This window comes from Aquila chrysaetos, chromosome 1 (genome assembly GCF_900496995.4).
Source record: "Aquila chrysaetos chrysaetos chromosome 1, bAquChr1.4, whole genome shotgun sequence".
Classification (NCBI taxonomy): domain Eukaryota; kingdom Metazoa; phylum Chordata; class Aves; order Accipitriformes; family Accipitridae; genus Aquila; species Aquila chrysaetos.
The window spans coordinates 31872974-32991877 of NC_044004.1; the positions used below are offsets into that span (position 1 = coordinate 31872974).

General features: G+C 37.1%; 2 protein-coding genes and 1 long non-coding RNA gene across 8 annotated transcripts; all 3 read right to left on the bottom strand.

Moving 5' to 3' along the window:
* Window positions 1-206: 206 nt before the first annotated feature.
* Window positions 207-215013, bottom strand: DLC1 (DLC1 Rho GTPase activating protein). Of its 3 annotated transcripts, XM_030017058.1 has the most exons (17): window positions 213846-215013; window positions 172996-173145; window positions 170237-170377; window positions 133302-133335; window positions 26659-26730; window positions 23656-23737; window positions 16317-16380; window positions 12008-13434; window positions 10658-10834; window positions 8580-8739; window positions 8139-8337; window positions 5584-5797; window positions 5065-5179; window positions 3946-4167; window positions 3022-3239; window positions 2672-2845; window positions 207-2152 (listed from the first exon to the last, which is right to left on the bottom strand). In XM_030017058.1, exons 1-17 carry the CDS (start codon window positions 214899-214901, stop codon window positions 2032-2034), a joined length of 4626 nt encoding a protein of 1541 aa, XP_029872918.1. In that variant the 5' UTR covers window positions 214902-215013; the 3' UTR covers window positions 207-2031. The 3 variants fall into 3 exon arrangements, with proteins under 3 accessions (XP_029872918.1, XP_029872927.1, XP_029872938.1); XM_030017067.2 differs by lacking the exons at window positions 133302-133335; window positions 170237-170377; window positions 172996-173145; window positions 213846-215013 and adding an exon at window positions 101684-101964; XM_030017078.1 differs by lacking the exons at window positions 133302-133335; window positions 170237-170377; window positions 172996-173145; window positions 213846-215013 and adding an exon at window positions 39692-39804.
* Window positions 215014-424601: 209588 nt separating this feature from the next.
* Window positions 424602-427475, bottom strand: LOC115345312. The gene is made up of 2 exons (XR_003924793.1): window positions 427006-427475; window positions 424602-426748 (listed from the first exon to the last, which is right to left on the bottom strand). It is a non-coding gene; the product is annotated as an uncharacterized LOC115345312 (long non-coding RNA).
* A 400-nt stretch (window positions 427476-427875) lies between these two features.
* SGCZ (sarcoglycan zeta) lies at window positions 427876-958759 on the bottom strand. 4 transcript variants are annotated; one of them, XM_030023778.1, is made up of 8 exons: window positions 957876-958759; window positions 659247-659441; window positions 555807-555908; window positions 501732-501819; window positions 477919-478041; window positions 452265-452337; window positions 439629-439752; window positions 427876-428635 (listed from the first exon to the last, which is right to left on the bottom strand). In XM_030023778.1, the coding sequence occupies exons 1-8, from the start codon at window positions 957912-957914 to the stop codon at window positions 428432-428434; spliced, it is 948 nt and encodes a 315-aa protein (XP_029879638.1). In that variant the 5' UTR covers window positions 957915-958759; the 3' UTR covers window positions 427876-428431. The 4 variants fall into 4 exon arrangements, with proteins under 4 accessions (XP_029879638.1, XP_029879629.1, XP_029879648.1 ...); XM_030023769.1 differs by having other exon boundaries at window positions 427961-428370; XM_030023788.1 differs by lacking the exon at window positions 957876-958759 and adding an exon at window positions 901604-901643 and having other exon boundaries at window positions 427961-428370.
* Between the last annotated feature and the right edge of the window lie 160145 nt (window positions 958760-1118904).

Below are 1118904 nucleotides of genomic sequence, written 5' to 3' on the forward strand. Positions count from 1 at the left end.
GTCCAGCTGTCTGCCATCATGAAGGCTTGTCTTCCAAAAATTTTGAAATTGCTTTGGTACTTGCCTTTAACAATGCTAAAAATACTGGCCTGGGAGAGGGCAAGGGAGGCTAGTATGTAAAGAAACAGTGGTAAGAAAAATGCTGCCTCCTCTGGGCATGAAAGTGGAAGGAAGGATGCAGAATAAAATAAAAACCATTATGCTTCTCCAATTTTAAACATTTAATAGTGCACTTATTGAGTATATTCTGTACAGACATCTATAGCAAGTTAAACATTTTCCTTTCTCTCACGTAGATCATAGTCATGTAAAGCACATTTACAATAGAAAACATACTTGAGGTACAAAAACCCAAAAAGAATATCTGAGGTATAAATACAGGTATATTTTAAATAATCTTTATCATGCTTTATCTATGTTTGACAGTACACTGTGGGCAAGTATACATGTTTACAATAGAATGGTATGTACAACATACAATTTTACAAATTCAAAAGTGTTTGATGTAGAAGAATATACAAGGTTTTCCTACTCATGAGGAACATTGTTACTGGAAGTACTACATTATTTGCCATAATAAAAAAATCTTCATCAAAATGCTTAAAATAATACTGACAATGGTAACAAAGTCTCAGTCAAAATTCCGTCTTGCAACTCATTCATACCCTCGCCACAAAATACATTTATCACTTAATACTGCACCTCGAAAGCAAACCTTTACCTTTACAGTAAAACCTACAGAAAGACACCTTTCCAGAGGACCTCATGACTTCCTACAGTTCATACAAGTTGATTCTCAAGGAGGGGGGAATATCCCAAAGGGTTTAAACCCCAACACAAAACCCCACCCTCCTCTCTGCCCCCAAATATAACCCTCCAAATTGCTCACATCCAGGTTCTGGTCGTGTTAACATGCAGCTTTTCGGAAAATGGGCAAAGGAGGGAGAGAAAGGGAGAGAGCTCGTGCGACTCTTCCTACCCATGTCACCCCACCTGCTGCTGCAGGAGTCCTGCCACCTCCCGGCACCGCAACTCCAGTGTTGACTTTTTCCTCTTGAGCCGTTAGAATACAGTAAAATATATAAAAGCTCATTAAAACACTTATAGTTAACGCAGGTAGGAGTAAAAGCAACGAACATTTTTTGGCAAATTAACAACTGACATTACTGGCTCTTTTCACTGTTGCACAGACATTTCATTTCTAAGCTGCTATGTTGCTCGGAAGTATATTTACTTAAAATTGCTATAGAACTGCTAATCACTCCTAAAAGATCATCTGGACAAGGAGTGGGCAGTAATCAGAGCAAGCCTCTTGTAACATCTGCTTAGGATTTTTAACAAGGTTAGGGCTGAGGAAAATGCAGAACTGGCACATGGGAGGGATGGCTACTCCTGGTCCACAGGGGAGTCCTATTCTAGGTTGAACTGTATCCAGCATACTAAAATCCATTCTGGTTGCCTACCAGTGTACCAGACACATGTCAAGTTCGACTTCTGCTATCCTTTCAACCATCAACACACTCATTCACACTTTAATCTCTGTGCAAACCTTTCTCTGCTTATCTCAGTGAGAACACATTGAAGAGTACCAACTATTCCAGTGGATACACCAGTCCCTCAACGCACTACAAATAAAATGACATGGGTATGTACATAAAGCTAAATATTTCACATGGGAATGATGAGCCTTCACCATATTTCATAATATATTTTGCATTTAAAGAATTTTGCTTCTCAGAAGCAATTCAAACCATCTAATAGTACAATACTTTTTTTTTTCTTTGCACAGTCCTCCTATGTATTCCAGTCAAGGCCTACACTATAGACCTTACACAGACAGGAAGCAGCTTTAAAGTGTATGGTATGGCCACAGTCCTATAGTAATGCTCACAGTCAAGTTCTCATGCTGTCATCCCTTCATGACGTGACTTGCAGATGGTGCAATAGTCCGGTCTGCAGCGGACAAGCCTCAGTTTTGTGTAATGTCTACGTTGCTGAGGTGTGGAGCGCATGGCTGTTCCTCTTCAGTAGTCACCTGGATTTTACTTCCTTGCTCTCAAGACTCTGATGACTGAAAGAGTCTCGTATCTTAACGACTTCAGATGCACACAAGTGTCCAAAAGACTTGGTGTACCAGTCTGGCATGTGGCCCCTGATGCGTGGAGAGAAAGTAATGATGAAGCAGGTTCCAGTAACTTTGCATGCATTTTCTTAGACAGAATCAAATACATATCTAGGTGGTTACATGCCCGACTAGGAAATCTTATTACTGCTTATTGCTCAGCTCAGCCTTACTAATGTACAGACTTGCTCAAAACCACGTTTGCTGCAGTGAGGAAAAGTTATGAGTTTTGTGAGAACTTGGTCCTCTTTACTAACTTAATTTTAATATTACATGCCCTTGCATCCAAATACATCTGTCAGAGGAAGGCATGGGTTTATATACCAATAGCTGTGGTGGAGCACATCCTGGAGGCTTCTAATGCAACAAACCACACCTGCTGTTAGATGCGCACTGAAGCCAATTTTCTGTGACATCTCAGAGACCTGTGCTTATGCCTTTCAGAAGTACCTACTACTGGCCAAACTAAAGCCTGTTGAACTGTCTACATTTTGCGGAAACTATACAAGAAAAGTTACCACCACAAAAGGACAGAGTGGAAATTCATACCTTAAATCAATTCTGCACATGTAGGTAAGTTTAGATTTTCCTGACCCGCAGGGCTCAATCAGATACCTAGACAGGAGCACATTGACTCTAACACCTGCCACTGGAGCACGGTCATGGTCCACTGAAGTTGCAAGAAGCACACAAGCTCCTTTGGGGAAGTTTGTCCTCCATGTTCTAAGAAAAAAGAAGAAAAAAAGTCTTATCTTCGACAAACAGTAATTCAAACATCTAATAAGACTTCAAATTATGCACAAATAGATATTTACCTAAATAACTTATATTATACAGAAATTGTAGGCAAGGTTGCCGTATGTGTGGGATATAAACATCATCACATATAAAAGTATTACCTTAAGACTACGAAGTCCCTGGCTGGGTGAGGTGCCATGCTGTTCTGGACATACTGGTATATATCTGTCTGGCTATCCAAAGGTTCGATTACTTTTGAATCTATAAGATCTTCATCCCAAAGATGCTGCTCTTTAAGTAAACGATTTAAAACGTCCTCTGGCATAGCTGGGATTTCAATGGTAGTTTTCCATAACCGGAGAGGGGGACCTTCACATACCTGGGAAAAATCAGTACAGAGTCCTCAGTTTTACTCTTCCTTACACTTTCTTTTCCTTTCTATTTTAGTGTTGGCTACATACAGCAAATTAAATACACACGCATGTATGCATATATTGTACTAAGCTTGTCATAAGCTCAGACTAAGGTTCTTTTCCTAACAAACAGCCAAAGGCATCTGCACGCTGACTTCCAAATTATTTTTAAGTTACAGTTATCTTCTCCAGTATGGGCCACTACTAGATCGTGATGCTACAGAAAGATAACCTAGTTTTTCAAGTTTAATTTTCAAATATCTTAAGCCTCATTGAAAAAGTGCTCCCTGTGCTAGCTCTGAGCTGTGCAAGACTGCAGCTGAGAAACTTCTTTCCTATTGCCTGCATAGTGACAGTGCTTGGAGGCTTCACTCAACCTGTCAAAGCTTTGCACACGTGAGTGAAGGTGTGTAAATGCAACACAGCAAACATTCCTGGGCTGGATAAACAGAAGAACACAAATCGGTGCATGTTAGCTGACTACTGCTGAAAGACATGTTGTTTCTAGACATTGTGCAACTATGTCAAAAGATCAAGGGTTTTTTTCTTAAATCTATCTGCAAAGTAAAGGTGTGCACTGAACCTTCTGTAATATCCTATGTCAAAAGCCTGCGTATATGGGAGAAGATGAGCTAAAAGCCAGAGCTGTGGCGTGAGTGACAGAGCGCATACCTTCTTGTACGCCAGCTCTGCTTGCTCTGAGGTGGAGCAGCTGACCCAGCCTTTAAACTTCTCCTTCATCTCTTTGAGCAAGTCATCCACGCAGTCCTGGAGGTAGCAGTGGTAGTCGGAGGGCTCGGCTGTGCTGCTGCCGCCCCGGAGCTCCTCCAGGCTGAGGGGACGCAGGTCCTGCTCCGTGTATGAGTTCCGGCCCCTGCTCATTTCTTCAGGTATCTGAGGGACGACAAGGGTGAAATTATCCTCTTGCAGCTCTCTCCCCAAATCACAGAGTTAGTCTAGCAGCTTGATAGCCACAGAAAGATGGGTACACTAGTTTTGTAAGTGGTGGGACGTGGAGGTATCAGGTTGAGCACTCAATGTGAAGAAATGCCAAAATTAAGTCTGTGACTTTGATTTAACTCAAAGTGTCTTTATTTATTTTTTTCTGTGGAGTATCCCTCTTTTCTACACAACTCTGATCCATTCCCACAGCACAGTTCATCCTGCAGACTGAAGGAAGGAGGGATCAGTTGTCAGCCGCAAGAAAAGAGACAGGCATGTCTTCAGTTGAGGGCTCTGAAAAGATTCAATGACAGTGAGGAAAACCAGGACTCAAGGCTTGTCTGGTTCTCCATCCCGGGCCCTAGAGAGAGCATGCTTTAGTTCCTACAGATCGTTCAACCTACGGTTTGACAGTGTCATGTTCCAGGATGCTTTTGTGGCCTAGTCTTGCTAACTCTTGGGAATTTAAGTATAACACAAGCACTGAAATTCCTGGAAAGAGCTTCTTGCTTTGTAATTACAGCTGAAGTTCACAGACCCTCATGGCTGCACAATAAAAGCTTGAAAACATATTTCAAATGCAGCTTGGATGTAACAAAAATGTCCCAAACCCCACAACTGCCTCATGACTTTTGAGTGCCAGTGCCAACAAAACAACTCTCTTTTCTTCTACCACGACTTCTAATTCATGTATGCACCCAGATCAGGATGCAAAGTTTTTTAAAAAGCTATTTATCATGTATTAAACTTCATTAAAACAAAGAGACTTTCCTAGCTTTCCATTATACGGCAGATCTAAGCCATGTTGGCCAATATTCCACCCATCAGTTTTGCAAATAGGTGTTTTACCTGAAAGAGCTTCTTGCATTCAGCAATCATATGAGCTAGCCCTTGGGTTGCAGCCAGATTTTCATTTAGGTCTTTCTGGTCAGGTTTTCCCAGGCTTGGTTTTCGTTGCATCACCCTTCACAGGGGAAAAGAGCACACACACACACACAAATCCAGTTATTTAATGCAGAAGCAGAGAGATGCTTGGTAAGAAAACAGTAGGATTCCCAAATCTGCTGGTGATTTAGAGCAGTGCTGCCCAGGACCAAATCTTGGCATAGTGTTACCGCCTTCTCTCGCTACTCTCTCCAAACTTTTTCTTTGGAATCCCTGATGTTTCTTCCTTCTTATGAACTTGCTCATATCTTAACAAATCTCTAACAAAAGGTAGGATCCCATAACCGTTCTACACCCGGTGCCCTCTGAGATGTCCGAGGTGATCACAACTAGTAGGGTCAATGCTAGACCATGCCTGTTGCGCATTGCCACTAGCTGCGGTGCGGGACCAGCAGCAATGAGCCCTGCTCCCCAGAGACATACCTTGGGGAAGAATTCTCTCTTTTGAGAGTGTTTAAGTGGAAGAGGGAAGGTGCTAAGCAGACGGCCAGGTTGGTTGGTGTCATCTGGTTTTCCTTCACTGCAGCTGTGACATCACTCAGGAAATAGAGAAGAATCTGGAGGACCTCCCTGTTCTCATCAGGTAAAAGCATAATGGCAGCCTTGATAGCCTGGAGACGCTGATCCTTTGGCACATCTGCATAATATTAGTAATTCTCTCATCAGCCCATTGATTTTCCACACACACAGCATGAATACATCCCAAAGCAAACTCCAGCTTCAAATATTTGAATTGATTTCCTTCAGGATGCATACCATTCGTAGGAAACATGAAGGAATTTTTTTTTTAACCCACTAGTTTAACTACCCTCAGCTATTTCCTGCCTCACAAGAAATGCAAGCAAGAAGAAGTTGTGCCTAGGCCAGAGTTAATTTTAGATTTAATTTCAACAGCTACATGCTCCCGCAGATGCACTAAAATGACAGAAGCCTGGAGTCAGGCACTGAACAAGCAAACACAGTCCAGCCAATTTAGAAATTCTTTGGCTTTCAAAGAAATTCAAAACATGAATGCATTTTAGAATAGGTGAATTAATTAAATAAATTGGCTAGCAAACCTTTTCAACAATGATGTCATAAAATATCCAGAAAGTGCTTTACCAAACACAGAGGGTTGCTTTATTGAGCAGATCATTCAAAGTCATGCAGTGGAAAAAGAAAGTCAATGCTGTGAAGCCCCATACCATTAAACAGCTCCTTGGTTACTAACAACAAACAGCCATTGGAAAAATTTGACGTGTGTCTCTATATAAGGCCCTCTCCTCCAAAATTGAAGGGAAGAAAAAATGAAATAACCCAGACCAGATCTGCTTCTCATAAAGGGATTTCCAATAAGCCATCTCTGAAGACAACATCATAGTCTGAGTCCTGGAGCATTTATATCATCATTAGCACCACACCGCCCTCACTGCATGTCTCATAATACACATGGTGCTAACCAGATATTTAATTGGTATTTGCTCTGGGCTTCAGCAACTCTGTAAGGCTAGCAGGTGAGTTTAGAAAGCAATTTTAAATAAAAATCCACTGTTTTCCACACGCTCCCCTCAATCAGCTCAAAGCACATTTAAGCCACGTGCGGACAATTCCAGTGCGCAGCCTGGTGCACGACACCAAAGCAAAGGGAAATATTGTCCTTTGCAGGCAAGCAAAAATTACAGCTGCTTTAAGGCTCTTTGCTTAACACAGAGATAATACTTCCCGACCACCTCTGGGGATTCCTCAGACCTACCGCCTGCAAAAGGAAAGGAACAGATACTTCTGCAATGCTCTGTCAAACTTCTTCTGGCACTAAACCCACAAAGAGTTGCTGTTTAATATCCACAGAAGTGGAGAGTCTGATTAATTTTCTCCATAAACCTTCTTGGGAATCCAAACACACAAAAAACCCGTGTGCACTGAAATAACGGTATGTATGTTTTTATTTTAAGCCATCACCTCCACCTACGGAGCTCTGAAGGAAGTTCCTGTAACCTTTTTGTAACCAACATAAGGAAGGTATAAAATACAGCAAGAGCTCAAAGAAGGTGTTTTTGCAGTAAGTTCTGTTGTAGCTGTGCTGCCATGGGAAGAATACACGGGGAGAGAGCTGGGGTGGTGTTAGGGAGAGAAACCACAGGATCAGCAAGGTGCCCATAGTACATCAATCAATCAGTCTGGACCGCCATGAATATTTCAAAAGGCTTTGGAGTTCTGGTCACCAAATATTAATTCATCTTTGGCCATTTTATAAAGTGAGAGTATTCCCAATGAAACAACGTTGAAGAAAACTTCTGAAAGACAAGGTGCTGTTTGGAAGGATCCAGCACACAATTACTATCTATACAGAACTCAATTTATCTAGTTCACAAAAAAGAACGTCTCCCTTGCTGGAGTTGAACCTACCATCTCAGAAAGATTAACTATTTCTTTTCACATGCATTGATAAACTCCATTTTTGATGTGGTTTATTTTTAGCACTTTCTGTTTATGGTACATATCAGTAAAGTAGCTACACATCAGTAACAGAAAAGCTTTCAACTTAAAGGTTGTTTTCAAAAGTTGTGGTGAAGGATAGAAGAATATGAATTACAAGAAAATAGAAATTTTTTGGCAGCCTTGCTCTTACAAAAAAATCCCAGTAATTTAGTGGATTTCAATCCCCTCAAAAGCCCCAAACTCTCTTCATGTAGTGTTTGCACAGCTCCTCTACCTAGCCACATCAGATGTGGCTTATTTTCAAACCATAATATGAAGTATGCTCAAAGAAGAGAGGAAACTTTATAGCAAGTGATGGAGGATTTAAATGTGTTCCCAAACTACAGAGAAAGGTGAAATGAAAAGAACTTGTACTATAAATCATTAAACAACTGCTGCTGGAGAAAGGCAAAGACCAACATATGCAACACACATAGTGCCCAGAGGAGCGGTGTTAGAAAGTTCCACCCTTGCTACACAAATGACCATTTGCCATCTGCCATAGAAATCTCACTACTTACATTGGTATATCTGTAAGAAGGTCTCGGAGAGTTTGTTGGTCATGAGAGGCTCAGGGAGATCACGGAAGAATTGCTTTAACATGTCTGCTACATCGTAAGCAGACTGGCCTTCATAGTTGACGCTGTCTGTTGAATTCTCATTCATCTGACGCAAAGCCTGAATTCTTGATTTGACTCCAGATTTCCTAAACAGTCCAACCTAAATATATATGGAAAGGTAAATACATTTACAATGAGTCCAGCAAATCTGAAATGTAAGTATGCTCTTTAGCTTCTTACTTATGGGTTCTAATTTCACGGAAAGCTTTCCTTGCATTAATTATCTATTTTGTCCTGTTTTGAGTCTACTTTTTTCAGGCTGATTCAGGAACAATAACAATTAATGGAAGGCTGGGCTTTGGGTGCTGCATGCGTGTGGGATGAGACTACAGCAAAACCCACCTGATCCAGGCAGTGGTTGCGGAGGTACCGCATGGCTTGCTGAATGCTCTGTGGAAGAGGCTGCCCTGTGCGCTGGACATTGACTTGCAGCGGTACTCCAAACACATTTCGGTCTTTATAATCCGGCACCTTTATCCTTTTCATAAATTTTGGTACTGCCCTATTTAAGCAAAGGGAATGACAAAATCAAATTAAACCTCTGTCGACCATTTATCTTCTGTATTTCCAGTAATTCAGAAAGTCAGTGAAAATAAGTGAAACACTTTAGTAATATGAAAAGCAGTGACAGTATAAATCAGCTAATCCACTCAGGCCTGGGAAGGGGGAGAGGACAGAAAACAGAGTTTCTCTAAGAGAAAGGCTTGACATTCGGGGCAGTATGCTGCCTGTAAGTGTTGATGTGGTGCTACTCCATCAATATTAGTAGGACAAAAGCTACAGGGTAAAACTGCAGGGGCCAGACTGAATTGCAAAACAGTCAAAATAAATCCTGCGGTCAGTGACCCCTTGTAACACTGCTTCTTTAGGTTTCGGGAAAGATGGGCATTTGAACAATGAGCTTTTGTATGTCAACTACTTGTTCTGCAAAGTCCTCAAACTGGGTCCACCACCCACCAGTGTGCATAACAGCAGGAAACTGATGTAATACATTTGAGTTTGTCAGCTAAAAACTTCAGCTCTATAAACAACCCCTTTGAGGGACCCCCCTCCTTGTCAGCCAGTGACTGTTGTTACCCCCACCTCCCACTCCAGTTTCAATGAGAGGCCTTTCCATCTGCTTATGACTCCAAGGAAAAAGTTACTAAATACAAAAGAATGATTTACTCCCAGGTCCCCAAGAGTATTGGTTTCATAAAGGGAAAAAAAAAAAAAAAAGCCATTAAAATGTGAAAATATTGAGGTCATTTTCCTAAACAGGGAGAAAAGCTAATGTCCAGTGCAACAACTAATAGGACACAGCAGCACTGGAAAACAGGGAGACCTATTTAACATTTCAATATACAGTACGGCTATACAAACAGTGCATTAGATTTACAGCTGACTAATCTGTTACATAGTAAAACAGAACCAATTTGTATTGCCGTACATATTATTGATATATGTATGAATAATACTTGCTTTGTCAAAAAACATGCCAATGGAATGTGAAAAAACACATTGCGATCTCCACCGAGAATCTGAAGCATGCAGGGATAACTGGTCAATACTTATTTCTGTCTTTCAGAACAAACAACTTCTGTATTTAGAAAGGCTGACATAATAACAGCCTTTGAACAGGAGGTACTTTGATGCTGAAGCTAAATACTCTCTATGACTCCTGGGGAAGGGAGGAGGCTGGCCTGTGGTAGGGAGAAGAAAAATTTTATTGCGTCTTTTGCATCCTGAAGGTTACACAGGCTGTACTGCACATACAATAATAAAAGAGCTTTCTATTTCATTCTTCCAACAAAAAACATTCAACTGGGTTACAAACACCTGGCCACAGCAGAAATTGCTGCCTACAAAAAACTCCGTGGTTCTCCCAATCTTTCTTCCCTTCCGCCACCTTTTGTGCAAGCTAATTGGATTTATAGTGCTTTAAAGAGAGGAGACAGATTTTGGCTAACGAGACCCTAGAACTAAAGGAAATTTACATTATTTAATTACATACTTATATAGAGAAACTAATGCAAATATTTAAGAATAACTGAAGAAAAGCAAGCCTATTAAGATCTACTGAGGTTTGTGCCACTCCTCACTAACTGCCTCAATAAACGACTAGTCCTTCTTTTGCTGTGGATAGCGGACATCTTCCTGCTCAGAAAGCTGGCCTGTACTTCATTGCTTTTGTTCCCTCACATGCCCCCTGTAAACATACTTCTCAAGCCTAATAAGATTACGCTTACGTAAAGGGTTAGTGATTTTAGCCCCATCTTAGGCAACCACAAATCACTGTCAGCACAGGCTGGAGGAAGAAGTGCAAATATGGAAAAAGAGGGACGGAGGGATTCATTGCATCTTTCCAAAAGATGCTTAGGACGAGCGCAACTGTCATGCTCGTATAGTCGGCCTGTCTACACGTGGCACTGTGCCCTTACCAGCTGAAACCATGCTTGTTGGAAGGCGTGTACTTCTCCAGGAGAGCAGTCAGCTTCAGGAGAGAGTACTTCTGCAGCAGGTTCATCTGCGCCACGGACTGGCAGTTGATCTGCAGCGACGCCGAGCTGAGGCTGGGCCGGTGGGAGCTCTGAAAGCTGTGCCACCTCAGCCTGTGCCTGCGGAGAAGATGGGGGACAGAGCAAGGACCGGTCACTGAAATGTCTCTGCAAGACACGTGCAGGAATTACTGCAAACGTACTGCTGAGCTCCCTGCCCTTGGCAGCCGCTGTCTTCTGAGATTTCATAGGCATCAGCCGGCAGCGTCTCCGCCTCAGCTGGTGCAATGCAGCACCTGCACGTGCTTCAGACGGGAACGGGCTCTCCGAGCTGACCCACAGCTCAGTGTTAATTACATAGTCTGGCCCTATCAGATATCCTCCGAGGGCTCCAACACCCTTTTTGAGAAAAAGCCCTTGCAGTATTAAGGCAGTGGGAATCAAAAAACTCCATTAAGAAAAAACGCCCCAAATTTTTAATCCACATCAAATGGGAACTACGCACTTCTAAAAGTCCCATTAAGTTTAAATGAGCAGCTGTAGGCGACTAAATGACAGCAGAAAGCAGGCCCTCAATGATTTGCACCAGTTTTAAAGGAAAACTGGAAACAAAGCTAGAAAGAATTCAGCTCCTTGCTCTACTCACAATACAAAATATGGTCATCCATCCATCCCGTGGTAAAACTCCCAGCAGAAACTGGGAGGCCACTGGAACTCCCCCAGTCCTCCGCTGTGCTACAGCGATCAAGGGAAAGTAAACAAACCTCATTTTCCCTGCAGATTTAATGCCCTAGCATGCTATTAAGAAGCAGCCTGCTACTGAAAAGTGCAATTTTTTGAAACAGTCTAAAAGTCAAGGCTTTTACTACACACTGACACAAACCAGACCATACTTACACCGGCTCTCCTAGCCAACTTAAAAAGTGAATAATCCTACTTGAGGTCCCTCTCCCTCCCACACACCATTTCAGTTTGAAGAATTATCATTCCCCAAAACTGCCTTCACATTGCTCCTAATGCTGACTTGCTGAGCAGGCTGTTTTTCAATGACCACTCAGGCTGAACATACAAACACACAGCTACAAAGTGTGGGAATCACTTGTCTAAAAGTCTTGCGCAAATACTTCCCTTGCCTATAATTGTTTTGGGAAGCAATGGGAACAGCACGCGTGTGCCTGAATGGCCACAACTTCTCTTGCACCTTAACTGAGTGTGGTGCAGCTACTATAGAGCCACTCAGGCTTGACGGGACCTCCCTGGGGCCACCCCAAGTCCCAGCGCTCCCAACCTCACCTGCTGGACCGTGTCAGCGATGCGCCCACCCCAGAGTCCCTCCTGTCCTGCATCCCCACGGGCTCTTCCGTTTCATTCAGTGAATTCCCCGTACTGTCAAGGTCACTCGGTGTTGTTCGATCATTATCTACGTCGAGGTGGATCTGCTTTGGAGAGGAAGGACACGGGGAGATGGAGTCGAGTGCCGAGTCAGAGTCCCCTTCGTCCGAGAACTTCTCTGACCACTGGTTTACTATCCTCTGCATCCCTTTGACGTGGTATAGGATGTCATCTAGTTCTGGGAATATGTCTTCATTTTCGAGGTCGGCCAGGTCGCTCGTACTGGAATACAGGATTGAGCCTGGCACGTTGTCGTAAATACTCAGGCGGCTGCTGACCGAGCTGGAGGAGTTGCGCCTTTTCCCCATGCCCAGCTCTTTGGAGCTGTCACCACTGTTTTCCCTCCGGAGGGTGAGATGGCCATGTCCGTGGAAACTCCCTGTCCTCCAGTTCACAGAGGCGCTGCTTTCTGTTGGGGAAAAGTTGCCGTTGGAGAGTGCTTTGGGAAAAGTGCCGGGCTTATGATCTTCAGGGATAAAAAACACGGTGTCTTCTGCAAAGCTCCCCCGGTTCTTGAAGTTCTGCTCCATCACGTCGCTGAACGTTGACTGGTTGAAGGGGTCGAAGCCTTCCAGGTACATGCCCACCCTTTTATTGTACGCGCTGAGGCTGCGTGTTCGCGTGACAGGACTGGGTGTGCTGACGGCACTGCTCGTCTCAGACTGACTACTGCTGCTGCTGGTCTGGGTGGAATTGGAGACACTCCTCTTTCGTACCATGGGGAGGCTGATGTGATTGCCGTTGAGGGCAGAAATCTCCACGCAGTTAAGTTGTTTCAGTTTATCTTCATCCATGCCCTCCTGCAGGATGGGCCCACTAATAATAAGGCCAAGCTTTGAAGGAGCTTTGCTCTTGCCATGGTGAGAGCTCTTGATTTTCAGGCTCTCCATTCTCTTGAGCAGGCTCTTTGTTTTGGACTTGGCGTTCTTCTCATTGGCTTTCGTGTTGAAGCTGAAGCTATTCAGCTCCCTGGGCGAGGGCAGGCTGCTGAATGAGTCATCATTTGCTACGAAATTGTTTGATGAACAAACGCTCACAACCGAGTTTGTCCTAGTGGTAGATGCTTCGCTCTGCAGGGTTGGTTGGTGGCTGCTGGTGCTGCTGATGCTCAGAATAGAAGCCACCTCCTGGCGTTCGCTGAGGTCTGTTAGCACACTCTCATGGCTTGCTGCGTTAGTAAGGTGAGGAGCTTCCGGGGAGGGGGTATTCAAGTCTGGTTTTGGAGGAAACACATCAAACTCTTCAAGCCTTGACCACCTCTTGCTGTCCCTCTGAAAAGTCCATTTGCCACTTATTGCACAAGGTTCATCTTCATCTGAATCTTCGCTCTGCAAAGAGGAAGAACCCTGAAAGTACTGCTTGCAAACTGCCCAAACGGCAAAGGTGGTTGCATTTAAATACAATGCCCACTAAACTGCTTTAAGCATGACCTTGTTCTCACTGAATTTAAAGTGAAAACAGTCTTTTACTTCAGGGAGAGGAAGATTAGGCCATAAAGCCCATCACAGGAAAAGATAACATGGGACAGGCAATATATTTTAACAGTTTTTAAATACAAAAGAGATATGCTCCATAAAAAGAAACAAACAATGCAATCTGTTTTAAATTGCTCTTTTCTAAAAACCCTAGTATCCACAGACTTAATTAATTGGTCACAGTGGACAGCCCTCAGATCAATGGAAATTCCTGGCATGCATAAAATTTTAAACTGGAGTCAGTCAGGGGTTGGGGTCCCTCTGGACTCTCTCCAAAGTTACACTCTGTTGATAGTGGCTGCGTGTTTATACTCCTCTTTGCAATTACGAGATGTTTCTCATACGTTCTGAATTGTAGCAGCTTAATTCCTTACCCATTCGGGAAGTCTGAAGGGTCTCCTCACTGTGACTAATGAGATAGCAAAAGAAGCTCTTGCACAGCAAGAGTGCGATGCCTCCAGGCTCTTACCTGGTCCACTCTTCCTCCCACAGGCTAGCAGCTAACATGTTAAGAATGTCCTGTGAAGTTTCTACTTCAGTCTCCCTTCAGGCAAACTTTAACACTCAGAGATAGCGAGCAGCAAGAGCTCACTGACAGTATAGCACGTAAGTAAATTGTAAATAACATCTCCACTGATGATATTTGATGTATGAGTAATGCCAGGGGGCACAATTGCGCGTACATCACTTACGCCTACAATCTTTTCATCTAAATACTGAAAGGGAATGATCCTGGGACTGACATATTTGGTCGTCCAAATATCTGGAAAATTTCATGTTGGAAGAATAAAACCAATGAAGATATTTTAATATGACACCATGAAACCACAAAATAACCTTTGGTGTTCAGAGCAGGAAACACGAATTGCCACCCAGCTCCACGAGTTTCACTTCATTTATTTAGATTGCTTTAATTTAAAAACAAACACACATGCATGACCCAAACTGTAACTATTTGTGTGCCAGGAACACAAACATGTATTCTCTGAAAAACAAGTAAATTATTCATATTTCAGAAATTTTATTTATGCATACTTTAGTTCCTGACCCTCTCCTAGTTTTCTGGTGTGTTTTTTTTTTATAGCACATTTCACCAGCTCAGGAAAATAAGTCAAACACCATATTTATTTTTTATAACCAAATACACGAGACAGAGCAAGCGTCATTTTCTTTGTTTCCCAACTACTACAAACTACTTCTGTCCATGACTCAGACGAAGACCTATTTAATGTTTTCAGGAGGAAAAGAGTCACTTGAAACTGCCAATGGATAATAATAATGGTTTGGTGGTGAATGTGGTTTGACTGGAAAAAAGAAGGAGCAGTAAAGTGATCTTAATTTGCAAAGAGGTCAATGCAAACATAAGGAAACATATGTTTCTGTCAGCACAATTTTTCCCTGGTGTTAAAAAGCTTTAAAGGCTAAGTATTGATTTTAATAAAGTTAACAACAAAAGGGAATAGGATCTAAGTCCATCTGCCAGAACGTGGGTGGTGAATGAAAATAAGGAAGGACTGAAACAAAAGGTAATGTCCAGACTCCGGAAGATCTGGGGTTTGGACCTGAAGTCGGGTCTGGCCTGACCTCTAACAGCAATACTGATCATTCCAGTGTTAACAGGGTTCAGGAACAAGGAGGAAAAATCTTCTGGCAGTCATAAATGGCAATCCAGCTGTCTACCCCTACTTTTAAAGAGTTCCTACATATGCTGCCTCAGAGTGTTATCTTCTGGAGCTTGGATGCTGTTTCCAACATACCACAAACAGATAGGGAAAGAGGGGATTAATTCCTGGTAAACAACCTCAGAGCATTTGTATGCATTCTTGTTAAGGGTAGGGCAGCATTGTACTGCCTTAGCTCAGTCATCTTTATCTACAGTTGTCATATCCCAGGGGACAGTATCAACTGCTGATCCCTCCTAGGACACACACATAGTTTTAAGACAGCTATTGAGTGGCACCTTACTAGCAAACTCCAGCAACTCAGCTTTCTGCCAGTACTACCTTACTGAAATTACAGTAGGTGCTCTCTTATTTCTCACCACGCTCCACAGGGATCCTGAAAATTCAGGAAACACTTCTAAGTCCCGCTGCAAACTTTCTGCTGAACTTGCAGAAACATGAAAACTTTCTAAAAAGGTAGCTGACGTATTCTGTAAATATATTGCTTTAATTTTGAGCTATGTAATTAAAAAACAAGGGAACAATGTACCCAATCCTACAAAGGATCGGCTCATTCCTCTGCAGGCTAAGCACAGTCTAGCTGATCCTGTCTACATCACAATAAAATAAATACAATTCTAACGTGATGGCAAAGAACCAAAACTGTGAAGATGACGCCAAAGACGATGTTCTAACATTCAGGTCAGCTCATCGTGGCTGGTCAGGATCTCCTCCATCAAGCCTACTCTTTACAATCCTGCCTGAGTGCAGGTAATATATGCTACAACATGGACAACCTCACTGACAGGCAGAGAAGGCCAGTGCCTGATTTCAGACTGGGAGCAGCAGCTCGGGGAAGAGTTTGGTAGACGAATAACCTTTACTCGCGGCCAAGCCCTGCAGTTTTCACTCAGTGAGAACACAGAATGAAATGTAAGCAGAACTTTGACTGTGTGTCCTTGCCAGGTTCTACTCAGGTGTTATCCTAAACTGCAGCTAAGCAATCTGCTAGGTGGGTTTTTTTCAGTTTTATTAATGTACAATGCTGTAACAGAAGATGTTAAAGGAACTTACCCTTTTCCTGTGGGGACTAATTTCTAGCTTCATCACTGCACATTTGTTTAAAGTATTTAAGCGCCTGCAAAGCAAAGGAAACCATATTAAGAGAACACTCCAGTGTTTTGACACAGGCTACTCCAGTTCAAAAGCTTTTGCAAAGGCTGTCCCCAACCTGCTTTGCATACAAATAGCAACAAGCAGAGTTTCAATTAGAGCCCTAATTATACTTAACCATTAACCCATTACATTTGGCTGTATTCTAACTTCAGAGGGAGGGATGGAGGATGGATGACTATTTGTCACAATTACCTGAATCAAAGTAAAAAGAAGTGAAGGGAAACCTAGACTAAGTTGAGGAGTGCATTATATCCAATGAATTGTAATAATTACATTTGTTTAAATAGCAAACCTGAAACAATCAATCTTGACAGAGAGAAAATAACGGGAGAAAATACCGGAAAAGGCTTCTTATTTGACACTGTGTACATATGCCTGTGTGAAAAAAGCATGCTGCTTTACAATTGTACTTTATAAGCTAAAACCTCCCAGAGGAAAACTTATTTTCCACTTATTAGGTGTCTGTTTTGTTTGTGAACAATGATTATTTTCAATACAGTCCTGGGACAAGACAACTCACCAGTTAAAAAAAACCAAACCAAAATACAGACCTGATTTTTCCTTCCTAAACTGAAAGTTTCTTTTGTACATAAAAATGTTGTCCTGAAGGACTAAGATTTAAACAAAAATAAAATGCTGCAGCACCAGCAGTTAACCAACCTCCCTGTGAAATGTGATAGCAGGCTGGATGCATATCTTGAAGTACTGTATGAATGTATATAAGCATCCCTCTATTCCCTGGTGAGCTAATGATCCGGTAGGTATCCCTAAACCAAAAAAAAATTACCTGTCTTCCCCAGAAGCTCAGTGTGCAGGGCTGAGCACAAAGAGCTTAAACTAGAGCAAAATTTGGCACTGTTAAACACACAGCTCCACGGCAGTTTAGGTATGGCTGAGTGCAGGCTGCTGTGATCTCCTGCCCTTCTCCCAGCCCTTGCCTCCCCAGAAACTGCTCCAGGGACATGGCTCAGCTAAAATCTACACTGGTAAAGCGTGGTTAAAGAAATGCTGGTGCTATGGCAAGGCAAAGGGCAGGAACAGGCTGGGCATGATGCAGAAGGCAGCAGAAAAGCTGAAGCAGCAGCTTCATGGAAGCGATGGTTTGGTCCCTTGTGTTAATACTTGCACGCGTGAGGCTATATTGTGGGTTGGATGAGGAAACTAAACGAGCTGAAAACTAATCTTTCAATACTTTGTTGGGTTGAATTTCTCCCAAGTCAGTTCCCCGAGCTGCGTGAAGGGCAGTGTGTGCAGGGGGAGGCAGAGGAGCAGAGCTGCCCCCTTCCTTCAGCCGGACCGCAGCCCAAATTCAACAGAAGCAAAACTGAGCTTTAAAAAGCCTAATTCATTCTGAAGGAAGTTGTATAATTTTCACATAATTCGTTTGAGCAAAGTGTAAAGAACAGCCTGTATCAGCAGTTTTGAAAAACAAAAACAAAAAAAAAAAAAAAAAAAAGAAATGCTGCCTTGTCCTGTTGCTTCAGATGAGTCTTTTCAGATTCATGAAACTTGTAACTTGAATCTAGAAAATGTGTGCACAGGAAGAATTACTAGTTTCCTCTCTTTTCCCTCGCCTTTTATGCACAGGATTGGTTGCAGATGGTATTTACACAGGGCTTGATCCTGAGGCCATCAAAGAAAATGGAAAAGCTCCTACCGGTGCTTTTGCTGCAGTCGTGAAGTAAAAAAAAAGGCAGTTTGATCTATAATTAGACCCAGCCACAACACAGCAGAAAAGAAGAGAAACAGGAAGAATTGCCATGGGTCAAATAGTAGGGCAGTGGCAGGTTAGGAAAGTTATCCAGATCTCTCTATTTTCATCTTTGCTCTGACTTTAAAAGGCAGAAGGCTCGGTCCTGTCAGCTGCAGCTGGTGGGTACATGCACAAGTCCAGTGAATTTCAGAGGGATTGTATTTATGGCGTGGGCGAAGGGTGAATGTCCCATCTACACGCTACACAACAAAACTGTTTTTTTGGTTTTTGAGAGGCCACACAGCAGCAGAAAGCTGCCTCCCTCTCTCTGCTATAAAAAACATTTCTCCTCTCAAACTCCTGGACCTCAAGACCAGGGAATACTAAGCTGGCTTCAGTTCTATATTGTGTAATAATTTACAAATTTCACAGTGTTGCAACCTTTGACTTAAGCAGAGAGAAGTTATCACCGAATCCCTGTATCAGGCTTTATCTAGCTCCAGCCTGTCTGCCCGCTAATAAAGACGATCTCTGATTTCACAAAGATTACATCCCCAGACTTTTCTCCTACTCAAATTAAAACCCTGAAATAGGTGGAAAAGGGTAGAGCAAAGACCTCTGTTTCCACAGAGAGTGTTTAAGAAAAAAAGATCTCCCGGCGCACGCCTCACAAAAATGAGTATGAAGGCAAGATAAGGTAACCCCCAATGAGCAAGGTTAAATACAATAGCAGCGAGGCAAATAAAGGCTCTGTTACACGTTTGACATGATTTCATCACAAAACCAGTTTCCCTTTTAAAACCTAAATGCTCTGCAGCAATTGCCTCAGGTCTGCAACTTTCATTATATACATCACACATCCTGCTTTAACTTCTGCTCAAGTTCAGCAGTGCCCAGTTCCTTGAGCTATAGGACACTGAAAACACAGTACAATATGCACAACTGCCTTCCAAACACATTATTGAGTCTGCAAAGCTAAGCTTACAAAGTTTAGGCTTTGCCAGGATGAGAGTTACCTATACAACTGTCATTAACCTTTACGTACGTTTTGCAACACTTTTTAAGCATATAAGCACACATTCATTTTCTACAGATCTTCTCATCAAATCGATGCTTGTTAATGAAATGCAATTTTCTCTTCTGGCTCTGGACCTTCTCCTTTGGTAATTCCATTCCCAGGTATAATTCAACTTATCGTTTCCCTGCTGACAGTCAGCAGGTCTCCCTCATTCTTTAGCTCTGTCTTATTCTGCCCAAACCTGTCTCGGCGACACCTTCGCGAGGACAAGATGGGAGATGGAGGGACGGGGCAGGACTGCTGCAGACAGCAGTTACAGCCGCTTTCACTGTCTGGCTATGTCAGTTGCAATTTCTACAATGCCTCTTACCCCAGCCGCTTTCTGGATGACTGTCTGGATGACAAGATAATATTCTTTCCCATCATGTAGATAAATCCCTTTGAGTCAGCCCTCTCTCTATACGTCTTCACATCCAGATGGTACCTTACTCCTGTGGAGCGTTCTAACTCCAAGACGTCACTTTTCCTCACCCTCCATGTACTCCTACCCAGGCTCTCACCCTCCTTCACCCTGCCTCTGCAAAACCCTTCTTCCCGAGGGTGACCAATGCAACAGGACCTGTCTCTCAGTCCTGGAAGCCTGGACCTGCGGCACCCAAAACATGAGGCACTGGAGCTTCGCTCAGAAATGAGCAAACGATGCATTTTTCCTAGTCCTCTCCTCAGAAATGGCCAAACTAGTTTAGCCTGAAGTTGTTAAAAGACAGCCAGCCTGAACAAGACATTCACTATCAAAAATTGCAGTGTGAACAGCTAACTTCAGCTAATTTATAAGTTAAAATATGGGCTTATAATGTGAAGTCTTTGTTATAGATACCAGTCAGTTCTACTTTGGCTATAACCCCGGGTAATACATTCTGCTCTCATCAGGAGAAATCTCTCAACAGGAGAAATTCTCACCCCATGCACCCAAGAAAAGTGGAAGCAATGCAGAATATTAGATTTATGCATTTTAAATGACAATTTTCAATCTGATGTAACTGTATGATCTAGCTTTAAAGTTTAAAATATTTTCTTGATGGATTTAAATTCTTAATTCCTTCTTATAGGGCAAATTCCAACCCCATTATACCTGTTACTAATTGATGATACAAGGGCTTTCTTGTCTCACTGCAGCGGACAGCCTCTACGCTGGCTCCTGGGGTTCATCTGCACATTCTAACCTGCAAAGGAGGCCAGCTCTCAACAAACCAAATGATATGAGCAGTGAATGCTGCTCATGCGAATCCATTACAATCAATTTCTTGGATGAGAAGTCCTGACGGCAAAAGATTTAAGAAATCTCTTCCGTATATAGTGTGGCAGTTTTCTAGCTATGCATAAGGAGATTAAATAGGATTTCCATCATGACTTGCTATGTATTTTGTACTTAGCAACAACCTTTAGGATAAGCATGTTTCAGTACTTAGTTTCGTCAGCGCATAGTGCAGCCAGTTATCCTCTGGAGATAAATTCCCAGTCGTTAATCTACATAAAGTCTTATGAAACCAAGGCCAGCAGCGCTTTGGACAGTCACTACATCCTAGCAAATTAGAGTCATTGTTTTTACATTTTTAACCCTACATTTCATGATAAGATCACTAAATGACATTTCTTAACCACCTATCTTCTACTGTTACCAAGTGCCATATGCTATCTCTGTAATTCAAGTCTCAACCCATTTTGCACTTAAAATTTTTCCAGAAAAACCTTAATGGGGTGGCTATTGATACCTTTTCCATTTAGAAAGGAATTTGGCAAAACATTTACTAATAAGCTGTTTTTAAAGTTACATTAGTTTTCCTGCTTACATTAATAAGATTATTAAACAATAATTTACAAAACTGTTCAGATGTCAACTATCATTTAAAGTGCTTCAAACTTAAAAAAATCCCTGTCACTGTGATTTCGACAGTCTTTTTTAAAACAATTTCTTCATATGTAGTAATTAGAACAAGTTAATTAGAACTGCTGGCAGAACAGTGGTTGTTAATACAGAAAAGCAGATTCTCAGCACAGACAACTTACTATTTTGTTACCATTCACTGCATACAGTGTTCATTTAGCTCTGTGCTGAAAATGCAAATAACTCCAAAACTATTCTGATTTTCAGTCAAGAAATAGTGATAGACTTATGGTTGTGAAACAGCTCTAAGTCTTTAACTGAGTAAACCCCTTTACTGTTTACACACTGACCATGGCATGAGTCAAAATAAACCCAGGCTTCAGGCAGAAAGGCAGCATTCCAAATGATGGGCCTCCTCCATGTTTTTTAATGAGGTTTACAAAATTAAACAAGGAGGTGTGAAAAAAAATTCTAAAGGTGGAAATGTTGTGACAATGTACTGCTTTTGTCTAACGCAAATGGTAAAGGGACAAACTCAGGCATCTGAGATGATTAACTGATTTACTTCAGTTTTATTTTGAGGTGGGATCTGAACGCTTCTGGAGGAACTTTAGCTTCAGTTTTAAAGTTATCTTCATAAAAGATAACTCCGACATCTAAGCCACAGGCTTCAGAATGATATAGTTCAGCCTTTAAAATCTTGTCTCAAGCTACAGTAAGACTGGTGGATTCTTACGCATATTACACAGAAAACAATTTGAAGATGCAAGTGAAGAGGTTATTTTACCATCAGCAGACTTATTAAAGACTTCCTAGTTTCACAAAATATTTATATACCCATATCATTTTGGTTTGCTCACCTTTATTAGAAGACTTACAATATAGGCTTCCATTCTTAGGCTACAGATCTTTTTACTGTCCTCTATGTTCAGAAAGTGCTAACTGTTTTTATCGATCACACTAGCAGCAAATCTCAAAGAGATATGGACAGCAAATTCTTACTTTCACCAGTCAGAAACAATCTGCTACCTTTTTTTCCCCATATAAATAAATAATCCCAAGTTTAAAGTATTCTTGCAGGCAAGCACTAGGTCCAAAATATGCTGGCTTGACTGTATTTTGTTTTCCTGGCAAGGGAAGACCACGCTTCTGGGAACCAGCATTTATTCACATTGCTGTACTTTCTGTTCAATGACTTCACAAGTTCCAGAGCACACAAATAAGCAGACCAATGTATTACATTTTAATATCAATGGAATAGGTGCTCTACACTTGAGTAGGGCACATCTTGAGTGTGAATATAACATTAATGAGATTTTCCCCTCCTAATAACTGGATAACAAATCTGTTTTCTTAGTTTGAAAATCTTGTAAATATTTCTGAAGAACTTTAAATTCCCATCCCGCTCTTTCCCTTCCAAGTACGGCAGTGATGGCATGAGAACACTATAAACTCAAAGCCTTTCTTAAAAGGGTTTTGTAATTCATTAGAATTACTGACATTTAGAGTTGCAGACCATGCATGCAGTATCCAAAAGCATTCATTTTGCAGACAATTTGGAAAGCTGCCATATTGAAGGACAGCAGCAGAAAACTGCACTTATTTCTAAATAATAGGAGATATGAAAAGTTAAGGCATTTTTTTGCCATTTAAGATTGTGGACTCACACTAGAGGAGGCAACTGATGGATGGGTAAGTGTCAGATGGGGCCACTGCAATTGCTTTTATGATAAACTCGGTAATGCTGAGGCTGTAGTTCTGTGAAAACGTGCTGTCACACACCGGCAAGTCTTGCTCTCTCTTTTACTCTACCCATCCCTTCTCCTGCCCCTGCAGCTGGCTGTGGGGTCCTGCCCCATCCTTTGCACCTACTCTGAACTTCATTATGCCTTTTCACAGGCTGATTTAATTTACTAACCCAGCAAAGGGACTATCACCTCTTTTTGCAGGGTGAGTTGAACTGGTTTGCGGAAGGAGCCCATAAACAACAAAGACAAGTAATGGGAGCACATGGCTGAGGGCAGGCCAATCTTTGCAGTGGTGATAAACTCTTAGATTCACTCACATTATCCATTTCAGCCATACCTGCACTCACTTTGGTGATCATGGTGCACACAGGGTGATGCACTGAGGTCAGCATGAGAGTTTGTATACATAGCTTTTTGTTTTGTTCGTATACATAGCTGCTAACCAACATAAGAAAGGAGAGTAACAGAGTGCAGCAGCACCACTTTGCTAATACTGCTCCCAAAAAACAATTCCTGTATGGGAACTGATGCTACAGTTGTACGTGCAGATGGCTTTAGCCAGCACAGTTCTGCTTTCACATGTGTAACTAATTTGGGAATTAGTAATGAAAGCAAATTAAGAATAATAAAAAATATGCCTATGAAATACCTGTCACAAAGACTCGGGCCACTTTCCTCCCAACTTTGTTTTAAATAAGATCCCCAACCATTACTCAGACCAATATATCATGCTAAGAAAAACTGCATACTGATAGTGGACAATAAAAAGATCTCAAGCAGATGGTTATTTAATGGTACATAATTCAGTTGAGGTTATGCTTTTCCCAGGTTATACTTTCTATTACACAGGAAGGGTTTTGTTTCAAAATGCTGTGTGATTTTTTTTCACCTACCTGCATAAGGCCTCAATAGCGTCTCTGTCCAGAAAGTCATGCTCTCGCTTGACTAGAGCGATGTCAATTGGAAAAAGGAGATCTGCAGGAATAGAGACAGATGGAATCAAAATAACTCTTATTCCCAGTGGTGACTTACTTCAGAACAACCTGCTGCCTCCAGCTGAGCTCTCCAAGATGCCAGTGATTGGCACGTCTCAGGTAAACACATGCTATCACCTCAAATGCCAGAGATGCTTCCTTTTCATGTACAAGTTTTTGACGTGCAGCTTTGATAACTGAAAGTTCATATGCAAAATGGAGGAAAAATGAGCAAAGCAGAGATGAAACAACAGGAGAGGGAGAGAGGCAAACGTGAACTCCCTACCAGACATCAGAAGCATAAACTGACTCAAGCTAGCTTTGTTTAAAATAAATATACAATTTCCATTGAAGTACTAATATCTCACATTAAAGAAAAAAGGTCAGTAAACCCCAAATCTCTGGAAAAGAATGAAAACCCAGATCTCCTTGGCTGTTAATCAAGCTGCTTAAAAGTTTGACACTGTTACAACATTAATGAGATATGGACTGAAATGAAAGCAAGCCAAGCTGTGCGCAGCCCATACTGCCTCCTTTCCTTAGGAGATTATTTAGGTAAACAACTGGGAGAGCGAGGGGGAGGAAACAATGTTGGCAAAGAGCTGAAAATTTACTACAGCTCTGAAGCAGCAACCATATATATATTATTTACTGTCCTCCACAGATTCCTGACTGTCATACAGGTCCTGATCCGGCATTCCTTGCACAGCCAAAACTCCCACCAAAGCCACTGGGTGTTCAGGGCACACAGCAATACAGGGGCAAACTACAAATATACTGCTGCAGTTGCATACATTGCCTGGTCCAAGTGATTGTCTATAAAGTATTTTAATTTCCAGAGACTAGGAAAGAATGATCTGAAATGATGAAAAGAGTAGGACTGGTGTTAATTTGTGGAAAGGTAGTTAATATTCTGGGTTTTCTATACCAAAAGTTAATATCTCAAATGAACTATTTGTCTTGATTTTGCCCCAGGAATAAGCAAATTATTATGTATTCTGCAAAACACAAGAAATTCTCTTTTCTACAGAAAACTGCAGTTTTAGCAAAGCAACTGACAAAGGCTCACTGATTAATCTCCTTTTTAAATGTGTACTGTGTGGGGCTGCTCCATATAGGTGACTTCTCAGAACTCTTGTAATATACCCAATTGATTCATAGGTCTCCCCTTCAGTGTTTTAAGTCCAAGGTGCAAGTAAAGAGGGTGAGCACATTCAACCGGTATTTTTCACCAGTGCTGATCTAAATTTTTGCACTGAGAAAGTTAGTAACTTAGAATGCCCACAAGAAAACATATGGGAGAACTTAAGTGAGAGAGGTGACTTGGAAGAAGGTGATAGACTGCACGAGTCCAATTTTTTTTTTATGCTTAATTTACGCTGCTGCTGTTTTTGTTGTTGTTGCTGCTGCCAGGGGGGCTTGCAAAGGACAATGGTATATTGTTTTCATATAAGGACAGCTGTCTTTTCAATGGGTATGGCTGGCCTTGTTCTCACCTCTTGCTCTCACCTTTGCAGTCCTTTTGATGTTAGGCAGGACATGGTCCTATGTTAGAAACTTTATATAAATTTAGAGTCTCTAGGTAGGGCAATGATAACTACAGGTGGGACATGTTTTCTGAATGCAAGTAATTTATGAGGGGATTTACAGATCAGCATAACATGAAAGCCACAAGCCCACAAATTCAGCCGAGAGTCTCGTCCCCAGTTTTAACAAAGACTGGAAGTACAGTCCCAGCTCTGCATCCCAAGAAAATCCTGGCACCTCCATTAGCACAAAAAAAAAAAAAAAAAAAAAAAAAAAAAAGGAAGAGAAATAATAAAAGGAAATTTAATTTCTGAACAGGCAAAGAAAAGTTTTGCCAAGTGCTGCTTTTGAAAGTGCTATTATCTTCTCATATTGCCAATGCAGCTGCAAATCAAAGCTCAACGAGATCGTTTTTCAAGAAGGTCAGCTCAGCATTTGCTGTAATTTCCAACAGTTATTCACTGTAAATAATGGACTTTCTATGCTCATTCTTACAAGCAGCAGCTGGAGTTTGTTTTATAAAAAAGAAGAGGCAGATAAGAGTGCATAATAATTTCACTACAATGCAAGTAATTTTAAGTGGTGGTGGTGGTGAAATTCTGAACAATAATATACATATATAAAAAGGATGTCACACTTTAAAACAAACTTCTGTAGGTTACTGGGCATCAGAGTGTAAGAACTATATGCCAAAACTGGAAGGTCCTAGTAGGTCAGGGAGGCAATGAAGACAACAGTTTTAACTGAACAAAACCTTTGTAAAAGCAGACTGGCAAAGTGATTCCATCCCACAGAAGGACAAGTGAGCGCAGGAGGCAGCAGTCTCTTCGAGGAACTGCTGCACACCCACACAACAATGGCTTGTATGTTCTTTTTTCCCTTCATAGTAAGCCTGCGTCTAACAACAACCCAGACTGTTCTGACAGGACTTGGGAATCATGAGGTGTAGAGATAACATCTACGCACACACAGAATTTCCTACCTCTGCTCCATTAGGAGAGCTGGCCGGTGGAGCTGGACACAGCTTCTGTGTTTCTCTAAGGCTAGGCTTGTAGCAGTGGATGACTACAGTCATGAAAACATAGTTCATTTGTGTTTTAACTACAGGGAATGTACTATGGTGCTAACATAACATTTGTGCTGTGAGGACATTTGGAAGATTCAGACTAAAACAGATACCTGGAACAAATTTAAAACTCCATGAGTGCTTCAGAGTCTCATTGGGTTGGGTACATCTATGTGTGCGGTGGGTAGCAGAGAGCAGCCCAGTGCCTGATAGTAATTTTATGTACTGGCACTTCAGTTGTGCCCCTGAACCTCATTTATTGGTGAATATTACACCTTACTGTCCAAAAATCGCCAGGGGATGATTGACTTGCAAGCTCAGGTGCCTACCTTCATAAAGCTGCGCGTATTGCGGGAACCCGGCAGCCCGCAGCCAGTCACAAGCTTCCTTAGCCTCGATTTCTGGAAGAGGACAGAAACAAGACACCGTCCGATTAGGGATCTGCAAAGCAAAAAGCTCCTCTCCACCACTTCTACTGTTCCCGTTACAAAATAAGCATGAAGGTATTCAGCAACTTTGAACTGAGACACAGGTTTGCTTCTCCCAGTTTGCTTTTCTTCTCATGATCCAACAGATCTTAGATTCTGGAAAGTCACTAGCGTTCACCCATGATTTATCAACAGCTCATCATTTTAATAGTTAGAGAAACAGGCACAGATGAAAACCGCAGGTGTTATGGATTATTCCATACAGGTTTTGTTAACACTATACAGGTTTTGTTAACACTAGAGAAACCAGCAGCACAATCAACATGAGCAGCATTTGTTCAACAATCTTATGATACTCTTGGCACAAAGGAGCTCGTAATACTGTGCACTTTAACATCTTGTAGATAGTACTGACAGACCCAAGCCCAAGAACAACCAACGCACTGTATTGCAGCTCTCAAGTGCGTTATTTACTACCCAACAAGAACCTAGTTTCACTGGAGGTCTTCAAGGCATTTATGAGTTACTTGGTATATTACAGGAAATTCAGCTAACCTTCCCTCACACTGCCCAAACCAGCATGCCGCAAAATGAAATTATTCACATACATATATACATGACACCAAAAGAAACACTCTGAACATGGGTTATATTAGTCTATGAATAAATTATACATAAATTCATTTGTTACCTAATACAAGCAGAAATAAAGAATATGTTATCTTAGCTCAAACTAGGAAAATATAAAAGGTATTTAGGGTATTCTCCAAGTGTTCAGGAAACAGATTGGGTTAATTCTGTTCTAAAAATTCAAGAAAGTGCTACTGGGAATTTAGCTCCCTGCTTAGAACTGCTCAAACAGACAGGGAGCAGTCAGAAACTCTTAAAGTTCATCTGGCTTTGATTATATTCATTGTTCTTGATGGACCAGAAAAGAAAAGCTTCATTATGTACAACTCAGTAAACAATCTTGCCACCTACTTGGAGAGGATACTATAGCTACCTGCTGCAGTAATGTTGCACAAAGGGTTTTGCTCAGAATTGCTCAGAATACAAGTTACTGCATATAGGGCAGTGAAGAGCCAAACATAACATAAGTAAAATATCTCAAGATTTTGGCAAGTTATGAAATATTCCCAGTGCAATATAGGTACACAATTAAAATCGGATGAAACGGCAAGCACCTTTTAGCATCTCCAAAATGACAGCAATCCCCCTCTAATTTTCCAAATTGCTCCAACAGGGTTAAAATATTTGTACTTTGCCAGATTACTTTGCTAAGATACATACCCATACCAAAGGGTTAAGGTGAGCCAAAGCACAACATTCCAGATAAATAAACAGCTAAAAATCCACTCTCGCTGAAGCCAGGACAAGCAGGCATTTGTGTAACTTGTGTTTGCTTCACCTTTGGGTTATGGGACCACATGAGAACAAGCACGTACAGACATATTCACTTAGCTACTCATTTAGAAAAAGCATTCTTCAATTCCAATCACAAGCGATTGTAAAGTTTTGCTTAAAGTAGTATTTTAATTTCAGTATCCTAAGGAAATACATGGGAAAGTTAATAAAGAAGGAAAACAAAGAATCTAAAATATATTTAAAACTTGTACTGCTAAAGTAAGAACAAACAACAGGATATTACTATCGCAGAAGCAATGAAAATTAAATTAAAGTAAAAAAACCTGCAATTAATTTTTCAGTGTACTTAAAATAAAATGCACTATCTTATAGGTCACATCCTGCAGAAGTGTCTGGATTGAATGAGAATTTTACTTGATTCAAAACTGAAAAAAAAAAGATTCCTTGATAACCAGTATTTACCTAAAAATGCAGGTAGATGCTTGTAGTGCAATTGAAAAAAGTGTCAGATTCCTTACTACTACAGTGGCTCTTAAACGTGTTTAAATATTTGTTCACAGGTCCTTTACTGAGCACCTCAGGTGTATGACCTGTAAAATATTTCTAGAGCTAGAAAATTATGAATATACATTTATCAGACTTTTGAAAAGGTTCTCTATAGAAGCTTTGTGTATCTTTTCTGCAAATATATATGCAAGTTATGTGGAAGTCATATTTTATGGGCACCCAGGTGTCAGGTGCCATTGGGATTTTCAGAGCATATTTGCTTTCAAAATAATACCTTTGAGAATCCCCCAAGAAGTCTACCTAGTCAACGAAACACCTGAGTTATTCCTGGTTGGCCACAAGAATTGCAGAGAACAATAAAACACCAGTGCACCTGTTCATCAATTAGGCTAGGCAAACGCCTAGGGCTGGGTACAGGAACAGCACCAAGGGTTTAAAAGCAATATTTGCCCCATTTCCATCTCAAACATTTTGGGAAAGCCAGGGCTCTAGCCTCTGGCTCCTGTTACAAGTCCTTGGAAGGGCGAGGGGCTTGCAGACCTGTCTTGAAGAAGGGGCCAGGGAGTCCCCAGTGGCCAGGGCTCTCTCCGTGTCACCTCCATCCACTCAAAGTGTGTGTCAGAGAGGGACGTGGCAGGGGTATGGGCGACAAAGCAGAGGCAGGACCTAAAAAAGCAGCTCCTTTTGTTCAACTCCAGTTGGCCAAACCCAGGATTGCTCCTAGACTGTACCGATGCGCTGTGACCAGATGAATGGAAAGGTCATTTCCAACCCAGCTTCCCCCATCTCAACCCTGCTGGTTACTGAGGAGCCAGAGTATGAACAAAACTGTGTATGTATGTGAAATTCAGGCAGATCAAAATAGCTGGAGGGAGAATCCAGCCCAGGGTGTGCTGAATAGGCTTCACAGAAAGCTGAGTACACAGAACAGGCTTCCTCACGTAAGAGATACAAACTTAAACAGCTGAAAGCTTGTATAGGTAAAAAGTTCATTACCACAACTTAACTGGAATCTGCCTTTGAGAATAAAATACTTTAGTTAAACCTGAGGTTCTGGCCAAATCATTTAAACTACGCTAGAGGAGAAAGCTCATTCCCACACTTTCCAAATACCAGCTTTTCATCCAACTCAGCAGCATCAGCTCTGAGACTGTTGGTTTGCCAGCTGCCACAGTTTCATATCCAGGTGGACACTGGAATATATGCAAGTCCTTGTCATCTGGATCAATGGCAACCAGCATAATGAGGGATAAAGAGAGAACACCACAGCTTCCAAAATCAGATTTTTCCACTACTTCTAAAAAGTTTTAGAAGGGACAGTGCACTCAGAAGCCTTCGTTCAGTCTCCGAGGGGACCTAGGTTACAGATCATCACCTGAGCTACGAACTCACTGCCAAGCACAGCACCTGCTTGGTTGGGGCCAGCTGAGAGCCACAGGGAGGAAGGAGAGGGAGCTCGCAGAGGAGCTCTATGCTGCTTTCCAACCCATTTTAGGGAAGCCCCACTTCAGCCCCAAGTAATCTGCCATGATATGCAAAGCAATTTCCCACTGTGAGCATCCTTCTGATTGAAGACCTGGCAGCTGAGCTGGTACAAGTTGCTGTGGGCAAGAGACCGGTCTCACTCCCTCCTCCCCGGGGCTCCATCCCTGTGGTGCCATTTCCTTTCTGAATCAAACATCCTTGCCAGTTAAAACCTTTACAATAAACTACAATTCAGTATACATTCCAGGCAAGAAATGTATGTGCAGCTTTTCAAATGTGCGTCCTGTGCCCTCCCCCAGCAGCAGGAGGTTCTTGTACGAAAGAACTGCTGGCAAGAAAGAAATTGCGCTATTATTTCTAAATGTCCTGATACACAAGAAAATCTCTTAGAAAGTAAACCAAAACAAAAAAAATCCGTCTCCCCCTCCCCCCCCCAAAAAAACCCAACCCACCAAAAAGGAGTACAATGAAGTCTTTATTCTTGGTGTCGTGTAAGCAAACAGCAGGCAAATGTGTTAAAGAGGAAACAGGAAATTTTTATTGGAAACAGCTTTATTTGTTAGTCCGTTTCACAAAGCAGGCCTCCATGCTCAAATCAAGGGTACGAGTTCCTTTTGTGTATGGTTGGGAACCATTAGTCCTTATTTACCCACTTCCTGGGGGGTTAGGAGGACCCAATTCCTCCCCAAACTGGTAAGTGAAAATGGAAACGTCTAGCTTCCTTTTTGTTTAACTTTGGTTAATCTTGGTTCATGGCCCTGCAAGTTTAAAACTTTATAGCAAAAATACCTCAATTCACACCTTGTTTAATACCGCAGTTGCAGAAGGCAGAACTCTAACATGTCTATAGTCTTTTGTTGGATGATACCTTCCTTCCTATAGAAAATAAAACCCACACAGTGTGATGCTGCAATAATGTCCTTTCAGAAAAAAATTATCATAGCAGTCTAGCTAGGAGCAGCAAGATAATTTGCTTTTATTCTTCCTTTCTCTTTGCTTCCATGAAATAACACGCAAGTTAAGCACCAGCTCTTTCAGGGTCTTCAGGACAAGGTGCAAAGCAGATGTATCTTTCTACAGTCATGCATTGACTCCATTTTCACCTAAGTGCTAAACATCATATGAACAGTTCTTCCAAGCAGATGGTTTCCTCTTGCCTCAACTCAGACACCTTTATAGCCATATTAGCACCTCAATACATCAGTTCAACTCATTTCACCTTTTGGCTCTGTTAAGAGATCAGATTGTAAAATCTGTGGCGAGACTGGTCAAAGCAATGCTACTAAAATAAAATTTCAGCAATAAATGGGCTTCATTGCTGAAGGTTCACTCCAATACCATACCAAAGCCTGGTTTGGTTTTGGTCTTAATTTTGACCAGGTCATCCCAGTTGAAATTCACTATTTGACTTTTTCAGAAAAGAAGAAAAATTGTCAAAATTGAATACAAAATCATCTTCCTGAATTAGCTTGCAGGAAAGCCTCTCCCATGCAATGCAGAGAATGTGATTTCTCACCATGAACACTAGAGATGAACCTGCTTGCTCCTTAGTCTAATGCATAAAACTCTATAAACTACTTGCACGTTTTCTAAGGCACAGACAGAGCACAAAGAGGATTCTTTCCCATGCAAGACTGACGCTCCAGTTTAATGGCTGCAAAGGGGCTTGCATGCTCAGAAGCGCATCCTCTTTTTCTGTCTGTATCAGAAATTACCTGTCCTGACATATTGTGTCCCTCTGAAATTTCTGGTGCTTTGCAAAGTTTGTGTTGAACTCCAAAACACTGTCCTGAGCTATTAAGAAGCTTGAAATCATTCAGGATAATATTTTTTAAGACCAGCTGTGCTATATATGAGAAATATTCTTCTCTGAATAGAATTCCACTGCCCAAATACAAGCAATCATTTTTCCAAGTGCTTGAATTACATCCCTGACATGTGAATTGTGATCCCAACACTAGACTTGATCACACTATCCAACCACTCAGTCCACAGATGCATGAACATGCATGTGAAATCTGAGGTAAACTGGGAAAAAAATTGCACTGCAGCTGTCTATGAATGAGCAGGCCAGGCACTGAAAATGATAAATCAGTTCTGTGTAACGTCATATGCCTGCAGCCCTTTAAAGTTGGGACAGTATGACTTCGTAAGAGTTAGCCTGCTATGTGTCCATGGCCTCAGATGGTTTTCCCTTTCAAGATACGTGACTGTAGCTTGAAAATAATTAAATTCCTTTTCATAAATCTGTTTTTTCTCAAACCTATATAGTTAAATAGTCCTTAGGGAGTATCATTACCTTAGTGCTCCACACCTTTCAAGAAAGCAGCACGTAGCAAGGACTAAAGAAAGCAAAAATGTAATTAATGAAGAACAGCATTTTATAAGGATAATGCCCTCAAACACTGAAACTTGGTAAGTTTGTCAATAAACACTCAACCACTAAAAGCTAGAGAATTCTGAAAATCCCATTAAAAGCTCTTGCCAAATTTCTAACACATTTGGAATCTCTTCTTATTCTAAGAGAACTATCTAATCTTATAGAACTGTCCTAAAATATTAGTCTGACACATTCAGCCCATGAAGGATTTATTTCTGGAAGAACCAGTGAGTCCAAGAGAATAAGAAATATGACTTTTGAACTGATAATGAGCTGGCAGGTTTTGAAGTGAAAGCTAACAAACCTTCCTGAGAGGGTCCCTTTTCTCCCTTCACCTTTAAAGTGCAACTTATATTTTGCAATAGCAGCTGCCTTTTTTTGATGTGCTCCTGTATTTCACTGTACTTCAATTTACCTTCCACAGTCAAATGATATATGCTGTGATCTCCACTTAACGCTGCTGATATGGATGTACACATAATCTTTAAGAAAATACTTCTTACCAAAAACATTCTGGGGGGAAAAAAACGCAAGTTCTTGAAAGAAATCATATATGACATCAAATATATATACTGCTTTCTAATTACAAAAACCCTCGAAAGAGGTGATGGTGGGGAATGGTACTCAAATATTTTTCAACTATATGATGATGACTGAAGAAACACTCTCACGTTCCTGCTGGCTTTGGGTTAAACATGGGACTGGCTCTTTCAAGTTACGGAGCCTTGCAGCAAGACAGTAACTATGCTGCTGATGTTATGTATAAACCACAGGACACTGGGAGAAGAAACAGAGTATGTTTGGAATTTGTGTGGGAACAGATGAAGAAGAAGTAAGGAAACAGATGTTTAAGATCATATATTGATATTTTCTCTGAAAAAAATCAGGAAGCTTGAACACCGTTTTTTTGTCAGCAGAGCTTTTGGAAAGAGCAAATGGCTTACTTCCACTGATGGGGTTTTAAGTTTGTTTATTCCCTTAATGATGAAAGCTAAATAAATTAAAAAAAAAAAAAAAAAAAAAAAAAAAAAAGTGACTGGTTTCCAAAATATCTGCATAGGTGTATGTTGGCTGTATGCAATTTCCCTCCCTACCAACTGTAACAGGTTACACAATATAGTAGTTTTAATTGCTTGCCAATACTCTTGGCTAGCACAGGAAACAAAATACCGCTTTTGTGAACTAAAACCTAATTAACTTGAATCTCCTTTTCATAGTCTTCAGCATATCGAAATCACTTGAAAAGTCTTTCAGCTCAAAACTTAACAAGAGAAACAGCATTTGTTGAAAATATTTAAAATGTTTAGGGATTGAGCCAACAGTGGCCAAAATCAATGGGAGCCTCCACCAATTTCAGCAGAATTAAGCCCTTCCCAACATGGATCCATAGGTCTCTCAAGTCCAAGAGCACTCTTTTTCAGGAATAAAGGGGGTCAGTTTTAACAGTTCTCCTCGTTATTTTTACCCCAAAAATATTGTAAATGGGACTTCTGCTTTCTCTAAGTCCAGTTGTGCTGCAAGCCCCATCCCAAGCATGGCGAGCAGCCCAGGTTTTCATCAGAGCCCAAGGAAAGACAGTGCCTGATGGCAAGAGGGCAGAGGGGGGGCACAACCACCACCCCCAGGACATGTCCTGGCTAGCGAGACGTCCTCCCCTCTGTCAAGAGGACTTGGAGCAACTGTTATGCTCTGAAAAGCATCAAATCAGCACCATTTCAGGATTTAATACAGGGCTACTGGAATAAAAGATATTCCTCATGTCTCTGTCGAGCACCTTCCCTGTACACTCTGTAACAGATCGCAATTACTGCTTATTTTCACACTATTAAATATGCTTCTAACTGCCCAAGGTTAGCTGCATTACTTCCTAATTTGTTGAAGACTTTGGGAAAGCATGTTCTAGGACACAAAGGAACCACCACAACTCCTGGTTTACACTGTAAATCAGGGTCATAATTTATTCCTAAATAGTTTTTTTGCATTTTGAGCATATACAGGAGGATTAAGAAAGAAATTTAAAGAAGAACGCAATCTAAAGTTAAAAACTAACTTTGTTTAAACAGAAAACTAAAGCCTCACGTGGCAGTTTTCCTGCCAAAGAATGATTCTTTTTAAAGATTAAAGATGCTCTTCTCCCATTCATTTTTAAGAAGGTTCATAGATGAAGAGGAACAAGATGTCAAGTGACTTAAAAAAACCTTAAGAAATAATTGGGCACGTGGGTTATTTATCTGGCCTGATTAACACAGGGTGGTCTTGGAGGAGGATTATTTGGGGCAGAGAAAGCAGTTAGTCAAATCCTCTGAAGGAGGTCATGTTGACAGATTCCAGAGTGAGAAATGAATCCTCCTCCAAAGACTGGGAAACAGAAGATGACTTTAACCTTCTCTTCCCTCAGAAACGACTTGGTTAGAATGACCTTTGAGAACATACTGAAGGGCAAACGTTAACCATTGCTAGTCCCAAGTCCAGCATTAATATTCTCCCATTGCACCCTGTCTGCAAGCTAATAAACTTGCACACTGTATGCAAAGCTCAAATTGAAGGCTCATTGAGCTCCAGAGGGAGGCAAAAGTGAGTAGGTCCTGCATGACAGATACTTCCTCTAAAAATGCCCAAAGTCTGGGTTACCCGTTCAGATCTAGGAAATAATAATGGTATAAGAGCTGATCTGAGCTGTCTCAGTGGTTCATATGAAGAAAGTAGATTTTATACAGTCAGTTACTTATTCTAGCTTGTTACGCCTCAACCTCAAAACCATCCACACACATAGGAAGAACTGCATGCAAGAAAGATTACCTTTGCATCATAACCATTTAGTGCTTACCTCACTGATGACGCAGTCCCCAGACTGCACCCTGTGTGGATGATACAACACTAGATACAAAATACCAGTGGCAGTGAAACAGCCCAGCATAAAGCTGGTAGCATCCCAGCTGAATGCCTCTTTCTCTAAGTCGGAATTAAAGACGCAAACCTGGGTTTTCCCAAAGGAAATATTACTATGAAGTTCCGATTTCCAGATATTACAGATAGTTAAAGTATTCTGTCTGTGCACTGCATGCTTGAAAATGCTTTTCTCAGTACTTGATCTAATGGTCACACCTTGAGTGAATGGTCTAGACACAGCAAAGCCAAGGCAGCACTGCAAAGCCGGTGCAGCACTGCAAAGGAAACCAGAGAGACTACGTATGGAAAGAAGACGGGAAGTTAAAACAGATCGTGAAGCTTTACACTAGAAAGTTTCTTGTATCTTATAACGCACAGGAAATCTGGTCTGAGACGCATATGGAGAACAGAGGGAAAGGTGTTCAGCAAACCATCCAGTTCTGTGGGTCCACAGGGTCACAGAAAGAACATCCCCAAAATGCAAGAATGCGGGGGGGTATATTTTTCTTAATCCTGAATCTTCAGTAAATGACAAGAATAGGTCTGGGAAGGTCAAACTGTGTCCACCGCTGGCTTCAGCAAATGTCTTTCATGCCTCTCCTCAGGAAGCGTTCTTTGCACAGACTGAGATGAGCATTTGAATAGAGAGATTTAGACAAATATAAAATAAATATGTTTAAAACCAAGTCTAAGGAATTCTCCACCATTTAAAAAAAAGTCCCCACCAGCAATAAGAGAGCCATCATATTGTGTCTTCATTAGAAGGGAGACCAGGTAATATTTTTTCCTGACCCAGTCTGATCTAGCACAGTCCTTCCCAAGGGAAATGAATACTAGACAATAATTGAAAGAATATTAATCCTAACAAATAACAATGCTTATCATGCTCTTCTAAAGACACCAAAGTACTTCAGAAAGGTATGCAGCACTACCTGTAACTTTCAGGTAATGAAAGTCAGTGAATTAAAGCTAGCCGGTTAGGTCATTCCTGACTTTATTTTACTTCTACCAGTTATGGTCAATGGTACACTGTACTAACAGACCTACTGATTTCAAAGGTATGCTGTGCGGGATAGGGTCGCACTCAGTGTCAGCAAGTATGGCAGAGTAAGTGTCCAGTGAAAAGAACCAGAAAGCTCCAATCACAGCCCAGTCCTCTGACCCTTTCATGAGACTTGCTCATCACTGCTGGACTTTGTTTCTTTCTTAAAACAGAAGGGGGAAAAATAGAAGAAAAAATAAAGAAGACAAAAGAAAAAAACTTGGAAAAAACCTTTGGAAATCAAAAAATACACAAGGCAATCTTGATACCCCGCACCAGCCAGAATAGCATAGGTACAAGGAAGAAATATGCCTGGAATTGCTGAGATTACCAAAATTACTGGATAGCTACACTCACTACATCATTGGAGACGATACAGTGTTTTGTAATTCATTCGCCCTGAAACACCAAGGATCAGGCTGTAAGCAGAACAATATGACACCCAATGAAGATATATAAATTATATAGGGGCATCATCTCTTTACTTAGTGGCAATCAAACCAGCAAGTTTTCTGTGAACTTCAGATCATTTGATTGCTGTATTTCTATAATATGCACAAGAAGGAAGGGGAAACATCTGAAGTTATTTTTATTTCCCCAAGTCTTCTGGCTATACTGTATGAATGCTAGGGTGGGTCTGGCATTGTCTGAAATGTGTCAGGGTCCTTTTGCATAGCCTCATTTCCTTCTTCCTGTTGCTAGGAAGGATAGTTAAGCATGAAAAGCGCTTGTTTACAGTACAGGACCATCCTGTTAAGCACATGAGTTCTCTTCCCCCATCTCCTTTTAACCAGCCAAGGGTGCAGTTGTGTTTATGCTGAAGCCAATAGCACAACTCCAATCAGAGGGGAATTGGAAGAGAAGTCTGAATCTCTCAAGAAGCCCAAACATAACATACTGTGGTATTCTGACCAGAAAAAAACTTTATCGTGCAAACTGGAACTCTAAATATTTGCAGAACTCATAAATTCACATGCCTCAAACAAACCATTGCCTAGAATGTAACGAATTAGAAGAACCAGAGAAGTAAAACCAAGTCACCTCTCATCTCCTTCTTCTAGGAATCCTAATATAAACATTCGAGATTAGTGCATAAGGACAACTGCAGTACCTTTTCCCTGCTCCCACCAGAGGCAAAATACACAGGGTACTTGCGAGTTTCCATGACTAGCATCAGTCTTTCTCTCTGGCCCAGCAAGGGCAGCTGCAGAACTGGCTGGGAAGACCCTGACTCAAGAATTAAAAATCTTAGACTGAATCTGTACAACTGAGATTTAAAACCCAAATAAAAACGTGACAAGACGTATTCTTGCTTTTAACTAGCATTTAGAAATGAAATTTAACAATAGCTCCATGGTGTTTAAAACAATGTATCTGCACTTCCTTTTGATAAAAAAAAAATCAATTAACAAACCGAAGTTATTTTAAAAGAAGATAAAGAGGTCAGGAAGTCCTAGAGATTACAAATGGTAGCTCCAACTCCTTTGATTTCTATGAACTTGTAGATGAAAGGAATCTTCTCAAAACAATATCTACATCTTCTTTTGCATATACTATATTCCATAGTCAAAGAATCTCAGCCCTGATCAGGATCCCACAGGCAAACTGAAGTAGTAACCCAAAACCATTTGCTAGAGGGAGATCCATCCCACTTCCTGACTACCTCAGCCTTTCCCTTTTGTGTTGCTTCTGCTGGAGACGCAGATCAGGTTGCCTACAGGACATCAGTAAGGATACCTGGAAGACAAGATAGCAGGCTACAGCTGGGCAATCACCAGACGTGCCTAATACCAACCCCGTGTGCCGACAGCCAGCAATAGCCTGGCTGCCAGATGGATGCTGAATCAGTCTGGCACTGAGCTGTTGATAGATTCATACTCAGAGGCTCGTATGAAATCTGCTTGCCTATAATCTTCCCTAAGTTCACTACAAACAGCCTTAAAACACAACCTGACTCAGAGCATTGTTACTGACTTTCTGCTGGGAATTTCTTGATCAGGGCAGGGCAATTCAAACAGATCACACTTAACTCCTGTAAAAAAATAAAAGCATCTATAACTGATGACTAAGATAAAATTACATTCCCCAGTCTTTCAATTCACATGTGTTAAGTACTATGACACATCAGGCAGAACCTTCTGACCTAGTTAAATACATTGTTTAAATGTAGCTATTTCTTCAATACTCTAATTTTCCCAAAGAGAACAAGGGAATGAAAAAAAAAAAAAAAAAAGACTGTTGTACCAACAGTAAGTGCCCTTGACTGGCACTAGAGCTCATTAGGCTAATGGCAACACATCGCTCAACAACTTCACAGTTACGGTGGAAGTAAGTGACTGGTGGTTGTTTGCAGAAAACGGGAGGGCGATGTGGAAGGTAAAACTGCCCGGCTGGGCAACAGCATCGGTTTTCTGTCTGCCTCGAGAAGGGGGCGGCGGGGGGGTGATCGCGACTGGCAGGAGGTGCTGCTCCTCCGCGGGGATCAAAGCCTCCGGGGGTGACATCAGGGCTGGCCACCGCCGCACGGGGGGAGCCACCCGGCTCCCGGAGGCCACCGGGCTAATTACGAAGAACTTCAAAAGAAACTCGACGGTTCCCGTCTCCCAAGGACTCCCGGGAAAAAAAAAAAAAAAAAAAAAAAAAAAAAAAAAAAAGGGAAGGGAAGAAAAAAAAAAAAAGGAAAACCCACCAAAAAAGAGCGAGAAGAGATGGGCCACCGTGTGCCCTCCACAGAGAGAGGCCGCATCCTGCCCGCTGCTCCGCGCCCGCAGCACCTCAGCAGCTCCGCGCCTTCGGCCCTAGGGACCTTAACCCTTTCGGCCCGCGCTTCCCGACCAGAGCCGCAACGGACCGCCGCTTCCCAGCCACAAAAGTCATTCCGGGCTCCCGCGGCCCTCCCGCCTCACCTGGGGCTGCTCCCGCCCCGACGGGCGCTTATCACCCCCGCAAACACGGACGGGCCGGCGGGCCCCAGACCCGCGGCTGGGGACGCACCGCACCGCACCGCAGGACGGGACGGGACGGGACGGGACGGGACGGGACGGGACGCGACGGGGCAGCGCAGCCGCCGCCGCCGCCCCCGCGGGAAGCCCGCCCGCGCTCCTGCCTTTCAGGGCGCTGCGGGATGTAACAGGAGAGGGACCTCCGTCCCCCCGTCCCCCTCCCCAAACCCCACCGCGCTGCCCCCGAAGCACCTCCCCGCCAACGCCGGCCGCGATGCGCGGAGCCTGCGCCCAACGGGTAGGGCGGGCGAGCCCCGAGCTTACGTGTGAGGATCATGGTCTGCCGCCGTGCCTCCGCGGGGCTGCCTGCCGGGCCGCCTCCCTGCCTGCCTGCCTGCGCGGCGGCGGCTCGCAACTGACACCCGGCGCGGAGGAGCGGCGCGGCCGCCCGGCCCCTTCAGGCGCCCCCGCCCCCAGGGCCCGCCCCGCCGCCCGGCCCGCTCCGCTCCGCTCCGTCCCGCTCCGCGCCCCCGCGCCGCGCAGGGAAGGATACTTGCGCGCAGGCAGGCGCAGCCCGCGGAAGCGCTTACCTGGTCATGACCCATAAAGACAAGCAGAAAGCGATCCTTCCCCCCTCCCCCTCCCCCCGCCCCGTTGCACGCCTGGGGGCTCAAGGGGAACTTCGCAACCCAAAGGTAACGCGGTCAAAGACGATCTAATGGTGTCTGTCCCCTTTGCTCCTTTGTGATTTGTAATGGCTGTCAGCTATTGCCGTGGCCTTTTAGGCAATAGGGATGTTTATAAAAAGCAGTCAGCACAGCTCTAAATACTTTTACCAGGAAACGTGCAGAAGAGCGCTCATAGAGAAGGCAGCGTGGCTCCTTGGTTTTATAAATTGGCAAGGGTTGGGAAGGCCTGAGCAGCCCTAGGGACAGGGGATGCTGAGCCTTCAGCCCAAAACAAGCCATGCAGGGTGGCCAAGGGATGCTGGTGCCTCCCTCCCTGGGCAGCGTGTCAAAGAGTGCTGCGAAACGTTGAAAATGCCAGCACACCATCAAAATCTCCGTCTGGACCTGGATGGAAACCAACAAGTGTTTTCCCTGTGGGGACCACAGCACGGCCATAGGCACGGCTTGCAGATAGCAAAGCAAAGCCTGGCTTCATAGCTCTGGACCTGGGAGTCACTCCCTACACCATTTATTCCCCTGTATATTTTGCAGAGATTGTTTGAATGCTTGTTTCTTGGTCGACGCTCACATTCAGGGCTTTAAAATGGCACAAAATAGCTACTTTTGAGCAGCTGCCAAACTATCAGCATGCAAAAGAGTACTGTGAAATTTTGAAAATATCTGGGTCCCATCAAAGATTATGATTGGTTCATTTTCTTCCAAGCCAACATCGTATGTTATACCACTGGTGTTATTCTAAGATTCGGTTGTCGTTTCTGCACTGTGATCTGTCAGATATAGAGTATATATAGTGTGGTGCCTGAGCAGGCAATTTGCTGAAGAATAAACATCTCCCCCTTCTTTAGGCTGCAAACTGTGGCCAGTTGGCTATTATAGTGTTGTTTCTGGAAACCCCTACACAGCTCCAGGTCATTAATTTACTTTAATAGCCCAGAAGAGGATGGAACTGCACTATATCTTCAAGCTTGACTTTACATATGTTACCCACTTAATCAATTACCTCTTCATATCTAAACTCGCTCCAGCTCTTTTTGGCACAGCCACATCTACCTGCATTTTTGAATGCTTCTTGTAAGGCAACAGGACATATGTTTACAAGGTAGGTCAGGCCCGTAAAATGTGAATTCTCATCTCTAACACAAGGAAGACAGACACACACTATGCCCCAGCTGTTGAACAGACAAGGTAATCCCAGTCTAATTGGCTTTCTGTCTGTATTGTCTATAGTTTTATGCAGTTGGTAGACTCGGAAATGACAGAATAGTCACGTCGAGATGGAAAATGCTGGTTGCGCGTTGTGTGTGATTTTCAGAGTCTGAAAAAGAGAGAAATTGTTTCTCCAAGAAGCGTCCTCAAAATGAAGGGAAAAAAAAGAAAAAAAAAATTTTATCCAGTACATGTAGGAAAGCATGCTGCTACTAAGGTGTTTCCATCACAACAATAATGCTGGAACCAGAAGACCACCGTGGGTCAAGTTAATACTCTCGGTAAATGGCAGGGTTTATTCTTGTAAACACGGACTGCCTACGCTGCTTCCTGGACCAAGCCTGCATCTCTGTATAGGAAGCTTTTGTATAGGACCCACAGGAAGCTTTTGAAGAAGGAGAGAATGGACTTTTACTCTGTAGAAAAAAAAAGGGGGGAAGGGTTTGGAGGACTCAGCAGTGTGAAAGGGAACTGCAAAAAGCTGAGCATGAGAGGAGAAGATGTGCGTGGCAGTGAAGTAAAATCCAAAGCAAGAGGGTTGTGTGACAGATGCAAAACAAGAATTTGAAGTCAGAGAGTTTTGTTTGAGGATTCTGAAAGGGGTGAGTGACGAGATCGGTGAATACCTAACAAATGTGGCCCAGACACAGAAGATGGGAAGCTCTCGGTAGTGAATCCAAGGGTTGTCATTCTCACCTCTACCACTTTGTCAAACAGCAAATGAATGATGATGCTGATGATAAAACACTATGTTTGTGCTTTAGTTCAGCTCTCCTGTTCTGCTTGCAAAGCTAATCAGCTCCCACAGTAAGGGAGGAATCTTCATCCTCATTCAGTCTTTGTGTATTCCCTCAGCAATGTCAGAACCAGTGACTTTTGTGATGGAGCAGTCTGTCTGTTGGGATCATCGCTAAATAGATGCTGGAGGATTATCACTGACCTGGATTAGATTCTTGCTGGTAATCTGAAAGAGAAAGGCTTTGATTCCAGTTTGTTATCAACCCTTGAAGACATGCAGTCTCTCTGGCTTGCATTTTAACTTGGAATTCTATAGGGCTGCTTAAGCAGGCGTATTTTTGGAGCTGAGAAGCAAGGCACCAGTCTCTCATTTGCTGTAAAACGTGCTCAGAGGAGCATTCCACCTGAGGCATGGGTGTTCAGCAGGCTACAACCACCCTAATCACTCATCTGGCTTTAAAGAGCATTGTGAAATCAGTAGAGCTTTGGCCTTTAATATTTTTATTTCTTTATCTCTCTGGCTATTCAAAGAGCAGGCAGCTGCCTGACAGAGACACAGGATTTTAGAAGTAGCCTGCCTAAGAGGATTGTTTCAGTGGAGTACTGTTATCCTTAATGCAATCAATGAGCTTTTGCTGGATGGTAAAGTCATTGTAAAGGATTGCCCGACAGGCACAATTATTCACTTTAAAAGGTGAATTCTCCTTCTGTTGTAACTGCATAAGGGAGTGATTCGCAGGACGGCATCTAATAATAAGGACTTGATTGTCCTCTGTTTTCCCTCCCAGGCCCAAATGCCTTAATGGTTAACTGTACCCCTGTCATCCCTTTTCTTCTAAATAGTGCAGTACACAGAGAAGTCCCAATTCGTAATTAGTCAACTGACCTGCTGGTACAAACACAGGATTGTCAGACACATGATTGCAATTCTAAACGCTAGTATTAATATCCTCTTAGCAACAGCATGATAGATTATAGAGCAGTTTCAGCCTGAGTTTCCAGGCCTCTGGCTCTAGGCTTGGATTCCTTGTGGACTGGGGTATTTGTGTGTAGTATTTCCACAGTCCAAAGGACCTTCATGTTCCAACCATTGTCAGTGAAATAATTAAGTTTGCATTTTCTAGCACTTGACTTTACTGAAAAGTAATTATTTAAAGGAGTCTGTAATTGTTCAGGCCTCTTGACAAAGAGTGTTTGCATTATCACTTCTCAGAGATAAGCAGTATTAAGAGCGCCTTGCTTTCAGAGAAGGAAAGGTATTGTTTCACTGACTAGAGAATCACAAAATGAAAGAAAGCATCTTTCCAAAGTACTTTTTAACAAAATACATAGTAAAGTCATTATATTGCATTAACATAGGTGCTGCTCTACTGCTTGTAATTGATGGGCTCTCTGCTCTAGAAATCTTCCTATTGAAATAAAGTTAGAAATATTACCAGCTCATCATGTATAGGAGTCTCTTGCTTGTATTTGATCCCAGGCAACATTTTTTTTTCCTGTTTTGTTTGTTTGTTTGTTTTTTAACAGTAAACAATAAAGAAAATTAACCTTGCCTTATTCTTTGTGGTGCATGTAAGTGACTATTTTAAAAGAAGGGATCAGTGAGCTCTATGTTTTTGTCTGCTTTTGAATGTCCTCAAACATCATAAGTTCAACAGTTCAGGCTGAAAATGAAATTACCAGATCCACACTGTACTTAAGAAAGGCTCTATTATATGGATGCACAAAAGGATGAGAAATAAAAATTGATTGTATAGTTTGACAAAGATATAATTTGGTAAAATATAAATACAAATAAACTGAAATAGGAGGAGGAGAGAAAATAAGTATTTTCATTCCATTTTAAACACAGAGGGTAAGCTCCTTAGCTTACATGGAATACCATTGGTCTATAGAAATAGGTGGAGGTGTAGGGCATCTTTTCCATATTGTGTTTAAGATGCTGTCACTGGTGGTGACTTACTTTTTGAAGGCTGCAGAATTTTCTGCTGTTAATGGGTCTGCCTTCCCTTCAATTAAAAGCTATATTTTTACATTTAAAAAAGTGATTCACGTTCAGAAAAACAACCAACTGAATTTAACTTTCAAGAAAGTAGGGAAAGCAGATTTGGGTAAACTAAACGTTATTAAGAAGAAGTGCTGTAGGAGGGTAGTTAGAATTTCTAACCTGTGATGAAGGCTCAGAGATGGTCCAGAGTAAATATATAGCTTGTGGCACATAGAAGAAGTCCTTCTTCCTTATACTTAAAAAATTCAGAATAGCTGTTCTTTTACTGGTAAAGGCAGCATGCATAATCGATCACTGCTTCACCATAAGGAATCTGAACCTGAAATTATCAGGACTAAAACCTCCACATGTATGTGGTGGAAGTGGTTGTGTCAGCGAGACCTAATGGATGTGCGGGTCACAGGGGACCGACTCTAACACACTCCATTAGAGGAAGCCGTAACAAAGGTTTGGCTCTGCCAAGGCACCATCCCTAGGTTTAGCTGTGGTGACTGCCTTGATGGCTGTGTGGTAGCAGAGCCCCATGGCACCAGGAGTCATCCCTGGCCCCCCTCTTCTCTTTGTGCGTCATTTGAACAGCAGCGGCCATGCCCGGATTCGCATCCTTGCTTCTTTTCCTCTGTGCTTACAAGTCACGGTGTGCAATGAAGTGGGAGAGGAAGACAGTACAAAGGATGCTTTTACTCAAAATATATATTACAGAATGATCAAAAGATGAGCAACCTGATGATGGTGCAGAATGGAGGCAGGATATATATCTCAGCTTTGTGTTGCTTGGGAAAGAAGAGGGTTTTTTCGGACCAACACTCTTGTTTTCACTCTCTATTCTTGTGACAGCAGCTATATCAATACTAAATCAACCAGCTCATCCCTCTTCATATTTAAGCAAATAGATTTTACCTTCCACCTTTAAAACCACCAGTTTCCAGGGCATTCCAATGGTAAGATGCAGGGGTTTTTAAACCTCATTCTGTGTTCACGCATGACCTCCAGTCTGATGAAGAAAAAAGGTCAGCTTTCACAGAGAGACAACAGTAACCTTCATTAAAACAAGATGTAAGATGCAAGTTGCCCACTAAAGTAGATGAAAACTGAAAGACTGGTGCCTTAAACATGTCAAAATAATGGTTAAAAATTGGTTTATGAAGCAGCTGTGTTGTTTTAATACATATGAGATGCTAGGCTTTTCAGCATGATACCCTGGGACAGACCATGTCAGCCATGCAGTGCTCAGCTGGGGTTAAAAGGAGTAGAAGGGAAGGAAAGAAAGGTGGTTGTTTTTTCTTTTTTTTTTATTATAGTAAGTAAAAAAATTATGAACAATGAAAAATTTCCTTTAAAGAACAAAGTTTTTCTTACTTCCATCTTCCATCTTGTGTGGTCCAAGTCTTTTTAGTTAAATGAACACTATATTCATTAAACTTATTTCCTCTGGAGGAAATAGGTACATGCATCCACCTGGACCAGTTGACCCATTATGTGAAAGACTGCTGCTGTTTTAGCCTTGGGGAATCTCCAGGACTCAGGAAATCATTTTAAACCCATGACTCAATAAAGCACGATAACTATGGCAACTGGAACACATACACTGTGATGGCTAATTTCACCTCAGCATTCATCAGGGGAGGTACTAGCTTGATACTATAGCATGGAGAGTAGCTATTGTTAATGTAATGTGAAGCTACGGAGACAGGGAAGAAGGAAACCACATGTTAATAAACCCAGTGAACAAAGTCAGGCCTGGTATAAGTCAGGATAGATTCATAATCCTGCTTGGTTCTGTTCTTGACAGCACACTAGACTGAGACTCAAAATCCCTATCTGCAGTCTTGTCCTGTTTTAGCTTACTGGGCAGCCTTGGTCTATCCATTCCCTTTCTCATACTTCATTTTTCCCTAGACAAAATAGGGAGAATGATACGTGCCTCTTTTGCAAAGCCCTTGAGATGTACTGTGGGAAGTGCTGTATGAGATTATTATGCTGATACTGGGTCTAATAAAAATTCTCTTGCAGATTGCCAGTTTGCTTCTTTCATTGTCCATGCCCATGCTCTTGCTTATTGTAACTGAAAAACAGCTCGCAGCAGCAATTACCTTGTGTTTTACTGGGAGATGCGTACATGCAGACAGTTACTTAAGGGCACCTTAAGTAACTTGCTGGAGTGTCAACACCCATAATGATGTCTGAGGAAAGACGAGAGAAGTGGAGGGGGAAGCTAGCTGTCTTGCCAGCAAGAACAAACTGAGTTGGAGAAGATTTATTAGGTGTATATTACCCAGATAAATGTGATCCTGACTTGAATGAGAGCCAGCAATAGCAAGGGGAGAGGGTCAGGCAGAAAGAAGTGGCTGTTTGCCCTTCGTCAACAGATTTGAGACCTGACGGGGATTAGGAGGAGTAACAGAATTGTTGGAGTGTTCATTCGTCACTCTAAAATTTAGGATTATGAATTCTAAATGGATGGCCAGTTTAGCTGAAAAATGCTTCCTCCTCCTCCATGCTACATTTCTCTCTTTATGCCAGCACATTACAGAGAGTACTATATGATATTATTTGTGAACATGATACAATACATAGAAGTGACTGACAGGTTAATAGGAGCTTGCATGTTTTAAAAACAAAGACACATATTCTGTTACATGACCACAAGAAAAAGAAACATGGAAAGCGGTTAGTTTGCTTTCATATTTCAACACTGTCACATTATGAAGGGCTACCTTTTTTACTCTGCTTGTTTCTGAGGTTCTACTTTTGCCTTTATATCATTTTACAAAGAGAAATGGTAAATGAGTTTGTTCTTGAGAGAGCAAATCTCTTATATCTAACCTTAGCTCAGAGCAGGTTTTAAATATCTAAATTCTGAATGTAAAAAAAAAAAAAAAAAAGATTCTTTTACTATTCCTTATTACTGGGAATATATGAAAGAGCATTATTTTTACTAAAGCAAAAAAAAAAAAATCAGGGTCCTTTCATATTCTGAAATGCCTTTTTCTTCATCAGACTTCAAAATGCAAAGACAGGTAGCAGTGATTGGAGAGTGCTTTTACCTAAATCTCTTTGTCCAGTACACCTGACAAACTCAGTTTACCTGGCTGTTATATTATTTACAACCGTTCTGTCACTAAAGCAACAGAGCAAACCCTTCACTCGCTTTCTATTATTTAAATAAAAAATGCAATGAAGCGGATTCTCTACTGTTGTAGATGGTCATTTTTGAAGTCTGTAGTTGCACCGTAATATGCAAGAGCTAAGGAGCTACCCGTGTAACCCGTGTAATGCAACTTTAGCTTCCAGATAACAGACTTATTCTATAGCAAATGATGCACGTTTTTGTACAACACCTTTAGTATAGCAGCAAATGCACCCTGAAGAACCTCTTTCTTCCTCCGTCACCACCAAGTGTCCAGCTGCCCTGGTAATGTGATGTGCCCTGTGGGGATCTGACAAATTGCGTACATGGAACAGATATAGCTCTGATGTTTTTAAAATCTGTTTGCCATTGGATTGTTTGGGTCTTTGTTTCTGATGGTTTTACTAGAAGATTCATTAACATATGTGATGGGTGGTACAAAACAATAAGCCTTAAATAGATATGGTACCTAGCTATTTCTTCATGGACCCCAGTTAAATGTATGAACAACATTATTTATAGGATGTGGTGCCAAGAAGGGTATGGAACGTTTCTGGTCTTGTACTTCTAAAATGAGAAGGATCTGTTTTGAGAAAAGTAACACAGGAGAAAAAAGTCTGATTCAGCTAACCTGCTTTTTGTTTGATCACAACTTCAGACAGTTCAAGGCAGCCAGGGACATACCTGTGCTAGGATCAATGGGGCAAGTGATTAACACTGATAGGATGTCCTGCACCTTTCATGCTCAAACCAGAACTTTCTCTCCTTTGAAACAAGAGCCTTTACATCACTCAGTAGATTTACATTTCTCATGAGCAGCATTAGGGTACAGAAATAGTCTCAATTTTCTTTGCTGAGGAATCTTTATTTTTTCCAGATACAGAAGGTCTATTAAACCTCAAGATTAACAGTGCTCTTGGCATCTGATTTTTAGTCAGGAAGTATAAACAATGACTTGAAAGGTGTATATGCAGAACTTTCCATCTGATTTACCAGTAGCTCTTTAGAATCTGTCATGCATGTCATATTGACCTTACAAACTTAATTACCTATTCTCTAAGAAACCACATGCTTGCCTCTCAGCTCCTTAATGTAAATCAGTGACAGCCCTAAGAAAAAGCACTAACAAAAAAACATCCTGAAACATCCTGAAAACTTTGATTCTAACAGGTCAGAACACGGAATTTCTCAGCTGATTAAGTGAATTAATTCTTTGGAAAATATTTGGACGTAAAAGCCACATCCCACTTGGCCTAGGGTGCAAGAATCCCACATGTCAAAAAATTATGAGCCAGATACCCCAAAATCATAGACTGTCTTGAAAGTAATAAGTTTTAAACGTACATTTTAGAAACTTTCTGTTTTTATATCAAAGACAAGAATTTTATGTGATTGCCAATATGTAAAAACTGAATTAAACCCCAAAACTGGTGTTCACCTCTATGTTAGACAGGTATCTGAAGAGTCGGTAGCTTATCTCCTTTGCTATTTCTGTTGCATTTCAGAAAGTTAGCTGACTTCATCATGAGATTTGGGCCACATGGGAAACTTCCTGGCTAGCGTACAGAATGAGAACAGGGACAATTCATCCTTAGCTTTGCTTCTGAGATAGTGAGCTATTGCCCACCAAGGCAAGCTTTTAGCCAACCTAGGATTCTTGGGTGCTCCATCTGTTTCTAAAGGGCAGAACAGCTTCCTGCGTTACCTTCTGATAACACCCCTAAGCCATGTAAAGAGCTCTGTGCCTGGAATTAGAGTTTCTCATCTTCACATCTGTAGCACCTATGCTGGGTATTTCTTTCACATGCTGCCAGTTTCTTCACCTCTTTTCTTCCATTTCCTTTCCGTCTATTTCTCTCTTCCTCTTCTTTTCGCTCTTCGTAGCTAGCCACTACCAATAGCGACTGTGAGGGGTAGAAGTGCCCTCCTTAGTTCTTTTCCTCATCTCCTCTTCCTTTGGTCAATGCAAGTGAAGAGCAGGTGGAACATTAGATCCAGAGCTATTGAACAGTGTTCCCCAACAAGGGAAAAGGGAAAAGCATACAAATCAAAAGAAAAATATATCTAGTTTCTAGGAGAAACTAGGAATCTGAAACTCAAAAGAAAAATATAGAAAGACAGAGACAAGATCACTGCTAGTCTGAGTGAACTGTGACCGAGCAAACAGTATCTGCAATTGTACAGCTAATGCAAATCTAGCAATTAATTTAATGCTTCCGTGGAGCCAGGTGATACCCAGTGCTCAGAACCCTTGGATATGAACAAACATAGTAAATGAGACAAGAGAGAGAATGGTCTACAAGTATCCTGCTGAATTTCTGCTAGAATTGCTTTATATAGCAATTAGTTATGTTAGGGCACAAATCATCAGAGCACACAGAGTATAATGTAAAAAAAATCTGAGAGCTACCTACCATTTTATAGCTACTCTATAGTGTAGTGCAGAGCATAATGGAAAGATCAGATAGTTACAATGGGTTGGTCTGCTTGTCTTGGAAATAATATTTGTCATCTTGCATGATGTCCCTGCTAGATTAGAAAGGGCTTTGTTTATTTCAGGGTAAAAAGGAATTTAAACCGCGTTCCTACAAATTCATGTATGCAACTCTATTTGGTTTGAAGGGTATGTTGAAATTTGAGTGCATAAATGCTTGCAGGATCATGGCCTTAGTTTTTAGGTGATGGATTTTCAGGCTCTTTCACAAACCATTTTTGTGATCTCAACCACACTTCATTTGAAACTCTTATACTCATTCCATTAAGAATAGCTTCTCAAGAATGAAAAGCTGATGCTTTATCCTCTGGCCACTTGTACCTACTATTTCTGATCTGGCTGATTATGCCAGAAATCAAAGTACAGATTCTCAGAACAGCAAGGCTTTTCATAATGGTCTCTCTGCATGAAAAGTCCATGTGTCAGCTAAGAAAATGAATTTCTAATAATACTTGGCACTGAATGAGTGGCTTGTCTCAAAGGAGTGCACGAAGCACTGTTTATCTGATCTTTGTAACACTGAAATAGGTTTCACCTATTTGAATGATCTTTGTCTTAGCCATCTTTGTATCAAGAAGCTTATACTGGATATGATATCCTCAAAATCAACACAGGTTTTTTTTTTTAATAAGGAAATAAAAACACACTAGGGGATATTTGCATTGGTGTGCTCAATAGTGTTTCTCCGTTGGACAGGAATAAAATTTTCTGTGCCTGTTTAAAATTCTGGAGAACTTTATGCTACTTTTTTAAGCCAGGCAAATATTATGCAACTTTCTCTATGCATGAGTTTAATATATCTTTTAAAGATGTTACCTGTGAGTGTGATGTCCTTTTCATTCTATACTTACTTACTCAGTATCATTTTCAGAACATACTACTATGCAAACTCTATGCGATGCCACAAACTTGTGAACGTGGCTCTGCAATTTGCAGTGTTAGCAAATAAAGGCTCTTAGTCAGATTTCTTTGCAGTAGTTCGACATAGACTGCATATGCATATACTGTAAAGAAACAAATATACTCTCTAAGACTGATTTAGAAATGAATACCTCTATTTTGCTTTAGATTTGAAATAGTAATCTGAAAAAATAAATGTATGCATTAAAAGGCTAATTAGTTATTCTTGGTTCTTATAAGAGCAGTTTTAAAAGAGAAGCATTCCTTCATAGGCTAAAGATGAATCAAAGTTCTCCGATTCCTGTAAAAATGTGTGTCTCTACAGTCATAGTTTGTTCTGGATCAATTCCAGTGCATTGTGACAATGGGAGCTAGAAAGGAAAACTCAAGAGGGTATTTTTAATCACTTTTACCTCTATTAACAATGTGATGCTATTTCCATTGTTCCTGTTATAAAAATAAGTAGCTGACATGTTCCACAGAATTGATTATTGTGTTTTAGTCAACGGATCAGCCATCAAGACATTGCAGCCTATCAGGAAAGGGAGTGGAAAGAGGCAGACAGAGAAACCTCAAAGGAAAGGACAAGACACTGTGTCTTTTGTCCTTTGTTCCAAGATGGAAATAAACTGTCTCCACTTTTGATAAGCTCTTCTTTTGATCTTTGTTTGCAATAATTAGGGTTAGACACTAAGTTATTTTATGAACCCTTTTAGGTTTAGCCCCCTCTAAGTTAATATGAATATGAGTTATTTGTCCTTTGCAAACAACCACCTTAATTAACTTTTTATGATTTACTTTTGTTTGTGGAGATTTCGCCTAATACACAAGTGAACTAGATATTGATAGATTTGGGGAAGATGAAAAGTATTTTTTCTGCAGATTTAATTTCACTTCATATTTTACAAATATGTGAGAACATAAAAATACATTAAAAGATATAAAGATCTATTTTCTGTCTGTCTCTGTTGTATAAATATATAGAGAATTATATATCTATCATTTTTTTGGGGGGGGGGCAATTTAGGAATACTTATCACATTGTGCTCCCATATACTTTAGATGGTTTGCAAAATCTGCCCCCTGCATAACGCTATAGATTAGTGCCCTCAGTTATGAGTATAGGTAAATATGATATCAGATACCTTTGGCTGCAGAGAGAAGCAGAGTTGTTGCTCTAATTCATGCTGAAAGACAAATTGGATCCAGTCACCAAAGGAAGTCCTGGGAAATAAGAATTTGGGGTTCAGCTGGGCTATGTTAGAAGAATAATTGGAGCGTTACCTGCTTCTGGTGCAAATGTAACAAGAAATTCAGGTGTTAGTTCAAGAACAAATTTTTATTCCAAATTTTTATTCTCTTAGAATCAGTATCTAGCCTTTCACCCAGGTTCTTTTTTAGTGTCCTGAAGATCATGATCAAGCTGTGGGATTGCAATGAGAACTATATGATGCAAAGCTATAACATGCCTCCTACTGTCAAGGACAAAAATAAAAATTATGTATGCTTTGCTGAGACATATCATTGTAATAATATACAGTTTCATGTCTGCAGATTTTAAAAATGTAATAATTTTTAGTAGCTTCCTGAAGCATGTAGAGGTATAGTCATTTACTGGAAAATACAGAATGCTCCTTAAAAGATCTAAATTGCTGAATCTTTGTATCTCCAGTGGAATATAGTCTACCCTTATCAGCTGAATAAGTGATACAGTCTAAACAAAGGGTAATAATGTTCAACTGGAATTCCAGGAAAGGAAGCTTAATGCGAACTTCCTGATTTAATCTTACAAAAATAGAAAGGTTGATAGGATAAATTAATCACTCAGAAGAGCAGATTTTGCTTCAGTTAATTAAAACAGACCATAAAAATGTCAAAGTACCCCTTTGTAACATTTAACTGCAAAACTCACATACAAAACTACTTAGAGTATCATTTTCATGCGTGAGACTGAGAAGAATCTCTTCAGAGAAACAACTCCATTTCCTGAAAGTTTCTTCTTATTTTCCAGCCTGGAAATCATGGTGACAGCTACATGGACATTTCTTATATAATTTCCTGTATCTTCTGCTTTTGGTGGGCCAGGAAAAGTCTTCTCAGAAGTAAATTTGGAACTTCTGCTTCTGGAAGATATCAGCAAGTCAGAGATGCATGGAAATTAAAGAAAACCAAAACAAGTGAACTATTTTGAGCCCTAAGAAAAGGTTTTGGTAGGTTCAGTTTGAGTTCACTTTGACTTCCTGACAATGGTAGTCACTGAAGTGTGGAATAAACTCACAAAGAAAGTGGAAGGAACACTTTTTTGGACAAGATACCTGGTAAGTCGGTAGGAGATGAGCAAGAGAGATGGTCCTTCACTGCTGGGAGAATGGAAATGACAATGTCGTAGGCCTTCTCCGTCTAACTTCTGCAGATCTGTCCCCCGTCAGCACTTTTAAATATCGCCAATGTGAAAAGTGTCTAAAATGCAAGTCAGGCTAGTGCCAAGTTGTGATTACAACTTTCTTCTTTTCCCCTACCAAAACAGCAGGAAAAAGTGTAAAAAATGTGTGTGTACTACCATGACCCTCATAGCAACAACAAGCAGGATACCCATGGGACTGCCAGAGGCTATCCATAACAGAGGACCATGCTATGCATTTCCTGAGGTCTTGCATATGCTCCACCCATGATCAATCCTTGCCTTGGGTGGAAGGTGTTTATTTCACACTTGGGCATGAACATCTCATCTCCTTAGAAATAGCTTTTTTTGCAGCAGTGCAATAATTTTCAGTTTCTAAACTCTTCCAGGATGGAGCTCTGTTTAACGGCAAGCTGGTGGATGGGAGTCTTTCTGTTCTCTTAGGCAGAACCTTGGCACGGTTGTTGGCATTTTTTTCCCTGATCAGGGTTTGATCCCAGGTTTTTGGTTGGTTGGTTTGTTTGTTTGTTACCAGTTTTTATTGCCTTCCAATTTGTTACTTTCTTTTATTTTGCTTGTGGTGTTGCAGGTTTTTCAGCTCTTCCTTACTAGCATATGAAGTTGCTCAGAATGGGAGATCAGAGAGAGACTTCATGCGATAGGGCTGCTGTGTGCTTCTATGACTGAGATGAGTGCTGCCAGAAGAAAACAAGAAGAGGCAGACCTCTTGATACATCACATCTGTGCATGTGAAAGATCTTCTGAAACACGCTAAGGGTGGATATGGATGACTGATCGCATCTGCAGTTGGAAGAGGAGCAGCTCCAAGCTGCTAACACTGACCTCTATTTTATTCATTCCTGATTGCTTGGGCAATTCAAGGACAGGATTAACCAAGTCTATTATAACCACTTTGATTTTTTTTGATGCCAAGAAGTGAAGAATAATGTGAGGAATCCCTTCTACAGATAAAAACCCATGAGAAGAGGAGGAAGGAAGAGGTGAAGGAGTGGCACAAAGGAATGTTAAACCACGTGGACCTCCTTCCCTTGCTTGGAGACTGATTCTGTAGTGAAAGTTAGAGATTATCTTCCACTAGAGATTTAAAAAGGGGTAATCCTGAATAATGCTGGAAATCAGGTCAGTGTTTTGTGAAGGTGGAAAATAGATATAAAATAAAAAAGTTCATACTGATCAGAAAACAATGCAATCTCCTCACTCCCTGTTGTGCTTGAGATATCTGGGTGTTTCAGACAGCTGTGAGTGATGAGGCACCCATCTGTGATGAGCTAAGGATGGGATGTGAGCCTTGGAGTCAAAATGGAATTGCCTACTTTTGACCAAAATGTACTTTATGGGCGGGTGTGCTTTGACTGCCAACTCTCTGTTTTGTTTTGGCACTAGAAATAACAGTCTTGGATACCTCCCTTTGGAGGGTTAGCTGCAATTACAGATATGTTTCAGAAGATTCTTCCATTTCATAGAAAAAATTGATGAAAATTAGAAGGAACATGCTCATCATTTGCCAGACTTGCAAGATATATTTTTCCTACATATTTAGTGGTTTGGGTAATTATTTTCTTAATGAGGAGACTTGTCAAAACACATTATGGTGACTGATTTCACATCACCACTGTTTTCCCTAGCAGTTTCCGATTACTGATTATATGATCCAGGAAAACATTCATTTTTAATTACTGCCAGTAATTTCTTAGAGATCATTAAGAGCCAAACTGCTATAGCCTACCTAAGTATTTCCTAGGGAAAAGAAAACCAAAAACCAAATAGCTTTTTTTGGTTTATAGTTATAGTTTAAGTTCAGAAAATGGAGCAGTTGTCTGTTTGACTGTACGTTAGGAACTTAAAGGCAAAAGATGATGAAAAAGGCCATGTCTGTCCGTGCTATTACTGGACTAGGGAACCTACAATACTGTATGAAGAAACACACTTGTTTGCATTACTGTGATACTTTCAGCTGAAGTTCGCAAAGCATGCTGCAAACAATGCATTTAGTCTCAAAGTAATTTTAATGCATAAGCTCTCATTTTATACTTAGAGAGACTGAAGCACATGAAAGGCTATGGGCATTTTCCACAGCTACATTCTGAACTGGCTGAGAAAATTGTGAACAAACCCTGCAAGTCTTTTCCCCTTTCCTGGGCTTTACCCTTAGGCACCACTCACAGCATCCCATAACCCCCCAGGACCCAGCTGGCTTGTGCCTCACTTTTGCACCATTGTAGCAAGAGGAAAAAGCTCAACTAGTCCCAGCACAAGACCCAAAATTGCTGAAGTTTCTGTCCTCTGTGTGCATCTGACTACTTCAACCACACTTCCAGGGCTACCAGGGCCTAGAAAAGGGAGCATCTGCTTTATCTCAGAGAGGAGAGCTCACCTCGGTGGCTGCACATTGCTCCTAACGTAAGTCAGTGTCTTGAGGGTGTCATTAAATATAATGGTTGTATCTAGGATGCCATGAAAGAAATTAAGTTCTGTGTTTTAGAGGAGGAGGAGAAAATACAGATTGCATTTGAGGTATGGGCTTGTATTTGGTGTATGGTATGTATTCAGGTATGCATCCCATGTAGGTTACTTTTCCCTTATCACTAACATTCATAGTCCACTTGGCTAGGAATAACCTTTGTGATTATGTTATGTTATTTGAAATCCTTGATGCAAGACATAATCTTGCCAGTGTAGCTATACCATTCTGTACCATTTTACCGAAGTAATTTTAAGTATTCAAGGATATGTATTTCTCGGTCATTTTAATACAACAGTTATCTGCAGCTTGCATTCTCTGCTAACAGATGTTTTGTTACTAGTGTTGAACATTATGCAATAAGACAGTGAGTCCCCAGAACTGCCTGTCAGGAACACAAAGTACTCTAAGATAGATCACTTTCATATTTTCTGGCATTCAGTGATGGGTAAATCTCCAAATGGTTTGTAGGTCCATTTAGATTAAACTAAATATCCAGAGCTTAGATTCCTAGAGCTCAGTTTTCTCAGACTACAAAACCAGACTGGTTATCTAGTGGGGGTAATGGTACCTATATGCGTACTCTGGTGTGAAGGACTTGTTTGGAAATATAATAAGGATTGTCTGAGACATACAGAGTTCAAATTTACCTTGATCATAATATTTCTCAGGAAAGCAGTTGAACAGAAAAGACTTCATTTGAGGCCTGGCTGACGAAGTCTTTAAAGTGTGAGAAACCTTCCTGTTATATACTAATCACCCATGTCAACTGTGAAGAGCACAGGCTGCAAAAGTAGGTTTTTTAGTTACAACTTCAGTGGTATCAAATATTAGGAAAATGGGAATTGTTCCATTTTGCAAGAGTGGGACAGTAAAACAATTTCATGTGTTTTGACTGATTTTATCTCCTTTGCACACACAATATAGTACATTTTATTGAATGATTAAGCATAGATAAATCCGTTCTTCAGCACAGGTGTATAAATGTATAATTGGTGTTTTGACACTCACAAAAAGAATTACCTTACTGAGGCAATTACATTTGAAATGCTGTGTAGCAGATTTTTTTTCTTCTAATGGAAAATAATTACACATAATTAAATTACAATTTCCTCATGATTTTGCAATGGTAACATTTTAAAGCCTGTGTCATTTGCTTTTTGCAGCTGTTATTTTGTTCAAGGAGTCAGTGTATGACTTGACTTTTCTGTAAGATTTCCAAGCAGAACCACTTTTACTTCCTTTCATGTTACAGTATTTGATAGGGCCAATCTCATGTGAATAAACGAGTGAAGAAATCGCATATATTTTAGTGAAAATGCCAATAATTAATTTTTCTCAGACCTGAACTTGTGCTCAAAAGCATCAAGTGCTGTGGGGTAACAAATGAAACTAGCCGTTTAATGCAGTACCAAAATATAAATACAGCAATCAGAGCTAATACTGCAGAAACTCTGTAGGGTGCAAGAAAGGGTAAAGAAATGATGGAAACAACAGAGGGCATTTTAGATGACAGTTTAAAGGACATGAGGAAGCACGCTGAAAGCATTTCCTGTAGCATGAGCAGAGGAAAGGGCTTTCTATTAATCACACTTGCATTGCCTGTAGAGACTCTGTATGAGGGTCATCCATGACAGCAGTCACGCACATTGTGTGCACAACACTTTCTTGGGACAGACACCTGCACTGAGCACACGTAGGAGACACGCAGAAGAAAAGGCCAGTGGGGAGGTTACAAGGGTTGTGTGTTTTCTGCATCATTGCTATGTGTCCTGTAAACACCAATGAAACAAACCATAGAGGAAGTTCAGACAAACCAGAACTTTTTTGCTAAGCCTTTCACCCTTTACCTTCAAATTAAGTAGAGGACAACAAGCTCTGCCTCCTTCGTCTCCGTGATCTACCATGGACTTCAGATCCTGGCTTTTAATTTGCTCCAAACCCAAGTGCCCTCCCCTCCAGGCGCTGCCTTCCAGCCATGTTTGCTGTCTCTATCGAGTCTTCTTGCAGCCCAATTGCTGGAAAAAGCTTCTCTATTTCTGGCCTTCTCCTTTGTCAGAGGGAAAGCAGCTTAATCATACTCTGCTTTGTTTTCCAAACAGATTTTGTTGACAGCCTGCAATTCCCCTAGAGCCCTTGCAGGAGCCTGTAACATTGCACGGGGTCCTGTGACCCACGCAACTGGCTGAGAGCTCTGGGTACTACTTCAGCCAGAAGACTTGCGTAGAAAGGAGGGAGAGAGATTGCACGGCAGACTGATTTACTGATCCTGGACCTTGGATTTGTACCTCCAGCCTTCACTCTCCACCCTCCCGAAACTTGGATTGTAGGAGGAATGCCTTTCTCCCTTACTGTGTATGTGCTCAGGGTTATATTTGAAGCTGTACAACTTCCATGAAGTCATTTCATGGCACCTAGCGAAATACTTTTAAAAATGTTGCCTCCTGTGTAAGGAGAGAACAAAATTAAGGACTCTGTTGGGACTGGTGCACAGCCAGGTTTGTGTGGCAGCTCATGCATGAAAATCGATGCAAGTATGTCTGTTCTCCAACTGGATGTAGCAGCATAAATGCATACATATGCAATGTAGCATACATAAATGAGTGGGAAAAGGCAGAGTGAATAAAATACATGCAGTTATTATTCTGCTGTTCAGGGCAACATGCTGGGTTCAACGCCTGAACTGTCTATTCCACTCAAGGCCCAAATATGATTAACATTAAAAGGGAGATTTTTTTAAGTGCAGGGAAAGGTCATCAAACCCTTGTCACAGGCCAAGAGATGGCCACAACTTAGAAACTGCATGGTAACAGGTCAGGGAAAGAGAAGAAATCTCCTGTAGCCATTTTTGTCGCTGAATCACAGTGATGTGGACTTCTGAGGGCTACAGCAAAATGCACGTGGGCTTACTAATAATTGTAATTTATCCTAACAAAGTCCAGAAGTAGGGGATTTAGTTATAGTACCTATTATGTCCCACTGGCTTGGGAGAGGATCTAGCTCATATTGTTTTACTCACGTCAGAAAGAAAGAACCGAATATACTTGCTAATAGAAAAGCTTGACCTTAATACTATTCTGTAGCTTATGCTCCATTTTACTATTTTTGTAAGAGCAAACAGAAATGTTTAGCAGGAACAGACAAACAAACAAACAAATTATTTCTCTGGAATAAAGATCCCATAAAAGCAAACAAGGAAACTGTTTTAATGAAAACCTGAGATGGGAAATGCTTCAGCACGTATCCTTTTTCCACAGCTCTGTTCTCTTATCTTATGAAACAGACAGGTGCTGGAAAAAGTGAACTGAAAATGACTTACTGGAGACTTGTGCCAGCCCATTCCTTGCTGATATATCAGTAAGTGCTCTAGAGGAAGCAGAGCCTGATTCTCCTAGTTTTACATCCAAATTATTCCAGAAAAGCCAAGAAGCCACTCCTTTTATACATTGGCAAAAATAAGTAGGCCATGAGTATTTTCTCTGACGAGCTTTAGCCATGAACGCATATAATTTAGAGAAGCTGAAAACAGTATATTTGCAAACACATATGCAAGTTGTCAATATACCCTCTGGAAAATCTGCTGCAGCTGGCTGATAGTCTTACAATATTATTAAATGTGGGGTTATTATTTCACCATGTTTAGGTCACTTTTGGATACAACATACAGGAGAGGGAAGTATTGGCCATATTATATTAAGCAATGAGCTTTCCATATGTTGGAAATAGCGTCATGAAAAGAAACTGCCCAGAGAAAGAAAACTTGGTATTTATGAGAGGGAGTACTCAGTACATCACCGATGATCCCATCCAGCAGAGATTCTCAGACTCTGCCTGTTACCATGCTGTCTGATTTCAAAAAAGGAGAGGGATGTTATTTCTCTTAAAGAAATAAAAAATAAAAATAGTTAAGCCATCCATCAACTAAAACCAAGACAAGTGTTTGGTTCTCACTGTTGAAATGGGATATTATTATTCCCATGGTGATTAATAAGCCTAGCTGGAGGAGTCTGGCCCTTCGGGAGGTCAATAGAGGAATGCTTATGATTAATGTTTTGGTCCATGGTCTATCTCTATGCTAAGTTAATAAAGCTACATTGTCTTTTACTATCCCTTATTAACACAACATTAAATTTCTACTAGCATTGATGTTGCAGACTGCCCTTGGCTCTGTGAAGTAAAATAATACTTTGTGGAAAAGATTTTACTGTACAAATAAGCAGATTTGACATCCCAGTTTGTTCCCAGGTCTCAGATGTCAGCATTGCCTGTAATTAGCTGTGAGTGGGAATGTGGGTTGCCATGCAGTAACCACACCAAGCATCTTCCTTCACATCTTGATTTCCCATTTCAAATATCCCCGTCGAGTTTAGAAAATGAGTTGTGGAAGCAAAAAAGAGCAAAGGAGAGGAGACTCAGAACCAGCATTTAAGGTGAACCTGAAGTAGAATCAGCCTGTTAAATAAATACATCTTTTTTTCATTTATTTAGCTTCACAAATAATACAAAATGTTGTAGGAAAGCATTGCTTAAATGAATAGATGCCTTGAATAAAATAATCACAGGTATTCAGCAGTTAAAAATATATTTCAAAAGACAGTTTCCACTATGAAATTCAAACCTCTCAAAATGAATGACTGGAGATTACAATGACATATTTCCAGATACTTTTATTTTTTATAATCAAGATTAAGGGTCTGTGAAAGGTGAGTGCTTGCAAGCTCTGCAGGAAGTCCTGTTTTCTCACCTGACAGGTGTGGTATGGCTGCCTAAGCCTTCCCAGAAAACCCAATCCTAATCAGTCGCTATCATGAGGCTGCTAGAACAGCTTCTCCTATTTAAAGCAAATTTAGTTTTCAGGCTGCCATCATTCACCTGACTTCACAGAGGTGCTCCATATTTGCACTGAAACCATAGAGCTGACCCAGCCTCCCTTGAGCATTTTGATACTAGCAACAAAAATACCAGCTACTGCTATCAGTGAACGTGAGAGATCTGTCAATTAAGTTCCCAGTTTTATTCTGCCACTTGTCAACAGACTACACAAATAAATGCATTTGTTGCCTACAGAGAAAAGTAAACAACATTGTGACATGGGGTTTCATTACCTCCTGACTGTGTTTTGCAAATGAGCAGAAAGATATTCCATGAACTTCAACTAATCCAGAAAGCGGCTCACTGGTTTCTACTGTACTTCTCTGGGCAACTGGACATGCTCATTGAACTCTTGAGGTTTTAACTGAGGTCACACTGGATATCCCAAACACTAGCACTCCTGTTAGATGCAGCTGTTACTTCCTAAAATAATTAAGGCAGCAACACTAATAGCCATTGCATTTAATCATGTGGGAGCTGTAGGAAAAGAGTTTTCCGTAAAGGCGTCTTCTTTTCCTTGCTCACTGTTCACTTTGAGGTATCTCTGCAAGGCCTATGGGTTCTTCCAAACTTTCTGTGAGAGATTGAAAGAAAGGGGGAAGGGGACAGGAGGCAGACATATTCTCTGAACTCACTCTCATGTGTACCAATCTGCTTCTCAGATTTCTAAAAAGGTATATATTTATTAAACAGAAATAAATTGTAAAGTAAAATCCTTAATCTCTCATCCTTGATACGGCGAGTTCTTTTAGAATATACTCCTATAAATGTCCTACAATACACATCATTTGCGGAAAAAAAAGGTAACCAGGAAGCTACGGCAAGATGACAGATACCATGATGTTTACGATACACTGCCTAAATGAGGCCGTGTTAAATACTAAAGCAAGCATTGACTAAAGCCTCCAATAAAAATTGCAGCAATGTTCAAAATGTGTTGGAAAAGACATGTGTTTTCCAAAACCAGTTAGGAGTTGCAGGCCAAGCGTCCAGCAACTTTCTCAGGAAAAATGGCCATCCGAGGGACTGCTGCTTTTGCAATCACAATAAACCTCCCAACACACAAGCTGCGTTAGCAGTGGAGCGACTAAAGTCGGGATGGGAATGTACGGCTGAGAATCATCCCCTAGCCTTCGGACAGAGCATTGCTAATCTCTCCGGAATATCATGTTAAAGCAATACTTTGCATTTCCATGCAGATTGCTCTGTCTGACAGGGGTGGTTAGTCCCAAAGTGGCGATGGAGCTGGGTTAGCCCTGTGTTATGGGGTTGGAGCGAGGCCAGAGTTTCTCCTCATGCTTCTCAGAGAATGAGTCAACACACCTGCTCTAAAAATCTGGATGCAGTCAGCAGCCAACGATGTCATCTTTGGCACAGTTGCCAGAACTCCATCTGAATTATGTTCTTTAAGTCGGGTTTTAACGCTTTTAATACAAGACACTATTGGAATTTTTCATGACCTAAAGTTTTTCTTTTCCCAAAAGATGTGCAATAAGAAAGTAAAACCACTGCTTGCTTTAGCTAAAACTTTAATCTTTCTTGTGAAAACTATAATAAATGTTACTTTTAAAATACAAATAAACTCTTCAGTGTTTTTGGCAAGAAACAGTCTTTCAATTTTTTTTTAATTAGCAGCATTTTCTCATCAATAGTAGGACCGCATTCTGCAAACATGTATTCCTATAAGTAATTCAATAAAGTTAAGGAAGTAACTCATGTGGCTTGCAGCGCTAGGCCCATGCTTTTTTTTGCATGATTTCTTAATATACACAAAGCAGAAAGAGAATTTTAACTGAGGAATTTGTTTTAACTCCACAGCAAAGAAGAATCGAAATGTCCACCAAATCATGTTGGTTTTCTGACCTTAAAATAAAATGGCTTCCAATCTCTACAGAAGGATACTGGTGCAGAGTATGGTGCAGTAACACCAGCAAAGTTAGCATACAGGTAATGTAAACCCCACTGAGAACATTTTTGTTGGGGTGTGTAGGAATGGGCAATGTTATGTATGTCCAAACAAGCACAGCCCATTCCACAGCTCAGATCTAGCTATTACCAGCAGATAGTTTCATTTGCAGAGTGGTTTGAAAATGCTGAGTTCCCTGTTCCTCCACAGCCAACCATGAACAGAAGCAGCCACTAAACTTTTCTTTGTTTATTGGCACACGGTTGCCAAGTGTTTCCAACTTTCTCCTCGTGCACTAAGAGGGGTTGCCAAATAAACTCTGCCCAATGCCTGAAGGAAACTGTTCAAGTAACCTCTGTATCTTCCCACTGTTGTATCCTCCCACTTAATTGGTCACACTGGGAACTAGACCAATATGCTGATGGAGCTCTCCATGTTTCAAAGCCAACAGAGAGTTTGGAGCTCTTCATGAATGTTACCTATTATCTAATGTTGCAAAACAGAATTAATTAAAAAACAGAGCAAATTGATATCACAAGTGCAGAAAGAAATCCCCTACTTATCCAAAATAATACAATGCTGCTCCTTTACAAATAAAAGTCTAACTTTGCTTTAGATTTCTAGACAAACAAACCACAGCTTCTACAGAGTTTCCTCAGATGCAGTATTGGCCATGTTATTTCCTAAGAAAAATTTCAACCAAAGTGGTAAAGACATCTAATTCTCTAGGACTACTATCCATCTGATGTGTTAGCATACAAAAAGCAGAAAATTGCACTGTGAAAGACCTGAAGTGTATTATTAGTTAGGCTTGAGTTCGATATACTGGGAGGAATATCGAGTCCCTGGGACTCTAGGGATGATTCTAGCTAGAATAGTATTTAAATATATAACATGTCAGCATAAATGGCTGTCTCCAGATATGTTGAAATTTTAGTTGCTATAGTAGCTGTAACTCATGCAGGCTGTCTTTGGCAAGCTTTAATCTGGCGAGCTCAGGCATTATGATCTAGGTAGTAATTCAGCACCTAAGGAGAGTTGAAAAGTCTTTGAAGAGAAGTGCTGTTCAGAGGGAGGCCAAAGATATTTTGCTTCCTTACTTGGTGGACACAGCATAAGGGAAAGGGAAAGTGAGGAAGAGAGAAAAATCTAGATAGGAGACTGAAAAAAGGTAGAAATTGGAGGGGGGGGGGGGGGGGGGGGGAGAGAGAGAGCAGTGTACAGAGCACCAGGAGGCTTGGCTTTTATTTCCATCTCACCCTTGGAATAATGCATGACTCTGAAAGAGTAACATTGTCACATTATTCCTCTTTTCCATTGTCTTGACCACTGTTAACTCTTTGGAACAGGAACCATTTCTTAATGTTTGTAAATAACCTGCCAAAATGGGCTATCATTTTCATTGGGGGCCACAACAAGGAGTAGGAGGCTAACGTAGAGAGAGGAGGTATGTCTGAGAGTATGAGTCAAACATTGTCTTCTTAAATACAGAAAATAATAAATATACAAAATTAATGTAAGCTGTGGGCTTAATATCCTACCAGTTAAAACAAAGTTGTAACCCTTCTAATGATTGTGTCAAGATTTTGTCATCGTGTCTTGCTTAAAACCTTGTTTTCCTAACAGTAAAAATTCTCCAAGACCTTGCCCTGTCATTGGTTCATTACTATGCAGGAAACCCACATTAGTCCTTGCAGAGTAGTTCACATACTGCCAAGAAGCCTTTCATCCAAGTGCTGACCCTAAATCTAAGGCTATCTCTGAATGAATGTATGTTGTATAAACAAACAGGCAACTCAAAGTTATCATGTGAACCTCAGAGTGGAAAATCTTCATCAATGCTGCACCCAAACTGGCCAAGGAAGAGGTCCAGGATTCCTTATTCAGCTCAGAATGCTTATTTAGCCAAATTCCTGCTTTAGCCCTTCTAACCCTCTAGGGAGAGACCTGTGAAGAAATTGTATGCACGTACACTACAATACAGAAAGAGAGAAGGAAGGGATAGCATGTAAAGCAGGACCAGCTTCAGCAACTTAATTTTCAAAGGGCTGTTTTCTTTTCTTGTTTAATCAATCCTATCTGGCCAAACTTGACACCAATGCTGAGGCACCTCCATATCGGCACAAGGAAGACTTGTCCTTGCTTTAACAAATGCAACTGGACTACCTTAATTGTTAGTTAATGGCAATAGGCATTTTCAGAGAACTATGTATTTCATGTCTGCTGCCACATCCGCATGACATCTGCTGCTTCCTCTCCTCTTCCATTTACCTCAGTTCTCTCCCAGATCTCCTCAAAACCATCTAGCCAACAGACAGCACCTATTCTGGTACCTTCTGAGCCTTCTGTGTGCTGACTGGCCAGACACTAAGCCAACAGGACAGGTTACTGCTCTGCTCATGCAACAGTGTTTTCATTTGTGGGTACTAGTCTGAGTCTCCTCCATCTAAAAACTGTTCTTCACAAGGCTCAAGAGCCTCCTCTAGTATCTCAGAAATATCTGCCCCCAAATCAAATTCGGTTACAGTTGGAGGAATGGATACAGATGGGCAGATGAAGGGCCAGTGTTTTTTCATAAGCCACATTTCTTCACAAAATTGTGTTGAAAAAGTATACTCTTAATATTTCCATTGGCAACCACAGCCTGCTGTCCAAATGACAGGTTGATTAGATCCTAATGCTGCTGTTGCTGCTATGACATACTGGAGAATTCATACTCATTTCTGTATTTGGCCAGACTAACTAGTTTCATTTGAGTATATTTTGTATAAGTAGCATGTAGAAAAAGCTTGAAAACATTTCATGATTGCTATTATTGGTTGAAAGCAATGTATTTAGTATTAAAATCCATGTAATTGAGACAAAACCTTTAAAAATTTCATCTCAGACTTTTAAGCCACATAGTAAACTAATAAATAAATTGAACATAAATCCCAACCACCTGTCTTTTCTTTATTTAATACAGATTAGCAGCTGGTTTGGGCTTTTGTCAAGACTGTGGGAATGAGTTAACATGTTTAAGACAAGCATTTCCACGGCTGACTTGCAGTGCAAGTTGTCTTCCATAATTCAACAGCCACATCAACAAAACGAACACTAGCAAAACAGCATTAGAAAATGCATTCCTCTCAAACTGCTGGAGCAGAGAGTCCTCAGGTCAAGGGTCCTAGGAGAAATGTGGGCCAACTTAACAGCACTTCCAAGTGAATCATTTCACAGGCCACCTGCGTGTTCATCAGTGAAGAGAAAATCAAGTTTTTCTGTGAGAAAGCAAGCCTCACATACAATTGTTTTCTTGTTTCACAATTAATTGTATCATCATGTATGAACAGGATTTAAATCAGAAAGAAAAAAATGTTAAATAAAATAAACTGAGTGGGGTTGTTTAGCAATTTCAGCTTTTCCTCCACACCTTCAAAATTCAGTCATCTACTCAGGTATCAAACCCTCCCTTTCCTCAATTGTTTTTCAATCAGTCATTTTAATACTTGCTGTTTTGGCTAAGATACGACATGACTTTTGCGTCTAGGAGTAGCATGGAGATGTCATGCATTATGCACTGTCATCAGCAGCTCATGCTAGCTGGGAGATTGCTATAATGAGTGAGGGTTATAGGAGATTACAGATGATTAGAAACAGGAAAATGTACTCTTAAAATTGGGGCAAACTGGAGCGCAGAAAAGTTGACTCTGCTGCCAAGAGGCTTATGGAAATGTCAGTGGGGCTGTGAAAAAGAACTGAAATAGCCAAAAACATTCAATGTGTCATTAATTAGCGGTGTCTTTATTGCATACAAAGATGAATAGAGACTGATGCCAAATTTCTGTTTTATTTTGCTTTCAAAAGATTTTGCTTCTTTTAAAGAAAAAAGAAATGTTTTCCTCCCTTTCTCAGTCTGCTTTTTCCTTTTTAGTTCTGGGTCTTTTAGATTTCACTAATAGTTGAGTATACTACATAGGAGCTGAGCTTTTGCTAGAAGAATGCTCACAACAAAGAATCAGTAAGCTGTATATATTTCTCATGTAAAGAAGCAGTCTTACAGTCCTTACTAACTTGTGGCCCAATGCTGAAACCCTTACTCCTTCATCCAGTTGCACAATGCCTGCATACTAACTCCAGTTTACTCTTTACCAAGGTAACTGCCCTCTTCACTCCTGAGGGCTTCACTCTTCCAGTCCTTACTGGACTTGGTAGCAAATCTACACTGGGTATCATGAACAGCAAGGCTGGGACTGAGGAGAGTTTTACATGGTTAAGACTGCCGGATTGGCTGCTGACCTCTTTTCCCAGTATCTGTACCCCAATATTCAATGTCAGAAGCTCACAGGGCTAGTCAATAAATCAGCAAGAGAAGCAGATGGACAGTGTATCTAAGATTCAGACTTTAAGCAGCACATGATTCCAGGACATCCAAATTCTGCAGCCTTGACTCATTTTGTGCGCTTCCCCTCTGTTTTTTTAATGCATGATTGTCATGAAAAAATTCCCACAGAAACTAACATGATGCAGAGCTCATTGCTGAATGAGTGGTCTATTAATTAGACATCTTTAGAAAAAAGGCTGTTCTGTGCTCAATAGATTAAACTGAGCCCTTGAGATATTTGAAGTTTGTTCTGTCACTATCAGATAAACACAACAGAACATGCCGACCTGCAGAGGTTCATGACTAAACTGTTTGCAAGGTTAAAAAGAAAGGGAGAGGAAAAGCCTTGTTAATCTTCTCCATTCCTAATTTTAATAAAAAGCAAATATTTTTGTAAAAACATTTCAAAGGCTTCCACTTTCAGCTATGTGGCAGGTCGAGATTAGGGAAAACCCAAGCACCTCCTAAGGTTAAACATACTATTTGTCTCTGTCTTTCAAACTACATCTGAGTATATTTTGCAGATAAGTTTAGATAGGGTAAAGCTCAAACTCTTTTCCTTTGACTTTTTACCTAGAAATATACAGCCAGAGATGCAGTAAGTTCAGAGCAATATTTTCCTCTCATTACCGATATTCTACTTAGTTCTTAGAACTAATAAAAAATTTTATTACATGAAGGGTACAATGATTTGAAGCTCCTATTCCATTATGGATAGAATACTTTACAAGTAAAATAAAATTTCTGGCAAATGGCATTTTAGACAATTGGACACCTTTAAAAGTGCTATTAGATAGATAACGCTTTGTTTACCACAACCAATCATTCAGATTATTAACTCATTTATTAGTCTCATGGAAGAATGGGATAGTTTAATTGACTTCTGGTAGATAATTTGCCTAGTGTACTTGTATTCTGAAGTAGGCAAACTACTATGATGATTTGCATTATATTATGGAAAGTCATTTTTTTTAGCTTTGATTTGGAACATGAAATCGGGGTAGGGGCAAAGACCATTTCTACAGAGACTGAAGAAAACCATTTTCACTTCACCGAGTCTTGTGCTTGGTTGGTCCCCCTAATGTGGTGTGGTGGCAATGAAATTAAATTTCATTTTCATTAATAGCATTACAGTTATCTATTGGGCAGGAAAAATCTATAACACCACATAGCTAAAGTAGTATTTACAACTTTTACAGAGTGATCTCTTCCAGCCAACATGGGAAAAACTCCCCACAACTCCTCTCGCAGGCCTGATTCTTAACATATTCAGAGTCATTTTATATTTTAAAACCTCAGCCTGGGAATAGACAGTGTAAACATTTCTATCTGTCGTGAGTAGTAGGCACAGGTCTCAGCTGCTGTGAACTGGCAAAGTGCCAGCATTGTGAACGAAAACGCATTTATTTTATGATGATTGACTTTCTGAGCCAGGAAATCTCTTTGATTTCCTTCACTGGCAAGAGAGACTGAAGTACAGGTGAGGGTGGACAGCTTAGGTGGGCAAACAGACAAATTTTCCTTACAGCAATACCGAGAGATTTGCTGGGGGCAGAGGAGCCCAGCAAGGGCTTCTTCCATGCAGAGTCCCGGGGCGGATGCCCAGCTGCCTCCTCTTGCTGTGGGCCCCTGAGAGCCACCCAGCCAGGGATACTCCTGGCGTGGTTAACCCTAAAACCACATCAAAGTGGGGTTTACACCGCAAAAAGGAAAACAACACAAGCTACAAAGACAGTGTTTCCCTGTGGTGGGAAGGGTAGAAATCTCTCATCCAGCCTCCCAGCTAGAGGAAGCCCAGCAGCAGCAGCAGCAGCAGCAGCAGCAGCAGCCCTCCCTTCTTTCTGCAAGGCACAGCTTGCTCGTGGACCTCAGGAGATAATCTGGCCGTATAACCTAGGAATGCGGGTAGCAGATGTCAGGGAGCCCAGTGCCCTACAAATGGCTCACACATGGTGTTCACTTCCATGCCCCGGTGCCGTATTGTGGCTGTCTCGCCACTGCATTGTCTCAGCAAATTAGATGGGTAGGGGTTTAAAAGAAGAAACAAAGAAGGAAATTTGGCACTCTACAGGTGCAAACCCTACAGCAAGGGCAAGATTTGAGGGGATTACTACAGAAACAGTGTCAGTTAGTTCAGGCAGGGTATACGCTGCCATAGAGACCATTTTCTGCAAGCCTTCTTGACTGGTCCTGCAATAAATCCATAGTTTGAGAAAGTGAGTCCTTCCCTTGAACATTTATCCAGTGAAATGTTCCTACTGACAGTATCTCAGCCTGGAGTTTCTTTGTGAAGAAAGCATTTGATTGCTACTAGCTTCTAAGACAGTTATGTCTTACTTCCAACCTTTGCGCAAATCTTCTATTTTCTTCCTTACTGTACCTCCAGCCTTCTGGGAAAGGGTATCTTTCTTTTTGCTTTGTGGTCATAGATGGAAATGCCAGATAGGTTCAGAACAGCAGTTAATCCCCACTGTAGAAGGAAGCAAACTCCATGGTCTTTTTTTAGGAAAGCTGAATTTAGGAATAGGTCTTTTCTGAAGCAGCTGGTAAAATGTTGTGTTTAGTTACCTACAGATACTGTATGTGGTTCTCAACTCATAGGATGTAGTTCTATCCCGCCACGGTGTGGTTAGGAAAGATGCCTATTTCTCTCATCCAAAAGTTTAAAATTAAAGGCCATTTGTCACCAACATGACAGCTGTGTTTCTTTCTGAATGGAAAATAAAAGTTGAGTCTGCATTTTTTAAAACTTCATATAAATCTATATGAACTCCTGGCAGGGAAAATAATCCTGTGTGTAAGTCAGCATTCCACAGCAGGGTTTTAACAAAGATCACATGTTGCATATTGGAAAGCCAAAGCACAGAAACATTGCAGTTAAAAACAAAACCCTTGCATATCTGAATAACACAGCCTAAAAACTTTTAATCTGAACAGCTGTCCTGTGCATGATAGGCAATAAAGGACAAGTTCACGCAAACAAAGCATAAAAAAGAAAACCTGCTACATGAATATGCTTAACTAAATAGAATTTCATCCATTTTTTTGCACAGCATATATTGTTCTTTGATCACAGTAAACAGATTCTTCTGCAACTTTTCCTTTCTTGCTTTCTTAAGGTCTGACTGTAGGAAGAATTTAATACGGTGCACTCTTAATGCTCAACTTCAGAATTAATTAGTTAAAGAAAACAGGAAATAAAAAGCAAAATTATCTATTGTAATTGGGCTATATAGAATTTTAGCCTAATCATTATTTGATTCAGATTCACAGAATACACTTTCCAGAGCGTATAATTATGTGATAAGCTCCTGTATCACATGAGTAAGAAATTATATCTTTGATTTGTGAACTAAGGAAATTTTTTGGGGGCTACTGTGGTGCACAGAAAGAACAGTAGTTAAAAACGCATTTATTTTGTTTTTCTTATCAGTTGTGAAACTTATTGAGAGCTTTGGTATTTGAATTTCTGTATTTGTTGACAGGAGAGGAAAAGCAGGAGCAGCGGCTATGCATGTTTGTTCAAAATGCCCTCCAAATAGTCTTTTACCCTATTTTGGTGGGCTTTGGCAGTAATTCAATTTACCAATCCATACCCTTCAGCCAGTTAGTGCCTGTTCTAGCAGTAGGTAGATGTTGTAATGTACATGCCGAACTGTTAGGATGGGATTTGACAGCATGGATATTAAGAAAGAGCAAATTCACAGCTATGATTTAAATATAATTAATTCCATACTCCAGTTTTTCATTATCGCACATTTGCCCAAGCTGAAAACAGTAAAAATATTTATTCTCTGCCCTCCTCAGGATAAGAGATACGAGTCTGTTCGTACACTGGATGGTCTGGCAAAACTAGTGACCCACATACTAGGATCTGGCACATTTATCCCTTGCAGCAGCAAATTTCAAGTTAGTCAAAAGCTCTTGGCTTCAATTTCACTGCTTTTAGGAGATCATTTATAGTTTGTGAGTTTGCTGGTGCAATGCTGTATGAAAGTATAAGATTACAAAGCCTAATTTAAAAAAAATGCAGTTATGTAAGGAGATGGTTAAATTCTGAAAGCTTTACTCATTGCTTAGCCTCGATTAATTAAGAGAGAGTTCTGACTGAATAAAATCTGTGTAAGGATTTTGGGATTTAGGTTCTGAGTGTTTTCCCCCAGATTTCTCTGAATATCTTTTATTCATGTTTGGATACTTAGTGAACATCTGTGTTTGGAGGTTTGTTTTGGTCAAAAGAAGAGGATTTTTTTAAAGCGCAGTTAAATGCAAGCAGTTTAGAGATAAATAACATTCTTGCTCAGTTAAAATACTCTTCTATTGCTTCTGTACGTGACTTGGCCCGGGGCTGATTATTATTATCCCTGCATCACAGAAGTGTGTACCAGATATTTTATGGTTGCTTAGAACTGGCAAAAAAGGCAAAGGGTGGGGAAGGAAAGACAAAACCAGCTTTTGGTGACTTGGCCCTTGAGGGTTTGTCTGGAGAATGAAGGAGACTTGGAAGTCCTTTGAAGGGATCCACACACTATGTTCATATGGATAAACCCTATGCTGATTAATATAATTTAGTAGAGTTAGAGCCACTCTTAAGCCAAGAATAAAAGTAGTGCCACTCAAAGGAACAGAGGCTTTTTAAGGAGCTAAGTTTGGGGTGAGACTTGCTTTAAACAGATTGGGAGAAGGGGAATAAATGAGTGAGTAGATGATCAATCTCTGCTTAGAGCTAGATATTAGATTTGCCTGTTTTCAAGCTACAAATCAAACCTAGAGGTTGCTACCTGTCCGATATGCATTTTCAAAGGAAAAATAATCAGTCTTAACATAAAATAGGAAAGTCATGTCAGTCCCACATGGAATTTTACTGGTTAGTGAATGGTACCAATATTAGCATGCCAGGATGACAACCATACTATAGCACACTGTTCCAGGCATTGGGAAAAAAAAAAAAAAAAAAGGCAAATAATCAGTCAGAGGCCAGAGGAAGTACATGGTCTTTACATATAGTCCCAAATAGCCAAATAAAATCAGTGGCTGTAGCTGCTGCAGATTCCCTGTAAACCCAAGTCGTAGGCCCTCTGATCTTACTGATTTGAGAAAAAGAATAGCTAGCTGTATTTTAGTCCTCCACATCTTAGGAGAGATATTTAATCAATTTTGTACTGAGGTGCATAATGGGAATGCAACCCAGCAGTCCTCGTCCGCACCCATCTCCACCACTAAAATGAAGATGGCCTGATTGTGTCTGTTTACTTGCACATTCTCTCTCTAGCACCTGAAGGGGCTAGGACCCATAGCTTTCAGGCTCAACACCAGTGAGCTTGGGTATTCCCACTGGAGACTGCATAACTCATGTGAAGGTGAAACTTGCACAAAACACGTAAGAGTTTGTTGGCTCCGAAATATTGTCACCCATCTGTGCTCTACTGAGTGGGTTAGGAGTTCAACAAAGTGCAGCTGAGGAGCAGTGCAGAGATATGAGCAATGCTGTCCTGAGCCGCTATATCCACGTGGTACAGTGCAAGAAGCTGTACGTGTGTCTTATTATCTCGGATTAATAACATAACTGCTGGGCTACTGACTGAAAGACTGAAAGCTACCCTCTCTTTTGTTTCATTCTTGTGATTGATGTGTAAAATGAAGCTTTTACTAGCATGGTTAGAAATGTCTACAGCAGAAACAGTTTCCTGATTCAAAGTGAAGAAAGTCTTTCTGGTTTGGCATAAATCAGACATTTCTCCCCAAATTGTTATGTTGTTTCGTTCAAAATGCATCCTCCTGCTGCTTTCCTTTGATGGTTAAAAATCATACCAGTCTGCAAGGTTGTGGGAAACCCTGAAAAACGTGGTGTGGGATGATTTTAGGCCAGGCATGAGAAGAGCAGTGTGGGGAGAAAGGCTTCACGAAGGTGTATGCCACTGTTTAGGAAGACTTAGCAGTTAGTTGGGGGTAGAATAAAATACTGCAATGGATACAGGATGAATTCCACCTCAGTGTCACTCCCCTACTTGGAAGAAATTAATTTGAGAAAATTTTGATTATCATATCTTTTCTACCGCTCCGAGTCAGAGCTGCATTTCTAGCCAGAGCATGCAGCTGACATTCCCATCTGAAATCAATTTATACTCCTAAATATTAGCTAGTAACCAGTGAGCAAAACCAAATGCTGACATTTTATTTTAGCTAATCTTTTCAGGTAGTTCAGAACTCAGTGTTGCAGCACAGATTAAAACAGGATATTTGTTTAATTAAACTTCTCCTATTAAAAAAAAAGATCTTAAACATCTGTTATTCACTTCTCTTCGAAATACATGGAAATAGATAGGCAACAGCTGAAGTTAGAGTTTGCTAATAAAAGACTTGGTTCTGTTTCTATCCAACTAAGTAAGTCTTAAAGAATAAAGGGATGCTGCAAACTAAATACAACCGGTCCCCTTTCTCCTGAAATCTGCAGTGCAACTCTGTTTTAGCCAAAAATATCTTGATACAGTATCTGTCCATAGGGCAACAGGGTTATGAATACCTGTTCAAAAGGCATACAAGCCCAGAGATTGTCATTAATGAGTCTTTTATACTTCAGCCTCTGGAATAAATCCTGTTTTTTAGATTCATTCTTTTCTTCACTGAGCTTTAAAGTGGGATATATTCACTTTGAGTGAGATCCTAAGTCATTCTCTTTATAGTCATTTTCTTATTTCATGCCTGACTATCACTTCCTAGCCACACAGCTGAAGTAATTTCTTCACAGAGAACAGATCTGGGGACAAATTCTATCCCAACTTCAAAGTATTCAGCTATGGTTTTGAAGGCTACAAACCTGGCCAGAATTTCCCCCCGCCTCTCCCCAAACTTGGAGCTTGGCTACATTTGCCTAAGATCTCTTCAGAGCAGGGAAACAAAGCAGTCATTCATGTCCCAGAAAGCCTTTTGTCTGGGTCCCAGGAAAAGACAGACAGACCATACAGACAAATGATGGAGGCACGATTTGGACTTCCATGACAGCAGTAAACTGGTCAAAGTTTAGCAAGAAAACAGAAGCCTGCAGAAGGGAAATGGTTTGCACCAGTCTTAACAGTAATTAGGGGAAGCCCCGTCCTATTCCCTTCATGATGGTACAGATGATCTCTCCCAGTTCTTCTGTGCCCACCTACAACATCCAGGGAGTCAGCAGTTATACAGAAGTTGCACTTGGCCACCAAAACTCAAACCAGTGTTGTCAAGAGGGGAACACAAACACAGGAGGTTGTCTTTGGGCCTTTTTTTCCCTGGCATGGAAGATGGCTCACAGCTTTCTCCAGACAGGACTTACTACCGCTTCCAGTGAACCGATCGTTTATTAGCTGAATCCGTCCCACAGAAAATGCCTGTGGCACATACAGCTGCAGGAGCAGAGAAGAATAAATTGTTTCAGAGGGAGCCTCTGTGGTCTCGGTGGAGGGGCTGATAAACAAATCCTGTTCCATTCAGCAGCTTGGTGTGCAGACATACTTTGTGCATGCCTCGGGCTATGGGATGCATTGTTAATAATCACTTCAAAGTACTCTATGGGCATTTAAAGTTGCTCTCTGTTTGCAGCCATTCCTTTGGTCTTTTGGACACTTTTGAAGTCTTGGCCAGTAGTATGCCAGTACTGCCAGCCATACAAACTGCACTATTGTTGCGTGGTGCTGCCACCGTGTCTCAAATACTCCAGGCCTCCTGTCTTGGCATATCAAGTGTGCTTGTGTGTGCTTGTTTATTAAAATTGAAGAGCCTTGTACTATTTGGTGCACATTGGAAAAACTTTGGCAATATTTTCTCTAATGTAAGCACAGCATCCTTGTGTGTAGCACACAACAGATTAACAGCCACTTTTGGGCGGTGGGGATCTCAATGATGAGTATCTTATTTTGTATCTACTTACATCATGTTTTTTGCCTGGCAAATTATCTTAAAAATGGCTTATGAGGAGTCTCAAAGGGAAAGGAATTATTTGATTTGTTTATTTGATTAAGAACATTTTAAACTGTAGATCTTATAAAAAAAACCTAGGCTCATATGACAGGGCTCATAGCTGCCTGACAGCAGGTCACATATATTGCATTATATTGCAAAATCCATTGTGACGATCTTTGCAACAGAACTACCAACATCTACTTTGAATGTTTTAACTGCAAGGCAGGGTAACTGCAGATCGCCTTGTAGCACAGATTTTATCCTGTGTAATGGATGTGCTAAGTAATGCATATATATGGACAACATGAGGAATGAAGAGGATGACATGGGGTACAGGAGATCCTGATCCTTCATTGTACAAATGCTGCTGCAGGTCTCTTGGTAGTGGTGAGGTCAGGGATGGGAGGGGATACTTCATCTGCACTTCTGACCATATGTTGTAACATCTCAGCAGTGCTCACATCCTGGACTTTTTTTCACCTGTGTAAAGGCGGATGTGGTTTCATGGTCATTTAAAGCTGATATAAATGAGAGCTGGGACCAAAATGTTGCCTTCTTCCTCTGCTTTCCATCCCCACCTATGCACTCCCATTCCTGCCTTTGTTCTGCCACAAAAGTTCACAAGGCCACACAATGGCTTGGATCAGGAATCACCGTGGATGAAAACTAACCTGACAGCAAACAAACAAAAATCAACCCCTCTCCAAAAGCCCTCACTGATTTTCAGCTAACTCAGTTTCCTGCTCCAGCTCGGCACCTGACAACACGAACACTTAGAGCAGCACAAAGGTGGGATGGGAAGGATGCAGCACTTGTTTTACCACTGTTACTAACTAATCTTCCAAGTCAATTGACTCTAAAGAAGCACAGCATGTCAAGTCTAGGGTAAGTTATAGGCCATTTCTTCACTTTCCTGCTCCTCTGGCTAACACTAGCCAAGAAACCATGTGAATTTGCAACACTGACAGTAAAACCACCCTGGACTATATTTATGATTTCAAATCTTCTTTAACCACTTCAGCATATATGTTAGCTGGCAAGGTGGTCTACATATCCTTCCACGACTGGATTTTAGGCTGTTTCAGAAATACATCTTTCCTCATTCCATCATTACACTTTCCTTGATGGACACAGAGGTGTAAGATCCTCCTTCCTGTCCTGTCCTTCCCCAAGCTGAGAACAGCTAGCATCTCTTCTCTTTCTATTGCAAAAACTGTCCCCACATCTTCTGCAATTAGGCATTAGGATATATTAGGATGCAATTAATGAGATTATGTCATTCTGCTCCCTTTTTGCTTCCTTAAACATTCTTGAGTAATATTTTTAATTCATTTGTGTATGTTTCTGACTCCCTAGTTTCTTTTACACCCTCCCATAGAAGTCATCATTAAACTGCATCACTGTTATCTCAAACCTGTAATCTTGTAATCTACTATGTTTGTCAAAAGAGCCATACTCAAATATAGCACAGAATAAAACATCTTAGATGTTATAAGGATGCCCACCATTATGGCATTTATAGCAACTACTGTAGGTCTAATAAAATAAATGTCTGCTGGTAAGGTGAAAGCCAGTGTTATGTAATACATAAACATATGCCTCTTCGTTTTAGGTCAACATCTTGCAAGATTAAGTATTCTGATTTCATACCAGCTGCTTCCACTGGTATCTACTCTCACCTGCAGATGGGGCCAGGAAGGATCTTGGCTGCATTTCAGCCAGATGGCGACTTTTCTTTGCAAAAACATATGTTCACCGGTGTGCCATGTTCAGCTGCCAGTTCTGGCCTCATCATAACAGTTCGTTCAGCGGAAATAACAATTTCTAATCTGTAGGAAGGTATACAGATACCCTGACCAGCTTTTAGAAAGAGAAGACTGAGGAAACATTAGGCAAGACTGGTCATTCTGACTAGTGGTCTGAAACAGTTGGTATTTATTAAAGGAAATGTATTAAAGGAAAAGTCAGAATCTGGTTATGTTAAACAAAACAAAAGGAGCAGAAATAATAAATAGGTAGGGTAAAACGCTCCGTGAGAGACTGATTCTGCTGGATTACATTTGAGCACACATTTGACAACCTGATGGAATATTTTAGTAAATTTGGGGGTGAAATATTCTCATTCTTCCTAGAATTATGAGATACAATTCAACTGACAATAATAGCATGATGGTAGAATATAAAAGGAGATATTAAGAAAAGAGTTCTTTTCTTGAGACCAGAAATTATGCAACACTGAGGAAAATATTTAAGCAAGACAGCTATAGTTTTGATATGAAAAGTTCTTGAAAATGAAAGTGGGAAGAGTAGGTAGGCCTGAGAACAGGCATTTGGTAACTCAGAGGTGTTACCGGGACTAAAGAAATATTAGACTGAAATTTGTGACCTCCTATTCCTTCTGTTTGTATTAAAATAATTAAACTGAGTCAATGTACAGATGTACAGTTATGCCTTAGTAATTTTTAGGTACCTCCAAAATCAGAAACAATGTCTCTCATTACTATCACAAAGAATTTTTTGAGGTTTCATATTTTTCACCTTTTTCTCCCCATAATGTTGGTACAGGAATGACATCTTGCATTCTTTAAACAGTGCATTAATCTATGAGCAATTCAATATGAACATTGCATGCACGTATGAATGTCTGATTAACCTTTTATTGATTGTATTATTAAATTTCTTTCTAAAATGCAGAAAGCCTTAACAAAAAAAGAAAAAAAAAAAAGACAGCACTATCTGCTAGTACTTCACAAGCTGGTCAATGGGGCTGGGACGTGTGAGAAGGCAGCTGCTGACTGACATGCAAGTGACTGCAAGGAAGGTGTGCCGGGGAGTGTCAGCAAGACCAGAGGGAAACTGAGTGATGAAATGCAGAAACACAAGCAAAGGTGATAGCTGATTGCTATGTAAGCCCAACAGAGAGCTTTATATTGGAGTGAAAATGCCACAGAAAAAAGTGCAGAGTGTCTTTTGTTTTTTTCTGTACCGCTCATGCAGCATACTAACAGTAGAAGATATTTCAAAACAGGTTCAATGTTCAGCAGCCTGACTTTGGGGGACATAAAGAAGGTCCCTTAAAACAAATATGCCTGGAAAGCCATTTATTTTTAGTATAAGTGTTTGTGAAATAGAAAATTCCCTGTTTCGTAAATGCTTTGACGATGCAGCGAGGGTCAGATGTGATCAAAATACAAGTGTGTTGGGAAGGGGACCCGCTTCATGCAGTTACATCCAAGGAGTGTACTGTCACTTCTTTTGGATTAAATTAACCTTAACCTAAGCTACGGAAAACAATATAATGACAGCTAAACACATGACCAGTATATGCTATGGTCAGGCTCAGCTTGTGTTCAGAGAAATGTATGAAAAATGCTGGAAAATAATCAGATTTTCTAAACACTAATTTCAGGAAAATCATACACTAACCACCTTGTGTATCTACAATAGGACAATGCAGTTGTCTGTGAGAGAAAAAAAAAGAATTACTAGTCAGGGATTATAAAGGGACCCACCAGACTATGGAGTCAGACCTTTTGTAAAATGCAGACCAAAATCTTGCCCAATAATTTTTATATCAGGTCTAGCTTCCACTAACTTGTTTAGACAGAAGTTATGCACTCTTCTTAAAACAGGCGGTCCATGGCTGTAGAAAGCTTGGTCACATTAGTCACCAGGTATTCTGCGGACCCAAGATGAAAATCTGTATTGCAACCAAAAGGAGTTCTTCAGACTCGTCTTTTCTTGAATTTGTTTGTTTAACAACTGGGAAATCCATGATACAGGTTTAAACTTGGTTCTTACTCTCCTAATCAAAACTGAAGAATATTATACAGCCTGAATGCTTGACTCTTAGCTGAAATATTAAGAAGACAATGGAATAGGCTAAGTTTGCTTTGGTGCTGTCCTTTATCACAGCTTCACCCTCACTGTCCTCTGAATCATGTTCTCATTTGGATCTTGAATTTATGTTTTATATTTTCTCTAATATTCTTATATGTGAGAGAAGAATAAGAAGTCCAGATTATAAATTCAACATACTTGCTTTTGAATAAAGGAATATTCTCCTTCATCTTTCAGATAATATTTTATACTTATCCTTTCGTACTTATCTTTAACATACAACTTTTCAGGAAGAGTATCAAATGTAATTTCTCTTTCCCTACCTTTTGCATGCCGTACCCTATCAGTTTCAAGATATGTCTAAGCTGTTTCGTTTGTATCATTTACTTTTCATTTCAGATGTAAGCATCAGCTGGGACTATACACAGTTCTGTGAGAAATTCTTGTTCAGTTTCAGCCAAAGCTGCATAGGTGTGCAGACTTAGGACATAGCTTTGCCACTAGCTTAAGATTGTGGGTCAGTGGAAAGATGCTCAATGATTTTAGTAAGCCTTTGAACTAGACCTTACATGATATGAAATTAAAGCTGGGATGTCATTGCAAAACTGTTGGTGAAGGGCTTCTGAAGATATTGCAAGTTTTACCACTAAAAAACCACAACCAGTTGAAGACATAATAAGAAATACATTTTTGTTGAAATCAAGAACCTCCACTGAGGAAGTATTAAAACATTTACATTCAGTGATTCGTTAAACATAATAAAAGAAAAGGTACTAAATTAAAGTTTAGCTTATATGACTCAGAACTCCAGTTCCAAACACCTACATAACCTGATACCTTGAGCATCCATTCTGTTCTTTTAGAGCTGTTTGAAAGTGTTTACTAAGTCATTATATAAAAATCTGGTTTTATTCTTTACATAAGAATCTAAAGTATTGAAAATGATGTAATACACTTGATAGTTTCAGTATCAAATGACGAATGTTTACTAAACATTTGATCCTCATTATGCAGACTTTGCAAATCTTTTAACATTTCTAATAATTTCAGACTATTTCAGACTACATCTGTTCTTTATTATATAGTCATAGTCTGTTCTTTATTACATAGTAAAACAGACAGAAAATGGAAAGATGTCTGGAGAAATCAGTCCTACTAAGAAGATGCCCTTCATGCAGTATGGTCAAGATGCAATTTTTGATTGTCTCTGTGTTACCTTAAATTTCCATGATCTGATTAGGTACTTTTTTTGGAGAGGCTTCAACCTGTGAGAGCTATGAATTATTTGACACATGAAAACTACTTTAAGTTACAAACATCTTGGGGATTGTGAAGTCAGACCATCCAAAGAGACCAAAGAAAAAAATTACTCTCCAGAAATTAAGTCCACTAAAACATAATTCTTACATAAATATATTTTTATAGAGGAGAGATTAAAAAGCTAGAAGAGTTTTTGAGTTAGAAGACATGAGGCTAACTAAATAAATCAGTCTGTTTTGCTCCCTATGGTTTGGCTTTTGTGCTTAGATCTCCTCCTTGTGTTCAGAAAAAACTGTCCATGAATCAGTCATTACAATCCCAAGTGTATGAAATATTTTTTCTTGTTGAGGAATGTGACATTCTTTGCAAAGTAGGAACAAATGGTGCAGATTCATCTGCTTAATAAGGACTGGCAATCTGAAGAGTGTCTGAGAATGCCTCGAATGCCAGTGCATTTTAGAAATATATTTTTGGTGCAATCTGAGGTGTTCTCGCCCTGTGTTTTCCTGTGCAATATTGGTAGTGAGATGGCAACATGACGTGGCCTAGGTTAATGCTATACTTGGAATTTTTTTGGTTTGTTTTCCGCATTCCCTTGCTTCCTTCCTCCGTGAAGCTATTTCCTTCCAAACAGTGTTTAAATCGGTATAGACTAGCCAGAGCATAGTCTGGGCTGGTTATCAGCAGGCCTCACAACTGGAACGAGTGTCTCTAGATTTCCTTATCCACCTCCCCAGCAGTTACTGTCATCAAAGCAACTGGATGGGACACAGATGAATAGCTGCTCTTAGAATAGAAATCTGCAGCAAGGTCAATGGTGTTCAAAACAATCTGACCAACAGCAGGAAATTCCCTCCAAGATTGCTAAATCTTGTTTACAAGAGATGTCTTTCTGCAGGATATACCCTACCCAACACTGTGCTGGGAACGCCACGTGACATAGCACATTTTCATGGGTAGTCTCAGAAAGCAGATAGGATGAAGTCCTGGCAAAATTCCTACTTCCTTCAGTGCAACAGGGTTTCAAATGAAATGTTTCATTAGAGAAAGGGCAGAAATTTTTGGCGTCATACATCAGCGTTGTCAGGCAGTATCTAGGCTGGCACATGTGAAGAAGTAGAAGATGGCATATGGAGATTCCCTTGCTGAGAATGGATAGTAGCTAAATCACACTGATAGACAAAAAATAAATCCTGAACTAAACTATCTTGGAATAATATTTCACAGAGAAGGCTGAGAGAGGATTGGGAGAGTGGAGCAGCCACATCCCACTACCAAATACTCTGTCAGGAATGCCAACACAGTGGCTGATCACTCATGTTTTGGTAGGAAAAAAAACCCAAACACTTTTTCTCAAGATATGAGACAAACAAACTTGGTGAATACTTCTGTCAAAGACCTTCAAGAAATAGTTATGTTTCAGAAAGTCATTATTTGGTCATGCCTATTTTACAAATAAATACAGAGGTGCACACCAACAAATGATTTGTCAGTTATACATATCCACTCTGTCATAGATACTGGCAATAATTTTCTCTAACTGAGAAAAGTAACTGTGGTTAAAGAGACACTTTAAAAATTCTGGCTGTTCACATCCATTCAATGCAAGTATTAAGATTCTGGGCATCATTGTGGCAGAGTGGAGAGTAAGTGCCTTTAATATCTGAAAGTGTATTAAATGAAATATAATTGAATCCTCCTTTTCCATAACCACCACTTGGCTTATGTCTCCACAAGAACCTGTAGGAGCTGATCTTAAATGATAGATACTCAGAGGTTCACCAGATCAAGGGGAGAGAGGACCACAGGTAATACACTAGAAAATTGACACTATTTCATGATGCCTTCTCAAAACATTGACAGAATCACCAAACTTCTAAGTACATGACTTGGGATCCCCCTCAGATTCTGTTCTTGTTTTTCAATTCTTTTAAGATCATAAGAAAAAAAGGAAATCTCCAAGACAAGTGTCCAAGCTGTGGCCTAAATACCACTACTGGAACACAAGCTACTTTATAGCAAGACCCCAATGCTACCCCAAACAGCTGCAAACCTCTTTTTGCACATGCGGCTCAGCAGTGTGGGTCTAGGAACTTTACCAAAGCCAGCTCAATGGCATTGGCCTTCGGGAAGTCTTACTCTACCATGAACATGGAGACCTCTTTTTATTTGGAATAGCAAGAGACGTAAGGTAATATTTAGAGATTACAGACTGCATCTAACGGAGGTGTCATGAGTTGCCAAAGGTCAGCCAGACTTCACGTTTTCTTTCTCATGTATGATTATGTTGCTATCCAAGAGAGACTGCTAATCTATCATGGGGATTAGTAGCCTAAGTTGGGTGGAAACAAATGACATTAAAAGCCTCATGAAAATAATATCTTGCTATTTGTCAGTCTGCTCTAAGGACAAAATATCCATTAGCACCATCATTTAGGTTTAAATAAGAATGATCAGTTCTGAAAAGAAAAAGCCGATTACAGAAATATTATGGATTTAAAGTAATACTCACGATATAGCTGAAAAGAAATGACTCATTTTATTGGGTGATACAGATTGTTAAATGTGTGCTTTCAAGACATAGATGACTAGTTTACTGCCTCTTATAGGTTCATGTTCTGGCTTAATTCTGCTGACAAATTTAAATGCACTGTTTGTGAGCAGCCTTATATGTGTAGGGTATGCTGAAATTTATTTGTAGGATAAGCTTTGTGCTTGTAAGACACTAACCTAAATTCTATATTCAAATTCACACAGCCCAGACCCTTCTGGAGTCATTAAGAGACAAGCATGTAAAATGACGTGCAGTTAGAATCACTACTTGCGTAATTTAAGTTTACATGCTTGTTACCTTCAATACTTGGTTCCTATTATGAAGAATAACTCCTGCAAGAGCTACAGTTTTCCATTAGGATGGTCTTTGGCTTTCACTTCCATCTTTGGGAGGAAAATTCAGCTTTATATATACACATTCTCTCTGCTATCTAAAGTTAGAATTAATCAAACAACTGTATAGTTTTCTCTTTTAAACAGATAACAAGTGAACATGTGAACAAAGGAAAGCTAAATAAACAAAGAAATAAAAATTTTTCATGCATCCATTTTCCTTGAACATTTTTATAAATGTTTATGCTATTTCTACTTTGTACTTAGAGCATACGATATGTAACATTTGCTACTGGTCAAAAGCCCCGGTTAACTTGTCTTGTTGACTTTGTAAGTGAATTGGATGACCTAACCTTCATAAATAAGAATGAATAAGGATATCACTCAAACAAGGATAGGGTGGAGAGCACTTCAGGGAGTGATATGGACAAGAGGAAACAAGGAGACCTATTTAAAGTCACTGCTTGTCCTCTTTAGCTGAAGAAATATGTTAGGTTACAAATAGAAACACTGGAATTAAAATTATCTGTTTTCCTTCCTGAGTAGAGAGAAGGGTTTCTTGACATGTTTTACATGAGAGATTTATTTTTCTCAAACTGTTCAGATTTCTCCTCCATTCTCACAAGTAAATAGGAGTCTTTTTTTGCAAGTACTGCAATCACTCAGAAATAAATACACTGCAAAGCTTGATCATGAAGTCCTGGAGTGGACTTCACTCAGGGATTTGCAATATTTCATCATCCTGTAAGTACTGTTCCACCTTATCTGCCAAAGCAGGAGGAAGGAGTCAACTGGACACAAATGGATGTTGGGTCATACCACCAACAGGCACTGAGCACTGTCTTTATTCACACACGTGAAGTACTATGCAAAAATACATGGCATTTTTCATTTTATTTGATCAACTTCCTCAGTTCTGCATGCCAGATGGAAAGAGAGGGAACAATTTAAAGGACTCCTGTTATTGTCCTCTCAGACAACATTTTGCTAAGTACATTACGGGATTAGCCTTTCTCTCATTTTTTTGTCACTGTTCATCACAATCAGATTAGTGTCTTACAGTTTTGATGGGCTGCTCAGCCACATGTATATGTCCAATTTCAGCACTACGACATTCGTCCACAAAGTAGCTTCTAGTACATTTTCTAATTACCAATCTACTACCACGTGACAGTCTGTGCTTATGAAATATGAGTCATATCCCATAAGAATGACCTACTGCAAATTCTTTTGTGGAAAAATATACAGAAAAGAGTAAGAATGGTGTTAGGTAGGCAATGTTTTAATTTGATCGTGTAAAGTTTTTCCTATTTGATAAAAAGTAGAGATTACTGTTAAAGGACATTGTTTTGAAAACATCTTGTTATTTAAATTGGTTCTCTCAGATTCCAAAAAAAGGAAATCAGTGAGATTTTTACCAAGTAATATTTAGCTCTTCAAATTTGGTCCCAGCTAAATAAGATCTTAGGAAATGAGGATTTTATTTAGGTTTTCTTGTACTACACAAAGGTTATAGGATTTCTGTCTCTTTTTCAAAAGTGAGAGCACACCTTATGTTAGAGTGGCAGATCCAGTCCTGGGCTTGTTTGCAGCTGGATATAGTTGCAAAAAATGCCAGCTTTTGGTGTTATTTTGAAGGAAAGTTAACTCCAGCACAGTGCTGTCTTAATCTTTTTATTTGCATCTAGTATAGCCAGATGAGAGCATCCCATCTCTCAACACCCTAGTTAAACTTAGGCACAGCTTATATCAATCAGACCAATAACTCCATGTTAAAATGCTTAAATATTTTTAGAAAAAGATGGGTTGAAAACTGAAGTCAGCATATATTAGAGAAACAGTGATAGCAAAAAGCTTTGTTGTCAACCAGCAAGCTTAACCACACATTTGATATAACGAAAACAGATGTGCAGACACTGCTGAAGGAAGTGGGGCACCTTTGATCTGCTGGCTTCTGCTGCTCGCTCACAAAGGACAGTTGCTTCCATTAATGGGGCTTTTCTAGTTTGTTAGGTTCACTGATTTCATGTGCCCAGAGCAGGAGGAAAATTGCACTACTCTCTAAGAAACCACTTTGATATCTTGTAAATACAGAGCTATAAAGCACTCATGTCACTTATGGCCATAAGTGGGATATCTTTGTAAACAGTTGCTTGATGATATTTAAAGAGTGTGAATGGTGAGAAGGACAGAGGTAATGAACTGTTAGATGAGCTGATATTTGCTTATCTGTAAGGAATGAACTCAGGTGAGAGAAGAAAGAAATCATTCTTCAGAATGAGTCAGAATTCTTCAGAATCATTTTTACAGAAAACTAAACTTAAGTCTACCAAAGCAAATGTAATTTCTGGCACACTGAGAAATACTTAAACAAATCAGAACAGATGGCTGAATAAACTAATGTTGACTTACTTGCACAAATCTAGGGGGTCTTATTTACTCCTATTACACTTATCAGTATAGTATATTGCATGTAGTTAGCTCACCTAGTTACACGATTTAATGAGACCTATACTGACCACACACAGTGTCTCACATTCGTGACAGTCCTGACGTACATACAAAATGCTTTTTGAAGGCAGAGTGCCTAAAACCTGCTAATTTTAAAGTTCAGAATTTTAAAGAGCCTTGCAGAGCTTTAAAGGTCATTCTCCCAGGAGCGCTATTTACTGTAGCAGCTGCTAAGAATCTGTGAACAGTCATGCCAAAGACAGGTAAAATAAGATTCATCCACATTATTGTTTGCCTACTTTACTAGCTGTTACTGAAATAACTGGATTATTTAGATTCTTGGTTTTATTGCTGTTTCACAAGATTTTACAGAAAGTAATGTTAAATGGTGAGCTCCTTTTGTTCTCCTCCAGGGAATGTCAATGCTGCATCATTTTTGTTCAAGTGTCTTGTGTTCTTGAGCATGCCATTTTGAGCTTCTCTCTTTAATTTCTCTTTTTACCCTTAATTTACAAACCTCTCTGCTTAATAGGTATGTCTCAGCACAGTTTATTCTTTTCTTTTTTTACCTATAGTGACATTTCAATTTACTACAATTTATTTAACACTACAGTAATATTTAAAACATGCCTCCAGTTCAAATTAAGCTACAACTGGCAAAGGGGTTATATAACTCAGAAACCAGATCCTGATTCTCCTGGAAGTTTATTGTGTTGGCACATAATGGAATTACATTTTGACTATAAAACTTGATTTTGAGCCCTGCTCTATTTTTTTTAATGCAAAACTATTTCCCACCTTTAATTTCTCACACCCAGTGAAGTGTGGGTGTACTCATTTGCATCTGAGAAATTCAGTGGTAAACCCATCTGCTCACGCTGAGGTCGTGGGGAAAAACCAGAAACTCCACCTTCACACTCGCCTGCTTGTAGGCCAAGAGATCAGAGTTTCATTTGCCTGGCCCCACAGGGAGAGTAAGGTAAGGCTGAAGCATACTCGCTGCCAGCTGAGCGCATCCGTGACTGGCTGCAGGGGTTCAGCAGTTATATCCTCTTCTTAAAAGAAGCAACTCTGCCCAAAATGCTGTGGTTAGCAGCATGCCTCCAGCCATGCCACTGCTATAGTACAGCGCTCATCCTCACCTTGGGCAAAGAGAAGGATGTTTTCTAAAGCTGCATAGAGTTTCATTGCTATTTGTACCATCACATTGAATTTAAAGGCACTTCAAAGGAGCAGAGTATTACCAAGGCACTGTTAAAAGGGCTCAAGTGTGAGTGAGAATAACGTTTGAAGCCTTCTACTATCATGCACTCAAATACGTACATTACATCAAAGATGTTTCGGAATTAATTTGTGTAACTGCCAGGAACTAAAGGACGGAGTTATAAATAAGAATTAAGAAAATTTCCTCTACCCTCATCTGAGAGAGCGAGCTCTCTGGAGCAGAGGCTGTACTCATACCCTGCACACCTCCACTGGGAGCTGATTGAGCCAGGGGAATTTTTATGGGATGACGTTACTGCATATGCATGTTGCAGGGAAAGCATTAAGAAAGGAGATCCTGCTGTCCTACGTGAACAGCATGGCGTTTGCAAGTAACACTTTTCTGGAAAGGGCAGTCTTATGTTAGCTTTTGAAGGTCAAAACTGCTGGATGTGCAGATTTTTTCTTCTTTGCCTTTTCTTGGACAGCTGCATTTCAAAGTTGGAATTGTTATTTCTGGGTACACATGTAGAGTACTGGAACGGCAGCAGGAGTACACATGGGGCTTCACACATGAAAGGACTTTCTGTGTCAATTCTGAACAAGAGACAAGGAAAACTTGCTTGTGTATTGTGGGCCTTGTCTAGTGTTATTATCACTTTGCTAATGAATATTTGGTGCAACTCCATTAAAATTAATGATGCTCTCTTTGATGAGAAATCCAGTTCAGCCACAGTATGGTGTATAGCATGCTCCAGACTGAGTCTGTGAGAAAAGGAAAAAATATTTTGGACTAGGACTTCTCTGCAATATCCAATATGATATATTGGAACACTTGGTGTTCCCAATCTCAGATAAGCTGTGAATTACACTAATAATTCCTTAATGCTGAAGAAAATTCAAATATGATTGAAATTGGTGTCTTGCTAATGACAACTCTGTTTTAAGCTTATTTCCTGCTTACCCCATTCACCAGTTCCAAGCATTAATTATCCTGTATCCATAAAATAAGTACTTCTATAAAATGTTTCAGGCTTTAGGTAGAACAGATTCATCTAGTAAATAAATTTAACATTGAAGTGGCAGGGGGGGGGGGAAGTGTGAATCTTTTCTGGTTATAAGTTAGTTCCAGTATACTGCTTTATTTGTATTGGTTAGAAGGAGTGTTTTCAGGATGACAGAAACAAATTCCTCTGAGGTTGTAGTTTTTCGGAAAGGTTGCAAATGCTTTATGAGAAATTTGTTGAAAAGTTTTAAGCAAATGGGAGAGTATGCCTCAGTAAGGCAGATGAGATTCAGTCTCAGTATAGGAATTTTATTTTTATTTCCATTTCCTCTCTTTCTAAGAGTTATCAGTCTTCTTTTGTTCTGTCTTTCTTCAAAAAGCTGTGCTGGGGCACCTTTCTGCTAAGAGCACCATGTTTTTGCCACACCCCAGGAGGAGTCAGATGGCTTTTTATGTATGATAAGAGATGGATGATGGCAATTAACAACCTGAAATTTGCAAATCCAGTTTTATGGGATTTCCTGTAAGACTGATGATGACCCTTCTCGCTTTCTGCTTCAAGAGCAAGTGCACCCGAGTGCCTGTTCTTGACCTTGCCTTTAATTTAGTTATATGTCAATATTCACACAAATAGGAAGAAGAGACAGAGAACAAATCCATGTGGAGACTTTAGTTCTGTTACTTCATGTACAGGAGAAGGTGTTCCCATTCCCCAGCTCTCATGGTGATTTAGAAGCATAGAAAGAATTGAAACAACAGCTAAAAAGCCCCCACTTGCTGGGTATAAAATGGAGTCTGTTTTTTGAGAACTGGTATAAATTAGTTTTGGTCCCATGAAACTATTCCTGTTTTTTTATATTTTCCTCCTATATTTCTGAATAATATTTTATTTTATTTCTCATGCTTTCTAGTAAGCGTCAATGGTAAAACAGGCAGATGGGCAAATAACAACAAAATAAGAGAAGCGTAAGATGAACAGAACAGTAGATTTAGTAATACTTTAAATTTGACACTGTTTTCATACTAGAAGTAATTACGTGTATTTTTAAGCACTAAGAAACTGTTTCATCAAAATATGCTTGTAGTAATCTGTGGGGGTTTTTTTGTTATGCCTATTGTGGTACTGGAGTTGCCATTTTAACTGTACTGGCTTTAAAATACAGTCTTATAGAAATAAAATACATAAAAATCGTAGTTTCTAACATTTTTATTTAGCTAATTTGTTTAACTACTCTTATTTTTTTAAGATAAATGTTCCTGCTGGTCTAATTTTGATCTCTTTCTTGCAACACATTATAGAGTATAAAAGATTTCTCCCATTCAGAATAAAAAGTCACTTTTGCTCATTGCTATGAACTCTGTCTTCAAGCAAAACTTCATCTACAGCACTGTGACTCTATGGAGAGATGTATTAGTTAGGGAGTGCTCAGCACCTGTTCCAGGCATTGCGTGAACACATGGTTGTTGTCTATCCTTGTGTTGAACAATTTTGTCCCTAATATTGTGAACTGGGCCTTGGCAGAAAACTGAAATAATGGGAATGAAATGGTATGATGCACTGAAGACAAAGGAAGAGCTGGAGAGAATGATCTTAAATAAAGGGGGCAGAGAAGAGTTAAATCCCTGTGGAGATTTCCCCAGGTGGTGGATACTGAAACCTCATGTTTGAAATTACATCTTGCTGTGGTAGCTCCAAAGAAATGGAACCAGATGTGCTCATCATTACCCATCAGGCCACCATGGCAAGCTAATTTTGCCAAATAGCCCAAATATACACAAAGCTGTAATGACCTTTAATTCCTAACAGCTTCAGTGGATCTTATTAAAAGCAGTGGTGGGCTCAGGGATCAGAAACTACTGGTTTCAACTTTCAAATGGGCTGTCTGAGGACGCTAACCCCAGTGACATTACAATATAAGATGTCTTATGAGCAAAAGAAGTATTATAAATACTACTAATTAAAGTACGGAAGAAGAATATGGACTTGTGAAAGAAGTAAAACAAGTTTCTTGGCAATCATTTTTGCTTTTTGCAGTCTGAGAAAAAAATTAAAGACAGGAGATTGTTGTTATTTCTGTTCTTAAACACATAATTCTGATGGGATGATAGAACAATATAGGAATTCAGATAGTGGGATAGTGGGAAAAGAATTAGGTTTTATGGTCGCCCATAAATGCTTCAATGGCAGTTAAGTGCAAGGGTACAAGTTACAAGCTTTTCTATGTAGGCTTGCTGAATTATTTCTACTTCTCATAGTAGTTGGAAAGATTGAGAAATGTGGACTATCTTTTTATTGATCTTTGAAATCTCATCAAAATACCTATCTTCAAATTGTTCATATTCTTCTGTTGGACTACATTCTTAGTGAAGTTATTGTTGCTTTCACATCAGCAAAATTTCTTGCCCCTAGTAAGACATAAGCTGTTTAAATTCTCTGCAATGAAAAAAGTATTTCCATTTGAGATCATCTAACTTTATTGCTTCACCTCCAATAGCCTATTACAAGATACTTACAAAACTTCTCAAGCTAAGTTCAAGTTAGCAATATCTACTATTCAATCAACAAACTGGGATGTTTCATTTCTAATCTAATCTCTCATTTTTTTCATTTTCACTGAGTGTCCATTCTTTCAACTGTTCTGCATATCTGTCCAGTTGAAGAAAAAAATCTCCGGAGGATTATACAATAGATATACACTGGTCAGCTTCAGTAAGGTTAGAAAACCCATGGAACATAACTGTGCATATACTTCACTGCACTTCTACATTTCTAACAGGTACAGAAGGAGGTTTCTTTTGAAATGATACAAAGCAAACATATGTAATATTTTACTATGACAGGTTGCAGGCCAAACCCTTAAAGCCTATAGATGACAACATGTGCCCATATGAAATGGAACAGATTTTATCAAGTACTTTCAAAGAAGAGACGCAAATTGAAAAGTGGCTTCAAGTTCTCTTAAAAGCTGCCATGGCTGGGAAATAAGCCAAGGAGTCTGTGTTTCTATAATACTTGTGCTAATGCCAGTGATAAATATTTGTGCAGTCATTTTCCCTCCTGCTTGAAGTATCTGAGTGCTTTCTTGAGGGTCCTAACAGACCAGATAATTTTATCTTCCAACGAACAAAAGATTCAAAATCAAATTATAGAAGCTATTAATAGAGCATGAAAATTCAGAAAATAGCTATCTGAACTCTTTAAATTAAGATAAAATACATAGCTTTCTGAAATAATGTGCAAGTTACTGTATGAGATTTTATGGCCTTCATAATGTAGAAGGTTAGAGCTGTTGATCATAATAGTCTTTTTGGCCTTAGAAAAAGAACCGTGGCTATTCCATATGATCTGAGAAGCAAAAAGATGAAGTCACAATCCACCAACAAAGAGCTCTCAGAGGACTCTGGACTGACCCCAAAATTAGATCTAAAGGTAAGGAAGAATCATTAGTAGAGAACCTTAAAAATTCTGACTATAGGATATTTTTGCTTGAGAGTGCTTCTTATCTCATTCACTTCACCCTATTACAGAAATCCAAAAGGCCAATCAACGTAGCGAGTCATACATATATCTATGTATGTATGCACTGTATGTACTAATATATACTAGACTGAAAAAATCACATGGAAACATTATCTTCCTTTTTTTCATTGATATAACTGTGAAAAAACCTCTAATTCTGGCTACAAGATTATGTCAGGATTTTATCAACAGTGTAAGTCTCATTAGGTTCTTAGGTTTCTAAAATATGTGGTGTGCAGAAGAATATGGTCAGCACTTTTGTATTAAAGAGATGGAATTGTGAATATGTCCATTCAGCAAATACTTACAGCAGAAAACCAAACAAATTCATCAACATAAATGTCTGATCACAATCCAGTTTCTCCTGGTTCTGCACAACGAGAGATTTTTAGGCACCACCTTCTCATGTTAGGAGCAAGATTAGAGTTTTTCTTCTTCAGATCCATTACATGAATCTCTGTCACTTCATCATCAGTTAAAAGCACTTGGAGACAAAATCAGTGTTCTGCTTGACATGCAACTGTCCTCAAAATTTCTATCCAAGGTTTCTTTGCCCTTTGAAACCTACCAAACTTTCGTTTTAATCTCAACTCTCTTTCTTCCAGCAAGATCACTCAAAAAAAAATTATTTTTTTTTTTTCTCCCCCAAATTACTGATTACTACTTAACAGCCTAATTGAGAGTAAAGCAAACCTCTCTTTACCAGGCTGCTCAGGAAAGTTGTTTTCATTTGCATTGAAAAACTTTCTGCTTTCTCATGACTTTGGTACATGGTTGTGTATGGCAGCGCCTCCCTGGAGTTCATTTCTGTGTAGGGTTCAACAAAACCCAGAAATATTTGCTGAACTACTGATCAGCAGAAACATCATGGCAGATGAATCTCCCATGCTTGAAGCTTTAATATGCCACCTTTAAAGTAAAGTGTTCAAGATGAACAGAAGTAGGCATGGTGAGAGCTAGTATATCAAGGCAAACACAACACACCAGGAAGCTATGTACCTGTCTGAGGGCAAAATAAAGATAGATGTTTGACAAGTGACAGATATGGAGAGAAAACAAAATATTGAGGCCGGGCGTCTTTTACACCAGCCTTCTGGGAACACTTCACAGCTGTGTCTCTGTCCCCTCAACTCTGAATACTGACTGCAAAGATGTGCAAATGACATTGCAAAGCACAAGTGCAGATAAGAAGACATGTTATACAAAAATCATGGCTGGAAGAAAACCGCTTACTGCCTAGCTTTTCAAAGTGAAACTTTCTTTTATCTATTTCAACAATTCAGCTGCCTTGAAGAATATCAGATTAATAAATCAAGTAAAAGCAAACAAGAACATCTCGTACATTTAATGTTATATGAAGTATACACCAGACAACACAAATTTCCATTTTCCTCAGTCTTACAGACCAGAGCCAGTTTAATGCCTTGAGATTTTCTGCCATGACTGGCAGCAACAGGCAAAGGCACGTGCCAAACCCTTCTTGTCTGTGGCTCACCCGGGCAGGCCAGTTGTTACTTCAGGTCATGTGGCAGATACTTTGCTACTGTAGGACGGCTGCCAAAATAGAGCTTCATCACCAAGTGGCGAGAGTAACATGACAGAAACTCTGAAAGGATGCTGCAAAATTTGAATGTGAGCTTTGCAGAATACTGATAGAGGCTAAAAGCCTTTTGGAGCATCAACAGAGAGAAAGAGACAATTAATCTAAAGCTGAACAGTCTTGTGTTGGTTCTGTCTTATGTCTCTGCCAAATGAAGTTGTATTGGTACACAACAGAGACCTGAAAAAGCAAAAGCACAAGAGAAAAGCAGAATGCAGATTTTCCTTTGTCCCTATGCCTTTTCAGTAATTGGCTATTGGGCAAGTTCCCTCAGAGAAATGTGCAAAACTCTTACCCCTATTTGCCAGAAACTGCAAAACGCAAATGACTCTAATGTATATTAAACTATAATGCAAAAGCTACAGTCATGGATGGGGTCTATTCTATTATCACATAAGAGAACATGAGAAATTAAAGATGCAACTAAAGTCAAATCATATGAAAGACGGGGAGTGAAGAAGTAGGATGAAGTCACACAATCATACCTTGCAACCTCTATGTACATCTGGTCACAACTTTTCAATATTACATTGAAAATTCCTTCTCAGATCATACTACCCACTTATACTACACTCATACTTTTTTCTGCTGTCCAAGTAACTGGCTCACTGCTATCCATTTCTTATTTTGTTCATTCTTTTTTGTATGTTTGACTTACCCCTTGGAAGTAGAATCTGCCTAAACATTCCTCTCCTATTATTTTTATTAGCTGCCTCTGTATAAGATTAACAGGGATATGTGCACATTGAGCACCCTCAGACAACCACATCCATAACTCCAAAAATAAACTATACTGCTAATTGACCTTCTCACAGTCTGGAAATACTGATACCAACAAGCAACCGCTAGTGCTGGAAATACTGATACCAATGAGCAACATCTAGTGCAGTGAGGTACTTCCTGAGCTGGGAGAATTTGGCCCATTTTTTCTCTCCCCTATTCCTCCACAGAGCCCCAGCCCCCCTTGTGCCCCTGCAAGCTGGTAAACATGGCGCTGCAGGAGGAAGCTCAGTGGACTGATAAATTCTCTGCCTGTGCTGGTCTGACCGACTGCTGCATTTTTTTGGGGTATGTAATAAATATATTCATATAGCTTCTGAATTTATCTCCTCCCACTGAGCACTGACAGTGATTGTTTTACAGGTTATAATCTCTTCAAAACAGGACTTTCTTGATCTCAGTTTCTTACACAGTGCTAAGGATGCTGCAACGTTAAGTGAATAATAGTATCAATCAACCAATGTGCTCTGATGTTTCTCTCTCTTTCACCCCCCTCCCCAAATTTAACTGCACAGCTACGTAAAATGTAAAATGCAAGTTTAGTCAGTTTTCAAAAACCCATTTCAGCCTCTTAATGGGATGTGCATTGCAAGGGAAGCTGTTCTGCCAGCACTAATTCTACTTTCAGTGGGAAAAAGCTGAAGGAACTAGCCTTTGGAAATGGTTGAAATTCTTGTAAGCAGAATTCTATCACATAAAATTAGCAAACATATAAAACATTTATTGCCACAGAGATACTATACAGCTGCTTGGATCTGTATTTTTTTTTTTCATACTCTGTTTATTGCCAACATCTTCCTTAAAAAAAGTATTCAGCTGGTTCCTAACGTGTAGCCTACAATATAACTGGGCTCCCTCCTGTGTCTGCTGCAATAGTGGCATTCCCTAAGAGTAATAAATATTTTCTATATGGCAATCAGGTTTAGGCATGATTGTAAATGCAAAGTTCAGGAGGCTGCCATTAATATTATCTTACATCCTTATTTCCTGTTGTCTTCGTAACTTAGCATGTTTACTCTTAAATTATAACATAATTAGCAAATCATATAGCTCATTTTTACTGAAAATAGCAGCTCATCGAAATGTTTCCTATCATCTGGGGCTGACCTTCCCACAGGCTGCATATCCTGGAACAGCACATTGTAATAGGAGAAATCAGTTGTTTTGGATCTAGGCCAAACACTAATTTCATTTCTCTGGCTGCCCCCCTCTTTTCCAGATCTTCTCCCCTCTCTCCCTAGTAAGACTCATGTGAGTTGGAGTTAAGAAGTTGCAGTTGGTAAACAAAACAAAGACAAAACTGCTAAGAAGTTAATGAAAACATCAGTAAGTCATAGCATCTGGATCTCATCATCCACTTCTGACGTAAGGAAGATGTCCAGATGTTAGCAGAACTGTAGCAGTTGAAATATTTTGTGAGCAAGGCTCCTTCCAAACAATCAGATGCAAAGCAGTTTAGCACCTTCAGCAGTTTTTAGGAATGTTTCAAATATATAATGGTCTTTCAGATGTGCGAAATGTCTGCTTGGTGCCGAAATAATATGCAGTCTGGGGAGCCAGGTCTGGGAATCGGGACCCCCTGCTTTTGGGAAGTGCATACAAATGTTCAAAGAGAAGGAGAAGATGAGGCCTCCTGGTTGTCTGTCAGAAGGGGAGACTTCTAGCAGAGACACGATGCTGCTTATCTTGTGGTATCCAGCGTTTAAGACTGGAGTTTAACAATATCCACAATGATGAATTATGAAGCTGGGCCCGGAGAGAGCAGACCATAATTTTCATCTTTCTCACTCATTTTTAATCCCTGTCTGACAACGTGTACCACATACAAGCCTTGCATGCTGAAAAGTATAAATGATGAGGCTGGTTTCCTAACAGGTGGTTGCCAGGTGTATTGTTCTTTTCCTTCCTCTCATGTCCAAACTGCCTGTTGGAATGGTGATGTTTTTCATGTTTGGGTCCTCATTCTCCAATTGTGGAGTGACACAACTGCTCAGTTCTTCTCAGACATGTTTTGCAGACTGCTCTGGGTGTGCTCCCTCCCTCCTTGGCCCATGCTTCTAAAGAATTATTTTGGAGTCCCCAAGAAAGCAGCAAAGTTATTTCTAAAAATTCCTAATTTCTGAAGCGTCCTGGGACTGAATCTCTCTTATGCACATCCCCAAAATCCCAGGCACAGGACAGGACATGGGGTTGCTGGCTGACTGCTGCAGTCCTAGAATTGGCTACGATGACTGTGGAAAAAGAGAATGCTGAAAAAAAGGGTGTATTTCCATAATCCCCTCCAGCTGTTGTAACTTGAATGCATGAGGATTTTGTAGCAACCACTTTTATAATATGCTGAGGGTACTGTGTACTTCTTATTGTAAACTTGGACAAAATTGTGCCATTGTTGTAGCCTGATTACAGAAATGATGGTGGAGCTCCATGAAATAAATGTTTTAAATTTCACTAATGAAGGAAAATGTGAAAGTCATAAATAAAACTTCCCAATTGTCCAGTCCCCCAACAGTGTAATTTAGCTCTGCCGTATGAGAATATCCATTACAAATGCTCAGGGTGACAGGGTATGCGCACTTTCTTTTCCCTGTGAGTGCTCCAACCTCTATTGGTATCAGACTTCAAATCAGAAGCACGAGGGTGTTGGAAACAAGACATTGCAGCAGCTGAAAATAAACAACACCAGAATCATGCTACAGGCAGCTACGATCTTTCTGGCACTTCTCTACATTGTCATATGGAAAGTGAGAAATTAAAAAAAGAACATGGAATAAGAACCTAACGATGCATTTAATTCCAAATGCCATTTTGAATGAGGATTTTGATTGAAGGATTTTGCCTTAAATGAATTCCAGTCATTCCATGATAAAAACACCAGTGCTAAAAAAGGCATATAATACTCTATATATCTCATTCAAAATTTAGGGTGGCAATATTTTCAAAAAATAGACAGGCATATGATGTGTATGAAATGTATTATTTCTCATTGCATTTGATGTCTGAAAGATGCAAAAAATTATAAATCACATGAATGAAACTGATATTTTCTCCAAAAATTGCTTACACCACAGGCTTGTTTAGTAATTACATGGATAACAAAAAGCTCTTGAGCACTCTCAAAGAGAGAAAACTTTAACATAATAAAGATATTTAACTATTCAACCAAAATAAATTATTAATGTTTGCACTGGCTGTGCTATACCTGCTTTATTATACAAATAGCTTCTTTTGTTGCCAGGCAATTGTTGTTTACTGTTCTGTTTCTTTTCCATAAATTACAGTCTATTTACAAGTATGTATCAAATCAATACCTGATCATTCTCTACCTCATGGCACGTGGCTATTTTTAATATTTTTATAATAGCCTGAGTAAAGCACCAAACCTATAGGAGGTTGTCTCCAGATCGGGGGTCAGTAATTTCCTAAAAATGCTGATATAGCCAAACAGTGATATATCTGAAGCTATATATCAGGTGATCTCAGGTTCTGCAACATATCCATTTTCTAAAACCTTATTTCACCTACACACACTGTAAATCTTTCTCCAAGCTCAGCACAAAGCAAACACTTAAAGCAGTAATATCTCATCTGCACGAGTATAAATTTTAGGGACAGGTAAAATGTAATGCAAAACACTTTACTTTAACCTGGGGCTTTAAAAATTTCCCAAGGATGAAAATTCCTTTCTTTACTTCCTTTTCTTCCTATAGATAGCTATATATATGCCTGGAAGTATAAGCAATAGCTAGGGATTGTTAAGAATGAGTAAGTCCTATACTCACAGATTTTGCAGTTCAAAAAAAGGCATGTTTTAAGGCATCAGAGTTAAGGAGAAAGTATAAGAGAAAACAGTAATTATAAACCCAATGGAAATATAGGGATGCTGATAATGGAGAATACATTAGCCATGCGCAAAAGCAAATAGTGTGTCACAGATGCTCCCAGTGATCCTAGACAAGTCATGCAAAGATCAATATGGCCAGTAGTAAGAAAAACTTAAATAATGATATAATTCTGGCTAATCGTCATAAATTAAAAAATAAAAGGTCTACTCAAAGGGGTCTGCAAAGAAACTCTTCATAAGTAGAATTAAAATTGACCCAGCCTTTATTAAAAACAAGAAAAGTAGATAAAAGCTGACTGATAGTCTTCTGAAAGGAATCTAAATGGAAAAGAATTGTTTGATGGAATTATTTTTTCTGCAGTTCCAGAGTTCTTTCTGTGGCTACATCTTTAGCAATAACTTACAAGGACATATATAATCTTTCTAGACGATTCAAACACTAGCAAAGTAGGCATAATGAGAAGTGGTCTGTAACAGATCTTTGCAAATGAGTCATTTTTCATTTCTTTGACAGTTAACAGAAAACAAAACCAAGAAAAACAAGGGTGGCAAAAGCCCACTTTATTTTTCGCAGGCCAAAAGGTACAAAATGAATTTAATTCTGGGGTAAATGAAATATTGTGAAGTTTTAGTGAACTTTAATTAAGAAAAATATGACATAATTAAAAACGCTAAATGGTAGGTAGGTAAATAAATAATATAATTTCAAATAGAAAAGTTGAAGGTTTATTTTTAAAATACCAAATAAGTAATGTTTTCCCCCAGACTTTCAATGACTAAGCCACTGCGGCAAAACCAGCAGTAATTTACCAAACCCAGACTACCTACACATTCTTTTTTTGGTTTATAATGCCAGATATTTCAGTAGACAATTCAGCTTTTTCATCATAAAAAAAAATATTTTAAAAGAGAGGCATATGAGTAGTCAGTTGTACTCAGTGTCTGACCATGTTTTCTAAAAATGCTGGGGAAAACTAAAAAGCCAGTATCTTTTAGTCATGTCGTATGGCGCACATAATGGGTCTTAGTACAATGCAGACAAATGCTACGTTGTGTCATCTACGGTCTATCATGCAGATAATTCAGCCAACAGTGGAGGCACTAGGAGAAATCTGTCTACAATATTTTGAGGATATGTACATTTCAGAGCTGAGAATGATGCTTGCATGCTCTGGGGAAGCTCACTCTGTGCTGCTACCCTTCTTGTGCATAAAATCCTGGTCTCTATTGAGAGGTCTGTCCACTGAAGAAGCCAGAATATGCTTCCCTTCCCAGCTGAGGATGTGGCCTGACATCAGTAAGGGGAATAAACTGGGAATTCCCAAGGAAATGTTTCTATTTCTCGTGAATGTAGTAACAGGAAAAGTTACTAATTTCACATTGCCAATTTAGGGAATCTGGCAACTTGGGTCTCATTCTGTCCCCTTATTCTTTGCTGTTCATTCCATTGCCCTAAAATGTATCCCATCTCTACTGGGCATTTTTGATGTCCCAGCAATTGAAAATGCTTCCATTGTGTTTAGTGATTTATTTAGTGATTCATTTTCCACATTTTAAGATCACCATGACTATAAAAATGTGTCTAGATTTTCTTTGTCTGCATAAACTAAGAAAGAGGAGAAAAGACACCGGGTGGAAAACCATGAGCTGTGCTGCCATCAAAAGTAGTCTGACCATCACGTGACTATGCCAAGCTGCAATTCACTGCTCCTCAGGACAGGTGTTTTATAAATATATACCATTTTTATACAATAGTAATAATATACCATAACATGGTATAATAATATACTATATTTATACAAGTGTGCTTGGCCCCAGCTGGCTGAACCACAGGCCACTCTGCCACGTGATGAGACAGCACACGGAGTAACTCGGCCCTGGTATTAGGGTTCAAAAGCAATGTGAGGATGCTGCTCTGCGGTACTCTGTTGTGACCAGGGTAGGATGGCACACAGAGGTGATCTGAGAGGACAGTCCATATTCATTTGCATCCCTTTATTGCACCCGCTCAAAATCAAAGCATCTTTAGCTACAGTCTTTTAGTTTCATGCAATTTTAATAGCATATTAAATTCTTTTGATACTTCTTGTCTGAGACTAATGCTACCTTTCTTTTGTGTCATTAAGACTACATGATCTAATGGAAAAGACATTTTCCACAATATTTTCCCTACCTAGGAGGTAGATAGTACTGCCTGTTCAATGATTATATCAGCTTGTACTGCATGATTTGCTATTTCTGTGTGCAGGCTAGCAGTTTTTTTTAAAGGCAAAATATTTTTTGGATTACTTTTTCTTGAATATGCCACAAAGAATACATATTTCACATTTTCTTCTTTCTTTTGCAAATATTGTGTGCTGTTTCAAAGGTGTGTCCTGATAACACAAATTGCTGATCTAAGTGGATTTCTTATTTCAGTGTCATGACCCTTCTTTACCATTTTTAGGTAGTCAGCAGTTTAAACTGCTGATATTCCGGAGAACAAACAGAACAGCAACACGACTTGTTGCTGGTTTGTTTCTCTTCCTGAATGTCTGTTATTCATGAAGTGTTTTCAGGAATACACCCTGACGTCTACTCCAGTTACATACTGCACTGCTTATTGTGGGTTTAGCCTGATGATTTTCTGACTTTCTGACTGACAGCAGCCCAAATATACTAGCGGACTGACAAGCCTACATCACCAGCACAGCCTGGAAAATGGAACTGTCACTGCTTTTAAGGGTCCTCTAACGTCTAAGCCCTGTATTGATAAAAACTGTGACGGCTCATAACCACCTGCCAAGTGGAATAAAAACATGCCGACCCTTATCAGAGCAGCTAAAGAGACTAAAGGGTTCACGTTCACTCCTCGTTTCTAGGAATGTGACAGAGTCTCAAGAAATATAATTAGCAGTTGTCTATCCCTCAAGTATTTGACAATCATATGCAAGGTTAAATATATACGTTTATCAAGGCCTTTTTGTATCCTGATAAAACCTGCATATTTTCATATGTAGGTCACATACACAAGGTACAAATTACATGTCATTATATGCTTTCCTATGTGAACTGATGAGAGGAAAACGATTTTATAGAAGGCAGTTGGTAGTAGTTGTCTTATGTGGACACAGGCCAGAGGTACTTGGGAGTCTGTTGATGCAAATGCCATTCTGAACTTAACTATAAATTAAACAGCTTACTTCAAAGCACTCACATAAACATCTCTAGCAGGTGGATTGGAAACGAATGCCAGGGTAAACAAGAGTCCAGCTGACCAGGCAACATGCAGATTAAACAAAGGCTGACTTGGCCCCACCAGCTTCCCTTTTATAGATTTGTGTAACGTCCATGCCTTTTTACTCAGAATTTCTTTCCCTTTGGTGCTCCTTCCAGTGGAGTTTCAGCAATGTCCCAAACATCAGGACCTGCGTTGTGACTGCTGCTCCATGTCCTGCAGTCTTTAAGCTACCAAAGAAGTCCAGTTTTCTAACATACCTTTGAGAGGTGAAATGGACTATCTGCCCAGTTCAGTTTACCATGGAAGAGAGGTTAATGTCCAGCACTTTCACAACACTGCCATGTTTGTGACTAACTCCCGAGTGCTGAAGTAAATGTAATGTCCCCATTACCTGCGACCATGAGGCTTTACTGTAAACCAGTGGTAAAGCTGAGGTCCTCTGCCCAGGAAACTCACTGTCCTTTGGCATCTATGGAACAGGCACAGAATTTATCCAGCCACTAACACAGTGGACAGAACAAAGTTTTTATGAGTTGCTCTAATTTAAAGCAGGTTTTTGCCCCGTCTTTCTTTATAGGCCGTGGTCACTCACTGCCTGATTACCTGATGTAATCAGTTTTGGAATTGGCACGCCATCACAAATGTCTGTTACGCACTTAGATGCTCTTATTTCTCTAAAACATAAGTGCAGGAGAATGATGTAAAAGTTCAGTTTACATTAGTGAGCCATACGGTCTACCTCTTGGTCATCTCATCCTCGATCTTATCATTATTCACAATTCTGCTCCTGCCCCCCTCCCCCACATAAACCATCCCCACTGTAAGTATACAAACAAACCAAAGTGATCCCTCTGGCATGTCACACCCATTGTGCATTTCTGCTGCCTTTTCTGAAACCTCTAAATGCTGCAATAATAAAAGTAACAACCCCAGTAGGGAGAATGAGAAGCATTCAATCTAACAGACAGACAATAACAGAAGAAGAAAATAAAGTGAGTTAAATTATCTTCTCCTCCAGCCCTCTATTATGGTTTGCCTCAAGTTTTCGAGTATTTGCAAGTCAAAATAAAAATGTGAACTGTAACCATATAGTTGGCTGGTAATTTATATCTCAGAAGCCTAGCTCTGGCATACCTGACACTCACTTGGAGCTCACAGCACTGAAATCCTTGCCAGAGGAAATACCAGTAATCGCTCAGTGCACAGCCCAGATATTCCAACTGACACACTCCTTGGCTGCAAAACACTCCGTAACGCAAGTCACTGAAGCACATCACAGCAGTAAAGCACAGGGTCTGACCTAACAGCAAAATAAAATGCTTCAGCACACTTCAGTCTGAGGAGTTTGCACCATAACATCAGACCAAAATTCACTGCTCCTTTTATTTTAACTGATGTTTATCTCATCTAGTTAGAGGAGCACATACAGTCCCACCATAGGCATAGCACTGAAGTAACATGACACAGAAACAAAAGGCTGGAGAAATACTTAGAGGCGACATTATGCAAATGATACCACTAATTATCATTATTGATTATGGTCCCTTATGAATCTTAAAATATGCTTATGTAATGTTGTTCTCACCTGCCAGTCGTCTGTCTCTCGTGTTTTTCCAGATAACATCCAAGGCTCTGGCAGTGGAGTCCCTGATATGATCACTAAATGATCTTCTCAGAGGGGCTTTCACTGCGTGATGCATAATGCAGATCGATCACACATCCAGAGTCAAATGCTGTAGCTTGGCCCCAGGAAAAAGGGCATTCTTTGCCCGGGGATCTGTCTGAATTTCTCTTCACCAGGCAGGCAGGTTGTTACTTTATATAATTTGTCATCAGCCTTGTGGAGCTTTTCCTTGAAGAGTCAGGCATTGCAGTTCTCACTGCGGATGCAGAAAGCTCAGACTGCAGCCAGCCTACTGGAAAGCTGCCAAAATCTTACATCTGGAACAGTTTACAAATGAGCTAACGATACAGTCATTTAGATTTGGGGCTTTATTTGTGGATATCTATAGGATTCTAGCTTCCTGTTTAATCAAATAACTTACCAGGCACATACTTGCATGCTCATTTATTAGGATAATATTTCCCTGCTTAACTGATATTTCAGGTAATCTTTCATGTTTTGACATGAAAAAGGTAAGAAATAGAAAAGAGATAAAGTCATTTTCAGTTCTGCAGTTCGCATATTTTATTTCGTTACCATATTTTTCTTGCATATCACCCTATCTGTGGCACAGAATAGGGCCTGATTCTGAGTTCCCTGTATGTAGTACTTCATGCCAGTGCAGTAATGAAGGGATGGAAATACAAAAATGAGAGGAAAAGGGGAAATTCAAAAATAGGAGAGGGAACTAGGCCTCCAGATCTTTGCTGAGTGGAAAGATAAGCTCCCATATGTAAAAAGTTTATGCAATGTAACTGAGATTAATAGTCACAGTAAATGAAGCCATTTGACCTTGCTTATTTTGACCTTTTTAATTGATTACTGTGTCCTGTGGCTTCCCTGAGGGAGGAATAAAGAGTAGCTGAGACTCTCTTTCTCTTCCTAATATTATGCATGGTAATGTGTAAGGAGGTGAGAGATCCCAGCCTAAAAACTTAATCCCCTTTGTTATCAGGGACAGCAAGAACTGTTGAATAAAGTTGTCTTCATGTTAATTCAAGGTGGAGTCCTTAATTTTTACAGCAACTACAGCTGTTAAAGTCAGATACCATTATGTTCTTGAGAGGTATTATGTTACCATTAAAATTGATTGATTAACTTCTCACAAAGTTGGCACACATATCAAATTACAGAATTGCAAGTTTCAGCCTGTGGATTTGCACTCCTTCTGAATTCCTTCCTAAGAACAAAACAGTTTTTCTTTTCATTCTATACTAGATAACTTATTTTGCACTTCCTTATTTGTTGTAACTTTTTTCCTAGTGCCTTCTCGGTTCCCTTCATTTTCACTAGTCCTCATTTCCTTTAAGACAAATCATGATCTCATTCCAACAATTAAAAGAAATTTACTGGATTTGCAGTAGTGTAACTGAGGGAAGAATTGGCTCACCATCTATTTAATGCAGACCATAATTTCTTCCCATCTAGGCCTTTGTCTTTTATCTTTATAGAGCATCTGCAAACACTAATGTCCTGTGTACATCTTTGAACAAACAAGCAGCAGCAAGGGATCTCTATAGTTTGCAGTTGCTTTCCTCGTTACATTCCTCCTACTTTTTGAGGCCGGATGGAGAAAGAAGCAGCCAGCTCTCTAGAGAAATTCAATATAATTACACACTCTTGAAGTGCTTTCTTTTTTTATTATTATTATTATTACTATTCTGGCAAAACTTCCTTGTAGAGCAAGTGGCAATGCTTACATAGGCAAATGCTGACACGATGACCAGAGTGTAATCTATCTATCTACCTACTTTGAAACATGTACACCCTGTTCAGGTGACATCTGCTGTTGTTTCTATTAGTGATCAACTCAGAAGAGCACTAGTTCATTTTTAAATGAGGATGCAGTAAGCAGTATCTAAATCTGGAGCTGAATGTGTATACCTCTGTATTTCAGCTGAGTACCACTGTCAGAGGAGAACAGAAGGCAACAAAGGAGAAGGCAGTCTTAGCAGATTTTTACTTACCAGTGGCTATGTCTATGTTACCAACAACGTGGCCCAGAAAAAGTAGATTTATACAGCAAAATAAATGGTACCAAGGTTCTGACAAATCTCGAGGTGGGTTTACTTTGAACTAGGTCTACCTGGGTCTCATGAACTGAACGAATCCTCACCAGGGGCTGGAGGTCACTGGCGCACTACCAGGGTGCATCTTCTGGCCTAGTTTCATCTGAAAGCCATCCAGTTCACATGTTCCAAGACTGCTTGGAGATATGAACTAAAAGGCGGTGTTGGGAGATCCTTTTCAAAAACATATGGCTTGCCCAGGCTAAATTGTTGATAAAAACACACCCACCATTATTCATTTTAGCAGCTAAACCAACTTTTTAAAATTTAAAAATAAAAAGAGCAATATATGTATTGGTGATCAGAGTTTCATTCTTTGAGAGTTATTGTGAGTTCTGTTACACATGTAGGCTTGTTACAGCTCAAAATATTTAAAAGAGTCAGTGCAACCTGTTCAATGAAATGGGCTGGAAAATGTCAGAATGACCCAACAAAGGGCAAAGAAGGAGTAAAGATAAACTGTTACAAAGCAGAGGAAGATGGCTAAGGGAATCTGCTTGTCTGATGTTACAACACATAAATGGATAATCTAAGTAAGACTGTGTAAAGAATTTAATTAAACGTCAGAAAATTCTTAACGGACCATGGACAGGAAAACAATTAAGTATAGGTAGGCTAGAAATATGGATAGGAAAAGCGTAGACTGAGATATCTGATGGGGAAGACAGTTAAAAGCAAATATATACAATCAAAGAAGGAAATTTGAGATGCATGACATTCACTATGGTCATAAAATGAGATAAGAGTTTGCCATGCAACATGAAAGTATAAAATGATTTTAAAATCATGTTTAAAGGAGGCGTCAGAGCACAGCTGTGCTTCAGTCTCTATTCTTCCGTGATTTAAATAACACCCCTTGTGGAACAATGCACTCAGTTTTGGTCTGGACCACTCAATACCCAAAAGATGCTGAAAAGGCATGACAAAACCCAGTGTGCTGGGATACTGGCAGCTGGTGGCAGCAGGGCCACGGTGGCAGCCGTCTTAGTTCTGTGCTGGGAAACACCCATGCGTTCAGGGCAAAGCTGCCGAGCTGCCGCGGCTGCTGTGCCATTATCTGATACTCACGTTGAGACCCCCACGCCGCATGTCAGGCAAGCTCCTCCCGCGTTCCCAGGCACGGCTCTGTGTTTGGAGAAATGTTACTGCCTAAACGCTACCTGCTCACGTAGAGATATTTTCCCTTTCAGCTCAGACATATTCCCTCTCCCTTTGCAGGTGTAGCTGTTTACAAGCAGACATCTTATCTACCCGAACCACATGCCTGCAGTTACCTCTGGATTATTTGTATGGAAAAGCTTTCTCAATTTTTCTGGTAAACTCATGCTCACAGTCTGAACTGTGAGAGGATGCCACTGGTTCCAAGTACACATGTACAGACCTCAGCTGGTGAATCTCTGATGTCGGTCAACATGAATGTATTAGATTAATTTATGGGGAAAGGTGTTAAACCAAACAGTTAAACTGGAGCAGTGGGAATGACATTAAAGGAAAAAAGTTTTAATGGTGAGATTTATGGACTGGCAAAGAAAATGTTTTCAAAGAAAATGGCAAAATGTTTTGCTGCTCTATTTGAAAATGTACTGGAAAATCTCCTGAAAACAAATATCTTCCTTTAGCTGGGAAATGGCCTACGCACCCTTTCATATGTTACATCTACGATTCAATTAGCTGTATACAGGTACTACAGCAAAATGCATGCAAAAATAAGCTATGTCCTAACCCCCCAACCAGCATCTTGGTAAATTTTATGATGCAGCTCTTTCTCTTGGCTTCACTGTGTCTGGAAACTTAAGGAAGACCGTGAGCAGGCACAGGTTTTGTATTTGAATAATACTCATGGTGATCAGTCATAGTGCAGTCAATACTCCAGCTATCTTCTAGAATTATTTTACTTTATTCAGTATTTTCTGTTCGATGGCTGAGATGAGAAAAACTTAAATAAATTCTTATGCTCAAAAGGTAAACTGGATGGGTCAACAAAGATGTGTGCTAGACTAAAAATAATATGACGGGAATCTAAAGGAGAGGGGTCTGTTGCTGACAAGAGGGGAATGCAGCAGCCAGTGTTTGGGGAGAAAGGTGACAGTACACCCTCAGGAAAGAGGCGGCTGTGCACACGTGCAGGGCAGCACGCACGCCCAGGGAAGAGTCTTTGTGGAATTCCAGAGGCAAATATTTATAGGGGCCAGATCCCTACCTGCCCGCCCGCCAGCCCCGCCGGCTTGGAGCCGGGCTGAGCCCTGCCCTCCCAGCGCTTCCACCAGCCAAGACTGGCCCCACCACCCCTGCTCCCAGGACAGCGTCTTTCCTGTTACCCAGGCCTAGCCTGCCTCTGGGCTGCAGCCACCGACTTCTCCCACTTTTCTCTTCAGAAATATTTTTAGAAATGTCTTGTTAATATAAGCAAAGCTGTGCCTCTCCAATCTTCCTCTCAAGGATGGATCTACTTGTGAAGTGCTGCTCATTGTTCTTAAACACATTGTTCTTAAACCAGCTGAGGGCAGAAGGCAGAGGCTAATTTCTTATAACCTTACCACTCCTCAGCAGTTCAAGCTGAAGGATCTAAGCTTGCCAAACATATCTGTTTTCTGTCCTTTAGCGGTTCTGTCCATACCTCGGTCTGCAAAGATAACTTTAAAGATCATTTTTCCTCTTTAAGGCAAAGAGCAGACAGAATGTATCAGGTACTAGGATGGATGGGAATGATGATCTCATTTTTAGTTCTGGCAACATCCAGCTCCTAGGAAGTAAACAGTTATGCAAGCCTCACTCTCTTCAGGCTTGCTCAAAATGAATCAACTTCCCTTCCGAGTGTTTACAAATGTGCAAATTCTTATGTTTATCTCTGGTTCATCTATGTGATTCTGGCCCCTTGAGTCTGGAAGGATGTATGCATCCAAAATATGCATAGCCAGTCAGAGACACATAATTTTTTAAACGTGCTGCCAGTTTGAGCTTTGCTGTGACTTCTGTATGGGCTGCGACAAATGGTATGGCAAATTCCGACCATCTTCACTGGGTGGTCTGTGCAGATTGCCCAGTCTGATGCATGCAACCATCTTTCCCCTTGTAACAGAAACAGAAAGGTAATGCCATAGCTCTCCAAAAGTATCACAGAACAAAAGAATGATTCGGAATCAAAATCTTAGGTCTAATTAAAAATGCCTGCTGGGCACATAGCATGTGTCATTGTTTCATCTCTCAGCAGATGTCTCCAAATGCTATCTAGGAGACCAGAATGGGAAAGGAGCCCTTTGAATTTTGACTTTGACATGTGTTGCTTTCCAAAAGAAAATCTGGTACTGCAACATCTGCAGTATCTGAGAAATCTGATACATATCAGATCTTTAGACAAGAAGCAGCCACCAATCAGAGCAGACTGTAAAGATTTAGAGAAATTCCTATGGAAAGACAGGAAAATAAAATGTACTTTGTTGAAACAGAAAAGTTTCAATAGAAGCTTGACAAATCTCAACAAAATGCTTGATACGACAGAGTCACATCTTTATTCAATTTGATTTGGTTTGGTTTTAAAAAAAAAGTCTCTGTTCTTCAATCAGATAAGGTAAAAATATTCAGAAGTTTCATTTAGCGCATAGGTTGTCCTTTTGTAAGGGTGCAAACAGCTGGGCAATTTGTCTGTCCTATGGACCATTTTCCAGTGCTTAGCTTTCCCCAAGCCTCTTTAGGGAGCAGCCCTGGGAGCAGGCTGCAGGTGGAAGGACTTGAACTTACATTGGCAGCCACACTCTGTCATCATCATTTCCTCCTTCCCATCATGAAAGGAAGAGGGATGGGTATGTAACACTGTGGTATTTCTGAAGAGACACTTCAATGAAAAAATCCTTCCATGACAAATTTTACTTTTTTGTTCCAAATCAAGAATAAAAATCTCAGAAGGACATTATTTTTCTCATTTCTTGCACTAGGAGTGAAAATCGGCACATTATAGAAGCCCAGACCTCCAGACTTGGAAGGCAGGCAGGGTAGGGGTTATAATGAGGAAGACCATTCTCTCTTCCCATGTTTTGGCCTCCTGCTTACATGGTACTGAGGGAGAACGTTAGGATTCTTTCTTGTGTCAAGTGTCACTGCATGATATAGATAAAGTAAAAATGAAGATTAGTCATTGATGGAAAAAAGTGTAGCACAGGCTGGGAGTCTTCCCAGCCCATAGACTGGATTTGTCTGCTGATCTGTGTATGATGCCCTCTCCTCTTCAGCCTCTCCATTTCTTTTAGCCCTTTCCAAACTCCCTTACAAGTTATTCCTTGCTGTTGTTTTTCTCTGCTACCTTCTAAAGACTGCTCCATCATGCTTTGTACAGTTTCCTCCTCACCCCTGTCCCAACTACGTCCTTCTCCATCATCTGACCTCTGGTTCCTATGGCTGGCTGCTCTTCTCCGTGTTTCTCCTTTCACTCTTCCTGGCTGGGGTGGGCAAGGGCTTGAGAATATTTTGTGCCAGTGGGAGTATTGTTGCACTGGTCAAAATAGACCGGAGCTGCTCTGCATCCTGATCTCAGCAGGAGTAGTGCAGTAAGATAGGAACAAAAGTTTGCCTGCTGTCGCTGCCCTGTCTGCTTCCCCATGGTAGCAGAGGTGTGGGGAAGCCCCAAGAATAATCTTCCCCTCTCGCGGTGACAGTCATTGCCTCTGTGCACACTGCTTTTGTAAGCTGTGCAGGCTTTACACCCTTATGCCATGGCCCAGACCTGTATTTTTGAACAAGCGTGTTTAAGCAGTTGGAAAGAAAATGCACAAAATACACCTTCCCTAGCAGCAGTCCAATGCAGACCACCACTGTTGTTGCTTTTGTGGACTTTTCAATGTCTAAACATCGATGACTTCTTCTGGTGAAACACTGAGAAGATCTTGTCAAAATATCTACCTTAATTGCCTTTTATTGTCTGATAAATACATGCTGATGGGTTTATGTAAACTGAGTAGAGTGGCCTTCTATTATACATTTATGAGTTTCAGATTAAACATGATCCCAAATAAACACTAACAATATTTAGCAAACTTCATGGTGTGATTATGGCCCTGCTTTGCAAATAGCCCCATAGCTTAAGTGGAGTTCTGTGCACTTCAAAGTGTAAGCTTATATGGCTGTTTCTGAACTGTTGTCTCACGATCACTGTGTGCTCCAAAAATAACAAATAAACCAAAACAGGAAAGCAGAAAACATTTCTAATCACAGCTGTAAATACAAAATAGTAAGAAGTAACTAAATAACATGAAAGATATACTTCCAGTTTCAGTTGCACATTGTTCCATATTAACCTGTTTTTTAATGTAACTGGTTATAAACTATCCTTACATTATTAGAAAATCCAGCCTTGCCCCTGCTGCCAACTGTTTTCTGAAATACTGCATGTTAATGAGAAAAAAATGGGACATTAGTGAACAGTGGTGCTATAGTTTAAAATTCAAATGAGAAAGGAAGTGTTAAAGCTTCATTCTGTTTAGCCATATGTGAGGCACCTGCTTAGAGAAGTTTATGGAACTATTAATCTATAGGGGTGTCCAGACACTCCCAAATACCTAACTTGAGCTGTAGAACTTTCTCAGTTATATCTCTTTCATACAGAATAGTTGATGGCAATAGGCTATGAACTGAGATTCGTTTTCAGCATTAGCCATCTGTTATGCTTTAGCATAGCAAAATAGTATTAAACAGCATTGTTTCTTCTTCCTTCATTCACAGTGACCTGACATGCAAATGGCCCATACTGAGATATGTCAGTTGAGTAATACGTTACAGCTTGAGTGGTTCCATCAGTGGGATGAGGGCAGGATGAATAAAATTTCATAGAATGAGATACATGGCCTAAGGTACTTCTTTCTTTCCAGTGGAAAAGCAAATGTGGATGCATTCGAAATTGCAATAATAGCAAATTGCAGATCCCACCAACAGAAAAGGACCCAAGCAGCCCAACACTTCCCAAACAAACAACTCCCTATTGTTACTCCCTATTCAAATTCTGTCTCTATAATCTCCCTTCATAATTAGCAATTTTCCTTCCTTGTCTTCTGTTTTTTCTCTCTCCCAATCTCTCTTTCCCTCTCTCCTGTTTATGTTTACCTGGTCATACTGAGACGGTGAGTTCCTTGGATTAGAGGTCTTCCTCTTTAGACATCCCTTGGACTAAATGGCACAATATTAATAAGTTCTTAAAGCAACAAAGTCTTTGAGCTTGTCTGCAATGACCAACACGAAAGTTGATTGTGAATAAAACCAATTTCCTTGTAAAACATGTTTCAATGAGTTTAAAATAATCTAGTGGTGGCTGGCTGGTGTCTGTGTACAGAGCAAGTGAGCAGAATGGGAGTGTGGGGAGTGTTATGTGAGCCGGACTCATCTAAGTCAGAGGGTGAGCAGGGAGATAATTCAGAGCACAGACCGAGATCATTCTGAACAGAGAGATCAAAGAGCAGCAAGAAATTTTAAACCAAAGAAAAAGTCCCAGTGCTTGCAGGGCAAGATGGAAAAAGCTCATTCCTAAGAAGATTTAGTGAGCTCATGTAAGTCATCTTCATTAGTACTGCACTGTATAATGTGTGTTTTATTAAGTGATGTAAAGAGGCTGAGCTGTCCTCCTCCCTTCTCATCCCTGCTGCTGCCATTGCAGCACTGTGAAACACAATCTCTACAGGTTGGTTTGTCATGGTGAAGACAAGCAGGATGTAACCCCCCTGAATTGCTGGTTTGTGGCCTCAGTGGCAGAGAAAACAGCAGAAAAACTGTAATTTTTGTAGGAAGATATGACATAGGAAGTAGGAGCCAAACTGAATCTAAACTTTTGGATAGGTGTTAGAACGGATCCTCGGTAGCTTTCAAGATTTCACTAATTAAAGCACTGTTTGTGAATGGTAACTTTTCCTTGCTGCATTTTTGTGCAAATGTTTATTTGCATAGTTAGACTGGGGATTTATTTTTAACACTGCCTAACTTCCTCAGGCTCTGCGTTTCAGTTTCTCTATCTGCCATGCTTTAACCATTTGTCCTGGAGTTGTCTGTGACATAACTTTTTTGAGGTGCTTTATTTATGTGTTCATTTTAAATCCAGTTCTTTGGGGAAAATGAATGAAAGGATATGATATTTTCCTGATGTTGAAAAATTCTAGCAAGTTTTCCTTAAATACTTGATAATGATTTGGTACAGGAATTTGCTCTTTTGTAGACATATTCCTTTTTTCATCTTTCTGAAAGTCCATTTGTTGTAGCCATTGGCAAGCCTCTGAGAAACTATTTCACAGCAGTTCTGCAGCGGTGGATGTTAGAGACCTGCAGCTCAGAAGGTATTTTCTCACCTGGGATACGTACAACCCGGGAAGGCTTTGCAAACACAGCTCTGGGCTGCTGTCAGCCCTGCAACAGGTTGCATGAATGAGAGAACCTGTCTCACCTGGGATTTTACTGACTCCATTGCTTCATCTCACAAAAGGCTGGAAGATGGTCAGTCCCTCCTCAAATGTAATACAGAACAAGAAAATTGTGCTGGGGTTGGGAGGGAGATTGGTATACACAGCTTTGTGAAACAGAGGCAGGAACAGAGGGAGAGATGCAAGGGGAGGAGAGAGCAAGTGTATCTGCCACCTACTGTAGTTTAAATTGCATGCCTCCATTTGGCAATTAAAATTCAGCTGTTACATATCTAGTGAGAACTTTCCTTATGTCCTGCTCTGATGAAATAGAATAAACGTTGGAATTGAATAAACATAATTTTAAACAATTGTCTTCTTTGCACTGAGCAGAATTTTTTTCAGGGTATTGGCTACAATTATATTATTATTATTATTTTTTTAAATAAAAAAGAAAAAACGTGATACTCCATTAAGCGTTGCATGCTATTTTGTAGGATGTCTTTCTTCTGGGGTTCGTTATTTTGACTGAAGTCTTGCAGTAACTCCTGATTACAAGCTCTAATGCCTAATCTTTAAGAGATAAAGAATCTAATGTTTCACTTCACCTTTTGTAAGCTTAATGCATCACAGACACAAGTTAAAGCTTTATGGGGAGTGTCAAATATAATTATCCTGAAGATTAAAGCAGTCATCATATCAGCTGAAAGATACATTCTGTTATCCATAGAAAAGCCTTTGTGAATAATGAATGCACACAGCATACCTTAAACACAAAGGAAATCTAAAACTCCAGCTAAAGTTATTATTAGATGCTAATGTTTCATATTTACTCCATGAAGTTAGCAACACTATTAAATGAGGTTTTAATGAGACACCCTGGTTTGCTCTTCTAGGAATTGGATTTCTTCATATCTTTACTTAATTTACTTCACAGCTAATCAGCCAAAATTGCTTCTGCATGCATTCTGCTGTTCCTGCTGGCATCTGATTTCAGACATGGCCTATCTGCCCTTTGGAGCATTGCTACAGTGCGTGGAAAAGCTTCACTTAGAGTCAAGGTTACTACACTGGTATTGAGGCCTGGCCGGGGAAGAATAGCAAGCTTGGACTAGGTGGTTTTGGGCCCAGGAGGCTGATAGGATACAGCAGTACTTAGCCTAACTTTTAGGTCCTGAGACTAGCTATTGGCTGGCAAGTTCCCCTCAATTATTTTAGGAGGGCATTTCATTATTACATGTTTAGCTAACTGTGCACTTCACAGACTCAAAAGCAAGGTGAAAATGTGAACCTTGTGTTGTGTTTGTAGGGCTGACACCCTGACCTGTGTTTTGCTGTAGCTCTGTATCTGACCTAACATTGTTTTACTCTCAAGTCAAGTAAGTATTTTGAAAAGTAAGAGATAGATGGTGGTATTCCCATATGAACAGGGTCTGAAATTAAGATTATCTGCTCTGGTCTTCTTCAGTCTGAAAATACTGTGGTCATTTGTTGTTAAAACAATATCTAGATGACGAGGTGGGTTACAAGGAGAACCTAAAATTCTATTTATTTTCTGTGAACTTAAAGTTTTCAGAGACATCATTACAATACTGAATTTATACTGTTCTTAAAGAAAATAGGAAATATGACACTTGCACTCAGGTTCAATGCAGGATGTTAATGGCTCTGGAATAATCAAAATTAGGCCTTGAAAAAATGTGAATATCTAGAATAGCAGCAGCAACACATACATGGAAAAACTACTTACAAATCTTTATGTACACTAGAAGCGAGTAAGTACAAGCGTTTCTTTAAGTATTTCATAAAAGAAGGGGTGAAGGAAACAATTAAAGAGCTGGTGAAATAATGGAGAAATTGTTTCACATTTATGAGTAGGTGATGTAGAAATTCCTAGGAAAAATATGGCAATTAGAAGAAGGGAATAAAACACTCCCCAAAGAAGTTGAGGAAGCAAATAAACAAGACAACAAAGCTCACATTGGAGATCAATAGGTTAAAGTAATATTTTAAAGGTATATTTATTAAAAATCAAGTATTGCAGTAATGGTGAAAGGATATATCTCTCAAATGGTTGACTGAGAAGTGTGGTAAAATGTATGGCATTTCTTCTTTACTATTCCTCATGTTTTAATCATAATATTAACTATTTTGCTTACCTATATATAACAGAAAAAAACAACTATTATTTACATTCTCAGTATTTCCATAAAGAACAACCAGATATACTCTATTTGGCACAAATGAATCCCTTCTCGAATGCAGCATGTAGTTTTAGCCTCTCCAGTACCATGAAGATGTCAACAAGTTTTGAAGGAATTCAGATAACAGCAACATAAATGATTAAGGGGCTGGAGAGTTTGATTTATGAGGAAAGATTAAAACATGTTCTGCTTAGCCATATGACAGCTAATAATGCAAGAGGAGAGTAATGATAACAGCCTACAAGTATTTAAAGCGTGAGCACACCAAGAAGAGAGTGGAAGTGTTTAAGGTGGTATGAGGTTTCAAAACACTGACCTGACATTGAAGAGAGTGTTGTGTTTGTGTATGTTTTTCCTCCAAACTAGGACTAATTAATCTGTGGAGCTTATATAAAGACAAAATAAAATATGTGAGTACAAAATCAAGGAAAAAACCCTGTGCAAATGTAAAACAGAAAGATGCATATATCAGCTATGGCGCAAGTCCTCAATATAGTATATTTTTAAACATAGGAGTTAGCAAGATCAAAATTGAAATAGCAAGATTTAATAGGACAAATGAGCACAATGTAATACTAGAGGAAGCATATATCAGTGTCTTAGTTCATACCCTCTTTAGAAAGAATTGACCCTGAAAGTAGGCTTGCTTTGCCTAGAAAGTTTTGCAACCCCTTGATAACCTGCTACCCCTTCCCTGTGAAAAAGGACCTGCTATTCAGACAATATTTGTCCTATTAAAACTTCAGCCTTATAACTGAAAGGTTAACTGAAACAGCAGACACCCATTGGATGCTTTTTCATGGGCTAAATCATCTCAGCCCTGTTTGCTCATATTGGCAGCTTTCTAAAGACACTACTATAGAATGAGTCTTTAGGTGACATTTGAAGGAAAACCAGGAGATTTTTTTTCATGTCAGTGACGCTCTTTAACACTTTATGCATAAGGAAACAAATTAAAGAGAAACATTAAAGTTCTTTAGAAAAGTATATGAAAGGATGGCATTTTTACAAGGATGTTGGTTAGTTTTTCTTCAATCCAAACATAATACCCTTTAGTCAAGTGCTAGAAAAGGTTCCATATGTGGGCCAAAATAAAATACTTCTTTATGTTCAATGAAAACTTCCTCCATAAGTTAAGGAGAAAATGGTGTACTCTCTTACCATAAGCAAGTATACTCTCCTACTCTTGGGGTGCTCTTCTTAAAAGACTGATTCTAGACTGCTTGTTTGAAATTTGGAGTTGACAGTGGAATGAGCAGCTATCAGTGTACTGATAACAAATTTGAGCTTGGCTAACTGCTCATAAAAGTCAAAAATAAAACAGAAATATATTTCAAAAGATCAAAACTTAAATGTATATTGTATATGAAAATACATAAGAAAAAACAAAGGGGCAATTAAAAAACAGGTTTTAATATAAGTCCTTCAATATTAAACAAGCTTTGAAAGGCTCTGTCCCTACAAAGTCATGACAGCTCCGAGTTGTAATTAATAGGATTAGATTCAGTTACTCATTAACCTGATTTCAACCTGAATAACCTAGTTATCTGATGTTGAAAACCTCCTCCCCTACATAAGAACTGTGAGATTTCAGCATCTGGACAATCAAAGTACTAAACAATACATTCTGGCAGGTAGGATTAAGAATGATGTAGCATTTAAAATAAGCTTTCAAAAAAGCTCTCAGATATGTCTTTGGCAGATATTGAAAATTAATTTAGATCAAAGATACATTAGTTAGATCCTGGATTTTGGGTTTGCAAGATTAAAGATCTTTTATTAGTCTTCATCTAGGGGAATCATGCCCTTTTTAAAGCTTACCATGCCTTGGAGGTGAGAAGACTGCAGAAAAAGTGTTTTCACTCTGATTTCAGATTAAGACCTTTATATGCAACTTACACATCTATGCACATGCCCTTGCTACAAAGTACTACTAATCACCAACCAAAACATGGTCTGTATGTAGTTCTCATACCTACCTATGAAGCATTAAACATATATCTCACCAAAACCCCCTGTATATTTTGATCCTCAGTAGTTATATTTTTTCTCTCTAAGAGGCAATACAGAGTAAATGTAAATATAACCCAAATGAAATAATTCCTATTTTACCAAGGAAGTCTAGGTTATATCCATTTTTTTTGAATATTGTCATTTCTTAAAGTTCTTCCACAAATGCCCTGCTCACTTGTCACATCTAACTTCATGCTTGTTGCAAAATTTCATATTCAGATGTTTCTGCACCATTTTATGGAATAAGGGACTTTTTCTCCTTGTGACTTTCACATTGTTGTGCATGGTGTGTAAAGACAAGAATGAATGTGTGGAACACAGAGAAGGTCATGCAAACTTTTGCAGTTACTATGTTTAGTTTATCATGAAAGGAGCGCTCTCAGAAAAATAATGGGAGACCAGCTGCTGACTCCTAATATCTACCAAGCAAGGAAGCTCAAAAAAGGCTAGATAAGTGTGAGGCTGAAGCTTGAAACAAAGAACTGAACTGTGCATTAGCAGCAAGCACATGCTGACCTTAGGTCTATTCTGCTTCTCCTTGCCTGAGAACCAACGTGCTGGATTCCTGTTGGGCAAAAAATGCTGACTTGTTCTGAAACGGTGTCTAGTGTTACTGTAAACACACACCGCTTTTACAGTTCCCAGCAGAGCGCTCTTTCACAGAGGTTACATGATCTTTATACTCCTGGCAGGAAATAAAAGATGTTAATGGTGGGGACCTCTGTTAGGAACAGTAGCCCTTAGCAAGAAGAGGAAGGACTAGAGCATGACAATATATCAACAAGCTATGTAAAGACATGGTTTGCATTGTGAAAGTGTGACATAATTTTGGAAATGCTAAAGGATCCACAGAAAATTCAGTTCAGCAGGAACAGATTAAGGGACTAATGCAATAGACACTGTACAGGTGGGAGAGTCCCAAAAGGCAGTAGAACTGAGGCAAGTCACGTGTCTTGTACCAGGGGAGTCCAGATGAGGATGGCTATGCAGCTCATATATGTACCTCATGACCACGCCAGCAGAACAAACACAAGGGTAGAATGGGGGATGTTTAGTCTGCAAACAGACAGTCTGTAACAGTCTCAAATCTCTGAAGGGACTCCATAGTTGCTGTTAAATACCAGACTGTTGTAGTAGCTTCTGAATGGCTGTGTGGCTGCTTTAAGTCCTAATTCTAGGTCATTTAGAATTGCATCTTCTTAGTATTTAAGTACACTTTCTATGCCAAATTCCCTATGACTGTCTACATCTTGTGTAGCCTCTTTAAGGCATTTATTTCCTAAGACACTAGCAGCAGAAGGCTGCCACAGGAAATAGCTCATTTCTTTCTTCATAGCCTTTTTGTCTGTGTCCCTCATTCTGTTCTCTCATTCAGTACTGGGGCAACTGTTTGCACGGCTTGCTGAAAGCCAGCTCACTAAAACAACATAGGTTAAAAAATAGATAGACTTAATGTGAATCATTTCTGTGATCCCATTTACAGCAAATGCTTGAATTCCTGAACTTAGAAGGCAGTGAAATACAGTTGGGGCAGCAACGCTGTGACTCACCTTCGACACAAAGCTCTTTCAGGCAATTACAACTTTCAATCTATCTGTGCAAAGGTGAATCACAAGCTGGCCCACAGAATACATGAAGAAGGATATATATTTTGCAAGAATAGCAGATTCATGCATAATGAAAACCAGGAATTATTGCCTGAACCGTAAGCCAGGCTATAAATCCTGTTTAAAAATTGACAGCATGCATTTGAACACAAATCCACATCGAGATCCACATCTAAACAATTACTACAACTTCTAGGGATTCACATCCCTCTCTCAACATTTCAGGTAGGTAGATTTCATACAGGTGGCTGAGCATACTACAGCTGACTGCTGTCATGCCAAGAGATGAAAAATGAAGTATAGACACAGTAAGAATGTGGTGAAAGTATTCAATTCCCATTGAAGGTCTGCTTTGTTTTGCAGTTGGGTAGCTCTTCCTTATGAAATATGAGATAATTAATCATGCTCACCTGGTTACATGTTGAATGAACAATTTAAAAGAACACTGAAACAATGCCTTAAAAGCATACAAGAAAGGAAAATGGGACACAATCATACTAAGGCATACGCTTTACAAGAAACAGTATACTGTATTGGCTGCTATATATGCTAACAGGGGAATGTGCACATGGCTTGTGAGTCCTTGTAGGCACTACTGAATAAGGAAGTTTCATTCCAGGCTCTGGTTCAGACTCTAACTTTGCTTTTTGGTAAGCTCTTGTGGTGTAGATAGTTTGTGACAAATAGCACTGGGAGAACTAGATTTCCTTCCTATTCATGAGGAAAAGGCTTGAAGGAATGGAAACTTATCAAAGAGGAACAAGGAAGGAAATTAATTGTTGAATAGGCATCAAGAAAGCTTTAGCAGTAGATGGTAGAGATTAACTTAGTTTGACAGTTTGTCATGGACTAAGTCATCCCTTTTTGTTGTTTGCAATAGTGAACAGGAAAATGCTCTGGAAAATGGGCTGGAAAGACCCCCTTATTCAAGTGACATAACATGACCTACAGTAAGATCCTAAGCTATCCAAGAAGACCAGACTTAAGCCAGAAGTATATACCGGAAACGTGAGGAAACTGGTGCAGGAAAAAGAATGCTGGATTTGTTATTTTTCTATTATTTGCTGTGTAATTAAGCAAAAAAGTACATTATTAAAACTCCCCCACATACTATGCAAAACAGGTTGGCTTACTTGAAAACTTTAGGTGCTTTAGAAGAATTAAGCTGCCTTTTAGAATGAAGACATGAGTTCATGGCCAGGGGTCTGGCAAGGTAGTTGGGGTCAGCTCTGGTCCTGGAGGCTTGAAGCTATACAGGTCTTCCTTGGGAAAGCCCAGTTAACACACTCAGGAGATGTGGGCAGGGCAGTGAAGGCAGAAGGGCTTGAAGTGAAGCACAGAGTTGAAAGGCATAGTGGAATGCAGCTCAGTCCTCATAAATGCTGTTGGAATTGGGAATGGAGTCCCTATTTTTAATGAAACTCATATGGGTATTAAATCCAGAAAGCTCCAAAATTTCCAGTATAAATTAGAAGGGTGCATAGGAAACTTAACTGAGTCTCATTAAAAATGAATTGGTGACCAATAAGGTTTGGCACATTGCTTCATGAGTTTATACTGCTCTCAACATGAAGCACTGCAGTCTAACCTACAGAGTAGTGTGTGTCCTCTCAGGGTTAGTGTGAAGCCATTTACTGACTTTGGTCTGCAAGTTAGGCACTGTGTTTCTCTCAAGAGATACAGAGCAGGCAATGAAGAAAAGAAAAAAAAAAAAATTGTATTGCACCTTCAAAATCAGTTAACTATAATCAGATATTACAGATATAATGATAGTTTAATCATAATGGTACATCTATTTTCTAACATCACTGGAGAGCAGAATTATGCCTCTTTGGTTTTCTTACCTTAATCTATTTGGATGCTCTTTAAGAATAACCCTTAATTTAAATTTTGGCAGCTTGTAAATTTTGGTTTGGTGATAACTGCTCCTCTGACATGCATTTTATCCCTCAGTTACAGATATGTAGAGTCAGTTGACACATGTTCTCTACTTTATTGTAGGGATTGTTTTTGTGTCTGGGAATATGAATTAGCTTTTTCTTGCTCAACGAACTTCATCTTTCAATTGAAGAAATATGAAGGCCATTAACACTTCATGAATTAAACTATGGTGCACCTAAATATCTACTATGATTTACAACTGTTGTTTGCTTAAATAATTAAAAAGATTCAGTAGTAGACACCAATATTTAACAAAACAGGTTGTTCAGCACAACGACCAGAACATGTCTTGCTACAGGCTGTGAAGAAAGCGGATATCCTAATTCTATGATAAAAGTGGACCCCCAAATTTGTGCTATTTACAGCATAAACCAGAGTTGCTCAGAATACAGCACACTTCTTGTTTCTTTAAGGACTGTTTTATGAATGGCTAAGTGTCTAATTGCTGCAGGCTCAGGAAAGTATTATGCCTTTGAGCTCACTTGACTGAAATCAATGAAAGCTGCTGGTTCTTATCAGCGAGATCTGCTGTTCAAAGGTCCATTAGGAATAAAAGCAAATCCTGACTCCTGCTGTGTGAGGACATTGGTAAGGCAGTGCCTGCTCTGTGCCGATAGGGCTGGGATGTTAAACAGGGCTGTTTTTTTCCCAAATTAATGTGGAGCCCTGCCCCCGGGCTTCTTTATTCTCTGCCACACAGATGTGAGGTTTTCTCTGATTTCATCAATTTGTAGTTAGGTTGCTGATAGAGTGAGGACTCGTGCAGATAATAATTTGGTGCTCAGGCTACAATTATGGCTACAGTGACTTCCACTTCCCCCTACTAATAACTCAGCATGCTATCCAAAATATGTTTGGTACTGATACATGAGCAGCAAGTGCTAAGCGTGGCTCGGCATAACTCTGCCCATTCCATAGGCTTGTCCCAGAGGAGGGGGAGCACTGAAGGAGCAACCTCTGGTGCAAAGAGCTGCTGTACAGGGAACGTAAACTGGGACGGCCACTGTTGCTTGCCAGGGCACCGTCTGCCACACATCTTCTCTACAGTTACCCGAGGGATTGCCTGCAAGTTAAGGAAGCATAAAGGCAGCTGAAAGTCATTTGCGTGCCACTTTCCAGGTATGCATAACAGAGCAGCAGGACAGCTACTTTTCTGGCTCACTGTTTTTTCCTTTTTACTCTCCTGAACTAATTATGGTTGCATGATACCTAAACAATTAAAAGACAAAAGTGCAGAATCACCAGGTCTATTTATCTGTAACCAAAAGAATTAATTTCCAGAATCTCTTTTTCAGTAAAACTTCAAATATAAAACCTTGAAGATAATTTGTCAGAAGAAGTGAACGTGGAGAGAAGAGTTACGTGAAAGCAATGGTTTAAATCCTTATGCTAGAATCTCACTGGAACATATTTTCTATGCATTACAAGAGGTATTGCCCTTCCCAAACCTTATCTGGGAAGCAAGAGACTAGAGGTCTTTCCACTGAGAAAGTCATTTGCTCATAAATTCATATTTGAATCCTCTAAGCAAGGACTAAAGCTGGAGAAGTCAGTGGTAGACAAAAGATGTCAGAATGAATTCATCTGACTGATCTTTTTGATCAAGACCATGCAAGAAGAGTAAGGGTGAATCTCCTACCACTGCTGGTTTCAAGCGGTCCCTGGTCCATGCTATCTCCCAAGGTGTTCATGGGTCTTGTCTAGAAAAGTGCCAGATGGCATGGGCCAAAACTACAGCAGGAAGCATGATAATAAATAAACAAGTGGGATAACTCTATGCCAGTACTTGAGCACCTGTCCCATTTAGTTTACTTGTTCAGATGATGCTATGTGACTGAGTTCTTCAAACAGGTGCCCTTTTATCCTTGGTGACTGACTGCTGGATGTGTGCACACCAAGGTTGTTATTTAGCCTATACCTTCCTCTGACAGTACAAATGAAACAAACCTATGTGGCTCAGTCCAGAGCTCTTTTAAGAGTGGAAATTCTGAGTTTGGGGAAGTACTTTAGTTGTGGTACTTTGTTTTTGTCATCATTGCATTTCTAAATCTATCTTCTGGATTTCTAAATAGAGAGGGAAAGAGCACTTGCAAGAAATTGTATAGCACTATATAGGAAACAACTATAAGGGAATATAGGAGCCAACTCTCTTCTCGTTGTCTGCTCTGTATTAGTTTGGCCAATACAATTCAGATTTTAAGCAGTGCTGCGACTGCATGGTACCTGGCAGACAGGGAGTTTTGGTGCTGGAGTTTGTCTCACCTAGTAGTGTTGTGCTTGCTGCTACTTGCTAAACACAGCTGGAAGTCTACAATAACAACACATTTACTTGCCTGTTGTCTTTGACAATTACAGTTCTCCATCTCACTTCAGTCTATTAAAATGACTGTCCATACTGCTGAATATTACAAACACACTTTGTCTTTTTTTTTTTTACGCTGCTTTATTTTGAAGGGTTTATTTTGCTTGGTTTAAGGAAAACAGGTAAGGAAGCTTAAATAACAGGTCTCAGGAAATGAAATGATCACTACATCTTTAGTTGAACTGGAATGCACTTAAGAAAATAAGAGAGAGGTTTAAGTTAGAGTCATGGGAACCGGTGAACAAAGCACCAAAAAGCATGAAACCCCAACACAGATGTAGCAAAGATTTTCCAGATGTGGAATTCTTTCTATGGATCAGTAGAGTTAGCTTAACTTAAGCTGTAATGATTATTCTAGGGGAAAAAAAAAAAAAAAGTATGGCTCATTTCTTATCTCTCAGTCTTTTAATATAACTAAATGCAATTTACTTTGCTGAAGATTTTTATCTAGGTTTGCTTTATGAAACGATGTCTGTTTCTTATTCCTCTTAGTTTGTCTAATGTGGCGTACATTGCCTCTCCGGAAATGCCTTTGAAATGTACTGCAAAAGTCAATATATGTAGCAACTGCTTAGATTGGAACCTTTCTTGGTTAGTTTTTCAACGTCCAGTTCCTCATTAAAAACAAAATAATGCCCAGTTTTGGTTACAACTGTAACATATCTCTATATATCTATATATCTCCACAGTTTCTAGTATGGTCTTTGGTTATATTTGTGTTTCTATATTCTTATGAGTTATGCTCATACTTTTTTTTCTTTGCTCTATATTCAGCTGAAGATTTGCCTTGACTTACTGTATTCTGATTATTGATTGACTTCTACAAATTCTAAGATCCCTCTAGCTACTGCTAGAAAGTTTCCTAACACATGGAGGACTTTTGCTGTTGCTGTATAACTTATACAGTATTCTTAATTTGATGATGGGTAGTTGGTACTCTTTCCTGGAGGAAATACATGCCTCTTACAAAACGTAAGAAACACTCATGTAATAAAAATATATTCAGTGTGCATATTAGGGCTGAATATTCAATACATTTTTACTACAAAATACCATTTCTGACACATTAAAAACTACTTCAATATTTGGATGGTGACTTATCCACTGGAAATATTGCAATACTACTTCAACATCCTGGGCAAGCTTTGAATTGGTACATAGAAGGTTATGATTTGGGTAAATCTGACGAAAATCAGTAGTAAGACTGTCATTTATTTCATTGAGGAAACAGTTATGCTAATCAATTTCTCTGTTGTTAGTATGTCTAGACTTTTTCTAAACCTGTATAAAACTTTAGCATCTGCCCTATACTGAGGCAAGGAGCCCCATAGTTCAGTTCTAGATTGCATGGAGAAGTGCCTCCCCCTGTTTGTTTTGAATCTGCCACCTTTATTTGATGTCCTGTCATTCTTTTACAGGAACAGAGAAGCAATTGCACATAAACGTCAAATGGTTATCAACACAGAGTAATCAAATATGGACAACTACTGTACTGGGAGACAAAAAAAGAGATGAGGTGCAAAAACTTTTACTGTTGGAAGGAATGGCAGGTATTAAAATCCCTGACTGAAGAAGCCAGTAATGCTTCCAAGCTAGCAGTGAATCCTACTCTAACTTGTGTGCCAGAAACACTGTCTTCCACTTGACCCATTGTTATTGTCTGATCCTGCAATAGCTAATTGAATGGCTGCTAAAAGGCATTTTTCCTACAAATAATACTCTGGATCCATGCTTAGAAACAGAGCCACACTCAAGTTGTAAGGGTGATCTGTATAAAAAGTACAAGTCTGAGATCTTCCTCTAAAAGGGTGAAAAAAATTTTAGGAAAACTAGACATTATCCCATGAGTCTCTTCCAACTTTCCAAACATTTTCCTGCCACAAATGCCCTGATAATGATGAAATGATACCTGATAAAATTGATTAACCTGATAATACACTAAAATTTTGCAGGAGAGGTTATATCAGTTATGAATGTGAAATAGAGCCCTGCTGAAGACACACTTGTGCTGACACAAAAAATGCTATTCCACTCAAAGTGTTAGCATAAGCTATACCATGAAAATAAGTCCTTGGCACTCTCTGAACATTCTGGAGTTTCATCCTTGCTTTGAGAGCCTCCCATGGTAACTACTAGAGCAAAATCTTTCTAGTAGAGGCATAGGCTTTGTTCTGTAAACAGTGCTCTATGTAAGTCAATTGATAGATAACAAATTCAATAAACTTGGTTTTCAGTTCTTTCTTTATTTGTAATACTTATGAATTAAGCAACAATTTCGTGCAGCTATCTGATTCTTTCCTAAAATGTCATGAAGGGGAGATTCACTAATAGCCAAAATCAACACAAAGGTAGATTGAAGATGGCAATAAAACAATTGCATGAGGCAACTGACTGACTTTGTGTATAAGAATCATACACTGGTGCGTTTTAAAGACCAATGGAATCTACCATATGCTAGAGAATCAGGGTTTGATTTGATTGCCACTTCCTGATAGGTGCAAAAGCAATGTAATTTTACAAGAGTATTTGCAGAGGAGATTTGAGACAAGGGCTAAACTTGATGACTAGATACCACAAGATATTTCAAAATCTTCAAGATAATGAAAAACACCTTTTGTCAGATATGGTTAGTATCTTTGAGTTTATAGACAATAAAAGATCTAATTGCTCAGGCTGGACATATGACAAGCAGATACAGCAATTCTCTCAAGCATCACTTGCTATACCAGAAGACATTCAGAGCGCAAGTCAACAACTCTAACAAGGAAAAAAAACCAGTCTGAGCAACCTGTGACACTGCAGTTACATACAGCCCTATCACTCTGCTGCCAGGGATAGTTCTACATCAGGAAGACACTTTGCCTCCAGGTGTGCCTAATTCAAAATGTGTTTTTGGGTGTCTCTCACCTGAGTTTTCAGCGTGTCCTTAGAGGAATGTAAATAAGCATGACTTCTCATCAAACATCAAAGACCTCTCTCTTTTCCCTAAGGATTTGTGAAAAGGAGCTTTTTATTCTAAAAAGACAGGAGTTTAAAGTGTGAGTGTAAGTACCTAAAATATATAAACAGCAAAACTCTGTGCTGGCTTTGTGGAGTAAAGCCCATGTCCCAGGTAATCTGGGACTGAACCCATTTCTTACCCTTCTGTTTTAACAGATGCAAGAAGAGAAATGTTATCTCGCCACACTTTCTTAAGTGCTCTAAGCTCTTCATATGAAAGGTGATTTAAAATTGTTCAGCTCTTAGGTTTATCTTCAGCAACTCTTAAACAACTTAGCAGTATGAGTCCTATTTTCAAATATGAACTTACAGATGTTTTGAATGTTGTCTAGGAACCCAAAGAAGTAAAGAAGAGCTTATTGAATTTTTCAGAAATGACTAGGTACCTTCATAATTCTGGGTCATGTGCAGATTTTACTGCCCAAACGTAACCTTTACTGGGAATTGGTGTACAATAAGCAGGTATCACAACAGAGAGATTGTTTTTCATCTTCAGGTACCTAAATAACTGTGAACATGTAGCCAAAAGTTATTTTTAAAGTTTGGCTCTGGGCACTTCAGCTTTTCAGAAGCTGACTCTATTTCTGGACACTGAAAAAGAAAGCTCATCACCTGATTTCCAAATCAACAGTCACATCACTACTTTGGAAACCATGGCCTAATGATTACATGTCAGTATCAATTAGGACCAAGTGAACTTGTTTATATTTCATCTGAACCAACACAAGTCTTTACCATGAACTCAGTGTGAACAAAATTAGGCTAGAAATAACTTGATTAATTGGTTATCACCATTCTCTGTTATTCTTGTTATAGCCAAAAAAGGAAAGGAAGAACAACTTGTTCATGTTTGCTTTGATTTAAAAGCTATTCTGGGTCAGAGACTACTTCTTTTAGAATGTTTCTGGTGTCCAATACAATAAGAGACCACAGTTTGGGCTGGGTAATATAAATGCTACCTAACCACTGTGTAACTGATAACTAGCTTTATACTGAAAAGCAACTTGATTAAGATTAAATATATGATACTAGCCAGAATATACTGAGTACCAGTTTACAGTCTGTATGGTGGTGTTCTAAAATGTGAGCACATTATAATTAGTTATAATGTAATACTAAACTGAATTTACTGAAAGTAACAAATTCATAAGCCTTCTGCTGCATATTCTGCTTTGACAATAAAGAGCTCAATCATGAAACATTGTTTCCCACAATATTTTTGTTTGCAAGTTGGGATTTTACAGTCTGGAAGGGTGGATAAATAAATGATAAAAAACTGGCTGGAGAGCAGCTCTGTGGAAAAGGCCCTGGGGTCTTGGCAGACAGCGAGCTGCACATGAGCCAGCAGCGTGCCCTGGCAGCAAAGAGAGCTGGCAGCATCCTGGGATGTATCAATAAAAGCATGGCCTGTAGAAGGAGGGAAGGGATTATCCCCCTCTATTCAGTGGTTGTTAGACCACATCTGCAATACTGAGTCTAGTTTCAGGATTCTCCCAATAGAAGACAGACATAGATAAAAGGGAACAAGTCCAGGGGAGGGCCACCAAGCTGGTCAGGGTCTGGATCACCTGGCCTGTAAGTTGAGGCTGCGGGACTTGTTCAGACTGAAGAGATGGCTTTTGGGGTCCTACCAGCAGCTCCCCAGGACCTCATGGGGGGGCAACAAGAAGATGGAGCTGGGCTCTTCACATTGTGCATGTGAGGATGACAAGAGACAACAGGCATAAACTGAAACCAGAAACGATCAGACTGGATATAAGGAAAACTGTCTCCTCCATGGAGACTGTACAGCAGTGGAGCAGGTAGCCTACAGAGATTGCACAGGCTCTGTCCTTGGAGGTTTTCAAGACTGGACTGGATGAAACCCTGAGCAACCTTGTCTGACCTCAGGGCTGGTCCTGCTTGAGCAGGAGGTTGGAAGAAGGATCTCCAAAAGTCCCTTTCAAGAGAGTTATCTTGAGTTATCCTTTGTTTAACTGTGTTTCACTAATAGGTGATGAAGTCTGTTATGAGAGACATTCTTAGAACTTATCAATCTGTGATGAAACTTATAATATTAGTGTCAAAATATGTTTAAAAGACTTCAGTGCTAATGCTTGGTTTTTTTCTAATCACATAGTTCCTGGGATAAAATAACTTGCCTTAACAAAGAAAGTATATATTGCCTTAAAAACACATTAGATTGGACAGAAAAGGGACAGCTGAAAGGTTTAGCATGATGGCCGGCAGCTGGCACTATATACATCTTTATTCCTATCAGGGAAATATCTTGATTAGAATAAGGTAATTCTATAACAGAAATTAAAAGAAGACAGCAAACCAGCAAAGAAATCAAAATTCAATTGCTCATCACAGGAATATAAGGCACCGAGGCACTGCTTGTTTTCTCTAAAGTGAATACCGACATTTGAATATTTGTTGAGGAAAAATTTAAAGTTGTTTCCACAATTAACACAAACATGAAAGAATCTAGAAAAATATCATAGCTACAAAAGCATTAAAGTGCGTGACATGGACCAATGCAATGTAAAAATAATGACCTATCCTTGCTATTGGCCTAAAATAATTCAGTTAAGCTTTTCTAAGTATTTTAAAGATCAAAATAGATGAGACTGTATTAAAGAAATGAAAGAAATTAAATGCCTTTGAAGATAACAGCAGCATATTTTGATTTAAGAAACTCTTCCAAAGAAGTATAAAAGGAAGTCCATACTGATGGCCCATACTAATGCAGGTGGAATAAGAAAACAAGCTGGCTAAATATTTAAGAATTCGATGCACAAGAGGTTCTGTTAGTTCTCAGATACTTCAGATGTACTTTATTATTATGCAATGATTTAATGGAATTTGTTCTAGCCTTCCAGAAAACACCTGTTTTCCTGTTCAGGCATGGGACCTAACGTTTGTGTCCTTCTTCAATGGTGTACAGCCTTCTTGACTGCTGGCTCCCCCTCAGAGCACATTCATGCTACCTGGCCCTACCCTTCACTTTTTAAGACTCACGAAAATAACATACAACAGACAATCATGAAGAGTTTTAGGGGCCATCCTGCTTCCAGTGCATTTAGCAAGGTTTTAAGTGGACTTTCAGAGAAAAGCTGCAGTCCCAGGACCTACTGTTTTGTCCAAAACCTAAAGAAAATGGCCATGGCACCTTAAGATTAATGAGACTTTGGCTTTGCACAGTGCTACGTGCATTTTAAAGTTTATGTGTTTATATCCACATGCATACAGTGAATATGGTGTGACTTTTAAAAATGAAGTAATTTATTCAGAAGAACAACTACGGTAGTGTGTGGTTAATAAGCCACTAGAAATCGAATACCAAAAATCATGACATCAGCTATCTTACTGCATTTAGAAAAAATAAAAAGAACCCAATGACTAAACACCATCAGGAATCTTAGCATGAAATGTCAGCTTTCGGTATCTATTGGCATCACAAACCGTTTTTCTAGTAATGAAATAAATGACAGTGGAATAAAAATATATCTATAAGCATCTGTTAGTGTTTGGCAGACATCCATGCATATTCTGGCAGAGTTTCTGTAACTGTTTTTTAGTATGACAGACTGAAGTGTGAGTGCTCACCTGACATTTTTATTTAGAAAGCAAACACTCAGCTAAAACAAATTTTATAACTGTTGCAACATCAACAGTAAAAGAAAGATTACCTAGCTAGGAACTGGTTCTTTACACTACAGTCTCACAAAACCACTAATAAGACTGTTCTACTAAATCCAGATACAATACTTACAAAAAGGAACAATTAATAATTCATTTTGCCCAGTTTATTCTAGAATGCTGTCTAGAGATATTGTAAAGCAGCCAGAAAACTAGTAACTGTGTCAATTAACTTGTATTTCCCTCCAGTTTATGTGGAAACTGATATCCTGTAGCCAGTCAGATTAAAGATTTTGAACCTAGAGCAAACATTAAAAAACGTCATGTATGGATGAACCTTTAATGACTCCATGAAAAGAAAGCATCCAGTGGATACCACTCATAGAAAGAATTGATTTCTCTGGATCTAGAACATGTTTGTAAAGTCTAGTGAAGATTTTCTTTTTTCCTTTTTGATTAGAGCTGTGGTTAAATGAAATGAAATTAAAAGAGCTCTACCTAGTGCACCAAGCAGTTGGTCTTTTATGTGCCTTGTTTAATGACAGTGAACCTGTCACTACTGGATTTTCAAGGTCCTCCTGCTGCGAGTTCTCACAGACGGGCCTGACCCCCCTTGTCATCACTCCATCACCTCCTGTTCTGCAGCTCATCTCACCATGGGGCTGAGCACCAAGTGTCCTCCGCTGCCTGACACCAACAATTAGAGTCTGTGAGAGGAAATACCCTGCCGTCAAGGTCCCTTTAATCGTCTGTGTATTTGTCTTCCTTGTGAATCAAAGGCAACCAGGGTAATTAACACCAAAGGACATTGAGCCTGTACTTTATTAAATAGTATCTTTACCAGAAATCTAGAGGAGATGCAGAAAAAATGAGACTTGTTCACTGCTAGGCCCATACTGTAATACTAACACTGGGGAGATTTCAAACACTTTACATTGGCCAGAGATCCAGTAAGGCTCCTGTCTTTGACTGTGCTTAATACTTTATCCTCTTGTTTGCTTGCTGATCACCAAAACAGAGATGAGAAATGGGCTATCAAATCTGTTCTACTCCATGTCAAAGACTGACACTTTTATTTGTGCTGAAGTAGACCTCTCTAAGGAGAGTACTGATATTTATCCAAAGAGGTTGTGCACTTTTCCCATAGCATATCTTTAAAGCAAGAGGGAATATTTTGGTAGAATCATGAAAGCTCTCAAAAGCATGTTCACTTGCTATTCTGCTAGGGAATTTTTACTGCTACAGATGAGTAGTGCCACTTGCTTTTTTATTTCAAGTCATGTGTTCTGTGCTTTGTAATTGATCCAAGTTTGTACTTAAAAACTAAATGTAGTACTCAATGGCTTAAAAACTGCTTATTTTATTTTTAGAGCAGCAACTCTTCTAAATGTGTGTTCAACCAAAATACCACAGGGCAGTTTTATGCACAGGAAAAATTTATTTATTATAATGCTGGAAATTATGGACCAATGGTGTTAATATTTATTTAATATTTATTTAGGGCTAGACTAAACTTTCAGCTCTGTTTATGTGATAGCACATAGTTTCATCACCTCAAGAGAAATAAGCTGTGCTAGTCCCTGACCAGATGTGGATATTCACTCTACCTCTCCCACTGGCTCTGTTGTAGCAATGTTTCTAAGTCACAGAGTTCAATATTACCTACAAATATTTGAGGATAAATTGGGAAATCATGAAGTAAGTCCACAAAGAGATTTAGGCAATACTTGAATACAATTACATTTCACCTTTGTTTTGGGAACACTGCTCCAGAAACTGATGTTAGCCCTGAATTAGGAAACTTACTGTGGATTCATTGTACTGAATATTGGTGTCTCTGTTAGAAGCCATCCTGAATCTACAGTTAGTGGAGAGTCAACCAATACCATTCATGAAGTCTCGTATGTGATTCACATCAGTAAACCAAATGCTGACATATAGCCAGGTAAACCAAAGGTTCATATGCTGATTATTTTTTAGACTATAAATGAAGCCAACACCAGTAAGTCCGAGACAGACACCTTCATTATTGAGAGGTGAGATGAACCCTCCATCCCTCAAATTTCTTCATAGCTCACGGACAGAATTTGAGAATAAAAGTCACAACAGCCAGCAAGGTAAGTAAAGGCATGGGACTACATAAATTACTCAAAAGAAAGATGGATGCATCTGAAAAAACAGTCTTTTGAAGCTGGTTGCTGGCCTGCATTCCTGATTCAGGTGCCAATAGTCCCAGCCCTGAGTCATCTCTTGGCTTGAGCCATCATTTTCCCTGACTGTGCATGTTGCTTGATCTTAACTTCTACCTTAAAAAAGCCCTTCTGAAAAATTTTTTTTTTCACCATTGCAAGAAATGTCAACAATATTGAGACTTCTTAAAAATGCATTTCTCAGAAATAGCTGATGCCACAGTACATCATTTGCAAAGCCCCAATTCACACAACTTTAAGCAATAGTGTACACAGTTAGGCATGACTGATGTTCTGCTCAATACACTGATCATTTATAGATTTTTGCCAAAGGGACTCTGCAATTGCAGGTTTTACTGCACTTTCCACTGTAAAAAAAAAAAAAAAAAAAAATTAACCGGTTATGCAACTCCTGAGTTATTAATTGACAAAAGCAGCAATGTTTTCAGATTATATATGGCTTTGCTCTAAACCTAAAAATAGTGTGTGGTGTTTTTTTTTTTTTTTTTTTTGAAGTACTCCATCTGAAAGTTTGTATTTGATGTAGTCAAAATTTACTGCATGTTGGAAAATATATAAAATTGAGAAAATATTTCATTTCAAGGAGTAACAACTGCTATAAACATAATCAGTAATGTGTGAACTTCTAAGCTGCTTAAGCAGCTTGGTCCATTTAAGGATCTAAATGTTTCGTTGCCTATAGGAAAAGCATTTGAAAGTATCAAAGTATCTGGAATCTACAGAATAGGAAGTCTTATAAAAACAGGTTTTTATTTATGTATGTAGAATTTCTGAACCAGAAACTTTGAAATAACAGCCTTTTTACTTTCTTGTATTTCTCACTCCAGTCCCAGATGAAACGAACTAGTATTAAGTAGGAGAGGGAACTACAAAAAATTATTCAGATTCTCAAAATGAGAAAAGATGTTTGACTAGACATTTTGAGTTCCTTTTTTAATCTAATTTTAATTTTAATACAATGCTATCCATTCTTTTTACCTACTGTGTTATTAACATTGTCAGTAGTAAAATAAAAAAGTCCTTTTTGTATTTTGTAACATATTTTAGTCTGTAAGAATATAAACTAGAAAGAGTTAGATTGTTGGTATTTCCTAATAAATATCAAAATTAGTATTTGTTTCGTTCTCTTACAGCAGACATGTAAATATCTTATAGGGTTTTTTTTGATGGCTTTCACACCTCGCTTATGGCTTTGTCATTCACGAGTCTTATGCAATGTCATTTATCTGGTGAAGTGTAAGCAGCAATGATCAAACAAAGGTTAGTTAAGTTGCAAAACATGAGACCTGGATGTCTGAATCAAGATCCAATTGCATTTGAAAGAAATGGCACTAACTACCCCTAGAACTAAGTGACTTCAGTCAATAGGCCTGATTTAAATAATCATCTCCCGAATGCATGCTTAATATTTCCAAAAAACCTCATAACCTCATGAGCTCCTGAGCTGTAAAGAGTTAAACAAAAGCCAAAACTGATTAAACAGCAACCACATTTCCATTCACAGTGTAGCTTGTGCTCATGTACATGATAATGTCAGCAAACTGACTCCACATGGCATGAAGTTCTACCTAATATTTGTAATATTAAATATAATGCTGTCCACAAAAAAACCCCCCAAAACAGTGAAGTCTGGGCAGGAAGAAGGAAAAGAGAGAGAGATTCATATGCATATGTATGGGTTATAAAATGTATGTCAAAAATAAATGTATTTCATACCATCATCAACACTGACATGATAAGTAGTTTTGACGCTGAAGAAGTAAGGTTAGAGCTTTGGGTTTTATTTCTGATTTTACAAGCCATTAGCTATAGCAAACACTTGTTGCAGCACTATTCCTCTAGCATAAAACTGGGGTCATTACATCGCTATGCCCTGAAGATTTTTAATGACTTTCAGAGAGCTTTTAATCTTGTATGGTACATAATTGCTAAAGATGTACAAAACCCTATAACATTGCATAGCTGCTTGACAAAGTATTTGAAATCAGCTGTAAATAGTAGGGCCAGTTGTAATCAGTTTACATGTTTTGACATAATTTAAAGGATGTGGCCAAATACAGACTGCCTCAGAAAAAGAAATACCAAATAATACCACCTGCAAAGTCTATAAAGAAAATGCTTATTAAATATGAGTCACAGTTTGGGAATTATTTACGAATGTCAACAGCTAAAATAGCAACATCCTGACTGCATATGACAACATATGGACAAGACAGCTCCATAGCTTTTACAGTACTGATTAGCACTGGGGTTTTTCTCTCAAAAACTTTTTTTTAACCTATTCCTTTCCCTTAATAGGCAAAAGGAAAGAAGTAATCTGAACCAAGATAATGCAAGAAAATGTCACCAACAAAAATCAGACATAAATCAGAATGCCAGGTGGCATTTGAATATTTTGAGGTATTTTTCAAACTATATTTGAAGTACAGTAGCAAACTATTAAGTACAATAAATGATGAAGAAACCAACAGAGATTCTAGAGATCTATAATGCTGAGTGGAGCGTTCCCTAGTATTTGTCACAATACACCCATTTGACAGTGTCTAGCAGACAATCACTAATAGATTTCACATACCAACACCAAAGCGTATATAGTGTTCAGAGAACGTATATAACAGAAAAAAATAGAAAAACAGTCTTTCAATATTCTGAAAGTACTTAGCCAAAATAAAAATTATTATCTCCAGTGAAATACTCCAGATAACCGAAATTTCCTGCCATACTTAGACAGACAGTAAAGTTCACACCAAGTCAGGAAAGTCCACTGACTTGGACAAACCCATTGGCATTTGTTGATCGAGACATCAAATAAATCAAAATAGATTTTAACACCAAGTAACAAGTTAGTATCTAGAAGAAGACTGACATACAGGGGGCAGCTGCAATTCAACCCATTACTTTGTAGGATAGTTTCAAGCATCTTTATTAGTAACACACAGAAAGCTGGACTGCTTTTCAGAAAGAGAAGATATCCTTTTCAGGTAACAAAGAATAACCTTTACACAGACATTTGTCAGGTCTGTAATCCTACACATTCGAAACCCCACAGCTGAAGCCCGTCTTTTATCACTTAGTTAAGTAACACTGTATTCCACAAAACAAATACAAGGAAATGAGAAAACAAGTAGATATTTACTCACCAGCCTTCTCCTTCTCTGAAATAACAGGCATAGCCTGAAAGAAAAAAATAAATGATACCACTATTAAAAAAAAAGACTATTAGGGAAACATTATAAAATCTTAACGTAGATTTTATGAGTGTCCAGAAGGTCTAGAAAGAACTGAGGCGTCAGTGTGTTAAGCACTCTGGAGAGAAACATAAAGTTCCTGTTTGAGTATCTTATAATCTATTATGAAACTAATTACTGTTAAAAAAAAAAAAAAAAAAAAAAAGAGGACTAGGAAAGAAGGGAGGAGATGGAGTTAATAAGATATTCCAATAATTGCACTTTGAAATAATCATCCTAGAATAACTGCCCACAAAATTTCACTGGGAAATTGCTAAATAATTCTGAAGAAGTGAAGACAAAAACTGTGTGGCTGAAGATGAGACTAAAATGCCAAATCTTTCTTCTACAGAACTCAAGTAGGGTTCTGCCATTGACTCCATATAGTTAGGACTCGGGCTCACAAATATGTTGTTCTATAACATACCAATTTCTTACTTTTTATACAATTTTTCAGAGACAAGTAATAGAATTGTTTTCATATTGGCTGCAATTGTTTTTGGAGTTGGAAAATTGTTTTTTGGGTTTTTTTTGGTTTTTTTACAATGGATGTAAAAATCTTTCATATTATGCTTTTCTTTCAGACTAATGCAGATGAACTTTGAGTGTATTTTTCCTAAAATAAGTAGGTTCTAGATTGGATGAATAGTAAAATGGAATTTACATGGCATACATATAAGCAGAATTAAAGAATGTGCAGATACAATAAAGGTAAGAAAGGCTGGATGAGAAATCAGATTGCGTATGCAATGTATGCAGAGTTGCCATGTGAGTTAAGGTATCAATTTTACATCCCTTTCAGTCATGTTAGTCTAGCTTTGTTCAGCGCATTTTCCTGCTGCAGATTTCACAGAAAGAGGAGAGTGATGGACGGAAATCACAAAACAACCAGTTTCAGACTTTCTATAGAGTTCCTGAAATAGGCTTTGAAAATTTCATTTCAGGATTTGATTTGTCCTGCTATATAAAATAGTATTTTATAGCATTTCCTGGACGATATTTTGTATAAAATTTCAAATAGAACATGTCTTAGACAATATATATTAATAAATACCTTACAGATTGGTAATACCCATAAGAATACTTTTGTGATTCTTTCTGTTTCACCTGTACTCTGACTAGTTAAATATCTGTTGCTTGAGTTTGACATTCAAAAATGTCGTACCATCAGACTAACATTAAAACAACAGCAGCCCCTTGCTTGAAAAGCATTTCCCTTGCTTTTTACAAGCACATATTTGTTCAGAAGAAGCACCATTTTGCTCCAGTAATGCAACAAAGGCATTAACTTCTATAGTCTGAAGAAAGTTAACATGCCAACGAAACAATAAAATCACAAAATGAATCAAAGTATCAGTTGCAAAGAAAGAAAAAGTGTATCTCATATATATTTAAAAAAAAATATTGATGGAATTTTGAAAACCAGTATATAATTTTCTTCTCTTTCCCAGACCTAAGTGGTTACACTGGCTAAGAAAAATAAGAAAATAAGAACCCCCCCAGCCAGATTCACTATTATCATTTGAGAGAGATGGAACTTTGTAAAGAGAGAACGTTGTAAAGAGAAGGTGAGAAACAAACAAACAAACAAACAGGAAAAGAAAACCAAACAGAAGAAGAAAAAGGAATGAGGGAACATTAGTGTAAATTGAAAGGAAGGGTCAGGACAAAAGAAGGAAAGATGGGGACAGGTTATTATTACATTTTAATGTTGAGTTTTGTTAGCCATAAAAACCCCAAAGAAGGTATGATGGGTTCCTTTAAGAAAAGCTTAGAAGGCAAGATTGAGATGAGTGGAGTTGTGGCAACAAACAGTGTTAGCAATGAAACCATAAGCTGTGTCATGGAAAAGAGATAACGTTTTGATGGGGACAGCCTTTGTAAGGTCTAAAATGCAAGGCCAAGATGAACAGCAGTGATTCAGTGAATGGGGAGGGAAGGAGTTACAGGACTCAATGGGGATATGACAGAGTGACAAGCAGGGAAGATAATTTTTCTCATGGCTTTATGACAGATTTAAATGGATTTTAATCATGTTGTCAATAACTGCAATGCAAGTCACTGGTAGTGCCTTTGGCCTGAATGAATGCTTCTGAATCAGCTCCCGTCATCATTCACATCAGCGTGCGGATTTTTTTTCATATTAGCATATCAAATTTTAAAACATTGTTAATCTTGCTATTTGTCACTTCAAGTTATTTCCTGGAAATACACAATATTTCTAACTGATGATCACTAAAATATGTAGATTTACAACCAAACATAAACTTTAGTAAATTTGTTAGATGGTAGTCTTAAAGGTTGTTAGAGTTGTTTAGTGGGTTTAGCCCAGGTAAAAAACTGTAGCTGGAAATACATAGAACCATAATGCCTCAGGGCAGATGTGCAAGTCACAAAATTAGTACTTCTCTTAAGTAGGATGAAGGACTATAAGTTCCAGAAAATTTAAAGGTAGAATGAGGTTCGGAGATAAAAGTACTTCCTACGTTCCTGTAGTAATCTTGCAGCAATTCATTAAGACTGATGCTAGAGAGACCAATGTGGATTACACAAACTACCAAAAGTAAGAATTTTAAAATCAAGTCAGATGCATGGGAAAAAAAAAATAATACTAGAGCACTGAGATAAAGAAATACATTCAAAATGATAGCATCACAGAGTTTTCCTAGAATAATTAGAAGGAACTCATATGGTGGTGACTACCTGTCGCCACCATTTTTCACTACTCCAGGTCCCCCATAGTGCATTATGTAAATATAGAGACTTCTGTTTATTGCCTTACTTTTCTTGATATCAGACTTAGCCCACTTTTTTCAGCAAAACATCATTCCATTTCCTTCATGTGCTTTTAAAATTAGAACAACTAATTTTCCCTAATCTGGTCTTATTGATTAAATGCACAAGAAAAAAGTATAGCATTTTCCAAGAACCAAATATTTTCTTAAATTCATGTGAATCCAAGTAAAAAATGAAAAAAGAAATTATCTCTAAATGCCCCCTTATAGTAGCATTGAATTAATTAAAATAAAATCTTTTCTTTAGAACAGAATAGGAAGCATATATTTCCAAAGAATATCAATATTCTTCTCACTGTAAAAACTATAAATAACATGAATGCTTGATTCAGAACATGGTACTGTAGCATACTTATAAATTCTGAATCCATTGTAACAGTTATGAAAGAGGTTTTCCTTAAAATAATGTATATAAACAAGTAAGTCTTACTCATTAATTCTTACATTTTAAAGAGAACTCATACATGGTTTTAGTCAAAGGTTTAGATTTGCTTAGTTTACAGAAAAATTAAAAATCTTACTATTTCATTAAAATATATAGTAAAGTCCCTGATTAAAAAAACCCAAGCCAAACAAAAAAACACTCCCCAAAACTACCCTCTTTAGCCACAAAGTACAAAGACATCTTGGACAGTACTTTGAAATATGTCCGTTTCCTAAGCAGAGTGTAATTTTGCTGAATCAAGATGTAAAATGAGCTAAAAATTTTGTCAGAATGTTCTATTGCTGCTTAAAAGCTGAGAAAAAAAATCCTAAATGAACATAGTATTTCTTGAAAATTTACAATAAAGTAAACCACGAGCAAATCTTGTTCAACAAGATCTCAGACGGTCCTACTATTGGTTTAGTTTTTCATTAATACAGCTACCCATACTGCTTACATGCTGCCTAGTGGGAAAACATGATTGTTACTTATGAGAAATGCTCTCATCTCCAGTACAGTTTTGAATTCACTGGAGACCTTCTTCCAACAAGTTCCATATGTTCCAAATGAATTGCATTCCCAGGAAGTGATTTAACATTTCTGGCAATGGAGCAATTAAACTGGATTTTCCTGCTTGGCCAGATGGGTTCACTGTAACTTCACATTATTTCTCACTCTCCTCACAGAACTGAAGAACTGGACTAACAATTTCCACATGATCAGGTCACATGTGTTTTTAAAAAAAGCAGGCACACGCCCTCCTTACACCCTCTTCACAGATTTCACAAACACTCCCCAAAGTCAGGCTCCTCTATATTTTTAATGATATGCACTTTTAGCAGCACCAAGAAATAAAAGAGGGGAAGAAAAAAAAAAAAAAAAAAAAGGGAAAATCCCTATCAGACCGTTGCTGAAATATACTCAGGATTTACTTTTAAATTAGAGAATGTGATTTTTAACCTATACAAATCTTACTTGAAATGTCATATTGAAAATTTTTGTATGTATCCTTACTGTGTTGCAACTGATTCCCTGTAAATATATTATACCTGCAAATATGACTGTAAAGTGCATGTAAAATGCTATACTGGACATTTTTCTTTAAAGTTGCAAAGAAGACAGAGTGCATTTGGGAGCAGCGATGAGGGTACGCTGAGCTGCAAGACTGCCATTGTAAAAAGCTGAAGCACATCCAGTCTGACCTGAACGTTGGCTCTCCCTTAACTGTAGGGCGAAGCTATATTTTTTTTTTAATACTGATTCCAAACCTGCAGACAAAACCATTGTGAATAAAATTAAACTAGCTATCTTTTTGTTTCCTTGCACTCACATAACACGAACAGCTCTATCATGACTGACTTGTCTGCAAAGGGCCACACTAGACGGCAAAGGTTTGTAACTACAGTAACTGGCAAGTTACTGTAGAGGAGCATGTAACATACAATTTCTGAAATAAGGATCTAATGACATCTATTTATTTTTGTAGTATCTCATAAACCAGTTGGAGTGAGTCTATATTTCAATTTTGCAAACAAGATACAGCGTCTTTATTTTAAAGCCATTAAATGCACATTTTTTCCCCAGAATAATGGTTCTGCTTTTTTTTTTTGGATTACAGAAGATAAAGTGCATTTGGCATTATGTGAATCACATTTTCAATACTGCCGTCCAAGCATGATAGATATTCTACAAAGCTCTTCCATCATAGAAGGCTGTCAGCTATTCGGTCTTTTTTCAGATATGCATTTGAATAGACATGCTGGGAAATTTCCTTGCTAATGATCTGATACATCTTGATTTGCAAGCATTTCTCTACAATTTTGCCTGTGGAGATAATATCTTCTACTGTCCAGGGTGAAGGGAAAACTCCAGGGTAAACGTTAGCATACTGGGATTTGACTGGAAAGGGAAAATCCAGCCTTCATAGTAATTGTGACCAGGTGACTCACAATTGCTGAGCTCAGGCTGTTCTAAATCCCCTACCTTATTTTTGGAAGTGCTTTTATGGTAATCACCTCTTATTCCTGCAATTAAAATCATGGCCTAAATTCTCACCTTTGTGGATGCTTTTTTGATGCAAAACAGGGTTAGTAAGAATTGTGTTTTTCACTGAAATGATTTGCTTCAGGACCAAATCCATCTTTCTGTTCTAAAAAATGGAAGCTTTATATTGCATTAGGAGCAGAAGAGACCAACCTCCAAAGCTTGCAAACATAAAAATGAATGTTATATTTAGTTTTTAATTAGGGTCATTGATTTTAAGACCAGAAACCACTATGTAGATCGAAATATATCTCTGTTGTCTTCTTTCTACTTAAACCATCAAAACACACAAAAATCTAAAATCCTCTAAAGAAGAGCTATCTACTGAACTTCTGACAAGAAAGAAAGGAGGTAATATCAACACAATATACAATTACCAAGGAAGGACTAATGAATCGAATGACAGAGAACTCTCTATTCCAGTAAATAAGAGCAATCTTGTACCTGAAAACTGAGGTCCACAACGCTCAGACAGAAACCAAATTTTAAGCATTACATAATTTCTCATCAAACAGTGCATGTTCTGTATCATTGGGAGTCTTTAAATAGACATTTTATTTTATTTAGAAGGTACGCTCCAGTTTTCTTAATTTGGATAAGTAGTAGTTAAAATTAACTGGGTTATTTTACAGAAGAAAAAAATCCACAATCATTCAGATGGTTTGAAATTAGGGAAATATTGCAGTCCATAACGAGAAATTTCCTCAGTTATATCCCCATTACAACAAAATATTGAATAAATATCTCTACCAGAAATTTTTGTTCTTTGAAACCAAAGCCTTTCCTGTTAATGAATCAGATTAAGAGAGTAAACATTTAGAAAACCCTTTTGGAAATACTATAAAATTTAAAGTAAAGTAATCTTTTGGTATTAACATTGATCTGAAATCATAACAATAACGTAGAAGAAAAACCAAGAATCATTAGTTTATAATTCAGAATTATTTACAAAACATTAATTTATTAAACCTGTCAGGTTTTAAACTAAGCTTTCAGTTCTCCACAATTTTTACAATTTTGATTTTTTTTTTTTTTTCACCTGGATAAGGAAAGAGAAAAATCAAAACCATCAACTTTCACGACAGACCAGCTTTAGAAGGGGAATTTAGCAAGGTCTTTCTTCTTTGAGGTCTTTCATTTCACTGAAGATTGCAATTACTAAAAGTAGAGCAGAAGGCAATTAAAATCCCCACAACAATAAAGCTGCATCAATTAACTCAATTTTAAAAAGAAATTAATGTCACATTCAGAGGTCTCCGCTAAGTTTACGACAACACTATGAATTTAGTTCTAGTGGAAGTACAAAGCTGTATGCTTGCCTGCATATGTTCTCCTCCAGCCAGTTGTATGCCTCTCCCCAACTACTTTGTTTTCTGACTAGATATTTCTGTTTGCTTGAGCCTCTTTATGCCACTGAGGTCATGCACAGAGACCCCTTCTAGTTAGTGCTGGATGGCTGGCAGTTCTCCTTCCACGAGGCACTTGCCAAGAGCCTGCACTTGGGGTGGTCTAGTAACTTCCTGCGTCTTCGTCATTCAGCTGGCAGAGTGTGACTCTTGCTGGATTGGAAACGCAAAACAAAGATGCAGGATAATTGTCTTGTGCTCTATTTGGTGTTATTATAGACTTTCCATAGATCAGGGTAAGTTCCCAATGCTCTGAAATCTGTCAGGACCACATACAGCTGGTTTATACGATAGATAAGACAACAGCCTGTCTGCAGCTTGTCCAGACCATTAAGTAGAATTTTGCCATAATATAGAATTAACTCCCTTCTATTTAGGGATGCTGAAGTCTTCAGAGCAGCAGCTGCAAGTTCCTGAATATCCTGAGAGTTACCATCATGCATTTTGTGAAACATAATTTTTTTTTTTTTTTAAATTAACAATTGTTAGACCTCAGTTTATTTGCATATCAGGGCTTAACTTGGAATAAAAACAAATGCATAAAATAAACTTATTTTTGATACTTCCTAGGAGTTCACCAGATAAGGAACTCTATTTTCACTTGAGCTGCTTTTGAATTACTAGGGTGGTCATACAGTACTTGTAAGGGTGGTCATACAGTACTTGTAAGGGGGGTCAGTTAAATTTTAGTTCAATGTTAAGGAACATTTGTATAGATTTTGGTAATAACAAAACCTGTGCTTCCTCCAGTTCCACCAAACATATGTTTTCTTTAGGGAAGAGATACATAACTTGAGTGTTAACACCAAAGCTGAGATGTGACACACTACCTCTAGAACTGGAGCAGCCCCAAGAGTGGTCATGCTTTTCATCAATCACCAGAGGTTCTATTAGGGTTCATTTACACATAGAGAGCTTTTTCCCAAGCTCAGAAGTCATTTGTTTAGCTAATGTTTATCTTATAAAACCTTTTACAATAACAAACGCATCAATAAACCCTGAAACATTGGCAAAGCTGAACTACTTGAGAACCAGAGGGCACCCAGCTCTATAAGGCTGCAGTAAAAGATAATTAAAGTCTCATGTTTCCCATTTGTTTCAACATCATGTAATGTCTACAAACGTGATTTTGCCTTAAAACCCTTACATCTGGGGAATGCTTCTACATGGCTGACAGGAATCCCAGGTGATTTCAGTCTTTTATCATCTCCTTATATATAATACTTACAACCTTAGAATAAATCCATGTTTCATGTAAATAAAAAATTATTTCAATTATGTGATAATAGAAAGTAAAATTTTTTACATGATGACTCTAAGTTACCAAATACCTTTGAGCACCTACTCACAGCATAAAAGGGGAAATTAAAACCAACAAAATCATACCATTCCTGTCTTTCCTTAGCTACCTCAAGGAAAACAAAGGAGCCTTTTACCCTTCATCCCAAGAAAAGCAAGCCACTCTTACCAATTTTGAAGGGTGCAGACAAGAAAATCAGGAAGGTCATCTCATTGTTGGAAGTGCCAGAGTTGGTCATAATGTAGAAGCTGTGTGTTTATGAGCTAACTGAGAAAAGGTTAGCAATACAAATGACTGGATATGTAAATGAGCAATCTGATTGTAATAATGTTTCTGTGAGGTCAGTCCAAATCCAATGGTTGATTGCCATCTACACTTTTGAATTCCACTAATGTTAGTCTCCTGGATTCAGATCTCACCGAGGTTAGCAGCAATAAAAGAATATTTGAGTTTCTTGAATATTATATATGAAGGATTGGTATTTATGCTGGTCAAGGAAGACCTCACTGTGTTCAGCTTTACGTTCTGAAAAAGATTATCAGGTGTAGAGCATTGTATCAACTTATTGACACCTACTGGGAGGGCAGCAACTATTGACACCTACTAACACTCTGATCCTGTGTGAGTTTGCTCTTTTGAATCTCTGCAGCTAACCCCGGCTGGCTACTCTTCCCATTGTTAGCTGCAGCAGGCTGCTACAAGTGTTTAGAGTTCTCTTGCTAGATAAAAAAGCAAAACCCAAGAAACTAGTTTTTAAAACATGGTATGTATGTTTTGGCACAAATCTTTATGCTCACAGTCTCATGTGAATTCAGTCACTGTGATATTACATTTGTTGGAACAGGTGGGAAAGGATCAAAAGCAGATCCTCAGGGAGGCTCTTGATCTTGGGCTTTATTCCAGGCATAAAAGAATAAATTACTACAAAAGCTATATCTCTTCTATGATGATGAAACCTTTACTTTTTGCAGAACATTGTAGTTCTTTACTCAGGAAGCTGAAGAGTCACATAATAGTGGTGCTAATCATGAGATGATGGAGAGAGGAGGGGTATAGCATGCCAGACAGAAACAGTGACAGGTTTCGGAGAGTCAGTGGGGTGTTTTTTTGTGGAAAAGAGTGCATCTAACTTTGGAAGGTAGCAGGAGTGAGCATAAGAGAGTAAGTGCCAAATTAATACATTTCAGTAGGTTATCACCAAGTCTGCTAGATGTGATAATTATCATGTTTCTTCTTGGTTTACTAAAACATAGAGCAATACAGATTAACATAAACCACCCTATTTACTTTTATGAGGAGAAGACAAATGGCAGGGAGTAGAAGCACGCAAAAAGACAGTGGCTTTGCCTTGGGTAGCAGGAGGAGGTAGGGAATAAACACTAAAATATGCTATCTGGATCTCATTTGCTTAATTGACCATATTCTTGGAATCTGTTTGTTCCTGCTCCAACATACATGTGTAGCGAGTGTGAGCTTAAAAATCACCAAACACCATTACTGTGACCTCACTAAGTCAGTATTTCTCTAGGTCATCCAAGAGAAAGAGAGCTGAAATGAAATGAGTTCTGAGCGCTCTCTGCATATGTAGTGTGCTAACCTTTAAGCACTTGTCAAGGTTGTGGGTGACAGATAGATGCAGTAAAACAAAAAGATATCTTTTGGGTGAAAAAGTAAGAAAACTTGCTTTTTAGTTCATTCAAGAACTTCTGTTTCTTTCAAGATAATTGATTTAAAAAAAAAGTTGGAAAGATATTGCTTATATGAAAACAACTCCCTTTTTTTCCAGAAGACAGAAAAAAGAAATGAAAATATGTAACAAGTAAAGATGAGTTTCTTTATCACTGGGAAATGAAACAGGAGTTTGACTCCTAAAAGGGCCTAAGGAAATGACGCAAAGTAGTTTTTTTAATCCAAATACAACAATGAAAGTTCTAAAAAATACCCCAAGCCCTTGAAAAACCTCTCCGGAAAACAAAACATTAATCTGCACAGCTGTTTTATGCTAAAATGCTTGTAACTAAATCCCCCTTTTCTGTTTGAGAAAAAAACCCCCAACTATAACCATTTCTACTTTAATATCTAAACTCTGGTCAAACTGAGTATCAAATTTCCTTTGCTCATATAACCAAAAGATTGGTTCCTCTGGTACAGTTAATAAACCAGAGAAATACACATTTCATCTGCCATATACTTTCCTCAGCTGGAAGTATTACCAGTAAGAGCGCTACTCCAGGTCTGTGATATGACTATTTCCTATTACATTTCTTTAGGGTCTTGCAACACCTTGCTTAACTCAGTAATGCCTGAGCTAACATTTCATAGTATGTACTCACATGGACAGACACCGGCACAGACAACACACATGCTACACATCTTCCATCTCTGTGCAGTAATCCCATTTTATTCCCAGGTACTATCTGTCAAGATAGGATCTTTGATGTCATAAAAATCCAGAAACCAATAGAAGTACTCTTACATCTGTGAAGTTTTGCTCATGCTGCCGACATATTTCAAAAGCCTGGGAGGAAGGAGGGGTGTTTTGCAATTGACTGCAGGGGATTCTGCGTTCCATTCACCACCTTAAGGTTCAGTCATATATGCTGCAGGTTAAAGTTAGGATGAGCTCACTGCATGGTTAAGATGACAGGCTAGCTATTACTTTCCTTAGAATAAGACCACTGGGGATAGTCATGGTCTGGTATTAGAACAAGAATACTAGTTGGACAATCTTTGTGCTAGTTACAAATATTACAAACACCTAATTTTTGTTGTCTTTAAAATGTAAATAATAATGCTTTACCATTAAATGGTATGTTTGGAGGCTTTCAAGCACCTAGAAAAAAATTCTACAATGATTTCTGATTGTTCTGTGATAAAGTTTTCTATGCATTATGTATAAAAGTGTAGTATGTTACAAGATCAACACATAACAAATCGATCAATCTTAACTTTTGAACATATACACACTTTTTTCTTAAAATTGCTAAGGTTTTTAACTGTAAATCATCTAGCATGCTATGTATTTCTGTAGCTTGGATTCTGATATCAAAATATATTCCAGTAAGAAGTTCTGTATTTTAGCCCACTTGTTTCTAAGATTTTGATTGTTAGAATCAGTGGGTGTTAAAATAGACACAGCTCCTTACATCATAAAAATGACACTGCATTTTTAATCTTAATTAACAGGTATAATAATTTTCTATTCAAACAATGGCTAAGCATAGCTGGTGAAGGATATGCTCTGTCTGAAAAACCTTTTTTTAATATACTCCTTTTATGGGACCCTTAAAAGTCAGAGATATTCAATATTGCCATTCATTTATCTAACATAAGTTCAAAACATTATTATTTTCTATAGATGATATATTTCTAGTTCATGGAAAAAAAAAATTGTTACTGATACAGAGCACAATTCTGCTAAAGTCAGTAGGAACTTTGCCAATTACTCCAGTAAGCAAAGGCTCAGGTTGATGCTGCCTGACTCATAATCTTCCTGTCTATGCTGTGTCCATTTCCTTTTTAAAAGGTGCAGTTCTGTGTGTGCATATATGGATATGCATAAAAGATAATAAAATCTACTATTAAAAGCCAGGCTTTATATAAAATTTTTTTACTAATTGCTACATTTGCTATGAAGACAGCCCTTTTAAGCTCCTTCCTTTTCCAGAAGTTCTAAAATTGGTCTTCTTTCAGGATCACTTTATTTATTTATTTTGTTCTGAATTTTATTTTTGGTTTCTGCAGGCTCTAAGCAAAGAAGTGTCTCATCAATGTCTGTGTTCCCACGCTATTCCCATGAAAATCTCACTCAGGCTTGCAGACAGATGCACTGCAGATCCTTGGAGTAGTAAGTGGGTCCAATTCTGTGAAGTGCTGGTCATTTTCTGTATTTCCCCAGGATCATGCCCTAATAGTACAGTTTCTTTCTGAATTGTTCCAACTTTCCCAAACTTTGTGTGGCATATTACAAAAATGTAGTTCACAGTTTCTAAGCTTTCAAAACTTTCCAGAGGGAAACAGCACACAAGAGTCCAAGTACACTCTTGGCTTTCATACCAATACCAGTCCCCTGAGGAGAGTTTGAATTATTCCATATTTTAGTTAAAAGGGACTGTTACAAGTATGAAACATGTTCTGCAGAAACACTTTTGACTGACATCTTATGTTCACACTCAACTCTCCTAGAACCAATATTTCACAAGCATTTAAAAATATTCCTGACCATTAATGATAGTGCAAAGAACTGTAGAAAGCCACAAATTCCATTTCACCATATGAAAAGAGTAGGTGTTTTTTTGAAAGCAGACAGTCTGCAGACTGGCAGAGCAGATTTCTGACAAAATAGCTGTATTTCACATGAAAAAGATTTTGTGAAAAGAATTACACGAGTAGGATAAATATAAAATTTTAATTCCACCCACATTAGTCCTTAGTTTTGTATGTAAATTTAAAATACATAGTTGCCACAGGAAGGGTAGATGGCTTTCTTAAAAAAACAATTTCTTTCTTGTGTCTTGGCAGCAAAGTAAGAAGAAATATGGCTTAGTGAAAATAAAACACCCAACCAACAAGCAAAACAACAACACTGTACCAATACTTCTACCAGTGCCTGTTTTTCATTGGAAAGAATAGAAGAATGCAGTACCCTTGACCACCCATGTACTTGAGACCTTCCAAACTCAATGTTTGCATGCTGAACTTGACAAGGAAGGAATACTCTGTGTGTGAAGCAAGTTGCAAAACCTTGCTATGTCTCTCGAGACAGAAGTATAGGATGGAAGTATAGGATAGAAGATAAGATTCAATTCAAACTTGAAATCCAAGCAGGAAAAAGATGTTGGCTTAAAGCATACCTTTACAGATGCTGCAGATATATGACAGATTGTCATGAAGTACTTTCCACAGACATCAAGAAAACAAATAATAGCAGCAGAAGGAGATGGTGTTGCCATAAATAGTAATAACAAATTTTCATTGGTTTCCAAGTGGTCTGAGCAAACTCAATCTATGTTTGTGAGAATATGACAGCATTTACAAGTGCACATACTTTCAAAGCTACATTTGAACAGGGCTAAATAATCCAAACTCTCGGCTTAATAAACTCTACACAAAATACCATATATTTCGGCACTCGCTCTCCTGATTGGTATGTGTCTTATGAAACCTGAATATTCCTAACTGACTCACACTAACCCAGTGCAGTCCTGAAATACTGGCACTAGAAGCATCCATTTATCTAGTTCTAGAGAAAATTAGAACTTGTTTGTGTATATGTAGGAAAAAGCTTGGCATACAAACAAATATGCTGCAGCAAGTTTCCTGATTTTTTTTTCTCTTATGCTAAAAATTCCACAAATAAGTTATTAGGAAGGTGAGGCTAAGGAAAATATGTCACAAGAGATTGCTTTAGTACTTCATTACTATAAAGTGCACTTACAGATAGCTTCTATCTTCTAGAACTCTGTTCTCTGATATGAAGCTATACAAAAGTTGCTGCAGCTACAGATTTCTGGCTGCTGTTGAAAATCTCAGTGTTCTGATAGAAGTTAAATTCTGTTAAGACCATCACTAATTACAAAGTACTGAAAATTGTTACTCGCTGTTATTCCTATTTCTTTCGCAAGTTGTTTATCATACTTAAGTATTCTAGAAGTTCAAGAATTTCAATAATGTAGTTATCTTTTCTCCAAGGTTTTCTTTTTTTGGTCTTGTTCTTTTTTTTTTAATTAGACAGCTCAAAATTTCCACCTGAGTATTTTCAGCTTTTATGAACCTGGATCCAATATCACAGAAATTCCATGTAACAAAGTAGAACAGAACAGCTAGTCTGATCTCTGTGTCTTGTAGGCAATTATCTATCATCCAGTTCAAATAAGTAATGTTCAGGAGACTAAAATGTTCAGGATAGATTCAGGCTGTAGGTCATAAGTGTTTGGCAGTAAATTAATTTAGTAGATTAATTTAAATAAACCAGATAGAAAAAAAAATTGTTTAGGTGTAGCATTGCTACATATCAAGGTGCAGTGATTAGATTACTGGTCGGCCCGGACCAAGGAAGAGACAGATAACACACATGGTGTGAGCTTCAACTCCGTCTTTTATTGTGCAGTTAATTCCTTTTATACTAACAACGGTAGGTGGGATTACTGATACGTCACAGGGAGGTGACGACTAGCCTTCTACCTTTCCGTGACATCGCAAGATCTTCCGAACGCCGTACCCTACATTTAGGACATTATGATGACGGGAAAAAAAAATCAGTATTTCTGCCAGTTTTGTCTGGAGAGTCCTCTTAAAGATTGCTTTAGTACTGAGACTATAAGCTAAACAGGAGAGAAGAGAGTCTCCATAACATCACTGGTCGTCTCTGCTCTGTATACTATCTCCATTTGTGATGAATCCTTCAGAGAAAAGTATACGAGCCAGGGATAATCATTCTGTTCTGATGCCTAGAGGTGATGAAATCAAGAGTGAGGTTCTATTTTAGTTCTTATTTTGCTGAAAAACTAAAGCAAGAAAGTTGCAGGCATACTGATTCAGGAGCAAGAAAGTTGCAGGCACACTGATTCAGGAAAAATCTCGATCTTCCGATAATCTAGGAAAGAAATGATTGTGCACGGGAACTATTGGAACAAGAGAGACCTCTGCAACCATGTCACACCTTTCCAAAGACAAGCAGGAAGGATGGATCCCCTTGTTACCTAGGTATTAACCTGATTTATTTTAAAGACTTAAAATGATTCCCTTCTGCGACCTTTTCTAGTAAGCCATGTAACAATTAACTATCTTGCTATGAAAGTGAATGTTATTGCAAGGTTGAACTTTAACTGCGTTCTGTGGCAAATGAATCTTCTTACGCTTTTGCTGGCAAGACTTAAAAGCTGTCCACTCTTAGATATCTTTTCTACATTCCTAAATACAGTTATCAAACCACTCTTTATCCTTTGGGCTGATTCCTAAGTGCTTACCAGGAATGGAAGATAGGATATGCTATAAAAGTATTCACTTCTCCTGAAGTGATAAAATTAACCCCAATTCCATGTGTGAGTACTTATTTAATTTGAATTACCTGTGGATAAATGAACTTTTCCAGGAGTAATCACTGAGCATGATCCCATGTAAAACCCTGAACACTATTACAGCTCTACCACAGGAATTTTGGTAATTAAACTTAAGAGAAATCAATGGGAAGCCTTCCTCAACTTTGGCAAGCACTGAACTGGGTCCTAGATCACTAAATATCTTTTTCCCTGATCTTTTCTGACTGCAAATGCTAAGGCAATTGATGTTTCTTTGGTCAATTCAAACTCACCTCACCTTCACTAGATGCTTTACTCATCCAGTCAGTTTTACAAACTGCTACTGAAATAAAGTTTGAGAGACTTGGTAGCTGGAAATCAACTGAATGTACCCCTTCAAATAAGGGTCATGTCATGCCTGTGTCACGTTGTATGTCATGGGGGGAGGAGGTGAACTGTTGAGCTGCCTCATGCTCAGAAAACCTTCTGTCACCTAACTCACAAATCCAACGATAAGACAAAGCCCATGTCCTGCTGCCAGCTATAGAAAGGAGTCAGAAAACAATTATCATCCACTCGTCCCCCAGTAACAAGAGTAGATTAGAAGGGGATAAGACTTTTGATGTATCCTGTAGTGTTTAGTTAGAGGAGCTATGTTAAAAAGAATCTTCAACCTCTGTTTAAAATGCCTTCTAACATGATGCAGCTTATGATAACCAATTTATTTCTTATTTGACTCAGTATGGCAATGCTTGAAAATAATTTTCTTGAAGTAATTTAAGACCTTATTACATGGAATTGTTTTGTATGTGTTATACAGACTTTGTGGTGAACAACTTACCTATTACCTGTAAATGAAATTACCAAAATCTTTTAAAATTACTTTAGTCCAAAATAAAATAGGCAGTAGAGTGGGAATACTAGAATGAAATACTCTGCTAGTCTCTCTCATTTAGATTAATTCATCCTGTAGGTGAAGAACACAGCTCTTTAACACAGTGGGATTGGTACAGTTTTAATTAACAGCTGATTGGGCCAAGACTTGGAAGAGTCACAGGCGGAACTGGTATAATTTTCCTCATGTACTGCCTTTTAATGGAAGGACAACTGCACTATTTGGGAAAACACTTGCTCAGCTGAGTGAGAGTCAGTTCCAGGGTATCCAGAATCTGACAGTCAGAGCAGATCAGTTCGATGCAGTCGTGGAAATAGAAATGCTTGCTAAACACCAGAGCTCCCACTGCTGAACTTTATAGCTGACCTGCACTGATGCTTGCAACAGTGGGAACTTCCTACATGCACATACACAGCCCATGAGACAAATACATAGTAACAGCGTAATTACTAGTTTGAGGAGCTAAGCTACTAGAACTTCAGTGAAAACAATAAGGAGAGATTTAATAGCTCATATGGCTTCTGTGGGAACGTCAGATAACCACACAGAACTCAACAGGAAATAGGAAAGAATTTCCCATGAGTTTTATGGAATAAGTTGCATATTCCACATGGATTCACACAGGATGGTGATTTACTGGTTGGAAGAACTGAGTCCCTTTCTCGTTTTGGAAGGTGATACTGATGGTGTTTTTTGGTTAGAATTGGCTAATAATACTGTCAGACCACAAGACAGCAGGGAATGCAATAACATGCCAGTTTTTTTCCAGTAAATCTTAAAGATTATCTGCTAGTAGATGACAATGATGTGTGGTTTTTGAAGAAGATAAAAATATAATTTAATCACACAGATTAATGATAAAAAGCCACTCTTTAATAGCTAGGAGAGAGAGAATCTTTAAAAAGAAAAAATCAAACTAGAAAAAAATATGTGCAGGCTTTTTTTTTTTTTAAATTCTTCAGTCCATTTTGTATCAATAAAAATAGTCTTGTATTTAAACATCCTACTTAATTCTTAATTTACACTTTCCTATCATACTTATGTATTGCATGTGTTCCTACAATTTCCATATTTCAAAATACAAATTATTTTTTATTTATTGTCTGAAACTTTTCATCTTCATTTGTCGAGATAGTCAACACCCCCCAATTTCAGATGGCAATTATCAGTCATCATCTCCATATTTTACCTAACACAGTCCAAATTAGTATCTTCATTGCTATTCTTTCATTCCCTGCTTCTGATCTTTACTCTGACAGATTTTTACCCCACTGATTTTTTTCTTTCTCCCGTATGCCTTCTTTCCTGGATGACAAACATGCTCACAGATGCCTTGTCTGCTGGCTTATTCATGTCTTTCTCTATAGGTATAGAATGAATTTTCAATCCCAGTTTACCAACTACAGTCAATCATTCAGATTCCTTTGAACTATTATTTTCCCAAAGACTTATAAGCATCAAATGCTGTCCCTAGCCCATTTTTATTTGAAGATAAGATAATGAGAAAATGTTTTAAAAAATGTTTTACTCACTAATAATTCTACAATTTTTTTGTCTGTCTCCTAACGTGAACTGTCTTACCTTGGTCTTTAGACTGAAAACTTCTTGAAATAGGACTGTTACTGAAATGAAACAGCATACTTGCAGCAATTTAAAAAATAATGGTGATATTGGTAGCCTGCTTGTATTTTTGCTTTCATTCTCATCAAGATCAGACATGCTTACACTTCACAAACCTATTTTTAAGTGGTGACAACATTATTTGTATTGCTGAAGCACTCAAAAGCCACAGACTTGGACCACAACCTCATTGTGCAAGATCCTGTACGAACAGGGCAGAAGAATTACCCATACACCAGAAGGAATGCAACCAGTATAAAGCAAGGATCCTCATGCAGACTGATGTGGGAGTACAAGGAAAATGATCATTTGTGTCATATAAATAATGTTTTAAGTAGCCTGGGAACACTGGGATCTTGACTGATATCGAACTTTTTCAGATACCCCAGCAAAAGAGTACACTACAGAAAGCACTTGGGACAGCCAATGAGATAGCTTTGCTGATGTATGTGAGAAGGGTCCTTATGAGGAAAAGCCTGAAGGAATTCAGTCTCCCGTATTCCAGCTTTACCTGCAATTGTGAATGTTACCCTATGAGTATTTTTCTGAAGCATCTAGGATCTCATAATCCTAAACATATACAGAATTTAGAATATTTTTGATCTAGAATATTTTCTCTTTAAAAAATGCAGTAGTGCTTACAGATTCTTTCCAAAGGTATGTTCATTTCCTTTTTTGATATTGCTAAAAGTCATAGCAATGACCAGAGTATTTTCTTCATTAACTGTTTCATCTTTTCATTTGTAGTGAAACATGAACTGTTTCCTCTCAAAGAGGATCATCCAGTTCTGAAGATTCCCAAACACTCAGCCCCTGCGGCACACACTGCTCCAGAGACCAATATGCCCTTATGCCTCCTCTCTCTTTTGCCCCTTTCATATACAAGAGGATTACGAGAAACACTGACAATTCTAGAGCTTTTGAAGACAGTGGAAGAATTTTCAAAACATTTTTATGTATGTTATGTGCTGGATGGACTATACTCAAATGCCTCTAGCTTGTAGGAATTAGATATTTTCTAAAGTTCTATCATTGTCATAAAGATTATTTTTGTAAAAATTTGTGAGCTGCCCAAATGTATGATAGAGCCCATATAAACATGCATTAAAGGTTTTATTATATCATGAATGGCATCATTGTTAAATTAGTTGATATTCCTTAGTAGCTACTACTCTGTACATCATAGACTGCAAGACTGAAGTATGTTTTTGTCAGTGCATGCTTACACGCTGAATTTGTTGCAAGATTAGTGTCTGAAATGCCATTTAATTCCCTACAATCTTTCACACTATTACTTTACAGCAGTCTACCATACTCATTGCAACCTGGTCATTAAAGGTAGTATGAATAGTCAAAGGAGACTTGACAGGAAAAGGGCATTTCTCAACAATGTTATCACTGTGACTTAACAAAAAATGATTTAAAACTTAAACTGTGTTAGTACGTGCTTACACTAATATCAGTCAATGACAAAACACAGTACTGAAAGCGTAAAAGGTATGCTAACTGGAAGGAATCTTTTGCCTGTGCTGTGATTAACTCCACTACACCATTTGCAAGAGATTAAGGAAGTTTAGAATTAGAAAACACATGCGTTACACAGGGATGGTAGTCCAAAAGAGCATGCTGACAGGCAGACACTCATGAAATGCTGCCTTGGAATTCATGTATCCCAGCTTTCACTCTGCCCTACCGGTAGCCTGGACAGCAGCAGCGGGAGATCTGATCGGACTCACGTTCTGCAGGGCCCTGCAGCAGAACCGCTGATGACCCCGAGTGATTAAGGGTCAACAAACTTCAGCCTGAAGCAACCGTTCTATGAACTTTGGCACATTCTGAGTTGGCTCCTGCTGGTTTGTTGCCTTTGGCCCTTATCTTGCAGTTTAGCAAGGATTGTGAAATTCTGAATAAAGTTACAAGACAGATCAGTTCTGTCTCAGTGACTCAAGGTCTCCCTCTTCAAATGTTCTCGGTCTTCAAAATTCCTTTGGCAAATAAACTCATCTATCAGCTAAACATTTTCCAATAGGTGTGTCAAAGGACCCACCAAAAAAAAAAAAAAAAAGAAAAAAAGAAAATATTTGTATAAGCATCATGTAGGGCAGGGAAACATTATCAGAGATTCTCTGTGGTAGCACTTTGTTTGGAAAAACTACCTGCATTCTATGTGTGCGCAAACTTCGGCCCGTAATTGAGAAAACTCTGCTTTGAGTCTAGTACTGTGTGTCATTTTCAGATGGATGAAGGGAAGAACTACTTCAGTGAAGTGCAAATATCTTTCGAACATGAAAAGAAAAAGAAGGAGTACCCACTTTCAAAAGTACTTATAAGTTTAACCTCATTGACTGCCAAATATCCAAGTTTCCTACAAAAGAGGACTTCTAATATAAAGTCAATTAGACTTCTGAAAATTTTGCTATGAATTTTGCTTTCAAGGCAGAACTTAGACCTTTGGCAGAAATTATAAGTTCTTCCTCCCTACAAGGACAAGGAGGAGAACATATAACTGCCTGGACTACTTTTTTCTTGGCCATGTTTTTTCTGCCATTGAGGTGGCCTCAGTGCCATATATGGAATGCTTAATGAAATAAAGATCTTCAGTGACAGGTAATCATAGGTAGATACATAAATATAAAAGGGTGCAAAAGTCATAAAATAAAATATTCAGCTTGTCTACATTTCTTGGAAAGAGGCAACTCACTTCAAATGAGAAAAGCTATCTATATTCAAATATTTAATGAGACCTGTGACATCTTTCAGCATATTTTGAGATGTAAACTTAATCAGATTCAACTAAATACTCCTAGTGCTTCTCCCCTGATCTTTACCTGCAAGAAGGTAGTTCCTACATATAGTGTGTATTTTAACATCCATCCTCCCTTCCTTCTCTCCCTACCCTTCTTCTGAGTAATCAGGACCAAGTAATAAAACAACCACAGGAAGAATTTTGTTCTTCTGCCTTCCTGCTTCCTTAGCTGGGGTAATTCCTAGAGAATTTCTCATTCTAGCAAGCTGCTTTGGAAGAGGACTCAGGTTAAGGTTTTCAGTGTCTACATTCAGATTACTGAATACATACACAAGACATTACCAAGACATTTTCAAATGTAACTCAGAAGCATAAAACTTAGTGAAAACTGTTCAGCTACAGAGGTGGCACAAGTAGATACAGCAATAGAGTTTCCCTTCCTGGAAATCATCTTAGTCCTGGAGGTCACATAAGATGTAATTCACAGACTTTGGTGGCAGGTAGGTCCTTTGTATTTGTTCAGCTCAGCAGCTGTCTGCTTCTGTCTTTAAACATCTAAATAGTTTTTTAAAAAATCTGTCCTAGTAATTTTCAGAAATTATTAATTAGTGGCTCAATTAAGAAAACAATTTTGGAAAATTACACATCCTCCTGAAGTGCAGAATGGCTTCTAGGTACCCAGATTCTCTGAATTTTTTAAAATAAAACTTAAATCTCTCTCTTTTCTTAATATAGAAACAATGTGCTTTGATTTTCCTCTCTTACAATTTCTGTATTTCCAAGAGATTATCCACAGGATGTTCTAAACAATGTGAGAAACCCATTACAGATTTTTTTCCTCTCCTAAGAATACAGAGTTCTCAAAACACTCTGAAATCCCTAAGCATGTCGAAACATCACTCAACGTTGGCAACAGCAAAACTGGATCTTTCTTGAATTGCTTTTGTATTGGCAAAGCTGCAACAGAAGAATTAGAAAAATTGCATGTGACTGTGTAGCAAAGCTCCACAATGAGCTAACATAATTCAGTTTTAACGGTTTGGAAGCTGGATGTAAAATTGGCTGTATTACTCTCTGTCACGTTTTTGCTATCTGCCTTATGCCTATCACCCCACTAATTCTCCAATGAATTGCTGAACTTTTTGTTCATTCAACATACAACCATGTGAGTTTATTGTGGAAATAAACTCATTGCTCCTGTTCAGCTGAAAGGTCTATATTTAATTTCATTTTTTCTAGATAAACCTGCCGATTACAGCAAATGCTGAATTTTAAATATTTTTATCTTAAAGTTCCTTCAGGCTTTCAAGGAGATGTATCTTGGCCAATCATTTCAGGTACTTTGACACTCATCACATTTTAAAGAAACAGTATATTTAATTCCACATTTATCTTACCTCACATTTACTCATCAATACTCATAAGCTGTGTTGAACACTCTTAAGGCTATACTAATGCAATATAAAATATACTGGACTGAGAGTTACAGCTTTGTAAAGAGAGTGCTAGCATTCTGCAGGATCATGGACTATTGAGAGATTAATTCCATCATCTATTCCTCTCCCTTCCCTGAAATGAAACCCTACTTTGTTTTCACATTGCATTCTGCAGTCTCAATGGCCTATAACTCCTCACTGGCTGCCTCTCGTGTAGGGCTTTTGTTCACCTAAGAAACTACTATGGAAGAATAAACTTCCCAGTCTAGTGCCATTCACATACAGACAATGTTGTCTCCTCAGAGTGGGAAACCAAAACTTCAAAATGACTTTGGAAGATCAAAGGATCTCCCCACTTTCCATCTCGAGCAGTACCCTGTTTGCGTTTCTGTATTCTGCATGGCGATACATTAACTATTAATCTCTATGTAATGTGTGCAGTGTTATTTAATATAAAATAAACATATTTCACTGTTTATTGGGTTGTAGAATACAGGGAATACCTCAAGTACCATTGTAGGTTGTTTGGATTTTACTTCTCTTTTAAAATAGGGGTAGTACAAAATACAATAAAGATGGTTTAGTAAGAGAAGGTAAATAGAAAAAAATTTCAAAGCGCAAGCTATATTTAGGGAATAAAAACAGACAAACTAAAAACTTTGCTAATCTCTATTTTAGAACACAGAAAGGTTCAAAGTATGGTAGTTAATCTGAAGAAAATAAAACGTGGCAACACACTGGAATGTACAGTTTCTATTTATAGAAATCCCAACAAACTAGAAGTCCATGCCATTCAATTAACAATTTACAACACCTTCATTGTATAGTGCAGTGCAGAAAGTGGAAGGCTGTTTCATTTCTGTATTTCCAGACGCGTGTCATTTCCAACCCCATATTTAATAGTGTGTAACTGCCTGAAGGGGAGAGATCAGAATGTGTGGCATGTCTCACTGAGAGGAATTTTGTGCATTAAAAAACCCCAAACCAAGCTCTTTCAACTATTATACAGAGAGCTAACCAGATCCCTTGCTCCCACCCTGGCTTTGAAGACCAAAAAAAAAAAAAAAAAAAAAAAGAAAGAAGAGAAAAGGAAGAAAGAAGAGAAAGAAAGCACAAAGTGAGACATAGCAGAAAGTGAGAGACAGAGAGGGTGAGACAGGGAGAAAGAGAGTGCAGGAGCAAGAGAATTCCTTATGAGAGAGATGTATGTAAAGCACAAGAAGAAATGGTTTTCCATGATGTCACTCACAGCATGTCTGTGTCTGGAAAAGTGCTTGAAAAGGCAGACATGGATTTCTTCCATTCCAGTAATGCAAACTATTCATGCCACGTTTTCAAACCATGTTCCAGGAGTAAAGGCTACCATGTACAAGGCATGAAAGAAGACAATCTAGATATTTATTCACTACCAACAAGATGATTTGACCAAGCTGATAATTTAAGTCTTGTCATTTCCTCTTTACCCTTTAGAATTCATTTTTCCCAATTTTTTCCTACTTTGCAACCTGTTCCCCTCTCCTGCCCCTTCTTGCTTTTTTCTTCTTTCATCTCTCACCCCCTTCAAGAAGCTGATGCAAGCTTCTTTTCTTCCTTCTTCATGTGCATGCCTCTACTTTCCTGTGCTCTCCATCTACTGGTAGAGAGATTAAACTGTTGTCGCTGCTTTTCTAACTCAAATTCTGTGTCTTCGTCCCACTGTTCTGCGCTCCCTTATTTGTCTTGGACTCAAGCCTGAAATTTTTTCTTAGATAAAACACAGGAAATTCTCACCAAAAGCCATATCTACATATTACATTGTTTCTTTCCCCTTTAATACAGCTTTTCTTTCTTGAGGTTTTGCATATTCCCTCTTCAGCTAAATGTACATTATTTCAGACATCACAAATCCCAGAAAAATCACTTAGCTGATAGGACACTTAAAATAACCACAGCTGCAAAAGTGGAAACATGGATTCATGGGGGCTGAATTCAGTACTAATAAGACTGACAGCATAAAAAATTATTAGTGATGTACTTGTCCCCCAAAGGCACTGGTCTTCAGGCCATGGCCTGGAAAACTTCTAATACCTATGTTTGCTATAAATGTTGGTATTTCTTCTACCTTATTCAAGTCACAGGTAGACATGTTATCCGGCTGCATATAAGAAGAGAAGTAATTCAAATGCTTATATGAGTAGACAAAGCTGTGGCTGCACAACCATGCCAGTGATCTTGCTGGGACTGATCTGGTGAAAGACAGCCATGGACCATGGGGAGGACAAAGTGTACTTTGGAGCAGGGTGGGTACAGTTTAGTGTTAATAACTGTCCTGACTTTAATGCAAGATGCAAATCCAGAATAAAAATACAGGAAGGTTGAAAAGTCAAACAAAACAGAAGAAAAAAAGGAGAAAACTAAAAAAAAAAAAATAGGAGAAAGAGAAAAAAGAAAGAAGAAACAAAAAAGATGACAAAAAACAGGAAAAAAGAAAAAAAGAAGAAGAAACAGAAAAAAGATCACTTTAAGGACTCGGGAGCATAGCTAAGCTAAAGTAAAGCATCATTTCAAAATCATTCTGTTCTTTCCTATTTTTATATATACAATTCTGCCAAAAGGCATTCAAATTTCATAACGTCTCAACATGGGCCAAAGTCCCATCAAGCACCAAACTTTTGGATATGAATATTAGGAGATGAGTTACAAACAGTTTTACAGCAACACTACTTTATAATAAATAGAACAATTCCAATCTTGTCAGGACAATATTTTTAATATCAGTTTAAATGGTCACTAATAGTTATTATCACTTTGGATATTAGCACAGTGGATGCTCAGAGCAGTAGGTTTCTTGGTAGTTTTTAAGCAGCTCAAATGTGATTGTTATACTTGCAATCATAGTGCATCTCGCCTGCTCTGCGTGACAGTACTAGCATGGGAAAGCTGGCTGATTTGAATCCCCTCCTTGTATGAATGTCATGCAAAAGAAGAGAAAGAAAACAGTACTGCCTGGGACAGAACTGCACCTCTAAACCAGCATTACCTTAGAAATGAACTCCTGCAATGACACTGTTTTCTCCATCTTCAAACCACTCTGAGCTTTCCCTTCTCTTGAATTGCTGAGGGATAAGGTAAGGGTCTTATGGCTCTCAGTCACAAAATGATTTTCAATCTGTGCTATTTAGTTTGACTGTTGCTCTCCCAGTGATCTAATTCCTAGCAAGATGTAATAAGCACTGATAGAGTCTGATAGAGAAACAAAGGATTTCTTCATAGAGCTATCCAAAACAAAAACTGAAGTTGCCCTTGGCAAATGACAAGTTAGCCAACAATTCAGCATCCAACAACAGTTCATCCTAGCTGAAAGTCTTGTGCAACATTGTTGGACTGAATAAAGTTGCAGCCTTTTGTCACCTATTGGTCTACTGGCAAAAAGTTCAAGTTTTTTCACAGCTTTAAAGCCCCTTAGCCCCACTTCCCAGAAAATCTGCAATCTAGCTTTCTGCAGCCAGTCTCCAAGCAGCCCTCTCCCTTTCCACTCCATACTGTCCAGCAAGGGGACCTACTGATCTTTTCTGGAACCCTCTTGCCTTTGTTCTGGAGATTTTGAGATATCTTGTTATTACTGAACAGGATGGAAACAGTCACAAATCTATGAATATTTCTATTTCCATGGTGTTTATTAAAGGCTTTTATGCAGAATATATTCTGCTCATTTCAACACAGCAAAATGTTCTTCAACACTATTTTAAGAACTTAGATCATTAAAAATCCTTATGCTAGTCTTCTGCATGTGGTGAAATTTATCCCCCACCATGTCTTCCAATTATTTCCTTTCAAGGAGACAAAATTCTAAAAATGGTGAGATATACAGCTCTAATAACTGATGCAATATATCTCACTAGAATTTTAACAGGAGATTTCAGATTCCTTCTTTTCAACAGAGTTTCCTAGTAATGTTTGGCATTTATTAGTTGCTCTGAAATGCTCTATCAGGCATGAAACAGAGAAGGCATGTGTAAGTAGGATGAGTTATATTGAGATAAAGCTCTATGCAAAAGAAATAGATTCCATGTAAGAGAATAGCCCATGTAAGGGCTCCATGTCCAGCTGTCTGTGGTTCAGAGCATGCCTATGGTTGTATCGGATCCATCTATTTTCCTCTCCCCAAGACCTGCAGTAGATTAGAGGATGTGTATAAAAATATGGCAATCCCAATGGCAGCTATAGGGCATGCATGTACTGCAAACAACAGGCCCAGCAGAAGAGGTTGGCAAACTGTGGCTTTTGAGTCAAATCAACTCCTGCATTAGGATTTCATCATATGGCTGACAGTAAGACTGTAATGATAATGAGCAGAACCTTCTATCTGCTGATTTGATGAGTTATAAACTTTTGCCCCCCAAAATGTCTAAACACTTTTAGAGACCAATTTACTTTTACCTTCCAAAATATCAGTAAGTTCCACAGATTTAACCTTCAAAAAAACTCATCCTTTGTTTTTAAGAAGTAGTGACTACTTCCTACCTACCTCACCTATACCAATCACCATCTCCTTCAGTGATCAATTTTGGAAGTGTTGGCTCATACCCAAACTAATGCAGCTCCATTCAGATGTATACATCTCTGCATTACAGCAATTTAAACAACAATAATAAAAAATTGTATTAATAAAACTGCTTAGTTCTTAGAGGATTTTGTTTTTCTTCAGGGAAAATAAATTCTTTATGCCACTGACATTACGAATGAATTTACATCTTTTTCAGCAATTTTCCACTCACAGGCTTCTAACTGACAGTGATTTAAAATTTTTGTCCATCTTTGCTCATGCATGCAACGACAATTATGAGCTGGATTATGGGATTCAAGTTCTTCAATGCAGAGATGCACTATATGGATTACATGCTGACAGAGAAAATTTACAAAGTTTTTTTAGAAAAAACACAATCATGTAAATGTCATGTAAGATTTTCTTGGCAGGTGCTGAAAAAGTTAAAATGTCATACTGACATACAGTTAAACATATTTAAGTAACTTCAAGAAAAAAAGGGGAAACTTGGTAAGGATTCAACTCAGTCAATATGGAAGAGCACAGAAGAGAGACTTGCACTAAACTTATCAGGCAAAAAAAAGGGAACGTTTCACATATTGTCTGACATTCAGAACATATTGGCATGGAAAGCAAACCCCAGCAAACTCAAAAATTCAGACTCAACCAGCTTCTTATCAGACTTAAGTTAAAAAAGACATTGATATTCTGTCACTCTATCAAACCTACCATTTCTGAATGGCTAGAGAAACTGAGCCTTCTCCTCCTGATTTCATATGGGAGAAAGATTTACTTATGAAGAACAAAATTTTTAGATAAGCCTTAACTTTTTTTTTTTTTTAAGTGTAAATACACTGAAGTTTACATAAAGTGTGATTTTGCTTGCTTCCTTCACAGGTTTATATCTAATAAAGGCTGAATCCCTGTCCTCAACACTGCCAATCTGCAAAATCAGCCTATGGCTGATAAAAGAATATTCAACTTAGTGTCGACGCAAGCCCATCTAAAATTTACTATTTGCTATGTTCTGAAAGTTCTTTAGGCTCTTTATCTTAAACTAAGGGAATGTCAATGTTCACCCACTGTTTCCATCACTGTAATATTTAAACTAACCCTTTAACCTAGTGGTTACAAATAGCTTTTAGAAGTAGTAATTTATTTATAATTTTCACCTGGAAGGTGCTAGCAAATGAGACAGTATATGCATATCCACAAACCCCTGGAGGAAGGAAGACAAGGCACCTGGCACTAAGTGTGTCAACACGAGAGGCCTCTATTTGATTGAAAGGGGTGCAAATAACTAAACAGATTATTTTATCCATGGATAGTAGATAAACCAACTTTTTTTTCACTTGCAAATTGATGTCTGCATATTTCTTTCCTTTTACAATATAAACAATGCTTTGGGAGCAACATGCTAGTCAATAGGTGACTTATAAATATTCACTTACACTTTTTTTTCCGGTCAAAGCATCTGGTTATCAAAGTCACAATGTGTCATTTCTAAATATAAACTGAAAAATAGACTAACAACTAATTAAAACTGATTTATTTATACACAGCAATCTTTTTGTTAGATATTATAGAGTCATTCCCCCAAAACCCAAGTCAGTAAACTGTCACGTGAATCTTCATTAATACCAGTTTTCAAATAGCAAGGACAGAACTATGTTATTCGGAATAAGGACCTATGGTAACAAATGCTTTTTGCAATACTTAAGGCATAATATTTATTTAATTTTGCATCAAAAGGTACATTTTGTGTTAAAAATAGTGGTAAATTTACCTAAAAGTAATACTCAAGCTTCACAATTTTTCCTAAAAGTTTTTGCTAATATCTAGCTTGTTCCTAGAACAAGCCTTAGCTGTTCCCTAGAAAATCCTGAGATGCATAGCAGTAAATCAGGGGGAAAATCATGAACTTGGTGAAGTGGGGTTCTTTGGCTATCATAATCATTAGTTTTGAAAAAGTACTGAAATCCAAAGAACTGTTCTGAATAATTATTTATTACTTTTTTCCCCAGAACTTCTCTATTCATAAGCTAAATAGAAAATATCTTTTTTTCTTCCGGTTTCACAGTAATTTAGAGTATCAGCCTGAACTCTTGTATTTCACATTCCAGGTCTTATGATATACCTGTATTCCAGACACCTTCTTCACTGAAATTCAGCCTATCACCATTTTTATGCAGAAGCCTGACACATTTTTTAGACCACGGTACTTGGTAGGACTTAAGTTACAATATTATCTTACTGGTACATTGTGGCAGTTAAATACCTGACACATAGAACTGACTCTCTTGACTTTTGTAAGATGGGGCACTAGCAATTCGTCTAGGCATCACACTTTTGTTTGTAACTGGAGGATGTATGACTCTCATTTATATGATGAGCCTGAATGCAAACTCAGGCTGCCATGTGGTGAGTTTCTCAAAACCATTACTTATTAAGCAATGGAGCATGAGTCAACTCTTTCAACATAGTCATAGTAGGCATGAGGGTAGCTTCCTGATGCTTGGGAAAAGTCACTTATGATTTTTCTATATGTACTTTTTTAAGATACCAGGCACACGCATTGGGAGGAGTATTCTGTGTCCTTGTGGTAATTAATTCTGATCATTATACCTTTTAGCTGTCACACAAGGCCTTAATTCTGCAAAAAACATATCCACCTACTCATGCATGTGACACTTCTGACATGCACAGTCTTGTTGATTTAAACAGATTTACTCCTGTGAGAAAATGCATTTAACTGATTGTAGAATGAGGTTTAAAGAAACAAACTAAACTGAAGCTGAAATTTTAAATTGTATGACTTCATATGATTCATATGATTGACATTCATATGATTTGTTCTTAGAGAACCTGGAACGCTCTGTTTCTCTGCATCTGCTTGTGATCATTTAACAACATAGATCATTTCTTGCTATTAAGCCTTGAGTATTTAAATTTAAGCTACATAGAAGGATATTGGTCCTCAGAGCAACACAATAAAATTCCTCCAGTCATAGATTTAAGTCTCCGTTTCTCAAACGTAGATATGGCAGTACTTATAAATGCAATGCTGGTGTGCAAGACATAACAGATATGATTCCAAGTATCAGTAAGTCTGACCTGCAGTGAAGAAATAGTAGTGCGAAGCATGGGTTGCTCCTCCCTTCTGAGGGGTTTGGGAACCGCCTTGCCCAGGCCCAAATGCAAACAGGATGTCAGAGAGTCCGGACTGCAATTTTTAGATTCCCTACCACAGTGACATTCCTGTAAGTGGCCAGAAATGATAATTCCCTCAGCTTTTTTTGCTCATGAGGAAAAGATGCAAGATGTGTTCACAGGTCTGAGATGATCTTGAAGAATTTTGACCTCTTAGCCTGTTAGATTATAGGCAGACGTAACCATAATACATTAGACTGTAACACATTTAAGCACAATACCTTTAAATATAAATACACCCTTGCTCTCACACTTTTCTACTGAACTACTCGAGTATTGTCAACTTCAGGTATGATTATTAGCTTATTGTGAATTTTTCTTACAGAGAAGTAGTAGTTTCCTATTCTCAAACACAGGAGGCTTGAATAAAATGAGAAAAATGAAAACCACTCTGGATTTTGCAAAACAGAAACTATCTTCCAGAGAGACTGTGCAATGTTCAGTATTTTTTTCTCCCAGTTGGGTCCACTTGAAGCAATAAGCAACATGCCAAGAGGAACCATAGCACTCCAGTATAACAGACTTAATTGTCTCGAACCCATATGTCTCCTATGGTGGTACACATGCAGTTGTGATGTTATGTTGTATCAGTAATTACATAGCTGGCTGAAAATGGGATATAATTTTTATGAGTACCAGCACTTAATGTACAAATAAATTATTGCATGTGTGAATACAAAATGAGGAATTCCTAATGTGAAACTTACAGTTCAAGGGATTAATCTAAAAATTTTCCAAACATCTTAAATCCATTAAGAGCTGAACTTTTCCTCTGCTATTGTAAAATCAATTCTTTTTAGGACTAAGTGGAAATTTTTTAACATTTCTGAAAGTATCCCCATCCACTATTATTTCCATTAAAACTTCATTCCCACAAAAAAATGTCAACCTTTAGTCTATCTTATAAATATTTAGAATACATCTGTACAGGATGAAAAGCTTTTTCCGTTGGTTTTTTTTTTTTTTTTTTTTTTTAAAGACAAAAGTATGTATGTTCAATTAGAAATGTTCTAATTGGCATGACTGCCTGACGTGGTGTAAGTGCCTGATGTCCCCTGCCCAGTGCCCTTCATTTACAAGAGCGAGGCAGCAGATGGCAGCATGCAGTGAAAAAATGTACTGAACATTAGAAACAGTACAATTAGCAAAGTTACTGCTGAAGAAGTCATAAACTTTTGCTTCTGCTTATAAAAACTGGTTTTTGTACCTAACCGGACTGATACAGTGTTGAAGACAGTGTCAGCAACTCTACAGAAAGGAGGAAAACATGAGAAAAAAACCTGTATATAAGCATAGCTGCTATAAATGAGTTGAAAGAAAAGACAGAAATGTAAATGTACAACTTGACATATTGGAAAGACTCAGAAGTCTCCACGCTTAGCACTTCACAAGCTGGGTATTTATTTAGATTCCCAATATTGTGTTGGGATCGAACTTGGACACAAAAGTGGACAGCCTAATACATGTATTTCCTGGGTCACACTGCAGCTATATAAAATGGCAAACCTTTTACTGCACTGTTAATTTCTATACACTTTGGTCACTCAGGAATCAATACTGAGGGACGGAAAAAGAGAGAGAGAAACTGTCTCTGACCACAGCAGCACTGTCAAAGATGTCATAATTGGATTCAATGGTTTTGGTTCACGTTCTACGAGTAGCTTACTCTTGTTGTAAAAAAAGTGCTCACCTGTAAGATTTATGGTGCTTAAAAGACTTCATAGAACAAAAAGCACCTCTGCCATTTACACTTTTTTGCTTCTTTCATTCAAGAAAAAATAAAATACATTTGTGGTTAACATAGGCAGTTATACTCAAAACAGAGTACAGATTCATTTGGGTAGCAAGCCAGAGTCAAAGAAAAATGTTCAGAGGTTCATGTAAGAAACACAGCATAATTCTGCTGTTATATACTACATGATTGGCAAATGTAGCTTCATGGTAATTTATGTGTTGAAAAAAACCTTTTTTGTAGGGTGAAATAACAGGCTGTTAGAATTCAAATGAAAATGTGATTGTGTTAAAATTTACTTTCATAATTAATTGTCTCACCCTGTCTTCTAAAAACTGTCTTTAAAAAACTTTTTTTTTAAACACAGATATGAAAGGCAGTACTAACTTAAAGACATCATCAGATCCTGAGAAGTCTTTTCTCATCTATTTGTAAAAATTCTCAAGTTTTAAAGAAACAATATTTTATTAATGTTGCATAATAAGAGTCTTTTTCCCTAATGCTTAACAGAATAACTTCCAGTTTTGCCTGAATGAGTAAAATAAGAATTCAAGAAACACCATAATATCAGCAAAATTTAGAAAAGTGGTATGAGGACTTTAATAAATAAATAAGTAAATATAAAATACAGGTATGATTCAGCAACCAAATCTATTACCTTTCAGGTGGCATGACCCACTGTGAAAAATTTGTCTGCACAAATTCATTGACATATTCTGTGTGTGTTTGAACACCTCATAATCCACTGAATTTACTATAAAACATAATGCAGTGGGAAATGCAAACATTTCAAACAGTTGCTGATAATTCTTCTTTACGAGTATTTAATTCTGAAATCAAGGTTTACTTGTACTTACCATAAATTTTAGCTTCTTTCATAAGTTAAAAAACAGTGTGGTAAAGTAGCAAGAAACTTGAACTCTATTTCTTAATCTACAAACTATAAATTATTCTTCACAAAATGATTTGGCTTTCTCTAAATAGCTGAATATTTAAAATATAATAGGAATCAAAAGCATATGTAAAAGGCTAAATTATTTTAATAGATACAAATGAACAGTTTGAAAACTGTCATCTAAATAATACAGCCTTTTGTCCCAATGCAGTAACAAGATTTGTGGAAGTGGACTCCTGAGCTCATCCGGGGCTTCACTGAAGTCAGTAGCTGCACCTGAATCCCATTCCAGTGCGCAGCCTGACTAGGTCATTTTGTACTTGCAGGCATAACTGGTGCCTAAAATCACTTTGAGAAATGAATACATTTTAAATAAGTCCTTATAGCTAACCTGAAAAACAATCTTCTCCTAGATACCAGCTATTCTGGTGATAACAGATTTCTGATTACCTTTGCACAGTGTGATTAGGGCTAAGTTGGATACTGTTGAAGCAAAAGGAAAAGGACTGCCAAGAAAAGCAGTAGAAAATAATCACAGCTGGTTTTTTTCACCTGAACAGAAAATAGATGGGCTTTGCAGAGCAGATGTTCAAGGACAAAAATTTGGCCACAACCTTTAGGCCTTAGCTGCTATTGTCCTTTAGCCAATTTTTTTATATTTAGGGGAAAAAAAAAAAAAAAAAAGACAATGATGATTGATTCAAGCTTCCCTTAACTAGCTAGCTAACTGGGCACTGGAGAAGGCTATTGTAACTTACCTTTTGTTATTAAAATCCATTTTAAATTCTGTAGCCACATATTGTTTTTATAAAAATCAAGGCAAATTTAGAAATAAATAATTTCTGGTCTTTATTGTTGAACAATGTTATAAGTGTCCAGATGTGTGGCATTAGTTTGTAGAAGGTAATAACATGTAGGATATTTACATTCCTTGCTCTCCAAATCCAGACCAGACACTCCCATTTTCCAATGTTTCTCATGACCATTGGGGCAAAAGCCTGTTGATTTCATGGTTTTTAAGCTGATTTCAACTCTCATGTGATTAATGCTTGCCAAGTGTATATCCTCAAGTGTTAATATTCAAAAATCATTGTCTATTTTGGAGACTGACTGGTGAATAAAAACCCAGAACGTAGAGATGTGCTAATTATAGAAGCATGAACATTCTTTATTCTGTAAACATAAGTAACATAAAGATGCCAAAAACATTTCTTACTGTCCAATCCTAAATTATGTGGGAAATGTACTTGTTCAATCATGTGAATCCTTATTGCACAAGGATTATCCATTTGTGCACCTTGCCAAACATGGATATTTTGAATTAGTTGTTAGACTGTGGACCAAACATTCTATTGATCATATTATGCTATTTTACCCTGACTGTGAAATATAATGGTGGCACCCTAAATTTAGGCTGGATGTTATTCAACTGTGAACTTCTCATAAGCCCAAAATACCATTTACATCTGCATATCAATGGCTTTCATGCTGCACCCTGCAAGATAATTGAAAAAACCTTTCTATAGAAATACCTTTCTATAGTGCTCTGGGGAGAATCCTGGTCTTCCTTGTCATGCCTCTATTCAGTAAGGAGTACTCTGTGTGTGCGTGCACGCATGTGTATGATTATATATATGTGTACTGTACACAGGCATTCATACTGACAAGAATGGATTTGACTACCCATAAGTGAATTTTTATGAAATGTTAAATAACTTGTGTATGTAAATACAGCCCCCTCCAATTTTCTTTAAAAGAATATCTACTATTAATTTGCAAAGAAAATTATAATTGATACTGAATTTTAAATACAATTCTGAATATCTCTGCTACTGGAAACCTTGTTTAACATTTCATAAAATCTACCCATGAAAATTTAAAATGTCCTGCTTTTCCATAAACCAATGAATGAATCATTTCCCCTAGGATTATCAAACCAAATTCTGCTTATGGGTATTCCGGCACATTGTGACATTGTTAGAAATTTTTTGTTTTAAATCCATATAAAGCTGAATTAACATGAATGGACATAGTTTGTCCATACACAAATTTCCAATCTGTAAGATAAGAACTTGTGTAGTTAATATCTTTTACAAGTTCTTTATCAGGGACTAGATTTGAACCCATATCTCCCTGCCTTATTATTGCCACCCCTTCAGTTTGCACATGATGCTGTGTTTTAATTGTACAGTCTGATTTTGATGCAGTCAACAGTTTGCTACAGTTTGTTTAAAAATATCACATATCATTCCATAATGTAACTAATTGCAGTTGTACTCCTGTTTACATATTATTAATAAACACAACAAAATAAGTTGTCCTTGGAGACTAAGCATCTGCAATCCTTGAAGATCTGCAGTTGCAAACACCAAAAAGGAAGTAAAATCTTTGAAACAGTCCATTACCATTAAAATGTAGCTTGCTGAGTTTCCAGTACAGAATAAATTTACTGCTACACCAGCTAGTCTGACAAAAAAAAAGAAACTATGAGAACAGTCTCCCTTACGGATCGAACACCACACTTGGCATATTTTCACAGGAGATCTCTACATGGAAATCTTCTGTACAGAGGCATCCCTGATGTCTGTTCTGGGCATGCCATTCAATATACCATTTTTAAAAATTCATCCTGAGTAGAGCCCAGAGCTAAACACAACAAGAAGAATATGGGAACTTCTTTTCTACTAGTATGGGATTGCAGTCAAGCACCTAGCAGCAGACTATTTAGCCATGCAGACCAGATGAACAACAGGGGTAGAGATACAGAAAGGTAAGAATGCAGGGTTATTTTCTCCTAGTGTGTTCCAAGAAAACCAATGCTTTCAAATAAAGTTTGACTGCAGGTAGGGAGGCAGCTGAAGTTTTGAACAGTTAAAACCACAGCACACGTTAGCACTCGGTTTGTGGATCAGAAGGGTACCCAGTCAAAACAATCTGAAAGCCCAACGCCAAAAGGAATAAAAAAAATATCCGAGAGGATTTTGTTTTTCCCAAATTGAAGGAGATCTACACTCAACCAAAAATGATCCACATTTTTGTACTTATCAAACCTACTATGATAAAAATGAAAATATGGTCTTTGTCTGAACATACTTACAAAAAAGGCCCATCTGCAAATCCCACTATAGACTGCGGTGAGTTGCAGCCTGCAAAACTTTAGGAAAGAGAGTTGAGTTTGGAGAAAATTTGTCTTCACTTACAAAAAAATTTAAAAAAACAGGACTCTGTATTGTACCCCTACAACCCACACATCAGCAGAGATTTTTTGGATATTCACAGTTACTCTACAAAGTAAAAAAAAAAAGGTCTCTGCAAAATCATATACATTAAAAATTATATAATAAAGCAATATTCACAGATATGTTCAGAGTGATATATCCATCACAGCAAAAGTCAAATAAATACTTATTAAAGGTGAATTAACACATAATATCTAACTCCAAAGGAAGTGACCCACACTTCTACAAAGCCAGGTGTTAAGAGTTCCCCAAATATTAGTAGAGAAACCTAAATTTAAGGGGGTTGTTTAATACCTTAGAGAGTGTCTGTGCTCTTCTCAGGATCTTGCAAAATGGGATATCACCTTCTAGCATAACATATGTACTTATATGAGAATTTGTGTTGCATTGTACGCAATGACAGAGTGCAGAGCTCTCTATTTGCTATAGCTATGCACTGATGATGAATTACAAGTGAATTTATTTTTGTACAAGTGAACAATCTTAAATGTAAATGTTTATTAGAACTTTTGTTACTGCCTCAATCGAAGGCATTAGTTAACTTACCATTATTGCAGTGCAGTAAATGACAGTTGGCATCTATTTTACTTTTTGTAAACATATATATTTATGCTAACCACACTTTATATTTTAATATTTTATCCCAGATTTTCTGCTGGTCTGGTTACCAGCAGCAATTAAATTTGTGAACAGATGGAGCAGGAGTTATGCTAAGACTTTTCAGCCTAGGCAAAGTTTACAAGAGTCTAGATTTCTGTGCTTCTTGAGGGAGTGGAAATAGCAAGTGCAAGAGGGAACAGAAAGTATGTCAGGAGTTCCTAGGACATCCAAGCTTTTCTGCGCATGCTGATGGCTGAAGCTTTATGAAGAAGGATTCTTCAGTAGATGGACAATGGCAAAAGGAAGGACCATGCTCCTGATAGCTATATGCATCTACGAATGGATACAGAAGGAGGCTCCTTGCCATATCTAAACTCTCAGACCTGTCCTGCCTCACCACCGAGCGTGCACTGGCACCTGCAGAAAAGGGTCTGTCTGCTCAGTGGCTTCCCTGCCATCCTCAGCGTGTGAAACCACTTGCCAAATTCGGCCTTAGAATGACATTCTCCCTTCAGTAGGGTAATACCTCTGCTTGCAGTAGACAACAGTTTAGCCTCTCAAGAGGACTAGGTGACTGGGTTTGGGCATCATAAATCAGGCTACATGATTCAACTTTTTCACTGGTTGCACCCTCCATGAGATTTAGGAAATATTCTAAGTGATACCACTTCAGGAAACCTTATCTTCCTAAGTAATATGGAATAACTCCTTTAATTTATTTTTTCACATAAAAACTAAGCTTATTATAATCATCAGCTGATAATAGTGTTTCTAAATGTGAAACTTCTAGGATTGTTTGCCACTCAAATGGCACCTTGAGACAACCTGTGCTATTAGTCCTTTTTTCAGCGTCACACACATACTGTTTGTACAATCCATGTAATGAATAGTATAAAATATCTTTATTTCCCTTCCGATCTGATATCATGAATGAAGTTAAGAAAATATAATCTTTGTACTCACCCCAGCCTTTGGTTTAGCTCCAGAGCTGGCTACTGAACAGGGAGATGCTGGGTCAGGAGCATGGATGTTAGGAGACAAGTTTGTTTGTGAGTGACTTACTGAAGCAACATCCACTCCACTTTCAGAACCAGATTCAATATCCTGTAAAAAAATGTTGCAAGTCTCCTTAGTAAATGTGAATATGAAATAAAAATCTAGTTCTTCTAAATAATGGTAGTATTAAATAGGCTCAAATATACATGCTTAATTCTCTGTGTAAGAGTAATTCCCCTTATTCTTTTCCATTACCTACATATTCACTTGCTGCCCTTTTCAATGTGGTGGTTTGCATTAGCTGCTGTTCTGAAATTATAAATCACCACTAACATCAAAGCCGTAATTCCCCTATATGTTAGAATGCAAGGTAAGAAAAATCAGTTTGGGGCTGCAGAAGTCTGACATTTCTCTCTGATGTTCAGTATTTCCTGTGTGCTCCCACCTTCTGTCTCTGGCAGCATCGCAAGCTCAGTGAACATCTGTAAGCCATTACACAGCTGAAATGACATCACTATCCAGCAGTTTATACAATTCAGAGGTACAGCTCCCTAGCTTTTTGGAATCAGCAGGCACTTATCAGCCAAATGCTATTTCTGGTTAAAATGCCCTTACTTTTAATGACACTGATTACATTCCTTTTTTGAGAATAAAAAGAAGAAGAAATATAGTATATTTTATTGTTGAGGAAGTAAAAATATAGTGCATGCTTGATTTACTGCATAGAGCGAGGGCAGGGATTATACTGCTTGCAGATAAATTGTGACACATGTCTGGCAAAGAGCTGGCTATGTGTAGAACCAGCCATATACTGTCAGGATTATTAGCCAAGGTGCAGCCTGTGTGAATACAGCTACACAGTACACAGAAGAAAGCCTGAACTATTAACCCCAGTCAGCTCTGTACAGGCAAAGCCTCAGTTTCCTAATACCAAGTTTCTAGAGTAGGTGAAATATGGGGCAGAGACATCTCTGGTTCTGCTCCTGAACTGGAAAGAAATGGCAACCCTTTGATTCATTAATTCCTGCTAAGTCTCTCGTCTCCAAACTGAAGCTGCCAATTAGGTGCCTCTACACCAACTACGCAAGCGTGCTGTTCTCTGAAAACGGTTAGAAATTAGAGACAAAGCTGCACTGTAGGTAGGACCATGCATTTGACTCAGATATTTCCTGCCAGTGAGTCCTCTGCAATGTGAAGCATTGGGAAATGCAGCAGAGCCGTGCAAATGCTTTGTAGAAGTCAGCTTGGGTACAGTTGTTCTTAGAAGGGTCTGCTTCGCAGAGCCATGCTGCCACAGTGCAGAACCATGCTCCACACCCTATTACCCATGGTTTTGCATTACGTTCAAATGCTTTGTTACTATAAAATCAATACAAGACTGAACACAATGCATAAATGTCCTGAAAACCACATCTTTTGATTCTCTGATTCATAATACTTAAAGGCTCAAACATTCCTAGAAAATTAGTGTATATAAATAGCATATATACCACCTTTGATGCAAGCTGTCTGTCTTTCTAGATGGCTGCTTTGCAGCATGGAAACAGGTACCACCTCTGATTATCATGCAGACTTACTTATACAGACTGCCTCAACTCCCTTTATTGCTGTAAGAAATTAGGTAAAATGCTGGCACAGTTTGGTGAGATATAAAGAACAGATGTTAACATTGTATTTCACCTTTCCTGTGGCATCAGTGCTCAAGGAGATACTGCCAGAACATTGATATCCAGGGAGAAAATATTTAACTATTAAAAGGGTAATTATGTTATGTCCTTTAAAAATTATATGTTATATAATCTTCAGCTGACCAAACCCACTGAAATTTAAATACAGCTTTTCTCACCTACAGACCACTCACTTGACTATAGAGCAATAATGAAGTCTGGCTTTAATAGGAAAACCCCCTCATTATTTAAAAGAAAATACCACTAACAAAAACAAATGACCTGAATGTTAGTCTAGAGATCTTGGGGCAGTATTTCTCAGGTTTCTTAAATTGAAAACCAGCTGGAGCACATGTGGGTGAAATTAGTAGGAAGCCTGCATGAGAACACCTTGGGTCAGCCATTTCATGTTCTTCATAGTTACATGTGTAAACATTTTTCGGAAAAAAAGAACGCATCAATCATGTTTGCAAGCTGTCCAGTCTCCCTTTGGACTACTCTCAGCAAGGAATTCTTGCATTTAAATTAATAAAATAATTAAAGAAATTTAAATAAATAGAGTCCACAGTTCTGCCCAGAATCTTATTTTGAATGACAGAGGATTTCCTAAGTGTGTTTCTGCCAAATATTTCATGGACCCTCCTGCTAGCAGAAAACCAAGACCTGTAGCTCAGACTTACTTTCAGTTCTATTTAATGTCAAATGACACATACACATATGCTTTGAGGCTGGTGTGATCCTGACTCTGTGCTGACTCTGCATTTATAGTAAGTGATAATTAGAGTGGCAGACATTTTCTAAATCTTGTTGATCTCCCTCTCTTTCATCTGGGAGCTCTGAAGCTCTCATTTATGAAATGATGCCAAAAGGAAATAATGGAAGACAATATCACTCCTTCAAAACGTACATACAAACAACAATACAAGACAAATTCTTTACAAAAAGAGCTTTAGTTCAGAAACCAAGGAGCTGATAAATGTGAGGACTGAAAGAAAAAAAAGGTGAAGTAAAACCAGATTCTACTTAGATTAAAAAGAAAGATTAAGCAAACTGGCTTACAGGTATATGTCTCCGTTTGTATGTTGGGGTGCTGGATGGGGAAGAGCCTGCACTGAGAGCATTTTCAATGTCCTGGTCAAGCTGGTCCAGTTTCATAATTAACAGCACCATTGAATCCAGTCGTGATCGATCCCGATCTTCTGTTATTTCCTAAGGAACAGAACATACAGTTGCTAAATCTGAAATGGCATTACTTGGAAAGAATAAGCTTAAATTAAGAAAGCTCTGTTTCTTAATTTGGCATGAAAGTACATTGAATAATAAGCAGAAAATTCTCTTTTTTTGGAAAAACACTGTTTTGTGTAATCAATTCCCTGAGCATTGACTTACTGCTGGGAAAACATTTTATATTAATATTTAATATACATCCATTATAGCAATTAAATTTTAAAAAAAGCACAATTGTTTGGTCCAAATGCATCATTACCATTTTCTTGATACACATACTCCTTAAAGAGCTACTAAGTCTAAAAACTCCTCCAAATATTCACCCCAGGTTAATTAATTTGATTGTGCAAATACAAATTATGAAGGGTAATGTATGATTGAAATGGGAGAGAAGAAAGTTCACAGAACCCATTTTCCAGCTGAGGATAACCACAACTACTTTTCCTTGTGGAACTCATCAGCGTAACTACGTTTTGTCAATTCTTGGCAGACATTTCTGTCTTGGTTTGAAATTCTTAATATATATGAGATATGTTAACATTATAGTAAACACAGCATTGTAGATCCTCTGACTGGAAAGAGAGAAGAATGAGGGATATTCACATCACAGTCTTAAACACCTAATTTATGCAGCTTATTTCCCTATTCTCCATTTGTAGCAAATGGAGACAGAGAAGTTCCTCAAAAGAGCAACTTGAAGCAAGGTCTTCAGTTAGATGGACTAAATAATGCTCTCGGGAAGTTCCTCCCTCTCTTTCCCCTTTATATAGAGAGTTAACACAAATGTTAGCCAACTAGCCTGCCTCAAAATTCAGGAATATGAAAACCTCCACTGGCTCCTGTATGGATTTTCACAATAGGAAGTTAGAAAATAGGAAGTTCCATTAACTCACTTAAAATAATATTTTTATAAATCCTTCCCCAAAAAGAGAAACAAAGATGATATAATTACTTCATTGTGTCCAAGAAGTAGGTAATATAAATACCCAAATCAACCTTTTTGATAATCATTAAACTGTTTTTCAGGCTATGCAGCAACTTCTCTAGTTAGGATTTGTTGCCGTTTTTTTTGTAGACTGCTTCAAAGATGTTGCAAAACATGAATGAAATGACTCCTGCTAGAATTAAAGGAACTGTATAGATAAAACACTCATATAAAACATGGGCTACATGGTCTTTATATGAAGACAGAGGTGATGAAGGTTAGTTAACTAAATGTTAGAAAAGCAGAAATACAAATCTGTCATTCCATAGCAGAGCTATGAACAATGTTCATAGCAAAGGCCAAATCCAGGAAAACTGTGTATTTCATTTTTTTATCACAACATGATATTTTGGATTGGGTTGCTGAAAAAGCTGATGAATTTGCAGGACCTCCTGATGAACCTGAACTGAGTTTAGAATGATCCTGAGAGCGTGTTACCTCAAAACAAAGTAGCAATCAGTGAAATGGGTTAAGTTTCACTTTCTTTCAGACTGAAAACATGATGTGCCGAATGATTCATTGAAACTCCATGCATCTTCTTTTTAACTGATGTTAAATTGATGTCTGAAGTTTGCAGATGTCAGAACAGTTATTTCATCTAATCTGCATGGGTGCAGAAGGCCCCACTGAGCAAATGAGGATCTGCTAACAAAGGAGACATGACCTCCTTTGTGGCATGGGGCTACGTTTTCCATGGTGGGTGAGATTGTAGCCAGTTTACCCATGCAGAGAAGGCCAGTGCTGCTACCAAAACTAGCCTCCTACCCAGTCCTCTAACTGTGTATTTATTTCTATTAGTTTTGCTTGAAAATATACCACTGGAAAAGCTAATCAACCTAAAATTTACAGTTGACTTAAAACCCAAAAGTTAATTGCCACAGCACAACAAAATGAGTGGTGGTGATGAGGGTGTGTAAGTGTTTGTTTTGTGGTTTTTTTTCAGACTAGAGAGGTAACAGGCATTTTATATGAAGACAAAAAAATCTGGAATTTTCCCCAAGCAAATTGTTTGACTTAGCCTGCCAAAAAAGTATAAGCTTACTCTGCATGTAGCAGATTGAGAAAGCTGGAGAAGAATCTGCTGAAACGAAGAGGTGGCAAAATATTGCTCAAAGTGATATTCAGGCTTGACACAAGGGGCTGGCTTTGCAGGCAAACACTGCTTTCAGAAGGCAATAATATTATTTGTATGGAATTTAGCTATTCTGTTCAGAAGTCCTAGCAATGGTTTGTGGCTCTGACTGCTGTTGACATCAAACTTGTCAGGAGAAGTTTTAACATTTTAACTATAGTTTCTATTTTTACAATTTACTGAATAACACAATAATCACCTTCTGTTTGGCCAGGGCACTATTAAATTGTATACATGAAAACCTAAGCATTATACCAAAAATTTAACACATACAAATAAAAAAGGCTAATCTTGAATTGGAAATTCAATACAACACACTAAATAAATATTATTATAAGATTAATTTATGTTTAGATAGTTTTAGCCTTGATATTATCTAATAAATTTCCAAGGGCTTTATAGCTGATTTGTCTTTTTTGTATCTCCCTTGTGTGTATATACTGAGATTTTATTACCGAAGTGTGATATGATCTAAAGCCAGCAAGATACTAGCAATTCATTTGTTTTCTTTTGAAAACACAGTATTTCCTTTGCATCCAATCTTTCACGTTTTTCCCCACTGATAGCTAGTTACCTTCCAAATTATAATGCTAAAATATAAATTACATTTATAGAATTATACAGAAATCCTACCTTTACCATTATGAAGTCAAAACTCAGTCATTAGAAGGTACCTGGTCAAAGACTGCCCTTACAACCTTAATTTCTGCCTTCAGGCATTTGCATTGGGCAATTCAGGAATGTATCACAAACATATACAGTAGGTCAAACTTGAGATGTTATTTGTCTGGAGATTTTATTTTTAACATGTCTCCACACAAAAAGGAAATACTTTAGGTCATGAACTGGAAAAAACAATATTTCTTTTCATTTGTACCCTCACTGGTGTGATAAAGGAGCTAGTTAAAGTTTAATGTATTCATATGTTTAGAACAGAAAGCATTGTAACTGTTTCCAGAATGAAGGATGCTTGAATTACTCTTAAATTAAGTATTAAACCCCCAAAGTTAAGGTCATATTAAAAGAAATCCAAACGTTTTTGCAAGGAAAACCGTTCACAAGCTTTGTTGCTATCATCAGCAAACAATGTTAATAAAATGAAAACATTTTTGAGAACATGGTTGCGGATGAGATTCAGCCACTTTTTTAGACACTTTTATAATTTTTGAGCTTATATTGTTATTGAAAAGAATAACATTATTTTTTTCCTGTGTACTCTTACGTCTTCAAGTGTTTGTTTGTCTTTTTACTACCAAGCTGCTTTGTGCTTGCATTTACAAACTGAGGTTGTTTATTAACATAATGTCCCTATAGCATTCTGCATGAAGAACACCTGGCAATTTCTGAATATAATGTTCTTTGTGTGCAATGTTATATTTTTTATTTTGAATGTTTGATGGATAAACAACAAACATTGTACAAAGGCAGCATTAATCAGAGTATTTCTAAAAAGTAGACCCCCCCCCCCTTTTTTTTTAAGGTTGCAACACTTTTTTATCCATCTTATCAGTATGTTATAATAATCTTAACCTACTCAAACAAAAGAAATCAGTTAAGGAGTACAACACTAGTTAAGTTTGGTTTTAATACCCTATTTTGTCTTATCAGGGCATGGCAAAACAATTGAACAAAACAAACATCCCTTCACTTCTCTTCAACCCTGTATTTCTCTAAGTGTATTTTTCCCCTTCTCCTGTAGCCACTGTTTTACATCACACACACACTTTTCTTTCTACTGTAGCCCCTTTTCCCACATACCTCTTTCAGCTGAGTAGAGCTGAAGCAAAGGATACCTTCTGAAAAGAAGTATGTACTGTTAAGAGTAAAACCTATTTTAATTTTCACAGCAAAAATTTTGTGCAGAGTAGTTAGTACATAAAACTAACTTTGTGCTCTCTCTTAATACCCTCAGGGGGATTGAATCACTCCCACTTTCGCTGTAAGTGTTCCCTTTCAAAGCATCTGCTGGTTTCCAGACCAGAGCAGACCCCCACTAGTGCCAGTGGACTCCCCTGTGGTTAAGGAGGGGAGAGGATGTCCTGCTCTGAGCAGCCCCCTGTTAGGGCCATCAGGGCACCACCAGTCTCCCTCCTCCCTGGCACTCCTGGGTCAAGATGCTCATGATTTCTTTGAAAAGGAGACCTCGGTTTTTAGAGGCAAGCCCATTGCACAACTGACAAGGCGAGCTCGATTACCCACAAAAGAAAGGGATCTTTTATGGAAAAAGTTGGCTGAGTTTTGTCTGGTATTCTTGATCTGCAGCCAGCTGGACTGGCTTAAAATCTTGTATTAATGCTATGCATTGCAGATGGCATTAAATTACTCATTCGTGTCTTTCCTTGCTAAAAAGTATCCTTTCTGAAAAATAGAAAGTTATTAAATCACTGATTTTATACTGTGAAGGTTTTCATCTGAACTGAAAACAAAGAATAATGCAAAATATGCTATTTTGGAATTAATCTGTTGATTTTTACTAGCAGGTGTATAAATCAGATGTGTAATTTTCATCCTTCTACATTGCAGTGTACAGTTCACAAGCTTCGAAAAATACCTAAGAATTTTATCTTTCTCTAAATTTTACACTCTACAGTACCGTATTAGAGTCCTATTCTTCATTATATTGGAGGGATTGCAGGCATAGAACATAAAAACAAAATGAAAAAGTTAAGCACTCCATTCCTTTTTGACATAAGACACAAGGCCAGATTTAGGGAAATATAACTGAATATATGACAGACACAAAAGTTTTCACATATTTGGCCCATTAGTATACTTCATAACTTGCGATTTGTTCTGCCTTAAGACATGAGACACTCCTGGAAACACAAAGGTGAGGATAATTATAAGCCAGCAATGCAACCTCATGGCAAAAAAAGACTGACAGTATCTGGGCTGCACTAGGAAGAACATTGCCAAAAGGACAAGATGGGGATCCTTCCCCTCTATTCAGCCCTGGTGAGACACATCTGGGTTCAGTTCTGGCCTTGCCACTACAAGAGAGACATGGACATATTGGAGCAAGTCCAGTGAAGATGATTAAGGATTTGGAGCATCTTTCATATGAGGAGAGGCTGAGAAAGCCTGGAGAAGAGAAGGCTCAGGAGGGATCTATCTGATGAGTAAGAAGATAGAGCCAGGCACTTCTTAGTGGTGCCCAGAGACAGTACAAGAGGCAATGGGAACAAACTAAGGTACAAGAAATTCCATTTAGACCCAAGGAAAAAAAAACTTTATTGTGAGGGTGACTGAGCAAAGGAATAGGTTGCCCAGAGATGGAGTCTCCATCACGGAGATATTAAAAGTCTGACTGGACACGGTCCTGGACAATCTGCTCGGACTCTGCTTGGAGCAGATAATCTCAAGAAGTGTCTTCCAACCTCAACCATTCTGTGATTCTGTGATAGTTTTTAACACTTCTTGCAGTACACTTTTTAAAGAGGACACAAATGATATTATAGTGAGAACCAGTGTGGCATTTAGGACACTTTGCTTAAACTATTCTCGCCACCTGTGATCTCCTTGCCTCAATTTCCTCACCCTTTGTCAGTCTTAAGGTTTGAAAGAGACAAAGAATAGGTACATGGACAGAACAAAATAAGGCTTATCATAGGTTAATTGGTTGGATAGGACTTCAGAGGTCTCTAGACGATACTTCTCCTCAAGTCGGGCCAGCTGTGCGATCAAACCAAGCTGTTCAGGGCTTGGTTCAGTCGGCTTATAGAAACACCCAAGGACAGAGAATGCACACCCTCTCTGGGCAGCCTGCTCTCATCCTTGACTGTCCTCATGGAAAAAAAAGCTTTTCTCAGAAGAGATCATCTAATGGATTTCAAACTTGGAAATAAGGAATTGTTTACAAATGGTAAGTAAACCCAATACTTTCAGTTTTACACCGCACTGAAGATGCTGCAAAGAGGATGGGGTAAGAGGAATGATTATAAAACCTAGTTTGTCCTCCAGTTTACCAATGAAAACACAGAAACCAGGTAATGGCTACTACCTTTATGAAGTCAATTAGTGACATTCTACCCCACAATACCTGAAGGTACTGCAATAGTAGTACTGAGCAGCCTTCTGAAATTAATAGGACTCTTCCCCTGATTGCAATGGTCTTTGAATCAGGCCTAAGACAGACATGAGAATTAAAACCCACAACCCACTACACACTAACTTCTCCCAGGTGAGAAATAGAGGTTCTTGTCTTAAATGGTTATCATGCCACCCTAGTAAATGAAGCATTTTAAGAATACAGGTTGCACTGTCAACTCAATCTTTTTAGATAAGGTATCTGTTCATTAATATGACTGTGATGTCAATAAATGAAAAACCAGTCTATTAAAAAAACCACAACACAATCCTATTGCTAATAATACCTTAATCAATTTGCCTATTATTTGTGTGCGTTGAGGGGAGAGTCTCCACTGAATGTTTCAAGTCCAGTTAACAGGTTGCAGAATATTTCCTATATTTGCTTTTCTTTGAAAGCAAAATGTTGTGCAAAGCTAAGAGGCATTATGGAAGAAATGTGTTGTTATACAAAAATTATAACAAATCCTCATACGAGGGGAGCAGGTTTAGCCAGTTACTTAACCTTGTAAATCTTGCCATGAGGTCTTTGCTTGAAGACATTCAAGTTTTCATTCATCTGTGTTTTTTTGGTAAAATATATAAATATTTAACTGCTTCTGCCTTTTACTTTAGTTTTATATTACTCTTTTGAGTCCTGTGGGGTTATTTATATTTCTATGTATTTACAAGTCACATAAACACACACACATGCACACATGCACTCTGATTTGTGCAGCAAAGAGGCTCTGTACATTGATGATAGGTTTAAATTTGGCATTTTCTAAATGCAGAAGTAAATATTACAAGTTTATCTGGAGAGACTAATTAAAAAAATAGATTGGGTTGGCTTATTACCAAGAGTTGCCTGAGAATTTTTATATATTGAATGACAAAACGTAGGAACATTTTTTAATAGCCTGCAACTCACTGAAATCAGCCCAGTTCTTACAGCTTCTGAAAAACTGGTCATTTATTTAGATATCTAGCTAGAGACAGAAGAATCTGCATTTATCATTCTGTTTTTGGTAACCTTGCTCAAGTTAGCAGTTTACATGAGAGATTCACTAGGCTTTTCTGCCAAACACAAACAGTTTCCAATCCCTCTTATGTCTGGAGGAGGCCATTAGAAGAGAGAGAGAATTGAGGAAATCTGAGAGAGGGTACATTCAGCAAAGAGTATTTTCTTCCTCTGTCCCCTGGAGCATGACCAGATTATGGACACCTCTGCAAAAAGGCAACAAAGAAAATATGGAACTTCAGAGCTGATGGTGGAAAGAATGAGGTGGGGATTCAATGTGGAGAGAAGAGCTCAAGTTCTTGTGTGGAAAGCTATATGACATAGACAGGTATATACCAACCATACTGAATCTCAGGGAGTCTGTCCTAGTTTCAGCTGGGATAGAGTTAACTGTCTTCCTAGTAGCTGGTACGGTGCTATGTTTTGAGTTCAGTATGTGAAGAATGTTGATAACACTGATGTTTTCAGTTGTTGCTAGTAGTGTTTAGACTAATGTCAAGGATTTTTCAGCTTCTCATGCCCAGCCAGCGAGAAAGCTGGAGGGGCACAAGAAGTTGGCACAGGACACAGCCAGGGCACCTGACCCAAACTGGCCAACAGAGTATTCCATACCATGGGACGTCCCATCTAGTATAGGAACTGGGAAGTGGGGGCGGGGAATCGCCGCTGGGGGACTAGCTGGGTGCCGGTCGGCGGGTGGTGAGCAATTGCACTGCGCATCGTTTGTACATTCCAATCCTTTCATTATTGCTGTTGTCATTTTATTAGTGTTATCATTATCATTATTAGTTTCTTCTTTTCTGTTCTATTAAACCATTCTTATCTCAACCCGTGGGTTTTGCTTCTTTTTCCCGATTTTCTCCCCCATCCCACTGGGTGGGGGGGAGTGAGTGAGCAGCTGCGTGGTGCTTAGTTGCTGGCTGGGGTTAAACCACGACAGAGTCCAAGCAACCTCATGTCTGAAGGGACACCCAGGATCAAGGCACAAAAAGTGTGAAACCAGATGCATAAAACCTACTTTAAATGAGTCAGCAGTTAATCTCCTCTGCCGTAGAATGGACCTACATCTTTTGTGCAGTGAGGAAAGTATCACAGCATCACATGAGAATCAAAACCCATAAACCACTCTCCAACTTCTTCCAGGTGAGAAATAGAAATGACTATCTGAGGTGGTTAAAATGCTAACCTATTAAATGAAAAGTTAAATTAAGAACACAGATTGAAAGAGGTGAGGCAATGTGATGCGATGTGAGGTGCTCTACGTGTGATATGACAAGACCTGGTTACAGTCCTATTGTCAAGATGGGCAAAATGGAAGACATAATTTGGGGTTGTGTTTTTTTTTTTTTCCTTTGTTGTGCTGTTCAGCAGCACTAAAGTGCAGCACTGCAGATCAGATAATAAGGCTTGTAGAAAAATAAAGGAACAAATAAGTACCACTAGGGTGAAACTGGTATTAAAAAGCTAAGGCAATGGCTAGCAGAGTGGGAAATATTAGTGTTAATCCAAATAGGACACTTTTGTGGTACAGAAAACAACAAAAATACAAAAGCAGAGTTATTTTCTGCAAATGTAGAAGAGCAAACTTCACAGAAGTTTGGCAATATACAAAACTTTCCTGCACTGATAGTGTTCTGTCCCTGCATAGACCACCCTTCCATGCAAAGCTATTTGGAAATCTCTTTTAAATATTTTGGTGTTACTTCTGGTTCATTTCATCAGAAAAAAATGCACTAACTGGAGATTTTTAAAGTCATGCAAGTGACCTGAGAGAATTGTTTAAAGATTTTCTTAGGCTTACTGTTGTGGCAGATGTAGCAATGGATGATGAAGGCCATTGCAAACTTCCAGAAGTTATAGCAGTGTCATGCTTTTCTTGTACAGATGTTTCGTGACAAATAGAGGGAAGCTGAGAATTTAAACTCTTCTCTAAAACGACTGAATTTGTTTAGAAACAGTGAACTTCAAAATAGCACTACTTCTTTCAGAGGCAGAATGTTCTCTGCAACAAAAACACTGGAACAGATTCTCAGAACACTACTTATGTTTGCGTGTGACTTGCATGACACAATTGATTTAGTTGTTAGTATATAGAGAAAAACATTTGTAAAACTGAATAACCTTTTTACTGCAGGGTTTAATGAACGTAACCCCCGCCCCAAATCATTGTAACAGTGATAGTATTTATAGCACCTGCCTCTCTAAGAACAAGACCTTGAATAAGGAGACCAGTGTCTCTTCCTACGATTAAGGACAATGTTCAGAAAAAGTTGTGGTCAAACATTATTTGAAAGTCCCAAAGCTCAGAGATCTACTTGCTTGCCTCCCAGTTTTACCCACCACACTGCTGCAAGACTGGTGCTTTACTGTAAATCCAAGTATTCTGCATAGCTTCTCTACGTTTACTATCTGTCCACTGATTGTTAGCTATATAAATGCACTTGATTTTGCCTCTAGCAATGAGCTGAGCTTTTAGGCTATACCTCTCCATGGATTGTGTAGACTGCTCATTTCTTTCTTGCAAAGATTCCTTTTAATACCAAGACAAACTCTAATGGATGTTCACTACTGTATAGTAAATCCACTACTAAACCTTACAGTAGTCAATGATTTAAAATATACTTTTGCTGTATATGATATTAATAACAGTTTAGCATTTCAAGATTCAAGTGTGATCAGAACTCAATTGTTTAGTAACTTTGTACTTTGTTTTGTATTTAGTTGTACTCAAAACTTAGTTCTAAAAAAGAGATATCTAAATCATGATCTGACACAGGTCATGGTTTCATGGTTACTTTAATTTTCCCCAAATTCACAGTTCTACTACAAATTGCTGTTCCCTCACTTAGTCTCCCAGGTCACCCCCCAGCTCCCCTTGTGCCAGCACTAGTTTCCAGTAGTGAGCCAGTGGGGGATCCAGCTGAACATGGTCCCTGGGAAAGGGGTAGTGCTGAGCAGGGTCAGTTCTCTGTGCAGCCATGCAAAAGTCAGTGCTGGCCAAGGAAAGCCTAACAAAGGCAGGACAAAAACCTGTACCGATTTTTCTTTTCTTTTTTTTTTTTTTTTTTTTTTTTTTTTTTTTTTGCAAGAGCCTGGATTTATGCAACTTAGTTGGTGAGGGTCTGAAAGAGAGGCATACTGTCAAAAAAGAGCAGTCAGCTGCTGTCCCCTGCCCCTCAATTCACCCATGTATCCTTCTTTAGCATTGCCAATCTATGCAGCTAATGAAATGCCAGAGATATTTTTTTTTATGTTACAATTTTGTAGGAGAACATGATAGCATGAGAAAATCCATTGCTAATTTTTTATATTCAGTGAAAGGAGTTTAAATACCTTGTTTTCTTGGAAAAGAGCTCATTCTTTCCCATGTGAAAATTGGATTGTCCCAGTGACAATTACTTTCTTATTAAATTACTTCTGCACAGTAAAATTTAAACTAAGGGTAGTTTTGTATCACAATCCACAGCACATTGATATTTATGAGAACTGTTATTGGTGACTGAGGAGATGGTGGTAAAAATCTTAATCTTGAATGAGGATAAAATTTGTATGTGTGAATAAGACTGAACCAAGCTTAGAGTTCAGGTTTGGGTTAAGATCTAACACCCTTGAATTTTCAGAACTTGTCTCAGCAAAAGTGTTTCAACAAAAGGGTTACAAAATTAGACGTTAATATCAGACTTCTTAGCTTAACTATTTGGAAGCCTAGTCACAGGCAAATTAAGCCCCCCAGTCTGGGATTGGGGTCAAATATGTGGGGAGTGGAAATATTGATCAAGGGAACAGTTATTCTTTTTCAGCCACATGAAGAAAGATTCTAGGTGGTTTGAAAAGTCTTCATAGAGGATGCTCTCTCTTTCACTCTGAATTCTTAGCAAGCAGTAATAAATGGCAATCAGAGGTTTTGAGAAATTACAGGATCAAAGGAAGCTAGATCACCCTTTATATGGCACACACCATATATTATAACTAAGATATTTCCTGGATTAAATAGCCAAGATGCTGCAGTTATGTCATCTCTAAAACTCTGCACCAATTACAAGATGACTTCTGCAGAGCTGATAATGGCCCAAATTGGGTAAAAACTACCAAAAAAACCTTGTTTACCTCAGACTCCCCTTAATACCAGCTGTCTTCTGTATATTGTTGTCTGAAATTCATCAAAGCTAAGTGTCTGACCATGTGGTAAGTGGTTGACTGGAATTTTGTAAAAGTCTGTGGTTCAGACAAGGAATTCCACTTTTCTTTATAATATATTCAGCTATTTCATGTATGCCTTTGAAATATGTTTATGTGCACTGGAATTATTCTAGCTATTAAATGTTACTTAATGGGATTGATCTGTGTACAGTGCACAGCATTGAGGGCTTGCTCAGACACACTGGCCTGTAAATTAGCCTTTAGGGTTGACTATCCATTCACATCAAAGGACATAACCCATGTAACACAACCAAAAGACAAAGTTACAGTGAACGCCTCATTTTTCTGCAACTACCTTTTTGAGTCCTTGAATTCATTCTCCCCCAAAAAGTTTGCTGCTTAGATTTTTCTGTCATTCACTTTACATACTCATTTTCCTTTAGCATTTCTATCCTAAATCCTTAGCAGGCCCAAAGTTGCACCGCATAGCTGTTAGTAATTTTCCATAAACATTTAAATGAATACAATTTGTATACTTGTTTTTAAGCATTCACTGCTTTTTCAACAGTAAGTTCAGCTTCTCAAGCCTAGTGACTATTTTCATCTGAAACCATCAACACTAACTGCTTTAAATATTACACAATATTAAATATCACACGTTTATATGCATTAGTAATGAGCTAACAATAGAAAGTCAAAGAATTGTAAAAAATACAACTGGAAGAAGTCTCAAAATCTGTCTCCCTCTCAATGACAGGGCTGTCATACTTGATGGATGGTTCTCCAGCTTCTTTGACAAACCTCCAAAACTGCCCCAAGCAAAGAAGGTTTTATTCCAGTGCTACTTTCTTTAGCACTAAACCCCTAATTCTAATGTGGAATCACAATCTTTCTCTAGCTTGAACTCATTGCTTGTTATCTTTGCCAATTTTTAGTCTGCATGGCAGACTTTTCTTGTCCTTGGAGATGGTATTATGTTCCCCCTGGTCTCTTGTTCAAGCTCATTCCTTCTCCACACTTCAACGACAGGGATTCGTTTCCTCCATCTCCAGTCATTCTCACATCTATTCGAGTCTCTCCTGAACTCTCCTCCTGAAAAGCAACTTGCAAAACCCTCACCATCAGGTGGAACTAATACAAAAAGTGCATCTCTAGGAATGGAAAAGCACAGTATGTTCAAGTACCTAAAGGGGGCCTACGAGAAATCGAGAGGGACTTTTTACAAGGGCATGTAGTAATAGGACAAGGAGTAATGGTTTTAAACTGGAAGAGGGTAGGATCAGATTAGATGTAAGGAAGAAATTCTTCACTGTGAGGGAGGTGAGGCACTGGAACAGTTTGCCCAGAGAAGTTGTGGATGTCCCATCCCTGGAAGTGTTCAAGGCCAGGTTGGATAGGGCTTTGAGTGGCCTGGTCTAGTGGAAGGTGTCCCTTCCCATGGCAGAGGGATTGGAACTAGGTGATCTTTAAAGTTCCTCCCAACCCAAACCATTCTATGATTCTATGACATTTTTCTGTTGTGACAGCAAATAAACGTCAGTTGAAGCCACTTCACCTCCCAGCATGTGCAAGGTGAAAACCGCTGGCAGCTGACTGCGACCAGCAGGCAGTAAGCAACTATCAGTTAGCAAGGTAACAACAAGCAGGTGAGATGAATGCTTGTCAGGAACAGTTCATGTACAGCTAATCTTTTCTTGCAGGTTGTGGGACTGTCAGGCAGCGATCACTCCACAGCCCTCTCCTGCACTAATGCTCCCTGCCTTCCATGGGTGCAGGTGGGCAGGAGCCCACACCTCATGCTGCAAGGCCTCAGCCCCCAGAACAGATGAGGATGGAGCCAGCACTTTCTCAAAGGTGCATGGGGGTAAGAAGAGAGGCAAATAAGTTGAAACAAGAAAGGATCAGGCAATTTTTTTTTCCCCCATGACAGTCCAGCAGTGGGGCAGGTCACCCAGAGAAGTTCTACAGGCTCCATCCTTGGAGGTTTTCAAGACCCAACTGCATAAAGCCCTGAGCAACCTGGTCTGACCTTAGATCTGGCCCTGTGTGCTGGTTTTGGCTGGGATAGAGTTAATTCTTTTCATAGTAGCTAGTGTGGGGCTATGTTTTGGATTTGTGCTGGAAACGGTGTTGATAATGCCAAGATGTTTTCATTCCTGCTGAGCAGCGCTTACACAGAGCCAAGGCCTTTTGGGCTTCTCCCACCACCCCACCAGCGAGCAGGCTGGGGGAGGCACAAGAAGTTGGGAGGGGACACAGCTGGGACAACTGACCCCAGCTGACCAAAGGGGTGTTCCAGACCATATGACATCATGCTCAGCGTACAAACCTGGGGGAATGTTATGGGTTTGTGTGGCGCATTTTTTTTTTTTTTTTTTGGTAGCGGGGGAGGGACCGCAGGGGTGGCTCCTGTGAGAAGCTGCTAGAAGCTTCCCCGGCTCCAAGCCGGACCCGCCTCTGGCCAAGGCCGAGCCCGTCAGCGACGGTTGTGACGCCTCTGGGAGAACAGATTTAAGAAGGGGAACCTGCAGTGGGGAGGAGATTGGAATGTGAGAGGAACCCCTCTGCAGACACCGAGGTCAGTGAGGAAGGAGGGGGAGGAGGTGCGCTGGAGGAGGGGATGTCCCTGCAGCCCGTGGTGAGATGGCAGGCTGTCCCCCCCCAGCCCATGGAGGGGAGCGGGGGAGTGGAGGCCCCCCAAGATGGCCGTGACTCCATGGGAAAGCCCACGCTGGAGCAGTCTGTGACTGAAGATTGGCCGGTGGAAAGGACCCACGCTGGAGCAGTTCATGAAGGACTGTCTCCCGTGGGAGGGACCCCACGGTGGAGCAGGGGACAAGTGAGGAGTCCTCCTCCCCCTGAGGAGGAAGGAGCGGCAGAGACGAGGTGTGGGGAGCTGACCCCAACCCCCATCCGCTGTTCCGTTCCTCCGCCGGGGGGAAGAGGGAGAGAGAACCGGGAGTGGAGCTGAGCCAGGAAGGAGGGAGGGGTGGGGGGAAGGTGTTCTAAGGTTTGGGTTTACTTCCTAATATCTTTGTTTTGATTTGATTGGTAGTAAATTAAATTGATTTTTTTCTTCCCCAGGTCGAGCCTGTCTTTTGCCCGTGACCATAACTGGTGAGTGATCTGTCTCAGTCCTTATCTCGACCCATGAGCCTGCCTTCATATTTTCTCCTCATCCCACCATGGCCGGGGGGGTGGGAGGAGTGAGCGAGTGGCTGTGTGGTGCTTTGTTACTGGCTGGGCTTAAACCATGACAGGGAAGAAGATGGAAGAGGGGGACATTCAGAGTGATGGCACTTGTATTCCCATGTAGCCGTTGTGCATGATGGAGCCCTGCTTTCCTGGAGATGGCTGAACACCTGCCTGCTGATGGGAAGTAGTGAACAAATTCCTTGTTTTGCTTTGCTTGTGTGCGTGGCTTTTGCTTTACCAGTTAAACTGTCTTTATCTCAGACCACGAGTTTTCTCACTCTTAGTCTTCTGATTCTCTCCCCCTTCCCACTGGGTGGGAGTGAGCAGGGGCTGGGTGGTGCTTAGTTGCCGGCTGGGGTTAAACCACAACACCCTGCTTCAGTAGACACCTCCTGAGGTCCCTTCCAACCAATTACTAAGGCTGTCCTTAATTTTTCCATTGCTGGTTGGAAAATACCAGTAATTTTTGTAGATAATAGTTAAAGTCAGATTGGGTAGAAATATTACTGAATGCAGCTATGCATTTTGCTTGGTAATTTACCTCTTTACTGTATTCCACTTAGTGTTTGTACTGCTGTTGGATAGGTAGTGGTGCTTTTGTATACAGCCTTACACATACAGGGTATGCTTGCCAGTCATACCCTGGAGCCATGCCCACCAGCAAACGAATTACACTACATTATATGATAACTAATCCTCTACTGGGAAATAGCTTCAAAACTGAAGAGTACTCTATATTCTTTTTCAAAGCACCCATAATTTATTGCAAGTAAGAGAAAATTCAGCACCAGTAGCATTCCCTGGGGATATCACTATATTATTTTCTTTCACATAATTTCATAACTCAGCCATGATGAATATTGTGTGACCTATACCAGGACTATCTGAGGATTTTCACTTCCTCTATCAGCAACAGCAAAAATATATTATTCCAAATTGAATGCACAGGTATTAGATGGAAAACCAGATTTAGATTTTATTCTTCCTGACTGCTTATTTTTCTACTTCCAGATTTTCTTTTACAATGAAAGAATTGTAAAAGTCTCAGACACTGAAGCAATAAGCTGCTCAAAACCCCCTAAGTCTTTCTTACTATAAAGTCTGAAAACATCTCATGTGAATATACCAAGGTCATGAAAAAATATTAAAGGAAACAAAACACATTAGAAATATTGATGTGACAGATTATTGTGTATCATACCTGAATTCTTAACACATCTAGATAAAGAACACAGGCGATGTTTACACTGTCAGTCAAGACAGTAATAAGGAGTAAATAAGCAGTAAATGACAGCCCGAGCTGAAACCTGAGCCCTTACCACCAGAGAGAAGCTAACTATGAATGTGCTAGCTAGACTTGAGTCCAGCTGAGACTGGACTGTGGCCACAGCATTTTCCTTTTTCTTTTTGTTTCTGAGAGTTTCAGCTAGGCTGCAGCAGGTAACGGCATTAGCGCTCAGCTCTGATGGTCAGGATCGGGAGGAAGGAGAAGCGTTGCGCTCTGCTCTGGTCCCAGCTGGGAGGTGAGCTCCTGCCTCCCAGCTCAGCCTGCAGCATGTCTATGTGCCTGCACATCTCCCCTCCACAGCTGCTGCCTCCCAGGAACAGAAGGGGAGGAGTGCCTGTCTCTCAGAAACGACATGCTGCTCAAATTGAGCTCAGTCAGTCAGTCTGTGTCAGTGCATCTGTCCACAAAGAACCCTGTAGCCTACAGTTAGGAGCTTGGCAATTTGAATGGGAGGTAGGGTTGGTTACAAGTCCTAGTTTTGACTTATACCCAACATGTCTATGTTCTAAATATGACCACAGTGATGCAGGAGATACATACACATATAAATATAATTTATATATGTATAAAAGAGGGAAAAATGGATACAAAAGTTAATGTTACTTCCAAGTGTGGCTTTACCAAATAGGAGGTTTGAGTTCAAGAGCTATCTCAAAGTGGAGATAGAATAAAAAAGACAAAAATGTCAAGGGCAGGATTGAATCAGATATTTTAACTAATGTTCAACAAACTTGTATTCCATTCCAAACTCTTTCCCAAAACAGTTATTGGGGTGAATACAATTTCATTCTTGCAAAACAATTTGAAAATATTTTAATGATTTAATTTTAATATGGTTTTAATTATTTTCAATTTTTTTTCCCCACCTGAATTTGTATTCCTTGCTGGAAGTCAATATTTCAGTAACTAGAGAATTCCAGTAATTATGGCCAGAAATATTAAAAAAATCTCAGAACATGCTGCAAAAAAAAAAAAATTGAAAATAAATATAACATTTGGAAATGTACTAAATTTGTAGTAAGATTTTCTTTTGAAAAGACTAATTTTGAATGAAAATGTAAAAATAAACTCTGGCCATAGAATGAGAATTGAAAAAAACACAGGAAAAGAAAACTCATTATGAGTAAGAAAACAGAAAGATATGAAAGGAAGGAATAAGAAACTTGAAGTTGCTCCAGCATGAACAAAACAACAGTACTGTCAGTCAGCACCTTGCTATGATCTTGGCACTGCACTTCTGGTGGATTTTAGCTGGACAAACAGGCAACTATAAACACTGAAGCAGGATGTTACTAACAATGAACAAGCTGCATGTAAAAAAGCAGATGGAATAAAACTCATGCATGCCAGGAAGATAGGATGCAAAGGGCCTTGGAGAATGTAGCATTCAGGACAGAAGAAAAATTAAAAAAAAAAAAAAAAAAAAAAAAAAAAAATCAGTATTTTGGGTTTGCTGTTATCCTTCACAAGTAGCCTGAAGATTCATGTGATCAGTGAACTGTAAAAAAAAGTTCAGATATGAACAGCTAATAGTGAGGGATATTGTAAAAATATTGAACATTACCATTTTGAGAAGGTATTAAATTTATTCATCTGGATTTAATTGTATCTGTTTGTGAAACTCAGCATGGTGTGATTGCCATTTCTTAATGGCATGAAAGCCATATCAACAGTTCAGGTTCAAAATAAATAAATAAATTACATAAATTATTCAAGCATTTTCAGAAATGATAGCTTATCAATTGCCTAATTCATCCTGCTTCAAGGCCAGTGGAAAAACCTTAACCAACCGCTATTGAAATGGGCCTACCTGACATAAACCACTTCTGTTAATTCTATTGGCCTTGGATGACTAAATGGATAATTAATGATCCACATGATCTTGCTGAAGGGCCAATTGGGCTAGGAGTAATGTAGACTTCAAGAAGCTCTAGGATTAAGAGGCAATGATCACAAATCATGGCTCTCTATTCAACCTTCCTACCCTCAAGTGAATTCCATTACAGTGTTCTCCTTTTTAAGGAAGAGATCACAGATGTAAGGACTGAGAATTGCACAATAAAGTTTCCTTTCAGTTCCTCAGCTTGAAATATTAAAGCAAGTTTCTGCAAAAGAAACGTTTCTCATGAAGCACATCATTATCTCTCAAAATTTGGAGAGCACAGTTTTCAAGAGTGCTGGAGGAAAAACTTGTTTCCAAGTCTTTTTTGACTTTTTCTCCCTGACTCATTGAGTTATATGGTGTGTTAGTCTGTTTTGTGTCATAGAAAATATGAGTCCGACATTTGTGGTTTATTGTTTGAGCTAAGAGAAAAAATCAGTAGCAAAATCAGATGCGGTGACCAATGAGCATATATTGACAAAGCAAGGGAATCAGAGAGCAGCTGTGGGGCACGTTAAGTCTGGCTTTGCATCCTTGATCCAAAAAAGAGCATAATCAGGCTCAAGGAAACAACAATGACTATTAAAGCTGCAAAAACTTCAATAATGAAGTTGTATCAAGCACCTGGTTATAACCACTAAGCCACAGCAAGAACGAAGTCAATGTCTGCTATGACACATCGGTGGCTGCAGATGGAACACAGTTTGTGAAATAATCAGAAACGATTACCTAAACTAGATAAATCCATCTTTTTCAATGTCGTCACCCTACTTTGAGGCAGAATTTCTGTGAAAGAAGAAAACAAAACTAACCCAACCCAAACGTCCCAAGATTTCCAGGTCAGAGAGGGGTAATTTAGTCTCTGGATAATAGGAAACACTTGAATTTCGCTTGAACAGTCCTCAGAGGCTAGCTTATCAAGTTGTGCAAGTAGGATAATGTGTAATCCATGCTCAATACTATTGGGTGAAGGCTAGTAGGACAACCTGGAGAAAGTATCTGATTAATGTCTCAGGCTAATAAACAGTGTCTTCCTGTTCAATTGCACATTAATTCAAGGATGCAGAGGAGGTTTAAAGAAGTTATAATGAAACAGTAGAGGCAAACTAAAACAATGAGATGAATAAGTCACATTCAGATCATAATTTAGGCAACGACAATAGTTGTCTAATAACACTGAGCCTAAGATCAAAGGTGGCCTTGCAGGCTCAAGATCCAAGGAGAAAGAAACATTTGGGATGTTCTGAGAAGAGCTGCCAGTCTGTGAAGGCAATTGCAGACTCAGGGAAACATGGAGACTGTGAGCAGGACAGGCTGGTCAGCACTGTGCACAGATGAGTCAACTGGACTTTTCAGGGGTATAAACATGGGCATTGTGGGCACAGGAGGAAAATTCTTGCCAGGTCCAATGTGCAAGATAGACCTACTGAATGAGTCATCGCTCTCGTGGTCTGAAAGCTAGTGTCTGATTTAAGCCTCACCTGAGTAAAGGCTGAGTGGAATATCAGTGAGTAAAGCAATAGGAAGGAGTATGGTACAGTTAGGCCAGTGACTGGGATATTTAGTGAGAGACTCATAGACTGCTGCAGTATCACTTAAGTTTCAAATAATGCAAAAGATACTGTAATCTAGGACTACAAAAAGATGGGACAGTTTATAGTAGATGCTAGAACTGATGCAATTAACAGATGTAAAAATATTTTCTCTGCTGTTAATAAGCATCATGGGAAGGCCCCTGCCAGGTCTCTGAAATCCAAATATAAGCTCCAAGAATTCATAATGTTATACTTTTGGATCAGTTAGAGCACACTAGTGGGCCTATGTGGTGTTACAATTAAATAACAATGATGGTGCTATAGAAATTCAATGCATTTAGAGACTGGTGCTAAGTGAAAGTGGTGAAACTACTGTAATTCTTGGGTTTCCCAATAATATTAGGGATTGTGCCTCCTGGACCCTTAATTATTTAAGTCAAGAGTATGACACTCGAATTGACCTTATAAGATTAAAGTGTAAGAAATTGCAGAACATAAGAATGATCAATTTTTTCCTGTAACTCTGAAGTTAGATTTGAAAGCCCAGAAATTAACTTGACCTGATTTTCACAAATCCTCAGGTTCTGTTTGAACTGCATTTTCAGTAGCTCCACCCTTCAAGTTAACAGAATAAAATAATTTACTTGCCATTTCTTCACAATTGCTGTTACTGAAATCAATGAGACTAGTCTCTGAATATGACTTAGTGAATGAAATTCAGATTGGTGGAATCTAGCTATTAACAATGGGGACAATGTCAGGATCAGATATATATAACAACTATTTGTAGAACTGAAAAAAAAAGGAAAATGTTAAGATTCAGTGAATGTTGGTAGACTGAATTACCAATGAATAATGAAGAATTACCATTGGGTAGGAAGCAGACAGTATGCATTATTGTTTCCCATCCACCTATCTGCATATTCCAGCTTAGCTGGATTGCAGTAAAGTACATTTTAAATGTTAAATCTTTTAAGCAAAATGTTATGCTCATATAAATCCATAAATCTCAAATCATGGATAACCTTTTGCACTTATGTTTGTATGGAAATGTCATCATTCTAAGTTTTTCAGTCTCTTAAGATGTACAAGCACATGCCATTTTAATTATTAAGCTTTTGGTTAAAGCAAAATAAAAATGAAGTTTGCACACTTCTATTTCAGCTGGGCTGGCTTCTTTTCCAGGTGACTCATTCCCCTTTGCAACCATGCAATAGGCAGCCTATGGTATGTCTGCTTACATATACAGAAAAGAAGTTTAATGAATCATGAAGCCATGCTGCAGTAACAATAGCATGTCCTCAAGCAAAAGGTATAAAACCACCACAGAATGGAATAGAAACACTTGTTTCAAAAATCTGCCCTAAATGGAAGCATTTATATATTTTTTTTTACCTTATTTTCCATTGTCATAAAATAAGGTTTTGTTGATAACAAGCTGAAATGCCACTCTTCATTTTAGACCTGATCCTTTGCTTTTCAGGATTAGAATCTGACTGGCTTTACTATGATTCACACTTGAGAAATGTGACTCTTAGAAGACTTTCCCAGTGCAACACAGTGACTTTTGGTAATGGGATATTTCTTGAACAGATCTTTTTTTTCAAACACATATGTATGTATAACCCATACCCCATATTTAAAAGTCTTGCCTTGCTTTCATGCAAATACAGTTTGAGCAGTATGACCTGTTAGTTGGAAATGCAACTACAAAATTGCTAAAGCCTAGCTTATTTACCCTTGCAAATGCATGTTGAGTAAACAAACTAAGCAAAAATAGCACCGTACGTTTTGGAGTATATAATCTTTGGGAAAAGAATGCCTATTGGTTGTATCTTTGAAAGTTGTATAAGACAGTAGGGCAATACTGTTTCTATACCTATTATTTCTAGGTGCGTCCATAAGATAAAGAGTGGCCATCATCTCCAGTTAACGAGTGAATGTGGTGAGGCATTAAAAGAATGCATACATTCTTGATTGAAACTTTACTAACTTCTTTAAAAATAATAGTTCCTCTTCTGTATGATGAAACAGTAACATTAGTCTGTCTTAAAACTTTCCGTATATTCCTATAATAACCATACAGCTGTATGGTTATTTACCCTTCATAAAGATAGAAATAACAAGATGTTTAGCTACACTTTTAAAAAAAAACTTTTAGATGTAAAGTTTCCTGATATTAAAAGAAATAAACACTGTCACCACATCTTGTGACAAAACGTAAAACATCTTTAAAGGTCGGCATAGCTTTTGCATGAAATATGTCTGCAAAGAAAAAAAATTGCTTGAGAAGGGAGAATGAGACTTTTGGAATAGTTAACTACAGAGCAGCTGGCACAGATTAGCCTATGTCCTCATACAATCAAAATGTTTCTATTAGAGAACTTGAGATAACTAGCTTGAGAGCATTTAAGTGTACTCCAGTATTTTTTTTCCCCAATTTAACCAAGCATTATCTCATGAGATATGACTGCATTATCCCAGTAGAATTGAAGAATTACCAACCCTACACTATTATATATATATGTGTATATAATATCAGGTTATTGGGCTTGATTTTTGTCTGTGGTGTATGCCAACTTTTATTGGTTTAACACAAGACACACCATGACAAAATCAGCTCAGGGGAAGAAAGAAACACCGCATGAACACTCTGGCTACCGATTCACATGTGAGGCCAAAAGGGTGAAACTACAGTCTCAGAAATGCATAGCAGAAATACACAGAAATACACGCCTGGGGAAAGAACCTGACTCAGTCTATAGCCAGCGCCAAGGCAAGCTGTAGTGAATTTATAGTCACAACGAGCTGGCCTCCCCAGGGACGAACAGCACCAAGAACACATCAGACTTCAAGTGCATTCAAGGCACCTTACAGCGAGTGGTGCTGGACCAGTGATTGCTCAATTTGAAGAATAGGACATTTGGAATCTAAAAGTATTTCTTACAGTATAGAAACTTAATATTAAAATAATTGTTACTATTATCAAACATGTCCTTCTATGTGTGAAAGATAAATGCATAATCGTTCTAGAATTTCCAATAAAATATTTATAAACTGCAGTTCCATCGTTATTTGAGTTAAATCCTGCTTCCTGTGACTCATATCAATGTGACACATAAATGCCAATACGTCTGTTTCACTAAGTCAGTGTGTTTATTAACATGAGCACAATACCATTTGGCTCCTCTTCATTTAAAAAATGAGACAATAGAGCTTATTATCAGGCCCAGGTAACTAGAAGACCACAGGTAAAACCTGAGGCCCTTTGAAGTAACTGAGAGTTTGCTAGCAACAAAATTAGGATTTCACCAAACTGATTTGCATCCTTCTGCTATGTGTATCATCCAGGGCAACCATGCCCAGGAGAAGCCTTTTCATTCTGAGAGTTTATTTTTCTCTTGTCCAGGGCTCAGCTACTCAGCACATGTTTATGCTTGGGAAGATAAATATCTCTAAATATGCAATTAAGTTCAATAGTCATATTGATACTTATATACCTTCAGAAAAGGCTGAGCTTTTATGTTACTCCCGAACAGAAGAGAGACAAAGAGAAAGCTGAAAGGAACACTTGCTTACAGTGAAGAGTGACAGAAAAGGGCATTGAGAAAAGTGTCACATAGTTCCCTCAAACTACTGTATGGAGACCTCAGAGACAGAAAGCACATGCAAATGAGCAAGGGCACATCTACAAGTTATTTCACGTGGGACTGTTTAATTTAATCTAAATCTGATTTTAAAACATGGATGCTGCAAAAATGAGAGACATGTCCTCACTGGGAACAAACTCTGAGTTTTAATACGGAATGGAAGGGAGTGTAACAAGCAGGAGCAATATTGCAGCTCTGAAAGAACTGCCACCTATGTGTCTCAGGCAATTGCATAGATCCTATTAATACAACATTTCAGTGCATCTGTAATACAGTTAACCTCACATTACATGTGACAAGGGAAAATGATATTAACTCCATTTTAAGGATGTGAAAATGATAGGCAGGATAAGCGTTTTTCCCAAGGCTAAAGCAGGACTTGACCTAAGCAACAGTGCTGGCCACTGGGCTAAGTTCCCCTCTGTTTTTTAACCCTACTTCTCTGATCCATCCCTGGAGTGGTAACATTTGGAAATGTATTTAACGCTCTGATTAGTGGGGTAATGACTGTTTGCTATGATTGTGTCTGTTAGGGGATGTTTCATTACTGGTTCTCATGTTTCAGGCCCAGTTCTGACAGCGTAATCAAACTGGAAAAAATGTAAATCAGTTTTCTTGATATTTATTGAATGCATGTACTGTCTTGCTACATTTAACAAAAAGTTGTTTTTTGTTTTGTTTTTTTTTTTTTTTTAATGTTCTCCCACTGCTCCCTACATCTCTAGAGATTTCTAAAGCAGCTCTGTGTGGCTTTGTGTTTATCAGATTTTTTTCTCCTTTTCCTCTCCAAGACAGGAAGCTGAGGGTTTTGACCTCATCTGGATCTTTCCCAGTGTCAGGAGGTGGTCTGTTCAAAAAGATTCCATGACACTGATCTCTTCCTGATTTATCAGATAGCTAGGTCAATAAATAAGGTCTCTACTGTTTTTTCCACAGCTGTAAAATAACCAATGGACTCCTCTGAGAGCTAATTATCAAATCTTTTGAGTTTTTCTTTCAAGGAACAAGCGTTATCTTTCCGGTTAGTAAATTCCACTGCAGTGTAATTTAACAAAGACTGCCTAATTGTAGGAGCTCTGGCTCACATGAAGCAGTTCATTTAAGTAAAATGTTAACACTGGAGACCTGTTCCTTCTTTATAATTTTTTCTCTGTCCTTCTATCGGTATATTTTCTCAGAGTCACGAAGCCCTTTTACTGTTTATAAAAAGATTATAGAGCAATTGTCATGTCCAATGAATCCACCAAGTGACAAAGAGTATGACTTATGTGGATATGGTTAGTGAGGGCACAGCAGTAAGTGATAAGTGGGCACTGTTCCAGATTTGTCATTCTTCTGTCTGTATCCTCCTCGCCTTTTTGCTGCTATTGCCTCCCCATGCAAGTGGCCATATCCTGTCCTAGGTGAGGTGGTTCATTTGACATTAGGTACAACCCAATGGAAATATCTCCATCACTAGTTAGAAAGCATCTTTTCTGACACTCAGTGAAACCAAGGAAATGTGGAAAGCTCCAGCGACTGCCAAGACAACTCTCTTTAAACATCCGGCAGAAGTAGAAGTAATCTGAGCACTCCTAAAAGTTCATATGTCCCAATCTGAACTGATCTACTCCTGTTTTATTCCATAGGAAACCTTTAATTGAAAAGCATAATTAAATGGTTATTTATTAACAGATTTCATTGATAGCTCAAAATTTCTGGCTACCGAAGGTCAGTCAATAGGCTTAAGCTCGCAAAAATTTCCAGAACACAGCCAAACTCTTTTTCTTCTGTCTGTCTTTCTCTTAGTTTCTGTGCATTATATTATTTCAACTGGGATATTCCTTTTATAAGTTACATATTTAAGATGATTCTACTGGCTATTGAAAATATGCATAATAATAAAATGCTTATTTTGTCTGCATGTTATACCCGCAAGATTTAATGAAGTATTAGAATTCAAGGAACTCCCAATTCCTAACACCAGCTCTGCCTTTGAGAATAAATAAGATGACTTCTGTGTGTTTTGATTTATTCATGCTTGCACTGATGTTATGGTCAGTAATTCCTCTCCCAATCTGCTAAGTTTTGGTTAGATTCTCTAAACAACAACTCAAAAAGGTAGGGTGTTTACTGGAGATTATAGAATAAATATTCTATACTGTTTTTAACAAAAAGCTTCTACAATGATTATTTCCAGAAATTCTCATACTGTCTTTTAAAACACAAATAATACACAGATGGAGGTAATTTCTACAGGACAGACTGAACGAGAACAAATGAATGCTTATCTTATTTCCCTACAGAACATGAGAAGTGATATAATGACAAAGCAACTGTTCCACACACTGCCAAAAATGTTCAAAACCACTGCCACATAATACATATGCATACAACATGGGGACTCCCAGAGAAAGGTAGAAGATTTTATGCTTTGGTCATGGTAGAGAAGACAAATCTCACTATTTGTCATGGAGTAATGGGAACCACTCAGGCAGGGAATGACCAACAATGTAATCAAGTAGATGCCATAGATTCCTCTTGACACAGAGCCTCCTCATACATTTCTGGGTTAAGTCAAAATCCACATTTGCTGCACCTGCTGGAATTGTGGCCTGGGTGTAAATCTCAGTCGGTGTTAAATAAGAGAGAGCATCCAAATTAGGTAGATGGCTGAAATCCAAAATACCCACTATAAACTATACTAACTATTATACAATCCTATGCATAACAGAGTTTTTCCCCTGTCTGTACAGAATTACATTTCAAATTGAATCCAAGCACTGTATACCACTGAATCAAATGTTAGGCTTCACCATAAACAAAGAAAGAATCTTAAAATAAACTGCAGACAAACATTTCCTTTGCATTTTTTATTAAACAGCCCCCCCGCCCCCCGCCAACTGCCTTGGGACGACCAGGAGAGCGCAATGATTTCTAGCTGCTGAATTTCTCTTTTGTCTTGAAAAATCTGGAGTAATACTAGGGGTAAAACCATCCCTATTTTCAGCTCCCTTAACACTTGGTATTTAATAATCCCACAAGCTATTTTTGGTGAAAAATGTGTTCCAAGAGGGAACAAATCAGCTATTTCTGTTTTAGTCTACTCATACGCTTTCTATTCCCCCTGTACAGACAAACCTTACCTTTGAGGCTTACAATTCTGTCCTTACCAAAGGCTGAAGCTAATACTAATGGCGATGGTGGGGGATATTATTTGCTTTACTATAGGGTCCTACTATCAAGGGCCTACAGAAGAGATCCAGAGTTCCCTTCTACTACAGGCAGTAATTAAGAAAAGCAAAAGAAAGCTAATTGTGTCAGAGACAAAAAATCCCTAGTATACAAGGCATAGCTTCTCTCTATTTCTATTTCAAACACACATTAAGAGCAGTTTAGTGCTTATACTGCGTAATATTTGTTATTTCCTCACTCATCACTTATTCAGACTGAGTTTGATTATGCTTGCATTACATTCCCTGTCTAGATCCCCAGTGGTATATAGTTTTGTTTTCAAAAAAGTCTTACGTTGGCATAGGACGCTGACTTGTAAAACACTGGGAAATGCACATCAGGAGGAGCATTCATGGAGAGCTGAACAGCTGGCCAACAGAATGAACGCATTACCACAAGACTACTGGGAATTAGTGAGAGAACTAGAAAGCACAAGTACAGGGAGAAAAATATTCTTCACTAGTTTTACATTGGATCTGATATATTTCAGACAGCTGAAACAAAAACTGTAAAAATCTCAAGAGACTGCCTCGTCTGTTTAGGGGCTAAATTTTAACCTTGTTAGAATCCCGTATTCTTCTACCAGGGAACATTTATCAAATTCACCTAAAAGGAAATTGTAATGTACTGATCCCTTTTAAAAATCTGTCTTCAGAAGATTTGTTGGTAGTTAATATTATCTAGTCAAAATAATTATGTATCTTGCAACGAGTTTGGTCAGGGTAGAGGACAGGTCAGACATCTTCACATTGCAAGTGATGGGAGCATACAATACTGTGACTGCATCTGATAACTAGTCTTTCAATTCATACCTCTTGCACCGTGCAGATATGAATCTGCTGCCTTCTGAGATATTCTCTGTCTTCCCAACCTGTGAAAAATGTTCCCTGGGTTATTTACAATCCTAAAATACAGTTTTTCTTTGTGAAGGACTGCATTAGCATCTATCAAATCAGCCATGCAGCTATCAAATCAGGCAATCCACAATGAATCTCACTAGTTCATATCACTCACAAAGTCACTTATTATGCTTCATATCACAATCAGCAAACTCACTTCAAAAGCATGCTCCTGGCCCAAACTAAAACACTACAGCACATATGTGCCTTAACCCAGTAGCACAAAACTAACTAAAAACTTCTGCTTCTCTGGGAACTGCAACTCACATTTTAAAATTTTGGTTGTTGAATAACATGCAGTTGCACGCTGGGATTACAAATTCTAATATCCTCATTTTGGGACTGTAGATGATTTAGCAGCAACAAGAAAGAATATAGAATGCCTTAAAATTTACACCTGTTCATTTTCACAATTATATGATTTTGCTTAAACATAAAATAGCTTACCTTACCATATGCAGTCAAATAGAAAGGTTATACAAAAGTCCCAAAATAGACAGAATGTAGTTTAAAATACAGATCAAAATTGCCAGATTAAAGGGTTCAGTAATACTTGTAGTTAAAACAATGTCACATCCTATATAATTTTACTAGTTCAAAGACTCAGAATTACGAAAGCATAAGCATCTGTGATAGGCGTGTATAGGATAAGCCCCTTCAGCCAAACAAAATGAACACTGATGCAGGTAAAAATAGATAAGGCAGAAAAAAAATGCAATTATAGTAAGAGTGGCAGATAGGTTTTTTTATTCTTTGAGTAAATCAGACTGCTAGATTTCAAAGAGAAAGCTTTTGACACCTGCCTTTTACACCAAGCTTGTTACTAGCACAAATATTCTTTTGGTAGATGTGATCAAAAGACATCTAAGCATCGAATAAGAATCAGCCTCCATGGTTCTTGAGCATCCTTGGTGTGCATAAAAGCAAAAGTAAGATGTATCCACAGAATGTATGAAAGACACTCCCCCAGCCCCCCCCCCCCCCCCCCGGAACTGCAAACAAAAGTTAAGTTTGTGTACCCTGACATTTGTTCCTGAACTGCTTTCTCTTTTGCTGTCTCCCAGGAACTGCTTGTGTTGGTTTCTGCCCTGTGTATTCATACAAATACTCAGAAGTGATATTCAGAGTTACAGACAGATTGCTTTGTATTTTAAAGGACCAGCTACTTCAAAATTCAGTGGGGTGGTTTGTTGGGTTTTTTTTAATCTTTTTTTCTTCCCTCTGCAATCCATCTGTACTCAAAGAAAAACAAATTAATTTCTCAAGTGACTATTTTTGATTAAAGTCAGTACTGTAACAGTAATTAAAACAAGCATATATTTTCAGCTAGTAGGCCTGTGAACTCCTCCTTTCCCTCCCCCAAGTGACATGCTTTAGCAATGGTAAGGTGACATCATTAGAGGTCAAACCCAGAACTTCAGAGTTTGACAAATGGGCTATAATCGAGCTACCCCCCCTTTGGAGAACACAAAAGTTTCGTAAGTTTTTACAACAGCACTCTCTTAAAACAGAGGTTGGTGGAAAGCATAGGGATGGAAAATCTGTTGCTATTTCAGTTGTGTATCTGGTAAGATGGAAAATTTTTCAAGTCTACACAGATGGTAAATAAATTTCTGCTACATGAGACAGTTCCTGGAATAAAGAAATTTTCTCAAATAACAAGTGCCAAATTTTTTTTCAGCAAGACTTATTTTTAACTTTCCCAGGGACTTGTTGAGAGAGCTGGAGAAGTGTCCTTTCACCTTAAGAATCCTGGTTTAACTCCAGAAATAGCCTCTAATGTCGTTCTCAGCATAGACAAGTTTTCTTTACACTTTAAAAGACATTTCAAAGTGAAGATCAAAGCTCCACAATTATACTTTGCTGCTGGTAAACACTCCCTCGGAATACAGTGGCTAGAAAATAAGAAATTTCTATTTAAACCCTAAGACAATCAGCAGTGACTAACAGTGCTGACATTTAAACTGTCATTATTATGCTTCATGAGGCAATGCTGTTGACACAAAAGAGCTTGTCCTCCATGAACTAAGTGTAATGAAAGGACAGAGAGGGAGCCCAGAATCAGGGACCAAGTCACTGCAGACTATATCTGCTAAGGAAGCTCTGAAAAAGACACAGAATAGTTAGGTTTTGTCAGTCTCATAAATGGATTTGAGTAGATATTTTAGACATGAATGCTGAGCAAGGGGACTGCAAACTATTATCACTACTGCAAAACTAGTTCTTGAGGGTGTTTGGGATGTCTCTCCCCCTCATACTGAAGTGGAGTCAGAGTTATGGAAGTTGCTCACCCTTTTCTCCAACAACTTCATATTCCCTTCCTAGTTCACGTGACTGCATGGCTCTGCTTGGTTGCTGCCTTGAGCCCAAAATCAAACCCTGTGAAATGATGATGCTTGCAAAGAGAAAAATACACAGTAGTCTCATGTCACTGAGTGAGCTTTCTCTTATATAAGCATAAACTCCAAAAGGCTAAAAAGTTTAGTACTGCCACACTTAGCTTAGTACATGAAATAAGGAAAAAAAAAAATCAAAACATTTCTGAAAAGGCAGGAGTGAGTGGGAAGAATTAGTGATCTTAACACGCTGAGTAGGAGAGTATGGGTAGGATGAAGAAGAATTTTTTTTGCCTGTCAGAGAATGTAGATGACCTAGAAAAAAAATTAACTGACATTCTAATCTAAGGCTTCTGTTACTATTCCCAAGAGAGCAAAATTCAGGAACATATGTATTTCTTCTGAATCTGATTAAAGCTGATTTCCCCACAGTCATAACTATTCATAGGCTTCAGTCTGCAAAAATACAATTAATTTAAAACTTACATTGCAAAAGAACCTACAGTAAGAATTACAATATGACTTCTAAAAGCTTAATAAAATGTTTGTGAAATGTGCTAAATTACAAGTGCTGCAGAATGTTTACCCACAGAATATTAATCAAGGTACAGGCATGGAAGAACTTCTCAAATTATCTTTGACTCTGTTACTAGCAGTATTGAGGAAGGCCTGGAAACAGACAAACTGATCAACTGGAAGTTGTTTTTGTGAGTTGAGAAAGCTTTGTGCAATTAAGAGCTGAATGATCACTTTACATGGAAAATCAATTATTTTTCAGCTACTTATTTTCCAGTCTTATCCCACCTATAAGATGGTCTCTCTCTATCCCTGTCTTTTTTGTCCCATTTCTTCTCTTGTTCACTCTCTGGCTATTTTACTTCCTATATAAGTGTAAAGCCTAAACAGGACAGTGTTCATCTGCCACATCATCTTGTCATCATCTATCAAGCAGTAGAAATTATTTGTAAACAGGTGAGTTTACCATGCTGGAATAAATTCAGCAGATGTAGTGGTTGTGATGTACACATACATTCACTACTAACTTTGTGTGAGATAAATACAGTTTGGCATTTATCAGAAGAAAAGCGTAGTGTTTCAGAGAATCTGGATGTAGGAAAGTAGTTTAGTTTACATTCCCAAATTTTTGCTTGTGGCCATGCTTTTTCATTTTCAATGCAGTAAAGATGTCAGCTTTTAATATATTTTGAAGCTAAAATTACATGCAGCACAAGCCACGAGCTTTAACACCGCTGAATTTTTTCATGTATTTCATGCCTTCATATCAAACAGCCACGAATCACATAGCAATGATTATTAGTGCATGCAAACCATCTTTTTTTCAGAAGGTTGTGGATACCACCCAAGAGATTAAAACATAGAGTACAAGAACAGAATCAGCTCCTTAATGATTTTTTTTTTTTGAATGGGTATATTAGATGATATATTTTATGTTAAAGCAAAACTGTCCAAATGAATAAGACACTCAGGATATCCAAATAGAAACCTTTGTTTAATTGAATCTGGTGTGTGCAAAAATGTTTGGGAAGGAGGCATCTTACAGGAAAGGATAAATAAGCTTCCATTTAACATAAATATTTTACATATTGCATTTGCTATTCTATCTCTTATGTACTGTGACACTGCAAAAACAATGTGAAACTTAGGATATGAAAGTTATTGGTGTAATGTGGCACATTATTGAAGGACATCCTCATGTTACGGTGAGCCAATTTTTCATTAACGCAGTGTGCATAAGCCAAGTTCCTTATGTTCTGCTGTTGTAAAAGCATTAGACATCAGCTGTGACAGTTATGAAGAAGAGCAAGGATCTGGTTTACATTTACCATACATTTAACCCAGTGCACACAGACACTCATGCATACATATAGAGAGAAGCTGTATTCCTGCCTGGATTTTTTTCATAGGAGGAGGAATATCCCTCTAAATTTGAGTTCATAACCATTTTAGGCCATATCCTCTGGAGCTTGGAATAGTTTTTGGCAGCAGGAACAGTATTGTTTCATTTTGTAAAGCCATATTCAATACACCCTATCTGCGGCATAGACCCCCTTGTCTTTACAAACCTCCCATGTTGCCACTGAGAGAACAATAAAAGGACATAAGCATGAGCAACACATTTTTAGGTGTATCAATTGCATGTACTACCATGATGGGAAGCAAGAAAAAAAAACCCAAACCAAAACACCACAAACAAAAAAACCTCCATGGAAAACACTTTGCAGATGGATCCCACCTTGCTGCAGTTCAGCCCATGGGCTGGTCCTCATTGCTTATTTGCCTTTAACTACTGCGTGGGAATTGGTCAGATACGTGTGGACTTACCCACCACCATACTACTATGGCCAAATACTCCTTGATAGCAGTGGCAAAGACCTCACTGCTGTAAAGCCTCAGCCCCCAGAGCTGGCCAGGGTGGGCTGCTCTTCTATGCCTCTTCCTCAGACACAGCACCACTAACAGAAAAGCTTTTGCTTTTCACACAGGTCATGGCTGCAGTAGAGGTTTGTGCTGAAAAAGCTGCTCTGCCATAGCTATGGCTTCAAAGGCTCTTTAATATAGGCAGGGGTGCTCTAATAACTGACTTTCCAGGTTACTGCTGTATTTACTGTTTTTTGATGGAAGCTGTAGCTCTGTGTGCCTCTCGGATCTCTCCATTTTCACTTGATTGTTAATTCAAAGTGAACTTTATGCTCGTGAAGGCGCCAGATGAACAGTTGTAGGAAGCAAAGTTATTTTTAAAAATTTCTCTTTAACCAGTGCAAAAGTGTATTGTGGATGGTGATGTCATGTAATCCAGAAGGTTTTGCTCAAGTGTTTTAATTCCACTTCCCATTTCTTAAACTGTTAAATTTGGTTTTTGTGTACTATGCCCATTCATTGCTTCCAAGACAGCTTCCCTCAAAAACGTGGTGTTAATTACAAATCTGGTGTCATTTTAGGAAGTGATCATTGGTCCATTTAATGTGACCTACAACCAAGATTTTATAGACTACAAAGAACAAATAGTTGGCCCTTACCAGTCAGAACTTTTTAAAGATTCATTTTAAGAACAAACAAACAAAATGTTTTAAAAGTTTTCTTCCAGCCAATTATTGCAAACCTGGACAAAATTAGAAATTTCTGAGTATAAACTGTATGAAACTAAAGCTCTCTATGTTGGTTCCTGGAAGCGTGTAATATCACTTTGGTGAAGCGATAGTGCGTGACTATGAACCATGTATAAATACAAATACTTTCATGACCATTTTAGGTAGCTCAGCTCCAACTAATGCATAGCTTGATGTGCAACAGTCTCTTGTTGCAGTCTAGACAACGCTGGCAGCCTTTAAAATTTATTGCTGAACACTGTCACAAAAATGTGTCAAAGTAAAATTTGCATAAAGGTTATACTGTAATGGCCTGGCAATCATCCCATCCTGTTCTGAGCTTGTTTTAAATACTTTTCAGATTGTTTGAAATACATCATACTTCAGTCCAAACACAAAGGAAGTCTGTGGGAAAGCATTCTTTAGCTTCCCAGATGGAGATAATATTTATGATACATATTTTTGAAAGCAACAGAGAAAATTCTTGGTCATGTAACCACAATAATAGGAGTGCTTTATGACCCCAACTTTCTACTAATTGCCATAGATAATACGCATAATTTAAAAAACTTAGATCCAAATGTTTTAGTCCATTTATATTTTTGAACCACATCTTCATTATTAAATGGTAAATTTAGGAAGCAAGTTTTCAATGCAGAAAAGAGAAACAAATATTCATGACAGCCAAGAAAGTTTCAGTTTTTTTTTTTAAAAGAAATTATACTATTTGTTTTGCTTTACTTGCAGCTCTTGCCAGATTCTTCCCAATGCCTTCAAAATTATGACCATTTAATAGCAATGTGCAAATGCAGCAGATTCTTTGTGGTGAAGCAACTGTGGATCTCAGTAATAGTTGCCCACTGTACTAATACTACAGACTGTAGCTCTGAGATGTTGGTAGCAACTAACCTTTCAAAAAGCTGTTGTGGCTTAAGACCTCTCATCAATTTTTGATGGTGTTCGTATTCACATTATGAGTTTGGAAAAACAGATCCGTGGTCTTTCCTAAAACCTTTAGAAAGTCTGAAAAAACTTTGAAAAACCTGTAGAAAGCCTGAAAATGACAAGAAATGTAGAAATGGAACAAAAACAAATCCAAATTCCATACATGATAAAATAGAGTTCTGTTGTTTGAATGATCATCTTTAAAAAGAGATTATCAGATTTCCAATATTTGCATTTGTCATTGTCCTTCACAAAACTAAGAAAAACTATTCCCTAGATGCCAAGATTATATTATTAATTTCTGTATATGAAATAAAAGCTGTTCTGGCATAAGAGCAGGTCTGAATTGTACAGGAAATATAGTTAAAGAACCATATGATTTGAAAGTAATTTTGCTGTGATAGTGCTTCTACAGTAACTAGCTTCTGTAGTCTCTAAAGTTACAAATTATTATAACACCCAAGTTGAGCAAGGCACTTAAACATACTCTAAGAACACAGTAGTTCCACTGACATCCATTAATGCTTTTTTAATGTCTGGATTTAAGAAGTGAAGCCTTGGTCTCCTACAACCATCCAAACAACATTCATTGTTGTCCACATTTTCAGAATTTCTGATGATCATTATAATCTGAGAATGCAGATTTTTTCCTGTTTTTTTGATTGCTCCACTAGAATATTCACAAGACTATTATCTTTAAAAAATACTCAATGGGCAAACAAACTGTGGAAAATGAATGCATTTATACATCATATTTTGCAAAAGTGCAATGAAAGATAATTGACTTTGAAAACCACCAACTTTTAGAGCTGTCGTCTTCCTCTGGTTGACACACATTTGCAGACTGAATCTCAGAAAAAGGTAAATTCAATTCCCTATGACAAAAACAGGATACAGCAAAATGCACAATTCCATTTTTAATTAAGATTTCCTGTACATTCCTTCCTCTTGTTTTTATTCGTACTTTTATCTTCTATGCTTGTCTTTCCCATGCTGACCTGAGTTGTTACAATGCAGTCCTAACAAGTGTGCATCACTAACAAGCCTACATATGCCTACATATTACTACTTATGCAGTAATAGTTTAGACTGGATCCCTACTAAACCAGCTTCTATAAAAAAAACCAAACCAAAACACCCTGTAAGAGTCTTAAAAGCTAAATTAAAAATTGCTATGAAAAAAGAATTAATCATGAAATTATCCCCATTCAACAAAGACAGAATTGAGGTAAAGGGAGATTAAAACTTCAGAAAGACATACTTGTAACAGGTCTGGAAACTTGGTCACTGGTATTTTAACAACAATAAACTAAGAAAAAGATCTAAAATGTTGGATACTATTGTTCACAACAAGCTCACATTACTTTTTAAATAAGAATCTAATGCTGACAATTGAGTGCTCAGTTGAAAAGGGTTATGCAAAGTGAATATTAGAGATGGCAGGGAAAAAAATTGTGAGGAAACCATTTCAGTAAAATAGGTAGCTCTTATGATTTTTTTGGAAGCTTTCCCACTACTTCTCCCAGGTACCTTAGTGGGAGGACTAAGCCAGCAGGCAAGGCTCCATACGCTTCCTGTGGAGTCAATTTACAGGGTGATATGAGCAGAAGCTCCTGGAAGAACCTAACTTTCTAACTTGCCATAAAAAGCATAGTTTTAGCCTTGTAAAAGAGAATTTATTGCAGATTGTAATGGAAGTGAGTCAGCCTTCACATCTCATGGGCAAGCATAATATTCAGGTAGCAAATACGGATGGAAAGGCCTGAATTCAACGAAGCAATTTTTTTGTTTTCTTACATTAGTATAATTATAATTGATGAAATAATGAAACAAACTTTATTGCAACAGTACAGAAAATGCAAAACCATGCTTTAAAAACTCACAGCTTTTGTGGGGAGGAAAGGCCCTGCCTACAAAGACCTGTGTCACCCCAGGTGACAACCTTCTGCCTAGGTTTCTTTTTACATTTACTGCCATCGTTCTGCTAATCTTTTTCTTAAATCAATTTGCATCTCATTGACACTGGCTGCTGCTGTCATGCTGACATTAGCTGTGTTCTTAAGTATCCTTTGCAAACCACACAGCATTTAATCTAGAAATCTGGATTAAAATAGCAGCAATAATAGAGAGCATTAGGAAATAGCCCTGACTGTTATACTCTTTAGTCTTGTAGGAATGACTTTGAGATAACATCAACTGTTTGAAACTGGAAAGCTTCTAAGCAGGCCACCATGATGAATTGCAAGTAGTAAATATTAAAAGAAAAAGTCTCATAAAAGAGAGAAGAGGAATTTGTACACCGAAATGTTTACTTCATTCCTTTTTCAGTGACACATAAGCAAAATGTTTTAATGAGACTGAAATGCAGTCTGACATTACCTGTGAAGGCAAACTGATGCAAATTCATCACATATACTCCAATTAGCTTGATACCCCAATTAGCCCTTCCCGAAGCAGTATTCTAAGCTATACCTTTTCTTGGAAGGAATACAGGTGACCTAACAAACTTCAAGTCACCGGGCACAATACATCAATTGCGTTTCCTGAAACCAATCATTATGTATCGATATCTTATTTCATTGCACTGTGTGCAGTGAATTTGCCAGTACTTTATAATCTCTAATCTTACAGAATTTATTAATAATTTTAATCAAAATTCTCCATAACAAACCAGAAGTTTCACGTTAGAAAAGAACCCCAAAAGTTTCAGAATTAATACTTCATTTAGATAAGCAACTGGAACTTCAAATGCTGATCCAAAGTTCATCTGAACTATTTTGAACTTGATTTCTGATTCCAAGAGAATTAATTTTTGGAAGATTTACTCAAAACTCTTTCTATGGACTTCTCAGAAAATTACTGTGACAATAGCCTCTCTCCAGTGACTGAGCAGTTCTAGAACCTGTTTCTTCCACAGGTTAATGAAAACAACAACAATATTAAGCATTGCAAAGGAACATTGCTTTAAGATGCCTGAGAAAAAGGCTGCTTGCAGACTAGCAAATTTTTGTTTTCTTATATCGTTACAATCTGGAATATAAAACATAAAAGATGGAAAACTATTTCATTACTCCAATGAATGATAGGTTTTCAGTAAACTGTGTTTAACTGCAAGTATAAAGGCATGCAAATTTATATACCTTATCCAAACTAAGAAAACAACTGAACAGGTAACTAACAATTTTGACATGTAATTGTTCATTTGTGTATGTTAATTCAATTCTTTTTCTTCTGACATTCAGATATTAAACTACATGGTATCAAAGCAGCCCAAATATATGTGAGGAATGTTTCCTGCATTCCTGGATCAAATCAGAATATACTTCTTATATGTTTGTGTATATTCAGTGAAAAATCTGTTTATCTTTTCACAGATTTTCTTTCCCCTCAATCTTCTGGTACCATCTTGCTAAGCTAGTTTGAAGATTGAATTTTGTTTTTAAATATTAACTACAACTTCCTGAGCTTTATTAAAAAACATATTAATAGTAATTCTATCTTTTTGCACGCAGAATGCTTTTCAATACTCCATCTCCTCCTTTCCTTAAATGCAGGGATATTACAAACCCCCATGAATTGAGCCCAATGCTACTTGCTGTTGTATATGGTGTTTTTGCTGTTTCTTTTTTTCCCCACAGTCATGAGTCACTTTGCATTTTATTAAAAATAATAGGTGATATAACATTATCCTACAGGAGAGAGAAATGAACAATCGCAGTTGGTTCTCTAGCTGTTTTCTTCCCGTTTATAGGGAACAATCTCTAGCCATAAAATCTAAGGTTGGAGTGAGAACAATGAAAATTTCTTTTGTAAGTGGAGTTCATTGCCCTTTCATTTTTGTTTTAAATTTCCTGGATTTTTACTCAAACTATTGGGAGTTAAACTCCACAATGATCATTTTCTACTCCTTTACTGATTCATCATGTAAAAGAGCTGTCTTAGCCTTGTTTTAAAAATTGCATTTACAAAATACTGATTAATATACATTGTGACACCACAGCTGTGATTGTGTTTGGGAAGTGAGTGGTGAGAAGTTATTGTGAAACTATATGCCTCAACCCACCTTTTTATGCTGATGTCGAATGAAGTAGTTTTTTCATGTTGAAAAAGAATTTAAATTAATGTGTTAGAGTTCCAGTGCATTTGTGCACCTATGTAATATCCCTCAGCAAGGATTTTTCTGGCTATCCCTAAGCTTGATGAGACGAGCAGCTTGGAGAAAGCATAAAACAGGGCACATGCAAAAATTGGCAAGATCCTTTACAAGATAATGGCTGTTTTTCCCCATTTTAAAATCAGTGTATAATAATTAAATATTCTCCTTTTGTTGGTATTCTCTTAATAATCGATACTCTTCTGGTTTTGTATGATACTGTTCTCCAAAAGCTCTATTGCATTACACATGTGAACATACATGCGAGCTGTTGGGATGTCCCAAGCATTACAGCTTGGTCATTAGTTCCAAAGATTATTCCAATCTTTGGAAATTCAGAATGTACAGTTCTCAAGTGAAGTGACTATTTTAAAATCCAGAATTTATTTAACCCAGGAAACCATACAGGAGGGTCTAGTTGGCGTAGCCACATATAGTTAATCTATGTATGCTTCTGCTACTCTGAAACATTAATAACCATCAATTTCATGTTGTGGATAAACTGAATTGATTTTCAGTCAACACAAAACCAGGAAAGCTTGATTACTGGGGGTTCTTTCAATTAGACCTAACATCATTAGCTTCTCACAATTAAATTTAGGCGCTTCCTATTTCCGAGCCTTAGGAAGTCTTCCTGGGAAAGCAATGGAAAAGAGGCTGCTGTGTATCAACCATCTGAACCCGAGTGACTCGAGAGAACAAAGAATGCTGTAACAGCTGGACCTGTTTGCAAAAAGCATCTTCAGTGTCAGTACATCCATCATGACTAAAGCAATTTGCCGAAATGGAGCTAGTGCTGGTCCAAGATGCTAAACTTTAAGCCCTTAAGCCCTCAAACCTGCATTCATCTGCAGAGCAAGAATCACAGATCCACAGTCTCACCTCAGCTTCGGTTTGAAGACAGTAGATCTAAAGATAAGAGGGGAGGTCATGCTCTATTGCCACAATTAAAAGCAGTTTAAAATATGTTAATGAGGAACAGGTTTTCAGAAGAATTTAGTACCAGCAAGAGCAGAATGATGTCTACTCAAAGGTACTAAGATCTTAGATGTCATGGAAGTATCTGAAGTTCACCACTTTTCTGTGATCCCCCAAGGTGCCACCTCAAGGTTTGGGTGCCCAAATGCCTTTAGCAATTCATCTCTGTGTGCCTTTTCCCATATTCTGACCTTTATGAGCACATATTTATGTGCAACTATAATTGACACTGAGCATTAATCAGACAGTGGTGTGTTTTAGGCCTTAACTGCACTGTTTGAACTGCTGACCTTGAGAGAAAAAGTTTTATATACCATTCCCAATCCCTTAAGTCTTCCTGTCACTGCAAAGCAAATACTTGGCTTTTATGGATGGATTCAGTTTCAAGTCTGTTGTTTTTCTAATATTTTGTTAAAATCACAAAAGTGGCTTTCAGGGCAAGTTTGTAAACATAGGCACATTTTTCATTACAGATTATTACCAACACAGACGGGCTTTTGTAAAATAGTGCATGATTAGATATGTGATAAAATCCTGCACGCAGGAACACTGTTTGTAGAAGTAGCCTGCGAACTTAGAGATAAATAATACCACAAGCAACAACAGATCATATCTTTTTGCTTTTGCCAAATATTTTACAGTTTTTGGTAAAGACTTCTTTAAGCAAAGTGGTACAAGGCCACTCCTTCAGATTTACAGACTCCATCCCCTTTTACAATTCTCAAACCTTCACAGTTGCTGCAGACATGCAACTCTCAACCTTCTTTGAAGCAACTCCTTGTTTTGCTCCTTTCTATGTTCACATCCTTTCTTAGTTTTTCTCACCATTAGCCTCACTGGAATTTTTATATTATGGCTTTCTAAATATTTAATGGCACAAACACAAATCACAAATATATTCTCAAATATAAGCCTCGTGGGCGTGCATTTAAAAGACGAGTATGTGACCTCAAAACAAGATACAACGAGATACATGGAAACTAGCGGGATCGAAGCTATTAAAAAATATAACATGGTACATCTTGCTAACAATATGAAAAAATATACATCAAAATTAGCAACTATGCTTAGAAAAAAGGAAATGAGATGCTAAAATAGAGGAGCTGAGAATATGGTTACAGTAGCTAATTAGTTCTCAAATATGATGTTAATTCAGCTTTTTTTTAATTTTTTTTTTTTTTTAAACTTGAACTGTTTTCTACAGATGGGTAAGTTTAGCATTTCTAGTACTGCTAGTCAGGTTTCTACTTCTTAATTGTAACTCAGAGCCATACTTACTGCAAGATCAGTTGAACAGTTACCACATTAACTGTGATTGCATGAACTACCAAAGGAAGACTGGCTTTGAGGGCTTCTGAAACCTTTCGCAAATGTTACTTACAGCTTCTAACCATATCCATTGAGTGTTAATATTACCAAAGGGTCTATACAAGGAAGAAGTGGCCAGCAGCTCAGGGTGCTGTGTTGGCAGTGCCACAGTCAGCACATCTCCTTCCATTAAAGCCACTGGGAGTTTTATTGCCATGGAATCTGTCCATTAAAATTTTGTGATGATACTCTTCCTTACTCTGTGTAGACAGTGAAATTTCTCTAGTTGCTTTGAAATTACAAAAAATTGTCCCAAACTCAGCAATACTTCTTTTTGCAAGAACATATGCTCATGGGGCTGAGCTGAAAACCGAAGAACTACTGAAAAATGTTTCCACTCGTTTTTTCCCTTTTAAAGTTTTGTTGCACTTTTTGCCTTTTCTCTTTTTTCAGTAAGGCTTCCAAACCCCTGGACACAATCTGTTTCCTAAGAGAAACAGATAATGATACCTGATAGCAACAGAAAAACAAAAATAAAACGAAACCCATAGAAGATACTTATTCATTTAGCCTTGAACAACATATATAAAATAATATATATATAAAGTAAATATGAGATAACTTCCAAATTCACTGCTCAGCCATTTTCAGACCTTAAAAAGAGCTCCTGAAACTCAGTTGCTATCTACACACATTTTTTTCGAAACCATTTGAAGAAAAAATCTGACAAACTAATGAAACAAAGCTGAAAAACACATTTTATCCTCCAATCAATCAGTCACGGAACCACTTTCATAAGAAATTGGGGGAAAACATTAGAAAAAATCTCTGTAGTTTATGAGCATCCTACCTTTCTTTTGCGCAGTTTCACTTGACTGTCTGAATATTCTTGTGTGGTCAAATGATTCCCTACATGTAAACACGGAATGTCTTCTGTTGAACTGACATTTGAAAGGCATTTGTTTTCAGGGGCCACTTGAGGTTCTGTGAAACCACTTTCATCCAGACCATTTTCCACTGCCGGGATGTGAGAACAGGGAGAAGATTGCATAAGGCAGTCGCTGGATTCCACTGCTGAGCATAGCTGTCTATCACTGCTGGTGCATGATTCAGAAGAAATCCCACTCTCTACCACATTACACTCAGACTTTCCAAGCCCGTCTTTAAAAGCATCAGATTTCCGGCGCTGTTGTGCAATTACAGCAGTATGAAGCAGCTGCTTCCCAGGCATAATAATTTCTTTCACATTTGGAGAATTAGAATGATTTTCTTTCTCTACATCTACTACTTCATTTAAGCCTTCATAATTACAAAGCTCCAGGTTTTGGCCAATGCTGCCACAAACATTGTCTTCTTCCATCTCCTCTTTAGGAACTGTGTCACAGCCAGGTTCCTTACTTGTATTTCCAATTACTCCAGATGCTTCAGCTGCCTTGTTACCCTCTGTTATTGGTACCATCTGTGTTAAGGAGCCTGCTCCATTTAAACTCTTTTCGTCACCTTTTGGTTCCCCCCCTACAGCAGTGATGTGGTAATTAACACTATCCAGGTTGAGTGCTGAATAGTCATCATTGTCATCAGACACATGGACTAGAGTTTCTGTGCTGGCCTCCAGAAAATGCTCCTCATCCTCATGGTTGTCGTTTTCATCCACGTCCTTTGAAACATTTCCCAGCTGCTTTGCAGGGAAGCCAATCAGCTCTCCACTATAACAGCACTCTGGAAACGAAGCACATTTTTCTTTCCGGTCCACGCTCAAAACCTCATCTTTTTCCATACTTGTCTGCAAGTTATCAGCTACAAGTCCGTGACGACATGCTGTATTATACTCCACAGACTCCAAAGCCAATCCCATCCACTGGGTCACATGCTCTTCCCAGCTTTTCTTTCTGATTGCTAGAGACATGTCATAACAGTTCAGCAGCAGGCTGCAACGTACCTTCCACGGAGGACCAGAGGAGATGTCATGGCTGCTGTGCGCTGCTCCAGAGGGAGAGAGGGTTTCATCATTTTAACATCTGCAAGAAATAAAAAAAGACTGGGTTATTGGATCAACTCCAAATAAAAAAACAGAAAGGGAAGGAAGAGTTTAAACAAAAGTGTAAAAGCAAGATAAGACTGCGGGACCAGAAGGACGGGAATTTAGAAGACTGTTTTGGTTAAAGTTTTAATGCTTTTCATACAAAACTTGACAGCACTCATAATTCACTGTAACTTTTTTTCTGATTACTCTCCAATGTCAAGTAAACAAAAATGGTATAAACGGGCGCATGGACAGGCAAGTAGCTCCAAAGCCAAAATTTGACAATAAGTCTCTTTTCACTATGTCTGTCATAAGATATTAATTTCCATGGGTATAAATGGCATTATGTCTTATGGTTGTTTTGCACACAAAGTTATTTTGTATTTCTTCCCCATCCAGAGATACCCATGGAGTGCAGAATTCTGGCTGTTTCCCGAAGAGGTAGAGCAGAACTTGAGGGTTATTCTGAATTTACCAAAGTTATAAACCACTTATCTTATGAGTAGCTTTGGCCCATTTGGGCGCTCCCATTTTTATTGCTATTGTTTCACTCTCTTCAGCACAAGTTGTAATTACAAGTGTTACATGAAACTGCAGGGAAAATCAGCTGTTGTGTAGTAATAAAAAATACAACACTAGGAAAACTAATTTAAGATTTTGGCATAGTCCTTACCTCAAATGCACTATAAATCCTGTCATCCCCCCCCCCCCGCCCCCTTGGTGAATATACTTGGGATCTACTAATGTAAGGAAAGGATGAAACCCTTACTTAGGATGGGACTCTCCAGAAGGATAGCTTGTGAGCCAGAGTGGTCAGCCGTAACTCTGCCGCTCACCTGGACTGTTGGACTCTGCCAGAGCCCACTGTCCCCACTCAATTATCTAGGTGGGTGCTTTTCACTGACTGCTGTATTGGGCCTTCTGGATGATGGCATTTGAGATACCTTAATCTTGTGACAGTGCACGTACAAATTAGCACAACAAAAATACCTCATATTAAGTTGTGCATTAAAAAAAAAAATTAACATGTTCTTCATCAAATAACAAAAGAAAACTTCTGGCCCGTAAAACATTAGAAGTTCAAGGAGCAGACGCTTCTACTTGTCACTCCCTACATAAGAGCTGTCAGCACTTAGCATGGATCTGCTTATTGATTTCAGCAATAAAGAAGATTAAGTACTGAGTTTGTTCTGGGTCATTTCAGTCCACTAAGGCAAATTCTGATTGCCCACCAGGCCACAAAGCTGCCTTGACAAATCACATGCCTCAAGGTATAAAAGTATTCATCTTGAAAGAAATGCAGAATTATTATGCCTGTGCAACTGAACCTCTGTAAATTATATCTTGACAAACTGACTTTCAGGATAGAGTTGTACACGCTCCTCGATCTTTAACCTTCTTTGAGGATGGCAAGCTTCATTTCACATTCACATTTTCCACCTCTGTGGAGACTGTGCTTAAAAAGAAAATATATTCATAGGGTAAGAGAATTCCATGCACAAGTCATTAGCGCGTGGGAGGCTGAGGAAAACGGAAAATAACACACAGAGCCAGGCCAAAAACAATTATCTGCTTTCAGAGGCAAAATTTTGTAGTAAGAAGTTAATACAACTTTAAGATTCATTTTCCTTTCCTGGTCAAATATGAGAGAAGGCCTAAATATTAAAATGTAAAGTCAAATTATTGTATAAATTTGCAGTGCATTTGCATTCTTATTCTGACTTCATTTCATATTTATATTCTACTATTTCTAAGTGTGCGTGGTCCAAAATCACCACAGGGTGCAAATCAATAATGATAATACTTTTAACTTCTGCTGCACCTTTCCCTGACGGAACCTAAAGCTCTTCAGAAGCATTTAAATTAGTTTTACAACACCACTGTGTTTTGTTTTGACCTCTGAAAAGGGGCAGGTTTACCAAAACGGGCTCAATGATTTCTACCGCCCTCCATTAGCACTGCTTGGAGTTGCACCTGGGTGCAACTTCCCTCTTTCTTCCCCTACCACAACAGTAGCTCCATCTACTTTACAGAAAATTAAACACAGTTGCTACAGCCATATAGGAGAATTTCTGAAAAAAATCAAGGAAAGACACCGGTAACATTAAGTGTAAAAAGCTTAAAAATGCAACTTCCTAATGACATACATGCATCCATCTACCTAAGATTTAGGCTGCTCTTAATGTGCAGAAGGCAGGCATTCAATGAGTTAACGGGTGTGTGTTAATCTTGCTGCTGCTGAATGGAGTTACACGTGTGCAGAAAGGGGAGAACAGATCCCTTACTGTTTTTCATTTTTTGGATGTGGAGAGTTATATTTCATGGGGGATGAAAAACAAATAAATTTTACTTTAGGAACCCTTCTGTTTTACTTGTGCTATCACTAGTTTTGGCTGCCTCACAGACTGCAGAAAAAATGATTAAACAGGAGAATATCAAATACTTTGCTTGAAATGCAAGACAAATAAATATACGACAAGGGCACTTTCATTGTTCTCTAAAATATGAGCTTATGTTAGCACTGAGTATGAAAAATTTACCTTACATACGCCCCCTCTGCAGGCAGCTTCAGCTACCAATCCCTGAAATCCCCTCATTCCCCTGGCACGAGGAGGAGCCCACAGTTTGGTAGAAGCTTCCTTTTCTTCCACTCCCCCTCCACTCCTCAAAGTCTGCATTATCTGCCACAATTCAGCTTAGAAATTCTTTTCCTGCTATAATTGCTTGACAGTTATGGGCTGACAAGGAACTTTTTTTCTCTCTTCTACCTCTGTATTCAGGATAAATTATTTCCTTTGCACTCACATGGAGGTGCATAAGCTGTGCTTTGAAGGATTCACCACTCCAAACCTCTGAGATTCGTAACTGTACTCCTTTCTCTGCCAGAAAATAAAGTGCACTACCACTTTGCAGAAAGCGTTCATGCCCGGATCACTGCTTTTCTGCTGTGGCTGCTCACTTTTTTCTTGACGTGCAGCATCTTTTGTCCTCCAAGAAATGCCCCACTCAAGTCCACTTGTACTCTTCACCAAGGGAAGAAGTATCCCCCTTTCTCCCCTTCCATCATTACCACCCCACAACTAGAAACCTTTATATCTGATTTTTCCAGATTTTTAAGACAGGCAGATGAACTCTTAGCAGTCTGTTGAAATGTTTTGTAGAGTGAAAAGACCTTTTTTTCTGATCAAAGCATCTGTCAGTATGATACAGTCCACTCAGCTACTCCCATAATTCAGATTCATATTTTGCTTTTACTTTTCAATAGCACTAAATTTAGTACTGCTTAGTAATATTAACTTTCTGACAAATAAAGGTTTGAAACAAAATACAAATGATAAAGACTTCTCCTGGACAAAATTTCTTGATCCTGGGTGTGAGTTAAGGCATATAGGCAATATTGACCCAGTAGGCAATTCTTGACCAAAGGAAATGGAAGTCAGCAGTGGGTGATCACGCTGCAGCAGAATCCTCTTCAAGCACCCTCTGTGATGCTTCACAGTGTTTACAAAACAAGATGCCATTTTAGATGGATTTTGTAATAGCTTACTCCCTGCCTCCTTTCCCAGAGTGGAAGAAAGGGGTAAGGAGAGAAACTGTAAAATAGAATGGAAATGAAAAATAGGGCAAGCTTTTATGCTTGTTTATTTGTGGAAGTTTTGTATCAAGTCTCATGGAACAGTTAATTTGCAATTGATAAAGTGCAGAGAGATGTGATGTATAAGATGAACTGGTAGGCTCTCCTATGATTTGATTGTCTAACATTTTCCTTCAAGGAGGATTCCTGTGATTTTTTTCTGAGAAGCTCAAATTAAACTGTTTCCAGCAGGCTTTCAAAATTCAGAGAAGCGTCCTTTCTTTATCTCAGGAAATTCCGTTCAGGTTTGGCTGTGCAACGCATTTTTCAAGATGCCTTTTACCTTCTCTCGCTTCCCTCAGGAAACGTGATGGCCTACAAGAAGTATCTTTAAACAAAACAGCCCTGATACCTACAACTACACCCACAAAAGCTGCGCAAGCTGGAGCAGGAGTTGGAGCTAGAGGGAGAACGGAAAGGGGAGGAAGGGGACTTACTCCAATATCTGTATCTGTGACTACCCAGGCCTGTCAGAGACCCAGGTCCCTTTCTGGGGTGCAGGATGGGACAAGAAAACCTGCCAGTTACAGGAGCGGGGAGGCAGAGGCACACAACCAGGGCTCTCTGCTCCTCCATCTCCTCCCCCCTCAGCCTTCTAGGACGTAGGAGTGGAGTCCAGTCTGGTTTTCTCAGAGTTGAAGAAAGGGGTAAGGCAAGAAACGCAGAGCCATTCAGCAGTAGCAGCCACCACACGAGATGGGGCAGTGAACCCCACACCATTAGGATGGAAGGGCTATGGCAAAAGCAGGCATAAATAAGACAGCGCCATACAGGAGGACACCTCAGTTGCATCCCCAGCTGGCCAAGCTGACTGTGAGGACAGTCACTGACCCAGGTGTGACATCCCTGCTGCCCCCACCAGAGCCACCATACTGACAATTCATTGCACCGTGCAAGACCTCCACATTGCAATAAATAAAAAAGCCCTGGGAGAAAGTCACAAAGAAAATGGGAGAATTTACTAAGAGTAAGTGCCAGAAGAGTTTCAGAGAGGGCAGCCCAGGCAGTACAGCCCCTACGATCCTGCCAGTGGAATTCAGTTTTTGCTAATGCTTTACATGAGATGCAAAACTTTTCTGTGAAAAAATAAGGCAAAGCGTTAGCTTACGAACTTACACAGAGATGAAAGACTGTGTCATTACATTTTTTACATAGCAGGCGTATGTAAGCAACTGAGATCAAGCAGAAGTATTTATTTTGTTATCATTATTTTATCTTTGTTGGTCTGTGACCCCAGTCGGCAAACTTTGTTTAAGGAAGTCTGAGTGAATAGGGTCTGTTTCCTATAAACTCATCTCACATCTTCCTGGTCTGGCTTACATTCAGCTCTTTCACTCCATACCAAGCTCTGAGACAGAATGTTGTTTACAAATAATTTGAGATAAAACATAAGCCTCTAGGTCTTCACTCAGCTAGTTATTTTAAATTATCTCCTGTTTTAGAATTTACCATCCTTCCTTCTCTTATTTCCCGGACATATACAGCCCTTTGGATTCTACTGAAATGGAGATTCACCTTGTCTGCAGTTTCTATATAAACAGCCTTTGTAATGCATAGATATAGACCATGCTAAACCCTGATGTCCTAGAATAGAAATATAAGAATTATTTGTTGCAGGGTATTAATCTAGTGAATACCAGATGCATTTTCCCTTATTTCTTTTATATATATAAGATAATCATATAGGATCAAATATTAAAACCTGTTTAACTAATAACTCTTTTGAAAATATTTACAACTTCATTCTAAAAATCAGAAAAGGCATAGTACTTTTAAGACAAGTATGTCTTCAGAATGAAATAATAAAACAGTTGAAATCTTTCATAAAATTTTTAATGGTAAGGTTTGCATGTGTATGCATGTGATGCACTTATATGTTACAGATGTGAACACAGGCCAGTAATATAGCTGTTGCTGATTTTTGTACAGATCTCTTACTATTTGTTTTCTGCCATAAATTAGTGGACAGAAGTAGAGTCCTTGTGTAGCAGTGAAAGGTGGTAAGTAATTAATACTTGACTGAAATCCATAGCCTAAGTCCCATTGGCTCCAACAGAAGAGTTGGGGCTTCTGTGACAGTATGCAATGCATACTTGATAATCTAATTTTTCAAGAAAAGCTAAGGAAGTCCTGCCTACACTAAGACAAACAGGTATATTAAAACTGACTCAGGTACATTGTATATGTGTTTCTGCTTTAAAAATTGTTTTTAAAGGGCTCAAATCAATGTAATCTGTGTAACTATAGAGACGGTATAGTTTACTAGACACTGCTCACCTAAAATTTTTCTCTTCTGCCTCATTCTGCAGGCCTTTCAAGACAAAAAGTATTAAAAGTGAAGTGAATGACAAAAAATAAAAATCCTAACCCCTCTCTTCCCTTACACTTTGTTAATGGATTTTTATTCTGAGAAAGTAATACTAGCAGCAATGTTGGATACATAACATTTAGGATCATGGCTTGTCTCTTAATAGAAGTTGCTGTCACCTGTGAGATAAAAATTTTGCTAACAGTTCTACTCAGCTATAACTATCCAAATGGAAAGTATTCAGAGACTTAATACTCGGGTCATACAAAGCCAGACACATAGGGAGAGTTTCTGAATGTATTTATAATACAGTCTTAGGTGGATAAGAACTGAATGATACATTATGTTATTTAGGATTACTAAAAGCCATAGGCTAAGTTTTTGGTGACACTAATACAACAAGTGCCAATCCCAAGAGTTTTCTAAAAGAAGGTGAATGAATAACAGCTATGGACAAAATATCACCTTTTTATTTTACAGAAAATTACATTTTTTTAATTGAAATATTTCTATTCAACATGAGAGTGTGACATGCTACCATATGAACCATAATAAAAAGTGCTTTCTGGAATTATTCTTCGTCCTCATTTTCTGGTAAAATACTTTAAAATAATAGGTAACATTAAAAAAACCTTATGAAACACACTCAAACACTAGTATTGGAATAATATTGCATTGTGCCTTCAACACACACCAGAAAGATGCGCTACGTTGGGCAGTGTGGCTTTGGTATCAGTATTTATTACAGAGGTCTGAACTAAGTGCAACATACAAACATTTCTACCAGCACATACCCTATAATATAGTGAAAGGTGTTCCTGTCCATGGCAGGGGAGTTAGAAGTAGGTGATCTTTAAGGTCTCTTCAACCCAAACCATTCTGATTCTGTGATTTTAAAAATAGACTGTTTCAATGCACCACCAATTGCTGGCCAGCTGTAGCTCAAACAAACATAAAAAAAAAGGCAACAGATAACAACCTCAGATAAGTCTGAGGAACTGACTCATAATGGAATGTCAATTAGAAGAGGTTTCAGGACAAGAAAATAAAGTGATCAGGAACCAACTAGTAGAATTGAATAGCAATACTCGAATGAGAAATTACTGAACTTGTAACTCTGAAAGGTACCCAAAGCTGTACACAGGAGCAAAAGGGGACAATTATGATGCCTGCAAGGCAGAGGGGGGAAATCTGGGGAGCTGCAAGATGGATGTTCTTCCAAGCAAATGCCTTTGGAGTCAGAGACAGGTTTTACTGGAGAAAGGAGATGCACAGAGCCAGAAGGGATCCTGACCAGGGCTTGGAGTAGGTGTGGGAAGTATAGCCTTTCTAGGGTAAGAGAGAGACTCTTTTCCCAATCTTTTTCTCTCTGATCATGAAAAGGAAGAGGAAGCAGAGGGATTTTTGCCCCACAAATCCCCATCTCTTTACTAGGCCTCACGGATGGTATCTCCACACAATGAGAAGGCTGAAGGAACAGGCAGAATTGCTCTGCACAGTCAGCCTTGGGGTGCTGCGAGCAATGGTGGGATGCACCAAAAGCTGGTTTTAAAATCAAATCAAATAAAGACCACTTCGTCTTGAGCTATGTACTTGCAAGTCTGATCTCCATATGCAGTAAATTGGCTGAAAATGTAATGAAGAATGAAAAAACAAAACAAACAAAAAAACCAACCAGAAAAACAAAAGTGAGAATATATGAATTTTTTGTTTTTATGAAAAGGGAGATTATTAATAGATTTGCAAAGGCCGCTATTAGAACCTGTGCTTTTTAGTTTGCTAATGTTACAGAGGGACCCAAGTGCAGCAGAGAGCTAGGAGATAAAACTGCATATGAAATTCCCTGTTAATAAACATAATGGCATGCAGTTATAAAAAAATTTCTTATTATAAATGTGTAATAAAAGCCTCTATGATATCTGCTACCAATCAGGACCCGCCCTGCCCCGACCCCCCCCCCCCCCCCCCCCCCCAAACTAAGAATCACTTGACTGGTAATATGGAACTGAATTTCAAGCTCAGTGAAAATTAGAAAGTATGTAGCACAGTAGGCAAAAGAGAGATTGAGCATACAGCGGCATAATAATGTTTTGTAAGTTCTCATTATGCCATGAACTGAAAACTGTATGCAGTTATGGTAATTTCATCTCAGAAAGAGAAATGGAGCAGAAAAAGGTATAGCAAAAAACAATGGAGAGAATAAGAAGTATGATATAGCTTCTGTCTGAGGAGCCATGAAATAGGCTAAGATTTCCTGCCTGAAAAAGAGAGGATTTAGAGCCATATAAAAATCAACAGTATCATGGAGAACATTTATTCATTATGCCTCATACTACAGCAACTTTCAGAGGACCAAAGTAGAAATAGAAAGCAGAAATATTAAAGCAGAAATAAGATTTTTTTTTCTTATGCATGTAAAGAAATAGAAGCCATAATGTATAGTAAATATAAATGATACACTGCAAAAAGTTTGTGATAGAAGAAAAACCACACAAGAAGTTAATCAAGCCAAGTACCTAAAGTCATTCTTGTGACTTCATAAGGATTTCCTCTGTCCTGTGGGGATCTCTCATTATCCCTTTAGCAAGCTATTTTCTTTTCTCCTTTATAGATTTTGACATATGTCAGCTATGCTCATTATAGTTTACTGTCAGTGAAAGCGTGTAATACTGTTAAGGTTGTTAACATCCTTTCTTTAAAAGACATTTAACATGTTACAAAAATTGTGAAACTGTCCAGCAGTATTATAAGATCTCAACACATTGGATGCCCCAAACAATGAAGTTAAGTTGGCAAGTTGTTCATTCAGACATCCAAACTCTTGTTTGTTTAGTGAAAATATTATTGGTTCCTAAGATATGAGCCTAAACTTTGTCAATATGCCTTAATTTATTGTTAGAAAACATAAACCAGCATGGAGTTGCTTTATTTTCTATTCCTCCTCAACAAGTAGCTGCATTACCAGTGCTCATCATCATACAAAGAAGGGCTTTTACTTTTAGCCAACATGTGATTACAGTGGGTTTTATCTAGGTTGCATTTGTATTTGGTTCATTTCCAGTGCTGAGCCTCAGATCAGCTGAGCCTTTTCCTCAAGGATGAGAAAGGGGAAATGACAGGATCCAAACTGATCCACAGTTATCCAGGCTTTGTTAAGATTTATATTATTTACACCCAATTTAATTATCAAATCAATACCAATTAAAAGACAATTTTAAATACCCAACTTTATATTTTTGTACTATTTTGCATTGATGAATAGTCAATAAAACAGAGAAATACTATTTTTTCAAGTATTTATTGTATAATTATACTACTTTACTGTAATTTTGTTAAAGGCATTTTAATATATTAATGATCAGCATTACATTCTTATTAGCTGTTATGATAATCCATCACCTTCACCACAGCATCATTCCAGAGTGACAACAGCCATTGAATTTATAACTGCCCACTAGAAAGAGAAGAGGTTTTAAGCCAAAAAGCATTTCTAGCATAGATTTTTTTAGAAGAAAATCAGAGCCAAGATATTTAGCAATTCTGATCTGTGAGTCTGCTGGTCTTCAAAATTTAGTAGTCTGAAAGATATTATACCATCTTGATTTCAACATAATATAAATTGCTTATTTCTTTGGAATGAAGTAATCTGAGGTGTAAAGGTTTGGAGTCTTCTTTTTGCATAGGTTTTTCGTTCCCTAATGGATTTTTTTTTTCCTTTTCCAAAATGGAGGTCTTCTATGTGGAAATTTCATTGCCCTTCCAATCCTCCCCCAAAATTGTTTCTGCTCTCCAGCCCCAGAGAACAGAAAAAATAACATAGTTGGCAGATTCCTTACACCTCCTTTCCCCACCTCCCTTAACTGGAAGCATCTTGAAAAGAAGACATGAAATGAGAAAAAGCCATCTCATAGGACATGGCAACCCAGAAAACTGTGGTTATTATTTTTGGTCCGGAATTAGGATAATTTTTTCCAAAACCTAATTTTTTTTCAGGATAGAAGAAATTCCATTTTCTAGCCAACTCTAGTGAAAAACTAATTTTCTAGTTACAGAAGGTCCTTTTGAAAACAATATAAATTAACCAGATTGTATTCCTGATGCCTTTCAGATTTAAGGTTCTAATATAGTGTTTCCGTTTAATGAAAAGTTGCTGGTGCTCGTTATAGCCATGAAATCTGAGGCACTATGGACAATGACTTTTGGCAACCAGTCTGCTTACTGAATAGTAGGGGTCATGTTTTCACTCCTGATGTAGACAGGACTAAAAAGTATTGTTGACATTATTATGCATATATTTTGTACATAAGTGGGAAATTATTTTGTCCCATCGATAAAGAAAAATACTTTATCATCAAGAGTCTAGAGAGAATGACTACTGAGATGGCTGTGCTTTTTGGTGGGAATGAACCATTTTCAGTATCATTTGGAATCCCATTTTGATGCACCTGTAAAAAAGTACTGTGAGCAAACTGAGCAAGTATTTCTGGAATGTAACTGAAGATGTGAAAAGCAAAAATTAATTAGAATGGCTGCTGTACCAGGTATTTCTTTGAAACTAGAGAGAGAATTAACATCTAATGCACACTGAGTGTTTTGTAAATGCACCGGAGGACCTAATTAAGTACACTGCCTTCAAAGAAAGGAATATAAAAAATTTAATTTATTTCCCAGGCTGGTGAAATTGAGGGGAAAAAAGTCTGCATCAGAACAAAACCTTGCAATTGACCATTTTTTATTATAATATTCTTATTTTAGAATTCAGGAAACTTACCTGTCAAAGAACTTGGTAGAGTGTGTTTGTATCTTGCCTCTTTAGCTCCTTTCTTTCTGCCTCTATAATAGTCATAAAGTGAATATGACTGTTATAGTCAATAGACCTTCTCTACAGTATTTTCCAGAGATACCTCAATGCCAAAGTCATCAGCTGGTCTCCCGATTTTATGATGATACTCTCCTCTTCAGCACCTGTAGCCTGCCTGGGAAGACATACCCAACCCTGGAAATTACTGTTTCTGAGTACATGAGTGCAGGAAAAATAAAACAGATTACTTGAGCTCATGCAGATATCTTCCTTCGATTTGAAATAATTCAGGTCTATTTCCAGCTACCAATTCTCACTTGACGTGCAAAAGCTTTTGTAAAATCTTTGGCTATATATCCAATTAAGCTGACAGTGACTCAAGGTTTGGAAGTTGCCTGGAAGGCATTGACATCTCCTACACACAGGTGTTTAATAGAACTAAAATGTAGATTTGTCTCTGCACATGGAATCCTCCAAGACCAGTTTCTGCTGTGGAGAGTACAACTCTCTGAGACTGTACTTTCAGAAAAAACTTCTTATCTTAGTGCATTATTATTGAGAGCTGCCACCTCTCTCTGATAAAACAGTATTATCTGAAGATAAACAATTCAAGCAAAATGAAAACGGTTATCTGCCATTCAGCTGTGTACAAAAAAGTGCGTAATGAATCTGACAGTACAACTTCCAGTGTGTTGAGCCTCTCAGGGCTGCTCAGGCTCCAGGCTGAATCAGTGAATCCAAAGCAAGTCTTCCTTGCCTATTACATGTCTGTGTCTTGCAGGAGAAAATTCACAAGGAGAAGAAAACAGGTTCATATTTTGTGATGGTCTTAGCAAAGAAGCTAATAATACAATATTAAGGTTGTTGGATGCTCTTTAATAAGTTGCAGTTATACAGCTGCAATAATTTAACCCCAACTGCTTTGGCTAGGCAAATTTCTCACTGGTTCATCTTGCCTCTTCCATTTTCTCTTATCTCCCTTACCAGAACAACACCTTGCAACAATCCTCCATACTACTCTAGATTTTCCTTACTTCTCAGTCTAATGAAATTTTCTTTTTGAATCTCACCACTGACTCCCTCTTATACAAAGTGAAATTTTGAATCATGAGGCAAACTTCCCACAAGTGTGGTGATGTTCAAGTTGGAACATTTATTTATTCTACCATTGTCCTAGTTTCAGCTGGAATAGAGTTAACTGTCTTCCTAGTAGCTGGTACGGTGCTATGTTTTGAGTTCAGTATGTGAAGAATGTTGATAACACTGATGTTTTCAGTTGCTGCTAGTAGTGTTTAGACTAATGTCAAGGATTTTTCAGCTTCTCATGCCCAGCCAGCGAGAAAGCTGGAGGGGCACAAGAAGTTGGCACAGGACACAGCCAGGGCAGCTGACCCAAACTGGCCAACAGGATATTCCATACCATGGGACGTCCCATCTAGTATAGGAACTGGGAGTGGGGGCGGGGAATCGCCGCTGGGGGACTAGCTGGGTGCCGGTCGGCGGGTGGTGAGCAATTGCACTGCGCATCATTTGTACATTCCAATCCTTTCATTATTGCTGTTGTCATTTTATTAGTGTTATCATTATCATTATTAGTTTCTTCTTTTCTGTTCTTATCTCAACCCGTGGATTTGCTTCTTTTCCCGATTTTCTCCCCCATCCCACTGGGTGGGGGGGCAGTGAGTGAGCGGCTGCGTGGTGCTTAGTTGCTGGCTGGGGTTAAACCACGACAACCATTAAAGAGTATTTGTCATGGTTGAGATCTAATGCAACAGACTATATGAAACTCTCACTGATAAGACCTGCCTACCCTGGAAAGCCTAGAGTTGATGAAGAGTGAGCTAGAGGGCAGGACAACCACTACAGATTCAGAGGTAACTGAAGTCGTTTACAAACTTTCTTAAAGTTCAAGGGCATTTAATCTAAACCTACCGGATTTTGACACAAAATATAATAAAATAGCTAACAGGAAATATCATGAATCAGAGTAAGAAAAAGAAGAGCCTAAAGGGAAGTGAAGGCTAGAAGTAAAGAGTACACTGTATGAGTTAAATTAGTTTTAATGTAGATACACACAACCTAAGGCAAACCTCTGCATTTGTGTTCAGTGGCTGATGTACAATGTGCCGGAGATGTGCCAGATAAAACTCCAGGCATTTCTAGTTTCAACATGAGCAATTTTTCTCATTCAAGAGAAAGAAGTTATTATTTTAATAGTGGATTTGAAATTCTCTACCAACAGACTGTTCTTAAAATAAGTAGTTTCTAAAAGCATCAACAAATATCAATGGTGAAATATGGGCCGCAGTGAGCAGCCCCAAGACATATTCAAATTCAAAATCAGTAATTATTTCCATAAAAATAATATTCACAATCCTACTATACACAGGATTTGCATGTGAAAATTCTATATAAATTTGGTTTGGGATATAATTTTTATATATATATATATACACACACATACGTATGTATACATGTACATACACATATATATAAACACACACACACATATATAAAAAATACACTGTGGATGCAGCCAGGCTTAAAGTCCTTACCAAGTATTCACAGTGATCACTATCTTTGGAGATATTTTAAACCCAGGTGGACAAGCCCCTGAGCAACCTGCTCTAGTTGACCCCACTTTTAGTGAGAGGTTGGACCAGAGACCTCCAGAGGCTCTTTCCTATTAGGAGGGAAATCAAGATCTAGCCCTTCTGGATATACTATTTCAATTGCTTTTACCGCTATATTACTCAATTTTTGTCTTTTTCTTTTTTCTTTTGTAAAAGGAACAGAAGACCAACATAAAAAACATCTTTTAATTTTTTCTCCAGACAAACAAACAACAGAAAATGGAACCAGATGACTGAAAGAAAAAAGGAGAATACTCTAAAATATATCTCCTTTCTAAGAAAAAAGAAAACTGTTCCTAAGTTCTCTTCCTCCTTCTGCTACTGCCCTCCTCAGGGAAGCTTTATATGAAAGAAGATACATTTCAGCAACAAAATTCATGTGAAGAACCACAGAAAAATATAATACAAAATTTAGCTTAATGCTTCTGACAATTAAAAAAAATAAAAATTAATTAACTTTTGAGACTTATGAAAAAGCCAAAATGGGCATCCTTCTATTGTTCCACCACCTAAAGAATAACTTAAAAATTAATTTTAAGTTCAGCAATTTAGAAGAATTACTATAAACCTCGACTATTCAAAAACTGCCTACCCAAACTGTTATCTTTGCTTTTAATTTTCTTTTAGGAGGGAATACATTTTGATTTGTGTTACAGAGATCTTCATGAGTTAGGTCCAAATGTACAAACTTATTTTGTTCAAGGGCTCTGATTATGGAATTTAACATGGTAGGTCAACAGGTACAAGGTTCAAAAGAAAATAAGTTTGCAGGAACATATATTTATGGTGAAGGAAATCTATTTGAATAATTTCTATTACATGAATGCAACCATTTGCATTAATTTTTCTCAAGGCTTCAGACATAAATTCATGTGCTTAACTGTTCAAAAGAGTCATCTGATATAACTACTTGGGCTATTTTCTTGTTTCAAATTAAGAACATTAACATTTCTGAAGGAACAGAGCAAGGTCAAAAACTTTAGATGTTCATTTTCCATGTTCATTATTGCTATATATCTGTAAAATAATTTTCAGGGTTTTTTTTTAGACAGTAAGCTTTCTGTGAATTCTTTTTCTTGAACAACAGTATCTTAAAAAACAAAAACAGGTTAGCATAACAGAGAAGTTAGCCTAAGTAGAAGCAGGAGTTGAACAGTGATTTGTCTTCAGGACTTTTAAATGAACCTTCTAAATCAAAAAGGTGGGCAGCTATCTGTGTTACATTTTCTTATAGCCTATAAGAAACTTCACAGTTAAATGAGAAAATACATTCTGGGTTCTATTCTGTTACCTACTCTATAGTTCAACTGTCTCAGGTGTCAAGTATTTTCATCTGCAAGTGAGGTCAGATGAGGTCATTATATCCTTTAAAACCCAGAAGACAGTGCTGCAGAAGGCGGCACCCCCGATATGGAATGATTATTTTTATTACTCGGTATTTTCTCTTCTGTTTAACTAGAATACTCACTAAGTACGTACACGCATACTTGCAGGAGCAAGTATGGGGATACAGTGCAGCAAAAGCCACTAACGCTAAATCCCTTGAGACATCAAAGTTGCAGCACAAATTTTACAGGAGTAACACAGACTAAGCCATCCAGATTCCTCTCAACTTCTCAGTCCCACCACCCAGCTACCACAGCTCTCCCAGCTCAGGGCGCCAAACTGGAGAAGGCTTGTCCATAAACAAATGAGTGATTGCAACTTTAAAATTCACCCCAGGATATACCAGGAACAACTTGCTGCCTACCAGCAGTTCCCTGTCCCCTTCAGACCCATGTCCTTCACAACCCAGAGCCTCTTCTGACCACCAGGAACAACTTTTTTCCACCCGAATGGCAGTAAAGTGTACAGTTCTCAATCTATTGCAGAGGAGATATTTGACTCCATTCTGGAGTAGTTACTAGTCCTTCACGTCCTTTCATGCCACAAAGTCATTTCATTACTCACCAATCATTTTGAAAAAATATTCAGTAAAAACACAGTTAAAAACTTCTTGAAATATGTGAACAGATGACTCCTGTTTAGTTACCAATCTGGCCAATAACTATATGGTCCCTTAACGATGCACATAAGAAAGAAAGGAGCTCTAGTATGACTTATGAGCAACAACTGTCCTTTCAGATTTTCAGGAAGACAAAGGATACTATATAGATTGCCACGAAAAATGCTTCTGATGTCCATAACAATTTAATAATTAAATCACACCTTTACGTAAAATAGCAGCAGCTCCATTCACACATCAGTTAAAGATAATACCCCGAATTTCCCCCTAAACTCCTTAGCAGCAGATTCTTGTTATTTTTAATAGTTAAATGTTTACTAGGTTAAGAAAAGACTGAGTAAATTCATATATCTTCACTGAAAATTATAGTCAGCTGACATTTACTGAAACTTGCTTTCTCTCTTCTAAATGCTAGCACAGCACACCCCAAACTGCGTATCTAATCATAAGTTACTAAAAATAACCTAATTTAGATAATGCTAAGAAATAAATCTTGGAATTTCAAATTTAGAGTGTACACATTTAAGACTGTATTGTCAGTTATACCACAAATTTCTTCTAGGACTGAGAAAAGGCTGGAGACCAAGCCCAGCAGAGGTATAACTGATATATCTACCTAAAGCACTCCTCATCATCATTATTGCTGGAGGGAAGGGAAGGTGGGGGGAGAGAAAAAAACATAGCCCCGAATGCCCTCCTTGTTGGCAAATAAGGTGAAAAAAGAAATCATTCACACGTCTAGCTTTCCTATTTAATGTCCATTAAAAAATATGCAAGAAAGACCATGCAGCTCTATTTATATATGAATGCAAATAAAATTAAGCATATCAAGAATGTTTTTTAAAAATGAAGAAAAATGCACATGAAGAATTTTTTATAGAACTGGTGCATTTTGATAAACAGAATTGGCACAGTCTACAACTAAATGTACATTTTTAATGATTATCATTTTTTTTACCTCCAGTTTCAGTGCTGAGATCCTGAACGCAGAAAGCTCCAGTGCTGGATACTGCTTGTTTCTTTTCTGATTTTTCTTTTCTTTCCTTATTTATTTTTTTATTTATTTTTTGATAGTTTAAAGTACAGAAAGATTCCAAGACAGCCTTACCTAGATGAAGAGGATCTGGATTTCAGACATGACCTCCCTCAAATCTTTGGTCAATAAAAGAAAAAAAAAAAAAACCAACAAAAAAACAAAATGAAGGAGCAAACAAACAAACAAAAGAGCCCAGTCCCAGTTAGCTCCTGCTAGCATAAAAGTTCAGATTTCGCTACTGAGATCATTGCTCTATTCTAAGCAGTTTTGCTCAATGTGTGATTCTAACAAAAACACCCTCTGCAGCTGGAGGGAGCCTTAACTAAGCATAAGCCTGTCAAGCTTTTCCCAGTGACTTCTGTCTACTAAATTCAGACTGATGTTTTGTGAAAGGGGCCTCAACAACCAGGCCCAGATTGCCTGAAAAGTATTTCCTGCCTTTGAGAGAGAGGGAGAGAGAGACAGCGAGCCTGCCTGCCTGCCTGCGCCAGGGAGAGGGAAAGGGAGAGAGCGCACAGAGATGGGGGGAAAGAAAAAAGACGACAAGACCGAGCATTTCAAGATATTCAGCTTAATATGCTGCTGGGCTATTTCTGTCAAACGGGAAGATCTGTGCCACAGTTACATAACGTAAAAGTGTTTTCAAACTCCTCCCTCTGTTTTTTTTTTTTCCTTTGAAAAATTATTTTATGCATCTCTAATGTTCATGCAAAAATAACAGTTGTCCAGAACAACAGAAGAAAGGCTCTGAAACGCCTGGTCTTTGGCACCAGGTAGTGAGAAACAGGCAGAGAACAACATGGTCTAAACTCAATTAACACATCGCGTTGACAAAGGGTCTAGTGCTATTCTGACGAGCATATATACACAGTTAGAGAGATACCATTTACACGCGTATGCTAAAGTTGTATTCCTACTCGAGAGAATAAGCTGGATCTGAGAAAATGAATGCTACAGTTTAAACGCAGTCATATTGCAGGCAGTGGTATATGTTGCTTTACCTCTTCTGAGAATCCTCCAGAGTCACACAAATCCAGCTCTGCAAAAGCAAAAGGACAGACTCCATCTTGATCATATTAGTATTTTGCTGACATAAAACACTTGTAACTACTTCGTTCCAGTTTGACAGGGTGCCTGAATCACGTCTCCAGAGTAACCCACAGCATCTACATCCTTTGCTCTATACAAATGTAGCGAATATCATCTGTTTATCTTTTCTGCTTTCTTCTGCCTCCTCTGAATGACTTCCTCTTAGCTGTTCCAGCCTGAGAACTTGGATTACCATTTGGTTTTGATTAAAACCAGACGGACAGCTCTGTAGAAGTTTGAGGGTAAGCTAATGGAAATGACTTGTATGGCTTTAATTAGTGTATCTATTAATAATAAATATTAGCTTACCCATACAACAAATTCTACTAATAAACACATGCAAAAAACATCTTTGGTCACTGGTCTCATATTTAGGTGAAATAACTTACTTAGGGTTTTTTTTGTTTAATTCAATGTGAATCGTAATGGTAATGACCATGTGTGATTTCCAAACTACAGGGTGAAGGCAACTCTTTTTTTTCCTTTTCTTTAAAGAAAGAAAGAAGTGTTGGTGCCAAGTTTAATCGTCTTCCCAGGTGGGTCGGTCATACATAATTTACATTCTGATGACCCCTTCAGCCGGTGTAAACCTTCTTTATTAATTATTGCTCTGAGTAAATGATTTTACCATTACTGATCAGGTTATTGATTGGAATCTTTGGCCTTTGGCTGGCCTTTAGAGGGAGCTATAGAGATGCAGAGGTAAGACACCGCTTGCGCTATGCTACACAAAATAGCGTCTGGACATTTAGTGACCAGAAAGTCTCCGTTCAGCAGGCCTGCCACAACTGGGACAGGATATTTATTCTGAAAGGAGATAGGAAACCTTCATAATTATTAACTGCTGATACACGAGCTTTCTACCAACCTCCAACAACTGCCTTTTAACTGTTTATGTAATGCCTTCATTAGCTCAAATGAGTCTTCTCGAGGGCATTTCTTCAGTCAAAGAAAAGCCAGCCCTGTAGGGCTGTCTCCAGCTCCCACTAATATGGTCATATCTGGAGCTAATTTGTCAAGCTTTAGTTCCTCAGCATGTGGAACTTTGTGCTAAAGTCTGCTAAATTTGCCGAATGTGGTCTTCATTGTCGTACGTGTAATTTTATATAGGCATTTTTCAGCCTTAAAATTACAGTATTAACTTTAAAAGTTAGTTGCAAAATTATGCAGGCCCAAATGGAAGTGGGTTTGAAATTTTTCCCAGTAGCTTTCATGTACATGGATAGTGGAGGTAGACAACCTTAAGTGAAATGACTTACCAGACTAACCTCTGCATCTTCAAAGAGGGAGATCTTTGAAGCCCATAAAAGGAAATGGCATATGTGGTGGTAAACTCTGAACAGGCAGAAGTGCAGCCCCAGAGGTAAATAACTTTCCGGAATTATTTTTAACTATATTTGGCTAGCCCGAGATCTGAATGCATAACTTTTACTCTACTGTAAAGTGTGATTTATACTATTTTCCTGAAAGATTTCCAGTTTGGAATTCAGTGAATACATTACATGCTGCGAAGTCACACATTTTATTTGCAATTATGCAATTGCATAAATTGCACAATTTTGAAATTTATTTTTTATGGGAATCAAAATAAAGCAAAAAACCTTTAGTTTCCTTACAGTTAAAATTTACTAAGAATGTTGGTTTTTATAATACCGAAAAAGTGAAGAAAAATTGAAACACATGGTTCCAAAAAAAACCCCAGATATTTCAAGACAGAATTTTAATTAAGACGTTTTTTCTTCTAATTATTTTTCTTCAGCTAAACTTCACTTAATGTTCCACCTGGAAGCTCTGATTTCAATAAAATAGTTTTTTTTTGCAGAAGCTGGTCACAGGAATAAGATTAAAAAAATACGTAAGTGAGGATATATTTAAAAGTTACAAAATTATTAGGATATGGTCTGTTCTGTGAAACAGTTTCACAGAGACAACTTGCTTTCAAAAATTCTAATGCTTGATGAATAGCTAAAAAAGAGAAAAGGAGGACATCATAGACAATGTCTGTCCATTTCCTGTCTAAAAAAACTGGGGACAGACTGTCTCTCATATATCTTTTCCTGCTATCACATCTACAGAAAGGAGGAGAATAACCAGAGTTTGGATACTTGTTCTAAGCTGCTTTAATAAAACTTTATAATGATAACAATAAAAAAAGCTTATAGCAACATTTTATGGTGAAAAAGAACACATGGAATCAGAACGTCTAAGTCTGAAAATCTTAAGAATTCTGTTGGGTCTTGGACAATCAATAGAACTGAAAAAAATAAATAGGGGAATGGAGGAGTAACAAGAAACAAGGTAATTCACTAATGAGACAAGTTAATAGCACTACTGTACTTTGTATGCAGTGAGAGAATGCACTTCAGTTGCAGTCAGACTGACTATGCTAAAATGTTAGAATTAAGCTCCTTGTTATTTCTGAGCTTAAACACAAAGATGGTCTGGCAGCTCAGAAAACCATATGGCTCAAAGCTAGGCCATATAAATCAGGTATTCAGAAAACTCTACTTTCTGTTTAGGTAATGTTAGATGAAGAATTATAATATTCTATTATTATAATAACTATATTTTATTTCTAAAATAATTATAAAATGACAATAATGTAGTAAAAATTATCTATATAATGTTATTTATCCACAGATATAAAATATTTTCTGTCATACTAATATAAGCTGAGCACAGTCCATGACATATTATGGAGAGAGAAACTAAAAATATGCTACTTACATGATCCTATGTAAAATGAACTACCAAAACAATTAAAAAAACTAGGAAAAATTCAAAGTATTCGAGCAATTTCAGTTGTAGCTGTACACAGATATTAGTATAATGCAGAAATGAATATTTTCAGCCGCTCTTTATTTGTCTGAAGATGTGACTTCTTTCTGGACCCAGAACTACACATGGTGGTAGGGCTCTTCCATAACTCAGTTCTTGCTGAGTCAACTCCTTAAACAAATTGATGAGAATTAATCCAAATTATGAAGCTGGTTTATAGAAAACCATTAACACACAATATAGGTATGGTTTATTGCATGCAAAATTCAAACTTCTTCAGTGAAACAGAATCACCAGGGTTTGTGGACTGACCTAATCTGTTTTCATGCTTAAAAAGCAATCCTCCTAAGGAAAAAAAAAAAAAAGAAAAGAATGCTTGAAGTCTTACTCTCATTTGTCTTGAGCAGTACAAGTTGCCATATGCCTTGTAGAAAAACATGAAAGCTTTTGCTGACATCTTCCTTTTTTTTCCTAAATAGTGTAAGTTAAACCTGAGATATTTCCCCTAATGACTGAAGTATAAGAAAAAAAAAAAACCCATCCTATTTTGTTTAAATACACCTGGAAACTGCTGAAAGTACAGCAAAACAGAGACAGGCAGCTCTCTTTTTTTTTTTAAACCATTTTCAAATTTTCAATATTTGCTTTTGCTTCACAGTAGAATTACCCAATTTTGTAAAGTATTTCATACTTTCGCATTTCATACTGTATCAAATATATTATTTTGTTCATGCCAAGACATTTCATGAAGTTTTGGATTTGATGAAATCATTATGGATAAAACACAAGAGGGAGCAAGGGATAGAAAAGGAAAGAGAAGCACTCGTCAGGCATACACAGACTGGCGTAAGAGAGAGGCTGGGGGCAGTGGCCAGGTATGAAACACAGATTTCATGTACTTGTTCTGTTCAGGGTCACGAGCATGTCTCCTATATCCTTGCTAGGTCCCAGTGCACTGGACTACAGTATAAATGCGTTGCATGAAGAAGTCTAAAAAAGGCTCTTTACAATTTCCCAGTTCCAATAAATTCATAAATGGGTATTTCAGCAAAATGACATACATTTGAAAATGTTAAGGCTTCATCTATATGCAAAACTCTTCACTGCCAAGACTTTATGAACAGGATATAATTGGAACTACTTGAGAAATGTCCTCATCAACCTTTAGATAGACACTTTTCAGGACTCAAACTCACTAGGAGAAGCAACAATATCTGTATGTATCACTATGTATCACTAATGTATCATTTAAAAAAACCCAAAATAATTCTAAATAAACTGTTCATTTGGAATTTGCTAATTACATTCCTGCAGTTTGGAATATTGAATTCTAATTGTCAAAGAACCTAAATTTCTCAATAATTTAGACAGAAACATTTAGATCTTTGTTTAAACGCCTTTAGTCTTGCACATGCTTATATACCTTCCTGTTCTGAGTGACATGTTAACAAAGATTATCATTAAGCCATCAAAGGGAAAGAAGAAAGTTAAGGCCATTTTGTTTTTTATTCAAAGATCCTAATTTTTCCACAGAAGATAAACTCTGAAATCTGAAGCTGCTCCTGAGGCAGGCACAAGCACCAAAATAATATGCCAAATGAGGATTAATATTGATTAAAAGAATGAAATGTCATCCAAAATGGGTAGATGATAAACCTTACACGGATTACCTATTTTTAGTACTGTTTGTTCTGTTTCCTGTTTAGGACTTTTTGACCATTCAAATTCAGGTTTGAATGATCAAAAGAAGGATTTTGTTTATAATATATTAGGCTATTTAAAGTGTGTTTGTCAGAGTTGTTTACATTTTCCTTGACATGAATTGTTAGCCATTGCTCCAAACAAATCTCACTCCTTTTCAAGCTTCAAATATTGGTAGGAATTTACGTGTTAGTATTTTAAAAACTTTTCTTCATTAATTTTCACATGAAATCCTTTCAGGCTACTCCATTTTAGTAGGGGGAAGCATTTTAGAAACACCAAGGGTAGATGCAATTAAACATCCTAAGGGCAATGAAACTTTGCTCAAATTAGCTCTCAAGTGTACCTGTTGGTGGACATGCTGGTTGATGAATACACCTTTTCTTGTGTTGGCAAACTGATGACAAATCCTGTAAGAGTACAATTACTGCAGTCCCCACAGAAATAAAAACTGTCACAATCTACAACTTCAGGTTTCTAGATAAGTAACGCCAAAGTTCAGCAAGACATTGCAAAGCTATTTGGTTGATACTGTTACACAATGATGTAAACTGAAGTTAAACCGCAGTTTCAAGAGCTAATTGAAGAATAAGTGGTTCCAGTCTCACTGGAATATGCTATCCAGATTTTGGCCTTGCTCTACCTTTTAGTAATCGATCAGCATATCTGTCATAACTTGGCAAAAACTCAGAAAGCTGTGTGTTGCTGAACTGTATCTTATGTTTCCTGTTGTGAAGGCTCTGTATCTTCTGTTCTGGGGATGTCTTTCAAGCAATTATTAATTTTTAAATCAAGCCCCTGTGAAGACAATTTTTGTTTTAAAGATCACAAATTTCAAGCAAAAGTAAAGCATGAAGATGTAAATAACTGCCCCCTGTTTTCAAGTACCGTACAAAGGTATTGTGGTTACAAGATGAGTTAAAAGTGATCACATGGGTGCAGGTGGTACATTTTCTTTCCATAGAGCTGACAGGCACTGATAAAGCAGAATACATGCTTACATATGGTAAATATTAAGGATAGTGCCATTAAATATTGAGTATGAGTAGACAATATGATAGGTTCTTCAACAGTCTTCAGTGCTCAGTGAAGACAATTCTTTCCTTAAATCTCATTTGTATGAATGTTCTTGGAAGGACATTGAAGTACATTTACTTGAAAAGTCACGTTTTGTTGCTGTTATTGTTCTTGTGATAGGATCAAAATAGCTGCACTAAACTCAGGGGAGATGCTTCAATTTACAGCAGTTGAGGATGTGGTCTATTTGTTCCAGACTTTTGCACGCTATTTGGATTCATCCTTCCTAATTGCTTTCAGACCTGTGGAATGACACAGTCTCTCAATGGCTGTGTTCAGCATAACCTACATGAGACCTTTTAGACCTAGAATCATAGAAACATTTAGGTTGGAAAAGACCTTTAAAATCATTGCATCGAACCGTTAACCTAACACTGCCAAGTCCAAGTCCACCACTAAGCCATGTCCCTAAGCATCACATCTACATGTCTTTTAAATATCTCCAGGGATGGTGACTCAACCACTTCCCTGGGCAGCCTGTTCCAGTGCTTGACAACACTTTCAGTGAAGAAATTTTTCCTAATATCCAATCTAAACCTCCCTTTGCACAGCTTGAGGCCATTTCCTCTCATCCTCTACCGATTTGTTTTTGTTGTTGTTGTTGTGTCTCTGTATTTGTATTTACCGTTAACAATTTTTTTTTTGGTCTACCTATTAAAATGGAATCTAAAAACATAAAAGCTGTTGATCCACTTCCTAAACCCTTTTTCTGTGGTTAGACACATAAGAGCATTCAATAACATCCAGGAGCTTATCATTCTCTCCCATTGTAATAACATGTAAGTTTGCAGTGGGTGAATGGAGAAACACAGAGTCCTTTTCCCAGCGTCTGGGAGTGCTTGCAGTAAGAAACTATGGCTTCTTCCTAGGAATTAATCTAAAAAAATTACCAGAGCACCAAAAGAATTTAACAAGTACAGAAAAAGCTCAGCAGAAAGTCTTATGAACCATTAGGTCAAATCCAGTTCAGACAGGTATATTTCAACAGTGCTATTCAGTTAGAGAAGACAAAAATCTACATTAGTAAAATTATTATCATGGCTATGTCTGAAGGGAATGGATAAGAAAACTGAACTCTTCATCAACCTGTAGACTATTTGCAAAAGAGTAGATGATGAACACAAAAGTAAAAACACTGTGTATGTTATTGTTGTTGCTGTTTTTGTTTTTCTTAGTACAAAGGCATAAAATTCTTATGCTGCCACTGTTTGCAGTATTGTCTTCTGATGATGTTAAACATATTTTATGCAAAGTTTTCTATACGCTTTATCAGTCTACTAAAACCACACAGCTATTTCCAGAAAGAATTAGGAATTTACAGACTGTCGTCTTTATACATGACTGTATCCCTTAACCTCATCATTGTCAATGAATAATTGCTGAAAAACCTGAATTTTTTTCTAGCTGTTTTCAGCTTCACATGTGACTCTGAATGAAATACCAAACACTGAGAAACAAGATTATAATTGTAATGTACAACAAAGGCATTTCTAGATTATTCAGTTACTGCATGCTTATCTATGAAAAAATTTATTCGTAAACCTCTATAGAACATAAATGATAACTAACTACACTTTTAACAATGAAACAAACATCTTGGTGATCATTATTAGCAAGAGACTATGACAAACTTGTCATTACAGTCCATTATTAATTTTGTATCAGAGCTTAAAAATAGAAAATTAAAACCAAAAAGTGATAAGAAATTGGTTTAAATTCTGTATGTCAAGTCTCCTGCTTATAATGATCCATCTGCAACCATCTATTGACTTTATATGCTGCAGCCATTCCAAATCACTTGACAGACTGAAGGACAGAGAGCCGAGGAGAACCATGCAAATTAAGTTAAGATCACTTCTGTCTATATCTTAACTCAAGGGATGTCCAGTTAGGTTAGGTTATGTGGAGAATGGCCAATGGACTGCATCTTGCAAAATCTTAAAGTATTTATTACTACAATGCTGCTGTTAGGGAGAACATTATACAACCCCATATATGTCCAGGGAAATGTACGTTTTATTTGAATGTCTAGGGAGTACTTTTCACTCGTTAAAGTTGTGCCAAATATCCCATTAAAGAAACAAAAATGTGTTGTACTAACTTATCTGTGGCTTCAGCAATGTTAATCTACTTTCCAGGTTAGGTGTCAATCTGCTGAAGCTCATGATTTTAAGATGCACACCTAGCTGAATATGTGGTACTATTGTCAGTTTTCATCCTATAATGCATAAAACAACAAGGCCCTGTTTGTTTTGCATTTGGATATGTACACACTGTTCAACATTTCTACAGAATCCATAAAGTTTGTGCAAACTCTGCCTTTATTTTCTCTTTTGCAAAATACCCTAAAAATGTGCTCTTTCAGTATCACATTTCATTCCATTACTAATCTGTTTCATCTACAGAGTCAACAAGAAAATACTTATAGTGGTACTGTGTTTGTTCTTAAAACAAACCAAGCAAGGCTGTTAGTCTGTTTCCTGAGAAAATACTTGGGAGACATAAATATAATTACCACTGTTTTCTTGTAGAAACCACCGATTACTCAAAATAAATTCAGCCTTCCCAAACAATAGGGAATTATTGGATTACTTCAGACAGATTCCTTCCTGGTGTCATTTTATTTAGTGTCATTAACCTTTGCTGTGCTGTGCTGCCTTAAAACAGTTTGCATAATCATTATAAGAAATACATTATTTGATAAGTGGTCATTTACATGACAATATAAATCATCATATATGATGACTGAAAATTCAATCTATACAAAACTCAGGATTCATTCACCTCAAAATTGTAAGTTTTGAATACAGAGGGAACTGCATAGGTACATCCAGTGAGAGATCCAGGCTTCCAAAAGGATAAATTTACATTCCAGAAATACACCTAATTTGGGCCAAATACATTTATAGTTTTAATATATTTATACCTTTTAATGCTGTACTTATGGAATCAAATTTCAGAGTTACTGCCTCAAAGATGAAGATTTCTGTGTTTTTTAGAGAAAGAGCAGGGGGAAGAAAATTAAATATATTTTTGGGCAGAGAAAAATCCTTCTATAATTTGTATTTTTATGTAGCAGGGATCTTTCAACAAAAGGAACAGAAGGGGTATTTTAACAAAAAAATTTAAGCACCAGAAACATTCTATTTAAGTAGAAAATGAGACTAGGCTTATAACTTCAGAGTACAGGTAATATTGGTACACAAATAACTATAAATTACATTTCTTATAGGATAATCATTTATTCGTAGCAGCTAAATGTATTTAGATATATTTGGATACTGAAGCATGTACTGAACACTACCTTTATGGGTGGCAACTGACAAATCCTAATTAGATAAAGTAAGAAAGTCTAAGCTAGCATTTTTCTTTCCATTGAAGAGAACAGTACAAAGTAGAAGAATCTTCAGAACAATTATGTACCTACAGTATTAAGCTTAAAATTTATAAAGAAAGTTGTCTCCCTACAAACAAAAGGGGTTTTCTTTGACAAAGAGGTAGTCATTCTTATTTCTGTGAACTACAAGCTCATATCAGTACTTTATTTTTTTGGTATCATGTGGACAGTCTAATTCTTTATGCCAACAAAAAAAGCTTTGAAAAAAGCTAAGATGCCACACTTCCCTAACAGAAAGGTATTACAAAAGATGCTTTCTTAACTTCCTTGGTTTTATGAAACATATTATTCATTAATCAAAGGCAGCAGCTCCTCAACAAAACACCATAATATGAAAATCGCTGTTATATCAATGTTACTGAAATTTAATATGAGTTTGATACAAGAAAACTGCAGTCTGTGAATGACTATACATGTTATCAGGATTTTACACAACAGAAGAAATTGTGGTCTGTTTCTAGTGGTTTTGTCAGTAGCCATATAGGTTCTGAAAACTGGTAAGAATGAAAAGGTCCCACATCCACCCAATCTCAAACGCTTTCAAAGACATACATAGAATTGTGCTGGTCCTTAGTCCTGGACGAAAAAATGTTTATATAAAATGCTTTTTAGATATTTTAGCTAAAATGGAAGTTTCTCAGAAAAATTAAAAATTAGTAATATGACAGCAACTAAAGCAGATGCACATCCAGTATGCAAATCACTTCACAGAATAATGCATTTAGACATAAGGTTATTAGCTATCTCAATTTAAAAAAGCAACTCAAAAATCTCTACCAATTAAAGAAATAATTACTAAATTATCAATTGAGAAATAGAACGGCTATAAATAATTCATAAATAAATTAAATATCCTTTTAGTACCAAGAGCATATTGACACTAAGTCATGGACCAGAATCTGCCTTTAAACTTCAAATGATGGGGTATGTGGGATGTGGATGAAATTTGGCCATGTATATCAGTACAGTCTCAGTGCATGCCAACCCACGGAGTTGAAAGACATGTAAGTTAATTCTGGAGTGAAGACCAAAGTTGTCATTGTGTTACTGCAGATGTATGCAGTGTTGAGCATTGCCTCAGACTGGGTTTTAGTTATGGAAACCAGAAGGAATTGTTTGCTGACTGTCTGCATCCCCACACTGTATGGGGGCACAACCCCCCATCTATGTGCCTAAGCGAAGGCTCATCATCTCACCCTGTCCTGGCCCCTGTGGCCCACAGCTTCCTAGAGAGCTCTGAGAAAACAGCTTTAAGTCCTCCTGCAACTTGACTTGCTTTTGGAAAATTCAGTCTAGATGAGAATATAAAGGAATCTAGTCAGTGAGCTTAGTCTGCTAACAACAGCAAACAAAAATAATTTAGACGTTTCAGACATCAATCAATAGTATTTTATACTCTACAAAGCATGTTTTCTAATCTTTAAGCTACTCTCAACTATGACTCTCTGATTACAGACCATCCCTTCCCTTCTAACACTGATTTTTGAAGTTTTTAATGTACAGCTTTTACTTACATAAAGAGAGGCAGAAGAAGAATTTGGTTTTAGAATTTGCTTTAACATGAAACTCTGGTAAAAACATAAATATAGAAATTCCAGATGACACATACAATAGTCTCAGAAATGCCATTTAATTCCCTATTGATAACTTGTGTATTTTTTTTAATGAATATTTTTGCAGTATTCCAGAAATTACTACTTATGTTTTCCAAAAAAAGAAAACCAAATCAACAACCATATAAATCAGCACAGGTTTGGTTCCAAGAATCGTTTTTATTTATAGACTAGAGGTTCCCAGCTGTGTTTAAAATTCCTGTTAGTACCATACTTAGTGTTGAGATCATACCAATTACAAAAGATGGAGAAAGATTGACGTGCTACAAGACATTGGCTAGATTTCAGATAGGAGATGGAATCTGGGATGTGTCTGCAAAGAAAGAATTACTGAAAAACTAAGTGTGGTGTAGATGCATGTTTTTGATTTTTTATTAGGAATTCTATGGGTGCAGATTTTAAAAATACATAGGGAATAGTAACCATAAACATAAATGATATTTTGTGGAAGAGAACCACTTTAGTATAACACTTTACTAGTACTGCAGACATAAAAAGCCTCCAGGGTGCAAAGATAGGCATTTAAGCATAATATAAATGTTCATACAAAAGTATATATGAAATTGCATGTTGTTGTTCTTTAAATTTACTGTAATTTTATTCAGAATTCTGATGGATTAAGGAAGGTCCCAATTCATGATTCACATTACCTAAGGCAGCACACTGAGGACAACCTTTCCTCCATTTGTAATTAGATGTATCAAGGGCTATTAAACAAAGACACAAACTCTGGCTTGAGTTTCTGAGCTAAATTGAAGACTTTTGAGGAAACCAGAGGGCTAAAGAAAAGAACTACCAGGTAAATCCTCCTTGTGAGGTGGTCCTGTTCTTATATTCTTTCATGACTTGCCACTAGTAGGAATCTGCTCCTGGCCACTGTGAGAGACAGAACATTGAGCCAGATCAACTTTTGGTCTGACCTAGTCTTGCTGTACAGTACCACCATCCTTATGTCATGTTTTCTTATGACTGCCTTCTCCTTGTATAGAATATCCAATTACAAATTCAAGAAAATCTAACATTTCTGACAACCCTTTGCCTGTTTTTATTTCCCCCTTGGAGATATAAAAGAAAAGGCTGAAACTCACAATGTTTGTTAACATTTTAGTTGAGTGTCTATTTTGTCAGCTTAGTAACCTATTAAAAACTGAGAAGACTTAACTTCTTTTTATGAACAAGCTTTTTTTCTAATTAGTCTTTCTGAAAACTTCAATACAGCAAGGAATGCATCTGCTGGAACTTGAAGAAGAGATGACCAGGCAAGTGCACACACTGTGTCATGAGCTCCGGATGAGGTTTCAGTGGCAGGAATGTGTTTAGCCACTCCAGCATCTAGGCTGGTGTTGAGAAGTCTGCTTGTTGCTGTGTCCCAGATGAGGTGGGACTCACCACAGATGCGTGGTGAAGGTAACCCCTCCTGCCTCTTTCAGCAGGGGGAATAAAATAGTTCATCCCCTCCAAGGAATTCATGGTAATTTCCAGGGGAAGACTTCCTCCAGTCTCTTCTCCTGTATGAAGGGCAGCATCTGATCCACAGAACACAGAGCTAAATGATGCCAGGAGAAAAATATCTGGATTGCCCCCTCCTTCTCCTAATTCCAGCAAGTATTAAAATTGCAACTAACTACAGAAATACCTCCCATTCATTGCAATTGGCTGCTAATACTGAAACCTCAGAAAAACAGGCATCAATCCCCATTTGTTCTCTAGACCCCACTACCTCCCTACAACACAGTTTGAGATAGCTAGCTGTTATAAAGACAGCTAAGAGCAATTTCAAAACACAAGTGTGCACGTATTAAGCCAAAAGTACAGAAAGCAATGACGCAAATGTGAAAATATTTTTATTCTAGTCCTTCTAGTTGCCAGATGGCAATTAGAAGAATACTGTGATGAAAACAAGGAGGCCATCAATAGCTGTAGCAGGTTTTTTTGAATGTGGCTTCCACCCAGGAGTGGGATAGGACTCTATGGGGACAGTGCAATCACTTAATGCAGATTTTGTTAGTGGATCAGGGCATATGCTCACTTTTTTATAAATATGAGCAAAGACATATCTGCAACATGAACATTAAGTGGGCTGGGAGATCACAGCCATGCATTACATACCAGCTCAACCACAGCTTATGCTGAGATATATATTTCTTAGAAAAGCTTTTGGTTTAAACAAACAAACAAACAAACAAACACCCCATAAAACAAAACAGAAAACACAAACCCCCTCAACATGTAAATTAAAACCTGAGGATTTGGTGGTTTCCATATTAATCTGCCCCAGAACCCATAAGGAAAATAAAATGCAAATAATGTCTCCATGAAATGAAATTAAATATCTGATATGTAACTGTCGAAGAAAAAGATGTTGATGATTAAGAGTTAAATCTATTATTTCTGCATAGCATTTAACTAGTTCACTATTTCACACAAATGTCAAGTTGCTTCATGAAAAGCAGGGATAATCAAGTCTGATTTCTTATCGTACTGTCTCTTACACTTAGATTCTCAATGGCCAAAAGGATTTGAACTCTCACAGAATACTCACTCTCAGTAGCTTTCACTCTCCTTCAAAGCTCTTTGAGCCTAGTATTCCTGAACTGGCAGCAACTAGCCAATAGGTTCAAAAGTTAAAGACAAGACAGATATACTCAGAGTTGCATACATCTCATCTATTTGAGAAACCAACCTTAAAAAGAAAGGAAGGAACTCCAAAGGAACTCTTTGAAGAAAGAGTTGGGCCTAAACAATTTGTTTTTGAAAAACAGAGAAGATTAAACAACCAAAATGCATGGAGAGTGTTAGGAAAAAAACCCAAGAAACAAACTAGGAAAAAACAACTGAAAGACAAAATTTCATCCACACTCTTCTAAAATGGAAATTTTATGTTCCTTTACTCCAAATAGCTTTATTTTTAAAACATCCTTCCTTATTACTTGTCTTTAACAGCTAATACTGTGAAAAACTAGAGACATGTTTTGATTCCATTCATATAAAGTTTTATGTCCAGTCAAGTCTTCTTCCATTTTTTCAAAAATGCCAGTAAGCCAAGACTATCAGCTATTCACAGAGCTTTTCACTCACTGCTTGCTGTATCAGTGTCTACATGATCTTGTGGTCTGTGTAGTCTGTTTGTGGACCACGGTGTTTATGTCTACATTGGTAAGTAGTGTTGACCAATAAAAGTAAACCCGTAGAGGAAAATAGCTGAGGAAGTGAGATCTACATTATATGCATTTCAGAGGTTTTGTTTCTTTGAACTAGTGCTAGTTGGGTGCCCTGGGCGGGATGTATTAGGTGTGCTCTATGTGACGCACTTTAGTTTCATCCTCAAGGGGGGATGATCCTTGAGCCTGCTCTGTAATGCAACACAAAACATATTAAAAAGGGATGACTGAGAAATTTGCCTGAAAATATGCTCCTGATTTGCACTAACCTGCTAGTGTAGATGTATTAGAAGCCTGGAAAAAAGAAGAAACCTCAGTAAGGGACATTCTGAAACATGTCTCAAGGGAAGTTTTGTTGGTTTTGTCGGGGGGAGGAGGGAGCTTAGCTCTTATTGATCTTGATTAGACATTGGGGTGATTTGCTAATCTGTCTTTAAAGATGCAATTAATTTAATTAATTATAATTACCATTATGATATTTTTTCACTAAAAAAGCATTACTGATTTTGAGTAGAAAATAGAATCACATACAACTTTCATCTTGAAGGGTTTCCACTTCCCTTTCTGCAGAATAAATATTCTATTCATCCCTTGCTGATGCTTTCTTCCTCTTTCCATTCTTGATATTTTCATTGGCAGTATTTGATTCTTGCATGGTATTTTAAAATAGAGTACATTTCTCCAAATTTAGCTTAGTAAGACTTTTTTTTTTTCCTCTCTCTCAGATTTCCTACTTTTCTTAGTCTGACTACCATGACTGTTCAGAGCTTCCCAGCTGCTAGACCTTCTAGAAATGGCAAAACTGACAATGATAAAGACTGTTTTCACAGCTTTTTTTTCAAGACCATATGTTTAACTTGAGCAAAACCAAGATAAGCACGACAGTAGGCTTTGAGTTTATGTAATATTTGAGAAACAATGATTGTTCCTCAGAGAGGACTGATCTCAAAGTACAAGGGACAAAATAAATAAAACGTACTGGAGTAAATAGTAGCATTGTATCCAAGTTGTTTCTCAGTATAAGAGTGAGACTATTCAAAAACTTGAAGGCAATAAAAACTTAGGATAAAGAGAAACAAACTCTGCTCCCATACTCCATCATTTATAAAAGCAACTCCAATTAGTGTTTCTATATAAACATGGATTTTTTAAGTTTCAAGGAACCTCCCTGCTGAGCTAATTAGATAACTGCAGAATTTGGTGTTTTGAACAGAAGTTTATACTGATAAAACAATCCAGATTCAGAATGAAATGAACATGGACACAGAGTGTAACTAGGCATTGCTTGTAAAATCCTATTTTATTTTATATAGCTTATCATTACCTTATCTACTAATTAGATTTCTCTAAAGGACAAAGGAGCAGGGAGACTCTAGAAAAGGAAAATGCATTATTGCATGAAAGTGGGGAAAAAGTAGAAAAAGGATATTTTAACAAATTACTTGAGAAGAGAAGCTAATGAAAAGATAGCTGAGAAATGGTGATGGACTATACACAGCAAATATTTTGGGGAAGGTCAAAAAATAGTAACACATAAGGGAAAAAGATACAAGTTATATGTTTTTAAAAAGAAGCTAGAAATTGATAAAATGGAAAGGAAGGAAAAGAGTATATGTTAAAATCTGAGGACTCCAGCAGGAGTTGTGCTCACCTAAAACTGGTCTGAATCAGACCTGAAGATTCAGCTGATGAGATATTCAAAGTAAACGAAAGGAACTGTTTTTGCTCTGCTTCCCATGACAAACTGAGGTTTAAAGGAAACGTAAGAGAAATGAGATATGCTTTACCAAGAAGTTAAAGTTAACCAAAAGGAGAATTTTAGATAGTAGTTTTTTTGTCATCTGAGTAGTTAAAGAAGATAAATGCAAGATTATCAATGTTTGATAGGAGCCCAACTTCCATGCCCTTCGCCCTATACTAGATTTTTAAGATTAGTTTATAAGCTAGAGAAAGGAGACATTAAAAACAGCTTTTCTGAGAGAGAGGCAGATATCTGGAATATTTTCTGGACATTATACAAATTTTTCAAACAAAACTTCTATTTGCTCAAAGTTATAAATATGGCAAAGGCATGTATTTTATGCTTTTGCATGAAGCTTTTATGCAAGTTGTTTCCTCTATTCACATTTTTAGTCACATACGCATAAAAATATATATCAAGGTAAGGTATGTCAAATGCTTTCATATCCACTGAATTCCACAATGTTTTTTCTGTTGTTGCTATTGTCTTTAATAAATTAAATTTTGTATTAGGAAAGGCCAGTATTTGTATACTGGACATGAACTCTTGTCTGTCTAACCAAGATCAATGGCTGAATTATTTGTCTTGGCTAGACAGATAGGCACCCTGTTCTCAGTGAACTCACCCTTTCTATACTTATCAGCATGGTTTTAAAGAAGATGTACAGTAAATTCTCAGTGACTCAGTTTCCTTTGTGTGTTAAGGAGAGATGCTATTTCTTTCCCTTCCTTACCATTCAAGATAGTAAGTAGTGATTCAGCACCACCTGCCATAATTACCTAGAAGATACCTAGAAGCAAAAATAAAGCACTTAACAGGGATAATGCAAAGTTAGTGCTAATCTAAGGGAGGTTCAAAGCAGAGCGTGAATGGAAACACTGAACTATGCTTTTCTGCGTATCTAGGGAACCCACAGAGTCCATTAGGTACAATTTGCAAAGATCAAAGGGATTTTCTAAATCCTTTTCCCATCTTGCAGTTAGAAGGAACATACAGTTATTACTAGCCTTCTCACAAAACTTCATGTTTTGGAGAGATGGTCTTGACACATAGTGACCCTTGTGATTAATGGTTCAAGAAAACTTATGAAGACAAATTCTTCATCATTGTGCTAGCTGTATATTACACCACAAAACCATCAAAATTGAAGAAAGGAAGAGGAAAAAGGAAAAACAGGAAAACAAAACGTTGAATATATTGTCTGTATGATGGGATTAACTGCAGTCAGTGTGATGAGCTAGAAATGCTAAATATATGTTTGTATACAATTGATACAATTCTTGATGGGATTTATAAAGTAATTGGTCTTGCAAATGACATACACATTTTATCAACGTGAAATGGTGATAATAAAGAACTGTTCACTTTAGTCAGCACTACCTTCTTGGGAATAGTCCCTATATTCCCATGCTTCCTAGCTGAACTTCAAGGAACAAGGGAAGAAAATCTTAATTCCAAAGGACTGAAGGGAAGATCTGCAAATCATTATAGCTAAGTCTGACACAGAGCTCTGTTACTGAAGCAGGGTTCCTAATGGTGAGCAACTAGAAAAAGTACTTAAGAATGGCATATGGAGGAAAGAGTTCCTTCTGAAAAAAAGGATAGTGTTCCAAAATAAGGTCCACTCCAACTAAACTAAAACTGTACCATTTGAAATATTGCAGTGTCTCAGTAACAGCCTTGTTAAATGCAACCTGTATTTAATGTTTTACATTTCCCTTTGTCACTGACTCCAATTTTATAATCAAAAGCTCAAGTCCTTAAATTGTTGGAATAAATGTGGGGGTTTTTTTATATTTTTAGGTTGAGTAATTCAGAGAAAACTGACAAATCTGTAACGCTTAGTTTTGGAGAGATAAGCATTCCAAGTAACACAAATCCTAAGATCTGTGCATCTCAGGACTTTAAGCTATGCTCCTGAGTAAGAGAGAAACCCTCATAAGAGTCAGTTTAGCAGCTGTCATCAAGGACTGTGACGCCTGGATGACTCCCCTCTGACGGGTGTAATTCCATTGTCATTTCTGAGGACACGGCATATATTATTAAAATCTAGAAAGAGGAATGCAGTTTTATACTGTAATTGATTTATGTCACAGTAATAAATTAATGCAGTAAGTGAGTTACAGTGACTACAACTCAAGAAAGTAAAAGTTACAAAACCTTTTTTCTCTGTTAAGTAGACCTATTCAGTTAGCAACATGCATAACTGAATTTCTCCTTCCACACTTACTTACAGTTCAGAAATTTAACCTCATAAACAGATGGAAGCAATCATACATCATATGTGGTCTGAGACAACTAGAAAAAATGAGCTGGTCTGCAGGATGAAAAATCTTGAGAACAACTGATTTGTTACAAGCTCAGTTTCTCGGCTCATGAGATTTTACTCACACTGCAGTAGAATTTTCCCATTCCAGCAGAATTCAAAGAGGAATTCAGCATATATAAAGCCTATTTATAATGGGAAGCTTCTGGAAGATTTGGAGATTCATCCTGACAGATATAATGAACTAAATGAACTCCCCATACTTTCCTTTGAAAAATGGCATTTTTTTTGGAGAGCTTCCACCCTGAAAGGATTCTTTCCCACCTTGATCTCTCTTTTTTTTTTTGTAGGTTCCAGGTACCACTATTCACAATTCAGATGATTTTGTCTCTGCTTCTTCAAAGAATTAGTTTATTAATTAAATACTTCACAGCTTGCTTCCTTTATCCAGTTCAAAGAACCCCTTAAGCTCTTCTACCTATCAGAATGTTCACAGCAGATTGTTAAAGGATGCTGTGTTATCTCTTCTTGCTGTCCAGCTTGCATACACGGGCCATGTGAGTTCAGAATAGATGGAGATCTTCATTCTCTATCAGCAACTTGACTTTTGCAGCCTGACTAAAAGGGAGAAGATGAGTCAGTGTAAAGATTAAGCAGAACAAGGGAACAGTATGGGAACGGTAAGGAAGCTTCTCAAATCTTCAGGATTAATTAGCAATGAAGTGGCAGATACAGAAGCTTTGCTTTTTGCAGACTCTCCAAGGATTAATGAAGCATATTGTACAGTATAGGGCAAGGGGTCAATCACCTATCAGGTGAGTCTGAGATTATAGTTCTTCTAGTCATTATTTTCTACCATTTCCTTTATTCTGCAAACTTAGATGGGGGAAAGAGAGAGAAGAAAAGTCTAAACATGTCAGACCATAATTAGCAGCAATAGATATCAGACCTACTTCACCTCACCATAACTTTTTACGAATCCAGTGCAGCCATGCTTTGGAATTACTGATTTATTCCAAGCTCCAAAATGCATATTGGTACACAGTGTGCAACATTCACACATCCTAAAGGCTGGGTGCTGTAATCACCCAACAAACTTAACAGATGCCCATAGAGTAAGTTGAGCTATGTTGGATTAAACCCAATAATTATTTCAGATTCCCAGGGCTTTTTTTTTTTTTTTTTTTTTTTTTTTTTTAACTATTATTATTAATCATATGAAGTATAAACTTGGGCCTAGGCTTTCAGCTATGATTCAAGCATAGTTTGGTGTAGTACAGCCAGCCCAGTTTTACTGAAGAAATTACTCTTCAGGTGTGAGAAAGTATGTAAGAGCTATGCAGAGAATCATGAGGCTTCTCATCAGGAGCATCACCACCACACACTAACGCATACCCCCTTAGCACCTCCTACCTGCTATTATTGTATTGGGGGAAGAAAAAAAAAAATAATTTCTTTACACTTTTAATTCATAAATATCCTTCTCACAAGATCTCTTGTGCATGGCAAAAGATGCTCTAATTTAGAGTCATTCAATGATATCAAACATACATAGACAGAGGTTTATGAATTTTTCTGGTAATCATTTGCCAGTTCAGCACATATATGCAGCAATGATGTGACTAAGTAACATTCAATATGAATGAAACTACAGAATTTTCAAAAGGTGTTTAGTCAAAAGAATACAAAGCAACAATGGAAGTGTAGTACATATTATGCACTTTAACATACAGCTTGCACATGTCATATCTTAGAATGTACTTTCATAACATTTGCACAAAGCATGCAGTATTGTTCAAAATTTAAGGTTAGGAATGTAAATTAGTTTAGAGGGTAAGATACTGTTAGCAGTTTGGGAGATAAACAAAATCTACAGGGTTCAGTGACAGAACAATATTCAGTGTCATGTCTAGCATTGTAGTTTATTGTATTAGTGGAGCTTTTAGAGAGGTAAGAACAGTAACCTTGTAGCCTCCTATGCTATTAGCAATGATTCCATCCTAATAAAGTAATTGCAAAGGAAACATTTTCCTATTATAAATTTTAATGACATTGAAGATATACTACAAAAGTTTCATGCATTTCCTTATTTAACTGAAACTGTCTGTGGACAATATATTCCTGTGCCACTCAGGGATTATTTAATATTTACAAATTAGTTATTAGTGGAAATATAAAAGGGCACGCACAGTCAACTTAACTCCAGATTTATGCGTCTTTACAAACTTACCTCCATGACCTATTGTTTTTATTACACACACAAAAAATATATATATAGCAAATGGGCACAGTACATGGAATAAGTTTCTGTATCTCTCTCTCTTGAGTTAGAGTTTAGTATTGTATGAGTTTCCTGGCAAAGAAAGTAAGTTTTGCTGACGAAGATCTGTGACAGCAGGAGTCTGTGACTCTGATCCTAAGTGAACATTTGGACAGTGTCAATAGATACTGCTGCATTTTAAGGGGGCACGAGAGTCTGATGAGGAAATTATTTGATGAGAGTAAGGGTGGCAGAAGAAAGCAGCAGCCACAATACAAGCTGTCACAAGAATGAAAGTTGTAAATGATGCAAAAGCAAAACCAAGTGAACTGTTGCTAGCAGTGTTTGTTCCTGAGGTGAAAGCAAGAGTTTTTCCAGGAAAGACTGCTGGCTAAAAGAGGTCTCTTTTACTAAATAAAAGCTTGTCTTCTCTCTTGAATTTCCCTGTTAATCAGTGACACTTGACTCAAGAAGTGGAATCCAAAGACACAAATTTCAAAGCAACAGCAATGTAACAAAGAAATCATAGAATCATAGGATGGTTTGGGTTGGAAGGGACCTTAAAGAGATCACCTAGTTCCAACCCCTCTGCCATGGCCAGGGACACCTTCCACTAGACCAGGTTGCTCAAAGCCCCATCCAACCTGGCCTTGAACACTTCCAGGGATGGGGCATCCACAACTTCTCTGGGCAACCTGTTCCAGTGCCTCACCACCCTCACAGTAAAGAGCTTCTTCCTTACATCTAATCTAATCTAAATACTTTATTCCATCCTTGTTTCCTAAATGAAGCAACCTCTGGAGCAACTCCAAATACAGGTTACTAAGATTGGTACTAATTAGTACTGGGTGAGTACCAGTAATGTAGGTTCTATCTATTTCTTCAGATTGTTCATAAGAATTTAATATGAATAATATTCACATCCAATATTTGTGCAAATAATCACAGAATGGTGTATTTTAATTTTTTTTGCATTAAGCTCCTATGTTGAATGAGAAATTGTGTTGATGCATTGCCACATTTAAAGCCGTCATAATATTAGGATGTCATTTTGTAATTTTGTCCATTGTAATTGAACATCTGAGTTGTGGCTTACGACCAGTGATAAGATTTTAATGATGAAAAGTAGTTACTACTGGGCATGCACAGTTGCAGGGAAAAAAAACCCCAAATATACAAAACAAAAAACCACACACAGAACCACCCCCCTATCCCTCCCCAAACACATCTATTCCAAGAAGAACATTATATTAAATATCCACCCTTTAACTATGCCAGTGTGGTTTTGTGGTTTAATATACTATAGTATGTGAAAGGTGAAATAGACCTATAGCAAATATTTGTCTGTATGCCCACAAAAAGTTAAATATACCTAAATATAAATGCTTCAGTAAATCTTTCCAAAGCTCATCATCAAAAAATACTGGATGATGAGCTCACTCACAAGTGAACTTATATCTTTATATATCTATCCCCCTTCTCCCCCTCCCCATTTGGACTACAGAAGTCCAAAAATCTCATATACAAGCAACGTGTGGGCAGTGCCCACACTCACTATGAAGTAGCACATACATCTGTGACTAATATCCAGATCATTCCATTTGTTGGACCCAAGACAATAAAAACAGTGGATGAAGTTTAAAGAATTTTGTTGAGAATTTGTGGGTGGCCAGTCAGTATGACTAAGATACAAGCACTTTCTAGCTGCTTCAAATAGCCTTCAGTCTGGCTGGTCAGAGTCCCATGTGGTCAGTATGGAAAAAGTGGAAACCACCAACACCCCCCCCTCCGCCCCAACCATTGGATTTTAAGCATGTTCTTGCATAGCTTACTCTTGATAACCCTTCTTCTCAAAGTAATACAAGCCAAAATAGTGGAGAGTGAAACTATTCTAGTGCATTGTTGTCACAAGATTGTTAGCAAATTGCAGGGAATTCAGAGAAAAAAAGGAAAAAGTTGCAAAAGAGATCAGAAATGTTAAGAGAAAGTTAGAGCTAAGCATGTGTCTGTTATCCGACAAATGCCTGAATAATATAGTGTTCTAAAAATATTAGCTACAAAAAGCTAAGAAAGCATAACATAAGGGCACTATTGCAAAGTGATTTAGGTATTGATAAGGCATCATTAGTTTATTAAGGAAGATGAAGAACTCAAGAAAGACAGAATCCAGGAATAGAAAGGGAGACATCTACAATATATAGTTTAAAAAAAACACAACAAAACCCAACCAAAATATTAAAGAACCATCCTGAACCTAGATAGCCCATCAGTATGACATCACACTCAGCAGTGTTGTAATGATGCAGCTGGCTTTTGAAGCTGAGCTATCTTGAGATCAGCAGAAAGCTCAAACTGATTCTTCATGTGTACTGCATAATGCTTCAGCTGCTCTGCCACTACATCCCGCAGGCATATGTGAAATCACTCAGGAAAACCAATGTAAATATATTTTAGTTATTTTAAATTTACATGAAGATGTAAATAGTCAGGTGTGTGCAACCCAGATTGCTCTCAGATATCACATTGTTCTAATATTGATTAACAGGTCTACTTTGTGTCTGAAAGTGGAGGAAACTTATAGCATGTGAAATTGGTAGGTACTGATGTTTGTGCATCCTGCAGCTGTCACCCAATAGTTCTTTACATCCCTGTAGAGTGGATTAATCTATGTACCAATGTAGTCTCTGCTCTTTGGGAATCATAATAATCGGATGCTACCTGCCTCTTTACATGTTGGTCTACAGCCAAGACTAGACTATGAGGGGTACCTGCTCTAAAAGCAAATAGTAGGCTTCAGATTACTCTGCAACTGGACTTGGTAACCTTAACTGCAGATAAGTTTCCACACAGTCTAAGAATGGTCAGATTCACTAAGCTTCTGAAATGAAACAGAACCACCAGAATAGATTTGAGAGAACTGCTAAAAGGATGGGGTCATAACCAGGATATAATTTATTGCAAAATCAAAAGAAATGATTTGAATAAGGATGAGAATCTAGCCTTAAAAACGTTCACACAATCCACCCACATTAAGAAGATTTTGCTGCAAGACACACTGCAGGTTGAGGTTTGGGCAGATATGACCAATTTAGGCAAAGGAAGAAAAGATGAAGACAGCTTCTGCTGACTGTGAAAAGGAAAAATTGTCTAAGGGCCAAGACTTCCCTGCTATGCAAGAGGCTGTACCATAGAGCCCAAAGTGGACATGGCTACCCACTTCCCTGGATGTGTCAGCTGGTAGCTATTTATCTTTTGATTTAATAGACTTTATTATAAGTAAGTGGTCTTCTACTAAGTGAATACCTCTCATTTATTTTTCCAGATTATACTCTAAAAACTACCACAGCAGATTCCACATGGTAAAAGTGGTAAAAATAGCAGCTAGATTGTAGGATTTATATAGAATCATGTTCTCCCTGTGCACACTGAGAAGTTCTCTGCCTGAAACTAAGCAATAGCTTCATAAAGCGCTCTCATCTCTCCTTACCTGTTTTCCTGTCATTCCTTCTATGCAACTCACTGCTGCTCTCCTACATTCTCAAACTGACCAGCTTCACAGTAATAATTTACTACCACATTGTACATCTTGGCACTATCTTTTTACTGCATCTACTCAAACTTAAAATGACAAGGTCCTCTTTGAGTAGAGCACAAACTAATTTTATGAAGCAGGGTTGGGGATTAATGTCTTATACTACATGAAAGGCATGGCATAGAATCTCTCCAAATAGTATTTTCTCTGCATGTTTTAATTGCAACATTTCAGCTGTAAGATGTTCTCTCCAAGTATAGAGCTTGCATTACATTACTAATAAAACTCTGTTTAAGAAACCTGCTTACAACAGTAAGGTCTGATTGCACTGAACTCCAAATGGCCCAAATAATACAGTTCAACTAATGCTCTCTGATTTCACTGTTGTAACCTCATACATTTCATAAGGGATATAAATTCAGATGTGTAGGTGCATAAAGTGTAATGAGCATGTTATGGGATGAAGTTTTCTTTAAATTATTCCAAAACAGAGTATGACATCCTCCTTAAAACCTAGAAACCATTAGTAAGACCTAGAAAACATCGATAGATTGTTAAACTCTCATCAGCCTTCCATGTGTCTTAACAAATTTTCAAGTATCTTGTTATCAACTCTTGAAGACCTCTGTCTTCAAGTCATGTTGAACTAGTGATATTTGTTTAACCTGAGTTTGCCTATGAGTGTTCAAAATCCAGTCCCTGTTCTCCCTTCCTCAAAATTCTTGCCAAGGAGCTATTAGGAGTTGCAGACAAACTGACCTGCACTATAATGATAACCCACAAGAGACACTCAGAACTCAGCCTTCTGGGGGTTATGTACATAATTTACTACATCAAAGATCAAAAAGCACATGGACAGCAATGTATTTCTTTTAGTCTCTTGCACCACTGGGAAATGGGTATGTGACATCCTAAGGGTGAAGAGGAAACTGTTAAACTGAGTAATTAATGGTGGTTATTTTCATGCCTTACCTAGAATCCACACCTTAGTTCACTCTCTGGCACAGTTTATATCTTTATTTAGTGTAGTACGGCAGCTTCACATAGCCAAATGTTAGAGAATTATCCTATCAAGGGGTAGCCATCCATCATATTCACTACTGTCTCCCACATATAAAGAAGCAGAGAATTCCCTGTCCATTTGACATTAGGAAACCCAGTAGCTTCTGTGAGCCTTTCTGCCCAACAGCATTACTCCATGGTATCCCAACTACTTGTATTCCCAAAGTGAAAAAACAAGAGGGGGGGGGGGGGAACAAAACCCCCACAAACCAGACAGACAAAACCCCAAATAAAACCCCTGTACTGTATCTCACTGGGATGGAGTTTCTTCATAGTATCCCATATGATGCTGTGTTTTGGATTTGTAACTAAAACTATGTTGATAACACACCAATGTTGTGGCTGTTGCTGAGCAAGTGCTTGCACAGACTCGAGGTTTTCTCTTCCCCCCCCACCCCTCCACCAGTGAATAGGCTGGAGGTTTGCAAGAAGTTGGGAGGGGACAGCTGACTCAAACTGGCCAAAGGGATATTCCATACCATATGACATCATGCTCAGAAATAAAAACTCAGAGAAAGGAGGGGGAAAGGGGGACATTCATGGTTATGGCATTTGTCTTCCAAAGTAACTGTTACGCATGCTGAAGCCCTGCTTTACAGGGACTGGCTAAACATCTGCCTGCTGATGGGAAGTAGTTAATAAATTCCTTATTTTTCTTTAGTGTGCTGTCCTGGAAGACTGCCTGCTGCCATCCTAAACAAGGAGGAATCACAGTACTATTCATGTTTCAGAAGTTTTAATGTCTTGTTCTTTACTCTGTTAAAAGTAGCACAGGTTACTAAAACTGGATTGAGGACTGATAAGTCATGTGATGGCAGTACTGTCTTAAAATTAAGTTACATATCTACTGCCTCAGGGGATGTCTGCACTACAAGTTTTGACACTGTTTGCCATCAGATTGAGTGACCCTCCATACACTGAGATGCATGCTTCTGAATTGCTTGGGAAGATTTCACGTTGCTCTCCAATTCTGAGGTGAGCTCTGTGCAGATCTTCAGCAAATGACATATCGTTATTCTGAATTTTTGCAGCTGTTGCTGGTCACCTCAGCAATGTGGCATAGCAACTTCCCACCCATCTGTTTGTCACACGAACTCAGAAAAAGAGGACTCTAAAGCATTAAAAAAAAAATCCCTTCAAAGCAAGTGGTCTTATCATTTGTCCCTTCTCCAGTGGTAGATTAATTGCCCACAATACTGCCAAAACTGATGTGGAATTCCCTAGCAGGACTTTAGTTTGCAGAGCTGATGCCAGAGACTAGTGTGCTGTCAAATGCATCTTCTCAAGCAGTATATTTACAGTCACCAAATGCATATTATTTCTTTACCCCATTGAAAATGGTGTGTAGGCTTTCACAAAAGAGGTGACTAATGGGATGGTGAGAGAGGAACCATGGGAGTTTCAGTGTCACTGTAGAGGTTGGAGGCTGCAGTCAGGTCTGACCACCTTTTATGATATATCCCCAAGTGCAGCAGCACCAGAGCCCTAATCCTGCAATAAGATAAAGAAGCACAAGATTGCTCAGATGATGCTGAACACTTAGTATGGAGGACATGTCATGAGGACACAACTGTAAGTACATAATAAAAAGATGTAACTGTGTGGACAATGTCTAACCCACAGCCTTTAGCTCATTGCTAATTAGATCATCCCCACTGTCCTCTTGTATCTATCCAGTCCTGCTTTATTGGATGGCTTTTAGCATAGCAGAGGTAGATGGCAGGAATACCTTTCAGCACACCAGAACAAAAGGTGGGAATCTTCAAATCCAAGGGCAGGGAAAAGTAAGATCTCAACCAGGTAAGTAATTCTTACCAGCTTTGGGAAATAAGTTTAAAATACTTTTGGTATAATTGGTTCCATGCTTTTTGAGGAACCTTAGAAGGCAAGAAATTAATAATAGAAGATGCAAAATATCTTTAAAAAAATTTCTTTGAATTTTCATGTTGGTTTCTAGGTTCTATACAAATAGAAAAGCACTAAAAGGGTAAGAAATTCATTCCTTATTTCGGTATATAACATGTGTTAATGCTTAAGTAACTCAGGTCAGCCACAGCTTCTCTCCCAGGATGGGTGCAGGTACATTCAGAACTGCAGCATGTCAGATGTTCCACAGAATAATGCAGCCCGTGCATAAAAAGCACAGCAAAAATATGCATGGAACATTGTTTAAAACCCTTTTCTTTCTCCTGCATTATTTCCTTTAGCTTATTATACCAATCACCTGGAGCATAAATCTGTCTTCACCATCTGTTCTTTCTTCTAAAGCAGCTCCCCATTGCCCTTGACTGTTGCTCTTGTATACAATTCTTTATCAAACCTAATTGGAAACAGCATTGAAACCAACACTTACCATCTTCCCAGGCATGCTGCTTAACCCTTCTGCATCCAGAACAGTGTTGAACATTGAACATGAGGGGGCAATCCTTGAAAAGCAAAGGATTTTCTCTCCAGTGCTAAACCAGATAAGCCCTCCTCACCATTGGGGCTACAAGGTTATTTAGATGTCCCATGGAAAAAACAAGCTTAGAATTTCAGAATTTCAAGGCTGCCACTTATGAACAGAGACAGAAACATCCTGCTGTAAGAGGTCTTATGGAGCTGACGAGAAAGCAGAATTTGGTCCCTTATACCCCCCCCCGTATGTATCACAGCCACCTACTGTGATAGGTTTTGGGGTTGTGGGAAGAATTATAGATATACCTTGGAAATAAAATAGGTTCAGCCAGAAGGACTCACAGAGCCCAGTCCAGGCACAGAGTCCCTCCACCCATTTTAATTCTAGCATTAGCATTAGTTATGGCAGTGTTGCAGGGAAAACAAAGTGTGTTTTTGCCATTTCAGTTTAAAATAAATAAAAACATAGTAAAAGGATATGTTTTACCAAAACCATCTTAGGTTAATGCTTGGAAAGTGAATGATTCACATGGTGCACTGCAGGACACAGGGGAAGCATAAAGCCTTTCATTCCAGGCATCAGCAGTTTGCTTTCATTTGTGCTCCATCATTACATATCTAGATCTTTAAAAACTTTGGATTTTGAACACCTGAAGCATTAAATACTGTATTGAGAGAAGCTTCACATGCCTTTAAAGCAGATGTTTCACGGTAGAAGTAGAATAAAGTGGGTTTCTGCACAAAACTTACATCTTTGTAAATGAAATAACATGAACTTTTTAATTCCTTGATTGGTTTAAAGGTGTGACTGTATATCATCATTACGTCTTACTTCATTTGGAGGGTATTTGGCTATCAAATACATAGAAATCCAACCTTTCTAATTTTATAAATTTGAAATTACATGTTTGGGGGCTACATATTATGTCATAATCTGTAATAGTAAATAACTTATTTGCTAAAGAAAGCAGAGAAATCAATCAATACAATTCAAATTCAATTCCATGTGATTATGAAGTGGCTTAAAAGTGACTCAGAAACCAACTGGCTTTACAAAGTCAACATTAGATGTATTCTAAACCACAAGTGTGCATAAGTCTATGACAACATCTTCCAGCAATTTATAATTTCCCTCAGCTCATGCATTACATCAGCTCTAAGATATTCCTATATGAGTTTAAACTTTAACTAATGAGCAGAAAGCGTTATTCACTTTCTCCAAATCACATATTTTCCCTCAAATCCCAAATGCCAGATATTCTGAATGACAAAAATATTTTTCAGTCAAAGCGAATATATTAAAATCAGAGCTACTGTGGCTTCAGCTTCCCACAGTACCTTCAGCTCAAAACCCTTCCTTTTTGATTGAGATTTGAACACGAAGAATATACAGGTTGAGGTTAAACCTTCAATAGGGTCCCTGATCAATAGAATGAATAGCCATGTAACTCATGAAAAAAATGTGAAGTACTGAGGGGTACTAAGAACTATAACTGTTGTTGATATTTAAGATTCTTCTGCCTGAAATGAGACAGAGAACCAAACGTAACACAAATATCCAATTCCTTACTTTAGTGCTATAATCATTAGGCTATTCTTTAAGAAGGATAACTTTATACAATCACCAGTTATAGCTTAAACGCAGCTTTGGCAGCTCCTCCTGAATGAATTCCTTTCTCAAATGTTTAAATATCCCTTTCTCTAGATAGTTAACATAAGATCTTGAATTCTACCCAGATACCTGCAGGTTACATCTTTTTGTGTCTCTACTTGAATGTATGTATTCATATGTATAGCCATATCCCTCATCTAAATATGAACAAGAATTTATTCAAACTATTCTTCTGAAGAACTGCTTTCACACATTCACACAGCTAGCTTGCTCTGAACTTGATATATAATGGGTACTTGATGCAACAAACCCAGTGATATTCCTGTTCACTTTTAGTTGAATACTCAAAGAAATAGATAAGTTTTAAATCACATTCATGAAGGCAGCAATTTATTTATCTCAAACTTTCACTTAACTGACTGTCCCCAGGCTTCTATCCTGTTTTCAGAAGGTGGCCGTCGCCTTTCCCACAGCAGTCACACTATATTCATAAGAGTGTAAGTCCCATGCTTGTTTCCTTGTGTTTTCATGATTATTATATTGAGTTCTGAGTTTAAACAAGCTCCAGGACACACTGAACACATTTTTCATGGGTTCTTTCCAAAATTAGTGACTAGCATGATCCAATGCCCTTGTAAAAGCTTGTATTCCCCAAAACGATTCTGCATACCTCTGTTCCTTTACTGAATCCAAATGCCCTTCATAAAAATAAAAGTTTCTAAAATTTCTTTTTGTTATAAAAAGAATTTCAGGTATATTATCAAAACTATGAATAATATTTAGCAAATAATAGCATAGACTATCTAATAGATTAGCATTAGTGATTTACATTCAACAGTTAGAGGATCTGATTGTATTCTGCCCAACAAACTCTAGAAGTATCCATAAGAGTCCCTTTAACTTAGTTGCTTGATTCCCCTTCTGATAGCAAAGAATCTCTTTGGTATACTCTGAGGGTTTTTTGCAATTTTCCAAATTCAAGTCTATAGAAACTTAGTTCCATTCTTAACATTTAAAGAAACAGCTGGCTATACAGACAGGCAAAAAAAGCAAGTGAGCAACATGACACTAGTATCTGTCAAGTTGCCTTATTTTTAATAGCATTTTTCACATTTCTTCTTCAGTGTGTGAGCTGTTTAGGTTAAAAGCACTTTTTGGACAACATTTTTGCCTGTTTCTTAGTTAAAACTTGCTATAACACTTTTTAAACTTGATAAATAATGCATAGCAAAGCAAGCTTATGGTGGGTGAATATTAATAGCAGGAATTAGAGCACAGAAACTAATCTATAGTCAGAGAACACTAAAGCACAGAGTACTAAAGTGACATAAGTAGGCTAATTGGACGCTTCTTACAGGAACTGCTTTTCTGCAAACATTAGATTCACCTGACAGGGATTTACTTGATGACTCTTGGCATGAGAAAGAAAGAAAATGCTTCTCTTTTGTGTCAAAGTAACAGATCTGTGTCTTGACATCAAGGGGAATTAAAAAAAAAAAAGATGCACCTAGTACCTTAATGGTATATTATTTTTCTTCCTCATTTATTTCAAGAATCAAAATAATTCTTCTTACTCTCCTCACAATACTTTTCCCATCCTTGACAAAGACAACTCAGATTGTCAGAATAAGATAGCATTTAAGAAAATAACTATAGAAGTTTCTCCCAACTATTTTGCTTTACAGTATCTTGATCAATGTCTGCACATGCTCTAGATGTCCTAGTTCAAGAACACTATAGCTACCCTCCTGCTCACAAAGGCTGGAATCAGCTTTTGACTTTATTTTTATTTTTGACTTTTATTTTTATTAATTTATTTTTTTAAGAAGTTGATAGCCATATGTCTTTCTCAGCCCAAGGCACTATAGAAGTGTAGATCAGTGCTAGTTTGTAGTCCAGTTTACAAATACTTATCACAATCTGAGTGCCTCTCTTGCCTGTGAGTGGTAACCTGGGTAGAGCACTCAAATCCCACCCAGTGAGACAGAGAGAAAATAAAAGCAGCAAGAGCTGACAGTCTACCCAGAGTATTTTCTAACCAAAGGTGGGAAATGCCTTCATCACATTTGACAGCAACCTGTCCAAAGGATGACCCGCTCAGCCTGATCAAAGTCCAGAACCAAGGTGAGTGAGCAGAAAAACTTTGAGGGAAGACTTGAGTAATGAAATGTCATCATAAGAAAGTGCCAGCAGTAAGCCCATAGTGCACTACAGCTCTGTCAAACTTAAAATCCATTAATTGTATCTTCAGTAGAACTCATAACTAACATGACTGTCAACTGCATGAAATCCAGCAAATTATAGTATTATATCTAATAGCTTCAAACCACCAACTCTTAATCTTATACATAACTATAACCTCTATAGCATTCAAGGCTGTTCTGTTGCCAACAGCTGTTATAGAGGGAATCGAGAGTGTGTAAGCCATGTTTACATTACTGGTACTTGTGGAGGCTTCCCTTTTAAAAGCCGAAGGTAAAATAGGAAAGCAAGGTTGAGGCACAGAGCCACTTCAGACTAGATTTATGAACAAAGCAGCTGTGCTGGCAAGTGTGTTCATTTACTGAAAACCTCTGGATAAAGAAGCTTGAGATTCAGTTACTTACACCTAGACTTCTACCACTCTTCTAGATGACAAAAGGTTTCTGAAACTCTCCACAAATTTACTTTTGTCCCTTCTGGAGCAGCAGTCCTTCTGGTCAGGCAGGATACCCTTGGTACCTCCCAGTATATGCCTGAGATCAAGCTGTTTCACTGGTATAAAGTCAAGGCACAAACTCAGAGTATCAGAGAGCTGGCTAAAAATATTACCCTAGTTTACACCACTTTCTAGCAAGATATACATAATTACACTTGTGTGACCTGCTGTTATCAATAGAGCTCTCAATTAAGTGAATATAAGGTCAAATAAAGCTGGATAACTTTCAGTAGCATTAGGGGAATCTAAATAGAATTAACACTGCAGATGTATTATCCAGACCAGTTCTGTAAAACTGATTGCTAAACCTGTTAGAATAGAAGTCTTTTGACAGGCCTTTACCACAGGGAAGCTATATGTAAAGTAAATAAAACCTGTACAAATACATTAAATGCATTATTACATAGATAATGAATAGCTACCTCATTGTTCTTGCATGCATCGATACAGATTGTGATACATTGTCTAACCATCCTTTCAAAAGCACATCTTACTTAAGTGGTACATGAACAGTATTGCATTTCAAAAGACTAAAGAATGAGTCTCACCTTGTATAAACACATGCATCAGAATTGTCTTATACGTAACAGAAGTTAATCCCAGAATTTTCTATGGAAATATATGTATTGATTTCTGAATTCATAGTTTCATACTTTGCTATGCTAATGTTTGCATTGTGAAAACAAACTAGAAATCTAAATATGTTTGTATATTTATGTGTGCTTTAAACAGCACACAATTTGTTCTACATCTGACAAAGCACACTGATTTATACACCTGTATAATACACAACCATACCTAAAGTTTGGCATGCACGTAGTTCATTAGCTTACAGGTGATTATTAAGAAAACAAATTTGAAATCTTGTAAACTTGCCCATTCATTTGATTTTTGGTGAATATATATCCATATATAACAGAAAACTAAGTCTTTCCATCTGTAGCCAAGAACAGATTTTCTTTGATTGTAATTGTTAGACCTCAAGTAGCACGTACAGTCTCTTGATACATACGTGCATATTTATACTATATCAATGGTTTCACAAGAAGAATTACTTAAAAGATAAATACTTCATTATTATAACTTCAAACTAATCAATATGAAATTAGCTTATGCCAGAACAAAGCTAGTAGAGTGGAAGGAGGTGCCTGCTCTATAGACAGTAGGTATGAAGGAGGAAATTTGGACAAGAGCCATTTGTTTTCTTTCTTCTGCTGCCTCCTTCCCTGTTATGGCTCTATGTGCAGTATTCAACTACAGGAACACCTCACTTCTATTTCTAGTGCAATTCCTACTGTCAAAAAAGGAGGATTCCCCAAAATACGCTTTAGTTCTATGCTATACTACTATTCCATGCTCTTTCTTCTACACAGCTACTAATCTTTTGGCATTATGGGGTGGTTTCATCTGTAAGAACAACTGTTGCATTTCAAAGGTCACCTGTTTCAAATGCTTAAGAGACAACCAGGCATGGGAAAAAAAATGCCCCACACTGAAACAAGTAACAGTAAATGCAGCTTGTGCACATCTACTTACCATTAGCTACTGGATGACGGGAGAACTCCAGACCAATCACTGCATTAACAAATAATTTTGGCTTTAACATTTGCAATTGCATTATTTTCTCACTAAAGATAAATCAAGTGAAGGACAGAAATAAGATGGAAACCAACAAGACGGAGCAAGAAGATGCTCCAAAAAGGTTTCTTTCTAGTAGGCATCTTAATTTCTGTACGATTCACTCCTGGGAAAGGATCATGTAGTAATTTTGGAAATATAAACTGAACTCAGAATATTCAGCATAACAAAGGGTGTTTTTTTTCTGGTGGTCTGCAGTAAGCATTTATAAAGCCAAGTATCACCATGAGAATTCCCCCATTTATTCAGAGGTGCCTTTGTCAAAGCCAGCAAGTTAACAGCCTTATTAACCATCATCTACTAGCTGGTTTGGTATGAGAGGATAATAGGTGAATTATTAAGAAGATACTGCCAGTGTATTCTATGAAGACTGCTTGCCCTCAAGGCTCTGCACACAAGTTACACTAGATTATCAGTAAAATCTGTATTCCTGTAAACATTTTTTCCGCTTTTCACCAGATCTAAGTAGAGACAGAACTGGAGAAAAAAAATATCACTCCATCATGCTCCAAGCCTTGCCTGTGTGGCAATTTTACCACAATCAGCATGGACTTGAGAAACCCAGCATGCAGGAATTTTAAGAGCTCAAAACTGCTTGTCTGATGAAAAAGTAGATGAGGTGCTTAGGAAGATAATATTACCAACAGTGTGTCAACATTTCTGCTATTAATTCTCATCTTACCTTCTGAAAACATAGCTGAAGCAGCTTTTTACTGGACTGTGGATTTAAAAAAAAAAAAAAAAAAACAAAACCAAAAACCCGAAAAAGAAACCAACTCTCTCCATTCTCCCCTCCAAACTTCACTCTGTAGTGCACTGTTTTTTTATTATTATTATTTAATATTAAAAGTGCAATAAGAATGGATTGCTGAAGGCGATTTCTTCATGGAGACATCACTTTTAACGAACTTATACTTTACCCCACTGTAAAACTTTTGTAGTAGGGGCAGGATAACATTTCACTCTGGAGTAAATAAAAGTGGTAACACAGGTTCTTTCCTTGCCAGGCATGGGAAGGGTGGAATGATTTCTCCCTCCCTCTCTCCCCACACAATATGGTTGTGTTTTGCATACCTCCATGAATTTCTAAGGTATGGAAGTTTTCTTTTCACTATACAGTGAGATTGCCTTTGGTCAGAGTGAAGGATACAGAAAGTTGTAGAAGCTCTTTTTCTTACAAAAAAAAAAAAAAAAAAAAAAAAAAAAAGTATGTGGGACAACTATTTATGGATACAAATTTTAGGCAGAGGAAGGCTCTTTAGCTTTTTTTTCCCCCTCCTTTCTTCCTCCTTTTGTTCCTTACTCTGGAAAGCCACCTCTAGTCCAAAGCATACAAGACAATTGTGTGTTTTCTGCTTTGTTTCAGAGGGGCAATAGTGGAAAATAAGAAGAGAATAAAGCAAATAATGTGGAAACTTTTCACACATTTTATATATGGATGACATTCACGTGTGAAAACCAAAGGACAGGTTATTGTTCATTGTCAAGTTTCCAAGGAAACAGACTTTATTTCACTGCACAGTTCTGAGATACCATTCCCAAAGCTTTTTTTCCAAGCTACAGGAATGGGAACGGAGTGAACCTGCTGAATTCATAGATATTAACCACTGGAGTATAGTGAAATGAGTTACAGGATCTGTGGGGGAAAACAGAGGTCCAAAGCCTATAGGAAAAATAAAATTATTTCAGCAACAGAGAAAGCATGATTGTGGAATAAAGCCTGCTAAGGCTAGCAGGCAGTCCTATCAGTGTTGAATATGTCCAAACTCTATGTAGATCAAGAAACAAAAGAACTACTTGCTTGCATATTCTCAGGGACAGCTTTGTTAGTATCAGGTACCAGTGGAGAACACTGTTCATACTGCTGCATTGCCCAGTACCTCCCTGAAACCAAGTAGCTGAAATGTAATAAGCCCCTGCTCGAGGGCACGGGAGGTAAGAGCTTGACCCTGCAATAGTAGAATCAAGTTGTTTGTCTAAAATTTGTACACCCCCAAAATTCATGTCCTACTAGTGACGTTCTGAAATGAACTTGGGTGTTGAGAGAGAAACAGTTTCTAGTTCCTTATCAACACTTTATTTCCTGTTTAAAGTTTCAAATGATAAAGCAAATTGTTTATTTTATCAAATAGCTATAGTATACCAAACTATCAGTAAGCGCAGTGATATGGATGAACTATTGTTTTCTGGATTTAACATAATTAAGCCCCAAAAACCACAGGCAGCAAAGCCAATCTGCCTGTCAGGCTATTTGGCACACATTCTTATGCCACTGCACACACTGAACCACAATGTGTTTAGGTCAATCCAGAAAAGGTCCTAGGTTTGAAGGGTGAAACTAGGGCCGCTCAGCTGTCCAGTGGCAGTAATTTTGGTGGTACATGGTTGCCACTGAGACACCCCCCTTCCTCCCCAACTTTGAAGAGTCATTCGGATATCTCTGTATTAAAATTGTATCCCACATTTTGGGCACAGCTTCACACCTATTGCTGACCATGACATCATCTACTACTACAGTTCATCAACTGCCCCTGAGGTAAAGCACAGGATGATGCTGTTCCCTCACACCAAACTCCTATCCAGCTTGTCATAACAGACAGGTAGATGGGCCACTGGCAGCAGGCAGTTCCTTGCTATCTCTTGTTGGTTTAATTTTGCATTTTACTGGGTCCTGATTGTGACCCCACTTGAACATGAGTTAGTGACTCCATTTATGCTTCTGCAGATGAACAGTATTTTTTCCTGAATCTTTGTTATCCTCCTTTCCCCATTGTTAGAATATGTTAAATCCAGACTTTCAGGATGGCTGCTGTTTGAAAGAGCAATGAGAAAACATAGAATCGTAGAACAGTTTGGGTTGGAAGGGACCTTTAAAGATCATCTTGTCCAACCTCCCTGAAATGAGCGGGGACATCTTCAACTAGATCAGGTTGCTCAGAGCCAGAACTGACTGACAGATACAGGCTCCCACCAAGCACAAGTGGGTGTGCAGGGTTAACAGTCAAAAATGAAGTTAATTCTGATTACTGCATCCCCCAGAGATGGAGCAGTTGGAGGAAGGGCAGGAAAAGCAGCTGGCTATCCTAACTTTTTGGAGACATGGATTATCACTTGAACATTAATAACTGTTAAGACATTTCTGATGTCTGAATCTTACTAAGAGAACTTACTAGGATTCAGACTAGGACTCTAGTAAGATTCTAGATCTCATTATATAATCTTCTTGACCTAGCTATCAATGAAGTAATTTATGCTGTATGTAGCTGGTTATACAAATAAATAAAAATCTACTTCTCCAACAAAATTAAACTGTGTTATATTTCCTGATACAGTAATATGGAGAGCAAACAGTATCTGAAACATGGAATATATTTCATAAATTGAGATATTTCCCAGCACTCACCCAAGCGAGCTTTTACAATCTGAGAGTAGAGGAACATTTTAAGTGTTGGTTAAAATGATTTTTAGTCACTTATAGTTACAAGTAGGTGCTCTATACATCATATTGACAACTTAAATCTCCAAAGCATAAATGTCAAAGACCCTTGCCCTGCCTAAAAGCAACTTGCTGGGTAAAACCAGGGAATTTCAATTACGGATGAATGTGCAATTACTTTAAGGAAGAATAAAACCAAGCTCTCCATTAGGAATATATGAGCAGCTGTTTAAAAAAAAAAAAAAAAAAAAAAATACTGTCCGTTCATTCAATTAACTCCTAACCTTGAAGGCCACAGATCATTTCATTTGTCAGCACATCGATTAGGCAGTTCTACATTTTGAGAGCACTTCTATGCCATTAGTTTATTAGATCCAGCTAATTTGTTTGCCTAGAATTACATGAATACATTTGACACAGTAGCTAATTAAGAAAGTTAGAAGATTTGTATCAAACCCTTTCTATAACAGATTACTATTACCAAAACACTGAATCAGAGACAAAATATGTATCCTTTTTCAAGATATAACATACAACAATATTTTGAAACTAAAATTGTCGTTTCCTTGCTGCTATGAAATTACAGGATACAAGAAAACAATGTTCAGCAACAAAGAAATCCTAAATATAATCTCTCAAAATCATAAGTAATTTAATCTATTAAATACAAAACCCCTCCCTTCACTATTTTTAAATGTTTTTGAACTATATTTCCTCTCCAAACAGTAAAGCAATCTTCACATCTACTGGCTGGTGGAATGGGAATACACTAACCCTAACGAGATATTTTTACAGAGCCAGGTTTAGAGAATTTAAAAGATCACTATTTTTTTTTTTTAATCTAAATTGAATTGATAATGCAATATCTAAAGGATTTTTATTTACAGAAAATAAATTAGAAATGCTTCCTTATTTTCTCATGAGTTGTATAAAAGAGAGCATTCTCCTACCTTAGCCAAAGATGCTTGCTTCTGACTGACTGGAACAATTTTACTTGCATCCTAGTAAACTCTTGAGCAGTAATCCTGTTATGTGTCTACAGCAGTTTCATGGGGGTGGGACTTCTGTGCAATAATGAATTCACCAGGGAATCTTCCCTTTCAAAGAATGCTGCTGCAGACAAGGAAACCACTCTACATTTACTGTCACAAGCTTTTGGATGATTAGGTTAAGACACAAGGAGTAAGTATGTGTACATACATACAGTGATGTGGATTGAAATATTTCCTATATGCTAAAGCTTTTACAAATAGGCTGAAAGCTGCAGTATGATTTACAGGGAAAGTGTGTGCATGTATGTGTACATATATACACTTTACATATATCAAAAAGAAGAGTCACAAAAGGTAAATATGAGAAAATTGCTTATTTAGTCTATAAGGGTGTGGCAAAATAGCATGGCTGGGTCTATTAGTGATTCTAACCATTTAATCTAAGAAGCAGAAACTCAAAGTCAAGCATGACAATCCTTACCTAAAAAAAAAAAAAAAAAAAATTATTTAAGTGTTTCTTAATCCTACACGATAAGCTGCATAAAAAGCAGATGCACATCTGCCCCACTGGCAATCACTAATTTCCCCTGTATAGTGGCAGCACAGACCTAATGAAGAAGCTCTGTAATATCTTAACCCAATAATGTCAAAAATAGCTTCCTACAAGCTCTCTGACAAAGAGCGGTGATGTTTATAGCGATTATTATTAAGATTTATGAGCAAAAAAACCTTGGAGAGTATGTGTGGTCACTTAAAATAATAAACAACAAATATAAGATCAAATTGATGCGTCAGCTGAAAAAGAGACATCTCTGCCAAGTTTATGGCAGTGAATGTGACAAAGGGTGAAGAAGTGTCCCAGTATTCAACCAACCACTTTAGTGGAGCTGTAAGAAGGATAGTCATACAACCCCGTTACGAGACTAAGTGAGCATATCAACCTTTATTAAATCATCCAGCACTTCCCTTATCTCATTTACAGATGAAAAACAAAACAAAACAAAATTTATGTCTAGATCTAAAAACAATACAAAAGCAGCAAGTTAAAAATAGGACTTTGATACATTTTAGATATCCAGATTAAAAGCACTTCTCCCAAGCCTTAGCTAATGTCTAAATTAGGAAAACCTGTAAAGGAATCAACAAAACAAAAATAAATTGCCCTACATACCTCTAGATTTGCTTCTGTACATATTCATGGGTGTTCAGTTGATGGCACAGTTGAGAATTTTGCCAGCTAGTACTTTCAGAATGTGAAAATAGGCCAAAAAGTAGAGGTTCCTTTCCCTAAATCCTTCAAGTGAGCCCATTTGTCTGGCACTCTTACAGCTTTCTTGTTGGCTACCTCACAACAGGTACAAACAATCATACCTTTCTTCTCTATAAATTCCAGCATTCATCCAGGGTGTGGAAGACAAATTCAACTCACTTCCCTTCAAATGTAACCTGCATTTCCCAACCCCTTGCAAGCGCCCGAACCAGCAAGTCATGAAGTGGTCTGTGTGCTTACCACACCTTCTTTTGAAACTGTCCCAACAGGGATACAACACTCAATCTGAGTTACTTAAAAGACAAACCAAAAGAATAAACATCATCCTAGAAAGTTCAAATGTGAGCATAACCTGAATAGCCCGTAACGACCTTATCTAGAGTAGAATTTTGAGGATTTTATGTCAAGAGAAATGAAAAGAATTTACAGTTGCTTAACTCAAAGGGCAGAAGGTGAAGGAAGAGCAGAAAGTGAAGAGAATGATAATGTTCAACTGTGTCAAAAGCAAAACCAGATATGTTCCCCATCTTTATAGCAGATAGTATAATAAGCAATGAGTTTAAATTTCAGGAAGAAAGGTTTTCCAATGCATAACATGGATCTACTAGTAAAGAGGGAGACTCTGCAGTCTTGCAGCTTGCCTGGGAGGCCTTAAGAACAGGTTAAAGAAAAGTATCATAAATAATCTAGGAAAAGTTGATTTTGTATTGGCTGAGTGAGGTGATCTGTACATGTCTACACAAGGTTTTCAGTGCAAGTTCTGCATATTGAGCATGCAGAAGCGAAGCATGTTGCTGTCAGAAATACTTTTATCCAAAGGACAAGTATACATTTTTTTTTAACTTGTAAAAAAGTTTAAATACATGCTTGCTTCATTCATTCAAAAGCCTTTACCTTCTCTTTAGAACAACTAAAAGAACACAGGCTATTTTTCTAAATTAACCTTGTTCCTTTCTCAATTTGATACAGAAATTTGGAGCATTTAAGACTGCTTTTCATAGCTGTAAGAACAGAACCTATGTGTCAGGTGTACTAGACTTCTCAAGTACTTTGGTTCTGCCTTTTGTATGAAGTAATTGCACCCTCGTAGGCCTTAGAACTTAATTATTCTGACCTAACAGAATAATTTTACTTAAGACCTTCTTTCATTGATCTAATATACAGTTGAAATGCTATTTTACCTTCTGGCTTGTGCATTGCTTGTATTAAATTACTGTCTAACTAGTTTTCATCTACTTTAAAGATTACTTTGTGGAAAAGTGATGCCAGCCAGCAAAGGTGTGGCCTTTTAAGTAAATAAGGTACACGCAGCCCCCTCTGCTACTGTTAGATACCCAAACTTGCAATTACACTTCTGGTATTTGATAGCTGTTACCAGTCAGTAATGGCTACAAGTCCTCTATACAGCTATTCTTCAATCAAATTAAACTGTAGTGTTTTGTAAGTGGGAAGTGTCCTTTGATAAAGGAAATTAAATTCCATAAAATGCCATCTTTCTGCAAACACTGATTTGATTTACTGGTATTGTGCTGGAGAACTGTAACCAGTGTTTAGCAATACCTGCACATCATCAAACCGATTAATGCTTCAGTGAAAGACACAAAGCACTTTGGTTATTAGAAAGTGCATTTCATCTACAGGCTGTAAAGAGAGACTTCAGCTGTCAGAAACAAATCTGAGCAGAATCATAGTTCAGTGGCATTTAACATATAAATCTCACATCAGTGTTTTCTATTCTTTTGCCCTTCCAGTCAGAAAAGTTCAAGATGCATGTCTAGAAATTGTACAAGGTCTCTGATAATTTTCCGTACTTTTCCATGCTAAAGTGCAGATCACGTGGACAATGCGCATGGAGCTCCCATGGATTCTGCATTTTGATAAAATATTGATGATGTGTGGTGTCTATCACCTTCTGCTCTGGTGATGTATAGGCTTCTGTGTGGAGTCAGTTCTGATCAGCAGGAAAAGAGCAAAGCTCTCACTACCTCTCCAGGGTAAGAAGTATCACCACTAGTATTTGTCAGAAACCTACTTCAGATTTCCTTGTAACAGGGGCTGTAAAAGACAATTGGGGACAGCCCTCTGCAGAGCCATCTTGGAGTATCTAACTAAAGAGAACTGTACTTAAAGGTATTTTTGAGAAAGCCTATAAAAAAAATGCATCCTGTACCATAGCATAAATACCTTGAAAAAATACTTTCATTGCAGAGGTTTGGTTATACAGGATGCCTAGCTTAACTAATAAAGTCTGGAGAGGCTAGATTAAGACATTTATCATAAACATACTTCCCACAAAAACAATAATTTCAAAAGTCGTATAATTGTAGGGAAGAAGATAATGAAAAAAGTACAAGGTGGATCTATATACCACAAGTAGACTGGAACACATCAAATGGTATTATACTGGGAAACAGTTAATAAATACCCTGTGCATATTTGCTCCATTAAGGGGTTGCAATCTTTTGAAAAAAAATTTTTTTTTAAACTATATGGCTCTCTGCTGCTGTGATAAGCTTAACTTACAAAATAAAAGGCTGCAGTGAGAAAAAGTTCTATAAGCTACTACAGAGAAGACTAACAAAAGCTTATGCATTTTCCGGTTGACTTACATAACTGACTGTGTGTGATTATTAGTTAATACCAGCCTAAGGTTCTTAGAAACTTCAAGGAGAAGACCTGTTTTGCTTTCTACAGTTTTTCTGGAGGTGCATCACTGCACTAGCGTACAACTTAGCACGTTGAACAAACTGCTTTCCAAACTTTTACTGAGCACAAGATTTTTAAACCCAAGTGTTACAGTGTTTATGTCAATACAATTCTTAATACATTCCTGTTGCTAGGATAAGTTTGTTTACAGCTTGCGGATGAAGTAATTCTCATACATTTTTCTGAGGATCCCCTGTTTTTAAATTGACTAAATAGTTACATCTAACCTCCTTGCCCTTTATGCATGGGCAGTGCTTCCTGTCCTCGGATCATGTGCGGTACTTCAATGGCAGCATCAGTTCTTGCCAGCACCAAGAGCTTTGCACTAGCGTCCTATTTATACTGCAAGCAAAAATAATTATGTCTCTTCTCTTCTGAAAACTAGGCACTGAAATGGAAGCAACCCAATACACTTTAATGAGATTTCTTTTTACAAAGGAGTTTAGCCTTCTGTGTCATTACAGGAAATTCAAAACAGCTTTCCCTATGTTCAATTAAAAGGTGTAATATGGTTTAGCAGGTATTAAAATGAAGAGGACAGCTTTTCTTCTTTTAAGCATCAATTGCCTTGGAAATTTTCCTTTCTTACGAAAAGGAAAGCATGTTAGGTTTCAGACCGGTAGAGAAATAAGGGAAACACTGCTATATCTTAAGTACCACTAAGCAATAATGAATTAGATCAAATATTGAAAAGTGAAAATGTCTTCACTTATTCATTCTGAATCCTGCTGGCTAAGTTACCTATGTTATTTGCACAAAAGTGACATTTAGTTATACCAGATGTGTTTCCTCTGATTATGTAACTTAACATTTTAACACAGAGAACTGCTTCACTTCTCATGGCACTAAGGAGGACAACCATCATGCCCAAAACGCTGCTAAAGCATCCTCACTACCCTGTTCTACACAGTATATGCTGGTGAATAAGGTAGTAAAGGAAAAAATATAGGGGAATTCTAAATCTCGTGTTGATTTTTTTTTTTTTTTTTTTTTTAAGTTATTTCTTCATTAGGACATGAACCAGAACCCAGCTGAAAACTGCCAGGTTCACATAAGAAGAAATAATTTCTACATATTACTTTATTATGTAATTATTTTACACAAACCCCTCAATGTTATTAGAAAGAACAAACTTATTGCAGAATGTTTACAAGTCTGGATATTAAAACACTTAGTAGTGGAGACCCCAGCTCAAAAGATCTAGTTTGGATAGGTATCAGAAGCTAGGTTTCTTGTTTTTCCCTCATCAGTGCGGACCAGCACAGGCATTAAGAATTTTTGCAGGCAAGAGACACAATGTAGTAAGAACAATCTTGTCATAGCCAAAAATTGAGGTTTGGGAGGTTCAAGCTGGAATTTAGAAACAACTTGGTCTTTCAAGAGGGTGATGAAACACTGGAGCAAATTACCCAAGATCACTGCACAGTCTCCATTCTTGAAGTGTTCAAGACTGCTGGAAAAAAGAGCTCAATTTCAAGCAGCATGTTCAAAATTTTTTTTTATGCTTTTGCTGTCTGATCATTCTTTACTAAGAAGGTGAGAGAAGCTCCTAACTCAAATGGGTTTAAGATGTACATTTCAAAGATTATCCCTGCCCAGAGCGACCTATTGAGTTTGTCCAGCTGTTAGAGCACTTTTGTGGAGGAAAAAAGTGATTGTCCTCAGGCTATTGTTTTCCCAGTTTACATTTCCTAGGTGACCATCACTGGAAACCTAGGTAGACTGGCAAAGTTTTTAGACATACATCATGTTGCAGAATACAGATTGAAGTCCAGGTCATCTGTTGAGGTGAAACCTCACACAGGACTAGAAAGAGACTTCTGACATTTTATGGAGAGACAGAGAGCCTGAGATTAAAGTCAGGTGAGCCCATCATCCCAAAATCAAGCTCTGGTTTTCATATGCCTATAGGCAGTATAACTAAGGATGAAGAACTCTGTAATTATTGGATAAAATCATGACCCCATGATATTGAGGAGGGCTTTATCACTAATTTGAACAGGTCCAGGATTTCAGCCATCATGCTGTGTTAGAGTACTTGTTCTTAAAGAAACTCAAAAAACCCCCACCAAAACCCACAAGCAATCCCCATCCACCTGCACCTTCCCCCCCCAGAACACCCCCCACCCCAACTCTAACAAATAAAACAACCCTGAAACACAAGTAAATTGAATAATTAACTCATGGAATAAATCTAAACCCATGTCCACATGGCAGAAGTAAGAATGGACTAGAGTTTTGCTATCTTGTTTCAAAAACACTGGGAAGTGTTCCTCATAACTCTTGATAGTGCAGAAGTTATTGCATTTCTCATGAATAACTAAACAGATTATAAATACTTTCACTTTGATATTCATAGACTGATACCAAAATACTATAACATTCCCTGAGTTTCCTGTTTCCCATGACTTCCATCTGAAATCTTTCTTAGTGAACTTTGAGAAGGGGATTTTTTTTGCTCTCCTAGTTTCTGTGAAAATGAATGTAGCCAAAACCAGAATTAAGACCAATATTTAGAGACTATTTTGTTGTTCTTCCAATATTTTTTTTCTTTTCTTCCCATGCTTATTTGGGAATTATCTTTTTTCTTTTGTTCATATTCTGATGCACTTTTTTGCCTTGCTTAGAAGTCCAGGTTTTACCATCTTTGTGTAAAGGTCTTCAAATACTTGTAAATTATTATGACCCAGTTTATTTGCTTTTCGTTGTCATCTCTTCATCCATTATGATGATAAGTTTTGTTTTGAGTGCATTTTTTTTTTTTTAAATACATATAATATCTTGAAAACATTCATTTCGGTTATTCTGAGGGCTGGTGGAACCAACTGAATTAAGCCACAGAAGGTTAATACAGAACATTAAATCCTTAAAATTAGTTAAATGATACATTAAAACTTATTTTAATTAGTAAACCAATATTTTTCTAGTATGCTATATCAATCTTCCAAATAACAGTAAAATAAGAAGATAAAAAAATTTACACAATGTGCAGACAATGCTAAGACTAACAAAGTTGTAACAGATGATGGTGTGGGTTTTTTTGTTCTTGTTTTTGGTTTTTTTTGTTTGTTTGTTTGTTTTATTTTTTAATTTATTTATTTTTAAATACACATGTGTGGACCTTATCTAAGAGGCAACATGTAAAGAAGTAGACTGGAAACAGAACCAGGGATCACAGAGTAACTGAATGGGGTTGTTCAGTATAATGACCATAGTGAAAGCAGACTTTTCAGAAGTATGACTTGCTGGCATGGCACTCTGCAGAAACAAATTCACCTTTAGATTTTATCTGAGTCTTGGAAACAGCTTGAATGACTTGCATAAGCAGCCAGCAGTTTGGATTACTAGCTGCTTACAAGTGGCACTCACTGGAGATGGTACTGGGCTTAGAAGTGTTTTTGTCATAAAACTAGAAAAGGCAGAAGGTGCACTTTCATCAAGTTCAGTGTGGGGAGGTTGTTGATACATGGGAGGAGAGCAAAGTTGCTGCTTAGAGGGACATAAGCACAGTGGAATACCAGACCAACAGCAACATCACAAGATAGACAAATGAGGAGCCTGGCCCCTGGCAAAGAGCAACCCCATGCATTGCAACGTAAAGGCCAGGCACAGACTGATCTGGTATTCAAAGAGAACCCAACAATCCTGGCAGAAAGCAAGCTGAACAAGAATCAGTAGCGAGGTTTTGCTGCAATGATGACTGTGTGCTTACTGGGCTGCAAAGAGCGAGCACTGCAATGGACCAAGGGAATGGGTTATTCCTCTCCACATGGCACTGGTGAGGCTGCATCTGAAAGGCACTCTGATGGTTTTTGGCCTGCCCATAGGAGAAATAGTTTCTCAGTAGAAATACTGGCAAACAGGAGAGTCCTGTGATGGGTCACCAAGATGGGAATTGGAGCATATGATGTATGAAGAGAGGCTGAGGGAACTGAGCTTGTTTAGATTAGAAAAGAGATGGCTAAGGAGAAACTGGTTACAGTCTATCTAAGAGGACAGAGGAGATTGCAAGACTCTGCTCAGACAAGTAGAGCAAAAGGCTGAGGTGACAGTCATGAGTAGCAGCAAGAGAAATTATGTTGGATATAAAGAAAAAACATCTAAATAATGAAAGCAGTTAAGCATGGAAGCAAGGGTCCAGGGAACCTGTGGATTCTCCATCCCTGAAGATTTGCAAGACAAGTGGAAAAACCTCATCTACCTTTAAAATTAGCCTTTCTTTGAGAAGGAGCTTGTAGTTGATATCTCCGGAAGTAATTTCCAACATAACTTTTCCTAAGATTCCAAGACCATACTTCAGAACTGCTTTACCACCACAGCACAGAGGACACTTAGGGTTTCACTGAAGTGGACAAGTTTCCCCCCTGCTCCATGTTGCTAATACAACCATAGAAGATTCACAAAAAAAATGGTGTCATGTTTACCACTTGATTTATTAGCAAACATCATCTGTGTTAGACCCAAAGTGCAACCTAAATACTGTGGCTGTGCCAATGAACACTGCTTCTAGGTACATAACCTACATTAAGGAGGCCTGTCTCCATAACTTCAACCACATGTTCAAAAGCTGTCTTACAGTTTTTGCAAAATAAGTTTTCACTACATACTCTCCTGTCTACTATGTTAAGGGGTAGAACGTATGCCAAAATAACAGGAGTGAATAGGTTGAAGTTTTTCAGGAAGAGTAACTACCTTTAAAATAAGTTTAGCATAGATTAAGGAGAGTTATAGATCACTCGACAATTGCTTCTGCAGAGCATTCATTATTTCTTAGAAGCATGCCAAGATAGTGTTCTTAATGGCACCTGATGCAAGACTGGAAAAAACCCTATCCTGTTGATAGAACCAGTGAGCAGAGAAAAGTATCCTTAAGATTCATATCTATTTTGAAGTGTGTGTGGTAGAACAAAAAAATTCCAGTAATTACTTAAAAATAAAGGTGAGGTTTAGGAAAAAACATGGTATTGGTTGACATGGGCAGATCATTCCCAGCAGCTTCTGTGGTAAAAATGGAATAACACTCCCTTCTGGAGAAGGGAGGGATGATTGAAAAATGATTGAAATAGACACTGTACAGAAGTTTTGAAGATGCAAAATACTTTGTTAAGCTATCACAACACCAAATTTTCCTTTTAAGGTATTGACATCAAAGCTATATAGGGGTTCAAGGCTAGCATTGGTATAACTATTTTGAAAATAACATATGGTCGGTAGAATTTACAATTTACCCTTACAAGAAAAAAAAAAAAAAAAGACTGGGACCTAATTTATTCACTACATAGATTATAAGACTGAAGATCAAGCCTTAAAATTTCTTCACACAACACAGACTCTCACTAGTCAAGACAGAACATGTCAATGGGTTTTCGTCACATTTTCTTTTAAAGTTAAAACAAACAAATATTCCAGAAGGCAGTTACCTCAATAAGTAGTAAGAGACCATATTACTCTGATAAAGACATGTGACAAGCTATCACCTCTCTCTCTAATTTTGGGGGAGGGAAAAATGGCAGAAGTTTATAATACATTTAGGTCTAATCTCAGCAAAAATTTTTATTTATTTTTGAACTAAAATATCAACTTGGCCTTTCTGAGAAAAAAAAAAAAATGTGGAGGGCAGGGAATACACCCACAAAGAGAAAAGTTACATGATGAAAGTTTGTATTTCAAACAAGAACTACATTAAACAGAACATTCATTTATTGTTTTTATTTTCCTCTACTATCCCCTCCACACCCAATTCCTTGCAGGCATGGGAATTTTATTTTGTTATTTATTGTTTCAAAATTATGTCCTTGGCCTTTTTTTTTTTTGTAATAGAGTTGATCTGAAATCAATATTACCTTTTGGTTTTTATACCAAAGTCCTGAAATCTCACAATTATGGGAGCACAGCACTAAGGGGAAATTATCAAACCCTGAAGTTCAAACCATTAATCTACATAAATCCACTGCCAGGGAAGCTGTGGCGAGAGGCCGAAGAGAGGCTCTGTGCCTCCGTGCGGAGGGATACGAAAGATCCCGGCAGATTGCTCCAGTGCCAGAGCTGCAAAGTGCATGTGTTCTGCCTGATGCGCGAGTAGCACCTCGCAGAAAGGAATCATCACAGGGTTTCTTCCTTTGATATTCACAGCCAACTTTATCTATGGGGAGAAATAATCAGAGTTATAATGGGGTGCCAAAGTACAAGGCCATGATCCCACATTAGCTACAGCTTATCACAAATAGATACCCACATAGGACTCAGATGTTATCCATATTATTCTCGTTGTTGTTTAAATAGTTAAGTAAGGATTTCAATAAAAAAAGAACACCAAACCAAAGCTTAGATTTCTTTCATATGCTAAGAAACCAGGCTTGGGACTAGAAATAGCAGGTCTGGTGTTTTCTACCTCTCCCCCTCTGTCTCCCCTCCCTAATTATTTATTGACTCCAGAATTCAGTCATTTCACAACAGTGCACAGAAGCATCATTATCTATTTAATTTTTAAAAGGTACAATTTCAGGTGTCCTATGCTGAACTCCATGGTAATGTGACATCTTGTAACTTCAGAGCTTGCAAGACCAAGATAATAGATGAAGCAAGCAAGATAAAGAACATAAGTGGATGTGTAGAAAGAAGAGGAAACATTTTTTTATTTAGTGACAAGGACTGTAATAAGTTTTATTCTGCATGTATTTGGCCTGCATATTCTAATCATAATTTACTCAGAGATTTGTGTTGGAAATCCACTTCTGGACTTTGTCCATTCAGCTGCATTGTTACTTGCTCTGCTGTTTATTCCAAATTTATTTTCACATAGTTCTGTAGAGCGCTTCCTCTTCCCAAGGGATTTGTTCCTACCAGATGGTATTTACATGTCCACCTCATGCCTAGATTTCAGTAGTTTCTCCACAACTCTATTTTCAAGTGTCAGAAACAAAGTTTAAATATACCACCACACAGAGTTACATTCACGTTACAGGATTCTGAAGCAGAAGAGGAAAAGCGAAGTTACTACAGTTTTCAAAGAAGAAAAATGCACTGTGATGACATGCTGGAGTGGAGAGAAATTTTCTAATGTTTCGTATGTCCCTTGTGATGACACTTTCAGGTGTTTTTAGCTTCTATCGCAGGACATTGTATTCTATCTGTTCTTGCTAGAAAAGATGTTGCAGTCTAATCAGAATATACCTGCTGTGATCCCAGGACTAAAGAGGTCATCAAGCATATGATGTTTCTTTTGAGACCAAACACCTTGCCACAAGCCTGAAAGAATCTATATTTTTCTAAAGCTTTAGAAAAGTCACAACAGATTAGGAGAATACTAATTAGTGCTGTTAACAGGTCTTAAAGTTTAGGTTCCTTGCCAGCAAGATTTAAGGTAAATATTTTTAAGATAGCTATTCTGAGTCCTTCCAAGTATACAACTGCAACAAAAATGTAACCCTGGAGAAGGAGAGGAACTTGTTCAGAAGAGAAATGCAAAAAGCATTTTCAGCAATAATTTTTGAGAAGACTCAGCTGTTGGTATTTATTCGTTTTTTATTAGTCTTAAACCTTGTTATACATATCCTGCCAAATATCTATCTTGCATTACTTTCATGTAGCAGTTCAAGGATATAAATTTATAGCTACATTGGATATTAAAAACATGCATATTGGAGTGCAATTTAATAGGGCTCAGATCTTCAGGTCTTAGTAAAACGGAATATTCCAACATAAAATATGTTTATACTTTGTCTTGATGTTAGCACTTCTTTCATCCAATCAGCTTCCTTCTCAAGTGTCAGTCATGCAAGATACAAGAAGTAGCCTGTTTTACTCATATCTGTTAAATTCCAGTTGGATAGCGCTATTTTCCAGTGGAGTTTTAAATATATCTACCAGTATGTTATGAGAAGGCAATCAAAACATTAACCACTTTATCTTAAAGTTATTAAACACCTTGGAAAGTCACACAAGAGAATTGGAGAAAAAAAGTCATCTATACAAGCCTTAACAACAAGCAAACACACCGGGAAAAGCTCCAGCAGCATTAAAAAAAAAAAAAAAAAGAAAAGAAATTATGCCGAGACATTAAAATGCCCTCTTACAATGTTAAGACAAGGTTTAAGCATCAAACCAAGATGACTTTATCCTTATGCCCAGCCCTACTGTGGCTCCTTATCTGCATTTCCATAGAACAGCTTAAATCCTCCAGTCCTGTGTGTAATGGAAAACAAAAATGATACCCAGTGCTTAGCCAGCACTCTGCAATCACTGTTTGTTGTGTCAGGACACAAAGAGCATTTCCAAGACACCCACTGACACCTGACAGATAACAATAACTGCAGTGAATGTTAGACAGTACCTGACGCTCCAGCTCCCAGATATAGATCCTGACTGCTGTAACTCTTGTATAAATAGTGTTACTTTTAATCACACACTGGTCATTGTTACAACTTCCCTTTTTAAAACATTTACCTATGGCTATTGAAAACAATCACCATTGCAAAAACTATGGCAGCTTAGCATCTCTCATACAATAACAACACACAACATGCTCTGATCCTGTTAATCTTTTGATATAGGGTAGGCAGGTTTGTTATTTGAACACCAACCTAACCATCCTTTGCCGGCCAACTACCACCAGCTACATTCAACCAAAATCTGCAATTCTGCAAGTGATAAGTAACAGGTAAGTAAGCAACTACTACTGTTCTGGCAAATTCTTTAAAAAAATACATATTTGATAAATTCAGAAGGAATATCTAAACCAAGTTGTCCTCAGCATCTGCCCCACCCCTGCAAGCTTCTTGTTTCTGGCCAACACTGTAGAACACAGTAACAGTCAAAGCAGAGATGTGATTTTTCCTCTCCAGCACTACACTGACATACTGTAACTACTAGGCAAGAAAGTCCTCTTTCATATAGTGACTTTATTATTTCATTCCATTAGTAGTGCTTTCATGGGAAGACAGAAGCTGCTAATCACACCGATGCCATCACAGCCCACCTCCCTTCCATTAAGAACTGCTCTACCTGCAGTTGCCATTACCTGAAGATCAAGTTAAAATGGGAATGGTTATAACCAAAGTCAAAATATAGGTTTTTATTTTCCATCTACACCAGAAACAAGTGAAGTAGCTCTTACCAATAACAGTTTCATAGTCTTTAGAGAAAGATGATAAAAGACAAAGTCATGAATGACTTAAAAATGGATTTTTTTTTCCTTCTAACAATGCAATACTTGTTTCTTGCCTTTCAATTGACATCCCTTCATACTGTTGTGCTCTGCAGAACAATAGACCCAGTTGTAGAAATGAAATGAGTCACCAACAACACGTGACTTGGGGCATGTAAGGCAGAACTGACTATATCACTTTGTCTCAGCTGCCAAAGGGTGTAACAAAATCATGTTTGTTTACTGCTTGAATTCAAAATTTTTGCTGTTGAGCTAAACATACTTTTCCTTTTTAAAGTAACATGCAAAGTTGCTCATAACTTACCAGTACTAACTTACAGTTTGGTTAGCCCTAACGTTTTCATGATACAAGACACTGTTCATGTATTGATTAATCATCTCATAATATGGAGATGACAGATGTCCCTGCTAGAGCAGCAGGTAAAGATGAGTTCCTCCGTGTAAAACCAGGTTGGCTGTTATGGCGACACAGTTTTGTGATTCAAGATATATTAATCTTAAACTGGAACTGCATTTCTCCTTCTCTCCTAGAGCTCTGATCATTACATACCTACATAGGTGGGCAGGTAGCTGGAAACCCAGTTTTTATTGCATTTCTTTCCTTGCTAATCTTCCTGGAAGAAGTCACCCTGGAAATAAAAGTTATAACTAAACTGGAGTATTTTTTCTCATCTGTTGTGGTTAAAAGGTTAACTATCTTTCAAATCTTTCTAGGCTCACCCCCCTTCAGTGTCAGAGCACATGCCTGTTATACACTGTCCATTACACAGTGGCAGCCTGAGGTAATCCCACTCATATGAGGTACTGGATTAGAAAAAAAACAAAACAAAAACGTGAGAAATATTTTTGTCTAACTCATAAATTGGAAACTAAGTGCTCTCGATCAGGAAAAAGGAAGAAAGTAGTTTGAGCAGAAATTAAATATCCAAAGGGAAATTTGTGTTCCCAGTCAAGCCATGCCTATAAGAAGTGTCCATTGCTCTCAGAGTCAAGATTTCTATCCCGAGTGCAATAATCTGTGAGCAACAGTGCTCACGACTGTTTCTCCCAGTACTACCTGATTATTAAAATCTTAAATTCTTAAAATCATCCTGAGATTGACTCTATAATGTTGAGATGAGTGGTGTTAAATGATCTACCAAATGCTGGTATTCCTTCTTCCTCAAAGAATTCTAGCACAGCAATTCTTTGTCAAAGGGGCAAAACACAGATGGTCCCACACCAAAGCTTTTGCAGAGCAGCTCTGTCAGTTAAGGTTCAGCTGAATTTTAAGTGATGTTTGTACATGTATTCCCCCAGCTCTAGTTAAAAAGAGATAATTGTGTTGAAAAGGTATTCTTGTGAAGTTGTACCAGATGATGTCTGGGAATCATCTGTCATCATTGCCATTTTATCATGCTGACAATATGAGAAATCAACATTCTTCTTGTCCTCTTGTCCTCAAGTTAAACTTCTAACTTCATAATCTTTCCTCAGTCAAAATAAATCAGTTTTTGAAGTTTACCAAAAGTCTCAAGACTCAGATTTAACCATCAAATAATGCAGAAAAGAATTCTCTGTGATTCAGACATGAACGCAGAACTGAATGCCTTTCAGTCCAAGCTGCACAAATTGTGCTAGTGAGGAGGTAACCTTCTAAGCTCCAGTAGCTAGTTATAGGCATACTTTTTGCCACCTCCTACTCTTAAATACAGTAGCAGGACACTAAGCTAATGTGTCACATTTTGCAGGCTGGGTGGTCTAGGAGCATCCAGAGTGAGTTACCACAGCTCAGCTGGTAGGCACTTACTAAGCTGCATTAATGCACTTCTGTAAGACTGTATGACCATATCCAAGCTGTCAGAAAGAACATAGTTCTTTATGACAGTGACTCTTTCAATTTATATTTTTCATATTATCCACCAGGTACATAGGTCTTTTTACAAATAAGAAATATTTGCATTTATTACTACAAACCTTACCCTCAGGAAATTTCACATGTAACTAAATGCCTAGAACAAAGCAGCTGGTAAGTTTGATACATACAAGAGATCAATAAAAAGGATCATTTCTACTGAAGTCTGTTTCAACATCTCTTCCAGCAGATACAGGTACAAACATATGACTTGAATGTATTAGAAGGAAATAAATACTTCCAAGATTCTCCTGCATATTGGTGCTCATGGAACTTGCTGTTGAGCTTCATTGTAGAAGGGCCTTAAAAACCATTCTCTTGCAAAACAGCATTTTGGTCACTAACTTAAAAAGCTTCAGAAGCAAAATAACATATCTCCATTTAGTTTGGCAAATCACACCAACTTACATCAGACATTATTCTGATCAAATGATATTATGTACATTATATTCCACTAAGACACTGGAAAATGAAACATCCAAAGAGTCAATATTTCTTGACTGACAAGAGTATAGTCATTCATAAAATACAGACGTGGCCAGAAAAAAAAATAAATTTGTATCAGCTATAAAGAAAATATCAACATAGAAAGTTATGAAGCTCTGGGTTATGATTCCTTAATGAAGGCTCAAGGTTTGTATTGAATTACTAGATACAGCATTGAAGTGTGAAAGCTTAAAAAAACCCAGCCCAGCTGGGAGCTCTTATTCCTTTGTCATCATGCCCCCCCCCAGTTTCTCTGCACAGCTCTTCCTTCTAGATGAGATTAGGTTAATTAAATAGACCAAACTCTAAGAGCATGTTCGTTTACAAGCACTACTATTTAAGAAATAGATGCTCAAATTTCTTCAGAAGTAGACATGTTTTAGTTACAAATTCATGTTTATTTTAATGCTTAAGCATTTGTTCTAACAGTACTCTGAAGACAAGTCACTTAAACTATATTTAAAACCTAAGAAACAGCAGAACATGTGTGCCAGTCTCACTTTCTCTAGCTGGCAGCAGTCAGTCAGTCACAGGCAAAAAGAAAAGAGAAATTATGAATTTCAGAAGGGAGACCTATACTTTTGCTTCAGCTAGGAGCAGGGACAGAATTGTTTCATACCACAGGGTGAATGAGTAAACAGCTCCTGACTCTTCACATGGCAGGCAGGGGGGAGGAAAGAAAAGGAAACCCCTTTTCTCCCCTCCCAAACAGATTTACCTGTCCCCACCTTTCTTATATTTTGTAGACCACTTCGAAGTAACTCGTGTATTGTTACTGGCATGGAAGCATTTCAAAGGCGGAGTTGACAATAGCGTTAAGAGCCTCGAACAAGAAAGCAGAACACTGACATCGAGTGGCAAGATTCCTGCAATACACTTCCGAAAGTCCCTGTTAGAAACTTCAGCAGCCCATTTTTAAGACCTGTGAAACTTTCAATTCTTAACTCTAACCTATTAATGTTTAAAGCAGAATGTATAAAGTGGAAACACTACTTTGTCTTATTTGTGTTTGCACCTTCAATGTTTCATTAGAAAGTATTCTTAAATGAAGTTAAGACAAAAAAAAAAAAAAAAAAGAAGAAAAAACCACATAACCACAGTTCACACTAGGAACAGGCTTAACTAACAACTTAAAAAAGACCAAGACTAGAATCTAGCCAGTTTTTGAAGCATTTATAAAGCCTTCTCTTCTGAACGCATCATAACACCTCTGAAGTTGTAGAAAAGTCATGTGCAATGGTAAAAAAGTACATGTAAGCCACTTGTATAATCTACCAAATCCTTCTTCCCTCTTAGGAAGCTAACAATGAGTTGAAGTTCAGGAGAGTTTAATTATTCTATTTAAGTGTCTTTCAGTCCTGGAGAAGAGTCGTCTTTGAGTGAGACATATCACTATTAATAGAACTCTCAAGTTTGTGAATGATGTTTAGCACTGCTGTAAGCTTGGTCTTAAAACACACACACAGTGAACTATTTTACAAAGACTTTCCTGTTCTTTAAACAGTTTTGTCTATAAAATGAGATACAGGTTTACTATTTTCAGTCTGTTTTTTTTTCTAGGAAATATTCCATAGAGTTAACTGCTTCTAGTCTTCTGTCAGATATGTAGCCAGTTTGACAAGAACCATAGTTATGGCTTGAAATCTCCTAGGACATCATAATATACAGATAATACTCAAGTGGGTAGTTAGTGACAGAAGAAAGATGGCTTATACTTCCTAGGACTGCAGCATCATACTGTGCCCAAGGAATGGTAATGCATAAGGGACTTCCATTATTTGACAGCACAGGAGATGAAAGCAGTTTATTCATTAAGTTCACAGGTCCTGGGCAAGATATTTTCTGGGTAGTTCACAGCATGCACACAGCTGGATTTTGAGTGCTGAGAAACCCATATTTGCTAGTGAGGAATCTTCTTTGATCTCCCCAGTATCACCACACTTACTAGCTGCAAACTCTAAAATTTAACCTGTGCTTTCTGGAGGGCACGTACACAAGCCATTTTAAGGAAAGGGGAAAAAAAAAAAAGGGGCTTTAAAAAATAAAATAAAGGAGTACTTCACTAATACCTTTCTGAACAGCAATGAGGACAGGAGAGAAAAGTGAAATAGATTAATGAGAATGTGACATTAAGAGACACATGACATGTCTTTGGCTTCACTCTAGAAAGCTTATTTCATTCATTGCATTATGGCATGCCATGCCTTTGTTATTTGTCAGTATAATCCAAGACAAAGAATTACCTTTAGAGAATTCACATACAGCATGAAACAAGTAGAATATTCCTGCGTCCCAACCAGCTATACTGTGTGTGTATATATATGTGTATATATAATATAGAGTTATTTCTTCTCTACAGTGCTATTTCCTCCTAAGAATCAGAAAGCCATTTATTGCATAGTTGCCTGTGTTTCTCACATCCCTACAATTTTCCATGGAAGTGCTAGTTAGTACTTCCTTCCCCTAGCTTGCTGCTGAGTAATGAGGGGTCCTAGGTCTGAGACAACAAGAAGCTTCATTTAATTTCCAAATTATTCTGTCAAATTAATCAGAAGATAGACAAATAAAAGAATTTTACTTCATCCTGCTTCTCCTAGGTTTCTGTAGCCCAAGAAAACTGCAGAAGAAAAAACTAAACCAATTCATGCAAAACATCCTTGTATTTAATTTTCTCTTGTTATATCATCTTGTCATGCTAGGGAGATGCCAAGGTAGATACCACACGCAGAAGGGACAATACTCTTGTTCAGAAATGAAGAAAGTCTCTGAGAATAAAGTGTATTTTAACAACTTGTTGCTAAAATGAACTCGGTAAAGGAATATTTACTGTTTCTCCACTCCAGAGTTATTTGTCTTTTACACATGTAATACACTTTGCACATAAATCCTTTGGCTTTCAAATTAGTGCCTACTTGAAAATTAACATTAGATGCTTGTGTTAGCAATAGTCTTTTCAAGACAGCCGTTAAACAGATTGGTTTGCGTAGTATTTCTGATAAAGTATTCAAAGCAGCTAGCAATTCTAACTAGTTAACAATCTAAAATGAGCTAGACATGCTCTGTATGCAAGAAATTTAAGCAGCCTTGTGTACATAAAGCAAATTATATCTTCAAAAAAGAAATGAAAAAACACTGAAGACTTTCTTAACCTTTTTTATAGAAGCTTTTCCAAATAACAAGGTTAAAGCTGCCAGGGTAACTGTTCTTCACAAAACTAAACTGTTTTATTTTTTTCTATTTCTTCTTAGGGGCTTCAGTCCCTAAAGGTACAATTCACTCACCTCCAAAATCCATACCATAAAAACTTTGAGTATTTTATTAAGAAATCAGGTCTGTGTACAGGATAGGACAGTCATTTTACACTGACTTTTTTGGTCCATTAGGTTTTGCAAAGCAGATTCCAAATGTTAGTTGTGCCATATGGGCCAGCTGTTTCCTATCTGTATTCCAATCTGAAGCATTGTATATGCATGGCAAGACTTGCGCGTACTACGCATAGCATTCTATTTTGTCCCAAACTACATCCTTCTTGGAACTTTTCTCACAGCAGGCTACACAGTGGGAAGCCAGCTGGAAGCGACCAGAATTAAGTTTGACCTCCCAGCCCCTTACAGATTTCCCATGACTTTTCTGCTATACTAAAGTTTTCTTCCTTTACACAAACCAGCATCACTTTTGGACAACTGTCAACAATATAGCACTGGAATATGGATCACAGATAGTTAATAATAAAGAGCTGATAGAAGCATACTCAATATCTTCCATTTGGGAACGGGTAACCTCTTACAGTCAGATACCTTTAAAACCTCCAATAGCAGCTAAAATACTTAAAAAATACTGGTATCTGCTTTTACAATATCATTTATCAAGTAACTTCCCTTATTTCTTACAACAGTCAGAAGTAGTATAGAGAGGTCAAAAGGGACTAGATGTAGTTCAGGAGCGTGGCAGTTTTTTAGTATGGCAAAATCCAAAGCTCAAGCAGAATTCAGCCCCAAACTACAGACATTAAAATTCGATTTTTATGAACACAACTCCTTTTTAGTAAAGTGTTGCATGAAAAGAAGTGCATTTCACACATGGAATACCTTAATTTACCTCTCTTATAGTACAGCGATATTATTTTGAATTTCATTTATTTACATTAAGAGCAATATGTTGTTCTCAAAAACTAGGAAGACTGATCTTGCAAATTAAAAACCCCTCACAAACATCTCCAACAAGTAGTTAGCTTTTTGTTTTGTTTTATCCTTTTACTATATGAAAAACACGTACAAAATATGGAGTATAGGGATTGTATAACATGAGCTTATTTCTAGTCTTTCAGGCACTTGTCACAAATTTTTGGTGAATTGCTTCCTTCTTTCTAGGATTAGAGCTCTCCAACAGGAGCTGCTTCTGTCTACTCAGATTACTCATATCCCAATATCATGCCAGGAACTTATGTTATCAGCTGCTGCTTCTCACCTCAAGAGCAGCCTTTCTCTTCTGGCTTCATCTCCTTTACAGCTGCCAAAAATTGAGTGCTGCTTCAGCCAAGTACTTACTGCTTACTACCTAGCTGAGCAGCAGTTTGAGAGTGAAAGAGAAGGAAACTTGAATTTGTGTTCCCCCCCTGCCTCCCCCATGTAAGGTATTTACAGTCCCTCAAATTTCTTACAGGTTGATAATTTCACTAGTCTTCAGGAATAAAAATTGGTATTCCCTACTATTTGGCAGGCAATGGAATCAGGTGGATGCCACCTTGCCCGTAAAGGTAACAGTTCAGCTGTAGTTTAACCTTGTCTTAGCATTGCCCAGAAGATTGATAATTAACAGGTGCCATGAAAGGAAGCATCCACAGAGCAGAACTTCTAGTCTTATTGCTGAAAGTATGGGGGAAAGTATTTAAACAAACATGCCTCCCTGAAGGCTCAAGATCATAATTTGGGTTTGTTATTTCACCATCTTGGAGTGAATAAGTGTCTTGGCAACCTTCATTATAATTATTGTAATATTAAAAAAAACCAGCACGTAAACTGCAGTAATTTTCACAGCTAGTGCATCTAGAATTGTGGAAAGACAGCTCACCGTAAGGTACGTCTCATGATAGCTGGACACCACAAAGCCAAGCATTTTCCTTAGCAGCTACTCTTCTTCCCTTGAAGCTGGTTGAGCCATAGCTGAATTCTGACACTGTGGTTTTTCACACGTAGAAAGTCTGAAGTTTGACACCAGGTCTTCAACCTTGGATTTGGAGTTTAATAACTTCATTTCACTCCTCTCAGAGCCCTCAAAAAGACTTCTATGCAATTTTCCCAATATTTAATACAGGGAAAATCCACATTTGTGTTCAAACTCAGAGGTGCTCTCACAGGCAAGGTGTATCCTCCCATAGGCCTTAGTTTCTCTGAACTACATCCAAGAAATACACCTTCCCAGAAACACCTCTTTATACAGTCTTACCACTACAACAAACATTCTTACCATTCCCACAACCTACTGTAACATTATTGTTAATAACAACAACAAAGATAAGTAAATAACAAACCTTCTCATCTTTCCTCAACACTCTTATCTTCTAAGGGGACTCAGAGCTTTGCTTACTCCCAGAACCCTTTATTAGTGACTACTCACAGCTGGGACCCATCTTTAATTGGACCTGGCAGCTCTCCAGGTGCAAGGAGCTCACTAATTGTTTAATTGTTTTGGGTCTGGTTAACTCTTCCAAGGTCAGGGTTGCTTGCATCCTCTTCTCCCAAGGTTTTATAGCAAATTCTCTTGTGTTGCTTTCAGCCTGGATAGACAAAAATTTCTGTGCAGAGAATATATTTGCAACAATTTCACAGTATAATTACAGAAACTTAAACCAGAAAGTATTAACGACCAACTATTTTGCAGAATATAAGTGGGGGAGGGGGGGAAGTCCCCAGTGTTGTAATATTAACTGTGTTGAAAAAGAAAGACTAGTTCATAATCTATGTCAATGTGTTCCAGATATTCAAGCTGGTTTAAAATCCAAACCAAACAAATAATAAAAAAACTTTATGAAACAATATATAAATAATATATATGGAAAATATTTCAAATTATGGAAATTTTTTCAGAGAGTAAGGTCACATTTTTAAAGATACCATAAAATTAATAATTGTAGGTTAATTACATGAAATATGTTGCTGTGTTAATATTTGTTTTGCTTTGCTTTGGCTACTGGGTAACATCTTCTTTACAACCTGTGTCATACTGCATAATTTTATAGGTTTCGGAAGAGCTATTTTGTTTTGCCCTATTCTAAATGTGAGCAGAATCATGCTCTTTTCTTTCACTCAGTTTTACATGTCTTTTCCTGTTTTCTAGTTCTCAGCCCATTAGATCAGACATGTATTCTCACTCATAAAAAAGAAAAACAACTGTTTGGTGGTTGGCTTCCTCACTGGCAATTTAATAAGAAGTGCTATATCTGCATCTTTCCTGATATAAGAAAGGGAATGGTTATTCTTTTCTGCTTACTTTTCTTTTGTATATTTTCTCTATTCATCACTGAATTTCAGTACTCCATTATTAATGCAATACTTATATGAAATTTTGGTAGCAGGCCAAGCTAAATTGTGTGCCCTTATTGTATTTTTTTTTTTCCTTTGGCTAACAATTTCATTAATGGTTAATTGCCTCAGTATCAGCTTTAGTATTATGGCTTATGTACAGCCTAGGTCCAGTAGAACAAGTAAAATGAAAGCTCTAGATACCTGCCCGTAGGCACAGTGAAATAACTGAAAACATTTAATCTATTCTGTCATTCGTCATCATCCACCAACCCGCCTGAAATATAATAAACAAGGCTACTGCTTCTTGCATTGATTTTTTTTTTTTTTTAAACTAACTGCCACATCTTTCCTCCTGCTGTGTATACCAAAAGCAGATAAAAGTCCTGCTAAACCTGGTCTGATTTATATGAGCCTAGTAGTTCTCAATCCTCTTCAAAGGTATGTTCAGAGCTCTGTAATGCTTCTCTTCGCTTAGGTTAATGTGCTACATCCACATCAGCACTATTATACTGAGCTCCTCCTTCAACTGTGTTAGCTCTGCAGCTTCACATGAACGTGAGTTTGTGCACTAGGGAGACCTTCCTTGTTCTTGTCAAGCACATTTATTACCTTCTGGCATACTGTTCCAGCAAATGTAGCCTGCAATGACAGGGATCATTACGTCTGTACTTAAACTTTGATGACATAAAAGAATGAAAACCTCAACATATTAATCTTTTCACTGTACTGGGAAAGACTATAGGATCAAAAAATAAAAAAAAGGCTGACATTATCAATGAAGTCTAGACTTCACACTCAGGAATCCTGTATTTCTGCATTGTTTTAAGGAAACCTGAAATAATCCACTCAATCTGGAACTATGTCATGTGTGGATCAGGTGATGGGATTCATCTTGGGACTGGCTGTTCTTCAGAAGACTGTTGGGAATAGTTTCAGCCAGCTGTTTGTAGCAGCAGTTCTGCCTCTTGCAGGAGAAAATTTATTTCCCTTTTTCTCTTTCTTCTCAGGGAATCCTAAGAATTTCCCTAGGTATTTACAACAGATGTTATAAATATTAACAACTCTCATATCAACAGAAAGAAAAAAGCCTACAAATATACACAAGTACCTACAGTACTGCAAACTAAAATCACTCAAGCATTTTCTTTCATAGAAAAACTTTAAGAAAATATCCTACAATTCACTTTTCTGAAATTCTTATTTATGGAAACAAACAAACAAACAAAAAGTTGTAAGGTCTTATTTAGCTGTTCCTAAATGTTTTAGATTTAATTTTTGAAAAAAAACCTTGAAGAATCCTGGAATTCTCTTCTAGATGAACTTGAATGTTACTCTCTCTCTCAGAAATGCATACTACTTCATACAACTGTAAAAGATAAAAATGGCCACACCACATAAGTGATTGACATCTAAGTTATGCTCCCTGATATAATGTCTCTATATCATTGCATTTCTGATTATGTGAGGAAATTTGATACAGTTATCTGAGTAATGTCACAGGCATTACCTGTCACTCTTGACTAAAAGTGAATATCAAGGAGTTTGGTGGCATTGAGGAGCGAGACGAAGCACACAACTAGGTAATAAAGCACTCATTTTATATTTTTTAGCTCATTTCCATTGTCTTTGGTTCCCCATAATTCTCTTTTCTTCCAGTGAGGAAAAAGACAAGTTGTAAGCTGTGCAGTAAATCCTGCTGAAATAGAGTTGTTTGTGAGAGAGTACCTTTACCACTGAGCTATGTCTTAGACCCTTTTGGTCTCTCCTGGGTCTACTTCATAGGTGGTTACATTAGTTTCTAGGTGAAACTCTGTAGTTCAAAAACTTGAATGTGAGACATCAGAAATGTAGCCCCTTTCTGTGCTGATCCACATTCACAAGATATTTGTACCTATCTGCCAAATGTGTTAAGAAGGCTGTGATAAGGCTGTTGATTAAAATCACTCAAGAGAGACCTCTTTTAAATGGGCAGAAACCTGTTTCTACTCAAGACAGTCCTTTCTGTACAAGTTTGTTCTCTCAGTCTCTCCCAAAGAGTCCGTCCAAGATCTCTGTCTGTTCAATACCTTGTTTTCTTTCCACATTGTCTTGTAAAAAAATAAACCCTCTTGCTGGTAGAGTGCCTTCTCTATGTGACATTTCCAGTTTGGTGTCACCTAGCGATAACCCATAACCTGATCACTCTTCCTCTTTCCTGAGACTAGTACACTTTAAGTTTTCTTACCTCCAGTATTTAGGCTGTCATCTTTGGGAAGGGTGAATCTTGCAAGCTTGGAGAGAGCAAAGGCTTGTCTACCCTTCCCGACTAATGGCACAGCCACTGTAACATTGATTCTTTTGAAGCTGTTTATCTGTCTTCGCTGCTTATCTGTTTTTACTGCCTTTCTCTGGATGTTTGTTTTCCATTAGCTGCCACCTTTGACTCACATTCTGACAGCCATACTCATTTGTAGCAAACAGATAAACTGATGGGGAACATGACATTTATAAAAATGGGATCCATAACTACTGCATTCTTCAACCTCTCCTACAAAATTGTTTCCATAATTACAACTCAAGGCTTCTCTGCTTTTTCATTTCTTTTACATGGCAATGTATACGATGATGTACTTCAATTTTGTGGCTCTATCAGTTAGTGTTCCTTCTGCTGCCTTTATTTGTCAAATTCTTCATAATTTTGCTCTGCACAGAGCTGGAAATGTCTTTTTGTTTCCTTCAAGTGCCTGAGGTTTCTGCAGTACTGTTTGTTATTCTACCGTTCTTTCAGGCTGTTATATTTAAGACTGATGAGGCATTCATTCTCAGTCAAGAAGCTTTTTAAAAGTACACTGAGTTGTATAGATAAATTAATTACTACAATTAAATGCTTGTATATGTTTAGGAATGATTGTTGACTTTCCCCCCAAGCACATTGTCTTTAATCAAAGACTGCAGAGGTGAAAATAATCAATTACTTTCTGCCTACTTCTACTAAAAATATCCTCATTTCTCAGACGGGTTAGCTGACTGACTACAAGATAATTTACTGTGCACACAATGGGTAGGCAGAGAAGAACCACAAACTCACACTGGAAGAGGAGGTCTATGGTAATTTCAGATAATGTTTCCTCAAATATAAAAAAGAGCTCATAAAGTAAGAAATTCATAGAATTAATGTTTGTTTACACTACTAGATTGCTAGCTGCTTTAATTTGTAGCAAGCACGGCTATGTCCCTGAATGTGACTACCATCACAACTCACAAGGCATGTCTCTCTGTAGCAGGCTTTTAAATGCAATTAGAATATCAGGCTATTTTAATAATAGCCTGAAAGGTAGATTATCTTAGGAGTTACTCTGTGCTACTGCTGCTAGGTTGTCTGAAACTAGTGTGGGAGTTTCTGCTCTAAACTGCAGTGTGGACATGCCTTTAATATGGAAAATACTATTTGCAAAGAATGTCAAAGAAAAAAAAGTCTTTTAAATACAAATTTAACACATAAATGACCCACTAAGTGAAGAACATAGATAATTAATGGCAGTTCTAATGATACTGCTGGTGCTATTTTATATATGAGCATTTTCCCTGTAACCAATCTTTTTTAAAAATATCAGCAGTTTTATAGATGAGTAAACTTTAAATTTTAATACAGGCATATTTAACAAAAAAAACCCCAACAAAGCAGGGATGCGATAGAGGACATTTACTTAAATATTATTACAACTGTAAATTCAATGATAAGACAAAATGGGATGATACATCATCTGTCTCTGGACTAAAGCTGCATCTGTACCTTCTGAGTGCAAAAAGAAGTAATAAAAACTCACTAAGCTGACAACTCTTACTGCTACCTTTTTTTCTTTTTTTTTTTTTTTTTTTTGGTAAGAATTACTTGGCACCATAATACAACCCTGTTATGTGACATTGCACTAGGGAGATGTAGTTAATGTATGTCATCCTTGCCTAGCAGATAAAAATGTATCTTAGGATACATGACAAAGACTATAGAGGAGGGCTGCTGAAGGGAGCTGATACGGTGTTACAGTAACCTTGGAAGGGGAGTCCTAGTAACATGCTGCAAAGACTGATGACTGAAGTCATGAATATTCACTTTGGTCCCAGGACTACTGTTTCTGAAATGAATGTTAGGAAAGAAGATAGATGGAGGGAGAGGACAAAAGTGAAAATAAGGACAGGAAGAACTGGAACTACAGAGTAAAAAACCTGCACTTCTGCATGGCCCACTGCCCTTGGCAAGATGGAGAAGGAGCTGGCTCTCAGTAACCTGGTACATCTGCACTGCACAGGGCAGGAGCACAAGTTTGGTTTCTTCGGGACAGCTTTACTTAATAGCCCACACCTTGACAAGACAACTATCCTGCTTTCTGTCCAGACTGTGGCTGTGCAGTGCCAACGAGGAGATTTCTGCCTGGTGGGTCACTGCCTGCAGTATGAGTTGCAAGATGTGCTGATGACACTCTCAACATACGTCCTCAGTTACATATGATAATACACCCTGTCTGCTTATAGGGTAGGACACAGACTGATGTGTTCATCTGTTCACAAAGTATGTACTAACAGCTTGAGGCTTGTTAGATTTGAACCAAACAGTAGGAGGGGCAATTAGTGTGTTCAACTCTAGGTTTTGCTCCAACATGAGCTGTCTAATGTTCACTGTCCTTAATTCTGAACTGAACTGTTATCTTCTAGCAGTAGTGTAAGGAAATATTTTCTTTCTTTCTTTCTTTTTTTTTTTAATGTCAGTAAGACTAACTAATTCCAACAGATTCATAACATTTGTTTTAGTACTCAGAAAACATTCTGCAGTGGTGGTCTGTACTGGAGATATGGAGCTTAAACACACAACCACTAGGTAAAATTATTACCTAACTTTCACTGACACAAATACAGGGATCATCTGTTCATGATTCTACTAAATTGTTTCACATTCCTGCTAATACAAGTGATCAGAATTTTACAGGACCTTGTCACCCATATGCCAAAATAATGCTTGATAGCATCAAGTCTCATCTGTCTTTTGAGCCAAACACACTCAGAGAACTCCTGCTCCTAAGGAACTGCAAAAATCTCTTCTCACTCTTTGTGTAAATCTAGTTAAAGAAGGTATGTAACAGTTGCACGCTAATTACTACTTACAGCTTAACTATCAGCATTACTTGAGAACTGTGTTTACTAAATCTAATAAAAAGTGGTTCTAAATTGAACCCAAACATATCTTCTGGACTTGCTGCGATTACCAGGCAGATTGTATGTATTGGATTTGTGTGGCAAGGTTTTGGTAGCGGGGGGGTACAGGGGTGGCTTCTGTGAGAAGCTGCTAGAAGATTCTCCTATGTCCAACAGAGCCAATGCCAGCCAGCTCCAAGATGGACCCTCTGCTGGCCAAGGCCGAGCCCATCAGTGACGGTGGTAGCGCCTCTGGTATAACAGATTTAAAAAGGGGGAAAAAACCCCAAACCTGCACAACTGCAGCCAGAGAGAGGACTGAGAACCTGTGAGAGAAACAACCCTGCAGACCCCAAGGTCAGTGAAGCAGGAGGGGGAGGAGGTGTTCCAGGGGCTGGAGCAGAGATTCCCTTGCAGCCCGTGGTGAAGACCATGGTGAGGCAGGCTGTCCCCCTGCAGCCCATGGAGGTCCACGGTGGAGTAGATATCCACCTGCAGCCCGGGGAGGACCCCACGCCGGAGCAGGTGGATGCCTGAAGGAGGCTGTGACCCCGTGGGAAGCCCACACTGGAGCAGGATCCTGGCAGGATGTGTGGACCCGTGGAGAGAGGAGCCCATGCTGGAGCAGGTTTTCTGGCAGGACTTGTGACCCTGTGGGGGACCCACGCTGGAGCAGTGTGTGCCTGCAGGACTGCAGCCCATGGAAGGGACCCAGGCTGGAGCAGGGGAAGAATGTGAGGAGTCCTCTCCCTGATGAGGAAGGAGCGGCAGAGACAATGTGTGATGAACTGACCGCAACCCCCATTCCCTGTACCCCTGTGCCGCTGGTGGAGAGGAGGTAGAGAATTCAGGAGTAAAGTTAAGCCCGGGAAGAAGGGAGTGGTGGGGAGAAAGTGTTTTAAGATTTAGTTTTTATTTCTCATTACTCTACTCTGATTTGACTGGTAATTAAATTAATTAAATTAATTTCCCTAAGTCAAGTCTGTTTTGCCTGTGATGGTAATTGCTGAGTGATGTCCCTGTCCTTATCTTGACCCACGAGCCTTTTGTTGTATCTTCTCTCCCTTGTTCAGCTGAGGAGGGGAGTAATAGAGTGGTTTTGCTGGGCATCCAGTGTCCAGCCAAGGTCAACCCACCACACTGTAGAAAAGGAGGATTAGGCGAAGCTCCTACATAGAAGGGTCTTCCCCTACAGTGGAGCCAGGCTGCTGCTGGAGTGAAGTCCTACACTTGGAAGCTTAGCTCAGGTAATCTAGGCACCTGGAAACCATTTTTTTTCTCCACATCCCGGGTAACCAAGTCTCCTATTTCCTTCTGGAGAGGGCCCACATTTTCCCCGAGTCTTCCTTTTATCACTAACCTACCTATAGAATCTTTTCGTGTTACCCTTGACATCCCTGGCCAGATTTAATTCTATGAGGGCTTTGGCTTCCCTAACCTGATCCCTGGCTGCTTGGACAATTTCTCTGTATTCCTTCCAGGTTACTTGTCCTTTTTTCCAGCCTCTGTAGGCTTCCTTTTTTTGTTTGAGTTTGTCCAGAAGCTCCTTGTTCATCCATGCAGGCCTCCTGGCGTTTTTGCCTGACTTCTTTGTTGGGAGGCAACCCTTCAGAACTTGGAGGGGGTGATCCTGGAATACTAATCAGCTTTCTTGGGCCCCTCTTCACTCCAGGGCTTTGTCCCATGGTACTCGACCAAGCAGATCCCTGAAAATGCCTATTGCAAAATCATGTATTGGAAATTCTCAGGTCCTGCCTTTCTCTTCATTGAGCAGATCATTAATTAATTGATCTGAAATTTATTTCATTTTTTGAGGCCTATCTTCACACACTAAGAGCGTTCACTGTGCCCTGGGGTTAATCCAAGCCTAGAGTTTGAGAGTTTGATTCTTACCTCTTTGTTGAGGATCGCTTTCTGTCATCCTGTGAAGGGTTACTCAAAACAGGCTGACTAAAACAGTTGACTGCAATCAACTTTAATACACAAAGTGTAGTTTTCCTGGTAGTGACAGGGACAGTGTGTCTATTATATACCGAAGAATGGAAACAGCCAATGGTGAGATAGGGTTGGTTGGCTGGGATAGCTAGGCTTAGCATTAAAAGCCAATAATAATTACATAGGTTTGGAAATGGTTTAAGATTTCTGCTCCTCCTACTGTACAGCAGACTGCAAAAAAGGTCCCACAGGAGTAGGGCATGTTGGATCTCACACTGGCATTGCAAACTGCAGGGATATTAGGCAATTGGCTTCATATTACTTCTCAGTAATTGCAGCCATGATTCTGTAAGGGGCCAAGCATGTGACAGTTTCCCTGATGCTTTGGGTACCACTGTCCACAAAATGGTAGCTCTTTATAATACATAGTGTATCCTGTCTTCATTAACTGCTGGTAGATTGTCTTGGGTAAAGTTCCTGCATTGTTATTATAATGCAGAGGTTTTGTAGATGTTAAAGTAAATTGTATTGAATAATAGATGATTTTATATATAGTTTCTTCATGCTGGTAAAAGGAAAGGTTTGGGCTGTTTTGCATTGCCTTAGGGGGACGTTATTCAGTAGATTCAGCTTTGTTTTAATTTTTATTTTTTGCTGATTTAAGCAATAATAACGCTACACGTGACAAGCAACAGAGAGGATGCCTTTTATTTCCCCTTAAAAGTATTTCACCAGGCAGGGACGCGTACTTTCTGTTTTCAAGTCAGTTATGCCTAAATTCATACATTTAGGCATCCACAGTTTATATTACCACCTTTATAAAGTTAAAACACAAACCCAACCTCCCTTAGCTCCTCCAAACCGTCTTAAAAAAGAAACAAGGCCAGACCCCCAGCAGGTGGCAGTCAACTCTAAAATAAGTCGAAATTAACCCACTTCAGTGTATGAATAAAAAGATCTACAGCACAGATGATGCAGAAATAAGCTTAAAGAGGCAATTTCACACGCTTATTGTCCTACCTTTAGGTTCTGAATCTTATAACCTTTAGAATTTCTTCATAAAAGAGATGGAAAATTGCCTTGGTTTTAGGTGAGAAAATTGCTCTTTTTTAACCTATGACAGTTTAATATTTTTGTATTATCAGAAGACCTATCATCTCTGATAACTGGTATTTCCCCTGAAAAATGCTAATGTTATAAATTCAAATTAATATTTCTCAACTTATTATTGAATATGTAGATCAGACACAAACATAAAAACTGCTTACTTTTCCAAAATGGCACTGAAATAATCAACAAACATTATTTTACATATATCTCTGAAAGCAATCTGTATATAAGTACTTTTGAAAAAAATATTTTAAAGCATGAACAAGTATCCTTATACAGATACAAAATGAGCACTAGTAGCAGGTCCAATCTAAGGGAAGATGCTTTTTGCTGTGCAACCTATAGTACAATGACTAATGTCTGTTTTGCTGTTTTTCAGTGGCATTATCATAGAACAAAAATAAACTGATTGTTCAGTTCTGTAGTTAGTACTACAAATCACAAGCATTATATTACATAAAAAGACAATCCATGTCAAAATATATCTATTTGGTAAATCCATTATTGAAAGCTAGCAAAAAATTCTATTTTGGTGGCCAAGATATAACCACTCTGTCATCAGAAGGGCAGCAATTTGCCCTCATATATGATGCTGATTGCCCAGTTAAGTTTACCCCCTATAGGGCTGTTGTCATGGGCAAGAGAAGAGATTCCTGGTGGCTGGGGAGGAGCATATTTTCCAGCCTACTCTGGAAAGACTTCTTCTGGGTCTGGTCAAAAAGTGGCTTTCAACCTTCACTGCTTCTTGTCCTTGTCTGTATTCCAACATCAGCCTGCTAGGCAGGGCACTCAGAGATAGACTGAGTCAAAGGATAGCATTTAATAAGAGCCAGTTATGCAAGAGCATGATTTGGGTATACTTGATGAGTGAAAAATCATATGCTTGAGCAGGCTTTGATTGCAAAATTCTAATTGATTTCTTTAGGACACTCACTGTTTGCCCTCCAGCTAGAGTGATGTTGGTATATCAGGGTGTGAATGCCACTGCTTAGCTAGTAAGGTGCATTGTATGTAGTGCCTGTTACCAGACTCCCTGCAGTGCTTAACTCCACAGTTCAAAGGTTCCCCAGTGCATATTCATACCCAAATCTTTGGGCTTTATTCCCATTCTAGGTCTTCAAAAATATTATATAAAATAAAATTGAATCACTTCTCATTCTTCACAAGGGGGAGTTTCAAGAGGGGAGCGTGCTAATCTCAGGTTTGCAAGCAGAATTAAATCTAGATGCTAGATTTAATCTAATAAATTTAATTTAACCCAGAATTAAATCTGAAAGTGGACCAAAGGAAAGAGCTGAAAGACTGTTATGGTTGTAGGTCTCCTGTTTGGTTAGTGCGAACGACTACTAGTTTGGGGGCTTTACAACCTATGTATCTTATAAAGAAGAAGGGCAGCTCAGGCTGTGCACATGAACAATCAGAATTTCTGTTTTGAAGGAAAAGTTGTTTTAGCTTTTTATCTTTTAGAATGCATTGATTTTACCAAAACTTAAAAACTTTTTGGTCACTGCAGTTTTGCTGAATCTTTGTGCTTGCACCAGTGAGTGAGTTATCTTACATATTCTGCACCAGACCTTTTCAGTTTGCTTTAGAAAGACAACCGAACTGCACATCTTTTCATATTTTCCGGCAGTTCTTAGGACATACAAGTCTAACCTTTTCAGAAGATGCTTTTGGAGATGGGGGTGGTTTACCTGATCTGAGATAAGAATGTATGCCACAGCAATTACAATCTGCTTCGCTCACTTTGCCCTGCTTTTACATACTCTTACTTAAAATGTCACAAGATCTTAAGGCAACACAGTAAGAGCAACCACATAAGAGCAAAGGAGAAGGAAGCTGTGAACTCCTGATAAGGCACATGGCTTTCTTACATGAATGCTCAAAGATGACTCAAATTACTTAAAAAATTTTAAATCTGAAAAAATAAATGTGAAGTTTTTGTTAGAAATTAAATTTAATATGCAATATTTTTAACGTTACTCTTTTGCTTATTTGCCAAGAACTACTTAAAAATCCTCCCCTCTCCCCCTTTTTTAAATTTGGTAGTAGTTGACAACACTACAGCATAAAACAATAGTTCCTGTGCAGACTGCTGCACCTAGGTAGTTGTGAAAATGGAACACGCTAGCTGCACCTTTAAAACAAGCATAATTTAAAAATTTTCTCATGTTCTTTAAATGATTTGGGATCCTATCACTTCTCAGCATTACAGCTCACCTTTAAAACAGAAGTATCAAAATATTTTGGTGCTCTTCAACTAATTGAAATAATTCAAAGTCCCATGAGGTTTATTAATGAGCTTGCCTTTCTGTACCTGTGAAGCTTCATGGTGTGCAGCTTTTCTGTAATACAGTTGAATCAGGTTTTTTTCCCTTTGAATAACAAACTAGTTATTTTTCTATGATTTAGGGCACTCAAACTCTCCAAATCAGTTTCCTCCTTTGGAAACGCTGTATGAAATTATATAAAAGGGACTAGGAAGCATTTTTGATATATAAAGTATCACATTACATTTAGATGTTGATTTTTCAAATGTTATCTTGTTGGTTTTGGGTTTTTTTCCTATAAGAAAAAATATCCTCACTATTGCAGATACTACTTTTTGGTAACTATTGACTTTGGAAACAATGATCACTGAAAATACATGAACTAATTTTCCAAATTGCTGAGAGATCACAAGCCCCAGGAAGTCAATTGAATTCTATGTCTTTGGTGAGAAACAGATTCACAGCAACTGGTATGGTTATATTTGAATATTAATCACATGAGAGATGACAAATAAAGAGTGTGAGGCGAAAGTGTGCATGGGAAATAAAGGGACATGACAGAAGTATTAGTATGACAGCAAGACCATCTAACTAAAATGTCAGAACTTCCAAGGAATTTAGTAAGGAAAGTCTGTGTGATTTTTGAAACTACAAACTGAGTTGTAAAGTAAATATTTAATTATCTGCTTTTAAAAAAATCATTACAGAAGCATAGAAGGTTTTCTCATGTACTTAAAAAAAACCCCTAAAAGCTGCACTCATCTAAGAGAAATGGCAAATGAGGAATGCATTTCAGTGGAGTTTCTTTGCCTGTGTCTTTTGATTAATTCAATATTGAATCATTCATGTGATTTAAGTTTTTCTTAAAATTAACAGTTAGGCCACCACATGTGAAGTCAATCAGAGCTTCTGAGGTCTGTGAGTAGACACTTGCGCTGAAGACAATATTTTTTTTTTCAAATATATGACTATATATAAATAGGATTCCTCTAGACAGACCTGAATTAGGAACTACATTGTCCTGTTGTTGCAAAGACATTGGGAGAAAAACTTTAAAATTTTGAAGAAACTAATTTATCTTTCATTTAGTTTGCTTTTCACAAACTCACACATGCATAGCTATGTGTGATATACCTATCTGCTTCAGTACATAGATAGTGCAAACACTATAATGTTGAACAGACTGTAACAATATAAATTAATTTATTCTTTTCAATCATGTATGTGCATTGTGTCATTTAGTCTGATTTTGGTTTTTTTGCCTCTCCCCACCCCGCCAAAGCCTCTGTGTGACTCCCAGTTCTCAAATTTAAGTGCATCCAAAATGATTCATTCTTTGGAGCTGATCTTATTTCCCTATTATGCCATTAACATAGGCAAAGAAAAACTTTATCAATGTCAAAAGAAATTAAAAAGTGAAATGATGTTCAGGTGAAAAGCCACAAAAAGTTATGAAACTGAAGGCAGAAGACTATAACTCCAAGGATTAGTGCTTCTGCTTGAATAAAATATTTCAAAATATATAAATATAAGGAATAAATACCTCATTAAAATGTTTATCTTTCTGTGGGTAAAATACAGTATCACACTCTAAAACTAATAGGAAATTTTCTAGTTCAATGTTAGGTCACAGCGTGCATTCAGAATTTTTGAAAAATATGTAATTGATATCAATGGACACATTCCTTAAAATACTGGTCACAGTATTGGTATTTCCAAATTAAGACACACAGATCTGGAAAAGGCCATACAGAAGTGGGAATATGAGTCTGGGAGTGGCAAGAGGCCTGACTACTTTTTTGGGTGGCAGTGCAGGCTTAGGTGGCTGTGAGGAGTTTCTCTGTAATTCGGACCTTGCGTTTCAGAGTATAGATGTTAAAAAATCAGCCAGAAGAGAACTATGCCCCAAGAAACCTACCTGCAGAATTGCAGTCTCTGCAGCTAAACCTGCTTGACTGGTGCAACTTCTCATTTCTACAAGAGCTAGCAAAGTTTTTATAAAATATTGCATTCACTTCAGAGTTTTTCCACTTTGTTAAGAGATCATCCTGAATCAGTTATATGTACTGAATTTAATCACAGACAAACTGATTCCTAACTGAGATCAGGTAACCCTCATCTCTGAATTTCCTTCTCATTTGTGGCAAGGCCCAAAATAGTTTCTTCAGTTCCCAGTTTTGCTATGGTGACAATCACTAATTACCTGGTATCTTTTATTAAGGACACATCTAAATCACCCAGCACAGTCCAGTACAGAGAATAGCGAACTAGTGCTGGTAAAACTTGTATGTGTCCATAGGCCTCTCTGTATGTTGTGCAATGAATAAAACACTAGCCTAGATTTTAAAACCACAATGACTGTGTTAGCACAGGACCATCGGTTAACCTTCTCACCTGGCCTCAAACAAAAACTTTGGGATCTAGTAGTGAGGTGCTTGCTATAAGCTGTGGGGCACTTGGTTTCATTTTGTAGCATAGCCAGGGGTATATATTTGGCAAAGGTCCACAACTGTCAGTGACAAGTAAGTTATTAATATTATTTACATCTGTTTATTGAATTTAGAAAGTGCATTTGCATGCTGGCATTTTTGAAAATTCATTATTTTAATCTTTTAAAATGCATTTCCTTGTTTTTAAATGGAAGAGGACTTCAACTGCAGAATTCTTGGAAACTTATTGTAATAACTATGATAGAAGTGCTAAATTCCATTTATCATTTATATGCATAAGCAGATTGCTATTTTTATTATGTTTAACTAAAGTGTTACTGATCTAGGTAACATGGATTTGGTTCATAACAAATCTCTTATTTCCCTAAACAAATGCTTGCACTTTTTGCTTTAGAAAATTATGTTGCCCTTATTAATTTTAACCCTAGCTTTCCTGTTTGGAGGAGTTGCTTGGTTTTACAAAACTATTGGGATGAAATCAGAAAGAAGTCTGCTCGTTCAAAAATTCCCAAAGGAAATTAATTTCCTGTGCTTTTCTAGTTTTGTTTGTTCTATATTCCTATGACTAGAGTGACCACAGGAAAATTTTGTTAAATACATCTGAATCATTTTGTTCCAAATTCTACCTTAATTGTCCCCACCTCTCCCATTCCTATTCACAACAAAAGGAAGAGTAGAATGGAAACATACAGACAGCTTAATAATGTGCTGGAAAATCCTCCCCAAAATACCTGGGTGTGTTTCCAGATACAAATCTTGCAGTCTTAGTTTTTCAGTGAAATAATCTCTTCTCTGTTGCAGTATATTAGGGAGGACATCAGAGAACCTATTTAAACGAGAAGTTATCACTAGAAGGAAGCAATGCTGATAAAACGTAAATAACGCAAAACTGAAATAGAAGGGAAACTCTTCAAGTTTTAAAACATTCAAAGGCATATTTAAAAAAAAAAGTGTTTTAAACCTCCTCTTTTCTGCATTCACTGGTTCTGGTCTGAAGGGCAAATATGAAAAAAATTGCAAGCAAAGATGCTGTCATGGTATTTCTACCTGAAGAACAAAATGTGATAGAGATTAAGATGTTTTGATTCCACTCAGGCTCTTTTCAGCAGTTCTCTCATCTAGCAAGATACTTAAATTCATGTTTTACAATAGAAATGATAGAACAACAGGGAAGGATCTCTCAAGAATATCCAGTCCATGCTCATTCTTTGGTGCATGATAAAATGTACCTACATCATCACCGCTAGATATTTATCTACTATACTTCCTAAAAGCACCACTGAAGGGAATCTCACATCAGAGGAAGAGGACTGTTGCAGTTGGAAAGCTTTCCTTAAAAATCTAAATTATTATTTAGTATATGTTTTCCTTACTTCAAAATAGGCTTTTTTTTTCCCCTTGTAATTACCACTTAGGACCAAGGAGAACAATTGTTCGTATCATTTTACAGTAACAGTATTGGAAGTCATTGCAGTCATTTTACATATTGGAAGTCTAGATACTCCATGTCCTTTCTTAGGATTCTATTTTCTATTAAAAACAGTTGATTGAGAGAATTGCTCTTCCTGGTACTGACTATGATCTTTGCAATTTTTACACAACTTGTTCATTTTGTCAAGATCATTTTGATTTCTTATTCTGTCCTCCAAAGAGCTTGCAAATATTCCTAGCTTGATATCATCATTAAATTTTATAAGTGGACTCTCCATTCTGTGATCCAGGTTGTTAACACTAATCTTATGAACATGTCATGTGGAACAGTGTCAAAAGCCTTATTGATGTCAAGGTATAACATAACCTCAGAGTCCCTTTTATCCGCTAGGTCAGTTTTCTTGTCAAAGAAAGAAATTAGAGTAGTTTGACATGATTTGTTCTTGACAGATCCACACCACTTTTGTAATGTTGTCTCACTGTTTGCTAGATACTTACAAATGGGCTATTTTATGATCCTGTGTAGCATTCTTCCAAAAATGAAGCTGGGCTGGCTGGAACAGATTTGTGCAGAATGTCCTCCTCTTACCCTTGCTGTTCTTTAGAGAGAGCTGCTGTATTTACCTGCCCTCTTGCCTTTCTTCCTGTACTGCTAATAGTAAATGTCTCTAAGCACAGCACAGCTAAACAGTTGTAACTAGTTTCCTTGGTAATATCAAATGAATCCATAAGGCCATCTGAAGTGAAGCATCCCTTATTCATCTAAATATTCTCCACACTCCTGTTTCCTTTTTTTGAACCACACTTCTGTTTTGAAACATTCTGTTTTAAAACATTCTGTTTTGAAAATCTGTCATTTTAATGATTAATAATTTTCATGAAAAAAGGAAAAGATATTGACTGTTTCACTCTTCTCTATTTCTTAAATCCATCATTTACACTTCTATCTGCCTACATGCAGGACTGATGCATTTCTTTTCTTTCTCTTCCAATGTAGTTATCTACATTTGTGTGTGGAAACACAGGTAAGATTTCTCATTTCTTTCTATGTTCTTTGCTAATGGTAAGTCATCTTGCATCTTCACCTTTCTGACTTTTCCCTCTGTATTTTTTGTGCTATTCCAGTTGTTGGGTTCCCTACTTGGAGGTCATTAAAGGCCTTATAATATAGATGTGTTTGCCTATTTCTGAACTTTTCCTGCATGTTGCGCATTTTGGCATTTCATATGTAATGTCTCCTTTAGAAGCCAGCAGGTTCCTGAGTCTGATGAACAGGTTTTTGAAGTCTGTTGTTTTCATAATGCTTCTCTTTCTGTAAAACTTATTTCTTAATAATTCGCACAGACCGCTTACTAACTTCAAATTGTCACCTTCCTCTTTAATATTTATTAAAATAAAATTTCTGATTCCTTTGCAATGTGCCAGGAATATTTCAAGAAGTTTTGGACTGCTCTGTTCTATCCCTCTGTATAACTTTCAGAACAAATATCTATTATTACCATGTGAAACCCTCTGGAAGTTTTAGTTGCTAAATTCCTCATCTACATTCTCTTTCTAGCAGGAGGCCTACAGTAAATCCATACTATGTTATCCTTTTCTTTTTTATTCTTTCATAGACACAATGGAATTTTCTTCCACTTATTCCTTCCCACAATTTCCAGTCCAGACTTTAATTGCACAACGTGCATGGATTTATATTAAAAAAAAAATTATTGAATCAGAATATAGATGTTACTAATGCAGCCACATTGCTCATAGGAAAAGTTTATAAAGGATTATACCTTGCTTATTCTAGGCTTTGTGAAGAGGCTAGATGATACAGCAAAATGATACAGCAAGGAGTTAAAGTCAGACACAATAAAGCAGGGAAGAGTCAAAAGACAATGCCAATCTCTATAAAAGGCAGAGGAAGGAAGGAAAAAAAAATCCAGGTAAGAGACTTAAAATCAGAGATCTGGGTTGTTCTTTTTAAACCATGTGATTATGAATATGAAAATCAAGCTACAAATATTATGGTATTTTGTTTTATTGCATTTTGATTATAATGATGGACATAATTACTACATTACAGATTTCTTAGTCTTTTTGGAATGCCAAAATTACTTGCACCAAATAATTATGCCTCTATTTTATTATCATTTTTAAGAAGATTAAGAAATTTGGAAGTGGGGAAAAAAACCCACAGAAAAGAACAACACCAAAAAATATTTGGGGCAATACTACTCCAGTCTTCAAATTTAGTTTATAAAACATGTGCACGTGCTTTGCCTGTGATTTCCAGAAGCAATTTTTAAACTGGTCCCATAGTACTATACCTAATAAAAACCATGTTTTTACATCAGAAACCAGCATGATACTTCTGTGATTTAGTTCTACACTGGAGCAGGGGGATTATTTATGTTTTTTGAGTGACCTTTATCTATCTGCCAAGTTTCAGCTGTGTGGTTGTAACAATCCCCACAAGAGTTTTCCTCTCTGAGAGTTGTTAACCATGCTGGAGTACAGACTTAATAGCACCTTCAGAGAATAGTCACTGAAAAGCTCTCCTATACACCTTGTTAGAGTGGAGTATGAATTTTGACATGCAGCGTGTACTGGGTAGTCCGTAACTTCTAGTTTGTGGAGTCATAGGTGGACAATTTACACTTCTTTCCCTCCTATTTCTACATTTGGTGTTGACAACTAAGAGGTGTATGGCATGGGCTCCATGGGCTCCTGCTCACTCCATTCACTGTTTTTTTTTCCCTATCCCCATGTTCGTCTCACTTTTCACGTAGTCTCTTTGGTGGCTGCTTCCCTAACAAAGATTAGCCACACCGCATCATGACTGGAGTTGCAATTTTCTGAAAAAGCACCTCCAGGAAAGAACTTCAGTGCAGCAGTGTGGAACCTAAGATGTCCTTTTGTCATAGTAGTCTCCACAGCCTAGGTTGAAATATCACAGCTCTGTTATGCAATATCTAAAGAGGTTCAGGGCATCAGAATGGTCTTAATAACGAACAAAGAACTGCCTAAAGTAATTCAAAGAAACAATAAAGTGACAGCGTCTTACAACTCTGCTTTTGTGAAGACTGAAGCCTGGATTTTGTCCTGAGGCTTCCAAGCTCAGTTATTGAAACATAAAGTATCAGTCACTCATCTCTTTCCAGACATTATTTTGGAGACACCAATCTTCACTTTATTTAAAGATCTAAAATATTCATAGATGATCTCTATTTGAAGCTATTGAGGAACTTTTGTATGCTATTGTAATAGGAGCATTATTACATCTTTATGAAATGTGGAAACCACTCATAACTGCTATGAGTTTTTTAGGGATCTTCAAGCAGAACACTTTCTTCAATATCCTTTTTCTATAATATTTTCACTCTTCAGCAGGCCAAGACAAAATGGAGAACAACCTAGTATTGTTGAAAGAATATGTATGTCTACATCCATACCAGCATGTAATTTAGCACAGCTGGAGAAGATAACTAGATTGGAGCAGCTGGGGTTGGAAGACTTGCAGCCAATCTGTATGTAGTTTCAGGACTTGGCATTAGCTTTAGTTGGGTCCTCTGAGCCAACTATCCTCCCCATACACATGGTGTGAAGCTGACTAGTCAGCAGTTCAGCACTTCATGCAGTCTCTTGGGGATCACATTTGGTGTGTGCCTGTTGTGGAGCTAAGATCTAGTTTCCTCAGAAAGGAGCCTAACTAGTTTGTACCAAAACCATTCTGTCAATACAGCCAGTGCACAGTAACTGAGGATGCCAAACCTGGACTACTTCTCTGAAGTAAAATGATAAGGTAGATGCAGATAACACTGACTGGAATAATAGTACGAAAATAACCCTTTGCTAGATTTTACTGGCATTTGAGAAGGCATGCCAGACCTGATAGTCCTAAAAATACTGGTTATTTAAAATCCATGCAAAACAAGGCTCCAAAAAAAAGATAGCATCAAAATATACTGACAAGGAGCACTACTGCCTTAGACAAATCAGAATCCCTGTATGAGGTCTGAAAATATTAAGTCATAAGATTTTGTCTTTCTCAGGGGCATGGCAAAAGGAATAGACAGAATCATATTGATCTGACAACATATTATTAACTACCTGCAACAACCAATGTATGCTTTGTATTTTATGTTAGTGGTTATTTCCTACCAGTGCCCTAACTATATCAGACTTTATCAGCTTTTTATGATTTTGAAATCAGGTAGGGATATTTACTTCTCTGAATGATTAAACCAGAAGAACAGATGTACGAAGTTAATCTAAGAAAAAGTGAAGGAAATGCAAAGGAGAACTGTGAACTTAATACTCATAGGCAGCCTTGGAGTCTAGCAGTGGATTGTAAAGAACATTAAGCAGCCAGCTTTTGACAGGCTGTCTTAATGTACTGATCTAGTCTTACCAGACATGAGAGCATTTCAGTAAACCACATGATTAATGCTAAGGGAAAATTGTCTTCTCAATCACTGTTACACAGTCAGTGAATTTTGTAGAATTATAGGACATTCAAAGGACATACGTTTCTATATAATCTGTAGCTGATAAAGACAAAATTCCCTAGGCTTCTACGGATACACTAGTCATCTAAGCTGGCAAAGCCAACTAGCTATGCTTGCGAATGCACTATTGAAATCTCTGACAAAGACCTTCATTTTATTGGGAGTTTTGTTGGGGAGCTTTGAAGAGGGATCTGTAATAGACATACTAACTGTAGCCATTAGAGGGAGCTGATTTATGACACATTTCGAGTATATGAATGCATTAATAAAAATGCAATATTTAAGAGTAGCATAAGGTACCTTCTTTACAGCTTTTTGTAATATTATTAACTATCTCTGATCAAAAGCGTTAATGTAATTGTTAGAATTAGTACTACAATTAATGTTAAAGTTACCAAGACGTCTTTATCTCCTCAAAAAGAATGATTTTGGAAAACACGCAAAATTATCTTAAGAACTTGAGAGAGCAAGAGAGTCCCTAAAGGCACAGCAAATAGGAGTTTCAAATAAAAGGTTATGTAAAGAAAAAGATGCGACAGACCAAATCGTATTTCATACTTAGGAAATAGGAAATATGAAAGACTGATATTCAGCAGCAGGCATGTCTGCCTTCAAATCTGAAAAAGTCTTAGCAAAAGAGGATGGCGAGTTTAATGTTTGCCTTGTCTGATCCCCTGCCTATCATGGGAAATGTAAACAATTAAATGAAAAGATTAAGGATATTGTTGATTAAGTGTGTGTAAAACAAATTTTAATAAATAGATAGGAATGGTTGATTTCTGTATACAACAAGGAATTAAAAAACATTGGGAATTAAAATGTCAGATTCTGTATATAGTAGCTATCATCCAAAGATGGATATCACAGACTAGTCAAGTTAATGGTGGGATCTCACAAATACCGTATTAGTGATAAGAAGTTATCACAGTGGTGACTTGCAGGTAGAGGTTTTTTTATTTTATTTGTTGAATAAAAAAATGGATGGAGTTATTGTTACTGAGTCCATTAAGAACTGCATTCTATTCCCTAGCTATTAAGTCTTCATTGAACTCTACCATATTGAATGCAAAAAAACCCCCCAAAAAGAAAGTCTGTTATCCCACTTTTGTTATGTTTTTTATATCTAGATATTATTTATTTATATATACCCTTAATATTTTATTTATAAATAGTATTTATAGTATATACTACATGTGCACTATATAACTATAGAAATGTTTATGCTAATTTATTTTAATGCTTAAATATTTTTTTATATATATAGTGTATATTTAGGCATGTCTTTGTATATATATATATATACACACTATATATACTCTTGGCAGAAGAAATAGGAAGGAAATGATACTTGTAGGGCTGGGCTGGGAAGCTGTGATCCTCTCTATTGGATCTCCTTACAAATGATTTGAAGATTTACAGATTTAAAATAAAGAAAACAAAAATAGAGAGAAAAAATTTAAAGGAAAAGGAAAAGAAGGTTAAAACAAGGTTTTAAGAATAGAAAACAAAGTGTAAGAAAAAGGAAAATATGAACACATTTACAGAAAAAATTAAGGCATTTCAAAAAATATAATTCAAAATAAACAAACTGATCAAGAAGCAGATTGAAAGAAAAGAGATTGATACTTCTTGGTTCCCTCCTGATGAGCTTAATGAAGAACCTGGGTGTGGTATAGAGAAGAATGAGTTTACACTTATAAAAGGAGAGAGCAATGTAGCAAATTTTGAGAGACCGAACTGAACGAAGGAACTTTGAAGATGAGAACCCTGCAAACAAGGTGACAGGGAAAAGCAAGCAAAGAAGGAGATGGAAAACTGGAGAACTTTGCATGTGTGAGACAGTAAAGTTGTAGTGGTGAATGGCAGAAATAGGGAGTGAGGGCCAAAAATAGGAGGAAAGAATGCTGGGGAAACAGTTGAATTTTTATATTCTACTCAAAGTATGTAGAAAATAATTTGACTTGACATTAACGTTCAACAGCAGATTAAGTATATAGATAAATATAAAAATATATTTCATACAATATTATTTATATGTAAATTATACTTATATAAAATATATTAGCATGCAAATTTATTAATTTGCATTAAATATATAAGGAAGTATAAACACATGCAAATCATAAATATATAAAAATATATTTATATAAGTATGGTGAATTAGTATTTACTGTAGCTTTAACAGCTGATTCCACAAGCCTTTTGCATTGTCAGAAAAAGGAACCTTAGGAAGGTTACGATGTTTTTCCAGTTTCTATTTATATGCTGTTTACAGTACATCTACTATTGGCACTAAATTATTAATTTAAAGTTCATGAAAAGGTTCCTGGCTGTAGACTAATTTAACACCTTTTAACCATTTACCAACAGAAACCTGGCCATGTGCACCCAGCTGGGTATTACTGTCTGTGAGGGGTTTTCATGTTCATGACACCATTTATGGAGCACCCGCAGTTTCCACATGTACATACCCCAGAGCCCCCAAGCTTTTAGAATCTCTTTCCCATTCAAGAGTAATAACCACGGATGCCTCCAGATAGTGCAGCGGCAGATTTGTTCATTACGATGACCAGCTGGAAACAGAAATTTTTGTTTGGGGTTGAGGGGAGAAAGATACTTTGCCATTTGTTCTCCTTTTGCTTGGACTGAAATGTTGAACTGCTCAGGTTTGTGGGATGAGTGTGAAGGAACCTCCAAACAGCCAGTAGCTACTTCTCTAAATGGGTGTGAGATCCTCAAGTTGAGATCAGGATCCGGTTCCCTGAACTTTCCTGGCAGCCGTCGATAGCTCCTCCCACGCAAAGACTTCACTGGGACTGCAGCTGAGGTAGGGTCCATCTGGAAGACTGATGGGACAGGAAAGAGAGGCAAGAAAAGGAGGTAAAAAAAGTGTGTGACAGAATAGGAAACTCTTAAGACATCTGATGTGGACAGGAAAATATACTAGAAGGCAAAATAATGGGGTACAAGGAGTGATGATGAACAGAAAAAGCACATTCCTTAAAGTGTATAAAAGTGAGTACAACAACAACAAAATATCCCATGTAATTTAATTTACTAATACTGAACCAAAACCTGATTCTTACTTAGTATGTGAAACTAATTGAGAATTTTTTTTTCTAGTCTTCTGGAGCTCATTCAGTATTATGCACATGGGATGAATATGAATGGGTGACTGGAGGGCAAAACTAACCTTTCTTATCTACAAGTTGTAAAGATAATTTAGAAGTTTGTCTCTACCTTGAAAATCACATAACTGCAGAACTTTTCAGAAGAATTTCCCCAAGAATAGCCTAGTTTTTTTAAACTTCCCTGTGCCACCTCCAGTTTTAGTGAGAAGTTATATACATTTCCAACTAAAAAAAGATTTTGCAAGTTTTAGTCTTCAGGCATCCATGTTCAGATTTGTAAATTTAAATTGGGATAGCGTAGGAGGAAAGCTTAATATGGCCCAGATATTATACATTCATCTCACTTAAGCACTTGCTGTTTCTTTGAAATCAATAGAAAAAATAACTAAATCATTTATTGATGTTGTGCAACTTGCAGGGCAGGAACAGGGAGGTTAAGAGACATGATGAAGTTAACAAAGCAAGTAGTGGCAGAAAAACACATGAGAATAAAGACACTGTCATTTCTACATGTAGCCCAGGATCATGTCACCAACAGTAGCTAGCTGTAAATGGCTAAAAATGAATAAAAGTAGGACTAGCATACTAACAACGTCCTTTTCTTTTATACTATGACTGCTTAATTTCTCAGAAGTCATGGGAAAGAGACCATCTCAAAAACCTTTTTAAGATGATTTTTACTCTTTAGCCTCACAGGGATGGTAAGGTCTTAAGTTTTGCAGGTCTCCAGGTCCCCCTTGAAACTCTTATATTTGTGCCTTTCATACCATCTTTCAATTTTTAGTTAACAAAAAGACTTTCAAAAGAGATGTTACAAACCCCGTATAGTAACTTTGTTATTTCATCCCTCAGTTAATTTACTGTATGAATTCCATATGTTCCTGGTTATTTCTAATTGTTCATTTTGTCAATAAGTTACATAACCTGTTCTACATTTGCTTTAATTTCAGATAAATCCTTCAACAAGTCCCTCAAAAAAATAGGTTTCAGCATTGGAATTTTCCTAGTTTTTTGCTACTGTGAGCAAATTACAAATGTAGAGGGTAAGAGAAATTTAAACAGTCAGACGGGATGTTATCACATAATTTAGTTTCATCCATTTGAGAAGGTCACTATGTAGTTATCACATGAAAATGCAGATCAAATGAAGCTGTGCTCATCTCAATGCAAAGTAAAATTCATCAGCTTAAGCCAAGGTTCAGTGGTCCTTGGCTCCTGAGGGCAATAAAATTGAAACACTTGCAAAAGAAAATATTTTCGGTGCGTTTTTTTCTGTATTTGGTTATCATCTTGACTTAAATCTTAAATATATGGGATTTTCTTTCATGGAAAAAATCAGAATGTGCCCTTCTTATTCTGGAATGTAGAAGTATTTTTTGAGAACTTCCATCAGGGAGTCAATTTCAACTCTTTAGCCAAATATTTTACTATCATAATTTATTTTCTACTTCTTTTTCCAATCTTATTTCAACTTTATATGCATGTTTTACAACAACATGCAGCTGTCTTTATCTTACTCTATGTCTCTACTTCAGCGAACAAGCTGGTCATAATACTGAGGCTTGTTGCATAGTGCTTGTCCTCTCAATCTCAAAATGTTTTCTTTCAGAAGTGCCATTTGTCTTTGGTTGAACTCCCTTGGATGACACCTTACTGCTGACCCTGTGGATTCATCTTTGATGTTGTGATGTATTTCAAACACTTTCAGAACCTAGGTATTATAAATTCTCTCTCGTCAGCTCTATTTTCAATTCCTTTAAAGAAAAAAAACCTAGCATGTTTCTTAGGACATGGCATTTCTTTCAAAGTCATACAGAATAACTTTTAGCTCTGCTCTGTCCGTGCTGTCTTCTTTTTGATTCAGTGTCGTATTCCTCCCTTCCCACTTTTCCGGTTGGAAAGACAATAACTCCCTCTTTGATGAGGTCAGGCTATGGTCAACCCTTTTTTCATGACTTGTTTCTCTTGATGAAGATCTTTGAACCCAAAGGTTTCTGTTCAGGGAAATCTCCCATTTTCTGCCCATCCTTGTGCCCAGAGCCCTCTCGTGCCTCCGAACGGTGACAGCTGGTAACATCTCTGGGACCTCCTTCTCATGTCTGCCTTTGACTGAGATCCCACCTCAGCTACAGCCTCTGCTCTTAGGCCATGAGGTTGTCTTCCACACATGGGAGAACTGTTATGTTGTAATTCAAGTAGAAGCAGGAAAAGACTGTGGGATGTGCTGGGACTGAGGCTTGTGTTAATGACTTGGAAATTAAGTGAAAATATTAGCACTTGTTGGAGTACCATGAGACTCAGTATATCAACTTTTACATCTTTTTCCTATCAGAATTCTTTTTCTCATATTGTAACCATTTTGTAATCAATTTTTAATTGTTATCAATTTTTTATTTTTATCCATTTTTAACCTGTCTTAAAACTTAGAACATAATTATCTTTTCTATGGAAGACATGAGAACCTATGCAAACCTGCTGGGAGAAAATTTACAATCCATATTCAAACTGTGTACTTCTTAACATTCTGTTCTTTTTTCTCTGTTTAATGCTACATGTATTTATATAGCCTAATTCTTTGATTTAACTTTACTATGACTGCTTCCTTTTATTTGAAAAGGGAAGGGGGTGTCTGCTTTGTATTTTGATTGTTTGTTACTTTTTACCTTTCTATCTGCAATCAGTCAAGTGAAAGGACTAGACAGAAATGAAAACTGAAAATCAGCAATATTTTAAGAATGATTTTACCTGCCCAAATCGAAGTTTTCATATTCAGTAAAGGGGAATACTTTGACCTCAAGACCTATCCTAGTACAGTAAAGGTACATGTCATTTAGAATTCAGAAAAAATGAAGGAAACAGTTTTAATAGACAGCAAGATATAGAATATAGGAGTTATGAAGTACAGAGAATTGGCTCTCCAATTAAGGTCCATGGCTCAAAGACAAATATTTAAAGGGAGAAATGCATTTAACTTCTGAAGAGAAGACTGAAAGGAGATCTACTTACAGTGTAGTACTTCAGAGGAAGCAAGAGCAGCCTAAATTAAGTACTGTCTGGCTTCTATTTCTAAGGAACAATAAGAACAAATTGTTGAAATCTGAAGCTGGAGAAATTCAGGGACTTTTTTTCAGGAAAAAGTAGGAATGCTTCTACTATTAGAACAAGCTTCCAATAAATTTGGTTCCTTCATCTCTTCAGCTTGGCTTGGTTTCTTCATCTCTTCAGCTTGGCTGCTCTTCTGAAAGATCATTTCAGTCAAGTACAAACAAATTCTTGGGCTCTAAAATACCTTGTGAAATTTAAACAGTCTAAGATACACAAATCCAGACTGGTTGATATAATGAACACTTCCAGTCTTAATATCTCTGCACCTGTGATTGTAATGTTGGAACTAGAATATGGCAGGAAAGAGGGAAAATGTAAAACAAGCCTGCCTTCCTACTTAGCTGGCCTTGAAGCTTAACCATGGGGAAAATCCTGCTGGCTCCCTGGACTCATGTAAGAATGTATTCAGGGCATGGTTGTCGTGGGCACACCATGAAAGAGAAATGATTTGGTGCAGGGGAGGTTATGGAAAGTCTTGCCCACTCTTCCTGTCTCAGTTACACAGCACCTGATCTGCTTCCCACCTCCTGGCATTGGATTCCCAGTTTTGGAGCTGACATTCTGCTTTATAGTGTAATTGCTTTGTTTCCCTGATGAATTTCAGAACTGCTTACGCTTCAAGCAAGGTTTCCTTAACGACCTTGTACTGCACTGTCCTTCCTTTGCCAAGTCAGCCCTGCTTGATGAGACAAATGAGATAGATAAAACAAGCTTTCTTTCCTTTCCTTCCCAGCAGATCAGTTTCTCTCCCTTTTCTTCCCTCTTCCTCCTACAAGTGGGATTAAACCAATTTTGGCACTGAGTTGTGTGACACATGACACAGAGCATGTCAAAACTGCAACCACCCAGACACTCATCTGGTTGCAGTAGAAATAAGTACTTTAGTTTAAGTCTCCCAGGTATTATGTGGGAACCAGCACTACTACTTTACATAACAAAACTTACAAATGTGAACTTAAAATTGCCTATCAGCACAAAAGTAACTCTCAGGAGCTACTCCATTCACAGCAGAAATCGAAAAGCATATTAACCTAGCTATATTCTACAAAATCTAAAGTAAGTGCTCTAATACAAACTAGGGTAACAGCCTCTCACGCTGAGGGCATTTGAAGCAAAAATAGAAATATAGCATTCCGAGTCCACCTCTCTAATATATGAGACAAGGTTCTCTGAGAGCATCAACTCAGAGTTTGAGTCATGACTCCTTCTTTCTATCCTGTTTTATCACGTTGAACCACTTTTGCTATTACTAAAAACCTTTTGAACCCATTTGTAGTTTTGCTATCTCCTGTATCATACAGAAAGCCTCTTTGTAGTAACATTCAAAAGCCATTGCCAGAAGTTCCAGAAGAAATTTAGCAAGCATAAAAATTGTAATTCCTTTATTGTCATTTTAGACATGAGGTTTGTTTTTCATATGACTAGGTGAATCATAATAGTTTTTAGTTTAAAATGTATTCCTTTTGATCATACATTGATTTTACCAAATATTTAGTGTAGCGTAGCTTTTAGAGTTAGGTTTTTTTCCTAGTCCATCCCCTTTTTCAAATCCCTCTGCATAACAGAACTTCAAAGAAATTCTTTGATCCTTTTTACATACCATTTTTATATACCATAAAATCTATTTCCATATTGATCATTTAATCCCCCCCCCCCGGAAATTGTTTGCTGCCTGCACCTGAGGTTAGACAGTCTGTAACTCCTTGTTATCTATAATTTTTGAAATGCCTATATTTCTCAATGGTTACACTTAATATCAAATATTATTTTATCTTGGACTATGTCCAGTATGCCCCAAGTTTACTGAAGAGTTTCTCTTTGAATTAAAATCAGACTGTCTTATACATACATGAAAAGAAAGAACGGTATGGAAATAAAAGGATGAGGAAGATACCACATAATGAGGTTGCTCTGACCTCCGTCCTTTTGTGTGTTACACAAAATTCCATCTCTCACTACAAATGAGACCTGTCTCATAGTGCAGGACAGCAGAAGGATGCAAAGCTTCCATAGAAATCTTCATAAAACTTCTTCTTGGAAGGCACTCCCAAATATAGCACAGAAGTTATCACAGATGTTCTGTGGGAATACAAAAGCGTGTTATGATGTGATTGCATGCTTGCAAGGTTACATGACTACTCTTTGGTACACAGAAATATGTAACTACCCTTTTAATATTTTGTTCTGAATACTGCCATGCAGCATTTACAGTCTTTATAAAGGGGAAATAATTATACGGACTAGACTAACGTATTTCTACAATACAGAGAATCCACTGTAGAGAATAAATCAACAAATGGATTTCATATTGCTCTATGTACAAATGCAGTCTGCTTCCAAATTTTCGGTTTGGTTTGCAGATGGGTATGGGTACTTATACTCAAGTTGTGTATGTTTCTATGGGTGTTACAATGTGGGTATCTTGGTCATAAGGTGTTCACCTTAGTCAAAACATCTGATTTAATTGTCAACAGATATGTCATCTATTTGAATGATTAACATAACTTGAAAGAAAGGGGAATGCTCTTACCTGTCTTATTTCATATCAATGGTCATATAGCACTCCACCTGAGTCTGGCAGTGGGTTGAAGTAGCATCAGTAATAAACTGTTGGCTGATACAGATCTTCAAAAAGGCAGTGAGTGCTAATCAATGCTTAAAGACTCTTGTTCCCTCTTATTAGTCTTTTCAGATATATGAGACCATTGTCAGGTTGCCTCTTGGTTTTATTTTGACATTTAAGGTTTGATTCAACAGCATGTGAATCAAATTGTAATTTGACTTGATTTCACTTCCACACAATTTCTGGATATGTTTTTCAATTTTGGACTGACTAACAAGAGCCCCACAGATAACGCTGATAGGCTGAAGTTATGACTTCTCATCTCTTCAGAAGACTGCTTGCCTTTAAACAAGTGGATACCACCATTGTGAAATACAACTTTAAATCACTGTAATTTTTTTTGTAGACTCTCCTTGTGAGATCTGCTGATAAATTTCTGTTGCATTTCCTTTGGGAGTCCAGCACTGTAAGTACAATACTTGCAGAAGTGTTAAATGCTGCTGATCTATCTGACTAGGGAATACTCAGATCTGCAGATTTTTCTTGATAGAACCACAATTTTAGCCCTGTGTGAACTTCTGCTGTTTCAAATGTATGTCAGCATTTTTAAGATAGTAAATATGTCCAAAACTGTGTGCCATATCTGTGTGGGACCTCTTAGAGAAGGGCTGTTCTCCCCCAAGACATTTTACTCACCCAGGCTTGCTTTCTCCCTAGATCACATTTTATGTCCTATCACAAGCTCACATCTCCTTATTTAAGCATTGCCTTTACTTTAAGTTATTCTTTCATAGGCTATTTCTCACAACAAATGGGTGCCAAATATTATTGTCCCCCATTTTAGCCCCCATTCATGGAGACCACTCTCCAATGTTTAAATTATGTATGAGCTTTAAATGCGCTACATTCGTTTTATTTTATTTTATTGCCTAAAGACAGAGACATTATTATTTTTTATTTAAGGATGCTCCAATAGTAGTAAAATAATAGTCACAATTTGCAAATAAAAAAGAATCTCTCCCAAACTTACATGTTAATTTGGCATTTCTGTATACCATTTTTTTTTTTTTTTTTTTAAGATCCAAGAACGAAATATCATGATTATTTCTGCTTTTTTTCCAGATCATTAAGGAACAAGTTAAGTAAGATTTAAGCTAAAAGTAGCAGTAAAAATGCTCTACAAGATTTACACCTCATCATAACTATGTACACTGGTATTTGTCCTTAATGAAGTCCAACCATTTGAAATTTCATACCTCTAAAAATGGGCACAGTATCCACCCTTGATCCAGAACAAAAGCTAAGCTTTATATTTAAAAATATCAGATCTTTATAACTTTTCATTTGTTGATATAATTACTCTTATAATGTCAAAATCAGAATGTTGCTTTCAGCCCTGTATCTCTTTTTAGGGCAAGGCGGAAAAGCTATCTAAAGCTTTAATTTTACATAGGTATGAAGTGAAAAAAGGAATTAGGAAGTCCTTTTTGTATAAAACACGCAGTTTAGTTCGGTATTCTGTGACTGAAATTGTAGTGACTTGAACATGTTTTTCTGATTTATATGCAGATGACTCAAAGTTATGTTCTAAAGACTTAACAGTAGTATGTCTTTTAAATGTACCCATGAGATATACCACTGTCATTATACTGTCATTAGTCTGAATACTAAAAGGTAAGATGACCTCCATTAAAAATCTATTCTTGATTTTTGATCTATTTTTGATTGTAAGAAAACAGGTTTCCCATCCTTATTGAAATTTTTGATGTCACATTCCTTCTGTAAAATATTCCTTCCCCCTTAAAACCAAGATCTTGGCAATAGAGACATTAAAGATGCACCCAAGCTAGAAAAACTTCAGAATATTTCAGTCTGATTTATCCAAAACCAGCATTTATCCCTGTACCCCGAGTTCTTTGAAAGCTTATTGCACTCGCTTTCTGAGTTTTTTTGAAATTATTTTAATCTTTTATGGGGGGAATTTTACTATGCTTTTGCTTCCATATATACCTCTTGCATTTGATGCATATGTTATTCACTTCTACCAAATACTTCTTTCCACTGCAAACCTACACCACTACACACCACAAAATAATTAGTTACGTTGCTGCAATCCGTCTATAGCACAGCTCTTCATTGTACTGACAGAGAAGTCGATATACCGTATCCTCTGTCATTATCTGTCAGTATTCTGCATGCTGTCATTGACTTACTTGGGAGAAATGTTTTTGAAGAAATACAATTGTGCGCAAGCATGTGTGCACGTGCACATGAACATGTAGGAGGCTCTTTTATGCATAAACTAAAGCTTACATTAAAGGCAGTGTAATTTTAAGAAAAATCTTTCAGATAAAATGTTAAAATGTACTGCACATCTAAAAATATTCAGTATTTTCCTTGGAGTTGCAGCTATTATATTGAATAGATAGTTTGACTGTTGCAAACTCAGATGATGTGTAATGCTAGATTTGATCTGCTCTCACTTCCAGACAGTTTTATTAAAATACATGTCCTGGTTTTGGCTGGGATAGAGCTAATTTTCTTCCTAGTAGCTGATATAGTGCTGTGTTTTGGATTTAGGATGAGAATAATGTTGATAACATACTAATGTTTTAGTTGTTTCTGAGCAGTGCTTACACTAAGCCAAGGAATTTTCAGCTTCTCATAATGCCCTACCAGCAAGGAAGTTGGGGGAGAGGGACACGAGAAGTTGGGAGGGGACACAGCCAGGACAGCTGACCCAAACTGCCCAAAGGGATATTCTGCACCATATGATGTCATGCTCGGTTTATAAACTAGGGGGAAAGCTGGCTGGGGGCTGCTGCTCGGGAGCTGGCTGGGCATCGGTTGGCGGGTGGTGAGCGATTGCATAGTGCATCACTTGTTTTGTATATTGTAGTTCTTCTTCTTCTTCTTCTTCTTCTTATTATTATTATTATTATTTTCCCTTCCTTTTTTGTCCTATTAATCTGTCTTTATCTCAACCCTTCCCCATCCCACTGCATGGGGGGGGAGTGAGCAAACAGCTGTGTGCGCTGTTTAGTTGCCTGCTGGTCTAAACCATGACAGTACAGTAACTTGTTTCAACAAAGAAAAAACAAAAATATAGTACTGTTGATTTTATGTGAATACTCTTAATTTGCAGCAGCCTAATCAAGACTAACTGTTAGAATCCTTAAAATATTTTTACACACATTTTTCACTTGACCATTTAATGCAAATAAGTGTGTTAAATTGTCTTCATAAGCTAGCAAGGGATGGTTCAAGTTATCATAGCCAATTAAACAGAAAAAAAGAGATATTTAATTTTTTATTCTGTGTTGGACAACAGTTGTTTATCTGCTTTAAAAAGAGACTGAGTCTCTCAATTTACCCATCCCTAGTCATGTTCCTAGGTCAAGACAATATTCCCGTTTCCTACCTCCACTGATATCTTCTCACTTTTTTGTTTTGTTTTGTTTAAATAACCCCACTGAAAACAACACCTGTGTTAGTAAGATTCAGGTTCCTGGGTAACCTTGACTCGATCTTAAAGGATTCCTTTTATTCTTTTTTTAAAAATCAGATTACAAAATAAAGCATCATAATTTCACTTTGGTTTGCCCCCTATGTAGTCATCAAGCCTACTCCAAAGGGGATATAATAAATTGCTTCTCATTTTGGACAATGGACAAGCCAGAGTAAAGCTGTTTTCTCTTCTTGGGGATATATAAATGAATCATACCAACTTAGATTTGAAAATGTAAACTTCCCCAAATAACACTGATTAAATTATCGAGTCTTCTTGCCTAACATCAGTCCGTAAAATTTACATGCTCCTGACTAATGTCAGACCTAAAGCTTGCACTTAAATATTGCTTGAACAAGGGCTGCAGTCCTAATTTTGGGTTCCAAATACACTCGGACATTTTTAAATCCTGAGGTGTCTATGTGGACCAACCAATTTTTAGCCTACAGGTTTGCCATTGCTGTCTTTGGCAGACAGACCTGCCCTTGCTACATCTTCCCTTTCAGCTGGCTGGGTGCCCACCAGCTCCAGTCCAAACCCACTGTGCTCCCAGCAGAGATTATGGTATAGCTCAGGCATACTGCCTTCAGATCAGTGCTGGCATTCATCCACTTACCGCAAAGTCCAGGAGGATCAAGCGTAGGTCAGTCTCCAAAGACCATGCAGATACACTGTAAGCTGCAGGAAGATGTAAGCCTCTGCAAAGGACCATACTCTCAGTCTGGAAGAGAAAGAGAAAATTGAAAGAGAAAAATTCTGAGCATAACGGTGCTCAGTTGAGACTGAGTACCTATTGTCTGCCTTTGCTTATGCATGGACGCATGTACATACTTTGCAATGGAACATGAACATTGAGTTTTGAAAGCAGCTCATCCTGTTCCTCTGGAATATGAAACACTTAAATAATGTGCTAGTTTTATTGTCAAGCTGTCAGGCATGATGTTTAGAAGTACCTGCTGCAACCTATATCGTTGCACTTCACTAGTAAAGATGCATCCCTGAGGGGACCACCAAACTGTACTTAAGAAGTGTTATAAATAATAGTGTTTAGTAGATGTCAACAAGAACCTCTTTAAAAGCAACACCACAGCATCTGTTAAAAAGCTTTCTGGGAATATCTAATACTTACAAGACTATTTTGATATTTTATTATATTTGTATTACACCCATGTAACACCACTGCTTTTATTTTCAATCAAGTTATAACTGTGTAAAATCCAAGAAAGACAGAAGTGAAATCTAGCCCACAGTATTCACGCAGGACAGACCTTAACCTTCACTCAACACAGAGACTGGTGTATTCTGTTGTCAGTTATGACTGAATAATTAAAACAAATAATAGTGAATGCATAGTATTTCCTTGCCAAAATGAGTATCTTTAATAAAATTACACATATAGTTGTGTCTCGTGTTAAAAAAAGATCTGCTTGCTTTATTTTATAATAGTCATTAAGACGAAGAAAAAACCACAAAAACATACTAAAATGAAAAAACAAAGCCACATTCAAATCTGTTCCACAATAGACTGAAATAAAAGGAAGACTTTATGATCAGTTTACGGTGTGGCATATTTGCTGGAACACAAATGCTGTATGGATGTAATGGCTATCTGTTAAAATGGTTTGCTCCCTCCATCAATTTCAGATACAGATGGACATATGACTCTTACATGTGCTTATGCTTGAAGTGGAAACTAATTATAATTTTATGAATTATTAGCATCTGCAACTGTAAAACGCCAATCTAACACCCACTTAAACAAAACTAGAGGGCATGTATGTTCTGTCCTCCCCCTTGTCCATCTGAAGCTCATTAAGTTAAATCCCTATCTTTAAAAAGATGACTTGTGGTATTACTGATAATAAAGTCAGTGTCTCTGACAGTACGAGAATATTGTGTGACATTTGTAACAGAGAATTGAAAGTAAAAAAAGAAATGGCTCCACAGAACCTACTTTCACTGTTCTTTAGCATAATGACTGCATAGTACAGTCCACTACTGCCAAGCTAGCTATGAACAAAGTAGTCTGCAAAACTTGAAGCAATATAGATACATTAGCTCCATGCTTTACCTACTAATTAGCTTTGCTTTTCAAAGTTTTTCCAACACGGCTAATTAGTCCCTATTCTTTTACCTCCAAAGTAAGCCAGTGTGGTTCTCTCTGAGGCCACAGTAGTGTGGATCTCCTGGGAAGGAATACCTGTTGGGTCACCTTGTTCCAGCTATGTTCAGTTTTAAAAAGGCTTTACACTGTCAGAGAGACTTTATGCTCAGCCTCTATTTATGCCTTGCTTACACTAAGTTATTTGCTAATCACTCTAAATAAAGAGGAACATTAGGCAGCGAAGGCAAACATTGATAAGTTAGAAAACATCAGTATTATGATACCCATATGCACCACAATTCTGCCTTATTGCATGACTGTTCTGTGCACTGGAATAAAATGGATCATGTAAATGAAACCATGTTGAAACAATGCTAACTCACAAATAATTTTCTAGCAACCCCTTACAGCCTATCAAACTGTTATGCAACTCCATTAGTGGTTTTTTTAAAATTATTTTTAAATTTTTTTTTGGGGTTGGGGAGAAATGGGAGCTATATCAAGAAAGGTGGGGTTTTTTCCCAGTCAAAATTTCTGAAGACATCATTATTTTTTGACTTAGGATCACATATTGGTTTGTACAATTTCTTCATTAAAAGTAAGCACATATGGCCATGAAAGTAATACTCAATTTAGTGATATGTCTTATAATGGAGCAGTTTAGCCAATGAATTAAATCAGGGACCTACCTGATGGATTGGCACATCATTTCAATTTAAACAATTTGTCAAACCCTAGAATTATTTTTATTTTTTGTCTTTTCTTCCAATTCATATCCTCTTAATATTTATTAGGTATTTAGTAGAGGTTGAAATTACAGAGAAAAACGATTACTTACAGCATAATTTCTGGTTTGGTAACATCTCCTTTACTGCCACTATCAGATTATTGCATTATTTGGTTTTGAATGCATTCTCTGTCATCTCTTATCTGTTTTAAGACTGTCTCTCATTCAGCCTGACCTTGGATGCAGTCAAATGGCAAAAAATAAAATAAAGTGAAAAGCTAGTGGAAGCAAGGGGAATAGACAAGGAGGAAAATAAATAAGCAAAATTGTTTTATTTTTTTTCTTTTCCTTTCCTTTTAAAAAAAAGCTGCACTATAATTTACAGCATCCATAAATGATCCTCCTGTAATTATTTACATCTCAGCACTGATCATTTAAATAATCTATAACCAAGGTCAGTTTTAACATGTAGCAAAACAATCTAAGGCTTTTAGTCATCAAATGTTTATTTGCCCCTTAAAAAGAAATTGTATGTTGCACGCTGGAAAAACAGTTTACGGTTTTTTTTTTTACTTTAAGCTGTCCTTGTTTTATTTAACAAAGTGGCACTTTAGAAGGTTGGAAACAAAAGGAAAACTGGAACATTCAACTTACTGATACTTTGTTTAACTTTGGTCTTAGTCTAATTACACATTTCATGTTTAAAAAGGTAATTAAGCTTATTTCTGAGACAGCTGCAACACCATGCTGGATAAAGTACTCAGGAGAAAGAAACTGCAGGAAGAAAACCACTTAGAAAATGAGATATAAGGTAAAGAGACTTTGGCATCTGTCCTCTGGAAAAGAGGTCTCTCAGGTGAGTAGCCTCCCCAAATGGCACAAAGGGATGTCAGCCGGGATGTCAGCCTGGGGCAGAAATGAACAAGTTAAATGGCAACTCACTGAGAAAACACTGAACCTGCCAGCTCCATAAATTTTTGTTACTCCAAGAGCTGAGCACCTGGAGTGGGTGGCATGAAGGCATTTCCCACCCTGAATACAGGGCCAATCGCTCTTACCCCGTGCTAGGAGGTTGCAGCAACAGCATATTGTCGACATATCTATTGGGCAACTGGAAACACCAGCCATGCATCGATCGTTAGAGAGATAGAATTACCTGTGGGATTTACAGTGCTTTTATGAAAGGCACAGGGGAGCTTTATATTTAGTATAAGTACATAAAGGTTTCAGACATTTTACATATTTGAAACATGAAACGGGTTTTTGTGTTCAAGGAAAAGAATGCAAGTACCATTACAGAAAGCAAGCGCTTTTTTGTTTGTGGAATTTTTATTATTTTCTTTTTATAAAGAATTTAAATCCAACTGTATTTTAAAAATGGACTAAATCATTTTTAGAAAGAGGCAGTAAATTACTGAAATTGAGCTGTTTTTCCATTTCTGTTTGCCCTTGTAGATACCACAATGCTTCAGTAACCTTAAAAATAAACATTACTTACCTACTTCACTGCAAAGAAGATCTGGAAAACTCTGACGGGTTATCCAGTACGTAAGCAATGAAGCAACAGGTATAAAACCAGCTGCTCAAGAGGATAAAATTCTCATGTATAGCACTTGTAGTTGCGATAGGTACTGTATGCAAGTGTCTAATTTAACATTACCTACTTTGAAAACCAGAACACAGCTTCATTTTCACTATCCTGCTTTTTGGTAGTGTTTCATAGTATTACCCTTCAAATCTCAAGGCAATCTACATGTGAAGCATTATATTCTTGACATGCAATTATTGTGCTATAACTAACAAAATAAGTTGGCTCTCTCATTCTTGTAAGAATATGGAGCAACACTCAGTGCTTCCTACTGATAAAAAAAAAAAGAAAAAAGAAAAAAAGAGATTGCCGTTACTGCATTCTGTCATTTCCAGAGAGAAAAAGTGCTACATTTTAGAAACTGAAGTTGCTTGATGCTTTATACACCATGTTATCAGCTTTAGTAGAACTCAGTGTTTGAGGGTGATAAAATATTACTATTGCTACCTTCACACAATAACTCTGAGAAAATAAACTTCACTAACAAAAATTTTATAGCTTTGGACCTGAATTTACTCTCCTTAAGAAAAAAACCCCAAACCTACAGTTGGTTCAACTATGAATTTGCCTGAGTGCAGTTGCAGCAATTGACATATGAAGTTCAGTTCAGCAGGGACTACCAATGCATAAAGTATGTTAACACTCAATTTAAAAAATGCATATATATGTATAATCACGTATAATACCTGACATCCATCTGTGAGAAACATGAATTCACACTAGAGCTATATGGAGAAGGGTTCGTTATACAATATTGGAAATTAACTAAAAGCAGGGCCTATAACAGTGTCTTGTTTAACCTAGTAAAATGCAAAATGAGGGGAATTAAAGAAACAAGTCAGAAGAAATACTCATGCTTAGCCAACAGCATGAGCACAATAGAAAATGGAAGTAAAATAAAAATGAATAAAAGACACTGGAAAATAGAAAAATGAGTTGGTTTCTGATACAGCTACTCAACAGAGGTAATGAGAACACCAACCCAAAATAATGGCATTTTTAAACAAAGGTTTTAAGCTAACCTTGCTTTTTTAGTGAGAGGGATAATGTAACATGGCTACCTGTATACCCAGGAGATTGGATTCTGTCACCAAGTTGTCCTTTCCTGTTCTGTTCCTATAATCTGAACTTCAATTTTGTATTTGCAAATTTATTTGTGAATTTTACATATAGTAAAGGACAGTAACATTTAGCCATAATCTATCTTGATGTAGTAGAGAGATTCACCTTTTCTGGTTATAAAAGCGTATGCTGAATCTCCAGATACTTTCAGATGAAACACCTTGTCCTGAATAAATTCCTTCATGACGAGTAAAAGCACCCATTATTTTCAGTCACATGAGTTATCTTGTCCACTGTCTGTGATACTAGATTGTTTTGTGGCAACTGGGGCAATTACTTACTGGGGGGAAAAAAAAAGCACTTGGTGCATATTCATACAATCTGAATGCAGTGCGGTGATAAGCAACTAGCTCTCTGCATATATGAACACAGGAGAACCTCTGCTGCAGAACATAATGATATGGTTTTTGATCATTGATTATTTACCTGCATTGTGATGCAATTAAGTTTAAGCATAATGCAACTCAGATGCAAATTCAAAGGAAATATATGAACAAAAGTGTCCTAAATATCAATTAAAAACTTATTGTGATGTAGGTAGCACTTTGACATTTGGACATAAATACTAGCTGCTCAGTTCACTAAGTATATTGATATGCCAACATACAGAAAATACTAACATCTGTTTAAAGCTCACCAAGTACCATTTTAGCTTTTTTTTTTTTTTAACCCAATGTACAAACTGTACATTGGAAGTGGAAGATATACATGAAGACAGCGTTTTGACATTTTTTTTTACCCCATACAAGTCTGCTTTGGCAAAATCCAGATTATCTAGAGCTGCAAAAAGCTGAATTTCAAAGCTATTTTTAGTTGATTATATCCAGGTGTCCTGAACAGTTGTCGGTTTTGACTGAAATGACAATTTTGAGTGGCGTTCTGAAAAATAAGGCTTCTTATTTAGATGGTCTGGTATGGATTTACTTTACAAATGTCCATCTACTTATTTAACACCTACCTATTAAATGGCTTTAAATATATGAATAATACATATCTTCTAATTTGCAGGATAATAAATTGAGGTTAAAACCAGGAAATTTATTTTAGGCCTGCATAGATCACTATGCAAATCCATGGACTTCTTCCAAAACTTAGCATCTTAATCTCTCCTAAGCAGCAAATATTTTTAAATTGATAAATTATTTTTCCAGGCACACAGAAGATTAAACTAATTTCTAGAGCCAATTTTAAGATGTAAAGAAAAGCATATGCCATACGAATTTTTCAGATGGGAAAGGTGCCTAACCCTTGGACATCAAAGATTGCTCTCATGAATCTTGAACAACACAGACAAGATATTTTGTTTCCACTTTTACTTTAGTTTTCACATAAATTTTCTCAGATTCTTTCTGCAGTCTTTTAATAGATGGCTCTTCATGGCTACTATCACTTGGTTACATCACAAAAGATATAAAATTCCGTTATTACTATTATCATCATCATTATTGCTACTGTCTAGCTACTCCAGTTTTGCCTAAAACTTAAGAGTATCAGCACAAAGTTTGTAAGGTGAGAAATACTAGTTAAAACCAAGGCATTAGTGTTGAAAGAGGAAATACAAGACTGGAGGCAGTTTATTAGGAGGGGTACCCAAGGGCCTAAATAGGGAACAAGACATAATTTGATTGATGACTTCTAACAAAAAAATTTTGAACACCAAATCAGTGATTGTATTTGGTTTGTGTGGCAAGGTTTTGGTAGCAGGGGAGTAAGCTACAGGGGTGACTTCAATAAGAAGTTGCTAGAAGATTCCCTGTGCCCGACAGAGCCAATGCCAGCCGGCTCCAAGATGGACCCGCTGCTGGCCAAGGTCGCGCCCATCAGAGACAGTAGTAGCGCCTCTGGGATAACAGATTTAAAAAGGGGGAAAAAAAACCCCTGCACAACAGCAATTGCAGCCAGGAGAGAGGACTGAGAACCTGTGAGAGAAACAACCCTGCAGACCCCAAGGTCAGTGAAGAAGGAGGGGGAGGAGGTGCTCCAGGGGCCAGAGCAGAGATTCCCCTGCAGCCCGTGGTGAAGACCATGGTGAGGCAGGCTGTCCCCCTGCAGCCCAGGGAGGTCTGTGGTGGAGCAGGTATCCACCTGCAGCCCAGGGAGGACCCCACGCCAGAGCAGGTGGATGCCTGAAGGAGGCTGTGACCCCGTGGGAAGCCTGTGCTGGAGCAGGCTCCTGGCAGGACGTGTGGACCCGTGGAGAGAGGAGCCCACGTTGGAGCAGGTTTTCTGGCAGGACTTGTGACCCTGTGGGGGACCCACGCTGGAGCAGTGTGTGCCTGAAGGACTGCAGCCCATGGAATGGACCCATGCTGGAGCAGGGGAAGAGTGTGAGGAGTCCTCCCCCTGATGAGGAAGGAGCGGCAGAGACAATGTGTGATGAACTGACTGCAACCCCCATTCCCTGTACCCCTGCGCCACTGGTGGGGAGAAGGTAGAAAATTCAGGAGTAAAGTTAAGCCTGGGAAGAAGGGAGTGGTGGGGACAAGGTGTTTTACGATTTAGTTTTTATTTCTCATTACCCTACTCTGATTTGACTGGTCATAAAATAAATTAATTTCCCCAAGTTGAGTCTGTTTTGCCCATGATGGTAGTGATCTCCCTGTCCTTATCTCGACCCACGAGCCTTTTGTTATATTTTCTCTCCCTTGTTCAGCTGAGGAGGGGAGTAATAGAGCAGCTTTGCTGGGCACCTGGTGTCCAGCCAGGGTCAACACACCACCGTGATACTGTGCTATTGGTGATAGAGTAATATTTGGGAGTCTTTATGATCACAGGGAACAAATAAAATATGCAGAGAACACTGGATTGCTTTGAATAACAAAGAAATAGAAACAAGATAAAATTCAGTAACTTTGATATAATGTGTTTAAGAAATAATATGCAGAGGAATTCTGCCAGCAGACACTGTCTCATCAGCTGAAAACGGCATAGGAGAAAGAGATACGTATATTATTTCTGTGAGTCAATTTGAGCTGTGACATTTATTTGGTCTTTGGCTTTGGTTTCACTACAAAGCAACTGTGTACAGGCAAAGAACAGACAGTTTCAATGTTGTGACAGTAAGTACAAAGGAACATTTGTTACCTACAGAAAGGTTTTGATTATTAGTGTTGTTTCAGAGGGGATACAGCTCCGTAATTTTTCTGTAGTACTAATTGAAGACTGCTGTGTCAGTCTTCTATACTCTGTCAAGTCTGAGATTATGATTTGCAGCTTTCAAATTTCTTGTGAATGTTCATCAAGAAAAATGTATCTGGTTATGCATTAAATTTAATACCACTGAGAGACTTCATACTTGGTTTTCATCTAAGAAGTTATTAATACTTCTTCCTTTTTCAGAAAATTTTTCTATCTGTATTTTCTAGTAATTTTTCTCAAATTTCACGTAAATACTTAAAATATATTTTGGGTGGATAGTAGTGTGATTAGAAACATAGGGCTGGAAGGTAATTCCCAGCTCATTAGCATAGCATTTTTAATATGATACAAAAAGTGTTCAAGTTCCATTTAAAAATTATTTAATATCTTTGGTGATGTTAATCATATTCAGGGCTGGTTAATCAATTTCTCTGCTGTGATGGTTACAAATGTTCTGTTTCCAACCTATTTTATACCGTCTTGAGCAGACAGATATTGTCAAGACTAAAAAAAAAAAAAAAAAAAAGTAATAAAAAAATTTTGTTTATTCTCATGGCTGGTTTAAGATTTAAGCCCAAAGTGAACACCCACATTTTCTAGCATTATTGTTGAACATATGTGGGCAGCTTTGCAAAATTGAGTATCTGGGCAAGGATTCAGACAAGTAATGCCACTTCATGAGTAAGTTTTCATGATTTCGCAGTAATGTATCAATTTACTGTGTAGTGCCTGTTATCTTTTGTCTTGTTTTGCAGTGTCTATAGAGTATTCTCATGACTGCTAGAGTTAAGATATCTTCTGTAATGCAGAGATGAAAATTAATACACCAAAGCACCACGTCCTAAAACAATACTTTGGTGCATGTGTGAGACACGTCATATGATGTCTATCAAGCAGAAGTTTTCAACATCATCATAGTGTATTTGCATTTCATGTTTTCATTAACAGAAGGTTTTTCGAATAACTTGTGCCTATTGACTACACAGTTCTTCAGCTTTCTGAATGTTTATGAAAACATGATTTCATTAAAATTCTAAAACTAAATATAAAACATATTAGAGAAAACTGTTAAGGTTTAGGTATTAAAAAAAAAAAAAAAATTAGAATTTTGGTAGGACTTAACTACCTAAGATAGTCAGCCCAGACTAGTCTTTTACCTTTTCAGTAATGAAAACAACAGAATCTTCATGTAGATGTATTGTTGCTCAGGAAGATGATGCAACAACTGTCTATAGGATTGAAGTACTTATACTCTTCAACTAGCTGCCATTTAGGATGCCCCATGTCTCTTTCTAGTAGATGCACTCTGAATACGTCTAAAGAACTGAAATAATGGGACACCTCAGCAGCAGCAGATTCATTAAAAAACAGACACCCCTCCCCGAGCCCCCCGAACATAAAAACATTATTGTTGTCAGTGTGATGTTCGATTTTTGTTTTAGATTAAGTCATTTGGGGATAAATTTACAAATATTCTAGAACATGCAGATAAAAAGCATCCAGGAATTTTCTCTCTGAGTAAAACCCCTAACTGCTAGAATTAATCTGTCTCTACTCTTTCTTATCAGGAATAGGGAAACTTGATTTTTTTGGGGGGGTGGGGAAAAAGGAGACATGTGGAGAGATCTTAATTTTTAAAATATATAGTCTTGGCTGTAAGTAGACTTTTATATCCCAAACTCTAGTTTAATATGCAAATTGTGGAAGAAAGAAAGAAATTGTTCATCTCAGGACCCACAAAACAAGGCGTTTATGCATATAGAGCTTTGATGTAGGAGGAGAAGAGGGTAGGTAAAATACAGGTCCTACCTCATATTATTTTTGATTACATTCTAAAAACTCTTGCAGCTATCTTGGAGAATGAAAAATTTCGTTGCTGTATATAAAATGATTATAACGAGCTTCTCATGTGTTGCATAAATCAGCTAACTACGAGTTCTAGGATATGTTAAAAATTAATAATCTTGCATTATTTTTCTTGAAACATATATATCTATTGCCATATATATCCCCTTATTATTTTTTTGTGGATAGACACATACTCTGTTATGTTGATTTAAGTTAAAGAAAGATCCATTTCAGAATTTGGCAATTATAGATGTAGACTGCTCTTTGCTATACTTACATATTTTCAAATACAAATAAGTCTCAGCAATAAATGCCTCCAAGACTATGACAGCTCCTGATGTAAATCAAGGTGCAAGATGAAAGTCGTAAACCAAGTGAAATATTGAGTTGTCTGAGCTTTTTACTGTTAGGATGTTAATAACCTTTCATCTTTAGTGTCTTTTTGCTTGAAATATTTATCTTCCTGTTTTCACCTGGCAATATTTGCAGCCTTAAAGGGTTTTGTTGGGTTTTTTTTTGTTTGGTTGTTTTTTTGTTTTTTTTTTAATGATATGTTATCAGTGTGGCAAAGGCATTGTTCCTCTGATGGCAAAGACACATAACATGAGCTATGAACATAGTAAGACTTCACCTTATGGAGCTTACTGACACTGGGAAGTAAAATTTACTTTAGTGGTATTTTATCCCCTTGCAAGAGGAAAATATATTCTAAAACTGGTAGCAACAGAATTCATATAACATGGTCTGATTAATGAAAGGATTTGACCCAAACAATCTAGAGTACTAATGAAATTAGAAAGAATAAGATGCAAAGTTTGTATACTAATTGAAGCCACGGTTTCAAAGTGTGGGAGCTGGATTAGTCTGGTTTCAAGTCAAGAATAGTAGAAAACTTAGAACAGTAACCATAGTGAAACATGGGTACTGCAGGTTAGGACTGCTAGCTGTGAGAGCAAGAATGGTGAATTTTCATTGTGTATTACTTATCTAAGGAAATAAGTAATAACATGAATTCAAAAGTGCAGAAGTCAAGCACTCAAGAACAACTAGAATTTCTGCTATGAATGGAACTACTCTAACAGAAAGATTAAGGTATGTATATCTTTGTCAATCAAAGAGCATCTTTGAGACACTTAGGAGTCAGATGAGAAAGATGTGATTGGATAAGGCAAAATAGATGCATACAATAAAGCATACAATTTCAGACAGCAGAACTATGTGATGGGGATTTGGAAAACGATAAAAAACATATTTCAAATACGTGTTCTGTCTCAGAACAGAAGGCTAAAATACACTTATTTTGGTCATATCGGCAAAATTAAGATCAAGGGAGAAGATGACAATCTAAAGATATGTCTTCTTTAAAAATATAGTGTTAAGCACTGGAGTAGGGGAAGTATTATTTAAATTCAGAGATAACATAGAAAAAATGATTACATTTTGGTGAAGAGTATATACGGAAAGAAGATATTAGCTGCCACAAAGCAGTCAGGAAATTTCTAAGACAGCTTTAAATATTATAAATATTGTCAAACACCTGAACTAGACTGAGCTAAGTCATTATTTTCATGAAGTACTAGCATTATACAGTCTAAGGGCATAGAAAACTAAATCTGACTATTCAAGGGGTCCCTTTCAAGTCTTAAGAAACTCTTGGACCACTAAGTTTACCCCTTCTATTTGACAACAACATGATATAACTCAGTTCATGTGCTCATGAAGATCTGTGTTGAAATTGGGAATAAAGCCAGCAGAAACATGCAGAACCACTTGTACAATCACTGGTTTTAGATTTAGTTCAAGGTTATGCTGCTGACATCCACACAGGCAAATGTTCAGGAAGGAGTCAGTTCATGCTGATTATATTGCAGACATCATGGCTTGGGACTTAAAAATAGATCTCCTGGGATCTTTTGCTGATTCATACCCTGTCTTTATCAACAGCTACAGAGGCATATGAGCTGTGTTGTAATCAAAAACGCAGACTATGTCAGTTAGTGATAACTGTCCAATTCCTGTAATTACAGAAACTTCCATATTTAAGAATACAGTAATTTCTCTATTTCCAGGGTGGAAAGAAAAGTGTTTACCCAGTGACCACAGGCATTATAATACTTTTGGAGTTTAAAAGATTGTCAAGATATTTTTTCAGTTTGCTACTCCTGAAGTTATTTCAATTTCTGAAAAATTCTACGAACAGATTTTTGAAAATAAATCTTTATATTTGTAAACTGGTATGCCTATGTTTTTCTGAAAAAGTATTTTCCTGGAAGACTTGTACTTTTTTTGAAATTAATAAGAGAATTAAAATTATGTACTCTGAAACAAATATTTTCTTACGCATCTACCTCAAGATGTTGTAGAAAGTGCTTCATCACCAGTATTGAAGCAATCACAGGGATTTACTATGTTGTTAGATTGACTTTTTTTTTTTCTGTATATAGTGTGGTAAGTGTACACCTGATGTTTGGGAAAGAATTGTTTGGTAATATATTGAATAAAATATTGCAAACAGTGTCATATATTTGCTCTTCTAGGTGTAGGAAAAGGAAACATTTCACTATAAATGATTAAGCTTGTGCTTGAATATGCTTTTATTTGAAGTCTAAAAGCTTTTTTTTTTTTTTTATGAACTGCTGTGCTTCACTTTGGGATAGCAAATATACATTATAAGTTTTTGTTTGCTTCAACACAAGACATGGCTCAAACTTGGAGAACTAGAGCATAACAAAACCACCTTCAGTATAATCCAGAGTCACAAGGTACACTTACATCATGTCAACCTCTTTTGTGAAACACCCTTCAGTAGAAACATAACCTTCTTTCTAACAGAGAACAGCATTCAAGAAGTCAATAATATGGAAGAACAAGAGTTTCTAAGCCCATTCATATATCTATTGGAAGGAAGGAGAGGTGTAAACATATCGTAGATCAGTTTTGTAGATGTGTCTGAAATTCTCTACATTTACTTGAAAACTTTTGTATTCTGGAACTCAGGAATACAAGCACAAGCTGTTATATGGACAAACACTTTAGCTAATCCCTTAGCAATTCTAGTTCCTGTTACTCCTTCCTTCTTCCCTTTGACGTTGATATGTGAGTTTTAATTCTTTTAGACTGGAATTATGACACAATTCAGTTTCTTCCTTTCCAAGATATTTGATTTCAAATGGCAAAGCACTTGAGTGACAGCTCTAATCAGACCCAAAAATAGAGGTGGATTACCTAGCTTCCAGACAGAGTAATTTACACTTATAAAATGAAGACATTCAGTCTTTCACCTACTCACATACATTATCTGCTAGTGAGGGAGACTTACTCTATAACAATATCAGTAATAAATTGTGCGAGTACAAAATCAGGATCCTATCAGTATGAATAAAAAAACAGATACAGACTATCACAGATAAAGAGAAAGAAGGAATTGGTAATTAGAATGAGGTCAAAAGGGTAGAAATGAGCATCATTTTATTGTGTATATCTGGTTCATCTTGCTTATCCATTTTACCTTCCCCTCCCAACAAGCTTGTACACTACACCATTTAGCTTGATGTATATATACTTATGTGTATATATATACACATATATCTAGCTTCTTTGAAAGCTTTGTCTGAATTTTCTACTTTTAATGTATGGCTTACACATTAGAGTCTATTACAACTTTTTTTTGTACCAGCTCTTTCTTCAAGAAACATCTTTGCACCAAAGTTTTCCACAGAACAACATTAATTTCAGTGAAACTCTGTTTTTCAGATCGAGAATTTTCTGGTCTGTAGAAAGCTTCTTTCCAGCAGTGTCAATATGATCAGTCATTTATTTAAATACAGTTGAAGTAGAAAGTTCAAAAGAATTATCTGCAGTCCTTCAGCTGCTAACCTAGGAATGCAAATGCTCATCTGGGAAATGGAGACATAAATTACAGACTCTTGTCTAAACCAGACAGAGAAAGAACTTCATTTGAGGTCTGCTATATTCCAGATGAATACCATAGCTTAGTGGTAGTAATTATATTCAATGGAGCTATTTGTTTTCTGTTTTCCACAGAATCAATGCAAAAGTCTTGGTCTTTGCTCTGATGTGAAAGGATAAAAATACTTAAGTCTCCTTAACTTTCCTTCCAAGCTCTATGGACCCTAATGATCTCCTCACACATCACCGTGGCTTCTTTAGAAGGAGCACAAGAGCACAGAAAGGTTATGGCTCCTTTGCCAGAAGCCCAAAGAACGGAGGAGCATGTGCTCTATCAGCAGTCCTTGCTCTGACAGCATAATAGTTTCATTTCTTTTCTAGGATGCATTTTGTCTGCTGACACAGCACCAGCAGTGTATGTGTCTACCTAATAGCTATAGTTTGGTCCATAAATAAATACTATTTTCCAGCTACATCTAACTTTTCAAAGGAATTTTTATACCTATGGGAAAATAAGTTTATATATCCAAATAATAATTTACATTTGATGATAGGTGACATATTCTAATATCTCTGTGAAACAATGACAAAACAGGAATAAATCTAGTTGACAAGAGCTACAACTTGGTAACAATGACTACTATGACATTCAGAACTGGAATATTCATGCCTCACAAGGAGGAGTATGACAAATATTTATACCTCAAGAGAAAGTAATGTTAAAGTGGTAGTCACAGCCCACAAAAGTGACTGCCATCGTACCCTTTTGCTTTTGCAGGTAAACACAGCTTCCTATGACTTTATTTCAGTTTACGTTTTAGCAGAAATCTACACAAAATTCATGAGCTGCTAGTTAGACCACTTGTCAGACCTCTAGCTGCATCATAGTAACCTTCTATTCTCTTTTTTAGATGGTTATAAAATATTTTTTTAGTATCTTATGTTTAATTATTTGAAATCAATCCAGCAGAATGCAGGAGTTCAACAAGTTGTAGATTTATGTAAGTTTTTATTGTAAGCCAAGTGTCTCCTCAAGTAGTTTTCTCCCCAGGGGATTTGCAGTGCCTGTAAATTTCAGATGGACTTGACAATTTTGCAGCAATTTATAAAACTTCTTTCAGAAAAATATAAACAATTGGTTTAATTATACTTCATAGCAATCTGGTTGGAATTATTTTAGTTGACTTTAATTAAATTTAAATATTTTTTTTCTTTCTTTTTTTTTTTTCCCAAGGTAAATTCAATGGCAACAACTACATAAGAGAATTTGACAGATTCTGGGAAAGATAACGTTGAAGTTCTGCAATCCCACTCTCCTCTGGGGTTGATACCCCCAGCCATAGCACAGCTCTATCAGGCACTGCAGATGCTCAGAGAGTTTCAGAGTGTTGAATTGTCACAAAGAAAATGTTTATGGACTTCTTTTTAGTGTTGTAACTTTCTAATCAGCAAAGTATTTTTCATATCAATTTGTAATCTTAAATCAGAGTATTTATTGGTTTCCATAAACTTTTCACCACATTCACCAGACCTCAATGTAAATGGCTATCATGTTGGTCACACATGATTTCCCCTTCATAAATTCCCTTCACCTGAGGAGGTTCTGTTGATATGCACAATTTGCCAGGGGAAGAGATTTATCCTCAAGAGAGAAATTAATGACAACTCCTTTTGCTTTGTTTCTCCCTGTCAGTAAGTATGGCAATGGATGACGTTGACTTGATTGACCAACTGCATTGAAATAAATAACATCTTAGAACTTGACCAAAGGCTTGGCTGCTAGTGAATCTGAAATGTTGGTAAGGCTAGCACATGGACACCAGAGATACTCAAGTGTTATTCACTGCTGTTTTGAAAGTTTTAGCAGACTAATGCATGGATGAGTTAAACTGACTCAAATTCTTATGTGGAATACCACTGTTCTTGTCTAGCCTGCTTTGAAGATATTTATTTGGGGAAAATCATAGTTTACGAGCTATACTGTATTTTTTTATTACTTCCTAATCACAATGTAGTTTAAATTACAATACAACAATTTGATGGCAAAAACATTATTTTCTTCACACTGGCCCATTAACTTTTGTTTGTTACCATCCCATTTATATCCACCTACTGATCACTGCTCAAGTATTTTTCCCGACAGCATGTACTTCAGCAAATACAATAAACACATTGTAATAATCTGGATTTAATATTAGTGCTGTCAATCAGTTATATTTGTGAATTTCTGCAGTGAAATTAAAAGTGTCTTATATACAGATAAAAAGGATGCAAGTGAGGATTTTTTTCCATTTTTCATCACAAGACTCACAGAAGCACTCTGGAAGATGAGATTTTGATAGTATTTGATTCAAAAATACTGATGGACAGAAATTTTTAATGTATCATGTTATGCATCAAAATACCAGTATTTTAAAAACTTATTTACTGAAATAGACATTAAAACCAGTGATGTAAAGCAAATTTCTAGGTAATGGGTTTCCTATAAAACCAACATGCAATGAGTAGCCTATGTCACATTAAATGATCTGGCTTCTCGTAAGTGTCCATACTTCCCATGTAATTATACAAGAGGACTTAAAAAGATGTTAGAACTATGAAAAGTCTGGCTCATAATCATTTTAAATGTCTATTCTCTCCCCTTTATGAGCTTGATGAAGGACTGATGAGCTGAACACAACATTAATTTAAATTGGATGGAGGGAATGATGAAGCAAACTCTGAAAATTAATAGGTTTTTACATGCTTTACTGAGAACAGAACTTGAAGGTAAGAGGTATAAACTAAGGGCATACCTCCTCAGAGAGCCTGGTCTGTCAGAAGTAAAAGAGAAAGCTAAATTATTCTGCTAGATTAACTCAATCTTCTGATTCACAAATTTGATACTGGTCAGCAATACAATTATTAATGGTCCTATTTTGAATGAAGCTATTTTTTGAGTAGGACTGTACATCTAACAAAGGATCAAGGTTAAAATGCAGGATAGTTAAAGGGAGCAGATCACAGATAAGATGGAGGAAAATAATGGTATCCTATAGAGATCCAGTTATGAGAGTGTTTATGCACACAAGTTCTAATAACATATATGGCCAAGTAATGGAATAAACTCAAAAGGGCTGTGCACAGTACAGATTTGCAGCATAGCTCTGGCATATCAGAAAGATATAACACAACAGTTACTGCTCACAATAAATCCACATTACTGCAAAAACAGAACCCACAAAGAAACCTGTCCCCCTCCCCTTCCACCTGAATGGGCCAGTTTTTATCCACTTTTTTCCATAGATTTAAACATAATTTCCATAACATGAGAAATTCTACTTCTTTGCTTCTATTTCTATTTTTTTACTAAAGCATATTAACACAAAACATCCATACAGAGCATAGACACCAAGTTCAGAAGTGCTAGGATTCTTTTGATGTATTTTGAGACTTACATTCTTTGCCTTCATTTTTATTTTATATAGATTTTTAGGATTTCCAATTCTTTCAGTCTTTTCTCAGAGAGTCTAAAATGCAAGAAATTTGATTATTCTTTCTCCTAGACATTCTCCAGTTGGTTCATTTCTCTACTGGATGTGCACTGCCCTGGACAGATTATGCTAGCAGAAGCCTCACAAGTGGTAAGGGAACAGAAAGGATTATTTAATATAGCTTGCAATAGCTCTGATCTACTTTATCTATTTTATCCCAGTACACTGAGTGCAGGGCTTTTTGTTGTTTTGGTTTCGTTTTTTTGTTTTTTTTTTTTTTCCTTCTTCATATATAATTTCATTCAATCATCTATTATTTTACCTAGTCTTAATATGGATTTAGAGACAAACTCAAAAAAAGGTCATAAAATCCAACCTAATCCAATCCATTCTCTCTCAAACCAAATTACTGAATCAAATTTTACCAAACCAAACTCTGCAAAAATGGCAATTTATTGCAGGAAAAACAAAACAAACCCAAACCAAACAAGTATTGGAAGCTAATTTTCTATTGGTCTTTATTTATTTGTTTTCTTTTTTTTCTTTCTTTCTTTAAAAATAAGTGTTTTGGGTTTGTGTGATGGGGTTTTGGTAGCAGAGGAGGGGGCCACAGGGGTGGCTCCAGTAAGAAACTGCTAGAAGCTTCCCTGGCTCCAAGTCGGACCCGCCTCTGGCCAAGGCCGAGCCCATCAGCGACGGTGGTAGTGCCTGTGGGAGAAGAGATTTAAGAAGGGGAACTGGCAGTGAGTGAGGGGATGGGAATGTGAGAGGAACCCCTCTGCAGACACCGAGGTCAGTGAGGAAGGAGGGGGAGGAAGGGCACCGGAGGAGGGGATGCCCCTGCAGCCCGTGGTGAGACGGCAGGTTGTCCCCCCCAGCCCATGGAGGGGAGCGGGGGAGCGGAGGCCCCCGAAGATGGCCGTGACTCCATGGGAAAGCCCGTGCTGGAGCAGTTTATGACTGAAGATCAGCCCGTGGAAAGGACCCACACCAGAGAAGTTCAGGAAGAACTGAAGCCCGCAGAAGGGACCCATGCCAGGGAAGTTTGTGAGGAACTGCAGCCTGCGTAAAGGACCCATGTTGGAGAAGTTCGTGAAGGACTGTCTCCCGTGGGAGGGACCCCACACTGGAGCAGGGGACAAGTGAGGAGTCCTCCTCCCCCTGAGGAGGAAGGAGCAGCAGAGACGAGGTGTGGGGAGCTGACCCCAACCCCCTTCCCCTGCGCTGCCAGGGGGAGGAGGGAGCGAGAACCAGGAGTGGAGCTGAGCCGGGAAGGAGGGAGGGGTGGGGGGAAGGTGTTCTAAGGTTTGGGTTTACTTCCTAATATCTTTGTTTTGATTTGATTGGTAGTAAATTAAATTGATTTTGTTTCTTCTCCAAGTTGAGCCTGTCTTTTGCCCATGACCATAAGTGGTGAGTGATCCCTCCCTGTCCTTGTCTCAACCCATGAGTGCTGCTTTATATTTTCTCCTCCTCATCCCACCAGGGCTGAAGGGGGAGGAGTGAGCGAACAGCTTCATGGTACTTTGGTGCTGGCTGGGCTTAAACCATGGCAATAAGTTTTCCAGAGAAACACAAAGCTGAATTCTATCCCTCAACTCTGGAAGGATCTATTCTATCCCTTCAATTTAATGGTACTAAAAACAGAGTCTCTTTTTACTCTGCTATGCCTACTTAGTCAGAATCAAATCCAATTATATTTTAAAATTAATTAAAGACTTGTTATGGATATACACAAAGCAACAAAAATTTATGGATAGATATTATGAAGTCTAGCTGATATTATGTGATGTTCTGCAAAGTTCCTTATTCTTGTAAAGCTCGTGTATCACGCCATGTTGTCTTCAGTCATTTTGGTGATATAGTTGACAGCAGTTAATTTACCATATTGGCAAGAGCTAAGCTCAAAGTCTTGACACTATTGGGAAAGAGGAAAAAGAAGAATGTCTCCTTTGACAATATGTCTTTTGACCTACATTTTCAATATTTTCTATTTGAATATAAATACAGCTTTGCTCTTTTATGAAGGGTAGCACACAAAGATTCTTTCAGATTCAGTTTATTGTTTCTGCAAATTATAAGAGGCAGAGGCAAGCCAACAGCAAAGCCTTGCAAGATACTTTGAAAAGTAATGGTTTGTTGAAGAAAGATGCCTTGGGAACTGAAAGAAAAAAGAAAAGTATGAAAAAAAAAAGACAGCAGGAAATTGTACTGATATGGAAGTTACTGCATTCCCATGATGTTGGCATTGTTGCTGTGTCAAAGAACAGTTAATGTGGGATCTCAAAGCCATCAAAATGGAGGTTTAATTGTTTTTACTCCAAAATCATCAGGTGTTTTAAGACCTTTACAGTATTTTAGAATTAAATTCAACTGCAGGCAAAATGCGTCCTGAATGTCTGCTTTCAGCATGAAAAAATCCCTTTGCTGGTCACTGAAACTGTCACTGCCTCAGTCTTACTATCTGAGATATTAAGTTAAATGAAACATGTATATTTTTCCAAAACACTTAGAAATCTACTAAACAAAAAAAAGTTTTATGAAAAAGCAACACTGCCATACAAATATTATCAACTAAACTCACATAGGTATATTTTTTTCATTCCCAAGAACAATGATCCAACTCATTGAAGTACCTACATTGTTAGGTGATGTGTATAAAGTTTGAGTGTCTGTATGTACTTCCAGTTTACGATAACTTTGTTTAACCCCTACTAATCTTTGATAAGAACTTGAGGCTGCCCAATTGCCCAGTCCTTAAAGGTGACTCCATCCAGGCCTCATGTATTTTCTTTTCAAACAATCTGAACACCCTCTAAAGCAAATAGTACTCCTAAACACTGTGATGTGTTACATTACTGAGTTGGATTATTTTTGGAAGACAGAAATGGAATAAAAAAAGGAATTCTAACATTTTTAAACCTCCATGAGCTCTGAACGTATGCTTTGCTTTTTCAGCTTTCAGAAATTATCACTGACTGGCCCATTGGTTGGGATAACCTGTACCTGCATGAGTACCAAAATTTACTGCCATCCTTCAGATGAACCCTCTCACCATGGGTCCAGAACACCGATGTGTGTTTGGGGAAACACCCCATGTCCCATAGCTGTTTTTAGCTCTGGGGCTTTATGATCCCTGGGATTTCTAATTCTTCCTATGGTTTTCCCTGGTGTACAAAGAGCTTCCTCCAAACACAACTCTCTGATTCAGAAACAGAGCACCCAATGACCTAACCAAAACTCTAAAGGGAAGAGTTGTATTCATCCAGCCCATCCTTCAGGTGGACAAGGTATCACTAAAAGCCAGTTAGATTTTGTTTGGTTTGGTTGGGTTTTGTTTGTTTGTTTGTTTGTTTTGTTTGTTGTTGTTGTTGTTGTTGTTGTGTTTGCTTTTTAATAGGAATACATGAAAAAGACTGTCTCACACCAGGTAAAAGCCTGAATTCTAATGCCAGTGAAGACAGGTAATGCATATCTCTATCCTCTATCTATTATCTCTATCTATCTAGAGTAATGATTCTGTAGCCAGCTGCCTCTTCTGTAAGCAATGATTCTTTCACCCATTCTCAAAATTTGTGTGCACACAAATTTCATTAATATGTCATATTTGTCTTTTCTATAACATATTAAAAATTCATCTGAACTGTATATAGAAATTTTATGTGAATAAAAATCATTATATTGCAGTTAACAGATCTCAGTTGTACATGGTTAATAACTTGACTGTATCTTGTCAAACTTCATTGCGATATCATTTAATTGTTGAGGTATCTTATAATTGAGCTTCAGCGATAGCCGGACATATTTTACAGTATATCTGACTCAAAAAAACTTGGAAAAATTTTCAGAACTTGAATCATAACCAACAAAGCAATTCTAACTTTCTTTTAAGAAAGTAATGACATAAGAATATAAATTACACACAAAAGATCTTTTTCAATTTTAAACAGATGTTACTAAGGTGAGCAAAAATGTAGCCATGATTGTGAACGTCCAGAACGCGTGAAATTTCTTGTATACATAGTTTACAGGTCAATCTGTGCTACAAGTTCCCCTATAGCAAGAAATGAAGAGATAAACAGTTCTAATTGAAGAAGTCAAAATATTTTACTTTCATTGTACTATGATTTTACAATACTAAAACACCCATCAGCCAGCCTTTGTATTAACATGGAAGTCAGAGATAATTTCATTTGCATGGAATTTATCCCACATTCATGTTCAGTCACTCACTGCTTGTGCTGTGTATTAATAAATGCTAATACAGCCAAAGGTAAATTTGTCTTGGAAAGGTAGATGAAAAATGCAGCATTTATGTTTTGAAGTTTCACAGTAGTAACATGAGAATTGGTTAACACCAAAATCTACTTCAAAACTAGATTTATGGGAAAGTTCTATGTAATTGCCTGGAAGTTTTTGGTTAATCTCCTTAAATAAACCTTTTAAATTTTCTCCTGAAGACTGTACAATGTTTCAGACTTTCAAAGATTACTTTTTAATCTCTATTCAACAAAAATAATCTTTCTACCACTATACCCAACATGTCAGTCTCTGTTCCAACTAAATAACTATTGGCCTCTGTTAAGTGATTTGACAGGTAAAACAGGCAACCAAGAGTAACAAGCTACAGAAGAAACAACCTAGCTAATCTCTGTGAGTAACATAGGTCTCCCTTGGGGAAGAAGACAGGGGAGAAAGTAAGGTATGATGAAATTAATACCTCAAAACTGAGAATAATGGAATATGAAGCATTAGTGGCACCATCACTTTAAGAAGTCATCAAAAGAGCCAGTAGCCTAAATTCACTCACAGCTCAATGTGGTGGAGCCAGTTTAGCTGCTTGACAATTCCTTATGTTCTGATTTCAGCTGGGATAGAGTTAATTTTCTTCCTAGTAGCTGGTATAGTGTTATGTTTTGGGTTCAGTATGAGAAGAATGTTGATAACACACTGATGTTTTCAGTTGTTGCTAAGTCATGTTTAGACAAAGTCAAGGATTTTTCAGCTTCTCATGCTCAGCCAGCGAGAAGGCTGGAGGGGCACAAGATGTTGGGAGGGGACACAGCCAGGACAGCTGACCCAAACTGGCCAAAGGGATATTCCATACCATGTGACATCATGCCCAGTATATAAACTGAGGGGAGTTGGCCTAGGGGGTGGATCGCTGCTTGGGAACTAACTGGGCGTCGGTTGGCAAGTGATGAGCAATTGCACTGTGCATCACTTGTTTTGTATATTCCATTCTTTTTATTATTATTATTATTGTCATTTTAGTATTTTATTACTATCATTATTATTATCATTATTATTTTCTTCTTTTCTGTCCTATTAAACTGTTCTTATCTAAATCCATGAGTTTTACTCCCCCACACCCGCAATTCCTTCTTCCATCCCACTGGGTGGGGGGGGAAGTGAGTGAGTGGCTGCATGGTGCTTAGTACCTGGCTGGGGTTAAACCACAACACCTTATTACTGTGGGGCTAGAGTAACAGCATTACTTTTCTTTTCATCAGCTTATACCAAATGTAAACATAATGAAGAGAGAAAAACAGACGCAATCTGTAGCACTGTTTCCTATTCTTTCACCAAAACACAAAAGAAAGCTGCCCATTTCAAACAGCAGAGGGTACATTCCTGTGAGAGATCAAGCACCTTGCAGGAGCTGCTGAGTATGTTCTGTCAACACTGGAAGATGCTTAGTACCTTGTAGGCAAGGAGCATGTGGTAAGACTGTATAAAGTGTAGGAAGGATGTTGTGCTTCCACTACTTCCCTCCCCTGTCCCATCCTCTCTTAAAAATGACTGCCTATGTATTTAATAACAAAGTCAAAAAAACAGGCAACATTTTCAGTGTTCATGAGGAACAGGAAAGAACTCGTGCCACTTGGCTAAGTAAAATAGATGTAACCAATGTACTTCAAAATTACCTACTAAGAATAAATAAATGATACGCTACAATTATATGTCACAGCATTGTTCTGTTCATCACAGATTTTTAAAATCCGTTACAAGGATGGTAGCATGGCAGACCGCATACTGAGCAGCATACAGTACTTGATATTTTAATGAAAATGTTAAACACAAAGAGCAATCTGTAGAACACATATAGCAGTGATCTCCCTTTGCAAAAATGGCAGAAACCTATCCCATTATATTTAACATTATATGGTAAGGGTTGGCATTTATTTGATAATCTCAGCTGTCTATCATGGTATGTACAATTCAGCAGTGTCCATAAATAGGTAAGGAATAGAATCGAATTCAGATAATTGAAATTTTCTTGTAAGGTTAAAAAAAAATAAATCTAAAAATAAAGAGAAAACAGTAGAAAAATCACTATTAGACAAAAAGTTTGCTAAGGAAAGTATTATCTGCCAAGCTACTAAAAGACTTACCACACAGGTTTACTAGCTGTCAAAAACCCCCAAACTCCACAACAACAAAATAAAAACCCCCAATCCCCCCAAAACCTAAACTAAAATGACATTCTTACTGACAAAGAAAGGAAGGGACGTTCTTGTCATCAAAAGAACAGCAATTAGGGATTTCAGTCAGTTAACTTCAGAATTATAGGAATTAATGCTACCTCACTGTCTAAACTAGTCATGCCAACCACAAAGAAATGAAGCATAATAAGAAACTTAATGACAAGGTCTAGGTAAATCACAGGATCTGGAAGAACAATGTAAATTTCTAGTGCCTATGTATTACTGTGATGGGACCCACTTATGTACCGAAAAGAAAATGTTCTTTTCTGTCTCTAGTAATGCCATTGTACATACACCTGTAATTACTTCACTTTTTTTCATGAAGTTTTAAATACAGAGATGATATTTAAAAATGACAATAATTTCTTTAATTTTTTAGAAGAAACAATTTTTGCAACATTTGCTGCAATATTTGAAACAAATAATGAAGTATGAATTTAAAAAAAAAGATTTGAAAAGAATATTTCTCATGTTTTAGAGCTATTTCTCAGATCCCTGTAGAGCAACATTCCTCAGTCTGAAAGGTCATGACTACAAATAAAACAAGACTGTCAACAGCTAGAGCATCATGCTGATAAAAGAAATAAAACAATTTACAGAGTTATACTTCTCGCAACAAACCTTGTCAAGCTGTCACCTATCTAACTTCAAACACTTCTTTGTAGAACATCATTTTACTTTGCTTCTATTGTGAAATTACCCTTAAGTGTCCATTATGAACTTTCCAGTTATTAAAAAAAATAAATCAAGTTCAGGGCATCTTTGATTGAGATAATCTTTCATGTTGGTTATCCATGTATTTTACTGCCAGTTCAACACTAAAGAGCCAGGCAAAAGAAAAAAAAAAAGTATTACTGCTTTAATAAATTATATAGGTTTACATAGCTGCTAGATGTTATAAAGCGTTTATAACTGAAATTTTGTTTCCAGTGATCATGAGACAGGGTGTCAGAAAAAAATCTGGCTATGAATAATGCCAGCAAATAAAGAATTCTTACTATTTTTCCACATTATACATTAGCATAGTACAGATGGTCTTGGTTTCTCAGCTTCTAATACCTGTCTTCCTCTCATCTGTCTTTACTTCTAAGTTTGAATGTAGGTATTTCTATAAAGTAAAATTTTGTTACTAAAATTTTCCATTTGTTACCAAAACGTCTATTCTGTTTCCACAAATAAAAAGCGAAGGTAATGCTTGAGTTCTGTTTAACAAGATAATTATACACTTACTTCTCTAATGTGGCTTTTCCTGATGTTCATTATAAAAATTGTATTTTCAGTAGAGCTTCCCTTCCTGAAGGGATAGTTTATTCTGAAGTTTTTCTTCAAGTGTGATATAGAGTTTTACCATAAATCACACTACATATTGTGGCAGGTTATCATTTAAGCAATTATTCAAGTCAGCTCACAAAGTGAACTTTCAGGATTTAGATTTAAGTGAAATCTAAAACTCCATTCTCTGAAAGCCATATGAAACCTTTTCAATTTTCAACACTTTCTCAGTCCCTTATGGCTAAGTTGAGCAGTAACAAAGTCAAGCTTCAGTGTCGGTGATCCACTTTTAATGTTCTAGGCACAAGTTCAGTCCTGCTCCAAGTAGAAACAGCTCCGTTAATGAATTTGTACTCAATGTTGATAATAACTACAGTGGCATTTGTTATGCTGAGATCTAATTCTTTTCATTGGGAGTACAATTTTACAACATCTTAAGAGGTGACATTATTAAGGCTTTCAGACAGGATAATTGGAAATCCGTTAGAAAACCCTTCATATTATGTTCCCCATAATGTTTTTGTTTGTCTTTTAATTTTATAGCAATGACCATTTTTGCAAGATTTTAGATTAATTGGACTTCTAAATCTATACTACTGACAAGCAGTCTTCATAAGGGTAATTAAATTCTAGGGAACATAGGTAAAATAAGCACTTTTGAATCTAACATTATTGGATTTAATTGCTTAAAAGAAAACAAATTTTTTATTACTGCCTCAGATGTCTATGAAAAAGGGAAACTATTTTAATAAGTTGAAAAAAAAAATTAAAAAAACCACCAGCCTTGCCTAATATTTCATTCAAACTTATCTCAGTCTCAACCTTTATTTTATAAAGCTGTAATGGAATAGTAATGTGTATTTTGGCTTATTCCTTAATGACATGGAAAGAAAATACATGAGGGAAGATTATTATCCATCTGCAGTTCTGACTATTAAAGTGGGAGTTATTCAAGAGTGTGAATACAATTTGGGCTGGGGGACAAATATGGGACATCCACATAGATTTGGAGGGACAAGCAAAATATCCTTTACCATAAATATCTTACAGGTATCAAACTGCTCACTGGATCCTGGAGGCTGGCAAGGGTACAGAAATACCATAAGAGAAATGGATAGCAAGTGTCTATTGGCCTATATACTTGTTATCTGTCCAAAAAGTGTGTGTGATTTTTAAATCGGTCTTGACTGGATAAAGAGATAAATGCATTAATTCCATTTAGATGATTATATCAAATATAATTGTCAAAATAAGGCATGGTATAAAAGATGAGACTGAATTTCACTTTACACTGGTATAAATATGCTACTCACTGAGGCATGGGTAAGAGAGAGAAATAGTGGTGTTACGTGAGTGGAGGAGCTGTTTCTAGGCTAGTCAAATATTAGGGAGGTTTTGTCTGCTATTGGCTGTTAGTGCTGATAAAACCTGCAGCTCTAGAACTCAGCAATTTTTGACAAGAGAACTATCAGAAGAATTTGTTAGGTAAGGTGTTGATAAGCTAGGACAGTATGAAAAAAAAAAAATCAGTTTAAGTGGAAACCCTGCAGGACTCAAGGAAATGGTTTTGCTACAAATGCTAGTGTGTTTTAGCAGGAGTGGAGTCTGCCTTATGACTACAACCTGAGATGAGATACATTCAGATATCAGGAGGTCTGATGAAGTGAATGATCCAAATGTCTACAGCAAGTCAGATGAATGTAGCGCAAGACATCTTTTGGATCTGATCTTGGGGAAAAGCACAGTTTTCTTTCTTTTTTAACTTCTTTGAAGATTTGGAACTGGGCCATCTCACTCTGCTACTGCAAAAATCAAAGATAATATATACTTTTAACATGACTTGACGTAAGCACAATTTCAGAGTGATTAGCAGTGAGATTTCCCTTACCCAAAGGTAAGGCAGATCTATGAATCTTGTTAAAGCGCCCAGGAGTTCCAGCAGCCTCTGTGGAAGCTGTGCATTCCTAGTTTGTGAGCTTGGATCACAAGGATTTACAGAGAGAAAAATTTTGTTTTGGTGATTTGGGATAGTTAGGAAAACTCTGACATGCATAGGGCAGTCAGAAGCATGTCTGAACTTCGACAGCCTTGAGGGACTTTGACACACAAGACTAAAAAATACTGCAAAGAAGTAAGAGACAACTAGATCTCATAATATTTTGTTGACTCAAAAGTTCTTTTTCCTCACCAAATTTTATTTAATTAATGCACGACAGCAAGACAGTTCCCATTGTAGAACAGCTAGGGAATATTGCTAGGAATTAAAGAAGGGTAAATTCAGACTGAATGATCCTGGCCCCATTAGAGCACCATGTGTGTCTGTTTTGCTGGCTTCACAAACACTTGTTTCAATATCTGTTAAGACGAGTCCACTTTTTGATTTTTGTGTGAAAGTACTTACCAAACATGTTTGACTGGATTTTTTTTTCCTCTGGAATATTTTCAGCTTTCAGGGAATGTGCTTTTGAAAATAAATAGGTAACAATATTTTTCTTTAGGGAGGTAAACAGTAGTATTACCAATTGCTGAGTAAGCTTTATGTTTTGGGCAACCCTGGCAAGTCATGCTCAACTGTTATCTGGTGCCCTGCTGAGACAAAAGGAGACTTATTATCACTTGCCATCTTTGCCTTTATTGAAAATGGATTCTAAGAGTGGAGGAAAAATAATTCAACATGTTTGTTTACCTCTGTGCATCTTGGTGTTGGAACCGATATTTTCCAGCTTCCAATTAAGTGCAGTATGGGAATGGATGTTCTGCAGTAACTTTTAGATGTCAAACAATCAAGACAGAGAACATTTCACAGTAGAATTTATAATTCTTTTAAAATCGTTTACACTTTAAATTAAAAAGCTCAATTTCTGGACACTTCTTTTGAACACCTTTTATCAGAAATATTGGCAATGATGGTAAGGAATTAGGTTGTAGCCTCTAGCATGATTTTGCTGAATATGCTATAGGCTATAAGGCTTTATAAGGTTATAACTCACTTTAGAGTATTCTTTCAGATGCAGTTAATGATTAACCAGGCCATTAACAACAGAGCTAGAATATCATTAAAAGAGAAGGTAAAAAAAGGAAGCACTAATTTACTAAGAAGTATTAATTATAAATTAACTTACCATGTATTCATCTAATTTTTAAATTATTATCGCTTGATCACGTTTCTAAGCAAAAAAATAATATAGTAAGATGTGGTATACATGTGTGTATTTTGCTTTGTCTTTTTAATCTTTTTGTGACAGAAACCAGTTAAGTTCATGGAACGCATAAAGTTAAAAGTGAATTTTATGCTCTATAGCCTGGTCAACCAGATATTAGTATGTTCTGCAAGAATTATAAAAAACATCCTATAAAGTATGGCTGAGTCCTACAATTTAAATTGAATTGCATTACTCTGAAAATTACTGGTGCTCACAATGTAGATTTTAATGCATATTTTAGAAACAGCAATCATTTTAGTAATTTTAAAGATATGATCTTGTTACTTTTTTTATTTGATGAAACAACTACCGAGTTTTTAACATCATACTACAGAGCTTACGTAGCTTTATCAGGAGTGAAAGTCATTATGATACTGTAGATAAAGATTTAATGTACTAATCTGAATTAAATAAGTAAAGCATTTTATGAGCAATTCATGGAACTTCTGTTTAGCCAAGATGTTTAATGGTAAGTGTTTCAGAAACTGAACTCATTTTGACATGGGGATACTCCAAGCTTAAGAAGACATTAACAGTTACTGAAATTCACATCTTAAGAGGGCTTGTATAAGTTACTATATTTGTCCTTCTTTCCCCATTAATCTTCTGGGCATCTGACTGCAAGAGTGCATTGCTTATAAAGTATTTCTGCCAAACCACTACTAGTATACCCACAATCTTCTCTAATACGTACATTTCAAATATGGACAGGATGATCTTACAACACAACCTCACATAAAATGTTCATTTATAATGACTTATACAAATCTTCATATCTTTGAGGAATCATGCACTTGAATTATAGACAAACATAATGGACTTTCGGTGCCTTTCTCTTGCCACATACTACAAAAAATAAATATATTTGAGACACATTTTAAGAAGAGATATGAGACTATTTCCAGTTAAGGTATGCAATTTCTATGCACCTGTCTTTTCTGCTTCTTTTCTCCAGAAACCAAGCTTTTCCTGACAAGTTTATTCCAGTAGATAGTAAGTTTTGGCCAGTGAAAAAATACAATAATTTTCAAGTTTGCAGAATGCTTTTATCCCAATCAAGTTGATAATGAAGCCCAAGGAAAACTCACTGACAGAGAAATGTCTGCCTGGATGTTATGAACCTTCCTGGCTTATATTTTATTAAAACAGGTGTATTCATGTGAAATAGTTGGTATTTAGACAAAAAAAATCGTTAAGTGGAAAAAAGATTAGCAGTAATTTGTGTTTCACCAGTTCTAACTGTAAAAGGTATTACAGGGAGGTTTTTCATAGAAAACCAATAGATCCACAAGATACAGTTTAGCTTTGAATATATGCAATAGTTTACTTTTCAGATAAAAGCCTCTAATGAAAAAATAACCCTAACAATATCAAAATGAACTTGTTTAGAAAGAAAAATGGGAAATCAGAAGTAATGAAGATTTACTTTAAAAAGCAATAGTTTTCTGTGAATTTTAGCAGAGAACAAAACTAATTTCTGGTTTTTGGTAACTCCCTCTGAGATGGTACTAGTTTAAAAGAAAGGTTTATGCTGCTTCTTATAGCATGTATATCTTTCTTCAAACAATCCCTCTTCAGGGAAGAGCCAATGAAGTTTGGTGACAAATGGAAAGCTACAAGGTCTCTTGCTTTTCTTCAGCTGCTGCATGACAATTTTGAATACTGCCTGGTTCGTTTACCATAACTATTAAAATTGGAGTGGGTAAGCATAATCATTTTCCTTTCTGGAAATTAACATTTTTGAAGGATGTTAATTTGTTTACTTTTTCTCCTGTTACCTTTAAAAAGATTTTATACATGTAAATAGCATATTTTCGTTCCAATAGAGAAGCTTGAACAGGTCAATAAAGAAGTCAGCTTTTTTTCATACCTAAGTAGACAGTGTCATACTTCCTGTGCCAGTAATGACTTTACAATTGAAGAATCAAGCTGCAAACAAACCTGCAATATTCTGATATTAAGATAAGTTCTGTGATATTTAAAATAATAAGCAGAATATTTGTATTTATTTCCCATATTTGTATCTATGGCTCAACACAATGTTAACAAAACCCAAGAAAATTAAATCAATTCTACCCCAGTAGAGTTGTGGGTTACGGAGCCCAGCGTGAAATTAGGGGTCTAGACTGCTAGGGTTGAGTTCTCCTGTGGTTAGGTCACTTATCCTCATCCAGTAGGACTCAACTAATATATTTGAAAACAATATTTCTTTACTATTTTTCTATAAATCTATGACTCTATCTGCCAGAACCTGGAAGGAAGAGAAACACTCAGAGATCAGTTACAGCCAAAACAGCACAATGGATGGCTTTTACCCAAATGAAAGCCAGTAGTAAACTAGTGATATGGAATACTTCAAGCTCCCAAGAAAACCAACAGTTTCACAGTTTCTTACTGCTATTCCATGTCAGACACAGATTAAAATTATTTAATCTCATATTTGACTGATTTTAGATGAACATAAATTATTCTTCCTGCCAGGTATTTGTTATGGGACTTCACACTTGCAATTTTGTCCACAAAAACTGGCTAGTAGGATGGTCTGGTATCAGCAAAACATAATTAAGAGAAAGCTCCAAAACCTAATCCCTGCTAATGTATTTTAAAGTTTAAAGCACACTTTAAATATTCCTCAAAATCTCCGAGTAATACATTATCTAACCAGGTACACAATCACTTGCTTACAGTTTTATCAAATGTACAGGAGCACTTATCATATTACCACAACTATGTTACTATTGCAACATTAACTTTGTATGTGATTTACTAATCAGAGAGACTTATTCAACAGAAGTACTGTATCTTTGCTTTCCAGCCCAGTCAACAAATTAAATTACCAGAGCTTCCCTGTACAATAAGCCTTTCAGTTCACTTACTCGCTAAGCAAGTGATATAAATGTTAATTGAAAAGTTGTGTAGACTAGTAGATACAGCTTTAAATTGGAATTCAATGTACCTAGGTTAAATTCAGTTTGCTTTCACCAAATCATACAATCTTTCCTCACGACGTTTCAATTTTTTGTTCAAACTGGCCTTGCAAATCATATCTGATTTCAGTGGCAGGCTTTAAACCATACCATCATACCTACAAAAGTGTTTGTTTGCTGTATGACCTCTGTAAAGCTCCATTTTTTGTAAAGCTTCCTTCATAGTAAAAAAAAAAAAAATTAACTTTTATGCTTAACTTACCTTTTTCAAGACAGAAGTGGATAGTTGCTGTAAGGTCATAGCTCAGCAAAATTAAGGATGAACACAGCAAGAAAGGGCTAGTATCTCCTAAACACGAGAAAACCTCTGCTTAATTTTTCCCCTCCCTTTTTGCCAGCTTTTGCTGGTAAGGACCCTCACATCTGATAGAGAAAAAGGACAATCAATTGTTCCCTTCACCAGCTTGATTTAGAAAAAGGGACTAAATGTGTCAGCTATTTCCTGAAAATTGGAAGCTATTGGGCCCCAAGCTAGGCCAGCTGTAGCTAATTTAAGGAGTCATGAGTGCACAAAAGCAGGAACTGTTGCTGTAAATGGTGGACACATGGGATTCAAGTTTCAGGCACTGAAGTCACAGGCCTATGGGATTTTGCTGTGTAAGCGTGTGCACCTTTACTGATTTCAGAACTATTTTTGCTTCCTTCATTAATGAATTTGTCCCAGACTGCTTCAGTGCATCTGAGCTTTGCGAAACCATGAACCATGTTTATTTCTTTGCATATGTTGATTAATTGCTGTTTACACCTCCTACCTCCTTACATCCTGACTCACCATTTTGCATGCCTACCTCAGTTGGTTGGTGATGTGTTATAAGCAAGACAATTTCCCAACTGCCTTGTCACGTAATAACAGATCAGCTTTCCAACTCAATTGCAACTTATGCTATATAAGCAATTCAACTTTGTGCTGTGCTTCAATATCAAACTTTAGCAGAATGTAACATATGGGTAGGCTTTTCTTTTTTCTTCCCAGAGTTTGCAAGTCAAATATACAAAGTTTGTCTTTGAAAATATGAGACTACCTTTTTCTTTTTCACCTTGCATTGATCAGGCTGACCTCACCCCAAATTCTTCAGCTTCTGCATTTTTTTAAATAACCTGTGATTTATAAAAAGGGTTTCCTGACAAATATTCTCATTCCTTTGTAAAGTTTGTTCAGACTCATTGTAAAATCACATCTAAGCTGTGTGAACCCTTTCTTTCCTTACAACCCTCAGTATAAAATGGATTAAATGGATTTTTTTTTTTTTTTACCTTGTAAGAAGCTTTCACTCTGAATGACACCTTATTCTAGTCTCTGACCTGCAGCAAGAAAGCCTTTCTTGTAGTTCTCAGAAGTCTGACATTTAATTCTTTCATTGCCTGGTTTCCACTGACAAGCTGCTAAATGTACACAACTATGCCCTGGCCAAATAAAGCTAGTGTGCCTGTAATGACACTAAGTCATAGAGCAGAAGGTCAGATACCATTCTGAATTTTAGTCATGAAATGAGAGTGATGAATTATTAGCTACTGAAAAATGCATATCACTGGGATCCACAAAGGTAACCCTGACTTCAAATGACATTATTATCAATGTTCTGTTTTTGGAAGCTTGCCTGAAAAAGATGATCCAATAAAAAAATCCTTCACGTAATTACTAAAGTGTATTGATGGGTGAACATATGCTATTTTACATTTACATGTTTGATTCATGCATTTCTCAAATCATATGTCTGGAGAAAATATATTCAACAATTTTCAGAAAAAAAATTTGAGCTGTCATGTAAAAGAAAACTGCATATTTTTGTTGTCTTATAGCTTGTTCATAATATTATCCATATTTGAATTTATTTCTATAACAGACCAGAGTGCAAGCCATTAAATAAGTATCACACTCTATGAAACAATTTTTCCCCTCTTGATCACTGCCAACCCTAAGTCACAAATTGGGTAATACCTGGGTGAGAGGTTGAAATTAATTCAAAAATAAGGAAAATTATTATAAAAAAATTAAAAACAACCCATAACTTCTATTAAGATAGCATCTTCTGTTAATTAGATGCACAGGGCTGAGGAAACATTTTTTTTCCTAGGCCAACTACTGCTTTCTCAGACAATTCCTGATCACAATTTAGGAATTAGCATGGACCAGGACGATCCTTCTCAACAAGCAGTTTTGGAAGGTGAGAGAGTTGGGTAGGATGGATGTGACAAAATATTGCCAGCTTGTCTCTGGTCTACTAAAATGTTCCTGGCATGCACTAGCTCATGTAGATGCAGTTACTGCATCCAGTGCAATAGCTATTTTCTTGTCACCATTTTCCATTTACATTAATAGAACTATATAGCACAAATGCTCTGGAGCATATGGCTCTTCTAGCTGGCTTCTACATGCACATTAAGGTATTGGCTATAAATATAACCCTGTGCATAGCTGGTACCATGAGGTGTTCAGAGACTGCATCTATTCATACAAGTTACAAAAGCTATCTGGGATGAGCTGAGATCTTGTATGCATCCTCAGGGTTAACATATGTAATAACCACATGATTTCATTGAGCCCTGTTCCTCAGCTCTGTAACATATGAGAAGTATAGACTTTTCATATGTCAAAGTGGGGCTAAAGGCTGCTTTGTGTTCATTAGTTAGAGTTGTTCAACCTCTTTGATAGTTGTTTCAAGAAAATGAAATTTCTTCCATAGGAAACAGCATTCATAACTGTATGATCTAAATTTACCAGCTGCCACCTTCATCCCAATAAACTCATGTAACTCAGGATTCTGCTGAGACACACTCTAACACTTTAACATGTTTTTTCCATGGATGTGTCCCATTTAAATACCAAAAATGGTTGACTGTTATTTCATTCCTGCGTGCTCATGAGCTCACAGGTCATGGTAATATAGTTGTAGCAATTTAAGGTCTTATAAATCTAAAGGATTTCAATGTGCACATAATTGGCATTCTACAGGGGACTTTTAAACTGAGATAATGTAGTATTATCTCTCACGTTCCTTTGCAGTTAAATCTCAACAGAAAGGACCTGCACTTATCTAATCTCCTAATCAATATCAGGGAAGTTATACAGGGTCAGCTTAGTAAGAAAAGCAAGGAGTAAGTACAAAGTTGATTCTATTTTTAGAACGGAAAAAAAAGAATTCTACAAAATACTCTGCTGTAATCAGCTGGAAGTGATAATATCAAAATCCTATAGGAGAACTTCTGTAGATACCTTTTTATGCAATCTTTATGTAGTTCTTAATTGTGACAAAAGAGCTATTTTAGTTCTATTTTGTAACTAAACCACAACCCTTTAATTCTGTTGACCTATAAAATATCTGTAAGAAGCTTAAGTTTGGGAATGTGATAATCAGATGAAGCTGAGATACAGAACACCATTTAAAGGGAGACAAATATTTGTATGTGGGACTTACCCCAAAATGGTTTGTTCACTGTAATTGTCACAGTTTAGCAAGGATATTCAGTGCATCCAAAAGAAAAATGCAGACAGGCATCCACAAACAACAGTGATAGAGTTCAGTAAGCTGAGATCCTACATTAGTACTTTCCAGGGTCTGAGATACGCTATAATTGCTTGGTTTGTTCATGGTTTATTATATATTGCTGAAAGTTGTGTTCTGTTTAAAAAGGATGTTTCTGAGCAGTGGAGGAGAAAGTTTCCTGCTTGCAGGCTTGACTGCAACAAGGCAGGAAAAGAGGGAGAGTCCATGCCTGGAGGTTGGAGAAAACCTCTTTTTAAAAACTGGTCAGAGGTGGAGGGATGAGTGCAAGGTGGAGACTGACTGCGAGTGAGCAGGCAGCTTGCCTGCAGCAGAGAACAGATCCCTAACCCAGCCACAGCAGTGAGGAAATTTTCCTGAGGACCCAGAGGGAATAAAACAGGAGATCAGTTCCAGTAACGCACTGAAACATCCAGGGCACGCTGGACAGAGAGAAAATTTGTTTACAAACCATCTAGAATTGCATTGTCTTTTAGCAGATCTGTTTTTTCTTTTCTGCTTTCAGAACTACTTCATTTTTGTTTGTTTTTTTTTTAGTAAAGCCTAGCTTGAAAAACTGGAGTCTTTGGTGTACTCACTTTTAAAGAACATGGTGCAGCCCTTCAAAGCTCTAACCAACATAAGGGTTTGTCAGACAGGCAACAAAGATTAAAAATCAAACCAGTGTCTAAAACTGAGTTAGATGCTCTTAGTGACCTCTAGAAAGAATGTTAATTAAAATTTTCATTTAAACAGCATCAGTAGGTTCAATCTGTTTTTCTTTGCAGCAAATGACTTTGAGATTATATGTTTCTCCCGTTTGATGGATATCAAGAAGCCACTAACCTTGTAATCACTTCATAGAGAAAGAGATGTCCTGAATCTCTGTTCAGTTACTGTAGCTTAAGTTGAGATTAATTCTCAACTGCCAAAAACTGGACAATTGTAGGAAAACTAGTGCTATTGGTATTGCTGTAGTTGCCATGCCTGCCCTGGCTTTACAGTATCTGCTTGTTTTATGTCGTGGTTTAACCCCAGCCAGCAACTAAGCACCACGCAGCTGCTCACTCACTCCCCCCCCACCCAGTGGGATGGGGGAGAAAATCGGGAAAAAGAAGCAAAACCCACGGGTTGAGATAAGAACGGTTTAATAGAACAGAAAAGAAGAAACTAATAATGATAATGATAACACTAATAAAATGACAACAGCAATAATGAAAGGATTGGAATGTACAAATGATGCGCAGTGCAGTTGCTCACCACCCGCTGACCGACACCCAGCTAGTCCCCGAGCAGCGATTCCCCGTCCCCACTTCCCAGTTCCTATACTAGACGTGACGTCACACGGTATGGAATACACCGTTGGCCAGTTTGGGTCAGGTGCCCTGGCTGTGTCCTGTGCCAACTTCTTGTGCCCCTCCAGCTTTCTCGCTGGCTGGGCATGAGAAGCTGAAAAATCCTTGACATTAGTCTAAACACTACTAGCAACAACTGAAAACATCAGTGTTATCAGCATTCTTCACATACTGAACTCAAAACATAGCACCGTACCAGCTACTAGGAAGACAATTAACTCTATCCCAGCTGAAACTAGGACACTTTATAATGCTACCAAGTCTAGTTTTCTTACCAAGTAACAGATTCATTCTAAAAACTAAAAGAAAAAGATAGAGCTATCATATTAAAATGTCAAGGAATAAGTATTTTGATTAGGACACTAAATGGAAGTTTAATAAAAGTCAGTCCGTGATACAGGTTGTAGCTGTTCTCCGGAACGGCTGTGCTGCTCATCCCAGCCATGTGAGAGCTCTATCCCGCAGCAGTCTAAAACGCTGAGCAGAGATCACTATGCTTTCCAAACCTGGCACTAAATAAATAACTCTGACCATTACAGCTATCTTACCTCAATCTGATTAAAGTCTAGTCTGTGAGGATCAAAGGCCAATATCCTTAAAAAAAAAACCCAAAATCACCAAACAGAGATTTTTATCATTTAGACTAAATAAAATCTTCAGAGTAACTGTTTCCAAAAAACATAGAACCATATTTTCATTTACCTAAGCAGGATTTTTGAACACCGCAGACACCAAAAGAAAGGCTCACAATTTGTTTTACTGGGCTTTGTTGAATAGGCCACATGCATAACTTTCCAAGATATATAAAACCAGCACAACATTTTGATTCACTGGAGAATATATTTGGAGGCAATGTCAGTCACCTGGCAAGGGGGAATTAAAAAAAGAATTAAAAGATCCCAAAGCAACCAAACAACAAAAAGAAAAAAACTCTTGAAAACCTAAATACACCTGCATGCTTGTTTAGAGACCATCTCCCTACAGAACAAAGCATTTAGGATTTTTATTTCCTTATCTACTTTTTTTAATTAGAGATCAGTAAAGTTTGTACGGCTCTGCTTGCCTTCTCCAGAACTGCAGCCACAGGGCAGACCAAGCCTGGGCTCCTCATCTCTCTCTAGTTTCGATGAGAAGCTGAGAAGTGTCTTGTTCTAGTCAATGATGGGAAGATCTTTTAGACCTAGTACTGTTGTTGCTGGGATTGCTCCTAGTGTTTTCTCTCCTCACTTGCCAACTCCTGGTACCTTTGGGAGGAAGAGACACTCTGAGCATTGCTCTGGTAAGGCAAAAAAAATTCAAAGAAACTGATGACACTTTCTCCATCTTTCCTTCTCAGATCTTTTTTTTTTTTTTTTTTAAAGCACTGCTAATCTCACAGGCTGAGGAGGGAAGGAAACTTTTTCTCATTTCTGTGACAGTTAACTAGCCTAATTAGGCAGGTTACAGCAAAGATGACTATAATTGAACACATATAAATTATTAAGGTGTATCTGTGCTCTTGCATCAACACTGAAGCTTAAATTTATAGCTAGACTGAGGAAGTAGTAGGGAAGCAGCACACCTCCAAAAACCAGCGGCTGTGAGGACAGTAGTCAAGGCCACTCTTTGTTGTTATGCTTATGTGCTGGATTTCTTCAGAGGGAATCTTGAAGACCTTCAGGCCAAATACAATAATATTTCTACCCATCTTTATGATATAGTGATGAGTGGCACAGAAAAGAGGACAATGTAGTGCTAAAACAGGGCCACACAGAAAGAACGAAAAATAAGTAACTGACGCTCACCAGAGAAATTTTAAGTTAAAATATGACCAAGACAGGTGACCTTACACTTTACTTCAGCAAAAAACTGTACATTTATGTCCCATCTTAAAAACAATTGCAATAAAACCTGTGTCTTGCCACATTCACGTTAGTGGAGTGGAGCTCTCCTGACAGGCTGAACTATATCTAGTAAATCAGCAATATGACTTCTTTAGGCAATATGGATTCTTTCTTGCAGGGCTGGTGTCTGACCTTGTTACCTACATGCAATTTAACTGTAGCACACCTGAGGTAGCTGAGGCACCAGCTACTTGGTCACATGTTGGAAAGAGAAATCAGCTATAGCGGAACAAACCAAAATACCAACATTTATTTTACTGTGGACCAGAGAATGATACATGAATGCCAGGAATACAAAAAAGATCTGGTTTCTAAATGTATACAGCATACATATACTTAAATAATATTTTAATGTAAATATCAGCACATTGTATTTTGCTGTATTTGTATGTTGTGGAGGAGAAAGAAAAAAAAACTTCAGAAGGGAGAAAATCACTGCAATACAAAAGTAATATGCAGAATCCATATGGGATTCTGAAAATATTTTATGTAAATGTATAGTCAAAATTCTTTCACTCTGCAGCAAACAGCTCTGTGGTCATGCTGCTATTTGTAGTGCAGTACCTCTGAACTACTGAAAACCTTACAGCCTGCCTTGAATGTAGTATTTCATTCTCCCAACTGATTTTGATCATCACACATTTCTGGAACATTTCTAAGAAGGCTAGGTTCTACCTCTTTATTTCTTACTCGGATTGGTTGTTTCAGATCCTTTTCCTGAAAAGCAATATCGTTAGCATGGGCAAGAAATTGTAAAGCCATAAACTGCATTCCAGCCTTTGTTCAGAATGAGTACCACTCATGTCTTTGAAAGGCTAAACATACTATTTGCAACTAGTTTTCCCAGAACAGAAAACTGCATCACTACTGACTCACCAAAATAAAGGATTATAGAATTTCAGTGCTACTGGGGTGTGTACCAGCTTTCTTCAAGACTTAGCCAAGATGCAATGCACGTTATAATTGATGCAGGTCTAGCCCCATAATACAGTGCTTTTGGCCCTTGCAGTACACCTTGCACAATATAGTCTTTGCTTTGGTCACAGCTGCGTCACCTTCTGCTGTTTGTCAGATGCATTCAAATTTCATTAACTAATCAAGTTAAAAATCCTTTCAAAAACATTATCACAGTTTTCAACAACTTCTGCAACCCATCCTCCATTTTTCACAGAGAAGAGAGAGGGCTGGAAAGTGAAGTGCAAAGCTTTTTCCCAAGAAGATGCTGCCTCCTGGCACAGCTTTTTAGAATCTCTCTGTTCTGTAAAATAGATAGTTTTTAAAATCTCTATTTGAAACACATCTTCCTTCCCCACCCCACTCAGTCTTAGAAATGCCTGCCTAAATTCAGTCATCACAAAATATCTATAAATCTGTATAATTTATACCATGGAGTATACAGTCTCACACTGGAGAATTTACTGTACAAAATGCAGTACCATAGTATAAATAATATTACTTCTGGATGAAAAATGTCATTGTTACAGGTACAATTAGTGAATACCTTGAATTTTTGCAGTTGTGTGTGGTCTAAGATTTCCTTTTTATTTAGAATCTCAAAGACTTGTCTTTTTTCCTCTATCTTGTCTGTGCAACTGCAACATCTTCTGCAGAATCTTAGAGCTTTTATCCAGCTTTCATATTTGTACTCATTTTTAACCTGACACCTTGAACCTTTCGAGATCCAGTGGGTTCCCACAGGACCATTCACTGATGAGTAAAAAGCTGAACTTGGATGTGACCTCTAGGTCTCTTCTTCTTTTTCCAGCTTGTTAGCAGATTGTTCGTGTGCAGTTTGATACCAGACAGAAGCTATTGCTGTAGATCTATTTTGTGCTTTCCTTTTCTCCCCATGTGGTACCATTTATCTCTTATTTCTTTTCTTTTTGAAGAAAAAAGAAATTCTTCTCTAACAATACATAGGACAAGAAGAGCTTGCCTGGAAATCTGTGTGTGAATTACACATTTTATGGAAACGCTTGCAGAAATTATATTGCCAGGTCATACTTGGGAGAGAGAAAAAGAAAGAGGGTAAGATTTTCTGAAAAGGTAAACAAGTGCTATTCTGATTTTGATATTGGTTGTATGTATAAATATTTTTCTATTCCTAGATAAGTATTGTGACTTTTCTTTTTTTCTTTTTTTTTTTCTTTTTTTTTAATAAATATACATTAGTACAGATGAGCCTGGGATTTTTTTTGGTCTGGCTTTAGATAAAAATGCAAATGAAGCCAAAATGGATTTTGCCTTTGAGGCAGAAGGTAATATAGCTATGTATTGTAGTTATTCCCAGGTGACACATATACAGTTGAGTAGCAGAGGTTTTTTCCCCTCCCTGTCTTAAATTGAAAAGTTCCAAGAATCTGCAGCTAAAAATCCCAGCTCCTTATATGACTATACTGTGCAGGTAACTTTGCCCTGAAGGGGTCTGTGAGATGGTCATAACTCATGTACTGCATATTGTTGTTGTTTTTTTTTTTTTTTTCCCTCTGAGGCAAAAGTCAACTCTGAAGGAAGCAGTGAGATTGGGACAAGAGTCACTTGTGCTCTGAAATACAAGAGCTGTGGTTTGAAGTCCCACTGTAATCCTTTCTTTTTTTTTAAGCTTTTCAATTTCTTTGACCTCATAAGCTACAAAGAAATAATTTGTGAAATCAGGTTTACTTCTTCTCATCTCAGATTTTGAATCCCAAGGCCTGAAAAATACCTGTGTCTTGAAATCTGCCCCCAAAGTAGAGCTTGTTTCATCATAGAAACACTATCCTAACCTAATTCCAACTGCAAGCAGCATCAGATATTGAGTGTTGCTGTAAGAATAGGGAGATTTTATGAATTATTCCAAACTTGAAGTTACTTTTGAACTTGCTTCAGCAGGTAGACAATGCTGCAGGAAATGTTTGGGGTTTTTAATTTTAAATCCACATCTGGTCTTCTATATATCCAGTTATCTCCAATAACTGAAAGCTTCCTTTTAGTCAACTATCTCTACATGGAAATCATTGTTATAAATAAAGAATTGTTATCTCATTAGTGGCTTAGAAGGATGAAAGTCTGACAATATAGATAGATAGGTAGATAGGTAGGCAGGAAAAAAACTCACTCAACATACACACACATAGCTTTTTTTAAATGTTAAAAGTTTTTTTCAGATAAACCTCCCTTATCACTGAACCATTCCGAGTGAGTTGCAGCCATTAGTTTTCAATAGTTTCTAACATTTTTATTTAAAATATCTTTTTTTTCAAAACAAGTATAAAATGTCCATAGACAAAGCCATATTAACGAATGCATACAAATGCAAGTTTTTTAAAAAATTTGTATCTTTTAAAAATTTGAAGATACCATATATTTGTGGAGTCTGTAGCATTTGAACTTGCCATTCTGCCTTTTTTACACTATCAAAAATAAACTTTTCTTAATAGGGGATAATTTCTTTAACTGATTGTCACCTTCATATCTAGGCATTTAAAGTCTGATAAAATACACTGGGAAAACAATTCAGTAACCTATCATCAATAGATATTCTTCCCAACTTTCAAGCCAGTAAACTATATTTTATTTTTTACTGGGAAAGGAAGTTAAATCAGTGGATCAAATTTGGTTCTGGACCTTTGCCAGGTTCCATGTGTACTCATATATGCCCTCTAATTGGCAAGCAAAAGCAACTACAGTCCCTTCCTTAGCAAACTCCTCACAAGAGGTTCAATGCCATAGCAAAGGTTAACTTATTTGGCCAGGAAGGAAGGGAACCTGAGCAGCGGGAAAAGGAAACAAATATTTAATGAATTCCCTGAGCAGCCTCCCATAAAGATCAAGTTCCCATAAAGCACAGATCATTATTTACAGCAACTTCACTGCTGCAAAATCCTCTAGGAAGAATGGAAACTATCCAAACTCCCTCAGGTTCTCTTGCTCCTGTAATTTCATTGCTATACACTAGCTGAAAAGTCTTAATGTAATCCTTTTGCCCTCTTATATGTCTCTGGAGGTCACTGGTTTTTGTTTGATTTGTTTTTTAAATGTTCCAGGTGATTCTGTGAAGACTGCATTGGTCCCTTAAATATGTGGTTTTCACAAAACTTGGTAGATCCCAGAGGCTTACCCAGCATCACTGTGCTTTCCTACCTTGAAAGCTTCCAGGATCCTATTCGTTTTGATAATACTCCAAGAAATCTTGTCTATAATGTTTGCTTTTGTTCCAAGTTTCCATAAAGAGGTCATTTCAGACTACATTTCAGATTGCAGGTGGAAGGATGTAGGGAACACTGACAGCATCAGCTTAAAGCATTTTAAACACACTTTAGGAGCCCATGTTTACTCTACAGTTAGTGAAGAAAAACTAGTTGTGAAGTCAGGTTTTCATAATCACTTTCTTTGTGGTAGTGAACAGAACTCAGAATTAAGTTGTTAAAACTACTCACAATCTAAAATAGTGGGAAAAAAGTCAAGGAAAAAATGAAGGACTAAACCAAGTTAGTCTACTGAAAGGAAAGCAAAAAAGTAATTTAATTCTTACTTTCAGGTAATTTATAGGCAATACAATAGAGATTAGTCAGAATTTTAGCTTAGAACTATGGCAAGAGTGAACATTGCAAGCCAAACTAGTTTACAATAAATAAATAAATATTTTTTAAAGTGAGGTAATACTTAAAAGAAAAATACCTAAGCCTACAGTAACTTTTTTAATCATTAGAACTCTTTAAATCAAGATTAAATATAATCCAAAAATTGAAATTATTAGCAGAAAGCACAAAGATAGTCATAATGGTCACTTTTAACCTCTAGTTCTATTCATAGATGCAAGATTTCACTCTGAAAACATTGAAAATACTTGTTTGGGGTGAAGGTTTTTTTGTCTACATTAAAATTGAAAATGAAAATGAATAGTAATAGAGTAAGATGATATAAACTGAAACAAAAGGTTTCTGTTTAATGACTTTCAAACCAACCCACCACATTTCACACAGCTTTAACGTTCTTAAAGCAAGTTTTTTTGTGGTTTTTTTTTTTTTCTTTTCACATTTCTTTTCAGCGAGGCCGCCTTATGTAGTGGCACAAATCTCAGAGGAGATCATTCACCTGCCTTTCCTGTCAAATTACATTGCAGAGTCAACAGTAGCCAACGAAGTGTGATATTTCATGCTACACTTCTAGTTCTTCATCAATGTGGTCAGTGGAGTATCTCCTGTAATTCAAAGTGGTTTAGACAATTAAATATTTAACTACTACAAAAAGAGGTTAAAAATGTGAACTTCATGTCATCATGGTCAGTCAGATTGTTTGTACAATAAGCAAGAATATTTCAATACTAGATTTTAAGAATAAATTGGTGGAAAGAAGTTGAGAAGTCACGAGTAAATCTGGCAGACTTTCATCAGAAAAATACAGGTGCTGTTCTTGATCCCATGACTCCTAAAATCAGTGGGGAAGTTCCTTTTGTTGATCTACTATTACTCCAGTGAAATCTCTCATGCTACCATATACAAACTAGCCTTGACCACCCCAGACAAGATACAGCACTCTGTTTCAGGTTTCTAGCTGGTGCCTGTGTGGGAACATATTTAGCTAACGGTTGCAAGAGCATTCCAGACACCTTTAGAAGGCCTTGAACAGAATAAACAAGAAGACAAAAAAAGAAAGATACCAATTAGAAGAACACAGGTGTGCATTCCACGATAAAGGGAACTTGGCACAAAGAACCTCACTTTGGCAGTTTATCTTGACCAATTAGATTGAGACAAGTCTCGCATGTTTTAGTTGACATAACCAATTATGTCCTATGTTTATGTGCGTGTACAGAGTTAGTATAACCAATTATATCTTATGTTTACGTGCGTGGACTCTATATGCTTGCATGCAGCAACCAATCAGAGGTTTTAAGGAACTTAGAGAATAGTATAAGAATAATCAGCTATGACTAATAAACTGGCGACTTTGATCATCATATTGGTGTCCTGTCGTCTGTCCTTGCATGGAATTTCTCTCCATGCCTGGGTGAGTCTGATGGTCAGGGACAGACGACTGTAGCTATCCTGTCACCAAATACTGTTCCACTCCAGAATTACTGTGTCCCAAGCCTTGCATAACTTCCCGCCCAGTGTATACAGTTCCTTCATCCACCTCTTTAGTATAAAATAAAATAAGACTATATGTATAAAATCCACCCTTGATCAGTGCAATTGTCTTATGCACTAGCTCTTTTTTGCCCCTCAGATGTTGGTGAGAACTACAAACAATTTTGCAAATACAGTAACATTGGTCAAGTTATTCTCTTTTGAGCTTAATATAAAGTATGATCAGGTGACTTCATAATTAGTCAAAACTGGCACTGTAGTTCTACATCAGGTGCATTTGATTAAAAAACTCTTAGTCTCACCACTTGTAATGACACGTATTTCTGTGCAAAGAAATTAGTCTCCCAAATTTGAAACATGAAACCCCTGACATTAATAGAAACTCACTCTGGACTTTAGTCAGGATAGAGTTGGGGTTTTGCACGCATACGCTGTGAATCAACAGATACTTGAGTCCTGAACCCAGACATGGTAACTGGTCAGCACATAACTTTTGTTTGGTTGGGGTTTTTTTGTTTTGGTTTGGGTTTTTTTGTGGGTTTTTTTGTTTGTTTTTTTTGTTTTTTGTTTTTTTTTTAAGAACAAAAGCATATAAAAACCTGTAAATTTGTGCAACCTACATCCTCATTTTTATACTGAAGATACTTCAATAGATCTTCTTAAAAATGTGATACTGTATTTTTATTTATTTCCTTACATTAGAAAAAGGAATGGGTTGCACATCTTTTGAAAAAATAAATAAATGCCTTCATTTTTCTCAGATTAGTGGGACTATAATTTTTTAGGATAACATGGCAGTATTTCCTAGTATTTCAAGATTTTGCTTTTTGACTGAAAAAGAAAAGACATGTTTAAAGTTTCTCTAGAAAGCTGGTACTTTTCATTAAGATTTTGCTTTGGAGGAAAAATTCAATCAGCCCTATAAATAAATAAATAATTGCCAGACTGTATGGCACGAATTTCAAAATGTATAGCAAAACCAGTGATTTGGAAATGAAGTAATAGGAATAAGAGTATTCTGTCTATAAACACAGAAAGGCCAAGAAATTGGAAATTCCTAGGGAACATCACAATCCCTTCAGATGACATCTACATACATTAGCCTAAATAGCAACCAAAAAACATTGTGGGATCAACTTTAAACAGTTCTATTAATGCACATATGCAGGTACACCAATAGCTTCACTATTTAGAATACTATCATATAACTTGTTTGATTAGGGTCAGAACTAGAGTCTGTGGGTATGGTAATTTGATCTAAAATAGAACTAGAAGCTCAGGCTCTCCATATTCAAAGAATGCTAATGATATTTATAAAATACATTTTATTTATTTATTTTAAAAAAATTGTTACTATTGACAATTTTCCGTATAATGTTGCAAATCTATTTTACCAATAAGTAACGTAGTGTGTGGTATTTGCACAGCTACAAGTAGGCTAATTTTCAAATACTTAAAAACTATATAATATAATTCTGTAAAGAAACTATTTTTTTTAATGATTATGTTATAATTTGTGAACTGACAGCAGAGTACTAAGGAGACTGATCAGTCATCTTAATGGAAGTGTGCAGCAGCAGAAAATTAGAAGAAAATAATTTGATAGGTAGGGTATTTGAAAGAGTCTAGCCTTAAGCTAGTCTAATCAAGCACACTGCAGCACAAATAAATTCAAGGTTGAATTTACTTACCCGTGCTGACTTCAGAGGGTCCTCTGGGTTTCAAAAGTAACAGATTTGATGGGTTCAGCCACTTCTTTCTTTAGGACTTAAGTTTGAGATTCCAGAGTAGACTTGCCATACTATGTGCATGTACTCTAACTTGTCTACTAATCTCTTCATTTTGTCTTGGATTTTGAAGTGAGGAGATAGCCTGCAATCAATAAAAGTTCAGCACACTATTGCATGAGAATACAGACAATGCATCAAGGTAATTAACTACACTGTGTATTACAATACACATACATGTTTGTTTTGGTTTTTTTTAATGTCTCATTTCAAGACCTCAGCTTCTTGAAGAAAGAGTTGTTTCATCTGTTCTCTTTGCAAAGTGTCCAGTTTGTGGAGAAGCATGCCAGACACAAGTAAGCAAAAAGGTGAGTGATACATTATAATTTAAAAATGAATGGCAAACTTTACTAACCTGAAAATCTAAAAGATCAAAATATTCTGGGAGTCTTTCCAACTTCTTTGCCAATAGCAGTGAGAAGAAAGAAACAGAAAGTAGAAGTCTGGGACAGGAAAACACAATTAACTCTGATTATCTGGGAATCCAGTTGAGGAAGAACTCATCTGCCTGTGATTGTTCATTAGAGGACAGTTAACTGGATTCAAACTAGCAGAATGCTCACTTTTTAAAAGAGCTTCAGCAAGGGACTCCAGCTCTTTGTAGTTTAACTGTATAGCAATTAGTAAATACCTGTTTGTTAGCTGATTTTTCAATCGTTTTCTCCTATGTGGTACAGCATAGCTTAAACTGCAGCTCCCTGTGAGTATGATTGCAATATACAACATGGCTCAGGATTAGATAATAAAGAATACGATCCGTAATGCGTACCACACCACACATGTATCTGTATATACTTACATGTTTGAAAAATGCTTTTTATTTATTTATTAACAAATGCTGAAAAACCTCGCACAGTTTTTCTGAAAATACCTGCTAACAGCAAGAGATACACAACAGTAGTATTACAACCATAGTAACTGCAGTAGGATTTAATGTAAAATCTATAATGGTTGTCACATTGGGAGCTCTACAGTGTAATAACCCTGATTCAGTGAGAAAATGTGTTAAATGTTGTAATTTATAAAGATATAAATGAACTTTGACAGAATAAAAAATAGACAGGAAAAAGGTTACATCTCAGATGAGAGGTTTTCTAGGTATTAGAGCAGGGAAGTCAGAGGCATGCTGTCCTAGTTAATGGCCGACTTTTACTAACCAGAAAGAAAATCTAAGATTATGCTATTGTGAGGTACTAGGTGAGAAAAGAATGCAAAATAACTTTCTAATTATGATAAAGATGTTCCAGGATATAAAGCTGATATTAAAAGTGAACAGAAACTCTTAGCAGCTTAGCTAATGTGAAAATAAATAAAGTAATAAGAATAAATCATAGAATAGTTTGGGTTGGAAGGGGTCTTTAAAGATCATCTAGCCCAACCCCAAATAAGGAAGCTGCATTTCTAAAATGTAGAAACATATATAGATGAATAGAAGAGAGGGTTCACAGCAAAAGCTCTAAGTCACATTCAGAGGAAAAAAAAATTATTTCCATGCCAACAAGAAGGGATGATTACGTATACACAAAAGTGGTAAAATATTTAAAAGATTTTTTTTTTTCCTATTGCAATCTATATACAGAACATGAACAGAAGGTTCATAATCATTTGATGTTATTTTATAAAGCAGGCATTGAAAAATAGTAAAAAAAAATAATTCCAAAATCATCAACCTGGAAATATCCAAGTTATGTTATTCACCATGCAACATAAAAAAAAAAAAAAAAAAGAAATTAGCTTCTGCATGGCATGTCTTTGGTTTGCTCAAAGGCAAGAGTAAAAACAATGAGGGAAGTAGAAGTGTTTTATGTGAGGCTTTCTTTGTACAGCTGTGTAGGGATGGGCACTTCATTTGAAAAGGTCCTGCTTTCAGTAACATCTGTTAGTTTATTTCTATCTCAGCTGACTCATCCAACCCCCTGCTAATAATGGTACTCTTAGGCTAGACTTCTGGGACAGCGCTGAACTAAACCCGTGCGCGGCAGATTACACCAAACGGCTGCCACAGGTATACCACACATGTAGATCAAAGAGAAGGAGAGCCGCGGGGGGAGCAAGCTGGAGGAGGTGCAGAGAAAGGCAGCATGCAGGGATGTGCAATTGGAAGTGACAAGCGAACAGAGAGAGTTGTCATCTCCCGCCAGCTCCGTCCCAAGAGCTGTGGGGAATCCTGGACAGGAAAGAGTCCCTACCCCTTGAATGGTAGGAAGATTAATGGGCACCACTAGAGGCTGTTAAGAGAATATAGACTTGCATGTAGTGGCAAGAACGATTAGAAGAGAAATCTATTTGATAGAATTTGAAACAACAAGTACATTGACTGGGTGGTCAAAAGCAAAAGATGTACTTGACCCCTCAGACAACACGGGAAAATGCTGTTACCACCACATAATGCAGCTTGTAGTCCCTACTAGTGAAAGACAAGTGGGGATAGGTGATTTGTATTAAGTTCATCTGGACAGGAAACCTATACAGACCTGAGGTTTTGAATTTTAGTGTTAATTTTTGGAGGAAAAAAAGTCAGAGGCTCAAAAATGTAAATTACCTAAACTGACAATGTTTGTACACTCAGCACAGCAGAAAACTTTTTACATGAAGGATATCAAAATTTCAAAGTTTATTAGAAGCTTTGTTTATGAAGGCTATGTACCCTGTATTTAAAAGCAAAATAGTCTGGAACACATTTATTTTAGCCTAGAAATTGCTGACATGTCTTACTTAAGCATGTTTGAAATGTGAAAAACAATTAAGGCAGAGAAATATGCCAAAATTTACACTTTTCTGGAAAACCGTCTATTATGATAATGTAGTGCTATTTTCATGTTCAAATGAAAACTATCAAATCAATTCTGATGCCAAACAGCAGACCTAATGGGATACAATTCATCTGATCCTGAAATATTTTTTGAATTATAGAGGGAGAAATTAAATGGGCCAAATTAAATTCCACTACTTTCTAAAGGAATAATGGGACAAAGAAACAAGCATGGTTTCCAGGTAGTTTGGGTGCTTCTGCTTTCCTGCAACTGGTGAAATTAATCACATCCAAAGTTAGGAAAGGAAAATTTTTAGCAAAGCACACTACCTGTAGTGAATTGATTATCAAAGAGAGCTGTAGAAGTGGATTAGGTATGTGTAAAACCTGGCACGTCTGGCAGGTTTATAGGACATCAGAGGCAAAACAGAGCAAAAAGAAAGAAAAAAGGCTAAGATTAAGGAGATATACCACGTTTCAGAGCTGAACATATTGTGGAATTTTGGAGGCAAAAGAGATAATTTTGTTATGTGCTTTGGGAAAATAACCTGAATAGGCAAACTATGGTTGCCAGAGCAACCATTGGTATGCAAGGGATCCCACAGAAAACATTTATTGAAAAAGTCTAATGAATTTGGACTTGATTACAAGGGATGGTGCAGGCTTACTTCTCCAGGGGAAGAATTAAATTTGAGGTTTGTTATTGGTGCAAAATAATTGGGATTAAGATAAAAGTACCTTTTATACCCATTTAATATTTTACTGGCTTATTTTTTGTCAGGCTTTGGCATGTGCATAGCAAGAGGGACTTTCACAGAGCTTTCTACATAACAAAACTTGTGGGACAAAAAGAAATATCTAGCTGGTGAAGGATAACAGGGCAAGGAGCTCTTAAAAAAAAAAAAAAAAAAAAAAAAAAGCACTGAAGATGGACAGAAAGCTCCTGTAATTAAAATGAACTGGATTTTAATACCTGCAAATGAACATTTCCTGGCTGGAGATTACCATCCCCTGAAGACTATAAAAGCTCTGTCAGCAGTCAGGCCAGTCAAAGAAGCAGGCTGTATGGCCTGGAAAATTCGAATTTCCTTTTGAGCAGAATTTAAATTTATTTCTATATTTTTTGACAGAAAATCTGACACATACCTGATGTATGATCATGAGCACATGTTACCTCTTCTCTAGTAAGGCAACATACAGTAAGGTCTCCCTCCCCGGGCCGAGAAAAATTAATCCATACTATGTGTAATAGCTAACTGGAAGGATCCTAGTGCCAGAAATGACAGCCTGTGAGGAACAATCATGCAGTACAGTCTCCCAGTACACAGGGTACTCTAGGTTTTAATTGATATAACAGAGAATGTGAAGAAAAATGGTAACATTATGACGACCATGAAAGAACAATATATATTTTGTTGATTATGGGTTGGAATTTAACTCCTGAAAAAGTAAAGTTACTGGCACATGAGCTGGGATGCATGGCTGTGTCTGAGGATGAGAGGGACAGGACTTAGCTCTGCTTGTCAGATCATGCAAACATTGGGAATCAGAGAGTTGGAGGAAGAGGAGCGAATAAATGGGTTCTTCCTAAACAGATGTCATCAACTCCGCCACTGACTGGAACAGCACCAGGGCATTCTTCCATGTGCCTTGCACTAATATTAGGGTAAAGATTCTTATTCAAGCTATTGTTTACTCATATCCTCAATCAGCATTAGGTGCTTTGACAGGCATGGTTTGTTTAGCAATGCTCAGACATACTCCAACTCATATGTCTGTGCTGTAATCTAAAGGACTATGTCATTTCTCTGTCATGCCTAGGTTTCACTACTTGCTCTAACACATTCCATTTTTAACCAAATTCATCCTGTTAATATAACAATTACAAGTTCAGGATGTTTAAATGTTTCATATGGTAAATAGCACATGAAGGCGATCTACTCCAGAAATAGCAGCACTGCAACTCACTGTCAAATGATTTCATATATTTAGAGTGCATTTTGGAGTAAGGATGGGTGCATTTTGGAGTAAGGATGGGTGTTCATCTTCCTGACTTTACTGCTGATGCATAGATAAAAAAAAATAAAATCAGGAATTTCAGTGCTAGCAAGAAGTTGCAAACTTTTGGCAGCTTTCAGCTGAAGCACAGTAGAGATAAGTGCACCATCCCTGAGAGGTAATTGTCTTGGTAATGTGGCTGGTAACATTCTGCCTTGCTCAGCTTGCCTACTGGCAGCATGCTGCCTTGCAGACAGTGGGGAAGGGGAGCAAGTTCACAAGAACTTCCCCAGACAAAGCTCTGAGGATTAGGTTGAAGGGAAGCTTGCCCAAGGTACTGGCTATATAGTGGGAGGCTGTAAACCAACAAGGAGACTTCTTCACTCTTGTATGTGGGAAGCGTTAAGTAAACAGAGCCCTTTTATCACCATGAAACCAATGAAGTTGCATCCTCCCAGCTCAGTCCTCCCTTATGTCTATCATTCACTGCATGCCCTACTTAATCTGTAAAGGTTTCTTTTAAAATAAGCAGTTCTAGCGAAAAGAGGCTTCTGATTGATTGTTCTAAATAGCATTGGCACTGACATCAAAACAGCATGGTGTGTGTTTCCACTTGTAATTTATATGAATAGCACCTGAGTATTAAATATTAGGGCAGAAACAATCAGCTATTTCATGCAAATCAGATGCACTTCTTATGCTCTTCATGAGATAGATGCCAGCCCGACTACTTCATCAGGTAAGAAGTGTTCAGACTTTGCTCACTGTATAATCAAGTGTTAAAAGTCAATCACAAATAAAGCTTATCAGCTACAAAAAAAAAAGTCCTTTGAAACAAATGGCAAATAAAGTTCTGAGAAGCAGTGTGCAGCTAGAAAGCTCAAACAGATCTATTATTTTCAAGAACAAAACCTGCTAAAATAACAATTAAATGCAAATCCCCAAGGTGGGATCCTGTGAAACCATGCTGTGAGTGTGTGCCTCTTTTGCTGAAATAGAAAAAGGGTTAAGAAGGAAACAAACCTGAGCAAATAGACATTATCAAAATGCTGCTACTACTAATGGCAATAACGTAAGCATTTTTTTTTTCCTGTAGGTTTCCCAAATGTGGGGATTTCTTGATTAAAAATATAGAATTTTTCAATATTCAGGCAACTCAAACTTCCTTTAGCTGCTGTAGTATAACATTATAAGACAGGATAGTCCAAATGCTTGTGAGATTTCTGGCTTAACTGGAATTTTTGCATTACAGTAGCATAATCCATAAAGCTATTAGAACTGGCTCAGAAGAAAATGTAACAGAATTTAGAAAACTACTGTCAGATTTGCTACTTAAGTAACTTATGGTTAAAATCTCTAACCTATGAACAGTGTCTTGTTCTATATAATAATTTTAGATAACGTTTTCAAATGTATAAGTTATTACATTTATATATATTTTTGTATTATAACTTTAATCATAAAAATACTGGTCTGATGATTGATCTTCACATAAGCAGCAGCAAATCAAAGTGCACACCGAGTGTTTTTATATACAGCACATCATCTAAAAAAGGAGAAACATCTTCTGAAAGCAAACCAAGGGAAAGCTTAGATCCATATGGATTCAAGTGAGGATCGGCAGAAGGAAACAAGATAAGCAAAAAAGTGACATGGATGCCCTCAGCAATGTACACTGAAGTGAAACAAATAGTTCTTCACCCATCGTCACAGGCAAGACGATATTGGCTTGGAATAGATTTACTTCATTTATTGCCCATTAAAAAGCAAAAAGAAACCCCAAAGCACTTAATCACTGAATCAGGTATTGGCAAAAAGCAAACATAAATAATTAAACAAACATATAAATAAGCCTTCTTCCTCCCCCTTCTCCGGGCTCAAGTCAAGCACATTCCCAGTGTCACCTCCCCCTTTCCTAGTCTCAGCTTGCCCTGTTTTTGCCTCGGTGACACTCAGCCCTTCCCAATCACTCCAGTGGGGTGAGGAGGGAGGTTGAGGCACGCAGGAGGTTGGGGTCGTGTATGGACTGCCTGGCACTTTCTGCCACTCCACTGTGTTTCTTGCAGCTTTTCCACTCCATGATTCTCAGTGTCCTTGCCCTGGCTGGGGTCACCTGCAGTCCCCAGGGGTGTCCCTGCCCTGGCACATCACACGCAGCCTCCGTTTCAGAGCTGTCCGTGACCAGCACTAGGCAAGCCATGGCCTCTTCTCACAACGGGCACCCTGCGGCCCTGCTGCCCAGGCCCTGCCAGGTACACCTGATAAGCTCATCCAAAAGCCATTTCCAGGGAAGGAGTGAAGGACAAATATTTTGAGAGTGCTACGTCTCAGCCCTTTCCCTCATGAATAAGTGCTGTCCACCAAAAAACGTCATTGCACATCAGTACAGACAAAAAAAATAACACACCCCCAAAACCATAACGAACCAGAAAGCAAACAGCAAGACTGCCTTGTGAAAGAGAAAAAGCTGAGCCCTTTCCACAAAGACCAAATAAAAAAGGGCTTGGTCAACACTCCCACAAATAGTTTAATAAATTAATAGACTTATAGGCCCCCGCCCTTCTCAGATCCTAAAAATGCTCCTTTCATTTAGAGAAAGACTGAAGTTACTGTAGTTGAACTGCAACAAAGCAGTAACCTAGACTTTGAGAGGACTCAAAAATCAAAAAAATGCAGATAACTGAATTTTGTAGTCCCACCCTTATGACAACCTACCAAATCATTTTACATATATATGTTTATATAGCTTAACTTGAGAATGAGGCTGCAATTTTAGACTTCGTAAGAATGCTCTTCAATCTCCTCTGGCCTTGAACACAGGACTCATTCACAGGCAGGAGACACAAAATGTTTCTCCTTTTGAACAGGTTCTCTTTCAAACATAAGACAATGTGATCTATTAATAGAAGGAGATTACAATATCCTCTTCAAGCAATATTTTTACAGAATGCAAGCTATTAGTTATTCCCTATTCAGATTTCTGAATCTTCACAATACCTCTTAGTTAAAGACCTGATGCTGTCTGCCTCTGGGAGGCTTTTAACAATTATGTATCCCAAATTAATCTTGAATCAAGCCAAAACACAAAGAAGATTTCTCACACAAGTTTCAGGGACATCTGTGCTGCACAGCTCAGCTCTCGGTAGGATTTGTAAAAACCTCTCCCCTACTGTCCACAGAAGTTTCCTCTGACATAGGAAGCAGAGGAAGCTGCTCCCACCAGGAACAGAGTAGAACAAGGATTAGTTGAGATAAAGGGAATGATAAAACTCATTATCTTATAATGTACACAGCATATTTTGTGATTCACACAACTCGATAACCTGATCAATCTCGAATAGTGTGGATCCAAGGAAGCCAGGATATATATTTGGGTTCTCATAGCAGATTTCACAAAGCCTAATATCAATACTTACTGAGAGAAAATTTACTTTCTGTTCACAACCGTATCAGGTGTATGGTAGACTGGCTAATTTTCTGGTCTCCAAAGGCTAGTCCAACACAACTAATGAATTGACTGAGTCAGTCACAGTTACGGAACATGTATGGATTGACTTTAAAAGAAAATGTTAGAGTACCACAGGATGAAGCCATGGAGGGAAGAAGGGCCCAAGAAAGCTGGTTAATATTCATGGATCACCTCCTTCAAGCTCAGGAGCGATGCATCTCAACAAAGAAGTCAGGCAAAAGCACCAGGAGACCTGCGTGGATGAACAAGGAGCTTCTGTACAAACTCAAACACAAAAAGGAAGCCTACAGAGGGTGGAAACAAGGACAGGTAGCCTGGGAGGAATACAGAGAAATTGTCCGAGCAGCCAGGGATCAGGTTAGGGAAGCTAAACCCCTCATAAAATTAAATCTGGCCAGGGTTGTCAAGGGCAACAAGAAAAGCTTCTATAGGTATGTTGGTGATAAAAGAAAGACTAGGGAAAACGTGGGCCCTCTCCAGAAGGAAACAGGAGACCTGGTTACATGGGACATAGGAAAGCTGAGCTACTCAATTACTTTTTTGCCTCAGTCTTCACCGGCAACCGTCTGCTTGAGCCACACTGCCCAAGTCACAGAAGGCAAAGGCAAGGACTGTGACAATGAAGAACCACCTACTGTAGGAGAAAATCAGGTTTGAGACCATCTAAGGAACCTGAAGGTGCACAAGTCCATGGGACCTGATGAAATGCATCCGCAGTTCCCGAGGGAAATGGCGGATCAAGTGGCTAAGCCACTATCCATCATATTTGAGAAATTGTGACAGTTGGGCAGTTCCCCCTGACTGGAAAAGGGGAAACATAACCCCTATTTTTAAAAAGAGAAAAAAGGAAGACCTGGGGAACTACAGGCCAGTCAGTCCCATCCCTGTGCCCAGCAAGATCATGGAGTGGATCCTCCTGGAAACTATGCTAAGGCACATGGAAACTAAGGAGGTGATTGGTGACAGCCAACATGGCTTCACTAAGGGCAAATCACGCCTGACAAATTTGGTGGCCTTCCTCAACGGGGTTGCAGCATTGGCGGATAAGGGAAGAGCAACAGATGTCATCCACCTGGACTCGTGCAAAGCATTTAACACTGTCCCACACAACATCCTTGTCCTAAATTGGAGAGACATGGATTTGACAGATGGACCACTCTGTGGATAAGGAATTGGCTGGATGGTCTCACTCAAATTGTTGTGGTAAACAGTTTGATGTCCAAGTGGAAACCAGTGACAAGCGGTGTTCCTCAGGGGTTGGTATTGGGACTGGTGCTTTTTAACGCTTTTGTTGATGACATGGGCAGTGGGATTGAGTGCAACCTTAGTAAGTTTGCCAATGACACCAAGCTGCGTGGTGTGGTCGACATGCTGGAGAGAAGGGATGCCATCCAGAAGGACCTTGACAGGCTTGAGAGGTGGGCCCATGTGAACCTCATGAAGTTCAACGAGGCCAAGTGCAAGGTCCTGCACATGGGTTTGGGCAATCCAAAGCACAAATACATGCTGAGCGATGAGTAGATTGTGAGCAGTCCTGCAGAGAAGGACTTCGGAGTATTAGTGGATGAAAAGCTGAATGTGAGCCAGCAATGTGCACTTGCAGCCCAGAAAGCCAATCACATTCCAGGCTGTATCAAAAGAATTATGTCTAGCAGGTTGAGGGAGGTGATTCTCCCCCTCCTCTCCACTCTTTTGAGACTCCACCTGGAGTACTGTGTTCAGCTCTGGGGCCCCCGGTATAAGAAAGACATGGACCTGCTTGAGTGGGTCCAGAGGAGGGCCACAAAGATGATCATAGGGCTGGAGCACCTCCCCTATGAGGACAGGCTGAAAGAGTTGGGGTTGTTTAGCCTGGAGAAGAGAAAGCTCCAGGAAGACCTTATAGCAGCCTTCCAGTACTTAAAGGGGGCCTACAGGAAAGATGGGGAGGGACTCTAACAGGGACTACAGTGATAGGACAATGGGTAACAGTTTCAAACTGAGAGAGAGGAGGTTTAGAATAGATGTAAGGAAGAAATTCTTTACTGTGAGGCTGGTGAGGAACTGGAACAGGTTGCCTAGAGAGGTTGTGGATGCCCCATCCCTGGAATTATTTAAGGCCAGGTTGGACAGGGCTTTGAGCAACCTGGTCTAGTGGAAGGTGTCCCTGCCCATGGCAGGGGGGTTGGAACTAGATGATCGTTAAGGTCCTTTCCAACCCAAGCCATTCTATGATTCTAAAATGTAGAAGTTACCTCTCTCTATGATTACAAAGATGAGGAGTCCACTGGATAATTAAGTAATGTGTGTGCAATAAAATCTGAATAAAGTTATATTTTTCAATGCATACTGAAAAAAACGTGAAGGAGTCAGAATTATTTGAAAAAAAAAAAAAGGAGGGGACACGTTACTTATAAGTACTATAGCTAAGGCTTTTATTTTTTTTGTATCTGCAGATTAATATAAAAAAGATGCACGTGCCAGTATGCTTGACACTAGAACTATGATGCAGTATACTATTTTGAAAATTCCATTTTCTGAAAGATAAATCAGGCAAAACTTAAATAAAACTCAATGATTAAGGTTTGTCTTAAAACATAGTCAACTTCTTCCACTGTTTGTTCATAAATTATTCATAAGCTCTATGAAATTGAAAATCTCCATGGTGCCCTCTGTGAAGTCTCAATAATTCTGCTTGAAAAAACAGAAAAGAGTTTTTCTCCACATTTTTGAGCATCATGCAGAATCATTTATTCCTTTAGATCATAAAAATCTTTGCTACATGCCAATGAAGTGTTGCATACCAAGAGCAAGGAGAATTTAAAGAACCAACAGAGACCATTTCCCAGTGCTACACCAAGGTGGATTCATGGTGTAATGGCAGTTTGGGTGGAGTGCAAAGGGAGAGAAGAATGATTTCTAGGCTATTTCTTAAAAGGTTGTATGTTAGTTTAAGTAACAGCGTGAAGGGCTTATTATTTGGATACAGATACTTCCTGTAGGGAAGTTCCTGTTCTTCTCCTTATAAAGTTATCAGCAGATAAGGACCAGTTGGACTAGTGGTGGGGAGACAGTATTATATGTTCTTAAAGAAAGAGAACTGTAAAAATTGTTCATTATTGGTTTTGTGCATGTTTTGTTCCAGTGAACTTTTCCAGCTATGTTTAAATTACAAACTATTCATAAATAGCACAACAGTGGGTGACTACAGCACAACCTGTTCTCTAGCTGCAACATTCAAGCTCTTATATCATTTGACCTGCTGCTGTGACTAACATGCTCTTTAAATAGACTAAAGAAATAAAATTTCAGGAGCTTTGCCGTTTGTTTTTTTGGTTGGTTTGTTTTTCTCAAAGTTCAACATTATGTAGAGTAAGAAAAGTGAAAAAGTTGGATATTGCCAGCTGATATTATTTTACTTGTGCTCCACTGAAAAAGAAATAATTTCTCTCTATGTTGTGAAATAACAGAAAAGAACTAGACAAAATTTTTTCAGGTGGCTTTAATATACTGTACTGTCAAAGGCTAAGCCCTTTGGGCACTACACAAAACTGATTTTCAGTCTGCTTTACTGACTGTAGCATAGTTTCTTTTCTACTTACATAGCAGTAAAAAAACCACCCTGTTTGAACATTGTGTAGCACACTGGAAGGTCAGAGCATCTGTTTTATCTGTATCACAATACTTCAGCATTAACAGCAGGCAAACTCGGACCGACAACAATAGGAAGGGTCAAACACACAAAGAAAATTGGTTGCAGCCTGCTCCACAGAGTAAATTTATCCTCCTCACCCTGTGTTTTTTAAAGGAAATCTGTCACATATAAACAATTGCATGCATAGATTACTTTGTCTTCTAATTCATTTGCCTAACTTCTTTTTAAGCAGTTCCAGTAACTACGTTGACAATATACCCACTCAATCTATTTTCAGACTTAGCAACCTTTCTAGCTGGATTGTCATAATGTCTAACCTATCCTCGCTGAATTTTTCCACAAAGGGCACAGACAATATTTATCTTTTTTTTTTTTTTTTTTTTTTTTTTTAAGATGTTTTTCATGGACTCCATTATCTTCTCTCCCCTCATTCCTAGACAAAGACTTCTAGACCAAACAACCTTATTTCTTTGAGTCTTTTTGTATAGGTTGTGTTCTAGAAATCTAATTGCCATAGTCCTATGTGAATTGCACTCCCCATTGTTGAAGTGATGTCCATTTTTTTTACAACTCAATTATTTTCAGTTCTAGTTCTGTCCTCTTCTGTGCTTTTAGCCCTATCCTGCTTGATGTGTCTTGTAACTTCTCTTTCTCTCGTCAAATATTGAATAATAATACTGGAGGTTTTTTTTTGTTTTTTTGTTTTTTTTTTTTGTGCCCTTCTTCCATTAGAATCCCAGGACTTTGCTGATCCTTGTCTTACCACAAATTTGCAGGGGGGGAATGAAGCAGAAGAAATGTTACACAGCACAGTACTGTGAGACAAGACTTGATCAACACTACTTTCAAGAAGAAATTCAGACCAGTCTGAGAAATCTGCAAAGCGGAGTGTGCTGCCCAGGACCTGGCAAAGGAGGTAGATATTCTTAGTGTTAACAGAAACTGATGCCTACATTTGTTGTATTACATTGATAGCACCTCTAGCTTATAACATTGCCAAAGAGATAGGGAGAGACAGCTGCTTTGTTTCAGTGTTGTTGCAGTAAAATGTTATTAAGTGGGACTTCAGATGATACCAGAGGCTATGAAATATTTAGAAATATTAATAAGGCTTTAGAAAACATGGAAAAGATGATATGGGATAACTTACACCCTTGTCTACTATTTAACATGCTAAAAATACATTATTTATTAAAAACCCTGACTTCCTCTGTGGAGAGGCACTTAATTGTATGGCAAACAAGGACTTACTTGGCAATTTATGGGAGCAGGGAATTACTCGGATAGGACTCTGGTGTCTGGCTCCTTTTGCCACCCTCCTATTCCCACCACTGCCTGTTCAACTTTTATGAAGTTTCTCCCTTTCATTGTTTGGGTTTTTTTAATTATTAGAACTCCTGAAACCTGTCCCAAAAGATAGATCAGATTTATCATTAAAAAAAAAAAAAAAAAAAAAAAATTGATTCCTGGCTAGAGATTTCCCTCAGTGAGATCTGCTTCTTTCCCCACACGAGCTGTTCTGTCACACAATTTCCTGGTATAAAAGGCTTCATCTGTGACCTGCTGCTTTGTTGTGGAATTCACTACAATTCTTTCAATGAAAAACAAAGTCTTCCAGAAATCTTCCTAACATGAAGAGCATGTCTTTTCCCTTACAGTGATAAGGACTGCAAATTGGTATTTGTGGTTTGGGTGCGATTTTCCTGATGTAGGTGGACCAAGATTTACTCAAAGTGTTGCAGTTACATTTAAAGCTGCTCAAGTGTATCATCAAAATGCACTAGAAAAGGGTGAATGGCTCCCACATGCAGGTGCCTCTCATCCAGTGGCAGAAACCATCAGTAGGAGGAGTGAGGAAGTTCAGAGCCCCTGGGGTTTGCCAGCCATAGCACTGACTATCCAGGGATGGGGAAGTAAAACCTGGAACCAAAACAAGAGCAGCTATTTGAGAATTAGAACAATTAGGATGATTACAATCGCACACAAATTCTGCTGAGGGTTTTTTTTTGTTTGTTTGTTTTTTGTTTGTTTGTTTGTTTTTTTAATTTTTTTTTATTTACAGACAATCTCGTATAATGAACTTCTCCATTCAAGGCAGATCTTCAGTTTAACACCCTGTACCTTTACCTTTTTCAGTGTTTCTATTCTTTTACATGCACCTTCTATAGTCTTTAGCAACAGAGCATCCAGGAAATGTAAAGAACTTCTATCTAACCCCTGCTGTACTCCAGAGCTTTGACTTGAGAAATCCTCTAAATGCCAATCCTTCAGTAGTGCTAATTTAAATAGGTACAGTATCTGCAAAGATGAAGATATCTACAGACCAGGATGGAAATGGTCAAAAGTAAAATTGACTGATGGGACATGTGCTACTAGCTAACAAAAATAGTCTGTGCTGAGTGAAGTTTGAAATTCAAGAGGTGGGGGAGAGAAGAAAGGGGAAATTAGAAGAAAAATTTATTTACAATGACGCTTTTTCTTATCACAGCTCGCTCTTTCCAAATTTCCCTGGCTGCTTCTTCCTGTGTTGTTACAAACAACCTGTCTTCACACAGAAGGCACTAAGCTTTGGCCCTCGTCTAATCTCCTACAAAGTATGGTGCTCTTGCAGAGGTTTTCTCTTTTAATATTTTTTTATTATTATAGAAGCTTGCAACACATGCTTCAAAAACCGATTGCATGGAAGGCTTTCAAAAAATATATGGCTTTGGAAACTCATAAAGTAAAATTAAAAAATTAACATCTCTCTGTGACTAATCAGATTTCCTCAAGTTCCTATCTTCAGGCAGAATAAAAGCTGGTTTGTAGCAGGTATAGCAGTTACTAAGAAAATAACTCATCCCCCCCCCCCCCTTTTTTTTTTTTTTTGGTTAGATTATGTCATTTCCTTCAGATTTTGGGGTTAGAGAACCTTTTACTTGACTTGCGTAACAAATGCATAGTATATCTATTCTACCCCAGTGGCCATAAGCATTTCCAGCATATATATATCACCAGCATGAATATATATAAGTACATATGTAGGTAACATCAGTGAGTTCAGGGAGAAACTATAAGTCCTAAGAAAATAAACTGAAGCTGTAGACAAACCAAAAATCAAATGAACATTTTGTGAGGACAAGCAGATCAATTTTGAGACAGAATAACAGGTGCTTACTGATACATTTGTGACTTTTTTTAGAAACCAACAAATTGAAGGTATATTGTTTAGTGTTGTACAGATATAAATTCTCATAGCATGGTAGAAAAAAATAGGGTTGCCAACTGCAATTGACTTTTTTGAGCAAGTATTTTGAGAGTTCTGAGAAAAGTAATTGATGCAAGCTCCAATTTCAGGTAACATGGTAAGTGCAGTCGCATTTGTACGTGTTAAGATTTTAAGCAGTAAATTTACCATTTGTTTGCATAACACATATATAAGATATGTATTTGTCTCAGTAAGACACCCAAGAGTTCTGTTTGCTATGATTGTTGCAAATCTAAAATATTTCTACTGATGTTGTCTACAATGTAAAGAATCATTGTTTCTTTAATGTACCTCTTCTCCACCAGTCTTGAGGATGACTAAGGTTTTTGGCTTAGTCTGTACTGCATTCCCTAATGATATTAAAAAACACAGCCAAAATTTTCTCATAATAATTTTTGCTAAGTATCATCTCTGAAACACAGCAATGAAGATATTAAAAACAGAGGTTGGTTCAATGATTAAGCTTTGAGACCAAGAAGTCAGTTTTCTTAGCCTTGTACATCCATCTAGAAGAATGAAGAAAAATGTATAGACCAATTACTCAGTGTTCTTTAAAAGGTCACAATATCCAGCTCTTCTTTTCACAAGAAAGAAATCAGTACTCAATTACTTCCTTAAAAGAAAAAAATAAGGTGGGTTTTTTCATGTTAACATACCTCATGATTGTCTGAATTTTTTACTTTCAGTGCCGCAAACCAGTGCAGTTTGAGGAACATGGTGTTGTCTTGTAATGCAGATGACTATATTTATGCTTTCATCAGTATGCAATAGGGCAATAGCTATAATTCTGAATCATTGCAGTTTGGTTGCATGGAAATCAATACCACCACCATGTCTACTGGGACAAATAATATGAGATCAATTTTTCATTATTCATAAAGTCTAGTTATTGTTGTCATTCTTAAACAGTTGTTTAGCTATTTAGTTTGTTGGCAGAGAGATGAGTTACTTATGAACATCTTTAATTTTTCTGTCACTTGACAAAACCGATTGTTATCAGGGGAAATTAGACTTTCAAAAGCAATAAAAGAAAGGAGGAATCAGCTATGTCAGAGGTCTCCCATACAACAAGAATAAGTGAAAGGACTTATCAGTTGGTTTCTAATTGAGTCTGATGGGAATAAAAGATACAATACCATTTAATAAAAGTCATGTGCATGCTTTAAGCATACCTCCTGTTGTTTTTTCCAGCATATTGTTGAGGCATTCATTTTATCCCGTCACCCCCTAACTATAGGACATAGGAATAGCAGTTCACTAAAATCATCTTTATTTTTTAATCCATCATGATTCTGAAATGAGCAGAATACCACCATGAAGGAACAACATCTTAAATTCAGTTTCAAAACATTAGCTAGATCCAAAGTGATTAGGCCTCTTGCTCAGACTTCATGAAAAATATATTCATGAAAGTAAAATCACCATTGTTTCTTAGCAACAGCTTCATGACCAACAGAAGAAATGCAGACTCTGCTTAGCAAACTGTTTCCTCCCTGTTCATAACGAAGAAAGTAATTTGTCCATCAGTAATGAAGTAGCTTTGCCGGGATCCTAAAATATATATAGCTGACAATTGAATATACTCATGAAAAATCTACCAAGGGAAAAAATATTAGAGAAGACTGAAACTTGTACATGATCAGTTAACTGGGCCACACTTTGCATCAAAATCTGTTTCAAGCCAGAATTAATTCAACCTTTTTTCTTTTTTGTTTTGTTTGTCTGTTTTTGTTTACTGTGGGCAGCACTGTTTGCTGTGCCGTTTCTAAGGGAAGGGAAGGAGTGGGCAGGAGGAAAAGGAAACAAAATATTGGATTGCTTGAAAATAAAAATAATAATAAAAAAATCTTTTCTGAACACATGTTCCTTTATAATATACCTTTTTTATTAACAGTCATTTCTCAGGCCCAGGATGGAATTTACGCATTTTCTACAAGTTCACGCTAGTACTTTCTATGGGAAAACAGATTAACAAAACTGTTCAAAAGCACAGATTCCAGATACAGGGGTGGTGGATAACAATAGCAGGTTGCACGTGTCAATAATGTGGCAGTATATAATGTGCTGGCACTCCATTTAGAAAGAAAGGAGAGTTCTCAAAATATTATAGTGATAGCTCTAAACATTTATGGACAGGATTGCAATACTAGCTTCCTCTTAACTGTTTTAGGTCAAAGGCCTGTAATAAAATGATTCTATTCCTACTGAGAGAATAATAGAACAAAAAACTAGCATATTTTTAAACAAATTAAAAAGGTCAACAAATTAACAACCAAAAAGGCACACAGCTTTGAACAATACTACAGCCTGCTAAAACAGCATATACTGCATTACAGACCATATAAAACCTTTATGTGCAGTATGAAAGAAAAGATGCAGTGGAGTGACACTTAATTGAGAGATGATATGTAAGTGATGATATATAAAGCAGTCAAGATTTACTTCTTAGAAAACCACTCAAAATGGTCTGCTGAAACTAATCAGAACTGACAACAATTTAAAAAACTAAGTTCATATAGCAAAGTGATATGAAACTGTAAGAATGGAGCAACACAGACAATATTTTGTCATGCCAAATAATGCTTATCAAAATTGCCAAATTTAAATGAATTAGACTAATTGCACAGCAAAGGTGAATAGTTTTTCGTTGGCTATAAAGACTTCGATTCTTCTGCTACAGAAATTATGAAGTATAAATTTCTTCTAAAAACATTAAAGCTATCTAATGTGGATTGTGTTAGAACAATATGGCCAAATTTGGTATTGCTTCTCTATATTTATTATGACACGGACCAAAACTATATCACCATTCTTGCTCTCAGATTAACTTTTATTCTTTTGAGATTTTTGATAGTCTTATGCTTATATATAAGGATTTTTTCAGATTATTACCATTTAGTGTCTAAAATGGCATGGAAGTAGGTCATGAATGAGAGAGCAGGAGGAAAGACAGGAAACAGGACATCAAACTTTCTGTACTAGAACACCAAAATACATCAAAGCATAAATAAAAGGAAAAAAGGAGTTCAATCAACTTTCTCATTTATGACTTTGAAACATTATTTCCTTTAAAATGTATTTATCCAAGGATTCTGTGAAAAATTGTAATAGCTACTATGATAAATACTCAGGTCTTTTATTTATACCACATGTGTATGGTATGTATATACACCATATATACCTTATATATTCATCATCATTGTTTTGAGCACTTATATTTTTCCTCTGGAAACAAGGCAATTTATGTAAAAGAGATCCTGTAAAAAAAAAAAAAAAAAGGTGGCAAGAAATAAAATATTGTGTGTATTACAAGGAGGATTTGACAAAGATAAAGCCTAAATTAGTAGTTGGGGTCACTGGTACCAGCAATCTATACTACCCAATAACTGTATCCATACCAATTTCAGTTCAATGTAGATATAAATATCCTAAATGTTTTGAGCTAAGTCTGCCATTCCTTCAAAAAAACCTCTGTCAGTAATTGTTGGAAAAAGCTACACAGTATTTAGTCATAAAGAAACAGGTGTTCGTTCTTTCCCTAATTTTCAAGAAATGGTTCAGATTACACTTGTTTCATAAACTGAATCTCATAGCCCCAGGATGCAGATGCAAAGCAGAGCAGGAATTTGTCTAACAGCAGAGCTTTGCTTCCTTGTGGGATTTCTGAAAGGAACTCAGCAAGAAGTCATCCCAGACTCCCAGTTAGTACTCCTCTCTTCCTGACTTTCCTTTTAGCTGCCTGCAAGCAGTACAATTTGGGTTAGCTTGGGCCAAATACAGTAAATACAACCCTGCAAACCTGATTTTGCTGTAGCTACGGTTTACAGATCAATGTGGTCTTTGAAGTTGGTTTTGCTCTGAGAGAGGTTGGACCTCCAGACGTCCTTTCCAGCCTAAATGATCACAGAGCAAACCTATGAAGCACTGGTTTAAAATAAACAAAATCCGCTGTGTTCTCCTCCAACAATGTAGTTCACCCATGGAAGCACTGGACAGTTATTTGCAAGACATGTTCTTTGAATCTACCATGTTCCATGTCTCACAATGTCATTGTGGCTAAGTTGTGATATCATTGCATGCTTTACTGCTGTTAGGCCTATTTGAGTCATTAGGATTTCTTGCATAACAGGGGAAGAGTCTCCCAGATTCTCACCCAATCTAATGCAGCTGCTTGGATGAGATCTTTTTTTGGGAAACTTATTCCATGGCAGAGGCAGCAGCTCAAGACAGCGCTGGCATCCCCGCTGTGTTTCTCAGTCTTTTGATATCAAACCCCTTGCTCTCCACCTCCTTGTTCCACAATCTTATTCCTTAACCATTGTTCTGGATTCAAAGACTACTAGAGCAAGATTTAGTTTGAGATTATAGAGTAACCACATTTAAGCATATCTAAACTCCTGTAATAGTCAAGGAAACTGTAGTCAGCATAGGCAATGGCAATATAGACAGTGCAGTCAATTGAGTCCAGAATTCAATATTGGTCAATTTTCCTCAGCAGCAAAGGCACGTGCTTTAGGGAAAGCTAAGCCACAAACACTCCAACCTCCATTGACTGTAGGTTGCTACTGAGAGTAGTGGGAACCATCTAGATCCTGATCTATAGACACAGAAGTTTAAGTGCTTTAATTAGGAGCTGAATCCCACCCCTACTGACTTAAAATGTGAGGCAGCTTATTCTGCACTTTGCAGACTAAGGGGAGGAAGGCAAAGTGTAGGCAGAAAGGGGTGCTCAGTCTGTCTTCACTCCTGAGGTGAGAAGCCATGGAAGAACACCACCCCAGTTCTACAAAAGTGAGCACTGGAGGAGGGCAGAGGACTGGCGGAGGACATAGGCAGGGAAGGAACAAAGGCACAGGAGCCTGGGCAGCACAGGAGACCAACAGAAAGCCAGACATAAGGTCCCTGGTGACAATAGTGACACCCAGTACGTTCAATATCAACCAGCACTTACAACCACTACATTAACATGGTATAATTTCCTGCCCTTTGGCAACAGGAACACACTAGGGTTTATGTTGATCTATTATGTTTTTGTCACATTTTGCTTTTGGCAACTTCTGTAGCTTTCTTAATATAGAATAATATTTAATGTTCAGCTATGTCATCTTATTGGCACTCTTTACACTGACAAAGTAGATAGATACAGGTCGTCTTTTATCTGAGGTGTTCTCTGCTGAGGCCTGTAAACTTCACCAGGATGCTCCTAATCTCAGTTTGAGTATTCTCCAGACGGAAACATCCACACACAGTGCTACAAACATATAATGAAATTCTTACATCACAACACCAAAAATATCTTTAAAAAATCTAATTTTAACAACAAAATATTTCTAACTTGATTCCATATAAAAACACCAAGCGCTTTTTTCATAAGAGGTTATTTTAATATGCAAATGACATTGTTTGCATTTTTTTTTTTAAATATGGCACATCTCCCTCCCTATCCACTTCTGTAAAAAGGATAACTAGGCTGAAGACATAATTTCTCACTGAGGTATTTATTGGGAGTAGGTGACTTGTTATAGTAATTTAAATTCTTTACTGATGAAAGTACAATCAGCAGTAGATGTAGATACACAGCAATACATTTTAAAAATGTGTTTCCCTGCCTGAAATTACTGGTGCTTGGCCCTTTTAAGGCTACTTATATAGCAACTCTTGCTATTGCTATGGTAATTGTATTTCTAAGACTGTGTTACTGCATATTCAACTACACAGCAAATTAATTTTTAAAAAATGTGTATGTGCAGTCTAAGATAATACAGGGAGTGAAAAACTGGCTAAATATAAAAAGCCAATTCATTGAGAGGCAAAATTCCAAATAGTGGGATTTGGGTGTTTTCCAGGGAACATAGTAGAGTTCTGACTAAAAGAGGAATGAAAATTTGGGGGGGGGGGGGGGGGGGGGGGGGGGGGGGTGTGGCAGAGGGGGAATCCATTTAATGCTCCTACATGCTGGACTCGGTTGAATAACTTTGAGTTCGTTTTACTTTAGAACTCTTAAATCATCTTTTTCTATTCTCTTTGAGAGGATGTTGATAAGACCTCAAGAGCACAGAAACAGTGATGGCAAACAAGGATTTTTAGTTTACAGTCAGTTTCTTCTGGGCCATTTGGAGGGTACAGTTTTAGCCAAGTTTCTTTTCAAATCTGGGATTTACGTTCAGTTTCTTCAGTAGTAATAGAGGAGTTCTATGCAAATAAGGCAGCAATTACCTGCCTTGTGGCTTTGTGGCTGCTGATGTAAAATAAAGCAAATTAAGGAAAGTCTTAGATATGCACCAGCCATCCCTTCCTATCACATACTCAATGATAAAGTACAATATAATCTCTTAAACTAGACTAGGAAAAGATCCCACCAGAAATATGGTAACAATTGTGTGCTGTCTGGGAGATAGACTGGGTAAATTTGCCTTCCATGACATTGTGCTCATGTATGAGGATAAATTAATGTTGGCACTGCTCTTGGCTGTCTGCATTCACACTCAGAAATGTAGAATTCATTTAATTGGATGAATTTCAAGTAATACTGGAAACTTCTGCCAATGACCAAATTGAATCTTCCCAGAATTAGAAAGACACAGACCATTCCTGCAGAGAAGTGTTGAAAGGTTTGACAGGCAATTGCTGACCTGTGCTAGAATGAATATACATTTCAGATTGAAAGGCAGAGCTGCTCAATGGCTCAATTATATGAGATCTCTGTGTTTCCCTTTTTTAGTACATGTGCCTAATTAAAGAAGTGTTTCCCTTATGTTTTATACTAGCATGACTAGCACCCTAGAAGAGTTTCTCTCCCAAAAGAATGCTAAATTTAACCATGGCAATAGTTTTCTGTTAAGAGTTACCTACTTTGTAGCTTTTTAGTTTATGTCAGTCATACTTCTTCAGAATAATCTTATCAGTAGCAAAAAGTGATACTCTGGAGTGATAGATTACTTATATGCACTGGCTTTTATACTATTTTCCACTGTACTGGATCAAGACAACTTTTTATGAAATTAGTAATGAATTACAGTACTTTTTTAAAATCACCTGCTGATCAAGTTAAACTTATCCGAGTCAGATGAATTTGTCACATATACTATTAATAATAACACTAGAAGTAGTGATATAACCTTCTCTGTCTTAGTTTCTCAGCTGACAACACATTAGTCCAATATTCTTATTGATTATTCTTGACACTTTATTTCTCTTTTTATTTCCCTTTTTTTGTGTGTCAGACTCTGTTTATCCATCCACATAGTTGAGTGGCAAGGGAGATAAAATAAGATGAAATGCAAGCAGCCAGAACAACTTAGTAAATATACTGCTTCAAACACCTCACCTGGCAGATTCGGTCTGCTCCTGTCTATACGCAGAAAGGCAATGCATTATTTATAGTAATTTCCACACCATGATCATTCTTACATAAATAAAACAAAGGAAAACACTATAAAAAAGGCAGTACAGAAAAAAAACCCATGTTCAGCCAGTGCTTACACCTCTATTGCCATGAAATTAAACTGAGTTCTTTTATATATATATTTTTTTTTCCCCTTAATAAGAACAGATCAAACTTCTGTAGATTAGGTCAAACCATGGAAACTGTTTATGGTGCATATAGTTGACATATTAGTAAAGATAAGAAGAGATTCCTGTAATGCTTCAAGGTCATGTCACACAATGCTTGTTTACAATACAATGTTACCAAGAATGATCAACTATTTTTTATCCCTCTGCCTTCTTCACCACATATCCCCAAATTATTCTGAATTTTATTTTATTTGCTTATGTCTTTCAGTTCCAATGTTGATCAGAGCTCTACTTCACTCTAATTACAGGCAAGGAAAATCTAAAAGGACAGTTCCTGTCCCTAAGCATTTTCACAACTGTGTAGATACACATTACCTGAACAGCACTGAATATTGACTTATACACTTGAAAAAATAGAGTGTATTAGCCATATTTGGCACAGCATTACACCACATGCAATCTCTTTGAAATCTACAATATTGAATAGGGAATAAACCTGAGCAGGTTGGCATGCTGTGTGTATTTCATAGGCAGCATAGAATTAAGATCATCTCAAGCTATCTACTCTGCATCAGTGGCAACAGACTTTGTTATTTCCCATTTGCACACATTTTTGTTATGGTTGTTTATCTCCCACTGGAGTCCCATCTTCCTGCCATCTATTATCACCCTAACTCCCTAATGTGGCTGTTATTTTTCGTAGCTATTTCCTGTGAAATGAGAGTGTGCAAAACAGCCACATCAGCATGCCCTATTTTTTTCCTCCCTATAAAGACTAGTACTTACAGAACAGTCTTTCTTTTTGTATTACAGGAATATCTGTCCTATGGACTTCTCAGGTTCAGAATAATTTTAGAGTTCAGGCCATGTAGGCTGGAGAATTTAGGTCACTTGATGATTTTATTCGTGAAAATAGATGCATGAGTTTCTGTAAAGGTTTTTTCCATCTTTTTTTGCTAGGCTAACATTTGCCTTCAAAAGTTTAGACACTGAAGGGAAGTGGAAATTCAGTTTCTATTCTCACATACAAAAAGCTCTGATGTATACTAGATAGATATATATATATGTATATATGCATGTGTATTTTAAAGCTGCACAGGTATGACCAAACTTTAGGAAATACTGTTAAGTGTTTTGTGCACACAAAAAGGCATCCGAGACAAGCTCTAAATGTAGGAAGCCCATATTTTCCAGTACAGTGCCACAAACAAATAAAATTTATTTTGCAAAACAAAAAACCCTCTGCTCAACAAGAAGTTAAAGATAAATAGGTAATGAAAAAACACTTAAAGAACAGTATAATTTCTCATTCAAAAGGTGATCATTAATAAAAACCATGGACTTGAGTTCTGTACAGTGGGAAAAATTGTAGCTCTGCTCTGCTGATCCAGCACATGACATACAACGGTAAAAAAAAAAAATCTACCAGTGTTCACGTAGACAACAATGATCTAGATTTGTAAAATAATGAATAATTTGAAAACCAAAGTCAGATCAACAGCCCTTTGTGGAATTCACGTTCACTTTTGTAGAAGTGAAGCAGGACTGCTCAGGAAGGGACTGCACTGTGGGGCAGTGGGAAGAGGCACAGAACGCTCCCTGTCTTCGCTTCTTGAACAAAATAAAGAGAGGTGAAGAAAGGTTTTCATTAACCAGCAAAATAAGAAGCAGCATATGGGCTAAGGGAAGCCTGAAGAAACTATTTTCAGGCAGCTCGTTTAATTTGTAATCACAATAATTCCTGTCTCACCAGAGCTAATATTACTATATATGAGGTGATTTAGCAGCAACTCTCTAACAAGCCATACTGATTCCATGCAAGAAGTTAATTTTCAGAAGCATGTAACTTGGATACCTGTAGGTATAAGGAAAACATACCTGAACAACTGCAGGGCTGCCTTAAACCAGTTTTGACTTTCCATTGCAATCCCATGAGATGCTATAGTGTCAGAGAAGGGCTAGTTCTCTGTCAGAGAAAGAACTGATGCTTGTATAGGAACTGAAATGAAATGGAGGAGACTAGAAAGTGTTAATGCACTTCAGATATCTTCTAGTAGAAGTCTCTACAATCATAATGCAGCACTCATAATTTCTGCTTTGAGAATTTTACTAGGAAGAAAAGATTATAACTAATATTCCTTTGCTTATTAATTCTATATTTTCCCTACTGTTCAGTGATATTTTCCCTTCAGTATAATTCTACACAAGAGTGTGAAATGACTAGTGATGCCTTCTGTTCCTGTCTCTCTTTTTACTGTTACAGAGGAAAGAGGTTTGGCTTTCTTCTTCCTTTTTTTGGCAAAAGACCTTACTAAAGTTTGCTCACTTTTCTTTTTTTTCTTAAGTTAGATTAAAGGAGTGCAGCTCTGCCTGAATAAAATAACCAGATCCAAGAATTTCTTTTCACTATATGTTTCTAAGTACCTTATTCACTCTAATGGATTATAGCCTTCAAAATAAGGTTACTCAACTACTTCATCTGGTAAATTTTTTTGAAGTCAGACAATTTTGACCAAAATTGAGTAACCAGGCAGCAGTATTTAGCTTCAGTGGTCCTGGGCCTACCAGATGTTACATGCTCCCTTCATTTCTATGAGCTGTGACAGACATACAAAAATATAAAATCATTAAAGGAAAGAATGCAATATCACATTTGGTTCAAATAAAATTTACCATCTGACAACAGCCTACTGTAAAAGTACCCCTGCTCTCAACAGTGTCAAGGCCATAGAAGAACACTCCTTAGTCACATCACAGAGACAAAAAGCTGTCACGTACTGGGAACTTGTGTGTTTATATAGTAGCACCTCAAAAAATAGGGCACACGTAAAGAATTTATTGCCATCCAAAATAGTAAGCAAGCCTTATTCCAGACCTAGTTACTTCTGTGGAGCCAACTGGAAATGGACAGAGGACAGGACAGTATAATAGGAACCTGATCCTCTTGGCAGCCAATATGCACTTGTTTCAAAGGCCAAGGACTTTTGCTTATTTGTTTCTTGTTTGCATTCGCAATCAATCTGAGCCCTGGTTTATCAGGCAGCACTACCCACCCGTGGTTTGACAGCTGAACAGCTGAGGAGGAGGAAAAGCTGGAGAAAGGCCAAGGCACTGTGCAGTGACGGTGCATAGCTGGCTTTACACAGGTAGATTAATGAGTCTACCGAGATAGGTAGGGACAATCCTTATTAAAGATACCACCTCGGGTTGAAGGTGGAGACAAGGAAACCTCAGTCAGCCTTTTACAGGTATTGCCTACTGAATCCTTATCCAGGAAAAAACCCTCACTGCAGCTCTGACCATTAAAAAAGTTGCAATATAATACTCTTGATATGTGGCCAATACTGAATAGTTGAGGATATAACCTTTTTCCTTTACTTCTGCTAAGGTGATTAATACTACCAGCTCCATAGTCTTACTGAAAGATGGACACTAAGATTGTCTTTGCTGCATGGAAGATGATGTAGAGGGCAGAACAGTGTGGGGAAAGTTGTGTTCTCGCCCAGCCACTCATTTGTCCCTCCTAAGCAACTGAGATATCACAGAACATAAAATACAACATGTTTTCAATCATATATGGTCAACACAGTTGACATGTCAAATATCACCTATGCTAGACACCCATATATGACCTAGCTTTTGTACTCAAATAAATAAATATTGTATTTTATATAAACTACTTTAATGGTGTATACACACACATATGAGACAGAAAATTATTGCCACATTCTGAACACTCAGAAAAACTATTCCCAGGGATCCTGTTCCTTCTGATGAGAATAGAAAAATAGAATTAATTAACTTCAAAATATTTCCAGAATACATCCTCATTTTATATAAAAAATTTCTGAATATATTCCTTCTGAATGGTGAAAAGGAAGAAAAAAAATCCCACCGAGATATGAATCAGATATTACCAACTATAATGGAGTGTAAAAGATGCCGTAAATAAGAGCAATTCTATTGTTAAGGAGCCTTTTAACTGTCTACTTGTGTAAGCATGGATAAAGACATGACATTTCCCTTGGCAATGTTAAAGGCAGAGCAATATTAAGCTTTGTACAAGAGTTCAAGTTCTTTTAAGCCCCTCTTGACTTTCTTCCAGGAGTTTATAAACTGACTGCATTCACCAATTACAGGTGCATTGATGAAAGGCAAACACTGAAGATAATACATATTATATTGTTTTCATTCTGTCATTTTATCTGTGAGAACAAAGAAAAGAATGGAAGAGAAATATTGAAGATACTCTGACTAAAACTCAGATTTTGCTAATTCAGTTTATAATCTCTGGAGACCCACTGAATTGAAGGGCATATTAGGACATTGGAGGACATACCGTCTTCCTTCTCAGGTGACTTTTTTTCCCCCTTATCCCTTAAGTAAAAGTGTTATAAACAAAATTCCATTTAAATAAACTTAGCCATAAGTATAATTTGTGAAGGTATAATGTAAGTCAAATGAAATAAATATTAATTTTGGTTGGATTTCATCCCAATATATTAAAATTAACCCTTAAGGTTAAGATCAATACCTCTTCTTGTCAAAGATTTTCCACAATGTTTTTTGTCTAAAATATGAATTTCCATATAGGGTCTTTTTGTAGAGAAGGCCTGTATCAGAAACATTTTACATTTTCAAAGTAGAGAGCCTGTAGGCAGCTGAAGAAAAAAAAAAAAAATGCTTAGAGGTAGTACCTGTGTTTGTGGTTTACTTACAGGTTAGTACCTATAAAACTAAGAAATAATGCACATTTAAAATTAAGTAGTATCACGGTATGTTTGTCTTTGCAGTAGTAACAGAAACAGCCATGTAAAAGCACCCCAGCTCTTGTAAGCAACCAGTAACAAACTGCGCCAGTTGCTTTTAGAACCATCAGGTTGGGTTTTGGTTTTTTGTTTGTTTGGGGGTGTTTTTTGTTTGTTTGGGGGTTTTGTTTTTGGGTTGTTTTTTTTGTTTGTTTGTTTGTTTTTTTACCTCCACAGTATAGCCACCTTTTTGAGGTTATCTAACAAATGCCCAAAAGATAGCTGCAAGTGACTCAATGGCAAAATTCATTTAAATTAGATACGAAGGACTTCAGCATCCATTTTAATCTGCGTAGCAAAACACATCTAATGAAGGTGTGATTACTATTATATTCTTAACGAAAAATGATTTAAAAATGTAGCAGGAAAGTTCAAGATATATGAACTTATTATTCAATGTAAGAAACTAATGAAGACTGTGGTGTGCTGACCCTGGCTGGACGCCATGTGCCCACCAAAGCTGCTCTATCACTCCCCTCCTCAACTGGACAGGGGAGAGAAAAATATAACAAAAGGCTTATGGGCCACGATAAGGACAGGGACATTACTCAGCAATTACCATCATGGGAAAAACAGACTCAACTTGGGGAAAAAAATTAATCTAATTTATTACCAATCAAATCAAATTAGGGTAATGAGTAATAAAACCAAATCTTAAAGCACTTTCCCCCTACCCCTCTCTTCTTCCCAGGCTTAACTTCACTCCCATTTTTTTCTATCTCCTCCCCACCAGCAGTGCAGGGGGACAGGGAATGGGGGTTTTGGTCAGTTCATCACACGTTGTCTCTGCTGCTCCTTCCTCCTCAGGGGCAGGACTCCTCACACTCTACCTCTGCTCCAGTGTGGGGTCCCTCCCACAGGAGACAGTCCTCCATGGACTTCTCCAATGTGGGTCCTTCCCACAGGCTGCAGTTCTTCATGAACTGCTCCAGCATGGGTCCCTTCCACGGGCTGCAGTCCTTTGGGCACAGACTGCTCCAGTGTGAGCCCCCCGTGGGGTCACAAGTCCTGCCAGAAAACCTGCGCCAGCATGGGCTCCTCTCCACGGGGCCACAGGTCCTGCCAGGAGCCTGCTCCAGCGCAGGCTTCCCACGGGGTCAGACCCTCCTTTGGGCATCCACCTGCTCTGGCGTGGGGTCCTCCCCGGGCTGCAGGTGGATATCTGCTCCACTGTGGACCTCCCTGGGCTGCAGGGGGACAGCCTGCCTCACCATGGTCTTCCCCACGGGCTGCAGAGGAATCTCTGCTCCGGCCCCCAGAGCACCTCCTCCCCCTCCTGCTTCACTGACCTTGGGGTCTGCAGGGTTGTTGCTCTCAGGTTCTCACTCCTCTCTCCCCACTGCAATTGCTGTTGTAAAGGGGTTTTTCCCCCCCTTCCTAAATACGTTTTCCCAGAGGTGCTACCACTGTCTCTGATGGGCTCAGCCTCGGCCAGCAGCAAGTCCGTCTTGGAGACAGCTGACATTGGCTCTGTCCAACATGGGGGAATCTTCTAACAGCTTCTCACAGAAGCCACCCCTGTAGCTCCCCACACTACCAAAACCTTGCCACACAAACCCAATACAGAAGATTTACCTGTTTCAAGCATAGTCTTTTGGACCCTGCAGAAAAAGTAGGAAAACAAGTACCTAAGAACAGCTGAAGCTAATTCTGTGTCACCTTTAATTATTAAGCAGTTGATGAAACAGTGAATTAATTGGAAGTGCTGAACCAACCCTAACTTTTTTTTTTTTCTCCAAAGTTTTAACAACTTTAGTTTGCAAAAGGACAGTGCAAATAAAAAGATAGAGGTCTCTTATTCTGAGTATTTTTTCATTAATCCAACGGGACCAGAAGTATTATGGTAGGCTTCTAAAGGGCTAACGTACCTGAAAAGATGAACTGTCATATATTACTGTGCTAGGCTCACTGCACAGAGCTAAGCTGTCTAATTTGAAAAAGCCTAGTAAAGCAAGACTTGCACACAAAAATCTACTTCCCTGAGGATAGCTAACATTCCCTGAATGCTTTACAGTTTTGCAGAGTTATTTTGTACAATTTCCCCCTTACTTTTAGTTTCTCTAGGCTCCATACAGAATTCTGTTAACAACACCTCTTTATTATTATTTGTCAGGAGTAAATAACTGCTCAGCTGTGCTAGGATTAACCCTCAAGATTGTCTCTGAAGATATTACAATATAGAAGATCTATAGAAAAAGGACTGGATACAGCATGAGGAGCAGAGCATGTTTACGTATGTATTAACACAACAATCAAAGACACTGATCTGAACACACCCATAAAGGAAAGGTTGTAGGGATTTTTGTTAGTGTCACTGATCCCTAATCATTCTGCAAGATACACACCAAAGCTAGCCCCCACATATTTTGCATGCATGTACTTCCATGTTATATTCTTTGCTTAGGAAATTTGGAGCCATTATGCTTGCACGTACCAGCGAGGCCAAGACCAAGGCTTTATATCCCAGAGCCTGGGGAGTCCAGGCAGCGAGCCAAAAGCATTTACCTGCTTCCATTGTACTTTAACTGCCATCTCAGATCCTCAGCTGTGGCTGAGGAGAATGAGACAACTCGGAAGGTGTGTGTAAATGTTACTTTTCTTTTCCTTCATCCTCAGCATCTCAATGCCCAATGTCCTGACAGCTCCATACCGAGTGTGTGAAGTGCCACATCTTACATCCTATCACAATACTTTGTATTGCGTTCCTTTGGCTAGCAGCAGGAAGGTAAGCCCTTCACAGGAGCTGCTCAGATGGCTTCATGCCTGTGAGTCTCCCCCATTCCTGCCTCAAAACTGGAACATTCTTCGAAATGATTAGATAGTGTAGTGCCATTTTCCTCTAGGAAATAAATCACCAACACTGGTAATAGCTCTCTAGACAAATACTCATAAATTGGATGCTTAATGGCAAAGTATGCCGAAGTGTTCTAACCAGATAAGGGAAAATTCACAGGTGAGAGCTTGTCGAGGAGCAATTCCAAAGAATCACTTGTGTCTCTGAGGAACCTTTCAATAATGCTATTTATAGGACTTAAAGTTGCCTGGTTTATTGCATATTTTTTTATTGGTAGCTATGAGAGAAATGACATTTTAATTTTCTAACACTTTATACAGGATCATTGAGCTGAAGGAGAACAAAAGAAGTTATGTAGTCTAACCCCTGGTCATTAAGTTGTTTTGAAACACCACCAGCTATGAAGATTCCATAACCTGCTCAGGTCACACACTTAAGAGTTCCCATAATTTCCTCATAAGTGCTATATTGTAGATCACCCATTTTTGTTACACTCTTGTTGACTCATTCCAAATGGATATTATTTTTTTGTTAAATGCAGCACCCAAAACTGAATACAGAATTACAACGGATGTTTTGTCAGTGCTGGGCATATGTATGAAAACAGCCCAACAAATAAGAGGCAAGAAAGTATTGAAAAAAGTTTGAGCATTTGTAATTTAGTTTAAGGTATTTAATAAATCACTTGGTTTGATTTGCATGTGACCTGAACAGTTACCATTTACAAACATGCAATATAGTTAATTGATTCTGAGGGTAAATGAAGCAACCACCTCATGGGTAGATGTAGTATGTAATTAAAGTATTTGATAATCATGGAGTATTGTCAAATTCTGTATTATGGTAGTATTTTGATAGTTAAACTTGCTTGTTTCTCCTTTGTGAAACATATAGTTTAAGGACTATGCATTACAGGCTGCATACTAAACTCAGATGTGTCCAAGCGTATCTGAAATGATTCTGCTGAAATTCAATTCTCAGATATAGGTTGGTATGAATGAAATTAAGATCTGGTATCTTTTATTATGTGCTTTTACAAAGGCAAATATATTTAAACTGAAACATCTAACCAAAAATTCACTGAATGTTTAAAATATTTTGGTTTTATTAACTGGTTTACCTTCAGTAAAGAATCTCCTCCATAACCTCAAGAAAATCTCTCAGGAATGTACAAAATGCAAAAATCTACATGTCCTGATTAAAAACAAATCTCAGTGCAAGAGATTTAAAAGTAATTTGCAAGTTTCCATATATTGTAAAGATTTAGCATGGGAAAGGAATGACTTTGTGGGTAAAGCATTTGTTTGGCAGTCAGATGAATCTTAAAGGTAAAAGTAAGTTTAAGGTCAGGTGTTTAGATGCATTTCCCTTATTCAGGGCAGAAAAGTTATTTGGCAAATGTGGAAAGCAGAAAATTAGGTCCTTTGAAGAAATATTGCTGTTATTAATTAGTTACATTTTTGCTCTACCTATTTCATTAATTTCCACCTCAGTCATAGAAACAAGAAACATCACACATCGTTATTAGTGGGACATAAGCAAGTCTCAGAGTCCACGATTTAGGAGCTCTGCAGGTGTTGACCCATATCTCTCATAACAGCTCGCTATTTTGACAGTAAAGAGGTTCCAGTCACAATCAAGATTCTTAGCTAACCCTGCAAGTAATAAATGAAAAGTGAAAAGGAAGTCATATTGTAATGTATTGTTCAGTTAAGAATGAATGGAGGAGCATGAGAATCCATAAAAAAAAAAAAATCTTTTAGTCCTAACTATAGGCAGTCATTGAGCGGCCTCCGACCCCCTTAAATGAATTGTAAAACTGGGAAAAGGAAGATACAAGGCAATAGTTTAGAAGACAAACAGTTAAAACAAAACTGCTGGTACTGAAGCACTAAAACACTTCTGTGTCAGTGCTGCACAAGTCTGCTGCACAAATCTGCTTTTTAGGGCTTTTGAGCCTCCACATTCCTGCTGCCTAACTCTGAACAGAAGCGGCTACAAAATATTGGTGAGACATGCCATCAGCCTTTTTTTTTTTTAATTTCCATCCAGAGTATATTACAACTGTGATCTTTTAGTGTGCATCAGCATGCTTTCTACTCACAACCATAATGTTGTGAATATTCTCAAATTTTGTAATTTTACATACAATTAGAGAAAAAGAAAAATAAAAGCAGTTAAAAGGTAATAATTAGAAACAAAATGCCATCATCTACTTTTTATTGCACCTACAGTCATAGCATAAGAATATTTGGTAGCCATGTGTTCATAGTTTTCTCCTTTAAGCTTATGTTATTCAATATATTGTAGATTAAAATATCAGGTGAGAAAATAATGAAGAAAATATCAGAAAACAGACAAGAAAAACATGACTTTCTATTCTATTTAGTTAATATATATCTCCATGTACACTAGACATCTTTTCAATTATAAACATCATATGCTATATGATTTGTAACAGCTGAAAGCCTGATTATTTGTGTACCTTTACATTTGTATGCCTCCCTATTATCTATATCGAGATACTTAGGAACTCAAAATTATAGCAACTTCTTAATTTTGTTTCTGAATATGACATTAGAGACAAAGTAACTTTACAGCTGAAACTATAAATAAATAGAAAGTGCATTTTCTTCAAATATTTTTGGATCTATCACTAATATTTATCAAGTGTGCACAATTTTATAATCACTTTTTACTTGGTCATCATAAACAGAGGAATAATAATATTCAAAAAACCTGCATCACGAAAGAGCAAAACAAGTAAAATAATAAGCCTTTGTATCATTTGCCTACTAGAAAAAAAAATATGCTTCTTTTATCTGGAGCAGTATGGTCAGCTCATGTAGTCTTGCCATAAGCAAAACACGAAAGTGTTTTCCACCTGCACTGTGGTCCTTTCCTTCATTTGCAACCAGTATTGAAGGTCAAAGTTAAAATACAGCTTTCCATGTCACTTCCAATGTTATTTGTACACCGTTGAAATACAAAACATACAGAACTTAATGAGGTACCTCAGCAAAACAACTACCATTTTATCAGATCAACAGAGAGCAGAAGTCATTTGAATCTTTACTTATGACATGCAAGAGAATAAGCCCAGAAAAGCATCTCTGAAACCAGAAAGTGGTATGGCCAGAGGCCTTGTGCACTAAGCGTACACCACGTTCATTATTTAAACACAAGCTCTTCAGCCAGGTCCTTGGCAATCAGCAGTTTGGGCATCAAGCCCACCAGCTGGGTGGCCACCAGCTGGGCTGCCTGGCTTCCTGGGTAGCCGCAAGGAAGTTGCCACTGATGGAGCCAGCAAATGCAGGGCATCACTAACCTCCCAGCAGGCAGATCTGGGAGCTGAGAAACCACCCTGACCTTCTTCACACAACTGAGGGAGCCAGTCAGCAGCAGAGCTGGCTACCTGAGGCAATGGGGAACTTGCAATGGGCAACACCAGAGAGAGCTGAGAAGTAAGCAGCCCGACCTGTGGCCCGTCAGGTAGGCCACACAGGGACCGGGTTATTTCAGTGGTCCAAAGAGCTGACTATTCAACCATCCTACTGGCTGAGAAGCCAGGCCACCCAGAGACACTTATTCAGGCTGATGACACCACCAGTGTCCGCTTTGGGAGGGAGATGGGTAGGAACTCCCTCACATCAGTGGTCAACAGAGGAAAACTGATCTTTTTGCAAATTGTTTGGCAACATCAAAAAAGGAGGCCCCTGACCTGCAGATATTATTGGAACTCTACACACCTAAAACCATGCACAAAGTGTGGATAAACCAAGGCAAGGAATATGAGACTGGAAGGCACAAGTTTAAAGCCTTACATAAACCATAAAGCTCTACTGGCAAATAGCCTGCCAGCAAAATGCCCTGAGGGCACATTGCCAAGCAGTCTACATCCACATCAGTCTGCCTGTTCCTGAACAGTGGTCCTGACAATTTCAATGCAATGTGAGGTACGGGGGTCTTGGGCTCAGTGAAGGCCCTGTGGTCCATCTGTACCAGTCAGTGTAAAGTGACGGTCTCACCATATGTGTGACATCTCTTCTTTGACAGCAGAAATGGGGTGTCATATTCCTTTTCCTCCACCCCAATCTCTTGTGGGTTTTTTTTGGTGTCCTGAGTTTGCTTTTCAAACCCTGGACTCTGGAAAAATACGGCTTCCGTGCTCCTCAGCGTGCTCAGACAAAATACTTTGCGTTTTGAAGGCCCGCTCTAATAGCAAGACAAATAGCTGGGGACAGCAAGGAGCATGATAACAGTGTGTGAAGATCAACAGCCCTGTAAGTGACTCGTCACAGTGAACCAGCAGCTTATTGCCTTATGTGCACAGATCTGTGATGTCAATCTGTGACATGCAGCCATCACTTCAGAACCTTAAAAAAAAAAAAAAAAAAAAAAAGCATTTTCCTGGAGTTGCATGACATACTCCCTTTAGCTCCTCAGCAGGTATTCCCTGAGACGTAAGCTGGTCCAACAGCAGAGAATTGGTTGGTTGAACAGCGTGTAGTGAATGATCTCAGCAGGGGAAATATTTTTGTGGATGCTACTACAGGCAACGGATTGCACAATGAAAACTGCTGAAAGGGATATGCTGTTGCTTGGATAAGATGGATAGGGTGTTTTTGAATATCCTGCACAAAACTAGTGCAGGCAGCACAGCACTAATGAAAATTTTAAAAGTCACCATTAAGCAGCAAGCCATCTCCAGTTAATAACTTCTTTGAAGAGGAGCTACTGCTCTGGGGATCTGCACTGTTGTTTTGCCTTATGATGAATACACTTGTTTTTAAGTGCAGATTGCCACGCATAATTAAGGATAGTAAAGAAATTCTTTGATGCAAATATATGAGCCCATGGTACATACCATTTAGAATTGTATTGAGTATTTCCAGGCAGAAGAATTGTTCTTTATGTGGTGCTTCAATCCATAATTTCTTGGTCTATTATTTCAGATAGCCAAAACACTCCCTGATCACTATTCAGTTTTTCTGACTTCCAACAAAACGCTTAGTCACTTATTCTAGTCTAAGATCTGAAATCATATGCAGAAGCTTTCACATCAATTAATCTTGGGCTTCTGCATAAGTCTAACATTTTTCTTCATAATACTTAAATAGGCTTCTATAAATACATAAACATATTACACCAGTATCTTTCTTTTTGGCCTCTACTCTGCAATAGCCGAGCCCACAAACTGTACTCTTTTTGTGCACGTGACAGAAAATGGTTCAAAGGAAGTATATTAAAAGCTCTTCCCCTTTTTATGCCATCCATTTAATTACAGCATTCCCTTGTCCACTGATACTCTAACTATGTAGGTCTGTCCCGCCTTTGCTTTTTCATGGTTCACTAATACCAGGATCTCTATAATCAGTGATGACCAGTCCTTGCTTTTAAGAAGTGTCCTCTGTTGCTTTCCAGACAGTGATGGGAACCTAACCTAGCAAGAGACTTGGAGTTAGAGTTTGCTCTATTTCCTCTTCTGCTAAGCCTGCTGCAACCCTTTCTTTCTGCTTCACACAAGTGCTACTCTTGTCAACCTCGGATCTTTCCTGATCTTTGGAAGTATGATGCACATCTTCAGAGACTTCTCCATCCTCCACACATAATAGGCTATTTCAAGGAAAACTAGAACTTTCTCCCTGAATAATACCACAGCTTCAGGACTATCTTTATCTTGCTTAAGTCTTGCTTGTACAGGTGAAAACAGAATTTTAAACCGGATTGATTTCCAATTCTAGTGATCCCTGAGCTCCCGCATACAGAAACTTGACCAAAGTATTCACAAAGCGCTGCAGGGATGGTTGCATGTGGAGTTGGTATTGAAAGTACAGAGTTTATCACATGCACACAAGAACAACAGACTATGTTTTTCAAAAAGCTGAAGTGCAGAAGTGTAGAATAAAAATATCCATAAGCACTGCTTGCTGTGGATTTTTGTGTGTAGAATGCTGAGAATCTCAAAGACTTCCATCTAAAAAAAATGCCTACCTCAAATGTCAAAGGTTGTCTTACATTACTGTGCTTTCCCTTAAAAAAATATCCAAACTATTCAAATGACCTACTTGGCACATTCTGTCAGTGCATGTTGTAGCTCTTGGACTTCAGCATTCCCAGAAAGAGCTGAATGCAGCCCTCTTTGTATTTCAAACAATCTGTCCTCGTCAAAAATCCTTCTCTGAACTCTCTCATTTATTTTGGTTTCCTTCAAAAGTTTATTCAGTGTATGCACTCTTCACAAAGGTTGCTAGAACCAGAAGTTTTCCACCTTTGCTGATACTTAACAAGCAGTTCTATCAATTGCTCTGTCCCCCAGGCTGCTCTCTCTCTCATTGTCACCATGCTGTGAAAGGCAAACATGGGGTAATAGAGACTGATTATTTTCTTCCGAGTGTCCCAGTTCACTGAAAATAGACCTTTTGAATGCCCCAGGGAATTCTCCCCTGATAATTTTCAGGAGACATTTTGCTTGTTTTCCTCTCCATGTTAGAGGGGATTGGCAGTTTAGCTAAAAAGTTTCCATAAAATGAAACTTGCCTGCTGTCATAGAAAAGCCTTTATTTCCTCTATATTTGCCCTTACAGCTTGACACATCTCAAGCAAAGAGGAAAACATTACCCTGTGAACTAATAATTTCAGGCAAGTCTTACACCCCTTTATTATTTATACAATATTAGAGGCAGGCATGAGGCTTTAAACATAAATTAAAAGATAATCTCTTGTCTTTGAAAGCATACATTCAAATTGGACATTAATTTTTATAAATATAATAATCCAAGTATGAAGGCTGGGTATGAAGACGGGAAGCTAACATAAGAAATGGACTAAGAGTAAAAAGTAAATTAATAATAATGGTTCTTCACAAGCATGCCTGTAGCCTGACCTGCTTATCTCAAAAGGATATCATGCTGGTAAGTGCATCTCCCTCAGACAAAAGGTTTATCTGTCATGGTGTGACAGATCTGAGCCATTCTGAATACTGCACATTGGCAAATACTTTAGGATGTTTACAGTGTGAATAAATTAAGATACCTCAGCTGTCTGTGAAACAGGTGGGATGCAAAAAAAATAATTTAAGAACTATTAAAGGACAAAGTCAGAACCATTGGCTGAGAGAAATATGGCTGAGCCTCTTCATTGTACAGGCCCAGAATGAGTATAAGCCAGAAACCAGAACAATCACAACTATACAAAACAGGCTTGAAAGAATTCTGGTTCTTACATCAAGAGAAAGTTGTGTGAGAAGCCAAGCATGAACGTGGAGTGTGGTGTGCAGAGGCAACAAATAAAAGAGACAATAAGTATTTTTGTAGAGTATAGACCATATTTTTTCTTTGCTATAATACAGTTTTAAATCTTTCCTTCTACTGCAAAGTAAATAAAGTAAAGGTATTTGCAGTACAAAATAAGATGACCCACAAAGGAACGAGGTGGAATCATTTGTCTTCAACAGCTATTCTGTGCAAGTGATTCTAAAATTCTCCCTTATGGGGACATGCCTAAGAGCAGAAGAACAAATTGTTCTCTGAACATATGACGGCACAGCTCTGCCATCCAAAGCTTTCTCTCAGACCTCAGGAGTCAATTACACTGCTATCTGAATCATTTGGTAACTTGGAGCCAGGCAAACACTATATATGTTTTATACAGAAACTGCAAAGTAATACCTTTAAGGCCAAAAGGGGGGGAAAAAAGTAGTGAATCTGAACAGGACAAGGAGATTAGGATTTATAATCCTGAATGGTGAATATCCTTAACTGTAAAAATCAGAGAGTAAGTGCCAAATACAGCCAAGACACTGGTGTGCTGTTGTGTCAAGAATCCCCTGAAGTCAGACCTAAAGCCATCCTAGGCCTTCTAGAAATGTCTCGCCCATCCTGAGTAAAAACCTGAAATCTTACATCACCGTTTTAGTTGGTGACAGAACATCAACTTTCCAAAATTAAAAGTATGACAGAAGAATCTTTAGAGAAGAAAAACAGGAATGAATACAGGACTGGTGGACAAAACAGAAAAGTCTCAATGAACTTAGGTTGTTTGGACCAAAAGAGAAGGTGGAACAATGACTAACCACAATGTAACAACATATTGAAAATGAAAATTGAATAAAAGAATGCTTTTTACTAGCAGTCAAGATTTAAACAAAATTTGTAGAACTAAAATTCAGACTAGAAATAAGGTACATTGAGTAAAACACTCATTAAGCACTGGTAAAATTTGCTAGGCGCTGCAATGACAATGGAGGTTTGAAATCAGGGTGGCTTTTCCCCCCAAAAAGATACGGCCTACTGGAATAGAAATCACCTTGGGCAAAACCTAGTCTGACACCCTTTCGTAGACAATGACTATTTCTTCTGCCTATGTAAGTGACAAATGTTAAATTTATCTTTGTCAACTGAAAAATCTAAAGGTCGCATTATCTCTATATAGCATTTGGTAATAAGCAATTTGAGTTACCACCTATACATTAGCAAAGAGATGGATAGATAAATGCTTTAACTCTATAAAGAGGGGAAAGGCCTGAGGCAAAGCTGGAGTTTGAGGAGTCAGTAGTACAGAGGTTATAATCAAAGCTTTTAAAGAAAATAATGCAAACAGTAGGGAAAAAACACTGGCCCATGAAAAAAAAATTATAGAGAGTTTCAGTGCTACTCATCATCAGGCAATGCCCATGATAGATTTATAACATCATAATGTGTATATTGATGCAGAGCTAATTCTTATTTGCACAGATTATTTACACGGTATTGACTGTGAAGGAAAATCAAATACATAGTCATAAAGGGCAAGATCAAATACTGCTCAGACTCTGTGCTATCCGCTGTGTGTCTCTACAGTTTTAGGCGCACCATTGTGATGCCTTCCTGCCAGTGCAAATGACATTGCATAAGGCAGACAAACTTTGACTGTGACTGGCATTGTATCTAGCATATTTTGACAGTAGTTGAGTCTGACATCAACAAACAACTAATCTATTAAACAGATGATCCTGTTCAGAGTTATCAGTTCAGACCTAGATGTAAGCCATTTCAGAAGTAAAGGGTAGACATTTTTACAAGGAGACAGGTTGCCTGATGTACAGAACACAGCAGTAAGCATATTTTTTTGTCTCTACATCATATTAAAAGCTTAGTACAATAGTATTTCTACCACATTTCTGCCACAACAGGACACTAAGGCTATTGCAAAGTAATAGAGTTTTATGAGTATACAGTTCCTAGATATGGGAATTGAAGATGCTCAGTCATGTCAGGTATCAGACACTCTTCTGCCTAACGCCCTGAGTGACAGGTTTATTTGACTGATATGGCTTGAATTCCCATTACAGGTAAGAATGTCAAGTTGCAACCAACTCTGTACACAGCTGATATCTTAACAGAACTGAATAAAGAGAGTTAAAACTGAAGTTTTGAGATTTTCTATGACATAATAATTAGTATGTAGAATCTGAATACTTCACATGCTTGTCGTTGTTAAGATAAAACACAGTGAGAGCAAAGAAAACTGAGTGACTGAGAACAATGCAGTCCCAACTGAATACTTTCTGTACACTTAGGAAACTTATATTAAGCATAAAGAACAATCTGCAAAATTTCACCTGAGTTGGAAACAATGGTAAGAACAGGTTTAAGACAAGGAACTGACAATTCACCTTTTTGACTACTTAGAATCTGATATCCCACTGACAGATTCTTTGCATTTCATATATATATATGTACACACACACACAAATATATATATATACACACATACATATATTTCATGTGTGGGTGCAGTATCTATGCATTGTAATATAAACATGTGTGTTTAGCACTCCTTTTCCCCCATTATTAATTCAGTATTATGATGCTTATTATAATATGGGAAAATTTAAAAAAGACAACATAATTTAATTCATCTTTACAGAGAAAATTTTGGTTTGCATTGTTCCACATAAAATGTGGAATTCCCCTTAAATTACTAGCCAGTCATTCCAGGATGAGAAACTCATCTTCCACACCTAAACTTGTCTTCTATTCAGAATCTAAGCAAAACTCATACAGAATAAAGGCTTTCTCAATGATGCCTCCAAGGCCTTCCTCTTAGCCCTGTTAAAAAATTGACATTCCTTGTAAAAAAAAAAAAAAAAAAAAAAAATGCATCTTGCAGTATTTTGAAAGTTTTTTCATACCGCCACAAGGCTGGACTACTGAAATCTGAAGTACTGCACATACTCAGATCACACCACTAACCTCAAAAAATGCAAAAGGTGTCCTTTTTTATGAGATCTTGCTTTCACTAATCAAACTTATTTGTGTAGAAGGTAGCTTTCCCTAACTAATTCTAATAAATCACTGTGGTCTAACATAACTACTCTGTGCTCCAGATGCCCACGTAATCTTGATGCTTTGCTATTACATCTGTTCTACAGAGGACTCTCTGCCCTTTATTATGAACAAGATGTAAAGATCTGTGACTTAATAAGACTTCAACTTTATTAACTTAAATCATCTGAGAATTCACACAGTGCAGGCCATGATCCTATAACTAATCACTCTCTCCATTTGGAAGACCTTTATCAGTCTTCAGTAGTTTACTTGCAAAACCCCACTGCTTTGTTACCTCTGAAGTAGCTGATATTACAAGTCCCATCTCTGTCCCATATTTTTTATTTAAGGGAATGCCTTAATCTGTCTCTGGGAATCAGGAAACCAGACTCTACATGGCATGAGATCTATCCTGGACACCTATCAGAAGCAGCTGCAAACAATTACCTTACTTTTATCTACCATGGGTTCCAAAATCAATTTTTCCCAAATTACTCTTGTATCAAATATAATCATTCAATTCTTTCTTAATTCAGACTATTTTGACCTTGTCAACTCAAAGTGATTTGATCTTTTTCATTCTAAAAATTTCACTGCAGTATTTTAGAGACAAAAAAAAAATTGTCCTGGATCTATTTTATTTTTTTTCTTCCACTCGTTAAGTCAATAGAACTAAATAAACCCATACAGTTCACACCTGGTGAAGAATATTAATCCCTGAAAGCTCCTTCCTGGATGCTGAAAACTGTAAGAGAGGTATTGGATAGTGAGAGTGGTTCACCTAGTTTCCCAGTCCACTACTGGGATTTTGTTTTGTAGCAGCTTCCATGAATGGAACTCCTTCCTTACTAGGCTACTGGGGGTTAATATTATAGACCCTTCCTTTTAGATTGCTTTTAAAGATGGAGTTCTGGCACGAAAACAAGAAGAAATCAAGGAAACCTAGTTTGAGTAGCTGTATGAACTATTTACAGTAGTTAATAAAAGTGAAACCTCTGCTCTGAAAGAAAAATAAACAAGTAAGGGGGAAGTCAGACTAATGTTAGGTAAGTCATTATGTTTTCTAATCATTCCTCCAGGATGTGATGGGTGATTAACTTTTCAGGAAAATCAAGAATATGGGCCAAGCCATATGAGAAAAAGATATGAACTTCACAAGAATATTCATTCTTACAAATCTCAAAGCTGTTGGCAATCCCCCCCCCCCCCCCCCCCCCCCCCCCGCTGTTCTCAAGCCTCATTCAGACTCATCCTTTGGAAAACTTTGCATTCTAGTGCTCTTTATGCATTAAATCAGTCAATGCTTCATATACCTTCCTGGGGTCTTTGTTTCCTTGAGCACAAGATACACTTTTAAAGAAATAACAAAGTTAGACTTGATACTAAAAATATAGTTTTTTCTTTTTTTTTATTTTCTTGGTTTTTTCCTTCCCTCCCTCTCTCTGAATAATGCCATACAAAGGACCTGGGAAATGAGTGCCTGTCAAACATGGTTATGCTGCAAAGAACTTTGTAGGAATGAGACCTTTATATACAAACCCACACAGGTAGCAGCAGTGCAGTTTCCTACAACAATCACCTAATTATGTGCCAGCCCAATACTAGTGGAATTACCCATAAAGATTAGAAGAGACTCCATTCTCTGTAAAAAGACTTCTTGCCAAGGCTGCTATTTCCACCCACTGTAGTGTATTTTTGACATGTGGACACTAGTTCATTAAGGTCAATGATTCATTTTACATAGTTCAGTAAACAGCCATCTTAATGAAAATTTTTGGCTGATAGTCCATTATAGCTGGCATAATAAACAGCTGACTAAAGTATTCCAATGTTCAGTGAACAATGATAAAAGTGTCTATTAAGGGTATGCAGCTATGCCAAATACAATCATATATAATCAGCTGCACCAGAAAAGCTTCTCGACACATTGGAGAATATCGTCAGTCAGATGATGCATCTGCTACAAGTGGCAGCTGTTGTGCTCTGGAGTGTAGACAATTAGACATGAATATACTCCTTCGGCTATTTGCAGCACTCAATCAAGCATGGTATTAGCTGACACCTGTTAAGCTGTAATCCCTATATTTTTGATACCTACCCATCATAATTATTGAAAATACAATTTAAGATATCTAAAGACATGAGATTTCAGAAATAATGGTGAGCATAACAGCAATACCGCATGTATTTCTGAACTTCATTTTAGGAGAAGCTCTTTAACTAGTTCACAGTCAGGCTAAATAAAATTATAAGACTCTTACTAAAGTCATAAATGCCAAGTACCAAATGTATTTACATGTAATGAACTATGTGCTACAGTGTAAATTTTTATATCTCATTACTGAAGTAGGAATCTGTAATATTGCAAATAAGGGCACATACATTTTGTGGAGAAGAAATATCAACTATGTGAACAGAGAATCAGAGAAAAAAACCCTGCGTGTAAGGTTACAAAGAAATTGAGCATAAATCTTTGCCTTTGGCATAAACACTTATGCATGCAGTGAGTTTATTATTGGATTTTGCTTTATTTGACTAGCTCTGGATTTTTCTTTATATCACTAGATCTGGTGATAGTTTTGATTGGATTACTACCCCCCTGATTTTCTCTGAGCAACAAGTAGTGAGGAAATAACCTAGGGGTTTATCAAATTATTTTTTATATATATATATATATATATATATATATAAAAAAAAAATGGACTACTGCAGATGTCCTTTAAAAACACCAATAACAAGAAGTTATTAAAAAAGTCTTCCCTAATAAAGTCTTCCTCAATCTAGAAAAATAACATGCCAAAACAAGTCAGGAAAAATTATGAAAGCATGTCTGAATGCTCGGGCCTTGCATATCATACTCACATTCTTAAACTCTTGAGGTTTGTTCATCATTGACTGAAAACAAACAATGACATTAGTTCTCATATAAAGTGATAAGGAAGACATGGATAAAGAACATAAGTACTATTAAAAATCATGACAAAAAATTTCTGACCAGTTCCCCCCCCCCGCTTTTTGACAACTATTCTTGCCAAGCATGAAAAAGAAAGAAGATCTTTTGCATAAAATCTAGTCACATAGGATATTAAAAACATGGCTCCCAAGGTACTATAAACATGTAATGCCTTACTTAATAACTGTAAGAGCTGTTAATTTGCTAATTGAAAATTCACTATCCCTTGTTTTTCTATTTTTCAAGCACAATGTGAAGTTATCAGTTGACACCCCTAGAAAAACAATGTTCTTCCCTTTAAAGCTTGTGATGCTTCTGAAGATTTTTTTTTTTTAACTTCATCTAGTTTTCTTGAGTTTTTTTAAAAGATAATGCAGAATAGCTCTTAAAACTGAATCTAAGGCATTAAAAAGAAAGCTGGTCTTAACCACTGCATGTTATTTTAGTTCTCTGAAATTGGGTAAAGCTCATAGTATAGGTAGTACAAAGCCATTTACTGGTGTTTTTATTGGTCACTCATCTGTTAACCTTGTAAGCAGTCTCATAAGACTTACTGAAGATTGTCACCTACCAGCAGTTAAAGGCTTACATATTTGTTCATAAGACTTGAACCTTAATAAAATTCTAAGAGAGGGCAAAGTACTTATTATGGTCCCCAGTAATGGAAAAACAAACTTTTGAAAATGGCTTAGTTTTTTCCATGCAGAAAACACTAAACAATGTATTGCAATGATTTATGATGACTAGACTTCCAACAGAAATTCAACTTTAAAAAAAAATACATTTTTTTGAAGAAAAATGGGCAGAGGTTTTTTTTCTCAGCTAGAATGTGTAACACTGTAGACTGCTGCACACAGGTATTATTCAGCTCTCTGGAGAGCTCTCATCTTGAGAGGGCACCAGTCACAAGGCACCTGCTGGTAGACAATTCCCTTCCCTCCAATGGTACTTACCATACTGCTCCACAAGTAACACAGATGGCATGAAGCATGCTATGATGCAGAGCACGAAAACAGCCTCAGAAGTCAGCAGGAAAAGCCAGCACAGAGCTAGGACTGGGGATTTGATCAGGAACTAGAGCCAAATCTAGTCAGGAAGGCAGAAGCCTAGCAGGAGGAAGAAGTCACCAGCTGCTGTAACTCCAAGCACTAATTACCAAACAAGCAGCCAGCAGGACCTCCTAAGGTCTTATATAGCCCTTTAAGTACCTTTTGACTTTTATAGGATTGGTTGGAGAAGAAGATAGGCTAGACTGGTAAGAGTTGGAAACCTTTGTTGGTGAGATGCTGGGTTAGTCAGGGAAAGAAACCTTCCACAAGATTGATGGGGCCTGAAACCACGCTGCATCAACCAGAATATGAATATTTAGTCAGGCACTTGGAAAGTGAAAAGTTCAGCGAGCTGCCCAAAATACAAAATTTCCTCTAATATTTCCTAAGTGTCCCTCAATATTCTCCAAATGTAATGTTTTTTTTTAAACTCCCATTTCCCTTACAACAAAAAAAATCTTTTGTGCCTTAACTTATTGAATGTTCAGAGAGCAATATAATTTATATGTCAGCTGAATACGTGACAACTCTTCTTGCAATAAACACTTTAGGAATATGAGGATAAGCAAACTAAAAGTATAAAAATAATTACTAGGAAAGGAGGAACTATGACCAGAAGTTACTTAGAGCCAGATTTTGCTGAACAATAAAATAGTCAAACAAAACTAAAAATGCTTCAGCGGTGCGTTTTTAATACAGGTTTGAAAAAGGAGAACAAAAGGTCTAAACAATGGTCTAAGACCATTTTGCTAGCTTTCTAGCAAAACTTGATTTGTGTTCTTTGGGAAGGGTGGTTACATGCATCTGTAGAACCTCTGGGACCTTGGAGCGTGCATGACCCTTGTTGTCAGGAGAGATGAACAATGCCAGAGGAACAAGTGTACCCTTTGCAGCAACACTTTGAAAGTAATAGATTTAAAAAACCCTCAGCAGTCCTATTAAGACTGCACTTTAATCGAAATGGAGCCAGTTTGCTGGCACTGAAAATTAAAAAGGTTGTAGAGGAGTATTTATGCTAGGAGCTGGGTGAAAGCCAACAGGAACATAAGAGCACCTGGTTCAGACTGATGTGACCCCTGAGAGGATGTGGTTAATGTTCAATGTGTCTGTGAAAGGCCAAGGGGGAATAAACATCACAATCACAACAAATAGACTAGACAAACCAGACTGCTAGCCAGGCCGGCTGACTGGCATGTGCAATGTCAAACAGTGGAGCTAGGGCAAAATTTACAAGTGCTTCTGTGCCAGGACTACAAGCCTAATGCAGAGGACGCTGATAGCACTGGGGATATTTCCACACTCAATGTATTCTCTGTAGCAGATAGGTTGAAGAGGCTAGACTGCTGGAGAATACTTGTAGAAGAAGTACTAGACCAAATAAATAAGGTGATAGTAAGCGACCAGGACTGGATGGGATTTATCTTACAGTTCTGGAGCATTATAAGAAGAAACTGAAGAGAAGACTGGGACTTTTCAGTTTGAAGAGCCATTGGAAAAGGCTGAAGGGGGTGTGTTTAACATTTACAGTGGTGGATAAGTGGTTGCAGAGCTATTATTCATCAAATAGTTGCATCAGGAGAGGTTCAGGCTTGACATTAGGAAACACTTATTTACTGAGAGGTTAGTCAAACACTGGAAGGGACTTCCTAGAGAGGTGGTCGATGCCCCAAGCCTGTCAGTGTTTAAGAGGCATTTGGACAATGCCCTTAATAACATGTTTTAACTTTTGGTCAACTCTGAAGTGGTCAGGCAGTCGGACTAGATGATTGTTGTAGTTCCCTTCCAACTGAAATAGGCTAGTCTATTCTATTCTAAATCCCACAATATCAGAACTAGGGGCACTCGGTGAAATTATTTGAAGATCAGTTTAACACAGATGAAAGAAAGCTCTTATCTGAGCAGCAAGTGATGACCATTTGGAACTTGCTGCCACAAGAAACAGCTGTGTCAGCAGCTTTGAAAAAGGATTACAGAAACTCAGGAGCAACAGATCCATAAACCGATACCAAAGGTACGAGGTGGGGAATACAACTGTGGGTACTAGGGGAGTCTGTGGTGAAGGGGCTCTGTAAATTGACCAGACTCCCATGCTGTCCCTAAATACCATTCCCTTCTGCCACTGCCAGAAATTGGTCTGACCTAGACTTGGACATTGGCTGGGCTAAGTACATTGATTGGATGTTTTCTCCAGAGTCCACAGAAGTCCAGTGAGAATGCTAACAGGAAAACTATGCAGAGTGATATCTAAGGTGTGTTATTCAGAGGGTGATTAGGATAATTTGATTTGGAATTATGACAAGATTTTTAAACTTGGCTGATAAAATGAAGCATTACTTCCACGTGTTATTTTATTAAACTTGAGAAGATAAAGCCATTAATCTGGACAACTTTCACAATATTAGTATCTGCCACAGACTGTTACAGAAAGAGTCCTAAGGAGTTTTAAGACTAATGGGCAGAAAAAGAGAAGGCATGAGCAGAGTAATGATCGTGATTGAAAACACACAACTAAAAATTTTTTTCAGAAAATTATTCTCCCCAGAGTACAGCTGACAGATAGAGTAGTCAATTCTTACACAGCTGATAGCCAGATCTTCCCGTACAAAATCTTATATTACAGAGCTGACATTTTCATGGGGGCAAGACTGTGAAACCTGTTATTTACTTCCTCTTCTCCCTTCTACCATACCATGATTACTGATTATTGCAGGTGTGAAGAAAACTCCATCCTCCATTTGTCAGAGATCTTCTGTGTCCCATGATAATAAATAGGGCAGTCATGCAGCTCAGTAGCTTGTTACAATTTACAAACTAATTTCTTGTTTGTTTTTTAAATCCCTCCCCAAGACTCCAGTGTTGTGGAACAGCTGGCAAGATACAGTGGCCATCTGCACTACCTTCATCTTTAGAGAATTCAAACTGATTTTCTTCAGCCTAGCATGTGGAGTTAAGGGGTGCTCATTGCCTGATGATGTGCATTCACACCATCTCATGTATCTGGGAAGACAATTTTAGTACGAGACCAGGAGGATAAACAAACTGCAATGTGGCAGATGAACTGTGGCATCAAGCTGCTTTTGCCCCTTATGCGCGGGGTAAAGGTTTTATCAGTGTTTCAAGGCTTCAAATACAGATCATTTCTAGAGCTGTATATGTGAAATAGCCCAATGCCACCAATTCGCTTTGCTGATTGACGGCACTTATCCTTGAAGACACAATAGACTATGCTCATACAAAATCAGCAGGGCTTTTCTGGACTTGCACAAAACACTTTCAACATAATAGATGCTGATATAATTCAAATCAGAAGACAAAATGAGTATGATGCAGACAGGCAGTGGTGCATAGAAGTCACACACAGATCTGAAAAGGGAAATATTGATTAATGTATCTTCTCAAGAGTGGCTTTACTCAACTAAACTAAGCGAAAGTGAAGCACTATGGAATACTCAAAATAGTCTTTCACCTTCATTATTTTACAGTAAGTAATTTTTAGACCTGCAGTGTATTAACTTACTTTGCTTGATTTATGAAGACCCATCCAGCAAAATATTCATCATGCTCCTAACTTCAAATTTCAGAAGTTCCATTAACTTTACTGGAATGACTTACATACTTGTAGTTAAACACATATTCAGAGCTTTGAAGGAGCTTAATCTAAACGTTAAGTGTAGTGACAAAACTGTGTTCAAGATAAATAAATCCAAAGGATAAGCTGATACACATTAAATAATAGAGCAAAAATATATGAACTCTGCACAAAAAAAATGTTCCAAACATTAAAAAGTATATCCCACTCATACAAAGGATATGCGAGACAATGGAAAACAACACAAAATATGAAAAGGATTAGCATGTAGCTTAACTTATTTTTGAGATTAATTACGTTAACAGAAAAGTTCAAGAAATTGAAGGTGCACATTTCACAGAAGTTTATACTAAAGAATTTTATTTACATTTTACTAAACAATTTTATTTACATTTATTTAAAAATTGATATAACTTAACTTGTCATACTTCACAACATGATAATACATTATTTATTTCTAAAAGGGAATAATACACCATTTAGAAATTTTTCTTTGGAATGTAGATTCTTTGACATTACAATAGCCTAACTGTAGTGATATTTGTTAGGCAAACTGTGCAGCGTCAAATTTAATTAAATGTTTGATTGTTAGGTTTCCTAAAAATAGATAGGAAAATTGCCTAAATCAACTGAAATTATACTGTTCTGTAAAATGTGAGACAATGTGATTTCAATGTATTTTTCCCTTTCAGTTCTCAGAAATATATGGCCATTAATAAAGTTTTGTGGTTTAAATATATAATTTAAATCTCTTAAAAAGTACATAATGTACTATAGTTAAACAAAAAGATAAAACCCACATTGTAGTAAAGCCATGCAAGATTTTGGAAACTGGAGGTAAATAAACAACTCGTTTTAGGAAGAAGCTCCAGGAATCTGGTTAATTATGTGGTGACTTGCTCACAAATGTATGCTAACATGCATGAGAAGAGACATTTATTATCACAGCTCTGTAGAAAGGACTGGGATGGTGTCCTAGACTGTCCCAAAGAAAAACAGAAGTACCAATAGTTTAGTATCAGAATTTTAGTAGGTCTACTGTAGTCCAGCAGTTTATGCTAGGAAACTTGAAGATGAGGTGGCAATAATCATCATAGAGAATAAATACCCTTACGTAAAATTTGCACTGCATATGATGTAATTCATAAGTAGAGATATAAACTATTTCTTTACAAGGTGATATAAGAACAGGACTCATCTGGGCTCTAAAACTGAAATGTGATGTGGGTAGACATAAATGTATTATATGCTTAAAAAAACTCAACACAAACAAAAGTTTTCACCAGTCCAGTTCTTTAGCTGGTGGATCTACCCTTCATAACACAAGAAAGCTGCTGCTGTTTCTGAAATGCTTGTAAGTAGGCCTGTTTTCTTACATATTTTTATGTATGTATATACATTTCTTGAGTGCTGTGAAACAAATCACAGTAGAAGTCAATGCTTGCTCCCAGGTGCTGTTTGAAGGAAAAAAAAAAAAAAAAAAAAAGAGAAATAAGAAAATACCTTACAGTCCAGACTCTTACCTCAAAAAAACCCCCCTCAAAACAAAAAACCCCACCAACCTATAGACTATTCTCTTTTTCCTAACTCTTGTTCCTGCTATTTTCCATTTACATTGCTGTAGGCTAATATAAGCCTCACCGATTCCTTTTTTCTTCCAGGACTGTCCTTTTGTACATAAAATATTCTGTCTTCTATATAGCTTCCATAGCTTATAGGTTCCACAGCTGTGCCTCTCATCATGGCCAGAGTAGCAACAGAGGTTTTCTGATATTGTCTGTACTGTCTCTTGCTTATGCATAGTACATTTCTGGTCTTGGAAATGATTTCTGAATCAATGGTATCCTGAAGCTTTTCCTCTGCTTCCTGCACTTTGGGCATGATATATTTGACAAGGCCAGAGAGGTAAAGAGAAATTTGAACACAAAATTATTGTCTTCCCCTTTAAACTGTAAACCTCTTCTAATACCACTGTCTGTCTCTTTTTCCCATGTCTTTATTCTCTTTCCATGCTCTTTCTCTGTTTAATGTTTTGGTTGTATGCTCCCTTTCTCCCCCTGCATCTTGCTCTACCATAGCAGTAATGATTATCTTGAGCAATAACTCACTCCCTGCAGCAATGAATAATGTCAGCTTTAGTAGCTGCCATCAGATTTTTCTCTCCCCTTTACACTTAAAAATAGGGATTACAGTAAGTCTAAAGATAGACCGTGCAACAAAAATCAAGCCCAAACCCCAATGGTAAGGTTTCATTTCCCTAATTTAACTCCCCTGTGGAGGAGGGAAGGGAAGCAGCATGGTCTGCAGAGTTTCTTTAGAAGTGACTGGGAAGATCAGGAATACCAAATCTATTGCTTCCAGAAACAGTGCAACTCCTCCACTGTGAGGAGAACACTGGGCTGAAATATGAAAAGGCAGTGGCAGTAGACTTTTTTACCATTTCCTTTTATGACTCATTTTGGACATCTCACAATTTGTTAATTCGGTTTTGACAAATAAGTGAAGACTGCATGATCATTTAGAGCTTTCCTTGTGTGGGAGTCAAAGTAGAACCTGTAGTTAGAACTAGGAACAATTTTCAGAGGGAAAATAATACTAATGTTAATGATGCATTTTAGAAATACAGTGTAAAAAGTTACAGACCATTACATGATTTTTGTACAAACTTTTAATGAACGTTTAAAGCCTAATCCAAAGACATGGAATTTGTCAGTGTTTCCTATTGTCTTTACCACTGTTTGAATCCACCTTAGTGTGCTGGCCTGTTTTCAGCTCTTTCTGCCATAAACAGAGATACATGTGCAAACAGAGAGTTCACTGTCACCTTCTATTTGAGAAGCACAAATTTTATACCTAGGTTACCGCTTTTCTCTTTTCCAATGGTGTTAAGAGTCAGGAAGAGAAGGGAAAAAGAAAGTTCCATGGATATAAAGACACAAAAATGATTCCTCTCCACCTGGCTTTCTGTCCATTTCTCTGAGTTACTATTAGGCCTACGGAGAAGTTCTAGTGACTGTTTTTCACTTAAAAAAAAAATAAATCCATCTTTCAACTATATTTCTACTGTGTACTGTTGCAACATAGCTGGTTTGCATTTACTGCCTATGCACCACTGTCCTACCCATTCCTATGCAGATCAAAAAACCCACGGCCTTTCTGTCTGTCTGTCCAAGGTTATTGTAATGTCGTGTCTTATTCACCCTGGGGAGCATGGAGCTGGAAAGCATCCTGACTGTTGTCTTCACAACATCAAACTGCTGTAGAAGACCCTCTTTGCTCACATGAGTACATGCCCCCACATCTTGTTCAGTTCCACTGTAGTGTGGGAGATACTATTGCAGTTTCTTCTTCCACTACATATAGATACTTTATTTCCCTTATCACCAGGGGCTCCCAATTTCCCAAAGATCACACAAAACAACAGAAAGGCATGCCATTGTAAAAGAAACCAGATTCTTAATTAACTTAGGATGAATGAGAATGTCACCCATGAGCTATAGGAACAATATTCTGTTATTTGTAGGGTTTTCTGATAGTTAGATTTATAATATTTAATATTTTAGTTCTTTTTTTTCTTTCAAATTTGTAAATGTGAATAAATACATTGGTAGAGAGGGACAAATAATGAGCTCAGTAATTACTTTTCTATTTTCAAAAAATGAAAAATGTAACAGGATAAGATAGTTTGCATATTCATTTTACGGTATTTTAAATACATTCATTGAAAGATAAAACTTAGGAGAAATTAAAAGTTACTAAGAAGTTTATAGTCCAAAACCTTTCACTGTTCATTCTAGTAAGTCACACTAAAATTGATATTTACCTCTGTGTGTTTTCCTTCTTACATAACTTCTGTTTTCACAAAGCAAATAATCTTCCTCTTTGGTAGAAACTTCCCCTTTGATACAGTTCCAGTAAGTTATACAGGAAGGAGCCTGATAAAGAGACAGCTAAATCCTTTCCATTGTCTATTCTTTTGTTATTTGGGAAGAAAGGAGGAGGCTAAGGGGGACAACTGAAGCTCAGCTGAAGAGGTAAGAGTGGGTGGGAGTTAAGGGGGAGGATTTTATTTCACTAACTGCTGTAGTGTTTGGGACAAGAAAACTGAGTGAACATCATCTAGAAAAAAACCAATGATGCTTTTTTTCAGAATAGTTCTGAAAAATATAGTTAGAAATAGGTTATTGTGCTAGAACGCAGATCTCTCAGTGGTGAAGAATGACTGTACGCAAGCTTGCAAAACACCATAAAGCACAGAAAACAAAATGTCTTGCCTTCAAGAATGCTTCTGTAATGCCTAAGTCCTATTCTTCATTGCGCTCTAGATGATGCTGGAAGCTGAACTTCTCCCTCACAGGTCTCACAAACAAGGAGGTATACATGTGATTAAAAGGCACCTTTATTTCTCAGGTCAAGTCATGCATTAAATGAACTTGATTAAGCCAAAGGCCAAGTTTTTTAACATAAATTACTCTCAGTGCTTAAACATGTCAGAATTCGAGCCACTGGAAGAGCCGGACACTCCTTAAAAAGGTCAACTGCCCTTAAAGATTTAAGTTTTCCCCAAACTGAGGGAAACTTTCTAATTTCAATTTATTTATCTTTTTCTTAGGTAAGTAGGCTAGGCTTAATTGTGGTTAATTGACTCTGATCAGACCAGACAAACAATATATACTTTTACCTTGGCTATTCTGAAACCTTTCCTGGTCCTGGCCTATATAAGAGATGTATTGGTTAAAGATCAAATAACACCTTTGAATTCAAACAACTTAATCTGAAGGTCAGTTCAAAGTTTCAGAGGAGACCCTGTTTTATGCAGAGAGCTTGTATTAAATTTTAGTCTCAGTATGGACTGTGTTGAATCAACGCAATGTTTATGGTGGATTTGTTTTCACTGTAACTTCTCTTTATCTTTTGCTGTCATTAGGTTTTCCCAGACAGGACTAGTCCAAGCCTGAATAAAATGGCTACAAGTAATTTTTCTTGCTGTATCAGCTATCATGTTTTAGTCACTTGAGACTCAGCAGGACCTACATTTCTAGTAGTCCTATACAACTGTTGCTCTTGTACAGAAATTATGATTTTTTTAGGCATTATGCAGCTAGTTGCTCTCTGGCTACTGTGGATATTGCTGAAATCGTAGCATGGCATCAAGGAGCTCAGTGCAAACAAACCACCCAAATGCTCACCCTACTTTTTGCCAGAGCTCTCCACAAGCCTGAGCTGTTAGCAGAACTTATGCTACCCAATTTAAATGTAGAGAGGATTTGTTTGCATTGGTGACATCACCACAAGACCTTTTACATGACTGTGTAATTGTCAGGTGGCTTGTAAACTGGTGCAGTTTAAACATAAACATACAGTTTATGCTTATTCTGGCAGGGTACAAAGGAACTTGAGTTGTGTAATATGCTTTTACAGTAGATGAGATGCAGCACTGTAATTTTAACTTTACTAATGCTGATGTAGGAATAAAAGCTATACTTTAAAATTGGATTTTCTTAACATAAGTACTATTTAAATGCAGCGTCTGTTGTTTTCAAAAACATTTTTGAAATAAAACTCTGGTATACTGTGTATGAGGACAAAAAATTGAAAAACAAATTAAAGCTATTACCACGTGGCTAATGTAGACAGAAGTAAGGAAATGCATACTAACAAAAAATCTATCAAATAAAAATATACAGAAAAACTAAAAATTTCTCATCAGTTTTCTTACATCTTCCTCTCACCCTTAGAAAGTTTCCCACTTGATTATTTTTGAAATAAGTTCTGAGATGTTTCCTATTTTATGTATCACATTTATTTATGGTTATATAGTAGCACCAGATGAAAAGGCTGAGACCAAATGAAAGAAGTACAGGAGAGATTTCAAACTGACTGTGTTAATTACATGCTGTAAAAGTTCTAGCTTTCCAAGAAAAAGCAATTTCCAACTTCCAAAACCTTGCTATTATTTTCATAAAACAAAAAATCCAAGGAAAATAAAATAAAAAAAGCTTAAAGTTTCAGTGTACTGCTTTTGAATAATGTTATCTACAGTTATAAGACAGTCCATTAAATAGAAAAAAGATTTGTTTTACATAAAGCAAGAGAGTACAAAAGCACAGCTTTTGTAATTTTGGTAATATTGCAGTTTTACAAACATATTGCATAGTATGTGTAAGAAAATAGTTCCCATCTTGTTTATATATTTATATACACAAGAAAATCTTTAACGTGAAGGTTGTTACAAAACAAAAATGGTTAGCAGACCTATACTGAGTACTGATTGAAACAATATGACACTCAAACTTCAATCCAACTTACATATGCATTACAGTGAATCAGCTGATAACAATTCCATAGTCTAATGTTTGGGGGTTTTTGATTTTTTTTTTTTTTAATTTAGACAATGATTTAGAATCTTAAAAACAAAACCAAAACATTAAACAAACCATGGTGTTAACAACTGAATATCTTAAACATCCTTCATTAAATCCTTCTAGACATTTATGGCTGTATCTTCAATCCAGACTTAGGCCTCTGCATCTAAAATGGTTTGAAGTCAATTCTGTTATCCAGTCAAGCCACTGTTTTGCAAGCAAAACTGTAGAACTTCAGTTGAAACAAGCAATGTCTTGGCACATTGTGGAATACATACTCTTTCATTTTCTTAGGAACACTGAAAGATCCTTGTATGCATGAACAGTAATGTAATTGCACCACACTGACAAAAAATTTAAACCCTGGAAAAAAGTGAACAATCTACAGCTCAAAATGCTGCACAATTCTAAACTATGTTACAATTTCATGTTGTAATTACAACTTGTCATCTCTTCATTCCAACAGAATTAGTAGAAGCAGCAGTGTCATAGTGTTAGATATAATAGAAGTGTCAGTCTTTGGTCTTATCACTTAACCAATGAATGAACTGCAATACAAAACCATACAGCTAACAGTGCTCAGAGGTTGGCTGATGCTTTTATTTTTCTTTTTTTAAACAAGAAAGAGACAGTATCCTATGATATCATGACACAGATATTTTTACAGAAGATAAATCTATCATATATATTAAATACATGTAGCTAATAAGGTCTTTTCATATATTTCATTGTTGTCATAAGGATAGCCCTGAAGAAGTCAAACAGCTGCAATACCATCTTAGTGGCTCCCATACAAACATTCTAGTACAAAAAGAAGCTTTATTTGATACATGTATTCATATACTATAAAAAACCTCCGATGAACATTTTAGCCACTGTTGGTTTTTTTTATAAATTACACTAATATTAATGCTTAAAAATATCCTAAGGTCTTAAATCTTTCCCTACAATTGTCACAACAGAGTGATTTGTTAATGGGACGGTCTTGCCTTAAGCAGAATAAGAAGTGACCTCTCATTTCTAAAATACACAATCAAAATATTCAGTCAGGTAAGCATTCTACCTAGAGAAACATTAGCTGGGGCTTAATCTTAACCTGAATGTTAGGTATTATAAATGGCCAACAAAGACTGAAATAACTTGGAGACAGAGCCAGGAATCTGTGAGGAAGGTGACAAAAAGAATCTGGAAGTTTTCTATGGCTTTGCACACAATGACCTCAGCATTATAAACCAGCACTGCAATAGCACAGCTATAGCTCCATGTTTTAATATGATATTTATGCTGAGATATTCTATTTTCCTTCCATCTGAAATGACATTGTGTTATTATGCCATTTTTCTGATATTTTTGGGGTGTACTATAAGCGGAAGCACTCCACTATTGAGGTTTTTGCTAATGCCAGCTCCAAACTTTCAAAACCACTGGGTCTGTTTCTCTTTCCACTCAGTAATAATGACTGCTTACAGGTTATTGGTGTTTTAATTTTTTAGTTTTCTAAATGCGTTGAAATCACTTTTCTAATACTCTCTGAAATCATGTGGGCTAGAAACATTCTTTAAAATGGAAACTGAGATTTTCTCCTTCTTTCAGTTTTCAATCGATTTAAAGTAAAACATCAGTATTATGAAACTCACCAGAATATTACGACATTATGAGAACTCGTTATGCTATCTCATAGGTTGCTGAAGAGAACCTATAGAGACCATAGGTTGCTCTCAAATACACTCCAGACTGAAGGGATTCCAAGCAAGAAAATCCTGACAGTGCAGAGATATGTGGACTTACTGGCTTGGTTTTTTTGGGTCCAATATGCCACCCACACCTCTGCCCTGAGTTTTCTTCATGCAAAGTGGTAAATTATTCCAGCCTTGCCTTTAAAATGAAGCTAGTAACAAAAGATTTTTTTTTTTTTCCTACCTGCCCATTCCCACCCAAGTTTGTGTAAAATTTTTAAATGTTCCATCTAGTGGGCAGAAACATTTTTTGTACGTATTCCAGGTAAGTAATCACATAAGGTGAAGAGCAAACAAATAAGAAATTCTCAATGGAAGATTCATGACAAAGTATCTACAAGCCATCCTGTGGGTTTATTTGAAGAGAAAAAAAAGATCTTAGACTACTTGTGTGGAATTTGTAAGAAGCCACAATTTAATTCACCAAATAGATTAGTCACTATAATCTATTTGTTCATCTTTTAAGCAACAAGTGTATGTAGGTGTGCACAGATAATGAATATGTATAGATGTGTCCTCATACAGATCTATATACTTTTCCTCCTGAAATACTATTTATCCACATGACTTTCACACTACCATTCAGTTACTTGTGTGCATAAGTAAAAGACATCTATTTCCCTATAGTTTTAAGGGTATATTGTACGGCTACACTTGCTAATGTTTTATTATCACCTTCTTTGTCATTTTTATCTCTTTCTGTCCCTCCTACCAAAAATCCTCAGGCTTCTAATACATTTTCTTGCAATATTTTCTAATATATTTTCTTTCTAAGTGAAAGAATAAAATTCTCAAAGAAATAACAAATCAGCTGTTAACAGCCTTCTTTTGAAGAGAGAAAATAATCAATTTAAAATCTTCATTTAACTGGTAGAAATATAGAATTCTTGCTATGGGGTGAAATTCACACCTCTGAAGAGGGCCAATGGAAAGGCAAGCACCAGTCAAGCCGTGGACACGTCTTGTGCTGGTCTTCTGCATAGGAGTGAATTTCACCTGAAGTGAAAACAAAATCAGCCTTAAAAGGTGGTAATAAAATACAAAGGTAATCACAATATTAGTTTGCTCATTTTCATTTTTTTTCTCTGAGAAAGAAAAACATTGCGTAGAAATACCCACCTTGCACTGTCTGCCCTGACTTTAGAGTTACCTTGCAAAAGCCGTCATTGTATTGGTGATCTTACATTCAGAAGCCTCTAAAGCTATATGCTACGTGATGTAATTTAAAGGATAGAATTAAAAAGCACACTTACCTCATGTAATCAAGCCATCTTCCACAATAGGAAACATTTTTATACTGTTTTACATTCCTGGGTTCTGCAAGTTTCAAGATATTCTTGTTAATCAAAGTTGCGATAAATTTACTAGCAGCATACCAAAGCATTTTTTTGCAAGATTTCAATTATCAACCAAGCCAAACGAGTAAGAACATTGATACAAGAAAGAAATCCCACATCGAACTCATCAAAAAAGGAAGTCAGTAGTGAGATCTGGGTGCAAATGGGGCTGCATAATTTAAACATAGACCTGATAAAGTCAATGTAATATCAATGTACTTTTTAATATTGAATGCAATTTGTGTTTTTCTATATAATACTATTACTCTGAAAACCTTAGCAGCAGATGGTAAACAAAAGAGAATAATAAATGGGAATGTCATACCAGTTGTTAGTGCATTGCTTCTCAGCGTTACACATTACGTTAGTAGTAACGTTTGTACTGTGTTCAAATGGCAGCAGTTAGACGTAGCTAGAAAATGGACAAGATGTACCTTTGAAGATTTTCTCTTGTTTTTGCATTTGCCAATCATAAATACCTTGTGAAGAGCAATACACTGATCAACAAATGTATCATCTGTAGTTCCCTCTTTACCCTGTTCTTCTTTTCCAGAAACTGTGTGTTCTACTTAAAGCAATTGCTTCACATGCAGTAGCCATAAAAATACTATATAAGGCCATTCAGATGTGACAAACAAGAGCAGACGTCTTTTTAACTTTGAAAGGTAATATTGCTGAGCACTTCCAAAATTTTCCTAGTGTACAAAACCCTAGACTTAGTAGACAAAGAGTAACAACACACTTTTAAAGAAACCAAACTCAGGGAGGGATTCTGTCTCTTTTTGTGTTAAAAACCATTTACTGAATTTAATTGTTTAGTAAAGCAAGCATCACACAATGCTTTGAAATTTTAAAATTCAGGGATAAAAGTTTACATCCAAAAAGATGAATGGAAAATTGTGCTTTCAGACAGTGAAGTTATTTATCATACAGGGGGAACCAATTCATCTCACCATCAGATTCTGGGCAAATTTGTTTATGTACTGTATATATATATCTGTGCAGTTCATATCCAGGTCCTGCAAAAATCTAAAACTATGTGCTTCACTTCATGTAGCAAAGGCACCTGTGTTATTCTCCCTTTTGGACAAAAGGTGGTGTTTTGTTCCAGGTTTCCTGATGAAGAATACATTGATTTCTGAATATCTCACTCCCATCTCTGTGTTGAGTGGCAACACAAACCACAAGAGAAGGCAGCGCTGTATTCCTGCTTACACTGGAAGAAGTTGCTCTGCAGGCCGTTTGAAGCGTCGAACTTGTCACAAGGGAAACCGAGCAGAACTGTGAAGCAGAGGGATAGTAACAAAAGGCTATTCTGGTGTGAGGATAAATTGGAGTCATTCTAGCTCCACAAGCAGATGTTGCTACTGGATTGACATGTGGAGCCTGCTCCTGCTGGGGACAGGTAAAGTTTACCATTGGGACAGACGCAGAGCTCATAGATAGTCTGGCGAGGAGCTGAAGAGCTGGGTGAGGAGGAGGAGGAGGAGGAAAAGGAACCCACTGGTAGATTTCCCAGGCGGATTGTATCTGCATTTAAAAATATCTACAAGAAGGGGGGGGGGAAAGGCATAAGTAAATATCTTTCAGTATTGTGACATATTTTAAAGAAGTCATGAGTTTCTTCAGAAATATAAAAAAATTTAGAAATATTTTATGAAGAAGTATTAGACAGATTGTTAGAAATATATATTAGAAATAATTATTTTTAGAAATAAAAAAACTGTCAACATTTCTTGGTTTTCAACTCTGTGTAGTTGTATACCCATTAATACTAATTACTACAGTATATGCAAATACTTCACCCAACATGTTTATTCAGATACAAGCAGTGTCATACAAAAACATTTTGACAATATTCTTGAATTGGTTGAATTTTCACTTATACATTTTATGATTAAAATTTATTCATTCATGGCAGTAGCATATCCTTGCTCTGGAAGAATTTGTATTTTAATAAGTGTGAAGTGATATTAAAGCACATTCACCAGTGTGTTCCTGTAAGCAGCTGGAAATATGTGCTGAACTGTGCTAAACTGTAGGGGCTTAACAATAGCTACATCCAGAGAATAATTAAATAAGGGTACAGAGTCATATGCACAAAATAAAGAGCTTATTTGACCTAAATTAAGAGGAGAAAAGATTTCAGGTTAAAGTCTTATTAAGAAGGTCATCAAGCTATTCCCATTTGTTTCTGAACATTGAATATGATTAAAAAATACTGGTTTTTTTAAATCTCCTTCCATTGGAAATAATACGAGTCAGTATGAAACTGTAGATACCAGTAATGTTCATGAATCTGTATCAAGTTCTGCAATATTTGCACTTATGCTACATTTTCAGGGTGTTGAATAAACAATGTCATGAAATTAGGTAACTAAAGCAGGAAAAACCCATGACTTCCACTGGCACAAACAGATGAATCTCCAGCTGCTTAGAATTTCTTTTTTATTTATGGAAGGAGTAAATGAGAGCCAAAGTGAGATCAGTCATCACCTCATGTGCAGACCAGGAACTTCTAGAAAACAGGTAACAAATCAAAATGGCTTTAAGCCCTGCAGGTAACAGTATGAAGCTTAGGAAAAGGTGAGCTCCTTAAATACTGGCTAGTGTGTTTTATAAGGTATTGAAAATCAACTAAGCCATCTTAACACCATTATATCACAATGTTGCCAGTACCTGTGAAGAACCTGGGGAAATATGGCATGTATTGCTTTTTTCTACAGGAGACAAGTATTATTTTATGATAAAATCAGTGGCATATGGCAAAAAAGCAACGCAGAAGCACTGCTAAGTCCCAGCTGGAGAGAAGTGAAGGAGCTCAGGCTGGGAAAAAAATTAAGAAGGCTGGATAAAATCCCATACAAGGACTGATGCACAGTCATGTTACCATTCACAGCAGAAGCATTGTAAATGACCGGGATCATCAAAGGAAATACAGGCTGAAAGTAGCCCCAAACAATATAACCCCCCATCACTGAGAGTTCTCCAGCTCCTAGAGTAAGATACTGTCATCGGTGGGAATTTACGCCAAGAGGGACAAAAAGGGCGAATCTCAGAGGCACAGGTGACAACTGCATGACATGATGCATGTTTTAATTCACATCCTGACTGACAGAGGAATTGATTACAAAACTAAAATGCAGCAAATTATTATCTTTGTTCTGTAATTTATATGACAAAGGAATGATGTATTTACACACACATACATGCATTGCTCCTTTAAAAGTCCAGTATCATAGACCTGAAATAATTAGGAGTCAAAACCCCTGCAGAAATAATTTAGATAGAAGAAATGTGGATGGTGTTGGGAACAATTTAATAATGTTCTGCTAGAATTACAACTGAAAAAAAAAAAGATTACAAATGTAAAACGTTCAGCTCAGCTAGGAGTAAATGTGAAATTAACTATAGCAAGCATAGTAAGAAAACAAAATAACAGATGGGGAAAAAAAAAAGAAATTGATAGCAAACTAGAAGCTAGGAATTGGTAAAATATAGGAAGGAAACAAAGGACATAATCATCAGTCAGTGAAGTGACAGGTAATAAAAAGTACTCTTTCACTTCTCATATCAAGAATAAAAGAAATGTTAGCAAGTTAGCAAGGAAAGTTAGCAAATGGTAGCAGTGGTGGAGTTATTAATTGTATTGCATAAAAATCCAGTAGCATTCAGCAGTGTAAGTTCTATGTAAGTATAAGTGTATCTTTTATACTGAATAGTGCTCAGCATAGTTCTGTACTTGGAGAGCAGTCAAGTATCGATGTCAGAACATGACTGGGATAAAATACTTTCAATTTCAACAGTAACTCAGCCGGATATTAAACAGGAGCTAGTGATGTCATATACTTTTAATCAGCAGCTATTGATAACTTTTAACAAATAGATCTCAAAAAAAATCTGAGTAGCCTTTTGGACTTTTAATACTGATTTTCGGCAAGCCCTGATATACTTGGAACATGAAGAAGATAAGAAAAAGACTATTTCTATGCTTTTGTTTTAAAAAATGGAAGCAGAAGATATTAGAATATTATATATGTGATAATAAAAGGCATTTCAGTGTAGAAGACATACATGTAAGAAAATCCAACAACAATACAAGATTAGCTATTTGTACTTTTGACAGAGCATGTGACCAGCCATTTTAGCAATTTGGTGATGGGGAAGGATCATGAGTAATCTGTCAATCCAAGTTAAATGGGTTCTAAAAGACATGTCTTGATTCAAACAAGAATTAACTCAGAAAAAATCAGAGGCATATGTGTCAGAGACCAGGCTAGATTAAAATCTCTTGAACTTTATTATCTTTTCTTCTAGGAGCTCAATATTTTTATTTGTTTGTTTACATCAGCACAGCTACACTTCTGCAGCCCCCCACTGCAGATGTTCTGCAGTGTACTGCTCTAAGACTTTACTCCAGTGGACCTTACTCCAGTGTGCATTACAATACAATGTAGCTCAGTTGTTTTGCTCATTAAATTAAATGATCTTTTTAAGCATAGCTGTGCATGTTTTTCCACTGGTGCTTACAAATTTCACACTGTGATGTAGATCAATCCAGGTTTTGCTGGTGTCATAATCTTGAGCCGTAGCTATCAGATCCTGTCCAAGCATGCATTCCAGAACATCTGGTGAGCAATGTGGATACCGGGGAACAGTGTCTGAGAAAAAAAGAAGTGGCTTCTCATGAGCGTGTATCTGCTGCGATGAGTCTAACAAGCTCTATGCCTTTGCAGAAAGCTGGGAAGGCTGTGCAATTAAAACAGACTCCTATAGCTAATCCCGGGGGAAGCCCAAGATGAAGAGGATTAATAAAGATGGCTTAAAGCCAGTATTAAAATCTACTCTGTACATATGCTGTCAAGGTTATAAATAAAAGACTAAATTTACAGATGCAACATTGCTATCTATTAGTTAAGCTGCGGTCCAAATATATCATCACAGTAGTCCAATATGTAAGGAATTTCAGAGGAACGCAGTCCATGTTTGAGGATATACCCTCTCCCCACCTATCATCTGCTAAAAACTGAAATTCATGGCCAAAAAGTCCTCCAACATCAGTAAAACTTAAACTACTTACCCTTTTATGCCTGATGTTATGAGGTGTTTAAAGAGAAGGGAAGAAGTGGCAAGACAAAAAACTGAACACTATTATGTTCCCAGGGAACACTATTGCTAAATGATAGTAGTTAATGGAAGTGCTTGTATACACGGTCTTTCTCTAATCTTTTGTGTCGTGAGAGGCACAATATAAGCCATTTAATACTTCATATGCATCAAGGCCATGCTCTTTCTGAGAGTCTCACACCTCAGCAGATAAATAGGCAAGGATAAAACCAAAACTTTTAACCATTCTTGAAACATTGTAGGAGACTGATTGAGAGATTACAAAATGGAAAAAGCAGCAGCTACTCAAAGAAATGCTATTTCACAGAGAGCAGAGCACTGAGCAGCATCATTCCCTCTAAATACTTAAGGTTTAGAAATCCTAGATCACTGCTTTGTCTTGTGCATCTTAGTGCTGAGAAAAATACATTAGCCAAATAATATTTAAAAGTAGACCTGATTTCCAACTAATTAAAGTAGCAAACTGAATCAGCCTGTAGGGCATGTGATAGGAATGGAAAAATTGCACTCTTTTTAAATACATTTTTTGCTAACGGAGATCTGCAAGTCATCTGCTCATCCAACTGTGTCGTTAATCTGAACAGTGAGAGGGAAAGGGAGAGGAAGGCAAGCCAGAAAATATAGATTATCTACAAACCAAAGAACTAAATTGAAGTAGAGAACTTTCAGTGGGCAAGATGTAGGCATGAGGTAAAAAATCAAATATTCCTACAAGCCATTTCATACAGAGATATGAACCTGCCATTCATAAAAGTTCTCCACTGGGTCCTTGACTAAATTCTCTCAAGAGAAGAGATGATAGGTTAAGCTGATAAAGCCAAGTGAATGAATTAGGATTTATAAACACTGAAGAATTTTCTGTATTCATGTGCGGCTTGATTAGACACATAATTCTACAGAGCTGCAAAGGCATATTTCAGGGCTAATGTAAATAAGAAATTGCAGGAAACTGGAGGAGGGAAATATGGAAGAAAAGAAGGAAAGCTGAAAGGCTGGTGTTCATCAACCGGTATGAGGAGACAGTGCAATGACGTCTCACTAAATAAACCTTTTGGATTTCCCTAGGCTCTTCAGAATTAATCTGAATTATAACAATGCAAGATTTTGTCTAGTCTTTTTGCTCTTCTGTATATGCTATTGGAAGCATACATACAAAGACGATTATATAGATTGGGTCACTAGACTCAACTATGTAATTTTCATATGCTGGTATACTTTAACATTCAAAGTGAAGATGAACTATAAGATAAATTGCAGTGCTTTAGTTCACGTGGGCCATTTGTTCTAACACTTATCTATGGTTTTGACATTTATTTTAAAACCATTCACCTAAAGTAGCTTGCGTTAAATCTGAAAGAGAGTTCTGAAAAAAGAAAAAAATAATAATGGAAAATTAAAATATTAACTTGATAGCATATATACTGTAAAATCTAAACATATGCTGGCACAATATCTGGAACCATATCTGTCATAATGATTAATAGTATTGAGGAACAGTTAAACAGTGAAATGAATGTGATGACTGGGTTGAAACTGAACAGAATATTCAGAGAAGACAAAAAGATCTAGTACAACCTGTGTATTGAAAATATATTCTCTATAGGAGTAGGATTAATTGACCACAAGACAAATGAGACCTTTAGGCCAAAGCGTGGTCTGGTGTGGTGAATGTTCTCTTTCTAAAGATTATACCTGATATACCTGGACAGAGTCACCCTGGCAAGTTTCTTCTTTTGTTAACATTGCTCCCATTACCACCTCTATGTTATGCCTGGAACTACTGACAGCTGAAAGAGATTTGAAAACTAACATATATATATGTTAAATATAACATTGTACCTTAGTGAAGTGTACAGTTCCTGCTCAAATGGAAGAATTTATGTTTTGACTCTTCAGGACTGAAGTGTTTATGAGAGTCATGTTTCATTTTAAGTACACATTATTGTAAATTTATGTTAAATAAACACAAGCATATATTGTAACTGCTGACTTCAGTGCAGTTTATATGGGTGACTACTGAAGCAAAAACTTTCTGGTGTATTTATTCTTTCTATTAAGGAAGTAATTTTCAGGGATAATCAAATGGGGTTGCTGTGAATGTTGACCAGTAGAAGTTTTCAAGCTTCAATGTTTATGGAATGCCAATGGTAGTCTCGTACATAAGAATTCCCAGAATCAAATGCTACGTGATATTAGAAGTCTCTGCAAATTAATTCAATCAGGGGACAGATGTGACTTCTTTGTGATTTATGTACCAAACCCAGAAAGAGAAATGTATTTGGAATATTTGTGCTTAGTCTACCGAGTACAAAAACTAATTAATCAATTACCATTCATATCAGAACTAGATTAAAATGTGATATTAATGGAAAAATATTTTATTTATATAATAAATTATTCATTGTCACTTCTTTTTCTCTTTCTAATAAAATGGCTTATGGTGTTGGTCTTCAGCCCATGAATAAACAATTCAAAAATGGGTGATGTCAGTTAAAACACTTTGCTTTTGTGCTTTGGGAACACTGTATTTTAGTTGTAGACTTCTACATAAAAGTGTTCTTTATTACAAATTAACTTACACATTGATAATTGTTTTAAGTTGAAAATGAAAGGTTTTGTTTAAAAGTAACATGGCATTTTAATAATTTTAAACATCTGTTAAAACATCTTAACAGAATTCTTAAAACTAGTAATTAAAAAAATACAGAAAAATTTCCCTTTATTTCTACTAATCTCTTTCCTCCCAGACAACAGTGACAAGCCAACTGGTTAATACCATGAAAAAAAGCTGTGAAAACAAAATGCACCACACATTTGTTAGACAATTTTTGGTGACTAAACAGTGGATCTTTGAGCTCTAGAGACTGCCATTGTTTATTTTTTATTGAACTCACTTCATCCATATCAAACATTTTTTTTTTCCCCCAAACATTTCATCTCAGACAAACATAACTTGGCTGAATTGAACTAATTTGGGAAATGTTGTTGCCTTTGATCAGCCATTCCTCCATAGTCATGGCAAGCAGCTTGCAGAACAAGGTAATTCCATTTCAGTGTATTTAGATAATTTAAAAAATCCTTTTTTTCCCGCTGTTTCAGAATGTAAAAACCATCCACAAAAACCCCATCAAAACTGAAGTTTTAAAATGGTACCGTTGCTTGGGCTTACAAATGAAGATTTCTCCAGTTTTATTAAGTATCAATCTCTGTGTTAAATACATCTCCTAGATGTAGAGGGAGAACCAGCTAGGATTATAGATCAAATGTTAGTACTATATGCATTTGTTAGTCTCTACAAAACAATCTTGGGTGTACGCTTCATAAACTGTATTGTGCTAAAATGGTAAATATAAACTTGGCCTCTTGTCTGCTATACTGATTTTGAGTAAACTTGTTTGTTAAAGAGTATTGCTCATTTTTAATGTGACAGCTATAAGCCTCACCAAGGGATCAGCCTTATTATGCCAGAAACAACCAAATATAGTCTACAAGCAATGCTATGAAGGAGTGTAATTTGACAAGGAAATACAAGGGCATAAAGAAGTAAACAGGAAAAAGGTCACAGACAGGGTGACTAGTATGAATATGTTTGTAAAAATGAAAAGCCTCTGTGTGTCTTTCTCCTTTTATTCACATGGTCTTTTATAGTCAATGGGATGCAATGAAAGTGCAGAGCCTAGCTTACATAGAAGCTGCTTGCAAAAATACATAGCAGGAGTATTGCTATACATACAATACATACAATATGACTCAGGGCTGAGGCTAGTTAGCAGCCTTCTCCTTCAAAGGGTGATATATTGTCAGAACCATTAAAATTAGTTGTTAGACCAATGAGTGGACAACATCAAATAATCCTTTAAGCTAGTTATCATTATATGATAAAGTGTTTCAGGTTCAATTCTAACATATTTTTATGCCTAACAAAATCTAGTATCTACAGAATTCAAAACTGATCTGTACTTTTGAAAGAAGCAGTAGTCAACTAGCAGTCATTGTGCTCAATTTCAAGACAAGAGATGTTCTTTTTCTTCTTATGTGAACCAACAGATTCAGCTGGAGCCTGGAGCTTCACATTTCATTTTCCTTGTAAATGATTGCTGCTTTAAACCATTGGTTATGGTTTATTTATAGAATAATACATAGTTCACAATTAAATGCCAAGCTATAATTGAATCAAAGGATTCTGCTGATGCCTCGACTCACAAGGGTGCAGCTCAAGAGCTTTATAAAGGACAGCAGAATCTGAGTCTAAATTACAGCCCCCAGTATTCAGTCTGGGATCACGCATTATAATGCGTAATAGGGCTAAAAGGATTATTATAATACTGCAATAAATAAAAAGAAAATGTATCAAACAGCAGAATTCTGAATGCTTGCAGAGGCTTTCAGTTTATGATGTGGGAGGCTAGAGATTATACTGCATGAGAAATAAGGCTAGAGGAAAAGTATTTCATAAACACATTTATGTTCTTAAAAAAATATTCTGAAGTTATTCTTAAATAAAAGGAAAATATATGTTTCATAGTTTAATGCACAGTAACTTCATAATGTTCTGCTACATGGTTAGAACTGGTTGATTCCAGATGCCACATAGCTATTTTCTGGCATAATAAGACAATAATTATGCTATAGAAGGAAAATATTAATTCACATATCTTTGATGATTTTTTGAATAAGCTTACAAACATTAAAATGTTAAATTTAGTTAACCAGTGTGAGAATAATACAAAAATCTTGTATTTTTTCTAGTACAAAAAAGTCATATCACAAAAATGATTCACAGATCCAATTCACAAAGACAACATTCTTTTATTCATGAAAGAAACCTGACTGATAAAGCATACATTTTTAGGCTAAAATGAAGATTATTTTTTACATAGACACTTTGTTTTGGTTTAGAATGCATTTTGTTAAAAATAAGTAATAATAAACCCTTTACACTTTTTTCCATACTGTCTGCTAATGTCTGGTGTATCTGTTGGGCTGTAAGAAAGGACACCAATCAATAGTTTGTTATGTAGACATTTTATCTATCAGATGTTTACCCTGGTTCCTCACACCAGGCTGTAATTAGTCCAGCAATTCCCTAATGTGGCCACAGTAACTTTGCACAACTGATGATGCTGTGGAAGCTCATCGTGTGCCTTCCAAAGTGTTTTTGCATTTTCCTCTGATCCTCTCCAGTGTGAGAGATAAAATAGCAGACTATAAAGGCATTGGTCAGACCTCAGGATGGAATTCCTCTGTGGATTTAGGGTACAGTTCTTTACAGATTTTACTGGAATTGCAAGTATTTGAGAGATAATTAGACACTTTGAACTTTGTCAGATGTATGTTTACGGAACAGCTCCTTGGGAAACAGTGGGGAAAAGTTGGTAGCTTGTTTTCTGATAACCACCAATCTAAAATTTATATGGGAAATCACAGATGTGCAAAGTCTTACTTACCACATAGAGGAATATAATGATTTTTAATATGAAGTTCAGCAAAGTCTGCTTTACACTGGCATTTTTTTCCTACAAAGCATTTAGTACTGAATTGAATTCCAGTTCCGAATAATACCTAATATAGTCATCATAACTTTTCTTGGGTTTCCATTCTGATAATCCAACTGAGGTCATAGGACATTATTTCCAAAACTACCTTTTCAATAAGTTGTAGTAAATACTTAAGAAGTCACGCAATAAACTCACAGTGTTGGTATAGACAAAACTGCCTGATGAATCTACAGATTAAATACTTGTACAAGGCAGCACAGAGATGAACGATACTAAACAAAGACATTATAGATACAACCATTGCTTCAGGGATCATGAGGGATTGATAAAAGGTAACAGTCTGTCTGTTGGTTTGGTTGGGTTTTTTTCTTTTCTTTTTCATTTTCATTTGAGTATTATATTTTCCCTCTGGCAATGTCATGAAGGGAAAGAACAAAGAAATACATTCTAGATGAAAAATTTATGTTAATAAATATAGGAAACATACTAGATTGGGCCAGCTAGGGATTTAGGGAGGGGAAACAGGAAAGGTTACAGGAAGCTGTAGCCCCTTGCAATGAAAATACCCATAGAAAGGACAACGGTGAGGGAGGATGATATTTACTATTAAAAGAGGATTAGATTGTCCTTACTGCTATCTCAACGGCTTTAGGAAAGAGTAACAAAGACTTCATATTTAGAGAGGTGGTAAGTAAAGATGAAAGATTGTGGGAAGAGCTGGCTTTCAGAAAAACTCAGAAATAAATGGGGCATGTGGTATAAAAGTATTTGAGGCTCTGAATTAGGAAAATATTGTGCTTTAATTATGCTGGACAGATACTTGCATCAACAGAAAAATGTTGTCAAATTAAGCCTTTGATGCAGTATATTGGCCAAAAATGTTCCTGTCTGCATTGTAATGCAAAGAGTGTGCATTGCAGGGGATTATCTGTCACAGATGTGAATGCTGGTTTTGTTTGTTGTTGCTTATTTGAATAGTTTGTAAAGTATCTGGGAACATTTGGTAGAAAATACAAAATACAAACCCAAAAGGCAAAAAATTTCTAAAGAGCTCCATTGTCAATTAGATATTTATATTAAACAACCGTTTTTTCCAAAAATGCTGTAACCTGGCAAGTCCCACTGAGAACAATTTGAAAATCTATCCATTTCTCCAAAGTGCCTAATAGAAATCCAAGAGCCTTTGATACCCTTGCACAAGTTTTTTTAATGTTATATCATTTTAAGGATTGAAGATGAAAGGACTTTCATACCAGTAATCTTTCATGCTTTTCTGCAATACATGGATTGCCAACCAGACCAGTGACCTAATTTAAAATCATTTTCATGAGTTTGCAAATGTTTACACATGAAGAATCTATACCAAAATTTTTTTGTGTCGAGCTGATCACTGAAACAAGACACTGATGAAACGGTATAGTGAACATACCATTGAAGTACTCTGCCTCTCTTACCGAGATAGTAACAGTTCAAGGAGATAAACCACATGTAGAGAAAATTTGTTAAACCTCTTCATCTTGGTTTAATGAAGTATTAATCCAAATTAATCCAAACTTCTCTCTCTTAGTTTGTCAGATTCATCCAAAGTAATTTTTTACCACTATCACTTAGCTGTCTCTGTTCCACAGATATGCTGAAGTACTGGGTAGCTTTTTCCTTGACTCTTAGATTAAAAATAATTCTTATCTATATTCATTTAACTAACTTTCAGTGTGAATGAAACTTAGTGATTCAAATATTTGCAAAAAGCAAATAAGTATTAATAATTGAGCAAGCTAAACCAAAATTACTTTAACGTAGGCAAACGCAGAACACTTCTTGTGATGTTTACACTGCGGCTGAATAAACTATCCTTACATTGTTTGCGTTAAACTGGGCAGAGCTGTAGAACATTTGTCTACCATCTGAACTTACCTCCCCTTCTGTGGACTGTAAGTGCAGTTCTTTCCTACAGGTAGCCTTTAAGTCTCCTGCAGCTGCATTGACTTGCACTCCCCTGGGTGCTTCCATCACCAAAGATCTAGTAGGAGATTCAAGTCTGAAAGACAAAAACAATTACTGAGAAAAAATGCACTGAATCAAACCACCAAAAAGCACCCAGCCCCAAAACCCACAATGCATGTAGACATAAATGTATTTTGAAAGGTAAAGAAGTAAAAATGAGTTATATGTGTGATTCTCTCACTATTCTTTATGGCCCGGAGAAAGAAAAAAATTAAGTATGTGTTTAAATCTATTCCTATTTAAGACAGCATTTAAGCATATACTGATATAAGCTTGTCTGCTTAGTGATGCTTTCTGGCATCAGTACCTAATTTACTTGACTGTAGTAATACTGAAATATAGGTACTTAGGAATCCATACATCTCTGTAAGTGCTTCTGTAATGACAAGTTAATAAAAAAAGTCTGCTTAGTGACCGATGACAAATGCTCAACTACATAAAAAGAAAACAGAACACTTAAAAAGTTTGAAATAATGATGTAAAACTAGATTAGAATGACTTTGCCTTCACAGGCTCATTCATATTTTCGGTAGGTGTAGCAGCATTAGGTATGAAGAAGAAAGGAAAAGAAAATCTGTTATGTCTCTATTATTGTGGGTTTTTTGCATGCTTTTTCTGTTCTGCAAAATACTCATTATGCTCTTTAACCCTGTTATAATATAGCTAAGACACATATCACTGGGTCTTGGTATCTTTCCTCAAAGCAACTATTGTTGTCCTACTGTCGGTCTTTCCATTTCTCTCTACCCTATACTCAAGATCCTCTGTCAACCTTAATGCAGAACTGTGATACTTAGCTATGTTACCTCACAGTATTGTACAGGTTTCTCTTGAAAGGGAAGTACTAATGCAAGGATTTCATAGAAGTTGTGCTCACACACTGAATAGGAAAGATGATGGGATGAAAACTGTATTGAACTAGGAAATAAACATTTGGATTCCAGTTGTGTTCAGCTGTAGACTTATTGCATAGCCCCATTAAGAGGGAGACAAAACTTTTAATCTATTTATATCCCAATAACATAATGACAGAACACAGTTCCACTTTACCTGAACAAAGGCTTTTTGTAAGATGAAATATATTAATGATAGAAATGTCTAGAATGAGTAGCTTGAAGAAAACATTGTATTTCCCTCTTCAGCAAATTGTATTTTGAGTGTTAGGTCACAACCATCCAAAAATATAATGAGGTACTAGATGTATAAAGGAAAGAATAGTATGACAAAGAATTTGTTACAGAAAAGCCAAATTAAAAATCTATCAAGCAATGGAACAAGAGAATTTCATTGTATTTCACCTATTGAATTTTTTAAGTGTACAGAATAGTGATGGATTATAATTTTGAAACCAAAATGTCACATTTGCATGCAAAGTAAGTCACTGAGATGGTGTCTGTGAAATATTTCTGTTTGTAACATGTCACCGACACTCAATAGGGAAAGGAAAAAAGGAAAAAAAAGGAAAGCAATTATTTGGCAACAAAAAATGAAAGTATTAAAAGCAGGTGTCCAGATAGAGGAAAACACTATTTGTAGCTACCTATACAAAAAAAAAAAAACATACAGGGGATACATATAAGTAGGAGCAGTAGAAAAATCTATATTTCTGTTAGTGCTAAGCCATTTTCTTTCATTTTCTTGACACTCTATAAGGAGAAGTTAATAGAAGGTTCTGCAGTTCTTCATACCAGGGAAGAATCTAAATATAATGAATTATTTAATCATGTACATCAGTGTTTTTCAGGTGGGGGTTTGTGAACTTCTGATGGCTATAAGACAGCAGAAAAAGAGCTTCAAAAACCTTTTAGCAACCATATAAACCATAAAGTTTAGAAATTAGGTTTTTGAAAGTACTCTGTTGCCTTAATGAGGTTTTACCTTGAATTTAAAAGGAAACTGAACTGTATAAACGTTAAATGATTGGATACTTCCATTCCACATTTTTCAGCAGCATATTTTTGTGATTTATAACCTACTTTCCAGGAATATTAACATTTCTCAGTGGTTTCAGCTGCCATTTCGTAATCATGAAGACAAAAGTGCTCTTAACTACATTTATTGCATTGAATTGATGGGTATTAGCAAAGTCACAAATATTTCTAGCTTCATAACATCAAAACCACTCTCAGACCTGACTGAAATTTTTCAGCAGGTGGACAATAAAAATCTGTTTAGGAATATCTTTCAAGACATTATGATTTTGTTTGAAGAATAAACTTTTTTTTTTCCCAAAACACATGACAGTGTATACCTCAGAGCTGTTTTGTGTAGTTTCATCATGGTTTTTCATGAACTACATTAACATAAATGACTTACAGTTTGTCTAAAATGAAGACATTTGGGCAATTAATTTCTGAACGTGAAAAGAAGTTGTTAATATCAGCCTTCTACACACTGTAGAGAATAAATTTCTTTTTCAGACAATAGATTTTTTTTAGCAGTTTCCTGAAATCAAATAATGTGGTAGAAATGTCAATGAATGGCTGATGATCAGCAGCGTAGTTTTTAAAACACCACCCATCTATTAGTAAAATTGAATGCCTAAATCTGTTTTACAGTTACTAATTTACTTTTCTTATTATTATTCTTTGGATGATCTACATCTGAAAAGTGATTTAGCTGCACAATCTGCAGCATGCTACCAGAAACACAAAATCCTATACACATAGATTATTTCCTCAATGTTTTGAGATAAATTATGTTTGATATGCAGCTGCTCTATAATATTTTTCTTTGTCATATTTCTGAAAGTTTTAATCGCTACTATAAACTTATTGTAACACTCCACATTGTAATACTGATCCCTCCAAGCAAAAGTGCATTATTACAATAGCATATCAAGAATTTGCTTTCCTTTCAGATTTAGTGATGGCCTGTCACACTGGTATTTACACCTATGAGTGAATCCTATTCATATAATTTAATTTTTCTTTCCCAAACAACAAACAGCTAGGATGGAGAAGGTAACTACTGCTATTATTAGACAGAAACTACAACTCTGTAGGAAAGACAAAGAGGCTTTTAAAAAGAGGTTTTTAAATAATGTAATCTGTCAATTCGTTATATGTGATGCAGACAGATGAGCTATCCAGAGCAGAGAAAGGCTTTTTTCTTTTTAATTATCAATGCTTAATTTGTGAAAAAAGATAAATTTCAGAGGATCAAAGCTATATGAATTTGAGTTGAATTCATTAAAGAATTATTGCTAAAAAAGGAAACTTTTCAAATATCTTGAACATGTTCCTTTGAAGGTACTAAAATATTTCTCATCAGAAATGCAGAAACATTCATTTTTCATTTGGTATTTTCTGTTTACAAGCTGACCTAGATTGTATTAGAGAAAAATAATTTTTTAAATGAACCAAAGGGTTTCATTTTGGGTTTTAAGAAATAGTTTAGATTTACCTCTTGCATAACCCTCATACTCACATGGGATATAATTTATCTATGTTAATTTTGCTCTGTTGGCTAGCAGAAGGTATTTCTTAAAATAGAAGGAAATAGAAGATTTCCCTGTGCAGATGTGAATAATTTAGTTGCTTTGTGTCTATTTAAGCAGTGGATCCAACCCATGCTACTTAGTAAAACAACTGATATGAACCTCTACCAATTTGGAATTTGTATTCAAAACAGGGGATTAAAAAACATGCTGTCAGCTACAGATTGCACATGTAAAGAAGGTACTTGTTTCCCCTTTATTGACACCTTTACACCTGGGGGTCAGAAAGACTTAAATACTTCTAAGAATTTAACTTTTATATATGATGGTGTTGCCAACGTAGGTTTTTGTGGCTTTTTTCAGTTAGCATAGGAATCCTGTTATTTAAAAAAAAAACAACAAAACCAAACGTTTTGCAAATATAAAACCAATGGAAAATCTACACATTGACTTGGTAACCTTTTTGTAGACTTCTATAGATTAAAATAATTGTGACATCAATCTTGCTGCCTGTAGGTAGAGTTGTGGTGGACTGGGGCTGCAGAGAGGTAAGATACACAAAGAGGAGAAGGGAAGGCAAATGGATGTACCAAGCCTCTCTCTATCCCTCTTCCTACTTCTTCCTTGTAAACAAGCACTCCCAACCCCCAAAACCCATAGGACGCAGGGCCTTCTCTTCCACCAGTGAAACCATTTTGTTCCAAATTAGATTTAAGAATTTTCTTAAAAAATAATTTTGAAAATGTTGTTTTCCAGAAACCTCAAACAATTTTAAATATATATTATTTCAAATTCTCTTATTATGAAAAGAATAGCTGGCTGCCCTGACGCTCACAGAAACTGATTTCAAGAGTCCTCCAGTGAGACCAAGAGTCCTTAAAGGAGTCCACTGAACACTGATGGTGCTAGATAAAATTAGGGTTTCCATTCAGTCCATTTCCTGGAAGTCAGGCTGCAAACTCCAGTAGTATCCATAAAGAATAACCAGGGACTTTTATGATCATGGTGACAAAAAACCTGGAAGCCTTTTTTTAAGATATTGTTAACTATTCCAACAGAGGATTCTTGATTATCTACCTTTGACATTGCAGTGGGAATGCTATGAAAATAAAATTACTATTCACTCATTTCAGTTTCATTACTTATACTATTTACAAGATTATACATGCACCTTTTAACATATATATAAAAGTGACAAAAAAAGTCTTTTTGATACATTTACATGTATCAAAATGTGCACCTCTGCAAGATGCATATGACTCATTGCCAGAATAGTTATTTTTCTTGAAGTTTGTTGTATTCTGATGTTTTTAAGCAAATACTTATATTTTCAGGATGAAATAATTTTTTTAATTGAAATTCAAGGGTAAATGTGCAGGCCTCATGAATCCCTAATACTGTTCACTGATCATCAGCTATCCTTTATCAAAAAGCAAAATTCTCATAAGTTCACGTGAAGCTCTCTGATTTATGTGGGAACCTAACCTTTAAGGGAACAATTTGTTTCTCTATTTTGTGACATCACAACACGAGTCTTAAGTAAGAGAAAATTAAAGAAATGTTTTATGGAATAGGTAATAGCCTAAACAAGTAAATATTAACATGACTTTTTTTTTCCAATATCCAATTTTGCAACTTAAATAAATAATAAACTTAATAAGGAGGACAATAAACTTAAATAAGGAGGAAACTTTCTTGACTTAAATCAGAACAGTAGAATGGCATTCAGGATAGCATTTCATGTTATGTCCATGCTCGATATGTCACTGACTTTGGCATGTATCAGCATGCCCTTATTATAACTCCTGAAATTCTCATTAACCCAGAAATCACCTCATCAGGCTCAAATCTGAGTTCTAATTGCCCTGTACATGCCACTGGTTTCAGTTCAGTGGGTCTACATTATCATAGCGACACTTGAAACAACTGAATATTTTAATGTTATTTGACAGATGATAAATCAGACAAACAATTTTCCCACGTAGGGAAATAAAGGATCTCTTCTGAGAATATAAAAAATATTAGTTACTGAGGAGGAAAAGTAAGGAATAAAATGTCATTGAAGAGTTTTTCAGAAAAAGTGAAGAAGCATCAAGGAAAGGTAAGGAGTGCTGGAGAGAGAAAAAGTTTAAAGCAAGAGCTTGACAAAATAAGCAGGTGATGTGAGGAAGGTTAAAGAGAACTTAATGCATGGTCGTTTCTTAGAGTGGGTGAGGGCATAGCCAGAATAGCTAAAGACAGGGAAAATATCAAAATTAGAAATAATATTAAGAACCTAACAAACCAAAAACCTAACTGGAATCTCAGGTGGTAAAAACCCATGCATTCTAGAATGTCAAGTCCACTAAAACTCAAACCTTTGAAAAGCAAGACAATTAGAAGAAATGTAAGGTTTAGAATGGGAGCTTTCATTTCTTAGAGAAATATCACAACATGCTTGAAAGTCTAAACTTTCAGGCTGTGAGACAAAGATCTGCATACGAGACAATCCAAAATAGTCCCTTAAGGAGAGGTATGGGAAAAGGATTCCTCATAACCCTGACGTTTTAGAGCTACAAAACATTCTCCTTCCCATAATCTCCCTTACTTTTGTTCTGACCTGAAACACCTTCTACACATGCCCTGCCACTCCGCTAAAAATCCTTACTTAAAGTTTATTTTCTTTCCAGAAATAGCTCCATTACCTGAGCTATCTTTCAGAATTTATTTTCTTAAAATAGAAATCTATCTTGTCAGAAAGAGATTGAAGCAACATGCCCACAGATAATGCTCAAGTGGCTGTCGAGTAAGATCGGAACATAAAGTGCCTGGGGGCAGCTGAGGAGCCAAATGGGGCTCTTTGAACAACGGGAAGGAAACACGTGAGAACTGGTTGACATACAATCTTCTCAGTTTTGAAAACCATTAGCTTCCTGTGATTAGGAAGTGACAGTCCAGATGATGTGTAATCTTCTAATGATATTTTCAATATTGTTTCCCTAAAAGGCCTTAAGATGATATAAATGGATCTAGTTTAGCTGAGATAAACTGCGATGTGGTTTTGATCCACATCCTGAGGAAACTTCATCTCATGTGGAAAATTATTCTGCTGAAATTCCTTTGACAGGTCTGCAGATTAAGCATAGCAGAGAGCAGCTTGGGTCTGGAAGCAGTGTAACAGCCCTGCGGCGACCTCAGATGCAACAAGCCTTGCTGGAGGTGGGAGCACGCAGCAGGGTGCTATTGAGACCCTGAGCATCTCCCCCTGGGACTCCGAGCACCTCTGCTCTTCACAGCTGCTGTTAGACCTGAGCACGCTTCAGGTAAAGAAAGATCCTCAGCTGCCTTCACAATGATCTGCAGAGCAGAAAGTTGCCTTGTCTTTCATTAACTCAGCACAGTGCAAATGCTTTCTATTGCTCCAAGCTTAGGGCATTATTTTTACATTCAAAATCATGTTAGCCTAAGACAGCTATGCTTGGAGCCCATCCATGTGTTCCTGAAACCATGGCATGGAATAATCATAAAGCAAGCATAAACCAGTCACTGATAATAAAGAATTTTACTTGTCCCTGTTGTTCCTTTTGAAAGGTTATTCCAGAACTTCTCGCATCTGAGAGGCAGAATGCTAATTTCTTTCTAATATTTCATCCAATATTCACCATCATACTTTTGAGTTTCATGATATGCTTATTCCAGTGCTCAAGATCTTTGATTGCCAGTGCTTCCAAACATGTGTACCTCCTTCTAGCACAAAGAGAGTTATCAAAACTGGAAATAAGATCAATCCTGACGAAACTCTCCTTGCAATCTCCCTCCAGGCTGAACAATACATGCTTATTATAAACCACTTAAAATTTATTTAAATACACTCTTCTCTGTCTTGCCTTTTTATTTCTCATTAGATATAACACTATATCAAATACTTTACTTAAACCCCACATAGGAGATCTACCTCTTTTCTGTTTTCTAGAAGATCAGGTATCTTACAAAAGGAAAATATTTCTTTGGATTGGCACAATCTATCCACCTTCTATTTCATCCCATTTTTTACTTTTTTTCAAGCCCTTAATAATTCTTTTTGTTAATGAATCTTTTAAAATAATATTGTAAAGCATTGCATACTAATGAGTTCAGACTAAAGCGTATAATATACTAGATGACCATTTTTTCCATCCATTTCACTAGAAGTGCTACCTTTACCAAACCATCAATCCCACAGCGTCTGTTTTCCAGTTTGAAAGCTTTATTGTAAAATTTTCTATTTGACCTTATTTTCACATGTAGTTCTGTCACAGAGCAGGGATAAAGATTATCCAGCACCCTAAATTAACCACATGAAACTCAATGAATTTTGCTACCAATTCTGATAGCAATACTTTTTTCCTTCATATCTCAGTTCCTACTAGGGCCTTTTCCCTTCTCCAATGTCAAATATAATCATTGTCACTGAACACTAAGGCAAATTATTCTTTCAGTTTAAGAGCCATACCTAGTTAACTTGTGATCCTGTTGTGTTCTATCTGCATAGTAATTATAACTTTTATTACTGGCTTTCTTCTCTATTTCAATGTCTTTTTAATTTTTTTTTTAATTTTATATATATAAAAGCATATATATATATGTAAAAAAAGAAGCTTGACTTTTGGAAATTTTTCAAATTTTTACTACACCCATCTCTATTTTTGTATGAACATGTATGTTAAAAAAAATAAATCATATTTTCAACAGCTAGGGATAAGACTAAGCAAACAAAGTTCTGTCAATACACATGCCCAAACACTGAAATAACTATTTAAACACCAAACACAGATTCTGAAAACATAAATAGTAAGTATTTCCACTGTACTAAAAAAGAATACTGAGAAAGTAACTAGAACCTGACATCATTAAAACAGCATAGGAAGGAAGCTGGGTTTTTTTACTCTACTGCATCTTCTCCCTTTTGGTGAGGTTTGGTTTATTATTTAATTTCTGGGTAAAACAGATGAACAGAATCCCAGTGCTTTTGTTACTCTCAGCCTGGTCAGACGACTAAGAAGTTAATGTCAAAATTCCTTTCTGATGCTTCCTCTGGCTCCAGGCTTTTATAGAATAGATATTTTGCCCTACTAGTAAACCACCCCTTAAATGACGCAAAAGATGGCTCCTACAAACCATCAGGCAACTCTGAATGAAACAGACCCCTTGAGCAAGATCTGTGTATTTTTAATTCTTATCAGAGGTAAAGTGGGATCCTACTAGCTTGGGTGGTTCCTTGCTGCTTGATCAATTTTCATCTCATTATGCCCAGCATTTGCTTGCAGGATTAGCTGATAGTGGTATGTGAGGTTTGACATAGAAGAGAAAAAAAAACTATTAAATTTGATCCCCAGAGAACAACAACAAATTAATTTACCCCCTTATTAAGGAGGTTATTGAGGGCAAAGCTATCTGCATTTAACTACTGTCTGCCTCTTTTGTGCATGGATATTACCTATTAGTGCACCATGTTTTAATGCACTATTAGCCTAAAACCAATATTTGGGGACCTATTATATTGGCAGTTTGGTTTTCCTAACTGTGTTCCTCAGAGAAAAAGTAGTGAAATATGAAGATTAAATTATTAAGATATAATTCATTATCTTGATTCTAAGGCATGATTCTTTATGCTGCTTATCCCAGCTAATGAAAGTCAGATTTAATTAGGTTTTGGGATTTGACACAAAAGGGCTTACCAGCTTCCACAAAGGATTGTAGAAAAATGTTTTTTGAAAGCAAACCCTCGCTAGCTATTATTTGAAAATGTAAGACAGGAGAAAGATGTGACCAAAGTGGTTGGGCAAATAGGAAGGAATTACTTTAAATTTCAACTTAATTTTATTTTTACAAAACACATTTTTAATAGCAAATATTACAGATGTTTCTCTGCCTGAAGACCTCATAATCTGGATATAGAACAAAGAGTGGCTGAGGCAAAGTTTAGGTATGTGAAGCTATTATGAATCTGACTTTTTGCCTCCCTGCGCAGAATAGATTGAGCCAAAATCCCAGGAATTTTGGGGTAAACACTGTGAGCCTTGTGGGTATCAAAACCTTAGTCCAAATATTATAGTTTAGTTTTATTCCCAGTAATCAAGGTGGTCAGAATTCCACTTTTTAAATTCAGTAGTGAATTCTTTTGCATATCCAAGGTTATGAATAGTTTTCCTGCATCTTTTTTTGAGGGAAAAAAAAAAGGGTATTATTTAAATATACTCATATCTTGATGTCTGACATTTATTACTTGACCACAAATACATGTTACAACATGAAAAATATGGCATCATTTATATTTTAATTAACAATCTATTGTAAATTCTTTTATTTTTCAGACCTGTATACAAGTATTCTCATAGCCTAATATATTTGCATTGATACATTGCAACTTGCTGTCAAACTGCAATCACCTGTGTCCACTGAAAAAATCAAGTTTAACGTCAACTCAGAAAACTTCCTACTCTCCCATGTTACCGTCAATTTCAAAAGTCCCAAGGTGCAGGGATGCCACATTTGGAAAAATACATCATTTTAGGACTGCCATTATGGTCTACTGGAGACTTTGGCTAAGTTTATACTAAAACATTAAAAAGTGCTAGGACCCAGGCCAGATCACTGGAACTCAACCATCTATGCAGCTAAATAGTTGCTGGCATATTTGAGAGTCAAGTGAAAGTCAGTTATGACTCTCCCAAACAATTTGCAGGCACTAGTTGGAGGGGAACATGAGTCAAAGACCATTTCCACTCAACATTTAGGATGCAACTATTCCGTTTTAGAGGATAAAATGATTTTACAATATCAATGTAGTTGTATCAGTTGGGCCTGAGGCCAGAAAATGTGTTCTGGTATTTTTTCATTTCTGTGACAGAGGTAGCTTCTGAGGCCATGGGGAAATGTCGTATCAGGGTTGGTGACCTATTTGTTTGGACGTATTTGGCAAATAATCATCTAAATGATAAATGACTGCTTTCTGACAACATTTTTTAAATTAGCAAAAAAAAAAAAAAAAAGCCAATTTATTTCTTGGGAAAATGAATGCAGGGCTTGAACTTAAAAAAAACACCCCCTCAACAGTTTTTTGTTGCTTTTTTTTAAAAAAATAATTTGAAATAAGATTAAAAGGTGCATGGTAATTTCAATTTTCAAAGGGATCTGAAGGTCTAACTGTATTCTGCTGTCAGAAAATACCACACAAACCCACAATTATTTATAGTACTTTCAAGTTACAAGGTTAAAAAGGGTCTGCAGGTTACCTTCTAGAAAGTTTCATACCAATAGCCAAGAAATCTCTATCCTAATAGAAGCTGTCATAATTTTTAAAAGATTAAAATTACTTGAGAGTTTTAAAAAAGGAATATCACTGAATCCTGACTAATATGTAGTAGTACATGTGTACAAAAACTTCCAGAACACAGTACAGTATTTATTAAGAATAAAACCACTTACACATAAGCTAATGCTGCTTGACCAAATAGCAAGGGTTTCCATTTCACCATGTTTTTTAATAAAAACTTTGAGTTAAGTTCATTATTAATGAGAGGGCAGAAAGTTGAATGAAACATTCTCACTAATTTCAGTCTACCTTGGAAAAATGAGCTGAAGGAACAGTGGAGTTGGAAAAGAGTAAGGCAGCAATGGACATCATGGAAATGAATAAAGCCAAAAGACAGGGGAGGTGAATGCCCCATATGTATGTTTCACAAACAACATGAAGTGATTTTAACCCTAGTGAAATTAATCCTGAAGACACAGGGTTACCATACATTTGCACTCTGTTTTTATTATTTAATTATTAGAAAGAAGTAGACAAAGCAGTGTCTCCACATTCTTTCGAGTGGGACACGTTCCACCCTCTTACTCAAATTTTGGGACCCCTGAAAAAAGAAAACCTTGTTATGTTTCCACTTTGATTTCTGCTGAACTCCCTTTGATTAGACACCATACTACTTTGGTGGTCATCACTAATAAATGCCTTTACAACTACTCTCAACAAAGGACTGACAGGAGTCTTGGTAGGGGATAGGGATTTTCGAGGTAAAAATCTAATGAGTAGGGTCCTCTGGAAGACCCCAAACCATTACATTACCTTAAAATGTTTAGTGTAAATAATCAAACACAACCATTTACTTCTTACACCCCACACAGTGGTTAAAATTGTCCACACGGGCAGCTTTCTGCACATGATATCTGCAACATCATTACTGGTTGATGATCCTAAATGTCTTTGCAAGTATAGGGAAGGGCATTTAACAATGCTTTTCTGTAGCAATTCATTATAAACTCTGCTGGGCAGGTAAAGTGATAGATATATAATGTTTAGGAATCATAGTAGAATTGAATCAAATTCTATACTGTTTCTCAACAGTTCTGCTGAGAGAAACACAAGGAAAGACCTTTGATTTTCTGTGATTGTCATATATTCTCATTAGTTATCCATATAAATTACATATTAATATTTAGCGGTGCACATACGTTCACTTCAAGAAAAAGCTTTCACTATAAACCTTTCTAAATTTTCTCTTTCTCAGTCTATAGACACTTTAGCAAGTTTTAGACTTGATCTTTTACTATTTACCGATTTCTCCACTTTTGTGACTATGTACAGAAAACTTTGGATTTTTTACATTTACAAATGTAGCCTCACTTGGTAATGAATTTTTGAAGTGTGTGTGTTTGTAGTATTCAAAAAACCCAACAGTCCAGAAACAATCTGAAAAAATCTGGGACTGTTTACTTTACCTTGACTTACATATTCTGTAACAGCTCATAAAAAAATCAAAATCTGGGTCTGAGGCTATTAAACATTAGTGTACTCATCTGACCTTAAAAACACCTGACTATTACAATCTCTAGGGAAAATATACTTCTCGATGATTCTACTACGGGAGGCAAGTAATTTATAAAAAGTAATGTATTTCACATTTTGTGTGATAAAAGTTTGTGGGTTTTTTGGCTAGTTAGAATAAATTGAAGTCTACCAGTGTTTTGGATACGTATGAGTCATTACGTAGGCAGTATATATTACTAGACAGATATTTGCTTTTAATCAAGACTTAATTATTTTTGAGAATACTTGATTTTAAAACAACTTTTTGAACAACACCTACTTGAGGTCTTGGGAAGGTTCTGCTCTGATATGGGGTGTCTCCACAGAGTGCCCAAACACTGCCCCTTCCGTGCCTAAAATACATAAATAAAATACAGTACAATTACTTTGGAAAACAATACACATTGAAATGTATGACCAAAAATTGACATTTTTAGGACAAAATATTTAACTAAATCCTTTATTAATGACTATCAATGTTTCTTCATGTTTATGTTTGCATTTCTGGACTGACATCATGTAAAACTATAGACTTCTGTTTATCGATAGATGAATTTAATATACAAATCTGAAAACATTTATAGATCCAAACTTTTTAGCACTGACTTGCCCGAATGCTCATCTCAACACTTTGGGGACTGATTGTTTTACAGATAAGGAGAAGAATATCATAGATTTGTTTGACAAAAACACATTTTAGAAGTGTCTACTGTTTTTTGCATGATGCTCATTTTGATTACTTAAATTGAGATGCTACGCTTTCAAAAGTTTTGAAATAACAGTCTACCACCTGAACTTGCTAGCCTGAATCTCAATATCTGACAGGTTCAGAGTTTCCTTCCATCAGACCTTCCTCATTGAAAACTTTTGTTCTCAAAGAAATTAAAGAGACTTATCTGGAATGCCCTTTGGTTTTAGTGTTGGTAGTGGATGCTCGTGTATCTCCTACTGGGCACTCAAACTCAAGGCAAAGAAAATGGGTCACTATTTCCTAAAACTGAATTGACTCTCTATTGAATTTTAATTTCTATAACTAGGTCCAAGTTGCATATGATAGTTCCACATTTTGAATTACATGACCAAGATTTTTCATTGAAAAACTCCTTTTCAATGAAAAAATTAGGGTTCTGATAAATGTTCTCTGGCGTTATTTCAAAAAAAGACAAATATTAACACAATCCATTATTTTAAATGAAATTATTTTTTAAGGAGAATGAAAAAGGACGAAAAAATTAATAAAGATCTGATTACAGCAAGTTCTTTGTTAAAATAATAGAAAACTCAAGAAACTGACATGTATTGAACAGCACTATAAAATAAGTATTTCTCTTAACTTTAAGACACAAGGATTGCACACATAACAGTCATTTATATGACTCAATTTACATTTAATAGATAGCAATAGCCTACCTATGTTCTTAGGCATTCAGAAGTTTATATCTTTTTTTTTTTCCCTGCACACTATCGTCATGTCTATTTTTGTTTACTGATTTGTCCAATGCCATTATTTTTGTCTTCCACTTATATAAACTTTAGTTAGGTTTTTTTTTTGTTGTTGTTGTTGTTGTTGTTTTTTTTTTTTTTTTTTAAATAATATCCATGTGGCTATAAGCTTTTATTTTCCTTGTCTGAAGATGGTGTACTGGGCACTGTGCAATGAAAATAGCCTAGAACTATTGTGTGAAAGACTTTCCAACAGAGAACCTCCAGTAAAGATGAAAGAACTGAATAAAACCACATGTAAAACAGGTAATGTATTTACCTTCTGTCACTAGAAATAAGATCAAGGAAACTGCCTGGCATAATTATAGTTGATTACTAAATATTCTGAGATTAATTGCCATATTTCAACAACAGAAGTTTTCTTGTGTTCTGAGCCTTGAATTCTAACTAAACTTAAAAACATACCAACAGTATCTCACAGTAGCTGTATAAGAAGTGCTCAAAGCAACAGAGGCGCCACTATAATTGTTACAATATTTTAAATACAATAAAGTATTTTCAATTATTTAAATATTTCATTTAAATATTTCACAAGTATTTTCAGAAATTTTGGCTGTTAATGGAGATAGATATTTAGATATTTTTGCAGTTAACCAATAACATTTAGTAAACAGATCTTATCAGGAACTGAAAGCAGAATGAGGCTATAGAATGTTTAATTGATACCATTTTACAGTGTTAAAAAGTCCTGAGCAACAGGCCAAAAAAATCTAATTAAATGTTAAACTAAATTATTGTCAGAAAATCATCGTTAGTCATCTTCTAAACACCACTTTCTTAAAAAAAACAAACAACAACAACAAAAATAAACCCCAAACAAACCACAACAGAAAAAACCACCCCCTTCATTGTAAAATACTCTATTAGTATGGAGTATCCATGAGGTAAAGTCCTAGGTTTTTATCTCCAGCAATGTATAAACTTTACAAATATCTTGGCAAAGCATACTGAAAACAATTTCATTATGACTGCTGCTTTGAAGATCTCTCAAGAAAACAACCAAATCCACTTTCTATAACCAAACTTTGCTGCGTGTTATGAAGAACCACAGGAGGGAAAAAACAGCATATCTTTTTACCTAAAGGTATTCTCAGAGGTGCTGTGCAGAATCTGTTTTTTAAACCTGACGTTGCCTTGCAATTCTGCTACCGTTAAGTGACAGGAATAGCATGTCTGTATAGCCAGGCTTTCTGTCACTCAAACTAAATCTCACCCGCAACTATAATGGCACGCAGGAAATTCTATTGGAGCAGAATATCAGAAATCAAAGAGTGTGCTTCTGGATCCCAATCACCTCTTTAATCAGCAATATTAAATATTTTCAAGGACAAGGGCTTTTTGTATTTTTGAAGGTGGCAATGGGATATGAAGATGTAAATAAATGAACAGGATGCAGAATTGCCAGTGTTTACTTATGAGAAGACCACAGCTGTAATGTTTGAAAGAGCAGAATTAATGCAAAGATCTATAAAACATCACTGTGGTATGGGTCAGACACTAAATCAATCAGAAGTGCCAAAGATAATATTAGGCAAAGACTGATAACAAAAGATAAATGACAGCTGGTACTAAGCCAGCATTAGTATTTCCTCACTTTTAGTAGCATTTGTTTAAAAGATGAGAAGGCAGCTCTCCCCTTACAAAATACAGATTTGGAAAGAAAGACCAAGTTTTTCCAAGCAGACTGAAAATCCAGGCAGGTAGAATTAAGGATAAACTGATATAATTAAATAAAATATAATTAAAACTCAAAACAAACCAAATGTGCTCCTTTTGCTATTTCAAGATACAATCCCACATACTTTTTTTCCTTCTCTTTCAGCCTCAAAAGTGAAAGTATAACAGTTCTTGTGGTAAATGCTTTATCCTCAAAAAATATGCTATCAACAACTTTAAGAATATCTCAAATTTATTTTATTTTATACTGGAAGGAAAGCAGGCACTTATAATTATCTTGGGTTTAGTAAGAAAGGTGAAAACGATCAGCCAGCCAGAATTTACTGACATGTTTCCAGCAGTTAAACACCAGGATCAAGAAAAATGGAAAGGGATTGTACAGCAAATAAAAGACATGGATCAGCATTACTTAAAAATACAGAATAGAAGAAAAACTATAGGAAAGTATTCTTTATTTTTTAATTTACTATATGTAAATCTGTAGTGCTTTGATGGGAAGTTAGATCATGTAGTTCAGTACTGCTTAGGAAATGGTGCTACAAACATACCTTTCTATGAATAATAAATATAACAGTATAAATCAGGATTTAAAGTGAATAGCATGATTTTTTTTTAATGAAAGAAATATACTTTAGGTATTCAATAATTAACAATGTTAAAACACTTATTTTTTACAGAAATAAGAAGGATCTATTAACTGTAATCCCTCACTTACAGATTCATAACCAAGACCTACTTTGAGATCAGTGAAATTCTAAAGAGAGATGAATGAATACAAAAAAAGAATAGAAAGAAAAGACTTGAACCTTCAAGCCCTTTCAAGTACAACTCAAAAGGAAGTAGTTAGGGAACTGTATTCAAAGGAACATGAGTCAGAACGGATAGCTATAAAAAGTGAACCTTTCAGAGGAAATAAAATAGCAAGGGCATGGAGTATGTGCAAAGGATGTGAAATCAAAACTCTAAGTGTAACTGAATAAAATTACTCCCACCTCTAGCTTCCAGTGGAAGAGAATGAGTTAAGTAAAGACTTCACTAAGAAAGAAGCATCTGTGAAGGCAAACTACTGGTCAAAGAATACCAGTTGCTATAGAAGTTGCTGGAGAAAACTCAGTAAATAGCACGAGTCAGGCAAAAAAGCCAAAAGTCCAATTCTGTATTTATAGAGAAACCTCTTTATGAATATCGGTTTTATAAACACCAGACCTTTAAAACACACTTTTTTGACACAGAGCAAATCAAACCCCTTTCACTACAAGCAAAACTAGTCACACGTTCCTGATGAAACTGAATATTGAGAATTCAGAGACACCACTGTAAACTACTAATTTCTACTCAATTTAATGGTTCCTGAAATTCAGCCTTTGGGAAATGGCAAGTTTCATAAAAACAGTGGAAGTGCAATGTTGGTATTTGGTGCTGGATTATATTTGCTTATGTATGTGCATGCTGAGGAAATTTTGTCATTTATTTAACCAGCAAATAATCTTTTCATAATTTATGACTTAGTTCACACAACAACACTGATACCTTTCAGTGACTTAATAACCGACTAGCATGAAAAGACCAGCACCTGAGCGTACTGATTAGCAGAGCTAATTTTTTTTTGTGGAAAGAATGCCAGCTAAAGAGTTGATGAGCCAAGAATCAAAAACCAATAAATTATTATGCTGTGAAAAATGAACCATATATTAGCATTATCCCACCTTTCACATCCATTCTTGTAAGCAAATCACCTCAACTGTACTGACAATGCAATTGTCTAGCATTTTGATGTGGACAAATTATATGGCACTGCAGCGTCACAGGCACAGATGAATCTTACTGCCTTGATCTTTCTCTAGGTTTTTCAGAAACATCAAGTAGCGATATGATGAAGTACTAAGATTATGCAAGTATTAGACTGTAATGTCAATTTGTCCTCTGAGTTAGAGAGTTTAAAGAAGAGTTTGTAAAATATTTATCATTTTTGAAGCTTGCAATTTTACTTGTTGCAAACTCATTATTAAGTTAAAGCATCCACAGGTTTCACAGAGAAATATGAATAATTAATCAAGATTGCTTTACCATTGAAGAGACCTTGAAAACATAGATTTTATGTTCTAAAAGTTTAATTGCAATAAAAAATACCAGTTCTTAATTCTTTTACCATGTGTACATAGCTAAAATTTAAAAGTGCCTTTGTGAGATTAGCTAGCTGTTGTTCAACACTAAGACCTTTGAAGAGATGATCACTGCCAGACTGAAAAAAACAGATATATTCAACTAGGCAGATCAATGATCATAAAAAGACCACAGAGAATGCTTGTTGATTCTTTTTTAAAAGCCCAGTTATTATAATTTATCTTGGGCTCATTAGAAACCCAAAGGCATGAGAATGCAGCTTCTGGACCACATGTTGATTGCGCAGCTCTTCAAGACGTTCAATTTTAATAAATGGCTTGAAATGTAATTTAGCTAGGTACTTGTATTAAAAGAGGACAATGCAACTGAATTTTTGCTATGGAGGTGCACGTAACTAAAATTAAAGTAAGTAGGATTGGCATGATTGCTGGGATTTCAATCTTGCAGAGTCCCTCAGCAGCAAAACTGAATAATGTTAAATAATGAAGGTTTGATACTGTCATGGCCATACTGGAGGTATATTAAGGTACGAAGCTGTAGTATGGCCTGACTAGATGCAGCTGTTCTCTTCTAAACTAAAGCATGAGCATCGAAGTCTTCAGAGGTAAGCTGCTAATAAAAGTAAATTCTAAAATGAATTATTTGGATTCATTACTCAAGGCCCTTGAACATGACTAATGTTTGATGCATATTTTCTGTATGGCAACCTTTCTAAAGCAAGACTTCTACTAAGCCTTTCATTTAGATAAGAAGGATGAGTTCCCCAATAAATTAAAATTCAGCTTCTTCAGTGTGATAAATTTTGATCAAAGCAAAATGCAACTCCAGGAAATACTTGCAAAATTGCAACAGTCAGTGTTTATTTTCTTAAATATCATCTTAACTTCTGTTGAGTACAAACATTTGAAACATTGCTTCCTAATGGTGGGCAGTTAAGACACCTCTTGTCTTGCAATGCAAATGAAATTGGATTATGCCTATGTGTTCAGCTGCTCATCCACATACTTGTTTGAAAGTTCACATCCAAAATCTCTGTTTGGCCACTTGGTTTGCTCTGCTGAAAAAGTGAATCTATTTGAATAAAATTTGGACTGAGCACAGTAGTAACATAATTCAATTAATAATTGGAAATAGCTATTCTAAATGCTACTTCTGGGATGAAAAAAAGTCTATAGATTTAAATGAAACTTCTGAGAAATCATAATAAAATCGAATATTTTTTCAAAACATGAAAGAATTGAAAAATATCTAAGGGATTTACAAAGAACAAGTTTTAAAAAATAATTTTCATAACGTCTTTTACTTTTTTCCCCTGTGATGCATGACATATGGAGATACACATGACAATAAAAATTATTAACTACAACCACTTTCTGCTTGGATTGATACAGTCTCCTTGAAAAGTTACAATAGCTAGATATATGAATAGATTTAAAGGTTACATTTAGATTTCACAGTAAATAATTCCTAAAAAACAAAAAATCATCTTCTTTTCCTAGATGTATACGATAGTCTGGATTTGCATTTTTCTTAAAATGATGTAAATTATTCTGGGTTCACAATAATGGAACACAGAACAAAAAAATGTCCTTGTCTACATTCAAAAAATTGAATTTTAATGGGATTATTTTTGTATTTAATAGATCAAAAGGACTGTATTTTCACTTTTTGTAGAAGATAACCCTAGGATTTGGAACACTCAGGCTTATGCTCTATTGAATAATTAATCAGTTACAAACAGAATTGATGTTTCCTTGATGAAAAATAAATGAATCAATGAATGAGAGGACTATCAAACAACAGTCAATAGCTTCATAATCAGAGGACTCACCTGGGATGTAAAAGAATGGGACATGAACTTGGATATCCCGAGTACAAAATGAAGCCTTTAACTTCAAGGTTAATTAAATTACCTTATAATTTTATCTTGATTTTTACTAAAAGCAAAGTGTCATGTATTTGTACAAAACACTACGGAAAAATATTAGAATCTTAAGGGCGAAAAATGTGAGCGTGAGAAAATTGTTTCTCACCTAGTTCCAAGAACAATCAGTGATAATTTCCCATTTTGAAGCTTTCTGAAAATTCTAGAATGTACTGCTGCCTACCTACAAAACCTAGTCAGGAATATCTATCCAATTTGCTTCAAAAAACTCTAAAACAAAAGAACTAATGATTAGCTTTTGATAAAAGAAAAGGCATTTGCCCTTCGGTTAAGATAATCCATAAATAAATGGTTTCATTTTGAAAAGTCAAAAGCTCAGAGGAATTTATCAGGATCTTCTCCATTAAGTCTAGACATCTCATTAGTTGCCTAAATTAGGAGTACAGATTATTTATATTTTATCTATAGCCAAAAAAAGAGAAATTAGCATCTCTAGAGGTTAGTTAACTACCAATACTGGACTGAGACTACAGCAACAATGCACACAACCTAACCACCTTGAAACTTGTGCATTCAACATCTGGTCAGCAGTTGACACATCTGAATTTTATCTAAATTGGGAAAGCTTGTTTAGAAATCTCACTTTAACTATAACAGAAGTCATCTAAGTTACCCTTAGCATTAAAACTGATTCACAGGGTGCCTTATATAGGTTTTAGTGGCCAGTTCTTTATGCCATATGTAAATGTGCATTTATTTCTGTTCTGTACTTTACCATTACTGTAGCATACTGACAAGTTGTTATGATTATGTTATAATTACTGCTGCATTCTTACAATTTAGTAAATTGTTTTATTTATGCAAAAGGAAGCCACAAAGCAGCAGGACTATTATCCAGATTTCTGAAATAGTTCTACTATAGCATTTTTACTGTATAGGAATTAGCATGCCATGGATGAATTATAAACAAATATTTAGATAAGTGCATTTGTGCACCCTGTAGAGGGCACTAATACACATATAAAAGTCCATCATATGAAAGTATATAGTACGTATTTAAAAAGTCATTGTAAAAATGCCTTCAAATACTTTTGAATTCATGAAAAAGTGAAAATATGAGAAGAATCCTCACATGTATTTCTACAGCGCTGAAATGGAGATATGTTGATAGAATACATTTTGGTGCCTATTAGACCAAAATGAAACAAAAATATTAGTAACTCCATTTATTGAAAGTCATAATTTTTTTTGCAGATATGAGAAATAAAATGAAGCTATAATATCAGTCCCTCACAAGGTTGTTAAAAACTTTCTATTTGATATTACCACTAGTTATCTTGATTATCACCTATTATGACTGTCTTTTTATTCCTGCTCTTTATTAATATTCTGGTTTCTCTCTAGAAGTAAATTACACAGATGAATACAGCACATTCAACCCTGGCATTACTGCAATGCAAAAGGGCAAATGACTTAACTTTGGTAAGTCTTTACTGCAGTTTTAAATGGAAATTCTGCAGCTGTGAGAGAGAGGGTGAATGTGCAACAGTAATTTTGTCACTTAATATTCTCACCTTCAAGTCAGCATAGCAGTGAAGCAAGCCTTTTAATTTAGCAACAAAATGGAAGCAGGTGTATTTCAAATCAATAAACTGCAATGATTGTAAAGCACCAACGGTCATGTTAGCAAACGCATGCCTATATGTGATCTGTATTAATCACAGGAAAGACACCATATTTTCTGCAGGAAAGGACAAGATACTAAAGCATACTGCAATATGCTAAAATTGGCTGAAATACACATCTTTTGCCAAAGACTCGGATGTTTTTGCAGGCAAGAACCACAAGAGAGTTGCCACATACCTTGCAGAGGCTGCGGGAAGAGGGTTTATGGCAGTAATTTACTGCTAGACCTACCACTCCATTTTCAAGATGGGACTGAGCTGGTCACAGAGTAATTTATCAGTGCCGGTCTCAATGCTCCCTTCTGTGTCACCAAGGAGCAGTATCAGGACTCAGATTACAACCACAATTCAGATTACCTGGCAAACCTTGTAACAGCCCAGCTCTGCTGTGAGTCTTGTGGCATAGCCCTAGTCTAGTTTTTGCTCTTTTACTGTTTGTGAGTCAGGAGAGACTCAAAAATCACACTCTCATCACTGTTGTAATACACCTAACATAAATTCACCATAAGACTTTTAAGTTTTAAGCACTTTTCGTTGCCTTGCTACATACCAAGGCATGTCTGGCTAAAATTAGCAAAGCAGGCTTTACTTCTGCATGAAAATTTGGTGGGATCAGCTGCCAGAGAAACCTGTTGTTCACATCCTCTTAGACATTAAACTACATTATGTTCAGGCAGTTTCAGAAGAGAATACTGAACACTGGGTACCAGGATTGTCATATCTAGGGAACAGAACGTCCTACAATTTGACAGTCATCGTGAAACCAATTCTTTTGCTTTACCATTTTTAAGTTAAAATTACAGAAAGAATATGTTTCATACATCCAGCTATCAACAAAAGACCTTACCAGGTTCAGAGATAGGTTGAGAGACAAAAAGGAAAACCATCCTTACTTTGCATTATCTTCAGATCAACTCTAAGAGGTATTTCCCTGTATTATCTAGTCAACAAACTGTCATGATGCTTACCAGTCCAGCCTTTCAGCTTTTACTGAAGAGAACCTTACTTGGAAAGATCTCTATTCTTATATTAAACCTTCCAAAGGAATTTATTTCTTCTAGATTCAATCTTCCTTGTCCTTTAGTCTCCCTCTGGCCTCTTAACACTGTAAGTAATATGTTCTGCTTTTTTCAGCAGGATACTCCCTCTGCTCCTTTCCTTGCTTTGTATTAAAGGTTCCTTTTAATATCTATACTAATTTTTCACATTAATGCTTTGCCAAAATGAAATTGTTTTACTACTGTTAGTTTTGCTGTCATGAAGAAAAAAAAGAGTATTTTCATTAAAACTTCAAATTCAGAAACTCTAATTGGTCTTTTGCTTTCATCCTAAATCTAAATATAAACCAGGGAGGCAAGGCCAAGAATGACAGTGAGAAGAAAAAAAATTGCAACTATAAAAAGCCTGAAAACAGTCCTGACAGCTAAAACATGAAACAAACTTGTTGATAAATACTCTTTCTGCACAGTATGCTTTATCTATTGCGTTTTCTCTGCTCCACACTGAGAGTGTAAAAACAGATTAAAAAAGTAGTCCATCATTTGGTAATGCTGCTAAGATAAAAATAGCAAAAATAATACAACTGGTGTGCTTGATATGAAAATGAGTATTTTTAAAAAAGGTGTTTCCCTTTGATGTGTAATGAGAAAAGACTTTCAGATGTAACTACCAATCCCACCTCCTGCATTCGACCATAAATTGGGAAAGGACTTTTTCAAACAAACTTAGCATTCGGATACCGCCAATGTTTTGCTTTGTTGATATTGTGTCTTAGCGTGATGTCTAGGTACTTTGAAAGCTTTACGTGCTGCTATACCTAGACCTTTGACCACCATAACATACTTGCTTTGCAGAAAAAGATGCAGAAAAAGGACTTGAAAAAGCACTATTCCAAGTGACACTGTAAGTGGTGTAACCTATAGTACTTGCTGTCACTTCTATCACACTTTATGTATCAGATTGGTTTAGAGTGATGATGACTTAAGGGCAAAGTCTCCACTTGAGCTAAATGACATTTTGGCATTTGTAAAGGAATAAGGCTGCCAGGAAGAACTGAAAGGCATTTGTGTGTGCATGATTTTGTGTGTGTGTGTACGTGTGCGCTTAGATCTATGCTCTAACAGTCTTTTCCTAGCATGCTCACAAAATATGTTTCAAATGTTTTACAAACCTGCTATCTAATAGCTTCAATGAAAAGCAGGATATTTGCTAAAGTACAGTTACCATAATGCTGAATTCTAATGCTTTCTAAGTAGGAACAGCTAGAAAAACATATCCCACTATACATATTACTGATATTACCATTGACAGGATCAATACAATTGTTCTTTGTATATCAAAACAGTAAAATTTATGGTACGCATGTTCACCTCAGTTTATCTATGAATGTAACATACACCATCAGGAAACATTGACATGGAGGTTTTAGTGTGGGCTACCAACTCCAGTATGATGATTTCTGAAAGGAGAGGTCTCTAATTGATTTGCCTTGCTAAGCTCATTCATCCTATCCCTTCTTGTAGTGAAGTGTACTTATTCATGTAGCTTTCTCATATTCCCCTCACTGTACAGAATCTTACTCAAAAGTGAAGTTGAAAATACACACCAAAAGTAACTAACTTCTAAAATAGAAGTATGGGAAAATCCCCTATGCAAAGAGGAACTGTACACAGAAGGAAATAAAGGACAACAGAATGGTCTCTTTTTATGGCCCAAACCAAATTATTTTCATTTTCTCTCCAGTAAGATGAAAAGGTAGCTGTATAGTGTTACTTTAGAATGTCAGCGTGGTTAACCATGGATGCTTTACTTTGCCAAGATATGATCAAAACCAGCCACATTTGTTGTGTGTTCTTCCATTCATACAGTTCTAATGCCATTTTGTGAATTAATCCTGTGAAATGACACTGTTTTGTAGTGTTGCTTTTTGTTTCAAAACACTGCAGTTTGGCACTAACTTTGCTCAGTATCATACCTAGGAATGCCCACCTCATCAAAGCATACAGTTTGGACCAGTGTACTTGACTGTAACAGCATTTATTCAAACAGGAACCAAAAAGTCTGCATTCCTAGATTAGCTCTGATCGCCTAGGTTTGGAATGGAATATCCCAAAACTCTGTACCTCAGTTCAAGTAAACCAAATATAGTTAATAAGACCTGACAGGAGATCACTCAAAGAAAAAAATATATATTAATTGCACACTGTCCTATGCACAAATGCACAGTATGAAATAATAATGTAAAAAAAGAGTAAAAATTTAACGCTTTTGGAAAAAATAATAAAAACTAGAAATGACAATGAAACTAATGAGAATGACTTTTAGAAATGTATCAAGCATAAAGTATATGCTAGTGAAAAGTAGATTAATTGAAAAGCAGAGAAGGAAAGTGAAAAGATAATTTTTCCCCAAGGAGTTTAAACATGAAATAGGAAGAGGTCCTTGCTAGATTATTTATAAATTAATAAATGGGGATACTGATTAGTGCAGAAGGAAAACAAAGTGATTCAATAAAATCTCAGCCATTGTCCAAGATCCTCAGAACTATTTATTACTCCAGTCTTGCAAAATTGCTCATTGTATGCTTTAGCTTCAGTGGTACAACTCAGAGGACCAAAATTCAAGGACACATTTAAATGTAAGATTACTGCCAGATAGCTTAGCTATTGGTCTTGCAAATTCAAACCCAAAGGATGGGCAATGTAGCTCTTAAAAATGTAAAAGTGCTCAAACCAATGAGGCAACTAAAATGACAAACCATGGGTGAGAAATATGTGTATTATAACAATCTATATAATTCATAGCTGCTTTTAAAAAACTTTGGAGAACTTAAGCAACAATTTAGTTTATTCATTCAGGGCTCATTCTTGCTCCTGAACAATTAAAAGGCAAACCTTACGCTGATTTCAAGCTCCAGGGTACTAGTTCCAGTTGACGGGGGCTGGCAAGGATGGAGAAGCATCATGATCTGCTTTATATTTGCTTTCAGTAAATTTTCTATAGAATGTATTTACTGACAAGTATGTTTGCTATCATAATGCTTTGAAAATGAGTATGGCAAAATAAATCTTGGCATTTTAATTACAAGTTTTGCACAGGCAACTAAATTCCAAGGATTAAGTTTATCCAATAATGAAACAAACATAGTTCTTATGTCAAAAGAGCTTGGATTTCAAATCCTAACAAGGATACAAAAAAGTAATCATGATCAAATCATCATCATAAATTGATTACTGAAATTCAAACAATTAAATACAAGATAAATGCAATTTGTTCACAGATGTTTCACAGCTGGAAAGTCACCCATTTCTACAGTGGAACTGCTTAACACAATTTTTAAAAAAATGTATTAGTTCTATTCTTAGAAGCTTGTCTGAGTCTGGTGATATTTGTGCATTTGGAGAGGCTAGGCTGTCAGGGGCCCTAAGATCAGTCCTATGACTATAATATTACTGTCCCTGTTGTGTTCAATTTACCTGGACCTAAATGACCAGGTGACACCCAAATTTAGGAATTAAAGTCTAAGAAAGAGGTAAGAGGAAGAAAGAAATTAATTCCTTAAAGAAAGAGACTAGCTGAGGTCTGAAGAAATTGAGAGGGGTTCACCAAGAAGGATGCTCGTTGTGATCTGGGAAGCCCATTTGAAAAGCTTCAAGGATTGATTACAAGAGAGGGCAAAGTAGAAGAAGGTCTATGGAGGATGTGTTTCTACACCAGGAATACCTGACTAGGCATAAAGACAGTATCACATAGCTGCAGAGAATAAAGGGAAATTCAGTCAGACTCGGGTCTACACCAATGCAATTAGCAGTTTCAAGACCATTCAGGCTAGATTGTGTTTAGTTAGATTTCAAGTAAGGGGAAAACTTGTTTACATCCCCATACACTATTTAGACTTACCTTGAGATTCTTGTCTGATGATCGGGTCTCAGAAAAAGCAGGCTTCCCCTTGGAGAAGTGCCTGCTGGGAAAAACTGATTTGGCTGGTAGATGGAAGAATTTTGAATAGGAGTGGTAGGACATAATGAAGTTCTGCTCTATCCGAAAGACTTGTGCTCATCTTAATGACAGGTCTCCCAAGAAACAAAAGTATTCATGGGGGTAAAGAAATAAAGCTGTTGACCAGTCACTGGTTGACAGAAATGGTCAACCTGTGACAGGTCAACAGCCATGTAGAAGGGATGAGAACTCTGAAGGACTTCCCCGGAACAAGTCAGAGCAAAGGTGTTAAGCGTACATGAAGCACAGACAGTAGAGCTGGTAAATAGCTTGCCTGTCTCTGAAAGCACATGCTGAAAGGCAGCAGAGAAAGCCAAGAAAGTAGTTGCTGGTTGTATGGCAGTACAAACACTACTTGCTGGACCTTGATTGGGGATGCATGCCCTTCCTTCTATAGCAGAAGGATATTCCACCCCTCTCGTAATGCCCCATTGTGCTATGACTTGCTAGGGATTCACAGAGAGACTTCAGTGTTCCTCTGTTTAATGAAAAGGAAAATCTTAAGAAATGAATACAATTATTTGCTGTTGTTTTTCTTTTACTTTGTAAAAGAGAAAAAAAGAAGTTTACACTTAGCTTGAACACAAACACTTTTATGCAAAAGTCAAAATGAGAGTTTTGTAATTGATAGGTTTCGTGAGTGGTTAGTTAGAGATACAAATGGAGAGCTAGGTGCAAGTGCATATACTTATGTCTTTTTTGGTCATGCTACCCAACTGTTTTTTTTCATACTAAACTCTGTATTATAGCTAAAAAGACCCTTAAAGAATATAAATAAAACTACTATGAAGAGGACTGTATCTAACACGCTAGTAAGAATCTTCTGCTGTAAATTTCTGCCAGAATTCTGATTCTTCTATCAGTGTTGCATGTAGAACAACAACAACAGCGTATTGTTATACTGGAACCTTCTAGACATTACTGAAACATAATTGACCTTGTTAAATTGTCTGCAATCTCCATCTAATCTTGCTAAGTGTTTTACAGAAAAACCTCATATAATCTTCTAATTTCACATTTTCTATAAGGTCTTAGTAAATAATATGCACATTACATTTATCAACTTTAAATGATTCTCCCACAAAAATACTTTTGTTTTTTATGTAAAAATTTTTATGATTTTTGGTATAAGTTCAAGTGTGAGGCATGGTTCCTGTAGTGACTGATTGTTCTGATAAATAAAAGCTCAAAAAAGCCCCAAATATTAGTCAGTCATAAAGTATTAAAATGCAATAATAAATAATATGAAACACTTAAAATTATTTAACGTAATAAACAATTATATGTGAATAATACAGCTACATGCAACCTTTAAAATAAAATTAATATAGAGAAGTCTTCTTTTAAACAAGCACAAACTTATAAGTGGTGCCTGCCTATAATAGTGATAGCTTCAAAGAGTAGGACATTACTCCTAAGGTTAGAAAGAACAAATTTTACTGAATTTATATTATTTTGCTTGTGACTAGAGATAAAAAGAAAAAATATCTGATCTCCTCTAGGGCTCATTCCTTGCTATGATCATTAAGTTCAAAACCAAATCAGGATCAACCAGCTCATCTTCAACAGATGTTGGTATAATTTGTTCTGCAGAAGAAAAGGTAATTCTACATGCTCTACAGCCAAACTATTCCAGTATTTCACTATTGTTTCCATTAAAAAAGTCTTGTTTTTCTTTTTTAACTTACAGAGAGCTTCCCTTGTTTTTCAACAGGCTGTTTCTCAAGGCCTCAAGACTGATATCATATTCCCTTTGATAATTTTTTCTTCAAGCTGAACAGCACCATCTTTTTCTCTCTTCCCTGAGATCATGCTTCTGGACAGCTAATCAATCTCATGGCTCTGGATTCTATCGGGTTGTTTACTGAACAATGGTACACCAAACTGGACTAAGCACTTTGGAGAGGACCTTGCCAATGTTGAACAGGCTAGAAGATCTGCAGTCTCTACTCCTGTTTACACATTCTAGCTTCATATTTGACTTTCTTGCATCACATAATGCTCTTCAGCTTCTGATCCAAAATGTTTCCTAACTCGTTTTCTGAGGACTCCAGTGCACCTTAGGAATTCTCAGAGGTTTTAAAATTGACCTCTGGAGGTCAATTTGATTTTTGTTTTGCCGTTGTCTTTCCCTGTGACTTTCAAACAGGGGATGTTGTCATTACATGGTAGTTGCCCTCTCTCAGATTTCATTCCACCTTCACATTCTCAATTCCTCCCCACTGATCAGCAACACTCCTTATATTACTTTTTCAACACTGTGCCATCCTTATAATCTATAAATCTTTTGTACAATCTGCATCTTGATCACTTTTTTTCCTAACAGAAATCTGTTTCTGTAGTTAAAGGAAACAAGAAGCCCCCAAACATTCCAAAATGCTGTCATCAGGCCCTGTGCATTAGATGATTCTTTTTGTTTATAAAAAACTTCATCTGTATAATCTTTTTGGTTTGGTGGTCAACACTACCACACAGGTTCTTTGCTCTTTCATCAGTACCCATGAAGTATAAATCCATTTGCATTTTGAATGTCAGAGCAGTTGTACATTCTTCAGATGCATCCATTTCTGCCTGGATGTTGAGGTTTTTTACTTCCTTCTCTTTTTATGAGATGATTCTTACCACATATAATTAATTTCTTTTATAGAATATATGTTGATTTTTGCCACTCTTCCTTCTGGAATCTACATTACCCATTCTGAATTGTTATACATTTCTATCTACACTTCTTAATCTTTATACACATGTACACACTTCTGTACTTTCTGAATCTTGAGCAAAGCCACATTGTTATATACTTTTAATTCAAATACAAAGGCCTATATACATTGATGATATTTTTCTAGAGCCAAATGATGACTTATTATGTTTGTGCCTCGGTGTGGTGAATTTAATGCTGTCAGACACTGTGCAATGTAAACTCGTCATTAGCCACAATGAGGATAGGAATTTAAATTCACAACGTAGATTGAAGGCCAAAGGCCATATTTTCATGGGTGATACAATTTTTTTTCTAGGGTTGCTTCCTGTGGGTGAAATTATTCCTAGCTTATAGGAGTCTGCTGTGAATAAGCTTTGAGATGTATTGCAGAGCAGAAATTATTTGAATGTAAGTTCTTCATAGCTTTGACTGCATACCTGCTTTGTAAACAGATCTACAGATAACAGTGAAGTCTGAGATGTTACCGGTGGAAATCTGCTAACTTTTCCTCTGAGTAAAGCTTTGTTTCAAACTGTGACTGCCATGGACTCAAACAGTACCTCCCTCTGAAGATTTTTGTATTTATTCTTTCTGCTGATTCCTACCTAAATTTAGAGTCAATATCTTCTCTTTCATTCACATAAGTTTTGAAAGTATGATGTATGTCATGACATACTCTTGTATAATTTCACCATGCAGTTTACGGCTACTAAATACATTAGCTTGCATTGCAATTTGGGTGAAAAATTTGCCTTAAGGTTGGATAAAAATAAAAAAGCCACTTTGTAGTGGTTTCAGATAGGATTCAGAGAAAACAAAGTGCAGTTCTGACATGTATTACATGGCTCACACTAAAAGGTACGTCTCTATATTGTTTGGGAAAAGTCAGATGCCTGCAATAGTTCCTATAAATTTAATAGTATTCCTCCTATTCTGAAGGCTTTACAAATTCAAATCCAAATGATCTCATTTTCTAGCATCTAATGAGAATACTCTTCCAGGACAAAGCAAGATATTTTTGGCCTGTAGTGTCATCATTATAGGATGAGTCTTTGGAGCCAAATACACTTTTCCTTGAACCTAAATCCTACCTTGCTTTGCAGCCTGACCCTTATCTCCAACAACAGAATTTTGTTTCCAGGCAGAAATAACTCACAAGCAAGTACTTTAAGGCAAAAAAAAGAAAATGGGAATGCCTTTATGATTCACCTTTCCCTCCTGTGAGTAGCTGTATCTTAAAAATAGTGATGGTTCTGACTGCTGTAATTTAAATGTGCATTTCCAAAACTACCAAAGCCTGAGGGCATGTGAGTCACAGGCTTAGCTCAGGTTTTAAGAATTAGAATTTTACTACAAAATCTGAACCCAATTCATATCCACTTCCTGCATCAAAACCTTCTGAATGTTTAGTGTGTGTTTTCCAAACAAGCTGGTTTGGTTTGATTTAAGAGTTATTTCAGCTTACTAATAATGGGGCAATTTTCCACTGGGCTTTGACCCTTACAAAGGCCATGTGGATTTGCCTGGTATCATGCAATTCAGACTCTTCAAAACTAGAACTACTTTAAATTGCATCTCTGGACTCCGCACAGTCCTTCAACAGGGAATGTGGAATATGATTGGGAATAGGAAGTAGATATTGGCAGTTTTTCCCCAAAATATTCATTCTAACATTGGTCACAAATATCCAATATCTTAATCTTGGTGTCAAAGGTTTAACCCAAAAACCAGATTCAATCTGGAAGTTAGAACCAGTCTCTGGATCAATACTACCCTGTACCAGAACAGAGTGAATAGTCTCTTCACTAACTTTGGAAGCTACTGGTTGTGTTCTGCAGAGGAAGAGCTCAGACAAGTACAGAATCAGCTCAAAAACATAAGCCCTATTTAATAGAATTAAATAGATTACAGCCCAGAAGGAGAGGAAAGGATTGAAATCTGTCTGCTCTTATAACTGATGTTATCCTGAAAAAAGAAGAAATAAAAAGCTGAATATGGAAGGAGAGGCATTCAGAAAGCATGGATTACAGAAAGGTTGACTCTAGGTAGAGGATGATTTTCCTCTACCTAAACATCAAAAGAGTGTCATTTTGCTGGTTTTTTTTCCCTTCCTTTTCCTTTCTCTTGCCTGACTATATGCTCGCTCCTTCTATGTCTCTGTCTATAAACAGCCTTGTTGAGTATTTTTCAGTAGAAAGGCTGTAAGAAATTGAACATATTTTCCTGGGCTTGCAGAACTGCTTGCATGTTCGTCTGCTTTTTCAGAGAAACTTCTTTTATCAAGTTTCTTTCTCTTTACATACATTCCTGAGACCAATCATTCTGTTCCTTGGAATGGTTTTGTTTAAGTCCCCAAAAATCAAAATCTTTCTTTTGCAAACAAACGGTTATTATCCTTAGGACAATGTCATCCCCCAACAATCTACATAGTCACCTGCAGGCTGATGTAAGTTTACACAGTTGTAATCTGAGATAGCTGGATGCATTCTACCCTTAACTAGAAGATATAGATCTATTTGTGCAATCTCCCGGATAAGAAATTTATTTATTTAGTCTCACCACTTTTAGCCTGCCTATAAAACTTCCAGTTCATAGACAGCTTGGAGCTCACGTATATCTGCTTGTAATCAGCTCTATAGTTGTACCTCAAGAGTAATGCTCTGACAGGTTGCTCTGTTGCCAAGAGGTTAGACTTCTGCAATAATATTATCTTTCAGTCAGAGTTCTCATACGGACAAATCTGGACATTAAGTGCTTCCTTGAGATCTAAATAAGCTTATCAGAAACCTTATTATTCCAGTACATTTTAGGGTACATATTAATGTAGTCATTACTGAGGAAACACAGAAATTCTATATATGTAATGCATTTTTGTTACTGACAGATGATGATAAAAGAATTCTGGTTCATTCAGTGTTCAGAGTACTGAGAGTCTGGCATTATCTACTTAAGGGTTTATCTTTTTATTATAACATCAAATACAGTAGTTTTACTGCAGTCACATAATTTGGCTGCGTAAGCCAGCTTAAAGTGATTAAGTGCTTCCCTTCATCTTGTGCCACTCCACTCTCCAAACTCCATCTGTCCTGAATGACAATCCACCAACTGAATGTGGCAAATCCAAGATCTTCTTTCCCATTCATACTGAAATTCCTATTCAGCTTCTGAAGGCACTAGATATACGCCTACTGTAATAAAAACATACATCAAATAATCATTTATTCTTCTACACTTCAGTACTTGTTATAAATATTTTATTTCTACTTTTCCAACCTAATTTGCAATTCACATATATTTCCTCATATTTCTGTCATATTTTCTTTTTATAGCCATAAGCCATATTTCTACTTCATCATTTCCTTTTAACTACTCTGGAAGACCTTTCTAAATTTCAATGACCTGCAGACTCACAGTCTTACAGATTAATCTTAAAATCAAACCTAGGTACTGATGCACTCCTCTGCATGTTAATTCTGGATATTGTTAGAATATTATTAGAATATAAGTATGTAGGTATCTTCTGAAGTTTCCTTGATACATCAAGGCTCTCATCTTTCATGTAGTAAAGTAAATGGCTCTGATCAAACCCATACTGAACCCACTATAAGCATATACTTTAGTGTAACGAAAAAGATACTTGCAGCCCTTCACAGATTTTCCCTTAACACTGTTCTGGTGTCAAAGTAGATTTGACCTACACATGTCCTGCTACTAATGTGAGAAAGTTTCCGTTAAAACTGAAGTATGCTAACTCCTGTCCTTCTCCGACTTCTGTCTTTCTACATAACTTTGCTATTCGACAAGGAAGAAGGCTCATTGCAAGTCGTAACGGTCTGCAAAGTTTTTATGCTTTTTCTTTTTTTTTCTCCTACTACTGCTAGCAACTATGTGCAAGCCTTATTACAATTGCAATTCCCACGATGATATCTATTATTATGTTTGAAATATGGAAACAAAGTGTTCTTCAACTAATTATATCAGCTCACACAATACAGACATGGAGCTCCATATATCTGAAAAGTTTTGTGTTTCAATAAATTATGCAAGCAGTCGAACTCTACAGAGCTATTACTAAAATCTTGGTAAAACATTAACTGACAAACTTTGAATTAGCAGGAGTTCAGGTCCTGTGCTAAAACAGATACCAGTCAGACATGCAGCAATAAGGGATGAAAGAAAATAAGCCAGCAGTTAAGAAAGTAATAGGAAACAAAATAAATTAATTCTCCATAAAGGTGAGTAATATTTTCCAAACAATCTAGACTGGGTTATTCAGAAAAAGTGATTCAGCTTATTTGCTGCATCTAGAAAACATAATTGGATTTGACTGCAGAACAGCAATGGCTTCTGATGGAAGACCTACCTATGTGGTTTAATTTGCAAATCCATTTTTGCCTTGCCTTTTATAAACATGATTAATAAAAAAGTCACATGTGCAAGTATAACTGCTTTAGAAGGTGGTACCTAAACCTGTAACAAATCAAGTTATGCTATTGTTTTTATGGGTCCTGGAAGAAGGGTTAGAGACAAAACCATGGTTAAATAAAGAACACTATAGCTAAGTCTGAAAGAATTATAGAGATCAGAAGAACATGTAGGAGACAATACGAGAATTAAATTGCAGTCTCTTCTTCAAAAATCAGAGAGAAAGAAATACTTTTCAAAAAAGCAAAATGTTTGTATAATTTGAGTAAAACATTGTCAGTTTAATGGAAAAGAGAAGTTTCTGATAATGTGTTTTTACCCTTAACTGAGCAAACCACCTCAAAAGTCAGAGGAGAAAAAAACCTGTTACATTGTCTAAAATAAGTAGTTTTCCTTTGAATATAACTAGACAGCCTCCACTTTGCTTAGTATTTCTTATACAGCTGCTAACTACAAGTTTGGATTAAGAAAAAAGTGTAAATTTTTATAGAAAGAATTACAACCGTCTTTCGTAGCTGTGTCTCAGAAAAATGTATATTAAGCTAGGCCTTCTTAATCTGTTTTCTCAAAAGTACTCTGGCAGGATAAAGCAGAGTCACGATATATGCTTGTACTCTCACCAAGTGTGACCAATACAGTGTTTTCAAGTTCTGCTACAAGAATATCTTAGAGAGATGGTATTGCAATTAAAAGAGATATGAAGTAAAAGCATAGGGCAGAAAACTTTGTATTAAGATTTAAATAACAGAAGTAAAAGTCAAACAGATACTCTTGCTCTGTAACTGCAGGAGGAGCGAAGAAGACTCCACAATGCTATAGATGTGGTCCATTCATTGGGACAGGGTGAATATAAGGGATGGAGAAATGTTTAACCATGTGCAGAAAGGAACCTGTGAGCCCACCAGAAGCTCAGCTCCTTATTCCTGCTTCTTTCCCAGCTCTTCAGCAGTATGTTTACTTCATCATGCCTTTCACTTCCCTCCCTACAAAGCTCTATGACACATGTTAAGCTTGGTGGTAAGAGAGATCCCTGTACAAAGGGGCACAAAGCAAAGGTTGAATCTTTTTTATTCTTTCCTTGAATGATACAGTAGAAAAGACCTAACACAGTTAAAAGAAAAAGCAAACATAATGATGGAAGAAAGAGTAAGAAGTCTAAATTAAATCAGCCAACTGCCTAATTTTAAAGTGAGAGACCCTTAAAAGGGAAATATATAGCTGCAATATCTCTAAAAGAAAAAGTACTACTTCTGACTCCATATTTTCTTATCTGCGAAATATATTAATATCTGGATTACTAGCATGTTTCTACTATACCTTTCTCCCAGGAATAGGCTGCTTATATAAAAATTTACAAATGAAAATGCTACAAAAATAATCAATGAGAAACTGGAAACTTAATCTTTCAAGTTTTTATTAATCAAGAATTTCTTATACTGCCTTATGATAGATTGCTTTTTAAAGCAGTACATTACAAAAGCATTCTTCTGAACTGAGAAAAAATCATATAAAATAAATCCCACATTGTCATAGTAGTTTATAACTGCCCATGAAATGGCATGCTTTAGAAAATTAATTACCAAAATGCATCATTTATTGGACCCATTCACAGTGAAGTGTTTCCAAAGAGACACTTTTGACAGCTAAGCAAGAAAATAAAATCAGGTTTTCATTGTAGTACCCCACTTAAATAACTACATGTGAGAGTTTCTTCTCCAAATAAGCGCAGTTTATTTTTGCTTTTTGATATTCATTTTTTGTTTTCTCTGTTCTTCCATAACTCCTTTCCTCTATTCACCCCAAGGCACCATGATTATCAAAACACAGGCTTGAGAAAATACACTAAAAAAAATTTCTGGTTGATGTTTGACATTATGATGCCTTGCCAGGTTTCATCAGTCATATCATGCCATATAGAGTAATGCAATCTGATTGATGCAACTCACAGGGACTCATCACCTTTCATGTGTTTGCTGAAGAATTTAAAGGTATCACACAATCTTTGGACAAAATTCAGAGAGCTACTGTATGAAAGAAAGATTTTGTTATTTTATTTTTCCATAAAGATAGAATTTTTTCTTTTCTTACCCTTCTGGAGATTTTTTTTTAAAAATACTTTTCTTGAGCTTGCATGGATCATACAACTTTTAGTCTCCATTGGGAAATCTATGCTAAATAATTTCAGCTTTAGACTGAAGTCAACAGTAAAGCGGAGATGTTTCATTATAGCTTTATTATTTGGCTGCAGATTAGTACTTAGCTGCAAAAAGCCTTTTAGGGATACAGAAATTGGTATATGATGTTATTCCATCTAAGCCTTTCAGAAATGCTCATTCATTTAGAAATCTAATACTCTTAATTCTGTGGGATAATATTTTTCTTCTCTAACAAGATGACGGAAGGGTTAATCTAAAGTGGGCCCTAGGGATTTAAAGCATAAAATTTTGAAACTAGCCTTTTATAGCCTCATTATAAGATAGTTTACTAATGAAACCTGATTTCAAGACAAGATGATTATCCAGAGATTAGAAAGAATGATCCCATATTCATTAAATTACTTTTGAATAAACACAAAAGAAGAAAATATTTTTCAAGTGTTTTTTAAAAGTAAATTATTTTTTCAACTTACAATTACAAAACACCTTAAAAAATTTTTCTGAAGAAATTGCCCAAAATGTTGGACATTAGGCTGTTTAATGGAATACAATTTGTATTTAACTTCATGATGTAAATGGCAACACTTAGAACCGGATAAATCCTCCAATATGCATATTTTCTTTATGATATTTAAATGCTGCTTAGAGCTTTCTTTTTGTGTGTGTGCGCAAGTAAAGTGAATGTTTTTATTGTTTTAACCCTAAAATAATTTTTCTAGTTCAGTAAAAGAATTTCTTTGAAAATTCAATCCTAACTCTTGTTTATTTTTCATTTTAGCCACAGAAGGAAAATCAGATACCTGTACAAACAACTCTGGTAGTAAGATTCTCTGGTAGGACTCAACAGGTATACAGTAATCCCTGAAACTCAGTATTAACTTAGGTTTTCCCAGCCTCTACTCTTTTTTTTTTTTCTTCTTCTTTTTTTTTAATTTGGGCCGGGGAACTTAATATAAATACACATGCAGTCAAGTGTATGTCTTGAATTAAGGAGGAAAACCTGTTCTTTTCACAAGGAACAATCTTATATCCCATGCTAAGCATCACTGAATAAATTTTTCATTAGTTGTTCTACTTTCTATGCCACTGATGTCAACAGGTGCTGTGGGAACTCAAGCCACTTTGAAGTTGAAGACAGTTGAGCAGTGCTTTGCTTTTGAAGTCTGATTAAAAAAAATTACCATGACATCTACAACTTATGATTGCATTTCTTAATGACAGGAAATATAATCCTCAGTGCCATTTGTAAGATGGTTTATTTTTTAGCTTATGATAGATACTTTGAAATCTCCTGTGTGGATTGTATGTTTAAGATTAACTTTCTCAGTATTTAATATTCTGAACAAGTTTGAACCTTAGCAGGATTCAGTATCATTGTCTTTTTTCTTCATGTGTTATTCCAGTTATTGTCTTAGGTTTTACTATGGTAAAACTCTTGTACAACTACTATCTATGAAGAATTGCTGTTGACTCAACAAAACACTGATGTCTCCCTCTCCTAATCCCACATGTGGTAAACCAGTACAATTTAGTGGATTATATTGGATACCGCAACATCACTAAACTGCCTGCTTGTAAAAGCCTTTTCTTTTGGCTTAGCAGTATTAAAAAAGATTGCTTGGCTAGAGAAGATAGACAGAGGTCAGATAGGAATGAAGGAGGAAGAAAAGTTATCCCACATATACTGCCAAGCAACCATCTCGAGGCTTATGAAGAAAGTTCAGTCATAGGTTGACTCTGGACTTCCTGGATCTATGTTAATGCTATATCTGGCATTACACAGAAGTAGAACTACCTAATATTTCTTTTTAAAATGTTTAAAGTTGCTGATAATGCATTTCTTACATTTTACAGACCAGAAAGGGATATCTTATCACAATAATCATAAACCAGAACCATCTTATACTTTCTACACAATTGAACTTTCAAACTAGTAGGTTGATTTCAAACTCTCTAAAGCAGGCATCCCCAGATATAGACTGACCTAAAGCTAAACACCCCTGACTGGTGAAGCAATTCAAGTTTTGTATCTTATTCTCGATTATGAGTGGATAGCTCAAGTCCAACCTAAGTTCAGGTAAGATTTTATTAAGCAGTCCAAGTTAAAGCATTCATCTAAAACAAACTTAGGTATCCGCTTTTTTGGGGTTTTTTTTTTGTTTGTTTGTTGTTTTTTTTTTTTTAATAAGCTCACACATTTCTAATATTAAATGAATTAGTAATATATACATATATGTAATTATGACAGTAAATGCCAATTAGAATTATTTTTCTTATTTTATTGAACAAATATTCAAGACAAAGTTTCTACTTACTACACTTCAGCTGAGCCTCCTAAAGTAAAGCAGTGTACACACCCTTAATTCACATGGAAGTTAGACTTGGTACTTTGGATACAGAAAAAACAAAGGTCATACCATATAACAATAGTTTTTATCATTGTGAAGAGGCATTACCTAAACAAATGGCATAGGTACCACAAAACAATGCTTAATGGTAACATATAAAAGCCAAATCACTGTGGTAAGGGTGATTTGTACCATAGTTGGTCCTGCAGAGTTTAAATTCAAATCTGCCTTTAGAGGAATTGTGTGCAAAGTCTTTTGGTTGGTCAAACAATCACTGATGATGAGAAGACTTCTTCCTCTCCAGTGGATGAAAATTTTGTAGAAGAATGACAGATTAATTATTACTACAGGTATTAAAAAACAAACAAACAAACAAACAAACCAAAAGCCCCAAAAGTTTACATCCATTTCGAAACCTTATTATTACCTTACCTGTTACTTTCAGTCTGTCGGCTCCAATGACAATCTCATCTTCATCTGCAGAAAACAATACTTTTCCACCTTCACTTGCCCTCACTTCAAATCTCTTACACAGGGCCTCCACAGCATCAGCTCCTGAAATCAAGGAAGTGAATGTTTCAGCTAAGATATTTTGTAAGAATAAAAGTAGTCATCAGCATACATGGAATATACAAAACATATTGAATACATGAGGATTTTATAAAATACTTGGCTTTCGGTAAGCCTGGTAGGTAATTTGTATTATAAAATATTGTCAAATTAATTTACAGAGTAACTAGTTCACTACTGCTTATCAGGATAGAATTTAAAGTAACTATGAAAAACATCTATTTCAGTGCCATGTGTGGAAGTCAACACAAGAATTTATAATGTACTTAAACTCTGAGATCTTGAAACACCAGTTCAGACAGAGCTTTCTTGGGTTTGCTCAGCTTAAATTGCAGTTTCTTGCCAATGGGAAAAAAGATAACATATGAGCCTCTTCCATAAAGACCAAGAAATCAACACAGCAGAAGAAGGTATTTTTCATTCAGTTCTACTGCAAACTTGAACAGTGGAATAACAAAAAAACCCCACCTAACAAAACAAACAAAAAAGATGAGCTGAGCTATCACAATTTATCTTATATTCTATGAAACAAAGCTCCCAAATGTCTCAAAGCTCCAAAACCCTAAAATAATTCTGAAATCAAACAGACCTATGGAATTGCATCTAACAGTGCAATAAAAAAAGTTTGCAGATACCAAAACTCTGTTAAATTTACTATGCTTTTCAATTTACAGGTCTTATCCTTATTCTTTGGGTTTTTTGTCTGCTAAATTGTTTCTGAAAATGTTTATTTTATTTTATTAATAAGTGAAAGCAAATCTTTAGTTCTGAAAATGCTGTTGAAAAACAATGAAATGCATATAGCACAACCAGCTGGAAGGCAAATTACAAGATTTCAGGGATTAATTGTCTGACAATTTTCTCATTGATCTCTAATTAGATTTCTAATATACACCTGGAATGACACATAATTCTGTATGGGTAAAAATTATGGAGAAGGCTTTATGGGCAAAGAAATCCATGTATGACATTTCAGTTTATCAGTCTGGCTTACATGTTTGTAAAAAAACACCTGCTTCCATAATGTGGAAGTTTTCAGTTTAATATGCAAATGCACATTATCAAGATATATAAGAAGAAATATAAAAGCTGTAATAACTAATTTTGGATGAGGAATTGCCATAGCAGGCCTTAATTTGCAGAAGCAGCTATAAAATCAAAACAACAGTTCCTCTTACTTTCAGATGAACTTACAATTGTACTGTGAAAAATTTCTGGTTATTTTTAATTCATTAATGTAAAAAGAAAATGAAAAGGAATTATAAAAATACTTGTGATGCCTCATTTTCTTGAAGTTAGACATGTTTATTCTGTTGTAAAAGTGTAAAATGGTAGTTTTTCCCTCTCTCTGTACAATTGAACTTTCTTTTAAAGGTGATAATCAGGTTGTTGGCTTTGTTTTGAAAAATACTAAATTTTTGTAAAGACAGACAGGGCAGATTTCAGATAACTTAATGTGAGCCATGGGATAAATGCTACATCTCAAAAACATCCCAGGATGCTCACTAATAAAAAGTACAACAAAGTCTAATTGTCCATCAGGATAGATGTAATCATAATATATATTCACACGTAGCTGTCTTACTGAATTTATCCATTACTCTTAAATACTTTCTAAAGGTCAGTGGTGGTGTCCCTGACAGTGTTGCCCCAGGCACATCTGAATTATTTGTTTAAAATGCTGGCATTTAGCTAGCAATGCATGCTAGCAATACAGTTGGGAAGGATACTCCATTCTTTTGCACCACCATAGGTAAAGATATCTTTTTTAAAAGCTGTTAAATACTTATTTATATTTATTTGTTATATGAATGCTTGTTTTATGAAACCCAGTGAGATCTAGGCTTTATCAGGCCTCTGGTGAGTTCAACAGACTCTTGTGTATCTGTCCAGAGGCAGAAACATAAAAGGCAATTAGAAAGTCAATTTATCATTTTTTTCAATTTTACTTCTTAGTTTGCAAATATGTTAAGCTTCTATGTTGTTTTGCAAAACAGTTCCATTGCAAAATAAATCATACTGTTGTTGACTATATCCAGTTACTCTATGAAATTGGGATGACCACATAACTCAGATTACTGTAAGAACTGTAATAAACCAGATAATATTACTATTTAATTCATTTGGAAGAGGGAGAAAATATAATAAATTGTAGACTGGTTTAAAATACTTGCAAAAATTATAGATGACCTTTTATAGATTATTTTTGAAGATTATACGACCCACTGATAATTTACACACAGCCATGATTCAATGCTCAAAATGATATATGATAGTCATGAGCAAACACTGTTCACAATAGCAAAACCAAGGTGTAATCCTCTTTAGATAGCACTGCACAAAAGTGTTTATTCTAGAACGCTTCTCATAGTTCCAAATGGGAAGACCTGTAGAGGCTAAAGAGATCAATGTTTGCTTGTTGATTATGAGTGCTTCCAGAAACTTTGTGGTTCGAAGGAAGATGTCAGAGATAACATCAAAGTCATTGGTAAAATTATTGATGACAAAATAAGTGGTAGCTTCATATTTGAAATAAGGATGCATGCTGCTATTTAACCATTTCATTATAGTTGGAAGAACAATCTTGCCATTGATATTTTGCCACTGTGTTCTCTGGAGGGTGAAAAAAACAGGCCTGTTACTAAGGTGTTTGGGTTGCCCTAATAAGATTGTACACTGAAAGGTTCAAAATCAAATAGCCTTACTATGCTAAGCAGAGAAACCATTTGCATTTGATATAAGCCTTTTACAATGTCTATCTTTTATTCATTGACATATATTTTCTTACTGCTTCTGTTGAAATTTTTTTTGAGAATTGAAAAAAATTCTGATGCTATCAAAACATTCCATTTTGATACACTTTTGGAATAGTGTTTACTTTTGGCTTAGAAATGTTTGTTCTTCATTTTGAAATACTTAAAAGGCATACAATTAAAAGGCATACAATTAAATATGCTAAATTTATGAAAACCGTATTAAAATTGACCTAAAATATATTCCTTTGAGGAAAAATTGGAAGCAATCATTTTTCCTGTTTTAGTCACAAGTTTGATTTCAAAATCTCAAAGCCCTTCTGGAATTGTATATTAATTTTTCTGCACAGGTCTAGTTTTCAATCATTTTGTAAATTTCATTCTTTTCTAAGATAGCTCTTAGAATAGAATGTATTACACTTCATGAGGGCTGCATTTGGAATCATTATTGGAAAGCATAGGTAAGAATTCTGTTTCAGAAGTAAATTTCAGTTAACAAGAAATACGAATTGTATTTTAAAACAATCAGCTTATGGTTTCAGGTTGCTTAACAACTACCATAATATTCTATGTGAAACTCTTGCATACCAGAACATATTATCAAATATAGCACTTGATAGACTATCACATTAATCAAGAAGATCACACAGTTTAAAGTCTTTAAACACCACTATATACAAAGAATGGTATTCTTATTTCCCCAATTTTGCAGAAGGAAAAGATGTTGCACAAGACAAGGGTACCACCAGTCCCTAAAATGACAACAGTTCCTACCAGTAAGTGCATTCATAGTGCTTAGCATCTGGTCCTCCCACACATGCTGGACTGGTGTGGCATCACCTGGACTGGTGTGCCTGTCAGGCACCCTGCCTGAGTGCCTGCATTTCCTTTGGAGGGAAATCGCAGCAAGGAGGAGGAGGGAGAGCCCTTAAGTCTCACTTCAACAGTCAGAGAGCATACTTCTGCCAAGTTTTGGGGAAACAATCTGAGGACAAAAAGCTGAAAATCCCTCCTACAACATCTAGAAAAAGGTAAGTCAGCATATTTGTGCTATAACAGGTAATAAACCCAGGTAGACTTAGCACATTCTGCTTTATGTGAAGCACTGTCTGAAGAGCTGTTTGTAAAAATACCGTGCTCATTTATGGAGACAGGTAATGAAAACATAACAAAGGGCTTGTTGTTATAGGATAAGGGGTAATAGTTTTAAACTAAAAGAAGGTAGATTTAGACTAGATATAAGGAAGAAATTTTTTGTGATGATGGTAGTGAAACACTGGAACAGGTTTCCCAGAGAGGTGGTAGATGCCCCATCCCTGGAAGCCTTCAAGGTCAGGTTGGACAGGGCTCTGAGCAACCTGATCTAGTTGAAGATGTCCCTGCTTATGGCAGGGGGGTGTGTGTGTGTGTGTGTGTGTGTGTGTGTACTAGATGACCTTTAAAGGTCCCTTCCAACCCAAACTATTCTATGATTCTATGAAAAACAAACCACTCCACTCAACTGGTTAGAAAAAAAAATAAAATACAATACAACCAGCATTTATTGTCACGGTCCATGAGACTTGCTTTTTAACATTGATGGGTTGCAAAGCAAGGAGTCCACCACAGCGTGCTGCCTGCCTGACAACAGCAGCAGCAGCTGAGAGGGATGGGAAAGCAAAGCTGAAAAAGGATGGAAAGTTGGACCTGTCCTTGTCCTGCAACCATAGTTACAGGTCAGGAAACTTAATAACTTAATACTAACTAGTTTCATCTTTGTTTAAGAGCTCATGATTGCTTAGCTACCTAAAAGTACGTGGCTTTATAAGTACTGTGATGCTGTTAATTTACACACAGTTGTTAGTTCTGTAAAGAAAAGGGATTAACAGAAAAAGTGAGAGAAATCAAAGAGAAAAAAGACCTGCCTCATTCTTACTCTTTATCTATCACTGCAAGAGACAGCCCATGTTTCAATAACTGCCTTTTAGCTTTTCATGAAGAATGACTTACAGAACAATGATCTGGAGCTTCTACAAAGAAATGCATATATTTTAGATGCTCAGCATTTTTGCTTCTTAAGCATCGCATTGTACAAAAGTACACCTAGAATTCACCTAGTCCAAAATATCATTACAGGATACAACGCTACTTTTTTCTGCTAAAAGAAATGGGCTTTTACTTTCTGTTGCACTTGGTACTTAACACTGCATCACTTGGTATTACTCACTTATTGTTGAAACAGTGGTTGGTGTATTCAAGCCCCTTGAGAGATTACTCACAAAACATAATACATGTTAAGTTTGTCTCTTTGACGTAGAATCAGATGTGAATGTTATAAAAATGGTTTTGAAAAGTTAAACTGCCTACAGAGTAATCAACGCTATCAAAATGGAATTCTGTTTCATTACATTTTCATTTCCCAGTTGAAATAAGAGTAAGCAGTTGCATGTGCAATGTATTAGTGAATTATCTTCTTAGTGTAATGCAAATTGCTGTGTTCCAAAAACACTCTACAAACATACATGTCTCATAAAATGTCTGAAGGTTTAATAGTAATACTAACAAAAATGATGACAGAATCACCTTTTAGAATATCATGCATGAGCAAAGCAAAACTTTGGAAATTTTTAGCTCAAAGTTGTAGAGCAATCACACTATCCACTATGCTTATTTTCAGCAAATCATATCCACTTGAATACTGCATACTTCAGTCCAGAGAAACATGCAAGAAAATCTATCTTCCAAATTCTGTTTAGAAACGTAATTTCTACCAAACACATGGCTATCTGAAAAGCTTTCTAGCTGTGCTACTTTATCCTATACTCCTAACCTACTTCATCCTAGAGATGCAGTCAGCTTCTTAATAGCTTTAACCAAGATCAAGGGATGTCCACAGCAAACTCTCTTGTCATCTTGTGTCCAGGAAAATTATTTACTTATAAATTCAGTTGTATAATACTGAATTAAATTACTAAGTTTCTTTGAAATTCAATTAAAGTATATAGATGAAAAATGTACAATTCATATTCCCCCATACCTCGTACATGATGGTTTATAACACATGCTTGTTGCACAGCAGTTGCATAATCAAAACTATCATTAAACCAGCTATGTTAAAAATGGTACAAAGCATAAAATTATTCATTTTAGCTACAGTGAAGATGTGTTAAATGAAAATGTTGGGCAGTACATACAATATGGATACAGAAAATTATAGTACTGTAACCCAGATTAATACTAACAGAGATTAAATTTCAAGACAAGAACTGTGTCTATTTTGAATTTGTACAGTGTCTAGCTTGACTTACTTATTAATACCAAAATAACAACCATGAAAAATGTATGCTTTTAACATTTTGCTTTTTAAAGTCAATGATGCCTTATACTACTTTATTATTATTCAGGAAAACAAACTATAACCACTACTTGGAATTAGAATAAATACCACCAAGAACTCACCAGTCTTCCAAGGTTTAGATATGATTATAAAGATACAATTTTAAGGATGGAAGGGTAAACACTCCACTTACCAAATACAATTTAATGCTGATCAGGTAAAAATCTTGATACCGTAATCACATGATACAAGTGTTGATGATAAACTGTTGACGGTTGTTATTAAGAGATGAGATCAAATTTTCTGTATGTGATAAGAGTGCACAGGTAGTTTGGGTGGGTTTTTTTTTTTTTGCATTACTACAAAGCTTATTGCTGTGGAAATTGCTGCTCATCCTGGGTAGCATATAGTGGGTTTTTTCACTGTTTGGAGAACATGTACAGTCATTACAGCTTGCTGCCCAGTTCAGGTTTACCCTACCAGCAGATTGAACCTCTTCTCAACTAATTCTGTGGTTAAGCATATTTTACTTTATAATGCACTGTATCATGGTTTTTGCTGTGGGAAAGGATATTCAGGTTTGAGGTCCTTTTTTTTTCCTGAGTATTTTCCACAATGTTCCTTTCCCTTCCAATTTTCCATAAAATGACATAATAGTTAATAATGCTTGTATGATACTTGTGAATATAAGAAGTGATGTAGAAAGTGATTACTGTGGAGACCAGATAGACAAACTAGAAGTCATAATTTCCCTAACTGCAACAGTTTCCACCCAAACATTACTTTAGACTTAGTTTTTAGATTTTTAAGGATATCTAATAGTGCTCATTACTCATTTAGCACTCAAAATATGTGTGGGACTTTAACCCTGTGTATTAAGAAGATCATATGTTCTTTCTTTCTTGGCAGTAAAGTGCTCCGCTCCCACTCCTATCAACAACAATGAAAGTAACACAAACATTAAAACCAGGGTGAAGCTAACATTTGCTTTGATTTGTCTTCTGGTCTGTTTCCAGCCATCTACAATGCATTTCCATTCATTCTCAACTTACTGAAACATATGTTGAAACTGAGATGCAGGAGGAATAGTAACTATCAACAATACTGAAGACACAAGTAGTTATATTTTTTCTCTTTTGTGTGCTTATATCAGATGCAGATGAACGCTAGCAGTTGTGTCTGGTTTCTAAATCACCTTCCATGTCCATCTGGCAGACAATAAATTCAGACACAGAAGTAGATAAGAAATCAACCACTTTAAATTAAATATAGGGCCTAGAATTCAAAGGGAATTACCATGAATTTGTGATCTTTGTAAATGCAAAACACAGTGAAATTCAATGTACTGTCTTCTGATTCTTCAATGAAAAATGGAATATTTAAACTTTCATTAAATGCAGGGTATTTTTGGATGACAAAGAAAGTTACTTTTATGAGAATGTGTTGATGCTTCTGAGATTGGAGATAAAAGAGATAAAGCATTTTTAATAAACTTTCAACCCCCAGCTGGGTCTAAAATCAATATTTGTGAAATATACACCTAGATAAAATTTTGTTAATATTCATAGGAATGTTAGATATTATATTATTTTGGCCACCAGAGGTCTCAAATCTTTCAGTGAATGCAAATGCAATAATGCAAATGAAGGACTCATACCAGCTGAATAGAAGCATTGAGGAATTTAAATAAAGAGAGCTTTCAGCTGAGAGCAAGACATCTACACAAGCAAACGTTCATGGCAATCAGAACATATTCTGTGTTCTGTTTGCTGAGGATAGGAAGGAACCATCTTTGTTATATCAAAAAAGGGTGAAAGTAGCAGTTAACAGCCCCCCCCTCCCCAGCTGGGTCTGTCAATGGTTGATGGCCATGCTATGGAGATGTCAGAAAGGTACTACTTTTAGGAGAGGGTCACCTTCGAGGTTTCCTGGTCTGAATGATTACATATTCAGACAAAGGAAACTGGAGCAAGTGCTGGGCCAGAAGAAGCAGTGCACATATTTGTTACCTTTTGTAGCATCAGACTACAGTGAATAATACTAACTGTCAACATAAATTATTAGCATAGGGATAAGCCACACATTTATATAAGACAAATACATATATAAAAAAAAATGAAGTAGAACCATCTGAATCAGACAACAGGTATGGTGGTAGCATGTCTCTTCCTTCTTCATGATCTACAGACCCACTGGTATCCATAAAAGATTAGTGATATTACAGGTTTAGGACTTGGTCAAACGGAAGCTCACAGGAAAATTCTGCCATCCCAGCCAGATTTTACTTCTAGGAACTTCATGAAAAGACACACCTAAAATATTGTCTGTCATCTTTGCAATTGTCCTGGTTTCAGCTGGGATAGAGTTAACTGTCTTCCTAGTAGCTGGTACGGTGCTATGTTTTGAGTTCAGTATGTGAAGAATGTTGATAACACTGATGTTTTCAGTTGTTGCTAGCAGTGTTTAGACTAATGTCAAGGATTTTTCAGCTTCTCATGCCCAGCCAGCGAGAAAGCTGGAGGGGCACAAGAAGTTGGCACAGGACACAGCCAGGGCAGCTGACCCAAACTGGCCAACAGGGTATTCCATACCATATGACGTCCCATCTAGTATAGGAACTGGGGAGTGGGGGCGGGGAATCGCCGCTGGGGGACTAGCTGGGTGTCGGTCAGCAGGTGGTGAGCAATTGCACTGCGCATCATTTGTACATTCCAATCGTTTCATTATTGCTGTTGTCATTTTATTAGTGTTATCATTATCATTATTAGTTTCTTCTTTTCTGTTCTATTAAACTGTTCTTATCTCAACCCGTGGGTTTTGCTTCTTTTTCCCGATTTTCTCCCCCATCCCACTGGGTGGGGGGGAGTGAGTGAGCGGCTGCGTGGTGCTTAGTTGCTGGCTGGGCTTAAACCACGACAGCCATGGATAGTATACACTTTTCCCTCAGTCTGCCTTCCTGGTGCGTCTTGATGGTGGAACCCAAGTATGAAAATATGTATGAAAGTTGTATAAAAGTTGCAGCAGACAACACTCTCCATGGTACTTCTATACAAGGCCACAACTGCACAAGAGCAAACCTGTGCTTTTCCTCCTACTATCCCTATCGCGTGGTATTTTCTATTGGAGACTTTCAGAAATTACATGGCTAAAGAGACCTTCAGTCTGATCTGATAGAGCTGTCCATAGGTGTCATCACCTATAAGCAATACACATGGATGAATGAAAGTAAAATGTGCTTCTTGAAGGTTGCTTGAGCTTTAAGTTAGCACATTTATTTTGCTTCTGTAATGGCTAAAAGCATGTGCATTGTCTGCTCCTGTGGCTCAGCTGACAGGTTGTAACTTTAGCTATAGTATCTTAATCACTTATATGGGTCCTTAGATAAGAGAGCTAAGCAAGCCAAAGGAAGATATGCCAGGCACCCAATTGTGTGTGTAAGACTTCAGACTGTATGTTTTGTTCTATTTATAATCTCATTAAGTCTAGTTTATTCAAAACATGAGCTAGATAGTTGAACTGAAGCTTGTGGCTTCAGCTGACTGATTTTTCTCATAATACTATAATATATTATAAACATATATAAATAATGTATAATATAAATATATAAATAAATATCAATATATAGAAATTAAATTATTAAATTACATATATTTAAATATGAAGTAAATAATAGAGTAAATTATAAATAAATATATATTATTTTTTATTACCAGCCTTATTGCATTATCTTTCTTACAGATGTTTTCCTGTATTGTCCAGGAATCTTTCTTTGTGACATCAGTAAATAGCTACACTATGTTAAATTCTTCTTATAGCTGCCTTTATCAACTTAGCTTTCACTGACAAGTTCAAATGTCCAGCTCATGCAAATGAATTAATTATAACTAATGTATTTTTGAGTACTCCAGACTGTGAATGGGAATACAAAGTTTATCAATTTTTCTTCCTCATGATGAATGCAACCTGAATATCACTGAATCCTAAGAGAGTTTTCCAAGTTTTCAGCATTATCCTCAACCCTGGAATTTTTAGCTTTCTGTGATGCAATTGGTATTTATAACTGAAATAATTTACAAAGATGATCATATACCTTTCAGAAGCTGAGGCTTACTGAAGCAGTCTGTGCATTACATTCCCATACAAAATCAGTGGGAAAGTTTCCATTGTCTTTGTTAGGTGAGTTAGGTTATAACATTACTGTTACGTTGTTTGGCCACTACATGTTTTATGAAAATTCAGAGTTACCTACTAACTGAAGTATATTATTTACAGTGTATTACACTGAAAAGAAACAAGAGTTAAAAAAAGAACAATACATAGTATGAGACACCTGACTACATGCTGTGCTTAATGAACAGCACATTCAAATTAAATAGCAAGAGCATGCACAAGACAGTAAAGGGAGTATGAAATTTCATTACATAGATGAAACTCAAAGACAAACCAGGAGTGTTGCATTTCTCCTTGGGAAATATAACAACTTGCAGATCATAAGGTCATTCATTCCTCTCTAAAACTGTTTCTATTTATCATTATATATTTCCTTTAGGTCAGACTTTTAGTCTGATTTTTCTATTGAATCGTCTAAAAATTTACTAGAAATTCTACTGCAAATCACTTATCTGTACATCTTTACAACCTTGCTTTTTTCTTTTCTTAAAACCAGATCTGGTGTTTGACCTGTCTGCATCATTTAAGACCTTATCTCTCATCCGTGTACTTGCTAAAATAATTGTTAATAGTGTAAGCACATATCTGCCTCCTGCTTTATCATTCTGAGGTGAACTGGACTGGAACTGAAACTGAATAAAGTGAAATACATTCATGTCACCTAACGGTTCCTTACCTTTTCTCTTCCTGATTTTACCCTGTGACCTTTTTTACTAACTGTTATGTGTCTTGCTTTGTGAACATCTAAAAAGAAAAACGTTTCAGCTTTGTCTTTCTTAGCAGTAGTATTCTCTGTAGGCATTAGACAGTCATTCTGAAATTTGTTTCCACTCTGTAGGTATTTTGAACATTTTTGGTGGATTATTACTATAAATTAAAAGCTAACAAATATTTCTACTTGTGTTCTCTATATACACTTATTATTCAGAGGTTAGTTTTCAATCATCTTTTTTCTTCTTCTTCACAACCCCCCCAATTTTATTAGAAAGGTACAAGCTGTTTTTCCAGATGCTTTTGGCAGTTTTCCATGGACTTCAAATATAACCTGTTCTGACTAGAAAGTATTGTATAATATTATTCACAATGTACTGAATTAGACTATTAAAAGGCTTCTGAATGCAAATTAAACTTTTTGAGATAAATAATTGAATTCACCACATTTTGAGAGAAAACTGAAACAAAGGATACAAGCTACCAGAGTACTTAGTAGCTTTCTTGGAAAAGGAATGTTAAAAACCCCCGGTTTACATTTTTATAAAATAAATTCAACACTGATAGCTATAGCATAGGGAGGACTGGAAAATCTATTTTTTCCAGAGTGACTGTTTCTCGGATTATCTGCTTTAGCTAGAGAGTACAAATATGCTGAAATTATCTATGCAAAAAGTGTTAGCATTTCATATAATCACACTTTATCTGAGAAAGTTTTAATGAAAGAATGTACAAGATATTAAAAGATACACAGGATTCATCTACAAAAAGGCTACCACTGGGCACTACTGGGTAGTAAAACAAGAGTAAAAAATTATAACCTGATGACCAGAAAATGATAATTTTAAACCCTTCTGCTACCTGGTAGATCAGTGAACTGCATTTGCAGATTTCCGAACAACTAGCATCCACTATGATGATAGCACAACATGATGATGGCTTAGCCCAGCTCTCAGGATTTTTGTATTATCCATTTAGGGAATGACTTGTCTCCTTGCCCTTGACAGTGGGACAAGGGCCAGGAAAGCTGCAGAAGCAGGATAAAAGCAGATTTGGTCTCAGCTTCTGGAAGTGTCTCTTCTGATTAAGGTTCTCAGTGGAGTTCATTGTTGACTTGTAACATAGAAGATGCAATTCAATTCACAGATGAAGACATCTACCTCAGATTCCTACCCTGCTGACACTTAAATTCTGCATCTTTATCTGTAATTTGAATCACTCCAGATTGTATGCCTTTCAAATACACCACTTGGAAAGGTTATATTGATACCTTTGGGAGTAGGATCTTGTGGTAACAGAGCAAGTTTAGTATCATGGGGAAGTCTGAAGTGTCCTCAAAGGAACGTATGATTTTGTATCTGGAAAGAACTCTAACCTAGAGGCAGATGGATGTATAAATTCAGATGCAAGACCTGCAGCATAGGTGGAATTTTTGTCTGGACTTGTTGAAAGCTTTTGCTTTGGCAGTATGGCAAGCCAACTAGAATTGCTCCACCACAGAAAAAATAGATGTGGTAAATTAGCATTTGGCTTCATATATAAGTTCCAAAGAGAAAAGCAGTTAAAACCAACAACAACAACAAAAAAACCCCACAAACCAAAAAGACCAAAAAAACCCAACCAAAACAAAACAAGCTAATGAAGACCCAGAAAAGATGAAACTAGAGACAGAAGATTAGCAAAGTTCCCTTTCCTTCTTAAAAGACAGGTAAGTGTCAGAACCATTCCATCATCCTCTTCCATAACAGAAAACCACTTTTTCCATTTCAGAAGCAAAATGGGTAGAAAGCTTTTAGTGTCTGACAACTTTACACTGGTAAAGAGTCCAGGTGCCTCAGTAATACATGTGAAAGAAGAGCAACAAAATAGCTTCTCTATACAAAACATCTGTCCAAAACATCACAAAAGTAAACTCAGAAGTTTTGGGACTCTAATGTTGGAATAACTTATTTTAAAGGCAATGTAGTCCTTAATTTTGATTTAGAAAAAATGCTTATTCTGTATTATTTTGATCTATAACTGATGTTAGAGATTCAGTGAGTGATAACTATCCTCAGTGAATAATTATTTTCAGATTTATGGAATGCTTTTCTTCACAGGAAGAAATCTAGTTGAAATTTTAAAATATTCAGCTAATCATTAATTTAGTGCCATCTATTCATAATTCAGCTTCAACTGCAATATTTATCACCCTAAGAATAATCTAAGGAAAAAGAAGGTATTTTCAGAGATATATTTATATATTATAGAAATTTAAAAAATCGATATTAAATATACCTTTAAATGCCCTGTACATGCTTGAGACATATTACATCAAGACAGCTCTGCCCATCTACAAATGGCACAATTAAACATCTCTAGTATTGGCATAATATGGAATTTGAAACTCCATATTGTTCTGAATGAAGGCAGAATAATTAAAAGGCAAATAAACATAATTATCTTGATAAATAAGCACAACAAACCAGCTATGTTCTAGTTATGGATATTAACTGCTCTTTTCCGATGTGTTATTAAAGTTTCAGTGTTATAGATTGAAGTTGGTTTTGGAACTGCATACTTTTATAGGACTCAGACAAAGCAGTGCAATAAATAGAAAGTAAACTTCGACATTAGTGTTTTTAAAAACCACACAATAATTGCAAGATAAGAGTGAGATGTAATTCTGATAGTCTAAAGACATAAGAGGAAATTCTAGAAAACAGAAGGGTTTTTATTTATTTTTTAATACTAGTCATCTGATAGATATGAACTAGAACTTGTGATCTAAGAGGCTCATGATCTTGTATGGACAAATAATTTTCATAGACAAACAGACAAATGTTTCCAAGCCGGACTATCCACTTGCAAAAATCTCTTTCATGTATAGGAACAGGCTAATTTCCCATAGCTCACTCAGTAAGATAACTGATAGAACTCAGACTTTTTAAAGATAACTTAGCTGAATAAAGACTTTAAGTCTACAATCAAATTACTTCTCATCCGTATTTTTGATAAATCTCTTTGCTGTCACTTCAACAACTTTAACAGCAGCAGCATGCTGTTGAGTTTCTTCTTCCAAGTGTTCTCTGTGGCTCTGAAGTAAAGGAGAACATCAAAACAATCTCACTGCTCTTCTTTTTCTCATTTTTTTTTTTTAAATTATGTTTTTGTAATTAAGTTAAAAAATGGCTTCTCATTTATTTGTCCTTATTTTGTCCTTCAACTAAGCCACTCCTATTAGAATAACATTCTTACCAATATTAATGAGCTGTCTGAACATCAGGAAAAAAAAGAGTAAAAATGGAATCTTAATGTCCTGTCAGGGACTTGCTAAAGGTCCAGATGCTGTAAGTAATTTAATAATGCTTAGCACCCAGCAGCAGCCTTGTGAATGTCACAATGCATGCGCAGCACCTGTTTTTGCAATGAAATGAAGTATTAGTTTTTGATAAACCTAAAGACAAAGAATTAGAACCATCTTTTGAAGATGTGTGCTGTATCCCTCAAAACCTACTTAAATACCTCCGAATAATATCTATTTCTTTGACTTTTGGGATCTCTCTCCTATGAAAGGAAATCACTCCTCCTTCCCTGCTCTGAACATTTGGGTAGTAGTTATGCTGTCTGTATTGGCCAACAGCGTGTGGCTAACAACAGCAGGACAGATGGCAATGGATTAATGTTTAAACACTAACACTTCTGTACCACCATGCAAACCACTAATGACCTCTTCCCACTCAGACTCTACTTCTACAATTAAATCCAACCACTGCTTGTAGATCCATGTCCTCTGGTATGATACTGGGAAAAAAAAATAATAATATTGAGGGTAAAATATTGGAGAACTGAAAGAGAATATCCTTCTTCCTAGTTTTCAGTGTCAATTTTCTAGAAAAAGTGGGAACATCCAAACTTGCATTTAAAATACAATGAGGTAAAATAAAAAGCCTATAAAGCAGAACAGTAAGTGGAAGGCTGCTGTACCACTGGCAAAATAGCTGTTGATAATTGAAACCTACTTCAGCGTATGTCCAGTCTCACTACAGGTGCTCTGGAGTCAAAATTAGCATTGAGATGAAACACTAAGGCATCGAGCTGAGGCTCATACCTAGCGTATCGGACTCCCCTCTGCACAGGGTCACTGCTGCGCTCTTGCTCCTCCTCCACAATCACTGCCTTGAAAGCACTGATTTAGTGTTCCCTTTCATCCTTTTCCCATCATCTCTAAAGTGACAGTGGGTATAGAACACTAACTATTACCCTCTCATGAGAAAAGAGGCCTGTGGCTACCACTTTTCCCAAGGTTGTCCTGCAGGAAGCCAGCACACAGCCAGTTCTCTGCATGCCTGGCTATTCCTGCCAGCACCAACTGTCAGCATCTGGGTCCTGAGGAAGGCCTGCTACTTGTCCCTCTTCCTCCCCCCCACCGATTTTTTCTGTACCCCTTCGAAAGAATCATAGAATATCTCAAGTTGGAAGGGGCCCATAAGGATCACTGAGCCCAACTCCCTGCTCCTCACAGGACTGCCTAAAACTAAACCATATGACTGAGAGCATTGTCCAGACACTCCTTGAACTCTCAGAGGCTTGGTGCTGCGACCACTTCCTGGGGGAGCATGTTCCAGGGACCAACCACTCTCTCAGTGAAGAACCTTTTTCTAAAGTCCAATCTGAACTTCCTCTGATATGGCTTCATACCTTTCCCACATGTAATAGAACAAATGTCCAATTTCATAGCAGTAGCTCAATGAAAATTAAGATTTATAGTGAATATATACAAGAAAATTGGAGCAGCTGCAGAAGAGAAAAGAAAGCACGCTGCCCGGTAGCTGCATATGCCTTGGAGGATTTCTGAAGTCCAAACTTAAGATTGCATATTCTGACTTTGAAAAGGTATCTTTTCCTCCATGTTTTTGTCCTTTCCAAACCAGCTCAAGATTATGGAAAGAAAAACACACTGAAAACCAGGTACTGGACCTCAAAATTCCTTCCAAAAATAGATGATGAATAGACATAGAGAGAATAACCTGCATGTATTTTGTCTATGGTACAAATATTACAGAGAGAAGTATCAGACTAGTTATAAAAGTACAAAGTATGTTATAAAAGTACAAAGTATGTTTTTCTTTTGACTGTCAGTTAAAGACAGCAAAAGGTGCTCTCCATGTTAGATCAGTACAACTTCAGATATGAACTAACATGAGCTGTACCTTGTATCCAAGGTAGAAATAGTCTTCCTGAGCTCAGACTGAGGGAAAGAAAAAGAAAAGAAGAAAAGTTGGATCAAGACACAAATGTCAAAAACTTTTAGAGGCTGAAGTAGGCAGAAAGAAGAAAAAAAAAAATCCTGAATGCAGAAATAAGAGGAAGAGGAAGGTCTCAAGACCCCAGCTCTGGAAGTACTGATGTAGTATTAAATAATTTAATAAAAAGTGATTCTTTTTAAGATTCAAAGAAGATTATGTATAACACGCTAGTGAGGATGATAAAACTTAAAGCAAGGAATCTTATATCCACAGCATACACCTTCTTTGCTATGCTGTTTAGAACCAACACTGCCCAAGCACTCTCATCCCTGAAATAACCACGCAGAAATTGCACAGCATTTAATTATTGTCCTACTGCTGCATGCATTTGTGTTTACTCATGGGGGAACTTTAAATTTTTGACATATCAACTGACACAATAAGCTCTTGTATTTCAGAAAGGAGGTTTCAGCTTAAATAATGGGCCATACCAACCAGAAAGAATTACCACTTGGTCCTAATAAGTGACAGAGAATAGCTCTGTCACTCTTTATTTTTATAGCACAGTTTTCATGTGGCAATTCATAAGGGAGATGTAAGATATGTTTTACACCATAGGGTATTTCAAATATTAAACAGCAATGTAGTGTTATGTCTGCACATAACATATAATAAGACTATCATAAAGATATGAAAAATATTGCTTAAAAATTAAAAATATACCTAAATGATTAAAAGCAATCTGAAGTACTGTGTAAAGTATTTCTCTCTTTCAAAGAGATTTTGTTACCCAAGCACAAAGTGGATTGCAAATAGTTGGTGATACCAAGTATATTCAATAGTTTTATGAGTTGATTATGTAATGGATGTATAAAAAAGTATTATTTTTCAATCCAGTTAATGCAACAGCTAGTCACAAGACCCTAATTTCACCACTGCTGAATGTCAAATGTATATATCTAGATTAACACAGAGAATGATACAACTAATTTACAAGTGAAACAAGTAAAAACTAGAAGAGTTGTTTGCAACTGTTTTTACTAGTCCATTAACTATTACTGCCTCTTGATGCTGAATCAAAACAAACAAGTCGAGAGGCTTTCTATTATTGGAAGGTGACTTAAACAGAGAATTGCAGGAGAAATATGGATGAATTTCAAATAAAAAACATGTTAATTTTTAAAAGGCTACTTTGGCAGACCCATTGAAGTGCTGGCAAAGAGGTTGAAGTCTTGACCAGTTTTCACAATTTTCCTAATACTGCACTTCAACATAATTAATTAATGGGGGTAGATTCTCTTGATAACTTAGCCAAAGTCATTAAGAGTAGATCTGAGTATTTTTTATATGAGCTTCTATTACAAACATGATATAGCGCAGACGGTTTGTAAAAAGACTTTTCCAGGGACTAGACAGACAGAAACAGAGGCGATGTCACATTGCACTGTAAATTATGAGAAGGGATGAGACTCATATTCCAGCTGGACATTTCAACTGTTATGAGCAACATGGCTTGCTTTCTGACTGCCTCTTGGCTCATCTTGCATGCTTTGCCAGGCAGAGACATAAAGCCATATGGCTTCTCAGGCACCGCTCCGTCATAACTTCTGCAGTGATTCCTGAAGCTGAAAGAGATCCTTTAACTCTGCATTTAAGTACAAGGTAGCTAACCTGTACTAAAAAAGGGCAAGTCATCTCACATTTACCTCCGTTTAAAAGATCTGACAATGGATTTGTACTGCAGGCTAGCAGACGAGCTGTATTTTCACCTCCTGATAAATTGTTTATATTGCTATACTTGGAAAGAGTGTTTAGCTGGCTATAAAACTTCAGTAAGAAACATAGTATCAAATTTGTATACTCAGAGCGTATAATATTTTGCTGTGTAAGTTATCTAAATATTCTCTGAACTGACAAGTAACTGACTTAAACCAAGGGAAAACATTAGACAACAGAGTAATTTTCAACAGAAAATTCCATTTAAGATGCAAAAACATCTGAAAGAATGTAAGCGATGCACGTAACAGCACAGAAATTACAGATTCTGTGTTCATTTTTTTTGGATTAGAAAAGGAAGAGGGAGTGAATTAACTTTAAGTTAAAAACCTTTGCTACAATAAGAAGAGCCTGATTAATGATAAAATGCCTCAAAAGAATATTTTAAGCTATTATATATTCAGTCTGAAGTTCAATATGAAATACTCCTGTTTGCACATCACTGCAAAAGCTGGACTACTAACTCATCTAGGTATGGTACAAGTGAATTGCCTGTATTTCTGATTTCCACACATTAAAGTGGTTTTAAGGACCCAAATAGGTTTTTTTTTTCAGTCTGTATTTTAGTTAAGGAATACAAATTCAGAGAATGCTGAGAAATGGATAACTCATTTTTCTGACTTGGGTTTTGCAACATGTCTTCTTAACGATATTCATAATCCTATTGCACCACAGCGGTTATAAGTGCAATTACTTTAATATGAAAATTAGACTAGCAGAATGTTTGATATATTTTAGATTTTTGAAATTTCACTGTAGTTTGGGACTACAGGTAGGCAAACCTCCCTCTAAGGGAAAGGAGAAAGGCTTTATTTTATGTGTTCCTGACAACTAAGTTCTGATCCATATTTGCCCAGTTGAAGCGTAGAAGCAGCTGATGAGGGATTGTAAAACATCATCATCCCTTCTTTCCCCAGCACCCTACTATTGACAATACCAGAACAACCATACAGATAAGAGAGAGAGGAGTTGAGCCCTTTGATTCCTTTTTCTTACTGTGAGGAAAGGCTATAAGTGTATGAGCACTCTGAAACTACCCTTGTCCTGCGACACTTAGAAGAAAAGACCTTACGTTTGGAACTACTATGTATGCAAACAAGATTAAAAAATACAGAAATGTTTCTCATCCATTGTTACTTACGCATGTTATTACTGCCATTGCCTTAATGGATACTTAGTTCAAGTTCATAATAATTTTAAATAAGGCAATGTTTGACAATAGATATCAAAGATTTAGAGCAACATGTGCACACATATTATTACAAGTTCTACCACAGGTAAGTCCGAAAGCAAGAATGCTTGAAATGCTTTCTCTTGCTTCAGATCTTCTTTGATGTCTAGATGTTGCAAAGGGAACACCACAGGCAACATTTAGGTAATGAGTTACTTTGATCACCTCCAAAGTGAAGGGGTAGTAAGATGTGTTAGCTGGTAAGGTGTCGGTAGATATAGGCACAAACAATTGGCATATGTAATATAGGTAAGAATGATGAAGGGGACTATTTCCACTCCCACAAGGTTACATACCTGTAGTTTCTAATGTCCAATAGTTTCTGCACAATACCCCATGTACTCTTGGTGGAACACAGCAAGTAAGCAAGCACATTTCTAAGAAAAAAAATCTCAAATACACAACACAAATTTTGTGGTAAATGGATGGAAAGTGCCATCAAGTTTGACAAGTTATTTGACTAGCTATATCTTTTAGTACTGTTATCAGTCTTTACCAGTGCTGTAATTGAAAATTATACATCTGCCTGCTATTTTCAAAAAGTAATTGCAAAAGTGTGATATAACTTTCATTGCTATTCTAGTAATTTTTCTCAATTTGCATGGCTCTAGAGATCTCAGTGAGTAGAGCTACAGGTTCAGGAGCTCTCTAAAGCTGTGACTTATACAGCTCTGGACTTTTATGAGAGTTATGATTCTGTCTTAAAGAGCCCAAAGCTTAGCAAAAATGAAGTGCACATTTTTGCACATTTCAGATATCCCCAGGGATCTTTATGAATAGAAAAGGGTCAAACAATAGCAGAAATACCTGTCAGAAGAAATTATTGCAGCAAAAGAAAAAAGAAAAAAAAAACAACCTCATGAAAAAATGAGAAAGTTGGTGAAGTAATAATCTGATCTGAAGATGAAGTTACGGTAAGTATGCATGTGGGGTTTAAATGTCTCCCTTCAGCCATATTTAATTTTGATCCCTTTAGCACTTGTCACCCTAATGTCCTCCACTCAAAACCAGGCAGAGGTATATATGATCTGTGCAGAGAGCACAGAGACAAAAGGCTTCTGGTTTGAGGTGAGCAACTAATGTGCATTTCTAAGATTGGCAGAAAAGAAGTAGATCTTTTTTCTATATAGCTTTAAAGTATGCAAACATTGACTAAGCAGAGAGAAAAGGTTGTGTCAAGGTAATTCAGTAGAATGCATAATGTAAAGGGTATTTCTAAGTAAGGGTTGGGAGGGCAGAGATGTGATTACTTGTCTTTATCCAGCTTAGATACAAAAATCAATGGATGGTCATCTTCACATCTTTATTCTGTAGATATACTTCATGTCTCTGCTCATCTGGTCTTAAATGGCATGTCTAAAAACTGAAGTCTGTGAAGTCCTTTTGGAGATTCAGATACAAACTTAGCAGTTTCCTGACCATATGTCGTGAAAAGACCAGAGCACAAACCAACATTTTTAGCTCAGTTGGTACGGATCCCAACAGAAAGCATTGCTACACCTGTGACTTTCTCTCTGTACAGTTTTCAGTGTCAGTGTAAATACATTGTATTGTAATAATGGATGCACCCTTGGTATTGTAAGACCTGGAGCCATGACTTGACTTTACACCATTTAAACATGTAACCACTGAATCATCCAGCACTCTTAGCTATCTTTTTTTTTTTTTTTTTTTTAATATACTTTTTCTTTTCTCTTCCTAGATTAGAATGTGTTCCAAGATGTCTTAATGATGCACTTTATGGAAATATTTTGTCTTCATAGTCACTCAAAGAATTGAATACCTGTTATCAAGAGTTTCACTGGAGTTTTTCCATCTTTCTGGGTGATCATGTAGCCTTATTCCTCCCAGCCCCACCCCTACTTCTTCACATTAATCTATCTTCCACTTACAGTTTTAATTAGATGCTCTTAAGGCTGTTTTAGTTTTGCATGGCACAATTCCAAACACCACGGAAAGAATTTTTAGTTGTCCTAAAATTTGACATGACCAGTAATTTGAAAGTAAAAAACAAGACACCAGCCTATTTATTGCCTTGTAACATCACTTATGTCCTGTGAAATACAGATAAAACACCAATAATATCACATGTCTAGGAAGTGCATTATCATACACCTGAATGCACAGGCATCCTCCTTTCTTTTCAGAATGTTCCTGCCATGCATATAAATTTGTAGTCTTTTTTTTTTTTTTTAAATTATTATAATTTAACTTTTTTAGGACGTTAACAGATAAGAACATTTCAAAGTTAACTAAATAATTTTTTTTTCTGAAGCATAATAATTTACTTTTTTTGTAGTTTAAAAATATTTCTCCTCACTGCTTCCTCCACTGTTTATTTTCATCCCTTTCACTGGGCAGCCACACTCACAGCTGCTTCAGCATGCAGCACCAGTGAAGGTACAAAGAATATTTCTGAAGAAGTCAGGGACTTCTGGAGCATATTTACAGCTAATAGAAAAAAATATTTTCTGATGTCAGCAAACCTGGTATAGAAAAGTCCCCTCCCCTGCTCTCAGCAGATGTTTCCATGCTTTTTATTCCTTTTTATTCCAAAGCAAAAATAAAAAATTTGTCTTTCTCTGTTCTACCTTACACAACAAACATTTTTAGAAGAGAAGGCAGGAATAATACTTTCTGAATTTTAGGTGCCTGTTAATTTCTTTGATTTCCAATAATAGAATCTTCAGGCTTTTGCTGATTGTACTGGTAGTTATGAGTACCTGTACTAAGTAAGAAATATTAAATAATAAATAAACAATAAGGAATATTTTAATATGCATTCAATACCATATGAGGAATTAATAAAAACCAAAGAAACAGATTTATGTATTAATAGAATAATGTAAGAAAGAATAAGAAAGAATAAAGGCCATATAGCCATGAAAAAGAAGAGGAAGATAAAGAATAAGAAATAATGTAAATACAATAGACACTCTGCAGACACTCTGCCCCAGCTGCACACCAAGGAGCTTACAGGTGTTCACTCTAATGATGGTAAGGTAAGAACACATGTTTTCTTCAGGCCTTTATGTTTTTACAATATTAACCACTAGTGTGATGCCTTTAAGTAGGTCTATCTCAATACACTCATACATTTTCAGTGCTGTATTCACTTAGCAAGAATGGTGTCGGCAATCAAAATATCATATCTATTTCAGCCAATGGGAATGTTTGCCATGGGCAACTCACCTTTTAGCAATTACCAGCTGAAGTAGAAGGTTTTAATAATACAGCTACTAGATGCAACAGAACTGCGTTCCATAAACACACTGGGCAAGTACAATATGGCTAGAACAGGTGTTGGCTTAATTTTCCTCATCTGTATCTGCTAGCAAGTCTGGTTACCTTTGCACACTCATTTGATGTGGTCATTCAGGGAAATCAGTGCAGATGGTGTGTCACTGTATGCACTTGCCAAAGATTTTTTACAGCTTGAAGCCACTATCTCCAGCCAGTATGAAAGCTCAGTGTGGATTACAACCAGAGTTTAACTTAAAACTATTTGTGAGCATATCCTCAGCACATGAGGAAAAAGAGTGGACAAAACACAGTTTAATCCAGAAGTAAAGTGAAAAAAATGAAAAGTCGCGGAGTCTAAGGGGTATCTTACACATCTATATTTGTATATTTTTCACGCCATTCCCAGTCAATATATATTGTTTTCTAACAGATCTAGAACATTACTTTGTACTGAATTTTTTGACCAATATTCTTAAAAAGCAATGAATATCTTCAGTACTGTTCTAGTACTGAAAATATAGAAAATATTACTTCATATTTACTAGCACAGCAAGTATGATTTGTGCTAAAAACACAGTATAACATGGTAACATTAATAAAAGCAAAGAAAAATACATGAAAAGTGGAACAGATAAGTAGAGGATTTTTTATTTCCATTTCATTTGAAACTTTGATCTGCTATATTTTATACTTTGCAAAATGTCAAATGCCATTTTAATGAATGACTAGCAGTATGATCACTTTCCATTTAAATTTTGTAGTGACTAGGAAAGCATTTGGATTTTTGTTTTGTTCTTTTTTTTTTTTTTTCATTCTGTCACTCCAACTGTTTTCAATATATGCTGTTAAAAATACATTGCAAGAGTAATGGGGGCAAGCCATTTCCCACTGAAGTAATGGAAGACTGACAGAACTTGTAAGAAAATGATGGTTATTTTCCCACAGAAATTGTTGTTGAAACATGTTTTGCTGAGGGTTTTTTTTTAGTTTGTTTTGATACAGCTGTCTCAACAATAATAATTTTCCATTAAGCTGTTTTTACTATTTTGAGGCATTTCTACTTTCTCTGCCTTCAGTTAATGCTGAATCATGCCCTTGTGATCCATTGTATGCATTGGTTTTTGTTTGAGTATGGTGATGAGATTTTTTTCCTGACTATTCAGCAATATTTTATCTTCGATGTTAATTAATGAAACTTAGTCATAAAGCTAAACTGATATACATAACAGTCAATAAAGAACACTCACCTACTGTCAGTTGTCCAGTTAACTGTCCCATGTGATTTCTTGCATTCACTGTTACATTTCTGTCAGACTGTAAGACCAGTGGGCTATCCTGGGAAACATGTATAAGACAATAAATGAGAGAACAAAAAGTTGAGGTAGAATTAAGTTAGAACTAAATATAAACATGCATGCTGAGAGGGGATTTGTGTCAAACATAATAGCCTTTTTAACAATTTCATAAAGTATTTTACAAGTCAAATTTTTATATAAAAAAACAGTAAGAATAATATTTTAAGCTTAAAACCTTTGTGCATAGAATCCTTGCTTTAGAAATCAGTTGAACTTAATTTATATAAATTGGGCCTTATTTCCTGAGGATATTACAAAGATACAAGTCCAAAAAGCCTTAACACAAACCTGTTTTGTTAGCCTTTTCCATGTATTGCTAACATATACTTTTTGAGCTACCTAACCAACACTATACTACATTGTTCTATTAGCCTGTACAACCTATAGTATTTGGATTGCACTTACTAAAATCTTACAAACACAGCCATGCATTTCTTTGAGGGTAAATGATATCATTATTCTCAAAAAGCAAAGAAAGAGAGCACTGGATAGTGAGGTCATATAACAGACAACCCTGCCCCACCACCAATAGCACCTGACAGGTAGTATTAGTGATCAAGCTGATGGAGCACAAAGACAAACACTGTATGATATTAAGTATGATCTTAACATTTTTGGAGTCAGTTTGCAACATGACTACATTGCTGTCAGCATCCTACTAGGTTTAAGCTTTTGAAAAGTGTTTACATATATATGCATAGGCATATCCTGTGTCCAAAGCCAGCTTAAGGAATCTCAGAAATCAAGACAGAATCGAATTTTGCTTCTTGAAGAATGAGAAGCCAGGCCCACTCCTCCAGGAGAAGGACAGATGCACAGGAAATGGGAAGAGCTTCAACAGAGAGCCAAGAGAAACCCACCATAAAAAAAAAAAAAAAAAAAAAAAAAAAAAAGAGCTTACTGATCCTGCTCTCATTGCCGGGGAGTGAGTGCATGAAAGAAGGGAAAATTAGGATGGTGGCTGTTGTTGCAGAGAGGCACTTTCCTCCCTGGAATCACCTGATACCACACTGTTATTCCCCTGAAGCTTGCAGTGAGACCATGGGTACATTGCTGTTTCCGGCAGTCTTTTGACTATATTAGGTTAGATAGACTTCTTGTGTATGCGTGTGCCACTTAATATATCGGTTCTTCCTGTTCTTGAAAGTTCTTTAAGAAGAGAAAGAAAGGAGTTAAGGAGCCATATATAAAGATTTATTTTTACCTGAAGGATGCATTAGGTTTGCACGTAAATTTTCTATACCTTACAATCCTTTCCTTTGAATCCAGGGCTTTCCTCTGCAAGAAACACTCTTCCCAGTTGTTTTCACCATGATTATTAACTTGAAATGATACTCAGTTCCCTGGGAAGTCTGAAATTATTCTGAGCTAATTTTTGATAGTTCAGGTGTGTTTCATCTCTCGCTGGACCATGCTATGACCTCTCTAACATCCTGCCAATTAGCTCTGCATCACAGAATCTGGCAGATGAAAGTCACTGTTTGGCTTGTCCATCTTGCTATATAAAAAGCCATAATTATCAGTGAGACTCTGTGTTCAATGTGACTGGTTTGAGCTAAACATGTGATGCAATCAAGGGAGCTTCTGGCAACAAAAGCAGCTGCTAAGGACCTTTTTCTCAACACTTGATTTGATTTCCACTTTCCTTATGGTCCTTTGAAGATCATTAGTCCAGGCAACTGCTGCTCTGGGAAAGGAGGTTGTCCTGATAGACAGCTGAATGGCCAAAGTATATTTTTAAGGAGCCCTTTTCACTTTTGCTTAGTCAATATTTGGAGAACAGTCTTCCAAGTTAGAATAAACTCACCCTTAGCAAGGGATGGTACTGCCATGCATATTTTTGCTGCTCAGCTAAGGGTTTGGTAACTTACAGTTCCAAACACTGTTCATAGTCTGATTGAAGGTTTCTTTCACCTTAGGAAAATACTTATGGTTAACAAGATTCTCAGGCTAAAATCTGCCTCTCAGGTTTCTTGTGCTCAGGCTCTAATTGTAAATGAAGACCTTGGGTATCAAATTCTCAAGTACAGGATGATAAAAGATTAGGTGAGCCAAGCCTTCTTTCTTCTCCTTTTCTTGTCTTATTTGAAAGATAAAAAGAGGGATGAAGAAGTTAAGAACTTAAATCTATATTCCTTAGTTCCTGGATGTCAAATATAGAGCTGCAAGCTTAAATTCCGGACCAAAGAAAACCCAGCAGCAAAACTCCTGACAATTTAAGCAGTCCAGCATTTTATCTGCGCTGTTTACCTGCACTTCTGTTTTCCACAGGAAGTGCCTAAAGTCAGAGGTTCAAGGTATTCAAAGGGAGTCTACTCAGAGGAGCTAGCAACTCAGAGGAGACTTAGCTGAAATCAGTGGAATTACAGTTCTGTAAGACAAGTATGAAGTGAGATGAGTGTCAGTCATATGAATACAAATATATCTACAGCACAAAAATGTTGGATGATTTTTCTCTCTGGATCACCAGATCTGCTACTCTTTTGATGTGAACTTCAGCTTGCAATTTAATAGACTTGATAATAGACTTGATAATAAAATACTTTACATTCAGATGTCAGAAGGGAGATAGAAGTATGTCATCACATTGTTTTCCTGGAAATTGGAAGTTTAAAAAAATATTTTGATGAATATATAACCACAAAGAATAGAAAAAAAAAACCCAAAAAAAACCACCTGGATGATTAAGCTCTCCAAATACTGCGGAAGTATTTGGAAGTAAAGATTTGTTCTGAAGTCAGATAAGCCTAGGAACAGGCATGGTTACTTTCTTGATATCATTTTCTAGGCTGATGTCACCCAACAGCTGATAAAGCAGGAAAAAACCCCAGATTGGTAATTAGTAAATAATTTTTGTTTATTTACATAATGAAAAAGGCTTTAGGTTATACCTGACAAAAATCCACACATGAAAAACTGGGCAAAGATCTATTACTTCTGTTGCTGACATTATACAGCTGTATATCAGATCTTCCATCAACAGGTGAACATAAAGAACATTTTCCCCTACATGTAATAAAGTAATGTAGTGCTATAAAATCAGCTCCATGTATTTCTGTAACTCAGTGTTATAAATATCAGGAACAGATATGCTCCGTATTTAGAATATAATCATATACATGCAGTGTAAAAGTTGTCATGAGCAACTCCAAGGAACATCCTTGAAGAAGTTCTTAATCATCTAATATTTCTTGACACTGAGTTAATTTGAATGCATGAGAAAAAGAAATAAAAAAGCAGGTCTCTCTTGCCCATCACAAACTTTCTACTCCTGGAAAAGGCCATGCCAAGACGTGCAGCCCCAGACCCCTGAGTCCAGAAGCTGTTCTTGCTGTCTGAACTTGCAGTACAGGATGCTTGAACAGGGAGTTTCCTGAGGTACAGGAAACTTAGACCACTTCTGTATTACCAGTATTATTTGGTCTTGGAGCAAAATAGTCCCTAAAATCTAATACTACAATATGAAATCTATATTATGAAATCTTCCTCCATAAAAAGCACGTGCAAAAAAATTGTAAGTGGAGATTACTTACAATCTTTCTCCTTTCTCCTCCCCCTTTTTCTCATGGAAATTCAGATCTTGCTCTCCTGTTTCTTCTTTTTGCATAATATATATACAACCGTGGCCTCTTTCCCACTCCTTATAATTCTAACTTGAACTGCAAGAATGTGCGATGAATTTAGCATAGCAGTTAGCATTCTATATGTATTTACTGTGAGATTACCTGTATTTTTTAAGCATCTACAGGAATAGTTTCACATATGCTGCAAAGCCAGTGAAAAATCTTTAAGTGGAACAATTTTGTAAGTATACTTCATGCACCAATGGCAGCCAGTTCCTTAGTGGAAAGCTGCTTTCCTTCAGCTGTACTGCCCATTTACAGGACAATGAAAAGCTTGCTTTGCAAACATGTGAAAAAAACAAAAAGAAGAAAGAATTTCAGATAGTGAGATTATGTCAGTTTTATTTTTTCTGGAAGTGATTTCTGAACTCATTTATCTTAATAGGGAACATTTTTTCAGCTGTGCAACATAAAATACTGAATCTCATGTCTTGAAAAGGTCTATTTTTTCTAAGCTAAACCTTTTAAAAGAAAACATCTGAGGCAAAAGATTTTATTTGGGGAACACAACTTTCTGTGGTTTTCCCCCATCCTTAATGAATCAAATATATCAGAGTAAGAACTTTTCACCTCAAATACAATTTCTCCTGATTTAAATTCTGTGCTGAAGTATAATCCTTTATATCTGATGCATAAGACATTGACAAAGAAATGTCTTTGATTTTACTAATTCATTAATAATTTCTTAAAAAAAGATATAATTTTATATGAAACATAGTAGGCTATATATACACCACCTTACTAACAGAACACTTGAACTTTCTATTTCTGCACTGCTATGTAAATTTGGTCTTCAGAAAAGACGTAGTAAATTATTTGTGATGCATTTCAAAAATTATACTGTAAATAACTAAAAGCAACACAGTAACAACATTCTTACAGTTACATAGAACTTTTAATAATAACAATATGCTCATAACTAAAACATTGTAGAGGGATGCTCTCAGGGCCATGAGGGCACCACCGGCCCTTACTGGCCCTGCCCAAACTCCCCAGGGCCTTCCCCACCCCTGGGGGAGCCCATTTCAGTGCAGTCCCATTTGAATCCCTCCTGGCAGGGTTGTCCTGCCCCTAGGGAACAGTCAGCCCTCGCTGCTTCCCCACCAATATGAGGACCTCAAGAACTAGCTGATGTTTATGATACTGTATGAGGTGAGTGCTGTTTCAAGCCCTGAAATGTTATATCTTCAAGATTTTCAGAGTTGTATTAAAGGCAAACCAGATGAACATGATGTTACTATAGTCACTTCTTATCTGAAACAGGCTTGCAGGTGGGATTCATAAAAAGAAAAATAAACAAATGAATTTAGGGGACATTTTCAAAAGGCTTTCTTGAATCTGAATACAGTTATAAATACAATGGAAAATTTTTGGGGAAAAAAGGTCAGGGTTTTTTTTTTTTGAGTAAGGATCATAATGCGGTACTAATAAATATCAAATTTTATTTTTAGAATTAGATGAGCAGATTACTGTAAGTTTATGAAAGACCAATAGGTTGCTTTATAAAGTCATTTTACTAAAAAAACATTCTGCATGAGCAATCATAGCAAAACTTTCATTTTTTACAGATGGTTCAATTTTTTTTAACGTATTTTGGACAAATATCATGCCTTTTGAACACTATTCAAATAGGCAATCCCAGCTAATTAGCTCAGTTTTGATGAGTATTTCCAAAATGCACCCTTTAAATTAGAAAGAGTTTAAATGGAGCAATTTAATTCGAGTTAGTTTAATATGACATTAGTTTACTCTAGGTAAGATAGTACACTGTATAATTAAATATAATCCCAGACTTATGCTCAGAACACAGTTAATTATGATAACACCACCCACTTTGACACTCTTAGGAATAGTAGCAATATGTATACCATAGCTTATAACGCAAGCACTAGCTCTTTGATGATTTGATTCCTGTGCTTGGGCAAGCACACCACTTCAGGTTTCTGGACCTCCACACAGTGTCATATAGATGTAAAAAGTCATGCAAGAAGCAGGCAGTATTCTAGATCTGCCAACTCCATCTTTTGGCCATTTGTGAGAGGATGTAATGTTATATACTTCTCTGTTATTTGAGCCCATCCCCAGCATGGGCAGCTAACATAGTTACAGCAGGACATTTCCTTACAGGGCTCTTTTAACCAACCTACCCCGATAAACTAGTGACTCAGAATGACCACGATACTTTTGCATTAAAAAAAATATTTAAAAAGTAAAAAAAAATTCTGTATTAGACTTCCATTTGCTGAGAAACTCACCACGGCATTCCCCATATCCAACCACACAGTGGCTGTATATTGCAAGACTTTAACAAAGACAGGGAACATGTTTCCCCACTGCTGCATAGCACCACAGTCTGTCTACTGCTTTAGAGGCTCATACTGTGCGTGACAGTGAACAAGTTGATCAAATGTGTCTGGTCGATGACCCAGACAGAAGCACCAACAATGCATGAGCTATTTGACCACACCATAGCAACAAAATGGGAACTGAAAGAAATAGAAAATACTCAGTCCTCTAGTCCGTCCAGCAGCCCAAGGGATTCAAAGAGCGACTGAGTAATTTTGCAAGAACTACATGGATGACTGCAGCTCAGGCAAATGAGGGATAACAAGCGTGAAGACTGCCTTGGAGGAATTAAGTGCAAGAAGTTTGGAAGGAGAATATGAAGGACACAGTCAAGAAGGGTAGAAACCAGAGCAAAGAGGCTGTGAGGGGATGGAGAGAGCATTCCTTAGCTGTTTACCCATTGTTCAGAACCAGAACATCAGCAGGTTTCTTAGCAACCTTCCTTGCAAGTAGGGAGGTAATAATGGACATGGAAGAAAAAGCTCCAGGGACTGAAAAACCCACACATCTGTAAGGCTAGGAGTTTCGGAGCCAAACTTTCTATCATTAACTTTATGATTAGCACTAAACAAACATGAAGGAACTTGAATAAGGAAAGATTTGGAAAAAACAGACCTACAAATGCCAGCAGTTGCTGACCTCTTGAGTACTTAAAAAGACTGAAGTCTCTGTTAAAACTATTGGAAGCTTGTAAGAGCTTGGGACAGTCAAAATAGAAATTAAAGAAAAATATTCTTCATCAGAATATTCCCAAGATACTCTTTCCAAGAATATTTCCAATATTCTTATTTATCAATATTTTCCAATATTCAGTATTTCCAAGAATATTCTCAAGAATATTCCCAAAGATCTTCCCAAGGTGTCAGGACAGTAGGGTCCCCAACATAGGGGTACTTCAAATAGGGAGAAGCGAGTAATTTATTGTCCAAGTTATTCCTGGACAATTCTGAGATGAGAAGAGTTATTATGAGTATTGATCCAATTAAATGAGGTGCTTTACCTATTTTCTACATTCCTGCATTGCCAAAATAAAGTTTCAAGTTAGATTTTAGTGTTCTTTGTTCCTGCCCAATTGTCCTTTCTAACCTGAGAGTCACAATTTAATCCCTAATAATTACACTCAGAATCAGGAAGATGATTGCAAAATCACAATAAACATCTTCATACTTTTACTTTAAGGAAACATTCCAGATATCTTAAAAGTTTGACCAAATGTTATTGAAAATCAGTTTGGTTTTTTTTTTTTCACACCAGTTTTGCACATTAGGGAGGTTTGGAAAAGTATTCAAGTAACCTATTAAGTCAATGCATTTCATTCATCCATGGCAAGACTGACTGACTTACATATAATTATCATCAAATGCAAGCAGAAAAAAAAAATTAATCAACTTTCTTATATAACACACTGGTAAAATGAGTAGCAGAATCGACTTTATGTCAAAAGTGATTTGGCAAAAATACCCCAAATGTTTATGTAGAGCCACATTTTCAGTGAGATACAAACTCTATTTTTACAAATCAAGAAGGGAAATATACCTCACTTAATTGACTCACCAAAGAAATGAAAAGCTGTGGAAGACAGGTAAACAAAGCACAAGAAAACAGTTTGAAAAAAAATACGCCCTAGTTGATACTGAATGAAATATCATATTTGAGGGTATTGACAAGGTTCCAAGCAGCATACTTTCTAGATAATTCTTATTCATCAAAGAATGTTATCTCAGTTCCCAATCTCTGCTCTGTTTCCATGTTAGCCTTCTTATATGTTAAAGGCAATCACAGATATCACCCAGCTTCACAACACAGCAAATCTGAACACAAACATGGTTATACTTACCAAAGTAATACAGGTGTAGCCAACGACAATCATACACTGCACTCTGGAGAGCCACATGAACTGGTAAAGCTGCATAGTGATCATGGCTATAACCCCCAGATAGAAATAACCTCCTTGTTTTACTTCCTCATATAATGCAACATGAAATTTTTATTACGGCAGAATTCAGTCATGCATAGAAAAACTTAGTGATAAAGCAGAAACAGATATTTAAATAGCAGACAAAAGATGTGACTTTTCTGGAATTGATTTAAAAATCAAACAAAATTTCAAATGGACTTTAGATATAAACATCCCAACTAAAAATAAAACAAGACTACAAATGTACTTGGAGGAAGCTTGTTAAACGCCCAAAGCTCACTCCTTAGTCATTAAGCTTGTGACAGAGCAAGTAAAATTGTATGTTACTGAGCTGCAAAGCCCCTAGAAAACTTTAATTAGGACAAATGTAGAAAACCAATGCAAGTCTTAAAATCTGAAGCCGAAACATTAAGGGTGGAATCACTGTACTTTGCTTCTTTCAAACTATCATTTCTTGCTCTGTGGGTATATCAGTTATCAAATGGATTTTTGCCGTTAAGATTAAGCCCAACAGTAATCTAACAGGCCATTATGCTATTTTAAATCTTGGAAAGCAGTGTTTCAGTCCCTGTTTGTGTGCAGGTGTCAACCATGATATACCATTAGAGTGAAACAAGACTGTGTTTCTTGTGCCTTTTTAACTTAAAGTGTTAAAACTTGAAATATAGCAGCAATTAACTCCAGGAAGAAGTTGAAGACGTTACAGGAAAATTTATACAAATCAAAGTATATTCACACATTTAAAAGTAATCTCCCACCATTCCCTATTGAGGGAGCATTTCTCTACAGAATTTGAATTGCATTTATTTTAGACTCACTAGCTGAGAGAAAAAAAAAAACAAACACAAAACAACATGCTGTAGTCAGTGATCTGATAATGTGCATATATGTAAATCTTTGACCAGATTCCTAGTTCCTGAGATGCCTATGACAGAGAAAAGTGTGTCAACCCCTGTTCAGTTGATGCATATAAGGAAATATACATCCGTTTTACATGTTGATGAATGAAAAAATGATAAAATGAAAAAATAGCCAAAATAAACTTATTCTATTATATCTACCTAATCCTAAGGAAACTCTGACATAAAAGTTCTGAAAAATGTGCACTCTCCAGTGTATCAATAGGTTCTGGGTTCCGCTCTTATGGTGCCTTGCAGACATCCAGCAAAGGACTATATGGAAATAATATTTCCACCACCAGTTTTTATTTCACTATGATTTCTATGACATCTTTTCAAATTCTAAGGCTGAAGAAGGATGAACAAATTCTAAAGGAAGGTTAAGGTACAAAACCATTTCAGAAATACATAAATTGCAGCAGAAATCTGGAATGAATTGTATAGCTCAGACAAAGCAGCAAAGACAGACTTGCTATTAATAAAAAATATTAAAAAGTTTAGTGCATATTAAAATGAATATGTTGAAGAAACATATAAGACACAAAAGTAAGGCAAGACTAGTGACTAATTTTAAACGTTTAGTTAGAAGTTTTATTTTAGGTGAATATTAAACTTATTCTTTTATAGAAAGTTAAGTGGTGGCAACCTATATGATTAAATGATGCTACTAGTATTAGCTGCAGCTTCAACAGCAAAAGTCAGAAACGGTTATGTGTATTTTTTGTTTCTTTACATAGATATCTTAGTTTCTACAATGCTGTTTTTTCCTGATAAGCCTTCCTTCAAGCAGAATCACTCACTGCTGGATCCTAATTACCTTGGCAATGCTTTCCTCATTGCTAGTTCTCTATGCTGTTCCTGTATTAAATAAGCAGAAACCCACATATCTCAAATGAACTCTGAAAAACCCTACCAAAAAGAAGGGATATTATTATTGTTACTTTACTGAGCCTTCCCCTGCATGTACCCATTGCTTATTATATCAATTGTTAGATGCTTTCAGGCTTCGTTACTGCGCTTGCTTGATGCAAGCACTATCAATTCCGTGGATGTTTAGCATGAGGTATAACGAGGCTTTGATTAAGGTATCAAAAAGAATGAGAATAAGAATGGCAATTACAGGAATTATAGATAATCCACTGATTAGTGGACAGTAATGCCTGTTATGAAAAGTATACTTTAAATTTTCAGAAAACATCTTGATCGTGATAGCCCAGGGCTGAGGACTTCAACATTTATGGCAAAGGTCTCAGCATGTATGTTATCAGCTGCTAAGCACAGAAATTCAGTTAAAAAATGTCTTTGCAGCATTTCTTTCATGAAAGTAACATCTCTTGTGTTATTGAGAAAATTCACTTTTGGCTGTCTAGCTAGAAAAGTCAGATAACTTTCCACATAGTCTAGCTTTAAGAGACCACGAGAAGCTAATTTTTAACTCTTCTGTTTTAATTATGGAACCATGACTTATACCTTTCCATACTCCTCACAGTCAGTCCCAGTCTTCTTTTCAGGACCAAAACTATTCGTGTCCAAGAAGTCTCCTATCTTCTTGTAAGAAAGGATCAGTCTCAATATTTCTTACCCTTTTCTCTTCTTGGTCATTAAGCTTCCCCAGGTGATATTGCACCTCTAAAACCTCTTTCTCTACTACACACCATTCCTGATTCTATGATTAGGAATGCTTTGAATTTCCCAGAGGAAATGACTTCTGCTGGCAACTTTTCTTCCCACCCAAGGGAGGGGAGTGTGGCTATCTCATATTGAGACAACAATAAAATCCTCTATTAACAAAAACTGGTCACATAAAAAGGAATTAAGATGCTTCATACCTATTTGGTCGGCACAGTCTCCTCAATTTTTGAACAGGTATGCAAACACCTAATAAGTAAGACAGAGCAGTCTTTGCTTTCCAGTTCTCTAGGCAGATCCACTACAAGATCTTAATCTGAATTATTATTTTTCAATAAAGTATGTACCTTTAATCACCATAAGTTATGAAGAATCAATTAAAAAACCCTACATTATCTTGAACACAACAGGTAGAAGAGAGTATTTCAAGATTGGAAAAACAAACATCCTCTACACATCATGCATTCGTCTTTAATTCTGACATACCAACAGCTAGAAAGTGACGTTGAAAAGTATTATCTCAGGTTTTGTTGTTGTACTTTCTTTAACCTTGCGAAACATTTAATAAGAAGCTTTGCCATTAGTATGACACAAACTTGGCCAATATCTGAGCTCAGAATTTGTTTCACGTCTCCTCTAAAACTTGTCATCTCTGGAAAGGAGATATTCATCCCCACCTTTATTGTAGGACATGACTTGGTGGTTCAATAAATTGCCCTTCTGTTAGAAAATTTGCTTTGAGACTTGCCAATCACAGACTAAAACAAATCACCAGCCCTGTTCTGAAGGTCAAAATTGAGGAAATAGAATTCTGTAGAGAGGATTATGGTTCAGGGAGAGACAACACATGACCCTTCAGGGAAGCATGTTATTTTCCAGTGGGAACTGCGCTAGTGTCAACTTTGCAGTTATAGATAATTGCCACCTTTCAATAACACATATCTTTTCCAAAGGATATAATTAACAATTTGTCTTTCTTTTCTACTCTCCAGCTATTCAGAATTTATTTCTGCTTCAGTAACTCGCTAACTTTTCCATACCAAACAATTTTCCACTGCAGATATTAAAATATTGAAGAAAACTTGCCTCCACTGACAGAGACTACAACAAATATAGTTCTGTGACTTTGCAGTTTTTCACAGATGACATTTAGATTAAAACAGCACAAGAAATGCCATAGGCCTGGATCATTTGTGCAACCTGCAGAATTAACCAGTAATGTTCTAAAGACTGAATTTCTTTTAAATTCAAGATCATAGAGCAATATAGGAAATTAAAAATAGTTGTATCTCCTTAACAACAGTGTTAAACTGCCAAAAAAATCTCATTCAGGCTTGCATTAGTGTTTGAGTACTTCTTGTACTTCTGCATAAGGTAAACAATACATATGGCATACCAAAAAATTAAGAATTCTTTCTGCATTTTTTTCTTCATTACTGGCACGATAGTGGTTTTAATATTTTATGTTGTGTTTCTGGCAACTAGTCAAGCTCTCCTAAACGTAAAGGGATGATCAAACACTTCCAGATAATTCTGTATTGGAATATTACAGTAATTCTCAGTACAAACCGTTATACTTAAGTTTCCATTCTAATCTTATTAATATTTTTCTATAACCTTATTCAAATCTCTGTAGAATATTTCCAGTGCATCTTAGTTATTTTCAGTGAAACTTTAGACTCTATTTTTTTTTTTTTTTAATTATTATTTTTTGTCACGTTTATCCTAAAGGGCAGTGAAACAAAGTTCTGGTTTGTGTTTTGAGCTCTGACTTTTGAGCAAAGGTAATTAAAAAAATTTAGACTTGGTTTGTGCTTCTCACAGAATGCTTCCTCTAAAGAATAAAGTCTTTGGTTTAGAACTGTCAAAGTGTTTGAATATATGAAAATTATGCCAAAGTTGTCCAAATATACTCTAAAAGTTGTATTTGCGACATTATAATAAATTAAAATATTTAACAGTGAACTTTTTCACAAAGTTCTTCAGGACCCTAAGAAGCCTATCTAATAACTTCTTTCTTCCTTGAATCTTGTCAGCCCTTCCAGAATTCTGGAGCTTTATGCTCATTAAAAACCAATGTGACTTTAAACATTTTATTCTTAAACTTAATCCTACAAGTGAAATAAATCAAGAAAATTTGTCATGAGAACTTACCTGATATTGAACTAAGGAAAGATATTGTTCAGTCTAGTAATTCCCATTTTATTAAACATTAAAATCAATAAAATTCCTACTCTTGGTATTGTAATTAAATCAATGTATCTTCCTATTTGATTCTAAAAGGCAATGAAAAGAATTTACTAGTTTGTCATATATTCAGTTTTAGTCTTGTTAAGCTGCTTTTAACACTAAAAGAAACAAAAACTCTATCAGCTGATCTACATTCTCAGAGCTAATTACATCGAGCCTCCTCAGACAAAAATCTTTCCTCTCAGTAACAGATTTTTATAGAATATTTGGTGTAGGGAAGTGGCTTAGTGACTCTTTTTAACAACGATTACTGATGGGAATGACAAGTCTCAAGAATTTTAAGGACAAGACATGCTCAAAGAGAGGTGCTATAGAGATAATAATAAAGACTGAAGTAGTCCTCAGAAGCTTAAAGATAATCAAAAACATTAAAAAATGTACTGAAAATGTTTCAGGTTTTTTGTTTATTCAGATGCAAAAATAAAAATAATAAAGGAAACAAAACCAGAAACACATCACCTCAGAACTGAAAGAAAAGCCATATACTGAACATCTCCTGACATTGGTTTCAATGACATAAGACCGCATTTTCAGCTTCTCCAAGCCTGAATAACAACAATGAAAGAAATAGTGGTTTATCTTCTTTCAGGATGCAGTTTTGCATTATCTTTTCCTTCTCAGCATAGAAAAAGCTTACATTGGTTCTACCTGTAGCCTTCATCCCATCACTCAAATGATCCAGCTTACCAAAGAAAAAAAACCCTGACAATAACAAAAAAATAGAGTTTAAACTGTTTACTTAGATAATTTCATTGTTTTCTAAAATACAGCTTGACTAAAACCATTGAACCGATAGAAGTAAGAAGGAAGTCATGCAGTAGAGGATAGGGTTGACCAACTAGGAGTAGCAAAGTGCAGAGACTTCTTAAACTATGTTTGAGAACAGGGAAATATTTCTGTGCCAAAGGATCCAACACGAAACTGCACTGTAAGTCTTCCAATATTTACATCGTTTCTGCCCAATTTATGACAAAGTGGGAGAAACTAGATCAGAACTTTTCTTTGTTCAGAATGTGACTGTGCATTCATTTGTCACATTCATTAAGGATTTAAAACAACTTCAGGTAGTAAGTATTCAAAGTAGCAGAGACCGACAAGAATTGGTTTACAGCTTTCCAGTTTTCCTTCAGATAGCAACGTACAATGTTAATTTAAACCAGCGATAATTCTGTGGTTTTATATCAGGTTGACATTTATAGTTAAGTCCTTTTAGACCCTATAAAATACAATTTTGTGCAAAAATAAATTTTAACTAGTGAACTGTGAAGACTTTTGGGCTGTCTAAACTGCAGCACAGTCTTTACAAGGCAAATTGTCCTGTCAGTCAAACTCAGTCCTGTTGGACTCTAATATGTTTGTAACTGCCTCTTAGTTGGTAACTGGCTGCGTGATAATTCCTCCCCTGAAGAGCACATTTATTTTGTTTTTACTTTATCCATTTTGCCATGGGGGATTATGCAGATGGTTAGCGCCCTGAGTACGAGATTGCCAGGCAATAAAATGAAAAGCCATTTAAAGTCAAGTTTTGTAACTGATTCACACTGTATAGTTAAATATTCTTTCTTGTAAAAAATTTATGAAACATCACTTTGGACCAACTGGTTTCCCATCACTGGCAAAGCTTAACTCTTTTAAAGAGAATCCTAGCTGACACACATATAGTATTTCAATTTTTTCTTTTAATCATCCTTGCTGTTATATTGTGTCAATGCCATAGGGGTGGGGGAGGAAGGTTAAGTGCATTATTTCAAGAATACAAGAAAAAGTTCTCTGCTTAAATCTTAATCTAAAAATAAATTTCAGCTAATTTTATCTGTATTTCTGCTAACCTATAACCTCTACCATAAGAAAATCTGAATTGTTCAATTTTCGTCCTCTGGAAATGTTATATTTATATTATATTTTGAATTTATTAATCTTTTACCCAGGGTGGTAACATTTCAGTGAATGATGGAAGATATCCTTCTATATAGAGATGATATAATGGATGGATCAGCTTGCACCAGGAGAACTTTGAATGAAAACATATATAATCATGCATATATCTTGAAAATTATTTTGGTTCCTCTAATAGCCTGGCAACAAATCTACACGATACAGTCCAATATGATCTTGATACCTTGAAAAAGTTATGTTCTCTTCATACCTCTTATTTGATACCTTCAGTAAATATGCTAACAATTACAAAATGCAATGCTTTGATCTATATATAATAAAAAATTAATTAAAAAAAGGTAGAACTATGCATCAGAAGTGGGAAAACCACACCAGAATTAGTTTTGCTTCATCTTGCTAATCTTAGCTAGTGGATTGTTTTTCTCAACTAATACAATTACAAAAGCCAATTTCCCGAGCTTGAATTTCATCTAGTTTGTTTCCTGCACAGTCATCAGCAAATACTCCTCCCTCAGCCAAAGGCTTTGAATGCTAGTCATCTATCAGTTTCTTTTTTGAGTGTCTATCATAAAACTGTATTTTAACAGTGTCCTCTTTCTAGGTCAGCACTTCGTAAGTGTCAAACATACTGAGGGGAAAGAAAGATTTCTAGTTGGGAGCAATTCTACCTTGAGTCAGTGTTCATGTAGCTTATTGTGAAAAAAGCTCAGGCAAAATTTTTAAAAGAGAATGCAAAAGGCAAGGAAAAATGTAACCATAACCTAGATTATCCATATTTTCATGTCCCATAAATTATACAAAATGAATTCTAGCAGTAGAAGTACAAGAACACTAGTCAAAGTTTCTGTAGAGGGAAATGGAGATTGTAAAAACCTACGATACTCCCATTGTGTCATATGAGACAGAGTTCCATACTGGTTTCATTTTGACACAATATCTGGAAGGAGACATTCAATTTCATTATCTTAATCTAGATTTCTTTTTATATGCTATATTGATAAAAGATAATATCTCATTTCAAAACCAGGAAGGCTGTATTTTCAAACCAGCATCCTGCCAACAAAAGGTTGCCCAAATACAAAATTCCCAGCAGTCAAAATAAAAACAAATTAAACACTCTCCCACACAATTCTCTCTCCAGTTGCTTTGATATGCCCCTTTTAAATGCCCCAGCTAATTCCTGAACAAAGAATTAGGGACAGAGTTACAGCTTTTAATCTTACCATCTCTCAGCATCCCTTTGGGAGTACAAACCCTTTTTATGTTATGTGTACGCAATAAGGCAGGTGCTCTACATGGCAAGCCTCATAGCCCTAGATGCCTTTCCAAGGCATCATTAAAAGCAGCCACTTCTTCCCTGGCCCACACATCTGGATTGCCTACTGCTGAAAGGTGAGCAAAGAGGGACAGATGCAGTTCATCTGGCTTTCATGCCAAGCTGAGAGGCAAGGTTCCACTGCATGTTTCAAAAGCAGGTTCCCAAATTTCTTCCAGGCTCCCATGGAATTTCTTCCCAGTTTGACTCTAAAGGAAGTATATGCTTTATTCAACTAGGCACCTTTTGCACAGGACTTCTAAAAAAGGCTAAATACGTCAAATACTCTGTCCATTCTTACCATCTTAATCACCCTTTCAGGTGACTAAGCTACCAATTCCCACGAGGTGGATGGACATCTTGCCAAGGGTGAAGTTCTTCATGGTCATGGAAGTCCCCTTCTCCTTAGCCAAAAATGCATTATCTCAGGTGATTTTCTCTAGTTCATTCAGCATTTAAATCAATGTTCTCTACTGCCAGGTCAGTATCAACACTTAGGAAATGTTATCGTAAAGTAAGGGTAAAGAAGCAAAAACCAAATTCATGATCCAGATGAAGTTTGCTGAAAGAGAGACAGAACAGAGTACCAAATCTCAGACGCTACCCACAACACAAGGTTGTAACTTTTTTTTTTTTTTTTTGGTTACGCAGAAGATTGAAGGTTTTTGCTTCCCCATGCCTTACCCACTTCAGACATCGCTTTCATGTTTTTTTCACTAACTCAGGTGCTACACTCTAAAGAATTCACTCCCATTTTTTCCAGGACCTAACACAGATTTTATTAGATATTAATGCAAGAGGCTTAATCTGAGATGATTTTAAAACAGATTTCCATGGGAGAAGAGGATTGAAATCTAACCCATGTAGGCAGTTTACCTTCTTCTGCAGAACTGTCTTGAATCAAGAGTTTCAGCCTTTACTTTAACTTTGTAAGAAGATGCCATAAATGCCAGCCTCCTTTTAAGGTTGAAATATCTCTGTCTTTTACTGTCTCATATCCTCTTTTCCCTAATGGATAGTATAATACATCTACCAGTACTCTTTTATTAATATAGATTTATTTGGAGTCATTCAGTTCTACCATATTACCAGTGATTCCTGATATCTGGAGGCTCTTCTAAAGCCATAACTCAGAGGACTGATTGAATTAGGGGTAAACTTTCTTCAAGTGTTGTAGTAGAATGATAAATACAATGGAAATTTCACAGAATTTAAAAGTAAAATCAAGTTCTGCACAATGAGATGAATTTTGAGGTTCCCCTTCAGAAAATTAAGTAATCAGTTTCATAGTGTTAATTACAATGGATTACTAAAAGTTAAATTAATTTTCAATTTTAGATTGCTTGAATGAGAAGTCCAGTCACCAAGTGCTGGACTGCTAATAACTTAAAATGTTTTCTTAAGTCTTTCATTCAGTCCCTTGACATAGATTAGATCACAATATATTTTATCATCTCTGCAAGTGGAAGAAAAAGCACTGGCTTTGTTTTACTGATGTTAGGGATAAAGAAACACACATTAGTCAGTCAGTAGCTGACTTACAAAAATCTCATAAAGATGCTTTACTAACCAGAGATTATTTTGTGCTCAAGTATCACACAGCAATTCTGATAGGTGTAAATAGCTAATAACCGTTGTAGAAAGACTGGTGCTAGAGCTGACATAGATTTCTTTATACCGATTCAGGTACAGTGGTCGTGTGTACAGAGGGATCACTATGCAAGATATTTCTGATGGTCTCTGCTTACTACAAACCGGCCTTTCAGTATCTGTATGCAGCAAAGATCTATCGGTACTATCTACACTTCACTGCCATCTAACATGAGGACATATTTCCGATATAAAACTGTAATTGCAAGGTAGATGGGAAAATCTGAATCTTCTGAACTTTCAGGAACAAAGTGAAGCAGAACAGAAAAAACCCAGTATTTTCAGAAGCAATCTTTTCCATTTTGTCACTGTGGCATCAAAGAACCAAAGCCTACTGCTCTGATGCTGCTGATAATGAACTTGTCCAGTTGAGCTGGGTGCTGGTCCTGTGTGGCTCGTCTTCTGTACCACTAACGGATTTTTGGAAAAGGCTGGGCTTTGCAACACAAATATGTGTTTTATGCTTATTGTTGCCTGAAAACATTAAATTAGCTTAAATTTCTTCATTCGCTAATTCAGAAAAGTGGCAGTTTCATTTTTAGTTCATTACTGAGATTAAAAAAAACAAGTTTGTTTTAAATAATAATAAATAAAAATCAGCAGGGAATACGGGTGTAGCATTAGGAACCAATCTGTGAAACACTGATTTGGGGGCAGAAACCTGGATTCATACCCATTTTAAACAGCTAAAGAATTAAAACTGCAGTCAAATATTAACTCAGTGAATGACCGATACTTAAGCAAATTAACAAATGACCATATTTTAGGTCATTTAGAATTTTCTGGCAACAATATGGAGAGAACACATATTTGTGTTTAAAAGCACAGGCCTCTTGCATTTCAGAAAAAGGGCAGGGTGGGTAAGGCTGTAGACACGGATACATGGACTTAAAGGAAATCAAGACAAATCCCAGGATTTCTGGCAACTTCTCCCATAGCCTTTTTGGTCAGACCGATGCTGCCTTTAAGAATCATTCCAACAAGGACACATAAAAGTGTCCATCTATTCTGGCAGTGCTTGAGGCTCTTACAGTTCCCCTAGGCAGCACAGTGCATAGGAACCCTTTGGACCATTCTGAAGCAAGATCATCTTCCCTTTGTCCAGCCACTGACTAATGTGGGATACATCTAACACATAACAGTCAAGTATAAGGAACTCTGCCTCACTTCTGGAGTACTGAAAATTGTTTTCATTTTGCTAAGTGTCAGGGCTTGCAGACATGTCTCTGAATTATTAAAATCATTTCACTACTGAGAGTGAGATAATAAAGAATCATATTTCAGAGCAGTGTCCCTGAGCTGCCATTGATCCAGCTGTTCTGTATGCCCACTTGTACACAGATTTCAAAAGGTTAAGACAAAACTGTATGGCATAATGACAATTCATATTTATTCTAATTGCCACAATTTAGTAGAAAATTACTTTTGCCAATAAATCACTTTCAACCATTCTTTCTCAAGACAAAGCCAGGCTTTATCACAAGGCCAGCTGTCAGGGATTGTTTGTTCTTTAAAGTTATAAACTTTGGATATATAAAAACCCAAATGTCATTGTCACTGTAAGAGTCTTTTAGAAGAGTAAGATGAGTTGATCTGTCCAACAAAGGAAACACAAAAATAATACTGAATGCTTCAATTCCTATGATTCATATCTGTTTTCACTTTCAAGAACTTGTTTCATTCTATACCTACTGAAATGAAACAATACATATATTTCACATCTGTAACACACAGGACTGTCTAATTTGGGACTCAAAATTGATATTTTTACATCATGAAATATTATCAGAAACAACAGATTATGTGGCAATTCAATTTCTTTTTATCAGCTAAAGAATGGAAGTAATTTTCTCTATGGCTGATCTGTTCAGAAATTTATTTTAAATGCTGTCTCCTGATCCTCCTGCCTCACTTCTCTTCCCTTAAAAAAAGACGATAAAACCCCTAAAGTAAACAAACTGTTACTTTCTGTTGCACTAACAAGTACATTGAATCCACACTGGCTGTCCTGTTACTTAATTTTCGAATCACTGAGCTTATGAGTCATTATTGCTTAATATGTCAAAACCATTTCAAGGGGGTTTAATGCTCATGGATCTTGTTTATATCATAAAGTGAATGGTTCTTTGGATTCTCTCTGGGTTATGCAATAAATATATAAACTGAAATGTTAAGAATTCCTAATTTGTAGTTCACAGACATTTTTATTATTTTTTTTTTTAATTCAGATATGAGATTGTTCCAGAGAGACATAAAAAGAAAAAAAAGAAAATCTGAAAAATCCCCTTTTCTTAAAATTTCAGTCCCTGAAAAATCTTGTTCATTTTTCATCTAGGATTGTTCCTTTTTAAGAGGTATTCTTGGACTTGTGCTTGGTGCTCAAACCCCTAAAGAATAACTAGCTAAAGGTAGATTTTTCATTTGCTCCTAACTTATTATTTGTAAGATCTCCTGTTAGGCCCAGACCTTTCCAAAGCAATTTTGGCATTTATGATATCATTGCTGAATTAAATTTGTTCTATAGGGTCCTGAAGCTGAAACCACAACAACATATTGCAGCTTCCTTTCCTTTTATCCTCAAGGAACATATTGCATTAATTTTAAATTGGTTTACTCTCATCTTCTGAGCACAATACATGGTATTGTTGTAAAACTATGAAGCTCTATATAATCTTGAGACCAAAATAAAATGTTACATAGTGTAGTCTCTTTTCCTGTATGTCACAACAACAGCATGTGTCACCAAGGATACCCAAGAAGAACAGTGCATCTATAAGCCAAAAGTTATTAAGGAGGGAAAGTAATTTCTTTCAACAGTCTGAGGCATGCCTGAGTCCAATGATATTTATGAAATTAATGTCTTGCCTCTTTAACAAGAGGCAAAAAGGTTAAATTGCTATATACATAGATTTTCAAATCAGAACAATTAATTAATCTGGCTTTCAGTATAATGTAGATGACAGAGCCTTAAGCCAGTAACTTCTGCATTGGTTTCTCTCTCGCATCCCTTAGGCAAACCACCATGCTTTATTGTATTAAAGCATGTATGCATGCTTTACGTATTAAAATATCAATACAGGCCAAGATTTCTGAAAGAACTAATTTCAAATATAAGAAAACAAAATATAGGCAGAGTTGAAATCCGGAAGATTTCTTTATGAAGAGCAACCTCAGTTATATGAGTAGCAACGTGTAACATTTTTGTACACCTTCAAGGATTTGTAAGTTAGCGATAAACTCTAAGAGGCTATCAGGTGAGAGAATCTACGGCTGTTAAGTTGAATACCTCTACCATAAATAGCTTGATGTAAAATTCTCAAATGAGGAAAACTTCCCCTTGCATTTAACAAGATACCTGTATTCAGAAAAACTGCGTAAGATCTCCAGATTAGTTTTACAGTTCTAATTATTTCTTGATGTAAGTTCAACTTTCAGTATACTAACTACAGGTACCACATATGCACATCATTTTCAACGTCTTTAGGAAGAGAACACATTTCAGGAAATATAGGAGGACTGAACATACCAAAGTAATGCAGAGAAGAAAAACAATCTGTAACCGTCTCTGGCATTTCAGAATATACTTATTAAGAACTTTAAAAGTAAGTGCAGCAGCTGATATTGCCTTATCTTAGGGTTTACTGTACATATTAACATTTAAAGAGCTATCAAGCACTAAGTATTACCATTATTATTATTATTTGATGAGGACAGGGTATAGAGTCAATTTTACTGCTAGGGCAGTTGCCTTCCCTGTTATTCTAGTCTCTTGAATTGCATAAAACCTTTCAATCTGTTAAATTACTTCATTTTATATCACAGATTTGCCAACTTCTACAAGGACAGGGTCTGGTTGTTTTCCAAACAAGCCTGAATATCCTTACAGAAAAACACATGGACAGATGGCCTTCTTCCCTGCTGATGTTACATTAGAAATGTGCTTGGAGGAAAATTCTGTCAACATCTCTTGAGTCATATTTTTGCCTTATTTATTTTGAAATATTATCTAATGTGGTAAATTTCATTAATACGTTTTATATTAGTGTTCAATGTAATCTTATTTGATTGATAAAGAATGTTCTGCATTTCTCTATCTTTCTGCAGGGAAAACAAAGCATGCAACAATCTACCAAAGTAAAAACTTCAGAGGAACAGTATTTTTATCAACATTTCTTAATCTATTTTCTTCGATTTAGTTCATTTAGAATAAACACCACCACCACCCACCACCCCCCCAAAATACTTAGATGGTATTGAAGGACTGCACTCTCAAAACAGTTTTAGCAACCCCAAGTTGATGAAGGTGATCGGGAGTAGTCAGCATGGATTTATGAAGAAGCAACGTCTGACCAATCTGACAGCCCTCTACAATGAAATGACTGACTTGATGGATGAGGAAAGAGCAATGGATGTTGTTTATCCTAAGGCTTTTGACCCTGTCTCCCATGACATCATTGTCATAGACAAACTGATGGCCTACATAAAGTGACAATTAGGCGGACTAAAAACTAGCTAAAGAGATGGGTTCAAAAAGTTGTGATCAGTGGCACAAAGCCCAGCTGGAGGCCAGTTCACTAGGGGTATACCTCAGGGATGTATACTGGTGCCAAGAGTGTTTAATCCCTTCATGAATGACCTGGACAACAGCACAGAGTACATCCTCAGAAACTTTCATATGGCACAAAACTGGAAGGAGTGGTTAATGGTCGTGCTGCCGTTCAGAGGCACCTCAACAGGCAAAGGAGGTCAACAGCCTCCTGAGCTGCATTAGGAACAGCATAACCAGCAGGTCAAAGGAGGGAACTTTCCTTTTTACTTAGCCCTTGTGAGAACCATCTGGAGTGCTAGGACCAGTTCTGGACTCCTCAGTACAAGAAAGACATCAACATACTGGAGCAAGTCCAGCAAAGAGCCACAAAGATGATGAAAGAATTAGACCATCTGTCATAAGAAAGGATGTTGAGAGAGCTGGGACTGTTCATCCTGCAGAAGAGAAGGCTTGGGGCAGAGGATCTTAGTAATGTCTATAAATAACTGATGAGAAGGAGTAAGAAGACTGAGTCAGTCTTCTTGGTGGTGCCTAGTGACAGGAAAAGAGACAACTGGTGCAAACTGAGATAGAACAAATACCATTTAGATATAAGAAAAAAAAAATATAGTCTGAATGTGACGAAGCACTGCAACAGGTTGCCCAAAGAGCTTTTGGAGTTTCCATCCTTGGAAATTCAAAACCTGACTGGACTCAATCCTGGACAGCCTGCTCTAGCTGACCCTGTTTTGAGCAGGGGAGTTGGACCAGATGACCACCAGAAGTGCAATCCAACTGCAGTGATTATATGATTCTATGAACGTAAACAAGTACAGAGTGATAGTAAGTTTTATTCCTTAGGCCCTCACATGACCCTCAATAAAGCTGACAGCATTTTCTTTCCTCGGAAGTAAATTAATAAGTATTACGATAAAAATCAATCTGGATCAAGAAGAATTCATGTATTTGTTCATGCATAAAGACCTGTCTTTACTTGAAACCTGCTATCTCACTGTACCTCAGTGAGAAGCTCTTCAAAAGCATATCCCTTAGAACCTTATGTGATCTTCAAGTGGCAAACATGGAGATAAGTTTTCCTCCAGACCTGCATTAGAGACTCTCAGGCAGTATTTATCAGTGCAAAAAAACCCATGGATTAGACTGATATTTACAACTGCACCCAAAAAGAACATTCAGGGTGTTCTTAAACTTGATAACCTTCACAGAAACAGGCAGTATCTTATTTGGTCTAGTTACACAGATATTTTACTCATAAAAGTTGTAGGGTAAAAAAGTACTTGGACAAAATCTATCTCTCCTTTTCTGAAGAATACAACAGCCTGGTAATTTAGAACTGTATCACCTATATCATCATGCTGTCATCTAAATCAATTGACAAGAGTACATTATTTATCAATACTAATAAATTAACTAATATTAAATATATTAATTTAGTGCAACTTATCCATTTGTTCTAAATTTTCTGGTTTTAAATATCAGTACCTTAATGCTATATCTGGCTCTTCCTGAAGAAGTTTAAGTAGATTTAATTACCAAAGACTCCTCTGAAATAACTAATATTCATATCTTGGCACCAGTAGCAAATATTTGAAAGGTATTCCCCATTGAAGGACAGGGAAAAAGTGAGGCTAACCTGAAGTGGAAATCAATTATTTGATTTTCAAAATACCTTTGTCTCTTAGTTCCTTTCATTCTGCAGGCTACATGAAACTTTTCCAGTCTTGCTCCAAATCAGATATGCTTTAGCTCTGCAGACTGAGAGACTAAGGAGGTACATTTCTGCACTCACTAGGTGTGTCACCAAGGAGCAAAGGAACGCTTCAATGAACAGTCATCCATTGGCATGGAAACTTTTACACACTGAGGCCAACTACAAAGTAATTTCTTGCTTTCAATATGGCATAAAAAGAGAGCTATTTTTGAAGTAAAAATCAATGGATAAATCCATGCCAAATTAGTCCTGATACCAAATCTGAACCAGCGTCACCTACATCAAATTGCATAAATTAGAACATCTTTAAGTTAGTACTAAGAGACCAGATCTCTACAGGCTGTTACCAGAATCACTGGGGTACTAAGGTAGCTCCAGGACATATTTGTACCTACCATATGTTTTCAGTGCAGATACGTAGCACAGTTTTGTTTTATATATATTTTTCAAAACATTGATTAAAATATAAAAAATGCACTGTTCTTATTTAAACATACCCTCTTATTACAACATATGAAACCCAAGCTATAGCATATAAACTGTGAGTCATTATTGCAAAAAAGCTTATACAGGGATTTGATGTTACTATGTTTCCAGCAGGGAATCAGCAACAGAGATTTATATGGGCTTTTCCTGAGAAATCTCTACAATTTTTAGAGAAGAGAAAGGGAACGGAGGCAGAAAGACTGGAACCAAAACTGACATCATGGAGAGTTAGGAAAGATGACAGGGTCTGAAAGATTGGCTATGTTCAGATTTTTTGATTTTTTTTTTTTTGTTTTTAAAGGCAAATCAACTATCCTACATCTGGCAAGGAAATTGCTTGTTTTTAATTAATTTATTCATATGTTGCTGATTTATAAGCAGTGATAAACCACCAAGAATTATCATGAAAGCAAGAAATAAAAGAAATTGAGGAAAAATCACTTGTTCTAATGAAGCCAAGTGTGGTTTCTATAGGAATGTTTAGGGAATAAGATACAGTTCTGTTCTTAAACTGGTACCAAATACATGGGGAAAAAAAAAAAAAACCAATCCTTAACAATCTGTGTTCAAATTCATCTAAGGATTTAAAGGTGAGGTGCAAAAAAAAGCACCAAATGTCTTATAAGAAGGCTAATTTGAAATCAAACCTATCCCATAAAAATCTATTTAATCCACTCCGGTATCTCAGGTACCTTCAGTGTTTTCCTTTTTTTAAAATTACTTAGGTGTTAAAATTTTTGGTCCTGTCCATATACAAAAGTAACACTGTCTTGTTTGAACTGAATTATCTAGGTGCCTGTGTCCTGACAAAAACAATTTGGGATTTGTTAACTACTTGTGGTGATTCTTAACACCAACCCACAAATACAGCATTGAGACTAGATATGTTGATTTTGCCAGTACTGTCACCCATTTTTTTTATAGTTGTTTAATATCTACAGCATTTGCCCAAGAAGTAGGAGATATGGTATAATTCCCTTTTTAGCCTGAAGGAATTCAAACATCTCTCTTTCTCAATTTCCCATCAACTGTGCCAACCAGACTATGAGCAAGAAGATAATGATGGTGCTGTGTGTACCACTCTAAAATAAAATAAAATAATGCTTCATTGTGGAAGGATAGGAATTGTAATTTTATAGCCTAATAATTAGATTGATTTTTAAGTTCCATTGTGCCATGTCCTCAAGCCTCCAGCTGGAAACATCTATGACAAGTCCAACGCAATCTCATAAAGATACTATGCAGACAAACCATATTTAAGCACTAAACACTTCAGAAAACACTAAACTCCTTTCTCCTTCCAAACCCAACCCTGCTGTGCAGTACTGATGACTTTTGACTTGCATTAGAGACTTGGCTGCTGCATATGCTTAAGACTGGCCTTCTAGCCTGAAAAAGAAACTGAAGCAAGATTTTAAAAGGTTCACTGATTTATTTAAAGATTTTCTTATTTCATCTTAAATAATCACAAAGAATGAATGAATGTTTACATTTTTACCAGTCAATTCTTTAGTTAATTGATATATACCTAACAATAACTATTTAAGGCCTAACATTCAGAAGAGTCCTGTTTTTTGTTGTTATTTATACCTAACCACACTGTTATTTAATTTAGATGTTCTAATGCATGCCTACAAAATTAGACTTATAATTGGTAATGTTCATAGAATGGTTTGGGTTGGAAGGGACCTTTAAAGGTCATCTAGTCCAACACCCTGCAATGAGCAGCGACATCTTCAACTAGATAAGGTTGCTCAAAACCCCATCCAGCCTGACCTTGAATATTTCCAGGGATGGGCTATCTACCACCTCTCTGGGCAACCTGTTCCGGTGCCTCACCACCCTTATCATAAAAATTTTTTCCTTATATCTAGTCTGAATGTACCCTTTTTTAGTTTAAAACCATTACCCCTTGTCCTATTGCCACAGGCACTACTAAAAAGTCTGTCCCTGTCTTTCTTATAATCTCCCTTTAAGTAGTGAAAAGCCACAATAAGGTCTCCCCCGTGCCTTCTCTTCTCCAGGCTGAACAACCTCAACTCTCCCAGCCTTAAATATCAATTAGTATACCTATTAACTGCAATGCTAATACTGTTTTGACAACAGCAAAGACTGAAAAGTCTCTTTGAAAGTCATGGCCACACGTTGTCACCAACCACAAACTTGGTTTGCATAGTAGCTGTACGATTTAAAGGCTGTTACTACAAACATCAATAGTGAACTACCACTTCAAGTTCTGCTCTTCAGGAATGAAAAAAATTGGAGCTCAGATTATAAAATAATATATAATGCAGATTCAGAGCATTTGGATTTCTGCTCCTATTACTTTGCCTGGTAATATTAATGGATAAACACCTTTAAAAAAAATCTGATTTGAGTAAAGAAAAAGTTAACAAAACAAAAGCCAATGGAAAAAACATGATTACATTAGTACGAACTAGCAAACCCAGAAATCTCAACTACAATTTTATAATTTTCAGAATAGTGGACTGTAAAACCAGCAATTGAATTTATTAATCTGAAACACAGGAAATTCTAGGAATGCAGAAGTATGTTCTCATCCATTTCAATACCTTTGCAACACAAAACTGGAAAAAAAACCCATTTATTTTGTTCAAGATTTATTATCTTTATTAATAATTTATTTATTTATTACTATTATTGATTTATTCAATTCCAGATTTCTAATATTTTGGAGAAATAATGAATCCAGTTATCAGTTGTACTCACTAACCTTCTGTTGGAGAAAACTAAGAAGTATTACTTGGCAAAGGCCCTGGAAATGAAGCAGTATGGTCCACTATAAGTTTACTGCCTTGCTGCATTGCAAAATCAGAGCGATCATGGGTGAATGCTCTTAGGAAGGAACCAGGAAGGACTTTTATGGCCATGGACTGAATGAACTGCCTCCTTTAGTAGAAGCACTGCAGTTCTAAATATGTGCTGGCATGGATACATAAGACAAAGTAAACGCGCTTACACTGCAAGTATCCAATAATCTTCGGATACTGTGGTGATCAGTCCAGTAGAGGCAAATTTCCCTTTCTACTTATTTAATCAAATAAATGACTAAAAATAGGGAAAGCACAGATGTGTTGCTTTCATGTTATTCTTTCTTACCATCTATTAAAAAAGAATTAATGTCCCATTGAGGGCATTTGTGGGTTTGCTCTATGGCTTGGGATCTGATCCAGTGGATGTGTGCGTTGACCTGGAGGGACAGTGTTTTGCAAAATATGTCATTGTGATGCCTGTTCAGTCTTTATCTTTACTTCCAAGACAAGCTCAAGTAACTACTGTGACAGTGCTTAAAATATGGATTAGGAAGAACATAGGACTGAAATACTGATGAGTCCAATTCTTTAAGGGCTGGGATACTCAGAAAAATTACCTTGGAGGACTCCCCTGAAGATTTTCGTTATGTGCAGCCTGATGGAACATGTCTATAGAATAAAGCAGATCTCTTGAAAGCTGCTGAAGTGGTGAATGATGATGGAACACCACAGGGTACAAAAGCTTGCCTCACAGAGGTCACTGAAACTGCCCAAAAGAAGTCAGTTTAGTAGACTTCTAAGTCTATACTTTGCAAGCACAGAGGAGAGTGGGAAAAAGAAAACTGAAGAGAAAGAAGAGGAACTGAAATGAAGACCGCTATGGACATTACATCATTATCTCTCCCTAGGTCAAGCTTCAAATGATTAACCTCATAGTTTTTCTCTTTTTATAAAAGAATTATATTTATTTAAAGGCTACAGCCTTAATCTACATAATCGTTTCTTCTTAGTTACTGTATCTAGGAAAGCATATTTCAGTTCTCAGCAGATTACTATCTGAATCAGTGCGCATGTTCCAAACTATGACTCGCTGTAAATGTCCACAGGTGTCTGAGAATCAGTTTACTGTATGTTTTACCCAGACAATATATAAAACTATGATCAACATATAAGTGACATAACAGTATCATCCCTACTGTTCTTGGTCATCATACCATATCCTCTCTTTTTGAGAAGCAGACAGATGAAAGAGTCATAATTAAAATTGCAGCAAAACACGCATGCATTTCCTGTTCACGGGGAAGGAGGGTGTGCACACGCATCCAAATAAGCTTATGACCTTAGCGATGTTTGTTAAACATGTACTATCTTTATTGTGAGCTCAAAACATCAAGACATCTAGCCAGTGTTGACTAGATAATACTCTAAAATCCCTGGGAAGCACTCCCATTAGCAGATGTTCTTCCATGAAGGATGTGAACACAAGGTGTGCAAATCACCTGTGAGTTAAGCATATATTTTGGTGGTATTAGCAGGCCGTCGGGAAAGGATAGGCAACTTCAGTCTTTCCTCTTTTGAAAATGTTGAGAAAAAACAGAGGGAGCACTCTGAACATGTTTGGCTTTGTAAAAGTTGTCCAAGGGAAAGGAAGAAGCAGCTGCTAGAATCGAGATTACAAAAATAGCATTCTTATTTGGTTGTTTAATGAGAGAAAGTATCTGAAGCTTAAGACATACAGTTTCTTTTAAAATCAGTAAGAACTAGATATAGAAAGACAGAATTAGAATCCAAAACTATCATTGACAGTTTGCGTTGGCTGGGGATGAATTCTGCCACAAGGATGTATGGTACTAGAAGATGTGAGATAACAGAAGACAGAGGACCTCTGACCTCTAAAACACATTCACTTTGAAATGTGAAATAGAACCCAATATTCTAGAATCTATATAGCAGTGGTGCTACTGCTGTCATGAAATTACCAAAAAACATACTGACATACAGCTCTTGCTATCTGTGTCTACTAGCAGGTCTATAGAAAGGTCAAAAGCTTATTATATGTATCATTTAATCCTTTTGCTCAAGTGGCAGAAATTGAATGGAGAATCTGAGCTCTATCCCTGACAATGACCTTGCTAAAGTAGGTATGATTTTGTGTAATAAAATGTACAGAACTCTTTTTTCATTTTGCTTTTTTTGTTTAACTTGGAAATCAACCTAAAGAAGTGAAATAGTGTTAACACAGCAAAGTCAAGAAATCATGAAATTGCCAAATTATCATGGCTTGTGCAAGTTTAAACCATCATCTTTTTTATTTTTGCACTCTACTACAACAATCATTCATTACATGATTTCACGCGTTTTCTCCTACAGGTGTCATTCTTATGAAGTCTACATATAATATATGAAAGCCGTGCACTAGAAGACTGCTACACTTAGGGCCCATGCTTAATTTCTTGTAATTGTTGGAGGGTACAAAGAATGGTGGTGGTGACCAGATGAGGATAAAATACCCTTAGAACTCTGGATTCACTACATGCATCTGCCAGAGTTTTCTGTTTACATTTTGGTGTTAAACAATGTGTTTTGGACCATTTCAATATTCCAGGTCTTTTATGTATTTTCCTCCTCCAGAATCACACTTAAATTGATATACCAGAAAAGTCTGCCTGGATTCTAAATACATTTGCCAAAAGAATAAGAAGGTCATATATAGTAAAGTTTTTTGTACCCAAGTATCTATATACTCCTTTTTGTTCCTGCTCTCTTAAATAAAACCTGCCAGTTCTATTTCTGTTTATACCTAGTCTTGATTTTCTTGTTTAGTTAATGTCAGGTGAAAAAAATGTGCTTTTCCTTACATGCTTTGATATCTGTGACTGCTCTGCAAAATTTTAGTCCTAAAGATAATGTGTTGATTATTTAAAGTCTGTTCAAAATTTCTCAGTGTAATTCCTTTACCTCCCAGGAGACCATTACAGTGCTATTCTGCTTGAGACTGACTCTTTGCAGAATATCAAGAGGAGGCAACATTTTCCTGTGGTAAGAATATCCCATCTGGGGGCTTCTATCGTGTTAGTTCGGGATCATGATTAGACTTACTTGCTTACTTTTTATCAAAGACTGGAAACTGTACTTGATAAGTCCAATGGCAATGTAAGGGTTTGTATGAACTGTTAGAGAAAAAGGACAATTATTCCTTTAAGCTTTTTCCAACTCTATATTCACCCCCTCTTCCCACCACATATTTGGGAAAAATGGAGAGATACCATCTAACTGAGCTAGATAAACTACTGCTTTCTGTAGGCAGGAAGAGCAAACATAAACTAAATCCCTCCAGTCCAAAACACAGAAGCAGTTTATGGTTAGTAGGAATTTCTGAGACAGAAAAGGATTAGCATCACTGTGGGACATGTGTTATACAAAGAGAGTACACCATGCAGATGAGAAAATGGAAATACTTTTCAATGGTGCGAGGAAGCACTTTTAATCACCTGGGAACTGTGTTTGGAATGAAAATGAGTCAGCCCTATACACCCTTCATATTCTAGGGATTAAGAATCAAATTTTGATGAATGAAATTTATAGAAAGGCATTTACCCTAATGAGTTGAGCAAACTCATCTTAGGAAATTTTAGAGGTGGCTGAAAACATTTCAAAGTTCATGTTAAATCTCCAAAATTTTACTTGGATCATGAATTGGAACTGAGGTGCTACTTCTCCAGGTGAATGCTCCAAACACTCACCTGGTCATAGTATCACATTAATGAGCTCTTAATCATGATTCCTCCTAATCCCCAGGAATATTTAATTATTTATGCAAAATGAAACAGACTCAGCAAGAAAAAATTAAAAAAAAAGAAAAAGAGAGAAACACGGAATAAGAGAGAAGGGGAAAGGAGCAAATAAGAGAGAAAGAGGGGCAGGAGGGAGAGACTGTGATAAAAAGTGAAAGAGGGAGAGGGGAAGTGGGACAGAAAGCCACTGCAAAATGCCTCATAACTAATTAAATATCTTGTTATTCTGATTTCACAGTCACCTTCCCAATCAGAAAGATTGAAAATGCAAGCAAGGTTTCATCTGCTCTTCAGAACAAGGGTATTTTAACCAAAGAGAAATTGGGATCCAAAGTGAAGAAAAATGTGTTTCAACTATGAGTTTTAGAGGAACTTCAAAACAAGTGAACAACTCAAAGACGAGATGCAGAAAGTCAACAAGCAACTAATTCTGTCATTCTCGCTAATGCTGTGTAATATCTTCACCATCAAAGTTTCATTTTCTTTCATTTCTTTTCATTCCTTAAAATAAATACATAGGAGAACCTAAAAAGAGCAAGATTTATGGGGTAGGACTGAACTCAAAAGGACAAGCTGAGATATATCAGAAAAACACTACAAAGTCACAGCGGTTCTACAAGAGTACTATGTGTTCCACACTAGTTATTATATATAAAAGCTAGCTAAGAAAAAAGTTATTACATAAAGCATAAATTATGTAGACTCAAATCATTATTAGTTATTGGACAAGTAAGACAGTAGCATTAGCAGATGGGTAAGAAAACAGAAGTTCTCATGTTGTACAGTACTGTATGTTGTGTACAGATACTAAAAGTTGAAAATACGTAAAAACATAAATTGAAGCTAAAATGTCAGGGAAACTGCCTGACAAAAATATGCTCTTAGAATACAAAAATCCAGACTCCACTAATGTCAGTCATATTAATAAAATTCTATAAAAACTTTTACAAACTCCGGGAAGGGAACCAAAGGCATATGCCTTTAGTTACCTACAGGTTAATGTTAATTGACTACAGTTTTTAAAACAGAATGTGATGTTTTCTGATAGCATTTAAGCCAACCAGAGATAAGATGTTGATGATCAGCTAGTTATCTACTAAAAACACTATTTGTGCCAGCTGTGAAACATCACAAAATATTTCAGAGCATTGCTTCTATATCAACAAAAGACTAATTTATTTTCACTGCTGTTTTGATTGCCTCCCCCATCCTTCATAAATACAAATAAAAAAATAATGCAAGAAGCAGCTCTAAAGTCTAGGTATGCAATGTGCACACTCTGCTGTGGAAACAGTGAGTCTCTGAAATTTGCTCATGCTATAATAAAGTATATTTGCATAAACACAGAGTAATTGAATAAGGTAACAGGGACAGTGGGTTTAAGTGATGCAAATCAGAGACAGGTTTGAACACATATTTCAACCATTCTCAAAATATCAGCTTAAATGTACTCGAGATCAAAGTTGCTCTATGATTTAAGCAGTGGATGAACAAATGGTGTCCCAACAAGGCTAGCATGTTTAAAGTGCATTGCTTCTATGGTTCAGTAAATATTTAAAAGCTGCTAGCTGCTATTGATATTGTTTCAGATAACATTCAACATTAAATTACTAAGGACTTGATAGAGCCCAGCACAATCAGATAAACCTATATTATTAGGTAAAGGCTCCTGGTTACAATTGCACTTTGGTGCAGCAGGTGAAATCTCACTGCAGCATATTTTATAATTAAGAATGAACTTTGTTGAATTAAATATGAAAAGATAAATTAAAATCAGAACAACTGCTCTTTTGAATTATTAGGCTGATGAATACAATGTATTTTAGGGTATCAGTGGACTTCCAGCTTTTCAATTTATAAAGTTTTTTGTCAATAAATCAGTTACATTATAGAAGTTGTCAAAAAGCTGGAGATTGGAGCTGTTGGCTGATAGCTGACTTTTTCATTTCCACTGATGGAGATGAAATGCTTCAACAGAAGCATTTATTCAAAATAAGCCATCAACAGAAAAAAATAACTGACAATTTAAAGTGTTGGTATTACTGTCTGTAGACTTTAGAGTTAATACTTTGGCTTCTGTTTTAGTTGCGCTGTTTCAAAGCTCTGATAAAAACCCAGCTTATATAGGAATCTCATTTTAAAGATTTTAAAATAATGATATTAACTAAAAACATTTTAAAATCAAACTAGTGATTTGAAAGTGCCTATTTCTGACAGGAGCTAAATTAGATAGACCGTTGAGAGTTTTGTTGTTGGTTTAAGTGGAAACAGAATCAAGACTGTAATGCATAATACATTGAAAGAAACTTAGGGCCTCTCTTTCCCTTCTGTTCTAATACATTAACAAGAGATAGCTAATAAAGCACAATGTCAACAAATTTAAAATATTAAGATTTTTGGGGGGGTTGGGCAAGGGGAGTGTTTGAGATTTTTTTATAAAACAAATAATTGACCTAAGAGAATTACTAGGGATACACAGCAGTCTACATAGTTTAAGAAAGGATTAGAGATTATCACAAGGAAACAGAACACCTACTGCTACAATAGATAATAGATATAAAAAAAAGAAAACAAGCTATCTAAATCTTCATATTGCAGGTTCTGAATCAGTCATTAAGTGTCAGAAGTTGGGAAGACTGAAGAAGCATAATAATTAAACATCATACAAACTTCTGTGATTCACTCTCAAGGTTTCTGTATTGGACAATTCTGAAGAAAGAAAACTAGAACAGCAAATTAGTTATTAGCATTAACTACAATGGTAACTATTGTGCTCAAAGTGAATATTAGAATTGCCAGTGAATATTAAAATAATTAACTTTTTTTGGCATCTTCCATCTGGTATTTTAAGTTCAGGCTAAAAAAATTAATTTACCCTAGACTTACATCTACCTTACATCTATGGAAAATTATTAATTTTCATTTACAAAGGAGGAAGCAAACCTAATATATTATGGAGTTAGCTCAAAACCTTAGTACTTAACAGCAGTTGTATTTCAATGAACATCTAAGCCTTATCCATTATTTCTTGCTTTCTCCACAGAGGCCTCCTTATTCTAAAATCCATAAGAAACTACAGAGTTAGCAAATCTACTGAAAGAATGCTGTAGGTATATACTACTACTTACCAAAAGCAAAAAAACCCCACAAACAAACAATCCCCACCATCCCCCCACCGCCCCCCGCCCAGATTCCTCCCCTAATACCAGGGGTTGGTTGGGTTGGGTTGGTTTTTTTTTCAATATTTTGCTGGTTTTAGTTGCAAACTGAAAACCAGATATGACTCAATAAATATAAAATTCTTAGAAGATAAACACTAAATAAGAATCTTTTCCAGTTCCTTCCTACCTGGGCATGCAAACATAAGCATAGTTAACTTCTGCAAGTCCTTACAAGTTATAATCTAGCCGATCTTACTAGCAACATGATACATTTACAAGCAATAAATGTATTTCTCTGATAAATATTAAAGTATTTAGATCTGTCAGGATTTGTATTGGGACTGAACAACATTAAATACATAAACTGAATATATTTCAAACTGAATCCTCACTTTGTTCAAGTCAAATCAAGATCCCAGAGTTTTAACAAAACTATGATTAGCTATTTTATGTAGTTGATACAGAAAAAAGCAAGGTCTTTATTTGACAAGGTTTTCAACATATTTATCTGTCCCACTGATAGTAACACCTCAGGTTTGGTATGCTTTTTCTAAATCACACTATTTATATTTGGTCTGTTTGCTGGGCTATTTCAATTCAATTAATGGCTTTCAGCTGGTGTAAAACTAATAGCTCAAGGTTGGCACATGATTTCCTTTTTTTTTTTTTTTAAATTGCCTTTTCAGTGTGTCCTAATGGGGTAGGTAAGGGAGGAAATCACTATGAATGATGACTAGAATTTCCTGTAAGACTGAAAGGCAGGAGCTTCTGAGAATAATGTAAAATTTATACAAGAGGAGAGAGTAGGAGTGAGAGATACCTGAAGTTTGAGAGGTGACCACTCAGTACTGTGGCTCTTGCAAGAGACAAGACATGGGGCACAAATAATTAATTTTTCATGAAAAAAACAACATGCTGGTATTGTAATTAAATATCTCAACTGATCATGTGAACCTTTATGGAAAATTCATCTTTACAGATTCCTGCCAAGTAACCGCTTACTTTCCTAACCTGAACCACAGAAGTCACTCACAGATATATAAATAAATTTAGATTGATCATTTTGTTTTACTTACACTGTATGCACACTGGGGAATCACACTTAAGAAGCTTCTGGCTCTGAATGAGCCTTCACATTTTAAAATACAAATTCTATTGGATGGTTTGTATCCAACATTGTATCTGCTTGAAATGGCATGGGTGTTATTTCACTGTCACATTGGCCTGTATGCTAATACGTTATGCTTTTTGTTGAGCATAATAATGGGAAGGGAAAATTTCCCAGACCCTGCCTCCTCTTTCAGCTAAGGAATAATATGCATACCTGCAGTACAAATTGGATCATTTTCAAAAAACATGAAAATTTTCCAGCAATTAAAAAAAATTGCAATGCTGGTGGTCCACATTAAACATAAAGCCACATCTAAAATTGCAGACACAAGTTCTTAGAGTCAGCACAACATGGCCACCCTCAAGGTAAGTGTGGATCCAAAGGCCAGACAAGAAACTGCTGTAGCTTCCTCCAGTAAAGGGTGAGAGGAACAGAGACTAACTCATCTAACACAGTCCTTTATCTTTCAAACCAAAACTTGCACCTACATCAGAAAGCACTGTTTGCCAAATCCTACAATTCCAAAATGCAAAATAAGACTCAAAAGAACAAATACTTTTTCACTGTATAGAACTTCTTCCTAAGCCTGGCACTGCGCATCTACTGCTAGGCAAACTGGTCAAAGTTCTAACACTTTCTGTAATCAGCATTTCCAAGTTGTCCAACTCTAAGAGAGTTAGAAAGTGCCTTTCATTTCTTGCCATGCTGTAAAAGCATGAGAACCAGGTAGGGCCTCCTCACTTATTGTGGAAATCCAAGAGGTGCCTGGAAACAAACTAGTTAGGACCTGTTACATAAAACCAGATGAAATTCTGAAAGAGAAAGAATGTTTAAAATCAAAATCAGAAAAAAAAATTCCTTTCCAGAAGAAAACACATCAGCTTACTGACCACAGTCCTCTTGACTCAAATCATCCTGACTAAGATCAGAGACTTGAACATTCATCTCCCACAGCTCTACGTCTGGGATGAGGATCACTTTCTCCCTCTTACACACGCACAGAAGTACATGCACACAGAGAGTGAGAAAGTTTTAGATTAATTCTTGCAGAGGATAAAGATTAATTCTCATGGAGGATAGAGAAAAAATAACATTTCATAGAGAGGGAAAGGCAATTCATAAGTTGTCTGGCTCCAGTAAGTCAATGACACCTTTGGTTGCTCAGAACATGGTACACTTTGCATACTCTTTTTATGACCAAACTTTATTCGCTTTTGAAAGGGAGCAAGCAAAAGAAGCTGTAGGAGACATCAGGCCTGTGAAAATGTTATAGGATGTGATGTTGCATTTCTAATGCATTTTTGTAAGAAATATGGTATTATGATGCTATAAATACATTTGCTGAGAGACAGAGCTTACTTGCACTATTGCAGAAGGAAACATTTGAGACAAGCAGGATGAATTGAATCTTCTTATTTTTCTATCTTACTTTGACAGAGCTGCTGCTTATTTTCATATGCTCTATTTCTAGTGTTAGGGCTCCTGCCCCCAAAGCATCTCAAAGGATGAAGACATTTGCTAGAAACAATTCATAATAAAACTGCTTATCCTTCTTTCCCAATCAGGAGTAACAACATTATCAGTTTCATCTTTTAATGAGGACATTGTATTGGTAGCCTCATTAGCAAAACTGTTTAGTAAAGCAATAAAATAACGCCAGGCTCTATTCTTTATAGCTTCTGATTAGAAAAAGCATCACATCTCATGAGCAATTTATAGCTCATCAGTATCAAAACACACAGGAAATAAATTATAAGAGAAGGATGAGCTTAGAATAATGCCTATAAACTTGATTTTTCAAGACAGGAAACAATAACCATAATAGTAACTGAGGGCACTGAACGTTAATGGATGATCTCAGTATGCTTGATGTAGAATACTCCATACAAATACAATACTTCTGTACTTTGTATTAATACCACCATGCCCTAATGTTCTTATTTGTTTACATTGTCTAACAGCACACACAGTCTTTTAAGGTATCTAGCTGTATAACCTTCTGTGAGATAGGAAAGTGCTATTAGCCCTGTTTTGCAGATCAGATATTGTGGCACAGAGGCCATCTTGTCTGAAATACTGGAAAAAACTATTGACCTTTAGAAATAAAGGATGATCCTGGTTCTGCTTCTCCTAACCTTTGTACACATTGTAGTACAAAAGCAAATGGCATAAAGATAATATAAGTCTAAATTCTAAGCTTTCACATAACTCCTAGAAATGGTACCTTCTGGTCTCAAAAGCAGTATGAAACATGAAGGCACCGGGGGGGGCAAGATATTCTTCAGAGCAATCTTTTACCTTTAAAGGCTTATCTCAGTCTAAATAAGGCAGATTTGTTTATTGTCAAAGTGTCTTACCAACTTTACCCTTCATTCTTGCCTTAAGGCGGAAGACCAAAACATACAAAAGGTTAGGCAGATACTTGTTGAGTTTCCCAGCTTTGTACAATAATGATTTCTTTTTATTCACACGTTTTTATTCACAATTTATGACAAAATCACACACAGTTTAGAATAGCATTTCTGTTTGTTAAAAAAAACAAAAGAAGTAAAACACTGAATTAGCAAAGATTCTTCTAAGATACTGAAAGAAGACTGATAAAAGCTTGCTAAGCTAGAGGTCTAGCACATGTAAGTCAGCACATATAGCATATGTAAGGTCTACTGTTTAGGAGTAACCATGTAAAAAAAAAAATTGCTCTAATAAAACCACTATGTCCATCAAAAAAACAGATTTCCCACCAAAAATTAAATGAATCAAAAGGGTTATCTCATGAGGACAATGAAAATAAAAAAAATATATCTATTTCTCAAAACATTATGATCCCGAGACATTCAAGTGATTTGTAAAATAATTTCTAAAATGTGTTTCTTAAACATACACTAGATACCTGAGGATATAAAAGAGGCTGAGTAAAAAAGAAACCAAACAAAAAAGGATGAAATTCTTTAGCTAGGAAAAGCTGAACTGCAAAGGGAAGGTATCTGTGACAATTTGTCAAAAACTATATGCATACGGAGTGTCATGGGTTAACCCCAGCCATCAACTAAGCAGCATGCAGCCACTCACTCACTTCCCCCCTCACCCAGTGGGATGGGGGAAGGAATTGGGAAAAAAAAGTAAAACTTGTGGGTTGAGATAAGAACAGTTTAATAGAACAGAAAAGAAAAAAACTAATAATGCTAATGGTAACACTAATAATAATAAAAGGATTGGAATACGCAAGTGATGCACAATGCAGTTGTTCACCACCCGCTGACTGATGCCCATTCCCCCCAGTTTACATACTAGGTGTGGCATCCCATGGTATGGAATACCCTTTTGGCCACTTTGGGTCAGGTGCCTTGGCTGTGTCCCCTCCCAGCTTCTTGTGCCCCTCCAGCCTTCTTGCTGGCTGGGCATGAGAAGCTGAAAAATCCTTGACTTTAGACTAAACATTACTTAGCAACAACTGAAAACATCAGTGTGTTACCAACATTCTTCTCATACTGAACTCAAAACATAGCACTGTACCAGCTAGTAGGAAGACAATTAACTCTATCCCAGCTGAAACCAGGACACAGAGAACTATGGATTCTAATTCTATAGAGATTCCCTGCCCACTGAAACTTACTTCAAATAGTTTCTTACCTGTACAGGAAAGCAAAATAAGATTACTAGCAAGAAGAAGAGATATTCAAAGTCTGATATTGTTAAGAGCTTTAAGAAACTAATGAACTTTTAAAGGTCAAAACAAAACAAAAAAAAAAGGCTTCTTGTTTATTCTCAGGATAATTTCTCAGTTACATTTCTGGTTTGAAAATTTCAGTCTTTAGAGATTTATCAGTTTTACTTTACTTTAATCATAGAGATCTATCCAAAGTGTCTGTGAGAGAGTGCATTTTCCAGATCACAGCTGAAGACATTAATTAAGCCTTCTGCTTAAACCTCCAGGTGGGCTGACAAACTACTAGGGCCTTTGGCTTCTTTTTAAAGAAAGGGAAGCAAATGAAGTGGAATAGCTTGATTATCAGAAATGAGAAACTGGTTATACCTACAACATGATCCAATTAGAACAGACCTTTACAATGAAACTTGCGGTGCTGAGGACCTAACATTAATACTATTTGTGTTTTTTGAGGTTATACTTCAGCATGTTTCAGCTTAGTTTTTGTCCTAGTTTCAGCTGGGATAGAGTTAACTGTCTTCCTAGTAGCTGGTAGGGTGCTATGTTTTGAGTTCAGTATGTGAAGAATGTTGATAACACTGATGTTTTCAGTTGTTGCTAGTAGTGTTTAGACTAATGTCAAGGATTTTTCAGCTTCTCATGCCCAGCCAGCGAGAAAGCTGGAGGGGCACAAGAAGTTGGCAGAGGACACAGCCAGGGCACCTGACCCAAACTGGCCAACAGGGTATTCCATACCATGGGACGTCCCATCTAGTATAGGAACTGGGAAGTGGGGGCGGGGAATCGCCACTTGGGGACTAGCTGGGTGCCGGTTGGTGGGTGGTGAGCAATTGCACTGCGCATCATTTGTACATTCCAATCCTTTCATTATTGCTGTTGTCATTTTATTAGTGTTATCATTATTAGTTTCTTCTTTTCTGTTCTATTAAACTGTTCTTATCTCAACCCGTGGGTTTTGCTTCTTTTTCCCGATTTTCTCCCCCATCCCACTGTGTGGCGGGGGAGTGAGTGAGCAGCTGCATGGTGCTTAGTTGCTGGCTGGGGTTAAACCACGACAGTTTTGCAGAAAAGGAATCTGGTTTGCATGCTGCAAGACCATGTTATAATGTGTACCAAAGGATAGTATTTAGAGAGGATCAGGAGAGGCACTTCAAAAGCACACTCTAGATGGAAACTGAAATGCTAAATGTGATGATATGGATCAGAGGAGATTCTGTTTTAAAGAGCTAGAATCACATTTGAAAAGGACTGCAAGATGAAGATGAAATTCTGAGAGACTATGCCCAGCTACTGGGAAGTGAGTCATTCACCTGCAATTTATCTTCAAGAACAAATGCTAAATTGGTCTATTAAAAAGAAATATATGAAAGTCATTCAAATGTTTGGTTTAATTTTAAAATTATTATTAAATTACTGTAGCAAAACTATTAAAAATCACAAATCTGCAGAACATCAAAATAATGGTAAAAGTGCCTATTGACCTTCATACAATTAAGGGAAACATTCATACGCTTAATATTTTTAGCTATTTCATGTAAGAGTAGTTTGCTTTAAGGGATAAGTGATGCAACAGCAAACTTCTTGTACATGAAGTGGAATTTGACCCAAGTGTACAATTAAATGTGTCTTATCATTTCACACAGAAATCCACATAGAAGAAATTGGTAATCTCAGACGGTCTGAAGCAAGTATCTCTAAGTACCTCATAAAGGATAATTTCATTACTGTGTTAGGACAACTGAAGGGCTTTGGACTCTTTTGCCTGGGCAGGAGGGTCTTTTCAGTCTAAAGCTGAAGCATGTGTTAGATTCTAGCTTGGACTCATCCACAGTTAAGGTTTGGTTTATGTTTATTTACTCTACTTGCTGTGTTGCAAGTTTGAACTTGGTTTATTCAATGGAAGGGAATTTAGCAGCAAGGCTATATGATGTTGGATGCATCTGCAAGTCCTTTTCAATTATGTGGCACACTTTGTGATCCTGGCCCAACTGCCATGCATACCAGATATCTGTAGTCTGGATGTCCTTACATGGTTCCTATGTAGAAACTGAGCTACATGGGAGATAAGGAGGTGGTTGGTACCCACCTCATTTTCATTGCACTAAGAGACAGGGACATAAACAAAATACACAGTCCCTGAAGTGAAAACTGGGTGGAGATATTAAGTAATATGGATTTACACAGACACCATATTCTGAGTGCTAAACTCAAGGTCAACAACAGATTTATGCCTGTTACTGTTACAGAAATACACACATGCAAAATGTTCTTTGTAGAATGCCTCATTAGATACTGATTTATACTATTTGAATTCACACATAAAGCATCTGTGCCATGCTCACCAGGTGCCTTTTCCAATATTTTGATTGGCAATTACACCAAATTGCTGAAATCCACAGATAAAACCCCAGACCAATAAACAACTGCAAACCTTAGAAAGGTACAGAACAAATAGCCAAAAATACACAAATCCTAACACCAACTCTATTTGTAGTTAAGAACATTTTTCTTAATGCTCCTCTGACTCTGTGAAGAGAAATTGATAAATGCCTTAAAATGCTAAGACCAAAGTATGAAGTTAAGAAAAAATGTAGTCTTCAATTGGGAGAATATAAACATGGCCTCTTGCAAACTCTACTGACAATATTTCAAATATCCATATCAATTTTCTGTGTTTTGTGTGTGAAAACTTCTGAAGCATTTAAAGCTATTCTTTTTCAACTAATGGGAGAAAAACTTTGAGGAAATAAAAAGGAACAGTAAGTGCCGCACCTAAGTATACACACTATTTCCACAACCCCCGCGCCCCAACATACTTGCCTTTTCCATATACTTATCTGATTTTTTCCCTAGTATTCAATCACCACCATTTAATATAAGATAAAGAAGCACCACTTCATTCTTGCGTCACCTGCTTTCAGGTAATCCCAGCACCTTATCTCTGCAGTATAAGAGTTTTACCAATTCATATGCTAACATATAATTTTCCTCACTTTTGTAAGAACAAAATTATATTGCCCTTATTCATGCTAAACAATCTGTGAAGCTACTCCAAAAGTTTAATATACTATTCAATATGAACCACAGTGTTTCAAAAATCTACTGCATGCTAGTGGAGTATATCTTGTAAGAGAAGTAGCACCTGCATCTTAACACACTGTAGTACTACAGATCTAAATAGTCATAATGATATTTTTACTAAAATATTTTTAAACACAGATTTTCTGCTTGTAGAATGTACAATAGTTGCTCCTGTAAAAAGCTGATCCACTTTCTGCATTTTCTGTGCCAGCGTTTTGGCTCAGCTTGTCAGGAGAGTTAATTGACATTCCAAAATGCCTACACTTTATTAAAATAACAACACAAGTATGAAGCATTTTCCTTCTGGGATTTTGCAGTTACTTAGTTTACTCAGAAAGAGAGACCACAGATTTATAGGAAGATTCTGATCTGGGGGATACCAATGAAGAAACTCAGAGACAACAATAAATAAAGATAAATAAATCTTTTATTTATACATTGGTCTAGCAAGAGAAAAAAAAATTATCTTTCTAGTCATTCTATACTCTTAGTGTAAACTTCAATTTTCCTTTCTACTAATAATGATTGTGGCATCTTTCATGTAAATCACCACTGGAGTGCCAAGTTTAGTATCAACACAGATTTCACTTTCACTAATAAGAATTGCATACAATAACTTTGTATTTTTTAAAATTATTTAGGCTCCAAACCAAAAGAAAATTCACCACCAACAACCTACACCCATGTTATGGCAACTACCACTTATACTTGCAAAGACTTTAGCAAAAGTATATACTGTAGTAGCTGTTGGAGAATTGTGCATGACAGATTGGCACCCTAAATTAACAAACTTTCTGAACTATAGTTACTTTCTTTGCAGAACAACTGATTTGAATTCAGCTAAAGATACAAATGAGCCTCTGGCTGAAGCCCAAGAACCAACTTCTCTGTAAATCCCCAGCTGTTGTTGTAAAATCGTAATGCTGAAACCATAATTACCAGTTCCAGTACAGGATGCTAACTTGTTCAGCTGCTTCCTTTATAAGACTTCTGCTTTCCTTCCGAGTTTTCTTAATCCCAATCCCACCCATGAATTCCAACTTCTAGAGTCTGAAGTTCTGGCCAGTGTTTATTTCTAACTGAATTTAAAAAAAAAAAAAAAAAAAAAATAAATCCCTTAATTTACATCTATGAGACACAAATAATACATCACCCGGCAATGCACTAGTTTACTGTTTTAAGGTGTTTTTTTTTTTAATTTGAGATCTTATATAGCTTGGAGATTTATCCTTGAAAAACTTACACACTTAGTTACCACCTTAAAATTTTTCTTGCTTAATTCTAAGCTTTTTTAAAAAAAAAAACTCATAGCAAATCAGCAAACTGAGCTTTTAAAGTCTAACTTAATAGAAACAGTTCACGTGTCTACAGGCTAGAGTGCATATTGCTGCTATAGCTGAGTTTTAAAATGTAACATAGAGAACACTATGCTCACATTTCTAGAGCAGAAGTAGGCCCAAAGTTAATACCAAAAGGATTGCATAGAATGCTGTTTACCCAAGATGTTAAGTAAGTGGCATTGCATAGCTGTAACAAAGAAGAGATACAAAAACAACAACAGAAAAAAAGATAAATCAACTTGGTCACCACTTAAAAAATTTAGGAACTATTTTTTTCAAGAAGACAAGAGACACCAGGTCTTTGATTCACTCAAACTAATTTACATCATGTATTTATTTGACAAGAGGAGGTAACCCATAAAGATATTAACTAGAATTTAGTTGGATAGATCCTTACATAGAGGAAGTTCTGGAAACTTTCAAGCAGACCATAAAGCTTTTTTGAAAGAGCTTTTGATAATATCTTATGATGTAACAAATGGCTACGACTGAACTTTTTTGGTCACCTGCAAATCTGCAGAGTATGTTGATATAAAAAAAACTAGAGATTTGAAAAATAAACTTTTACTGTCTTCTGTCAGTTTCTCATTTCCTTAGCTTCACATAAAGGGAGAAGATTCTTAATGGGAAAATAATGTTTCACATTTCATAGAAACGTTCCATGGAAAATTGGAACATGGAAAATTTTAATGTTTATCTACAAAACCCACAGGAAATTACACTTGAGAAAGGACAGCATAATTAGATCCAAAGTTAGAAACAGGAAGAAAGTATAGAATACATGAATTTGGTTGAAGTCTGATCTATTTTTTTATTTTTGCTGTAGAATACATGGTTTTTCAGGTTACTTGTTAAAGATGAGAAGTTACAATTTTCAGGTAATTTTTGTATTTGAAATTTTAATATCTTTTAATAAAATATGTTCAAAGGAAGTCACTGATCATACACCTGGCTTTGTGTAACTATTTCATGAGGATGCTCTTCAAGTCAGCAAGGCTTTCAACTAATGTTAGTATTATTTATCACTCTTGGATGCAGGCCAGTGTCAAAACATGGTCCTTGTTATGGAATAATCAATGCTTCCATTTTATTTCTTAAAAGAATAAATTTGAAACTGCTTTGGAGTAACAATGTTAGCAAAGATTCAAGAGCATAATCCATAAGACAATGAAATGTGGTCCTTATTTATTTTGCATCTAAAGAGAATTATTACTCCACCTGTTTTTAAAGAGGGATTGAATTAACCACGTATTGAAGATCTATAAGCAAAAAATACAACTGATGTTTCTTGCACTGCCTAAAAAAGGAAAGAGTAAAAGGATAGTTTTTATTCTAAAATACATTACTTGTTGTGCCTACAAACATTTTTGTAATTCCTACTACTTCATTAAAATGCTTGTAGCGCTTCTTGTATCTATCTACTTTCTCTACCTTATTTTAACTTGATAATTCCTCATTACAGGTAATGTTGCAGCCACATTGCTTCCTAAAACTGATGGAAGTTCAGCAGGTTTCCCGAGAAATTGATGACACAGCACAAAAAAAGAGAAATTTTAAAGTCAATGAGGAAGGGATTTCAAAACTATAAAAAGGAGATTGAAGTTTAAGTCACAGTACTAGATGGATGGGAAATTCCTTCAGGGAATAGTAAAAAAATAAACAAAAAATACTCTGTAAAAGCATTTGCAAAGCAGAAGATTTCATTGCTGGTGACAAGTTGTTTCTTATAGCATGATATATTTCTTATGACAACAAAGACTGTATAGTATAAACTCAAAAAGCATGCTTGCTATCTGGAATAAAAGGCTCCAATTCTTAACACTGACCAGTAATTTTAAAGTGTTGTGCATCAATATGCAAGTTATATATGTGTGTTCATATGCAAAAAACAAAATTAAAAACAAATGTTGTTGATTATGCAGCAGTAAAATCCAATTTGGTTCTTACTGAATAGCAAGAAAATAAAAAGCTCATTTCAAACAGGAAATGGACAGTATTATAAATGCAATCCTTATGATATTTGCTTGTGGTAATCAGCTATCAGAAGCTGCGAAGGAACAAGCAATTTGTCCCTTTAAGAAAGCAATGGCGTCCTAATCAGGGACTGTCAAAACAGATGTGATGATTACATTATATCTTATCCTGTGAATTTCACTCCAGATAGTCAAGGTAAGATTCATTCTTATTTTTTTCATTTTAAACTTCAGAATATTCATTAATTTTCTATATTATCATGTAAGACACCAAATTGTGTGCCGTATCGCAAAAAACATGGCATTTCTCAACAGTTAGAATGCAATTTTCTTTCCTTGCTTAGAATTTTTTTCTTCCTGATAGAATACAGAAATGCTGAGAACAATAATAGGGAGGAAAAAAAAAAATCACAATCCTCAGTCTAATACAATACAGGTCTGATAAATTGCATAAATATAAGAATTATTTTTTTCTAAACTGTCTCATCAAATTCTGGAAGTAAGCTTCTATAACTTTACTGATGATGTCATTGAAAGAAAAATTGCTTCAGAACTGTGTGAGTTGACCTCTCACATCTGCTTTAGAGTAACAAATAGATTTGGGGTTTATATTTTATTGGTATTTATTTTTGCAAATTATGAATGGTTTACCTACTTTAAAAAACATTTGTAATTAAATTATATAAAGTGAGAAATATCATACAAGACACAAAGTATACTGAAAGCAAAGCTGACCAAGTAAAAGAGGACTGTAATAATTCCTTTTCATTTCAAGATAAGAAATAATTTTTTCTATATTTAAAACTAATTTTGTAAGTCAACTTACACTTCTGGAAATTACACATTCAAACTTTAGGACACAAATTTCTGTTTCAGAATGCATTCCTTAAGAATCTTTCTTATGTTCATTTTCAAAATGTTATCTAAACTTCTGATTTGATCATTACCCCTGATACTTTTGAGATTTGTCTGATATGAAACAGGAAAAGAAAAAGTGCATTATTATTAATGAGTTGGAAATAATTAAAGCTCTGAACACTTAAAACTGATGATTTCTTTTTTTTTTTTTTTGTTCTCTTCTGCTTCTAGAAATTACTTGTTTGTACATTCCTCCTCCTAGTTTTGCATTATACGCAAACTTGCTGAGAGTGCACTGTGCAGGTCCAGGTCATTAATGAAGAAATTAAACAATGTTGGCCTCAGTGCTGACACCATGAGTAGAACACCAGTGGCTAGCCTCCAGCTGAGCTTCATGCCACTGGTCACAACCCTGTAAGCCCAGCAGTTTAACTGGTTTTCAGCCCACCTCACTGTCCTTTTAGAGTGTACATCATCAGTTTGTTTAAGAGTATGTGATGGGAGACTAGGTTAAAAGCCTTGCTAAAGGCAAGATTAACATTAGCTGTCCTCATGCACCAAGCTAGACACTTTGTTGTAGAAGGCTGTCAGGTTGGTCAGGCATGATCTCTCCTTCAGAAATCTATGCTGCTCATGTGCAGCAGGTTGAGAAAACTCAATCCCAACAGCATTAGATGTATAATTTTATTACATGAATATTCTCTGCTGTTAATACACTGAGTCTTTGGATATGAAGTAGATCTCCTCCTAACTTAACAAACACGTGGTTTACAATGTTTTTGGGGAAAATTTGTCTTTGCCTATCAAAGTCCTACAAGTAAGGGCATTGCACAGCCCAACTTGCAAGAAATACATTTCAAATTATCTCAGCAGCCCTCAAGCCAGAGCTATACAGACTATCAGTATTTTGGAAAGATAAAAGTATTTTATGTACTTTGTGCTTAATGGCTTACATGGATATTTCCTCCTCCCTCAATAACTCCCATTTTTCCACCCCGTTTTTTTCTGTGCATCCACAGTTCTAAGTTTTCTACAGAGGAGCAAAAATTAAGGTCTACCATAAGTTTATAAAATGGGATACAAAAGATAAATGTTGTTCTCCATAAAGAAACATAAGTTCCTGCATGAAGAGATAAAGGAAGACATAGATTTTTCTTCTTTTCAAGTCTCCTGCTGGTCATCTGCCTTTACATTCCTGCTTTGGATCAGCTTTTCTAAGGAAATATTAATAACAATTTTTATTTATTTTAAATATACAGGATTTCTTTAAGTAATTGCTTAGCCTCTGTAAATTGCAACTAAATTATTTTAAACTTGTTCAGGGACAAAAATGTGATTCCTCAGCTTAAGATGCCCATACAGTTAAAACAGCTCAAACCAAATTCACTTTGAATGAGTATTATGATCAGACACAAGACATGATGAACATCAAACTGAAATATCACATGGTTTCATTGAAATTTGCCCCAGTGGAACACAGATTTATTACATGAAGGAAGTACTTGGAAAACTGAAAATGCAATTGCTACTGAAAACAACAACAACAAACCCCAGAAAAACAGTTGCTACTTCATTAACTTTCCCACATCCTTCTGAAGAAGTGTTCCCAAATCAAATTCAGTTCCTCAGGCTGGTATAAAATTGGGTGGATATAGGCCACTCATGACTTTATTCATGAGCTGTAATCAACCAAAGCAAAAGGCTTGGGTAATATTAACTCAGAATTTTCAGTATAAAAAGCAGAGATCCTCCTTGACTGAACAAAAAGTCACAGTAATAATAAGAGGAGTACAGGTTGACATGAAAAAATGATGTGTTCAAAAGATAGAGTTGTTCAATTGGATGACCCCCAGACAGGTTTCAATGAAGTATAGCAAATCAAGGACAAAATCATGAATCATGAAAGTTCTTATCAGCTGTCAGTGAAGAGCGAGCACAGCCAACTCAATTTCAGAGTGGCAGTCCCTTCAGAGACCACCAACAAATATAAGAGTGACTTGTCCCTTGGCAAAGCTTGCGATTAAGAAAACCTTATATCTTGTTCATAGCCAATAAAGTGACACTGGGTTTTCAGTACATTGGAACTACATCATGTTGAAAGCCAAAATGACTTAAGGAGTCCTTTATGCCATAATAATGACTTTATTCTCAGTGACAGGTGAGTGATCCCAAGGGCAAAGCTGAAGAGTAGGTACCAGAAAAATGAACTGGGGAGCATTTCAGATTTTATCTGAGAGGACTGTGACATGTAGCTGCAGAAACAAGCATTGCACTTCACACTAGAGCAATAAAGATGGCAGATTCTTAGGTGCCTTTGTGATTTTTTTGATAGTACAAAAATGGTGAGCAATGACATCTCCTAATTGGAGTTTCTGTGATACCTCTGTACCTCAGTAGTGGTAGGACTGCAGGACTCAAACTAGTTTTACTGCATGGCAATGGGGTATCTTACAGAGCAGAAAAGAGAGTGGATATAGCAAACAACTTGGCCTTGAATTTTTAGAAGAATATGTTTCAGGGGAGGGTGGTGGAACATGTTCCTCCTCCCCAACCCCAAAATCAATAAATACAACATACTTGCAGGACCTTACAAGAGATTATGAACGTCTTCCTAGAAGGGAAGACTTTGGAAACTACAGCCCAGTCAGTCTCACTTCAGTTCCTAGCAAGATTATGAAAGAGATCCCTCTGAAAATCACTGCAAAGTAGATGAAGGAAAAGAAGGCAACTGGGAAAAATGAGCATGGGTTTAGTAAGGGCAAACAGTGCCTGACTTGGTGGTCTTGTATAATGAGAAGACTGGCTCAATGGACAAGAGCAGCGGATGTCCTTCCTCAACTTCAGAAAGGCTTTTGATGTGATCTCCTATGCTGCTTCTTTATAACCTTACTGGAGAGAGAAGCTCAACAAAGGCATTCTCTCAGAAAAAGTATTTGGGCTTCTCACAAAGGCATCTAAGACCCAAACACAAACCTAAATATGTGCAATGTTCTGGCTGGAATTGACAAAGGTTAATTCTCTGTTGATGATTATACACACTTAGAGAGACAGTGAAGAAAGAAATATACTGTAGAATTGCTTTTGCCAGGACTGATTCATGTTTGGAAATAAAACAAAGTAAAATAAAGCTCTCTAAATATTTATAAGGATATTCAGTCTCCAGAGTGAGTCTGAAGAGATCAAATACCTGAAAGAAGTTCTGCTTTGAAACCTACCTACAATTTCTTAGTTCTCATACAATCACACCTTTAAAAATACAAGATATACAGAGAGTTTTCAGAGTTTCCTATGTTCAGTTAGAAGTTTATATGTGTTCAGTGTTTCTTGTTTTCTAGACCTTTTTCTAATGACTTTTAACTAAATCATTGAATTCTGTGTTCTCTAAGGATCTCTCTGGAAAACACATTCTCTCTAAGCTCAGAGAATACATTTTTAATCTTGTTAATTGTACAGAAAAAAACAAAGCAATCCCCCCTAGTTTAAGGGACAATGAGTTACTTATTTTATCTACAATGGAAACAATTTAACAAAGAGAAAACTTGATTTTCTTCAACCCTTAACTACTGTATGTGCAAATGAAAAAGATCAATAAAGTCAAGAATACATTCTCAAGAAAACACCATGAAATGCTTTTATTGTTATATAACAAACTAATAAAACTGTATCTTGATTACTTCCATTCACAAATGCAGTAGTATGGATGCAGTAGTAGGATGATAAAGAAATTTAACGCAGAAGAACTGAAATAATTGTAATAATTCAGGTCATTGCATTATGTGTTATTTGATTTCACACATCTCATTAATGACACACTACAAAGAAAGTAGTTTGCACTGTTTCTTTGCATCATATCAATGCAAATGATATAAATATGGAAAACATGACATTATCTAGATTAAACTTACTGGTTTCAGGTTAGTAATTTTATAAAAAGTATACAACTAGACCAGCCATAGTGAAATTAATATCTCAGGAGAATTCAACTCATTGAGTATGTATACCCTTGTTTTAGGGATATAAAGATATCAATTCAGGATCAAATAAGCCTTCATCTACTCGGGTTCTGATGTATCAGTTCAAGTTCTGATGTGCAGTTAAGTCACTGATGAAAACACAGAAGTATCTTTTTCATGTAAACATGAGATTTTGGGTAGGAACCCACAGTTCTGTGGACACCACTAACTGAACAGAGTAGAAAGAGCAAAGCAAGAGGAGCAAGGTTAGGGAAACAGCACCCTCTGAGCAGCCTTCTCATTTACACAACTTCTACGGACAAAACAGGAATGAATATTTATTTTACCCAAGACCTGGATTTTTAATTGCTACTTTCTAATAGAAAATTATATACTGGCAGGAGAAAGTATCACTGGAAGTTTTGTTTTGTTTTTAAGAATTCATGCGTATTTGTTCTCCAACTGACTTAATGCAAAGTATTTTAGCATGTACTTTTAATATTCAGGGTTTTAATAAAGCAATCACAAGATAAAAAGCAATTTTTCAACCTATATACAAAGTTCAGTACATCCCTTCTGATAAAGGCAGTTTAAAGTCTGCATTTAACCCTGCATAAATGATCTAATTTGGGGATCCAGGTACGCTGCAGCCAAGAGTGGTGATTTCAGCATCTGTAAGCGTATGTGAACTTTACAGTAGCAAACCTAGCCACTCTTCACATTTAAATTCCAGCAGCGGAGAGCTCAGTTCAGCCTAGCTACTCAACAGACTGCTTGGGACTCTTATCAGAAGTAGTTCACTATCAGAATCAGAGGTGAACCCTGCGCTATCAATAAACACATTTTATCAGCTCCAGATCTAGCTAAGACATAGCTCCAGCTTATGTGCAAGAATTCCACTCATGCTTCTTAGCCATAATATAGCACACCTGCTGCTGTACCCTGCTGCTAATAGCATTGGTCTTCCCACCTAACTCTGCTTTGTGAGGAATAATGGGAAAGCAGTGATGCCCTGACCTGCAGGGCTGAGCACCCTACATGGAGGTCTCCCAGGGGCCATTCTACAAACGTGTTCCACAAAGTTATTATTGAATATGTTACAAGTCACCTCAAGAGTTAATCGAACTATGTCACTTTAATGTCTGTGTTCTTTTAGAGGGGAATGAGTAAATTTGCTTGAAGAGCAAACTATCTTTTTAGAAAATAAATAAGCAACATATGCATGTAAAAAACTGCAAAGACATCAGCTTCAAATGAGTTTTTGATTCCACAGTACATTTTAACTCCTGTATACATCAAACTTAAATCATTACTGCTTCCATGGAAAAGGCTGAGAAAAGCTTTCCCCTCTCTATCACCCAAAGTAAACACTAATGGCTGGTGAGCAGGATAGCTCTTCAGAATCCACTGTCTGTATTGACTATTTCTCTACTGACTAGAATGAGAGCTCAGAAAATCTGGCTTACTCTTGGATTTCTACAGCACTGAGGTCAATTCTGTAACTGACAAAACAGCTAATGTGCAGATGCCACACACCTGCGGAAATACCGTACAGAGACATCACCAATCCCTACCGTAAAGCTTAATATAGCTCCAGAGGGTTTTTTCATCATTCCCTCATGACTTTCACATTTGCATACACCACAACTTACTGAAACTTTAGACAACAACTACTGAGCAAGTTGGCAAAAGACTGGAATGTGAACCTAGTTCACAAGCGCTGCAAGATGAGAACCAAGTCTATATACATACCACTTTTTTATCTAGGTAACAAGTGTTTTAATGTTAATAGATATAAGTAGACCTGCAACACCAGAAATATTTTAGTTGAAATACTTTGTCCAGTTAATTATCAACTCTATCTCTTTTCTTCTGCTGGTTGGAGGGCACTTATGGATAGGCCTATCTGTTTTTCATGAGCCTCACAGGACTAATGTGACCTTGTGTTAGGCTACTGGTAGACTTTGCATCCTGTTCCTTTACAGCAGTTAGATTTGTGTGCATTTTTTTCTGAAATTTGTTAGCAGCTCTGAGTGAAATTAAGACCCTACTTTAGTCTCTCATTACTCTCATTTGAAACAAAAGTTTCCATGTTTACTTTAATAGAACCAATGTTCTGCAATATGAAGCCCCATGCAAGAAAAATATCCCAAATCATAAAGGAACTGGGAAAAATGCACAGACCATGACTAATGTTCTGCAACATCTAAGAAGTAGTATGCTCCCTGAAAGGTTATACAGCCTGGAAATTTCACACCAATTTCATAAAGTTTACATATTGGAATATTCATACTAAAGAGGTTCATGCTTTAGGCATGATTTTAAATGGATTTGTTGTACTAGATATTAAGGTCTAACAGAACCCTTAAAATATTTAGATATAGATAAAAGACAAAATGGTCTAGTTAATTTAATGAATGTTAGAGTTTCAAAATTGTAAAGAAAATAGAAGATTACAGAAACTACTTTAGAGGTTCTCACAACTTTCTATGGCAAGGTGATATAGGAAAAAATAAATCCACAGCCAAAATGCCCTTTTGCGGATGCTTTTCCAATTTTAGAAGGCAGAATCTGGCCCTATTGATTTACTCTTGGTAGCAGTGTTTGGTACTTAAATAGTCATTTATGTACTTATGCGTTGACTGTTCCATTGTCTGTGTCCCCCCCCCAAAAAAAATTCTGATCGATATCAAAGCTATGATATTTGCATTTATTTAGAAATAAGTCATTACCAAATGTTTGATTATAGCTTTATCTTAGTTAGGTATTAATATTTTTTAGCTACTATTATAAAAGAAACATTATGAACAAGATTTTGTAACAAATTGTATGTATGGCAAGTTGAAAAGTAAAAGAATATTTGTTCAACAAAGCGATCAAAATTCAACATTGTTGGGGAATATACGGTTACTTAAATATTATAGAATTTTTCATTACCTAGGACAATATTGCTACTCTATTAAACATGGAAAGATCTTATTTTTACCAAAAAGAGGACAAAGAGACTACCTCACACATTTATTAACACAAGAGTAAACTAATTAAGAGAAACAGGAAACTGTTATGATCTCATTTATGAATGTACTTGAGACTTTTTTTTATATACATAGAAGACTTCAACGGAAAGAATTTTCCACAAAGGCATTTAGGGTAAACATACTTTTCACTCCTGTCAACTTTTGCAGTATGCATATTAAAATTCTTTGCAGATGATTGACTGAAAACCATTGTAACAGTCCTCTCTGATCATAGGTTATCACTTGCATGGTAAAAAGAACTTAAGAGATTTCCAGCATTTGGGTTTTTGGGGTTTTTTTGGTTTTTTTTAATTGACAATGTTAATACAAATAGCATGATTGAATCAAAATGAATGAGTTAAAATGAGCTACACTGAATTTCTGACTACATAATATCTTGATTTTCTTTCTTCCTTTGTAACAACCGGCTGCTATATGATTAAACAATTACATTTAAGCAACATTAAAAATGGTTTGCTTTGAAAAATTAAATCCTAGAGACATTATGCAGTTTAGCATAATGAGGAAAAAAAAAAAAAAAAAAGGAAGGAAGAAAAAAAGAAATCACACTAGCTAATACCAAAAAGAACTGAAGCATATACAAAACCATTCCTTATTTCACTGCATTTTGCGCATATCACCAATCTTGTTTTTCTGGAGTTCACATCAAATGAAGAGTCAAATGTTCCATTCCCAGTGCTGAGGTCATTTGAAGTATAAAACATACATGCTTTGAATCTCCTTTCTTTAGGATAAGACATTTCTTTTAAGAGACAAATAAGGTTTCAGAAAAAAAAGAAATCATTTTTGACATGAAGGAAGCTTTCACTGTTAAGGTATTCTCAAAGCAAACCTCTACTGATTGCTAATTTAGAAGGTGCAAGAATTAAACTTTGTAGTTTGAGACTGAAGAGATTAATTTATATTAGCTGTAAATTAAAAAAAAAAAAGATGAAAAACACCTACCTTTCGGGAATGGATTTCTTTCACATACAGTGGAAGTAGAAATTCAGATATTCCTTCAAGTCGTATTCCTTTTTTAGTGACTCTCAAATTCCCCATTCCATCCTACAATCAATAATACATATATATATATTGACTTTAGGAAATAACCTTATCCAGAATAAGCTAAAAAGAACACAGTAGCTGACCTAATACCTAAAAATAATGAGTGCTGTCCCGCTGTCCCCAGCTCTCCTGATGATTTTGGACAGGAGCTAGATGGGGGGATTTATAGGCAAATCTTCACCTAGGATTGAGGTACTTAACTGTTCAGCCTGATGGCAAACTGCATACATTATTCCTTGGATGCACCTAATGCAAGGGTCCAAATGTAGATCATAAGTACTCCTTTACTGTAGAGGTGAAGCTAGATCTTGAATTACAACTGCTAAGTAAAACAATTAGTTAATTATCTCTAAAAATACATATAACATTTGGCAAAGCAATCTATTACTTTTATGTAGTGAAATATTAGAAAAAATGTTGTCATTGTTATGTCTTGACTCAACTGTTTTTGCTTTTTCCAGCAATTAAAATAGGAAAATATCCTCTAGAAAGAAAGAAAAAGGGGTTTTTATTAATAGTCGCTCATCACTCCTAAAAGCATGTTGATGGTGAAAAGAAGAACTTAAAAAATTCAGAGGGTTATTTTTGTTTGTTTTAATTTATCTGAATAGAAATAGGAAAGTGTGGATGAAACAAGCAAACAAAATGATTCAATGTTAAATAAAATATAAGCATAGAAAAGTGGCATAATAAGGCTTCAGCTGTATTCTTACAGGAAAAACAATGAAACCTCTCGATGCGTAAGAGACAAGGTCATTTTTGCACACTGATAGAAATTCAAGACTTTTTATCCCTGGATGCTTATTACTATATTCCTGACAGAAGATAATTCTTCACTGTACAGCCAGTGGAATTCAACTTGATCCACTTAAGTGCAAAACTGGCAAATTTAACCTAATTGCTGATTAAATGTTTTGAAGCCATTTCTGACTCTAGTGTAGCAGAACAGTGAGAACTTGCATTTCTGCACTCTTGGCTGAATTGTGAAACAAGTAACTTCCACTTGCTGGGCAGTCGTAAACAGCTGGAGAACAGTGTCCCCAGCTGCTATAGCTGAAGCTGGAAGAGCACACTGAATTAAACAACACTATACTTATCTACAGATTCTGTAGCCGCTATATAACTATAGCTATTCCCTTTCTAAAACAAACAATGATACCAATACAACAGATATTTGATTGACACAACTGCATCCACATCTGAGGCAAGACTGTGAAAATGTTAATTCTTTAAGACAACAAAAAGAATTACATTTTATACAATGCAATTCAGCTGGTATCATTTCCCAAACACAACAAGGATATAGTGATAGATGGCTTTCCACACTATGACAGATTGGCAAAGAACATACTGTTGGGAATCATGCCTTCAAATGTCAGTTATAGGACTAGAAGCATAGATTCCTATGACTACAAAACCAGAAACTACCAGAGTCAGAAAATAAATATAACTCCTTTCTAAAGCAGAGAAAATATGGAATAACAAAAGCTACTGCTAAGGCTATCTATAATATAGAATATACTTGTTAAAGTAATATGTCACCAAGAGAAATTTACAGACTCTGTAGTAGTCCATGTAATGTTTAGCAAAAGTTGTAACTGATTACATAAAGCCAAGAACTGCCTTTTTGCTAGAAAAAGTGCTATTTGTATTCAAACTATGTGTTGTGGTTTAACTGCAGCTGGCAACTAAGCACCATGCATCCACTCAGTCACTCCCTCACAGTGGGATGGGGGAGAGAATCAGAAGGGTAAAAGTGAGAAAACTCATAGGTTGAGGTAAAGACAGTTTGATAGGGAAAGCAAAAGCCACGCATGCAAGCAAAGCAAACCAAGGAATTCATTCATCGCTTCCCATCGGCAGGCAGGTGTTCAGCCATCTCCAGGAAAGCAGGGCTCCATCACGCCTAATGGTTACTTGGGAAGACAAACACCATCACTCTGAACGTCCCCCCTTCCTTCTCCTTCCCCCAGGTTTATACACTGAGCATGATGTCACATGGTCTGGAATATCCCTTGGGTCAGTTGGGATCAGCTGTCCCAGCTGTGTCCCCTCCCAACTTCTTGTGCCCCCCCAGCCTCCTCACTGGTGGGGTGGTGGGAGAAGCAGAAAAGGCCTTGGCTCTGTGTAAGCGCTGCTTGGCAATCACAAAAACATCCCTGTGTTATCAACACTGTTTTCAGCACAAATCCAAAACAGAGCCCCATACTAGCTACTATGAAGAAAATTAACTGTATTCCAACCCAAACCAGCATACTATGACAGCTGAATTATCAAATAATGTTCTTAAAGAGGTGATGTTTTATTTTAAAATATTTTTTTAAATCAAGATGAGATGTCTATACAAATCATTTCACATATAAAACCTCAGGCATTTGTAGGCTTTCTAACAGAGTGCAGTATGAGGCAGTAGTGCCTATTTTTGAAAAGGAAGTAAGATAAAGAAATTAGACTCTGCTCTTGAATGTGCAATCTGCATTAATACCCATTAACTCTGAATTTCAGCAATCTTATTTTTCTATATAAGCTGTAGTAATAGCATATAAAATCATAATAGGAAAGAATAACCTGAGCAAAGACAATAACCATGCTATATTTTTGGCAGTGAATAAATACTCAACAAGAATTGGGTACCTATTTATTGATTTGGCTATAAACACATTTTCTAACTGAAAAGGCAAATTCAATATGTTAATTTACCTGCTTCTGTGTAATGTTTGCCACTGACAGGCACAAAATAATATTCACAATAAAACTGAAAAAAAACAAAACAAAAACACCATGGTGAAAAAACACAAAGTCAAACTTCCAGAAAACTGGAAATGCTGATATTAAGGTTGCCTAGGAAAATTGCATCTGTTCCATCTTGCATGTATGTGTATGATAAAGTCTATAATTGTACGTATTATTTACCCTCCTGAATGCCAGCTAATTCCACACAAGGTTGGCACTACTCTTAATCAGCAGCTACTCACTATTTTGTTTTTGCCTCGTTATTTTCTTTGCTCTGCATTCATTATACTCTGTTAAAACCCTGCTTTGAAGACAGTACTGTCAGTTTCCCTCTTGGCTTCTGTTCTCATATGTGTTTATTACTGAAGTTACACAGTTCTTCACTACTACTAATTAATTTTCAAAATACTTTCAGTGGCTTTATATGAAGTGATACTGTTCTTATGTTACTGAAAGGGAACTGAAGCACAGAAATTAATTTGTTCACTAATTTTTGGTACTTACCATATTTTTTCTGTTTATTTTCAGCACTGGGAAGTTAATTTATATAGAAAGTTTAAGCTGCCTCTCAGAAACAAACTAACGATAGAGACTACTGCATCCATAAGGGCTTCCCCTTTTCTGAGTGATGTTTCTAAGACTTCATTCTTTAGTTTTTCAGTAGTGAGCTACCCACCTACCAAAGTCCAACAGTTTGAATGCAGACAGACTCTGGACAGACAGGAGCACTCTAGTTTCAGTAAAATTACATATTCAATACAAGAAGACAGACACTACTGTGTGGCGCGTAAGCCACAAATGGTGTTATAAGATAAAAAACTGAAATAGGGTGACTGTGACCTTAATTGTTTGATAAATGCAATAATCTCCCAGAAAGTAATTTCCTGAAGTGTGTCATGACTGACATGAAATAAGACTGAATAGTAAAATAAAGAAAATATTCAGACATGTACTACGACGTGCTTAATGAGGCTCTCTTTATTCAAAGAATCACTGCCCAGAACATTTTCTTCATCAATAACTTGCCATTCAGTTTAAAGAGGGGTGGGAATAAGAAGAGTTTCTTGTTTCATTGAGTTAGAACTATGCTGTTGTAGAGAAAAATTCAAGGGTTTTCAGAAGTAACATAACATGGTTAAAAAGTTATTAGGATTGAAAAAATTAATCAGAGGAAGGTCCAGTCTTCTTGCCTCATTTAATGCACTTATGACCATGAAGATCACTTCAACTTTGGAGCGCTGCCAGAAAGATGAAAATTAATATAAAAGAACTTAAAACAGAACCACAGAAGAATTCTGTCTTAAAACATACTTGCATCTTCTTGTAGATATGATTTTGATGTAATATTATTAGCATAATTCATTTTAGGCATTCCTTCTGCTAATCTTCCAAATAAACTGCCTAGATTACGTTAGGCTTTCCAGGCAATAAATACACAGATTATCATTTTGCTGTGATTTGATTTTATGGAAGTGCAAAAATACACTTCAATGAACTATACCAGTACTTTCTTAGAGTAAGTAAATGCTAAGTTCACCTACTAGGACTAGCTGGGACAGAGTTAGCTCTCTTCATCACCGCCTATATGGTGCTGTGCTTTGGAGTTTTGGCTAAAACAGTGCTCATAACACACCATTGATTTCGCTATTGCTGAACTGTGCTTGCACAGTGTCAAGCCTTCCTCTCTTTTCCCCTCTCTGCCCCACAGTAAGTAGAGTGGGGATGGGCAAGGAGTTGGGAGAGGACACAGCCAAGACAACTGACCCAACCTGGCCAAAGGGATATTCCATACCTGTAACATTATGCTCAGCAATAAAAAGGGGTGGTAGAGGAAGAAGTTGGGGGGAGAATGGGATTGTCTTTCAAGGTGGCCACTGCTTGGAGACTGACTGGGCATCAGTCTGTTTGTGGTAAGCGGTGAGTGATTGTCTTTGCATCACTTTATTTCCTTTTCATTATTATTTAAAATTTATGATTATTTTCAGATTGTTATTCCATGTATAACTTTCCTTTTTTCCCATGTAAGAAGATAAAACAAACTAACAGCGACCCTGCCTCAGTTATTTTATTCTTTTCCCTACCTATGACACTAAGAAAAAACAACCCCCTCATGTTTACACCCATGAATATACCTACTGTACAGATATTATTAAAAAATAATAATAAAATCATCACTATTAATATTTTATGGAATTTTTAGATTACATTACATTTCAGTTATGAACACTAGAAATTCAAACAGCTATTAAAACTGTAAAATAGGAAAATTAAACATTTATTTTGTGCTGTTGCTTGTCTTACAACTGCAGCAATCTAGGAATAGTTTTATTGAATTTGAACACTACATTAAAGTCGATGAAGACTCAAGCTATACTTATAATATATCTCTGATAAAGAGATTATAACCTTGAATCAGAGTATATTAAAAAAAAAAAAAAAAAGTTCTTTGAGTCAAGCAACCAATACCGACGTTCACAACTTTTTCAAGCTTTGACCTGTGTATAGATAGGCAGAGATTAATGTTCTCAGATGGTCCTGTAAATGGTGTATAAGAAAGTCCGAAGTTAATTCACACTATCTTTAAAGAGAGAGGATGGTCTTTAAAAGATTGAGTTAATCCTTGACAATGTGCTGAAAATTCTACAAGGGTGTACTACCTCGTATGTTCTATTTCTGCCCAATAAACTATTAAAGCAGCATGTTTTATGATAACCACAAACAGAAAAGCATATGACAGAACTAAGAATACTTCTCAGCAAGCCAGGAGGTTGTCTAAAACTACAGTCTATCCTAACTAATCCTGGACCACACATATTGCTATATAATGAAACATGCTGCGTTGTGCTTTCCTTTCTCTCTCTCTTTAATTCTATACAAATTGCTGATAAACAAGAAGCGTGCAAGAACAAGGTTAGCAATCTGCACGATAGCCAGATCTCTGTGCCATACACAACAAGAACTGAGGACTTAGGACAGGATCCACAATACTGGTTTGGAAGATCTTTAAGCTACAGAAAGGGCAGGTTTGAAGCTAAGCCACGGACTATTTCAATTGGAAATAACACTTCATCTGGAGGACAGTAACTAAATCTTACAACTCACTCAGCCTAGATGAAGTAAAACCTCTTTGCATGAGACTTGGATCAAATCCATACCTTTACTATTACAAAAGCCTGCAAATCTATGGGTAGTACTGCTATGTGAAAGACGTGAAAATGGAGAACACACCTACAATTCCTACTTAAGATCACAGAATTCAAAATTCCTTTGTCTGGAGAGAAGAAGTAGGAGAGTGTGCTACTGCAGTTCAGGAATTAAAAATCTCATTAAGTGAGTTGAGAACAGAGTTCTGCTAGATCCTCCAATAATTTGTCATGCGTCTCACAAAGCGGGCAGTTAGAAGTCAGCAAAGGACACTGCTAACTAAAATGCAAGCTTTTTCGTTAGGATCAAATACTTGAACTTACATCCACAAGCAGAGCGAAAAGTAAACTGAAGTGTTGGTTAATCTGAATTGGCTAAAACATGAATAAATAGCATTTTGTATTTCAGTTTTGCATGGTGTTTTTCCTGTTTTCCTCAATAATAAAATACACCAAATATCTGTTTCAGGACTTTAAAGCAGGAACAACAAAGTAGTTGGTGGGCCAGGAAATCCATTATTATCAATAATATTCAAGTTTTTCAAAAGTTTTGTTGTTAGATGCGATATTCTGCTTGTTTTCTGAGTATATATTTAAGCCGAGATTCTGTCTCCAAAAGCTCACAATCCGAAGAGGGAAGCACTGCACAAAACATGGAGGCAGGGTGGGGGAAAAAAAAAAAAGTAGCATTTAAACAAAGTGCCTAAACACAGTGTTCTATAAATTAATAAGCATTTACTGCCTGTTGCCTTGTAGGCATCACAGCAGAGGCTAAACATGAAAAGGAAACCAGATGTTGTGGTTGCAGTGCTATGAAAGACCACAGATGATACCTCTGTAGGTGTACAAAGATGTTATGTAAAAGGCAAAAAAAAGAGGGTAAGACATCAGAAGAAAGGTGGTTGAAGCAATGAAGCAGTGTTGAATTATACTGAAGATGGCAAAAGAATACTGAATTTGATATGATGGCACAAAAAGCAGATAATGTAGAGGGACAGTGATGGGGATGATTGGGAAGATGAAAGACATTAGCAGCTACGTTATTGATAAAATGAAAGAAATACACAAAAGATTGGGAGGAAGATGACAGGGGAAATTATTTGTATTGTGTTCACATACACAAAAAGCTAGATTTCATAAACAGAGTTGGAGTATAATTCCAGCTGGAGAAAAATGGTGCTTGGACATGGTTATTGATGTACAATCGAAAGAAAAACTGTAGGTAGCTACAGTCCTACATAATCAAAAAGGGTAGTGGTATCAGCAATGAAAACAGAGTGTATTTTCCTGGATTACCAGGAAAGAATTTCAGTAGCCAAAAATAAAGGTAAAATGATAGAAAGATATCCAGGAAAACACATTGGAATGGCAAAAATCTGGATTGATGGAAACATCTGCCTTCATCCATCTGCTGAAAATAATAGCTGACACTCTGTAGATATCAGGGAAAAGCTGGGGAAGAAGTTACTATAGTACAGTGCAGCAATGTTTAAAGGGATACACTCTAAGAAAAAATATAATCTGTGGAAATTCAGCACCGACAATGAGATTTTAAGCGGAAAAGCTGTTATAAAGAAAGAAAAGTCAGACTACTACCCAAACTAAGTGGAATTAGAATAGCCTGAATATATTCTGTCCTTTAGAATGGTTTTTGAATGTGTGGAGCATGGTCTGGCTTCTTTAATTATAAAAGTAATCTTGAAATGAAAATAAGAGTCTACATGTGCATATATTAATAGAAAATATATAATTATCCAGAACAGACAATAAGATCAAATGCATCATTCACACTTTAAAGTTTGATTTTATTCCCAGGTCTGGCAAGTTATGTTATTTTCCATTCATACATAAATGTGTCCTTTAATGTCAAGTGAAAAAGGCAGAATTCTATGTGATCTGTACTCATAAACTATTCCAGATTAAGGTACAATCTTCCTCGAACTCTTATGTTTAGTATTACTGGGGGTTTTTTTGTTGTTGGTTTGGTTTTTTTTTTGTTGTTTTTTTTTTTTGTTGGTGCTGTTGTTGTTGGGTTTTTTTTACAATAAATTTATTTGTATGTTCTTAAAACAAACATAATTAATAAAATACAAAAAATATAGAACCTAACTATGCAATTCATCTCCCTCTAAATATCTGACATTCAGGAATTTAAACAATAAAGACAAGATTTTCAAACCCATTTAACACCTGCAATTCCTACAGAAACTATGTGGTGAGAAGGATATGAACTCTAGACCAAATAGTATAGAAATGAACAACCTTATACCCAACATCTCAAACTTTTGGACAGGAAATATTCTTTTCTTTATTTGGATGCATGTTCTCTGCTCTACCATTTTATTCAATGTTCTGTTTAAATTAAAATTATGGGACTTAGTTAATGTGTGGTCAGACTAACAAAAATAATTTCTATCCCAATACAGCCTCTTAAAATCAATATTTAATGAGTCAGAAAATGCAGAACACTCCTTAAAACTCCATACTTCATATGCAGGTGGAATGGAAGTATAAAACAGTCAGGGAATGGTAAATTTTCTTCTCTGTAATTGCCAACAAAATTATTAAGTAAGAATTAGTGAAGGGTTTCTGGTCTATGTACAGTCAGTTACAGGACACTAGGAACTAGGTAAAGATAGGCAAACAGGCTGGAAACAGAAAACAGAGAGAGATGAGGTAAAGAAGGTCTGACCCTCATCCGAAGGTAAACACTGAGAAGTGGTAAATCCAGAAGTGTTATTCCTTTACTCATCATCTTTCCCCCTTTCTCTCCATATATGAAATCAAACTGATTACAAAAGGTGATCAAATCATTTTTTCAATAGATTGCCAGTCTGGAAAACAAATTTTAAAAGTAACTATTTCAGTATAAGCTGAGTATTTCACCACTTGGCTATAACATGGAGTTTATTAAGGACTGAAAAAAATAAAAAAATAAAAATCAAGGAATCCAATTATGTCAGCAAGTGTAAAAATAACTGAAGGGGGACCCAAGAGCAAGGTGGAAGAATCCCCCACCAACTCCATACTGCTCCTGGCAAAGCATGATAATGACTCATGTTAAATACAGAAAGGGCAAACCTAACACCAGAGAAAGGATGAACATAACACCAGAGAAAGGACTGGATAGCAGAACTTTGTGTGTATTGCTTTTAATTCTATCTTTATTGGGAGAAAGCTGTAATAATTGCATGTTTTGGATGGTAAGTGTTAGTATCACTGTAACTGGACTAATAACACTATTTTGGTAAGACTGCTAATTTTTTAATTAGACTAATAATAAATTATTGGGTGTGGGTGTGTTTGTTTATTCTACATAAATTGCACAGGTTATTTAATCTACTTCCCTGCCTTTGAGGCTTGGTTGTAATTTTGACACAACATCTTGGAGATAATTTAGTCATGCTGAAATTTTAATCACACATTATCCTTGTATTGTATTTTTCAAATATGTGGTTGCCTGACTTCAGAAAGAATGATGAAAAACTGCAGATTGCTAGCACACTGATATTGGAGGACAATAAGCAAATATGTTACATACAGAAGCAGTCACCTCTGTTGATGTATCTGTAAGAAATATTTACTTATGAGAAAAAATAAGAAATTTGTACAGTCCCACAGTTTGTTGTGTATGCATAAGGTGTAATTAAAATGTTAGAGCAGAGGGTCTGCTGTCTCTCTAGGAATCTCTACAATTTTTAGGACCTACTCTTCTCATGTATTCCAGTCCTTACACTGAACTAATGCTAGATTACCTAGATTTTGAGAAGTAAAAAGATTATTTGGGCGGAGATCCCTTGTAATTCATTCAGTCACATTCACAAAATAGGTTGTGTTGGTGCAATTATGTGTTTGGTCCTTGTCGTGTTTTGCACCTTGCCCTTTCAATGAGCTTGACACAACCAAATTTCAACTCTTGTGCTGCTAAACTCTAACATATGTTTGTGCCAATTTCTGCTTACAAATACTTCAAAACCATTTCAGAAGAAACTAGCTAATCAGGAGGAGAGAATAATCATGTTAGATAACTAAACTTACACAATGAGGCAGTTCCTCAAAATCCATATATTTTCATTTATAAGTAAACAATGGAGTTTATTACAGAAAACAAGATTTTTACTAAGTATTTCAACCCTATTCTCCATAAAAAAAGCTGCGATAAAATATTCATCCATCCCTAGTACATATTTAACTCAAGTTTCATCTCACGTTTCTACTATGGTTTCTAAGCAATTCAGGACTGGGCATTACAAGACTGGAAAAATCAGGGCAGCAAAGAAAGAAAGTGCTAAACAAACATTAGTAACCTTTCCAGCAGCATTTATTCCAATTAAAAAAATGATAAAGCATGTCTTAAATTGAGTGGTGGGCTTAGTTGAGAGGTTTTGCAAAAGACTACTATTGTCTTGCACAGCAAAATCAGCTATACTTTAGCTACTCCTGACATAATGGTTTGGTTTTCCCTTGTTTTTTTCCTTAAAGGCAGATTCCATATCTTCTTTAGGCAATTTACTATATTGCCTAAACTATCTTTATGGTTAGAAGTATTTTCTTCATACATAACCTGAACCTCCAATGCTATAATGCAATTGTTTTACTTCCATTTATCCTTCAGATACATTATTGCTTAGACTAAATTATCACAGTTCATTGTCTTTCCTTGTATGTCACTTTTCATCTCAATGCTTCCAGTTGCTCTTAGTCTGCCTTTAGTTCATCCACATCTCACTAAGAAATAGAATAAAAAAAAAAAAAAAAAAACACACAAACAAAAAACAACAGAACAAGCACAGCTTGTGAACACTTACCATAGCAAAGCAGAGAAAAATTATCTCACTTGTTTATTCCGGCATATCTGGTTTTTTGCAATATTGTTCTGTTACTGATTTTTTATATGCTTAGGATCAGATACTTGTTATCAGAACAAATGAATTTAAAGATTGGATTCCACAAACTGGCTGGAAAATAGGTACTCATTAGAGGACTTACCCTGTATCTGATAGGGCCAACTTTTTTTTTTACCTCCTTGGCCTGAGACAACTAGAATCTATTGATGACTGTTATAACCACATCGCTCTAATGATTGCTCTCTTCTCAGTAACAATCCAGTTTGTATAAATAATTAAAATTTTATTGGAAAAAAAATAAAGTCATTCCCTACCAGTACCCTTAACACCAAGATTCTTCGTCTCAAGAGTTCTTTTAATATTACCAGAAAATCCATGCTGCTCCATCAGAAAAGACTGAGGACCATTTTAAGAAAATGCTTGCAAGTTAGGACTGTCATCTGCAGATTTGAGTCCTAGATTTAAAATATTCCCTGATTTAGATTGCAAAATCCAAAGAAATAGGATTCTGGAACAGCAGGTGAATAGCTAGGGAAGCCACCTAAAAAGTTTTAAGATACAATTTATCAATTTTGTGAGGATTCATTCATCTCAGGGTTGCTTATTATAACAGCTAGGCAAAATGACCCAGAAGGTCCTTTCTTACCCTGTGTTTTCTTAATATTTTACACTTGTGTATTAAGGCACATGTAACTTCCTAAATGTTTTCTCATAGCGTGACTCTGTATTTGTTGCAGAGGAAGGCTTGACTTACAATAACCTCATGAGCCATACCACAGAGGTACTGAAGTACCTACAGTCAAGCACATCCTTCAGTAACTCCCTGGATTGGCACTTATATTCAGCAAAGTGTGCTTTTCTTATAACAAAACAAATATCATTAAGTGGGAGCTATTACACTGCTTCCTTGATCACACTGTAGCAAAAAGCATTAAAGAAATCAATTTCAAGACAATCTAAAGGAACATACTACTGTCAAAACTAAAAGTGATTATTTTAATGTGAGGAAAAATTGTTGCATCAAACTTGGTCGTTGCAGAATTTTACTTTTCAAGAAGTGTGACTATCTAACATTGCAGTCTTTATAGTATCTAAGTTTATACACATTACTTAGTATTCCAGTACAAACACTGCATGTTTCTCAAAACAGCTACCACACATCTCTCAATAAGCAACACCTTGCTCTATTGATACACTCAAAATAAATAGGACTAAGAGCAAAGTAGCTTGCTGCAGAGATCCATCTCTTGCTATCAGGGCAAAGGAAATGAAAGTGTAAGAAATGCCACAAAGTTGCTTGAAAATAACTCCTCTTTTATCTAACAGCCTGCTCAATAGAACACTCATCTCCTAACTGATAGCTTTGAGTTCCTTCACTGGAGTCCAAAGGGATTAAAAATCATAACTTTCACTTTTTTGAGGAGTGTTATAACCACAGTGATCAAGGGACCTACCTAATCTCCTTGCAGATAGCTCAGCATGGCAAAAGATTTTGAGAAGTTATCCATTATGTTGGTAAATGGGAGAAGTCTTGTAAAGGGAATAATTTCAAGAGAAATCTTAAAAACAAATTTACTGCATCATTTTGAGGGATGATGGTGTGCTCCCACATATCACAAACATCTTACGGTATGGCTAAACTCCTGATCACTGAAGGACAGTGAAAGCTATGTATTTGCGAATCAACAGTTCAGTATCTCACTGCCTTTTGTAACAGGGCAATTTAAGAGACTGATTGGAGAAGGGAGTTTTAGAAAGCACAGTTTAGTATCACAATTCAGCCCTTTAAAAGCACAGCATCAGGATCATCTCTGTCATCAAATCTTTCTCAGTCTACAGCTCTGAGGATGCAGGGTGGATACAGGGTGGCTACCTGCAATTGTGTCCACACAGGAATCCTGGAGGGGAATTCTTCAATCCAGGTTCTGTGCTCAAACCAGGGAACACAGACCTACACACTTCTAAAAGCAGAAACCAGGAATTCTTTAGGAAACCGGTAGAAGACCCATAAGAAAAGTAGTGAAGCAGAGAAGGCCATATAGTCCAAAAGGATATCAATAACATGCTAGGCATGAGGACCTCCAGTGAAAAAGTAGTTGGAAAGGAATGCAGGAGTACCAAACATGGAGGATGAATTGGACGCTCTCCAGAGAAGCGGCTGATTAGGCAAGCAGCCAATGGTCCAGTCCCCAATAGCAAATGAAGAACCCATCCCAGTGCTAGCAAAAAAGAAGCTATACATCCGTAACACTAAGAATTGTGAGTCTGAGTAGATTTGAGACTCACCAGCCATCTGGTTATTACTTCATTCCACTCATTTGTAATTACAGTAATAATATAACAAACTAGGCAGAGAAGGAGATAGAAGAATTCAAATTCACGTAGTACATCTTGCTGAGAAAGAGCAGTAAGGGAGCATGGATGAATACATTTGTTCTGAGGTTCAGACCAAAAGAGAGAAAGAACTGCTAAGTGACTGCAAAGGAAGCTTATAAATTTAAAACCAAACAAATAAACAAACAAACAAACAAAAACCTCCAAACATTGCAACTTTGGGATTTCCCTCTCAGACCAGAAGGATCAAGTAGATGATGTATTTGTGAAGAGTAAACCAGAGCACAGACCTCAGTGATAACATAGGTTACTGACTAACATCCTTTGTGAATGTGGCAGGAGACAGGCTGAAAAGGAAGCTCCTGAAATGCTTTCATGAAAGGAATAATGAGGGTAGGGGCTGCTTCACATTTGCCTCTAATTAACAGAGAAGAAACAGCTAAGCATGTGAAGATTACCTGGTAATGTAGTCAAGATTGGTCACAAAAGGACAGAATTCTCAAAAGTTAGATTAGAAGGAAAATAACTCAAACTAAAAGCAATGTATTTCAAGAAGGCAAACTTCAGTAAAAGGACTCTTAGAGAAGATTTCCTGGGAGACCTGACTAAGGTGAAAAAGGAATTATAGTGAAATGGTAGCTCCTTAATGAACCAATTTACCCAAAGGAGAAGAAAGGCTTCTGATAGATACTGAAGAATATTGACATTTTTTATGCTTTTTTTTCTTTTTAAATTTCTCCTTTAGTTAAAAGGTCAACATAAATTGGTTCTCTGTTTTAATTGGCGCATCGGTGATAAAGGATTAAGATCCTACAGGGAAAGGATGAATACATTTATGAATACTTGTATAAGCTAGGTATTTTCAAGCCAGCTGAGTAAAATGAACTTTATTCTGAGGTACCCAAAATCTGCAAGCCATAAATTATTAGCTAAAATGTGTCTACAGCAGTGACATAGCTCAGAGCAGTAGAGTGCAGCAATCCCTCATTTCCCCACTTACTCCATGTTGGCTCAGACTGTGGGGCAGTTTTTCTGCATGTGAAGGGGATTCCTTTTGGATGAAATTAAATCAGAAGATCTGTTCAAAGTGCAGCAACAGTCTCTAAAAGGAACAGAAAGGTCTCAATCAATGTGTGATCTGCAGCACAAGCACGTCCCACAGCAAGTGCACATGCACCGACAGAATGCTCTCAAACCACAGAGACCTCCTGTGTTCTTCTGCTTCTTGTGCCACTTAAAAGGCTAAAGGTCTCAAGGTCAGTAACCAGCTCATACAGATACCCTCAGATCCTAGCCAAGGGCATTCCTTTATATTACACCAAGACCTCCTATGGTTCAATATACTTTTTCTTCCTTCAGCTGCTGTATCCCTTTTCAGTGCTTTTTTGAATTGCTTGTCTCACCTGCCTTTTTTTTTTTTTTTTTTTTTAATTACTAATGATTCCCTTTTTCCATCTCTCCTCACCAATCAACTTCTTTGGTCTCATAGAAGATTCAGTATATTGCAGTCATAGTGCCAGGTCATGGTCAAGGGTCACACCTATGCCCCCTTGCATCTCTAAGTTCTGCATCTACTGCCAGTCTTCCCCAGGACTTTGCACTTCCATCTGTCCAAACTCCAAACTCTGCATATCCTCTATCATTTACCCTGCCTTTCCTCATACAAATGAACAACTGAGAGGGTGGAAGTCATTACTGTCATGGTGTCCACTTGATCATTTGCTTCTGCCACAAGATTTAAGACACCATTTCTTCCATCCTGAGCCGCTGTCTGGCCAATACCCAAATTCAGAGTCAGGAAGCAGCAGGCACTGTGTGTTACATCTAAGTGAACAAGAATAAAAATAAGACTTGCTTCCATGAAAAAGGGCATGAGAACACCCATGTGCTTCTGTCATCTCCACTAAATGTATGAAAGGATGCTCTGCCACTTGGCGAAGCAACATTGAGAAGCCTACACACCTGAAAGCAAGATTTTGTAGGATAGTTTTCTTTTGGCTATCTTTGAGCAACATGTGTAACAGGGATGGTCGGTCCAGGGGACCAGATTAATCATAAAGCAAATAAATATGCATGCCTATAGTCTAACTTTTGGGTTCTTGGTACAAATTGCTTTTGTCTACTGATCCATTCATATTGCAGCACATTAGTTTTTGCTGTGTGGCTCACAATTACACAGCCTATGAGCACAAAGTCTGTAAGAGCCCATAATGGATGGATGAGAGCAAACTGTAAAGATGAAGACTACAGAGGCAGAATTGGTATTTATCTTTTAAAAGGCAAAACAGTGACAGTAAAGATCAACTTACCCTGAACTCTTTCAAAAATACCATGAGATCTATACCAGAATAGATAATCAAACAAGCTGTTTGAAGGAAGCTGGAAGATGCCTACGAGATCAATGAGATGCAAAGCAATGAAAAAGCCAATAACAGCATAAGAATGAAACAATGGGCAATGCAAATAAGCATTAAATAATAATTTTTAGAAAAGACACCTACAAGGAAGGGCTAAACTTGATGACATTGTTCAGACTAGAGAAGAAAAATTAAGGAGGCACACAATAATAATCTTGGAGTATGAAAACACTGTCTTCATGCCCACTGATAATTAAACAATATACAGTGAACGTAAAATGAAGAAACTAATAGTCAAGTGGGTATTAGTAGAACATTTTGAATCTAAGAACTGGACCAGAAAGACTTCACATGGTTGTGCAAAATCCATCCATAAAGATTTTTAAGAACTTTTTGGACACACATATCTCAAGAATGATGTACAGTTTAAGCTATGTTTTGGCAGAGGGTGGAAGAGGTGGCTTTTGGAAATCTCTTCCTGTCATTCTGCCTATAATTATTTTTAGTGTTCCATGCAGAGACTATTAAACACAGTATGTGTCTTCACAAGGTGCAGAATAGGATTTTTGCCTCGCCTTTGTTGAAGCAGTCCTTGTACAAAATACATTTAAAGCTCTTTTAAACCTACTTTATAACACTGCAAATATCTTAGCCACACAATTAAAGAAAAAAATCAAAAGACACAGTAGAATACATTGGAATTTATACTCTTCTTATTTTTTACAGAATACATTTTTTCCCATTTTTACAGTATTTACTGCATTTTACTGAATGTATTTCTAGAGAAATGGAAATAAGAATGCTGTTTTCAAAGAATATCTTACAGAAGTACAAGTGCAGCATATCTCCCATTTTCCCAGAGAGCTTTTAATCAAAAATATAAGATAAAATTAAAAATAATATGAAGGAAGAAAGATTTTAAGGGATGAAGAATGAAGTATAACTTAAATTTTCAGTGATTGCCTTTAGCTGTTGTAAGCATCATAATTTGTCCTAACGTTGCCCTTGAATCCAAACAGAATCATTATATTTAACTTATGATCTCAATTTCAACACTTATTGCTGATTACATTAATCAGCAAAATGTATGTACACTTAGTTGGTTTATGACCTATGCAAGTGTTTTGCCTTGACTGTTTCAGGATTATGAGAAAACTACTGTCTTGATCAGCAGTAAATACTGACAAAGTTTTATTGGAATCCAAGAAAACAGTCTTAACTAACATAATCTACATTGGGGGGGGGGGGGGGCTTTTTGTGGCAGAAGTAGTAGAGTAATGGAACAAGCATAATTTCTTATTGTGAAGACACTAAGGCAGTTTTGAGAATACCTACGTAAGGTATTCTGTAGTACAATTAAGCATGCAGTAAATTATTCACATCAACACTTTCATACATTCATGTACTCATATTCCTTATCACTCACAGGAGGAGGGTGAGCAGGGTCCTTGTTTCGATACAGGATGGAAGATAAAGGAAAGAAGGTCCTGAAAACCAGGCTGACAACAGACTGAACACAGTAAAGATGAGTTGGGACGTGGCGACTCTCCAGACAGTAGTGACATGCTTTGACTGATGAATTCAGTTCAGCAGATGCAGCACAGCGTATCCAGAGAATGTGGATTCAGGATAAGTGTCAGTTTTAGCAAGAAAATTGGCTTCTATAATGATAAAAAGAAAGGTACAGAAATATGTCTAAGAGCACAGACCCTTAGAGAGATCAAAGAAAACAGGAGAGATTTAAAGGAAGAGATTTTACAGGTAAACCACTCCTGCTATCACACAGGACATGCTATAGCATCTGAAGAAGGAAAATAGCAGAGGTATTTCTCTCTTCACCTTAAGAGACAGGTATCTCATTCCATATACCGAGGGAGGCTTAGGAACGAAGAAAGAGAAGTCTGGGGTGGACATTATACTTCTTCAGTGTAACGTGCACAGACTTAACCAGAAAGAAAAGATCCTTAAGAGCCTACAATCTTTACAGCTTTGAAATGTTAAAAAAAAAATTATTCATTCATTGGGTTGTTTCCTTTCACTTACAAGTGTCATGAAATTGCTGAAGGTCACTGCTAGTAGCATTCTGTATGACCACCAGTAAGAGATACTCATCTGAGATTTAATAGACTCATTTTGGTAATGCAATTTTGACTGTATTTTTGGTAGTGAAGGAATCAAATAAAATCAGTTCATTAAGTTTGGAAAAGACCTCTAAGATCATCGTGTCCAACCATCAACCCAACACCACCATGCCCAATAAACCATGTCCTGAAGTGCCATGTCTACGCGGTTTTTTTGAACACCTCCAGGGATGGTGACTCCACCACTTCCTTGGGCAGCCTGTTCCAATGCCTGACAACCCTTTCAGCAAAGAAATTTTTTCTAATATCCTATCTAAATCTCCCCTGCCACAACTCGAGGCCATTTCCTCTCATCCTATCACTAGTTACTTGGTAGAAGAGACCAGTACCCACCTCTCTACAACCTCCTTTCAGGTAGTTGTAGAGAGCAATAAGGTCTCCCCTCAGCCTCCTTTTCTCTGGACTAAATAACTCCAGTTCCCTCAGCTGCTCCTCATAAGTCTTGTGCTCCAGGCCTTTCACCAGCTTTGTTGCCCTTCTCTGGACACACTCTAGCACCTCAATGTCTTTCCTGTAGCGAGGGACCCAAAACTAAGGAAGATGCAGTATGAGAAAAACAAAAGAAGATGTTCTTAACTTCATCATGTGTTTAAGAACAGAATAAATCATAAATTATCCCCAAACGCACATCAGAAGCAGGAATTGTATCTGATGTCTTACGAAGTCAATTGGAATCATTCTTTTGATTATATTTATAGTTCAGAAGCTATTTGCAAGTACGCAGAGGATGAAAAATTTCAGTTTTCAGTGAAGATGAAACAATCCATCTGTTGGGACATGCAAGTTTTTGGACTGATGCATTTGCAATGCATATGAAAGTACACTTGCATAATAGGTCATCAGCAACATGATGATGGAAAAGGAAAAAGGAAGAAAAAGGAGGCAAAAAAAAAAAAAAGTAAATTTCAATACAGGCATTCTCTTTTGGTAGCATTACTTCCAAATTAAGTTCATTTAGAGAGAATCAATTTTCCAGGAACATTAAATAATGAGTAATAAACACTTTCTCAAAATTAAGAGTCAGTAGAAAGGGGGGGGGGGGGAGGGTGTTATGTGAGTCACCTGCATGCAAACACCATTCTGCCCTAACTGCATGTTATGTGCTTTGTATCAAAAATTGCATGTTTGACTACAGCAAATAATTTGCTTTTTTTCCAAAAGTAAAAAAGAGCATAGTGCAAGTACAGAAATTTAGGATCTCTACTGCTGTCTTGTAAGCAGTATAGACAATCTACTGGGTATTTCTACTTCCCTCTGCTTTCTTATTTTCCCTACCTGGTGTTTTGAAAAACAGTGCCAGTGGTTTGAATCTTCACCAGTGATAAAATAACTCTCCCGTGCACTATTGTGACACAGTGAATACCGTGAGATTCATTATTAAAATAGTAAAAATATTCCTGTAGAACAAGTCTAACCTAAACTAGAAGTTATGATCTTTTAACTGAGGTCCAATTTAGATCCAAAGAGATCAAAATTTTTTTAAAGCATCACTTTTATTTAAGCTCTAAATATTAAATTTTATTTCCAATCTAACTCTCTTATTTGTTTGAAATCCACCTTGAAAATTGTATCCAAGTAGGGCAATCTGGGAACTTAAGCCACATAACAAATATGATTCCATATAAATCAGAACCAAGATGTTCATAACAAAAAAAGTGCTGTTGGTGACATTACAACACTTCAGCTAACAGCCCAGATGTTCAAATAAATGGCCTTGTCATGGACAAAAGATACTTCTGCAGAATGCTGGACAACTCGTGTACTACAATCACTTTCAAATGCGGTACTCAGTCTAAGCTGTTTCTTCTGCCTTCAAATGTTTTCAAAACATGTTTACTGCTAATCCTTCAAAATACTGGTAGAAAAATACATAATGTTGCACAATTACCAGTCAATCCATTAATATCTAAAAAAATGACTAATTTATACCTACAAGGCAGAACTTAATTAAATGCTAATATGGCATTTATAGTATATATAAGAGGTGTTTTCCTTGATGCTAAGCATTTTTCCAGTTGTTTCCTCAAATTTTATTGACATAAAATTGATAGAAAAACCCCAAAACATCATTTTCTTGATATAACATGTTAACTGCCTAAACATCAGTACACTTCTACTATACTTCAGGCAGCATTTTTAAATCAGTCTTTAAACTGATTTTATAATTTACAGCAGTGATATTACAGCTGTGTTTTTTTGAAATTTGTTGTTTCTGTTTTAGGTGTGAAGAACTTCAATTTCTGAAAGTTCTTCTGTTTTTCCAGGTATTTGTCTCATTAAAAACAACACTCCTTCTTATAAAGCTGGCCATTTTTATAATTTGTGGCAGTTTATATGATTGCAATGTTTCACAGCTGACAAAGTGAGATGAGTGGGATTATGGCTAATGCTTTTGTACATCAGCAGAAGACTCATCCATGTTACCTGGAGAGCAGAATCGGGTTACACAAAGGTTACCTCTGAAGAACTGGAAAACTGCATTTCTGCTCTAAGTTTGGTCAGTGTAATTTAACTGAGCAACATTGTCTTATACCTATTGCTTTGTTCATATGTAAGACAAAACATCATGATTTAGTTGGTCAATTTGATAGAAAATATTATATTCTTCACTGATTCAGACTTTCTTAATTTCTAGCAATGGATCAGCTAGCCAGAATTTTTACTCCAGACAAATCTCAGGTAGCACTGGTCATTCAGGCAGTCCTAAGAAATATACACACTTCTAAAGAAGAAAATTAACTTACATTTTTAATTACAGTCTACAGATGTAGTCTAAAAGTATACATTAGCCGACACTTTTCTTCGTAGTTCCCTCATTCATTCCATTCTTGCTAAGTAGAATAGAATAGACTATTTCAGTTGGAAGGGACCTACAATGATCATCTAGTCCAACTGCCTGACCAATTCAGGGCTGACAAAAAGTTAAAGCATGTAGCCAAGGGCATTGCCCAAATGCCTCTTAAACACTGACAGGCTTGGGGCATCAATGACCTCTCTAGGAAGCCTGTTCCAGTGTTTGACCACCCTCTCGGTAAAGAAATGTTTCTTAATGTCCAGTCCAAACCTCCCCTGGTGCAGCTTTGAACCATTCCCACACATCCTGTCACTGGATTCCAGGGAGAAGAGAACAGCACCTCCCTCTCTGCTTCCCCTCCTCGGGATGCTCTAGAGAGCAACGAGGTTGCCCCTCAGCTGCCTTTTCTCCAAGCTAGACAAGCCCAAAGTCCTTAGCTGCTTCTCACAGGACATGCCTTCCAGGCCTTTCACCAGCTTTGTTGCCTTCCTCTGGATGCATTGAAGGACCTCCACATCCTTCTTAAATTGTGGGGTGCAGAACTGCACACAGTACTCAAGGTGAGGCCTCACCAACACTGAACACAGCGGGATAATCACCTCTTTTGACTAGCTGGTTATGCTGCGTTTGATGCACTCAGGATGCAGGTTGCCCTCTTGACTGCCAGGGCACACTGCTGACTCCTGTTAAGCCTGCTGTCGGCCAGCACCTCAGATCCCTTTCTGCAGGGCTGCTTTCCAGCCACTCTTCTCCCAGCTCATACTTGTGCCTGGCATTACTCCGTCCTAGGTGCAGGACCTGGCATTGGGACTTGTTAAATTTCATCCCATTAATCATAGTGCAATGCTCCAATCTATATCCCTCTATTAGCTGAGGAAAACTGTACTTAGTACACACTTCATGCTTAGGCTTATAAAATGATCTTGAGCAGGCAAAAGACTGTATCTGGACAAACCTGAGCAACAGTTTTTTTAAACCCCTGGAAGAACAGCGTTTCTTTAGTTTGCCAGCTGGGTCTACAGCTCAACCTCTTTATAAGCTGACTTTACCCGACGTCAGGGGGAAATAAAAGTGTGATAAAATTGTATTAAGATTATGCCATAGTCAGACATAATGCAGCTGTCAAGTAACAACAAGAATTACTCAAACTCAGGAAAGGGCACCGAGCTTTCAAAGACATAGTGTATAACATTTGATCTGCCTGGTATGCATACATATCAACTAATCTCATATACACTTGAAAATTAGGTCTAGAAAACATGGAAACTTAGAAGTATATCTTGGATTACAGAACACATTTTCATGCAGTATCAGTAGTGATACATATATCTCTTCTAAGCAAGCAATAGAAACACAGAATTATTGCAGTTGGATGGCACCTCTGGGCTTTGCCTAGTCCAGTCACCCAGGGGTTAAGAAGAGCATCAGCTAGAGCAGTTTACTTGGGACACTGTCCAGTCAGGCTTTGACTGCCTCCAAGGATGGGGACTCCACAATCTCCTTTGCAACTTCTTTCTGTGCCTGATCAACCTTACAGGAAAAACAGGGTTTTTAGGTGTGCTTTACATAAGTTTAAAAGCTAAGGTGTTTGTCTCAATTTTTTATGTTGGAAAAACAGTAAGAGAACAGAACATATTGTCAAGGACTCAGACTCAAACCTGGAATATACAGAACTAACATGAAGCGCATACAGAGAAGTGGAGAGGCTCCTAGTACCTACAGTGAGGGAAATCTTGGGTCAGGTGAAGGCATGGAGATTTTTGCCACCAATTTTACTCTAGTCAGTATTTCAGCATACATATGCAATATAATTTTCAATATCTGAGTTTTAATATCCTAATAAAGTCGTTGTTTTACAATACAGGTGAATAAACGTGGCAAAGGATGAGATCTAGTGCTTTGCCCTCCCCCTTTCCCTGCCCCCCCGGTGAATATTAACCATATAATGACAACCTGGTCAAATTTGAAATAAGTTTCAAATTTCATATTGATATAATAGAAGCCCAGCAGTTATAATTCTCACATAGAAATGGAGACCATAAAGCACCTGATCTGATTCCTTCAGCAATTCAATTTTATTTAGTTATCCTTACATTGAGCTTGTCTGAAACTTTGTTTGAAGTTTTTCTTCCAGATAGGTCTTGACTGTTGATGTCATGACACCAAGAAATAGATAAGTCATCATTTCTGTTGGTAATATCTTCCACTGAATCATGCACTCTTCTTTTCTAAAAATATCTATGCAAAGTCAGTACACAGTATTTCTTAACTGGTCTGATAAATACTATATGCAGACTTAAAAGCATCTTAACCCTACATTCCTAACCCTATCTTTATAAATCCAAAGTTTGCAAAAATTCAGAACCGTGTTAGTCCCTATCTTCAGCATAAACAACTTATGTAATAATGAGAGAAGGAGGAAGAAAAATATGTTAACCCCAAATCTAACAACCAAAGTACTCTATCTCCAAACTCCTGATTTTCAATGCCATAAAGAGCTTAAAGAACTCTGTTATATCAAAAACTTCAACAGTTTTAGAAAGGCAAATCCCATTCACCATTTCCAGAATGTATTTTCAGATTTTAATTGCATTTTTCATTAGCTAGTCTCATTAGCATAACTCTGACAGATAAAGGCACAGAATGCCAAGTATCTGCCGTATAATACAGCACCCACCCTAGGAAGACAGACTGCATCAGCTGGAGTGTTGTACATTACAGAAAGTTTTCTTGTTATCCAAGAATGCACAGTGTATTTCAAGAATGTATTTAAGAATTATGTGATGAATTAATGCTGCCACTGAACCATATTAGAAGGAGAAAAAAAAAAAATCCAAACTAGCCAATAAAACAAATATTAACATGTAGTAAAGAAGACTACATTAAAACAAGCAACAAACTACCAGAATCCTGACTGCTCTTTTGCCTTTTAATCTCTAAAATGCACTCTGTTTTACCACATTTCTCAAAAAAATCTGATGTTGTCTTATGTCTACAGATTCTGAGACAAAACATATGCATTACCATTCTGATATTAGAGTCTATGTTTACATGTGTAAGAAATTAGATCAAAGCAACGGTAATAAAAAAGAATTTTAATAGGTATATATTATAGGTCAAACATTTTTTTCTTCTACATTGGTATATCATACAGCTTCCAGCTTTAACTAACTAAAAATTGTTGGCAGGTCCATCTGTTTTATTATTTGCCCTGGCACAGGTTAAATTTATCACATAGGTCTGAAATAGATTATATGTTGTTTTATTAGATTAATTTAATTGTGTATTGGCATCAGTATACGTCAAAATTAATGGATTTTTAATGACAGTACATGCTAATGATTAACTAGAAATACTGAGAAAGGGTGAAGGCATGGCCTTAGAAATGATTAATATGACAAGTTTTTAAATATTACTATACATAAAACTGACACACACACACACAAAAAAAAAAAAAAAAAAAAAAGAAACTAGCTTTGTCTCCCCCTTACTTCCATCCTGGGAATAAAAGGAGAACAGTAAAGTGCAGAAATAATATTTGCTTATATTTTGTCAACTCTGTAAGTACTCTGCATAACCCCATTGTTCTCAAAATATATTTTACTGAAAATGAGACAAAAGCTTAAAAAAAAAAAAGTGAATACCAGATCACTATGGTATTATATCTACAAACATAAAACACACACAAAACAATTTTCATCCCAATCCAAGTTTTTTAACTTGGGACACTCTTTGCTAAATTCTAGCTGAGAAGCAGGACAGTAGCACATTACGTTCCCCTGCACTGACCCCAATTTAAAAAAAAACAAAGAATACGAGTTAAAAAGAGTTTTAAAAAAATGGTAAAAATATGTTCTTATATTTTGTTTTTAAAAAACTGCATAAAAAAGGGAAAATCCTTAAGCCATTTGCATCAGAAGTTAAAAAAACCCTAATTTGATTGAAAATGTATTGAGATAAAACCATTTAGGGGAAAAAATTATGGTATTCTTAAAGATACTTAGAGCAATGGGATTAAAAGGAGTTTTCCCAAACCTCTGCCAATGCCTAAAATGAGTAATATATATTCTACTTATATACAAATATTTAATGTCATGTAGTCATGATACTTAGTTTCATCAACTGAAATAAAATATTTCTCCACAGCCCTATAATAGATGCGATTATGAAATGGCTGATACAAAAAAAAAAACCCAACCAACCAACCAACCAAAAAAAACAGAAAACCACAGAACTCCTTAGATCTGAAAAACTACTATAAAAGATGGATTTTGATGCATTAAGTCTCCATTTCTCACCCTTATTTACCTCTTCATGATCCTCTGCTGCTAGTGCATGCCCACTCAATCCTGTCATTTCATTCCTGTAACTCTCTTTGCATTGATTTGTAGCTTAGGAGACCCATTGTTTGTTACTTGTCACTGCATAGCTGACCTGCTTGTCATTCTTCGTTCTTATTTAACAATGACCTTGATATAAATTAAACTTACTGGTTTCAGAAACTCCGAGTGGATTGACTCTGGCTATATTCGAGGCCTCTTACATGTAACGGTCTCAATAAAGCTTTGTACTCATGCTTCTCCTTACTACATTTGGAGATAAGCAATGGGTGGGTTTTTTTGTTGTGAAATAGCCTTTATTTCTACCTGTACCAGAAATGAGAGTCATGTTATGTCCCCTTCAAAAATAATAATTAACCCCCCTACACATTCCACAGTAGTTCTCTATTAACTCCATCATAATGTTTTCTTCTATATTATTGCATGTTTTGAAAATCTTGTTAGAAGTATATTATTTTTGATTGATGTTTAATAGCAGCTTAAAATATAGAGCATTGTATAACAATTCTATAACTCATAGAGCATTCTATAACAATTAACATGATCACTGAGCTATATTCAATTTCCAATCTCCTTAGGAAAACAGTTAAGTCACTTTATGCAGACAATAAGAGCAGAAAATAATTTCAGCATGCCTAATAATACTTCTGAGTCATATGTGCTGGAAGAAATGGCTCAGTACATTCAACAGCCTGCACGTAAAAAGTCCCTACACTCTACGTAGTCAGCAAGAGACTTCTGTATGGAAATGTGTATGTATGCAGACAATGACAAACATTACTTTAGAAAAGGCTTTTGACACTACCTCCTGCCATGATCTCCCGTGGAACCTGAGCAAGCATGAACTGTAAGAACAAACTACTAGATGGGTAGAAAAAGGCTGGGCCACTAGATACATAGGGCAGTAGTCAAAGGCTATACAGGTGGTAGCCAGTTCCAAGCAGAGTGCCCCGGGCATCACTAAGTTAGTCAATAGGACGCCCGGGAAACTGCCCTCAGGGACAAGGGAGCAGAACAAGGGAGCAGACCTGCTGGTCAAACTAAAGGGCAAGAAGGAAGTAGACAGGCAGTGGAAGCAGGGACAGGTATCCTGGGAAGAGTACAAGAACACTGCCCGGTTGTGTAGAGACGGGGCCAGGAAGGCCAAGGCACAGCATGAGGTGAACTTGGCAAGGGACACAAAGAGTAATAAGAAGGGCTTCTACAGGTATGTCAGACAGAAAAGGAAGGTCAAAAAGCATACCCCCCGACAAACACAACTGACAAATTGGTAACAACAGATAAGGAGAAGTTTGAGGTACTCAATGACTTTTTTGCCTCAGTCTTCACTGGCAACCTCTCTTCCCACACCTCTTGAGGGGATAAACTGCAAGACAGGGACTGGGGGAGCAAAGTCCCTCCCACTGTAAGAGAAGATCAGGTTTGTGACCACCCGAGGAACTTGAACATACAAAAATCTGTGGGACCTGATGAGATGCATCGGAGAGTTCTGAGGGAATTGGCTGGTGTAGTTGCCAAGCCACTCTCCATGATATTGGAAAAGTCATGGCAGTTGGGTGAAGTACCTAGTGACTGGAAAAAGGCAACATTGCACCCATTTTTAAAAAGAGAAAAAAGAAGAACCCTGAGAACTACCAATGTGTCAGCCTCACCTCTGTGCCTGGAATGATCATGGAACCGATCTTCCTAGAAGCTATGTTAAGGCACTTGGAGGTCAAGGAAGTGATTTAAGACAGCCAGCTTGGCTTCACCAAGGGCAAGTCTTGCCTGACCAACCTAGTGGCCTTCTATGATGGAGTGACTACATCAGTGGACAAGGGAAGAGCTACAGGTGTCATCTATCTGGAATTCTGTAAGGCCTTTGACACAGTCCCCCACAACATCCTCCTCTCTAAATTGGAGAGCTGTGGATTTGATGGATGGACTATTTGGTGGATAAGGAATTGGCTGGATGGTCACATCCAAAGAGTAGTGGTCAACAGCTCAATGTCCGGATGGAGATCAGTGACGAGTGGTGTCCCTCAGGGGTCCGTATTGGGACCAGTACTGTGTAATATCTTCATCAATGACACAGACAGTGGGATCGAACGCACACTCAGCAAGCTTGCAGATAACACCATGCTGAGTGGTGCGGTTGACATGCCTGAGGGGCGGGATGCCATTCAGCGGGACCTGCACAAGCTCAAGAAGTGGGCCCATATGAATCTCATGAGGTTCAACAAGGCCAAGTGCAAGGTTCTGCACCCAGGTCAGGGCAGCCCCCAGTATTAATGCAGGCTGGGAGATGAAGGGATTGAGAGCAGCCCTGCTGAGGACTTGGGGGTACTGGTAGGTGAAAAGCTGGACATAAGCCAGCAATGTGCACTGGCAGCCCAGGAAGCCAACCATACCCTGGGCTGCATCAAAAGAAGAGTGGCCAGCAGGTCAAGGGAGGCGATTCTCTCTCTCTCTCTCTCCTCCTCTTTCATGAGAACCCACCTGGAGTACTGCTTTCAGCTCTGGGGTCCCCAACATAAGAAGGACATGGACATGTTTGATTGAGTCCAGAGGAGGGTCACAAAGGTGATCAGAGGGCTGGAACACCTCTCCTATGAAGACAGTCTGAGAGCTGGAGTTGTTCAGCCTGGAGAAGGCTCCAGGGAGACCTTATTGTGGCCTTTCAGTACTTAAAGGGGGCTTATGAGAAAGATGGGGAGAGACTTTTTAGTAGGGCCTGTAGTGATAGGACAAGGGGTAATGGTTTTAAACTAAAAAAGAGTAGCGGTAGGACAAGGGGTAATGGTTAGACATAAGGAAGAAATTTTTTGATGAAGGTGGTGAGGCACCAGAACAGGTTGCCCAGAGAAGTGGTAGATACCCCATCCCTGGAAACATTCAAGGTCAGGCTGGATGGACTTTTGAGCAACCTTATCTAGTTGAAGATGTCCCTGCTCATTGCAGGGCGTTGGACTAGATGACCTTTAAAGGTCCCTTCCAACCCAAACCTTGGGTTTGCTATGATTCTATAGCAAGTCCTACAGTATTTAAAATTTTTTTCAAGACCTGGATGAGGAGACAGAACACACCCAGAAATCTGCAAATGTGCAGATGATGCTAAGTGGGAAGAATAAGTGAGGAGCTGATAATGCTGAACAGCAGAGCTTCAGTCCTGAAGGACCTTAGGAAACGTGAGGACAGGGGCAACAAAAATCTCAGTTTATACTGAGACATGCATAGTTATGCATTTGGGGAGAATAACATCATGCATGTGTACAGGCTGGTAAACAACTAGCTGAGTATCAACCCTGCTGAAAAGCATCTGCGGGTTACAGCAGATGCCACTTGAATACAAAACAACAGCATGCGCTCAGTGAGACTAAAGTAAATTGCACATGGTGCAGTAATGGGCAGAGGTGCACCACCAGACTCAAGGAAATTTCTAGCTCCCTCTACTTGGTCCTGATGAAGCCACATCTGGAATACATGGCCTGTTCTGCATCCAGCCCCACCCCAGCTCGAGAGTGATGTTTAAAACCAAAGAAAGTCCTGTGCAAGGCTGCTAAGATGGTCAGGATCCCAGAGCACAGAATTTACAAGATGATATCGAGGGAGCTAGAGCTGTTTAGTCTGGTGAAGAGGTGGCTGAGGGGAGATATAACACAGTTTTTAACTATCTGGGAAGCAGTTACAAGGATGTGAAGCCTCAGTAATGGCAATATAACAAAGATTCATCACCACAAATTGCAGCCTGTGAGCCTCAGGCTGAACATTAGGAAAATCTGTTTTCCTAGGAGAGAAGGACAGTGTGTGAGCATGATGCTGAGAAACACTGTAGAAGCTCCATCCTGGGAAGATGTCAGGATGCCAGCTGAACCTGCTCTGATGTTTGTGACGCTCCACAGAGGAGGCTGGGATAGAGGACCTCCAGAGGTCCCTTCTATCAATATTCCTGTGAGTCGTCTTAACTAAAAAAATTCCATTGGAATTATCTGTACATTTTTACTACTACAGAAGAGGTATAAGCTTTTGAAAAGTGTTGCTTCCTGTAAGATAAAATAATGTAGAAATGGAACAAAAACTGACTAAAGAAATGAAAGCCTTACATATAAAAAACAAGGTTGAAAAAAGGAAATTATTTAATTTAGAGATGGTATGAATAAGGTGGAACATGGCAGAAAGATAAAACACAGCTAGAAGTAGAGCAGAAAAAAAAGTGAGTGCTGTCTTGTATGAAAATGAAAGAGAGCCGCAAAAGTAAAATTAAAACTTGCAAAAAAAAAATAAAGTCTATCTACACAACTAAATTGTATAACTCCATGCCACAATTCAACATTAAATCCCTCTGATTCAAAATATAAATCGATCTTTAAGTAATAGAAATTTGCGGGGGGGGGGGGGGGGGGGGGGGGGGGGGCGGCGGGCAGGAACCAGTTAGGGTTTCAGTAACTGAGCATTCACTAACAGACTTTATGAAATACTTACTGTGACCAGTACTGGCCACTGCCGGTATGTAGGGCAAGACAGTTCACTGGTGTACCTGGAGAAGGCTTTGAACAGTAGAAATGCTCACACACACAAAAGATAGGTTTGAAGCAGCTTCTACCTTTTAAAAGGTTGACAGCACTGAAGTACCTATGTAACGAGACCCTGGAGTTTGAGCTTTCATTTTTTCCATAATAATAAATCAAGTGGCAATACAATTTATTCTACTATGCCTTTTGAAATCCAGCTGTTAGAATTATGTGCTGAGCTCCAAAACAATACATTATTACTGCCAAGTGCTATTTATCATTTCAGATGTTAAATTCTTAGTAGTATTAATTATTTATAGGGCAAAGCCAACTCAACTCTTAAAATGTAAAATAAGGATACAAAGTCTCCTTTGATGGATATCCTTTGAAATTTAAAAGTGTCATAAATCTTCCAGTTGAGTATCTTTCCAGTTTAAACCCATCAAATTATATGAACTTATCAGAAATGCTTTGTGCTGTTCAGTTTAAGTAAGCCACCTGTTCACTAGGTAATTCAACGTGCTTTGCATCAAGATTAGATATTTGCAATTTACAGAGAGCATCTTCTATAAGCAACATTATAAACCTAGTTTTGGCATTCACTTTGCAGCTAATAAGAATAACCACCAACTGTGGTGGAAGCTTTTGCAGTGAACAGCACACTATGCTTGCAAGTATAGTCAAGGAAAAAAAAAAAAAACATGCTTTCTATCAAGATGACAGGGCATCAAAATTCTTTTCATAGATATAGGAATGACATTGCTTTAATTAAAAATGATTGGTTTCATAAACTATTTGACATTCCAAACCATGATAGATAGAGACTGCAAAAAATGAAAATCAGTCTGGCTGGTACATTAGGCCAGGTGTCAGGTTAAAGTTTAAATAATTCTAGAGGATGTTCTTCTCTTTAAATAAGCAGAAGTATAATCAGGTAAAAAAATTCTATCTAGTAATTAACATTTATCTTTAGCATCAATTATAATCTGGAATATCATATTTTTAAAACAAGAAATCCTAGGGAAAAAAAGGAACCCAAATTTATTCAAAGACTACTAAAATTATTACATTATTATCTTATATACATATAACATATTATTACATTATACTTCTGTAAGCATACATGTTCATCTTTTTTTCTAAAATTAGCTTCTAAATGCCCTTTTATTTCCTGGTTGGAAATAACTATGGAGCCAAAAATATGCAAACAGACTTTGAATCAGGGGTGAATAAATACACCCAAGCATCCTATAAAATCTAATGGTAGCACTGCATAATATAACCCAGCAGGTTTCACGGGAAGGGAGAAAGAAATCAGGAAACAAGTTGATCATGAACTATCTTCATAGGAAAAGAATGTTATTTCGGAGATTTAGTTGGAGGCAGAAAGAGTAGTATGGGACTCCAATCGTACAGTCATTACAACATGATGGCTGCACGTTCTCTTCATGTAACATGTCTGATTCTTCAGTATTAGGCATTTTAAGGAGTCATGTTATGCAGAGCAGATGACAACAGCATTGTAAGGAGTTTGTAGCTATGATTTCAGCTGAAGAGTGGCATCAGCAGTTGGGATTTGGAGAAATTTACTCCTTTCTACCTGAAGGAAGGGATAAAATTTTCCCAAACTGGCACTACAGATTTTTTTAATGGGGCCATGGTTATGAACATATTGAGGCAATAAAAAACAATTAAAGACAATAAAAGTTTTCACTGTAAAGGATTTCAACACTGTATTGAGAGCTCAGGGAATTCAAATTGTTAATTTCTCAATGAAAAAGTAAAAATTCCAGGGATGGCATAGTCAGTATATTTACAGAAGTATAGGTAGGCTTTTTCCTTGCCAAAAGAACTCACCACATTTGCATAAAGACCTCTAATGGCATTCACTTTCTTGATGAGATGAAAAGTTATCTCAGAGCCTTCAATAAGTGAGATAGTACATCTAAAGAACAAATAAGTGTCCCCCTTAATACGAGGAATAACATGAGCTCCTTAAGTATTTAATTTTAAAACTCATTTTCAAACCACTGCACATGTACACAGTTGTGCCTTAAAGTTCTTTTCAGTTTATTTTCCTTCTTTTGGGAGCAAAAATACAAGAAATGCCCCAGTATTCCTCTTGGAACATCAACCCCAAATTAAACTCAAAGTCAGTTGTGTGTGTGTGCATGAGGGGTAAGGTTTTTTGTTTGTTTTGTTGGGGTTTTTTGTTGCTGTTGGGTTTTGGAGAGTTGGGGTGTTCGGGGGTTTTTGTGGTTTCGTTTGGTTTTTTGTCTGTTTGCTTGCTTTTAAGTATGTTCCATGGTAGCACCAAGTCTCTTGACCTGCTACATCAGGTTATTCATTATGACTTTCAACTCTTTTCTAAAGACTTTCCTTCAAGATAACATCCCTCAACCTGTTGCACGGTCAATGGCTTTTGTCCCTAGCTAAATAACTTTCATTTAAGGTTGGTTTGGTTTTGGGATTTTGTTTGTTTGTTTTAACATGGCATTTATATGAATGTTTGATCTATATCGAGTTATAATGTACTGTTAGCAATTTGTCATCCTCAATAATTTTCATACATCCAATGTTTATGTTATGCCCTACGTGCAGCTATAACCTTTCAATAATAATCTCCTGCATCAACTCCAGGCCACTGACAAAATATTGATTGTGAAATCACCTGAGAGATTATGACATCCATTTATGCTCCTAGACTGACAAGCTGGTTTTTAAACTTGTAAATGCATCTCTTACTATTTCATTTTATATTGAATAAGAAAGGGTAATATAAAATTATGTCAAAAGCCTTAAAATGCATTGATCATCACTGCTACTTTATCAAAGAGTATGTAATCTAATTGATAAATGCTGTAAAACACATCACCGTGTAGGTAAAATTTTGTCTTAAATACTGATTCCGATAGAGAGACAATATTCTTAGAACCTATGGGCAGAAGGTACCTTAGCTCTGTGGATGCAGCCAAGATTCAACATAAAACTTTAAAGAGTATTCTTTTGCAGAAATGTAAGTGTTCAGGCATGCAGAGGTAGAGCCCTAGCATTTACATAGTCTCTGTTATGAATGCTAAATGCCTGGCCAGAGAATAACTGCAGTAATGCTTTTGTCAAGCCTCTTTTGGGTTTTCCTTACAGCACCAGACCCACCATGAACATGGAGAAGAAGATCCTGTGCTTGACTGAGTGCAGGGATAATTAGGGTGACCCAAACAAGAGAGAAGAGAGCATCAACTTTCTAACACATATCTGAGTATGCACATAGCATAACTCTCATGTAAAATCAAAATAAAAGTCTCTCTTTCTGTACTGAAGCTACTTTAAGAGACTAACAGTATTTCTACTTTTATTCTATCTTCTTAAAAGAAGAAAAAAAAAGTTCAATAATATTTTGTAAAATTTTCATTACAGGAAATTTTCAGATAAAAATTTTGCAGTGTTCTTCCAGTACTTTGAGGAAAATTTTATACTGTAAATTGGTAGATGAATTATTTTTGAGCTGGAAAGCAATTACATTATGTTCTGTTTGTATTATAACACTGTAACTTGCCTGAAGCATGGAAAACATAAGCACTGATCACTTACTAGTTTCCAATGTTTTCTTTTCTATGTTAAATGTCTATGTTAATTCATAACAAAATGAAGCAGCAAAACCTCCAAACAACAGTATGATATATATATATATAAACACATAAATTAATATATATATAAAAGATGGATGGAAACTAGGCATCCCTACCTAATGGAAAGGTGACATTTTGGAATGTTCCCTTTTATGAAAAAAAAAATTAGGAGCTTTTAAATGTCCCTGCCAACACTTTTGGCACTTCTTATTATAAACGTTAGTTTTACTTTCTCATACCAGGGACTAAAGTGGAAGATCACATCACTCTCAAGTAGCTGATATTTCTGTAGGTGAAGGGCTTGTCAGTAATGTGTGATGTGAGATACCCTGGAGGGTAGAATCCTGTTCTGACATTATCTCACACCCCAGTAGATAAAAATAATGTGCTATAACAGCTAAGCTAAAGATGCAATCTCTGTGTGGTCCAGTGATCTCCAATACTTCCACCTGAATAGCCCATACAGCTTGTTACAAGTACAGAGAAGGGCTGAACACAAGGACTCCTCTGCTTACTTCATAGGACTACTGTACATACACAGTACAGTAGATTCAAAATGAACAGGAGATCCAATCCTTCCCTTAGAGACACAGAGAGGTGCAAGTTGTAGAAATTGCTTGGACACTGTTTTCTGGCAATCCCCAGAAAATGTGTATGTTAGGAGTGGAGTAATGTGACCAGAGTAATTTGTTCAGCTCACCACTTCCTTCTGAAATGCCCATGAAGAAGGTGGTCACTAGCAAGCATTGCAACCTGGATGTATTGCTCTGATCAACTCTCAGTATGTCATAGAGTCAAAAAGCTTCAATCAGAAAAACAAATGTACACACAACCCAAAAGCCTGAAACATTTCTGAATAATAACATCAAACCCAACACATTCAGTTATGGGTGCAAAAGGGTTTTGTTTAAAAATACAGAGTTATCAAAACAAAGTAAAAAAAACCCTCTAAAAGTTCTGAAGCTGTTCTGGAAAATCCAATCCAGAATGATAGGATTAACATTATAAAATTCTTCCAAGAAGCTTCAAGAACTCAAGAACTGCTGTACTGAGTCAGACCCAAGGTCTGTCCAGAAGCATACCCTGTCCTGCGAGCTGTCAGTAGCATTTGATTAGGAAAAGAGTAAAATAGGACCAGTACAGAATGACACTTCCCCAGCTCTAAAGATTCTGAGGTGAGACCTTGATCACTGTGTTTAATGATCTCTGATGGATATATATCTTTTATTAGTTGGTCTAGATGTTCTTTAATCTATTTATACATTTGCCTAGCTGCGATCTTCACAATTCAAATGCAATTAAAAATAATTTGAAGTAATGCATTTAATATTTTCACTCCTAATTTTATAGCTCCTTATCTCTTCCACATTTGAGAGGCATTCTTCATAAGGAAGCTATTCCATGCTGTGATCCATTTCTCCAGTATTTCGTTCTTAAGATGCAATGAGAAGAGTTTCATGGCATATTTGCAGTAGGAATTTGTGTACAGATGGATGGAGTAGGATAATAGCAGTCTCCAGGTTTTCAGGACTTTCCTGATAAATTGCAAAACCATCGTTTCTTGTCTGACTAAGCACTGGCCTCAAGTGTTCAGAGGTTCTAAACATGTAACTTGTTATAAATATAGATAGTATACTTGAAGAATACTACCTTCACCAAAATAACAGTGAATGGAAAACTAAAGACCTTCCATTATAGGAGAAAACTGGCTTGTTTTTCTTAACAAGAATAACTTTACTCAGATAATGGAAGTAGTGTCTAGAGCATTATTTTATGAATTATTGTTAATTTTCACAGCTAGGTAATGCAAAACTTTAGGACACGTAAAGACACCTTTGGATCTTTTCCACCTCCTTCATATAGTACAGAAACATTTAAAGCTCTGAAGGACTCAAATACCTTCCTTGTTTTTCCACATGTGTGGAGCTTGGGAATCTTTTTTCCTTTACCTGATGTTGAAGAGTTCAGCAAGGTAACTTGCCCCTCACACAATGAAAGGGCATATACAAGTTTGAAGCTTTAAGTGTACCTATATAATATCCTCTGTCCTGTAAATAAACATTCTCATCCCACGAATACTGCATTTAGCTTTCAAATATAAGAGTTCATGACATCAGGGACACTTCATAAAAACAGGAAAAAAGTTAAATCAGTCAAGGAATTAAAATAAATGTCACCTCAATAAGTGTGCTTACAATTACAAAACAAATTCATCCTACTCTTTAAATTTCTCATTAAATAACTTATTAAATATAATTAAAAACTACACTGTCCTTAGCAGGGGACAGATATCTGCAGACTACAGCTAAATTGTTTTGCAGACAGTGACAAAGAATGATACTCCTATGTAGTAAAATACTTCAAAGGGAAAATATTTTCTATTCCTAAGTCCACCTGACAATCTTCAGGAAAATATTAGTCACTGTGAAACTGAAAGAGCTAGGAAAATAATCTCAATGCTTAGCTTTTTCATAATTAAAACTTTATAAAATTAGATTTTGCAACCATTCCAAAATTCAGAGGGAATGAATTACCCAGGACATCAAGAAGGGAAGAAGGAAAAAGAGACACTGAGAAGCAAATGCATGTTAGTACTGAACTTTTTACAGTAGCCATATATAATGCTACATTAAGTCTGAAGAAGCTTGTAGACAACTAAATTAAAACCTACTGCGTTCATTTAAAAAAGCATGGCATATTTTGTTTTAACATTCTAGATCTAAATGAAGGATGATTACGGAATATACCTTGTTACAAGCATGTGCACATTTTCAGAAAAAAAACCAAAAACAAAACCAAAACATTGCTAAAGTTACCTATATTCCTTTAGAAAAGCAGCCCCCTATTAGTTTTCATGGACCATCTGCAATGCCTGTTCCAGCCCAAATGGATCCAGTATTACCCAACACACAGAACCCTCAAGGACAGACAAGGTAACAGTTCCGTACAAGATTTCCTAACACAATCCTTCAAGGCCTGGGAAAATCAAGTTCTCGCAGAAAATATGTAAGTTGTGCACCACAAAAGTTATTGGAAGCATTTTGCTTTGCATGCAAATAAGTTTTCATCACTACAGTCTCATAATGATTTTGATGTGGGAAATCCATTTTAATTATTAGTTTTATATTGGTTACATTTCAAACTACTTTCCCCCACAGATTCTGTTTTTCTGCAACAGTTAGAAAATTTCTGCTATATATGCACTCCTTTGCTGGGACATTTTAAGTTCTGTCTCCCACTGCAACAAGCTTCACACTCCCTCTGTGTAACACACTCACCTGTTTCCAGTGAGCAGCAACTCCTGGGCTGGGAAGACCAGTGAAAGCTTGAAAAGTATTGCCACAGAACAAGCAACTTCACATATACTTAATTGAGAACTTACTACCTTTCTGTTTGTTTGGGTGTTTTTTCCCCCTCCCAAACCTTAAACATTAATGGGAGAGAAGAGTGATCCAGACTGCTGGAACATCAAATATTAGTGACAAGCAAAATGTTTGAGAAGCAAATATTCTGTGTGCCTGTACCGCTACTCATCCAAGAGGAGGCACTTAGACTCTACAAACAACCCCTAAGCCCTGTGTCCAAGACAGAAGTTGAGGTTACTTAAATGTTCAGGGTAAGGGTCTGATCAGAGGAAATGCACAAATTCCTTTTTTCAGGAGAACTGTGGGTTGTATATGTATGTATATTAAAAAAAAAAGAAATAAAGTATGACTTTGACAGGTGGTTGTATACTATTGAGTGATGGTAACTCTTAAAATAAGTTACCTCTGCTTTCTCATTATTTAAAATTGAGTTATGTTGTTTAGCTGATCTATTACTACTTTTAATTTTCAATAGAGAGAGGAAATTATCCCCCCAAAATAGCTGACTACCACCTAATATCCTTGAACCCCTGGATGTCACAGATAGAGACAAGTCAGTTGGACATAGTGACTGCTACCTTTGCCTCATTATCCATTTCTTTCTCATTATCCAACACAACACCAGAAAACATGATTGGAGCTTTGACCAAATGACACTTAGCAACTATTTCACATTACCTTCACAGAAAACAAAAAAAATACACCCAAATAGGAGAATAATTTGGCTGACCACTAGAGTGGTTAGGATGGCAGAAAGTGAAACAGCAGAAAACCAGATAATGGTACTTTCTGAGCTACAGAAGATATTGTTCTGTTTAATGACCCTTGACAGAGTTTTCTTCTATGAATTTCTTGTAGTTTTTTCGAATCTGTCTGACATACCTGAGTTGTTATAAAGTAAAAAAAAAACAAACAAACAAACAAAAAACCCAAACAAAAAACCAAACCCAAACAAATACCAAAAAACCAAATTAACCCCCAAAAATCCCAACCACGAAACCAAAGCCATACAAGCTATCTGTCTATGTTGTTGGCTAAAATGCACCACACTCCACTCATACACAGTTCTTGGCTTGGGAATTGTGAAGTCCATCCCCACCAGAACTTTATAACTCTCAGTAAAACATTCCTGGGGGTGTGTTCTCTATTGCACTGTGACTACGAATGCAACTAAGGATTAGACTAATCCTTGTAAAATAATAACTGAAGAGGCAAGACAGTAAGGAGACTAAATCATGCAGAAATCATTCAAAGAAAGAAAAACTTTTTAAAAACTAGCATCCCACTTGTGGCTTTATGAAAATATTTTTATTTCAAACACAAAGTAGACAGTATAGGTTCATCATGCCTATAGATTATGAACACCCTGACTTATTTTTGCTCTGCAGAGCACCTAACTGTCTCTTCTGAGTAGACCTAGAAGTGTGGACCCCATCTTCTGAAAGGAGCCACTGAAGTTAAACTACACATTCCACATAAACTATCATTGCATTAGTTTTTGCTGTTCTTGCTGAAATTGCTGTCTTTATTTCTCAAGCAAATGTTTAGTATTTGTGCCTTTAAAAATAAATACATATATATGTCTCTAAATACCTATTAAAATACTTTGAATAACAGTATTCTGAAGGTAGAAGAATGTATGTCTAAACACGGACAGCTAAAAACAGGTTAACTGCATAAATGCTTCAAAATTAATTTTACTTCTTCCATGACTGCATTAATATACAACATTTGATTTATTACTTGTGTTGCAACAGTGTCTAACAGTTTACCTGGTAAAAATTCAACTGTGCTTACTGTTGTACAAAGAGAAAATAAAACCAACTGCTATCTATAACATAAAGCTCATAATCTAATAAATCATAGGCATTGAATAATGAATGTGATGGCAAGAAACGAGTAATAGAAAAATACGGAAGCATTAGAAAGAACTTGAATTTACATATACAGAAGAATTATTCATACATAGATGTTTTAAGTACATTAATTTAAATATATTCAAATAAACAAACCTAATTACTAAGCATACTTTAACACCAGTCCCTGAAGTTTCTACGTTATTCAGCATCAGCCAGTTGTTTTCTATGCACTGTAGCAGAAAGCAGGCCCTACCACAGGGTAAGGGCTTTACTACTGAACCGCAGGACAGTGTACTTGCAGGAAGAGAATCCCACAGAGGGGGCAGAAAACACATAGACTGTTGTTAGCTGCTGAAAAACTGGCAGTTATTCATACACAGCTTCATTTAAAATGTGATTATGTGCCAAATAAACTCCTAATTAATTACCTTAAAGCTAATGTCACTGCTACTGAAATCAAGTTACCACTATTTCTAGGTTCACAGCCAGGCACAGTAACTGGAAGCAAGGTGATAACCTGATACCCCTTTACAAGATGGATCCGATTTCAATGGATATGAAGTATTTTGGTAGAGTCACACAACATGTGGCTCCAATGTTTAAGAAATGAGACGTGGCCCAATTCAGCATTTTACGCGTGTTTTAGATGCTATAAATAATGAATTCCAGAAAATGCTGGAATGGTGGGGAAATGCAAGGCATTAACAGAAGCCACATAGAAATAGAGCATAATTTAAAGGAATGCCACAAATCTTTGGATAGAGAGGGAAACAGATGACACACAGGGGTGCTGATTTTGCAGCCTTTCTTCCACGCCTTCTTGCAGTCAGTGGAACTGTTATCTCTTTTTGTGAGAAAGTCTACACGCACTTTGCTTGATCTGCATGAGTATATGTAGGTCTATAAAATTCAGGCTTAATGTATCAGGGAGATGTGCACAAGAGGAGAAGAAAGGAAGGAAGAGTAGGAGAAAAACAGAATTATTCCTACCATTGTTATTCAGAGCTAACATAGCCTCTTCAGGAGAGGCAGGGCTTTTCTCTTAACTACTTCTGATCACTGCAAGCCCCTCTTGTATTAAGTTGTATATTTATTTTTAACTTCTGCATACTTGCCCTCACAGTTAGATGATCAATTATAGTTTATACAGATTACTGTAGGCTACAGCGTCAGTCTCTCATACATCTGTACCTCCATCCATTATTCCTGCTACCAGGGAAGGGATCATTATTAACTTTAAACAATTTATTAAACCTTTTCCTATTCTATCCACCTTCTTTAACATTTATCATCTCAAACACTTCTCACATATCCAAACTCCTCAGCGAAGTACAGTTCTCTGAAACATTACTTTGACTTTCTCAGTGACTCAGACAGTTGATAATTAGCAAAGTCCCTACCAAGATTGATCACCTAGACTCTAATTAAATACTCAGTGTGAACATTTCCTGATTACATTCGACTGCATTATGCAAAACTAATGCCAAGCCCATACACCTATTCTTCACTTGAGCAATTTGTACCAGCAGTCCTCTCTTTTATAGCTTTGTTTCATCCTAGCTTCACTTCCCAAAGTTTGTTATTATAAAGAGTTTACTATTTTTCATAATTCTGATACTTTAAATATTCAAATGCAATCCTTTTGGGAATAAAATAACAAATAAGGGAGAACAATGGCTGTGCATGAGAACACACCCTCCTCCAAAAACAGTGAGCCTTAGGAGGATCACTAGCAAATTTCCCTCTTATTCAGAGGGTCACCACTCTGTCACTCCTCAGCTAATTGCAAAGCACAGATTAGTGCATAAATCAATACTCCACGCAATTTAATTCATATAAAGGAAAAGAACCGAAACAACCCACACACTGATTTTTCTATCCCTTCACAGCATCGCTGCTCATAGTGGCCATGAAGCCATAAAATTACCACTAAATCCAGAATTCAAAAATTTAGTTTTCCTCTTCTTTTTCCAAAAAGCATAGTAAAATCAGATTTCTTCTTCAGAAAGCAAGAACATTTGAAATTCAGGGATACTGCCCTAGTGAATTTTTCACAACAATGTCCACGTCAAATCCGCAGTTAAGATGCTTTAAAAAATGAAAGGATACTGTAGAGAAAGAAAGACTTAAAACCAAGAAGAAAAATAAGAACTAGAAAGCTCTTGGGTCTATTATTTTTTCATCATAGTGCTCAACTTCAAGAAAGTTTTAGATTCATACAAGGTAAGCAAGACCAAAAATAAGGGTTAAAAAAGAAAAAAAAAGTCATACAGTCTACAAACAGTAAAAATATACAACCATTACTAATATTAAAAGGTTTGTTTAAATGTGAAACTTCATCAAAACAGCCAGTTCAAAATTTTTATTCTGGAAATAGTCCCTGGTATCCTCACTTCTAAATAAAATTGCTTTTCTGTCATTCATCTGACGTTAAAAAAAAAAAATTCATTATTTCAATAAGGAATGTCAACTTACAAATTAATTTCAAAAGAAAAAAAATCCAGAACTATGAATTAAGAAATCCTCACAAGGAAAATACTCCTTGTCTCTGCTGGAAACAAAGAAAAGGCATCCAGACACTGCTGTTATCTGTATTTCTTTTTTCAGATATGACTAGTACAAGAGTTAAACCCTGGCTGCTCAGATGACTTACCAATATAAAATTAACCTATATTATACTGTGTGACAGAACAAAAAGCATGTAATTCTTCATTCCGCCTTGAAAAGCAGCAGGAGTAATCTGGTCTGTAGTTATTTATCACAGCTCATACAGAAAAGCCACAGAAGTATTGGGAAAAGGACCCAGGTAGCTTTTTTGTTAGAGTTAATTCTCAACCAATGAGATTATGACAATATGCGCTGTTTTAATGAAATGGAATGTGTGCAGATATTTCTTGTCTGATGATTTTTTTCTTGGACACCTTTTTTAGGTTCTGGCTTTAGAGTCAAAGACACTTACATTTTAGGACCTAGCAAGTAGGGCATTGCTTTCTCTAGAATCAGGCTGGCAACCTCCACCTTCACCACCCTTCCTCCAAATCCAAGTCACTCCACTCCTCCTAGAGCCACAGGATGCTTACACATGTAGAAACAAACATCATTTCCAAAATAATTTTGTTGTCACAAATTAAAAATTAATGCCTGAACACTGCACAGCATCCAGATATCTGTATATTAAAAAGATAATCTTTTGTACTTTGTGAACACTTGATCAAGTTTTGAATGAAAATAAAGTATTGAAAGTTAAGAAAAATAAGCAAAAAAAATCCCTCCAAACAAACAAGAAATCAAAACCAAACCAAGTGAAAAAAAAAAAAAAAAAAATCCCAAACTATTGTTGCTCTTAAACCATCTATGCCTTAACCACTGTTCTACCAAGGGAAGAACAGCAAGCAGGGCTGTATAATATAATGTAGAGTATAGGAGGATGCATTTTACATCTTGATTGCAAGAAACATCCTAGTATAAATGTTCTATCAGCCAGAAAATAAGTAAGTTTAGAGAATAACTGAGGAGCAGCTAAATGAATTACTATTGTAAATGCCCATCAAAGCATCAGACAGTATCTTTTCTCAACACTATTAAATGGGCCTTCACTGTATATCTTACAGTACAATAAAAGGTGCATTTGAAAGCTGTTTTCAATTTGGGAAACAAACAAGTTTCATAATTTAATCCCTGGATAAACTAGAACAAACAAGGTTTCCTGTCTATAAATGCAACTATGATAAAAGCTTCCTTAATGCTAATTTTGCAACACAATTATAATATTGCAAACATAACATTAAAAAAGACTTGATTGGAAGTCATATGTAATGGTAACTTCACACTCAAAGCTCAACCATTGCATAAAGAAGGAGAAGTAAAAAGCAAAAAGAAACATCAGAGTCATTACAAGATTTATATCACAGTGAAATGTGGACATTAAAACCAGCTATATCTACAATGCTAGTAGTTTCAGTTTTGTATACTGCCTAAAGTAGTTTCATTCTTTTAAACTTGAAGTTGAGAGTTCTTGCTTTTCTCTTTTACTATGTATGAGGTGAAATAGCCTTTGCTCATTTATGAAAGTTAGCAAACACATTATAGCAAATAATTCTGAATGAAGGAACATTACATATCTGCCTATGATTACAAAAACAGTATTTTAAGAAAGTACCATAAAAAAACCCCTTAATATCAAGATGGTGAATTTACCTAATTTGAATAACAGTACATTCATAGCAGCTCAGTGAAGATGTTTCCAAGAATGCCTATCAGTGGTCTCTGCACAAAATTTGATGCCTGTCAAGAAGAAACAAAACCTTTCAGCTACATTTATGCTTGCTGAGTTCCCAAGGGCATTTTTAGGCCTCCCTAATTAAGGCAATGCTTTACTAGTTCTGCAGTTGCAGGTAATTGGCAATCACTAACAGCAGGGTTCTGATGAGGATTTACTTTTTTAAAGCAGGAAAAAAAAAAAAAAAAACAAAAAAAAAAACAAACACAAACCAAAACCAGAAATCTGTTTTCTTCTTTTATTTCTCTAAGCCTAATCCTACAAACAATGGTAATGAATTCCAATTTAGCTTAGGTCCTACTAGGCAAGTTATTCTATCAGTCAGTTACATGAAAAATTCAAAGAACCCAGCCATCAAAACGGATTTCTCATAGCTGCAAAATGCTGAATTTTAACAGTAAATGTTAAACAACAGATTTATGTTGTTTTACAAATACTGATAATACAGAGACAGAGGGAAAAAAAAAAAAAAACAGGAAAAAAAATCACAGGAAACAATTCATTTTACCTGAAAACATAAAGATATATTAAATGTTACATATGAGATAATAATTGCTACATATAATGTGATGTTGCATAGTCCTTGTAAACATCAAGTAACTGTTATACAAAGTGGGGACCTAATCCTCACCAGCTAGGTCTCTCAGGCCTCTCTGCTTAGAGAAAGAGTTCAAAGAGGAGAGCTACCAGGAGTGGATGAGGACTGATCAAGGACTAATTGAGAGAACTCAACTCATACAAGTCAATGGGACCCCATGGGCTGAATCGGAGGGTACTGAGAAAACTGGCTGATGTACCTGCAAGGCCCCTGTCTATCATCTTTGAAAAGTCATGTAGATCAGGGAAGGTCCCCAACAACTGGAGAAAGACAAATGTTGCACCCATCTTCAAAAGAGGCCAAAAGAACAATCCAAGGATGTGGATGGGTGGATAACTACATGAGTAAAAGTGGGCTGGATAATTAGACTCACAGGGTAGTGGTTAATTGTCATCCCCTCTATGGAGACTGGTGACAAGTTGAATACCACAGGGGCCTCTTGTGTTTAGTATCTTTATCAATGACTTGGAAGAAGCAATAAAGATGGGCTTTCAAGACATTTTACTGAGATAAAATTAATCTGATCCGGTCTGAAAGCTGGACAAGTTCTGAAATTCTGTGTCTATAATTTGTATGTGGATATATACGTGTGTGCCTTTATGTGTACATACTCACCTAGAACACTAATTATTTCAAATTAATGTCTTTCATGTGTTCTCTTACAGTAGCTACCCCAAGAACAAATTACCCAATGAAAAGTTTAATCGTGTTGAATTCAGCTATGATGAAACAACATTAGACTTCTAAGCCTCCTACTGAGGAGCTGAAAAATTAACAAAGTTCTTTTTCCTTCTATATAACTCTTAAAAAAAACCATAAAACTGTGGAATATTACACTTTGTTGTTACAAAAAAGGATTAAAATCATTAAAAGGTATTTATTGAAGTCTTTTGTATAGAAGTTCTTGTACACTTCTACAGGTCATATATGAACATTGCTGTATAGTACTCTTCCTTTCCATTTTTGTTGTTATGAATCATACTCTATTCTACTCCTCCAAGCTTTACCTACATTAACTGCAGGAACCATTCACTCAGTGAGCAGAAATGTCTTATGTGGCCTTTCTGGTTGGTCAGTACTAATAAATTAAGTTTTAATGTAAAATGTAAATATTTCAATTAGTAGCTTATAAACACAGGAAATATAAAATGAATCTTACTTGTTCACATCCTTAACCACAGAATGCATTATTTTGAACGGCTACATCTGTATACTAGGTATACATTTCTATAGTCATTACAACACCTTGAACGTTAAATAAGCATAATACAAGATGAATGATACAGAATTAAAATACTTCTGAGAATTTATCCATTCATAAATAGTAAAATAAAAAAGAGCTAAGATTATAAAGTAAAGTGTTTTTCTGGAAATAATTCTCCTAGCTTCACTTTGTAAAAATATGTATACTTTATACAAAATATGTACACTATCAGATGGCCACCTATGCTCTGTATCCACCTTTAATTACAACCATTACCCTTTAAAAAGCTCAGGTGAATTAGGCACATTATTCTCCTGCATGAAATAAGAGGCCAAGAAGTAAATAAATAAATCAATGACAGACATAATTTTTGTAAGCCCTTACCCAGAAGCTGTTTGACAAAATTAATTCCCTACAGCAGCAGGTGAACAAATAACCTAACTAAACTACTTTCTTTTTGAGTTTTTATTCTTCTGTGACACCAAATGCAACCACAAGAAGAGTAGGTATGATCTTAGACCATTTAGTTTATGACTTTTCTAAAGTTTGGTAACACAGCTGATAACAAATCTACCATTTCTTGTTTCATTAGAAGTGAAAAAATTAATTTCTCAAAATAAGTCACTGCATGTTAGGCTTTCACTGTTTTGATTACATAAAGGACTTTTTAGACTCAAATATTTGACCACAGGTTTCAAATTGATATTTCACTACTGAGGCATTGTTAGGGAAAGAAATGGAATTAGAGAATTATTCATAATTGGTATTGCTGCCAACAAAATATGTCTTTATAGTGAAGCAGTGGTGGGTTGACCCTGGATGCCAGGTGCCCACCAAAACCACTCTATCACTCCCCTCCTCAACTGGACAGGGGAGAGAAAATATAACAAAAGGCTCATGGGTCAAGATAAGGACAGGGAAATCACTCAATAATTACTATCACAGGCAAAACAGACTCGACTTGGGAAAAATTAATTTATTACAAATCAACCAGAGTAGGGTAATGAGAAATAAAACCAAATCTTAAAAACACCTTCACCCCACCCCTCCCTTCTTCCCAGGCTTAACTTTACTCCTGATTTTCTCTACCTCCTCCCCACCTGGTGGCACAGGGGGATGGGGAGTGGGGATTGCAGTCACTTCATCACATGTTGTCTCTGCCGCTCCATCCTCCTCAGGGGGAGGACTCCTCACACTCTTCCCCTGCTCCAGCGTGGGGTCCCTCCCAAGGGAGACAGTCCTCCATGATCTTCTCTAACATGAGTCCTTCCTGTGGGCTGCAGTTCATCATAAACTACTCCAGCGTGGGTCCTTTCCACAAGGTACAGTCCTTCAGGAGCACACTGCTCCAGTGTGGGTCGCCCGCAGGGTCACAAGTCCTGCCAGAAAACCTGCTCCAGCGTGGGCTCCTCTCTCCATGGGGCCACAGGTCCTGCCAGGAGCCTGCTCCAGCGCCAGCTTGTCACAGGGTGACAGCCTCCTTTGGGCATCCACCTGCTCTGGCGTGGGGTCCACCATGGGCTGCAGGTGGATATCTGCTCCACCATGGACCTCCATGGGCTGCAGGGGGACAGCCTGCCTCACCATGGTCTTCCCCCGGGCTGCAGGGGAATCTCTGCTCCGGCCCCCAGAGCACCTCCTCCCCCTCCTGCTTCACTGACCTGGGGGTCTGCAGGGTTGTTTCTCTCACAGGTTCCCACTCTTCTCTGTAGCTACAGTTTCTGTGCCCACTGCAACATTTTTCCCTTCTTAAATCTGTTATCCCAGGGGCACTGCCACTGTTGCCAATTGGCTCGGCCTTGGCTAGCCGCAGGTCCGTCTTAGAGCCGGCTGGCATTGGCTCTGTTGGACATAGGGGAAGTTTGTAGCAGCTTCTCACAGAAGCCACTCCTGTAACCTCCCCGCTACCAAAACCTTGCCACACAAAAGCAATACAGAAGTAAAAACACTTTAAGATGGGAAACTAGTTTCTGCAAAATATTCATGTCAAAAGTGAAAACTTTCTTCTGAATCTTCACGGTAGAACAGAGAGATAGGCACCTGCCCAGTTTTGGGAGCTAAAATATTGGCTCACTCTTCTTTATATGAAATTCAAGTGTAAAGGTCAACAGAAACTCAAGAAGAAATACATTGATAAATTGAAGAGAAAGTTTAGAGAAGTGACAAACTATCGAAGGACTAGGAAAAATACTGCAAAACCTTATACTTTATTTTGAAAGATTCAAGGAGCTCCATCTTTAAAGTTACAGATAGGAGTCAAAGTTAAGGGGGTACAATCTGAAAGAAAACACTTATTATGTGGAAGAAAAATTCTATAATGATGTTGTTCCAGTACCTAGGAACTAAATATAAAAGCAAGGTACAATACAGATAAAATGGATGTACTTTCTTGCTATGTATTACTTAGGAAGTTAGACTAAATGACCACAGTAGATGTTTTACCAGCTGTGTGATGAATTAATTCCCCCTCCTCCTTTCTTCTTTTTTTTTTTTTTTTTTAAATTATACTACTTCTTAGAGAAGCTAATCACATTACAGCGATTATGATAGCTGCTACACATACATACAAAACAACACTATTTTTGATGTTTGCAAATTAATGCAACAGGAAAAAAAGATTACAAAGAGGTAACAGTGAAATACCTCTTTACTGACCAGTCAAACAGAGATATCTTGGCTGATGGCCACTTCAGGGAGCTGAGAACAACCATACCTTTCTACACAATAACCCTATTTTTGTGTAGGTTCATTTATGGAGAGACTGCTATAAAATAGCCAAATTCACAGAATATTGTGTATAATTAAACCTCTCTGAAAGATATGTTGAAGAGTAGGTCAACAAAAGAGGCACTGTTGATTGGATCTTGCTGACCAAAATGGAAGCTTTATGTGGCCAGAATTTAGCAAGCAGAACACAGATAAGACATTGTAAAAGAAATACAGTGAGAACAAAAGTGTGGTTTCCTGGCAACAAATTGCAAAGAATATTATTGACTGGGTGCAATTTGACAAACACGACCTACATCTGCTCTGTACATAAAAAATACATGCATATTAAATACATTGTTTGCCACTACTTTCTGATCTATATGATGCTAAACCAATGAATAGCCTACAAACTGCTTAACTAAAATCAATCCAGAATGCTCACTGCCTACCTTACCTCAAAGAATTACTGAATAATTCTTTAATCACTTGTTTGGTTTAGAGATTGATCACAATACATAAAGGAAGAAATAGGAGGAAAATAAGATGTTTGTACTATAAAATACAGATTTCTAATTAAAACCAACAAATCTATGTAACTCACAAGCAAAGCTTAGATTCCAAATTAGATGGACCCCACCCTTATACATATTTTGTATATGAAAAAGTAGCATTTAAAAACTTTTAACTGTATCTTGAACTAAAATCTTGAACCAAAAGGTCTTTAATGAGTATCTCAGGTGCTCCTGGTAATTGCAGCAAAACTGTGAAATGTAAAGACAGATATACTATAAAAGAAAAAAAATGGGGAAATGTCTACATCTGTAGTGCTAAATAGGGCTAGGGAGTTAGCTCAAGAGCTGGACCACCAATTCTCCACATTGAGTGACTGTTAGCACACCTCCTGGCACAGTTTTTGCCCAAGTTTTCCACTCAAGCACACAAGCAGGGTGACTGGGTCCAACCCGTGGACCACTGCTGCAGGTAGCATGTACAAGCCTGAATCAGATTTGCATCCTCCTGTTATGCACTGAGCTTCAGCAGTCAAGGAAACTCTGCACCCTCAAACTCAAAATGACTGCATTGTGTTTTAGTGTATGCAACTGCCTCACTTTCATACTACACAAAAAGTGTGTACATTATTTTAGACAACATAAACTGAAACCTAAAAATAGTAGTTGCCTTTTTGAACAAGAAAGCACCACATGGGGAGACAAGCCAAATGCTAGGTAGTATACTAATCTATGCTACTTGGCCTCTAGGACAGTGGTCATTCTTCAATCCTCTTTAATTTAGCAACAAACACATAGCCAACAATGACAGAATAGTAGTAATGCTTATTACTATAAGATGTTGTAATAGCAAGATGTTCAGGCAAAAAAATAATGGTTTATTATTTGTATAATTTTAAGACACCAATCCATCACTAATGCCTTGAAACAATGGCAAAACATACCTTCATTCTGTCACTTATAAAGAAGAATACATGTAACTCCTTCCCTACACTTAGAGCTTAAGCTGAACCTCCTTGATCTGCACATTTATTCAATGAACATAATTTCTTTAGTAATGATGCTCTGGGAAAAGTGTCTCAAAGCAACCATCACCTTTTTTTATGATTATTTCTGCCAAGGCATAGTCACGGGAGTTTGACTCCCTTTCAATACACAAAATCAGGTTCAATTAGCATAGTTTTCTGGTGGTCTCTGTCATTAAAAAAAAAAAACACCACCCCACCACCCCCAAAAGAACCCAAACCACCAAACAAAAACAAAACAAAAAAAAAAACCAAAAAACAAACCCCAGCCATGAACAATCATGAACAATATGAAGTTATGACAGCAGTTCTTTTTCCATTATTTTCCCTAGACAACAAAACATGTTCTCTGAGAACATTTATTAGAGATGCAAACAGTATCTCAGAATGAAAGCTTCAGTGTAGCTTTAGGAAATAGGTAGATTTACTTTCCCCTAAGTTCAGGGCCTCTTTAACAAGCAGCACCTAAACTCATAAAATACAAGTTCAAAATATCCATCCAATATACATATGCTAATATGTTTTCGTTATTTTACATGTGACACTTTTGCAAATAGCTGATATTGTATAAAACATGAGATACTCTGATCCTATAATTGCAAATACAGTATCCCCCCACAAAAAAGGCAGCTGATGTTCCTAAGAGAAAAGTCTATGTTTTCAGAAACCAGTATGACAGCTTATTGTACTTGAATTTAATTTAAGCAGTACTAGATGAATCCTATTATAGTTAACAAAGACGAGTCCATTGGAAGGGATTTTTAAGTACCAGTGGATGTGGCTACTCCTTTTAAATTGATTCAGTGAACATCCAAGAATTTTAAACAGTGGAGCTCTGTTTAGATATGCACTACTCAACTATCCAAAAAAATTAATTAAAAAAAAAAACCCTACAAACATCAATTGAAAAACAAAATCAATAGTAACATGGTACTTATGATAATCTACTCATTATCCAGAAAAATGAAGCACTAAGACCAACCTCATGACTAATTGAGTTGTTGCACTACTCAGTGCTTTTTGCCAAATCTCCCCTTACCACAGTTAAACTAGACAATTGGAATGCAAATTGAATGATCAGTTTACAAAAGCTGTACAAGGAAGCATTAAGCAAAGCAAATCAATATGGATGAAATGAGAGAAAACAACTTTATTTGTGAAGAAGAGCCTTCCTAAAGTAGGGGTAGAAGGTCAAGGAGTGCAGAGTTATAGACTGCTAGTTCTTGCATTCTTCTACAGCCAATAGAGTTTGTCTGCTCCTTATTGCTTGTCAAATCCTCTGAGTAAGTGAGCATATTTGGGTGCAGTTCTGATCTCCTCAGTTTAACCCCAATTCCTTCAAGGCCAGAACAATGACAAGTACCTGCTGCATTAAAGGAATGGGATATGAATGGTATCACAGCTGAAGTGGAAGTCTATCTCTTTTTTCTTATGAGTGATACAAGAGGCCCCTGCTTCCTTTGGATGGAGGGTTAAGATGAGCATTTTATTTCCATTCTTGATATTTTACTTGCTGTTGCTATTTCTTTCTCCTTTTGTGAAATTGAGTTGAAATAAAACCAGTTTAAGCCAATTTAAGTGTAGGCTGGTGTTAGTTCTGGGGCACCTGTTCACCCTTGCTGTTGGCCAAGTGTACCTGGCCCCTTCGCTGTCCCAACATTAGCACTTTCACAGATTGTGCTGCTCTTAGCTAGACTTGAGAACTATTCTGGTTGAAGGTAAAACATTCTTTCTGTGTGACCACCGAGCTAGGAGTTTCAAGAGGTCTGTACATATTACATAGTTTGATAGGTTTCAGCCATGCAATAAAAAAGTATGCACTAGCATTAATTGGTGCAATCAAGTACACACAGATAGCTTGTATATTGTATCGGGGAAAATTATCAAGTAGAAAATGACTTTAACTGAGTTAATGCTGCCAATTGGCTTGCATGTATCTCAGAATTATTCACAGAGGTTTCATGGTGCTACTGATAAGTTCAGGTTCCCTTTGGGGAACCCTGATGTTTTAGCTGATGAGGCAAATGAATTACATAGGACAAAGTCTCAAACTGCTTTCCCCAGCTATGCCTCAGGCTGCCACTGTGAGATTGAGTAGATCGAGATCTTCTTGTGCCTCATTTCATATGTAAAATGAGGATAATCTTTTTGTATTTCCCCCATCATCTTTTTTTTTGTTAGGAACCAGATAGTGTTTTTGAGAAAGAAGTCTAGCTCGCTGGAGAGATGTGGGGGCCTTCTCTACACAACAGTAATAGCAACTGAAAACACACAGCTTGTATTTCATTATACATATTATACCAAAAGACATCCTGTCCTTGTTTGTAATCACCCCAGCTTTTTTTTTTTTTCTGTTGAAGGGATAAAAAGTGAGGCATTTCTACACAGTATTTTTGTGCTAAACATGTTAATGATTATTTACAATAAGTATGTTCATCTGTGTTACACTGAAAAATCCTGTAAGGGCAAAACAAATGAAGGCATACAGATACAGACACATACTCTCCTCTTAGCGTCCCAGTCTTTCCTATCTTCTCTGCAGCCCCAGTATGGAAATCCATAAAAAAGCTTAAAATGCATACACATCACTTCTGTTTCTTTATTAGACTCCCATTTTCCAGTCCTAAATTGGGCTATTTTATTGTTGCCAATTTGTTTTGTCTGATTAGAATAGCAGGACTTATTCCCTTTATATCAGTACATATGGGAGATATGTAAATTTCTTGAAGGTCATGTCCCACTATAAACAGAATAGTGCAACACTATTCATTTTCTATTTTACCTTTTTTGTAGTTTCTAGCAGCATTATCCAATATAACAAGTATGCAAATTGTGCATTATTCCCTTTTACACTGAAGAAATGCTGAAGAATAATCAATCACAGAAACATAGAATGGTTTGGGTTGGAAGGAACCTTTAAAAATCATCTAAGTCCAACCTCCTGCCAAGGGCAGTGACATATTTCACTAGATCAGATTGCTCAATGCCCTGTCCAACCTGGCTTTGAACACTTCCAATGATGGGGCATCCACAACTTTTCTGGGCTACCTCTTCCACTGTCTCACCACCCTCATAGCAAAGAATTTCTTTCTCATACCCAACCTAAATCTACCCTCTTTTATTTTAAAACCATTGCCCCTTGTCCTATCACTACAGGCACTGGTAAAAAGCCTCTCACCAGCTTTCTTATATGCCCCCACTACGTATTGAAAAAACATTAAGAAAACATTTAAGAATTTAAGAATTAAATTAAGAAACAATTAAATAAAGAAACAATGAAGAATTTAAGAAAACAATTGAAAAACATTAAGAAAAACATAAAGACAGCATAGAGAGAGTGCCATCCATGTTACATGGTGAGAATGTGTTAGTATAAACGTGGTCACATGGAGGAGAACAATATCTTAAATAATCTTGCCTTCATTATTCAAAACCATGAAGTTATTACTATATAAACAGGTCTTTAATGCAAGTGAATATTTTAAATTACTAGTAGCCATAAAGCACAATCTTGTTTAGTTTTAAATAACTAATTATATTCTGGGTTTCAGAGCCTATGAAACATTTAGTATTATTTCAGTATCTATTTATGTAAGCAGTATGTATTAATTTTCAATACATTTGGGAAACTCCTGGTCCTCTACATTAGAGTGTAACATATAAACTCACAGAAAAATAAAAAACCAAACTTTTTTGAAAAAAGAAACATTTGAGCCAGTGCCACACACTGCATAAATGAGAGACAGAGAAATGTACTGTGAAGTCAAATACCTCCATGAATTATTTTTGCATTGCTTCTGAGTTGTACAATTACATAAACTTACAATAAGCAAACATTGGATAAGACCAAGGCAATCTAGCATGTTTATTAATAGAAAAGGTTTGCAGTTTTTCAGACAGCCATTATCAAAGACAGGATTTTCAAACCAATCACACATAAGAAGTATAAGATTTTATCTGAAAAATGAATCTGTAAAAGTTGCTATCACTTTGTAAGTATTACAAATAATGACATTTATGCTTGGACTTTCTCCATGAGTTATTATAGAGTAGCACATCAACTATCTATTTCAACCAAACAGTCCTTTCTGTGAAATGGAGGCATGAGAAATCCTACTTTGAAGTTGAATTTTGGCTTTAACTTGGGATTTCTAAAATTGGGATCCGAGTACCTTGATTTGTCAAGCTCCTCTGGGGATTTTTAATAGTCGGAAAAAATCATAAGTAAAACTGTGGTTCCAGTAAGTCTAATAACAAAACTCTCATCTCATTCTATGATTCTATGATTTAAGAATTTCTTCCCCAAACCTCAAGAGTAGATTATTGCTTAACTTGATAACAAGATATCAAGTTTGCTTTAATAAAGAAACAAAGACGTTTGAATTTCCTGAATGCACATCACCTCTTTTGCCTGTGACAATGTTTTCTTAAAGTGTGAACAAATCCAACCTACCAATGAAAGTGTTCAGAAATGGAAGATACAGATCTTCGTTGCCTCTTTCCACAGGTTTGTATACACATCTACATGCTGTATGACCCACCTGTCAGGCTTTATCCCGCCTGTTCTCACCCTACAGTTATATCTAAACAGCATCAGTTACATGATTTATCTTCAAAGAGATCTGATGTGGTGCATACAGACAACTGTAGGCAGCGTCTGCTTGGATTGCTAGTGTTGATTCCCTTAGCATCCTTGAAGTGTCTTTACCAAAGTTCAAGTACTGACCAATATTGGTTTTCCATCATTTTCGACACTGTCAAACACCAACAAATAGAGTCTGTGTTTTTTCCCTACAAAAAAAAAGTAATGACAGATCTCATTTTCACTCTGATGTGGAAAGATGACTAGTTGCACAGCTTCATTTTATTATCACAGAAAAAGATGATTTGTTTTCATCTAGATCAAGCTCTTGATACAGCAAGACACATTTGGTAAGTGTTCTTCATCTTAAATTCCTACACCTCAATTTCACTGCAAAACAGTTGTGCTTTATTTTCCTTACCTAGCTTGATACTAATTTTCTAAACTTCTTGCAGGCCTGCATAAGCCTTGGGAACAACTCTGGGGATGAATTCGAATTTATAGTTTTAGCTCAGGTGTGAATCTGCTGAAGATTATCTCCAGATCATTCCTACTTATGCTGCTTAATTCTCAAAGCACACGAAAACCAAAGTCTTTTCTAGTGAAACTACTAATGTGCTCTAACCACTAATGGGTATTCAGTCCATGGGAAATACAATTCATGGCAATAAAAGCATGCTTCATATTTTACCACTTCCAGCCCAAAACTTTTAACTTTATGAAGCAGATCAAAAGAGTTAATCACTTTTCATTAACAAGAAAATGCATCCTAAAAGGAGCCTTTCTCATGAGCAGTATATCTATGATGATATAAAACAAGAAAATGAGCCCAGTAGGTTGAGCAGAAATCAACAAGAAAGGCAGCCACATACCCAGATGCTACTGCTGCTGCAGAAAAGCAGATTTTTTAGTTCACCATCTGGAGTCTACTGCTGCCAAGCACATCTCGAGTAGTCAACGGTACTGAATCCATTGCTGAGGCACATTACCTAAGATGGCAAAGGATTATACAAAGCCACTTCTCTAGTACCAGCAAGAAAGACTAACTGAAATTATCATGTGTCAATCCAATCTGGAGAAGTCAGTTAGAAAAGAGCTTTCCATATACAAAAGTGCAGCCTATGCTTTAAAGTTTGGGCTAAGTTTTTAAAAAATGCAACAATAATACTTGGGTGAATGATGGAATATTTTTATTGGTGTTGCTCTGTATTTTTTGTTTTCTTTTCAAGTATGACCTATTTACATTATCAATTCACAGCTTTGGTATGTGGTCACATACCAGATGCTAATGTTTTAGGCTATAAAGGGATGCAAACAAAAAAACAGAGGCAAATTATACCACAGTGTCTATATTCTGTTCTCTTTTGCTGCTCTATTTCTAGTTTACATGAGCACTAATCTGTATGAATTGGGTCAATCATCAAAAGCAACTAAAATACAACTCATGCAGTCATCAGCCTATTCCATTAGTCGTAATTCTACTAAGCTAAAGATCATATTCATAAAAATCTTAAATTTTTCACACATAATCATTATGAAAATAAATTAGATGCCACAATCAGGACTGTAAAAGCCTGATTTTTAACCCTTAAAACATTATCTTAGAAGAGACATGTGCAAACAGTAGGATTCTGTTTCAATCCTATTTTATTTTTCTTAAACTGAATACTTTTTAACTTGCTGAGACATGAACATGAGCTGTGACTTAAAACAGGTTTATATGACTAGAAGAGATATCCCTACTCATAAAGTCCAATCCCTTGACTTTCACTGAGCAGTATCATTATTCACTCAATAAGGTCTCTGATTTTATCGTCCTTCCAATGCCAGACACTGGTTTATCGGAGAACAGCCAGAAAAGTGTAGCATCATGAATATTCACGCGCATGCTGTGGCTATATTGATGGAAAGGCAATGTGAAAAATCATATCTACACTAGAGTGCAGTTAGCAAGTAAGTAAGTAAATAAATAAATAAATAGTGTTCTTGGCAGCAGAAAAGAGTTATTATTTTTCTACACCCTTGTCATAAGGGGCAGTGTGTGTTTACTCCTTCCAAGGGCAGCCAGACTTTGATTTAGACACTAATTGATTGTTAGTTTCTATTAAGAATCAAGATTACTTCTCCAGTGTAATCTTAGACTGCAATGCACAGGTTATGGGATGGAATAGGCACAACCTATTCATACACAGCAGTTGGTCCAGGTTCTGCTGGTCCTGGACGCTTCCCGGTTGCATCACCATGCCTTGTCTGACAATATCAGTGGGTGAATGCCAAGATTCCACTCACCTCTTCCCTCCTTCCTGTCTGATGACATGAAAGAAACAGATACAGGTAATCTTATGAGTCTCCAGCCTCAGATTCCTGTATTACCTCGTCATGTAAGATGATTTGTAGTTAAGCCCTAGCTAAACATCGAAGTCTTTCAAACAGTGCAGGTCTGTGCATTGGTGTGATATGGCTAATGCATTTAAATAGGTTTTTTCTGTAGTGGATTTCAAAGTGTGAATGCAGTTAAATATGTCCACAAAAAAACGTAGCAGTCCAGAATACACACTGAAACAGTGATATAAATTAACTACATCTCTATCACCAAAAGTTATTTGGATTTCAAATTGCTTTTTACTTGCTAGACTATAGAACCTTTTAATTCATCACAACACCAACTACCCCCAAAATAGCAATGTTCTCTTTAACTTTTCATTTTCAGATATGATTCGTTCTTCAGTACAAGTTCTGAAAATTAAGGTGGTGGTGGTGGTAGTTGGGAAATGTGCCACTAATAGGGTCAAAACACATTTCCTGCATTTTATATATACTAAGCCTGTATCAGACTTACATGATCACATCTAGTTCTGATAGCTTGCATAGCAAAGACCACAGCCCAGAACTTATACAATATTTTTACATGGCATGTCACAATGTACTGGCTTTATCTACAAAAGTACAGCAAAAGGAGCTTATGTATGGCAACTTCTTGCTAGGTTTCCAAGTTTCCTCTCCTTTTGATACTGCCAGTAGTCTTTTATTTCTACAGACATAATTTTGAGTTCCACAGTACTTGAATATATAATCTGGGCTGTATTCATTTCACAAGTAATTCAAAACCATTTATTTCACTGATGAAAATAATGATCTGAATATAAGGCACTGGAAAGTTTGTATTTAAATCTTAATTTAATATATTAGTATTACCACTACTAAGTCACTTCAAATATTTTTTGTGTGTTATTTTATGTAATACTGGAATAAATTCTGAAGTATAACTTCCAGAATAATAATCCATGGTTCTGGCTACCAATATTATTTTGCCATTCTAAAAATAATGGTGGTTTTCATTGATAAGAAGTTCATCACATTTCCTTCATTATGATATTTGAATGTGGTTTCTAACATTTCTTGAAGGTTGAGATCATCCTTCAGCTAAAGCTCTGCAGCTTCCCCTCTCCCCTTTTCTGATATATATATATATATATATATATATATATATATCTGATCTGAAATAACTGATGAGGTTTATCCTTTAAGTAGATCCCAGTTACAGTGCTTCACTGAACCTTCTCGGCATATTCTGTCTGTGAATCATTAGTGGTATAGCATAGCAGGTTGTAGAATGTTTTTAAGAAAATATTTCCCTCTAAGTTGTAGGCAGTATTAATCTTACCCAGCAAAGAAGTATAAATCTCCAGAATTTAAAGAAAAAGAAATGGAAAGAAACATCTGTCTAAAAAAACCCCAAATAACTGTCTTTTTCACTTTAGATGCTTGAAGGAGAGGACGGCAGGGGATAGGTTTGAAAAGTTTCCAAAAATTCTTAAAGACCAAAGAAATTCATCAGCTATACATTAATGAAAAATAACATCAACCTCTATTTCTTGTATTTTGAGTCTGAGCAAAGCTTTTTATTTCAGGTTAAGATTTTTTTTTCTGAATTCAGTGTGGATATTTATCATCACTCTACACATAATTCAGAATGTTATTTATGCTTTGATGTATCATCAGAGGAGGAGAGGTCAGCACCATCAGCAGTGACCCTAGAGCATCCTTCAACTGAGAAAAACTTGGTAAGATACTGTTACTGGCGTAACCTACTAGAGAATTAATATATTATGCAAAACTTGCCATAGTGAATTTAGAAAACATAATCAACATTTTCTAAGGCTTTCTGTACTCCCACATTAAAGGAAAACGTGTATTTCATACTCTACTATCATAACATCATTTTCAAAATAAACTTAGAATATTCACATGCACTACCTTTTTGTCAAAGATAGCTTTACACTAGATTAACCTGCAATGATTTGAACATGCTGCTTTATCTCAATAACAATAGAGCTGGGGGTTGTCATTTCTTTGTTGCAAATAAAGCTATGAAGTTAAAGCTCATTAAGCTCCTTGATACAGTTTGTCTGTGCTAGGAAGTATGGAGCTTAGTTTTCTTTCTTGTATGATTGGGTCAATCACCAGTGCCATTCAGGAAAGAAAGAACACAGCATTGTACTAAGGTTATTAGATTAGAACCTGAGAAAGTTTTCTGCCATTTTGCAGACCTCTCAAAATAAGCATCATTATTCATTTCAAAGAATGTAAAAATTAGAGCTTTACTTCATCCAAACAGATTTCTATCTAGCTGTAGGAAACTTCATTGTATCCCTTCATGAAAAGATCTTCTAATGAACACTACAGATCTCATCACAACACATCTGTATGCTGCAAGTTGGGGAAAAAATTGATTTTTTGATAGGTCATTGTTTAGGCTGTTTTCTACTGATGTGACTTTTAGAAAGAAAATATAGGAAAGCCTAGCTGTATTTGTGAATCCATGCTCTGAGTCACTGAATACCAGAATTTGCTGGGGTTGTGTGAGCACCGTACAAGAAGGCATAAAAAGTTTTTTAGCCTTCATGGCTTCACAGTTATAAGCACATTGATGGTGAGGATTTGGAAGAGGAAGAATTCAGAAAATGAGTCATAGGCTTTACTCTAAGATACTCAGAAATTATGTCTTGCAGGATATCTACTTTTTTTCCTGATATGTCATTGTTAATTCCCGTTTAGGTGACAGCTGAGAAATATTCTTGGTGGGAGGCAGGTTTCAAATCAGTAGTCAGATGGAAAGATCTGATTTAACCACAGAGCCAAGACATATTATTGGACACACTGCTACCTTGCAGACTGAGTTATCAGCCTGTTATTAAAAGGGGCAGAAGATGTTGCCTGCATTCTGTTGCAATAAGCTTAGAAATTTGGGGGCAAGTAATAGACATTTAAAACAAATAGACTGCTCAGTTAATTATAGATTCTTTGTTATTAAATAGGCCCCTTTCCAAAGGGCCACATATGGCCATAGGCAGGCACACACACTAGATTTGGCTTTCTTCTTTTGATAAAATTAAGGAATGGCCTGATAGGAGTAGGGAGCAGGATCTATGCCATGGTGTATTGAGGTGAGTTCACATTAAAGATTCACATTCAGCTAATATAAGTATTTTGGGACCCCTGAGATCATTATATTAAGCCCAGCCATAGAACCTGATCAACTGCCATTTCATTATAGTAACAGAATAGGACTGATAGTATCCATTCTTCATATGTATCCTGTCATGTATAATTTGAAAGACAGTAGATGCATTGGCTGATTCAGGTGGACTTCTGGGATTCCCTTATGGACCAAAGTGAGATAGAACGCAGCATAATTCTGTCCCTATGAAACAGCTTGAAGTGTATTTCATAAGCTATAAATTCACCAAGACACTGCCAGACCATTCAGGACAAATAAAGAAAAAATAAAAAAACGTCTTGCAGACAAAAAAACCACAATGGACAGATAATGGCTCAAGACAACAGCTTGAAAGTATGGTGTTCAGACTTCTTTTAGGGGAATATTAGTAAATCCAGATGTTTCAGGAGCTTTCATACCGGGAAGTGTAAGAACAGGGCCATGACCAAGCAGCTGTGGGACCAAGAGTATATGAGGCAACTTCACTTCCACATGCAGACTGAGTCATTCGGCAATACATTATGTTTGAGATTTTGTTTCAGCAAGGAACTGTGTGGCAGCAAACCCCGATCGAAGTTATTTTGAGATACATAAAGGTATTTGTTGCCTTTGATATTGAAATGTTTCAGAGATGGCTTTTATGATAGACTTCTGCAATCATTTGTATTAAGATACTGTGCATCCATTCATGAAGTCCTTGCTATGTCACAGAAGGCATGGCACTAATAGGTTTTATCACATTTTCAAAATACTATGTCCCAACTTAATCACTCCCTTGTTCATGTGATTACTGAACCTCCCAGATTGGGACTTCCTGACTCAGATAAATTTGTTGATGGTTATTGAGACTTTAAGTTACAGAACTTTTCTCTAATACCAGCAATCCATGTATGGAAACAGTCCAGACGATTTTCTTAAACCTACACTAAATTCCTTCATGAATACCTCAGGCACAAATATAAATTAGGTCCACGTGACTAAATTTCTTAGATTTCATTTTCTTCTACAAAATGGAAGGCTGAAAAGAAGTTAAATTAAGGTCCAATTGGGAAGTGAACAAGAACACTGTTACTTAAATAACCCTTGGAAGATTTGATTATATTTCTTTTAGTCATACTCTTCCTATTCCCATGGACACAGTACACCATGGCATGCAAAGACCCTAGGTGACCAAACTGAGAAATATGAGGCAGAAATACTGACATTAACAAGTGCATTATCATAGCAGTTTTACACTGTACATCTTCAATGCTGATCAGCAGGATCAAGAACTTAGTTAAATAGAACAGAATGAACTAGGAATGTTAATGAAAATCCCTCATACACTGCATGCTTTCTCTAGTTTTCTTCAATAATCACTGTGCAAGATATGTGAGTTTTTTATTTTTTCAAATATATGTTAACATGATCCAGGAAAAGTATTCATGAAATAAAATTATATTAACTTATAATTTATTATATCCTTTACTGGAATAAATGCCAAGACTTTTGCTTTTTTTAAAAAACAAACTATTTTAAAATTATAATAATCTTTCTTTCCTACCCTCCTATATTCATATATTTTTTAATTCTAAGTTCAGCAAATATGTATGCAAACAATTTCCATAATCACAGCAAGTACAGAAACCACTCACACATGTATACCTTAAGTTATCTATATTTTTAAAAGTAACAGAACACACAGTTTCTAACCATTCAATATCAGGGGCTGGAGAAAAAGAAATGAGAAATTGGGAAAACAACAACAAAGGATTAATTAAAGCAAAAGCAAAACAAATAAGGTAGTTATAAATTAACATATTTGCTTTAGTTACATGTCTGAATTACATCTAATTCTTCTGTAAACCCATGGAATTTCAAAGCTATTCACAATGATTAAGAATTAGGAAGGAACTGTAAAGGTACCAGATATCAGAAAACATACTAACGTGTAACATCTACTTCCTGCTGCCGAATTAAAATGCCATCCCTTTGAGAACAGTGTTAATCAGAGGAATATCAAATGAATTCATGTTGATATGTGTTAGTACTATCAACATCAGGAAAATTAATCCTAAAGTAATCTCATGACACACACATTCCTGAAAAATATTCTGGAAAATACTTAGCCCATAGATAATACCAAAATGAATAGGGAGATAATCTAAGAAATACAAGGGAGGATTTCACAGAAGAAATGTTAATCTAACCTGTGCTGAGTGCTCTCCATGCTTGGATGACAGCAGGGTGGCAGGAAACAACATCGAGAGCAGCACTGAGCTTAAACGTTTGGGATTCAAATCCCACCTATGGCTTACTGAGTCATACTTCATATTTTCTTGCTCTGTACTGTCTGATTTGAGGACATAGTGGTGTATTCTTTTAGCACTGTCAGAGCTCGCTTTCTTGGTCTTCATTTCCATATAAGGAAGAAAAGCAAGGTAAGATTGAACTGTTTGAAATAAGACGATCTTAATGTAACCGACTGAAGCATGACTACAGGATTTTGGTTTCCATGCTCCTATGTATCCGCTTAGTAAAGCAGGTAAGGCATTGTTCAGGAATAAACATGTTTTAGATTCTAAACTGAACACAACAAATCTATCTCTAAACTTGGTTATTTGCTCTGCAATCTTTTGCATGATTCCATTAATTATGTGCAGCAATTTTTCTTTCTAGTCTAAGACATACATGCAAAATCTGAGAAAACACAATTCCTTCATGTTGTAAACTTAAAACAAGTCATGAAATCTCTGCTTAAAGTCCCTCAAATTTTGTCATACCCCAAATTCTTCTCCCAGCTACTACTGCTGTGATATTTTATAGAAACAGAAAACAGAAGTATCATCAAGGTCAGTAGAAATGAACTTTACATTTCCCCTCTGAAATATTCTGACCTTGTTTCAAAAATTCAATTTTTTGAAAATTCAAGGAATTTTTGGAAATGGAAAAAAAATTGCAGCTTTGAAAACTTCTTTGCACTTAATTAAAGTGGGATGCCTTTGAATTTAAAACCAACAAAAAAACCAACCTTAGCTCTTTCAGTCAGTCCTTCCTTTTGCCACGATTGATGGATATTTCTACCCATCATATGAAGATAGAGTCTCTAGGGAGACAGATTATCTGTCTCCTTTTTCCTTCTCTACTACACTCGGAGATGAAATGATTGATCAGTCAGATCTAGAGTTCTGCTGTGTTATAGTTGACAATGATATCTTTGAGACATCTAGAAAAACAATATTTATAAATATGCTAGCCCATTTTATTTTGTCCACTGTTTATTTTGTTACTAATCTCTTACCTGTATCTTTTTCAGGAATATAATTCAAGATCCACATTTTTCATTGGTTCAGTATTGTTTTACTGTTGGGATTTAACAACAGAGTAAAACATAATCTGACAGCCAAAGGAAGCTCTAAAGTATGAAAATGCAATTGCCCTGCCAGTGGTAGCTCTGTGCAACGTATTCTTTTGGTTGGAACTCCATCCTACATCACATTTCATAAACTCTTAATAGATCTTCTCTCTCACACACAATGAAGTTCAAAGCAAAGGAATTTTTCCTGCAGTGAGGGAACTCCCATAAAAGGAAGTGGAAGTCTCAGAAATGTACAGGTCATACAAAATTATTTGAAAGGTATTGGCCATATTTTTCCTTTTTTTCTTGCGTTCCTCTATTTTAATAATGTCACTGCAAACATCAGGAATTCAAAAATTAATTTAAAATACTAAGTTCAGTAAGCATCCAAATTCTTCAACAACTACATAAAAGGAAAGCAACTAAACATAATTAAAATCAGTCAGTTATACTGTGAACTGATTAGTGCCAGAAATGGGAAAAAAAAAAAAAAAAAAGAAAAAAAAATCCAAGCAATGAAATCTGCTAAACTGAGGATCTAGTTATAGGTGTAGGAAACTGTCTTTGAGGGTTTTTTTCTATTACCTTCCCCTCCCCAGACATTACCTGAAATAATTTTGAGTTACCTTGAAAGTATGTCCCCTTTAAAGATAATAGCCAGGGCTTAATGAGGTAAGATTTTTATTCACTTATTTAGAATACCAAATCTGACTGTAGAGTGTAAGGAAAATGTTAATGACAAATGAAAGAACAATTTTGTATTAATTCTTCCAGTGTAATCTTATCCTGGCAATTTATAGACTAGGTTAAATATATCTTTCTTCCTAGGATTTATATGGTTCTATGGCATCAGTTTTGATGAGAAATATAATACTAGTCATAAATAATTCCAGCATGCAGCACATTTCCAATTCACAATATTAAAATGACCAAATATGAAAGACTTCCACCAAATTAATTTTATTTCCAGCTCAGTATGTAATAAACTATCAGAAAACAGGTTGTATAAACTTTCTATGTGAGAATAAAATTGAATGATCTACAGGTGTTGTGAATCAGCCTAAATGGAAACCTAACTTTTAGAAACCTTTTCTATTCAACATTAAAAATAGTGATTCACAAGCAACAACCAAATTTGTTACAGACTCAGGTGAAATATAGGTCAAAGATACATAGTTTTTCCAGGCGTTCAGTAAAAACTATTGAGCTGCACCATCTGTATGCCACCAACATAATTACAAATCTCTGCACACTGCTCTTCAGCTGTATACCACGGTACCAAGGCTAGTGGTGGGCCACATAGATCCACGCCCCGCATCCTACATAAGAAGGCATTAGAACTATTGTCTAGCATATCCCAGGTGAGTTTTCTGGTAGCTGCTTTAATGGGCACTTAGGACCATTTGATTCCATCTAGTTTGGAAATTTAGAATTTAGAAATTCAACCCTTAACATGATGAAATTGTCAGAATTCATGCGTTTCTTCAAAAACATTTTTCACACACACATAAAAAAAATTTAAGACATCTAGATGATAGAGAAAATTAATATTCTAAGAAGGTCTCATTTAGAATTTTTCAACCAATCAAATAACACCAGTGTTGCCTTGAAATATTATAGAAAATTTCTGCTTAAAGCAACACTACAATGTATATTCTCCCTTAAGAATACTGAATAGTCAGCATTTAAAGAGAATTTCTAATTGATGCATTTGCATGACTTTAATATCTAAAACTATCTAATTTAAGACATATTTCTTTTGTAATGATATAGCAAACATTCCTCCTACATCAATCTTTAGTGCAGTGCAAGTACACGTAGAGACTGAAATATTTATATTGCTTCCATTCATTTCTATAAAACACCAGAGAACCTAGTTTGTGTCATAACTTGTATGTGCTGTTATCTTGCTGGATTTGTTCAGTTCAATGACTAATATTATACAGGTACCTAATACTTTGTCTTATCTTTTATGATCCTTTAGTAGCCACATGAATCTCTGTAGGGGGATACTGCAAATTGTTTACTGTATTCAACATCTGTTTGGTGGCAAAAAAAAATTAAGTTAGGGTCATTCATTCAAGACTGAGTATTTTTTCTGTTCATTTGTTCTCCTCTGGTCTGAGCAAAAGGTGCTTTTGTTCTGCCTAAAATCCAAACCAGATCTTTTCCTGCAATTTGTTTTTAATATTTCTCTCAGGTGCTTGATGTGGTAATTGCATTAGCCACAAATATAGTCTGCCATATAAAAAAACACACACAAACATTAGTTTTTTCATGATTTTAACAAGAGTGGCTTACCCAGGAGTAATGAGGTGAATTGCACTGACATTGCAAAGACAGCATGGTATTACTGCAGTTAAACTAATGATCGAAACTGCAGAGCTGATAAAAACCTGGGCCATCTGTTTCATGCTAAAGCAACTTTAACAATATGAACATTTTCTTATTGCTCATGGACTTATTGACAATCTTTACTCAGTTGTTTGGCTGGTAATCTGGGTGACAATAACCTACACTACTACAGCTAAACTACTGGTTTATAACCCTGCAATTCCCATTTAACCTGTTTGTACTGATGTCATCTGAGTAACTATCATAAAACTTCTATAATAGATAGATTAAATGTTAAGTTGGTTTCTAGTGGTGGATCATGCTTTCTGTCTTCTGGTCAGGGTGACTAGGACTTACTGCACGATTGACTTGGCATTAAAATAGCACTGCAGGTTAAACTAATGAGTTTCAATGTTGGGATTAGCAACAGAGAAACCTAAGGAAGAGAAAAGGTTCTTATTAGGGCAGGATTTGATACTTCCAGACAGTCTGCAAGTGTTTGTGTTTTTTTTTTTCACCTAGCATTTGCACTAGAATTGTGTGCCAGTGTAGCATTTGCCAAGGTAAAGAAGGGACAGGATGGCTTTTTTATATTTCTATAACAATAAGGAACAATCAAGCCTGGAAATATCATTCATTTCTAGCCTTCAATTTTTTTTTTTCTTTTAATATACCTTTAGAGACTCATGTTTTTTCTTTTAACAATACTAGCTGGAAATGCTACTTCCTTTTCCAATTCTAGCTGGAAAAGGAAAATACATACTAGAATTTTACTGATATAATTGGTTATAATATACTTAGCATTGTCAGATCACAGTCTATCATTTTTACTTTTTGGTACGATTAAGTTTCAATCTCACTAGCATGGCATATTATTTATTTATTTATTTTGGTCATGATTAAAACAGTCAGTGATATTTTCCACAACCCACTGACAAAGACTATGGTCACTTCTCTTTTCAAGGTCCAAATACTTATAGATATTTGTGGTCTTGGTGGCTTTGTACACGTTACCAAATATGAGGTATTTTTCTTTAAAGTCAGAAAATAATGAACTTATTGCTCTGAAAACAGGAGAAAAGACTGTTCCATTATAATAAACTTCTGTGGCATAAAATATAATAGGAAGAATTATTTTAACATTTTAATAACCTTTAAAATACTTATAATAAACCTCAATAACAATTCCTGTTAGAAAATATAGTAAGGACTAAAGCAGTATCAGTTTTACGGCTTTGAAATGCAGTTGTTATCAGAGAAAAGAGGATATATGAGTTACTCCAGGGTGGTGAAACCAATGGAGAAGAAATAGAGTCTGTGGGAACACAGGAACTGTGAGGTCTAGTGGGGATTTTGGGGGGTGACGAGAGAAGTCTCCAAAGATGCCTTTGCTCTCCTGCTTAGCAGTCACACTTTGTTCTCTCTCCTTGTAGTCTGTCTTGTTCCTCTCAGACTGTTTCCCTCAAATATGGAGGGGAAAGAGGTAAGTTATTCATTCCAAGAAGGACAAAGTCCTGGAGAGACAAGGAGAGAGGTAGGTTGTCCCTAAGACTGACTGAAGATCTAGGACAAGTTGCTCTTGCTGCCATCAGGTGAAAGAGGTTACAGCAAAGTTAGATCTCCCGCAAAGACACAGATACAGACACTCAAGCATCCCTTCCACACCCCAGCAGCAGGAGAGGTAAGGGAAAGTGGAGGAAAGAGATGATTTACTCTGATGACAAAGACACTATGCTGATTAACAGAATTTTTTTCTATTTATAAGAAAACACCACCATAATGATTTTCCATAAGGGTAAGATTTACAGTTTGGAGCATCACTGGAATCTATTCCAAATCTTTCTGTGAACTTTCCTCATCTCTCCTAGGGATGAATCCATTCTGCTATTTCCTCCCTCCCCTCAAACTGTTCTAAATTATTCTATCACCACTTACATTCTATTTTTGAGATGCTTCTAATGAACAACACAAGACATGCACAAGTGTAGACTAGTCTGAAAATAATCTGTGGCAGACACAGCTGCCGTTGGGAATGAGAGTGGAGAAGCAGCATGCAGCAGCATGGGAGAGCTCCCAGTCATGTAACTCTGAAAGTGTGCACTGCATCTGGCAATGTTATTAGAGCTTTAGTTATCCCTTCTCCCAGTGAATTTACCTCTGTGTTACTACTATCCCATACACCGTATTCTGTAAAGATAATGATTGCTACATAAACCATGAAGATATACAGCTAATATGACACTTAAATAACACAAAGTTTATGCTATGAGTTTTTGAAATTTGGCCCATGAAATACAAATTGATATCTCTAGAAGTGTTATTGAATGTGCCACTATCTTACCAGGTCACTGCATCTCTAGAAAGAGTTCTGCATCACTGTAAGAGTATCCTGAAACAGGATTGTTATCTGCTACATTATTTTTAAAGTATGTTAATATCTCAGCAGATAATTATCAAATTTTAAAATATGTTTGCAGCTTCATATGAGACAAGTTTGGCTTATATCATCAAGCTTTTGTGCTGCACAAGCAGTTAAGTATAGGTGACTCCTTTTAAAACAAGAAAGACCTTTTCTAATTTTGGTTTTATGATGTACCTTATTAAAACACTAGCAATAAACCAACACAGTTAATATTGCATGGAAACAAATGTTTGTCTGAAATTAAAATCATCTGCAAAGAAAGAGTTACAGAAACAAGGCACAGACAGTTATTTACGTTGCCCACTGCAGGACTCTTAGATAGCTAAGGGACTTACAGAGACTAATACTCTTAAGATATAAAGTTATTTCATGTGGTATGCTTTCTTCTATGATCTAATCATAACTAATGTCCTGTATCTTTTAGGGCTAAATTTCACACTAAGATATTATCAAAATAAGTGACCACAGGCTTCAATTTCAACTCATAATAAATATGAACAGTATATCAGTTGCATTTACTGTCCTTTTTTTGACCTTCTGCCCATAAAACAGTTCTTCTCCTAAATTTGTTTTATGTAAGTTTTATGTTCTTTTTGCATCTAAATGTATTCAATTAAATTTAAAGAAAATACATATTTTTTCATATTGGTGGTGGAAATCTTTATGACCAGAGTTGAAAAGAATTTTCCTTTGCTGTTAACATCGAATATATGGCTATTGAAAAAAAAAAAAAAAGCTGGCAGATAAGGATCCTTTTTGTTTTTTACTAGAATGGTCTCTTGGTAGACTTCTGTCTCTCAGTGTAACCATTAATGCTGATACTTCCAAAGTAAAAAGACAATGACCAGTCATTTGTTTGAGGCTTTTTGTGAATGGTTGACTAACCTTTAATGTATCCAAAGTACAGTGATTCCAGAGAAACCCAAAGTGCTGTAAAAATTATTGCTGAAGTGTTTCCAGAGTTAGAATATTTTTAGACTGTAGTTGATTCTTCCTGTTCCTGTTGATTCTTCATTTCTTTATTTTGAATACAAGATATGAATGCTTTGACTTCCTATATACTTTCCTAGTATATGGACTATATTATGTAGTATATCAATTGATCTGAAGTTTTGTTGTACTTATTGCCTAAAAAATAATTAGAAAAAATATAGGAAAATGTGTCTGTTCATCTGCTGTATTTCTGGTAATTAATTTCAATTCAAGTGCAGATATTCCATGGTCCACTCAGTTATTCTCCCCAAACTGAGTTTAAATCTTAATAACCAGGGGCTTCCGTAAGGCTACTTTATTAATCTAATAATTACTAAGCAGCACAGAGGCATTAATAATTAACATATTACCTTACCTCTCATTTATTTGTAATCTATTCCTCCAATCCCAGCTCCTGTGGAGGGGAAATTTAAATGTAACTCATTAAACTGACAAAAGCTAACAGTAAGCACAATTTATTCCATTGCAAAGCAAACAGTGTTTTCTCTGTTGAAAGATTTAATATTAAATTTGTGTCATAATATTCTAAATATATTGTGTTAAACTCATTTGTAGCTGACATTATTTAATATTCCAACTAAAGGACAAAGAGGACAAAAAGGTGATCTTTAGCAAATCTCTCCTGATTAAAGTAACTGTTTCTATAATCAAATGACTGGTTCTGTAGATGGAAGGGAGAGCAGATGATGTAATTTATCTTGATCTTAGCAAAGCTTTTGGATACAGTCTCCCCTTGTATCCTGGTAGCCAAACAAAGGACATGTGGACTGGATGAGTGAATTGTAAAATTGGCGGAAAATTGGCCAAACCATCAGTAGCACACAAACAGTCAGGGGGAAAACTTAGGAGGAGCAACAGAGGAACACTGATAAGCAACACCATATGACTAAGTTGCACATCGCTTCACATGGCATTAAAATCAACCAATCCCAAACTTTTTGTCTAGTAGCCATTACACTGAAAATCTAATATTCTTCTGTTATTCACATAAACAGAATGATGTATCAGATTCCCATAATAAACACTGCCTGAACAGACATGTGAGGAGGTTCTGTACTTACTCTTTCCTTAGGTCTAGACTGTGCTAATGTACCTTTGGAGTTGTTCAGGGTGACTTAATTTGGACAGTATAATCAAGCCTTCTACTTTATTAGTTTAGATCTATGTAAATAAGTGTTTGAGAGTATATAAAGTAGTGGCATATACAAAAAGATTCATAAATTGTCATATGCTTGTTAGTATGTGCAATTTATGACCTGTACATAATTTTTAATCTATTTAGTGGAAATTTAATCCTTCTGAAATGAAAATACAAATGAAAATTGTCATTGACAAACAAGAACTTTTTCAAACGTACAGCAAAATAAAAATAATAGTTGGATTTTAATGGGATAAAACAGGCCATCTTATCCAGTTGGATTTTACATCCTGCTAAATTTTGATTAATATTCTTGAGCACTTTGTGAATGTTCAGAAAAATTAATCAATAGGTCATCAAGGATGTTGACAAAGGAAGTCTGCAAAGAGCTCAAACAGAGGTTAATACACTTGAAAAATTGCAATGGCCTGTAAGTTACAGCAAACACTTCCTACTTCTTAAATTTAATCCTTACTTTCATGTTATGGTTTAAATGTAAGCAGAGAAAGGTTCAACCAGAGTAAAGAAAAATGATCCTCAATTGAGTAATACTCAAATACACAGCATATAGGTACTGAGCAAATGACATCTAACATTTCTGAATCAGCTGCTGTTTAGGCACATCATACGACTCAAATTACAAATTCTTTTCATTCATATAAGCTGTTAAGTTTTAGGGATTTTAGGTGTAGAGTTTTCAATGAATCACAGTAAACACTTCTAGGTGGACATGGACACAGCCTGTCAAACTGTCAAAAAGCACTGAAAATGTCAGATATTTCTGCATCAAAAGAAGTAACCACACAGCATTGTGAAAGAAAGGATGGTATTACTTCTCTGTAAGACACTTATTATTTTACCATGTCTTGCATCGCTATTTATGACTGTTTAATTAGGAGTTAATTCTCCAACATTATTAGATAATTGCTGCATAAATTGCATATGCTGTTACAGCAAAATCATTAAAAAAAATGAAACTCTTGAATCTTAGGGTATCCTCAGATATATCCTATTTCCTTATATCCAGGTATTAAAAAAATGTAGGATCAGATCTTAACATCCTTTTTACTGTTTACTGAAGGAAACAAAGTTCCCACTGGACTTAATAAAAGAATTTCAACTAAAACATTTAGGCTAAAGTCCCTTCCTTTTGATATTACAGCTTCACTTACATTTAGAGCTTAGTTACAGTACTGAATTCTAATATTACAAAAGCTAAAAAATTCCATGAAAGACATTGGAGTAAATTACAAATACGACAGAAAGTTTCAGAATACATTCTTTAATTCAGTATAGATTTTTGCAGAGCTTCCAGAAGGCACAAAAGCACAGTTCCATAAATCTACGTGAAGGTAACATTGCAGCACTCAAAGAAATAGATCCTATTACCACCATGTATAAAGAAGTCACTAATCTGTTATTCAAGATAACATTACAAATGTCTGTGGGGGAACATTTCCTTTGGTGTATGGAAATGCAATGTTATATCAAAAAATCTGAAGTAAATAATTTTCAACCCATGCTATATCATTTAATTGTTTTTAGCTTCTGAAGCAATTTCCTGATTGTGTTCTGTCTCTATCAATTATTGACTGAAAAATGAGTGTTCCATTGCTTTGCACAGATTCCTATTTCTTATTCTACTGAACCTATACAGACTTTTGAATATAAGCATGTTCTTATATATGAAGTTACAGATCCCACTTCAGAGATTCCATTTCAGGGTAGTGCCAAACTGAAGGCAGGCCTCTGAGGAAAGACCCATACCCACCCCACTCCCTTTGCTCTGAACACATTTGAAGAGACACACAGACCCAACCCACTTACTCCCTTTGCAGACACAAAAGCCTTTGCTGTTTGTAGGGAAACAGAGCACCCTTTATCTTTTCATAAAGGGTTAATTTCAAGTGAATGAGCAGGCCTGGGTTGATAGAAGGATGCAGATAGAGCAGAATCCTTTGAAGAGGATTCTTCATACTAAATCCCATAAAAGACAATATTGCTTCTTCTAAAGCAGAATTAGTGTCCCAAAACAGTTTTCAGTTGCAAAAGAGCAGTTTAATTTCACACAATAGACTGAAAAAAGGAAACTACAGTGTAGTAACACAGTGGCTTTGAAACCTGACTGCTAGCAGAGAACAAGCTATTTGTTTTTCCCAGTGGTTTTTTACCTACCAAGTAGCTGTGGCACAAGTAGCTAAGAATTCAACACATCAGAAAGTACTCTATTTCATTTTTAGAACCTGTGTGTTAAGTGACATGAATGTTCAGTCCATACATTAAATGCATTTCTTTTTCAAGCAGCATAATTCATATGTGCTTTTACAGAAATAGTATGTGGCAAAACTAAGTTATACACTACCTATATGATACCTATTTAACTGCTGAAGGTTTTGGCACAATTAGAACTGACTTTGTTTCAGAAATTTTTTTTATCTATCCACCACTCAAACAACTATACTGTATCTCAGTAATAGTTTATGTTACTGGTATTTTTCATCATTTGCAATTATCTTCTCATATGCTAGTACCAAATAGATCTAATAATATATCACTGTTTTTCAAAATATCTTAGAATTCATTGCAGTAGGCCTGTCCTGTCTAGTTCTAACTGCTATGCAGTTATCTCAAGATTTGTTGCAATCTCTACTACTGCAGTTCTAAAACAGGTAATAAACCCACTATTTTATTAATGTCTTCTCATACCCAGAAGTGACATAATTGGAGAGTTGGTGCATTTGATTTTTCCCTTATTTGTCTACAGTAAAGTTATTGCTTCTTTGGCAAGTGTTCCTGAGTTCACAACTGTGTTGCCAATAGGTTCCCGTGGCAGACTCTTGTGGGAATTTCATATAAATGAGAACACCTTAACACACCGTAGGGAAGGCAAGATGCCTAATGATATAATACATGGTGCTAAATTCTGTCCTAAATATGCACTCTATCCTTATTAACTTGCAAATGATATAACTTACTTAATACCAATTATAGGAGATGTGAACTGGCTATTCAATCTTGCTAAAATGAAGGTTCTGAGTTTTGTAAAACTGACAGAAAGCATGAATAAAAGCTGAGGCTGAGGCCTTTCTGTAAAGCTTCTATTAAGTTTGTAATAGCTTATTTTACCCCCAACTTTTAAAATATATGTACTCTGAACAAAGGCATAAATCGCCTACCATACAAGCACTGATTGTAATCATGAGATCTTTTCATGTAGGTGTGACAGCCTCAGAAAAACCCTGTCATCTATCCACAATTCCGTATCTTTACTTGAATCAAGGGAGCACAAAAATCACCCATCAAAGTCTCTGTCAGACTCTACAATATCAAATGAGAGTGGAAGAGGAACGCATGAGAGCCAGGAGACACCCATAGTAGCAGACAGCCTGGGTAACCATAGCTGCATACAGCACTGACTTACACTGGCCCAAGACGTGGTCTCACAACATGAAATCTGCAGCAGCAGCACCTGCTGTTCCAGTTCCTTCTATTTTTCTCTCCCAGCCCTTTACCATAGGGAAAATGAACTGGCAGAAGAAAAAAAAAAAAAAAAAATGTATATATATAACATTATACACATACGAAAATGAAAATATTTAATTTTCCTTACAGTTCCTTATAGTTCCTGATTCTGTGCCCCAATGCAAAAAAATAACCCCAAAATACTGACATCAGAAGAACTGCACGGCTAATCTATTATGTTGAAGGGACAGAAATGTGTAGGGAGAGAGGAGAGAATATGTGAAACTGGTATTGCTGCTGAAAATTTCCTGTCCTGGCACTGGGGTACAATGCAGACACTACGTTATTCCTTGTTTTAAAATCAAGAGAATGACAGAGGTTTACAAGCATCTAAGAAGATACGACTCCATCCAGCCTCAGGCTCCAGTCCCGAGAGAAAAGTGACCTGATATAATAACCCATGACAGCTGAAAAGGAGTTCTGACGCTGCCTCCCCCATCCCAACCACCAGTGCTCCTCAGATGCCGTGACAAGCCCAAATTCATTACGCTGGTAACAAAACATGAAAGAAGAGCTGGAGTGGTCATTTTTGCGGGACTCTGTTCACATATCTAAAGTGAACATTTGATGGGTAAATAATTTTGATCAAGGCACTCTCTTCACCTATATGCCAGTTTAAAAATGTTTAATTTTGGGCATATGACTTCCCAGTGAACAGGCTAAGTATTTTAACCTTGCCTGTAGTTTGCTATGGTGAAAGAAAAGGTTAGTTGGTTCATTTTTTAAGATATATTTGGGGACTGTCTTTTTGTTTGAGTGCATAGAGCCATTACCAGGTCATGAACTGAGAGTCATTGCCACTACCAGAATAGACTACATATCAATAATTCACAAAGCAGCAACTAAAGATTGTAAGCAATTTTACAGGCAGGATATCTCATTTAAAAAAACAAAATAAAATAAATCAGAGATAATTTCAAAGCTGAGGATTCACTATGGGGTGCTTTTCTGTGGTTGAAACTAAAGAAAACAATGACAAATTCTCACAAAGAAAATTGTGAAATTGAATTACATGTTCCATTGATGTAATTCCAAGAAGTGCATCCCATTAACTCATATACATTATTTGTCATTATTCAGGTAACTGCAAAATTTTCAAGTAGTAAACCTTTCCAATGAAAATACTAATTCACAAGATACCTCCCCATGATTACCAGAAAATGTATCAGCTGTGCTGACTTCTAATTTAGAAAGATTTCTTCAGACATACTGGAATGTATGATCAAACACATTCAAGCTGCTATATTACCTCCTTTGAACTTTGTCTCCTACATCCCATAATTGCATTGTCAGTGCCAGACTACTGGATAGTTCTTAAAAATAATGAAAAGTTTATTTTCATTTCAGTGAGGAACAAGAAAAGTTTATAAAAATCTCAAAACATTTTACTATGTATTCCTCATTTATTGAAACCCATTTTTATCTGTCTAGACATCTATCAGTATTTCAAAAAGAAGTTCCACATTGTATTTCACGTGCTTCCCTGCCTGTAATCCCTTCAGTGCACTGATTCTGTGACTACCCAGAAAACAGTTTCCATAGCAGCAGAGGTGAGCCCACAACTTGGTGAGGTTTCTGTTTAATATGATTATGTAATAGATCTTCATTCCTGCATTCCTTGCTGACACCTTCTAAATGCTCTTCTGGTCTTCTGACAGCCTCAACTTTCCATTCTTTTACTGTAGTCTCATTAATCTTGGGGTAAATAAAGTTGGATAGTCTTGTTCACAAGGAATCAGAAAAGAGCATGTCAACTTACAGTATAGTGTGAAAAACAATACACAAAACCAGAAAAATATAAAACCAAACTTATTCATTTAACTAAATTATTGTTACTATAAGAAGGCTGTGAATTAAATACCATCTGTTTATGTGCTGGAACATAAGACTGATTTTTTTCATCTAGTGAGACAGAGTAGTAATGACAGATAGGGACTTCGATGACCAACTTCATGTGAAAACCAAAGCATAAATCTGTTCTTATAAAAGTGATGCTGCTTTTTACAAATCTGGTTTTCCTAGCTTTTACTGTAAGTAACCCTCAGAGGACAACTGATTGGTTGCAGTTCAGCAAGAACCAGGTTCAAAGTAATACAGGCATCCTGAAGCGGTAACTTTCTTGGCTGTTCATCTGCACTCCCCAGCCACAGTTCACTTCCACCAGCCATGCTCTCCCGTAAACTGTATCACTGGCTAGGATGCTTTTTCTTTTTTTTTTTTTAATGGGTTATTTCAGTCATCTAGTGATACAAAAATTCAACTGCAATGGCTAAAAAGCTGATGACTACAAAGTTTGGACAGGAATTTCACAAGTCAATATTGCTACCAAATCTCTTATCTTGTCACGCTCCTGTGTTTACACTCCAATAATTTGGCATGATCAATGAAGATGTATGTAGATCATGTGCAAGCGTAGATCATCTTCTTACCACCTTTCCCTCATGACATGTAAAAAATATCAGAACTAACTTACTGGAAAGCAGAAGGCAAAGATAAAGGAAAAAGTAGTATCACTTATTAGCCCAACTAGTATAGTTGAAGGGATAAACTCACACACTGAACTGAACTCACACTGAAACAGAAGCAAATACAAATTGAGTACAATTGCTTTGACTCGAACTTAAGTATGTTAATCAACTAGATAATGTGAGAGACAAGTATGGTTAGCACCCATGGAGCGGAAGAGATATTAGCAAGGGAGTAAGTCATTAGCTTTGGAGGAACAGCAAGACAGAGAAAGGTAGTTATTACCTATGGAAAATTAAGGGTGATCTGAGAGAGAGGTGTGAGGAAAATTACAATTTGTCATAAACCCAGTATTTGCACTGAGTTCATTCTTGCTGTATCTTCTGGTGCTGCTAGTTTTAGTTCCCAGATTAATTTGTTGAAGATGTTTTGCAAGTTTCCCTTTAGAAATAGGGATCAGAAATCAGATCAGAAATGAAACAACTATTCTGGGACAAATGTTTTCCCACTGCTTACTGAGATTTTCTGTTCTTTATTGTCTATATGAATTTATTTTGAAACATGGAGATTATCTGATCTGATTTGATAAACCTTTCTTGTGATAACTGTACAATGTATTTTACATTCTATAGTGCATGTGTAAGAATGGCGTTAATTATACCATATTCTCCCTGTACCATGGGAAAATATATTTTCCTTATTGAAAATTTTCCTTTCTTCCATTAGGAAAATTAACAAATATTTCGCAATGTATCTTTAGCCAACTGACAGTTTAAGGACAAGGTATGTCAGAATCCATAGTCTAAAAAATGAATTTGAGATTGAGCCACCAAAAGTACCTGTCATTGCCTCACTTCAACTTAAAGAAAGTGGAGCATATAAACAGCAAACGCTGAGTGATTTGAATTAAGAATAGAACAGTTTTGCCTGATTGATAACTTTTCTTCGTCTTAACACTTTTTTATTGCTAAGAACGACTATTCCACAAGAGCACAGTCTAGTAAATTTTAAAATCACCTGAGTACACCTAATTTTTTTTTACTAAGAAGAATACTTGCGCTCCTCTAGTGAGTGAGAATTTATTTGATCACAGTGTTAAAGGGCACTATGAAAACAGAGTGCCTCAAATCACCTGATTTTCAATGTCTTCAAATCCCAGGTATAAATATTTAGGCAAAAAATAAAAATAGCCTGTGTAACATGCTTAATATGCATCAATTTTCCCATTACTAGAAAGGATTTTTACATCGTGATGCTCATCCATCCCCATGATGTGTTATTAAAGTACACGGTCAAAAGTGCCAAACTACTTCTGTTGACGAAAAGCTCACCTAAGCTATCAGAAGCTTCACAAAGAGAAAGGCTATTGTCCTTCCTTGAGGATGCATACTATTAAGTTCATTGTGAAGTCTGTTGAAATGAGTATTGCAGACTTTGTTCTTGCAGGTAGGAATCTGTCTATACATTTAGAGTCAGTTTTGCCCAGCTGCTTCCCAGGGGCAAGTACAGCAGAACAGGGTGAGGAAGAGACCAGGCTGTAACTACTTAGTAGTAATTTCAATGTTTCCTTGAAGGCAGCAATTACCTTCTTCTCACATGCAGAAAGAGTCTATAAAGGGCAGAAGGGATCAATCAGGTCGTGTTCTGTGGATGTATCACAGGCTAAAAGGATTAGTGAGATTCAAAGAGGAGAGATGTGCTGCCTCCTGTAGGGTTGCAGCAATGCATCTCCCCCTGAGGAATGCAACACACACCAACCAGACTGCAGAAGTCTCTAAAACCTGGCCCAGCTTTGAACTGGAGTCAGATCAAATAACACCTCGAGGTCCCTTCCAATCTAAATTATTCCAAAGCTATGAGACTGCGTGAATCCATGACTTCTTAGTGTGCAGCTCTTCTGCTCAATTTTATAAAAGATGTAAATGAATTTGCCTTTATCATGTTGATAGTAGTAATATAACAGGTTTATATATCAGATACATCTTTTGCCAGCAACCAAGGCCTGCCAGCTCCTATGACTATAAAATCCTACTATATGAGGACTTTTTTTCCAAGTGCCTCAACACCTGGAATCACTTGATTCCTCCAGTTTTCAGTAAAATACAAAAATGTTACAGAAAAGATCTTGAAACCACTTATATTAAGACTCATAAAACAGAAAACTAATTAAAAACCCTAAGGTGCTGAGGGTAGGCATTTATCACCATGTAAAATGCCCAGGAATATACAAGACATCCTCACTGATACATGATATGCAAGATATGTGTCACCTTCAAAAAATAAAAAGTCACCAACAATAACCTAGAATGGTAAGCAACATCCAAGTTACAAAAGGCCACCAAGGTTAATCTAGAATGGCAAAATGCTACCTAACACCTAAAATGCTCCCTGGGTATATTGTTGTTACAAATACATAAGCCTTACTCATGATTCTTTTTCCTTGTGTTTGCAATAAAATTACAATTTTGGCACAATTAGGTACCAGAGCAATGCCATGGTAATCTTTACTTGGCAAAATAAAGACTTCAATAGAAACTATACAGTACAGTAGCTCAAGAGCTAAGGAGAGAAAATAGTTTTACCCTTTCCAGCAAATATTCACTGTACATCCAAAACAATAATACTGCATCACACTTTTAAAAATTATTATCATAAATTAAATCAGCAGGCATAAAATCAGACATTTATGATAAAAAATTAATAATAAATAGGAGTTAGCTTTTTGTGTCATTCCATTATATTTACTACCTTGGATTTTATACAAAATACAAAAATTTTTGTTGTCTTATGCATATCCTTTTTTATTACCTAATTAGCTTTTTCTTTTATAAATCTCTGTATAAACATGTTTAAAAATTAATGTTTGTTGCCACATCTGAGTTTTTTACCCTTCTTGAGACAGAGAGGCTGACTGAATCCTTTGCAAAAGGTAACAGTCACTTCCTAAATACAAACTTTCCTAGTCCAGAACAAACTTTTTTGCTCCTGTCATGTCAGTCAATCCTATAGCTTGTTTCAAGAAAAGTGATCAAATAATCTGTCAGATCTATTCAGATTGCATTAAACTGTTGTGTAATCTATTTATTATTTAGTACATTTTACTTATACTGAAAATACATTCAGCAGACATGTTTACTGACTCAACTGTAATATATGTTCAACAGATTCTTTCTCAAAGAATCAAGAAAAACCCTATTACTGAGTCTGAGCAGCTCTGTCAGTACATGCTTGTTACACATTTATCCACATGAAATTATATTTACAGTTGTGATATTCCACACTCTAGTGTGTTTAATTCACCTGCAGTTTCTCATAATCCCATTTAGTTCTTACTGACATGAAACTGAAACCATAATCTACTCACTGATTACTGTTCAATATAGTTAACATAGAACATGCAGAGTAGTAACACTTCAGTGAGTATTGACTGACAATTTCTCTCAGACTACCTCAGTGAAAATTAACTCTCAAATTTCAGTTCCATCACTCTCCTAGGGAAAATATCTGGAGGACCTATATCTGAGCATGTCTCTTTTTCTCTCACTCTCAGACATATCCTCCTGTCAACATATGTTTAATGATCAATGCAAATTTAATTTGGCCAATCTGCAGTATCTCAGTATCTTTATGATATTGCAACCCTTCATTTCTCCCTACTTAATAAAGACTGCATCATAATAGTATTTCAAGATAGAAATGAAAAACAAACAAACAAACAAAAAAAAAAACCCAAAACCAACACCCCATCCCAAATAGGTATGAATTCCTAGATTTCCTTTTCAGGCTTGTCCAGAGTTTAACTCGTTAACTTGCATTGCAATTAGGGGTTGGAAGAGAGATTCTCAAATATCTACAAACATCCCAATAAATAAAGTCTTAAGAAATTGGAGATAATTTAAAGTATTTTTCTACTTAAAATCTTAGCTTGAGGATTACTCAAAATAAAAATGAGAAAGGCTACATATATTTGAACCTGAAACTAATTTTCAGAAGATGGGTAACCCACTGAAAGTCTACCAAGAACTATGGGAGACAGTTGTTCAATTAATCCCTACCTGACTACAAATTATATTTCGGTGACCTGTGGCACTGAACCTTTCTCTATCTTTCACCTCAGAAATGGAAGTGTCAGAAGTCTCCTCATTTGTATGAGTTCTATGTACACAAACAAATTATATTTGAAGGGCAGTCAAGCTACAGATTTTTAGAATGAACGTTCATTAAGGTAAGTAACTCCTTCTCTGAAGCTGTTAACAATGGGGAAGGAGGCTATTTTGGTTTTCTTCCCCTCCTTCTCTCTGGAAACCTGCAGTGTATCCCGATTTATTTGAATTCACTGACACTAGCAGGATCAGTGTCCCCCCCACTTTTTTTTTTTCTGTTCTTGAAAGAGTTTACCCATGAGTCCCAGCTGTATTACTGCTTCAGAGAAATGACAAGGGGTTCTGCGAGAAAGGGGAAGTCAAGAAATCTGATATACACAGTGATGATGGAGCAACATTAATGAAGAAGACATAAAACCAAATAATTCTTTAAGTATTGGACTAGTAATTCCAGGTATCCTGAAGCCTGTGTCTCACCAATGATTGATTTTGGTATTAAGGGAGGCACGAGCTGTGACTGGAGTTCTACCATGTTGTTCGAACATATAGAAGGACTCTCGCCAAAGTGTATTCTTTCCCATCTCTTAAAGTAAGGTCTGTCAGGTAAAGCCTTCCCTTTACTTGAGATATTTATAGGGTCTTTTTTATCTGTAAAGCTCCTTATTTTCACACAATCTTTATGAACTTACCAGATTTTGTCAATACTCCTTGGAATTGGCCAACCAGTTCCACAGTTATAAACACAGAAATATATTCCCTATAATATATGATCAGTATCTTTGTTTCATAGGAATCAGTACTGCAAATATGGACTTAATGAGCACACACTGAATGTGGAAAAACATCAGATATTTCATTCACTTTACAGGTTAAAGACTTTTACTATTTGACAGGCTTTCCTTGCTTGCTTTAATGATTAGCTCAGAAAGTCTGAACAAAACATTGCCCACAGCAATAACGTTGTTTTAGTCTATTTACAAACAACAACAAAAAATGTTATTAAAATTGGAAAATAAAAAAATTGAAAGCTAACACCACTGGTCTAACTCTTCATCTACTACCTTCTTTGCTTCTCAAGAGTTTCCATTCCCCTGGTGGCCTGCTTTCTGGCTCCTGCCTTCCATCCTAGGTTGTTGCTCTGGATAACTGGATTGACAACCCAAGAGGTCTTTTCACCTAGCTCATGGGGTTAACTGAAATATCACAATATTAACAACAATCAGTTTTGTAGGCAACTCCTGCTGTTTCCTCTCTGTGCTGCTTTATAGTGTAATAAATACTGTATGTCCTTGAGTGCCATAGAGCACTGTATGAATAAATCACTTTTGTAAGGAAAGGCTAGGATCAAAGCAGTCATTCTACAACATTGCAAATGCCTTCCCCAGTTTTATCATCATCTACCGTCACACACAGGTTTTTCCCATGACAGTACTAAGAATATTCTGAAAGACTTTTTAAAAATAATAAATAATGAAATTTTCTATAAAATTGTCCAGCACTAGCTGTTCGTTACATTGGTTTGTTTTTGCCAATAACTGTTCAGAAAAATTGTTTTATTTGCTTATGGTTTTTTTGCTTATATCCTGTGCTATTTGATATGTTGTTCCAGATTATATCTTTATTAGGTTTTTCTGACCTTGTTAGAAAATTAATAACATTTTCTATCTAGCTTTTTCAGGCAGTGAATATTTCTATGGCATCATAATGGCATCTATATGTAAAAGCTTATCACTTCAGAAAATAAAAGCAAGCTGTTTAAATCAATTGAAGGTGAATACATTCTAGAATTTATGCCAAAAGAATCAAACAATAACAGGATTCATAATATGTACTTGAGTATTAAAAACCTGTTGCATTCCATTGCTATTAGAAAGCAAAAATGCTATTCTAGAATACTGCCATGAAATACAATCATGTTGTTCATATTAAGAAGGTGGTCCAAAACAACAGATCTTTCCCATGAACACTTTGTCTCCTTTTATGAGTATGGTAGTCTGGGATGACCAACACTACCTTGAAGATCTCAGTCACAGTTTGAGAAAAATTGAAATGAAACACAGCAATTTAGGCAATTGTTTCCTCTTTTCTTTAAATTCTCAATATCAAAAGTAGTTTTCTGATCCAGATTCTGAGTTCAGTTCTAATTCCTACAGAGATGCATAAAGCCTTAATCTCATAATTTGTAATTTTATAAATGCAGATAGAATTTGGACTTTGATGACTTGGATTATTTGATTTGACTCTTTGAAAACCCAAATTTTCATTTTGATATTGTTTGTAATATCGTACCTTATCACAAAAAGCGGCATGGCGCTTTATAGAAGAAAGCCACAGTCATATTTATGAGCCAGCTGAAACCTTCACTGAAGCATGAACTTTGGTATTCATATCTTATTTATAAATGACTTGTAGCATTACCTGGAAGGAGGAGTGGGGGAGATCGAGAAACACTGAAGGATGGTCTCCCCTCTTGGTATTATTTGTCTGCCAGTACACAAATTACACCACTTTTCAAGGCATATTATTTTTCCCTTTTCCTCATGTATTTTTCCTGATATTTCAGGATCCAAGAAAGCTACATTTTGTGAAGAAAGGGGTTAGAGCCAATTTTGTCTGCCTTCTATTCCACTATGGATGATGGTGTTAAACCTTTGTCCTTCTTCCCCACCTCCATCTGCTACCACTTAACACAACACTATAACCTAACACTCAAAATCTCCGAACCTTGAATCTGCAACATGGGAGAGCACTGAGGAAGCACTACTATACACTTGCTCTGGTCTACATTCTTTCCTACACATGCAGTATTTGCTATCGTCAGAGATAAGATACCAAACTTGGGTCTGATATGTGATAAATATGACATCAAGTAATTTATCCCAAAAATGTTAGTTTAAGTGAAGGCCATAGAGGAACAGGTTTTGAACAGTTTTTTGCTGACTATCTTAAAAGCCTTTCTCCAGATCTGTAGCAAAAGTGCATGTAAGAAAGCAGCTAGAGACAAATGTCTCTTAACTGCTAGATCTTAAAACACACTGGGTTTGGTTAAGTAACAGTATTTAAATGTTAAAAATCAGCAGGTAAATTATTGGGATACAGAGAACACTTATTGAAGTTTTAAATGAAAATTATTTATTATTTGGATTATTATTTGGATGAATCATTATTTTTCCTGTGCAATTAAAAAAAAGATGTATAGTGCTTCAGGTAATAAATGCAATTCTAGCTATCTCTACCAGTTTATTTCTGTAAAAAAACATGCATTACAAGTTGTTTTGTTGAAATTAATTCTCAATGGTAAGAATAACTTGCAATAATAGTTTCTACCCTGAATAATCAAATGAAGAGAAGAATAAATTACTACAGATTATATAACACATCTTAAAAGCAGCAAAATTATACAACAACTAACATTTCAGGTGTTCTCTGTTGAGCCTTAGATTTGATTTTAAACTCACAATCATCAGACACTTGCTGAAAGGCAAGACACACACCCGATCTGAGCCATCAACCTACACATCTACTGTTCCTGCTGACTGAAATTTCAGAAATCTTTTGACCTCACACAGAATGCCAGGGGTCAGCTTGCATGAGCAGCATGAAATCAGATGTGCCATATTGTTCAGCATCTGTTTCTAACTGCACACAATGTTTCCCCAGAAAACATGGGGCTGTCAGCATCGATAATTCTATGCTGATCCATCAACCTTTACCTTTGTTTTGTTTCATCAATTATTCTCCTTAGAGCTTGTTTAGCTAGCTGTATGTGGCTAATGAACCTCAGATCAAAATCTAGAAACTGTCAGCTTAATTTGTATTGAGAGATGGTCTTTTCTTTTTTCTCTTTTCTTCCTTTTTCTTCCTTTTCTTCTTTTTAAATCTTCTCTCATTTTCAAGACTCAGCCTGTATTCTCCTCCTTTTGTTCTCCCTTACCATCAGCCTGAAACCACTTCTCACTAAAAACCTTTCTCTCCTGATACTGTAATTTTTGCAGTATCATTATAGAGTTTAGAGACAGTTTTATCGTAAGTAATAAATACTTCTAAAATCATTCAGGCATCCAGCAATTGTGTTTATTTTATGTCACCATCACATCATGAAAGATTATAATGGTTAGAGGCCAAATGCATTTCTAAATTAATATAAAATTTATAGCCCTTCATTAATTGGGCAAAGTAATAAAGGAACAACTAATTAATAGCTTCTAGATATTTCAAGTACTTTTAGCATACTTAAACATTTCAAGATACATTTAAACCTATAAATCATATAAAAATTAACGTGCCACGTACTTCATGCTTCTTTGCTAACACACACATACGGGCATCTATAGTAGCACTGTGAAAACTCACACCTACATAAATAACACATTACTGGTATTGCTAAATATGCTAGAATTTGTCTTACAGTGACATGAAAGGTAATCATAACTGATAAGAATAGACTTGTATTTCCTCTAGCAGAGATTTTCAGAGAAAGTTGAACCAAGTGCCTATTTCCAATGAAAGATAATAAAGCATACTCAGTATAGTTCTGTGTGAATAATGCCAGAATCATTTCAAGAACCCAGTTCTAGGTATATTTCAGAGTACCTCTCTGTGCTAGTAAAACTTGGCATAGTCCTACATTAAACACTTTGAAAGAATAAGGAGTACAGTTATTGGTTTTGTCCTGCTTTTAATGTCTTTTTTTCTCCTTTTTTTTTTTAACTTTTCTATTGCTTTGTCTCTCCCACAATTTTTGTCTTGACTCTTATTTCCTTTTTCTTTCCTTTCCAAAACTATATATTAAAAAAAGCTTGTTTCCATAATTAAGTTGATTACTATCAGAAAAGCTTTTTTAATTACAATGTTCATTTATTTAAAGACAGTGTATGACTAAAGAGCATGACAAAATCCATGAAATAAAATCAAGAATCAAGTACTTTTTGAAAGCCACCAAGGCTGCTTGTTACCAATATTCAAGTTAAGCACTTAATCATTCAAAAATCAACCTTCTTAATAAACAAAAATGCTTATCTACCCCTCCAAAGGACATTCTCTTTTTACTCAAACAGCATGAAAGAGCAGACAAAGACATAACATGCATAAGAATTAAATTAACACCCCCCCAGATCAAAACATACTCTGTCACTACATTGTAATCAAGCCATCTTACATTTATTCCCTCTAATACTGAGAGGAATATACTAGCTGCCAGAAACCACAGGTACTTTAATTGATCCATTGGGTCATATATTCCTCTCAGTTGTAAAATTCTAGTGACTTATATAATCATGTTGATTTCATTATGTAGTTTTTAAATATTCAAGTAGGTTTTCCAATAACTTCAGTTTTGAAGTAATAAATCATTAATATTCATAGCTAGGCAACTGCTAAGAGTGCTAAAAATCAAACTCCGATTTTCACAGTCCTTGTCCAATGATCTACTCAGAAGACTAGTATACTTCTGTGCAGTATATCATACCTGCTAGGGTTGTCACCCTTTTAATTTTAGTGCTCTAAAAAGTATGTCTTGTTTTTAATTTTGAAACATATTGCTGCCTGAAGCTATTACATCTATTAGCTAAGTAACCTTTTTTATATGAAACATAAATTACTTCTTTTCAATCTCACAATTCTTTTTCAATCTCATAATTTTTACCACATTATGTTAGTCCTTTCTTTTATCTTGCATTTCTTCTTCCCTCTACAATACATGCTTTTCCTACATACCCTTTTACTTTCATTTTGCAGCATGTAGGAACACAAATGCATGCAACAGATTCTGAAGTTTAGCTATATGAATAGATCCACTCACATAAAAGCAGAGTAGTTAAACTATTTTATTCCTTGAAGTTTCTGTCCTCATACTCATCACTACCATATGACTACACATTCAAGTAACATGAAAATAATATCAGCACATGTCCTTCATGCTGATAACCCATGGCAATGGGTCATATTGTTTAAGACCATGGATTGGGGAAAAATATAAAAACAGTCAATACTTATAGAAGTGGAAAAAAAGGAAAAATAGTTAATATTATTATGTCATTACTTGAAGATTCAAGAAGTTTTGCTGACTTGTGTACTTTTAAGAATTTGATAGACCTTAGAATGCTGCTGCTGCACTGGCATATAGATTTGTTTTGCTTTCCAAGGAAATTAATCTAATAAATAACAGAAGAAAGTTGGAGCACTTTATATAAAGAGCTTTTTTGTCAAATAAAAAAAAACAAAACCAAACGTATTGAAAATATACAAATCTTTTCTGCTTTCACTTTACATCAATTTTAGATTGGAAAGCTTGTTTTGCCTCTTATACTGAGTATATAGTTTCTAGGTAGTTTTGGAAAATGACCACCTCATATCTCAGTAATAACTGACACCATACCTTCAACCTGCTGTATCTGGATCAAAAGTGATTGCATTTGCCATTTCCTTTGGTTGATAGCTGAATAAAAACTGCCATTCTATAAAAAAAAAAAATTAATAGAGGATTTTTTTTCAAGTATTGGTAGTTTCAAAATGAACTATGGAAAATATTCTAGTGTTATGTGATGATGCTTTATTTCAAAGAGATTAATCAACTCCAACCACATAGGCAAAGTCAATTAAAATTCTCATGATATCATGTTTCTACAGCTAAATTTTAAAGTATATTCAAAACTGAATGTATGGACAAGCTTCTGGAAATCCTGGCTTGTACGTTGACTCAATCAAGATCACAGGGCATACAACAGACTGATATTAAAATGCAGCTGGAATAAGAAAGACTGCCTATGATTCACATGGGTACCTGTGTAAGTACACATATGTATGTTTCATACACACATATGAAAACGCAAAGGGCACGCATGCACACACACACGTTATACACCAGAATGTAACAGACCCATAATGAATTCTAAAAAGACAGAGATATCTGAATCACACTTTTGTGTCTCTAACTTGTAATAAGCAGCAATTAAGAAAGAAAAAAAGTAAATCAAAGTGATCTGAGCTGCCCATACAGTGGCCTCTTCCTTGTAGATTTTACAGAGGGATGGAGAGAGTGAACTGAGAATAAGCACAGAAATTAATCTAGATATATGTTTGGTGTTTTTTAGTAATTTGAAGTGGGTTTAATCCATTTTAGTAAACTGAAAACAAATTATTTATAACAGAACATCTATAAAATTTTGCTTGACAAATTTACACAAGTGTAAATATGTGTCGCCTATGGTATTATCTGAAGCCAAGGGCAGAAACTGTGAATCAACTGACTGATGTTTGCTAGTTGAGACAGTACATTAGAGATTTTGAAGTTTTTTTCAGAAGTTATACAACCAATACAAACATAATTACATTTGTAAATGTGAAGGAAAAAAAAAAAAAAAAACCCTCTTCAAAATTCTAACTAAGGAAATACCCTAAACAGATTCATACACTGTTATTCAATAACTTGCATTGTTCTTTTTAACATCTCTTCAGAGTTTATCTTCATCTGTTTGTAAAATTATATGAAGGCAGGAATTGGCTGGAAATAATTTAGTTTATTAAGTCACACTTTTATGGCAGAGAGCATTAATTTAGGGATCTAAATCCAGTATTTAGTTTAGCAAGATATCTCAGTTTAGTTTTGTTCTGCTGTGTTACAACACTGCTACTCAGCATACCACTTAATTTTCTTTCCTATTTATGGAAGAAGGTAAAGATCCTAAATAATTTGCAATTTCATCTGGAACCAGGGATCGAGACTAAAACACTTATTTCTCTTGCCAAAATGTGATCCTTAAATTCTTAATTTTACTGCACACTGATGTACTGTAATACACAATACAAACAGTTGGTTTATGAATATAATGTATAAACTGAGAACCACGTCCTCAGCACTGTTTTCATAAAAACATAAGGATGGCCATTCTGGGTGAGACAAAAAGTCAACCTAGTCCAATAACTCATTTCCAGCAGCAGCAAACAGAAGGCACCCAAACATAAGAATAGGATATTCAGATAAAGGCAGTTTTTTGGTAAATCTCTTGCTCTTCAGCAATTTTGATAGCCTTTGGTACATTTTTTCTTCTGTGTATTTGCCCAATCAATTCTTAAACATCTATAAATTTTTAGCATCCCCATCAAGTGGTGAAGTGCTCCACAGATTAACTACAGGTGATGCTACCAGAGTAACATTTTTCTTTTCCCAAATTATTCACAACTTCTCTCCAGCCAAGTGACTAACCACCACAGCATGCTCCTTGTGTGGGCTAAATGGCTGTCTCTTCTCTGTAGCTGATGATCAACCTGCTTCTCCACCTTCTCCTAACTGCCTTAGTTCCCTGGACTCTGCCTGGAATTAGTACCTATAATTGTTGCATTGTCTCTAAGTGAAAAGGAAGCTGGAAGATTTGTGTCATTCATGTACACCTTTAATGTACAGTTACTGATCTTCACTATCCTGCCCAGGCACAGAAATTCCTCCACGAGAATCAGTACTTTCAGCATCATGCTTTGAGGCTTCAGAGCCTGCACAAGTCATCACATACTGTTCTTTGTCGCCCTTTATAACATAAATACTAAACATAGTATTTGTTTATCCTACATCTGTTATTTTCCAGAGTCCACCCAGCATACTGTGCATATTACACACAAAAAATACTGTGAGGATCCTAATGCTCAAAAAGGAAATATTTCACATATAATGACTCCAGAAGAGTGTTTTTACAAGAGCAGCAGGCAAAAAGCTGTGCAGGATGGTGTTTTTAAAACAACATACATATCATCAAGATTGACTTACAACTACTTTTGAAAACCAAGCCATTAACTGCTAACCTGAAACTTGACTTTTTTAGATTGTGTATATAAGAAAAACACCAAGTGTTATACCATACAAAAATACCACAGAGTGAAAAAGTTTCTAGAAATAATTCTAATTACTTTCAACAAAGTACACTGCAGGTAGTGAGAGGTTTTAACACCTGGTAAGCTCCAAAGCTATCAAACAAGAATTTTGGAAAATTTCTTTGTAATACAGACAGATTACTTGACGTAAAGTTATTATTTAGGGATGTCTTTTTTGTGTCAATAAATGATTTATACATCATGAGCTTGTTAAATGTTGAGCAATACTCTAATAATTTCAGTTAAATAGGACAGAGTATTGTGAAATATTTACATGACTGGATTACTCGGATGGACTCCTTGGATCTTCTGTCAATGAGTACTAGTAGCCTGCCAGAATATTTCAGCTGAGCTTGTACCTTTGAGAATCTGTATCTTATTGTATAATCTATACTTAGTTTCATTTGCATTGAAGCAATGGTTTAAGAATGTTTTAAATTCTTAAAACAGCTTCCCCTTTACAAGCTTATTCAATCAAAAGTTCTTATCAGGTGTTTTGTTGTACTCTTGCTTTACATAAGTGACTCAGGTTTCACCTGAACCTTAGGGTATCTGAAGTAATTTTATTCACACACACCATGAATCCAAAATACATAAATAATACCTTTCAGACTACAAAAATTATTTTTTAATTTGTACAGTAATAAAAATCTTCATCTGCCATTGAATTTTATTTTCTTGAAGGTAAATGCTTTGTTAACCTTCAGTGAGCTACAGATTACAGCTTTATTAAATCTTAAAAGAGGAGTATAACAGTCCTTTGACAGTTAGGCCAAAGCTCAGATAACAATTCATAACAGGATATTTATTTTTCCACAGCTCATATTAAGAACTTTAGATCAGAACACTTCTGTTAAAAATCAGAAGTGAGCTGAGAGTTTATAGAAAGCATATTCCCCAAAACTTTCATATCTGCCACGGACTCTGTGTTGCCATACTCTTTGCCCTTTTTTGCTGTCCAACCGATCCTGTTTAGGTACCACAAAACAGCGTGATCCTTTTGTAACCATGACAAAGGGATTTCCCCAGTAGCATGCTGTAGATACGGTTTCTTTAGAGAAAGCTATCAAACCTTTAGAGAAAAGGGAGACTCTTCACTTTAAAGAGCTGTGGCAATGGTTTAAGTTGAGGGCAATTATAGAAAGAGCTAAACTTTATTTACGTAATTTATAATAGTTTACCTACTTCATCTGTTTGACTTACTTAAATACCAAATTTGCTTACTTACATACTTACATCATTAATGCAAGCCCCACTGCTGCCCCCAACCCCCCCCAAAAAAACCCAACCAAAACCAAACAAAACCCCAAAATCCTCATCAGAGATTACTTGATTACTTGGACATGGATAGTTCTCCCATTCAGATCTTTCCTGCAAGGGTCTTCCCTGATGGGCCCAATAAAAAAAAACAAAATGAAGAGACTATTATAACTTATTTCTCAAGAAGGAAAACAGATCTACACCTACAAAAAGACCCAACTGCATCCTTTTTAAGAGACTCTACAGAATCATTCTATTTCCTCTTATTAGGATTTTTCAGTATAGCCAGGAAAAAGGAAAAGATACTGTCAGGTTTTATTGTCCGTATGTTTCCACAGTATTATCGTCTTTATATCCAAATGCAGTAAGAAAGGCTCAGGATGCAAGCATGATCTCTGCACCAGTCTTTTCTTTTTGGCTTTAATTCTTTATCTCTAGCCCCTGTTAATCACTTCAACAGAACTGTTTTACAAAATGGCAGAAATGGAAACAATTAATTTAAAATTTTATGGAGTAGCAATATAGTCTTCATAACTGAAATAATGACAATACCCACTAAAATGTATTTTTACGTAACTAATCTTTCCACAACACGTAACAGTAACATGATCTCTGAGCCCAGTGATTGAAATGGAAAACAGCAAAGCAAGGGTTATGTATCTTTCAGGTTCTTTCCATTAAAACTTCAGAAGTGCCATAAAGATGTGGTTGCTAAGTCACACTATATTCTAGCCTGAGTAATTCTATACCATATTTTAATTTTAAAATTTTATGCCTCTTATTAATAAATTTGTTTCTCCTTAAAGATTCCAATGTATCCATATTAAAAACTACACTAGTTAATGATAATAATCAATAAAATAATTCTAAAACTAGTTTTTAAGTCATAAAGTGATTTAAATCACTTTGCAAATCATTTATGAAATTTAAAGCTGAGAGCAAGATAATGTAGAAGTAAGCATAAAAATCAACCCTCTCCTTTTATAATTAGCATTTTAATTATGGAAGAGCCAAAACCAACATGAAACCATCAGGAAATTAAAATGTAAACAGTTTACATCCCTCTTGAGAAAAAATAAGTTTTATATTTATATATACACATAAGCTTATATCAATGAGCCCTGAGAACAAATCCACAGGCAAATTTCTTTTTATTATTAACTGCTTGCATCATACATTTTTCTTTTAAATTAACTACTGTAAAAATGAACAAGTTCTTTAATAGTTATTATCATCATTTGGTAAACAAATTAAAAAGTTAAAAGCATGTGCCTTAACATATAACATGACAAAAATTATTTCAAACAAAAGTATCTTTTGGGTTGCATGTTCATCCAATAGAGTTAACACAGATTTTTATCTTCTCTACCACTTATATTCCTGAAGACAATGAAGGAAATGAGAAGGGCCTCCATCTCTATAAAAAATGTCATAAAAGGATGATTTGAAGATGACCAAGTATATCTTTTTTTTTAAATTTCTCTCTATCTATACATCCATGTGCATCTACCTTCAGTATTAAAATATCATCTGTACTGAGCAGAGCAGAGCAGGATAGTAATTCTGATTTTCATTCTATGAAAAGAACTTTTCCTTTTTTGACTTGTGCCATCAGAATATACAGAAACAAAATGACTGCTTAAAAGTTGGATTAGTCAATCAAAATTCATATATATTAATTCATACTGTATTTTTATTATACTTATTTCAGTTAGGCTTTTTTGAAGTAGACAGAAATTTGTTACCCTCTTGCACATCCTTGCTTTTACAAACCTGAGCTTTGAAGGTAATATGAAAAGCAAACACAGTAACTAGAAAATTTTGCTTGGGAAGCCATTTCTTGGTATTGTTCTACTGTGTAGACAGATTTTAAGGGGGTCAGAGGAAAGGAAGATGTATAATTAAAACCAATTCTGTGCACCATAAAAATGCACATTTCATTATTAGAGATGTTAAAATATGTATCTGATTTTTTTTCTTTTTTTTGTAAGATGCAATAAATAGACTTGAAACTCTCAAGTTTTTACAGGAGGCCCTCCACAAATTGTTTTATTTAAATGAATGGCACAATAAAAAAATTTGCACCAAGTCTCTGAGGGTTGACACTCAACGGAATACGTTATTGGCATGAGGGACACTGATGTGACAGAAAGGGTATGCACTGTGTTGCCTGCAATAACAAATCATTAGACAAGCTCCGTTGGACCAGGCTTTTCCAGAAAAGGCAGCCAAATTTATATTACAATCAAGACCTTTAGGATCGTGTAATAACATTGACTTCTATTGTGTGGTGGTTCCACTATTTCTACATTGCCTCTGTCAATATCTTTTATATTGTGCTTTTATTGGATTTCTTGATTTTTATTCCTTGATTGTATCTAGCAGTATAGTAAAATATGACTGTCAGATGTAAACAAGATATACCATCAGTGTTGCAACTTTTGGGGAAAGGTCTTAAATTTTTTTCTCCTTATCCCCTGCAGGCCACACAAATATCTTATTCACATTTTTTATTTCAAAAAGTTCTTGCTGCTCTATTATTCCTTCTTAAAACATTTGATTTCATCATTTAATCCTGCCTGGGATTCCAATGACACATCTAATAACCTGACTTATAAGAAAGAAAGGGAAATAGTCTGCCACATAAGATACCTATCACTACATATTCTATCTCATCTTCCTATTTCTTTTTTATTATAATTTCTAGATGTACTAGGTCTAATTTAGGCTAGATTGACATGAGTACATTGTGCTCCTGTACACAGACCTGTATTGATTTCAAGATGGAAGATTTGTACAAATAAAAGCAGGATTCCAAGCACAGACTGTAATTTTTTATTGTACTCTATACCCACAAAGATCATCTGAATAATAGGAGGGAAGGAAGAATCTATGACACATTTTGTTATTCATACAGATTGTTGGTGCCTTTAAGTAACTAAAGGTTGTTCAAGTGGTTTGAGATCTTTCTAATTACTGCTAAATGACATTACAAAATGTTACTGCTTGGCCTGAATTATAAAATTAACTTGGTCTGCTTTAGTTGCCCCTATTGGAAACAAACATGCTGGTGCTTTAGCCTTTTCTTTTCATGTAATCACTTTCTGTTGATTATTTTCTTGAACCCTAATATATAAAATTAAGTTCCCCCCCCCCCATTAAAAATGATTGCACATCAACAGCTGTCTTCAAACATCTGCTATTCAAGCTATGCAATTGGACAAATCTAAGTGTCAATACTGGCTTATTGGATAAACCTTTAAAAATTCAAAATTATCTTTGTATAATATTCTCTTGAAAATCTCACTTTCCACAAACACTAATGTCATGCTAGAATACACATGGAAAGGGAACACAGCTAAAAGCCAATAATGGAAATAAAGTTAATTCAATTTTCATGAAAGCAAATATTTGAAAAGTTTTTCTGAGATACTTGTTCCAGCCTATTTATACAGTGAATGATTAAGAATAAGCTGTCTAGTAAACATTGTTCACTCAGCTCAAACACATTATTATTATTTAATAGAAGGTAAACGTCCAAAAACTGAAAGAAAATATATATATATATTCATTGTCATCTAACTTATCACATGAATTGAAGTTGTTGTCCTCTTCTATACTTTCTATAGCCACACTCAGCATTCTTTTTGAATATTAAAACTCTTATAAGAGGTTGCACGAGTCATACTTTAATGCACATCAGAATCACTGCAGTGAGTGGTGGAAGAAGATATAGCCATCCACACTTTTTCTGAAACATGGGGCAAGCTACCTGTGGCATGCTGGACTGCTGACATGGGATAAAAGTACAAGTTATGAATCCATATCCCTTAAGCTGATTCTAAATCAGTCCTGACACTTCATGAAACAAATCTGAAGCAGTGAGACAAATGAGCAAACAGTGACCTTGTACAGGCAAATACCTCTATGTTCTCAATGCATCTCTATAAAGTAACATTGATTATAGGCAGTTTTCCCTAAGCATTCAGGTTCTGGATACTCCAGTACAATTTTCCAATGGCACTGCAAGGTCAGTTGCCATTGCAGGTTAAAATTGCTTAAACTATCATATAAATAGATTTTTTTTTTCCTACAGTGCATTAAATCACATATTTTCAAGGTTAAGTAGGGTGCAAAGTATTTATTCCCTTTTTCTGTCAGGAACTTTACTAGTATTCTGCCATTAAGTCTGCATGACAAAACAAATATAAAAATGAGAAATTAATTTTATTGCATTTTTCTTCATCAGAGATAATTTGTAACAATAAACACCAAAATGTACAGATATATATCTCAGGAATAAAATAAAGTATTTAAAATCTGCATTCAGCCACCCAGAATAAAGAACTCAAACTGCACATCAAATCAAGGCAATTCGTATTTGCTAAAGAGTGCTGTTAAATAGCACTGTTTTAAACAATACCATCCTACTTTTTACAGGAAGCTGCATTTGCATGAGATGCCTAGTACTATAAAATAGCTAACCAAATATGCGAAACAGTGGCTTGACTTTTCATGCAAACTGTTGCTGTGCATATATGTAACAAATAGGAGATGGCAAATTTGATTCCAGGTTAGTTGCCTTTCCACTATGACATGACAGATTTTAACTTTTTCCCTTTCACTGGGGGGAAAAAAAATGAAATAACAGAGATTTACAGAAGTTAATTAGGATTATGCACATTATTTACTATACAGTCAAGTAAACCTACACCATACTTGCACTGACAGATTGATTTGGATTTTTTTTCCCCATAAGTGCTAGGAAAGGAGGTATACAATACAGGAGGTACATATACAAAATGAGATAAAAATTGATTTAGAAAAATGGTATTAGAAATACTTAAAATGAGTTCTTCTTTGTACTCAGGACAGCAACTATGTGACGCGCTCAAAAGAGAGCAAGATTAAATCAGTTAGTTCCTACCCAATGCACTCCAAATGAAAGGGGACATAAGTTCTACAAAATACCCTCCAGCTCCATAAAGTTGTGTTTTCACACGAATGTTAACAAATGGGATAAAAAAGTACAGTAAAATTAACTCATAGCAAGATTCTTTAGCTGACATGCTATGAGCAAGTGTTTGAATCATGCATGGAGCTGACAGGTTCATTCAAGAAGCTTAAGTTTCTGTTTTCCAGTGCAACATAAAAAGAAGATGAGAACATAGCCAATTATATAAATAAGACCCTGAGCGTGTATGTGTAGGCATGTGCACGTGCACCCATGTGTATGGTTTTCTAATATTCATTTTAGCTGGCTGACGATTTTCTAAACTTTTTTTCAAAGGAATTATAAATCTAAGCAGAAAATATTCTTGAGGAATATGCAGCTATTTCACGGGAATTTTCAATAAAATTTGTTATAAGGATGATATCTAATGTTTGAGACTAAAAGATAGTAAGATAGAGGTCATGCATCTATTAAAAAGGAACATCAGAAATCAGAAGGACTAATAGCCTATCAGTAGGACACTTACCTGGGACATGGTCTATATTGGAGACTGCATGAATTTGAACCTTGGTCTCCGATATCTTGACTAAGTCTTTTAATCATTAATAATTAATGATATTGCCTGCTCTGGACTGGATCTTTCTCACTACAAAAAACAAACAAAAAGGAAACAAAAGCTTTCTCGCATTCATCCCAAAATGGGACATAAGGTTCTTTAAAATATTGAGGGATGTAGAGAAATAGTTTTCTATCTAGTTAAGAGATAACAAGTTTTGAAAATGAGATCATTTACAGTTTAAAATAAAATATTGACAATAAATTATTGCCATTGAAATAAATGAAATCTGCAGATGTGACAGAACGTATTTATTAAATATCCAGCAACTGCTATTAAATCATAATAATGTTTATTCAAAACCTAATAACAAACTGCTGCCTTTGTAAAATGAAAGAAGTTGTCTGTTTGCCAAACAACCAAAATATTTTTGAGTAGAGATAAGTACAGCTATTACACAACTTCATAAATTTCAAATGCCAATCTGCTACAAATTGGACATGTCTCCACAAAAATTAGCTAAGAAATAAAAAAAAAGTTTGGTTTTAATTCTACTTGAAATTGTGTAGCTGCCATGGGCAAATACTATCTTCATTGCATAGATCAGTAGAACCAACTGCAGAACAGAACAAATACTGTTTTAAACATCAAATAAAGCGATCTAGGTGGTCAAAGAATCTTAGAAAGCTGACAGCTCGTATCACTGTCATGCTTGTTGAGAAACTGATAATAAGTGTTACAGTATAATTTCGCAAATAAATTATTTTCTTATTCTGCGGTATGCCAGGACAGTTTGCTATAAGTCTAGATAAAAGCATTGAACACAGCTGCTTTAGTTCTGTACCACTAAAACCTTAAGTATCAAATTATAGCTTTAATGGACAAATTGTACTTTTAAAGAAATCATAAGTATTTTTTCCATATTGGTTATTAAGATCAGAAGCGTGTGCATGCATGCATGTGTGTGTGTCCCAACACCACAGAATGTTAAAAATTTGAAAGATTTCCTCATTCTTGCACAACAATCAAAACCCAGGAAAAAATACTTGTGTTTACTGGTCTCTATAAGTAATGTTAATAAAATATTATCATTCAGATTTAGATTTTTGCAGATCTGAAAAATTCTAACTCTAAAAGTCAAATTCCTAAAGGAATATAGGGACAATCCATAAAGATGGAAAAAGAAAGGTGTTAACAGTTACATATATCTGCGTTGTTATATATGCTGTCACATAAAAAGAAATCATGCTTAGCTGGCACATGTATCTTCCAGCAGACATTCAACCATTTTGAATGCTACCTGCTGTCCAAACAACGTGAAGTTGGAGCTAGGCAGCCAGGAACCAGAATATGTTCAACTGTGAGCATGAAGCGCATGAATTCCAGCCAGGAAATTCAAAGTGCTGTTTGTGCTCTGCTTATGTTTAAAGCTAAATTGAAGTTCAAGTTCCCTTGAGAAATAACTGTCTCATCCCAGATGATAAGTTATCTCATTCCTGATCTTAAAAGTAATTCTCATTGTACTACAGGCAAGAGGAGTTTAACATGTATCAATACAGAAAACATTATGCCATGACAGCAGTGAAAACTGACTACAACACTGCCAGTAACTACAGCAAGAACAAATATCTGAATTGGGTGACTGCATTCTTAGAGAGGTAACAAAGTCTTTTCATGCATCGATTCCTATGGGGAAAGCAAAATATGGAGATGCACAAAACCAGAGGTAATACCAAAACCAGTAAAACAATTATCCTCAGGGTACTCAGCCCCCTGATTTGGAAGACAGGGATGGAGAGCAGAATATACCTCCCATAATCCAGGAGGAAATAGTTAATGACCTGATACGCTATCTGGACACTCACAAATCTATGGGACCAGATGGGATCCATCCAAGAGTACTCAGGGAGCTGGCGGAGGAGCTTGCCAAGCCACTCTCCACCATTTACCAGCAGTCCTGGTCAACAGGGGAGGTCCCAGACAACTGGAGGCTTACCAACGTGATGCCCATTTACAAGAAGGGTCAGAGGGAGGATTCGGGAAACTACAGGCCTGTCAGCCTGACCTCGGTACCAGGGAAGATTATGGAACGGTTCATCTTGAGTGCGGTCACATGGCATATGCAGGACAACTGGGGGATCAGGCCCAGCCAGCATGGGTTCATGAAAGGCAGGTCCTGCTTGACCAACCTGATCTCCTTCTATGACCCGCTTAGTGGATGAAGGAAAGGTTGTGGATGTTATCTACCTCGACTTCAGCAAGGCCTTTGACACTGTCTCTCATGGCATACTCCTTGAGAAGCTGGCGTCTCATGGCTTGGACAAGTGTACTCTTCACTGGGTGAAAAACTGGCTGGATGGATGAGCCCAGAGGGTTGTGGTGAATGGGGTGAAATCCAGTTGGTGGCGCATCACAAGTGGTGTTCCCCAGGGCTCAGTATTAGGGTCAGTTCTGTTTAATATCTTTATCAATGATCTAGATGAGGGGATCGAGTGCACCCTCAGCAAGTTTGCAAGTGACACCAAGTTGGGAGGGTGGGTTGATCTGCTCGAGGGAAGGAAGGCTCTACAGAGGGATCTGGACAGGCTGGATCGATGGGCCAAGGCCAACTGTATGAGGTTCAACAAGGCCAAGTGCCGGGTCCTGCACTTCGGTCACAACAACCCCATGCAGCACTACAGGCTTGGGGAAGAGTGGCTGGAAAGCTGCCCGGCAGAGAAAGACCTGGGGGTGCTGGCTGACAACTGGCTGAATATGAGCCAGCGGTGTGCCCAGGTGGCCAAGAAGGCCAACAGCATCCTGGCCTGCATCAGAAATAGTGTGGCCAGCAGGAGCAGGGAGGTGATTGTTCCCCTGTACTCGGCACTGGTGAGGCCGCACCTCGAGTACTGTGTTCAGTTTTGGGCCCCTCACTACAGGAAAGACATTAAGGTGCTGGAGCGTGTCCAGAGAAGAACAACCAAGTTGGTGAGGGGCCTGGAGCACAAGCCTTATGAAGAGTGGCTGGGGGAACTGGGGTTGTTTAGTCTGGAGAAGAGGAGGCTGAGGGGAGACCTTATCGCTCTCTACAACTACCTGAAGGGGGGTTGTAGTGAGGTGGGTGCTGGTCTCTTCTGTCAGGTGGCTGGAGGTAGGACGAGAGGAAACAGCCTCAAGTTGCGGCAGGGAAGGTTTAGGTTGGATATTAGGAAAAATTTTTTTACTGAGAGAGAGGGTTGTCAGGTATTGGAACAGGCTGCCCAGGGAAGTGGTGGAGTCACCATCCCTGGAGGTATTCAAAAAGCAAGTGGACGGGGTACTTCAGGACATGGTTTAGTGGGCATGGTTGATGGTTGGACTCGATGATCTTGGAGGTCTTTTCCAACCTAAATGATTCTATGATTCTATAATTTAGTGCTGATACTTCCTAGGATACATGGCTGAGTCACAGGCTAACCCAAAAGAGATCCTAAGAACTAAAGGGGTTCACATTTGTATTTTTCTTACCATTACAATTTTTTCAGCTTTAGTAAATTCCAAACTTCAATGTAATGTAATAAGCAACAGAATAATGTAATATCAAGTAAATGCCAGTATCAGTGCCAGTTGTGTACGTATTAGAAAATGTGTAAAGGCACTGATATTAAACGCCTCCCCCACCAAGAGAGGGACTTAGGTTTCTATGCTGATTGCTCTATGTCACTTCACAGCAGGAAGAGGAATACTTTCAATTTCTTTTTTAAAACTGTAATTTGAAATACCTGCAGAAAACTTTCAGTTGCATATTTCTACACTGGTATTTGTTTGGTGATAAAAATGTAAGATTTTTACAGGGAAGTAATTAGATTAACAGATTGTCAATATATACTTTATTTGTTAACAGCTATATGAAAAATAAATTATATAAAATTATAGTTCTATTGAGGTTAGAATAACTTGAAGATGATACAAGATAAAAATTATATCAGAGAATAATGTTCAAGTGATTAAATCTTTAAAGAAAAAAGTAAGCTAATTACCTATGCTATGGACCATACAAATACATGACAACAAGAATGCAGGCACAGTAAAAAATATTTCCTTTCTTGCTATCCTTTAAAATTCATATATATTACATAAGTGAAATAACCAGGATATTATAAATACACAACATATCCATACTTTAGCCCGTGGTTATGTCACCAAGTTATGACTTGAGTGTCCCACCCTTCTTGAAATACCTAGTATGCTAATTGTACAGACATAAAAAAGTAACTAACAGCTTTGAGCTTCATTAGACACATATAACCTAGACTACTAAGTGAGAGACAATTACATCGTGAGGGAAAGTGAAAGACAGATGTTTCCATGGGGGAGCCTGTGGACTGTGGCAAGGCCAGTACAAGTAAAGGAAATTATAAATGTTTCATAAAACTCAAGTCTCCTAAGTATTATTTTTATTTTGACAAAAGCTATGGATTTTAGTTCCCGGCTTGATTTTTCCAATATCCTTTGGAAAGAGGCATGTCTCCTTTGAAGATCAGGCTTAAGAGACATGAGGAAAGTTGAGTTCATTCTTGAAGACAACAGTTGTTTACTTTTCAGGAAAGCATTTAATACAATAGATGAACTCTGAAGTTCAAGCATGTGATACAGAGATTTTGATGGTTCCATTAGGGGACAATATATTGTAGTGGCTGTGAAATTATTTTATCCTTACCACTCAGGATAGAGTAGATCCATTTGATGCACGTAAGACAACAAAGAGCTTTATTCCAGTGATGAGTTTAGCCTGGGGATTATTTCAGGGCTAAGTTATTGGCAGACCATTTGTTCAAGGTCAGATCTTCCTCTAATGTAACCGAATCCTGAATGATTACTTTCCACGTAAACCCAGGATGGTATGGTGTGTTACAGCTACATGCATCTATCAGTGGAATTGTTTAGGGACTTTGTCCTGAAGTTCTTACATGCTTTCACATGTATCTTTCTAAACAGATGATCAAACAGTGAGGTAACAGATCTCGACTAGACATTAAATGACAGTAACACTAAGCTACCTGTGGTGGAATATCTTTCAAAAAATGACTACATCTCTGATTCCTCTATCTAATTAATATTCCACAGATACTAATTACCTTCAGTTTTGTTCATCTGATATATTTTATATGAGGGCAATTATTTGTAGCTTGTTTTTTACCTTTCAAGTTTCTTTCTTACATTGTACACTGGAAGAAGAGATTGCATACCCTAAAGTTTCTCTACCTTTCGCAGCTATACTACTTAATCTGATAAAAGGAGAATTACACAATTTGCCTGCGCTGTTTTTACACAATTGCAAATAAACTGTATTTCCTTTTTAATTACTTCTTTGATGAGTTATTCAAAATCAATCCCTAAGGACAATTCACTTCAGTTACCTGTGTTACTATGAGATGAATGGCCTTACAGGAGACCCTATTTCTCTTCTCTGTGTATAAAAAGAGCATGGGATAACTAGCTCAGATTCAGAATGCAACTTTTACATGCAAGGCCAGTATGTACAGAAAACCTATTCAACTGAAGGATCTATAAATTTAACTCAGAAAGCCTTTTATTGTGCCAAGTGACCAGTGGCTGCAGCTGTACAGTTAAAAATAGAAAGTCAACAGCTAATACAAATTAACAATGATGCAATTGTCACCCAGCAATGACAAACCCATGCCCTGGCTCTTCATGACCCTTGAAGTGGTGCAATTACTATTGTTTTTATAAAAAGCTCAACATTGGTTTATGCTAAAACAGCAATAATGTCAAAATGTCAAAGCAGTTCAATATCAACAAGTATTTTATCATTACTAGATTCCTCTTTTGTGCAAATACTCTTTAAACCAGTTTAGCACAAGTATTTTCCTTTTCAAAAGTTTTCTAACTGCACTTCTGATTTTCGATCACTACCAGATATACAAATACAATTTCTTAGTTTCTATCTATCTATACATATATGTGTGTGCATGGAAGAAATATATGTATATTTCAAAGCTACTGCATTCTTTAAATACATGAAGTTTAGGTTTATAAACTAAATTATTTTACTTTCAGATGTCTGTTGCTAAGAATGTGACTCCTTCAGACTTGATATAAATTTTCCACTGGTGCTCAAATGTGCATGTGTGGACATAAATGTGAAGATTTTACTGAACCTTTTAAAAGACAACCATCTAGCAATCAATTTTTGAACCTATACAGAGACTTTAATGTGAATACTAACTAGTCCAAGTAGAAGACTACCATTCCATGAATCTCCAGAAGAAAACTTGTGTTCTTCAGTGTATAATTAACAAAATGGATTCGAACATGATCCAAAGTAACTGTGCTTATAAAAGCAGAAGCAACTACTGACAGACTTTTATCATTCTTTCAGCTTTAAGTTATATGATATGCCTACAGCTATTACATGTAGCTTTATAATATAAGCTATTGTACTGTCATTTAATTACTATATGTTTTAACAGTCTCATTGTAAAACAAACGTGTGCATTTTAAGATATACAATTTCAGGTCATAAACCAAAGTTTTATGCCTATTGATTCTGTTTTCTGCAACAGTTTAACCAAAGATCATTCCATAAATTTATATAAAAGCTGGAAGAAGAAAGCAAATCAGTCCTGATGCAGTAGATTTCATTAAAAAAAAGCATGAAATATTTTGCCATTAAAAGAATAATGGTTAATAATTTTATGTCAGCAGGGATACACTACACATAAATTTGAGTAAGAATGATCTGGTGGTGGTATGATGATTAAATAAAATGCTTCTGTCATTCTTTTTAAGTACAAAATCCTTTGGAAACAGTAATTTTTGCAGATTGTTCATAACAAACTGTAAGTAGGAACTTTCATTTCTGAGGTAGTTAAGGGGTATATGATATTCCAAAATGAATAGTGTTCCCAAGCATATGAAATATTTTTGGGGGCTTTTCATATGAAAGAGGAGTGATATGGTCCACTTTTGTTTTCCAAATGGCTTACTGGTATATATGACTATGGTAAATGTGAATATACAAAATTAGTTTTAATTCTGTAACAGAAGGGTTAAAGAGTAACTCACCCTAGTCAGTGGCATGCCATTTATCTGAATGTATAACAAATTCAGAATTATTAAAGATGCACATGAGCTTTGTGATTTCTGAATTGTAATAATGAAATAATGATTTTATAAATCAAGTGCATAACATTTCAAACACTATTGTCGTGCAATTATTAAGCCAGTGTTTGCATAATTATTTCAGATACATACATTTCTCAAGCTACTGAAGCAAGGTCTTCAATCCACTAACTAGTAGACAGAACTGCTAAAACAATCCGGTTGTTTCCTGCACTAGATTCCTGCACTGATTTAGTGATTCATCATAAACCTTTAACTTTCTAACAAAGCTTTGACATACGGGAAAGAAAAATATTTCAGAATATCTTTTTTGGTTTTGTTTTAAAAAGATTGTATGTTCAAATCGTAAGAGTTCTGAACTGGATAGTGCTATAGTAGCTTGTAGTGTGGAAGGTCAAACATTGCCTAGATATGGAAGCAGTAGTTTCAAATATTGTATTGCAATGCTACCTCCTGCACATAGAAAAATGCCATGCTTTTTAAAACATCTTCTTAACCTCTTTAAATTTCCGTGCTTAATTCTCCTCTGGAATAAGAGCAGACCATTTTACTGAAGTCAACAGGTATGGCTAAATATGCTTCTACTACAAATAACAAAAGCATATGTGGATGTCCTGTTCTGCAAGCACATTATGCTAAAAAAAAAAAAAAAAAAAAAAAGAAAAAACAAAACAAGCCAAAAAAACCCCCACCCAAAAACCAAGCAACCCCCCATCCCCAAACTTCTAACAAACTTTTCAGTACATGAATATTAAAGTCATACAGTTGTCAATTTATGAATCCCGCATACTCATCCACTAGTGGCAACTCAAAAGTAGCAATATATTTGCACAATATGTCTCACCAGGAAAATCTCAGATAACCCTATTCACTACAGAGCATTAGCAGATATAGAATAAACTCAGCCGTATGTTTAATGCTGGGGTTTTGGTTTTTTTTTTTATTTTTGAGGAACTCATGGAGAACAGAAATGTGCTATGACCCTAGGAATTAGAAATGTATTACTAGCTACATCAAAATATGGCTTATGAAGGTCAAAATCCAGAGAGAGAGACTACACTGATCCTAGCAGAAGCACTGCTGTTTTAAACTGTGGAGTGTTCTATCTTTTCTTTTTATATACAGAAAGACACTACTCCACTGTCAACTAGTGAGCACTTCCACCACCTTTATCCAAACAAAGCTTTGGGAACAGCTGGGCAGATAACAGTTTTCACTGAATGCAGATGTTCTTTCAGGTGTACATCTGAAATACAGGCTCGGTAACACTTTGCTTGCTATTAAAGGTTCCACATGGAAGCTGTCTCATAGAAGCCCATGGCTCTTACACCCACCTACCCCCTCTTATCAACATCAAAACAGCTACTCTAAGTTCTAGGTGAAACACAGTCCAAATGGTCAGTAAACTCTAAAAAAATACTAAGAACAACATAAACTTAAAAAGCCACCCTAAGTTGACATAACTAACCCAGTTTCCTTATAAGAGAGATACCATACAGAACAGGCATAATAAACTCCTACTGATTGCTGTCAGTGGTGACAAGCAACAAAGAGATACTTGCGGCAGTCACCATGATGCTTTTGGTTGGGCAAACAAAAAAAATCTAAGATCCCAATATATTTTCAGCAGATATGATTAACCAAAAATATCTGAATAGAGAGGGCACAGGTCCACTCACTGCAGTATATACACAAAAGGTATAAATATCTGAAGTAACACTCAAAGAAGCATATATGATGTTTAATTTAAAATTACAAGATTTGTATATAACATGGTAAAGGAAAGAGAACTAAAACTACAAGTTATTACTTGAAGAAACAGGTTACATAGAGTTACTGTGATACTTACCACTGTGAAATTCATAACCTTCAAAATCCATACTGTCATTGCTAAGTTAACAATCATGGTAACCAACAGCAGAAGGACAAAGAAGTATAAGCACCTCTTTCGCCATCCATAAATCCCTACTGGGTAAAACTGAGGATGTTCAGTCCTTGGCAGGCTGTTCTGTTGTGTTGCTAATATATACTGCTCTCGTGTCATCTGGAAAAGAAAGATGTAAGTACAAGTAAGCAAATGAGAGGTCTGTTTTTCACAGATTTTATTACATGAAGATTACCTGAGAACGTATAGGTAATCAGTTTCTATGGGTACAGAAGGGATGCATTCATTCAGCATAAACCATATCAATGTTATTTTTACTAGGCATTTAGTAAGAATTTGGTAGGTTTTATTAATTTAAAGAAAACCTTTGGTTTGATATTTCAAATTGGATTTGCAATTCAAATTTATCAGCAAGAAACTGTAAAAAATATTAATGTAATCCATGTATGTATCTTATATTCTATTTCTGAAGACTGTTTTATTGTCTTTTATGAGGAAAATTTGGTTTTGGAGGAAAAAGTCATGTAACTTTTTTTTGTACTGGTTTTGGCTGAGCTAAAGGTAATTTTCTTCATAATAGTTTGTAGCCAAAACCAGTACACTCTTTCATACAAATAGAAGAAAAATCTATTCTTTCTAAAAACGCATGTCATAAATGAAGTTATCACTCCTTTATTACACTTAGTAAATTAAATTAATTTATGCCATTATACATACACCCATATTTTACACAAAGATATGCCACTGTTTATACCATATTTTACACAAAAAGAAACATTAAAACCCTTCAAAGCTTTAATTTTGCCCTTTAGGAGATATGGATACTGCCATCATCTGTTGTTTTCCTGAACCAGTTTAAGTTCTAGCATGCAAGCAAGCAGTAACTGTTTGTAAACTCCTTAAAGAAGTTATCATTAATTCTCCTTTAGAGCAAAAATATTTATGTCATCTAATAAGAAACCATTTAACATTTTTTATATCCTTAACTTTCTTTTACAGATATTTACATTCATATTCAGCTGTCACATTGCCTTTAGACTGGAAGCTATTAACTTCTCTCCATGACTTAAAAATTAAATTAAAGCAATCTCATTCTGTTTATGTAAAACTACTTTCTGAAACATAGCCATTAAAAAGATTGGTTTAACAGGCTTTGTGCTCAGGAGGAGGAAAAAACCCCAAAACACGAAACAAAGAAATACCCAAAACAAATAAACAAACTTGTAAACCAGATAGAATGATCAGTTTTATGCTTAAAAACTGACTTTATTGTCACTAAAAGAAAGTAAACAATGCACAAAAATGGGCCAGTTGATTCAATTATAAATAAAAACCAGATTAAATCGATTTGAAGGATCAAACAAATGTTGATTTCATAACATTTTTAAAATGTAAAGCTCAAACACGTTTAGGTAAACATCTGTATTGCTAGATATTTATCCAAATCAAAACTCTTGAGGTTTTACCATGCATTTGTTAGTGAATTTGACATTAATGGCATAAATTAACTCACTGTGAATAATTACAGCTATAAGTCATAGAATACACATCCATATTACAACAATACATATATCACTGAAGTAAGTCAAAACAGAAATAATGAATTTATAAAGCAGGTTTTAAATAAGCTAGTAAACAGGCATTTCGTCATTTTTATTCTTTTCAATCAGAATTGCTTCTCTTTGCCCATAATTTCAATTAAATGTAACATTTAGCAGGTTATTTATGTAGTAAACCTTTACAAACAGAACTTTCCTCACTGCTGTTTCTCAGTCCTCCCAGAGCAAAGTGTCAGTAGGCTTCAAGACCTTAGATCACCCCCTTATCATATTCTGGCAGTATTCATCCTAGCTTTGTCTGAATTCCTTAAGAATTCAGAAACTGAATTCACGAAAGGGTTAATAATTTTCCTCCTTATAATGAGTTTCTACATATTTATTTAGCTAGCTATTGTAACAAAAATGTAATGCATGATTACATTTTGAGATTTAAGGTAATTAGTATTTTTTCAACCATTTCCATTGTCTTGTGACCTTAGTTTATATATTACTTACGAAACAATTATTACTATTAAAAATAGTTGAAAAGTCAACTTCTAGATTGTGAGAATGCCAGAAGTAGCACTGCCCCTGAAACTATTAATGTGGCCCGATGAAATATACCCTTTACAACACAATCATTAAATACAATGATATTTTATTCCATCACCACAGGCAGGCATTAGTCAGTTCCCCCAGTGTATACTGTTCAACAGAGTGAGGCTTGGTGATGCAAGTTCTCCCCCTGCAGCCCATGGAGGTCCACAGTGGAGCAGATATCCACCCTGCAGCCTGTGGAGGACCCCACGCCGGAGCAGGTGGATGTGCCAGAGTCTGTGACCCTGTGGGAAGCCCATGCTGGAGTAGGTTCCTGGCAGGACCTGTGACCCTGTGGAGAGGAGGCCACACTGGAGGAGCAAGTTTTCTGGCAGGACTTGTGGCCCCACAGGGGACCCAAGCTGGAACAGCCTGTTCCTAAAGGACTGCAGGCCGTGGAAAGGACCCACGTTGGAAAAGTTTGTGAGGGACTGTGTCCCATGGGTGGGACCCCACGCTGGAGCAGGGGAAGAGCATGAGGAGAAAGGAGTAGCAGAGACAACATATGATGGATGAACTAACCACAACCCCCATTCCCCATCCCCCTGCACTGCTCAGGAGGAAGAGCTAGAGAAAATAGGGAAGAAGGGAGGGGTGGGGGGAAGGTGGTTTTAGATTTGTTCTTATTTCTCATTTTCCTACCCTCATCCTACCCCTGGGTCCCCCAGGGATCGTTATTGGGCCCAGCGCTGTTTAATATTTTCGTAAGTGATCTGGATGATGGGATCAAGTGTACCCTGATGGTTTGCAAATGATACCAAACTGAGTGGGGAAGTGGACACTTTGGAAGAGAGAGCCACCCTGCAGGAAGACCTGGGTGGGCTGGAAGAGTGGGCTAACAAGAACCTTATGAAGTTCAACAAAGACAAATTTAAGGTCTTGCACCTGGGAAAACATAATCCAGGAGTGCAGCACAGGCTGGCATCTACCCGGCTGGGGACCAGCTCTGTGGAAAGGGGTCTGGGGGTCCTGGAGGACAACAAGCTCCATATGACTGAACATTGTGCTGCTTCAGTAAAGAAAGCCAACAGGATGCTGGGTTGCATCAACAAAAGCATCACCAGCAGAGATAAAGAAGTCATTATCCCACTCAGTGCTGGTCAGGCCACACCTAGAATACTGTGTTCAGTTTTGGTCCCTTGCTATACAAGAAAGATGTGGACAGGCTGGAGAGGGTCCAGAGAAGGGCCACAAAGATGATCAAAGGCCTGGGAAGCCTGCCATATGAGGAAAGGCTGAGAGAACTGGGTTTATTCAGCCTTGAGAAAAGAAGGCTTAGGGGACACCTTACCACCATGTTCCGGTACTTAAAGGGTGGCTACAAAGAAGATGGATACTCCGTTTTTACAAGGAGTGACATGGAAAAGACAAGGGGTAATGGGTACAGGTTACTCCTGGGGACATTCTGATTGGACACAAGAGGAAAATTTTTCACAATGAGAACAATCAGCCATTGGAATAATCTCCCCAGGGAAATGGTGTATTCCCCAACACTGGACACTTTCAAGATTCAGTTGGACAGGGTGCTGGGCCATCTTGTCCAGACTGTGCTTTTGCCAAGAAAGGTTGATCTTAGAGGGCCCTTCCAACCTGCTATTCTATGATTCTATTATATGATACTCTTTTATTAACCGGCAATAAGTTAAATTTATTTCCCCAAGTCGAGTCTATTTTGCCCGTGATGGTAAGTGCTGAGTGATCTCCCTGTCCTTATCTCAACCCATGAGCCTTTTGTCATATTTTCTCTCCCCCTGTCCAGTTGAGGAGGGGAGTGATAGAACAGCTTGGTGGGCATCTGGTGGCTAGCCAAGGTCAACCCACCACAATCATCTACAAGCAATTTTTTTCTTAAATCTGTTGAATATTTTTCCAATCAAAAACCAAAATAAACATTTTAATTCTGAAACTGTTCAATATAAAACCAAACAACACCAGCTGCCTTTGGACCTCAGGCAAGTTGATCAGACCCAAGTCACGTAACATCAATTCTTCCCAACCACCCACAAGGATCAAGGCCTCAGTTTTCTAAGAACTGCACATATATACATAATAAAGAAGCCCAAAGAATTTGCCATTTGCTATGAATATAAAAATATTATGATGATTTTGGCTTTATTTTTTAGAGTTATTAATCTGGCCAGTTACAGTTATTGGCAGCACTCTCACTACTGACTTGAATAGACATGTAAAAAAAAAAAAAAATCAACTGATTTTTAAACTATTGAAAACCAAAACAAAACCTAGTTGGTCTGGTAATTAGTACCTGGAGATGTTAAAACTATTAAGACAAAAAACACAGAAATGTTTGATAAATATCGCCATTTAGTATCATGTTTTTATCACCAGTAACTGAAAAGTTACTAGACCATATCTACTTCAGATAAGTATTTTTAACTGAGTAGGAACTGCTGTGAGCTCTGTATTTTTGTAAATCATGAAAAGGCAAAGAAATTTCAGAACACTAGTAGAAGGACAAGTTATTAAAATATTTTTTAAAAGTGACTTGCATGAGCTTTGCTAAACTGCAATATAACAGAACATCTTTCAAAAAAAGGTCACACCTAAAAAAAAGTTTTTGCCAAGAATTCTGATTGATAAAGTGCACATATACTTTATATATAAAAATACATACAGACAGGTATTTATGAATAAATATATATATATGTAGGTCAGAAATTCATACAAATATACACATAAACTTTTGATGACTGAATTGCTATTTTATCCTACTGAACTTTCAAAATCCATTATAAAAATATACATTCTAAACTAGGTGACTGACAGATCTTATTGATGAGGAATTATTAAATGGACATTTTAAAAAATTTGACTGCGGTATAAGCTTAATGCTATTCCATTATTCAGGTCTTGTAAATATGAAATGACTGGTGACAACATTTCAACATGAGACAAGAGCTATGGTTTGAAAGTTTACCTGGGTTTCTGACATTAGGATGCTTGAGGGTCTCAAACCAAAAATAATTAAATTACTGAAGTGCTCTGTTAAATAATTCAAGGGTTTCAATGTTAGCATCTTAAACTGGTAAACTCCATGGTGCACATATGCGTATATACAAAAAGTCATAAGCAATCCAGAGCCACATGCTAAAGAAATTAAAAATAACTCCTGTGTTCTGATAATTAATGACATTTCTAATTCAAAACCAAAGTAATATGGAATACACTATTCAGTAACCACAAAGACATTAAATCAGTTCTTACACTGCACTGAACAAGTATCATAAACAAGATAATGGAAACTATCATAGCACTGCAAACTATTTAGTCATGTCACAACTGTACGTGAAAATATTTTGCAATTTTAAAATTTCATTTTTGGTTACTTCTATACTTTTTGATTTTTTTCTGTACCATAAAAAATATGATTGTGCATATTCACTAGGGATAGGTGAATCCTAGTAAGCACACAGCATGAAATCTAGATCACAATCAAGCCAATGACCTTTAAACTATTGATATTTTAGGGCTATAATGTACTATTGGAACAGGTATCTTAGACTTATGAAAGTAATTCAAGAATGGAACAGAGACATTTTACATTTTCAAAGTTTAATTTAGGCTTCGGGAAAATCTCTTACAGAGGTAAAGTTTCAAAATGGAAAAATGAAAGAGCAAATGAACTAAATCTAGAGGGTGAGATTTTTGGTATAATTCCTGAAGTTAGGGTAACAATCTACTTAAACAAGTGTTAACAAAAAATGTTTAGAACATGATTATGCCTTGCATATCATTCTCTAGACAAATATAAATTTGTCTTAATGGCTAACGGCTCTTTTCTAAGTGCCACAAAAGAAGAATCAGATTCAAAACTAAGGAATGAAATAAAAGGATCACTGTTCTTAATTAAAAATGGTTAGTCAAACAGAAGAAACAATCCAATATTTGCTGTTAACATCTGGGCAGGCAATTTGACTTCCAGCTTACTGATTTTTCTGAAACAAAATTATATTATTTTGTGTATTTTGAAGACAAAATAGGATTTTTAGTTCTGGATCAGCTCTACATATGCTCTAAACCTATGCTGATTCCATCCATCTTAAATTTTTTAAAAAGTCACCCAGAAACACAAGTAAATGTGTTAAAGGGTAGTGTTTTTACCATTCTGCACCAAAAAAAAAAAAAAAAAAAGTGGTAGAAGATACTTTTACATGCAATAATCTTAAATGGTAGGGGTGGGGTGCCATATGGTAATGCCATCCCAGTAAGGCAATTCAAAAATTCTGTGTGGTTGACCGAACACAAACCAAGATTAATACAGTAGCTTCTCCATGACACACTGAGGAGCTCTTAGGAAGATCACCTCTCTTGCATGTGCATCCAGCTGCTAAAACAGGTGGAAGGCTAAACTGGGCACAATACCTTTGATCAAAGCACAAGATGCTTTAAGAAATGAATATGACTACAGAAAAGTATGATTATACTTAACAGAAACAGCAGAAGTTATCAGAGGTCTTTTACACATGTTGCTATGGCTTCTACATGTTTGAAAATCAGGTGGTCTAATGAAAAACTGGTATCTCAGTGGGGATGAGGGAAGGTAGGACAGAAGAAAGAAACTTCATAAATGATTTGCCAGGATAACTACAATTTGCTTCAGATCTAAACCAAGCATTCTTCTCTCATAATTAAGGCTGGGACTCCAGTGGTTTTCCTATCCCAAATCTATGTCTCAAGCAAGCAAAGCTCTTTACAACAAACATTTGTGTCAGCATTGTATATACGAAGAATGGAAGCTCAGGGAAGGAAAGAAAGAAACTTCTCCACAGACAACGAGCAAGCTAGTGAAAAACTGAAGAACCGAACTGCTTAAGTCTCATTCCACTGCCTTCCATTTGGCATTGCTTTCAGGGTTTTTTACTGTTTTAGAGGCAATACAAGTTTGGGGGCATTACAATAAGAACTGGTCAAAAGTTAGTTTTTCTAGTTCATGTTCTCTCCCAATTTCATTTTAGCTTTCTGAGAAGATCAAGTTGAAGGTCTCAAGAGTTCCACAATCCCTACAGCAAATGCTATAACTCAGATTGCTTAGAGACCCACAGCGCTCTCTAATCTTACCCAGATTTTCTGCTAGCTTCAGTTAATAGGTTTCACTTGACAGTCCTTGCTATTAAACAAGCTTTCATACTCCTACATTTGAGAAAAATATTATTAACATTTTTTTAAAGTGTTTAATAAAGCCTGCCTGCATTCCCAAGGGTGTAGAACAGAAAAAACAGACTGAGTATGTATGAAACATCAACACAATGATTAAAAGCGATTTGAAATTTTCAGTGAAGAGTGCTTTTATTGCAAGCATGTCAATTCATTGAAATTTATCCATTTGAACAAACTCCCAATAAAATGGAGATGGATGCCATCAGACATTCACCCATAACTTGGGGTGGCAGAAAAACTAATTTTTATTTTTTTTTAGGAACTTCCAGCATCTTTTAGAACATTCAACATTTAGAACTTCAACACAATTATTTTATTTGCTATATTTATATATGAAACAAAAATAAAGGCATTACTTCTTTCCATGACTATTCTTTTGAGACTTCAATTTTTTTTGTGATATTTCTTAATAAAAAAGAATTACTGACATAGGTATATCAGGACTTGAGTAAGAAAATAACCTTAATGGTTGTAGAAATATATCTCTGGGAATGATTTGGTAAGTGTTATATTATAAATGGAAAATGTTTATTTAAAGATACAAGCAATTTTCAAGTTTGACAAGATATTATCACAGCAAATACTTAGCTATATTCACAAAAACTAAGAAATCAACATCTAATTTGACAGATACAAATCTGAAACTGTTTACTACTCACATCATGAAACAGATAAGCCAAAAACCAATATGATTTTTGTCACCTCAGGTATTGTAACTGTAGCCCGGCACATGACACTGCTTCTAGACATTTTTATTACTGATTGATTCTCTGTGCATTATTTTCTTAATTCATAGACAGAATGAAAAACAAAGGAGTTTTAAAATATAAAAATACAGTATGACAGCATCTAGACCAATAATAGTTTGGGTTGGTAAGGAACATATTAACAATCAGATGAGCTGTAGAGGTGAAGAGATAGAAACAAAACTATAGCTAGCAGGGAAAATTCTTCACATCAGCATTTAGAGAAAAAAAAAAAAAAAAAAAAAAAGGCAATCTACTCATAACTAGCCATAGCTCAGGTCATCATATAGATGATTTACCAGAACCAGCTGGCTATCTCCACTCACCCTGACAGTAACATGGCCTCTGGCCAGCAGCTCATGCTGTGGACAGCTCTCTTTTTGTATAACACTACAGCAGGTCATTCATTTTGCTTCCACTCTACGCAGTATGTGGCATTAATTAAGCTTACAGCTGAAATATTTTACTGTTTTCTTTATAGACTTTAGCTGGAAGTTCACCATATGTAGTGAAAAATGTATCACACGGAGCAGGAAGTGCTATAAGAACCATAAGATTTCTTATACAGCAAATACACAAATACTTAGTACATTACACCCCAACCCCAATTCTAAAATCAAGAGTTGGGATGAAATCGATGAGTTCATTACAACAATAAATACGAAGATGGCACGCAAGTGGCTTGTATCTCTTGAAAAGGCCTTATGAATAAAAGGATGGATTTTCTTGGAAAGCTATATACAAAGCTCTTGCTGTCACTTCCAGCATGTGTTGAGAGCTAAATTGTTTCTTCTCTTCTGCAAGGGTTTGGTACTCTACAATTGATTTCCAAAAACAATAGAAAAAGATGTTATCATCCTGAGTTAGCGGGGATCATATTAACTACTGTGAATAGACTGACAAGGTAGTACAGCTACATTTTTAGAGAATTAAATATTGGAGGAAGAGAGCAGCTTCCTCTGAAAACATCTTTATCTAGGATACACCTGACACCTGCAAAGTCTTCTCTTCACAGTATTAGCCATTCAAGCCTTTCAAAAGGCAGCCAAAAGCATGTCAGTAACTGACCCTGGTATAAATGGTCATTGGGCCACAAACTGTTGGCCAGATATGATAAAAGCACATCATTTTATTGTACGTTACTGGCAACAGAAATCAGTGTAAATCCTTATTGCCCTGATGGACAATTTTACATTTGTCAGATTTTTATTTTTTTTTCTGTTTAGTACTATTAGGATCAATCACTATTAAAACTGCTACAGTAACTGAAAAGCATTTGAAGAGTGTAGTCCTACTGAGACCTGCACTAGGGTATGTCACAGAATCACAGAATGCTTGAGGTTGGAAAGCATCTCTAGAGGTCATCTAGTCCAACCCCCTACTCAAGCAGGGCCACCTAGAGTAGGTTGCTCAGGACCATGTCCAGACAGCTTTTTAATATCTCCAATAATAGAGACTCCACAACCTCTCCGGGCAACCTGTGCTAGTGCTTAGTCCCGCTCGCAGTAAAAAAGTGTTTTCTGATGTTCAGACAGAACCTCCTGTGTTTCAGTTTGTGCTTACTGACTCTTGTACTGTCATCAGGCACCACTGAAAAGAGTCTGCCTCCATCCTCTTTGCAGCTTCCCTTCAGGTATCTGTATGCATAGATAAGATCCCCCCCCTTGAATCTTCTTTTCTCCAGGTTAAGCAGTCCCAGCTCTCTCAGTCTTTCCTCATAGGAGAGATGCTTCAGTCCCTTAATAATTTTCATGGCCCTTCACTGGACTCTCCAGTATGTGCATGTCTCTCTTTTACTGGGGATCCCAGAACTGGACACAGTACTCCAGTTGTGGCCTCACTGGTGCTGAATAGAGGGGAAGGATCACCTTTCTCAGCCTGCTGGAAACACTACTCCTGAAGGCAGCCCAGGATACTGTTAGCCTTCTTTTTGGCAAGGGTACATCGCTGGCTCATGTCCTATCTTCTACTGAAAAATACTCCTAGTTAGGCTACAGACACAGACCACTTCTTTTTAAAAAGCACTTTATCCTAAAATTAATCTCTTCAGGTACTGATTACTGAGTAGAAAGTACTTACATTAAGTAGGTCCTCAGTCAAGCTCTAGGGACCACTAAGATTTTGAAAAAACTTTATGCTTCATATTTTATATTGGTTATGGCTAGGCAACAACCTAGTCAGTACCACATTACAGTGAAAGATCATTCAGGGGAGGCTTCACTCGTTCAGTCTTCAGTCTCCAACTTGAAAAACTTACTTCCAGACTGACTACATAGGGTGACCCAACTACTTCTGCCTGGAAGAGGTGCCAAATCCGAGGGACTTCAAGATTCTAATCTGAGAGTCTGATGTCTTTTTGGTTCAGCCATGGATTTTTTCCCTGGCCACTTTCAGAAACAGAGGTGCAACTGTACTCAAAACTCCAAAATCATGTTTCTTAAGCAACACATTTTGAAACCCCTTTGCATCCCTGACAATCTAAAGGAAAGAATGTGCAAATAACTTCACCATCAAGCTGTACATAAAGTCAGTTGATTACATAATTTACGTGTTTTGAAGTTTAGTAATTCAGAAGAATCTGTTTTTCCTTCTTGGCCACAAAGAACAGTTTTGACATCAGTGTCAACAAGGCTTAAGTCAGCATGTCTTTACTGACAATTTGCTTGGCTTTACGTTGTCAATTAGAAATCCATTTTTTTTGCTAAATCAATACAATTAGATTACTACAGAGACTTCATTACAGCCACAGGCAGGACAGCAGCTGAGGTACACAATTTTCTCCCTATGATGCCAGTACTCACTAAACAGTTATTGAAACAATTGTCTATAAAAGGACAATAAATGTTTGCATCTTGAATACTGTTCTCCAATAAAATTATCACTTCATAAAAATGGATACCAGTGAGCTGATACTATTACCATTATTACTTAGTGAGAACATTTATGGCTTTTCTGTGTTTAACGTATTTAATTGTAATGTTCACAGCACAATGAAGTTCAGAGCACGTTAAAAAGAATAATCAATCATGTAATGAATAGAATCATATTTTTCCCACTATTCTGTGACTTGAAATGTTTTTAAATTGTAATGTGCTACACTGAATTCTTCAGGAAGCTGGATTCAAATACATCTCAGGCTATGATGTTTCCTAGTAATATGCTTTTTAAGTTACGTTTTCAATAACCAGAACAATTCCAGTATACTTTCAGTGTATTTTTTTAAAAGAAGCTTTAGTTTCAAAAGCTTACTCATGACTTCATTTTAGTCAGCTTTATAATCATCTAAACTTGCGTGTTGTGTTTTAGAATAACTTTTGAGGTGTTCTGTCTAGCTACACTGCCAACATAGTATATTACAAGGTTAACCTTAATTAAACTAGGTGGGATCGCAGAAGCAGTATAGTAGTAACAACATAAGATTAGCTTATAGCAACTCATAGCTGAGTTGCCTTAGAGAAAAACAGATACCTGAGGAGACAAGCAGATGATGAGTAGACTGCTGAAAGATACAGCAGCATACAGCCCTAGCACTTGTTATAGATCTCTAGACTTTATCTTAAATATTCCTACTACTAGATAAACCAATTAAATTTGTCTTACTGAAAAGGTTCTAAAAGTCTATTAAAATAGCAACAAAATCAGGAAAAACACAGTAAATAATTAGATTTCAGTTTAAAAAACACCACTTTTCTTTTAATCCTGGTGGGCCTCCATCCCTGTCGCTTTACATATCTCAATAAGGCAGGGCATGTCCACAAGCACTGTGACCAGCACATTACGTCTTCTGCTCAGCTCCCTCTCTTAAGGTCTCTGAGAAGATAAGATGGACAACATCTTTGTTAAGAATATTCCATGAGGAGAAAACCTGGCAACGACATCAATGGAAGATGGCAGGAACAATATTTCAGTAGCTTCACACAAACTGGCACTAGCTTCCTCTGTGAGTGATATGTTTGGTTAAATCAGTTCTAGCAGATGATGGCATAGAAAAGTGTAATCTTCAAGAGCCAGGAAACAAGTTTTAAGAGTGGCAGATTCACCAAGGGAAACAAACTCAGCTGGACTGAAAGAAACAGGTGGAATGAACACCTGAATTATGAGAGGAAATGTCCTCTTTAACTAGCTTGTTCCTACATGTAGGTTGAAGTCTAAAATTCGTCTGTTGGGGTAATCGTGTGGTCCACCATCAAAGAACAGGAAAGAGATGGGAAATGTGAACCAAATAATGGATTGCTAGAAAGATGAACAAGCTTCTAAGTACTGTTCCTTTTCTCCTTATTTGCATACACATGTAGTACAACTCCGCTGTATGGCAGGGAAACAAATGCTTGTAGATCTAAAGTCACAAGCATGTCTTTTCTGGCCTAACAAGTACATCTCTGTTAATTCAAATTAAAAATACATGGACCAGATATTAAAGAGTACAGAACGAGCCGCACTGGATAAGTGCTATGATATGAAGGACAGGAGTATGCCTTAAAAAGACAATGATTACATTTTGGGTTTGACTTGTACTTGTTGAGCTGCTTCTGTGATTTAAGTAGGCAACAAGACCATGTCCCAAAGTGACACTGAGCTTTTACTTCCCCAGTTTAATCTTAACATGACTCTGATGACCTCATATTCAATATAAATCAGATTCACCATCCTTTCATAAGATTTCTTAATCGATAATAATTATGATATCAATATGCAAACAAAGTCTTGGTCTTACAAGAACATAAGCATGGATCAAATCTTACTGCTATCCACAGCTCTAAAAATATAAACCATATTTCTCCTGTCTGCCTGATAGAGTACAGTCAGAAAATAGCAGAATTTATCTTAATAGAAGAAGATAGATCATACTGCCAGAATTACATTAAAAAAATACATACATATATATATATATAGTAATCTCATTTTATAGCTGTCGTGGTTTAACTCCAGCCAGCAACTAAGCACCACGCAGCCACTCACTCACTCCCCCCCCACCAAGTGGGATGGGGGAGAAAATCGGGAAAAAGAAGCAAAACCCGCGGGTTGAGATAAGAACGGTTTAATAGAACAGAAAAGAAGAAACTAATAATGATAATGATAACACTAATAAAATGACAACAGCAATAATGAAAGGATTGGAATGTACAAATGATGCGCAGTGCAATTACTCACCACCCGCCAACCGGCACCCCTCTAGTCCCGGAGTGGCGATTCCCCGCCCCCACTCTCCCCAGTTCCTAAACTAGATGGGACGTCACACGGTATGGAATACCCTGTTGGCCAGTTTGGGTCAGGTGCCCTGGCTGTGTCCTGTGCCAACTTCTTGTGCCCCTCCAGCTTTCTCGCTGGCTGGGCATGAGAAGCTGAAAAATCCTTGACATTAGTCTAAACACTACTTAGCAACAACTGAAAACATCAGTGTTATCAACATTCTTCACAGACTGAACTCAAAACATAGCACTGTACCAGCCACTAGGAAGACAGTTAACTCTATCCCAGCTGAAACTAGGACAATAGCACTTACCAACATGGGGTCCTGCTCCAGTCTAAAAGAACAAAATTTAAAAATTATAACAGCAGGTGCGTTTTACCATGGGACAAATATTTACATTTTCATTACCACCATTGTGCTGAGATAACACTCATGAACCTAATACTTAAAAAACTCTGACAGTATTTTAATGAAATTGCACTGATTGAAATGGATGGAGAAACAAACAGAAAATAAATACAGATTTCAGTTATTAATCTATAATTTGACCATGTATTTCAGATGATACCGTAAAACAATGGAGAACACCCAAGCTGTTTGTGCAGACACCAGGAATCTAAGATGAAATTACAGCTCCATTGCTTAAGTTTACATGTTTTTAATTTAATATGATATATAGGACCAAGTCCCTAATTTGTTTCCCTTTTTGTCTTCAGCATTTCCTCCCTTACATTAAGGTCTCTCACCTTCCGTGTTACTAATAGATGTAACTGTTCCCTGTGATTAGTAGTCTCATAATTTATAAATGTGGTTTCACAATGATGGCCTGTACCTGTGCCTGCCTCTTTATAAACAACCCACATGGCATTTTAATATTGTAACAAAAGTCTTCTCATTTTTCCAACACCCACATGACCAATGACATCTGTCATGACCCACTCAGAAGAGGAGGGTGAGTGACTCAGATTCGCAAATCCCCAGCGGTGTGGACTAAGGTGAGACAACTCTCAAGGTCCGTATACAAACATTTATTACTTTCCCTCTGAGGACCTTCCCCCTCCTCCCCCCTTATCTTTACGAGGTTTCACCTCTAGCCATTGTTCATGCTTCCCTCAGGCTGCTTCTCTCAATCTTTGTTTCAAGGAGTTACAAGTCATCTCCTACTACATCTCACACAAAAAATCCCATACCAACAGATGCTGAACGTGAACTGCAATTTGTAAAACTTTCAAGTAAGAGTAATCTTCAGAATCACCTTCCTCAATGATCTGAAAATAGCATTACAAATACAACAGTGGAGTAACATCAGCTTTTTTATTACATGAAATTTGGAATTATTGTTCGCTGCACTTTTAAAACTATCTTTCTTTAATAACTAAACAATTCAGTTCTATGTTTTAAGAAGTGAAAGAACTTTGATTTTCTTTTCAGATTTTGGTTGATATTTTGGAAAGAAACATAACAGGTATGTTTGAAAGCTCCTAAATGACTTAAGATCCCAAGGTTAAAAACATGTTGACAATATTTTCAAAACCTATTTTAAATGTGGATGACAGTGTTAAAGGCATAATATTCCTTTGGAAAAAAAGATCTAAACTCCTAAATCACTGTGGCAAAATTTTCACCTTGGAAATTTTTTTCATCAAAAATGGAAGCACATGCTTTATTTTATTCTTATAATTATCTCCACATTTTCACTTTCTCCATGCTATTTCTGTTTGCATTTTCTTCCTCCAGAAAATGCATGCAGAAGTACATTCATTCCCTAACAGTCAACCTGTTCAGATTTAGCAGGATACAATGCACTGATGATGGAAGCTCAGCCACACAAGAGTTGTTTCCTTATTGAACAGGGGTTCCAAGAACTTGCTAATAATGAAGACAGCTAATACGTAATGATTAAATGTCACATTTCTGCCAGGCACATTTACACATTAACTAGCTAAGTTGGCAGTACTGAGCCGATCTTTTGCCTTTTTTTTTCTTTTCTTTTTTTTTTTTTTTAAGCTATCACAAGGATGGTGCCAACATCATGGGTTAAATGATAGAACTGAACTCAAATAATTTCTGGGGAAAAATCTCAAATCGTTTCAAATCACTGTGGGAAATCTAGAGAAATTTAGGTGGTCATCTATATCTCATCTTTACTGCATTCAACTACCTTTAGTTCTTTACTGAAGGGAATTGGGCTAAATCCTTTGACAGTCTAATGGAGGTGGAGGTTTTTCCCCACTTCCCTGAAATGAGTAATGCAAATTAAATGAGACTCACTATACACATAATGTGTTCTCCTTTCTATGAAAAGAAAAAAAGAATCAGTATAGCTTGATGAAGAGATAACTGATTGGAATTGAACAAACAAAGCCTTCTTTTTATACGAAGAAGAGACTGAAGGAGGATCCAGTGCCTATGCCATTTTGTCTTCTAAGATACTTGTAAACACTGTTGGAAGAATGGAATTAATAATAACTGTTCTTCTCTGGAACTATACTGAGCCAGGTTTATGAATAGCCAGTGTGCAGCTGTCTGTCCCTGCAAGAAGCTAGGGTCAGCAAAATGGAAAATTGACAAACATGAAACACTTGGTTTGTTGGAGACTGTGTACTCAGATGTCATTACTCAATATGATTCTTGTGAACAGGATATTCAAGGGAGATTAGGTACAGCAAAGAGAGACAAACTCCTTAATGATCTGGAAGAAAAAAAAGAATGGAAAACAAAGATTTTTGAAGATGCTAGTGTGGAGACAACTATAAAAAGACAGAACAATGAGCAGATGTCCTCCAGAAGTCCATTTTAGCCCTACAAGTGATTCAGACTGGAATTTATAACTAATTAGATATCCATGGACAAAGGGGAAAAGCCTACTTAATGAGCTGTGAGAAAGATTGGCATGACCCAATCAGTACAGCTATGCAAAGGAAGAATGTTTGGGAAGAAAAGAAGAAAAACACCAAAAAGGGAGAAGGGACAGAACTGTGGTTCAAAAAGCAACAAATTTTGCCGTAAAAAAAAGAACTGGGAGAGAAGCCAAACATTCACTGTTAAAATTGACAAAAGTAAGCTAATTCTCTCTGTATTTTGGGAAGGCAGCTAGCACATCAGCAGAAAACACCTTTGCATACCCTAGAAATTGGCTGTGACTGTCAAGAAGCAAGAAGAAACTCTTACTGAGCACAATCTAGGAAATTCAGGAAACTTCCAGAGTCAGCAAAAATCCTCAGCAACACAACAACAACAACAAAAAGGGAAGAGATATTTCTTCAATAGTTTGCCTTTACCACTCTATCACACATCTTATCAATAAGCAAAAGCCTCTGCAGTTTGCTTTAGCTAAAAGTCTGTTAGATTAATAAACAACATATGCTATTCTTCAGAGTTAATTTGGCTAGTGTAAGCTCACTAGTAATTACGAGTCATTCATGAACACTCTCACCAGCATCTCAACATGAATGATAAACTTTGTAAGCGTGGCAGAGACAAGATGCTGGAAGCACAGTGGAACCAGAAAAGAATCTTCCTTTTGATCAAATTCCTATATTTCACCCATGTTTGTATGAATGAATCAAGCCTTCTTATCAGAGACATTCAAAATAGTTCCTCTCTTATTTGTAGTGATTAATGATGTATAAAAGCAGAGTTTGCAAAAATCCGATTCAGCATACTGAAATTCTTTCTCTATATTGTATTTCTGATAAGGAATATTCTCTACAATGAATTCCTAGATTTTATATTTCTGATCAACACACTTATTGATAGTTGATATTAAAGTCTGAAAATAGAGCTCTAACACTTAAGAAAACTCCTACTACATTGATGCATTTTTCCTCAGCAACACTCATTTTTGGTGGATGCATCCTATTTCTTGGTCTATTGTCTCCTCTTTATGCAAACTTGTGGTTATGCAGCCTTTGAAAACTTCCTGCTTCCAGACATTAATGGACTTAGGATCTTGATTTAAGATGCTAGGGACATTCCACAGTAAACCCCAGCTCTATGGAAAGCTAAACCCCTGCTAACTTCAGCATATTATTGAGGCAGTTATCCCTTTATAGAAAAGGAGCTCATCATTGCCCTAACACTAGCCATTCCTTCCACTCCCCAGCTCTCCACTATCTGCTAAAGCAACAAGGAACGTAGCATTTTTAGGGTTCCAAAGCTTTCCATTCTTTGCAACAACATAATAAATAAACACACTGAAAATAATACATGCTTATAATTTTCTTGACTCAGCTTCCTTAGTCATCCGAAATATTTTAGGGATTCTGATCAGAGTCCTCTTAGAAATTAAATATGCCACTTCTTGTCCCCTCCTCTCCAAACTGTGTCTTCCCCTTCAGAGCAAGGCATCTTTTTCTTTGGCATGGATTCATTTCAAGGATTTTATAGGCAACACCAGTTGCAGACACCGAATTCCTCAGGCAAGTGAGTCACACAGAAACAATATTTTTCTACTGGAACAAGCACTGGGTAAGTATTTTACAGTGTGACAAAATGAATCTCTGTGTCTTCCTAAATCTCTATGTACCATGTGACAGACTACATGACATACTATGTGACATTCACAACACAGAGATTTAATAAAACAGACTGATTCTCCACTGTATATCTGTTCAGATTAACCGAATAGGATCTTTGACAAATGACATGCATACAGCCCATGTATATCTATGTTGTTAAGAGAACTGCTTTCTTGGACGCCTGCGATGGTACTTTGGAGCTGAAGAAGTACAAAAATCTGTCCTCTTTATAGTTCTGTAAAATATTAGGGATTTAACCTTTAATGTGAGAAATCTCATTATAATATTTGGTGACCCTATAATTTGCTGTTGGATTATGACCACCATTTCTAATTCATGGCCTGGGTCTGAGTCCCATGCAACATGACTTAAAGCAACACTGTTTCCCAAAACAATCTCCTTCTGCTTTATTTCTAAAATGGCTACTGAAATTGCTTTCTTTTTTCAGCTTCCCATCTCCTCAAGTAACCCATGATCAGGCTTAAAAGCCATTTTGGTCTTTATTTACTTCTTCTAGCATTCAGATTTAAAAAGACTAATTTGCTGGAGACATAATCAGCATTTTGTCAAGCAGGATTACATGCAACTAAAGAATCAGCATCCTCACTATCTAATTGCAAAAACTACTGGAGGCTATCACAAACCATACCATACTGCAAAACTTAAAAGTCACATCTCTTCAATCTTGGCTTTTCTAGCACAACTAAATAACAAAAATGTAGTATTTAATAAAAAACTCCATGACGTTCCATCATCCTCTTTGTAGAAAGACAGAAATAAAAAACATTAGCCTAAAAATGCATTACTGGAAGGTACACTGATAACTGAAAAAATACAGTCCAAAACTTTTAAATGTGCACTATAGTATTCTATATGTATCAAAGTTCTTAATAAACTAATTTAATTTCCTGAACTGAGACAGTAGTTAACACAAAGAGGAATCTGGAACATGCAGAAGCATCACTCTAATCTTATCACTCTGCTGATGCTGGGAAAATTGCTGTCCTTTGTACAATAGTTAACTACTAATAATTAATAGACATAGCTTTTATACAGCAGTTACATCAGGAAACTCATATTACCTCAACAAATACTTAAAATGGTGCTACAGTTTTAGAATCAGAGTGAATAAGCAGGTAGATTGTGTTTTTAAAAATTAGAACAGATCATTTTAAAGGTTAGTACTATATAAATACAGAAAAGAAGTTGCCTAGCAAAATCTTACTGACTAATCAATGAGATAATATTTTCTTGAAGCTTTGATTTTATTTGGTTGGGATTTTTTTGATGCATGATATAAATACATCATTGGTGACAGGAATCTATTTGGTGAACTTCAACCTATTGTGCAATCTTACACAACAGTAAGCCTCCAAATGAATAATCAGCACAGTACCACTATGATTCTGAATTCCTGGCTTTGCTTGTGTTTTTTTTCAATTTATAACTCATAAGAGATTATGAAAAATAGTTCCTATGAAGTCAGGTAAAAGAATAGTTAAAAGAGGCTGAAGAAATACAAATCAAGCATAGGAAATATACATCTCAGGGAATTATGGGAATTAATTATATATTAACATATATACTGAGCTTTCCATGAAGAACAGTGGAGTAGGCCTACAAAAGTAAACTACTACATACATGATTAATTTGGGGGGGGGGGGGTGTTTAGCAGAAATGTTGGTCTACAAATCATGATCCTTTCAGAAAGTATTTATTAACTGAGGAAAAAGGAGTTAAAACGTAAACACTTCACATACCTGTTTCAACTCTGTTTCAAAGAATAATACACTTTCTAATGAAATGCAAAATGGAAAATAACAACCTAAAAATTAACAACAGAACTAAGAACAATATGCAAACATGGTTTCATAAAACATTTACACTAGTGCTCATAAATATTTTGCAAAACTAATTTCCAGTGGATTAGCTATGACATCATATAAGGATATTTTTCTGAACTGATTAATGAACTACCTGGTTGGATGCAGCAATTGGGAAACATTAAAAACTTCAGAGAATGGGTACGCAGCATCATTTATTCACACAAATGCCAGTGAAGGTAAAGCAATTGTGTTCACAGAACTTTAAAAATCCTACTATTACGAATGCTAAAATAATCATAGAGCAATTTTCTGTTTCAAAATACAAGCTGATTCTCAGAAATAAACTGAGAATAAAAAGTCAGTTATTAATTGGGAAAAACAATTTTAGAAATCAAAGGAACCGGGAAAAGGGAGGCTGGTGTTGAACAGGAAAAAGGTAATTGGAGCCAAGATGGTTTGGCGCAGACAAGAATAGAAATCACTTTCAGAATTCATAGTCAAAAATATCATATCATAGAGGAGGGTAATAACACTATTTCTACACCTCAGAGAAAACAAACTTCAAATACTGCATTTCTGATACTTCACAAAGAAAAGGAAAAAAGAAGAAAAATGACTGGACTGATAAAAAAAAAGAGAGTTGTGAATTATCCTTGGCTTCTAAAGTGAGTATTAAGAGTCAATCACTCAATTTCTTCACACAGATTATAACTAGTGGAAGTATAGCGATTACCATACTCTGTTTCTAAATTCTCTAGAAGGGCTTCACCTTACATGCTCATCACTGGAAACTGCTACTGGAGTAGTGAAGCATTGCACAGCTACTTGTTGGGCTGTCTGATGAAGCACAAGTCCTCCTCAAACCTTCTTAGTGTATGTAAAGCTTGCTTTGAGCTTTGCCAAACTAGTGTAGACTTCTTCCCATCTGAAGCCTCTACCCCTGTAACCAGGTACAAGGTCTTCAGTTAACTCCAACTTCTTCACATTCATACACCAAGCACATGTTCAACTCTCAGTGGCTTCATTTTTTTTCACTAAGCCATCTTAGGAAAACATAATAAAATATTGACAATAAGTACTACAAATGCATGTGTGACAAAGAGAAATGTCAGATCCAAAACACTGTTTTTCCCTGAGCCTACAATGCCATTCATTATCAGAAAGGCAATATTGTGCTGTTCATGTGTAAACTAATAATATGTACAACTAGGCTGGAAAAGTAATGCCCACCTCTTCAGGACTTTATGACTGGATACGAGTTTTTATTTATTTATTTGAAACAATGGAATACAATCAGTAATCAACCCCTTTTGAAATTATAAGGCCTAAAAGGCAATTAATTTGCTTACAAGATTTTTTTTTTTTTTTTTTTTTAACTCCAGAGATAGGCTTACTGCTTTGTTTCAGAACAATATGCCTGGCTTTTGCAGTCAGTAAATACTTCAACCCAAAATTCTAGTGATGTTATGGCATGCTAAATTAAATAAAATGTATATGTACTATGTTACAGTAGTCCCATTTTCACAGATCTAGACTGAAATCAAACATTTATAGTGCATAAATCAATGTAGCAGACCAAAAAAAGCAGAGTAACCAATATCATTCATAATACGTTTCCCTCAGAGAGCTTAGATTGATCTTCTTGTTTATGTGAGAAGCATCACATTTTATCATACAGTCTCTTAAATTTCAGGCAGACCAAAAAAATGAAACTGCTAAGCTTTTCCCCGAGTCCTCTGTACAGGAAAATATTTCACCTAGTGAATACAAAAATTTTTCTTCATTGTCTGTATTACACTTAGTATAGGAGACTGTGAAGTAGTGCAATTTAAGCTTATATCCATTTAATGATGAGCAGCACTGTTCCTGAGAAAGGCTAACTGGCCTGATTTAATATGGATAAAAGTTAAAAAGAAAAAAAGTTAAAAAATATTTATGCTTCAAGGAGACATTTATTGCATCCTTCAATTATAATTAGCTTCAATTATGAAGCATCTATTGCCAAAACAAAATGAAATTAAGTTCTACTTTACCATATTAGAAAATACCACTGAAATACTCCAGTCTCTGAAACACTGACAAAATTAACTTTTACCCCTACTTTGTCTGTTATGCATTCAGTCTATAGACAGTGAGTCATTCTTGCCTTAAAAGTCACATTTCTGAGACATCATCTCATGAGATCTGTGGGAAATGTTTTCAAGGCAATCTGGCATGCATACAACTACAAGTGGAGCCTCTGTCCTAGAGAGGGAATGAATTTAATATTGCAGTTTAAATTTCTAGGTCAGGTATATCAGCATACTCTGATTATCTGACTCCTCGGAAACCTAGTTCTGTGTAAAGATAAGATAATATATTGTTATCTAAGACATTCCTTTTTTTGAACAGAAAATTTCCTTTCTACTCTTTTTGTGATGAAGCAGATTCTTCAAGGTGTAAGAATTACTATCTGCAAAAATATACGTATATTTGCCTTATATTTGTCGGTAAAGATTTCCCGCTGCAACTTTATTCACTGTGCTGTTTGTTCATTTGAATCATTTATCATATTATTCACTCAAGACTGGCGATAGACCCTCACAATAGAAAAGAACTGAAAGGCAAATTAAGGCATCTACAGCTTATGACAATTTGGAATAAACAGAGGAATCAAGTCCCCTGTTGTACCACTATTTCAGCTAAACAAAGATCTGTATGTCCTGACTCCACCCTTTTCTAAAACACTGTTATTTCAAAACCAGTGGGAAAAAAATGAACATGCCAACAGGTATTGAGGATATATGCCTAAATAAACACACATACTCAGTTAATACTGAAAGCAACAAGCCACTGTAGAGTCCTACACAAATGGCATATTTCAATTAGTCATCCAAGTTGCGAGTTCCAGCAACATGCAGCAGAAAGGACGATCAAGAGACTGAAATAAAATGGCCAGACATTGCTATGGATGCAATCCTTGTATGCTACTTATGTGCTCCTTGCCAGTCCAAATGAGAGAGAGAGAAAAAAAAAAGTACATGCTTCTGTGTAGAAAAGAAAAAAAACACAAATTGCTTAGCCTGCCTAATTCTACCTATAGCATCTCACACAGGGAAACCCTCCACTGTGTATTTTCTACACTCCACAATGTAAAAAAAGTAAAATATATTTTAGCTGTACTTCAATTACTGTGCCATAAAACAAGTTATGTATGCTATAAAAGTAACAACACTGAACAAAAAGAAAGGGGGGGGGGGGGAATACATAAAAGCAGCATACCAACGAGCTTATTTATGACAATTAGGAAAACGTCATAGGTAAGAAAAGAAGCAAGCTGTTTCTACTGCAAGAGTGAAAGAGCATGTCTCTACTGACTGTTGAAGAGACGCCTGAACTTAAAATCAATATTCAGTAGTGTTCTGGTATCATTCTCTACACTCAATAGTGTACTTAGGACACACTGGCAATTGATTTTTGACCTGTTTGTGTGCTGTTGAAGTTTCTGTGTTAGACAGTATGTTTTAGTAAAATATAATTACATATACATGTCTGTATAAAACATGTAGGAAGCACAATCATGGTGTAAATTCAGAAGCCTCTAATAGCAATGCTTCACTAAAAAATAAAGCTTTTGTAGATATTCATAGTGTGTTCATGATTCAGGGGGATAATATTATGAATAGATGGATTCACAAGGGAGCTGTTAAGACCTATCATAGTATTATTTAGCATAAAACTCAGTTTTCATATTTGATTAGTTGTTTTAAACAAAAAGCACATCGAAATCAAAATTTCTGAGGTTAATTAGCTAACAACCTATGCATTCCTATCTTCTTCATATAAATTCTGAATTGACACAAGTATCTCTCAAAAGCATGACTATAATGGTATTACTGTGGATAAGTCATCATCTTACACTATTTAAAAACTGCTCCTTGTAGGCATTTCTTCTGAGCTTATAACTGATGACTTGTTGCTGTTTGAAAAGTAGATACATTATCAATATTTTTATACAATAATTAAGTGTTATAACACCTTAAAATATTATCACAGTGGCAAGAAGTATTTATTCTTGTCTTTTAATACATATGATCTTAAAATAGAATTTTAAAAGTTTTGAAATACTGCATCAGAAAGTATAGCTTACATTTATAAAAACTGCAAGTCTCCACACCGTCCAAGTTTGATGCAACAAGTGCTAGGTAAGACTAAAAATGTCCTTTTGATCCAGGGATATTTAGATAATTAAGTTGGGCAAGCACAAGATCAGGCTCAATACATATTACTGGCAGGAGGACACTCCATCCCTTCTCTGTCATATAATTATTCTAATCACTGTTGTCATTTGGACAAAAATTTCCTACTTATTTCCAGAAAAAACAAGGAAGCAGTAAAAACAAGGAGGCAAGGAGAAGAATAGGAGAGAACAATGTGTCCCAAATTAATTAATTAGTTGTCACATCTTATTTAGGATACATCTAACCCTAATAAGGTCTGCCAAGCACGAATATAGTTTAAAATGGTCTGGAAGTGAAAATCCAATTTCCAACTGTAGCCCTATTTCAGAGACATCAGAATCTCTGGTTTTTCAAAAAATCAGATTTTGCATGAAAACTTCCAAATTTGGTGATCAGGATTCTCCAAAGTACATGTACATGTTTTAACAAATACTATTTATTAAAAAATAAAAAAAACAAAACCCACAAAAATATTGTTTCAGAAATAAGTACAAGTAGTGAAATAAAACTATTTTTTTCTTTTGTCATAAAGGACTGTACTCACCAGAGAATACATTTACCTTCCTATGGGGAAACAAAACCTGATAAAATCTCTACTAAGCCAAACTGAATTGAGGAAATGGTAGAATTTTATTAATAATTAATTTTGAAACTACCAGTTGTAGTATATATTAAAAAGTTCCCTTATTAATTGATTTTTTCTGAAATACGCAGTATGTCAGAATTATTCTGAATATAAATTTGTCATTTAAAAAATAGCACAATAACGTTATGTTAATCTTCACTTTAAATTATCTGCTCTTCCATATTAAAAGATACAACACCAATCCATTGGAGAAAAAATGGATAGAAACTTGAGTAGCAGTCGATGAAGTTTTTAAAAAGCAATTCATTAAACTGATCTTTGTTCATGTAGTATTTTAGTCTACAGGGACTTTGGTATCCCCTTCCTGACAAAGGAACAAAAATGCTCGATACTGTCTAAAATAAGGGGGGGGGGGGGGGGGGGGGAACAAAAGGAATTTGACCCTAATTCTGTACACACTTTAACAATAGTAGCCTCTGCTCCTTATTTCAAAGGAGGAATCTGCAGACAGCTTTTCATTCTTTGGGTAAACCCTTCAACAGCAGCACAACCTTCCCTATAAAGTTCAATGCAAGAGAGTGTCCCATATTTTAAAAGTTTTTTCCTTCTGGAACATCCAGAAACACCACATCAAAAATACACATGCTAAAAGAAGTATGTAGAATTTGTCCACAAAAGACAGTGATGAGACGTGATGCAGTGTTACTGCACTCATTTTCTTCAATCCTGATACATGTCTTTCAAATATTTGTATTTGAAGGTAAAGATTTACACTTGTATAAGAGGTTACCCACAGAGACATCACTGGAAGAAATTAATAATGTCACATTTTATCAGAAACTCAAAGCACTGCTTCTTAAAAAACAAAGACAGTAATCAGTTTCTAGCACACAATTTGGCAAAACTGAACATGAACAGGACTTCAAAATTTCAGTTTGGAGTTCCTTACAGGGACATCCAGCATCACTGTGCGATGGCATTTTCTTCAAGGCTTTAAGATGAATGGTTTTGGTTTGGTTTGTTTTCTGTTTATTTTGTAAGCATGTTAAAATCCATCTTTTTTGAAAATATTCCTCTCTTTTCAATCAGTAGAATGATTTTTTTTCTGGAGCTAATTTATTCTTCTGTTTATTTTTAACCACATCTTGATTGCATTATTTTCTTTATGAACCAAGGTTCTAGCTCTTTTGGAAGCTGATGTTAATGTCTGTCCCTTTTTATTTCTTGCAGGAAGATTCCAAAGTGGGAGCTTTGTTTGTTTCTAAATTAAACTGCATTGTGAAGTAATTTTCTTAGATAAATATGCGAACAGGGACCTAGTGCCTGAAGTCACAAAAGAATGCAGTTACTCTTAGGTATACAGAGTGCTGATGCCATGGGGTTTTTTTGTTGTTGGTGGTGGTTTTTTTTTTTAATAATTACTAGGAAACCTAATAAGGTTGACTGGGAAATAGGTCCTTATTTTCAAATGAAACTTTATCCAGAATGATGTTGTTTGTCATATGATGGTCTGATTAAGTGACTTCAGAATTTCAAGCAGTATTTTTAGGAAGGGCTGTATCCATTTTCCTGTTATGCAGTACTCAATGCATTCCAAATGTTTCTTCTTCCCATCTAAGTCTTCTCAAGTTAAATTCAAAAAGAGACTTGAAAGGTAATGCATTTCTTTCTAGCCAAATTAGTATTTGCTTGCTTGAATTATTGTGTTGCATTGTATTTGACAGCCAAATTACCTCTTGTCATTAGTTACAACAAACTCCTTTAATTTATGCTCTATTTTCATTCTGCTAATGTATCAGACAGATGTACAAGATTTTATGAAGCTATACACTAGGTGCTGCATAAAGGAAAATGGAATAATTTATTATTTCTTCCACCTCATCTTTTGTACAATTTGTAGCTTTAAACAGAAATATGAAATGGTATTTACAAGCATTTTACCCCACTATGCCCTGTACTTACTTTCTCCCTAATATGATCACAATTAAAAAAAAAAAAAAAAAAAAAAACAAACAAAAAACCAGCACATGGCTCTGGTTTTCCACTTAACAGATCTCTACTGTCCTACAAAACTGTATTTGTCAATGGAAGTGTCTAGCTAGTTAGCACATATATCAACATATTAAAGTTTTAAACAAGGACATATTACTCCTCCTTGCAGCATCAAAAGCTTGCCATGGGCAGAACCACAGCTCATATCCCCTTAAAGATTAGGCTTACATGAGATGTTTTAAAATATCCGAAAGAACAGCATTTATTCAAAGAGCTTCTAAAACCTATCAAAGATTAAAATCCTCTTTATTAAACAACTATTAATTTGCTATTATTAATTTGAGAATTACCATTATTTAATTACTAATCACTAATCTTAAAAAGCTTTGAAACTTAAATGCAATATAGAATTACAATGAATTAATCACTACAAGGAAAAATCATGTTCTCTGCATTTTTTTCCTTCATTAAATGACTACTTTAAGAAAAAAAAGTTTGAAATTTAACATCTGCAGTTCAACTTCCACCTAAAATCACCGAAGTTGCTTGGCACTTTCTACTAACAAATCAGCAATTTCCTTAAACTTTCCAAAAAAAAAAAAAAAAAAAAACCAATACTCACTGAAATTCACTGGATGAATTAGAATGACAACAGAAAAAAACTGAGTGAAATGGGTTAACATACAAATCTTTTACATATGAAATAAAGGCGAGCAGGAAGCTACATGTAGACTGACACATTCGGGCAAGAGGAAAGTACGTAACACAGCTGTATCTCCAACTTTAAAATGTGCAATATGACAAAAAAATTTCCCTGAGCAGTAGTTCAATTTGAAGCTAATCAGTACTGAGGTGCCACTCAAAATAACCAGCTTCACCAATCTAACCTAGATTGTCCATCTGACAAGAGTGAGTTTAACCCTTCAAAAAGAAATCTTGGAACTGTATATTTGAGCTTATTCACCAATGACAGAACTTGTTTTCTATTAAAATTATCCTTCTAGACTATCTCTTACAAATGTGGCCACATGCAATAGATAGAAAAAAATCTGGCAGTGCCCTATAATGTGATTTGTGTCTTAATGGCCACGTGTGTTTGGAAGCCAGCTAAGCCCATGCGTACCCAGAAATGGAGTTCAAGATCATTAATGTCATTGGAAAACAAAACAAAACAAAAGGTATTTCTATATCTATACTTCAGAGTATCACCTGTTAAGGTACGTGCAAAGTAGAACCAGTCTAGAGAGATCAAAACTGGCCAGCACACGCCAGTCAACTTATTTTTACAATGACCAATCCAGGAGTTATAAAGGTACAGCAGGATTGTTTTCAAATCTAGATTCCTCTGATTATCAAACATTCATCAAGAAAGCTAAAAAATGCAAAGACATTACATCCACTGTGAAGTGAAAAACTTGATACTGAACCATGAATATGTGAGTCTGAAACCCAGACACAATCTATTATGACATTTATACACACACACACCCCCACAAAAAGAAAATTGATGTGCACAGCATTATCTTACTCATGATAAAATATCTGGCAGCAAAGAATTGCTTAATTAAGAATCCTAGCTATGCTAACTATATTCACAACTACACCTATGAACTTGATATTAAAAAAAAATTCTGGAGATTCACATCTTTTACCAACTGGGATACAAGAAAAAAATAGCTTTTAACTGTTTTAAAACATATTTAAACATATATACATGGAGCAACTTTATCCTGATAAGCATTATATGATTTGAGAAACAAGACTGGTTTTGATGATCACCATGACTAGATGTTATCTGATGCTTTCACAAATTATAGAGATTACAGATAATTGTCATATCTAACAAATGCTGAAAAGACTAATAAGGTAGGAGCATCATTAACTAAAGGAAAATTCTTGGCTTATCATAAAAATTGTAGATAGAAAATCCACCTCCAGCACGTTCAAAGATGGTTAGTATTTGTGCAGAATCACACATCTTTTATCCTAACACACCTCATATGGAGTTGTTTTCAGATTAATGCTGCTTAATCAATGGCCTGGAAGATAACCAAGCACTACATATAGTCAAACATGAGGCAAATTTTGGTGGAGGAGGGGAAGAAAAAAAAAAAAAAAAAAGGGAGACTATCAGTGATTCAAAGGACACACTCTTATGAAAGTCTTCCCAGTTCAGCTTTTTCTATTTTCCAGATCTTATATTTTATATATTTAAGATTGGGTCTTGCATCTAACTATTGCTACCATTTTTCCTTTAACTATTCCACCTATTATACATATGTACACACACTGATATCCCTGTATTTTGGTAATACCAATAGCCTTAGGATAAGGTTATGTCTTCAATTTTATCTGATTTTTCTTAATTACTCTTTGTGAAAACATCTAAGGGTGTGCAATTGGCATTTTGACAAAAAAAAATCAATAACTTGGCAAATAAAAAAAATAAATAGGGAGAACAGTGAAACAGTCAGTTTCCTATCACCTCACCCCCCCAAAAAATGTGTTTAACAGTTTAAGTGTCCATGCAGACTATTAGATCAATAGGTAAGTTAGGTGTAAGTCACCTGGACTGAGTAGCATTCACCCCAGAGTACCAACTGGAAGCTGCAGAAGAGCCAGCAAAGCTCTGCAATGTCACCGCAAAAAACAGAGGCAGCAGGCCAGTGTCAGGTTGTCAGTGCAACCTCCATCTGTAAAGGAGGCTAATTTCTTTCCAAAGAAGGGGTTCAAGGAACTACAGACCACCAAGCCTGACTTCCATTCCTGGCAATCAGTTCAGACTCTGTAATACAGAATAATGTTACTGGGTACATTGACAAACATGGTCTGTTGGAAAGAGCCAGCACAATTTCTGTGAGGTAAATCCTGGCTCAGAAACCTGCTGAATGGCTAGGAAGGTATCAGTAAGCACATGGCCACGGGGAACCAGTGCGCAAAAATTATTTAGAATTTCAGAAAGGTGCTAACAAGCTTCCTCCACAAAGTGAGTTAGAAGAGCTAAGCAGTTGTTAGATGGAGGCAAAGCTTTTGGTTAAGACTGGTACTTTTTCCATTCAATGAATTAGGGCTTTGCAGCAGGCAGTAAGCTGTGCAGTCTGTATTTGCATGTAAGATCTTCTGAGCAGTGTGATGGCAGTCTGTTTGCAGATGATTTTAAGATCTTCTGAGCAGTGGTGCAACTCCTGACGACTTTGCCAAATTAAGAGAGTGGGCAACATGTTGGCAGATGATCTTCGGAGTTGATAATTGTAAGGTAATGTACCTAGGGAAATTAATCTAAGCCATGCCTATATAACCATGAACTCAGATCTAAGCTAAAATGAAGGAAAGAGATCTAGGGGTCATTAGCAATGTTACTCTGAAATTATCAGCTCAATGTACAACAGCAGCCAAAATAATCCCATAAAATGCTGGGAATGCTTTAGGAAGGATATTGAGAATGCAGTGTCATTTTGACACTGTAGTAAACCTTCATTAATGTTTCTCCACAGCTTGCTGTTTGCCTAGGATTTGCTATGTAAATATAAAACAATGGCTGTTTTAAAGTAAATCATGAGATACTTCCACATGAAGTATGGAAGTATACTTCACAGATGGAACAGTATGTTCAAAAAAACATATTCATCACAGCAGTAAAACAAATGTCAACTTTCAAACATTCAGCTAGTCTGAAGAATATATCTACTGCTTCCTTAAAGTAACTTTCTTCTTGTTATTAATACTATTCAGTTTTACTTTTTTAAAAAAAAAAAAAAAAAAAAGGCAAATTGTCCAATATTTGGTAATGGATAATTTAACTAATATAAAATTGCAAGAATTACAGTGTCAGATGCCTTCAGAGGAAAAAAACTGTGACATGATTTAACATGCTGAAAGAAATAATTTTCATTAGTAAAAAGATGAAGTCAAATATCATAACTGCTATCCAGTTTTCTGAAATACCTAAGATGACATTTAGAGGAACAGAACTACTGTGATAAGTGAGATGAGTGGTAATATTACAAGGACAGTAACCATTGAAAGAGATAAACCCTGTGCACGTGGAATAAAACCATCTAAAATAGTGGAAAAGTTATTGGCAGATGAAACAAGTGAAAAAGGTACTGTCACTAACAATAAATATAAGAATCATTAATATTAATTAATTTTATTTAGAGTCATCTTGTTACTGTTTAGTTTTACAGAGATCTCTAGAGACCAGTGTTAAAGATATTGTACAAAATTGATGATGGGGAGACAAATTTGAAGAGGAAAAAGGTGCAAGATATATATATATATATATACACACACTTATATATCACATTAATACTGAAATATTTTATGGGAAAATTGTTTTAGATTGGTATACAGAAGTGAAGACCCCTTCCCCACAAAACTAAAAATTGCTTAAATCATTTAATATAACCTCAACCTGACACTGACATTACTTTTATTGTATTCTGGCACACCACTTATGTAACAGTCCCACACTAGTTAAAGAACGCAACAGCATCTAGATATACAGACTCCTGAAAAGATCTGCATACATGCTTAAATTGCATTAATTTTCTGTACTTTAATATCAATACATGTGTAGAGAACCAGGGCACAAATCAGCAGAATTAATTCAATTCTAAACTTTATCATTAATCTATTATATCCCTTTGTTTTCTGTTTTCTAAATAGGATAGGTAAATTCTGTTTTTTCAACCTATGGGTAATAATTTACTTCAGTTTCTTCATCTGGCAAGAGTTACTGCTGCATGACTTTTGGCAATCCAGGTTGACTAAAAACTACCAAGAAATTCTCCCTGTTCACATACTCAGCAAATTCTTGAAAAATTATAACGGATTGTATCCATCAGCAACTTTTAAAAATACTATACTTTCCTGATTTTGTTTTTCATTATGCCACTAATTCTATTGTTTATTATAATTTCTACTAATGTATTCAATGCTCTAAAGAAAATGATTTAAAATCTGCTACTCTAATAGTCATTGATTTCTGTAAGCAGATTCCCTAAGCTTTGTTGTTTCCTACCTCAGTTCTTGGTGGGGGTCAGCACTCTATGGCCCTTTTTAAAAATCTGCATCATGTTTGCTACTTTCTCATCCCCTGATACAAAGGCATCTTCAAACAAGAGGCTATGCGTGATGGTTAGTAGCTCCTCCATCCCATTGCTGTGTTGCTGAAGAAATCTTAAGGGAAGAGTAACTAGATTGCTATAGTTGATTTTGTCAGTTTTGTCTTCTATCGACAGTTTGATTTGAAACAGATTTTCTAGCATGCTGTGAGTAAAGATGGATCCAGAGAAGCTGGATGAAAAAATATAACTTAATCTTTCTTCCATGGCCTTATCTTTCAGACACTTTGCCTTCTTGATCATGCGTTGCTCCTACAGTGTCTGAAAGATTTTCTGATACCATCAGAAAAACAAAAGGATTTATAATTAGCTTTTATAATTTCTCATTTTAAAATACGTATCATACCACCAATCTCCCTTCCCTAAACCTTCCTATATACCGTGTACTTTTGCATTACAGTTCTCCCCATCTATTTTTCTTCCACCAAATTTGTGCCAGTTAGGTCATTATCCTCACAAAAAGACACTATTCCTCTTCCCTCATAGATTTTGTCAACACTTGCACACGAAACTGTTTTGTCTTTTTCTGTTCTCTCTGTCACCAGCCTTTTTGGGACTCTCACTCCCTTGGCTGTTCCTTGCCATTTCACACTTTAATTTTGCCACTACCTATCGATTTGTTGAAGAAACAGAACTCATAAGAGTCATTTCTAAAACATGATATACTCAACCTCTTGCTGTTTCACATGTATTATTTCCTACTGCTTTTGTTAAAAAGCTCTATAAATAACTATTTAAATTAACTTGAATGTAATTTAGTTCAATTTACCTAAGTATTAAACCACTTCCCTTTGGCTTTTGATGATGCTTCTTAACACTTCAGGAGCTCCCACAGCTTCAGAAATTACGACAGTGCCCACTGGATGTGAAATACTTTGTCCTGCACTATCCTGCCAGTCATGCACTAAGACTTTGTCCCTCCATCCAGTATTACAAACAGACAACCACCACCAAAGTCTGTCTTCAGCTGCCTACCTCCTGTCCAAACTATTCCTCTAGAACTGCTCTTCATCCTTTCCTGTGTCCAGACAATACAGGGCCCTTTGATACTCCACATCATTTTGTAACAGGTTACCTCTTAAGAAATCTCATGAAGCCTGCCACATACACAGTGTAAACAGTTGCATCCCATTCCACGTGTAGCGATATTTCTCTGAACCGTTTAGCAAAGTCTAAATGACTAAAATAAATGCTATAAAAGTATTACAGTTTAGATTACCAATAAAATTAATATTTTAACCTAGTATAATATGTATAATACATTTGTAAAGTCAACATATACTAAAATAACACCATAAAATATAATGACAAATTAAACACCTTGAAAGAACATATCTTCTCAAGAGGTTAGTAAAGTCTCCCCAGAATTAACATAATTTGGGAACACCTTAAATTCCAGAATTAACCTTTAGGTCTGTTTCCTTTACAAAAAGAACTTTTGTGTTATTCATTTATTATTATCAGTAGGACCTCCAGAGCATTTTTCTTGCAGGCTTATGATATTCCAAATAATAAAATGCAAACCTCAAGGTGTAGGTAGAATCCTACCCTAATAAATGTCTATTTTTGAAATAACACATCACTATCTAGATACTTATAGTGGAATAGCAATATATCTCCCAGCTTCAACGCAACTTTTCACAACTGCCTAGATGAAATGGCCTGTGCAGCAATCTTTTTAAACTTTTATAGGATTAAATTGATGCATAGGCTGATCCTGGGCTTCTCTCCTGCACCAGCAGACATTATATTCTGTATCAAACATTTTTATTTATTTATTTATTTATTATATTTTTATTCCCCCCCTTTCTTGGATGGGATGTAGACAGGTAACAAAGAAAGTATCTGTTAATCTGTTAATATCTTTCAGACACATTTGCTTTGCAGGAGAAGAAAAAGTCTAAAATATAGATTTTTGTTTTCTTAATTAAGAATACTCACAACCCTACAAATCACAATAAATAAATAAAAAAAAAAATGCTTGCAGAAGGTTCTTCAGTGTCAAGTTTTGCCTCAATGCACATTATATCTGGAGTTATTAACCCTTCAAAATTCAAACGTGAAATGAAAAAAAAAAAATCTTACATGACATTTCATTATGTAAGTGCTGCTGCAATAATAAGAACAAAAAGCAAATTATACAGAAAAAAGAAACCAACAATTTACATGAAATTCAAGAAAGAAAACCTGCATGCATTTCGTTTCCCCATATAAGTTGTTTAGCCATTTCAGAAGACAATATACAAGATAATACATATATTTCTGAATTTTTCTACACAGCACAACCACTTTAAGAAGGTCTTTACAGTCATGAATCAATCTTGTCTGACTAAATGAAGAACACAGGTTTCAGCTATGACAGTACTAATTCTTTGAGAGGTGACCAAGTAGTTATACAAGCATAAGTGCTTATAACAAATACAAATGTCCATGTTCATTTTTTACAATAAAAAGTTAACATATGCAGTATGTAAATATTTTTACTCAACTGAGTCAGTGACTAGTTTATTGCAATCTTAGAAATAGTAACATTTTCTAGAAAATTCAAGTGTTATTCAAATTACGTTTCATGTAAAGGTCCTCAAATACCTGGTGAAGAGTTGAATATGAAACTATAAAATGGGATGCTGGGAAATTTCAGAAATACATTAGCTATAAAACAGTGGCAAATAACTCATCTACAGCCATGAAATAAAGCTCTACTCCGATAATGAATTTGAGAGAAATTTGAGAGAAATTCAAGAGAAATTCAAGAGAAATTCAGCAGCATGCCAGGACGTATTAATGAACCATGTATTCAGTTCTGATCCTATAGTCATACTTCTTAGCATCATTTGTAACCTTGGATTTTTCCAGGAGAAACATCAACTAAATAGGAGGATTGCTTGAATTCTGGGGTCTAGGTCTTACTGAAATATCAAGACACTTCAGAATAGTTTCAGGAACTACAAAAAAACCCAACCAAACAGACAAGCGAAAAACCCAACAAAACACACCCCAAAAAACCCTGACCCAAACACAGCAAAACTTATACAAGCTACTTTTTAAATTAAGGAATTCTGCTCACTTATTTTTATGCTCACTTATTTATATCTGGAGCTGGTAATTAACATGAGATTTTACTATACTGACAACTAATTAATAAAAATTAGGCATAGAAATCTGACAGAGGAGAAAAGGGATCTATTCTGTTTTTTCAATCTTTTCACCAACCAACTACAACAGCTAGTATTTATTTAGAATTTTCTAGAGTTGTTACATTTCACCACCATAAGTCTTTGAAAGGAACAGTTAAGCTTACGTAAGCAACATCCCTTTTGGAATGCTACTTAAATTAATTTTGTAAAAAAAAAAAAAAAAAAAAATTTCAATAAGAGGCAGTTGTGACTTATTTTGCATATTTGAAAAATATTCCCTGAAGCCAAGCTGCATATGCATATTGACAGAAACACTAAAGTTGTGATGATAAGATTATGTATAATTGAAAGTCCTGTGGGAAATGTGTTTTTCCACTGTATTCTATGTGTACTTTTTTTTATCTCATTCACTGATACTTTTAATTTGGGTTTTGGTCTTCGAGCTAAGGAGCTTCTAAAAATGAAATATTTCTCTTCCTTTTCATAAAAAGCATACATTTCTGCTTAGATGAGAAATTCATGAATCCTAAATGAAGAAAGGCAAACAGAAATTCTTTAAACTGTCTTGAACCACCCACAGCTTTGACAGGCAGCACACCAAGTATCCTGTAATAATACCCTTCATCAACTGGAAAATAATTACATATATTTCTTATATTGTACATAAAAAAGATGAGCTATCCCTTTGAACCTAGAAACTCTTTCTTTATCCCTAGCATTATTAGCACTAATACCACTAACTATCCTAGTTTCCTATTTTAACTTCTCCATTATAAAACACACAACTTCTAGAAGAAGCATTTTCCATCTTCCCAAAGCCTTTCTAAATTGCAAGGAATGACCAAAGTCACTGTCCTGGTTTCAGCTGGGATAGAGTTAATTTTCTTTCTAGTAGCTGGTATAGTGCTATGTTTTAGATTTAGGGTGAGAATAATGTTGATAACACACTGATGTTTTCAGTAGTTGCTAAGTCGTGTTTAGACGAAGTCAAGGATTTTTCAGTTTCTCATGCCCAGCCAGCAAGAAGGCTGGAGGGGCACGAGAAGTTGGGAGGGGACACAGCCAGGACAGCTGACCCAAAGTGGCCAACGGGGTATTCCATACCATGTGATGTCATGCCCAGTATATAAACTGGGGGGAGTTGGCTGCGGGGTGCGCATCACTGCTGGGGAACTAACTGGGCATCAGTCAGTGAGTGATGAGCAATTACATTGTGCATCACTTGGTTTGCATATTCCAATTCTTTTATTATTATTGTTACTGTCATTCTCTTGCTATGATTATTATAATTAATAATTAATCATTATTTTAATTTTCTTCCTTTCTGTCCTATTAAACTGTATTTATCTCAACCTGTGAGTTTTACTTTTTTTTGATTCTCTCCCCCATCCCACTGGGTGTTGGGGGTGTGAGCGAGCAGCTGCGTGGTGCTTAGTTGCTACCTGGGTTTAAACCACGACAGTCACTCATTGCCCAGAGTCCAAATTAGCACATCTCCAATTAGAAGTGAATGAAACAAAGAGACAGAATGATACTCACCCATAGGCCTAAATTTCTAATGACTGAATTATTTTCTCAATTCAGTAGAGCAAATAACCATTATTTTTTCACCCTTTTTCCATACAAGTTTCTTCATCCTATACATCAACAGGTAATGAGGAGAATATATCAATGCTATGCCAGCCTTCCTCTAAGTAACAGCAATGCCTCTGTTGCAAAAGCATAAGGAGAAAAAAGCATGCTACTGCTGACTAATCTTATAGCAAGAATGAAGTAAAATCTCACAATAGTTGCTGTGAAAATGCCCTTTCTGTTTTTTAAATTGGAATGTAGCAGAACTAATATTATAATGAGATTTTTCCAGCTTTGAACATTTCATTTCTTGGAATTCATGAGAATAAATGATAATGACAATCAAAGCAGAAGCTGAAACTTTATCAGTATTTGAGACAGTGAAGAATGTTTATTTCTTCATGGATGCAAGAGTTAGCAGCAGGGTAAATTCCTTTTTCCAATCACTAGCCTCAATTTCCCTGTCCAGAGCTACATGCAAGCATGACTTTGGCTATTGCATTATGTTGATGGCTACATATGTAAATAAATAGGGACAGGGTTTAGAGCCCTTACAGGAAAAGCAAACACAAACCTGCAATTTATGTTTTTGGACTTGTCAAAAAGGTGAACAAAATACCAAGCAGTTACAATCTCCTGTAAGACATTACAATGAACTGGTTCAGCAAATAGAACCTGTTCACAGACAATTTCCTGAATGACTGAGTGGCAATGTTTATTTCTATGCTAATAATAATCTCAGCAGAACCATGCCAAATTAATGGTGGACAACAATAAACTTTTCTATATTATGTTTGCTATCACAATAAATCTTTCCTGTTCAGAATAATGTTTTGGTCTGTTTCGCTAGCTTTTACTTCTCCCAAACGTTATAATATTTAATAATTCCTATACAGAACGATTTTATATTATGTATGCACCAACTAGAAATATATATCTGAATTTTAACGTGCTTGGGGTGAGGGTTTTTTTGGTGAGTGTTTGTGGTGCCAGGACCTCAGATTTATACTAGCCATTCCTATATGGCAGACTTAAAATAGCCATAGTAGTTTATGGCAAAAAAAAAAAAAGAAATGAAGACCAAGGTTACAGTGATCATTTGGAAGAACAGTTTCTGTATGTAGCACAACCATAAAATGAAGCTGATCCCTGCAAAACTTCCAGAATTCAGTGGAGTCATTACGATCTTTCTTCTTTATTTAAACTTTTGACTTGTGTAGAAAAGAAGCTTGCAATACTTTCAGACTACTTTGATAATAGTGAAAAACATGCAGCAAAACCCACTAGTAGCAGAAAGATAGTAAACGTACTTGACTGTATAAATAAATATATCAGATTGAAAGACCGTAATAATTAAAGGGATAAAGTTCTAAAAAGATAAATTTTATGTATGGAGGAGATGATAGGAGAAATAAAGGACAGGGAAACAAGACCAAAACATCATTCTGAACAAGAGAGATTTATTAAGACAATAAACATAATGCAGAGAATCTTATTGTTCTCCAAACCAAATGAGTGCCTCAAAGGCCTGAGAAGAACATGCAATCAAATGCAAACAAATGCTTCTATGTTTTTTTTCCATTTAGACAAACATTTTGGTGGTTTGTACTGTCTTATTCATGTTTATCAAACAAATGAGCAGTGCTTATTAATAACTGACATAATGAAATCTGTCTTATGATTTTGTATTGAGTAGAATATTTAACTAAAAATTAAACAAACTACCTGAGAATTGCAAGACTTTCTAAAAGTTGTAAAATTTGGAACATTTTCACACCACAACTTCCCCATTCAGAGCAAAGAACATAGACTGCGCCACACTTCATTACGAGAGTTCATCTGGTGAATCAAAGTATATGGTTCCTTCTGTTGTGTTTCACTCACAGTGTATGTTGGATGCAAACTTCCACATAATTTTTACAGCAAATTCTCCTTCCTATCTTGAGAAAGGGCTTGTTTGGATATCAGACTTGTTCATTTCTTGGAATTTTTATTTTTCTATAAAAATAATTTCCCCCTTTTAACTACTTGTCCTCTCACTAGAATTTCAAATTTCATATCCATGTTAATTGAATATAAATCATTAACATAAATTAAGTATCAGCTAAACTTTACAGCTGAACTCCATAGGAAATGACATACAGTTCCCTAAAATTTAAGAGAGTATTAACTTTGGAATCCTTGTTTAGCCATAATCTTACATAAAAAAAAGACATGAAACAAAATGCTACCAGCTATGCTTTTAGAATCTTATTCATATCTATGTTCATTTATTTCCATAAACTAAGTAACTAGACTTCTTGGATGCTCAAGACGTAAAAATAAGACCTTCTGAGGCTGGCTTGTCATGTGGTGCTTTCTGTCACTGTTCAAAAAGTGGCATTGCCAAAAAAATACTGCAAAAGCAAGAGACATCAAAGGGTGGTATTTTAATGGCATTCTGGAGAACACTGGCTTGCAGAAGTGGTATTTCTAGATTTTGGGAGATCTCATTCAAAATGCCCGTGGGCAAGAGTCAGTTCTGGTCACATTCTGAATTTCAGGTTTCCTACCTGTAAAAATTTATTTTTTTCTTTTCTAAATACCATTTCCATGCCACAGTCCCAGCCCTGCACAAAGAAAGAAAAAAAAAAAAAAAAAAAAAAAAGAAAAAAAGAAAAAAGGGAAAAAAGATTTACAAAATGTTAATACTATAAAATGTTATGCAATGTCTCATATCAGTCCTTTTTGTGTAGCATAGATAAATCACTGAAACATAAGAAATAATATTTCTGGGTATAGGTAGCTGGCAGATTATCTCCATTAGTCATCTATGTATGCCTGTTCTTCAGTGTTGGGGAAGACATGTGCCCCTGTATAGTGTTTTGTATAGCATAGTATGACTTTTATACTTGGAAAGTCAAGAGTTCTCTCTCACTCATAAGAGGAAAGCTCAATCAAGCTGGACAGTGACGGACAATGCTCTCTCATGTATCTTCCAGTTCTTTCTCTGGTTAGGAAAGGACATTCACTGTTTAGTGTACAATCTCCTAAATGCACTTTACTCATCATGTATCCCTCAGTCATAATACTGCTTTGCAGGGCTTTTAATGACTTCTTTTTTTCCCCAATGAATTTTAAAAGTCTAGGGTATTGCAAGAGTGGGAAAGACTATGACAAAATAAGCCACTTGGGAAGAGCCATAGCTTAGATATCCAACTGGGCTCCACAGCAGAAAGAGAACATAAAAACATACAGCTATAAAAAGTTAATAAAACATTTAATAAAAATATAATATAAACAAATCAGGAAAAATAGGTAATTGTTTCTTGAGTAACATAGTACAATATAACAGGATCCTGTACAAGAAGAATATTGGCAGTAATATTTTAGTTCTACTACCCTGACCCACTACACATTACATACAGTCCCTTAAGACTACTGATACTTCTGCTCAATCTCATTAACTGCAAAGATCTAGAGAAAAGAGGTTACACAAATCCAGTTTCATTTGTTCTAAACACAATCGTGGAGACAGATTTGCAATTCTAAGCACAAAAAGATTACTAAATAATTCTTCTGCAGTGGTGCTCATTTGCATAATTAAAAGCTGGCAACTCTTCATTCAGTGTTCATTTCCTTTACCTACTTGTAATATTATTCAGTTTTCTCAGCGTACATAATTAAAAGGCAAATTTACAACTTATAAATAAATAATACTAATCACCAACTATCTAGTTTAAAATATATCAATTACTACTGAATTTTCTGTTGCTTTGTATTGCACTTAGCTGCATCCCCATCAATACAGAAGAGCCAAGCTTAGTTCTCAGGGGAATTTAAGAGGTGAAGCGTGTATTTTTTCCTGTTATCCAAGACACAAGTGCAATGCTGTTCTGCTCCTGATTTGTGCTAATCAACAAGCCATGTAAGTATACTAAACAATACGTACAATATACAATAAGCAGGCAACCACATGATTACCCAGACCTTTTCAGTATATCTCCTGGGGGAAAAAAAAAAACCAACTCCACAAACAAACAAAAACCACCCCAGACCCACACATACACACACACCAACTGTACTCACATTTAACTTAGCAGTGCTATTCAGTCATTTAAATGAGTTCTCAGATTGGTAGCCTATTATCTAAAGCTTTCTCTATTATAATAGCAAATGACAAGCACCTTGACATGGTAAATCAGCTCTAAGTTGGGATAAACTGCCCTCTGGAAGTATCATTCACTGTCCAGCAACAAAATATGAACCATCCAGAGAAACTAAGCTTCTCTCAGCACCAGCATTCTGTGCCAAATGCCTGAAATTATACTAATGAATCTGAACGCTAGAATAAACCAAAACAGCAGAAAAAGACATTATTAGACCTAATATACCTCAAAATGTGTTTAGTAAATGAAAGTTTCCCGAGTACTGAAGGCACATACAAATATAGTTTACATAAAAACATATATTTACATATATACTGTATGCACAATATACTGTACATAGTAAATGTATAGGAACAGCATATAGAATATAGGAATAAATTAATATGAAACACTGCAGTTTGGCTATAACTTTGAATTCTCATTTAGAAATTTACCAGCTGCTTTTCATTTTAATCATATCTGAGATCTTCACATTCCCATCCTTTACAGACCTTTTATAGGTGGATAAAATAACTTAAGGTCAAGTGAAAAAGGAGGGTAGCTTTCTCACGACTGTCCCACTTCTTTGCAGACATCATAATGCAGGCTGAGTGACAGCAACACCAGAACAGGTTCCCATATGATCTTACAAGTTTGGGTATTTTCTTGATTTTTTTCTAGACCTATCCAAACCGATTTATTTTTGCACTTTGCTGGGAATCTCTAAAGTACAGGCTGTCATGATTCTTTAAGACTTTATCAAACAGTCTTTCTCAGATCTTTGTAACTGATACTTTTCTACCAGGATTATCTTTTGCTTTCCCTTCAACTGTATGGTATTCTGAATAGTCCTCTTTCTGTACATTTCATTTTCTCTACTCCACACAAACTTTTCAACTCCTGCTTTAAGCTTCCATTTTTATTATTTGCAACTCTCACTGACTGAAGTTGTCTTGCAGTTACTCCTCATTCAAACATTTTTTTGAAAACACGCTCATTTTGAATCACCTGTCAATCAAACCAGTAATAATTCAACACTGAAACTGCATTGCAAGATGCAATGCAGAAATAGATATTTTTATTACCTGATATGTTACAATGCAAATTCTGTTTAGGTCTTCACAATACAAATTGTTCCATGAATCTCCTAAGTTTGTGTGAATGCGACTTGAGACTTCCTTCTCCTCACCCCCCCTCCAGCTCCATTGTGGAGAAGGAAGGACCTCAGGACAATTTCACCAGCTAATGCCACTTTGCTGAACTGAGAAACAGAAGAAATAAGGAATGATGCAGCTAGAATAGAATATGCTAAAAAGACCGTAGCTGGACCCACGAGTATGGATTACACGGCTTACTGGAATAGCCTTTGAACACCCTGGTTTTCATCTATTAGCTTTCACTCAGTAACAGACATTAGGAATGTAGGAAACTGGTTTAAAACTTTTTGTTGTCTAATTCAGAGCTTGTGTTTAAATTCATGCTTCTAGGATCAGTCTCAATCACTGGGTTATAGATAGGGCACAGATATAGGCTACAGATATACTAGTAGAGTGGTTGCATATCTGCATAAACGCTGTCTAACTAAACTGACAAACAGGAATGCAGAAGGAAAGCAAACCAGCACAGGCTTGACTGAGGCAGCTTTTGGCATCCAGAGTACATGATCAGTTTTCCTGCTTCAAGCGCCGTGACCTTACTGAGTTCTTAACAATGGCAGCATGATTAAAACCAGTAAGTCTTGCCAAGTTCTAGCAAACATGTATTTGGTGCGAACTGAGATTCCTTTAGCAGGTCAGGAATTTTACTTTCTAAAACCAGGTGAAAGCCCACAGAAATGCAGCCCTGCAATTCACCAACAGAAATGTGTCAACTGTTGCAGCTTAAAGGGGGAAAAAAAAAAAAAAAGGCAAAAAAAGAAAGCAATTCTAGCTGTAGCTTTTTACTAGTAAAAGCATCTGAAAGTGCATCAGCAGATGAAACTATTAAAAACAGAGGCTTATCCAAAAGACTTACTATTAACTTCCACAAGATTTTCATTAGACATCTGAATAGAAGCTAAAACGCTGAGCTTTTCCTGATAAGGTGATAAATACTTGGTTCTTGACTTTGAGTAATAAGAACAGAATTATATTACCACAATTGAAAAAAGCAGGGGTGAGCTGTAATTTGTTACTCTGCTGTTGTGGAGTCTTCCTGTCTCATCTTTGTAGAACTGAAGAATAATGTCTTAACCTAAGAAAACTAAATAGAAAACTAAATCAAAATCACATACCCTTCATTGTAAGCTACATATATACTGTTCAAATAAAAGAATGAGAATCATAAAAAGAAATATGATTCATAGGAGTCAGACTGAATGTTGTTATGATATCTACTACATTTTCTATAAACTTTTTATATAGGCGTTTCATGATTCTGCCCTCCTGTAGATGATTTCATGACCCAGAACTAAATTCAGAATATGATCTATTATAATATAGTTACAAACTTTGTAAAATTTCCCCCATTGGATAAAGGTGAACTGCTCAATGAAATATAAACTGCAACCTGCTTTCTAGATGCAAGGAATCATGTCCTATATCTCTTGCTTAAGCACAAGCAAACAGATATTTTTTGTAGTCCAGGAAATGAACATTTTTATATATGTTAACATAGACAGAACTACACACCCACTCAATTAAAAAACCTCGATTTAGTAACTTAAAATCTTTATGAACACAACTCAAAAAATCGTAACTTGTCTGAAACTAGACTGAAACCATAAAATCATTAATTATGATATAGAAGAGACAAAGTATTTAAGAAATAGCAGTATGACATAACTATTAAAATGATAAAAGGATATGAATCTCAGGAGTTATTGCAAAAGTGTTTAACACTTCACTGTTAAGTGAAATTTAAAAGTTTACTGGGTGTTCATGCTACTAAGAAAACTCTGTAAAGAAACACTTCAAAACATTAATACACATTCTGAAGATATGATGCAGACATGATATAACGCAGATGTGAAAGACAGGAATTCTGAAAGAAGAGGGGCAAAAAAGCCTAAAGTTTGCAAAAGTAAAAAGGGCAAATGAGATTAACAGATTACATTGACATTAACAAGACAAAATTGTGGGAAAGCAGCTATCAGAGTAATGAAATCATTAAAGTGTAATAAAACATAAACACATAATTTCTTACAACAAACAGCTGATACTTTATTCTGATGAGATTTAATTCATCATATATAAATTGAACTAACATTAAATATATTTAGGCTCTCCTACAGCTACATATTAAGCAGCAGGTTGAAAGGAAACCCTGCCCTCCCAGAAAAAACTTACAAACATAGCTTGTACAACCGTCCCATGCCATTTTCAGTGCCTGACAGTGGACAGCCCCAGATCACCCATTGTGTATGTCTGGGTTCCAGCCCAAGGTGCTTTCCTCTCCCTCTCACTACAGGGAACATAGCAGGTAAACCCTGGCTTTGATTTCCAGTGTCAATGGCAAAACTATTAGTATTACAGCACCTAACCGCAGGGCAATTGTGTCACTTATGGCATTGTAATTAAAAGAAAAGCCAGTAGATCCCAGTAGTTGATCCATGATTTCTCAACTAGTACTTATCAGACTTACAGCACCTATAGCTGAGCACAAGTTTCCCTTCTGGTTTACGTGTTCATTTGCTAAAGAATGAGCAAACACTAGTCTGAATTTACACTCTGATGAGCAAAACTCCTTTCAGCTATGTTTACAGACAGGCTATTCTAGCAACCCCAGAAATAAATTGAGAACCACAGAAACAAATTACCAAATAAGTGTTATAATTTAAATACATTTCTCTGACTTATCAGTAAAGAATTTCTATGGGTAATGCAGAGAGGATATGAAGTATCCTCTTTCTGTGTAAGACTTATTCCCTTTATTTCCAATGTTTTGATGATAAAATTCTCTATTCAAACTAATGTAAGAGTGCATTAGCAATCGCATTGACCCGCTTTTTCTGTTTATTATACATAGCCATCCATCAAGAACACTGAACTACTGAAGTGGCACTCAGGAACATAATTTTATCTGTTTTATTCAGTCTGATTAGGCTACACTCCTTTATTAAATGGAAGTTCATGTAAAGTACAGATAGGGAACACTGAAAAACCACGTTATAAACTATATTGGATGTTAGGAAATAAAAGTGGCAGACACTAGTCTTTGGACTAGACTAACAAAACACTGAATTGCACAAAACTATTTGCTCTGAAGCCTTGTTTAAAACTTTGAAGAAAAATTATAAATACACGGACAGAAATAGGTGTCACAGCTGATGCAACTGAAAGGAAAGCTTAAGATTCATGAAATTGTATTACAATAGATTATTTAACATTAATCATTAGTTACTGAGGCAAGTATAAAGTATAATTAAGAATATGATTACCAGATATTTACTTCCATGCAAAACACAACAGCCTCTATTAATCGTACCCATGCATATGAGTGTTTGCATATTTTTCCTCCCTAACAAAAACACTTTTAAACTTAAATAATGAATAACATAGGCTACCTCTGAAACTTAATCATAAAAAAGTAAAACTACAAAACCCTAATTAAAACAGAAGATGACTGCCATTTTTTGACCACAATGCCCTTACTTCTCTTCATCCTTACCTAGCTCCCCAAGTCTTAGGTTTTTTTGATTACGGAATCCAGCTCTAGATGTTACTACGAGTCACACTTGCAATGAGCTGACCAGTAATTAACCTCTTAAAACTCTTTGTAACACATTAAATCCTATACAGAGGATTAGAAGTCAAATCCTGGACTAATTTTTTCTTCACTCAAATGAGTTACATCAGTGTGAAAGTTCACAAGTAGAAGTAAATAGTAAATCATGAGAATGAAGGTTTTAAAATTTTCACAACTGAGATGGTTAATCATAAAAGCAGAACTAATCAGTAGTAAGTTTCAGCAGCCTAAGTAATTTTAAAATTGGTATACAGGATATAAACTAGGAACATTCTTCAAACTTCGGCATACATGCTTGTCCTAGTTTCAGCTGGGATAGAGTTAACTGTCTTCCTAGCAGCTGGTACAGTGCTATGTTTTGAGTTCAGTATGTGAAGAATGTTGATAACACTGATGTTTTCAGTTGTTGCTAAGTAGTGTTTAGACTAATGTCAAGGATTTTTCAGCTTCTCATGCCCAGCCAGCGAGAAAGCTGGAGGGGCACAAGAAGTTGGCACAGGACACAGCCAGGGCACCTGACCCAAACTGGCCAACAGGGTATTCCATACCGTGTGACGTCCCATCTAGTTTAGGAACTGGGGAGAGTGGGGGCAGGGAATCACCACTCCGGGACTAGAGGGGTGCCGGTTGGCGGGTGGTGAGTAATTGCACTGCACATCATTTGTACATTCCAATCCTTTCATTATTGCTGTTATCATTTTATTAGTGTTATCATTATTAGTTTCTTCTTTTCTGTTCTATTAAACCGTTCTTATCTCAACCCACGGGTTTTGCTTCTTTTTCCCGATTTTCTCCCCCCTCCCACTGGGTGGCGGGGGGAGTGAGTAAGCAGCTGCATGGTGCTTAGTTGCTGGCTGGGGTTAAACCACGACAATGCTGCCCGAATTTAAAATTGACCATATGATAGCAATTGTGTCAGAAATTGCTTGCTGTTAAGTCCTGTGTTTTGAATGACATGACATTGACAGTATGGCTAATAATTCATTATTCAATGGAAAAATCTGTGGAAGACATTCACCGGGTGTCATGGTTTAAGCCCAGCCAGTAACAAAGCACCACACAGCCGCTCGCTCACTCCCCCCAACCCCCAGCCATGGTTGGATGAGGAGAAAATATAAAGGCAGGCTCGTGGGTCGAGACAAGGACAGGGAGGGATCACTCACTACTTATGGTCATGGGCAAAAGACAGGCTCAACTCGGAGAAGAAACAAAATCAATTTAGTTTACTACCAATCAAATCAAAACAAGGATATTAGGAAATAAACCCAAACCTTAGAACATCTTCCCCCCACCCCTCCCTCCTTCCCGGCTCAGCTTCACTCCCGGTTCTCTCTCCCTCCTCCCCCCAGCAGCGCAGGGGAACAGGGGAAGGGGGTTGGGGTCAGTTCCCCACACCTCGTCTCTGCCGCTCCTTCCTCCTCAGGGGGAGGACTCCTCACTCGTCCCCTGCTCCACAGTGGGGTCCCTCCCACGGGAGACAGTCCTTCACGAACTTCTGCAACGTGAGTCCTTCCCACGGGCTGCAGTCCTTCAGTCACAGACTGCTCCAGCGCAGGCTTTCCCATGGAGTCACGGCCATCTTCAGGGGCCTCCGCTCCCCCACTCACCTCCATGGGCTGGGGGGGGGGACAGCCTGCCGTCTCACCACGGGCTGCAGGGGCATCCACCTCCTCCGACGCAGCTCCTCCCACTCCTTCCTCTCTGATCTCAGTATTTGCACAGGTGTTCCTCTCACATTCCACTCTCCCCACCCACTGCAGGTTCCCCTTCTTAAATCTGTTCTCCCACATGGGCTTGGCCTGGGCCAGAGGCGGGTCCAGCTTGTAGCCAGGGGAGTTTCTAGCAGCTTCTCACAGGAGCCACCCCTGCAGCCCCTCCCCTGCTACCAAAAAAACCCCCACGCCACACAAACCCATAACACCAGGTAAATCAGAATTACAAAAAAAAACCCCAAAACAGTTCAGATATGTTAATATTCACTGTATAATTTCAAGTCTTGATTTTTTGCTTTTTCTATGCACATTCGTGCATCATACTGAATTTATTCTCAGGAATGTGCATGCTTTCACTGATCATTAATTTCCCCACTTGGGCTCTTCCAAGCAATTCCATCTAACTCCTTCTCTGACTAATTTCCCATATCATAGTTGAGTTCTGTCTCCCAGATTTAACTTGAACTCAGTGACTTGAACTTCAGTACCATAATTTGAACTTCAGTACTTTGGGACCATCATGGTGATAATTTGCTATTAAAGTTCAGTTCAGTTTCTTCATGAACTCTTCGTTGATTTGAAGCTCTTCCACTACAGCCTCAGTAACAGTTCCTAGAGCTTCCAGCCAGGAAATATCTTCTTATGATGAAAGATTGAAGCCAGCCACACTTCTGCTGCCTCACATCTGGTTTTGTAGCATGACATGAAGCCATCAGCTGTTTAAGAAACTGCTCAATGTTATAGCTTCTCCCAGACTTCTACAAGTGCCTCTAACATAGACTATTAGGCTTTTTAAAATGCTCAGTTCCATCTCCTCTCAGATTTCATTATAGCCTGGCTTAAACCTCACAGTTAATAGCACTAGTCCTTGAGCATAAAAGAACTTTCTACCAGAAGACTTCACTACTTGTGCAGGGTCCAGTACAGCAAAGAGCTTCAGCTTAACCTCTGCAATAAGTATATGGCAACACTGCTAGTAAAAAAGCTTCTGAAGCCTATGATAAGCCAGTGTAGCTAAAAAAAACCCAAACAAACAAAAAAATCCAACCAACTCAAAAACCCACTCTGACAGGAAAAACCTCCAGACAAACACTGGTGTTACAGGAAAGAAGCCAGGTATAGTGTAGAATTCTCTGTGAACGGGAGTACTGTACGCTCAACTTTCAATAACGTTTTCAAAATCATTCAAACAAAATTGCTTTGGTTTTGTGTCCGTAATAAATTCCATTTAAGACAACACTAACGCAATTGCTGAAAATTGTGAAGAAAGCAAGTCCAACAGCTTTCCACAACTTGGTGGAGGATGTATCTTTTGTTGGAGGTAGCTTTTAGCATGCAATCAACCGGAAAAGTAGAACACTTCCTATAATCAGTATTTATTCCTTACCCTATGCAAGTATTCCTCATTACAGGATTCATCATCCTTGTCTTTAATCATGGAATTTTATATGTTGTTCAGTGTTGCTAGCACCTTCTGGAGAAATAGCCTATGTATGTAAGCCATCCTGTGATACCTGTGTATCTGACTCATGCAGATGCTACTAAGAGATAAATTTCTTCCACTGGCTTGAAACTGCAATATATGGTGTTTATCAATAATGAATCAAATAATTTTTTTATTAAACTGCTATTGTCAATAGCAGTACGTAGCAAATATTCCCCCTGAAAAGTTTTCTAAAGCAATACATTTTTCTTGTGATATACTTTTCAAGCCTGCTACTCAGTTCTGATTTGCCTTGGAGTGGCAAAATTAATCAGAACTCATATCCTGACTGCACAAAACCCCCAGCATTTCTCATATCTCTTCTGTATTTTTTTTCTGAATGCATTGTTACAGCCATCATCAGACAGGGCATGTTTTCTAATTCATACTAAAACCTCAGAAAAAAGAACCGTAAGTCACAGGCCAAAATGAATGTCAACTACACGTTTCACTTGAAAGAGCCAAACCAGGTATTGTATCGGCAGAACAAGAAACAATCACAGAAACAATCAACAATACAACTGATAGCCAAGAGATTTTCAGAAGTCCTCTGCACAGATTACATGGATCTAAGGTGTGATCTCTGTTTACATACACTTCTTCCACCACTCGAATCACGGTTTATGTGGAAACTGGGCTGTTACCAGCTTTCAGCTGCCACCTACCTCCCACTATTTGCAGTATCTGCTAGAACTTCAGCAATGCAATGAATATGTGCACTGAAAATATAAAACATTTGTATTTGTGTAATAGTAACCCACCCGCCTGAACTGGGTAAGTGAATAGAGTTTACATTGCCTGAAACTACTGTGAGAGACTGAAAGAATTAATGTCTCAAACATTGTGGTGGGGCAAGTTCTACATAACTATGAACGCTGCATAGCAAGGAGCCACAGGTGAAAAGAAGCCGATCAGCACAGATCAGCACAGGACATCAGCAACAGGACAGGGAGGGTGTGCCGGAGGGTGCGCAGCTCCATGTTGTGTGTTGTGATATGCTGAGCAGGGAAGCTCACCATGCATGGCTAAAGATCAGACAATGGTCATGTCTGCAGGGAAGGAAAAGTTACTCACCAAATGACCCCCAAGCTCACTGACCCATTTCCCGAAGGTTCTGAAAGCACAAACTGCGCATGACACCTAATTAGCCTAATGAATTCAAGTGCCCGCCCCAAGGAGGGGCAAGGATGATAAAAGGACACAAATGGAAGCCCAACACGTGCATGTCCACCGGAACTGGACCCCTCAGCTGACTGGACCAACACTGGACCCAGGGCCAGTGAAATCATTTTTCTTTTCTTTTCTTCTTTCTCTCCCTGTCTCGCTCTCTCTTTCTCCCTCTTTTTTCATAATCCCTACACCTCATCCCTTTAAACATAAACTGTTGACCAAGTCTGGGACTAGGAGTGGACCAGCCACCCCTAGGACTTTCTCTGAGGAGGAGTCTAGAAAGCAAGGGGGTCTGCTCTGAACCTTGTGACCCAATGCGAGGGATCTCCTTTTTGTCTTCCCTGAATTGATGTATATGGTTACCACAGGTTACATGGTTTACTGGGGTAGTTTCATGCCAATTCCTGTTGTGAGAAACCCCGCCACCTATTGTTAACGCCTCCCAAGTTCAGTTTGCTTCTGCCATGAATAAAATGTTTAACTGATCGTTTGGTGTCCTTTCACCTTAATTTAGCCTGACAGAATTCCGAATTCACCACGACCCGCCCTGCCCGCCCAGGTGTGTCCAGCCCAGGTTGTGACAACTACATCCACTCATTTACCTGTTTTACAGAGACCTGATATAAGCCAGAGCCATACTGATGTACTAAACTAGAAAACAGCTTTTAAACTAAATATAGTTTGCCTTCCCTTGTTGACATGTCTTAATCCAGATGAGTAAACTATACTGAAAAATTCACATTACAGGCAAAACCACCATTTGACACACTAGATCCCCACTGTGGGCACTGGCAAGGATAATTCTCTGGCTATCGGTCACACCATATCAAAAATACAGACCAAAACTGTTACAAAAAGAAACAGCTATAGCAAAAACCAAGTCTAAGTTATATACATAGCAACTTTCCTAAGCCTCTCTCCATGACACTGAGCTGGTCAATAGAGGTTCATACATCGACAGCAGTAGCACAAGTCTATCGCAGTATGCTAGTCTTTCAGTCCTTCCAGCTGTTTTTGTACAACCACAATCTGTAGCTCCTAACCTCTAGTCAGAATTTACAGAGGCAAAAAGGCTTTGATCACTTTAAAACACAATACATAATAAATGCAACTCCAAAGTTGAGTTTGTGTAGCTAGAGAGGACATTTCTTCAGGAAATACATTTGTATTGGGTTTGTGTGGCAAGGTTTTGGTAGCAAGGGGGTTACAGGGGTGTCTTCTGAAAGAAGCTGCTAGAAGATTCCCTTGTGTCCAACAGAGCCAATGCCAGCTGGCTCCAAGACAGACCTGCCACTGGCCAAGGCCGAGCCCATCAGCGACGGTGGTAGCGCCTCTGGGATAACATTCATTTTTAAGAAGGAAAAAAAGTTGCTGCAGCACAGAAACTGCAATCAGAGAGAGGAGTGAGAACATGTAAGAGAAATAACCCTTCAGACTCCAAGGTCAGTGAAGAAGGAAGGGGAGGAGGTGCTCCAGGCACCAGAGCAGAGATTCCCCTAGCAGCCCGTGAGGAAGACCATGGTGAGGCAGGCTGTCCCCCTGCAGCCCATGGAGGTCCACGGTGGAGCAGATCTCCACCTGCAGCCCATGGAGGACCCCACGCCGGAGCAGGTGGGTGCCCGAAGGAGGCTGTGACCCCATGGGAAGCCAGCGCTGGAGCAGGCTCCTGGCAGGACCTGCGGATCTGTGAAGAGAGGAGCCCACACTGGAGCAGGTTTTCTGGCAGGACTTGTGACCCCATGGGGGACCCACACTGGAGCAGTGTGCTTCTGAAGAACTGCACCCCATGGAAAGGACCCACGCTGGAGCAGGTTGTGAAGAACTGCAGCCCATGGGAAGGACTTGTGTTGGAGAAGTTCATGGAGAACTGTCTCCTGTGGGAGGGACCCCACGTTGGAGCAGGGGAAGAATGTGAGGAGTCCTCCCCCTGAGGAGGAAGGAGCAGCAGAGACAACTTGTGATCAACTGACAGCAACCCCCATTCCCCATCCCACTGTGCCACCAGGTGGGGAGGAGTTAGAGAAAATCAGGAGTGAAGCTGTGCCTGGGAAGAAGGGAGGGGTGGGGGGAAGGTGTTTTAAGATTTGGTTTTATCTCTCATTACCCTACTCTGGTTGATTGGTGATAAATTAAGTTAATACTCCCTTAGTCGAGACTGCTTTGCTTGTGACAGTAACTGGTCGAGTGATCTCTCCCTGTCATTATCTCTATCCTGTCCAGCTGAGGAGGGGAGTGATAGAGCAGCTTTAGTGGGCACCTGGCATCCAGCCAGCGTCAACCCACCACAATTTATGGTTTTTGTCATGATATACAGCAAGAATTACTTGTGACTGTTTATGCAGGAATCCAGAAGACAGAATTGCCCATCAATCATTTCCATATACATTCTCCCATGTTGAGGCAGAATTACAGATCACAGATGAACCAGTTATCTTGTCTCAAATCCTTTCCATCGTCACAAACAACAAAGCACAACTATTTTGCTTGCCTGTTGAATTTTTGCTTGTTACATATATCAAAAGACAACAGTATGCATTCTAGAGAAACAAAAATGAAAAAAAAAATCATTGCTGAGGGTCATAACTGTTACTTTCAAAGCTATCTGCAGACAGATCTGAATGGTATCAACTTCTACTTTAAAGCTAAAAAAGGACAATGTTTAATTTTTCATTACACACAAATTGGCTGAAATCAAGCACCATCTCGGTAATACTACAAGGTTTCCAGTGACATTAGTTCTCTGTTTTGTTCCGGTAACACAAGCTTTGCATCTTTACTACAGTATACTTCAAAATTCTTAACAACAGTTCTAAGGTGAGAGTGCTTACCTTTTAAAGATCTTAATTCTAATGTGAAAATTAAATGCTCTCCTACTTTTGAAACTGAAGTGGCATTCTCTGTCAAGCTCTACTGTTCTGAAATCCAATATATAAAAATAAGAATAATAAAAAACCTAGATAAATTATATAGAATTTACTAAGAGCAGAGAAATATTTCATTTACAAATTAATCAAAGGCATGTACCCAAATTACCATTTAAATAATTTGGAAAAGTTAACATGTATTTTGTTTCATTGATAGTTAAAAAAGTCCTTTCTTATTCAATTGCAATTCACACCTTTTCCAAAAGCCCTGTGTAAATCTAAAACAGGCAACAAAAACGTAACCTCAACCTGTACCACAACAGGTTAATATGTCACTGTGGTGGGGTTTTTTAAGAAAGTGCCATCCAAAAATACAGAATCAGTTTTATTTTAATGCAGAGTATATTATTTTTAATCCAGCAGTTAGAGAGAGGTGCAATAACCGGTTCAAAAAGACAGTGTGTGGAAAGAATATAAATGTTGTTTTAGATTCCATTTTGCCCAGAATTAGACACATGAAATAAACTTTTTAATTCAGCAGAGAACAAAGAACTTTTACTTCCACTGTTTGTTTTCAGTAAATAAAACATTTACACAACTCTAAAACAGCAAAAGACAAATTATTTTTCCCCGCTCACCTATGTATGTGTGCCATAAGTATACCCCCCCCCTTTACTATTCTAATAAATTAGGGATTTTAGTACTGTTGATAATGATACTCAGGCCTTCAGAAGCATTACTATTTTGAGACTTAAATTTTATAATTATTTCTCATTTAAAATACATTAGCATAAAGGAGATTAGTTCTTAGTCTAATTTATATGGCTGCTGTTTTCAACTGTTATCACTTATGTCAGAAAACAGCTATTCACACAGCAGCTGGCACAAATAAACATTAGAATAATTTTCTATTGTGAATGGTCTAGAGGTGGAAAAAAAAAATCTACTGGATCCTAACAATTTCAAACTTTTCATCATATTGCCAATCTCAAATTTAGGAAATAACTAGCAAAATCACAAAAAAGTGATTTTCCTAAAAATAAATTGATATTCATAGACTGGATCTTTAAAAAAATAAAAAAAGATTCAAGAAGACGTTGTGGAAATTAGTTTCAGTGTCAGGCTTATGTTCAGGCTCAGGTCACACAGCAACAAAAAGGGTATGCCACAGTGTAGAAACTGAATGAATTTCTTTCAGTGCACAAAACAAAGGTTAGGCCTGTATTTCCTTTACTAAATTTCTGCTGTCAGAAGAATTTGTAGGTTACTAGAATACCATATTAAGTAGGAAAAATGGAAAACTCCCAAATTCCATACAGAAATCCATGGTAAAATACTGTCCTGGTGAACATTTTCCAAGACAGACAGGTATTCGATTTGCTTTCTGCTTTTCAGGTGTTGAAGATCTCCACAGATTTCTACAGCCATTGTAAAGTTCAAAGATTGGTTTGTTTTAAATGAAACATATATTCTCCACAATTGTTTTACATAAGAAAACAAACAGGACTGACAATTTGTAAGACTAAAAGAAAATTCAATGTTTCCATTATGAGCATTTTCTTAGCCACTACCTGCCTACTAATTCTACAACACTGCCAGAAAAACTAGGATTGCAGTTATATTATACGCAAGAACAAACATACAAAGGTAAATAAATTATCATTCTTGTTGAAATTCTAGTACTATACATTGTTATAAACACTTAGATGTTCTGGGACCACACTAAATTCTCTTGCAACAATAAGCAAATCAAAGAAAGGTCTGTACCAATAAGTAATTTCTGCAAAACCAGAAAACTATGAATCCATAGATTCTGTGGCAAACCAGCCAGAAATACTCAGCCTGGCATCCTGGGTTGGGCAACTCTCAAGTAAAAAATCCAACAAAAAAAGAATCTCAGAAAAGCACAAATGCTGAAGGATTCACCTTCTCATCCACTCGCTATCACATTTCTGTATTCCCTTATTTTACAGTAAAATCAACTCTTGCACTGTCTTTTTCAACATAATAGAGAAGCATGTATTGACCAAATATAATTGTCTTGCATGCTAATTTTTGGCAGCCACTGAAGGGAGAGCAGTTGCACTGTCTTGAAAGGTTGTGAATGGCCATTCATATGTTAAAAACAACAGAATTGTTCAGGCTTTTGACTTTTAAGGGTGTATCATCCATTCCTTCCTACGATGAAGATCACTCTCCAGGAGGTAAACAAAGTCTTAATTTCTCCAAGCTGCTGTGTGTCTACTGAATCTATAGAAGTATTTGTGCAAATATTACAAAACATACCTAAGAATATTAGACTAAGCATTTTTGCTGATCACTTGGCATACAACTAAATAGTAAACACCAATTGGAAATTATCCTGACTAAATATTCATGTTAGTATGTAAGTGAAGTGAATGATGACATTGACTGTTTTCAAGTAGAGGGATTTTTACAGTTATTCTGACATTAAATACTGAAAACATCATATGGTGTTTTGCTTACAAATGTGACATTCTATATCCTTGTTCCAGTTTGCATTACCTAACATACTCAGTTACAATCGCAATATTCCTGCCATTATTTTATAAAAAAACTCATTTCAACTAATCTACTATAAAACACATCTATGTGAGTTTTTAAAAAAAAAAAAAAAACCCAAAAAACCTACTCAGTAGGTTACAAATGCTCTAAGGATGCTAAAATACTTGATGTGACTTAGGACAAATGGCAGTAGTACCATACACCTGAAATTACATAAGTACACAAAATGAATTAAACATGCCTAAGCTACAGAAGATTAGGCAGTGATATAATCAAGAATTTAGCCTCTTTACTACCCCTAATTTTTGAATAAATCATTCCACATATTTCAACAGGGCATTAACACATAAGGCTTCTAATGATAATCTATATATTACACTGTAATGTATTTAGTGGCCTAACTGATTGGGAAAATTAAGTCTCTTCCTCCAAGTATTTTTTTAAATAATGCATTTTTACCCCATTATAAAACAAGTGAAGGATTTAGCAGATGATACTATTGTGTTGTAGTTTAATGTTAGCCAAACAGAAATCATTCACAGCTATTAACTTCATATACATTTTATACATATTTATTTACGTTTAGTTATACCCGAAGTCCTTGAAATAGCTGGGATTTGCCCTTCCACGTGCTCTTAAGAAATGGTAAAAATATTGTCATGGTTTAACCCCAGGCAGCAACTAAGCACCATGCAGACGCTCGCTCATACCCCCAACACCCAGTGGGATGGGGGAGAGAATCAAAAAAAAGTAAAACTCATGGGTTGAGATAAATACAGTTTAATAGGACAGAAAGGAAGAAAATAAAAATAAATTATAATCATAGCAATAAAATTACAGTAATAATAAAAGAATTGGAATATGCAAAACAAGTGATGCACAATGTAATTGCTCACCACTCACTGACCAATGCCCAGTTAGTTCCCCAGCAGCAATCCATACCCCCCAGCCAACTCCCCCCAGTTTATATACTGGGCATGACGTCCCATGGTATGGAATACCCCGTTGGCCACTTTGGGTCAGCTGTCCTGGCTGTGTCCCCTCCCAACTTCTCGTGCCCCTCCAGCCTTCTTGCTGGCTGGGCATGAGAAGCTGAAAAATCCTTGACTTCGTCTAAACATGACTTAGCAACCACTGAAAACATCAGTGTGTTATCAACATTCTTCTCATACCTAACTCAAAAACATAGCACTATACCAGCTACTAGAAAGAAAAGTCACTCTATCCCAGCTGAAACCAGAACAAATATGAACCCTAACAAGAAAACAATCCTCCTGGCACTCAGCTATAATTTTCCTCCAAAGGTTTAAAAGGAGCTATAATTTTCCTCCAAAGGTTTAAAAGGAGCTATAATTTTCCTCCAAAGGTTTAAAAGGAGCTATAATTTTCCTCCAAAGGTTGGAAAGAAAAAGAAAAAGAAAAAGAAAAAGAAAAAGAAAAAGAAAAAGAAAAAGAAAAAGAAAAAGAGAAAAAAAGAAAAAGAGAAAAAAAGAAAAAGAGAAAAAAAGAAAAAGAGAAAAAAAGAAAAAGAGAAAAAAAGAAAAAGAGAAAAAAAGAAAAAGAGAAAAAAAAAAAGAGAAAAAAAGAAAAAGAGAAAAAAAGAAAAAGAGAAAAAAAGAAAAAGAGAAAAAAAGAAAAAGAGAAAAAGAAAAAGAAAAAAAGAAAAAGAAAAAAGAAACCACAACCCAGAATCATGAGAAAAACCTTAATCTTATGCATTAACTTTTCCAGACTTTGGGTCCATATTTTTCCTTCTGATCACCTGCAATTTCACAATCATAAGACTTCTCTGAAAAGCCCAGATACTGTTCTTGAATGAAGTGCATGACATTTTCATTGCAAATTCTGAAATTTTCTTTTCAATTCCACAAATCTTTAAGTTTTTTTCTATTTGTTAAAAAAAAAGAAAAAAAAAAACAAAAAAACAAACAACAAAAAAGCTCCATGTTGGAATGTCCAATTCCTGGTATTATTTCTCTCATGCATTAATTCTTCAATATATTTTGAATTTTTTCTTTTATTATTAATAGTTCATTTATAGAAATATATTTTGTCAACAACACTTCCAAACACAAAAGTTTCAGAATCTTTAGAGTATCACAATGAACTACAAAAAAACCCTGAAAAAAGTACTGTATTGCATAAGTGACAAAAAAGGAGAAACTGAGGAGGTAAAAAAAAAAAATAAAATTCAAACTTTCTTCTAAATATGAAATAGAAGAAACTCCAAATTCATTCCAGATTTGTAGACGTAAGTTATATGATTTAAATAAACTGGTTTTGGTGACAGAGTACTGGTCAGGAAATTTTACTTACAATTTTCAAGAGCCTTTTTTCAACAATCTACTTACAAAGTGATAGCTAAATAAAATAAAACCTTTGCTTAAAAAGATCTATTAATTCTACTTCCTGAAAAAAAGAAAAAGAAAAAAGTTTGACAACATTTCCTTGGAGACTCCAAGTTACTATACTAAGGTGAAAAAAAATAAAAATACACTAGGATGTATTTTGGAGATAGTAGATTTAAAAAAGAAATCCTTGCCAGTGTAGTTAAGTGAACATTTTAAATTTAGCAACAGTAACAGTTAGGTATCATCACCTACTGCTGGCTTTATCTGAGCTATAAAATCTGTGATTGTTTAAATGAAAAGGCTATCAGAATCTGCCAGATTGGTGCTAATGAGCAAAAAGGTAATAAGGTAAGGTTATATAAATGAGCTTGAGGACATAAAACATGCTTGCACCTGTTTTCTTTTTTCCTTTTGGAAAGTGCTTTTTTTGGATATCCTTCCCATTCATAGCTTCAGCACCGCTCATGCAAAGACTTGCACAGTTGGAGAGATGGGTCTTTATTCTGACAGGACTAACAGTGTCAAATATATTCCTTTTTCTGTGTTTCATTTTATCACTAATCTATTTCAACAAAACAGCACTTGAAGCACCTGAAAAACATCAGCTTTCTTCAAAGTTACTGGCATTCTGAAAACCTCACCCTTTCTGCTGCTGAGCTGAATATTATTGCAAGTTAATTGCTTAAGTACTTTTTAGAAATTTTAGGTTATAGCAGTGAAGTTATTACTTTTAATATTATTAAAAAGTCTTCCAGCAAAGTCCGTAACAATAAATAACATCTAATTGCAAAATATTTTAAAAATCAGGCATGTATTTATGCAATTAAAAATGCAGTGGTTAGCTGAATAATCTTAAACATACCTTCACTTTAATCTTTCAATTTTTCCATCTAGAAAATATTTACCTCCTTCATAAAATGCTAGAAAATCTACTGAGAACTGCTAGCTAGGATCTGCAGTGTTATTCATAGACTGAAATGTGTTTTCATCTGGATAAAAGATACCATTTTATAGTGATCCCATATCTATTTCCAACAGAAACTGAAATAACAAAAATGCATAAATGTATGACAACTTAAAATTATATAAACCATAGAAAACTTTTATGCTGATTTTCAATGAATGGCATAAAATGAATGGCATCTAAACATAGATAAATAATGTATATGGCAGCCTGCAAATCTCAAAATTACAAAGTAATTAAAGATTATTTAGAGTTTTCATAGTCTTTTCATAGATTTCCATAAGGAAGCTACTATTTGATGCAACTTTAGGAATAGAGACAAAACTTACAGCATTTACTTTCACCAATTGACTTGCAGTCTGCCTACAAAAAGTATTCAGAAAAGCAAACTGCATTCAGTGAAACTATTGGGGGTGAAAAGAGTAAATATGCCTATTAAATCGAATAAGTTAAAAGCTGATTTTTTATTTCCTTATAAATTCTCATTCTGTGAAATTTAGCAAAAATATGTGCATTTATGTCATCATATTACTATTATGCCAACGTTGGGGGGTGTTGTGGTTTAAACCCAGCTGGCAACTAAACACCACACAGCCACTCACTCACCTCCCTCACAGTGGGATGGGGGAGAGAATCAGAAGGATAAAAGTGAGAAAACTTGTGAGTTGAGATAAAGCCAGTTTAATAGGTAAAGCAAAAGCCACGCACACAAGCAAAGCAAAACAAGGAGTTAATTCACCACTTCCCATCGGCAGGCAGGTGTTCAGCCATCTCCAGGAAAGCAGGGCTCCATCACGCGTAACAGTTACTTGGGAAGACAAACACCATCACTCTGAACGTCCCCCCTTCCTTCTCCTTCCCCCAGGTTTATATGATGAGCATGATGTCATATGGTCTGGAATATCCCTTTGGTCAGTTGGGGTCAGCTGTCCCAGCTGTGTCCCCTACCAACTTCTTGTGCCCCCCCAGCCTCCTCACTGGTGGGGTGGTGGGAGAAGCAGACAAGGCCTTGGCTCTGTGTAAGCGCTGCTCAGCAGTAACAAAAACAGCCCTGTGTTACAAACAGTGTTTTCAGCACAAATCCAAAACATAGCCCCATACCAGCTACTGTGAAGAAAATTAACTGTGTCCCAGCCAAAACCAGCACAGGGATGGGCACAACACCCCCCCCCCCCACACACCCCTCCAACCTCCCCATACACCCCCAACCCAAGATTATCAGGACCTCTCATTGTCTGTTTGGTATTTTTCTTCTGTCCTAACTATAAAATTTAAAGTTTATTCCATTCTCACAATGAACTACTAAAACCTTAAAGTACATATTAAATAATGTTTCCATTTAGTACAGACCTGGAATAACACACTGACTGATGCTCAAGGTATGTCTCCCACACATACACCTCTGTTCTGGTTTCAGCTGGGATAGAGTTAATTGTCTTCCTAGTAGCTGGTATAGTGCTATGTTTTTGAGTTAGGTATGAGAAGAATGTTGATAACACTGATGTTTTCAGTGGTTGCTCAGTAGTGTTTATACTAAGTCAAGGATTTTTCAGCTTCTCATGCCCAGCCAGCAAGAAGGCTGGAGGGGCACGAGAAGTTGGGAGGGGACACAGCCAGGGCAGCTGACCCAAAGTGGCCAACAGGGTATTCCATACCATGTGACGTCATGCCCAGTATATAAACTGGAGGGAGTGAGGGTGGGGGTTCACTGCTCGGGAACTAACTGGGCATCGGTGAGCAGACGGTGAGCAGTTGCATTGTGCATCATTTGTGTGTTCCAATCCTTTTAGTATTACTATTGTCATTTTATTAGTGTTATTATCATTATTAGTTTCTTCTTTTCTGTTCTATTAAACTGTTCTTATCTCAACCCACGAGTTTTACTTTTCCCCCTGATTCTCTCCCTCATCCCACTGGGTGGAGGGGAAGTGAGTGGCTGCATGGTGCTTAGTTGCTGCCTGGGGTTAAACCATGACAACCTCCATCACTTATATGAAGCGATATACATTGCTTATGAGACTTAAATTCTATTTCAAATTTATGAATCTAGTTTCAGTTTCTATGTTTGGTATTTCATAATATGTACAGATTCCAACAATATATTTCACTCAGTGCATTGTTTAAAGATGAAGCCATTTTTATTCATATATTCTACATCTTAGCTACTTTGCACCTACTGTAATTTCAATGTTGGGAAACATGGTCTTAGTCAATGACAGAAATATTGTATTTTCTTCTTTTGCTGTGAGCAGGAATATACTTCTATCAAATTCAGCTATTTTCAGCCACCTGAAGGGGATTCATAGTGCAACAAGAGTTTAGTTCATTGTTCCGCAAAACCAGTAGGAATAGCAGTAGGGTGAAGCAGCACTATATTTTACCACTCACAAACTTGTGACTAGCACTGACAAAGCACTTGCACTGGATGGCAATGTATACACCCATTACAGCATTGTAAAAAGTAGTTTTATATGCAAAAGGGTTATGTCTTGGAGTAAAGAAGAAAGAAAACCCAACACATACAGAAACATTTCCACAGAGTTTCTGATCTTTTCCCACCAAAAAGCAATTCCATATCTGTTCTACTTCATTATTTATATCTTCTTACCCACTGGAGTACCTTTTCTTCCCCACTGAGTCAGCCTTAATTTCCCATCTATCCATTAAGGCAATTACTAGATTTTCAAAGAAGGACATGGCTTTCATTTCCACAGAACTCTATCTTACATGTGTTGCCAACCATCTACTACTTCTCCCTGCTCCTTAGAAGATGAAACTATTTCTATTCTAATCTTAGTGGTAGAAAATTGATGTCTGTTATTGTCTTCACTACAACTGACTGAAAGTACACTTAAAGCATTGTAAAACAAAATCTGTATCTTCTGAAGAACTTGCAAACTGACAACACTAAAAAAGAGACAAAGTACAGGAACACACAAGGTATTTAATTACCTATTATTTTACCGATTTCAGAAATAGGAAATAAATGAACTTTTGAATCTAGAACTAGGATTGGAATGAACCAAAAGAGCATTCTGTATGCCAGAAAAATAATTTTAAAAAAGCCAACAACCGAAACAAAACCCTCAAAACCTAAATTTGAGGCACCCAACTGGTATTACTGGAATGTGAAGGTGGAAGACAATCTTAACAGTAAGAACAAGTATACAGATTGATGATTAGATGAAACTAAACAATATTTCACCTTGAATGCATGTATTGCATGATTAAATGAGACACAGCAGAAAAGGGTGGAGGGTAGGGAAATCTGTGGAATGATTAAAAATTAATTATTTACTTTGAAGAGAAAGGTAGCAGCCTGTTGCTACAGGGTGGAAGGGACAACATAACACACAGGTGAAAATCATGGCTGTTAATGACACTACTAAAGCAATAAAATACAAGATGGAATTTTTGTTAAACATTTTGGGGGAGAAAAGATGGAAGAAAGAACATTAAATGTAGCTGGATTTATAAGTGTTTTGTCTGCAGGGCAGAGACACATGGTGACATTCTGTATAGCTTTATTAATGTAGTTTCTTGTTGCTCTCCACACTACTTACATGACTCCTACACTTAAAAAAAAGATCTCTTACTTACACAGCATCTATTGCTGGGACAGATGACTTTCTCAAAATTTCACCTGAACAAGACATTAATGTTCTACCAAAAGCTGCAGCAGCCAGTTACTATATCCAAGCAGATTTTTTCCAAAGAGGTTTAAGAAACTTTAGTTGCAAGGATCACCTTTACTAACACTCATTAACATGAGCAATTGAAGTTTGGTCATACTAAGAACTTCAGTGCTTCTAAATTTAGAGTTATTCAAAATCAATTCAGTTAAACTAACTGCTTCCATTTAAAGATAAAGCTTCCATTTTTATAATTACTTGTCCCTTGATTTAAAAGCTGTCCTTGCCTCAATTTCATCTTCACAGAACCTGCAAAAGTTTTGGTTTTTTTTTTCCTTTTGAGGCCCTGAAGATTTCGTTTTTATTTTGAAAGTAAAAAGAAAGTAGGGTTTCAATACTGCCTCAAAAAGCCTTTTGTCATATTCTGATCTATTCACAAATCTCTATCTCTCAAATTCTACCCTTCCTCAAACTATTATAAAATTATTTTCTCTGTAAATGCAAGCTTTCTTCACAAGATCTTTTTCAACTTTATTTCTCTTCTACCTCTTATTTTTACCTGCACCAGTTCTCTAATCAGTCCTTCCAATAGTTTTCATTCTTTACAACTTTCCTTAGTCATCTTTTGAAAAAACAAAACAAAACTCTGCTTTGCTAACTATATCACTCATCTGCACCGAGCTTTATTTTCAGTAGTAAGATTCTAAAGACTTACCTACTATTATTGAATCCTCAACAAGAGGACATTCCAGTACCTGCCTAGTTTTTTAATATCTGCAAAATTAAATCATATAAAATGAACCTTACTAAAGAAATAAGGAAATATTTCCTTTTTCTGCATACCTAGTCATCTCTAACTCCAAGCATTAAATTACAATACTTTCTAACAAACAGTAGAAAACCCACAACCACCTTCATTTTCTAATACTAAGAAAACCCAGAGTCCTTTAGAAGAGTTTTCCAAAATAACTGCATCTTTTTTATTACATACCCATTTCCTAGTAAGAAGCGTTCTTTCACATTTAGATTTGCATGGTTTTTAGTCTGTGTTTATATTTAAAAATGATCTTTGGTCCATCATTGTAACTCTCCCTATTTGATTTCTTCATGACACAGGGAATACTGTTGAAACATGTATTTTATGTTTATGATCCATCAAAACATTTCTAATAACAATTAATTTGTCTCATTGTAGTTATTCTTACAGAAAAGGCCAATATATTCTATTTTTTCTGGCACAGTAAGGGTCTTTGATATTGCTGATATAATTAAATTCCAGGTGTATTGATTTTTTTTTTCCAAATATCTTCTCCTTTCCATTTGCATTAGTTTGCCCTACAGAAATTTGTTATAATATTTAAATAAATTGTTAATGAGGGACTATTTACAGCTGCACCTGCTATTATCTGTAGCATTAAACTGTGTAATCACTGACACTTTTTCCTGACTCAGATGTTTTCTGCATAAATGCAGAAAACTAAGAAAGAAAATTTTTAGGAAAGAAGTAATAGTGACTTAGTTAAAATCTTAAATGTATTGAAATGTGCAAATCTAAGTGTATTTCATAAAAAAAAAAAATCTTAGTAAAGCCCTCACAAACTAGAACAGGTCACTGAAAGAAATTTTACAATACAGGAGGAAGAAAAAAATCTGCCTTTTGTCCTGTAGTATCAGCTCCTCTCCGCCTGTCTTCAGTCACTTTTCATAGGCTGTCAAAATTCTAGTTTTGGGTGAGAAGGCAGTTGTATTTGGGAAAGTAAAACAGTAGTGATTTTATCTTACAGCTTCTGAGCGTACCAGCACAGAATAAATCTGGTGTTTCCTCTATAATCAACACATTTATGTGGAATTATTCATTTCTCCAGGACCATTTTGGGGATATTAAAAAAAAAAAAAAAAGAATAAAAACAAATAAAGAGATCTCTCTAATTTTACAGTTTGACTCGATGATCTTAAGGGACTTTTCCAAACTAAATGATTCTATGATTCTGTGATCTAGAAATGCTAAATCCAATTATATCATACAGTCAGTGGCACGCTCATTATTGACTTCAATGCTCCCATGATTTCAATAAGCTTCTGTTTCAATAAGCTTGTTCTGCTGCTATACAGATTTTTAACTACAGTATGCCAAACAACAGCCATCTGAGCAACCACCGAGCTGGGTTGATGTTTTGCTATCAAAGATCCATTTTCAAAAAACAATTTGATACAGACCTCACCCACTTCCAAAAACCAATACCAATGGTATTGCATCATCAGTTTCTACACCTTTCTTTTTTACCAGTTATTACTTTGTATTTTCACTACACAACTCAGGCTGGGTCCAGACGTCTCCCTGATTAGTTATTTATTTGAAATATACACGTTCACATGTAAGACAAGCTCTTTCCATGAAGATTACAAATATGACCCTAAAAATAGGGTATCTCATCTTAATATTATTTCATTATCACAGCTTATCAGATAATTCAACATAAAATTTTAAAAAATTTCATAAAATAAAATAATCTTATTGCTTACATCTTTCCTAGCTGATATTCTTTGTAAAATAATGAACCAATAAATTTATATATAAAAAGCTTCTAAGAATGCATTTCTAAGGTAAAGCAAATATTTGATTTTTTACTGTTGTTTAGAAATCAGAAATCTGATAATTTATTCCCAAACATTTAGAAACCCACAAAGCTAAACAAACCCAACACTTATGCCCAACAACTTAGAGGCTTTAAAATTTATGGATTTTGAACTTAATGTTTAATCTACTACATAGTTTTATTTTACTTCAAACAAGCTATTAAGACTCCTGACCTAGTCATGACATGAATTTATGACCAAAATGTTTGATGGGAGACTGGGAGTTCGGATGGGAGTTTGGATTCGAGCACAGGTTTAGACTCAAACTCAAAATACAACCTGGCACTTGGTATACCTGTTTTGAAATTACCTTTTCAGTTTTAATCTAATCCAAGAAGCTTTGATTCAATTTGATGTTTACATTACTTAGCTCTCCACTCTAGAGCTCAGCATGGAAGTATAAAAGTGCAGTGATCCTTAGGATACGTGCTGTTTCATAAGCGATATTTAATGAATACTTTAACTGCAGAGAGAATGTTAATGTGGTGAGCCTTGAACTAAAATAATGTCACTTAAAAGTAATTGTAAATAGTATAGTTTTCAGTTCAGACAAGATCTACTTTATCCTGGCCACAGCAATTCCAAAGGAAGTTTGTCTACATGATTATAGAACCAACATAACAGAAGATGACCTCACATATGGATCCTAAGAAAATACAAGAAACAAATTAGCACTTAATTCATGGGCCAAGAAGCAGGAGGAGTTAGTTGATTGATTCTATTTATTTAATTTATTTTGCAAAATTGCAAATACTACATTTGATTACTATTTATGTTCTTCATATATCTATTCCCCTTGCTTTAGTTACCATTTTTCTTCACAATTAAGAAAGCTACTTGACATAAATACATTAACAGTACTAATTATTTAAAATTTCCTTCTTTTTTTATCATATTTATAGTCATAGCAGATGAATAGCACATTTCACCTATTGTAGAAACTATTTGTGCTTCATGGTCAACAAAAAAATGCGGATGTTTGGACAAACAGGACCCAAGGAAAGATGCATCACTTGCTTCTTGTAATGAGCATGTCACCTGAAAAGATTGAAGGGTACAGACTATTTCAAATCCAGTGTCAGGTAACTTACAAGATATGTCTGAAGTGGCTGATGATAAATACACACTTTTCTGGAAGAACACCTGTTTTCTGTATGTTCTAACATTACTTTAGATCAGCACATCAAGACATATTTATAGTATTTTATATATTTATGAGAGGGGAGAAAAAAGAAACCAAGGACACTGTTAAGACCAGATTTTGAGGTTTCATTTCAGCCTTTTCATTTCCCTATATATAGGGAATTCTCTCTATAAGTTATATAAATATTTAAAAAACCCACAAATGTGGAAAATATATAGATTGTATTAAAAATCTAGACATACTGTTAATGGAAATTATAGTATTTTCTTACAGAAGAGGACTCTAACAAAGATAAATACAGACTACAGTTCTAAGATACTAGGATAATGGTGATCATGTATGCATTACATGAATAAAAGAAGGCAATTTTCAGTGAGAAAAAATGCTAATAATGAGTATACAAAAAAAAGTAAAAAATTATACACAAAGAGTTGTCAAACAAAAGAGACAAGTGACTTGGAAAAGAGAACAGTTCTAATTTCTTCTCAACTTTCAGTCATAGGCATCTCAGATAACATTTGCGCTCAAAGCATATGCAGCTTTTTTTTGATAGAAAGGGTTTCTATGTATACAGCGAAGATTTAAGGTGTTTCACAGTTCATTTATCTGCGCAAGTTTGATAACTTAAGAATGACAAAAATTGTCAAAATATGTTACGTTTAATCTAGGTTGCTTCCTAACTGATGGATGTTTTATCCATGTCCACTGACATCTGAGGTTGGCTGATACCTGCAAGCCATTTTAAGTTTATATATGTATTTATAAAATCACTTTCAGTTGCCAGTACCCTGGGTGTCATATTCAAAGCAGTGGCATGAACCCAGGAAAGGCAAATCAAATGTATTATTAGAGCCATATCTTTTGAGATTCAGTACTAATTATTAATATCTTATGACCATCCTAATTTACATTTCCAATACTCTTTCCCTGGTCTTCCATGACAAGTTTCCTACTAAAATTTAAGTTACTAATTTAGAATAAAAAAAGTAAGAAAATTTACATCTTTCAAAGACAATTAATAATTTAAATAATTTACGTTCCTGCTCTGAATTTCATGCATTAGAGTGGTCATTTCATTCAAATCGTGCTTGTAATTTCAGAGTGGCATTTTGTTTATAAATTGCCTTGAATTAGTCCAATCTATGCACTACCTCTTAGAAGTTTCCTAATCCTCCAATACTTTAAATAAGATTCATATTAAGTCACAATGATTTACACTTCTCTAGAAATAGAAACTTACAAAGTCTTTAAGATTAATGACATTAAGATGAATGCCAACACAGAAGATGATGAAATGAGAAGGCAGGCAGGTTGCGTGAGGCCACTTTGCTGCTCTTCAAAAGGTCCCAAACAAGGAGTAGCTAATAAAGGCTTAACTGTAGATTTTCCTAGACAGCAACTGCAATACTTCAAAACACGTATCAGCAATTACTTTTTAATAAAAAAAAAAAAAAAAAAAAAAAGCTAGAGATTTAAAAAAATTCTTTGTCCATCTCATCTCCCTGTGGAAACAGATGACATCCAAAAATGTTGGGAGATAGCTGAAAGAAAAGGCATTGAAGGCAAGTCACATTATACAGGGCAATGTATCAGAAGTTATCAGATAAAAATAGTATTTTTTAATTATGTGTCATTTCTGAATCATATCTGACTATTCTAATTTCCCTTCTCTTGAAATTATTTTGCCTATCCTAAGCAGGAATGATCCTAACTTACACTGACAAGTACATCTTTCTGCTTTCCCTCTAGCACCTATGGTCTAAGATGAAGCTAAAATTTCAAAATGGGTTTAAGAATGTACATTTCATCAGAGGAGCACTCAGGTAGTATTGTCTAGTCATGGAAAAATACTCCCTCCAACCAGAGAAAAAAATGAAGCAAAACAAGAGAAAGAAGATTTAGCAAAATAGGAATCTGCAAGTGATCACAAGTTTAAGACAACACTGCAAGCATAAGTGCACATAAACATATACACAAAACACAAATGCATACAAGATATTAAGCAGTAATCCACTTTTCCTGGAAGCAATCCATTTGTAAACTTTCTGGTCACTTTTAAATTCCCTTCTTTCTTTAGTCTTCTAACATATGATCCCATCAGTCTTCAGAAAAGCTGCCAAATCAATTGTTGATTTTCTCTGAAGAAGGACTGACTAAAGATTGGTGCAATTTTTAGTGGACAAAGTTCTCTGAATATTTATTGTAAAACTCAATTATATTATGGTAATGTCTTTACCTCATTTACTTAAAAATTCAGATATGAAGTACAAAAATAAATTGGAATTTGGTTTTCCGGACCCTATAAGAAAAATTTTGACAGTTTTGAGTCAGAGACTTTAGACACTGAAACCACAATGCAACATGAGATTCACGAGTTTGATTGAAATTACACATAGCAAATCTCTCATACTTGAATTATTTAAACCAACCATTAAACTCAAGATTTCAGCTGAATTAAAGACTCCTGAGCAAAACAGTCAAAATAAGGAATGCCACAGCTTTTCCATAGGAAAAATAATTAATTTAGCCTGGAAGATTAGGCTAATTTCTAATTAGAAGCAGTGCATTCCAAAATTCCTAGTTTTCTTGGATAACAGGAGTTGCTAATTGGCATGTTTTGCACTACTTAGGAAATCCTCCTATCATGCTTATTAATGATGTTTCCACTCCTTTACTAAGATTTCATGTAGATCAAAAATCAGTATTTCTTCGAATAGCCTGCATACTGCAAAGTATTTGAGTGTGTTTTACAATCACTTCACCAAATTCTATTAAGGGTACCAAATGTGACACTGAAGCTGACTGTCGTGTTGTAGAATTGCCTGTTATTGTAACCCCATGGAAAATGCAAATGTAAATACAAAAAAAGGCTTAGTAATTTACTAAGAGTAACATTGTTATTACCTGTTATGCAGTAGCAGGTTGGATCAATGCCAGTCAAAGTTGGGGACAATACATTGTTAGAAGATTATTTAGGAGAGAACCAAAGCAAACAAAATGAAAATAAATTACTGGGAACAATGAAACAAATGGTCTTGTATAACAGGAGATCAGAAACTATACCAGACTGAGAAAGAAAATGTCTATATAGAAATTAACTCATGTTTCCCTGAGTTTCTACTCTAACAGTATCGCCAGTAATAAATACTTTTAAAGACATTAGTTTTCCAGAAATCAGTCCCAAATGAGCCACTTTTTCCATTTCAGTGCAGCCAGAATTTCCTTTGGGAAGTCTTCCTTCAAGAAACTGTGCTCACAAGTCTTCTTTGCTATCATTTCATAAAATATGGTATTTCAAAGCCTACTGGTAACTATTCTAATCTGCAGGTAATTCATAGGAGTGCCACATCAAGAAAATGTATTTGCTTTTCTAGTTTATTTGGAGGGAAGAGAAGTACCTTAGATTTGGTTCTCTCGCTCTTTCCAGCAGACCTGAGTAGACATACTATACCTCTGCTGTAATTACCACAGTCAGCCCTCCCCTTGTGATCCACGTAAACATAATTCTCTTCACGTTCCACTGTCTCCTCTAAGATTACAGCTCAATTTTCCTTGGCATCTCCAACTACCAATTGCCACATAAATCCTATTTAAAATTGGCTTACAATAATTTTATTGGCAATTTACAGTTTCAGACTGAAAGAAAAGTAAACACATAGATGACTAAACCACAACAGAAATTTTCACTAGGATGCAAGTAGAGGCAGATCAAAAAAGCACTGAGAAAAAGCACTTTTGAAAGAAAGGAGAGGGAAAAATGAAAAAGAAAAAAAGCACGTAAAAGGCTTTCATTTTACTTATTTGTTTCCTTTTAATTCAGTCCAACCCCAGTATAGAGATCCAAAATCCTAGCAGAAGAGATTTTATCTTTTGGTAAGTTAAAGATGAAACAATCTGTTATGGATATCTATTTCTTCATTTGCACCCTGTTAATAGGTAGTAATCTCAGATAGCATGTGCCTGTCATCATCACATTGTGACTGGACTAGACTATAGATAAATCTCAAACAGCTGCTAGCATTCTCTCTATGCCACCAAATAGCTCAGATCAAAACAAACCGCACAACTATTTTAGGCCTGCTTCTTGGGTAAACTTATATTTTGGGCTTCAATAACTAGGCTTCTTCTTATTAATGAACTGACTAAAAAAAGCCTTATGCACACATTGTAGCAGTGTGCTGTTACACAGCCATCTTTTCTCCTTACTTCCAGCTCTAATATACATCTTAAAATAAGTTCATCTCATTGATCTTTTTCAGTTCTGTTTTTTCCGTGCATAGATGGGTTATGTTTCTTCAAGATGTGCTATTCTGCACAGAAAACAGTATCTTATTTTTGTGGTATATCACCATTACACAGAAAGAGACCTCCAACTTACATTCTGTCTAAATGAAATGTGCCTTTTATTTAATAGAAAGTATTATTACATCCATTGATAGTCATGCCAGATTAAAAAAATGATGCTTTCAGATAAAAGAGGTTTCATGCCATCTGCCAGTCTACCAGCTGGGAAAAAGATGTCTTCATAAAACACTACTAAACTTTATATGCCTCCTCTTCAGAGATCAGCCCTCTTTGTGTATCACTGAAGTCACAAATGAAGATTCATTTTACTCTCTTTAGTGCTGGTAAAGGGCACTAACCATACTGACAATTCCACCCACAAGCGAAAGCAGGATTACTTGTCACTTGATCTCATGTCACAGTCAAGTCTTTTATGTTTCAAGAGTTTTCAATATGCATTCTTAGATTATTGCAGTTACTCAGCCAGGACACAGGTACCCTACTTACTCCCCATTACTGAATAAAAACTGTTTTGCACGTTAACAACATTGACTAGATTAAAATTTTAATTTTATTTTAGCTTCTTTCCTGCCTTATTTATTAGTCTTTTGGGCTCATCAGGATGTGAAAGATTATAATAGTATCTGGTAAAACCTGGCAATCAACTCCATCATATTCTTAAATAATGAATGCTCCCTGATAAGTACCCAGATGTAGATCAGGTCCTCAACATAGAGATAGACAGCAAGGAAGGGAGGGTGGCTCCACAATAAAAAAAATAAACCAAATCTGTACTGAAAAGATCCAACAATGCATTTTATTGATTTTCTATGCCAAATGTACTAGGAAGTACCAATCTTTAATTAATATGGAAAAGATTAATCTCACTAGTAATGCGGCTGCAGCATTCTCTGAGCTAAAGGGTGTATTTTGACATGCGTCTTTCTACTGATTCATGGATTCAACAAGACAGCGGCACAGATAAAAAAAAAATTATAGAAACATATCTTCTGGTATCCCCAGGTCCTGACAGAAGTTCAGTTGCAACAGGATGAATAGGGGGGGACAGGTGTTGGGGGCACAACCAACCAGAAAATGTGTTTATATACCTTTTGATGAAAAATAAGCCTGTATTCCCTAGTGACAGTCCGTCACTGGAATTTTGTAGGACTATGGACTGCTAATTAAGTTTTCCTATTCCTGAAGCAATCTCGGAGGGAAGCCTTCAATATATCGATTGCATTGTAAGTCTGATACATATTTGGGTTGTCATTATTGAAGTTATGCCACACTTCACAGTCTCTCCTTTTGATTAGTGACTTCCAAAAAAGATCAGGTTAAATGCTACTTTAAGCTGACTCACTTTTTTAATCTACAACATACACCTTCTACTAACTGTCTCTGCTTAATCTAATAAACTTTTTAAATTGGTATTTTAATTAGAAGATAATTAGATAGCAAAGCTGGGAACTTCAAAGATGCACAGAAAGATTGCTTTATTAATAATAAAAAGATTCTCAGCTGGTTGAAGGGACTGGGAATACCGAGTTAAGGCAAAACAAATACTGCTTGATAACAAGATGCACATCGCTGCCCTCAACCCAAGAAAATGAAAAAGTACATTATTCACAGCTTAAATGAGGATACAAATGAAAGCCTGCCTTGCATTTGCAGTGTGCAATGCATTGCATGTGATATCACCAATATGCCTCTCTGAAAACGTGACTGTTTTTTTTTCACTACTGCTTTGATTTGGTTGTATTCAATACGATAATCAGAGTATTTTCTAATTTTTGCATTTAAAGACATTTCTTTCTCTGTATCCTCAATTACTCATAAATTCAGTGCTCATATGCTAAGCACTAGAGACAAGCTTCTCAAATAACCTAGACCTGTCATCCAAAATGAGGTAGTAAGTACTTGTATTCCATAAAGTGAGGTTTACGGAGCAACTTCTAACCTGGCATTTTATAAGGACAAAGGTATAAGGTTTAATGACCAATTCATTTCCGTTTATCTATAAAAAAATATAAAAATACAAATTTCTTTTGGTTCACTGTATGTAATTTCCCCGGTAGTGTGTATTAAGCAGGACCTATATAAAATGTCTATGCAAATGACACACAAAATAATCACTATGAGACAGTAATGTCTTCTGAGGCCAAATGTTTACAGGAGAGCATACTTAAAATGCAGACATACGCATGAATAAAGTAATAGCCTTTAAATATTTTAGATCATAGTGAATAAGAAATAGTCCCTTTACCATGTTTAAAGTAACAAAAGTAAAACTAGAAAAATTAGAAACAACATCAGACAGGAAAGAGTGCTAGGAACATACTCATTTTGACCTGATTCAATAATTGATGCACATTTGCTTACATCTGGAATTTAATACCCTATGACTGAAACAGGAGCAATGGTATTTGCTCTTGTGTTAGTCTTTCTTGTCTCCTGACCACTTGCCAAATTGTAACTGTGTGAGTTCTCATCTACCTATGTAGAATTACACACTACCAAGACTAAGCGTTCTTTGGCTTTATTTACAGATCCCTACTCAGTTGAGTTTTTAACTGTTGCTTCTTTGCTTTTCAACGTGGCATTAGGCAAAATACATGTGGCTTATATAAAATATTTAGGTACAGCTTTGGTTTTGGATAACTAAAATTTATTTTTAGAATTTCAGGTATTGCCTGGACACTGTTACCTATTCTACTGTCATAGCACTTAGAAATCCTAGTCAGAATACAAAGGTTGGCTGCAGTAGGTGCAGAAGGAGCAAAATAAACACAGGCTTAAATACAGTTTCTCTGTGCAAGCATACACCATGCAAAGGATGTAAGACAGATCCTTGGCGAAATGAGCTCCCAAATAAGCATTTATATGCTTTTATTCAGATACCATATCCATAGTCAATAAACTTTTGCCATTTTGAAGAACAAACAGATTCTATATTCTTCATTAGTCACTCTTCTTGACAGATATTTTATGGCTATTTTCATTTGGCATTCTTACTTGCCATTCTGAATTGATCAGGAGTGAAATATACTGCAGTAGGCTTTGGTGAAAATCAAACCTATGTTTTTATATTTTAATCAGAAAAGGCTGAGTCCCAGCTGTTGGGTAAATGATACTCAAAATTATTTTCCATCATGTTCTGGGCCAAATTTCATCTCTAATGTAAGAGGCAACACTCCAGCACCTCCACTTGTAACTCATCAGAATAGAGGATGAATTTTGACCTTCAGAGTTCACTTCCAAGCACATTAACAGTCCACATTTTCATTACAAATACTAAAAAAATTACAATTTGCCATGGAACCCAATGAAGACAGAAGTGCTGACAGCTTTCTTAGCACGTTCTGCTTTCTTTTTGCAGGCATAGGAAGTCTGCTCCATGGATAAAAATCAGTCTCTCCAAAGAATAAACAAAAAAACACCTAAAACAAAGACCTAGAAATAAAGTCTTACAACATTTCTTATGACCACTATGATATCTCTGATAAATGTTACGAATGGTTATATATGCACACTTGGCACTACAAGCCCCGATTTCAGAGAGACTGACAGTTTACACAGATCAAGGTAACAAGACAATTCCCTTCGTTTTGTGACAAACAGGATATTTTTGGTTGTATATGCTCCCCTAAAGGAAATAAGCATTATTATTACTTACCTGCCACCCCAATACTTATACCATACATGTATCCTACTACCAGAATTTGCCCTCATGAATAAGAATGTGGATTAAACAAGACCCTGCCCTTCCACCTGCACTGCCAGCAAACTGCAGTGTGGCAGTGCGGGGACACACCTCAGCTACCGGCTCATTAGCATCCCTTGAGAGTAAGCAGCTGGAAGAAAAGAGAAGGTAACCCATGACTCTTGCAGCAACTGTCCCTTTTATTTCCTCCTATCGTTACAAGATAGTAACCTGTTAAGTGCCAAAACACATTTATTCTCTCATAAATACCTACTGGTACAAGGTTTTCTCCAAAATTATGTTTGTGCTACCCCATAAACAAACTTCATCCAAACAAACTGAGTCCCTGGGTTTTCACGAGTCATCTATTTGAAGAAAAGGAACACAAAACCTCCTCATTTTTCTTTGATGCACTTACTGGATCATGCATGATAAATGAAAGGCTTGGGCTTTGTTTTGTTTTGGGTTTTTTTGTCTTTTCACTTCCTATAAATTTATGGCTTGCATCATAATTTACAGAGCCAGGTGCTCTTTCCTAGTGCTTTTTTTTCAGAATAAACAGACCAACTAGGAATGAACAATGCCTTAAGAATGCATCAGAATGAAACTTCCAAGGATGGAATCAAAAGAATCATGACCAGACCAAATGAGAAGTAAAGCACATAGGATAAATTAGATCCACTAAGATCATAAGAATCTTTAAGGCCTAAAACAGTGGTTCTAGTCAATACTTATACTCCTGAAACTCCTACCATATATGACAGTGGTTCATGAATATACCTGGTGGTGGATTTTTGAGTACAAAAGCTGAAAAAGGCAATGGTTGATAATGAAAAGAAGGCTAGATCTAAAAATCTAACTGTAATCTGCTTTTGAAAGTGAGAATCGCCCAAGTACTGCATGAATAGAATAGAAAAGAAATAGGAATAGAAATAGAGAATCTCAGTTGGAAGGGACCTGCAACAATCATCTAGTCCAACTGCCTGACACTTCAGGGGTGTCCAAAAGTTAAAGAACATTATTAAGGGCATTGTTCAAATGCCTCTTAAACACTGACAGGCTTGGGGCATTGACCACATCCCTAGGAAGCCTGTTCCAGTGTTTGACCACCCTCTCTGTAAAGAAATGTTTCCTAATGTCAAGCCTGAACCTCCCCTGACACTAACCAGAAATTTAAGAATCTCTCAGATTATGTAAAAAACCCACCTATTTAATTAAGCAAAAAACTCTATTAGGAGAATATTTTATATTAACTATGAGGAAACAAACGTCACAATCTACTTGACCATAAACACCCTTTGAAAAATTAATTTTCTATCGAAGTGACCACTCTTTGAAATGCCGTTAAAGACAGATTATTATTTACTTGTGTTCTGAACTCTGTAACAGGGATAGAGGTCTTGATTCCTCCAAGGGACATTCTAAGACTCCTGAGTAATCTACCATTTGAGACACTAAAGATTTATTCCACTGATTGAAACATTAAAGAAGGCCACATAGTTAGACTACTGGAACTCTGTTAACTGCTCAAATTAAAAACATAATAAAACCAAACCAAAACAAACACCACTATCATCATAGCTACCTTTTCTTTGTCTAAATCCCAGCTTGAAATCTGTGCTGCTTCCTTATTTTATCTGAAAACTCTTGAACTAAATGGCATAAACAATCCCAAGATGACTGGAACCTAAAATCATCCTTTTCTTGTATCCTGACTATCAGCCCCAAAATCCAGTGGATTCTGCAGAGGCAAGCTAGCTGAAAACATCAAAGAGATTTTTATGCCTTTATCATTATAAGTCCCTACCTCCAGCTTTTTTTGAACCCCACCTGTGTCCTATGGAGGTAGAATGGTGAGGACTACCTGAACGTAGTTAGGGCATGGGACTGGATGCTGCAAACTGTTTTTCTGGTCTCTGTAACTTCAGTTTCATGGACAGAAGTAGCTACTTCTAAAAGTGGTCTCAGTCACCCTACAAATCAGATTCATTTTGCCTAAAACAGAGTAATGCTTAATTCATAATCTTCCATAAATACTTGTGTGACAGACCAGTTGTATACTAGGATCAACACATTTTCCATAAGGGATGAAACTGCAACTATGTAAAAATGTTGACCACCTAGGAAAGGAGGTCCTTCAGTGGTTAGCTGCTCCATAGTAGTTATACATACCCTTAAGAAGTCTTATCACAAATTAGCTAGAATCAGCTATTATTGCATACAGACATTCATGTTGGTACAGGTTTCAACTGATCACTTAGCCACAGTTGAACTCACATTATAAAAGTTTGTCAAATAATGTCTCTTGAAAGGAGATGGCAGAGCAATGCTCTGAATTGTATTCAGCAGTTCACATGGAACAGCATCAGTGAAGCACCTGGTTTTCACCTACTGACATTTTCTTCAACATAAAACCTGAAAAAAATGCCTGTGATGCTAAAAACTGACACCAGTGACACTGGGGACTTTCAGAAACATGACAAGACAGATGAGATGAAATCAATCTGAGACTTGGGGAAGTGCTATTACTTCATGAAAATGATGCTCTGCCTCTGCAACTGAACACAACACAAAGAGGAATGATAGCACAAATAGGAAGCATGAAGAAAGTATGTCTGTCACCCCAAAAGAACATCTACCACCAGCCTATGATATACAAATCATAAAAGTAGGAAAAGCAAATAACTGTCAGTGGGTTTATTTTTAGTTCTCATATCAGCAAAAATAGAATGCAGACAGAACAGCATTGCAAGTGGTAAGATATGACATCTGAACTGCTGGAATTGCTAACGTGACAAAAAAACCAACGAAACAAACCAAAATTAAACCAAAACCACCCAAAGAGCAGCCGCTCTTAGGACTTCGATCCATACAGGGTATTTATTACATCTAAGATAGCAGTTGCTATTTTACTTCCCTTTCCTTTGTCCCCAGAATCCCCACAATGACATCTGATACTTCTTCAGGGCATCTGCCTCTCTTTGCTGGTGTAGTCCCACAGAATAGCCATAGCTGGTCAATAAATTTAACTGTTGTCCTTGGCACAGAAGTATCACTATGGAATGTGTTGCTGAGAAAATGTGCTATTAGAAGACACATTCAGAGTATTACAAGGTACCACAGGTCCTTCCTATCATGCTTCCAATATGCATGAGGGCACAATGTAATGGACACATAAGCCTTCATTAAATAACAGGACCATTTAAAGAGCACATGGGATGGATAGGTCTCATGCTGTTAAGTCTCCAAAAATCTATATTATGGGCATATGATCAACACTGAAATGCTTTTATTTATTTGACTTTAAAATAAAAAAGATGCTTTGCTCCTGCTAAGAAATCTAAGTAACTGATAGGAAATATTAAAGCGATCCCCCACCCCTCTTAAACATTGTCTCTTGCTAGGCTGCTGGAAGAGCCCTTGCTCTGTCCTGGATTTGCCTTTTAAAACACTTCTCAAGAGTTAAGAGCCTTTTGCTGTGATGTACAAAAACAAAACAAGGGCCAAGTCCTTTGTTTTTGGAGAACTATGGCTAAAGCACTCATTCAAGAATGATGGGTGTGGTTCCTTCCTATGCTAAAGCAGGATCCAAACCTTCCAAGAAATAGCCCTGAGCTCAGACCACAACTGGCCTGGAAAAAGGGCATTCCTAACCTCTCTTCAGGAAGCTAGAAACCACACACATGTACACACACAGAGACAAAATTGACAGCTTTAGAGGCAGCAAACACATCCACCTCTATCAGCTGAATAAAGTGGAGAAGGAAAGGAATCCTAGATATCTCACTTAACTTTTTTACTCTCGAATATTATGAAGCAAAAAGGATAAAAGAAATGCCTGTCTGAACAATCTACTGCTGGATATTGCAGCCATTTTTGAAGTGTTTGGCCCCTGATACAGCATTTGACATTAAAAAAAAAAAAAAGTCATGGTGTTCTACTGCTGTCCTGATATAGGGCAATTCCCATATTTCTTTTTAAAGGAGTGTAAAGTGAACTAAAGTAACTAACACGGTTTCGCATTTCATAAGCTGAAAAATATTATTGCTTATTCAGAGACAGACAGGCAGAATTCAATAGAATCTGACCATAGTAATTTAGATGCAATTCCCATCTTCCTTTTCTCATCTGCACAACTGTACTATACTTAATAAAATTGGTCTTGAATTTGAATGCACAGCATAAATTAGAGTTCTAGTTCTCACCATCTATTCAATCTCTTTGTTCAAAAGAAACTGTATTGTAATTTTAGCTGCCTTATCAGGTAGTTTAACTCCAAATTTGCCAGTTTGAATTTTCCTTGTCTTCATATAATATCATTCTCTCAATCTGAAAGCAGTTAAACACTGTATGTCAAGTTTCTGTACCCTAAAGATATGAAGCATCCTCCTAAGTGTGAAGTGTGAGGAACTTCAGCCCTTTTTCTTTCTTTTTTTGGTTCTTAAAAAACCTCAATCGTATTTGCATCTTTCTTGGGGATATTTTCAAGGGGTTTTTTCTCCTCATTTTTATAAAAAGAAAGAAGAAACAGTGATGTGTTCTTAGGAATACTGCCCAGATGCTTTGTGAAAAATATTTTTCATTAGGGTCACAGGTCATCTGGACAAGAGGAAACACCAAGAAGGTATTTATAGAGTTAGTACTTTGTAGATTGAGACCCTTGCTTTTGACTAAGTGCAGCTGACAAAGTCTCACTACATCCAAAAGTTTGAACAGATTTATACTAGTTTTGAGTTTTGTTCTGAAAAGAGACTGCACAAGGAAGAAATGTGGAATGGACTACAGTTATCTTTTATTTCTATTTTTCCTGATCAAGTCTGTATAGCATCCTGTAAATAATCTTTTCTCAGTCTTATCGACCTATCTATGTGGCAAGTACATAGAATCAGGGAGAACAATTCATTCTAGCCATTTTCTCAAGCAAATTAAAGCAAAAAAAAAAAAAGTTAAATGCAATGTTCTTCAACATAGTTAAAACGACCACATAAAAATAGCTAACTGTTCTTTAGAGTATGGAAAGGTTGAAAGACCTTTTAAGTAATACATTCAAGACTCTCTAGAAAGGTATCTTTCACTGTATGAAAAAGTCACTCCAATTCCTTTTCCTTTTTTTTTGGTTGTTATTTTCAGAAGGCATGGGAGGTGGGGCAGGCAGGGGTGTCATTAAACAAATATGAAACAACTCCTCCCTGCCTCCCTGTGAACAAGGAACTGTTACACCGATAGGTCTATTAGCCTTTCTCTAGCACAGCAATGCTGTTGAAAAAAAAAAATGTTTTACAAATTTTTTGCCAGAAAAGTCATATGCATGGCTGTTGTGGAAATAGTAAGGATAACCTTGGCAGGTTTCAAGTTGAGCAGCTTCACTGACTTTGCTAATACGAGAATGAAAAATCTGATCCCACCTCTGCCCAGAACACCATCAGTATGGCTTTGCTAAACACAGATAACCTTGATTGGTGTATAAGCTCACTTTCTGAGGGGAAATAGCACAGATACAGGTCCAAAACATGCTAAAAGAACTAATTCATAACTGGACTAGTCAAGCTAAGATTTAAACTAATGATTTTAGAAAGCCTCAGTGACTGACGTATTTGTTTGCTATTCTTCTTTGCAGGCCTCCGGTTGCTCATTTCTACTAAAAAAGTAATTAACTAAGTACAATAGAATGGTTTCCAGCCTATTAAGTTATTTTCATGGGAAATTAAATAAATTAGTTATAATTAGACCTAATGAAATCTCTAAAAGTGTTGGGTTCAATTGCAGAAATTATTCTATTGCCTGTGACTCCTATTTACTACAGTATCAGAATACATTCAAAACATCCTTTATATGCGAGCACTCAAAATCAAGTTCTAAAAGAAAGTTTAATGTTTTTCTCCTCTTACATTCCATTGTTCTCACATAGTATTAGAACATGACTAACAAAAAATCAAAACAAAGTACAAAATAAAGAGACAAGAAGGATTGCGATATTAATTATTGGAGAAAAGGAAAGAGGAAAATAGATTTAAGAAAGTAGTATTTAACTTAGACTCCCCTACAGAGGCTGGAACATTAAGTCAACAGATTTTTGTAACACTTCTAAGGGGTTCAGTACTAAGTTTATATACAACAAATGTGGAAATAAATTAAAAACTTTGATTGCATTAAGAAAAAAAAAAAAAAAATCAGAAAACAACCAGAATTTTAGACAAAGAGAACATCACCAAAAAGACAAAAGAGCAAGTCAACAAAATGAAAGTAATGTTTAAAATAAAAACTCCTTATTCTATCCCTGTCTCAAAAGAGAGCACAAAGTGCCAAGACCATCTCTTAAAAGATTCTAGAGCTCCTAGAAAAATAACAAACCTCTTCATGACTGCAGTTACTATTTATTGTAGTAGTAACGAAATACAGGCACATAAGCACATAAAGTCTTTTCTTTAATTCTGCAGTTCTTAATTCCTTACCTTCCTTCCTTCTGTTTTGTTTGTCTTATGCACTGGGGCTTTCTTCTTAGTTTTTATCATTGTCTGCCCTTTATTCTTTCTCCTTTTTTCTCTTCCTCTTCTTTTTCTCATTTCACAGTTCCTTCTTTTCTTACTCTCATTCCTTACCACATATCCACAATTCTTTCTCCTGCTCAGATATTCAAACAACAGAAGTACAAGAAGTGCTGCCTCAGATAGTCTGTAGCCTCTTCTCAGAATTCACCCCTTTCCAGGTAAATCCAGCAATCCACAAAGATTGCATTATTGATGGCTTATTAACCATTCAGGCCCCAGATTTAGCCTGAGAAAAATTGAAGACAAATTTCAGTTTTGGACAAATTTCACTGTTATTATATTTCCTGAGTAGATACTGCTCATCTTATCACTGAATCCTATCACTTTCTTACAATTTATGCTCCCTTCATTATCGCTACTGCTATTCAGGGCCATGTGTGTTATTACCTCAGCTGAGTACATCCATTGAATGATTAGCACAGTCAACTCTTAGGAAATGGTTGTAAGCCTAAGTTCACTACTTTTTCCCTTCTGGAAAGACCACTTACCTTCTGGTACTGTTTTAAACATTACTAAAACAGTCTTCCTGTTAGCATTCTCATCTACAGTCTCTCCCAAATGAGAAAGCCTCCCCCACTGGAAAGACTATTTAAATATATTAAGGAGTCACTGCTTTGTTATATTACAAACAGGCAAGCTCCTCTATTACCTTTGTCGCAAAAGGTTTCAGACCACTGAATACATTGAGGATCAGCATACCTATGCCAAATATTTTGAAAACTATTTTGCTTATAAGAAATTTCACTTCCTTATTTTATGCAGAGTCAGATGTTGTCAACAGATTTTATCCACCCCATCTTGTTCCTCACATACGATTTTTAGCACTAAAAAGGACCATTTTAATTTGCCAGAAATACCACAGCATGTTTTCAGGTGTAAAATATTATAGGAAAAGTTGAAGAAGGTGCTGTTGCAGTGAGGCAAGGTGGCTGCTTACCCCAATCAGTGTTTGGCATCCACTGGGTGGGACCCTTCACGGATCACAAATACTAGTTGATTCAAAATAGATGTTTACCTTGACCATTATGAAGGATCTGTTTTTCACTGATGAGAGGAAGACCCTGGACAGACTAGGTTTAAAAACATTAAGAGGGACCATAACGTTAATAAAGGAGGATTGTCTTTCTGTAGCTTCAAGACCAAGAAAGATATAAGTTGGAGAAGAGGGGTTAGAAGCGAATAGAGCTAAGAAATTTTATTCTGTGTTTTTTCATATATTATGAAAATAATTTCTGCAGCACAATTGTATAGGTTCTCTATAGAATCATCAGTGTCTTCTGGTCAGAGTACCTCTTGTATTTACAAAGATTATTTCAGAATTTGCTCAGTAGTTATCACATGATTAAGAAAAGTAGCAGGAGGAAGAAAAAAAAAAAATCAATAAATGCCTTTAAGAAAAAAAAAAAAAAAAAGATAAATGGAGACTTGAAAATAAATGCCAAGAGTTCAGGAACATTAAGATGGCTTTTTTTCTTCACTTAAATTCTTTTACATTCTTACTCAATGGTTCCATCTACTCACTAAGTGATAGCTGGTTCAAATCCCCATAAGTCTTTTTTTATGCAGCATTTTTAAAGAGTATACAAAGTCTAATCTGTAATTATCAATCCTCTCCAGGATACCAGTCAGTACTAAAAAAGGCTTAATTAGATTATCTTAAGATTAATAGTGATTTTGATATAAATATTGTAGGCAAACCAAAAACATGAGAAAAGCCTACAATGAAAAAGGAGAATTAAACAGCATCTTTAAAGACTCCCAGATGCACTTAAGTTTCTTCAACTGAAGCTTATATTTTGGTTCCTCAATGATTTAATTACAAAATTAGATTTCCAAATTGCAATACAATCCTTTCAAAGCAATAAGAGAAACTTTTAAGTTTGCCTGTGGAAGTAATTGTAGAAGAGAGGGAGCAAATACATACTGTGAGCAAAATGAGAAAAAAAAGAACTGTGGCATGCAAAGCCCAGCAATCTGTCCACCCATACTTATGTTAGAGGTTACTAAAACTTCAGCTGATATCTTAAGCAATCTGATAGCCCCTAATCAATGGGAAACTGTATGTGGTAAGGCCTGACAGCCCCAGGGAAGCACTGTGCAACAAACAACCACCCCCTGGGGTAACAGGCTGGGGGAATACTGAGGGGCATCTTTCAAACTTCAGCTGGGAAGCAATGAAAAGAAAGCAAAGTGTTTCAAGAAAATGTAGGAAAATAATTACAATTGCACCCAAGGTTGAGGAGAAATACATCATTGACCTCATGCTCCTAATTCCACAATGCTCTTTAGATGACAAAAAAACCACCCATAATAAAATAGACAATTAAAAACAGAGTCCAAGTAGCTGCACATAAAACCAAAATGTACTGAGTACCTGCAAATCAATTACCAATAGATCACCTAATTCATATAGTTTCTAAGTCTCTTTCAGAAGGAAAGGGATCCAGTCTAATGAAATCTTATCCTTTCAGTACTTGCTAGCATACATAATTTAGCAAAAGAGAATTAACAGAAAGAAAAAAATCTTCACATTTTGCAATCATTTCTTTGTTACATGACCTGACATTCACTCCCCTTTTCCCTGAAAATTTTCACCTATATAAATTCAGAGACAGACATTATATTTTACAACCACTATGAAAAGGAGATCCTACATAAACTGTCATTCATCAGTGACAGAAAACAGTATCCTATGCCAAAACAGAGAGGTAACTACTCTAGAGAACATGGACTAAATACACATTTTATATTCCATGAAATGATGCAAAACATTTTCAGAGAACCACTATAGTTTAACAGTCTGTAGAAAGCTCTAAGGGTTTCATAGTCCCAAAAGCAAAAATTTCAAAGCAGCAATATTAAGTCATTGCTTTCATATGCAGAGATGTGACAATAATGCTGGTAGTTAAAGGAAACATTGTAATTCCTAATCGCTGAAGTTCTAAGAACAAAATAATTTATTTTGGTAATTTTTGTAGTTGCTTGTTTGGTTTCAACTACAATGAATTAAGAAAGGACCAACAAACCTACCTCTGAATATTATGGCAGTTCATGCTGAAGGTCTTACTCAAGAGCTGTGGTTTATGTTGTAGCCAATGAAACAGTCTAACTAAACAGCAGGAAGACTATTTTCCTTTATGGCCCTCAAATATTAGAAGAGTCACAGTACCATTTTTATTTTCAGAACACCAACATGAAAACATACAAACAAAGTATCGTGGTTTAACCCCAGCCAGCAACTAAGCACCACATGGCCACTCACTCGCTTCCCTCCCACCCTCACTGGGATGGGGGAGAGAATCGGGAAAAGAAGTAAAACTCATGGGTTAAGAACAGTTTAATAGAACAGAAAAGAAGAAACTAATAATGATAACACTAATAAAATGACAACAGCAATAATGAAAGGATTGGAACACACAAATGATGCGCGCAATTGCTCACCACCCGCTGACTGATGCCCAGTTAGTCCCCAAGCGGCGCCCACCCCCCCAGTTTATATACTAGACGTGACGTCCCATGATATGGAATACTCCGTTGGCCACTTTGGGTCAGCTGTCCTGGCTGTGTCCCTTCCCAACTTCTTGTGCCCCTCCAGCCTTCTTGTTGGCTGGGCATCAGAAGCTGAAAAATCCTTGACTTTAGACTAAACATTACTTGGCAATGTTTAGCAACTTAATTAATAGCAATTACTTAGCAACAACTGAAAACATCAGTGTGTTATCAACATTATTCTCATACCTAACTCAGAAACATAGCACTATACCAGCTACTAGGAAGACAATTAACTCTATCCCAGCTGAAACCAGGACACAAAGGCTCTACAAGGATAATCAAGGATTCCTAGCCATCAATAAGTTACATTACTATTAACAAACCCACACCCTTTAAAATGTCCCAAGTAGCTAAAATGAACAATTGCAAAATCTAACTTCACAGAACACACAGTTAAAAACAGTGCTTGGACGTGATCACTGCCCAATGAAAACCATCACCGTCCAGTGACAAAGCAGTAAGATAGATACCAAATCTTTCATTTCACATTATAATCATATGGTAAACAACCCAGTAAAAGAGATATTGTCTAGATAATTATTAATGTTTGCATGGCAATTATGATGATTTTGTCTTTGTCTGAATTATGATATTGATTAAAGTCAATTTACTTGGTCAGCCTACTATAATGTATAGGTTATGCTGAAATACTTCTCATTTGCTCAGTCATCAACAGATAAAAAAATTGTTTATGTTTTAGTGCACCTACAAAAATAGGTAGGAGAGTCTCGCACAACAGCTCTTTGGATAATGATGTCAACAAATGCAGCATTAAATCTCATTTCTTCTGCATTCTTAAACATTCTGTACTTGCAAAACTAAAGGTATAATCCATCTAACAAATAGTACAGAAATAATCTCACGTGTTAGGAAACAAATGGTTAAATGCTTCCGAGAACACCGAATTGGAAAAATAATTGCTAGGAGCAAACTTTTTTAAAACAATAAACCTAGTATATGGCTTGTGTAATGAGTATCTTTATTTCCACATTGGGATTAATTTGCAAATACATTTATTAGGATATGAATTTGAAATGAAAGCTGTATGTTAAAACAATGGATTAGTTAAAATCTACCAGTTCATGAACTAAACACTTAGACAGTTTCCACACCAGATAGAATGCTCTCCTTTCCAAAATATTTAAGCTAGAGATGACTAGTTGGTATTTAAGAAGCATATCTAAGACAAAAATTATTCTCTTAGGTTCAACACTATGTTTTATTAAATAAAATAACCTATAGCATTTCTAAAATTCATTGCCTTGAAACTGGGGCCTGTGAAAGATATTACTGAATTCAGGACAGAGAATATTTCTTAAGGGAGGGCAGTTCATCTCATTAACTTATAGAGGTTTTACTTAAAAGATATTTATTTATATTGACACATTCCCAAGCAGTCCAATGGGCCTCAGCCATTCTGTAATACATGCTAAACAAACACTTTAATCCAAATAATTTATAAATAACACACAAAGTTATTTGTGTAATTTCAAGGATAAGTAAATACAGACCTATCAATCTAGAAACACAACAAAAATATGGTAAGTGGCAAGCATCTTCTGTAGAGAATTATTTTTGTTATATATTTTCTATTATTTATAGGACTGTACCTGTATGAAAATGAATCAAAGAAAATTATGAACACCATGTTCATAGACTGATGGAAAAAAAGCCCCTATAATTAATTATCAGAAATAAGAATCAGTTATCACTTCAAAAAGTTGAAGTTTCACAGATTTCCATCTACACAATTCAATGGAATTTTACTTAAACTATAACTTCAGAAACCAATTAACAGCCTCACTCTATTACAGTTAGTTACTAGACAATGAGTTCAAAGGTCTTAGACACATAGAATAGTACTTGAAAAGTAAGTCTTGCCTTTCAAGACAGGTAGTGCTTTAAGCGAAATAGATGTCTTGTCTGACTCTCTCTCCAATAATGTAGGACAACGGTCCCCTGAAGGCATTTTTGCAATTCATTAATCATCGTAACTGGAAAATTCCAAAGTTAAAGGTTTATGTTTATGCAAAGTTTATGTAGATCTAGGTCCAGATACAGCTTTCAACTATTCAGAAATGCATTTGGAGTAGATTCATTGATTTCCAAAAGTTAGGTGGCCTGACCCAAAGGCAACAAAAATCATTGCCGTTTCTCATTGATCTCATATCCTACAACTCACAGATCTTATTCTGAAAGGTTCTGAATATTTCTTATTCTGAAAATACAGTCTGACTTAAATGTCACAGTCTATAAGCACTGACTGTATTTTACATACATCAAAGCAACTAGACTTAATTAAATGCTTTCTTACTCTAAATACTGACATCATAGAACTCTTTGGTCTTTCTTTAGCTTCCAAAGAGTCTCCAAGTAATTAATAATAATAATAATAAATTCTCACAGTTAAATTAGGCTTCAGTATACATAATTCCATAAATGAAAGAAAAATGCTTACGGCAGAACTCCCATTTCAGCAGCAGAAAAATAACTGGAATACACAGAGGCCATCAAAGTGGCTAGTATCAAAGCATGATACGAACGCTTATGCCACCCTTATGTAAAAACAAATTTACTACTTAAAATATTTCTTTTCCTTTTAAGTTTGTAAATCAAACTGGTTTATCTTTTTTTTCCCTAGCTTCACATTAAAATGGAACTAAAAATCTACCTAACAAGCAGAACTTAATTCATTCAGTTACTTTCTTCCAAGTGATGACACTGTATAAATTTGTTTCACAATTTTAAAGACTTCTTTTATCAGTGTATTTTCAGTAGATCAGAAGCAAATAACTCTGAGACACTGAATATTTCTAACACTTACCGAGAAGCTACAGATTCTCAGTGCTTTCTCAAAATTAGTTCTATAGAGAAAACAAGTTTTAGGATGAAGGTGATGCAGGGCAGAACTTGCACAGCCCAAATTCAAGCTAACATTTTCCTAGAATTTACCTGTTTCTGAGAGCTCATATGAAATTATGGATTTAAGGTAGAAGTTATACCAAAGAAACCTTAACGGTTTTATGATTCTTGCAACCTCAGAAAAAGCAGTACTTTCTGCGTTTCACTCAGCCAGTGCTCACTGGAAGACTAAAAGTTCAAACAATCCAGAACACAATTTGAAACAGGAATCTATAAACAATAGTCAAGAAAAAAAGTTGTAAGATCATACTGTTCTGATTTCTACTATTAGGGCTAGAAATAAGGATTTTGTTTTCCTTGGCCACTTGGGTAAAAAAAATAAAAATCATAAAGTGACTAGAGAGTGAAAGAAACACTGAATATGAACAACAGTAACTGTGAAACTAAAGAAACAGATTCTGGATCAGAGAAATGGTTGGGAAAATAGGAATTTCTGCATATTGATATTAGACTTTCAGTTACGTAAGACTGCCTAGATGGGGTATTAAAGATTTTTTTTCCTGAACTGTATTCATTCCTGTTCCAAATGCATGTTACCTGAAAATATAAAATAATGAGAAAATTTTTGTTAATTATGATATTTTAGCCAGTTAGAATCTCTACGGATTTCCTTAAAAAACCTAAACACAGCCAGTAAAGTTGGTAGAATAGAGAATGAGAAGAATTGATGCTACTTTGAACTCATTTCTGTCATAGTAAAAATTTACATTTCAATTAATTCATACCTGTGTTGTAATCTATTCATAGCTTCTAAAACCATTGAAGCTTTTTTCCTTTTATATTTTGTATTGAAATACCTTGATTAACTCAGAATTCCACAATTTACAGAAAAGTCTTCACGTTACTCCCACATAAATAAAAGGCTATTAAAATCAGTATGATAACATCAGTGACAGAATATGTGCTTTTTATTTATACTTCAAAGCAGAGATCTTAATACATTAAATATGTGTCAGAATTTGTAACAAAACTCTGCATCAACATGCTTGTACTTCCCCTTCTCTTCCTTCCTTTCTGCCTGCAAATGTATACCTCTATGTGTTTCTTGACTGACAAATTTTTTTCATTCAAATGTTAATGTATTACATCCAAGTTGGTAGCATAGGCATGGAAAAGAAAGATAAGTGATATATCTTAGTACCGTTTCCTGTGAAATTACATTAGCCTTCTGGGATACTGGATAGGATGAAGCTGCAGATTCAAAGATCATTACACTGCTTATTACCCTTTGTATTTATCTTCAGTGTTGCTAAAGCTTTACAGAAAATCTAATTTCTCTGAAGCTGCATTAATGTCAAAACCGCCACTTTTTGGATGCCAGACTTCATTCCAACTGGCAGATAATGCACAAAAGGCTCTAATATCAATCACAGGGAATTATATAAAAGCTAAGGGTTTGGCATATTTGGCAAAGAATTCAACCAATGCTCTACTTCTAAATTACTGTGGTATCTTTGCTCTTCTATTCATTTCTTGTTTTACTATGCAGAAAGATGAAGTGTTGAGCAATGGAGTCAAGGTTTCCTCATTCTGTTATCACTGGGGAGGTATTTTATGACTGATATGGGTAACATTTTCAACGTCAGCAATAGTCACTTTAGAGGAAACGGTACAGGGGATGCCTAAAGGAGGAAAAAAAAAATCCAGCATAAGCTTATTTTTGGGGACCAACTAGTATTCCAGTCAAAACAAAGTAGAAAATAGAACCTCTCTCTCCCTTCCCACTCCACTTTTTTAAACAAAACCAAACCAAAACAAAAAAACACAACTGCAGCAACAGTGAACCAATAGCATCTTCTCACTGATCTATGCCAATGACTGGCTACTATTTCAATAATAAATTTAAGATTTCAAGTACAAGCATAAAAAAATTACATATTTGTATTAGATAAAACTGACAAAGTCTGTCCATGTCCTTTAGAATGGTTTCCATTTCATTTATCTGGTTATAATTAAAAATAATCCAGTACATGGTATTTCATAAGAATTATACTTCCATCTTTTTCTTCTAAGGATAGCAGATAAGCTCTGATCTTAAGATTCTCTTCTGACTGGAGTGATACTGAATTGATGAATTGTATCTTGTGCCAAAAAGAGGTATTCCAGCTTTCAACCCAAATAAGAAACCGTTAGGCATTACCAGGTGCCTCCAATAGAAAGACCACTACAAAGTGCAACATAGAATCATAGAATAGTTTTCGTTGGAAGGGACCTTTAATGATCACCTACTCCAACTTCCCCTGCCATAGTCTGGGACATCTTTTACTAGACGAGGTTGCTCAAAGACCCATTCAACCTGACCTTGAACATTTCCAATGATGTGGCATCCACAACTTCTCTGGGCAACCCGTTCCAGTGCCTCACCACCCTTACTGTAAAAAATTTCTTCCTTGCATCCAATCTAAATCTACCCTCCTTTAGTTCAAAACCATTACCCCTTGTCTTATCACTACAGGGTCTGGTAAAAAGTCTCTCTCCATCTTTCTTATAAGCCTCCTTCAGTATTGAAAAGCTGCAATTAGGTCTCCCTGGAGCCTTCTCTTCTACAGGCTGAACAACTACAACTCTCTCAGCCTCATAGGAGAGGTGTTCCAGCCCTCTGAACTGTTAATTGTTTTTGACCTAAGTTTTATCCACCTTAAGCTGGCTATCTTTTAGCTATCACTCACATGATGATAATATGAACCAATCTTGTTGAACTGATCTGTTTTTCTCTATAATGACACTTTCACCATGGATTTTAACTTCTGTTATTACTGCTTGAAGTCATCTTCCTTGGAGCAAGAGATATCTTTAAACTTAGTCTGATGAAATGTGACCTACAGTATGAACATGTACATCTGAGCTACTCTAAGCTAACCTTACAGTAAGTGAAAGAAAGTCAAGTTGCTAAAGAGGATGTAGAGTTCACCTCATCTATAGTAGCTACATGAAACAGTTCAGATCAACCATGTAGATGTGGCATTTAGGGACATGGTTTAGGGGTGGATTTGGCAGTGTTAGGTTTACGGTTGGACTCGATGGTCTTAAGGGTCTTTTCCAACCTAAATGATTCTATGATTCTAGAATTTCCTGTGTCCCTTTACAGAATTCAAGTAAGTCTGAAGCTCACTAGCTCAATTCTACATGTCTGCATCTTAGACATTTAAAGTTAACTAAATAAATTCTACCTATCAGGTCTGTGTTTCAAAGAATATTACAGATGCCTTCTTTATGTACATACGTACATCTACGATCCTTTACATTACATCTGATTTTTAGTAGGCACTCTTACTTCATTTGTTGTTTACTTTGGACATACAGATAAAAAATGTCAGTCACTTAAGAGGAATTTTAAAAGCAAGCTGAAACATATCAAAGTCAGACATAAGGCATGACCACTGTGTGAAGTGCAGAGCAGCAACTGCACAATAATCAGTGGTTTCGAGATCCTCTAACCCCCATGTTTTGCCACTCATGCTCCAAATCAATTATTTCCCCTGGACCTTCCTAAATAGCGATGTGGGAATGAATTTGTGAGAAAGTGACATTCCTAATCCTCATTCTGCATTCAATTAATTATTTAGTTAATTAATTAATTTACAATTTTCAGAAGTTTTATATATATGTGTGTATTTATAGAGACACACACTCTTTTGCGAGTGTCTGTCTGATTGTCTTTTATTTATCTGATTTAGTCTTATTTTATTTATCTAAAACCTCATTTGAAATATATCAAGTGTCAACCTGTCTCATCTTACTACTTTAAGAGACAAAAGTTCTATGTTAAAAAGGACAAAGACAGAATTAATTAACATTCTTTGAAAATTTTTGTCTTCCTCAAAAAAAAAGGCATATAATAGTGTCCTTCAGGAAACATCTCCATTTCTGAAATACTTTACCTATTGCCCCAAACATTTGTCTCACTGGCATAATAATTGATATTGTGAATGCTTGTAAAAATGAGTTTGATTTTATAAAATAGGAGAGTGATATCTTGGGTTTTGTCTGTTAAAATATGAAAGAAAATGTTAAAGATATGTTAACATATTTTTCTTCAGGGTGTTTTGTTAAAAGATTGCTAATGCCTAGACATGTATTTAAAAGGCTTTAAACCCAAGAGTAACAGAAATGCAAGTAATAACTAATAGGGATCAGCAAGTGTGTCCATTATGCAGTAGGATTTGTAAGTAAAATTTCAGAAGATAAGCTGTTAGGATTCACCTGAAATGCAACAACAAACTTGAAAGAAAAATGCCTACAAGTTTCAGTGATATTCTAAACATAAAAAAAGACTTAGGAAAGTGCTGCTCTAATCCCTTTCATAATTATAAATATTAGTTGCTCAAAGCTTCTATAAAATCTGTTCAATAACCCTCTTCCAGACAAACACAATGTTTGACATAAAGTCCAGTTAAGAATATCATGGATGATGGTTGGACTCGATGGTCTTGAAGGTCTTTTCCAACCTAAATGATTCTATGATTCTATGATCATCCCAAACCTCCTTCACTTTTGATTCTCTGTACTGTATTTTGGACTTTCTAACTATCTAATTAGAAATGGTTTTCTAGTTCACAGTCTGTTCCTGCTTTAACTCTTGGCATTGGTTTAGTAAGACACAGTGTTATTTCTGTCACCAAAGCTCTGTCTTTTCATCAGAAGTTTACAGAAAAATAATACAGGTTTAAAATGTCTCAACCAACAGAGAAAGAAATGGACAGAAATATTCAGCCCTTAATTGGAAACATAACTATTTCTTGATAAGGGAAAACACAGAGAAAATATATAGGAGTAGGACTATTTTTCTCAGCATTCAAAACATTAGTAGAAAATAGTGTAGTAGCAACTGTAGTCTTATAACCCAGGAAAAAAAAAAAAAAGGCTGCTCTTATGAGAACAGGTCACAGGCTTTGTGTTAAGCTAACTGCTCTATTACAGTATTCAGAATCCCAGAGTTTATATTCTTTCACAAAGAAAAAAAATTGCCCATAGTTTTGACAATTTCTAACCAATGATTACCTATTTCATACTGTTACCTGTATTTTATGTGCTATATAGATACTAATATATAATTACATTCCACATATATTTTATCTAGATATCAACAACTTAGCCATAAAAGTCTTTTTTAACTCAGTTATTTCTCAGCTAATACTGATTCTTCAAGAAAAGTGAACTTAGCTTCAAATAACTTACATTTTTTTGTAGAAAGCTACCTACATTAATATTTTGTCTTGTCACTCTAATTAACTGGGAAGCAGTATTGCCACATCTCAGTAATACTGCTAAACACTGGGTTTTTTCCCCTGTATGTTTTGCATTTAAATTGTACTTTTTTCTTTTCAAGATTACAGTAAACTATCTTCACTTTTTAGGTAAGTTTTCTCAGGTATTTAGACAGGCAGAAAAACCTTCCAGTTCAAGCATGACTCCTTTTTTCATTCCTTTACACTAATGTAGCATTTTTAATTAGTTCCACATTTGAGATCTTAGAAGATCTGTCTCATGAATCAGAAGCAAAATTCCTTCAATAGTATTACCTGTAGCAATTCTATATAACTGCAAATTATTAAATATATATATATATATATAAATTGCTGTAATGATTAGTGTAAAATGAAACATAATTTAAAACTTTGGAATATGAAAAAATCCATGGGCAGTATTATAATTGGATGTAAATTAGAATTTGTATATTGTGCTTTTCTATTATTTTATTAATTTTTTTCTGCCTCTTACTAACAGGAAGCCCTACACCTAGGCAAAAAAAAAAAAAAAGAGTGTTGTAACTGCAGCATTCTTGTACACATGGACAACAAAAACACCAAAAGAGATGATGAAAGCTGTAAGCAAGCAATACTTTTGTGATTAATCAATATAAAGCATTCCTTCTCCCTCAGAGACTGATCTGAAGTTCTAATCAAGCTAAAGATCACAGTAATTAAAAAAAAAAAAAAATCCACTCAAAAAATCCCACAAATCCCCACCTTCGACAGATGCCAGGTGCAAGATGGACAGTGGACACAATGCTCAGCAGTTACGAAGCATGAAATGTAATGAATATATAATAAATATGGCTGCAATCATATAAACAAAACACCAAGAACTCAGACCAAAGCACTGTAAGATGTGGAGAAATCTATAGTAGGAAAGCAACTAAAATGCATTATGAATTTCAAGACCAGGCAGAAAATACTGTGACAAAACCAACTTACTTCCTTAAGCTTAAATTTTAAAAAAAGAGTAAAAATAACATTAACAAAACCAAAATGGTTCTTCACACAAGAGAAGGAATAAATATCAGGAATCAGTAATGAATTTGTGGAAGGTGTTACCTTAGTAAATGAAAGCATAAGGTTCACAACAAAACAGAATTCTGAATAAATTAGACTATTACTGCTGTTCCATTAATTGTCCAAGGTGACGTATTCATGAACTGAGATGCTACACTCAGGAAATAACTTTTTTGGTTTTTTTAATCTAAAAGAGCACAAACTAGACAGGTATTTTGACACCTGATGCAACTTAGACCAAGTCAGAGTGGTATAAATTTGGATTTAGACTAGTATATCACTATTTAGACTACTATTTGTGTTTGACATTCAAATGCATAGAGTTCTTGATTTATTATACACCTTAAAAATTCCACAAATAACAATTAAGTAGAAATACTGTCCATACACTGAAAAATCACTAACTTAGAATTTCTATTTTCTTCCATAATTGCAGGTAAAGCCTGACTGCTTATCTTCCAAGTTTGCTAAATCCATGCACTGTTTTCTCCAACAAGGTCTGTAGGATTTTGATATCTAGTCATTAAACTCTCCTAAAAAAAATCTCAGGCACTAAATGGTAAAAATCTTGTAATGTTTCAGCCATCTCAGACAATGTCCAAACCACTTGTATCAGATAAACGATTGCACAGACTTTGTGAATGAGATTCTCACTGCATTCATGTATACATAGTAAACTACTAAAATAGTTATAAGAGCATGCTACAAAGAATGAAAACAATACATTGTTGAAAATAATGAATAAATACTACCATCAGTGATCTAAAAACCCATCCATGATCTAAAAAACTAATCTAGAGTTCAAAAAAATTTGCATGAAGGGGTGATGAGGGAACCATGTTTAAGCATGAGAAATCTCATGAGTATATGTGAGAAAGAAAATTTCTGGAATGGCACAGTTATCCCAAATCCAAATCAGATATGTCCAAAGACTTGACTGATTTTAATGGCAAACCAAGCATTTAGTGTGCACAAGGAACTTCATCCTCAAATAGCAACTCTAAATACCATACATACAAAACGCAAACTTATTTGAACATTAAATACAATGCTAAGTATTTAATTACCTTAATATGAAAATGGTAAACATACACATTTCAGCTTTTATTTTAGAAATATACAGAGGATGTAAAATCTTTTAAAGCAAACTTCCTAAAAATCAGATGATCTTAAGTACTACATTTCCTTTCAGCTGCCTACTAGTACTGGGCATACTTTATTCATACATTTTCTTTTCTTATGATGCTGCTCCCTGTCATAAGATTCTCCTACTTTACCCCAAAGTTATAATATTCCTAAAGCAGTCATTCTCAAGCTAGTAGTAGTATTCTGCTACTACTCGTCTCTCAAAACACAGACACACACACACACAAAAATGCCTGAGCTTGCTGGACCAGTATTCCAGTAATACAACTTAAATTAGTTACAAGTTGAACTATCCTGGGCTATGGATTTAGCAATGAACTGTACTACTGTCACCTTTCCAATGACCTTTCCTACCACCAAATGATTATTTTGTACCTTTCTAAGTACATCACATTTGCCAGAAAGAAAAAAGAAAGAACAGCTAATAAAAAGCACAAAGAAGCAATAAAAAATAAAAAACCCCTACAGTACATTGCTGTTGTCATAAAAGGACAGCAGTATTTTTCATCGTATAAAAAGGTATGTCAGATAATTTTCATAGACTTCTCCACCAGAGGTATATTGAAGGAGAAGACAGATGTCGTAAAGATAATAAGCTACCATAACTAGGGGAGTTTTAGCCTGAGAAATGTCATAATAAAGAATCATAAATAGATTGAAGTTGGTAGGGACTCTTAGAAGTCATCTAGTCAAAGGCTGCTTAAAGCAGGATTACCTCCCACCTTGGACCAGGCTCCTCAGAGCTATGTCTGGCCCAGTCCTGTCAGTCTCCAGGTAGCTTGCTCCAATTACTAACACTATCATGGCAAAGAATCTCCTCCTTACGTCCAATTAAGGCTTTCCCTGTTATAGCTGGTGACTGTTTCCACTTGCTCTTTCATTGTGCATCTTTAAGGAAGTGTGGCTCTGTCATCTCTCTAAATGCCTTTAAATGGAAATACAGCAACTAGATGCCCAGCCCTCCTTTCTCCAGTCTGAACAAAACACTGATCCCTTGACCTCTCCTCTTCCAGCATGCACTCCTATCCCTAACCATCTTGGAAGCCTTTCAATGGCTTCTCCAGCATGTCAGAGTCTCTCTCCTGCACCAGCAGGCCCAAAACCAGGTCTTAGTGGATAACAAGTTGAATTAGCAGTGCACCCTTGTGGCAAAGATGTTCAGCCACACAATGGACTGTTGTAGCAAGACTGCAGCCAGGAGATGGAAGGACGTGATTATTCCCCTCTGCTCAGCACTTGTGAGATCGCACCTTGAGTACTGGGTGCAGCATTTGGGTCCTCAGTGCAAGGAAAACATTGATATACTGGGCCAAGTACAGTATGGTTAGGTGCCCCGAGTGCATGATGGTCGAGGAAAGAATGGGAACTGTTTCCCCCACCCTTAAGAACAGAAGACTTGGAAAGACCTTACTGACCTCTTTAATGGCAGGAGATACAGAAGACAATGACAGACTTTTCTCAGAGGTTCACAGAGTTAAGACAAGGGACTACAGATATAAAATGCAACACAGGAAATTCTGACTAGGTATAAGGAAAAAAAAATACCATGAGAGTGGTCAAATACGGGAAGATTGCAGAATTTCAGTCCTTAGAAATACTTGAAACTTGATGGGGCACGACCTGCAGAGTTTGATCTAACCACGCCTGCTATGAGCAAGAAGTTAGGGTGGGAGGGAGGTCCTCTTGTCCAAGTCTATGATTCAATGTGTGACGCAATTTACAGGAAAAGTTAGTACAAACATAAGCTGGCAACTTTTCTCACAGGCCTGAATAGACATTAAAGCAAATCTTCAAAACAAAGATCAAGGAGTACTAAGCAGTTCAGTGACTGTTTCTTTTCCAGTGTTGGGTTAATTTCTTCCAAGTCAAATGACTTATCTATGACTGATATATGTATATCACATCACCTACATCAAGCACTGAAAAAGCTCAAGTCTCTTCATTAGCCTACTTTGAGATATTAATTTGAAAGATTCCATTAAAAAATATACACACATAAAACCACATACTGAAAACTGATAAAAATTCAATTTCTTGGAAGAACTGGTTACCTTAGTTACCATACAAGCAGTTTAAAACAGTTTCTGTACTGCAGTAAGTATTTAATTTTTTGTTACTATACTTTCTTTTACTTCTGCAATGCAGCAGAAGAAACAGTCCAAAGTACCTTAATGAATCTACAACTAAAAATATTTGGGATGTCAGGCACTAACACTGATATCTTTCCACAAACAAAACAAGGGAGGTTTGAATTAGACTGTGGGATCTAATGTGTAGAAATGCTCAGAGCTTCTATGTGCAACTGAAGCCAAAGGAGCTGTGCTTCAACATATTGAGCTTACATACTGATACCCACTTGTAAATATTCACTGTTCCAGGTGGAATATTTAGCATTAGTGGATACTTCAGACTTAAAATCCCACCACTCATACTTTGTCACTTACTATGAAAGTAAGGTTGAAAATGGGGATATTACCTTCCATGCTACTATAAAAAATAAATTAATTAAGGATTTTGAAGCTTTTGGGTACCATAAACATAACTGTTATAGAAAAAAAGGTAGGGCAAAATAAGAATTCTGTCTTTAGAGCACAACTTAATACTTACTAATGAACGAGGAATAGGGTCATGCACAGACTCATGAAAAGAAAAATAAAATTAATTAGCACTTACTCTTTGAACTTTGTCCATCTTATAAAATGAATGAAAAAACTTCCCATGGAAAAACACTATATACATACAGAATTACAGATTATACGTAAATACAAGGGGATGAGATGTGATATAAGGGAACACAGTCTTATTTCTGATATTTCTTAACTCTGAAATCCATAATTATATCATTTTGTTATCGGGGTGGTTAAGAATGTTCTATTATACTATTTTATTTCACTAATACCATTTATCTAGCAAAATACCTTCCATAACATAACACTTCAACAACAGCTACTTTGCTTAACTTTTAGCACTGATTCTCTACTACCTGGGACCTGTTTTTCTTGTGAGAACCCCAAAATAATTAAGATGCAGACAGTGGGCAGAATGTACATTAATACTGACTCTCATTTTTTTACAATTCCTGACTAATACTATCCTACTGCTTTTAAATCTTCACAGTTTAAAGTAATACTAATTAAAAACTGGCACATGCTTTATTCACCATTATTTAAGGACTCAGATCAAATGCTTTGAAATCTCACAGATTGCAATATCTTCTACAATCCTACAAGCAGTAGACTGTCTCCTTTACTATTTCCTATATTGTTTTCTTATAAATTAAATTATTTGAGGAATAATCTAGAGGGTATTCAATTAAGCATTAAGCTGATGTCTTTAAAAGATGGCTTTACTTTCTAACTGAACTTGTTAAAACTTTTCGATTAATCAATATATTCATATTTTCTTTAAAATAACTTTAGATTCAAAGGAAATTATTTCTATAAACTAATTCTAGAATATATTTCTAATTCTAAGCTATTTTCTCTAAACTAAAAGCCATAACCTGCATTAGAAAACAAACTGTTTATATAACAATATATATCCTTCAATAATACTTTAACAAATGATCCTCCTAATCTATATATTTATGACAGACAGTTATAACTTAAAATAAATTCTTTATTATGGACAACTTAATTAATGAAAAAAATCTAATTCTTTTAAAGCATATTGTAGACCTAGCATATAATTTTTTTTCTAAACATTTAGAAACAACAGGAGCTTGACTGAGCAAAACAAGGCTGTGAGCTTCAAAAGCATCTCTACAGTAGATATAGAAAAATAATAAAATATCTTACAGGAAATATCTGCCAAAATAGGGAGGAGGTAGAAAAGGAAACAAAGATATATTTTTAAAAATTGGTTTAATCTAATCTGCAGAAATACTGAAATACCACAACCGTAATTATAGTGCTAGTGAATAGTACTAAAAAAGACCAGAATTAAGGTTATTTGACTTAGTGATGCCTTCAACTACATATATTCAAATGTCATATTTAATCATAACATTTAATTTTCTTTAATACTTATCTTGACATCTCTCTAAAACCTCTTTATCCTATATTGCTAATACCATAACAACCCATCTTTTCTTCTCATACAGTTAATATTTCAAGCATATGCAAAACCACGAAATGTAAGCTTCAGATTAACAGTACAATTACCAAAACACCAAAGGTTATTTTATATAATCCCAATTATTTTCAGAGTTTTTCCTTTTCAAATTTTAATTAATCTTTCCAAGTTCTAGCAAAAAGGATCTGAAATTGTTTAATGTGAAACTGTACTTCTACCACTCAAATCTCAGTTCCAAAACTCGGGTCAGCGGTGCAGGGAGAAGGGGAAAAGAAGGTGGAGAGAGAAAGGGAATATACTTTTACAGAAAAATAAATAGCCTGAACTTGTAGTTGCAAACCTGAAACAAGTGGTAGTCAAACCCAGTAAAGTTTGCAAATCACCATTTTAGATTCTGAAGCTGAAAATTCTCTTGCAGTTCATACAATATCATGTGGAAAATAAATATAGTTTAAAACATCTGTTTATTCAACAAAATATTAAATAATATCCAAAGTTCTATGAGGGGCTGGCTGGAAAATGCTGCCTCTGTATTGGTATTTCACAGGTTGTGGAGCATGAAACAAAAGTTCATGCATGATAACTAGTAATGTGTACACTGATGTAATAAGCTATCTGAATTCTAATATGTGATCCCCATGTGGGAATATTAGACAGGGACTACACACGTAAAACATTTGTCTGAAGAGTACATTTAGAAGTTAAAAATTCACAGCCATTTTTAAAGAATTACATTTAGTTCACTTATGATTGTCTAAAATAATTAATTCTAGAATTTGCACAGCTATTCCAAACAATCACTTTAGTTTCCCATATTAAGGTTCCAAAAAGACAGCCTTTTTGCCCAGAGCTGAGTGGGGAATGAAAATTACATTTCACAGGCAAGGTACAGATTTTAGAATTTAGCCTTATTCAAATTTTTAGACACCCTCTCCTCAGAAGTGTGTTTTCTTTAAAAGGATCTAAAACCTTTAGTAAGTTGACTAAATTCTTCCTAAAAGATCATGTGTTTTGCCAAAAGTACACAGAATTCTATAAACCCAAAGACAATTAGTTTATTAGTTAATTTATTAACCACTGAATGAAACCTGTCATTTCAGGTGCCTTAACAAGATTTTCTGCTATTTACATAAATCTTGCAGAGTAATATTTAGCATGCTTTCTCTGGAGAAAGAGGCTATCACAGAGCTTCAAAATTAAAAGAAAATCTTGTCAAAAAATAATGAACTAGCTGGATTCCAGTTCCTGCACATGATAAAGCATGTGTCATTTGCTATTCATGACAACTTACTTTTAGATCAAATACAAAAACCTTTAAAAAGATTTTACTTGTAAACAAATAAAAAATGTACAGCTTATTCTTATAATTCCTATTTACAAATGTAAAAAAAACCACCTTTAACTATTCTATCCACTGAAGCATAATAACATTTCTTAAATTCATTCATGAAACAGCTTCCATTTTTTACATATATAGTGGGAAGATAGAGTCATAATTTCTGAGTATATCAGTTCAGGAAAAATGGACACAAAATGACCACAGTATTTTTCAAATGTTTTTATAAAACAACTTTTGATTAATTTTTAAGATTTCCTGACCAAAAAAGTATTTGCTAAATAATATTTTCAAGTCAGCCAAATAGAACTGTAATGAGGTAGTTGAGGAAGATAAATCTCTGCAGTCTGTTCCTGTACTGCTTTTATCTTTCAGAATTAGTTTGTAAACCAAACATGTCAAAAAAAAATAGGATGTAGATTTATTTCTTTTTCAGCACTGCTCAAACCTTCTGACTCCAAGTTCATACATGTGACTTTCAGGGCAATGATGAAATAATTCAGTGATGTCTACATCTGGAGAATATGACTTAGGATTGCAACAAGCTCATATAGATATGAGCAAACAACAATTTCTGTGGCATTTATTATCTAAAAAGGAATAGTTGTACAGTGAAACTTGTTGCTGCCAGCTGAACATGTTAACATGCAACGTGTTCAATTAATTTTGCACTGGTCTCCCACTTAAAACTGGCTGGGTTGTTTGGGTTTTTTGTTTGTTTTTTAAACCCCTTCAAAAAATGTGGCCAGTAACAAAAAGTTCTTTACTTTGAAGAAAAGACTGACAGGCCACTTCAAATTCTTAGGCCAACAGCAGTGACCATCCATTAAAGAAATGTATAATTACTAGTATTTTTGGTTGTGAAAATAAGTGCTTTGGCCATCAGCACATTGACAGTAAGGCATAAGGATTACTGTTCTTCAGAAACTAAACCAAAACAAAACGAAAAGTGTCTTTTTAAGAATGTCTGTCATCCACGGAAAGTTCAGAAAGGCTAAAGACAGAGATCAATTCTTTAATTCCTGCTCCTGCAACAATAGTACCATGATAGGGATACCTCTTTCTCAGATAAAACAAATTCTGAATAAATAGTATACCATACCAGATGGCCAACCTTCATAAAGTAAAATACTGACATAGCCTTTTTTTTTAATGTGGTATCAGTGTTCCGTAGAAGGGTGTCACAAGCATTAAAGACAGAAGCTTTACTACAAAAAGTTACTCAAACTCAAAGAGGTTTTGGAATTAATTTTATCAAAAATCTAAGCTGTTCCAAAGTTCAGCTGTAGGATCGTTCCACCTCTAATGTGTTTCTTTCAATAGAGGACAGCTCTAATCTTCTGTCACTGAAGGCCAAATGGAAATCACAAGACAGTAACTTGCAGCTCCCTTGCAAGTTTCTAAGTATAAACGGGAAAACAGAAATCTTCCAACATGCACAGGTTCCATTCAAAGTACTTGAGTTAAAAATTATTAATGTTAACAGTATAAATAAAACACTTTTTCACTTGAATTGCTCATTTTCCTAAAATTGACCTAAGGAATCAAAATTGAATGCTCAGTTTAAGATTGTGACTTCACTTTCAAGTGGCCCTATTTGTCAGTTATCACAGAGCTGAAAAATCAATTATCTATTGTACACGTTAATCCTAAACCTATAGCAAAATACAGAGTTTGTATATTAAAAAGTTGTCTATGAGTAAGGACAGATTAAAGACCAAATACAAATTGGGAGGACAAACTAGAAATTTGCTCCATTTCTGGAGCAACATTGAAGGCTCAAGGCAAACTAAAATCAGCTGCTTTGCATATGGTCTCTGCCAGGAGCCTGAAGCAGAGATGGGCTTTAGTTACTCTATCAGCCTTTAGCAGACAGGTACACTATGATAGGTTCTCTGTCTGTTGTTCCCTCTCCCAGAAAGTAATAACTAGATCTCAGACCAGAAAAGAAGGTATTAACTGACACTCCAAAGTAACCAGATGAGTGCAGTGCATGTCAAAATATAACTACAAGGTTACTCATGGCTGACAAAGGTTAGGAGTATGACATAAGGCTATACGGATCAGGAAACATAAGTGAAAGCAAGAAGCATGAATCTGAAACACCAACAAGGAATGAAGCTGAATCCTGCAAGTAATACTAACTTAAGTTACTTGTCATGATGCAAGAAGTTCCAAAAGCAGACGCAGACAAGGAAAGGTGCTTAGTAAAAAGGAACATTTAGTTAACTAGCAGCCAGTAATTAAATGGATAGGGTTTTGTTGAACTGAAAGTCCCATCTCCAGATATTATGATTTTTTGTAAATAGTCCCTAGTCTTATCAATTTGTCCTTCCTTCTATTTTAGCTAGCATGTTTCACTTGAACTGGACTACAATAAAGACAATGGAGGTTCTGCCCTGTGTAATGGACCCCTTCAAGTTTTACCTACTGTTTTAGCAAAGCCCCTCTGGAAGGTCACAGGACTTCTCTACAAAAACTGAAGAGCAACAGCTCTTGTGCACTACAGTCAGAAGAAAATGTACAGCCTCTCCCACTGTAGTTATTTCTGATCTAGTAGGATGCAAAAAAGACAGAACTGTACTCTTAAAAGCAATAAATTGCAATTATCTAAATCAATGTTAACATTTTAGCAGAACATTCTTGTGTGATTGTCTCTAACCTACTCCTCCCAGGAGCAGGAAGCCATACAGTGAACAATGGGTCACTGCAGTTTGTGAAGGAGGTTTGAGCAGAATATCGTGATGGTTGGAGAGACAGGCAGAGCGCATCTACCTGATGCAAGGCTATGAAACACTTCTTCGTAGGAAGGAAATAGAAGATCCATCATAAAAAAACAATTTCTAAAAAGAGGTAAGACCACATATTATGGAATTTTAAGTGCTTTTCTACTAATTAGGCTAGTTTAACTTTATTTTCCAGAGGCTCTTTTACAAATTATGTGCAATTTTTTTTTCTTCCCAGGCCTCCACTCTTATTCAAAGGAATCCTACTACTCCTCATTCAGCAGCAATGCATTACTGAGCAATCATTTCAGTTCTCAGTTATAAGAACTTAGGGAGTATTCACAGCTTACTGGTTAGGTTTTACAATGGAAATTTAAACATGGTATGTTCCTTACTTCTCCACACTACCATATTTCTATCTATCTATCAAGGCACAGGAGAGGTATGGGAAAGGGACAGATACTGTGACAGATACAATGCAACTTAACTTTTTAATATTAGAATGAATTTTTATTTTATAACCCATCAAATAAACCAAAACGTTCAAAAGTAGGAAAACATCCTTCTGAAAAATAAGACTCAATATCTATAGACAGGTTATTCTGTATAAAATCTACAAGTTCTTTACTGAAGTCAAACACTTCTTAGTTTTTTACTGGCTTATCATACGATCACCTTCAAACTATCTAACAAAAACAGAACTCTAAACTTTTTGCGATAGATGGCATTTCAGGAAGTGCACTTTTAATCAAGGTAGCTACGTTTATTTCAATCTAGAAAATAACTTGCATAGAGCTACAATATACTGTTTTCTTGTAAGTGCTTACTCAAATTCATGATTTGCTAACAAAAAAATCTTCTCCTACCTCTTCTTTCACACATGAATAGAACACATTATGCCTAATTGAAAACTGCAGTCAGAAAAGCAATCAGACTGACATGGTTAATAACAGGAGCTTCTCCTAAAGCATCATTATAGACTAAATTGCAATTGCATTTTTCGTAAATATGAAATCTGCCATTGTTACTCCATGTGAGCTGTTTCTCAATTTGGTTTAAGAAAAAGAGATAAAACAGCTTGTATGTGGTTTTTTTGCATGCATCTGGGCACATAGATATCACATCAATGCATACATTTCAGATCTATTATTGTTATACCTTTTATTTCCCTCATTAAATCATGAATACAAACCTGAGACAAAACAGTACTAAATGGGGTTTCTCTACTCTCTGGAAGTTTATCTTCACTGAGGGGCAGCTGATAGCAACCATTTTAATGAGTGAGTTTGTATTGATTTTAAGGTTAAATCATTGAGCCTAAGCTTCTTTGTACAAGCATCATGTAAAAAGCTCACTTTCCCACAAAAATAAAAATTACACTCAGTGTTCATTTCATATTAATCAAAGATGAAAACAAGCTGAAATAGAGATATTACTATTTGCCATATTTGGGACAAGCAAACATCTCAGGATGAGATACACATCTAACATATTATGTGACAATTTTCTGCCACATATATTGTAAGTTTTCAGAATTTCCTACCACCCCAGCACTTAAATCCAAAACAAAGGATTTCAGCATCATATTTCATTACATTAAATTCTGACTAAATTCTACATAAAACTAAGAAAGAATCCTGAAATATTATACACAAAAAAAATTGGCTCCAAAGTGTATTTATTTTTTTCCTATGTAAAATTGTTTAAGCTAGAAATTTAACTATATAATTATTTTAACTAAGTCTGAATGTTTTGTTGTTACATTCAATTTGGTATACCCCAGTAAAAAGCTCCATAGTTTCATCATTAACATCAGTGCTGTTTTATTTCTAGTGCCTGACACTCCAAGCATCAAAATGTGTCCTCTCACTCTCTGAGGCTGCTGTGGAGAGGTTCAAGTTCACTATACTGAAATACTTACAAACCAAACACAGGGCTTTGAACCCTACCATGGAGAGAAAAGAAGAAAATATTAGTCATTAAAAGCATTTGTGGAAGAGCAATGTTTCAAACATGGCTTTTAATGGCCACCTTATTATCACTGGTACTCTCCAGGTCTCACTGGAGATAAAACAGGACACTGGACTAAAGTTGTATCATATTGATATATCATCCATTTTATCATTTACAAGGGTTAAAGTAAAACAAACCAGACAATTTTAGAAATAAGTGCCAAGAAATCATAGCAGTTCTAAAAAAGTTATTTAACTGTTTTCACTCTTCTGTTATAGCCTGTTACAAGACTGCCATCAGATACTCTTTTCTTCGTCCTTCTTCAGACTTTGGATTCTGGGCCAGGACTGCCTTGTGCTCTCTCTTTTCCCCCTCTATCCCCCAAGAGAAAAACTGAATGCTTTAAGAAACCACCATCCTAATGATGAAAGAATATCAGGCTGGAAAAATGTGGCTGAATTATAGAGGCCACATGCAAAACCTACTGGATATTGACATCTTTGTCTAAACTAATGGGGAATTTTTCTACAGAAAGAATGGCATTTTTGATAAAAATAGCATTTTAGTCTATGTCCTCAGACAAAAGAAAATCAAAGTTATTGTATAACGTTTCTATCAAGGTGATTATGCACAGTAATGGAATGACTAATTTTTTAATTTAGACTAGAATTCCATCATATAATTACTATAAAACAAGTTATAATTAAAATCTACACAGATGACCACATTGAACCTTATCATGTTAAGGTACTGACGTCCACTCTACATTAACCTTTAAAATGGAGATACTACAATTCACAGTTCTCACTATGCTGATACTCAGATGTCCTCAAGAGTCTCTTCTTTCTGTAAGTCTTTTGTGGCTACTTCTGAAGCTATTTCCCTACAGGTTTTAAGAGTAAAAAGCACAATTTTACCACAATAAAAAATAATTTTCTAGGTTAGGAATACCTATTTATAGCCTTGCAAGCTACAAGGTAAGTTCCCAATTTCACATAATTCTATATATACGGAAATGATATGACCTTAACATTGCTGCAAAATCTTAAAGGAAAACTGACACCTGAGTTTAGTACATCACCTCCTTGTTTCCAAGCATTCTGTCTAATGTGATTTTTTTCAAAACAATTAGTTACCTCTTCAATGTCTTTTTTATCCTGCTGTTTGTTTTCAGCTGTGTTCAGTATTGAATTCTCCATAAAACCACAGTTACTATTTGTTGCTAATGAAACCAGCAGTAAACAAATTGAGCTACAGAGAAATTAATCCAAATGGACAATTAGGTATCTGTGCTAATTGTTTTTGTTATTTGTCAACTCCTTTACTTAGACCATTGCAAGGGAAGAGTAACTTATCTGGTTGCTAAGAACTAGAAAAGAACTTCATGTCTGAATAAAAGACAGATGCGTCTCATTACATTTTTGAAAGCATTTTCTCAAGGAAAAGTTCAGATCTTCAGTATACTTTTATTTATAATATAGCTTTGTATCATTTTCAAATACCGTTGCTGCTAACTAGGAGAGCTCAAAACACTTTTTTTCATATTGTCTGTGGGTTTTACATTAAAATCCCTTGGCACTTGTACTCTTCACTAACTGATTAACAAAAGCTTTCTTTGCAAAAATAATACTATTTTATACTATTACACTTAGCCACCCATACTACTGGACTTGGTCTATTAACTTTTAAGAAGCCAATTCTATACATTCCACTTATTTTTTTCCAAAATAATACTTTCTCTTTACCTGTGTAACTTAAAACTGATCTGGCCACAAGCTCAAGGTCAGCCATCAAGATTTCTGCCACAATTATTTACACTTCCATGAGGGATTTGTTTAGGTCCTTAAAATAATAAAATATACAAAAGCGGGATGGGAAAACAACCTGCTGGGTAAATATTCTCCACAGAAATCTGGTGAGTTTAGTGGATCACAGCATGAATAACGTTGTAGTTCTTTAACTTCTAAGTAAGAAAGTTTGTTAGTTTGTTATAGACATCCTGTTAAATCCCCATTATGGTAGGGAACTGTATTTTCACAACAGAGCTAAGCATGCAAGCAAACTTACTATTTAGCGTAAAGTCCTGTAAATCCTAAGAACTCAACACACAAGGTTTATTTCCTCATTATCCAATTAACCAAAAATATACATGCCCATATGGTAAGTATGGATCATCCATGTACTATTAGAACCACTGTCAAAGTCATAACCTTGGAATTGTTAAGCCTAATTTTTTTCTATACTGCTTTTAATAGAACTACAGCTATATTAACATATAGATAATACATTGGCATGCAGTATTATGGAAAAGATTTTATTAACTAGTAGGTTCTTCAGATAGGTAGATAGGTAAGTCAGAGTTGAGTTTGCAATATAAAAGTATACTTGGAACAGTGCTTTAATAATTTAAGAATGATGCAAATTTGGATCAGAAGATGTGATACAAATAAGTCTAAGAGTACTTGAATATATTTTCTTCCCATTCAAATCCTCTATAACATTTTTTCCTTCACATGTAAAATGATTTCCACATGAAGTCACAACAGAAGAACCACAGACATATTTCTTTCATTTAATCATAGTAGAGGTGTTACATTTTACAAAAAAGAAGTAGAAATGGAACATTATTTTTACTCCTAATAAGGAGTTATCTAGAAATGTGAGTCTGCATCTGATATACACCTCAACACAGCTGATTTTGATCCAGAATTATTTTGGAGCGTGAATGTATAGTTTTTGACTAACATTTCTGCCAATTAGCAGCAACTGTAAAATAAAGATGCAGTGAATTTCTTCTTTAAATTTTCAAATACAAATGTCATCTTTTAATTATTTTTTTTTAAAGTATACGAGGCCTGAATCAAACTCACAACAGAATACCTATGTTTAGGCATGAGTATCCTAAATTCATTCCTCTTTTACTCTCCAGTGTGAAAGACATTAACAATAGGGTATTAAAGGCAAGTTTCTAAAATATGTACAGACTTGCTATGGTATTTCTGTGGTATTTCTAAAAGCTCTGACCCACATTATTCAGCAATACACTTGAGGGGGAAAATTTGTTTTATTTGTTTAAAATTACCAGGTTGTTAATGTTTCTGGGGAGTCTTTTGCAGAACTTGATTACCTTGGATATCAGAGTGATGTATTTATGGCCACTATACTACAGTACTACAGCTCACAAGCACTGAGCACTAACTATCCCCTTATGGCCTCAAGTTGCACCAGGGGAAGTTTAGACTGGATATTAGGAAAAACTTCTTCACTAGAAGGGTTGTCAAGCATTGGAACAGGCTGCCCAGGGAAGTGGTTGAGTCACCATCCCTGGAGGTATTTGAAAGACGTGTAGATGTGGCACTTAGGGACATGGTTTAGGGGTGGACTTGGCAGTGTTAGGTTAATAGTTGGACCCAATTATCTTAAGGGTCTTTTCCAACATAAATGATTCTATGATTCTATGAATCAGATTGGCATTAGCAGATCAAGACAAGTCATGGAAATGTGTCAGTCTGTCTTGAATAGACCCATTACACTGGTGTAAAACACATTGCTGTGTACACAAAGTGACATCAGAATATAAACTGGTTTAAGTGCAAGTTAAGACTGTGAACACTGTCTCAAAATAATTAATTTCTCAGTGGCATTTTAAAACTTCCAGCAGAGGTAATCTATTCTATTACAATGTGCTCCTATTTAGATAAAGAGTGTCGTAGTATTTCTCCTGGGAAACCAGAATATCTCTGTTTTCCTTTTCTGGTATGAAAGAATAAAGCCCCCCCCCCCCCCCATAAAAATGGTAGCAAATGACATCATATTAGTGTGCCACTGCAAGATCCTTTCAAGGAGTGATCTGTAATTCAGGCAAAATATAAAATTATGTTAGAATGCCCACTGAAAGGGTTATCAAGCACTGGAACAGGCTGTCCAGCGATGTGGTTCAGTCACCATCCCTGGAGGTATTTAAAAGACGTGTAGATGTGGCACTTAGGGAGACAGTTTAGTGGCAGACTTGGCAGTGTTAAATTAATGGTTGGACTCGATGGCCTTAAAGGTCTATTCCAACTTAAAAGATTCTACAATTCTATGATTCTACCAATACTGTATCAGAAGGAAAGTCCATCTAACCTACTGTCCTGTGTCTCTGTTAACATCCAGATGACAATGAGCAGAAAAAGAGCATAAGAACAGGGAAAATACAGAGCAGTATTCTCACCAGTAAATTCTTCTCAACTTCAGTAATTTGTGCTAATAAGAAATACCTCAACTGGAGAATAAATCTACATCCCATGCCCAACAGCCCTTCTTATGTTCTTCCTATGATGACACCTTTCTCCTTTTTAATAACCTGTTCATATTCTTGACCTCATCATTACTTCATTAATAAAAAAGTTAGTAATTCCAAATTAATTGGAAATTCCTAACATCATACAAAATAAAGTCATCTTTTATAGGGATGAGGTTCCTTGATATAATGAACTTGCCTTTATGAACACTGTGTTTCAAACATCTTTAAAGCTACTCAAAAGAGATGAACTGAGTGCCCTAAGGATCTTGCTACTAGCACAGTCTTTGATTCTACGCTCCAACATTCCTGTCATGATAGTAGGGACATGCTTAAAATAAAGGGACACTATGGCAGGTGCCCTGGAAAACACTGATTCTGAGAAGCAGATCAGCATAAGGTACAGTTTGTGAGTTTGAAGCTCCTGAAGGAGCTCTGGACTCTTGAACTCTTGTTATTCAGCTAATCTGAACGTTGAAGGCTACCATTTATTTTAAACTGTGAGACTGACTAAAGTTAACTCTGGGTATAACCTATAGTATAGATTTAACATACTATGTAAGAGAAACAAATCACTTCATCTTGCCATGCAGAAGTAATTGTCAGCAACATACAGGACCTTTTAGAATAAAAACACCTGCAAGATTTGTTTTCTAGGCTTCATTCAAAAGCCAGAGCAGTGCAAGAAGAACTGAATTGGGAACAAATTCACCTAATACAGTGAAAGTAGATAAAACAGGAAAACATTAGATGGCACTATATAGTAAATAATTCATGACCTATTGTCAGTAAACAGTGTGATAACACAAGGATGGGTGTCTGAAAGAGATGCACAGGGTTTAAATATCCATTCTTCTAGACATTATTGCTAGCAACAATAAAAGGCTCTTCTTCTTGAGCAAAGGGAAAAAAACATTATCTTTTATGGTTATTCTTCCAGCTAAAGCAGCATCTTCTACTAGCTATCTTTCAAACATTTGATCGTTTAAAAAACTCTGTAAAATACCATCATGCACAAAATCTTTTATGCAAGACAGACTGCACACAAAGTGACAGACATTATACATACAACACACATTGGAAAACATTACAACTTCAATGCAAAGTTACCAAAGGACTCCACAAATGTTTTAATCCTTCAGTAAATACAGTTGATAGAATAAGTTATGAATAATGCTTATTGACTATAGAGGCTTACATTTCATAAATTTTTAAATTAAACTTTGTATTAGCAAATGAAACCAGCACATAACAGATCATCATCCCTCATTTACACTCAGTTGTAAAAGACCTAATTTGTAGATTGAAGATGGAATAAGAAGCTGTTATTGAAGCCAAAACTGTAACAATTACATGCAAGAATATATGGAAAAGGCTATGAATACGGGGGCATTTTGATCCTCTATAGCTCTTTGCATGAGATCAAGTGTGGTCATCTAACCTGCAATTTGAGAAAGAGTGACCCAGGAGCCAGAGTTCATAAGCCTCTTATATGCTCAAGATTCAAACTTGCAATTAGAAACCATAAGAGCAATTTTCCTGCCGTTCTTCCTAATGGGGAATATCACTGGGACAATCTTACATATCTTTCTCAAGAGCATTTATGCCTTTCTGAATATTTCTATGACATCTTACATGCAGGTTTTTTAAACAGAATGTTAGGTGTTCAAACTGAAGTACACAATGCCAAGAAAATGCAAAATAGAGCAATCAGGAACCGTTCATCCCACAGTCTTATGTCTTGTAAATTGTTGTGGTTTTTTCCTCATCCTTAGATTATTGACCATTTTTGCACAATGGTTTGTGTCATTACATCTAATTACATAATCAGTGTGAATTCAAGTAGCCGCTAAATGAGAATATTTAATTACCTATGATTTATTTAGCTGCAAAGCATGACAGACTCTAGATGAGAAACAGCTTCAGCAACATGTCTGACAACATGCTTTTTCTGAAACTAGGAAGTCTGAAAATAAGGTAGTAGGTTGTTTTTTTTTTTTAATAGCTCTATAATATCCTAAATAAATTGAATGAGGAACAAGAACCCCGTACGTCTAAGGCATATTCCATTATAAACTTTATCATTGCTCCTTCATAACATCTGTTCCTCTCCACCCTTCCAAAAACAGTTTCCTGTCCACTTCAGTTTTTCATGCTCAGTCACAGCTGTGGAATCAAAAAAGAAGCATGAATTTTTATACCTTCTAAAAATATTTTAAAATATATATCTGATTAAAAATTGCCATAGAGCTCTTCTACATGAGGACATAATATTTGGATAGTTTGAGAAGTTGTGTTTTCATCCGTTAAAGTATAATGTAAGAACTGAAGAATAGTAATCTGTAGGCATGTGCTATTCACTGTAGGTTTTGAATCTCAAGAGAAATTTGAGTGCAGCAATCCCTATAGACTCAGTCTTAAACATTTCTGAACAATCAGCTCATAATTCTGAACATTAAGTCACAGTGCTTCATTTCTGTTATGTAGAGCCCTTCTAAAAGATAAAAATAAATCAGTGGAAGATCAGATTTCACATACATATATTTTGTTGCTGTTACTTATCATGACACAAATTTCTCTGATTTAAGATTAGCTCATGTAAGGTTGACTGACTAAGTATGGTATGCAGTGCCATGGATTTTTCTTTCCACCTTACGAAACAAGCCTTTTATGATGATTAGAATAGCCTACCTTCTAAAAGCATATAATACTTAAAATACTTTGGGGATTTTTTCCTTTGATAATACAAGGTAGCAAATGCAAAATTCTTTCCAATAATAATCTAGCAATTTATTGAAGCTGAGAATTAAATGTCAAAAATCTTAGGCTTGTAACTTCTGCGCAGAAGAGTGCCAGATAAACTAAGATACATTTTATATTTTATAAAAGTGTTATCAAACTTACTTTTATTCACATGCAACCACAGCTAACATACTTTGAGGTATTACTCCATTACATTTCTATCCAATTCATGTATATAATCAGGAAAAAAGCTTTGAAAAGCTTTCAAAACAATTACACAGCTAACTACTTTGCTTGCTAGACTCAAAATCAATCACATTTTTTTCTTTTTAAACTTTCACCTATAACTCAATATTATTTTTCTTCTGCTTACACTGTTTACAACTCCACTCAATCCCTTTCCCTGTTCTCGATTCTGTGACTGTGACAAAAATCAGCCATCAAATTATAATACTTTTCAGTCAGTCCTAAATCAAGATGAATTCACAATAATGACCTGGAGGCAAACAACTCTACTATTTCCTAATGGTTTTGTATAATCCATTCTTCTCCAGAAGAACCAAAGAACTAATTCTCCTTACATTGTACCATTTAAGTTTAGTTGTATGTACAGTTATCTACATTTCAATAATTCTGAAAGAAAAAAACTAGAAGGTAATATTGGGATGAACAGTACAGTTTCCCCACATTTAGATTAATACTGAGTAGTTTTACTTCAGTAACATGATATAGTCATATTCCACTCTTTCAAACTCTTCATAACAAGATTATACATTGTCAGCTTGAATTTGAAGAAAGAATTGACATATAAAACTGCATGTTCTCAGGAATAGATGAACAGTCAGTATTATAGAGAAACCAAGTTTTCTTCTTAATTTAACCAGAAATTGACTATACCTAAATTTAGGTCCCTTATACCAAATAACTTGTTATTAATTTATTCAGTCCAGTTCAACAAAAAGCTCTTGACAATACATTTTTCTGGTTATTGTTAACACCACAGTCAAAAACCTGAAAAATGTCTCAGCCCAGGAGTTTAATAAAACATTAAAATATCAGATTATGAAAAACTATCATAGTATTACACACAGTAAGCAATTGGAGATTCTCTGCAAAACCTTGAGGAAAAAAAAGATTTTAAAAAAAGTCACAAATACAGCTTCTGCTGCTTTTTATAACTTCTACAAAAACAGTTGGACATTGCCTTTTCTGTGATGTCCTGCCTTGCAAAAGCTGTCTGTTACTTCCTGGCCTTATCCTTACCTCAAATTCACATCTCTACTTACTTTCCTACAGACTAGAGCAGAACTTCCCAGTACTGTAGACCAAATGATTAGGTAGGATCAGGACCCCACCTGCTCACCACTCTCACTCTATCACTTGACAATTTGTTTTGCTTAGCATCTGATCCCTCTCTTTTCTTCTGCCTATCATGTTTTCTTTATACAGTGCCATGGAATGTCTCTGTCTTGCTGACACTGGGCTCATTGTTCCTCCTCAGAAAAGCTCCATCCCATCATTAACATGTCTAACTAGAAATGATGTTTCAGTGAAGGAATGGGTGTTCCTATTCAAACACAGCCAAGACTGACGTAATTCACTCCAAATTGTCATGCCTCCTCGTTCCTTTCTCCCCAACCCCCCTCTGAAAAAAAAGCTGCTTATAATTCATGTTAAACCTGATAATGCACCCCTGAACCTCTCCCATTTCTCTAGAACTTCTGGAAATACTCAGCACTGTCATACAACTTCACATGATATTTCAATGTGATTTTTTTTGATAGTTTTTGATACATTCTACTCCTCCTTACTTTCCCTATAACTCAAAAATGTATCCAGCTTCTTTTATATCTAGCTCCCACAGTGTTTCCATTTTTCCAGGTATTCATTCACTTTCCAAACACTACTTCATCTCCCAAAATTTCTCATCCTGATTTTTCCTTATGTTTATTGATGTCACTACATACTGCAGTTGCTTTGGATTTTCTTTGTTTTAAACACATTTCTATTCTGTCTTTTAACCTTAGCTGGCAATTTTACATGCCTAATTCAAGCATGTAAATTACTTCTATATCTTCACTTAAAAAAACCCAAACATGCTATTCCAGCAGGTGATTCAAAGCATCCATGTTACCAGCTTCCTTCTTTCACTTGATTTACTGCCATTTGAAGCAACTTTCTTTCTACGATGTCTCTAGATTTCATAGTATACCACTGCAATCTTAGACTTTTTCACAAACTAATATTGTCCTACCATGTAAGAAAGTATCTAAAGAGCAGTAGATATTTGGAATCAGCTGACACTGCCAACATGTTACATGACTATATATATTTGCAGGGTTTTGTTTTAGACATGAACAGTTATTATGAAATTACTATATAAATCATGTAATTATTATATATTAACCAATATAAAATTACTATATGAAGTTTGCAATTGGGGTAGATTTTTGCCACTTTTTAGAAAAGGTCTACTACAAACCAACCTTTACCTATTGCTGACAACATTAAATGTACTCCCGTTGATTTGCTCTCTCTTCACGGGCTGGAAACAATTTTATACCAGGTATGCTTGTTCCACCATTGACACCAAATATTTAAAAAATTAAGAAGTCCACATAAAAATGAAATTGTGCCCTAACTTAAAGCATTCTGTTCACTGCTGTCCATGACATATACAGTAATCCAATAACCATAATAGTAGGTCAAGTATCAGCATTATAGGTCAATCTATCTCACCTTCAAATACAGCTCAAAAGAAACTGCTTTCAGTCCTGGAATACAGGTCAATGCATGACCTTAATCAGATCTTCAATACAGCATTAAAGTGTTCGCTGTATCGTTTAGCAGCATCCTTAGACCAAGATATTGAATTTGAAGTTGTCAATATACTTGACAACCACAAAACTACTTTAATTTTCTTGGAAAGTTGAACTGCATACAGTATGTAGGTATTCATTGCTGAACAAACAGTTTCATTTTCTCTATGAAGAGAACTAGTGCTGTTTACTAAGTCCACCATTAATCTGTAACTTGTATCAATAATTCTACCGTGTATATAAACTTTATCTACCCTTCTAATTCTCTAAACATAAGTGGGAAGGTAGATCAGCTGATGAAAAGGAATTCCAGTTCTTAATAAACCAACCAGAGAAGGAGAAAAGGAGTCATATTTACTAAATATCTGACTCAGGGCATATTAATTGATTTTATCAAAAACATACACACACAATAGTTTTTATGCCTCTAAGATTATATATGTTTTGATATGATCCAATTAATATGCCTTCCTTAGGCATATTAAGGAAGTAAAATGACTCTCTACTCAATATTTTGGAGATAGTTAATTTTTAATGAAAACCAACAATTAAAAGTATACAGAATTTTTTATTTTCCATTTGTTTTCTCACAGTTATTTCCTTAAGATATCTGCATCAGCTCTGCATATATTACCAACATCAATCTGCCCTCCTCAATTATCTATTGGTTAAATTATCTGAGTAAGAAACACCAAAATACAAATTACAATAATTTATTATCTGTGTCAAGCATAGAATAATCAAGAGAAACATACTTTATAATTTCTTTTTCTAAGATGCGGGAGAGGTACATCCTAAAATGAATACATAGTATCACAACAAGCATCTCATTAGATAGGTTATATTTTACATTAAAAGGCTGTGCCAAGATCACTTGGTCTGACCTTCTGGAAAACGTATGCCATAGAAAATCATTTGCCTTAATTTCTGTGTCCCATATACAATATCTTTTTGCAAAATTCACTGTGATTTGAAAAGTAATGGAATTTCCCTCATACTTGCAGGCATGCTATTTTCAATCTAAAATAATCAACTTATTTCTAATTTAGATCAGTTTATCCTAAGCTTTTGAACCTTAAATCTCTTTCCAACTTTTTATCCTAGATTCAAGAACCATCTTCTGCCATATACCTTTCTCCCTAGAAATTTAATCTTGTTTCATAAATCAAGACAACTGTCATGGTTTAACCCCAGCCAGCAACTAAGCACCAGACAGCTGCTCACTCACTTCCCCCCCACCCCCACTGGGATGGGGGAGAGAATTGGGAAAAGAAGTAAAACTCATGGGTTGAGATAAAAATGGTTTAATAGAACAGAAAAGAAGAAACTAATAATGATGATGATAACAACACTAATAATGTGACAATAGTAATACTAAAAGGATTGGAATATACAAATGATGCACAATGCAATTGCTCACCACCCACTGACTGACGCCCAGTTAGTCCCTGAGCGGCGACACCCCACCCCCTCCCCCCAGTTTATATACTAGACGTGACGTCCCATGGTATGGAATACCCCATTGGCCACTTTGGGTCAGCTGTCCTGGCTGTGTCCCCTCCCAACTTCTTGTGCCCCCCCCAGCCTTCTTGTTGGCTGGGCATCAGAAGCTGAAAAATCCTTGACTTTAGACTAAACATTACTTAGCAACAACTTAAAACATCAGTGTGTTATCAACATTCTTCTCATACTGAACTCAAAACATAGCAGTGTACCACCTACTAGGAAGACAATTAACTCTATCCCAGCTGAAACCAGGACAACTTTCAAAATCTCTGTATTACACATACTTTTGTGAGCTCATATCATTGTTTGTGTTTCCTGAGCTCTTCCCAGTATTCCAACATCTTTTCAACTTGCAGATAAGTGAATAGAACGTAGTAGTTAGAAGTTACTTCACTGATATCATGAAAAAAATTGCACAACCTCTGAACTCGTTCTTACGCTTCTCTTTAAGTACTGTACTTTAAAATACCATCTGAGCTACAGCATCGTAATTGAAATTCTCACCTCATTTCAAGGGCTGTCTGCATGTTTCAGTATCACTGAGTCCTTTAGTAGAAACATGATTATGTCCTTCCCTACCTTCCCAGGGAGGCTTTGCACTTGGATACAATAAAACACATTCTAAGCTGCAGATTATATTTCTTTAATTTAATGATGTTTTTTTCATTAATGTTGTCAAATTGTTTTCTAGCATTTTTGAGGTTCTACTACTATGTTCTTAATGTCTGTTTTAAACAGAACATGTTAGTCAAAATGAATTGTAAATTGACAATATTTTTGGCATAGAAAACTGTTTCTGATCTGTAATAAATATGTATATGCCGCAAACTATATATTTTAAAAGATTTAAAAAACGCTGCAAAGTGAAAAAGTCAGTCAGCAGCCAGAAGAGCGTATACTGGACTATTCTTAACTTAACAAACTGAAAAACTTTATTGCTTATAGATAGTTATGCCCAGAAAGCCATATCACAGTTGGGCTTACTATATATATACAACAATAAACAAACCATCTCAGAGTTTACAGCCTAACAAGATAAAAGTGATGGTAACAGACAGTCAATACCTAAGCAAAATGTTTGTATTTGATTCCTTTTCCAGGAATGACAATATCGGCATACTGCATGTTGTAAGGTGAGACCGTATTCTGCAGATTGGAGAGTTGTTCACTACTCTAATATCATCATACCACAACTAATATCATATCTAATACCATTAACTTTGTTTCATTTTTTTAGACTCAAGCTATTCACATCCAAATGAAATTAAACACTCTACCAATTGCCTTCAATGTTGTCATTAAACAGGTTTGGTCTTTTTATGTGGGTGTATATATACACATACACACACATATTCAGAGACAAAGAATCAAGACTACCTGAATCTGAAATGCCTAAATTTTGACATTTGTTGGAAATTGACTGCTTTACTTGATGAAATTAACTGAAATTCTTTTCACTGTTATGTGAAAGTCATAGCAAAATGCAGTTATAATCTGCACAAATATGAAATAATTCATAAATATTTGAAATACACTTAGAAAAAAAAAATCCAAATTTGTAAAGCTGCATGCATTTTGTTATGTTTATGTGACCACACTGTAAAGTTCTGAGCAAGACCATGGCATTATTATTATGCTCCATTCTATTCAATACAGGTTAGGACAAAGATCCTGCCTTATGTGCACTTTAAGTTTTTAATCAATAAAAAGGCATATGTACCTGCTGAACTACCAACTATTATTAGAGCCATGAGGTAAAATATGATCAAAGTGTATAGAAATTTAGCATGATTTTACAGAGTCGAGCAGTACAGATGAAAAGGTGATGGTGAAGTTTATGACTGCCTACATAAATACATACAAATATGTATATCCATATATAATTATTATAGTACACACAAATGTGTATATCATTGTAAACTAGAGATGTGTGCATAAGCATGCACACACACATAGCTGGATTTCTTGGTTTTCCCCAATAAATATGTAAATTTGCACATGTTAGTAGAAAACTGATAAAGCATGAATAGTTAAGTTGAGTCAGTTCCTATGGACATTGAAAGAAAGCTAGAAAAAATTCTTTGAGGAGCAGTATTAGGTATACATGTTTACTTTGCTAGTAGAACTATGAAAGAAGAAACATTAAAAAACAAAACAAAGTTTGCGTTCAAGTCTGATGTACATTCATCTGTAACAGTACCACGCATAGCCTCTGCAGCAAAGGAAGGTACAGAGTAAAAAAAGAGCAGACTCATGAAGGCTTACACAGAAATGCTTGAAGTTTCTTTTATGAAGCAGAGAACATTGATCCAGGTAAGACTTACACAAGATGCATAGGTACTTCAACATCTGTGGCAAAAGATGCCTGTGCAAAATGCCACTAAGTTTCTATATTTTTTTGGTCTCTATTATTCACAGTTGCTCAGCCTTAGGATATTTTTCAATTATGTTCCTTAGACAATAATAACTCATAATGGTATTAAATTACTGAAATATTCAGTTCAATATTAAGAGTTGATAAACAATACAAAAATCATTTACATACAATTTATTCCGGACATAAATTACAATTTTTTGTGAACTAAATTCTAATTAAGAAGTATATAAATAAGTCATAGAAAGAATTCAAACTAAAGCAGAGACCACAGTCTAGTGTTACAAGATCCTAAATTTAAGAACTGAATACACTAAATGGGTTGCAGGGTTGGTTTTTTCCCATTTATTCTGGACTCCCTTTCACTTTTTTTTTTTTTTTTTTTATCATTTGCAATTTCATAGTGACTTCATCAGCTAGGGAGAAATAAGTCTTTGGCAAAAGCTGTTGCAAGTAACACAAGATAATGAAGGATATTTCATTTTAGAAATAAAACAGCATAGACTATGTGTTAGTAAGAAAGGAATATTGTCCAATGATCAAGGCCCCAGACTTAGGTACAAGAAATCCAGAGACTGATTATAGCTTTTCAAAACATACATCTATAACATAACGCTCATTTATAGCGTGAGTAATATTATTAACAGAAATAACAGTGGGAAGGATACCGTGGTGATATGGTCTTGAGCTCGCTAGCTGGCTAAAAAGTGTCCAATAGTATGTTGTGCCATGTTTGAATTGTTAGCATGTTTTGAATTACATACCGCTTCATCTCACTATTACTACTAACTGCTAAAATGTATCACATACCTTTGTTTGCTGGCTAGACCTACCCACAGAATTCATCATCTATTTTTTCTTAATCTCAATTCACAAGCAAAAATAACATTCTTCCTGGACTAGAAAAGGTATAGTGAAGATGAATAGAACAAGGAATTGATAAAACTGCTGAGGATGGAAGAAGAGAGATGGTGTGGACAAAAGAAGAAAAGACAGGTCTTATAACTGAATACAGGTAAATGTAAAGAAGCTTAAAATTCTTACAGCCACAAGGATTTTCCATTTTTCAAGTGTATTAATGGTTATAAAACATGCATGATATACAGTAAAACTGATTTGTCTTGCTTAAAAGCTGTATTAAATGTCAGCCTTGTTTTCTCAAGAGATCAACATTGTTATGCTATTTTCTCTTCCCAATTAATCTCAGTCTAATCATAGACATTTAAAAACACAGTGTTGTGCTTAATGTTTAATTCATTAACGTAATCCTAGAACTTTGATTTTCTGGTGTTTTATGGATTTTTTTTTTTTTTTTTAGTTTTCTTCTCCTTAATAGTGCAATTTTATACTGGTATGTAAGGATTAGACTGCGTTCCTGTAAAAAAAATAATTGTAAAAAAGCAGTGGAATTTTCAGAATGGCAACTCTTGATATAAATATCCATAATTAGATTTCCTGCACAAAACTTATTCCTGAAGCTTATGCAGGAACGTACAAATCCTCCCACTCACTGCAAATTCAAAGTGATATTTGATGGATCCATTCAATTGAAATCATAGTTTCATGCTGTTTTTTATGTTTCCTCAATCCTGGTGATTAGCAGCCATTTCCACTGTCACACGTAAGTTTGACAACTGACAATAAACACCAGAAGAACACCTGCTTTAATATAAAACCGTACGAGTTATCTCCTAAACATAGTTGTGGTGGCCACAAGTGTCCAAAACACAAAGAATGCTCTGGCCATGCTATTCCCAAAGCAAGCTAACAATGTTCAAACACAAATGTTAGCAAGCTATTCAACATTTATTTAATCATATAATTTTATTTAAGGTTTTTGTGATTTCTATGAGAAATAATTTCAAATAATCTTTAAGAAGCATAAAACCTATCTGGCCAAACGCTGCCTTGATACAGCTTGGTTGTTACATATAAACTACTAGAATTCAGCTCCCAGGTGGCAAGATTGTTTTGTTTTGCAACTTTCATAAAGATATTTCTCAGAAAATCTGAACTGGTAATTAAAAAACAGTTTGTATATTTAAGGATTCCTGAGTTTATCCATTGCCTTTATAAAAATGTTAATTAAAAGTATACCAAGGGACTTCAACTGTTCCTAAATATATACTCTGCTTTTTAGATAAAAGAAACAGGATTGTTCTTTTTATGATGTTTAATATTTTTATGTCAACTTCATGGCAAGTGGTGTTTGTTTCTCAGGCATTGCGTGACAACAGACGTGCTGACCACAGATTTAGCTGGCACACTAGAGCATCTCACAGCACCAGCTTACTGCCTTCTCCACTATTCTCTGACTCCCAGAGCACTAGCAGCGTTTGGGTTTCAGGGGAGCTGCAGCACACAAATACCATCAGTGCTAAGGCATGGTGTTGGCAATAGGGGCAGACTATGGTCATGACAGAATTTTAAAGCTTCTACCTGAACATGTACCAGGCCAAACCAGCTGGTTATACCTAACCCTGGCTTGGTTTTGTGCTCCTGGCCTAGAGACAAGCATTTCATTCACAGGGGCTGCACTGGCACAACCTGGTGCCCTGAGATTAAGATACCAACTAGTTTCTCTTTTACACAGAGTTGCAACAGAATACAGACATGAAGTCACTAAGAAGTGGGGAAATTCAGCTGTTAATGGCAGTTCTCATTAAAAGCTGTTACATAATTTTCAGACTTCTTTTACAGTTTCTGTTGCCAAAACGAATGTAGAAGTGACATAAAGTGCCTTTTATATTATAACTTCCCCCTTTTAACATACTATACTGACAATCCTCAAAAAGCTCCAGGCAAATACACTAATTCTTATTAAAAGTCAACACATACGATATTGTTTGCAGTTCACTGCAGCACAGCAGAATTTTATGTATACTACTCACTCTGGTTTTGAGGTCCAGCCTTTGCTAATCCCTGTGAAGCTGCAGTGGTAAATTCCAATGAACAGTTCTGAACTACCAGAAAATTAGCTCTCTGGGATATTCTCTATGAAAATTAAGTAATAATGAATACAAAGACATGTTTTTTTTCTTTCAGTAATGCAAATGGGTTGCCTAAGTCAGTTCTACCAACAGTACTACAATGCACAACACAACTTTGTACTTATTACTTTTTGAGAAAACAGAAAAATTACAAACCGTAAATGATGTAGTTTCAGTCTGGAAAAGGAAATGCTACTGTGTGCTTTGTGCTATAAAAGAGTGCAGTTGCCAATCAATAGAAAAGAAAGCTGTTCTGCATGTGTAGATGGTTATTCTACATAGCTCCTGGGTTTGGAGGAATAGTTTTGTCACTGCATGTAAGATGAGAAACGAGGAAGAGGAAGATAGAAATGTTAAGTTTGCTAGGCAGCCAGGGCACAAAGAAGTATGAAGCTGACTAATAAAAATCTGAGTCCTATACATAAGCAAATGAAATGACAAAAAGTTGTTTTATTCATAGAAAAATCAAAAGTTAGCATTTTTCACATAAAGAATTACACTTAAAAACAGCGCAAGTACTTAAATATGTCATGGCATTACACCTCCTGTTAATTAATCATATTAAAAGAAGTTAGGGGCCAAACATGTTTTTAATAATTAGAAGAGTGAATGGCTTATGAAATCCACAAATCAAAATGTTTAAATATTAAAATGACCACAGTTCACCTACCACTCATAAATCATACTATGGACTGTCAAAATAAATGTCATAGTCTCGTGGTCAAGCAGTAGGTCCCAGCTAGTCACCTGCTTCACAGTAAGTTTCTCTTTCCTAACCACTAAGGAAAAACCTACCTGATGCTGGACCTTGGCCATCTCAAGTCCACCTTCCTTCTCCCTAAAACCAGTTTTTATAAAGTAGACTTTCATCAAAGCAAGGGCAAATATGGTCCCAATATGACTTGAATTTTAAAACAGCAGTATTGTCCCCAAATCCAGGAGATCTGAAATGAGTGAAGGTTCACAAAACTAATTCAATCCTCTTGTAGGTAAAACGAAAATGAATTAAATGCCATGAAGATCCTAACCTACTATTCACAGAATGCAAACAAACATCTTCTCAGAAGTAAGAAAGATTACCCACGGAAGTATGCCAGGAAAATACCATAACTATGCAAAACACTATTCATCAACGGGGTGAGGGGTGGCATTGCAACACACACAGGTGTTTATACTGACCATGTAAAATGTAGAAAACAATACCCAGCATTATTACAAAACTTTCACACAAAAGTTTTACAAAGTTTATCATTAAAATAAGCCAGTGCATTTAAAGTATTGAACTTGCATCTGGCTTCGTATGAACAAAAATGCAATATAGCATATCCTTGTAAACCTAAGTGAATAAACCATACATTCTCATCTGAGCTAACGCCACTTGGGAGGGGGCATATTTTTCCCGCAGACTCTACGAATGGTTTATTTCTTTCTGAACTGTTCCACATGAGAACAAAAAGAGACTCAATCACCACTACACAATAACTTGGTAACAGTGTATTACTTGTCTGTAAAGGTGCTGCAATGGGGCACCCCCTAGAAAAGCAAACCTGAAAGAAGTTCATTTAACTCTGCAAGCTACTTCTCTCCTGAAAGGCACAGAAGTCAGGGAAGTCCAGTCTAAAGAACAATGTGACCTTAGTTACTGACAATTGAATGGTAATCACTCTTTCTCTCACTCTTATTAAAGGAAAAAAAAAAAAAAAAAAATCTAAAGCCTGCCACTTACTGAGTCTTGGGCTCAGTAGCTGCCCTGTTTACACTGATGCCTTGCTTGGTGTCCACAGAGGGCTGTGCAGCCCAGTGCCCCTTTCCACCTATGCACTGAAGCGCTACCAGCTCCACCACTGCCAGCAGACATGGCAGGAAGTGTAGGAGCAGGAAAAAATAGAGAAGGCATTACAGGAGTATGAACAGGCCTAGGAGAGCAGGTGCCTCGCATGCCCTGGCAGCCATTTTGCAGCCCTGGCAGCTGTTCTGGCAGCCAGTTGCCAGACCACCCTAATTCACTGCCTGGGAAAAGTATAGCTCCCCCGCTTCATTTCCCTGACTCACCGTCCTGCCACGGAAAGGCTCCATCCTTAGAGAGCGAGGGAGAGCAGCCAGAGCAGTAGGAAGGGTTTTACTGAAGCAGACAGGGGTGGCAGGGGAGAGGAGGGCGGGCGGCGGCATCTGCGCCCCAACCAGGAGGGAGCACAGGGCCCCTGGCCTGGCGGAACCTTCTAGCGCTGGAGAGGCAGCAGGCCCTGTCCAAGGAGGGGATGGAGGGCTGGCTTGCTCGCTGTGGGAAGAGGTGTCAGCAGGCCGGGTCTCTCTGGGAATGGAGAGAAAGGCCTTTCCTCAGGAACCGTGAGGGGACTGAAGAAATTTTGTGTTTGGTGAGTAGCTGAGGTGACTGAGAGTAAGCCCACAGAAAAGGACTCGCCCCTGCAAGGACACAGCAAGTAAGGGAAAATGGGTTTGCGAACTTGTTTATTTTTTTATTCCATCTTACCCAGCAGATCTGAGGTTTTCCTATTTTACAGGTCACCTAGGTCTAATAAAAATCAGTTTTAAAGATTATAAAGCTTTGGTGTTTTGGAAAGGGGTAGGGCTTGGTTATTGTGCCTGCGAGATGATCTCAAGCCCTACTTCCTATATCAGTTTACTTAGCAAAATGGATTTGGGCAGAAAATCAATAAAGCAGCAGCAACTTTCAAAATTACTCAGTCTGATCTGCAGAAGTGTGGACTCCCAGAAGAGACCAACCCCAAAACTATGTACAATGTATTGTTCTAGGGAATCAAAACAAGCATAGAAAAAAGAAAATCAATAGTCTTTCAACCATGTGTAATTTTGCAGTATCAAATATGTGCAAATATTTGTGGCAAACACTATTGTTTTCATAGCAGATGGGTCAGTTGAAAGTGTTTGGAACTGGTGGATTAGAAAGTCCGCTGTTTGTTGCTATAGGCTGTCGCGTTACTTTACAGAGACTACCCAGCATGAATACAAACTTGGTTTGAATGGTAGGGCATGAGCCTTTTTCTCCTGAGTCCTGCACTGCATCATACTCCCCAGATAATGTCAAGTCTGGGGGATAAATCTATCCTCTGGAGCTGAAATGGGAAGAAGTAAAGAGAAGCTACACTTCTGGCTGCTCGGCAGCACCTCGACTTCTCTGCAGCTTTGGAGGACTCAAGAGAAAATTTGTTATGTATGCATAGAGCTGGTTACATGAACAGGAAATCTCCTCACTCTCCCTGGTGAACGTACAAATATAGGAGGACTATTCTGCCATTTTTTCGATTGTTCCCATGCTGCAAGGCAGCTGTTAGCTGATGACAGTGAAAGGTTTACTACATCATGTTACTGCAGCGGTGCAAGGCCAGGCATCTGTCCCTATCCGAGATCTGTCATAATCCCATCAGATTGCCATCTTTAGCACCTTTGGATATTTTGCATCCTTTCATGATGGTGAACAGAAATCATTGTGATCTGCACTTTAGAACCATGGACTAACCATATTACTCTGGATGTTGTAGTAAGCCTTCAAATTGTGTACAATGGTCAGGGTAAAACTGAAATGCAATTTAATATAACACTGGATTTCTTAACATATTAAGCCTAGTTCAGCATATCAGTCCTTACTTTCAAGGCAATCAGTAATATAATGAAAGATTTCTAATGTAATCTCTAAAGTACTCGGTTTGATACAATAGTATGAATGTTCGCAGCGATTAAGGAGTGTCGCAAATCTCCCAATTTGATGTAGAAGTGATTTTGCAGAGAAGATGAAGGCAAAATAAAATGTTAGAAAAATACATTGCAGGGGAAAGCACCTTGCTATGCACGATTCTCTTTTTAGGGAAAGGATGGAACAAAAAAACATGCAAACCACACCATCAGTCATACCATTGAATGCATGCTGCAAAGCCTTCAGACTACCCAATGAGTCAGACACTTGACTAAGTGGGATGCAGTGGTGCTGCTTGCAGAAGCTCGATATGCTGCCTGCTAGCAGTCTCAGCTCTAATGGCTCTTTCTTCCTAGAGCTACATTAAGGAGCAGGTGGGTTTTTTGACAACTCGGATGAGGAGTACTGGTGTCTCTGTATGCGAATGTAACACACCCAGAGGAGAGCAAGATGAGCCTTTGGAGAATGGCCCCAGAGTTCTCATTGTCACAGAAATCTCAACATTTTGTTCAAGTCCCACTAATTCTGATTGTATCCTTTATTCTTTTTAGCATGCCTGAAAGGAGAAGGGGATGAGAGAATACCATCAGAGAGAGGCTAGAATACTTTCAGAGGCTATAGATACATTAACAAAGACTGAACAGAATTTTTAAATGAATCATAGACAAAGCAATAAAGATGATTCTTCAAAGAAAAAGATACTTCATGGATGAGATTACTTTTATAATGAAAAAGACAGCAAAGCCACCATGTTCTACTAGACGAAACAAAAAGCAAATTGATAGTAGGGAAGCCCCACAAGAGAGGTACGGCCTGTGGAACTGCCAACATCATTTAAGGCCAAGAAGGGTTGAGAGAGACAGGCCAAAATAAAATTGTATTTCCCTACAGGGATGGGACAGAGAAAGAAAATTCTATTAAGTGATTGGAAGACCACCTTGAAATGAAAAGAAAAATAATTCAAAGGGAGAATTTTGTGAAGAAATGGTTTGTTAATATATGATAAAATAGTTTGAAATTTGGCAGTGGGAGTGCAAATGGAAGGAGCAGCCTCAACATTTTTCATCACAAAGCATTGTTAACTTATGCAGTAGCAGTCTTCAAACATGCTTTTATCAGTTAATCCAATGTACACAATAGGCTTACATCTTGTCCCATTTAATACTGTATTGTTAACAGAAAGAACAGGCAGTGATTGATAGTAATATATTATATTTCCATCTGATATTTTAGAGGCTTTTACATGTAATCAAGTGTAATATACAAGCTGATCCCATGTTGTCTGGTTAAACATACTAGAGTTTATTCAAATAAAAGCCTCACCAAATCTGAACTGCAAATGAAATGAGACAATTCTCTCAAATATTTCTATTTTACTTTCAGGCTTTCAGCCACTTCAGAATTCTGGTTTTATCAATATATGAAGCATCAAGTTTTAAAGTCATAAAATTCAGGTTTGTGAAACATGTATGGTAACTGTTGTCTAAGACATAAGTAAAGGCTTGAGAAAGTAACATGCAATTAATAAGCATTAGTATGAGTGATTAGAATCAAAAAGACAGAAACAGTGAACCTCTGCAGCAGACTAGGACTTCTCAGGATTCATGGATTCAATGATTTAACTATGCAGTAGCTTTTACCATTAAACTAAAAAACAAGTCAGCAGTATTTGGCATATTGAAGTCCCACAGCGGTTAGGCCTATTCACTAAAACTGGAAAATAGCCTCACCTTAAATACTGGAACTACTATGAATACTTTCCATAAGGCTACTACTTCATACTTAATTAAAGGAGTGCAAGATAAATATTCCCATTATCCTCGGTAGCTTCAGACATGAACTATATTATTCATCAAAGATAGCGTGAAGACTGTTGTATAAATGGGAAGATGACATGAGACCTTTCATGGTATTGCATACAGTTGCGTACAATCTAAGCAATGAAAACAAATGATAAACACAGTTAATAAAGGAATCGGTGAAAACAATGAGAAAGTGAAAACATGCTAACCAAAAATGAATAGCCCAAAATAAAAACCTACAAATTCTAAATTAGGACGAATAAGACCAACAAACATGCAAATTTCATTTACAGCTGGAATTAATTTTTCTTGTGAAACCTATTTCCCCTTTCTTTTAACAGTAAAAAAAAGAAGCATCAGTGTATCCCATAGGAGTGCACAGATTAGCAAAATATTCAAGACTGTCTTTAAAATAATGTGAAATTCTAGAGCAAATTAGAAGTATTCTAGACTTAGTAAAAGAGAAGATATATGAAAAGAATAAAATAGTCAGATATCATGAGAATTAGTGGTTAAATGCCTGAGTGCATTACTGAAATTCAGATACATTTTTTTCAATTCCCCAAAGCAGTACAGCAAAGAAATAATTTCATCTGTTTTACTTTTCAAGCTGTGAGATGAAGACATTACTGTCTCTTTACCTAAATAGCTCCTTAGAATTTTTATACTGAAGCTGTGAAGTACCACAACTGTTGGGGGGGTGGGGGAGGGGGCAGGGGAGTGGGTTGGGGTTTTTTTGTTTTTTTGGTTTTGGTTTTTGTTTTTTTGGTTGTTGTGGGTTTTTTTGGTTTTGGGGTTTTTTTGGTTTTGGTTTTTTGTTGTTGTTGGTGGTGGTGGTGGTGGTTTTTTTTTTTTAAATAGGTTTCCTCAGTCCTTACCTGGGAGTAATTGAACTACTTCAGTGCAGACCCAGTGATATTTCTAGAACTGTTTTGGAATGTGAAAAATGAAACTTTGTCAGAAACAATATAAATTGTGAAGTTCTATTGGATGTTTTGGCTATACTAAACCTGTTAGTGAAGTGATATAGTTGAATATTCATATATGGTCAGAGTAAACAGTTAAATGTAAAAATGAAGAAAATTTCATTATCATTGTTGGGTTTTTGTCAGAGGAAGGCACTGGAAACCTGAACGTGTCATGTGCATACAATAATTTATGATTTTCAGTAGGGTGCAATAGTTGTTTTCCTGAGCATGTCTTTCTCAGCTTGTTTAGAAACAGGAGACAAGAGAAAGATTCAGATACTTTTTCTTGGTATAGTAATATTTTATTTTGTGAGCACTGACCTACTCCCTCTCCCCCTTTCTTACCAATACTCTGATGAGCCACTGAGCCTCAGACTCTCACATAGAAATGTCACTGTGTCCCACAACTTGGTTTTTTTGGTCTATTCTGTAGCAGCTGTTTATCTTTGTAAGTTCAAACATACAGAAAGAGTATTAAAATGTCCCATTCCAGTTAGAAACATATGCACTTATCTATATCTGAATGTATTTGTTGAGGCATGGATAACGTGCTGTGCATTTCAGCCATAATAAACTTTAGTAGCTCTTAGAACAGTTAGTTCCTGAAGATGCTTACCTCACAAACCACTGTAAATGGAGTTAGAGGTGAAGGACTTCATCAGGTACTAGGAGTGATAGGAGTGCAAAGCATTATCTGGTGGTAGCCAATATCAACATTGCTTTCCAAGAATTGCTATCAAAATTAGAATAAAAGGAAAAAGCTTTGTGACAGATTACAACACATTTTAATCAAGTAAACTTTTTTTAAGCATGTGGGGGTTTTGTTTGGTGGGGTTTTTTTAGCTAGTGTGAGCAAATATTAACGTGTAATAACAGGTTGACATTTTTCCTTTCTCTTATAGCTGATTAAAATGAGTCTTAGTGTACTCCTGCCAAACTTTTGAAAGCACTTTGCCTTGGCACTGATGATTTGTACTGCTTTTGGCAAAAAAGATATTTTGTTCTCACATTTAATAGACATATTCAGCTGCTTCTCTCTTCAAGGAGACGTTGATGCCAGATGCTTGGATGTGGCTAAGTGTTTCCATTTCCAAAAATGCACAGTTGAATTATGTACAGACTTTCTATTTTCTTCTAAGAAACCCACTGAAATATTTCCTTTAATGTTAGAATTAATCCTGTGATCTACACTGGTATGTACTGTGGGAATTCAAGGCATTGGGTTTTCTCCCCAGTTTCCCAATTCAGGCAGTGTATGGCTTAGATTTATTCATTTCAACTGTCTGTTTACCTCTGTGTAATAGCTTGTGAGTAGTCTGTAGTCATCAGGGAGAAATGCCCTTGGCATACAAAAGATGGTCCTTTTAGCCACCTTTTAGGCAGTTTGTCATGCTCTGAAGCACATATTCTTCTAAACTTTTGGTGAAACAATTCTGAAGCTTGGAAAGACATAACAGTCACGGTTTTTTCTGTATTTCATTTATCACCACTGGTAAGCTCTCATTTTCTATATATATTTTTTGCTGATTATAGGGGAAAATACACTCCTAATACTTGGAAAGTATGGTCTTCAGCTCTGCAATATAGAATATTTTTTAAGCCTAAGGAACAATCTATTGAGCAGTGTTAAATTTAAACTTGGGACCCAGCTATCTAGAAAATCAGAACAAAATTAAATCAAGCTAAACTTGTTGGGGTTTTTTTTAAACATTCAGTAGTGTCCTTCTGTGTTTCCCTTGCACCTGCAATTACTGTGTGTGCAGAGAACTGGAAACAAGGCAGCAATATTTAAAACAATACACCTACTAGCTAATAAGAAGAAAAAAAAAATTTAAAAATTGTGCTTTTTAACTCCCAGAGCCGAGGTCTTCAGACAGACATGATAGCAGCAGACTAATGACCCTGGAGAGTAGTGCTGCCATTAGTATGATTGTTTTCACTGCTGAAGTAACATCATATACAACAGTTGACCCCTGTGCAATGAAATATATATAGCCAGTTCTAACAGATGAGTGGAAGGGAATAAAGAGGATCCTTTATTTGACTCATACTTGCTTCCTAAACTTTCAGTTCCGTTCTTGGTTTTAAACTCTGTTCAAGTGCAGTTCAGCTGAATGCAAATGGCTAAGACTGTAAATGAGTGCACAATTTGCACAATCTCTTACAATCACAGCTATGAACGATACACACAAATTCTTGTGTTCCAAGAGCTGATGCACAACTTTTTACATACTTTTTCATATGTACCCCGTAGTTTGCCACATCACTAGTCTTACAGTATTACTGTTATGACCAGCTAGGAAGAAGGTTACCAACATAAAATCTCCAGGGCTACATGCATCCATCACAATATTAGTGACATTGGTTTCTGTATCTCTCTGTCTCAGACAATACAGGAAATGTTCCTTATTTCCAAATTGTTGTTTGGACTGAATAAAGATGAAATTCTGCTTTAATATCCTATAATGAAGTTCTCATTTCACACAAACTGAGAAAGACTGATGTTTTCATAAAATTCTAGTCTCTGAACTATGAAATCAAATAACTGGCAAATATATGTGATGAATTATTTGTTATGAAGAGCTGACCTGAGTAAAATAAGAACAGTTCCCTTACTTGTCCTAATGACTGAGCTTATAGTATTGTTTTTTTTTTTAATTATTTCCTCAGAATGGAATGCTCAAGAAGAGTTAGATGTTGCACTCCATAAACAAGCTTACCTCAAATTGTCCTTACTATGCTGCTTAAAACATACTAGCAATATAATGAATACACATTCCAGCAATCTTTAATTTAAATTTTGGATAATTGGGCAGGTGTTTGGGATTTTTTTTAAAGAAAAAAAGGTGTCAGACTTGCTTTTTTTTTTCACCTGTTGCCTGGAAATTACTAATTTTCATGAAAATGGTATTCGGGTACTTTAGCTTTTTTTCATATAAACCACACATGGAACATTCATGCATTTGATTTTAATTTGAGATGAAGTTTATATTTGAATCTTATAATAGTCTCAATTGGTATATGTGCCCCTGTTACAGTTCTGCTAATGAAGAAGCTTACAGGTTGGACACAGAACCATGAAAAGGTTAGTGGAAGAGAACTGTAGAAATGATTGGAGACTTCCTTCATTTCATATAGCCTGTCATATCAACAGGTCAGAGAAAAAAGAGAAAACAAACAAACCCCACTTTTATTTTGTCAGTCATGCACAAAACACCTACTAGCTCCACCACAAGTCATCAAAGTCCCTGAGCTTTGAACAGTTTGGTGCCCATTCCCTTCCTCGTCTCCTGCACCAGCCAGACAGTTTAATTTTACTGCCAGGCCACAATTCCCAGTCCTCCTGGGAAGAACCTCAACTGGGCAGAAGTCAAGCTTGCTGTGCACATAGTGACAGATGGTCACTGAATACATGCATTCTGGACCTCCTTAAATCTGTATATTATGTCTCAGAGTATTCATTCTTGGCACTGGCAAATGCTGAGAACTAGTAACATGACATACAAAAGTATTTGAAAGCCCTACAAATGAGAAAATGTGCTAATATTTTAAATAAAGCATAATAGAAAAGTGTACTTTGAAAAGTGAGTAAGAAACTGTGAGAAACAATGAAAAACAAGTTACTTAAATTGAAGCATAAGAACATAAAGGAAGTTAACCTTTTTTCCAAAGCATTATTTTTCTTTAAAAACACTGATTGGCATCATAACTATTCTTTCCCTTTCCTTGTTCAGAAATCAAATATATATGTTTGATCATTCCAGATGAGACAAGAGGAGTGCATTTACGGTAAACAATAGGAAAAGAGCAGAAGCAAAGCAAAGTCTGTCATTAGCAAGGATGATATCTATACTGAAGACTTCTGATATCAAAAACATACAACCAATAAAAATTAATCATCTTTGATACCGAGGCTATCCTATGACAAAGAAAAGAAATTAATGGGGCGAATCCTACAGACATATTCAGGCTAGCTCTAACTACCTGACTCAGATCCTTGTAGCAACAACAGTAATTCTAGCATGGGTTGTAAAACTTAAGGTAGTTCTCAGCACGCACAGAGCTCTGTGACATTAGCATTACTTCAGATTGGTGGAATCTAAGCTAAGTTAGGTAGGTCTGCAGAAGTACAGCAACATACCCACATACCCACATTCTTCAGAATAAAATTACAAAGAAGTAGAAGCATCATTGCCACTTCAAGACCAGTTTCAGTTACTCAAATAAGCATGCATGGGTAATGTCTTGAATGCAAATGCATTTCCAAATGAAGATTGAAGTAGAGATTTCTGTTAATCACAATACATATTTTGTATGTGTAAAGCATTGCAAATTCTTACTCGACTTTGGAAGAGAAATTAGATGTGAGCACAAGTCAGTTTGAGTCACGTTGGAACAAATCTTACCAGGAATTTATCTGGACAAATTATAACAAATGCAGCTTCAGAAGTTTGAGATTACTCTCAGTTTTAATAAAAAGCTTTTGGGGGACTAGAAGTCTGAGGTTAAAGTTCTGTCACAGCTTCCTTGGGTGAAGGCAATATTGATGGAAACTAAAGCAAAATTATATGCTGTGATGAATAGTTCCCAGTTTTTCAGTTCTAACATTTACTAGCTGAAAACACTGTATGAACAATTTTGTACAGATCAGTATCTACTTTTTAGCTTGCTTTATTTCTATGAAAGCAACACACCTAACCATCTTTCTAGATACATATAAAGTACTTTCAAATAATGAAGTGCATGTTTGGGAAATCTTTTTGTGCCTTTCCTATTTCTCTATTCTTTTAAATTTCTCTTAAGTTTCTTTTAAATATTTATATGACCAAACAGAAGGTAATTGTCACAGGTACAGATGCATCTAGGTCATCTGTTTATATTAGTGAAAAGGGTACTTAAAACATAATTCTAAGCAACTAAACAAAATACTTTTAATCAAATATTAAAATACATTTTAAGTATCTTGATAGCCATATGAACTAAATTCCCCATGCACATTATCCAAAATTTTGAATTGTTATGTTAACAAGATACTCCTCATCTTTTCAATATTACCTTACCTACTATTTATAATTATTTTTATGGGAGTTCTAAGACTTCATAAGACCCATAGAAATCCCCAAAGTTATAAATATAGTATGTAATAATTAGAAAATTGTTCAAAATCAAAAGCATAGGTGTTTCTTTTAAACCTGTGTTGTCCACTTATGGACTTTGAAATCAGGTTTTTGTCATATATTGCTTTTACTCTCATTTCCACATGCAGCTTCATGCAAAACAATCTTTGACTTAAAAGTATGCATATTGAAGTTAGTACTGTAAAACAAGTCAAACGTGTAAGATTATCTCTACATTGCTATCATACATACAGAAAGCTAGTATAAATTATGCACTGATACTGTAGAAAATGCAAACAAATACAAATCAATATTAATTAGCAAGTGAAAATGGTTGCAATAGAATGTAGAAACAATAGATCTCTTCTTCACTTGCATTGTGTTTTGAGGCACACCCAAACGGTTATAGTATTTTCCGTTAAACAAAATGCCTCACAGCATTCATAGCATACATTGTAATGAACAACTCTTCCAAAATGCTTATCTAAAAAGAAATAAAATATTTAAGAATTCAGCTATTTGCTATGTTTGGAATTAGTGCATTAGACTAATTTGCCAGTGTTAAAAAAATAAAGCATAGGTGCATAATCAAAGTGACCAGACACAGAATACATACATACTTAGGGCTACATTTTATTAATTCAGACTTCTGAAGCCCTTTTATTACCGTTAATGGAAAATAGTTCTCTCTGACATGGCTATTGCTGCACATGTATGCTGTATTTTCTCCAATACTAGTGAGGAAATACTGATGAAAAAGCTGTCCTCACCTTTTCCTGTAGCTTGCTACTGCTTATATTTAGAATGTACAAGGATGTTTCTTAGCTTGGTTTCCTAAGGAAGTGATAGTAAGTGTTGTGCCAAGTCCTTTCTCTAGCTGTACTTTAGCTGCTTTCAAAAAAAAACCAAACCAAACCAAAACAAAACAAAACCCAAACAACCAACCAAAACAACCCTACAATTTTTAAAGTCATTGTCCAGCTTCAACCAAATTTGACATTGGTAAGAAGCTCTAGACACAAAGATTAGAGAGACCCTCTTATTGCCCCCACTGAAGGAACAGCTAAAGCATAGAAAACAGTTCCTGGACACCAGATCATTCATGCAGACAAGAGCCAATATGTTAACTGCAATAGGGTCTCCAACACCTCTTTTTTCAGTTTACTTTTTCAGAGGGAGCTCCATTTTCTCCAGAATGTCTGAGCTTCACAATATTGAGAAATGTAGTTTCATCAAGTAAGATAGTTAAGCATTTGAACAGATCAGAACATCTACCGTGTTACTGATAAACTGAAATCTTGGCATTTTGCAAGGTCCAAACTCACCTTCAGAATTTCCTTTTAATTCAATAAGTCAATAAACGTATTAGTTCAAATCACATACTTGCCAAGGTAACTAATCGATCATATAATTCATATTGTAGAAACAGGATTTGTTGAATGCCCTTCATTTTAGATATAAAACAGATTTTATTGTTTTATGACATGTATAACTTCTGATCTGTATCTTTCTTTAGAAAGCTTGTTAAGTAGGTGAGATGAGACACCTTATTTTAAGGTTTTCCATTCATTTTTTATTACCCCTTAAACAACTCGGGAAATTGTAAACATAAGATAAACATTTTTATTGCCTGGAAGAGAGCAACCACTGAAGCCTACCTGAAAGCCTATAACAGTATTTCACATAATAAACTCTTATTTCACAATATGTGCCCCATTCCCAAAGAAATCAAGTTTGCCAAGCAGGCTGTCCCATTCAGATTAGAAAATTTCTCACTCAGTTCTTGGTCTCTTGAGCTCACTCAAGGAGATAGAAGATGTGGGGGGGACATGGGTTGGATTCAGGGAATAGAAAAAGCCTGAACATGCCAGGCTTCAAAATCACTCATGTTTAATCACTAGAAAGAAAGAGGAAGGAGGTCGTAGTATAGTTCATGGTATTAAATATGAGCTATGCTGGAATCTGGAAATGTGTTAGTGAATAAAATTTAGCTGGATTATGCTATACTCATGACGAATTAATATGGGGAAGATACCTTGGTATGATAAGTGTTTTTTGCCAAAATAGCTAAGTATCAAAAGACATTATACAAGTATTAAAGAGTTTAACCGCGTAGAACTGAGGAGAGTTTGGATGGTGAGTGTGGCAAAGTATTTAACACTAAAGAAATAGAATTGGGTCCAGTCCAGGTTCTGGATTATGGCTGTTTTGTAGCATAGACAGCAGCTCCAAGGCCTCATGCTTGCTGTCATCTTTCCTGTTTAGTGCTAGTGGATGTCATTTATAAACTTCACTTGCAATAAACCCCAAACTAATAGATTTTAGAATTTATAGTAGAGCAAAGTTTCTAACTGGGCAATGAACACATTGTGAAATATCCAGAATGCCACTATATAGTTCAAAGAATTACAGAACATTTGATTACTTGCTTCCTTTATAAAAAGTATTCTGCTTTACTGCCACTCAAATATTTGAGTGACAAATCTGCTTCACAAAAGAAAGTGAATCAATGGACTAGGCAGTCCCAGAATTTGGTGAGAGATTTCATTAAGACTACCTTTTCTGAACAGTTGTTGGCTGTTGATCCAGGCAAAAGTCTTATGGCCTAGGCAGGCCATATAATTTCATAATTTTTTTAATCAGTTCATCTTCCTGCCCTCAGATACTCTTGAAGAAGAGAGTCTGTTTATGCAAGACAATCACACTGAAGTAGCCATAATCTTTAGGATCCAATTACAGTCTGAAGCGAACATGGTATGTGTTTTTATTCCACAGAAACTACAGTATTGCTCTTCCAAAGCACTATGTTCATTCTTAGCATTAAAAAGCACCCACATAATTCTTTATTTTTGTAAGAGAAATTAAATAGGTAACAGCTCCATAAAAGTTTGCATTTTTTCACATTTAGGGAGAAACTTTACATTACAGTATTCCTGACTGAGCATGTCTTTGGTTTTAATTGCAAAAGTGATTACAGGTATAACTTCAAGAAAATGAAGAAATTAATTTCCTTTCCTAGGGCAGAGTACAAGAAATGCTTTTTGTCACTGAGGCTGGCACTCTATCACTCACCTGTATTGTCTAGATATTCCACTCCTGGATTCTTCTGAAGAGATGTGATGATGAATGATACCAGACTATGTGGCAAGGCAGTTTGTGATGTGGTGTCTGCAGGGAAGTGACAGTATTCTGTTGCAGGTTTCAAACCTTAGCTCTTGATGAGGACCAAGATCTTCAAGAAGTAAAAGGCTAGTACACTTGCTCTTTCTGACCAGGCAGTGCTGTGGCTGCTTAATATCTGCTCAAAGCCACAATCACCTTCTGATCTGAGGAGCAGGTGACTTGGCAATTCTCTTCCATTCTGATTGCTATGCACAGACAGTCATGAAAAGGTAAAGTATAAAAGATTAAGTAGTATTCTAGTCACCCAGACAGTTTACTTTGCCCTTTTGAGAATTGGTCCAATGCATCATCATCTATCATAAATGGCTTATAATATGACAGGGCTGGATCCTTAAGGTTATCTATGTTCCAGTGCTAAATAAGAAAGATAAATCTGCAGAAGAGCTGAGAGTAATTCTAGTCAGCGGTAAAGGGCTGGTTTCCTTTCCCAATAGGCATCCAAGCCTTGAAGTCCAACAATTCAAATTAATCCTGTGGCTCAGAGTATGGAGTAGCCTTTCGTATTTACCAAGAACAGATCAACAAAGAGATACTGTGCAAGTTTCTGTTTCAAATATATAGCCATTGCCTGCTGCTATAATAAAGTTAACAGACCAAAATCCATGTTTTGGTCAGTCATTTCAGTGTATGTTTATAAATTAATAATGTACAATCTTACATTTGCATATTTTTATTAAAGCAACTTTTTTGTTTTACAACAGCCAATACATTATGACATAATGATTAAACTGAGCCATAAAGTTGGGATGTTTCTAGTAACATTAGACTAAAATAGCAAAGCATTTCAATAATGTTTCTGTTCTAAGACACAAGACACTGGCTTACACACTCTTTAAAAAAAAAAAAGAATAAATATCATTAGAGAGCAAGTACCATACTCTGTTAAACATCTGCTGTAAAAATCTTGAAGGAAATATAGAATAAATTGATTTGATTTTTGATAAGAGTCTACACTGTAAGATCATATTCCAGATATGATCAAACTAGAGAATAACCTTCTCTTCTGAGACTTAATAATCACTATACAGTTAGTTCCTTTTTTTGTTTGGTTGGTTTTTGGTTTGTTTTGTTCTTTTCTTTGGTTACTTTCTACCAGGACTTTTCCTCCTAGGAGTACAAACATTTTATACTCACGACTCAGATTAAAATAAACCCTCACAGGAAAGTTATCTCCTGGCCTTTCAGTCTCAAGATAACCCTGGTAACTAAGAGTCTTTTTTATCACTGCAGACAAACTACCTGGTGCTGAAAAGTTATCAAAAATACTAAAAGGAAATGCATGGCTGAGGTTGTAGTGGCATTCTCACAGGAGCTCCTGAGGCATCAGCTCAGGAACTTTTCTCAGCCTTTTGGGCTCTGAAAAGCAGTATATATATACCCAGTAATATAGCACCAAATAAGAAATTAAATAATCAGATAAAGAGGCTGTGAGAGTCACTGCCAAATTAAAGAAGTTCTTGATATACATTACAAGGAGGCCAGTTTCTCAGGGGTAGCAATTAGAAATGCGGAAATGCATGCAATCAGGTTAAAAACGTATGACAGCAATACATCTCTCCATATCAATTTAATGTGCTAGACAATTACCAAATGAGAAAATAATCACTGTAACAGAGCATTTGTGGGGAAAAAAAAAAAAAAAAGAAAAAATGTTTCTAAGGTACTATTAAGAGTCCTCAAAGTCTACCAAAAAAAAACTACTAAAGAGTATTCAGATTTTACATAAAGAACAACTTGAAGTAGCAGCAAGCCATCAAAACAAAGATAGATGCAGAAAAGCTTAAAAAAAAAATACTAAAAATCCAAAATATGTCATTCTATTTTTTTTTTTTTATAGTTATTAGGACTTTTTTTACCTTTTGTTAAGCAGATTTTTAAATTTTCCTTTAAAATCTAGCATTTTTTTTTCAGGTTGAATTATGAACTTTAATGCAAACTTTTGCTACATTACTCATAATGCAACAATTCAAATGAATAACATTCAGTGCATGATATCACACTATGTCTTCACTGGGGCAGGGGCAAGGAGAGAGGCACAAATGACCATCTGTGTCAAGAAGTAATCCACCATTATTTTATATATTACTATCTAAATAAATAAAAACTGCATCAGCAAAAAAGAAAATAACTTGAACAGAAATCTGATGAAAGTATTTTAGCGCCACTGTTACTGTGCTACTACAATAAGAGGCACCTTTCTCAAGGCAAAATGCCTATTTACTCAGCAGTAATTTTTTCAAATACAAGCTGATAATGAATACAGAACTGGACACTTTGAATTTACACCATGATCACTTTTGTAGCATATAACTTACGTTTCTGCTGAGTTATACAATGTTAAGTATTTGACTGGTAGTAACATGCTGCTGTTTCAAAAAAGTACATGGTTGCTGACACAAACAGTATTGCAGTGCCTAGAAGTTAGCTGCTGGAGTTAACTAAATGCAAAGTCAGGCCCTTGATAACACTGTTACTGGACAGCAAAATACAAGCCTTTAAGCGGAAGCCTCTCACAAGCAGCGCGCTGCACCTACTGTTTGGGAATAACCTCTGCCATTTCTGAAATTCACCCAAGCTTAAGCACCTAACTCAAGAGTAAGTTAGACACCTATGATAAAATGAATTAATCATCTATATTTCTAACTGTATCTTAATTCCAGCACAACCAACTGTTACTTTTGAAGACACAGGGTGAATGAAAAGCTACCTTTTGCACTGAAACCAAATGGTTAAATTATTCAGTAAGTGGGAGACCAGTTCGCCCTGCTCTTCAGAAGTAACTCCAGTCTACCTTTCCTTTACTTCAAACAACCCTAATCATAGGGCTGTAGACTACTTTGAGGAAAAAGAGAAGCTAGCCTGTCTCTAAACAAGAGAGAAATGTGATTGCAGCCTAGCCATTAGCTCACTGTTTTGGGGAACAGGGAAACCAAGTTCTGGTTCTTTTCCCTGCTCTCTGGAATAGCCCCTCTCCCTAACACCTCTGACTCTTTGAAGGCTGCAGGTCATGAAAAGGTCAGAAATATCAATTGTTTAATTCTCTATAAATCCATGGCAAGGAAAAAGACCTCTAGTAGAGAGACAAGAGAGCTTCAAATTTCTGTGCTTGGACATAGATACATCAGACAACTGCATGACCATGTTCCAACAAAATTGCTGTGGAGAACAACTTGGTAAAAATGAGGAGGCAGTAATCTGACTAAGCTTTCTGAAAGGTGATCAGTAGGTTATTTAGCGTGAAAACTATAAAGTTTATTTGAAGTATGTAATCTGGCACTTCAAACTTACAAGTTAATTTCCTTTAGTTACCGAGATCAGAGATTTCCATGGAATTTTTAATCAGTTGCTATAGAAATGCTTACATGCATAGCTCTGCACCCCCAGCTGTGAAGACAGTCTCAAAGCAGTAACCCTGTTGCCATATCTTATTGTTTAACTGAATGCCAAGATTTACTCGGTCCTGTAAGTCCAGTAGCTACTGCACTACATATATTTTGCCTTATAACAGAAAGGTGTCATAAAAGTGCCTGTGGCCTTTTTCACATTCTTGTATGAGTTGGGGTGCTTATTACAATTTCAATGAAGTAAGCTCATTTAGCTTATAGACAAAAATTACATTAAATGGTTAGCAAAAACAAGTGTTCATGTTCATATTCTTCATTTTCTATCCCCACTATCTTTCTCTTCCACTTATTAGAATTATTTCTCCAAAGGACAGATCAATAATGAAATTATGACTGTATGCATTCAGCAAGAAAGGAAACAGTCTGCAAGAGAGAGTGAAATTCAGGGAAGGAGATTAACGCAATTCTGATGAAAGAGATTCAGAGTCTCTGCTCAGCAATATAGCATACTTAGCACAGTATAAGCGAAGTTATTAATATTAATGTAAAGAAGTGGGTTTAGAACAACCTCATAGATCATGACTGCAATAATCTCCCTTATAACCAAACCAAACCAAAACCCCCAAGATTAAAAACACCAATGTTCAATGAAAAGTTGAAGATCAGGAAGAGAACACAAGCTATGCCCACATCAGTTCTAGGTACAATTTGATACAGAAAGAGTGAACACCGAAGCCAATATTAAGCCCTTTTGCTATTTAACTAGCTCACCACTGAAGCGTGGTGTGTTAATTAGCTAACAGTTGCAAAAGTTTTAGCTTTAATGTTTACTAATATAATACCATTTTCAAGTAATTCCTTGCTGAAAATGTGCTTTGTACCAATCAAAACAAAATAACAGATGATAATAATAGAGCTTGAAAGTTTTATTAGTACACATTTTCTAGACTAACCCAATTTTTCATTATAAAGTTAGAATTTCTACATTTAAGTAGAGTAAAAACAAAAAGTACACAAACCCAAACTAAATGGCTAATTTCACCTCATCCAGAACAATTTCATTTGCATCACACAACAATAATATGAAAAAAAACCCCAGTAACAAAAAATCTTTTTTTCTTTAGTAAGAGTCAATATATAAACACAACAGTAGTTGACTATTTGAGAAGTAGATTATGAAAATACCTGCAAATCTGTCTACAAAAGAGAGATCATTTCATACAACTGCTACTGGATACCTCTATATTATCTATATGTGTGGGTGTGTATATTATAGTTCTTTTTATATATGGTAGATTATGATTTTGAATAGAAAATTGGACTCTTAAAAAAAATCACATTAATTTTATAGAGGTAAACATGGGATATCCTTTAATGGTAAGCTTAATATGTGATGTATTTAACTTATGAATAAATATAGTATACAAAAACCTTAAAAAGCAAACCAAAACTCTTTCAAATTTGGATATTCAGATTAATTCTAGCTCTCTGCATGACAATTTATTAGCAGGATTTTCTCACTGCATGTCCTTGTTGCAGAAGGGTATGGAACTGATGTGGCTTGACTTTTATAACACTAAGAAATGAAGGGCAAGGCATTACCTTTAAGGCATGAACAATTTAGTGTTTCATATTCTTGTGTAGCCTATATAGAGCAGTCTGATTCACTTAAACTAAAGGTATTGAGGATCACTGAAGAGTTTAAATTAAAAGGTTCTTGAAAAGCCTTGGCAATTTTAAGGATAAAATATGTCAAACTTTTTTTTGTATCTACTATACAATCCAGTATTTTTGTTCTTAGACCCAAAAGTGTGCATATGGAAACATGGAACCCATGATTATCACCTCCCTTCACAGTTATTTTTTTTCCTGATATTGGTCACTTATTTTTAACCAATTCTGACAATATCTTTTGCTCCAGATTGGGTTTTTTTTCCTGTATTTTCTTACTTTGTCCATTTATACTTAAACAATAATCACAAGAAAGATGATGTTATATTTTGCCCATGGTCACATTCTGTGGCTCCTAATTCTTCAGAAATAATTTGTGTGTCCCACAATAGGTTTACTTTGGCAAACTTGTGACCAAGTATAATAGTGCTATAAAAGAAAATGCTGAGGTATTCATATGGACAGAACAGAGTATAAAGTTTTCATATAAAGAACATTTTCTTCAGATTTGTGCTGGTTTTGGGTGGGATAGAGTTAATTTTCTTCATACTAGCTAGTATGGGGCTCTGTTTTGGATTTGTGCTGAAAACAGCATTGGTAACATAGGGATGTTTTCATTACTGCTTACACAGAGCCAAGGCCTTTTTTGCTTCTCCCACCACCCCACCAGCGAGTAGACCGAGGGAGCACAAGAAGTTGGGAGGGGACACAGCTGGGACAGCTGACCCCAACTGACCAAAGGGATATTCCAGACCATGTGACATCATGCTCACCATATAAACCTGGGGGAAGAATACGGAAGCATGGCGGACATCCAGAGTGATGACGTTTGTCTTCCCAAGTAAAGGTTACACATGATGGAGCCCTGCTTTCCTGGAGATGGCTGAACTCCTGCCTGTCGATGGGAAGTGATGAATGAATTCCTTGGTTTGCTTTGCTTGCATGTGGGGCTTTTGCTTTACCTATTAAACTGTCTTTATCTCAGCCCCCGAGTTTTCTCACTTTTACCTTCTGATTCTCTCCCCCATCCCACTGTGAGGGAGGTGAGTGAGCAGCTGCGTGGTGCTTGGTTGCCAGCTGGAGTTAAACCATGACAAGACTAAAAGGTCAATTACAACACGGATACCTCTTATGATTAAAAGAAAATGGTCAAAAGTAACAAAAGACATCAAGAGCAAATTTAGTGAAATTTCAAAATGTTGTTTTACTCTTGTGAAGGGTCTATAAAAATAATATTATGACAGCCTATAATTCTAACTATATTAGCTTCTTTCATGATAAAAAAAGAGAAAATCTGTATTTCCTTCTTATACTAAAACTATTTATGGATTTGATTTCTATTTATTAACTTGGAGTAAGTTTCTGAAAGGCTAGCTGGACAGATAAAGCCAATGTTCTCACTGACCTTTACCCAACAGTTAACCCTTTATGATGAGAAAAACTAACTGACATCCTTGCTCTGAACCAGAAAGAAAGAGAACTTGAGCTTAGGTCTTCCAGTTCTCCCACAGACATACTTGAGCTTAGGTCTTCCAGTTCTCCCACAGACATTTTGGCAAGGACTCTAGTGGATATTCCAGAAAATATCTCATTCATCCTATCATTGCTGATCCATTTGAAAGGGAAAAACACAAAACAAATTTTAAAAAATTAAGAGGGACATAGTAGGCTGGTAGCTGATCATTCATAATTAAGTATCTGGCTACCAGTCCTTGAAACCTGTCAAAATAAGAGGGTTTTGTTGCCTTTTTTTTTTTTTTTAAAAATCATGTGCCCATGCAGGTAACCAATATTCCTAGCTGGTTAAAACACACTGTTAGGAGTTGAGAGAAGCAAGCTCACCCCAAAGACAAGGAGGAAATAAACCCTGGTCTCATCGAACCTCTTACTAGATTTTTCTGTGATCAGTGGAATATCTGCTAAGAATTTCATTATAAATCACATTTTTTACAGAAGTATCTAAGTTTAGCTTTTCATTTTATGGTTTTGGTTAGAGATACGCAAATTGGAAATGAAATAGTTTATTGAAACTTGTCACATAATCAAAGCAAATCTTCATTTGCTTTGCTATTTTGCCATAGTCCCCTTAGGTAGCTGCCAATGTACATATGCACAATGTCTGTGTACTGCATATGCAGAAAAAAAAAAATATATTCTATATCACATAGACAGTCAAATTCACTGTGCATGCAATGCCAATGCCCATGGCTTCCTCAATTCTTAAAAGATTTATGTGCAAGGCCTCTGGGATCTCTTTGCTGGCTGGCCTGGCAGGCTGTAAAGAAGTAGTGCCTGTCAAACTGTAGGACCTGGTTACCTGAGCTACCAAGGGCACATTTTTGAAAACTAGGTGGAAATAGATTAAAAATACTTGCTTGAGAGTTACTAAAATTTTGAAATGAGATCATTTCTGTGATCTCGTCACAGATGTGAATGCCTATTTATATGGACAGCCATACATAGATGCTTTAAAAAGAAAAGGATCTCTGGAAAAAATACGCTGTTCTTTTTACTTTTGGTGTTCCTCTAGTCTTCCTATGATCTTTCTGCTAAAAAGAAAATACTTTTTAGACTTCTTGCTCTCTTGTACATCTAATATAGTAGAAGATATTTTCAGTATGTCCTTTTTAATTCAGAGATGGAATTAAATTTAACGTCACTTGAAATTAAATGATGGCAGAAAACATAGGAAATTTCAAAGTCTGAAGTAAAAGAAGTGATGTGAACAACCTAGGCAAATCTTCTGATGCATGTAAAACATACAATAGCAAGCTTCTGCTTGCTCACTTACAGGAAGTGTACAAAGGAATCAAGAGATCATATCTGTCTAGGTTTACTTAGAGGAAAGCCACAAGCAAAAGTAGACAGAGAAGGAAAAGAGGATAATCAAGTAGTAAGGTGTTCCCCTAGGATGTGTTTGTCAGACTGCAATCCCCATTCTATCTACACAAGAGAGAAAACTGTGTGACTATTCACAAACCCAGCAATAGCTTATTTACAAAAACTGGCTTTTCCATAAAAAAAAAGTTAAACCAGCCTACCAAAATATGCTTCTTTTTCTAGAATACTTTTGCCAAAGCAGAATCCTACATAAGAAATCAGTGCAACATGAGGGGATAGGAACTAAAGAAAATCATAAAAAATATTCCGTGATTTGTTTGCAGGTCCTGCTTTTTCGTTAGAAAGACACTGAATAATGCCATCATTGATTTCCATTTCATGTTTAAATATTATGTTTTCAAAAATATAAAACAAAGATAATTCCAGAACTTTACCATTATACCAACACTACCAAAATTTCTGATCATACACATGAGCATAAATGGAAATTTCTTTACAGCATGTCCAATCTCCTGTATGGACATACAGCCAGAAAGATGTTACAGAGGGCTAATAAGATAATATTCTTGCAGCAGGTATGCTGATTAGATTTACAGCTCTCTCAACTGTTTTTACAGAATCACATAAGGTGTTAATTCCTATGACAGTACTTGACAGTACAGTATTTGTCATGTACTTGAATTAATCCTTACACTGCAAACAGAGTGCAGAAATTCCAAACCTGATCTAATTACTCAAACTGCAATTATCTGATGCACATACTTCATAAATGGCCTACCTACTTAACATGAAATGACATTAATTATTATGCATAGGATATGCACAGGATCATGCATTTTTCAGTCATGCTAGGTGACTCTCAAAGGCATGTTACCTTGTATCCACCAAAGCAAGGAAGAAATCTGTGCTTAGAGACATTAACTAAGCTGAAACACCAGGCCTCTTTGGTAAGCTGTAGTCTGTGTGACAACCTAAGGCCAGATGCAGTTTAGTCGTTTTTCTGTTACGTGCACCACAGAGACATAGAACAACACTAAAATTTTACGCTCTGCTGTGGGCATATGGAAGCACATAGTTTTGCCGCTCAACTTTAAAGTGGAGGATAAGCTATACTCTCTCCAACAATACCTAATAAACAATCACATACTTTAGTGCATACAGATTTAAATTGGTCCTGTGCAATACTACAGCATAAGGATATTGTCACAGAGCCTTTTTTGACTGTGTATACCATTTCCCTTGTTGGGGATTTGGCTCACCAATACTGTCTTTACCTATGATTTGGAAAAAAAAATGCTGGCAGCTAGCATATAACAAGTTATGAGCATGGAAAATAATTCTTTCTAAAGAAAAAAAAGTACCTACCATGGTTAGGAATGTATTTGGTCACATTATATACAACTAGAGATCTGTTTTTACCCCTAGCATGTTTAGCAAAAGTGTTTCGTACAAGAAAAATATGATAAACCATCCAGACTTGCAATACTGGATTTCTTCTGAGTAATCATAAAAAACGACTAGCTTATATATCTGTCCGTGATGGCAGGCTGTGTTTTTATGTTGGTGGTCAGACATTGGTATTTGATTTTTGTGCCCCCCCCCGCCCCCCTTTCAGTCTATAACACTGTTTTATCTCTAAGGTGCTGTACTTGTGAAAACTGTAACATCATGCATGGCTTCATCAAAAACAGGGAGCCATAGCGGGCTTGGGAGAAGTGTGGACCTCTGTGCATGAGGTAGAGATGACAGGAATTTGTTTTTTATTATGTATATGGTATTTTAGAAGAATAAATCTTTGCAACCAGAGTTGAGTGCGGAAATGAATAAAATCAGGGAGATATCAGCTTTAAAAAAAAAAAAAAAAAAAGGTAGTATTTTGGAAAGGAATGAAGTTTGCTTTGAGGTACTGTACATTTCCTAAATGAATAGAATCAAAGTTATTAGAAGAAAGGAGCCATTCATGCTTACAAAAAGGAGATGTGAGAAATTCACACTGTTCATCATATACACATGATTTTGTTTCAACCTTCTTCTGCTCCTCAAAAAGTTCAGATAAACTCCTGCAGTTATTTCCCTTTGAAAGTGAAGTATATTTATTAAAAAAGTATTGGCCACTACAATGAAGTCAATTCCTCTCATCACTTTCCTTAGACATCTTTTGAAGCACGCATTTAAGTATAAGCATTCATTTTCTGAAAATTAATTCCTATTCTTGAAAAGATAATTGACTGTCAGTGCTATAGCCTCAAAGGAGGAATCAGATTCTCATTTTTCATTACAGATAAAAAAAAATCTTGTCCCTCTAGCTAGCTTCAGAAAGAAATGGGCAGTGATTTGTGAAGGTGTATTCACCCAGAGCCTTGGCTTCAGGTTAGACTGGAGGACCATGGCTGGAAGGGGATGAATGGATGAGCAGATTCGGAGAAGGATAAAGCAGAAGATCTGAGGTACTTCAGTGTTATCTAATCTTCAGTGCTGGTTGTGCCCTGATATATTTACTGTTAATGTGGTTTAGGTTGTGGATGAAGTGCATAGTTTCTTGATTATTTATGTGTACAGGAAGATTAATGATAATCCAGTATTTTCAAAGTAATGTACTCAGCAGAACAGGTAGTTTAGGGAAGAGTGCATAAATTTCTTCTCTTAAGTGCTTTCCATGTCAAGGATCTGCCCCAAACTAAACTAATTCCTTCCCCTTCCAGGCTTAGTTGAGGCCCATCACCTTCTTTTGTACTAGTGTGCTTTTTAACCTTCTCAGAGCAAGATATAAATATATATATATGAAAAAGATGACAAGAGCTTATTGACAGATTTGAAAATGACTCAGGTTTATAGAAAATGAGATGCCTAACTTGTGACAGTTGATTAAACAGAATAAACTGCTAGTCGAGTTCAGAACAGAATAATCCTCCTGGGTCAATGCAAGGATTATGCCAAAATACAGAGAAAGTATTGGAAAATAGTTTATTATTAGATAATATCTCCACACACCACACACCCCACCCCGAAGAATGAAAATGGTGAGAGCATTCAAAATTTGTCCAACTGACTTATTTTTATCAGAAGTTTTGGAAAATTGCATAGAATGCCTGACAAATATGAATGGGTAGATACTCCCTGGTACAGATTTAGTCTGTTTTTTTCTGCTTGATAGTATCTAAATGCATATAGTGAATGTTTTCAAGTATATAACATAGTTACATTGCTGTAGTTAGGAGCACAGCAAATCCAAATAAACATGACATGAAGTGGAAAGGCAAAGATGCTGGAAAAATAAGCAGATACCTGCTAGATAATGTGAACAATTTGGTTTAAAACTGAATACTCTCAGCAAAATGGATACAAAGCTATTTATTGCGGTACGTACTAAGAGTAACTATACTTCTGTCCAAAGGTGAGAATCATCTTTTAGTAAGTCACATTTTCCCCAAAAAATTATTTTCCCTACCAGTAATTCTATATAAAATCATTAGCAATTTCACTTGAACTGTATTACTTTATGTTCTGTAAGTACCGCCTCCATCAAAAAGATAATAGCTCTGTTTCACATTTACATAATAGAAAAAGTAAGAATTTAATTCCACCTTGGATGATAAGCCTGACATTTCTTTCATTTCTCTTTCCAGTGAGAGCTACATAATTTGTTCCAGTCAAAAGGGAAATTTGTTGCATGGAGATGGAAGAAATGCCATAGTTCCTAAACAAGAAGCCTCTACTCAATTTCATTTCAAAAAGCTTAGGGACTCTACCAATGCCCCCGGTAACAACACAGAAGGAGATAATAGCATTTGGTTCTATTTTGGCATTAGCACAGCTGCCACCCCAGGCAGCTAGCTTACCCTCCTCCAGTCTCACAGCTGCAGGGGCCACAGAGAGCCCAGGCACAGGATAACCAGGCACACATCTACTTTCACCATGATAAGCAAAGAGTACTTCTGTGAGCACTGCGCTGTGGAAGCAGCTATCTCAGCAAACCTGGTGGAAAAGAACATCAAAGCAGCACTTGCCTTTTTTTCCCTCCCCCCCTTCAGATCACTGTTTCCTTAATATATGGCTCTCCTCAGCAGCCCAACAGATTATCATGGCAGAGCAGAGAGGATATGACATAGAAAATGCAGTTTAGGAACAGAAAATGAGACAGAGCAAACAGTATTTCCTTTTCATACCAAACAGTAGTCAGGTCACTGGAAGCAGTAAACTGCAAATGCTGCTGTGACTGCCACTTGGCTGGGGTATCTTTTTTACTTTCAACTACTGAGGCAGAAGTGCAATTTTTATTTAAAAATAAGTAAATCAGAAGATAGAAGCAACCAGAATGTTTAAGATTAATGGGATACCAAAGAACACAAAAAAAGCCTCCCAGGAGAAGGCTGAAGCCACTGGGGAAGTTGTATCTTCATGAGGCACACACCTTGTCTTTCCTACAAACAAGCATGTTGAGAACTGTTGCTAAGAATTCAGACATATTTAGGAAGAGATATATTGTCCATTCTGAAAAATGGCAAATATCAGTTTTCCTTCTTTATTTACTCTCAACTGATAAACCAAATAGTGGTTGCATTTGCTAGAGAGTTGTACAGCGATTATCAATATGCTTTTAAATAGTTAACAAGGAACAGAATAACCTGGTCAAACACAAGCTCATCTTTGTCACTTTTTTTTTTTTTGGTTGGTTGGTTGTTTTTTTGTTAACCATGCACTGAAATCCAACCAATGTTCTGGAGCTGTGGCCTTTTCAAATAAGTGAACAGTATTAAGTCAAATTAAAAATGCACACAGAATTAGATTTCCAGAGAAGCGCTACCCATTTAAGAAGTTTCTACCCATTTAAGAAGAAAAAGGAGCCTTAAATTTGTATTCAAGTTCTGCAAAACACTAACTACAAATAAAAATTAGAGAAAAGCCTATTAGTATGACAGGACAGAAAATTCTATAATATTTTTCCTTTTTCCCTTCAGCCCCTCCTCCACTAAAAGCAAGTCCTTCCACCATGAAAAGAACAATATATTTCCATGAAATTGGTAAATTCCCTCCTGGGGCAAATCCACAAATATTACTATTACCAGACTCAGATCAGCATACATAAGGATGTTAATATCATTTTTATCTTGCAAAAGACTAAGGAGGTTGTGCTTGATGGAAAGCTACAAGTTCCATAGAAACATCAACACATGTTCTGTTATGATATGGTTATTTGTGATAACATTCCCATCAGATTGATTTATGCCAGGAACCTGAAGATATTTTTGTACCGTCTTAAAGGCAGGACCACGACGGATTTTCAAAATGTCTCTAGGTAACAATCTGAGAATCAAGCTGTAGAAGAAATGCACCGTAACAGCTTGCCATCAAGTTGTAACTAACTCAGAACTTCTGTGCAAACTTTTTGGTTCAATAAATACATGGAATAAAAGAAGTTGTTGATATTTAGGAGAGAAAGCAAGACTCTTATCTTCATTTTTCACTCCATTGCTCTTTAAACTAAGAGCAGAACTAATATATTTAACTCAGATGCTACCTAGTAGGGCGGTAAGAATAGTACAATAGGATGCTGAAAAAAATGGTATATTGATAGTTTCTTTTGTACACTGTTATAGCTCACGGGAATCAAGAACTGACTGTGCTATGCTGACAGGCACTAAGATGAAAGTCCCTATCTGTACAGGTTGGAATTGAAGAGAAGTCAGACAAGGGACCGCACGAGAGTCTTCAAATACAGAGAAAACTACAAGAAGAAAACAAATTAAACTCTTGTCAATGCTTGCATTAGACAGCAAAAGAAAGGGATCATACTTGAGCTTAGGTTAGGCATTAGGAAAATATTTCTAAAAGAGAGAACAATGAAGTAAGAGAATAGATTGCACAGACTGATTGTGGAATCGCTATCATTGCATGGTTTGGTTTTCATTGGTTTTTTTGGTGGTTTTGTTTTGGTTGTTGGTATGGTTTGTTTTGTTTTAAATAAAGGGTAGCTATCTCAGGAAATACAAAGCTCATCCTTACTTGGGCAGGTATTCAACTAGAAAATATTATTAAATTCCTTATGGTCTTATTTTCAAGTGTTGAACATACATCTCAATCCACATATGCAGTTACTATGTCAATACTGAATTTTTAAAATATATAGTAACAGCAAGAGAGCAAGCTTATAATGAAAGCTTAGAAATGCTTCATTACATTTTTTGAACTAAAAATTCTAACTGTAAAAAGTACTGTAAAAATATTTGTCAGTGTTTAATGGTATTGATTATTTCTCTGGACACATATGGTATCATGCAACTCTATGAAATGGTATTATCTCTTTGAAAGAGGGCCCAAGATGAAGCTCAGTTTGCTTCTTTCTGCCAAATCTTACAATGAAAAGAATTCCTGCCTTCATTTGAATAGAGAGATAGAAGATAAATGTAATATAACTTTGCTTTTGCCCATGCCCAGCAACAGTATTTACTTACTTTGTGTGTAACCAGAGGTGCTTTCACTTCAGAAGGGATCATCAACTTTTCACAGTCACTGAAATATGCAAGAGGGAAGTGCATCATCAGAATTGCAGGCAAGAGAGGATTCACAGCTGAGACCTGAGGGTCTTTATTTTATCTGCAGAGACCATTACGCAACTTAAATCCCTTCACTCTGTTCCAGAGAAAATTAGAAAACTGTTCTGTTAATGTACACAAAGAATGTGCTTCCTCTTCTTAGCATTGCCAGATCAATCCAGCAAAGTAAACTGAAAAGGAAAAGCTTATTTTGACTTGAATGTCTACAGATGCAACTCAACACATGCCATGGACAGAAACACCGAGAGATGAGGAAATACTATTTTTTGAAGTGCCAAGCACTTCAGAGCAGAAAACACAATTCAAATAAGAACTGCGAAGAAGTGAACCTCATCTGCTAAATACAGACATGGAATAGGAAGGCTCAAAGATTTTTCTTGGCAAGAAGCCAGCAGAATTTCTTAAGCCATTTATTTCTAAATTCTTAGCTGTGGAATATATTTTTCTCCTGGAATTTTTATACTTTTTGCAAAGGATGCAAACAAAAGTAATCAATGTAGTAATTTCTCTGAAGCTCACAGAATTGTGATAGATTAATATCGCTGATTAAAATGTGGTGTTAGTCTGCATAAGACTTTTGGCTAGCTGTGTCTCTGTCAGAATCTGATAAACACTGTTCTATGCTTATTTGTTTAAACAGGCTTGCTATATGTTTTTCACTAAAACGTTATGGCCCTATTTCCAGCAGTATGAAACACCTGCAGCTTGTGCTGACTTTATTAGGATTAGTGGATATCTAGTGCCTTTGGAAACCATCCTGCTCTGAATCTAAATAAAGGAAAACAAGTGAATCATTGTCTCTGTAGATTCATTAAGTAAATTTCTCTGTATTTAAACTAACTCAATCAGGGCAAAAGGAAAAGCTCTGATATCAGTAACTGTGGCATGTTTTCATCTTTGTGACATATGGCTTCAGTTCAACATAAAATGAGATAAATTTAGAAATTTCTATTTTCCTAGCAATGCCCTTCAAATCCTGCTGAGCAAAAACAGTTCTCTGCTTGAATAATTTTAATGGATATAAGAGGTCTCAGATAGGCAGCTCTGTTTCATAGGGAGTTTCAAACTGCATCTTTCCAAAGAGAAACCAAGACCATGCAGAGTGCCAGAAGAAATAAAAAAAGCTAGAGTCAGCATGCATTTTCTTTTTGTAATCCAATTATTATTAAAAAAAAAAATCCCATTACCATGTTGGGGAGCAGCTGCAGTAAGGGAAATTAATTTAATAACTCAGTATTTTAAGTGCTATTGTTTCTTATTCAGATTCTTATCATTACTGTCTAGCTGTGGAGTAAACTCATACTTTGCTGAAACTTGTTCAGCAGATTTGCCATGGAGATGGCAATGGAAGTGGGCAAGGCATTTGCTTCAATGCTAAGTCTTTTTTCAAATTCTATATTTTATTAAAATGTATGCAAGATTAAACCAAGCATCAGTATAACAATAAAAAGGAAAGTTGAACACATAAGACAACCAAGTGAATGCACTGGGGAAAAAAAGAAGTAAGAATATTTATAAGTCCTGTGTAAAAATTTTGCACATGGACTTCATATTTACTTTGATGAAATAAGTTAATTAGGATCTTAGGGGATCTGAGTGGATCTTTCTGTTTTGAAAGAGTAAAATTACCTTTAATTAGTAGAAATGTGTTTAGAAACAGTCAAAACTCCATTCCTAGCCTTTCAGAATAAAGTTTAAAATAAAAGGGCAAATTATTTTAACATTGAAAACTGCTTAACTTGCTCCTCCATTTTTATTTATTTCATTTCTTTCATCCCACCTAGAGACCAAACAAGCATAAAAAAAAAAAAAAAAAAAAAAAGAAATCTATTCTCACATTTTGGTTTTGCCTCTTCAGAAGCTAGGACCATTGCAGAAGTTTTTATCATGGTGGTTTAACCCAATTTGCATACACAGTTATAAACTTTATGGTCTTAAGTTTCCCTAGTTTTAAAGCTAATATTTTTTTAGCTAATTCCATGAATACTGGACACATTAAGTTGTGAGAAACTGAACTGAAAAATCAGAGGAGAGCCACACATCAATAAATACAATGTATGTTGTTTCTAAAAAAAAAAAAAAAACCACAAAACACTGTCACTCCCACTTAGAGTGAAAACAAGTGAATTTGTTCACTTTCTAATACATCTGTATTTTAATTCATCAAGCAAATTTACCTGCTATGAGCTTTTCAAAGTAGGACAATAAGGAAAATTGATTTTAAATCTTGTGACCACAAAAAAAAAAAGGCAGTAAGTAGCAAGTATTTCAGAATGGCCCTTTCCACACAAGCTTATTTTATTATTGCAAGAGTTATTTAAAGTGGTTTTTTTCTTGTCTTTTGTCTTGTTTGGATTACATGACAGACTTTTTTTTTTTTTAGTATGTTTTACTCAAGTTCCTTTTCTGTTTGTAAATATTTTGCAATGTGAAAGCTGTTTCTTATCAATCATTACTGAGATAAGAACTAGGTGAAAACCTGTGCTGTGCATCCAGTTCTTACCCAAAATACAAAAGTGTTCAGATTCAAATGGTTTTGGGGTTTTTTTGTTTGTTTTTTTGTTTTTTTATTTACATTGACCTCAGACTATGAAGAAGATAAAGCCAACTTCACTACCTGTAAACCTGAACAGCAACACCCACCATGGGGATGTTAGAACCTACGCAAGTCCTAGTGGGGTATCTTGGCTACTCAGGAATTTACAGTTATACAAACTAGAATACAATGATACCAATCTATGAATTTAGGATTCACAAGTTTACACACGGTGTTTTGATTCAGTATAAACTGTGTCTGCTGCAAGATCAAGTTTCCAGTAGGAAAGAAAAGAAAACAAGAAAAGATCTATGCAATGAACGCAAGCTAAAAAAAAAAAAAAAAAAAAAAAAAGCTAGAAAAATGCTATACATTGTGAGAAAAGATGGGCTGGAGGTTCTAAATGAACTCTATATACAAAGGGTCATGATTTTTCTTAACTAGAACACGTTAGAGAGGAAACAAAACCCTTTGTCTTTAAATTGGTACTACTAGGCTTAGTTTCTACTAACCTATTAGCAATATTTTGAGCAGAGGCCGAGAGAAAGACTACAAAAGAAACAGTGTTCACTTCTGATAATGTCACTGAGAGTTCAAGAACCATCATCCTATCTAACTTATTGCACAGAGGTATCTAAATCCCTGCAGAAGAGGGTCCAAGTGGCATGGGACTGAAATGCACATTTCCCTGGCCATAATACAAAAAGATAACATTGTAAAGGCCTAAAACTGAAATGAATAAACTCTAGAGAGAAAACTGAAGCTAGAGACTAAAATTGTACATATTACATCAGCCGAGAACATGGCTTGACAGCTAAAGACATTGTTCTTCACTAATGAGATATTTATCTTCAGTAAAGTAGGACATTTTTAATACTTCTCCACTTTTTCCACTGCACTTTTCCATAACTATTTATGAGGGAATATAAAGAACCATAAGTATACATATCTTTAAAGATGGACAGTTTCATATCCTGAAAAAAACAAATTGTATTTTCTTAAAACTTACTAGCATCTATCTTTAGCAATAGAACGATAAAAAACCTAGTTAACAAGTTTCTGTTATAAAGCAGTCCAAAGAGAAGTACTTAAAGATAAGGAAAAGCTTTACAAAATGCTTGCAATAGGAGGCATATCTATGCTCATATATTAATAAGTCTTCAAGTCCTTACAAGCCTTTACAGACACAATCACTGAATGAGGTATTGTATTGTTTGGGCATTTTCTAATGCAAAGTACTAAAAGTACATTTCTAAGTGAAAAAAAAAAATATCAAAAGCTTTAAATGAAAACAAAATCTTTGTGTGGACTTGTGTGTACAACTCCTCTATTCTTCTTTCTAGTCATCTTTGTTGCAGTGTCAGTGAAACATTTCCTCTATTTCTGTGCAAGCAGTTCACACTATACCATAATTAAACTCTTTTATTCTACCAGTGAAAATCCCATAAAGGTATATTTATCAAATGAACTTGTAACACTTATACTTTCCTAAAAAAAGTTTGCACATAGGCAAATAATATATTGTGCAAATAATGTACATATATTGCAGTTTTGGTTTTATACACAAATACAGATAAGCCACTTAGAGCTATACATGGCCATCGTTCTATTTTTGCACACCGTTGTATTTCCAGCAGAGAGAATACAGAAAGGATGTAACTCTTGAATTTTGCAGCACAAGTGTGCAGAGGCAAAAACCAGAATATAATATGGACTTTGAAAGGTCAGACTTGTAGGTGTTAAAACCCTTATGAGAATATCTGTCTCTATCCTCGAAAATAGTAATGCTAATGTATCAAGCTGGGTTGGAGAGAAGGAACGGATAGGATCAGACTGAAGACTAATGCAAGTCAGACAGCAAAAATGAACAGGTTGAAAAGGAAAGTGAGAAGAAGAGAAAGGTAGTTATAGCTGTTGAAAGAAGCATGAGAAAGACAAAGGTATGAGCGATAAAACATACAGGAAACACTGAAGGTATCCAAGACTGCATGGGCAGCCTGACTGCTACAACCCTTCTCTTCCAAGCCGCTACCCTCTGGAAGGAGTGCTACAAACCTGTAACAGCTCATTAGCCTATATTCTGAAAAGAAACTATTTTTGTCATTTATAGTATGATGAAGTTTCATGGCCTGACCAAGATTACATTGGTGCAGGAGCATCCACAGATACAGTAGTACAAGCTGGTGGTTGAGTAACTTGAGTTACACAAGTAAGTTAGGACAGTTCAAAGAAGGAACAGCATGTCACTTAAATATGTGAGTTACCAAGTTTCTGTATTATTATTTCATACATAAGTTCACAATTATTAGCTAGTTTTACTTTAGTTCAAATAAAAAGCATTCTCTGTCAAGTTTAATATTTGAACCAGTATTTATTTAGTTAAATTGTGGATTCTTCTCAGCAGTTGATCTTTCTTGATTGGACTGTCAGAATCTCTAGCAGATCCATTAGTTAAGAGATGTACTGGCTTAGACAGCAGAGAAATTTGGCCAATCAAGAATGCTACCAAGCAAATCTCCCTTCTTCCAAATCATCATTCATCAGCTTCATGGGAAGAGTAAAAAGATATGTAGGCAAACTAGAACACAAAATTAGTTTGAAACTGTCTGCAATGTTACTGTTAGGAGGTACTGGTTATCATCAACTTACGCGAGCTATTGACGTCTCCAATTTGATCTTCCACACTGTGGCTTGGTTTTTGTCACTAGAGTCTCAATTACACTAACTTGTTGCTCGCCACCCCCTACTCCCCCCCCTTTTTTTTTCTTCTTAATGGACTGCCTTTGTATCACTATCAAGCAAGCAGTTCAACATTCCCTTCATTAAATCTATACAGATTTGAAACCAAACTTTTGCTTATGACAGTAGTGCAGTCTTGCAGTTCTTTATTGCATACCATGTCACCATCATCTGGCCACACACTGTGGACCAATGTGGCCACAATTATGATTCAACAGCAGTGTTGCCATGTGCCAAGACTGAATTTTGGTCATTGTGATTTCATCCCAACAAACATATTATCTATTTTGATTTACAAGACTTAACTCTGGGACTACTTAGGGTGGTACTTTTCAGAAACTAAATTTGTACATCACCACAAGACAAAGTGTATTCACTGACATAAAGTGCAACTGATAAGGATTAATTAAACTTTTCTAACTCAAGAAGAAAATTCGAGGACTAACCATTGCATGTGAATAAAATATTTATAACTTCTTCCTCTGAAACTCATTACCTTTATCACTAAGAATACCAGAAGCATTCTTTTACCTTTAATAGTTGACAGATTTACCATAAGTAGCGATGGTTAGTGTCACTGAAATAACTGATCTAGTAAAATCAGTTGCAACTATGACAATATGATTGCTTGTAACTAATAACCATTATATCAGGGCAAGAGATGAAGAATGAAAGGAGTATATTAAAAGAACAATATGAAGAAATTATCTTGGAAAGAGGAAATAAATAAATAAATAAAAAGGTAGTTCTTCTGTACGAACACCTTCTCCACAGAGTCACTGTTGTCTTTATCCCTTTCCAGTCTGAAAGCAAGTAACTGACACTGGTTCAATTTCTTCAGTGCTGATACCAGTTGCTTAAAATGAGGTTAACACATATCTCTAGGACCACTGTTTAATATTTTCTCATTCTGAACTGCTTACACTAATATATTGTTAAGAGCACAAGTAGTCTTTCATCTATTATTCCTCAGTCCATGAGTAGATTACTATTATTAAGAAATTAAAATATGAAGTTTGACATTGGTTGGACTGTCAGGAGGCTCCTCCAGAAAACTGAATGTTATCATATGTAAACATATTGGTTTGCTTTCTAAACATACCTGGTTTTATTGGGTTCATCTTAAAAAGAAGCTTTACCTCCTAATATTTTAACTTAAAAACCAAAACAAACAAATAAAAAACCCAGAAGTATCCAACTGATTTCCAAAACAGAAATACTCAAAACCAATAAGCATACAGGTTCTCAGGCTTAAGCAACAGGAATAATAGCCAGTAAGCTACAGGTCTACCTAGGTGTTCTTGGTGTGTTGGCCAAGCACTGCGCTGTCACTACAGAAACAGAAGAGAGACCCTCAAAGAGTTGGTGACTTAAGAAACCTCCATCACTACACACAATTCTTTCTATACAATTCTGTGAAGCTTGGGTAACAACCACAAAAATCAACTAGAGTCTTCAGCTTCCATAATCTAATTATGTGATGGAAAAAAGTTCTTTAAATTTACAAATCTGGATTAAAAAAATCACTATAAATTAAAATATAGCAGTCTCCGATGCCCTGCTTTCCACACCAATGCTTTTCCCAAACCCATCTGTCTTGAAATACACTCTGAGAAACAGCGAGCCAGCCTGGGAGACAGCATAAAATCAAAGAATAGCTTGACAGCTACTCGGTTTGTTTCTGGAAATCAAAGCGCATCAAAAGGGAAAGGAATGGTCTATGAGCAGTACGTGGGCTTCCTCAGCATGGTGCACACCATGATCCTCCGGTAAGAAAACCGACAGCTTATACTACAGTCAGAAAAAAGACCAAAGACATTAAATGCAGATTAGCAATAAGGTAATGGCTTCACAGGAACGTACCATATTCTTCTGCTTTCCACAGCATCATCTTGGAGATCAGTTTTCTCTCAGATTAAGCAGAAAGTAGAATTTGCTTCATTTTCCAGCTATCAGCTTAGAATTACAGGAAATACAACAGCCAAGAAACAAGCGGCCAGGCCATGGCAGAGGGTTTTATCCTCTGGAGCAATTCTTGCTGATAGATATCACTTCACTGAGATAAACAGGAAACAGCAAACACCTTTTTTATATTTGTAGTTAATTTCTTTCTCTCTGTCAGTCCTCTTACAAGTGGCCACTGTCAGCTTATCAGTTTCCTTCATGATCAGTAGGTGAAAAGTAGAGACAGGAGATCTTGGTAGTTTAGAAGCAAGGTTAGCATACAGGCAGACACCTTGAGAAAGCACAGAAAGGTGAGAGTAGATAAAAACAACATCTGGTAGCTTGTAATAGACCACGATGTGGTTGAATAAAGCCTAAAACTAGCCTAGATACAATAACATTTCAGACCAAAACAAATTTCACTTGAAAATAATCTATGTTACACTACAAACAATCACATCCTTGTCTTCGTAGTTAATGTTTGTACTTAGAACTATTGGGATTTCAAGAAGTTTTTCAAGAAGGTGCTAGTAGCAAATTGGGAAATATCTGTTTGAACATATAAGATAGGGCCATCTAATTTCCTAAATCTGATGAGCAATATCGCACAATTCTGGTTCTCTGAGTTCATGGTCAGGATTAGACAACAGAGAAATAGTGTGAAAGATATAGTCTGGTTTTATAGTACACTCCTGTTTTATCTTTTTTTCCTCTACAGAAACCTTTGTAGAGTTAAAGGCCGGTATCTCAGAAAGTTAGCTTTTCTCTACATCATTCATTTTCTTGCTAAGTACCATTTTCTGTGCTCTCCCAAAGTACAAAAACTTGATCTGCAGAGATACACAAATTCTTTGTCAATGGAAAGGTACAGAGTTGTATATATCCTGGATATAGAGGTCTTAGAAAATGTGGAAGATTAATCAGAGGTAAAAGCAGAAGAATCCCAACTCCTTGTGTAAAGTAGACTCTCCCATCACTGAATATGTCTGCCTTTCCAAAATTACGTTTGTCCATTTGCCTTCTCTATGTCCTGCAAGTTGTCGTTAGACCATTCCCTCCTGAACCAGGACATTTGCAGCACTATTTATAAAGATGTATAAACAGCCTACAGAGTGTGCTTGCTACAGTGTATAAATCTACCCAGTAACACCCCAGAAACACACATTTTGCTTGATGCTGCAAGTCAGTGTGACTTTCTAATGTTTACACTCGGATTTACTGAACTGTTGTTTGTACTTATCTATAGGCTTGTATTTTCTGACTCTTTTACCAGCCAGCTTGTCATTGCAACATGAAACCAAGCTAAAAAGAAATATACTTCAGTCCTCTTAATCTCTCTTTTTCCAGCTTTCATCCAAATAGAACTTTGCTTGGCTTCAATCTTTTGGGAACTGGCTGAGCTACAGATAAGCAGATCCCCACCAGGGAACACCACTGGAATTGAAAGGCTGCTGCTCCTTCAATACATTCCCTGTTAGCAGAATGAACTTATAGTATTAATTTTGTATATGTAGTTCACAGGACATGCACTGGTCCCACCTACTGTTACCATTAAAGTGGATGTTTTCATATTTTAAACTTTGAAAGCAATATTGTGCTTTTGAACCTAATTGACCATCTCAACTGAAAAAAAGCCAGCCAAAATTGATGTCTTGCTGAGAACTAGCAAATCTGGAGATTTAATTTACAGGGCATTTCAGCAGTGATCCCTATATGAAGTTTAGGTGGGTGAATTGATCTACCGAGTACATTAGCAGACAGGACAGCATGAGCAATCCAGTCTTTTTGCAAATTCAGCAGCAGAAACTAGTCTAACAGGTCTATGCCATCCAGTAGCTTACAGTGAACACTAGATACTCATTCTCTTCCTAGCATGAATTTGCTAAATTATTTTATTCAAGTGCAAATTTTTGTTTACAAAATCAGAAGATATGCTGCACTTGAAATTTGCCATGGAAAATGCAAAAAGGGGCACGATCTGTGGAGCACTTGTAAATCTTAATTGTATACCTTTATAACGCATATCTTTGTCTAGGTGAAGCTGTTGGAATGAATACTCACCCTATGTATTATAAAGAAATAAGACTACTATATCATTTATCAGAAGAGTACTTTTAGTCATACAGTTTATTATTATGGAGTTCTCAAATGACATTTTTTGCTGTCCAGTACAATAATGTAAGACTGATAATGACTGGTTACACTTTCACGTATTCAAAAAAAAAAAAAAAGTAGTATCTGTTCACAACCAAATAATTATGTAGCGTGTTTGGCATTGTTTTGGGTTTTTTTTTTAGTTTCATCATGCAGTAGAACAGTTTCCTACTCATTTAAGCCCAGAAAGGTAAGATTTGGACTTTTTATTCTTAGTATTCATATCCATTACTAAAAAGATTATATGGGGTATATGGCTCAGTCCTCAACAGGTGTATATATACATACCATAATTACTAACTGATTACCATTCAGGCTCTAAACCTAGACCTGAGAGAAGGTAAGTGTTACCACTTACTTAGTTACCATTGTCCCCAAGAGGTCCATGGATTGGTTTGCAGTAGTTGTGTGACTCCTTTCTTGAAACCGACATATGCCCTTCAAATTGAGGACAACACTTGGAGGAATTGGAGTCGGATGTATGGTATCATTTTCTTTGAGCTCTGCATACGTCCAACAGTAGCACTGGTTTTATGTTTCCTTTAGTGTGGCTTAATCATAGATAGAAAGATGAACCAGGCTACTTCCTGAGGCTTTTTCATCCCTGTTTTCTTTAACTCTCTGTCATATTGATGTTAAACATTTCAACATGTCTGCAGTTTTTCTAACATCTTTTAATCTTTCTTAGGAACCATGGTTATAGCTAGATCTTCATACACTCCATTAACTAGTCTAGCCATATATTCAACTCCAAAAAAGTTTGAATGTGATGCTGTGATTCAGCTGCCTTTTTTTCCAGCAGACTTTACTGCTGTAATGTGGACATGAATTTAGTAATTGCAAAAACTGTGTGGCAGGGATCATGGTGGAAAGTAGTATCTAAGCTATTTAAAAATTCTTGTAAGTCCTTCACATTTCTAAGAATAAAACAAAGGGAAAAGTCTTTAGCAGCCAGGGTTTTTTTTTTTTTTCGTACTATGATTCAACAAGCAAAGCCTCACAGGCTTGGACAAGCAGTTAGTTTGACATCCCAGCAGGCAACACATGCTGCAGCAGACCTTTTGCCTTTTATCAACAATATGACAACTTCAAAATTTCAACAACTTGCTGGGGATTTGACAGAACCCAGAAATTGCTGAAACAACCATAGTACCAGTAAGAGGCACTGCAAGATTGAAGAATTTCTAAAGCCACAGAGCTTGTGTTTCTCTGGGCTCTGATTTAGCCTACAGCTAACCCTGGCTGTCACAGCTGGGCAGCAAAACGACAAGACCGTCATTAACTACAGCCTTTTTTCTGCATGTCTTGCAAAAAGAAGAAAAGTTCAGTATGTAGCAAATACTGTACAGTAAAGTTGGTATCGTACAACCTTAGTCACAGAGAAGAAATTTCCTATTTCAGGCCAACTCTCATAAAAAACAGAATTACATACCCACCAAAGAAACAATATAAAAACATCAGGAAGAGTTCCACAGAGAGAGGACCAAGTAGCAGGAGGCTAGTTACTACAATCAAGCGTGACTATGATATTCTGTCCCCTAAGGCAGAGGAAAATACAATGATAATTTGTACAATTGAAAGCTAATGTACTTCTTGTTCATAATTCGAAGCATTTAAAATTGGTAAATTGTTCCAAACCTTTTCCCAGGAGTGTTCTTTTTGCTGGTTATAGCTAACACTAAAATGTTCGCAGCTACATTTTATTTCTATCTTGATTAATAATTCCAGAGAAACACGGGAACAACTATTTTCATAATACTACTGTGGATAGTGAAAAAACCTCTCTCCCTCTCTCCTCCCTCTACTTTTCACCAGTACTACATCTATGGTTTATATGCAAATATCTCATAAACTTTGCAGTTTTCAGCTGTCAAGTCCATTAATTAGCAGGTTAATAAGGCCTTCACTTTAGACCTGTCTTCTATATTCCTAAGAAGTATGCTTAAAATACATTCTTTGTCTTGAAGCCAGAAGTAGAGCATGCCAAACAATACTAAATTAAACGTGGTAAAATTCTGGACAAGGGCAAGGTCCTTAACTCTATGCCATAGTGGAACCCAGAGGAAGAGATTTTTCTTCTTTGTCATGAAAATTTCATCTTAATTAGTCCAAATTTATTTGCTTTTCCAAATGTCATATTGTACAATCACTCAATCTAGTTCACATTGCAGCAAATCCATAAGACTCACTTTCAACCCCAGAAGACCCTTCTCCTTTATCTGTCTTCCAACTTTGTCTGTTGGGCATGTCTGTGCATGCATACATCACAGAGAAAACAGATTCGAAGTAACAGAAGAAAACTGTTTAGCTTCTTATTGCCTGATATAACTTTTCTTACAGGCAGCTGAACAGATGCTTACATTAATCATTAAATAAATGGTTTACACCAAAATCATACTAGCACTGCAGTAAACATTAGCAAGAAAATAAACATTTGTTTCATTTTCATAACACAAAATAGATTTTTTCCCATTATGCAATTTAAGCTACATTAAGCAATTGCTGAGGACAAAGTCCTTAGGCCTCCAATGATTCTTAATTCCCTATTCAGTATTGCTGCACAATTCTCACTTCATAAAGGGCTTCTAGCTAATTGCTGCAAATAAAGGCCACCTTGTTGCAATATACTGTAGTCATCTGTTTCCTCTTTTGATACAGTTAGGGATGCTTCCTGAATATTAAGTTGTACCTTCTCAAAGACATTTGCATTCAAACCAAAAGAGGTAACTGAGTCTTAGAGGTCCATACAAAAATGAAAATGCAATTATATGACAAATATATCTACTTTTTGTTAGTACATTAAAACTATATGTGCCAGAGGATATCACATTAATTAGTAAATGAGGAACAAATAACCTCGTGGAGAATTAAAATAAGATGTGCCTACTGCATAAAGACTGACATTTCCAATCCAGAGACGTGTATGTGCATGGGTTTTGTGTAGCATTTTTTAAAGAAATGTGACAATGTTCAGTAAATTGGACCCACTTCACATTAATTAATGCTGTATGATCTAGAAAACTGGCAAGGTCCTCACCTGAATCAACAGATTTTTAGCTTAAAATGCCATTCTATTTTTTTTTTCCTAGTATGGCCAGATTTTTTAAATCATTTAAGAAGGAGATTTTTTTAATTGAACAACTGTCATGTTGTAATTCTTGTACTTCAATAGCAAGAGTGCTTTCCAGCAGAATGCATTTATGTCAAAGAAAACAAAACTGGTGTTAAATCAGCATTGCTATAAAGAGTAAAAACTAAAGAAAAGTTTGTTAAAGAAAATATGAGAAGAGTAAAACTAAAACTGTGCATTAGTTGAAAAATAAAATACCTAAGCCAGAGTAATAAAAAGCTTCTTGTCTTTTATCCAGGAAGTTTTGATATGCTTTGGTACCGTTTCTGAATATATCATACAAGTTTCAGATGAACAGCACTAGTTAGAGATGGTATATTCACTAACATTGCAGATTAGAAAAAAGTTTGGATTTTTCCTGAACTCAAAATATTACTTTGACTTTCATTCCTCAAATATTAGATTCAGAAGTGCTGAGAACAACCAACCTTAGATGCCTGTCCTGGTTTTGACTGGCATAGAGTTAATTTTCTTCACAGTAGCTGATATGGGGCTATGTTTTGGATTTGTGCTGAAAACAGTGTTGGTAACACAGGGATGTTTTCGTTACTGCTGAGCAGCGCTTACACAGAGCCAAGGCCTTTTTTGCTTCTCCCACCACCCCACCAGCGAGTAGACCAAGGGGGCACAAGAAGTTGGGAGCGGACACAGCTGGGACAGCTGACCCCAACTGACCAAAGGGGTGTTCCAGACCATATGATGTCATGCTCAGCATATAAAGCTGGGGGAAGGAGAAGGAATGGGGGACATTGAGAGTGATGGCATTTGCCTTCCCAAGTAACCATTACGCATGATAGAGCCCTGCTTTCCTGGAGATGGCTGAACACCTGCCTGTCGATGGGAAGTGATGAATGAATTCCTTGGTTTGCTTTGCTTGCGTGTGGGGCTTTTGCTTTACCTATTAAACTGTCTTTATCTCAGCCCATGAGTTTTCTCACTTTTACCCTTCTGATTCTCTCCCCCATCCCACTGTGAGGGAGGTGAGTGAGTGGCTGTGTGGTGCTTAGTTGCCAGCTGGGGTTAAATCACAACAGGGGGCTACAGGGGTGGCTTCTGTGAGAAGCTGCTAGAAGCTTCCCCTATGTCCGACAGAGGCAATGCCAACCGGCTCCAAGACGGACCTGCTGCTGGCCAAGGCCAAGCCCATCAGTGATGGTGGTAACACCTCTGGGATAACATATTTCAGAAGGGGAAAAAGCTGCTGCGCAACAAGAAAAGTGCAGCTGGAGAGAGGAGTGAGAATCTGTGAGGGAAACAACCCTGCAGACACCAAGGTCAGTGAAGCAGGAGGGGGAGGAGGTGGTCCAGGCGCCAGAGCAGAGATTCCCCTGCAGCCCGTGGGAAAGACCATGGTGAGGCAGGCTGTCCCCCTGCAGCCCATGGAGGTCCACGGTGGAGCAGATATCCACCTGCAGCCCGTGGAGGACCCACACTGGAGCAGGTGGATGCCCGAAGCATGTCACCCTGCGGAAAGCCCATGCTGGAGCAGGCTCCTGGCAGGACCTGTGGATCCATGGCCCCATGGAGAGAGGAGCCCATGCTGGCGCAGGTTTTCTGGCAGGACTTCTGGTCCTGTGGGGGGCCCACGCTGGAGCAGTCTGTGCCTGAAGGACTGCAGCCCGTGGAAAGGACCCACGCTGGAGCAGGTCGTGAAGAACTGCAGCCTCTGGGAAGGACCCACATTGGAGAAGTTTGTGAAGGACTGTCTCCTGTACGATGGACCCCACACTGGAGCAGGGGACGAGTGAGGAGTCCTCCCCCTGAGGAGGAAGGAGCAGCAGAGACAACGTGTGATGAACTGACCCCAACCCCCATCCCCTGTCCCCCTGCGCCACTGGTGGGGAGGAGGGAGAAAAAATCAGGAGTGGAGTTGTTCATGGGAAGGGGGGGGGAGGGGGGGAAGGTTTTTTTAAGATTTTTGTTTTTCATTACCCTACTCTGATTTTGATTCATAATAAATTAAATTAATTTCCCCAAGTCAAGTCTCTTTTGCCTGTGATGGTAATTGCTGAGTGATCTCCCTGTCCCTATCTCAACCCACAAACCTTTTGTTATATTTTCTCTCCCCTGCCCAGCTGAGGAGGGGACTGATAGTGCAGCTTTGGTGAGCACCTGGCATCCAGCCAGGGTCAACCCACCACATGAATAAAAAACATGGGGGGAGTTGGCCGGGGGGGTTGGCAGCCCACTTCCTGGGGACTGGCTGGGCATCGGTCAGCAGGTGGTGAGCAATTGCATTGTACATCACTTCTTTTGCACATTCTTTTATCATTACTATTATTTTTCCTTCTTTTTCTGTCCTATTAAACTGTCTTTATTCAACCCATAAATTTTACCTTTTTTTTTTTATTATCTCCCCCATCCCACTGGCAGGGAGTGAGCAAACGGCTGTGTGGTGTTTAGCTGCCTGCTGGGTTAAACACAACAATGCCTTACCTGAAGCAGTATCTTTTCTCCTCTCAGGTACATTTTCATATTGTCGTGGTTTAACCCCAGCCAGCAACTAAGCACCACGCAGCCCACTCACTCACTTCCCCCCCACCCAGTGGGATGGGGGAGAAAATCGGGAAAAAGAAGCAAAACCCACGGGTTGAGATAAGAACGGTTTAATAGAACAGAAAAGAAGAAACTAATAATGATAATGATAACACTAATAAAATGACAACAGCAATAATGAAAGGATTGGAATGTACAAATGATGCGCAGTGCAATTGCTCACCACCCACCAACGGGCACCCAGCTAGTCCCCCAGCAGTGATTCCCCCACCCCCACTTCCCAGTTCCTATACTAGATGGGACGTCACACGGTATGGAATACCCTGTTGGCCATTTGGGTCAGGTGCCCTGGCTGTGTCCTGTGCCAACTTCTTGTGCCCCTCCAGCTTTCTCGCTGGCTGGGCATGAGAAGCTGAAAAATCCTTGACATTAGTCTAAACACTACTAGCAGCAACTGAAAACATCAGTGTTATCAACATTCTTCACATACTGAACTCAAAACAGCACCGTACCAGCTACTAGGAAGACAGTTAACTCTATCCCAGCTGAAACTAGGACACATATAATTTCTTTTATCTGATTTACTGTTCCTTATGGGACAGCTTGAACAAGGTTTTCCAAAGTGGTGTTGCACAGCCTCATTGATCTTAGTATTGATAAAAGTTTCCTGTGGATCTAAACTTTCCTTGAAAATCTTTTATACCATTACTCTGAAGGTTTACTCGTCAGAGAGGACACTCTCTTAGCAAGCAGAACCTAATAAGTCATCAGGCTGATCACTCTCTAAAGTTCTCCTCACTCTCCCAGAGGTTTCCTTCAGCATCTAAAGAGTAGCTAGCTTTAAGTAATCAGTTAACATCATGTTACAAGCTATATATAAAGTAAGTATCTTAATATATCCGTGCCTTCCTGACCAGAGGTCAACAAGAACCTAAACTTGTGGGTGCAGTTACTGCAGTTCTTAGTGTAGTTTTTGTAACTTCTTAATTTTCTTTTTTATTTTTGGCGTAATTCTGTCTATATAGATTCTTTCCTTTGGAACAAAGAGGCACTGATTTCTGAATGAATTTATGTTAAAACATAATTACAATGGAAAAATAATAAGAAGAACTTAGCATATTCAGTGTTTCTCCTACTCATTAAATATCAAAGATATTTTATTTAACATATAAAACTGAAATGATTCAATATGTTATATTCATTTTTATATTTCAGGATTGATTTGTGATACAGCAGGCAGTTTTTCTCTTCTAGTTATTCCCTACTGGAGATTTTAAAGGAATATTTTATTCATCTGAAAGCTTTGATAATATTTCTCCTTTGTAATTGAATGAATGAGCAAATCCACATGAGCAAACATACGTTTAAAATTTACTTGCACAAGTATCACAGCAGAAGTTAACTTTGAAATCTGATTCCTAATGCTAACTCAGAGAATTTTAAGTAGTAGGACCAAAAAGTGTATTTCACCTCTCAGAAGACTTGTACCAATAGAAACTCCTTATTGCTCAACTCACTACTCACTGCAGACATTTCATGCCCAAATTTAATTTTGAAAGCCAATGACTGTGGAGCATTTTTCAGTATTTAGATGTCAGGTGCACCATAAAGTGTCATCAGAAAAGAATTCTTGTGGACTATTGCCTTTCAAGAAAAAGGAAGGTCAGTCCTTCTGGAAGAATTCAAAACTTTCATTCTAAAATAAAGTTGGGAAGTCACAGAAATTCTTCCCATGTTTTTTATATATTTGTTACCTATCAGTTTGGGGCTGCTGGCAGAGGTCCCAAAGCATGTCAGTTAGGGTCTGCTAGAGCTCCTCAGGCTACATGCACTATGTTTTATGGTGAAGATGTCCAAAAGCAAATTTACACACAAAAGCCCTGTGATTTCCATGTCTTACATCTGTACCACTGTTTTTTACTTAGGATCAAAGTGTTCACACTGCACATAGGTAGAGTGGAGTATACACTATCTTTTGATGGACCACACTGCATCACAGTCTGAAATTCTGCATCCTAGTCTGAAATTCTGCATCCTCACCTTCCCCACTCCATCTGGCCCAAATAAATTGCTGGGAGCTTGGGTCTGGATTAATTCAACCGCCAGCCCAGGCTCCTGGGAAAGCTCTGGAGTCTCTCCTAAGCTGGTTCTTGACATGGGTACCTGAGTGTTGATGACTGATCCAGCACCATATTTTATAGCATCCTGGATGATGTCAGAAATCAGCACAAACCCAGTGTCACTTTGGTAACAAGCATTGCCTATTTATCCTGGGCAGAAGCCTGGATCCCATATGTTTGTTGTGTACAGGTCAGTACGAAGCAGAAAGCTTAGAAGGTATTTTACACTGAAAGATGCACCGCATCTCAGCCACTGCAAGGAGAGAGCAAAAATGCACTACCTCTCCTGAGCAAAACTGCAACGGTTCAGTGGTTGGTCAGTGAGGTGTCTGAGGTGACATGTGCCACCGTAAGAGCTGAACAGCTGAGTGCATGGCAGTATCACGCCAGTGGGGAAAGGAGGACAAGGCTTCAGGCAGCTGTCAGGGACAGAGATGGAGCAGACTGGCAGAGTCCAGACAGCAGCTCAGGGGTTCGGTTTGAAGATGTTTCAGGTGACACATTTTGAGCTCTCTGAATCAGCATCTACAGATGAAACGTTCACTGGGACATTTCAAGCCAGCTGTAGTAATAGGATTTTTGTGGAGTCATTAATCATCGTTATCGCACAGCCCTGCAGTAGTGCTGCGGACCCAACCAAGACTGTGATAGTGCCCTGAGGAGAAACAGCGCTTATCTCCACAAGTTTACAGTCAGAGTAGATAATTCTGATTATGGATATGGGAAACAGACACAGAATGCAAAAACAGATGAATAACTTCCAAAGGCCACAGACATTTGCAGAGAGTTTGTTAGGAAAGGTACAGACTAGCATAAGGCAAGAGCAATGAAAGCATCAAGATGAGGGGCAGAAGAGACTAGTGGGGAAGGAGGGGGACACAACACAGTACCTAGAAATCCATCAAAACTGCAAATCTGAGTGTCCCTGCAGGGATTTGTTTCCCACACAGGAGAGTGGGATGGGGGAAAAGCTTTCTTCTCTCACTAAACTTCTTTTTTAGAAATATTCTGCGAGAGGAAACTATCAAGCTCTTAGATAAAATTTAATATTTATAACTGTTGACAGGAATTCTATTACTTCCCTAATGATACTTTTTATGTTTATGTCTTACGGCTATAGAAATAACCATTCCATGCATTTTTACATCTTAACAATGCAATATTTTGCCTGAATTTATTGCAAGCATATAATGCTACTTAAGAGAAAAGGATATAATTTTCTCATGATTGCCTATCATATTTATGCAGATACTTATCTGGCAGATCTGGTAAGGACTAATTATTTGAGGGGAGGCTGTTTGATTAAAAGGATCAAAGTAATCAAGCACAGATACGAGAATGGAGCAGAGCAAAAAGTTGTGAACCACTTAATAATTCTGTCTCCAAATTTTTAGTAAAAGCTAAGTAATTCTTCAGTTTGGTTGTGTAAGAAAATTTTGAGCTGGATACTTCAAACTGACATCAAACTGCCAGTCACTAACTTACAGAGGTGTTGAAACAGACCATGGTTTGGCACAGACAGATTAGATAAACAAGAAATAAGTTTTGCATCATTACTATGCTTGATTAGCTATTGTTGTTTGCTCTCTTAGGTTCTTCCTTTTTGTCCCTCACCCTGAGTTTAGAGTTATTAAGCCTGAAATACAGGTAATGGAGAATAGAACCTTCCAGAAAACAGTAAGAAATTACTTATATAATTATCCTAAACCATGCTTTCCTGAACAAAGAAAAACAGACTAAACCAAAAGCAACATCTAATATGGATCTGTAGATCATGTATGATATTTTCAGAAATAACAGATGCAACTTGGGATACATCTTAAGCAAGTTTCTAGGAATATGTTAGTGTCCAGTTAGATTAATTATAATTTTTTCACTCTAGCATGCAGCTAAGCTGTATGCAGTAAGAGCTCCAAATGAAAATGGAGTCACCTAATCCGCAGTTATATTCTCTTCAAAAAGGAAAACTTGCCTCCCACCCTTCAGCCCACCTCTAGCATGACTACAATCCTGGGGTTTGGATAATTTGCCAATTCCAGTTTATTAATGCAGACGGATACATGTGAATAAGGTATGGGACTTACCACGTTAACTTTCCATTTGGCATTTAAAAAAATTGCAAACAGAGAAAACTCTCCCAGTTCTCTGCAGTAGTTAGGTTTTGAGACTAGGGATCCCCAGAGGTAACTTCCAGCCAACAGCTGTACGATTATATGAAAACAACATCACTCTAGCAGGCTGTGAATGGATCCAACACAGTTGGATAATGGCAACAATGGAGGTAGGAACTCATGGCTGAAGGCCTTTAGCCACTTCATAGGTCCAATCAAATATACTATCAAGCTGTACTCTTATAGCACTCACTTACCTCAATATCGCTTTACAAATTGCCAAGTGAGCACGCTGAAATCCTCCTCTGGGCACAGAAAAGGTTAGGAAGGGGGTCCAGGATGGAGATGAAGTAGGAGGGAGGAAGGTATGAGCAGGGAAATGCCAAATCTGTGTAATAACATAAACCTAGTCTTCGCTACTTCCACATATCTGCCAAACTGGGACTCTGACAAAAATACTAAACTGCATGAGAGCAATATAGGGCATTATAGTACAAGCCTCCTATTTAGAATTCAATGTAAAACATTAATTAAAAGGCACCAATTATAGACTCATATAATATTGTATGTTATATACCTATAACATATTTTATATAAATATATATTATATGTACAATCTATAATAAAATAATAATAATAAAAAATATCAGCTACCACAAACTAAATACTGTAATGTCAACAGACCAGGATTTCAAAAGTGAGCAAACAGCTATATGCATAGGTTTCAACAGGAAAGTTTAGGATGGCGTAGAATATGTAGTATACAGTAGCTGGCTTAATAGTAATATTAAAGCTGCCAAATGCAATATCTTGCAAGGAAGAAATCTATCAGATGGCAATACCTTCAGAGATTAAAAAAGCAAGCACACAAAAACTAAATAACTGAGTATATTAGTTTTAGAGGCTCTAGAAACCTAGATGGAATGAGTAAAACTTATAATATTGTGTATTAAGAAATTTTCCCTGTCATAAAGTCATTCTATAACAATCTCTGCAAGGTTCTTGTACCTTCTTTTTGTACATCTTCTACTGTCAGGAATTGCATATTGGACTCCACACATCACTGGGCTTGCTTCTCAAGTCAGCTCTTATCTGATCAGCATGAAATATAGTTAATGATAAAAAAATCAAACATAATCACTAAAAGCTAAAGAAAGAATAAAAATCTCCTCACTGTGTTGACCTAGTCTTCAAGTAGAAGGGAATGTAAGGGCAGAATTAGACAATCAGTTAGAATATTTTAGCTATAACATTGCTTGGTATGAAGATGCATCGTAGATCCTCACAAACATGTTCATAAAAACCCAAACTTTTTAATGGCAGTGAAAATCAGGACATCCCTTTGAGGTTTTAAACTAGTGTTTACATTCCTCCATCCTCTAATTAATTTACAGTGTTTATTTCTAAAAATAGATGAGTTTTTTGCTTTTATTTAGTTTTTCCACATGAAAGAAAAAGTTGACTACTAATGACTAATCTCCGTACAGTGCCAAGGCATTTTGATATTAACCCGAAAGATATATTTAAATTCAGTTACATGTCTAAGATCAATAAAAATTAGTCTAAGCTATCAATCAATAAATACAAATTAATTCATAAATGTATACATATATCACTGAGGTGTTCTTAAAGACCAGATTTTAAATTGAGGTATTTTCTAATACCTCACTTGGAGGAGGAGATGGAGTTTTTAAAAAGTAAACCTGAGTGTAGAGGAACAAGATTTAAGGCCTTCGTTCATTAAAGTAATCTAGAAAAAAAAAAAAAAAAATTGCCTTTCTGAGCACCTGCCCTAAATAAAACATTTCCTATTTAGAAAAAAAGCCACAAGGTGGGGTTTGGGGCACACCTGTCACCTGCAACCCTCATTTTTGATGGCGGCAGGTCCCCAGGAATGTCCAGTACCTCCACTTCCAGCTTCTCCCTTTGCAGGCATCCCCCAGTCGGAGCTGTCACCTCCCAGAAGAAAGAAGGAGCAGGGAGACAGCATTAAATCAAGAGACACCTTCAAATTTGTGAGTGTTTTCCTGAGTGATAACTAGTTCACCAGAATGACATGCATTCATTAACAGAAGTACCATACATTTATAAAATGAAGCACTCCAAGAAAAATAAGGTACCATGGGGCTTATTACCATCCATAATTTCTTTACCACAAGAGAGTCAGGATAAACCAAGCTCATCTCAGATCTACAGTAATTGTTTTTTCTGATAGCAAAACAGAGAAGAAGAGGGAGAACTGCACTGCATAGGGGTCAGGTGTGGAGAGAAGGTGCTTGAGGACCAGTCATGGAAACAAGGCGATGATCGCGGTCAGTATCTGCAGAAAGAGGTAGCCAGGTTCACCCACATTTTTCCTAGCACAAACCTTTCTATATGAAAGACATGCCCCGCTTTGTCCCCAGCTGATGCAACAGCCATACCGAGTTCACTGCTTGCTTCTCCCAAGTGTCACCCAACTCCACCTCTTGTGGGATTTTTCAAGAACCAGGACTTGGTCACTACTTATAATAAATTCTTTCCATTAGCCCTCCAAAAACAAAGCAGGAAAAAAAAAAGACTGACTGAGTCAGGAGAAAAAACTGATGAATGCATGGAAGCCCTTCCTTGGACTACCTGCTAGTAATAATTATTTCTTTTGGACAGATAAATTAGTAAAAAAGGTTAGCAATTTCAGAATGACTAAATTTGGCAAAACTTTTCAACCAAAACTAAGGGAAGATAATGTTAAAATCAAGAATTCTGATTTAGGTTTTTGTGAGTAGCAGTAATAACAATAACAATACATGAAAATAATAATAATTTGTAAGTGACAAGTTGCTGTGCAGACAATTTTTGAAGAGTGAAATATCAACAACTAAACCTGAGGACATATTTTCCATCTAATTAAGGCTGTCCCATTTTGTTTGGAGTAGAGAAGTTGAATAGACTTTTGTTTGTTTTCCTCAGTAACAACATTTCATGTCTGACAAGAAAAATAATAAGTCTCCTTCCCCCACCTTCCATTAGTATCAAAAATGGCATTATTTACACAGCCCTACCTATGACAGTAGTATATAGCGCCTGTCAATATACACCATTTGTCATAAGAAAGACCTGCCACTATGTACCATTTCAACACTTTAAAATCCTTTTGAAACATTTGATGAAAATTATTATTGAAAGACTGCTTGCTTTAAAAAAAAGAATAATTTTCTCATCAGTTAGCAAATAGGGAAATAAAATGAATAATCTGCACTACCAACAAATCTCCTTCTAGCTTTAACTCAAGGTGACATCTTTTAAATGACATGAAGTCTGTATTTTATTTGTTTCTTCTGCAATAGGACAAAGTGTATGAAACGTCATCCCCCAAAGTATTTTTGGAGTATGTGAAAACATCTAGCATGAAGTATAGGTGTGCAAAATGATCATTTTACAAATTCGCAGAATAGTCTTATCCTTTGCACACATCTGTTTTCCAGAGAAGTTAGGATTTTACTAAATCACAAAACAACACACCTCATATTTAGATAATACTGCTGTAATAACCACCAGTTACTGCCATTATGTCTGTGCAGTTGCTGATTCCATATAAGAATATCTCATAAATTAAGGGAGAAGTGATGATGGGATGACAGTTTCCTTAGGAATTCAATTTATCCCTGTTGGTATAGGTATCAGTGTTCACTGAATTTTTTAATGTCATTTTCAAGCTCATTTAACACATCTCAAAATAGACACAAGATACTTATCAAGTTGACCCAACACTTATATTACTTATTAATTCCTTCTGCACCAAAATTAATACATTTACACATTTACAGTTACAGGGTATATGTGGAGCTGTGGATATTTTGCTCAGTAATCTCAGTTTTGCAGTATGAAAGAAACAGGGAGCAATGCACTTGCAACTAATACAAGATGATCACTTGGATACAGTTTAATCCACAGGAAAATCTCTCCACTATGAATTCCTTTGCACTATTTTGAACATGAGAACTACACGTGTTCTCTAAGTAGGTGGTGTCTAAGTAGGCATGATTAACTTAAATTATTTCTGTCAATCTACAACTAATGAAGAATTAAAAAGGTCCAAGAAGGTTTTTTAATTCTTGTTTCTCATCATTCTAGTTAGCAAGAAACAAGGAAATACAAGAATTTAATAATAACAACTCTGATATTTTAGTGAACTTAATAAGTTGTTTAGGTATTATGATCTGGATTACTTTACTCGATAAGTGCTTGTCCACAAAACATGTATCCTTAATACGCTGCTTAGAAATCAAAGTTAGAATTGGAGCAATTAGGTGGATTGTTTGGATTTCTCCTGAAGTGGAATGAAGATTAGTCATTCAGCTGATTACAATAGTAGCAATCATTTGAAAACAAATGAAAGGCATCAAACACCTAGATTTCTATATTGTCTGAGACCTGAGAAGTCTGACCAAACAAATGTGTTCAAAAATTGTAATTAGCAAAAGAATAGCTTCCTTGCAACTTTAAAAAGGACAATATTGAACAGAGGGATGTGAACCAGGGAGGAAACAATAATTGAAAAGAATCAGTGAATATAAAATTTGATCTCTTCATCACAGAAATGACATCTAAGGTTATACTTGAAAGTGACACAGGGAAGAGACTTAACTGGAAAATAAAAAGATGACAGGTAATAAAAACTGTTACATTTTCTTCAAAACTCTCTAACATGCACTCCAAAATAAGTCAAACCAAAAGTTTACATTTTACTTTAAAATAGCAAGAGATGAATAATCACTAACAGAAGATCACATTCCCAAACAAAATAGTTTTGTGATATTACTAAAGGTGAAACAACCTCAGATCGTTACAGAAAAAAGACAAGATGTGTAAAATAACACACATTCATAAAGAAGCAAACACCTCTGAAAAGCCAACTATCAGATTCGTGTAGCGATTGGAAAAATTATTGAATGTTTGCATCACCTTACATGGAAGGAACACGTGAGGAGAGAAATGCTTAAGTATATAGGAGGAATAAAACCAACTGCATTATCACTAGAAACAAGAAAAAAACCTTTGGAAGTAACACGGGACAATAAGCTGAAGCAGTAAGGCATCACACAGATTATGACAAAGGTGGAAAGCAGATAGCAGCTGCAGACGTTTGGTTTGATCTTTAGCAGAAAAACAACAGTTGATGAGTTCTGCTTGCAGAGTTGTGGACTGAAATAATGCTTACATAGTAAAGGTGGAGATACTTGCTGGTGACAGAAACTCAGTGGTTGTTACTGAATATGAAATCAACCTACGTTTAAGGTGTATAGAGATCACAGCCTCTTCTTGATTATGTTTCCAACCAGAGAAATCAACACACTGGTTTTCATTAAGGAAAATTCTCAGGCTGGGAACATAAAGAACATTGATGTGACAGAGATTGAAGCTAAGTTTGCTGAGAATCTGAATTTATTATTCTTGTGGCATGTGCTATCTGCATTGCTTTTTTGCTACCAAAATACACAGTTGTCTGAGAAATGGAGCAGAATAAAATCTTAGAACCCTACACCAGGACAAAGGAGAGAAGCTTGTTCAGCAGTATAAGAGTGCAAGATACTGAACAGTAGCAAATAGAAAATACGGTTGTGTAATAGCAATTGAAAAGAAAAAAAAAATATGACCAGCAGAAACAGATTAGTATGAAAGATAATACATATCTTAAAAGAAATCAGGCATCATTTCATACTCTTAAACTGAGACAAGATATTAAAGCTGGTGTGCAAATTCAGGAATTTTAAACTTTTTTGTCAGAATCTGAATTAGAGTAATTTCCATCAAATATCAGTCATTATTGAAAAATCTAAGTTCTAGACTGACTTGGTTTTGCAAATACAGCCATTTATCTGAGAAATTAAACCACTGTGTTGGTTTTGTGTGGCAAGGTTTTGGTAGCGGGGGGGGGGGGGGTTACAGGGGTGGCTTCTGTAAGAAGTTGCTGGAAGCTTCCCCTATGTCCGACAGAGCCAATGCCAGCCGGCTCTGAGATGGACCCGCCACCGGCCAAGGCCGAGCCAATCAGCGATAGTGGTAACACCTCTGTGATAACATTTTTAAGAAGGAAAAAAAGTTGGGACGTACAGGAAACGGCAGCCGGAGAGAGGAGTGAGAATCTGTGAGGGAAACAACCCTGCAGACACCAAGGTCAGTGAAGCAGGAGGGGGAGGAGATGCTCCAGGCGCCGGAGCAGAGATTCCCCTGCAGCCCGTGGGGAAGACCATGGTGAGGCAGGCTGTCCCCTGCAGCCCATGGAGGTCCACGGTGGAGCAGATATCCACCTGTAGCCCGTGGAGGACCCCACGCCGGAGCAGGTGGGTTCCCGAAGGAGGCTGTGACCCCGTGGGAAACCCAGGCTGGAGCAGGCTCCTGGCAGGACCTGTGGATCTGTGGAGAGAGGAGCCCACGCTGGAGCAGGTTTTCTGGCAGGACTTGTGACCCTGTGGAGGACCCACGCTGGAGCAGTGTGCTCCTGAAGGACTGCACGCCATGGAAAGGACCCACGCTGGAGCAGTTCGTGAAGAACTGCAGCCCGTGGGAAGGACCCACATTGGAGAAGTTCATGGAGGACTGTCTCCCGTGGGAGGGACCCCATGCTGGAGCAGGGGAAGAGTGTGATGAGTCCTCCCCCTGAGGAGGATGAAGCGGCAGAAAATAACGTGTGATGAACTGACTGTAAACCCCATTCCCCGTCCTCTGCACCGCTGGGGGGGTTGGTAGAGAATCCGGGAGTGAATTTGTGCCTGGGAAGAAGGGAGGGGTGGAGGGAAGGTGTTCTGAGATTTGGGGTTATTTCTCATTACCCTACTCTGGTTGATTTGTAATAAATTGAGTTAATTTTCCCCAAGCTGAGTCTGTTTTGCCCATGACAGTAATTGGTGAGTGATCTCTCCTGTCCTTATCGTGACCCACAAGCTCTTTGTTATATTTTCTCTCCCCTGTCCAGTTGAGGAGGGGGGAGTGATAGAACGGCTTTGGTGGGCACCTGGCGTCCAGCCAGGGTCAACCCACCACAACCACACTGACATTCTTAAATGAGTTGTATACCTACCAGTCATTCTCTCAGCCTCAGAAGAGATCCAGGGTGCTTTGTGGTAGAGATTAGGAGGCAACACAAGGAGATCAGGGTTGTTCATCGGAAGGTTAAGAGAAAGTAGGGTATATTTTAAAGGAACAAAAGAGCACAAATAAATGAAAAGCTTCTACCAGGGTAGGTATAGAGACAGGGTTTAAGTTTAGTCAGGACCCACAAAGCAATTCCTGAATCCAGACCTAGAATACATCTGGCACGGTCAAGCAAAGGTAGGTTTTTAGGGCTCTAAGATTTTCTGGGGGTACTCTGGTATACATTTACTGCTTAGAGTGATGGAGTTTCTACTGATTATACTAGGAGGACATTATAAAAAAATCATCTTTCACATTAAAAAATAGGGAGAGAGATTCTAAACTTTGGTAAGTAAACACTGCCTGAGCAGCTAATTATCTCCTGCTGTTGCTAGCAATAGTAAGATGCAGAAAAAGGTATATGATTTTACTCTGCGTTAACTTTCCCAAATGTATTTACTGTCAGATCCCCATGTGAGACTCAAAACCTTAGAAAAATCAGGTCAACACTATTCTTCTGTATCTAGAAATCTTCTGATCTAGAAGCCTATATTAAGCTGATAAATGTCAAGAAAAAAGACTATTTTGTAAAATGGCCTTGAGAATTATTTATTAGCCTTCTCACAAGGTGATACTATATTCCATTACTATATTCCATTCCAGATCTGCTTATAGCTCTTTAATGAGTTGCTTGTCCTTAATGGGAAAATCTTTTACATACCTCTTTGATCTTCAAGTAATTTCAGGTAAAATACATGAATGCCATTTCATATAATTCCTGTTAGGAAATGAAGATTACAATAATCTTAAACTTTAAGCATCCATCTTCTAATGAGAATCTATCTAGTTAAAGGGTCTGCACAAACTTCATATGAAAAAATTTACATACTGTTTCTTCAACTTCTGTCAAAATCATTGCACATTTTGGCAGAAATATATTTTAGTAGGTATAAAAATGTATCATGGCTCCTTAGGATGGAAAACATATTTGAAACTTCAACGTTTAAGAGATTAATGTCCAGTTTGGTGCTTGATTTTGAATAATTTAAACCTTAGTGCTTTATTGCTATATTTTCAGTTGAAAAGGAAAATGTCTTATAAATCTGCCAAGTTGCAAGATGGATTAACAATTTGTATATGTCCCTTTTTTCTGCTTAGAACAGCAGCTTCCTTAGAAACATCTTTTCCTTCTCTCAATATATGCAGGCATCATTTTTATACTCTGCATAGTTTGATAGGCAATTTTATTTTCCTTTTTTGCAGTACTTGATACAGTAGGAATTCCATAGAATACTATGGGATACTAAAAGTGGCCAGTTTTGCCTGTATCAAGTAGTTAATATGGTCATTTTTCAAAAGCCTTGAGAAAACTTAAATACAGCAATGGTGGTTAATTCATTTTCATATATGGACTGAACCTAGAGAAGTACTTGAGTTAAAGAATGTGCACACTAACTTTTGTCAGTCCCAACATACTCCACCTCCTCATAAATGGCAAGAAAATGCAGGTGAGATGGACAGTAACCTTTTCAGTCATGAGCCGGACTTCCCAAGCAGGGAGGCACAGCGCATGCTTCTCCAGGAAGGGAAGGCAGTAGCTTGAACTGGGCCTCATCTTCCTTGGAAGGGCTTGAGTACCCTGTTCCAAGATCCTAAATGGTGGGAAACAGGTACCTGACATTTTAAATATCACTGGGTGCCCACTTCCCACACTGGAAGGGGATAGGTATCAGATATGTCATATCTGCAATTCCACGAGGATATTGCACACATTGCAGGGACCTAAAATGGCATCAGACACCTATGGTACATCAACTTTGTCCAGAGTATTAAGATTAAGGCTTTGAGACAGAAATCCTTTTACACAAAATATATGGTACTTGTTTCCATATAGGAATTCAATGAGGTCTAGAGTGAGAAGAATACACTTCACAGAGAACAGAGAAAAATTTGAGTAACATGATGAATAATTTGCATCATTGCATCATTGTCTTGTCTTCCACTCCTTTTCCTGCTGGAAGACCATAAACAGAAGGAAAAGAGCATCCTAAATGGATTTCCTCTCCCCGTTCCTACAGCACTGAGGGATACACAGAGGATACAGCAGCTGTGAGGCCTGCCTAGAGAAGTTAGCTACTCCAGAGTTATCCCAGCTAAAAGATCTGAGTGATCTAAAGTGCAGGTCTTAAATCACAAATGACTCAGGACTGCAATCTAGAATTCCCAGAGGACTGATTTGTCCCAAATGTTGGTGACTTTCTCAAGAGTCATGTTGCCAGCTAACTACATCATGGTACCAGATTGAAACAAATATCATCCAAAAAATAATGAATGTGTATATGCTGTGTGAGAAGGATTTGATAAGAAGAAAAAATTTCCAATATTTCCCCTGTGATAAATAATTTCATTGTCTTCACTCAAAATAAAGACTGTAGAAACTCAAATACAGTGATGCAAACATTTTTGTCCTAGAAGAAATAGCATATTCATGAAAACAAAAAAACCTTCTTGTTGCAAATACTTTGATAAAGATTTGATTAAAACAAAATCGTGAGATAGGAGTGTGAAGTTTGCAACGTAGTTGTAGAGACTTAGGAACATTACAAACTGTGCCAAGCATAATCATAAGAATACAAGTATTGTTGACAGTCAGTTAACCATAGAATTCTAACACAAATTGGTTAATTATAGTGGTTTGTTTTAAGAAATCGTTATGGACCTTAGTTCTGTTGCTTAGAAACCCTATTTTGATCACAGTTTTGGTTAATGGATTATGTGAGATCGACCAATGATTGTTAACAGAAGAATATTAATAAGGTGGTATGATTAAAAGACCAATCCTAGAAAAGGAATTAACATAGAATGTACTTTTGTGAAATCTAATATATGATGGTAAGAATCGTACTGTGCAGAATCACCTAAGAAGAGGTCAAGAAGCGGACAAGTGAGGAAGACTATGGAAGACCACCAGAGGGCTTCTGAAGACCACCAGAGACCTTCAACGCGCTTGCGTAAAGGACATTTATATATGTTAATAGTTTCTCAGAAAACTAATGATTATGTATAACATTTCTTGGAAATCTAGTGAATATGTATAACAGGTGTGTATTTAACCTGCATAGTTAAACCAGACAGGTGCACACGATAGGTAGAGCAATCCCCTGTGTGCCCAGCGCTGCAATAAAGGATTGCCTGCTTCTTAACTTCTCATTGCTGTTAAGGAGTTTTATTCCGGATTTCGGCAACACTCTAATGATTGGAATACTTATTAAAGGGACTATCTACATTTAAACTGAGGACAGCTACAAAGCTTGAAGTTTCTTCTGAGTGTCGTTGTTCCCCCCCCCCCCCCCCCACCTTTCTGGATCAACAACAAAAGACGTTTGTTATTCATTCATGTTATGCTGGTTTTAAGTTTAGAAGTTAACAAGCTATGAGGGTCTTTGTTTTTCACTCCCTCCTCCAGGAAAGAAGAAGCTAGCTTTTAAAAAGGAAAAGGTGAAGTTATATGTCTCTTTCTTAGGACAGGGTATTATTTTTATTTCCTTGTTTTAATGGTGATGGTATCTGATTATTTTTTTTTAAGAGTGGGGTGGAGGTGTATGTTTTTTTGTATTACAGCTGTAGGAATCACTATTAGCATTTTATCAAATATTTACTAATAAGTAAGAATGAATACATTTGCTTATTCTCCCAAGGGAGAAAATGGCTATAGAGTATTTTGAGTGATAGAGGACAACCATAATTCCAGCACTTCCCTTTAGCAAACACAAGAATTTAAAGCCTAGTTTGTAATTTCCCCCATTTTTCTGATATAAACTTAAAGGAAATGCAAAACAAAGTATGATCAAATGAGAATGGTTGTGTTTAACGCCCACCTTTGATTACTTTCAATACTTATGCACAAGGTCTGGATAATGATAAAGCAGATCTTCAAATGCAGTAGCATCAAAATTAGGCACATGCAGTAACGTTTAACAAGACACCTTTCTTCTTTAAGGAATCTCTGGAGCTAGTGTAAGATATCACTTTTCGAAGTATAGACATGCAAAAATTTCTGAAATATCAGAGGGTTCACAACCACACGTCCATGAGGGCACTCTGACTCATACTAGAAGGACTATGTACACACCCATCGCTCCCTGTCATTCTCACCCCAGACGCAGGCTGTCATTTCACAGCCATAGAACACTTTAAAACACAATTCTCCCTTGCTCCCTTCTCCCCCCTTCCATTAGCAGCAGGACTTTGAAGTTTTCTTCTGTCACAACACTGGATTGTATAATGGTTTTGGGCAGGAAGAAAAGGAGCTCACAGCAAGGCATCAATTAATTGCCCCATATTCCTTCAAGGAAACATTGCGCATAACCAACCGGTTGATTAACAAAGTTGTAGCCATGACACAACCCAGCCTGGCAGTTGCAGAGCTCATGTCACTAATTTGGTTTATTTTCATTTCATATGTTGCCAAATGCAAATATTTTTAATTTTTATATGTTACAAAGATCAGAAGTTACAGGCTTGCAAGTTCTAAGAATCCCACTGTAGAACTGTAAGCAAGTTTTCAGGCTTCTGAAAGGTTTTCTTCTTCTACAGCAGACTCTTGAGTATTTTTCACATACAAATTTGTTTGGCTACTCCTTGTCTATTTAGCAAATTAATACATAGCTCAAGTTGTGAAACTGCCTTATTAGGAGATTACAAATAAGTGGTAGATTACAGCATGAAGAAGAAAGTGAAAAAACCAACTACTACTCAAAGTCTCTGACAAATACCTATTGAGTAGCTGCTAAAGGCCCAAGAGATAAGCATATGGTTAGATCACCTAGAATTTAAGTTAAAACTCTTAGCAGGGCTCCTTGTCAGTCTAGCCTCAGATGTGTGGAAGAAAAGTCCTCTATTTACAGCTCATTTTCCCCTGCCCCCCCAAGATTAGCCATCAGCAGTAGCAAATCCTGATCATTGTACTACCCCTGAGAGCAAAGGAGTCCACTGGAGGTCAGCTTCCATCAACAGCTACATGCATTGATTAACATCACTCTCCAAACAACCTGCTCCAAGCTAACATTCACAGGTTTCTTTGAGATGTATTTTGCCAGTTCACCTCTCCAAGTGAACATGTTTAGACAACCATTAAGGATATTTGACTGATCCCAGGTGCTGTCTTTCATTCTGTGCTGATTGTTGAAGACAGAACTTGTCTCCAAGCCCAAGACAGAGAGATGCACCAGAGAATTGCCCTGGCAAAAGAGTTTCAAAATTAGCCTTTCTCAAAAACAACATGTTACAGGAGGTCCAACTCTTTCAAGTCTGGACACAGAAAGGGAGAAATCCAATGCAGTTATTGGTTCAAATGATTGTTGAAAATGATTGTGTACTTCCATGCTGTTTACAAACAGTGATTCTACATCACAGACATGTGACAGTTTGAGTACCTTATTTTATTAAAAGTTGAGCCTCAGTTCAAATATGGGTCCTATAAACTCAACAAATCATACAGCAAACTACTGAGTTTGTTACCAAGCTGTAAAATGTTTCTGATCTTGTCTGAAGCTTCTTAATATAATGACATTCCTCATGTTTGGACCCTGCAGTATTGTCTGCTAGAGATACATTATAGTTTTATGTATTACATTAATAAATGCTCTAATTAGCACATGATCACTTCTGCATTTTTAAAAATAATTTTCTTATATGCACATAAGCTATTTAACAAATTCTTTTTACTATAGAATTTATTTTCTTACCAGAATTCCTATGCACATTCTGCCTTGAGAAATAACGGTTCCCCTTAGTTCCTTTAGTGGTTGAGTGATTTCCCTCTTTTCCTGTTTCCCATCCCTCTACTGCCTGTTTGTATGCAATACTTCAGGTACAGATATCAAGGAACCATTAACTTTCAAATCACTACTGTGATTTATCCTTTAGCAAATAAGATCACGACCTTCATATTTAGCCTACCCCTTTTAGTGTAGTTCTTTTGGACTGCAATCTTTGAGGTCAGCCATACTAGAAAACTCTTGCAAAAGCATTCTAAAAGTGAGTAGAATTGCTTCCTCTCATAATTAGATAAGAGGGACTCTACTCAGACAGGATGAATATGAATGCAGCCAGGAGTCCTTTTCATTTTTCCAGTCTAAGGACAACACATCACATGTCCTGCTTCAATGCTTGAAAAGAAATCTTAAGGGCTTTCACAGCACCAGATATTTTATTCCCCCTTGCTTTTCATTGAAGCTCTGTCAACACAGCTACATCAGTTTACCCTGGCTGCAAACCAACCTCTAATTTCACTTAGTGTCAAGAATAGTGGTGCTCAGAAGCCATGCATATTCTTGAGAGTTCTCCAAAGCCACTCCTATAATGTAGGAGCACACTGCTGTTAGCTTCCATGTGTTATTTGGCGGGGGGGAGGTGAAAGGAGGGGAGCACAAAGAGTTGTCGTTTTGATGTTAAGATTTACTTTGTTACCCACACCAGAACATTGATGTTGGTAACAGAGTGCACAGACTTTTGACCTTAAGAGAAAGACCAGTGGATATTTGGCTAATATGGCTGATGTGCAGATCCATAACTAGATCAGGCAAGAACAGTGAAAAATGCTGGCAGGTCAGAGTTCTCCATCTTCCAAGGTGCTCACCAATATTAAGTGCACCTCATGTGCAAAAGCATACTATTCCATCTAAGAAGCCATGAATCTCAAGAGGATGATTTCTCATTTATTTTCAGGAAGCTGACACAGAAATATGATGTTCTGTATACTTCTTCACTATAAAGATAGTGTCTATGCTCACACTAAAGTATTCAATTACACTCATATGTTGCTTTCCTTATGGCAAGTTCCATCAATAATTCCTCAAGTGGTTTGTTCTTGGCATTCATACTATCAGAATGGCTTTTCTTTTGCTCCTATACATATGCTAACGTAATTATATTCACTATCTGATAATTTTTGGAGGCACCAAGGCTTACAGAGAGAAACATATTCTAATTTTTCTGTCAGAGAAGTAAAAAAAAAAAAAAAAAAAAAAAAAAAAAAAGAGTAAGGAAGATCAGCTAAGCAACAGTCCAGGTTAAAATAATTTTCCTTAGGTATGCTGATTCAGATCCAAGGATATCCACCTGCAAAATTTCTGGATGACACTATATGTACGTTAGAACTATTCAAATAATAAATTTGAGCAGTTGTTTAAGAGTAACATGCTGAGTCACAGCCACTTGCAGTACTCATTTCTATTTGTATCTGCCAAGCGACATCTGCCTCTGAATAACTTGGGTTATGGAGCTCTGTTTTGAATAAGCTACATGCGGCTATAAATTCAATCATATGTGGTACTGGGTGTTTATATGGCAGCTTCTCCCAGTTTAGGTTGCCTTGTATGACATGTTCCCCAGCAGCACAGGAAGAAGACTTCAAGTGATATCGAAATACTCAAACAGAATATGCTACTGAGCCAACAAACTGTCCTGAAATGAATACTAGAGTATGCTTGCAGTTCTATTTGCTAGGCAGAAAAACATGTGTAGCATTCTAGGCATGGTGGGGCAAAAGCTATTGGCTCATTTATGTTCCTTATAGCATCAGCATTAAGCTTGACTTAATATGCAGAACCACTCCGAAGTCATATTCTGAGCTGCCAAACCGCTGTCTCATATGTATGGAGACAAGCTGAAGAAAGCTTGTGTTACTAAAACTTTTTCCTGAAGGACTTCACAGGAATGCTATTTTGTTTTATAGGCTAGGAGAAATGAGGCTCTGAGTGATCAACTCAAAGGTCATGCAGTGATTCAGTGTGGAATTACAAGTAAAATGGAGTGATTTGTCTTATCTTCTGACTTCAGGTGAAAGTATGCTACTTCAAGGGAAAAAAAAAAAAAAGCTTCAGGAGTCCCACCAGCTGCTTATCTCTTTGCAGAATCTCAGCACTTTTATTCCATATTTATCTCAATTAGCAACCATTTAAACACCATAGAGCAGATATTGAACTCAGTGGAAGAAAATTTGTTTTATAATGAGTGGCATCATTTTATAATCAGCTTTGTACACCACAGTATCTTATTCTTGGTCTTATTTAACTTCAATATATTAAATCCTTTGGGAATTTATAGGCAAGAGACACAGAGACAAGAAATAATTGTCCCTCATGAAGTCCTACATTCTAATTAAACAATTTCATGTGGTACGATCACAATGACCAGTGATTATCAAACAACTCGGTCACTGTGTGCTTTGACTTACATTAGAAATGTTCTTAGTTATTGAGTTCCTCAAGTACAAATTGTACAAGTCTCTTTGGATTGTTAAAAACAAGGTCATAGGAAGAGGAATGTTGTAAGTGCTCTGAGACCAGGACACAACATGAAAACAGGTTAAAAAAATCTACCCAACTTCAACAAAAGGAGAATTTGGTCTCTTGCTGTCAGCAAGCAACTTTCTTGTGCACTTCACTAAGTCGTCCCTCAGCCTCTCAGCACTAGAAATGGACATAGCCTGTCCTAGCACAGCTGCCTCAGCAGAGGGATGAGAGGCCCTATGGGGGATAGTCTCACAACTGGCACAGCCCATGGATAATTGCAGATAATGCAGGAAGTCAGTAGGCTCAAGTTCAGATTCATTCCAAAATAAAGCACATGGGAACCGCAGTGATATTTCCATCATTCCTTTCATAGCCCATGTTTACCAGCTGGTGGCCAGATGTACAAGTGAATAGACTTCTCTGCTGCTATCAAAGGCAAAAGTTAATTTCTAGACTAACAGTCAAGTTAACCATGAACTACAAAGCAGTTACAGCCACTATGTGTAGTTGAACAGAAACATTACTTGGTGACTAAAGTGACAGTGAGAAGTTGAGTCTTCCCAGGGTGATACACTTGGCATACTTTTTTTCATATCATGCTATATACATGTAGCGTAAGGTTTGGGGGGAGGGAGCAATGGTAAAGTTGTCCTTTCGGTATTTTACTTAGAAGTTAACAGGTTTTCGTATTTATTTGCCATCAATTTGATGATTTCAGCATCTCCCAGCTAGGTCATATGACAAAAAGTCTTGATTTCCAGAAATCTGGTCACTGATCTTTGCTTCAAAATACTTCATCAATGTGGCAGTAAGAGTGCTAAACAAGGACTGTCAGGAGAACACTCATCTCCAAAAGAAAATACATTAGTTAAACTAAAATTTGTGTTTTGCCAAGCAGCTTGTGAAATCGTAATTGCATAAATTTTTCAGTTAGTGTTATTTTCCACACACTCACATCATGTACCTGTGTGTGCTTCAGTATATAGTTGTTTGCAGTACATGAACAGTGCTCTCATGAACTTCCTTCCTATGGTCAGGCAGACAGGGTAATATGAAGGTAGTAATCCAGCACAGTGACCTCCAGTTGCTAAGTCACTTTCCAGATGTTTTTGGACAAGATCACAATAAGTTCAGAAAGCACAGAAATAATATTTTTAAATAATATACGATTTGTAAAATTGTACTTAACTTATAAAATAATTGATACAGAAAGCAATTATTTTTCACAATAATACATGGTGGCCAAAACATGACAGAATATAAATTCACTCAATTTTAAACAAATTTTTCATACTGCCTTTTGCACCTAAGAGGAAAACCAGGCTCACAATTATTACCATATGTGATCACAAAGGTCAAATAAATCTTCAACAAACAAAAAGTTTTGTTGCACATGCCTATTGAGTCACCTTGATTATTTCACCTAAAATAACTCTTTCTGTAGCATTAAAAATATCTTAAATTTTCTGAAGCCCCCAACTGGAAAAGAATATGAGTATCAGCTTAGTTCAGAATGTAGAAAATTTCAGGCATACAATTTACTGGAGTCCTAATAGACCTATTTATCTTTCAGTAGTTTGATTATTTAACATATTTTACCCCTTTTACTGAATATTCCTTTGATTAAGTATTAATTGGCTGTTCTTTAGACTCTAGTCATATATCTTTACTATCTAGTTGAACTCTCTAGCAAAAGACATTAAATGAAATAAAAAAACCAGACATTAAATGAAATAAAAAAATAATGATCGGAGACAAGGAAAGATAATGTCTTAGACTGGTTCATTATGCCAGCCTTCCAGTGGACTTAGAGGTGGTCATGGACATGAGTGTCACATTCTCTGTCATAAGTTTGTTAGCAAATTTCTAGAAAAATCTTAGAGAATAGCCATTCATCATTCTAATGCTTTTTCAGGAAAATGTACCGTGTCCAGTGAAGATCCTACTGGAGAAGGTTGCTTCTTGTCATAGTAGATTTCTGCTCAGATTCATATCCCTCTGCAGCCACTTGGTCTAGACTGTGGGAATCATAGAAGAATCATATTCGTGCCTAAATCATCCCACATCATCTCCATCCCTTGTTAATGTTCAAGTAATATGGAATACACCATATTTGCTCTTCTATACTGACCAAATTCCACAAAGTCATGAGCAGACATTCAGTAAAAATTGCCTGTTATTATAAAACTTTCAGAGCATATGGGAGACTGAGTCACAGTCCTTGACCTCAATAAAAGAGCAAGGAATTTTTTTTCTTTTTTTCTCCTCAGTCTTAGATATGTGTCTACTGTCACTGAGATACGGACCAAAATGCAATCTAAGGTATCTTATATGCAATAAATTCAAAGGGCTTCACATCAGAAAGAAACCAAAGTTTTACAAAGATGCAAAAAAATTAAGGTATGGGGAAGCTGCTACTTGTCTAGATCTACTATAGGGAGTTAAGGCTCCCTCTGCACCTCTTCTGCTCTGAGCAGAAGTTAGTTACTATTCATACCAAGGGAGACCAGTGCACGTAAGGCCATGGGTGTTCAGAAAAAAACATTTGCATCTAGGTTCTGTTTTCTATTTTTATAGTTCAAGTGCCCAGAATACACTTTCTTTCATCTTTTGACAAGCTTTCACCAGTCCCATTCACCTCATCCTCTCAAACATCCTTCAATTTCTTTAAGGATTTTTTGTGGTTGATTTTTTTTTTTTAATGTGCTATGATTGGATTTGCATTTTGAAGCTTTCTATTCAGTGTTATATATGGAACGTGTCAAAGCTTTGATTTCCACTTACCACCAAATAGAGATAAAAGTAAACACACAAGCAGTAAACGAGCTCTTTTTTAGCGGAAGTACACTGCAGATGGAATGTAGAATTGATGAGTACACAGTATCAGCAATGAAAAATTCTATTTCATGTTTAGCACAACAAAACTGGGAAAGATCTTTTATCTAACCAGTGTTCTCACTGACGCATGCAATATAATTGTACAGATATCTGTCATTCTTATTTTGCTCTGCATTTACAATCCTCCTACCCTTCACTCTTCCTACTGCTCTGCTTTGTTTTGTTGTTTGGTTTTTGTTAAATAGCTATGAGTAACACACAATTGATAATGCATAAGTTCACTATTTCTTCAGTTTCCCTTCCCATCCCCTCCCAGCATTATTTTTCACTTTAACACAACAGTAACTATGCAGTCTAGTATTGCAATCAAATCAAATAGTCCTCCCAATCCTGGTAGGAGTCAAAGCAAAGTCAAAATTAAATGAAAAATCTCTACTATTCCAATTGCTTGATCACTGCATTGATCTTCTTTCATTCCAATAGCCACTAAGTCACAACATGGAAGAAACATGATTTATTTATTTATTCTGTACATCAAACTCCAGCTTTCAAGTAACAGCTGTTCCCTCAGCCCACCAGCTCCTAAGATCATATCTTAAGTCAACATGGTCTTCATATTTCTAAGTTTTTCCTAAGCCTAGTTTAGATTTTCTGGTTTTCACCAGTTTTCGGTTCGTGCCTCTCTTTCAGACAATGTTGCAGAGATCAACTCCTTCCCTTGACAATTTGCTTGTACTAAGATTCAGCTGGCTGCCTTTCCAACTGCGGTTGATCTCTTTTCTACTCATCTCCTCACACAGCAGGAGATGTCTGTTGATGAGGATTGTCTGTTTCCAATCCATCTGATTCTTAAAGCATCCATTTTTAAAGATGCATTTTACTTGCATATGGCAAGAATACTAAATATATAGCCATGACGTGGTGTAACAGGTATTTTTCTACAACTCCTTATAGCTATATTTTCCTCTACGAGTTAAGAGCATACAAAGAGAAGGTCCGGTTCAATTATACCGGTCACACCCAGAACTGAGATGTCCCTTTTTAATTACAAGCAGGAAATACCTTTCATACCAGATACAATTTTTAGGGTGCACACATCAAAAAGGGTGTATTTATTGAGGTGTTTTTGGAGCATCACAAAAGTATGCACAGAGAAAGCTGTTTGGAAGTGAAAGCCTAACGAAAATCCAGCCTGTGCTAAAGCATTACATACAATGCACTTAGGAGGACACAAACATTGAAGAAGTCCGTCACCCATCGATAATATGCCTACTGAAAGTGCAGTGGGTCTTTACTACTAGATAGCAATGAGAATTTAGATAAAGATCTGCCTTAATTCCAGTTTAGGTATTTTGCATTCTCTAAAATGCTAATGAATGCTGACAAAGATTTATGCACTATTGTTTGAATGCTTTATTGGCTGCCTCTCTGTAACTGTATTTAAATAGTCACACAAGGAAAAGTGTGAAAAGAGGTTCCAATGAAAGCTAGTTATAAAAACATGTCACAGAAGAGTGGCTTCCCAATAGAATACATTGATATCTACAAGTCAAACAAGTTCAAATGCTGTAGAGGATAGACTGCTTCATACTTGGAATATTCATGAGTTCATTCACATAAATCCATCATCTTGATATTTACAAACAATCCTTGAAAATTAATTGGAAAAATTACTTGGGGGGTGTGTGTTTGTTTAAAAACAAATACATACATGTGTCAATTCAAGAGAAAAGTCTTACACCAACAGAATTTATACACAATAGAATATTTCAAGTTTAGAACACTGAGTACTTAACTTATACCTAGTCTAATGGATAGACTAAAAGGTTTTTGTTTATTTGTTTTAAAGTTTTGGGTTGGTTTTTGGTTGGGTGGGTGGGGCGTGGGGAGGTGTTTTGGGGTGGGGTTTTTTTACAGTACAGGTGGAATTCATTCAGTAAAAACCAAACTGGAAAGCCTTTTTGATGAAAAACAGGAGGGTCATATTCAATGTTTGTCCCGGAATAGAATTCCAAACTGCTGCTCCTCACCCCAACCCTTTTTTCTTATTTTACTCAAATAAAACACCAGCATACCAATATTTAGGACATGACTCCCCCAGGCTCTCTACCTGCAGGCTCTCTTCTACAGCCATCTACCAATGCCAATATAGTTGTGCAAACTTGGATAACTCAGATAATATAGCACCCTAGTGGATAATATGTTTGTTAAATAAATCAAATTTAGCTCTGTTTGGATACATAGTATTCATAATACAACACTATAGAAAATCAGAGGGGGAAGCCTGCGTGTGTGGAGGTGGTGGTGGTGGAAATAAGTCATTTAGGTTTGTGCAACCAGGATCAAACAGGCATGCAGTAAAAAAAAACCAGCAAAGATGTTGCCATTTTCATTGATAAGCAGATCTACACTTCCAGATTTGTTTTGTCTAATGTTTATTCCAGAAAGTTTTCAAAGCAAGTGGTTCAACCTTTCTGTAACTGTAATATTTTTCATTCACTCTGAACCTGGGAGACATAAATAGTCTTTGCATAAAGCTTACATTAGAAAGGAGAACTCTCACCATGGGATGGATATTATTCAGCAATATTTTTTCTTTCTGTAGCTCCATGTTGAGGCTCCAGGCAATAAGTGTGTAAACAACAGTTGCTATTTACATTCCACAGGGAGATGTAGAAACTGCTTTTGTTATTTATAGTATTTGTGAAATTAAAGCAACAAGTTCAAAGTGTACATACAATTGTCTGTAGTAAATTGATTCTCTAGCACTTCCATTTTAAAAAGTGGCACCTGCTATCTTTCCTTTCTGCTCATTAGTTCTCTTTCAATTATAAGCACTGAAAACATTTTTACTCCTCAACTTGCAAAAGACATATGAACATTGAAATAGAATTCAATGTGTCCATTGATTGGAGTACTCTATGTGTACAATTCACAGTCTAAAAGAATCACAGATGAAATATTGTGACAGCTACTAATGAAACTGATCAGTGCTTCCATTATATGTTGGAAGTACTTCAGCTAGTTTAGTATTTTTCAAGCCTTTAAAACATTCTGATTTTGAGATTACTGAGAGACAATTTTAGGAAATAAATTAAGTCAAATAAAGATATAACAAGAATACTGATATTACTAACTTAACACCAGTTTATGCATAAACCCTAAGTTCCAATCCTAACATACCTGATTTTATAAGTGCTTCTAATGACTAAGAATTAGCGGGGTTTTTTTCTTTTTTCAATTTAAGATGACTAAAGAGCAAAAGGAAGATTTTTAGCACATTTTGGAGCATTAGCAGAACTTGAGTTCCCCTTTGTCACACTTTTACGCAAAGCCACAGGAAACAAATCATTTTCCAGCAAGAGTACCAATCAGCATAACTACTTTATTTTACAGAAACTCATTATATGGGGAGAAGAGCATAATTGATCCTTTTATTTTGTTTAGTAAATCAAACTCAGTCATATCTCCATAAAGATATACCAGTTAAGAAGCCACTTCATTGACAAAATCAGCAGTTTCATTAACCTCAGCTGATCATTTAACCTTAAGGTTGTTAACAAGTCTGGCAAAAAGTGTCTAAATATTTGCTGCAGTGATCACTTCAGAATAACACAAAATCAGAGAACTTACCTAAAAAAAAAAAAAAAATCTCGAAAACAACACATTTTAAATCATTTAAGGCTTTTTTTAAGACTGGAGAAATAGTTCATAGAAATTTCTTTGATATCAAATATATTACTGAACATTACTATCTGTTAAATATTTTTCTGTATCTAAATATGTCCAGTTACTATATGTTAATATTCTATGTGGTGTACAGAAACTAAAAAAAGTGTCCTCCCCTCAAAGAAATTTATATGGATGTGAAATTCAACACAAAATTAGTAAAACTAAGTGTGCAGATGTATATAAATAAATAACACTCCCCCTACATTGTTTTATAGTATCCACATTTACCCTGAGATTGAAAGCTTTCTTCTACCTTTGGTTACACACAAACTTCCTGGTGCTACCCACTAGTGGTTACCCCGTTGTATGTATGCCTGTGTAACTGCTTGTACAATATCAATAGTTTTAATGGCTTCTCAAGGATGAATGTTATTAAAGTGCTCTTTTTGAGCATACTTAAATGTATCTCCTGGTGCCTCAGCTTCTTGTACTTATCCATTGAAATTTCCAAGTGAAACATAATGAAGGGAAGGTGTTGCAGTGAATGAAGATATCAATGAACCCAGAATACCCATGGATTATTTTGTCTAATAGCCTATGTTCATAGATAATTATGAAAGAAAATATTAATTTTGATTCCTAATTACATTTTCGTATTGAGAATTAGAATTACTTCACTTGCACAGAATCTCAGTTTAATTAAATTAAATGAACTATTAAAGCATTGAGTTATCAGGTAAAATAAATTAAGTATAGAGCATGGATTAACACTTTCATAAAATATGGATAGTGCTATAGTACTTTCCCATGTTTGTATTCAGAAGTGCTTTGTTAAGAATCAGTTACATCTCAAGGACAATTTACACTTGATAAAGCCAGCGCAACTGAAAAATTACTACAGTTACTATAGTTATATCCATTATCACACATTAGTCAGAACTTCAGAAATGCAAATATGTTGATGTGTGTTTTCAATAATGAATTTTAGGAAATATGCTATTTTGCCACAAGTTCTGTGGATCAAGACAGGAATACCAGGCAGCATCAGGAGAAAGCTGTGATACTACAGCAATGGCTGGAATCCATTATATGATGAAAGTGCTAACACTGATTGATCCTGTAAGAAAGTATTCTGAAGACAGACATTTTAGCCTGAAGTTACTTTCATTTTTCTCCCCCAAGGAGAAGTTTACTTCCAGATTCTGAGGTCCAAACTGTGATGGGACTGGAGAAACACAGAGGTAGCAAAGACAAAAGAGAAATCAGCAAACCTAGTATTGAAAAACAATTACTGTGCAAAACGAGGATGTACATATACCATAAATCAATCCTTGCCACGACAACAAAATGTGAAGTCCTCAGAAGTCAATATTGTTGAAGTGTATGACCAATGGAAACTCTGGTTTCTTCTAGGAAGACTCTGAAGTCCATGACACTGATAAGTACAGAACTGTAAGAAACTATCCTACCATTTTATTAAAGCTTTGTATTCTAATGTGGTGTTAGAAATACCAATAGTCATAATTCTAATTGACGGTTGAACTAAGTGCCACCTCAACTAAGAGGAGATCTGCATCTGTTGAAGTACAGGCCACTAAAGGAGTATTTAGTTTTCCCAGTTACTACTGAGGATCTAACAACATATGCTTCCACCAACCAACTTTGCCTTGCCTGCATGTGTAGGCCATAACTGTACTGCTACCATCCACATGCATGTTCTCAGCACTGTGTAAAAACCGACAGCTCCATGTTTATACTACTTGGGCTTTCTCAAGTTTCCAGTACCAAAGACAATACTCACAGCTGAGCCTGGCTAACACTGTATTTGTCATCTAGCAGACTATTGCGAGTGAACTAGCTATCAGTTAAAACTACAAATTTAGGGTTTTTTTTCCCCTCAGGGGTGCTGGTTCCTTGGTACAGCTCCAAACAGCAAAACTAATTCTAATGTGTATTAAGAAAACAGTAGTCCCACTACCCACCTAACCTTCAGGCAAACCTGCTACATAGCAAAAAAAAGCAAAAAAAAAAAAAAAAAGCATGAAACAGTATTTGAATATTTATTCCACATAAAAGCAGCAATGGCTGGCTGAGTAGCTACTGAATGTTAAACCACATATTGTGGCAGATAGGCAACATATTCCTTCCCCTTTCATTTTCATCTACTGCATAGAAAAAAGGAAATCTGGGTATTTATTTTAGAGCAAGATTTGAAGCCAAAAAGACAATGCTTCTGGCAAGGGGGTTGGCAGGTTCTCTGGCATAGCCAGAGGTATAAAACCTACAACGTATTTTTGTGTTCAAACACTAATTAAAGCTTTCACTTAATAAATATCTTGTACATGAATTTAAGAATGAAAGATCTGTAAAGGCACTTTTAAAGCCCAGTCTACAGGCATTGAAGATTATTTTAGTAATCTATTACCTCTAATAATTTTCAGACCATGTACTCAATTGCAAGTTGCTCATGGTTGGTGTACCATCATAATTTGAGATTTCTAATGACATCTGACTATAGCATAAATTGCTGAGTCACAAATTTATTTTTATTTCAAGGTTATAAAATATTCAATCTGCAAATATTTTCACATGTTGTTAGTTTACTTTGTATGATCAAACATTTACTGTATAGGCATTTTATATTCAGAAAGACTGTTTACATACGTACTGATATACTGCTTCTAATTAAAAAAAAGTATCAACAACTTCTGCAAAAAGTTTAGCTACTGAGGTTTAGTGACACCTGAAGTTAACTTTAACAATGATGTTTTACCAGTACTTTCTAAAAATATGACTTGGATGAAATGAGAAATGCTGGAGCAGAAATAAAGTTTGGGACAAATAAATTAAATCAGTATTAGAGTTCATAGTCTTATTATTAAAGTGTCTGAGATCAGTTGTATAATTTTTTACTATCATTATTTCCTCAGACTGTTTCCATAGGGTGACCACCTTTTTTCCCCATACCCTTTCTATGTAACCCTTATTCTTTTGCCATTGTTGTCTTCTAATCTGTGCTTCTCTCCATCTTTAAAATGCTGCCTACAAGAACTTTAATACCATGTTACTATAGCAAAACAGCACTATGTTGCAATGACCAATCTGACCATCTTTACAACCTTGCGGGGGGGAGGGAATTAAAAATCACAAGAACAAAAAAAAGTGTCCTAAAATATTCCATCAACAGCACAGTCCTATTCTTGCCAGCATAAGGTTTTTCATTTTGTCCCTAGAAGAAGGTTGTGTTAAACTCCACCTTGAAATTACGGAAGAAAATGGGATTACCTGCATCAAGACAAATGAGAGCCAATTCCAAACCCACCATTTTTAACATACCAAGAAGCTTTAGGGTGTAGTTTGACAGATTGGCTCACTATATACTGTGCTTGCAGTTCTATCTGTAGCAGTTTCTATTACGACTACAACTCACAAATACTCAGAGCACATTTACCTGTACAGTGTCCCAGTTATTTCATAAGACACACCGTCTGGCAGAAAGATCTTCAAAAGATATTAAAAAATACAAAAATATTAAACACAAGATTGTTTATGGCTCTCATGTACCAAGTAGTGGGAAACAGAAATCATATGCCATCATTATTGTTTCCTAAATCTACAGCTTAACTCCAAGAACAGCTGAGTTGTGCTGCTAAAATTAGTGTTTTACAAAAGACCACTAAATAAGAGACAGCATGTCATGGGTCATTTAGATGAGGGTGCTATGGTATGAAATTGTCCAGAATTCCATTTTTTTCAGTCTTGTTTTCAGAAAATTTAGATTCAATGTGAGATTAAAGGAAGAACAAAACCATTTCTACTTCAGACAATTTGAACATTGCTGTGGCCTGCACCAACATTTAGCCTCAAAGTATTCCAGCACTGATCTCCAAGTATTTTACTGTTAAAACATCCATTAACATTGCTTGCATCATGTTAGCAGTATATTATAGAAAATGAGCACTGCATCTCAGCCAGTGTGCTACTGCTGACAAAGTAAAGGGCACATTAAGATGCAGGCCCTATTCTACAGTGCAGACATTTATACAGGGATTACAGAAGCCAGTTGAAAGATTTCCAGTTAGAATTACTTGTGTCATTAATAGAGGAAGTTTAGTCAACAACATCAGCTCTATGTTATTTTCTCAGCTACAGAGGTATTATACTAGGTACAATGATGATCACACTAATGTCTTTTAAAAGAGGTTTCTAAACTTACTTTTGTACTCTGTACAACTCTAGTTTTTGTTTAAATCAGCTTAAAACTGTAGTTTCAGGATACAGTCCTTTGTCAAACAGGTGAACTGCAGCAATCGTACAATATACAGCATCAGGAGAACATCAAACATACACATTAGCATGGCATAAAACTGATGCACGCTGCTTGAAAACAGTATTCTAGCTCCTGAGCAAAATAATGGTGGGGGAATTATGAATTCAGCATCCTGTCTTCCAAAGAAGACACTTTTTTTTTGTTACCTTCATCCCTTCAATAAAAACAAAAGCCTGTTACAAAAGAACGCTTTTTCTTCTTCTTTTAAACAGAAATTAACTTTTACATCAGTCCTCAAGTCAAGTAAGCAGCAGCAGAAGACGCCATTTGAATAAATGAAGCAAGATGTTCTCTCCACTGTTTTGTTTTGCGTTTTTTTCCCTCTGGATCGTCAATGTTTTTAAAGCATAACAGCAAAACAATACAGAAACATGAAACACTAAGTATATGCAACTCACATCAGTTGCATTCAGGATTTATGTTTCACAAACAATCTTTGGTTGCCACACTAATACATATATATACACACACACATATATATATACACACACATATGAATATTAGTGTGGCAACCAACGATCTTGCTTAGAATGGAAATGCTATGGTAGAGAGTTCCACAGAAACAAAACAGCCCCCAGACAACAAATAATTCTACTGTTTGTTTGCAAGACAAGGCACTAAAGAGTTAGTAAAGATGGTAAATTGTATTGGCTTTGTGTGGCAAGGTTTTGGTAGCGGGGGCGGGGGGGGTTACAAGGGTGGCTTCTGTAAGAAGTTGCTGGAAGCTTCCCCTATGTCCGACAGAGCCAATACCAGCTGGCTCTGAGACGGACCCACCACCAGCCAAGGCCGAGCCAATCAGCGATAGTGGTAACGCCTCTGTGATAACATTTTTAAGAAGGAAAAAAGTTGGGACGTACAGGAAACGGCAGCCGGAGAGAGGAGTGAGAATCTGTGAGGGAAACAACCCTGCAGACACCAAGGTCAGTGAAGAAGGAGGAGGAAGAGATGCTCCAGGTGCCAGAGCAGAGATTCCCCTGCAGCCCGTGGGGAAGACCATGGTGAGGCAGGCTGTCCCCCTGCAGCCCACGGAGGTCCACAGTGGAGCAGATCTCCACCTGCAGCCTGTGGAGGACCCCACGCCGGAGCAGGTGGGATCCCAAAGGAGGCTGTGACCCCATGGGAAGCCCAGGCTGGAGCAGGCTCCTGGCAGGACCTGCAGATCTGTGGAGAGGAGCCAACACTGGAGCAGGTTTTCTAGCAGGACTTGTGACCCCGTGGAGGACCCACGCTGGAGCAGTGTGCTCCTGAAGGACTGCATGCCGTGGCAAGGACCCATGCTGGAGCAGTTCGTGAAGAACTGCAGCCCATGGGAAGGACCCTCGCTCATGAGATGGCAGGGCTCATAGACAGGGCTTTAAACTAGGTTCGAAGAGGGTAAGGGATAAAACTAGGTGCACCAGAGATGAGCCTGGGGGCAGCATGCCAATATTAGGGGTGGATTCGATAACCCAACTTAAATGCATCTATGCCAATGCACGCAACATGGGCAATAAACAGGAGGAGCTGGAAGCCATCGTGCAGCAGGATAGATGTGACTTAGTTGCCATCACGGAAACATGGTGGGACGACTCCCATGACTGGAGTGCTGCAATGGATGGGTACAAGCTCTTCAGAAGGGATAGGCAAGGTAGAAGAGGTGGTGGGGTGGCTCTCTATGTTAGGGAATGTTTTGACTGTACAGAGCTACACGATTCTGATGACAAGGTGGAGTGCTTATGGGTGAGGATGAGAAGGAAAGCCAATAAGCCAGATATTGTGCTGGGAGTCTGTTATACACCACCCGACCAGGTTGAAGAGACAGATGAGTCATTCTACAAGCGGCTGGCAGTAGTCTCAGAATCGTGTGCCCTTGTCCTCATGGGGGACTTTAACTTTTCAGGCATCTGCTGGAAATACAACACAGCAGTGAGTAAACAATCTAGGAGGTTCCTGGAGTGTGTGGAAGATAACTTCCTGACACAGCTGGTGGGTGAGCCAACCAGGGGAGGAGCCTTGCTAGATCTGTTGTTTACGAACAGGGAAGGACTGGCAGGAGGTGTGATGGTCGGAGGCCGTCTTGGGCTTAGCAACCATGAAATGATAGAATTTCCAATTCTTGGTGAGGCAAGGAAGGTGGTCAGCAAAACCACCACTATGGACTTCCGGAGGGCAAACTTTGGCCTCTTCAAGGCACTGGTTGAGAGAGTCCCTTGGGAGACGGTCCTGAAGGGCAAAGGGGTCCAGGAGGGATGCACATTCTTTAAGAAGGAAATCTTAATGGCTCATGACCAGGCTATTCCCATGTGCCACAAGTTGAACCGCCGAGGAAAACAACCGGCCTGGCTGAACGGGGAGCTTTTGCTAGGAGTCAAGAAAAAAAGGAGAGTTTATCATCTCTGGAGGAAAGGGCGGGCAACTTGGGAGGAGTACAGGGATCTTGTTAGATCATACAGAGAGAAAATTAGAAAGGCAAAAGCTCAGCTAGAACTAAATCTGGCCACTATTGTAAGGGACAACAAAAAATGTTTTTACAAATATGTGAACAGTAAAAAGAATCCCAAGGAGAATATCTTTCCTGTAATGGATACAGAAGGGAACGTAGCAACCAGAGATGAGGAAAAGGCCGAGGTACTTAATGCCTTCTTTGCCTCAGTCTTTAATAGTGAGTCCAGTTATCCTCAGGGTACTCCACCCCTTGAGCTGGAAGGTAAGGATGAAGAGCAGAACATACCCCCCTCAATCCAGGAGGAAATAGTTAGGGACCTACTACGCCATCTGGACACTCACAAATCTATGGGACCTGATGGGATCCATCCAAGAGTACTGAGGGAACTGGCAGAGGTCCTTGCCAAGCCACTCTCTATCATCTGTCAGCGTTCCTGGTCAATAGGGGAGGTCCCAGAGGACTGGAGGCTTGCCAATGTGACTCCCATTTATAAGAAGGGTCAGAGGGAGGATCCAGGGAACTACAGGCCTGTCAGCCTGACCTCGGTACTGGGGAAGATTATGGAACAGTTTGTCTTGAGAGAACTCACATGGCAAGTCCAGGATAAGAAGGGGATCAGGCCCAGTCAGCATGGGTTTACGAAAGGCAGGTCCTGCTTGACCAACCTGATCTCCTTCTATGACCAGGTGACCCGCCTAGCGGATGAGGGAAAGGCTGTGGATGTTATCTTCCTTGACTTCAGCAAGGCCTTTGACACTGTCTCTCATGGCATACTCCTTGAGAAACTGGCGTCTCATGGCTTGGACAAGTGTACTCTTCACTGGGTGAAAAACTGGCTGGATGGATGAGCCCAGAGGGTTGTGGTGAGTGGAGTTAAATCCAGTTGGTGGCGCATCACAAGTGGTGTTCCCCAGGGCTCAGTATTGGGCCCTGTTCTGTTTAATATCTTTATCAATGATCTAGATGAGGGGATCGAGTGCACCCTCAGCAAGTTTGCAGGTGACACCAAGCTGGGAGGGTGGGTTGATCTGCTCGAGGGAAGGAAGGCTCTACAGAGGGATCTGGACAGGCCGGATCGATGGGCCAAGGCCAACTGTATGAGGTTCAACAAGGCCAAGTGCCGGGTCCTGCACTTCAGTCACAACAACCCCATGCAGCGCTACAGGCTTGGGGAAGAGTGGCTAGAAAGCTGCCCGCCAGAAAAATACCTGGGAGTGCTGGTTGACAGCTACCTGAATATGAGCCAGCAGTGTGCCCAGGTGGCCAAGAAGGCCAACAGCATCCTGGCCTGCATCAGAAATAGTGTGGCCAGCAGGAGCAGGGAAGTGATTGTATTCAGCACTGGTGAGGCCACACCTCGAGTACTGTGTTCAGTTTTGGGCCCCTCACTACAGGAAAGACATTGAGGTGCTGGAGCGTGTCCAGAGAAGGACAACCAAGTTGGTGAGGGGCCTGGAGCACAAGTCTTATGAGGAACAGCTGAGGGAGCTGTGGCTGTTTAGTCTAGAGAAGAAGAGGCTGAGGGGAGACCTTATAGCTCTCTACAACTACCTGAAGGGGGTTTGTAGTGAGGTGGGTGCTGGTCTCTTCTGTCAGGTGGCTGGAGACAGGAGAAGAGGAAATGGCCTCAAGTTGAAGCAAGGGAGATTTAGGTTGGATATTAGGAAAAATTTCTTTACTGAGAGGGTTGTCAGACATTGGAATAGGCTGCCCAGAGAAGTGGTTGAGTCACCATCCCTGGAGGTATTCAAAAAGCAAGTGGACGGGGTACTTCAGGACATGGTTTAGTGGGCATGGTTGATGGTTGGACTCAATGATCTTGAAGGTCTTTTCCAACCTAAATGATTCTATGACCGATGTTGGAGAAGTTCATGGAGGACTGTCTCCCGTGGGAGGGACCCCACGCTGGAGCAGGGGAAAGGTGTGATGAGTCATCCCCCTGAGAAGGATGAAGCAGCAGAAAATAACATGTGATGAACTGACCGTAAACCCCATTCCCCGTCCTCTGCACCGCTGGTGGGGGTAGGTAGAGAATCCGGGAGTGAAGTTGTGCCTGGGAAGAAGGGAGGGTGGAGGGAAGGTGTTCTGAGATTTAGGTTTATTTCTCATTACCCTACTCTGGTTGATTGGTAATAAATTGAGTTAATGTTCCCCAAGCTGAGTCTGTTTTGCCCATGACAGTAATTGGTGAGTGATCTCTCCTGTCCTTATCGTGACCCACAAGCTCTTTGTTATATTTTCTCTCCCCTGTCCAGCTGAGGAGGGGGAGTGATAGAACAGCTTTGGTGGGCACCTGGCATCCAGCCAGGGTCAACCCACTACATAAACTTAAGGTCAATGTGCTGTGGGGACTTAACTATTCAAAATCTAAAACTTCTCAGGTGAGACATCAGGTAATTTTGTTAGGTAACTTAGTTATCACCATTTGTCTGGCTACTGTGTGGCAATAGAGCAAAATGCAGGAGGTGTGCCTGCGTAAAGGCTGAGATTGAAGAAAGCAAAATGGCATGGGGAATAACCATATAAACAGGCTCCCACAGCTGGTATATTTGGCAGAAGCATGAGGTGGTCATTTGAGTGGGACAGCTGAGAAGAGACCTGGACCCTGAAAAGGTTAGAGGGAGGGAAGTGGAAAAGAGCCAGCTGGAGCTATGCTGTCAGCCTGGGAGCATCAGCCCTTCAGAGCAAAGGGTGCATTTAGCTGGAAAGCCGTTATCTCCTTCTGACATGCGCTGGGATGCAGGAGCTCAACCTTGCAGAAGCAGAAACTTGCAGAAATAAAACTATTGCTCTGAAAGGATCAGCTCTGCTAAAGTTGAGCAAATGACCTCTTGATATCCTTCCTAGCCCTATACTTTGAAGGGAAATAGAAATTTTTAAATGCCTTAATTTTTTTCCAAAATGAAGTAAGTCTATTATCCAACTGGTGGTAGTATTATTCTGAGCAAGGACTAGACTAACATGCTAGTCTGATTAACTTGAGCTCTCAGAAGTAACCATTTGTTCAGTTTCATATAGTGCACAATCACTCACTGCAAGTGGGATGCTTACGTACAGATGACCCACAGATGATGGCAGTGTCTTTGCAGATTTATTAATAGTTAGTGCTCCATCTTCTGAAGTGAGTATCTGTAAAGTCAGAGAATCCAAAATATATCTAATTAAAGTCAGTGAGACTATTCTCATAAGGAAGATGCTTAAGTTACACAAAACCAACATAAATAATTTCAAATTTTAAGTCATCTATAACATGGGATAACTGTGAGCTTAAGATCAATTCAGCCAGCCTTTACTTAGTCAAATCTAAGAAGGAACCTTACATTTCCACCAAGACCATAATATCCAGACCCAGGTCTGTGTTGTGTAATATTCACTATAAAATGGTCCTCTTTTAGATTTGCTGTGCTTTCAAGCAAGGAGAGTGAAAAAGAACCAGAGCTAACAGTGGGTTGTGAGGGGGACCCAAAAATAGAGTTTTAGTTGCTGACATGCCCTTATGTAGTTTTTATTTTCTTCCTTTTGACTCATTTTGTAGGTTTTCTGGGACTCTAACATAGCATATCAATGCTGATTCAGTGTTGTCCTTGAACATACAGAGTTCAGTACACAGACAGAACACTGAAAGAAGCAATTTAGGTTCTTCCTCCCTCACAGTTTCTTAGCATCAATGCTGAGAAATCTCACAGGAGAAAACTGTTGGTTTTGAACAGAAGAGAGACTGAACAGCATACTTACCTGTTCAAGAACTTACTACTCTCTACAATGTTAGTGAATGAACACCTCTACCCACCCCAACACTATGTGTTCCCCTTTCCTGAATTTGCCACGCACAGTTTACTGCTTTTTGACACTAAAATTGCACCACAGCATATGGCATACACAAATTTCAGATATGTGGGGCTGTTCATACATAAATTTAACGTTTATAACAACTGGAAGCCTTCTTTCTCCGTTGTTTCTTTCAATATTTCCAAGTCATTGTTTTCCTAAAACAATGCACAAGCCTGAAGGGCAGCTAACATTCCTCAGAGTTCTTGTTTTGGTAGAATTGCTTTTAGCTTAAGTCTACTTTATACTGCTGTATAAAAGCTTTTGCTAGCCTATTATCTTTAGGTAAAAATGTGACAGCAGATATCTCTAACTAGGGTCTTTTACATGAAGCAGCCAAAGTGATCTCTCATTAGAGAGGCAAATATCTCTTAGCAACTAGATAGCATTCACTTTCCACACCTAATTTTAAGGAAATTGTCCTTGAATGTCTATTTCTTTTTGTTTTCTCCAAACAGGAAAGTGGAGACTGAACAAGTTCTGTTCTGTAAAATAAAAGAAAGGCATAAGGAAGTCTCAGTGACTGAATCCAATTTCCTCTGTCATTTTCAGCTTTTGTTTTTCTGGCTAGTACCTTATGACTAATGTATCAGAACAAGTTTTAATGATAATTGTGGATTAGTTCAAATTCACTTCCTCTTTGATCTGAAGCTATGTCAAAACCCCAAATGTGATTTGGATATGTTTTACTACCCAAGTAAAATCCTACATTCAGAAAAATAAGTCACCTCTCTGCTGAAGTACAGCAATACCTTAAGATCCTGGGCCAGACCATAGCTGTTTCTCAGTTGCCAGACAGCCCAGGGTATGGCACAGATCCATAGCAGTGGTAAAAGGATTAAAACAGCCCGATATAGAACAGACATTTTTAGCTTGCAGATTACTCAGCAGCAGCAGCTATAGTAGAAGTAGAAAGCGGACATACTCAAAGGAGGCAGAAGTGCTTGAATACTGAATTTGGGCTACTCTACCAGCTAGTACCTATAAGACTGAGTGAAAGGAGTTTAAGAAAGTGCATGAAGAGGAGCAGTACACTGGAACCCCCAAAACCTCAGAGCATCACCTTGCTATGCGGACAGCAAAACACTTCAGCCAGGCTGCCATATCAAGTGTCATTGATACAAACAGTTGAGCCATGTTCCTGACACCACACCGAGAAATAAGCTGAACGAGGTAACTGCAAGGTAACAAAAAGCCTCCCAAAAGCCCAGAGTCTTAGTTCAGCATACGGTTGCAAACACCCCTTTTCTACCAGGTGAACAGCTCCTGCACATATCCCTGTGATTTAAAACACAGCTATTCACTAAATGCAATTTTGCAGAGGCATCCACGGAGGCTCCCACCAGTTTGCACATGCTGAGACACTCAAATTGTTTGTGTTCCATTAGGTAGCTTTTAAGCTGGTTTTGGCAATCATACAGAGTTACAGTCACAGCAACCCTATTCTGGACAGTACAGACAGTATGTGAAAGGTCAATAGGTTTTTCAGCATGAATGGCAGTGGGGTTGGTATCCTGAAACAGTACACTCATAATAGTAAGGCTTTCCAGAAGCTCAGAGGAGGGCAAGAATGCCCGCAAAACAATATATGTTTATATGCCGTTATTTGGTACCCTCAGGTTTGATCCAAAACTACTGACATCCACAAAAAAAAGACTTGTTTAAATAAATGTGTATCTTAGCAGGCCCTTTCCTTCAACCACTGCTGCAGAAAGGTTTTTCAATCTGAAAGATTGACCCAAATGACAGTATGTAATTAAAGGTACAGATATCAAGACAAGCTGGTCCTCATCCTCTCTTTCACCTTCACATCACTTGAATATGCAAAAGTTATCCCACAAAAAAAATTTCAAAGAAAAATTACTTGTTCTTTATTGAAAAAATTGATCCTACTCAGAAAAGTTCTTTTGTTTATGTCACTTAACTCCATATAGATGAACTGCCTATAAATGAATTGATTCAAGAAGACTTAACAGCCAGTTACTGGTTTGAGATAGAATAGTATCTACAGTGCATGGGAGAGGTTGCTAATGTGTTACCTCCGTGAAAAAAGGATTCATGAACCAGATGTTCAGGAAACACTGCTTGTACTATAAGGTCTTAAACAAGGATTTTTAAAGCTGCCTTCTTTACACAACTCCTTACTGCTTGCTTTTTAAGAGTTATGAGGTTTCATTTCTATTTTACAACTTAGGAAAGAAAAAACATTTCCTTGTTTCCCTTGCTAATTATTTTGTGGTGCCATAGACTACTACTGGCAAAGCCAGTAGTACAGGAACATTTAATGACATCCATGACTTCTGAGTGCATATGGTCCTGTCAGTGGTGTGGCATAAAAGGTACTTACTAATAAGACAAAAAAACCTGAAGCCAGAACATCTGCAACACTACTGCAAATAAAAGAAGGATTTGCATTTGCTTTCAACCAACATCTGTTGTAAAAGATGCCTCATCTGAAAGGGTACCTTCCCCTATTCTTTTACCATCTAAGTTACACAAAGCAAAAGTTTCCCTTAGTGGGAAAAAACACAGAGGGAACAATTTTGAAACATTTTCTTCAAATAATTTTGAAGAAGTCTTTGGTTTAATCACTTTCTTAAATGACAAAATGTTCAATGGGTGTGAATATTATAGCAAACCTCTATGCTTCAGATATTTCCTTCCTTTCTAAAAGGATTCAAATCTCCTGACCAACTAACCTCTCAGGATATGGGGGACATCACAGGGGGCAGGGGGAAAAGGAGGACTAGGGGACAGAGGACTTCCCTGGAGATGATCCAGAGCTGCAGCTAAAGGTGAAGCCAATTATTGTTCAATATCAAACAACAGCTAATTTTGTAGTAACTAATTAAAGGGAAGACATTATTAATGTGTACCTCATTTAGAGAAGTATTTCTTCACATCCTGCTTATAAGGCTACTACATAATGATAGTAAATATTACAAGGAAAAGAAATCAAAATAAGAACAGAGAAACAAAGATTAAAGAAAAACAAAGTTTTAAGTTAAAATATAAACCAACTTTGAATGTATGAAAATTAAATGGCTTTGAATGAATGTGTAAAATGTACATTTCAAAATTCAGTGCAAAATAAGTTGTGTTTTCTTTCTGAATGAAGGAGACAGTAGAAGGCATATAAAGAAAGAGGAGCAGTCAGGTAGCCCAATAACTAGTTGTATTTACTAGTATGTGCTTGAACACATGCAGGTTATTGAAGATCAGTAACGAGCATGGACAGGGCATTAGCGCTGGATACGATATATGGATTTTCAGTACTTTGTTTAGGGGTGGCATTTTGTGTTTTCTGAACCTGAAATTTTAATGTCAAAGCACTGATAAAAATACATAAATCACCCATCTGAAAGAAGTGCAGGGCTATCAGCCCCAGCTGTCATTGCCAAGAAGACTGTCAGCTTTATGAGATTCTCCTTTATTCCTCTCTCTACCCCTAAAAAAGCAGAAGTCTTAGAATTATGTTAGTTATGACATAAGTTAATTATGGCAATTAACATGAGGATACATTTGACCGTGAAGTCACTGTAGCCTCCAGTTTTGACAGAAACTAGCATCTGTTCCAATAACCTGCTATAAATTACATCCTTAGAAAAAACAGCAGGTTAGCATCTTCATCATAAATAGCCCCCTCCTTTTTTAAATCACTAGTGGTATATTTCCATACAGATGCGCATATGTATAGACATAAATATATACATAAATATGTATGTATAAATACATTTACATATATACACACATGCATATTTATGCATCCTGACAAAGGATAAAGTGTCCTTTCACTTGTAGAGGGTTCTAAGTTTTTGCATTCTCTAACTTATTAGTTTTAGTTACACTGCAGTATTTACATGATGACATTCAAGAATGACCCATCCTATGAATCAATAGCAGCAATGCTTTGTACATCCACTCAGAGAGTCAATGCAAGCTCACTAGCATGCTCCAGCTGAGAATCTGGCTCCTTATTTCCACAACAGACAATGAAATCAGGCAAATCCTTTTTGGCAGGTGTAATGGAACACTCTCCTACACGTTATTTTGCAATATTGATAGCTCCTGTCTAAAATGCTGGGTTTTGTGCATTCAATAAGATATTTACTTTCAAGTAAGAAATTAGATTCTTGATAAAGAACCGTATTCTAAGCCAGAGTGCCTAAAAATATTTCTTCTCTATTCTCTCTCTGTTCCTAGAAGAAAAATTTAGTGATGCTTCAAAGATCACATTAATAGATCCATTATCACATGATTTTTAACAAAACTACCGTTTTGAAAGCCTGTTCAAGTACTTTTCAGAGGTTGCCAATACAAATTTCTTCTTGATAACATAGTCACCCTCAATTGCTTGTATCAAATGGCAGTCTGCAGCTTTGGTGCATATATCCATCACCAAATAAGGTATTTCCAAATGGGAGGTGTTTTCTGAGCTGGGTATGCTCAGTTTTGTTAGCTTAGTTTGAGTTCCAGGAATCCAGGACAATGAGCTGTCCATTTCAATGACACCATGATGCTCTACCACATGCAATTAGGAGATTCTTTCTGATGAGGCCCTAGGGCATCAAAGCAATCATTAATAACTTCCCAGATTTCATAATATTATTATAGGATTATAGTATGAAACAGGGATAAGTACAAGCAATTCCCAGGTGATTGCTGGGATGAAATTCTTCCTTTCTGGTTCTGAAAGCAGTTTGCATTAGAGATCTAGTGCTGGATGCCTTGTTGTTGTTTTGAGCTGCATGCACTGCCATACATGGAGAACTTATGTTTTGTTAAAACAAAAACTACTCTGCAACATGCATTTTATGCCTGATGTCCATGCTGCTTGTTCGTTCATTGCACAGGCAAGAACTCCATTGGTTCAATACCACTTTACTAGAGTCCCATAGCAAGCATCTTCAACAACCGCGTTCTATATATTAAGTCATTTTTCACTAGTAGCATAAGATGCTTTCTCCAAGAAGAAAGTCAAGTGAAAACACTGACCAAATTGAATTGCAGTGGGTTAAAGACAGGAATATAGCTAAGTAAACGAAGTCACTGGAACAAAACAGATCTGGCTTCATTATAACCTTCATATTTATACCACTGCACAAAGCAGGTCTAGAGTAGATAGCAACATAACAGCAGTATTCCCTTCTATATGCAATGTGTAGTACTATGCACAACTGGAGGCAGAGTTAAGGTTATACTGACAGCTAGAAGTAAGATTTTCCTCACTGTAGATCACTTGAGTCTAAGACAGCAATATTGCTTTAAAATACTTGATTTATATTGTGTATACATTGTATAATGTATGCATATGTATATAAAAGCACATTAAAGCTTATACTTTGATACAAAATATTTACAAGAACATTTTGGGCTCAGACTTTCCTTGATGAGTCTGATATGAAGGTATTTGATGATTAGATCATCTGGATCCTTTGTTCACAACTTCAATTTGCCTATTTACTAGCGAAACAATTTTTGGAGCAGTTTGGTAGTATTTTTCAAGTACCTTCTTAAAATTCTGCTGAGAAGTTTCTTCCCTGAAGTGAATGGTTTATTTGCTCAAGTGGGCAATGAAACTAGTAGCTGTAGGATAAAGGAGTTTAGCCCTGTTGGCAAAAAGATCCCATTTTAATGACTGAAAAAAAGGCTACTGCTATAAGATGTCCTCATCCATAAAATAAGGAAGTAGAATAGGTGTGCCTTTTTGCCAAAAAAATGTAAACTAACACTGCATAATAATGATGTTTGAGGCTTGCAGTGAGATAGCTGGGTTTTAAATAAGATTGTAAGATTAAGAATAAATTTTACAATAGTATTAATAGAACAGCAAATGAATAGCTACAAATCAACTATAGACATTACTCCCTGCCCTCCAATGAAGACAAAATTAACTACAGCAAGGAAGAGCCTGTGAGAAGAGAGCCTTGGTTATCCAAGCACACACTGGCCATCTGATCTTGGATGCTGGCAATAAGTAGGGTAATTATTTGGATAATTACAGTATTGGTTGCCCAGCACTCCCATATGTTCCATTAAACAAACCTTTGGCATTATGAACAGGCTGTAGGCAGATCTCTCAGAACTGAAATGGAGATACCTGAACTCCTAAAAGGGGTAGCAAAGCTTAATGAAAGAGAATTAATGGCAACACATGATCCCAAATATCAGCTAAACCAGGCAGGCCCTCCATGGCTTAGCCTCAGAAAGATACAAGGTGATTTCAGACTAACACAGGCAATTCAGGAAAGTGGCATCTTTGCAAACTCAGCAGTGGACCTAATTTTTTTTTTAAAATTTTTTTTTTAAAAATTGGATGGTATAACTTTTATAAACGAAAGCAAGGTTCCTTGTTATGAAGCCTTTCATAGGAATTATTCTAAAACATTTAGAGTCACACCTGTTGTCTCAGATATTGAGTTAGTTAACCAAGTATCCCAGATACTAGGTGTTTAAGTAAAATTCTCACCAGAATAAGTTGCACATGTTATCTTCACTCAACTCTATTTAGCATTGGTGGTAATTGTTGATTTAACTGAGCAGAGAAGAAATCACTTCAGTGAAAGTATGTGTATATATCACTTTTTTTTTTTTTCCTCCTTTACAGAGGTACCATTTACACATTTTGGTAAACAGACCTACCCAGAAGGATTTAGTTTGAAACTCAGCAATGAATTGTTTTTCCTAACTACCACCTTAATGTAGGACAATGGTATGTTTCTGGCCTTCATCAGTATCCAGACCACAAAAATCATGTCTGATTTTGCAACATTATATACGCTTTACTTAGATATTTTATACCTGGACTAAAACATTCATCTGTCCCTTCCCTCTACCTCTGGAAACAGTGAGTGAGTTGAAATAGTAGAACCCTTCCAGTTTAGTCAGTCTCTAAATTCTGGGTCAGTATTGCCTTGTTTCCATGGACAACAAATCCTCTTTATCCCCCAAATAATTTCACCAGGTTTAGGCACGCAGAGGTTCTTCGCTGGATCTTCCACCAGTAAAAGTTTATTCTGGGGTATGGTTTTCATGTTAAATTGTTCAGAATATTTTTACAGAGAAACCTTTATGCTATATTAATCCACTCTCTTCAGGCACTATTCCTACAATAAACTAAGCTTATCTGCAATTCTGTTAAAAAAAAAAAAAAAAAAAAAAAAGTTCCAGAAGTGATTAAATAAATTACTGAATTGGTGCCTAGACAGATATTTTGATACCATTACCAATAACTGTAACGTATAGAAGAAATACTCTCTTGTAGATAATCAGAAAGCAACCTTCAAATGGGCCAGGATTTATTTTAGAGGAGTGCAAATCTTACTGAAATAACAAGCATAGTCCATCTAATTTTGCTGAATGGATTGACATTTTTTATAAAGTTGAAAGAAATAAGGACATACCTTGTGTTGGTTGGATGTAGGTGGGAACTATATATGTAATAATTATAATAGACCAATCTGGAAGTTTACACATTGAAGATACTTATAGGCATCACTTTCACATGCTTACACAGTCTGTCATGGCAACTTGAAATATTTTGGACAACTTTCTCGTGATGCTCAGATTGCTTTATCATCAGATGAGGTACAGCTGCAAATGCAGAGGGGTCTATCACTGACTGTATCAGCCATTATGGACTCCAGCCATATGCTCGTATGCCAAATTGGTAGTCAAACACTCCCTACTGGCTGGATATGACAGCTACTACTTGATCCAAATGATCTTGTCATGTCACAGCACACTGATCATTCAAGACTCGGTAGACTGCTTTAACTTTTCATTGTGTTTGGCATAAAACACTGTCATTATAGTTTGTTACTATTCAAATGTGGTATCAGGTGTCTTTTTTTTTTTTTTTTCTTCCAAACAGCTGATGATCCTGGGCCCCAAATCTAGCAGCGTGCCCTGCTGCAAGTACCATTCAGCATCTGCTGCCATCCCAGCATCCTATGGCACAGAGGATTTCCACAAGTTAATCTTTCTTGCAAACCTTTGGGTTTTTTAAGATTCAGTAAAGAGCAGCTAAGCTGTTTGCCCTTATTGTCAAGGTCCAATATCATCACTGTGACAAAGCAAACAAGTAGCTATCTACTTTTATGAATCAATCAAATGTGTGCTTGAAATGTCTTCCTGTGCCTAACTGGGGGGAATATATCAGGTAAGTACCCAAAAGAGCTATCCCTTAAAACTCCCTTGTTACCTTGCTATTACAGGTAGGTTTGCCCTGGTGCACTAGATTGTCACTTCTATCTACTTCTGGGTTTACCGATGTGTACCACAGAATTTAGCAGCTTTGCATCAAGTTATAGTTGTGGAAAGAACAGTTTAATAACTCTAATAGTTCATGTTACAATTACCAGCATGTTGTGAAATGTCATTCTCTCAAAATCTACTTTTTTTTTTTTTTTTTTTTTTTTTTTTTTTAATATAACAGTTCATGAACAGCTCTTTGAAAAGTGATTAGCCATTCTACAAATTTTTCCTCCTGGTTGAAATCAATAACATCATACAACTCACAAAGGTTATAGCAAAAGATTACAAATTTTAAATGAAGTATCAGACCAACCATTCTAATCCATCTCTTGATAACTTCCTCATCCCTACCACTTGGCGATAAGCAATTAAGTATTTTGTTATTTCAAAACCAAGTACTCCACACTTCAGAAAGTTACACTCTTACACTATGAAAAAGAGCCTTCCTTAGAAAAACACTGTTTGGATTAGTATTTCAAACTGTGTTTCTAATGTTTCATTATTAATATTTCAGATAAGGGTGTCTAAAAAAGCATGAAGTCAGAAGGCCAGGAGTCAAGTATTGCTGCTAGCTAGATTCAGAAAACAGGCTCTAAATATAGCACTTGGATTTCATTTAGCACCTCCTGTCATGTCAACAGCCCTTTATGTTGGAAATTACTATTCTAGGGAAGAAAGTTAGACAAATATTCACTTCCATTTTTTTTGATAGACCTTGTTACTACTTGACACAAAATCCAACTTTTTCTTTCTTTCAAAACCACACATATAGTTGCAATTTACTAAATTCTCTGTAAAGGGTACAGGCTTACAGGAACATTAAATAAGAATCCACTTGTTTCTGTCATACATTGCTGAATGAATGGCAAGTGCCTTCAGCACTTTAGGGTTAGGGCTATTTTATCTTGACCACTAAGGGGCCATTGGTGCTTCCTTCCACTCCTTTTTCTTCCACATCTTCCCCCCTTCCCCCTTCTGTTGATATCTTTTCCAAGAAAGCCCATTCAGGCAGAGCCATGGCAGTCCTGTGGGCAAAGAAAATGAGTAGAACCTCATGACTCGAGTGAGAACAAAGCTGTTCCTTGCCTTAAATATGCTGATACTTTTCTTTCAGATCCAAGACTTAAAAATAAATGGCAACTTTTCAACAACTGGAGTAATAAGACTAGATGTTAAGGACCATCTGCACTGTTGTATAGCAAGTCAACGTAACAGTAAAACACCCATGGTCACAGTGAAATGGAAGGGAGTTCATAAGTGAAGGTACTTTCTCTTGAGTAGCCTAATAAAAATAAAATCTGATTTGACAGTTATGTCAGCTTTTCATAGACATGCTACAACAGCCTGAAGATAAAATGAGACTTTTAATGGAATGGCTGCTTACATTTATGGCTACTTAAGTAAAATCTTAAACAAACCAACCCCACCTCCCCCACACACACACCATACCCAGAAACAACTGGAAGAAAACCCACCCAAACAGGTCGAGTTTAGATCCCACTGACTGCTGTAATTACCATATGACTTCATCTGGCTACTGCTTTTTTCTAAAGACATTGAATAAAACCAGAAGTGGGTAAGAAGCGTCAGAGAAAACTGACAGTGTTTTGTCAATACCTCAGCTAAAATAAAAAGGCAGTTTATCACATTAAACAATTTTTTTTTTTCCCAACATCTTGATACCCAAGGTCTCAGGGAGAGGCAAAATGATTGTGCTGTTTGTGTAACAGCTACATGAATAATCTCACAACAGAGAAAAAATACCTCCATCAATAGCAGTGAGCAACAACTCTAGACCACCTGGGATTTCAGGGAAATCATTCCAGCAGGCAAGAACTGCAAGTTAGGAATGGTACTCACCTCTTTATGAGTTTTGCTGGTAAGCCAGGTCATGCCTTTCTTTATGTACAGGCATTTACATAAAAAGACCAACAGATAGAATTGTGCAACTTCCTTGTGTTATTCAAGGCACTTTGATATACTGATTTTTCCCCTAAATATTAAGGCCTAAATGCAGAAGTAACTAAATGTTGCTAACATAAAATAGCACAAAATGATTCCGAGTAACACAGAAAAGTCACTCTCAGAGAAACGAAGCAGCTAAAACAACTGAGAAAACCCAAACCTCCTCCACTAGAGGTAAAAATTGGCATTTTCTTCACCGTCAAGTGCTGACACAACTGTGGAAAAGTCAAAAGCAACAACTGAGGCTTCATAAGGAGCTTTGGCTTGCCTGAAGACCCGTAGCTGATAGTTTACTAAACATAGCCTGTACATAGCAGATGCTCTTACAGAAGCTTGTGCATTTTAGTATTGACAGCAAACAACAACCTAATGTTCCCCTGCACACACTAAAGCTTTACCTTTAAGCACATTCAAATGCTGTTAAAATACTACAAGTTACAAACACTGAATTAGTCTTTCACAGCTATCTGTAGAAGTCTAATGCCTATATCTTATCCAGCTGTTCAATCCATAAAAGGCTGAAGGCAGCTGTACGGCAGTCAGATACTCTGAAGATCACTAGAGGGAAAGATATATCTACCACTGCAGCTGCTTTGGGCAGGAGTCTAAAGCAGACGTGCTTCTGGCAATAGTGATGTAAAGAGATTTTTGAATGCTTGCAACCTTACTTGTGTTGGAGAGTCCTGCATAAACAAGCATAATTCATCTGCATAATCACCAAAACTCCAGTATTCAGCTCAATCACACAGGCAGTGATTTTAAGAAAGACTCAGCTGCTACATCTCCATAGCTCAATCACACATGAACTGTACAGACAGCCTGCTTCAGAAGTGCTGCTTTTGCTTCAGAGTGCCTGAGCGCCACAGAGCTGATTGGGGGAAGGGAGCACACAGACATATATTACTGAGTAAAAAAAAAAAAAATAAATAAATCTCAAATACAAGAAAGCCCAGAGTTATGTTGGCAAATGAACCCTTTCACTTGAGGGACACATCCATAGCGCAGATTTAGATTAAGGAGGACAGGTTACTCAACTGTCCTTCTAGTCACTTAACATAATTAGACCTCCTCCACAGATTAAAAGTACTTTAACTTGCTTTCCAAAAGCTTGTATTTCATAGTTTGAGGAACTGTTGACAGACAAAGTTAGTCTTTGAACTTCCTTGTGCTTCCCTTCTTCCCAACCCTAATTCAGGGCTTAAATTACAAGCTATTTACACATACCTTTCATTAAAAAAAAAAACAAACTAGCTACTTTGAACACAGTAACTTCCTCTCACCTACTAAAGTAGCTCCTCACTTTGCTTTCCAATGCTCTGTAGGAACCCCTATCCCCTAAACAGCTGTTAAATAACACACCAACTTACCCTTTCCCCTTCATTTGGAACTGGTGAGATTAATTACAATCAAGGATGTTAATTAGAATCAGATGCTTAAGTTTCAACTTTGGGCTGGTTTCTGTCATCACAGGAATGTTACTAAGAGTGAAGTCATATTTGCAAAGAAAATTTGGTCTCTTCAATAACTCCTCTAATGTTTCCCTCTAGCCATATATAACTAAACTGTGGAAAGCAGCTTGAAAGAAAAGGGTCTGGTAGACAATAAGTTGGCCATGAGCCAGCAACATGCCCTTCTGGCAAAGGTGGCCAACAGCCTCCTGGGCTGCTGAACGTTGCTGGCAGGTCGAAGTAGGGATCCTTCCCTTCTAGTCAGCCCTGGTGAGACACATCTGGAGTGCTGGGTCCAGTGCTGGGCTCCCCAGTACAAGAATTAATTGGATGTACTGGAGCAAATCCAACAAAGGGCCACAAAGATGGTTAAGGGACCAGAGCACCTCTCGTGAGGTTCAATTTGAGTGAGCTTGGACAGTTCAGCCTGGAGAAGAGAAGGCTCAGGGGGATCTCATCATGTAGATAAAAATCTGATGGGGAGAGGTAAAGAAGATGGAGCCAGACTCTTTTCAGTGGTGCACAGTGACAGGACAAGAGGCAGTAGGCACAAATTGAAATGCAGGAAATTCTGTTTAAATGTAATAAAACATTTTTCTTGTGAGGGTGGTCAAATGCCAGCACAGGTTGCCCAGAGAGCTTGTGGAGTCTCGATCCTTGCAGATACTCAAAACCTAACTAGGCATGGTGCTAATCTACTCTAGCCGACCCTGCTTTGAGCAGGGTGGTTGAATTAGATGATCTCATGATGTCCTGGTCAACCTTGTTCATTCTGTGATAACTGTGTAATGTGGTATGGTAATTTTGAAAAAACTTCTGCAAAAATATAATAAATGTGAAATATTTAAAATATAACAAGTCTCTATAGCTTCCAGAAAAAATGTTTCTGCATACAAAGAACTTCTCTTTCAAGTATTTTTGCGCCTTTTGAGATAGAGAAGTCAACCAAGCATGATTTTAAAGGAAATGACAGGAAAATGTCTATTTTTAAGCTTGTAAGAGAATATTAAATTAGCAGTCATATAATGAAACAAAGCTGTTCAGCTAATAATCTTGTCTCCTGAGTCTTGCAAACCAAGTTCACTCTTTCATGAAATTCAACTCTGCAAGGATTATTCAATGTGAAAATGCATTTGAACTTGCAATTCAAATATTCCCAAATCTTCCTCTGAAGGGTTCTCTAAGGCATTTCTGTGGTTGGGTTCCATTATCTCTCCTGTATCATAACCCAATTCTATTAATTGCAGAGAGTGTAAAATAGAAGGCAGCTGCATGTTTAAGCAAACAGGAAAGACTTGAAGAAATAAACACATTCAACCTTACAGCTAAGTTGTAAGATTACAGGATGTGATTGAAGTTATTCTGGTTTTCACTTGATGATGTCCATTAAAAAAAGAAGTAGAACCATCTCAGGAAGTTATGTCTTTGAGGAAATCTATAAATGATGCAGCCTGTACTACTATCACTGTATAATATTAGTGTCTGAAAAAATAACTAGTTTACTTCAGGAGAGAGTTATTCATAGTGTCCAAGTCTCTAAATAAGTAGCCCAGCCTAGTTAAGTTTTCTTACTGAAGATCCAGAGTCTGAACATTTGAAAATAGACTTTAAAATAAGAAAAGGATGAAACTACCTATTCATAGGCTTGACAAGCTTTTATCTGTTTCAATGGTAGAGAATAAATGACTTATTCCTGTCTCTATTGAAGTTACTGGCAAATTTCCCATTATCTTTAATGAAGGCAGGGACAGTCACTGTGGTTCTCTGAGGATGAGAGTTATTCATTACCATAAAGGAATGTGGGTCACTGTGGAAAAAGACCAAAGAGGTTGTATCAAGAACACACAGCGAGTCGCTTTGGTGCTCATTTCTCTGTGAAATCCTGTGTTGTGCAGTGTTGCTTTTCTGCGGAAGTCAGTCAAAGCCTGTCTGCCAGAATGGCACCTCACAGGCAAATAATCCAAGATTCAAATATTTTAATGGGGTGTCTGATGTCTGTCTTCTTTCCCTTCCAAAAGAAATTAGCCATATCTAAATAATTAGTACTTCCATGTGAGAAGGAGATATTCCAATGCTGGCCTCTAATTAAATTCACGCTGCACAAGAACCCTGTTGCCGTGATGTTGTGTAGATTACCCTCCCATAACGAACCCCCAAAACATTGCTGTGCGTGGTGAGAAAGCAGACAGGGGCTCAACCCTTTGTAATCCTGGTTTTATAGTTACTGAGGCTGAGGCAGTATACCTTGTTCATTTGGAAAGCTGTGAATCATGTCTGTGTCCCACTAACATTCCTGATGTTTGCTTCTCTCCAGGAAGATAAAATGCTTCCTTCTAATGCCACTAGCCCAACAGATTCATAGACTCCAGGAGCCTGATACAAAGCAAGCATCCTAAACCTTTATAAGGCATTTACAACAGAAGCAGACACGCATACTCTAGAGTTTTTCACTGCTTTTCACAGCAATTGTTTATGTTGAAATGCCAATGTCTATTTAGGCTACACATACTAGCTTCTGAAAGTACCCTGGTAAATACTTACACTCACTCTTTGAAGGAGGGTATAAACTCAAGATACATTAACTGGGAACATTTCTGTTTGCCTGTTTGATTTGAGAGAATAACATATAATTTAAAGTAGTTACTCTCACCGAAGATAATTTAAGGTTATTTTAAAATTTAAATGAGTAAAGGATAAACAAAATTCAGACTATGCTAATTATTTCCATTTTTCTTTTATGTAGAATTTAATATGGAGGGCCAATCTAAAAGTTTTAAAATTACACATGGATAGCAGGTTCTTTTGTGTGTCATATAGAATCATTTACATTGGAAAAGTCATTTACGATTGAGTCCAACCGTTAACCTAACACTGCCAAGTCCACCACTAAACCATGTCCCTAAGTGCCACATCTACATGTCTTTTAAATACCTCCGGGGATGGTGACTCAACCACTTCCCTGGGCAGCCTGTTCCAATGCTTGACAGCCCTTTCAGTGAAGAATTTTTTCCTAATACCCAATCTAAACCTTCCCTGGTGCAAGCCGAGGCCATTTCCTCCTCTTCCATCACTTGCCACTTCGGAGAAGAGCCCGACACCTACCCCATCACAGCCTCCTCTCACGTAGCTGTAGAGCGACAACCCAATTTACTCATGAGCTCTCCCATTGCCTTTCAAAAGTGTTATTCTGTGAAGGTTCTATTCTTGAAAGCTTTTTAAAGGGTATTCAGTGGGGGAAAAAAGGAATGACGACAACAAAGAGAGAACCCTACAAGACATCTGTGCTGATGCCCTAGGGACAACCAGAGCTGTACCTGAACAAGGCAGGCATGACTCAGAGCGCTCTCTGTCAGGGCAGGACTCCAGCTGATTCCCAACACTGCTGTAAACCAGGATGATTTCTTCATCACCCGACCTGATGAAGAAACACTTCACCTTTTCCTCAGGGCTGCTTTTCTACTGGAGTGCAGCAGGCAACTGTGCCAGTAAGATTGAATGCGGCTGCTGTGCAAAAACTGTTTTGGAGCTTAAATAGGAATATTTAGACCTACCATCATTTAGAAAGTATCTTCACTGAGGAAATGCTTAGTAGCAATTCAGATATTACTGCAATAGAAATAAAGAGTTCCATTTGTTTCACTATGGCATTCAGTAATTAGCTTTTAAATCTTTCAAGGCTAAAATTTCCTTATTGTAATGGAATTACTATAGTTGCTACATTACCCTCATTATAATGGAATTTCATTTATAGTATCATCTATAGCAGAAATGGTTTTACCACTTAAAGGTCAGTTAGTTACTTCCAAATTTTCCTGTTCCATATAAAAAATTAATTAGAATAAAATAATTTGAGGCCTGTTACAATTCCAGTTGTTAAGGTATCTTAAGGTTCTGTGAAACTTACTTAATGAACAATTGGTTATTTTCTTTGGGTAGATGTCCTGGACATGAGTAAGAGACAGTTAATTTAACAGAAAATAGTTTATTTGTGTTTACTACAGTTTATATTTGGCATGATTGTAAGCATAGTTTATACTTGGTAGAGGACAGCGCTGGGCCAGGATTCTTACAGGTGTATTTATACAATTAATATTAGTTAACATTAAATAGATATAGTAACTATATCTGTTAGTGCAAAAACTGCATGTGAAGAAGCTTTTTTTTTTTTTCAGCTACCTTATTTTGGACTTCTTCCATCCTGAAGTTAGAAAATCCAAGCTAAATTTTAAGACAAGCTTCCAGCACTAAACAATTAGAGGTCAATTTTTCAAAAAGCTTTTTCCTTATGATAAAGTGCCCTAAATATTTTTTCTTCTTGCTCAGCTACTGGATTGCATACTCAAATGGCAAATAGCAGATGCTGTGATATCAATTGTCCACAAATGGTCCTTTAAGGCACAACCAGAAATAGCAGATTTCTTGCTCTTTGGCAACAGCAGTTCCTGATCCTTAAATAGAGAGCCAGCATGTCTTTAGCAGTTAAAAACACCTAAGAGATGAACTGAGCAGTTTTAAGCAGATGAGTTACAGGTATTTACAGTCTACATTTGGTTTCATACATTGTTAATCATTATCGTCAGCATTGTTTGACTGAAATGATGATGTGGAGGAACTGTAGATTTAAGAGAAAGTAGGACCAGATTAATGCTGAATAAATTAATTATAAATATTTAGAATGTACATTCTAAATGAAATGTTTTTCTAAAATGAAGCAGATTTCTGCCCAACACTCTGGCTCTGAGTGACTGCTGAAATACCACAAAGACTAAATCATCTTATGGTGATGGACACATGAGAAATGGAGATGTACTAGATAAACTAAAAAGAAGCAGTCTTAGTACTTGCTATACATTGTCTGAAAATTTCTTATCTTTAGTCCATAGTGATCTATTGCGCAGATCTACTTATAAAGCAGCCTGGGCACACTACTTGGATTTCCACAGTGGATAAACACACTGCACAGTTTAAGGAAGACCCATCAAAAGCCAGTCCTTGTAGCATAGCACTGAAATGTTGTATATAGGCATATGTGTAGGGAAAGTAAGAATGCCTTTTCTGCTAGATAAACTACTTCATTTAATTTCTTTATCGCTAAATGGCTTCAAGAAAGATTAGGATGTCTAGAGAAAGACCATGGCATTTCCTGTTTCCTTCCTAGTCATACAGCTTCTGTAGCTACAAAGAAGATAGGGAAGGATGCAAGTTGTCTGAAAACTGGCAGGCATAAGCTCTCCCCCTTTTTAAACTTTATACTCATGAGGAAGAGAGAAATCTGCATTTAGGAATAAGTACACACATCTAATGGCTCCTTCACCCAGAAAAGATATTGAAAGTCCAGTAACACCCTCTGAGGACTGGAGAATTCTGACAATTTGTAAAAGAATTTGGTTTCAGTCAAATTCAGATTACCTGGTTTCAGATATTACCTTCTTATCAGACATAATACTGACTTAGTCCTACCACGCAGTCCATTCAGTATGGCAATGTCAGACATTCCCATCACACACAAAGAAGTTCATATATTTGTTTAAAGACTTTGGATCATACCTCCAAGGCTGTTAAAAAAAAAAATTAAAAAATCATGCTGTGAAACTATGGCATGATATGATTTTCTGAGTTTTAATTTCTTTCTTTTTTCCCCTCTTTCTTTCATTCTTCCTTTTAGCAACCTTTGTTTTATCTTTGGCAGATGCTCACGACAGACTGAAGCTCATGCAGGCAACTCTCAGAAGATTAAAAGGCAAAAGATTTTATTTAAGCTTGCAGAACTCTTGTTGTTGCTGTTATTAGTTTCCTTGTAATTTATGAAATTTACTTTCATTCTGAAAAATTCATCAGCATCTGAAATGTAAAAGAATCTGTTTAATTGAAGTGCCAAATACTCCCTTATTCACTATCTGATAAAGTATTAGAACTGTAGTTAATTTCACAGAGATATGCAGGAGGGCATTATGTTACCTTATGGCTTAGGTGGGGCTTTAGAAAATATTTTAAGCAATTGTTGACTGAAAGATCAAAGAGTATGGTCATTGTATTTTGAAAACATAGTATTTGTGTGTAGAAAGATAGATAAATGTTTGTTATACTTATGAAGGTAGGGAATATGTTAAGAAGATTTCCAATTTAATTTTGCATAATTTTCAACAACTGTAATGAACTAGTAAATATTAACCTTCTAGCATGAGATTGTCATTTATTGAATGCCTCAGTAGTTTTAATCTGTTTAAGAATCGCTGTATATATATATACGGAACATTCACCACCTAGATTCTTCCTTTCCCATGTTGGGCAAAGTTTAATGGGCTTATTTGTAGCTAATGAGGAAGAAAAACATCCAAGGGACTTGGATGTAGTAACTGAGTAACGAATGAGGTTTAAGCGAACATGGAAAATAACCTTTAGGAACCTATCCATTGAACAGTTTAAAATATGCCTAGACACCAAAACATGGACTAAATTACTGATGTGCTGTAGTGTCCAAGAATACTGCAAGAATTTTAATATACTATTGCCATAAAAGGAAGCAATGCATTAGTCTGATCTGATGAGCTAGGTTGTCCTGTGTTGACCTACATGTTGAGGCTGATGAAAATCTCTGCCAGATGGAAGGCAAATTAATTACAACTGCTGTATGTGACAGTTTTTCCTCCTACAGTATAAAGCACCTGATCATAGATTTATTTTTTCTTGTTTAAATATTATTATTTAAGAGGAAGATGAGTATTTAAGAGGATTTTAGAGTATTTTGAGTCTTTTTAGTAACTTTATTCTGTCAAAGAACAACCAGCATTCAAATATACCAAATTGCTGGAGGGGTGGGATTCTTCATTCAAAGATACTGAAAAGTTACGTGCTAGATCATAGAATCATAGATAGGTTTGGGTTGGAAGGGACCTTAAAGATCATTGTATTGGCTTTGTGTGGCAAGGTTTTGGTAGCAGGGGGAGTTACAGGGGTAGCTTCTGTGAGAAGCTGCTGGAAGCTTCCCCTGTGTCTGACAGAACCAATACTAGCTGGCTCCAAGACAGACCCACCGCCAGCCAAGGCCAAGCCCATCAGCGATAGTGATAGCGTCTCTGGGATAATACATTTAAGAAGGAAAAAAAAGGTGCTGGGACACAGAAATGGCAGCCAGAGAGAGAGTGAGAACATGTAAGAGAAACGACTCTGCAGACACCAAGGTCAGTGAAGAAGGAAGGGGAGGAGGTACTCCAGGTGCCAGAGCAGAGATTCCCCTGCAGCCCGTGGTGAAGACCATGGTGAGGCAGGCTGTCCCCCTGCAGCCCATGGAGGTCCACAGTGGAGCAGATATCCACCTGCAGCCCATGGAGGACCCCTGTGTGGATTGTCCAGCTCATAGTTCACAAACAAGTTTCACCATGTCTCGTGCACACAGGTGACTCATGGGGGGTTACAAAAGTGACCCAGCCTTGGGTTGCCCTGAGGCCCTGTCTCTCTGCAGAGACGACTCATGGGGACCTGTGTAGACAGCTTAGTCTTGGGTTGTCTGATAAACCCTAAAGTAAACAGGGCAGTGGCTGCACCATTCAAAGAACCAAAACGCGAACTGAGCCTTGAAATCCCTTAACAAATAGTATGCCCTGAGTCTCAATCCAACCACTATCCAGTTGCTGAGGAAGCAAGGTAAAAAAAACCCCAAAACCGGAGGGTTTCAGCTTCAGTTTCAAATGACAACCTTGCGTATCCAAACAATCACAGACCAAGAAAGGAAAGATAAGGGAAAACGCCACTCAGATATACATAATCCATTTAGGCCTATATCATAATCCACTCAGATGTAGACATACATACCATTCCACAAGTCAGGGGATAAAAACCCTAAGATTCAGGTTGGAAAGCGGGGGAGTCACTTCTCTAACCATGCAGTTGGCTTGCGAAGGAAACCCTTCCCCCTGCCTTGATCGGGATGCCGGTCAAGGTAACTTCCCTGGGATTGAGAGCCCTTACCTGGAGGGGTAAGTGAATATTGTTTATGCTTTAAGTTTGTAAATGAGTTTGTGGTTCTCTGTGAATTGCTTGTGGTTGTAATAATGTACTACTCTTGCCTTAAAAAATTGCAATAGTGCATTCCTCCATTATATCTGTAAAATCTGCAATAGTGGCGTGTTAAGTCTGTAGGTCTGTTCAAATAAGTTGTTTGCTTGAACCTTGCAGTTAAGTCTGTGAGTGAAGTTCAAGTCGTTTGCTTGAACCTTGCAGTTCAGTCTGTGAGTGAAGTTCAAGTCGTTTGCTTGAACCTTGCAGTTAAGTCCTTTTCCGTCACAACCCCACGCCGGAGCAGGTGGGTTCCCGAAGGAGGCTGTGACCCCATGGGAAACCCAGGCTGGAGCAGACTCCTGGCAGGACCTGTGGATCTGTGGAGAGAGGAGCCCATGCTGGAGCAGGTTTTCTGGCAGGACTTGTGACCCTGTGGAGGACCCACACTGGAGCAGTGTGCTCCTGAAGGACTGCACACCGTGGAAAGGACCCACGCTGGAGCAGTTCGTGAAGAACTGCAGCCCGTGGGAAGGACCCACGTTGGAGAAGTTCGTGGAGGACTGTCTCCCGTGGGAGGGACCCCATGCTGGAGCAGGGGAAGAGTGTGATGAGTCCTGCCCCTGAGGAGGATGAAGCGGCAGAAATAACGTGATGAACTGACTGAAAACCCCATTCCCTGTCCCCCTGCGCCACTGGCAGGGGTAGGTAGAGAATCCGGGAGTGAATTTGTGCCTGGGAAGAAGGGAGGGGTGGAGGGAAGGTGTTCTGAGATTTGGGTTTGTTTCTCATTACCCTACTCTGGTTGATTGGTAATAAATTGAGTTAATTTTCCACAAGCTGTCTGTTTTGCCCATGACAGTAATTGGTGAGTGATCTCTCCTGTCCTTACCTCGACCCACAAGCTCTTTGTTATATTTTCTCTCCCCTGTCCAGCTGAGGAGGGGGAATGATAGAATGGCTTTGGTGGGCACCTGGCGACCAGCCAGGGTCAACCCACCACAATCATCTAGTTCCAACCTCCCCTGCCATGGGCAGGGACACCTTCCACTAGAACAGGTTGCTCAAAGCCCCATCCAACCTGGCCTTGAACACTTCCAGGGATGGGGCATCCACAGCTTCTCTGGGCAACCTATTCCAGTGCCTCACCACCCTCACAGTAAAGGATTTCTTCCTAATATCTAATCTAAATCTACCCTCTTTCAGTTTTAAGCCATTACCCCTTGTCCTATCACTACACGCTCTTGTAAAAAGTCCCTCTCTGGCTTTCTTGTAGGCCCCTGTTAGCTACTGGAAGGCTGCTCTAAGGTCTCCCCCAGAGCCTTCACCAGGCTGAACAACTCCAACTCTCTCAGCCTGTCTTCATAGGAGAGGTGCTCCAGCCCTCTGATCATCTTTGTGGCCCTCCTCTGGACTCACTCCAACAGGTCCATGTCCTTCTTAAGTTGCGGGCTCCAGAGTTTAAAGCAGTACTCACTCCAGGTGGGGTCTCACAAGAGCAGAGTAGAGGGGGAGAATCACCTCCCTCAACCTGCTAGCCACATTTCTTTTGTTGCAGCCCAGAATGTGATTGGCTTTCTGGGCTGCAAGTGCACATTGCTGACTCATATTCAGCTTTTCATTCACTAATACCCTCAAGTCCTTCTCTGCAGGGCTGCTCACAATCCACTCATCACACAGCCAGTATTTGTGCTTGGGATTGCCCTGACCCATGTGCAGGACCTTGCACTTGGCCTAACTGAACTTCATGAGATTATCACGGGCCCACCTCTGAAGCCTGTCAACGTTCCTCTGGATGGCATCCCTTCCCTCCAGCGTGTTGACCGCACCACACAGCTTGGTGTTGTCGGCAAAGTTGCTAAGGTTGCACTCAATCCCACTGTGCATGTCACTGACAAAGATGTTAAACAGCACCAGACCTAATACCAACCCCTGAGAAACACCACTCATCACTGGTCTCCACTTGGACTTCGAGCTGTTTACCGCAACTCTTTGAGTGCGACCATCCATCCAATTCCTTATCCACAGAGTGGTCCATCCGTCAAATCCATGTCTCTTCAATTTAGAGACAAGGATGTCGTGCAAGACAGTGTCAAATGTTTTGCACAAGTCCAGGTAGATGACACCTGTTGCTCTTCCCTTATCCACCAGTGCTGTAATCCCGTTGAGGAAGGCCACCAAATTTGTCAGGCACAATTTGCCCTTAGTGAAGCCATGTTGGCTGTCACGAATCACCTCTTTAGTTTTCATGTGCCTTAGCATAGTTTCCAGGAGGATTCACTCCATGATCTTGCTGGGCAGAGGTGAGACTGACCGGCCTGTAGTTCCCCAGGTCTTCCTTTTTTCTCTTTTTAAAAATGGCGGTTATTTTTCCCCTTTTCCAGTCAGGGGGAACTTCCCCAGACTGTTACAACTTCTCAAATATGATGGATAGTGGCTTAGCCACTTCATCTGCCAGTTCCCTCAGGACCCACAGATGTATCTCATCAGGTCCCATGGACTTGTACACCTTCAGGTTCCTTAGATGGTCTTGAACCTGATCTTCTTCTACAGTGGGTAGTTCTTCATTCTCCCAGTCCCTGTCTTTGCCTTCTGCGACTGGGGCAGTGTGGCTGCAGCACTTGCCAGTGAAGAATGAGGCAAAAAAAGTCATTGAGTACCTCAGCCTTCTCCAGGTCCCAGGTAACCAGGTGCCCCATTTCCTTCCAGAGAGGGCCCACGTTTTCCCTAGTCTTCCTTTTATCACCGATATACCTATAGAAGCTTTTCTTGTTGCCCTTGACATCCCTGGCCAGATTTAATTCTATGAGGGCTTTAGCTTTCCTAACCTGATCCCTTGCTGTTCGGACAATTTCTCTGTATTCCTCCCAGGCTACCTGTCCTTGTTTCCACCCTCTGTAGGTTTCCTTTTTGTGTTTGAGTTTGTCCAGAAGCTCCTTGTTTATCCATGCAGGTCTCCTGGCGTTTTTGCCTGACTTCCTCTTTGTTGGGATGCAACGCTCCTGAGCTTGGAGGGGGTGACCCTTGAATACTAACCAGCTCTCTTGGGCCGCTCTTCCCTCCAGGGCTTTGTCCCATGGTACTCAACCAAGCAGATCCCTGAAGAGGCCAAAGTCTGCTTTCGTGAAGTCCAGGGTAGCAAGCTTGCTGTGTGCCTCTTCACTGCCCTAAGGATCTTGAACTCCACCATTTCATGGTCACTTCAGCCTAGGCTGCCCTTGAGCTTCACATTCCCCACCAGCCCCTCCTTGTTGGTGAGAACAAGGTCCAGCATAACCACTCTCCTCATTGGCTTCTCTATCACTTGGAGAAGGAAGTTGTCATCAACACATTCCAGGAACCTCCTGGATTGCTTATGCCCTGCTGTGTTGTCCCTCCAAGAGATATCGGGGTGGTTGATGTCCCCCATGAAGACAAGGACTTGTGAACATGAGGCTGCTTTTATCTGTCTGTAGAACGCCTCATCTGCTTGGTCTTCCTGGTCAAGTGGCCTGTAGCAGACCCCCACTATAACATCACCTGTCCCTACCCTCCCTTTAATCCTGACCCATAAGCTCTTGGTTGGCTCCTCATCCATCCCCAGGTGGGGCTCCATGCACTCTAGCTGATCATTGACATAGAGGGTGACATCCCCTCCTCATCTCCCCTGCCTGTCCTTCCTAAGAGCCTGTATCTTTCCATTCCAACACTCTAGTCATAGGAGCCATCCCACCATCTCTCCATGATGCCAGTAAGATCATAGCCCTGCAGGCGTGCGCACATCTCTAACTCCTCTTGTTTATTCCCCACGCTACATGCATTTACATAGAGGCATTTAAATTGGGTGCCCAGTGAAGCTGACTTACTGGCTGGAGTGGCTGGAATTCCTTTGTGCTACTCTTCAGGTGCTCTTTTGCTGACCTGTGATCCCTCTCCAGACTACAGCCATCTGTTGCTGGCACTGGCATCAAACTGGTAGGAATGGGATGGATTGAGGTTCCCCTGCCATGGCAACTCTCATTTAAAGCTCTCTTCATCAGCTTGGCAAGCCTATGACCAAAGATGCTCTTCTTCTCTGATGGATGGATCCCATCAGCCCCCAGTAGACCAGGTTTCTTGAAGTGAGTCCCATGGTCTAAGTAGCTGAACCCCTGCTGTGGCACCCGTTCCGTAACTGTTTGTTGATTTGCCAGATTTGACCGGCCCTTTCAAATCCCTTCCCTTTGACGAGGAGGATTGATGAAAAAACTACCTGCACTCGAGTCCCTTACTGCTGGTCCCAGGGCTCTAATCCTTCTTGATACTCCTTAGACTGCTCCCAGCTGTATCACTGGTGCCCACGTGAAACAGCAGCAGCAGATAACAGTCAGTGAATTTTACAAGGCTTGGTAGTCTCTTGGTGACATCCTTGATACGAGCTCCCGGTAAGCAGCACGCCTCTCTAGAGAGTGCATTGGTGCAGACGGCTGGAAAGAAATTCTGCTGTGTGGGTGGGGTGATTAGAGCACTTGAATATATATTTTTTTTGTAAAATCCAATGCATAAATGCATTGATTTAAAAGTTTAACTTCAGAAAATAAAATTTAACCACATATTAATTAAGGTTGAAGAGGTTGAAACGTGTTTTGAGTTCACTTTAACTCTCTGGATATGATAACTTAAGTCAGCTCTAAATATGCAGAAGAATAATAGTAGACAGCTACACCTGATTTCCATTATAGCTGTATTGGCCATGGTGATACACATGGGGGGCTTTGTGCATTTCGATAAAATAAGGTGTTTTGTTAAGTCCTTATTCTAATAAAATAAAATTCCCCTTAGTATCATTAGGGAATGTATTTATATCAAGTAAAGCCCATACAAGAAACAGAAAGCAAAAGTACAATGAATGAAGAATAAGCAGCAGCCTTTTGGGGGAGTTACTAATGTTTCATGAAGTTTATTAAATTAGATGGAATTGCTATTAGAAGGTAAATTCCTTGCAAAAAGGAACAATATTATTGTAATCTCAAACACAGATGACCATGATGCTGTTGCTTTACGAATAATTACACATACAAGCCTACATTAAAAGCAGATTTTAAAAAACATAATTCAGAAGTTAAAAAAATAAAACTAGTCTGTAGAATTCTAGAAGGCATTTTCTATACATACGTAAAATGCAGGTTTTAATTTTTTTTTTCCCCCGCTCTGATCTTTTCCTTTTTTAATGCACAAGGTACAAATCCTGATACTTCATAGGAAAAGAAATATTCTATCATTGAACTGTTAACTGAAACTCACTGAAAAAAAAGTTAACTGAAAGTAAAAGAATGTTCTTTTAAAAGAAAAAAAAAAAACCTAAGTACTGATTAATGAAAAATTCGGGCTGGAAGGCTGATGGCTAACAGGATTAATAAAGTTTTTCACACCTTTTCCTAATATAGGTGACCCCCTTCCATCTGAGTCCATTAGCATACAAAAGTTATAACTATCTTGTTACTCATTGCAACCCATATGGAATGAAGTGATTCAAAACCCATGTGTCTGTGCTTTACTCCACACAAAGTATTCAATTAGGAAAAATATTCAGTCCAAGATTAAAAGTCTTTTTAATCACTCAGTAGCCCTTCGCACATCACTCATGTGCTCTGTTTCTCTAATAATTAATCACTAAGTTATATTAGGAGACATTAACCTAGAGGTTATTGAATGAACATCTAGGTTTATTCAATGTCTGTTACTATTGAGAGTGATAATAATTTGTGTTATAAGATATTTGTCTGCAGCCTGATTAGCTTGATAAAGGACAATAATTAACAACATCAAGCAGCACCACATTGGAATACTGGAACATGTATTTTTTCACTGTGATTGGCAATCTTTCATTTGTAGGATTCACTGGATTTGTGTCCAGCTTTCCTCGAGTTTCCAGCAGTCACATAACAACTTTTTACCTTAGCTCTGGAGTATTCACTATCTGTGTTATTGCTAGGAAAGCAAATATTGAGGTAATATTATCTGTTATGCTAAGCACAAGATTGTGGCAACAAGCCTTTCACAGATAAGTGATAGAACTTAAGAGTCACTGTCCTCACTGGACCTGGTTGGAAACATTGTGCCCATAGAGCTTTGAGTACAAGCAAGGACATCTCTGCAAATTAGAGATTAAAGAACACCCACCCCCCACAAAAAAAATCCCAAAACATAGAAAGTAGCTGTAAGAAAAGGAGGTGGCGGTTATTAGGTTATTTAGAAATGATGGTTCAATTTAAAAATAAAACAAATCATGAGAAATGAATTGCCTAGCAAGAATAATCTCACACCAGCAATGTTTTTGGTTAGCTTTTAATACTTGGATATTTCTTTTCTGCTTGTAGACTTCAGTGTGTACGTGAAAACACCAGAAGATTTTTTTCCCCAATCAGTAATTTCAGGTGTTGTATTGGCTTTGTGTGGCAAGGTTTTGGTAACGGGGGGGGGGTGGGGATGGTTACAGGGGTGGCTTCTGTAAGAAGCTGCTGGAAGCTTCCCCTGTGTCTGACAGAGCCAATGCCAGCCGGCTCTGAGACGGACCCGCCACCGGCCAAGGCCGAGCCAATCAGCGATAGTGGTAACGCCTCTGTGATAACATTTTTAAGTAGGAAAAAAAAGTTGGGACAGACGGGAAATGGCAGCCGGAGAGAGGAGTGAGAACATGTAAGAGAAACAACCCTGCGGACACCAAGGTCAGTGAAGCAGGAGGGGGAGGAGATGCTCCAGGCGCCAGAGCAGAGATTCCCCTGCAGCCCGTGGGGAAGACCATGGTGAGGCAGGCTGTCCCCCTGCAGCCCATGGAGGTCCACAGTGGAGCAGATCTCCACCTGCAGCCTGTGGAGGACCCCACGCCGGAGCAGGTGGGATCCCAAAGGAGGCTGTGACCCCGTGGGAAACCCAGGCTGGAGCAGACTCCTGGCAGGACCTGTGGATCTGTGGAGAGAGGAGCCCATGCTGGAGCAGGTTTTCTGGCAGGACTTGTGACCCTGTGGAGGACCCACACTGGAGCAGTGTGCTCCTGAAGGACTGCACACCGTGGAAAGGACCCACGCTGGAGCAGTTCGTGAAGAACTGCAGCCCGTGGGAAGGACCCACGTTGGAGAAGTTCGTGGAGGACTGTCTCCCGTGGGAGGGACCCCATGCTGGAGCAGGGGAAGAGTGTGATGAGTCCTGCCCCTGAGGAGGATGAAGCGGCAGAAATAACGTGATGAACTGACCGTAAACCCACCCTGTTGAAGAGTGAAGCGTAACGTGTGAACTGACCGTAAACCCCTGTCCCCCTGCGCCACTGGCAGGGGTAGGTAGAGAATCCGGGAGTGAATTTGTGCCTGGGAAGAAGGGAGGGGTGGAGGGAAGGTGTTCTGAGATTTGGGTTTATTTCTCATTACCCTAGCCTGGTTGATTGGTAATAAATTGAGTTAATTTTCCACAAGCTGAGTCTGTTTTGCCCATGACAGTAATTGGTGAGTGATCTCTCCTGTCCTTATCTCGACCCACAAGCCTTTGTTATATTTTCTCTCCCCTGTCCAGCTGAGGAGGGGGAGTGATAGAACAGCTTTGGTGGGCACCTGGTGTCCAGCCAGGGTCAACCCACCACAGGTGTAAAACTCCTCTTTCCGCATCAAGCAGCTGTCACTGGGTGCTTGTGCTCCTGCAACTGTAAAATCAGAGCTACAGCCACATACAGTTATCTTGTGATGTGTCTCAGAGTGCTGATTTAAGAGTTCTGTGCTCTTAGAAAGGCATATCATGATCTGCACCAGGAGAAAGGAAAACTAAAGAATCACTACCTGCACCTTTTAGAGAAATTGTTTACCTAAAAATGTGACTGTGAGGGCTGTCCACATGTAGATGTATATTTGAACTACTTGTCTACATTTTTGTTATATCCCATGGAAATACAAAGGATTTAGTTCAACTGTTCACTTTAGGTGCCCACCTAAAACTGTTAATCCAGATAACGTCTCGGGTACAGAAGCCCTCTTTCCAAAGTATATGACTGCCCAGGGACACATGCTGGTCTGTGACCTGAGCAAGGTAAGTGAGGCTGTAGACCAAAAGCTTTCCAGTGTCTCAAGAACTTTCAAAAACTCTGAGAACAACCAAAGAATCCAATGAAAGTGATGAAAGCTTGCCATTTGGATAAAGCATTCAACATTACTTATTCAAAATTCTTAGTTTGTTCTGTTCAGAGACGCAGGTGGACAGATTTTTAAGTCCATCCTGAAAGTCTGAAGGAATGATTCACTAAGTTGAGCCAAAAATATTTTAAAAAGCTTAAATACTTGGTTACGTTTTGCCCCTTAAAACTGCTCATATGAAAAACAGGTTTTCCAAACAAAGGAAATTTTCAAGACATCCAAAAGCCAAAATATTTTGTTTCTGAAGTTCTGGAGAAGTCTATTTGAAACCAAGTAACTTGTTGAAACAGACACAATTTTGCTAAATATTTTGAGTTAATAAATATCCTTTTTGCTAAAAAGAATTATCAGTGTTGTACAAATATAGTTCTGCTTGTTAGTTCCATAGAGCATAAGATTTGTAGGAAGTTATCTGCTCTGCAGTTTTATATGAAGCGGTAATGAAAAGCCTATTGCATTCCTTCCCATAATTTAAGTGAACATGGACCTAACACCTTTATTCATTTGGCTACTCAGTCTGAATTATTTTTGATTACTCTTTATCTGAGCAACAATTATCACAAAGGCCAGTGTCAGAAATTGGCAAACTAAAAATAGCATTACATTTAGCCCAATGTTATCTCTTAAGAGTGTTGCAAAAACAATTATTAGGAAATTAAACCATTACTGAAAACTATATTTCATTATTGTTCCTCACTCAGCCTAGTTCTTTGCTTTGAGAACAGCCTTTGAAATTAATCAAATAAAATAGAATAAAAATTATATGCTCAAAAATTATTAATAAAATCACACTTTTTTCCCCAAAAGCCAAAAAATTGGCTGAGTGTGCTAATATAACATCATAATATATGTCATTGCTCTATTGATTTCTCTATAGAAATCAGTTACTTGGTATGACAGATGATGGGTGGTCACATTATATTGCTATTATTGTTGTTGTTATTGTGAAAACAGCAACATTAGTTGTAACAGAAGTAGACATACCAGTCATAGTAATAATATCAACATCACTGCCTTTTCATAGGATATCCTAAAAGACAGACAGGGCATTTTTGAATAAATATTGTATCAAAAATAATTTCTTTTTCAATTAACTCCTGATTCATTTCAATATGACAAAATAGTCAAGTATGGAACTGGTCTTAAGACATTTCTGCAGCCCAGAGTATATTTCTAGGGTGTTTTTTTTTTTCTAAATAATGGTCTATAGCTAAGACCTGTTGTTTGCTGTTAACAACCACATTATTCCTTGTCGTGGTTTAATCCCAGCCAGCAACTAAGCACCACGCAGCCACTCACTCACTCTCCCCCCACCCAGTGGGATGGGGGAGAAAATCAGGAAAAGAAGTAAAACTCGTGGGTTGAGATAAGAACAGTGTAACAGAACAGAAAAGAAGAAACTAATAATGACAGTGATAACACTAATAAAATGACAACAATAATAATAAAAGGATTGGAATGTACAAATGATGCGCAGTGCAATTGCTCACCACCCGCCGACCGGCACCCAGCCAGTCCCCGAGTGGCAATCCCCCCGCCCCCACTCCCTCCAGTTTACATACTAGATGTCACATCACATGGTATGGAATACCCTTTGGCCAGTTTGGGTCAGCTGCCCTAGCTATGTCCCCTCCCAACTTCTTGTGCCCATCCAGCTTTCTTGCTGGCTGGGCATGAGAAGCTGAAAAATCCTTGACTTCAGACTAAACATTACTCAGCAACAACTGAAAACATCAGTGCTATCAACATTCCTCTCATACCTAACTCAAAAACATAGCACTGTACCAGCTACTAGGAAGACAATTAACTCCATCCTAGCTGAAACCAGGACATTCCTGTTAAAGGGCGAAGAAATAAGGAGGATGCAAGGCGAAGGGCAAAGAGATTTGCAGGGTCCTCCAAGGTAGGAATTCCTACTCTTCTGCATGAGAGGCATGCAAGGTCTATGGAGAACTGCAGAGAGTTCAGCAAGAGCAATGGAGTCAAAACCTGGTCTCCCTTGCTGAAAGTTTCCTATATAAGCATAGGAGATATTGTTACTCTTGCCCTGCCACTGTGATTGAGGAACGTATTTGCTCCATAACCTCCAAGACTTTATTACATATTGGCAATACCTTTACCTATTCTTTTAGATCCCCTTCTGTTACAACTGAAATAACTCAAATCCTTTGAGTGCATTAATGTACAAACCCAATGAATTTCAGCACATCATTTTTAGAAATGTTATGCCATACTTTGAAACCCTATTTATTCTTTGATGGAATCAATTTCTTTATAAAAATGCTTAGACTCTTACCTGGATCCTTCCTAAACTTTCAACAGTCTTCCTAGGATTGTCTTGAAAATATGGCACAGCAGAAAAGATGGTAACATCCAGCCCAGGTTTTAGGAAACAGAGTTGTGACTCTTTAGTAGTATGAAGCTGTGAGTGAGAATAAACATAAGCTCCGCATCAATGAGGTACCTTTTCTTTGTTTGTCTGGCGAGAGTGGGGATGAGCACAGCCTGGAGAGGCTGTGGCACTGCTCTGCAAACACCTAAAAGCTTACTGCAGGGACAGTGACTTGAGGAACGGAAGGACGTTAGTACTCCTTTGTTTACTCCACTTAGCCTGTGTTTGTTTCAGCACATAAGCCAAGGAGAACAGAAAGTTTATTGTAACTACTCAGACAAAAACTGCTAGCCTCTGAATGGGTGCCAGTGGCAGGCAGTGGGTTGGCGCAGAAGGTACGTGCATCATGTATGCATGGAGGCACCACCACACAGAATTATCAAAAATGCATGTCCCCAAAGTGGAAAGAAAACATTCTCTGGTTATCAGCAGTCCTCCACCCCACACAGAAAACTTGCTCAGTGTAACTTGTTAGGTGGCAAAATGCAGCCAGTACTGCTTCTTTCCTTATCTCTTCACTGAAACAACCCTTAGACGCAAAAGCCAAAAAGGGTTAAGGACCCAGTTTAAGAGCACATAAGTGCTTTTCCTAGGGTTTACAGTTTCAAACACAAGTTCATCAAAATTAAATCAACTGCTTACAGCTTGGTCTGATCAGAAACTTGCATACTTTAAAGGACAGTTTTAATTTCTGAGGCCAACATTAATTATGCACCAGCTGCTGTCTCTGCAATATTGTCAAATAAGTGATAGAGCAGTAAGCACTCCTCATACTACTGAATTAAATGTAAGAGGGTCATAACTGTAAATTTACTCAGGACGTTAACAAAGTTACATTCTAAAAAGAAGTTATTGTAATGCACATTAAATGAAAGTTAAACACATGATAAAAATAAACTATCATATTCACATTCTTAATTGCAATATAATGCAATATAAAGTGAGCTCCAAAATCTACATCTATTCACATTTTTCACAGTATTTGTAGGCAATTAAAAATAAAACATTTTGGTTCAGCTTTTGGTCTAATTTACACTGCTGTAATCCAGATTAATATTAGCAAGTAGAGTCAGACTGATAAAAAAGAAAAAATTAGATGTTAAGGAAGAATTGGATCCTCTATTTGTGACTTTTTTATTATAAAACACCCTTGAAAAATATATTTTCTTAAAGCTTCTTAAGCAAGCCATGAGCTCTCTCTTTTGGCAATATAAGAAAGTTAAATGGATAAAATTATAGTTGAATTATTTCAGCTCATAATTGTTTAGTTCTTTCATTGTTTTATAAGCTTTATTTTAAGACTTGAAGTAAAAGGAGAATAGGAAGAAAAAGTGTTTCTAAAATCTTTCTTGATCAATACTTATTTGCAAAAATACAGTTTTTCTAGCTACCAGTTCACTTATGGTTCTATAATTTGAGATCAAGCAAAAATTTACCAGAAGTAATCCTTATTTCATATTCAAATACACCAACAATGACTCTTTCCTATAAATTATTTCAAAGTATGCTATGACAAGGTTATTGTACTTACTTTAAAATCTTGAAAGGCAGTCATAACTATGTATCATATTTTCTGAAAAGTAATAAACATAGCTCTCAAGATATAACTTCAGGTTACCTTCCTTTTAAAATTGAGCCTTCTGCTTTTTAAGAATCACCTACTTTTTTGCCACCAAAAAATATGGAATCATGGAGGCATAATATTTATTGTATATGTTACACAGAATTGTACAGCTACCACTAAATAATGCACTTAGCATTTAAGCATTAGCATAGTAATTTTTGCTTTTTAGAAGGTATGGCCTGATTCGTATGTAATTCCTGCTGTCTTTTCAATAATACTCCATAGTCTCTATGGCTTCTACTAGTTGTACATGTTATTTCTCTTGCCACTGGGGACAATTATTTTATGCCAAGCATAGCTGACTTTTTATGTTTTTCTTTGTTTTATTGCTTTCTTCTTATAACATGATCATTGCCATTTATCCGAGTTTAAATGCACAGATCCATTTTTGGCCTACACAAGGAAACAATATGCAAGTTTTCAAATACCAATGCGTGTAAATAATCACTATAGAAATTTAAGAGATGATTTTTGCTAGAGGAATGCATGCTCCTTTCATTTTCTATTCTCTTTCATCCTAGTAGCTTTTGCTTTGAAAAATCCATGTTTTCAGGCAATAACAAGGGCATAAAGTTATTTTCTGCAAATTGTGCAGTTCTAGCAATCTTTGCTTCTCTTAAGCATCTCTACCAAAGTGGTTGTATAAGCATTTTCCAATTACACATCAAAGTGTTAAGTAGTTCTAATACCTGCAAAGGTCACAATGCTGTGTACCATTGTGCTAAGTCTTCTCCATCAGCTTCTTACTTGACATACGCCCCATTAACACTGAGAAGAGGAGCAAGAAGCCCTTTAACAGTAAACAGGTGTGTACAAAACAGAGGAGAAAAAGCTGCCAACAATATGGAAGTAAAGGGGAAGCATTTTAGTTTTTAAATAAGACTTATAGCTGTTTATAGCAAGCCCACAGTGCTGCTCTGTGTTCAGTACATCTCTTACAGCTGTTGGCCTAAAAGGCTACATTTGCTTCCCTTTCTTCTCCTTCCTCCAAGCAGGCTTCCCACAATTCTCCTGAGCCTCAATGCCCCCAAAAGATGGGACCTCTATGTAAAAGGACTTTTACTCTTTTTGAAAATTCCCCTTCCTTCTGTAGCCTCCATTTCTCCTGTTCTCACAAAGACAACTTTGCAATTCAATAATACCTGCAGGATGAATTGTGTAACACTTTTGGGTTGAGTTTCCTCTTCAATTTGATCAAAGAGGGAGGCAAGGTGGTTTGGGTCATGTTGGCCCGTGACCAAAGCAGTTCCTTCAGAGGCAGTTGGCAGAATTGCTTGGAACTGACTTGTAAAAGAAGAGGCAGCAGATTCATCTGTGCCCCAGGAATCACCTCACAACTTCACATGCAGACTGAGATTTCACCTTTTACCCATTTGGTGCAGCACGTATGGATGGAAAGTCTGGTATCTTCACTGCACAGCTAATGAATTTGAATTATATCCTTACAACTAGGTGCACCGTGCTCCAAAAGGGCAGATGCAGCCAGATTGCATGTTAAAACATGTTTATGATCTAAGTACAACTAAAATAAAAGATCAGTATGTAGACTATCCTTGTCTCCCAATGTACTTATTTAGCAAATGGGAAACCTGTGTGAGAAAAATCAGATAAAACGTGTTGGATTACACATCCTTAAGCAAGCTGTGTGAATCAGCTTTTTAGAAACTAGTGCTTTTAATCTACAGCAGTTTCTTTCTTTTTATGCAGAGGAAAAATGAATAGTTTGAGTAATGAATAGTTTGAGTTGTAGAAATAGGAGACTGATACCTTTCTTTTCACCCTTTAAATACTTACCTACAACTTTACATAATGTTTAACTATAGCACTCTACTTTCCACTTGTAAACTTGCCTTTCACATCCTTGGAGAAATGCTCATAACTTGCTCAGCTCACAAGAAAGTGTACTGAAGCACCTGACAACCAGACTGATTTGCTCACTAACTGATAAGCTTGTCACTGTTACTAGATACTTCAGAATTCATAGCATAGATTTCATCTTCATAAATTAAGATTTCAAAAATACAGTTGTATATTTCCATGTCAGCTGATGACCTTTCATGTTGTTTCTCTTCAGTACACCATTGGCCCATTGCAGGGAGTACAGTCAGGGAAAGCTGTTGAATTGATGTTGTTCTTCTAGCTTGATTTTAAGTTCTACATCCATGCTGGTATTAGCTGGGATAGAGTTAATTTTCTTCACAGTAGCTGGTATGGGGCTATGTTTTGGATTTGTGCTGAAAACAGTGCTGGTAACACAGGGATGTTTTCATTCCTGCTGAGCAGTGCTTACACAGAGCCAAGGCCTTGTCTGCTTCTCCCGCCACCCCACCAGAGAGTAGGCTGGGGGGGCACAAGAAGTTGGGAGGGGACACAGCTGGGACAGCTGACCCCAACTGACCAAGGGATATTCCAGACCTTATGATGTCATGCTCAGCATATAAAGCTGGGGGAAGGAGAAGGAAGGGGAGACGTTCAGAGTAATGGTGTTTGTCTTCCCAAGTCACCGTTACGCGTGATGGAGCCCTGCTTTCCTGGAGATGGCTGAACATCTGCCTCCTGATGGGAAGTGGTGAATGAATTCCTTGGTTTGCTTTGCTTGCGTGTGCAGCTTTTGCTTTACCTATCAAACTGTCTTTAGCTCAGCCCACAAGTTTTCTCACTTTTACCCTTTCGATTCTCTCTCCCATCCCACTGGGTGGGAGAGAGAAAGCGGCTGGGTGGTGCTTAGTTGCCAGCCAGGGTTAAACCATAACAACATCATAACAAAATTCATAATGATGGAAACGATTTGCAGAATTAATAAGAGAGCAACCATAAGCAGGAACCAAGAAAAGGAAATGAATAAGAAGGCAGAAGCAGAAAGTAATCGGGAGCCACTCTGCCAAAAGAAATGCAGATGTGGAAAATGGTTTTTCCCAGCAAACATACAAGATGAACAGAGCAGAAACAGAAATCAGAAAGTGGCTTTCAGTCCAACAAGAAGAACAAGGTCCTGAGCCCCTACTGTTTTGTGAGAACTAGAGTAGCTCATCAGTATAATTCTGCAGACCTAAATTTATCAGGGTCTGGGAAACAAGACACTCCCAGTCACCTGATCCATAATGCAAATACATATTTATTCCTCCCATGTATCTATATTAAATGTATCCTCTTGCTTTTAAAATAAAAGGTCTTTTTCTTTCATTTGATTTGAAATATAATTTAATTGATAAAACAAGATTATTACAATCTTTGGTTTGCCGTGGATAACCAATGTACATATCTAAATCATTCCCAGCAATACGATATTAAGTTGAAATAAATTACTTTACCTGAAAAGTGCAATATTTTTATGAATGTTATATGAACATTGAATAATATTTTCTGATGGTTTAATGCTTTACATTTGTTTGTACTGTGTATCACACAAAATTAGGAGCTATAAGAGAATTAACATTGTAAGAAAATACTTCAAACAAAATGGAACATAAGTAGAAGAAATCTAATATCAAGTATCACTTTGATTTTACTCTTTCTTGTATTAGTTGTTTGCTTTCTCCTTTCCTCTTGACATGTATGTTTTCAGTATAGCCCTTCTTTCCTTTCTCTTTCTCCAGTTATCTCTTTCCTCCCTCAGTCTTTTCTCTTATTTCTTGCTGCCCTTATTATTTCCTACTATTTTTAGTTACTCTGCTCCTGTGCCTTTTTCAACCATCATTTGGGCTCAGCAAGAGAGCAAAACCAGCTCACATGGGGAAAGAGCTGAAAGGAAAAGAACAATTTTTTTTTTTTTTCCTCAGTCTTCCCAAATGAATCTGTAGCATTTCCAAGCAAAAATACACTTGAAGGAATGATTTGCTGAAATTCACTAGTTTAACAGGGAAAAGTTGCATCTATCTGCTATTTAAGCAGTAATGTGCTTTAGAAATAAATCAGTCAAGCAATGCAATTCTGGTGGCCACACTGGTGAAAGCGTTATTGAAATTGTAATTTATGACAAAACACTATCTCTGTTTATATCTAGTATGTAGAGAGTATCTGTGGCTTGCAAGAGATTGTGTTTATTCTTTCTTGGGTGCACATTCTTACTGCTTGTTACAGATGCAGATTCAAAAGAACATAAACATGAATACAAAAAGCTAGTAAGTTCTTGGTCACCACTTACATCTATTAGTTGTGTTTTGGACTAAACCAGTGACAAAACAATGCTGTAGAAATACTAGCTGCAAAAATGTAGGACAAATTTTCAAGAGATATTTGATGTTAGCATTAATTTATTATATGCCCTGATTTTTATGTAGTACAGAGTTTAAAACAGAAACATTCACTTCTAGAAAAAGCTTTCTTAGACCAACTTCACCTCAAAGGGTAGGTTCAGTATGTTGCAAGTGCAGAAGTATGTCATTCCAGTTTGCATACTATTAAAGAGAAAAATGAGCAGTGCCTTTATCCACCCCAAAACTGTACTTTGAAAGGAAGCTTTCAGCTTGGTAATGAAAAGTAATTCTGAGAAAATCTAGTACCAATTATTTTCAAAATTCTCAAAATTTTGGGTTACTAAATTTATTTTTAATACCCAGCTGGGGTCTTAATACACAGCAGTTTTGAAAAATGTTAGAATCTCTTTTGTACATGTACTGCATTATCAGACAGAAAACAGTTTTCTGCCCTCAATAGAGGATAGAGCAGATAGATGAAAAAAGCCACTAGACAGGAAATAGTCAGGAGAAATACAGTATCTTTAGCATATCCTAATTTGTAACCATCTTCAAGCAGCAACCACATTTCAGTTTCCAAGTGTTCAAAACACATGTAGTCTTATTAATAATTTTTCTAATTATTTTCATATTATCCATTATATTCAGTATAAGCACATACTTGGAGAAATGTAAAATCATGTATGATTTTACATAGGATTATTTTTCCATACCCTGGAAAGACTGTAGAGAAGCATATTTACAGAGGATATGAAATATTTATGCACTTTAACATGGCAAGATAATTGTCATTTTACAGTGTTGTTAATGCTGGTATCTCAGTATTTACAATAAAGTATATGGGAAAGCTGTGGAATAACCATTTTACATTTAAAGTTTCTCTGTGGAATTAAGGGATAATGAAAAATCATTTCAAAGAAAATAAATGCAGGAAATGTTTTCTGTTCTGTTCCACAGAAGAAGCTATTTGAACACTAAGATGTTTATAAAATAATCAACTTCCATTTTTATCTGTAGATGTTTCTGAGCTAAGTGGTGCAGTTGACATGCCTGAGGGACAGGATGTCATTCAGAGGGACCTGGTCAAGCTCAAGAAGTGGGCCCGTGTGAACCTCATGAGGTTCAACAAGGCCAAGTGCAAGATCCTGAACAAGGGTCAGGGCAACCCCCAGTATCAATAAAGGCTGGGGGACAAAGGGATTGAGAGCAGCCCTGCTGAGAAGGACTTGGGGGTACTGGTGGGTGAAGAGCTGGACATGAGCCAGCAATGTGCGCTCACAGCCCAGAAAGCTAACTGTACCCTGGGCTCCATCAAAAGAAGCGTGACCAGCAGGTCGAGGGAGGTGATTCTCCCCCTCTACTCCACTCTCGTGAGACCCCACCTGCAGTACTGCATCCAGCTCTGGGGCCCCCAACATAAGGACATGGACCTGTTGGAGCAGGCCCAGAGGAGGGCCACAAAGATGATCAGAGGGCTGGAGCACCTCTCCTATGAAGACAGGCTGAGAGAGTTGGGGCTGTTCAGCCTGGAGAAGACAAGGCTCTGGGGAGACCTTATATCAGCCTTCCAGTAAGGGGGGGCTTATAAGATGGGGACAGACTTCTTAGCAGGGCCTGTTGCAATAAGACAAGGGGTAATGGTTTTAAACTAGAAGAAGGTAGATTCAGACTACAGGCAAGGAAGAAATTTTTTATGATGAGGGTGGTGAAACACTGGAACAGGTTGCCCAGAGAGGTGGTAGGTGCTCCACCTCTGGAAACATTCAAGGACAGGTTGGATGGGGCTCTGAGCAACCTGATCTAGTTGAAGATGTCCCTGCCCATGGCAGGGGGAGGTGGACTAGGTGATCTTTAAAGGTCCCTTCCAACCCAAACTGTTCTATGATTTTAATAAACCAAATCCAACAGACTGCCTAGATGAAATTAAATAGAAGATTCTTTAATGGTATGTATTTAAATGAATTGTACAGAAGGATAAAACAACTAAAATACTTCATATCAACCTGCCTGGAGCTCTTTTTGTTATAGTACCTGTTACAAAAGCAAAATGAAATGACATAATAGAGCTTTAGCATGTAAAATGTCTTTTAGAAATGGCTTGCAAATTGCTAGCTGTCATGTATGACAAATACATACCTTTGGTGTTACTTTTCCTCTGTCTTTGGTAAAGCTTCTCTGAGAAAGACATGATCATTATTACAGTAAAAGCACAAAATCCAATGTGATATTACTTCTTTTAGCAACAGATCAACATTACCTGTTGTGTGACTAAACTTTCTTCCCCCACCTTTCCCACAAAATGATGCATGCCACCATTTCTAGATTTCTCACAATCATAATCCAGTGCATTTCAGTAAAGAGTTAATGAAATAATTTTAATTGTGAAGTATATGGTATATTCCTGAGTATTAGGTAACTGAGACCAGTGTATGCAGACACACATGTTCTACTTTTCTCAAACAAGTCCAAGCATCTCTCTTCCCCTTGCTGGCTTACTGCACTACTTGAGGATGAAGGTACACACTACAGGGTTATGTTAAATGACAGACTTAAATCCCAACATATTCAAGATATTGGAAATAAGTAGCCAAAACGTTAGGAAGATTAAAATTTCTGGAAAAGAAAAAATCTGTTTTATGAATTTCTTAATATGATGAAAAGCATAGGTCTGCTTAAAATCTTAACATGCAAGGTAGTCTCCAGGCATTTTTTGCTTTTGTGGTCCGTGGAGTAGTCATTACAGCACATGATATTCTAAGCCCATGAGCTCTGATTTCATAAAATAACTTCTGAGTCCTAAAATCAGCTGACATGAGCACATGTTCAACAAGCACTTCAGAGCATTTGCTAAAGTTAAAAAATATTTGCATGTTACCATAAATAACTGTCCTTCATCTACAACCTACATTACAAGAATTTGAACTTCCCATTGTACTTTATTCCTCACAATCAAAACTTTTTGAGCTTTATTTTCTCTGAGTAAAGTCTAGCTAAGTTTATTTTTTATGTAGCTAATTCTGGAAGTATCACATGGATTATCTTGAGTACTCTCAACTACAGAAGAGTGGCCTTTGCCATTTATGTTCAGTAGTGGGCTTGCCATGACTGAGATGCAGTTGCGATCAGGATAGAACAGCTGTAAGCAAGCACAACTCTTTATCACATGATCTGTGGTCATGCTAAAGCTGGTCACTAACACAGGAGGCAGTTAGCACACACTTCCACATCTCCTTTCCTCTTTGATAAGTGTACCTCTGACAAGGATAACAGTGGTAGCACTATCATTTCGTCAAACATGAAAGGACTACGCACATGTGATTTGATATGCATGTTTTCCCAACATGTGAGGTTGCTCAGCTTCAATGAAATTATTATGGAGAATGCTGTTACTTCTGAAATAATTGTCTACTTTGCCAACCTTTCCTTAGGCAATCATGGTATTTTCTTTGATTCTACTATGTTCACATCATCTGGGTATTCCAGTGCTGCCCCTCCTCAGACCTCTATGCAGGTGGGCTGTGACCACTAGCCACATCACCAACAATTATTTTGCCTCTCTTTGACCAGAAGTCATAGCAACAGTCACTCAGAGAGCAACAAGCAGACTGGTATGTGATCTAAAACTGTCTAGGGCATTTCTCCTTAAGACATTAGGATTATGCCCCTAAGGATAAAAAAAAAAAAATAAAACAGGAGAGAAAAATTCAGACCTTACACTGCTGGGAACTTGCCTCTGACTTCAGTCATATCAGTATTTGTCCCATAAAACAGATTTTCATCCTTAACCTCCATGAAGTGTCTATTGTGTAAGTTTAATTACAGAAAAAAAAAACCCCAATGTGTTGTTGCAGCCATATAGAAATGTTAATCAGACATTTCTCTTTTGGCATATATAATGCTGGCTTCTCAAAAAAATAATCTTTCACTCTCCTACATACACACATTGGAGGGGAGCTTTTCCAGTTTTCACAGTCTATTTATAGATGGAAATTGTATTTTCATTTTCTGAGGCTTACAGAGAAAGAAATATTACTCCAACAAAATGCAAGTTGTGTATCTGTCTTTTAGCAATAACAACAGGGGAATAAGCAGAAGCTGAAAATCTAAAGTTGTTGCAATGCTGTCAGGCTGGCCACTGCAAAAGCAAAGAATGTATTTCTTTGCTTACTTATAACTAATTATTGAATTAAAGCACCACAGTACCTTCTTGCTTAATCTGTTTATTTTTCTTATTCAGATAAGAGTTGTCAGTTTTAGTGGTGTACTGCATCTTGAGTTTAATCTGAGCACTACTTATTTGTCAAAGACTCTTCCCAGTTGACAGTGCTGTGAAAAATGCAATTATACAAAGCTGATAGATTTTTTTTTTTTTTTTTTTAAGAATCAGAAACTGTCACGTTTATTCACCCTGCATGTAGAAGCCTGCACACAATTATGTCAAAATGTGAAGATATTATGGACAGACAGTGGCAGAAATATTTTCAGGTCTTTAGCATGTTCAGATTATGCCTAGATCACCAATATAGCTTAGAAAGCATGAAAAATGAATGTATTCAAGTAGACTAAATTAACATCTTTACTCAAGAAGGACTGTAATGAAGTTTTCCTCTTTACCTGATTGATGTTACCTTTAAGTGACAAGGAGGCCATTCATCTTAAGCAGTAACTGTGGGAAATAAAGTCAGTGTTACCTTTATAGTTTCATCTCTCTTCCCTCAGCAAAAATGGTGCAAACACATACACTCAGAGGACTAAAAAAAACGGGTGGGGGGACCCACATAAAGAGCTACTGAAGTTGATAAGAGCTTAAGGCTCTGTAAAATTTCCTTTTTTCCTTCTCTGCTTCTACCAACTGCAACCCAAAGGAGAGAGCATGACCTTCACAAAGCAAGTGACCTCATATCTGCTAAAGTTCTTTAAAAAGATACAACTTCTCTCCCATAATGAAAGTGCCCAACAAAAAGATGAACCACACTTTCTTTTCTACTCACAGGACAGAGTAGGGCTTCTTTTCAGCCACCAGAGTAAACTGAACTTCCAGTCTCTGGGATTGGAAACTTGGACCTGAAAATAGGAAGCGACAGGTCCCAGGAGGAACCTGAGGATACAGTTTCTTCTGCTACCAGGTGGATCTCTCCTAATTGATCTCAAAAACTAGCTTCTATGCAATTAAAAGCTGAAGAAAAATCTCTTACTTATAATTTAATAGAAGATGCTGTAATGATGGATTCCTATAAATTCATCTATACATACATGTATACACAGAGAGAATATATTTGAATGTAAACTAAAAAGTTGACATTTAAGATGGAAAATACAACATACAGATGCATTTTGTCTGCAATTAAAGCCATGCTAAACTGCTGAAAGAATTCTTAAATAAAATAAGTTTTCACGATTCTGGATTTTTTTTTAACATCTTAGGTTAGATTTGCAGCCTGGGGAGCGGGAATCAAGGTTTGCTTGTTTAGTCTCCAGAGCTAAATAAAGTTGGTAATTTGTGATTAATTTTGTATTTGGATTTCATTTTCATTGAAACAAACAAAAAATAAGACAAAAGGAGTTGAAAAGTAGAACTGCAGAAAGTTTAACCTAACAACTTGAGACCTGAAACTGAAATTTTTGCAGAGCTGTTAGTGTAACTTGCTGGCTAATATCCATCACTAATATCAGTTAGAGAGAAAAGCAGATACACTTAGCATGTGGTTAATAGAAAGTCTTTAATTACTGTCATAGAGAGGTCCCTAGGGAACAGAAAATTCCACATTTTCCCCTTTTGATGGCTAAAAAGTTTCAATGGTTGCAGAATTATTGCACTGTAACAGGTGGGGATCATCTAAAGCACTATTAAGTGGCTCTGTTTCTCTTTTAAATAGTTAGAGGGTTTAATGTCTAATGTGGAGACATGCTGGCCAGATCCATGCACAGAAGTGTTCCTACGGTGCCAGAGGCCTCATGTGGAAGATAGTGACAAATCCCTATTGACTTCAGCAGCAGCAGAAAAGCCCTCTTATCTCTAGCATTGTAACCCAAGCCAAGTATAATTTGTGATTGCTTTCCCCATCTCCTCCTCCATCAGTACCACTCCCCAGCCACTGGCCGAAGCGTGGTCCTGACAGTAGGCATTCAGCCTTTACCAACAATAACCAGCAGCCTTAGCACTTGGCAGCTGCCCTTTAGTGGCTGATGTGGCACCTCAAACATTGAGTAGCATATTTGCATCCCTAATGACTAACTCCTCCTAATGCCATGGCAAAATTGTTTACTGAGCTACTAGACTAAAATCTTGTTATGTCTTGTCATATTGGTGGGGCCTATGACAATGAATGAACTCAAATGCTGAAGTAAGTTCGTGGGAGGATATGAAGCCTAAAGGACTTTGGATTTTTATTTATTTTTTTTTAAAAGGCATCAAACATTTGGAGCAGCATCAGAACCCAAATGAAATTCCAGCAAACTTCTATTAAACAGTGGAGTCTGGAGGTATTCAGACACCCCAGCCAAGCAAAATTTTTTCACATGTTGATTGTATACTGACATAGGCTAACAAAAAACCTTTGAAAAAGGGTAAGGCTGCAAAACAAGCTGCTTAAGATGTGAAAGATGCCATAAATCAACACCATCAAGGCAAAACTTGCCCCATTTGAGATTTAGAAACTAAAATCATATTCCATCTATAGCATTTTTGAGATGTCTGCAGAGCTTGGCACCAGAACTGAAGCATTAAAATCTATTTCAGAGCTGTTGCGTGAGTATAGGGAGGATTCTCTAGCAATGGCAAGGTATCACCATGCGCTAGCGCAGGAGGTGGAACAAGAAACACCCATCCATAGACTTCAAAGATAGCCTACAAACCACAAGAAAGTATTAGCTTTCATACTGCATATTGGTGGTGCTCTCCAGAGCAGTCAGAATCAGCCTCCCCATTTCATTCTCATTTTTCCCAGGCTGTGCTCAAGACCTCCTCACAGCTCTCTCACTGTACTCCAGCCCCTTCAAGCAAGACTGCCACCATTTCTCTCTCTCATCTCACCTGTCTCCAGTTCTACCACATTCTTCCTTTTGGCTGTCATCCAAATTTGTCCCACAAGGCTTTTCTTTTCCCTTGCCTGCCTCAACTCCCTGAGACTATGTCTACATGGGGAAGTAAGAGATCTGTAGGGTGAATCAGACCTGAAGTCCACGCTATGCACATTTTATATCTATGCTTCACTATTGAAGCAAGTATGCAACTCCAAATAAAGTCATATACTTCCTGATGTGAAATCTTCACTTGGGTTTTCTATAATATGAAGCAGTCTTTTACCATGATGTGCTTTTGACTAGAAAGCACACCACTAGCAAGTTACACTGAAATAAATTACGTCCCGATGAATCTTTTTGAAATGCATTTTACTATTTGTCCTTTAGTTTGTTTGCTTTATTAAAAGCACAGCAAGATATTTGCTACTCCTAAAGTTGAGAACAGCCTGGGAAAAACACCAGCTTTGATTTTATTTTACATTTTTATGTGGGTAACACGTCTAAGGTGACAAATGATTTAAAAAAAAAAAAAAAAAACCAAACCAAAACAGTAAAGGTTTTAAAGTGTCATACAGGGAAAATGCCATTTTATTTTCTAATAGAATATTTACATGCATGGAAAAGTAGGTCAGTATTAGCTTATGATTTCAGCTCAATTTCATTCTTAGATATGTCTGTCATTGGTAATGTGTCTCCTTTTGTGTCCCTGTCAGATCTTTCCCATTCCAGCCTTATCAGAAAAAAATCCCTCTTTTCCCCACTCTTCAATTCAGTTTAATCATTTTTTCCTCACTGTCTACTTCCATCTTCTTGCTCACTCTCTAGTAGCCCTCATATCTCCACAGCAACCCTGCTCTTTCATTTCCTATGCAAGTTCCCCAACAAAAGATTGTGAAGGAAAATAGGCGCATTACAGATTAAGGAGGTTACCACTGTTGTCTCTGACTGTTATGTTTAAGAAAATACATACTAAAGAAAGTAGAAATCTCACCTCCCTATATCATGAGGGAGGTTCACATGTAAAGTCTTGAGAAAGTCTGGGTTAGAATTTTCATATATCATTTTATATGTGTATAATTTAAAGCTTGATATGCTCAAATAGCTGTAAGGCTTTACTATTTATATTCTAAATAGCAGTATTGATTGTTCAAGAGGTTTTGATTTCTAAACCTAATAGGAGTGAAATAAGATTGATGCTATATTTTCTTTACTACACATCTGCAGATGTATATGGATGGACATACATATCTGTATGATCTGTCCATCATATCTTAAGACACTCAGTGGTTATATACTTGTGTTACATTACCCCAAAATCGTGTTTTCAAGTAGAAAATCTGCAAATAATACTCATTTTCTCCAAGACGTGTGGCTTTTTTCCTACTTTATGTCTGTGTAATTGAATAAATCATGCACTACACTGCAATATTGATTCCCAGGAAGCTGGAAGTGTGGAAGAGATGTTTATGCCAACTTGCAACACCTATAAGGCAGAGGAGGCCCTTCCATTATGTGTCACGTAAATATAGCTTTCAGTTAATAATTCTGATAATTTTCATTGAAAATCATGATGAACATAGACTATTTGCACATTTTGCAAAGGTTAGCACATTTATTTATGGATTTTCCAGAGGACAAAAACATCCATGTCCTATTTTGACACTTGGACAACTTGTCAATATCACTTCAACAATATTTTTCAGAACCAAGTAAAATGAGTTCAAATGGGAAAAAAAAAAAAAAACTTAGATGCAGTCACCTAAGCATTGCTTAGCCCATTCTCCTGCTACAGACCACTGCAGAAAGGTGAAAAGAATGTTTGATGAGAGCTTACCAGTGTCCAAAATCCACACCTTTCTCTAATTATGTTTCAACAGTGGTGAGACTTATCACTCAGACCTCCAAAAGATTTTGAATGAGGGTGTTTTACTGCTGCTCAGTTACTTTGTATTTTTATATACATGTGTACACACACACACGTATACATATATACATACACACACTCACTCCTTTGTTCCCACCTTTCTCCCATACATTTCTTAAAACAAAACAACCCCACTTCCCAAATCCATTTAAAAGTACTTGAGTATAACTTAAAGGTTGTATGGTTACACACTCAAGAGTCAGGAAGCACATCAAAGTGAAAGCTGAACTTTTAGATTTATAGTAGTGGCTATCTCATCGTTGCTCTTTGTGGTCCCATACAGATACAACAGAACTGATACCTTCCAGTTGACTAAAGGCATAGAAATAATTATCCACTTCTAAATCTATGTAGTTTTAAAATCTTTTTACATGAAAATTAAGATATTAAATTTTAAATTAATAGATTAAGAAAATTGCGAGATTAACAGTTTGCCAAAGAACTCCAGGTCATTGGTGATATCCAAGGTACCTAAAGGAACTGGGTGGGGGAATAAAAATTCTTGCTCTTTCACAGATGATAATCCTATATAAATAGACTATGATGAACGTTGGTTATGAAATGAGTGAGATTTTAATGCAACTCAGCAATTAAACTGAAAAGAGTTAAATAGCAGTTCTAATGTTACTGGAGCATAACTTAAGTAATTAGGTAAGGCATAAAAATGCTACTTCAAATTTATTATAGACACAGCTCACATCTGTAGGAATATTCTTTTGGGATCCTTTTTTCCAGTTCTGTTTCTTGGACAAGGATAAGCATAAGAACTATTAATTATTTTTTGCTTCTTTGTTCTGTAGTGATAAGCCAGACTGTCAACTGCTTATTGGACCACTTGTTCAGAGCATGGAATGTGCAAGATTTCGGGTCCTAAGCCTGTTAAAGCTGCCTTTACTTCCATCCCATCTGCTGTGGACGTGCAGGTAGAACAGTTTCTGTTAATATTTTAAAAGACCGTTTTCAGAAGGCAGATGTCATTTTAATGGCTTTTTTAATGGGTTGAGTTTTCTCCTGACTCACTTGCATCTCATCATTTTGCTGTTTATGTGTTGGTTAAAGTATCTTTGACACAAACAGGTTAGAAATGCTGAATATTTATGCCTATATATTGTATACAGAAAAAAAAGGCATGGACTACTAAAACCAAAATGCTTTACTGACAGGCCAAGATTTTTCAGCTTTGATACCAATTTAATCAGCAACATGATTTTCCTTGTTTTCCAAAGGAGTAAGAATACAGAAGTACAAAACAGGAAACATACAGTAAAGCTCAGGCCATAGTATGACATACTGACATATATTTATCAATATGAACATTACTGTAAACACATCAAGAGAATTTATCTACTGACAAGTTTTATCCAACTGCTGCAATAACTGCCTGCAGCAATGCTAACATGGTATCTCAACAGATCTGGCACATTAAGTGGGGACAGTCAAAGTAAATTGGAACATCTCCAAAGCCTAGAGTTTGGCCTGAAGGTGATTTATTAAGCATATTTATTTGGCTTGAAGATGATTTATTAAGATTTATTATTTCCTCTGGGGCAACACAAAACCAAAGTACTGACTGAGGTGCTATCTTCAAACTTATTCTTTATAAAGAGCTCAGGGGTTTTTAGTGATTCCATGGCTATTTCCTAGAGGCAAAGGGTGTTTATATACAAGGGAAATAACTCAAAAGAAAACTGGCAAAAACATCAGTTACCACATCAACTTTAACAAAGGTATATAAATCAAGAGCATTCATAAGAAAAAGGAAATTACATTTCTTAGGCTTCAGAAGAAAAAGGCAGATTATATTTTATCTGGTGCAAAAAGGGAAAAAGACACTCAGAACTGGGAAACAGAGGAGTAACATGCTAGAACTTCAGGCTACTTTGAGGTAACAGCATCAGACAGTCTAGGAGCATTGGGCATGTTGTTTTGCTTAGCCTTCAAGGCCAAAGCTTTCCTTGGGATTCTTGGAAGAGAAGCACTACAATGAAAATGAATTGTTATTAAATATAATTTGGAATTGTTATACTGCTTTATGATTCTTTTTGGTGACCATGTTTTCCACCTCTGTAATCAAGCACTTTTTATTTTGTTAGAAACTTGTTGTGTTGTAACCTTAACCTTTCCTAGTTTTAAAAGTGAGTAGAGATAAAGCTAACTAATAAGGATAGAGGTTTTTGTTGGTTGGTGGGTTTTTTTGTTTTGTTTTGGATGTTGTTGGGGTTTTTTGGTTTGGTTTTTTTTGTTTGGTTGGGTTTTGGTTGGTTGGTTGGGTTTTGGTTGGTTTTTGGTTGGGGGGCGGTGGGGTGGGTTAAGTCTTTGTAAATCCCATTGAACTGTTCATACACAAACCTGAGACAAAGTTGAAAGACCAAGGTATTGGGGTAAGCCTTCTTTTGAACTCTAGATGTCAGCATCAGGTGACAGATTTTGAGGAAAAGCCCTTCCTATCTGGCAGACAGACTAGCAACTCTCTGGCAAGAAGCAGATGGCAGAAATACAGCTGAATGCTCTGAACATTCACCAAGATCATCATGCTAATCAAAAAGGGAAGCACAGAACAGCCAAATGAAAGCACAGAAGTGACTCTATTAATGCTCAAATCTGCTACAAGATATAAATCAAGCAAAATTGAAGTGGGAAGAACCACTCTCTTTTCACAAATTGCTTCCAAAATTATCTTGCTTCTCATGCAGGTTTGCCTACTCTAGCAAGTGCTTGGCAACTATCAGAAATGAAGTCTCACTTCTTAGCTGTCTTCTCAGGACATGTAGGATTAATCACTCAGTCTTTGAAAACAATCTGATCAGAGAGAACAACTAAGTAGGGTTAAGAGATATTGGAAAGAACACAATTAATCCAAAGGCAATTTCTAGCTTTATTGTCTTTTGAGTTTAAAAGTGAGTCATAAACTAACACCATTTCAGACTGAAGGAAGGAGATACGGGGATATCCTGGCCCATATAATTTGTCTGTCCAAGCAGGTTATCTTTACCCCTTAATATTTCTAAACTCCATGTGTATACAGATCCAACCTGTGGAAACCTTAGATTAGGGCTTAGCTTTCAGTTCTGAAGGCTGGATTTAAACAAGCATATGTAGGAAACAGCATCTTAATCATACAGTAATAATAATGCAAAGGCAGTAGCCATCTATCCTTCCAGGGTTATACAACTGGGAGCTGCATAGTAGTAGTTATAAAAGCACTTGGAATGAGCATATCCCACTGTGAATGGTTGCAGTTGTAGATTGCGTATGTTATTTTAGTTATGACTGGTTAATTTTCAGACAGTTTTATCAGCTATGATAAAATGCTGTCATATTCAATCATACAGTAGTCTCTCATATTCAGTCATACAGTAGTCTCCCATATTCCTCTGGGTTCTCAATTTTACTCTTACTCTGAGAGGTGCTTTGGCACCTAAATCAATATTGACTTCAAGAGTTGCCTGTAACATGCATCTGGAAATCAGAGAATTTGTTCTTCAACATTTGAAAATGCAGCTGTCATGTGCTTCACTTTGGTATCAATGAAAACAATTACTGAATTCCCCAAATGATACACATACAGGGAAAAATGAACAACATTGAAATTATTGCTATTATATCACTACTGTATTTGCCAAGAAAAACCCCATTGAGTTGTTGTCCATTGGACAATGCAATTAGGATAGTTTTATGTTATTTTTCGTTTAATTTTGTAATTACGGGGTTAGTTGAAAATTTTCATATGCAAACTTTTTTTTTTGAAATGAAGAATAACTTTTCTTTAATTTCTCAGACAAATGTAGTACTAAGAAAAGTTACCTTCAGAATTTTCTAGAGCGGCAAACTTCAGTTCAAGTATAAAGTTTCTTTCTAACATTGAAACATATTAGTTTCTTTTTAACATTGAAGAATATTAGATTCCAAGTAGAAGACCCCTGGACAATAGGAGAGAGCAAACTCTCAGCAACAATACCAAATCCTTAGAGAAAAAAAAATAAAAAAAAAAATCACAGAGAACAGTCAAACAATGCGACACATTGCCCAGGGAGGTTGCACAATTTCTGTCCTTGGATATATTCAAAACTCAGTTGAACAAACTGAGATGGCTGGACCTGCTTTGAGCAGGGCGTGGGAATAAAAGAGCTTCAGAGACCCCTTGCAACCTAAAATATTCTGCACTTGTATAGATTTTATTTCCACTAACTCTATGCAAGTAATTTTCCCCAAATCACTCCATTAAGAGAAGAAAGACAAAATAATTGGAGAACTGAGCAGAGAAGCACAGGAGGAGTGAACTGGTTGCTCAGAGGTAATTGTTTAATTATTATCAGAACCAGAACCACCAGATAAGAAGTGTTGACAGTAAAGACAGTAAATTAGGCTGTTTATTCAGTAGTATTTCTAGTGAGAATTTACTACTATGTTCTTGGTAGAATTAAGTCTAAAGCGAGATTGAAAGGCAAAGAATGAAATTCACAGAAGCAAAGCAGAAAGCACGGAAGGGGAAGAAGTACAGGGAGAGACATACAGAGTAGTTAAGACTCAAAGTTCTTCTCAGATTATATGAAATCATGATGCGTTTCGTATTAGAGACAAGCGGCAGGAACAAAGCTAGTGGAAAGAAACTGAAGTTAAATTAAGACAGGAACCAGTATGGCACAATAGTGAACTGGCGGAAGAAGGAAACATACAGTCAGTGTATGGGGTGCATATGTGATGGAAGAATAAATTTATTGGAAATGGCAGTGAGTAGTGACAGACTGCAAAAGAGATTAAACCAAAGACCTCCTTATGCGTATCAGTTTTGCTGCTAAAGAAGATCATATTCATTGAATCAATATGCCAAAGTGATACTAAAGAATAAATAAAATCCACTAGTTGAGAGAATACAATTTGCATCAGTTAAGAAAACATTTACTTAACTGAATAGGTTATAGTACATTATAATAACTGTATAATAAGTTGTTTCATTCCATATTGGAGCACCTTGATATCTTGTTTTGCACTTGAAGGGTTTTTTTGCATGCTTTATAGATAATGACCCAACTGGCTACAAAAATTCTTCTAGCTATACCTTCCAGCACCCTCTAGTAGAATGAAATACCTATTAGTTGACACAAGAATTGGAAACAGTTTTAGAGAATGAGGCAGGTCATTAGACCAAAAAATGATAAATTAGATTTTTGAGCAATTGGCAATGATCTAGGCAATACATTGTGTGTGCATGTTTTGGATGACAGAAACCAGATGTGTGGTATCAGAGCTTATAGCAGCCTCTGTCCAGGCTCCTCATAATCACAAGGTATGCTTCCCTTTTCCTCACCATTCCTTATTCACTCCTACCTATAGTAGGGTTTAATTAGTGAAACTATCTGCTCACTCATCAGGCCTCTATGGCCTGAATTAGTTTTCTGAGTTCCTTACCACTACATGTGACTTTGAATTAACATCACGTGTTGCAAGTTAGACTTTCCACAAAGTTTTTTATGTTGTCTTTATTTTAATATTTAAAAATGCTTCTCCAGAACCTCAGAAAAAGTTCAAATACTTAATTTTTCTATCTTTAGTAACAACCACCACAAATGTCTGTGCTGAATAAAATTCAGACAATTTTCCAGCAGAAAAATACTTCAGCAAGATGAAGAAAATATTGCTGTCGGATGTATTAATTGGTACCAGCTCTGTTCATCATATACATTATAGACCAAGGGTGGACTCATACTTATTCCAGATTTAGTCATGAGTCTGCTACTAATGAATGTCTCTGAAAACATTGAGAAAAATAAATGATGCTTTGGTTAGAGCCACACTTTCTATCAGAAAGGGCTGCTAGCACTTTCTATTTTTCATGTTTTCTTCCTTCTAATGACAGAAGGAATGGAAAAATTGATACCAGTTACAACAGTAGTCTTTGTATTTGCCATGTAGTGGAGCTATTTAGCACCTTCCCGCCTACACCAAGAAAGAATGCATAATCGATATTGTAATAGCCTTGACTGCTCTTCATAAAGCGCCCCTGGTGTTACAGACACTAATCACGAACAATCCTATTAGATTTAACACAAGAAAATTAAGTTCATGATAATGGGCATCTGCCTGACACTTTAAGTTCATGGGATTTTTTTTTAAGAGCAGATACAAGACTGGGCCTTCATGAGTTTTTACAACTGTAACACATAACTAATATGCATGAACATCCTCCCCACCCCCTCACATCCCACCGATTCCTCATATCTATCCTCTCATAGAAGAGGTGTACTCAAGATTTTTCGACACAGCCTTTTTTGCAACTTTGGTGTGTACTCTTCAACACACAGAATTTGAATTTGGGAAAGACAAACCTCAGCTGATGTAATACGGCACAGCTCTGCACTCTTAAATGGAGCAGACATTTACACCAGACAAATATCTTCTAGGTCTCTCATTTCCTGAGGATGCATACAGCTATTTTCTTTTTATTACCTGTTTTTCAGTCAGTGTTAAGAATATGACAGTCTAAATTTAGGATCATCTCAGCCACAGGTACTGCACAGATATGTTAATAAAAATTGCCATTTTTCTTTTTTGTCATGCTAGCCTGAACAGATAAGCAACACAGTCTTTGGAGGGAGAGAAATTAGGGGATTAGTTCTGTAATCCTTTGTAGAATATTGTTGCTCAGCAACTTCTTTGTGAATCAGGGAAGGTGACCCTGCTATCATCACAGCTCATCAAATTTCACTTAATGAGAACTCAAGAGGGCACTGGTGAGAAATATGGTATAGAGGGATAACTGGAATGAATTTGATGATACTACTTTACAAATTGTATCTAGTGTTATTCAATTAGTTTGATATGTTGAAGTCTCAGAGGAAAAACTAAGCAAGGCAAGATTTATAGGGAGAAGAGACTTATCTCTCAACTAACATTGTTCAATATACACAAGCAAACTTTCAGGTCAGAAGGACTATGTCAGATAGCTTCTCCCTTTCCTCCAAACCACATCAGCTGGTCTAGTACTCTTCCTGAAAGCTAATCCTTTCCTCTTACATCACGATAGCCACAGCATCGCTGCAGTAACTGAAGGGAGAGTTGCTAAAAATATATACAATTGATTCATTCATTCAGTAAGACTAATTCACAAAAAGTAGTTAGTAAAAAAAGCAACTGCCACACACCCCTCCACATCCTCCCATAGAGAGACAGAGAGTGCACACACTCGTCTGGCACTTTAACCATCAGTAGAAGAGAGGTATTTTAACTGATATAATTGTAAAAGACATTCATTTAATATAAACTAAACATCAACAATAAGTGTAGAAATGGTTGTCTTCTACCTTATTAATATTTGTTTCTAGTCTCCTGTATACAGTAGGTATAAGGCATTTTTCAATTTTAAAAATGTCTCCACTAAAATTTAACAAAGTATTTAAAACAAAAGCACATTTTTGGCATTGCAATTAGTTAAAAAAATGTTTTTCTCTAGCCCAAGAAAGCATTACATTCCAGTCTTCAGAATGCTGTATGTGACACATGATACAAGTTCACATATCTCAGAAGTCACTCCTGTTAGTTCCAACAGGACAGAGAAGGAAAACATGGTTAAAAAGCTCCAGTGACCCTTGGAAAAGTGATTTACTAGGGGTAGGGGTTTTTTGCACAGTAATACAGGGTCTCAGTCAGTTCAGCTGTAACTTTTCATAGTGACTTTCTTACTAAAAAAAGATCTATTTAACTGGAAATTACTTGTAAGAGCGATTTAATTTTGTCTACTGAATACTAAGTTTTTTTGCAACATGGGCATTTTCAGAATGTTTGTTCTGCTACCAAACTTGCTTATTTGAGGAAAAAGCTGAGATCAAGTTTTATTTCTCTAACCTCACACACATTAACACATCTCCCCCCAAAGTTATTACATTTTATGTCTCATCTCTTAGGCATAGAAGTGTCTTAGGCTAGTCTTCCTAACTTGGCTACAGACTCTTGAAGAGCAAATTTGACTGCTGTGTTCATATACTAGAACTTAGGTATCATGGTTTTGATGCTACGTGATCAAACAACACCATGTCCATCTATCATACTCAAATATTTACTTTGGTTTCACAGGCATAATTAGCTGGACACTAAAAACTTTAATAGTCAAATAAAATTGTTTGTATATTAAGTTATTTTTCATATGGGACCTCAAATACTGAATCATATTGCATCAAGTATGACATTCCATGATCCTTTTGTTCTTTTTTTTCCCTCCAATAAATGTAGAAAACCAATTTTTCTTGCCCCCCAAAACCCAGTGTCACTGTCTAAATATTTATCAAGCCTAATAGGCTGGACTGAACTTTGAGCAGAAAATGATTTTGGCCCTCATGGTACAAGGGTGGCTTCCTGCACCCACCAGCTGCAGTTCTGGAAGCACTTGAAAGGTGTTGCTCTTTTTTAATGGCAGCCTGTGTGATAAATATGCCAATTAATAGCAGAAACCTGCAAGCAAATCTTCAAACTGATGCCACGCATAACCTGTAATTGCTTAATAGTACTTTGGCTCAATTCAGATAAGACTCTCTGAAGTCTTTTTCCCCCAGTCACAAGAACTTTGTAGTACAGTGTTTTGGTTTGAACAGACTGACTGGAGGGCCACAAGTGCCCTCCTCTGGATATCTGATGCTACTCCAGTTTCTTCAAGGAATAGCACAGATGACTGACTCATGACTAGGTGTCTAAAACACCCTGTGCTGGAGTGTTTTGCATTATATATCCCTTGGGTGAAAATGAAAAGATTTATTGAATTGTAAGCTTGCTTGTGCAAGCTACACAGACTAAAGAGCATCAGCAAAATAATTTAAGAAAATACCCAGCATGTAATTTAGCAGAGCTTTAGTGTCATTTATAGATAATTTCTCTGTGAATATGTTTCTTAACTAACTGAGCACAGAAAATTGATCTTTAATCCTATCATTTTCAAGCAGGATTTAGATTATAATACACCTCCTCCTTTTTCCTCAAAGTCTGAAAAAGAGGTTTCCAATTGTTTGTCTTATAATATCAATAAGGATAATCTATACATGAAGGAAACCATTAGAATGTCAAAACCCAAACATTAGTATACCTTATAGCTAGCTACCAATCCACAATGAGGTAGATAAAGGTTCCTGATTCCCAGCTGTGCTGGGAGGGTTCACAGTTCTGAAATGTGTCAAAGCATATCTATAAATCAGTATGTGCCTAAATATGGATTTAAGATGTTAACTATAAATTTAGGTATCTGCATTTGACAATCCAGGCATATACATTCACATACATTAAAGATTAAAATGAGTGCTGTGCATTTGCATGTTAATGAATACACAGCTATCTGAAGGAACATTGTAGACATGGTTTTATGCTGTAATCAGAGGCATATGGAAAGTTATGCACAAAATGGAAGCAAAATTGAGAAAGTTTTAACCTGAAGCATTGATCGTATTCCACTTCAGGTATCTAAGAAACAGTCAGCTTTCCATTTTGACATATAAGCTGAGAACAACCAGGATGTTCATGTGAGCTCTGACCAAGTTACCTCTCATACTCCATGCAGCTTGTGTCTTTTAGTAGATGAAACCATATGGGGGAAAATAAGTTACAAGACCCAGGAATTCTGCATTTTATTTTGTTCAGCGTTAAGTACCTATTATTCAGATCCAGCACATGCAGTGCAGCAACTCTTCTGAGAACCACTTGTTAGGAAAAACCATCATCTGTTTCCAATTTAAAGAATAAAGGCGGACTTTAACCTTCTCAGTTTAAGAAGGGAGCATCCAAAGTCAAAAAGCAAACGGTGGAAATCAAACTTTGAATTTGACAGTGTCCCAGAGAAGTGTGATTACTCTCAAGTGTTTTGCAATTTTTCTTCTCAGCTGATAACAGCATGTCTTTCTTCAAGGTGAGAGTCTGGAAATCAACACACAAACAGAAAAGAAGTTTTTTCCATCATCACTACTAAGTGATGTGGGGAAGCCATCCAGCTTTACTGTGCTCTGTCTCATAGTTTGGTGCCTTGAGATTTCAAGTCTTGAAACTCCATTGCACAGTAGGATAAACACTTAAAGTCTTATACTTAAACATTTTTACATGCTTCTGCCTAGAATTTATTTTCTCACTTTCTGGAGGACAGAGCAGCTTTTGTAGCTCTCAGACCTACTGCTAATCCAAGTCACTATGGCTTTGTAAGTAGGAAACTGAGTCAGGAGAAAAGATCCAGCCACCTGAGAGGTAACTTTCACCTTGAACTGTAAATTGTTCTAGAAAATGCTGGCCCCCAGCACAAAACATTGCATTAAGCAGTCATGCCATGCAAAAAGTAAACAGAAGTAGCAACAGAGGTGGTATGAAAGACATACTGGTCATTTGTTGCAGGCTGGTTTTGGAATGTTAAACAAAATTAATCGGATGACCTGCAAAGGAACAAAATATTAGAGCAAAAAGTTCAAAGCAGCATTCAGAGTCTATGGCCCAGGTCTGCAGGTTTTTTCCCATGAAAATTTGCTGATAAATGTGAATTTCTGATTCACTCCTTAGAGAAGTATTTCCTGTCTGAGCCTGAAGGTCCATGTAAATGGACTCAAATAATACAGCATTCTTTTCTTTTCCTCTGCTTGTGTTGGCGATACCAGTTTATGTTGCTGTCTGTAGGTGAGGGGAAAATACGAAGTACAGATGATGCCAAAAAGCAAAGAAGAACTAGCCATTGTGGACATGATGGCAAACATGGAAATGCCAACCCACATCCGTGTGCGAACACTAGAGAGAACACCAAGGCACTCGCCATCTTCCTGTTGCCTAGCATACAAACCTACTTGCACATGTATTGGCATCTACTGATCAGGACTTGCACACAATTATTTTCTTGTTATCCCAACATTAGGCATTCTTTTAATACAAGAAGTCCACAGTTATCTATGCTATAATAATTTTTCACCACATATGCAAGTTTGCAGCCTCTCAGATCAAATAGCTCGCTCATATTTTTAACCTCTCTAGATCTCTGAACTGACTTTATTGGTCTGTATTCCTTCTTAGTACATCTTTATCTGAGGAAACTCATTAACATGCTGGTTACATCATTTGCTAATCACTAATGAAAATGTTAAATTAGATCAGACATAAAATTGATCTCTGTGACACCTCACTACACACTTCTCGCCCTTCACATCCCAGCTCAATATGCTGTTGCTTATCACTGTCTTGTGTTTACAGTCTTTTGGACAGTTCTCACCCCCTCTGTTAATTCAAGGCAATTTCCATTAATTTTTAAACGAGACTTTGCAAACCACTACTGCAACCTTCTATCACAAATACTTCATTAAATTCTACATACATTAAGCTTCCTGTATTCCTACATTCCTTTTGTCAGTTATTTATTAGATGATTTAAAAACGTGTGCCTGATACTCTTTGGTTTTCCCCTATTCTATTGCTCAGTAAGCTTTAAGTGTTTGCAAAAGCAATATTTGTTTCAGTATATTACTAAGACCTAAAGTCAGGACTCTTGCACAGCGCTGTAATTTTCAGGATCATGCTTTCAATCAGCAGCACATTTATCTTATCTCAGTGGCAGCTTCTCAGTTCTCCATGGCTTTTCATAAATCACTACAGGTGGTGTGGTCGCCATCCTTTGGATCTTGGCATGCATATGCTTAGCACAGCCAATCTGTACTTTTCCCCCCTGGAATATTTTCTTACCAGTTCTGATTTGCTTCCTTTCTACACCCTTCCTTAGACAAAAAAACTGTATTGGAAATAGCCTTTATTTATCGTGGAATGTGCTAAGCCTTTTCATTTCTGTTTCTTATCTTTCACTGGTTCTATGCTGCAGTTAATAGCAATAGTAATACATTTCCTTCCTTTCTATGGAGACAAACAAAAAATTACTGGTTTTATACATGGTTGCTTAAACATCACTTAAAAATCCACTGATATACAGCACAAATCATGCAGCACAACTCTAAAGAGAAGGTTTTTTTCTGGCCCATTTTTTTAAACAAAGAGCAACTACATTTTCAGAAAAATTTCTGAATTACTAGAATTATTTTATAAATCCTTTAAGAAGCATTAATCAAACATCTGAGGAAAAATATATTCCTTTTAACTATATAATAAATATCAACTATACGTAACCAATACTTTGATACTAAGCTGACATTATTTGTTATTTTGGAATTGGCCACAGTGATTAATTTTTCAGTGTGCAGAAAAAGTAGTTCTTGTGCAACAAAGACCATACACATCCTTAAATAAAAATTAATTGCAGCTAGATCTGTTTTTATTTGTGAGCTTTCAGGGAATAGTATTAACTCCCTGACACTGTAGAACTGATCCATTAGACAATATGCAAGCAATTCTGTAGCAAGCATGCCTTTGAAAGGCAGAACTCCAGAAAAAGATATATCTTTTAAGTATCCAGGTATCCAGCAAATGTCATGTCAAAAAGAACTTAAGTCAGTGGATCTTTCTATGGACTATCGTTACCATTTAGTAATTCACAAAATGCTACTAACTATAGGATTTAAAGCAGATCCATACAAGAAAATTCATTGATGCTGTGTGTTATAATTATACAAGACAAAAAAGCACAAACATATTTTGTTTCCTATATACAGCAAAACCACCAAAACCAAAGAGAGGAAAAACCTGAGTCTAGAAGAATTATTTTCAAAATAATTTTTTATACTGAATAACAGTAATTTTCATTTTAACTACCTAAAATCTAGATGTTTAGTCCAAGATGGTCATTTGGCTAACTTTCTGCTCAAGAGAAATTCATTCTTAGCTGGCTGGGGGAGAGAATGATGGCAGGTACCCAAATGCAAGCAGCTCATGTCATTTCAGCTCTCTGTACAAGGCTGTCACATATGACAGGACCATGGGAAAGTCTGCACTCTCCTGGAGTGATAGATGGAGCCATACAAGCAGCTCCAGGACATTAAGAACAGCAATAGACCTTTGTGTATCAAAAGCAGATAGTAGAGGGTGAACTCAAACTAGATGCCTTTCTTTTAGATGGCTACAGATAGGTGGAAGTCATTTTATTCCATGTATGTTACTTCATATAAGCAAAACAGAAAAGGAACCTAACACAAGTTTGAAGACAGATGCAGGAATAGTTGGAATGTAATTTTGAATGTGAAGGTGTGTGGAAACTTGCAGAAAGCGTAGGGTATTGTTGCACAGAAGTCTTGTTTTAGGGTGCCTAGGAGTAGACTAAAAACTACCCTCTGGCAACATGCTTCAAAGAACTGAAATAGTGCAAACTCTCTTGGCTAAAACTCTGGTCTAATTCTAGACATTTCCTCCAGTCTTTTGAACCCAGTTTAGCTTTGGAAACTTAGCTTGAATTTGGTGATCATTTTAAACTATTAAAAGGAAATTATGTGTTTGAATGGGAGTTCTTATTAAAGGACCTTTTCTCTAGGGAAGCTTACACATGAGTAGAGAAGCTACCATTAGATTAATGGAATGTAAATTTTATCTATTTACATTTCTGAATTCCTTTTTCTTACGTTTTAATTAAATTCATTTTCTCTAATTTTTGCTTTCATTATGATCACAATTTGACATGCAGCTGGCAATAGCTGATTTTCATTTTAAGCTGTTTATAATCTCACCCCAAAATGTTATCTGTTACTTGCACTTCTTGTGATCTCTTTGGAGCAAGGAACAAGTATTCCTATCTTTCCAGGCAGCACCAGAGTATTGTGGAAGCTACCAAAGTACACACTAATAGTGACAAGAGTAATAACTTAATCTGAGCTATTTTCTCTTATCTGCTCTTCAGAATCAGTTCACCCATCTAACATTAGCACTTTACTAACATCCACCAATGAGCTGCCAAAATATTTAACTTAAAAATTGACAAACATGTCTTGGCTGCACACACTTAAGTATTAAAAATCTGGAAAGCAAGCTGTATGCTGCCTATGTGCATTTTATATACACACAGACATGAAGCCTCATTACGTGCATTATTATCAGCCTAAAAGCATTTCTCACACTCAATAAAGTTTTGGCCAGGAAAATCAGTATCACATAAAAGCAGTCACCTTTATTCACAGATAAAAGATTTCAAATAAGAGACGGCATCAAAAGACCTGAAACTTTCAACATAGTCAATAGCAAGCAACATTAGGAAGAGACAGAAATCTCTCTATGTCCAAAAAAATTAGCCAAAATGATACTTTTTTGAATTACCAGCCACAGAGTGCAAGAGACTACTGTGAAGCAATAAAATTCTTCACTGTATAGAGTACTTGAATAGAGAAACAGAAAAACTTAGACCCACACTGGAGACTCAGTGCCCAAGGAAATATTTTTTTTTTTTTTTTTTTAAAGTGCACTAGAAGAGCTTTTCAGTTTTGTTAATCTTACAATTTACTACCAGTTGTATCTGAATACTAGATAAAGGCCCAGTATAGTGAAGAAGAATATGTAATCATGAAATTAGAAAGTTATTTTGCTTACAAACTGAAGTGGCACAGGCAACTACAATTGCAGTGTTCGGTCTTTTTGTGTGTTTGACACTAAAGCCTTAAACTCCTTATGTTAGAAGAATATTTTTCATGCATTTAATAGAAATATACATGCATGTGAGCATAAGAAGCCCAAATTGTTATACAAACCATATAATATTTATTTCTTATAATTGTTCCCAAAACTAAAAAGGCTACAACAAGGTACAAGAATAGAAGACCATGGGTATGCTCACACAGAATCAGGAATCCATGCCTATTCTTACAATGGAGACTTTTTTTTTTTCCCCACAAAAAAAAAAAAAAAAAAAAAAAAAAAAAAAAAAAAAAAAAAAAAAATCTTTTACACAGAAATTCCAGTTACAAATTCAGCCTGTCTGCAGAACAGAGTAGGTGCCAGTAGCTAGCATCCTTAAGGCATGACAGTGAAAACAGAAGCAATTCAGTCAGGGTAGAATCCACAGTCTCAAAACTTTGGGAAAATTCCCAGGGTGAGTTTGGGCCCTTTGCCATGTTAGGTCATGTTTCACACTCATGCTATTCTGTTATGCAAATATCAACATTTACCAAGGCCTTCTTCAGGTACCAATCTTTAGCAAAACAAAAAAAAATCTTCTGAAAAACAGACTAAGACATACCTCTTCAGCTTAACACATGGAAAGACCAAGTCTGTTGAGAAAGAGTCAGCAGAGCTACTATAAAGAAAAACCCTGCTTACAAACCTCCTGGGCATCTCATCAGGTACCAGTTAGCAGATATTTAAGGGGATCAATAGGGAAAAAAATTATTTCATTTTTTAAGAAGCCTCTGATAAGTTTTTACATCAGAGATTAGCAGAAAAACATTACCACTGGATTTAATAAAGAGTTTGAGATATAAAATGAGTTAAAAAGCAGGAAACAAACAGCAGGACTTAATGGCCACTTTTCCATGACCATGGAGATGAGTCAGAAGGACAGCTCACCATGAATCACTGCTGGGACTGCTTTTATTCGACATCAATAACTTTGAGGTGGTTTACAGGGTGAGCACACAGTAGGCAGATGATACTAAGCTCTTCACATAAACAGTAAGGAATGGGGGAGGGATAAAACCAGGATCTCTAGAGATAACCCTGGGGGCAGCACACCCATTTGAGGGATGGTGTGCTAGTGAGGTCCTTCATTCTGCAGTCTCAGTGGAGCTAGGGGAGGAAGATCTATGCGGCAGCAAAGATGCAAGGGTTATTGATGTGTTAGAAACCACAGAAGCGCTTGAGAAAGTTCATGTAGGAATTAGGGCTTCACCCCCCAAAAAGGTGGTGGGATCAATAGCCCAACTGAAGTCCATCTACACCAATGCACGTAGCATGGGCAACAAACAGGAGGATCCCGAAGCCACTGTGCAGCAGGAAAGCTATGATATAGTTGCCATCACAGAAACATGGTGGGATGACTTGCACAACTAGAGTGCTGCAATGGATGGTGATAAATCCTTCAGAAGAGATATAGAAGGAAGGAGAGGTGGTGGGGTAGCCCTGTATGTTGGGGAGGATTTTAATTGTCTAGAGCTTAATGATGGTGATGATAGGGTTGAGTGTTTATGGGTAAGAATCAGGGGGGAGGCCAACAAGGCAGATATCATGGTGGGAGTTTGTTATAGACCACCCAACCAGGATGAAGAGGCAGATGAAATATTCTATAAGCAGCTGGGAGAAGTCTAACAATCACTAGCTCTTGTTCTCATGAGGGACTTCAATTTACCAGATGTCTGCTGGAAATACAATATAGCAGAGAGGAAACAGTCTAGGTGGTTCCTAGAGTGTGTGGAAGATAACAGTCTGACACAGCTGGTGACAGAGCCAACTAGGGAAGGCGCCCCACTGAACCTGTTGCTCACTAACAGAGAAGGTGATGGATGGAGGCTGTCTTGGGCATAGCGATCACAAAAATAGAGTTTTCAATTCTTGGAGAAGTAAGGAGGGGGGTCAGCAGAACTTCTATCTTAGACTTCCAGAAGGCAGACTTTGGCCTGTTCAGGAGCCTGGTTGACGCAGTCCCTTGGGAGGCAGTTCTGAAGGGCAAAGGAGTCCAGGAAGGCTGGACATTCTTCAAGAAGGAAATCTTAAGAGCACAGTAACAGGCCGTCCCCATGTGCCAAAAGACGAGCTGGTGGGGAAGAAGACTGGCCTGGCTGAACAGAGAGCTTTGGTGGAACCCAGCAGAAAAAAAAAAAAAAAAAAAAAAGTTTATGACCTTTGGAAGACACCAGGACCTCCCTTCAGCAACTTGGGAGGACTACGATAATGTTGTGAGGTTATGCAGGGAGAAAATTAGAAGGACCAAAGCCCAACTAGAACTTAATCTGGCTACTGTCGTAAAAGACAATAAAAAATGTTTCTATAAATACATTAGCAATAAAAGGAGGGCTAAGGAGAATGTCCATCCTTTATTGGATGTTGGGAGAAACATAGTGACAAAGGATGAGGAAGAGGCTGAGGTACTTAATGCCTTCTTTGACTCAATGTTTAATAGTAAGACCAGTTGTCCTCCAGGTACCCAGGCCCTTGAGCTGGAAGAGAGGAAAGGGGAGCAGAATGAAGCCCCCCTAATCCAAGGGGAATGGTTAGCAGCCTGCTACACCACTTCAACATACACCAGTCTATGGGTCTGGATGGGATCCACCCAAAGGTACTGAGGGAGCTGGTGGAAGTGCTCACCAAGCTGCTTTCAATCATTTATCAGCAGTCCTGGCTAACTGGGAAGGTCCCAGTTGGCTGGAAGTTAGCAAATGTCACACCCATCTACAAGAAGGGCCAGAGGCAGGATCTGGGGAACTACAGGCCTGTCAGTCTGACCTTGGGGCCAGGGAAGGTTATGGAGCAGATCATCCTGAGTGCCATTACTCACTAAAATGCATAGCACTAGAACTAAGAACCACTTGATAAAGCTAGGAAGTGACTCTTCTAAGGCAGGTAAAATAAAATACCATACAGAGACAACAGTACTGTCTATAATTTGTTGCTACACCTCCAGATTGTGGAGGCAAACAGTACTAGTAAATTAAAAAATAGACTACAACCCACACACACACAGTCAATGGGTGCATAAAGGGAAATTAAAAGGCACAAGCAAGATCTTACTTACCAACACCCCTGAAACAGCAGTTCTCAGACACTGAAAGAGAGGAGAAAGAGTGCTTTTCCTTAAAGAGCACTTCCCATTGCCATGCTCTCAGCTGGAGAATATTAAGCTGGATGGCCCATTGCTCTGACTCAGCTGTGCCTTCTTAGGGCTTAATTTGCTTTACCTTTTACCCTGTGAAATTCTATTCTTTTGTTGCAAGTATGAAAATGCAGTTATTAATAAAAGCAAACACATGCTTATGAGGCAGTGTGTTAACTCAGCTAAGGTAATATGTAGTACTTCAAAACAAAATGGCAGAATTTACTTACTATAAGGAATAAAAATATTACATTTAAATTAGGTAATTGTATTAGGTTTGAATATAAATAATGTTTGCATTTCTTCAGAAAAAGCCAATTTTCACAAAGGCACTTCTTTTTATCAACTGTTAATTAACATTATATACTTTAAGTACCATATATGAAACTTCATGATTCTGCACTGACTTTGGAAAACATAAAATTGTTAAATTCCACCTTGTGTATCACTTTATGGGGTTATTGGGCTTTATGCCTGTGAAAAAGGGGATATCTAACAGAAAACACACCATCTCCCAAAGCATTTTTCACTGAATAAACTGAAAGAAATGTAGGAATGAGTGCAACCTGTTCCTGACATGACGATACATTTAAAAAAATCAGTCACAGCTATTTCTGACTTTTAGGGACATCATATTAAGGATTGCAAAGTAACTAAAGTTGGTGAGGTTTTTCTCTTAAAAGAATGAAATTAAATCTCTATACCTGTGATATTGGACTGCAGTGTTTTTTCAGAGATAAATATTTTCAAAGGGAAAACAACTGTCTGCCTAGTGAAGAGCAAAACACAAAAATTATATTCAGATAAAAACTCTGGCCTCTTAGCTGGGCTAAAAAAATCAGAAACAATCAAATTTGGTCCAGATTAACAATATTTCCCAGTTTTTCAGGTCATAAATATGTCCTTTATTGTTTTCTGCACTGCATATTGCAGAAAAGTCTTCAACACGCATTAGCTCTATGTCTGCAGTGATAGTATGAAAGTCCCCCACACAAATGGTGTAAGTAGAGAACAGGGTTAGCTAAAACAAAACAGCAGCCCTGCAGTTCTAACCACAGAAAGGCAGATTGTTGCCCAGGTCTATGGAAATTCTCCCAACACCAACCTCTTGCCAAGCAATATTCTTTTTCGGTTCCTCTCTGGTAAAAAAAAAAAAAAAAGCTGTACTAAAGAGTTAGGTATTTGATGGTGAACTTTTGTCTTATATATGATATACGATTTTTTAAAAATTATTTCTGCTTATAGACACTAGGTCAAAACTACTTCAGCACCACTGGCTTGTCACTGCTGGAACTAGAGAGTACAGGACCACTGTTCATACCCTTTTCTCCTACCTGTTTGCACCTTAAATTGTTAAAAATGAAAAACAGTAAGCTCTGTGTCAGCAACCAATCCTGCAGATTGCTAGCTGATATAGTGCTCTCTGTTGCAAACAGTTTTATTCAATTTTTCTCGGGTCTATACATACTTAAACTCATTAAACTATTTTTAGTTCTAAGTACTAAATCTGGTAGAAGTTTCAGGTCCAGATCTCTGGTAGAATTATTCAAGTTCAAGTGCCTCTCCAGAGAGGGCAAAACTAATTCTCTTGCAGTCAGATCCTTGGCAAGTCAGAATACACAAAGAGGGAGCTTTAAAGTCAGAAAAGCCACTTCATGTTACATCTTTCAAGAAGCCTAAAAGACAAAGCCCAAATGTTGTGGTTTGATATGAAATTAACGATAAGAAAGTCCCATTAAATATTCATTAATTCATAGATGAAGGTGGGACCTTAAATTCACTAATTCTGGTTGTGTTTACACAGGAGATTTTACTTCAGTCACTCAGATATCCTGAGAAATTCTGTAGATCATTAATTCTAACATGTAATAGTTGCACTATGTCAGAGACATAAAAACAGATGTTAAGTACTAACTGAAATTAGGTTGGGTCAGAAAGTTTCTAGAAAAACAGGATCTATCACTGAGCTGAACACTGAAAATTGCAGTCTTTCACGCCAGTATACCACACTAAGGAAAATGTTCTTTAGCTTCTTCATTTTGATTTAAATAAGATCCATACAGCATGAGATACCAAGAAAAACAGGTATTATACTATTTGAATACGGCATTCCTAAATTTTCAAATGAAAAATGAAAAAAACAGGCCATTTGAGAATACTCACTTTAATGAACAAAGCATTTTACTACAGTCCTATGCCGTTGGTTAGCAATTAGCAATTAAATCAGAAATCATTGAGCCAACATATAATTAGGATGAAGAACGCAACTATGCATAATGCCCATAATTAGGCCTATGAAAGCTGAAACAGGCAAAACCATTAAATCAGTCATGTTTAAATCAGATGGACACTGCACCTACTCACTAAGCTGTTTGCACATGATGTCAAAGTTACACAGGCAAATTGCAGCTCACACATACTGTGCAGGCGTTTTGCAGGAAACCATGCTTGATTAGCTCCTACACTGACTTAAGAATACTCCCTACTGTGTTTCAAGTACAGTAGCAATGCACTGCAAAAAGATAGCATAGCACAGTGAACAGGCCAGTAGCCTTTTGAATAAAATAGATAGTCCAAGTTTACAAAAATACAGCCAATTAGTGCAAATTGTCTGCTACCTATTAATGTTTTTAATGTCCTGAGCTGTTTATTGTAATGAATTGTCTTTGTATATCCTTAGTAATTATTAATTTTATTTCCATGTTCCAGTTCCTTTTGTGTGTTTCCCTGCTTCAGTAATAATTTGCAAGTTCAATGATCAACGTAGTTCACCTATGCAATTACCCTTTCAGAACAAACACACAATGATACCTCCAATGCACTTGGAGAATCTCTTTAGAGAAGATGTGGGGGTTTTGCCTGAAGTTTTTCTACATGCAACATACAAGAAGAATTCTTTTAATGTATTGATATGTGTCAAACCCCACTCCCAAATCCTGGCAAAGTTTAAACAAAAATAAAAGTTATTTACAACAGATGAAGGGCTTTACTTCTGCCATTTCTGCAATGGGAAATATGATTCCTCAGCAGACTTGTGTCATTTAAACACAAATATTTGCAGAAGAATGTCCTGTATACTGAGGTCCCAGGACTCCTAATTCTGACACTAACTGTGTATTTACTTACTTTTCCCTGGGAAGCAACATTTCTCTTACCTGAAAAAAATAATACAGTATTAAGTATATGGACTGAGTAACACACACTGAGAAAAAAAAAAAAACAAAACCCAAACCCCATCCAATTGGATATAAACGAAACCTTTTTCACTGTGAGGACAGTCCAGCAGTGGAGCACGTTTCCCAGAGAGATTGTGCTAAACCTGACTGCGTAAAGCCCTGAGCAACCTCATCTGATCTCTTTTCATAAATTTGGGCTGCAGACCTCCTGAGGTCCCTTCCAGCCTGAGTTACCCTATACTCTGTAACAAACACAATAACAAACACAAAAAAAGGAGGAAAATACTACCTTCCTCTTGAGTATCTTTTTTACCTGTTCCATTACCACAAAATTTCAATATAAAGTTTGTATACTTATTTTCTTCAGCACACTTAAGAATGAATGGAAACACTGCTTACAGCTCAGCCACAGATATTAGCAGCACAGATACTGGGGCACGCAACATGTTCTACAGTTCCTGTATTTTACTGTCAAAGTTAGAGCAATTTCTTTGAAGGAAATCTGTTTATCTGCTTTATGCCAAAAATCAGGAGGCAGACTGTAATATTGAAAGTAAACTAGCAGGAACATAGAGTCCTTCTGACAGTGGTAAGACTGGTAAAAAGCACAGGAATTATGCCTGTGGCTATCTATCTGGTACTGAATCCAGTGTAATCTAAGTTGATTGTTCTTTCATAGTTTCTGTAAATCTACCTCTATATCTGCCTAAACAAAAGCTTAATACAGCACCCACCGGACATGGAAAGACAATATTTCATTAATTTCAATGTGTTTAATGTGTTTTAACATGTTAGCTTTACAGCAATGGTGTTCAACTACGAAAGATTCACTCAGTAAATGCCTTACATATTTTCTTGGCTCACAAAGAGCTACACGGTACTGCAGGGAGCATACTGTACAGTTATTAAATGCTATTATGAGACTTGTCATATTATTGCTGAAATCTGCACAAAGCAAGAAAATTAAGAACCCTCAATATTTGAACTTTAAAATTATACGTATTTCAGTAGCTACATTTTCACTTCATAAATCCAAAAGGTCTCCAAAGCTAGAACCTACATATAATCACAGCCCAAGTTGAATATATTACAGTAAATGTGACAAGATAGATGATAAATGTGGTGTTACGGTTCAAGGAGTTACAGTCACGATGTGAATACATCATATACAGTGACAATTTTCATAATTTATTCATCATTTTAGGAATACTATGAAAAATATAGAGGCACTTTAAAAAATCAGATCAATGATACATGCGTGCATCACTGAGTAGTTGAAACACATATTTACTGTGTGTTTTCATGTGCTTTCATGTTATATTTTGCTGAGGGCCAGATTGCAGGATAGTAGCACTCCAATTTTCTTACTGCCAAGGTTCACACTTTTGTCATTTTATTGAAGCACCCATAAAAGTTTGGATTCTCTGAGATCTTTTGTAGCATCTGCCACTGGGTAACAGTGAATATCACTGATGCCCAGTAACAATCCACAAAGAGACAGTTTACTGAAATTATGCAGAAGCTCACTGTGGAATTATAAACTGAAAAAACATAGATTTATATTAAGTATTGGAGAAGTCAAGTCATTGTTTCTTTCCATCTTCCTTGTTGTCAAGACTTGGTTTCACACTAAAGGATGCCATGTCAGCCTTCTGGTCTGCATGAACAAGGAAACAAATGCCGCACAGGGGAAAACGGTGCACATCATTGTACCACATAGCTACAGTATGCCACCTCAAGAGCTGTGATGCTGGGTGCCACAACAATAAACCCTCTATGATCTGTGTGAATTTAAATAATACAGAATTCACATACATACCTGGGAACAAAGGATACAAATTAAATACAGACTAAACAGAGAAAAGAATGGACTGGTGCTCTGGAAAGCATTGGCCAGCAATGAAATGATGCTCATGAACCCAAGTCATCCATGAAATTTTATCATGAAAAGGACTAATATAACCTTTGCATAGACACACAACCACTCATATATGCAAATATATATTAAAATATATTTGCGTATTAGTATACACTCTGAGGTAGACCCTGCAGTGTATCTGACTTTTCTGTTCATCGGAAAGTTCTCAATAGTTCTGGTGCTCCTTTCTCAAAACAGATGCTGAAGCATTGTGAATCATAGAATCATAGAATGGTTTCGGTTGGAAGGGACCTTAAAGATCATCTAGTTCCAACCCCCCTGCCATGGGCAGGGACACCTTCCACTAGACCAGGTTGCTCAAAGCTCCATCCAACCTGGCCTTGAACACTTCCAGGGTGTGGCAGTACACTCCCCCCAGCAGGAAACGAAACTTCTCTAGGCAGCGAGAAGAGAAAAAAAAAACCAAACCCTAGAGGCCACAGGTTGAAAGTTGAACAGACCAATCGAGATGTGCCAGGTACACTGAAGTGACCTTCTTGGCCAACAGGGATTAAATGACCACAGATCAGATTCCACGAGGGTATAAACGGGGTCCTGCCGGAGGACATGTTGGAATCAGTCCTTCTCGGAGCAGCGGGTCTGCAGTCGGCTACTCCCCCTTGGGTCGGGGCACTGCCCGAGGTAACTCCTCCAGGGAGAGAGCCCTCAGCTTTTAGGTGAGTGATATGTGCATTTTGAGTCATCACTTTTAAATCTCAAGGATTCTTACATCAGCTGTGTAGTACTAATTCACCTTACATCATTGAGCCTGTAGTTCACTAATGTTATCGGAGTTCTAACTAACTTTTTACTGAAGAATAAATCTGACTTTTAACACCTCTTGGATTCGATTGTGCGTGCGTCTGTAACACAGGGATGGGGCATCCACAGCTTCTCTGGGCAACCTATTCCAGTGCCTCACCACCCTCACAGTAAAGGATTTCTTCCTAATATCTAATCTAAATCTACCCTCTTTCAGTTTTAAGCTATTACCCCTTGTCCTATCACTACATGCCCTTGCAAAAAGTCCCTCTCTGGCTTTCTTGTAGGCCCCTGTTAGCTACTGGAAGGCTGCTCTAAGGTCTCCCCCAGAGCCTTCACCAGGCTGAACAACTCCAACTCTCTCAGCCTGTCTTCATAGGAGAGGTGCTCCAGCCCTCTGATCATCTTTGTGGCCCTCCTCTGGACTCACTCCAACAAGTCCATGTCCTTCTTATGTTGAGGGCCCCAGAGCTGAACGCAGTACACCAGGTTCAGTTTAATGAACTCCAGGTTCAGTCTTTATGAACTGCAGGTTCCGTCTTTACTGAACTATGTTGAAAGCAAGCCACAAATAAAATTTGAATACCTAAGAACCTGTTTTACAATTAAAGATTCAAAGAGCTCAAGCTGTTTCTTTTAACAAAAAGTATGAGGAACAACTTGATTACTCTATGAAAGTATTTCCACAAAAAGAAAAAGCTAGGTAATAAAGAGCTCTTTAATCTAGCTGAGAAAATGAAACAAGAAGCAAAGGTTAGAAGCTAAAGTGACACATATTAAAATTAGAAATTAGGCACACATTTCTACCACAACCAATTAGCAAGTACATTTGTAAGTTCTTTTCCTATCGATGCCTTTTGAAGAGCTCCTTTTTAATCTGAAAAGACACAATTTTATGCAAACTTCTGATCACACTTCCTGCTGCTTCTCTTACAGATTAAAATATAAGACCTCATTATATAAAACAAATGGCCATCTACTACAGAAGGGACAGGGAGGAGGAATGCCATTTTTTCCTCCATGTGACAGAAGAACGAGCAACTTGGTAAAATGCAAACTTAAATAAGTTACACTAGACAACATAGTTCAGAGGAGTAAACCAATTTATCAGCAGCGTTCCCATAGAAAGAAGTTCACTGAAAACAAGATAAAGCCTGAAGTTTTGAGCTTCTTAGGATTTGGCGTATTGCAGTCTTGGAATTTTTAGCTGTAAGTGAGCATCCAACAAGTTTTTTGAGGACTTTTTGACTCAGTTACATTCCAAAACAGAAGTGCAAACTCTTAACATCTCTTATAAAAAACTTCTGCCATTTAATGTCACTCATTTTCTGTTCTGAATCTAACAAAAGACACCATAATGAAATGTCTCACCGGTGACCGAACAAACTGAAAAAAAATACGGTCAAGCTTTCAGTAACATTAGGCAGACAACATTAACAGATTATATTCTACACTGAAAATTGTAACAAGAATAATAATTGAAGTCAACTCCCAAATCCAAAGTAATGTAATAATACATGCAAGTATTCTAGCTAAAAGTTTTCTAGTCATTTTGCAAGTACACTTACTGGCTTAAAATAAGCTGATGAACTAAAAACACCTTCTTTAAAGAATAGGACAGTAGACAATTTTTGATTAAGTGGCCATTTACTATATCTAAGCATGGAAAGCTGGATACTAAGGAATTCACGCTATTCTGCAGCTTCCTAATTTTATTTTATTATTGAAGAATCTAAACTAGAGCAAGTTGGTTGAATCATTTTATTTATTGCAAAATTTTTTCTTTGCTAATTTTTGTGCAAGTATCATTGACTAAATTTGTCTTCCTGGTTAAGATAATCTTATTCTATCACTGATGGTGGGAAAAACAGCCTTTTTCATCTCTTTCCATGAGAAACATATTCCAACCTAATTAGTTTTATCTCTTTTCTTTCTTCTTTTTCCTATAAATTATCCGTTAGGTGAATTAATATTTGACTACACAACTAAACAAAAGCTAAAATCTGTTGTTTTAAGTTAGACATTTCTTCAACTGTAATGTGTAGAGTAATCTCTAGGAATTATTTTATCTCTGGAAGTTATTTTAATTCTACAGTTTGCTGTCTTTTCACATTTATCCCAATAAATGTGAATTTTACACTTTTACAGTTTTGACTCCATGGTTATTCAGCCATATGTTGCACTGGCTTTCTTCACTTATGCAGTCAATGAACTGTTTGTCACAAAAGTCAAACTGTTCACTGTTGCTCAGGTGTGCCTACCCTGCAGCTGCCTGGTCGTGTTGGGCTTCTGATGCTTCAGATATACCAATAAGCCAACAGTGAATGTCAGTCAAGATCTGCCTTAGCAAAAAAAAAAAGCATATATTGTTATACAGAGAAAAAGAGCTTCAAAATTGTGGCTCTTTTGCTCTGTCTTTCTCAATGACCTGCCTACAATCTAAAAGCAGGGGAACTGTGCAAAACAGAAAATAGCAAGAGAAGCAAGGTGTACCATTTGTGAAATAATCTTTGTCGCTGTCATATGTCTAGTGTTAGCGAATTACATGAAAACAATCAAGGAGAAACACAAAAATATGGTAAACGGAGAATAATTTCAAAAACTTTGACATATGGGCAACATGAGAAATGTATGTGTTGCGTGTGGGGAGTTACACTTGGGTTTAAAAATCCTCAGTGGATGAATGCAATGCACCTTAGCACTGTAGAGTTTGCTTTTTCTTGATTCATTTATTCCAGAATCTTGCCAGAAAGGGCAAGATTATCAAATACTCTGATTTTTAAATTGTTTCAATAAAAATGATACCAAAATTATGTCTTGCAAAATTCAGTTATTTTCTAATCTACAACTCAATTATAAAGACTGAATAGAATGAAAGAAAGGTTCCTGCTATCTCTTTAAGTGAATAGTTCTATTGATTAGCACTACAGAGTCACTGATACTTCCATCAAACTCAAGAAATTCATGGGGTTTCAGTGTGGTGGGTTGACCCTGGCTGGACACCTGGTGCCCACCAAAGCCTCTCTATCACTCCCCTTCCCAACTTGACAGGGGAGAGAAAATACAACAAAGGCTTGTGGGTTGAGATAAGGACAGGGAGATCACTCAGCAATTACCATCACAGGCAAAAGATTCGACTTGGGAAAAATTAACTCAATTTATTACCAATCCAATCACAGTAGGGTAATGAGAAATAAAACCAAATCTTAAAAACACCTTACCTCCACCTCTCGCTTCTTCCCAGGCTTAACTTTACTCCCGATTTTCTCTACCTCCTCCCCTCCCAGTGGCACAGGAGGACAGGGAATGAGGGTTGCGGTTAGTTCATCACACGTTGTCTCTGCCGCTCCTTCCTCCTCAGGGGCAGGACTCATCACACTCTTCCCCTGCTCCAGCATGGGGTCCCTCCCACGGGAGACAGTTCTCCATGAACTTCTCCAACGTGGGTCCTTCCCACGGGCTGCAGTTCTTCACAAACTGCTCCAGCGTGGGTCCCTTCCAGGGGCTGCAGTCCTTCAGGCACAGACTGCTCCAGCGTGGGTCCCCCACAGGGTCACAAGTCCTGCCAGAAAACCTGCTCCAGCGTGGGCTCCTCTCTCCACAGATCCACAGGTCCTGCCAGGAGCCTGCTCCAGCCTGGGTTTCCCACAGGGTCACAGCCTCCTTCGGGAACCCACCTGCTCTAGTGTGGGGTCCTCCATGGGCTGCAGGGGGTATGTGCTCCACCGTGGACCTCCATTGGCTGCAGGGGGACAGCCTGCCTCACCATGGTCTTCCCCACGGGCTGCAAGGGAATCTCTGCTCTGGCGCCAGGAGCACCTCCTCCCCCTCCTTCACTGACCTTGGGGTCTGCAGGGTTGTTTCTCTTACATGTTTTCACTCCTCTCTCTGGCTGCTGTTGCTGTGTGCCCCGCAACTTCTTTTCCTTCTTAAATGTGTTATCCCAGAGGTGCTACCACTGTTGCTGATGGGCTCGGCCTTGGACAGCAGCAGTCTTGGAGCTGGCTGGCATTGGCTCTGTTGGACATGGGGGAAGCTTCTAGCAGCTTCTCACAGAAGCCACCCTTGTAGCCCCCTCCACTACCAAAACCTTGCCACACAAACCAAATACATGGGGCCAGAAGCCAGGGTGATCCTTCTGAGTCAGACAAGCTTGGAGATAAAATTATAGACAGCCCAAAACATCTAAGGAGATTACAAACTGAAGAGCAGTTAATCCTTCTCCAGTAGACGAGAAAAATATTTCTCATGGGCTAGGAATTAGGTAGTTTTTGAACTTGGATACATGCCACAAAATTCTAGTTTAATATCTGTGACTATGGAAAGAAATCTGTCAATCTGTTCCAAAAAAAAAAAAAAAAAAATCAGTTTCTAGCAGATGATCAAGTTTTCAACCACCTGGCAAATTACACTTAAGTAGCCAAAGAGGGCAGATTGCTTGTGATAATGGGCCTGCTGCTCAACTCCCCTTTAAAGAAAGAACTTCTTGGTGAGTAAGTCAAGCTTGATGCTCTATCAGAGACATTCTCCAATCTCTCAGTTTCTGTATGTCTGAAAAGGAAGTCCAATAGTTATCACCAGTTAATGCAGTCTCCAAAGTCAAAGAAAGGTATCTCCATGCTGACATCATCTTCTGTACTAGGAGAGAATATATATGGAACAAGACTGACCCAATGTGCTGCTGATCACTGCTGTGGAATGCATAACCTCATGGATAGAGTAAGATATACCAAGTTGCCATAAAGAAATTTGCTCCAGGCTCATGGCTCACAGCAATGGTACTTACAACACCAGGTCTTCTGACTTCCTCACTTAAAATTATCCACTTTTCATCCATCTGTGGGGAACAGAGGCTATGAATGAGAAATACAGTCTTGTGGAGTGTTTTAATTCATGACTTCCATAAAAGAGGAACTGTATTATAAAAGGTTCTTCTCCCTTTCTTTCCTTGATACTATACTCCTACTACCTCAGGAAGCAAAACGTATTTGGCTTCCTGCTAAAGACAGCGAGAGAGTGTGATATAACACAGAAGTCCTGCTCTGCATCAGCAAATCGTGTGACCCATTCTTTTTTTGTTACTCCTCTCTACTTTTTTTTTTTTTTTTCAGAAATGCACTTCTAAAACTCATGTTCTATATAGGCTTACTGGACAAGTGTATTTTCTCTGCCTAGGGATTTATCACAGCTGTGTGGAAGAAGTTGTACCTGGTACAAAATATGTGAAGAGAAGACCAAGGATGGGAGATGCTGACACGCGTGGGAGCCAGTTACAGCGACTTAGTGCTAGGACCTCTTCTCCTGCATGAGCCTATGAGGACAGAGATGATTTAGAAAACAGGGAAAATGTGAGGTGGGTGTGCATTGAATGGCAGCCATAGTACTGGGCTGCAATTCTGGTTTCAGAAGTGTAGGGGTACAGCACAAGGACAGAAGAGCTACAGTGAGCTTGGGAGAACAGAGTAAAATAAAGAACTGGAAAGGGTTGGTTTAGATGTCAGTGCTGGATCTGAGAGGTTGAAGAACAGAAATTCCCTTCGTTTCATTTCTCTAGAATTTTCACAATTGTAAATTATAGGCAATCTTAGATCAAAGCACCATTTGAGTACATTGCAGTAGAGTATATGAAAATGTAATTTCCCAAAGTAATCTTGTGAAAGACAGAGACTTCTTTCTAAAGTGGCAAAAAACCAAAGGTTGAAAACATGTTCAAGGAAGAATAAAATGTTGAAGTAATATAGTCCAAAGGAAACTGTAAGATTAGAAAGGTTTTCCTATGTTCAGAGTTTCAATATGTTCTCCACATTTTTTGAAGGCCATTCAGCTTCATTTTCTGCTTTCAATACATTTTGACTAGAAACATAAATCAGCTGACAGAAACAAACACAGGTGAGCTGAGACTTGGATTTTATAGCAATATTGATAAAAGCAGTAGGCATTCCTGTCGGAACATTGGCATTTGGCCTGGGAGACAGTATTTTGAGAGATTTCTCAGATTCTTCATACATCTAAAGACATATTGTGCTGCAAGTAATAAATGTGGAAAGAGGAAAGGAAAAAAAAAAGGGTTCTCCCCATGGAAATGAAAAAAAAAAATTTCTTACAGTATTCCAAAGGTGTATCTTGCTGAAGACTAGGTAAGTCTCAGAGCCGTGGCAAGTTTTAAGGAGAGATATAGGGGAAGATAAAGTAACACCTTTACAGATCTCTCTAAGCAGTTCCTATCATGCAGAAGGGGCTGTGTAGGAAAAAATTGTGGTGACATTTGATGTCGATTTGACTGGCAAAGCATAAACCGAATTACATAGTATGAAAGGTGAAGTGAATTTATTCAAGGAGAATCATAATTTAAAAAAAAATAAAAATACTTAAAACAAAAAGCTTGTAAATATTTTGAACTAGTAGGTGTTTGTTTGCTTCTTTTTTAAGGTTACTCTTTCTTTTATGTAATTCCATGCTGGAATACCCATATTTACTAACCGTACAAAATAGAACTGGAAGTATGTCACAGGATCTTTATCTATTTCTTCCTCCTAAGTCAGTATCAACTGCACCAAAATCATCCTCACAGGCCTTTGTGTAATCCATTCATAAAAAACTCCAGTGATGAATACTCCACAACAGCTCTCCTCAGTCTATCCCAGATCTTAGAAAATATTTCTTAATGTCTACAAATACCTTGTTGCAACATTAGCTCATTCCTTTTTGTCATTGGATGAAGGAAACAGATTATTTCCTTCCTCTTCAGGTCATGTTTTCTAGACCTCTCATCACTCTCCATGCTTTTCTCTACACTGTCTTCAGCTGGCCAGTATTTTGTCTGAAGTGCAATAACCAAACCAGGATACCAGATGTTTGTTTTTTTTTCTTTTTTCTTCCCCCCTCCCCCCCCCCCACAACAATATGAATTTGGCAACTGGTGTTCCCTTCAATAAAACTTCTCAAGTTTTTTTTTTTCTGCCACTTTTGCCTAGCTAGCCAGTTTCTGTCTTTCATTGCTCAGCTGATTATTCTTACTGAAGTGCAGTAATTTGCATTTGTCCTGCTTGAACTGCATCCTGCTTTTCAGACCAAATCACCAATTAACGAGATTGTTTTAGATCTTAAATCTCTCCTCCAAAGTATTTGCAGATATGCCCCCATCCGTTTTCACTTTATGTAAAAGAATATGTCATCTTACACCATTCTGAGATGATTCTCCCTAGCTTCCTTTGGTTTAATAAGTATCATGCAAGAATTTTTCACTTCACCACACCGAGGTATTAGTTTCCACTACAATTCTGCATTTTGTGGGGCTTAATGCAGGTACCGTTGCAATTATTTTGCATATTTTGGCTGCTAGGGTAAGGAATAACATTAAACCTTCAATCAATAACATTTAGCTATTTCATTAGAAAAATCTGAAATAGATAGAAATTCAGATTTGAATGTAATAAACACTTGCTTAAAATTCACAGCCAGAAGAAAACCTGGTTTTACCTAGTATCATCTAGAACATACATCTGGATTTTCAAGAAGCAGAGTTACAGTGCAGAAAGAAAAAATATGAAAGACAAAATTTATTGAATAATAAATGAGGTGTATATTGAAAGGGAAGGAGAACAAGAGCACAACAAAGCCTTGTTTTAATTGTCTAATATAAACATTTACATTTTGCATAAGGATTAATGGATTAAGCTACTTTAGCATGAAGGAAAAAAATTGCTGTTTATGACTTAGTGTTAGACAACACTAAATGGCTTAATCTGGTTTTCTCTGAAGGTAAAGCTGTATTTAGTAATGGATTTAAGAGATATGTACAGAAGTTTCTTATTTAATTTTATTAGCACACACACTATGAAAAATTTTGGTACACATGTATATCTATAACTTTTTATAACTGGCGTTTCCACTCCAGTATTGCATGGGCTTACTTTTTTTTTTCTTTTTTACAGAAAGGAAAAAAGTGCCTTGTGCCAACAGAAAATACGATGAGATAGGCTTCCTAATGTTGTGCTTGAATGCAGTAACTGGACTCCTAATGACAAAGTGATGATATGTGAACACCAATTAATATGCGAATTAGCAAACTCATGCTGAGAAAAACCAAAGTGCTTATAGGCCATAACCATATCCTGGGCTTCAGGCTATCTTCTCTCTGTATCTTATTACTTCTTTGTGAGATAACACTCAGCAAATAAAAGGGCAATATAATTTCTGTGTCGTGTTTGATAGAAAATTTAGAAATGCTGTGTAATACTCCAGATAGATACATTCTGTGGTGTAAAAGAGAATTATTGAAGTGTAACAGCTCAGAATTTTAAGACAAACAAGCAAGTTTTGTCAGCAGAGTGGAATGCTGAGTTTAGCTTTGAGCTTTGTCTACATAATCCTTACATTTTATGCTGCATTTGTTGAATACAATGCCTTGCCATGAGTCAAACAATTAAGCTGGAAGACTTAGTTTGGAACTTGCATTGGTTTCAGCTAGACAGAATCAAAATTAGAACTCAGCTGCATAAACATCATTATAAATTTTGTTATATTATAAAAATAATGATTTTTATTTTCGTACTGTAGGGCAGAAGTAGCATACTGTAAAAAGTATCACTCATGGCACAACAAAAACATAAAATAAAATGAGCAGAAATTTTTACAATACAAATAATGCTATTTTCCAAAAGAAAGAGATTTGAGAACATATACATATGTGATGTTTTATTTTAATTCCAGTAAAGCATAAGGAACTTCAGTATCTGGAAATCTAAACAGGAAAGGTGAACACTCAGGTGCCACTGCAGCATTGCTCAGTTCTAGGGTTCAGACTTTAGTTTTCCAAATGATTTGTCCTGAATCGCCAGTTTTTTACCCTATATCAGTTTACTAAGAAACTGAAAATGGACTGCATGTTTGTACTACATAAAGAGATTTCTGAGTTCTTGATTTCAGGGTTTTGGAGAGCAGAGATAAAGATTTAGTTAAAAGATGTGTAGTGAAAAAGCAATGAAGTTTCAAAAAACATGATCCGGATAAATGGCTTATTTTTTTCTGGACAATGTAACGCAGGTCTAATACAATTTAGAAGAAATAAACCCTTGTCCTTTACAATTTAGTGTTAATGAAATATAGGTAGTATCTGAATGTTCAGAAGAGCAAAAGCAGTAGTATTTGTAGGCACAGATGTTTAAGGATAGAACAGTCTGACATCTTCCATCAAACCACCTAATACAATTGAAAAAGTGGACAAATTTTTTGAAAGTATATAGTGGGTTTTATATACTATATATTCTATATTATATAGTATTCACCAGTATATTCTGCTGTGTAGAAGAACGTATCAGTTTATCCCTTTGGGCCATCTACAGGGACTGAACTGGGGACCTGCAGACCCCACGTGGATCTACTGCTACAGTCTGAGCTTTAGAGCCAAATCTCTGAAGCCTGAATCTGTAACAGCTTGACTCTGCTCATCATCGACATGGACAAAAACTTGTAATACACATGAACCAAAAGTTTATACTTGTAGGCTTGGTGCAACAGGAAATAACTATAGAGCAACTGCTTCTGATTTTTATGTACTCCAATTTCTTTCAAATGACTGAAAATTAGCTTTACTCTTACAGTTAAAAATCATAAGATTTTATCCATGGCATTTATTTTGGTTCTCAATCTCTCATTTATTTACCTTTATGAAGTATTACTCATATACCACGAAACAAAAAGGTGATGAAAGCAATTGTATATGTTCCTTCAGACAAGAAATGTAACTTGTATTTAGCTAAGGTCTAACAATAATTGTATAGCAAGGTATAGTAAGTCTTTATTTTTCAAACAAAAAAAATATTGTCTCTTTTACTTGAAAGCAAATGATTTGTTTGTAAAAATAGAAAGGGAACCTCTTCACTTGTGACCCTGAGAATGCTGCTTTTCTTCAGATTAGTTCAATGGTCCAGATAATAAATGAATAATAAAATCACTACTGTGCATGATATTTTTAATTAGGGAATATATTACAACTCCTAAATTATATTTTCAGGCAGTGCTCTGGATTTCTGCCTAGAATACTATTACCATTTGAAAATACTTTCTATTAGATTCTAGAAGGACAGGGGATTTGATTTTCCAAATGAATGATGCTATGTCTTTTTGAGAAAGGAATGTCCTACAAATCTGTTTTTTAAATCTTCGTGCAACTGAGTTCTTCTGAAAAAGTCAGCAAGAAGTTGGGCTTCACAACAGATGCAAGCAAATTCAAGCCATGAATTGTATTGATGTATACAATTTGTATACTATACACATGCACCTGTGAAAGGTGCTATAGCACATACATTCACCTGATTTGGGGATGGCTACACTACTTTCAGAAATGCAATATATTTTTTCCACAAAGCCTTGGCCAAAATAAAAAGTCAGAAAATTGATCACTGTGCACATACCTACTAAAAAATCTGCAGCAAATTTACATTTGAAAAAGTGCTTATGACACTTGCAAACATTGCTTCATTTTGTTAATGTTTCAGTCACAGACTTTGAGATCACTCCATTTTTCCAGATATTTAATGTCTTAAGGAACAATTGGATTCTTCTCAATGTCATGGGTTTATTTCACCCATTTACCTTATTTACTCATATTAAGTTGGTAACATAAATTAGGCTAAAGCATAATTTATGACTGCCTTAGGCATATCGTCTTGAAAGGAATTCAGTCTCAACCTGTAAACATCAAGGGACTGACAATCCATCTCTTTCCTGGTAAGTTTACTCCAGCAGCTAATCACGCTTCCTTTTATAAATTCATGTGCCTGATGGGGATATGTTTACGTTCATGCCCTGAGCACATATTATTATGCCCTTCTCCACTACAATGAAGTCTTTTAATATGCCAAAGTTACTCTGCATTCTGTGAAGTCAAGTCTCTTTTTTTTTGTTTGTTTGTTTGTTTGTTTGTTAAATTAAACAAGCTAAGCTCATTCAGACTTCACTGCGGTTATTTTTTAAGATGTTCCTGTTTCAAGATATTTGAGCTAGTGCAGGCGTTAGAAGCAATGCTGTTCAGTTATTTAGGACCACAAAACCAGCCACAGCAGATCAGACAAGTAATGGGTCATCATAGGAGCATGCTTGAGGACACCATATAAAGACAGGACAAGTATTTAGGGATATTTTCTTCAATTTCCATTCCTGGAGAAGTGACACTGATTATATATTTCCTCTCTTTTATTCAGTCACTGTTCATGAGAGGATTTTTATACTTAAAGGTTTTAAGAACCTTTGCTGAAGGACTTCGTCAAAAGTATTTGAAATGGGCACAGTAGAGACATTTGAGAGATGCCTCTGGTTGCTTTACTCAGCACTGCACCTCACCAGATAAACAGACCCTGAACGGCAACCTTCCCCGTGTTGTGGCTCTCCTCTGAACCACCCCATCTTCCAGCCCTTCTGCAGATGCGGGCCTTGGAACAGCACATGGTGTCACTTCCACCCTACACCAACATGAGATTATCTAACCTATGCATGGAGCTAATTGGGCCTGGGAAGCATTTCAAGTACAGTTAATTTCTCTTGAAATATATAGAAGGTGAAAACTGTGTGATAAATTACAAAGGAATAAAAGATGAATTTGCACATGGTTCGAAATACTTACGTAGGCTACTAATGATACTGCTGTCATCCAACAGTATGGGTATTACAGAGCTGTTCAAAAACTTTCATACAATATTCCAGCACAATTATTTGGACAAGGGTGCATTACAATGCATAAATGATCTTTTTACATGTGAATAAAGACTTAGAGCTAGCTAGATTGTTTGGTTCCAACGTGGCTAAAATATAATTATTTCACTTGCAGAAAGATTCCTATTGTGTTTCCCATAACTATGTGATACATTTTCAATGCTCTATGTGGCATCTGCATGCAGAGCACTCCTAAACAGTAATTGTTGGTATAATTCTCACACATAGCCTGTATACATATCACAAGCATGGGTGGATTCACTTGCTGAAGCAGAACACTTGTTTTCCTTGCTGGAAACTGAGGGAAAAAGGAGACACAAAATGTCTGTTCAGCATATTACAGATTGCAAGTGGCTCAGTGCAAGAAAGGTAGAATATTTTTGATGACATGGCTGCAAAAGCTGTAACACTGCCCCTTATTTTTGTAACTAGCCTACATTTTCTTCCATCCACTGTAAGTACTGATGAGCTGTAAAATATATGCCCGTGCTTGTTTTTCTGAGTTGAAGCTGGGCCGAAGCTTAATCTTCTGAGTTGAAGCTAGCAGCAAGGGAGGATACGTCCTCCATGTATGCCAATTCCCCATCACATTGTTAAGGAAGACTCAGCCACCTCCAAGCAGAGAGGGAAGATGCTTCAAGGGACCCGAGCCAGAGAAAGGCAGCAACAGGGACTGCCTTCTTTTACAGATATCATAAAGGGAAAATAATGTGGCCTGAGACCTTGTGGTCTTTTCAGCAGAGCTGCTTTTACAACGTAGAAGGGAACGGTCTCCAAGTCAGAGATGGCTGAAGAGACACGGGCGCTGCACCGCCGGGGGAGATTGCTGCAGCCGAGCCGGAGCTGCCCTCCAACACCTCCCCTGGCACGTCTGTCCTTGGAACTGCTGCCAAGGTAGAGTTGGGTGGGAAGCCAAGCCCTCTGCCTCTTCAGGAAAACATTGGCCGAGGAAGATTCAATCAAAAGATCCTCACTGTGATTAATTGCTATGGCGGTTACGAAAAACTAAGGTGTCCTTGCCCGTTACTGTCGAGACCTTCGAATTCTGACACCTGTTGTCTTTGTTGTTACGCTCTCAGCTACAAAATGCCCATTATCACACACACGCATGCTGCTGCAGTAATTAGACCCACACGCTGCCCTGCTTCTATGTGTTGACTGAACTTCTGCTGCCATTAATGAGGGTGTGTAGCAAAGAAAGCCACTGGGCAGCAACAAGGTCAATAAGCACAAATCTGGTACCTATCTCACCGATCATGACATAGGAAAATTTTTCCCACCTGCTTCTGTGAATATTTCTTCTGTTGCAATCATGTCACAATACAGGGCTTATATTTCCAAGTCTTGAACGGGAATATTTATCTAAAAATCTCATCAAAATTTTCCTAATTTTTACTGAAATTAATGAGATTGTTCTGATGAGTGTTTATAAAATCAAATACAAACCAACAGAGACTAATTCTACAATAACATACCTTTTAAAGCACTATTGTCAAAAAGAAGTTTAAAAACTAAAAGTAAGAAAAAATGAAAAATTATACAGGCCTATAAATGCTGTACACACATATGGCTCTATATGTACATATATACACATTTTAATACACATACTACTTGGAAAAGGGTTGAGGAATTATACTTCGAGGAGAGCAGAATTCAAAGAGAAAGATGGCTTTGGTTCAGCTAACATAGTACACTATACCAGCAAACTGGCCAGCAAAAATCTTTTTCTTAGGCATGTTTTTCAGAAAACTACTGAAAGGCCACAAAGCTAACTCAGAAGAGGTAAGATAAAAAAGCAATGGAAAACAAAAATAAACAGAATCAAAGATCTTTTATTATCCTTATTATGTTCAGTTCTCTTTATCCACATCAGCTGTAAGCTATTGAAGGAAAGTTTTTTTCTGCTTGTGTATTTGTAAAACAGCACATGATCTTCCCTTCTAATTGTGCAGATAAAGCAGATGTCTCATGCAGATCTTGCCTTTTTTAGAGAAGATAGGAAACAAAAGTCTTTCCCAGAAGCAAATTTGAAATTTCCTAAAAATGTGATGCAATGTATTAGCTTTAATGTCAATTTCTGTGCCAAAGAAGCCTCAGTGGTGGAGAGACTTGGGCAGAAAGCAGGCAAGGCAGCCACTGACTTAGAGGTGCATCTCTTTACCATAACCTCATTCACAACAGAGGCACGACCCACCTGATGAGCATGACTTCAGATGGGTCTGCTTCTTCCATGCTGCTTCTTCAGGGAAAGGTACAGGCAGGTGTATGTATATCCCACAGACGAAGAACTGGAGGAACACACAGATCAGATACCTTGCGGATATGAGCTGGCAATATGCGCTCGCAGCCCAGAAAGCCAACCATACTCTGGGCTGCATCAAAAGAAGCATGTGTCCAGAGGAGGGCGATGAAAATGATCAGCGGGCTGGAACACCTCTCCTATGAAGAAAGGCTGAGAGAGTTGGGGTTGTTCAGCCTGGAGAAGACAAGGCTCAGGGAGACCTTATTGCGGCCTTTCTGTACTTAAAGGGGGCTTATAAGAAAGATGGGGAGACACTTTTTAGCAGGCCTTGTTGCAATAGGACAAGGGGTAATGGCTTTAAACTAAAAGAGGGTAGATTTAGACTAGATGCAAGGAAGACATTTTTTATGATGAAGGTGGTGAGGCACTGGAACAGGTTTCCCAGAGAGGTGGTAGATGCCCCATCCCTGGAAGTGTTCAAGGTCAGGTTGGATAGGGCTCTGAGCAACCTGATCTACTTGAAGATGACCCTGCTCATTGCAGGGGGGTTGGACTAGATGACCTTTAAAGGTCCTTTCCAACCTAAACTATTCTATGATTCTATGACATGGTATTTTGCCACCAACTGTTGTTCTTCACTGGTATTTTGCTGCAGTATTAATTATTAGGCCTAGTTAGTGATAGTCTTTCAAAATGACTGTTCAGAAATGCTTCAAGACTAATGCCCTTGATAAAACTACAACTTTCCTGAATTCATTATGTTCTAAATCACACTTAAAATTGGGTTTGCTGTACTGCTTTCCAGGAGTCAATGTGTAACTATATTATCTTCCATAAATCTTATTCTTCCACGTGACTTAACAGGTCCAGATATATTTTCTTTCTGAGCCTGATAGTCAAAGTAGATGTCTAGGAAATAACACTTCTCTTAATTTACCTTATGGCCATGAACAGAAATACCTTCTCTACCAGCCTATTTGGATATTTACTTACATCATAAATCTAACCATAGCATATTCAGAGCAAAAAGTGTAACAAAGACTGTCAAGTAAAAGCAGGTTCCTCCCTGCACCATCGACACTGGATTCCATGAAACACAAATAAAAATACACTTGGAGCTCATAATGGGCATTTTGATTAAAAAAAAAAGTTCTACATTTATTCCTTCACACAGCCTTGCCAAAATTGTTGGCACTTGGTCAGAAACATCCATTTAGTCATGATCCAGTATAGTGCTCCCAAGAGCACTGAGATGGCTTCACTGGCATCTCTGTATTTTGCTTTCCACTGTGCCCTTAGCCACTTTAAATGTTACAGGCTATCAGTTCTGATACTGCAAAATGTAAAAATGGGAAAATGGGCCCACCTTCTAACCTCTCAGGCCATAGTCAATGTACATTGGCTGAGCTGACATTTACATTTTCAACTCATCAGCATTCCCCTATCACCGGACAAACAGCCTGGTGAGAGAGATATTTTAAGAGTAGGATGGGAAGCGCAGAATTTTGAGTAGAAGGCTATTTCTCTGTGCCCTGTCCTTCACCTAGAAACTCTCTTTCTCTGCCCAGTGACCAGCAACAAGCAGACCCATACGCATGTGCCTACATTCCTAGATAAGTGAACAAAAGAATTCAAGATCTCACAAGTTCGAAAGAAAAAACAAGGCTGTAATATATGCAAACTGCATCCCTCAATGCATATTTTTAGGTGTATACTGATTGACTTGTCTCAGTGTTTAAAATTAAGTTGTCTTTAGGCAGTCAGGTCTCTTTAAAGAGCTACTGATGATGATATTATTAACCTTTGGTATTGAAATTCTGTTAGTAGCACCTGATTTATCCCGGTAAACAGCATTGCCATCTCATTCTTAGCCCTAGCCTGTGAAAATTTACAGCTTTGAGGTTTTCATCTGTTTGTTTGTTTTTTCAGAATCAGGTACCAATAAAAGCAAACTACCCATCAAACTGGTCCTGATACAGAATGTATATGAGGGATGCATTACAACTGTACCTCTCTTTTAAAAAGTATGGTTTTTTAAAGGTATATTTAAAAAAAAAGTTATTTTAATTGGCTCTAGATTAAAATAGAATAAATTGAGCAGACAGGTAATTATTCCTCCTCCTGTCTCCTCTTCCCCTGAAAGGTTCACAGAAGGTATTTTTTTAATAAAAAACAGGGATTGTGTCTGTCATTAGCCTTAATTTTGATACGACTTGTACTGATATAAGGATTAGTTTTATTGAAGTGTAATAACAAAGACATCCATATTAATCCCAGTTCAACTTTTGGATGTAGGCATCTCTGAACTCCCTATGAGGTGAACAGCTGAATGTCATGTATTTTGGCTGAGGCAGTTCAGAAAGTCAATAAGCAGGATTTCTCTGCCGCATAGGAATATAGCATTTCCTTCTCTTTGTTCAAATCATATTTTTGTAACTACTTCTGAGCAGGTGTTTAGGACACAAACCTTCTCGATACTAAAATAAGGAGATGCCCGGTTCTTGAAAGGTATGGTCTTGTTTACTTGCAGTTGACAAGGCATTTTACAAGAACACATTTGACTTTTTTACAAGTTTCCAACAGTAGTAAACTTTATTCCTGATGACAGCAGAAGTAATTGCTGTGTGCAGAATAAAACTGATTGTTTTAAAAGTTTAACTCTGTTTTCTTGTTTCATGTTTTGTGCTCTAAGGTTACATTTAAATCTCTTTCAGATAAATTCTTTTGTAAAGAACAGTTCTTTCTATATTACTGGGGTAAAAATACATATGAGTGAACACCAAATCATTGCAAGGTAAGGGAAACTGAGCTTTTATCTGAAGTGGAAATAGGTATTTAACTTCCTTATGCAGAAAATATTCTTTTCATAGTGAAACCTTCACAATTTTTTTGTTTGTTTACAAGATCAGAAGAAAAAAAAACATTTAGGCAATTTTAGACCCCTTTATTTAAACCAGACATCTAACAATAATGATAAAAGAAGCAAGAAACAAACCCACCATCATAACGTTCTGCAGAAAGCAGGCAATTTGTGTAAAATATGTACCAAACATCTGCCCTTATGCCATGATTCTTGGGCCAAATTCTGGAATAATGTGAATAGTGGCAACTCATGGCATATACACACTCTGCAAAATGTTATATGCAGAAGGGGCACTTAACACTGTGGTTGCCCACTTCTGTTTTGTGAGTGGTGATCCAATGTAAGATGCTCCAGCCACCAACTGCCCACCGCCAGCCCTCCAACAGAGCTTACTACCTCTGCACTACCGCTGATTCAGCTGCATTTTACTTTGGATCTTGGTTTAAAAGTATTCGTGCCTCCTAAAATAAAAATTTATGGCACTTTATCATTGCTAGAAAAGTTAAGCACACTCAATCTGTGCAACTTGCTGGCAGGTCAGATACGGATGAGCAAACAGCACAGAACTGTATTGAACTGACTTGGGTCAGACAGTGGAAGGCACCTTCATTTGGCTCACGTGCTACTGGCTTCTTCCAGTAGACTTGTATCTTGTCGTCCTCTCCTGTTCCTTTCCTGTTCATGCTGCTGGCTGTATCTAGCAGGGAATCACGTAAAGATGCAGGAAGCATTTACATATCAATGCTATAGAATATTTTGGCATTGTGATAAATTATTAAAAAATCAATAATTTAAAATGTAAATGAGTCTTCTTATGCACATAGACAAAGATGTGATGATAGAGTCATAGAAATTGCAACTTAAGTAGACTTCTGTTTTAAAGAAAAATCGCAGCAGCATCATAAGACAAATGTAAGTCTATTTATTTTATTAGTTTTAAGAGCAGACTTAAGCTGTCTTCTCCACAGATGGAAACAATATTGATACCTGTAACTGCTAGTCTCTGCTAGTACCGTAGCTCTTTATTAAAGGGTGAGGTAGCAAAAAAATATTTGGCATTATGGGAAACAGAAAAGTACACCTGTTCAACAGGGCAGGTTTTCCCTAAAATAATATCTAGTGAAAGCTAAGTGAAATAGGTCCCAATGACAGATTTAGGGGAAATTTGCAGTGCCCAGGAGTGCAAGGTTTGATCCTATATTTAGATCAGAAAACTATAAAACACATCACATACCAATTCAGTGGTAACATTCCATTGGGATGGTAAGACAGTATCTATCTTGACACCATCCAACTCATACTGACAATAGCAACATCAGCTGCTTTCATAGGTTCTCGGATTTTTCTGCTTCTATCACCTCCTGTGCAAGCCCATGTCCACAGACATGTGCTTCCTACAAATTTTCTGAGTAATCATCTGAGTTTTCTAGCACCTGGAGAAATAAATTTCACCCAATTATTTTTTTTCCCATGCATTTAAATGTTGCATATGCCACATAACCATTGTTTACCAAATGGTAATATCAGCACAAAACACTCGCTTATCCTATTTTTTAAAAATTACAAAACATAGTGCTAAATCTGTGAATAATTAAGATCTGTCAGTGAGGCATCAGCTTGAACAATAGCACAGACAGCCATACAGTCATTTTGATTCAGCATGCCACCAGCTCAGCACATGATCACTGTGCTGTCATTTGTTATTGCACTGCTCAGCCTTTCCTTTTGACTTGAAATCTTTACATTCCACTTGGCTATTCTAAAACTGTGTTGGCAAGCTCTGTATGTCTATTACAAAATAATAGCATTGTAGTCTGATGCGGCAGCATATGCCCAAAACTGAAATGAATTTTACTCAATATAATCTATAATTCTTGACATATCAGGTGCTAGGCTTCTGTGCAGCTCTCCTAGGCACTTCCTCTTTGCTCTGCTCATCATGCTGCAGTTCGCTGCCTACTAGGTACATTCATTCATTGATCAAGGCTTACAAAAGTCCAAGTTCAACAGGACAGACAGCACCTTGGCAAAGGGTGCCTTCTGGTTTATGCCTGTGAGCATTACGATGGAAATTTTATCATGAGACACAGAGACACTACTCACATACCCATAATTTTATTAAGCAATAGCACAAGTGGTCTTGGTAGACTGGGTAGATGACATATTTACATGAACAGTGAATATTATCTACCTCATCTAAATTAATACTGAACAAAATAGGGAGCTTAACTAGGTAGAGGTCTCTTCTGGGCAAATAGATCATTTTCCAATCACATACTCACTTCCATCTCATAATAAGTTGGGGGAGAAATGAAGGAAAGTATGAGATCAATTCTAAAAATAGTATCTCACTCCCCTGAAAACAAGATATACTTACAGAAATGAGAACGTCAATGCCAGTAGTGGGGAAACAGCACACACTAACTAACTTGTTGGTAGTCTCTGAGGAATGATATTCTTTTGCCAACTTTTTCAGGAAAATCTAATAAAACATTGATGAAATGGAATAATAATCTTCCCTGCATGAAGATGAAGTGAGAACATGAATCTACGTGACAGACAGTTTTTGCATTCGTCTCATGTCTGCTCAACTGCAGAAGTCATTGGGAAATGGCATGTAGAATATTTCTAAACTGAAGTATATCTGAAATAGTGTATGTCAACTTGAGTCCTACAGGAAGTGACAGTCAATACCAGCTTGTTGCTAGCTATTTTTGCAACCGCCTATAAAGTTTGACACAGCTAGGCAGTCTTGTGTTAGGACTCAAACCTATTGTTTCAGAAGAAATAAAAGGGAAGATAATTATTACCAATATTTACATAACAGGTACTGCATCTGAAGGCATAATTATGCACAAGCCTGCGTGCTGGTACCTGTCTGAACCTCCAGAGGAAACTGAGTTTCTGACAAAGAGTATAAGGTTAGAACTAAGGGTAGATGCCTTAGGTACGCCACAAACTGGAGTAACTCAGCTGAGTGATTTCTACAGAGTATTTGCCATCTGTTGGTGATGACTCAAGCAAAACAAAGCACAGATGGATCTTAGTCCCAATTCTTGTCTTTTGCTTTTTTGCCTGAACTCTTCTAAACTTCAGAGAGGATTAGGATTTTGTGTCATTTTGGAAGAGTGTATTTTTATAGTGAGTGGCTCCTAGTTTGTACTTATTCACACCTAATTTTCAAACTATTGAAAGTAATAAAAGATGCCACAAGTTTCAGCTTTAAGGTTAAGTAGTCTTCTTGGAAAAACTTCCAGTCTCTTTGTAATGCATTCTGAAATGCTCTCTGCCATTTATTGGGGCATAGATCATTCAACGTCCTTCCTCACACATATATTACCTGGTGAATAGGATTTACAACAGCCAGTCTGCTCAGCAGGGAGACTCCTGAATTAGCCAAGACAAATTACCACCAAAAAAAAAAAAGAAAAAAAAAAAGATGCACACTGAAATCTTACATGTCTCCTGAAGCCTTACAACGTTGACAGGAGTTTCTCTACTGGACTGAGATTCACATTCTTATATGTTTTACTGGACTATGATGACCAAGCAATCACTTTGAGTACAGAAAATTGGCTCAATCTTTTCTTCAAAATAGAAACAACCCCTCCAAGTTGTGCTACAATCGCCTTTTATTGTTAAAAATCTGTGTAGTTTAAGCTAATAGTAAAAGTTCCCATTAAAGGGAAGACCCAGGCATTTTTACCTTTCTTGGCCACTTATCAAGTGAAAGCCATTGGGGCTACTGTTGTGCGCTGAACTCATGCTTGCAAAGAATTCATCGTTTGAGCACCCTCATTGGATCACAGTCCTCAGGAGAATTCGACATATCTGGTAGATGAATTTCAATGCCCTTAAGCAGCATAAATCCTAAAATACTCCTCTCAGTCCAGATGGGAAATATGCAAGCAAATGTGTACTCATTAGCATGATGTGCCTAAGCAGCATTACCAGGGAAAACTGAGGCATCTGCAGACGCTCAGTGCCTGGTGGGTGACGTGGGGTCTTTGCAGATTGCTTTCCAGGACTGAGCCTCTGTTGCACTGCAGGCACCTTCCTTGTAGCAGCTCCTAAAGGAAATAATGAATGTTCCTGGAAAACACAGGACTTTGAGCTCTCATAATGAGCCTGTTAATGGCTTGACTACTTCCAAAGCTACTTATAGCCAAACCAAGTTTATGCCCGAGCCACAAGTGCAATCGGGACAGACAGAGAGTGGAGAGGGGGCTACCCAGCCCTGACCCTCTCCCAGCACACAGCGTGCAGCCTGGATGTGCGATGGCTAGGCACCTGAGTCCAGATTTAACACCCTTTCCAATACAAGGCCTTAAATCGAATGCGAGGTAAAACCCAGATTCTGAGGCTCAATTCAGCTGGCTCTCTCCCTCTTTATTACAGGTAACTCCTGAAATTCTAGATTGCCTTTCAACTTCTGTCATCTCGGTTGATCTATGTGCAGAAACATACTAGTTTATAAAGCAGCAAAGGCTCTATTGATTTTTTACTTTTAGTTTTGATTGTTTTATGTCTGTTGGCAATTTGTTAAATGCAACTCAGTTAAGCAAACGTGAAACCTTCCTCTAACACAATTAATTTACTTGTCTTCAACTAGTTAAAAGGCAGAGCCATTTATGGAGTGCTTTGCGCATGTGGACTAGCTTTTACTAGAAATAATATAATTTAGTATTACTGAATAACTTCACTTGGAAAGAATGTACCTGTAATTTCAGTGGTTTATGGCATTTTTTTCTCAGCTACAGGTCCCAACATACCACAATACATCAACTACCAATGTACCAATCGGATAATTTTGCTATTTTAAGTTAAATTGATTTTCCATAAAGGTTTTTCTGAATTAAAACCTACACTGATTTTAAAGAGCTGTTGTGCCATGTAACCACTGAACCAGGGCAATTGCATTGCTTGTGTTCAATATGAAGTTAGCAAGTTTTTCCCCTTTCTTGAATCCAACTCAAAATACCTTATGAATAATTCTGAGTAGAAGAAGACCTACATAACTGAGAATTACAAGTATCATCAACTCTGATCTTGAAGAGTGAAAATAGCAAAAATACCTATGTGGATCTGGTTCAACAATCGGCACTTTCCACCCTGATCATGGTACAAAGAACAACGCATTTAGAAAGCACAAATTCAAATTAACTGTGTTTTCAGTTTATGTGCTTCCATTAAATGTACACGATTACCTTGTTACAAACTGGAAAGAAAGTGATTTTTCAGTAGTGGCGGCCTCCGTTCACTAACATACTCTGTCTGTTCAAGAATTGTAGGATCAGGAAGGTGGAACCTATAAATTCCAGACCATGCTGCCCAGATGAACTGAAGAGGACTGATAAAACAGAGAAATATGGCTAAAGCCCAGATTTTTATGCCTGAGGCATTCTGCTGCTTGTGGCACTGATTTTTAAACACATCATTAATGTACTTCTGCTGATGTAACTGCACTGATTTAACAAAGTACTGCTAATTTAAAATTGCAGAACGATACTCCGTCCTCCTATAGTACTTTTCAAGCAGTGCAAATACACAGGAGTTAAATCACACAATCCTACTTAATGTGTTGTCTAGAGGTATAAGATGGGTGGTACAGGCAGAACACTTTTTTTTCTTAAAGTTGTTGAACACCACAAGCTTGCTTTGACTTACTCAGTACCTCTGTAAATCCGGCCTTGTGTGATTAGCTGCAGTAATACTGCTAACCAAGAATAAAGCCTCACATTTTGCATCTCTCACTGCTGTGGCTTAGCCAACAGGCATTCCTTCCTGGGATGAGGAATAGCAACATCACAACACCTTTCTTCACAAAGAAGGGTTTCCTTGTGGAACGGAGTTAACATGTAATAGCCTAGAATTAGCAAAGGATCTGATGGCTTAGTAGATAAGTGTCAATCTTCCTTCTTGGACTGTTAAGTAATTTTGGCTTTACAATGGCATTATATATGGCTACAGACAAAAGTACAACAGGGCGTTAAGCAGGTTTCTGTAAGCTCTTTAAATGTACAGAGTATTTCAAAATAAAGACAAAGGTACAACTTCCAAGCCGTGTTCTCCAGGTTTCTTTTGAAGGAAGAGAGAAGAAAACTAGAGTGTTTTCCCTACAGAGAGGCCCCTGCAACTTCCATGTCAAAGAGAGAAAAGAGTTTTTTTGTAACTCAGTGCACTTTTTTTTTCAATATTTGAATCCTTATCTTTGTCCTTTGGAATTCTGGATCCTTAGAGGATGTAGAAACAACTATGTTGGACATGGGTTTACGAAGTTTATATAAAATAGCATAAGGCGAAATGATTTCACAGGAAAAGTCTCCTGTGACATTTCTGCCATTATACCTTACAAACAATCAGGGCCTAATCAGGAACCTGGGAAGGCAATACCAACCTCCAAATGGTTAAGGGACATAGTAAGAAAGCATGACTGGGAGTCCCAAATATGTCTTCACATTAGACTGATCTATCTTTGAAAGGCTCTAGCATGAGTTATACATTGCCTCCAAGTCTTACATTCAGACCTATAGAAATAACCCAGCTTACAGTAGCATCACACACTAACCTCTTCCATTTCAGGAAGAAAGAAATGTGTTGCTAACCTTTATGTAAATCTCTTGCATCTATTTTTTTTAAAGTGCAGAATACAGTGGCAGAGGAACACGCAGCAATTTTTATCCCAAAAGCCATGGAGAACAGGAGGATAAAGTGCTTTTTTCCCTTTAACCAAGCCTTCAGATTTTGATGTATTTTCCATTTAAAGAGTGTTGAGCTTAGCAAAGCTGTAATGTACAATGTCAAAAAGCTCGGCCACAGGTTAGTCCTGTTTCTTGGTAGTGATAGTACAGGAATGATTTCTAAAGTGTATAGTGAGAGCACAGACGTTGTCTTGACCTTTTTTCCATGTCTGCTGAACAACTATATCTTATGCATAGAATTCTCTCCAGCCTCCTGGACTATGTCTAGTCCTTACACATATTGGGAGATGGAGAAGAAATCCCACAATAGGAACACAGAGAAAAGGAATTTGCATGTATATTACTTTAAAACCATTTCAGCTTGACCTTTCATGAAGAATGGTTTAAAGGCTGAATTCTCTGACTGTGAATGCAAAGGTTAATTGTCTTTATTGAGTATTGCTGATAGGGCCTTAGTAAACCATGACAGTTTCTTGGAGGGACACAGGTAGAGAAGGGTAGGAGTGAGCAGGTTTTGCATTAAAAAGAAGATCCCTTAGTATCCACACTAAGATGTCCATGTCGCAAGCAGAGACATGAATAAACGAAGTGGACTTTCATAAGAGTATGTTGAGTGTTATAGAGTACTATACTTTTCATTATGGAATGACTAACTTAAAACAGAAATATAACCACCTACCCAGTCTCATCAAAAGTCCTCCCACACCACACCAAGCACACGAGTTTCTCTGGCTCCTTCTTTTAAAAAAAAAAAAAAAAAAAAAAAAAATTACAGAATTCCTCTGGGTATTAGTTCTCCTGTTAATTTAAATAGTGAAGTGATTTACATGTTTAAGACCACAAAACTACTGAATCAACCTCTTGTTTAAATTCTTGTGGTTTCCTTGTTTGAATTTCTTTATCAAATATTTCATAAATTACATAAATAGCATTGGAAGACTATTATCGCAGAACCTCATCTGTGACCAGTTTCATGCAGATGTTAAGTAGTTTTATATCACCAGGAAATGTAAAACTGTAAACAGACTATAAATATTCTCTCATGAACTGAATAAAGAAATTCAGCTAATGTTCATAAGATGATTCAGAAGTAGTGTACAGTGTTTAATTTTTTTAGCATATTAAAAGTGATAATTTCAAGATACTTAAACACACTATTAAAAATAACATCTTGGGATTGTAATGAAAAATTCTCACTGAAACAGCATCTTCAAGTAATAAGAAATGATTTCCAGGATGGTTTTTATTCCATCATGCTAATAATCTATGCTAATTATATATTAAATGCTAATAATAATACATTCGATTACAAACCAACTTTCCTCCAGAAAAGTATCAGAGTGTTTTACAGACTACAAGGAATACTATCACCCACTATCTAAGACCATACACAAGTAGTGGTTACTAAACAAACGTAAGAGAAATGGTCGCTATATATGTTAAAGGAATTGTATGTACGACTGGACAAACATGAAGGGCAAAATCTGTAATGACCTACCCAGTGTCAATGAAAATCACAAGTCATTAGTGGTCCAGCAAACACAAATGCCTCTCCAACTCTTCTTTGCAAAACAAATTTAGACAATTTCAAGCAATTAAACACAAATGCCTCAACATAAGTTTTCCATACATTAAATGCAAAGTGTGTAAGTTAATTGATTATATTTTATACACACACACAAATTAAAAAGCCCTATAAAATACATAATACTCGCACAGCCATACAGTTTCATGTATGTTCAAAATGTAGGTGTAGACAATCACACATACTGTTAGGTAACAGAAAGTGCTTCACAACACTAAACCCAAGACTACGGTGCAACTACGACAGAATTATTTCGTCTGTGTTTTCAGTCCTACTCCTTTAAAACAAAAGCCCCACAGGCTTGTGAATTAAAAAGTCAGAGGAAAGTTCTTGTATGCATCTGAGACAGAAGATGAGACAGATCAAAGGAAAACCAGAACAGCTCAAAACCTCTGGAAGAGTAGTCTCTGTTTTCAGTACTGATCTGTTTCATCAGGAATTCGTGCACAGACTAGTAAGGGGAAGCACACCTACCCTCATTAGCAGGTGTTGCACACATGATACTTGTTCAGTTTTTCACAAGATGACCTTTCAAAATGTATATTCATTATACATCATTATATATATATATGTAATTCAGAATTCATTACAATCGGAGCAATAACTAACACCCAGACTTCAAATTTCTATTTAATGCCTGATTGAAGATGTATAGAAGCCTTCACTATCACAGAGTACATATTTCCAATATCATTATCACATATGATCATTAGAGCCAGCACATTCGACTTGTAGTAGTAGTAGGGACGTTATCGCTATTCTTTTTGATGCTTACTGGCATACATTTGTCATAACGGAGGAAACCACGAAAGACAGCGTCCAGCCCGTTTCCAAAATTCCTGGCAAGTTCCGCTATGACTCATTGCTACCATATTTGACGTTCTTCACATAAGCCCTCCGTGCAGCGTGATGTGGGAGAGAGCTCACCCGACAGACACCTCAGGACCTACAGCTGCCCGTTAACTGTATGCCCCGACTCCGTCGAGCACTGACGTGACTTAAGCTCTCCCGAAACTAGCCAGAAATTGACGAAAGCTTTTTCACGACTTCGAGCCGCTCTTTATTGTGCCCAGCTACAGCAAGGTCACCCGCTGGGAACTGCTTTAGTCCCCAGGAGCTTTGCCCCCCTCACATCCCTATCCCTCCCGGCGGCGGGGGGCCAGCGGCCGGGCCGGCACCACCCCCTGCCGGTGGCGGCGGGGGGAGCAGCCCGCCGGCAGCCCCGCTCCGGGCAGCGCTCCCGGTTCCGCTCCGTGCGGCACCCCGCTTGCGTTTGAAATCACTCCCCAGCAGCCAGGCATCAATAAAACACCCGGGGAAGCCAGGAAAAGCGTTGTGCCAGAGTGGCTTTTCCCAGAGAGCTGCCCAGGTCCTAAGAGCATCCACTGAAATGCCTCCTTTGGAAGCTCGTCTCATTCTTGGGGGGGGGGGGGGGGATGAAAATGCTGATGCTTAGGAGCAGTGCCACTTCTCAGCTATGCTGCTGTGCTCAAGGTCGCTCAGCCTGTACACGCTGCAACATTAGTCTTAATTGCAGCGCAGATAACTACGAGATTAATGGAAGCCCCTTCCCCTACACCAGCCCCGCGCCGGATGCCCCGCTCACAGCGGGACGTGCCTCTCGGGCTTCAAGGACGATTCCTGCAAAGTGCTGTCCCCTTTTAGCATCAGCATATTTTCTTTAAAGACCCTTTAAAAATAAACAGTTAAAATAAAACTCCCCCCCCCCCCCCCCCTCAGTTGGAAGGCTCGGCTCCTGTCTTTTCCCACACCAGCTGTAAATCTTGGAAAGGCTGGGGAAGGAGGGAGGGAGAGGACTTCCCAGCTGAGGCAGGCAGCGCTTGCGGCGTGGCAGTACTTGAAGCGCCAGGAAGATCGGCGGTTCTCAAGCAAGGGATTGTTTTATTACCTTCTCCGTCCTGCGCTTCCGTCACGTCAAACACCCGAGCCGTGCTACAGTTCTGGTGTGTCTTTCCTGAGGGGATTTATGGGAGTTGCGAGCCAGGCTGGGGGGTGAATCTATTTATTCCTTGACGTCTTACAGACAAGTACGCTGAAGTACTTTCAGATCTGGCTCGCCAGAGAAGGGAAGGAGCCCACGGCAGCACTTCGGTGCCCGCCGGAGTTTACCTCCCCAGCGGAGAGCCCTCCTCAGCCGCGGGGAAGCCGGCGCCCTGCGTGGGTGTCCCGAGGATGGCTGTGCGTGCGGCGGAGGAGGAAGGCTGTCTTCCCCTTCCTCTCCCATCGCTTCCTTAGCCGAGCAGCGATACCTCCGCCACCCCCGCGGCGTGTGTGTGTGTGTGTGTGTGTGTGTGTGTGGTGTCCCCCCGCGGTCCCTCCGGCTCCCGCTCGGCCGTCGCTCCCCTCCCGCCCGGCGGCCCCGCCGCGCTGGGCCTCTTCGCCGCTGCCTTCCCCGCCCCACCCTCTTTACCCCCGTATAGATGGATAGAGAGATTTATGTTGTTGTTGTTATTATTATTATTATTTGAGGCAAATTCCGCTCAGGGCTGGGGGGTCTAACAGCAGGTGTGGGCAGGCTCTCCATCTCCGCAAAGGAGCATGCTCAGCGCTCTCAGGCATGCTCTTTCAGCGGGGAGGGAGCCAGAGCTGGGGCGGGGGGGCGGAGGGGAGGGGGGGAATCCTCGCACTCGCACCGTCCTAATGCAAAGTTTTATTGTTCAAGCGGCCCCGGAGCCGGGGGCCGACCCGGCGCCCCCTGCCCCCCATCCCGCCGCCGCTTCCTCGGCTCGGGGAGGGGACCCGGGCGCCGCGCAGGGGGGGGGGGGGGGTGGGGGGGGGGGGTTCCCCCTCACTCCCGGCGGCGAGGGGAGGAGGAGGAGGAAGAGGAGGAAGAAGAAGAGGAGATGCCCAGGCGAGAAAGGCTTCAGAGCCAACTTCTGCCGGGAAACCCGCAGGTCCGCTGCCGCCTCCTCCCGGGGCGAGATGCCTGCTGCGCCCGGCGCTGCCCCCAGCGCTGATGCAACGCCGAGAGCACACGGGCAGCACCATCACCATCATCGCCACCGTCATGACCATCACCATCATCGTTATTATTATTATTATTAACACTATTAAGACGATGCTCGCGGCCGCGCTCGGCTCTGGCAGCTCCCCTCCAGCGCTTCACCCCCCCCACACTCCCCCACCGCGGGGCGGCTGCGCCCGGCTCCGCGCCCTCGCCCCCCGCCCGGGGTTGCGGGAGCCCCGCGCGCCGCCCCGCGCGCCGCCCCGCGCAGCCCCCGCCCCCGCGGCCAGGCAGCGGCAGGGAGAGAGGGCAGGACGGCATCCCACCCAAATCGTAATGACGGCACCCGGCGGGTCGCCTACCTTGAGCTCCTCCGTGTCCAGGTTTGCCGATCTGTCCATAGAGGGAAACTGAGCGGAGCGGAGGGGAAACTAGGGAAGTTGTGCCAAAAAAAAAAAAAAAAAAAAAAAAAGGGGGGGGGGGGGGGGTATGGATGAAAAAAGGGATTGGGGGGAATCTAGTCTCTCAGTTTCCAGCCTAAACTCAGCCTTGTCCTCCAAACCCTGGCAGCTCCCCTCAGTCTCATTCTCCGCGATCACGCCTCCACCGGTTAAAATAAATAAATAAATAAATAAATAAATAAAAATATTTCACTTTTTTTTAAAAAAAAAAAAAAGAGAAGAACTCCCTTAAGAATTAAAGCGACAGGTGAACCTTCCCTGGTGAAAGAGATTCACGTCCTCTGGCAATGAAAGGAGGAGACGGCACAAAAAAATAAAATAAAAAAAATCCACTCAGTTTAAAGATTATTTTTTCTTCTGCAATAAGCTCAGAAACCGGCGAATCGCTGCATCCCGAGAAAAAATCCTGCTTCCCTGGACAGCATCATGCAGCAAATTTCAAGCAAATGTGTTCAAACTGAAGAGAATAGTCCATGATAAAAGCCTTTCTCCGTCATGCCTACTCTGGTAGCTAATTTAGCACCCTGTGAGCGCAAGACATTAACGACGAACAATTTCGCTGGCAAGATAACGAAATCCCCCAAGTCCTGCATAGACTCAAAAATTGTTTTGCAGCTAAAGGTATTCTCTCAATAATAATAATAATAACAGTAAAAAAAAAATATATAAGAAAGTCTGTAGGGGATGGTCTTCTTTGAAGGTTATGCTAAAAGAGTTGGGAGGAAAACAGGAGGTGGATCTCTTGCAGAAGAGAGAAGGGAGAGAGGGAGAGATTTCCCCCTTCGTTCCTGTTTTACTGTCCTTCACCGCCAGGTGACTGACTTGCCTCCTCTCGCCTCACGGCCCGCACGGGGCGGGGGGGGGGGGGGGGGGGGGGGGATTTCTCCGGCTCTCAAAACCCAACATTTCCTTTCCCAGCAGCGCAGCCCCCGGGTCTTAACGCCGCCGCGCCGCCAGCACCGCCCCGCTGCGGCCCCCCCCCCCGGGGGGGGGGGGGGGGGCCGGTTACGGCCCCCGGCCCTCGCCACCCTCGCCAAATGGCTCCTCTCGCTAGCCCCACGTGTCTTGAATAACAGCCGCTCTCACCAATTTAAAAAGCGTTACTGCCTCATGTGTCGCTCCCTGCAAAAAATAAATCTCCCTCTCTCTCTCTCTGCAGGTGTGTCTAAATTAGTAAGGTGATGTGAAACTTCTCAATCTTTGGCTTGAAGTGCACGGGTTTTGTGCAGCTGTTGAGTGTATCATTAATGCGCTGCAGCTTTGGTGGAGCAGCATTTCTGATGGCACATGGATTAAATCCGAGTCTCTCTCAAGGTGTTACTTTACCTAAGCTCCTTTTCCAGAGGATTCACTGTCTTGAGGCTATCACATCACTCCAAAGAGAATCAAAATTAGATTTAAAAATTCAAATTCCTCCCCACTGAGATCCTGATTTTATCACGGTACTTTATTGTAAATCTGTCACTTGCAGTTTTGGAGAACAAGGCTGTGAATTTTGGTTTCCTGCTATCAGTCTTTTGGGGGCCTTATTTATTAACTCCATGAATGGCAAATTCAGAACTATCACTTTCTAGTACTATCGCCTCCTTTCTACACTACTTTAAATAGAATTGGTATTCCTGGTAATTCGACATAAGTAGACAGATCTAATGGCTCAAAGTACATACCTTGTTTCCAGTTCAATATAGATTTGTTTGCGGCTTCCAACACTTCAAGGTTAACATACGCTTAAGCCCTGGGTGATGGCCAGTGATAGCCATTTCTGAAGACTGAATATAGCCCTCATCTTCTGGAAAATTCTACAGATGCAAGGCAGACATGGGCAAATGACATTTCTCCTCTCCGCACAAATTGTACATGACTTCCAGGTTCATTGTGAATGCACTGTAAATATCATTATTATCATTAATCTAGAACTGCAATTTGTAAAGATTAAAGACTTAAAGCGTTCCCGTGTGAGCCAACGGACTTATGCCCAAATAAAAGACTGCCAAAGTGGACACTAAATCAAGCTGCTGTAGGACCTGTAGAAATTTAAAGGACTGTTTTTCCCTGACAGAAAAATACCACCCGACCCTACCCACCCCCCAAATAAAAAACCTGGAGAGACTTCTGTAACAGACCATGCTGAAGGAAAATGTCTCTCAGAAGGCACTTGTGAGCCTCCCAAAATGTGTCACTATGCAGTGCTGGGAAGAGGACTGCCCCAGTGTGTGACACGAACCAGGGGACATAACGAGAGCTCCTTGGTGCCCTGACCCATGCCACTGGATAACCAGAAGACCCCTGAGCCTCTCCATAAATCCACACCTCTTTGCATGGCGCTTAGCAGGCCAACAAGTAGCTGCACAAAATGCAGCTTTATAAAAACAGAGGGCCTGCAGCACTGTGACCTTCTGCTGTCTTGTTGCTGCCACACTGCAGACTTTCTTCGATGGGTCACTCCTCAGTTTGTTTTTATATTGGCACAAAATGTGTGTGGATGTGACACATTTGAGAATCCTGTGCTGAATTTGGTTTATATTGGTCAAGAGTTCAGGGAAGAGACAAGGAAAATGGACAGGGCAATCATACAAGCCTAATCTCCCTAGAAAACAAGGCAAAATTAATTGATTTTGACAGTCACTCGAATAATACTTTAAAATATGTTTCACTCTTCATAGATAATATAACCTAACAAGTGACTTTAAAAGTGTTTTTTGTTGCTAAGGCAGGCACTCCAAAGTTAATTAATACCAAACTTCTAGTGGATTCAAATATCTTAGGTTTTTATCTTGTGTATAATCTGTAAGACATCTCTTTTCTCATTGCAGGGCCCTAATTCAGAAGACAGGGCTGACATTTTCATCCTCATTATTCATGTATGGCCCTATGTCTTAGTCGTTGCATACAGTCTGGAATTATTATTTTCCTTAAAGAGGGCTTTTTGATTCACTCACCACTGTTAACAACTGTATTCTGCACAAGTGTCAACACAAAATTTTACTATAAGGGCAAATATTATCATTACCATTAATACAGGGGAAAACTGAAACCAAGCCAAGAGGCTAGATCCAAAGAGGAACTAGCAAATCTTTAAGCAAATCAGAGTCTGAGCTCTGAAAATGAGCCCTGAGCCTAGTGCTTGCAAATGAGTGTCTGGAAATGAAGAACACGAAGCAAGCAGCAGTCTGCTGTCACCAAGCAGTGACTTTGACCTTAGGCCTTTTGTTCAGCAGGTCAACATGTGGTAGACCAATGAAAGAATTCTGCTATTTGGTGTAAACCCAACTGCCTTAGCTACTGTGTCACCTTTATTCATGTGTTCATCTGCTTCATTCATCTGCTAAGCCTTCCAGCTTTTTTTTCTCTGCTAACAAACCACTATGCAGAAGTCATTCACTGCCTAGTCCTATGTCTTTCCTGCACCCCAGGCTTCCTATATCAGGCATTCCTGGTAAGCATAATTACAGATTATATACAGGATATAATTAAAGATTGTATTGTCAGGATATAATTAAAGACTGTATGAGAGGAGAATCCTGGAAGAATAAGCGTCCTTAAAAAGTGAGTGTTCAACTTTGAAGTACTTGACTTAGGTTAAGGTCAAGTTTAGGTTATTTTTTGGTATTTAGTCTTCTATGCTGTTTGTGGGCTTTTTTTCCTTTTATTAAGTCTAAAAGACTTGCTTTCTGCAGATCCTCATGTAGGTTTTTGTAGCCGAGTTGACTCTGAAGTACAAGAGCAGGATAGAGAACATATGCAGGACTTTTCAATGGCCAACCAGGTCAGAGCAGAATTTCATGCAATCTGGAAAAGTTGCCTCCTGGACATAAAAAAAAATTAAATTCTTCAGTCATTCCAGACTGCAGGCAAATAACAGGGGAGCATATTTTCCTAAATAAAGTCTGCAAAAACATTTTGATAATCATAAGGTATTAGCAAGCTAATGCAGGGATTGCAGCCAACTCCCCCTGTGATACATCCAAACAGTGAGAAAGTGCAGTTCAAACCTGTGCTGGGAGCAGCGAGAAGGTACAGCTTTCCAGCAACAAATCATGCTTTTTAAACAGGCACAGTAGTTCCAGTGCTAGATAGCTATCATGATTTCTTTATCTTTCCAGAGATGCAGAGATGGGCCTACGTCCCATACAACATGGCTCGGAGTGCTTTGTCTTCTTGTCAGCACATTGCTCTCGCCTTTGAAAGAGACTTTTTCTCAGACTGAGGAGTTTCCAAGGCAGAGTTGCCTAGAAGACCTTCTTGAGTGGGTTTATCTTCTCTAGGCACAGATAATTTACTGTGTTGCTTTAGGCTCTTGGTATAGCCCGTGCAGGAAGATAAACATTTCCAGAGGGTGACTTATTTCATAAAGGTCTGAATCATCTCTGGAAGTGACTGTTTCCTTCTGACTGTACAGGGAGTTCCTGAAGTTAGATGGCTGAATCTGGGACCACATGCTCAGTAACTTAATACAGACACGATTGAACTCAAGCCAGAGTTACACATATGCATCTGAAAAAGATGTCAATCATAATGAAACCATGGAAAATGATGGAATCTTTCATGGTGAAGCCACAGGTATTACGCTTTCTCGTTTGTCATCCTTTTAAAATACAGAGGACAATTTTCCTAACATACTGTTAGTAAGAAGGGGAGAATAATTCAAGAGCCAACACAGCTCTTTCGATACATTTCATAGGTATTTTCCATTCTAAAAAAAACCACAAACCCACAAAAGCAGCATTTAAGGCTAAGGATACAGACTTCAGCATTGATGATGAGTACATATGAGTACTAATATAGTTCTTAAACAGCATGGCTACATTTTCCTCAACTTGTAAGGGACACCTGTATACCTGGAAATGTTTTTTATACTGCTCCACGATGTGTAATTATTTTTTTCTAAATAGTGGATGTCAAGCTAACGTAGGTATATGTATGTTACCTTGTCATTATCTCTTAGTAAGAGTATTCTGAGTAACATAAAATTGGAGACCTTTGGGCTGAAGTTAATAAAATACCAATCCATCTTCCATGCTTCAGAACCCATCACAAGCCAGAAAGAATAATTTTCCTTGGCCTAGCAAAGGCTTCTAAGGTGCAGAGGGGCCCACAAACCTTTGTTGTGCCCTGAGGCTTATGAGAGCTAAGAACAAGGAAGAACCATAACACTATAATAAGAAAAACAGAGCAGAGAGCAAATAAATATGTTTCCCATGAGCTGTTTAGTTTAGCTTTATCATGCGAGCAAATAAATATGTTGGCAACGAAAATGTCTAAGATTCATCCCAATCATTCTTCTATTCACTGCAGAAGTACTTTTATATTGAACAACAACAACAAAAGGGATATTTAAAGATATGTTGTGAATGATGCTCTCCGTTTGCATAGACTTGGAATTACTATGATCATGAATACAAATGAATATAGTAGCAGCACTATACTGTATGTTGGTCTCTAACTTGGGGGTCATGTAATTTTTTCTAGGCCACCCTTCTATGTCTCCTAGAAAAGGCTACAGGTCTTTGAAATGTATAAATTAAATCTGAAGGCAAATAGGAAAGCTGGAGAAATAAAGGCAACATTTAGATTGAATTAATAATAACAAAGTCTTAAGAGATTAAGTACTTCAACTTGAATTAGGCCTGAAAAGTTCAGGTTCTGCCTTCCCAAAACTTTGGGGCTTGCCTTTCTCATCACTCAACCGGATCCAAATAACTCTTCCCCTTTTTCTCCATGTCTATGCCATTTCTTTCTCATTTTCCAAAGGGTCTACCACTAACTACTTGCAAAGTTACATGTGAAGACTCCAGTATAAGGCCTTTTTGAAAGGTAATACAGGGGAAGTAGTTCTTAACTTTCTAATACAACTATTTTAGATTGTGTTCACTCTTAAGAGTTGAGACTCAAACACTGCCTATCAAACTTACAGTTCCCTGATGTGTTAGAAATTGTACAGTAAAAATAGTACTTGTTGGAACAATTCATTATAATGCCTAGTAAGCAATATGATGTTCAGAGAAAATGTAAGCTGATGACAATAAGGAATTAATTTTTTCAGTAAGGGCAAAAATAAGGTAGTATTTGTCATGAAAAGATGCATTTTCTACCAAATTGCTCCAAGAGATCGAATTTATGCATAGAATAGTCCAGCTGAGAGATGACATAGTTAGGAAAACTACTTTTGCTCTGCCAATGACCTGCTCTGTGACCTCATGCAATTCAATAGCTCACTTCCCTTATTGCTTCAGTTTCCACAACTGTAAGATGAAGGAAATTACACTTACCCATCTGTGTAAGTTTATGAATGAAAGAGTCTGCAAAGTATTACCATATAGTAATCCAAATTGCAGCCCACCAGTTTGGATATTCAAAAAAGAAACACTGTTCACACTTCGAGCTCAATAAAGTACAACATTTCTATAGCTCAAACAATTTAAGGTGTTCTAATAATGCATAATCCATATGCATAATTCTTTTTAATGCATATGGATTCCTGAATAACTAAGCTTCCTAGTAAAATTATTTACTGATCTCTAGCAAGTAATGTGAGCATTTTAATGAGTAAATATGCAAATAGATAATTAGGTTGAAAAATCTGTAAACCTTAGCTATAATTAAAATAAATGTTATGAATCAGGAAAAAAATCCCACTTCATGTAGGAAAAACCACTCATTTTCTAGCGCACTGCTTAGAGAAGCTGGTTATTTCCATAGGAAAGAAATACTTTCAAGGTACGTTCAGTTTCATCAGGAGGTAAATGCTTTTTACAACAATGGTATTTAGACTGTAAGCTCTTGAGGACAGAGACCTTTTCTTTTTAATATCTAGAAAGTGCCATGCAAAGATACATGTATACATTAATATTTAATACACAAATATTAATAATACCTCTGAGTGAGGAGTATACTTTCGCACAAAATCATGTTAGATTGCAGCTCTGAATGTAAATATAAGAGTCTTACAATTGTAACTAGAGCTATTCCAAAGTAATACCAAGAAAGACCTAAGTCCTGTGTGTTTGCAATCTGTACATATTTGTAAGTCAGATTTCTGAGGGTATGGGATTTGTGTGATTTGAGATTGTGTGTGTTTATATGTGTGCATGGACATGTCTCTGAGCCCCATTAGTAACCTTTGAACCTAATGACCAACTTCAACCTGCATTAATAGAGGTTTTAAATAGATCCCCCCACCTATTTGTGAAAGTAAATAACTTTAAACAAGAGATAACAAAGACCGCGCTGATACCTTCACTAAAGGGACAACTGCAGGGTGAAGTCAGTGTACCCTAGTTTGTATGCAAAAATCTACAGGAAAATGGTAAGTTTAAAAAGCTTTAATCATAAATATGTATTTATCAGACACAAGAGCAGTCCCTCCTCAGTCAAGCTTAGTGCCTCTTGCTGATCCTCTCATGCCTACCAAGGAACAGCCTTTGACAAAAAACTTTTTTTGCAGTTATGTTTATCTCCTCAGTGGATTCTCTGCTGTCTAATTAGGGGTGAGCTCATGTCGCAACCTTAGTATAGTTCAGTTAAAATGTCAATCAACCATAAGACGAATCTAACGGAAACCAGGCTTCGTTAGGTGCAGTGCTCAGACAACTTCTTGCTACACAATTTTTATATGACATTGCTATACTTAGCACATTTATATGTTAAATTCCCATTATATAATATATACACATATATGCTATTATATCTATTTTAATACTTTCAACAGGCCTATTTGTGTCAATACAGCTTGTAACCAATAGCATGTCAATTGTATCAGAGAATGTATGAATCTGGTTCTGTTTCTTACTCAAAAAAAAAAAAAAGTAAAAAAAGAAGCATCTCTGTTGCTGGACTGAATGCAGCTGGCCACATGCTGTAGTCCTGTCAAATGGCAAACACAGCCTGGAGTTCCCATACATGTCTTTTTGGGTAATAGAAAAACAACATAGCTCATTTATTTTTGTATATATTAGGTTATGGGTCTAAGTTACTGCTGGATGTGTATTCCAGCATACTGCTGGAATTTAGTACTTGAACTTTGGGTTTGCTGAAATGGTGTAGTCACAGAATCACATCCAGCAATTTTGGGCATTTTCTGTTCCTTTATGTACAGAATAAGGTACAGAACAAAAACATTCTATATGTCTCAGAGAGCATTTAAAAAAAGATTAAATGTAGGAACACAACATTACTTCTGGTCAAACTTACCCTGCATTTGGGGAAATATTTAAGTGCAGAAGCACTGTGCGTAACTGGCACAATGCACCACTTTTTGAAAGACGATATCCCTAAGGAACAACAGTTCGTCGTGGAGGCTGCTGCTAGCCCTTCCAATGCATAAATTATTCCTCTTTTCAGTGCTGTGCATATCTGAGGGCATAATCAAGTCTCAGTGCTGGAGGGAGATACTTTTTGTTCTAAGAAATGAAGTCTGGAAAGAAGCCATTTTACTTAATCTCTGTGAGGCATTACTCAAGTTTCATAAGGAAATGCTCTGCAGTTTCATGGTTTCTCTCAGGTTCATGCACACCCTGAGAATTTCTTGAACACCTTGAGACAGATGAAGATTGCCATACTCATCTCCATTTCTGACTAATGTTCAGTAAACCTGCAACAAATAACAACTGGGTTGTTCTGAGGGTTTTAGTTCACTGTGGACTCTGTTTCCTCAGGCCACCAGCTCAAATCCAACCTAGTCCTAATAAATTACTACTGATGACTGTTTAGAGAGGTACGTGGCATGCACTAGTGAGAACATAACTACAAAACTGAATATTACCATTTACTAGTACCATACATTTAACTGTACAGAAGAGGATGCATTCCCAGAAAAGCGACATATACAAGTTACGACTGAGTAGCACAGTTCCTTTCAGACTTTCCCCCTTTTGTACTCAAATGATATAAAATCTTAATGATCAAAAGATCTGTCTTAAAGATAAACTAAAGGCAAATAAGATGCCCGGACAGTTCAGGAGCACTTAATATATTAGCAACTCTAATAGCAGTCTGAAATTTGTTCGCAGCACGTACCAGTTTTAGAGGGTCAGGGTTTGAATGGGTTGAACTAAGAGGCAGAAATAAAGAAATTTTAGGTGGCAGAAAGAACAAAACTACAATGTCTTTGTACATGTTAAGAACTTTCTCCATAATTGTCAAGGCAGCACTTTCTACAAATGGAGAAAGTATTTTTAATACTTATTGTGTGTTCTTTCCCATCCAATAAAAGGAAAAGCTGATAGTCAATATTGCTGATTATAAAAATAGGGGGTTTATGACTGAAGATGCAACGTGATGAGTTAACCTTTTCAAGAAGGCTATGTTTAAATAAATTATTAGCATCTGTTCTTTTATCTGCTTTTTATGAGCCATTCATTCAGGTCTTAATATATATAGTGTGTGTATAGGGTTATCTCTGACAGCAAAGATTGATAGTAGTAGTCGCTCATTTTTTAAAAAAACAGTACAAAGCTTGATAGTAAAAGTTAAATCCGGGAATGACAGAATATTAACTGTGCTACTAACTTCTCTACTGCTTCTAATATTTTTCCATAATCCTAGCCTACTTTTTCTCACTTCTTTTCCAAGGGATTAATCCTGCCTCTTTGTGTAAGGAATGTTGGCAGGGGCTAGGATTTGCGGGAAACAAAATTCTGAGGCATTTCCAAAGGAAGGTTTTGTGCTAAGAGACAAAACTTCAGAAAAACAACAACCAAACAAAACCCTTTTGCAATCCAAGATGTGCACTTGTCTAAACTATGTATGCAAATGACCTGTTTACAGATTTTTTAAATCCTTCTCTACACTCTTTTTTTTGCTACTTCTTTTTGTTGCATCATATTAAAACTCAGTGCTCTAAATCCAAGGAATATACTTTTCCATTTTTTACAACAACTAAATAAACCAATAATAATAATAGCAGTAATACATCAGTGCTCTGAATTATTCTCTGACTTTATGCAAGTTTACATACTGAAATGTGTTATAAGCAAATGTGAAATGATCCTCTTCTTTGATACTTATACAACACAAATACATGGCACCTTCAGGAGTTCCTCCATCTGAAACACTAAAGGAGCTTACTGGAACCACTTTAAATATTTCTACTGATGTCAGCGGTTCCAGCTGTTTTGCTCTGATACATTGGCCTTCTTGGCGGCTGTAAGAGCAGCATCCAGCCTGTTTTTTATCTGCATCCCACCAGGTGGTCAGCCAGCAGTGCCTGAGTGGCCTAACTTCTTATTTTTCCTGTTTGCACCAGTAGAACGTGCTGTTCAGTAAGTCCAGTTGAAGATAAATGTTAATCATCTAAAGATAACCCATATGAAGATAATTTTCTTATTCTTTTTTCATGTAACTACAGATGGAGCAAAAATGTAGAAGGAAGTTATTTTTGTGTATAACACGCATATGTCTTCTGGAGCAATGCCTATGAACACGCGATCTCACACATAGCTAGGACTCCTAGGCACAAACTGAGGATGAAAACGTGCTTGTACTTAAATTGGTGAGGAATGAGTAAAGTACATAGATGCCCACTAGGAACAAGAAAAAGTAATATTCTGCTAATTGTTGCAGTTTAAGAAACAAAACCAGAAGCCAACAACTTCTTTAGATATATGTTGATTGGCACTGAGACCATGAAGAGATATTTGCTCATAACTTTTTTATGTCCACTTCCTACTGACTCTTAACTGTAAAACAAATGGCTAAAAATATTAAGATTCTGATTGTTATGAAAACTCATTTTTACTCTTTGCAAAAGATATCTCCGTCAATAAGCTTAAATTGTAATTATGTGAGATGTAACTGAAATGTGAGAAAATGGTTCTTTTTCACAGTGTCTTTTTCCATTTCAAGGTGGAAATAAAAAAAAGGTTATTTTGTATCATTACTATTTTTCAATATTTGAGGCAGTACTTTTCTGACAATTGTCAGATATCAGATGAAAATCAAAACACTCAACTCAGAAAAACACAAGAGCATTTTATTTATGTTCTGTTACATTTCATTCCTCTCCCCAGATTTCAATATTTTTGCAAATGTATTTCTATGTTAGATGACTAAGCTATTAAGTTACTCATAACAATTCACAGTGAGTCAGCATATGTGATTTCCAACCTGTTCTATATTTTATAATTTGGAATCTAGACTTAAGCTCACACAGGACAAAAGCAAGAAGAACAGCAGTTTGAATTGCACAGTTCTTTTGAGATGTTAAATCTATTTGGCTGTTTTCACAATAGACAGGTAAGGTAGTTCCTCCTGAACAGGGATACACAGGTAGCATGTGCCACCAGAACCTCCTCTACATTGCTGCTACCCTATCTTTCAGTTATTTCTAGCTATTCTCACATCAGAAACTTGGCAGCAGACTTTTAGGGTAGAAGTTCAGCTTTAAAACAAAGTGGAAAAAAAAAGAAATGTTCAGACCAGTATCTTGTTTTATTCTTGCTAAAAGTGGGAATATTTCCAATTTTCAGGGTCCTTTCACAAGATGAAGGAAAGAGAGCAGCAGAAGTATAGCGGTGCCAAATTACAAAGAACTGGCTGTACAGGCGAGCCCATCCTTCACTCCCTCTCTGCAGCTGAGAGGTTGTGCCATCTGCCCTTTCAGCCTATTGAGCTCTGTGCTGCTCGCAAGGACTCAAATTCAGAGTCCTCTTTTGTCAGAGCAGATACAAACCAGCACTACACGGGCAAATGTGCTAACCTCCAATGTTTGGGGCATTCCAGTATCAAAAGCTGCCCCTCTTTTATGGAGCATGTGTTTGTTTAATTTTCCACTGGAAAAAAAGAAATGCAAAACAACCTTTCTGCTGTGTTACTGAAGGATTATGTGACCACAGCTTTCATGCCTAATGGATTAGTCCATCATCTCGGATCACAGATACTTGTTATTTAATGAAAATTTAAGCATCTTTATATGAAGTGGGTAAAGAGAACAGTGCCTTGAATGGGATGAAGCGGAATGGCAGCAATGCACTTAAGGGAGTGCACAGGGTACTGCCAGCGTATAATGCTTCTGTAAAACAGCGTGGAAGGTTTTGTAGTTACTCCTCATCAACAAACTTGTTTTGTTTTGATTGGAGTAAACAATGATTAAAAGCCTGACATTGTATTAAGAAAATAAGGATATTTTTAAGATCCCCACTTCACCATACATTGCACATTAAAGAAGTTCCTAAAGGAACTATGAGGGGGAGGGCAATAGGACGTGGCTTTAAAATGAGCATGTGCAAAATTGAATGATTGTCAAAGGGATACCTTAGTATGCTTTTGTTGAAGTAAACCATCTGTTTGCTTGTGTCCAAGATGCTGATTTAATTGCCTCCTCTGGATGCCCTCTCCCCTGCAGGAGACCCTTGCAAGGGAGGGGTACCATCTCCCACACCTCCAGCTGGTAGAGAGCAGTGGGCCCTCACTCCTGCATTTTGGTATTCTGGGAAATGTAGTGTAGCAGTGAAGTGGCCATTTTGCATCTGCTCTGCTTGTTTGTAAATAACTGAATTTAAAGTAAGGGATGTTCAGAATAAGGGTGATATCTGCATTGCATGTTAAGTCCAAGAGATGTGTTTTCATTAACGAACAAAGAGCCTTTAGATGTGATGCTTTAAGAAAGCTCCTTTTATAAAATGGAGGGTGCTAGAAAGTGTGTGTCACTGCCACTATCACCTAATAGAGGTTATGCACTGCTAGCGGGAACAAGGGACCTGGCAGAAGCCTGTCTCTCTCTGTCAGTTCCAGGCTGCAGGCTTTTATGTTCATTTGTAATGCAATCAATAAGGAATAGCTAAAATTGGGCTCTGGAAGCTTGATTTTATAGTTTGCTAAATTTCTCTTTTAAATCTGTTTAAAATAAAAGAGAAGTTTCTATGGAAACCTTCCCTTTTATTCAAGAAAAATATCTCCAAGTCTCCCAGGCACTGTCTCTGCCTCACACAACCAGGGCTGGCTGGATCTGCGCCAAGAGCTGCCGCGCTCTCCCAAACCTGCCGCGCCGGCACAGCGCCGGGCCACGTGGCGAACGCCTACCACTGCCCCCGCGGTGCAATTAACGTGGCCTCTTCCATCACCTCCGATAGGCCAGGGAGGTGATGCCCCCTATTCATACCCCTCCAGCTCCCAAACCAGTTGACAGTGAAGGAAATTCCCCACGGCCCGGGAAGCGCCAGCAGCGGCAGAGGCGTGCGCTGGCTGTATCCTCAGTGCCCTGCGGGCTGCCTGGAGCAGGGCCACCCAGGCAGCGTGACCAGAAGCCCTGTGGCTCTTGGAAGTGGGAGGTGCCGGCCACTTCAATCTTGCTAGGAGGCTAGGTGGCTTCCAGGACTCAAAAGTGTTTGTTCAGATAAAGCTCTGGATGTGGGGGATAACCTCTGTTTCTGAATTGCGAAATCTCAAGGTCTTTTTCCCAAGTAATGCAAAAATATCTGTTGATATCAAAGAAAAGAAATGACTGATTTTCTTTGGGTTTAAGATATTGTTACCCTTTATTGTCATGAGCATCAGCTGATAGATACGATTTCTTTGTTTCCCTGAACACAGAGAGCTTAGGGCAGTTTGCCTGCTTGGAATTCCAAAGTCTCCTTTCCAAAGGGCTCTCTTTTCCTAAGCCTGCCTCCCCTCTCAGTTTGTGGTATTTTTGGCCTATTGATGCAAACTGTGCGCACTGCTGCTGCGCTCAAGATCTTCCATCAGCCGCTGCTCCCATCACTTTGCCTCTGACCAGCCTTTCACTGCATTATCCAGCCTAGGAACTGGGTTTGAATTACCCAACAGAAATTAGGCTTTAACAGTTTTTTAAATTAACGTTAAACTCACCGTGACTAGTGTACTCACCAGCTTTACCCATCGTTCACTCAGTCTGAGCCATAACAGTTATCTATGAAAAAAAAGCTACAAAATCTTATCAGAAAGGATCTATAACAATTGTTATCTTAAGACTACAGTAGAATATTTGTAGAAAGACAACAGGATAACAATCAGATGTAAACCATGGTGACAAGCTGTATAAATACATAAAATATTTTAGAACTGTGCTGCATTCAATTCCACGTAACTTATTTTCAGCACAGCACTTCGTTACATGAGCTATTGAAGAAAGAAAATAATTCAGTTTTGCACCCCTTTATTTTTAAAGTCAGGAGTAAGATATGCTAGATTAGAGGCATGTATACAATTGTCACATTTTTAAAATAAAAATAGAAATTTAAAAAAAAATGTAACGCAAACTTTCCTCATCTGGAATAAATTAATTTAGAAGAGATCCTGATGATGAAAAGATATGCATTAATATCTTAGTAATTTTCTAAACTTTATTCTCCTAGGAAAAACAGGGGTGGTGGCTCAACATAATACATCCTTTACCTACCCTGGCTGGTCATTCCTCACCTCTTAGGGGAATGCTGCCAAGAGAAAAGCTCCTGTTCGTGTTCCTTACCTGCTCCTGTGCAAGTCAGCTGCCCTAAATTAACAAAAAGGAGGTATTTCTTTACATGATTTTTTTTTTATTTCAGTTTCAGATTGTTATGTAATAAAGCTTGACTAAAAGATCTCAGAAAACCATCTGATTAAGGTACCTTAGAGATTTTTTCTTAACCCCTCCAAAGGCTAGGTAACCGCATTCATTCTGAAGCTCACTATAACTTAGCTAGCATAAGGGTGATATAAAACAGGACTGTTCAACTTTTTTTGACAACTATAGCCAGATTTTATTACAGTGAGTTGCTCATGGACCAGAGAACAAACAAACTTTATAACGTGATGAGTCATTTGGGGGATAGATTCAACCTGCATGCCGGGAGTTGGACAGCAGCACTGCAATACATTAAGGGCTCCATTACATTCTAGAGATGCCATGTGAACAAGAGCTGGAAGTCAATGTATTTATTTATGCAGTTAGCGAAAGATGTAGTAGTTCTTTCTGCATAAACATAAACAAAATTAAGCAAACAAGTGGCAAAATTAAATCATTATTACTAGGATATAGTCTGTTATTTTGACTGTATTATTTGTGCATGCTGGTCTCATGACTTTGTGATTAAAGCAGCCAGAAAGAATGTTCTTTAACCTCACTTTCATCAGAAGTCATTCAAATTGCGACATTTTTAATTAAAGATTATTTTAATTTTTCAGTAAGAGAAAAAAATCCCATTAGATAATGGTCAAAAGCAAAAAAGAAATTGTTATGCTTGTCAATCTTGCATCACAGGTACGTTTAATTAGTTCTTGTCATTTGGGGTCCCTTGATGAAAGATCAAAACAATCAATTTCATAGTTCAAAGCCAAGATACAGCACTGGGATTTGCCAGGGTAAGTAAACTGCTCGAGAATACATGTATGATGATACAGAGAGCTGGTTATCACCTGAACACAGGAAGTTTCAGAATACCCTTTATCTCATTCAAATGCCCTTATGGCTTTATATTCACTCCAAACAATAGAAATGCCTGAAGACTTGCTGGAATACTGTATCACAGGGCCTGTGATAACTCCTGCGTTCCTCATGTGTAACAGCACTTTTTCATTGTTTCCCCACACCACTGAGAGAAGAAAAATGAGGGGGAGGGAAACCTCTCCGGACCTCTTTTACTTCCAGTACGTGTCAAACTCACACAGAAATGCTGCAGCATCTTTGTGTAGGAATGTACGTGCGAAACTTGGACTTTACCTTCAGTCTCCTGCTCGGCATCTTCTGGCTGCTCATTGCTGTGTTGTTACAGTAGTGAAGACAGAGTTCAACTTCTGCATGCAAAAGATTTGAATTTTTTACTAAATGATTTTGGATATTGTAAAGAGAAAGTCTGACAGACTTGGACTTGAAAATGTTGACCACATAAAAAGAAAATGGATTTCCTTCATATCCAGTCAAAAGGCTTTCCTTTGCTCTCAATTTTGCTTTTCTTCAGCAGGAAAATGATGAGAACAACAGAGAGGAATGACAATATGCAGTCCCTATTGCAGGCAAAGGGCTGAAGATGGACACTCCCCTATGTTACAGCTACTGTTTTCTCAAATTCCTCTTGAGGCTTTTGACTGTACTTTCTCATGAGTCCTTTACTCCACCTTGGCCATCTCCTGCAGGTTTCCCTGCCCAGAGAACCCCTCAGATCTTCCGAGATTATTTTCCAGGCATCTCCCCAGCACCTGACTCACCTTTTGGCCCTTCAAAATCCTTTCTGTGTCGCCCTTCCAGCCTTTGCAAATTCCTGCCTCTGTTTGATTAAACAACACTTGTTATAGGAAATCTCTCTCAGCTGTAGTCCCACTGTAAGGGCATTTTATGAAAGAGATGTCTTTTTATGTGCATACAGTTAATGGATAATGGCCCATTATCAAGAAGCTGTGACTTTGTTCATAGTTTTTTTTCCAGCAGTGAAAGTCTTTATTGTTGTTAACACACAAATTTCTGGGGCATTTACATAGAAGCAATTAAGGCCATATTCAGATAGGCTATTATTGTACCTAATGGGGACATAATAGGTACTTAATAGGTATTTAGGCACCTATTATGCTTCCTGGTTCAAAAGAGCAAAATTATCAGGGTCTTTACCCAGGCCAAAGAGAGGAATTGTCATGATGACTCAGACTAACAGACATCAGGATGTCCTATATTACGGGCTCAAATTCATTGTTCTGGGCAAAAGCACACAGGATTTCTTCCATGCTTCCTCTGCAGTGGATCTTCTTTTCAAAGCAGAGCTCTAGGAATTAGTGCAGCATCCTGGACTTGGTCCTTGTACAACAGGACTTGATGCAAGGAGCAAGTGACTCCATCACAAAATGTCACAAGCTTCTTTGAGTAGACTGAAAAAATAAAGTCTTTCCCCCTAATCATTCACCTCAATTATTTTAAGACAGTCTATCAGAAGATTTTCTTCAGGGACATTACCTTGTGAAAATTCTTTTAAAAACAAAAACGTGACCAATATATATTCGCTATTATTCTGATCATAACGCAAATCAAAAGAAAGACTTAGTTGCTCCACATACAAAAGACACCATACCCCTATCCCTGCTACCATTTTTCTTCTCTCTCTGGTTACACTGTAAACACCACCCGTGGTGTAAAACAACTAAGCCACCCTGAGAGACATTCAGTTTGAGCCGGGCAATCTTGAGCAAATTGTTAACAACACGCCATTGTATTTTAAAACATTTTGTTTCTTAAAATAAAATGACTATGCTGCTTCTAGCTCCTGTAGAATTCAGACAGAGAGTCCAAAGAAATTGTCCTTCACTTTAATTTTCTTAAGTTTTGTAATGACATACTAACTTACTAATCTTCTCCTATATTGATATCTAAACACAAAGTATAGGCTCTGTAGTTTAAAACAAGAACTTTTTTTCCTTCATTTAAACTATGAAACACTATATGAAAATTATTTAAACACTTTTTTTTTCCATTTAAACACTTTTTTTTCATTTAAACTAGGAAAAGAAAAATCTAAAAGCTGTTAAAAGCAGAGTTGTAAAAACTCTTAGTGTAACTTTTTTTCTTTAATATGCAAAATAGACCACAAGTAGTAACTGCTTTGGTAGCTTGTAGAAAATAAGCACTTCTTGGTTTGTTGCAGAAATATGTTACAAGATTCATTAGTCACATTCCCAATGCATTCATGCCTAAAACATTTTAAAATTGAATAGATTTTACCTCTGGAACAGCACATGGGGCTGTTCACTCCCTCTCATCCTCCCAGCCTTCCTGGGAATGCAGATTTAAAGTAGCTGCCAGGAAACAGGCTGCCATCCAGCGAGCTAAACAGAAGCCACTACACTGGAGAGCAAATAAACCACAGGCCCTTGGCAATGGTCAAATAGCTTGAAGGAAGCATTTTCACTGCAAAAAAAACCCGAACCAACCAACCCAAAACAAAAGCAGCAAGCTCCCAACAGTCTAAAGAGTGTCTTTTAAAGATGCAAGGTCAAAACAAAAGAGAATAAACCCAGAAGCTTTGTAAAAAAATAAATATCCCACCCCTCTTCAGATTAATTCTAACCAAGCTCAAGCAAGGAGTTGGTCACTTTCAGTTCACAGGTGGGAACTCAGGCTGTCCCCTCTCCATGCTTCCCCTAGCAGGCCCTTCCTTGTGCCTGGGAGCAGCAGTGCCTGTGTTCTCACGCTGCCTTTGCTGCAATTAGGAAACAGCTATGATGATTTTTCTTGGAAAAAGTGCTGAATTAATCCCAGCTGTGGGATCAGTCTCATTATGGACAGAATGGAGGTAACCTTTTGCTTAAGCTACAGTTAAAACAACCTCTGTGTGGTTTTTGAGCACATCATCCTTAGAGAAAACCATGTTTCTGATTATAAAATATTTAAACCTGGCTCTCAGAGGGCCTCTAATTCTGCCTGTGGAACCCCACAAAAGCTCTTCAGACATTTCAGGTATTCTGTTAAACATCCACAGAACTGGTTTTTACTGTCTTTTAGTGGTGAAACTCTACACCGTCCTTTCCTGATGCAAGCTGAATCCTGGCAGTAGAATGCATGATTTTAAACTCAAAGGTGAAATAGAAAGTCTGACTTCCTAGTGCTCTGCTAACAACTCTGCTTTGGCAGCTTGCAACCCAAATACTGCAAGCCAAGAGGAAAACAAGGTGAAAACAAAGCCCAACAACCCAAACACGAAGCAGGAGCAACACGCATTTCCAAAATTGCTTCTGGTTTTTCCTTCTGGCCTCTTCTTCCCAGAGAGGGGGATGCACAAAGTCTCTTGGGTCAGATGAGTCCCGGCTGTTTCCCGGGCTGCCTGGTGGTGGCAGGACGTAGATTTAAGACAGCTCATTGTCAACCCTGAAAACTCCAGCGCTTTTAACCCATCTGTCATTGCAGGGAGAAAAACAAAGCTCATGAACTTCTGGATTTGAAAAAGTGCTCTTACACCATATTAAGGCAGCAGACAGTAAGTCTCAACTGCAGCTGAAAGGCTGAGTTTAAACAGTTCCTAACTTCATAAATCCTTAACATGGTTTGTTTCTGGCTTCTGGTCACACCCAAATTACTTTAAAAAGTCAAAGACATACTGACATGGAAACTACACGGTAGATTTTGTGGTTGGTAGATGAAAGCAGTTGTTTGTGTTACTCAATTTGTCCAAGGAGAAGTGCTGTGGCACACTCCTGGGGAAACGTAATCTTGGAGAAAGATCCAAAGCACTATCTCTTAATCTAACATTTTATTAATTTTTCACCTGCTTTATACATTCATTTACAAGCATCTTGTAAACATTTAATGACAAGTGTTTAACCATATTACATACATGCTTTGTTTTTGTGAAAATTGAGCAAATATGTTGCTTCATTAATGTAGTTAAATTTTTACTATGCGTACATTTGAAATTCTAGCAAATGGCCCAGCATAATTGATAGAAATATGGTACCTTTTATTTTATTTTGTAACTGTCAAACCAAGTTACTTATCTGTAGTTTATAGAGACTCTTCTATACATTAAATTGCCTTTGAGGTACTCCCTTATATTAGTCAGAATTCGCAGGCCTACATTTTTCCTTCTTCAGTTCCTCAAAATAAAGTACCTATTATGACCAAGAGATTGAATGTCTCTAGCCTCAAAATCTGATGAGCCGACTTAGGCAGAAGCAAACTGCTTAAAAAGCAGTCCTCATTAGTGTAATCTTTCTATCACATTCTGAAAGGCCCCATAATTGTAATACTCAAAATAATCACATATTTTGATGTTAATAAAAGGTGTGTTAATAGGTCTTTCAGTGGCAGTCCTATTAAACTATCCCCATTTTACATGGTCATACACTTTCTGTTCATCTACACATATTGAGTAAATTGCAGTCTCAACCAGTATGCTACAATCACTAGATCAAACAACTTTCATTTAATACTGATCATTTACCCGGGATTATGCAAATAGATAGAAATGAAATCCTACCAAATCATCCATTTTTATTGCTTTAGTAGAAACTTTAGAAGGTTCCTCTTGCTGATGTTTTTTGCAAAAATTGCTGTTCATAAAAAATGGAACTGTATGTCTGCTCAGTATTTACACCTGTAATATTTATTAATGAAAGGGCTTGGAAGTAAAAGCTGATATCTGTGAAACTGAACCATAGAAAAGGAGGCAGCACATGAGTTAAAAATCTACTGACAAATACATGGAAAAAATCCATTGAAAAGATAAATACAACGACCTTTGCTCAGGACATCCAAGATCCATAAACTGTTGGAGTCAGGGGAAGTATCACTGCATGTTGTCCTCGTTCTTTTGTTGTTTTTTTTTTTTCTCCACACATGTAGCGTTGGGCTATGTGGCAATTTGGAAACTAAAGGTATGAGAAGGAACAGCTAGAAGAGTAAAATCCTTATGACAGAATGAAGACTGCTTAAGACTATGTATTATCCTGCGCATTGCTTATCAAAATTCCTCTTAAAAACTGAAGTAAGCAATCAAGCAAGGAACCTATTGTACGAAAACAGCAAAGTAAAAGAAGCTCTTGGAAATAAAAAGAATTTTCACAAAAAATTAAAGCCATGTCCTAGGAGAAGAAAATCATGAAATAACGTAAAAACTTTAATCCATTAATACATATTTATTTTGCTAAATATAAAACCCGAATAATAAAGGGCAAAAGAGATTTCAAGGAACAAGTTGTTAATTGCATAAAAGTTATTCAGGAAAAAACTTTTTTCAAATGCATCAGAAGCAGGAATCCAAGCAGAAATAAAGTTTAATAGACAACTGAAATACGCTGACTGATGTTGGGAAAGATAAGGCCACAGTACAAAAGTTAAATGAATTCTATTCACCAATACAGAAAGAATGAGGAGGAGGAGGAGGAGGGAGCAACTGTCTCATATTGAAGTGTCAGACGTCAGAATAATTCAATAGAATATACGGTAGCAAAGCATCAATACAATACATTTGTCAACTAAGAGAACTAAGGACATTCAAATATTAAATTGCTGAAATACTGACTATGGTAAGCAATCCATAGCTCAAATTAGCTTCACTGAAGGGCAGCAAGAGGTATCCAGATATTTCTAGATGAAATAGGTGCATGACTTCAAAACTGAGGCATCAATAAATACTATGAGAAAGTTAGACTTATTCGATAGTGAAGTAACTATACTACATTGGAAAAGGTCAATGTTCTTTATGCAAAGGGAATGTGATTTGCAACATAATTTTTGCTTCACAGATCTGCTGGAGTCCTTTGACGGAGTCAGTGGTGTGGGTAAAAGATATGTTTAGCATAGTATGCTAAAATCTACAGCTGACTGTGAAGACCTACAGGAATATCTTGTGATATTAACTCTGTAAATGGGAATGAAATGGCAGATGAAATTCAATGTCAATGAATGCAAAATAATGCGCTTGGTGGGAAAAACACAATAACCCTACTATAGATGCACAATAATGAGCTCTGAAAGATCTTGTAGTCATTATGAGTAGATTTCTGAAAGCATCAGCTGAATGTTGAGAGGCAGTAGGAAATATTAGGAAAGTAATAAAGAACAGAAATTGTAATTATGACACTATATAATATCTGGTGAGTCTACGTCTTGACCTGTGGGTGTAATTCTGATCATCCCAGTTAAAAAGATGCAGCAGAACTAGGGCAGTTTCAGGGGTGGAAGATAAGTCAGATCAGAAATATGGAGATTAAAAATACTCTTTACTTTGGAAAAGAGATGACTGATAGGAGGAGTGTATCATAGGATCATGTAAAATCTCAAACAGCACAGATAATACAACCAAGGAAAGTTTACCCTTTACATTGCATAGCAAAATTGTTAGGAAACAGGCTTAAAAGAAATTAAAGAGAGGGTCTTATTCATAGTAAATAAATACAATACAGTCACAATTGCCAGGGAACAACAGAGCTCAAAAGTATGTCTAAAAGAGGAATTAAGAAATTAATGTATGTTAGGTCTACCAAGAATTAATAAAAGCAAAGGGCCAGAAGCAATCTCAAGAACAAAAAGTCCTTAAAACTGCTGGTTACCAACAACTGAGTGACTATACCAGAGAGGTGCAACTTTTTTATGCTCACCCTGTTTTTATCCTTTCTTTTAATTACCCACTACAGGTCACTTCTGAGAGCTGGTGAGAGGTTTGCTGGGTTTGATACAAGAGAAATTCTTATTGGCATTTGTATTCTCTTTTTCTGACCTGTGTCCAAAACCATTCTTTATTTGGTGAGTCCCCTCCTGTAAATAAATGCTACTCATCATATTAAAGATGTGTCAATAGACAGGAATTTTCAAAAGGGTTGTAGTCATTAACCACAAAGGTTCTCCCTGCCTTAAAATTTAAGAATCATCAGTGTCTTTTCTATAATCAGTCACAAGACTCTGAGATGCAAGTTTTCTTACTGTACAAACATCCAGTTTGGACCACATTTTTTAAAAAAATAAACATTTAAGAGAGCTTTGTAATTGGTTTAAATAGGGGTTTTGTGAAGAATCTGAATGAGAATTTGTTTTGACAGATAATTTACTGATCACATTATCTAAAGCCTATGCCATTCCTCACTGAATTTTGTTTCAGATATGGTGGGAAATGACCCACTGAAAAAGCACACCCTTCATTTGTCCTATTGAACTTATTAAATAAAAAAGAATATATTGAAATAATACCAATTTAACCTGGAAAAATTCCATCCATTAACAAAAATTTTTATTAGTGTTTATAAAACAAAATTGTATGTTAATAAGAGGAAGGATTTTTTTGTATATGATTTTTTTCCCCAGACCTTTCGTATTGTATTAGATTGAGTTACTAAATGGCTGTCACACTCTGCCATAGAGATAGCTTTATTTTGGTGATGAGCAGGGAATTTTTGAGTTGGATCATGCCTTCCAAAGCACAGATGTACAACTGCATACTGGAAGAAAGGGAGGTTCTTATCAGATCTGTTCTTGTATCTCCACGTTTAAATTATCAATAATTTCAAAAAAACATAAAAATATCACTAATGCAACTTAAAGGTCTTGCAAAAAAATTGGGGAACATTAACTTTCATTGAAAGTGACAAGAAATTGCTAAAAGCAACTTGATCATTTGTTAAGCTGGATACAAGCAAACAAAATGTATTTTAATCCCACCAAGCTTGTGGTTGCATATCAAGGACAGAGGAGCAAAATAATTCTTTGCAGAGCAATGACTGTATCCTAGGAAGCAGTGATAGAAAAGATTTTTGGATATAGCAAGAAGGAAGGAGGAAAAATATTACTTACACATGAACTGACCATTCATGCTCCTGCTCCCCAAAAGGGTCAATGTGATCTCTGAATGTAGAAATACGGTTTCAAAACTAGAGATATTTTTATACTAGTATAGCAATTATTGGAACCATTCCATGGTATATTTTAGTAACATCTTTAATGTTAAACAAAGGTCCACATTTTTTAATCTTCATGGAGAGAATTACTGAAACTGGATGGTGCAGGATTGGGCTGTTTCAGCCAGAAACAACTTATGGGCAGGAATAATTCTCTCTTTTGCTAAATTCATACTTTACATATATCTATATATGAACTGTCTTTTTACAGAGATCATATGTGTAGAACCTATCTAAACAGGTTAGACTGACATGGATATTTATGCAGAATTAAAAAAATACATTATCTCCTCTTGTTTTTATAATATATATTTCCTGTATAGATTGTTTCTATCATGTTATGAAATGGTAAAATATTACTGAAATATAAAAATATATATTTCTGGGAATATTTAAAAAGTAAATTTATGCTATTAAAAAGAAGTGTCAGGAATTCTTTATGAGTTGAATAACATATGAAAACAATTTTTCCTAATTTTCATTGTCCTGCTATTACACTGCCTCACATGTCTACACATTTTGCTTCTCAACACCAGTCATTACCCAAACTTACTGGTAGTGATGAAGTGCATACACTGCTGAGAACTTTCCTCTGGTAGAGTCCCATCAGCGACAGCTGTTGATTCAGAAGTGCATGCTGTGACTACCCCAGCAGTATCACATAGCCATGTTTCCTTTATTTTGCTTTTTGCTTGAGCTCAACTGCTTTTCAAACCAGCCTTCTTACCATACCAGAAAAGATTTCAATTTTATCCGGAACAAAACTAGCAATTCAACCAATTTGACTGCAGTCTTCTAAATCAGCCTCATCTCCTCATTGCCTTTGGATAATGAAAGCTTCCAGATGTAAAATCTCCGATTGTTGTTAAGTGAGAAAAAATGAACTCTTTAAGTTATTGGTATCGCTGTAGACTCCTGAGTCTACAAAATGACAATATAATGTACAGTGTTTGAATTTAGCAACTGAATATCATAAATCATAGCTACTTAAAGTGTACCTGATCAGTGTATTTGAGACTTTATTTGCTGAAGCTCTGAAGAGAGCTGATTCTGCAGAGCTAGATATTATGCACAACAGAGACATTCATAGGATAATTGTCTGTAGTGCTGGAAAATATGTGTTCATTACTGTCTTTAAGTATATGTTCACAGTCACAAGCTTAACTGCTATTGTATGAAATACATTCTTGGTTTGATGAAAATGAAGAGACGAAAAAATGGTAAAAACACTTCAACTCCAATTTGTATTACCACATGTTATTTACCAAAATAGAATCATGTGCATTTTTGCTTGCTGCTTCCCACTAAGGCAGCAATGCTGAGTCAGCATCAGTAGAGTCTTCTTTATTTTTACCAGACCTTTCTCTGGAGCCACAGAGGATACCGAGTCTCACTCATGTTATTTTTCTTTAGGTCTTTGGAAAAGTTGATCTACCAGTATCTGAGGTCTGTATGCTGATCTATATCTACCCAATAACTATTCTGTTCTCATGGCTTTTACTAATTAAAATGAAATTCCTGAATAAATAACGTATCAGTCGACTACAGATTTTCTATGGTTAGAAATTCATCATATTTTACTCATTATGTTGAATATATTTCCTTAAAACGTTTTTAAGTTCTAAGAACAAACTAAGATCTCGTTCTGAGACCTTCAGTGTTTACTAACATATATTTGCACTTCAAAGCTAGAAGCATAGGAAAGTAGTTAAAGACAGACCCTTTGTGTCATGAAGTTTCTAGGACTGGTTTTGAGGCCTTCCCTGATTAATTGAAAAAGTGAACCTAATGACTTTGGTGTTCTTTTTGGATCTCCACAAAGATTAAATGCACTCAATATCAGAATAAATATATAAACATAAATGTAAACATTAATAATGATAATGATGATTGGATTATAATTTTCTTTACAACTTAATGGATTGTTGAAGATAAGAAACCATAAAAAACACTTTTAATTATAATTACAATGTCAGCAAGCAGTCAAAAGGTAAGAAGCTGGTTGAAGCTATAATGTTTCAATATAGATATAGTAAGAAAATAATTGTATTGTGTATTTTGATACAGCATTGTATATTTCTCCAATATTAAGTATGAAAGATTAGATTTCTGGGTTGCCTGGGTACACAGTGATGATGCAAAGGGTTCCAGATTAGCATGAAAAAAAAATCAGGGAAGTGTATGTTTGGTTTTTGAAATATTGGTCACACAAGCATACCCCTGCTTGCCTTCATTAGTTCCAGGCTTAAAGCCAACACAAGATTTACTTCCCTTTCAATGCTATTTTTATTTATTTTTTTCCAGCTTGTCTCTTTATATTTGTAGTCAGTAAAGCTTAGCCTCAAATGGTCCAAAACTTCCCCTTACACACCTACCTATCTAGGTGGAGATTTTGGTGATGTCACGAAATGGAGTGGTTTGAACCACTTAAAGAAGCTATATGACAGATTCAACGCGCATTCCTGATGAAGTTTAAGTGACCTAATTCCAACCCACATTGCAACAGTTCAAAAAAATTATATTTTCAGAAAAAAACCCAAATTCCTTTTCCTGTTCATTTTTGGGTGTAGATGCACCATATAAATGGCTGTGTGTCCACACATTAGAAGATGGCGCAGCACCTGCCATCTGCTTGGCATGGTGATTTGCTAAAGGCCACAGAAAGAACCTGCCCACCAACTGGAAAACATCCAAAGCCAATTTCACAGGGAATTTGCAGGGCCTAATTCTCAGGATCTGATCACAAAACATATGCCTAAATCCTGTGAACAGCCAGATTTGGCAGGTATTCTCAAGCGCAAACATAACAGGCACCAACCAGCACATAAAGTGGTTGTACAGTAGACTTCATTAAGGTGCACGGTGGGTTTTCTTTCAGAAAATGGCAGCCAGACAGAGCACTGCTGATACTACCACCGTTTTATCTAATTATATTACTCACCCAAGCTGGGAAGGCCACAATTCATTCCCTTCACCTGTCAGGAGGGATTAAAATTCACACCTAACGCCTCTTCTGCAGGTGCTTCTTCATTAGTGTTTTATTTTGGATTGGTGGTACACTTCTGAAGAGCCCTTCCTCATGTCTCCATTTAGTGCCCTGTGGTTATCACTGTCTTTCCAGTTGTCTCCACTGAAAGTCCTGAAGCGTGTTTTCTCATAACCAGAGTTCTGAGAAGCCAGAAAATATATTCCAGGAGCACCCTTGTGCCCTCCAATTACTGATGAGCATTCAGTCCTTAGGGTCAGGCTAGAGCTAGCCTGAAATAAGATCCTGAAGAGCACGTACTGTACATGTCAGTCCTCAGCACTGTCTGCTCTGTTCACATCTACTGCTACTGGGCTGTACTGCTGTCGCAGTTTAAGCCCAGCCGGTAAAAAAGCACCACGAAGCTGCTCGCTCACTCCTCCCCCTCTAGCCCCGGTGGGATGAGGAGGAGAAAATATAAAGAAAAACTCATGGGTTGAGATAAGGACTGGGAGGGCTCACTCACCAGTTATGGTCACGGGCAAAAGACAGGTTCAACTTGGGGAAGAAACAAAATCAATTTCGTTTACTACCAATCAAACTGAAACAGGGTTATTAGGAAGTAAACCCAAACCTTAGAACACCTTCCCCCCACCCCTCCCTCCTTCCTGGCTCAGCTCCAGTCCCGGTTCTCTCTCCCTCCTCCCCCGGCGGCGCAGGGGAACAGGGGGTGGGGGTTGGGGTCAGGTCCCCACACCTCGTCTCTGCCGCTCCTTCCTCCTCAGGGGGAGGACTCCTCACTCGTCCCCTGCTCCAGCGTGGGGTCCCTCCCACGGGAGACAGTCCTTCACGAACTTCTCCAACACGAGTCCTTTCCGCGGGCTGCAGTTCCTCACAAACTTCCCTGGCGTGTGTCTTTTCCACAGGCCAGTCTTCAGTCGCACACTGCTCCAGCGTGGGCTTTCCCTTGGAGTCACGGCCATCTTCAGGGGCCTCCACTCACCTCCATGGGCTGACAGGGGCGGGGGGGGGCAGCCTGCCATCTCACCACGGGCTGCAGGGGCATCCCCTCCTCCTTCCTCACTGACCTCGGTGTCTGCAGAGGGGTTCCTCTCAAATCAAATCCCCTACTCACTGCAGGTTCCCCTTCTTATATCTCTTCTCCCGGAGGCGCTACCACCGTCACTGATGGGCTCGGCCTGGGCCAGAGGTGGGTCTGGCTTGGAGCCGGGGAAGCTTCTAGGAGCTTCTCACAGGAGCCACCCCTGCGGCCCCTCCCCTGCTACCAAAAAAACCCGTGCCACACAAACCCAAAACAACTGCTTAGTACAGCCATAGATTGAGAGGTTGGCAGGCACCTCCTTGCACACGACCTGAAATTGTTTAATGTCACAGTGAAGAATTTAGAATTCATTTTACTGGAGACACACAAGTGTGTGCACACAAGACTATAAGGTAATGGTTAGTGTAGTTCACATAAAGCTGTGGTCTGAGTACCCATTCCTTTCTATGAGAATTGTCTCTCTATTTTTATGGTGTCAATTTAATTGCTAGGTTAACTTCTGAATACTTTCTCTTCCAGTGGAAACTGCCATGCTCATGGACTTTCATGTAGACTGTTGTTTTGCATGTTGATCCCTTTGCATCAGATAAACAGCATCAGCAGAATTAGTATCTCCAATCATGCCTCTTTAAGTCAGATATAATTATGACATGAGATAAAGCACTGTCCTGGTTTCGGCTGGGATAGAGTTAATTTTCTTCCTAGTAGCAGGTATAGTGCTATGTTTTGGATTCAGTATGAGAATAATGTTGATAACACACTGATGTTTTCAGTTGTTGCTAAGTAGTGTTTACACTAAGTGAGGGATTTTTCAGCTTCTCATGCCCAGCCAGCAGGAAGGCTGGAGGGGCACAAGAAGTTGGGAAGGGACACAGCCAGGGCACCTGACCCTAACAGGCCAAAGGGATATTCCATACTGTGTGACATCATGTCTAGTATATAAACTGGGAGGAGTTGGCCTGGTGGGGATTGCTGCTCGGGAGCTAACTGGGCATTGGTCAGCGAGTGGTGAGCAATTGCATTGTGCATCACTTGTTTTATATATTTCATTTCTTTTATTATTATTATTGCCATATTATTATTGTTATTATTATCATTATTATTTTCTTCCTTTCTGTCCTATTAAACTGTTCTTGTCTCAACCCACGAGTTTTACCTTTTTTTTCCTGATTCTCTCACCCATCCCACTGTGTGGTGGGGAAGTGAGTGAGCGGCTGCATGGTGGTTAGTTGGTGGCTGAGGTTAAACCACGGTAAGCACAAAACAGTAATAAGGTGAGGGGTGATCATAAGAAGCATTTACACACTATTTGCAGGAACATGCGGAGAGAGTAGTTAATTTCCAATCCAGCAGGATAGCTTGGATCTCCTTAAAATTTTATTTTCTTTGAAAGCCAGAGTTTCCCTTTCTAAATGAAAAAATAATTGGGACAGCCAAAATATAAAATATGAATAAGACCGTTCTTCATATTAGAATAGAAAAGACTTTGTGATTTCTTAGAATAGAATGGAATAGATTATTTCAGTTGGAAGGCACCTACAGTGATCATCTAGTCTAACTGTCTGACCAATTCAGGGCTGACAAAAAGTTAAAGGATGTTGGTAAGGGCATTGCCCAAATGCCTCTTAAACACTGACAAGTTTCGACCACCTCTCTAGGAAGGCTGTTCCAGTGTTTGACCACCCTCTCGGTAAAGAAATGTTTCCTAATGTCCAGTCCAAACCTCCCCTGGTGCAGCTTTGAACCATTCCCACACATCTTGTCACTGGATCCCAGGGAGAAGAGATCAGCACCTCCCTCTCTGCTTCCCCTCCTTGGGACGCTGTAGAGAGCAGTGAGTTTGCCCTTCAGCCGCCTTTTCTCCAAACGAGACAAGGCCAAAGTCCTTAGCTGCTTCTCACAGGACATGCCTTCCAGGCCTTTCACCAGCTTTGTTGCCTTCCTCTGGATGCATTCAAGGACCTTCACATTTTTCTTAAATTTTGGGGCCCAGAACTGCACACAGTATTCAAGGTAAGGTCGCACCAACGCTGAATGTAGCGGGATAATCACCTCTATATTGGGCTTTTAAGGAGGTAATAACTTCTCAGACCACTGTCTACAACATGGGACTTATCTGCCCTGACCTATTTCAGTGAATGATACTCAAATAAAATATGCAGTAAAAAGTAATTTAATAGAGGTTATAGATAATCATAAAGAGCAAATTGGAAAAAAAAATGTGACAAGAAATAGGACAGACACACACATTGTCAATCTGCTAAACTTATTTGCTGTTGTGTAAGCTCCTAGCATCCAAGAAATATATCTATTCACTGCTGGAAAAATTAAAAACTTGACTTGCAACATCTTTCTACATTAAGAAAATACTATTACTCAGTATGGCTTTTTGATGTAGTTACAGTCAGACCAGTGAAAAATAGACTGAAAAATCACAGGCATAGGTATAAAAGTTCTTTTGCTATGTTTACTCTCGGCAGTACAGAGACTTATTGCCTAGGATTAACTGATGATTAATAGATGAATCAATATTTCATCCATACTGTTCTTGCATCTTTACAGTGATAGGAATAATGACATTCTGATACAGTAATTGGAACATCTAATCACTGTGCATTTCATACCATTGGGTCAAATATTACTTGCGTAGTCATACAAATACAGTAAATGGGAGAGAGTAATGAGTATTAATAACTAAAATGTCATGTTAAACCGTTCTACTGACATTGCTGTGAGAGAAGGAGGGTCAGCTCAGAGCCTGGCTTGAAAAAAGTAACTCAGCTGAAGTAGGAATGGCAGGAACTCTGGAAACACTGTTCCTGTTTGATGCCTTGCTTTCTGAAAGTAAATCGACATCGACTGATGTGATCTATATCCAACTTGTATGTAGTCGTCATGGTTGACCAATCCAGCATACAGTAAACTTCTGTGCTACAGTTTACTTGACAGAATAAAAAAGTCACTTCTGGGATTGCTGTCTGACATGTGTAGAAATGTTCTCAGTGCTGCAATCCCTTAGGAAAAAGCTTTTATCCCATCAGAGACTTCAGTCCCAGCCTTAAAAATAGGTATCTCTACATAAATATCTACATCTGCTTATCAGTAAAAAAAGACCTCTTATCTCCAGAATGTGCAAATATTCAAATTACATGCATTATTAAAAAAAATATTAAATTAACTGAGTTTAATTTCATGGATTTGTATATGAAATTATTAAACATTTAATCTTTATAAAAGTCAGTGAGAGGCATACTGTCACTTTCTCCAGTGAAGTAAACAATTGAAAATGTAAGACTTTCAATTGAATTTAGGATTTTCAAAGAAAAGCCAGCTTTTAAACCATGGCAAAAAACCCCAGTGATTGAGCAAATGATTCTGCATGAAATTGTACAGTTCAATGAAGATGCAGATGTACTGTAGATTATAAGTACTAATTTTTCTTGTAGCTGAACCCTCTCTGTCCCCCCACCAAACACCCCCTAAGTTAAATGCCAGTTTAAAAAATGATGTAACAAGGTAGTAACATTTTCATTGGCTATTCTATCATTATGTTAATTGGAGCATATAAAGAAGAGAAGTTAGAAGGCACTATAATTTTGTCTGTGTAACACCAGGGAACTTCAAGTGATGGAGAGTTTCAAGACTTAGTTAATTATTATATCGTATCTTACATCCAGAAAAATCCTCTATTAAAGCATTTATGGAATAAAGTGTAATATCCATTAATTAGAAATAGAACTGAGGCTGACTTGTAAATCTTAGTAGTACTGTTTTTCTGCATATGCACCAATTTGATAATTGCTCCATGCCCTTGAGGTGAGGGAGAATTTGAAATACATGGAATGTTTCAAAAAAATGCAAATACCTCCCCTTAATAAGCTGCAGTGCTTGACTTAAGTCTGTGGAACTACTTAGAATGTAAGAGACGTTGAGTTACACATAACCAATGAAAACCAGTGGGGACCCAAATTCAGACCATGCAAATAAAAGTACACCCTCTAGACTACAAACAGTGGTCTAGACCACAAGTGCTCAGAAGATGAGAGCATATCTGATTGCACATACCTAGTTGCAGTGTGAGATGCATTCCTCATGGTCTTCCAAAAGGTCGCACTACCAATCAAACCAAAATCATGGACCCAATGAAGGAGGACCCTCAGGTGATATGGGTCTGTTTTAAACTGCAGATGAACTAAATGGTTATAATGTTCACTTCTGGTCCTGAAACCCACGAATCTTTTGTCATGTCACACTTAAAATGAAAAGTGCGGGAATCTGTCTGTTTAGATTTCCTAGTTTGCCTAAAATTATGATTTCTGAACACCTAATGTTCTAAAACGTGTTTTAAACCTCATAGCTGATAATGGTTTGTGTGTAATATTTCATGTTCTTAACTTCTCAGTGAGGATACTTTTAAAGAGCAGCAGGGTATTCTCTACCTTCCCCCCATCTCTTCCTTTGCTTTCCTTTTCCCTTTGCCTCTTTTCTCTCCTCTTCCTTTTTCTCACCTTCATTTGGAGATGTGAAAAAGGGAGAGCTAAGCCAAGGAAGTGAGTTTTTCACTTTGCTCTGAAGCCAGGGAGATTTGTGGTAATGAGTTCCCAAGCCCGGGTGCTGCTGCTGAGCAAGCCGTCTTCTGCTCTTATGGGCTTCACTCTCATGATTGACAGCTTCATCGCTCCTAAGAAACGCAGCTGTCAGGGCATAGCTTTGTTGCAAAAAATACCAACAACCCCAAAACCAACCAGACAAATAAAAATGTACTCTCCAGCATGTCTGGAGGTAATACCTCGGAAAGCTCTAAGTTAACGTGTATTCAAGCCGAATAGAAACCAGTGCGTGTTCTTTTAGCACATTTGTCCTGAAACACATGTGATTGATAGAAATAAATGGGAAGCTTTTTGTGTGACTTTTTTTTTTTTAATCAATGAAATACACTGTTATGAGCTGGAAGAGATACATACTTACATGGTCCAAATCCTTAACTAAGAAGATGCTATTTTTACATCCTCATTTCCTGAGTGCAGCTGCACCTCCAAGCCAAAGCGGGAAGCCTGTAAAAATAAGTCTAGAGTTCAGTTCTTAAATCCATGTTTAAAAGCCTAATAAAGAGCCATTTGGGGGGGGTTGTCTGCAGGTTGGAGTTGGTGGAAGTGTTATACTTTTGTGACTCGGAATATTCCTTCAGATATCCAAATTTGGGCCCAAGACCAAACACTGAGCTTCCTTTCTCAAAACCTTTGCTTAGCTGTGAATTGCTTTAGATGTTTTCTGGGGACTTATACTGCATCATAGAAGTTGTTTCAAGTTATCACCGAAAGACTACGTAAGATTTAGTATTTGTAGATGCCTTTTGTTTATCGGCACATTACAGCCAAACAAATTACGTATTGAACTGAGCAACTCCCCCCGCCCCCCAAACCTTTAGGCTGCAAGTAGCTAAAGAAAACGCCTAATATGCTTCATTTTTCCTATCTTCTGTTATTTCAAACAAATCACCACTTAGTGTTTTCAAGGCCATTTGTCTTCAATTAAACATTTTTGTTGTGTTTTGTAACAGAAAGTTTTAGTGCCACATCCCTCACCATTTCAAACTATTATTTCAAGCCTTTGCATGGCAGTTGCAGGCCCAAGCTGCTCAGCTGTAGAAAACATTTTCTCCAGCAGCAGCAGCAGCAGCAGCTGCTGGCTGCTTGGCAGGCTCAGCAGCCAGCTGCGGGGCCAGGGCTGCCAGCACGCTGGGGCTGCGATGCAGCAGCAATGCCGATGCGGGCTGCCGCCGTGCCGACAGGCTCGGATACCCCTCTAACTCTTCAGCGGAAGACTTTGCACACTTGTCTCCGTTTCAGTTCAAGAGGCCTCAAAAAGCCAATAGATGATTTTGTTAATTGGTGCAATAAAAATGGGGTCACTGCCAGGTCATCATAATTTCCTTCCAGAGTCCCAGCCTTAAAGACTCGCCGTCCTTGAATGTTAAACTTTCTTTGCTCGGTAGGCAGGCAAGCAGGCTGTCTGCCAAGCCAAAAAACCTGTTGTTTTTGTGCACTCTCACACATGACCCATATATTTGTGACTAGGTTTTCAATGATGCCCCGAGGAGCTGCGATGCCTGCGATTCACTGCCACCTGGAGGAGTTCAAGTTAAGCTAGAAGAGCGTCCCTACCTCCAGTTGCGTTTTAACTCTGGCTTTCAGATTTCATTTGGCACCCCTGACAGAGAAATTAGACTGGAAGCTGGGTTTAAATATAAATAAAGGTGTGTGTGCATGTGTATGTGTGTGTGTGTGTTTAAATCATGGTTTATTAAAGTAAAGGAGAATTGATATAAATAAAATATGACTTCTCTTCTCAGTAAACCATGTCCACATTGCTTTATTACCTTTAATCATGTAGTGCAAACACAGCTGGAAGTCTTTCTTTATTTCTCCACTTTCCTCGTTTTAAAATGGGCCTATTTATTTTATTATTATAAATAATATTCACGAGATACGTAAAAGCTTTAACATTTTATAAACTGTGCTGTATTTCTGTTTACTTAGTCATTTGCAAATTCAAGCAATTTTAGCAAACGCTGAAGCTCTGTTGTGTCCTTAGGTTCTTGAATATTCAGATTTCAATATCAAACCTCTGGCTACCTAATAATTGTGAAAAAGTCCATAGTGTTTTCTAGGATAACAGAGAGTCCAATAAAAAAATATATCCTGAGCATTCCACAGATACTGAAAATAGTGGGTCACATCTAATAAAAAATCTCCCCCTATCTTCTCTGATATTTTGCCAATTAAATGCCGTTTCTGTTCCTATGGTGTAAGGCTATGTATACACACCCAAAGCATTTTTTAAAGAATATATTTACTTAGTAAATATTTCTGAGTTCCAAGTGCAGTTTATAATTCAAATCATGGGCTGGATACACATAGATTCTTAGTTTTCAAGTAAGATTTTAAACACATACTGCTAATGATTTAGCTCTCTAGTCAACAAATACATTACACGTGAAAGTGCAAATGCCTCCAGCTGAGCACCCTGGGAAACAGCTCAGATGAGCTGTGCAACAATTTGGCCTGTACACCTCTTTAAATAAACTTTTTAAATGGCACAACATAAAAAGTCTCTCTTTGGCCTATTTCCCTCTTCACACGTAAGGTCCTGATGGGAGGGGAGATGGAAATTAATTTTGATGCACACTTACAGCCTACTATTTTGCCATCATGACCACACTTCAGCAGGTTTGGTCTGCAGTTTCAGTCCGGGGCACGCACCCTCTCATTGAACACGGCTCCAAAGGTACTGCCGCAAGCTTGTTCAGCCTCATCCATCCACACATCCTTGCCTCCAATGCACATCCCAAGGTACACAAGACCTTTTTGTAAAGGAAACTATTGTGGAGCTACGCTACTTGCAGGTAGTCCCATCTACCAGACTTTCTTCCTTCTGGCTGCACTAGAGATATCTATTACAAGAACTAACCGTTCAAACTGGCTGTCGCTTTTAGGCATTTTGTCCCTAAACAGTCAGCAACTGTAACAGTGAAGAAGAGATCTTTCAAGGCCAAAAAGATGTTATATGACCTAAGACAGAAATTCAAAACATTCCTGATTTTCTCATTAAGAAAAAAAGCAAACCTCTCTTGTAAAACAGAGTTTACATAAAAGTAAGATAAATAGATTTTGCTGTTACCTTTTATATAGAATTAACCAACATGTCCTTCAAACCAAATATTAATATTTTATTTTAAATCCCTCAGGCTTAATCTAGCTTAATATTTTATTATTTAATTTTAGAGCTGTATGGTGTGACAAATTTTCCTTTTGCCTATGAGAAGCGGAATTGCTTAAGCATAACTATTATTATTGTGCTCTTCACCATAACACCTAACTTCAGACTTGACTGGGAAGTTTGAAAAGGGTTGGTAAACTCATCTGAAAAAGATTCTGAAATTCAGTTGATTAAAAGTTTTTAAAGGATTTCTAAAAATTGGGTACCGAGTGTTCAGTTTCAAAATTCTTCACAAGCAACTAAATTTACAATCTGGATTTAAAAATTGCTGAGCGCCCTCTCAGTTCAGAAGAAAGCTTATTAAAAATATACCCTGGCAAATTAAAGCAGCCCTCCATACCTCAAGTAGGGCTTAATTTTCTGCTGTATTTTCCATTAAGCTTTTAACAGACATTACTGAAATCTTTATGATTAACAGGGAAATCATAATCTCTCCTTCACAGAAATAGGACTTTTTGCTTGTTTTTTCACCTAAAATAATTTCTCTCAAGATCTTTCCTTCTTTATTGATCAACCATCACCCTGTATTTTTGTCATATTTTGGCAAGATTTTTCTTTTAATTTCCCATATTATGGGCTTTTTCTTCCTGGAAATGTTTCTGGTCTTTTTCTCCTCTACTCTAGGCTTTTGGGGTTTTTGTTTGTTTCAAACATTTTTAATATCTGGTTGGATTTACTCCACTCCTTTTCCTACATTTTTTCTGTTTACTGTTTTCCCATATTCATCTTCCCCCTCATTCTCTGAAGCTGTCCTCACTTGTTATCATTTGGCTTCATCTTGGGGAATTATGAACACTTGCAATTTGCCATTAGCTGCTGTGTCATGAGGGGAGAAGGAGTCTAAAGTTGTATTTAAGGTTAGTTGGATCCCTTCTACTTAATGGTGGCAAATAGACAGTGGAAGGAGGGACTGTCCTGGAACTTAGGGGGCTGACCTTGCTCCCTTCCTGCCCCTGGAAACAATGAACTATTGCACTTTTTAAGCAGATATCCTCATCTTGAGTCATGACTGAAGAAAGCTTTAGCACAAAGTGCTTTCACACAAAGTTATATGTATGGTGCAAAAGTTAAAATATATGCTCCAGTGAAGGAGCCTCCAATCACTTCCCTCCACTCACTTGCTAGTAGAGAGACTGTGCATCAGACAGCTGAAAACATGAAGGGGCTGGGGAATTTCTTGAGATCAGACTTTCTACCAGTAGATGTGACAATGGTAGGAACTGAGGGGAGAAGAGGTGAGTTTTTTTCCTTCTTCTGAGGGGGAAAAAAAGGCATGTACAAAATGTTATTACTAAGTGGAATGTTGTTACCTAAAGCTAAATTTAGCAGAATACTAGACTTAATTGCTGTTTGGAAAATTTCTAAGGGAGCTCAGATAACCACAGGCAGTTCTTTGGCTTACTAATTTTTCACCTTCATGGGAGGACATTGTTAAAGTACGCTGGCAGGGGACCCTGGCCTGAGGTTTACTGAACAGAAAATGGGAAACTACCAAGCAGAAGTTACTGGACATAGCAAATAGCAAAGTGAGAAGCTGACAAAAGTTACGTATAGCGCTGTGAGGAATGACCAGCTTTCACAGACTGTTAAGGGGCAGTTATGTGAGAAATGGCCAGTCTTTGCAGATAATTAGAGTTGAGCATTGAGGACCTTTTGGGGAGTACAACCTGGTGTTGCCAGCAGTACCTAGGTAAGTGTATCAGTAATACCAATCAGTATTATCAAGATAACTACGTAAGTAATACCAGTAAGTCATACTACACAGGGCTGATATTACCTAGGGAACAGTAGAGAAATACCAAATTTTGGTACAAATGTGGCAAAGCCACTGGGGAAAAAGTAATTATGGTTGGGCTTTTTACATGGATGGAGATAAAAGCAGAGAAATGGAGGAATCAAGGTGTTTGGGGGAAGAACAAGAATTGGAAAATGGAGAGAAGGGAGGACAAAAGGGTCTGGTCCAGTGTAACCGATCATAAACACTTGTTTGTGCCTAAGGCTATAATAGACTATACACATGTGTGTGTATTTATATTGTGTAAACATAAAGTTAACCCATCTTTTCTTTCCCTCAAAGTTTTGCAAGGTAATATGGCAGCAGAGGAAGATGATTTAGAATCTAGGAGGAGGAAACACGCTCCACAAAGTCTTGAGAAGGCAAAACTGGATTGCATTTTATAGCTTTGATAGAAAGCATGTCTCCTGATACAACAGCAGCTCTAGGACAGACAGTGATTTATAAAGAGGAGAATTAGAAATGCAAGTTTGCCAACCTGTATGTGTTTAGCCTGCATTAATAGTTGATATTAGGCACCATGTCTTGGAAATAAGTTTCATATACTGCTTCAACTTTTTATTGACTTAATTTATATGTTGTATAAGATGAATAACCTACCAGTGGAAATGGGAATTTTTTTATCCTTAAGAATTGTTTAATTTTCTTTTAACCACAAGTACCTTCTAGGAAGTTTTTAACTTGCTATTTCTATTAAATGCATTTCCTGATATAGGCTTAAAATTGATATCTTTTAAAGCATTGTCTAAATTTAAATCTGTTGTTGTCATGAGAAGTCTTAAAATACAAAACATTTAAAAAGGGATTTGGAAATACTTAAGACTTCTAAATATGGTTGTTGGTATCAAGGAGAGGCAGGAGATTATTTTTGTATTTTTACTCTATGTTGATGTTATTTTACTTAGACAAGTTGATTCCTGTAATCTTTAAGCCCCTGATATTTGGAAGCAACACTGCTGAAATATCAGGAAATTTTAATCAGGTCTGAACACAGGTTAATCAAAATTCTCACTGTGTATCATGTATCCCTCAATTTTGGCTGTATTTGGGAATCTTGGATAATGAAATTACAGTTCCACATTCTAATATATTCCACATAGACTGCAGTGGAAAGGCTGAAGGACTAGTTACTAGCTGTAAACTAAGGAATCCCTATCAGCTGTATTCTCAGATTAAGCTTGATACAATACAGCTGGGGCTCTCTTTTATATTTAATTCAGTGTTATAAATAATAAACTCCTCTTTACTCAGCAGGTTTGTTACTGCACTCCCAAATTCTGGTTAATTTGGGTTTCTTGAAAGACCATCACATTCATTTTAAAGAAAGTAGCAAAAAAGTGACTGCATAGATGCCTGTAGTTCTCACATATTGAAGTTTTCATAAACTAGAGCTTGTGACATCAAAGAAGATTCTGTGCTTGTGCTTGGAGTAATATTGAGGCAGAAAGTAAGATTTCCCAGGGAGATAAATCTAACTTAAAATGGAGCCAGGTATCAATAAGAGTTGATAAACTTCAATGTTTTTTATTTATTATGAATCTAGTCAATTTTTAGAATTATTATTGTCTTTTTTTGACTTAGGTACTTTCAAAGCTGCTGATTAACAGCAGCTCTTTCCTGAGCAGGGCTCAGCTCAATGAACAGAGCTATTTCAAAGCCATTGTATCACCTGTGTTTCACATAAGGCCTATCTGAGGCCGCAATAAAGTCAGCAGTAATGAAAGCTGCTCTAGTCCTAGTGTACGCAAGCTCTGACCTGGATCATCCATACAATTAAATTATCTGGTTTTCTAATTATTTCAACTATTCAGTTAGTTTGTAGATGCCAGTCAGTTTCAACACAATACCTCTGCACCATTCAGTGGATCCAACACCATTGGTTCACTTAAGATAAGACCACTTAGTTACCGTAAATTCCGTAATGTCCATGGCTACAGAAAATTTGAAGCTTTTTTTTTTTTAATATGGATACAAAAGTCAGAATGTTATCTGACGAGTGTTTGTATTTCCTAAGCTTCTAACTAGCCTGATGTTAAAGCAGAGTCTTTTCCAGAGGAGCCCTTATCAAATAAAAATAAATTTGCAAATGTCTTGAATCTCATCTCATTATTTTAAATGCTTACTATGTCTTCAATAGAATAAATTGTACAGTTATTAAACTTCTAGAAGGTATCTGTGTATATCTAAATGTGAAGCAGAATTAGATACTGGGGAAACATACACAAACTCATTTGCTGAACAGCTGTGTGTCTCATTAACTCAGTATTTCACCTTTATAAAATGCATATACATACATGAACATACACACATTCCTGCACTTACGCATATGTGAATAAGAATACAGATATTCTTGTTTTGCACTAGTTATTGGATCAAGGTTAAGAGATTCATGGGGTGACCCAACAGTAAAGCTTTTGAAGCCTTTGATTGAATAGGAGAAAGATCGCAAACTTATAAAACCATCTTATGTTGTCATTGAAACAGAGTATACTATTCCAGTTTCTTAAGACTATGGCATAAAGATAACACAGAAGGTCTCTTTGAGACTTACTACTCTAGAGAAGCATCATCATATCTAGGGCTTAGCTAGGTACTTTCTTTTGATCTTTTCTCTATGAATTATACTAACAAAGGTTGTATTATTTAACTTTTCCATTACTCACTTTCTTAACATGACTTGAAAAAACATTGTATCTATTTGAAGAATCCGTATTTGTAATAGCTGTGTTAGTGCTTGACCTGGGTGTCTTGGGTGTAAAGCATGTAAAGCACCTTTCAGATTTGAGAGCTATGTTTCTGTCAACCACAAGTAGAAATACAGCCAGTGATCTCATTCAATTTCTATGTGATATTCTTTTCACAGTGAAAAACCATTACAAAATGTAGCACATTATTTACGACTGGCAGTCTCTGGTTAGAAAAGGCTCAGGGCTGGGATCAGAGCAAGCGATGAAGGTCAGGACTGAAATACATTCATTTTTAAGAATGCAATAGAAAGCTTGAACTTCATTTACTAAGGAGTATGGGTCACTGACTTTGCCCATTCTGGAAACAGATACCCAGTATGTGTCAACAAGATTGCAGTGCAAGGAATGCAAATAGACTCTGCTTTACGTCCAAGGATAGTGCTCTTTCATTTGCAAGAATGTTGAATTAATTTAAACAATGAGAACATACAGAATAAACAAGCATGCTTTTTTAATCTATTTCATTTTCTCGCAGAGGTCTTCATATCAACGTCACCTCAGATACTCTGGAAAGATGCATCTGCTCATAGTCCTAACTCAGGCCAGGTGGGAAAACTTGCAGAAGTTTGGAAGCAGGGATTGTCTTCTCTTCCACACTAATAGCACACAGGATTTTGGGGGGGGGGGGGGGGGGGGGGTGGTGGCAGTACATTCCCCCACCACCATCCTGCCAGCAGGAAACAAAACTTCTCCAGGCAGGGAGAAGGGGAAGGAAACGCTGGAGGCCACAGGTTGAAATTTGAACTGGCCAGTCGAGATGCGCCAGGTACGCCGAGGTGACCCTCCTGGCCAATAGAATTAAATGACCACAGGTCAGATTCGTCAGGGGTATAAAAGGGGTCCCGCTGGAGGACATGTGGGCAGTCCTCCTCAGAGCAGCGGGTCTGCAAGTCGGGGACTCCCCCTCGGGTCGGGGCACTGCCCGAGGTAACTCCTCAAGGGAGAGAGCCCTCAGCTTTTAGGTGAGTCATATGCACATTTTGAGCCATCACTTTAAATCTTGGGGATTCTTAAGTCGGCCGTGTAGTATTAATTCTCTTCACATCATTGAGCCTGTGGTTTTATAAAATGTTACCGGACTTCTAACTAACTTTTGCTGAAGAATAAATCTGAGTTTTAACACCTGTTGGATTTGGTTAGTCATGCATCCGTAACGGGGAGGGGGGAGGTTGGGGAGGGTGGGGTGTTTTGTTTTGGTTTTTTAATGGTAATTTGCTTTTTTCACTCATCATTCGACTGGAGCATCAGATTTAAAAGAAGCAAGTGACAGCACATACTGATGAAGTAGTGTTCTATCAGTACAGTCACATGTGACTCCTCCATAAGGTGAACACTGTATTTCAGAGAACTTAAGTAAATTCTCTGGGCTTCAATATATAGCATATGCTCAAAATTCACTGTCATTCAATTTTTTTATTTTTTTTTCTGAGAAAGACATATTACAGTGTTAAATGCTAGGGGTGGCCTCTAAAGTCTTTATCTTAGCATAGTAATAGTGTATATTAATTTATGACTCTTGTCTTGTTGCTTGCTTCAGTGAAATGAACTTTTTCAGGCAAATTATTGTAAACAGCAAAATACTTATTTCTGTCTTACCTTCCCTAATTAGAGCAACAGGCAGCATGGTTTTATGGAGGTGAGTTTAGGCTGGAATTCAAGATGTTGAGGCCTCTATTTGACATTTGTGACCATAAGGGTTCAAACATGTGGATCATTATGTAAATAGTCAATATTTCTAAGAAACTATAACTTCCTGCAGTTTATATAGAAAAGGAAATACCCCAATATTTTTCAGATGAGGAACAGAAATAAACTTCGCTTTTGTTCTTTTTCTTGTCTGTTTTTTAAATGAACAGCCTAGAATTCATTAAGATTAAGTTTAAAACTTAAGTTTGCTCCTAAGCTCTTGCTTTTTTAAACAACTTAGAATGACATGATAAAGTCTATTAGAATACCAGAAATAATAAAAGAAATATGACAAAAAACAAGGCTTTAAACCGTGTTCAGACCAGCCAAATTAATACATTAGTTCTGCAGTAATTCATCCAAAGCAGCACAGTCAACACTGAAGAGATCTAAATATGTGGCAAATACCATCTTTTGTCACAATTTTTCTTCCAAATACACCTTTACTTTGATAATATGCCCTGTTCTAATAATATGCCTATAAGCTCTACTAATAAGAATCTTTTATGTTTTATAACCCTTATTTTGATGTGAACAGTGTATTTCTTTTGGTGTTTAATAACAATATCTTATTGCTGGCTGAGCTAAAGGATAAACTGTGTTTTAAAATAAGTTTCATACAATATAATCGTAAAATTTCTAACTTCTGTTGCTTTCAATAACAGGTTGGGCTTACATATCAATTTAAAAATAATATACCCTAGTGTTTATTGAGCCCTGGCAGTTCTTTAAATAATATCCTCCTTCTATTCCAAATAACGTCAAATCCTGACTAGGACAAATTTACAGCCTAAACATTCACCATTTCTAGGTTAGAGTTATATTATATACTATATTACCTCAAATAACAGCTTCACTTCATGTGAAGTGACTAAATAGAACCATAGAACCTTTCATTCACCTTGCTAAGTGGTAAAGACTGTTAAACTCCCATGGAAGTAAATCCTGAGAGGGACAGATTTTTTTCTCTTCCTAGTGAGATTTTTGGTGGAGGTGGTGGTGTTTTTTATTTTTTCCTGTGTCTTCATTAAGCATTTTGCCAGTATGCTCCTACGCAAATGCAATTACAGAAAATATAAAAATACAGAACTTATACACATAAAAATGCAGAAAATCTATAAACTAAGACAATGCAATGCAATAATAAATTACAAACTTTATAAACACCATCAAAACATCTCCTATTCATCTCATTTCTCAGTTACAAGCTTGGACTTTTTATTTGTGCAACAGCTGAAGTCCTGGAAATACATACACATGCACCTTTACTGAGATAAGTAAACCAATATACTATGATGGAACTCACTAAATGCACAGAATTACTTGTATGTATAAAATGATACCTTTGGGGATGTTCAGTCTTCTTACCCCTGTAAGAGACTGATTTTTCAGACTTTCACAGAGGTTAGAGGTTTTATGATCAGAATCTAAAGCAACAGTTCTGGCCATAACTGTAACAAACTGCTGGTTGATGGAGAAACACAGAGATAGGGAAGAAAAAGATGGAAAACTTTCAGGAGGAATTGATTGCCACAAAGTTCTCTAAAGAGAAAAGGTAGAGCTGTGTGAAAAATAGGATTCATGCCCCATAAAGTGCTCTTAGTCTTCGGAAAGACTTTGTTTATCTTGAAATACGACAATGCTGACATGCCAAAAAAATTATGCCAGAAAGTTTACTGAAGATAGTGAAATGTTTTGTTTCTAAAAATTTATTCCAATCAAACATTTTCAAAATGTCACTGTGTTTACATTTCATCGTACCATTTTGTTATGAATTTTCACATAGAATATCAAAATGTTTAGCTGAAAAGTACATTCTTAACATCAAAAAACAATTTAAAGGAAAGCAAATATTTTTGTAAGAAAAAATTATGAGGATAAAAAATGTAAAGTAACTATAGAGGATTATCCATACCCTGGAAAAATCCAAGACCATTGTTGCATTCTATGGAAGATGTAGCTGTTCTAAATACTTCACACTCATTGTGGAGAGCCAAGTAAACGATACATTGTGTTGACACAGGCTCTGACAATCAAATTGCCTGAATTGTATGTACTGGAGGTTTAAGCGTATTAATAAGCATGGTCTTCAAGTCCTGCTATTCTGCAATGCATAATTACACCAACTTTTTTGAAAAAATTTTTCCCAGAAATATATTTTGTATGTCAACACTGATAGCCAGAACCCTGATGCTCTCCTGAGTGAATCTGTATTGTGTGGTCCGTGGATGCCACCCGGTCTGAGTTTCCAACCATTGGTATTAAGCTGAGAGTAAATATGTGGGCATCATTCATGTTAAAGAAAGAAAACTAATTTCTCAAGAACTGACACCTATTATTAAGCACAAAGAAATTGCTGTGAACTATCTGACACACAAGGCGCATCTAGCCTTGTCTACCAGTAATAACCTTGTTGTATGAGAGTAGATCCTCAAACATTCATTCAGAAACAGACATACCTTACTCTGTGATCCCAAGAGGAAAAGAAAGCAGGCTTCCTGGGAGAAAATGATTATTTATGTTTTTTCCTCTCTTCTCCTCCTTTCTTTTCCTGTTAAAATTGCTGAATTATTACTGGTGTGAAAGCACACTTGGATAATGTAATCAATCCCCTAGTTATTAAATAAGTTATTTAATTGAAGTGATATTTGGCCATTGGGATTAGGTGGCTGCTGATATCATAGAATTCAGGTATGGACTGTATGTTGTTATTTATTAACATTATTATAATATAAAATAAGTACCCATTTTACCAAATGTACCAAAAGGCCGGTATCTTACCTACATAGTTTCTGTTATGAGGACTAAAGAATAATAAAACCCCAAGTATTTTATTCTGCTTTCTAGTTAAAAAATGGAGCTGACAGTACTGTTCCCACACTACATTTGGTGGTATTTTTGGTTGCTAGTAACGTATTTAAGCTATCAACAACCACACTTCACTGAAAATGATAGCGTGCTAGATCAACTCTCTGTCCTGTCCCAATTTCTCAGAATGATGACTCAGGTTTGCTGATTCCCAGGTCAGGATTAAGGTGAAACGACACCAGGGATCCTTTAACTCACAAAACTCAACTTCTATTTGCTCACAACAAAAATTGGCATGAAACTATGTCAGTAAACTGCGTAACATGTGCTAACCATACATCACCAAACATATACTACAGGCCTTGCTTATTTGGGAATCAATTCAGAGAAGACAGTAATGACATCCCTCCCATTGAGTCACGAGGTTCAGAGCAGACCCCCTTGCTTTCTAGACTCCTTCTCAGAGAGGAGCCCAGGGGCGGCTGCATCCACTCCTATGACACACGGAATAAGAACTCTATAACTTGCGAATTTATAAAGTAGGTATGTTTAATCAGCGCTGGGCAGCACAGGGGGTCACCCCACCACAATCGTGTTCGCCCAACCACGGCAGATGCCTTGTTCTTAAGCAGCAAAGTGTTACATATGCATCATAATTCAGAAAATGCCTATACATATTCATGACTTTTCCCTGAAAAGGTGGTCTTTATTATAATGAGTTCCAAGAAGTCATCTCCATATTCTCTGCCTTTGCCTTCTCCCAGTTGCACATGTGCAGTGTCTCCTAGTGGTTGTAGTTTGGGGTCTTAAGGATGAAGGCCATATGTCTTCTTCACAGTGAACTTTTAACCTAAAGCACTTTAGCTGAGTCATTGGCCACAATTTCGGTTGTAACTGGCTTACTTTCCTTATCTAGGGAGTGCAGCACCTCCTGTCCTTTTGTTAACCCTTATTTGCACAATCCATTGTTTTCTAGAAGATACATGGCCTAAGCTAAGCAATTTGCTATCCTTCTGTTATTAACCCTTAAGTGTTAGTTCCCTCTATCACCTAGTCCCAGACTTGGTCAACAGTTTTATGTCTTAAAGGGATGAGATGTAGGGATTGTGGAAAACAAAAGAGAGAACAAGACATAGAGAGAAAAAGGAGAAGAGAAAGATGTCACCAGTCCTGGGTCCAGCATTGGTTCAGTCAGCCGAGAGGTCCAGTTCCAATGAGCTTGCACCCATAGGGCTTCAGTTTGTGTCCTTTTATCATCCTTGCCCCCTCCTTTGGGTGGGCCCTTGAACTCATTAGGCTAATTAGGTGTCATGAGGAGTTTGTGAGCTTTTGGGCTTGGGGGTTGTTTGGGGAGTAACTTCCTCTTCCCTGCATGGTGAGCTGCCCAGTTCAGCACATCAGAACATGGAGCTGTGCACCCTCCAGCACTGGCCTCCCCCTCCTATTGCTGATGGGTGCTGATGGGCTTCTTTTCATCTGTGGTTCCTTGCTAGGCAGAGTTCCTTGTTATGCAGAGTTAGTCGTTAAGCAGAACTTGCCCCACCACAGTGTTTGAGACATTAACTCTTTCAGTCCCTCACACTCTCTTGCAGGTTATATGAAGGAATAATTAAATGTCTTCCTATTTGGAGATAGCTGAAAGAATAGAAGCTACTGATAGAGGCACTGGTCTTCATAAAGAGGCTGGAACAAGAACTCTGGAAAAGTAAAGCTGTTTCTGGACCAGATAACAAATGCTATGGCAAAGAAATTGCCAAGCTGTATGGAAAGTCTCAAGGGTAAAGGATTGAAAAGATAGAAAAAGTGAGTTTAGCTGAAGGAGGAAACAATGAGAAAAGCTTCTTTTTGGCAGATATCTGGCTAGAAAGACAGCATGAACTTCTGAAGAATGAAAACTGCCTTTTGTTGTTTATTCCATCTCTGTCCAGGGGCATAGGAAATATTTTGTAAAAGAAAAAAAAGGAAAAAAAGTTGTAGTCACCCAAAGTGTGTTCCTGACTGTACAAATCAGTTTCTCCTCTGTTTTGAAACAGATCTTAAGTACTAGCTAACCAACTGGACTACAGGCAGCTGTTTTACACCTGTTGAGGGAGAGTGGTCTCTAGCCTTCTACTGCATACTATGGCATGTCAGATAGGTGACAGATAATTACCTTGCAGTTTTCAAGCACTTAGTAGTACTCTTAAGTGACTTGGGGAAAAAGAATATTATTTCAAATACACCTGAATTTTGGAGGTGCCAGTATCCATTATTTTACATACACTCTAAAATTCCACTTGTAGCTGGGTTTCACTTGCAGAAAGGTCATCATTTGTGTCCAGTAAAACCTCAAAGCTAGGCAACCTAAGAAATACTTTGTAATAAGAATGATGGGGAAATGGATGGGATCTCTACATCAGCAGAACCTGAGATAGAAATTCTCCACGGGAAACTCCTAAAACACTGACATTGCCTTTTCCTCATTGTTCTCAATAGAGGAATAGAGAGCACCAATGGGACATCATTGCTTCTGACTGAAAAGATATATTGTACACACTCAATGGCTCAGTGGATGTGCTGAGACTGTTAGTAGATTAAGGCTACCACTGATGAAAATCAGTAGTGTTCTGGCATGATGCTTATTTATCAATTACATTTGGCTACATTCATGTATTGTAGCCACATCACAGCCAGTGGTCACTGCAAGCTTGATTTCTCTCTGACATGATCTATAGACAGATAAAATAAGCACATCACAGTAAAGGATGCTGGACAGCCAAAAACCCCATAAGTGTGACAAAATTCCGAAGAACACTCATGCTGTTGTGAACATACCTCATGGACGGTTTTTTTCCCAGTAGCATGATTAGTGCTGTAACTTAGCAGATTTAAATCTTTAACTACCATTAACCAGCAGAAAGCACATGCTTACGCAAAACTATCACAAACTATTTGTTCAGGATGCCCATTTGTGTCAGCTTTGACAGGCTTTTAGTATAGAACTTAATTTCTTGGTGTTATTAATTAAGTACTGGCTCAGGAGCCCCCACAGCACCTCCAGCTGGAGCTGGTCTGCTCCTGTCATGTGCCTTACTCAAAGTGCAGGGGATGTGCTTCCACCTTGGTAACCTTGGAGTGCAGATTTCACTCCTGTCACGGGAAATTAAGCTACTGATAATACCAAGACAGACAATCCATGCTTGCCGTCCCAGTAAAGGGGATTGATTCTTCCTGTCCTTGGTGTCTTCTTTAGCTGGCTTTGCTGGATCCTGCCTTTCTGCCTCACCCTTTTCCTTTTCTGCTTTTATGTGTAGTCTCTGACTGACCTCTTGCTTACCTCAAAGAAGAAAGTGATGAATTTAAATTTTATTTAAAAAATGTTCAGATTTTTCAAAGTTCTGTGGGGTGGAAGAAACACTATCTACACTGGGTCTACTCTTCAGGTCAAGATCAGTTAAATGAACAAACACTACGTGTACGTGTTTGTGGAACATAACCCAAGTATAATATACCAGGGGACAAGCAACAGGAAAAAGAACAAGCACAAGAATCCTTAAAGTTTGTGCTGTTTAACACACTTTAAAAGGGATAACACACAAAAGTCTAGGTGGCATTCCAAATCTAACTTTAATTTGATGAAATTCTTGTTTCAAGTAAGTGGATTGCATAGTCTCTTTTGGAAGAGGGAAGTGTGCCAAGCTATAGCTAAAAGCTTGCAGGAAGAAGTCTTTAAAAAAGATGAGAATTTCTGAAAGTGATCTATATGTTCATATTTCCAAGGTTAAACGTGTTTTCTGAACCACAGAGACCACAGAGTAGGACCAGACTTCTAAGATTGATTTCTGGCCAACTATGGTTTTAGTATTTACTTTAATGTCATTTTAGGTTTCTGTAGCAAAGGTGGCATTGCCTTCATGAGGCACCATCTATTATAGACTATGCCTTCTAGAAAGTTTTGTTTGCCTGTAACAATGTGTAAATTAGATTATTTTTAAATCAATAAGATGGGTACAAGCTAGATTGTAATACCTTTATTGCATTTCTGAATAAATATTTTCTGTATTTTCATTACAAAAATCTATATGATGTATAAGAAACCTTTTTCTTTCTGCAAAGCGAAAGCATAATCCATCAGGTTCTTGCTCATGTCAGTAATCCCAATTAAATAACGCAGCACTATTCCCGTGAGTAAGGCTTTGTCCTGTTGTCATAAGACTGAATCCATAGTTATATATATATATTTGACAAGAGGGTTTTTTTCCCTGCTAAATCTGATTATATTATGTACTCTGCTTTTTGTTGTTTAAAAATACCTTCCATCAATAAATTTTGTAATTGATTTTATACACATAGCTATATATGTTAATTTAAATACTTCTTGCAGCCACCTTCTGGCTAGCTCCAGTATCTCAGCCATTGGACATAAACTGTAAGGAATATAAACTAGATCATAGAAAAGCAATGAAAAGTAAAATGCAGAGGTGAACAGAACAGCATTCTGCCTCAAAAAAATCACCTGGAGGGTTTTTTTTCCTACTGAGGTAGATTTTTAAATTATTGGACCTGTTAATAATGTTTAAGTCAACTGCTGAAATATGAGAACTGAGAATGTTTAGTTTATTCTATTTATATCTGCATGGATATTTTAAAAAATTATGCCATTTCCTGCTAAGTATTGCTTGGCTGCCTATTTATTGATATTGTTCTTTGAAGAAAATGGAAATTCACTTTTGCTTATGCAGCTAAAGCAAATCAGGTTTGATTTTCTATCAGAGATATTTTAAAATTCCACATGTAAAATTTCAAATACAATACTCTTAAGACGTGTTTTATGAGTTTATGAAAAAGGATTCTGAGACAGGTATCACCACAGAAGATTAAGTGACCCAGAAGACCCTCTTTGTCTTGTGCATCTTGATAAGCATTCCAGTCAGAGTACAAAAATTCTGTTTCCATATACTTAAAATCTTAACATTTGATGAAGTAAGCACTCTTCATAGTCCTTATTAGTTTGGTGGGGTTTTTTTCAGTTTTTCCAGTATGCAGACATTGAACTCCATCCTGCTGTTCTTATTCTCAGAAATAGTTTCTGTGGAACCAAGCACACGAAAGGATCCCAGCCTAGCAATATGCCCTCAAGTGCCTATTTTCATTTTTTGAGAAGTCCTATTGATTTCAGTAAATGATTTGAATGTATAAAATTACTCTCAAGCCCAAGTACCTGTAGAAACTCTGATCTAGGGAAAGCAGCATAGCTTAAGAACATTTCCTACATTGTCCCTGCAATTAAATTCTATACATAATTTATTGTATTCTACTAGTACAGCCCATCTAGTCTAGTCTATTAGTTTCTCTAACATATGTAGTATCAATATACATACAGATATATAGCATAAATAAATAGTATATTATAGCATCATAGCATAACTCAGGTGGGAAGGGCCTTGTGAATGTCTCAGGTCCAACCTCCTGCTAAGAAAGCAGAGGTAGCTGTGAGATCAGTCCAGATTGCTCAGGTCTTTACCCAGTCTGGTCTTGAAAACCTCCAAGAATGGAGCCTGTCCAACCTCTCTGGGTGACCTGATGGACTTTCCTCATGGGGAAAACATTCCTCTTTACATCCAGTCTAGATGTAAACTGTCTCAGTTTATACCCATTGTCTCTCATCCATGCACCACCATGAAGACCCTGGCTCCATCTTCTCGATGCCCTCCCTGAAGATCCTGGGGGGATGCTATTAAGTCCCACAGAGTAAAAACTTCTCCAGGATGAACAAGCCCTGGTCATGCAGCCTCTCCTCATAGGGTTAGTGATCCAGTCCCTACCAGCTTGGTCGCTCTCCCCTAGACTTGCATCTTTGTTGTAGTGGGGGGCCCAAAGCTGGCGGCAATGTTCTGGATGTTATCTGAATGTTGCATAGAGGGGGATAATCCCTTCTCTTGACTGACAGGCCATGCCCCTGCTAATGCAGCCCAGGAGGCTGGCGGTCCTCTCTGCTGCCCGGGTGCTGCTGGCTCATGTTCAGCTCACTGCCCACCAGCACCCCCATGGCCTCTTCCACAGAGCTGCTCCAGCCCAGCAGTCCCCAGGCTGTATCGTTGCAGGGGCTTGTTTCTTTACAGGTGCAGGACTTTGCCCTCGCTGAATTTCGTAAGGGTCCTGTTGGCCCATTCATTGCTCCAGCCTGTGTGGGTCCATCTGGATGGCAGTCCTGCACACCAGCGTATCACCTGGTGTCCTCAGGGTGGTGTCATCTGCATCTTTCAGAATCATAGAATCATGGAATCATTTACATTGGAAAAGACTTTTGAGATCATTGAATCCAATGGCAAACCTAACACTGCCAAGTCCACCACTAAACGATGTCCTTAAGTGCCACATCTACACGTCTTTTAAATACCACCAGGTGTGCACGTATTTGTGTGTAGATGCATGTATACATACATATATTTATACTTACACACATTATAGTTTGTCCACCATTTTATCAGGTATAATGTCCTGTACATAGTATTTAAAAAATAATTGTGCATTTTTCAGGTCTGATTAAGATGTGCTTAAATTTCTGTTGAAGTGTAGTGATGCTAAATTAAACTAGAACTCAAAGTGAGTAAGAATCATGCTCTCAAAATTCACGTGCAATTTCATCTTATTAATAGTCTTCTTTTAAATGTTTTCTTTTTTCCTCCACATCTTGTATGGAATTTTACTTTGAAAAATGGTGGCTTTGTCAGAGTTGGTGGAATGATAATTAGCTCATCATTAAAGAGGGAAAAATTTAAAGCTATGAAACAACAAGGCACGATCTCTATCAGAGATAAGTAGGAGGTCTTTTATCTGCAGGAGTCTTGATAATTCGATTCAATTTTTTCCAAGAGTTCATATACCTCTCTAGTTTTAACCCATGAGCAATCATTAAAGTTCAGTGGGCAACCAGCATCCCCCTAGGAGAAACCTTTACAGCGCATTCCCAACTTGAATTTCTGTGGAGGATGCTGAAACGTGTACTGCCTTGTAGAAGGTAAATCACAGGTGCAGGTTTTCACTCTTCTTAGAAGACCTCTAGCTGTACAGTGAGCAAAGTCTCTCTTTAAACAGCTGCCAGCAGAGCTGAGCTTCCCATGTTAGCTAACAAATGCATCCTGATTTAAAGAAACACTTCCTTACAATCTGTCCCCAAATGCTTTAGAAACTTCCAAGAGCCCTAATAAGTTCACTATGTACAGGGATTTAAAGTCATCCTATAGGCTTCTTCATGTAAATAGGTGCAACTACTCTTACGTATTTTATTTATCTTCTACAAGCATATTTCTCATATTTGATTACATTCTGAAGTCTCCTTGTCGTCTCTTATCTGCAATGGTTTTAAGAAAGGAAAAGATTTCTGGTTAAATGCTGTAAAGTTGGAATTCTAGCTAACTACTGCAAAGTTGTCTGAAGGCTTCTTATCATCAGCAGATGACCTGGATTTTCAGTGATTGTGCACAACATTTTCGTCCATCAAGGAGCTGCTTGTTTTCTTTTCTTGGTATCCGTGAACAACCCTGAGTAGAAGACAAAATGATGTATTTATCTTCCTCATTCTCTTTCCCCTCAGCTAGACTGTCAAATCATGGCTTGTGTCCTTTACACGGAAGTTTTGGACTTTGTACAACCCAGAGGAAAAGAAATAGTGGAAGGGGACAGGGATTCTTCTGGAGTTTGCAGGTGGCATCGGTACAATGAAAACAGGCATTCAGTCAGATACAGAGTTAAGAAGAAAGGTTATAAATGTGGTCTTAAAGATGACTATGTAGAACTAATAAATGAGCAAAGCAACTTTTAGAGATTTGGTTGCTAATAGAGATGGATCTGCCAACCTATACCACAAGCAAATAAGAAGCAGTCAGCTATTGACTGAAGGGATGTTCCACCAGCTGTAGAGATCACAGACAGTCTATTTACGGGCAAGCTCCTGAGCATTTTAAAAATTAATATGATGAAGTCATTCATTTCAAGCTCTTAAGAGTGTGGATACAGCACATGTTATGATCATGTTATGAAGACTAGCAAATCTGTTTTGAATACAGATCAGAAGACTCTGTGTGTGTGTATGTAAACTGTATCTTTTATGTTCTAATGGAATCTTATATTTAATATAAAGAGCAGCAAGGTACCATAGATTTTATGAAAATTGCCAGTTGATCTACCAGTGTCTCCTCTTTAAAAAAGACTGAAAATAATCTAAATGATATGCATAATTCTTTGCTGTTTCTTGGTGTTACTTTATTACTGAGCAAAAAGAATACATGTTATTCAGTCTTTGAAGAATATAAGTACCATAAGCATCAGCATATCAAATGCAGGAATGCAAAAATTCCAGAAAACAACCAGTTCTGGCCTGTATTTCAGTAAATAGTTAAATATTACTGGAGAAGACAGAACTACAAAATTATAGTTGTTATGTTTTTAGTCTCTCCATTCTGCATTTAAAATGCACATCCAGCGGCTTAATTTTTTACCACTTTTCCACATCTCCCTACTTACATTCTGAGCTCCTTGTTATTTAACATAATTTTGTTCTTTTAAAAAGTTTTCTTCATTTTTCCATGTACTTTCTGGATTTTTCCTCAAGCTTTTTATATCAAGCTGCAGTTTCTGGAATACTTGATTTGCTTTAGCACTTTCCAAATCTTTTACTTTGTGTTTCAGTTCTTTCTTCATGACTTCACTTTTTGTGCCTAATCAGTCTATCAGACCATCATAGGTATTTTTAGACAGCTGGTATCTAGGCACTCTATTACTATTAAAGATATTAGAAAGTACTCTAAAATAATGCTATAAAAAGAAATTTTCATCAGGAGGCATCATGCTGCAGAGACACAAGGAGTGCTGACAAAGGTCTGGTCATCCCAGCTCCCATGCACTGCAAACCTGCAGGGCAAACAGCCTCACAATTAAATGAAGCAGGAACTAGTGATCAGACATAATTCCATTTTTTGTGTGATGCGTCTTCTATACAAACAGTGATAACAGGCATTTTACATCAGTGGGTCCACACAGGCACACAGAGGTAATAGTCTGAGCAGATATTGGGAAGTTATATGGAGAATCTGATCATCCTACAAAACAGAGTTTACGAAGTTGATCAGTGAGGATGAGACAGTCTCATTTTCTCACTTGTGCCATGTCTGGTCTAGGAGAAATCTTTTGCCACATCCTGCTCACATGAGTTACAGAGTAACACCCATTCCAGTATGGAGAAAGCTGAGTACAGCCTGAGAATGCACACTTACATACACACAGTGTTGTCGTAGCTCCAGAAGAGTAATAGATGGTATTGCACTACATGGAGAAGCTCTCTTTCCCATATCATCTTTATTATCACCAGCTTTTCCATGCAAAATGGTAAAAAGTATTTATAATTTGTCATCAGAGAAACTGACTGCCTTACACAAAATCAGTCCTGATCTTTCCTTTCCTTTTGCTACCAGGACTCCAGCTGCAAAACTTCCTGGTAATCTTTCTGACTTAGCGGACCTCAGGAAGGATGGGATTTCTTTCATTTTTTTGCTACTTTTAAGTACTTCACAAGAATAGTACTAGCCATCCTCCTGCTGCTTTAGTCTCTCAGATGAACTAAGAGCTCTCAGAAGCTGCTGTGGTGATGCTGGATGGATTTCTTTTCTAAACCTGAGGCAACTACTGCTTCTCATCTCCACTTTTCCAACTTGTAAAAGAGATGAGATGGAAAAAGGCGTCATGGGCTTGAGGTGATATCAGTGAGTAATTGTTACCTGATAAAATACCACTCAACAGCCTGCCAGTGCTGGTTGGAGGCCAAGAAAGAGATAATCTGGCAGCCCTTTTTTGGCCAGGAAAGCCCTGCTGCTGCTGCTTCCTATGCATTTTTTAATCAGAGATGCAGGCAAAGAGTTGCCATCTAAGTGTAAAATCAGACCCACAAACCCTCAGTCACAAGGTGAGCATGGTTCAAGAGGCCCTGAAGCACCTCAAAACACCATCGGTTCATCCAGTGAAAAATCACAAGGAAGATAACATCTGACAGGAATAGGTTCCCAACACCATGTCAAATTATATTTTGACCACAGACACACACACACACACAAAACCTGATTCAAACAATTTAAAGCAAATGTCACTGCCAGTTCCTTCAAGGTTTCAGAAGTCTATGAGACCTCACTACTACATACCTTATTATATTCTCAGATTGAAACAGAAAATAAGCTTTCCCTCCTTTTTCTGCTCTTATTTGATTTTCAAGCTTTGAATGAAGTTGTTACTGAACTGAATTAGTTGGAAACTAAACCAAAGAATATGTTCTTCCTGTACCTGTGGAAGAAGAAACATCTGTCAAAAGATGGATTAGTAGTCCAATAAAATAATTTCAAACATTAAGCTAATAACTTCTACTTCATTGTCATTAACATTTAGAGCAAATACTTACTGATTGTTCTTTTTTAATTTCAAGGACAGTTAAATTAATCTAAGTTCATATTATTTAGAATTTTACCTGCCTCCCATTTTTATTTTTAATATCTGTTGATTTTTACCTGCTTATATATTCATTGAAACTTCCCATTCTACATATTTGTATTTTTTGCTGTTTTTTAATTGGGAGTTTGGTTTCTATTTTGTTTTGGGGTTGTACTTCCATATTGCTGTTTCCCAGTTTGTTGCACCCTGGAATACTGCTGGAGTTAATCTTGAAATTTATAAACTAATTTGCCCTTTTAAATATAACAGGGCCATGGACCATTGTCAGGTCTTGTGTGCAAGTGGTCTTGAACGGCTGAATTAATGGTATATTGAGATTTTTCCCTGTCCTCCCATAGGCCCCGTGTGGTGCCCACGTGCCCCTAAAGCAGACTTACTGTGCGTTGTGTCTAGCGTGGGTATTTTCAGTCCTGAATGCCTGACATGAATGTGACTGCTGTGTTGCAGCACCACAGAGTGATGTTCACCTACCCCATAGCATTTTCTGGTGTATAGTGGGAGGCTATGTTGAAGTCTTGAGGCTGCAGAATCTGCTGGGGCAGTACAGAAGACTGTAGTCTAAAAGGAGACAAACCTCATTCTGCCTTACACATAATTTCTTTTGGAAATTATTGTCTTGGAGTCAGGAAGTGTGTTAACAACTAAAAGGAGTGAACAGCCAGTGGTCCCATGCTTTGGCTTGCTCTCTGACCTTGCTTTATTTAGCAGTATTAAATGTAATGATCTTGAAACAAGGGCATGCTCTGAAATAACGCTTTTTAATAGTGTCATGTGCAATCATGGCAGGAAAGATTCCCAGTGACTTCCTGATTTCTGGCCTCCTTGCAGAGGTAAGTTTGGATAGGCACTGACCAGTGTGTTCCTTGTATTGCAATAATCTACTTGAGCTGGCAACCTTGGACTAGCTGATGCTGTGAGTCTTTGGTGGTGCTCACTGTCAGCCCTTTGAATTCTCCTGTCCTGGACATACATCTGCCCCACTCATCAGGCAGAATGTCTGCTTTCTTCCTGGGTTTGGTAGATACTTTCTAGATTTGGGATAGGCTATTAACATTAATGACTAATGTTGCACCGATGTAGAAAGTATTACTTCTCACCATATCTTGCATAGTGCATGTAATATTTCAAGTGTCTAGCACACAGGTTGAGAATTGGCTGTCTGGAAGTCAGCTTCAAGTGCTCAAAGTGTGCACAAAGATCATACAGTGCTCTCCTTGTTCAGATGTAGGATTTAGGCACTCCATGCCTTGTCAAATGTCTCATAAATATTCTGATCTACTAGTGCTTGTTCTCTAGAATTCATTTAATTAATCCCATCACCCACTGTGATTTCACAGTCTGAAACAATCTACATATTGTCGCTACTGTTTTTAAGCTGATACAGAAATTGGTCTATCACCTGGCAATTCTGTACTTGCCTAAAAATAAAGGCAAATGTGGCAAATAATCCATATACACACTTGGTTTTGTAGATGAGGTTTCACTAAACATGCCTAAGACATGCCTAAACTGTCAACTCTACAGGTCACTGTCATCTAACAGAAGTTACAGAAATTGCCCTTTTCTGCTTCTATCATGGCCTACTGCTTGCAAAAATAAAAACACTCTAGTTTTTGCTTCTTGATCCTTTCTAGTTTGTATTAAAGCTTATAAATTTTGGCAGTCTAAACCTGAAACTGTTTCCATCCAAAATGGTTGCTCAGCTTGTTCTGCTCTCAGTGAAGTAATGGACTGCATCAATTTATTTTACTTAGATTTTTAAATCAGGTAAATCAGTCAGTGTACAGGAAGACATAAAATAAGATGGATAGAAACATGCTCTTCATCTAACTGATGGTAATTAAATATGTTTTAAAAGTAGATTCCTCCCTTTAAGCTTTTGTTTTCTGCCTAGTAGTTTTTTTGTGATCAACAATTACTTTGCTCAATCACATCCTTATTTATATCTCCACCTTTCTCCTTAACAACAACTAAGAAGGTTTAGACAGAAGCTATACCAGGCTTTTGGTGGGCATGACTGAAATATCAAAGTGTCAAAGATTCTTTGCAAAATGGGGCAGGTTGGTGGAAGCAGGAGGAAGAAGAATCAGACTAGGTCCTGAAGGACTAACCTTAAATTCATAGGGTGTATCTTGGCGCACAGGAGCAAAAAGAAGTGAGCTTTTCATAATACCTCAGGGGGGTTTCCAGGTGGTTCAAGAAGTGTTTCTCTTGTACAGCCTTTTAAAAACATGTTTGCTCTAGGTATATTATATCATGGCATTAAGGCAGAGAGAAACACAGAATTTCAAATGTGCTGAGTAAGTTTGTGACAGTTTTTCTCATTATAAAGGAAATTAAGTTTGGGACTGTCAGAAGGAGTGAGTTCCCTGTTTGATCCAGATGCTTTTTAGCTGAGCTTCTGAGGTTGAAGGTTTTTACAAAGATAGTGAATGACTGCAGACCTGAATGCAATCTTAATGTTCAGGGTCTTTCAAGATAAGTGCTAGGTGTTTGGTTAGTAAATTCTTTGCACCATTTTACTCTTTCATGCACAGACCATAGCAGAAATTGCAGTTTCTTATTTTGAATGTTCATTTTCATGCATTTGTATAATTCTGGTATTGCTGGAATATTTCCATTTTTGTAATGTAAAAGATGGATATTAAAGCAAGGCAGATATCGACCTACATTGTAATTATTTTGTCATGGCTATATATTTCTGCTTAGCTTTTTAAGAAACTTATTTGTTAACTTTATCTTGTATCGTTGTTAATGTAGTTCCATTAAGTTTTGCATTTACTTGCTTCCTAAATTCTGTTAGAAGCTCTCTCTTTGCTCATTTATGATATCTACGGGGCCAGCTGCTACCCATTTGCATTTAAGAATAAAAGACTGCAATTTGGTGGTATGTATCATCCCACAGAGAATGAATCTGGACATGTGCATCCATGCATGAATGTGTGCACATACTTATTGCCTTGATTAAATACTGCACCCACTAATGTCACAGGAACTTCAACTTCAGAACCTGATGGGCTGAGTTGTTCAACACTGATAATGTGTACTCAGATTCACTACTACAAAATAATTCATAAACTTGAGTCAAGAGTTCATGTTCTAAGTTTAATTTAGAATAGGTTAAAATATGAATCATTACATTTCCATTTCCTCTCTGATGTACTTAATGCACCATTTTTTCAAGCCAAAAAGTTACATACGTTTCATTAATGCTTCTGAATATATGCTTCTTTTCAAGAGGCCTATGAACTCTCAGAAATTGCTGGAAAATGGGTGTAGAGCAACTTAAAAAAAAGCTCAAAAAACTGAATTAATTGCTGTCTATTGTCTCTGTGCAAGTCCTGACAGGTGTGAGATGAGCTGTATTTTAAGGTTTTGCTGATTGTGCCTCTCCTGGAATACACTGTGATTAAAGATCATGATGATAAAGTAAATCTTTATTAAAGGTAACAGTTAAACAATGAACTGGAACAACAGCCAACAGTAATACTGAAAAATATGAAAAAAAGGAGTCCCTATGACTAAGCATTCTTGTGAATGAAATGTAAAGGAAAACAGGTCGTTAGTAAATAAATAGTTTTAGATTTTTGCCTTATTATTCAAAATCACAAAACTATTGTCCTGGCTGTAATAGTCCCCTACCAAGACAATGCTCTGGAATAGTTGCTACAGCATTATCTTCCAACCACCCACGCCTCCACCCTCGCAAAGTTTTAATAATTTGGAAAAGCAACTAAAACCAGACAGAGCTATACTTGAATTACACTGCATACCAACAGTCTCACCATTTCAATACATTCAGTGCATTTCAATGTGTTGCTTTGTGTTACCAACTGTCCCAGTGAAATTTCTGTATGAATCCACTATTCATAGATATACTTTCATTATTTATGTTACAATAGTGTCTAGTTGCTCTCTCTGGGACTAGAGAGCTATAAATTCCTCTAATTAAATGAGAAATAGCTTCTGCTCTTGGAAGGTTACCATCTAAATAGAAAAGATGGGCAAACAGCCGAAGAAAGGAAGCATTGTTAACTACATATTAAAGATGAGAAGCTGAGGGACAGACTCAGGAGATGCATGAACAATGTTTTCTGGGGAAGGACTGAAGGGAGAAAAACCCACATTTGCACTGACTGAAAACAAACTTCTTTTTGGTCAAAAAAATTAAAAGTATTTCTTTTATACTGAGAAATGTGCTTCATTCAATGTGAAAAAAAAAATATTTTTTGAGTAAAACCATGGAAAGAAAGCACTAAATTTACAGAATGTCATTCCATTTCTAAGGAAGATGTCTTGCTCCCTTCTACCCTTTATCTTAGTTATAGAGCTCTCCTAGAATGAATTTTCTCTTTATCTTAGCTCCAGCTTACCAGTCAAGTTCCTAATCACAGTACTCTTGTGTACGTTGAGGGAGAATGAAATGAGATAATTTTCATTTTTTCTGTTGTCTTCAGTTCTACTTTATATAAATATCTAAAAAATAGAATTCTGCTGTTTCTAGTCATTATTAGAGTTATTACCTCTCTTTTTCAATGCATATGTAAGTATTCCATGTAAGATGGAATGGCTTCAGTGGAAAGCATTTGAAAGCAATCTACACCAAGACGTTATGCAGTACCTTAGAGAACAAAAAAAATGTTTGAAGTCCTCCAGGATGAGGAGAGAATTGAGAGAGTTGCCAGTAATTTCCAGGAAATAATTATGTGTTATATAAATGATGGACTTTACATTTCAATGGATTAGAGAAAGTAGACTTTACTTTCTCTTGTTGTCATCAAAAATGTTTCAGAATTGCCAGCATAAGCTATTTTGATGTTTCTGAAAATTTTAAACTATTCAACCTCCTCCAAATGGCAACTTTTGGTTAAAAGCATTCAAAAGTTTTGGTGAAAAGTAAGGTGATTTCCTCAAGTCACATGTGAATTTTCTAGTAGGGACAGAATATGAAGCATGTGTTTCTGTGCTCTAGTCCATATCACTTGTCCATTGATTATGGAATTCAAGGTACAGAAAATGTGACATATAACTTAAAAAAAAAATTACAATTTCATGAAGCTTCTCTTAATTCAGATTCCTCACATATGTCAGCTATGATTTTCATTATCTAATTGTCTGTTGCATTTGGATTTTTCATGTCATACCAAAAAGAGTATGTTTGACTCTGAAATGCAGCATGACTAAGGAAAGAGTAACAATCCTTTTTAACTTCAAAGTCTTGAATAGCATGAAATTTTGTTTCCAAGGAAACTGCAGATTTTACTTTGGTAGAGGCTACACCACAAAGAAGGTGTAAAAGCCATCTTGTAAATTGTCTGTACAGATGTAAAAGCTATGTACAAGAGTCTTTGGTTTAGTAGTCCCCTCCTTCCTGCCATGGAACAGAACTGAAGCTAATTTTGTTCTTCCCATATATATGAACTGACAAAGACGGTAGTTCTCTAGTGTCAAAATGTAAGAAAATCAGAATTCAAGTACTATTGCTACCCATGAAAGATAAAATTAAAACCTGAAACTATTTCCAGAAATCACAAAAATCTATAATATCTCCATCCTTTTGACTGCTTTCACATTCTTGCCTTTATTCACATATTTTTACATGCTGGAAAGAGCCATCACCAGTAAGAATCCCATGTCACTCTACTGAAGTTTAGTGTTACACTGATTCATATCAGCTGAAAAGTTGATATCTAGATTATGGTATCTCCAGTATTATTCAAAATAAGCCTACTTTATAGCATATCACTAAATGCTACTAAAACCAAATGCCTGAATGTAAAGAAATGTGATGTTTATATTCTCTGCCATTTTACTTATCAAAAAGAAGTCCCAATAGTAGATCTCCTCTGCTGAGAATACATTTTTTTCATACAAAAACTCTCACTGTTACTTCTATAAATAGCTGTGAATTCCTGTTTGTTTCCTCCTCAACTGATTCCCAAACCCAATTAATTTACCATGATATTACAGCAGTAATTAACAAAATGATGAGTTAGCGCTTTCATTTGCATCGTGGTGAGATTATACAGTACACTTTTCTCTTATTGCTATTTTTTGTTAGTCTGTATTGTGTCCTTCAGTTTACTAATACCTCAGATTTGGTGAACCAAACTCTTGGATATTGGAAATACTCCCTTTCTTAAAAGACTAGCAGTGCAGATTTACACCCTTTCTGGAGTCAGCTATAAAATCCCAATCAGAGAAGTTTTCTTGGAATACTCAAATATTCTTGGATTCCTCTAAATTTAAAGAAAGTGTCCTGTATATTACCCAGAAAAACTAAAACTATTGCACAAATCATATTATTTCTGAAGTCAACCACTCTTAATATGAACTTCCCGTTCCCGTAGTGATTGCTCTAACACCATCAGCCCATTATGCCTTCTTCATTCTGTTAACTGCTTGCCACAGTTGCATGTAAGCTTTATTTCAAGTGTGTATTGATGTTAACTATTACTTTGATTAACTCAGAACAGAGAATGACTGTCCATAACAGGATTTAACCTTGTACACAAGCAGTAACTAATGAGCAAAGGTCTTCAGAAGCTCCTGTCCTTACAGCTAAAAGTCTGCCCTCTAAGCTGCTGACATTTTGGTGATAGATACCAAGCCCACTTATCATTCAAGCCAAGAACCTTCATCATTAGTAGCACTGAGAATAAACATTCATCATGTAGGCTTTATTGTCTGCAAGGGCTGCTTTTATGTGTGTAGTTTTAGAGCTCTCTTTGAAACAATTTGGCTTGCATTGCAAAGTAACTGAGAAAAAGCATTACCTTTTCTATTAGATGGCAAGAGCTATATTTTGAAGTCTGGCATCTAGACCATACCTCTCATAGGCTCCACTGATAAAGATATAAATATTCTTCTGAAAGCAATGGGTTCCTGAGACAGAGGGAGTAGAAGTCACCACATAGCAAAGAGCAATTACAATTTGGGTTGTCGGGTTGGTTATGTCTGGAATAGATGTAGTTCCCTGAATACCTTAAGGAAAGATATAAATCTCCGACCTGCACCCTTCTCACTGGAATACACTCAGACAATAAAAAACAATTTCTTTAAAGAGTTAAAATTTTATTTTGTTGTATACCTTAAATGATTCTTTGTGATAAGGATGAAATTGCACATTTACCCCTGATTAAATGACCCAGATTTAAATCACTATTCCAAAAATTGTTGATTGGGACCATGAGCACCAGTCTCCTATTAGCTGGTGCTTGTCTGTTCTAGGACAGCATTCCTTTTTATGAAATTCCTGAAGAAACATACCATGTGAAATACCATCTTCAATAAATGAAACCACATTTGGAATGGAAATAATGACCCTAAACCATTGCGGCTTTCTGCTCTATTTGGCGCTGCTGATAGGTTCCATCACGTTGGACAATTATTGGAACTTCTCCTTTTTTTCTACAAAAAGTTTCCAACCAAGACAGTTACATAACAGTGTAAGCAAAGAAAGAAAACATAGCCTCAAGGCCTTAAAAATTAAAAATCCTATTTTAAGGGGAACAGCTTTAACCTGATGCTCCATTAAGGTCCTTAGGGAACAGCGCATAGATAACTTGGATACACTACATACCATAAAAAAAAGTCACTATGTGAGAGATTATTAATTAAAAAAGATTAATTTATTTGGTGATCTCCTTGTTCTTTTCTCAGTTAGCTCAGTGCATCTCTCAAGCTTGGCACCAAACAACAAAGACAGTGTTTTAGAAAGTGTATGCAAGGGTCTGGCTGACTTCTTGGCTGAATCAGCAGTGCAGGTGGGACCTAATTTCGGGCAGTACAGTGGCCTTGTATAACACAGAAGCCACAACATAATTTTATGTAAATAAAAAATTCCAATGAGGCACTCCCGTGAGCACTGTTCTTTGCTACAATTTTAAATGCTTTTAAAAAAATGTTGTGCCATTCATATTAATTTTATTGACATTTGCTGTAGCTATAAATGAAACAGTTAAAGAGCTGGAGGCGTTCTTCTGAAATTACTGTCAGCTGTGAAGAATATGGTAAAGCTTGTGAAACTGTTCCCTTTAGTGATTTCAAGACCTGCTTCTGAGAGAATGAAGTGTATCTAGTCCTATACAAAGTGGGGAATAATTTCTGTGGAAAATGCTTTGAGAGGAGATATGTCTCATGATGGGTAGAATATGATTCAATAATTTTGTAATTGTGTGGAGGTAAAATAGATGAAAATAAATGAGAAGAGCAGATAGAAATTGTTATCAATCTGTGTTGAAGATTTCATTTAAAACAAAAGCCAGATCTTCACCCCAGTGAAGGGTCGATTCTGCTGCAGCTAGGAGGAAGGTAGCCCATTTATAGTCATACTATTCCAGAGCTTGCTAAGGACAATTTAAGTGATAAAAAATGGCTTCAACAGCTCAGAGTTACTCTATTTCATTCTCAACTGCAAATACCTCATTTCAGTTTTTCTCAAAGGAGTCAGTGTAGTGCCACCACGTGATGTTCTTGCCTGACGTACATGTTAGCGTAACACAGCCCGCTCCATGGCCAGCGAGATGGTGCATGTGACTCGCTAGTCTTGGCTGTCACACTTCATTCCTCCTCAGATTGTCTGCCTGTGGAGAGTAACTCTGAACTATCTGTTCTGGGTTTGTGTGGTGGGGTGTTGCTAGCAGGGGAGGGACCGCAGGGGTGGCTCCTGTGAGAAGCTCCTAGAAGCTTCCCCGGCTCCAAGCCAGGCCCACCTCTGGCCAAGGCCGAGCCCGTCAGCGACGGTGGTAGCGCCTGTGGGAGAACAGATGTAAGAAGGGGAACCTGCAGTGGGGAGGAGATTGGAATGTGAGAGGAACCCCTCTGCAGACACCGAGGTCAGTGAGGAAGGAGGGGGAGGAGGTGCACTGGAGGAGGGGATGCCCCTGCAGCCCGTGGTGAGACGGCAGGCTGTCCCCCCCAGCCCGTGGAGGGGAGCGGGGGAGCAGAGGCCCACCCGCAGCCTGGGGAGGACCCCACGCTGGAGCAGTGGGATGCCCCTAAAGATGGCCGTGACTCCATGGGAAAGCCTGTGCTGGAGCAGTGTGTGACTGAAGGACTGCAGCCCGTGGAAAGGACCCATGCCAGAGAAGTTTGTAAAGGACTGGGGTCAAGGGACCCCAAGCTGGAGCAGGGGACGAGTGAGGAGTCCTCCTCCCCCTGAGGAGGAAGGAGCGGCAGAGACGAGGTGTGGGGAGCTGACCCCAACCCCCTTCCCCTGTTCCCCTGCGCCGCCGGGGGGAGGAGGGAGAGAGAACCGGGAGTGGAGCTGAGCCAGGAAGGAGGGAGGGGTGGGGGGAAGGTGTTCTAAGATTTGGGTTTACTTCCTAATATCCCTGTTTTGATTTGATTGGTAGTAATTTAAATCGATTTTGTTTCTTCCCCAAGTTGAGCTCATCTTTTGCCTGTGACCATAAGTGGTAAGTGATCCTTCCCTGGCCTTGTCTAGACCCACGAGTGCTGCTTTATATTTTCTCTTCCTCATCCCACCAGGGCTGGAGGGAGAGGAGTGAGGGAGCAGCTTCATGGTGCTTTGGTGCCGGCTGGGCTTAAACCACGATATTAGCTTAATTTTTAAAAGTGGTTTTATGGGCCAGCTAGGTCATAGACCAATGCTGTTAGCAAAGAAGCTGCAGCATTGCATAAACAGCAGCATATATAGCTCACAACTTGCAATCACGATGAAAAGGAGTTCTCTAATCACAACAATAAGGTCCATCAATAACATATGTCAAAGATGTCAAAATGTATGAAGCTTCTAATGTATTATTTTTCATATATTAATCCTGCAGGGCAGTAGACTTTTTTATTGAGGCCCTTTAAAATTTCTTAGCTGTTCTATAATAGTTATCCTTTCTATCTCCTCCTTAACAAAGGAATGTTTCTGAGAAATTGAATCCCTAGGGTTTTATGGGAAAGTTTCCACCTTTCTTTTAAGAAGTCAGAAGCCAAATGGCACAATGTTTGTAAGCCAAGGGGAAGAAGCATGTGCTAATCTTATCCCTGCAACTTTCTACCTTACTGATGCAACAGATTCAGAGAACAAAGCACCTAAAGTATGCCTAGAAGTGATCCTTACAAAAAAAAAAGAAAAGAGTTGACGTTCACTCTCTGGAAATTTCAGCAGTTAACATTTCACCTGTTTGGCAATGTCATTATTGAACTGGCATCATGCCGTCACAGAAAGCATTTTCAAAAGTTCCTGAGCAGAAGAATAACTAGCAGAACAAGTTATATATATATATGTATGTGGTTTTTATTCTGGTGAATATTGGCAAGGTGCTAAGTACAGAAATATTTTAAGGGCTTGTTTGCAGGTGTTTTGGGTTTTTTTCCTATGTAGGGAGGATTTACTCCTACATTACTTTTGTGAATTTGTATAAGAGTTCCATCATTTAAAGCAGAAATCTATATGAATGTAAACAGTGTACATCCTTTTTCATAAAACATAGTTTATGTTTTTTGCAGAGGGAATTGGAGGGGTTTTTTTGTTTGATGGTGTATATTCACATATAGAGAGACTGAAAAGCAGACCAAAAGTTTACTTAGGTCTGTATGTCCCTCTTTAGTTAATAGCAGAATGGGAATGATATAGCTAATTGCTACCTGTCTTCTCTCTGCAACAAATGGAATTAACATGAAAATACAACTTTATCAGAGAAGAGGCTGAGTTGATCAAATGATATGAAAAATAGAATTTATGAATGTTTGTTATGAAGCTGTTTTTCCCGGATATTGTTCATCATATAGCTTGGTGAAAATCAAGATAAATTATTTGTAAAAGTATGAACATGCATTTGAAACAGACGCAATTGTAGCATTGTTCTGAATGTAAGTTTGTAAATGAAAGAATTGATTTTTTTTTCCCTGAGGATCTTTCAAGAGTTTTCAGCAAGAACTGTTCACACAGTCATTCTATGATATCTGTAGGTTTAGGACCAAGGACCAAATGAAAAGATGCTTGCTTTAAATACATATTACTAAGCAACAGGGCTTGAATAAAAAAAATAAATATTTTCTTTATGAAAATAACTATATATATGCACAGGTTACAGCACTTGGAGTAAAAAGATTGGAAGATAGAAAACTATTGAGATAGAGGAAATTAACTCCTAGAGGTTTCAGCAATTCTCAGCCCGCCCTTGCTAAAGGTTGGTTATAACAAAATTAATCAAATGAGACAAAAAAATGTCTACACTCTGTATAATTAGAAAGACAATATTTGCATGACATCCAAACTTCTCTTAATGGTAACAACAAGGATACTAAGAGTTTATGCTACAGGAATGCTAAAAAGATAATACAGGAACATAATTTAATCATTTCAGAAACTCAGAAAGATAGATCTCACCTTCAGATATAAGACTTCATACATGTAAGTACAATTATAGAATGAAACAACACAAACACACTGTTTTTGGGTACATACATACAGGACTTGGGTAATCAGGAATGAGGTTAAATTCCTGATTACCCTTTTCCTATCTCCACAAAAGTGGTTTGATATTTTCTAATGAAGAAACATAAGTAGGATATAAAAACTCTGTAGCTGTGGTGCTGTATCTGACTGGATTTAATGCATCTTCTCTGCCCCATTATCTTTCCAATGTGGTATGGTCCAGAGTATCATATTCTTTTACACAGATGCAGAAACCTGTATTTACAGTACTGGAGATCCATATCCCCCAATTCTTTCTGTATGTATATATTTTGACAGTTCTTTACACTGAATCTCTGATTTTCATAGCTGGTGTTGAGCTTATCTTCCAGGGGCTATACACTGAAAAATTAAATGTCATTCAGTTTAGCTCATTACATCATCTGCTAATGGTCTGGTTTCATTGTACATTCATTGACAGTGCTGATTTCATGCAGCATCAGCTTTCCTGTAGAAGATTTTCCTATTGTATAGTTTGTTTCACAGTTATTCCTATTTTTTTCCTGTATGAAAAACCCATGTAAAAACAATGCATGAGGGAAGAGAGAAGGATGACTTACTGGAAGATTCATGTACATGTCTGAGACCTATATTCAACAGAACTGTGCCCTTTCCATAAGGTACATCTGCATTGCCCTTGAGTAAATCACCTGCTGTGTATTAGTAGGCTTGGAAAGCTATCTTGTTATTAATTGTGGCAGGTACACCCACCTTGATAGAGACTGAAGCTTTTCGACCAAAAAAACTCCTAGAAGCCATGATTTGGGGGTCAAGATGCCTGGCCTGTGTGGTGACTGCAGTCACGTACACACTTCAGTCAGTGACAACTATCATGTACACACTGCAGTTGAAAGGCAAGACCCTTAGCCAATGAAACACTTTGGTTGAAAGAAACTTCTTGACGGTTGATCATGTATTACCACAGGTCAGATTTGACTAGGGTATAAATGGAGCCCCATTGGAGGGCAAATGGAGCCAGCCTTCCTCAGAGCAATGGGCCTGCAGTTGGAGACTCACCCCTTGGGTCAGGACGCCACCCCAGATAACTCCTGCAGGTTGAGAGCCCTCATCTTTTAGGTGAGTGGTATGCGCATTTTGCATCATCATTTCTAAAGCTTAAGAATTCTTAAGTCAGTTGTGCAGTATTAGTTTCCCCTTACATCATTGAATCTGTGGTTTGCTGGTGTTGTTGGAGTTCTAAACAATTTTGATTGAAGAATAAATTTCGTTGAGTTTAACACCTGTTTAATTTGATTGTGTGAGCCTCCGCGACATTAATTTAATTAATGAAAGAGCCAAGCACATTTTTCGATCAAGCCTTGGGGTATTTCTGAGTTTTCAGTGCAAAATCGACCTTCTGTGTAATCTGTGATCATTATTCCTACCCGTTGCCCTCAGTGTAGCCTCTCCCCTCCGTGACCAAGCAATCTTCTTGTGGCAGATGTGAAGAATTTTCAGAGCAGTAATTGTTCATATGCCCTTATGGATATTATGCTGAATTATACATCAGTCTCTAATTTAAACTTAGCCCACTAATATTTTTCCCTTTTGTAATCTCTATAAGCATTTGGTCTGTACCTGGCTGAGCTGTTGTAGCTAAAATTGTTGTTGCTGCTGACCTAGCATTGGTGTTTACTTTCACATAAATATGTTCTCTATTTAAGCTTCTCACTGAGACTATGTATTTTTTTGTGGTTTTCATATCTCCTTTAAAACATTTTGACTTTTTAAAAATTTGGTGGATGTTCATCTACTTCACCTGTTTTCCTACGCTTTCAAAACACCACTTTCTTTTCCGTTCCCTTTCAGACATGCAAACTGGCTGTCCGTTTGTATTGTTGATTTTGTGGTAGATCAAAAGCTACTTAAAACTATGCATGTAATTTTTATTCCTATTTAATTATAAACAGAACTTGAGGACTCTTTCAATTATTTTAGAAATATTTACTACTCCCAGTAAATAAAACTCAGCAATAATTCTTTGACTTCAGAGATTTTATTTCAAATATTATCCTGGCTCAAGTAATTTTATACATACCACAAATACAGGTGTCAATTTTTTACTTTATCATTAAACTCAGATGTTCTGACGTCTTCCATTTAGTTACAAAAATGCATGTCACATGCACTTTTATCTTTCATGCTGACACTGATTTTTATCTCTTCAGCTGGCACATCATACTAAATGTCTTTACCTTTTCCTCCAATAACATTAGGCCAGTAACAAAATCCATCTCTGTATGCTTGGATTTTGTGAGTCAATCTACATGCAAAATGAGTAATTTCTACTTTCTTAGAAGATATGTGACCCCATGGTTTATTCCTAGCAGTCAAGTTTTAGCAGACTTGGGTTACTTTGGCATTTTTAAAAGACTGTGTCATGCTTCGGTATTTTTATTTGGATACTGCAGTGATTTGGGTACTGTGCCTATTAATTCATCTTGAGATTATGATCTCATTTTTCATTATAAGAAAAAAGCCATATATTGATATTTCCTTTCCTCCTGCTTTTCATTTTTCATTTGAACTAAAATTATTAAGAAGTTCTGACAGAGAATAACAGCAGGTCAATGGCTTAAATGTTAAAGTAATCTAGATGGTAACTCCTATTAATAGTGCTGGGAGAAAGCTGGGAAAATCACCTTAGAAAAGAAGTTTCCTAGTAAATGCCTATCATTCCCTGCAGCAGACTTGTTAATGAACTACACCACAGCTAGAATACAAAGTATAAGGCTAACCTATAGCATTTACTATTTTTGGCTGCTTAAATCTAAAGAATATTTTCCCCTTCTGAAAATAGGTTTTGCAAAAAAACCCTGGAAAGGAAAAAAACATGGTTATGTCTGTATTTTCCTCTTCTTTCTTTAACTTTTAAGCAAAGCTAACAGATTAAGTAGCTGCAGAAGTCTACCTGCCTCAGTGTTTTGTTTGTGCATAACAGGACAAACTTATACTAAAGGCAGAAGGTTTTGGTAAGATGTAAAATGCACTGGGATTGGACTTGTAAAGCATTGTTGGATTTCAAGCTGAAATTCTTAAGGATTGTGCTGAGAAAAAAAGATCTCCATACTCCCCACTGTCCTGAGCATTGCCTCACCCCCCCGTCAGAGCTCCAAAACAAACAGCCAGCAACTGAGCCTTCCACTGGGTCTTCTGAGAATAATTTCATGCAAAGAAATGTAATCTTAAGCAAGACCCCTCTTCATTTTTTTTACCATGATATCTGTCTATGGAATGTGTTATTGCCTTATCTATTAACTTTGTAGTGACAAATAAGAAAATTTGTTTGTATTTTCATTACAAGAACAGAAATAATGAATATTTATAACAGATTAGGTCTACAGGGCATAAATTACCATTTGGTTAAACTGTACATAAATGCATTTTGGTTCTTTTTTTAATTACTGCTTGTTTAAAATAATCAATTTTAAATAATTACATGCATTGCTTTCATTCCCTTAGTCTTGATACTTAATGCCATGCTCTTGCTTTATTATATAAAGCATTTCTAGATACTCATGGTTTTAATGTTATTAGAGTAGTTGCTTGGAGATCACTCTTGATATTTAAGCATAACTATTAAAATTTAATAAGAATCAAATTCTAAACATCTCAGGAACAAAACTCTTCCACAAGTCTGTTCATGGGCAAAATTTTGCACACCACATGCTTTCCCTGAGCACTGGCTACAGCTAGGAAATTTTTCTCTTCTGATATGTAATAAATTAACTTACTCTCTTAAAGAAGAGAGTATAGAGGTTCTGCAGAATGCAGATTACTCTATTGTAAATACTCAGTGTTGATAAATCTACAGCAGAACTTAGAGTATGTGTAAAGGAACTGCAATTTTTTTAGGAGAAATATTAAAATTATATTTAGTTATAACAAACGAATTTTGAAGGTGCACACACTATCTTGGCTTTATACTCATTTTGTGTATGGCATATGACCATACTTTATACATTGATTCTTCAGTAGTGGAAATGGAAAATTTTAAACAATACAGGCAAATGTGGCAACACACCCAGGTGATATAGAGTACAAGGTAATTGCTGTTGCATTTTTACACTACAGAGAATCAGTTATGACAAAGTAAGAATTGACTCAAAATCAGGAATATTTTTTGTGTGTGTTGATGTCTGCTAAAGAAGAACAGAAACATTGACTAGAAGATAAGGAAAATGGATGAGTGTGTGTGTGTTGCAAAAAGTAAACACATCATCAGCTATAGTATTCAAGACTTTTATAGTCCAATTAGAACTCAAATAAGAACACCCATTACAACGACATTAAATGAGAACTTTTGACCTTTGATATTTAGCAATATGAATCTGGTAATCATATTTTCAGGAAGCTTGACAAAACATACCTTTATTTGGAAAGTAGAATAAAAATTATTGTCCTGCCTTTTTGCTTAGTGGAAATAATGTTAACAGTTCAAACAAAAATGCCTTTTTAAGGATGATTTGTGGAGTAATGCATAATAGTTGTTCAAGTCCTCACTTGCCAAAGAAATGTTCATGGAATTAAGAGGTTGATCCTTTTGAACCTGGTAAATTATTGTTCACATTTTAAAAGTGTCAGATTGCAGATCTTTCCCATGCAAAAAATAACTTTGAAAATACAGACTAGCGTAAGTTGAAAACAGGCTGAAAGCAAATCATTACCTTTTCATAAAATTAACAAGATTTTCCTGCTCTCCCAGATAATAGCCTTATCCTTCAGGGATGACATTTAAGAGCTATGAAGCCCCTATTTGTGTTTTGTATTCAAAATCTTATTTCAACTCTCTTTAGTTCCATGAAGGCAGAGACTTCATAGAAATGAAAACTGAATCAGCCAAACCTTTATTAGCTGCTTTTTTTTTTTTTTTTTCTTTTTTTCTTTTCTTTCCTGGAGGATAGTCTTGCAAGGAGACCTAGTAGATTGTTGTGGGATGCTTCACTCTACCAGGAAAAAAGAGCTAAGGGGTAGTGGAAACTAATACCTTAGTATCACAAATTCCAATCATCTTAAAGCTTCTCTGAGAGATTTAGCTTCTGGGATCATATAAAATTAAATTAGAATTTTACATTACATAACAACTTTCTACAGTGAATAAAGAGGTGAACTGAAAGATGTGATCCTACTTGCTCTAAAAAAGACAAACCAAATCAGTCTTTCTCACAAATCCACTATTCAAATCTATTCATTTTCAGTACTTGGCTTAATATTTTTACACTACTGAGATATACAAAGTTCTTTTATTTTTTTTTCCTTGTCTTCTCACTGCTTAGTTTGATATAAAAAGAAGTATTCAGGACACAAAGCAGTTAACTGTTAAATTGGGGCATCAGGTATATAACTCTATTTAAAATTATAATAATGGCAGGAATTGCTTCCTGTTTGAAGATAAATGCAAAAGCAGCAGTTTGATGTATTGCGAGTTTCACTACTATAATTGCATTGCTGAGATGGAAAAGACATCTTAGTTGACCTATGAATGAGTGGTATAGTGAGTGACAGTGGATGTCTCATAGCAGCCTTCATGGTGGTCTAGCTTTCACCTGCATTCTGTGGTCTCTGAGATGTTGGCTAAAAGCTTTATTTCCTTTTAATAGGATAAGATGGGGAAAGGATAGAGAGTAGATATTGGATTGTCTTCTTGAACTCAGTAGTCACAAAATGAGTACTTTCTCAAGAAGACAAACAGAAGAAGGACTGGAGAAGTAGAAGATCATGTGGAAAGAGTGCAACAGAAAGGCTGAAAAAAGTTAAGAAGAGAGAGAAAGACAGCAAAATGGTTATTTGATGAAAAGGAGTGAAAGCTGATTATATAGAAAATATCATGTGATCAGTCTCATGGAAGAGAAGATCCAATGACTAGGGATTCAACTAGAGATATTAGTAAGTTTCAGACATGGCAAAGGAGAAGAACAAGGAAGGGATGCAATTCAGATTCTACATTACAAGATCTGTAGGCATCTACTGAACATAGCTAATGCAATATATTTCAAGATCCTTTATTAATAACAACTGATAATCTAAAGAGGATACAGAAGACAGAAAGTTGCAGGAGTAAGTATTTAGGTGTAGCACAGAAGCTAAGAATGAACCTTGGCTGGAGCATGGGAGAATTCACTGATCACCCTTTATGCTGGGGTAAATTAAATTATAGGAACAAAATACATATGCCCAGTGATTGCAGATACTCAAAAAGTGACAACTTAGGTGATATTCAGCCACATTTTTCCAAGTCCTATTGAAGCTGATTAGAGAGTGACAAGCTCAAGGATTGGTATTATAAGGAATATATGACTACTGGGACCACTGATGGAACAAAGAAGGCTTTTTTGATGGATTGATTCTACCTGAGGTATTAGTCATTTAGGATTGAAGCTGGCATGAAAGAACACCTTTTACTAAAGAATATAGAGAATGGGATGAGATAAATTAATGATTTCCACTTTTGGCTGTAATGATCAAGATAAAGGAAATAAGGAAAATGAGGGTACACTGAGGAAATCACGAAAGAAAATGGAAGTACTGTGCAAGACCTGTTATAGTAATGTGGATACCAAAGACACGATGAAAAGACATTGCAAATAAGATTAAAAAACCCAAGAATTTTATATGTATATATATTTTTTTGAAAAGGTAAAATTGGTAGTGTCCTATTGCATGGTAACCATAAAAAAGATTCTAGAAGGGTAACATGGAGTCATGGAACAGCTCAGGTTGGAAGACACCTTGAAGATCATCTGGTCCAACCTTTCATGGGAAAGGGAAGCTAGATGAGATTATCTAGCACCCTGTCCAGTCACACCTTAAAAATCTCCAGTGATGGGAACTCTGCCACATCCCTGGGGATGTTGTTTCAGTGATTAATTGTTCTCACTGTAATAAATTTCTTTCTTATATTATGATGAAGCCTCTCCCAGTACAACTTGTACCTATTGTCCCTTGTCCTCTCCATGTGGCTCCTTGTGAAGACAGAGCCTCTGTCCTCTGTAGCTGCTGTTTAAAGTACTGGAATACTGTGATGAAGTCCTCCTGAGCCTTCTCTTAACATAGACAGTTTAAGATCTGTTTGGGCTAAGGTCACTTTGGAGATGAATAATGAAAGGTTTTGTGATGGTATTGGTAGGAACTGCAGGATTTTTGTGACCATTGTGTTTATATATGATGAAAGTTTCTTTATCAAATAGCCACTGGTGGCAATTGTCAATATGAATGGAAGGCAGCAGTGTCAGGTTTGGACAAAAACACTCACAGCTTTATCACTCAAATTAACTAGAGTAGACTGCTGATTACAGCAAACTGAAGTATTTAGCATTAAAAATGAAAGTTTGAAAGGAAGTATTTTTAACTATTTTTGAGACTACGTGGCTGAAAAGTAGCAAATATAGTCCTTATACATGATGGAGGGTGTGGGAAAGAAGATAACATGGAAGATCATAGTTTTAACAGTCAGATCCTGCAGGCGGTGGTACTGAACAAGATTTCAACATGGAAGTAAAAAAAAAGTAAAAAAACCTATAATATAGGTTTATCAATGATAGTTCATATTAGTGATAGCAAACTTTGGCTTTAAAAAAACAATTAATTTTTCAAGACAATGACTTTTCTATCTCTTTTAATAACCATTTAGTGAAGGTTTTGATATGGTACCACAAAGACTCCTAGTTCAAAGGGGGAACACAGGATTAATGCAGTAACTGTAGGGGAGAAAAGCAAGCAAGTAAAGGTGAGACAACAGACTGTATTGAAAAGACAATTATTGGGCCATAAAGGTCTACCTTTCACTGAGAATCTTGGCACAGAAAGAAAGACTGAGGGTAAATCTGTTGATTACATGAAGCTACATGGCCATTGTGTAGATGAATTCCAAGATGTTGGACAGAAAATAACAGATGATCCTGACATTTGGCAAAATATAAATTGGATAAAATTTTAACAAGCTAAACACTTAAGAACTAATCTGAATTTAATCCATAAACTTCAGTTTATCAGTTGGAGAGTTCATAGTGTATTTTTCATTTCAGTGTATATATGTGTGTATTATATATATGTATACACGTACACACAAATATACGAATTACCATTTTTATGCAGCTATGAAAGGTCTGAAAAACATTAAAAACAGTTGCAGATGTGCAACTGATCATATGCTAAAGAGCAGGATGTCTGTGGTCCATTGAAGGACTAATGAGGATCTATGCAAGACAGATGTAATATCATGCAGGGAGGTTGAGCAGATCAGGAAATGGCCCTATATAGCATGCAAAGATTTAAACATTTGGCATCTGACCTTGAAAACATGCTTAGTGTTTGGCTGATCTAAATACCTATTAAAATGCATGGTAGATGCATGACAGAAGACAGTATAAAATAGAAAAACATATGGATATAAAGGATAGTCATCAGTTGCAGTCCCTGGTTGCCAGCTGCTGAAACCTCCTGTGTGCTGTTTAATCACTGCTATACAATGTTATGCTCATTATTTGCCAGACTGTGGGATAAAGGACTCTGAGTGACAGCTTTGGTATTTGACCAAGCTTTGTGGCTGGACAAGGTTAATTAAGTGTCATTTCTGGATTGATGTTAGAAATAGCTTCTGAGATGGCAATTGTGGTCACTGAAGAAGGAGTCCCTGCAGTGCCAGTAATGGCCAGTGAGCCAAAATGGCCAGTGGCCAGTGGAAGACAGATCCTGAAAGAAGCCACCAGCAAAATTATCTGGTTTTACTAGTGATGGGGAAGTATTAATATAATTGTTTAATAACATTTGTCATCTAAACTTCTTTATACAGTTCCAAGACATTCATGTGCAAGAGGGAATTCTAGCTGATTTTGGTACAGAGATGAGGTAACAGGAGAACCAGAGAACCAGTGGTCTTCTGTGAGAGTAAATGGAGAGGCTGGTTTATTTAATCTAGCAAACTGAATGTTTGAAGGCGAAGACTGAATGTCCCAAGGACTACACAACAGCTATGGGGAAGACTCTTTTAAAATTCAAAGGAGCAAATTCAAAACAAGATAAAGTAGATGTAGGTGTTGCAAAAATAACTTTGGTTGGAAATTAAGGGAAAAAAAAGTTTCCCACTTTCAGTGCAGTGACCTTCCAAAACAGGTTTAAGTAAGAGTGGAGTGGAGACAAGCCACTTAACAAGCTTTGAGGTAGACCTTAATAAACACAAGAATAAGATTCTATGTTATGGTGATAGCAAGATAATGCAGTAAGTTCCTTTTAATGTTGTGCTCTGTGTTTCTGTGCCAGGACCATTTTATATTCTTTTTCTTACAACCTTATTCTTTACAAGTAAATAATTTACTTCATTCATACCATGCCCAAAATATTTACCTTTTGTTTAAAATATAAACCAGATCCTAGCCTTTGTGCCTTTATTTGTGTTGTCTCTTTCTATCTGGTACAAATTGAAACCCGCCTTTCAATGAAGTCACTGGTAAAAGAAAAGACGCAGCAAAGAAAAATGGAGCAAGCTGTAGGAAATCTTCAGCTTAGGATGTATTACTACATGGAAAACCTGGAGCTACTAACATACTCTTCTGTACTCTACCATAACACCTGAGGATAACAGAAAGCAAGAGGCCTAGTGCAAATTTTGTCTTAAGACTATGTAGCAAGATGTTGGAGGCTATATACAAAGCTACTATGATCTCTGTGTTGTTGCCAGATGAGTTTTCCCATACTATATTTATTGTAGTCCTTTACTGCATATGGAGACAACTAATAAACATTTATTGGCATATCTATGTAAAAAGTTCCCTATCATACTGCTTACTTACTGGAAACGCCTAGTGACAACATGATGATATGAAGATTAACAACTTCCTAATTAATACCAGAGAGCACATTTGCAATCAAATGGTTATATCAATGAGGCATTTGGAGTACGTTTTGTACATAAGTTCAGCAGTTCATGGAGTGGTGCTATTACTGACATAAAACCACCCGTTATTCAACTCGTGAGATCTGTTATAGTGTTTCAGAAAGCTTAATCTTAAATAAAATGGTATTTCTCATGTCTTAAAATAGATGCTTGTAACATGATTTAGAATTTGCACATTGGCAGCCAACCTTGACCACCCTGTGAAACAGAGTGCAAATACAATGCGATCTCCGCTCCATGACTGCAGGCAGAGAACTACAGAAAAGGGTCAGTGGACATTTTGCCCATTATTCAGATGAAGACACAGATGTAGAAATGAACAACTGCTGTGTTGCTTTGGAAAATGAAAATCACCATCAACACAGTACAATATAGTGGAGGTTTTGCTACTTCTGCCATTTCTGACTTCATGTTTGGTGACAAGTATTTCTTACTATCTTTAGGCACAATTTGTGAAACAGGTTGCTTTGAAAAGCAACCTAATTGGCTTTTTTCATAAACAAAAAAAGTTCTATTCAGTTTTTTGAAATATGCACTAATTCTTTGTTAATTTATTCTCATAAGCAAGGTTTTGAAACAATTAATGATTGCTTTTTAATTATTAATTGGATAATCAGTTCAGCTTTAACCTTACACTGCTCTCCTGGAACACTAAGAAAAATGTTTTTGAGTCATGAAGGTACACAGTTTTGTAATATTTCATAGGAGACTGTGGCAGATTTTAGGATAATGATTATTTAACAACAAGAAATAACTATAAGAGTAAAGCATGCAGATGCTGTGCAATCTGTTCTAGCTGCATTCATGATCTTAGTTGGTGCAAGTGGTCCTTTTCTATATGTGTATGAGAAACAAGAGTTATTATGGGGCTCATTAATAAAAAAATTGCCTGTATATACATAAACAAGTAGGTACTAGATCAAAGGACATATATATAGCAGTGAAGAATATAAGGGCATTGTTGCTGAGGTTTACAAAACCTGCAGCTTCCGTGCCAGCTCTGTGCCTGCAGATTTTCTCAAGGATCTCTGATGAAACCCTTTCCCTGAAATCCCTGCCATGGGCTTCCTGACTCCCAGGGGTTTAGTTGTATGGGTATGAAGGACCCAGGTCCCAGCCCTGATGTGGCTTAGCTGTATTACCTTGACTCAGATTGCTGAGAAAGAGCCATTGGAGTCTGTAGAGACAGAAAAAGGTAAAAGTTGCAGAAGTAGGATTGGTGAGACATGTTCATTAATGAATCAAGAGGAAAAACGACAGTAAGGAATGGTATAAAACCCAAAGCTAGTTAGTTTTGCTGGGGATCATTGGGCCGAGTTGTCAGTACTGTCAACTGATGGGAGACAGCAGCTCAGCAACACCCAGGACCAGTCCCATGTAGCTACAGAGGCTAACTCTTCTCCCCTGGAGGCCACCTTTCTGGTGCCTGTATGCTGTGCTGTACGGTCCTGGTGTGCTGTATCAGGGGAGGTGAGCATGACAATGCTTGGCCAAACAGCTCCCTAAAACTCCTTTATACTTTAAAGTTGTGTATACTCTGCTTGCAGAGTCTCTTTGCACCTGGCTAAAGATGCCTGGACAAAGAGTCCCAAACAAGGGGCTGTAACATCAGGACAAATCCCTTGTTCTTCATCATGGAGGCTAGGTGGCAACACCTGGTAAAGCTCAAGTCCTTAGAGTAGATGGCTTTCTGTCTGTCAGGCAGGATTTTAGTCAAAGAAAATTGATACACCTTTTCTCACTGTGCCTTACTGAAGTGCAGACTCAAAGGGCAACAGGTACTTTTATATTCATCACCCAGTTGGTGCCACTCTGCAGCTTTTCTGTTAACCACCCACACTCTAAGGACTTTTCTACCTGAGCTCAGCTATAAAAGCACTGCAAACCTTATGTTTCAAATGTCATGAACAATGGCTTTCAGCACTGAGCAAGTAGAACTGTTTCTCATCTAGAATTAGAGGATGACTGTAGAAAAATGTAATTTCAATTAGCACATTGACAAAAAATGCTGGGACTGTCTACAGAAGCTTTAAATGAAGCAAAAGGAAAGATGTATATACCTTTTTTGAGCAATGGCAGTTGAGCACTGGCTATATTTCTGAATGATAAAGAAATGGGGAGAGGTAAAGAAATTATTGTAGCAGGGTAAACTGGTAACTGAATGCAGCATTACACTGAAGGTTTAGGACCCTGGGCTAAAATGTGGATGAAACTTTGCCTTGTTTATTACAGACAAACTGCTGTAGCCTGCTCTAAAGCAGTGTAGGCATGACATAGTTTAGTGTATAATGCACTTCTGTGAATTGATGTTGACCTTACCCTTGGCATTTGGCTTTAACATTCTATTATTTCTTTCCCTTGTTTCATTAATGATGAAGCTTCTCTTCCTTTGTAATTATCATTGGTAATTGATTGCACACTCAGAAGAAGAATGCTTTCTCTTTTTTTGGACACTGAGTGGGGCTGGAGGCTTTATTTTTTGCCTATTTGGCTAATACAATTATAACATGTATATATCTGCCTCATTAACAAAACAGACATTCTACTTCATTGTCACATTTGAAAATGTCAATTTCCAATTCAATCTTAAGATCCTTCTAGTATAACGATTTATCTTTATGAACAGATATAATTAATCTAAAGTGTCACAGTAAGTAATACCCTCTTCCACTGGTGTGTCTTCTCTTTGGTGGCATGATATATTCTCTGCTGCCTTTTCTTCCCAAGTAATATAGATTCTCTTAAAGAAAAAGAATAAAAATACATATCAGTCAACACTGTTAGCTAATTTCAGTGCTTATTTTGGGGAAAGGACCTTTGTCTATTCTTTCTGATGCATCTGAAGACAAACATGTCCCATTCAAAAATTGTAATGACACAGTCATCACATTGGGCCAACCTGGATTTTGAAAGTGCAGACAATAATAAAGCATGGTTGAAAGTGTCATCATCCAGCCAAAATAATTTTTGGCTTGAAAATAATGTATGTCCCATGATTTTCAATACTCAATTACGTGCTTGAAAAGATGTTTGTTTATTCCTTATCTTTCATACAGACCAAATAAATAGAGTGTTGGAGCTCTTTATCTACAGTGTATCAGTGTTAACAAATTTTTGGTCAACAATGAATAATTAGTAATTTTGTGATAGAACTTACCACTTAGAAACCAAATATGGATTTGTCCAGATAATGTGACTCGGACAAAGTAATGACATGATGTAGAATACTTGTGATTATAGCTGCTTACTACAGATACAACTAAAAAATTCCAGATTATGGCATACAACCAGGCTAATGATTAGAATTTGGGCATAGCACAACTTTTTGTATCCTGCTTGAGATGCCATGTCTCATCTGTAACCACAGTTTACGCTGCTGACGTACCATAGTCCATAAGGAAGAAAGGACATGGGAGAGCCGTTCCCAGCGAGAACTTTGTCCTTGTCATTGGGGAAAAGCACATGGAAGCAGATTGACTGCCAGCAGAGAGCCATTGCACATACCACCTGCCTCTTCCTTTCCCTTTCAAGAGACCCGAATAGGATTTTAGTGTTTTGGTGCTTTCCTTTGGAGTTCCAGCATAGCATTCTCAAGAGTCAGAGCTGATATTTCCTCCTCTACAGTGTACTGATCTTGTCTCTTCCCCATAGCAAGGAACAAATTTAATCCTTTCAGTGTAGAAATCTGAATACAAGTGCAGCACAAGAAGTCCATGTTCTGTTCCCATTATAGAAAAGAATATACTTTTTTTTCTTAATGTGGTTGCCCTCAAGGACCAGAGCATCATATGTTTTGGATCACAAGTCAAGCATTTTTTTTTCTATTTCATTGTCCTGTGGGATATTAGCTATCACAATGCTAAATATATATATAGTCTGGTATATTGTTTTGCTGAGTTAAAGATTTTTCTTCAGAATTATAGATATAAGAAAAATGTATGAAAATATAAAAACATATTAGTTGTTTCCTTATTCTTTTGAATATATTATTGATTTTAAAGTATTTTTCCTTATTTATAAGGCCTCTGGCAATATTGGGCCCTAGTTCTTCAATTTTTCTTTTCTGCCTTTTCCTATTGGTATAATTTTTAGGTCAGAATATCCTGATTCATGATTTTGTCCTAAATATAATTTAAATATTGTGGGTATCTGAGCTTTTAGTGTGTGTTTTCACAATGCAATGAAATTCCTATTTATATTTGGAAAGATGGTTGTGGATTTGGCTTTTTAAAGCAGAATTTGAAAGATCTATCTTCTGTGTTGTTTTTACTTGCTTCGGATGCAAAACTCCCTGGGACTCTGAGAATGGCATCTTATAAATGAAATTTACTATCATTGCTGTTTTCTCCACAGTAAAAGCTATTGTTAGTGACAACTGAGTTGCAGCCTTACAGCTCCCTGTCCACTATTATAACGTTCCAGACTTCTACTTTTGGGCTCAAACTTCTTATGCTTAGGTTAAGCTTAAAAATTTTGGTTGACTTGTTGACTGAAGTGGGTTCAGCTTTTTTTTAGTTAGCAAAACACATTTCACACCAAGAATCTGTATAAAAACAAAACAGCATCTATTTAAAAACCAGGATGTATTTTAAAAAGCTCATTTTTCATAGAACAGAAATAATTTGAAGAAGTTGAAATATGAATGTCAGATGTTTAGCTGCTGTAAATATTGTAGTGTCATTCATTTAAATGAAACTTTGCCTATTCATCAACTTTAGTTCTCAAATGTCTGTCTCCTACCTGGTATGTCTCAATGAGGAGTTATCATTCATAATGGGCTGATCTTAAGTGGTGAGTGGGAGTCAGTATGTGTGATTGTGAATGCTAGAAGTTACTTGGAAACTTAAGTCATGTAGAATATTAAACTTTTGAGAAGTTTGCTAAAAGTCTAATTACAGGTAAAGCATAACTTCAAATTAGAAGTTTTAAAATGGTGTTTTGTTCTTATTTCATTATTACTTAACATTACACAGCAAGAAATTCAAAGGTTTCATTGCAATATAAATTCTATACAAAAACATTTAGTGCATTAATACATAAAGTTTATGGATTACTTGTTAATGAAGTAGCATTATTTGTTATGGCTGAGATTATCTGGGAGACTGGCTGTGTTAACTTTGTGAATCTTACATGATTTACTGTCTTCCAACTGTATATTGCTGTAGGCTGCCTGAATAGTTAAAAGGAGTTTATGAAGACTGTGTTAAAGAAGACTGAACGACAGGGTAAGCAGTTGACACAAGTCAGCCTTAGGTGCCCTATTTCATACAACTTAAGAACGGATGGAACAACTTTTGGGGGAGAAATTGGTCAACTGCCTATATTCAGCATAGGAGCCTTGGTGTAATATAGGAAATATTTTCCTTCTTGATAAAATAATTCCTTAAAAATAGTCCAGTTGACTTAAAATTACTCAATAGTTTCTTCTGCAAAAAAAGTAGGAAAGAGGAGATTAATAAAACTTGGAAGAAAGTGATACAGATTCTGTTTGTTTCTCTTCCCACCTAGTGGTTAGGACATTCATCTCGGTTGATGGAGGCACAAAATCAATTTTCTCCCCTGCTTGAAAGGGATTAATCCCATATTGTAACAAGGACTCCTTCTCACAATACTATGATGTATTTTGGGGTGGGTTACACTCACTATCTCCCCTTGACTGTGACCCTGTAAGTATTGGATATGTATCAGGAAGACTGGTTCTAGAAGCTGATAGCTTTAAGGGTGTTTCAGTCATTCCCCCAGGTTTGACAGACTGTCTTCTGAGCCTAGTGGCCTGCATTAAATGCAGATACTGAGCAAATGCTGCCTTTTGAGTATCTTCCAGCCTGGTGATTTGATCTGAGACATGAAAATTTTACTGAGAACAAGAATTTCAATTAAATATGCCCCACAGTTAAGATACCGTGCTGTTGTCTTTCTCAACCATTGAATATTTAAGTAGAAAAGCATCACCAGGTGCAATTGAAACTAGCTTACCCCAGAGTATTTTATTATATGGTACTTAACAGACTCTGGAGGTAGATGAAATCTGACAAGTCAGAGGACAACTCTGAATTTGGGTCAGGCACCATAGGAGGTAGGTATGGGGAGGATATACAAATCACAGGATCTGGAGTACGTGAGAGAAGAGTTGTCATCAGCATCACCATGTATATGCTTAGTTCTGTGAATGGTATTTAATCAGGCTCTTTTTAAAATTTTTTTTTTCAGTAAATATTTTCAAAACAAGTAAAATTATTGTGTTTCATGTCACAAAAATATTTCATGCCATCTACAGTTATTATCTTTTGCTTCTCATTTCTGAATTTGTATGTATATAAATATATCTAGTTTTGTGTGTGTGCAATATATGTATATATGCATATATATGTACATAAACATCTATATGTATAAGCTCAAAACAATTTTTTCTCTTTTTTAGATCCATGATAGATGGCATTTGCTTTTCCTGTTTGCTGTGTTTTACTGTGCCAGGTTCCTTAAAGTAAGGAATGTTTGGATTAGGTGTAAGTCTCTGAAATGAAAGGGATTTTGCATGTTGTTATCCACTTGTCTGCTTCCCCACCCTGGCACGCAGCTGGTGCTAGCTGAGTGTGCCCGGAAGTGGAGCTTCCCTGGGGCAGGATGGGTCTCACAAGGGAGACTGGGCATCACAAAAACTGGGAAAGCCATGAGAGGTGTAAAGGGCAACACAAAGGCAACTCCAGGACAGGATGGGGGGAAAAAAGTGATATTCCAGGAAGCAGACAATATGGTGTGGAGTTGCGTGTGGATTGTGTGGTCACAACATAGGAAGTCCCTGAAGGGCTGCCAGGCTGAGAGAAAGCCTGGAAGAAAGGAGTTGCCCTTCAGGAAGTGTGTTTGTGATGCCTTTCATTCTGTCTCACTTATCTGCTCAAAAGATTTTCTGTTTTAATAGATGTTTGTTTTTAACACTGTTTCAGTTTTTGCTCAAGTAAAACCAGGATTCTGAGCTTAAAAATCCTGGTAGATTTTGGAGGTGCCAGGCTGCCCGAGTAGATCCAGTCAAAGCAGTGGCAAGTTAATATGTCACCATAAAGGCAAGACAAGAAAGTACTTATTATCTGCTGCATCCCAACTTTATTAGTCTCAAGTCTATATTAAACGACACACAAGGAACCAGGCACAATCCAAACCCCTTTGCTTTTTCTAAAGAGGAAGAAGATGGTGGGCTGAAAGACCTCAAGAAAAGTGAAGTCTGTAAGCACTTTGGGATGGGTCTGTCAGAGTGGGAGCTGGCTAGGCTGATAGCAGCATAAAAAGGTCTAAATAATACAGGTGCATCAGCAACCATCCCTCTTTATTCTAAATGTTTCATACCTTTGAGAAATTAACAGAACGTGCTGTATTTGGAAAAAGCTCTATTAGTTGCTTCAATCAACTTTTGCCACAGGCTGCCAGAAGGAAGCCCTTGAAGGGAAACTTAAATCTCCTATATTAATTAAAAATTGTACCTCAAAGTAACTCAGGCCTTGGTCTGAGCACTATTACTGTAGCGTACTCTGCTGAAGGTCACACATCTGACTGGGTGCACTCAGACCCTGCAAAGAAGGGGTCCTGAAAGGTGTCTCTTAGCTTGGTAACCATGACAATAGCTTCCCCAAATACTTTCTGCTAATGAAGAGTCCAAAATGTTACATCTGCTTGGTATTTTCTTCCAGTGTATTCTGTGGATATCACAAGACTTTCAGAAATGGAGAAACTGAGAAGGAGCCTGGTCCTGATCAGAAATCCAGGTTCTTGTACACGGGGCAGGTGACCTGGGTCCAAGGGGGAGAGAAAGAGAGGGCTGTGTAGTGGGAAAGAGGGGAGGGGTAGTCTTAACTCCTCATCTAAACGAAATCACAAAAGAGAGATCACAAGCAGCCAGACTAAACATAATCAGATCTCAGGGACCTACAAAGACATGTAAGCTTCTGGGAAGAAGCGCCTTTTGAATTATTACTTTAAAGAGCAATCAGCAGTGTATTCAGTACCTGTGAGCAAAGTCAGTTCCCAAGGGTCACTTGCGTCTGTCTAACACAGTATCCAAAGTGTCTTAATTACAAATCAGAAAGCTTGTTCCTCCTGAGGGATAATGGGGGAGACTAGATGCAGGTTGCGTGTGGAAATAAGTCTGAAAAGTCAACAGTGACCCTAGGAGATGGGTAGTTACATCCTGGTCCTTCATCTCAGAAGGAAAGGCTAGTGAAAGCTCGGGGGCCTCCCAACACCCTTCAGGTTGTGCTCAGACCACAGGGATCCCCTGACATCCCCACTCCTTTCCTCCCAGAAGATGCTGCCTCAGTAGGGCTGAGGGTCATGACCCCGTAGCTGCACAGGATGAGCAAGGAGCCAGAGCTATGCATCACTGTATGGCATGCGATGGAAAGCCTTCTCCAGTCATGTGCCAAGGGAGGCATCCTCAGCACAACATCTAGGCATCCCGCTGGGGGGTTCCTGCTCCCAGCCTGCAGTGCCAAAACACTGCCTGCAGCTGTGGATGTGGTAGCGGCTGACCTGCAGGGGAAGGTCTGTCACCTTTTAATCACCGATAGTTGAATTAAAATCCAATAAAATGTCAGTCCTCACAAACATTTCTCCCTGATACATTCTGCCACCTGTTTTAACAGCTGCAGAGAAAAACAGTCCTTCTCCATGCCTATCTGCAAATACCTGGTGTATCCACCTTTTGTAGCTGTTTTAAGCTAATTCTGTGGTAGTATTCATGTATAAATATATATATTTATATAAGAGTATACAATTCAGAAGGCTAACCTTTCTTTTAGAATATTATCAGACACAGAAGGGAAATAACACATCAGTTATCACTATTACATTACATATGTTTATAGTCAAATAAAGACTCCTAAGATTTTTGGTGGATGAAAAAATACACAGTAAAAGGAAAATCTGACTGCTAATGGTACAATGGACTGGATGATAGGTACCAAAGAGGGTTCTTGATGGGGGTGGGGCACAGTAAGAAATGAGCAACATTTCCACAATATTTGAGAGAGGACTGGATGCATTCCTTTCACTTGGTATGGTTTTTTCCGCTTGAACAGATGCTGTTGTCATTTGGCAAAGTATACCTTCATAAGGTCAATTCTAAAACATTACGATTACTCCTCTTGATTTATGTTCTTATTGTTTTCTGCATAAATAAAGCTATGGACTCTTCATTCCAGTTAATGTGGCACTAGCTTAATTAATTTTGAAAGCGGAAGAGGGTACAGGAGATAGCTGATATTAATGAGCTGTACTAACGACATTAGGGACTGACTGAAACTAGTTATTAAAAATAAGAGTAGGGCTTGCTATATGCTTTGGAATAACTGCAATAAGTAAATCCAGTACATCCAGACTACAACCAGAATTTTGTGATATATGCCTATCTCCATATAGCTACTGCACCCCAGGAAAAATTCTGATCTGAACCTGAGCTGTGTTTAGTTCCATACTTTAAAAAGTAAAACTCCTGCCTATAAATGTGTTGTGGTTTAACCCCGGCTGGCAACTAAGTCCCACCCAGCCGCTCATTCACTCACCTCCCTCACAGTGGGATGTGGGAGAGAATCAGAAGGGTAAAAGTGGGAAAACTAATGGGTTGAGATACAGTTTAATTGGGAAAGCAAAAGCCGCACACACAAGCAAAGCAAAACAATGAATTCGTTCACCACTTCCCATCGACAGGCAGGTGTTCAGCCATCTCCAGGAAAGCAGGGCTCCATCACGCGTAACAGTTACTTGGGAAGACAAACACCGTCACTCTGAACATCCCCCCTTCCTTCTCGTTCCCCCAGCTTTATATGCCGAGCATGACGTCATATGGTCTGGAATATCCCTTTGGTCAGCTGAGGTCAGCTGTCCCAGCTGTGTCCCCTCCCAATTTCTTGTGCCACCCTGCAGCCTCCTCACTGGTGGGGTGGTGGGAGAAGCAGACAAGGCCTTGGCTCTGTGTAAGCACTGCTCAGCAGTAACGAAAACAGCCCTGTGTTACCAACACTGTTTTCAGCACAAATCCAAGACATAGCCCCATACCAGCTACTGTGAAGAAAATTAACTCTATCCCAGCCAAAAGCAGCACAAAATGACTTCTCCATTTTGAAAGCTAACATTTCACTTATAGCTGAGAGATGCCTTGCAATTAAAATTTTGCAGTTTGATGGATCTACACTTCAGGGATTACTTCATCTGTGGATAATTCTCTTTCCTTCTCTATTTTTACACTACTAGTACCCAAGTGTCCCAGTTAGATGGCCATTGTGCTAGTTACCATACATTCATATATATTCAAAGCATGTATATTTTTCTATCATCAACTGCAAAATGTTGTGAAGATGAGAAGAAAATAATGTACCAACAGCAGTTATGCATGAAACTCCAGGACAGCTAATGGCAGGGGAAAAAAAAGAAAACAAAACTAGCAAAACAGCTGATAATTCACAGTATTTCAACTTCCTTGAGGGGAAGCTGCCCTGACACCTTCAAAATAAGGAAACTGGGGCAACTGTTACTACACCACATCTAAATAGGTGTCCAAATCTATTGTGGTCATGTCTTGCATTTATTTCAGTCTTTATATCCTGTGAGTTGGAAAGATAGTGTATTACCTTGTTAACTTCTGTTTTGAGCTGCTGCTGTTCTGCATGAATTTATTTCTTGCATTTCCTTGTGACTTGCTTCACTATTCTGCCCCATTTGGGATCAAATGGTGTTTTTTTAAATTTTGGTTATAAAGATCTCCCTCAAGCTTTTTAGCTTTGACCCAGAGTGGTATTTCTCTTCTTCCTATTCATTGCTCTTAGATAGATACTTGGTTATTTTGGTCATATTTCTTCCACAAAGTATTAACCCTGTTTATCAAGCTCCAGGAAATACTTGCTCAAGCTGAGCATGAACAGGCTTTCAAGAGTTTGCAGAGAATCTAGGAAGGGGACTAACTTCGCCGCCACCCTGAACACAGTAGAAAAGGACAGATCAACATAATTAGACTTTTTTTCACTGCTGTGACTCCAGAGTATTTGCAGTGTAAGCAAGAGCAGTGTTTGACCAAGTCTTTCTACCTACTGGGTAGACACATTCACAGCTGAAGTCATAGTACAGCACTAATAGCTGATAAAAATGTCCCTTTTACTCTTTGACCAGAAATAATTTTCATAGACATGAGGGAAGAAGGTTGTGTAGTGAGAAAGGAAGATGCAGATGCTAAAGAATGCCTTTCACATAGGTGAAATATAGTTTATAATTTCAACTTGTTTTACAGCAAAAGGAAAGAGAACCAAGTTCCGGCGGGGAGAGGTGGGGAAGAGATACCCATCTGCCTAGGCTTGGTGCTGGAGAGGAACTTTAATCTTGCTCGGAAGGGTGAATAAGCCTCAGTGGATCTGAATGAGTTTATTTAGACAGAGTTAATGTAGATGTCCCCTTTCTCTAATACTACATGTATAGTGTTTGGGTAGTTACAGCATATATTAGGTGTTTTAAAGTATAGATTGTATATAGACAAAACATACCCTTCTCTGTAACTTTCTCAAAAATAAGAATAATTTTTCTATTGGTAATTAGTTCCATTAGAGTGTACACTTACACAGGATTGATTATAGAGTAAAAATAATATTTTTCACACTGTCCTCAGTGATTACTGTATTATTTAGCATGTAATCAAACATTCAAATATTTATTCCTGTGAAGTGATACTCCAGACCTTAGGATATTTTGATATTTATTCAAGCTGAGTATCTCTTCATTTTGCAGAGATGGTGAAGTGCCTTGCTCTTTATAATTAAAGTCTAAGTATGATTGAAATATATCCAGATCCTATGGATAAGGTAAGTGAAATTTTACTTCCTATAGGGATGGTAAGTATTGTCAAGAACAGTGGCTAGTATGAGACAAAAGTATGCTTGCCGTGACTTAGAAGAAGGAGGTATCAGGGAAAGATCTTTAGTTGACAGTGTGAAAATCAATTTACAAGTAGATGTTAAAGCCTGGAAGTAGGTTATAAGCAGAATTAAGCTGTTGCAGCACAGCTTCAGAAAGCTCATGAGTGACGTGCTTATCCACAGAGAGAAAAGGTAATATAGTTATGCCATAACAAAAAAAGAGATAATAAAAGTAAGTGATCAACACATGGTTTTCTGTCTGCAGAAAGAAGGATGTAAATACAGACTTGCACAGCAAAGCCAAAAGAAATCTGGATTGACTCAGGCATAATATATGCAAAAGAGAAGAGCAACTTTTATTTAGCAAACAAAATAACTCCCACGACAACCAAAATTCCATATGTGTAGTGGTCAAAATAAAGTTGGATGCCAGCAGTTATTCACTGTGTTATGTAAGACATTCAGATACTTCCTCTTCTAAGCAGTATAAATTGTTACATTCATTTAATGCTGATGGCCTCAATGTGGATTCCAGTAAAGAAGGGAAAAGGAAATTAATTACAGGTTATATAATCCCTGGCCGCACTAGGAATCCTCACCGTGACCTTTCTCTTCTGGTCTTTGTCATCCAACTAGGCAATAACAGCTGAGCGGTAGTTCTAGCAGTAGTTAATCTCCTTTCAGTACTGGACCAACTCCTTTACCTTGGGCCTGAAAAAGGAATTGAAAAAAAAAAGACAAATTGGTATTGTTTGTTACTTGTGGAACATACCTGCTATCTCTGACATTCACAGCTAAAAATTATCACATAGTTACAATTTTAACATCTGCAGAAAGAGACCATTACAAAGATGTATTTTCTAAATCTCAGCAGATGGGAAACTCGCAACTTTTCAAGCACTAAATTAAGCTTGTAGACTATCATGAGGGATTTTTACTTACCCTTGCATATGATGTGAAATATGATCTCTGGACTAAAGCAGTCAGATCAATTAAAACAACTGGTCTCACTGTGGAAAATAAAAATGATTATGCATGAAATGTATTTTAAAACTCTGGCCACCATTATCTCTGAAATGGAAATAACACTAGTAAAATAGGAGGAAACAGTCAAAAAATTATGAGAAATAATGTTTATACATTACTTAATCATTGGTATACTAACATTAGCACCACCATCTAAAAATGGAAAGATTTCTGCACCAAAATTGCCTTTTCTGATTTAAACTCAGAGTAATTCTAAGCCAGTTACAATAAAGCCAGTCCGAGATTTATAGTCAAAGAATGTAATTCCACACACTATTTAGGCCTCTCTACTTGGGTTCCAATTTCTGTTAATAAATGAATACAGTGTATTGTGGAAGAAAAAAAAAAGGAAGTAAAATAAATATATAACCTCTTGGAACGTAAGGAAACTTCAATACGACCTTTATTTTACAGTCCCAGTCATTCAGCCTGATGATCTTTGGAATTCTAATGTTTGGCAGAGATTATTTTTGCAATGATTTCTATTGATGGTGAACTTGTAAATAACTGTATGTAAGAAAGAATGTGTCCAATTCTATATTGCTATATACAATATTGTGCACAGTTAGTATCATCTGCAACTAGCATTTTATATTTTAAATTCCTTTTGGTTTCAAACAACTCTAGTACTTACAATACATTCTGGAGTTACAATATTGAATTTTAGTCTGTCATTAAATGAATAATTTCTGTCTATTTTAATACAATTTTGTATGACAGGACCTGGAGAAAGTTTATCTGAGCACCTTGTGTGGTGACTGTAAAACTGATATATCATTCATAGCACCAGCAATGCGATCCCCTACTAATGTGGAATAAGAATCAGTTTCCATCAAAATAGGTTTTTTTTCCGAAACTCAAGACATTCACCAAGGCTTGCAAAAGCAGAAATGATATGAATGTTGTCTGGCTTCATTTTAAAGGTCATAAAATACATTTATCACCCTTAACATCTTTTATGTCTCTGTAATTAAATTATATTGTTCATGTGTTTTTCAGACACTCTTTGTATGAAACCCAGGGAGCTATAATGAATACTATTTATAAGGGCAGAATTACAAGATTATTGGAATGAATGCTGTATGAACTGTACAGCTTAAGGGTGAGTGAATAAAATTTTCCATCAATGATATTCATAATTATTACAGCTTTGCTACTTTAGGAAAGAGTGAACTACTGAAATATGTCTCAGTTTTGACTCAGCACTTAGTCAAATATATTGACTTCAGTAAGTAAGGGCACAATACTTATTTCTCCTCAGCAGAATACACTGAGCAGAGCCTATGAATGCAGCTGTCAGCATCTGTCATGGCTCTCACTCTCTGCTGTGGTCCAAACTGCAGCAGCCCAGGGACAGAAGTAATTTTTACCAAATGGCATATGTTCCTCCAAGGACTGGGTGGCCAACTGTAGTACCAGTCCCTTCCACACTCTCTCTGCCATGAGTCCCAGGAAAAGAGAAAGAGTAAACTGTCTTTTTTGTTGCATGTGTGATAGAAGATCCTGTAAGAGGATTTATGTTGGTGAGGAAGTTCCAAAATATCTTCTAGAAAAATGTTGCTAACCCCAAAAACTAAAATCAATTTACTAAGTCCTCATCAAGAAACTTTTAACAGTATCCTTGTTCTGCTTAATGATTCGCCTTCTGACACGCATGAGGAAACAAAAGATGCTACGTCTGAAGTATAGGATTTTGATATAATATTTGGCGGTACCCAAATTTAGGAGGTGTTCTGTCTGTGAAGTAAAATTGAAAACCGTGCAATAGTCTGGATAGCATGCCTGTATGGCAGCTATTGTGGTTCTGAATTTGGTTATGAATAGGAATTGGCTTCCTCATAGCTACTTCTGGGATTTTGTCAATCTCATGGTTAGAAGTTTTTTTCAAAGTTACTCTTCTCTTGTTAAAATATATTTGTTCTTTCAAAAAATATTTTATGATTTTATAGATTACTTTTCCTTCCCAATGTTTATATTTTCTATGTATTGACTGAGAACAATGCAATACCCTTACAACCTCTATTTTTTGCTAGGCTAAACAAACTTAGTTCTCCCTTCAGCATTTCAATAGTCCTTCTCAGTAGCTGTTCTGATAGATATTCATCTTTCTTGAATATAGGTGACCAGATTTATATATGGCATTCCAGATGGAGTTTCAGCATGCCCTTGTACAATAACAGTAATATTTTGTAATATCTAATAGAATTATCTTACTATTTATAGTCTCTACACCTTCTTCATGGTATATTACTTTGATACATATTAGTCATCCTGTAAACAAGACCTCTAAAACTTGGAAGATCTTTAAACTGATTTCACAGTCTTGGGACAATTTTTTTTTCTCCTGCCCTGTTGTTGCCAGGTGACAGGCACTCACTGGTAGAGGCCAATAACAAAACTGTTATCTGCGGCATTGCAATAGCTTTGACTTTGTAATAATAAATGCCATCCTATTTCTACTGTTAAGCTCTAGTTTTTCCTGTAGAATACTCCAATTCTGCAGTGTACTGATGATGTCTGCCAACTTAGTTATAAGCAAATTTCATAACTGAACAGAACATACAGTTCTTTGTTTTATGCCAAAGCAACTAATGTTATTAAGTCAGATCTGTCCCAGAACCAATCCTTGTATAACTCCACAAAACACTTCCTTCGCCTGATATTTCTCCTTTTCTTACATCCCATATTCATGTCTAAATTTCTCCTTCTGTATCCTGTCTACAGTTGCAGTTTATAGTTCTGCATTTCTGAAGTTAGCCAGTAATTTCCCATGCATACATGTATATGACTTCTTCACATAGATTAACTATGCAATCATTTATTTCTTAAAAAAGACAATGCACTTGTCCATCATTATTCACTGTTAGTAAACACATGTTGCATTTTATTACTTTTTCCATTACCTTATATACCTTTAAATTATGACAGTCTTCATTGGTTCTGTCAGAAGTTGAACATGGACATTTTTTTTGCCCTCTCGCACACTCAGCATGGAGTGCACTAAATTCTGAGTTTTCCTTCCACCTGACTGTAAACAATTCAGTTACTTTTAGCCATCAGGGTTTCTCTGTCCTTCCTAATAGTGTATTCCTTATCAAAAGCTGAGATAAAACATTTATTTAGCTTTTCAGCATAACTTAGTTCACCTTTACAATTTAGCCTTCCTAAGTTTGTAGTGAACACATTTCTTCTTTTCTTATTCTCTTTTTGTTTAAACAGTTGCATTTTTTATTACTGTTGTATTTATTGTTTTCAAGATCAAATTCCTTTTTGGAGTTTCTTCTTAAGCTCTGCATTTCCTTTCTTTGACAATCCACCTTTTTTATTTTGTATCATTGCTGCTATTCCTAATGCACTTTTCAATAAATTAGGTTTGGAGTCTTTTTTAATAAGGTTTTTTTTCTCCTTTATTTGAAACATAGTTTCCAGAAAATCTCTGTGCCTTTAAAGCTTTCATGCTGAGGTGTCTAAGCTCTTCAGCCTAGATAATGTCATTCCTAATTCCTTTAATTTCTCAAAATTTTCCCATTTGAAGCCAATATTAAGTTGCAGACTAATCTTTATTTTTATTAGACTAAGATAAAGTCTGAAGTGGCATAATTTCCAGCTGGTTCAATGAAGAACTGCAGCAGGCACCACACTTCAGAATACCCAGACGGCATTAATGGTCTTTGTTTTCCAGTGTCTATTTGGACAAGTTTGCAATAGCAAGAAATGTCTTGGTAGGATATATTTCTCTAGAAACAGAATATTAAAAGAATATATAAAACAGAAACCAGACCTTTTTTTTCCCCACTATTGACAACACTCTGTCATGAAGCAAAATTTGTGGAGAGAGAAAGAGTCTGAGAACATTCTTATAATCAATATTATCAACATCACAACAATAAGTAGGTAAGAGTAATTGCAAGCATAACAATGAGAACATTTTTTGGAAAAAAGGAATACTAAACCCTTAACTGACATCCCTGTTAAATGTACATTCTTTCTGAAAAGAATAATGATACTGTTTCTTGATGGAAGCTACACATACACAGTAGAACTAGAGAAAAATATTGACCAGTTTGCTGTCAAAAGTTGTAGTTTTGCCAAGACCAAGATGTTTCCATGGAAGTATTCCAATTTCTGACCAACTCTATTATAAATACTTACTTGGGGAGCTGAAGGGTCTGGTCTTTCTGCATACTAAGCAGCGTTGGTCTCCAAAGGTTTTAATGCAAGTGGAATATCTTGCAGGGTTTGATCCTAAAGGAACTATCTATCTCCCTGTAGTATTTATAGAATAAAATTCCAGTGCTGAATAAGTCTCTGAAGACTGACAGAAATGAGAGAAGAGGCTCTGTCAAAGTAAGAATACAAGCTAGATATTGTCTTATGAATCCATGATCCAGAAGAATAGTCAGTTCTTCACTACTACATTTATGGCTTGGGGGGTCAACATCCCTTAGTATGATAAACTAGATGATAGGTACAAGAATCCACAATTTTATCAGTCGAGAGAGATTGTGCAAGATACGAACTAGAACTGAAAATATAGTCTGACTGGAAGCTTCCCTTAAAAGCTATTCAAGAATAAAAGAGCTACCCTGGAAAAGAGATGAAAATTGCATACAGAATGTTTTCTACTAAGAAATACTAGTCACATTTCTTTTTGTTTTCATTAAATAAAGAAAAATGTAAAATCCAGTTATAAGCATCTGAAAAATGAAATTGGAACAATACTTTAAAAAAGGAAATGAATAAAATCACTAGTGGTGAGGAGATGGTGCATTGCTTGAAAATACTTCAGTATAATTCCTTCCTTTGATTCATCTGATGCTTTCAAGACATTCTATAAATTGAGCAAGTAGTTGTCTTCTGGAGCAGTGGATAACTATGATATCATCTATAACGCTGTATGGCATGTGCTGGCTTTTCAAATAGTGGCTTCTGTAAGAGCAGGATTTGGATCATTACACTGTGATTTAGTAGAATCTTATTCCGTGAGTATTCCTGTTTGGCCAGATTATGAACCATTTATTAGCATTCATATTCAGTAACTCACATGTTTTGTCCCACCTAAAGGTTTCAGAATTGTGGCACTGTGTCAGTTTTGCTGTAAGTGCAATATAGAATTAATCTATAAAAGTATTGATATAAAAATCTGATTTAGAATGGTGTGGCTGAACGTTCTGAACAACTTAGCATCTGAGATAAAGTATTCTAAGTCTAGGAGGATATTTCTGGCAGCTGCATTGGGTACTTTTTGTAGGATGTGTGAATGGTCCAGACCTTTTGACTCACTACTCCATGCTACCCAACCAGATCGTATTTGTGCTGGGTGGGCATATTCTATGCACAAAGGCAACTCAGTTCATTCCACAACTTTGTAGTCCAGAGCAATGTAAACATTGATACAGCTCCACCACATTCTCATCACTTCTGTGTGACTGAAACATTGTCTCCTGAAGTCTACCGTTCTACAAAAAGGAGACCCCTATCAGTAGGAGGGATCAAGCTCAAAAATGATAAATTTCCAATTGCCGTACATTTGTTATCTGTTTAATCAGCACTTGTTTAATATTAAATGAAGGAAAACAATTTTAGCCATGATATTCTTCCATGTCCTTTTTTCCACCTCCCACCAAATCTATTTTGTTACCTAGTAAAATAGATTATCATTAATGTTATGCAGTGCATAACAACTGATGAAAATGGTCAGACTATAGAGTTTAACAATGCATAGTGAAGGATGTTTCATTTTATTTTAGAATGCCTTTTATGACAGCATACTCTGGCAGAGAATATTGATTAAATAGCTGATAATGCCACATTGTAAAACACTGACATTTTTGGTACTGTATAAGGAATTAGCACTAAAAACTGAACTGGACTTCTCCTATGTGTATATAATCTTATTGAAAAAACTTCAGTCAGGGTCCCATTATTACTTATTCTCTGAGATAACTATGCAGTATGCCGTATCTAACTTTGCAGACAGACAAAAAAATGAAAGTGAAGTCTAGTCAAATGTCTCTAGCTTTCTTGTAATAATGTTGTGGGTTTTTTTGAATTCTGATGTCATGTATGAGTTCACTATATTGAAAGAACGCTTTAATGTTGCTTCAGTTCATTACTCTGTGCTGATCTTATCACAAGAATGTTATTCACTCCTTTCTTTGATAATTAATATTGATTGCATGTTAGTCTGTGAGCAACTAAAATGGCCTTCAGTCCCAGTCAGAAGAAAATCTACTTAGAAATTTAGTAGATACTCCTTTTCTCATCTTTTAGGTTGCTTAATGGTGCACCTCTCTTGCCCAAAGCAGTTCTTATTAGTAGTTGGAAGGTGATGAGTAGAGGAGGTAACTAGTTTTATCGTTGCCTGTGCACAATTTCATTTGCTTCCTAACGCTTCCACCTGAATCTTTCCAAGCTGCTTTCCCTGAAAGAAGATAAAACATGAGAAAATGAAAAGGAATGTGAGCGGATTTTTTTGAAGCCCTGTTGTGGTTTAACCCCAGCCAGCAACTAAGCACCACGCAGCCACTCACTCACTAGCCCCCCGCAGTGGGATGGGGGAGAGAATTGGGGAAAAAAGTAAAACTCGTGGGTCAAGATAAGTACAGTTTAATAGGACAGAAAGGAAGAAAATAATAATGATAATAATAGCGATAATAAAAATAAAAGAATTGGAATATACAGAACAAATGATGCACAATGCAATTGCTCACCACTCGCTGACTGATGCCCAGTTAGTTCATGAGCAGCAATCCCCACCAGGCCAACTCCCCTCAGTTTATATACTAGACATGACGTCCCATGGTATGGAATACCCCTTTGGCCAGTTTGGGTCAGCTGCCCTGGCTGTGTCCCCTCCCAACTTCTTGTGCCCCTCCAGCCTTCTTGCTGGCTGGGCATGAGAAGCTGAAAAACCCTTGACTTAGTCTAAACATTACTTAGCAACAACTGAAAACATCAGTGTTATCAACATTCTTCTCATATCGAATCCAAACCACAGCACTATACCAGCTACTAGGAAGAAAATTAACTCTACCCCAGCTGAAACGAGGACAAGCCCCAAAAGACTTTGTAGATTCGTTGTTTGATTATTTGCATTTATTCCTTTCAGTGTTCTTCTGTCAAATCTACTATATTCTGATAACGGGACCCCAACCAATATTCGTCTTGCTTTTCAGGAATGTCCCAATAAGGCCATCTTTAAAAAAAAAAGAATAAAAATAACTATTCTGATCAAAGTAGAGGAGGGCCTGAACTAAAATTCCAGCTTTGAAGATTCCTGAAGTGTGTTAGCATTAACCTCTGACTTCTAACTTTTCATCTCAGTTCCATCATGACATTGTTGGAAAATGTTTAACTCATCATACAAAACAATAATCTGAATAAACCAAACTGATAGACCAGACTATTTTATATTACAGAGAGAAAAGGAAAGGAGAAATGTGGAAAAATAAGTTAAAAATTTTACAAATCAAATATTATGAAGTAAGGTATAAAGTGATTAGTACTGGAGAAATGCTTTATTTTATCATTTAAAGTTTTATATTTTTTAACCAGAAAATCATCTAGCTACATACATTTAGAAACCAAGGTATACATCTAATGGGTTCATAATAAGAGCTTAGGAGTTTGAGAAAGATCAAAACCCATGCCCTTGAAAATGGAGAATAAGGAGGTCCTAAAATGATGTCAGTTTTGCTAAACATAGATTTGAAACAGAGTCTGAGAAGACTGTGTCACTTTATTTAAATGTCAGAGAATGGTAGTCACCTGCTAAGCTGAGCCAACATCATCCCTAAGAAGAAACAACATTAAAGTATATTTAAGTAGACAACAGACATCCAGTGAGAAAGAACATTAATTAATAGAAAATACACTTTAGTAATTGCGTTTAACACCAGTGGCTATTTCCTCACAAGAACACCACCATTTAAAAAATGTGTTTTATATTAACCTATATACTGAAGAAATCTAATAGGTACCCTGCAGATTTGAGGTGACATTTACATCCCTAACACTGGAGCATGTCTGCTTGTATGAACACGGTTAAGAAACTTTCTGCCTTTGCATGGTTGTTTCTGCCTTTCCCACAAATATATATCAGCTGAGGGATTGAACCAAAGGCTACATTAGCATCTACCTAGCCAGAAAACTATCCTGACAAAATGCAGAATAGATGACAAAGGTAGAGGAAAAATGATACAGCAACATATAGCACAGATATGCTTTTTTTTTTTTTTTGAGTGGGTAACAGTGATAGATAGACACTGGAACACCTGGCTGGCCACAGTTCCCCTGGGGGCACTCTGCAAATAGCTGACCTAATTGCAGGTGCAGGGATTGCTGTTACAGTCAGCAATTGCCAGCAGTTTGCAGAGAGTAGTATCTAAGGAATTTTGTTAATTCCAAATTCTGGTAGAGTCAATTCAAACATTGTCATCAGCAGAAATTATTTATGTTCACTTTACTGGTTTTATATGCACGCTATTCTCTTTTACTCTGCCAGCAAATTGGCTAATCTGCCAACAGAAATATTCACATGTGGGAAGAAAGAAAGAATAGGAGCTGCCTGTCAGCTAGTGTCATGTGAGAGCAAAAAGCCTGCAAGGATACAGTCACAACAGAAGATAGGTGGCTCTCCAGCTATTTCTATCTTGGTCATGGTCTTCTAAAGCACATAAAAAATACTGAACTAAAAGCATCAGGTGAGGATCATTATGCACTTATGAAGATCAGTTCCACATCAGATAGAGGAAATCAGTGTATTTTCTAGAGAAATGTAATTTTCTAAATTCACCCATAGATTTTATAGCTAGAGAGGTTCATTAAGAACATCCATTCTGAGTTAGCAAAGACCATAGAATTTCAGGGAGTCATCTGTTATCTCAAAAACATCATCTGGTGAGCTAACACAGTTTAGAAAAAGAGCTAATTGTCTTGACGCAAATTCTCCATGGAGTTGAGGATACACATCCTCTATAGATCAAATATTTCAGAGATTAATTATTCTTACTGTTAAAATATGTGTCTTATTTCTAGTCTTGCTTTGTATAACTTAAGGCTGATTCTTGACACATCTACCTGTAATGGAGCAAACAGCCAGATCTTCTTCCAAGCTCTCCAGACCCAAATATCCCTCTGTCATCAAGGATAAATTTGAATCTGTAACTAGCACACCTCTATTAAATAGATTTAGGACTACTAAATAACTCTGATTTGCAAATTATATCCAGTGGAAAAACATGTCTAATCCCGTATGCAAAAATAGGAGAAAAATAAGAGAAGTGACGTGTGGAGTTTCAGAGATGAGAATATTCCTACAAGAATCCCAGGTTGCAGGAGAGATGTTTTTCTTTAAATAAATGCCAAACATTCCTCCTGATTTTAGTTAATCCTAAATAGTGTAAGCACATGATGCGTGTACTTATAGGCACATTTTTTCCTAGATAATTCAAGACAGTTGTGGGACTGAGTTGTAATGAATAGTGTTTTGCTAAGAGGACAGTGAATCTATCTATTAGGAAGCTGACACTATGCTAAGGAAAGAAGAATTGACAGGTGATTATTGGGACATTGGAGATTAAATGTTTTTCCATTTCTTACTTTCTGGTTTTCACCTTATGTTGTAGCTGTTTGTGTAGCTGCTCCTCTTGCCATCCACATATTTGCCCTCGGAATCCAGATACAGAAAAGTGCATCAGATTACCTCTGTGTATTGATGTGGTTGCACGTACACTCATGTGAGACTGAAATGGAGACTTTTTGCTTTAAAACACTAGGATATCTAGGGAAAATATTTTAAAATACACTGAACAAAATGTGATGAAGTGAGAATTCCTAAAAGCTGGGCTTCGAAGTGTAGCCATTTCTGTGCAGAAGTGCTGAAGTATTAATGCTGAAGTCTATGAGTCCAAATGAATCCAGTGTGAGAGGAAATCCTTAGCTCTTTAAGGTAAATAGAGTTTGCAGATAGATACCAGTATGACTAGAAATTTTTAAAGCAAATTTAAAAGAGCTTTTAGATGCCTATAAGCTGCTAAGAGAACTGAGACAAAGAAGTCCTAAAGGAACAACCATATTTGCAGAGAAAAAATGCACCAAATTTTATCTTATTCATTATTTGGATTTGATTTGATAAAGCCAGTCTTAAGTTGAGTGTTTGTAGCAGTGAAAGAGTGTGGGATCTTCAACTGCTTGAGTTTAGTACAACATAGCACTTAAGAAAGCTTAACAATACAAAAATTCATCATCTGACAACAGTATTTTTATCCCGCTATCTGAATATTCAGGCACTCTTCTGAGAACAAGAAGTTTACCCTGAGAAGTAGAAGATAAGGCTATGAATCAGCTGGTAAGTTTTTTAGCCAATGAAAATATTGACTGAGCCATTACTCTTGGATTTTATACTCCAAATATACTTGCATTCCAAATCAGCTGTTATTAAGCAAAGAGCTTATTGAACTCATAGCTAAACAAAGGAATCTGCTCAGCATACATATCTCCAGAATTTATAGGCTTGCAGCAGGATTAGTGAAATACCATTATTTTTTTCATCATCATCTTGTGCCATCGAGAAAGCTATTCTTTTTTAATTCATAGTTATCTATTTCCTTCAGTCTCAAGTAGAATATTTCTCTGTCAGTTGTATAAGCTGATACGAAGTTATTCACAGCATTTTACTAAGTAAAACTACAGATATCAGTGCCTGTAACAAGTAAACCCCATTCTTTCCAACAGAAATAGCTTTTGTGGTCTGAATTAGGGTGCCATATCTACCCCAATTTAGGATTTTTTAGTTTTTAAATACCAGTGTGATATAAAAGTAAGCACTGAATTCCAGCACTGCCTCATTGATATGTTGAATGCTGAAAATTAGCACTAGTCTTCCCATCAAGAACCGTAAATCAACTATCACGTATGGTATTTGGAAAGTTGGTTGCTGGCTCAAGTGTCTTATCATAAAACAGTTTTCAATTCAGTATACTGACATTTTAATTTGTCTGTTCTTTACTGCTCAGAATTAAGGAAGGGGCATCATTCCAAGCTATTTCTCCAATATCATTTAGAAGCAACATGCCTTTTGACCTCTGAATTAAACTGCAAATACACAGTATTTTGCAGTGCTGAGTTACTTCTTACATTAAATCTCCAGCTGGTTTACTTTGCTACTGAGAAAACACAACAACTTGTTCAGCAAAAAGGAGATTACCGTGAAATAATTTACTGTTTTTTCAAGGAAATTAAAGGTTTATGAAACACCTTGATTCAATATAGAGCTTCATTGCTATTCTAGAACCCACTAGTCAGCTCAGCACAAAGCATCTTCATTTATTTTTATTTATATACATAACAAGGAATATGAAGGTCAAAGTTTCTTTCAGGAATGAAATTATGTGAAATTGCTTAGAGTTTATTTACTTCTCACAGTCATGTTGAACGTAATCTATTGTGCCTACCATATGTGCAACCGTTAAGCATCTGACCAAAGACCTTTCAAAATGTCTTCATTTCTATTATCTTTGGATTTAAAACAAAGTGTATTTTTTACCAAAAAAACCCAACAAGATAGTATGCTCAAGGACAGATAGATCATGATGAAATGTGGGTATTTCATAATCATGATAGAGTGAAAAGAATTCTTGAAAAAGGAGGAGGAGTGGAAAAAGTTGGGGCAGGGAAAAGAAATGGGGCACCTCATTGGAACCCCCAACTCAACAGAATGTTATTTATCCTTACAGAAAAATCCCATGAAACTTTAATGGTAATATTGCAATAATGGCTTGGTCTTGTTCATACTAAAGTCATTACCAAAGTTGCAGTTATTTTTCAAGGAGGTGGGAATAAATGGATATGTTATTTCTCTAAGTAACTTGTGGATAGAGTGATAGCAGTAAATTACTTTTCTTTCTAGAAGTTTGAGACAGACCTAGAGTTGGGTCAATCATTGTATCTCTTTTGTCTTTCCAGTAAGGAGAGCTCCATTCACACTGTTCTCTCCCTTTTCATCATTCAGGAACTAAATGATGTCAAACTGCTTGGAGCTCATTTAACCTCTCATGGCCACATGTAAGACAACCAATCTTACCTACTTAATGTCTAAACATAGGTCCCATAGCAAAAGCAGTGATAGGGAACACAATCTGCCCCCGAGTTTATACATATAAATTAAGAAAAAAAGGTATTTGTTAAGTCACATATATACGTGGGACTGTAGTCCCACAAAGGAGCTCCTGCAGAGGAAACAAGGAAGGATTTCAAGTGCAGTGCCTATTCTGTGGTCACTACTCATATATGTTGCTAATCTACATTAAATAGGACTGCTTTCAGTGAAAACAGACAATGTAATGCAGGAGCTGAGGCCAACTTTAAAAACTGCCTCCCTCCATCCTATTTTCTAGTCTGCTGTGTACAGATTCTTTCCTTTGTATACTCCAGCTCAGTGCAATTTATGTGTGGTCCCAAGAGATTGCCCATAGCAGAACTCAATACACATATTTTTGTTGCCTGTTTAGTTCTGAGCTATTCTAAAAAAAAAAATCCATGCATTTTTATGCATGTGAAAACAGCAGCAGTCACTGTTAATGAAACTGCAGATAGAAAGAAGAAGAAAGGGATTTCTTAAGTGCAGCATAGAGCTGAGTGAACCCTGAACAAATTGACTATGTTCAAAAGTTTGATGGAGATTCAACATCCATTGCAAAGTCTGGCAGAGATACGTGCAAGAATCTATGTGATCTCAGAGACACTGGAATCAAATGCAACCTCATTTTGGGCTTATGAAAGCAATGCTAGCTGTGGCTTGGCCCCGTACTAATGCAGTTATACAACTGTTGTTCTCTTTAAAAGAATGCATGAACTGATTTTCCATGTTACTGTGAACTCACACATCTAAACTACATCTGTTCCTGACCTGGTAAAATCCACATGCTGCTGTGCTATGACACATATTGTTGCTGGCTCTGATTTGCATTGGATTGTTTCTACCTTTTCTGACATGGCTGCTGTATAGAAGTAATATTCACATCTAGGAACTTATCTGCAGCCACAGGATATCTTGGATGGTTTTGGTTTTTTTCTTGACTGAAACATTCCATTATTCCAAAAGCTTCATCTTAAAAATACTCAAGTAGGCAGTCACAGGCTGGGGCAGACATGGGCTGCTGGGTTGGGGTGGCAGGAGACATGATAGGATAATTGAGGACCATGAGGCAGAAGGAAAGGTTGCATTTCTTCTCCCTCGTATAATCTGTAAAACAGGATGTCCTCCATAGGTTCTTCTACTGAATATTGAGAACATTGAGAAAAAGTGTAAATTATATATGTGGTCCCAATTAATGTCATAACATCAGTATGGGATTTCTCTCATGTATAAACTGCAAATATTTTAATGGGTAAACATCAGTCACTTAAAAGAACAGACTTCAAGCAGGTGGTATTTAAGATCTCAATTGTCCTCTGGGTAAACAGACAGTCATTTTCTATCACCATCTAATTGTTCTTCCACAGAAAAGAGAGAAATAAGATCAAGGAATGGATCTGAACACCTTTAACTCTGAAGCTCCAATGAAAGTCTTCACATAGAAAATGAGGGTTTGCAAAAGATGAATGTCATCTACTGCACTCACACAAGTTGCTTACAACTATGCATTACAGAATGCATAGTTCTGTAAACAAACCTACTAAGGTAAAAAGCCATCTGTAACTTGTGAATATTCAGATAAAGCCAAAAGAAGAATGATCTTTTGCTTACTGGTAAGAACAGAGCACTTTGCAGAAGCCCTTTCTTCATCAGTCTGTGATGGGTTGACCCTGGCCAGTGGCTATGCACCACAGAGCCGCTCGCTCACTTTGCCCCCTGCAACAGGACAAGGGAGAGAATAGCAAGAGGAAAAATGAGAAAACTCATGGCTTGAGTTAAAGACAGTTGAATAAGTGAAAGAAAGAGGAAGAAAAAAAATACACGAAACAAGTGATACAAAGGCATTCACTCACCATCTCCCACAAGCAGACTGATATCCAGCCAGCCTCGAAGCAATGGCTACCTCCCCCAGAATATTCTCTCCCCAGATTTTATTGTTGAACATGGTGTTATATATTCCTTTGGTCAATCTAGGTATGTCCTGGTTGTGTCCCTTTCAAACTCTTTGCCCACCCTACTCGCTATGGGGGGCAGAGTTCGAAACAGAGAAAACTGTGAGGCTGTGCAAACATCATTTAGCAACAGCCCAAACACTGGTGTGTTATCAACACTGTTTTAGCCACAAATCTAAAACACAGCACCATAGGGGCTGCTATAAGGAAAATTTACTCCTTCCCAGCCAAAGCCAGTATGCAGTCTTATTCTTTCCCTTTTTAAAATTAATCCTTGTATTTCATCTCAGCACACCCATTTTGTCATTTAGCCAGGTTAGCAGGGAAGCATGAGCACCCTGAAAGGTTCCAGGGTCATTTTCACCTTCTCTAGGTGTCCCACCTATATCCAGATAAGTGAGTGGTATAGATCACTGCATCAAGGTGTGCATCTCTGGCTAAGAAAAATTATTTTCTCCATCAGTCTTGGAAATGCTGCTGGAGCTTAATATAAATTAAATGGACTGCTAAAACTAGCATGCCTCACAGAGTATAGAAAAGACACTTGGCTTCTGGAATCTGGGAAGCCAAAAGCATCTGCAAATATCACTTGGTAAGTCAAGTTTAGTTACATATTGGCCATCACCCAAGCCCAGTAGCATTTCATTAATCTGAGGTATTGGATGTACATCTGAACCAGATATTACATTTAGCTTCCAGAAATCGATACAGAAATCAGATATGCTGGTAAGGTTCCGGAACTAATGTAATTAGGCTGCAGCATTCTCTGTGTAATGCTGTAATGACTAACTGTAGCATCTCCCATAATTTGCCTTTTACTATATTCCATAACTGTTCAAGATCTGAGTCATTTGTAAAACTCTTCCAGGTTCAGGTGTTTCTGCTATAGAAGTAATCACATCCAAAAGCTTTTAATTAGCTATCTAACTTCTCCACACTGCCCAAGAGCTGAGTAATCCCAAATGGTATTTCTGGTCCTTTCATCAGACTTCTGAGGTTCCAGCTGCTTCTGAAACGAGCTGCTTGCCATGTGCCTTCTATGTCTACCACTGTTTCACGATAGTAATATGATAAATCTGAGGCCTTCGCCATTTTCTCACTAGCAAATTTCTTTGCTAGATTTCCCTACGTGCCCGTAACTTCAAAAGACTTTGGACCAATTATTCATTTTCTCCAAGGGAAAACCTTGGAGATACCCAATTGCCCATTTCTGTATCAATAACAGGGTAATCTTATTAAAGAATTGCTCTGAGTACTGCTGCTGACTGTAGATTTTTTTCCAGTGAAAGGATAGAAAATGTTTTGTATTCTTTTCTGTCCTAGTATGTGCTGTACAACATTCTGATTTGTGGTGCCTCATTTCTCCCAGAATTCCTGAAGGTGGGTCAGCAGTCCCTGCGGGTTATTTTCCAAAGACTAACATAAAGGGTGAAAACCCTGTAAGATCTTCGAAATTTTGAAGATCTTACTGATTCTGGCATTTGACAATCATCTGCTTTTGAAAAGTTCTGTTTAGTGTACATTTGCACCATGCAGACACAGTGTCATGGGCAAAAAAAATAGCTTAAATTGTGAACACTAAGGAGATAATTGAGAGTATGTGTATGGGGAGGGTGAATATCCAAAACCAAAACACACACAGACACTGGAGGAACCTGATGTAGGGGTACCATGGTAAGAGCTAAGGGGGTGTCAGAACAACCTTTGCAATGGCGTTGCAAGTACTTGTGGCTTCTGCTACGCCGGGTTTGGCACTCGGCTAACGTAGTGCACATAACCCTGGAACTGTCTGCTCACACCAAGGGACTGCACCATTTCAGCCTGTGGCACCACTGACGGGCTGGTAGCAATTCCAGTAGGCTCCAGGTGAGTATAACCAAGAGTCTAAACCTTTCTAGTAAATCCATTTAGGGATGCAAGTAGTAGGAATAGGGTGTGCCAGAACTGAGTTTTGTAAATCTAAGTCTGTGACCCAGCTTGTAGGCACCTCATTTTCCTGATATATGTGTTTCTTGTACATTTCGTGTCTGATGAAATGCCCTAATAATTACCTCTGTTATTGTAATCTTAGCAGGCAGCATATCAGAAAAGAGGTTAAGCAAGTTCAAAATTAGTTACTCTCTTTCTATAGCTGGAATATCTTCACAGGGCTGAAGAAGGGAAATAGATGCTTAGCTATAAATTCATAATCAGTCATAATTTGAGTTCCACATATATCCACGGGGACAAGCTTTAAACTGCAAAATGCTAGTTAGCTTGCCATGTACTACCGTCCTGGTTTAGGCTGGGATAGAGTTAACTTTCTTCCTAGTAGCTGGTATAGTGTTATGTTTTGGATTTAGTATGAGAATAATGTTGATAACACACTGATGTTTTTAGTTATTGCTCAGTAGTGTTTAGACTAAGTCAAGGGTTTTTCAGCTTCTCATGCCCAGCCAGCAAGAAGGCTGGAGGGGCACAAGAAGTTGGGAGGGGACACAGCCAGGACAGCTGACCCAAACTGGTCAAAGGGAAATTCCATACCATGTGATGTCATGTCTAGTATATAAACTGGGGGGAGTTGGCCAGGGGGTGTGGAACACTGCTCGCGAACTAACTGGGCATCAGTCAGCGAGTGGTGAGCAATTGCATTGTGCATCACTTGTTTTGTATATTCCGATCATTTTATTATTATTATTATTGTCATTTTATTATTGTTATTCTTATCATTATTAGTTTCTTCCTTTCTGTCCTATTAAACTGTCTTTACCACAACCCACGAGTTTTACTTTTTTTCCCGAGTCTCTCCCCCATCCCACTAGGTGTTGGGGGAGTGCGCAAGTGGCTGCATGGTGCTTAGTTGCTGCCTGGGGTTAAACCATAACTACATACCGCTACACACTCCAAAATTATTGTATAATTGTTGTCTGCTGCTAGTGCTGTGTGAAGCCGGACATTGTAGTTCATGGAATTTGGACTCTCTGAATAGTCTCAGCTACATGTTTTTTCATCCATTTAACTGGTAAAGCACTTGTGCAACAATGACATCTTCTTCCAAGACTTGCTATTCAAGGGTTCTCAGGTTTCCATCAGATTGCTTCAAGGGAAAAAATAAACCATTATTACTCCCTATACCTGGTAACACTAGAGAGCCAAAACAGCCACAGGGCTGAGATAAATAGCTGAATAATGTGCTAGGGAGGGTTTTCCATCTCATACACCTGCAACAGAAGTGTTAACTAAATTCCATTAATGGTGTCAAATTATACCTTCAATTACACCTGTGAAACCTAAGGGAGAGAACAGCGCATGCAAAGAGAGACTTTGGCCTTGTAGTCGCTTTTTTTGCCAGTAAATATATGACAGACTGAAAGGATATATCATGTCTGAGATCTCAGGCTGAGCATGCAGGGCTGCAGGTGGGAGGATTTTCATTTTTTACCTAGAACCTGAGCAAATATGGTACAGAGTCACAATCATAAAAAAAGTCCTATCATGCTGCTGTTACACTGACAGAAGTCAAGACTGTTTTACAACTCAGGAAATAAAGATAGCTCTGTTGTCTCATGGTCATTGTATTCCAGCTTAAGTTAAATAATATACGTGTCATGAACCCAGCTCATATCTCAAAATCCACGTTTTCTGAACTATTACATCATCACTTCAAAATTGGCTTGTTAGATGAGAGTGGAATAAAACTTGCTGTTTCTAAGAAATGGCAAATAGTAGCCTGAATATACTTTGTAGCCTCTCTGAAATACATCTGAAGAGTGTATTTCAGAAACTCACATGGAAAAGAATGAAAAGACTGCTGTGCTGCCATTAAATAAGAAACTATACTGTAAATCTAAGATACTGTTTTCATGGGCAAGGTAAGATTTCTTGAAGATGCTGTAAGACTGGAAATGAAGGGATGCTTACCTGCTGAATCAGCCCTAGAAAGGAAAAATGGCTCCTACAGTACATGGCTAATCCTTTGCTATCACACATTGCTGGAATATTTAACTTCAAAGTTACCTAGAGAAAACATTTGCGAAGTTATTAACATTTTTTTGTATGAAATTCCCATGACAGCACTGCAGGGAAGTTTTGATGCAGTTGCTGTATCTTTTCATAGAGCCCCGCCCTGTGGATTTCAATGATTTTGTAACAGTTTTAGCATGCACCTAAAAAAAAGAAAACACATTCTATTAACTTCTATTGACAGTTGCAAAGATCTCACTGCAGAGACCTTGTAAATCTAAACCCCAAGTGTTTAAAATGCAATAAAAACGGTTTTCCATATGTTATTATTTTTAGGACAACATGATTTTTGAAGGTGCAAGTTTGGCAGGGTTGAGTAAACAGAACTCTTCCATTTCCTGGAAATCAATTTTATTTTACGTAAACATTTGTACTTATTGATACAAATGCCATGCAGAAACAGCCAATTACAGACAATAATGGCATCAAAGAACAGAAGACAAACTTGCAGAACATAAAAAAAGAATTATAATATTGAGAATTAGAAGTTGAACTGCAAGCTCAAAGACGCTACATCGGAGTAACTCAGAGAGAAATATATTCAGACAAGTATTCACAAATGAATGATCCTACAGAGTCAATCACACTCACCACAACCAGGGAAAAGTGTATGGAAAGAGCAGTGCACTCGGCTTGCAGCCCTCCCTGAGAAGCCACCTGAGTGCACAGACAGATGTTACCACCTCTGCTCTTCCCCACGGGGGACTGAACATCTGTACTGAAGGTTGTCTCTGACATACCATGGCCTTACACCAGGCACCTGTGGCAACAGCTAAGGTATGCAAAAGTATTGTGGAAGCCTCCACCCACACACCCTCTTCTCATTGGCTTGGGAGCTGCATTTAAACTCCTGCCCTGGCTTTTTTTTTTTTTTCCTTCTTTCTTTCTTTCTTTCTTCTTCTTCTCTTTTCTTCTCCTTATTTGCTGCCTTTTAGGCATTCGTATGCCTAGCTTTCCATGGTGCTAATCCTTGTTTCACCTCACCTTGTCTTGCTGATTTGACTTTCTGGCTTGACCCTCAGACCTGCCTTGCTGCTACAGGCTTTTCCAGCAGTCCCTGAGCCATGGTTAACCTCGATTACTGTTGTGGGACTTGCTCTGCTTTTCTTAAGTGCTTAAGAACTGTATGGCTTGCTAGTAAGCCTACCTGGCCATCATCCTCAGCTCCTGGTTTGTCTTCTGTTGAGGAGCAGCTCAACTCTGGATGTTCCCTACCACCTTCCCAATAAGTAAGTGTTTCAGATGTGTATAAACAGCAGTCTTTACAGAGTCTGCTGAATCAGTGGGGAGTCCACCAAGCTGCAAAATGGCTAGGAAAGTGCTAAAGCTTTAGTTCTGTAGCACAACTTAGTGTGGAAGTAGAAGCTTTTTTGAGTGCCAAGATGTAAGTAATGTGTCAACAAGTGAGGTATTTAGTGTATGTAAGATATGCTGCAAGGTGGAAAATGGTAAACAGTGTCCTAGTTTCAGCTGGGATAGAGTTAACTGTCTTCCTAGTAGCTGGTACGGTGCTATGTTTTGAGTTCAGTATGAGAAGAATGTTGATAACACTGATGTTTTCAGTTGTTGCTAAGTAATGTTTAGACTAATGTCAAGGATTTTTCAGCTTCTCATGCCCAGCCAGCGAGAAAGCTGGAGGGGCACAAGAAGTTGGCACAGGACACAGCCAGGGCACCTGACCCAAACTGGCCAACAGGGTATTCCATACCATGGGACGTCCCATCTAGTTTAGGAACTGGGAAGTGGGGGCGGGGAATCGCCGCTCGGGGACTAGCTGGGTGCTGGTTGGCGGGTGGTGAGCAACTGCACTGCGCATCATTTGTACATTCCAATCCTTTCATTATTGCTGTTGTCATTTTATTAGTGTTATCATTATCATTATTCGTTTCTTCTTTTCTGTTCTATTAAACTGTTCTTATCTCAACCTGTGGGTTTTACTTCTTTTTTCCCGATTTTCTCCCCCATCTCACTGGGTGGGGGGGGAGTGAGTGAGCCGCTGCGTGGTGCTTAGTTGCTGGCTGGGGTTAAACCACGACAAACAGTAGCATCTAAGAAGTGGGATTTCAGTTACCTTCTTGTTCTCTTCACTTAATAATTGTACAACACAATAGCATGGCAAAATAATATTACTATAATTAGTCAAAGGAGATACCACAAAGGTCAATTCACAAATTTAAATGTTATAGGCATATATATGGGTATATGTAGCTATATAGGCCTCTAAGGGCTATATATAGACATAAGAGAGAAAGGATTTATCTGTTGGCCTTTGTCATCATTGCATACCTAAATGTTTAAGGGCACTTCAGAATATGCCTTTTGTGGATGTAATGCTAATATCTGGATAGAAACAAACTTGTATATAAAACGTTTAAATACTGATGTTAGTGCTATAATGTATATCCCAAAGGAGACAGACTTTCTATCAGTATTAGAAGATTCTGAATGCTTGACATAATTATCTCCTGTAGATTTTTCCTGCAATGCCTGGAAATACTTTAAACTTTGGAGAGAAAGAGTGTGGTCAACCATCAATAGGCTTTTAATTGTAACATTTGACTTGTGGTTTATAATAATGACTGCAGTGTTAAGTACTCAGTAAAATTTCGATGCTATTTCCTTCCCTGTTATGCTGGGTGGAGTCTCTGTTTAGCAACTTACCAACTTAAATGTTTCTATTCCTGCAAGTTGTCATCTTCTAAGTGGATGAGATGCTCAGATCCAGGAAGCACCTTGTGTCTGTTAGAGTGGTCATCCAACAGTAAGTTTATTAAAGTCTAAATAAGATCATATAATCAGCTGCTTATACTACCAGTAAACAGGCATGAAAATCAAAGGCAAGTAGAAATCCGAACAAGCTGTGTATAGTCTCTGCAAACATTCTTGTGTTATACTTCAGCTGAATTTTGCTTCTGGTTAAGAAACTGTGGGGATCAGTCATCATTAAAACTGCAGAAAGCAAGCTGAGCAAGCCATTGCAGTATTAGCCCATACTCACCCAGCTGAAACCACAGCACCACAGCTGCTGACATTTCGGTTCATTCATCTGTGCCTCTGTTACTCTTCAGTGGGCCACCCACTGTTTGCTTGCATATTGCTGTTATGCACATGGGAGATTATGCACTATCATGCTTTATTTCTCTGAATTCTCATTTAAATAAAAAAGCCCTAAGGCTTTCTAGATGCATGGCCTTCAACTAATATAAAGCTTGGATTAATGATGCCTATAAACTCTTCTCTGATAGGTGATTCTCATTTTAACACGTGCATATTGGCTAAAATGACAAGTTCACCTCCTGTTGATTTTATTAAGTAGTACTGGTGTCAGTGTAAGTGTTGTTTGCTTATCAGAAAGATTCAGATTATCAGAATACTAGGAATGTGGTGAAACTCAAAATTATTGAGTGGGTCAGACAATATTCTTAAAAATTTAGTTTCTTCCATCAAGAAGCTATTAGCCTGGAGCAAGTATAGAAAATGAGCTACACTGCATCCACTAGTCTGACAAAATCTTCGAGTTTTCATGAGACAAGTAGTTAGGGCGACTGGTATTATGCTATTACTACTACTAATTGGCTTTTATAAAAAAAAAAAACCAAACAAACAATGATGTCAAAAGGGTTAAATGAAAAATGAATGCAGACTGAAAGAATAAACATATTCAGCTGTCTGACTTACAAAATTCCATTGCAGTATTTTTGTGTTTCTGACAAGGGCAATGAATGTGTTAGTCAAATCTGGATAGAGAAGTGGCCACTGCCAGTCTATATTTGCACTAAGGAAGGAGGATTCTGGTTTTTTATTCATTGGATTTTCTCATAGTCCCCTTCAAATGTGTTTATTGGGCTTGTACTCATGTATATCTTGCAGAACCCCCTATGCTTCAGTGCATTGAATCCATCCTTCCCATACTAGGAGAACCTAGGGTTTAGGCTGAGGGAAGGTTCAAATAATTTGAGGGAAACTGCAAATAATCACTTTTGGTCCACCTGACTAGGATTTGGACTATAAAAACCATTAGTACCACTGCCTGCTTTATGTTCTGCCTTCTCTGCCTTTTGGCTAGGACATTTCTTTCATTTGTGGATTAAGGACCAAAGTCTTGCTTCTTTCTTTTGAACACTCTTGCAACCTGGAGTGTCAGAATGATGCTGAGCTTGGCTTTCTGGTCATGTATCTCACATCAGCAATCAAAGCAGGCAAGGAGCTTGCACTGAAAGTACAGTGTGGCTATCAAGGAGCCAAAATAGGCACTCGAACAAGATCTGTATGTGTGATACAGACAAGTAAAGCTGAGGTGTCTGTGTCAGACTAGCAGTGGTGGAGTATAAATTTGTAAAGGCACATTGAAGTTTGTTCTTGCAAAGATGCTGTGGGTCTAAACTAATGTTCACCTTGGCAGTCAGCTGGATTTGAGCCCAAACTTGTGCACACCTGCCTTGAGAAGCAGTTGAGTGTAGCCTTTCAGATTCTCTATGCCTCCATTAATGTAAATAATAATAAATTTAGTTTCTAACTTTAAACTCTTCACAAGAAAACATAGATGCTGTTTATTCTTTGTGTCTCTGCTCAGGAAATGAATCAGTGAGTGATTATTTTTTTCTAAATATGTATATGTTTCAGAGAAGTCAGTACCAGGTTTACAAATGCAGGGACTGGAGTAATTGTCTCATCAACAGGCTGGGTGGATGGCTCTTAGAGCCACTGTGTGTCCTTCTCCACATCATTCATGTTACGTGTAGCACCAGCATATGAAGGTATCAATATCCACTTGCACCCTTCTCAGCCACACGTCCCCTCAAGAATTTAGTGTGGTGGTTTTCCCCAAAACCTGGTAGCAACATTTTTCCTAATAAAGCAACCTTAACCCAGTGTATTTCAGAAAATTAACTGCCAAAAGGCTTTATACTGTGCAAGATTGCTTCAAAGACAACTCTGAAGTCTTTTTTAAAGTTGAAATATTTGTGGCAGACACTTATCTGTAGCTCTGCAATATTTAGTATGAAAAGCACTAGCTAGCACATTGTCCCTTGAACTAGCAGAAGTGGGAGGAAAAAATATTAATCACAATATAACACGTAACCTAGTTCTGTGATCAACATTGAATCATACTACATAACTGTAAAAGCATCAGATTGGAAGCTCTAGAAGGTGGGGGGAGGGGAAGCTCTGACTAGTGTTGTGAAAGCCTTTTTGTTATTGCTTTATATTACACATTACACTAATCCTTAACATCAATTTTAAAAAGCAACTTTCCAGGTCTATCTCCAAATTCTACAGAAGTCATCCCATAATGCAACTCTAGCTCTTCTGGAGATTTTTCTCATGATTAAAATGTGATTAGTATATAAAGAGTAGCAGAATATTGAAAACAGACTGAAAATGTGTAGATTGGAGATATTTTATTTTTTTCCCCCAATCTGTTTGACCCATTCTATGTGGTTCAAACAGTGTACAGCAGGAAAGAAATTCATTACTGATTTCTGTGGGATGCTTCATAAAACTTTTAGGATGTTTCTCTCCTCCTAATATCAAAGTGAATAAAATTTGACAGGTGGAACTAGTAATAGCTAATGTTCTTTCTTTCATTTTCAAAAATCATTGAATATTATCTATGCTTTGAATTCTAAGTGCCTAATTAATAGGATACCTAACCTTCTAATATGACTTAGACACAAGAGCTAATCATTTCTGTGCATTAAGAGGAACACATTAACTAAATCACCACAAGTTCAAGCTTACAAATGATTCTTTTGCATCATACCAATACACATGTCTTACCACCCTTGGAGCTTTGTATTTTCTATAGAACTTTCTCTTTTTTCTTCCCTTTACTGAGCGTTTCTAATCTCTCAAACAGGTGGTTTTTAGTCATCTTATTATAGGGTGGCACTCTAAGAACTTGACTCCGTGTTCTTTTGTTGATTTTTCACTTACTGTTCTAGACAGAAAGACTTACTGATTACTCTAGGAAATAACTCTGAGAAATAATAACCACCCCAAAAGAAAACTTCAGAAGTGAAAGGGGAAAAAGTAGAGGTTTTGTTAGGAACTGAGGCTTGGAGAGGAAAATAATAATCTTGTAAAGCTGAAGTTATGTAGGAAAATCTTTAGGACTGGGGGGAGATGGGCACACAAAATAAAGAAACGGAAGAGTTTGGGTTCAGGAATAATGTTATAGGATTGGGCATTTTGGAAATGTAAAAACTAACAAGAGTTTTGGGGTATTCCCTAATACTTCAAGAGCAAAATGAGAGAGTAGAACCCAAGAGCAGATGAAGAAAGGATGAAAAAAGCCCAGCCTTCACAAGACTAGAGGCTTTCAGAAAATTCTAGGATGAAAGACTTGTTTACACCTGGCTCTGTGAGCCTGCAGTTCTTCCAGACTTTAAATTGGGTTTAAGGAACTGCTGAGATACTTCTTTAGCTAAAGGTGCTGCAACTTGATGAGTGACAGACACAAAGGGAAACCTGAAACAAAGGCATGATCCTACCCTGCGTTTGAAGAATCCTGCTGTTTGGTGATACTCTAAAGAAGTAACTTATTGAGCTGATCGATATGATCAGCAATGGTATGCTTGATCTCTTTTGTCTGGTAAAACAAAGTGTAGATAACTTGTACAAATACAAGCTTTCTCAACTCTGAAAGGATGAAATTATTTTCATGTCAAGTATATTTAAGTGAAATGTTGGAGGGAGCATAGCTTTCAGCAGGAAGACTTGAACTCAAATATCTGTTTTTGAAGGCCTTAGCTTATTGAGTCAATTTTGTTTGATTATTCACTGGAATGATGGTATATATAAAACTATTTGTTAATAATTTTTACACTATTGCCCATGTTTTTCAGTATAAGATTTTGGCAAAATTTGACTTGTAACTGAATATGTTGTGCTGAGACTGTCCTGCACCTTTTGCAGGAGTTTCTAATAGTTTTAATAGCCTAGTAAAGCAGCACTTAGCAAACTGGTGCTATGATGTGAGGGCAGGAAGAGCAGACAATGTGTAAAGCACTGCAGTGAGCTCTTATGCAGCTGTCGTTGTTATGCAGCACAAAGTTCAACTTGACTGAAATAAGATGTGGATCGAGAGACACATCTTAATACACATCTATTTGCTTGTGTTAGTCACACAGATCATCTCTGTCCCACCTCCTATATTTTTCCTCCTAATAATCCTTATGAATCTAGCTAAAGTGTAAGACACAAAGTTTAAAACTCTTTTCCACACCAATTTTAACATTCGGACAGCTTTCTCTTTGCAGTCTGTGTTTAATAAGAGAGGAAACTAAGACACTGCAAAAGTCTGACGTGAGTTGCTGGGTACTGAAAAATAGTAAGCATTTTTTTTTCTATAAATATGGATACTAATACTTTCCTAATTCAAAAGAAAATTCTCATGTTCTGAGAGACAGGTTTTATGGAATTTGTCAAATAATGGACTTTAAAAAGTCTTTTTATTGTTTCTTCTGTAACTTAAACTGACAAACTGGATGAACTTCTGATGATGATTTTCTCAGTTTTGGAGATCTTAAGGAAAATTGTTATATTGGTGTTAGCAGAGCCAGCCCTGAATTGGTTTTTGTATTTACAGGTGTATTTGCACTCATATTTGATTTCCAGCTCCAAATCTGAAGGCGTATGAACTTCAAACACATTCAAGATTCAAGTGTCAGTTAAATAACTTACGACAGTTCCTTTCCTACAGATATTTAGGACTTCTAATACTTACCAGCAGCAATTAAATAAGATCAAGGATTAGTGATGGAGACCACAACAGAATTTGTGTATGAGTCTACAGAACAGGTATTTTGGTGTAGTACAGAATTCAGTCTTAACAGCCCTGGTGGCAATACTCAGTCCACAGTTATGCTTAAAAGAATATACTGAAGAACAAGAACTCCAAAGATGCGGAGAAATTATATGCTGAAAGTTTATCCCAAGAATATTATTTGAACATCCAACTTTCCATGAAGTGTTCTGAAAGTTTAGTATTTGATCTCCCTCGTATCCTGCTAGTCTCTAACTCAGGGTGATGACATAGATGTGCTGGACAGTTTTAAGAAAACTGCAGGCATAATTATCTTTTGCAACATGTATGCAAATCCCACTGATGTGAATGACTTTACAGAGGGTAGGATTTGGTTTCACGTTTTCATAATTCTGTTCTCGCTAGAAACAGTTAGCTTTGCATTTCAAAAAGATTTTTATGTTTAAAACACAGTCCTTGAAGGGAAAGTCTGCATTCTTGCTCTTCCTGAATACCAAGGGGGTATATAGAAATATATTACTTGTGCTGTGCTAAGAACTGGGTGAAAGGCAGTAGTGTTTAGATAGTGAAAAGGAGTTAAAATTTTGAGGGCTTTTTTTGTAATATAAATCAGCAAAGCAGGGAGAAAATTTGTTCTACAATTCTTTCCTTCAAGGACTTCCATCTCTTTGTAGAAAGAACTACCTAGGACTATTGAGCCGTAAAATCCATGAACATCAATTCACTTCCTGAAAGTCTCTTTGCTGTGCAGGAGAAATGATCAGACTCTCTTCCAGTGCCAAGCACCAAGTCCCTCACCAGACTCCTTTACAGAGGCTCAGTTCCTCACTGTTCCCAGAGTCTGGCCCCCTTTTCCCTCTTCCCCCTCTCAGCTGGAGCCTTTCAATAGACTGAAGGAGCTACTATTGCTGCGTTTTGGGAAATGGCAGATAATAGATGGAATTGGAACCCACCACCATTCTGAAGGACTCCAATACCTCAGCTGGTATTCAGGACATGGTTTAGTGGGCATGGTGGTGTTGGGTTGATGGTTGGACTTGATGATCTTAAGGGTATTTTCCAACCTAAAGGATTCTATGATTGGTGCTTAAAGTGATGGGAAGTGGGGTATCTCAGCCTTTGGCTTTCTGCCCTTCTATTTTCTGAGTATTTCTCCTTTTTGTTGAGAAAGAACTGTGCCATGATATCACTTCTTTCAGACACTCCAAGTGGACCTATATGGCTAGGACCTTCTCTGGTTGAGTTAGAAGACACTGTTGTTGTTATGTGTGATAAAGTGATGGTCTCCTCCCCTGAAAAATGGGGAGTGGGGATGTCTGTACTATCCTGCCACTGAACTCATAGCTGCAGGACTCTCCTACCACAGTCAATCTCCCTCTGATCATAGAACTTGGCCAAGTTGTGACACAAACCAGCTGTTGACAACCACATCCTCCAACTTTACCAAATACCCTGGTGTACCCAACTTTACCCTAGTACCAAGTAAAACATGGAGATGACACTTGCTATCTTCATTTCTACTGGATAGATAGAAATAAAGACTTTGTTCAGTGAGGAGCTAAATCTGACTTGAACTCACCTGAATACAGATGAAGACAGACAGATTATCTCACATCATATTGCCCTGAATATTAGATGAGTTATATTTGATAAGTTTTATTGTTTTTAATTTGGGGGACTGAGAAAGAATTAAGTAAATGCTAAATGTTATGCCAAAATGAGTGCCAAGATGGAGATTTGTATAAAATAGCTATTAACCACCTTACAACACCAAAGGTATTAAGGGCGGTATAGGCAAGGACTGGAGGAGGGAATGGTTGAAGAAGAATAGTAAGGGGGTAGATAAATAAGGAAGAGGACAGGCCTTAGCCAAGAATCTCCAATGTCTCACCATGTCAAAGTGATTTTTATTCTCCCAGCATACCTTTACTAGGTATCAGATGGATTTCTATATATAGATCTTCCTTCACTGATTTGTGTGGTACTTAGCCAGGAATCTTTGGTAACTGTTTTATATCTCATTGCATAATTTTAGTGCTAGACACATGCTTAGTGGTGATATAGCTCATTGATTGCAGAGAACACTTCACATTTCTGCTATTTTATTTCTGTCTCATAAAACTAAACTTCAGTAACTTTTTAAGACAGAATATCCTTAATATAGGAGAACAGTGAATCTTAGGTGGAGAAATTTTACTTGAATGAAGTTAGTTGTTTAGGATGCTCTCTGTTTCATAATATTTTGTTTTTTTCATATCCCATACTTCCAGCAAAAGCTGACAGGCTTTTTGGGGGCTCCAGTGATAGTCTTGAAACATTCCCAAGAGCCTGGCAGCTAACCATCCCCTATAGATCTCTGCTGCTCTCTGAATGTGCTGTTTTCAGCTGTCTGCTTGGGAAGCTTCATTTCCATATGCTCCAGATTCTAGTAATTCCAAATATACTTTCCCTGCTGAAATGGAAAAGCTTTTCCTCTCAAAAGTTTCCCACATAAACATGATTATTCGCTGGGCGGGGGGGCCGGGGGGGGGGGGGGTCCTAACAAAACTGGAAAGAAACTTCCTCCCTGTTTTTTATTTTAAACCATTGTCCTCCATTTAGTTTTGAATGTCCTCTGTAATACATTGATCTCAAACTGAACCCAAACATAAATGGCATCAGTTAACTGCCTATGTCTCTTTCCTAAAGTAAAAACTCCTACTTACTCTCTTTCCCCTTGAAATACTGTGAAATGGTAGTGGAGTTGCAAGAATCCATGTTACTGATAACTACCACAGTGTTTGTTAGTGCATGGACATATTTTAATGAGTTTCAATCCTCTATCTTACCAGTGCAAAGAAGTTTCACTTATATTTCAGCTTACTGGGCAAGAAGCACAGGGGAAAGGAGGAGTTTCACTCTTGAGATCAAAGAGATAAAACCCATATAGATGCTAATCCTTGAATTTCCAGAGGCTGAATATAGGCCCTTAGCGAGTGCTTTAATTAACTGTTACTGGCAAAGCTGCAAATGACTGTTTCTAAGACTATATTTTCAAGCTGTCATTTCTCTGCAGCATAGTGTATATGGAGACATTTTCTCTTGCTAACTTTGGCTTGATGTTGATAGTGGAGCACTGCAAATGGGGCAGCTGGTTACCACCAGAAAGTTTACTGTTGTGTTTTGTAGATTTATATTTGCATGTTTAAACAACTAGAACTTTAAAAAGCCATTGTTAGCCTGCTACCCCACTGACAGAACTGCCACACATCTGGGCTCTCCCAAGCAGTTTTTCCTATGCAAGATTGCTTTGGATGACCTTGAAGACTGTGTTTGGGATTTCCAGATGTATTTCAGCTCTGTGTCCTCAGGTAGCTTCTATGCATCCAGGAAATCCTGCACGTGTTTGCCGTGTGTGGCTCAGTCTGAGGACACATCCACCATACAGGGGATGCTCTTGCGAGCTCTCACACTATGATATTGCAGGAGAGTAGCTGGTCTGGGTTATAAGAGACCCAGCAACGTTCAGAAGAGTGGAATGAAGCACTGACCTGCTGCATATGTGCAGTGAGACTGACAGTCAGAAACCCTGCAGCTGACTGCATGACTGATAAGCTGTGGTGATATGTACCTGCAAAACTGTGAAGGGTTTGAACCATTTTCTGGCATTTAAAGGCCTACCATAGAGGGGAGATTATGAGCTGCTCTCCATGTCTGTGGTACACAGGATGAAAAGGAATGGCCTTAAATGGCAGCAGAAGGTTTCCAGTCAGACACTGGCTATGTTTTCTCATATGTAAGAACTGCAAAGCACTGAAATGGGTGGCTTAGGGAAACTGAAATCTTCATCACTGGAAATACTTAATGACAAGTTAAACAAGCACCTGTCTGGATCCTGCTTTAGAGAGGACACTAGGCTAGATGATCTCCCCACGTTCCTTCTAGGTTTATTTTCTTATGATTGTAGGCACAATAAGTCTGGCATGTCCCAAAAGTTTCCAATTACTGTGTATGAACAGACCATCTGTGCAAAGCAATCTCAATATGCCTGATGCTTCCTGGAAGCATTTTACTTACTGAAACAGAAATATAACAGTTCTACCCATTTATACAAATGTCTGTCCAGAGTCATTGGGGAAAAATGTTCGTAGAGACACCAATCCAAAAATATTTTCTTTATTTACTTAGCATCTCCTGTTGAATTTGAGTAATGCCCGATTCTTCCAAGAACAGTGTATGTTGAAGATACCTGATATCCCGCAAGCGTTAAGATGTAGTCGTGCCTTTCCTTGAAAATTACCATAGGATCCCATCCCATGAGCTCTGAAGGGAAAAAATTCACCTTAGTCAGACATGTAAATCAGTATTTGTATGAGTGTTTTCAGGATCATCTCCATAACAATAATTCTTGGTATTGTACTGAAACAGTTACTCTTGTTTAAGAAATGTATCAGACCACTTTCTTTAAAAATTTCCTCATGGAAGGAAAAAACACATCTAAAGCTGAATTACAGTACTAGTGGATGGTATTTGGCAAGCTGTCTCTAACTGCAATCTTAACATGATAGGCAGTCATTTGTAAACAGCTGAACTGAATGGCTGAACATGGAATCAAAGCCTTTAGGTGAACTGAAATTCCTCAGCTTCAAAAAAGGTGAGGTTCAAAACAAAAACTGCTTTTAGATAAACCACTTATCATGGAAGGCTATGTGGGTAAAGACAATGACATTTTGGACATTTTAGAGCCAGTGAATCAAATCTTAAATCACCTAAGATCACTTTTGAAACTTTCTTAAAGTGATAAGCATACCTCCAGTTTATATTACTTCTGCAGAGCTGCATTATTCTTACAGATATGAATATTATAATAACTTTTGAGGTTTATATAGCCTATGCAAAGAAAACTATCAAAATGTACAGAATAATAATCTTTAAAGCCTATTTGGTAAAAATGCAATATATAGTTAACATAGGAACCTGTCTATTCCAGGAGTGGAATTTGGTAAAGCAGCTCGATCTTCTTAACATTAAGAACAAAAGAAAGTATGTGAAGATATCTCTCACTGTCTTTTCCCCTTGTTTGTTGCTGTTGCTTCTGTTCTTTTGTGATAGTAGTTGGTGGTACTGATTAGATCTGGGGTAAGTTCAGAGACAAAAAAAAAAAAAAAGTATCCTGTCTGGTGCTCATGCTGCAATGAGTTTTGCAGTCTTGGAACCTCTCTCATTTCTAAATGAATAACATTGTGATAATGTAAGTCAGGAGTTAGGGGGAATTTAGTATAGATTTTGAGCCTGAAAGAATGAGGCAGAAAAAAGGTGGGGGATACCCACAGAAAGAATAAGCAGAGGAAGGTTTGCCCAAACCATCTAATATTGATAGCATATGTCCATACATTTCATGTGGTTTGTTCAAACTTTTATGGTTTTAATATTTTGTGCCTTCTATGAAAACTGGTTTGCTGCTAGGTGACTGTGCAAGTGAGATTTGATAAATGATCATATATTAACATTATGGTTGAAACAATAGACAAAGGGTAACCGGGGAGATAATTACAAAGTCTAGTCAAGTGATTAACTAGTAATTATTCATAAGTTTTGCAGTTCTTTGCTCTTATGACTAGATGCTCCTGTACACTAGATGAGAACAATGTTGAAACTGACCACATGTGATTGAAACTGCGTTAAGCTTCAAGATCAAAGAACAAGGACAAGAATAAAGACTTCAAGGACAGCCAACAAGAACTTCAAATGGGTCGGTGGTCACAAAAGCAGCCCTTCGACTCAAATAGATCCTTCATTGCGCATGATCAGATGTAGGCAGTACTAAGATAATGAGTTGCAATTATTTTTATGTATATGTATACTAATCTGATTAATATGCAATTAGTTATTCTATATAACCTGTTAGTGCTAAAGCTGTGGCATGCACACTAGGTGGAATTATCCCCAGTGCATCCAGCACTGCAATAAAGAATGCCTGCTTTCTAAAACTCCAAAACGAGTCTTAGAGTTTCTTCGACTGGCTTTTCAGTATCAATATTAGTTTTGTGTTTTATACTTACAGCTGATCTTGTTAAAGTTCCACACTGTAAATTGGACTCTGACGAATGAACAGATACAGAAAGAAAGCTAGCAAAACCCCCAAATAATATCTGAGTTTCACTAAAAACTTGAAGGATATCAGATCCATCCTTCAGACCTTGGGGGATGAAAAGGAGTTCAATTCACAGGAATATGCTGAGAATCAAGTTTTCTAAACTAAATGTTTAGTATAAACATTCGATGTCTTGGCACATTCGAAAATTTTATTAAATAAGCTAAACCTTTTTTTTAATTCAACCAAGTTGTGCTGCTTTTAAATAATTTACTTTTTGAATAGCATAACAAAAAAATCTCAAATGCCTGTTCCCTCTACACAAGAAAAGAAGACAGAGAAAGGTCAAAAGGTTGAGATCTGAATGGGAAAGTCTGGGTGTGGAAGCAGTGAAGGAAGGGTAGAAGAATAAAATTGGCATGGGTTAATAGCATCTTTGTCAGAAGGTCATGAATATTACCATACATCTACATGCAGCTTCCAAGACACCCAGACTAGAAAAACAAGACAGCCTAAAACAAACAGCAAAGGAGACACCCAGAAGAAAGTGAGGGACAGATTGAACCAAACAATAGGTTGAAGCCAATAAGAGATGATGGCAAGAAAATAAAGAACAAGTTGGAGCCATTAGACACCGATATAAGGAGACAGAAACCAGTAAGTACAAGCATCATGCTCATCAGCATACCATCAGCAGAGATGCCTAGCGACTCACTAACTTGAGCCTGGAGACAAAAGATCACAGCCACTGACAGCTCCTAATGGTTGTAAAAAAGAGCACATTGTCCCCAGTTGAAAAAGAACTCAGAAAAGGTGGTGAGGACTTGAAAGCCAACATGGTTTTTTTTTCTCCTTCAGAACCCTGAAAGAGCCTTTCATCTGGCTTCTAGAGCACTCCTGGTAAAGTGGCTTTGGTCCCTGCAGTAGATGAAAGCTGAGACTCAGTCTTTTGTTTCCCAGGGACTGTTAGGAGGGGGAGAAGAAGCCTCTCCACTGACACAGGCATTGGGGAAATGGAGGTGAAAAGAAAAAACAATGCCCTGGTCAAATCCGTGGTGGGGAGGGGGAGGAAGGGTAAGGAAATCTTTTTTTAGAGAATTATTTTGGCTGATGAATGGAGGGTTGCCTTAGCGCTCTGAAATAAGATGTCCGAGTAAATCTAAAGAACAGTTCTTGTACCCAGTATTTCCTGTTAACTCAGTGGCTTCCTGCTCAGCTTGCTGGGTAGCTATATCCTTGCCTCAGACTCTGTGTTGAAATTTAAGCTCACTAAAACAGGTGCTGGGCTTAACAGGCATCATTTGCAACTGCTTCATTGAGAAAACCCCTTTTATTTTTATAAAAAACCCAAACAAAAAAACCAAACCACACACACAAAAAAACCCCTGATTTTGGCTTTGCTTTAACTGGTGAAGTGACAAGCCAGTTACTTAATGATGGGAACAGCTGAACGCTTTGGTTTAAACCGAGTTTCTATGCCTTCCAATTTGGAGTAAGGATGGCAAGAAAATATACTGACTCTGTCCCTTTAGACAAAAAAATACCTGGTCGTGCATGCAAAGGGTGGTAATCAGAAGTAGAGTTTAAGTGGGATAAATTTCCAATTTCGGGGACAAATTCTTAGATTATATGAATCTGGGTAGATTGACTAAACAAGACTTTTATACCCTATCAAAGATTGTATCTGGCATCATCTTCAGTAATGGTTCTGTGTCTAAGATCATTTTGTTTGCATCTTTGGTGCTAGGGTAGCTCCTCGTTATAATCCTTTTAAGATAACTCAATTTGGGAAAAAGTCAGGAGAGAAATTTATGTCTGTTGAATGCTACTTATGTCTGTACCCTATGTTGACTCCAGTTACAGAGCTCCCTCTGATACTTCTAAAGTAATGTAAAGATTGAGGCTCTTTGCTTGATATAATGTGTTGATGAATTACTACCTAACCATTGGTCTCTGTGTTTTATATATATTTCTTGATATCTTGCAAGTTGTAGAGTGTGAAAGAGAAAATTCTTTTTTTGTTGTTGTTTTTTTGGTTTTTTTTTTTTTTTTCTGGGGGAGGGGGGGTTGTAGCAGCAAGCCAAAAGAGAAAACTAGGCAGTTGCAGTCTATAAACTTGTAATGGCCAGATAAGAAATCTGTGTCACTCCTGTGTATGATTGAAGTATTTGATCTGTTCAGGAGCTGCCTATTTTAGGATGACATTAGTTACTGCAAATTAGTAATCAAGCTAGATAAATCTGGAGGAAAAAAAAGAAAGATTAAGGATGTAGTGAACAATTCGCATGTCTCTGCCAGTCATAACAGCTGTTAGAAATGTCTGTTAGATGCTTTCATCAGCTTTGCTTTCATCCTGTGATTAACATGATAGCTGAAAAGAAATGTAGGGGGGGTTAAATTTTCTTTTAAAATTTATTTCATAGGATAAGTTACTTTAGACAAGAGGTGAATAAGAGGGCATGTAAGAAGTATACTGAATAAAGAAGAAAATGGAGACATAAATTAAATAGACCCTTTCTCACAACGAAAGAACATTAAATGAAACTGGAAGACAATACACTGTAAAACTAAGTATATTTGCAGGGAAACACTAAATTAGAAGCACTACAGATGGTATAGACTTGGTCCCTTATTGAAAATATGACAAAGCTTCTCATTGCCTTTAATGAGCTTTAGTCTCTTGTTGTGAGATGAATTTGAAAGCTGAAAGAGGAAATATGAAAGGAACTTATGCCTAGTGAAAGAACAGCACACCTTGCTCCACCGGGAGTTAGTTTTGTTGTGTTTTTGCCAATGGAAGGCTTTGCATTGTAAGTCATCAGCTCAGAGCTGGAGAGAAACTCCCTCTCTTTGATCACAGCAGAGAAGGTAGAGAGATTTCTAGACTCCTACCAAAAGACAGGTCTGTTTGTCACCAGCCTGAATGCCAAGAACAGATACAAAATATAGCACCAGAATTTTTGTTATGAGATATGCACCTGACCCTAAAAAGGATCCATTTGTCATCAGACAAATTTCAGAAAATAATGCTTATTAGGACTTACCTGAACACATGGAAAAGTCCATTGGGGCAGCCAGGGAAGATAGTTAAAGCAGTGGAAACTTTTTATCTTCAGTGAAATTTTTTTGACCTGTGGGAGGAAAGGGAAACACAACAAGGAAGATGAACAAACAGCTCAAATATTAATAAATCTTCAAGGGAGGTTGAAGAAAGCTTGAGCACTTAGAAGTGTGAATAGGGAAGGGATTACTTACCTCACAGCCTAGGGAAATAACATTGTTTGGGATGAGGTTGGTCTGAACTGGCAAGAAAAGCTTTAAAAAATGAAGAATTTTGAGAGGTATGTATGTAGCTTTACACATGACTATAAAACATAGAGAAGCACTGATAAATGAGGGTATGGCAGTAAGTAAAACTGTATCAGATATCTGAAAGACGTATAGTTACAGGTGAGAACTGCAAGTAAGTAATGTAAATAGTGAAAGGCTTGGATGGGACAACAAACCAGCAAGTAGTAGCTGAAAGGCTTGTGCTCAGTTCAGGACTCGAGACATCAAATAATGCCACCGGTATTACTAGTGTAGAACCTGAAAGCAGTTATTAACATGGCAATCATGGCAAAGCACAGCTACTGACAGGCACAAATCATTCAGGAAAGACACATATAAAAGTAAAGATGATGAATACCACTGCATGTGGTTCTGTATCAGGTGCAAAGAATAAAAGAAGAGATAGCCAGGAATAAACTAAAATCTGCTTCAAGACAAAATTCATTTTGGGGAAGGTTAATAAGCCAAATTGCATCAGGATAGTACTGTAACAGAGTCCCTGAATCAGATCTGGATAGAAAAAAAGGATGCAGAAATAAAGCAGGAGAATAAGTACAGAAGATTACGTCAGTACTGAAGATCTTAATTTCCTAATGATAGACCTGACAATGTAGTTACAAGTGTCTATGTTCTGGAATCTCATAGCTGACAAAGTTTTTCATTGGCTAATCACTAACAAAAAGTGATGCCAGAAGTGATTTCAGTAAGACATTAAAATGTGATCAAAATGGTGGTCGTGGGAGCAAGAGGGGGTGGGGAAAAGTGTTATCAACAATCATAACTTTATTTCTGTTATATAGAAGATTGATAAATTTTTGAATTTCCTAAGCTCAAATTTGATCAGTGAAGATAGCTGGTTAGTAAAAGTATCTGAACTAAGAGCTTAAGGGCTTGAATTTAAAAGAGGTTCAGAGTTTCTCAAAATCAAAGAAAATTGATTTCTAAGCAAGGTAAAAATGTTATCAGAAATTTAAATAGATTTAAAATCCCTTCACAGGGCATATTAGGATTAAAGGGTAAATTTAGAAAAAGTGGGACAAAACCCTTGATTTTAGAAAAGCTGAATGTTAGAGATCAACAACTGTAGGGATAAAATAAATATAGCGTAAAGTCGGGTTGAGTTTGATCTTACAATATTAAAACCAATAGTAAACATTAAACACTCTTATGTACAAAAAACAAGCTACACCTTAAAAACAGAATAAGGAAAGAGTGGTCATTAGCAGTTCAGATTATATTGATACAGTCCAAAAGACAAAATGGAACCTTCATCTCAGTTTTTCCGAATGAGGGAAAATGGTGAATAAATTGGAAAACCAGACTATTGGAAATGAGGAGAGAAATTTCCATTGCCAATTCCAGTCGAAATCATTCTCTAAGAGTTTAATGCACTGATATTTTGAGGAACCAATAAACTCTTACTAGGAAATTCAGTGGAAAAAAAAGCACCACAGTAATGAACAAACGAAGCGTCTGATTTGGTAGCAAGGGTTTTTAGTAGGTCAGCATGTACCACATGACTCTGTATGCACATAGCTAAAACAAAGATGTCAATGAACAGTTGGACTTTTTTTTTTTTTTTAAACAATCCTCACAAGAAAGTTGGAAGATTCCTGATGGAACTTGCAGGTGTCACCATGAAAGAAACTGGTGTCAGTGCAGAAAACAGAAGAGATACTGTCCTGAATGTGCTCAAAGAATGGATGGAAGTCAGCGGTGCAACATGCAAGGTACCTCTTACACATTAATAATTCCTGCTTTGATCTCTGTCTTGTTAGAAATAACTGCAGTGTAGAAATGGTTGAGTGGTGCATCAGTGAGTTGATGTACTAGAGGGGTGCATGGTGCCTGAACTACTGCTGGCATATGGCCATGCTGAAAGAGGGAGGGAGAGAGGAAGACGTGGCTACCTGATGCATTGGAATGGGCATTTCCAGTAGTGATGAGGCGAAGAACTGGAATTCTGCGCAGTTCAGTGAAACAACGCCTGAGGAGCTAAGATTTCTCTCCATAAATAAATTCAGGGGCAGAGATATATATTGGGAGGGAGAACTGTTTGAACTAAATGATGATGCTAGTGGAGAACGGAGGTTTTAAACAGGTCACAACACAATTCATCTAGAAATTAGAAGGTTTAAATACTGCAGCAGTGATGGTCTGAACAAAGGAAGCTACCAACTGGAGTATAAGGAGGCAAGAAAATTTCTGTTACAGGTAGTGCAGTCAGTCTAAGAAAAGAATGGCATGCTATACTGAGCTATGATATCTCAAGACTATTCTATGGAGGCCCCTTATAGTTCCTAATTACTGGAGTAGCTAATTCTAATTTTTCCAATTCTTCTTCCTATGCAATTCTTCCCTCCTCCATGACTTTTCAGAGTTTTAGATGTCCAAATGAATTATGCAAGGGAGTTCTCCTTTGTCACCTTCATTTTGACAGTCTTCATTCTTAGGCATAATTTTTCTTGCAAAATGATACTGACTATTCAAACACTCAAAGCAAAAATTAACAGAAATTGGAAAAGGAGAAATTAATCTGAACTGAAGGTATAGCTTATGTATTAAAACACAAGTTACAGACTTGGTTCATTTGTCCTTTCCAATAATTTTCAGGACATATTACTTGAAATTATTGCAGAAACGTTGAAAGGCATTCAAGCCATCAGCACAGTAAAAACAAAGCCAAAATCCTAACAAAAAGAACAACAGAAACTACATAACAAGAAGACTACATTCTTTGCTCTAGCAATCAGTTTTGTTTCGAAACTAGCTCATCCTTAGTTCCTGCTGTGCCTCTTTGGCAGAAGTGTTAGTGCCTGGGTCTCTGTTTGGCCTTTGCTGTAATTAGTGCTAAAGTTCTGTTCAAAGCACCTCTGAACAAGTTGTCATCCTTCACTGCAGCTTCAGTGTTCAGCAAAGCTAAGCTTGTCTTCAAAGTATGAAACATCAAATGAGTCTTAACATTTTCAGAAACAAACCTTAGTTTGATGCTCCCTGTGTCTTTCTCCTCGCGACCTAAGCACTCTTGTGGTTCAGCGAAAACTAATTCCTTCCTCTGGGAACTCCTGCCAAGGACTGGGAATACTGATTTCTTATGCTGCAGAAGTACAAGCCATAAAATTTCAAAGAACCTCCAGCTAATTTTATTAAGGAAAATGACATCACTCAGAAGTCCTAAAATTCTAGTTCAGTGCACATAGGGGAAAAAAAAAAAGTTAAAGAAATCCAATAAAATCTCTCTCAAAGTATTCTAGTTATTTAAGTTTCAAATCTCACACACCATAAAAAGTAAAAAGCTTTTCTGCCTGTAAGCTGTCTGCATAGAAAATGATGGGGGTTTTTCACCTATCTTTGTTAGACTTGTAGAAAATTTCAGTAGCAGAGATGAAAAATGCAATTAATTTGCTGACATAACGTACCAGCATATCTGCACACACACGAGTTTTTATGTCCATAAGCTGGCATGTAACTACACATCACTGCAACCTACCAGCTGAAACATTTGTTAGACAATCCCTAAGCCAGTAAGATTTCTCTTGAGTTGCATGAGGCCCTTCATCTGGCAGATGAGCTCTGTGCCTACACTGCAATTCATTAAAGATCACATACAATTTGCTTGAGTCTTTGACCAAGTGATATTGTCTGACAGTACCTTCACTATGTCTTGCACTGAAATTCAGACTTCATTACTTGTTGATTGTTTAGAATGTTTTCATTTGTATGTCCCCTTTATTGTTCAGCATATTTTCCTCCAAATTCTGATTTTGTGTTCACACACTTGATTTGTTTTATTTTATGTCCCTAATTTGTTTTCAGTGCTTTCCAAAAAGCTTACTTCTTACCAATGATTGCTATTTATTGCCTGGCCCTTTTTGGCTTATGTCAGGTTTTAAAAACACTTCTGTAAAGTAGTAATTAATTCAGGGTGGCTACGTTTCCTTCAAGACAAGTAGCCCATAACATTGGTGGTAGAAATCATAGCAGTGTTCTTAGGAAAACCTATAGGAAAAAGCCATTATATGGACTTTTGCTCCAACCATTACAGTATCTGTTTTCCTCTACTTAATTGTGATCCTAAACGGGCAACAGTCTGACTGGCACAGATTTTCATGCACTTTTAAATAGTCCCTTTAGATGTACTTTAGAGATGAGTAGATCCATATGTGTTACAACCAAAATAAGTCATACAGGAAGCCATACACAAAATCATTGTATGAAATCTATGAGTTGGTTTAGAGTGGGGTTAAGCTCATGCTTAATTCATTGAAAAGACTCACACCAGCTTCAGCTGGAGCTGAACTCAGCCCCAACTTCAGCCCCTGTAAGACAACCAAAACATTCTTAAATTGCATGCCACAGCATGTCAAGTGTTGTGTGACATTGCAGATACGTTTCTATGCCTACTGCTACTATGCTTAGTCTTATATCACAGACTAGGAGAATCACCATTAGTTATTAGCAATGTTATACCCATAACACAAAATCAGGCAAGTCTGTTTCTATTCAGTAGAAATCACAGATAGGATGTAGATGAGAACACTGATCACTCTAATCCAATATATTCTCCTTGACAATGATCAGCGTAAATCAGAGAAAAATGCAAGAACAATGAGGTAACCTACTTTTAGAAGTTTCTTTTCAATTCCCCCCAGTTAGTGTTTGCACATGTCCTGAAGCATGAAAATGTCAATGGATTGTTTTAATTTTCTCTAACGTAACTGTGGAAGAGCTTATGGTGAATTCTGAACTTGCCTACAGAATCCATACATTTATTAAAAAAAAAAAAAAATGTAGATTCTATATTGGATTAATTACACATCCAGGCAAATAAAGCATTTCCTTTATTAACTTTTAATTGTCTGTCTTGTAACAGGAGCATGGCTGATTTTGAATGAAAAGATGACGTTATTTTTATTTTAGTTAACTTTAAAATCAAATGTTGTTAATGCAATTTTATTGATCCTTCCCTCATTTCCTTATTCTCTTATCTTTAAGTGGTAGAAAGATTTTCTGTTGAGCCATAAAACTTGATTTTCATTTTGTCATTCATGCCTTATGACATGAAAGTAATGCTTTTATTTTTGGATGAAGGGCTTCAGTGGCAATGTTGATTTCAGGAGCTCCTGTCACCCTCCAATCCCTCACCATCCCTGCTCTTGTTATTGCTCCTGCAACTTGCCAGGTTGTCAGCTGTGTCAAACCAGATGATTGTGTAGCCATGCTCAACCTGGACCAAAATATTCTCTTTAAATACTGGTCTCTCTTCCTCCTTCCCTTTTTCTCTATGCATGCTTATGTTTGAAGCTGCCCTCAGTCCATAGGGGAATCCAGCAAACAGCTGAATGAAGGGGACACTGAGCTGTGACAGCTTGCCAAGGCAGGAACTCCTTAAGCCATACTGTTTCCACAAACCCTACATCTTCACATTGAGGCTTCTGTCTGTTAGAGAAGCTATTTACAAGATTGGATTTTTCCAGAGAGTCAGGAAGAAAGTTCCATTGCTTATATGTAATCATCTGACTGGTATGGTGATGTGTCTGCATTAACCCCGTTCAGAGAAAGCCTCGGCAGCTCTTATTTCTAAACTTCTGCTGATACAGGTGCTGTTCTTGCAGGTTGAACTTCAGTTACCTGTAAATGTTGCTTTAACTTGTTTCAGCAGATTTAAACTGGTAGCTTTCCCTTGTATAACTCTGTTGCTTCCCAGTTCACATCAAGTGCAGATTAGACTCTTGTTTCTCTTACAGCCTTTCAAATATAGTGTGCAATTTTCATTTTAAATTAGTCAGGGGAAGGTGGTTGTGTGTAGTCATTTCCTAGTTTTATATAGAACAGCCAAGAACCCAGATTGTAGTAAGTGATGCAGTAGATATTTGTCTGACAACAAGGTCTAATTTGCATATATTGATCTGCTCAAATGTCCATGAGCTTTGTATTTTACTCCACATTCTTACAGCTGTTGCTTAAGGCTTTGCAGACAAAGCAGCAAAGACCTACTACCTAGAAAAGCTTTCTGTCTTCTGAAGGTTGAACAACAGTTGAAGCCTTCTGTGACCGTTCTGAGGAGGACAAATAAAATGATTTTACCAGCAGCTTAGTTCCTCTAGATCCGCTCCTTGTTCAGCTTTTTTGCTGAGACCTCAGGCAGTTTTCAGCCCATTATTTACATCCAGGATATGCTATTTCTGCCTCAATTCCAGTGCTACTTATCCTGATCTGTTGTTGAATTCCATTTTTTTTCCTGAAAGTTGTAAGCACTTAAATATAATCCACAGAAGCTGTAGATCATGCCCAGAAACCATCTTGGGTTTGTAACTGCACAGAGAAAGAGTACTTTCTCAAGCTGTGTGGCTCCAAAGATGTCAAAGTTTATACCAGCCCTGCCCACACAAAGTAGGTGACGTTAAAGGTGGTCTTTTTTGTGCTAAGGACATTTTACATTTTTCTAGCAATCTAAATTTGTTTTATGTCTTTTTTTAGGCTGAAGCTGCATTACTAGAGGTGAGAATCAGTCATTAGAGAAATGAACTAGATCTGGAATCTGGAAATCAGATTTCTTCGGATTTTATCATTCAAACTTGACACCTGAATTTTCAATTTCAGTTTGAGACAAGGAGGGAATGTGAAGCACTGACACATGGGTTTTTCTACTACATTCTTGGATCACTGAGATTTGCAGGCACTTGGTCGTGTCTGTGGAGTATAACCAGTTCAACCATACAGTGCATCTACAGTAGGGCCAATGTCATACCACCTGTGCATGTATTACACAAATGATTCGACTTGCTCAGGGTGCATGGGATATATATTCCCCATACATTTGCAGTTCATGCCTAGCTGGTGTGACTCTTCCAGAAGGTATGAGGCTCACTGCATGCATGCTAAACAGCACCTGTGTACATACCCCTGCTCAGAAGAGTCCCAGCCAGAAATAAGACAGTCTTTCCTTGAAAATTAGATGGCATGTATTCCAAAAAAGATTAATGTGGACTATAAGACCAATTTATAAACAGTGTAATTTTCCCCTGTAAATTATAATGACAGAGTTAGCTGTACATAAAATGACTATTATTCTGGCAAGTATTTTTGTGGAGAAAAAAAAAAAGGAAAAAAAAAATGCAATTTATTAATAAAAGTAAAGCATATTTAAGACTTATGGTTTTGGGCTTAAAGTTTAGCACTATGAGTAATCTTGTTCAGAAGTGGTAAAGATATTCTTAAGAAGAAATCAGTCATTATTTAATTGATTAATTAATCCATTACAGAATACATGGCCAGTTAAGAAATCATTATACTGTGAACAAAACTTCTGGTTTAATATCATGGATTATTTGGTGAATCAAAAGTTTGCCGCTGGTCATAATAAGGTGCATATTTAAGAGCTGAAAATAATGTTGATGCATATCTTAAAAAATAGAGCTTAATTGTCCTTTAAAAAGGTGTTGCAAAAGACTTATAAGCATTTTACTTTAAAAATGTAGATGTCACAGTGACAGTGACCACCATTCACTTTCTACAAGGCAAATGAATTTTTTTCTTTTTTGGGAGAAGAATGGAGGAGAAGGTAATGCCAGGTACAGAGGAAGTACATGGACTGCTTAAGTATTGTTAGAAATGCTCACTATTAGTGATGAGGACATTTGACAGTTTTCCATTTATGTTTCTTCACAAAAAAAAAGTATATTTATTTAACTCATTTAACTTGCAATCACAGCATCTGCTCACTTCTTATCTGGGTTGTGGGGAGCATTTGAGACTAGTCCAAATTTCTTCACGTGAACAATTATCTGCCTATAGTGCTTTCTACAGTGCTACTGTTTCCAGTTTTGTGGAAATGGAAGAAACTACCTTTGGCATTTTCCCATCACCCATGGGACCCAGCCATTTGCCCAGTTTTTAAAACTTACTTAGAAACTTAAGCCAAATCACTGACACAGAATTCATAGAAAAGTTCAAGGTATGTCTGTGCCATAGCTTGCAGTAGATTAATGGGTGCTATGTACTATAATAGAAAGCACCCAAACCAATGGAGGACAAGCCTCACAAGAAGCAGTGCAAGTGCAGCAATGACCTGACCAGAGTTGGCTTTGGTGCCCTACAACTCCACGCAACACACCACCTCTCCTGTCCTGAGTGACCACCACAACAGATAGACCCCAAGTCATGGACTAAATGAACTGAGTGGACATTTTACAGCAGTGGCCCCTAGACTAAGGGAATGATATCTATATAAATCAAAGGAGGGGAAAGGGACTGGTTGTTAATGAAAATGTATTAGATAGTAAGGGACCTGAGCATGACTTAAATGGTGTGGAATAAGGGGTGTAAGGAATGGAGATTGTACTGATTTTGGCTGGGATAGAGTTAATTTTCTTCATAGTTGCTGGTATGGTGCTGTGTTTTGGATTTGTGACCAAAACAGTTTTGATAACACAGGGATGTTTTATCTGTTGCTGAATGGTACTTGCACAGCATCAAGGCCTCTTCTGCTTCTCATGTTGCCCTGCCAGCGAGTAGGCTGGGGGTGCACGAGAAGTTGAACCCAGCTGACCAAAGGGATATTCCATACCATATGACACCGTGCTTAGCAATAAAACCTGGGGGAAGAAGGAGGAAGGGGAGACATTTGGAGTTACGGCATTTGTCTTCCCAAATCACTGTTATGTGTGATGAAGTGCTGCTTTCCTTGAAATGGATAAATGTCTGCCTGCTGATGGAAAGTAGTGAATTAATTCCTTATTTTGCTTTTCTCATGCACGCAGCTTTTGCTTTACTTATTAAACAGTCTCTATCTCAGCCCACGAGTTTTCTCACTCTTACCCTTCCAATTCTCTCTCCCACCCCACTGGGGGGGGTCTGAACAAGCAGCTGTGTGGTGCTGAGCTGCCTACCGGGGTTAACCCGTAATACCACAGCTAGTGAAACCATGACAACAGAAGTATTGAATAAGAAAAGCACTGTCAATGGTTTATAAAAAAAAAAAAAAAAAAAAAAAGTATTTGATTTTTAAGAATATAGTCATCCATTTAAAGTAGAAAATAAGTTGTATTACAGTCCCAGTACAAAATTGTATATTTTATATGATTAGATACCTGGGGAATGGTGTTACTAGGGTTGTTGATGTGAAACAGTCGCAGTTTGTATTTCTGCATATGACAGAACCAAGATCCCACATACAGAAACCTTTTCTTGGTAGCACCATTGTATCATAGGACTGAGTGAGAAAATCGAAACCTAGAGTGCAGAGAAACCTCTGACTGTCTTAATGCTTATCTAGAAATGCAAAAACTAAGAGACAAGGCTCAATTGTAAGAGGAATTGCTTGTCACTGGAAAAGAGTTGAAACTTGGCATAGAAGTTAGGCGAAGCAGATACATACCTACTTGGGACTGAAACTTTCTCATCTACAGGGAAGCTCTTATGTTGTTTCAAGAATATAAAGGGTTTATTGGGCAACAGCATGTAACAGAGGACAGTGCTTAGCAGACTGGCAACCTATCCTGTACAATTGTAAAGAGCAAGCTTTCCATCTTTCCACACGCAGGGCTTCTTTTGAGTTATCAAAGATGTTACTGAATGGGCATCTATGTCCTGACCTTGAATGTGGAGATATTTGTGTTCTTTTGTGTCTTGCCATTAACAACTGTAGCCTGTGCAAAGTCTTGTGGAAAGATGTTTTAAACAACCTGGAGGTTCAACACATTTTCACTGTAGAAGTTATATTAAAAGATTTATGGGAGCTTGTCTGCAAGTGGGTATTAGTACACAGCATTCAAGGCTGTGATTTACAGCACTTGCTACTTGATGCTACTTCCACCTGTTGGCACTCACAATGAGCATTAGTTGCTCACAAGCTTACCTAGCTTTTAAGGTTTCCCTGCCCTGGGTGTATGAGCCAGCAGGTGGAGGCAGACATCTCTGTCTACACTATCTCCAAAACAGAAATGCAAGGGAATAGAGACAATCAAGGTGAAAGGCTCATGTCTGGATGCAAAGGTCAGGTTTGCTTTGGGTTTTGTTTTTTTTAATTCTACAGATTAGTAAACTACACTTCATCTAGACACGAGCTAATACCTTGTGGACTTAGTACTCTAGGTGTCCATTGCTCAGATGAGTTCTCTGATTCACGCTATGACGTGTCTGCCTTCAGTATACATTCAGAGTATACAGGCTAGGAACTAATAATGGTTTAGGTAGAGGAACTATAAACTCACAACCTAAACTAGTTGAAATTAACTTCAGATAAATCTTAAAAGCGTTGCCATTGTCATATTTGGAGATGTAAGCTAGACAAACCTTTTTCTTTTCTCTTTAGTAGGGATTGTTTTAGAAAATAAGTAAAGTAGTTTTATGAACCATAAACCATTAAAAACACTACGTTCTCTATCACTGATCTCTGTAAGAAAGATGGATATTTTTCTTTTTCTCATGAGCCAATTACAGTATCTTCCACAGTAACCATAAAAGAAAGGAGCTATATGAAGACTTACTTAATTACATACAGACTATTACATTTTTATTAGGCTAGAACTACCTCAAGATATAAACTATTATTTCTATTACATCTCCATAAAGGGAAAATTCAATATAGTACTAAAGGTTGGGCAGTAAGAGGACAGCCTTAAACTGCTCTAAAGCAAAAGCTGCATCTTTTAGATGCCTTTGGAGATAGTTCATGGAAGTGAGATTTTTTTCTTGATTCAGCTGTATTTCACATGTGCCTTTTGGAATGTGGTCAGTCCATTGGTTTTAGAGGAGGAAATAAGGCACAAGTGATTCCCATTTTGACTCTTACAACAGACCAAAGATTGAAGCATGACAGTCTGTGTGCTTTGTTTCACAGGCAAAGATGTTGTACAGTCCTGAGTCAGCAGTGTCTTTGTTAATGTAGAGACAGGGGTTATACAACTTTACAGTGAAGGCTTGACAATTCAAAAAAGATCAGATCAATCTTGCTAGGGGCCCAGCACGCTCACTGGTAATTGAAGTGATCATTGTGATCGTTCTTCAAGAGCTACAACTCTTTTTGCCACTGGCAAGTACCTTCAAAGATGCTGCTAAGGCAGGAAGGATGGTTTTCTTGCAAAACAGATGTATATTACCTCACAAGGGGCCATACTGTGCCCAGAAATTATGCAGATGTATGCAGAGAGAGAGAGGGGAATCAACTTTTTCTCTTCATCCAGAGCCTGTGAGGCTTACATAAGGGCATTGCATAACTGTAGACTTTGGACTTGGTGGAGCACAGGGATTTCTCCTTCGCTACATTTCTAGGAGCATGAGACTGCCCCAAAAGGGAAGTGGGAGAAGAAGAATGCTTCTTCTAAGCCATCTATGTCAACCTGAAATATGTAGGGGAGAGAACATAGGTGACGCACTTAGGAGGTCAATTACCCAAGCAACATTCAAGTACCTTGGCTTTATGGCTAAATGCAATTAAGAAGGTACCTTATATGCAAATTATCAAAACACACTTGATTTACTCATTTGCCCTTGAGGCATTACTGAGAAAAACCCTAAGTTAATAATAATTACCTCTAGAAACAAACTAAGCAATGTCTCAACTTATTCCCAAGGGCGAATTTCCTGTGTCAGTTTCTGAACAGTTAAGTCTTTAAGCTTAGTCATTAACATGCAATTTAGGTATTGATTATGAACCCTTTAATTCTGGTCATAGAGTTGTTCGTCAAAATCTACCTATGAAGGCTTGCATTTGCTTCCGAAATTGAAATGTTCTGGACCTCACTACACAGACGTAGGAATAATTTTTTGTGTATACTTGTAATTAATTTCTCTAAAAACTGTCCACTTGTACTTTAAACTCAGACACAACAAATACTTCAATGAAATGTTTCAAAAGTCATTAAAAGAAACTTAAATCCTATCCAGACATTATGTAAAATACAATCCTAATGAGGAATACTAAGGTCTTGCATTCGTGGTTTTTTTGGAGATACTAATGCTGCAAATTTTTTAATTTTCTTTTTCTGTACAGAAAACTGTTTTTAACTAGACTGTTACTAGTTCTATTCTTCATTCAGGATTACTCTGATGTAGCAATAAATAGCTGCCAAAAAAAATCCTGTTAATTTCACAGGGTTTAAACTCTATTATAACTGCTAGCAAGCTATAATTATGTGCCTGGAAGCTTCAACTTTAAATCAGGCAAATCTATAAATGAAACAGCTTTTTCTAGGTATTAGGACTTATTGCTACCTATGTTTTTAGATTCAGCCACAGAGAAAAATACCACCATATGAATTTTGACTTTTGCTAATTTGCTGCATTCATTTTTTTCTCTGCAAAATATAGTGCATTTGTCCATTTTTAGAATTAACTTGTAATTTTTAAAAAAATATGTAAATGAGGTGAAGATCATTTTGCATGAATCACAACTGAAATTAAATCCTCCTCAATTTTCTTATGGTTGGCAAACATTTCCAGATACTCTTTTCTAGTACTACCTGTACTAGCATTATAGGATAGTATAAGGTAAGATACACAGTTAATGTTTTATTGTCTACTAAATGAAGGTTTTTGTTAAGAATGTTGATTTTCCTCTGTTTTATATGGCTAAGTCACCCAAGTAATTGGATTAATTCTCATGTTTTAATACATAAATGACAACCAGAGGCCAAAGAACAGCACAGAGTTAAGAAGAATGACTGAAATTAATTTACAGCCTTTGATCCAAAGCTTTGGATAGTTTTGACTGATTACCATTGATTAGTTTGGCATGCTGTTATGTGGTGGGAGAGTACATAACATGCTGGCTTAGTTGGGAGCCAGGCATTGCTGATGCCAGCCTCCTGATGCAGAAGACCTGTGTGCCTTGCAGTATAGTCACTCATGATCTGTTAAGTATTCCTGGGCTCTCAAATAGCTGCATGAAGTTCCTTTTGAAAGGACATGACCCTTTACATGAACTAGATTCTTCTGCTGAAAAAAATATTTTGTGCTCTAGCAGGTGGGATCTGCATAAGGAGTAGGAGCTATAATATTGCCACACAACATAGTATGTGTGGTGAAAACTCATTTACTGGTTATCTGCTTGCTGACTTGATGAAGGATACAAGTGACTTGCTCTTGTCGATACAGAAGCAGAACTATATTATACTACACTGGGTTATTGCCGCTCAGATTTTGTCCTCGCCACATCAATTTATATACCATCATTTGAGTTGATTATATTACATGAATTAAGTAGCTTTGTTTGCCACAATATTCTGCTCAGACTTCTGATTGTAGAGTTCAACACTCAAAGAAGTAGATGCATATTTTTAGCATCTACTAATGAAACTAATTATTAGCATCTATCCTGAAACGGACGAGTGAACACAGATGTCATTTAGCTTTGTAGTTCTGATAATATTCATAGGTGTTTTGGGGAAGGCATTTTTTTGCTTGTGCTTAAGGCCGGAAGGGAACATTAGAACATCTACTTTGACCTTATGTATGATATCTGCCATTGAATTTCAGCCAGTTGATGCCAACAGCTTGTTTTCTAAAAAGACATTTGGTCTTGTACCAAAGATCAACAGCTAGACTCTGTCTCTTTCCCTCAGTTTGAATCAGTGCACAAACATCCTTCTCTTTAAAAATGCATGTCCTCTTTCTACCTTGACTGTGACTGGCTTCTAGTTATTATGGTTTATTAAAGCTTTTCTTTGCTGAGGTAGAAAGACCTTTAATGCCAGGCATTTGCTCCTCAAGGAAATACTTATATGCATTGTGTCAAATCACCTTTCAATCTTCTTTTTGACATGCTAAACAGATTAAGTTTTTAAGTCTCTTCCTCTAAGGCATTTTCTCAGCACTCAGTGATTTTTGGTTCTTTTCTCTGCTTTCTCCAATTTGTTAAATGTGAACAGCAGTAGAATATGTAGTATTCCAACACTGCAGTCAGCAACATCACCCTGAGAGATTAAGTCCCCACTTCTTTGTTTACAGCCAAGGATCAGATTACACTGAGGTTATTGTGAACTGGTTTTCTCTTGTAAATCCTTTTCAGGATTCTCCTGTCCATAACTAAGGACTGCGGTTCTTATTTATAGATCTACAAAGGATTATTTTCTTGAATATCTTCAGCCTGCTATGTGATCTAAAGTGATTCAACAAGACTGTTTTGTTATTATCACCAGTCTCCAGGTTTTGTCAGCACTGTGTCTAAGGACTTTTTTTTATTTTCTAGAACAGTAATAAAAATGTTTAATAGTAGCATTCAGCTGCTCTTTGCAGAGCCCCACTAGAAGCATCCTGATTTGATGATTCTTTATTAACAGATATTCTAGTATATGACAAGTAGCTGTTCTAGATCTGCTTTATTGAAGCTACTTAAAGTTAATGTTAAAACCATGTTGTTGTACGTAAAAAACCTGTCAAAAGACCAAGTTGATTAGATTTACAGTTACCTTTAGTCACCAAAACTGTAATCTCATCAAAAGCTGAGTATAATCCATGTGGATGTATTATATCCCCAATAATTCAAAAACCCCAAAGATTTTGATGAATTTTGAAACAGCTGCCATTGCCACCTGCCTCAATTTCACTAGGACATTTATGATTTTATGGTTGTCATCCCAAATTTTTTAATGTGGAGCTTTTGGATGAAAATTGCTTATTTTTTCTTTCTTTATACTCTCCCATCTACAGTTTCTGAGCATAGTAAAAACACACAATGTTGCTTTGTTTCTCTTGTATTATGCTATGTATTGCAATATTTAACACAGAGAATTTTGAGTCAGAGGAAAATAAAAGGGAAGAAACTTACAAACAAAACCAATGTGCAAGTGTAGCACATGTGTGCCTGTATAACCACAGTTTTTTGTCAAGCATCTGTTCAAGAAGTAGCTAGACAGATTTAGAAGGTAGCTGGCTGTACTTCCTTCTTTTTTTTTTTTTTTTCATTTTTAGTGTTACATATTCAAACAAAAATATATCAAGAGAACATTGGGTTTGCAAATTGAAACAAGCACACAAGCAGGGAAATACGAACAGAAAAAAACTCATGCATACCATTGTTTCCAGAAGACTGCCACATTTAGACTTAGATTGCATAGCAAGAAGTTGTATAGAAAGTCTGTAGTAAAGGCATCTTGCACCATCAGCATCTCAGTTTGGCCCTAATTCTGTTCAAATAGCACATAAGGAATGAAGCAGCAAAACCACACTGTATGATGCAAGAGTAAATTAAGAGATGTGGTCATGTGGATAGTAATAGGTACACATCTTAAATATGTTGCCTTGCCAATGTGTTGGTTTTGAGTGATGAGGTACCTCATAATGCCTCAAAAGAAGTGAATGAGAGAAACCTCAGGAAAAACTGTCAGTGACACCAGTGAGCTAAAGTGCCTGCACTGCTCCACATAGCTGCAAGGGTACCATGTATTTGCTCTGGTGAGCTCAGGCTGTGCCACTGCTGGTGGTCAATCCTAGAAGTATTTGCACCACATGAAGAATCAGTGGGAGGCATTGTTACTCCCATAGTATTAGAAATCCCCTGGAATCACCTGGCTAAATGAGATCACCAGAGAGGAATTGATAAATAGCTGATCTTGTAACAATGCGTTACTTCTCTTGAAAGTAGTGCTTACATGAAAGAGACTGAGATACTTCTACCACGACTCCTACAATAAGTAAGAGTGGATGAACTGTTCATGGCAGATCTGCCAAAGACCTTTATTTGGCAGAAGAAACTAGCTCTGCATAAGCATCTATGAGTGACTGATAGGCTAGGGTGGTGGAGATAAAGCATTGAAAATGGTCCTTGCCTAACGTTACCAAGCAGCAGCACCAGGACCCAAGGTAGAACACCACCAGACGGCAGACTCCTCTATGCATTAGATCAAATTGTGTCAACTACAGCTTTGCATGTTAGTAATGGACATGGAGTTAATCTGAGTGTTGTGTAGTTGTTGATATTAAAGTTACGCTAGGTGGCATAGTGTGTCACTCTGCACTTTGAAGTGTCACAGAAAGCCAGAATAGCAATTCATCCTCACTGTAGGTTTTCCTAACCAACCTTCTTTAAGAAAGGAGTGGGCAAAGTGTCCCCACAGTTCCGCTGGAATGAAAAAGTCTGTTCAAGCAGTCATGGCCACCACATTACCCATTATTAGCAATCTAAGTAAAAGGTCAGGAGCATATTTGCAGAGACTATAAGAGTTTGCCTTTTTCCTGATCCCTTATAATTTCCTAAGCCAGCTAAGTAGACTTTGCTTTCTGAAAACAAGTAATCAACAACCAGAGAGCAAATCTAGACATACCAATCAGTCAATGAGGGAAAAAACTTCCAGAGCTGAAGTTTTACAATAACTGTGAGCCTGACCTCAGAGGTTTATGGTTTAGAAAATTGTGCTACATTTGTTGCAAGTAATTTAGACAGTGTCATGTACAGGTTACAATCTAACACAGACTTAAAATATGTTGTCATTTATGGTAAAAAAACCACCAATGTATAATTGCTTAACTTCAATTACCTGTAAGAACAAAAAATAGTAAGTAAACGTAATTCTTAAGCACATTATGTGTAGCTAGTCAACTGAGATCATGTAGGGGTTTTTTGTATCCAGTATTTTCAACATCTAAAATTGTTGACTTTGTGCAGATGTAAGTATTGTCCAAGTTGCTGCTAGAAAGAAAAACACGCTCAAATATTCTTCTGTTCTTGCATATAAATTTGACTTGTTAATGGTCAGAATTTTTATTTCAAACTAACCTGAAAGTAATTTAAGACTGAAAGAGTATTATTCTCTGTGTAAAGAAAAACAAACAAACAAAAAAATTACAGCATTCAAATCTGTTAAAGGCTTTAAGGTCAGTATTTTACCTTGTTCCACAAACTAGCAAGCATGAGCCCAACACTCTTAAAGGCTGTTTCTGAATCTGGCCATCCAACTGTGCCTATTGCAGTAAGTCACCAAGACTTAGTAAGCAGTATGTCAAAGTAACTTATGAAGTAGTAAGATCTCAGGTGCCCTCCTTCTTGCCTGAGAATCAGTCCAGAGTACCCAGCTGAAGCCCAAGGTTCAAGCAAAAACTATAAGCAAAAACTATATATAAAGTCTTTCCAAGGCAACCCACCACAAGCAAGGGCTTATTGTCTTTTTAACAATGAAAGAAGAAATGTGAGTACAGTACAAATATTGGGTAGGTGGAAGGATTTTCTAGAACATACAATGGGTGGCATTATTAACTCTGCCTTCCAGGAGGGGCATGGGGGGAGGAAAAAAGGTGGGAGGAAGATGAATTTGAACACTCAGCAGAGCATAGCATGCAAAGTACCCACAGCTTGATTTAAGCCAAGACTATCCAGCAGTATATAGGAGAGTTCAAACTCTGAAAATAGACTCTGAATTCTTCATTTACCATATGTTAAGGGAATTAAAAAGCCAAGTCTTCAGATTTCTCTTAAGTAACTCTGCTGTTTTCTGCTATTGCCTGATAGCATATTCTGTGACTGTTGTGGTAGAGGGTTATAACTGTAGCAGTTACATCGCAGTTAAATAGAAACAGGTGATCTCATTATTGGAGGCGTAACTGCTGTCAGCCTGAAATTGTTTTCCCAGACTCTTAGGAGACTGTCAGTAAAGCCTACAAGATTAAGATGCTTACATCCCACAAAACTGCCATAAGGACAGGACATCTACTTCTACAGGTTCCACAGGAAATTCCATGTCATTTCTTTTGACTTAAAGATTAGATTTTTACATTTTAAAGGTAGTGCTGCAGTTCAAAAGTTGCAGATATTATTCTGTGTTTCAGTTGTAATAAGCACAGAAATCTGAGTAAAATAGGCAGGCACACTTGTCTTGAAGGTTAGTTATCTATAGCAACGGGGGGAAGATAGATTGGCAAACAGTACCATGTCCTCCTTAACCTGCACCATCCAGGTGTGACACCATCACAAATACACTCTTCAGTTTAATGCAGGCGCAGTAATGATGGGGCTTCAAGAATGAATGGTTTGAGACTGACTGACCCAAAAGAAGAATAATGTGCAATATGCCTGTCACAGATATTATGTCAGCATAATTAAATTGGAAATGTAATTAATCTAGCATCCCAAGTAAATTTGTGTGGATAATTTTAATTTACACCTGTCCAAAGGCAATGTAACAGCCTCCTAAATAGGGATGGTAAAGGATTTGCCCTTTGCATTGGTTTAAAGGTCTTTGCAAGGTGCTGTCAGTGGAGAATTAGGTACACAGATTTACTTAAGTATCCTTTCAGGATGTTGCTAATTCATCTGTTACAGGTATGATTCATCAAAATATTTGTGAAGAGCAAACGTTTCTGAGTGAATTTAGTCCAGACCATCAGAAATGTGTACTTGAAGCTTAGTGAATGTGATACGGCATGGTACTCAATTTGCATTGTCTGTAATCTAAAGACAAGACTGGGGTGAAGACCTTGAAAATTAAAAATTTAAAAGGTTTAAAAATTTAAGGGCCTTTCATTAGGAGTAAAATGAACATCAAGTAAGTATGTTAACTCCTTATACAGTTAAGGACAAAAGAGTTGGTTTAGATGGACAGAAATGAATACATATGATGTTTCACATGTATCCACCGTGGTAGTGGCAGGCTGTAACAAATTGTGACTTTCATAATTTTTTTAATTATGTTTTACCTATACTCCCAGCTTTACCAAGGGAAGGTTTCCTAATTCATTTGCCAGTGTATGGAGGTTATTTCTTCTAATGTTTAACTTTCTAAAGAGACTGCAGTTTTGCTGCCTGTTGGGAAAGGACCTGAAGTGCACTGCTATTATGTTTCAGATCCCTTATGTGTTGTAACTTTATTACTTCTGGAATGGAAACCAGTACCTAATTACTGACAGCTAAAACTTTAAAAAACAGGTCAAACCAATATTTTGAAAGAAAGCCAGGGTGGGTAAGAGTATGAGAGTTAGGTCGGGTCTGTCTGATAATCACAAGAACAATCTGTTCCAAGCTTCTTATCAGGAAGGTATCTGCTACCCACTCTACAAGAGCAGAGGTAAAGAAAAGCAAATGCTCCTTCCCATTGAAGCAGAACTTGGAGCCAGAGCATTCAGCTTGCAAGAAAAACCTTGTTAATGATTTAGGGCAAGGCCCACTCTGAGCTGAATTCAGCTTTCTCAGTCTTTTCGAACTTCCCATGCAGATAGATGGTACTGTTCAGCATATTGAGCTTGTTTTTCTCAAAGTGAGATGTAATTACACTATGAACATATAAAAATAAAACTTAGAAGGTATATGTGAAATAACAACCAATGCAGTTCTACTGTTCTGCAGAAAAAAATAAACTTTGGGTACCAGTTTCCACATTTCAGGACAAATTTTAATTGCACTCATATAATTTCCAGTGTTTCCTAGGTCATTACTGTTTTAACATTTTATTTATATGATCTGTTATTTGTTCAAACCTTCTAACTTCTTGTCCTTAGTGTCCCTCAACTGTATGGTAAAAAGATTACACCCTTCTTTTGACTGATGGTCATTCGGGTTTGTACTCTCATATATGTATATGTGTGTGTGTGTTGGGAACATAAGTAGTATCAGCCAGGTAGCCAAGGTCTGTGCCTAACTGTTGTTATGACTTCTAAGGCAAACCCATTTTACCTATTTATGGTGGGATGCCATCTAACTCTGGACAGCAGCAAGCTTGAAGCTCATCTGCTGAATAATGTGGGTGAGGCTTTGAAATTAATTTTGAAGCACCTTGCTTAACCTTGGACTTGCACCAGGTTGGTGCTTCAGGCCTGTGCTTAGAAATACAGTGCAATATATTCAAGACAGCTATAGTTTAGTAGTTTTACCCTGTATATTTTCCTTCATGGTTATTTTTGTTCTCATCTCTTTTATGTTACATTTTTTGTTCATAATGATAAAATGGTAAGCTCTTCTGAAAGTTAATCCCCTGTTAGCTTTGTAGCTTCTGTGCTAATCTCTTGTTAGCTTTGCTGCTTGTATTCCTGGAGCTGATTTGCATTCCCTAATCCAGAGCTGAATCTCTTTGCTCTGAGTACTTACGTTTCTATAGATATGTATTTTTAAAATAATTAGCTGAAGGATCCTCCCCACAGAACTTAACACAGATTGAAGACGTTTTATATAAACTGATGTTTAAATGGCTTTCAAGCCAGCTATGATCTTTTTCTGATTTATCTTTTCATCTGGGAACAGACAAACCATATGCTTATGATTTTTAAAATTAACTCTCAGCTCTAATTCTAGAATAGTATTTTTGAGAAGCTTGATTTAGTGTTTGTGAAAGGATTGCAGCAAAATTATGGGCCTTCTTCCATCTGACTTTTGCAATTCTAGACACAAATCTGTAAGGTAATAGGGCTAGACTTGTGAGAATCTTCCTTTCCCTGGGATCCTCTGGAGGGACAGATCTGCTGCCTTCATTGTACTGTAGCCATTCGTGTACCCAGAAAAAGGGATATGACCACTGCAGTCACCCACTCAGATTATTTGGTTTGCAAACAGACACTTACAAACTAAAGCAGCTCTACCTTGTGTGGCTAAACCAGGAGTGCCCCAAAATGCCCAGGATTTCCATCTCCTATCCTTCCTTCCCCAGTGACTGTGACAATAGGAGTTCTGTTGTATTAGGAACACTGCAAAGACTGTATCAATCTTAAAAGCCAGACAAAATCCATTTTTCCAAATGTCTATTTTGTTTCTGAGAATCCTGGTAACATAACTCCCAGTCATCTACTCTACAATATAAATTACACACATTTTTATCATGATATATTTAGCATGGGTCCATAGAACATGAGAATGGCTGTACTCAGAGTATGTAGCCTGATATCTGATCTTGAACAGTGAGCAGTAGTAGGTGACCAGGGAAGAGTACAAAAGTGGACTGCAAATGATATTTCTGGTTTCTTTGAGATTGCCATACTCTAATTTCAGTTAAGTATTAGGAGAGATGGTCATTGTCTGCTTGTCTTTTACAAGAGTCTCTCCTGCAGGTGAAGAAGCCCAGCTCCCGGTACTGAAGTTGTTTCCTATCTTTGGTCATTCTGGTTGCTGTTCTGTTGGAACTTTTAAAGCTCCATTCTGTCCTTTTTTAGCACCTCTTCAGTACTGTACTTTTTCTTTCCAGTTTAGCATACTCTCCAAAATGGTCAGAAAACCAAACTGTTGTAAAGCTTTTGTAACAAAATATAAGAAATCTCCCTTATACCATAGTTCTCAGTCTTACCTATATTGTGGATTTACCAATTTTTAACACAGCATTGTTGCTTAGTCACATTCAATTTCTAACAAGAGCTATTAAACAGTCACTATTCTCATTTGTAAATTTATGTAACAAATGATTCTAAGCTACACATTATAAAAACATAAATTTAAATAAATGCAGTTAGAGAAGACATGACTTTCACCAACTGACTGCCAAAAAAGGCATATTTACATTTGTTTGACACATCTGATTGTAAACAAATGCATTAAGACTAAGTGAACTCCAATTAGTTGGAACTTACATTCAAAGGTATCTTCACAGGAGAAGTATGAGTCCATGTACAGGCAGAATGCCATGGCACAGGACACAAGGTTGAAGAGGTTGGATTGGTCACCAGGACTAGAAGTTACCATAAGCCTTTAAATGATTTTATATGCAATAGAAATCTTACTGAGTACAGTAAAGTGGTGGGTTGACCCTGGCTGGATGCCAGGTGCCCACCAAAGCCGTTCCATCACTCCGCCCTCCTCAGCTGGACAGGGGAGAGAAAATATAACAAAGGGCTTGTGGGTCGAGATAAGGACAGGAGAGATCACTCACCAATTACTGTCATGGGCAAAACAGACTCAACTTGGGGAAAATTAACTCAATTTATTACCAATCAACCAGAGTAGGGTAATGAGAAATAAAACCAAATCTCAAAACACCTTCCCTCCACCCCTCCCTTCTTCCCCAGCACAACTTCACTCCTGGATTCTCTACCTACCCCTGCCAGCGGCGCTGGGGGACAGGGAATGGGATTTACGGTCAGTTCATCACAGATTATCTCTGCCACTTCATCCTCCTCAGGGGGAGGACTCATCACACTCTTCCCCTGCTCCAGCGTGGGGTCCCTCCCAAGGGAGACAGTCCTCCACGAACTTCTCCAATGTGGCTCCTTCCCATGGGCTGCAGTTCTTCACGAACTGCTCCAGCATGGGTCCCTTCCACGGCGTGTAGTCCTTCAGGAGCACACTGCTCCAGTGTGCGTCCCCTGCAGGGTCACAAGTCCTGCCAGAAAACCTGCTCCAGTGTTGGCTCCTCTCTCCACAGATCCACAGGTCCTGCCAGGAGCCTGCTCCAGCCTGGACTTCCCATGGGGTCACAGCCTCCTTCGGGCATCCACCTGCTCCAGCATGGGGTCCTCCCTGGGCTGCAGATGGATATCTGCTCCACTGTGGACCTCCATGGGCTGCAGGGGGACAGCCTGTCTCACCATGGTCTTCCCCACAGGCTGCAGGGGAATCTCTGCCCTGGCCCCTGGAGCACCTCCTCCCCCTCCTGCTTCACTGACCTTGGTGTCTGCAGAGTTGTTTCTTTTACATGGTCTCACTCTCTCTGGATGCCATTTCTGTGTCCCAGCAACTTTTTTTTCCTTCTTAAAAATGTTATCACAGAGGCGTTACCACTATCGCTGATGGGCTCGGCCTTGGCCGGCAGCGGGTCTGTCTTAGAGCCGGCTGGTATTGGCTCTGTCGGACATAGGGGAAGCTTCCAGCAGCTTCTTACAGAAGCCACCCCTGTAACCCCCCCGCTACCAAAACCTTGCCACACAAAGCCAATACAAGTAACAACCCAATCATCAATATTCTTGTGAAGGCAAACTTGGGTGCATGCCCTGTCTGTGAAATTGTAGCCCAGCTCTGACAGGCTGGAGGAATATTCTTGGAAGTTAGCATGGCATCAGAGACTGCTAACTGAAGAGAGGAAACCAGAAATCAAACCAATCATGTATGTCCTGTTTTACTTTCCTGTATCTCTTTCCAAATATAATATTTGGTTTCATGAGCTTGGCTTTTTTTCTATAATAAATTTACTTAGTTTCTACATTAGTGCATTCCAGATATTGTCATTGACTTCAAGGGAGCTGCCAAGTCACAGGAATTTCACTCCCTAGGAAGTGGCAGGTCTAAACGGTGAGACTGGTCTATCCTCACGTCCCCAGAACAAGGTCAGAATTTCCTACTGGCTTCTCAATGCCACAAAGGCCAACTGGAAGCTGGCATCACTGAGAACTATATAGGGAGAAGTACCTTTCAAGAGAAACTATTAGTTAAAGTCCCCTTGCACTGCAGCAGAACAGTGAGGCTGTTGGTGGAACATTTGGCAGACTACTTGAAGAAAATAGCAACTTAGGTCATGACCAAACATGAAGTTTATTATGTTCAAGCACTAGGTGGACTATTACACAGAAAAGCTGGTCAGCATTCCTGTTGATGCCCATTACATAATGAAATGATAACAGAATGTGTTGTCCGTGTTGTCAGACTGCCACGAGGTTTTTTTCTTTTTATTATGTTTCCTTCTTTTGTTTCTCCCAGGATGCTTCAGTTTGCCTGGTTATTTATCTCATTAATATATACTTTTACAGCCAGTTATTCCTGAGTGTTCATTTTCATCTGTGGTTGCATCCACAGCCACATGTGTTGGCCTGTCAGACATAAACTGGCAGCTGCAGTTAGTTAGGCTAGGGTAGTAACAGTGGTGGAGGCAGAGGTCATGCCTTATAACACTCCCAAATTGTGACTCTTAATAAATTAATCTGTAAGCAGTACTAGCAGAAACACTGTTGTTCACTTAGAGGCGTAAGAATCTGAACAAACCTTTCTTCCATTAAATTTATCTAGAGGGAAGAAATGCCTCCTTCCATGCAACTGCAACAAAGACAACCATTCACTTTTGCTCTCAGTATCACAAGTCCTGAATGCTCATGTTATGGGGTTTTCTTACTTTGTTGCGTTGACTGCAGAGTGGACATATACCCAAATGTTTTTCAAAGTCCTGCGACATGACAGACTGTTGTGGAGGCTCCTCCAGGCCAGCACTGCACTGAGACCCTGTGGCATGCACAGCTCACAACTGTAAAGCCAAATTAGCTCAGGTGTCCTCACACCATTTGTGTCACTGCACTTAGATCCAATGCACACAAAAGTAGTGTTCAGATGTTTTACACTTGTAGTGTGGATATGTTCTTGCAATACAATGCTGATTTGGCTCTCGCAAGTGTTTTTTCAAAGAAAAATGACCAAAAAGCTCAACCAATATTAACACACCTCATGATACTGGAGGTAGTAACAGTACAGTAACACAGAGAACAGGTTAGTTTATTGGACTATCTATAAATTACACTTTCTGTATTTCTATGTGTACTAGAAAATATATTACTGAGGGAGAATATAATTTGTGATGATTAGATTAATTAGACTGCTGGGATTCATTTTTCAAGAGGTTCTATCCTTTTCATGCTTATATAACCCTAAATTGTGACTAAGCCATCATATTAATACAGAGCTGAAGAGCACTCGCATTTCATGTTTTTTTGAATACCCCCTAATTGGGAGAGATGATTCAATCTAAGATGCCCATTAAAGCGCTTAGTAAAGAGTGTAATTTTTTTTCATTTGCCATGATAATGATAACACAAGCATGACATGACAGCTACCTTAAGTTCAGTCAAGAAATGAACAGTTAGTTGTTTGTTTAAAAAGTAAGTCTAAGTCCTTGCTTATATAGCAAAAGGTTATTGCAACACTATTCTGTAGTGCTCTATTTTTTCTGATTAATTTGTTTCACAGTGTATGGTGATACACTCATCTGCTGACATAGGATTCATTGCCCATCTTTTAATTAAATTGTTCAGGAATGATGGAGGATACTAGATTGTGAGAGTACTGATTATATTTTACGAATTTCAGTCCACTTCTAAAACTTTAGACGTAAAAGCTGATTTGAAGCCTATGAACATTTGAAGCATAATGTCTTTTTTGGGTTTTAATCTCAACACACTTTTTCTGCTCAATTAGCATTCTCTTTTTATACTCTGTTTAGATGTCAAATATCTATGCAAATCACATACTAATTTATATATAGGCAGAAATAAAGAATACAGTTATTTTGGTACCAGGCATATGTTCTCAGGCATAACTGTTTCATTCAAGTAATTTTGTCTATTGATATCAATTAAACAATCATCACAGTGTAAATGGTAAATATGGAACACATTACCTTTGTCTGCGCTAATTTTCATTATGAACAGAGTGGTGATCACATCCAAATCACAGCAAGTCTTTCTATCTTATCTCTCTACAACTACCTGAAAGGAGTTTGTAGTGAGGTGGGTGTCAGTCTTTTCTCCCAGGTAAGAAGAGATAGGAAGAGAGGAAATGGGGTCAAGTTGCACCACAGGAGACTTAGATTGGATATTAGGAAAAATTTCTTCACCAAAAGGGTTGTCGAACATTGGAATAAGCTGCCCAGGGAAGTGGTTGAGTCACCATCCCAGGAGGTATTTAAAAGACTTGTAGATGTGGTGCTTAGGGACATGGTTTAGTGGTGGACTTGGCAGTGCTAGGTTAATGGTTGGACTCAATCTTAAGAGTCTTTTCCAACCTCAGTGATTCTGTGATTCTATGATTCTTTGATTGACTGAGTTTTGGGAAATGAAGGAATAGAAGTTGTTCTTTCCTGCAGTTCTGTTTGTTCTAGATCATCTGAATAAAATTTGTTTTATCACAGATTCTGTCCTCCAGATTCCACTATGCCACAGTACATATAAACTTCAATTGCTTGGGAAGAAACTTGTAAGCAGTACTTAGTGAACAAACGTATCTAAGAAGTTTTGTAGACTGAGGCAAATTTTAGGAAATTATGACTACAATCAACAACAAGTCTGACATCTCTTGCTTAATCAACCATTTTTACATATTTCTGATTACGTTTGTGTCAAGAATAATTTGTTTCAATATAATATTTCAGACCATTTTTACAAATAAAATCAAGTAATTTTACTTTCCATAAATGTCCTTGAGCTGAAAGACAGTATTTCAGCTTCTTTAGTGTTGACTTTTTTCCTAAAAAGCTGCAGTTTTTTCACTGTTTGAAGGTTAAGAGCTTTGAAAAGAAAACTTAAAATATCCATTAATGAAACAAAACAAAACTCAAGGTAACCAATTGTATTACAATATCACACAGATTATGAATGCAAAGAGTGGTCTTATAAACATGCTTTCAATTATCTGAAAGAGGCCACTTAATTTCATTTGGCTGCTCCTGAAACAAGCTGTAACTTTGGACTACAATATGTCTGTAAGAATGGCATTCAGTCTTGATTTCAAGGGAATATCTAGAGAAGCCTTTCAGACTGCACACTGCTAATATTGTTGGCATTTTTCACTTTACTTTGAATAAATCTAACTTCAGTTTCTAATCGCTGATTCTTGTTAATGTCTTATTCATATATGTTAAATAGCTATTGTCAGAAGTCTTTTCTCTACACATATACCTGTTGACTGTAATCATGTTATGCTGTACTCTTCTTTGGAATGAAATAGTTTGAACTTCCTCAGTCTTTACTGTAAGATAAGCTAGAGCTCACACTAATCTCGTGAATAATTAGCCTTTATACATTATTCTGGTTTTAACTGCATTTCATGAAATGTAGGTACTGAATGTAGATGTAATGTTCCAATTTTGGTCTCACTAATTGCTATAGAAAAGCAGTAATACTCTTCTAATTCAATTTTATATCTCTTTGCATATGCATGGAAGAATTGTGTTAGAGAATCACCACATGGCTACTGCATAGCCATGAGACGTCATATTACATAAGTTACTAACATAACCCCTAGGTCACATGTAATTGCTGTTTTTCTATCCTGTAACTGTTCTCTAAATTTGTTCATCTGTTTTGGCTTTCATTTGCTGTTATTAAAATGTGGTACCCACATTTAATAAATTATTAAATGGTATTTTTTTTTTTAAATGCAGGAGGATGCAGAATGAAGCTTCAAAAGGACAAGGATTTCGTCCCATATTGTGAAGCCGACTCTATTAGTGGCAGCAGCTGTAACAAAGATCACAAAACTAAGAACCTATTAAATATCACATCTGGCAGACTTGCTTAATCATGCAAGCGTTTGAACTCTGCTTTGGCAACGGTCTTACCTTAACAGCATCAGGTATTGGGTCACAGCACCACAGATAACAGCTGAATCATTATGTAGAATATTTGTGTGATGTTTATAATAAGCTGTTTGAGATGGATGGTTTACAATTTTCTGGAGGAGGTCAGAGAGTATATTAAAGCTGGATGGGGAAAGGGTGAGGTGAGAGATTGTTTTTACCAGCTAACTGTGAGAGAGATGATGTATGACCGGCAATAGTGGTTCTTGAAGCTCTCAATATACACAGCTTATGGAGGCATGTTAGTCCTCATGTTAGGGAGGGCAGTACTAATTAATCTTATGAAGTTAACACGATGCAGGTTGGCAGTTCTTATGGGTACTATCATTTTTATTCTTTAAGATATCATCCCAACCCATATTAGGGAAACAGAAGGATGTAGTGAAAAAGTTGTCCATCAGTCCCATGTCTTCACAGACTAGCAGGGGAGGCAGAGTGAAGGGGGATTCTTCTCACTGCCCACTAGGCTTCTGATACTATATTCCCTCTCTTCCCTCTAATACAGCCATATAGGTAAGCTTTAAAATACATGTACATGAAATGTTAAAAATGTATCTATATGTAAGGGAGAAGACTGCCTTATGATAGCTTGAAAGACTTGTTCAGTGGAGAAAACCTCTGTTTCTTAGTATGAGCATTAAACAGCTTGCAGCATTCAAAGAATGCTGAAATGATTTCAGAATGATAAAAATGAAGTGCTACTGGGAGACATTCATAGTCTGTAAACTGAGCTGCCATCCCAACAGTATCACCTACTAGTCTTCCCATTTGAAGAATTTCTCCCGAAGCCTTTCAGGAGGGTGACTAAGGCCTGTCTCCAGTGGAATTGATGAGTTTTTAAGGAATTAAATAGGTATCAGAAAAAAATCACTCCCATATTAAATACAAAGTAGGAGACATACCAGTAGTTTGAAATATGTGATCTTTCAGGAACATTAGTATTACAAGTAATAATAGTTAGAAGCCTAGGAAATTCAGTGTAATTTTCTATCCACAGTAAGTTAGAATTGCTTTCTGTGAGGAATAAATATCCACAGGGATGCAAAAGAAGTCATTAAGAAAATTATAATATTTTACTTTGATTATTATAGGTCGTTAAGATGTTTCCATTACCTTCGCTTAATATCAGATGTTCAAAATTATCCTCATATGCTTGATGAATATAATTTACATATTTATGTTGTTGCTTACTTTATTAAGTAAAATATTTAAGATAGTTAAACTTACAAAATCCTTTTCCTCTGAAAATGTCATAAGCAAAAAGCTTCAATACACATGTCTATTTTTGTTATGCTGGAGGGAAACACTTTAAGTTACCATGTTATGTTCTTGCCTTGCTAGAACCATTTGATTTTTCTAGATCATAGGGAGAGCTATTGAAAGCTGGAACTTATTGTTTTAACTAAAATTATTGTTTTGGTTAAAACAATAAAGAGCACAGAGGAGTTTCGTACAGAGCAGAATCCTGCTTCCTTTTTGAAGAACTTTGTTTTTTTTTTTCCTAAGATCTTAAAGAAGGTCATACATTGCCTATCCATCCATGATCTAGACATCTCTCACAAACTGAGTCTAGGGCCCTTTATCGTATTTTCATTCATTGCACACATCCTAGAGAAAATTGGACCTTTTATACTCACACAAGAAAGTCTGAAAGTGATGACTACTAAAAAGGGGCAATTAAAATTTTGTGTGCTATCAGCGTTCACCTAAGACTATTTTTAGGTGAATGCACTTTAATTCTCTCTTAATATCATTCCTTAAGAGGTTATTTATAACTGAAATGTAGCTATTGCAGCTGACTAACTCTGTAATGGCTTATTTAAAGAGACGAAACACTTATTTTTAGTTTCACCTGATGCTCTTGTCACCTTTATTGACTAAAAATTTTTTTGACTATCCACAATAAACTAAACAATATTCAGTAGTCCTTAAATTATATTCTTTTGACTAAACAAACGTTAATTTGTTCTTCCATGAAAAGTACACAATCCGAACTGGTGTTTAACAGATGTATTTAGTATCTTCAAGTAAAACAGCATTTCAGTACTCTATTACAATTATTATTGGAACAGATCAAACCTTATTCTGTACAATAAAAAGGCTCATTATTGATGCAGAAATGATGTAAGTTTGTCTTAACTTTCCTAGAGAAGAAATAACTAGCATTCTCAAAGGTGTAATTTTTATTTAAACCTTTCCACAGGGAGACATATAAAAGAGATTGTTACTGAAATAACCACCTGTGCTGCTTGGCTTGGGATTTTTTTTCATACTCCTCTCTTTTCCTTTGTTAATGAAATATTCATACCTAAGGCTAGTAAGTATTTTATGTGTCCTTAATTTTGATGATCCTCAAGACATAGTAAAAAATGACCCGTGAGCTTGGTGTGCTGCACCACATCCCTTAATTACCTTCCACCATCATGGCTATCAAGACAATGATTGAAACTGGGACTATAATTTTTCAATACTATAAATATTTAGAATTTTTGTGCACTTTATCCCTCAATATATTCCTGTCTTCCTTATAGGTCCTATACCAACGATATATTTACCGTTGTATCTCCAGAAATCAAAATCTCTTGTGTGGCAAGAGAAAGCTCCTATTCTAGGCAAGCATTAGGAAACGCAAGGTCCAGCATTCTCAAGGAAGTAATTGTAGTGACTGTACTTCAAAGTGCAGACCACTTTCCTTTCATTCACCCAAAGGATTAAATTTATCCATTATATTTCCATGAATGGTGTTCATTTGTCCCAACTTCTACCAACCAGCAGTTTGATGTCTACTCTGAAATAAGCTGCCTACACTGCCAACAAAAATAAGTGCTCTCAAAGAGGAATTCATCTGATCCTCCCAAAAGTTATCTAAAGCAGCTGGTATCTTCGATTAGTTTAGAAAAATTCAACTCAAACAGAATTAGGTGACACAAATCCACCTTACATCCCCAGCAGGGGTCACTTTGACATTCATGTCATGCCTGTTGGTGTTCAAGAAGCATTTGGACAATGCTCTTGTATACATAGTTTAACTTTTAGGTTGCCTTGTGTAGAGTCAGGAGTTGGACTCAACGAACCTCATGGGTCCCTTCCAACTCAGGATATTCTATGATGCATATCAAACATTTACTTCAGTCTTGATTCTGGAGTGAGGTATTAAAACGCACGAGCAATTTCACATCCTTTTTTATAATCAAATGCCAAACTTTGAATTTTCATACAAAATAGCATAGCTGTTGAGAGGGGAATAGGTTATGGTGACACTCCTTTAAGAATTACAGGTGACCATTGGCATAGTTTTTAAGTTTTATTTTGCTACTATTTGCCAACAATGGAAAATTTCAAAAAGCTTTTTAGCCTAGATGTTCATGAGCAAGAACTGGACAGCTTATCCACAAATCAAGTATATAGCTTCATCATCCTTCTAACCTATTTAAGCTATTGAATATGCAAACTTCTTAAAGAAAAAACAAAATGTAAATTTTAAATTAATTGGAAAATTTTATGAATTTGCAGTTATTACAGAGTAGTTAAAAAACTTATTCTTTATTTGCAAATGATTTTGTTGTTCATTGGGGAACTGAAGCATTTTTTTCTAAATGTTTTGGTTTTCACTTTCCTAACTCAAGTTTTTCACAATCCAATATTGTTGATGTATGTCTGTAACTTTTCTTCAAGGTTAAAAGTATTTCTATGATATTACAGATGATACACTGCTGCTTACAGGTAAAGTAACTTTTAGAACAAGATTAGCTAAAACCCTGTTAAACAACCAAACCAAAACAAGGTTTGTAAGAAGGCTGAGAAACCAATCTAAACCTGAATCCACTCAAAATACAACTATGAAGACAAAGATCTGATTATACATTTATTCATAAGAATAAATTCTTTTCCCCATTTAGTCTTTAAGTAAACATAGGCACAGAGAGAGAAGCACACTGAACTGATACTTTCTCAATAGATAAAAGCTCTGCCTGCTTACAAATTTTTATTGCATGTACTAACTTACCAGCACTATGTGTTATTTACCTGCCTGTCACATTTTTTCCAGATTCCTCCATTTCTTTATAAAATGTATCTTTTGGAGTCCCAAGAGATACTTGCACAGTGTTTCTTAGTGCCTGACGGTTTGAACAATCCCAGGGTCTAAACCTCAACCCTGTTGCTTATACCCCCATCTCCCCTACCTACAGTTATACCATAACAGCCTGATAGTTAAGAAGGGTCAGGATCCCTAACCATAGCTACTTGTGTTTTATTGATATGGGTGCAAAATTAGACAAATCAGTAATGCAATCTGAGCTTTGGTCCTGCTTTCAAATATAAGGACACCCATTGCTGATATAGACTTATACACATGTATTTATATATTTATATCTTTAAATATATGTACTAGAGAAATTTCATAGTTATGCTTAGATTGCTGGTTTAGTTTTCCTGAATACATGGATTATTCTATTCTGTATGAGTCTGTTTATCCAAGATAACATGCAATGCATTCATCAAAATAATATGAAATTAATTTATGAACAAAGCAAAAGGAAAGTTTGCAAGCCAAAAGAAATTTAAATGTTTGGTGTGTTGGTGTAGATGTAAATTACTTTGTTGTTCAATTCCATCTAGTAATTTTTTGTATAATATTTCTTGGAATCTCAGCTGAAGTCAGTGAAATAGGACAATGATAGAAAAATTTACATCACTTGAATTGTATACATAAATAAGAAGTTTACTAAAATTAAATGTAATGGAAAATACCAAAGTGAAGACGATATGAGGTTTTGTAGTCAATCTGGTTTCATAGCACTTATCTTTTATATAAGGGGTATAAACCACGCTAATAAAATTTATGTGCAACAGCGAACACAGCATGCTTTGTTGCAAGTACTATAGCTGTACTCCCGAGGAAAGGATCAGTGCCTTGTTCAGGAAGAAACGATTATGAAAAAATTGTTACTGTGACTTCAATTTAAGAAGACATTTTCAGTATTACCAGCCTGGTCCACTGTTGCCTTTCTTTTGTTTAGGAAAAAAAAAAAAAAAAAAAAAAGGGAGGAATGTAATAGTTCACTCAATAAGCTGGTAAGCTTGGATGGCTGACAGGTAGCTAGGTAGTTTTATCTTCTTTACTCAGACTAAACAAAGTCCAGAACAGGAATCAGCAACTGCTACACTACTGCCAACCATATACCATGAGCAGATTTTTTCTAATGGTGTGCATTAGGATCTGTGCAATGCCAAAACCCAAGAGCCTCAGTATCTTGAAAAGCACATCTGTGAGAGGTAATAGTTCTATTAATGACAGCAATTGATTAATGGCAACTTGCCTCTCTGGAAAGCAGCATCTCCCAGCAACTCTTAAATTTTGTTTTGCATGCTTCATCTTTAATAGGAGGAAGGAAAAATATAACTCAGTGCACCACCCTTCAGACCTGACTTGGATGTGGTGTGGCTCATTGGTTAGAGAGAGATCAATGGGGCATGAATGAAAGAGAGCTCTCTGAAGGCTGACGGCTGAAAGCCAGAAGAGAAGGTATCTTTCCATTTGATTGTAGGAGTAAATCCATCTTTCAACATTAAAGTTGCAACTTCTGACCTGTGACTGTTAAATGACCACGTAAAAGTAGTAGAAGATTGTCCTTAAGAAACTGTGTTTGTCCAGAAGTTTGTAATCTTTTCTCTTGGAAGTAGCCTTTGCTACTGCCTTCAACACTTTGTCTGTATCATAACCTACCCACCGCACCCACCTCCTAAAGAACAGCATTATACTAATATAGATCACTTTCCAAGCTTACTACCTTTACAAATTTCAGAGATAGGAATCAGAACCTAAGCCTCAATTTCTTGCAGAAAGCTCTGACACATTATTTATTTTGATCCCAAGTCACAATGAAATTCACCTTTTTTTCATATCCTTGGTATTTTAATTAAGAAACATCAAAATATTTTAGCATCATGAATTTTAAGGAAACACATAACCATTCCCAGAGCTAAGATGTTTCATCATAGCTTAATAAAATGACCAAACTGCTTTGGTTCAGGTTAGTTCAATATTAAATTGTACTTAACAAATGTAATTCCTTTTTCCATGAAGCTGTAGCATATAAGCCTCATCATGTGACATTTCTCTCTTTGGGCCAGGCTGCTATCATAACTAAACGTTCCAGTGATGGGCTTGATAAGACCCAAAACCACACTGCTGAATGGGTGCGTAGCTTTAGAAGATGTAATGCTATACTCCTGCAGAAAATGTTGGGGGGCTGTGGAAATTTTTTCCCAACTAAAAGTCCAACAAAAATACCCTAAATAAAACTAATGGTGACTCAAAGAAGTAGCAGATGATACCTGACAACCAGAGCAGTAACTTTTTTTTTATATGGCTGGATATGGCTGCCTAACTCATGTAACTCTTCAGTCAGGACTTGATTGGCTGTAATAAAGGTCAGGTTTAAATTTAAGGGGATTACTTAAAAAGAAAAAAACCCCTGGCTTGAGTTCCACTTATAAACCTTTGGATAGTTATACTAAACTTTCTGGTTCTGTGAGAGCTGATTTTCCTCACTCATGAATACAAATTAAATAGCATACAAAGAATATTCTTATTACAAGGGAAAAAAAAGCTAACGAAGTATGTATGCAAGATAAGAATAACTAATTCTTAAAGTGTTACTAAAACAAGTTCCCTTTTTTTTCTTCTAGGGAACTGTTAGGCTACTGTTTCCCCCTCATACAATAATCTTCACTCACTCTTTAAAGTTTTTTTAAGTGTTTCTTGATTGCAAGGTCTGATTCGAGCTAATCTGATCTGTTGGTTTGTCATGTTCACGTTAGCTGCTCCTCATTTCACTCTGCCTAGCCAAGCTTCACTGCACTCCTTGTCTCCAGAGCCACACATTGGGCAGCTGCTTGCTCCCCTACCTGTTTTCATTTGCTATTGTTTTAGGCACCCTCACTCTATTGCCTGTTCCTGCACTCATCCCATCTCTGCTATCTGAGCCTCATGCTGCTTTTTTTGCTCTGATAATCACTCTAGCCAACTCCCACAGCTCTGCTCACTGGCTATTGTATCACCTCTTAGGAGGGCTCATGTAATATTGAGAAATAGTCTTCCAGCTCACAGGAGGCTTTTCAACACTCTTGTTTAACATATCTTGCACAAGAAATGCATAGGTCACTTTTTTTCTCTCTTAAACCTTAAGAAGACTTTCACCCAAAAGGTACCGCTCTTGTTGTCCCAGGGTCATGCATTTGCATCCCAGTACCAAAAAATGTTCTATTTTTTAAGATCAGGACACTCACCCCAGGCACGTTTACACAGTTATTTGGGCGAGATATATTCACACTATTACAAATACAAACTCTCTTTGTAATTTTATGACGGAATTAACTCAACAGAGCTAACTCCCAAGAACAGTAACACAATAAACGTAAACCAATCGGATTTCATGTAATCCTTCCCATTAATCTCCCCTTCTCCAGCACCGCACTTTTTTTCCAGGCTTGTACTCCTTCCTGTGTCATTCCTTCAGGAAAGAAGGAAGGGATGTTTTCCTTTCACTTTAGGCCTTCCTTACCAGATTCATATTCATACATGTCATGATACAGCAGCTATGCCTGTATATACCATCTATGAGGCTAGTTCTATCTTCAGGCAATGAAGAGCTCCCAGTGGTTTTCACGTTCTCAGTAGTTTTAATGCTCTTTTCACACAGGGAAAATGTGAAAGGTCCATGCTTTATTAGGCTCAGGAGGAGACCAGCACGTTTCCAAACAAGGTTCAAATGAAACCACGTTCTGGATTTAGCAAGAGTGGCCTGAGATTTTTTAATTAAATATTATTTTTTTAGCACACTAATTAAGATATGCCTCTCTTGTTCCAGTGCAAAGTTTTTATTGAATTCTTAGCTCCTACATGAAGAGGAGAAAAAAAGGTCTTTTTTAAAACACACGGTTCTGATGGCTAGGTATATCCTGTCTCTATAGAGCAGAGGTCTGTGTTAGAAACCTCTGTAACCAACTGTAACGATGGCTATTTTTATTTTATTCTTTTTCTAATCACTTACTATCCTTGTCCTCATCTTGGGGGGGGAGTGGGGAGGCAGATACCATGGGTGGCCTGCAGTACTATGTTCACACTATGTTCACTAGGTCACTTAGCTTATTATATGCTTAATTACAGAAATTACTTAGAAGTGGCTAGCATAGTATAGGGGTATTGGTGGTGGGAATACTGAGAAACTTCTTGTCACGGTCATGTTGAAGCATTGGTACTAATACAAATAATATAAGAGAGACTATCTTGGAAGTGTAAGATTCTCAAGCATATGGCTCTGTCTTTCTTCCCAGTAAGTTGCTCCTGCTGTTCCGTTTTAGCCACACCCTAGAAAGTGGGTGTTAGAATATTTGTAAGTGGATGTTTTAGAACAGAGAGGAGTTTTCAAGGTGATAAAAAGTTCAATTAAAAACCATGTCCTTATCTGAAAAAACCACTCCATCTATCTGAGATTAATGGAGACTCAGAGATTAATGGTATCACAAGGGTTTCCATAACTGAAATAAGCTCAGTCTCTCCTTAGTTCACAAAAAAAGACAGAAAAGATGAGGTATAGTGACTTCTCCATCCCTTTCTTACCCAGCTCATATGGGGGAGGATAGGTCTACATGCTCCAAAAGACACTGGACCTCCAAAACCCTGGAACACATACGGAAAAACCAAAGCTTCTCAGCTCTAATCTTCCTACATTCACTTCACTCATCCATGTGACCCTCTTCCCGTGTCCTGTCTTCTCTTCCATTTCCTTCTGTTTTCAGTCTTTCTTTTGAACTCATTCCCCATTTGCAAATGGGGAGCAGCTATTTACTGAACAGCATAAATTTTGGGTAACTGAGATCTGGAGTGACAGGACCTGTGATTTCTCTTTAAAAAAAAAAAAAAAAAAAAGTTGGCATATGGATATCACCTTTTTTGAAGAGTTATGGCAGCGGTGGTGTCTGAACTCAAATTCTATAGTCAAGGGCTCTTGGACCAACCTTCCTACATACTTGAGAAGCAGGGTCCAGACTGCATACCATTTTATAATTATTATTGTCCAGTGACAGTCAGAATCTGATGTATGTGGATAACAGATGGTCTGAACGCTCTTGGACACTTAGATCAATCTTAAATGTCTGCTAGATTATTTGAATATGATTTACAATTCCTATGGATATAAGTAAATTCTGAAAGGCACATTGCAAATATAACCAAAGGGAACACAACGGCCTATTTAATGTTTTAAATGCTCAGTGCTAAGATGTCAGCAGTGTCATCAAATTAGCACCTGACGCTATCATCAAAATACCATCTAAAAATGCTGTGCCCAAAATAAACAAATACTTTTGAATACTCTCTCAGTGCCTCTGCTTTCTGTTTCATTATAGTGTATTGACTATAAAATTCATAAAATTTTTGAGTGACATAGCAAAATCTCTGAAGAAATGAATAGTTCCGTCTTCTGAGTCTTCAGCGCAGATGTGTGTAAATAACTAATGTAGCATAAGGTGAGTACTTGGAATTCTAGGAAAAAAAAAAGAGGGAAAAAATTAAGTATACGCTCATTAATTTAACATTACCTAGCCTGTGTGCTGCAGTGT

What these genes read in the sequence shown, in the direction of transcription:
- SGCZ (XM_030023769.1), bottom strand. Translation starts at nt 957,914, where the DNA reads ATGGACAGATCGGCAAACCTGGACACGGAGGAGCTCAAG. An exon ending in TGGACACGGAGGAGCTCAAG is followed by an intron (nt 659,442 to 957,875) that starts GTAGGCGACCCG and finishes TTTCTTTTCCAG; the next exon opens with ATGACACGAGAGCAGTATAT. An exon ending in AGGTTATGAATTTCACAGTG is followed by an intron (nt 555,909 to 659,246) that starts GTAAGTATCACA and finishes TATTGATTGTAG; the next exon opens with GATGGAATGGGGAATTTGAG.
- DLC1 (XM_030017058.1), bottom strand. Translation starts at nt 214,901, where the DNA reads ATGTCTCTAGCAATCAGAAAGAAAAGCTGGGAAGAGCATGTGACCCAG. An exon ending in TCGCTGACACGGTCCAGCAG is followed by an intron (nt 10,835 to 12,007) that starts GTGAGGTTGGGA and finishes TCTTCTCCGCAG; the next exon opens with GCACAGGCTGAGGTGGCACA. An exon ending in AGGGACTTCGTAGTCTTAAG is followed by an intron (nt 2,846 to 3,021) that starts GTAATACTTTTA and finishes CTTTTTTCTTAG; the next exon opens with AACATGGAGGACAAACTTCC.